The 1,002,996-nt window shown below is 35.7% G+C and overlaps 2 protein-coding genes and 3 non-coding genes across 19 annotated transcripts; 2 read left to right on the top strand and 3 right to left on the bottom strand.

Moving 5' to 3' along the window:
- The first annotated feature begins 75,954 nt into the window (after nt 1-75,954).
- Nucleotides 75,955-436,192, top strand: Bmpr1b (bone morphogenetic protein receptor type 1B). 14 transcript variants are annotated; one of them, XM_078021897.1, is made up of 14 exons: nt 75,956-76,294; nt 184,918-184,986; nt 227,841-227,927; nt 298,937-299,031; nt 391,037-391,196; nt 402,173-402,275; nt 402,774-402,876; nt 409,691-409,787; nt 410,702-410,840; nt 417,972-418,164; nt 418,927-419,224; nt 427,050-427,225; nt 430,780-430,910; nt 432,439-436,192. In XM_078021897.1, exons 5-14 carry the CDS (start codon nt 391,054-391,056, stop codon nt 432,562-432,564), a joined length of 1,509 nt encoding a protein of 502 aa, XP_077878023.1. In that variant the 5' UTR covers nt 75,956-76,294; nt 184,918-184,986; nt 227,841-227,927; nt 298,937-299,031; nt 391,037-391,053; the 3' UTR covers nt 432,565-436,192. The 14 variants fall into 14 exon arrangements, with proteins under 14 accessions (XP_077878026.1, XP_077878029.1, XP_077878023.1 ...); XM_078021898.1 differs by lacking the exon at nt 227,841-227,927 and adding an exon at nt 209,438-209,572; XM_078021895.1 differs by lacking the exon at nt 227,841-227,927.
- Nucleotides 436,193-439,313: 3,121 nt separating this feature from the next.
- On the bottom strand, nt 439,314-789,311 carry Unc5c (unc-5 netrin receptor C). 2 transcript variants are annotated; one of them, XM_005337567.4, is made up of 17 exons: nt 788,454-789,311; nt 595,073-595,294; nt 564,312-564,455; nt 544,430-544,533; nt 516,312-516,492; nt 512,261-512,428; nt 509,457-509,621; nt 493,671-493,727; nt 491,485-491,676; nt 490,238-490,582; nt 487,170-487,257; nt 477,586-477,754; nt 475,249-475,482; nt 460,179-460,328; nt 457,915-458,079; nt 446,743-446,921; nt 439,314-445,970 (listed from the first exon to the last, which is right to left on the bottom strand). In XM_005337567.4, exons 1-17 carry the CDS (start codon nt 788,575-788,577, stop codon nt 445,805-445,807), a joined length of 2,853 nt encoding a protein of 950 aa, XP_005337624.1. In that variant the 5' UTR covers nt 788,578-789,311; the 3' UTR covers nt 439,314-445,804. The 2 variants fall into 2 exon arrangements, with proteins under 2 accessions (XP_005337624.1, XP_005337625.1); XM_005337568.4 differs by lacking the exon at nt 493,671-493,727 and having other exon boundaries at nt 788,454-789,308.
- LOC120892645 (U6 spliceosomal RNA) lies at nt 452,341-452,447 on the bottom strand. Its single transcript, XR_005737431.1, has one exon. It is a non-coding gene; the product is annotated as a U6 spliceosomal RNA (small nuclear RNA).
- On the top strand, nt 703,004-703,128 carry LOC120892663 (small nucleolar RNA SNORA40). Its single transcript, XR_005737445.1, has one exon. It is a non-coding gene; the product is annotated as a small nucleolar RNA SNORA40 (small nucleolar RNA).
- A 31,361-nt stretch (nt 789,312-820,672) lies between the features above and the next one.
- LOC120892642 (U6 spliceosomal RNA) lies at nt 820,673-820,775 on the bottom strand. Its single transcript, XR_005737428.1, has one exon. It is a non-coding gene; the product is annotated as a U6 spliceosomal RNA (small nuclear RNA).
- Nucleotides 820,776-1,002,996: the final 182,221 nt, after the last annotated feature.

The following is a 1,002,996-nucleotide window of genomic DNA, read 5'->3' as shown; positions in this document are numbered from 1 at the left end:
CATATTGAAACCAAATTCACGCATGCCATGGACTATGCCCAGAAATTATAGACTTGTCTGGGTGGTGTTAAGGATTTGACCTGCTGAGAGTGCTCACACCTGCTTCTTACATTCAAGCTGTTAATCCTTCGTTCAGAAAATGAGACATATGAAATATGTGAATGGACTGCTTAAGAGTGTGGACCCTTAAACTGGTTTGAACAAAAGTGGCAGAATAAAGTATATTGTGGATTTCCATTACATTTATGATACCATCAGACTTCCGAAGCCTGTGTGACTTGACTCTCATCTGAGATCTATGGCTTAAGCTACAGTGATTGCTTGAATTCCAAGCTGTAATGAAGTGTTCTGAAAAGGGTTGTTTATTCCAAATTTTTAAATAGAAAGAAAATCACTAAAGAATCTCTTGAAAGGATTGTAACAAAGAATATTGTCATACTAATAAATTTCACTCTTACTCCAATAAGATGGGGAGCCATTGGAATAAGATCAAGAACTACAGTTTGGGCTGCGGTTGTAGCTCAGTGGTAGAGCACTTGCCTCGCATGTGTGAGGCACTGGGTTCAATTCTCAGCACCAAATGTAAATAAATGATTAAAATAAAGGTCCATCCACAACTCAAAAAATATTTTTAAAAAAGAACTACAGTTTGTCTCAAAATCAACTTAAACTAGTGTCAAGGTGGAACCATTAGCTAATAATAACTGAATGTAGCAATTATATGTAAATATGAGTCAAGTGCTTGAAGGGCAAAGACCTTGTTTATGAAAAATCAAGCTCTGGCATTTAAGAGGCATTCTGAGCATGAATCTTGATTACACCCAGCTTGAATTTATGATGACTAATAATGTGAATCCCCAGTAGTGTTGCTTTTTAAAATTACATATATATTGTTTTAGTTGTAGATGAACACAATATCTTGATTTTATTTATTTATGTGGTGCTGAGGATAGAACCCAGTGCCTCACACATGCTAGGCAAGCCCTCTATCACTGGGCCACAGCCCCAACCCGGTAATGTTGCTTTTTAAAGAGTATTATTCAACATTTATGTAATAGGGGAAACTGAGCACCTTTTGGGGAGGAAGGAAGAAGTGGAGAATAAATGAATTCAGAGGAGGACCTCTTAAAATGCCCTGATCCACTCAGCAATACCCCAAACTCAGCAGAACAGCCCTTAGCCAAGAGTTGTCTGCTGTTTTCTGAAATTTCCCTTGAGAGTTTCAGTTCCTGCCTCTAAACTGCTTATCAAAGTGTCCCATCAGACTCAATGGTGTTCTTTCTGCAAGAATCTTGTGTTAGCCAGCTTTTCCGACAATGACTTAGAGGATGAAGGTTTATTTTGACTCATGCATGGTTCCAGAGGTTCAGTCTCTAGTTAGCAGTTTCAAGACAGAAACATCATGGTGGAAGGGTGTGGTGGAGGAAAGCTTCCCAGCTCATGGCAGCCCAAATGTAGAAAGACAGAGGAAGAGGCCAGGGATAGACCCTAGACCCCAAGGCCATGCCCCACCCACCTTACAGTATTTAACCTCTTCCCCATTAGTCAATTCAAATTATTAATTCACCAAATTGATTAATAAGGTAAGAGCCCCTTGATCCAATCATTTCACCTCTGATCATTGCTGCATTATCTAATACATGAGCCTTTGGGAGACATTCCAGATCCAAACGATAACCACTCCAGTAAATTACAATTCTTTCTATTTCCCAACATTTACAGTGATGTTTTAGAGTTTCCCACACACTGGTGTCCTGGGCAATTGCATGCTAGGTCAACTTCTTTAACTGGCCATTCCCTCATTTAGGAAATTTCTGGCCTTGTAAAAGCTATAGAACTTGACTGAGCCTGTATTTCCTCACTAATGTGTCCCTTGATCCTCTTAGAGGATAGATCTCCTGTGTCTTGGAAAATTGTTATGACACTTAAATGAGATACCATCCCTACCAGATCTCCAAACAACTCACCCAGCCCTCTTTTCTAGGAGACATCACAAGTACTCCTCATGAAACAAATTCAAATTGCTACTCTTTTGTTCAGGAAATGAGATGTATCGTGGAATATATGAATGGACTGCTGTCCTTTAAATTTTAAATGATCCCACACAAATTTGAAGATTACCATCAGCTATCTCAGGGGTTCATCATGAATGCTTAAGCTGAGTGAATAGTCTTCCCATGAAAAATAAAAGTGGTAAAATAACTGTTGTAACTATGTGTTTTGAAATATAGTTGGCCAGGAACCCCTTTATTCAGAGAATACCTATTCTACATAACACAATTTAGGGTGAACATCCTGAGTGTTTCCCATCTTCACATTTTAGACCAATGTTTCTCAAACTTTAGAGTACCTCAGAATCTTCTGGAGGGTATCTTAACACTAGATTGGCCTATTGTCAGAGTTTTGATGTAGTAGGTCTGGAGCAAGATGAAAATCTGCATCTCTGACAGGTTCCCAGGTGAAGCTGATCCCACCAGTCTGGGGCCCACTCCCTGGGAAACGCCTTTCTGTAGACCACTGCTTCTCACCTTGAGGTGTAACAAGCATCTGTAACAAGCTTCTGGGTGACGCTGAAGCATCTGATCCACAGAACACACCTTCCAGAGGGATCCTCTGGTTTAGACATCATGAAACAAAACATTGAGAGGATTTCCTACCTTACAGGTAGATACTAACATATTCTCTCCCCATCTTGTGTCTAAAAATCAGAGAATCATGCTTAGGTTTCTGAAAACTAGAATCATAGAAAAAAAAAATCTGATCAACTCGGGGAACTATGCAAGTTTTTTTTTCACCATTTTTCCCAGGATTTCTACAGTGCTGCTGAAGAGCAGAGCAGATTCGTCAGATCTGGCTCCAGGTGTTGACTGAGCCCTAAATACCAGCAATGGACGTGAGCCCTACCAGTGAGTTTGGAATTAGGTTAAATCTCAGATGGTAGGGTTTGGTTTGGTTTTTCTTTTTCATCATTCCAGATTAGTAGTGTTAATTTTCCTAACCTTGAACAATAAACTTCATGGCCCTGTATATTTGCCTTTCTGACAAATATTCTGGCCAGACCTTCCTTCTCTATAAAAATCAACTAAATCAGTGGTCTTCCCCCTTTGCTTTAGTGACTTTCTCTTGAAAACATCCTCTTCAGAACCCGACTCGGGAAGCAGGCAGGAGGTAAACAGTGGGCACTTCAACATCTTAATTTTTTAGCCAAAGTTATTTCTCACTTGCAAAACTGCCAAAGGAACTGGATCCTCTAAGCTCTCAGGGACAAGGAACTCCTAAATTTCTTCCAATCTAACATGAAACCACCTGTGGGGGATCTAGACCTGTGCTCTTAGAAACCCATCTATTCAAATTCCACACAATGACTCTGGCTTGTCCTAAAGAAGAGTTGTTTTTGCTTTTTGTTTAAAATCATAGTCCATTCCTTCAGTGCTTGTCTCCCCTTAAAAAACGAACAAGCTGATTTTCCCCCTTTGAAACTACTGAAAACTGGGAGGGGGAGGTAAGAGGTAAGGCTGTCTGCAGGCCCTGCGGGGAGGTCTGGGAGTTGCTTTGTTTTCTTAGCTGTGCTGTGGAAATGAACTGAAGGTTTAACACTTAGGTGCTGTTTGAAGATATAATACAACAGAGCCCAGAGTAGGGAGTCTAGGAACCCCATGGCCCGCCTTGCCGGAGGCCCCTGCTGTCCAGCTGTTCTGAGCACTGCAAAGCTGAGATGTGTTGCCATGGCTTAGACCTAAACAAACCTGGGCCTGTTCTGGTATGTAGATTATGTTCCCCCAGGACAGCCCTGCTCACTCATTCCATGTCCATCTGTGGGACCTATGGGTTTCAATCATTCCTCCACCATCTCCCATGCGAAAGCCACAGTTGGTTATATGATATAGTGCCTTGTCACTTAGCAGCAGACTTCCACGGTGCTGGAATCGGCCTGTGCCTCCTGCTTTCCCCAGCTATACTGGAACCTCTGTCCTGAGGGACCTCGCTGTGGGACCACCTTGCAGGCGTTAATACTTTTCCCACTAAACCTCCTTGGACAGAGGCCAGCAGGAACGCGGCACTCAGCAGAGTAATGGGGATTCCAGGATGCCTTTTGTGAATGCAGTATTCCTCCTCTTCCATCCATGGTCATCCTTCTCTTTTAATTTCCCACTTCACCCTAGAGAGGTGGCCAGGCTCTGGGAGATGACTCTTTGTTTGTTGGTTGGTTGTTTGTTTTTTTTTTTTTCCTAATACAATAACATTATTTGGTTCTATTTTTGAGTTTCTGCTATCTCTGAGGTCTCAGAAGCAATTTTAGGGTCCAGGTCTCCTAGGGAACAGTAAAATGGCATTACTTCTAATTCCATGCAACATATTAAAGAGGTAGAGAATGCACATACACTGCCATTATCAACGTAAAGTATAACTAACAAGTGAAAAATCACAGGTAATTTAAATCAGAACTGCCTCCTGCGTGTGCACACACACAGTCTTTCCATGACTTAGTCCTACAGCAGTATTATTTTCCTGGCAGCAAAAGAGAAAAGTGTTATATGTTCTGCACAGTCAATTTTAAAAGATGTAAATAAGTGTTGCTCTAGAGAAATCTCCAAGCCCTACATTCTTGAAGGAAATTATTTTGTTGATCCTGCCATGAGAGATGTAAGGTAACCAAGTGGCCCATGTTCTCTGACTTGGAATGGGTAAGACCATCCTTCCCATACAGCCATCCTCTCTTCCCAAGAGCAAGACTTTAACTCTCACCCCAGAATGCATTTCCCCAAGGGGAAGTGAACGGATATGATCCACACATGTGGATGCCTTCGTCACTTTTCACATTTTCATTTATTAAACAAAGATGTATACTCTGCCATGCACCATTTTAACCACTGGGGATCAAGCAGCAAAACAAAGCAGAAGTCTCCAACCTGCTCAACTTCACATTGCTGTTAGGAGAGAGATGATAAACTAGCAGTTGAATAAAAAGAACATCAGGTGGTGAATGGAGTACCATAAATAAGGGTGAGGGAGAGGTAGCCATGTGGGAGACCAAAGGAAGTGAAGGCAGCCACGTGGATGTGTGGGAGAAGGTTGTTCCAGGCAGGGGAAAAAGCTTGGCATGTTCAAAGAACAGCCAAGAGCCAGGGTGGCTGGAGGCAGCCAGAGGAGACTGGGGAGGGGACTAGTGAGGTCTCGCAGGGCCTGGTAGGCCGTTTAAGGACTTTGGCTTTTAATCTAATGATCCAGAGTTAAGGAGTTCTGTAGGTTGATGGATGCTATTCATTCTCAGTGTCTCTCCCCTCTTACCTCTGAGGCAGGTCTTTGGCAGCCATGCATCACATTCCGGTGTCTGAATGAGTGACAGCCTGAGTGTGTCTGTAACATTACTAACCATCTTTGACTTTTACTGTGATTTGCTCACAGGGCAGGGCTTCCTGAACACTCTATTTTTGGCTCATAAGAAAAATTATGTAGTTCTCATCTTGATGAAATTTCACAAGTCTGGACTCCCTATAATTTCCGTAATACAAAATTTAGTAGTATTCAATTTCCCTTTTCTTATTTCTTGCTCTTTCTGTACCTGAATGGAGCTCATTCTCAGAGGGCTGGCCGCATTATGAGATGGGACTTTGGCGATCCCTTGTTCAAACTGGCTCTCAGGCATGGGAAGGGGCTTTTCACAGAAGAATCCTGGTGGTAGGTTGGGTGGGGAGAGGATGTGAAATGACCAGATATTAAGTATGTTGCTGACGGGCCCAGGAGATTAAGTAGACGTATCTGCAGCCACAAGTGAAGGGAATAATCTTGACCTTTCTTTCCAAGAAAGATGTGGTGGGACTTGAAGTTAAAAAAACTTGGGACTCTGGCTGGGGAGGCTGAGGCTAGAGGATCACAAGTTCAAAAGTTCAAAGCCAGCCTCAGCAGCTTAGCAAGACCCTGTCTCTAAATAAAAATAAAACAAACAAAAGACAAAAAAAAACCCCGTGAAACTCTAGTATTTTGTTTATGCATTTGCTTCACTGTTTTGAAGTGATTCTCACCTGTGGCAAAGATCTGCAATGCTGTCGGGAAGTCACATTGTCATCCCCACTCCATCTATTTTTACCCTGGAAAAAAATATCTATCAAATAGGGCACAGTTTAAAGGCAAAAGGACATTTCCTAATATATCATGGATGTGTTTCTTTTAAGAGAGCGTGAAAATGATAAAGACTTTGCCCTGGCATCGGGGACTTGCTTGGTAGAGATGAGGAGTGTGGTCTGATGACATGACTGTAACCCTCAGACCTCTTTGAAAGCCACCAGTGACAGGGCTTCCTCAGCTCCCCTCCTCATCTGCTCTTTGCCTGGCTTGGTGAGTGACTGTCCAGCCAGACAACGTTCACCTGGTTCTTCAAACAGTTTTCTGGCCACATAACAAAAGATTTCAAAGCTTCACAGACCGTTCCCTCTAAGCACACAGAGGATGTTTTTTACTGGGGATACTATGTGTTCCTTCTGTTCTTCTGGTACATCACACACATCGGCCCCTTTGTATGGCTGGATTTTATGAGCTTCAAAAGGGTTGGAACAGTTGGGGGTTGATCCTGTATCCCAAGTAAGAAAAGGCTGTCTTTGACCAATCATTTATCAGGATAATTCCCCCAAACACTTCTCTCTCATTCTGTTTCCAGATCACCACCTCTAGGTGACATCATGGGAACTTAGTGCAAATAAATCTCCAGAGAAACCTATGCCCGACAGATATTAAAATGGATTGCTGCAGAAAGGCATTACTTATCTGCTCAGAGAGCATGGTTTATCACGAAGGCAAGGCTTTGACAAGAAACACTCCTGAGGCTTGTGTACCTTAGTGAATCCAAAGCATCTCACCACTGAGTTTGGACACAGCCCAGAGACGGATTAGAGCAGGATCTTATTAGCAGCTTAGAGCTGGGACCACACTTTGGGTACAAGAGGAAGCAGCTGTGATCTTACATGCTAGCTGCTCTTAATTATTGATAGAGTTGTTGTTATTTAACCCAAAGAGTTAAAGGGATTCCTGGTGGTAGCTATTGAAATGGGTCTTGAAAAAGTTGGTATTTAGAAAGTAACCATCAAGTTACTTTTCCAAGTTTCTGAATTATCCTACGTGGAAGCTTTATATTGCTACAGGGGAATCATATGATCTTATGTGGGGACTGATGCTTAGGATCCATCAAAATTTGAAATGTAGAAAATTTCTGAGTATAATTTCACTCTAACTCAGGTTAGACTTGACAATGGGAATTGGTGGTTTTCAACACATTCTTTGAAATCCTGAAGGACACAAAGGAATGAACAGACAGAAAGATTTTGGGTAGTAGCAAAAAAATAAATGCTTATGGAGAATAAAGCAGAGAAGTCACTCCTGGTGGAGGTGGTCTGGAAGGGCCACATGCAGGAAGGGAATTTGAGTGGGGCCTTAAATCTGCGATGAATTCTCTGGGCGTGGAGCAGGGGACAGTGGAGGCAGAGGACAAAGATGGGTCCAAGATGCTTCCAGCCTGGAAAGAGCAGAGAAAAGAGGGAAATTAACTTTATTTTAAGTCTGGGGAACTGGAGGTTCCAAATAGTTAACTATCACCAGGTGAGGTGGCGCACACCTGTAATCCCAGTTGCTCAGGAGGCTGAGGCAAGAGGATCACAAGTTCAAAGCCAGCCTCAGTAACTTAAGGCCTCAAGCAACTTTGTGAGACCTTTTCTCTAAATAAAATATAAAAAGGACTGCAGATGTGGCTTAGTGGTTGAATGTCCCTAGGTTTAATCCCCAGTTCAAAAAAAAAGTTAAGTATCTCTCAAAGGTAGCAAATGGCCAAATTGGGACTTATATTGAGAGCCATCTGAGCTGGGCATGGTAGCATAGGCTTGTTATTCTGGTGAGTAGGGAGGCTGAGGCAGGAGGATCATAAGTTTGAGGCCAGCCTGGGCACCTAAGCAAGATCCTATCTTAAAACATAGAAGTTTTTAAAAGGGCTGGTGATAAAGTGCCCCTGAATTTGATCCTAAGTACCAGAGGAGGAAGAGGAAGACAAGAGAGACAAAGAAGAGGAAGAAGAAGAGAAAGAAAAGAAAAATCTATCTTCAAAGCCCATGTTCCATGCCCGTCTTCAGAGTGATGGACTACGTTGCTGATTCCAAGAAGATAATGGGAAAAAATACTTTAGGGCTACTTGGCAAGAGTCTTGCTTGTCATCGCAGAAATTGCAAACAAGCACCCTATCCACCTGCCCACTGTCATCTTTATGTAGCCACCAGGTTGAAAAAATTTACACATAGGCATCTGCTAAAATCCTAAAGATTATACAACTAAAAGGTCAAATTTTTGTTTCTCCTAAAAGGAGACAGAGGTGTGGCAACAGTAGGGCTTCCTGCTCACCCCATGGGCTTAGGGTTCAATACCCAGGACCTTTTCCTGCCCAACAGCAGGTCAGTTTGCTGGGAGGCCCTGCAACTGCTTCACTCAAGGTCATCACCTGCCTGACCTAGCAGACACTTGAGCTGGAGGCCCCTGATTTAATCATTGGAAAGGAATGAGGGGCTTTCTTCAATGTGGTGCCTACAGCACCTTGTGCAATGCTAGCAAGCCACTCTACTCACTCACTTCCACTCAGATCTTCCCACTTAACAAGCTGTTCTAGGGAGCAAAGTATTTCTTGTCAGCTAAAGTAGCCAGTAAGTGTGTAATGTTAGTGTTGGGAGGTATGTTAGCGACCGAGTCCAACACGCGTTTCCTAGATGAGGACAGAAAACCCATCTAGGAAAAGCAAATTTACCCAAGGTTGGTTGCATGGCCGAGAGGCATTCACCATTGAATATGTGTTAGAATGTATTCATCTATAATGATATCAAATAGCACGAAGTATCAGAAAGTTTTGAATAAAGTTCCTGATGGAATTATGCATTCCACAAAATAGTCCTGATTTTTAATTTCCCCCCAACCTCACCCCCGTTTCTTTTTCATGATGTTATTTATTTATTTATTTATTTATTTTGGTACCAGGGATTGAACCCAGGGATACTTAACCACTGAGCCACATCCCCAGCCTTTTTTTATATATACTTTTTTGAAACAAGGTCTCACCAACTTGCTTAGGGAATCACTAACTTGCTGAGGCTGGCTTTGAACTTTCAATCCTCCTGCCTCAGCCTCCCAAATCTGTGGGATTATAGGCATGTGCCAATGCACCTGGCTTTTTCATGATTCTTGAACAGAAAATGATTTTATAACTCCCCTCCTGGGTTTCTAGGTGGTGAGTGTAGCTGTCCAGCAAACCTGTTTGTTTGCACTGAGATTATGTCTGAGAACATATCTGAGGTTTTGCCTCCTAACCTGTCCCATACACTGTCCTTTGTGAGGCCAATGGATAGGAGGGTAGATCAGTGGCCTGAACATACAATTTTTGGTTCTGAGGCTTTTGAATTTAATGTAGCATTAACATTTCAAAAACAATTTAGAGGCTGACAATTTTTAGACTTTCTACAAATTGACAACTATCATGTACTATAGAAATCATCACATTTAAAAAGGATGTTTCAACATCAATGCCAATGAAAGAACATAATCTCAGAATGATCGACAAGTTTTCCTTAGTAAATCTCATTGGCAGTCTAACCCTGATGTATATACATTTGTCTGTACAAGTATGAATGTTAACAATATGTCTAATTTGGTTCTGAATGAGGGAACACTTTAACATAGTCTAGCATTTATGAACATTTGTTCCAAACAGCCCTTAACTACAAACTGGGATATTTTTATTGTCACTGTGACTAAATTTTGATTATTACTTTGTTTACATGTCAAACCATCTGCCAAGTTTTTTTTTTTTTGAAATCTGAAAAAGCCTACAAAAGGCACATTTATATGCTACCAGAAAGTAACTTTAGATATTTATAGTCTAATCTCTGCTACTTCTAAGTCCATTCCCAAAATCTTGCAGAAAAGGAGACATCTGCCCCACACTCTTTCATTCCTAGTGCCGTCTGTGGTTGTAGTTGGTTTCTTTTAACATAAGCTGTGCACCGTAGGTGACTTTTGCTTGCTGGTAGCCTTGGGTAAGGCAATTATGAAGTCTGACATTATTCTTGGAATGATTTTAAGCAAAATATCATAGTTCATCAAAACCTGTCTGCAAAACGCCAACAAGTTAATAGTCATTTATGTACAGAAGGAAAAAATTATGCCTGCCAGACCACCTTCATGTGGGAGTTTTGGCCATAAATTTTAAATATCCATTGTGAGAATTATATTATGTGTAAGGAAATCAGCATCCTGCAGTTTTACAAGTGGGCCTTAGAAGGGTATAATGCACAAAGGCCCAGTATGAACACAGAGACTTAGAAATGGAAGCAGAACAGGCACATGAGCAAGCATCTCTGAAAACTTCTGGCGTCTCCTACAAGGCTTCTGGGAACAGACAGAGTTTCTAAGGCATAGTTTTCTGAAAGACAAAATGGTGGTGTGAGGTCCTGAGTTTTTAGACACAACAAATTGCTACCAGTTCTCAGAATTTTCAGTGTGTGGTCTTATGTGGGTAATCTAATGTAAGCTTCAGAAGAATCCCAGGGATGGAGATACTGATGAGGAAGCCAAAGTCAAGTGAGAGGTTGGTGACTTGCCCTGGGTCACAGTATGGCAGGGTGAAGGTTTCAATATAGGAATTTGGGCAGACCCAAGCATTTAATTCATGCACTCCCTTGCAGCCCTGATACATTATACCAGCTGCCCTGTCACATGAGCAGTAAGAGCTGCATGACCCTAGAGTCAGATGTTTAGGTGCTACCCTCTTGATCCACCTAGTTTTACTCCTCTTTAGTAGCTCAGTGCAGCCCAGCAGGCTGGTATCTGTAGGATCCATGCAGAGGATCATAGCTATATTTGTTCCTTGCTTTTCCCTCCAAAATTTGTGCCATTTCCCCAGCCCATGTAGGCATTTAAACTCCCAGGGAACAAGACAACATGGAGCTAGCCTTCATAGACTTCATGTTCTGGGAATATCACAATTCAAAAAAGAAATTCGATAAGCAGTTAGTGCACACAGTGGTAAATGCTTGTAGGAAGGACACAAAAGGGAGCTATATGCATATAGAAAGGAGTCTTTCACCCAGACATGGCATCAGAAATGACTTCTGGAGGCAGTGGAGGCTAAATCAGTTCCTACTTGAAGGACAGACATGAGCTAATCAAGAGAAGGGTGGGAGCAGGAGGGAGCCACAGAGAGAAGATGAAGGTGGGTTAGGGAGGAAAGCAGAGGCCAAATCGCAAAGGACCTCATGGGCCGCTTCAAGGGAATAGGACATTATCCTATGGCACAAGGACACCATTGAGTGGCTTGAAGCAGAAAATGACTCTTGGTTTATGTTTCAGAAATGTTCTGCTCTTTAAAATAATCATCCTAGGGCCGAGCATTATTCCGGGAAGGCTGAGGCAGGAGGACAGCAAGTTCAAGGTCAGCCTCAGCAACTTCGTGAGATCCTCAGTGTTTTCAGTCAGCTTTTTCGCTGCTTTGACCAAAGACCTGAAAATATTATATAAGAGGAAAAGATTATTTGGAACTCACAGTTGCATAGGTCTCAGTCTACAGATGGACAGCTATATTCCTCAGGTCCTAAGAACATCATGGCGGAAGTGTGTAGTGGAGGAAAGCAACTGGAGACATGGCACCAGGAAGCAGAGCCCTCTGCTCAACAAGGACAGAATATATATCCCAAAGGCTTGCCCCCTACAGACCCTCCTCTTCCAGCCACACCCTACCTGCCTACAGTTACCATCCACTTTATCCCTTCCAGGGGATTAAGATTCTCATAACCCAATCATCTCACCTCTAAACTTTCTCGAATTTTCTCACACATGAGCTTCTGGGGAATACCTCATTTCTAAACCATAAACCCCAGCAACTTAGTGAGACCTTGTCTCAAAATAAAACAAAATAAAAAGGCCCGGGGAAGTAGCTCAATGGTAAAGCATCCCTGGGTTCCATCCCTAGTACCAATAAAATAAAATCATCCTATATGCCCATGCCATCATATTTTCACCTGACTTTACACTTTGTCTTTTCTTTAAAGTTACATTGTATAAAAAGATCTTACCTGTGGTTTTTTTTTTTATCATTTCTAAGCCATTTTCAAAACCATTTTTTTTAACCTTCCCTGAAAGGCTTAGTGTTTAACCCTTCCTGCATCTCCAGACTAGATTTGGACTAACACTGTCCTCCTCTGTCACAGCATTAACACGACAGTGACAGGTTTGCTTACTGGCTGCCTATTCTACAAGCTTCTATGAGGACAGGAACCTTGTTTGTCTTGTTCACTCACATAATAATTGCTCAGTAAATATTTGTGGAAGAAGTGGATGAGTGTTCATGGCAAGTGGCCCTGCTACTCCTTGAGGTCTGGCTACTCCCCAGCAGATAGCCTATGGGAACAGGAACCTGAGGCATGACCTGGGAACTCCCTGCCACTAACCAAGAGTTTAGAGCAGGCTTTCAGGATGTGCACAGTGAAAATTATGTTGAATGCAGCCTTTCCAAGATTGGCATTACATTGTCACCAGAGTTCCTCTTAGGAAGCCTCTTCCCATTGATGAATGGCCTCATTGTAAATAAAGCAGAAATTGTTGGGGATAGTTGAAAACTAGGGCTTTGACTGGTTGGCAGAGAGCTTTCCAACATCATTCTCAGTTTAGGAGGACACTTGTATTAAGTCTTCACAAACCCATAATATATTTATGTCTCTTTTGTCTCATGGTTGTGTGTGTGTGTGTGTGTGTGTGTGTGTGTGTGTGTGTGTGTGTTAGGGGTATTTGGTTCATTTGGGGTAATACTAGGATTGAAACCTGGGATATTCTCTACCCACCCCCACCTTTTTTTTTATTAACTTTCATTTTGAGATAGGGTCTCACTATGTTGCTCAGGCTGCCCTTGAACTTGCACTACTCCTGCCTCAACCTCCTGGGATACAGGTGTGTGCCACCATACCCAGCTTTATGTTTGGGGTTTACACTGGACCCTGTCATTCAATCCAACAAGAATTTGCTAAGTACTTGTAGTTCTAAACATTAAATCTGATTATGAATCACTCAGGAGTATATCGTCACTCTATGGCTGTAATATGTGTTTCTATTTCTGCTGTCACAAATTACCACAAAGTTAGTGACTTAAATCATCATAATGAATACTAATATATATATATATATATTTTTTTAGTTCTGTAGATCAGAAATCCAGAATGGATCTTAGGTGGCCAAAGGAAGGTGTTGGTAGGCCCATGTCATCCTTCTGGAGCCTCCCTGGAAGAATCCGTTTCTTGCCTTTTCTGCTTTCTGGAGTTCACCCAGGTTCCATCATGGTTCATGGCCTCCTTCCTCCAGCACATCACTGTGACCTCGTCATCCAATCAGCCTCTTTTCCTCTGACTCTCATGTTTGTGCTTCCTTGTTTGTGTTAAAGGACCCTGTAATTACACTCGGCCCAGATAATCCAGGTTAATCCTTTTATCTCAGAATTCTTAATTTAATCACATACCTAAAGTGCCTTTTGCACACGGGTATTAGTTTCACATGTTCTGAAGATTAGAAAGTAGATATCTAGGGCTGGTCATGTAGCTTAGTGGTAGAGCACTTGCCTAGCCTGCCCAAGGACCTGGGTTCAATCCCCAGCACTGAAAAGAAGAAAGGAAGTGGACGCATATTGGAAGGGGGGTCATTATCGGGTTACCTCAGCTACTCTTTGGTGCTTATATCCAAATTGCTTTTAAAAATGGTGTGGGCTTTGAAATCAAGTCACACCTAATTGCAGATCCATCCCCATCACTCACTAGAAGTGCCACCTTAGGCAAGTTCCTTAATATATCTAAGCCTCGGTTTTTTTATCTGTTGAATGGGAAAGATAACTCTTACTTTATCTCATGGGGTTTCAGAGTTTACAAATAATAGTACATGCCACTGCTTGTACCTAGTAAAATATTTTAAGATATTAGATATTATCATTATTAATTTATATTTCTTGAGCAGGAAGCCTTGATATCCATGATTCCCTTTGAGGGAATTTTACATGGTACATTTTTATTTTCTTAACATAGTTTTGTTGTTGTTAACTTGAAAATTTATAGTTTTCATAAAAGAAAATTACAAATACTCAATGTTCAGAGAGACAGAGAGTGATACAAATTTCCAAAATTAGATTTTAATTCAAATAAGAATTTTATTTACTTTAGGGACTGAGTGTGTTCTCAGAAAGACTTTTAAAGTACACTGTTCCAGTCTCAGTGGGTTCAAGGAGCCTGTCAGTCTTGAGTGCTGGCTCATGGCCTTTGTGGAAATCTACTTTCCTTTCTCTTTTGAATCTTGGCAAAAAAAAAAAAAGAAAATGTGTTTGGATTCTTACCTTGAAATCATAATGGTGTATTCTGGGCTAGCTTTGTGAATTAGACAGGGCACCCCCATCCTCCTTTCTAAAGCGAAATTCCCATAGAACAAGGCACATTTCCTGCTGCTTCTTTCCCAGCTGACTTTTGTACAATCAACTTCCTATAAATTCAAAATGAGAGGCCAGTTTGCCATAAATATGTTTTAAAGGTCCTCAACAGCAGCCTGAACTTGCCTCAAGGCGAGGTTCTATTACATCTTTTCATTTCCTTTCTCCTTCTTATCAGGGAGCAGGCCTTCCTGCTGCAATAAGAGCCCTGCTCTCTGCTGAGGACAGACACTAGGTCTCTCAATACAGATGCAAAGATCTACGTGCATATTTTGAAAAACTTGAACAGGAAAACAATAGAGAGTGAAAAATGCAGTTACTCCTTCTCCCTCCATCCTCAGTGTGCACACACACATACACAGACTCAGGCAAAGTATACATACACCTATGCACATTCAAGAATGTAAGGGAAAGAATCTCTTTCTGGAGCAAAAGGGAATTGCCAGGACAAAAAGAATAAAACCATTACTGAGGCCATTCCTAAAAGCTCTGAGCTTTGGACAAGGAAAATTCTTGGCTTATGTGCCTTTGTCCTGAGAGTTAATAATCTTAAGTATGATTGGTTTTTTTTAAGTTGTTTTATTCTTTCTTTTTCTTCTTTTTCTAACAAATATCTATCTGTGTCAGAGTAGACAGATTTCAGGGAGTTCAGTTGTCCCATTCAATTCTTCCTAGATTTAAAAGGAATTTGTAAAAACACATAACATTCTCACATATGTATAATCAGGCATGAGTTTTGTACATACACATTTGTTAGCTTTCTGCTACTGTGACCAAAATGCCTAACACAAACAACTTGGAGGAGGAAAGTATTATTTTGACCCACAGTTTCAAAGATTTCAGTCCATGGTTGGCTAACGCCATTTCTTTGAGCCTGAGGTGAGGCAGAAGATCTGGAGGAAGGCTATGATAAGCTGCTCAGTTCATGTCATCCAGGAACTAGAGAGAGATGGAGAGAGGAAGGGGCCAGGACAAGATATAGCCCAGTTTCCAAAAGCACACCTACTTCTTCCACCTGTGCCCTACCTGTCTACATTATGTACAGTTCTTGAGTAATGAAGTTGATTCTAACAAATATGCCAGAATGTTTGCACACAATGATCATGGTTCATTGTTCATTCCTTGCACTTAAATGTATCAACTGATGTTATAAAATGATCAGAACTTTCAACCATGAGAAATAGATGTCACACCCTATGATCATAAAGTAAATGTTGTTTTACGCATTTATTAAACAGTTTCTGAAATATTATTCAAGTTAGACTTTTTAAAGCTTATTTTGTTATTAATGCTCTAAAACATTTAGGCCTCCTTGCAATAAATCTTTTGCATAATCAATGTCTTAAAGCAGAAATCAAAATAACACTGACACAGGAATAGACAAACTGATTCATGGAAATTTTTTAAAAAAGGTTCCATTTAAAATCCTGAGCACAGAACAATTTGATTAAGAATCGGGATAGCATTGCAGATTAACTGGAGAAAATCAACTTTTCGAAGAATGATGCTGTTATTGTTGGATGTCCAGATAGGAAGATTGGATTTATAATTCACCTCACACATAAAAATTTATTTCAAGTGCATAAAGATGTAAATGTGGAAAGTAAGCCTTCAGAAATGTTAGAATATAGTAAAATTTGTTACTTTGAGGTAACATGAGAGTTTTAAAATACCATATATGTGTGTGCATGTGCACACATGAAGATATTTGTAAACTCTTCCCCATTAAAGGTGAAACTAATATTCAAAGTTCATTTTTAAAAAGTGAAAAGATCAGGCACAGTCTGGGAGAAGATACTTGCCAACTATAAATCTAGAAATCAACATTTTATGCATTATAAGTATGTAATAGAAAAGAAATATGCATGTGATACTATAGAAATACAATTTTAAGGGCTAAGTATTCTAAAAGGAAGTTGTAAGTGTTAATTTTTTCTATAAATTGATGTATTATATATGCATTGAGTAAAAATTAAACCCTATCTCTTTTGTGTGTGTGGAGGTGATACTGGAAATTGAACCTGAGGGTACTTTACCACAGAGCTACATTCTTAGCTCTTTTAAATTTGGGGGGGTACCAGGTACCAGGGATTGAACTAAGGGACACTGGACCATAAGCCACATCCCAGTCCTATTTTATATCACTCGACCACTGAGACATGTCCCCAGCCCTATTTTGTATTTTATTTAGAGACAAGGTATCACTGAGTTGCTTAATGCCTCTCTTTTTCTGTAGCTGGCTTAGAACTAGCAATCCTCCTGCCTCAGCCTCCCAGTATCTGGGATTACAGGTGTGTGCCATGGCACCTGATTCTACTTCATTTTTGTCGATATATTCTGTTGTACATGAACCATGAATATTTTTGAATTGTGGTTATAAGAAACATTTTATACCAACCAAGATGTAATTCTAGTTGTTTCATCTATCTATATTCACAAATTTTGGGAGTCATTGTTTTAATGTTCATTTCTTTCAAAATACTTTCAAATTTGATTTCTCCTTTGACCCTGAAGTAATTTAGAAGTTAAATTCCTAGCACTGTGGAATTGTGGCTACCTTTTTGTTATCTATATCTAGCTTAATTGTTAGAGAGTTTGATTTGAGAATCTATATAATATCAATTCATTGAAATAACGCTTGCTTTATGGTAAATTATACTTTGTATTTTCAAGTGTGTCATATATTCTTTTTGGGGGGTGGGTGGTAGAGTACCAGGGATTGAACTCAGGAGCACTTGGCCACTGAGACCTTGTCACTGAGTTGTTTAGCTCCTCACTTCTGTCGAGGCTGGCTTTGAACTTGCTTTCCTCCTGCCTCAGCTTCCCAAGCTGCAAGGATTAGAGGTGTGTACCACTGCACCTGCCTCTGTCATATATTCTTAAAAACAATATATCTTCTGCAGTTGTTTTGTTCTTATGTATATATCCTTTATATATAAAAAGAGTTATAGATAGATGTAGCTCTTTAGGTCAAGTTTGTTCATCAGGTTGAATACATTTCAGCCTTTCTATTCATTTGTTCCATTAAATTACTCATAAAACTCTCATTTTGACATTATTTAGTTCTCCTTTTAATTGTATCATTTTGCTTTATGCCTTCAAGGCTATATTATTAGGTACATACAAATTTAAAGTTGTTACATATTCCCAATGTATTAAATATTAAATATTTTATTATCAAGTTACTCTTTATTTCTTTTATAAAAATAGTTTTAGTTATAGATGAACACAATACCCTTATTTTATTTTATTTTGGGGGTTATGTGAAGATAAGGATTGAACCCAGCCCCTAGGCAAGCACTCTACCACTGAGCTACAATCACAGCCCATCTCTTTATTTCTAACAATTCCTTTTTGCCTTAATGTGTAATAGTTACACAGGCTTGGGACATTGCTAATATAATTTCCCCCAGATGACCCAGGTAATATGAGCTTGGATTGAAATCCAGGCAAGGACTGTTTGCTTACAGTTTATCTTTGTCCTGGGGACAGCTTATTGGCACCTCAGTCTATTGCAGGGAAAATTTTCTATATATTTTTATTCCCAGTTCTGTGTAACCCCAGGTTTCTGATTTCTCTTCCCTTTGCCCAGAAAAGCCATAAGGTAAGCATTGAAAGATATGAAGCTCTTCAAGGAAGAAGCTTCAGCCATATTATTAGAACTGTATAGATTTTGAAGTACTTTTTATTCTTCTATGATATTTAAATAGTGAATTTTTTCTGAAGCAGTTACAAGAATAGTAGGCAAAAGTAACAAATGTGTTATGTTTTTCAGTCACAGCTGAAAATAGTGTTTTTTAATAAAAATAACATTTTTACACAACTAATAACGTATGGTAAACTCGGGATTCAAAACCAGACAGACTGGCTCCAAAGTCTACTTAAGTGGACACAAAGAAAAGTTCATTGAAGACTTCGATCTCCTGGGGGTGGAATCCAATTCTATTTCTATATACTATGTGCCTTTCTGAGAACACCTGTTAGAAAATTGAAATTCCACATCTCTCCTAACAAAATGGACTTTTGATTTCTCTTTGAAATTCAACAACTCTGCCTAAAACAATTCACAAAAACTATTGAACCTTTCATAGTCTCAATAAGTATTTGAACAAAATGATAATGTTCACTTAACATTACACAAATGATAACATGAATTCAATTTCTTTCTTGATTCACAAAGTACATTTATAATCTACACAACAGTCCACATTTGTAAATAAATTAATCTTCTTGTCCAAATTGCTGTCCTTCATGAAGAAACCACAGTGTATTTGTTCCTTATTTTAGAACACAATTTGTGCACTGTTTCTACCTGTTTACAACAATAAACCATACAATATATTCTGAAGTTTCCATATCCTTAGGTGTCTATTAAGGAATTTGAAGATTTCCCTAGTTCTTAATTTAATCCTGATTTAAAATGTCTTATTGTCAACCCTCATCTTCTTGAGATAATTATTTGTTTATGGTGCACAACCCTACCAGTTGGTCTATTGTTTAGAGTATTAAATACATTCATTTTCTCATTCATGACTAAGCCACTTTAAAAATCATTTTTCATTAATTCTGTCTTTAGAGTTTTCTTCTCCCTCCTCCCTCTTTTTTTAATGTGGATTTTGGTAGTATTGGCTCTGGATCTAATGCTTACAAGAGAATATTTAATGGGTTGGTGGCAGTTTTATTGTCCCTTAAACATTTAATAGGTTTTCTGCATAATTTCTTAATGTGCTCTTATTTGTTTACTTTTTATATTTTTAGTATAAAACTGAAAACTTGTGGTATTGAATTTTATGATGTTGGCACAATTTCTCCTCTAGAATTTCTAAAGTATACTTCTACTATGTTCTTATTTCCAGGGCGCAAAATATAAATCTATGCATGCAACATGGTTTGATACCTAAAGTTTATGTTTGGATCAGTATTACAAATTGTAAATGTTTTCTTTATTAAATAAATAAGATTGTACATACTGTTGATTCTTATATTGTTTATCATAAATATTCTGGGTAAATCTGTAACTACATTTTATTGTAATTTGCAAAGTTTCAGCATCAGTTTGATCAGCTGCTTTACTGGTCTGATCATGTTCTGATGGGGCAAGAGTCAGGAAACTGAGATGCTAGATTTCACACTCCATGTAGATGCTCTATGATCCTGGGCATCAGTTTGGACTGGGTCAGAGGTTTCCAGAATTTTTTTTAGGGCTAACCCTGTATGTTTAAACAAACTCTTACCATGTGACAATCAAAACACATTATCTGGAAAATAGTGTGATACATTATTTTTATTGTTACTTTATAATCCTTGAACAATACAGTTGACTTGTTGAAGCAAATAAAGCTTTATGGGGGACTAGAGAGATATATTTCAATTGTTTGAAGTAACTATTTTGCTCTCTATGGCTACTCAATTAATAAGCACAGAAATGATAAAATAAAGAAATGACCTATAAACAATTTCTGCAGATAGGTTTATTAAAACTTTCAATCAGTATGTGTACCATTGTACTCTTTAATGATGTGTATATTAATGGTTCCGTAAAAATAAAATCAATTTTAGGCTGGGATTGTGGCTCAGTGGTAGAGCACTCACCTAGCACGGGTTCGATCCTCAGCACCACATAAAAATAAAGGCATTGTGTTGTGTCCAGCTACACCTAAAAAATAAATATTTTTTTTAAAAATAAAATAAAATAAAATAAATTCTAAAGATACAGTTTTTCAAATTCTGTACTTCAAACAGGAATTCTCTTCAATGAAAATATTTCTAGGGGCTGGGGTTGCGGCTCAGTGGTAGAGTACTTGCCTGGCATGTGTGGGGCACTGGGTTTGATCTTCAGCACCACATAAAAGTAAATAAATAAAATAAAGGTCTATCAACAACAACAAAAAATAATAATAAAAAAGAAAATATTTCTAAGAGGGCTTTTAATTTCGCATTTAAATTTTGCACAAAGTGAGTAAACATAAATATTTTTGTTTTCTTCTAAAATTCTACACATGAGAAAGTTCACTCCCATTTCTTCTTTTGTCCCTTTGGGAAACGCTCTGAAAGAACCTGGTTGTGCATCACCACTGATTTTAGACAAGCCATTTCATGCATAATTCAGAACCCACTGTCAAGAGACAGAGTGGCATTCTTCTATGTTATGGACAAACCGAGTGTGACTACCTGTCTTATCACTTTATGCACACTCTGGCGTCCAGCTGTGACCAGACCCACTCCTGCCTTTGGGTACCTCCCCTTGCTGACCTGCCCCCACCCTGGACCCTCCTTCCTTCAAGGACCTGTGGCCATCCCATAACGGGTCCCAGCCTGGCCCCCAGGGCTGCCCTTCCTCCTGCAACAGCTCTCTCTGCCTGCTCTGACACGGCCTGGAAACCTCTTCCTCTTCTCTCATGTCATCAGTTTCAAAGGAAAACTTTAAGTTTGGTGCTGCTCCTTGCTCTCTACCTTGTTTTGCATGTTACCCCACAAAGCGTCCTCGCCCAGGCCTTCCCACGATTTTTGCTCTTGAGCTGACCTGACAGAGCAGCCCCAACCCACCGGGCCCCTCCCTTCCTGGGACAGGCATCCCCACCAACATCCAGGGTCCCACTCTGTCACCACGGCTTGGAACTGGGGCTTTACTCTTTTGAGTGATTTGTAAATGAAAGGTTGAATTTGTATTTTCAAGTCAATTGTGTTAGGTTTGAATTCTTTCAGTCCGAAGAAGGACAAAGCACTACCCTTCCCCCAATTATTTTCTTCTTTTTCTGCCTGCTGGTCTCCAAATCAGCTAAAATCTTTAAAAAGTCTCCCCCCCCACCCCATGACCTTTTGGTTTAAATCCTCTTTGGAAGAACCTGACCAATGCTCACTTCGCAGTTTTAGACTGTTTTGTGCTACACTGAGTTCATTTGTAGTTAATTTAATAATTTTATTCTTGCTGTTTTAATGAATAACTCATACACAGTGGTAGGAATTTGATTAACATAGGTGGGCAAACATCTGAAAATACTGAAGTAACTACTCAATTTATTTTTACATTGTTGGGTGAAATAATATTTATTATTTACTCTGTACAGGATTCCGTAAGAGGAACATTTATGATCTAATGAGCAGGTCTAAAAGCTCCTACAGATATGTATTTTTCTCTCCTCACATAATTATCATATATGCTTGTGTTTGTCTTCTTGCAGAACGGACAGAATCCCTTTGAAATACACTGTTTTCACTAAGTTATGAAACGTGTTTTATGGTATAATTCCACATAAAAGCTTCAGTTCTTACACTGTAAACTGCAGTATTATACCTTAAATCCTAAACATTCTTGCTTGTGAGCTGAAAATTAAGAATCGGGATCCAGTCAAGCCCTTCCAATTGCTTTTGGAACAGGTGCTGGGGCAAAGCTGTGAAAACAGAAAGCTGAGCGCCCAGAATTCCCATGGCCCTCAAGAGCGGAGCAGACAAAACCTAAGGGTGGTCCAGCAGCCACTGCCAAGTGACATAGCTCGCTCTAATCACTGTATATTTTGAGAGCAAATGCACTGGAATAACGAAACCAGTTTCCTTTATTTTTACATTTTGAAAAATAGGATCTCTGACAGTTGTGAAAATTTTCTGTTTTGGAAAGAAGAATATAGGGAGGACTCGGAAGCTCCAGTTTTTGATTAGGAAAGCAAAAGTTGGTCAGAGCTGTGCTGCCTTTTAGTGCTGGGTCTCCCTGGACTCAGCTGTCCCATGTTACTCCTGGGGCCCAGAGAGCATGGGGAAGGGTGTCCTAGGGTGCTTCTACACAGTCTGCTCCCCATGCCCGGGACACTCAATTTTCTTGTCTGAACACAGGATCAGTAAAATAGGCCCATGTACTTCACCGAGTCAAACAAAAGAATGTATACAATATACTTCTAAATGAAAGCAACAGGATGAAGATAGGTATTTTGATTGACACTGGAAATTGCCAGCTGATACAATTGATGTGATTAAGAAGTTTGAGGGAGGTTTGGGTTGGGGAAAGAGGTACAAATTGAGTATCTCTTACCCCAAATTCTTGGGATTATAAATTTTTCAGATTTCAGATTGGGGGAGGGGTGGTTAGAATATATGGCTATAACATAATGAGATGTCTTGGGGATGGGACCCAAACATAAAATTCATTTATGTTTCATATATTCTTGAAGATAGTGTTATACAAAGTTTTTGTGTGTGTGCCTGCATTTTCTTACATGAGGCCAGCGTGGTGCTCAAAAAATTATGGGATTTAGCATTTCAGATTTTGAATTATCAGATTATGATGTACAACCTATTATCATGATAGAAACAATGTATTATGTAAGAAAGACAGCTGTAAAAAGAGATAAAACCAAAATAAGAGGAAATTTAGGAGAAAAATGGATGAGAATTGAGAAATGTGAGGCTTGAACTGTCTACATACAGGTTGTCTGGTTCCAAACAAAAGCAAACTCTGATAGCTATGCAGGGTGTGTGAGGACAGGAACAAGAGTAGGATTTACCAGTGATGTGTTGAGGACAGAAGTGTATCATGAACTCCTAACATAGGAAATAATTTACCTATTTATTTTTGCCTTGTACAGAAATGAAAGTGTGAAACATGAATCCAGTTTTTTATCTTGCCAGGAATAAATTGAAGAGGAGAAATAGCTCAGAGATCTTCTTTTATTGCAATCTCTTGATTTCTTTTAATTCATTTAATCATTTTGAAATAATTTAAATTTACAGAAAAGATGCTCAAATGGTAGAGTTCCTGAATATCTCTCACTCACCTTCACCTCAAATTAACATCTGAGAGAACCACAACAACACAATCAAAGGCAGGACTAATATTCATAGAATATTGTTAACTGCAGATCTTATTCAAGTTCACTCATTTCTCACTATGTTCTCCTATAACATCAAATCCGGGATTCCACATTGTACTACTTGTCATAATTCTTAGTTTCCTCCAGTCTGTGATGATTCCCCAGGCCTTCCTTGCCTTTCATGACCTGGATTTTTGAAGAGTATTATCAGTCATTTTATAGAATGTGCTCCAATTTTCATTCATCTGGAGTTTTGCAAGATTAGTTTGAGATTATGCATTTGGGGCCATGTGTATCATATCAAAGTTTAAATAAAATCAACAGATTTTCTAATGCAAAATTTGTTCATTTGACTAATGTGCTGTCTGCTAGGTTTCTTCACCGTGAAGTTACTCTTTTCCCTTTTGTTATTAGAAATCATTAGGGAAGGAGATACTTTCAGATAATACAAATAAAGTTTTTTTCCCATTGTATGTTCTTGCCTTAAGCAAAGTTTGGCAAATGGTGATTTTCTTTTTGTCTCGGTCTTTTTCATTTATTAAGAACTCTATCATTTCTTAATCAATACTTAATCAAGATAGTGATAATGATACCCATGTTACAGAAAACAATATTTTTACTAAAAACAATGAAAGTTGGATTATGGAAATCCAGATTGAATTACTAAGGCTTTCTGTAGTTATTTGCTTCCAACTTGTATCTAATTTCTTAGTGGCAACTTCTTTAGCTTCATTAAGTTCCATTAAAAAAGTTATATAGAAACTTGGAAAATTAAAACTATTTTGTGACAGTTAAAGACCTACATATCTCTCTCTGTACATGGCCTGTGATTGTGAAAATGATTCACTGCTCTCTAGACCCAGAAACCCCCACAAAATTATGTAAATCAAGATGTTCAAATCTCTGTGTTCACTCTTTTTGCATACGGGGTAGAGGATGTACTGGGAATTGAACCCAGGGCCTTGCATATGCTAGGCAAGCACTCTACAACAGACCTACATCCATGACCCTTTTAAAATATTTTGAGATAGAGTCTCACTAAGTTGCCCAGGCTAACCTCAACTTTGCAATTCTGCTGCCTCAGCCTCCCCAGTAAATAAGATTACAGGTATAAACCACCATTCCCAGTTTGTGTTCTCTTAAAAAATACCACAAAGCTGGGCATAGTGACCCAAGCACTGGTAATTCCAGCAAGGCTATGTCAGGAGAATTGCAAATTTGAGGCCAACCTGACCCTGTCTCAAAAATCACAATAAAAAAAGTGCTCAGGGTGCAGCTCAGTGATGGAGCACCCCTGGATTCAATCCTTAGTATTGAATCCATTGCTCCTCAATGGTGGAGCAAATGGCTAGAAAGGGTGGTGGGAAGAAGGGCCCTGGGTTCAACCCCCAGCACTCTAAAAGAAAGAACACTCATGAACTTTCCTAAGTCATCAAGGTTATGCATTTCCAAAAAGCCACCAAGTATCAGAAACACATTACTTTGAAGAAGCAACCAGTGCCAGCCCTTCAGGCATTACAATGCTGGAGTTGGTAGGTGTGCCCAGGACATAAAGCATGATTGGACACAGAGTTGGTGTCCCAAAAAGAATGCTGAATTTCTTTTTTTTTCTTTTTTAGTTATTGATGGACCTATATTTTATTTATTTATATGTGGTGCTGAAAATGGAACCAAGTGCCTCATGCATGCTACGCAAGCGCTCTACCACTGAGTCACAACCCCAGCCCAAAAATTCGTGCCGAATTTTTAATGAAACATAATTAAAAATGCAGAGTAATGCTGTGCTTAAGGAGTTAGTTGTAGACTCTCTGGTCATTGAACACATCCTGGTGAACAAAGTGCCCAAGATCACTGCTGCACATACAGAGCTCAGGTGGGATTAACCTTGAACTCCTCCTGCCACATTGGGATGAACCTCACTGAAAGGAACCAGAAAAGGAGTTTTCACAGAAGGAAAAGATATCTCAGAAAAACAAACAAACAAACAAACCCAAAAACATAGCATGAGAGTAAATTCGACATAAAATAAATCAGAATCGATTAAGTCAGATGATGCTTGTTAAAATAAGTTAATTATCCAGACTTGATTGACATAATGTGGGAGAAAGTATACTTAAAATATAGATAAAATAGCAAGAAAAAGGATATTGTCCCTTTAAGAAACCAGAGTCCCCATGGTAAGGATTGTTTTCCTGGAGGAAGTAGCTCTGGATGAGAGTGGGGAGAGCTCCACTCAGTGATTTGCCACCATTTTGAGAAGAGCAGAAAGTGCACAGAGGCTCTGAGCTGTAGCCTCTAAGTCAGGAACAGCCCTGGGGGGAGAGAAATTAAGAGCCTAGAGTAACCAGAAGGTGTTAAGGAGGCAATAAAACCTTTTCCTCTACATGGCAGCCAGGAACTGGCTGAAGGAGAAGGTGCCAGGGGCCATGAAAAGGTCCAATAACTTGAACCTGTGGCATTATTTCAGATCGCAGAGTTCAGTTGGTATAACCGATAAAACGCTGTGTGAAGTGAATAAAATGTTCCTAATTTATAAGGTCATGGGAGAAATGAAATAAATATGTAACATTTAGCAGTGACTGGCATTCAGTAAGCAGTGAATAAATTAGTATTCATTTTCCAAACAAACATCCATTGAGTCCTCATGGAGGGTTAGCTTTACACTTAGCCATTTGGGGCCTTCATTTTTTATACTCATAAAAGCAATTGTACTAATGGCTTCTAAAGAGCCTTTTAACTCTGAAATACTATAACCATATGGCCATAGGTGGGGAATGTAAAACAAAAAGTACCTACTGGACTTTTATTAAGGTGGACTCAACTGCCTGCACTCATTTCTGTATTAAGCCCTGTAATTTTTTTTTCAATAGGCAGTCTACTGAAGTCTAGAAATGTTAAAACTGAATAAACAATGCTTATTTCCTGAGTGCATTGGGCTCACATTCTATTTTGACCAAAGATCATGCAAACAAACTATGAATATGTAATAATGGTAGAGGGGCAGAAGAAAAGTTTCTCCTTGATGAATAAGGGCTCGTCTCAGAGAAGATTCTAGACCTGATTCATAGAGAACAAGAAGAAATTTTCCAAGCAGAGAACAGTACTTACCTGGTAAGAGTTTGTTTGAACAAAGGCACAGAAGTAGGAAAATGGATGGTAGTGTAGGGATGAGTTACTTTGGTGCATGGAAAAGAAAGGTTGAATGTGAATCAGGTTCAATTTGACCTCTTTGGGTAGCAGGGAGCCAGAGTGGTTTTTAAGTTAGAGAGTTACATGGTGGGTCAGTATTTTACAAAGTGTTTGTCAATAGTGTAGAAATGGGGATGACTGGAGACTGAGAAAACAGTTTGAAAGAAATTCTTTTAATTTGTTTTAATTAATTATACATGATAGTAGAATGCACTTTGATACATCGTATATAATAGAGTATAATTTCTCATTCTTATGGTTGTACATATGTAGAATCCCACCCATCTTATAGTTATATATGTACATAGGATAATAATGTCTGATTCATTCTGCTATCCTTCCTACTCCTATGCCCCCTCCCCTCCCTTCACTCTCCTCCACCTAATCTAAACGAACTCTATTCTTCCTTAGTCTTACACCCATTGTCAATTAACATCCGATATCAGAGAAAACATTCAGTTTTTGTTTTGGGGGGGATTGGCTTATTTCACTTAGCATGAAATTCTCCAGCTCCATCCATTTACCTGCAAAGGCCATAATTTCATTCTTCTTTAAGGCTGAGTAATACTTCATCGTGTGTGTGTGTGTGTGTGTGTGTGTGTGTGTGTGTGTGTGTATTTATATTTACCACATTTTTTTATCCATTCATCTGTTGAAGGGCACCTAGATTGGTTCCATAGTTTAGCTATTGTGAATTGAGCTGCTATAAATATTGATGTGGCTACATTACTATAATATGCTGATTTTAAATCCCTTGGGTATAAGTCAAAAAGTGGAATAGCAGGGTCAAATGGTGGCTCCATTCCAGGTTTTCTGAGGAATCTCCATATCACTTTCCACAATGGTTGCACCAATTTGCATTCCCACCAGCAATGTATGAGTGTATCTTTTCCCCCACATCCTCGCCAACATTTATTGTTGTTTGTATTCTTAATAATTGCCATTCTGGGACGAGATGGTATCTTAGAGTAGTTTTGTTTTGCATTTCTCTAATTGCTAATGATGTTGGATATTTTTTCATATATTTGTTGATTGATTGTATTTCTTCTTCTGAGAAGTGTCTGTTCAGTTCCTTAGCTTATTTATTGATTGGGTTATTTGTTTTTTTGGTGATAAGTTTTCTGAGTTCTTTTTATATTCTGGAGATGAATGCTCTGTCTGAGGTGCAGGTGGTAAAGATTTTCTCCCATTCTATAGGCTCTCTCTTCATGTTATTGTGAATTGAGCTGCTATAAATAAATTTTTTTAAAAAAATTCCTTTGCTGAGAAGAAGCTTTTTAGTTTGAATCCATCCCATTTGTTGATTCTTGATTTTACTTCTTGCACTTTAGGAGTCTTGTTAAGGAGGTCAGATCCTAAGCTGACATGGTAAAGACTTGGGCCTACTTTTTCTTCTAATAGGCACAGGGTTTTTGTTCTAGTGCCTAAGTCTTTGATCCACTTTGAATTGAGTTTCATGCAGGGTGAGAGATAGGGGTTTCATTTCATTTTGTTGCATGTTGATTTCCAGTTTTCCCATTATTGAATAGGTTATCTTTTCTGCAGTGAATGTTTTTGGAGCCCTTGTCTAGTATGAGAGAACTACATTTATGTGGGTTTGTCTCTGTGGCTTCTATTCTGCACCATTGGTCTACATGTCAGTTTTGTTGCCAATAAATACCAAGCCATCTTTGTTACTATGGCTCTGTAGTATAGTTTAAGATCTGGTATTGTGATTTCTCCTGCTTTTCACTCTTCTTGCTAAGGATTGCTTTGGCTATTCTGGGTTTTTTTATTTTTCCAAATGAATTTCATGATTGCTTCTTCTAGTTCTATGAAGAATGTCATTGGGATTTTAATTGGAATTACATTAAATCTGTATAACCCTTTTGGTAGGATGGCCACTTTGATAATATTAATTCTGCCTATCCAGAAGCATGGGAGATCTTCTATGGTCTTCTTTAATTTCTTTCTATAATGTTCTGTAATTTTCACTGTAGACGTCATTTACCTCTTTTGTTAAATTGAGTTCTGGGTTTGTTTTTTTTTAAGCTATTATGAATGGGGTAGTTTTCCTAATTTCTCTTTCAGTAGATTCATCACTGATGAATAGCAACATGTTTGATATATGGATGCTGATTTTTAATTTGCTACTCTGCTGAATTCATATATGAGTTTTCAAGTGAAAGTTTTTGGCTCTTCTAAATACAGAATCATGTCATCAGCAACTAGTGATAGTTTGAGTTTTTCTTTTCCTGTTCATGATCCCTTTAATTCTGATATAATATTTTTAACAATTCAGATAGTAAGCAATGACTTTATCTAGGGCAGGAGTCATGGAATAGAAAGCAGGGAAGGGGTTGCATAAGTATTTTGAAAATATGGCAGCTTTTGTGAGTTCCGCAAGCTTACATACTAGAAGGCAGAAGGAAGTGCAGGAGTCTGGAGTCTATTGAATGAGAGAGAAAGTGGGAGAAATTGAAGTCAAAGAAGTGAGTGGAGCCAGAACACAGAACTTCATTCTGTAAGGATTTGAGTATTATAAAAGTGTGAGAGGTGGTATAGTATTGATTAAAGTAAAAGAAAAGATAAATATTTGAATATGTGATTTGTAGTGGGTTTCAGGAGACAATCCTCTATAGGTCCTTCATATTTCTTCATGTCTTTCAAAAAAAAAAAAAAAGCAGAGGTACTGATGGCTTTTGTGATAGACTATCTTTTCTGGATGATATCCCTCTACAGAGGAAACAGTCTTGGAAGACAGAGACTTTAGCCAAAGGCTGACATGCTTAGCAGTCATTATAAATTATTTTTTAATTAACTAATTAGTGTGTTTTAATTAGGTATATGTGACAACAGAATGCATTTGGATTCATTGTACACATTTGCAGCACAACTTTTCATTTCTCAGGTTGTACGTGATATAGAGTCACACTATATGTGCAGTCATACATATACCTAGGATAATGATGTCTATCTCATTCCACCATCTTTTCTATGCCCATACTCCCTCCATACCCTCCCTCCCCTTTGCCCAATCAAAGTTCCTCCTCTATAGGAGGAAATTTTTTCCCCTGCCCCCCCCCCAATTATGGATCAATCTTCACTTACCAGAGAGAACATTCAGCCTTTGGTTTTTTGGGATTGGCTTACTTTTTTTAGCATGATATTCTACAACTCCATCCATTTACCTGCAAAAAACTCAACTCAAAGTGGATCAAGGACCTAGGAATTAGACCAGAAACCCTGCATCTCATAGAAGAAAAAGTAGGCCTAAATCTTCATCATGTCAGATTAGGCACCTACTTCTTTAACAAGACTCCTAAAGCACAAGAAATAAAGTCAAGAATTAACAAATGGGATGGGTGCAAACTAAAAAGCTTCTTCTCAGCAAAAGAAAAAAAATCAATGAGGTGAAGAAAGAGCCTACATTTTGGGAGCAAATTTTTGCCGTATGCACATCAGATAGAACACTAATCTCCAGGATATAAAAATAACTCAAAAAACTAAACACCAAAAAACAAATAACCCAATCAGTAAATGGGTTAAGGAGCTGAACAGACACTTCTCAGAAGAAGATGTATATTCAATCAACAAATATATGAAAAAATGCTCTACATCTCTAGCAATTAGAGAAATGCAAAACAAAACTATTCTAAGATTTCATCTCACTGCAGTCAGAATGGCATCTATTATGCATACAAACAACAATAAGTTTTGGCAAGGAGAAAAGGCACACTCATTCATTGCTAACTGCAAATGGTGCAACCAATCTGGAAAGCAGTATGGAGGTTCCTTAGAAAACTTGGAATGGAACCACCATTTGACCCAGCTATTCCACTCCTCAGTCTATACCCAAAGGACTTAAAATTAGCATACTATATTAACGCAAACGATAGCTGAACTATGGAACCAACCTAAATGTCCTTCAATGGATAAAGAAACTGTGATATATACACAATGGAATATTACTCAGCATTAAAAGAGAGTAAAATTATGGCATTATAAATGATTTGGCAAGGGCTGGAGCTAGAGCTCAGTGGGTAGAGTGATTGCTTTGCCTGCACAAGGCCCTGGGTTCAATCACCAGCACCACAAAAACCAAACATATTAATGATTTGGCCATTATATGAATCAGTTTAGATGATTTCCCCTAGTCAAGGTTTGTCTTTGGCTAAGCAACCAACTCTGACAGCCTATCTTCCCTGCCTCTCCTTGCATTGCTCTTTGGGAACTGGGACTTGAGGAAATAATGAAAGAAAATGCCAATACCCTGGCCATAGCTATTGACCAAACTCTTTTATTTCTAACTAAAAAAATCTTATTCTTTCACTAGCATGTGTGAAACTGAGAAAGTCTAATATATTAGCTTGCAGATAGGGTCAAATCTCTGATCTTTGCAATTTGTGGCAAGAACGTAGACTGATAAACTAGATAGTGAATATTAGAAAAGCAATAAGAAATGAGATGTTGCAGAAGGTGAATTCCTAGTAACAGAACCCAAGATGAGCATGTTGGAAATATATATATATATATATATATATATATATATATATATATATATATATATATTATTTGATAAAGAGTAAAAAAAAAAATTGGAGAGTCATAGAAGTATACTTGTCACACCTAGGAAGATGTGGGCACGAGCTCCAGCTTCAGCTAAATAAGGGAAGTTCTTCAGTACTTGAATTCATCCAAGAGGGAGGAAGATTTTAGCTCAGATTTCTCAAGTTCCTATAGTCTACTTCAAATCTGAATGTTCTTAGAACTAAGGATAAGAAATGGGCAGATCATGTGGAGCCAAGAAAGTCAGAGATATCGGAAGTAAAAGCAAGAGTCAAGACAGAACTGCTTCGGTGATTCTATTCTCTTGCATAAATGTTTTCATGTTTCTTAGTGTTGCATATCACAAATTTTCCCAATTTGTTTCTCATTTCTACCTTTTTTTTGTGTCAAACATTTGATTTATATGAGTACTGTGTCCTAAGACCTTTTTGCCTATTTTTAAGACATATTTCCCTTTTAAAACCTATTTTTTAAATATATTATCAAGCAGTTATTTGTTTGAAACACTTTCGAGAGGAAGTAACAAATACCCACTAGCTGAGTCTTAAACAATTAAGACATTTGATTATCTCAATAAGAAAAGAGAAGGTAGGCAGTTGCAGGTTTCATAAAGAAAGAGCAATGTCACCAAGGATCTGGTCCTTTCCCCCTCTGTATCCTGCATCTCTTAATGTTATTAAGGCTTGTTTGTAGTCTCATGGTGGCAATTTTGCTGTCACCGCTTTTCCCTGAACTGATTCCAAGTAGGAAGAGAGGGTGGTGGTAAGAGGCCTTTGCCTCATAAGGCTCAGTCTCTTGTTTTTCAAAACCAATAAGCTATCTCTAACATCCCTTTGGCTAGAACTGGCTCTAGACCTGTTAGCTGCACCTGGTCATGTGCCTGTCCCAGACCTATGACTAACAAAAGAAAAGGCATTGCCATGATTGACATAGGCCAGCATGTCTCAGACAACACTGCACATTGAAGTTATCTGTGAGTTTTAAAAGCTACAGATGCCCAGGACTTACCTTCAGATATTCTGGATGAAATTGTTCTGGGGTACAATGTGGGCATCAGATTTGTTTTTTGTATATGTCTCCTAGGTGATTCTAATGTGCAATGTTGACAACTACTACCTAAAAGATCAATTGTGATCCCTTGAAGCTGGCGAAGACCCTGATTTTGCAAACTCAGGAGATCTCAGTTGCCAACTGATTGAAAGTAAAGTAGAAAAATGGCTATTGGTGGCTTCAGACTTACATCTTTTCAACTTAGTGAATCCAGTGGGAAAAGTCTTCTCTTTCCCAATATTTCCAGTATAAGTCCACAGTTGGTCTCATGGGTCTGTATTTGAGCCTGTGCCATCCTTGAACCAATCATTATGTCCAAAAAGATTAAAAAAATGGATCAGTCCTAGGTCATGTGTCAGGAAAGAACATTAGTCTAATAGAGCCAAGTATACTTTGAGTGGGAAAGGAGAGAGGGAATTGTTCCCTAGGGGAAAATATAGGTGCTGTTACTAGAAAAAGAGGAGAGAACAAACCCAGAGGCTTATTAGTGCCCAACATATATTTGTTGAGTGAATGAGCCAAGGAATGAGTGATTTCTCATCTTTCCCACTTCTAAGTGAGCTAAGGGAATAACTACCACATTTTACTCTCATTTAATCTGACATCCATTCTTCAGAGGGTCTCCACTGATTCCCAAGACATAGGTCTTTGAAATACAATTTATTTTATCTTTATATGTTTGGGATGACTATTTCTATTCTTTTTTTTTCATATCTTTATTTTATTTATTTATTTATTTTATATGGTGCTGAGAATCTAACCCAGTGCCTCACACATGCTCAGCAGGCGCTCTACCACTGAACCACAACCCCAGCCCCGACTATTTCTATTCTTGGGCAGTGACCAACTGCTACTAAACATGTAAAAGGACAGTTGTGTGAAAAAGGCACCTACATGTAGTAGGAAATAAAATGGAGTATTTTTGCCCCAGTTTCACTTCTCTGATCATAACAGTGCTGAGTATGCACCTGTAATTATCAACTATTCAATACCAGAGAAGACCATGCCATCAAATGATCAATTTTTAGTAAGCAAAAGTACTTTTGCCTGAAGGTAAATTGTTATCTTCACAACCAAATTGAAGTATGAATTTATTGTTGATAGGTTTTTGGTTTTTTTTTTTTTTTTTTTGAAGAACGAATAAGCCACCTTATGGCTCTTCCCCTATCTTTGCCAAACCTGTGAGTACTAGCACAGCACCAAGATGACAACCTTAGCAGGTGTGCAGGAATGTGAACAACCCAAAGAATATTCAAGAAGAGATAGAAGTCAGGAAGCCAGAAGCAGTTCACTCAGTCTGTGTTCTGACTTTGTGACTCTCCACTTAGAGATGAAACATTAGCTTCAGGATTACTCCTCTACCTGGTGATTATTTTCAAGCATATATAAAAATGATCATTTTCAGGGCTGGGGATGTGGCTCAAGTGGTAGTGCGCTGGCCTGGCATGCACGAGGCAAGGGTTTGATCCTCAGCAACACATAAAAATAAACAAATAAATAAAGATATTGTGTCCACCTAAAACAAAAAATAAGTTTTTTTTTAATGATCATTTTCATAGCAGCATCTTTTGTGATGATATTCCAGGAAGAGAGAATGGAGGAAGAAAACCTGAACCTGATCTTCTCAATACCTTTTGTTGATTCTCAATCCCAAACCCGACGGCGGAAGCAGAAATTCTCATGAGACTTCAATTCTTGTTTGGTAAGTTGGTTTATTTATGTCCTAGTTTTTAAGGTAATAAGAGAAACATGTTCTCGCTAGTTTGCATTGGTCTATTGACTCAGGGCAAACTACCAAGGAATCTGAGGTTTCATTGTCTTATTGGGTATCCAGGAAGGCAAGAATTCTCTTGGATCAGATTTCAGTAGTTTCTAGAGGTATTTGTGGATGCCATGGTGGTGATTAGAGCAGAGGCAACTTGTCACATAGTAACAACTGTCCCATAGTAACAATATAGAGGACATAGAACATGACAACTAAATTAAAAGGTCTTCAATCCCTGACATTCTAAAATATAATTAGTTAATGGCAACTAGCAAATTTTTGCACATTATCCTCTGATTTTGAGTGTGAGTGAAAGAACTTCAGTTTCAACCTAAAATGTAAAAACTTTTCATTTATTAGAAATGTAAAAGGGACAAAAGTACACAAAGAAGTGATAAGAAAATTTCTAAGATGTCCTCAATTTAACTACAAGGGTCAGAGGATGGAGGAGGGAAGAGATAAGGGAGAGAGTCAACAGTTAAAGACAAATCAACAAAAGAAGGACTCCACATGCCTGAATGTTAAGTTAAAACCTTGACTCAGATCCCAGGTGGCCAATCCCTGGTGCCACTGCATCCTGCTTAGAATTCCAACCAATCCAGAAACAACAGTTAATTCTCCATGTGAACTGCCCCCCCCTCCCCAATCTTTCTCTTCTTGGATAGCCAATGTAGGTTCACTTCAAACAGCAATGCCTTTCTTCCCCAAATTTTCATTTAAAAAGTACTCTTAGCTTTAGATCTAGTGTACATATTTCCAGCCGTAGTCTGGCCCTGCCAGCACGTAGCCATGGGAATGTGTTCCAGGACTTGGCCCTTTCCTGGCTAGCATTCCATTACAGCTAAATAAACCTTGGACATCAAGAGTCTTGATTTAACAGAATGTATTATTTCACACATCTACCATCCAGTACTAACCAGTTTTAATGTTTCCTTCCTTTATTCATTCCTTCCTTTCTTCAGCTTAATCATTCTTCGTTCTTTAAAAATAATGCATATTGGGGCTAGGGTTGTAGCTCAGCGGTACAGTGCTCACTTGGCATGGGTGAGGCACTGGTTTTTATCCTCAACACCACAAAAAATAAAATAAATAAAAATAAAGGTATCATGCCCATCTACAACTAAAAAACAATTTTTTAAATGATGCATATTGATTATAGCAAATTCCAACAATAGCTAGGCAGCATGATATCACATGGTTGTAATTCCAGCAACATGGGAGGCTAAGGCAGGAGGATGGCAAGTTTTAGGCCAGCCTGGGCAAGGTAGTGAGCCCCTGTCATAAAATGAAACCTAAAGAAGTCTAGCTCAGTGGTAGAGCATTGCTGTGTTCAATCCCTAGTATCGCAAAAATAAAATAAATAATTTGAATGATGGATAACAATATAATCATGAGAAGGAAAAAAAAAGAGTCTCAAATTGCACACCCCAAAATACCATCATTAACATTAGATGAGCATGAATTGAAATATTTGTCTGTGTATGTAGAATATGTAGAAATAACGAGATAAATGAAACTACTTACATAAAATAGGGATCATTCCTTAAGTCCTGCTTTTAATGTAAAAGCATAGAAAATTTTTATTTGAACGTGAGTAAAAAATAGCTGAAGTAGAAAAGAACAAATAATTGAATATGTATACACACACACACGGAGTACATACATACATACACACATACAAATTGTACATACATACATGCACACACATATTGAATATGTTCACACACACATATGGAGTTACACATACATACATACACACATACAAATTACACATACATACATATATACACATAATTGGATATATACACACACACACATATGGAGTTATGTATACAAGTTACAAATACATACATACACACAAATACAAATCAGGATATATTATTTCCTTCAACAAATATTTAGGCTAAAATATAATTTTAAAATATATATTTTTAATTTTTTTTTGCATTGCTGGGGATCAGACCTCAGGCCTTGAACTTGCTAGGCAAACACTACCACTGAGGTAGTACCTACCCTCAGTTCTTAAAATAGCTATTTAAAATTGGCTTGCCATAAGACATTTTATAAAATTTCTTTTAAACAATAGAATTTGATCCTTTTTACAATAATGGGACATGAGTACCCTTACAATACCTCTTTTTGCCTCTCTCACATCTGGGTTTTTATTATTTATATTATTGTTTTTATATTGCTCAGGCTTATAACATTTATATTCTGTTCTATAGAACACATTCCTGTTCTTATTAAGTCTATATTTGAACTCACTCAGTGCTACCATTAGGTTTTATCACAGATCCCCTATTTCTGTATTCTGTATTTTCATTGGACTCTTAAGGGCTGGACTTAAATTCTTTTTTTCTTTTTGTTTTTCTCTGGAAGGCCTCATAGGGCCGTATTCATCAGTTCCTTATTTATTTTTATTTTTTATTTTTTTTTGAGAGAGAGAGAGAGAGAAGAGAGAGAGAGAAATTTTTAATATTTTTTTTTTAGTTTTCAGCGGACACAACATTTTTGTTTGTATGTGGTGCTGAGGACCAAACCCGGGCCGCATGCATGCCAGGCAAGCGCGATACTGCTTGAGCCACATCCCTAGCCCTCAGTTCCTTATTTTTGAGAATACTACCTGTTGTATTTATATTTGAACATCTTGGATGGCTATAATAATTGTGGGTCATGCTTGCCTTTCCCTCAGAACCTGGTGAACCTGGCTTCACTGATGACCATTACACTTTTCTGTAAATTAGATTAAGAGTCTAAACTGATTTTCCAAGTAGAAAATTTGCATTTTCTTTATTCATTTATTGTCTGTAACCTGAAGTTCAATGTCTTAATTGGGGTGTGTATCAAGATAAAGATTTTTTGTATCAAATTCTACTAAAATACAGTTGTTATCCTGCAATTGCAGTTTTCCTCTTCATTTTAAGGGAATTTTCTTGCATACATTACAATTGAAAATGTCTTCAATTCTTTTTGTACCATCTTGGTTTCAGAGGCCTTGATTATCCTTATTTTGGTTTGATTTTATTTGTATTCTTGACCTCTTAACTTTGTTTCATTTTAACTGTCACATTCCTTTTCTTTTTCTTTTTTTACATTTATTTTTTAGTTTTAGGTGGACACAATATCTTCATTTTATATTTATGTGGTGCTGAGGATGGAACCCAGTGCTTCATGCCTACCAGGTGAGCATTCTACCACTGAGCCACAACTCCAACCCCTCCTTTTATGCGTGTGCTATTGGAGATTGAATCCAGAGGTGCTGTGTATCTCTAGCCCATTTTGTAATGTTTTTGTAACTTTTTTAACTTGTTGTTTTAACAGTAGGGTGTATTTTGTATATTTCAGATGTACATGACAGTAGGGTAAATTTACATACCTGGAGTGCAATCCATTATAATTTTGATCCCATTCTTGTGTTTGAACATGATATGGACAACATGGGTCTGTATTTGGGCATGTGCCATCCTTGAACCAATCATTATGTCCAAAAAGATAAAAAATTAAAAAATAATGGATCAATCCTAGGTCATGTGCAGGAAAAAACATTAGTCTAATAGAGCCAAGTATACTGTGAGTGGGGAAGGAGAGAGGGGATTTTTCCCCAGGGGACAATATAGATGCTGTTACTAGAAAAAGAGGAGAGAACAAACCCAGAGGCTCATTAATGCCCAACATACACTTGTTGAATGAATGAGCCAAGGAATGAGTTCTGTAGTTTTCATTGTAGAAGTTTTTCACCTCTTCTGTTAGATTGATGTGCAGGTATTTTATTTTATTTTTTTTGAGGCTCTCATGAATGAAATAGTTTTCCTCATTTCTCTTTCAGCTGATTTGTCGTTGATGTATAGGAGTGTAATTAATTTATGGGTGTTAATTTTATATCCTGATACTTTGCCAAATTCGTTTATGAGTTCAAGAAGCTTTTTGGTGGAGTTTTTGGGTCTTCTAAATATAGAATTATGTCATTGGCAAATTGGGGTAATTTGAGCTCTTCTTTTCCTGTTTGTATCCTTTTAATTTCTTTTATCTAATTTCTCTGGCTAGGGTCTCAAGGATTGTGTTGAATAGAAGTGGTGAAAGAGGTCATCCCTGTCTTGTTCCAGATTTTAGAGGGAATGCTTTCATTTTTTTCCATTTAGAATGATGTTGGTCTGGGTTTAACATATACAGCTTTTACAACGTTGAGGTATGTTGCTACTATCCGTAGTTTTTCTGGTGTTTTGAACATGAAGAGATGCTGAATTTTGTCAAATGCTTTTTCTGCATCTATTGAGATAATCATATGGTTCTTGTCTTTAAGTCTTTAAGTCTAATATGAATTACATTTATTGATTTCTGTATGTTGAACCAACCTTGCATCCCTGGCATGAAGCCCACTTGATCATGATTCACTATCTTTTGAATATGTTTTTGTATGTAGTTTTCCAGGATTTTATTAAGAATTTTTGCATCTATGTTCATCAGAGATATTGGTCTGAAGTTTTCTTTCCTTGATGTGTCTCTGTCTGGTTTTGGTATCAGGGTGATACTAGCCTCTTAGAATGAATTTGGAAGGGTTCCCTCCTTTCCTATTCTATGGAATGATTTGAAGAAGATTGGTGTTAATTCTTCTTTGAAGGTCTTGTTGAACTTGGCTGAGTTAAAACAGGGTCTCAACTAAGTTTCCCAGGCTGGCCTCAGACTTGTCATCCTCCCGAATCAGCCTCCTGGCTCACTGGATGTGTTCTACCATGCCTGGCTATCACATTTCTTTTATTGTTTGTTGTATAATCACATCTTTAAACTCCGTTTTATCTTTAGGTTTGATGCCTTCAGGAGGAATCTCCTGTGTCTTGATTGTACTTTTTTAAAATTTTTGTTGTTTTTGGTGTCTGGTACAGGGGATTGAACTTTTAAGGGGTGCTTTAGCACTGAAGCACATCCTCAGTTCTTGTAATTTTTTGATACAGGGTCTCACTAAGTTGCTAAGGCTGGCTTTTAACAAGTGGTCCTACTGCCTCAGCCTCCTGAGCTGCTGGGATCACAGAGAGCACAGACACAGATGGGGGAGTGATTGCTCAACTCTCTTCCCTTCGCATCTGAAATCTAGTTGTTGCTGTCATTGTTTTCACATCCCCTCCATAGCTATATGTTTTATATGTTCTTAAGCTTTTTATTTGTACCTTAAGGGAATGACGAGGAAAAGGAGTCGTGTGCAGGCTGTGTTAGATGACCTGGGGTTCTGCACTTTTTCCTTGAGATTTCATTACCTATCCTGTGCAAGATTTTATGCCAACTAATTAGATCTCTGTACCATCCACGCCGGGGAGCGCTCTTGGGCCTTGGATTGCTTTCTGTTTCACCCATCTCTCCCCTTGAGCCCTTTATTATTCCTTAGTCAGAAGGGGACTAAGGCAACAAAAACAAATTCATTTCATTTCCCCCCCAAATTTGGAAGTTTCTGTGAGAATTCGCAAATTTTTTGTGAACCTGTCACCATGGTTTCTGGAAATCCAAGGACTGGATTTTGAGCCAAGTCATGTCTTTCAGTATTGCTTCATTCCAGAATCAGCTATTTCTTATTGCCGGAGAGTATGTCTCTTTCCTTATTTGGTGCTCGATGAACTTTTCTCTTTGTTGGCTTTCATGTTTCTAAGAACTACGATACGTGGCTGGAGCAGAGTGGATAAAGGTACAAACTCTGAAGCCAAGCTCACTGACTTCAGGTCTCTGTCGCTTGCTCCATAGGCGACTGGGGAGGGTTATTTAGCTTCTATAATGTTAGTTTCCTGAACTGTGAAGTACTTTTCTTAAGGGGTAACTAATAAGATAAAGTCAGTTAATATAGGTAAATCTTTTTGAACAGCCCCTGCATACAGAATGCAATTGAATCTTTGTTTCAACCTTATCCAGTCTTTAGATCAATGTCTCCTAGTCTTTTTGAGTCTATTATACATATGTAGGTAAATAGCATAATGAGGCTACTAAGAGATAATATCAATTTGTCCAAACTTATGTTTACAAACTTCCCCCATCTCATATAAACATGTCCATCATTCTCCTTCTTTGTCATCTTATTCATTTCTCAAAAATAACAGCAACAATAACAACAAAAACTCTGTCAAATGCCAAGAGTGAAGCTGGGGATGTAGCTTGGTGACAGAGTGCTGTGCTTGTACATAAGGCCTTGCATTGCATCCCAGAACCACAAAAAAAAAAAAAAAAAATATGTATATATATATATATATATATATATATATATATATATACACACCTTGGATTGCATCCCAGCACCACAAAAATCATATATATACACACACACACACACACACACACACACACACACGTACTTTTTGTAGTGTTGGGGATTGAACCCAGGGCCTGTGCATGTGAGGCAAGCACTCTACCAACTGAGCTATATCCCCAGCCCTGTATATGTATAATAATAATAATAATAATAATAATAATAATAATAATTGAAGAGTGGAAACATCCATGACTTTGAGAAGTTTACTAAGCACTTAACAATATCTGCTGTATAACAGGCACCAGTCAATGTTTGCTGAATGAAGATAACTAACTGCTTCACACTTGTTGGAGTAGTTATGCCCCACTGAGGGTCATTTAAGAGTGTATCTATTCTTTTATGCATTGTGTGTCCTGAATTTAACTAGTCAACTAGACACCCTTTATCACTGCACAAGTTAACATGATATCATTTCAGACATATATTTAAAATATATGTATTTGGGCTCTATGTTTTTAAGAGTCTCCTTTATTCCAATGCTTCCCAAATATGGAGCCCTACAAGCATGCCACAAATAGCTTACACGTGGAAAATGATATTGGTCCCTTCCAGCAGTTTGTTCGATGCTGGAAAGCTGGAATTCCCTGTCCTTTGTCCTTTCTTAGCCTCATAACAGTGATGGTCTTCGGTGTGTTATGATATGGAATAGATTGGAAAAACTGAATTGATTTGTACAAAAAAACAGTAAGTTATGCCAATAATTAGGAGCTCTCAAGTGGAGAGCCATGAACCATCAGTCTGTAGGACAATTGGTGGGTTTAAGAAGGTCTACAAAACCCTTAATATTGTATGTGAAGTTTATGAGTATGAGTGTTTTTCGGAGGCAAGGATGTGTAGCTTTTACAAAATCTGGAAAACGGTATTGTTCAGTTGTAATTTGAGAGCTAAGGATGGACAAGTAGAAAGCTTGTCTAGCATGACTCAGGCCTTGGGTTTAATCCCAAGTACTGCCAAAAAAAAAAAAAAGGTGTAATTTGAGGTCTAGGATAATTTGAAAAGAATGTTGTTAAAATGCAAATTCCTAGAAGCCATCTTACTAAATATTAAAGTATTTGTGTCCAATGGTTTTTTTTTTAAATGTGCAGTAGAAATAGCAATCATCTTTATTATTAAGTGGAAGTTGGGGGTCATTTTTTTGTGTCAAAATCAGGCAAAGAATCAAATACATTTGATGGTAAATTTTGAATTTGCTGATAATTTATAAAGAAGCCACCAAAATTTAGTAAGATCTTGTGCTTTGTGGATAGGAGCTTTATATGTACAGTGAGAGAGATGAAATTTTCTTCAATTCTTCAAAAACTGTTTTAGACATAGAGTTTGTTCCCACTTGGGCTTTGAAGGGAAATGTGAAAAAAAATACTGTCAGCTCATCTAAAAGAACAACTTTCTCTCAGTTAAGGCTGACTAAAGAATGATTGGGTTGTTTTCAGGAACAATAAGTTTACATCTTATTAGAATTATTAAATATGAGGGGCAAGTGCACTACTAGAAAACTGCAGAAGGAACCCAAATATCAGGGCTATTGGCATGCTGTTACTCTATTTAACTTGACTTTCCACCCCAATTATTTATTTATTTATTTATTTATTGGTACTAGAAATTGAGCTAGGGCCCTGCACATGCTATACTAATGTTCTATCACTGAATTACATCCTCAACCTTTTTTATTTTATTTTGAGGCAGGGCTTACTAAGTTGCCTATGCTGGCTTTGAACTTGTGATCCTCCTGACTTGGCCTCCCTTCCCCCCCCTCCCCAGTATTAAGGATTGTACCCAGGGATACTTTGCACTGAGCTATATCCCTAGGCCTTTTTATTTTTTAATTTGAGGCAGGGTCACGCTAAGTTGCTTAGGACCTTGTTAAATTGTTGAGGCTGTCCTCGAATTTGTGATCCTCCTACCTCAACCTCCAGAGTTGCTGGGATTATAGGTATGTTCCACCATGCCTAGCTTTTTATTATTATTATTTCTAATCTGGATAGTGAAGTAAGTAGAAAGTTTGGAAAATATAGAACAGCAGGAGGAGAAAAAATAACACTATCCCACCCATAGAAAATTGCTGCTAACATATTATTTTAGTCTCCTAATCTTTTTTAAAAATAAAATAAATTTTAGGTGTATTTTATATGATAGCATTACATTATACCTAATTGTTCATGAATTACTTTTTCACCTAATATTAGTTTCTATGTTAACAAATCTTATTAGATTATCATTTTAATGTCTCTACCTCTTATTTCATCTTAAATATAGTCATCAATTTCCAATATGAAATGTTTACATTTTTCTTACTCTTTACTATTGTAGACAATAGTTCAATAAATATCCATGAAGTCAAAGTTTTCTACATATCTGTATTCATTGTCTATTTGTTTAAAAAAAATAGGAAATTAAAAAAAAATCTTAAATAGATACAATACCTTTATTTTATTTATTTATTTTTTATGTGGTGCTGAGGATTGAACCCAATACCTCACACATGTTTGGCAAGTACTTTAACACTGAGCTACAATCCAGACCCCTTATCTATTTCTGCATTAGCAAATTGCCCCATGATTAATGGCTTAACACAACAGTAAGCATCTATTATTCTTGTATTTCCCATGGGTAAGGAATTAATAGAGATGATGCATAGTTCACACTTGGGCTCTCTTGTGATGGTGTAGTGAAGATGTCAGCTGGTCCTCTGGTTATCTGAAGTCTTGTTAGAGGCTAGAGGCCTGATCTCATGGCTAGCAAGTGAGTGCTGTTGGTTCCTGGCAGGAGGCCTCCATCCCTCCCATATGGGCCTCACCAAGACTTGTAGAGTTTTCATATAACATGGCAGCTGGCTTCCCTCCAGAGTGAGTGATCTCAGAGAGAAAGCCAAACAGAAGCTGTTCCTTTAATGGTTTAGCTTTGGAATTCATTTAGCAGCACTTCCCCCAGACTGCATCCACCAGGAGTGAGTCCTCATTAAGTCTGGTCCACATTCAAGAATTGGGCTCTATCTTTTGAAGGAAGGTGTTAAAATAAGGCACATGTTAAAAACTACCACAATTACTAATTTTAAAATAAATTCCTAAAGATGGGACTCAGAGGACCAAAAGATATGGGACACGTGAAGGCTTCTTATGCCTATTTCTGAATTTGTATTAATTCATAATCCTATTGTAGTGTATACTAGTTTTTATTTCCCAGAGCCTTAGGGAACACTGAACATTCTTTTTAAAGCAGGGACTCTGCTAGTCCAAAGGATGACTTTGTGAAAATTAGAAAAAGGAGCCCACTGAGGAATATGGCTTGGTAAGAGCAGTGCCAGCTGGATTTTAGACCCTCATCCCACCGCAGACTCCTAAGCTAGACACCCTGATGTAGGCCATAACCTGAGAGCAACCATACTGGGTGGCCCTATTCAAAGGCCACCGCATGAACAACACTGAAGTACCAATTTGTCTTCTTCAATTCATTAAAGCAAGTTTGATTTTTCTTTCTATTCATATCACTAAAGAATAACCCTGTCTATCTGGTAATTTTGAATTTATTACATATACCTGGGAATAATAAAAATTTGCTTCCTTAAAAAATATTCTATACGCATTTTTAAAGATTAAGCTGGGGGTTTTGTACCTGTTTGCCTTGTCTCTGGCCACCTCTTCAGTAAGGATAGGGCTATATCACTGAATTAACACAAAATTATCTATAGAAGTGGTTTATTTTTAATAATATAGGCAAGTGTGTAAGATGTTAGCCAGGAAAGTTGAGTATGTACTTATAAGCATCCGTTGCCCTTGACCGTATTTACAACTTCTTACCTCCACCACCACTTTCATTTCCTGTAAAGCGAGATGTGATAAACCATGAACTTAGCCATTTATCCTTCACCTGCTAAAACTTGCCACTTGGATCCTGGCATTCATGTTCCATTAAATATACAAGTGTATTTATGCCAGTGTACATAACAATACAACAGCCTATTCACGAGTTTTCTATTAGAATAGAACTATATAAATTATTATTTTTATACTGTCTAAGCCAGGCTATTATCACTCGTTTTATGTTCTTTTAAGATTGAAAAATGTTGTCATTTATTGGTTAAAGAAAGAGTCTGTAATTAAAGTTTGAGGACCCTTGACTTATGTAAATATGAATAATCCTGTAAAGCAACTTGACTGTTTTAACTGCTATGCCACAGTGTTTGTTTTTTGTATTAAACTTACCATTCAGTTGAATCATAAATGGTATGGCTGTTCATGTGGTTAGCACAGTTGAAGCCAGATACATAGTCACTGTTTTCCACCTCTATTATTTGGGTTTGATATTGTCATATTTAGTTTTTCATTGAATCACTGCCTGGTGATAAGTTAAGAAGCAGCAAGAGCTTGGGTTTAGCCAGTCATGGGTTTGCATGCCTGTAACGCCAGCAGCTCTGGATGCTTAAGGCCAGCCTCAGCAATCTATCCTGGCTCTGTCTCAAAAACAAACAAAAGAACTTGGTTTTATATTCCCAAATTTTGTGGGAGATATAACTGAAACATTTAAAATATAATTGCTTTTCTATCAGAAAATTTGAAACAGAGAGATTATTTTTCCAGATGTCAGATAAGTTTAAACAAAAAGAGTGGCAGAATCACAAACACGTATCACAATGTGTTCTTTATATTTTGGTTCATGGTTTTAGAGGTTGAGTGCGTGGTTGAACAAGTCCATAGCTCTGGGCCTCAGGCGAGGTAGAACATCACTGTAGAAGGGCGTGGTAGAGTAAGGCAGCTCAGAACACAACAACCTGGAAACACAGAGCATTGCTCACCAGGGACAAACTATAAACCTTGAAGGCATGCCGCCATTGATCTACTCCTTCAGCCACAACCTACCTGCCTACAGTTACCACCCAGTTAATCCCTATCAATGGCTTAACCCACTGATTAGGTGACCTTTCTTATATCACTTCACCTCTGAAAATTCTTGGATTGTCTCACACATGAGTTTTTGGGGGATACTACATATTCAAACCATACCATTATCTAGTAATTAAAAATGAATTCTACTATCTTAAAATCATACCAATTCATTCACCTTAAAAAGATGCATAGTTATCTAAATAAGTACATGAATTAAATAATTTTTATAAAGGTAAACGGATTCTAATATGACAAAAATGGAAAGCTTACTAATGGCTTAGAACCCATTCTGAAAGAGTCCCATGTGATCAGCAGATCACATAGGTTAACCATGGGACGTCTTGAAGCATGTTTTTCTGGACTATTGTGTCATTGTACGAACATCAGAGAGTGTACTTACACAAACCTAGATGGTGTAGCCTACTAAATACTGAGACCATATATGCAGCCCATTGTTCACACAAATACTTTAATTTTAATGCAAATCTCAATTCTCAATATCATCTTTTTTAAATGATAAGAGTAAGAAATATTTTTGCTTCTAAAATGCCACTGTACTTTCTTAGTTGTCAACCTGGACTTTACATCAGTACGGAGAACGATGTGTGAAAAAGCTTTAAAAGTTTTGCTTAAATCAATTTCTGTTAAAGTGCTTTCTCATTTATCACCTCTGCAAGGACATTTAACAAAGGCCTTCTGGTGTAACTTTTGTCTGAGGACCAGGTGAACGCCATGTGAACATTAGCTCAGTCTGGGGAGGGAGGGGCAGGCATCCAACTTTAATCTCTATGAGGAAATGAATTTATTTTGTTAAGTTGTGAACTTCTTTTCCTAAAACAAAAACCTGTCACTTGGAGCTTAAAGAGTTTCATGTACAGGGTGAGAATGAGCATGTGAAGCATGATCCAGGGTATTAAGATATCTAAAGGCTAAAGCCAAAAAACAACAACAACAACAAAAAAATGATGAGTGGATCACTGGAAATATCCTTTCCAATGCAATAGTATAAAAGATTTTATGTGTACTATGAACCTGGAATATTTGGATCTTAAGGGGGGAAAGTTGACTTTCTGGCACATTCTTAATTTTTTCCCCTTGTTTTTATATTGTGTTCGTTTGTAGGACTTAACTGGACTTCAAGATGGAGATTTTTACGTATGTGGAAGGTGGTTCATTTCTGTGAGATATTTTCAGAGATTTAGTTGTAGTAGGAGATCAAGTCCAAAGGCAAAATAAGAAGATTAAAAAAAAAATTTTTTTAGTTATAGGTGGACACAATACCTTCATTTTATTTATTTACACGTGGTGCTGAGGTTCGAACCCAGGACCTCACACCAGCTAGGTGAGCACTCCACCGCTGAGCCACAACCCCAGCCCAAACAAGAAGATTTGAGAGGAGATGCCACCTGAAAGGAGATGACCTTAATACTTGAAAGTCGTTTCTAGAATAAAGTATATCTATCTGCATAAGTCCTGGATTCTCAGCATCTCCTTTTTGTCAGCGACAGTGAGTAGGTAGAGCAAATAAGAGGGAGGCAATATATGGGAACATAAAAGATCATGCCTCTACCCAAACTGGCCACACCGCCAATTTTATTGAAACCTTTTCTTTTTTAATACCACTTGGAATTTGGAAGGAAAGTGAGAAAACCTTTTCTGTTTTATCACTTATGCTGGATGTAGAGTCAGGAAAAAAGAGCACCCATGGGGATTTTAGTATTTATTTATTATTTATTTATTTATTTATTTAATTTAAAGAGAAATTTAATTGCCTTGGGTTATCCATCTGATTATCTGTGGTAATTCCCATTTTATGTAGGGGATAAGTTCCAACATTCCCCAACAGACAACCGAAACCACAGATAGCACCAGACCTTGGACCTTTTGGTGTAACAAGGTACCTCAAATAGGACACATATTCTTTTCATGTCTTCCACCCGCTAATGGTACTTTTCCATCTTAATTTAGCTCTTTTTTATTTTTGATTTTAGTATTTATTTAGTATTTCTGTTTAAATGAGAATATGACTAGAGCAAGAAAAATCTTGTGCATGCATATCTCCATACATGGCTGTTATTCAAAATAGGGGAAGCAGAGGACGGGATGCTGTAGAGAGGGGAATCGTTGACTACAAGCAAAGCTTCTAGGGAAAAGTGGATTAATTTTTTAGTTATTTCTTGAAAACACTTTTCAAAAATATAGAACAGTACTCTGAGACATTAGATGTTCAATAATTGCTTTTGAATAAATTATAACCTAAGTTCCTCTAAGACCCCTGAACAGTTACACCAACAGCAATAACTCTCATTCCTTTTTCTACCAGCAGGACTTTGAGATCACCTTGATATCCCACCCAGGTATTTCTGGTCCTTTGAAAGGAATGTCTTCTCTGTGCTGGAAAGCAGGTCGGCCACAGTCCCCACCAGAGTCCCTACTCCAGCTCTTCTTTTTAATGTGACTTGCTTTCTCCAAGATGTAGCAAGTAGATGTGCTATGCATCTGGCTGATTTGAAACTGCATAGGGGCTCAATCTGGCAATGATAATTTCTTTAATATCTCTGCCAAGTGTGCAGCCTTCTGCTTTTCTAGGCTTGTTTTGTTTTGTTTGGGTCCTGGGGATTGAACCCAGGGCCTTGAACATGCCCAGTAAGTGCTCCATCACTGAGCTACATCCTAGCCCTTTTAATTCTTTTTGAGACAGAATTTCACTAAGTTATCCAGTTTTCAACTGGATTTCAACTGGTGACCTTCTTGCCTCAGCCTCCTGTGTCACTGGTGACACAGGCATGTGGGACTGCATGCTATAACTTTTGCTTTTCTATACATGGCTGCCGGTGAGGCTATATAAGACGCCTGATGATGTGTGGCTAGTGTAGAAAGGCGGGGAGAGTGCCCTTGTCCTCTCCACCATGGTTTCCTTTATGTCCTGTCCCTCTTGAAAACATCAGCATCAACTTCTGCATATTGCCTCTGAATGCACATGGCCTTGTCACAACTGCAGTGAGACCAAGATTCAAGAAGATAGACTGCTTTCTGCCTTCTCCTATGCCCAAATCCGCATGCCCAAGAGAAGCTTTTGATCAACTCCTAGAGATCCAACTTGCCTATTATGTATGATTTCAAATTGGGAATCTAGCAAAGAAACTTGCTAGAATTTGAATAAGTGAGTAAATGGATTTTGGCATCCATGCTTGTTTCTTTATTTATTGAACTTGGTTTACCACAGAGGAAAAAAAATGCCCACATGTGGTATTAGTGTCAGAGTGGAGTTAACCTGAACTCACTGATCAATGTCTTTTGGAAAGTTCATTATTTCTATGTTTTTAAAAATTTATGTAGACCCTTTCTCTGTCTGATGAGTGCATGCAAAAAGCTTTGAGTTTGATATACAATCCCTACAAAAATTCCTAATAAACCGGCATTGAATGGACAATATGAGATGACCCAATGCATCCTCTAGAGGAATTTGAATAATTTTTAGAGTTCTGCTTGGTTTGCTGTAAATGATGAAATACCTAATAGTCCCCAGGGCATCTTTAATATAAGTAATATACTTTTAATTTTAAAGCAAAATCCTGGTTACCCTTAAGCCACAGGGAGCACTGTGGTTTTCTAGTTTGGTATGGAATAATGTGCAAAGCAGCCTGTTGTTTCCAAAGACGGAAACATCCCAGAGCCTATAGCCAGTGGCTGATCTGCATCCCCATACCCAGTTGCCCAACATCCTGCACCCTGGAAGTCTGCAGATGTGGTTTATGAGGATAAAAAGGTCTTTTACTCTCCTACATGGTTTCTTTTTAAGTCATAGTGATTCTAACTGGTCTCTACTAATTTAATACCTTGCAATTTACAATGGGATACAGAGACTGGATTGATTGAAAGCTTTGTTAAAGTACTTTCTGTTATTGATACTCAAAAGTCTAAACTCCTCAACTTGTAACACGGCCCTTACCAGTGTGACCCCAACCTACCTTTCCAACTATTTTCTTTTTTTTTCTTCTCAAATCTTTTTTTTAAATTTTCTTTATTTTTTTTATTGGTTGTTCACAACATTACAAAGCTCTTGATATATCATATTTCATACATCTATTTTCTAATATCTCAGGCTCTGTGCCCCAGCCAACACTAAACTAACTGCCATTGCCTATAGGTATCAAACATCACACTTCTGTGCCATCATGCCTGCTGTTCCTTCTGCATAGAAGACTCTCCCTTTTCTTCTTTATGTAGCATAGTCTCATTTGTCCTTAATAAAAAGCAATCTTTGGGGCTGTTTACAAATGATCCATTTCTCCGTTTTTTTTGGGGGGGGATTGGGCTGAAGTTCCCCCTGCACTACCCCATTTTAAATGAGATGTGGTCATGTGACTTGCTTTCTCCAAGATGTAGCAAGTAGATATGCTATGCATCTGGCAGAAATGTCCTGGCAGAAGTTTCTAGAGGAATAAGAGTTGCTGAGTTTTCTTTCGCAGGAGGATTCTACCTAGATAAAGTCTGTCACCTGGGCCTTCTGGGGACTACATTGATTTGTAGTCTTTTGCTATCCAGAATCGCATATGTAATGTGAGTGAAGTATGAACTCTGTGCTTGTGCTAAGTTGCTAAGTCAACAGGGACTGTGGTGGGGCTTGTTACCATGGTGTAGTCTTGCTGACACTGACTGGTAGAATAACTCAACCTAATTCAAGAGTAACTTTGTCTAAAAAACCTGCTCCACAACTCTCCCCAAAAGGTACATATCTGCAGCTCTCTCTGCATTTCCCTGGTGCTCTGTACATAGCTTCATTGTTTCTTATGCCACTGTGTGGTGGTTTCTGTTTACCTGCTTCCTCCTTTCAGACTTTGGCCTTCCCAGGGAAAGACCATACCTTAGACGTCATACTCACCCTCCTCTATTTTCTGGAACATTGATTGGCATGGTTGGTATTTAATGATAATTTTAAAATCAATCAGGAAAAGGACATCAGAGAACCCACTTCCCTCTTCTGGTTAAAAGATGTTTTATTGTTGTTGTTTAATCAATTCTGTGTTCAAAGAGGGGAAATGAATTCATTGAGCAATCTGACTAGGATTTTTTATTGTGTTCATTTAAAATCAGCAATGTATTAAGTTTATTTAAATATCTATTTTGTCCTGAAATAATTGTAAAAAGTGACAGTAAGCCATTTCCTTGAGCACATATGAAATTGACACCCAAATCTGCATTTGTCATATGGTACCCCCAACTCATCTGCAGTTGTGCATCCATAGTTCTATGTATTCATAGTCAACCGTGGTCAGAAAAGTTTAAGTGGAAAATTCCTGAAACAATGAATTCAGAAGTTTAAATAATTTTATTATCATATTATAATTATTCTATTTGTTATTAGTCATTATTGTTAATATTTTACAATGTCTAATTTATAAATTAAACCTTACCCTAGCTAGGTATGTATAGGAAAAATATAGTATATATATATACATATATAATATATGTATATATATACTTATACACACACACATACACAAACACACACACACACACACACACACACATATAAATAAGGTTTGGTATTGTGAACAAAACATCTTAGAACATATGCTCCATGGATAAGGGGCAACTACTGTAATCAAACAATTCCTTACTTCCATCACATTAAGTTATTCAACTATATTGTAGTTCCTTATGAATATTTCATTCACTCAGTAAACTTCTTTTACTGTCTATGCCATGTCCAGGGCTCTGCTAAGTGCTGGGGATACGGAGATAAGTCATACACAATCTCTGACACCAGAGAGCTTATAGCTTAAGGGGCATAAGTAATAATTTATCATGATAATACATTGTAATATAAGCAATGATGGGGACACTCACAAAGTATTGTTTAGTAACACAGATGGAGCAGGATTCCAGCTGAAGAGTTTACACTGGGAGGATAACATGATCGCATCTATAATCCATGCACTTCACTCTCGCTGTGAGGTGGCTCTTTTCTGTCTGAGGACCTGAACTTGTGTAATGGTTACAGAATAAAACAAACAAACAAACAAATAAACAGTAAATCGGGTAATGATGTCCATCTTATTCCACCATCTTTCCTACCAACATGCCCCCTCCCCACACCTCCCTCCCCTTTTGCCCCATCAAAGTTCCTGCATTTTTCCCATGTCCCCCCCATTATGGATCAGCATCCACTTATCAGAGAGAACATTCAGCCTTTGGTTTTTTGGAATTGTCTTACTTCACTTAGCATGATATTCTTCAACTCTATCCATTTACCCTACAAATGCCATAATTTTATTCTCTTTTAATGCTGAGTAATATTCCATTGTGTATATATACCACAGTTTCTGTATCCATTCATCTATTGATGGGCATCTAGGTTCCTTCCACAGTTGTGAATTGACCTGCTATGAACATTGATGCAGCTGCATTGCTATAGTAGGCTGATTTTAAGTCCTTTGGGTATAGACTGAGGAATGGGATAGCTGGGTCAAATGGTGGTTCTATTCCAAGTTTCTAAGGAATCTCCATACTGCTTTCCAGATTGGTTGCACCAATTTGCAGTCGCACCAGCAATGAATGAGTGTGCCTCTTCCCCCACATTCTCGCCAAAACTTACTATTGTCTATATTCTTGAAAACTGCCATTGTGACTGGCATGAGAGGAAATATTAAAGTAGTTTTGATTTGCATTTATCTAATTACTAGAGATCTTGAACATTTTAAAATATATTTGTTGATTGAATGTATGACTGCACACATAGTGCGAGGCTACATTGTGTACAGACATAGAAATGTAAGGTTGTGTTGCAATTGTGTACAAAGAATCAAAATGCACTCTGTTGTCTATATGCCTAATTAAAATAAAGAAAAAAAAGGTAAAATCGGAAGGTTTTAGTGACTGGTGTGAGGGGACCAGGGAGAAGACAAAAATGTTCCTAGGATGCTAGCTTGCATGAGTGAGTAAATGATAGTATTGCAGTTTAAGACAATGGAAACAGAAGAAGATTTAGTTAAAAGTGAGCAGAGTAATTTAGACATGTTGAATTTGTGGTATGAGAGGTATATTCAGGCTTGATATCCTTCAGAAAAATTGAAATTGAAAGTGAAAGTCTAAGGATTAAGAAGGTATCTGCCTTAGAGATATGGATTTGTGTTTACTAGCAGACAGCAGGAATCTCGAGGAACTAGGGTGAAAAATCATGCAAAGGAAACAAAAGAAATTCAAACATAGTAGAGCTATGATTCTCACTAAGGCAGGTATTGCTTCAAAGGAGGGCATTTTTTATCACAATGATTAAAATGATGTTGGCATTTCATATCCTATAATGAAGCGACATTTATGTACAATAAGGAATTATCTTTGCATGTGACTTTTGACTATCATGCTGTATACTCATGTAGATAAAACTTATTTAAATTTGACTTAATTTTATATATAAACAGAGGATTTTTCAGTTTAAATATACCTTATTTTTTTTCTAACAATGTAATAACCCAATTAATAATTGCCCTGTTAATGTCTGGAACTTTACCAAGTGCTGATCATCATTTTGGAAAATTATGCAATTGAGAACAGCATCCATAATACTTGAATAATACAATTATATATATATATATATATATACACACACATATATATATATATATATCCAACTACATTGTGATTTTCACAATTGGTAGAGATATAGGTTTGAGAACTCATTATGTACTTCTTTTTTATTAAATATTTTTTAAAAATATTTTTTAGTTGTCAAGGGATCTGTATTTTATGTATTTATATGTGGTGCTGAGAATCAAACCCAATGCCTCACACATGCTAGGCAAATGCTCTACCACTGAGTCACAACCACAGTGTCACTTATGTACTTTTTCTTATTTTAAATGTTTTTATTAGTGCATTATAGTTATACATAACAGCTAGGTTCATTTGATACAATTATAAAGCATGGAATATGATTTGCTCCATTTTGGTCTTCCTCTTCCCACCCCTTCTCCCTTACCCTGTTCCTCTTCCTCTACTTACTAGTCATTCATTTATTCATTCATTCATTCATTGGTGCTATCTATTTGTACACGAAAATGAAATTCACTGTGGTATATTTATAAATGCACATAGCATAATTTGGTCTTCCCTTTTCCTGTCCCTCTCCCTCTATTCCCTTCCTCTACTACATTAATCTTCCTTCTATCACTATGGGATACACCCCATTTCCCCCCTTATTTTGATCTAGCTTCCTCATATGAGAGAAAACATTCAATCTTTGACTTTGAGTCTGGCTTATTTCACTTAGCCTGATCTTCTCCAGTCCCATCCATTTATCTGCAAATGCTATAATTTCATTCTTCTTTATGGCTGAGCAAGACTCCATTGTGTATATGCATCACATTTTCTTTATCTGTTCAGCTGTTGATAGGCAGCTGGGCTGCTTCCATAACTTTGTTCTTGTGAATTGTGCTTCTATAAACATTTTTGTAGTTGTGACATTATAATATGCTGATTTTAACTCTTTGGGATAAATACTAAGGGGTGGACCCCTGGGTCATATGGTAGTTCCATTCCTAGTCTTTTGAGGAATAACTACACTGCTGTTCAAAGTGGTTGTACTAACTTTCAATTCCATCAACAATGTATGAGTGTAACCTTCTCCCCACATCCTTACCAGCATTTACTATTGTTTGTATTCTTGATTATTGCTATTCTAACTAGAGTGAGATGAAATTTCCATGTAGTTTTGATTTGCATTTCCCTGATTGTTAGGGATGTTGAATATTTTTTCATATATTTATTAGCCATTTGTGTTTCTTCTTTTGAGAAATGTCTATTTAGTTCTTTTGCCCATTTATGATCAGGTTATTTAAAAAAAATTTAACATTTTTTTATTACATGGCACTGAGGATCTAACCCACATTAGATCTAACTCAGGTGATACTGAGAATCAAACACATGTGAGGCAAGTACTCTTCCACTGAGCTATAAGCCCAGACCAGGTTATTTTTTGTTGTTAAGTTTTTCATATATTCTTTATATATTCTGAATATTAATCCCCTATCAGAGGAGTAGCTGGCAAAATTTTTCTCCCACTCTGTAGGCTCTCTCTTAATACTTTTTGTTGTTTCCTTTGCTGTATACAAGTTTTTAAGTTGATGCTATCTCCATTATTGATTCTTGGTTTTATTTCTTGAGCTTTAGAGATCTTGTTAAGCAAGTTGGTACCTGCAGCAATATGATGGAGTGTTCACCCTATGTTTTCTTCTAGCAGTTGCAAAGTTTCTGGTCTAATTCCTAAATCTTTGATTTGACTTGCGCAGTGAGAGAGATAGGGATCTAGTTTCATTCTTCTACATATAGAAATCCAGTTTTCCCAGCACTATTTGTTAAAAAGGCCATCTTTTCTCCAAAATGGGTTTTTGACACCTTTGTCAAGTAACAGATGACTATAAGTATGTGGGTTTGCCTCTGTGTCTTCTATTTTAGTCCATTGGTCTTCATGTCTATTTTGATACCAATGCCATGCTGATTGTTACTATATATAGCTTTGTAGTATGATTGTGATTGATAAGGTATTTTGATGCCTCCTGCATTGCTCTTTTTACTCAGGATTACTTTGGCTATTCTAGGTCTCTTATTGTTCCAAATGAATTTTAGGAGTGTTTCCTTGAGTTCTGTGAAGAATGACAGTGATATTTTGATGGGGATTACATTGAATCTGTATAGTGTTTTGGGTAGTTATAGCTATTTTGACGCTATTAATTCTAACCAAGAACATGGGATGTTTTTCTATCTTCTAAGGTCTTCTTCAATGAATTTCTTCAGTATTTTAGAGTTTTCACTGTACAGATCTTTTACCTCCTTGTTAGACTTATTCCCAAGTACTTTTTAAGGTCATTGTGAATCAAATACTTTCCCTGATTTCTGTTTCAGCAGACTTATTATTGAAGTGTAGAAAAGTGATTAATGTTGATTTTGTGTCCTACTACTTTTGATCATTTTGTTGATCAGTTAGTTCTAAAAGTCTTCTGGTGGCTGGTGGCTGTAGGATGCTCCTCTGTAAGCCCTTTTGTGAGGTATACTGTCATTGTGTATGCACTAAGGTTCTTTGCTGTCTGCTTGGGATTATCTTCAGAAATCGTCCTCTGTGGGTCTATGTGTGGAAATGAGAGTTGAGTTAACCAGAAACTCTGCAACTTGCTGCTGGAGGCCTGCCTAGAGGTCCTGGGGCACAGGAGCTACCTCCTTGGTTGCTATGGATTTCTCACCAGTGGGTTCTTATTTATCCCCAGGAGTCCAAGCCTATGTGCTTGAAGGGTGCTGTGTCTGCTGCACATTTTGTGGGCGGAGTATAGGGGGTCAGCATGCAGGGCTCAGGACTATTGTGAACTACTATGGGATCTAAGCACCTCCTTCCTTTGGCAGGGGCTTTTATACAGCAGCATAGAGCTTAGTGACTGTCTTCAAGTGGGGGCTTCTGAATATAGGCTACAGGTGGGTGACCTGTGGCACAAAAGCCTGCATATGGCTGGTGTAGATCACTGGGCTTTTACCCATCCCCATGACTTGGGTAGAGTTTGGTTGACTCCTGCAGGGGCTATGGAGAGCCCTGGGTTGGGCTTAGCACTCCTCTAGAGTGATTAACTCTAGGGTCAGCTCCACCCCACTCCCCTTGTCTGCTGTGGGCGGGGGGGGGGTGGTATGGGGGGAATCAGAGGATGGTCCAATAGTCCTCAGCTAATAGCCATCCCTCTCCAAGTTCCTTCTAGACAGATTTCTGAAACAACCCATTTCAGAGGCATTCCCTATGGTTTTGCTTGCTACTGTCTATAGGTGGGGAGCAGCTGTATTGATTAAATTTCTCCTAGGGAGTCTGGCTAGTTTTAGACTTTACAAAATGGTCCCTGCCCAGCACAGTTTCCAGCCTACAATTTGGGCTAAACTCTGTTCTCCTTCACTGTCTTTGCTGCTACCGTCCCATTTTATCTTGGTCTGCTGTTAAGCAAGTAAGCCCAGGGCTTTTCCTCTCCCTCTTTTCTCTCTTTGTTATTCCCCTGCCTCTCTGCCCTGACCCTGGTGAGAGTTCTGGGGTCAAGGAATTCTGTTCTTATTTTCTGCTCCAGTAACCAAAATTCATGTCTCTCCAAATCTCAGACTGTCTGGTGATGTTGAGTTTGCCACCCATCTCTCCGGTCAGCTCTTCTTTCACTGCTTCATTTCTGGGCTGTGGAGGAGTTGAAGGTTGCTGCCTAGATCTGTCTGCCATCTTCCAATTCAGTCTTTAAATATAGTTGAACCAAAGAATTTACACACACACACACACACACACACACAAATTTATTATAAATTAGTTTCCTTTTCACATCAATTAGAACTCCTTGAGAATTTTTAAACGAGTTATCAATTTAATTTAATTTTAGGGTCAATTTGATTAACTTTAGGATCCAAACTGGAGTATCATATGGCATCTATTATAAGAAAGGAAGATAGTGACTGGTAAGTTGTCCCCAAATCTGAAAAGGCTGATAAAGTGTTGTTCTTCTTTCTTCGTGGTGTCACATATGACATGCGTCAAGTTGTCTTTTATTTTAGAGGTGGGTATCCTTAATGCTACAGGCTTCTGAACTTTTATAGGGATTATTTCCATCCTTTGGAATGTATGTTTCCTGCAAGGCAGAAAGATTTCTGCTTCATCTTTAGGGAAAGTTAGGAGGGTAAGCCTTCAACAGAGAGGAGTGGGTCCCTTCTATAGGCTCTAAGTCTTCAACAGAATATGAAATTTCAAAATTCTTGAAGGCATTGACCCTAATGTCCTCATCCCAAATCTCAATCATTCCCACCCAGGGCTCTGGTGCTATGGTGTTTAGACGTGGGCTTTTTCCCCAAAACTCATTTGTGGGACCATGCAGGAATTTCAGATGTGAAATTCTTAGATTATGAGAAATGTAACCTTAACAGTAGATTAATCCATTGATATGGATTAACTATAGGCAGTTAGGGTGTCCCTGGATGAGGCAGGTCATTGGGGCATACCTTTGGGGTTTACATTTAGTCTCTGGTGAGTGGAATTTCCGTGCTTCCTGGTGCCATGTCCTGAGCTGCTTTCCTTTGCCATATCCTTCCACCATGATGTTCTGCCTCACCACAGGCCCAGAGCTATGGAGTCATCCAAGCATGGACTGAACCTCTGAAACTGGGAGCCAAAATAAACATTTTCTACTCTAAGATGTTCTTGTCAGGTCTTTTGGTCACCACAGTGAAAAAGCTGACTAAAAACACTTGAAATCAAGTAGATGTGCTAGACGTGAGAGTGCAAAGTCCAGACTTCACTTCTTTTATGATTAAGTCTGATGTCTGCTTCTTCTGATCCTGCATTTTTCCTGCCCTCTAGCTGCACATGCACCTCCTTTACATTTTTCCAAGGACAGTCTTTAACTTGTATCTTCAACTTGTATCTTTTATAACCACTGTCTTTTCAAATGTATCAATAAACCCAGCAACACACATCCAATTCCATGGTCTTCAGAGCCAGTATCTCCTCTAGGTTTCTCAAATGCCTGTGACAAGAGCAGCCTTTACACAGTCGCTCCCACCAGTCTCTTATGCTCCATTTTTGCTGGTGAACAGTTATGCTGCTACAGCCAGCCAGGCACTTCTGGCACACCCCCCCCCAGTTAACCCCCCTTCCAAAGCTCCACTATAGAGTGGCTTTCCAGGACCTCTTAGAGGACCAAGTCCTGGGTTGGGTTTCCTGGGAAGACCCTGTGATAGAAGCATGTGTGTAGCAGATTTCTTGGGACTGTCTTCTAGAGCTACACCTGTAAGGAAGAGAGAAAAGCATGACTGGGGAGAGGAGAGAAATCAGTTGCAACTGATACCTCAGCTAATCCCACAGTAAGGTCTGCTGGTCCTTCAGAATTGTCTCAGATTGAAGCAAGGGGGCCTAGAGCCTTTTAAAACCCCACTGTAACTGGTGATCAGATGTAAGCAGCTCCTAAAGCTCCTATCACCTTGGGTGTGGCCGTTACCTTTGACCCACAGTCATTCAGAGAAGGTTGAAGTTGTGAGCCATAAGCAGCCGAATTATCAAATTGGAACTCCAGAATTCGAGAGGGGAGAGAAGAGAGGTGCCTTGGTCCTCAGGTGTGATGTGGATGGTGCTTCGTAACATCATGACAGTTAGGGATTTTAGAGGTGCTAGGAAGGGAAAGGGAGAAGATTTCAAGGAAGAATGGAAGATGAACTGATTCATGACTGTCTGTTATGGTTTGGATGTGAGGTGTCCCCGAAAAGCTCACTTGTGAGACAATGCAAGGAGGTTCAGAGAAGAAATGATTGGGTTATGAGAGCCTTAACTCAATCAGTGAATTAATAACCTAATGTGATTAATTGAGTGGTAACTGAAGGCTGGGGTATGGCTGGAGGAGGTGGGCATTGGGGCCATGGCTTTGGGGTATATATTTGTATCTGGTGAGTAGAGTCTCTCTCTCTTTCTCTGGTTTCTGATCACCATGTGAGCTGCTTCCCTCTGCCACCCCTTCCTCCATGATGTTCAGCCTTACCTTGAGCCCTGAGGAATGGAGTCTTCTATCTATGGATCAAGACTTCTGAAATCAACTTTTCTTCCTCTACATTTGTTCTGATTGGGTCTTTCAGTCACAGCAGCCAAAAAAGCTGACTAAAACACTCTCCCTGCCCCCTTTTCACTGATACTTAATCAACCAATATGTGGGGTTTGACAGAACTATTTTCAAATTAAAATTTGCAACATGCTGACTGCACGACCCTACAAGGTATTTAAATATGTACTTCAGTTTTGCCATCTGTGAATTGAGGCTAAATACACTTTCACATGGGGCTGTCATAAGGATTAATGAAAATCAGTAGTTGACAGTTATTGAGTTCTTCCTACATCTAGACACTCTTCTCAGAGCTTCACCCCTATAAACTCATTTATTTATACCAGACCTGTGAGGGAAGAACTCTTATGAGTTTCAAACTAAGCATAGAGATTGTGGACACTTGTTCGAGATTTCAAAATCAGTGAGTGGCAGAGTTAAGTAATAATTATTTACCCTATTATTCTATACTGCCACACATTATTTAATAAAATATGTAATTTAGAGAATGCATATACATAGAGTGTCACAAGGTAGGCATTAAAATGTTAAAACAGTTAATATCCTTCCAGTTTCCTCTCCTGTGGATTTCTGGAACTGTGTAATCTAAGTTAGTCTTCTAGCCCCAGGTCTTGCTGGGCTCATTATCCTTCCTGTCTTGGTTCAGACTAAGTTCTTTAACACACAAGAACTAGAGACCAGAGCCTGTTTCATTCATGTATTATATTCATATATTGAATATGGTGTTACAAAATATTCTCAAAATATTTAACTGAAAAATAATGGATATTTTAAAAAATGATTTCTAGAAATGCTCTATAATATGATTGTGATAATACTTAACCTACTTTATACATTTGTCAAAATTAATTGCATTAGGCACTTAAATGAAAAAAATTATATGAAAATTATTCTTCAGTAACGTTGATTTAAAAATAGCTTGAGCTCTTGGAGAAATAAAAAAGAAGCTTTCTATAATATATTTAATCACTATGGGACCAAGAGAAATGTTTTCTATCACTAACAAAGGATTCTAGTAGTAAATTAGGCCATCCATTGCAGAAAGATTAAGTTTCCAGCCCAACCAAGATAATGTAACAACTTGGGCTCAGTGTTTCTTTAATTGATTTACTGTTTCCTCTCTGGTGCTTCTGTTATTCTGAGAATACTTAGAGTAAGTTTTAATTTTAATTTTAAACATGACTTACTACATTTTCTAGGAAATTGAGCCTCAATAGCAAAGTCATATTGGCTATATCCATAAAGCGCAATGGACAGGAAACAGCATATTGTTTTACAGTTCAAAATAGGCACAATCAACCACATTAACAGAGGCCGAAATCCACATTATTATAAAAGTCTGGCACAAGAAGAATCCTTCTGCTGCTTTTATCTTTTGTTTTCCAAGGGTTGGAGGTAAAGTGATTTCAATAAGTAAATATGCATGTTTATTTTCTTAAAACTGTCAACCTCTAAAAATTAACTTTACCATGTATTATGACTATAAAAAATATGATTTGAAATCATCCCATCCAATTTGGAAGTACAAAATGGTTTCTAATTAAAAGAATCAACTATGAAGACAGACATGTTGGCACACACCTGTAGCCTTAGCTATTTGGGAGCCCAAAGCAGTAGCAGGAGAATCACTTAAGCCCAGTTATCAGAGGCAGCCCTGTCAACAAAGTAGGACCCCTTCTCTTTAAAAAACAAAAGATAAAAATCAAGAATGAGAAAAAAAATCTTAAAAGTATTATGCAAGAGCAACCTAACTTGGTTTTCTAGAATATTAATTCCTTTTTGTATTTTGTCTCATGCTAATAAATAGATAATATCCTATATTGGATCTTTCAGATTTATAATAATAGAATTATAGATATAATTTTGTTAAACTTATATTGGGAAAAGTGATGTTTTTGTGCTGGATTTCTGGTTTGTTGGCATCTCTCATATTTTTGATTTGTTTTTAAGCAACAGAATTATATTGTTGTCTTTTCTTTTCTCAGCCTAACATTCAGTTTATTCAGCTTGCCCACTCAATTTGAGCAAAGCAAGCTATCAGGTGCTAGAGGTTGTTTCTGGAAAAGGCTTTAGAAATCTCAGTTCAACTTTACAGTTAACAGAAAACAAAACTGAGGTCTAGAGAGGTTGGGTTGATTTCTTTAACCTAGAATTTAGAACTGTATATTCTGGTTCCTTTGTCTTTCAACTACCTGATACTGGCCCCATGGATATTTAATCATCAGATAAGCATTTACTCATTCAGTAGTAAACAAATACTCATTATATTCCTAAGGTCAGATACTATCTGAAATATTGGAGATAAAATAACAAAGAGTCCATCTACCTTACATGCATGAAGCTTATTCTTAAGTAGATGAAGCAAATATGAATTTATAAGTGGAGAAATTACTGTTTCACTCTATTATAAAAACAAATATAGCAAAAACTAAAAATTAATTATTCAGTTAATCATTTACATTGAAGGCACTATGCTAATATCCATACAATCACCAAAAATTTCTAAGTAGTTACTATTATCCCCATTTTCAGGATGAGACAGAGCAGTTTCCCAAGGTAGGGTAAATTGCCAAAGCATTCAGCTCTTCAGTGTCTTTCCCAGAGAATACAGGCCACAGGGCCAGCACTAGGAACCTGGGTGGGAGAAGGCGGTGGGATGTCTCTGCACTCAGAATGTGAACATTTATTTGGGACCCTGATGCTAACTGTCCTTTGCCCTAGTTTATAGATTATTTGTTGTTTTTGCCCTTTTCTCAGGATTAATTTCTGGTTTTATTTTACTTTATTTTTTCTTTTTCACAATAGTAAGGAAGAAAGAGTTAAATAGATAAGTGGTGTTGGGGATGGAAACTGTGTGTCTGATTGCTTCCTTAAACATACTTCCAACCAGTCTTTAATACCTATTGCCAGAGGCAATATTATACACATGGTAAATTGTGATCATTGCCATGTAAATATTTGGCTATTTCTTATTACTTTTAAGATTAATTACTAAAAATTAATAAAATATTAATACACTATATATCATTAATATAAACAGAATTGCTACACTAAAAAGGCATGAAAAATTTCAAGCTTATTATTCTGGATCACCAAAATATTCTCCAGAAAGGTTGGACAAATTTATATATTGATCTGTGCTCATAAACACTCATATTCTCATGCTCTTAACAATATTATTATCACTTGGTATTTATGATACACACATTTATAAATATAATGTTGTTAATTGTTTATAATTATGTATTCTGTAAATCTATTTTTTTAATTGCAAAGATTGAATAGCAAAGTATGGGAGGGTGTGGGTTTTGGAGGGAGCCTGACTCAGTTTGAAATGTGTATCTATCACTTACTAGCTGTCTCCACACCCCAGGCTCCACATCTGTACAATCAATAGAAACTGCTGCTTAGGATTGTTGAGAGGGTTATATAAATAGTTGACACATTTAAAATTTTAAGAAAAGTCTGGCACATAGCAGGCACTGAATATATTTTAGCAATTAATAGTATTACATTTATTTGACAGTTTGTTACATAAAATGTCTCATCTTAATTTGATTACTAGAAAGAATGTACTCTTTTGTATACTTAGTGGCCAGCTGTGTATCTTTGTTTCTGAATTGCTTTTTCATGGTGTGTGCTTCTGTCACTGTAACTCCCAGTCACCCACTGCCCTGTATTCATTCCCTAAAGATGAGAATTTATGCTCCAATGTCAACCATCAGCCCTTATGACTTCATGAATAACCGTGGTTTTCAAAGTGTGGTACAGCAGTCCTGGGTTCTCTGAGAACTTTTCTGGGGATCTGCAAAGTCAAAATTGTTTTCATAGTAAGTCTGAGGTGTTATTTGTCATTTTTGCAATCACATACTTATGAGCATACTGTAGAGTTTTCCAGAGGCTTTGTGATGTATGGTATCACAATAGATTGAATGGAGTAACAGGTATGGGACTCCAACTGTCTTCCAGTAAGCCAGATATTAAAAATTTATAAAAAAGAAAAACAATATTGTTTTGATCTTTTTTTTGTTTGTTTTGGAAAAGTTATTTTTCATAAAAATGTGTAATTTATGTCAATATGTGAACGTTTATTGCTACTTTGGAGTGAATTAATACAAATGTTTTAAAATTCAAAATTTCTCAATTAAACTTCTCATATAGTAAATATATACAAATATATACATATATAAATATGTAAATAGATAAAGTATGAACTCTTGAAATAGATGTCATTTAGTTAGCTTGTATTATTTCCTCAAGACAATCCCATTAATCGGATACTTGTATAACCATTGTTGTCCTCTTCTATCATAAAGAAACTGAGGCACAGAGAGGCTAAGCAGTATGTCTGATTTGTCAGGGAAACAGATCCACTGTGAGCTAGGAGATAAAGAATTTATTACAGCATGCATATATTTATAGCATTAGGAGTTATGAGGGAAGGAGGGCCTAAAGAGAAAATTGGAGAGGTCACAGCCAGTCAATACAAAAAGTCAAGCAGATCTAGCCACCAAGTGGAACTGTGAGGTTGCTGGCAGGTAAGTCTAAGGAAGTCTTTGCCTCTGTGGATCTGTAGTCAAGCATCTGTTGGTGATTCCAGGGCTGCTCCTGGTCAGAGGAGGCAGAATTGAGAAGAGTTGGAAGTGGAACAGAGTTAGAGTGAGAAGCCAGGATCCTCCAGGTACCCCTGTGTCTGTTCTTTACTCAAATGTGATGATTTCCGATAGTGGTGCCCACTGCTTCACATCAACCTTCTAAATCTTGTACAATTTTCTTATTTGGCCATTGCTAACAGAGACCTATTCATGGAAAGAGAATGTGAAATACAATTCCCAGGTGAGCCTGGTTGATAATAGAATGATTCAGCACCCCTACAGTTATCGAGACACAGCTTGTGAGAGTCTGACCAGGACTTGAACCCAGACAACCTGGCTCAGATTCCAGTAGAGTCCACCTCTTTGTGCCCTTTGTGGTCTGGTTCTTAATAACTCTGCATTTCTCTGTTTTCACAGGTTTCTCTTGTACTTCCCCTACTTCAGCCACCCAGGGCTATCTCAAGCGACCCAACTATAGGATGCTCTTCTGACTTCTGGGCATGTATTCTCAGCTCAGCTGTCACTGTCTCCAGAACAACTTTTCTGTCCTTTAAAGTCTGATTTAAGTACCCACAGTGTGATAGAATCTAACACTTGCTGCTCTCTTAGGACTTGGCACACCATTACCAGGGCAAAGGCCTGTAACTGGGAAAATCTTTAACATCCAGATAATCAATTAAATGTGTTCTCTATCGAGTTAATGGGCAAAGACTTCACATGAAAATTTACTTGGAATTCAATATTCTTCAGCTTAGATCATTAGACTCATTAATCACACTCTTTTATTCATCTTTCAGGCAGACTTACCAAGGTAAAATGATACTAGAAATTCTGAGGGTTTTTTTTTTCTGTTTTGTGACATTACAGTATAACTGACTTCTTAAAAGGATTCAAAGTTACCAAGTAATAAGTATGCGAATAAATTGTTGTTATTAGAGAATGAGAAAAATTGACTTTGCAAATTCTTGCTGGTTATCCTGTTGGACTTGATTATTGTGAGAGATGCATTTAACAGTTCTGCTTGCTCACGATTTCTGATAAAGTCCAGGGAATGAAGCAATTATGGTACTCATTCACAAGGAGGCTGTAATCCAGATGTGGTATAAAGAAAGGGAGAGTTAGTATTGTGTTTTCTATGAAAATACACTGGTTTCCCCAGGAAAACCAAAGTGAATGAATATGCCATGCTTTCAAGTAAATCCTAATCTTATCCATCAATGTGTGAGGGAGAAAAAAAAAAAAAAACAGAGGAGAAAATTACATGATCTAGAACACAATCTAGTGTAGTGGTTATATTACTGTGCCCCAGGTGGGGGTACAAAAACATTTTAAAGGTAAAATCAACAGTTTCAACCACCTAAACCAAACATTAGGAAAAGATAAGCCTTTGAGAAATAAAGGAGAAAGTTTTAAATAAATGATCAGCCTGTCATTAAGTTTTACTTAAGATTAAACAAAAATGTTAGTAAATGAGGCCAGAGGTGTTAGTTGGAAAGTTTATGAATCGCAGTTCCATTTGTATTTGCATTGGAAGGGTAATTATTTGTTAATGCAAGAGTTTAGTCCTTGACTAAGAGGATCAACAAATGCAAGTGTTGACTGAGCCTGAGTGAAATCGAGATGCTTATAATCCACACACAAATGTGGAGAGTGAGATGCAGAATTTTTTGTTTAAACAAATGATTAAGGTTAAAATAGGAGTATAAACAGAGTCATAATTCATGACACATCCAACTCTTTTTCTTGCTGCAGTCATTAGTTTTCTACCTTCACAGGAACACCCAGACGACTTGCAACAGAACAGATCCTGACTCAAGGATTTGGTAAGATCTCGCTTTACAAGAAAACGAAAGCAAACAAGACATTAAGAAAAAGTCCTGTGCATTGCTGTTTGGTGAAGAACTACATAGATAGGCTATGGAGAATTCAATGGTATGACTCTTCTTTCATTTCCAAGTCTGTGATATACATACAGGTCTATATTATATAAATTAGAATCAGGACTGTAATAATCCCCTGGCCGTTAGTTTTAGAGAAATGGAAATCTTGATATTAGGGCTTTTCAACTGCTACTGTTCCAGGACCTACAGGATATACACGGTATATGGTGGAAAATAGTTCAGTCTGGTCATATATAAGCAGTTGCTCCTTTAAAAAAGCATAATAAAACTTGGGAATTTGTAAATCAGAAATCTACTTTCCCATATGCATGCTGAAGTAATGCTTTCAGTTATTTCTTAATTGCAAAGTAAAGTGATAAAATAGAATGGCAAGGAATTCTGAGGTGCGTGCCTTTTTGCTACAATAGATAGTAAAGCTTGTAGGTAATTGGATTCCTAACCTTGACTTCTCCCTCTACCATACTCCCAAGGGGAAGTCATCCTGGAGAGGAAAGATCATTAAAACAAAAACACCAGCCATAAAACAATAGTTAGATTATTGTCTTGGTTACCTCTATGTTATCTGCCTTCATGAATAGCAACACAAAGTTGCTAAGGTCCTAAATGTAGAAATTATGAATATTGGTAATTTTGAGATTATAATGAGTTATAATAATAATTCACGTGAGACATTCTGTTCAATGATTTGAAAGCCATTAAAAGCCCAGAAATAAGTGCATGCATTTATAGTCAATTGATTTTGGTAAAGATGTCAAGATGTGATGGGAGAAGAGAGTCTCTTCAATAAATGGAGTTGGCAATACTGGATGTCTGGGCAGAAAAATGAAATTGTACCTAACAGCACATAATGAATAAACTCAAAATGGATTAAAGACTTAGACATAACCTGAAACTGGGGCTGGGGTTATGGCTCAGTGGTAGAGCACTCACCTAGCATGTGCGAGGCCCTGGGTTCGAACCTCAGCACCACATAAAAATAAAGGCATTGTGTCCAACTACAACTAAAAATAAAATATATTTTTAAAAAAGACCTGAAACTTAAATTTGCTGGGAGAAAACAGGTGAGCTGGGTGTAATGGTGTAATGGCATACCCCTGTAATCACCGAGGCAGGCGAATAGAAACATAGAGATCAGTATCAGCAACTCAGCAAGACTCTGTCTCAAAATTTAAAAAAAAAAAAAATTGTAGCTCAGCGGTGAACCACTCCTGGGTCAAGCCCCAGCTACAGAAGAAAAAAGAGAAGAAGAAGAGAAGATAGGAGGGAAGCTCTGTGATATTGATCTGGGCAATATTTTAAAAAATGTTTTTTGTACTTGTAGATGGTCAGAGTATCTTTGTTTATTTTTATGTGCTAAGGATCAAACCCAGTGCCTCACGCATAGTAGGCAAGTGCTCTACCACTGAGCTACAACCCTAGCCCCTGGGCAAAAGTTTTTTAGATATGACCCCCAAAGTATAGGCAGCTTAAAAATAAACAAATGACACTACATTAAACTAAAAACTTGGGATAAGGTTGTGGCTCAGTGGTACAGCATTTGCCTAGCATACATGAGACACAGGGTTCAATCCTCAGTACCACATAAAAATAAATAACTAAAATAAAGATATTGTATCCACTCACAACTAAAAATATCAAGAAAACCAAAAACTTGTCCACAGCAAAGGAAACAAAAGAGTTAAAAGATAATCTACAAAATTAGAGAAAATATTTACAAACCATACATCTGATAAAAGGAATAATATCTAAAACATGTAATAGTAAGAAAACAAATAACTCAATTAAAAGTTGAGTAGAGGTCCTAAGTAGACTTTTTTTTAAAAGAAGACATAAAATATCTAACAGGTATGTAAAAAAATGCTGAGCATCACTAATCAAGAAATTGCAGATGAAAACCACAAAGAGCTATCACCTCATAGCTGTTGGAATAGCTATGATAAAAAAGATAAAGACGAGAAGTTTGGGGGAAGATGTGGTAACCCTTGTATGTGTGTGGGAATGTAAATTAAGTATAGCCCTTATGGAAATTAGTCTGGAAGTTCCTCAAAACATTAAAAAAATAGAATACCATAGGGTCCAGCAACCCCACTTCTGGGCATAAAATATAAAGAATATAAAATGAGTATGTAAAATAGATACCTGCATTTCCATGTTCATGAAATAATGCAGGGTGAATGCTTGGTGTGTGAAGAATCATCTCTCCTTATTTTCAGATTCATATTAAAGTATTCACATGATTTACTTTTATTTATTCCTTGATTTTGACCTACATGTTATCAATATAGGTAATATGATTCATATATTCATTAAATATGTTTAATGTTGATTAACATTGGTCATTAGCATACAGTGTGCTAAGTGATGGAGACATAAACATGCATAGATATAACCCCAATTTCAAAGAGTTCAGAAACTGGTAAAAGAGAAAAATAGAGCCTAAAATTCAATACAATTTCAACGCTTAAAACCTTCAACAGAAGGAAAGGAAGATGTTAAGTTAAAATATTTCCTCATGGTTGCTGTGCGTTTCTTCTTGAGGCATACACTGTAAATATACTGGAATTTCTCTCTTTATGTTGGATTTTCAGTCAAGCATAAAAACTATCTTTAATAAGAAAAGAAATGATAAGAAATGTCTGTAATATAACTGCACAATAGCTTTATTATTAACAGTAACAGTTCACTGTCTGTATTGTGTTAATCATTGTTAAAAACAGTGAAGATCCAGGCACTGTAGCACATGCCTATAATCTCAGGGGCTTGGGAGGTTGAGGCAGGAGGATTTGAGTTCAAAGCCAGCCTCAGCAATTTAGCAAGCCCCTAAGCAAATCAAAGAGACTGTGTTTCTAAATAGGATATAAAAAAAAAAGGGTTTGGGGATGTGACTCAGTGGTTAAGTACCCCTGGGTCCAATCCCCAGTACCAAAAACAATAACAGCAACAACAACAACAAAAACAAAACAAAAAAACAAACCAGTGACGTACCTTTAAGGGAGTGAAACAGATTATAAGCCATCTTCAATCATTAACTGTTTATCTCTTCTGTGGCACAATAAAACAATGTTCTAAGGTATGTCTGCGGTAGAAACATCTATCACTAACAGCAAAAGGAGAAAAACGATAGATCTGGTTAGAAGTACATTAGTCATTCCATGGGTTAGTCTGTGTGGCTGGACTCAGGTCTAGGGGGCTGCTATGGCTAGCAATGTGAGCTCTATACCCTAAAAACCCCCGTATTTAAATTCCCACTCAGTTGTGTGATACCTCTTGGTAAACTACTTAATTTATTGAAATGTCATTTCCTTTTTCTGTAAGATGATTGTATTAATAGACTCTATGGTTAAATGAGGTAACAAAGTAAATACTTCGTACCTGGCACACAGTAAGCAATGAACAAACCACAGACATGATTTCCATCATATTATTATTGTTTAGTTATTACTCCAGTTCATGCCAAATTTGTTTTTTATCCATAATAGGAATGTGTTTGAGAAGGGTCAGTCAATCCTTATTCTGCCTTAAGAGCACACCATCGGAGATACAGCAGTGGTAGAAATTGATATTGTCACATTGCACTATTTGTCCCCATATGTCTATCAAATCCATCATTACAGGCCAAGGTGCCAGACCACTAATTTTGCATTTATGTCTTTCAGGAGCTTTCATTTGCATCAGAAAATATCTTGGAATACTTTGTGCTCAGATAAAAGTTCTGAAAATCTGGGCTGGGGTTGAGGCTCAGTGGTAGAGTGCTTGCCTAGTATGCATGAGGTTTGATCCTCAGCACCCCATAAAAATAAAAATAAAGATATTGTGTCTACCTAAAACTAAAAAATAAATATATATCTTTTTTTAAAAAAAGATTCTGAAAATCTGATAACATAACTCAGCAAGCAGTATGATTATTTGATGACCATTTTCTACCACTTGGAGATGATAGTCTGAATTCCTGAGTGAAGAATAAAGAAATTTTACCAGCCCTCTTCCTATCCCCAAAACAATAACTGCCACGCCTGTCTAAACTGCCATCATCAGGGTAGAGAGAGAAGATGGGAGCGGAGGGGAGGGGGGATAGTAGAGGATAGGAAAGGTAGCAGAATACAACAGTTACTAGTATGGCATTATGTAAAAATGTGGATGTGTAACTGATGTGATTCTGAAATCTGTATTTGGGGTAAAAATGGGAGTTCATAACCCACTTGAATCTAATGTATGAAATATGATATGTCAAGAGCTTTGCAATGTTTTGAACAACCAATAAAAAAAATCTCAAAAATAAATAAATAAATAAATAAACTGCCATCATCTGCCGCTGTCTAACCCTAACCCAACTCAAATTACTGCTCAGGTTGGTATGGTGCCATTTTGTATTTGTCCATTGAATTCCCTGACCATTATTCTTCTCTGTGTATATATTTTTTTTAATTTAAAAATTTTTAATTTTTATAAATATATGAAACATATTCCACATTTCTTGCTGCCTACACAATCAATTTGTAGGAGATCAGTTGTTTCAAAAAACTTCTTGTGAGTGGACAATACAGTTGAGAATCTATGGATGTTTGTGAAATTCTGTTTCATGATTCCAATGTAACTGTGACAGTCTGTCTTAATTCAGTAGCAAAATGTGCTTAGCAATTATTATGTATGAGGCAGATGCCCTAGACATCATCTCTTCAGTGATTTTGTGACATGGAAATTGGTATGAATGTCTTCACAATGTATCTTTTCAAAGCATAGGCTGTTTTTATGATTAGGAATGCCCACAAGGAACTCCTAAATGTCTTCCTTTAATGTATTTATTTCAGTATTATTTTGACACCACCAATAGTGTGTTAAAGCTGTTTGAATTTACATAATACACAATCTCTGGAGCAGAGGCTACATTTCTACTTTCAAACAATTACTTTAAGAGAGTATGATGGAGAGAATAGGTTTTTACTTTAAAAAAAAAAAGATTTAAAACTTATCCTTTCCACATAGCTTAATCACAGACCTACTCTTCTTGCGTTTTTGTTCTCTAACTTCCGTGCTTTCTTTTGGGTACAGAAGGAAATAGTTGCTGTATATTTCTTCCTGAGGCACACACTGTAAATATACTGGGAGTCAGGGAAAACACTGAGAAGTTCCAAGGTTGGCAAATCATTTTAGAAGGAAAAAGTCATCAGGAACATGAGACTCTAAAGAAACAGATGTAAGAATTACTTTTATAAGTTTTGTTACCAAATTTTTCCCAATTTGCCAGTTTTAGGAATTATGTAGGTGTATGGTTTGGGATGTTTCAGAAAAAAAAAAGATGCTTAGTGTTCAGAGATTTAAAACAATTGAAAAAAGGTAGTATTGAAATCACATTGTATTCAAATGTGATTTCACAGAGATTAATTTGTGTCAGGTCTTACATAATTTGGCAGCATATAAATAGGTGGATTTTATATCTGCTTTTACTAAGAAAAATTAGAACAATGTTGATGCCAAAAGAAAGTAAAATAATTTTAGCATTTCTACTTCATATTTTTTTCATGGCTCATGATTTTGTTTCTGTTTAAACTGAAGAATTCTATTTTTCTTTCTCTCTCTCTGTCTCTCTTTTTGTATCAGGGATTGGATCCAGGGGTTCTTAACCACTGAGACACATCCCCAGCTCTTTTTAAATTTTTTTTCTAATTTTGAGTCAGTGTCTCGCTAAGTTGATTAGAGCCTCCCTAAGTTGCTGAAGCTGGCCTCAAACTTGAGATCTTCCTGTCTTAGCCTTCTGAGTTGCTGGCATTACAGGTGTGCACCACTGTACCTGGCTCTGTTTTCCTTTAACTAACATATTGGACAAAAATAATTCATTGTAGAACTAGAAAATCTGTTATTTTCCCATATGCAGTTACAATTGTTTTATATAAAATCAAATAAGGTCAGCAGAAAATAGAGAAGTTTTAGAATGTTTGGCAGTAGTTTGATGTGCTTAACTAATTAATTATTTTTTGAGATAGGATCTTGCTAATTTGCCCAGTCTGGCCTTGAACTTGTGATCTTCCAGTCTCAGCATTACTAGGAGCTAGAATTACAAGTGTGTACTGCCACACCCTCCTTGGTGTGTATTTTAATTTTGAGATTGTCTTTGACATATTATACCAGAGTGAATCATCAGAAATATACTTATTCATATTAGTATTTATTAAAGGTAATAATCATACTAATATAATTAACATTAGTATTATATAAATGAAATAAATATATTTATATTTTCATTCAATTTATTACTTAAAATATATCAAGGATGTGAAATACAGAATTATAAAGTGGAGAAGGGTCTTAGAGATTTTTTAATCCTTTCCCTCAATCCTATGTAGGAACTCTTTCCATATTCTATCTTAACCTAGGCTACGTACTCCGGGGATGAGAATCTCACTACCTTCTGATGCAGTTTGTTATAAAACATGAAAAATATTTTGAACTAAAAGCACACATTTCTAGCTAGCAAAAGTGATTAAGTAAATAAACCACCAGAGGAGAGTAGTAAAAGACAGAGAAAGATCCTCAAGAAGCTTACAACTAGGGCTGGGGTTGTGGCTCAGTGGTAGAGCACTTGCCTAGCATGTGTGAGGCACTGGGTTCGATTCTCAGCACCATATACAAATAAATAACATAAAGGTCCATCAACAACTAAAAAATATTAAAACAAAACAAAACAGAAGCTTACAACTTGGCTGAGGTCCTAGTCAAGAATATTAAACACTGGCCCAGAGAGGGATATCCTAAAAACCACTGTCCCCATTGCTTCCCAAGTCTCTGGCATCATCAGCTTCTGCCCTAGGACTTCAGGAAAAGTGTAAACAAGATATAGTGGACTCAGGTACCATGCTTTTTCATCTTTTTCAGAATCAAACTCACATATTATCTTAGAATCAGGGACTTTAGGTATTTTTGTTTAGTGTTCATTGGATACTTAAAATATTCTATCGGGATGTTTTATCACATTGATCAAGACTGAGGTGCTGTGGCCAGGCTGTCTGGGCTCAAATCCTGCCCCTTCTAATTTCTGGCATAGCATTGGGAATGTTATCTAACTTTTTTGTGCCTTGGTTTATTTGTAAAATGGAAATAAAATAATATATTCTATGAGATCTCAGCCTGAGAATGAATGTGATACACTTAGTAGTATGCCTGGAACATGATTTATCACTCAATAAATGTGGCTTTTGTTATAGAAGCTACACATTTCACCAGTAGTTATACATTCTCATATTAATAAGTGAGGATTTAGATATTCCAGTTCCTGAGAAGTTGAACCTCTTATCTGGTCTGTATAAAGTCAAGGCATTTTGACAGGCAGTGTGACAAACACAGCAGAATAAACAAAGAGACAAGAAAATGAACTCTTTCTTCTGCTGAAATATTTTTCACCTGATTCCTAAAACTCACAAGAGTCAGCCTTTTATTCTATAAAGACAAATAATTTGAAAGCACACACTCTAGGATGTTACTTATGATAGTATGTCTTGATTTATGATGAAATATTAATGGCTGTCAACCTTTTTTTGTTTTAAAAAAATGGGGGGTGGAAAAGGGAAGGTGGTAGAATAGAAGGTATTAGAGGAGAGGAAGTAGGAGCAGGGGAGGTTGAAAGCCCAGAAGGAAGTTCACCATAGTCTTTTCTTCCCAGGTTTGTCCAACATCTGCATATGTGAATTCCCCAAATGGTTCAGTTCTAGCATGCCTGGGAAAATGTTCATGTTAATGGGAAATATACCTGCAACTAATTTCACAGTCTTTGCCTATAGAATCCTGGTGTCTTCATTTACAATTGGAAGGAGAAAAAAGATTGTGCCTTTGTTAAAATTTGGGGTGACACCAAATGAAGTCCCTCCCCTCTTCTCAATATTCCTTCCCCAGTGATCTCTGTTGCCCTCAAAAGCACAGCCATCCCAGGCTGCAAAGCTGGAAGTCAGTATCTACCAGTCCCTTGAGCATCTTTCAAGGCTGCTGGTGATCTTGTAGGCCTGCCATTGTCTTGTTTGATCTTCATTCTTTACACAATGCTCTTAACTCATTGTGTGCTTCAATTTCTCCCTCTCTGGGTACCTCTAAAGGATCTGAAAATCCTAATCCACCCCTTTTAACTCTCTGGCTTAAAAATCTCCAGTACTTCACCTTCACCTGAAAAGGGAAAGACTCTCTCCTTAACATATCCAAGGAGGTACTTTCTGAACACCTGTTTTGCTAAGAGCCCATCTGCTGTACATTCTCATCCCTGGGGCAGCAGCCTGGCACTACCAGCCATTCCCTGAACACTGTATTCTTCATGCACCATGGTGCTTTTTTCTCCTTGTCTGCCCGAATTCTGTGTATGTGAATTTGCCAAATGGTTTTAGTGTGCCTGGGAAAATGTTCTCCTTAACGTTTATCCTTTAAAAAAAAAAAAATTAAGCCTCCTTTGGGGTCTAAAGATTTTTCAGGATCCCTGTAAAACACGCTCTATGAAGTTTTTCCTGACATTTCAGGCAGAAGAGTTCCTTTTTCTGTGTGCCAAGTCGTGTGCTCATTCATTAATGTACTTCTCATAAAATGTTCTAATTATTAAAATATCTTATCTCATATGGGTTTCAAGAAGGAATGGACAGGATTTAAATTTCAAAATCAGTGCCTGGTAAGCCACAGCTTTCAGTAAGCGCTGATTGTGACTTGGCTTGGTCTCTAGACTCCCCACTCCTACTCCAGGGAATGCTATTTCTGAGGCACCCCTCAAACATAGGTGACTTTATGGAGCCTCCCCTATGCCCTTCTCTTCCACCCACTGTGCTTTTTCTCCCTTCTATTTCTGAAGACCTATAAATTGTTTTCCTCTGATTTGAATGTTTAAAGTATCCTATAATGTCCAATGTATTTCACTGCAGTTTGAGAGGACTGAAATTCCAAGGGCGAATGTGCATCTGAAAAATGAACTTTATTAATTCACATAGCATATGGGAGAGAGCCAATTATATTTCTTTGCTTTTTAAACGCAGTTAATGTAGGATGATGGAAATGATGATGAATTTGATGCAGGACCAGGTGGAAGTTAATTTAGGTGGTTGGACACTTTAAAGTTTGGAAAGAAGAGGTGGAGAGGGGGAAGGAGTGGGAGTTGGGCTATCAGGGAGGACATGAGGTTAAAGTAAAATTAATGAATTCTACCTTGGAATTCTTGGGGCATTAAGATGAGTACTAGCCCTTGGAACTTAGAACAACAGGAGGTGCGATGACACCAAGAACTCTTAAGTATTTCAGAAAATTTCTATTGAACCTGTTCTAATCTTGCATCAGGAACCATAATGCAGATACATTATGGGGGCAAACAGATTTTCCTGGGGACTCTAATTGAAGCCAGATTTAAAATTAGGTAGTCAGTGTAGTTAGGTAAATTGGGTCTAATATCCAGTGAAATCTAAAATGGAGGCCATGTTGAGAATGAATTCCCAACTCTCAGAATGTTAATGAAGTCCAGGAAACAGCCCCCAACATATTTGACGATGGCTCATACCAAAGAAATGTTAATGAACAGCAAACTTGAAGAAGTGCCCAGATTACTTCTTTGGCCCACCCCTGGGGCCTTCCCCCCTACATTCCATAACAGAAAACAATAAAATGGAGAGACAACCACACTTCCATGGATTCCATCTCTTGGGTCCCCCTCTTCCTCTGGGAGAAGGCTTTTCTGCTGTCCTTTAATAAATTTCTAATTTTCCACTCTGACCTGGCCTTAGCCTGCTTCTCTGGTGTTATTCTTCAACATTGGGGAAGCAAGGACTCGTCACTGGGTCAACAGCCCTAACACTAATGTTGCCTCTGTGAGAAAAATATGTTCACATTTTACGCATCAACAAGGCTCAGTTTTCTTATTGACAAGCGAAAAGATTATATTTAATGTCTAATTTTAGAAGATTCAATAGGAGTACTTGGAGAAAATAAAGAGTTAAAATAAAGCAGGGTGATAATTGACTAGATAATCGAAATATGAAGAAAAGAGGAGGAAAGCTACTTCAGAGTGAAATTGTGTTAAATTACTTCAACCCCAAACCTGATGGTGACCAGAGAGAGCTTATCAATCTATTCGGAAGCAGAAAATTTTACCAAAGGAGGAAATAAATTATGCGAAGGATGGGCAGCTGAAAGGCATTAGGAGGAAAAGCTAGTTGGAAGTCATGCGATATCTCCCTGGGAAATGGAGTTGGCAAAATGGCTGATGCTAAAGAGGTTAACTATTTGCTCCAAACCTTCTGAAAGACTCTGAACTCCCTTACTTCTATTTACCCCTTGAAGTGTTTCAACACCTAAAAGACTTAGCAAGGAGACCGCAAAGTAGAGATGTTATATGCTTTTCCAAAGTCAACACCACTAATTGTACAATTTCATCAGAAGCAAATGGAAAAGAATCTTTTTTTTTCTTTAGTTTTCGTTTGTTTCCAGTTTTAAAATACCTGTAGAAAGAAACTATTTCATTTCCCTAAGAGGTCCTACAAGAGGCTTCAAGGTTTCTGAAATCCCCACCGGCAACTGCTGGCAGAGTGTGATGTGTGCGTCTATGTTTTTTTTTACGAGGTGTGTAACCAACATTTTAGTAACTTCTCCAAAGTGTCCCTGGCCCTGGAAAGTTGAAATCCACTGCACTCTGCCTGGTCTGGGGGCCCCTTCCAGTTCTCAGCCAACGGTGCACTTTTAATCTTTGTTCCTCTAGCCTAAAAAGATTCCTGGACACCTCTCATGAACTTGACCAGGGGAGGATCCAGGACTGAAGTCCAGGTGATGCTCTGAGAAGCGGACGAGGCTCTGGGCGCACGCCCCAGCCCCACACGGCTGACCCGCAGCGGGCAGCGCGGCCGCGCCAGTCCGCCCGCCGCTGCTCACACAGGCGGCGGCGCTGGGGCAGCTCCAAGTGCGTCGAGAAGTGTAATCCCTCCGCTAAGTACTTGGCTCTCAGTCTCCAATCACTAGTGGGAGCTGGAGAGGGCAAGTGAAAAAAAAATTCCAGAGGCAGCCGAGGAGCGAGAAGGAAAAAAAAAAAAAAAAAAAAGTCCCGCGGCGGCGGCGGCGGCGGCGGCGGAGCGGCCGTGGCGGCCAGAAGTTGACGGCGCGGCCCGCGGAGTCGGCGGGGCGTGCAGGGCGCGCCGGACGGTGCGGGACGGCGGCGTGGAGGACCAGAGTGCGGGAGCGCAGCGGCGGGTAAGGCGCGCGAGGTAGGGAGGGCGTGGCGGGGCCGCATCCCCGCGCTGGGGGTCGGGCAGCCGAGCTCCAGGGGGCTGCTGGACCGGCGTTAGCGGGGCGGGCTGGAGCCCTGTGCGGCGCTCGGCGGCCGTTGACCCGGGCGAGACCGAGCGCGGGAAGCAGGGGACTGGAGCGGGCGGCGCGGCCATGGGGCGGCGGCGGGGAGGGGGTCAGGCGGTGGCCGCCGGGGCTTTGTGAACAGGCGCTCTGCCGGGACCCCGAGGCCTCGTGCCTGCGCCGGCGAGCAGCTGGGAGCGGGCAGCGGCGGGCGGGACACGTGCTGGTGGAACTGGGGAAGGAGGGACGCGCCGAGGCGGGGAGTCTGGAACTGCACGCGGAGGGATGGGGCGAGAGTAAAGTGCAGTCGCGGAATCCGGGAAATGGGAGGGAGCCCTGCTGGCCCGGGACGGGACGCAGGGCGGGAGGAGGCAGCACCCGCGGGCACCTAACTGGGTGCGGAGCCACCTGCCTCATCCCGAGACGCAGAGGGAGAAGGTCCTCTGCGGTGGGTCCTGAAGCTCGGTCACTGCTTCTGTTGTCTCTTTCCCTGTCTCTGGCTTCTCGCTCCGTCTCCACTTCCTCCCTCTTTTTTCTTTATTTCTGTGTTTTCCCTCTCTCCCTGTCCATCGATCTCCCCTTCTTGCAGCCCAGCTCTGCTTCTCAGTCTCAACCAGTGTGTCCCTCTTTTCTTCTTCACTGTCTCCCCTAGCCTCTTGGTCTCTCTCTTTGGAGGCTGTCTTTCTGTTCCTTGTCTCACTGCTCTCCTTCCCTCCTTCTGTTCCTGGCTGCGCCCGTCTCTGTCCATCTCTGTGTGTGTCCACGCTGTTTCCATCTGTCCCTTGCAGTGATAGGATGTCAGAAACTAGCTAAGACCTCCGAAGGTTGCGCAGTGTGGTGGGGGTCCTATTCCTTTAGAGCCCCGCCTTTGCGGCTGAGGTCCTTGGTGTTTGTCCTGAAGGGGAACGCTGAGTTTGCTTGAGTTATTAGGAACTGCTCTTAGTCACCTTCCACCAAGGTGAGGTCAGTGACTGTGAGCAACCACAAACGTGCCAGTGAAAGAAAACAGAAGAAGCCAGGAGTTTAATTGCCTCCAACATATAAAGAGAATGTTCCAGACATATCTGTGTTGAAGCAGAACCACCTGAGAAAAGGTTTTTGAATTCTGGAAGGAATCACAAAAGGTTCCACCAGGAATGAGAGGGTTCATCTGAAGAGTGTTTGAAAATAATTTGAAAAAAGCACTTAATGGAAATCTTTTGCTGTACTCAACTAATGCCAGCTAATCTGTTTTCTTACATATATTTTTAGGACCCCAGTGACAACTTTCCTAATAATTGTTTGGGAAAAGTTATGGGAAATACCTTGTGTCAACTGGGACATTTGTATTTAAGAAAATATTCTGTCTTTGTACTTTTATACCTTTTTACACTCTAGTGATCAAGAAGAATTATTTCTAACTGCAAAGAAAATAGGAAAGGATTTGTCAGTGATTTTTAAAGCATGAGACATTCCCGGGATCAATAATTTCTTTGGAAAACTCTCATTATAAGGATGTTTTGAAGGATATTACATCTTAGTGAAATATGCAAGTTATTACACACTTAGATCATTGTGCATGCAAAAAAGTTTGTGTGGTAAGCAAATCAGTAGTGATGGTTTTTATGGGAAACATAGCTGGGAAATTAATTGCTGTGATTTTCACTGTTTTCTTTAGACATGCATAATGTACCTTTGTTTTTAGCAAAATATGGCCTAAGGCTACAAAACTTGATACAGTGTGTTATTTGTCCAATCTGAATTACCATTTAGAAAACCACCTTTTCCTTTCGGTCACATGATATAAGTTGATATGATCTCATTACTCATGTGCTAGGGGATGCTGATGAATTTTAAGGGCACTGATTTGTGATTTTAAATCAAAATGTTAGTTTTTGGTGAGTTAAAAATCTTGATTTATGTCATGTTATTGAATCATCACTATTTATAGGGATTTTGCCACCTTGTCTGCCAGGTGCTGCCCAGCATTTAGTCCAGGCAGGGTTGTCCAAAACTCCCTGTTAGATTGACACTGAGTGACGTGCCACTACTCATGGTGTGTTCATATATGTGTCTCAAAATGTTCCAGTCATTAAATAATATTTATTAAAAGGAAATCGACTTAATTTTTCCCTCATAAACTTTAAAAACTGTGTGAGACAGCCTGATAAAGTATTTTATTACAGTAAATGCTGATTTTATTATTATTTGTTTAAAAATATGAGGCAGTTTAAAATGTGGTTAGCTTTTGGTAGGTATAGCAACTCTCCCCACTCTTCCTCAGCACCACTTCTTTTTTGTCAGCTATCTCCAACCTAGTAAAACCTTTTCTAGTTTTTATAAGTCCCCAATCATCTTTCATGCTTCTGGATGCTCACTTCTGTAGTATAACTACTTGCCTAGTTCTTCTCTTTGGGACTGTTATCTAATTAAAGTGAGCTAGTGTTGTTCTTCTTCTTTTTTTTTTTTTTCTATTTTTTTTTCTCTGAACTTAAGATGCTCAGCACAGTGCTTGACATATGATAGACAAAAAGTCCTTGAAGGGCACTTGGTTCTGTTTAAGGTTCTCTTTCAATTTGTCTTGTAATTCTGATTCCTGGTACGTGAAATAGGTCAAGGGAAATATATTAGCATGCAATACCAGCAGGTCATCAACTTAGACATAAGAGAGTTTTCGAGAGCTTCTTGCCACACATTAATATTGAAAATGAAGAGGATGAGGGATGAAGAGTTTGAAAACCATGCTCAGAAATACATGGAAGCCACAGTAGCTGTGGAATCAAATCCTTGTGCTTCCTTCACCATACCAGTACTTCTCATTGCTGTCTTTCACTTCACTCTAAATGGGTGAATCGGTCTGTAATTAGAAGCTAACAATTAAAATATAAACTCTAAAGATTTCATTCTAATCAATAAAAGCCATGAGTGAAATTTATCAATTGTGGTAATTGATAATCACTTGTGATACATGTGCATGAAGGTAATATTTATCTTTCAGAACATTGACTTGAAGTTGCATCATTTATGTGCTAGATATTGTTCTGGGTGCTGTGTCATCTTGGGCAGAAGAATTATTTCTACTTGAAAAGTTCTTTGAACTTAACTGTTTTCCTCTATGGCTTTCTATATGTGGGTTGAAGGCAAGTAGAGAGAAGAGAAAAAAGTTCATATCAGATTAGTGGCTGGTTTTAAAGTTTTTTTCCCCCTAGAGACCATTAATTTTACTTAGGAACAACTTCAAATTTTTGAACCTTACATATCAGTCTTCCTTGTAAACTTATTTGAAGAAAACCTAAAAACTTTAAGAAAGCTTGATAACTATCTCGCTTGATGTTCTCCAATCTATTTTCCAGTTTTTGAATTTCATAATCAAATATATTTAGCTTTTAAATATGGATTTTGGGGGCTGGGGCTGTAGCTCAGCAGTACAGCACTTGCCTCGCACAAGTGAGGCACTGGGCTCAATCCTCAGCACCACATAAAAATAAATAAATAAAGATATTGTGTTCATCTCAACTAAAAAAATATTTAAAAAATAAATGAATATGGGTTTTGGTGGCTGGTTGGTAAACATTAAGAGTAGAAGGAGAGGGCTGGGGATGTGGCTCAGTGGTAGAGCGCTTGCCTAGCATGTATGAGGCACTGAGTTCAATTCTCAGCAATGCATATAAATAAATTAATAAAGCCACATCAACATCTAAAAAAAATTTTTTTTAAAGCTTTTAAAAAAAAGTAGGAGAGATTGATTTTGACTAAGAGAGGATTAGTTCAGGTTTCCACATGCTAAATTAGATGTGATTGTGGAAATTGAAATAAAAGTGTTGTGATATGTTGAGGTAAGCCAGGATTCAGGGAAGAGAGTGGCCAAGATTAGAAATGTAGATTTTAAATTCATTTCTATTGAATTAATAGTTAAAATTGTGGGAAAATAAAACTTTTTAGGGATAGAGATTGGAGAAAGAAATATATGAAGATTTAGGAGTGGATAAGAAAAACATTCTCTTTTTAAGTTCATATGTGTAAGGCAAAAAAAGATAATGTATAACTTCCAGAAGACAATAATTTGTTTTCATGATTCTTAGGCTATTTGCTTATATCCTGGTTACATTCATTTTTACTAAAATATTTGAGTACTCTTCAGTAGTTACCATTATATGCAGTAGAAAGATTACATCTTTAAGTGACACAGGGTCCTGGCTGTCATTGAACTTAAATTCTCGAGAGTGGAAACAGGGAACTACAACCAACCATATGAGTAAGATAATTTCCAAAAGTGAAAATTGCCATTAAGAAAATCAGGATATATGACTGCAAATGACAGGTCTGCTTTAAAGTACATAAGGTGGTAAGGAAAACATCTCTAAGGATGTTCCTAAATAGCAAAAGCACCAGCCCATGAAGATCTAGGGGAACTTCCTAGCAAAAGCAGCTACACACAAGCTGGCTGGGGTGGTTGGACTCGGGCAGTTAAGGCACATGGCTGGAATGATGTCAGAGACAGCCAGGCCCTAGGATGGGAAGTATGCATTTAACTCACAGTACATTTTATTGAATACCCTGGAGGATTGAAACAGAGAAGTGAAGAAAGATGACTTGGCATGTCTGTCTGTCTGTCTGGTGTGAGCAAGAGTGTCTGAAGTGAAATGATGTGGGAGGCTATGGAAATGATGCAGCTGGGAGTTTGGCCAAGGGTGGAACCTGGAGAGATTGATCAGACATTGTTCTTATCACTGAATAGGAGGTTCATTGAGTTGAATCACCCTCCCCACCCCCAACCTGATCTACATTGCAGCAACTCAATGGCTCATTCGTTGTTTTTTACTTTTAAATGTTAGACCTCAGCATCTTCTTAAAGTTCCCAGACTTAACTTTCTTATCTTCCTTCAGATACCTCCTGGACTGTAAACTTCTTTCTGGGAGAGCCTGCAGAATGTCCTGAGAAGTGCTGTGGTTAAGTTCTTAGGGCTAGGGATGATCCCTGCACTATACTGCAGTGCTGGGCTCTTTGAGAAAAGTGGCCTAGAGGGCTAACTTAAGTAGTGTCTTTCCACTGGATTTTCGGTAAGGTTTGTGTCTGAGCACAAAGGAAAGTAGCAAGGGAGAATTCCTTGATTGTCTTTATTGTGTAAACCCTCAGCTTTGAAAAGCTTGGATGCTTCTTGAAGACTTCCCTGTCAAGTTCACATGTTTAGGTCTGGATATTACCACTGTTGAATGTCAGCCCACGGAGAGTGCCAGTTTAGAGTAGGCATGCAGTAAATATTGTGGGATACTGTTGGATGTTTAATTCAGTTGATTTTATTTTTCATGTCTTTCAACAAATATATAGCTGCAGCTTTAAAAGATTTTAAGTAGTAAATTTGGAAATGATTTTTCTGGAGATTGTATTTACTAATTGGTTGAAGGAAAAAAGATAATTTAATGTGTTTCTGTTAAATGCTTCTTGTGCCTGGCTTTCTTAAGGTAATGTTTTAGTCATTTTTATAGTAGTTAGATAGATAGGGACTTAAGCAAGTACAGAAACATTTGTCACTGGTTAATTTGATGATTAATGAATCTGAAATGATTCCAAGGAAGTCTGTAATGATGGTGCCTTTGTCTAAATTAATCTTTTGATAGAAATCTTGAGTTTTATCTAAGTAATACACTTTATAACCGTCTATAAATGATAAATTATCTTCAATTCTTTTTCTGGAAACAAGCTACTATTTGATTGTCCAGTATACATGTAGCCATAATCACCTACATGGTGGGGGATTTTCCTACAATCCTTCCTCTAATTGCAGAATGTAGTGCAGCATTCTAAGGGGGTTGCAAACATTGGGCCATCATCTTTTTTTTTTTTTGTATATAGTAATTTCCTTCCACTGCCCCCGATCCCCTGTTAAACTGGAGATTTAATTCAGGAGCACGCTACCACTGAACCACATACTCAGCCCTTTTTATTTATTTATTTTTTAAATTTTGAGACAGCCTTGTTGAATTGCCCAAGCTGCCTTCCAACTTGCAGTCTTCCTGCCTCAGCCTTCAGAGTAGCTGAGATGACAGGAGTACAACATCACACCTGGCTCTACTGTATCCTTTGATGCTTCAGCTAGTTAAGAATACTTTCTGTGTCTTTATCATCTCCCTTTCCCCCTTACTCCATTTTGCCAAAACTCGGCGCATTATTCCCATTGGCTTCCATGTCAGGTATCTTTGGTTGCCTCTCTAGGTCTTCTCTGAATCAAACTTTCTTACGCTTTCTTCCCAGGAAGATAACCTGATGAACCACCTGGATTACCAGATAGCACAGGTCATGGGGAAGCCTGGCAGAGTAGAGGGAGGGTGGAGGAGAGAAGATGTTCATTCTTTTGACTCCTTTTTTGTTAGATCAACTTGTGCTGCCTGTGTCCCTGCACTGAATGTCACTGTCCCTCTCAAGATAGCCTCTCTGTAAATTTCTTCTTCAGATTCCAGTCATCCCTGGAATAGCTCCTTTGCTTTTACGAGCCGATCCTTATAGTTCTTTTGCAGTCCTGCTCACAACTTATTAAATTGTTGTTCATAAATAAACTCTCCTCAGTTTATCAGGAGCTAAAACAGTTAAGGCTCCATTTTTTGTTGATTGAGCTTCATAAAAAGCCTCTTTCTTTTTGGAGTCTTCTTGGATTGGAGCAGTTGGCTTCTCTTAGCTCTGTTGGAAATCTGCTTTCCTTTCCAAATTGTGTGTTTTTATTGATGAGACAGTGGTCTGAACTCAACGTTGTTATTATGTAGGTACTTTTTCAGTCAGTTTGTTGGTTTAATCTTTTTACTGGCTAGGCTGTATATCTTCTACATGGATACTGTTTCATTCACTCTTTCATTTATCCATTTATACAGTGCATATTAAAGAGGCACTGTTTAAGACTAGGCAGTGTGGATACAAAAAGGCAGATCTTTGTCCTTATTTGAAATGCCCTTTTTGGGCATAGTGAACAGGAAATACACAAACATAATGTTTACAGTCAGATTTTTGTTTAGAGCTAAAAAGAAAATAGGGTGCAGTAGAAGAGAGAAATAGGTAGGATTATCATTTGGTTCAGATTACAAGCAACTCAGGAATGGGCATTATCTATTAACCTATATCTTTAATGCAGGCTTTTAATATATAGACTTTAAAAGCTTTTTTCTATGACACATAGAATAAATCTTACGGGAAAATTAGAAATTGCAAATAAACCTTAAGAAAATAAGTTGCTTTATACCATTGTAATGGTACAAACTAAAATTAATAGTGTATATCTACATATATATCCCTTAAGAATTTTCTTTTGCATTCTGTACTTTTACACAAAAGAGATCATATATATTTTGTGACTTGAGTTTTTCATGTCATCATGTATTGGTAATATCACATCAACAGATGCATTTTGAAACATTTAAGTATGATCTAATACAAATCACAAGGATCCTCCTTTCCCTGCCAGATTTTAAAAAAATTAATTATTTTTAGGTTTTCAAAAAAAGAAGAAAGTTAAAATGACCTAAAATGCTACCACACAAATAATCTCTGGATATTAGTAGACTTTTTGAATGCAGGTAATAGAAATTGTGTCATACAGATTTTTATTTCATCAAAATTCCTTTGAATTATGATGTCTAATAAAATTAAATGACAGTTTAATCAAATCTCTTATTTAATCATTACACTCTGGAATTATTTGAGGCCTAACACCATTGCTAGTTATCACATATTAAGTGAAAAATTGGGGTTTGGTGGTAATGAGCCATTTGACTAATCCAGATAAGCCATTTCCACATAAGTGTTTTACTTGGTTGCCTCTGCTTTCCCAGTGAGCTCCAAGGAAAGGGCCTTCTGTGGAAGTGTGCAGCCCAGGAGGGACCCCACAGCCAAATGCAAACCGAGGGGCGTTGTAGATGACTGGGTTGGAGTGTAAGCTGTCTCTCCCTGGCTCTGAGGTCTTGGGAAAGTTCATGAACCTTCTGTTCCCTGCTTCATTCTCTATAAAATGGGAATGAAAATAATAGTGTTTCCCTCAGAGGGCTGTTTGAAGATGACAGTCCTCAGTGTTTGTAAACAGTGGAGATCAATGGCAGGCTCGTGGTAAACCTAAGGAAGTGTCTGATAAGTGAGTTAATACATGGCCAATCATGCCTAAGAATCGTTGATACGCTTACACTGCAAACTCTTCTGAGCTTTTATTATGCTGTCAGGGATTATGACAGTTCTCAAAAAGAGTATTTGACTGTGGGACTTGTGTTTTCCCCCGCGTGATCGCTGGACTGATGCTTCTCTAAATACACGTTGGGGGAAAAGATGGTTCAAATAATTGACTCAACTTTTCCACTGGTTTGTTATCTCCTGAAGTGGAGAGACCATTTCTATCACCATGACTTATTCTTACACCAGTTATATTTTGAGAAGGAACCTACCCAGATCTTGTTTTGTCTGTTTGTTTTTAACTTTTTCCTTTCAAAGATAAAAGTGCATGCTTTTCTTCTTCATCTGGAGAAAGAATCCAGCCACTGTACATGGATCTCTGCTGCTCATGAGCTCAGGATTTGCAGGGTATGATATTTTCTATAAAGGTACTCATTGTTATTTTCTAATTGTAAAGAATATATATTCATTGGAGTAAATTTGGGAAACGTAGGGAACTCTCACAAAATCACTTACTCTTACCATTCAGGAATAGCCACTGTTAACATTTTGGGTCTTCTTTCCTTTACAAAATCGGGAGTATAATATTTTGTGTCCCTTTTCACTTTTGACTTTGTTGATAAAAATATTCTCAATCCAAAAACATGCAGTGATTTATGGCTTTCGTATGATTGGTAATCTACATTTCAAAAGAGCTTCCTTCCTTCCTTACCAAATTCTGAAGCCAGAGACAATATGAAAATAAAATGGTGTACGTAGAATAAGTTTCTCCCTCATTTAAAGTGTTCTCGGAAATTGGAACCACCTGGTAAGCAGTTGGCAATTCTGTTGAAAAGACCTGGAGTAGGTGACCTCAGGTTGCTTCATTTTTATGAGTCATTCCAGTGTTCAAGCCAACAGCCAGATGGACTCAGCACAGTCCAGACCAGGTTGTTTTGGAGGCATTACTTACTCATCTGGAGTGGCTTGATTGAACTTATATAATGTTGAGATTAACTAGGAAAAGGTATTCATGGGAACCTGAATTATTCCTCCATAAATTTAATCTACTATTTAATTTTTAAGTGGTAAATCTGTTCCCTCCATTGCATGGTGGAGGTAGAATTCTCATATATTCATATAGGTAATAAAATGGTCTCTAAATGTCTGATGTAATTTTCAGAAGGAAATAATATTGAATCGATGTGACAGTGCATAGTGTAAAGACTTTAAATATGCTAATTGTTACAAGTTTTTACTTAGTGTTCTTCATAAATGATAGATGCTGAAGTGGTTAAAATATACCTGCTGAATAAGCCATTTTTATTAGAAAGTCCTTATTCAACAACTTTGAATCTTCCTTTCAGTCACTCCTCTAAATACTTTTTTTTTTTAAACATCTGTAGCAAATGAAAATATTTTAACCCTCTCTGAAGAGGAAAACCATACTACACTGTTTAATTGAATTAAATTAGCTTTTCAGGGAAATTTACCTACGAGCTGTTTCTGGAACCAATTAGGAAAATGATCTTTGTATTCTGTGGCATTTATGTTTGATTATGTTTTTCTTAGTAATTCTCAATGGACCTGATTCACTCCTTGCTTCGGTCATCCAACCCTTGTGATTTTTGTAGGAAAATTAGGCATTTCCTACCCCATAATTATGCATATTTATGAAATAATGTATGCTTCCTCTTTGAATATAAATGTTATAATAAATTTTTAATTCTTTAACAATAAAATTGAGTTTTAACATTTTAACATTCTGTGTAATATGTTAAAGATGAGATAAACAGTCATACAAAAATTAATTTCATCCAAAAAAGGTTTTATATATTTAGCTTTTAGCACCTTAACTGATAGATGCAAGAGATATTGTTTGGAAAAATGGTAGATAATCCAAAATTTTTCATGGACGTATTGCCTTGGAATATTCTTTATTTTAAACCTGTTGAAGATTTGATGCACTATATTTTCTGCATTCTTTTTAAATTGCAGTCTGTTGTTTTACAAAGCCATAAGGAAATGAAATTGTGCTTGAAAAACTCAATATTTTCAAGTTTTTTAGCTGTAAGACTTTCTTTTGTGATGAGTAGTATGGGATACATTTTATATGCTTGGCACAAAGACTAACTAAAGGACTTGAATACTTCTGATTTAACAGTTTAAACAAAAAACTAACCTTCTTAAACAAACAAACAAACCAAAAAACACTTTGCTTTCTGTGCCTCAATCTGAATCTCAGATTTGCTTCTGTTTTCCATGTAAATCCTAGAATATATAAATACTCACTTGCATTCTTTTTTACTATCGACCTTCCAACTACCCCCATCCACCTTCTCATAATCTTCTCTTTGTCTCTATCACTTTTGCACTTGATCTGAAAATGCTGTTTTCTGTGACTCCTTTTCTCTGGGACAGCGAGAATTGAAGTGTACTAATTTCTGTTGTGAACACCCAGAGTGTTCCCTTACTAGCTGTACTACTCTGTGACTGACCGGAGCTCTGACTAAAGTAGCATAATTTGGAATGATGATTTGGCATTTTATAGGCATAATATTAAAATATTTTAATGTTATAAACGAATAACATCAAGATGTTAATTTTGTGATGAAATCACTTATAATTTCACTCCAAATGTTTTTATGAATTGCCCATGTTTTAAACATTTAAAGAAAAGCATTCCATGGCCAAAAAAACTAACAATGGAATGAACATACATTATATTAAATATTTTCTAAATATTATTTGTATCTGTAATTTTCATTCTTTTACATAATCTCTTTGATATGTAAAAATTTATAATTATGTAGTACAGGTTTTCATGAAAACCTTTTTAGCTCTCATTTTATTTGAAATTTCATGCATTTATGCTTTTGGTTTAAAAGCTGTTATTTTGCATTCTTAAACATTTTTCTTCAAACTTACTAGCATGAACCTTGATTTAGCTATAAATTTCTTTTTTGGCTCATGTTTCTTAAACTTGGAAGGTATAATGCAGTTCAACAATAATATTTTACATCTTTAGCTTATGAACAATGTCTTTCTTACAAATGGAATTATTAAATATTTATGTGATGTGAATGAATTTGATTCCATACTGTAAATCAAAGCGTGTCAAAGAGATAATCAAGTCCTGTTCTAAAGGGAAAGATGTTTAAATTTACAGGTGAATAAAAGCATAAATAGACTGAATATGGAAAAGAAAATGAGAGAACATTTGCGAGAACATGTTGAGAACATTTATGAAGTGTCAAGTTGATTCAGTCTATTATTCTGTCTTTAGGTGATGTATTAGGGGATATGTTAGGGAAGAGTAGATTGGTATTCCATTGTTTTACTTTTAAAAAATTAGTATTCTCTCTTCTTAAAATCTATTTTCCTTAATCTAAACCACAGAAGTCTGCCATTAATGAAACTCTGTGCTCCATTCTTGGAAGTGATTAGTACTTTTAAGCGTGTTTGATTTCTTGGCTTTATATTTTGTTGGTCAACTGAAGTGAATATTCAGTTGAAGTACTGCAGCAGTGCCTCAGCTGTGTCTTTGCCTCTGGGCACTGTCCATCTTGTACAGCACGTGCACTCCTTACATCTGTTGGGTTTCATTGTAAACTTTACATTTCTACATGGAAAGCAAGCTGACCTTTGTTTTTCTTCATATGGTTGTCCTGAGGTCCATGGATCATTTTATTTGCTTGGATTTTCCTGAGTTTCTGTTTTATTTTTTCTCCCTTCTCCTTTTTGGTGAAAGCAGAGTTGTAATTTTTTTTTTTTTTCCCATTAAGAAGCAGATATTTTTGGAGTAGCTAGCCTGGGTTAGGTCAGAGCTGCATGCTTGTAGCATCTCAAATAATCATGAACTCCATTGTTGTTGCTTTTGCTTTTTTGTTGTTGTTGCTTTTTCTGGGATTGAATGCAGAGTCTTGCTTATGCGAGTCAAGCTTTGTACCATTGAGCTACATCCCCAGGCTGAACTCTGGTTTTAAATAAGATGAGAACCACATTTTCTGTTCTTAAGTGATGTTCGTGCCATTGTTAGCTCTTTTGGCTGCAGGAACATATTAATGCAGCATCCCAGAGGTGACTTTTAAGCCCCTTTTTATGATAACTAAGGCTCATTATCCTGAGAAGTACAGTAACCCTATAGCTTTCCAATTTGAGTCTTATTTGAGTTTTCCCCCTAGTAACTCATAAAGTTTTGGAAATCTTGTAGGTTATCCCACTGACTTGGCATTTCACATAGTGGAAAAACTTAGTATCTTTTGCAGACCTGGAAAATTTAATCTACATTTCCTTTTCTGCATCATTTTAAAAGATGTTAAATAAGACCACTTCCAGCACCTTCCCTATTTGTGGTTTTCCTGCCAAAGTCATGCCTTTTTTTTTCACTGTCTTTGTTTCTCCAATAAAGGTTCATCTAATCCTATGATGATTCAGTTCTTAAACTTTTGTGGTAGTTCCTTGTCAAGGGCTGTTAAAAAAACCAAGTGGATTATATTGACTGATTTCTCCCTTGAGACTCAACAATTTTTAATTTGCCAAGAGGTGATTACCTCTGAAAAGAATCAAAGCTAACCCCCCTCCATGATTATGTTTGCTAAATTCTTCAGTGATCTTATGCTTTAGCACATAAAGATCTCACAAATTTTCCAGATTTTTAAAAAGCAATTATAGCACTGAATTAGGGAAACTTCAAAGACTGGATAAAAGAGGTGAAACTCAGCATTAATATGAATGGTCAAAATGCAATTATATATAAGCAGGAAAAAAATGAGGCTATAGTGTTTGTCTTTCCTACATTTCAGGCACTATGCTAAGCCCATCCCATTGAAGACACCAGGTATAATCTTCTCATTTTACAGTTGAAGGAATTTAAGGCACATTGAGGTTCAGTAGGTGGTGGCCCTGGACAGTCATGTAGGAACCTCTGTTGCTAAATCTGTGCAGATATTGGAGACGCTTGCTAGATCCCATGTTGGTTGGTTACTGATGATGCAGAGTTCTTTGGCACTCAACCATGTGGTCCTGAGTTTGGAAACATGCAGAGGCAAGGAAGAGACATATGCATCAAGAACTGCATGCGATAGTAATTATGTGTGGAAGGTGTTATTAGAGAACAGAGTAAGGAGTGATCAGGAAAGAGACCTGGGTTGGGTATGGTGGTACACACCTCGGCCACTCAGGAGGCCGAGGCAGGAGGATCTCAAGTTCAAGGTAAGCCTTGAAATTTAGGAGACCCTGTCTTAAAATATAAAAAATAAAAACAAAAATGGGAATACAACTAGCTGTGTGATAGAGCTACTGCCCACCTCCTCCTCCAAAAAAAAAAAAAAAAAGACTTGTTGATTATATTCTGAGATAAATGATGGGTGAAGAAAGAAAATGTTTAAAATCTTGGAAAAATTTATTTTGAACCTAAAATGATGTGGTCCCCCCACCCACCCTGTTCATGTAACATTCTATAAAGTTCCTATAGAGGGAATACTAGCAGTAATTTTTTTTCAAATAGAGGAAAATTATCACATCTTTATTAAAACTTACTTTTACATTTGACCCACGTGTTGTATGTTGTGGGATGCCACCCGTGAATTATTTGAGCTTATTTGAGCTATTTTGTGGCTCCTTCCAGTCAAAGGATTGCACAATGCACATGACCTTGGCTCTGCTAGGGAGACTGCTCTCTTAGCTTTGGAGTGGGGCGTAACCCGTTGGAAACTGGCAGCCCACCTGGTACCTTATTTGGCAAGAGAACATTCTATGGAAAACATTTGATGCTTCCCACATATAAGTAAACCAAACACAGGCTCTCACTCTCTTTCCAGTGTGGAAGCTCTACCCCTAAGGTCGAAGAGCAGTCCCATCCCCACTTTCTAAAATTACTTCCTGTGTCTTATGGTGTCTTCGCCCTTTTCTCTTTCACAGCTTTGTTTTGCAGCCAGCCCCTTACACACAGAGTCACCTCAAATTTCATTTCCTGGGTGGGACAAGGGTGAGAGTGTGTGTGGTGTATGAGGGACATTTAACATGGGTTAGCTATGACATTTATAAATTTGGGAAATTAGATAGCTCAAGTAATTCTATAAGAATACAGGAGTGCCAGACAAAGAAAAAGTCATTTAATCTGAAATTACATTTTTAAACTTATTTTGAAGGAAGCATCATGACTTATCACCTACATGTGTGGCTTCACAAAGGTTGATGTTGCGTTGGGGAATGGGACCAGAAGATAATGTACTAAAAAAACAATAAAACCTTTAGGGAGAGTTTTTCATCTTGCAACTTTTACAGATTTTATGTGGTATTTGAATGATGGTAGATCATCTTTTGTAGTAGGACTGTCAGAGTGTACCAGAGAGAATGGAAATGAAATCACTGTAGCATCTTCCAGGCTGGCTTGCAACCTGTCAAAACTGTCATTGTCAGTCACTTTGCTTCCTATCTCCCCATGTCTTTTCCAGAAAGAAACCTCCCTTTGTTTTAAGTACAGTACTGTTAACATTTTGCAGAGAAAAATGCAGTGGGGCATTTTTACTGTGGCAGCAGAGTTTAGCTGAGGCAGAGTTACTGAATTAAAAAATAAATTTTTGTTTTCCAAAATGACTGGATTAAGCATGCATGTGGTGCTATGGGGAAAGCAAGTCTTTTAAAATAAATCTATTTATTTGTTTATTTATAGATGGACACAATACCTTTATTTTATTTATTTATTTTTATGTGGTACTAAGGATCCAACCCAGTGCTGGGTGAGCACTCTACCAATGAGCCACACAACTCCAGCCTGAAAGCAAGGTTTAATGGATTTCCGCATTAAAAGTAAAATGGCTGTTTTGCTTTGTAATATTTTTATTTTAATATTTAAAATATGTAATATTGAGTGAGGGATGTAGCTTAGTGTTAGAATACTTTCTTATCATGTGTGAAGACTTGGGTTCTATCCCCAGCACTAGAAAAAATAATTAAAGATACCATGTATATGTCAAATCAAAACCTTTTTTTGGTAATTGAATAACCAACAGTTGATTTTCCAAAGGAGTATAAATATTATAGAAACACACCAAGTTATAATTTGTAACAAATAGAAAGCTTCCTACTGACTCCTTATATTCCAAAATATAATTTTTCCATTATGGAAAATTATATTCATGTCGAACATAAATAATCAGATATTTGCTTCACTAATGATCTAGCTTATTTTGAAATCATGTTACTGGATTTAACGATGTGACCTCTGTTCTGCGACCTTGTGTATTCTGGAGGCTTGTTATGCTTGTCAAGGGTATTTCCTTTTATTTGTTTTAATTTTACCTGCCATTTAAATCATCGAATGACCCTTTATAATTTTATTATGAAACCATATAATAAGGAAGGACTAGTTGATTATTTTTTACTTTAACTTTCATAATCTCATATAATTCAGATCTTCTTTGTGTTCTCATTTCTCAGTTCAAATAATTCCAATTTCTTTTGTAATTTCTCATCACAATAATGGATGTTATAGAGTAACATGTTTTAATGCATTCATTCTTACTTTAGCTTACTTTACCTCTGCTCTTCCACGGGAGGAAGTCAGGTAGCATGTTAAAGAACACAGGACTGGGAGGCAGGAAAGGTCATAATTGGTTCTGAACCTCAGGTTGACCACTGAAAATGAGCTCAGCCAGACCCTCTTAGCCATGCTGGCTCTGAAATACTATGATTCTGTAACCTGAATGGGCAAATCATAGCTTGCTAAAAATTGCAGAATGGCTTTTGTTTTTTTGAGAGCAAGCCATCTTGAGCTGTTTGATCATTGTATCTTTTTTATTCCGGTAGTTTGGGGAATTTCAGATACCAAAGTGAGTGTTGATTACTTAGGTCCCTATCAAACCTAATCAACTCTAAGATTTTATGCTTCTTTATAAGAGTCTGATACTTACAAATAATTACACTCTTTACCCCTTACATGTTCTTATAGATAAACTCTCTCCTTGAGGTTAGCAAAGAATTTTGGTTAATGGGAAATAATTTTGTCAATCAGTATTATACTCCTCTCTTGGAATTATTTTCTAAGAACTTTAAAGCAATTGTTAAAAATATTTTGTTCAGGGGTCTGGGGTGGAGGCTCAGTGGTCGAGTGCTCACCTAGCATGCATGAGGCACCGGGTTCGATCCTCAGCACTACATAAAAACAAACTAATGTATCCACCTAAAACTAAAGATACATAAATAAATAAATATTTAAAAAATTTGTTCAGAATTTGATTCAGTTTCATGTTGATTGAATTGGATGACAATGGCTAATTTTTGAGAGACAAAATATGTGCAACTTGACTTGCCCCAGTATAATAAATTAGTTTCTATGATTGTAACTTTTCACTAATTTGTAAGGGATGACTTACCTTTAGGTGCCTTGTCTGTTCCTTTTATCCCTTTGTGTCCGCATGCTAAGTATTCTTTTTAAAACAAAGACAAAGATTGACCTAGGTTTAAATGTTGTGCACTTAAACTGGCTTCCTTTTTTCAGAAGTTAATACCCCATTTGGTTCTTTTCCTAATATTCTTTTTTCGTATTATTGTAGGACTGGTTAAATGTTCTGATAACTTTACACACACACACACACACACACACACATTTTTAAAAAAAAAATTTTTTAAGTTGTTGATGGACCTTTATTTTATTTATTTGTATGTGGTATTCAGAATCGAACCCAGTGCCTCATGCATGCTAGGCAAGTGCTCTACCACTGAGCCACAACCCCAGCCCCCACACACATATTTTTTAGTTGTAGGTAGATACAGTACCTTTATTTTTTATTTCCATGTGGTGCTGAGAATTGAACCCAGTGCCTCGCGCTTGTCCTGATACCCTTTAAGTGTCTGGGAAACTTGATATCTTAATATTTTCAAATCTATGGATAATTTCCTCTGAAGAGACTATATTTTCATACAGTAGTCAACTTTATTATTTTTATGTATGTGGGGATCTCAGTGGTGTTTTCTAGATTATCCATACCAAGTTTTTAGTCCCAGCATGCTAATGTTCAACCTTTCCTTACAGTATGTCAGTATGTGCCAATGGGAAAATTACCCTTATCAATTTAACTGAAATGTAATGAGAAGATAGATCATCAGAGTCCCTAAAATTTCATCCTAGAGCATTTGCTTTAATGGAAGGTGGGAAGCCTCTCATAAAGTGAGGTGCAAATTTGTATGAATGTTTTTTGCTTTTATATAAGGGGAGAAAAATTGGAATTCTAAGGAAACACTAAAAATGTTTTTATTCATAGCAAATGGGTTAGAGTTCATAATACTAAAACTTTTGAATTAGAATGAGAAAATGGGAACCAGAAGAAGATGGCTCTCTTTTTGTGGACTGTTTTCTTGGCAGGTGGATTGAAAAGGAACAAAATAATCCGATAACTTATGCCCAAATGTCCAATATTATTCATGTGTTTTTTATAGTGCTTCTATTCTTCTTACTTGCCCAATTCATAATTCACTTTTAGAAAATAGTGTGTTAATCACATTGTATTGGACTCAGTCCCTCCCATTGTCTCCACCCCTCCTGTTCTTATGTACTCTGCACTCTATCAATTTGTAATTACTAGCGTCTTCAATGTTAAAGTACATCCATCCTTTCAGTTTGAGCTGTATTGAATACCAAAACCTGTTTCTGTTTTTCACAGTATGGAAAATGAAGTCCAAAAGATGCTTGGTCAGTGTTGACTGATTTTAATGTGATTATAACCTTGATTTCTTGTAATTTTAGAAATTTTAATTTTGAAAATATGTGAAAAACCTTAGGATTAAAAAATGTATCATTGGTAATATTTGTTTTAAAAATGCATTCTCAGAGGGACTGGGGTTGTAGCTTGCTAAGCATGTGAAAGGCTCTGGATTCCATCCTCAGCCCCACATAAAAATAAATAAATAAAATAAAGGTATTGTGTTCAACTGCAACTAATTTTTTTTTTAAAAAATGCATTGTTTCAGATATGGAATAGGAAAGATTATTTTTTTTTTGTTTTGGCTGAAGTTATATCAGACTTTGAAAGTTGATACTAGGATTTGTATTCTGGCTCTTCCACCTCTAAAGTAAAAATAATAATACCTATTCAGTAAGGATGCTGTAGGAATTAAGTACTTGGAGTACTACCTAGCACATAGTAAAAGTTCAATAAATGTTTCCTCTTTTGTTTTAAATATCTTTATGTGGCTTTGACACTCTTTCTACTGGGTTACTACATAAGATTTTCTTACTAAAATAGAAGAAGAAAATTTATGAAGTCAATTGATTAAGTAATTATTTTTTTACAAAATGTTTCCAACTGCAAACATTTTTAGCTCACAGATGTTCAAGAACTTTTTACATAGAAAGTTACTTCCTTCCCTGCTTATTCAATTTTGGATTCTTCCATGTCTATTTCAAATGCTTGCTTCTCAAGAAAAGTTTATGTATTGAAATAAGAAGCTGAATTGTATATTTTTATTAATTTGAATGACATTTTCTCTTGGATGAATTATGAAAAGTCTGGTTAACTTTAGCATTACTGGGCCTTGAAGAGATGCTAATATTAAGCCAGTATTTAGTTGCATGACATGATCAGTTTACACTGTTGTGGAGACTTAATTAAAGTTTTATTAAACTGTGTAAGCCATGATCCAGTTTGGATTTGAAAGTAGATAGACATCTGTTTCAAATATTATTACTACAACTGGAAATTAAGCATTTTTCTTTGAAAGTCTGAAAGTTTCCCTTTTGAAACTTTTGTTTTTATCTCTTCACCTATTCCCTGTGTATTAAAATAATTTTCAGGCATAGGTTTGTGTTTTTGTTTTCAGTACTAGGGATTGAACCCAGGAGTGCTCTATTGCTGAGCTATATCCTTAGTCCTTTTTATTTTTTGAGACAGGGCCTTGTTAAGTTGCTGAGCCAGGCCTGGAATCTGTATCCTCCTGCCTCAGCTTCCTGAGTACCTGGAATTATAGGTGTGTACCACTGCGTCTGGCTAGGTGAAGATTACTTTAAAAATCATTTTAATAATTTATATATTATCTATATGGAAGAAAGACAGAAAAGTCTTTGGAAGTATTAAATAGCTCTCTTGCTGAGGACAATTGTGCCTCCTTTCCTCTCTCCCTGTTTTGATTTCTCTTTTAGGAAGTGAAAACTAACTCTAGGAAAATTCTGGTATTATTTTGCTCACTGAACTGATAAACTTGAAGTACTTTAATATTCTCTCTCTCTCTCTCTCTCTCTCTCTCTCTCTCTCTCTCTCTCTCTCTCTTTAATTTCTTTGCCTTAATGATCTCAGAAGGTTCTTTAGAAAATGTAGCTCTTTAATTGACTTTTATTTTTTTGTTTTGGAAAGGAATTTTGGTACCTCATTCATTTAAAATTATTTAGTGAAATCTGGAGAAAAAAATTTAAATTTAAATTTTGTATTACATTGCAGAACTGATGGAAAATAAAACTTGTAATACCTTAAAGTCCAGGATGCATTAATTTATCACTATGTCTTGCTTCTGCAAGATTATTAAATGAGTACAATGAAACTTCTTAAAGGGGAAGAGGTCAAGAAAGAGAAAACAAACAAACCACTTGACAGTGTACCACTTGGAGCCTGTTGCTTTTTACCAATTTGGTGGTCCTTTAATGTTTTCTCATGCATTCTTTCAAATGTTAGCAAAAGTGGGAAATTACCACCTTGATTTTGTGTTTTGTTTTTTTTGCTAGAAATTTTTCCTCATGATATTAAATATGCTTAAAATATTATTTTAATTAATGTCTGGAAGACATTGTGTACATTTTTATCATAAATAATGCCATAGTGAACATATTTATGAAGAGATTTTTATCTGTTTTGTTTTAGGAATACTTATATGAAAACTTTCATATGTGGCAACACATTGCTTTCCAGTCAAGTCAGTCTAATTTATAATTCTATTGAAAGGGTATATATTTAATTTTATTTGTTTGTAGATAAATTTGTTAATAAATAATATAGTTACAGCTGTGAAATCTCTATAATATAGACTCAAGAGAATAAGCACTCCACAAAAACCAAAAAACTAAAAAAAAATCTAAAAAACAGAACAGTGTGAAAGGCCCAAAAGTTTAAGTAGTTTTGAGGAAGTGGATTTTTAAAATTTTTTTATTTACAACAGGAAAAAGAAAGAAAAATAATTCTCTCTTCTGCTTTCATAAGATACCTTTCTCCCTGCTTTTTCTAACTTCCACCTATGAGACAAAACATATTCCCCTCAAATTTCTCAGTCTGGCTTATTTTGCTTAATATAATGCTGTTCAGTTCTAACCATTTTCCTGAAAATGACATAATTTCACTCTTCTTTATGACTGGATAAAACTCCATTGATATAAAAAAAAGGGAAAAAATAGTTTTTGCTTTTTACAAATACTGATCATTACCACTGATAAATAATTTCATTAAATTTACAGGAATAAACTCAAGATGTAGGAAAATCTGTAGTTTCTTATGATACTGACTTTCATCTTCCTGATGTCTAATGTTGTCAAGAATCTTTTCATGTGTTTATTGGCCATTAATATGACTTCTCTGGAGAAATGTCTATTCAGATCCTTTGCTTATTTTAAAAACTGGGTTATTCATCTCTAGCAATTACAGAAATGTAAATCAAAACTACACTGAAGGGCAACCTAAGAAAATGTGGTATATATACACAATTACTTAGCCCTAAAGAAGAATGAAATTATGGCACTTGATGGTAAAGGATGGAACTGGAGAATATTATGCTAAGCGAAATAAGCCAACCCCAAAGAACCAAAGGCCAAATATTTTCTCTGATATTTAGATACTAATTCACAATAAGCAGGAGTGCTAGGGAAGAAAAGAGGTACTTCAGATTGTGTGGAGGGGAGTGTACAGAGAGGAGGCGGTAAGGGGACAGGAATGATAGTAGAATTGTGCATATATGATTACATGACCAATGTAATAATACATCATGCACGACCAGAATAATGTGAAGTTATGCTCCTTTTATGTATGATATATCAAAATGCATTCTACTGTCATATGTAACTATCTAGAACAATAAAAAACGTTTTTCATTATAGAATTATAAGTGTTCTTTATATATTCTAAATATGTTACATTTCAGATACATGATTTGCAAATAAGTTCTCCCATTCTCTGGATTGTTTTATTTTCTTAATGATGTCCTTGGAAGCAGACTCATTTTGAATTTCAACAATGGTCACCTCATCTATTTTTTTCTGTTATTTATACTTTGATATCATGTTTGTATCATGTATTAGGGTTCTCTTGAAGAACAGGACCAATAAAATATTTATAATTATAAGAGGGAATTTATTAGCTTGGCTTACATGATCAGAGGCTGAATATTCCCACATGGCAGTCTGCAACTAGGAGAGTCGGGGAAACTAGTAGCTGCCCAATCCAACAAGCTGGAAGCCATTTATCAGTGATGTAGCCTCCATTCATGGCTGAAAGTCTGGAAGCCCCCAGGTGAGTTGCTGGCACAAGTCCATATTTAAAGGCTGTTGTTCACTAGCAATGGCAGCAGTAATAAAGCATTGCTTCTCAAGAAGGATTAAATATGTACATACATGACCTTCTCCCTTCTGCTTTTTGTTCTTTCTGGCCCTCCAGAGCATTGGATGATGCTGACTACATTTCAGGCAGGTCTTCTTACTCAGTTCACTGACCCATAGCCTAGTGTCTTTGGAAACACCCTCTTAAGACACTCCTAGAAATATGCTTTACCAATTTCCAATTTTCTTTCCTTTTTTTGGTACTGGGAATTGAATCCAAGGGTGCTTTATCACTGAGCCACATTTCCAGCCTTTTTACTTTTTAAAAAAATTTTGAGGTAGGATCTTGCTAAGTTGTTGAGGCTGGTCTTGAACTTTTTATCCTCCTGTCTCAGCTCTGTGAGTCACAGGCGTTATAAGTGTGCTCCACTGGGCCTGGCAACTTTACCAATTTTCTAGGTGTCTCTTAATCTAGTCAAGTTGGCAACCTAGATTAACCATCATATATCATATTGACAAAAAGGTTGCTTAATCCATGGTAATAAGGTTTATACCTGGCTTTTTATCTTTTTTTTTTTTTGTACAGATAATTGATCTTGTGGGTATTTAACAACTGAGCCACATCTCCAGTCCTTTTTATTTTTTATTTTGAGACAGGGTCTTACTAAGTTGCTTAGGGCCTTGATAACTTGCTGAGGCTGGCCACGAACTGGTGATCCTTCTGCCTCAGCCTCTAGAGTTGTTGGGATTACAGGTGTGTCCCAACCCACCTGGAACTTCAATCTTATTTTTGAAAGATAACTTTGATGGTTATGAGATTCATGGTCGACAGTTCTTTTTCTTTTAGATTTTTTTTAGTATTGTAAATTCAGTGCCTTCTGGCTTCTGTCATTTCTGATGAGAAATAATTCAACTGTTAATGCATATTTTTGTCTTTTAGTAATTTTAGTATGATGTATCTGGGTGTGGATTTCTGTGTATATTTTGCTGGAACTGTGAGCTTCCTGGATTATTGTTTTTAATTAGTATTTCATGAACTTGGGAAGTTTGCAGCATTTATTTCTTCTAAATTTCTTTTTTTTTTAATTTTAAAATTTGTTTTAATTAGTTATACATGACAGTAGAATGCATTCCAAATTTATTTTTGTTTCTTTTTCCCTCTCCTGTCTTTTTGGTTGTCCCATTTGGAATGTGTGGTATATGGTGTTCCACCTTGCTCTTACACTCTGCTTATTTTTCTTCATTATTAAAACCTGCTCTTTAGGCTGTATAATCTGTTGACCTTCTTCTAGTTTATTTTCTTTTGCAGTTCAAAAAAGTAAAAGAAAACCCATTTCTTATATCCTTTACTATGTTTTTATTTCCAGAATTTCCATTTTAAAATAGTTCCCTTTCTCCTCTGATAGTCCCTAGGTGATGAGACCTTGTCATCACAACGTCTTTCATTTAAGCGTGGCTTCCTTTCGTTGTTTGAACATGTTTATAGTGGCTACTTGGTAAACTCCAGGCTATCCCACAGATAGTTTTTGGTGCTGTTTTTTTTTTCCCCCTTTTGGTGCTGCTTTTTTTTTTTTCCACTTTATTCTTTCTACGTTTAAAACATTTTTGTTGGGACTTGGACCTTTTAGGAAACATATTGCAAAATTTGGATCCAATTCCTCCTGTCCCTGGTACTTATTTTTGTTATTTGCTTATTTGTTCAGTGACTTGACTGTTTCAGTTATTTTCTTTCAGCAAGGTGAAGTCTTTGATGTCATGTCTCAGAGGATGCAGCCTTGGGCATGTGCACAAGTTACCTTGGGGTGATAGTGGTTTTAGCAGAGCTCTCTCTGTTATCTCTTGGCTGTGCTCACCAGGAATTTAGCCATTGCAACTTAGAATTAAAAATAAGAGAAATATGGGTGCCTCTCCTACCTAGCAAGAGAGTTTAAGCTGGGTAGGAGAGCTAAAGAAAGAAGGATCCACATTGTCTTTGCCACATTGACAGGGAGTGAAGTTTCCCTCAGGTTAAGCTGTGGGATAGGGTAAGTGTGGTGGATTGTGTCTAGAGGACCACAGATTCACTGGTTAGTTTTTTTTCTGTATGAGTGCTTCTTGCTTTGCTTAATGATCTTATGATAATTTCCAGAGGTTTTTTAAGTGTTTATTTTTTAAAATTTTACTCATTGTTGTTTTGGCTAAGGAGTGGGTCAGTGGAAGTCCTTATACTGCTGTTGCAGAAGTGGATTTTGTGTAATTAGCTTTTAATTTTATTGTTTCCTAATTTCCATGAGAGACTTAGGAATCAGGTGTGTTAACCTAATGGAATGAGGTGGGGGAATGTAGTTTACTTTTCCATTTTTTTAGATGAATTTATGTAAGATTAGAACATCATGTTCTTTGAAAGTTTGATAGAATTTTGTAAATTTGTCTGAACATGTGGGATTAGTTTTAAGTTACTGATTAGGTTTATTTGTTAGAGTGGTTTTCAGGACTTCTTTTTCTCTTTAACCTGAGTTTTCAAAGTGTTTGCCCCCAGGATTTTTTTTTCTTTTGCCTAAATATTAGTGTATACTGGCATAGAATTTATATTTGGTTCAGTTTTTCTCTATCCTCAGATTCATTTCTTTGTCCTTAGAACTCAGTTTCTTATTATACTTCCTTTGTAGAGTAGCCCCAGCAGAAGCTCAGGACACCATGATTTTAAAGCCCTGGACGTTTTCATTGTAACTTTATCTTTGAAGCCAGAGGTCATCCTAGCTTCCTCCTATAAGCTTTGATGCATCTTTCTTTCTTTTTTTCAAAAATATGTTTTTTAGTTGTAGGTGGACACAATAACCTTTATTTTATTTTTATGTGTTTCTGAGGATCAATAAGTGCCTCACATGAGCTATGCAAGCGCTCTACTGCTAAGCCACAACCCCAGCCCTGGTGCATCTTTCGTATGATCTCTGGGGTAGGAGCCACTGCAAATCCAAGTTGAGGTCTGATCCATCTGGACCTCCACAACCTCAAACTTACCCTGCCTCTGCTTAGAGGAATCAGATGGAGTAACATTGTAATTCCAGGAAGTTGTCATGCTGTGGCACAAAAACTGACCAGTGGGTGGTGGGGGATAGGAAGGAGCTGGGAGATAACCATCTCCACTTAGACTTTATGGAGATATTCTTTGTGGCTTGCAATCAGCCATGTTTTCTTGTAAGGTTAAAGCTAATCATTAATTGTCCTGCCTTACAGTTGTTTTCCCTTCTGTTCTGCCCCATCTCCTCGTTATTTTCACTTTGTCTTGCTGGTAGTCACCAAAAAAAAAAAAAAAAAAAAAAAAAAAAAGGCATATAACTTGTCTCAAATCTGTTTTCTAGGGAATTTAGGCAAAAATAATTCTAACTAATTATGTTCCTAAAAAATAGACATGTGGGATGAGGTTATATAAATGGATTGCTTTCTTCTCTGAAGGCCATGATTACTTCTGGTTGTAAGGGAGCTAATGATGACCCCTGGCATATGATGACATCACAGTGACTATAGTTTTCAACTATGATTATTTGGTGTGATGTATGGGTGAAAGGCAAGACATGTGGCTGCTGCACCTGATTAAAAGAGGGGGCATGAATAGCTAGGAGGATTTTGGTGCTTGGCAGCATTAGAGGCTTTAAGAAAAGAAAAGATGGACTCCGGGCAATTGGTAATGAACTTAAGTCATACTGTGAAAGCCAGAAGGCTGCTGTAATTGCTTTCAGAGAGACTTCATTGCTGCACGAACAGAGAAGACTGTGCTGAAAATCAGTCTCAGTATAATAATTATAAGGAGGATGTAAACACTGCAAAGTTAGGCTAAACATACAATTTTGACAGATCATTTATGTTAAAGGCAGGGCTTTAGTAGTGAAAACATAAATGAGACCTGGAAATTTGGATGGATGTGCTTGATAATACTGAACTCTCAAATTTCCCTGAATCTTTTCACTAGGGGAATATAGCACTTTATTTTTTTGGATTCTATGCAGTGACCTTACCTGGAGGTGCTTTGTAAGATGATGCTTATTCTTCTCAATATTAATCCACACTATTTCTCACAACTTTCAGACTGACTAGCCTATTATAGGGCCTCAGCATTAGCTAACTGGGGATTTACGTTTCTCACTCTGGGAGAACTAGACTTATATGTCATAAAACAATTGAGGGCTAGTACATGTTTTTAGGGGTTGTAGGAACATTTGTGGGAGTAGATCTTGAGGATAATAAAGGGTGGAATATAGGCCTGTGATGGGGAAAATTCCTTATTATTTGGGTACCTAACCATGCCTTTGGATTAAATATTCTGGCAAGAGCACATAAACTGTCAGAATTTTCTAGGTATATTATTGAGGAATGGGTCAAAATTATTAGTGGGAAGGAATATTAAGGGTACAGTTTCTAAAACTTGAGGACCAACCACTTATCTCTTCCAGTACATCCCTTCACTGAGGCAGCAAGGAGTACACTGCTAAGCTTATGGCTGAATGCTGGGTTTACTTTCTGTGCTCTGCCTCAGTTATCTACATGCAGGCTCTGTGTTTCTTGTTTCTGCAGCTGGGGGTGACATTGAGCCCTGGATATGATGCCACTTTATAGAATCTGGCCAGCCACTTGATGGCAGATGAGTTATCTTGGATGTCTTTGAAAGAGGCAATTTAGTTTCTTTGCCAGAACTGATACACACACACACATACACACACACACACACAAAAAAAAAATAATAATAGAAGTTTTAATTTCCTTGCCTAAAGAGATTCAAAACCCTCTGAGAGTGTAATCCACTGATTGCCTAATGTATCAACTAATATATCAGGACACATTACCCAAAATATGATACCTTGAATATTTTAAACTGAAGGAATTTGTGAAGTGGCCGGGTGACTTTCTGATCTTTCTCAACCTTTTTCTTCAAGTAGGTTATAAGACCCTTATGTTAGACGACCCCACCTCCCCAACAGAGGAGAACATCCCTGCCTCTGAGGATGGAGGGATGTAAAGATGTTGAGAGGAAACCAAATGAACAGGCTTTACTAAGATTCTCCCAGTTTGTTACACATAGCTCACCTTGTCCTATCACATTTTTGTGCAAATTTTGACTGTTCACCAAGCCTAACATCAAAATGCTCAGGTTTAGCAATGATTAGCCTCTTTAGTTCCTTATGCAGTGGCTCCTGTGCCATGTAAAATCAATCTGTGTTCTTTTCTCCTGTTAGTCTTTTGGTACAGGATCCCAGCTTCTTGAGAACTCAGAGGAGTAGAAGGAAAAGCAGTTTTTCCTCCCCTATAATATAAGTGTGGTAGTCCATATGGTGTTCCCTTGAATCTGTTTTACACTTGAGCTCCTGGTCACAGGTTTCATGGGTCTCATCATGTTTCCCAATACCTAGAAGCATCTGGATAGAAGAGTGGAGTGTCCTCTGGAAAGGAAGCAATGTTCAGTAAGGACAGCAGCTTGTGGTCAATTCTGCGGAGTTGAATGTACCACATGTGAATTGCTAACAGAATAAAAGAATCAAGACATCAAGGGGTGGAAGCTGGGTTTACTTTCTGTGCTCTGCCTTAGTTATCCACATGCAGGCTCTGTGTTTCTTGTTTCTGAAATCTTAGGCTCTCCCACAGGTCCTGATTCCTGGAGGGTCAGGTGAGGAACACTTTAGCCAGAGGATGCAGTAAGAATTCTTGTGACTGGGAGTTGTGACTACCATGTGTGTGCTTTTGATGGTGCCCCAACAGGCATGATAGAAGTGTTGGCTAGACCAATGAATCTTGAACACCAGAAGGAGTTGAGCTTACTATTGCACAGTGGGGATAGGGAGAAATCTCTGGCCAGCCGGGATCACCGAGCCATCTCAGGTGTTTCTCTGCTTAGTGGTAACCAAATGGATAATGTGAAGAAGTCTAGTTTGACAAAGGCAGGGCAATTACAGGCCCAGGCTCCTAGGGAGAAAAGGTCTGGGTGCTGGTCATACAAGATGGGAGATGGAGGAGGGAGATGATAAATACAAAGTTATAGGACCAGATGCAAAAGGCATAATTGTGTCTTGTTTTCCTGAATGTCTTTTTAGGCAAGTGCAAGTTATCACCATGGAAAATTACACTTGCACCTCCTGTCTTGGAGAAGAAGGTGGACATCCTTGTTTCTCACAGGTCACAATAAGGTCACAATTCATCAAGTTAAGTGGATTCCAATTTGTGTGCCCCCTAGATCTGAGATACACCTGCTGGTGCCTTCCTCGTCAGCACAGATCCCGGATTTCTCCTGTCTCACCGGTGGGAGCCTGCCTCTGCCATTTCTTCATCTTCTCTCACTTCTCTTGTGGGGAGAAGAGGGCCCTGCTGTTGGCAGCTCTGGTCACCTGCACTGGAGCAGGAGTTGCAGTAGTTTGGGTGTTCAGGCAACACCTGAAAGGAATGGCAATGTTTTCCTTAGAAATGGAGGAGCAGAGCACAGCAGGAGGCACAACCTGGAAGCATGAGGAAGTTAACACCCTGGAGTGACTAACAGACAGAAGATGCTCATCCTTTTTCCCCCTCAGAGCAGGATTCTGAGCTTCAGTGTTGCCATTCAGCATTTCTGTATTGTGCAGGAGGAGCTTGAACTCGCTGCCTGGGCTGAGAGGGGTGTATGTTATTCCAGATGGAGCATAGCAGCCTCCTTTGTGCTATTAAAATTGGAAAAGCTATCCTTTAGTGAGGAACTGGAGCAGCTTGGTAAACTGAGATTTTAGGAGAAATGGAAAAAAAATGAGATTTGAGTGGCAAAGTCATGATCTTTTTTTTTTTAAGAGAGAGAGAATTTTTTTAATATTTATTTTTTAGTTTTCAGTGGATACAACATCTTTATTTTATTTTTTTACATGGTGCTGAGGATCGTACCCTGGCCACACACATGCCAGGCTAGTGCGCTACCGCTTGAACCACATCCCCAGCCCCTTAATTTTTGATTGAAGGAAAAGTGGGATAAAATACTTGATGTGTGCCAGGGTGAGCTGGTGTGAGTTGTTACAGTTGTGACATGGTGGATTAGCCAGTTTTTGGAAGATGACTATTGTGTGTTGGGGATGGATTGCTGGGTGGGGTATTTGAGTTCTGGAGGTGGGAAGACTAGACAGCAGGCCTATGATTTCCATATCTGATGATCCATTTTTGATGCTTTCTCCCTCTTTCTCTGTGCCCAGCCCTGGCCTGGATCTACCTGACTTTCTGCAGAGGAGCTGGTAAAGGGAGTGCGGGGCATTCTGTGGTTTTCTCTTGTCTACATTCAGTCTCTTCACTTTCAGTTTGTTTAATCCAAAGTTATATCTTCCTGGAATTTATTGAGAAAGAGTAAATTTTTTTTAATCTTGGCATCTTTTTAAAAAAGTGAGGAGATATTTTTAGAGCAGTTTTAGTTCTAATGTTGGTCACTTTTAAGCAAAAATACAAGGCACTTTTTAGTTTAGTGGTGGTGGTGGTGGTGGGCTTCTTCTTCTTCTTCTTCTCCTTTTCCTCCTCTTCTCCTTCTCCTTCTCCTTCTCCTTCCTTTTTGGTCTCATTGATGAGACAGATGCTTGATGATGAATGCTGATTAGTAGTTCAGTTGTCCTCTGTTTTGTGAAATTTTCTATAATATTCCGTGACTGACATTCTTGCACTGCCTGTAGGAACTTTTTAAATAGTTTTACTGTGAAATTGTCAATTTTGACATCTACCTTCCCAAGTAAATCTTTTTATTATTCAGTATTACCATGAAGACTTTTTTTTTTTTTTTGGACGGGGGGAGTAGATCTGGGATTTTCATTTCTATGGAGTCTGGGAATGGTCACGGCTCCATATTTTTAGAGTGATGTTTTACCTTTTCTACAAATATCCCTAAAAGAGTTATAAACTTATTTACTTAGGGCGAAGTTCTGTTTCAGTTGTGCTCTTGTGAAATTCTAAATCATGAACATGCACGTGTTGAGTCTTCCAATGGCTTGCAAAGATACTTGCTATCTGAATTAATTTATTTGAGAAAGTATGAACATAGGCGAATAAATAGAAATAAAATAGACGTCATTCTCCACTTTTTTTTTCCTATTGGCCACCACTTCAGTTTTGTATTGTGAAATGCCTTTTATTCCAAAGTCAATATGGTAGGAAGAGCTAACCAAAATTAGCTTGGATGAGGTCTCACCTGTTTTAATAATTTGATTCTCTAATATTTAACTTTCCTACTCTTTCTCTCTCCTTTTTCTCTCTTCTCCCACTCCCTCCTCAATCTAATTCCCCCACTCTTCCCCACCCCCCATTTATCTTCTGAAATGAATAAAACTTTATTTTGTAATCCCGTATTTGCTCATTATTGTTAAACTATCCTTTCCTCCTTTGATCAGTGGCCTAAGTCTTTCATTACTTGGCACTTAGGTGATTTACAATCTGTTGTAAAAGATGTGTAAATTCTTCAAGAACCCCCAACCAAGTTGTTCCTCATTTATCTGTCATATTTAAATAATGGAATATTCAAATCAAGATAATTTTTCAGGTATTCAGCTTTACCTTTCTGACCATTAAATATTTAAACTTTTCTTATAAGATTGCTTTAAATGTATATTTTCTTGCCTCATACAACAGGTTGTATTGGACATAATTCAGTCTCTTGATTACTCACTCAGTCATTGTTATGGATATACCTTTAAAAACTCTCATAAGGATCTCTGATGTACATGTGCCAGTTTATCCCTACTCGGAGTGTTCTTGGGGCTCCATTCTTTTGTCTGTTCTGTGGCTTTGATTTTTGTCAGCTAGTATATGGCTGCAGGATTTCTTTTTGTTTTTGGTCCATACTGAGTCCCCTTCTTTATTTCATTTTTATCACCTTTTTTTTTTCTGAAATACAACGTACATATCTCATTACCTCCCTTTCTCTCCCTCCCCTGCCCCATGTGTACACGCGTACACACACACACTCTCACACTCACACTCTTACTTTTTGCTGCTTCTACTGCTTTGAGTCCTTGGGGGAAAAAAATCAGATTTATGCGCAAAATAAGTGCTTTAATCTGATGCCAAGAGACTCAAGTGTCTCAGCCTCAGTGTATGTGTTATCTGACATCTTTTATTGCTTTGGTAGCTTTGTTTAATTTGCTTTTCAGTCCTTGGCTGTGTTAGAGTTGAATTTTCCAATTAAACATTCTTTAGGTTAATTGACTCCTTCCCCTACTACCCTGTGGTAGTGGGGATTGAACCCAGGGGTGTTCTACAACTAAGCTACACCCTCAGCCCTTTAAATTTTTAATTTTGAGACAGGATCTTGCTAAGTTACCTCAGCTGGCCTAAAACTGTAATTCTCCTGCCTCAGATTCCCAAGGATCAGTTTCCCAAGTCACTGGAATTAAAAGATTGTACCACTGCATCTGACTTCTTTAGGTTAATTGAGAAGATACTGTAAAAATGTAATTTTTAGCTAGTTACATAAGAATTTTGAAGCAGAATCGATTATGAATATAACAACTTTCTTCTTTAAACAATGTTCATAAACAACCATAGATACACAAAACTTACCTGAGAATTACCCAAAACAACAATCAATGGATTCTGCATAAAATGATTACTATCATGAAGCAACAGCATTAGTTAAATAGCTCCAGAAAAAGGGAACATGTGTTATAACCTTTTGTATGGAAGGATGTATAGCAAATCTCTTACTGAAACTCATTTCCAAAAATAGTTTAGCTCTAGGTTAATATTTAAAGGAAGCAAAATATTATACCATACTTGGTACATTAATATGACTGCAGAGATGTAGAATAGCCTCAGACTTTGCTGTTTGAATTTTGTTTTGTAGATTCCTATCACATTTTTTTAAAAAATATATAGATTTTTAGTTGTAGGTGGACACAGTATCTTTATTTTATTTTTATGTGGTCCTGAGGATAGAACCCAGTGCCTCATAGCATGCCAGGTGAGCGCTCTACCACTGAGCCCCGGCCCCAACCCCAGCCCATCCTATCACATTTATTTTTATTTATTTATTTATTTTAGAAAAAAGAAATTTTGTAAAGGTATTCATACATTTTTTCTTCTTTCATTTTTTTCTAATTTCCAAAGACATCTAATAGGATACATGAATAATGATGGCAACATGTGAATGTCTTTACTTTTAAAACTCATGGCATCCTTCTAAATATTAATAAATGCAGTAGAAAACTGCTAGGCACAGTTTCTACTGAATTGAAATGTAAGTAACAAGGTGTTGATGCTCAATTATTCAATTAAGTTAAATCCTGATTGCATGCTTGACATTGAATCACTGTTTTACAATTATCTTGTGATGATAAATGTAACCTTAACCCATGTTTTAATGACACTTGGAGAAAGTATATGTAATCATAAACAGATAAAATTACAGTGATTTTTTTTAACTAGAAACATTATGCCTAACATAAATTGAAGGTGCGAAAGTGTCTTCTCACTATTAGGTATGAAAGCTAAAATGGTGGTGTCATCTCAATGTTTCACAAAATCCTGAGGTAAAAAAGCCTAATCATTTATAATTGAAATTGTAAATAACTGTCGGAAATCTAAGGCATGAATTACTCTGAGACTCGCCAAGAGAGGTCTAAAAAGATATTACTTTAATCAAGTGTGAGAAAAACAATACCTACAATCTTCACCTTCTACCAACATTCATAGAAAATGAATGTTGAAAATGTCAAGTTGTAAGAACTGGTCTGTCTCTGCATTCTTTTAAAATTTCCTTTTTCATGTAGTTTTTGCCTTATAATGAACAAATTGCAAGAAAAATACCACAATGCAAACGCTCATTTCTATAAGTATTATTTCATATAAATACATTTGTGAACCAGAAAGTACTTAAACATGTGCACATCTATTACTGGTTTTATTCCATCCTGAAACTATTTTTTTTATTCTACTAGTGCACTATAAGAACTCCATAGGAGAGAGGATATCTTAATTATATCCCTAGGACCTTATACAATATGGTGCTCAATAACACTTGAACTAAACGGAGACTCAAAATGTAGGCTTATTGCTACATTTCCCACTTCAAATTACATTATAATAACACAATAACACTAGATCCCCAATGACATTATTTAAAATGAAAAGCAGTGGGAAAAGGCCTGTGAAGAGACTTTCTTTTTCCTCAACAGATCAATTTTCTCCTTCTTATTTATTTATTTAAATTAGGTATATGTGACAGCAGAATGCATTTTGATGCATTGTATACAACTGCAGCACAACTTTCCATTTTTCTGTATATGATGTAGCGTCACACCATATGTGCAGTCATACTCCTATGGCATTTTAAAAAGTGGTATTAATATTACTTGGCATATTTGAAGGTGGTCAGTAAATTAGGCAAGTTTACACGAGACTTCAGAAATGCCATTTTGCTAGGTGTAGTGGCTTGTGCCTATATAATCTCAGTAATTCAGGAGGCTGAGACAGGTGATGGTTAAGTTAGAGGATAGCTTCTGCAATTTAGGCCCTAAGAAATTTATTGAGACCCTGACTCAAAATAAAAACTAGAAAGGGGTGGGAACATGGCTAATGCCCCTGGGTTGAATCCCCAGTATGGCCCCGCCCCACAAAAAACAAAAAATAAAAACAAAAACACACTTCATCTGCAGATGTGCTTAGTAATACTTGTAACAGTATATTTGTAACAGTAGTTTGTAACAGTAATATTTGTAACAGCAGTTTGGCTCCATTCTGTTCGACAGTAGGTTTGGTAAAATTGCAGAGTTATGGCAAGTGTTTATGGCTTCATCCTGCTTTTGAGTAGCCTGGATAACCAAAAAGTTAAGTTTTAGGTCAAGACAGGACTGAATAAATGGAATAAGTGACATTTAAACACATCTCTTCATTGTTTTTAAATCTCCTTAAAGACGGACTTTAAGGTAAGAGAAGTTTTGGCAGAAGAAGGTGTTCTTTATGTGCTCTCGGTTCCTGTGTTTTGCTCCTCTGCCTTTGTTGGGCTTCACCAAATTTCCATTGATTACATTTCCAGTATCAATCACAGTTGTGTGGATTATAGAGAAGCAACATCAAAAATCACCTCCAAAGTAATTAATAGGATTAATAGGGTCTGCTAGTTTATTAAATATTAATGGTGTTGTGTTGAAGGTTTTAAATAATTTGCCTTCTTTAGGAGTACTCAGAACTCAAGGGAGATGTATGTAAGAAATATGATTTAGTGAAGCCTTTATTTTTCAGAATAGAGATTTACTTAAAATGGTAAGGGGACTTATTAGAGTGTGTGTGTGTGTGTACACATACATACCACATACTCGTTCCTTAAGTGTCTCTTGGGGTAAGCTGAAGTGGTATGGTGGTAGATGTGTTATTACAAAAGGAATGATTTAACTACATTTTATATATGAATACTGAAGGGTTTGGGAGCTATCGAGGCAAAAATTGTGCCCAGCTTGTGCTTGGCAATTAAGAATGCAGTGGGATCATGTCCTAGGGGCCTGGACTATGTAGTGTTCCCGAGATCTGCCTAATGACAAGGCTTTCCTGGATGTAGTGTGTGTGGTGGGGTAATAGAAGCACATTTCTAAGTCCTTTCTGAAGACATTTTGATTGAGTTGGGATGGATCCCATGGATTTTTATTTTTTAACACGTGTTCCAGATGATTCTTCTTCTTAAGCATGTTTGGAAAACACTGTCATGGAATAAACTAGCAAATAGCTTTAAACCCCAGAACCATTGATGCAGCTGCCAAAGAGCCATACTTGAGCCATTTGACTGTCTTCCTCAGTGGTTAGAGGATGAGTTTGTTGAACTGATGCTAGGAAATAGCTCTACTTATATAATTGCATTGCTCCTTTATCATAATAGGTAGCATTTTATTTGATACTTAAGATGCACCAGTTATTTTGTTTATCACATATTGCGATTGTGATTATTACTTTTTTATCTAATTTTAATCTTTTAAGTAGGATCAAATTTAATGAGTGGTGGAAGTATTTAAATCCAGGCAGACTACTGCCAGCATAAGCACTCTTAAGCAGAGTATGTTATGTACTTTGATTTCCCCTTCCTTTGATAAGAGTTTATAATCCTAAAATTGTTTATGTTACACAGTAGTATCTCTGCTGTGGAATTATTTCTCATAAGAACGCAATTCTGGCAAAAATTGGTGTTGGCTGTTGAGAATTTTAGAAGGGGTTGCTACCATTCTCAATTAAATGTGTCCCACAGCTCTGGAATGCCTTAGTATAAAGAGACATAAAGTCGCCTACCATGGTCCTACAGGGTGCCCCACTCTCAGATATGGAACCGCCACATTGTGCGTGGGAGGTCCTAGAGAATGAAATTGATTAGTGAATATTGTGTGCATGAAGAATATGCTACCATGAAACCCACTCTTTTGTGTAAGTATTATGCACCAGTAAAAAACAAACAACCCTCCCCACGCACACACCAAAATGAAATCATAACAAGCCTTCCCTAAAGTATTTTCTTGTTCCCACAGACATTATCTCCGAAGCCAAGCAGGAGCACCCTTCACTTATGTTTTTACTTATCGACAGACCTTTGGCAGGTTCAGCTGCCTCTGACCTCAGTGGTAATTTGTGACATCTGCCAGTCAGGCCAGAGCTTCAGAGCTGAGTTTGTAATCAGGGTGCTAATGACCTGAGGTGTTGACGGTGTGAGAGGTTGAGAGGTGCAGAGTGGGATTTACCCTGAGTCCTCAGAATTATAGGTTCTGAAGGTTTCTCTTCTGCAGTTCCCACCCACTGCTGTGTTTTAAATAGATTAATTAATTTGTCCTGAGGATCTGTTCATCCATACTGTTCTTCCAGAAGGCAGCATGCAGAGACCAAAGTAGAAGAGGAGCAGTAGCCTCAGCAAGATGTTTGCTTTATCTGTGTCTTGGTGGTGTTGTACCATCTCGTTGAGCATCCCAGTGTTTAGGTGTGTGTTTCTCTGAGACCCCTGAAGCTTTCCCTTCTAGTCAGTTTGAAGCAAAAGAAGAACAATGCTGGTGCTCTTAGTGTACTAGCAGAGTGTAATTTTTGAGTATAGCCCTCCCGCCTGCCCTTTTATACTGGATGAGGATTTTTTCTCTTGGTGGCTGAAAAGATTCTATCTTTGCATGCTGAATAGAATTCACATCCACTGCACTGGGTAGTAATGCCGACCCATTCTTCAGACTCCAGAGAAAGAGTTCATTGAGAACTTCCTCAGACTCTCTGGAAAAGGAGGAAGGGAGAGTCAGGTTGTGGTTTTTTTTTTTTTTTTTTTTTTTTTTTTAAAGAGAAGAATTGCATTTTCATGTAATTTAAAATGACTGGGTTTTTAATTTGTGATTTTCCTCCTTGTTTGAGTGCATTTGAGTTTCAGTATCACTTTTCTAAATGGAATTCAATCAGAATAGTGTAATATTTGTGGCTAAAATCTGTTCTCGGTTAAATGGGGCTGCAGGATGACCCCATATTTCTCTCATTTGCCTCTTTGCCCTCGTTAGCAAAAGATGTTCTTTCATTGCTGTGTCTACAGAAAGAAATTCCAGACTATTATCAGGGCCTCACAGGCTAGACTAAGTCAGGAATTGCTCTTTTGGCAAGGTTTACAAACTTATAATCAGAGATGCTTTGTGCAAGAAGAGCTTTTAGATTCATATGTGAGATTTTGCATTAGTTCAGAGTTTATGTTTGAAGAGTGTGTAGAAGATGATTTATTTTTTCTGCTGTTTCAGGTATTGTTAAATAACCCAATTATAGACATTTTCTTTATGGATTATTTAGATATTTACTTGTGGTGGGAAGCACAACTGTTTTGCGGTCTTTTAGTTGTTTTACTATTTTCTTTGGTTAGTGAATGACCTTTTGGTGCATAAGTCAGGGACTACTAAGTACCTAATATGAGCCAAGCATTCTTCTCAAGTAAAGGGGCAGCTGTGAAGGAGAGAGTTGCTTTTGCCCTGCCTGCTATTGTGTTTGCCTCTGCCACTCATTAGTAGTGTGACTTCGGGCCGGTCCTTTCCATCTTTGGAGTTTGGTGTCCTCAGCTGTAAAATGGAAAGGATCCAATTTGGACATTTTGCCTTCTGAACTGGGTTGAGAATTCTCTCCCCCCCCCAAAAAAAAATGCCTTTTTAAATCTCTAAAACAATTATTTAAAAATTAATTGGCTGTATTTTTTAACTCTTATTTTTTTCATATAATTGCTGCTCTTGAAGAATTACAACTTGTGTGAACAGGATTTGTATGAAAACAAGTATACTGAGAGCAATGTAAAACACGGTACAGCCAAATGCAGTTCTTTTTCATCGCTTTGGAAGCTTTACAGGAAATCAAGCAAAGAGAAGGTGGATGTAGGTAGATGAGTTAGAGCAGGCTTGCAGGAGTAGGAGGAATCTTACAGTGTGTACCGGGCAGAGGGTGTGAAAAGACTTGGACCTAGAGCAGAGAGGTACGTGATAGTAAGAAGGAAGGACAGCTGAGTGCCATGGAATTGAAAATTGTCTTCGTATGCCCTGTGGGACCGAGACTCAGCCTTCCTAGCTTTTTCCCTGTGCGTGGAACAACTCCAGTTCCTGGAATTCTTTACCTCTTCCTTTCTCCTCTGAACCTGGAGTCATTATCTCATGACTGATCATCACCCATCATTACATTTGCCCCCTGTGTTCCTATGGTACCTTCTGGAAGATCCCTTTACTTACCACATTTGCATCATGTTAGATATGGTACTGTGTGGTATAAATATATCAGTTCCTTTTGTCATCGTAGCTCCAAGAATTAGTAGTACTATTATCTTCTTTTCCTTTTTTAAAAAAATTTTTTTTTTAGTTGTCAATGGACCTTTATTTATTTATATGTGATGCTGAGGATCGAACCCAGTGCTTCACACATCCTAGGCAAGTGGTCTACCACTGAGCCACGACCCTAGCTCCTTATCCTTGTTTTCTAAGTATTAACAAAAAACCCTGAGACTTTAGAAATTTACATCATCCAGCCAATAATAAGTATTGGACTTGAACTAAGTCTGTGTAATTGTTTTTCTTAATGATGGAGAACTGGAAGATCATTTAAAATTATTTATTAAAAAATTTGGGAATTGAAAGATACTTTTACATTATCGATCAAAATTTTTTTTTGCATACAAATAAGAGAGAAGAAAATGAGACAAAAATACTTTCCCCATTATTCTTTTACCCTATTTTGCTGAGCAGCAGATAAAATGAATTTATGGATTAAATAAAGATGATATTTGACAGAGCTAAGAGTTAATGACAACTGACTTGGGTTTTAAATAATATATTTTCTCCATTGTGAAAAAATAATATTTATTTTTATTTGTCGTTGGACACAATGCCTTTATTTAATCTATTTTTTAAATGTGGCACTGAGGATTGAACCTAGGACCTTGCACGTGCTAGGCAGGCATTCTACCCCTGAGCCACAACCCCAGCCCCTCTGTCGTGAAACTTTCTACTATGTAAGTCAAACTTTTAAAATTCTGATTATAGGATTCTGTTATTTCATAATTACTAATGAGTGAATATATATCAAAGCATGTTGGCTAAGCATTGGAAAATTATTTTTCTGGTTTTTAGCAGGGAGGACTACTCCCCCTGGGGGTGGGAGGTGTTTGTGTTTGGTTATGTGTGGTAGTTATCTTCCATAATTGGAGTGAGATGGGTTCTGCACACATGGAGTGTACTGGATGTGTTTGGCCTCCTGCTTTCTTTGGTCATTGCTTCTGGCTGAACCACGCAGTGTGTTGAGGGTAGCCTGGCCTCGGAGTGTGACAGCAGGACCAATGGTGAGGGGCCGCAGGGCTGCTGAGGGCCCCCCTAGGCTGGCCCAGGAGCTTCCACGTTTCCCCAGGAATGAAGTAAGGGTTCTGACTCAGAGAAACTCCCAAAGTCCAATCTAACCTTAAGTTACTTTTGTCCAAGGAGGTCACTGAAGAGAAAGATGACAGAGGTAAAAAATAGAGAAAGGTGAAAGTGGAATTTGAGCTGAATGTGAGGGGTGGTACATGTGCTGAACAGAGAACATGAGCAAAGACCTTCTACAAGATGGGGTAGTGGCTGTGCTGGGTGGGGTTTGCAGATTTCTCTGGGGCATTACCTGTCCCTAATTGCATAGTGCTCTATCAGTCTCCAGTGCTGACACTCGGAAACGATGACCTTGTGGTTTGTTCTTTTTCATTTCCCCCTGATGATTCCAGGCTCCTCCTTGGCTCCTACTGGACCATAGGCCCCTCCAGCATCTGGCTGCAACTCCTGAACACAGCTGCCCTGCAGGCTTTGTTCTAGAGCTGTTTCAGTTTATGGCAGTGGTCTCCCCCTGATGAACATCCTGGCCGGTTTTGTAGGTGTGGCTGTGTTCAGTTTGCCCTCACAGTAATCTGTCATTATGCAGGAAGTGGAACCTCAGTGTCTCCTCCACCTGGCTGCACTGCTTTACTTTGACTTGACCTCTGTCAAGTTGTTACGAGTACTCAAGACTCTCAAATGTCACTTGGCTAGTGAGCCGAGTGGACTCTTGAGAAGTGGAGGATGGACCTGTGGCTGCTTGTGTGTTTTCTTCCCCTCTTCCCTTCTTTCCCACAATTCTTCCAGAGGAATTGCCTACTTCCTCTTCCTTTCACGTCTTCCTTATGTAGGACTTTAAATTTTAACTCAACAGGGATGGGAAAGAAAGAACAGAGGGCTTTATGCAACCTTTTTTGAAGATTATAACAATATGAAAGCTCTGGTTTTGAAGCAGATTCTTATTTTCTGAGTATCAGAAGATGAATATTTCTTTTGTCTTGGATTTTGTATGTGTGAATACATTTCTTCTGTGGTGAATCTCATTTCCCCAAGATGCACTCTCAGGGAAGAGGTCATGGCTTAAAAACTCAAAAGGTAAAACCTGGGTCAATATTCCATAATACATGACAAGTAGTGAAGAAGTGTTTGTACAGGGGCTGGGGATGTGGCTCAAGTGGTAGGGTGCTCGCCTGGCATGCGTGCAGCCTGGGTTCGATCCTCAGCACCACATACAAACAAAGATGTTGTGTCCGATGAAAACTAAAAAAATAAATATTAAAAAATTCTCTCTCTCTCTCTCTCCCTCTCCCTCTCCCTCTCCCTTTCCCTCTCTCTCTCTTAAAAAAAAAGTGTTTGTACAGTTGCCTAATTTCTTTGAACTAGATTTTCCAAACTGTTTTCTATAGGAAGAGTTAATGGAAGTTTAAAATGATTCTTTCCAAAAAGGAATCTATGACCAAACAGATTATCTCTCTGGCTTTTAGAGAGTCACAATGAATACTTATTGAAGCTTCTGAAAAGTCCTACAATTAACTCTTGATCAGTAAGTTAAAAAAAAAACGTAAAAATGGACTGATTTCTAGTGGAAAACAGTTTTTAACTATGACTGTGCTTTCAGCGCAGGGTCATGGGCATGTCAGTCAAAGCCTAAAATCAAGGAGGAGTCAGAAATTTGAATGGCTGTTCCTATAACTTGCGTGGTGATGCTTTCTTGCCAAAGACTATTAGCAGGCTATAACGAAGGAATTTTTCAAAGTAAATGTATAGATCAAACCTGTTCACCCAGTGTTTACCTTGAGCTGAACTCTGGATAGAAATCATTTTCTTTGGGACCTATTTTTTGGTAAAGTAACTTTATGTGATATGGAAACTATTTTGTAACACACATGCCCAAGCAGCAAGCCTTTTGTTAGATCCAATTAGAGTTTTCTCTTCTGATTAAATGTGAGATTGTAGTGTTTCTCTTGGCTGCAGGCACACTAACTCACTTGGGAACTCTTCTGCATCAGCTTTCTGCAGATGGAGAGTAAAATATTAATAATATTTATTTTTCCATAATTCTGGAATTCATTATAAACAGAAATGGCTAGGATATATACTTGTCTGAACTAATGTACTAACTATTCATACTGATTTAAGAGTCCTTCTGTAATCTACAAAATGAATATGTTGTACCTGTAAGAGGGATGTAGTAAGATTTAGAAGTATCTAACTGAAAAAGCATATTAGAACTAGGAGAAATGAAGCCAATGCCTTTCTGTACCATATGTAGAAGCACAGAAATGAAGCCAAACAAGTTTAATAATTTTAGGATCCTGTAGTGAGCTCTAAAATATAGTTTTACCTTTATTGGTAAACTGATCAATAGCACTTAAGTAGCATTTTTTGATAATATATTACACTGAAATAAAAGGAATCTGATTTTTGTTTAAATACTCATTATTGTTGTTAAATAACCCCCATTGTCTCTATGAAATTGTTTAATTCATTGAAAGGAAGTCTATTTGCAAAATTGACAAACATGAAGAAATAGCCTTGATTTCTGATTTGTAATGAAAGGAAGAGAGTTTTGTGGTTGAAGAGCTGTGGCTTTGTTGCAGAAGACTTTTGTCTCTTAATTGTAATGGATTGAGTTCTGGAGCCACGGGGAACTGAATTTATAATGCAAATATAAATCCATTTATTTATTTACTGACTTATTTTTGGTACCAGGGATTGAACCCAGGAACACTTAACTACAGGGCCCACATCCCCAGCCCTTTTTCTAAATATTTTATTTAGAGACAGTTCTCATGAGGTGCTTAGGACTTCACTAAGTTGCTGAGACTGCCTTTGGACTCGTGATCCTCCTGCATCAGCCTTCTGAGCCACTGGGATTATAAGCATGCACCACAGTGCCCGGTGCAAATATAAATCTTATTTACACTCTTGCTCCTTAAACTGGCAGTGAGTTTTATTTACTTATTTTGGTACTGGGGATTGAACCTAGAGTACTTTACCACTGAGCTATATCCCCAGTCCTTTTTATTTTTTATTTTGAAACATTTAGGTCCACTAAGTTGCTAAGGCGACTTGGAAATTGTAATCCTCCTGCCTCAGATTCCCAAGTTTCTGGGATCACAGGCATGTGCCCCCATGCCAAACTTGAAATGGATTTTTAAATATCAAAGTCCTAGAACAGTTATGTAGTTCTGATGGGGTTGGGAGAATGACCAGGGGGAGTAGTGTGAAAAGTGGGAAGGCAGTGTGGATGGAGATTGTGGCCAAAATTTAGCTTTTTAAAAAATTTATTTTTAGATATACATGACAGTATAGTGTATTTTGACATATTATACATACATGGAATATAATTTTCCTTTCTTTTAAAAAAAAATCCTTTTAAGAAATATTTTGTTTTAATTCTAGATGTATACAGTGCCTTTATTTTATTAATTTTTTCATGTGGTGCTGAAGATCCAACCCAGTGCCTCACACATGCTAGGCAAGCGTTCTGTCACTGAGCTACAACTCCAGCCCCAACTTCCCATTTTTGTGGTTGTGCACTATGTGGAGTTAAATTGGTTGTGTAATCATATATGCATATAGGATAGTAATGTCCCATTCATTCTATTGTCTTTCCTATTCCTGTTTCCATCCCCCTTTTATTCCCATTTTTCTAATCCAGTGAACTTCTGTTCTTCCCTCTGCCCCCAGCCCCTTAAAGTGAATCAGCATCTGCTTATCATAGAGCACATTTGGCCTTTGTCTTTTTGGGATTGGCTTATTTCATTTAGCATGAGAGTCTCCAGTTCTATCCATTTACTGGTAAATGCCATAATTTCATTCTCTAAGGCTGAGTAATATTCCACTGTGTTTATGTACCACATTTTCTTTATCCATTCATCTATTGAAGGGCATCTAGGTTGGTTACATAGTTTAGCTATTGTGAATTGAGCTGCTTATACATATTGACGTGACTTCATCAGTGTAATATGCTGATTTTGAGTCCTTTGGGTATATGCCAAGGAGTGGGATAACTGGGTCAAATGATAGTTCCATTCCAAGTTTTCCTTGAAATCTCCATACTGCTTTCCAGAGTGGTGAACCATTTTGCAGTCCGAGCAACAATGTGTGAGCATACCTTTTCCTCCACATCCTCACCAACATTTACTGTTGCTTCTAGTCTTGATAATTGCCGTTGTGACTGAATTGGAGATGAAATCTCAGTGTAGTTTTAATTTTCACTTCTCTAATTGCTAGAGAGGGTGGAACGTTTTTTCATATAGTTATTCTTCTGTGAAGTGCCTGCAAAACTTAGCTTTTAACCTGGGAATGGCTAAATCTGTTCTGTTTTGTCCTAGGTTTTTTATTTTTTTATATTAAAATTTCCACATCCTGAAACATAGTAGCAGCTAAAAAGTTATATATAGGATGAAGAATATGAATGAATAAATATAGATTTAGAAAATTGTAGCCAATAGTAACACTGTAACAGAGGAATGTTTTCCATACAATTTAAAAGTTCCCAGTTCCTGTACAGTACATTTGTTTGATGTTTTCATTGCCTGGAGATTAGCAGTAAACCATATATTTTGGGTTCCAGTGCAAGTCAACAAATTCTTTTTGAAGCAATACATTTTGTGACATGACTTGTAAGTGTAGTTCAGTTTACTTGATTGATGAAAAATTGGCCTCTTTTTATTTTAAAGGGACTTTTTTCTTAATGTACAAGGTTGGTCATGAAGGAATGTGTGTAGAACTTAGGCTGAGTCAAGGCACCCTAAGATATTCAGGGGATTCAGTCAGTGCTGACAGTTAATTTCTCCACGTCAGGCCCCAAATCAATGTGCCTTCCATCAGGACTGGGGTCTGAACAGTATCACTTGGTTGTCGAGGTGATGGACTTTGTAGTTCCCATTGTTTGGCAGACTCTTGGCTGCTGAACTTGAAACTAGTTATTCAGGCTCTCAAAGACGGTTCCTCAGTGGTATAAAGCCATGGTAAAATGAGAGCATGGCCTCACTTACCGGGTTCGGTGAGGATGCAGTGGGTCTTTTGATATGTCAACTGCTTAGTACAGCTCCCAAGGAGGTTGTTGTACTAGTCTCTGGTAATTCCTTCCTCACTTTCCCTCTGTATTATGTTACTGTGTTGTAGGTCAAAATGTAAATAAATGAGTTAATTATGTTTCTAGTGTGGTAGTTAATTCCTTCATTACATTCAGAGCTTCTAGGTAAAATAACAGACACCTAGTTAAATAATATGAATATGTCCCAAATATTGTGTGGGATATACTTATAGGAAGAAATTATTCACTGTTCATCTGAAATTCAGATTTAACTGATTGTCTCATATTCTTATTTGATGAATCTGGCAACTGTAATTCATTTTGAATTTTCATTATTAGTAACTCATATTCCTTTTTCATATAAAAGACATTATTACTAAATAAGCTCATAATGAATAATAAATATTGGGGGATTGCTAGTTATTTATTAAAATAATTAGAATGGAAGTAATCTATATTAAAATTTTCACATTTGATGTAAAAATTCTGTTATTTATATATAAATTTGCCTGTGTCTTAATTCTTGAATGAAAAAACTAGAAGTGGGGCAGGACAGGTATGTGAGATAAAGATTGTGAATGTTAACTAATGAAATGGATCATTCTTCAGTAATTAATAATGATTTAATTTAACTTGAAGTAGTGAAATGTGATAGTAAATCCCATGGATGTGTCAGCCACACCTGAGACACTGAAGAGAACAATAGTGATGTTTTGTAAAATGTAAAGGTAGAATGTACAGAAGCCCCCCCCCCAACCCCTTATCCATGGGGCAGGAGTTCTAGCAGCCTGAGAGGGTAACTGAAACTGCAGATAGAGAGTGTTTAAATTCTATGTCTTTCTATCTTAGCTATGTACTGTGGCCAAAATGACTATTTTTCTTAGTAAGTTGAGAATTTTCATATTAAAGAAATACTTTTCAGCTTCTCTTCTGGTTACCAGCGTCAGTATTCTTACACTTTGGAACCATTATTAAGCAGAACAAGGATCATTCCAACATAAACAATGTGATACCAATACCATGACAACTAATCTGAAGACCATCACTAGGTGACTAAAGGGAGGGTAGAGTATAAACTGTGAATACACTGAACAAAAGGATGATTCATGTCCTGGGTGAGACAGAGTGGGATGGCATGAGATTTCATCACACTTCTCAAAGCAGCACACAATTTAAAATTTATGAATTATTCTCACAATTTCCCACTTAGTATTTTTTAGACCATGGTTATCTTGAAAATGAAACAGTGATAAGGAGGGACTATTGTAAATTTAATCTGGATCCAACATTATTTTTAACTGAATTTTTATATTTCTTTGGCACTTTAAATAGTGAAGAGTAATGAGAAGTTAAGAAAAATTTTTTTGAGTGCAATGTTGTACTTGTAATATTCGTCAGTTGCAGGTTGCTATTTTGCAATTATTTGCAATTGTTGAGAGAATGCCACATTTGTTCTTAATGTTCTTTTAATTTTTTTTTCATATTTTGGTATACTTAATACATTTTTTTTCTAATTGAAAGACATAATATTCCTAATACTGAAAATTTGAATTTAGAGAAATTTAGACAAGAAAAATTATCCATGACCCCATTACCCAAAGAAAACCACCACTTAGATATTTTAGTTTTCATCCTTTTCTCTATGCATATTTTAATCATAATCATTGTATTACTATAATATATTCAAAATTATATAATTATAATTTTAGTGATTATGTGATATCATGTCTTGCTTTATTTGTACAATAATTTACTTAGGCATTCCCACACTGCTAGATGTTTAGTTTGATTGTAGGATTTTGGTTGTTTTTTTTTTTTTTTTAAATTAGTCATGCTGAGGTGGGCAATTTGAGGCATAACAGCTTTTTATATGGTCATGATTTTGCTTTAAGATAGTTACCAAAAGAAGAATTTTAATGGTTCAAAGAAATATATACATTATAAGGCTCTTGCTATGCAGTTTCAGAAGTACTATCTGAAGGGATTGTGCTTATTGTTGTCAAGACTGGCAGTATGTTAAGAATTCCTGTTTTATTTCATCATTGACTTTTCAGTTTCAGAAGTACTATCTGAAGGGATTGTGCTTATGTTTGTCACCATTGGCCGTATATGAGTTTCTGTTTTATTTCATCATTGACTTTTCTTTTACTTCCAAAAAATTGTTCATTTTAAAAAACTGAGGTTTTTTTTTTTTTTTTGCATTTCTTTGATTATTCTTCCAGTTGAACCTTTATAAATATGACATGCTTTTGGTCATTGTACTTTTTGTTTTTAATGTGGTGTGAGCTCAAATGTTACTCATTCTTTGTTGTTCTTATTGTTTTTAGATATACATGACAGTAGAGTGTATTTTGACATACTTTTCTGATACTTTTATTTTAAGGTAGCGTATAAGGTACATGAAGGGAGCTTAATAGATGCTTCTTATTTGAATACTTGTATATAGGTAGAACATTATATAAAACTGTGCCCATTGAACAGTTTCTTGTTTTGCCTCTGTTAGACTATAATTTTAGAATATTGTAAATGATCCACTGCTGAACTTAGCATACTCTGATTTCTTCCATTTTAACAAAATTATATAATCTCAATAAAATAAACACAAGCTTACTTATAAATGAAGTTACTATTTCTGTGTGAAATGTATACAGATTCAGATGATGCCACTTTGCCTTCTCTGAGGATCATGCTGACTGTACATTGGAGAGTGCAAACAACAAACATGCACAGCTCTTTTATTCTCTAGTAGTAAATATTCTCCTAAGTGATGACTTTTGCATTCATGTATTTTCCTCTTCCTTTTGTATATACTGTATATGTAGCTTCTCCCCACCAACTTTTTGTATTTTTTTTAATATTGTTTTTTTTTTTCAGTTGTAAATGGATCTTTTGTTTTATATAATTTATATGCGGTGCTGAGGATCAAACCCAGGGCCTCACACATGCCAGACAAGCGCTCTACCACTGAGCCACGACTCCAGCCCCTGTGTTTTTTATCATCTTCTTTCTAGAACTCATTTGTTTTACTCTTCAGAAATAGTGGCCACAAATCTGAAGGACTCAGGAATACCAATTAGCTTTCTGTAGCTTTGTACTGTAGGGAGTTTTGCATGAAGCAACGCATCTGTCTAGTCTCTGCCAGTGTTCAATATTTGAAAAAGAAGCAGCAGCATTTTCCTGAGGAGTGGGTGGGACTTGGGCAGCAGCTGTGATTTCACTCTATAGAGTCTGAATTCCTAAAAGAAAGTATGTATGCAGGTCAGTGCCACCTCACAGTTATTCAGCATCTGTCTAAAACCACAATGCAAGAGGTATAATTTATAGCTTTTTTGACTATAAACAGATTGGCCACAGACTAAGATCCAACAGGCAGTCCTTTTTCTTTATTTTATGCTTTAAAATGAAATTCTCAAAGGGAAGAGTGTTACACAGGATTACAGCTTTTGGAGGGGTATTTTCTTTGCATTTAAGGGTTGGCATTGTTTGTTTTCTAGCCCATCAAAGTCTTTTTATTGTTTTGTGTTGTTAGAGACTTGGTGTAATATGTTTAGCACCTGTTGGCCATATACTGTCTTTGATGAATGCCATGTTGATTTGATAAACTTAGGAGACTAAGCAACGTGGAAATGTGAAAAACATCCAATTTACACAATAGAAATAGGTGTGCAGGTTGAATATCTCTTATCTGAAGGACTATAAGTATTTCAGATTAGGGAAGTTTTTTTAAATTTTGGAATATTTGCATAGATTTTGAAAATCTCAGATTAGGATGTACAACTTGTGTAACCAAATATTACCAATAGTTGATCATTTTTGTTCTTGTCTCTTAGAGGAATGTCTAATCATTTTCTGGAATTAAAAAATTAGTGTTGGACTGGGGCTGAGGCTCAGCCATAGAGCACTTGCCTGGCATGTGTGAGGCCCTGGGTTCCATTCTCAGCACCACATATAAATAAATAAAATAAAGGTCTGTTGACAACTAAAATAAATAAATAAAAATTAGTGCAAAGCCAAGTGCGGTAATGCACGCCTGTAATCCCAACAGCTCAGGAGGCTGAAGCAGGAGGATCACTAGTTCAAAGCCAGCCTCAGGAAAAGCGAGGTTCTGAGCAACTCAGTGAGACCCTGTCTCTAAATAAAATACAAAATAAGGCTGTGGATGTGGCTCAGTGGTTGAGTGCCTCTGAGTCTAATCCCCAGTACCTGACCCCCCGGGGGAAAAATCACTGCAAGGGAAGAAGGAATAAATTTGCTTTGTTGTAAATGGGATCTTACAGTGAATTGGAGATATTTTCTGAAGAGCAGAATACAGGAAGATTGGGAATTAAACCCTCATGAAATGTTTTATTACACAGAAGGCAAATGCCATTTGATCTGTATTTTATATGACCAAGTAGAGCCAAAATAAATTTATATTCTCCAAATATCTAAAATGTATTTTATACTTCATTCTTTGTTTGTATAAGGCATAACCTAACCTGTGTTTCTTGAGGCTGTTGAATTCATGTAAAGCCAGAGGAACAAATATGCCTCGTTGAAACCTTACTGGGATGCATATGTATTTAATCCTTGTGAGTTGGGTAGATACCTTAGTGTCTTACCTTAGATTACATAGTAGGTAATTCATTGATGCTGGTTAATTTGTATGATTCTTTAAAGAAGTGTCAAGAATCTTTATTAGTAGTTATAAATATGAAATATATATACACACACACACATATATCATATTGCAATGTTATGAATGTTGAACTGAAGATGTTCTAGGTATAAGGAAAATCTTGATGTTTACATGATTCTCTGTGAAATTGGAACTAAGAAAAAGGTGGTATGATAAAGACAAAAGGAAGCATAATACATAAATGAATAAATACTAATGAATTAAAGTTCTCAAATAGTTCAGTTAGTACATCTAATCATAATACTGTCTGTTGCATAGCACAGTATCACAAAATGTGTGTTGCTTAACCATTAGAAGTGATAGAAGTTAATTTCTTATTCACATAAATTCCAAAACAATAGATGGTTGTCTGATTAGTGTGTGTTTCAAGGACCCAGACCAATTTCATATTATTATTCCACCATCTTCTTTGGTGCTGATGTGCATTAAACCTACTGAAAAGAAAGAAAGAGCAGGGAAATGGGACCATGGAGGTTCTCATGGTCTGGGCCTGGAGGTGCTGCATGTACTTTTGTGCACATCCTGTGGGCCAGAACTCAGGCATAGGTCCTCACCTGACTGCAAGGGAGTTACGATGGCAATTTTCCTGTGTGTCACAGTATAGGTAATCAGCTGCAACCAATCTTAAGTCACTCTTGGCTTGTGAATAAGATGACTCCAATATGATTATCATAGTCCTGCTTAGGATGTTTACTAAGAGAACTGATAGCTCCTTTAAAACATGAGCCATGTATTGAGAGCTTGGGTACAAAATTCTAGTTTAAGAACTGCTAAGCTTTGATATCTTGGTCATGACAACTTCAAATACCAAGGAGAGAACCTTCGAATCCAAATATTTTCTTTGTATAAAAGGCCCACCCACAATAACATTCATTTGCAGAAGGAAATGATTTATTGCTCTCTGTGGATGAGTGCCAAAAAAAAAAAAAAGTTTTCTCCTAAAATACAGTGCCAGCGTTTCCATATAAACACAGTTTTACCATATTCAGAGATGCGGAAATTTATTTTTTCATAGAATTTATAGGTTTGGAGATGTAAATTTCCTCATGGGGTCCTTGTGTTGTTAAAAGCTTGAAAGTATTTAACTTTTACAGTTTGAAAACTTGTGCTGTCGAAATGATAGAAACACTATCTAGGGGACATTTGCAGCTTTCCTTTTTTCCAGCTTAGGTGGTCTGCTTGCCAAGGGGACACTGCTTCATGTTATCTTTCATTAAAGAAGCACTTACTGAGCGTCACCTTGCTGTGTGATGAATTCACACCTCATCCCTAGTTCTCCAGAACATGAAGCCACTTCGGGGGGGTGGGGAGAAGCTCCTAATAGATGGAGTCTAACACGGAGTCCATACCATGACAGAGGGAGGAGTGAAGGAGGCTAGTGTTTGTGAGGAAACTCTGTTAAGTTTTCACAATTTGGTCCTGAAATATCAGCAGAGTTTTGCCGGGAATGGAAAAGAGGGTAATCAAGGCAAAGAACAATATGAACAAAAGTGCATGCATAATTGGAATCCTGTAAAGTAGAAGATTTGGGGGTGGAGATGGTGGGATGTGTACCTATCTCAGTAGGCTGGGCTCATTTTACAGCCAGTACTAAGCACTTTTGGATTTTTTTTTCCCCCTATAGGTACCTGGGAAGCTATGGAAGATCTTAATTTGGGCATGAGATAATAAGATCTGTATTTCAGAAAGATTGCCCTATTAGCTGTGCAAATGATGTGTTCATGTTGAAAAGAACAGAAGCAGGGAAGGGGGATTGAGGGCAGTCCCTGGAGATGTCAGCAGAAAATGCGTGAGGGAGAGAGAGCGCGCGCTAACAAGTAGAATTGCTAAATCGTGGTGATGACTTCATTTTTGAACTTTTTTTTTTTTTGTCATGAGAAATTGAAAAAATAACATGTACTATTATTGGGTAATGTATTTGACCCAAACTACAAGAAGTTTATTTTAAATATAATTTATGGACTGTGTCATGTGCCAAGCCCAGGAAAACATAAAAGTTAAAATGCACAAGAAAGTTGTCACCACCTTTGATGTTTCTTATTGTGACAACATTTGCCGTTTTACTCTGGCTTGATCTCACATAGTGATTTTAACCATTATTCTAACTCGCTTATTCATTAGTTAATTAAATATTTATAGAACACCCAAATGTGCTCAGAAATGATCTAGGTCATAAAGACAAATTAGAAAACTGTTGCCTGCATGGAGTTTATATTCTGTTAAGGGAGACAATAGTATATCAGATAAACAAGAAATAAAGCAGGGGAAGGGACAAGTGCCAACTTATGGCCCCGGTGTCACCTAGAGGGGATTAAAGAGAAAGTGACATGAGAGGAGAACCTGAAGGTAGTGGGGAAACAAGCTGTGTGGATGCCTAGGCCCTGGAGAGGAACAGCAGTGGCCACCACTGAGATGTGAGGAACAGCAGGGATGGCGCTGTGATTGAGAGGGTGTAGGTAAGGTTGGCCAGGAGGCAGAGGGCACATCACTGGAATCCTGTCCGGCTGTTGTCAAGATCCTGGCACTTTCTCTGAATTAAATGGGATGTTAAGTTTTTTTTTTTTTTTTTTTTTTTAGTAGAGATGTGACATCATGTTGGTTTTGAAATCATAGCTTTAGCTCCTGTGTTGAGAGTAGCCTACCGTGGCCCATGCAAGGAGGCAACGAAGAGGCTCCCTCAGCAATTCAGTGAGGACCCAGACCAGGCCGGGGGTGTTGGTGATGAGAAGTGATGAAATCCAGATTCTGGGTGCTGACAGATTGGATATGTGGTGTGAGATACAGGAGTCAAGGATGACACCTAGGTGTTTGGTCTACACAACTGGAGGGATGGAGACAATTAACAGTGTCAAGATGGGGAAAGCAAAAACGTGGGTGGAAATAACAGGAGTTCAGTTTTGTCCTCTTTGGTTGCTTCGTCTAGGAGATCTGCCAGGTGGAGTCTCCAGGTAGGCAGTTGTATGTAGGAGTCTGAAGGTCAGGGTGAGAGTGCGTATGTTGTGATTATATTTGAAGAGAAATATAGAATTAATTTAAAACCGGTAGCAAATAACTCAAGTATCTATGCGTAAGTACTTAAAAAAGGTAACATTTCAACATAAATAAGGCTATGACAAGAACACACTTTCTATAAAAGCGTTCTTCTCTATCACTCTTCTATTTTATTCATGTTATCTTAAAATTATTTTTAACAGATTCTTTTCATCAGTATTAAAGGAGTACTTAAAAGGTGGCTCAATTTGAGGTTCAGAAAGCTTTCCTAAATGCATGATGTGTTATTTTCATAATACACATTACACTTAATATGTTTACCTGTTTTTTTGCGTTTCAGCAACAAATTTTTGGAAGGGCCACATATTGAGTGCCAAGGAGCAGAATTACTTTGTGTTAAAGAGCATGGGTTCTGAACACATCCTGGGTCTGCAATTTATTAGCTAGTGAACTTAAGCCATTTTCCTTAATAATAAACTAGAGATAATACAAATATAGATGATTGCAAGAATTAAATAAGTTAATGGAGATAATGTGCTTATAGAAGTTCTGGGTACAGACAGTAAGCATAAATGTTAGTTGTTTCTATTGGCTATTAATTGTTTACTATATGTCAAAACTTATTCTGGGCACTTTGCATATATTATTATTCAATTTGAATCTATTATCATATAATTTCTTATAAATATGTATAATATATATATAATACATATATATTATATATATATATATATATTTAGTTGTAGATGAACACAATACCTTTATTTTATCTATTTGTATGTGGTGCTGAGGATCGAAACTAGTGCCTCACACATGCTAGGCAAGTGCTCTACCACTGAGCCCCAGCCCCATAGTATATAATTTTAAGGTACATTTGTCTGACTGGAATATACTTACCACACTCATTAACAGCATTAATGGGAAACTAAATTTTAAAAAATTACTTTGAATTCTACCCCCTGAAATTAATGACAAGTTCTCTTTCTCTGTCTTTTTAAAAATTAATCTCTCAGTCCTATTTGCTATTTAGTCTATTGTTTTGTCATTTTCAATGTTACAGGATGGTCATGATCCTTATCTATCTATTTATTTATTTGTCTATTTAATTTATTTTTATATGGTGCTGAGGATCGAATCCAGTGCCTCACATGTGCGAGGCGAGGGCTCTACCATTGAGCTAAAACCCCAGCTCCTCCTTATCTATTTTAATGTAACAAAAATTATTTGGTACATATCTCTGATGGATATTTGAACTTCCTAAATGATAAACAATGCTGTCATATACTATTATGAAGTATGCATATTTCCTGGCATATGACTCCCATTATTTTACTAATTTTCTGATGTTAAATTTTTAAAGGTAGAATTACTAGGAAAAGGAGTATATGTTTTTTGCTGTGGAAACATTTTGCCAAATTTCTTCCAAAATTGCAGCACACCCTCTTATTAATTATGTATAGTCACTACTGGTAATATATATTTTTATTTTGCTAACTTGGGATATGTCGGTAATATGCTGATAAGTTGGTATATCAGTAATATTTATTATTTTGCTGAGTCGAGGGGACATTGGGATGAAAAATGTGAGTGCTGAAATTGGGCTGACTTGGTTCAAAATCCATATCACACCTGGCTGAATGTGTGATCTTGGAATGTTACTTACCTACGCTCAGCATTGGTTTCCTGGTCTACTCTGTAAAGTATGAACAATTCTATAGCTGGGCTCGTGTGTTTATTGTTAAGGAATGAAAGAGGCATGTATGAAAATAGCATAGTTTCTGACATTTTACAAAATAGTTTTTACGTCCAGTTTTTCCTATCTGTGCTTTTGCTAATAGCATAATGAGTTATATTGAACAATTTGGATGCTTGCTCATATTTTCATTTTTTATGAGTTAACATTTCAGAGTTCATATTTTTTTCTAAGTAATTAATATATATTTTCATAGAATGCAGTCCACATTATGGCTCTTTTTTTATTTTGGCTTGTGTAGTTCCCTGGTTTGTTGCTTTTCTGTTCTTTTAGTTATTATGTTTAAGAAATATAGGATTCATTACAATATCTTTTTATATATTTGATAAATAGTTCTGTTTTATGGCAGTATTTATATGATTTGAACTATTTGAATGGAACTTTATCTGTTTAGTATAAAATACGAAGTGTGGATCTAAATTACTGCAGATGTGCCTAGAATTATGAAAGGGTTATGGCCTGATAAACTTACTGTGTCAAGAATATTTTAAGTGCAAATGCATTTAATACACCTAAGCTACTGAAATTCTTATCTTCCAACACAGTAGGCTGTAGAGTGTGGGTGGTTTACCCTTGTGATGGTGTGGCTGACTGGGAGCTGTGCTTTGCTGCTCTCACATTGTGAGAGATTATTGTACTGTCTCTTGCTGGCCTGGGAAAAGATCAAAGTTCAAAGTTCAAGTATCCTTTCTAATTAATGCATACAGTGTTCACAACATCATAAAGTTGAACAATGGTTAGTGGAACCATCTTACATCAGGGACTGCATTTCTAAATTGTTGACCTTTATTCTTTGCTGTGCTATTGTTTTATAGTAGCTAAGGCTATTTTTCTTTAGAAATAAATACAAAAAAAGAAGCTATAAAATGCCTCTTAATAAGAAGTCTAGCTATTGCATTGTTTGATACTCTGTCTTCTAAAAAGCTAGTTTTACAGGAGTTATTGTACTGTAACCTAAAAAAATCTCTATTATCAAGAAAAATGAAGTAATCCAGTTCTTATTAAAGTCTTTATTTGTAAAAGTATGATGAAAACAATATTTTTTGTGTGTCTGTCTATGTAAAGATTGTGGGGTGGTCTGAATGTGTGCCCTAAAATTCATGAGTTGAAACTCAATGGCCAGTGTGATAGCATTAAGAAAATTGGGGCTTTCAAGCAGGTATTTGCACCATGAGGGCAAAGGGCCATAAAAGGGCTTGAGAGAGTGGGTTCATTCTTTGCTGTCTTGATTCATATGAAGACTCTCCTGCTATACAGTGTTTGTCTCATCTACACGACCCAGGAATAAGGTGCCACCTTGAACCCTCACCTGACATTGACCCTGTTGCCAGTGCCTTGTTCTAGGACTTCTCAGCCTCCAGACTGTAAGCAATAAATTTCTGTTGTTTATAAAATACCCAGACTCGGGTATTTTGTTAGAGCAGCAAAAATGGACTATGTCAGATGGTAATTTCCTCTTTTTGAGAATTCTTGGCTGTTATAAGAAGTTTAGTTCTGAGAAGGATGTGCCATAGAATTTCTAGAGAATTTGTTTTCAGACACTGAACAATTTTTTCCCCCTAGTACTTGGAATTGAACCCAGGGACACTCTGCCACTCAGTTAAGTCCCCAGTCCTTTGTATTTTTTATTTTGAATCAGGCTTTTGCTAAATTGTGCCCACGCTGTCCTCAAATTTAATGGTACTCTCACCTCAGCCTCCTGAATTGCTGGGATTGCAATCGTGTGCCACTAAGCCCTGTAGACGCCGAAGCTTTAAAAAATACCTTGGGTTATTTTTTCCTTCATAGTTTAAGAAATTTCCATTTTATGTTCTTTGGTCCAAATTGTGGATCTGTTGTTTTCTAGGGGTGTGGCCTCTGGCCTGTTAGCCTCAGGCCTCAGCTTTCTCTTCCTCGTCTGCAAAATAAGAATTGGGAACCCCTCCCTTGAAGGCAGGGCTGATAATTAGCCATATGCTTCCGTTGCTTCTAGCTGGTGTCATTCTGATTGATCAGTGCCTGTGTCCTATTGGCTGCTAAATACATTTAAAGTTTCCTCTGCTTTCAGGGTTGCTGTGAGGATGGGAGATGGTGTCTGTAGTTTGCTTCAGGGTTAGGGCGGTGGTGATGAGAGATAGATGCTCCTCAGAAAAGCCATCAAGACATGCAGAGAAAGAGAACCTTTCCGATGGCCCTATGTTCCTCTTTCAGCCCCTTTCAGCAGAGTGTCTTGTACTGATGGAGTGTGTATGTGCCTTAACTGTGCTGGGGTGGAAAAGATTAGAAACCATCACTCTAGATAAGTGGTTCTTAACCATTACTTCACAATAGGACCACTTGAGGAACTTTAATAAAAGTTAAAATCTGAAGTGGGGTGGGATACTCGGTTCCCCTTCTCCCCCAAATGATGATTGTCTTGCTCATCTAGGTTTGAGAACATGTGCTCTGGGGTTTTTCTGAGATGAAGCAGTGCTGCCCTTTGTGTTCTGCCTTGTATATTACTTTGTAGGGCTCTTTATACGTGTGCTTTTCAGGGCTCCTTGACTTACATTGAGGTTACGTTCTGATCAATCCATTGTGATCTGGAGACACCATAAGTTGAAAATGGGTTTAATACCTTGATAAGCCTGTAAAACGTTGCAAAGTGGAAAATTCCTGAGTCCAACCCTCATTAGGTTGGGGAATGTCTGCACTCTATTTTAGCTCAGCCTTCTGGGACTCCTCATTTATTCAACAAATAATAATGTAAAATACTAATAGACTGATAACTTTGTGCCAGGGTTTCTTCTAAGTACCTTCTAAGTACTAACTTAATTTCCATGACAAATATATGGGATAAGTACATGAGGAAACAGGTACAAAGAAGCTGAATGTCTTGCTTCGGATCACACTGTTAGTATGAGGTAGAGTTGTGCCTTGTGGGTATAGTCTCAGCATTTATCTTCCTGCCTGTGTAACTGAGTCCTTACAGTGTGCCAGGGACACAGTGAACACGGAAGAGAACAGCACAGGTAGAAATGCTCTTATGGGTCATACATCCTAGTAGAAGTTCTAAGAATTTTGTCTTAAAATGCTCCTGAATTTTAATCAAGATATTGTGTGTCAGCAAATGTTCTACCACTGAGCTGTTGCCACTTCCCATATATTTGTTTACAATTGTACATAACTTAAAAATATGTAGTATTCTTACTTGAAGAAATTTTTTTATCGATCTAGACTGATTTTGGGGGAGCAGATGAATAAGTGAATGTTTATAGAAAAGAGTTCTCCTTGTAGTCTCTAGACTTTCTCAAGGCTGTTTGGTTTTCTTTTCCAGGTTTAGATTTGGGTCAGAACGTTTACTTGTTAGTGCTTTTGCAGGCTTCTCATAGAGGGCTCTCATACTTCCTTTTTTTTTTTTTTCTTTGAAGTGGAAAAACTTGAGTGCTCAGGCTTTTATTAACCCTCCTTCACCTTTACAACCTCTCTTGTGGCATCCCTTTCTCCCAGAGCCCTGTTAAGCCATACACATTGCCAACAAACTAAAGCAATTCAAGCTAAAATATTATGGTTGGTGATTGCTTAGGAGCTACCTATTCTAATACCAGCTGCGTTTTAGGAGAGCATCAGCGTGAGCTCCAAAGAAGGAGCTGTGTGGGAATTTCAGGCACTGGGGCACAGCCAGTGGAAGTATTTTTAGTCCGGGGCCCTTTCATCACCCCTCTAGTCACATCACTTAAACAGCTGCTTACTCTGTGTGTGTGTGTGTAAACAAGTTCTTCTCTCTCCTCCCCGAGGACTTAGATTTGAGACCCTTCTTCAGTCCCTCACAAATATAGCATTGGTTGTGACCTTTCACTCTAATCTGGACACTCTTGAGATTTTCAAGTACATGCTGACAGGGGTTTTGTGAGAATACGTGAGTATCTGCTTCAGGGTAAGAAACAAACCTTTGAGCAAGGAGCTCACCCAGGGCTGTGCACTTGGACACAGTTGGTCTAGTACCTTAAGAGTGTAGCTCAGTGTGCCCAGCAGACATGTTTTTGGAAATGTTGGCTTGAACACATTTTACTCATTTGTTGTTAGAAGAGAGCTTTCCTGCCAAAACGAGCAGTTCCTAAAACAGTCTGTCATCCTGAGTGTGTGTTCTCCCCCCTGCTCCTTCCCTCCAGCCCTCTCCAGCTTCTCATGATTGGGGAGTAGCGCCTGGATGGAATTTGCCTGCATTTATTATCAGCTCTATCCACAAAACTGTAAGATCCTTGGAGCTGGTTGTGCATCTTGTTCAGTGTATTCTTCCCATACCTCATTCCACAGGCCCATTGAAACCTTCAGTATGTGCCTGTGGAAGAGAATGAGAAGGAATTTTCCTAGGGTGCTAGACCTTGACTGTGGAGAATTTTCATTTGGGGTGATCTGATGCCAAAGTTCATGGTTTATTTTTCACACACAAAAAAGTTGTTGTTAAATGAATTAAATATGGCTACCAGAATAGAAGCCATCCACAAAAATCTTTACTTCCCGGGAGAGCCTTACATAGCTGCAGATTCCCAAGCAGTCTGTCAGTGGAAGCAGGCATTGCTCCTCTGTCTTCCCAGTAGGGCTGTGTGCTGGGAAATGGGGTGGGGGGGGTGGGGCTGGGGGGGTGGGGGGGTGTGCTTGGCTTCTTGGTTATTCCCAGGACTATGCAGAATGTTCTCTGAATAAGTGTTTTTGAACTGCCTAATACCCCATTTTTAAGACAGGGTTTTCCTCATAAAAAATGTGGTAATGATTTGCAACAACAGAAGCCTTTTCTCTGAGAAGTTAAAAGAGATCAGGACTTTTAAGAAAGACACTAACTTATTCTCAGAGAGCAATTGCACCTCAGGTTGTAAAATAAAAATAATGAAGTCTGAAATATCGATATGTTTCCAATTCTTACAGATGTTAACAAAAACACATACATATTTAATGGATACTCAGAAACTTCATAAATTAAAAAGATGTACATTTAAACTGGTTGAGGGAAAAAAAAACTGGATTCATGTTATTTTTAGTGCTAACTTTAACCATATAACATGTTGCTAAAATTAGAGTTTTCAAAAATATAGTATTCACAATAATTAGAATAATGGACTCTAGGAGAGATCATTAGAGCTCGAAGTGTGCTTTAACTCTTACCAGCTGGGACAGGGCACACCCTTACTATTCCTCAGATTTTGCCTAGAAACTTTAAAAGCATCTGTTTATAAACTGGAACCAATACTTAAGTGTCACTGGATTAACACTTCAGAATTTCATGTTTACACATATATTTCACAACTCTCTTTAATATGCTCTAAAGCTGGCTGAGACTTATTTATGTGTTACACAGCTATACTCAGTTCCATAATCTATAGCTACTTTCTTTTGAAATTAAATTTATTGCCCTTGAAAATTGTGGTGAAAATAAAGCCAAAAGGTGTTGCAACCTACTAATTGAAAGCATGTATTCTATAGCTAGTGTGCATGAGTATGCACTTGAGAGGTCAGTTTTATTTAGATTTTTTTAAAGTTTAACACTAGCAAAAAATTTAATATTGTTAGAGTTCGTCAGAAAATACTTTTAGATAGGATTTAGCTACAGTACATATGTTGTATACATATAGATGTATATACACATATACACATATGTGTCATTTAAATTTATGTTTATTTTTCTTTATTTAACCCTAACCTCTAATTCCAAACAGAATTCATGCAAGATTATGAATCAAAATTAATAAGAGTTCAGTAAAACAACAGAGCATATAATCTATTAAATTCAGTTTTATAAAACATTTCTTGAACTCCTATTTGTTGAATTTGTGCCAGCAATATATATATATATATATATATATATATATATATATATATATATAAGAATAAATGTGTTCTAGAAGTTTTCTGGTGGAGTTTTTTAGGTTTTCTAAATATAGGATCATGTCGATGGCAAATACAAATAATTTGAGTTCTTCTTTTCCATTTCAGATCCTTTTAGTTTCTTTCTTCTTTCTAATAGTTTTAGCTAGAATTTCCAGGAGTATATTGAATAGAGATGGTGAAAGAGGGCATCCTTGTCTTGTTCACATTTTTAGAGGGAAGGCCTTCAGTTTTTCTCCATTTAGAATCATGTTGGCTTTGAGTTTAACATATAGCTTTTATAGTGTTGAGGTGTGTTCCTACTATTCCTAGGTTTTCTAGTGTTTTGAACGTGAATGCTGTATTTTGTCAAATGCTTTTTCTGCAGCTATTGAGATAATCATGTGATTCTGGTTTTGGTATCAGGGTGTGTTAATAGATTCATAGAATGAGTTTGGAAGTGTTCCTTCCTTTTCTATTTTATGGAATAATTAGTCTTCATTGACGGTCTGGTAGGTCTTGGCTGAGAATCTGTCTGGTCCTGGGCTTTTCTTTGTTGGTAGACTTTTTTTTTTTTCTTGTTATGTTTGTATTCTAGGAAATATGAGTAAGGAGACAGCTAACACCACCAACAAAACAGAACACAAAAGTACATATTTACATGTTGTGATTGATAACCAGGCTTTTGATGGCATCTTAATTGCTTGAAATTGATCTGTTTAAATTTTTTATGTCCTTCTCATTCAATTTTGTGTAAGTCATATGTCTTTATAAATTTGTTGATGTCTTCAAGATTTTCTATTTATTGGTGTATCCATTTTCAAAATAGTTTCTGATTGTTGTCTATTTCAGTAATGTCTGTGATGATATTTCCTTTTTTTAAAAAAAAATTTATTAGTTGTTGGTGGGCCTCTATTTACTTATTTTTATGTGGTGCTGAGAATCAAACCCTGTGCCTCACACATGCTAGGCAAGCTTTCTACCACTGAGCCACAAACCCAGCTCCATCAGTTTTATTTAATTTTTCAAAGAACCAACTTTTTGTTTTATTGATTCTTTTTCTTTGAATTTTTTTTGACTTTCTGTTCTTTTAAGTAATGATCTCAATGCAATGAACTTTCCTCTTAGAACAGCCTTCCCAGTGTCCCAGAGGTTTTAATATGTTGTATCGCTATTCTCATTTACCTCTAAATATTTTTTTAATTCATCCTTTATTTCTTCTGCTATTTTGGTCATTCAATAGCATATTATTTAGTTTTCAGGTGTTAGAATAGATTCTATTTTTTATTTTATTGCTGATTTCTAATTTTCTTCTATTATAATGTGATAGAATGCAAGACATTTTCTCTCTCTCTCTCTCTCTCTCTCTCTCTCTCTCTCTCTCTCTCTCTCTCTCTCTTTTATATTTATTAAGAGTTGCTTTGTGGCCCAAGATATGGTCTGTTTTAGAAAGTGATCATTGTACTGCTGAGAAGAATGTGTATTCAGTCATTGATGGATGAAATATTCTATATATGTCCAGTCTAAATTATGAATTGTATTTTTTTAGTCCTATAGAATGTGATACAAATGCTAAAAGTTGTATGGAGTTAATTTTATGTTTAATAAAGACAAGGTCTACAGATGTTTCTTGGTTTGTAGCCTGGGTTTACCTTTTGTCAGTAGCTAGTTTTTAAAGAAAAAATTGGTTGCTTTTGATAAATTCATATCTTCTGCTTCCTAATGAATCTTCCAGTTTTTCCTTTCCCCCTCCTATAGCTAATGGGATATTTCTAATGCTAGTACATAGCTGTGTGTCACACTTACTTTACTGTGTGGTGATTTCTTATTGTCTTAGTACTATTTGTGTTGCTATAACAGAGCACCTGCGGCTGGATAATTTATAAAGGACAGAAATTTATTGGCTCACAGTTCTGGAGGCTGCAAAGTCCAGGATCAAGGTGCCAGTGTCTGTCTGGGGCCTTCTTGCCATTACATTGCAGATGTGTAAGAGTAAACAGACAAAAGGTGGCCAAACTCACTCTTTTGTAATAGCATTACTCATCTCCCACAGGCTCCACTTCCTAACACACCACCACCTTGGCAACTAAAATTCAACGAGAATTTTGTAGGGAACAAATATTCTAACTAGAGCACTCATTATATCTGTGGTTTTTGTTTTGTTTTTTAAACTTGGAGCATGACTTTCTAGAAAGTAGAGACCCTTTCTAATATTTGCTGTCCAGAGCTTCCTAACACATTGGATATATTTTACTGTGGTTGGATGTGCATGGATTAATACATTGAAATGAAAGGAGGAAAGTGGAAAACAGCAAAGAAAGAATGAGAACAAAAATGGACAGGGTTGAAGACAAAGAGAGGAGGAAATATAGGGAAGAATAGGAGATAGATAGCCATCTCTCTTTCCTGTTCTCTTCAGGTGAGACTAGATGTTACCCTAAGTCCCTGGGTGCTAGAGATAGTCATCTCTTAAACTCACCTAAATGCCCCCTGTCAGTGATAGCATTGCCTGAATGGCTTTGGCCTGAGAGGAGTCTCTAGGGCTTATTTAAATGTCACCATTGTAGCTTTAGTCCTTAGGTGAGTCATTTGGGTGCATTCCTAGGATGCACTCCAACCTAGGCATATGGGGACCTGCCAGCCCCTTATTAGTCCCCTGAGGAGCAGTGTTACCTCTTATCTACTTACTGAACCAGGGCAAAGCTCACTGAGGTATATTTAGTGTAATACTCTGTTCTTCCCACATGAAGTTATGGTGATTTTTTTTTTTTTTTTGGTCAGCCAGTCATTGAGTGATGATTACACTTGAATGGGAAATGGCTATTCCTAAAATGTGTGCTTTAGATATATTTTTGACTCCTGGTTAAAAAGTATCAATGATGGGGAAAAAATGTTTTCAAGTTAATATTTGGTATCAATGTTTGGCAGCATTCCCACAGGCAGCCACTGTTTACATGCTGTAGTATTAACTTTCCTATTAACCAGAAACACTTTTAAATGCTTAGTTGGAATCTTTTGAAACCATTTGTTATTGAGGTTGTGGTGCCCTTGCTCAGCTCATATCCTAAATTAGCCTTACCAAGGAGCAAGAGAAGTGCTTACAGAATTCTGAGACAAAGCCAGTTCTCAAAATTCTGCTTAAAGCTAGAGTGGAGTGAGCCAAGGAAAGGGGTTCTTTGCTGTTGAGGGGCTGCTGAGAGAACTGACTTAATGGAAAATGGTTTTCCTTCTTGTACTCACTTCTCTCCTGGTGGGCTGCCAGGTTCCATGCATGGTCATGTGTGAGCTGTGGGTGAAAACTGATTTTTGGATCTGTGCTTTGGGGAGCTCTGCCCCCATCTTGGAGAACCAGTGGTTCTGGGAAACACCTAGCAGAGAAGGAAACAGTGTTCACAGTTTGAATTAAAAAGTGGGGCGGGGAGAGTACGCATGTGCGCCAGGATTACACACTGTAATCCTGTGCTGCACACGCAGCTCAGCCTATCTCTATGACCAAATAGTGATTTTTACATTTACTTCCCAGGGCTATCATCTGCCAGAGATATGGCCCAGAACAGGTTGGTTGTGCCTATCAGAGCAGCCCATAGATTGAAAACTAATTGATGATAGCAACCTTTTAGTTTTTGGAATTTAAAGCAAATTTTCTTTAGCATTGTAGTGAAATAAAATTAAATGTTTAATTGAGCAGCCGGGTCAGTGTTTAAAAGTTTAAACCATTTTCATTCGAATTTTGATGTATTGATTTACCAAATAATTCTAATTAGTCTGTTCATTGCCAACCCTTTTCCATACATCTACTGAGGTGAGAGCTAAGGCAATCTTCCTCACCAGAAAGGATTTCTTAACTTTTACTTCCCCACAAATTCCTAGTTGACCAAGTACTCCCTTTGTACTGGTACATCTCTCTGTGGTGCTACTAATTATATTGTATGGTGATTGTCTTTTCAGTATGATTTCTTTACTAGACTGTGGGCATATGAACAGAATAAGTATCTTTTTAAAAAAATCATTTATTTTTTATTTATATATGACAGCGGAATGCATTGCAATTCTTATTACACATATAGAGCATTAATATCCAGAATAAGTATCTTAATCACCTGTGAAATCACTTTATGGTTTCGCCCCAAATGTAGAACCAACATAGTGTATCCACATAATGTTTGAACTGATTGGTTTTTAAATACCCTAGATATTTTGTAAAGATCTCATTAGAATAAACAAATTATAAAATCAGTACTTTTTTTTTTTTTAACTGTCTATATGGCGTTTAGAGACTGAAAGTATGAAAGCAATGACTTAGGAAAAAAGAAACAAACCCTATTTGAAATGTTTGAGTCACACACACAAAAAAACTTCCTTGTTAAATGAAGAAATCAGTGGAAGAACTTTGCTGGTACATTTTTGAATAGAAACATTTTTATATTAGGTAAAATTTTAATTTTGGTCTGTGAATGTAGTAAATTTCTATATGATATTAAAATTACTGTCCAGTTTTTTTTTTCTGCAAAATTTTTGTTATAAATTGTCTAAAAATTATCCACGTGACTGGAAACCTTGTCAGTTTATTAACCAATTTAAATGGACATTTTGTTCATTGCTGTGTTAGAATGATTTGGGGTATAAACAGAAAATTCCAATCACAATGACCTGAACAAATAAAGGAGTATATAATCCTCTCCAATAGATGTCCCAATAGTTTGGGTGCCAGGGGTGATTGATGAGCCTCAATAATGTCATTGCAGACTCAAGATTTTTTGGGGGGGGCTATCGGGGGGAAGGTATATTTCTAGTCCCTGACCTTGCATGTTGTCCCCATTCTCTGGTTGTTAACATCAGACATTGCCTTCATATCCAAGGACATTTTCAGAGGGAGAACAGTGACATCTTGTATTATGCTTCTTTCTTCAAATGGAGGAAACTTTTCCCAGAAGTCTCACAGCAGACTTCTCACAGCAGACTTGTTTTCTTGGCAAGAACTGGGGCACTTTGGTTTCCCTAAACTTACCTCACTCAGAAGAGAAATGGATGACAATGACTGGCTTAGACTTGTCAGATGTATTGAAACTGATAAATCCCCCAGCATCTGAGTGGCTACTGAAATAGGCAAATTCTGCCTATGTATAAGTATCAAGATGTTTTATTTACACAATGTGGAAGCAAAATGGAATTCATTGCATGTGAATGAAGATAGGTTTATGAGAAAATTAAAGCACATAAAAAATACATATTATATTTGTACAGAATTGAAAAAAACATGACAAAGGATTTATTTTTTCAGGTTTTCAGAGTGTTGCAGCCAGGCATACAATAACTTTTTATTTTAGTTTAGTTTTTGCATTAAGGATATTGCTTTTTTTTTCCCTCCATGCCATTGATTACCAGAACAAAATGTGAATGGTTTTTATTTGGGGAGGGGGAGGAATTTTATACTAATTTCATGAGAAGAATATGAATTTGTGTTTTATTTCTTTTTATTTGATATGGCCAGTCAAAAATAAACAAATTGACAGAATAGTACCAAATATAGAACTTAGATTTTTGGAGATACAGAGTGAAGTGTAAATGAAACGTTACTTCTTTAAACATGAACTAGAGATCTTAGACCAAGAGGGTTTTGGCTGTGCTCTGTTGGTAGTGGGCTGATAGCTTGTGCAGAAGGTTAAGGGTTCAGCAAGGGTTGGGGAATGTCGCAGATGTTCTTCCTCTGTCAGGAGCAGACATTTGCACACCTGCAGCACTGGGGTCTTCTTTCAACTTGCTTAAAAGCTCACTGGGGGCCAGACTGCTTCCAGATTGACTTCCTGCCCACTCTGTTCTCTCTTCCACTGTGCTTTTCTTACTTTCATTTGTTTAAACATTTTTGGAAGGAGTTTGTATGTGCTTGCAGATTTTAGATTTCCTTATAATATTAAAAAATGGAATCATGGATATACATATTGTTTTTTTCTTTCTATTCAATTACTGTCACCATTCTTAAAGTGATTATAAACAGAATCTAGTAAATGTACTCTTTGGGGAATACCAACCAAGCAGGAACATCTGGAAAGTTCTGTACAATAATAAAAAAATGGAAACAGATGCATAATTGCTACTCTCCCTCCTGTCAGAAATCTCTGTTATTAGTAATTTAGGAAAAATTTCATTCTGCCTAGCCACAAGAAAAGGTAAATATATACTTAAGATATTAAATTGTTGAAACTGAAATCAGTAGATTTCTGTTAGTCATATTAATTTCAGTAAAAAATCCTACATTTCCAAGAGTAACAATTTTTTTTTGCCAATAAAATGTAGACATTAAAATATAGTAACTGCCAAACAGATGTAAATTCTTTAATTAAAATTTATGATTAAAAATGCAACTTAATACTTTACAAATATAATTATAAAAATAAGTTCCAAATACTGAATTCTAAAAAAAATCTGTAGGATGTTAAGGAAGTAATTTTTCTAATATGAAATATAATTTAATTTGGCTCATTAAAGGAATATTGTTCCCAAAATGGCATTCTGTGTAGTAGTAGTTCTCTTTTCCTCATTCCTAATCCCTGTTTCTCTGATACAGTTGGTTGAGACTAGAGTAGCAAAGCTCCTCCCTTTGCAGAGTAAGAATATTAAGTGATGATTCCTTTGTCTTTGACATTAGATAGTATGATTATGATATAAGGTCCATATCACCCTTTGAAAATTAAGTGTATATGAAGGATTAAGCTCTGTTTCTCAAGCATATTATTTATGCTTCTATCCTGTTTTCAAATTGCTGTCTCAGTCATTCTGTCATAGATTCAGTAAATACGTGGAATAGCTATATTATACCAGATGCTGGGTTAGACCCTTGAACAGGCAGATTACCTCTTCTCTCAACTTACTTAAAAAAAAAAAATCTTTATTTTTTTTTTAAAATAAGTTCGAACCCAGTGCCTCACACATGCCAGGCGTACACACTACCGCTTGAGCCACATCCTCAGCCCCTCAACTTACTTTTAAAATTCTATTAAATATTCACTGATGCGTTTGTTCAGAATTAACTAGTCTTTTTATTCTTCTTGTAATTAATTCTTGCTCTTAGGACAGCCAGCAGGGCTTATCTTCTAATATAGGAGTATTTGGAAGCATCTTTCTGTACTATGATATGAAAGATTTACAATGTGCATTTATTTTCTCATGCAACTTTTGTGGTTAAAGGGGAGGAGAACAAGAAATGTCGCTCCATAAAATGAACAGGAGGAGTATAGAGTTGTCATGGAGGTAGTTCCGTGGGATGGAGAGGTGACTGGAGTGTGAGTCAGAAGACATGTCATCACCTAGCTCCAGTGAATAGGTGACTCACTCTGCTGTTCCTTTTTTCAGTTAAACAACTCATGGTAGGAGAGAGCAGTGTTGCCCTGTCAGCTTCACACCCGGTGTTTGTAAACATCAGATAAGATCACCCCTGAGAAAATGTTTTGGCCTGAACAAACTTAAGGTATCTCATTCTGTTTACTCTAGCATTTCATGAGTAAATGTGAGCAAATAAATATCAATTTGTGGCTTCCAGACATTCAAATTAAAATTGTGTTAGATTATGAATAATTTCTAATTAATTGGATTGAAGCACTGTGTAACTTTTGATAGTTACTTCACACCCAAGCTAAAAAATTTAGTATTGTAGGGAATGATACATGTGATGGGTAAACTGCCTGATCTGAAATTAAGGTGCTGTCATATAGTAAGAAGTTAGATTATTTCTATGGACAAAATTATTTTTTATTGAAATGCATTTTAAGGAAAAAAGAGGAATAAAGCTTAAAGAGTTAAAAGTAAACTTTTTTTTTCAAATGTGTTCTATAGGGCATGGTAAGATATTACTGCTCTTTGATTAAAAGATTTCAGGTCACATAATTTTGTCTGATAAGCAATTTAAGGCATGTTAATTTGTTGCAAAGCTTTTTAGAGTATTTCATATGCTAATGTGTATAATGAAATTTTTATGCAGCAATTTCCAATCCACACTCCAGAATGGATTTCCCCCCTCTACAAGTTCTGTTAACAGCATAGTAGGGCACTTGTCTTCAGAGTGTGGCCTAGGAACCAGCAGCATCAGCACCACGTGGGTTCCAGTGCAAACCTACTGAATTGGAATCTCTGAAGGTGTGGTCCAGCAGAGTGTTTAACAAGCATTACAGGTGATTTTGATATGTGTAAGAATGGCTTACCAGGGTTTCCTGGAACATAGTTTGGAAATTACAGATCTAATGAATTTAAAATATTATATGCTTTTAAAAGAAAGGCATTCTATTCTGAGTAGTGATATTTAGATCTCAAGTTTTTGTGCTGAGGTGTGTGTGTGTGTGTATGTGTGTGTGTGTGTGTATGTGAGAGAGAGAGAGAGAGAGAGAGAGAGAGAGAGAGAGAGAGAGAAAGAGAGATCATCAAAAAAAAAAAAAGTAAAAGCACCTTGCCAAATAGAAAATGTGTGGTAGAATGAAAAAGGTTTATGATTTATGATTTAGTAAAAGTGGAATTCCATTACCTTTAGATTACATATCTCATCTCACATACTACACCCTGACTATATTCCTAATTTATACTTCCTTAAGTCAAAGAAATGCATACTTTACAATTAATGAATCAGTAAAGTTTTTCAGGATTTTAATTTGCACAAAATAGTATGATTTTACCTTTTTCTTTAAGCTTCCTAACTCTACCAATTTATTCCAGTAGGTCATAGTTCCTTATGCTACTGCTCTTAGGAAATTATTTCAGCAGTTTATTGGGGCTTGGTAGGCACTATGCTAAGTGCAGGATATACATTAGTAAACATAAACGGCACAGTAGCACACACCTACAGCACATAGCAAAGTAGAGCATGGAGCAACTGTTTGCTCAAGAGAAAGTATTCTGGTAAGGAAGCTCAAGGTGCCAACAGAAAAGGAGGACATGTAATCTAGACCTTGGGGATTAGGAGAGGTTTTTCAGATATAATGTAGAATAAAATATTTTTGATGTGACAGAGTCAGTTTATTTTTTTACACAGTGATTGTCTTGTAAAATATTGTGGGGGATATTACATTTCTAAAATTGAGAAGGAAAAATAGTACTTAGTTGGAAGGCATCATGTAGGATAAAATTCATGGCATCTTTGTAGAAAAGAGTTTGAGAAAAAACAAAGACCATAATTATGCTGAATTTAATAAATTGGAAAGGAAATTTAATAAAATAAGTATATGGTGTGTGGTTATTTTAAACATGTTTTGATAAGTAATATTTGGGTGCCATCATAAGAAAAAAATGTTATATTAACACTTGCATATATTTTTTAGAATGAATTTCTCTCAAAGTAAAAAATAAATTATTCATTCGGTTAGTTTTAAAAGGAAAAATTCCAAATTTAGGAAACATAATATTAGAGATGTTATTAGAACTTTTTTAATTTAAAAAGGGAAGTTAATGTGTTAACACAATGTGAAATTATAGAATTCTTTCCATATATGTGTTTATATTTAAGTGCTTCAATGTTTTGCATTTGTAAATATAATTTTATTTGACAAATAAGCCATTTATGGCAATAAAAGCAAATCTTTATTTTAAAATTTCAGTATTTAATATATTTTTGAGTGACTTTCATTAAATACCTACTAATTATCAGCACTATAGGTAAGATTTGACATTACATAGTACATAGTTTAAAATTCTTTCTCCTTCCCTTTAAAACTCTTTCAGTAGTTGTTACTCTTGGGAAAATATACCTCTATAGACTGCCACAAAGTCTGAAATAGAGATGGGTGTTAATAAATATGTATTGTTTTTTAAAATATTTATTGCTAAATGTATATCGTCTACTTCAGACACTATTATTACTGAAGTTTAACTGGCGTCTCCAAGGATCCACAGAGGAAGGTTTATTTGATCAAAGGGGTGGCTGCCCTACTTATTCCATCAGGCTGGTCATGTAAAAAGAGGGAATATAGATACTGTGGCCATACTCCTGGGTCAGATCCCCACTGCTTGGAAATTGAGCAAGTCATTGAACTTTTTATGCATTTCAGTTTCGTTGTTTTTAAAATGCAGTTATAAATAGTACCTACTTCATTGAGTTGTTATGATTAAAAAGGTTAATTGTTGCCAAGTTCCTAGAATAGGAACTGGCACATAGATGATCGGTAAATGTTAGTAATTGCCATGTTTCTTTTTGACCTTCAATAGCCTTTCATTACACTTAAAATGAAGTACAATATTCTTAACAAGGTCATAAAATAGCCTCCCTGTATCTGGCCACTGCTCATGCTTCTCTTTTTTTTCCTCTGAACCTTTCAAGATTCTTTCCATTTCGGGGGGCTTTTGTACTTCCTTTGTTAATGCTTCATCCTCCTTCCTTGACTGTTTTCTGAAGCAGATTTGAGCTCAAGTTTACATCCTTAGCACACTCTTCCCTGGTGTTCCTACCAGCTGTCAACATTGCCCTCCCTGCCCAGACCAGATACTGTCCCCATGTTACCAGCTAACGTGCAGGTAGCATTTCAACAGTGTCATTATACCATTAGGTCATCTGTTATCTTTCTACAACACAGTGTTTTATGGACCCAGAGTTGCTGTTAGCACACAGTAGGCACAGAATAAATATTTGAGTGAGGGATAAAGAGTGAATTGTGAGTAAATGAATTGCCTTTTGTAAACTTGGATCATATGCATATTTAGGGATTATTGTACAGGTACCAGATAATCCTTACACATGAGGTTGGATTATTTTGTTATTCTTGAAAGTAGAAAGTAGATACTTCACTGGATGCAGTTATACTTGAGAATGACCCATACAGAGTGTAGTGTATTGCTTGGTTGATTCAGTGAATTTTTAATATTTGTGTATTGTGCTAAACAGATTAGAAGTATTACAGAACTTGAAATATGCTAATCACTGTATGAACATTGCCAGTCCTCTCCCATTATCCCTGGGTATTTACATCTCTCTACTTTGAACATCTTTCCTGGCTGCAGAGGCACAGTTGTGTGGAGGAGCACATCTGCAGGTGATCATCCTGAGGCTGTTGCCTGCAGGAAGCCACTGAGAACTGGGACAAGTTGGATGCCAAGGCTCTTGAACTAGCATTACAAGTACAGATTTGTTTGGGGGACAGATCAGTTCTGTTAGGTTGTACTTTCATCATGTGCTTATCTTCCTTGTTTTTTTCCTCCCCCCTTTCTTTTTATATTTGTCCTACTTTCTTTCCAACCCTTCTTGTTTCTCCTTTCTTCTTCCCTCCATGCTCTTGCATACTTGCAAACATTTCTATTGTTCCTCTTTACCTCCTCTTTGATTTCAAAAGCCAGGGGAGTCTTTTCCCCTTCTAAACTTTTAAGATTCTTCTGTGACACCGCCTACATGTTTGACATAGGCGGTGAAAAACTGATCAAAATGAAGCCTATTCAAAGACATTTAAACTCCTGTTCCACTGGAAGATGAAGGTTTGGCATAGAAAACGAAACTCTATAGTTAGAGCCTTATGAACCAGAACCAATAAAATGGTTCACCAGAATGCGAATGTTTTATACTTTCTGGATCACTGGTTATCCAGAACAGCAAGTTCAGCGTCACCAGCACAAGCAGTAGCAGCTTTCCGCATCTTACTCTGAGATGGAAAGAGCAGTGCCAAATAATAAAGGGTACAGACTTTTTCCTCACTGAAGGAATCCAGTTCTTAAGAATGAGTCCATTGAGCTGAAGTTGTAGTTCAGTTGTAGAGCGCTTGCCTAGCATGTTTAGGGAACTGGGGTCCATTCTCAGCACTGCAGATAAATAAATAAAATAAGGATCCATTGACAACTAAAAGAAGTCAAAAAATAATGAGTCTATCACTAAAATCTCAAAGGAATCTGAATATTGTGTAGTTAGTTTGTGCTGTTTTTTTTTTTTTTTTTTGAGGGGTACTGGGAATTGAACTCTGGGGCACTCAACCACTGAGCCACATCCCCAGCCCTATTTTGTATTTTATTTAGAGACAGGGTCTCACTGAGTTGCTTAGTGCATCACTATTGCTGAGGCTGGCTTTGAACTTGCAATCCTCCTGCCTCAGCCCCCCCCCCCAGCCATTGGGATTACAGGTGTGTGTCAACACACCTGGCTAGTTTGTGCTTTTTTTTTTTTTTTTTGTGTGTGTGTGTGTGTGTGTGTGTGTGTGTGTGTGTGTAGGAAGTAGTCTATTTAAATTTTGGAATATTTGACACTTATTAACATCTGCACTTTCTGGGCCCTTTAAAAGATATACAACTGGGTATAGTGAAGCGTGTCTGTAATCCCAGCTATTTAGGAGGCTGAGGCAGGAGGATAGTCAGTTCAAGGTCAGCTTGTGCCCCTTGGTGAGACCCTGCCCCCAAATAGGAAAACAACAACAGCTGGGATTACAGATATGCATCACGATACCCAGTGGTATATCATTTAAAGTGCCCAGAAACTGCAAATATTAATGTGTGTCAAATATCCCAAAAAGGCTGGGGATGTAGCTCAGTAGTAGATTACCCCAGGGTTCAATCCCACTCTGGCAAAATAGAAACAGAAATACAGACTTTTGATTGTGAGTCATTGTTGGTTGTATCAACAGTCAGAGAGAGTTCTAATTTTCCATTGAACAGTGTGGGTTATCCTTACAGTAATTAAAAAACTATAAGACATGATTTATTGACCTTTTTGATAACACTATGGGTACAAATCTTCAACTACAAAGTCATTCCTTATACACGTTAACATTTTGTTTGAAATTATTTTCTTAAAGGAATTCCTTTTATAAATTGAATGACCTTATGGTAAAGTTAACAAGTGGTCAGGATTATAATAAATTGTATCAGTTGGCAAAGCATTTTAAAACTGTCATAGCAACAATCTTTTTGGTAATAAATGTGGCTTGAAATATGCAATAATATATTTTAGGTTCAAATTTATGTTGAAAATATTACCTATTAATTTTGTAAAACTCATTTATTTAAAGATTCTATCTCGAAACCATGCTAAATTTTTTCAAAAGTGAAATCACCAGCTACTTAGGATTAATCCCATTTCCACTGATGATAGTTAATCTGGTAATGATAGTGATGGAATATCTGTAAATTATATAATTTTCAGTAATGTTTTTTGGTATTCTAATCTTTGTGGGAAGTCTTCTTTATAAGCTACCTAAAGAAAATTATTGCTGGATGAGCTGAAGGACATTATTTAAAAATAACTCTTTGCATGTGGTGTTTCAGCATGCAAACATACTCTCATACAAGCTCTGTGCAACCAGAATAAAAGGTGTTTTCTCAGTTTTACTGGGTAAGTAGATTTTTAGGCACATGCTTTGAAACTTAAAAGCTGCAATAGTGAGCTCTCTTTCTCCTCTTGTCTTGCATCTGCTCACATGTCTTTCCTAGAGATAATTGCTGGCACCAGGTTTTTGTTATCTGTCCAGATATAGTATGTATGTGTAGAATTCTTGTGTTTAAACACATGCTTGAGAATCTATATGCAGTTGTGTATCTAGCTTTTACTTATTGTACTTGGTAGTCTTTCCATCTTATTACATATAAAGCTGCATCTTTGTTGCATATAGTAGCAGGGTGAATATAGTGGAATTTACTGGTTTTTTTCCAACTGCTTGCTATTTGTAGACTTGAGTGGGTAGGTCTGTGGGAACATTTCCACAGGACAGAGGGTGAAGCTATACATCACAGAGTATGTATCATTTCTATGCCCATGAATGATGGGTAGGAGTTCCTGATTCCCTGTACCCTATATGCTTACCTTGAACATTATGAAACTTAAATTTTGCAAAGCTGGTAAAGAATAAAATAATATCTATTTGATATTTTATTTTTCATTTCTCTTATGGGAGCAGTTCAGCATTTTTCTAATTTACTTCAAACCCACTTTTTAGGATTTTTTTGAAATATTTATATTGATTGCTTCTTGTAAATTGTTGGTTACTTATTTTTTAAGGCGTTTATATATAGAAAACAGGCATTTGTGATCATTTGGAAATATTTTAATCAATTTATATCTTGACTGGATTTATTGCTATTTTTGGATAGTACTTTGCCCTTTGTGCTAAGTACTTTTTAAAACCTTTTATCACCTTAATTTATTTGAGCTTCAAAAATTAATAATAGTCACTAAGAGGGGATAAATATCTTGCCCAGAGATGCAGAGCTAAACCTATCTTGGGTACTCTGACCTAGCACCTCATCTGCTTAGCTGCTAATCCTCTTTTCTTAAATGATGATTTTTTAAAAAAAATTTCTAATTTATGCCATTTCTTTTTCTCTTTGATATGAACAACATGATAATTAACAGGTACACATTTTTTTCCAAATATAGAAAGTGATTTAGTATTCATTTTGCAGTGAAATTGTTCTTATGGCTAGAAAAGCGTTTTTATACTCAGTTTTAAAATCAGAAGCAAGGCACATTGGGTGTGGAAGAAAGGTGATATTTATACAGAATAATGCATTTTGGATTATCTTTTTCTGTCTGAAAAACCAAGTGCCTTTATTGATTGGATTTTAAGTGGAGTGTAAATGTCAGATTATTTAGGAATATTCTTGGCATTGCAGAATCCTAAGGCAGGGTGCATTGCAAAGACGTGGCATCATGCTTTTTGTGATTCCCCTTTTTGGAAAGGTGGACAAAAGACCAGCACTTGTCCAGGTCCTCAGCTATTTATTACTTGGATAAGCCTATTATTGAGCAAGACCTTTTGTGAGTAGTTGTTTTCTGTTTTATGTGTAAAAAAATTATTGTAAAAATACTGCTTATTGACATGTCTACAAATTTCTTAAAAATTGTTTTCTTAAGTCTACTTTAAAGGCTTATCTACAGTCAGGTTTTGTGGGTGCTGCGGTAGAAGTTAGTAAATTGTATGATGTCTCAAATAGTGGAGAGCAGACAGTCTTATGAGAGTGGGGGGAAGATAGCAGGTGGAGCCAGGCATTGTGGATGAGGGGCATCTGAACCCAACCTTGGAAGAGGAAGAAGGAGCAGTGGTTTTGACAGCAAGGGCACTGAGGAGATCTGTGTCTGTGGATCTGCCAGGGATCCAGGAAAGAGAAGTCACACCAGAGCTGTGCAGCAGACATATAATACAAGCCACATTTATGATTTAAAATTTTAGTAGGTACATTATATAAATTTAAAAATCAGGTTACATTGATTTTAATAATCTACTTTATCCAAACAGAAAAACTGGATGGGAGCTGGGATAGATTATGTCATATGGGCTTTAAAAAAAATTGTTAAAGGAGAGACTTAATGCTTTAAGTTGTAAAAGGGGATTCAGAAGAATGAAAAAATTCAGAATATAGGAGACTAACTGGGGCAGTATGGATGGAGAGCTTGGTCTTGATTGGAGAAAGGAGAACTTTTTCTGAAACTAAGAGGGGGAGTGGAGGACTGATAAAAAGGAAGATTTGTGTCTCAATGTAGGCTTTATAAGTCTAGAAAAACTTTAAACTGTGTTTACAATTACAAATACAGCTTTTTATGAGGAAAGATTAAAATATCTTAAAAAATCCAAATTGTTCATAAAACAATAGAATTCTTATTATTTGTGTTCAATTTTCATTTTTGATAATAACATTAATTCACACTAAGAGATGACTAGTGACAGAGGACTATAGAATATAGTTGACAAGAAATGTCACCAAAGGAGAGCTGCCGCTTCCTTTGGATTTTGGTAGGGGGATACGAGGCTGACTTGCTACAGAAAGAGATGGATGTCGATTGATGGGAATTCTTGATGTCAAGCACGAAGGAGTAGAGGGGGAGAGGAGGAAGGATGGTATGTGGAAAGAGAGCTGCATTCACTTGAGTTATAGAAGAGATCTGTGGATAAGAATATCTTTGCTCCTTGCCTCAAGCTATGTTTTTCTTTCAACATTTTTCTCAAAAATATCTGTGACATTACATAAAATGCATTTCAAACTCTCTTAAAGAAATGTCCTGGCTTACAGAATTGGAAAGTGCAACAGTAGCAGGTCAGACAAAGTTTGGTCCAGAGGCTCAGGATGCCCTTGAGATCCAGCTGGTTTTCTGAGGTTGTCCCTACTCTGTCCTGCTTCGTGTTTGTTCCTCTCCACATAAGAAGTCCTCTTTGCCTTATATCTTCTTGGTAGGTTATGCAGAGGAAGAGCCAAGTGCATTGGGCCAGGAAGTCTAGGGAGTCGAGGGTCCTGAGACATGGTCTGATCAGACTTCAGCTAGACTCCAGGAATGGAGTTCGGTTCCCTGGATGACTCTGCCCTTGGGGGAAATAGGGCTTATTAGGAAGGTGGGGATGGTATAGTCCAAGTTCCCCATAGTACCAGGGGAGGGGGGATGAACACCACCACGGATTTGGATAAGTATCCTGAAGTAAAATCTTTTGCTTTTTTTTTTTTTTTACATCTCTTGTTTTATTTTTAAAATATTAATTATAATTTTAAATATATTCTGAAATACATTTTAGTCTAAATCAAGAATTCCTTTTAAGTATTTCAGTAAAATGAATGGTACAAATCTGTTGTTTAACCGTGATTTCAGTTATTACTTGGTACCAGGAGGTCAGTGTAAATAAGTCTTACACAATCTTCACCTACTCAATTGTTTAAATACACATTTGATGTTTAAAATACATTGAACACTGAAAGATATTTTATAAATATTATATAGTTTCTAGAAAACCATGATTTTCATAAATGTTGCCCATTTCAAGAGTGGGTTATCTACAATTCACTCTTATTGATAACTCTGTGAAGTCGTAGCAATTAACTAGTTCTTAGATATTAATAGCCACAGTAAAAACATCTGAGGATACTTTATTTTTTAATGTGCTTTGTACCCAAGGTCATTAAATTTAGTCTGAGAATGTGTTTAGGAGCTGTAATTGTGCTGTGGGACAATTTAAAACTAGAATTGAACTCTTAACCCCAGGTTTCCTCTGAGGTAATTTTAGATGAAAAATAGTTAAGAGCAAATAAATCTATTTATCTTCATTAATAAAAATGCCTCACTGTACTGTTCAATACCTTTTAAAAATCTAATGATATTTTCATCTTACACACACACACACACACACACACACACACACTGATCTTAGAAAACAATTATTCATTTACTTTAATACCCAGATTTCCCATGAGATGTGGGTCCTAAAGAAAAACTTTTTTAGTTATTTTTAAGCAGGAACAGAAATTAACTCTCTTTCAGCACTGTTTCAGTGTTCATAATCATTAAAAATTAACATTAAAAATCAAGATCCAAATAAGTGACTTTGGGCAAGCTGTTTTATCTATTAAATAGCCACTGGAGAACCTAGGCCACCTGAGTCTTAGATCCATGACCTTAACTACACATAGTGCATTCCTGTTTTTTCTGTTCACGAGAAGTAAACCTTTGCCAGATAATTGTGTGGGAGTGTATTGTCAGCATGGCTTGCGGTAATACGTGTCTTGGGCTTTCCCTGTTGGAAGGTGGACAGCCAGCCTGCGTTTGAGCTTTGGCATCAGAGGAGGCTGTTTCCCAGAAGCACATCTGTGCAGTGCCTTTTGAAGTCATGCTTCGCTGGGTCTTTGATGTGTTTCTTCTGCCCAGGTTCCTTTCAGGTGTCTAACTTCAAATGAATGGTAATGGTTCCATTCTTCAGCGATAACATAACAACATAATGGAGCTGGCATTCTTTTATCCCTGTCCTTATGTTGGCCCTAAAACGCAGCATTTTTAGAGAAGTTTTATTTTTAGCCAATCAGCAAGTGAGTTTTGATATTTATCCTTTGGTGGTTGTTTTATATGTTTAGTCCCGTCAAATGCTAAATTAAATTAGAAACTTTTAGAAATGATTTTTGGAAACACTATTCCATTCAGAAGAAGCGTGGGAATGGATTTTTGTTTGTTTGTTTTTGTTCTGGTAAGTGTCAACCCATGGAAGCTTTAGAAAATTTCCTCTCCCCTCATTGAGATGCAGCTTACCTGCATCGATTTTACTTTGAGTTGTTAGTTACACCATGCTCCAGTTCAATAAGGCATTCCTTGTTTGTAGGAATAATAAGGAGGAGTTGGAGCTGCAGCACTAAACCAGAAACATAGGAGAAATGGTAAATGTACTTTTAAGATTGAATTTAGAGAAACAAAGAGCAGGATGGTGTTTATCAGGGGCTGGGGGAAAACGGGCAGATGTTGGTCAGAGGGTACAAATTTTCAGTTTTAAGTTCTCCAGATCAAATGTCTAGCATGGTGACTAAAGTTAATAATGTATACCTGGAATTTGCTAAGTGTAGATCATGTTCTTGTCATCCACAAAAACACTAAAAACAAAACAAAACAGTGTAACCTTGATGTTTTGAATCATGTTTTTAGTATGGACTGTCTACTTTTATTTTTCTTCCTTTGTGGCTTGCTCTTTTTTGGCCCTCCCCTAACCCCAACTCCCTCTATGATAGACATAAGAAACAAAATTAATCTTAAGGAAAATAGATTGATTGGGAAGGTTCAGAGTGCTTTAAGGGGAAGGTTGAACACTGGGGTTTTAGGACTGGGGCCAGTGAGTTAGTTGCCTGTTTACCTGAGTGTCTAGTAGTTATAAGTAGATGACTTACTTTAGGTTTCCTTCTCTACTTAAGATTGCATAATCTGAGAGCAGGCAGGAGGACGAAATTCTGTTCCCCACATGAGCTCATCTCTGTGCCAGAGGGACATGTCCTGGATGATGGAGCTTGATGCAGAAGACCATGTCTCTCCTGTTCTCTTTGTCTCTTCCTCTGCATTTCACACAGTCTGGGACATAGGCAGTCAAATTTGATACAAGATTTTTCTCTGGGGAAGAAAGACTTGCTGAAAAAGGAAACAACTAGTGGCTCTGGTTTCCAAATCAGTTTCATATTGATCGCTGGGTAATTCTCAGTGAGTCATGTTTTTCACTAATCAGTATGGCAAATTGGTAAGATTGATGAATGTGACTGAGAGCATAATAGTGAGCCAGAACACAGCAGCTATGTCTTCACCTGTGTCCTTCTCCAAGGAAAATCCAGAGGAAAGAGGAGGAGCAATTAGATTAATACTGGTGCTGCTTGTTCTGGTTCTGCTTTTTGTAAGATTTCTCTTTCCAACTAGAAAGTGAGCCAAATAGAATATGAATACTAAGAATGATAAAAAAAATTACATGTGGAAGCTAAACCACAATAAATAGGGGGTGCAGGGGAAGAAGAGAAGTTCAGTAGATTAGACAAAGGGTAATGAAAGAAAGGAAGAGGGTATAGGAATAGGAAAGACAGCAGAATAAATCTAACATGATTTTCCTGTGTACACATATGAAGAAAATACCTGAGTGAACCTCACCATTGTGCCCACCCACAAGAATGGGGTCCTAATTAGAATAAGATATATCCTATGCTTATGTAATTTTATCAAAATGGATTCTACTGTCATGTTTAACTAAGAAGAACCAATAAAATTAAATTAAAAAAAAGGGGAAAAAAGAGACCTGAAAGGATCTAAATGGGTCTAAATAAATTAATTGCATCATGGAATAAAGCACAAGACTACTTTTAGGAATTCAACAAATATCCTGCATTTCAGTTAGTGTCTGGTTAAGACAACAAAATTCCTAGGCATGTAAAGAATTAAGGAAGCACAACCCACAGTGAGTAGAAACAATTCCAAACTGGCCTACAAAGTGCATAGATTGTATAATTCGGAGACTATTGGGTCGTTGACCACTTATAAATGAGAGGGATCATGAGGAATTGTGAGGAAATACTTGATAGTGACAGATATGTTCATTACATTTATTGTACTGATGGTCAAAGGTGTTTACAGATGTTGGAAATTCTCAATTTACATGCTTTGTATCTGTACAGTTATTGTATATAAATTATGCCTTCATAAATCTGTACAAAATGAAAAAGTAATTAAAAACAATGTTGATAATTAGAATTTTGTAAAATAATATATCACAGATGACCTATTTCATAGAGGATTTAATTACATAATGTGAAGAGCAGTTGGGAAAGAAAGTTATATGAAGTTTTTTTCCTAGGTTAAATTTACATTTAAAAAAATAAGTTGAGTTCAGTTAAATTGCTGAAGTTTTAGACAGTTTGAAACAAATTGTATGTTAGAAACCAAGGAAATTTTTATTTTAAGAAAAATCACTTTGAGATCTTAAAGCAACTCCTATTGGATTTATTCATAATTTGAAGTTTCTACCTTTTATAGCTTATGTTTAAACTATGTAGAACTTGTGTTTAATTAAAATTCTGTCTATGTATAAGCATGAATATTAGTGTCTAGTCTTATTCTCTTGTAAACCTTTAAGAAGAAATATTAAGTCAATAAGTGTTATTATTTTGGCTTAACAGAAGATCAAGATGTATAGGGGAGGAATTTGGAATAAATCCCCCCCCCAGGATTCAGAGTTAATCTTTATTAAGTTATCAAGAATATTAAAAGTGTATGTGAATTGCTATGGAAGCAACCATGAAAAATACCTGGTTTAATATAGTTGAAGTGTGGGTAAATAAATGCAATTCTAGTCTGTGATAATCTTAGGATTCTCTTAGGAATTAGAAAAAGGGAAACTATATTTTAACTAAGCTCTTTCATCTACTCTTTGAAAGCCATTTTTAGGAGGGGAATTAAAATTCATTGAATTTTACATTACATTAATAATTTTTCATAATTAATCCCCCAAAGTGTCCAACTGGGATACTTTTCATTCAGAGAAGTATAAAAAGGGAAAAAAGTTCTTGTGAAAAATTAATCACTGCAGTGATTTTCATGCGTTAGGTTTGGAGTACAGTTTATTTTGTGTTGTGAGGAGACCTTCCTAGCAGAATGAACAAATGCAGATGACCATGGCAGCATGTGGTCAATGTGCTTGAAGACTGGCCACGGTATGCCTGGTGTGGTATGATCCAAGAGGAAAATAATGAATTCAGAGAGGTGACAGGCAGTTAGATCATGATTGGTCTTATAGGCAATTGGAAGAACTTTAGTTTTATCTTTAGTGATTTAAGAAACTCATTGGAACGTTTGAACCAAATGAATAACAAGAGTTGTCATTGACTTTATAGAGCCTGTTCTGGATTCTTCATGGGGAGGAATGTTAGGAATAAGGGTAGAAGAAGTTAGACCCGCTAGAGACTACTGAAGCATCCCAGGTGGGACCCTGGTGCAGAGGTGGAGCTGATGAGGAAAGGTAAAATTCAGGCTATATTTCAGAGAGAAACAGAAAGGAATTGAATTGGCAGTGGGTGATGAGTGAGAGAGAGAGAGGGGCATTAAGAATATTTCTAAGGATTTTTCCACAACAAAAGATGCAGTTCCCACTTACGGGATGGGATTTGAGGAGGTTGAGAGGTGAAGAAGTGGGTTCATTTTTAGACACATGGAGATGCCAATTAAAATGGATCTATGAGGCTGGAGTTCAGGGAGGAGCCTGACTGGAGATTAGAATTTGGGTTTTGTTAGTATGTAAGTTACCTGAAGCCACCAGACTGAATGAAGTCTGTGTAGGAAGTGAACACAGATAGAAGAGCAATATGAAGACTGAGCTCGGTTTGGAATTGAGTGGAGGAGGAAGGATCACCTGTGTCCTACTATTTTCCTCTGGGAGTATTCACTCCAGGCATGCTGACCTCCTTGTCATGTCGTGAGAGTATTTCAAGGAGGAGGAATTGATAACTCCAGTTAGGTCCTGTTTAAAGTTCAGCAACATGATTTTCTTTTTAAAAATTAAAGTCAAAACAGCATGGTAATGATCTGGTAGAGAGCATGAGAGAGGGGGACCTACTGCAGTGCTGGGCTCACATTGGAGGGAGGAGATGGGATCTAGTACAAAAAGGAGTGGTCTACTGTGCACAGATTGTCCAGTAAGGAGGAAGGAGATTGTTCGTGGACACAGATATAGGTTGGTAAGTAGGTGTGATAGGCATAATTGGAGTTGTTGTTTTTTTCGTGGTGTGTGTGTACTTTTTTTGTGTCAATTTTTGTGAGCTATCCTAAACAGAGGACTGAAAGGTGTGGAAATGAGAGGTAACTGAGCACTGGGAGAGAAGGCACTTTTACAAATAAAATGAAAAATCTAGTGATCATTAGCTTTTTAGAGTAGCTGATGTCTGTCCTAAGATGTATTATATTCTGACTCAGATTGTTCCAGTCCTTCAGACAAAACCGACAGCACATAGAAGGTAGCCCTCTGATGTCTGCCTTCCCTCTGTTTGCTTCTTTTTTAAAATATTTTTTATTTTTTTTAGTTTTATTGATTTTATTTTTTTTAAATGCACGACAGCAGAATGCATTACAATTCTTATTACACATTTAGAGTCCAATTTTTCTTATCTTTGTAATATAGAGTATGTTCATGCCAATTCATGCCTTTATACATATACTTTGGGTTTTTTTTGCATTACAATTCTTATTACACATATATGCCACAATTTTTCAAATCTCTGTTCATATATAAAGTATGTTGCCACCCAATTTGAGTCTTCATATATGTATTTTGGATAATAATGTCCATCACATTCCACCATCCTTGCTAATCCCCTGTCTACCCCCTTTCCCTCCTACTCCTTTTCCCTATCTAGAATTCATCTAATCCTCCTATGCTCCCCCTCCCTACCCTACTATGAGTCAGGTCAGCCTCCTTATATTCAGAGAAAATATTCAGCATTTGTTTTTTTGGGATTGGCTAACTTCACTTAGCATTATCTTCTCCAACGCCATCCATTTACCTGCAAATACCATGATTTTATTCTCTTTTATTGCTGAGTAAAATTCCATTGTGTATACATGCCACATTTTTTATTTAACCATTCATCCACTGAAGGGCATCTAGATTGGTTCCACAGTTTAGCTATTGTGAATTGTGCTGCTATAAACATTGATGTGGCTGTGTCCCTGTAGTATGCTGTTTTTAAGTCCTTTGGGTATAGTCCGAGGAGAGGGATAGCTGGATCAAATGGTGGTTCCATTCCCAGATTTCCAAGGAATCTCCATACTGCTTTCCATACTGGCTATACCAATTTGCAGTCCCACCAGCAATGTATGAGTGTACCTTTCCCCCCACATCTTTGCCAAAACTTATTGTTGTTTGTCTTCATAATAGCTGCCATGCTGACTGGAGTGAAATGAAAACTTAGAGTAGTTTTGATTTGCATTTCTCTAATTGCTAGTGAAGATGAACATTTTTTCATATATTTGTTTATTGACTATATGTCCTCTTCTGAGAAGTGTCTGTTCAGATCCTTAGCCCATTTGTTGATTGAATAACTTGTTTTTTTTTTCAGTGCTTAGCTTTTTGAGTTCTTTATATAACCTAGAGATTAGTGCTCTATCTGATGCATGAGAAGTAAAAATTTGCTCCCAGGATGTGGGCTCTCTGTTCACCTCACAGATTGTTTCTTTTGCTGAGAAGAAACTTTTTAGTTTGATTCCATCCCGTGCTATAGAAGTCTTATTAAGGAAGTTGAGGCCTAATTCTACATGATAAAGATTAGGGCCTTCTTTTTCTTCTATTAGACACAGAGTCTCTGGTTTAATTCCTAGGTCCTTGGTACATTTTGAGTTAAGTTTTCTGCATGGTGAGAGATAAGGGTTTAATCACTTAAACCCTGTTTATAGCAGTATAATTCATTTTGTTGCATATGGATTTCCAGTTTTCCCAGCACCATTTGTTGAAGATGTTATCTTTTTCCAGTGCATGTTTTTGGTACCTTTGTCTAGTATAAGATAATTGTAATTTTGTGGGTTAGTCTCTGTGTCCTATAGTATTATAAAAGAAACCAATCAATGAAATACAGCTTTCAAAATATAAAAGGTGCAATTGTGATGTAATGTATGAGTCTTTATTATGTGTTAAAACAATAAACCACCGACAGATCTCATGACTGCCTTAATTTCAAAGTAGTAATGTAAATAATTAAGATAACAACTGAGATATGATATGAAAATGTGATTTCCACTGGTGACAAGGTCACCAGCATTGGGTAAACAGTTCTGTGACTTGTTGCTTATATTTATAATTAAAAGAAGTGCTAAATTTCAGTTAGCAGTTCATAAAAATAAGACAGTCTTTTTCTGATCCAAAAGCTGTCCTTCATTCTATGCATGAATCTATTGGGCAACTTAAGTTTGACCTCCGCCTCAGGTATCTCTGAGTGCACCTCTCCTCTCCAAGGCCAATCCCTACTACCTGGAGTTTAGTTCCATACCTGACATTCCTGCCCATTTATTCGAAACAGACATCGAAGATTGTTCTTATATTTTAACTCTGTCTTTTTCTCCATGGGTGACTTTCCTTCCTTCCTTTGAACGTACTTGCATTTATCCATCTGTTTTCCTGAGGGGCAGTAAATAGCCTTTGCTTTCCTAGGTGTGCCTAGGTGTGACTGGAATGTACTCTTTAAATGTGAACTGTTTGTAGAAGCTGCTCACAAATATTTATTAGATAAAAAAAAGAGGTGTTCCTGTTTTCACTGGAAATTCATAGACTTTTGTCTAAATCAGAGAATGTGTTGTCCTCCTGCTGATGAAGGGAAGATCTTTATAGGGTTGATGAGTATCATATAAGCTCTGGTAAGAGTGTAAAGTTCAGGCTGTGAAGGTTAATGTTCTCACAGACAGTTGTGCCAGATTTCCAAATTTAAGTAATTTTTTAAAAAAATATTTTTAGTTTTAAGTGGACACAATATCTTTATTTTATTTTTATGTGATGTTGAGGATCGAACCCAGAGCCCCGTGCATGCCAGGTGAGCGTGTTACCTCTTGAGCCACATCCCCAGCACAAAGTAATTTTTTTAAATATATATTTTTAGCTGTTGATGGATCTTTATTTATTTACATGTGGTGCTGAGAATCGAACCCAGTGCCTCACACATGGAAGGCAAGTGCTCTACCACTGAGCTACAACCCCAGCCCCCAAATTGAATTTTGATGAGAAAAATAGGTTGACTATAAAAACCATTTTATTAGTTTTTATAAATGTCTGATGGAGAAGATAATTTTGAATGATTTATAGCTTGCTAGACTTTAGAGTTAAAAAATATGTTTAACTTAAAATTTCTTTAAATCACATGTTTAAAAATTTTGAATTCTCATTCAAAATTTGCAGAACATCAATATGAATACCATGTATCTTAATAGTGTTCATTCTCATTCAAAATTTGCAGAACATCAATATGAATACCATGTATCTTAATAGTGTTCAGGGGCAGGGGTTGTGGCTTTGTGGTGGAGTGCTTGCTTGCCAGGTGCTTGCTTGCCAGGTGTGAGGCACTGGGTCCAATCCTCGGTGCCACATAAAAATAAAGATATTATATCCACTTACAACTAAAATAAATATATGTATATATAAATATATATACTTATATATAAATATTTATATATGTGTATGTATTCATATATATATATATATATATATATAAATAGAGTTCAATGGCAATAGATTTTAGTTTGGGGAAGTATTCACTATTAGTATTGGAACATGTCTTTTGTTCTTTTTTTTTTTTTTTTTTTGGTGGTACTGAGGATTGAACCCAGCGCCTTGTGCATGTGAGGCAAGCATTCTACCAACTGAGCTATATCCCCAGCCCTCTTTTATTCTTGATATAAAATTAGTATAATTAGCTAAATTAATTTGTTTTCCCCATTCCAGTAACTGATATTCTTTGAATACATCTTCTAATTTATATGGTTACTAATTTTTACTTGTAATATTTATTCTGTTCCTCTCTGTGTTGGTTAGCTTTTTGTAGTAGTGACCAAGATACCTGACAAGAATATTGGAGAAGGAGAAGTTTATTTTGGAGTTAAAGATTCAGAAGTCTCAGTTCATGGTGGGCCAAGATGAGGCAGACCATCACGGCTACAGGGCGTGGGGGAAAAAGGCTTTCAGTTCATGGCAGCCAGGAAACGGGGATAAAAATAAAGGCATGTCCCTAGTGACCTACTTCCTCCAGTTATATCTGCCTACATTCACTACCCATTAGAATGATCTTTTCAAATTATTCACCCATCAAATGAGTTTAGATCACAGCTCTAATAATCTAATCATTCCACCTCTGAACATTGTCTCATGAACTTTTTGGGTACATCTCATATTCAAACTGTAACAGTTGTCATTTTCTATTTAATTATTGAATGAGGATTTGAATTCTCTATTTATGGAAACGTGTCTATATTCAGTTGATTGTAAAGCTGTTATATTGGCACTTGGCACTTAATAAGCACTACACAAATAAAATACGAACTTACACGTATATGCAAAAATACTTTATTTACTCAAACTATGTCATAAATCTCGCTGTAAACCTCTGTGTGAGGACCTTGTTCTGTACATCTTCTCATCCCCCATTCTTGGCACAGTGTCTGGCTCATAATATATTATCAGTGTTTGTTGCGTGGAGGTGAGCCCCCAAGGAGTGCAAGTCATGTGTAGTGGAAAAGATATAGTAAGATATATATATATCATTCAGGTTTCTCATGCTGAAAGTGAAACTATTTCCCCCTCTTTATCTATTTCTATCCATTTCTTACAAATACAAAATGAGTGTGTTTACTACAGGTGGATGAGGTACAGGGAGGGACAGTATTTAGCCGGGATACTGGCATGGCTGTCCTGGTTCCTTATGGCCAATCTTCCCATACACATCAGGTGAATAGCATTTTGAATATGATCTGTGGGTTTAAATGGATATTTGGAAGAAAAGTTATTCAATTAATAACTTTTATATATAGGAAAAAAATGTACTATTCACACACATATGGAGCTTACTTTATGTTTAGTTTTAAGCAATGATAGAAATTTTATCATATATTCAATATCAACCATTTATATATCAAAGAACCTATATAAATGGTTAATCTTAATAAAACTAAGATATTATTACATTTTAAGTGTTGCTTTTCCTAGTTAAAATTGGCAGTAATGGCAATGAAATGATTGGTTTCTTTCCATTTACATGCTTGCCAGTTCAGTAGGGGATTCAAGTATTTTACAGGATCATGAAAATTAATCAGTAGCATTTTCTTGCTCCAATGGCAGACACTCATATTAAAATTATCACTTTCCATGTACTTTACTTTTTGATTATCATTGTCTTATTTCTCCTCTTTAACAAAAGTAGAGCAACTACTAGATTATATATAAATTTATTTTATACTTGCCAATTGATCTTCCCTTGGGGGCTACTGTAGATTTTATAAATAGCTTGCTGACTTCGAAGAAACATAGTTCTGTTCTTAGGAACTCATCTGGAAAGGGCATTTCTTTAGGGGATATGGAGTCCATGTGTGTGTGGAATTTCAGCTACAGGAAAAATTCCAGGTTTTAGACAAAGAAATATTAGGAGGTTTAAAATCCAAAGTCAGTTTGTGAAAAATGGGTTTGCTCTTAATAGCCACATTTTGTTTTTAGAACCTAATATATTGTGGATTCATAGTCCCTAGTCTAGAGTTCTCAGATTCCCAGGGAATTGTAAATCCAGATTGATACCACTGATTATACTATCCTGGTCAAAAATATTGATTTTTTTTGGAAATAGTATGTTTCTGACTTATTAATAGTGAGAAAATATTTATTATTCAAAAATTATACTCTCCTAAATTTTTATAACAATGCATTCATGGCATAAAAATAAGAAGTTCCCTTGGGAAAGACTCATGCCAGTTCAAAGCTTGACCTATAGATCCGTCAGATATGTGAGACTGCTACCTATAGAAATTTTAACTTATTGAGTAACTGTATACATTTGGAAAGCTAAAGACACAAAATACTTAACTGAACTTTATTTACAATATGTATCAATGTTTGAGCTACTTTTTCTCCAACATTAAAATTTTTGATGAAAGACTCTAGCAGTTTTATAATAGTTCCATGATATATGCACAGAGACGGTATAGGTTACTTTGTTGCTTATATTACCCTTAATGTGATGAATGGGTAATGCTAAATTCATATATTTAAAATACAGTCACTTTTATTGTGTTTAGACTAAGAGCTATTCAAACTAAGCTTTGCTGTTTTCAAGGACAGTATTTCTCTCCCTCTTTTCCCTCTTTTCTCTCTCTCTCTCTCTCTCTCTCTCTCTCTCTTTCCCTTTCTCTCTCTCTCTCTCTCTCTCTCTCTCTCTCTCTCTCTCTCTCTCTCTCTCTCTCTCTCTCTTCCTGTTTTTTTTTGGGGGGAGAAGGAGAAAGTCAGGGTTAGACTAGCAGCACATGCCAACCTCAAACTTCAGCATTCGAAACATATTTCACACTCGATCATGTTCCTCCAAATCATTGTAAATGCACTAAAACTCTTACCGAAGAATGTAAGAATGTGAATGAACATAGCATTTTGAAATTTTAAACATTTAATGAATAGTTACAGAGTTTTCCCAATTTACAGTTCAGTTTAATTTTTAAGAAATTTGCTTATCTTATTCTTAAATGGCATAGAAATGTGAATTAGAAATTGCTCATTCTTGTGATTTATAGTATTTTTCTTTGGGATGCTATTCTAAATGCCTAATCTAAATTCTTTTTACTGCAAGTTATACTCACAATTTTTTCTTCCATCTATAATTGAAGGAAAGTAATTAAGTTATTTGCATTTCCTCTGGGCTGCCTTCATTTATTTGAGGAATACTATGAAGCTCTCTATTCTTGTTAGCACTCTATTCCTTTAAACCTCTAAATGCATTCATAACAACACAAGTATACTGAAATGATAAACAGTTGACATAATACTCTACTGTATTCCTAGTATAATATAAAGCAAAATTTGCATGAGAGCTATTTTTTTATAAAAAAAATTTAACATATTTTCAAGAATCATATAAATTTTTATATGGAAATATGTGGGCATGACTGCACCAGTAGTGGTGTAGCTAGACACGTGTGCATGTGTAGCATCATTATGAACACCATAGCTAAATGGAGGCTAAAAAAGGTTTGTTCTATCAGTGACTCAGAAATGAGTACTATTTACATAATTATTGCTTTCTTGGAAAATTCAGTGTATATTAATAATCTTAACAATGGAATAAAAGTTTAGACTTAGATAAGCATAAACTTTTTTTTCTCTTAAAAAAAGTTGTGATCCACTCAAGAAAATTATTTGGGACTCTCCCATATAATAGGAGAAATTCAGAAGCCTATTCTCAGCCATGTAGTCACTGTGCAAGCCCAAAATGTGGTATTCAGGAGGTCAGTTCAGAAGATTCCATTGAGAACCTTTGTTCCATGTTAAACTTTTAAGCTAAGGTTCTTTGTAAATCATCAGTAGTTCTCCCCAGCTCTTCTGTAGTTTAATCAAATTTTCATAATCTTAAATATGAGAAGAACAAAAGATTTGCTTTTCTTAATCTCAGAATATGCCTATGACATATTGTATATGTGAACATAATAATCTAGGTGTAAAATGAATTTTTAAGCAAATTATTAGTCATTAACAAATGATTATGGGTGATTACCAAAAAGCTACTTTCATGTTCTTTGAACTGAATTCCAGTTCCCATTGAGAATGTTTTATTTTAAAATGCATGTGGGATGATAATAGTTAAAGGCACTCATCAGACAGTTATTTTTACCTGACTTCTCTGATTTTTTAATGCCCAATAGCCATCTGATGAAGTAGGGATTTCTGATATCTTTATTTCACACCAGGGAAATCGGAGCCATAGAGAGATTGATTATCTTGCTTATTTTCACACAACTACTAAGTAGCAGAGCCAGGATTTACATCCAGGTTTTTCTGTCTCTGAGCAGTTGCTCTGATTGTAGAGCTTTTCCTGTGACTCTTCAGAGGTGGATTGTCACTGTAAATTGCTAGATAGCATAGACATTAAAGAAAGGCCTCCCATCTCTTGTGATAGTATAACTTATCTATAATTCCTCTTACTTTCCCACTTTTCTTTCTTTCAAGCCAGCCTGTCAGCCAGCCAGCCAGCTAGCCAGCTAATATGGGATATAAAATGAATTATGCACAGAAATTCTGCTTGGTGTTATTTAAGAGACATTGATAGGGGGGCCAAGTACTTGGAACTTGCCAACATCATGATGCTCATCAGTGATAAGCAAGTGAACTTAGCCTTCCTGTGTGGTCTAGAACGATAGCAAATGCGAAAACACTGTCGTGTGTGTACTTAACAAAAACTGTATGAATAATAAAACTCAGAAGGCAGAGCTTAGTGCTTATTTTTTGTTAATTACCTGTCCACTTCAGCTAATGGGAAAGCCTGTTTCTCAGTTCTTTTGGTACCAGCTATCACTGTGTTGCCCTTGGTGATTGATACTCGTGACTTCTAGATAAACATTGCCTTCTAGTCTCCTGCATGTGCATTAATACATTTATTTGAAAGAAAGTTATGTGAGTGGGTCAGAAGAGTTCTTGTGCTTGGCAGTGAAGTAATCCAATTTCAACTTAGATGTATCATTTAGAAGGATCTGATTTGGTCTTTCCACAATGTATAGATGTATCAAAATATCATATGTACCCCATAAATACATAGTTATTATTTCCCATTTAAATAAAACTCAGAGAAAATAGCATTTGACATGATCTCTTCCAGATTTTCTGCCAAAAGACCACTGATGACCCAGGAGGAAAAAACTCAAATGAAATAAAACAAAAACAATCAAACTCACAATAATGGTGGAAAAGATTGGCAATTGATAGAAATTTGATGTGTTTCTTCTGCCTCTAAGAACTGCATTAGGAAAAACAGGTTGTCTCATGAAACCAATAACCCAGTTAGTCCAGTGTAGGAAATGTGGTTTTTTTCCTTTGTAACATAGGCTCTTCCTGGAGACCCATGATTTTGAACAGTTAAAAATCTGGGCAGTCTGCCAGCTGCTGTGTGGATGTCCTTTTTTCTATGGAAGCTAGAATACTATTAATCATTGTGGCTTCTTCTGGCCTCCTGTTTCCTGTGTCCATGTTCTCTTCTTACCTCTGTCTACATCCATCCAGCACCAGAAACTCAGAGAAAGCAAGTACCTGAAGTTCTGAGTGAGGTAGAGCAGCTGACTGTGGCATCCTGATAGAGAGAGGTCTCTTCAGGTAAAGGGCTGAAGGTGGTTACAGAGAACTGAAAAGTTGGCATGTTCATCTTCGGGTGATCTTTTTCAATCTAGCAATATGCAAATGGAGAAGGTTCCTTTGTAGTCCAGGAGACAGGTTCAAATTAATGCCACCCAGTCAGTGAGAATTGGGCTAAGAACTCTTCGACAATATTTGCATTCTTGCTACAGCATTGAAAAAGTGTTTCGATAATCTTCCAAGGCACAATGGACCAGGCCAAACTCTCTGATGGAAGAGCCAGTAGAAAGATCCTGGCAACTTGGGACCTATTCAAAAGTTCTGTGCTTCAGAGTTAATCATCCTGAAGGTGCCCAAGTATATGTTTTGAAAGTCTTTATTGTAACTAGAAGAACATTTAAAGAACAGTTAACATAGCAAAGGTCAAAGATGTGAGACCTATGAAACTGCAGCAGAGAGCTCCAGGAAGAAAATAAACTCGTATTTTAATAAAAATTAGGAAAGATTCAAGTAACACGAAGACTAAGAGGGGAAGTCAAAGAGGAGTCTGTCTAGAGAAGGCAAGAAAAAATTCCTCTTTTGAAAAACTAAATGATGTGAAGAACTAACTTGAGAAGCTTCTTGGATTTGAGAGAAACATCAGGAGATAAAAGATAATAAATGTGAAGGAAAGAGAACTGAAGTGATATGAAAAAAATGTAGCCTTATTCTTTTTTTAAAAATTATTTTATCTGTTTTAATTAGTTATACGGTAGAATGCACTTTGATACATCATATGTAATGGAGTATAATTTCTTCTTCTTCCTGAATGTACGTGGTGTAGAATCACACCAGTCATATAGTTATATATGTACATTCTTATACAAAGAAATGAAATGAAAATAAAGGTGATTGATTGTCTCATTGTCTCTTTTGCCCCAAGTTAACAAATATTAGGCAACAATAACACATTTTTTTTGGCATAAGGTCAGTGAAAAAGTACTGATGGAAACGAATAGTTATTTAAGCTGTTGGATAACATTTTATTTAATTAATTAATTTATTTATATAAAAAAGCACTTTATCTTAAATGAATCATATCGGTGTAATAATTTGGAAAACATACAGCAAACCCTGAGACATTTAAATGTAGTAATACTTTGTAGCCTTCAAATAGTCATGGTTTTGAAAAAATTTAAAGATAAGGAAATATTCTAATATATGTGGTGTCTATATTTCCCAAGATGGCTGTTAAGAGAGTAGCAAGGAAAATATACTTAGTGGGAAATAAATTTGGGAAGCTGCTTGCTACCCAAGTTTATTATGACTTTCCATGTCATTTCTTATTATTTGAAAAAAATCATAAAAGATGTCTGTTCACTTTTTTAAAAACCTTTTTATACCATTTGTTACCACAGAAAACATTTTAGTGGAAGAGATATTAATATATCACCTCCCAGATTATATGAGTTTGAGAAACAGTGTTATATTTTAAAAAAGTAGATAAAATGGAAGTAAATACACAAAATAATTTAAAATCATCTCTAAATAGTGAAATTATTTTTGTTTGTATGTAACTCCTAAATTTTCTTCATTAGTCATTTCTTTAAAAAATGCAGTACTTTTATTATTATTAAAAACACAGCAAATATATATTTGGAAATTTGGGAAACTGGTTTTAAAACTTAATAGTCATTAGTGTATTTAAATGGAACCATCCTCCTGATGGAATTCATATGATAATTTCTTCCTATTACAGAATTTTGAATTAGGCATTTATTTTAAAATATGGTGAGAGAGATTTGACTAAATCTTTAATGATGCATATAGAACTAGCTCCTCATGAACTGTGAATAATGAATTCAAATAGAGCAAAAAATTGAAGTGTTATCATAACCTTAGTGGAACTAGCTGTTGCTTTTCATTTATTTTGCTTTAATCAAAGAACTGAATACAACCTTTCTTATTTGTGTAAGAAAAATAGAATTGGAAGGTTAGTTACTGTTGATGTTGGAGTGTGGATGTGTCCACATATGTGTGTTTAAGCTTTGTGACTTCTTCATTTTCTTAATTTTTAATACATCAAAGTGAAAGACACTGTAATCCTATCTCCTCAGCTTTTGTCCATTTCTTCCAAATCAATGTAAATTCTTCTAATTATTCACAGATGAGATTAAGTCCAAAGGAATTTTTGTTCATTTTGTCGTTCTGTTTTCTTTTTAATTTTTTTTTTTAGTGAAGACTACGTTCTTTTTGCAACTATGTTACTAGATAATCATGTCAACATAGCTTACTGTTCCCATAATCATGTTATTTCATTAATGTAAGAATTTTAGACTAACAGGTAAATCTGGAAGTAATTTAGATCCTTGTTTTTTTTTTTTTTTTTTTTTTTGAAGAATTTGAACTGTGGTCCTATCAGTCTGTCTAGAGCAAATTGGTTTGGGAGGTGAGAGAATTAAGCTGCAAGAGGCTAGTCCTTATGTTAGATTGGGGAGTAGTCATGGTAACTTGTAAAGTGAAATAAAAAGAAATGCATGTTCTAATCAATAATTCTTTCTAAAAACATAACTTTATATCTTTTCAGTTATCCAAATTAATTTTTTTGTGATTTAAACTGAAAACCACAGCACACAAGATTAATGCCCTTCCTACAGAGAATATTTGGATGCTGCAGAAGCAAACCAGCCTTAAAATGTACTGGAGTGTGTAAAGTATCATAGTGTTTCCCCCATGTTAATTTATTAGGTAAGACATCAATTCAGATCTTCTTGCACATATTTATTTTTAGAACAAAGATAGAAAGTACTGAAATCCTCATATGGTCAGCTCCTGTATTCTTGATTTCTTTGAACTCTTTGATCAGTGTAGTGTGGCAGTTTTGCAGCCAGATCTCAAACCAGGTGGCATAGAGATGACGGGACGGACCTTACAAGCAACATTCAGTGATGAAGCTTTTTTTTTTTTAAGTGTTAATATGCAGTAATAACTAAGTACTTAATATTTGAGAAATCCATGAAGACAACAAAATATTTTTGAGTTATTTTGACCCAGATTGTGCGCAAATCGCTTAATTGGATATTGATGACTAAAGGATGATGTAGTCAAGATTTCAAAAGGAAAACATTTTCATTTCATTTCATTAAAAAATCTTCCTCTTTTGGGGTCTCCAGGAGCTCAGTTACTCATTTGCATCATGATCAGCAAAATTTTGGTGGTTTTTATCTATTTCTATTTGTTGTTGATTTGAAATTCTGCCTCCGGGGAGAATCTTCCTCATTGGAATAAGGGAGGCCATTTTTCTGTCTAATTCTTCCTTCACAGATGATTTCTTAACATTTTCCTCAGTTGGGTGGATGTACTGCAGATGAGGGGAGAGGTTGAAGGTTGAAAGGATATAACAAATTAACAATACTGTTTCTGCATTTTGTGTCCTGATTTTCTCTTTCTTTTTGTTGTTGTTAATGGGTCATTCTCTGATCCTCTGATAGGAAATTAAGGATGAAAATTAAATGATATACACTACAAACTTGAAGAGCAAAAATTGTGACTATAGGAGCATTTAGAGATACATGAGTACCATTATGATGTTGAGTTAATGCTGTTTCCAAAACAATCCTTAGATGCTATAGAATCAGATAATAAACTCACAGAAGGAAGCTCTTGACAACAATTGCTACTTCTCACTTAATTTTCAATACCTACACTTAAAAAAGCAGTTTTTACCTGAGGAGTGTGGTTAAATATCCATCCATAAAATTAAAAAATCAAGGCAGAAGGATTCACTTCATATTCTTTAATTGAATTTGTTTGTGTCAGTCTCTGTAACCAGACATTTTCTTTTTCTTTTATTTTTGAAAGAAGATGTAGGTGTGACATATAATTTTTTTAAGTTTCTGTACGAATTTGCTCTTTCCTTATATTAAAGCAGTAAGAATGTAGGATAGTAAATACTGTTTTATAATGATAAAACCAGCTTTGGAACTTGGCCAATCTGATCTTCTTGATTCTAGGTGTTTCTGCTGCCCATCCATCTTACATGAAGTTCTTGGAATAAAGTCCACCTAAAAGTTGGCATTTATGTCTTTCCCACTCCATTCCATTCTTTAGGCCTTTATATGTGTGTGTATATGTATGTTTTTGCCTATATCATGAGAGTTGTAGAGAGTGATTAAGATAAAGATTGCTGCAGCTTAACTGAATTTTAGTCCTAGTTCTGCTGCTTACTAGGGTAAATTTTTTAACCCGTTTGTGTATCAGTTTCCTGAGGTGGAAAATTGCAATAATATCACCTTGCCTTCCAGAACTGTTGTGAGGCTTAAATGTGGTAATACACACAAAGTATTAATAGCATTGTGTGGTGTGCATATAAACTCTGAGTGTCTTTGAAGGCTAATTAGAACTCGACATTACCTGTTTCACCCAAAAGTTGTTCCTGACCCAGTATGATGTTTTTATTTCTATTGACCAAACATAAACTCTTCCCTTGCTATATGCCATCCATACTCTGTGAGTGGCTAGAACATCCAGTACCCTGCTTCAGCTGTCTAAATTCTATTCTTGAAAGTCCAGATGGACCCTCCTATTCCACCATTTTCTTATATCAATCAAAGTAAAGGCATATTCTTTAGTAAGTATACAAAACACATATCACCAAACTAGATTGTAAGCTTTTTGAGTGTAGACACAGAAATTATCTTTTATGTATCCCTAAATGGTCCTTATCATAGGAAAAAGATTTTTCTTATAAACACATTATGCTTGTTGCTAATCCATTTTTCAAAAGAGATTTAGGTCAGAATAGAATTATGCTATGTATATATATTATACATGTAATTGAACAACAATTTCAGTTGTGAATTTTATTAATAGATTGTTATAACAATCAGGTTGTTTCACATTGTGTATTACCTGAACATTGTTTGAATAAACTATGATTGTCCTATGAATTTTATCCAGGTGGTGAGGAATTTGTATTTACTGCTTATCACTCTTTAATTATGAGGAAACTGCACATTTTAATGGACATAATAATAGTAACAACAGTAGTTAACATTATGTAATGCTTGCTATTTGCCATATAGTATCTGTCTACCAACACCTAAAAAACTTTGAAAAAATAAAAATAAAAAGTTATGATGACTTGTGAGAGAGTCTAAATTCAAATATATATTTTGGAAACAAGTTTCTTCTTGTTTTTTTTTAAAAACAAGTTTCTTAATGAAAGATTTTAGTTTAAGAGAGTGTGTTTAATGGAAGAAGTGCCTCTAGAAAGTTCTCCAGGTTCTCTAGGCTACCTATGGCTCCTGAGGATACCAGTCAGTGGTGGTTGGCAGAAGGACTAATGTGAGGCAGTGGACACTGTAGCAACACAGAATGGGGAATAGCAGTACTAGGAATGTGTTTTCCACTAAAAATCTGAGATCTTCAGTCTGTATAAAGTAGAAGTTGAAGAAAATAGTAGCACTCTGTATTTAGTTTGCAATTGCCATTTGGTTTCTAATTTAGGTTGTATATTTTCCTTTAATGTTTCATTTTGACATAGTATGTTTTAGAATGGACTTTTCTTGTGGATAAAATTTTATGATATGCCTTTTCTTAAGTTCTAGGCGACAATGTGGCTGTGTTTTATTTACTTGGAATCATTTGTGATAGGAACCAGACTCAAACTTATTTCTGAAATAGTGTTAATTATACAAATAGAGGCAGATATCTTTTTGAATCTTCTGCACAGTTCAGAGTTGCTCATGTGGTGCATTCCTGAAACTGTATTTAAATAATCACACATCATCTTTGAATGCAAGAGATATTTTATTCTTGCTCGTTGGAAGTTATATTTAATTAAATAATTACCCAATAATGTGTGGCCATGAGACAGAATAGCGTTCAGTACACTGGTAGCTACTGTCTGGCAGTGAGATTAAAGGTAATGGAAGATAGATTCTACTATATGTGATGAATTGCATATTTGTTTCTTTAATTATCATAGGTTTTAATTGGTCTCATTTTGATATTCATAAAACAAAAGAGAAAAAAAATGTTTGTCAGGTTATGTACTGAGGTATAAGAATTCTGAGTGGGTACAATACAAGGAATATATAGTGCAAAGAAACAGTGGTTTGTGGCCCGAGCATGCCCATTGTAATTCCTGGAGTCTAGTCTTCAGAAGGCCATTCTCTGTGCTGGAACCCAGAATAGATTCTAACCTTTACCTTTTTTTGTGTGTCTTTTTCATGGCAAGTGGAGATTGTTGGTGGCAGGCAAAGGGAGGTCAGGATAAAGATCAGAATTTTAAAAAAAACACCCTCCAATTATTAAAAGAATCAAAATCAAGTTAATATTCTGAAGAGTTTTTGTTATATATGACAACAGAATTCATTACAATTCATAATACAAATAGAGAGCACAATTTTTCATACCTCTGGTTGTACACCATATGGTTTTGTTTTATATTTCTTTTACAAAAGGATCTTTTGATAAGATTCAAAAATTAATATTAAAATACTTAAATTGTATTTAAAGTGATCATTTCTTTGAATTTTGTGACCATAAAGAAAACTTGGTTGTATTACATCATTGCATTTGTTAAAGGGGTTCAAACTCAAGGTGCTTTATTTATGATTTGGAAATAAATTAGTACTAAAAGTCAACAAAAGATCAAACTTCCTTGATTGCCTTTTAATCAAGTTTATTTTAATCATATTTCATATAGCAGTGAAGACCAAGATAGAAGACATCTTTAACTTCTTTTCTTCTCAAATAGTTTTTGAATTACCTGAAAAAATATTTTTAATAGTTTAGTGGTAAATAGAAGCTTGTTTTATAGTTTACAAATGGTATACTTCAATAAAATATATTTATGAGATTTTAATATTCAATTTTTATTTATTCTAGATTCAGGAAAATATAAAATGTTAGTTTTATTAAAATGAATCTGAGAATATAGTGCCTAGTTCAAAATGTAAATCTCTGCATACCAGTTTTTACTTAAAACCATTCAACAGTTCCAGTTGCCTTCAAGGTGAGGTCCAACATCTGTAGCCCAGAAATCTCATCTTTTTCATGTATTCACTTGCTAAGAGGGAGGAAGAGCAACATGCATTGAATGACAAGACTGATAAAAAAAATTTTTTTGGAGATGACAGTAGAGCAGTGTAATGGTCTTATTAAGCATGTAAAATGTTTTTCTTTTTCTGATTTGTGTTAGGAGTTTTCAAATATATAGCATGAATATAAAAGACCACTTATTGTGTAACCTGCTGAAAAAAATGAGTACCCATCATGAAGTGTATGCTTAGGTGTAAATCTTTGGCAGTGAGGTGAATGCACAGGTCATCAATAGGTGATGCTATAAATTCTTGGTCTCTAGTGTTTTAGGCACTAATTGCAGCTGAGCAAATCTTCTCTTTGTCCCCAGTCTGATTCTTCTCCCATTTCTCATAGGGGTCATATTACTGTCATCTTCTTAAGCTCTCTACATTTAATATATCTCTGTCTTTTTTCAGAGGATGACCATTTCCCTTCCCTCTATGAGAAAATACATGTCATCAAAAATGGCCATCTTTCTTCTGCCCATAGTGGTATCCCCCGCCCCCCCATTCTCATAAATTCATGCTACCTTCTCTCCTTGCAAGGTGTAAAGATTACATGCCCCCAACAATACTCTTACTCAATCATTTTCTCTCTTTTCCTTCCTCGCTCTTCTCTTCCTTCCTTTTTCTTTCCCCCACCCCCTCGTTTCTGTTGGCTCCTTTCTTAAAATCTTTTTGCCCTTACCCAAACCCTTCCTTGGTCCAATGTCAGCCTCTAACTGCAGCTCCCACTCTCGGTCTGGAAGAACACTGTGTTCCTTACCACCCATTCATTGTTTATTTCACTGTAATCTCTGGCTGGAAATGCTTTCACCAAGTCACTAATGTCCACTGACTTGCCAGGTCCTGTGGACTCTTATTTCAGGCATGTACCTCCTCTGTACCAAATGGAGCCCCATATTGAACACACAATAAATATTAGTTAAATGAATGATGTCTTCCATTTACATTATCTTACTTCCCCTCTTTTTACTTACATGACTCTTCTTTCTCTTGTGTCTTTGCTGGCTCTTCTTTCTTCTTCCTAAATATTTATGTTCTCTGAGGTTCCGAGAAACTGCTTTGTCTTTCACTCTAGCAGGATTTATCCTTCTCTGGATTTCACAAGCTTGCCTCTAAAAGATGCATATATAGCATATCTCCTCCTTGACCCTTATTAAAAGGTTGAAATATTTTTGGGGGTTCATGGACTTCTCGATTTAAGTGTATTCAATTTTAAATTCATCATCAGTCTCAGTGTTCCTTTACATTATCACCTATGAATAACATCCCTGTGAGTGACATCACCAGATACACAATTAAACCAGAAATCCAGGCATAGATCTTGCCGCATGCAGTATCTTAATTCTAGATTCTTTTTCTTCCTTTTTATGCCTATCATGGAATACCAGTTCAATATCATCTCAGTTTTTACCTGGAGTACCTCAGTTTAGTTTTTTTGCCCGACTCTCTAGTTTGAGTTATCATTATTTTGTTATTTTTGTTCTCTTTTTTTGTTTTATTTAATGCCAAAACAAAAAATTGTGGAGTGCCCCTGGGTTGCGTGAATTTTGTTTTTCTGGAACGGAAATATTCATTTGTGAACCCTTGGGAGAACATGATTTTTCAGAAATTTCAAAATGTGATTGACATTCAATAAGTATTTATGATTTAAATAATTATTGTTGAAATTTAGTTTTAGCTATAGATTAAAAATCACAGTTCACTTCCTTAAGTCAGCAAAAAAGGGGGAATTCCCCCACTGGTACAGGAGTTAGTTTTGGGGAGATTAAATGGGATCATATTTCCCTGGATGGGGCCAAGAAGTATCCTTTATTTCCAGTGTTGGGGGATAAGCAGGACTTGGTTAGATCTGAGGGAAAGGCCATGCTAGGCCGGGGGTAGGCAAATGCCAAACCTTGGTATCAAGAAAAGAGGGAAAAGAACCTTGGAACATGAACACTTTTGAATTTAGGATAATGTATTTGCCTTATTAATCAAAGGCATGCGATAGGAGGATGAGGATTTATAATCAGCCAATTCACATTGTAACATATATTTTATCTGAGATTCCCAAATTAGTAGACTGAGGCAGGAAAGACTGAATGTCCCACTGTAATTTCTCCTGTAACCTCTAATTTCTTGTGCAGCACTCGCTGCTTGTTTGCTCCGTGGTAAGTATATGCAGAGTCATCATTCAGAAGATGTTAGAGTACTTGGAACAGGGTTAAAAAAATACACAGCCACATCAATGTTTATTGCAGCACTATAGCTAAACTGTGGAGCCAACCTAGATGCCCTTCAGTATGGATATGGATGCCCTTCAGCATGAATGGATAAAGAAAATATGGTATATATACATAATGGAATATTATTCAGCATTAAAGGAGAATAAAATCATGGCATTTGCAGGTAAATGGATGGAGTTGGAGAATACTAAGTGAAGTAAGCCAATCCCAAAAAACCAAATGCTGAATGTTTTCTCTGATTTAAGGATGCTGATTCATAATGTGGTTGGGGGTGGGGCATGGGAGGAGTAGATGAACTCTAGATAGGGCATAGGGGATGGAGGGGTAGAGGGGGCATAGGTGAGATGGACATCATTACCCTAATTACATGTATGAAGACAGAAATGATCTGACTCTACTTTGTGTACAATGAGAGATATGAAAAATTATGCTCTATATGTGTAATATGAATTGTAATGCGTCCTGCTATCATATATAACAAATTGAAATTTAAAAATAAAAAAAATCGAAGACTATATCTTAAATTTTTCTAAAATACATTTACAAAAAATGAAAACCCTGCACTTAAGTTCTTACCACCTTACACACACACACACACACACACACACACACATACAGACACATATATACACACTTTTAAAAGGAGGAATGATAATTTGTGTTCTACTTGCTAGATAATTGAGGAATTTTACTTTTTATATTGTAAAAGATGAAAACTCCCTGATCTTTAAAAATTAGAATTATTACTCATATATTGTATGAAAATAATTTTATACTTTTTTTGTTCAGTGTTTTTTCCTCTGTATTACTTAGCATTAGAAGAAAGTCAGACTTTTTTTTTTTCGTGTGATACTAAAATTTCTTCCAGATCATCTGCTGTAGTTTCTTTCGTTTTTTTTTTCTTCGAGGCTCTTCTTAAATGATCAAATACAGATTTTAAGTGTATATGGCCAGCCTGTTAGTCTGACCTACTTTGTCTAAGTTTATGTTACTCAGATAGCATGTATTTTTAATATTCTTTTGCATATGGGCTATACTTTTTTTTAACAGATAGTATGTATTTTTCTTCTTTAAGTTTTGACTGAATTAGAAGCATGTTCATCTGCGTTATATAGGGTCCAAAGACCTGCTCGACTTTGAAATACTCGACTTTTGAAATACTCCTATTCATTCTAAAATAAAATGTGTATTTCTAAGTATGTATACTTTTCATAGTTTTCATTCTAATTTGTTATTTTTCCTTGAGATCATGTAAAGAGTTCTTTTAAAAATTTAGTTTTTATAAAATGGTTCATGTTCCATCTATACCTGGCCTTCATTTTTTTCTAAAGATGTGCAATTGAGTGGTTGTAAGGAGCAGGAATACCAACCACTTTCCCCTTTGAGGTCTGGTTAGTACTTATATGCAGCATAACAAGTATCTTTCAGATTGAATAAATCAAGCTTGATGAGGCTGAAGTTCATAGGTTTAAAATTTAGAGAAGAAATTTCTAAAGAAATTTAGATTTCAAGAAAAATTGGTTTTGGTTTCCTAAGTAGCCTTTTAAAATTCTATTTTCACAAACTCTGATCTATCTAAAAATCCATATTATTTACAATGTGAACTTAGTGCCATATTTGGCTATGTTTTGTGATTTTCCTTCTACTAAAGCTTGGAATGCCATTTTGAAGAGTAAGTTTTGGCTTTTGAGGGCCTTTGCAGTCACGTGCTGGTTCATCACTGTGTCTGTGGAGTATCGTACTATTGTAGCTCTCAGTGAAATATTTCCCCTTCTGTTTCCAGCTAAGATTTCTTTGGAATGTTTCAGTTAAAAAGAATCTACAGTTTTAACACTTGTGGTAGAGAACATCTTTACTTGGTTATTCTCTTTGCTGTGTGAGGGTTATGGAATTACAGCTATAATAGAAACTGTCAAATTTAAGTTATCAGCGCAGGCTTTGGAATAACAGAATCCTTAGCTTTTATTTTCCGCAGTCATTTTGCTCATTTCATTATACCTTTGTGAATGGAGAATGGGGAATAATAAGAAATGATTTAGTGTTCCATCATTTAATTTGACTTTTTTTTTTGGTATGTGCTAGAGTCAGCCTGAAATTTTTGGTTACAATGGGACTTTTGCATTATCTGTGGATTTAATAGTCTTCTGGCACAAATTATACTCTATTAGTACCATGAAATGATAATTGCTCCAGCATTTTTCAGAGTCTGGTGTTGAACTCTGTCCTGAGTTTGGAAGCAAAGATGATACAATGGTTAATGTGAGTTTGGGTTTGGGATTTCACATATTAGCATGGGAAGGTGCCTTGTGGTAGGCTCTTGAAAGGCAGAGGTGAGCTGTGTAAATAGCCTTAGACAAGGAGTTGAGTACCTCCAGAGCTTAGGTGTGTGCTCTGTTGCTTAGTTTTAGACTCTTATATGTAAATAAGATTCTGATTCCCGACAACCCTAGAAATATCTAATGCTCCATACATGTTATCTTAGGCATTGTCTGCATTTTACAGATGAGGAATCCAAGAATTAGGGAAGTTAAGCAGGTAGTCCAAAATCAAACAGAGAATTCGTACCCAGGAACTCTCTGGCTCAAAGACCTGGCTTTTCACAGCTCTGCTTCTTTCTTTCTTCCTTCTTTTCTTTTTTTTTTTTTTAACATGTGCATCTTATGAAAATTACCTAGCTAATGTGTACATCCCTTGTGAGGCAAGCTATTAGTCTTGATATGGTAAAAATATGAACACGTTTGGAACTTGGAGCTGTTGATAATCCCTCCTGCTATTTTAAGGCTTTACATTTACTTCCTAACTTTACCTGTAAGTATTTTATACGTTCAAGGTTGCTAATATTTTGTCTGTATCATGTTTCTTGATTTACAAAATGCTCACATGTTTTTCTCCCCCCCACCCCTCTAAATCTTTACTAAAAGAGAAAGGAATCTTCTGTATTCCATGGGTTTATTTAATTTTATTTTAAAAATTGGTAAGTTTACCTCAGACTCTTTTTCATTCCTTTCTGATTTCCAGATTTTAATAATTATCTCTGTTACTTATAATCTTATGCAAGAGAGTAGGATCTTTAACATTTCATTATTTTAAAAAAATAGTCTGAAGTAAGCACTTATAAAAAAAAGTATTGATTTGCTTCAGTAAAGATACTGAATAGCCAAGAATTTTGAACTTTATTTACTATCTATATACACAAGCTATTTTGAGAGTTCCTGCATTACTGAAATACTTTTGGGCCTTCCTTAGTTTGTATACATTGCTGAAATACTCCAAGATCTGATTCTAGAATGTACAAAAAATTTTAAATTGCAAGAGGAAAACAAATGAATGCTTACTCATGTTGTAACACTTTTCTGTAATTTACCTCAATTTCTGAGCTTGTCTTACGGTACCTTTTATTGAGGTTAGGAATAGATTTTAAGTACTCTTGATTCTGAGTAATTTGTTTAATTGTCCTAATGCTATCTTCATAATGATTTTAAGCTGTGGCGCTCTGTGAGCGAGTGCCCAGGGGCTGGGTAATTGACATCCTGGCAGAGAGGTCTGCTTTCTCTTACTGGCCCTGTGGCAGCCTCCGTGACCTCGCAAGGGCGCTTTTTAAACGTTGTAGTTTCCAGCAGCTCTGAAGGCAAAAGTTCTAGAATAGGGTTTGGGATTTAATAAATATGATAATTTAAGTAGATTTCAATATTTGTAGACAGAGCTCTCAAGTCTAAATTGTAATTTTAAGTAACCTGTAAAAGTAGGAAGACATGGTTCAAGGTTATTTTTTGAACTCATAAGCAATACAGTTTATACTTTCCTTATGATTATTACCTATTTACTGACCGTTTCAACTATTCATCTGAAATATAAAAGTGCTAATTCTGTCCTTCAGTTAAAGTAGTGTTATATGAGTTTTTTTAACCATCTGAGATGGGACATTAGAAAATTTTCCTTTATCTTTCATAAATAGTAAGAATTGAATCTACTGGATTTTTGTGATATTTTAGATTTACCTTTTTTTAAAAAAAACAATTTCAAGTATTTAGCACATTTCCCCATAAACATTCATCAATAAAAAATGGCCATCAATTCCCCAATGACTTATATGATGCTTTCTAGGAGCATGAAACCCAATCTTTAAATGTGTAGGGTGTCAGAGATAATCTGCTTCTAAGAAGTTTCGAGAGAAGATATTTCAGTTTTCTATGTTTCAAAGGTAGTAAAAGTCCACACTGGACTTGAAAGGTTTTCCGGGACGCGTCTTCATTTATGAGAAATCCAGCTGATCTGGTTGCCTGGGGAGGGGGGATCCCAGGCCACCCTCATGTGCTCCTGGACTGTATGGAGAAATACTCCTCCTGAATTTTTCCTGCCTTAATGCTGACTTCTTGGGTCACTGTTGAGAAGTCTGAAGCAGATGTTTCTGACTTCTTTCTCTCACCTTCTGGTCTGCCTGGTCAGAGCTTTGCTTGTTTTGTCACTTCAGAGACTCTCCCTTGAGTACTGACCACCTTACGCAGTGAACCTCAACCTGCTCTTCCAGTTTTATCTGGGCTACACTTCTGTTATTTGCCTGTTAGCTTAAACTTTGCTGTTTTCCTCCAAATGACTTTTTGTAGATTCAGTCTTCCACCTGAACTTTCTACCCCGCTTTTCTAAATTTTATCTCTACTTAGAGGCTATGAATTCTCACTTTATAACTTCCAGTATGTTACCTATGCCTTATCACCTTTAAAAAAAAATTGTGGTAGAAAACACATAACAAAATTTATCATTTTAATCATTTTAAAGTGTATAGTTCAGAAGTAATAAGAATAGTCACATTGCTTTGCAGTGAATCTCTAGAACTTTTTGATCTTGCAAACCTGAAACTCTGTACACATTAAACCACAGCTGCGCATTTCCCATCCCCACCCACAGGCCCTGGCAACCGCCTTTCTTCTTCCCTTTTCTTAGAATTTGACTACTTTAGCTGTATACAGTATTTATCTTTTTATGACTGGTTTATTTCAGTAGCATTATGTGACTATATCTCCTTTTTTTCAAGACTGAGTAATATTCCATTGTTTATTACCATGTTTCACTTATCTGTTCATCCCTCAGTGGGCATTTGGATTACTTCCACCTCTTGGTTATTTTGAATAATACTGCTATGAACATGACTGTACAAATAAATCTTCAAGGTCTTGCTTCCAATTCTTGGACATTGATCCTTGAAATCTGGGATATATATCTAGAAGGGAGATTGCTGGATCATATGCTAATTCTGTTTTCATCTTTTTGAGGAACTACCATACATTTTTTAATAGTATCTGTACTATTTTAAATTTCTACCAACAGTGTATAAGGTCTCTGATTTCTCCATATCCCCTTGGTCTTTTCTTTGGTATTTTATTTTTATTTTTTTAAAATTTTGTCCTGCTAAGGGTCAGACCCAGGTCTTTTGATGTGCTAACTCTGTGCTCTCCTACTAAGTTACAATCCCAGTCCTCTTTTTTTTTTTTTGATGTAGGCATCATAATTGGATGTAAGGTGATATCTCACTGTGGCTTTTATTTGCATTTCTGTAGTGATTAATGTTTAGTTTTCCATCACTACAACAAGATATCCAGACAATAGGCTTATACAGAGGAAAGGCTTATTTTGGGTCACAGTATTGGAGGTCCAGCTCATGGTCCTATTGCTTTGGGTGTGTGGTAAGGTAGTGGCTTATGAACCTTCTACATGGGCCCTTCCTCTCAAAGGGTCCAAGCGCTCCAGTAGCACCACCCTGGAGATATAGTCTTTAACTCCCAGGCTTTCAGGGGACATTCAAGGTCTGACCTATAGCAATGAGAGATGGGGAGCATCTTTTTGTGTCTACAGGCCATTTGTGTATCATTTGTAGAGGAATGTTTACAGGTGTTCTTTGCCCATTTTTTAATCAGGTTATTTCTTGTAAATTGTGATTCTTTATGAACCAATTTGATATGTAATTTGGAGGTATTTTCTCCTATTCCTTAGCTTGGCTTTCATGCTGTGGGTGAAGTTTGGTGTTGGTCCCATCTTATTTGTCTGATTTTGCTCTTGTTGCCTATGCTTTGGGTGTCATTTTCAAGAAACAGTTGTCAAATTTTATGTCAGAAATCTTTTCCTCTAGGTTTTCTTCTGGGAATCTTATAGTGTCAGGTCTTTAGGTCATCAATCCATTTGAATTAATTTTCGTTTGTGGTGTTAGGTAAGAGTCAAAGTTCCTTCTTTGCAGGTGGTTATCTACTTTTCCATAACCATTTGTTGAAGAGATGGTCCTTCCCACACTGAATAATCTTATTCTCTTTGTGGAAGATTCTTTGATCATAGAAAAAAGTGTTTATTTTTGTGGTCCCTATTCTGTTCCATTGGTCTCTACGTCTGTCTTTATGCCAGTACCACACCGTTTTGATTACTATAGCTTTAATGTGTTTTGAAATCATTAGAGTGGGTGAATTCTTTAATCTTGTTATTCTTTTTTTTTCAGAATTGTTTTGGCTATTTGGAGCATTGCCTTTTAAACACAAATACCATATATAGCTTATTCATGGTTGTCTTCTGGGCTTATTGCAATGTCTGGCTCACAATAGTTATTTAGAAAATAGCAGATAAATTACTGTTCCAGGCCACTTTTGCACTGAATTTATGAATTCGATTCTTGGGTGAAGGGCCAAGTAAGTGCTCAGCTGGCTGATCTTCCAGGGAAGTTGAATAATATAAAATCCATACTTCATATGTAATGGAATTAACGAAATACAGCTGAGTAGTAAAAATTAATTTTCATTAAAAATGAGCAAATTAAGCAAACTACAATGTCAGCAATCTTTACATGATAAAGAGTTGAACCCTTAGAGATTTAGAGTTTTCAAAACTACTTGAAGTAAGATGATAAAAACCGGGATAGGAGTTAAATTTGCTTGACTGCTTAAGCCATTTCAGATAAACTTTTCTCTCTCTCTCTCTCTTTCTCTCTCTCTCTTTCTTTAAATTAATGATCTAGTTTCTACATATAAAGAACATAGTACATTTAAAAGTCTTACTTCATAAAGAATGTGTTGTTGAACATCTACCAAAGACATGATGAATGAGAGGAAACATGAGTACAGTATATCATTGCTTTTTGCTGATTCCTCTAATTGAAGAAAATATTGCAGATTTTAAAATATGCAAACATATGGAGGTTTGTGAATGGACAGTCAGATTATGTATTCTTATGCTCAGATTGTGTACTGATGGTGTTCCTCCTCATTAGCTGATATCAATCCCAGATTCTTAGTGATTTGAAATCCCCTGAATTATATATTTTTTAAATTCCTGATTTTACACCAGCATGGTTCCTGTTAGACATGTTCTTTTATGATATAATCCTATAAATTGCCATAGAAATTGTATTGTCTTTTTTTCTTTTTTAACAGGGCCACTCAACCACTGAGTCACATGCTCCAACACCACACCCTGCCTTTTTTTTTTTTAATATTTTTTAGTTGTAGGTTGTAGATGGACACAATATCTTTATGTGGTGCTAAGGATCAAACCCAGTGCCTCACACGTGCTAGACATGTACTCTACCACTGAGCCACAACCCTGTCCTCATCCCCAGCCCTTTTTTATATTTTATTTAGAGACAAGGTCTTGTTAAGTTGCTTATAGCCTTGCTAAGTTGCTGAGGCCAGCTTTGAACTCATGATCCTCTTGCCTTAGCCTCCCAATCCTCTGGGATTACAGGCATGCACCACCATGCCTGCCAATTGTATTGCTTTTGACCTCATGTCAGTCCTAGGACTATGATCATTCTCTCCCTTAGGGGTTGAGGTATATTATCATTTGGGAGTAAGTGGTCGTCTCTGCAAACTGAGAGCTTTTTAGTAAGAACTATGACTTCAGCAGATTGTCTACCCTGAAAAGATTCCTGGGTTCAAACAGTCTTTGACCTAACAGTTTAACAGTCCTGCTGTCCTTCAGATTTGATTGACATCAAGTTTTGGCTGGTAATCCAAACTTGCATGCTCTCATGAGTCTAAGTTGATAGGAAAATGTCTGAAAGAGATTTGGGGCCTGGGTCTAAGTCACATACTCTGTCTTTTCTTCATTTTGGAGAAGATTGCTAGCTTCTCATGTTCAAAATGCAGTTTGTTTCTGAATTCTGAGTCATAAGTAGTCCCTCTTTGAAAAAGAAATTGTTGTGAAAGAATATAAAATAAAGAAAATAATATTCTTTTTGAAAGTTTTATCTTGGGATAATCTCAAAATCAAAATTTCTTGCAATACTTTATAAGAATAAATAGATTTTGATTTAAATTAAATGTTAAAAATTATCTAATACACCACATTAATCATCCTGGAGGTAACATTTATAATGTCCTCATTGAATATCACAACTTTTCTCAAAATATTATGACTTTACAAATGAGGAAATTGAAACATAGCAGGTTCGGAACTCATCTAAGGCCCAGATGAGATACAATTTTTAATTCCTTGATCCTAATTACATATCTCCTATGTGTCAAGTCCACATTTCTAGGTGAATCTGTCTCCTGTAGACCTTTCAGGCAAGATGCCCCTGTAGGAAGCATTTCAGTATGATGCTCTTGTGGCGAGCTGTGACCTATGTTGGCTACACCATTGTGATGCCAATGCTCTTAAACTTTAGTGTTCTTTACAACACAGGGTAAATAAATGAACCTATTAATTTCATACTTAGCATTATGTATGTACTTTTGTTTTTCAAGTTATTAAAATGTTCTCTTCATGAATCCAAAGTCTCTTCTGATTTTGGGTTAAATGCAGTTGTTTTCTGGCAAAAATCTCATTATTATTTTGAACTGTATATGCAATAAATTTTGTATTGTTTTAATGTTATATCAATTTTATTTAACTTTAGCAGTTTAATGCAGATATTAATTTGTTTGACAACTTAACCTAAAAGCAAGAGAATGGAGAGTGTTTACAGTTATAATCTTATTTTTGACATTGGCTTTACTGCATAGCCATACTGCTTTTTGAACTTTATTCCAGTTTCTCATTTACCTTTTGAAAAATACAGAAAAACTATTTCATACCTAATTAAGATTGAATTATGGTTTAAATAATTTATTGAAATAAGGTATTGGTGATGAGAGTATTAACATAAGGTTATAGAAATCTGATGTGTTTATTTTTTGTTTTCTATATTTTAGTAAGTAAACTGAGTGAGAAAAATATTTTGGATTAACATATAGTTTATATATTTACTCTCCAAATCTATGGCTATTCTTTTATTTGAATAAAATTCTTTTATTAAATAAAATCCCCACAGTGCCAAGTCTGCTTAAACTTAGTATTTGCTTCTTTTTGGAAACTGCAAGAAAAACTTAATATGATGTCTGTTTTGTTATATTGGATAGTATCTGTTCTCTTATTTATAAGTTTGGAGCTCAAAAGTGAGAACTTTAAGGTGCTATGATATGTGTATATTTTTTTCAGTTCAATTTTGTATACCATCAGTTCTGCATTTGAACTGGTAAGTGATAATCCAGATTTTCCTCAAGCCAATAGATAAAAACAAATATATTTTTTTCTTTTTGTTGACAAGGTGGAGTTCAGCTTACTCTTTCTTAGATGTGAGAGGAAGAGAAGGTCATTTCGTACCTTGCTGATAAAGGTAAGGTCATAGAAATTATTAAAGAAATTGGCATGTTTGGTAGACATCATTATTATGCTTTGACATTTTGACTTTGTGGCATGCTGAAATCAAAAGAAAGATAATGTATTTATATAGTAATAGAATGCACAATTGTTCCTTTAATTATCACTAAGAACACAGAAGATAAGAAATAGGTGTAAATCAACATGGCAAAGTGGATGTGGATTTGCTGTGTAATGAGCAAGTAGCTTGTGGCTTTCATCTGAAATGTTGGCTTACACACTTAGACTATTCCTCAAACATTTATACACTTAGTAATAACCTTTCTCAAATATTGATGATATCATTTTCAGGTTAATGCAAACTGGATTACAAAACTGTGCTGTTTTCAAGCAAATCCAATCTATTGCCCTTTTCATGTTGACAGTTCTAGTTGGCTTTGTTGAGTTGGGAGGAAAAATGTGAAATGGGTTGTATGGACTCCAGGCCCACCTTTGTGAAGGCTGCCCTGTGCGTTGGTGACTGTTCACTAGGAGACACTCTTCTAGCCATTCTGTCCCGTGGTGTGGCTGTTTTGTATAGAGTGCTACAGTTCTTGAAGCACTGTAAAGAAGGCTTCACCCATATATCTTTTTCACAGCACGTCGGTAAGGACAGTTTTGTTTCCATTCCTGTTTTAAAGAAGTTAAAATTGACACATTGGGAAGGTTAAGAAACTTGCCTCAGGTTACATGGGCAGTAAGGGGTAGGGCCAGAATTAAGTTGATACCTCCTGCTCTTTACCGCTGTGCTGTACTGAAAATCTGTACCAGGGTTTGAGCAGTGACCCTGTGGCAGAAGACCCTGCATTATCACACATCAACTCATGGGTTGAGGTACAAATGTAGACTTTTTGCCAAATTTTACTTTTAGGTAGATTTCTATATTTCACGAATAGTTCTTAAATGGCCACTTGGTTTGTTTTCATTAAAAAGCAAATGTATAAAAATAGCGGGGCATAGTGCCACACACCTGTAATCCCAATGGCTTGGTGGGCTGAGACCAGAGGATTGCAAGTTCAAAGCTAGCGTCAGCAACTTAGCAAGGCCCTAAGCAACTTGGTGAGAGACCTGTCTCAAAATAAAAAATAAAAAGGGGCTGGGGATGTGGCCCAGTGGTTAAGTGCCCCTGGGTTCAATCCCTGGTATCCCCTCCCCTCCCCTCTAAAAAAAAATAATTTCTGTGAGAGTTAAAATGTATTGACTATTTGATCTCCACAGTTCTGTCCATGTTTTTTTTTTTAAAGATTAAAATTGTTATATGGAAAGGTGAAGGTAATATTAAATAAACCAATATCTATTTTTCACCTTTTGATTAGTAATTGAACATATTTTCTACTTAAAAAAGGGCTCTGGGAATTATCCATCATTTTATATTTTTTCGAATATTTGAAAAATCACAAGATTAATTGCACTTTCTATGAAAAGAAGTCACTACATTTTTCTTGGAAAATGACATATATAGGGATGTGAATCAAATACTCGTTGGAGTGAAGTTGTTCACATATTCTACGTGACTAGCTATAGAGGCAGGACATTGCTCAGAAGTTCTTTTCATTAGAAAGTTTAGGAGACCAAAGAGGGCTGAAAATCTTCCCAGGAGGGCTGTGTCATTTTCAAACTTGTTCCATATTGCTCTAGGTAAAGGCTTACGAAAGGGATGTCAGTAATTGTTTACTTATTAGATTTTAATTGTTTTTTTTTTTGTAATGCAATCTCTGATGAAAGCATGCTCCCTTGTTTTTTTGTTCTTTTTGCATCCATGGTGTCACCACACTGAACCCTGTCTCTAACAGAGGGAGGAACTAAGAAGGCTTTTAAATGGTTTCAGACCTAAATCTCAGTTTTCAATCCACTACCTCTTTCATGAACAAACACCACTTCAATGTGGGACACTAAAAGAACAAGGAATATATCTGAACAGCTCTTGAGAGTCTGAATGTCAGAGAATTCACGAGTCAGATTAGAGTGCTTGCTTGATCTGCTTTTAGGAATTAGACAATAAAGGAAATCCTCATGCAACCCAAAAAATGAATAAGAATTTTTTTCCCCCCAGGTATTTCAGTGAGATTGTGTCAGTTCATTTTCAGTAAGAAGGAAATAAGCAAGAAAAGGTCAGGAAAGGGTTGTTTGACACTTGTTCCATGTGGACATTGCAGGGTGAACTGGTTCACAATAATCATAGGAAGATGTACTTAATTTTTCTCATATCTTTTCTCATAACAAATGAGCAAATGTAGGAAGAATAAAAATTATACTTGTTAATGTATTTGACTTTAATTTACTACAGTGAAATTTTAAACATTTTTATACTCTATATCATTTTTAAAATATTTTCTTTAGTTGTAGATGGACACAATACCTTTATTTTATTTATTTTTATTTTTATGTGGTGCTGAGGATCAAACCCAGTGCCTCACATGCATGCCAGGAATGTGCTCTACTACTGAGCCCAACCTCAGCCTAAATCATTTTCAAAATACTCAATAAAGTTCTCAGAGGGTTACTTTTCCATATTTATGAAAGATTTTATTGCTTACTTAAAAATGCCCATTAAAAGATGGTGGCATAATTTTAAGATTGCAGAAATAATGCAGTTGAGAGTATTGGTGTTCCTCCTTTAGGGGCTTAAATAGAATTCATTTTCCCCCTGGGTTGTGGTTTGGAGGGTAAATTTATGTTTTAGTTTTTAAAATATTTTTAAAAGTTAAAAAAAATTTAATGGACATATAATGGTCTGTAACTTATGGGTTAAAATGTGATTTGTCAGTACATATATACAAGGTATAATGATTAGATTAGGGTCATTTGCATATATATTACCTCAAACATTTATTATTTCTTTGTGCTAGGAACATTCAAAACTGAAGCTAAAATTTTAAAACTTAAGTTTTCACTTTGGCTGCTGCATTGTGCTACTGTGCTTCAAAACCGTGCTGACTTGGTGTTGTGGTTTGGATGAGAACCCCAAAGGTCCATGTGTTGAAGGTTTGGTTTCCAAGGTGGTAATGGTGGGATGTGCTGTGGGCTTTTAGGATGTGGAGACTTAAGGGAACTCCTTAGATGGTTGGGGATTGTGGGATCCTGCTTTTCCTCCATAATTTTGCTTCCTGGCTCAGGGTGTAAGTGGTTTGTTCCATCACATGTTCCCACTCTGAGATATTGCTTTCTTCAGGGTCCCAGAGTTGTGGGGCTGCCCATCTAGGGACTGAAAGCTCTAAAACTGGGAGCTAAAATAAACTTTTTCTCTTTATAAAATAATTATCTCAGATGTTTTGTTATAGTGATATGAAACTAATACCCTTGGAATCAAAGTCATCAAATTTTGTTTGTTAGAGGAAGATGGTTGGGGACCCACCAGAAACAATGATTCTTGATATGGCTACTGTCTCTTTCCAAAAGGTGGGATTTGGGGTTTGGGGCAGGTCATCAGGAACCTTCTGCAGTGCCAGGGTAAGGGATTTGGAAAAGGTTTTTTTTTTTTTTTTTAAATCTATTTTTGAATATTGTTACTAGTGAGATCAGAGTTTAACCCCAAAGGAAAAGGGCCTTTTACCAGGACCTGGAATGAGGTTAGAGAACCAGTTAGATGAATTGGTGCAGCAGTTTTCATTGCTGTCCCATCTTAATTTGCAGTGTTTCAGGTTACATCTCTAGGATGTATTCCTGACAGTGGAAAAGAATATTTTTAGACTCTAAACGTATTGCAGAATACTTTTGGTAATGCTGTCTGACACGTATTTCTTTCAGGAGTGTAGAGGGGTCAGCTTTCACTGAAAGAATTGTCATAGAAATCTTTGTTAATTAGATAGGGGGGATTTATTTGTATTTTATTGTTTTAATATGCTATTATTTGATTCCTTCTGAGGCTTCTTCTAAAAAAATTCATTGGACTTAGTTTAAAGATTAATTGACTTTTCTTAGTGATTTGTGAATAAGGCAGTATCCCTAAAAAATTTGAAAAGGTGCTCTGATGAGCTAAGTAGAAGAGGTTGGCTTTGTAGGCAGAAAAGGGACGAAAAACCAAACAGAACAAAGAGCAGATCAGTCATTTCAAAGTTGCTTTTCTTATAGAGTTAAAAGGGAAGGGATTTGTCATTATGCTGGCACAGGTAAATTGGGTCCCTTCTGATTCGTTGCTTTGAATTTCCCAGTTTTGGAAAACTGGTTTGTTTAAAAGTTCAGTTTGATTGGTATCAACTAGGACTGGTGACTCTCTTCTCTTGGGCTTAGTTCAGGAGCTCATTCCAAAATAATGGCCTCCCTCAAATTTCATTTAAGAGGTTGTACTTTCTTAAGCTTATGATACACTTATTAGACATCTGTATTTCATCGGCAAGTTTTCTGTGCATGTGATAGTCAACTTATCTTTCATAGTTTTAGTTTCTTACCAACTTGTGTGAAGTCCTTAGTAATTCAGATTATCAATTTTTGACTGTCATTTATAGAAAATATTTTACAGTTCATAGCTTACCTTCTATTTTAATGAGTATATTGGAGTATAGAGGTTTCACAGTTTATATTCAGGTCCACTGAGTTTTTCCTTATAATTTCTCTTAGATTCCAGATTTTAAAAAGTCAAAAGTGACCAGTTAAACCATGATTATAGTTACAGGGTGGAGCATGGATGTTGTTTCTGGACCTACTGTGTCACTCTTCCCAACAATCTTTGGAGTAGTTGCTTCTAAGTAGCTGACTTTGCAGATGAAGAAACTAAGGAATAGTTGCATAAAGGAGCCTGTGTGAGGTAACTCAGTAGGCAACAGCTAGCATTTGAACTGGTCATGTGATCCCTGATCCTGTGTTCTTTACTACTCTGTCATATTTCCTGGTAGCATAGAACCAACAGGGTACTTTCAAAATGATTAAGGTATTATTAATGGAAGGTGTCATGGAAAACATTTGGATTCAGTTAATATTTTATTTTTCTAGTCTCCAGTAAATGTGTTTTTCCTGTTGATGATCCAGAAGGTCTTTTTCATCAATTTCTTTCATTATTATAGCATTATCTCCACATTTTAGGAAATTATTTGGCATAACCCTATCTCAGTATATATTTCAGTGTCATTAAACCAGGGTGCAAATGGACAAGATGGTACTAGACTGTGAAAAATTAGTCAATACAAATTTTTATATTTCTTAAAAAACTTTGTACCTTGAAAAAGCTGCACTTATACCAATTATATGGTCTAACATTCTTCGTAGATAAAATTTGAATTTAATTAGATTTATTTTTTTGTGTTTTTTATCTAGTGTTTTAAGAGAAGTGAACACAACAAAAAATAGTATTTTGTAGAATGTTCTATTATGTAACTTGGAAAAACAATAATCATAATCTATATAATTATTTTTAGTATTTTTTTAGAAGAAGCCTCAGAAGGAATCAAATAATAGCATATTAAAACAATAAAATACAAATAAATCCCCCCTATCTAATTAACAAAGATTTCTATGACATTTTTAAAAGCATAAAGTGTTACTGAAGTATGTTTATTTATCATTTACTAAAACAGAATTTTCCTATCAGGCAAGGCCCTTTATCAAAGTATATGAATGTTGTTTATCTTTGATTGGTTCTCAAGAATAGCAGAATTTCAGAATTCTTCTAACTCATGATTGTTTCTATAAATTCAAGGCATAACAACTAATTAAAATAATCTACACTTAAAGACAGAAAAAATCTCCTTTTTGTCTTTCAAAGGTTTATGTGTGTGTAAGGTATAATAGGGATTTGGCAGTGATGGGAGGTGGGTTTGAGGTATAGGCCTAGGGAAGTATTTTGCCTTGTGTAGGTCACCTTTAGGTCAGCAGTACAATAAGCTCTTGATTTCACCTTAGATGAAGGCCAGGGTGTCTTCCAGGTCTGAAAGTTATCTTGGTGAAGCAGGTGGAGATATCCTGGAGTAGGCCTTAAGCAAAAGGCAGGTAGGCAACTTCCTGTAAAGGTAAGACAGTGTCCCACCTGTGGCTGTGCACCTTATTAAACTTGGAGGCTTTGAAAAATGCTGCTTCCCTTCTCTAAAAAATGACTCAATTCTAGACTCAGGATTGTCTATTATTGTAAAGCTGTCTAGTGAATCTGATGGATAGTCAGGCTTGGAACTATTTGTATAAAAAGGCTCTTGAGTTCCTCTTCCTCACTCGTTTTTCTTAAATGAAGGATGGAGAAGGGTGACATCTTTCTGTGGGTTGTTCAGTTTTTTAAAAAACTTGTCTCTTTCCCATGGAGGAGGATGTTTTTAATAGCATGCAAAGGGAAACATGATAGTCATTTGTGTCTTCTCTGTTTCTGGATATAAGGACAATTCTTGAACCACATACATTTTGATTTCCTATTGAAACAGGCATAGGAAAACAGATCTGTATCTCATGGAAACAAGTACTTTCCTTGTTGGAGCTTAGCTTAGGGGTGGGCATTATGAGTAGAGATACAAATATTTTGATGAAGAATTGCCATTTTGCCTTTCTATCCCACGATAATGTGTAGTTACATTTGCACTGTACTTGTCAGGTACTGTGCTAAAATCACTTGGTGCATATTTCATCTGGTTGATGACTCTGTAATGGAGAGAAAAGTTTGTAGTCTTCTTTTTATAAATGAGGAATATCAGAAGCACAGTCTTTATTTTTCTGGTCCAGAATAACCCAGCTAGAATTGGTACAGTTGAGATTTGAGTTTAGGTGAGTCTGACTTGTAGTATTTATGAAAGATAATGGTGTATGTGGTTTTCATATAGGGTCTTCACATCTCCTCCAAGGTCATGAGGTAGAGGTGAATTAATTAATTTTTTTTATTATTTGTAGTTACACATGACAGTAGAATGTATTTTGACATCATACATACATGGAATATAGTTTCCCATTTTTTTTGTTTTATGTGATGTGGAATTATACTGGTCATGTATTCATATATGAACATGGGAGAGTTACGTCTGATTCATTCTACTGTTTTTTCCTGTTCCAATCCACCTTCCCTTCCCTTAATTCCCCTTTGTCTAATCCAATGAACTTCTATTCCCTTCTCCACTTATTGTGTTTAGCATCCACATATCAGAGACAACATTCAGCCTTTGATTTTTTGGGATTGGCTTATTTCACTTAGCATAATAGTCTCCAGTACCATCTCCATCTATCAGCAAATGCCATAATTTTATTCTTCTTTAGGACTGAGTAATAGTCCATCATTGTATATATATATATATATATATATCACATTTTCTTTATTCATTTCATTGACCGAAGGGCATTTAGGCTGGTTCTATAGTTTAGCTATTGTGAATTGAGCTGCTATAAACATTGATGTGGACCCATTATTCTAGTATGCTAATTTTAAGTCCTTTGGGTATATACGTACACCCAGGAGTGGAATAACTGGGTCAAATGTTGGTTCTATTCCATGTTTTCTGAGGAATTTCCATACTGTTTTCCAGAGTGGTTGCATGAATTTGCATTCCCACCAGCAATGTATGAGTGAACCTTTCCCCAACATCTTCACCAAAATTTATTGTTGCTTGTATTCTTGATAACTGCCATTCTGACTGGAGTGTGATGAAATCTCAGTGTAGTTTTAGTTTTCAATTGTCTAATTGCTAGTGATGCTGAATATTTTTTCATATATGTGTTGACTGTTTGTATTTCTTCTTTTGTGAAGTGTCTGTCGAGTTCCTTTGCCCAATTATTGATTAGGTTATTTGCTTTTTGGTGTTAAGGTTTTTGAGCTTTATGTATCCTAGAGATTAATGCTCTATCTGAGGTGCAGGTGGCAAAGATTTTCTCCCATTTTTCAGGCTTTCTGTTCATGTTCTTGATTGTTTCCTTTGCTGTGAAGACATTTTTTAGTTTGCTACCATTTCATTTATTGATTCTTGATTTTACTGCTTGGGCTTTCAGAGTCTTGTTGAGGAATTTTGTTCCTAAATCGACATCATGGAGATTTGGAGCTACTTTTTCTTCTAGTAGGCTCAGGGTTTCTGGTTAATGCCTATGTCCTTGATCCACTTCAAGTTGATTTTTTGTGTAGGCTGAGAGATAGGTGTCTAATTTCATTTTGTTATATGTGGATTCCAGTTTTCCCAGCACCATTTGTTGAAGAGGCTTTCTTTTCTCCCATGTGTGTTTATGGCACCTTTGTCTTGTATGAGATAATTTATGTGAGTTTTTCTCTATGTCTTCTATTCTGTACCATTGGTCTTCATGTTTCTTTGGTGCCAATACCACGCTGTTTTGTTACTATAGCTCTGTAGTATAATTTAAGGCCTGGTACTGTGATGCCTTCTGCTTTACTTTTCTCACTGACGATTTGGCTCTTTTTTTTTTTTTATTCTGGGCCTCTTAATTTTCCAAATGGATTTCATGACTGCTTTTTCAAATTTTTATGAAGAATGTCATTGGAACCTTGATAAGAATTGCATTAAATCTGTATAGTGCTTTTGATAGTATGGCCATTTTGACAATATTAATTCTGTGTATCCAAGAATGTGGGAGATCTTTTCATCTTCTAAGGTCTTCTGCACTTTCTTTCAATAGTGTTCTGTAGTTTTCATTGTAGAGGTCTTTCACCTCTCTTGTTAGATTGATTCCCAAGTAATTTTTTTTTTGAGGCATTGTGAATGGGGTAGTTTTCCTAATTTGGGTTTTCAAAGACCATTTATCTGATGTCATGTTTATAAAATATTATCATTGCTGTAATTTTGTTGCCAGTACAAATTAAATGGATAACTTACCCTTAAAGTTGCTTATAGGTAGTGTAAGAACTGGCCCCAGAAGAAATATGAGAAACATTGAGATCTTTTTGCTCTGTCTTGTCTTTTCTTTCTTCCCTTCTGTGAGTTCCCATTTCATTCAATATACTTATTCAAAAATTAGCTTCTAGCTAGAGGATTCTTTACTGAGGTCTGGTCAATACATAGAGGAAATAATTAAAATACAGAATATAGGAGGCATAGTTGGCTTGAATTTTTTCCTTTGTAAGTAATCTTCTCCTGATTGTCATGATTGTGTAAAGCTTAAGTTTGTGACTGTTTCTCTAAGTGAGAGACTGGAAATTTCTGTGAGTTTTCAGGCTGTACCCAATTCTCAGTTCAGAGTTCTTTCTCCTTCTCTGCCCTTCCTGTTTGGCATCCCAGAGAAGCACTGAAATGTAACTGAGTTTACCTCCTTTATTACACTGCCGAGGGAGTGTTATCAGCTGGATTCCAGCCCAGAGACTTTTCTTTCACTAGGTGATTATGCATTCAAGGAAGCTTTTTGGAAGAGGATGTCTGTGAACAATGAACCACATACCAAATTTGTATATGTGTACATTTTCTGGTCTACAACTTTTGTTTGTTACTAATAAGATACTACTGTGATTGCTCATTCCCCAAGGGTTTCTTATTATTGACATACCTGCTCATTTATTTGGGGTTTACATCTTTCTTCTATTTTTACAAACTATTTAAGATTTTATATAAAACAAGCAGCTTATTAATAAAATAACTTTTTATCCAAATGTAATATATCTCATAATCTTATATATATATATTAATGAATATATTATATAAACATATCAGTCTCATAGTAGTGGGCATTATAATATGATATATTCCTTAATTCATGTGATGTCACATTATAAATATCATATAATTACTTATGGTAAAATTACATAATCCTTAGTAAATTTCACAAGCATTTCATTTAATATACTTAATCAAAAAGTAGATTCTAGCCAGAGGATTCTTTATAGAGGTCTGGTCAATACATAGAGGAAATAATTAAAGTACAGAATATAGGAGGCATAGTTGGCTTGAATTTTTTCATTTGCAAGTAAGTAATCTTTTCCTGATTGTCATGATTGTGCAAAGCTTAAATTTGTGACTATTTCTTTAAGTGAGAGACTGGAAATTTCAATTTATCTAATCCAGAGGGCTGATGGAGTAGGGTGGGTGGGAGCAAAATGATAGGGAATAGTTTGGACTGTGACAAAATAAGAGAGTAACTGCACTGCTTAGAGCATTTATATTCACAATGTAGAAAAACTCTGATAGCTTAGTAAACATGGGCAAGGCCAGATGTATATGACTCCATTCCACATTCTGTGTAGACGTAATGTCAACAAATGGGATATATTTGTGATTTACGATAGGATAAAGCAAATGACTTTCAATCATCCTTTAAGGAACATGTGACTTTTAAAAATTCATATCTCTTTTATTTTAAGCTAAAACTTCCATGAGTAGAATTCCCTACAACGGATAAGAATATTTGCTACATAAGAGGTGTGTTATACATTTAACAGTGTAGGCAGTTCCAACCCTAAACATCCCCTAAATTGGTCTATTCTCATGCATTCCCACTGTTATTACCCTATTCTAGGACAGTATCATCTTTGGGCAAAAATATTGCTAAAACCTACAACCTACAAAATATTTTTTTTTTCTGATTCCAGCCTACTATCTGTCTCAAAGTCAGAATGTTCCTCTAAGGATTCAAAATTAATGATACAACTTTTTCAATTAAAAGCCTTTAATAGATTTCCATTGCCCTTGGGATAAAGTCTTTATGAGCTTCCTACTAGTCTGTCTGCTTTTGATTAAAAAAAAAAAAATTGGCCTCAAGTTAGTTAACTGGAAGATCCCATCGAATGGGGTAAGAGTTATGACTACCCCAGGGAAGTTAAGAAATTTTACATGGACTTATTTAGATGTGATGGCATTTTCAGACACAAATGAAAAGATATATCATAAAATATCTACTGTAGACATAAGCTTCATTCCTATAGATTGTGGCTGATCAATTCCAAAAATGTCTCAAACTTCCCCTCTCCTTCTGTGTATACTCCTTGCAATATGACTTTATTTAGAAAAATCGTCTTTTGCTGACTGCCATCGCACATACCTGTAATCCCAGTGACTCGGGAGGCTGAGGTAGGAAGATAGCGAGATCGAGGCCAACTTCAGCAACTTAGTGAGACCCTGTCTCAAAATAAAAAGGATTGGGGACTCAGCTTTGCCCCTAGGTTCAGTCACCATTACACTTGAGACATTTTGCCAGCATTAAAACATTTAAAATTCTGTGGAGGTTATGATTTGGATTTGGAGTCCCTCAAAGGCTCCTGTGTGGAATGCTAGGTCCTCAGAGCATCAGTAGGTGGGCCTTTGGGAAGTGGTTGGATCATGGGCTCTAACCTCTTTGCTGGACTACCCCACTGACAGATTTATAATTTGATGGCATTATTGGGAGGTGTCAAAATTGTAGGAAGTGGGACCTACTTGGAGGAAATAGGTCACTGAGGATGTGCACTAGAAGGATATGTCTTGTCCTGTCTTCTCCTTCCCTGTCCCTCCTTCCTTATCTCTCTGTCTGTTCCTCCTGGCTGCCATGAGGTAAGCCATGACATCAGTAGCTTTTCTCTGACCTGTCCCCTGCCATGGTGTGACTGCCTTGCCACAGGCCTAAAAGCAATGGAGCTTGCTGACCGTGGACTGAAACGTCTGAAAGTGTGAGCCAAAATAACTCCTTTCTCCTTTAAGTTGTTTTTCTCAGGTGTTTTGTCAGAGGGTCTAGACGCTGATTAACGTAGTGGAACATAATTCTAAATTTAGATGGCATTTTTTTTTTTTTGGTAAATAAGATATAGTTTCAGGAGTCCTATTTTTTCTTGTTTTAATAGTATACTAGAGCCCCAACCAAAAATAAATCTATAATGTTCTTTTGGTATATCAGTACCACAAGCCTCTTGTATGGCATCCAAATTTCACCTGTTCCTAATGAATTTTTACTGTAAGTAGTAGAGTGATGATGTCCCTGATGTATTATCTCAAAGGGAACATAATTGACTTTTAATGATGATATTTTATTTCTTTTCTTCCTATATTTTTGTTTAAATTTACTTGTGATTAAATTGTGGAACTTTTTGCAAAATTGTGTAAAAATTTAAAATTATAGTATATAATACACCATAACCTAAAATATCTATAATGAATTGACATTGTATGTGGTAGGCATTCTGAGCCAAATATTTCTAAGCTTTGCGACAACTTTATGCTATCTGCATTTCCCAGATGAAGAAATAGAGGCGCTAATTAGCAAAGTGAATATATTAAGATTAAAATCTTAATCTGTCTGCTCTTTTTGTTTCTCCTGCGGTTTTGCAGAGAATCCTTCCAGAGAGAATCACCATAATATACCATGGCTTTCATGGTCCCAAATAGGAGACCTGAGAAGGAGCCCCCGTCTTCCTCAGAGCAACAGATGGTTACTGTTTAAATGAGGGGGAACTCTGCCCCTCATCTATGAAGTGACTTTAGTTTTCTGTGGGATGGGTGGGTTTGGAGGTTAGGTCATGGGAATAAGCTAGGAACAAGATTTAGGAGGAAGAAGAAGTAAACAAACCAAATATCTGTAGCTTTTTTCACCCTTATATACTCTTTAATCACCATCATGTGGCAGGTTGTATTTTTCTGCCCTCTGCTCCACCCCAAATAGAGGGGGAGGGATGAAGGGAGAGCAGTGCAGGCTGTTGGAATTTGTGGTGTGTTGGCATCTAGCAGTGCATTTTGCTGTGGGATAAGTCCTGTGGCTTGTTTTCTGCCTTCGTGAATAGAGCCTTTCCAACTTTGCCAAGCCTCCAGTTAATGCGGTCAAGGGATTTATTATGAAATGTACTAAATCTTGGCATGGAGCTAATTGCATATAACAAGATGCGTGCTAGAGACTTGGACCTGAGAAGTGACACATGCAAAAAGCATTCTCTTTCTGATGCTGCTGAAAGAGGTTTTGTGTAAGGGAATGTCTACATGTCTGCACTTATTGCTAATGAGGTAACTCCCCCACCCCCAAAGTATATTTCTAAGTTACTTGTTAAAATAAATGAAGAGTTTTTCCCCCTCTTTTTTGCATTTGTATGAACAACTGGCAGTTGAAGTATGAATATTTATTTACTATATCCACTTCTAAACTTCTTAACATATCATAAAAATATATTCACGACAGTTTAAACTACATGAACATAATTATGCCTTAGAGTAATTCTTCTATAAAGATATAAAAAAGAAGTTGTCTTAATTTTCTTGGGTTGATATAACAATATACCACAGAGTGGGAAGTTTAAACAGCAGAAATGAATTTTCTCACAGTCCTGGAAGAACAAGGTACTGGTTGGCTTTTGGTGAGGACTTTCTTCCTAGCTTGCAGATTGCCACCTGCTTTTTGTGTGCCCACAGGGTTGAGAGGCAGAGCATATTTTGTGGTGTTGCTTCTTCTAGAGGGCAGTAATCCCAGTCTCATGACTCCACCCCCATGACATCATCGGAACCTGATTACCTCTCAGTGTTCCATCTCTAGGTACCCTCACATTGGTGGTTAGGGCTTTAACATATGCATTTGAGGGGGACACAGTTCTGTCCAGGGCATAAAATTTTAAAGGAAAGGGCAAATATTGCATCTTTTAGAGTTCGTTATGTATCCCCAAAACCTTATCTAAAAATGAAGCTTAAAAATAATAAAGAACTGTTTTTTTCCTTTTCTGTTTTTGGTACAATTTGTTGTCTGAATTTTCTCAAAGCTTTATTAGGATATTCATCTGTATATTCCTTCTAGGACCATAAGGTACAAAATGTGTGTAGTAGATGCTTAATATTTGATTCATTTAGCACTTGATGACTTAACACGCTTGGTAACTTAATATCTTCTGCACTTTCCCTGTCTACATGCCACTTGAATCTTATTATTAGATGTGTAGCGATAAGGCAGTAAGACTTGGTTCAATGGAACAGTCACCACACTTCAGATATTATGATAAACATTCCTCTGCAAATCAGACGAGTGGATTCTGGTAACAATAGCCTGGTATATTTAGGGAATAAATGCAAAGTTTAATGGATTTCTTCCCAATTTAGTAATATTCCTGTGCTCGAAAAGCTAAGGGCCTGATACTTAATAACTTATTATAGTGGCTTCCACCATATGGTTAATAATGGTATTTCTGATACTAGTGGTTTTTGAAATAGCAGTCATCCTGAGCTTAAGACACAGTGGTAGTGGCCATGAATTTCATCCTTGGCACAGCAAAAGGGAAATGTTGGAATGAAAGAGTATGTAGTATTTGATGGGGCCGGGGAAAGAGATAATTTCAAAACTACTTTTAATAATAGAGTATCAAAAATACTTTTAATAATAGAGTATCAAAGAGGTTGTGCCCTCCATCTAGCATTGCAGGTTCATTTGTATCTAGGGCTTATGAAATCTGTTAGAATAGTGATCAAATACCAGAAATAGGCATTGATTGGGGTGATTAAAACCTTATGATTTCCAGACAAAGAATGGCTGGCTTGTTTGTTCATTCAGCATTTATTTATACAGGCTCTCCTGTATTGAGGCACCATGCCAAGGACCTAACAAAGAGAAATATCAATGATAGATTTTACTGTCAAGTCCTTCATTTTTATTTACTTGCCTAATATTAAGTTGAGTTCCCCCTACATATAAAGCACTGTCTTGCCTCTTGGGATTGAATATACAAACCTCATTAAAAATGGTACTTTTCAAAAAAGCTTATTGTCTCATTTAGGGAAATTCACATAAACATGTAATTGCTCTTAGTTATTCAGTTTAATAACTTGAGGTTTGGTGCCAGGTCTAAATGGAAGTTAACATCTAAGAGGAATGTAACAACTTTCTAAACAATTAAATAAGTCTGGTCCCCATATCCCAGTAGATTTAAGTCCCTTCTACCCAGAAGGTGGTCTGGTAACCAATTTCAGTGTCATCACCTGAGAGCTTATAAAATACAAAATCTCAGGTCTCACCTCAGACTTCCTGAATATAGTCTACCTTTTAATAAAATTTTCATGATTTATATGTGTATCAAAGTGTGAGAAGCTTTAATATAAGGTTTGTCTTGAATTTATAATTAAAGGACTTGAGATTTTTTAATCTCATTGTTGAGATGTTTTATTTGCATATGCATTATTTTTTAACAAGCTTTTGTTGAACATGAGGGTTTATTGAATGTACACTAGCTACTGACTGGGAATTGAGGTCAAAGAGAAAAGATAACCTTTAATCATAACTCACAGTGAAATTCTGTAACTCAATAAAGAAGTAATTATGTCGGTATGGAGAGGAGACATGATTCCTAAACTCGACCTTGAAAGATGCACGTGGATTTGTTCAGGGGGAAGGAGAGAGCATGGAGATTGTTGAAAGTCTTAAAAATTATTATGTGAACTTAGTCAAGTTTTTATATTTTGGTGCATTTTTTCAATAGTGTACATTGTACTTTTGTTCAGAAAGAGTGGGATAATGAACTTTAGAGTTCCTTATGAGTGGTTTTATGTCCTGAATAGTTTCTTCATCTGTAAAGTGGGAATATTAGTCCTGTAAGATTTCAGTGAGGATGTTAGAAATATTTCAGCACTATGGAATCCAATTAAGTTTTAAGTGTTATTAATGATTATAAGAATAATTTTAATTTTTTCTGTGTGTAATGTTTCTAATTTACCAAAAAAATATAACAATGTGATGTGCTTAAAAGAAAAGTCTTCCTCTGTAATATAAATTGAAAACATGTAAGAATGAAAAATTATGAGTCAGAATATCCACAGATGACAGAAAAAATATTTTTACCTTCTCAAAGAGGAAAATTTGCAAGCCCAATATTCTCTTTTGGCTTTAGACTTTGCACTTAGTGTTTATAGTCAATCCCAGGACAGGCCCTCTCTGTCTATAGTAATGGGCCATTTCAGACCTTCTTAATGAGGCTTACCCCCATGCCTTTTAAATATTTGAATAGGAAATTTGTGTGAAGTGGACTCTTCACCATGTTGTGTGTGGGCTTCCGAAGAAGAAATAAATGCATATGTTCTTAGATAAAAATCAGATTTCTCATTCTTATTTTTTTTTATTTCATAAATTCAGGAAATACATTTTGGTATCATGCTGATAAAGAACAACTGATTCTTTCTTGTATAAACAGAAATTGAAATTAGATTTCTCTAATCAGTGAGAAAGAAATGTTCTTTATTTGGTGCTCAGGAACTGGGTACGCTTGTTTTACGGCTGGAGTCTGACATGACTTCAGGCAAAATTTCTTGGTGCCTTTCCATTCTTGTAAAATGGCATTCTGAGAGCTACCAGTAGAAGGCAGAATGTAAATGGGAGGTATTAATCTCAAAACAAGGCAAGAATGGTGGAGAGAGTCCATTGCTGTGTGGCAGAATCTGAAATGGATACCATCATAAAGCGGGCTGAGGTACAAAATCTGAGTCTCACAGTGAAACAGTTCACTTTTGTTGTCCTTGGCAGTTCTTGAGAACCTTGTCATGTTAACGTAGTTATTGAAATTGAATTTGGAAATTGTAATGTTGCTCTCGTATTTCACTTAAAAACAGTGCTGCTGACTCCCACCTTGAAAGGAATCACATGTATCTCATGAGCAGGGTACTGCTAATATTTTTGTAAATCCATAAAAAGGATAGTGAAATGAAGTACTGTTAAAAAAAAAAAACAACAACAACACAACTAACTTGCATTTTCTTTTTCCAACTTGTTTGCAGGGAAATGCATAATATAAAAGTAGATTACTGCCCAGGTTCTCTTAACAAATACACAAATGTTAGTCACTGTGTGTCAGAGATTGCCTGGGGTCTCTGTGACCTTGGCAACATTCCAGGGGTTACGTTTTCACATAGATAAACTGTTCTTGAACAGTTTCTCCAATGTATTGGCACAGGCCAGCTTTTCTTAAACACTAAGCATTTATACTTTCTTTCCCCACCTATTTTCCCTAACAAACTTAGCCATTATGGGGGCAAGTGTGGGGAGAGAAGAGAGAAGGCCCTAATTACCACTTATGTAGACATTTCCATATAGTCCAATGTTGTGATTCCTGATCTTGGTCTACATTTGCCCTATATTTTATTTTAAAGGATTAACTTTTTAAGGATTGCCTTTTTGACAATATTCTATTTTGTGTATTGGCCCCAAAAGAACAGTTAAAAGGGTATTTATAAAACTTGATATGTAGTTTCCTTGACATATCTTTTGATATTTCTAAGAGTTGTTTATTTGACTTTTGGTTATTTTGGAATTATTTGAGGAAAGTAAAATTATTATAGTTCTTCAAACATGGTAATCTTGGTCACTGGATACTGAGAGAGTGTGCTCTTTATACCAATTATTTTTCTTTTTTGTTCTTCTTTCACATTTTAGCCTACTCCTTAAAATGGTTGTATGATTAAAGTAAGTTCCTTTCATCATTATTGGAGTCTCAAAATTATTTTAAAATTCATGATGAAGCTTGTAATTTCCCCTTTTGAGTTCTCTGAGTATTAGTCAAAACTTACTCTGCAAGTACCATGATAGAGAAGACTAATAAAAGAAAATAGTGAATATAGATGTCCCAAGATCCTCAATGCACCTTTGTATGGGAGAGACTTGGTAGGATCATGTTCAACTTTTAATGTAAACAAGTATCACAAAATTCTTTTTTCCTGCTGGGTTTTACAGTTGTATAGCTAGTCCAAAGTCTAAAATGTGTTTGTTCTTGAAAGGAAAATGTCTCGCATTGCTTAGATTAATGGTGCTTTAAAACATGTTTATTCAAAAATGGCAGCAAAGAGGTGAATAGGCTAAATGCTCTGCATTAGAGATCACTGTGTCATATACAACAGATGCTGTCAGTGAACTGTTTATGTAGCTGCCATCAATTTTCTTTGATTTATTGTCTATGAGAAAATTGAAATGTTTCGTTTCTATTTTTTAAACAAATATGGAGATTTTAGAAAAACATATTCATTAATTTTAAAAATCAATTCCTGAAGAAACTTTAGCCTGCTGTATGTCAGCTCTATTGTTAAATTATATATTAAGGTTCTTTCAAGAGTTACTCCATGGAGAAATTGAATCAAAGAAAACTATTTTGATTTTGGGTTCTTAGAGGCATCCATTGGTTAAATTTGAAATATGGTACTTCAAAACAATCATTAATAAATACTCTTATGTTTGAGATACTTGACATCTGTCATCTTTGAAGGGTTATAAAAAATGTGCCCTATGTATATACACACAGTTAATATGAGAAATTTTTCCTAAGCCTTTGTTTTGTTTGTGTTCGGTTATTAGGAATCATTTTTAGAACATTCTAAAATATTCAAAAGTTTTGTACTATATGCTTTATTTAGTGCTAAAATGTTATACAAACACAAATCATAAGAGGAATGGATATTTGCAGCTATATGTAGTTTGTTCTAGAGAGCTTTTGGTTGGTAGTGGACTTCCATTCTATTGGGGACACAAATATATCTTTCAGTATGTTCTTTGTGACAACTCTCACCAGTATCACCTTTTAGATGTAACTAGCAGGATAGCAGTAAAAACTTTCTACTTCCAGAGATTTATTTTTCATTCAATGACGTAGTCCTGGTTAAAAGCTCTTTGGGGATTTGTAAAAAATATATTTTTCTAATACCAACTCAAAGGATAAAAATGAATAATATCTTTCATTAAGGGTTTGAAAAAATTATTTATTCTCTTGTTGCTGTGTTGAAGTTGATGTGACTTCTCAAATTCGTGATATATTTGTCTGTGCATGTGTGCATTGCCCATGAGTATACATGATTTTAGACAGTTAAATCTAGGCTTGATTTTCAAAACATCTGTTCCAGTATAGAAAGAGGAAAGTTTGGGAATGAAGTTTTTAATTAACACTTGAGAGGTGATTTTTTTTTTTGATGCCTTGAGATTGTTGAATCCAAATCTGAAAGTTGAAAATTAACTACAATTTGACCATGATCCATTTCTTCACCAGTTGATTATATAATTTCTTTGATTATGCTCTAATTTTAGGAACTTCTAAAGCTCAAAATTAATAAAAAATTATTTTAAAAACTAGAATTAATTAGAAAAATAGAGTTTTTTTAGAATGTATTTACAAATATCAAATGCCAAATTGTTTTTAACATCCTAAATGAAAATATAAATTTTTTGAGGGAAAAAAACACTGTATAATTTTTTAAATAAATTTTTGTTTAAAGGTGAAGCTTATGGAATTTTGTGAGAGTTATTTTTTTCTTTTGTTCCTACAAATAAAATTACAGCTATATCCATGTGTTTCAGAATATATTTGGGTCTTAGAATACTAAAATATTTTATAAAATGGTTAAATGCCAAAACTAAAACTCTATCATAAGGAGGGGCTTGGGCCAATAAATTAATATAAACAATACACTGAATCACAAGAAAGTAAATAGAGGATGTTGATTTGAAAGGTTGAATATCTCCTGCAGTATTTCTGATTATATGTAGTAAGGAATATTCATAAAAAGGACTAATTGGTTTATACCTTGGCTTATACATGAATCTGAAAGTATCATAGGGAAGGAAGTCTGAGACAGGTTTGCATGATAGGTTTTGCTTGCTAGTCAGGCAATTGGAGTAGGTTTGGAGCCTTGACCTTGCCTTTCAGAAGCTTGCTGATAAGAAGAGCTGCCCACTCCCCAGCTAAGCCTGGCTCCTTGCTGCACCATTACCACAGGGAGGTGGATTAAAGCCCCAGGTTGGAATCACATGGCTTGGCTTTTGTCCCAGTTCTTCCTGCTTATGTAGGATGACCTTGAGTGGACTCCAAAACTTCTTGTGCCTTGGGTACTCCCAGTGTAAATAGGTGATAATAGTATCTATTCCTGCATGACTCACAGATATTCAGTCATTGTAGATAATGCAGTATATTTGAAGGCATTTGGGAGTTTTGGCTGGTAAGATGTTATTCTTCTGTCTTGCAATTACCCAGAAAACTAGAGCATTTGTAGCTGCCAGCTGCCCCTATTATACTGCCCCACAGCCTCTGGTTAGAATATCTGGGGCATTTTAGTAAAACTGTTAAAAGTATTGAAAGAAAGAAAAAATCAGCTATAATGTGCCTATGTCTTTCAGGTATTTTTTTCTAGGCAGTTAAAATAAGAAAGACAATAATGGATTTATTCTTTATATGTTGTTTTTTCCATGTAATATTATAGCACAAAGGTGTGTTTTTTTTTTCTTTTAGCTCCAAAATCTTTGTAAACATTGTTTTTGATAGATGTATAAGACATTCAGCCAGGGAGACACACTGTGATATGCTTGCTTCTTCTATACTTGGATGTCTAGATTGTGTCTAGTTTTTGATCCTATATGTAATATCATGCCATTGGGCACATCTTTATAACAATTGATCTTATTTTGGCATGTCTTCTTAGTATTGATTCCTAGCAGTGGAATTACTGAACAGAGTAGTAAAAGTGCTTAAATGTTCTTCATAATTATTCAAATTATTTTTTGAAAGATTTTAAGGGTATCTTACATTTGCCCTTTGGACTGGGCATTTTCTTGGCTTACACACTTTAAACACACTTCTTTTTTCTACTCCTTTCAAATATGCTCCTCAGACACCTCAGCACACTTAAGTAGAATCATCATTTTTCTCAGGTGTTTGTCCCCCACGTTGATTAATACAACTTGAAAATCCAGGGTTTTTCTGAAGTGGGACTGATTAAATGTTAGTTTTCGGAGGCTGCTGCAACCAGTTACTACACACTTATTGGCTTAAAACAACAGATTTTTTTTTTCTCTCACACAGTGGGAGGACAGAAGTTTGAAAACAGTGTTCCTGAGCTGAAATCAAGGTCTCAGCAAGGCTGTGCTCCCTCCCAGTATTCTAAGAGAGAATTCATCTCTTTTCTCGTCCAGCTTGAGTTGTGTCCTCCATCACTCCAGTCTCAGCCTCCCATCACATTGTCTTCCTCCTGGTGTGTGTGTGTGTGCCGTCTCCCTCTGTCTCTCCCTCATAAGGATACTTGTGATGGCACATTAGGGTCCACTGGGTGTTCCAGGAATCTCCCTATCACAAAATCCTCAATCTAATCACATCTGTTAAGAGCCTTTCCCCAATAAGGTTACATTCAAGTCCGTGATATTAGTTTTGTTCCTAAAATGAGTACTTTGAATGATGATTTGGATTTTCCTTTAAATCTTGTATATTCATGGGAGCAAAATAACTGAGATGACTGGGAAATGATGTAGTTGGGAAGATGAACATAAAGATGTAAAGACTATTATAGTTGGAGTATTTCTACAAGTATTAAAATGACTTCCTGTTAAATGTGGCATACTTATATTTATTGAGATATTACAAAAGAAGAATTCATAGTTATAGTCAATTTTTAGGAAACTTCATCAGAATATGAAATTTTCTAACTTCAGACTCATGGAAAATCAAGAGACTTTATCATAGTCACAAAGTTAAGCAAGATATTTAAACCTTTCCCTTTGAAATGGGAGTGTCTGTACTGAAATTAAATTGAGCATTTTTTCTCTCTATAAACACTCTTGATGTCAAGCAGTGTCTCTGTTCACCCACACATGGTGGGTTTCAGGTATATTTTTTGGACAGTCTACACCAGGCTCAGTGCTTGCTGTTCAAATTGCTACTGTACAGTTTCAGAAAATAGCAGGTTGTCACTTGTAGACTCCCAGGTGCGAGAGGAACTCAGGGAAGGTGGGAGAGAAGGCAAGGGTTAGAAATAACCTGCCAGTTCTAATCTTCAGAACCTTTGCATAAACAAGATTGGAATGAAAACAGTGTTGTTTTTTTTTTTTAAATTTAGAAACCTGTAACTTATCCAATCATAACATTCCTTGCAGAGTGCATGCACACTTTTAGAAAGACACCACAGTGTAATGCTTGAGGTCCTCAAATCTCCTTCAGTGCTGGCTTTGTGTATAACTTGAACTTAAGACGTCAATTGGCCGCATGGTGTATTTTTATATTGCGTTCAGTAAAATGGAAAGAAAGGATAAAATAACTAGTAAAAAATAGTTAGCAGAGTGGTAATAAGTTTTAACAGCATGTTACATGTTAATCAGAATGTCTATTCCTATATGTCACATATTTTTAGTACCTAGCCTCAACTAGATACATTGGAAATGTGTTAGAAACAAGAGCTGAGGTCTCAGAAAAGTATAAAAGCAATCTAAAATAAGCCCAGTGTCCTGCACCTGATTATTTTGTTTGAGTACAAATGTCTGTATTATTTGAGGCAATAGTTGGAACAGCAAAGAAGCTGTCTGTATTATTTCAGTAAGAATATCAATCAATAAGTTATTTGATTACTTCTTAGGGAATGAAATAATTTTGTAATTTTGTTATGGCAAATCTTGGGAACTCAAATGAGTTACAGAATAAAGTATGCTTCTAGGTATGTTCAAAATATACTTCTGGCCCACACATCTCTAAAGTCTGAAATACAATTTATCAAACAACAGAGCTTCAAGATGAATACTGCCTCCCTCAAATAGCTGAAAAAGCCCTTAAAATTTTACCCCCAGAGTGCCAGACATCCACAATTCTATATCTCATCTATAGGAAAGGTAGATAAAACTTCAACACTGAGTACTGAAAGCCTGGAGACTCTTGGACAAAGGGCAATTTAGATATGCCTGCTCTTAATACTTTGCAGAGTAGGGAGGGACCCTCAGCCAGAAGTGGAAAAATAAAAGAGAATTTTCTTCTCCTTAAGCAATTGAGCATAGAAGAGAGCCAATATTTTCTAAACTGGGTGATATGATCCATTAATGGGATCATGACATCAACTAGCAGTTACACAGATGAAAATAACATAGAAAATATCATGTAGGGATAAGTATTGTGAAGACTTTTGTTTCTGTTCTGTAACAAGATGTAAGATCTAATACACTGTTCTGGGATCTGGCTCATTATTGGGGAAAGAGTGCCTAGTACACCACTGGTTCTTTGTGTTCAGGTCTTGGGAGGGTCTCAGATACCAGATGGCAGTTATTACTGCTTTAGATGATTGTAGGGGAGCAAACAGAGAATGACCTGAGGCTTTAGACTTTGTTTAACATGACTGAGAGATTTTCCTCTACGTTCTTGACCAGCTGTTCACTTTCCTGAATTGTGGACTCAATCATCTCCAAATATCTATAATCTAGGAGACAGCAGTGAAGCTGGGCACAGCAATGCACACCTGGAATCTCAGTGAATTGGGAGGCAGGAGGATCACAAGTTCAAGGCCAGCCTCAGCAACCTGGAGACACCCTGTCTCATATAAAAAATAAAAAGGGCTGGGGTTGTACTTCAGTGGTAGAGAACCTCTAAGTTCCTTCCCCAGTACTGTCCCAAAAAAGCAAGAACACAGAAACAAACAAAAACCAGCAGTGAAATACCACTTTATAGTTACCACATTGGCAAAAAAATGCTATCCAATATCCCGACATTAATCTGAATGTGGCAAAAGAGAAATTATTTTTCTGCACTTTAGAACACAATTTGACAATTCCTGGTAAAGCAGAGAAAATGGGTGTAGCCTCTGACCCAACACCTTTGTGACTACAAGTTTGCCTGGAGGAGCTCATCTGCATGTGTACAGCATTATACTAGGTGTGTTTATTCATACATGAAGCAGAGTATGGTGGAGATCAGACATGTGTGTATTAATTCTGCTATAGCCTGCTTCATTTCAACAATAGAATGGGAGCTATGCAAACTCTGTTTGTGTGTGTGTGTGTGTGTGTGTGTGTGTGTATTTAATAGTCAGCAACTCAAGTTGAGGAATAATAACAAACTGATTTATTTATGGTATAAATATAGAAGTTGGACCAATGGAATACTTTTATAACACACACACACACACACACAAATAGAAAAAAATGCTGCAGAAGGATTTGTATCATATAGTGTGCTACTTATGCAAAACTTTGACCTATAAAACACAGTGGTATCTATTATGTCTAGGCATTTGTACATATTAAAATGCGAAAATCCTGAATGGAAATAATAGTCTGATAATTATCTCTGCAGAGGGAGACAGTAGAAAGGATGATGGGAAAGACTGGGTAATGATATTTTAGATAACATCTGTAACATTTTGTTTTTGACAGAAATAAAGATTTTGAAGCAAAAAACAAAATGTTAATTCTTAAAAATTCTTGATCTTTTCTGTTTAAAACAACTTAAAATGTCTATCTTTAGAGGTAGAATAATTATTGAGTTATAGGTTGATAACTTTGTTGGAACTTCTATATCTCTTTGAATGTATTAAATTTAATATTTTAAAGGAAGAATGCATTGATATATTCCAACTGTTTCATTTGCCGATTTTTGCTGTACTCAGCTTCATTTCATTGATGAAATGATTGAGTAATTTGAAATACTCAGTTCTTTGCTTTTGCTGTTCTCAGTGAAGTCACTGTTGATTGCTGAATTCAGTTCTGATTTCTGTGTATGGTACGAGAACAGAAGCATTGGGAGACTGGGATTTTGATCTTGATTTTACCAGAGGGTGGAATAGGAAATGCTTGACCCATACCAATGTGTTTGAGTCAGATTTTTTGCTGGTGTCACTGAAGACCTGACAAGAACAATTTTAGAGGAGTGAAACTTTATTTGGGGTTCATAGTTTCAGAGGTCCATAGATGGCTGGCTCCACTGCTTTGGGCCCAAGGTGAAGCAGAACATCACAGAAGGAAGAGTATGGAGGAGGAAAGCAACTTGTGATATGGCAACAGGAAGCAGAGAGAGCTCTGCTCACCAGGTACAAAATATAAACCCCAAAGACATGCCCCTCAATGACCCATCTCTTGTAGTCACTGTCTACCTGCCTGCAGTTACCGCCCAGTTAATCCCTATTAAGGAACTAATGCACTCATTGGGTTAAAGCTCTCATAAAGTTCACCTCTGAGCTTTTCTGCATTGTTTCCCACATGAACTTTAAGGACATAACCTCATCAAATATTTGGAAATATTTGTTGAATGAATGAACAAGTGTATAAAGAATGAATCTGGAGCTACGAATGCTTTGCCCCAGCCTGTTAGCATATGCATGTAGCATGACTGGTTCTTACTTTTCTCCTAGAATGTAGATTGGGGCATGGATTCTCTGGATTGACTAATCAGCTATCTAACTTTGAAAGATAGGAACTCAGTTTACTCCCTTCCCTTCCTCCCTTTTGTACCCTCTGTTTTGAGTTAATTCCGAGTTAAATTAGTGCCCAGGTGGACACAGTGAAATTATTTTGCGTATACCTCTATCTATCATGTCTGATGGGTTCTGACTTGTCGTTTTTGTTATTTTATTAATCATATTTCATAACCATATAAACTTCCTCAAAAGTCTTGAAACAATTAGGAAAAATCATTTCCCTAGAAATTGCATTTGCTTTGTATGATTCATAACTGGATTCTGTTAAAAATGTGGACTCCAGGCACATTTTAAATGGTTCCGTGTTGGTTTTTAGTGAGCCATGTGCAACAGGAATATCATTTTATGTGAAAGTAATTTGCCATGCTAAGCCTTTCAAAAGCCTCAATTTTAATAGATAGTAATATGCTATCTATTATCTTCTGGAAATATGGAATCATGTACAAATGTAGAAGGTAAGTCTTAGAATCTTTAAATAATTCATGTTTTTGGAAGGTGCCATTAGAATTATTTTGAAAAAAGCATTTTAAAATGCATTTCATTTAAGTCATATTCTGTCTGTCAACTACTTTATACACATTGTTCAGAGATGGTGAAATTTTGTCTTTGGTTTCAGATAATTATATTTGTTAGAGTGTTTTTAATTTCTTACCTGACCAAGTAGCACGAGTTAACTTGAACAACTTTTTTCAACAACTCTTTGTATTAAGGAAACTTAAAATTTTCAGATTTGTATTCCATATAGTAGTATTCATGTAATTATCATACCACTTGTCATTAGATAGCAATATGACATCAATGGTTTGCTTTAACAGTGCCTTCCAGTACATGAGAATCTTATAGCGTATATGTAGCCACATTTCTTATGGATTGTATAGTTCTGTAGTAATAATTTATACCTATAATAGTGACTTGCAAGAACTCGTATATTTCAGGTACTTTGATACTTTAGTTAGATTTAGTGTTAATTTTAGAATATTTTATGAAGTGGTCAGAAATATTTATTATATGGTATCAAACAGTGATTCAGAATATAAGATTAGCTCCTTGCTTAAGTTATTGGTAAGTATGATTCACCATATTACCTTTGTAGTAACTAGCTGTGTGTGTTTTGGATTCAGCCAGCCTAAGTAATAAGTGAATTACTAGTAAGAAATCATACTAAAAACCTTTGATCAGCCTTTGTGCAGCATTCTTGTGCTTATTCTGAAATGAGAGATGTGATAACAATGTAGAACCTCATTTTCTCTGGGAACAAGTGTAGAGGTAATTCCTCTGAAGTTTTAAGGTGTATTAGATTGTGAAAAACCCATGCATGGAAAAGGTCAATTGTGAACTTACTTTTTAACATTGGCTTGCTTTATTCTATAGCATAGTAAAATAGTAAGTTGTATTATTGCATTCTTCTGTTTCCTTTTCTTCATCTCCTAAATTTCTATGTGTAAATGCTACAAAAAATAAAAGCAGCATCTTATTTTATTTATTTATTTTTGGTATTGAGGATTGAACCCAGAGATGCTTTACATCTGAGCTATATCTTCACCCCTTTTTATTTTTTTATTTTGAGGCAGTCTTGCTTAGTTGCTGAGTATCTCACTATGTTGCTGTGGCTGACATCAAACTTGCTTCGGTCTCCCAAGTCACTGGGATTATAGGCATGCACACCAGCAAGAATGTAAAAGCAGTGTTTTCTTTGAAGTAGTCTACCCTACATTCTAAATACTTATTTTTAAAATAACTCTTGAGATTTAAAAGTCTTGAATTTTTAAATAATTCATTCTTTTGGAAGGCGCAATGAGAATTATTTTGGATAAATTGTTTTTTTGTGTGTGAATTCCTTTACATACATTGTTCAAAAGTGGTGAAATTTTCCCTTCAGTTTATGATTGTGATTGTTAGAGTCTTGAATTTCTCACCTGATCAAATAGAGTGAGTTAGTGTAAATGACTTTTTTCCTTTCTTTGTTCATTAAAGATCAAATTATGTTTCATAATTCATTGGACTGCTTTGGTCAGACGTGGCAAATTTCCTCATTTTAATTTGGTTTAGAATGTGTGGACTTTATTGCCATTCAGTATTGCTTCTCTAGAGGACAGCCGATGACTAAAGCAGAGTAATTGGTTAACAGTTTTAAAATCATAGTTTTAATAATAAGTTTGTGGGTTAGCAACTTATTGATAACTATAAATATTGTTTTACAGCTTAATGAAAATTAATCTCTATTTTCTGTTGCTTTGGGTTTTCTGATAATTAGACCTCTTTTGCCAATCAGATCTTATTCTTACATATTCCTTCTTCAGATATCCCCCTTTTGCTTAACTCCATGCATACTGTATCCAAAAGGTGCTTCTTGTGACTGTGTTGCATGTTCTGCATTCCTTTGCTTGGCCAGTCAGCCTCAATGTTCAGAGCTCCTTACAAAAGGGGTGATTGCCTACCTCTGGCACTGTGGCTTCCCTCAAGACAGGTTATGGTGGTAGTGCTTAAAGGGCAGGACAGTCTCCTCTCTCCCTTCACCTTCTCTGAATTTACTTTATTTTTTTTTTCTGATGGGAAATTTGGAATTTTTACATTTATTATGATAACAGTGTTATATTTTACAATTTAAATAGTAGGAGTCCTTTTTTCCTTGTCCCCCCAACCGCTTTTAAAAAATAATAACAGAAACTTATTTCCCTTTGGGAAAGCAACAAGCTGCAAAGGAATGCACAGTAAGATGAACAGAGTAATTTTAGTGATTTTAAAGAAGTATTTCACAGCTAAGGTTTATTCTTGTCAAGGAAATAGTTTCTGTTCAGCCAAGATTTTTCTCGACTGAATAGTGTTTGGACGTAATTCATATTATCCACAGTGACTCTCCTTTTTCCTGGCTGCCTAGGCTAAATAACACCTTTGATTGATATTTTTCTTTGTGTAGATATTTTGATAATCCAATCAGTTTAGAGTCAAGTCTAGTTGATTTGAGTTAAATCTAGTTGAATTGAGAATCAAATTGTTTTAGAAACCAAATGGTCTCTAAAAACTGCAAAAATGCCTTTGGAAACCAAATTAAAATTAAAATTTCTGTCAAAAATCACAGTTCAAATGTTGGTACATTTCAGATTAAACATTTATTTATGTAACATTATTTATTATTTATGTATTATATGGGCAAAAACACATAAAAAATCAACACTTGAGAGGTAAAGTAAAATATTTAATGATCTACTTACAGTCTTCATGACTGTTTAGCCAAGAAAGAGTCATCCTTTTGTGTTACATCTTTTTGGCCAGATCTCTTAGTGTTGAAGTAAACCTTTGAGGGTAAGTGTATATCCTTTGTTTTCAATTTTAAGGGGATAGCTCACATTTTTGTCTCCATAATATAAATGTGTTGTTCCAGTTGTAATTTCATCAGTCCACGGGTTTTGCGGAGCCATTCTTGGGTTATAGTCTCTGTCAGGATCTTTCCACCTATCTTTATTTTAAATTAATTTTTAAAATTTATATATGACAGCGGAATGCAGTACAGTTCATATTACTCATATAGAGCACAAATTTTTCATATCTCTGATTGTATACAAAATATATTGGATGGGCATCATTATCCAAAGTACATGTATGAAAACACAAATTGGTGTGAATACCACCTATCTTTAGGCAGATATCGCAGAATGCTTCACTGTTCTGCTTTTTGAGTACCTCTTGGCCTAATGTTACACCATAGTCCCAAGCTTCAGATCAGCATCTTTGGGATGTGTGACATCCAGGCAGGCAGGTTTTTCAGAATGCATCTCTGTGCTTTAGCCTAGATGTTCTACTACTTTGGAATTTTGAAGGTGGTAGGGGGACTTGTACATTTTTGAACATCTTCTCAGTATATTTTGATATGTTCCCTTAATGAAGAAACACTGATTATACCACATGAGTATACCGTCATCCCTGGAGATATGTCATTGGCAATATTCCCATTTTGCATGAGAGGAAGTCATCTTTGGTGGTTTCTGACCCAGAATGGAAGGAAATGCCTGTAACTAGTGAAAGAGAATCATGCTTTATTCAGAGAAAAAAAAATTAATTCATCTGTCATTCTTTCAGTCACTTAGGGTACCAGTTAAGAGTCAGTATTCAAGACTCAGCACCCAGGTGATCACCTATGCACGTGCTTGGTCCTTTCTCTCCAGAGTTCTTCTCTTCTTCATTTTTTTGTTTCCCTAACTAACTTGTGTGTTATGATGTAAATCAGACAGTGCCATCTGTCTCAGTGACACCCTTACCAGTACCTTTAGGTAGATTTGGAGGCCAGCTCTGTAGTACTCTAGAATTCATGGATATTGCTCTTGTCCATGTGTCATTGTCTTAGTGTTCTCATTGCTTGTGGTGGCTTACTTGTGTATCCTTCAACAGACTGAATTCATTCAGGAAAGAGGTGGTGACTTGTGCCCTAGCTTGGGAGATCTGTGTCCCCCATGCCTTATACAGCACTACTTTTTAATCTAGTGGTAAAGTTAATGGGAATGCATGTGTCTGAGGCCTTTATAAGTGCAAAGGTAAGAGATCTTGCAGAAGAATGGACTATTCCAATAAATACAGGAAGTCTTGTCTGTTCCTTTTGGCAGGAAATAAGATAGTTCCCCTAAGAGTCACACTTTTTATATTGAATTAGAAGGTTTGACGGTATTATCAGAGTTTCAGAATTTTGTAAAGGTAAATTTAACATTATGTGTCATACTTTACACACTACATTTAAAATTAACTTTTTGCTTCCTTATTAAGTCATTCATCGAGCATTATTAGAATTCCTCCTTCTGAGCCCCTCCTTCTCTCCTGGTTGTCATGAGCTCTTCTCTCCTGGTAATCTTTCAGCCCCTCATTCTCTTTTGCTTCTTAACACTTTAATTTTTCATGCAGGCTGTGATGTTCTTCTGTCCTAATTATCTTTCAATCTTAGTACCTCATTCTCCTTTGCTTGCTTTTCAAATTCTACATGGTAGAGTTTCTTAAGGTTTTATTCGGATCAACTTCTCTTTGTTTCCTTTTCCATTATCTGTAATGATATCAGTCTTTCTTAGGGCCTCTTGTACCATCTGTATGTTGATAACCTCAACATTTTTATTTTAGCTTCAATACATTTATTATAGGTAGAAGTTCATTTCAAAAGTTCAGTCATGAGTAAAGGGTGGACTGATGGGTATCTGCAGCTGAAGACAGCAATTTTCATCAAATTCAATAGTGTTTCATTAATGAATTCTTGTCGGATATCTTTTCTCTTTAAAAAATTATGAAAAACTCATATTCTTTTCTTTATTAATTCTTCCATGTTTATAGTTCTCACCTGACCCTCTTGATCTTATTCTGTATCACAGTCCTAGGGCTGCATTAAGAAACTATCATCAACGTGGTAGCTTGAAACAATAGAAATTAATTTCCTCTTGGTTTTGGAGGCTAGAAGTCTGATATCAAGGAGGGCTATGCTCCCTCTGAAGACCCTGAGAAAGAATCCCTTCTTGCTTTTTCCTAGCTTCTGATGGCTCCTGCCCATACTTGATTTTCTTTGCTTTGTAGCTGAACATTTCAGACTCTGCCTCTGTCTTTACTAAACCTTCTGTTTTATTTCCACCCCCCCCCCCCCCGCCAGAACTGGGGATTGAACACAGGGCTCATACCTCTTGAGCTACATTCCCTTCTTAAGCCTTCTCTCATGTGTAACTCAGTATTCTTTTCTTATGAGAACCAGTCTTTAGATTTAAGACACAAGTGGTATGACTTCTTTTTAACTAATTATATCTGAGTAATTCTTCATTTCCAGTGTTCTGGGTGGCATGAACTTTTGGGCAGTATACTCCTTAGGTTTATCCATGCAAAATGCCCTGTTGTAGTGCACAGCTAATGTAAAATTTGGAAAAAACGGCCACCAAACTCTGCTGCCTGTGGTTGTGTGGCCTTGGGCAAGTTACTTAATGCTCTGTACTTCAGCTTCCTTCCTTGTGTGTAAAATGGAAACAGTGATGCCTAACCTCATGGAATTGGTGTGAAAATCAAAACATTTGCATGTTAGTTAATAATTGCTATTATAAATAATGTGTTTTTTTGTTGTATTAATGAAGGTGATTTCCTGAAAGTTTTCTCCATATTAATCTTCTCCTCTCTATCTTCTGATTTTATGTATTATTTGTTCTCTTTATTCTTGTAATCATCCATGAATTGCATCCATGCAAGGGTTCTGCTGTAGTAAAAGAGATGGCCTTATTTACCTTCAGAACAAGGTCAGTTCTGGACTGACCCACTTAGAAACCTGTGCATGGTTGAGTGGTTAGAGATTATGGGCCTATTGTGGCCCCAGGTGCCTGTGGTTACCTGGGATTCTTGGAATGTTAATTAATTTTCATATTTCCTTTAAGTTACCTCTGTGGCTTGAACAAAGCATTTCTGAGCAATGTCCCCAAATGTCATTCTCTTTACTGAACACCCTTAAAAGAGGCTATGCTTGAAACTTTCTTTTAATTTTTAGGAGCCTTTCAAATGCATTGTAGATCTGTAAAGCTTCTTTCAAATCTGCTCCCAGGTTCAGAAACTTTTGGTGATATCTTCACACCAAAGACTATGGTATAACTTTTAGATTATGTGCCTTGTAATAAACACTCTAGATTTATTGTAACTGAGAGACCCTGAGATAAGGGAACATAATCTCACCTCTCCTCTGAGAACTTTCTGGGCTTCATTAGAAATTATATTGCTTGAAAGTATGCCTCATTTTATATTCTTCTCTGCTGCATTCTTTCTCTGAAAGGAAAAAAAAATAAAACCAAATTTCTAAGGTGATAGTAGTACTCAGTGCCTTATTTGGGACTTGATACATCCATGGAAGTAAATTGAAGACTCTGGCATTCTTTTCTGCTCTTAGAGATGAGTAGCAAAAAGCAAGATTCATTTAAGCTAAGTAGTACTTAAGGTTGTTTACTTTAAGTAAAAAAGTATATAAAAACACATTTATTTTTAGATTTAGTTGCTTATTACTACTGTATTAGCAAATGATTTCTTTAAAAATTTTTATCAGCTGGGCGTGGTTGTGCATGCCTGTAATCCCAGTGTCTCTGGGGACTGAGTTCAAAGCCACCCTCAGCAATTTAGCGAGGCACTAAGAAACTCAGTGAGACCTTTCTCTAAATAAAATACAAAATAGGGCTGGAGGTGTGGCTCAGTGGTTAAGTGCCCCTGAGTTCAATTCCTGGTACCAAAAATAAATAAATAAAAGATAAATAATAATAATAATAATAAAATTCTTACCATTGTTATATTGTGTGCATGTATGAATATGTAACAACAAATACCACCACTGTGTACAACTATAATACACTAGTAAAAATATGGAAAAAATTTCTTACTAATAAAAATAGAATTTATTAAATAGATTCATTCCCTGTAATTATGTTAACCACATATACTGTACTTTTCACCACATGTATATATTTTTTATATTTGATACATATGAATACTCAAAACTAGTTTATTGTCTTTGTACAGTGGAATGAGCTGAGAAAATTGCCCACTATTTACTTATAAATGTTATTGTAAATATTATTGGCACAGTGTTAGACTCTGAGGGTGGAGAGATGAATGAGACCCAAACCTTTGCTCAGTGAATCTGGAAGAGGAAATTGGTGTGCAAATCATTGAAGTCTAGTATGAAAAGGGCAAGAGAAAGAAATTATCTTGATCTAGATATGAAGGTGGGGAGGAGTTTACTTACAGGAGGAAAGCTGAGCTGTACTTTGCAACATAAAGCTTGTTGGCTGATGTGAACAAGGGAGAAGATGACCAGCAAGAGCTTCTCAGGTATTATGGTGTTATAAAACATAGCATATTTAAGAATTATCAGCAGGGCTTGGGCTGTGGCTCAGTGTTAGAATGCTCATCTCACTTTTGTGAGGTAATGGGTTCGATCCTCAGCACTACATAAAAATAAATAAAATAAAGCTATTGTGTCCAACTACAATTTTAAAAAATATTTTAAAAAAAGATTTATCAGCAGCTGGGTTTTGCTAGAGTTTACAGTACACAGTTGTTCCATTTGTAGGACTCCTCTAGTACTTGACTATTCCCCCCCCCCCCCCCCCGGGTGATGCTGGAGTTTGAACCCAGAGCTTCTCGCATGCTAGACAAGTGCTCTATCACTGAGTGACATCTACAACCATGTATTGTGTCTTTGGGTAGTTGTGGATATTTGGGAAATTTTACTTGACCTCATGCTTGTCAAATCATTTGAAGATGATGTAATATCAATAAGCATTTGCTCATGAGAGTGTAGACTAAACCTGGGAACTGATATCAAACTTAGAGATTTGAAATAATACAGTTAGAGAATTTTTAGTCTTCCTTCTGCTGTAGTGTATCTCAGGGTTCTAATAGTAATGGTGGCTCACCATGACAATTACTCTTTATCTGGGGCAGTTGGTTTGGGGTTTTGCTCATTTGGGTGAATCAGTTGCTAAGGCCAATCTAGAACTTATTATAGATATATCTTAAGATATGGATGGGTTAATACATTAAATATTTATTAAGTAAAATACAAAGTAAAAGTTTTTGACTGGTAGCAGGTATGAGATGAGTAGATATTAAATGGGAAGAGAGTGAGCCCCTGGTGGTTACTTGGGGTTCACAGTGATAGATGCTCCTCAATTTTCAGCATATAGCTTATGAAATTGCCTTGGGTGACCCCAGCCAGGTGGCATATGATGGGAGAGAATGGAAAAATCTAGCTAAGCTCTGAAGTGACATACTTATCTTCTGCTCATATTCCCCTGGTGAGAATAAGCATCAAAGCCCCTCTAAATGAAAGGAGGATGGGAAATGGAGTTGCCTGCTGCTGGACCACTGCTACCCAGCAAGCTGCATGGAAGGTGACTGTAGATGTCTCATGGACAGCCAGTTGTCTCTGTAGCCAGGATGTGTGAGAATCTGTAGCGGGGAATGCAGGTTATGAGTGTAACAGGGAGACTAAGAAAGCTTCTTATGCCATTTTGTTTTCTTCATTGAAGCGTTATGAACACGAGGCAATTCTCTTTCTAGGCAGTTATGGATCTGAAAATTCAGGAAGGGTAAGTTTTACATAGTTTAATGTTAGATATTGGTTCAGTATTTCACATACATCATTCTTGTTTTATTTTATTTTCTTAACAATCATAGCTGTTTTTGGTTTTCATATAATTTTCAAAATCTATTTTTAAAAAAAAATTGTTTAGAATTCTTAAAATCCCTGGAGTAAAATCATTTTAGAAAATACATTTTAAAAGTTAAATTTCTGCCAGGCATGGTGGTAAATGCCTGTAATCCTAATGGCTCTGGAGGCTGTGGCAGGATCCCAAATTCAAAGCCAGCCTCAGCAACTTAGTGAGGCCCTAAGCAATTCAGCAGGACCCTGTTTCTAAATAAAACGTACAAAAGGGCTGGGGATGCGGCTCAGTGGTCAAGTACCCCTGGGTTTAATCCTTGGTACCAATAAACAAACAAACAAACAAATAAATAAATAATACAATTTTAAAAAAGGTATTTCTTTTGGGCAAAATGACAGAATCCTTGAGTTGATGAAGATTTGATGTAATATTTTTATTTTAATGTAATTGTCAAAATTACACTATTTGAGTATAATTTTGGTTAATGAAGAGTCCATGAGGAAATAATTTTAAGTAGGCAACACATATATATTTTGTAACTTAGAACTAGAAGTTGTACTTTCTGATTTCCATCTCCATTTCAACAACAGGTGCTGTGAGATTTACATTATTAACTTATAAACTTATCTAAGGTGATAATGACTCTTAGAGTTAATAATAATTATAAAAACCCTTATAATGATATTTAGAATTTCTGCCACTTCTGATAATTTCTTGGTTTTGAAACAGTCACATCCTTTTGTTAACCCATATAAGGATCAGATCTGCCATAATAAATAAGATGTTTAGTGTGACAACCTGACCTACAATTTTGTAGTCGTCTTAGCATCATTTATTTTAAATCTGTAAACTTTAAATGTAACTTGGCTTCAGTTTCTTAAGAGCCTTTTTTTTTAAAGAATAGTAAAGAGATGAGCCAAACAATCTGTGGGATTTCAGAAGAGGATTTATAGTCTTTGTTCCATTGTCTTTATATTCATTTCACCAGTTCTCCCTGTGTATGTATAGCTCTCCTGCAGTGTTTAAAGCTCTCTGATAATTGCCAGATGGAGAATAATGTGTAAAAAAGACACAATCCTTGCCTCTTAGAGTTTATGCTTTAGTGTGGTATTGTTCCATAGAACTTCCTGCAATGACAGAAATGTGGCTCATTTGTATTATTCAAAGTGATAGTCACTGGACATGTGGCTGTTGACTAAAGCAAATGAATTCTTAATTTTAGATAATTTAAACTTGAATAGCTACATGTGGCTGATGACATCTTATTGGACAGTGCAATTCTAGCAGAAAGATTGTTATTTTCAAATAATCACACTACAAAAATATAAAATTTCAAGTGTGACATTTTGTACGAAGGAGATATATATATGAACATTTGAGCTCCTGTGTAGGTTTATTTGATTTACACAAGCAGGTCATTAAAGGCTAAATTTTGAATGATAGGGATGAAGAGAAGTAGATAAATTTAAATAATAAATAGTTCATAAAGTAGAGAAGATGTAGTAATTGTTTGAAAAATGAGTCTGAAGTGCATGGTCTCAAAATTGACTTCTAGATTTATTGTTTGTAAAACTGAAGAGATAAGGCCATTAAGAGAGAGAAAACTGTGAAAAAGGACCCAATTGAAGGTAAAGCAAATGACTTCAGTTTTGTCATATTGGTTTGGAAATTAGAGGCCAAAACTCAGATGAAAGGTTTGGGCCACACATAAGTACTTGATGGTTGAAGTGGTGAGCAGGATATGCTCTCTTTTCATGAACTGCATTGATTAGAGGCCAGTCATGAGCTGCAGAACTTAATGCTGAGTAAGAATTATGGATTCTGAGAGAGTTGAGGAGTCAGTGAACTTGAGGTTCTAATGAAGGCAGAGAATGAGCTTAGTGGATATAGTTGAATAAGTAGGCTGGAGGACAGAGGCTGATGGTCTAAGATATTTGAAGAAGTGAATTTTGTTTCATCCAAAAGATGGAATTTTGGGGGTGATTATAATATTCAGGATCTGATTGTGAGAATGGGTGACTAATATATAAAATAGAGTCTGTGGTCATAGAGAGTAAAGTCATGGAGTGTAAAAATTAAAGTGAAAATATATTCCATCTTGACAAAAAAGGCAGTCAGAACCACTGTCTCTCATTAGAATTGTAAGATATTTAAATGTATTTCATAATGTTCATGTACTTAAGGAGTACATTTTATGAAACTCATTTGTTATGGTGCATAATAAAACTAATGATCACATAATATTCCTTAGGAAGGTTTCAGTCATTTAAAATGTGAAGTTTTGCTATAGAAGGTCATTTGAAAATGACTAAAGAGGATTTGCACCATTATTTTTAAAAAGTATATGACCTCCTTGACCTTGGCATGTACCAATAATAAAGTTCCTTGAATTTTGCATTTGTAGCTTTGAAGGGATTACTGTGATTGAATCATCCGTGCTCTGTAATCTTTAAAACTGAGTATTTGATCACTCATCTTTCATTACCATTGGCTGTTTCTAGCTGCCCTTACATTTTTTTTTCTTCTTCTTCTTTTTTTTTATAATTAGCTGAAACCACAACCTGGAAAGAACATGAGTTATTTGAATCATGTTCTAAGAAAGCCAGTGAAGTTTTAATACCTACAGGGAAATAGTTATCAAAATCATTATGACTTACTCTCTGTTAACTGACTCTCACCCATCCTTCCATGCAAAACACACATAAGTTGACCTTTCTAGCTTGGGTCATGTTTTAAAATACTAAAATTATGTTTGAAAGCACAACATTTAGTTAACATAAAGAAGATATTAAAGTAATGATATAAATGAAAATTCCAGTTTTTAGGTGTGATTTATTTCTAGTATATGCACAATTATATTTGATCATCTTACCAACAACTCCATAAATAGCAATAACAAAAATATTTCTGTATGGAAAGTTCTTGTTTTCTCATTTTGTCCAGACTTAAGTCTTGAAGCAATTCTATTCAAGTTGCACAAATATGCATACATCATAGTGCAATAGAAAGAAGTTAAGTTCTTTATTCTCATGAATAGCCTCATTTTAAATCACAAAATAGTAAAAGGGCAATTTTATTCATTATTTCTCATAAAGTAATGCAATTTTTGCCTTTAATGAATTTAAACTTCCTCCTGAGCTCACTCTGTTTAATTCCTGGTTTTTAAAATTATAACTTTCCAATTAACAGCATTTTAGCCTCTTCAGGATTAAGCCATTTTGACAAACTAACTCTTTTGCTGTAAATAGTTAATCTTCTAATTTCTCTAAATCCTTCCTGTATTACTCTGTAACATGACACCCTTACTTGTCCTGTGGAATTGGGTCCTTTCAATGTTCTATCACTATAGGTTCTTTGCTGTTGGGAGTCTGGTTTGATGTGAGCCTATTAATGTCAGCTGAGGGGTGACTGGTTCTTTATGATCTTTTGGGTCATTGTGAAGGTATGGTACACTGAAGCCCACAATCCCAAATGTTCATCTTCAGTTTTGAAGACCTCAGATAATGTACCTCTTTCTGCTCCTAGGCCTTGTTACCCACCACCTTGTCTGCATGGCTATAGCTCTCAGTAGGTTTTAAGAGATGTTCTGAATCCTTCAAAGCCATTCCCAAGTCCTGGACACCCAGAAGGACCCTGTGTTAGGTACTCTGTCACTGCCTTCTTCTAAGCAGCATTCATATTCTCTTCTTCTGTAGGGTATGGAGTTGAAATGTTCTTCTTCTAGAACAATTGTTTTAAAAACTGGCTATAAAGTGTGATAATGAACACATCTTAATTGCCATTCATTGAGGATGTTCTTGTACACAGACCTAATAGAAACACTTAATCCTTGCTTCTTGAGATTACAGGTTGATATTTTCTCTACTATTCTAACAAATGAAAAATACCTGCAAATTTTGACCAATATCTCTTTGTTCCCCAAGAAAGACTCGGGACAGATAGTAGGGTTTTGTGAGGTCATTTGGATTTTATCTCCTACTGTTCATCTTTCTCCTACTCTCTCATGGCCACAGAGCAGACCTCTTCCTTCCCACATACCAGGCCTTCCCTTTTCTTCACAGGCCAGTGCTTTCTTTTTACGGGTAAACTCACTGGTGCAGGCATCTAGCCCTTGACATGGGAATGGTACACTACCAAAAAACACTAGTTACAAAAATTTTCTAAAAATGTTATCCCAATATATTGATTGGGATCATACTGTTATATTAGGAGATTATCTGAGTCATTTTTTCTATTTTAGACAAAGCTGGTGATACATGTGGAAATAGTGTCGTCATTTTTCTGTTACAATTTTCGAAGATAACCATTTTTCAGTTGTTTTTGCATATTAATAATTCTTATTTATAACTCTGGAATACTGTGTTGGACTATGGTGCTGCTAGTGGAAAAAGTATGTTCTTGCAAGTTTTCATTGTGTTTGTAATTTCCAGAAGATCCTTCAAGTACTATTTCATGTGAGGTTTAAAAACAGATACACCTCATGGGTATTGAAAAAAGAGGGTTATTGTTTTCCATATTACTTGAATGGCATTCTGACAGATAATTCTAAACAAACAATGGACTACTTTTGTCAGTATACAAGGAAGTCCTCTTGATAAAGAGCAATTATTTTAGCTTTTTTTTTACAAGCATAAAATATTGTCCAGTTTTTAAGTTTTGTGTTGCTTTATGATCATTTTTATTGAAATGCTTATTGTCTCTTGTTAACTGGCTGTATTAATTATACGACCAGTGCCCAGTTTCTCAACCTTTTCCAGAAGAAGCCCCCAGTTTCCATTAAAGAGTTTTATGGGGGCTCCCCACATGTCAAATTTCACCCAGCCAGCTACACTGGCTTTTTATAAAGGTCTTTGAATGCAATGCCAAGGCCTCCCACTAATTGTTTTATGAGCGCAGTGTGGGATCTGCATCCCTGACTGGGGAAGCCCCAGGTTAGAGGGCTGTGGGAGTGAGGAGTTGTCAAACACACCAAGAGAAAAAGCACCAAAAAAGAAAAAAAAAAAAAATCCTGGTTAACTGCAGTGTTGTTGCCAAGGAGCATAAGCAGAGTCACAAAACATGCCAAATGCTGACTGATTTTAAACAGTGACCCCTATTTCAGAGAATACTCACTTCATTACATTTTTGGGAGAAATTCAAATCACAAATAGCTGTATAATTAATTTGAGTGCTCACTTAAGGGCTGGCACTGGTAAATTATTGTTTCCTAAGTGGTTAAAAAAAAAAATAACAACAACCAACCAAATGTTTTTTTGTGTTCTTTCAAGGAGAAAGAACTCTCATCCTGGTTATCTGTGAACATTTAGTACTGGAATAATGCGTTCAAAGTTGTGTGCCTTGTTATCTTTTTTCCTCTGAGGAGGTTAAGGGAGTGTGTTTGTGCCCCTGTTAACCATTAAATAACCATTTTTTAGTGTCTGCACTAAAAAAAAAAAGTAGATTTTCTGGACTTTGAGAAAGAGTTGTAGTGATAAAAATGAAAATTTTGCTTGTTCTCAGCCTCTAGTAGTATTTCTTTTAACATTTATTTTTTAGTTGTAGTTGGACACAATACCTTTATTTTACTTATTTACTTTTTTGTGGTGCTGAGGATCAAACCCAGGGTCTCACGTGTGTGTGCGACATTGAGCCACAATCCAGCCCTCGAGTAGTCTTTTTGGCATTTTGAAGCTGTCTTTTCTTTAGAAACCAAATCAGGGTATTTTCGAGGTAGAATATGACTTAAGAGAGTGCTGTTGGCTTGGTTAATGTTGAAATGTGACCAGAATTATTGGAGTCACACTTGAGTTGGTCTGGAATGGCAGTGTTATATTCTATAGGAAGATAAGTACAACCTGTCTCCTCACAGCATGATAGCATTCAAACTAAATGATATATCTCAAAATTCACAAAAACATTAATCTATCTTTTAGAAGTTGAAGAAGAAAAATAAATATTTTTAGTAATCTAAATATGCTCTCTTAGAAAATATTCTAATATTTCAAGTAAACCTTGGATTAACAATTTTTTTTAATATTTTTTATTTATTTCTATGTGGTTCTGAGAACTGACCCCAGTGCCTCGCACATGCTAGGCAAGTGTTCCACCAATGAGCCACCACCCTAGCCCCGGATTAACAATTCTTTATGAAAAGTTATAACTCTCCTTTTGTTAATTATATTCTTTTATGTGTGTAAAGCATGTAGATATTTCTTATGGGGTGTGTGCAAGTGTGAGTATGTGTGTGATAAGTCTATATGCTGTTCTGTTATACTGTTAATACAAGAGCAGTGTGTAAAGTGTAAAGCAAATCAGAGATAAAGCATGATGTATGTTAAGTGTAAATATTAGTTGAGTTTTGTAGACTATGAAAATAATGTTAAATCTGATAATATTTTATACACAGAACTATTATTTTGTTCTTTCAAAGTTGGTTATAAGATTGCAATGCTTAAGTCAGAGTGGAGATCTTAATGGTAATTTCTGTATCACTGTGATGTCAAGAATTTTTCCTTTCAATTATAATAATTTTGAACAGTATACCATTACTGTATAGAAAAGCCAGATTTTATCTCTGGATAGCTTTTTTATTTTTTAATCACAGTGTGGCCTTCCTCCTCCTCCTCCTTCTTTTTTAAAAATACCTTTATTTGTTTACTTTTATGTGGTGCTGAGGATAAAATCCAGGGCCTCACACATGCTAGGCAAGCAGTCTACCACAGAGCTATAAACCCAGCCCTGGATGGCTTCTTGATAAGTCTTTATTTTGAATAAGAATCAACAGTTTAACCCCTAAAACCAACTTTAATATTCTCTATTAAGGATAAATTTTAAATTATCTTTACAACTTTTATGGACTTAAATTGATAATTTCCTATTTGAACTCCAGAGTATGCAATCTTTTAACCATTGTCAGTATTTCCTTGAAAGGCTGTTGTAAAATTTGCCCCCTTTTCCTTCTTACCTCTTTCTAGCTCTGGCCTTGTGCATATGACATATCTCTTTACCTACCACACATTCCCCACAACCCTAAAAGAAATATGTTTGATAAGTGACTAACTTTGAGAGAGTAAATCATAGAGGTGCAAATCCTCTTATTTCTAGAACTATGGGACATGAACTTTTATCTTAAGAAATCAAAATTTTTTATGCTACCTAATATACCCTGTCCCACTGGTAAGATCAACTAAATAAAATATTGGACCCGTACCCTTCCTGCACTAATTAGTCCACTAACCTCCTCTCCTGCAGGGCCATTTGGATGGAGCGCTTACCACTGCTCTGTGCTGCCAGTAGGTTCACGTGTCCCAATGGAACTCACATCAAAGGTCCTGTTTCACTGACCCATTTTCCACTGTGGGTCCCTAAAATGTTATAATAAGACATTTATCCTTATGTGTAATTATTTAATCTTTATACAACTTATTTTTCTTCATCAGACATTTTGCTTTAGAATTATTCTATTGATTATCTTTCTGAACATTTTTTATATACATGATAGTGACTTTTAATTGTTTTTTGTTTTGGGTACCAGAGATTGAACTCAGGGGCACTCAACCACTGAGCTACATCCCCAGCCCTATTTTGTATTTTATTTAGAGACAGGGTCTCACTGAGTTGCTGAGTGCCATTGCTGAGGCTGGCTTTGAACTCGTGATCCTCCTGTCTCAGCCTGCCAAGCTGCTGGTGCTACAGGCATGCACCACTACGCTCAGCTGATAGTGACTTTTTAAAGTGAGGACAAAATTCTGCAGCCTCAGTAATACAATATAAAATAATGTTCTGAGTTATTTTCAATTAATAGTATCAATTGGAAAATGTTTTCTCAGTAATGTATACATATGTTACATGCATATTCATACAGTAAACTTATATATATAATCAGCAACTTTAACTGCTAATCTTTTAGCATAATGTTCTTCCTCTTTACAGACAATTGAGTTTTAGGAGAGTTTGGTACCTGTCCTTCAGTCACATATCAGGTAAACAGAATTAGGATATGAATATAGCAGGCTTATATGCTCTGACATTTTATTTTTATGTCAGTATTGCAATTGAAGGTTCTACTTACATATTCTGATTCACTTGTTTCAATTGGTGTCTGAGTTAGACCACTCTAGGTAACCACTAATAATAGATGCACATTTTTTGTTCTTGTTGTTGAATGACTTGAAGTGGCCTGGGTTCACGTTCTGGCATTTTTTTTTTTTTTTTAGATAAACAATTGAACCTTCTTTGACTTAAGTATCTCAGATGGAATAATAATGAGTTTAGATTCATTATTCTTTTAACCATAAAGCTCTTTGTTCAAATAAAGTTATTTCCAGAAGCTGTTTTTGTAGAACAGATAAAATCAGATTTGTTCTTGTTGGAACTAGAGTGGTAGGAGAGGGCGTGATTATAACATGTTCTCTACCCCTAAGCACAGTTTGAAATGTACTAGATTAGATGATCTTTCAGCTCAAGGGTGTTTTGGGTTCTAGATCTCTTTGTGATCTTCTGAAAGGTCTGGCTTGTGTGAACACAGCCTTTGGAAAGTCTGAAGTATGGAGCTAACTAATAGGATGAGTAAACTGCTCTTGAAGGGCTGCCTTTGGCACTAGGTTGCTTCCAGTTATTATGGGATCCTGTTTAAGATGTTATGTCTTGACTAGCATATGTTGTTTTGGGGACTGTGGTATTCACTTTCATTTTTGGAAGAAATCCCTGGCCTTTCTGAGAATGATTTTTCTTTTCCTCTCTGCCCTTAGGCATTAAAAACTTTGACTTGACACGTCTGTATTACTTCTATTTGGCAACTATAGTTGCTTTTCTTCACTTTTTCTGGGACAAGCAAGGTAAAGTTGGAACTTTAAAATTACTGAAATCACCCTATCAGCTAAACTATTTCCTTGTGTAGTAACTAAAACTTACTGTATTCTTAAAGAAACATAAAGAACATTTTTGGCATGATATTTTATTTTCTTAACCTAACCTAGAAGAGGTGGTGAAGCTTGAGAACCCAGTAGAAGACATTGTCACTACCACCTTAATTAGGAATAGGGGCACTTGGGGAATATTTTGCTGCTTTTGATAGTAAATACATTCTTGTATAGCTGACCACCACTTCTCAAAATAGGAACTATGAAAAAGGGCAGTGACATATGCCCTGTATACGGGATCCGAATGTGCCCCAGACTTGCTTGGTGGGGTGCACTATTTGTCTGCCTTCCCATCTCCTATCAAGCTGTCCATGGTTCCCTTATGAGTGTCTATGAATTTTCAGAGGCTCTGACTTCACCGCCTGCATGTAACTTAGATCAAGACAGTCAGTGTATTTCGTGGTTCTGTTGTGACGATGTATGCAGGATGGGTATGTGACCTACCAGTTCACAGAGTGAATAACAGAAATATGAGTATTTTGGAACAACAATGCTCTTTCTTGCATGTCAACAAGGGAAGTATTTAGCTTAAGGAACTGCTGGCTGCTGTGCTGGAATAATGAGCTAAAAGAGTAGAGTGAAAAAGTGAAAAGGGACCAAGTGTTTGGTTATTTCACAGAATCCTTGAATCAATTTTACCTGAATCTTATACTGTTTCTTAACTTTTCAGTTGTGTGAGTCAAAATATCTCCTGTTTGAATAGTTCATTGCCACTGAATGAACTTTGTATGCTACATCAAAAGCTTTGGTGTTTTTGCCTGCATCTTACTAATTTAGTTGACTTTCCTAGAACCAAAATCTCCTGTCCACTTAGAACTCAGTTTCCTCACCAATTCAGTGCACTCTGTAATGGGCTATACAGACTATCTGTTGGATCACTCTTTTCCTCTCTGCTTCTAAGACCTGGAACTCATGTCTTTTACATCAGAATTTTGTCAGCTTCTTTCCTCTCATTTAGCAAGACTGCCACCCAGACTCCAGTAATATTAGGAATGTGGATTCTTTCCATACCAACAGCATGAATGCCATATACTTTAAGTCAATTTCACAATCTGTGACTACTCCTCTCCTTTTTTTAAACTCCAAAAACATAATTTTAAGATGTCGGTTTTAAGAGATGGGCATAGGAATGCTGAAATGTTGTCATTTCCCCATTAATCTGTAATTCTGAAACAATTCACAACTATAGAGAAGCTAAGAATTAATGATGTCAAAGACAAGTGGTCTGCCTTGATGTGTCAGTGACTTTTACTGTTGTTTTCCTTAATAGCTCCCTAACCTTAGCCAGGCGTATCCTAGGTGCTATCTGTACTTAAAGGTAATTGTTTGAGAAAAGTTTCACAGGTCAGCCCAATCTTTCACCCAGTGTTAGTAAAGTAGCTAAGAGCAGATGCCTTAAAAATTCTAAGTCCATGTCAAATTCACATGTTAAAAAAAAACATTCACAGACATGCTTTGAATCTTGAACACGGTACTGGAAGGGTTAAATGGGAGTTTGAGTATTTATAAGGACCTTAACCATCTATTAAAAAAAATAAGGAAAAAAACTGAGTCGGTTTTTAAAGTTAAATGGATGGTGATGATGATAGGGTATTGGTGGAAAATAACTTTTATTGGTTTGTGTCAGGTGGTGATTCACAATAATTGGACTTTATAAGAATTCAGTGAATATAATTAGTAGTGATCCAATTTCATGAAGCAAACAAAGATTACCTGAAAGGTACAAATTTCTTTTCTCTCTTTCTGAATAGGACAGCTTTGATATGTGTGATTCAGTGATGAATGAGTAGGAAATATTATTTATGAAAAATAGGTGTGCTTCTCCAAGCTACGCTGCAGAATACTTAGTGATTTTTTCTTCTAAATAGATATTTTGTAGGATCTAAAAATTTTATATCATACTCATTCCTGTGCATAAAGTAATAGTGCGTTGTCATATGTAAGCATTAGATTCCTCTAATTTTTGTTGCTTGATAGCCAGAATTATGCAGAATTTCTCTGTGTTTTGAAGTTATTACTTAAATTAAAGATGTTTAAATTTTACAATTTTTATTTAAAGCCAATCACAATATTAGCTTAGAAAAGTTTGCCCTGGAGTTCAGATGCATCTGCCATTTTGAATGGATGCTCTGGGGACCTGTCTTATTTTGTTTCTCTCAAGAACACCTTGTTAACTTCAGTGATCATGTCCAAAGTCAGCAATGCATGCTGAGTTTTGTGAGTTATTTGGCTATATATTAGGTTGCAATTTTCAAAGCTGTCACTATTTTCATTGAATCTTAGTGTTATATTGATTTATATAGTGTCTCTCTGTGTGTGTATGTGTGTGTGAATTGTAAATGGCTACCTTTGCTTTTCACAGTTACAAAAATAGTACCTTTGAATGGTATTCATAGGTGAAAATCTAGTAGATAATATTAAAGAAACAGATGATCTCAAATTAACTTATGTATTGACCTTTATAAAAAAACATAATTTTGACTATTTCCATTTTAGTTTAAAAGAGTTATTTATTTATTTATTTTTACCTTTGGGAGCATAATAGGAGTTACTAAAAATATATTTTCTTTCTCAAAATTGACTTGATATTTACTTTGTTTGAAATTATTTGCATATAATCCATTCTTCCAAAATTCTTAAAGTTTCACTGCCTACAATTGGCAAACTCAGATTATGTGTATACACATTCAGGACACAGGCTTGTGATACAAGGAAGGGAGAGTAAAACCTCTAGTGGATAGACCAGTTTTTCCATTCCTTGTGGGTCATTGATGAGTTGATTCTGCCCAAAACTTTCATTGTGTTGTTAATTGAACATACAATTAAATTCAATCAATGCTGATAGTGTTACTATGGTCAAATCATTAGTCTCCTCCAGGTGAGAAATAGCTGTGTTACATTTTCTCTCATGGAACCAATGGATTACTCAAGCGCATGGCAGAAAAAATGATAAATAATGTTCAAGACATAATATGCTTTGAACTATTCAAAGCACAGGCATTCTTTTGGGCTCAGAAGGGCAGGGTCAGAGATAGATGGGGAAAGATAAAATCATCATGAAGGATCAATGAGATTATGAAGGTACTCAGGTTTGTAATTATTATTGAAGAATCAAGCATCCTTTAGGCGAGAGAAGATGCAGGGAAAGGTCATTCCACTGGCAGAAATGGCATGAATAAAGTTAGGGAGGTCAGAAATTTGGGAAAGGTAGAGAAATGAAGTTCCAGAATAGGGAGTTGTGCATGAGGAAAACGGCCATATAGTGGGTCTTAAATGCCAGGCCAAAGAGCGTTCCCTTAGTTTGTCAGGATTTGACTTGGATTGTGCATCATGGAGAGCAGTCAGGACTCTGCTTGGCATGACCTGGAACACACTCGGAAGTTGCACAGATAGATAGCAAAGGGTCTAAGCACATTGTGGCAAAGGTGATGGAAAGAAAGACAAATCTCTGGCACATTGAGTTCATGGAATCCATTGAATTTGGCAGGAAATTAGATACAGAGGGTGAGGGAGGCTGGAGTTCAGGATAACTCCACAAAGTTTTGAGGCTGTCTCAGGAATTTTAACAGAAATTGGAAAATAAGAAGAAGGAGCAGTTGTAGAGAGGAAATGTAGGAATTTGATAAAAATAGACTTTTAAACCCATAGCTCCAGTAGGCAAAAATCTCATTTGATCATTAAATATGTGTGTGTTTAATATTAGTATCTTTAAGGCTTTCTCATGAATATGTAAAGTTCTTTTTATGTTTCTTAAGTTGTATTCAGAAGCCTGGGTTATTATGTATGAGGGCAGATATTTTAATCTTGTGGACAAGTTGGGATCTTGTTCTAATTTCTGATAGATTCTTTTGAAACAGTTCTGGATTGATCCAACATATTGTCTTGTCAAGCAAATGAAGTGAAAGGTGTAAATTTTTTTTTCTGAGAGTTCTATTTTAAGACAAAAAATATTTTGGGGTGCAAAGGTAAATAAAAAGGTGGCTGGGACTGTCTTTTTGCTTGAGATATTAAAACATGTTTAGGAAGACATGTAAAGTCTTGCTCTTTAATTTTTGGTTTATATCAGATGTTTTACCTTTATAACTTTTATATACATTTATATACCAGTGTTGTCCACAAATAACATAGTTTTTTGATTCTTCTGTAATCCTAGCTATATCTTATTGCATGTTTAATGGGCTATCTAAGGAGACAGATAAACTCATAAGAAAATAAATCCTTCATTGCAATTAATATTTTATAAAGAACAATAAATTGTAACTTTATTAAGTCATTTATGTCATGCAGAATCTATAACAATCTATTCGCATGTCATATTTTTATAAGTTTTATACTTGACATACTTTCCAAATGCTTTAGATAGAGAAAAATTGATTTTGTTATTCTGACAAGACTCATTTAAAAAATAAAAGTATTTGTGATACATCTCAACGAATAGTTTTTATGACACATATACTTAAGAGGCACTGGCTTTAGGTGTTCTTAACAATTCCATTTTGCCAGACTGTGGAACATGAAACTTGATAAAGGTATTGGCTTGAGAGATCCCTAAATGTTTTGACCCAATAGTTGTCCCAGAGCACTTTCTTTACCTCCCACTGAGGCTTTAGTCAAAGCTACTCAAGATTGGTGTTAATTTTGGAGGATTGTGGCATATCATAAAAACTTGACTAGGATGACATGCAGTGGAGAAGGTAACCTTCAATCTATTGGAACATTTAGTAAGTGCCAGGAACTCTGCTGAGGCCACTTTCTCTTTGTTCTTGCAACATGCTGATTCCCATTGACTTTTGTCTCTTCTGTTATCATCTTTACTGAAACTCTGTAAAGGTCATGGATGATTTCTTTGGTTCTAAAATCTGTTGGCCTCTTTTTAGTCCTTTTGCCCTGTCTTAGGAGGGCAAAATTCGGAATTCTCTTCTTCAAAGTATTCTCTGTGCTCTTCTGACCACCATGCCACATCTCCTTCCCTTTGCAGGTTTCTCTACCTTACTCTGCTTCCCATCTTGGGGTTCCCAGGAATTCAGTCGGAGGCGTTCTTGTCTAGGCCCTCTCCTGGCACACTCCATCCACTTTCATGACTTCATTAAACAGTACAAGATGCTGGTGGCTCTCATATCTAGTATCTCAGAACAAGTTTGTCTTTCTTATATTGGATCTGATAACTTCTGCATGTACAGACATTATGATTTTTAATTATAATTATGGGAATTACAGAAATATAATCCTGCATTTATAAAAGTATGATTTATAATTATAATTTCAGAAATTACATTCCAATTAGAAGGTAAAGAGGAGCTTCAAGCTTGGCATGTCTCATGTCCCAAATAAAATTCATCTTCCCTTCCCACATCAGTTTTGCTGCTCCTCCTTTGTTCCCTAATTACTAAATCTGTATCATTATTCTCCCTGTTGCCCAAACAGAAACCTAGTATTGCTCATGAGTCCTTGCCTGCTGTATCCTCAACTCAGTTTTTAAGACCCGCTTGCCCTCTCTCTTTAATATTTCTCAAGTATGTACACTATTCTCTATAGCTAAGCTGTTTAGGACTCTATCGTTTGTCTTCCAAATTACCACACCTACTTCCTAACTGGCTTTCCTGCAACCAGTTTTGCCCCTCTAGTCTCTATTATATAATCAAAGTGACTTTGCTAAAACTCATCCTTGATGGTTTCTCAGGGAAAAAAAAAAAAGCAAAATCCTCAGTGTACCATTATCAGACTCTTGAATATGTATGGTACTACTTCAATCTCTTGATATGTTTCATCATTGTATTTCATCACCTGATCCATGGTTAACTCCAGTGTAGTGTGGCTATGTGCTCTCCCTAATGAGCTCTATGACTTCTCTGTGCTCCTGTGGCACAGTGTGTTGAACTCTAAGACACTTGCACTAACTTGTTTTATTTAATTTTTTTTTGTGACCCTCTTAACATTTATGCGATAAGACTGTGACATTCCCCCCTCTCCTTTATATTGTACTACTTACAAATATTCAGCATGGGGCTAATAGGTGTATTTGTGAGAATGTTCAATGAATTAATGAGTAACCAAACTGAAATCAGCAAAGCCAGCATCCCACTCAAGCAACTCATTGCCTAGTGAAAAGAGTTGTAAGTACAAAACATTTTTAAAAGCCATGAAAAGACAGTTACAATATAATGTGGTAGGGGCTAGTAAAACTCATGATTAAATGCTAATATCTCAAGGAACTGTTTATATTTTCTTAAGAGAGTGTCTCTTGAAGAGATATAATAGTATATAGAAATGTTCATGGTGTCCAGCCATGTTTCTTTGAAATGAGGCCATTTTGTGGCATTGGAGATATTTACAGTACTGTAAAAAACAATTTTACTGATTCTCTAAAACTCTATCTCATCTTTTGTCAGTTTTATGAGGATTCACAAAAGTGAGACAGTATGTATTAAATTTTTGGGTGACTATTTGGCTGGCCATGAAGACCATTGTTTCTTTTCCTTTTCCTTCTGAAACTACTGTAACAATTTCTGTTCTCTAGCAGAGTTTGAAATGATTCTGGGCTCTGAGTTTAATTTTTATAGATAATTCACTAATAACTACTTACAAAAATATGTTTTTCCCCCATCTTCTTTCGAAAACAATTTGGTAGGACAATATGCATTTTTAAGAACTTGGGTCTGTTACTTTGGGAGCCCCCACATTTTAAACGCTGCTGATGAAGCTCTGCAGCCATGTTATCTCCCCTTGTTTAGTCAGATCAGCTGCTTTTGTTATCTGTTGGAATTTTTTTTTTTAAATCATTTTAGAGGACAATATCTTGAAAACCATTGGTTTCATGCAGGTATTCAAGGAGATTGCTTTGATGACAATTGTGAGAACCCATGAAATTAGAAAATGTACACAGTATTTTCTTTCACTGACCACCCTTTTCACATGTCACTTAGAGGCACCCTCAGAGACAGGGGCTGGGAAGTGCTTGTGTGTTTCTAAGTGTTAAGCAGACAGAGTGTCCTGTCTCATCTGTTTTCCATCAAATACTTTTGAGTCCTGCATGATATTTCCATTATCTGGTAGGAGAACCTATGAACTGGGGCCTGACAAGGGTGGAGTATGAGGAAGAAATTTTGGGGGATGATGAGAAGCAGAAGTTGAGTGCTTCTAAAGAGCCAGGGGAAAGGTGGACAGTGTTGCCAGCGTCATGGTGTTCACATCACAGTGCGGAGAGCTTTCGTGCCAGGAAGCCCGGGTCAGGTCAGGGTTTTATAGATTCTGGCCAAAGTCTGTTTCAGATGGAAAGTAAGTGTTTAAAAGGAGCTGACCATTGCCCTAACTTTCTCTCCCATTCTTTTAGTTCCTTACTTCTCTCCCCTGCCCCAAACAAGCTTATCCCAGATACGAAATCCAGGTCGCTACCATGGTAACCATGCAAATAGAGCATAAAGGAGTGCTTATGTGCTTTAAATATCATGAAGATGGAAGGAAAGCTACACATGGAGATAACAGAGGATGGTTCAGGGAAGTGTCTCTGAGAGAGAGGCTTAGAATGGACTTTACCCAAGAAATAATTTGGATCTTAAAAAAGCAGATATAATGATTCTTTTTGACCTAGGGAGTAACTGTATCTCTTGAAACACTTTAAAAAGTTGGCAGTGTTGATTCAAAACACTGTTTTTCAAAAACTGACTTTCAAGATGATATTTTTTGGAGAAACTATAACTGTCATTTTGAAGGATGGGATTCTCTTCAGCAGAGCTTGTAAAAATATCTGTGGCCATATGTGAAACAGGTTTAGGGCAGTTTGTCATAAATAAATGAGTTTGTCAAATACGTACACACAAAACTTTTTTTTTTTTTGCCTCAGAGGAAAAATTCCAGAGTCATAGGTAAAGAAATATTGGCATTTTTACAGCACATCTCACACATAAGTAACATCAGTAGACATTACATTGATATACATGTTACTAGGAAACAGTAGCTTAAGGAGAGGGATTAATTATATCTGGGAGAAAGATAATATTGGCTAGTCCAGATTTGGACGTGGTCAGGTCTGGGGTCTTAGTAAGAGCCTGAGAAGAACATAACCTTTTTTCTGCCAATGATTGCACAAGAAGCATGGTCTTTAATCGTGGTAGCCTTACTTGGTTTAAATTCTTCTCATGACTACAATTCCTTCACTTCTAATTATGAAGACAACATTCATTCATAATAGGAATTGAGTTTAGTTCTACTACCTTTGTGGATACTTGTGATCTTTTTTTGTTTTCTCTTTTTGCCTGGTATGCATATTTTAAAAATGCATGTATAATACATTTTGACATACACATATTAAAATTGGAATCAAGCTATACATTTAATTTGTAAGCTGCATTTTTATTTCATTCATTTAACACTTCTTCATTGTATACCTGCCATAATGTAGGAATTTTATATCTGTTACATATTCCCTAAAAGCATGGCTCTTAATATTCTGTGTTATAATTTATTGATATAATTTTTTATTTTTGGACACTTACATTGTTTTAGATTTTTTAAAAAATTTTAATATTTCTTTTTATTAGCTGTTGATGGACCTTTATTCTATTTACTTATTTCTTTGTGGTGCTGAGAATCAAACCCAGTGCCTCATGCATGCTAGGCAAGTGCTCTATCACTGAGCCACAAGCCCCGCCCTGTTTTAGGTTTTTGCTATAATAGTTAATGTTAGATCATTGTCTTTTTGCCACTTCAATTCTTTTGTTGCATTACTTTATTTTCTGAAAAATATTTTCAAGAAATATAATTATATTTTAAAAATCCACAATTCAATGGTACTGAGTTTGGGGAAAGTTAGATGAACTTAAGTTTTTATAGAGCTCAAACCATAGAATATCCATGAGAAAACATAAGGCACAATTACTACAGCTTCCTTTTCAGTAACCCAGAATGCTTGGTGGATTTTAAATGATTTAGAGTTTAGCATCACTTTATTGTTGGTGCATCAAAGTTCTATTACTGCGGGATTGACTGATACGTCACAGGTATTTGTGATGAAATATAATGTCATTGTGAACTGTTTTTTATTTCTCATTACTTTTCTCAGACACCTATCTGAGACCCTCTTAACCCCTGATTTGTAGGTATATAGCAGTGCTTAGGGCCTAATCCTGTGTACATTTCTGAGTCAGTGATACTAGAAAGACATTTTACCTTACTATGACTTTAGGGAACAAAAGAAAAGGAAGAATTTAAGAGAAAGATCTTACCTAGTGCATAGATGTATTTGGTTGTATTTTATTGAGTTTTAAACTATATATGGTAAGTGGTTGTTTTAGATACACTCTGCAGCAGCTCATGTCTGTAAGGTGAAAGATAACTGATAGTTTGCTTCCTCCTCCTCCTCCTCCTCCTCCTCCTTCTTCTTCTTCTTTTCTTTTCCCTCTCTCTCTCTCTCTCTCTCTCTCTCTCTCTCCCCCTGACTGTATGCACATACATTTCTTTTTTCAAACAGGTGATTTGGTTCATGTCAGTAATTTGTAGCATCTACAGATATTTAGTCAAGTGTTTAATCTTCCCATGAAATGCCTCAGAGTTCGTCATATGAAGTCATTGGTTTCTCTTCAGTGCTAAGTCATAGCAAATTATCATCTTTCTTAGGTTGATTTTGTAGAGTGTTAAGTACTATTTAAATTTCCTTAGATATGAAGCCCTTTATTTTTCTCCTAATCACTTAAAATAGCACAAACCAATCAACTGGAGTTTTTCTCTTTTTTTTTTATGAATCTACTGATCTACCTCTGACTCACGTGCATGTTTCTGCCTTTAGGTCAGTGGGAACTTTTCCCAGCCATGTTTTCTTTCTTTTTTTTTTTTTTCTCTTTTTCCCCCTTCTCCCCCCTTCATTCCTAATTTCTTTCAGGAACAAATGGCAGCATAGTTAAGCATTAGAAACTTGTTGCTTAAGGTGCTAACCTAAACATCAGTGCCAGGATACGACTGAGACTTAATAGACTAATTAATTTGTCTACTGCACCCTGACCTGGGAATTACATACAATGGGTTATACTTAGGAAACTGAGAGCCTGGAATCCAGAGTAGAGAAAATGCAACTTTTGTATGCTTTATATATCAACAGGCAATTAATACTGGCTTCTTTAAGAAAGTGGGTTTTGAAAGTGGAACCCTATTCCATCAGGTGTTTTTGAAAGTTGGATACTGTATGATTATGTGTACCTTTTTGTTTCAGTTTTTTTTCTTGTACATTTTACAGTATTGCCAAATAAAACCCTCAGATTATTCGATCCAAATATAGATGTACTGCTGACCTCCAAAAAGGCAAAATTATATATCATACCACGGTTTCTCTATTATCTCTTCTGAAATAGTGTGTTCTCCTAACAAGCACAGTAACTCCTAGAAAAAAATATGAACTTGAAGCGTTAATAGCATTCTGAAACTTGTTTGTGGTATGAATTCCTCGCTATGGTATTCATACTTCTTTCAGCAAGAAGATTAGTTTTGTTTCCTTTTACTTCCTTTTCTCACTTTTCCATCTTAGAGGTAGTTTAAACACATTTCAGTGACAGCATTTGACCACTGAATTCATGGTGCTGAGAAGCTGAACTGAATAAACCTATTACTATTACTGTCCATCTAGGATGTCTTGTGTACTCACAGAGGCACCAAATAATCTTTTTCTTGTTAGAAGTTTATTTAGAACAAGTTTTAATATTTTAATAGTTTTGTGGATTTGGAAGCATTCATTAGAGCACCAAATGTATGCAGAGCTCATGGGAAACACTCTTCTAGGCACTGCTGATAAAGTGGTAAACATGTCTGTCATTTCCCAGCTCTGCTGGAGCTTGCACAGAGGAAGTCGTATGTCAAGTAAACACACAGAGTAATAATAGAGCTTAAGGCTGTGGTGCAAAAAGATGAAACAAAGGATAGAGACTGATTGTGTGTGTGTGTATGTGTGTGTTTATAGTACCCAAAGTATTTAGGGAATGGCTTTCAGGGAGGTGAACACAGAAGAACTAAACAGTGAACTGGTAGCCTTTGGGTACATGCTGATCTCATTTAGTTATTAGTAGCCACTTTACTTGAAGAAATAGGCAAGATTTTATGTTTCTCAATATAGGTGTAATGTATGAGACATAGTAGATGCTCAGAGAATGTTAGCTGGATGAACAAAATAGATAAATATGGGTAATATTACTCAAGGAGGTTTGGTTTATCTTTTTAAGTTATAAAGTTGCCTCCAGTGCTGGAGTTAAAGGTTTTGGTTTTGTATGCAATTTCTTGTTGCTAAAATGTGATGCTACCTCACCTTAGCAGTGATTCATCATTTCTTTTATCTTATAGGTTTCAGAGTGGTCAAAAGTGTAGATGTACTTGGATGACTCTTGTATAAATCCAGTAAGAGAAGGCTGCTTTTATAACAGTGTCTTATGCTACAAAATGTCATTGGCATATTTACATGATTGGTCTTTTATATGAAACCAGATGGTCTTGATTGTGTACCTCATAGAAATTATATCATTGATATTGACACACAAAATCATTTTATAATTTTCCTCTTAAGTTCCCTAAGGCCATTTGCTACGTGTCTAACCAGGTCACATAGATATTACAGCAGTAATTTGAATTCTGAGGATCTCGTGGTCCAAATGAAGGTAAGAAGTCAAGTGGCACAAAAGCCAAATACAATGAGTGACAGTCTACTTGACTTTCTGCCTTCAGATGAATTTTTTGTACCCATTTTAAAAAACCAGATGAGCAGGCATGTTTGCAGCCTCTTCACTGTGACAGGCTTTTTGGAAGAGATGGGCAGGAGATGGAATTCTGTTATCTCTGAACACTTGGTGTTTGAAAGACATTCCAAGATCAGTAGGCAGATAAATGGTTTCCAGTTTAGTCTTTAAAATATTAAATCTTGGCCTGTTTCTTCTTGTTTATACACCAAGAACTACAGTTTTAAAGCTAGAAAGTACTTTTAATTTATTTTCAAGGTAAGAATGGATTCAATTTTCAGAAAAGATTCATGTTAAATGTTGCTCACAATTCTTTTTCTGACTCTCTCATTCCTTTGTTTTCATCCACACCTATGCTTTTTTGTTAAAAATTATTTTGGTTGTTGATGGACTTTTATTTTATTCATTTATTTATAGGTGGTGTTGAGAATCAAAACTAGTGCCTCACACATGCTGGGCAGGTGTTCTACCACTGAGCCACAACCTCACTCCGCACACCTATGCTTTTAATTATCACGGTTCCTTTCCCTGCATCCCTCAACTCAGCTTCTCATCATTTCTCTGTTAGACTCTAAAATAGTTTCTTATCTGTCCATTCTTCCTTCTTTTCAGACCACCTACCATTTAATCTGCAGAATGGACATCTAATCTTGTCACTCTCCATAAAGTGACCTCCTGATGCCTTCAGGGTTGGAGGAATATGTCCTGAGGAATTAGGGCCCTTCAGCTTCATTGAGTTCTTTCCTGCCATTCTCACCTTGTCACCTGTCACTAGCTTTTTCACACCCACACTGAGAACCTGTGTGTTTTTAAATAGTTCCTTACACATCTGCTTGCTCATCCACACACAGGCATGTCTCTTTGCATTTGCTGTTTCCTGCTTTCTTATCCTGCATAATTACCTTTTGTCTGGTTTACTTGGCAAATTTTATTTACCCTTCATGATTCTGTTTAAAGGAAATCTATCTTTCTCTGTGATACCTTTCCTGGCAGAGTTGATTAAGCATATGTTGACTATTTTAGTTTGCATAGGGATAAATCAGATAGGGGAAAGTAAAACAATGAATGATGGTTGAGGTGGATATCAGTGATATGTTAGAGAGAGGTGAGTCACATACAGTGATAGTCAAGTGCTGACTGCAAACACCAAATGGAAAATAAGATGATTGACATTAGAATTTTCTTTTTTAAATAGTAGATTTAATGAAGAGCAAATAGTACAGAAATACTATAGGGCAAACCAAATGGTCTAAAGGTAATAAGCTGGGGAAATTTAACAAGTCCTGTTTTGTTCAGATACTTTTCTACATCCCTGTGTCTTCAGAGATGAGCATGCTCATTTCTTCCTGGATTAAGAAGAACATTTCTCACACGCACATCTTATGACCTACTCCAGGAGAGGTTTAGACAATCCTTTGTAGGTTTTATGACCTGCTTTAGGGATGAGGGGTAGGAGCTAGGTCCAAGGGACCTTTTGCTTCTGGCATTTTCTCAGACTCCGTCAGTTTACCATAATATGCCAAGTTCCATATTTAGGGAAGTGAGTTCTGAACCTTGTCAATTCCATGAAGGTAAAAACAGTGTTGATTTTGCTTTTTCATGTGTCTAGAAGAAGAACCTTATGTGACAAAAGACCTATCCTTGGGTACTAAACAGTAGTTATGAACAGTATTTATGTTATGGCTAGAACATTGTTTATCCTTGTGGAGAAAACAAAGAAAAAAAAACAGAAATAAAAGCATGTAAGCAAAATGCCAGATTCATTAGGTTTCAAGAGTACAGTGAGAACAGTTTAATGTGATCTGAACATGGCTGGGGGATGGAAACAGAACCATCTCCCTGGGGGATCAAAAAAAGAGGAACCAGTGGTAATGTGCAGATGGCTTACAGACCAACCAAGTAATTAAGTAAGTGTGCAAGGTTGAAGTCTATAGCCACAAGAAGCAGCTATAAAATTCTCACTTGCATAATAGTTCCCTGAGAGCATTGGGCTAATTCAGTGACACAGACATGAGACAGGAAGAAAATTTAGGGAACCCTTAGCCATGTTGTTCCCATTGGGTCCTGAGATCTCCAGTTAACCAGTGCCTCCTCACTTTTCAGTTTCCTTTGTGTTTATATATGATGACCAGGTACTGGCAGGAATAGAAAGATGTGCTCGTATGCATTAGCACTAGAATCACTTACATTTAAAAAAGTTCCTGCTTGATCTTTGGAATTTGTTATTGGTAAAGTCCCTATTTGGTCCTTGGAATTTTTTATTAGTGAATGTTGAATTGATAGCACTTTGTAGATAGGAAAATAGCGTTCTCAATATGCTTTGGATTCTGAGGCACCATAGAAGATAACTGTAATAATAATTTACACTTAATATATTCCAAATTATCTCTAAAAGCACATTATAATTTGAACAGTATACTATTTCTGTGACAACCCTATGTGGAATGGAAATTAGGTCAAAGAGAGGTCTGTAAACTTTGCCTAAAATTCTAGACAGTTGAATTCCATAATCTGAACTCTGAATCACTGTGTCCCTTCTTGCCACAAGGCAAATAAAAAATTGTTTTAGGGCTCTGATATCCTAAATGAGAATCACCAACTTTTAGCAAAGTATTATGGAGACTGGTGATGGACCCAGATGCTTAAATTGATATATTCTTAAGGAAATCTGTATATGATTAAAAAAGAGCTACAACTACAAATTTAATTTTTAATCTTCATTTCTTCTTTGTTCTGTAATTCATTTTATAGTGTCTAAACTAGTATTATGAGATAAAACCAAAATAATAACTAAACTCTTCAACACAAATTTAATACTTCTCAACAACATGGTGGTACGTGAGTTCATTAGGTCATTCTGATCTCTTAAAGACTTAAGTTTTAAAGTATGTTTAAGTGTCCATTGTGAGTGTGTACTTGGAAATTTTCCTAGACTAATCTAATGTGCTAGTTTGTGCTTGATTTCATCAGGCCTGTGAAGTTCATAAACTTTGTTAAACCTGTTATGTCCCTATGTTCTGTATTATAGAACATTTATAAAAATTTTAATTGAGCAATTTTATAAGTATCCTGTGCAATTTTATGTTTATATAGGTATCCTATATATAAGATGATGGCACATAATAGATTTTAAAGACAGGTCCAAAGCAAACTGATGGCTGCCTAACATTTGATGTCTCACTGCAGCTTTCTGATTTTCTGTTAAATTCTTCACAGAAACAATCAGAGGTAGCGTATTTCTGCTACAGCTTGATAATATGTAGCAGAAAAAATTCTCATGTTATTTTATAAATTTTTACATTTTCTGATTTTCATGATTTGATCATAACTTTCTCCAGATATTTCCTAGGAAACTGTCACTTTTGGGGTGTGACATATTTTAAAGCTAGAAGCATATTGAGACTTCTTTACCACAAGTGAAGCAAACCAATACTCATGACATGACCTGGTGGACTTCTCCAGTATCCTATTCAGTCACTGTGGACAGTACTTTAAACTGAATTGTTGCCTGTTAACCAAATACTTTTACAAGTTAATACTCCTCCTTCCCCCATTTTTCTTTTTTGTCTAGGAACTAGGCCAGCAGCACTAATGCCTTTGGGGGTTATTATTATGTTGTGATAAACATTTGTGAATATTTCACAAAACAAGGACTGACTGGCAGAATACAGTTAAACACTGAGTGTGGTTAGTCAGTCTGACTTCTTATAAATTGAGGCTTTTCCAAATTTGTTTATGGGCATTTCAATATGCCATAGTCCTTGGGGATAAAAGTGTCATAGTTTTGTCAGAGCTTTATGTTCTTGAAAAAATTTTTGTGTCTTTTTCATAATTGTTTAACATGTGAAGAAGTAGCATTTACTGAGTTGTAGGGTAGATACAGGCTGCATTCAATTGAGGCCACTGGATTGCTAATTAGAATATAGCTTATTACTGAATTAAGTGTCTCTTTATCTTATCCCCAGCTATGCACTAGAGCCATCATAACTGCACTGAATTTGCTTTTCATCAGTAACACAGCCATCCTCTTCAAGGCTTTCATCCTTGAGCTACTGAGTTTTGCACAGACTTTTAACTGTATTTTTTTTTTTTGCTTTTGATGTTTCTAACCCCTGAAGAATATTTTCTCTGATTTTTGAAGTGCATGACAGTACATAAATTATACGTATGCCATATGCTCATTGATTGGTTAGAAATTAGTTCTCAGAGGTAGTTGTAAAGCCTGTATCCTGGCCTTCCTATAGGTGTTTTATGAAAAAAGAAGTGCTGTTTTTGAATGAATAAACATTTTTAGTAGTTAAATATAAAGTTAAAATTTATATTTTCTTTATAAAGATTTTCCATTTTTATTTATAAAATAAATTTAGACATTTAGAAAGAAGAAGATAATGATAAAAGATTAGCAGTGGAATGGGAAAAGTAAACAAATGAAAGTGAATTAGCATATTTATAGAACATTTTCACAAAATATTGGGGTTGTTGAATTGGTAATTATCCATTTTCTGGGCTTATTTTCAATGGTTTGGATTTATGTTTTCAAGATGAAAAATAGGGTTGGGGATGTGGCTCAGTGGTAGAGCATTTGCCTAGTATGTGCAAGGCCTGGGGTTCAGTCATCAGCACTGTATACACACACACACACACACACAGAGAGAGAGAGAGAGAGAGAGAGAGAGAGAGAGAGAGAGAGAGAGAGAGAGAGAGAGAGAGACAGAGAGAGAGAGGGAAAGTAAATCTGATTTAGCCTTTTGCTTTTTCATCAAAGTTTTTTAGTAAAATTGTTGATGCTGAAACGTGTGCAGAGAAATTGTGTAAACATTCTCTTCTATTGTCTGGCTTCTCAAACATCACTCATCCATTTCCAACAGGTGTCCTGCCAGCTGTGTCCAAATGGTTCCAATGATTTAGAATCTGTTTCCACACTTACCTTGTATTGTGGCTATTTACTGTAAAAGGAGTTCTCTGATTACAGAGTTCTTTGGCACAGGCAAAAAACCAGGAGATAGAAGAGCGAGTCTAATTTGAGGTTTACCTGCTTGTTGTTACTACTTGGAAGAGGGAAGAAGTGGGGGTGCTAAGATCACTTTGTGTGTAGTGCTGGCGCTGATAAATGGACTTTTCTTTAATCTTGTGTACTTTGGCATGTATATTTATGTTGTGGCAAGGAAGAATTTAAATGGAGTCAGAATAACTTTATTTTCACAGCTGCATGAAGATACAATGAAAGACAGTTCCAGTTCTCAGAAATTCTAAAGCTATGTGGTCTATTAAAATGGAAAAGATCTCTTTCCCTTTACTTCTTTGATGAAGAAGTGAGCAGCATGTAATGTCTTTTCTATCTATAAAGCTATATGGTTAGTGATCATAAATAACTGGGAATAGATAGGAAATTTTATGAATATATCACCTTTTTGTCAAGATAATAAAAGCAAACTTAAGTACTTCTGGATACTTACATGTTTCACGCTGCTGAGATTAAACTGTTCTTTGTTTGCTTGTTATTAATCAACCAAATAAATAAGACTCAATAGGCAGTACATTAAACAAAGCAGTTTCTCATGCTGATAAGAAGGTTTTGTTGTCAGCTATAAATAATCATGATTGAAACATCTCATTCAAACTATAGTTATAGAGTTAAACATGGTAACAGACACGACGTTTCAATGTCATGTTATAGTTTATATCAGTTTTAACTGTTGCTGTCACTTTATGGCATGCTACTATTGGGTTGAATTTAGCCTTACAATTGAATTCTAAATAAAAGCAAGTGTTAAGAAATGTTGCCTTGGAGTTTTAGGAATAGGATAGAGTATATCCAGGAAGATAAATATGGTCTTATTGGTGACATTGCAAATGTATTTGCTCTTTGTGGATGGAGTAAAATTTGTTAGAGCCTAGGGAATGATCCAAAACTTTGTTTGTATTTGTATATGTATATCCTGTGTTATATACGTGTATCTATACTGTATTGTAGAACTGCTCTTCATGGCAGTGATCTCAAGGCTCTGAAGTGACCTTTATCATCAATCTGCCACTATGAAGTTTTGAACTTTCCCTTTAAGTAGAAAATTAAAGCAACCAGACTGTTTTATTCTAAGAATAATCAAGTATAGGTTGGTCACCCCTAATCCCAAAGTTCAACATCTAAAACTTTTGTTTGTGGTTCTGGGGTGGAACCTAGGACCTTGCAAATACTAGGCAAGCAGTCTACTATTGAGCTATATCCACAGCCCCCAAATCTGAAACTTCTTGAGCATCATCAATAGGTAAAGAGTATGTAAGTATTTCAGAATCTGAAAATCTCAATAATCAGAAATCTTCTGGCCCCAGGCATTTTTTAAAAAGGATTCTTAATCTGTGTATGCACTGTAGTGTGGTGTTGGACAAGCTGGATGTGGACTCGGGCGGCCTGAATGTGAAGCCTTGCTCTTCTTCTCTCCACTCTGTGTGACATTGCATGAGCTATTAACATCCATTCTTCTGTGTGTTCATCTCCAAGTGAGGATAATAATAATGGCTGGGCAGGCTGTGGCTGCAGCAGCAGTAGGCAAAGCAGCCCTAGCATGATGGAGAGGCCAAAGGTTGCCCCTCAGCTGTATTTGGGGCTGGTCCTGGAAGAAGTACGCAGGGCTTTGGCATAGGTTTGTTTGAAGGTTAAATTAATTAATATGTGTGCCATGCTTAGGACAGTGTCCTGCATCAAGAAAAGCATTCCTGTGCTTGGTCCTTCCATCCTTGACAACTACAGCTTGAGAATTACTTTGACAGAAAAGCAGGACTTTAATTAGCCTCGTTTTTCATGCTCTTCACTTTGAAATTAAGGAAGTGGAATACCATAAGTAATTTCTTCAAGATTAGACAAGTAGTTAGTGTCGCATTTGGCCTGAAACTTAGACACCCCCCCATCTCTTTTCCCCAAGGCCACTCAACCACTGAGCCACATCCTCAGACCCTTTTTAAAAGTTTTTCCCCACCCCCCCAGATATGGTTTCACCCAGTTGCTTAGGGCCTGGCTAAATTGCTTAATCTGGCTTTGAATTTGTGTTCTTCCTGCCTCAGCCTACTGAGCTGTTGGGATTACAGGATGTCACCATACCCAGCTAGACCGTTTTCTTTTTCTTTGTTTTTTATTAACATTGAGGGGAAATTCACGTATCATAACTTAACCAATTTAAAGCATATAGACAATTTAGTTACATTTAGTACATTCACAGTGTTGTGCAACCATCATCTCTATCTGGTTCTAAAAGACTTCATTACTTCAAAGGAAATTTGTGAAACAGTCATACCTCACTGCCCTTTCAGCCCCTATCCATTGACAAACTACTTGTGATCTCTAAGGATTCCCCGACTCTGTATATTTCACATAAATGGAGTCATACAATATGTGACCTTATGACAGACCTTTGTCCAATGTTCTGACTTTGTTCCGTTTTTTTTCTCCTCTCAAAAATATTTTAGAATTTTTATAGTTATCATTTAGACATTTGATTTTCAAAATTTCCCTTTTATTCTTATTTGGACTTTAAGATCATTAAAATAAAAATAACAGTATCATAAAATACTGAAAATGTGTATAGTAGAAAAAAATTAATTCATATATTTTTAAAGTTATTTAAAAAATCCTCACTTGGACTATGGTTTGCATGCTTTCTTATGAAAGAACCTAAAATGAGGAAACCAGACTCTTCTACATTGGCATCTGACCCAGGATGAAACTATTAAGTATTCTCTGCCATATAAAATGGTAGCAAGTTTTTAAATACACAGATGAATTAATAAAGCATGATTGCCTTGCATTTCTCTGGAGACTATAATTTTTAATCCATTGTACATTCTGTAGATATATTACTAAAAATGGCTTTATTTGTTTAGAAGTTCTGATAATTATGCAATGTTTGCAAGCTCTGTGATCTCAAGCATTAAGGTATCAGTGAGATGATAATGTTTGTACTTTTTGGGTACTTCTAGGGGTCAGGGAAGCTTACTAAAAGCAGAACTATAGAGAGGACTTGATTACTTGCCTTCAGTGTTTTTTTTTTTTTTTGGATGAACTTATTGCCTTATTGTAATGCTACTATTAACATTTATGGTGCAACCTGTATACCTCCATTGACTGGAGAGATTGAATGGCTTGACTGTCTGGGATATATAATAGATTCCAGCCTTTTTCCGTGACATCATTATTATAACAGACTTCTTTGAGAATATGAACAGCAGCTGTGCACTTTTGTGAGTTTTACATTATGAACCATAACAACTTTTCAGCTCTATACAAGTGATAGGGCAGCTTGATACTTAACAAATGAAGCCAAATTCTGAGCTGTGAAACTGTTAACAGATCTAGTAATGACATGGGCCCCACGTATGGAACATTTCATAACACAACAGGGGAAATGGGTGACGATCATTTAGCACATTGGCTAAAGGTTTTTCTTTACCTCTTGTTCAGTGTAACTTCACAGAGTTAGTACAGAATTACAATTTGTGTGTCAATACCTTATCACAAATGTCCTCACATGAAGTAGCTTAAGTTTAATTTTATTTTGAAAGTTTAATCAGATTTTTTCCAGCATATCAGTGCTCCATTTTCCATCCCTTAAGTTAAAAAAAAAAAAAAAGAATAAAAGAAATTTTTTGAAGATAAAAACACTCCTACCCTAAAAGTAATAATATGAAAGGAAACAAATCTTTTGGTTTAACATCCATGGATAACTTAGGTACAGGAAGAGATATATCTACTTCTAATCTGCTGAATAGTAAAGCAAAAATAAAACATCTTAATAGTAAAATTTATTTAGCTATTGGAGAACTCATTGTAAAATTCTTTACTTACCATGTTTGCCTCATCAGTTTTCTTTTCTTGAATAATAATTAACACTGTGATTGGCAGTATAAACTATAGGACTTCCATGTTTCTGTTTTCTGTAGTGAAAATATAGCTTAGTAATAACTTTGGAATATTTTGTTTTCCTGGGATAGTTAAATCATGCAGAGTATTTTAAACAGATCAAAATTCCTGAGATGGGAACATTTTTAGAAGAACATTTTTTACAATTCCTTATTATAAATCTAGACTCTTGGAATAACAATGATCTCACAAATCTTTATGTATAAATCTTGTTAGAAGTAGTGTATATTGTTATGGAATGTTGATGAGCATATTTGTTATCTCTTTTGACTCGGTAAAATTTTTAAATTTAAAAATTTTTAAATTTTTAGATTGATGTCACTTCTTTTTTTTTTTTTTTGAATGGGCATGACTTCTTCGTTGGCAACATTCAAGAATATAAAATATTCATTTTTTTCTTTTTTTGGATTCCCATTGAAAATTGTGGGAAAATTATAACTTCTAAAGACATCAAATCTCACATTGTTAATGAATAGTTGTTCTTAACTCCTTATCAATTTTATCTTTGTTTTCATACATCACTTAGTTTGAAGTGAGGATGTTATGGTTGAGACAATTAATACCTAGAGGAAAAAAATTGAACTGGAGAAAGGTCTTAAAATAAGACTTCTTATAGAAGGCACTGGAATAAATTTTAAATAAACTACATATAATAGAATTTTCAGTAATAAAAGTTGAAAGTATAGTACATATTGCTCAAACTAGCCCAAAATTATGAATCTACTCTTACGAATTTTAGCCTCAATTACTAACTTAGTTTACTCAGTCAAACAAAAAATCCAACATTAGGTAACTATAGTGTTCCTTTTTAAGTGCTCTACTTTGAAATTAGAACTCACAGTTTAAGCCATGATATTCAAAAGGGAAAAATTCAAGGAAAGGTCTTAACTTTAGAGGACGATGTGAGGTCATAATCCGTGCGTTTCTAAGGATTAAATTTAGGTTGAGTTATTATCACTCCAGGAATAAGGATTTAATGAGGTATATATGCTGAACGAATCTGGAAAGAAATTCTAAATGCAATCATCCAGTGAGTTCCTTTAACAAGTGGTATTTTTTTTAGTCAAGAGAATTCCAGATATACCTATTAGGTTGGCTTAATATCCTTTCCATGATTATCTCTTAGTGAATGTACTTTAAGGAACTAGATAAAGTGAAAGATTTGATAGTGCAAGATTGCTTAGGAATATTTGTGTGCAATAGGCCCTTCTTAAAAAACTGTCACTGTTCTTCCCAGATGCCAATCCTTTGAGCTCTTCAGTGGTCCTCATTAATGTGTATTAATTTTATGTATTCTAAGGTTTTTGAGGGTTGGAGCATCTATGCATGCATGCCTGGAGATGAGAAGCACAGTAAGTGCTTAATTTAAATGTTAGTTGAAGTCATGTGCTTGCCAAGGAATCAAGATTTCAGCTCCAGGTCACAACCTTTGTGTGGTGGGACCCACTGGATAAGTAGCCCAAAAAGCAAAGATCAAGTTGTTCAGCTGCTTGGCTTGTCCTAGTCCTTAGGGTTTCATACCAATGCTGACATGGGGCCTTTTCCAGCCTGTGCCACCTCTGGCTGTCCCTAGCCTTAGTCCTGAACCACACTTATCTTAACAGGTTTCACTTTATTTTTTTACTACTCACAGGTTCAGGTCATATGATTGTTGCTACTACTAACTTCCCCTCCATCACCACTAGCCACCACCTATTGATGGCCATTACGTGTTTAGTACTTGACTAAAGTGCTAATTTATTTAATTCTTACAATACTGGGAGATAAATAACATATTCAATGACACACACTGTACAGATGGAGACAGGACACTCACCTAGAGCTGTCTGACTCTGGACCAGCTGTCTGACTCTGGTTCTGGGTAGACCCTGAACCTCTTCCTGGTCATAACTGTTGTCTACATGTCAGATAGTTGCATTAAGCTAGCTTCAGCTGTGTACTTACAATTCAGACTTTTGTCCATACCAGGTGGTTGATTCTACTGTAAAACCACCAGAATCACCCTGAGAAGTCGTAAAAGAACAAACATGTTGAGAAGCATGAAGGAGACCTGAAGTGAGGAAGACAGAGAGGGGCTAGGGTAGTGCTAGAGAGAGAGTAAGCTGACCTTCATAGTTCTGTGTATCTGTGATCAGAATTCTCAGGCTCCCAAGCTAGATATATTGTAAGAATAAAGTCAACATTTCTTCCTGAAACCAAATGAAAGAGTAGAGCTTTGGAGGTGTCTGATCCTCATTTAAGTGGGAGCTAACAACAAACCTAAAGGAATTCCTACCTTTGAGAAGCTTGGGTGCTTTCTTTTAAAGGGTTTGAGGGTCTGTGTAACCTGAGCTCCTCATCTAACCATGCAGTGTTGGGCAACTTATGTAACTCTCTGAGTTCAAGTTTCATCATTTGTAAGATGGAGATTGTCATGGCAGATTCGGGCTGTAAAACCAAACCTCTTGGTTTCTTTCCCTCCTTTTCTTTCTTTTTAAGCTATAGGTGTCTAGGAACAGTCCAAGTTTGCTAAATTACAGCCTGTGCCTGGGCTCATGCGGAGGTCCGGAGATGAGACTGTGTGGGAGGCTGCAAAGTATGTTCTTCTTGGGAGTGTGGGCATGGCTTTCTGGCTAATAGGGTGGCAGTCAAAGAGTTAGTTTTTAAGCAGTTTGTTAAGTGTTCTCCGACAGCAGTAACTGAAGGTAGGCAAAAGGGTATGCCATCACAGAGGTAATTAAACCTGTCTTTATTTTTTGGAAATGTGTTAGTTGAACTAAACATGTTTGTCAATAAATTGTATTCTGAAAGGAAATAAAAGTGAAGCTAGTCAAGAGTCTAGCCTTCTTTGCAAGGATGGATTTATATTTCTACTTCATCTGCAAGTAAAAGTTCATTCATGCTTTTAATTCATTCAGTAATGTTAATTGGTGTCTCTACCAGGTGCCAGACTCAAATATGTTACTTCCTCAAAGAAAATAATGCAATCTTATCGAGTTGCTGCCTCATGTGAAATAATTGAAATAGGTTATTGTGAGTCAAGGGAAGGAGGATAGCTCCTGGGGACTTTTAATTGGCCTGAAAAATGTGTTAATTATCTCTACTTCTCATTCATAGGTACCTCTTAATTACTAACATTTAAAGGCAATAGATTTTTCAAAATCGCTCATACTAAGCTTTTAAAAGAAAAAACATTTGGTTTCACTAGCAAGTGCAGAAGAATGTGCCACAGACTGTTTATATCTATCACCTCTGCTGTGTTTCTGCCTGGTCTCCAGTACTTTCTCTGTGTGTTTGGAATAGGTTGCATTTCTCTTCCACAAGTTTTATTATGGGGAACAAACAAGTCTCATTTAGACTTTGGTTTCAGTATTTGTCACTACATTCCATTCATTACATTGCCATTAAAATATCAGCTGGGATTTCCTTTATGATGCATATTTTTTTACAGTAAAGTGGAGGCATCTGAAGCTAGTTCAGCTTTTACTAGCCATTGATAGGAACAGAGTATCTGCTGAAAGCTTTCCTGTTAATTTCCTTTAGTGAGAGTCAGGTAGAGCTCACAAGGGTGAACTTACCCACTTATGTTTGTGGCATTGTTACTGGATAGTTGCTCTTTAGAGGTCAAGAGATAGGGTGAGGAGGAAAAGCAGGTTGGGATTTGTGATCCTGACAGCAGGCCTACAAATTAGTGTACCACCATCAAGTTCCTTATAGAAGGATGAGGGCTCAACTTTCTCATTTATACAATGGATCTTTTAATTCCTATCTGATAAAGTCACTGGAGATAAAATGTCCTTAGAAATAAGTATCTGACTTAATGTTAAGCCTTAAATGCTACTTTCTTCAAAGAAATGTTTCCATCCTCTCAACAGGAGCACGAAAGAGCATGTCACATATGCTTATCATGAAACTCCCCCACCCAAAGGAAAAAGATCCTTGATAAGGTTATATATTTGTATTTAATTCTTTTCTCCAAGTGAGCTAGAAAATTGTATTCTCACTTTTTCTTTTCTGATATTATAGATTTCACATTTTGTATTTGTGTTTTTTTTTGTCCAGAATATTGTTATATCCATTAATGAATTCAGTCCTAGAAATACCCTGTTTCAAGCATTTTGCATGTGGATATGACCCCATCCTTTTCTGTCACCTCTCTGACTTTGAACCTTCAGGGTTGTCTCTTTGTTGCTCTTCAGTTTTTTTATCCTACAGAAGGGAGAGCTTTTCACGATTCATCCTTATGATACATTGCTGCCAGTTTCAGGGCTTTGAAGTAGTGGTTATCTGTACTCTCCAAGACCTTGCTTTTGCTCTCACCCAGGGCATAGAGGTCATATGGGAGGTGCACTAAGGACCTTCAGTGTTTCTCACTATTCTCTATGATGAGCCAGTGGAGATGGGTTTGAACAGATCAAGGGCTGCTTTACTCCCTAGAGCCTAGAGCAAATCTGGCTCATTACCATACTTTGACTTTGCCGATTGCTTTTTCTCTGGCTAAAATTTTCTCAGCCTTTATTTTCTGCTCATGTATTTAATGGCTGAGTGAAAAAGAGGAAGATTCTATTAAGATCTCGACTTACAAAATGTAGACTTGGCTAGATGATTAAACTTTATACCTACGCAGTTGCGGATTGATGTGGTTGCCATACTTGGCTGCTCAGATTGTACACTACACAGTCTTGGGGACTCTGTTCACCTAGATTGCAGTATGTGGAATGCACAGTTGCCCTTACTGGGTTGTTATGAGAGGTACGTGGACCCATAGAGTAGTTAAACACACGATAAACAGTCTGAGCTCAAGTGCTTGGGACCATAACTCAGGTCTTCAGTCTAATAGCTATCTGATCTAGGACAAATTATTTATCCTTCCTGTGTCTCACATTCCTTATTTTTAAAATAGAGAAAACTGCGCCTATCTCAATGTCAATTGCATTAGTATTTATAAAGTATGTAGAATAGTTTTGGTACATAGTTGCTGAGAGCCACAGCCCAGTGGGAATGACACATGGCATTTGTGCCAGAAGGGAGTGGTTGAGAGGTGAGGTCAGGGAGCCATTGAGATGATGATGGTTATGGTAAGCTGTGTATTCAATTGTATATTAGACCCCTGCTGTCCGCCTCAGCCTGCTACTTTGGAGTTCTCACAGGGATTCCTGGAGAGTTCCCATTGGTTGGGAAAGTGCTGGAGGAGGGATTTCCGGTGTGTGGTGTTCCTGGAAGGGCCACGTGGGTGGCATTGGAGGAAAGCAAGCCTGCAGTGCTGGTGAGAGTTGAAATAAAATAGTTGCTGTTTGAACCTACAAGGCTTTGTGGCCGCTCGGTTATTTGTGCCCAGCCAGACTGCGGCAATAATGGTTAGCAGTTTTTCCTACTTTATGAAAATCATTTTACTTATGACATGTTCCTTGGAATTCCTGTTGACATATACGACTTATCATTCACATTCATGGTTCTTCTCCTTTAGGGCTTTTCCTAACCTCCCGACATTTCAGCTATTTTTTCAGCTATATTTTGAAATTTCATACAACAGCAATTATAGTCAGTATGGAATTTAGCTTAGAATTTATGCTGCGTACAGCATGCATGTTTCTGTCTCTGAAGTGGGAGGAACATGAAGGCCAGCACCATAATCTATGCCTTTGTGGTCTTCTTAGCTTTACTCCCTTTTCTCCTCCTTGCCTGCCACCAGTTAGTTGAACACATCCAGTTTTGACTTCTGCTTAAGGATTGAGGTTTGGGAATTGTAACAGACCACAGAAACTTTGTACTCAGTCTCTCTTTTAAAGATTTTGTGATCTACTTGATTGTTGAAAATTTACATACACCACAGTGAACAGTTGAAAGTGTAATTTAATTCCACGATATAAGACTGATAGCAATGAATTGAGAAGAGTGCCATGTCCGTAAGAGCCAAGTCAGTAGGATGAGGCTCTTGGAGTTCTGCTTACTGGAATTGTATGTGGATAGATGGAGGTGGGCTGGCCTTCAGCAACCTTGAGAATATGTAAATACTAGCACTAGTGCCCACATTAACTAAGGGCACACACCAACAAGGTGCATCCTATGCCAAGCATTTCTGTTGGTAATTTAGATATATTAGCACATTTAATTCTTACAATAATTCTCCATGGCAATAACTGCTATTGGCTGTTTTATAAATGCGGAATATGGTGTTGCCAGTTGATTTTACTTAATTGTGTTTACGACTACAAGTTTTACCTTCTTTCATAAGTTCATAATTAAATGAAAGCCTTTATGATTACTTGAGATAGCCAACATTTTGAAATTATGTTTCATTACATTTTTTAACCAATCATGTCCTGGAACTTTTTAAATAAAGGTTTAAGGTTTTAGGCAGTTTAAGGTCCATATGTTCTTTTTTAAGTGAAGGTTTTAACGATAATGTTCCATAAAGATATAATATGATTATCAACAATAACACAAAAATTATAAAAGGCTTTTCATGTTTTGGAATGTGGAGTAGCTCATTTTAACCTTTTAAAAAATAATTTAGGTCAGCACCATTAGATTTTAATTTGTGTGATTAAAAACAACTGGTAAAACTTGTCTCCAGTGAGAAAAAGGACAGAGTATTGAGTTTGCAAAAATATGTATTTGGCAAAGTTTTGTATTTAATTTATATCTACTTGAGTGATAGTAGCAGACCAGAAACTGCTTTCTAACAATTTTGATAATGTGATCTTGTCAAACATTATAATATAAATTGTAGATCAAGGGCAAATTCCATCAGTATTTTTAGGTGGCCCTTTGGTAGAAATACACTTTTTTATTGTGTGATTTAAAGGAAAACATAATTTAATATTTTTATACTCTTCAAAGAATCTGCCTCAGTTTCATTTTGATTCATTTCTAACTACATCTTTTTCTGATGAGACATAGACTGAGTCCTGTGACATCAAGGAAAATTCCTTATTTTCTAATAGAAATCAAAGTTTTATTTAAGGGTCAGGTAAAGATGAACACTGACTGTATTGTCATAAAAATTGACAGTCTTTTAAGTGGTGGATGACTGCAATTGTTCTTGGCTTATTCATTTGCCAGCATAACAGATAATCAATAGGGCAAGTGTGTGAGGTCTTTAATTGGGGCCATTTTTCTCGCCTGTGTTTGCCTGTCTTTTCCCTTCTCATTCACAGATCTTGCTGTGGATTAGTGTTAACAATCCTGTGTTTGAGCATGGCTGTGAAACCTGATGCCTCACCTGGAAGGCCTGCCCTCCATGGCGGTATACGAGGTGTGACTATGAAGTGTGAGACTGGTTTCCACTTTATGGACACACTGTGTACACAGAGTCGGCCTCCTGTTTGGTGGTGCTTTCCTCTTGCAGTGTGGGTGTGGAGGACTGTGTATAAGTATTCTCTGTGGCTCTTCCTTTTTAGCAATTTTCTATCGAGACTGTGGGATGTTCGAAAGGAGTTCCAGTACTTAATCCACTATGTTTGCTCTTTCCTTTGCCTATTTTCCACTCTCTTTTTCTCTCAGGGTCTTCTGCTCTGCACTTTTGGGTGAGAAGCAGTTTCCTTCGGCCCACCTATCCTACTATGTTCCTTTCACTAATCACAGTGATGTTTCATAGATGACATTGTGGTCATGAAGTTCTTAAGGGAAACATAAAACTTCAGTTAGTGAATTCAAGTTTCATCAACTCTAAGATATGGGATACATTCTGATTGCCTAGGATCATGACAAATGTTCTCATTATAAGATGTGTCTTTTAAAAAGATGTTAAAATGTAAAAAAAAAATAGAATTACAGGGCTTTGTATCAGTAAGTTATGTTAGCATTTTCATTAGAGGAAGTCATTCATGTTTGATATGAAAAGTAAAAAACATTAGGATAGACAGACTCAAGATAGGTATCTGTGCCAAACTTCATTATTTTTTTTAATTGTAGTTGGACACAATACATTTATTTATTTATCTATTTACTTACTTACTTATTTACTTACTTACTTTTATGTGGTGCTGAGGATCGAACCCAGCACCTCGAACGTGCTAGGCGAGCACTCTACCACTGAGTCACAACCCCAGTCCCCACAAACTCCATTCTTTGAGTATTTCTGAAAACAACTCTTTTAAATAGGCCATTATCAATTTTAGACCTGACTATTACATATGTTCTTAAAAATCACAGAATAAAAGGAAAAAGAAAAAAGAAATTTTGTGATTTTCAATTCATTGGCTTGGCATGATAGTTAATATCATGAGCTTTAGAGGAAAATAGATGCAGGCTCTAGTATCTGTGAGGTCCTGAGCAAATTACTTCATTTCAGGTTTTTTTTTTCTTTTTTCAGATTATAAGCATACTTTCTACAGAGCAGTGTTAAGAAATAACACTTCTTAGAGCTGGCGTGTGGGTCAGTAGTATAGCCCTGGCCTAGTAGGCAGGTGCCTTGGATTTGATCCCCAGCATTGCATGGGGGTGGGGGAGACACTACTTAGTGTCAGGACATGTGGCTAGTGTGTGTAAATTTGCCAGGGCTGCCGTAACAAAACACCACAAGTTTGGGGTTTAAACAACAAAATTGATATTTACAGCTCTGGAGGCTGGGTCTTAACTGGATGATGAGGATGCTAGTGTGCGTTTAAGAAAAAAGATCACAGATCAGGAATTATAAATAATGTTTAAAATCTCAAATTTGGAATGGGTGTGGTGCTGTTGGAAAAATGTGAGAAAGCTGATTTGGATGGAAAAGAGCTTGAAGTTTGGAAATCTTGAGGAGAGGGTAAGTTCTTGTGAGGGATGTCAGTTTTAGAATTGCTTGAAATACAGGCCTAGAATTTTTACCTCTAGGTCCTTAGTGATGGAGAACATCTATTGAAGTTATTAAACCGGATAGTGACATAAGAACTTAGGAGAGCCATGTATGCGTTCTAGGTTCTAGTTCTACAAGTTTCTGTGTATTTTTTTTGGGGGGGGGGGAGTGGGTGGGTACAAGGGGTTGAACTCAGGGGCATTCAACCACTGAGCCATATCTCCAGCCCTATTTTGTATTTTATTTAGAGACAGGGTCTCATTGAGTTGCTTGGGGCCTCGCTTTTACGGAGGCCAGCTTTGAACTTATGATCTTCCTGTCTCAGCCTCCTGAGCCACTGGGATTACAGGCATACGCCACTGCACCCAGCAAATTTCCGTGTATGTTTAATGTGAGAAACAAGAATACCATCACACATTATGCATGTAGTGTATAGAAATACCTCTTAAAGTATTTGAAGTGATTCTGTTAGTAGTTAACGATAATGATTAGGTAGTTGAGGTATTAGCAGTCTCATAAGACACGTGGAGTACCCTGAAATAAAGTGTTCAGGTGATTGCTTCAGGTGCCCCCTGCTCTCTGCTCTGTGACAACAGCATGAGGTCTGAGGACCCTTCCAGACTCAGTCTGATTGGACTCCCTGCAAAAGGCAGCATTTTATGGAGACTCCTGAAGTTGAGTACCGCTTTGGGTTGTTAAAATATTTCTTAGTTCTCGCATTTCTTTTAAATATTTTTACCATTATTATTGTCTGAGCCACATTGGCTATCTTTATAAGGACAGCATTCTTTCTTGAAATGTAATATAAAATTTCATTACAAAATATGTAGTTGGGTTCCATTTCATAAAGTTAATTTACTTCACAGAGGTTTGGAACTGCTTTGGCCATTGAGGTTTTTGATCTTTGATTAAAATGTCAGGTAATAAAAATATTATGTGAGTTGAGATATATCTGAAATAAAATCTAGGGTAGAGAGTATGACTGTAGAAGCCACTTGGAAAGTTTTGTGCATTATTTATTATTTTTGAAACCCCTTTAAAAATAAGAAAAAATAAAATGTCTGAGTGAGATATAATTTGAAAATTAATTTTTAAAGCTTTAAATGTTCATTGAATTATCTGCATGTTTCCAATTTTAAAGTATAGTCTTTGAATTATTGCTTATATTGAGTGTTAGTATCCACACATAATTATTGCATGATCATAAGAATCAGTGACTTTTTTTCCCCTCGTTAGAACTGTCTGGGATGCTAGATTTTTATTTCCTTTTATAAATATGAAGGGCCAGAAACTTGGGGAATCTTCATGTTTTAAGATGGAAGTTTAGTCAGTTATAAGCATAATTTCATGTATAAGTGTCCTATATACCAAACTCTTTAAGAGATCTTTATCACTGGACATTGTTATTTTTCCTACTCAGTGTGCCAAGGAACCATTTTCAGGGACAACCCAGAAATGGTGTGGTCACTTTCTTCTATAGCCACATGTTTTTGGAATAGGTGATAGTAATGTTAGAACATAACAGAGAGGAAAAATAGTTGGCATTCTGAGGCAAATTAGATTTTAGGGTCTGCTTTAATTTTAAAAACAAAAGCTCTACTGTTTCTAGCCAGAAAACCAAATATCTTGGAGTTAAACATGGAAAATGTTTATAGTGTTGTATAGTTTTATTACTACAGACAGAAGGAAAACAGTTTATGGAGTACTTTTCAGCCAGTAAGAAATTTTATACAGGCCAACAATCAAGAGGTGTACGAATTCTTTTTTTTTTTTTTTTTTGGTTTAGTGAGAAAGAATGATACAACTTAAGATACTGAGGCATTCATTTTGAATCCAGCACAATCCTTCTTGACTTTTATGTGGCAGTAGAAAGCTAGCTGAGTAGAAAGGTTTTGTGATTTGCAGAATTGTTCTTCAAGTGAGGGACATGTCCTTTTTATTTTTATTTCTTTAGCCCATCTTTTTTTTCCTGCTGGCTGGAATACTAATTTGATTGCTAGAACTCAGGTATATACTTTGTATCATATTATTTTTGTGTATTATTTTGTACCATATATCATATTGTTTGTATCATTATTTGTATCATATATTATTGTATCAGTATTATTTGTATCATATATTATTGTATCAGTATTACTTGTATCATATATTATTTGTATCATATATTAGTATAGTACCATATACTAAAAGTTATATATAAAGGATGGTGGTGACATGGGAGTATAGAAGGAGCCTGGGCCTTTTGGAATTATGGAGTTGCCATACCAGACCTTTCGGTTACCTTTCGATTCTCTTTAAAAAAGAGAGGGAAATGAACTTCTGTCTGTAGTGTTATTTCATGTTTTCAGTCACAATAGTGACTGAGTTACCCCATTTTCCCAGCCATATCTAGTCCAGGAGTCACTAAACTATAGTCTATGGACTAAATCTAGCAAACTGCCTCTGTGAATGTGTGTGCACGTGAGTGTGTCTGTGTGTGTGTGTGCACGTGTGTGTGTGTGTGTGTGTGTGTGTGCGCGCGCATATTTATGTTTGTCGTAGTTTAGATATGGAATGCCCACCAGAAGTGTACAGAAGTGAGGCATTTAGAGACTAATTGGATCATGAGGACTCTGACCTCATCAAATGGATTAATCTATTGATAGCTTAAAGTACTCCTGAGAGGTAGGACCTATTCGGAGGAGAGCAGGCCACAGGGAGTAGGACCTGGTAGAGTTTATTTTCTCCCCAGCTCCTCTTCCTCTTTCTCTTCCATGGGGCTCCCTCCTCCCCTCCCTCCCACACCTCTGCTTCCTGGTTGCCATGAAGTGAGCAGCCTTCCGCTACACCCTTCCACCATGTTCTGCCTCACCCCAGGCCTAGGTCAATGAGGTAGCCGACCATGCACTGAGACCTCTGAAACTGTGAGCCAGAGTAAATTTTTTGTTTTCTAAGTTGTTCTTGCCAGGTATTTAGGTCATGGTGATGAAACCCTGACTAATACAATTTATTTATTTAAATTTTAACATTTATTTTTGTTCATTTGTGTACAGGCTGTTTGTGGTTGGCTGTGGCTATATTCTTGCTACAGTAGCAAATTTGAGTATCTTTGTCAGAGACCATGTAGCCTGCAAAGCCGGAAAGATTTGTGATCTGTTCTTTATAAACACTTTTTTTTCTTCCTGTTCTTTTTTCTGGAGAGGGGGTATCACTGTCTTGTCCAGGTTGGCCTTGTACTCCCTGTCCTCAGTCCTTAGCCTCCAGAGCAGCTGTGGCTACAGGCATTTGCCACCACTCCTCACTTAGAGAAAAATTTTCTGATCCTAGAGCTAGTTTATTGACTGACTTTATCTTTTTTGAAAATGTCTCATCTTTTTTTCCTGTATTATTGTCAGACTCTTATCAGGGTAATTCTTTTCACCTCATGTCTAAACTATCTTTTTACCTCGCTCTTTAATTGTGTAATTTTATCTTGCTCTTTAATTGTGTGATTTTATCACTTATCCATCCAGTAGATAAACTGTTACATGGTCGGCTTTCTTCAATGGGTCATATTATGTCCGTCCCATGATCAGAAATTTACAGTGACTTCCTATTTCTTACAGCATTAGATTGTAGTATTTTTGCTTGTTTTTCGTGATTCTTATGTTCTTGCCCCTACTCTACCATGTCAACATTATTTCTTTTTAGCAATTTATTTTTAAGATGCCAACATGTGCTAGGAAGTCAAAGACATATCTACAGTTCAGATCATCCTTTGTGAGATAGCAGCTCCTGATGGGTTGCTTGCCTCCCGTATCTTGGTCTTTCTTCTTTGATGCTTTCTTTGATGCTTTCTGGTCTCAGGTGCACTTTGATACAACCTTTAGTGACTCCAGATCATTTCCATGGAAGGCTCTTCAGCCTACATAGCTTGTTGGCATACCTTATAAGGTCTTGTGTGACACGGACCCTGTATCCTTCTGCCTCTCTCTCTCTCTCTCTCTCTCTCTCTCTATATATATATATATATATATATATATATTTTTTTTTTTTTTTAATTAATTAATTTTTTTTTTTTTTTTAGTTTGAGTAAACCACCTTTTACTCTGTCCTTGAAGGACTTGCCACTTCTGGAATTTCAACCCAGTTTCTGTTCCTTTTGCAGATATAATGTTTCTATCTGAAATATCCATTTTTTTGGTCCTCTTTTCCTGTCAATCCTTTTCTCCCATAATGTGTCTTTATCAACCCTTCCTAGATTAGACACAAATGACACTTTCATTGTGAGGTGTTTCTGCTGCTTCCTCCCAGGTTCTTTGCTGTCTCCTGTGCCACCACATAGCCTTTGCATACCTGTGACTTAATTGGTGTTGGGTCATACAGTCACTTTTCCTCTCCTAGAGAGTGACTCCTGAGACTGAAATCTCCTGGTCATGTGCTGTCTTCTTATCTTATAACTTTCCCTCATGCCATTTATCATGCATTTTAAAATTTGTGTTATCTGATTAATAGTTGATTAATATTAATAGTTGATTAATAACTTTCTAGTTTACTGTTACCTAATCCCAGACCAGACCTGTCTTTTTGCTCAATCAATGAATAGCTCAGTAACTAGAACAAAATATACCAGTATTTAATTGCTGAGTGGGTCAATTAATTTGTTGAGAACAAAGATTTTTCTCTTTTATGTTGTACCTCTGTCATACAGCACTGAACTCAACAGTGTTGATTATAATCACTAATGATTATGGTTGCTTTCTTCTATAGCCATTTTTTTAAAAAAGCATTCTTTTTTTTTTTAATCTTTATTTATTTATTTTTATGTGGTGTGGAGGATCAAGCCCAAGTGCCTCACAACATACTAGGCAAGCACTCTGCCACTGAATCACAGCCCCAGCTCCCCACGTTTTTTGAATAGGTGATGTTCATGTTAGAACATAACAGAAGACAAACATATTTGTCATTCCCAGGCTTTTAAAATGATAATGTACATTTGAAAATACAGAAGGATTTTTTAAAATTTATTTGTTTATTTTGGTACTGGGGATTGAACCCAGGGTGCCTAACCACTGAACCATACCCTAAACCCTTTTTATTCTTTTTTTTTTTTCCCCAAACCTTTTTATTCTTTATTTAGAGACAGGGTCTCACTAAGTTGTTTAGAGCCTCACTAAGTTCCTGAGGTTGGCCTTGAACTTGGGATTCTACTGCCTCAGCTGCCTGAGCTGCTGGGCTTATAGGTGTGTACCACTGTGCTCTTTAAGGATTCTTTCTGAATGTGGAAGGACTCTTTCCTCAAAAAAATTTTATCAGAAGCCCTATAAGTAAAAGGGATCAAATGCAGTATTTGAACATACCTCTCCCTTATAACCCACTAGGCTCCTGAGGTAACTTCATAGAATCCCTGGGACCTCATGGGTTCAATGCATGGGAACTCACTGTCGAGTGGAAATGCATTGGCTGTTTTGGGAAGTAAGCAGTGTTTTTCACCAAGCCCTGTCTGTGGCTTGGTGACTTTGAGCAAACCATCTAACCAGTCCAAAACCTGGTTTTCTTTTCTTTGAAATGAGAAGTTTGTCCTAAATGTTCTTAGCATTTTTTTTAGCTACATATCTAAAAATTCCAGGCTCATTCCAGCCCTTAGTCCTCACTGAAGCTATGTACTTAAAAAAATATATTCTATTTAGATGTACAAGATATTAGAGTACATTTTGACATATTATACATGCACAGAGTATAACTTATTCTAATTAGGATCCCATTTTTGTGGTTATACATGATGTAGAGTTTCACTAGTTGAATCTACATATATAAACACAGGAAAGTTTATGTCTGATTTATTCTACTGTCTTTCCTATTCCCATTCCCTGTCTCCCTTGCCTTCATTCCCCTTTGTTTAATCCAGTGGGCTTCTATTCTCTCCCCCCACCCTTATTATGTGTCAGCATCCACATATCACAGAGAACATTCAGCCTTTACTTCTGGGGGATTGGTCTATTTCACTTAGAATGATAGTCTCCAGTTCCATCCACTGGCAAATGCCATAATTTCATTCTTCTTTATGGGTTGGTAATATTACATTGTGTATATGTGCCACATTTTCTTTATACATTCATCTGTTGAAGGGCACCTAGATTGTTTCCATAGTTTGGCTATTGTGAATTGAGCTGCTATAAACCTTGATATGGCTGCATCACTGAAGCTAGGTACTCTTAATGGAATTCACATGCCTCTACTTATCCTAATGCTAAATTTTCTCCAAGACCACGTCAACTTCTAATTCCTTAAGAAGTCTTTTGCTTATACCAGTGCTTATTGCTCCTATTGCATTCATTTTCTACATCATAGAAAGTAGAACCTGATATATAGAGCTTCCCAGAATAATCTACTATCATATATTAGTTGTCCAGGCATTATCCACTGCCAGTTTTGCTTATCCTACACATCCTAATATTATTTCAAAATGTTAAGGTTCTTTTTATCTCTCTCTCTATATATATATGATTTACCATCTGAAAAATATTTAAGCTTTATTAGAACACTGTATTAGTGTCTTTTATTAATAATTTTGATTAGCCTATCTTCTTAACTACAGAGAGATTTCTGTGTACCTCCTGCCAATTACTCTTTACTTGTTAATTGATCAGTTGAAAGTTAAATGCCCATGTAGTTGCCTAAGTTAGAAGAGGAAGATATATTTTGAATATGGTTTTGTGTTAGTCAGCTTTTCATTACTGTGACCAAAATCCCTAACAAACACAACTTAGAGGAGGAAAACTTTTATTTTGGCTTACAATATGGAGATTCAGTCCATATTGGGCCCAAGTTGAAGCAGAACTTCATGGTTGAAGGGCCTGATGGAGGAGTATTACTCCCTTCATGGCAGCCAAGAAGCAGAGAGAGAAAGGGAAAGGACCACAGGGAACGTGAACCCTTCCAGGAAACAAACTCAGTGACCTACCTCTCCCAGCCACACCCTGCCTGCCTACTTTACCACTAGTCAGTCCATTCAAATTAGGATGGACTTATCAGGTTACAACTCTCATAATTCAATCATTTCACCTCTGCATATTCCTGCATTAACACAGGAAATTTGTGGGTTACCTCATATCCAAAACAACAGTTTGGTAAGACTGTAATTTCAAGCAGGTTGTTGAAAATGTATTCTACTTTTCTTTGTCCACTGTTTATTAGCTAAAAGAACAAAGCAGAAGAGAATCCTATTTTGGGAGTCAAACATCTGAATATGAGTCAGAGCTCTGTGTCATCTTTAATCAAATTAAAACCTCTATGACTTTGATTCCTTATTTTAAAATGGCAGTAATGCCTCCTTTCTCAGGTTGTAGTGAGGATTCGTTGAGCTAGCTAACATTCACACATCATATGTAAGTATATATGCATCTCTTTATAAATATATGTATACATGTACACATATATGTATTGTGTGTATATGTATATCAAAAGCCTGGCTCATTGTGGACCCTTCACCAAGGTTAATTATGTTTAATTTATGTTATTAGCCTGGAGTAATTGGAATAACCTGGTATCTAACTGGAATAACCTGAAGTGAGTGCTGCCTGGGTGGTGGTGGTGGGTTGTGGAAATTCAGGTATTCAGAGAGTCCGTGCAAATCCATTTTCTGGTCTGGGTTACGTAAGATATTACTTGTTGGGTATTTTCTCCCCCTCCCATCCCCTACAAATTTTCTTCCAGTATAAACCATTGAAAGAAACTGGAGCAAATATGGAGATTTAGTAACTTTGGTTAAAGTTGGTCAAATTTTTTGTAGCTGACTTTTTTCCATCTGAATTTATCTGGTGCTACCCTGAAGAAATATTCTTCCTGGTGAATGTGTTTTAAAGAAAACATATTTTGATTTAGGTTTAAAGAGCAAATGTGTGTGTGTGTGTGTGTGTGTGTGTGTGTGTGTATGTTCGTGTTCTCATGTTCATACATATTCACAGGAGTATCAATGTGATAAACACATCTCAAGGCACTCAGCAGCTCTGACTAGTATATAAAGCAGCAGCACTAAGCTCCAACAATGGAGCATTTGTGGAATCAGAAACACAAAGAAACATTGGAAAGCCAGTGCATTGGCACACAGGAAAAGCGTTAGCCAGCAAAGCACTTAGAATGGACGTACGACCACACAGTTGTAGAAAAAAGGTTTTGAATCTCTCAACACAAAGTCTTGGCTTTGGACTCCTTTAGTTTAAATATTGACTTTTGAAATGGGATGAAAGTTGATATATGCCATGTTGCAGTATCTTTCTCACCACATGTTAAGTGGCAGTAACACAACCTTGTTGGATAACTAGTACTGTGTTGTTTCTGATTTACAGCCCTGGTAATTTTTCTTGTTCTGGGAATACATTGCATGCGAACACATGTTGAAGCTAAAATTAGCTTCCAACCTACTGAAGTAAAAAGGAGAATTCTCATATAACTGTAACTGATAAATGTTTAGATTTTAAAATGTTCCTTAAATGTATAGATTTAATTACCTTTCTCAGAAAAAAGAATCAGAAGAATAAAAATATATAATAATAGAAACAAAATAGCATCAGGACTAATTGCAGTGAATGATAGATAGTTTGGTTTTCAAAGAAAATAGTGTTGACTCTGTGTGTTCTTAAGAGAGCTCAGTGAGTAGAACAGGCACATCAAGGGGACCTGACAGGGGGGAGAAAGAGAAGTTAAAGGGGGATGAGACTAATCAAATTAGGTTGTGTGCATGTACAAATATGGCATCATGAATCCAACTGTTACGTATAATTATGATACACCAGTTAAAGAAAATGGGACATTCAAGTATCCATGAGAACAACTGTAGTGTAAAATTTTTGCTACAAGAAAAACAGGCATATGTCTGCTTTTACAGAATATAAAGAATATACTATAAAGAAAATAATGCAACTTTTAAAATTGGTCACATTGTTTTTTTTTCTTTTCAATGAGTAATGCATTATACAATTAATGTTCTCTAAGTAATGAACTATTTATACTGAACTAAATGAAAAATCTCCCAGTAACTGGATAAGTCTGGAACCTTCATTGGCCATGTATATAGAACATAAATGTTCTCAGTAGAATTTATGACTTAACTTTAATGCCTGAAAAAAATTGCATTTCATTAGTTTAATTACACATAAAAGTTGAAAACCTAAAGTTTGGTGACTACGTTTACACTTTTTACAGTTGTTGGTAGGGTTCTAAATGGTAGATTTATACTGAAAGGTTTTCATGAATGAATCAGCTGATCCCTTAGAGATAGGATGGAGTCATTAAGGGGCAGATTCTGGGAGTTCCGTGAAGCCAGTCAGGGCTCTGGAGAAATACTATTCAGCCTGTAGTGGTACAAATATTTTATCTTGGGAAGTGACAGAAGGAACCAGGAAACCCAATTGTCTGAAATATATTTATATATTTATGTAGGAGGGATATGGGAATCTGTGGTGGAGTATCTCAAAATTTGTGTTGTATTCAAGCTCTGAGAGTTTACAGAGAAATGAAACTGTAGACATAAGAGATATATTTTTCACCAGGACCAACCAAGCCCTTTTAGAACTTTTGCTACTCAACTCTGCTAAGCAGAAATACAAACACCTTTAAAATCTTTCTTGTGGAAACAATTAATGGTATCTGAATTGAAAAATTACATTAAACTTGAGCCATTCAGAAAATTGAGTCTGTTCCAAATACAGCCCTGCTGTGATAGTGTCTATCAGCCATGTTGATTGTAAAGTCACTCTCTGTAATCACATTTCATTTTTATTAACTTCCATTATAGCAATTTTCACTTGCAAGTGTTTTTTTGCCATATGAGACAGAATTTTTTCTATTAACTATTTAATAAAACAGTAAGTACACTCTATTCTGATCATAGTGCTCTAAGAGCTTAAAATCAGTCAGACTCAAATTTATTATAAACATGAGATAAAAACACATTCTGAAGAATGGCCATTTTCTTTATCTCACTTGGAAGTTATCTCTAAAAACATGATGACAATAATGTCTTAGTAGATTACTTTTCCCATTAGTAGTTTTGCAAGTGTTAACTGTATTTGTAACTTTATTTTCAGGGAGATTTTCCTTCTTGTCTTCTTTGAACTTTCCTGGAATCTCTCAGACATCATTACTTAATCATATTTGTGTGGTTTATTAGGCTTTATTTGCTCAGAAAGGACCAAAGCTAAAAGATCATAGAGGTTAGAACTTGCTAATTATGGTGGCTCCATCCTGCCTGGTTGCCCTTCTTGTCAGGAGAAAATCTCACTGGGCCTCCACCTGGAGGAACATTATTAGACTTGGGTTTTTTTTTTTTTTATTAAAAAATAAAATGGCAAGTTTAAGAAAGCTACTTTATAGACTGCACTTTAACATTTTAAAGATGAAAATGATACATTGAATTCTGGGTAAAATGTGTTTATTTAAAAATTAGACACAATACTTTATCAGACTTAATGTCATTAAAAAAAATTTTGCATTGCTTTAGCCAATAAAATGTTAGCCTGGGGGGAATATTGGAGAAGCAGCAAGCCCAAAGTGACTTTGTATTTCTTAATTCAGTTTTAGTTTTGATTCTCATGCTAAAACTTAAAGGCAGCCCCTAGAGTTGGGCAGGTGTTTAACCTACAGACTGTGGGCCTCTGATGTTTGAGATAGCCTCCCGCTAACCCACTGATTTAAGATCCTCCTGAGTTTTACCCCTTGCCTTTATGTTTGTCTATGTCCCAACTAATTTTGCCAATGTTCTCAGAAAACTTGTAGCCCACTGGGGAGGCATGCCTGGCAAAGTCAGGGATTTAAAATATCCTGTTTGCATTTTAGGATTAAAAATCTATGTTCTTGCTGAAATAGACATATAACCCAAATCTTCCTTGTCTGTTTAATATTCTTTTTAGTGATTATCACTAACTACTATGCCACATATTTCACATTTGAATCATGTTTATTGTTTGTCTTCCCCACTAAAGTAAAGGTGTATTAGAGCAGGAAACATTGTCTGCTTTATTTCCCTCTGCATCTTTAGTTTTTGTTATGGTCCCTGACACGTAGTATGTGATCAATAGTATTTGTAGCTTGAAATATCCTTTGATAAATAATTATGTCTTCAGTTTTAGAAATCTTCCCAAGAGAATGGTGTTGATGTTTTGACTGCTTTGTGCTTTCTTACATGTAAAAAAGAGTGTGATATTTTTATAAGTTTTTAGATGTTTATTATACATTTAAATGTTTCAATATTTTTTACATCTCAGAGTTATGATTTCTTTTTTTGTTTGTTTTAATTAGTTACACATGACAGTACAACTATCTTGACATATCATACATTTGAATCAAATGGGGTATAATTTCTTATTTTTCTGAGTGTACAGGTTGCAGAATCCCATTGGTCATACAGTCATGTATATACACATGTATATACACACAGCAATACTAGTGTCTAATTTATTCTGCTGTTCTGATTAGCTTCCTTGGTACTTATAAGCCAGGATTATTTTGTTGTTGTATATCCCACTTTGTATAGCCCCTTACATTTTCTTATGAACTCAGTAAATTCATTGAAATCAACTATACCATACTTAGTTAATTTTAAGACACAGTCTTATCTCTTTTTTTCAGTTGCTAAATTTATCATGTTTTAATGTCATCATTACATGACAGTTGCAGCATTTTTCTCAATACTACATAAAATTGGTACGGCATATATGTAATGATATTTTATATTTTGTGAATTACTTTAGTTATGTTTCAAATTTTAGATAGTTTTTAGAATCATTAAAATTTGATTTTTAAGGTAATGTGTTCCCATTTGAACAAAAGAGTCACTAAAAACACTAAAAAAAGATAGCCACCTTTTATATATTTTATATTCTGCAATTATTCTAACAGTAGTATTTTGGAGAGGGTTTGCTATTACTGTTAAATGAGAGGGAGGATTTATTACCCAGCAGTGATTGCAAGGTACCACTTCTGAGCCAGCATGTAATGGAAACCTATCCTTTTGCAATTTGACAAATGAAACCAACTCCTTTGTAGGGCTTGAGAACTTTAGAACTCAACAAGGCTGGTTGCTGAATGTTTTGTCCTTGTGGGCTTCTGTATTAAGGAGCCCTGATGCTGAGAGTGTGGACAGATTTGAACATCAATCCAGATGTTCCTTACATGTGACCTGCTATGTAAGGTATACTTTTCATCTGTAATAAACCACAGGTACCCTCTGGAGGCTTATTCAATTTTTGAAAGAATATTAGAATCATATGTTAAACAAAATGTTTGTGAGAATCTAGAATATTTCTCCCATGAAGGAAAATCACCCCGCCTCTTTGAGCTTCAGTTTTACTTGTGAAATGGGAGAAATGGACCATGGAATCTGATAAGTAAAAGGAAATAAAAATTACTGCTTTTCTTCCAAGATTAGATGTGTTATAGAAGGGTTGGTTGACTTAAAAATGTGTCTGCTTCTTGGAAAAATGTGTTTAAAGTCAACGCATACATTGGTTGAATTAATTGTTACTAAAATCTTAATAAGGCAGCTTATTATTAAGTTAGTTATTTTAAGGAAAAATAATTACATTATAGCTTCTATCACACATGCTGGTTAGCTGCAGTGCTTAAGTTTTATAAAACAATTAAAACATTTGTAAACAAAAATTATTCTCATTGTATCTAGAGATACTGCAGTTTCTGTCAATAGCTCCCTATTTTTCTTCCCAGTCATATTGAGCTTAGCAACATATAATTCAGATCCATTTTCTATTTTATCTTTGCTTATTTATTAGTACAGTTGTTGCTTTCAATATTTAACAATAACATTTCAGATGGCTTAATAACAATTCAAGTTTTTAAAGCATCTAATATCTTCATAATTAAATTTTAATGACTAATATAAATTTTATTAGCAATAAAATATAATTTCATTAAATGTAATTTTTTTTTACCATGAAATGGGAAGTTTAGGAATAGTTTGTTTCTCATATAACATTACAATTTTAAACTAATATTGGCAGTTTTCTCCTTAAAATATTTCCTCTCCTAGACAAAGTGCTATAAATCAGAGTAAAATGATGATCTTTTTTAAAAATAATGATGATGCTCCTAAATGATGTTAAGATCATTTAATTTTATTTGAAATTAATGGTATTTGTATGAATGATTTGTGAGATCATTTAGTATAAATTAGTCCTTAACATCAGTGAAGAAATTAGAGGAACTTACTATTCAGACTTAACAGTATCACTACAAATTATAAGTATGTACAAAAGTTAGATTTATTTTTTGATATTTGTGTTATTTTTTCTACAATAAATGATAAAAACCATCAGTCAAGTCATGGTAACATGATGTCGTCTTCTTTTTTTTAGAGAGAGAGAGAGAGAGAGAGAGAGAGAGAGAGAGAGAGAGAGAGAGAGAGAGAGAATTTTTTAAATATTTAGTTTTCGGCAGATACAACATCTTTGTTTGTATGTGGTGCTTGGTGCTGAGGATTGAACCAGGGCCGCTCGCATGCTAGGCGAGCGCGCTACCCCTTGAGCCACATCCCCAGCCCCAATGTCTTCTTTAATTTATAAAGTGTTTTGGGAAGAACCAAGGTCACTATAAATATATAATTTGTATTCAATTTTTCTTGGTAGCTGTAACTTTGCTTATTTATTGTGTCTTTAAAATGATAACTTTTTTATGACCTTTAAAGGAATTTATGTTCGTTGTAAAACATTTGAAAAACATGGATGATACAAAGAACAATGTAAATATTTATTAGTTTTATCCCCTGAGAACCACAGATAATGTTCTTGTCCATTTGTTTCCTTTGCCTTTCCTGGGTATACATGAATAAGTATTCAAATAAATACCTTGCACATATTTTTCATAGTTTGATTGTAATATTTTAATATATCTTGAGCATATCTTAATTTACTACATTTTACTTAAAATATATTTTAATAGCATCATGCAATGTTCCATAGTTAGTTGCTTTGTGTTTTTCTATTTCTTGGTCTCATAAATGCATCTAATAAGCAGTGAGTACAAAAACATAAAAGAGCACAAACTTTAGAGTCAGACACACGCAGGTTTCAATTGTAGGTTTAGCTTTTTTTTTCTGAATTTTTACTCTGTGCTACTTATTTTCTCTATTTATTATATGAAGATTTTGCTGATATGGAAGTATTAAATATTAAAAGTACTCTGGGGGCTAGGGATGTAGCTCAGTTGGTAGAGTGCTTGCCTTGCATGAACAAGATCTGGGTTCAATCCCCGGCACACCACACACACACAAAGTACTTTGGTAACAGCATTTTCATAAAGCCTAGTTAATCATAGATGCTGAATGAATCAGTGTCATAATAATTGGTAATCTTTACTTTTTGACTATGTAGCTATGCTGTGTTTATTGAATACAAAATTGAAATTTATGCCTCTGACTTTTGATAGATTTCTATGAACTGAATTGTTAAGAATAAAGTATTTATAGTATTGATATTTAAAGACTCCAGTCATAGACTTATTGGTATTTTAAAGACTCTGGTCATAGATCCAAATTGCTTTCCAGAATGCTTGTATCATTTCATCATTGAAAAGTAGTATATATGTGCTTTTCTTTCCACATCCTTGTCACCCTTGCATACTATTATTAAAACTCATACAGATTCTCTTAACTGAAACTGTCATTGTTTTTTAAAATTTTCATTTATTTTATCACCAAGGAAGTTAAGATAATTTCCATGGTTAGGGTTCTGTTCTGTTCATTATATATTTTTAATCCATTAGTATTTTTCTTACCAACTTATATGTGTTCTTTATATATTGAAACTTTTAACTCTGTTGTATTTATAAAAACATATTATTTATAGTTTAGTATTTATCCTTAATTTTATAAATGAAAGATTTTAACATTCAGTATTTATAGAAGAGTCATTTTAATATCACTTTTCCATGTTGAACTTAGGTCGGCTCTGACTCCCGTTAGCCTTTGAAGACGAGCATTCAGGGCTCCCTATTCCTGGTGTCCCTCATGCATACCTCATTTCTTTCCCAACTTTTTCCTCAAATCACTGATGCAGCCAGATAGACTTTGCTCCTGTCTGCCTCTTGTAGATCATGTTTATGGATATCATGATACCATTTCTATATTCTATAGTTTTTCCTTCAAAAACCTGTGATATCTGAGCATGGGTCTAGTGTCTGATTATACCACAGTTTAGTATTGGATTATTTTATAATTTGTTTTATGTTTCAAAATTAGATTAGTTTCCCAGCTGCATTAAAACATGCTTCATAATAGAGCTCATACTTTATGCCTTTGTGTAGCCCCAAATCTCCTCGTACAAGTGATAAGCACCCATTGAATAGTAGTTTTGTTTTTTCTTTAATACCACAAAATTGTAATACCTGACCAAAAAGTTTTGTTTTATTCAATTATTTCACCTAAAGATTTGTAGACAATGTCATTGGAAAAAAAAAAAGAAAGAAAAACTTTTGACTTTGTGAAGTTTTATCAGAACATCTAATTCTATTTTTAGTAATTTCTGTAACATTTCCCACATATAATCAAAATGAGATGTAGATTGATCCTTTTGTGTGCCTATTATTCTAACCCTAATAGATTGTTCCAGTGTATAGTGGCTTAAAGCTACAACATCTGTTTTATATCACAGTGATTCTGTGGATCAGGAATTTGTGTAGACTTCGTTTGCTTCTAGCTCAGAGTCTCTCAGGTGTTTGTAGTCAGCCAATGAACAGAGTTTGAACAGAGAGTGATGAAGTAGGGGGCTAGTTTGGCATCACTCTTTTCTTATAGCTTCTATTGGACTCTGTAGTCTTTGTAAATGAGCAAATTTGTGTTTCCTGGAAGCATGGCAGCCGTAGGTAATTGACTGCTAATATGGCAGCTTAATGTTTTAAGAAAGAGTTACAGTATTGTAATGAGCAAGGTGAAGACTGCATAGCCTTTTATCACCTAGCTTCTGAAATCAGAGAGCTTTCCTTCACCAGGGGTCATATATTCAAGATGAGGAAAAATAGATGGCAGGAGTGTCAGAGTTACATCATAAGACAAGTAAGTGGGACGGGAGAGATTATTGTGGTCATCTTTGGAGAATGGTCTTCCACAGACCATCCTCTAACCGCAATCATTTACAGCTCTCTCATGCACAGTTACTCATTCCTGCCCTCAGAAATCCCAAGTCTCGTTCCATTACTACATGAAATTGACATCCAGGTCTTGTCTTCAAGTCTAGGTGCAGAAATTGGGTAAGGCTTCTTGAGTACTGAAAACCTTTGAACTCAGGGTTCTTTTGAATAACTTTGAACTAAAGAGACAAGTTATCTGCCTTTTACACATTCAACATCCAATGGTGGAACAAGCATTATGGGAAAATTCTATAGTTTTTTTTTTTTTTTTCAAAGGGGGAAAATGGGAGGTGTTGTTACATTTTCCAGCAGTTCTGAAGTGAATTGAGCATGTAGTCATTTGCTTAAGGAGAGCTCAGATCATTCCCTGGGAATTGTTCTTTGTGATTCATGGCTCTTCCCACTGTGCTTTAGTTTCCATGTTCTGAATCATCATTCTTTTCCCAAAAACACGTCCTGGATTTAGAGCTGACAATTTTCCAGGCCTTATTTCTGAACATGGCAAATTTGGGTTCCAAAGACCACTTTTATTTTGTATCCTTTTAGTTCCAATTCTTTTGTAGAATTCTTTCAAAATCTTGGAGGGTTTCTTACGTATTAATTCATAATCTATTCCAATAGCAAAAGTCACACCTCCAAATTTTTGAGATGATCTTATTGTTATTAAATTTTTAACCAAGGATGCCCTGTGAGGCTGCTGAGGGATAATTCTTAAGATTATTAGTAATCCTTTTGTTTAGCAGAAAAAGTCAGTTATTAATGCCCTCCAGATTCTTGGAAAGCCTGTATCTGTCTTAAAATTAGACCTGTGAGACATCATATCCCCAAGGTGTTAACAAACGGGATTTGTTGTTACCTCCTTACCTTTAGTTTAGACCAGGTCTTCCTGATTTTACTAAGTATTTTGTCTTCTCCAAGGCTCTCCCTTAAGGTCAGATTGCTTTACAATTTGGAGTGACAGGGAATGCAAATAGTTTTATTTGTAAACACAGCAACTTTTGTCTTTTTAAAAAATAGTTCCTTTAAATTTTGCTGAAACCTGAAATTTTCTTTTTTTTAACTTATCTACCTCTATCCATTTTTTTTTCAAAATTTTATATTAATGCATTATAGTTACATATAATATTGGGGTTCATTTTGACATAATTATACAGCATGGAATATAATTTGCTCCAATTCAATTGCCAATATTTTTCCTTTTCCTGTCTTTCTCTCTCCTCTGTTCCCTTTCATCTATTCTGTGAGTCTTTCTTCTATTTATTTATAGTTTTTTTTAATTAGTGCATTATATAGATACATAAAGGTGAAATACACTGTGGTATTTTCATACATGTATGTAGGATATTTTGATAAGTTTCATTCCACAGTTTATCCTATTTCCTATCCACTCTTGCCCTTGATCCCCTTCCTCTACTCTAATTTTCTCTTTTCTATTTTAATAGGATTCACTGTCTCAAACCCTTTTTTGCTTTATTTTGGTCTAGATTCCATATGAGAGAAAATATTCAACCCTTGCTTGACTTTCTGGGTCTGGTATATTTCACTTAATATGATGTTGTTCACTTTCATTCATTTACTGGCAAAGGCCATAATTTCATTCTTCTTTATGACTGAGTAAAACTCCATTGAATATATATACCACATTTTTCTTTATTCATGTGTCTGTTGATGGGCAACTGGGCTGGTTTTATAACTTGCTGCTGTAAACATTGGTGGACCTGTATCACTATAGTGTGTTGATTTTAGTTCTTAGGGATAAATAACTGGGTCTTATGGTGATTCCATTCCTACTCTTTTTAGTAATCAACGAACTACTTTCCAAAAGTGGTTGTACTAATTTGCGGTCCTACCAACAATATATGAATGTACCCTTTTCCCCACATCCTTTTCAGCATTTATTATTATTTGTATTCTTGATGATTGACATTCTGACTAGAGTGAGATGAAATCCCAGTGTAGTTTTGATTTGCTATGATTGCTATAGGTATTGAACATTTTTTTCATATATTTATAGGCTATTTGTATTTTTCTTTTAAGAAGTGACTGGTTTTTTGCCCTTTTATTAATTGGGTTTTTTTTAAATTCCGTTCTTTATAAATTTGGATATTAATTCTCTGTCTGAGGAGCAGGTGGCAAAGATCTCCTATTTTGTAGGTTTTTTTCTTTACATTCTTGTTTCCTTTGCTGTACAGAAACTTTTTAAATTTGATGCCACCCCCTTATTGATTCTTGGTTTTATTTCTGGTGATATAGAAGTCTTGCTGAGGAAGTAAATGCCTTTGACAATGTATTAGAGTGTTGGGCCTACATTTTCTTCTTGCAGTTGCAGAGTTTCTGGTCTAATTTTCAGATCTTTGATCCTCTTTGAGTTGACAGAGAGGGATCAGTTTTCATTCTTCAGTTTTCCCAGGCCTGGTTGTTTAAAAGGCTATCTTTTCTTTAACATATTTTTATTACCTTTGTCAAGTATCAGGTGGCTGGCTATACCTATGGGGATTTGTCTCTGTGTCTTCTATTCTATTACACTGGTCTGGTACTAACACTATTGCTCTTTTTGTTACTCTACCTCTTTAGTATTATTTGAATTCTCTAATTGTGATGCCTCTAGTAATTTCCTTTCTTGTTCAGGATTGCCTTGGATATTCTGGGTCTCTTATTCTTCCAAATGGATTTTTTTATATAGTTCATTGAAGAATGCCATTGGTATTTTTTGATGGGGATTGCTTTAACTTTGTGTAATGCTTTTGGTATATGGACATTTTGATAATATTAATTCTGCCTGTCCAAGAACATGGGAAGTCTTTCTTTTTTTTCCTTCTAAGGTCTTTAATTTCTTTCTTCAGTGTTCTATAGACTCCATGGTAGAGGTCTTTTACCTCCTTGGTTAGATTTACTCCTAAGTATTTTATTTTTGAAATTGTTGTGAATGGGGTACTTTTCCTAATTTCTTTTTCAGCAAATCGTTTATTAAAATATAGGAAAGTCTATATTGATTTCTATATATTGACCTTGTATTCTGCTACTTTGCTAAATTTGTGTATCAGCTCTATAATATTCTTCTGGTGGAGTTTTTTTTTTTTTTTTTTGGTGGGGAGGGGGTCTCCTATATAGAAGATCATGTTGTCAGCAAAGAGAGATAATCTGGCTTCTTCTTCTTTTCCTATTTGTATCCCATTAATTTTCTTCTCTTGCCTGATTGCTCTGGCTAGAATTTCAAGAATTAGGTTGAATGGAAGTTGAAACAGTGGACATCTCTGTCTTGTTCCTGATTTTAGAGGACATGCTTAGTTTTTCTTTGTTCAGTATGATGTTGGCCTTGGGTTTGTCATATATAGTCTTTTTATTTTGAGAGAGAGAGCTTTTTAATATTTATTTTTTAGTTTTCAGTAGACACAACATGTTTATTTTTTAAAATTTTTTTTTATTGGTTGTTCAAAACATTACAAAGCTATTGACATATCATATTTCATACATTTGATTCAAGTGGGTTATGAACTCCCATTTTTACCCCGTATATAGATTGCAAAATCACATCAGTTACACATCCACGTTTTCACATATTGCCATACTAGTGTCTGTTGTATTCTGCTGCCTTTCCTATCCTCTACTATTCCCCCTCCCCTCCCCTCCCCTCCCGTCCCCTCTCATCTTTTCTCTCTACCCCATCTACTGTAATTCATTTCTCTCCCTTGTTTTTTTCCCTTTCCCCTCACATCCTCTTATATGTAATTTTATATAACAATGAGGGTCTCCTTCCATTTCCATGCAATTTCCCTTCTCTCTGCCTTTCCCTCCCACCTCTCGTCCCTGTTTAATGTTAATCTTTTTCTCATGCTCTTCCTCCCTGCTCTGTTCTTAGTTGCTCTCCTTATATCAAAGAAGACATTTGGCATTTGTTTTTTAGGGATTGGCTAGCTTCACTTACATAATCTGCTCTAATGCCATCCTTTTCCCTGCAAATGCCATGATTTTGTCATTTTTAGTGCTGAGTAATACTCCATTGTATATAAACGCCACTTTTTTTTTTATCCATTCATCTATTGAAGGGCATCTAGGTTGGTTCCAGAGTCTAGCTATTGTGAATACAACATCTTTATTTTATTTTATTTTTTTATGTGGTGCTGAGGATCGAACCCAGCACCCCACGCATGCCAGGCGAGGGTGTTACCGCTTAAGCCATATCCCCAGCCCCTGTCATATATAGTCTTAACAATGTTGAGGTCAAGTTCTTTCTATTCCTACTTTCTCTGGTGTTTTAAACATGGATGGGTGCTGCCCTTTGTCAAATGTTTTTTTTTCCTGCATCCATTGATAATCATGTGATTCTTTTTTTAAATTCTGTTTATGTGGAGAATCATGTTTGTTGATTTATGTATGTTGAATCAATCTTGCATCCCTGGGATAAAACTAACTTGACAATGGTGCACTCTTTTCTTAATGCATTTTTAAAATGTGCTTTGCCAATATTTTATTAAGAATTTTTGCACTTATGTTCACCAAGGATATTGACCTGAAATTTTCTTTCCTTGATGTGTCTTAGTCAGATTTTGGTACCAGGGTGATAATGGCTTCATATAATGATTATAGCTTTGTGCCCTCAGTTTCTACTTTGTGAAATAATTTGAGGAGGATTGGCATTAGTTCCTGTGTAAATGTCTGTTAGAACTCAGCTGAGGATCCTTTTGATACTGGGCTTTGTTTTTGTTTTTGTTTTTTTTTGTTATAAGGCTTTTAATTGCTGTTTTAATTTCACTACTTGATATTGATCTGTTTTAAGTTTTTTAACATCCTCATGGTTTAATATGAGTAAATCCTGCATCTCTAGAAATTGGTCAGTATCTTCAAGGATTTCAAGTTTATTATAGTATAAAATTTCAAAATATTTTCTGATGATCTTCTGGATTTCGGAAATACCTGCAAAGATATCTTCTTTTTCATCTCTAATTTTCTCTCTCTTTTGGTAATTTGGCTAAGGGTTTATCAATCTTGTTTGTCATTTCAAAGAAACAACTCTTTGTTTTATTGATATTTTTAAATTTTTTATTCTGAATCATTAATTTTGGCTGTGATCTTAATTATCTCCTGTCTTCTACTGATTTTAGTGTTAAGTTTTTTCTTTCGCTAGAGCCTTGAAGTGTAATGTTAGATTATTTATATGGTATCTTCCTGTTTTTTTAATGTACAAACTCAGTGCTTTAAACTTTCCTCTTATAACTGCCTTCCTACTGGCCCAGAGATTTTGATATGTCGTACCTCTCTTCTTATTTGTTTCTAAGAATTTTTTTATTCTCTCCTGATTTCTTCTGTGATCTGTTCCTTATTCAAAAGTATATCATTTAATTTCCAGGTGTTAAAATGGTTTCTATTTTTACCTTCTCATTGTTTTCTAATTTCCTTTTATTATGATCCCAAAGAATGCAAACAATTATCTATTTTTTCATTTGTAAAATTGTGCCCTAAAATATACTATTTTAGAGCAAATTTAATGAGACCCTGAGAAGAATGTGAATTCAGTTGTTAGTGGATAAAGCATTTTATAGCTGTTCATTAGGTCCATTTGATTAATAGTACATTTTAGTTCTGAAGAGTCTTAGTTTCTGTTTGGATGATCTGTCTAATGGTGAGAGGTGTGCTGAGCTCATCCAGTATTATTGTATCATGGTCTATTTGATTCTTTTTATTGAGAAGGTTTTGTTTTATGTACACAGAAGCAACATTGTTTTTTGGAGCATAAATGCTTGCAATCATTATATCTTTTTGGTGAATGATTCCATAACCAGTATGAAGTGACCTTTATCTCTTATTAATTTTGCCTTAAAGTGTACTTTGTCTGATATGGGAGGAACTACTCCTATTTTCTTTTGGTTTCTATTTTCATGGTATATCTTTTCCCATCCCTTCACCTTCAGTCTGTGGGCGTATTTGCCTGTAAAGTGAGTCTAATATCAACAGTATATGGTTAGGTCTTTTTTTTTAATCCATTCTGAAATCTTTGTCTTTTGATTGGAGAGTTTAGACCATTTTCATTCTGTGTTATTATTTTAGAGCAATGATTTTTATTTGCTGTCCTTTTGATTGATTTCTAATACTGAATTCCAACTTGATTTTTACTTTTACTTTTCTAGTACAGGTCATCACTATGCTGGGTTTCATATTTTTTTATTTCTTCAGCTTGTATATCATTAAGTACATTTTGTAGGGCAGGCTTAGTGGTTATGAATCCTCTTAGTTTCTGCTGACTATGGAAGGTTTTTATTTCATTATCAATTCTTAAACATAGTTTTGCTGGATATAATAATCTTAGTTGGCACCAACTTTTCTTTCAGGGATTGGTATTTATAATTCTAAGCTCTCCAGCTTTTAGGAACTGGACTGAGAAGTCAGTTAAAATCCAAAGTAGTAGGCTGAGGTTGTGGCTTAGTGGTAGAATGCTTGCTTAGCACACATGAGGCACTGGATTCTATCTCTGGCACCACATAAAAAATACTAAATAAAGGTATTGTGCCCATCTACAACTAAAAAAATTTTAAAAAACAAAACAAATTGGCTTACCTGTTAATGTTACCTGCCTTTTTTCTCTTAGGACTTTAAAAATTCTATCCTTATTCTATGTTTTAGGTATTTTAATTATAATCTGTCTTGGTAAGGATCTTTTTTGATGTTGCCTATTTGGTGTTCTATATGCCTCTTGTATTTGGATTTCTATCTTGTTCCTATGATTTGGAAATCCTTTTTGATTATTTCTTTGAAAATATTGTGCATTTATTTAGTTTGTACTTTGGAGCCTTTTATCCTAGTGATTCTTAAATTTGGCCTCTCATTGTTATCTAAGATTTCTTGAATATTCTGGTTATGGTCTACTAAAAGTTTTTATTATCAAGCTTATTTCAAGATTATATACTTGATATTCAAGATCTAGGAATCTCTCTTTAAAGTAGTATCATCATTGTTGTTACTTTCTATTGATATTTTAATTTGATTTGTTGAGTCTTTCATTCCCAGGATTTTTGTTTATTCCTTTTTCAGAATCTCTGTCTCTTTATTGAAATGATCTTGCATTTCCTATATTTCCTCCCTAAGCATATTTGTATTCCTTATATATTCTTTTTGAACATTTAAACTATGAACTTTCTAAATTTTTTCTCTGGAATCTCCTCCACTGTGGTGTCAATGGGATCAATTTTTGAAGCAAAATCTATAGATAGTGTTCTGCATAGTGCTTACAGTCCAGGTGTAAACTTTTAGTAATGTTAGTTTTTGGCATCATGATGGCACCAGCCACAACATGGAACACTTTCCTCTGTTTCTTTTCTAGCAAAAGTAATCCAGTTGTTCCTTTCTTTGTTCGTGGAAATCTCGATAGCTGGATTCTTGGAGTTAATTGGTCCATTTTCTGTTTTCAGCATCAGTGGGCTAAATTTATTGCTGAATTTTCTGCCACTGCATAACAAGAATTTTTACCCTTTAGTAACATAGTCCTTATTTTTGTAAAGCCTTCACTGTTCCATTGACTGTCTGCTCCAGGCCCTTTTACCTTCTGAATGCTCTCTGGTACCAAGGTCAATACCACATGCTTTGAAATTATTTAATAGCATATCACCTCTTTTATCAAAATATCTTCTCTTTGCCTATTGATTTTTAATAAAATAATTGTGTCACTTCTCGTGGTTTCTATGGGTCAGGATTTTGGACTAAGCTCAACTGGGTGGTCTCTTAGGGTCTTTCATGGTGTTGGCAGTCTGGTGGTTTCTGGAGGTGGGGCAAAGAGAGTTTGAAGCAGCTGGGAGTTGTCCAGGTGTGTCTTTATTCATGTAGTCTCAAGTTGTCCCTGGTTTCCCCACACTGGGTAGTTTGGTCATTCTAGTATAGTGTAGTAGCCTATGGATGGTGAGACTTCTAAGATGGTAGCTGAAGGTTTTGAGAATATATGTTCTGATTAGTAAGGTGAGAGATGAAAAAATTATATAATTTTGTTTGGAAATTATATAATGTCACAGTCTCCGTGGTTTTAAGTTCACCCAGATTCGAAGAGAAAGCATTTGGAGTCCAGCTGTCAATGAGAGGTGTGTTTAAAACACATCATAAGAACATTTGTGATGGGAGAGATTGTTGTAGTGATCTTTGTGAAGTAAAATCGGCCATACATTTTTGTATCCAATCTTTATAGGTTAATGCTAAAACTAATAGAAATTTGATATATAGTGTTTCATGTTAAAAAAAATCCCTTAACCTTAACATACTTGCTTTCACACTCTAGTTTTGCTATTTATACATCTAGTGAATTTCTATTTATAGAATTTAATGGTATTTAAATTTGATGTTTTTCTCTTGGCAAAACCAAAATTATGATTGTGGGTGGTGCATGTTTTAAGTGATATCAATTTCTCAAACATGCAGAATTTATGAATGGTAATAGTTTTAACTGGCCAGCTACTGAAACCTTGTGTTTCTTTAAGAAAAGAGGAAAAATGTTCTTTAAAAATGAAGAATTACATTTCTTTCTAAATCCATGCATAAGTACTGACAGATTGTCCCAGCAGTTCTTAAAATTAATCTTTTAAAGTATCATGACCCATATGGTTGAACTTCATGAATATGAACAATGAAAACTTTATTGAAGGCGATGAATGTGCAGCTGCTGGCATCTCTTTACTCTCGGCCATACCCATTTAGTTGATCTTCTGTCGCTACATATGTGGGCCATGTGTGCTTTGAAATATTTTTGACTGTTTCGGATGTTTAGTCTGCCTAAGCTGGACCCTGTCCACTGCATCGTATTACTTTGGATTCCTCTTTGCTTTCAGCAACAATACTGTCCAACTAGTTTTTGTGAGAGAGCCAGGCATGCAGCTTGTGAGAATCAAGGACTGGAAAACTGCTACCTCTGTGAACATACCTCTGTATGTTCCATGGGCTGTCAAAGGACCAGGCTCCATGTAGCCCTCTTAAAAGGATCAAATATAGAAAGAGGAATGAGAAATACCATAAGTCATCACAGTTCACTGTAATTGTTGTGCCTAGGAAAGCATGTCACATTTTGGCAATCAGCTTGGTCACTGATGATGAAATTTAAACCTTTGCAAAATTGAAGGCAGTGTTGCTTATTGTGAGTAAGCTTACTAACCATAGTTTGAATGATGTTCTAAAATACAGGAAAAGTATAATATAGTAAGTTCCAGTATAGCATTGATTAATTTGTGTCATAGCCATAATTTTACCTCATAAATTTACTCTCAGGTAAATTCCTCTATCATGCAAAATGAATCCTAGCAAGAAGTCCAGTGAATTTTTAAATTATGTGCTGATTTTTAAGACTATTGGAAGGTCTTTCAAACCAAGCTATTGAACAGTCTTTCAAATATTGCATAAAGAGTAAACCTATAAAAACAACATAAGGCAAAGATAATATGAAAAACATCAGAAACTGGTTCATAACAAATTGGATTATAACTGGATTATAACAAACTAGATTATAACAAACTGGATCATAACTGGATTATAACAAAATTAACATGAGGTGGGTAAATAATTGGAATATCAGTTTTTGATAATAAATATTTCCAGACAATTTTAATTTCCTTCTTCCAGCATTTCAGTTGTAATGAGATTGTATATACATGATTATATATGTAACAATTTATCATTGTTATTTGTGAAAATTGAACTTGTTATTCATTCTAATCTTTAATTTCTGATTGGTCACTCACTGATTATCAAGGTGTTACTTATATAAATTATATGTATTGTGTTCGTCATAAAAGCCAAATTTTATTAATAATTTGAACATAAGCCTTTTAGGTCTTTGAATTCCTTTTCTTTTTTTTTCCCCTACCACAAATTGAACCTAGAGGCATTTAACCTCTGAGCCATGTCCTCAGTCCTTTTTATTTTTTGAGAGTGTCTTACTAAGTTGCTTAGGGCCTCGCTAAGCTGCTGAGGCTGGCCTGGAACTTGTGATCTTCCTGCCTCAGCCTCCCAGGCCACTGAGATTGCAGTCATGCACCACTACTCTTGGCTAGGCCTTTGTATTTTTTTTGCTTGCCTCCTAAGAGGTTCACACCTGCAGCCTCTTCTGCATCCTCCACTTGGCTCCTCAAATCTTAGCACATCCCTCAGTTTCTTAAAACTGCTCAGTGGTCTGCCCTTTGCTGGATGACACCTTTTCATGGCAGAGCAGACCTTCCATGATTAAGTAGGCCCTTCCTTTCTTAATGTATCTCCTGACATCCCTGTCCTGGAGCTTCTCCTCCAAGCTGCAGAGACTTGCTTGTCATTCTTTCCCAAAACTACACAGTTTCTCACCATTGTGCCTCTTTGTGCTCTGCCTCTTCTAATGGACTAATTTTTATTGGTGCATATTAACCATGTGGAGGACTGGGTTTCATTGTGGTGTATTTATACATGCATAAAACATAATTTGATTAGTTTTACTCCCTGTTATATCCCCTTACATTCCTCTCCTCTTTCCTGCTTATCCCTTTTTCTACCCCAGTTGTCTCACTTGTACTTTTATTATTTTCCCCTTCTACCTTTTACATGAGAGAGAAAATATGCATGATTTTTTTCCTGAGTCTGGCTTGTTTTGCTTAACACAATGCTATTCCCTCCATGTCCTCCAAATGATTTTCCTACAAACAGTGTGATTTTGTTCTTATTTATGATTGAATAAAACTCCTTTGCGTATATATAATTACATTTTCTTTACTCATTTATCTGTTGACACCTAAGCTGGTTCCATTACGTGGCTATTATGAATTGTGCTGATACACACATGGGTATGCATGTATTTTGACTTAAAGTCTTTTGGATAAATACTGAGGAGTGGTACAGCTAGATCTTATGATAGTTCCATTTTTAGTTTTTTTTTTTTAAAGAAACATCCATACTGATTTCCATAGTGTCTGCACTAATTTGTATTTTACCAACATTATATTAAAGTTTCTTTTCCCCCGTATCCTTGCCAACATTATTAGTATTTATAGTCTTGATGATTTTTGCCAGTGGAAAATGAAATCTCACTGTCATTTTGACTTATATTTACCTGCTGGTCAAAGATGTTGAACATTTTTTTTTTATATTGTTAGCCATTTGTATGTCTTATTTGAAATCTCTATTTCATTTGCCCATTTATTGAATGACTTATTTGCTTGGGGGTTGATTCTTTTGTGTTCTTTATATATTCTAGATATTAATCCTCTGTTAGGAGTGGCTAGCAAAGATTTTTCTCTTATTCCATAGGTTATCTCTTCATTCTGTTAATTGTTTGCTGTGTAGAAGTGTGTTAACTTGATGACATCACATTTATTGGTTCTTGGTTTTATTTCCAGAGGTATAGGAGTCCTATTTAAGAAGTCATTGCCTTTGTACATATGTTGGAGTTATTTCTCCTCTATTAGAGTAATTCTACTTATCCTATGAAGACCTGGTTCTAGGATACCTTTTCTCCCCAATTAGGTACATTCAGATTTATCGCCTCTGCATAGCTCTTTCATTGCTTTTATTACTATGTGTCACAGAGTTTGACAGTGGGTTGCAGGGAGGCAGGCGTTGTGTCTTATTTTTTTCTGTTTATACTGGGTACCTGCTATATATTAGACACATTCAACATTATTCACTGATGGAATGAGTGAGTAAGTAAATTTTTGACCCTATTTTATTTTCATTTGAGTCTGCAGTTTCTACTCAGCAAACTCTCATCTATTGGCTCTTCTTGTTTGGAACATAGTGGTACCACTCATTTAGATTTCCAAGTATTTTTCCTGTGTCTTTATTTTATCAAGTTGGGAGAGAATGGGAGCCAGAGCTTGGAAGTGGAAAAGTATATTTGCACAAGCTTATACTAGCACTCTGCTGCTTTGATATGTCTTCCTTTGTCCATGGAAGGTTGTTAAGTCTTCATTATTCATTCATTAATTAGCTGATTGTTTAACACAACAGAAGGAAGGAACTGTGATGTGCAGAAAGATATAAAACATAGCTCCTGGTATCAGTATCATCTACTAGGAAAGGGAAGATGGGTACCTAATACAAGTTGAGAATATTGTGGCTTTTAATAAAGGTCCCCAAATAATTGCAAAGGCTGAGATATAGAGATTGCCTTATCTGGGTTCATCAGATAGAATGTTGAGTAGAAGTTTTCATTTGTTTTATCTCATAGGCTGTGAATTCTATAACCAGTGGACTATGGAGAAAACTTGTATACTGTCTTGAAATTTCTTTGAAGAAAAATTGGTGGTAGTAATTCATACATATGCAGTTTTTATATCTCCTGTTGAGTGGTTGAGCTTTTAATTAATTTCCCTCAAGTAGTTAGCATACTTTAGTATGTTAATAGAAGCTTGAAGAGGTGGTCCACAGTGGAACCCTTAGTGCTATAGCACCACATCATAATGAAATCAGATTTTGTCTGAATGTTTTTTCCCCTTGGAATGTGACCAGTACTTGATTGCTACTGCTGTTTTTACAATTAACTAAGGTTTCTTGATTATGAACAATTATTAACTCTCAAAAAAAAAAATAAGAACTTAAATGATAGAGTTGGAAAATATGAGGTTTTAATATGATTAGGAGACTTTTTTCTCTACTAAATACACTCTGAAAAAAAGATAATCCTGTGTGTTTATTTTAAAAATAGAAATGCCAACTGCACCTGATAAATGTATCTAAGTGTACATAAACTATCAGGTTCAAACAGTCTTAGTAAGTAACCACATTTTTTCTCAAATATTATTTCCCTGTTCAGTCATGCAGCTTTAGCAGTGAACTCTTGTCAAAACTACATGCTGCAAAATGATGTGTTGGGCCTTTTAAATGGGATCAAGTACACATAAGATTCACACATAGTCGGTTATGAGTAATGGAAAAGAATAATGAATGCCCTATGAAGGTGGTGCCTACAGCCACAGCTACTGGGAAGGCTGAGGCAGGAGGATCACTTGCACTCAATAATTTGGGGCCAGTCTGGGCAACAGTGAGACCTCTATTTCTTTAAAAGTAATAATAACGTAAACAAAATTTATCTCAGTTTTTGTATATATTTTCCTCAGAAGATATAAGGTTATTTAAAATTACAAGCAAATGCATTTTAAAATATACAGAGAATACATAAAAGCAATGAATTAGATGGATATGACTGCCTCAGACACTTCCAAAAAATTGTTTTCAACTAAATTGTTTTAATTTTTAGAGGAAAGCATTTTAATAATTATTTTTGTTTTCTATAGAGGGAATTTTCTTTAGAAAGGAAAGTATTTCTGAGGGACATTGCTCCTTTTTACCAAATATCCAGATAGAAATGAAATAATAGGTGCCTGACAGAAATTTCAAATGAAACTCTTACATTTCAGTGACTGTTTTTTTTTCTTTTTATTTTTTTTAAAGAGAGAGTGATAGAGAGAGAGAGAGAGAGAGAGAGAGAGAGAGAGAGAGAGAGAGAGAGAATTTTTAATATTTATTTTTTAGTCCTCGGCAGACACAACATCTTTGTTGGTATGTGGTGCTGAGGATCGAACCCGGGCCGCACGCATGCAAGACGAGCGCGCTACCGCTTGAGCCACATCCCCAGCCCCTCAGTGACTGTTTTTATAATTAGACTAACATTTAATTATAATGGCCTTAAGTAATGCTTCTCAACTTTGGGTGCACCTGAGAATCACATGGAGGACTTTAAAGAATATTGATGTCTGGTTCTTACTGTAATGATTCTAATTTCATTGAGTTTTGGATATGGCCTGGGCATCTGCATTTCTAAAAACATCCTAGATGATTTTAACATATGGCACATGTAAGAGCCTCTTACCGGAAGCTCCCACATCTTTCAGCCACCATTGACTTATTCCACATGATCATGTGCTCCCCCCTCTTTTGTGTCACTTGAATACCAGAGATTGCTCTTACCCCAGGGACTTTTCCTTTACTGGTTCCTTCTGTTTGGAACGCCCCTCCTACTCATTAGTACATAGCCATCCTTTTTTATCATTTAGGCCTCAGCTCCAAGGGCTCTGCTTCAAGCAAAGCTTTCCTTAAGCCAGTCCCATCTGAAGCTTTCTTTTCCCCAGCATCGCCACATTATTCTGTATTAGTTTTATTATTGCATTTGTTTTACCATGAGATAGTATCATATTCGTCTGTTAGTTTTTCCTTTCCTACGAGGGCAAAGAACAGGAACATCTGGTTCCCCACAATATTCCCAAGGCTTAAAACTGAGCCTCACACTGCAGTCGCTCAATAAATGTTTTCTGAATAACAAAGCAGGTAGAAAAAATTATTGTGGTAATATACATAATTATATCTCTTTTATCCCTCCAAAAATACTACATGGGACCTCATTTTAAATATTAAAGACAGTGAAATGAGTGGAAATGTCAATAAAGAGTTAGAAGCAAACCTAGAAATGTGGCTAAGTACTGAAAACTTAAGGGCAGCAATACTAAACCTGGAATAGTTAATAGTTACTTCCACTAATAGTTACCTCCACTCAAATTTCTCTCTCCAAGACCATGTTTTGATTCTTACCATCAGCCCTATAGTGCCCTATATTTGAAATCATTAAATACTTTTCGGTGAACTTACCTCTTTTAAGAACTCAGGCATCGCCTCCCCCTCCTAAAATCCTTTTCTGAGCTGTGTATCTAGGAAGTTTATCTTTTCTGTTCTGCATGTTTGTATCATGGCTGTTGTCTTTTGTACTATTGGAATCTGGTTACTGATATGTCTCCCTCACCAGCTTTGGAGAAAAGAGATGGTGTCTGTAATGCCAGGCACATAACAGGTTCCTAGCAACTGTTTATTGAAAGAAAGCATAAAAATAAATACAAAATATTCCAAAAGAAGCATTAGAAATGCTAATTAGAATTATAAAATGGATTTGTCAGGAATATAATGAAGTCAAAGTAGACTCAAATAGAAGAAAGCAAGCAAGGGTAGCATAAGCCACCTGGGGGTGTGTGATGTTATGCACACTTAGGAAATTAAGAAAACATTGTTGGTGCCAATAAGTCTGAGCGCTGCTTTCTAACTGATATGTGGCTTGTCATTTGAACAAGGTTTTCATCACTCACTCGGGACTTTTTATACATTATTTACTCTTTTGATAAACTTTTCAATAGCTGCTATTCAGATGGATGCATTTTCCAGTAACACCTGATATGCATTTTAAAATGTAGCTTTTAATTGCTATTGATTGCCAGTAAATCTAATGATAACTTTCACCAGTATACTCTGAACTTGGTTCTAACCAAAAGAAAATGCAGCAATCTTTAGGCACATAAATATTTAAAATTCGCTACGTAGATGCCCTGTTAGTCTCATGGGTTCTGTTGTCATAATGCGAGCACTTAAATATTACTTAGGATTCCTATAACAGATTGTATTTCTGCTTCAAAATCTCTGTGGCACCACCATACATAATTTTACCCGAGAGCTAGATGACTAGGGTTTTTGAAAGGAACATCATCATACAGTCGACACTCATATTTTCACTGCCTAATTTTTTTTTTTATCACAGAGATTATTTAAAAATAAAGACGAGTGGGTGCTCAGGACAGAAACGCTGGTCAGATCTCATAAAATCATACTGAAATACACCATGTAGTCTCAATGGTGCTGCTGGAGGCATGGGATTTGTATGTGCTTTTCCCTTCAGTTTTCAGGAGGAAACCAGTGCACAGCAGACAATTTGTTACATTTCTAAAGAGAAAGCCATTCTTAATGTCAGAATTACAGCAACCAAATAATTTTTCTTCTTTTAATTTGAATCTGCATGTCCATAATTTGAATCCAGTTCTTCACGAGCTTAAAATTTACTCTGTGGAAATAAAGGTGAACAGAATGCCATTCTGTGAAGAGGCACAGAGGTGTGGAAGTGCGGCACATGGCATTTCCAGAGAACGTATGGTTTGGTGGGTTAGGAGAGTATATTGTGGGATTTACGTTATGGACAAAAGGGAAATGGAGCTGAAAGGGTCAAGATGGTGGAAAGGCCCATATTCCATGCCAAGAAGTCAGAACCCTGCTGTCAGCAAGAAAAGGTGTTGAAAAAAAAAATTTTTTTTTTTTAAAGTATAGTAACAATATAGAAGATTGATGCGGGAAAGAATAGAGTGTTGATGGAGAGACTTGATTATGATCACTTTGATATATAAGGTTATATAAAAGCTAAATATGAATTTTTGATAGAAGTAGAGGGAGAGGAAAAGAGAAGACCAGACTCCAGAGATTTTTTGAAAGAGAGAATCTTGAGTATTTAGTTTCCAGTTGGAAATAAGGAAGAGCAGAAGTGGGACACAAGGTTTTTAATGTGGCTGATTAAGTAATGGTCCTATCATTAACCAACAGTGGAGAAACTGAGATAAGAGCTCTCTCTCTGTGTGTGGCCATTATCAACAAAACCTGCCCCAAATTGGAACATTTCATTCTGTTCCCTAAGAATTATTATTTTTTTTTCTCAAAGGAAAATAATTTCTACTGAAATATTTTCCTGGGGTGTTACTGAAAGATTGACTGATCAGGGAACAAGATTTCATGTGAGAGGACCTGAGAATTCCGTCTATCCTTTCAAACTTTGACATCATGTGTTGTTCTCTTACTTGATTTGAACTTCAGTTTCCTCGTATATAAAGTAGGGATGCTCTCATTGCTTGCCCTGCAAGTCAGATGATACGATATTGGAAAGAACACTTCTTAACAATATAAAATGCTATGTAAATGTGAGTATTGGACTTGTACATATCATTTGGAATTGGGCAATAAGGCCCTGAGAACATGTTTTGAGGTACCTTTTCTGTACTTCCAAAATATTCTATCATATTCTCTGCTGACATTTTTAAAGTATGGTTTTCTATTTGTATATGCTTTTCCAAACACAAATATTTATGCAAAATAATTATTTTTATTCAATGGTTTAATAAAAATTAAAGCAAAACAGAAACATAAACAGGTTGATATGCTATATGTTGATATTATTTGATCTCTTTAATTGGGTCATGAAAAAGAAGTGTATGGATGTCCTTTATTTTTACTTTTTCTGCTTTTACCACCCATCTGTCTTCAGCCAAGTTCCAACTCTGCCTTTGCTCAATTTAAGGCTCATATCAGAATGAAGCAATTAGAAGAGGGGAAATAATCTGCATTTCCCTACAGCTTTCACCTACTCTAAAGTAGTCTCCTGAAACTAAAGCTTTAGAAACTGGAAAAGATTACATCAATCCGTATCAAAATCTAACTTAATTAACTCTTGCAAATGTGTTATACATGACAGTTTTCAGATCTACTAAATTACAAAGTTAAAACAAATATGAGATTTTTTTTATTGTTAGCTTTTTTTTTGGCATTAAACTTAAGTTATTTTTGACACCACATTTCAAGAAAATTTTAGGCTCTGTCCATCAGGACAGCTAGTAGAAACAACCACATTTTACATGTGAAACAAGCATGATAATAGATGTTTTGCTCATTTCTTGTTAAGATTACTTCGCTTTGTTATTTTCTTCCTGTTTTCTCTTTTTTTAAGAAAACATTTTAATGGAAAAGATCTGGTATTAAAATGAATAATGATATTTTTCAGGTTTACAATTTAAATCATCCATAGGAAAGCATATTTATCATGAAACGGTAAAAGAAACCAGTTTTTGTTTTCGTTTTATTTTCTTTGATGAATTATCAGACTTAGTTTACATTCCTGTTTTCACTACTTAAAGTTAGTCATTGAGTGGTATTTTCACAAACTACTGGCATATGATTGCTAGATTAAAAACAAAAACACATCTTAAATTTGGTAGACAAGCGCTTCTCTCCCCCACTGAGGTCATTGAGTTGGTTTTTGTTGAATCTTTCCTGGCTGGGATTTCCCAGTCTCCATCCTAAAGCATGTATGACTTTGGCTTATTATAGGAAATCCTGCAATGTTTGCTTCTTTCCTTTCATCTAATATAAATACCTATAGAATGGATGGTTCCAGGATCACCTTTTTGACCCCTCTCCTGTGTTGTAAAAGACACTAACTAGTCTCATGATTCCAGTTGCATTTACTTAAAAAACAAAACAAAACAAAACAAAAACACTGCAGTTTTTTCTACAAACATTCTATTAAATTAATGATATATTGCTAATTATGGGCATTTGTATAAATGAAAATAATTCAAGTGAGTAATTAAAAAAAAAAGAAAGAAAGTAACAGGTATTAAGAGCTCAACTACATCTTTTTGATGAAAGAGAACTCTTGCCTAAAATGTCAGGTAATGATTAGAACCACCCAGTGATGAATGGAATTAAAACTCTTATGCAGATTTTCACTGCCATTTAGACTTAATTTAATTTCAATTTTGGAGTGGTAGTAGAAAAATTTGAATTAGTGGGGATTAATTCAACAACTTTAAGAAATGTCAGCCGATTGCAGTGGAATACAACTATCATCCCAGCTACTTGGGAGGCTGAGGCACAAGGATTGTAAATCTGAGGCCAGCCTGGGCAGGTTAGTGAGATCCTGTCTTAAAATGAAAAGGTGTGGGGATTGTATAGAATACTTACCTATCATGAGCAAGGTCCTGGGTTCAATTCCCAGCACTGAAAAAAATAAAAGATAATTATTTAAAGGTAAATGATAATTTTAAGAATTGTTCTAAAAATAGGAAACTGTATTGCAAATATTATGTTAAAGAAAACTTTTGACATTGACTTCATAGTAATAGATATGTACAGTAGTAATAGAAGAAAAAAATGGAAATACTGATACATAGCTGGAAACTTAGGTATTTTTAATAAGCATGAAGAAAAATGAGATTTTGTCCATTAGCAACAACTAAAACATAAAAATCATGATATTTCTGATGTTATTCACCATTATTAACTTATTTCATTAAGCATAATTGAATGTTATTGGTTCTGGTTATGTGCATTCTATGAAGTATGAATTTCAGAACAATTTATGTTTATATTTGATAAGGTTTTAGTTTGGCATTAGTTTGGTGTGATATCAAATAAAAGTTTAAGAGGATACACATTCTTTGCTATAGTTTGCTTATTTAATATATTCCTTCTCAGTTTACATACAACATTATTCCAGTTGAGAAGAACAGATGGCCTATTTATTAATTGTGCAGTCAATACTTCTCAAACTAATAATGGATAAGTACTTACAATAAAGTGGCAGCAGTAAGAGTTAGTAGACTTATATATATTTTTCCTGTGGGGTCCTGGGAACCCAAAGTATTTATTACCTGAGAACAAAGAACCTTAGAGTTAAAGGTAAGCAACTCTATCTGATATAACTAATACTAGGCCTCTAAAGGAAGAAAAAGCAGAAAATGGTCTATGGTTTGCTTTTAACTAGGAGTCAGTTTTCTTTTTCCTCAGTCATTTATGATGAAAGTCACATATTACCTCAGGTGAAAAATGATGACAAACTTATATTACTAATATTTTGCTTGTAGCTATTTGCCTCTGAGCAGTGTGTCATTCTTTATAGGGTTAGATAATTTTCTATTATTCCTATATGATTAAGTTGTTAACAGCATTTCTTAAAAAAAAATTCACTGCTTAGCTTTTTATTTTATTAACCTCTTACTTCAAGGAAGCATTAAAGCATTCATATAACTGATTACAGTTTCAGTTTCCTAACATCATCTGATGCTTACCTTATTAAAGTACAATACCAATATAGGTAGCAGTTATCACCATGCTGAACATAGAATTATTCTGTTTTCTCTATGATTACTTTTTTCCTTTCAAGGCTTTTTCTCATTAGTAAATATTCTATTGAGTCTGTATAGGAATTCAAGTTTAGTTTAAAAACTGAAAGAATATGCTGGTAAATATTTCTAATTCTTTAGTCTTTCATTTGTTTATTAATTTATTCACTTATGAGTGAGTGGATATGTCTATGCCAGGTACACCTCTTTTAAGCACTTTAAAATATACTTTGAGCTTTATTTGGTCTTAAGATTTTTCTCAAATAACATTTACCAAAAGTCCAAAGTAAATACCTCAATGGCAAATAAGTACATGAAAATATGCTTAACATTATTAATCATTGGAGAAATGACAATAAGATTCTATTTCAAATATTCTATTATCACTCTGAAGAGATGCTTATAGATATTTATTAATTACAGGTGTTTGTGGAGAACCTTCATGTGTTTGCTGGCAGGGATTTAAAATGGTACAGCCACTTTGGAAAGCAGTTTGACAGTTTTTTTAAAAATGTTAAATTACCAGATTGCTTAGCAGTTTTATTCCTTGGTATTTACCCAAGAGTAATGAAAACATAAATTCAATCAAAAACTTGTACATGAATGTTCATAATAGCATGATTCATAATGGCCCAAAGTAGAAACCAACCCAAATGTCCATCACCTGATGAATAAAACCTGGTGTATTCATACTGTGAAACATTTTTACAATAAAATGAAGTATATACTGATTCTCAATGACACAAATACTAATATTGAACCCATTTTTATTAAGAAGAAATTAAGACACATATATAACTTATATTGTTAGTTTTTCTGAAAAGAACAACTTAGAAGAGGAAAAGTTTATTTTGGATCATGGTTTCAGAGGATCCAGCCCATGTTTGGCTGGCTGTATTCTTTTGGGTCTGGGTTGGGGCAGAATATCATGGCGGTAGAGAAAAGTTCCTTAGCTCATGGAAGCTGGGAAAGGAGAGAGGAAGAGAAGAAGGAACCAACAAGAGTCCCCAGCCACCTCTTCCCCCAGCTTTGTCCCACTTTCTCATAGGATTCACCATCCCAGTAAGTGTACTCATTACTAACCCATCAAATGGATTAAACCCAATGAGCTCAGAGCCCTTAGGAACCAATCATTGCCTGAAAGGCCCAGCTCCAGACCTTGCTGCATTAAGGAGCATGCTTTAACACATGAGCCTTTGAGGGGGACATTCCAGACCCAAACCATAGCACAGTCCAAGGAGAGAGAAAAGAAAACTCACATCACTAAGACCTCAGAGAACTTACTTGACCTCTACGTTGTAATGAGTTTTTGTTCCTGCTGTTTGAAATCATTGTCCCTGTCCTTCTTTCTCTTTTCTTCCTGACCCAACCTTTTGAGAGGGATTTTACTCTTATCCCACTTCACATGCTGATGTCCCCCCTCCAGTGGAAACTGCTCAGGTACCCATGCTTGCTTTCTTCATAATTTCTTTGCAAGACGTCATTCATAGGCCATACATTTAACAGTTTTAATTTATATATTTCAGTGGTTGTAGCGTCACAGTACATTCTGAATGTTGTATGTAATTGGCTCTTTTCTGTCCTTTTCATATTTGACCTCTTTTTGACATCTGGCATTGTTGACTTCTCACTCCTATACATACACCAGTCTCATTCATCCCTTTTCTTTCTTCCCCTGTTTACCTCATAGTTGTTTTCCGTCTTTGTGGGTCCTCCCTTCCCCAATCTGCCTTTAAAATTTTGATCTGGGGTTATTTTCTAATTATACATGCTGCCCCTGAGAGAGTTCATGACTTCAAGAACCACTAATGTGTGTGGCTCACCAATGTCTATTTCAGTCATTTACCCAATAAATATTTATTATGCATTTATCATGTTCAAGGCTCAGTTTAGGTATTTGGAATCTGTGCTGTTATTGAACCTACTTTCTACTGGGAAGAGAAAAGCAATAACAATGAAGTAGTAAAGAAGGAAGTTTGCAGTTTTAAATTGGCAATGATTGGGTTTGCTGAGCAGGTGACTTTTGAACAGAGAATTGAAGGAGGCGAGAAGACAGTCCTGCCCCTGTTTTCAGGAAGATCATGTGAACATGGCAACAGCAAATAGAAGGATACTAATGACAAACTTGTTAGGCACATTTTAAAAAAAAGGTAGGGAGATAAATGAGCTGGAGTTGAGGAGCGGGGTGGATGGATGTTGGTGCTGAGATACTGAGTGAGCAGGTCAAGTAGAGATTTATGGATCATTATAAGGTCTTTGGCCTGTATGTAAAATGAGGTTGAAGTTCAGGATTTTGTTGAGCAAAGGAATATGATGGGCACGTCTTCTGTGTTCACCGTAGACTCCACGGTGGCAAAGTTTGGAGCAGGAAAACAAGAATAGAAGACTAATGAATTGGTGCAGTCTTCATTCTCCTGTATCATAGACCAGCACACCTAAATGTCCATCAAAAATACTTACTAGGGTGCCACACTTCTCAAGTTCATCATCTCTAAAGCTGAATCTATATCTTTTCCCAGCTGCCTGTTCTAATGTTTCTCCCTCCTTCTGTAACTTTTGTCTTGAGAAAGGCCCAAAGAGCCACCCTTGACTTTTCATGGGTTCCTTACTATTCAACCAAGTTGAAGATTAAAAATGTTTAAGTTCTTCATATGGCATACACTACTTTACTTTCATCCAGTGATTAGTTAATCCTGTATTTCTGCTGCCTTTCAGTAATTGATATTAAAATGACTTTGGTTTCTTAGATAAATGCAGGATAAGGCTCTTTCAGTCCTTTCTGACTTGTGAAGAAACTGCTCTGTTCACTTCCCCGCCTGGCCTGGGCAGCCTCTACTTCTTATTTAAGTGACTGATATGAAGGTGGTATGTGCTGTAGTTGGGTTGTATTCCTGCTCTACAATTTATGAGTAACATGACTTTAATTACCACTTAATAATAATTCTAAGCCTCATTTTCTTTCTCTTAAACAAGGCACAAGCATAACCATCTGTCTGGGTTGTTTTTTTTGTGTGTGTTTTAAGGTATAATACTTCTAAAGCCTAGATAATAATGACTCAAGAATAATACTCTCTCTAGCGCATATGCTTCGAGAAGACAGTAGAAGGGACTTAACTGAAAGTCATAATTGACATTAGGGCTTACTCTTTGTGTTGTATGATGCTGTGGATCTTGTCAAGTGCATCTGCCACCACATAGACATAGTATCATAGACTAGTTGCAGCGCCCTACAATTCCTATTTCTTTCTGTCCCCAAAGCACCCTTGGAAACCATGGAACTTTTTGCCATCCTTTCTGTTGCCTTTCCCAGGATGTGAAACAATGGGAATCATATGGTTTATAGCCTTTGCAGACTGTTTTCTTTCACTTAGCAATTGAATGGATAGTTTTAATGGAATCCGTGTCTAGGTTCTCTACTTCTACATATACTTTTTATTAATATTGATCTGGCTAAGAGCAATGCTTTAATAACAACAGTCTTTTTTCTTACTCTACAAAAGTAAGGCACCCTCATCCATGTCAAATCTTACTATGGTGCATTGCCTTGGAGTCAGAAATTTTAATATTTTAACAATTTTAACTAATGCATTAAAGTTTTACTTTAGAGAAACCTGACAGGGAGACCAGTGAAAAACTTCTAATTATAAAATATATTACCCAAAAATTCTACGAAGAAGCAAGATGGAAGTAAAGGTCAAGAAAATAAAGTGTAAAATATAAGTTTCAGCTATTAAAAGTATCTCTTTGTATATTTAAGGGGATAATGATTATACTAAATTGTTATGGGTTTAGATTCTATTGAGTATATTTAAAATATATGATGTCTTATTTTGAAATGGCAGAATTTTCCAACGGAGTAGAAATTAAATTCTTTGAAGGCATACATTTACTTTAGGTAAAAATTGTAGATGTTAAGTTAGTAATAGGTGAGGGTTATATAATGTTTCAAAATTTCAAAAGTCAATGAAAAATGTTGAAGGTCTACCTACTCTATAAAACTTAAGTTTGTTAACCTGGCTTGTAAAATCCCTCTACACCTCTCCTTCTCTAGTCTTTTTTTTTTTTAATGTTTTAAAGTACCTTTTCTTTCTGTCTTTATTTTCCAGCAAGAATGAACTATTTGAATTTCCATGTGCATACCCCACTCTTTCCCACCTGTCTTAATTGTGTTATTCTTCCCTTCTTTGCCTCACTAAACTGCTCATTCTTCAGGTCCGGAAGTCTCAAGTGAAGAACCCCTTTCTGTATCTCCCTCCTATTGGCTCAAAGCTCCTTTTCCTTGGTCCCTCAGTCTTCTTCCTGGGACTTCACACATTGTCTTGCAGCCAACCCCCCAACCCCCCCACTTAGACTATTAGTTCTTCCAGAGTAGGAACTGTGTTTTATCTTTGCCTCCTCAGCATCTAGCTACTACATCTTCTGGCAAGGAGTTTATTTATTGGACGAAGATTAATTATTGAAGTAAGAAAGATAGATTTCATTTGTCTGAATGTTAATTAGACAGCACTTTTGTTCTTTCAGTTACTGTTTTGTTTTATGCTTATTTTCTGGCTGTTGTATCTGCATTTACTGGTAAGGTTTTCAGTAAACTTTCACGTGAAGGTGGACCTGAAATTGAGTCTGAGAGTCACTGCCCAAGAAAGAGAAGGAACACAGTCTTTCAGCAACTAGGCAAGGACTCTAGTTTTGGCTCTGCTGTAGAGTTGCCACTTGACCCTGGGCACAGTAATAGCCTAGGTGGGGGTTGAATTTTTTCATTAGTAAAGTAAGTGACTAGATCATTTCAAATGCCTTCACCTTGAGAAAAATTAATAAGGTGAACAAATGATTACCCTTGACACAGAGAATAAAAATTATGGGCTTCAGTTATTTTCTTATCATTTATACTGTGAGCATTATAGGTTTTATAGGTAGATGATAGGGATCTTATTCATATCACCTGCAAACTATAAATTAAAGTAATTTGGGGTTAATACAGTATGTTGATTCACATAATTTCAGATTACATTTAGCTTTTTTCACCAAATACACCATTTACCTGATAAATATACTTTCTAGTGCATTTCTAACATCCTAGAAATGAACTTAATTATGTCAAAACATTTCTTTGTGTCCAATTACTGAGTCACTGTAGCCTTAGTTTAATGAGAAGTAATATTAAAACAATTGCAAGAATGCTTTCCTGTGTTTTTGGCCATTTATAATATGTAGTAATTAAGTTTTATAAAGCCTGATTGAATGACATTTAGGTCTTTTATAAAGGGTTTGAGATTGTGTTTGGCCAGAACAAAGGCAGTATTTCCTTTCTTGTCTTGCACTCCTCCCTGCCCCCCTCTTCTCCACCTGCTTGAGGAAAGCTGTATTTCTTCAGACAAACCTCATAATTGCCCTTCTGTGCCTGATTTGGGCCTCAGGAAAGGCCCATAGCATCTGTAAAGCTGGCAGCAAAATGGTATTTCCAGGCAGGCACAGGGTTGCTGGGTAGTGAGCCAATCCACAGCTTTGTCTGAGCAGCTGAGAACTTTGCCGGAGTATTACCACGGTGTTCAGTAACACAGACCTGTGCCATGAGCAAGTAAAGCACTGAGCAAGTGTGAGGGTCAATATTTATAGACCACTACGTAGCTGCCTTGCAGAGAGAGACGAGAGAGAAACACGCAGGCAGAGGGCAAGGAAAGAAAGACCAGAAAGACCGCAGTGGAGGAAACTTGAATTTTCAATGTTGTTTTTTTTTTTTTTTTCTGAAAAAAATTCTTTTTAACTGTCAGGTTCAAACTTCTGCTGAATCATAACCATTTGGCGCTGAGCTATGACAAGAGAGGAAACAAAAAGTTAGACGAGCAAGCCTGCCTTAAGTGAGAAGGTAAGTAATTAGCCAGTTCAGTCTCGCTTTTACTTGTAAACTCCATCTCCCTTTTGGCCGTTCTGATCAGTAAGCAGAGGACTGTGTGGCATGCTAAAGCTGCTAAGGAGGGCTGTCTGCTGCTGAAGAGTGTTCTTGGTGGCAGTGTAGTTTTGTGTACTGCTTCCGAGAATGCTGTGTACATACATAATGCACTTGATGTGGGTGATGGGAACAGCTGTCAAACACTAATTCCATGTGTGTCCTATCAATAAAGTTTCTGTCTCTCCTTTCTGTCATTCTCAAAGTCTTCCAGTTGGTGAGTTCCTCTTTATTTTTTATATCAGTAATTAAAACATTAGTATCAGTTAAGTTTATAGTAGTGACAAGGCTAGGGGTGTATGGGAATTTTCAGATGAACATGTGAAGATGTAGTAGATAGTGTCAAAATGCAGAAGCTGGGAACATAGGCATCATGTTGGTTTTCTTTTTTTTTTCCTAAACCAATGTCCATTTGATAGTGCACTGAAGTGAAATAGTGCCTTTAGGAACAGAGATAATCAGGAGTGACGAGAAGTAAGAGTAGCCTTCTTAATCCAAGGTGCAAAAGACTTAGGCACTTAGGACACAGTCCTTGCTTGTCCAGGTGACTTGCTACTGGTTTCTTATAAAACATGACTTGCTATTAAACATTAAACTAAAACTAGTGCCTCTTGGTACACATTGTTTATTTTTCCTGTCACCACGCATAGCACTTGTTTCTGTGTGTGTTCATAGTGCTGCAGTATGTTCGCTTATCAGTTTGTTTCTGAATATCCCAGATTATCATTCAAAGTAGTAGTGTTGAAGGAGACTGGAATAAATTCTTTTCTATGCATTTTTGGATTTAGAACACTCACAAAGTTTATATGTCTATTACCCATGGCTTAGAAAATAAATATATTGCCTCTCTAAACTGTGGCAATAACTACATGATATTTATGTACTGACATAGTGAGTTTCCTTGTTTGTTTGGTGTTTTGGACTGTGGAACCATAAACAGTATGATATTTTGAATTTTTACATTATACATGAGTTTATATTTCCAAAGCGTTTTCTTACTACATATGTAAGTTAAAAACACAGATAATAGTAATGCTGTGGTACATATTAAATGATAGGCCAATAGAAATAAAGAACAACTAATACTCTGGCACATATTTTGTTAGGGCTACTGTGCAGAAACCAGCTTATTCTAAAATAGGATTATACCAGGTCAAAGCAGCAGGTGGAATAGGTCTCAGTTAACATAAATATCTTAAAATAAGGCCAGTAGCTGTGCAATATCACTTTTTTAAATGCATGTATAATTTTTTTAAATTACATAAACTGTGCACAACATCAGATTTATTAACTCATAAATGCTTTAAGACTGATCTAATTGATATCTAAATTTGAAGTATTTTTAACACTTATTTAATGCATGTTTCATCCTCTGAATCACTTTTTCAAGTTCTTCCTGTCAGTTTATTAATGAGTTTGATTTAGATTTTTGACACTGTTTATTTTGAAAATGCCATCATGGTTAATCCAGGATAGGTATTTCTCAGTTAAAGAACCTCAGTTCAGCAATAATGTTATTTTTTTCCTGGCAGCCTTTGAGATACTGTGTCATGGGCAAGAATATAATTTCAGTTTTTTATTAAGTATCTCTCTAGTTTTTTTTTTATCTTGCATATGCATCATAATGCTTCTTTACCCTTTTTATTTATTTATTTTTATTCCTTCTGGCATCTTGTTTCTGAAGTATGACTTTGAAACTTTGGGTAGAAAACGGCAAATAAATCACTACAACAAAGAAAAACCAAAGAAACTTTTTTTTTCCTGTGAATAGAAGGAAAATAATAGAAAATTAAGAGATTGGTGCATAATATTTAAAGTGGGCTATATATTGCTTGAAGGTTTTTAAAACCTGAAAAACTTGTTCAACATTGTTTTTTTTGGATTATTGTTAATACTGTATTAGTTATTTATCATTTTAAAATAATGTTTTTATGCAGGCTATTATAAAAAATGAATGTGGGACCTTTTGTATTATGTGTTAAGTATCTATGGAAGCAAGGTGAGTTTTGAAATGTTAATTTCAGCTTCCTAATGAACCTCACTGTCTGTACTCATGTGTTATGATACCAGTCCATCTGCTACATCACCCTTAGAGTAATCAAATCTCCCACCTGGTGAACACATTGCTTGCTACAAAATCCCTCCCATCTCTAGCTGCTAGAGATGGAAGGGATTTAAAGGTCAAGGTTCTAGGTACTGTGAGACTCTTTTTGACCTGGCTGCTACTTTTCTGTATTGCTCTTCTGCTATTCCTTCTAGGATATTAGCTACATCTGTCCTACCCACCCATGAGATTGTTATCCATTTCCTCTTTTTCATGCTCCAGCAATATTCAATATCTTATATTTCTTGAAACCATCTATATACAGTGTTGCTTCTCTCTGGGATTGACACTGCCCTCTCTGTCTTGAAAGCCTTCTTCCACATCTTTGCCTGTCAGTCTCAATGGAGGCGTCCCTCTTCAGGAGCCCTTCTTGGTCCACTCTCAGCTTCTTTATAGGCCTTAGTTACAGCATTTGGCAAAGCTTTCTATAATTTTCTTGGGTTTATTTTTCCATGTGAGACTGTAAGCTACTTGTGGCCAGGTTTTAAAATGCTTTCTTTTATGTTTCCCTAAGACCTACCATATAACAAATGTTCCAGAATTTGAAAAAAAAAACAAAAAACAAAAAACAAAAAATTCAATTATTTATTTTAAACACCCAATTTTTAAATAGCTCTTTTAATATATTTTAAAACTGGTTAGATTGAAAGAAAGAAACTCAGGTAAATAATATATGGATTGAGGTCAGTAGTAATGATTTGTAAGATAATTATTTTGTCTTTCCAGCACCAATCACAGGAGTGTGCATCCTCATCCTCATCCATGCATGCAGATAGTTGTTGAAAATACAAAAAAAAAATGTACAAAATGCATTGTTTTGAAAATGTGTATTCAGGATATATTTCCCAAGTGTTGTTTACTCAGTTAATTTGATGAAATCTGTCAATATAATAAGCTAGTTGTGGCTGCCACATGGACTGCTGAGATAAATTGATACCCAAGCAAACTAGCCAGTGGCCCACCTTCCAAAAGGCCAAGAGAGAAATTCAGGAGGATCCATCCTCATGGATCCTAGAGAATTATAGCATGGAATTATTCCCAAAGTTACTAACAAAGGTGTTTCTTCAAATTTTACTTTTGTTGCAGAGATATTTAGGGATTTAGGGAAATGATAGAAAATCATGGCTTAAAAATCCTCAAACCCAAAAGGTGATACTCCATTTTAGTCAGAAGAAGAATTTTCTTCTCAAAATAGAAATGTTGAAAGAAAAGGAAGTCGATGTTTAATAAAGTAGTTGAGAAATAGCAGCTGTTTCTTTTTGTTCTGATACTCAATAAAAATAAAATTTATTTTGTCTTTAATGGTTTTATTTACCCATCATACATAAAAGTACTTACTTTATATATGAAATATTTTGTATACCAGAGACAACTATAAAGCTTCATGCATAATTTCGAGTAATTTACAGTTTTTCTCATTTTGATTATTTTGACTCCTTAGTGTACTCTACCAGCACTTTCCATTATTATTTAAGACTTATAAACCTTTTCCAGACGTTGAATATGACTCTTTTGTTTGTTTAACCTTGAATTGTATCTTTCTCAGGAATGAAAACAAGATTGGTATTTTCATAGGAAAATTTGTTAACCTTTTAATTGCTTGGAATGGACCATACTCAATTTGGAATTTCTTTTCAGATATATTTTGTCCCTGTAACTCGCCTATGGTAAAACTGATGTGAACTGGCATGTCAAATTACATATGTAATTTATAGAGGCTGGGAGGGTAGGGGTTTCACTGGTCATGGATGTAGAAATGTACCTAGTTCCCATTGGCCAGTAAGGACAGAAATCCAAGTTTCCCCCAGTACTGAAAGATTATATAGCAAAACCAAAAAGGCACCGTCACCACCACCAAGTAAAGGTCAAAGAACTTTGTGGTTGGAATGAGGTATAAAGGATTTCACCAAAAAAATAAAGTCTTATTTTATTATTGTTAGCAGCTTACCTTGCCAATGAAAACTTTTCTATAACTAAGCATGGCATAGAATTCATAGAACCCGAAAAAAATAATAAACCCGAAGTACCATCTTGAAGCTTTTCTTCTTCAACTCTTTCATGTTGTAGACAGGCATTTGTACTATAAATGGGTAACGAAACTTTCCAAACACTAGCTTTTAAGACATCCTAGTTAAGACTTGGATTTAAAAGAAGAAATACATAATTACTGGGCCAGTATTTTATTAATATTCTTACCTGATTTTAATGACTTTTAATTGATTTCAATTGTCTTTATTATGCATACTCATTTAAAACAAATTTGTTGTATTTTTGTATCCTATTAGTCTTATTTCTTAATTTGTGAAAGTTAAAGCTAACAGTTATTGTCTGAAGTGAGATGATACTGTGCTTTTCCATTCATAACCAGATTTAAAGTATTTTTTCCCCCCTTCTGATAGCTCTCCTTCCTGGACCCCCTGGTTTTCCCTGTTCAGTTTGGTAGTGTGATCACATCTATGCCTCACAACCTTTTTCCTTTCAGCAGAACGTGGTAGCTCATCCTGAAGCAAAGACAGGAATCTACAGAGACAAGTTTTATGCTTTGATTGTATCTAAGGGATTCGAATAGGGAATACACAGTTATATTTTGTTTTCTAACTTTGTTTTTAAGATGATTATTTGTTCTGGTTTACAGCAGGAAAGAGCCCTGAATAAAACAAAAATCAAAGGATCAAGTGTGCTTTTCCAGACTATATTGATTTTCATCTAGAATTCTTTAAACACATGTAAATAATTAAAGAGGGAGAAAGGGGCAAAACAGGGTTGTTTTGAATATGAATTCTTCTAGTAGGTCTTGATATTCCTCCAGTCCTGTTTCTACCACTCACTCCCAATGAAGTTGGGGACTTGTTGCCTCTTTAAGATTAAGGTTCCTGGTCAGAATGGTTTGCATACTTAAAGGTTAAGGAGTTTTTGAGCAAATAGTTAAAGGTTAATATCAGCTTCTTCCTGTGATTTCTGTACTTTCCTATGTCTTCCCTCACATCAAACTCAAAGTAATGTTCTTTCCACACTTCCCCAGTCAGTGGAAAAAGTCTGATTACCCTTTAGTGGACATTCTCTATTAGATTGGTAATGTTTCACATTGGATCTGTATCACCCGTTTTTTAAAAATTCTTTCCTGAAAAGAGAGTTATAATTTTGTGATCTTTTGAGGAAAGTGATATTTAACATACTTTCAATTACTAGTGAACTTAAATCTGAGGGAATCACTAATAATTAGAATTTTATTCTTTATCATTTCTATTCATATGTTCATTATATTTTCAGGGTTATATTTGCTTTTCTTGGTTTAAAAAAGTTCTTTTTTTTTTTTTTTAAATTAAGTTGATTTTTTTTTTTGAGTGTTCTACTTGTGAGCCACACCCATTTGAGTGTTCTGCTCCTGAGTGACACCAACTAAGGTCTTGATTCTTTTGTTTTTTTGTTTTTTTTTTTTTGTTTGTTCTTTTGGTACCAGAGATTGAACTCAGGGGCACTCCACCACTGAGCCACTTCCCCAGCCCTATTTTGTATTTTGTTTAGAGTTACTCAGCACCTCACTTTTGCCTAGGCTGTCTTTAAACTCACGATCCTCCTGCCTTAGCCTCTGAAGCCATTGGGATTACGGGCATGCACCTCCATGCCCTCTTAAGGTCTTGATTCTTTAAAGACTTACTGCACCTGTTTTCCCAAATTTGTATTAACTTTTTACTGTTGTATGTTTTGAAATATCTTTATTTTTACAGGTAATCAATATTTCCTTCATCTCTGTTGAAATTTAGAAAGCTCTTATATCCAGAAATAGTAAAAATATTTTTCTACATTTTTTGTTTAATTTACTTAAGTGTTAATACTGGGATCCCCATAGATCTTTTTCAGCACTTTTATTGAATCATTCTCCTTTTCCACTTTTTTTTTGTGAAATAATCTTTCTTTCATCTTCCTGTTGGTACCAATTTAAATCTTTGTGCTACCTCTCAACTCATATTGCATTTAAAATTTTATCTGTTTGGGGAAATAAAGTTTGTTTCTTATTAAATGAGATTTAAGCATTGGCATATGTTAGGGTGGTGGTAGTGGTGTTGGATTTAAATTGACATACTTCTTGAAATTGTTGGGGATAAGAGGCCAGGTATATTTATTATGTTAAAATAAAACCTAATGAGAATATGATCTGTGTGAGAAATTATGCATTAATAATAAGCAATGTTAATGAAGGATGTGTGCATGTGTGTGTTCCTCTAATTCTTGTACAGGCCTTTGGTTGACTTATCCCTTTTTAGGATTAAGAAACTGATACCCCCAAATGTAAAGTAACTTGGTCAACCTGACATAGCTAACTGATAGGGTCATGATTTAGTGTCAGATCTGGCCTGAATCCATCTTTCAAGGAAGTATTGCCAAATAGAACAAATATGCTTGTTACCCTAAGTAGCGTAAATAGATGTGGGTCTATAGGGATCAGATGTCAGAAATACCAGCTTGAGTCCATCTGGGAAAAAGTGAGTTCAGGAGCAATGGCTTCCTAAAGTGTCGCCACCGATCAATGAATCTGGTGAAACTTGGAGCTTTTCGTTATTTGTCATTAGCACTGAAGACGCCAGAATCTCAAAATAGAAGTAACCTTGTCCCTTAAGTCATTTTGGAAGCAGTCAAAAAATTCCTTTAACTTTCCTGTTTTAGGTCTGCTGTTGATTTAATCATTTTGTTCCATGTTTAATCCAACTTAGATTTCAGTTCTGCCTTGAGAGCTTGACAGAGCACCATTGCTTCCCACCCCCCCATGTCTCCTGATGACCTTAGCAGGAAAATTGGCAAGGAACTGCCAGGACACAGACAGTGGCTGTTGCAGGTGGCTTACTGTTTCTTTACTGTAAGTTACACGAAAGGGAGAAATGAGTCTCACCATCTAGCTGCCTTTGCTGTCATTTCTATTTTAAGATACTCATTTAAGAGACTCAAACTTGTACCCTATGTATCAAGCTTTGGTAGTCCAAGAAGGAAAAGAAATTCTGTATATTTTGATATCATTGAAATTTATATATTTATTGGTTACCTGGAATGATGTAAAAGAGAATAGTGTAATCTGCTTATAAATGGACACACTTCATAAATATCGTTTATATGTATATATGTGGGGGTCCATATGATAAAGTTTATAAAAATCACTTGTAATCTTAATTTTTTAATGTTTTTGATCACCACTAAATAATTTGTTCAATTTTCCTCTTTAACTCAAGGCAAATATTTTTGCAAAGAGTAATAAAGGACTTTTACTACTTGGATCATTCTTGTTGATACATTGGTATATCTTTGGAAGTAATCATTCTATATTTCATTGGGGTTTTTGTTTTATAACCTTGCCCTGGAACATTTAAAAGTAAATTATAGGGCTGGGGCTGGGGCTCAGCAGTAGCGCATTTGCCCAGCATGTGTGAGGCACTGGGTTCGATACTCACCACCACGTTAAAAAAAAAAAAAAGATCTATTAATAATTTTTAAAAATAAATGAAATCTTGTAGTTTATAAACAAGTGGTTCTTATTATCTGGAAAATTATGCATCAGTATTTGTGCTAATTAGAAGTCTTAAGATTTATAAATAACTTAGGTATAAAGAGATTACTCTCGTATTATTCCTCCTTTTTTCAATCATGTTTAGTTTCTTCTTAAAAATGTACAGAGGATTGTTACTGATTAAAACATATTATTCTGTATATTAATTCACTAGGTAAATATTTGCTTTTTCTTTATGTAAAATCACCCCCACTTAAAAGTTTGTTTTCTACTTTTTCCATTCCAATTTTTACATCATCAATAAATTAGCATATTATTATTCCCTGTGCTAGTTTATGTTACTAACCTTGAAATTTATTTCCATGTTTATTGTCAGAGTCTTATTGGCAAATTGAACTTGACAATAATAGGGAAAGAAAGCATGGTGACCTAGGACACACCATTCTACTGAAGGAATTCACAGTTCTTTGAATGTGTAATTTTTTTTTTTTGGTCATTTGTTTTAAATGAACCAATATACAATTCATATAGTCTCTTGAGTTATTCATTAATACTCCACATGCAGTTCTTTTAAATTATTATTGGTAGACATAGACAATGATTGAGTGATTTTTTTTTCCTTGTGCTGTTACCGTCTGAAGTAGATTGGTACAATTTCCAAAGTATAATATGAGTTTAAGATATAAACTGATGAAACCATCTATTCTTAACTTGGGGGACTGGTTTTGTGTGGGTTATAAGCTGTTTAAATACTACATCCTTCTCCTATTAGAAAGGAAATCGGATATCCATGCTAACATGATTTCAGTTTCTTAGTATACCAAACATGTACATAAGATTTGCAGAGATGAAAAATCAATTTTAAAATTTTGGTTGGATTTTAATGAAACATTTCTGTGACACATTTATGTTTCTGTTTATTAACTGTATGTTTCTAGTGGTATTATAATTGATGCTGTTACAGACAAAAAGCATACGTGAGACCACATAGTGGTTTACAAATGTTCATAAGATGTGGAATACACAGAAACTTATGCACCTGATATACTGTGTGCCTGCTCATTTCTTCATGTTGGGCAGCTCACAGTCTTCCTAGGGAGGAGCAGGTGGCCAGCTAAGAAGCATCCACCTAGCTAGGAGCTATGCATGCTAGCTGTTTCTCTCTTCCTCCTGCCCTTGGTTACTCTTATTTTTTCCCCCTACTTCCTCCTCCAATTCCTTTCTACCTTTCTGTCCTGATTATTTGCCCTTGTTCATGAATGGCTATTGTACTGGTTATATGTCATACCAAGTTGATACAATTTTTTTTTAGCTTTAACTTTTCCTTTATCTTTTGACTTCCATATATCACCCACTTCTATTAGAAAACTATTCTTTTGTATTTTACAGTTTGAAGAAAATTTTCAAGCTTCAGCAAACATTAAATACCTGGAAGTCAAGAATTTTTTATCATAGAGTGTTAAAGTACAATTAGTATCTTTCACAATTTCCCTAAAGTCATCTACTTTCTTATTTTATAATCAATGGCAACTTAGCCAAGATTATGCCATGGGTATTTGTATGTAAGATAAGAGTCTCAATTAACTCATAATATTGCCACAGAATGGTTATTATCCCCCTTTTAAAGGAGAAGTATAAATTCAGAAAGGTTAAATAACAATGCTTAAGATCAAACAGCTTGGAAATTACAGGAAGTAGAAATGTAGTCTAATTCTTTTTGACTTTAAAAGCTTCACAGTGTAATAATATGACTTTCTTTTTAAATAGGTAATTTCACTTTCCTTACTCCTGTGCATGTCTAAAAGCTTGAGAAGCAGCAGAGTGCAGTATCTTCAGAGCAGAAAGCTTCTAAATGTAGCAGATGTCTACACCAAACATCTCCCCTCCCTGCAAGAAAGGCAAAGTTCTGTTGACACCAAGTAGAGAAATATATAGTGTATTCTCATTTCAGTCCATATTTTTTTTCAGTTTTCTAATTCTACCTGGGTTTCTTTATAAAAACAAACAAAAAACATACTTTAGAAAGCATTTTCTTTCAGATAAATTCAGGCTACCTCTTGAATTTTTTTAATTAGTTGTAGATGGACACAATACTGTTATTTTATTTTTATGTGGCGCTGAGGATCGAACCCAGTGCCTTCTACATGCAAGGCAAGTGCTATACCACTGAGCTACAGCCCTAGCCCTCTGGATTTTTTGAGGCAGGTCAGATTTTCATTTGTGATCCACACATTTCTTAATTTTAGTTAGATTCTAATAGTTTTTTGCATTAGTTTTATCACACTAGAGTGGCATAAATCATTAGATCACATCCTTATAAAAACTGATTTTTGTTGTTGTTGTTATTTGGAGATAAGTTTTTCTGTTATATTTTAACATTTAACCTTCGCCTTGTTCTGCTTTTCAGGACCTTTACTAGAACTATGTGGTGTAGAAAATGACATCCAAAACAAAATTTATTTTCAGTCCATTTAAAAAATCTGTTTTTTTTTTAAAGACTTTCTATGGAAGAAACAAAGAATATAGATAAAAATGAAATTATTGGTTTTCCTATGCTTGTTCTAGCACCATATTTATAGGATGTAATTTAAGGTTATTATAAATTGAAGTGCCTATGAAATATTTTTATTGTAACATCATTTTCAAACAGTGTTTGTTTTCACACTCTTTCCCCAAATACTTTAAAGTAAGTACGTGACACGCATTTTAAGGATGGAAACGTTAATGTGAATTGAGGGTGGGTGCAGATCCTAGAGTGAAAAACCAAGTGTTTCAACCTTCCCAGATTAGTTCTAAAACTTGATTAGCTTAATTGTAATATATGAAACTGTAAAGAAATAAATTTGTAATTATGTGTTAACTCATACCAGACTCTAGTAGAAATAATGAGTAGCAGGTGCAAGTAATTTAAGAAAAAAAATTATGAGTATTATCTAATATTGAGAAAATTGTATAAATTTAATTTAGTTGTTTCTGAAAACTTAGAAAAAAGTTTAATATGATCATAATGGCAGAACACCTGTATTGAGCTTGTGGAATTATGTGAGAATCTAGTTTGAGAGCCACTGAATTATTGTGAAAAATTTCTTAATCAGTATATAAGGTAGCAGTAATATTTTTCTAAGCAGTACTGGTATGTCAGTAAGAGTTTATAAGGAAAATAGTCCAGTTTAAATAAACTACTGAATGTCTCATATATCATGGGGTAAATTGATGACAGTGTGACTATGTACAATTATTTAAACTATATATAAACTCTTTTTTAAAAAATTTATCAGGGTGGTGTTTTCCCCCTTAGCTTCCCCTACTTCTCTTTCATGTAATGATATGTGTGGACTTTAATGCCTCCATCTATGGCATTCAACCCAGCCATTGTTCTGGTTAAATCCTAAATGAGCCTTGAATCCAAGCTGCCACTATAATAATTGACTGGTTTTTCATATGGAAAATGAAAATTAATCCTTACCTCATTCCATAAATAGAAGCAAATTGTGTACGAAAGAAGCACTTAACTATAAAAGGCCATATTTTAAGATATTTGGAAATGAATATGTTTATTATCTTCAGAATAAGGTAACAGTTTCTTTAATAAGAAATAGAATGAACCAACCATAAAGAAAAAAGTTAAACGTTAAAATTTAAAAAGAAAAATGTGTTCATCAGAGGACACTAAAACATAGAGTAAAAAAGGCCCAAACTGGTTTGGTATACAGAATATATTAAGGTTCCTGTGAATCAATAAAAAAGTAGAGAATAAAAATAAGGATTTCAAAAATAATAAATCCATACTGTCAATAAAGATATGAAAACTTGATGGGCTTCATTAATAATTAAAGAAATGAAAAGTGAAATTAGAGTGATACACTATTTTGTGTATACCATGTTGGTAAAACATAAAAGTCTGAAAATAACAAATGTTGATGCAGATGAAAAGAATAAGAACTCTCATACTCTGCTTATGAGGGTGTAGATTGGGACAATTGAATTATGAATAGAAATTGAACATAAAAGTAATTTTTTTTTAGCAGTTCAGCCCAAGTTGTCTATCCTATAGAAATTTTTACTCATATATCTCAGGAAATAGGTATGAGGTTTTACACACACACACACACACACACACACACGCATAATAGCTTTGTACATAATAGCAAAACATAATTCTGGAAACAGTCCAACAGAGAACAGAATGGATAAGTTGGCAAATATTTGTATATAGTAGTAGAATTAGCATAATTATGAAAATGAATGAACCCAGCTGTGTGTGTGAACCTCTATGAATTCTCAGAACTTAATGTTCAGTGAAAAAACCAAGTTCTTCCAAATACTTCACAATTTCAATTACACAAACTTTGCTCAGAGGCAAATCCAAGTAATATATTTTAATGGAACCACATGTATGAGATCAAACTATAAAGAAAATCAAAGAAAGAGGATATTGAGTCCCTCTAGGGAGGGAAGGGTTGGATTCATAAAGGGCCAGAGAGCTTAGGAGCTACATAAATGAATGATTGTCAAATATAAATATTCAAATTGTTATAACAACTATGTTATAGATATTAAAATGGGTTTATATTATATGTAAAATTGTAAATTATAAGTAATTATTTAAAGTATACATACATAAGTAATTAGTAATGCAAAAAAAATATATAGGAAAGCATTTTCTCCCCTCATCATTCTGCAAAACACCTTTAAAATTTGAAGCTAATTTTCTTTAGAACAAGCTTCTTGATTTTATGTGGGTGCTTATAAGATTGAATATTTGCGCACTTTATGCCTACTATCCCTATTTTGCTAGCTATTCCTCAGATCCAGAGATTTTCCTTTAGTTGTTGTATTCATTTCTTAGCCTGCCATGATTTTCGGTTTGTAGTAGTGTGGTCGAATGGTGCACGTGCCTCACTAGCTTTTTTGGTCTTTACTATACTCAGATTTCTTTATTTAGCTCCTATGAGCTTGGCTGTAGTGCTCTGAAATTGCCTTTTCTGGATTTTCTTTTTTTCCCTGCAGTATTTCCGGGAATCCTCAAGGGATTTCCACCTGGTGTCACATGCAGCCAGGTTGCCTCTGTGAGCCAACACTCGGGCCTTCTCCAGGCTGCCAGCATCCTAAGTAGTCACCATCTCCAGTGTCCTTCTTGCTCCCAGCAGAGGCATGCTCATTCAGCTGGCCAGTGTTGCTGCTTTATATTGTTGTATGAGTTTATGTCAGAGGGATTAGCTATGTTGTGGGGTTTTTTTTGCTGCTGCTTTTGATAATGATAATCTATTCCTGACTGCTGATGCATCTGCTTCTTCCAGACTCTGAAGCCTATATTCTTGTGCAGTGCCAATTAATCATCTTTTATGTTTAGGCTCTGATGGTGTACCTTCTCTTGCAAAGTGAGAAAGGTAATAGCTGCCTTCCTGCTGGTACTTTTATTTTGAGAACCTCCAGCATGTTTGCTTAGGCCCTAAAGTGTTGCAGGTTTTATGGAATATTGTTTTCTAGGCACACATGCCACCAAGGTAGATGGATCAGAAAGGGTTACATGTATTTTTAAAGTTATAACTAGAAGCATTGGTTTCCTCTGAATCTCTGGTCCTGTTGCCAAGTCTGACTTGCCAGGTCTGGCTCTTTCCTAAAGAATAAATTCTCTCTTAGAGATCCTGGTTCCCCTTGAAAATTTACTTTTAGTATTTTTACAATTCATTTATAGCTTCATCTGTGGAGACAGAAATCAGTCAATCAATGAGGCTCAGTCTGTCCTCCACTCCCTTTTTCACTTACACACACACATACCACCCAACCCTAGATTCTTAGATATCCAGTCATGCCTGCACAGGTGAGAACTCTTATTTTAGATTAGGTTTGAATTATTTCTTAGAGGGTTCCTGAGTCCTCAAATAAATCTTTGGTGCACTAGATAGCTGGAGGGAATTGGTACTTTTAAAAGATATACAGCCACATGTATCAGCAACTAAACTCCAAACCCAGCCAGTATTCCATTAATAATGATGACCAAAAAAAAAAAAAAGCAAAAGAAGCAGCAGCAACTACATTTCATGTTTTATATTATTTAATCTTATTAAAATAAAACATATGAGGCAGGTTTTATCATCCCCATTTCACAAGTGATAAAACTGAGACTCAGCTTATAGAACTAATTCAAAACTAGATAGATAGTAAAAGTGGAACTAGGCTACATTATACATGATTATAAACTCTGTGTTTTTAACCTCAAAAGAGATATAATCTTAAAAAGAGCATTAAAATAATTTTATTAACATAACACTTTTATTTTTAAATTAATTTTAGCTGATACACAAAAACATGAGATTACACACACTTATGGGGTACCACTTGATATTTTGATAGTTGTTTATATTATATAATGTTTAAATCAGGGTAAACCTGTTTCCTCATTTATCAGTTCTTCATGGTGAAAACATATAAAATCCATCCTTCTTGCTTTTTGAAATATACTGTACCATATCATTATCTATAGTCACCCTACTGTACAGTGGTACATCAGAACTTACTTGTAACTGTAACTTAGTGCCCCTTGATCAGCCTTTTCCTAGCCACTTTTTCTCCCCATTTCTTAACAAAAATTAATTTCAATACATTCTTTAAAATCTGATTTTAGATTCTCTTACTAGTTTCTTACACTGAATATATCATCAAAATTATGAAGTATTCTTTAACAATATTATAATCATTTGTTTTAAAATGACAAATTAATGGCACAACTTACTTTGTGTAAAATATTCAAGATTGGTGTGTTTAATTTAATTTTATGACTCTTTGTATATGAGAATGCAATCTGTAAAAATTGAGTATCTCATCTACTAAACCAGGAGCTGCAGAGGCCACCATATTTCATTGACCAGTAAAATCTCTTTAGTCAGCTTTTATTGCATTGTTATTAAGATTTGTTAAGCTTTCGTTAATTATTACAATTAAATGTAGTATTTTAATAACATTTTCCTTGAATATATAGTTTTGAGTAATAAGTAGCTTCAGTTTTTGAATTTGGGTTGTCGTATAGAATGATTAAGGATGGAATGAGAGTGATCAAAATTCTCTGAGAAAAAACATGTATATGAGTCTTCATTGTCACACTGTAAATGAAAAAAAAGTCACTTAAATGTGGGTTCTTAGTAGAATACATAGATAATTACATAAGTAACTTATTATACAATTAAATCATATTTAATAGTTAATATACTGTAGCAATGTTTACCAACAGGGTTAAATCATTAAAACATAGTATTGAGCAAAATAATTTACTGCAGTGTTATGTTTGGGTAGGTGGTGACCCCCAAGAGCTACTGTGTTAATGTAGGAATGTTACAGGGGTGAGAATGATTAGACTATGAGAGCTGAAACCTGATAGTCTATTGCAATTTGAATGGAGTAATTGGTGGTAACTGTAGATAGATGAGGCATGGCTCGGGGAGGTGGGTCAGTGGGTAAGGGCCCTGGAAGAATTCATTTTCCCTGCAGCAGATTGCACACACTTTTTCTCTGCATCCTAACCCCACCACAAGATAAGAAGCTTCCTTCCATTGTACCCTTCAGCTATGGTGCTTTTCCTCACCTGGAACCCAGAATAATGGAGTTGGCCCACCATGGACTAAACCTCTGAAACTGTGAGCCAAAATAAACTTTACCTCTTCTAGATTGTTCTTGTCAGATACTTTTGTTACAGTGTTGAAAAATGATTAACACATGAAATGCAAATGGATTTACAGTATCATTTATAAAAAAATGTTTAAACATTCCACAAAATAATATATATATAGTTTATGGACATGTGCATACATATACATATGTGTGTCTGCCAATCAAATAATATTAAAATGTGCTTGATAAGAGTAAACAGAAATACCAAGAGAATAGGTTGCAGATACTAGGTCCTATTAGAAAGTTTTAGCTCCTCATGCATGGTCCATAGTATATGTGTTTAATTGTTCATGTTCTGGATATATGCATTTTGTCCTTGTGGAATTGCATTTAGATGCAAGTAATGGAAATTGGAAATATTAGCACAACAAAACAGATTGTTTCTTAAAGTCCAGAGGTAAGCCACCAGGGATAGTGTGGGTTTTTCAGGATCCTCAGGGACCTAATATCTTTCTATTTTTTTCTACCCTCACCAGCCTAGTATGTGGCTTCTATCTTTATTGATATATTATGGTCCATAGTATCTGTTATTGTTTTGGCTGCCACATCTAATTTCTAAGTAGTAGGATAAAACATAAATGTGGCGAATAGAACTTATGTTCAAGGATCCTAGTCAAGTCCTTTCTTGTAAACAGCAATTCAAGATATCCCATCTTGGTTACATTTCATTGGCCCATTTTTAATTAAAGAGCCATATCATAATTTTTTAGCTGAGTGTATTGCTACCCTGAAAAACAAAGATTCTATTGTCAAGGAAGAAGAGAAGAATGGATAATGAGTAACGGATAATGAGAACTTGTTTGTTCTGCCTCAGTTGTTCTACTTAAGATATTGATGGGAGTATTTCATAGACAAGAACAATGGACTTTTATCTTAATTCATAAAACTTAAATGTGCAGATTCCCATTCTGAAATGTCCCTGATGGAACATTAAAGTTCATTTAGCCATTTAAAATAATGTTTTAAAAGTATGTGCTGTTTTCCTCTTTTGAATACATTAGGTTAAAATGCAAACTTCCCTGAAGAGATTTGAATATCTTAGATAATTGAGGAACTATGGGATCTACTACAGACATCTCAGTCTGAATGCATAGATATGTGTAAAATCTTAGGTATGTTAGAGGGAAGGTGTATAATTCAGACAAAATGAAAAGGTAAGGTAGTGATTTGTCTTAAGTTCACAGGTGAATAAACTGTATATTGTTATTTTAGTAAGTTACAGTGTTACTAATTCAAGAGAAATTGATTTTTCATGTATTTGAATGATTCATTTCTAGTCTTAAGCATAAGTAGTACTAAACTTCAACTTTATATACTTTGATATGATTGTACTTATGCATTATGCAGCTTCTAATTAATATTGATTTGGAATTAATACTGGAATAGGGACAGTTATTTTGGGTGCTTTTCCAGCTGTATAAATACCCCTATTGCATAAACAGACTAAATTTAATCACAGAATTTACTGTGCTAGCAGTATTTACAACTTCATTGTGAACCCAATGTTTTAAACATCTGTCTTTCATTTACTATATCTTAAATATAGACTTTTATAACACAGGCAGAGTTATAAGTATTTATACAAAGATGCTATAATGAAATCGTTCTTGGAGGAAGGAATAAAATTTCTAAATTTTTTTTTTTAAACAAATAACACTTACCCGGCAATCCTGTCTCCCCTACAAAGAAATAAGTGTCTATCAAAAATAAGGATAAAGGTATTTTTTGAGAGAGCTCCTGAGAATCAAAATTTTTAAATAACATTGAAGATGTTGAATGAAATGTTTTTAAAGGAGAGATTTATATTGTTTTCAAAATGTCTTTGTCATGTGTTAAACAAATTATGCAACTTTTTCATTAAATAGCTATTCTTTCAATGAAAAAAGTGTGGTCTTCAAAGAGAGTTTAGAAGGATGTACAAAGCAGAGAAACAGATCTTGTATATATCATTTTCAAATTAACTTTTTTCCCACCAAACAATGGCTTTATATCTGTCCAATTTGATTTTATAAAAGTAGAGTCTTATTTTTATAGTTAATTTTTTAGTTAGAGCCCTGCAGGGCTGGTTCCTTGTGTGTTTCCTCCAGCTGATTTTATTTTGGATAAAATTATTTTTATCTAATTTTCCTTTGAGAAAACATGGACACTTGCTTCTTTGGCTGACTTACAGGTATGAGTGAGTACTGAAAGACCCACATGAGTACACTTCACACAAGAGACACCCCATGCAGAGGTGCTTTCCAGGCTAGTTTTTGTGTTCTGGAAAAGTCTAAATTACCTGAGAAGACAGGTACTGAGACTGCTCTGTGTCTTGGACTTAAGTAGTCTTTTTTTTTTTTCTATGTACATGGTACCAGATAGCGTTCTTAAAGATGATAAGATTAGAAAATGTTAACTTCTAGAATAGTACTACTGATACATGAATTTGAAAAAACCTACAAGGTTAAAGAGGTGATGAATTAGAAAAAAATATGGAAGTCATCAGCTTATACTGAAGTACAAATGTCTGTTGCACTTATTATTTTACATTATAAAGCTAGCATTCTTTTATACTATTTATTTACATAATTGCTTTATAAATATATATATGTATTTTCACTAGATTCCAGTTTCTTGAGAAAACTTTATTTTTTTTTTTATTTTATATTTTGGTCTCGGGGCTTGAACTCGGGCATTCAACCGCGGAGACACATTCCCAACCCTATTTTGTATTTTTCTGGGAGACACGGTCTCACTGACTTGCTTAGCACTTTGCCATTGCTGAGACTGGCTTTGAATTTATGATCATCCTGCCTCAGCTTCCTGAGCTGCTGGGATTACAGGCGTGCACCACCGCTCCCAGCGAGAAAACTTCTTCAGAATTCCCCGTAGAATCTAGCATTATGTCAAATATTTCATATGCCTAAAATAAAGATGTTTAACTGGATCCAGATGACAATTGTGGTTGGTAGTTGTTTCTTGGTTCAGGGTTTGAGGGTTCGAGGCTAGGTTTGTGTTGTTAGAAAAAACATGGTGATAAGTTAGGCGAAGGACTCTATTTTGTTTATTGAAGTATATCTGGTGCTCAGAATAGTGTCTGACAAGTTGTAGAATTAAATAATTATTCGTTGAAAGAATGAATAAATGATTCTGTAACAACTGAGGAAGCAAGTAAGTTACAAAACATTTTAGCCATCCTGTAACTAAACCAATTCTAAAGTTTTTTTCTTCTAATCCTAATCTGTAATTAGTATAAATATTTGTTGATTCAGCAAATGTTCAATCATTATTCAAAATTAGAAGTTAAATATCTTACTGATAGAATCCACTCAAGAAATGGAGACTCAGAATTACAAAACATAATTAAATTAGACAATATTTTGTAGGATTCACCATCATGATTTAAGAAACAAGAAAAAATCTCCTCACCTGTTTAACTTGATGAATTGTGCAGTTGTACTATGTTATGTCAAACTCCAGCTAATGTTATGTTAACTGAGTAGAATTACTCTTCAAATTGTATTGGATTTGATATAGTGTGAAAACCCATTAACCTGGTTGTTAAATAAGGTTTGGAAATGATGAAAATTTCTCTCTTAAGTAGGGAAAGATTATACTTGGACCTTTTATCTGATTTTATCATTATAACATCAAAATTCAAAAAGAGGTTTAATCTCTCTTTGATCTCCATCTTTTATATGTAAGATGAATCCTTAGAAATTAAGTGATTACATTTGTAGATTTTGACTACGGGGAATAAATTGCCACTGGAGTACTGAGTCAACTCTGGCCATTTTGAAATTTCATCAGTCCAAAGTGATTTTTTTCCCTGCTAAATACTAAGGAAGACATTCTGTTAAAACCAAAATGATTCTGCTCTGCGCAGAGAGTCATCCATTAGTCACTTTGGACTCCTCAGTGTATGATGAGAAGAGTCAGCCATAACATTGACCCTTTGTCAAAGTGTGGTCCTGGGGCCCCAGAGGTCTTCAGGAACTTTCAGGGTATCTGTGAATTAAGAACTATTTTCATAATAATACTGAGATGTTATTTGCCTTTTTCACTGTGCTGATGTTTTCTCTGAAGGTTCAAAGCAACAGTAGTTAGGTATTGGCACCTCAGCACCAACGTTGTGTTAACAAACTATATTACTTGACATTGTGGTGGTCTCTGGCACACAATTGAAGGGAAATAAAGGAGGGGGAAAGGTGAGCTTTAAGTTTTAAAACGTCCTTAATAAAATGGTAAAAATTGTCAATTTTATTGCCATATTCCTTTTAGATATTCTGTGGGATAAAATGGAAATTGGCTTCCTGCTGCACTCTGAAGGACAATGGTTTTACTCAATGAATTCCTGCTAACCTAGTTCCTTTTAAATAGAATATCATTTTTAATTGAAAACATGACTAACAGACAATCATTGGAAATTCAGACTTGGATATGGGGTAGACATTTTCTTGAAAATGAGTGAAAAAAGCCTGTAACTTTAGGAAAATAATTGATGGTATTTGTGAGGGCGATAAAATTCAAGGTTTTAAGTAAAAACTCCAGTTTTGGAAAATGTGTAACTGCCATATGACCTTGAAAACATGCAATATTAAATTATTAAAATCTTTTTGGTTATATGCTTGGTGATGTTACTAGATGTGATATTTTGTTCCTGAATAAGGGAATGTGCTACTTTTGGGAAGTTCCATATGACTCAAAGAACCAATATTTTCCAAATGATCAGTGCGTGACATAAAATTATGCATGGATCAAAGATTGGTTTAAAATGCAAGATAGAAGATTGGATTGTAATGTTAACAGGGTACAAATATTTCCTTGATAATGGCTCAGATTCTGCATCATAAATAAACTTAAAGAAACTAGTAATTGTTGAACTTTGGAGTAGTATTAAGGAAGAATCCTCTGTAAATATTGAGGAAAATATCATCACTTAACTAAAATCAGTTTAAGTAAATTTTATTATATAAAATTAAACTTTTTATTGATGAGATAATTATTAAAGAATGCATGTCAGTCATGTATATATAAGGCTATAAAACTTGAATTTTGATTTTAATAATAATTTGCTTTTGTAGTGCTTTTCTTCCCCCCAAATTTTATTTGTTTAGTACCTTGGAGTTATACAAAATAGTGGAATTTGTTGTTACATATTTGTTCATGCATGTACTATAACGATACAATTTGTTAATTTCATTTTTTAAGATTTAATATTATGTTTCAAGAATGATATTACTGTCTACAGTTATGAATTGAATTGGAGGTTGTATGGAAATTACCTACATTGTTTTTGGAAAGTAGTTTTTAAAAAGAGTGAATAGTCAAATTTTAAAAGTGACTAATAATAGTTCCGTAAACCAAATAATGAAGCCATTTACTCTGCACTTTTTAGAAAGTGTGCTCTTAGGCCCATAAAGTGCTATTTAGTAGCTGGGGGGGGGGGTGCTAGTTACCAATATCCACACAGTACTCTAGTTGTTTCCCAGAGTTAATATTAACTACCACAGATTTCTAATTTATAATGTGAAAATATTTTAGTCACTGGATTACCTGGATTATTTAGTATTTTGTATTCCTGTGAATAGCCACTTGTTCGTGGAATGATATGACCTTTTCATGCTGCTATTTATGGGATTATTTCACCTAACTGAATATCTTCTTAGTGATATGTGTCTACTGTTTATCAAAACTTCTAAAGAAATAAGCTGAGGATTCAATTTTGGGTTGCACAGAGAGACGCAGTATGGTTAAGAAATGGAACCTGAATGGGAAGAGTTAATCTTCAAGTACAGCTAGAGCTCTGTTTACTGATCCTTTTCTGCTGCTGCTTGTTAATTGGCACCTCAGACTCCACACTAATTAATGGAATAGCAAGGGGCAGGGGTGCCATTCTATTTTGATAATCCTTGTCAGCAATGTCTGTGTAATCTTCTTGTTTAATTGTAATGAATGTGCAATTGGGGTACATGAACTTTCAACAGTTTTTTTTTTTTCATTGGAAGTTCACTGGTCAAGGACAGTTTTTCAACTGTCACACATGGCTGCATATTCAAGTTTCAACACCACAGTTACTAATTCATACAAATGAAAATCACTACTGGAGGTATAGTGTTTCTTTAAAACTAGACAAGTATAACTCAATTCAGAGGAATAAAAAAAATTGCTTTAGTTGTGCCTTTTTTTTGAGAGAGAGTGAGAAATTTTGTTTAAATAGAGGCATTTAATTTTAAGAGGACTTAATGGATGAAAATATTAGAGTAATGTTTTCTCTGGAAAGAAGAGCCTAGGCGGGAAGTCAAAATAAATGGAACTGCTTTACTTAAGAATTTGCAAGGTTTAGCTGTGAAATGACTAGATAAATGATTCCTTGGAAAGTTAGGTACCTACTATATGATGTATATTTCACTCATTTCCATTTTAAAGAGACTGTTATGCTTCCAAGTATAAAGGTGGGTTTAGGTAAAATAAATTCACCATATTAGTCGTTTTTAAGTTGGGGGACTGGTCTTAAAATTGTAATCTATGCAGTGCATTATTTATTTGGGGGAAGTGGGAGAAAATGAGGGAGGAAAAAGTCAAAAAACACCTCCTTGGCTGTTAATACCTTGAAACTTAGTGGAAAGGAAATAACACCCAATTTATAAGAACTCCAGTGTAAACAAACAGGAGCTATGATAGGAAATAGCACTAGGGCCAATTTATAAGACTTGGTACATGTTCATTTTTTCAGATAAAACTTCCTGTACTTACCCCTAACCTTTTGGATCAGACCAAAACCAAAATAAATCTTCCTCAAATAGTGAAAAGAAACATTTAAATTTAATGATATTTTTGGAAAATCAGAAATAGTTACTTCTATGATTGGTACATTGATAAAATTTTAAAATATTATTGAAGATCAAGTTTATATGAAGTTAGATGTTATGCACTTTACAGTTTATTACATAATAATGAAACTTTATCATAGCATGTTTGTGTCTAACCAGAAATGCTTTCTCCAACTTAGTTTAAATTTATAATCTAAATCCAGTGCTTTAAGTCTGAGGTTCTCAATCCTGAGGGAGTTTTGCCCCCCAGAGCACATTTGGCAGCATTTAGAGACATTTTAAATTTTTACCATCAGGAGAGGAGCTGCTGGCATGAATGAGAAGAAGTAAGGGAATGCTATCTAGTATCCCACAAGTGGAACAGGCCCCCCCAAAATAACTTTTCAACTCAAAATGTTAATGTTACTGGGATTGAGAAACTTGGCCTACCTCAGTGACGTCATCTTCTGATAAAATACTGTCTTATTTATGATAAGTGGATTATAATTACAGTGGAAGCTTCTTGAAGAAATGCTGTTATATACACTGGAAGAAATATTCACGTGTGGGTATGCATGTGTTGTATTGTGTGTGGTTAACTAGAAATAGCAAGTTCCTAATTTTTATTATTTCATTTCCCTTTATGTATTATAAGTTGTCCTGCAGTAATACAGTGATTCTTTGTGGGTAGGTGTCCAAAATATCATGGAAAATTTCGGTTACAAATTCTTTGTGTTTTCATCTATCACTCCACACTACATTTGTATGCAAAATGGGGGAAAGTGCAGTACTTAGTTCACCTAGAAAGTATACAATGATTTGTCCTATTGCATGCTTTTTAAGTTTGTAAAATCTTGTGTCATTTGCTTGGTGTGAAGTAGCTGTATGTTAAAGATTTTTCAGTGTTTTAATCTGTAAGTAGTAGACAAAATTTAAACCACATACTTACTATGAAACCGGTAGATTGATTTGAACTTAAACACTTTAAATTTTAACTGCTCATTATTTTTCTTTCATGATTAATGCAACTGAATAAATGCTGATTAGGGTGTATCAGATGCCCTTTTGGCATTTTGGTATATATCATCTATGTAAAGTCACTAAGTTGGTTCTTACTGGTTTCCATATATGATAATACTATGCAAAAATTGTAAAAATTGTATATGTTACAAAATATATAAGGCCTATATAAGTTAGGAAGCATAAAAGTACTTCTCCCATTGCATCTGAGAAATTTAAGTTAACATTCTTCATACTGTTTGCATCTTGGCTGACATAGGTGGAGATATTTGCTCTTGGGCTTTGTCCATTCTCAGGGGTCCTTGGCAAAGCATGTTGTATCTGAAGAGCTGTGTTACCAGCGTGAGGGGCTTCTCCTGTGTGTGTTCCTAGAAGATAGCTTGCTAAGTAAATGAAAATAACTTGTTTGAGAAACAATTTAGTATATTTTTGCATTTTATTTTCTGGGGGAGAAGAAATAGGACATGCATCCTGGCTAGTAGAGCTGTATGTAGGGAACTCCTTAGATGGGGAGAGGCTTTGTGCACAGAAACACGGAGGCTCATTCAGCTCTGTGACTGTGGTATATTTTATAAGGAAACTTGTGTCTAAAAATAGATGCTGAATGAAACTTCTCTTAGAGAGCAGGGCCATATGGTTTTTAAAGGGATACTTTGTTTTACTGGACAGAAAATATGAAAACTCCTCATTTGGAAGCAAGTCTTAGTAATGGCGGTTAGAAAACATCTTTTGGGGCACTGTTACTAGGTAAGTGTTCCAAAACATGTTTTCTCACCATATTGTTTAAGTAACAAACTTGAACTGTTAATCTTTTTTGTAATTCCGTTACAGTTGGCTTCTTTTTGAATGATAGTAGAAATCATTTGGCATGGTCAGGTTTTTTTTTAATCTGTAAATATTGGGAATGTTCAATATATGGCATAAAATGTGAAATTGAAGCAAATTGTATTGAAGTTCTAGGTGACCTTTGATATTTATATTTACTTATTCATTTTCTTAAAAATTTACATGATATTCCTAGAAAATAGTTTTAATGTTGTGTCTTATGGCTGGAAAATATGTTTTCAAGTGCATGTTATAAATAGAATTCATTTCTGTGGCATCAGTGAAATTTCTGAAATTTGGGTTTAGGAAAAACTAGGTGAATTGAGTTTTTAAATGAAACTCTATTAGAGTTATATTAAAATAGTATGTGTCGTGAAACTACTACTGCTAGTTTAAATCAATGAGAAAGATTTAATGTAAAATCTGCTTTCCTTCTGACAGAAGAAAAGAGGATGTGCTTTCCTGTTGCAGGAAGGACTGTGTGGTATCTTGGTGCTTAGGCTAGGTGTGGGAAAGGGGACTACCCTGTCAGTAGGCCTTACTCTCAAGTTCCAGTTGAGAACAACCTCGGATGTTTTCTTTACCTACATAAGCACAGAGCACTTTGAATATTGTTTCCTCAAAATATGTGATACCAGAAGTATTTTAGATTTCAGATTTTTAAAAATTTTGGAATATTTGCATATACATAAGGACGTATCTCAAGAATAGGAACTGGGTATAAACATGAAATTCATTTATGCTTCATATATGTCTTACACACATAGCCCGAAGGCAGTTTTATCCAGTATTTTTAGTACACCTGGTTTTGACTGCAGCTGATCACATGAGGTCAGGTGTGGAATTTTCTGCTTGTGGTGTAATGTCAGAGCTCAGAAAGTTTTCAGTTTTAGAATGTTTGGATTTTGGAATTTCAACCAAAAATCTTAATGTTCAACCTTAGAGATACTCAACCTGTATATATCATCTTTATAGAAAAATTACCAAGAATTTTATTCTCCTGAATGTGACAGTATTTCCCATTTGTAATGGGGAATTCATAGGACTCAAAATATGAAGCCTATTATGTTTCCAGTTTAAATACACATCCACTCAAAGCTTTTCTCCATACCTTTCTTCCCTCCCATTAGAGACCTCTGCCCTCTTCTGTACAGAACATGCTGCCAACAAAACTTCTAATATGGTAAAATGTTTTTAATTTATATGTTCTTTCCAACTATTATGTCAGAGGCTCTTGTACTTACTTCAGATCTAGAAGCAATGATGGCAAGCCTTCAAGGCTCACTTCTTTTAAAAATGTGTTTACGTGCATTTATGTAATGTTTTTGGGTTCTTGCCTTTGAAGCATATGACCACAAGTGAAACAGACCTCTCATATCAAATGTAGTTTAATATATGCAAGTTTATGCACATGCATGAGAGTGTATAATACAACATGTTTTAACGTGAAGACTTTAATTTTGGGCAATCTCTTATAAATTATAAGCTTTCACATATGATACATCATTTATTCAATGTGAAGGTATTGTGAACCATAAAGGAATTTTGATTTAATAGCAAGAACTGATGCTTAGAGGAATTAAGTGACCTACTCAGTATTGCAGTAGAACTGTGACCCTTAGTCCAAGGTGCTTTTCAGCAGACCACACCAAAAATACATTTCAAAACCCAACAGTGTGACACTGCTTTTTCATAGTACTATTGAATTCAGAATTATTGGGTCTGTAAATTAGCCACGAGACCAAAATTCTGAGCCACTTTAGTGGTGATTCTTTTAGCTAATATATTGAAGTCTCTCTCTGCACAATGCATATTCATTATGTAACTTTAGCTTATCTTATTTTAGAAAACTGCCTTTCTGTCTCTCATGATTAAAAGAGATTAATGGTGATTTGGCCTAGGTATTTCACATTAGAGGTTCAATTTGAGATTTACTCTGGATATAGTGCTGCTAGGTATTGATAGAGTAGATTGGATATTAGATCTGAAAGAAAGGGAGGAGTCAAGAAAGAGATAATGGATATGTAAATAGAAAATATATCTTATTAGAGGTAAAAATGATACTGGATTATCAGTATATGTTTAGAAGTATGAAGTATCAATCACCTTAGTATTTTGTATTTGAATTGCTTTGTGATCATCTTTATCTGATCAAGTTCTCAGAAGTTGCTGTTTTAGTATGTTCTAGTACACAGTCACAGAAGGTGAATGGGGACAAATTTTACACTTTAAATATGAAAGTGATTTTCAGAAATATCTTCATTAGGAATAGGCATCTTTTTTGAATATCTGTTGTAGAACTTTGATCATAATGTCAGCTTTCTAGAATTTTTTTTCTGCTTATGAGAGGGTAGTATAGATTTTTATCAAGATAAATAATATTATTTCAATTTGTGCTATAAATTTGAAAGATTTAATGCAGTTTTAATAACTTTAAGAGAGCAAATATAATTGTTAAACATTTGTTTATTATTCTAGCTATCATAGGTTTATGATTGCATACAGTACATCTTAGCCCACTTTATAGAAGTTGGAACCCAACTTTATTGTGTTATGTGGAGGCTTATGTTTCACTGTTTTTTTAATTTATAACATGTAGGTCACATATGTAATTTATATGATTCTGAAATCCTGTTTATAAATTCAACCCCAAATTACAATATTAGAACCACTCCTAAAATTATAGAAAGGCATAGCCTCCAGAATACCATTGTGAAGCTCTACCTCCTATAAGATGATTTTCTTTCCTTATTGACTATCTATATTAAGCATGAATTGGTTCTCACCGTTGCTTTCTCCAAGTATTTAGGTTCTCAATTTCATTATTAGTGTTTTTCATTTTCCTGAAGAAAAATATTTCTTCAATATTTATACAATTTTTAGAGATCATTAAAATTTTTCTCATAATGTTTATGTTATTTTAGATCAAAATGGTAATAATTATGAGAATTATCCCAAAACTTGATTTTCTAAAATGTTAAGTGTGCTAGCTAAATTTTTTTGAAGTCTGTACTTTTTATAACATTAAAAGCAGATTTTTTCCTAACTACATATTTAAGGTTAAGTATAGTCCAGGTTATTATTATTATTATTTTTTAAGCCTCTTTAAAAGAGAAACAGCGCTCCTTTAGGGTCAGCAAAGCAGCTAGCTTTGTAGAACATGATGAAAAGAAATATTTGTTAACAAACCTCGAAGAACCTGTTTCTCAACTAATTTTTTTTCTTTTGTGTTTTATTAAAAAATAAAACACTGGAGTTAGAAGTACTGATTGTTTCATAGATTATTTCCTTAGCTTCTGAAATGCTAAACCAGTTATCTGAATTTATCTGACTAGAACATGAAGGAGAACCCCCAAATTTCTTCATTTCTTATCACCAAATCCTGCACGATTTTGCCCCGGTATGTGATTTTGAGAGGGAACTAGGCTTGCTTTATTGTTCTTCTTTCCTTTTGAACTGGATGATAAATGCAGAGCCATCATGTCAAAACCTATTCTGAAAATTTCCATAGTAACAATGAAGCCTTTGTGATGAAAATAGCCCAAGATGGCTATTTACTAACGCTGAATTTATTTGTTATCCATATTCAGTGCACTTTTGCACATAGACTTTCTTCAATTTATCGATAGGGAAGACATGAGTTAAATTATTCTAAACAGAATATAAATTGTTTAGCTTTCAGTCTTGTCCTTTAATCCCCAGACCACTCAGACGATTAAGCTGATAGATGAGATGCCTGTTTTTGTGCATATTATTATTTGTCCAATAAGTTCTATAGTACTTCTTGGTGCTAATAGTGATCTTATATATCTGTGTCATTTTTTACTTGATCATTCCAACTATGTCAAAGATCATCTTGTAGAGATAAACTTTCCACAAGGGAAGAGCTCCTCAAGTAAAGGAAAACACACTATTATTCAAATGATTTAACTTAATGAAGATCATCTTTTCTGTGTAGAAGCAACAGAGAGGCAGGGCCAAAAGCATTTGCCCCAGGAGGTTATATATAGTATGATTGGAGACATTCCTAAAGACAATGAGGCACTAGCATTTGTGCAAGAGGGAGGCTGTTTCACTCTGAGCACTCATGCTGGAATTAACTGGTGTCATTTTGAAGGAGTGTTTTGCTAATTGGCATCTCCCAATTGTATATAATGCCAACACCTTTTTCTATTAATTATTTCCCACAAGCATAGCTCAGCCAGGTAAAATTGCTTGCAAACTTATAAAGATTTAAGTGGAACTGTTGCAATTTAATTAGTTTCCAAAAGCCCTCTGTGAACTTAACAGTTGGTTGGTATTATTTGTGTAATGTTTTGTTGTTTGACGTTGGAAGCATTATGTTCCTGTATTGTGGTGATGGCCTGCTGAGTAATTGCAAGGTTCATTATACTACCAGGACTGTCAGGGGGTGTTTATGGATATTCATGTGCAGTGAACCCTTGAACTTGAACTGGTCAGTCTTGTCTCCCGTGGCTGGAATTGTGTTTACTCTAAATGGCAGCAGAAACTTTAATTATGGAACCAGAAAAGAAGCAAAATTATCTGTTTAAAATTGTAAAGGACTATTAAGATATGTACCTGCATCCCTCCCAATACATACATGTCTTTACTCTCAAGAAAATTTGTCATCATTATAAGCTTTAGAAATTTTAAAAGATTTCTTGTTTTGTAGTAAGTGTATACTTAAAATATTATGTATTTTTTTGCTTATAAAATGATATTAGAAATTTACTATTTTGACTGAAGGAATTCTGTACATTGACCAAACATTAGTCAAAAATAAAAAGGTTAATATGAAGTTTAAAATGTGATCTGAGCATCAGTTAGAAAAATTTTGGAAGTATGGAAGAAAGTAAAATTTGAGAAATATATACACACATATGTATATAAACATATGTATATATATATATATTAACTACATATTCATCATCCTCATCATCATCAGATGTTTTGTTTTTTTCTCCCATTCTGAGGGTTGCCTATTCATTTTATTGTCTGTATCCTTTGATGCACAGAAGTTTGAAATGTTGATGTAGTCTAATTTATCTGTTTGTTGTTGTTGGTAGTGATTTGGTCTCATAACCAAAAAATCATTGCCAAATGCAATGGCATGAAGCTTTCTTTTGATATATACATATCATGAACGTGTAGTTTTGTGTTTAAGCTAAAGTATATCTTATATTACTTAGAAAGATCCCTTTATGAGTATGTCTCCCCAGTTGATTTTTAAGTTCTTGAGAACAGAAACGTTTTCTCAATCTGTATGTCTTGTACTCTTTCAGTGCTCAATGCATAGTGCATATTCAGTAAAATCCTGTGGAATTGAATTGAAGAAAACCAAGAGAGAAGATGGCATATCAGAGAGGACTGCTATGGAAAATAGAATGTTGTAACTGGAGCATGGGGTACATGAGAGATGGAATTTGGGAATTAGGCAGTGCAGATACTTCTGTTCACAGCAGCTATGACTCCATTCAGAGGATGATATGGTGCCATTGCAGGATTTTATGTAGCTTATCACTCTGAGAGCAATGTAGAGGATGAAGATAAGAATGGAAATATGAAACCATTTCTGTTTTACCAGGCTGGCATATGGCATGCTGGAATTCTGGGTTGAGCTAATGCCCCCTCCACCTCCTTTTAAAAATATTAAAAATATTGCAAATGTGGTAAAATACAAAAAATAAAATTTATTGTAATGATTTTTGTTGAAGTTCAGCAATGTTAAGTATGTTCACATTAATGTATGGCCAATCTCTAGAACTCTTCATTTTGGAAAGCTGAGCTCTGCTGGTCTGCTGGTCTGTTTAAGTTGCTATAACAAACACCATGTGGCTTAAACAGCAGACATTCTCACAGTTCTGGTGGATGGGAAGTATAAGGACCAGGTGCTGACATATTTGGTTCCTAGTGAAAGCTGTCTTCTTCACATACTGCTGTTGCCTTGCTGTCTCTTCACGTGGTAGAGAGAATGGGGAGGGGAAGCCAGTACCTAAGCCTGTCTCTGGTTTTTCTTCCTCCTCTTATGAAGATATTAATCCCATCATGAGAAACCCACCTTCATAATGTTATCTGAACCTAATCCCCTCCCAAAGGGCCCACCTTCAAATACTATAACACTGGGGTTAGACCTTCAGTATAGGAATTTTGTGGGGACACAAATATTCTTTCCATAATAATCTCTATATCCATAAACAACTCTCCCTTACCTTTCAGCTTCTGGCAACCACCATTCTACTCTCTCTCTCTATGAATTGGATTACCGTAGATATTTCATGTAAGATAAATATTTATTTCTATAGACTGGATTATTTATTGCATTCGGTGTAGGGCTCATCCATGTTATAGCACGTTTTAAAGAAGGGAAATTGGTCAACAAGCACATGCAAAGGTACTCAATCACTAGGGAAACAAGCAGAATTTCCTTTCTTTAAAAGATTGAATAGTATTTCATTGTGTCTATGTACATGTATCACACTTTGTTTATCTACTCATTCATGATTTGGTCTGTTTTGAATAATTTTGCTCTGAAAATGGGTGTACACATGTGTCCCTGAGACCTGCCTTCAGTTAATTCTTTGAGGAACTACCATATTGTTTTCCACAGCTGCTATGCCATTTTTTTTATTGGTTGTTCAAAACATTACAAAGATCTTGACATATCATATTTCATACATTAGATTCAAGTGGGTTATGAACTCCCATTTTTACCCCATATACAGATTGCAGAATCACATGGGTTACACATCCACATTTTTACATAATGCCATATTAGTAACTGTTGTATTCTGCTATGCCATTTTTAATCCTACACAAGGAAAGCAGGACACAAGGGCTCCAGTTCTGCAGATCCTCATCAGTACTTGTTATTTTGTGATTTTGATAGTACTCATTCTATTGGGTATAAAGTGGTATCTCACTGTGGTCTTGACTTCTGTTTCCCTAGTGATTGAGTACCTTTGCAATGTGCTTGTTGGCCAATTGTGTATCCTCATACAAATGTCAGCTCAAATAATTTGCCCATTTAAAACCAGAGTTGTTTGTTATTGAATCATAGGAGTTCTTTGTTTTATAGACATGGATCCCTCACCAGATATTTGTTTTGTGTATCCCATTCTGAGCATTGCCTATTCATTTTATTGGCTGTATCCCTTGATGCACAGAAGTTTGAAATGTTGATGTAGTTTAATTTATCTATTTGTTGTTGTTGGCAGTGATTTGGTGTCAAACCCAAGAAATCATTGCCAAATAGAATGGCATGAAGCTTTCTTTTGAAAATTTTATAATTTAAGCTCTTAAATTTAAGTTTTTATCTATTTTGAGATAATTTTTGTATGGGGTATAAGTAAGAGTTCAACTGCATCATTTTGCATGTGGATACCTGGTTTTCCCTGTATTATTTGTTGAAAAGGTCATTCTTTCTCTTTTGAATGGTCTTGGCATATTTGATGCTCTGTATATTCGACTGGAGCAAAAGGCTTTTATTACATGGAAAGGGGGATGATGTTAGAGGCAGAATCTTGGGGAGACACTAAAGACTTTCTAAATAGGTAAGTGGCTAATAAGTTAGTCACTGACAAGTTTGTCTAAATAAATTTGTCTAAAAGTGGGAACATTATCCAGAGATTATTGGGAAATAATCATGATCATTTATATTTTTGTGAATGGAAAGAGGAAAAACTTGGATGGATAGGTTTTCATTTTGAAAACCAAAGGAAGAGCTTCTAGTGATTGCTTAGTAAGTTGTAAATAACTTAGTTTAATTTCCAAGAGTAAACAATTGTTAATTTTTTTTTTTTTTATCTTGGGGTTGGGGTTGTGGCTCAGTTTTGTAGCACTTGCCTAGCATGTGTGAGGCACTGGGTTCGAGACTCAAGACCACATATAAATAAATGAATAAAATAAAGGCCCATCCACATCTAAAAAGAAATTTTTTAGAAAAAAAATTTATCTTAGAATTTATCCTTTAAGAAGGTATCTTGGGAGGCTGAGGATGTGGCTCAAGTGGTAGCGCGCTTGATTCTCAGCACCACATAAAAATAAGATAAAGATGTTGTGTCCACCTAAAACTAAAAAAATAAATATTAAAAAAAAGAAGGTATCTTGGCCAAGATACCCCAGCTTGCACTGCTTAGGTTGACAATGCAAGATTTGGATGCTGCCACTGTAACTGCTGCTTTCTTTGGAAAATTAGTATGGAAAAAGTAATTCCATGAAGGGACTGGTAAAACCCTGTCAAATCAAAAGTGCAAAAGGCAGAACTTAGTAGCTCCCTGAGCCAGAAAGAAGACACCTGCAGTTTTTTAAATTTTTTTTTAAACTTGTACAATGAACAAGGTGGGGGGAGGGTATTAAAACCATGGACAAAGATAAGTGACAGGCACCCCCACCTAAGGAAATAAAAAATGTAGTAGAGGAGTTGGCATGCATAATTATAATACAGGGTAGAGTAATCAGATACATATCATAGAAGTAATACTGATTAAATGCCATGGATGTTTAGAAGAGGAAACAATTATTAATTATTTTTGTTGAGAGGACCAATTTGATTTTCCTGAAGATATTATATATATATATAATGTACTTTTCCAGTTGAAATAACAGAAACTGATCATGATTAATTTATACAGAAAAGTATTAAAAGTATATGCTTGATCATAGAATTTGTAGGAATAGAAGAGAATTCATTTTAAAAGAGACACAGTCAAGAACATCACTTAAAATCCCACCCCAGAATTTATTCTGTAAGGACACCATTGTCACTAGTGCTTAGCATGGCCACTCCAACTTACACTGTTCTTATTGTCCATGCTAAATTTGGATGGTGTCCCTGGCAGTGTTGTTGTTGGGAAATAATTATGGCCTGTGGTTTTCTCTGTAGGCTTCGTGTAAAAGCCTAGTGCAGATACACACACACATATATGTATGTATGTGTATATATATATATTTTTTTTTTTTCAGGAGAAGCCAGGAAGGTGAGTGTCTTATGCTTCAGCCTCTATGCTGGAGGAGCTCTGCCTTCAACAAGTAAAAATGCCCAACATAAATAGGAAGGGGCAGGATCTAAAGCTAGGTGGCTACACAGAGTGGTGATATCCACACACTGGCAAAGATTGGATTTTTCTGGCTGCAGGAGAAATTGTAATGTTCAGACATTCAGAGGCAGTTGGAAATATGAAATAGTCATTCAGGAAAAGATTTAACCCAGTTGTCGAAGTGATGCTAACTGATGCCCTGATAATACAAGTGAACATCTTTGAGAGAAGAGATGATTGAGAAGGAATCATGATCACCTGTAATTTTGTAACTGGAAGAGGAAGGACCTTGGATAGATGGGCCTTCATCATGAAAATCAAAGGTACATGGTTATTGTTCAGTTTACTTTTAAATCAGTGAAGCTCTTGAAGCAGTCACAGTACCCAGTGTTACCTAGGGCTGAAAAAGCATGAAGACTAAGAAAAATCCATTTGTTGACCTTTAGGGAAGATATTCATTAAAATGATACAGATATAATACCAGAGGGCAAGTAGGGTTTATAAGGAAAATGTAATTAGGATGAGACTGATTACTGGCATCAAGGGTCAAGTACTTCAGGAAAGAGAGAGAATTTGCAAAAGAAATGCTTTTCAAGAAGGGACTAACTGAATACCTACTGTTACATAATCATTGCTTCAAGTGCTTAAAGTAGTTCAGTAACAAAATGAGCAAAGATTAGTGTCCTTGCATTCTAAAGATTTGAACTGAGATTGACAATGAACCCTTGACATAGTAAATAAGTATATTATATATGTTAGACAGGGACAAGAGCTATGGGGGAAAATAAACCTAAAGCTTTATAAGAGGCATTTAAGACTTAGGGTGAGGGTGGTTGTGGCAGTAGGGGAGGTTTCTTTGAGAAGGTGAGATTCAAACCAAGATCTTCTGGAGATGATGGAGAAAGCTGGCCATTATCTAAGGGAAGTGTGTTTTCAGAAGAACCAGAAAGTGTATCTCTCTGAGCTAGAGCATGCATGATATTCTGAGCACGTGGAGAAGAAAGAGGGTGAAAATTGGGAGAATAACCCAATGAGGTAGTTAGAAGCCACATCTCATAGGAACTTGGAAAGCTTGCAAATAAGGACTTTGCAGGGACATACCACTTAGGTTAGGAATGTTAGCTGTCTGATATTTTCTGTAGCCAGACATGAGGATAATGTAAAATTTCTTGTACTGGTCAGAAAGATTTCAAACTTAGTTTCCATAGGCGATTGATGTTTGTAATAACGTCTGGAAAGTGATAATGTAGAAAAACAAAGCAAAGCAAAATAAAACAACAACAACAACAACAAAACCCACAAAGAGATAAAGTTATATAACCAAGGCAGAGGTGAGGCCAAATCCTCCATTTAAGAGATAGAAGATGAACTATGATGAATAACTAACTCATGGTTGTTTTGCCTAAATTTTATATAGTGAAGTAAACATTTTTTGTTCTGTGGTCAATTTCTAATTCTCCACATATTTTAATGGACAATTGAAAATACTTCTTAAGGAAGTGATTCTAGAAAGCAGCTATTCCTTGAGAACTTCCTTGCTTTTCTTTTTTCTTGGCACATCCTTTGGTGGAGGTGCTAATGAAATGTATTGAGGTCTTTGAAGTGTTTCCACAATAAACATTTGTGAGACCTCAAAGTAGAAATTATGGTGACAGTTTAAATCACAGTGCCTGTCCTAATAGGCCTTAAATCATCTGGATAAATACAAGTTTTACCCATTTTGGTTAAGATTGAATTTGAATGTTGCATTTGGCATAATTCTTAGGATAACTTACTGACTTTCTCTCTTTTTAGTGAGGAGTTTGGTGGTAGCAGACAGAGGCATACAGAGTGCAGACTGATTGTGAGGAGGGGTGTGGAGCAGGCTGATCAGATAAAGGAATGCTGTATAACCAGGCCCTTGCTTGACAAGAGCGCATTACCATTTCATATCTTCCTATTGGACTAACAGAAAAAAAAATTGTTTTTCTGTAAAAATATATCACTGGTTTTATCTGACAGCCCTATTACTTAAGTTTATCCTCTTTACCTCCATAATTTAAGCATCTCACTTCTGCCATTTCCTACACATTAAATATCTTCTGATTTTGAGAAGACACAGAAAGAAGTACCATACCTGCATCTCTGTTCCAGTTTTACTAAGGCTAAAGTCTGGTTTCCTTATACTGTGATGTTCTCAGATAGAAAAGTTCTATAAATGTGATTTTGTTTTACTTTTTTTCCCCCCACAAACTAATTTTGTAAACAACCAAATCAACCTTCAATTTTCTGAAAATTCTCCATGTATGAAATCAGTTAGAAAGGCTTTAATGAGATTACCAAGAACTGTTACTTCTTGTGATGAAAAAAAATCAGGCCACTAAGCAGCTGTGCTTTTGTATCTGAGGACAGACAAAGGAAGATAAGTGTGTGTGTATATATGTGTGTGTGTGTGTATACACACAAGCACATACCTATTAAAGAGATATGTTTTCAGAGATCCTTTTCATATCAATTAGTGATTAGGAACATATTTCATTATATACAGTTTACTGGGAGAATATGAAAAGGTTCAGTATATCATAGAATCTGAAGAAAGAATGATGGAGTTATTGCTTCTTTTATTTGGAAATACTTTTTTGTGTACATAGCTATCAGTGTCACTTAAAAACACTGGCTTCCTCAAACCTTTGTATTTCTTCTGGCATTAATTTTTGAAGACCACTAAGAGCTAAGTCTACTAATGAATGTGTAAATCACACACTGACATTTAGTAGTGCTTTAGTTGAGGCTTTCTATGGAAAAGCTAGTGTATGCTAAGTAAGAACAAAATGTCTTGCTATTAGTAATGTCTTCTGTTCTATTTTAAATAACATTTTTTCCATATAGCTCTCATATTTAGGTATTTTTGAAAAAGAGTGGAAAACAGATCTTGGAGGAGCTGTCTTCATCTGGCATGTGGAGAAGCAGGTTCAACATGCCCTCCTCAGGGGTTTAAACAAGAGCTATGCTGTGTGCACCTTCTTTATTACTAAAGCATATTCAAGGAAACTACAGGGAAATGTACAAGATAAAATATAGCTTCTATGGATATTATCATTTCTATTAAATTTTTCATTTTCAATTTCCTTATATCAGTTCAAGTCAGATTTACATGAATGCCATACGCCATTGACTTTAGGATGAAATAAGCATAATAGTAACCCTCAGTAAGAAATTGGTTTTGATATGAAAGTTTGTTCAGCTTTTTATAAATGGCTATCATGGGAGGCATACAGATACTAGAGATTTTGATTTGCTGCTCAAGGATGCTATATCACTAATTTAATAAAGAAGATAATGATCTTAGAACCTCTTTAAAATAGAGCATCTGAACCCGGTGCAGTGGTACATGTCTGTAATCTCAGCAGCTACAGAGGCTGAGGCAGGAGGATCGCAAATTCAAGGCCAGCCTCAGCAACTTAGTGAGCCTCTAAGTAACTTAGTCAGACCCTGTCCCAAAAAAAAAAAAAAAAAAAAAAAAAATTAAAAGGGCTGGGATATAGCTCTATAGTAAAGTTCCCCCTGGGTTAAATCCCTAGTATCAAGGTGTCGCGGGAAACACAGAGAAAAAAAAAATAGAGCATGTGGTAAGTCAGGTTAGTAAACTCAGGGTTTGCACAGTGTGGAATTTTAACTCTCTGGAATTCAGGTGCTAAAGTGTTAACATATGCACAACCAGCATGTCTGATGTTTTTCAAACACATGACAAATGGCCTTTTCTCATTTAGTTCCCCCTAAGTGGGGCAAAGTAGACCTTCTAGAAAGTTTTTCTCTTGGTGTGAAGAAGGAAGGCTCTTTTGTTGCAACAAACTCAGACTCATCTAGGGAGGGAAGGACTACTCACATGGTTCTGAAGACTTCATTCATCCACTTTTCTTCCTCCGTAGTCTGCAGTGCTGTCTCCCTAAAGCACAGGCCCGTTCCAAAGAAACAAATCTCTTTCCTCCATTCCAAGGCATCCCCTCATCTTAGTTGCTTCCCTTGTAAAATGGAGCCAGGGCACTGAGTGCTTGTAGGAAGGTTTAAAAAAATGTGTGCAAAATACTGCTTTAAGTTAATAATGACCTCTGTATTTGATTATTATGTCAATTTTTTTTTAATGACAAATAATTAAAGGGGAGTTCTGCCTCTCAAAGCATTTGAAACCCCTGACTGGATGTACTGCTGTGGCTTCCACAGTGTTTGGAGTCATCTTCCTCTGATCCCTTCTGCTCCAGCCCTCAGAATCTCTGGCAGCTATGTTTCCTGAATGTTTTCTTCAGAGTCTCTGAGTCCCCTGTCTACTGAATGGATTATTTTTGCCTTAGATGTTTCTTACTGAACAAAAGCAAATGGGTCCCTACCCAGTGAAGTAATGATGTCTGATCCTGTAACCAAGTCGTGGAACTCTTGAGGCACACTCAGTATTCTCATCTGTAAATGAGAATGGCCTTCCTTACCACACAGGAAGGCAGTGCAGACTAAATGTAACATTTTAGGGACATGGCGTGACATCTAACAAAGAGTAACAGCTTGCCACATGGTATATCTCAGTCATCTATCATTGTCATTGCCATTCTATGTTTATTTGGAAATAACTGTGCTTGTCTTCCCTGGGTTCCTTGCTTCCTTACTTCTGCCTAGACATCTTCCTTCTATTCGGTTTCAGTTTTGACCTGAGATACTTCTGTTCACCAGGTGATGTGATTTGCCCTAGAGTGATTGACGTACAGAAGAACCTCAAGTTTTTTTATCTGTCATCTAGGTCCCTATTACTGGGGTACAACTTTGACTTTATATTCCTTTAGTGGAGTAACAATCAACTAAACATTATGTGCATATATGAGACTTCTGGAGGTTGTTTTTAACTGCAGAGTTTATCTTACAAAGTGTATTGAGTTAATTTTCTTTGATAGTTTTAATCCTGTAAGTTGTCTTTAAATCTCTTCCTATTCTATTAATGTTCTTTGCTTTGTTTTCTCATAAATTATTGTTAAATGGTTGTGTATCTGATCTTTCTTTGCACAGGTTATACATATAATTTTTATATTAATAGAATGAAAATAGTTTTTTCAAAAAGAACTCTGTGTATTCTAAGTAAATGATGTTGTCATTGATTTAAGATGGCATTCTATCAAATTATGCACTGTAAATACATACACAACATTGCAATGTCGTAGAACACAGTATGGGACTTTTTGTTCTTTCTCAAAGTAGCCTCAAATTCCAGTGACAAGTTGTGAGGAGGAGCAGTAATAAGAGTCCAAGCCTGTAAAGAACATATCATTATGTCTACTCCAGAATATTGGGCTCTTGCCTGCTAACAATGATAATATTTATATTTGATGAAAAACAACTTAGGCTATTGACTGGTATTTAATTTATGTCAAGATATTCTCAGATTATTTCCTATCAAATATATTTCCTCCATCACTTATATAAATGCATCAGAAAAGATGCCCATTAAGTATAATTGTTATAAAAATTTTGTTTAATGTTTGAAATATATCCTTAATAAAATGTCTTCAGAAAAAAACAGCAAACTGAGATTTAGTTTATAGTTATAGTTTTGAAATTTTAAAGCTGGAATGAAATCTGATTCTCTATTTGTGTGTGAATTTTTTTGTTGCTAGTGGTAACTCTACAGAATTTTTTTAAAGGCACCCTTTTAATAACAATGGTCTCCCCAAATATACTGTGGCATTGCTTTAAACTTTATTAAGTCTGCCTTGGACTCCCCCTTCTTATCCCTGAGTAAAGGGAAGAAAAGTTTGGCAGGCTCCATGCTGTGCACTTGATTGATGTCCAGAACATCTGAAGGACTTTTGTGTCCTGCTTGCTCTCCATGAGTGCATAATGTGTGAATACTTAAGGAAGGTCAGCCCTTATCACATGTAATCTAGGCCTGAAAGCAGATCAGCAGTGACAGTCATATCCCGTAAGTAAGGACACAAATCATCCTCTACATGCTTTAGACAAGTTGTGGGATATTTTGTCTCTCTTTTTACCCCTTCCCACTCATGGGGGACCTTGGCAGAGCAATGAAAGCGGAGAGGAGACGTGCTCAGAATAATGTGTCACCCTTTCACGGGAGGAAGGGATTGTTTATTTGTAATGATGTGATGGTCTTTCACTGTGCAGCTGAGGGGAGCTCTGGGTTGTTAATGACTAGTGATGTGGAATGCTGCAAATTAGACCAGGGTTGGGAGGCAGGAGGCAGACTGAAAGCAGACAGAAGTTGTGGTCTTTAGAAACTCCAAAGTCAGGGGGAAAGTTTTTATATCTTGAATTCTATTGTTTTTTTTTTTTTCCTTTTTGCCCTCATAATAGGGTAAGGGTTTTTATTTTGTTTTTTAAATGTCAGTGGTTAGTTGAAAATCAGAATAACAATATAAATTACCAGTAGAATTCTGATTGCTGTGTTCTGTTTTCAGTACAACACATGAAAGTTTGAAAAGTATTTTAGTGCAAGACCGTGGAATGGTGAAGACTGAAAATGCTATAACTTTCAATAGGAAGAAGGCAGTAACTATTGTGTTTAATGCCTTTTTATTTGAACAGAAGTTTAATTAAAAGTTGATTTTATTCCAAACAATATTAGCAGGGATGTGAGGGATGTGCAAGTAACAAAGAGAATAACTTATTATTTCCTATTAAGGAAAATTAAGAATTTTGTTGGTTTTCCTGTGTAAAAAGGAAAATATTTTCATATTATTCCTAAAACTTTACTGTTTAAATTCAGCTGCAAGAAGTAGTCCTTGCAGCAGTCAGTTTATACAATAGAACATAACCTATATAGATGCCTCCAGAAACAAGGAATTGCTTTCCCATGTCTGTAGGATAAAACCAGAACTTGTACTTAATGGGGTGCGAGTCCTCTCCAACTGCTCCCAGTCTGCTCCTCCAGCCTAGTTCCTGCTCTGTAGACGGATCCAGTTTCTCATGTCCCCTACTCATAAATGTCTGTGCTGGCTTTTCTTATGTGTAGTATTTCTTGGCCCTCCCTTCACCTACTTATCTTTGAAGAGCTGGCTCAACTGCCTCTCCCAGCGAGTTCAGCCCCCACCCTTGGACAGAATTAATCCCTGCCATACTTTCCTGTTCCTTCAGCACAGGGGGCAGACACTTGACTGCATTGTCACTGTTTGTTTGCCTATGTGTGTCTTTACCCATGACAAGGTAAGCTTTTTTTTCTAAAACCACGTGCTGGCTGTGGTTTTAGAAAATGTCCTCACATCTCATTCATTAGACACAGTCCCCCCAAATGTAGCAAAATGTGAATGTTTGTGAGAGAGTAAAAAACTACATATACATAAAACCAGGAGGTTTGAGTGATTTCTATGTGAAAAAGTCGCAAATTGAAATTGGTAACAAGATAGTCTTGTTTTAAAATGATGAGTATACTTCTCCAAATGCATGAAAATTCAATGAATTAAGTAAGAATAAATTGGCTAAAAAGTACTTTTAAATTTGAATATAATTTGAATTCTCTTAAAACTTAAAGACATATTTTGATAAAAATAATAAGCAGCGGATGACGTGTCCTACCCATATTCTGTGATCTTCATACTGCACCTTTTTCCTCTTCTTGCTTTTCTCTCAGGTTTGCATTTTCAAAGTAAGACCTTTTTTTAAAATTTTCTCTTAGAACTTTCATTGAGGCCTCACTTAGTGTGTAAATTAACTTGTAGAATTAAGTTAGCGGTGTTAAAAGCTGAAGAACACCTCAGGCTTAGGCATGCTGTTCCCCTTTCCTGTATTTCTGCTTATAGATAAAACACGATTCATTGGAATAGAAAATGTTGGGCAGTTCAGGGAGGCAAGGGTGACAGTTCACCAGCAGGTACACAACCCCTGCAGTGTTGGCTCTAGGTATAGAAGTCAGCTCTACTCTTAGGAAACCAGGGTGCAGATTTAACTGCAATTATTGATCTGGTACACTTAGATGACTAATTAGATTGGATTTTAGAAATGGAAACATTAACTGTGGCTAAAATGGTATACAGTAGGGTGAGTGGATTAAATCCTATGCAAATCTGGAATACATGTCTGGCCAGCTTTCTGATGAACACAACAAGAGATTTGTTAGGGTTTTTGAGACTTGATTATTGTATGCATTTTAAAAGAATATCTACTTTATGATCAGCACCCACCAAACAATAGAGGGAAAAAAACAATAGGGGTACATCTTGAATTTCTTCCAAGAAAGAAATCTATATTAGTGAAAAAAAAAATTGATGGAGTAGAAACCTCTCCTTAAAGTTTTTATCTAATCTTCATTTCTCCCCATTCAGTTAGAAATTGTGTTCAGAGATTTATGCTACATTCTGAAGTTTTGAACCTTTTTTTTTTAATTTTAATTCATCAAGCCAGTCAGTTTCTCAAAAGCCTTTAGTTACTTGTTTATTATATAGTCTCAACTCTGTAACCTGTATTCAGAGTCCTACACAATCTGGTTCCACTCTGTCTAGCTTTCTTTCCAACTTACAAATAGGAGCTGTCTGTTCCAGTAAGGTTTTTCTTCTCGTGCTGTTGCACTAATGAAATATTTATTCTTACATCTAAATCTTGCTCATTTCTCCTTCTCCACCTTCTGTGCTGCTGTATACGTTGTTCAATACATCTTTCAGCAGCCAGCTTTCCCTTCAGTGTTTGGCCTAGGCTCATCTGTCCCCTACTCTGAATGTCCATGTATGTTCCTTTTGGAGGTACTTCATCTTAAAAGATGTAGCTTTTTTTCTTAATTACTATATGATTTTTTTTCCTGTGATGTTTTATGTTTCTTGAGTGCATCTGCTTAAGCTAGCAAACAGTTAAAAATCAGAACAAGTTGTTGACATAAGTTGGTTTGAACTGAATTGGGAATCTGGGGGGAGAGTAAGATTCTCTATGCTTTGAACCATTTATAGATATCCATATCGAGGACGTGGGAGCAGTGGGAGCTGTCCCACATTCAGCCATTCACTCCTTGCGCTAACACTCAATGCTTGTTTCCAAACTGTCTGTGGAACCATGTTGTGAATGTGGCTCTGAGCCAGACAGAGATTTGAACAAATTCAGTTGTTTGATTTTTGTCTCTTTTTCCCCATTTATCACCTACCTCTCCTGATTGTCACTATTTATTTTACTATTCCAAAATCTCCTATCAAATAGGGATACTCATAAATGACACTGAAAGACAACCCCTTTTCGGTACTCCCAACTGCCATTTTCCCAACAAATAGGTTGCATGGCTTCTGCAAAATGCATGCTTGATTCAAAGATTTGATAGGAGACTAAAAATACCATATTTCTGTTAAATTTTGTCTTATGAAAGTGTAAATTGAAATAGTGTTGGATTGATTGCAGTATTTATAATATCAGAAAAAATAATTTGGGGGCTCCCTAAGGTGAAGGGTGATTTGAATGTCCCTTGTAGTGTAGTGCCTAGGGGTACAAGGTTAGGTGGAGATGTGTGTGTGTGTGGGGGGTCTCTTTTAAAAGTGAGAAGAGAGTGGAGATATTTTTCCCCAAGAAAATAATTCCAAAAGTATCAAACATAGCATCATGATATCTTAGATATAATCATTGAAATATTTCTGCTTCTATATCCATAAATCCTGTATCAGGCAAGCTGATGAGGTTTAATAATTATTTCTTTTGTATCTGTGTTGTAGTTTTCACACGTACGACAATTTAATTACAGTTCTTGTTCTCCTTATATTGGAAGTCCTCAGAGTAAAAGAAAAGAATATTTTTTTAAAGACCCTTAATGTTGAAAAGAATTATTTAACATTAAGGAAAATAAAACCTTCCAAAAACGTTGACAGTTTTCATTGAAACATAGTTACAGTCGAAATCTAAAAAGTTGAATAACTTATATTGGTTTTATTATATAAGATTGATTAGATCCTCAACAGTTTGTTTTCTATTCAGGTAACTTAAAACTGTTATTACTTAGAATTAATTGATAAGTGAGAAGCATAATTCTGAAATATGTTAACTTGCAGTGCTCATCAGTGATGTCTTACAGCTGACCTTTTATTATTATCTGTGCACTCAATTCAACAGTATTTGCTTCATTATTTAAATGTTGATGAGGATAAAAGCTGCTGAAACATGACACTTTGATGTGTTGCACTATTTGTCATTTCATCAAAAGGAAAAAAAAAATTCTCCTTTCTGCATTTCTGTTACAATTCTCTGCTGAGGAAAAAAAAATAGGAAGAAACAAGCTCTTTTCTGACAGTAAAGTGTAAGTGTGGTCTGCTGTGGATTCCCTCCTCGCTGCTCAAGAGATTTGGTGGACCAGGGTGTTGCCAGTGCAGGGTGAGGCCCCCTCGTGCGTTGGCCCTTGTGTGGGCAGCTGGGTCAGGCTCTTTTCTTAGGAAAACAATCCAGCTCGGGGGTCCTCACCGCCTTTTGTTGTCCTCCCCACGAGGTGATCAGTTGAAGTCTCGGTGGTGACAGAACCAGTTTGTAACAGGCTTGTCTTTCAGGGTCCTGTCTCAGGCTTGCTGGCAGGCTTGCTGGCAGACTTGCCGGAAGATCTGACAAGAGTGGCAGCAGAGGAGTCTCAGTGAGAGAAGGCCAAGCAAGGAACAGGAGGCGTAAGCAGGCAGGTCACAGTGACTGCTCTCCTGCTGCAGTGGGTTGGCCTGAAGAACCAAACTGGCAGCTTCACATTTCCTTGCTCATTCTTCTCTCTGTGCATGCGAGTGGTAAGAAGATGAGTGCCACACCACAGTGCTGACAGGGAGCTGAGTTAGTGTCTGATTTTGTGGCTTTTGTCACAGAAGGGAAAGTTCAGGGCAGAGGCTCCATGGCTAAAAATGTCCATCCCCTATCCCCCAACTGCTCTGTAATTTTTACTACTTTCTCTACTAGGGCAAAGCTTTCTAGGTAATCTATTAGAATAATTGTAAAGGGATTTAAAGTTTCTGTTTTCTCTAATAGAAGTCAAATAGGATCCAGTTTGAAGCTTTGAGAAGGAAGTTAATTTTTAACAAATTGTGACAGTTTGTGTTTAAAGTCTTAAGATAGTAACAATTCTAGCAATGTTTGTTGTGACTATGGTAATTGGAATACTGTTAGATTTTTATAAGTTAGCTAATTAACTTTTAACTTCATTGCAATTTTTATATCAATGCACTGAGTCAATCTGTAAGTTACAATGACAGTAATTATGGCTTGTGAATATATGAAATGTTTGTCAACATTTAAGAACAGGGGCTTGATTGGCAGCAATTTTGTCCAGAAAGATCATTTCTCATATCAAGTTAATAAAAGCAGTTTTTAAAAATTATTTTAAGTTTTTGAATTCAAAGAGAGTTCAAGAGTAGTTGAACTGTTTTCAAATTAGAAAATAGGTAACTTAATGAATGTGAAATGAATATGGTGTTAGTAATTGCAGTGAAAAAGTCATGATGTTAGATAGAAATTAGAAATGATGATTTTATAAAATTAAGCCAGATAAATAAAGGAATATATATGAGAATGAAATGCATTTGTAGTTGAACTTTTTATGTACTTCTGAATGTGTTTCATAGAACTAATTTGGCTATATTATTTATGCAGAAAGCATGTATTATTAGTTGGCATGTACTTTTAACTGGATTAATATTTCCATAGTTGGCATGTACTTTTAACTGGATTAATATTTCCATAGTCTGCAAGTATTTTCTGTGACACTATGAAAGTGTATTTTATGACTTGGCTCTAGGGAAAAATGCTTTAAATTTCTAGTGTAGATAATTGTAACTCAAAGGAATTTTGTGCATTGATATGCAGGAATGATAGATAGATCATTTACCTCATTTGCTAGTTTAATTCTTATCATCCCCTGCCTTCTAGAAGAACACTGAAGGATCTCAGAATTAAAATTAAATTCTTTTTAAGAAAGTTCCAGGGAGCTCAAAGCATGATACACATAAGGTAAAATTCTTATTCCTTTCTTCTAGTTACTGTTACTACTACTCTATTGCTTGAAGGTAATTTTGAATTTTCTTTTGGAATTTTCCTCAAAAACCCGTGAATTCCTTAATTCGCTACTGAATTAAGCCAATAAAAAGCAGAGGCCAGATGCTGCATACAGAATCTTTGATCATGTTTCTAGTCTCTAAATTCTCTAATATTCCCTAAAATAATGTTGTAATATATATATATATATATATATATATATATATATATATATATATATATATATTTATTTATTTATTTTTTAAGTAATGAGGTTGAAGCCCAGAGAGACATTCCCTGCTTTCCTCTAGTTATGTAGTTGTAAACAAAAACAAAACCAGAAAACTCCCTATCCAGGACTCTTTCGTGTGTGTGTGTGTGTGTGTGTGTGTGTGTGTGTGCCCCAGTATATACTGCTATTTATCTTGTAGCCTGGTGGTGAAGACTGTGAATTCTGGACCCAGGATGCCTGGGTTTAATTCTGCTCTGTTGGTTACTAGATAAGTGAACTAATATTGATGTCTTAAATTTCTCTACTATAAAATGGCAATGATAATTATATTTACCACAGAATTCATTTATTTTTAAATGAATAAACATACCTAAGTACTTAGAATAGTGTCTGGTGCATGTGTAATATTACAGGAGAGTTTGTAATCATAAATATAATCATTAATAATTATCTTATGCTCAAATTGAGAGGCAACAAAGTTGGAAATGTACATTGAAACAAGATTGTGAACAATCTGATAGTTCACTTTAATGTGATTAGTAGCCTGAATCCCAATTGACATTTCAAACTTTGTCACCAATTAACTTTACCTTTTTTTTTTTTTTGAGGAATTTCCCTATCAATAAGGTTTTAGAAATGAACTTTGGTACTTGTGACTTTTTCCTGATGACAATACAGAATGTGCTACAGAGATTTTGAATTGAACCTGTTAAGCATCTTTGACTACTGAAGTGCAGTATTCACTGACAACTTGTTACATGCTTTACAGTCATTAATTCTGCAGCCACTTCAGTGAGAATGATGATCGCAAAATCAAAATAAAACAAGAAAAAGGTGAATATGAAGCACAGGTAAATAAAGTGGCCATGACACTTAAGCGGGTGACAAAGCTGAGATTAATATTCTTAGACCTTAAATCCTTGTTTAGAGTAAATGTGCTTCAAAATGACAAGTAGAGATATTTGGAGAGAGTGAGCTTTGGGCTGATAGAAGTATTTCGTTAATCAAATGCATGGAGACCTAAACATTTTATGTGGAAGAAATCTGCATGGTACTGCAGTTCCACTTCAAATGTCGCAAAAGCTGCATTCAGTCCCAAGTGGAGAGAACACTTTGTACTTGGGGTAGCAGCAATAGTAGACTGTGTATAGGGACACACATAGCCTAAATCTCATCACTGCCTAAATCTTATCTTGAATGTTAAGTAATGAGCAGTCACAGTCTTAGAAAAAAAGAAGCAAGAGTACATCTTGGTAGGGGTTTTGAATTTTATGTTTTTTGTTGGCATGCTGTGATTGCTTCAAGTATGCATTTTTAAAGCTAGAGATCCTTAAGTGTGACATTATCTTTCTGAATGTGAAAATATGATCTGCAATGGTGAAAATCTGTAGTGCTCATTTTTACTTAAAATCAGGTATTTAAAAAAATTGAGCTACTTATACTACTCTGCCCCTTTATTTTCAAGGCATAGTAGAGAGTCTCTGAGTCCTAATGAATGTGATGCAATGTGTAAACAGCATTGAAGTATTCTTTTGGTCACTACCATTCTTCTTAAGTTCTGCTAAGGGAATTTAGTAGAGTTAGAAAAATGCTAAACTGATAGACCTAAAAAAGTGAATACGCTGTGTTTGTTGTTCTACACATTGGCAGATACAGTGTGCCCTGCCTGGCAAGAATGGGCCTCACGTTCTGGCATTTAGAAAGGTGAAATTTTTATTTGGCTGTATTATATTGCTAAATGTACATGTGAAATTTCCTACAACCCCCTCCACAAATAAAAGTATGTTAATAGGTTATTATAGTGATACAATTAATAGAAAAGTTAGCAGCCATCTTTTAATCTCTAGTTTAAGAATGGTTCTACATCATTGGAGATAGTTAACACCAAAAAATGGTGAGACAGGAAGTAGAAGTCAGCTCTCTTTGAATACAAAACAAACAGATTCCAATCTCCATGGCCTCTATAGTTTTATAGATTTTATATCCTGTCTGTCCATTGTCAGGTCATATCCCCATAGTTTTCCTTAATGTGTAATATTCATATCTGCCCTAGCTGACGCTAATTCAAAATTCAAAATTGCTGTTATAAAATACTTCAATAAAAATTAGTTCAAATAGGTAATCCAATAACAGGAAGATAACAAACAGGGCTATGAATGCAGAGTTTCAAAATTACAATGGTGATATTGCTATAGGGTGTCAATATTTGGTAATATTTTTTCAGTGAAAAATGATCCTTGTTACCATATGGCAAAATACAGTGAAAATCTGAACTGTTAGACCAACACAGCTGTTAAATGCATCAATGCAGTGCTGTGTTTAAAATGTTTTCTACTGCCTCTATTATTCGACATTTCTAACAATTAATCTCAGGCTATTAATGGGCAGTAACTGCAAGTTGTGGTGAGCATCACAGATGTAAGAAATCTGATCTCTGTGGTAAGTTACCTAGGAGGAAAATGACTGAACTATAGCTTTCAACCTAAGTTCTATAGATTGGATAATAAACATTTATAGAACTATGTACTACAGACTCAAATCATATTTGATTTAACTTTTTTTATGAGAAGTCATTCTTTAAAAAAGTGATAGAAATTACACATGGAAGTCTTATATACATATAAATATCTGTGTATATATAATTTAATCTTATATATTCATGAAGGCTATGGAAGAATAACTGTATTAGAAACATCATAGTAATATCAATTTTTTCCTCTCTAAGCCAATTGAATTTGGAATGACATTCTAGAAATCTTCTATTGATTTATAACTGATAGGAACAAATCTGTGGATTTTTTTTCTAACTTTTCAAGTGCATATCTATTTTTATAATTCATACAAGAAATTGAGCAAAGACTCGAGAAAGTATCAACTATTATAGGAAAATGATCATAATCAGCTAAATTTTCTGTCACTATGTTACTTATGCTACAGGTTAGATCCAGATGGACTCTGTTGGTCTCTACTACTACTAAACTTTCTATACTTTTTTTTTTCATCTTAAAAACAAGTGATTTTGTGAGGTGGTTTTTTAGATTTTGGAGTGTGCACATAGAATAACCTCACTCTTATGCTAGACCCCTCCACTTTTAACTTTGAAGAAGCTGTGGCATTTCAATGAACTGATTTCTCTATTTAATAGCATCTCCATCACATTTCTTTTATTATTAACTATTCATATGAAATCACATTATTAGTATGGATATTTTAGTTGTAGAGAGCAGAAACTTTAGTAGAAAACAAAGTTGAATGGAGACATGAAGAAAAACTAAAGGAAACTTGGGCCTCCCGAGAAGGCCGAGAACTGAGCTTCTACTCTGTGAATCTTTTTGAGGGCCTTCCTGGGCAGTCTCTCTCTCATCCTAACCACCCCCCCCCCCTTTTAATTGCTTCTTTTTAGTTATACATGATAATAGAATCCATTTTGATGTAATTACAAAAGCATGGAATATATCCTGTTCTAATTCAATCTTCTCTTCTTGCTTATGTTCTGATTCCTACTTTTCTTTCGGTCTAATAAAATTCCTCAGACACTCCTTGGATTTAGGATATAATGCAGTTCTTTAATTTGGTGGGGGAGGTGGGCATCAGAGATTAAACTCAAGGGCACTCAACCACTGAGCAACATCTTCAGCCCTTTTTTGTATTTTATTTAGACAGAGTCTCATTGAGTTGCTCAGGGCCTCGCTAAATTTCTGAGGCTGGCTTTGAATTTACAATCCTCCTGCCTCAGCCTCCAGAGCCGGTGGGATTATAGGCATGCACCACTGCGATTACAGGCATGCACCACTGTGCCTGGCTAAAATGCAAATCTTTGTATGGCCCACAGGGTTTGGTATCAGCTGCCTCTGACTTGCTTTGTATATCATCTCACTTCTCATTAAGCAACAATTAGATATACCTTTTACTGTTTTTTTTTTTAAATCTAAAACGTTTTCTCACATATTTCACATGTACTATTTCTACCGTCTGGAAAGTTCTTTGCCTTTCTTCTTTGCTTATCCATAGGCTAAATGTCATTGAATTTAGTTTTCCTTAACAGTGCAATTTGAGATTCCCTTGATAGAATCACTCCCTGTAAATTTTATTTTTCTTTTGTAGTTTGCATCATGATTTATTATTATACAGGTCTCTCTCCTGACAGGAGCTTGCTTCTCAAAAGGAAAAGCTCTGTCCATTTTGTTTATAGTTGTCTCTGGAGTGTACAGCACAGGTGTTTCGTGTAGAGGAGTCTGTCTCCTGGATATCCTCAGTATTTCTTACATGACCACCAATAGTGAAAAGTCCCTGGTGTTCTGAGACCTTTTCACTTAGATCTCCAGAGTCTAGTTATAAATGTTTCATTGTTGTTTGTTTGTTTTGGAAGGGCTAGGGATCAAATCCAGAACTTCACACAGGCAAGCATTCTACTACTGAACTATACCCCAACTTTTTATATTTCATTTTATTTAATTTTAAAAAATTTTTAGTTAGGGTCTCACTAAATTTCTGAGGCTGTCTTGAACTTGTGATCTTCCTGGTTTAGTCCCCCACAAATAGTGGGCATTATACGTGGCTGTTTCACTGTCAAAATATTTTCAAATTTTGAGAAAAGGATTTGATTGGCTGCTGATCCTTAGAATAATCATATGTAACCCAGCTGTACTATGTAATTGCCCAAAACCAGATGCCTCTAGATAATAATAACCACTGTGGACATGTGCAGTTTTTCTGGAAGAAGTTTTGGATTAGGTTGATGATCAGAAACATTTAATATGGCTACTACTGTCAGTTATAACAATATAAATACTCCTGGTATTCTCTTGTTTATGATTAAAGAAGCTACTATTGGTTACTAATTATTTATTTTGGCTGTCTAAAACATTTAAAAACACTTAAATATTTCTCACTCAAACTTAAGTATTTAGGAACTATTATAACCAATTATGAAGATAATATATTTCTCCAGTTACTATAGAATTATTTTATCAGTAAATGAAGGGCTAAGTGATTAGTTTGCTCTCTTAAAAAAAAAAAAAAGAAAGAAAAGAAAAAGGTGAAGTTTAAGCCAGACATGTTGGCACACTCCTATAATCCCAGCTATCAGGAGGCTGAGACAGGAGGATCACAGTTTCCAAGCCAGCCTATGCAATTTAGTGAGACCCTGTCTCAAAATAAAAAGAGCTAGGTATGTACATCAGTGGTAGAGTGGAATGTCCCTGGATTCAATCCCCATTAAAAAATCATGTTATCAAGATGGTGGCAAAAATAATATTTGAAACAAGCAGAGTCGTGACTTGACAGATTTTAGTTCTGTAAGATTGTTAAGTATAATTTTCACTGCTTTATCAAAATAGTAGTTGCAAACCTTATGTCTCAAAGAACATCATGCATTTGGCATTTATAGTCCCTGAACAGGCCGTGAATTTTAGGCTAGCCCTGTACATCATTTATTTGATCAGCTTCTAGAATGTAGTATGTGAAACTACGCTTCTGATCTCAAGAAAGTTAATGTGCATTTCTATCTCACTTTTTAAAAACTTTATGAGTACATGTTGCAAAATGACTTTGGTTCATAGTTTTCTTTGCTCTACAGTACTCTGTGGTATATAATGTCTCCATGTTCATCTTGGTATCTTCATGATTTTCACGGGAGTTTTACATGTATGGAAATAGAAAATTAGAATACTTCTTCATCAGTTGTGTAACTTCAGTGATGTGGGAACTAAATGGTTGAGAGGCATCAGTCAAATCTGAGAAAGTTAAAAAAAATTCCCATTTCTGTTTACCTTAAAATATGAAAAAAATCAACATTTCAAGTCAGTAGTCTTTAAATCTGAAAAAATAAAACTTGCTGATTGGAGTTGAGTTTTAATGACTATGTACTTTTTTTATGGGGCTAAATCTCAACTGAATGTTCATCTTGGTTAGCATTATTAGGCTCAAATGAGTATTGTTTTTAAATTTCATTACAGAGCAACGGTCTTTTTGTGTTTCTATTTTGGAGGAAAAAAGTTAATGTTGTAAGAATAACATGCTGTATTTACCCATGAAATGTTAGATCATTTGAGTAAGGGTCTTTGCATCAGCAGCTCCTCTCTGGAAGAATATTTGAGTAGCTCTCTGAATTTAACTTAGCCTCTGGAATCAGCTGAGGCTATTGAGAACTGTGCAGTGACCCAGAAAACAACAACAAAAAATGAGTTCCATCATGACATGGTCACAAAGAAGGGTAGATGCTACTTAATTGAAATTGCTAAACAAAATTGGCTTTTAACTTTGTACATTTTCTTATATATTATCCAGATCCATACAGATGTTTCTTATATATCTGTGTATATTTTATAGGATTATTACACTTTATTGAAATCAGACCATATCACTAAATATTTCCTACTTAATTTCCTATGTCCAAGTGAAATGTTCAAACTGGGGCATGGTTGTATAGGAAAAGGAGCCTCATGCTAAATCATGTGATTTGACAGACACATGACATTCTTTCAATGGGGGCATGGCTGGAGATTGTTTTTGGCTTTTATTTTATGCATCTATACCAAACAGTCAGTTTTTGACTTAAGTATTTAAGAGCTATTATGAATATTACTAATCCATACTATTAGCCTTTTCGAGTGAAAAATACAATTTTCTGTCTTTTTTTAAAAAATAAGACTTAACGACAAATATCTTGCAAATTAGATTTTCGTATATTTCATCTCTTTCTTATGCTCAATTTAATCTATCAAAGCCACACATTGTAGAAGACATCTGGTATTGAGCTTAAGCAGCTGGGTTTCATTTGTAAAGGTTTTGAGCAAATTTTGGTGCATGCCAACAATAATAGAGCAGTTGGCCAGTGTGTTTTCTTTGCGGCAGCTTTGTGCAGTGTGGTAGAAGAGCCTGAGTTCAGGATCAGATGATTTTCTGCCTCTTTCTGGCCTGCCTGGTAGAATTGAGGGGTTTATCAGATATTCCCGGAACACTGACTGCGGGCTTATTGCAATGGCTATTGAGTAGAAACTAACTGGTGTGTGATATGCACTCAGTGTTCATTAATTTAAGAAAGGTAGTCTCCAGTTCTCACATAATGGTTCAATATTTCTGATATTAGAAACACTATAGGTCATTTTTAAGATATGGGTCCCAGTACCCCTAATCTGCTAAACCAAATATTTGAGACTTGAGTCCTGAAAGCTTAAACACAATACGGTTTTGTAAGGCATTTCCTATACATTGGATCTGAGTTAATAAATTCTAGTACATTCTTACAGACAGAACCTCTAAACCCTCTCCCACCTTTCTGACCAACAGAAGATGCTATTTTATTAATTAATAGGTAATAATTAATTATAGACTATATATAATTAATATAATTACATATTGTATGTAATTGTATTTAATATGTCATTACATATAATTTATTAAGAAAATTGTTAGAATTTTTTCCAAAAGTAATTTACTCACATATCTTGTTTAGACATGCTTTTATAAAATAATGTACCTGCACGACCTGTTGCTTAATAAAGTAATTGTTCTTGTACTATTAACACATTGTCTTCCATGAAGAATAAGAGATAAAACAAGTCTGAATTTATTTACAACAATTTAAGTATGATCTGAAAGTTTTCTGGTAGAATAAAATGAAACGGGAATCACATATTTCCTGTATTTCTCTCTGATATACTTAAGCAAATAATTTCTGTTTTTAAATAGTCATTAAATACTTCTTTGGCTCCTGGAACTCCTCTCAGAATTTAGCTCTGTGAACTAACCTCAGAAAGCACCATATTGTTGCTTGGTTGCTACTGAACCTGTGCCTACCCCCAATTATATTAAATATATTATTCCCAATGAAAAAATTATATTTTTTGTGGCTGTCTAGTAGGTCTGGGGACTGTTCTGGAAGGAAACCAAGCTTCTTTTTTTTTTCTGCTTCTGCTGGAAAAGTTCTATGCCAGAATTCTTACTACCTTAGTTTAGTGTTGTTTTGCTGGTTCTGAGTCCAGAATTAAGTTTTCCAGACAAACACTTTTAAGTTCCAGTGCAACATGAAAGCATACCCAAGAAATCTGTATTGATGTGAGGTTTGTCTCTTTGAAAGTTAAGAGGTAGTGACTTGTTAAAATGTCATCAACTAAAAATTTCCTCCCCCCCCTTCTTTAAACTTATCTTACTTTGAAAATTAGCACTCAAGACAGTAATTTTGTGAGAGCTTCTGTGTTCCTGCGGGAACTTGATTTAAAATAAACATGCACTACACACTCTTGCATGTACACTAACACACCACAGATATTCACAGACAATATCCCAGTAAAGAAGGGTAAGAGAAGGGCAATCTAAGTGCTTGGGATTGTCTCTTTCCGTGATCCATGTCATGCATGGGCTACATCTGCAGCTTTTTAAAGTTGCTGGAGGAAGCTCAGTAATGCAGCTGTCTCTAATGTACTGTGAACCTTGAAAAGGAATTTCCTTTCAAGTAAGAAAGGAAGTAGTTTGTGTGTGGGATGATGGAGCTGAAGGTTTCTTTTAACAGAAAATAAAGTGCTGTTGTGTACATAATCATCTACACCATCTAAAAACAAACCTAGTAGAACTACATATTGAAGGAATCTACATTTACATTTGGAAAAGACTTAATTGATTTTAATTGATCTACTTTTGTTTTCTCATTTTTTCAAAGGAGGAAAATGAGGTGAGAAGTTGTTAGGTGGCTTGTCTGGAGTCTCATTGTTAAGTAGAACAGAATTTGGGATCCAGAGTTTTAGTTCTAGTTCTTCAGGAATTACATTTGATTATAGAATTGCTACATAGGCTGAATGTGCAGAGAGCTGAAGCAAGGTCTTTGCCACATAAACATTTTCTGTAAGAGACAGATTACAAAAAAGACACACCACCAGCAAGAATAAATTTCAGCTTATGAATATAACACAGCTGATAGCTTCTGTTTGGATTGTCCACTTTATTATAGTACATTCTGGTTTACTAAAAAGGACTCTATGCAGCCACATTTAGGCTATCATGATTAAGTACTTTGAGGAATGCAACTTACATACAGTTTGTTCTGAGCTGAAATACCTCAGTATCAGAAATGAAGAATATGTTTGGATTCTAGGAAATAAATTTGCATCCCATACTGAAGAATGGAACATTTTTTCCTTTTACCTCTTCCTAAAATATTAATATAAAGATCTTACTTGCAAAATATCCTGAGTTGTTCTGACATGCAAAGAAGAAATGTGATCTGTAGCTTTACACCTTGGGAGTGAATGCTAACACCTCTACAGATTTATTTCCTAATGCCAAAATTACATGGCTATTGTTCCTTTTCATTGTAGGATATCATTTGTACTGGGATCCTCTAGATTTACACATTGGATTTTATGGCTTTGGGCAGTTGCTGTCGAATGTGTTAGAATAATTGGTGAACTGTTTTCAGTAAGTAAAAATGCTGTAGTGTTTATCCTAATTTTTCTATCTCCCCATCGATTATTTCTTTATTTACTGTGAAACTAGGCTTTGGTTTTGCAAACTGAATGAAAATGCATGGTCTTTTGTTCTGTGACTTTGTTTTAATTCTTGTATCTGATACTTAAGAGGGTTTAAAGACATGCTGAGGATATTGTATTATCTATTTGTATTTTACAAGATACATGGGCAAAATTATCCCCAGAAGTTCTATAATATTTTACTTCTTAGTCTAGATTATTTTATTATTCCTGTACTTTTTAATGAATTATTAACTTATTATCTACAAATTGATCTAAAGGATCTAGGGAGAAAATGGAAAGTAGCATTCTTATAGTTACATTAAATATTAACAGCTAAATAGATGATAACTCATTTCATTTGGATTTTATAATTTACAAATTCAATGATACAAATGTCAACATTCTTTTTATCTTTTAATATAAAATGATTTGTATTTGTAGATGATAATCACAGAGCAAGGTAAGGATATTTGCCCTTCAACTTATTATGGTTTTGTAGTTTTATAGCTGTACTAATTAATGTGATTATGGCCTAAGGTAGACTGTGATGTAGGTGTTTTATTATCTTCATTATACTGAATGGGAAACAGGTTCAGAGTTGAATAACATGTTCAAGGTCACAAAGTTAACATGTAAGTAATGTCTAGATTAAAATAAAGATGGTCTGGCTGTGTATATTCTATCTATACTAAAAAATAACAGGAGAATTTTCATAAGACTGAAAATCCAAAAAAGATGAAGAAAAACACAAAATATAAAACATTTTAGAATTCGATGTTAGTAATGTTGGGTGTCATGGCACACGGGTATAATCCCATAGGCTCGGAGGCTGAGGCAAGAGGATCACAAATTCAAAGCCAGCCTCAGCAAAAGCAAGGTGCTAAGCAACTCAGTGAGACTTTGTGATGTGGCTCAGTGGTCAAGTGCCTCTGAGTTCAATCTTCGGTAACAAAATGAAACAAAAAATTGATATCATTAAACTTAATTGTTCAACAAAACAAATAACAAATAAGTGAAAGGACAAGTCACACAGTTGGAAAGCATGCCTCTGCACATATAATTGAGAAATTTAATTGTCAATTGTATAGTAAAGATTGTCTTCAAAAATGGTTTTAAATTTTAAAAAATGGCAGAAGACAGGAACAGACAATTGACAGAGCAGGAAGGTATAGACATAGGAAAAGAAGTGAAATAAATAGAGAATTTTAAGTTAAAATAAAACGAGTTTAAGAATACTAATGTTTGGCAAGGATATGGAGAAGTGAGAACCACTAACTACTATTATTTAGAAGATAAATTATTTTAACTGTTTGGAAGAGTGATTTCTCATTTTATAGGTGAATATAGGGTTGATATTTATAGACTTAGCAATGTTTTTTTATATAACCCCAAAAGCATAATCAGTAATGAAAAATAATGGAGTCAGTCAATTACAAAGTAATTTGTGTACTTCATAGTAACTTGTGTACATTACCAAGAATATCAGAATATTTGCAAATAACATGTGATAATGGGATTTAAGTCACATTATATAAAGAACTCTTACAAATCAGTAATGAAAAATAGTACAATTTAAAAATGGGTAAGAATCTGAACAGACATTTCTCCAAAGAATATATACAGATTCCTAGTAAATAAATAAATGCTTAATATTTTATTTATCAGGGACATTCCAATCAAAACCACAATGAGATACTACTTCACTCCTATTAGAATGGTTGTAATCAAAAAGACAGATAATAAGAAGCACTAGTGTGGATGTGCAGAAATTCAAACTCTCTTACACTTTTTTGGGATTGTAAAATGGTGGAACCACTTTACCAAACAGTCTGAAACTTCCTTCAAATACTAAATAAAGTTATCCTTTGACCCAGAAGTTGACTCCAGTGCATCTAGTCAAGAAAAATGACACAAAAGTTCATAGTAGCATTATTCATAGTAACCCAAAAGTGAAAACCTAAATATCCATCAGCTCATAAAATGATAAACTAAAATTGTGTGTGTGTATATAGTAAAATATTTGGCAATAAAAATGAATGAAGGGGGCTGGGGCTGTAGCTCAGCTGTAGAGCTCTTTCCTAGCATGTGTGAGGCACTGGGTTTAATCCTCAGTACCACATAAAAATAAACAAAGATATTCTGCCCATCTACAACTACAAAAAAAAAATTGGGAAAAAAAAAAGGAATGATGTACTGACATTTGTTACCACACGGATAGCTTGAAAACATGCTAAAAAGCAAGATATAAACACTGATGTTGTTTTATTTTATTAATTTGGAAATTCAGAATAAGCAGATCTGGACAGTCTAGTCTGGGGCTGAGGACTGGTATCAGAAGTGACTGCTATCAGGTCTAAAGTTTGTTTTAGGGGGCTTGAAAATGTTATAAAATTAGATTTTTGATGGTTATCCATCTCTGTGTATACATTAAAAAGGATTGGATTATACATGCTCAATGAGTGAATTTTATGGTATGTGAGATTTATATCCAATAACAATCTTAAAAAATATTAATATGATAAATAGCAAGTTTATGATAGTGAGGAATATGGGAGAAGCAGAAACTGATCTTCATTTGGCTTCATTTTATCACATTTTATCCTGAGAAATAAAAATGTCCAAGATTTTATAAAAGTGAGTTGTGAGAATTCAAGATTCTCTATTTTTTTATTTGTATGATTTTATGTAATAGAAAATAATTAGAAATCAAATCAAGTGTATACCCATCCCCTTTCAGCTAGAAAACATTGTTTCTCCTTTACCCTGTTAACTGAAGACCTTGTTCTGGAAAATATTCTCTACAATAAAATATTATGTTATAGCTCCTAATGTTTGTTAGTGAGTGATGTTTGCTGTTTATAATATCAATTATAGTATTTTATCTCTAAAGTCAGAGTTTTATTATTTGGTTTATAAGAACAATTCTTTGTGATTAAGAGTTACCATTAGCTCTGGTTCAAATCAGGTCATTTTTTTCATTGCTAAAACCTTAGCAGAGTAGACAACCTGCAATCCTGCTTGCTCAGTAAGGGGAAATTTTATCTTCTTAGGAGCTGCTATTCATAATTCTGAGTCTGGCCTTGTGGGAAGCTATTAATTTGCCTCTGAACTTTTGTCACAGACTTTCCCTTCACAGATGAAAAGATCCTCTTGAGGACAGAGTCTAGGAAGGCTCATTCCCGAATCAGAGGTGCTCATTAATTTCCTTCTTGCTAATATAGCCCAAATACCTTTCCTGTCATAGGGGAGAATGAGGGGTTGGTAACTTGCCCACACTGACAGGCCCTTCTCTATAGACAGGGCTCATAGTCATAACAAAAACATATTTTCCTAGAATGTTGTTTTGTACTTTACCCACTTAGTGCTGTGGCCACCAGTAGCGAGGGAAATAGACCCTGAAGCCTTGAGGTTTGCATGGCAGAGTATTAATACCAAGCAAGGAAGCTGACTCTGAGTGGGTAAGGATATAGTAGTGGCAGCATTCAAATACAGTTACCTTGTAGAGTACAGGTTAAATTTTCCTTATTCTAACATAGAGCCTATAAAAATAAGAGCACAATTAAAATAATAAACTAAATCAAAGAACTGAGAATGGTGTGGAGCTGGAAATTTGTGTAGGAGTGTGCAAGTGGGTCATAAAGGCTAGATAGTGACCAGATCTTACTTTCCCAGTCATGGTTCCTGTGTGTCAGCATTACATGGAAACCTGTTAGAAAAGCAAATTCTTGGGTCTCAATCCAGATCTATTGAATCAAAAACCTCAGGGGAAGAGCCCAGAAATCTATTTGAACAAGGCGATTCCTGTTTGCTTGAAAGATTGAGAAGCACTGAACAAGTTTATGTAGGTGAATAAGTTTGAACTTTATCTCACAGGCAACCAGGAAACATTTATGAGCAGAATATGGAATGATTGGAATGATTGATAAATGATTACTAAAATGTTTTAGTTATTAGTCTTCTGCCTTATTTTTCTAGTGAAGGAATTTTAGGTAAGTTTTAAAAAATGCCACAATATCTAGTGATCTGATTTAACTTACACATTTATTTTTGTTTGTAATTTCTCTTAATTAAAAAAATTATTTAATGATTTAATTAAAACTTTGAAAGTTTCAAACTTAGGTGATTGTTATTTACTGTAAATTATTATTTCCCTTGTATGTAATTTTGTTCCTTAAAAAACTTTACAGATTTAATAGGACCTAGGTGTACTTTTAAACCCTGAAGATATTATGCAAATGATTTTAGAAAATGGCTAAGGGCATTCCTCAGGTCATTTCCTGTGTAATCTTTCCCAACTATGTTTTGCATTTTAAATGTTTTTGTTTTTTTCTGTAATCTTGTTATGTATCAGTAACACATGATGTGTTGGCATCTTCTGGAATAACACGTTTGTTCCAAGTGAAAATGACTAGATTCCAAAAACCTAGCTGCCCAAGATGTTTACCCAACAAAACCTATATTGGATCTAAAATTAATGTGTTCACATTTCCCATCAGAATATGAAAATAGGAAAAGCCAAGAAAATACTCTCAAAAGTTTTCTAGTCTTTGCCTTGAATGAACAGCATTAACTAAATATATATAATTTAGTTCCATGGATAATACAAAACATGTTGGAAAAAACCCTTTTTATCTTTTCCTTTTTTTTTTTTTTTTTAATTTGAGATGGAGCCTACCCTGTGTTGGTTAGGTTCAAGTGATCTTCCCACTTCAGTCTCCTGAGTAGCTGGGATTATAGGCACATGCCACCATACCCTATGGAAGAAGATTTTTTAGCAGTAAATCTGAGATGGGGGTGACAATGTCTGATTTTATTATTCCTCTCCTTAAGAGTCATTTTGGGCCAGGTGTGTTGGCACATGCCTGTAAGCCCAGTGGATCTGAAGACTGAGACAGAAGGATCATGAGTTCAAAGCCAACCTCAGCAAAAGCAAGGTGCTAAGCAACTCAGTGAGACCCTGTGTCTAAATAAAATATAGAATAGGGCTGGGGATGTATGAAAGTAACAATTTTATTTTACTTCTGGATGGCCTTATTTTTCTGTTTCAATAGAAAATGAGTATTAAAATGCAGTAGGTATGTTTGATCTTCTTTCTACCTTATTCTATAAAATATCCTAAAACATATTTAGATCTTGTCCAAGAGTTAACTGAGAAAAGGCAATAAGTAGCCTTTTTGGATGGACATGGGAAGACTTACACTTTTTCTCTGCTATTAGATACTTAACATGACTTTGGATATCACCATTAAAATATCTTTTCTATATGATGGATATACGCTTCATAATACTTCTAGTATGGATGAACTAGATAGCAACTTCAGATTACAATTTTTCGTCTTCTCTATTTCATATCCCTAGTCTTATACTCCAACATCCTGAGGTGACACTCTCAAATCCACTGTCTCTATGTATGCAAGTGTCTTGGCTCTGCTTTCCTAGGAAGTCATGGTTAGTTTAGTAACTTCAGAATATATCTCTAGTGTGACCGCTCCTTAACACTCCTCCTACCACCACCACCCTTGTCCACGCCACCATCCGTGCTTGCCTGTATTGTTGCTGCAGCCTCCTAACTGGCTCTTTGCTCCTGTTTTTGCTCTCTCTTATCTATTCTTAGTATAGCAATCAGAGGAAACGTTTCCATTGGGGGTCTGATTCCCATTTCTTCTCTGATTCACCTCCTACTGTGGTCCCTCTTGTTGAAAAAAAACCTCCCCTGCTGCTCTGTGAGAATACCAGGTATGCCTCTGTCCCCAGGCTCTTGGTTGAAATCACTCTGTCTAGAGTGTTCTTATGCTTTTTTTTTTCTTTTCTTCAGTGTCATCTTCACCTCTCCCTTCTCAAGGATGACTTTACAATAAGTAAATTCTAACCATCTTATATAAAATCACCACCATTCCTAGTAGGACCTACTCTATATCCCTACTTTATTTCTCACCATAGCACTTGGGGTAATTTATATATTTTCATGTTATTTGGTTGACTGACTCCTTTTCTCCAATGATTCTGTGAGGGCATGGAATTGTATCCACTTCTTTCCACTGGAACAAACCCTGGGGCCTAAAAGGTGCCCCAAAAATTCTTGCTTAGTAAATGAATGAAGGCATAATTTAGGCAATATAATTCTGGGATGTAGTGTGAAGATGATTAAAGGAAGGCAGGGATACAGAACAGAGATTGAAAGGTTTTTGCTATGAATCAGGTAAGAACTGCTGATGGCCTCATTTAGCATGTTTTGACAGGAACAATGAAGATGATGGATTATAAGAAAACACAGAAGACTAAAATGATTGTGCTGTAGATGGTATAGATATAATGAATATGAGACAGAGCAATATCTAGGAAGACCCGAGGGTCTTGGCATTGACAGCTGGGTGGATGGTGGTTGTGATTATGAGAGATAATACTCAAGAAAGCAGATATAGAATGGAAAGAAATAGAGTGAAGAGGCTTCAGGAAGGAGAAAAGATGGCTACAGATTTATTACATATGTTTAGTTTGAAAAATTCATCAGCAAGACTTCTGAGCATCAAATGGTAGCAGAGTAGTTGTCAGATGAAGTATAGCTCTAGAGGTCAGGAAAGGGACTATAAGGCCGACTGTCCCAGTAGGAAATGGTGCCTGGTAGTAGCAGGTAGCCCCTCAAAAACCAATTGGGAATCCCTATGCGGCTCTTTGAGTTCCTAGACTACTAGCACAGGAGTTCTTAACTATTGTCACTATTTATTTTGACTATTTAAAAAGGAGAGAAAGAGAGAGAATTTTGAAAAAGAGAAAAAAATTCTCCTTGATTCATTTTGTTGGCATATTTGAAAGTATGAAAAGGGCATTTATCTGAAGATGAAGTGTCTAAGTACCTCTAGAGTGCAAGGAATTTACCTTTGGCTTGTCCTGGCTTTCAAAGTCATCTTCTTTGATTGAAAACATGTTGAAGCACTTTTTTTCCTTTAGTCACCGGAAATGAGTGAGTTCTTTAGTAAAATATTAAAAATACATGAAATAAAAAAATGTCTAAATGTTTCAAGTAAGATTTTGGGCATATCCATATGTGTAATATGAAATTCATATTATATTTAGTAATATAAAATTCTTAATGGTTCTGTTCATGAACACATTTTTCATTTATTTTGATGCTGAGTGTTTTGCCAATAGCTTTCATACCTCTGGTGATTTTTATTCCCTTATTTAGTATAGGAGAGTCAAGCGTCTTGAACTGGTCTTCAACCAGAAATTTATTAAACAATTTGATTTCTCAAGGGAGCAATGCTGTTGGAAAGATTACTTTATACAAATCTCTGGGCCAATAGGGGATATAGATAGAAAAAAATACTGCTGATGGAAATTTATAGGAATGAAAACAAATTCACTCTCTCTGATTAGTGATTTTCTCTTAGTTGGCAAGTACACCTAGACTATGAGTGAAATGTTACTTGAGTCTAATCCTTGCTGTTTAACCTTGTGGTAACTCTTTGCAGCATGCTACAGTGTTAATCATCTCCCAGTTTGAGCTTACATTGGATACTCCATACAGTGATGAGGCATTAGGGGCTGCGTTTCCTGAATCTCTACTAACAGAGCATAGAGTATGATATATTACTTTTTTTTTTTTTACTATTTGTATACTTGTTTATTCATATATGACAGCAGAATGCATTACAATTCATAATACACATGGAGTACAAATTTTTCATATCTCTGGTTGTATACAAAGTATATTCACACCAATTCGTGTCTTCATACAGGTATTTTGGATAATGATGTCCATCACATTCCATCATCATTTCTAACCCCATGCCCTCTCCCTTCCCCTCCTACCTCTCTGCCCTGTCTAGGGTTCATCTATTCCTCCCATGTTCCCCCTTGCTACTATAACTCTTAAACTATATTGTTGGCAGTGAAATTACAACTCTTGCTTTCTTGGATGGAAGAAATTGTGAGAATCACAATTTAAGGGCCTAAGACAGTTAATATTTAATTAAAATAACCTATTGTATTTGTTTAAAAGAAACTTGGTTATTTAATAAGCCTTGTAAACTTATAATATGGGTATTAGGATTCTCCAGAGAAACAGCCAGAAGCATGGGTATACATGGTTAGAAAGAGATGTATTTATAAGGAGTTGCCTTATATGTTATGGAGGCTGACATGTCCCAAGATCTACAGGTGGTAACCTAAGGACCCAGAAAATACTGATGGTATAATTGCTGTCAGAAGGTCTGGAAGTGTGAGATCAAGAAGTGCTGAGGCGGGGCTGGGGATGTGGCTCAAGCTGTAGCGTGCTTGCCTAGCATGCGTGCGGCCCAGGTTCGATCCTCAGCAGCACCACATACCAACAAAGATGTTGTGTCCGCTGAGAACTAAGAAAAAAATAAATAAATGTTAAAATATTCTCATTTAAAAAAAAAAAAAGAAGAAGTGCTGAGGCTTCCACTTGATTTCAAAGGCAGAAGGGAAAAAACAAAACAACCAACTGTGTCCGGGTGGAAGGCAGTCATCAGGAAGAGTCCCTCTTGTTTGAGGGAGCGTCAGCCTATTTTGTTCTGTTCAGACCTTAAATGACTGCTTGAGACTCACTTACATGAAGGCAATCTTGTCACTCTTGCTCTGTAGTATAATTTAAGGTCTAGTTTTGTGATTCCTCCTGCTTCATTTTGCTCACTAAAGATTGCTTTGTCTATTCTGGGCCCCTTATTTTTCCAGGTGAATTTCAGGACTGCTTTTTCTATTTGTATGAAGCACATAATTATAATTTTAATAGGAATTGCATTAAATATATATATTGTTTTTGTTAGTACAGTCATTCTGACAATATTAATTCTGCCTATCCAAGAACATGGGAGATCTTTCTGTCTTCTAAGGTCTTCAATTTTTTCCTGTAGTGATCTGTAGTTTTCATTGTAGTGGTCTTTCACCTATTTTTTTAGATGGATTCCCAAGGTGTTTTTTTTTTTTTTTTTTGAGGCTACTGTGGGGATAGTTAGGGATAGTTTTCCTAACTTTTCTTTCAGTTGATTCATCATTGGTGTATAGGAACAAAACTGATTTATGGGTGTTAATTTTATATCCTGTTGCTTTGCTGAATTTGTTTATGAATTCTTAGAAGTTTTCTGGTGGAGTTTTTGGGGTCTTCTAAATGTAAATTATGTAATATTGGCAAATGGGGTCTTCTAAATGTAAATTATGTAATATTGGCAAATGAGGTAGTTTGAGCTCTTCTTTTCCAATTTTTTATCTCTTTGATTTCTATTGCCTAAATGCTCTGGCTAGAGTTTCAAGGACTGTGTTGAATAGAAGTGGTGAAAGAGGTGAAAGTGGCATCCTTGTCTTGTTCCAATTTTTAGATAGAATGCTTTCAGGTTTTTTTTTAACATTTAGAATGATGTTCTTGAGTTTTGAACATGAATGGATGTTGTTTTTGTCAAATGCTTTTGATGCATCGATTGAGATAATTATGTGATTCTTGTCTTTAAGTCTGTTGATGTGATGAATTACGTTTATTGATTTCTGCATGTCAAACCAAATCTCACACCCTTGTAGAAACATCCAGGATGTTTTTTTTTCTCCTTTTATTAATCACTCTCAAACTTCTCTGTCAGATATTTTAAAATCAAGTTGTTTCCATTAAAAATTAGCGATTTTAAAAACAACTTAAAACTGCCACGTACACACAAAAACAAACGGTTCACAAAACATTCTCCTTTCCTTCTGAAGGTTTTACAATGTGTTGGTATCTTTAACCAGACTTCTACTCTTAAATGGTAAGTTGAGACAAATAGTTCTGATACCTTTCTTTCACTGTTGATTAAGACTTGGGTGACAGATATTAGGGATAATATTCCTTTAGCCTTTTGAGCTTTCTGGGCAAACTTGGCGACTTTAGCTCTAGCAGCTTTCTTGTCCACTGCTTCACTTGACACCCATAGCAACGCTCTGTCTTGTGTAATGAATAGCCAAAAGAGCCAGAGGTGGATAATCTCTCAAGACACGAGTTACCAGGAACCATACCAATGAGGGCAGCATGACTAGATTTCAGGAATTTAGGACCATCTTCCAGCTTCTTACCAGAAATGGCAATCACCCCTCCCCACCCCCAACCCCAGTTTAGCAGACTTTCAAGCAATGTGAGCTGAGTGACAGTCAAGTTCAGGGGCATAGTCAGCAATGATTGGGCCTGGATGGTTCAGGCAAATCACCTGAGCAGTAGTGCCAGCTGCTTTGTTGGTGAGTCACTTTTCCTGTCATCAGCAAGGCTGCCACATGAATATTCTTGAAGCCCATTGGAACATCAGTTATTGACCCCAGGGCGCTTTACTCCAGACTTCATGGTGCATTTCAACAGACTTTTTACTCCATTTCTGATGATGACCACCATGCTGAGTTTGGGAACTCCAGTCTCCACATAGTCCTAGGACAGTTGCAAGCCCATCAATTTTGTAGGCTTTTCCTGGATGGGAAGACACAAAGACTTGACAGTTGAATGAGTTAGTGGTAGGATTCAACCCAGATCTTTAAATGTTGATGTTCTACGGTTACATATTTATGTGTGATTTTCTATCCTTGTGGGTAATGGCCCCACTATGTTCATGAGGATGGAGCCCTCATCACCTCCTCACTGCTTGGGGGTCTGCTTTGAAGGTCCATTTCTCAGTACCCCCATAAAGCCAATTGAATCTCAACATGAATTTTGGAGGGAATGTTCAAACCGTAGTAGGCTGTGTTTTAAAACGTTACTATGCGAGTGGATACTGAAAATTCCTTAGCATTTTGTGACCTGAGTTGCCTCATTATATTCTCGTATCACATTTTGTGGCTCGCCATTTTGTGTTTCTGAATCCAGGCACTATAAAATGTTTCTGTGTTTACTGGTTGTAGTAGTTTTTATTTTTTTTTTATTTGAAAGGTAATGTGAGTCCCTATAAATATGAAATAATTATTTAGTCACAAAGCAGAAATGATTAAATAACCATTACAAATTTACCTCTTATCTTTACTCCATCCTTACCCAGACCCACCGAAGCTTAAGAAACTGAGAGGTACAAGGCAAGAATATGGAAGTTGTATTTTTGGATTATTCGGATCAGTTTAGAATAAAAAAGAAAACAAAATATTCGATTTATCATTTTTTTAAAATTCAGAAACATTAACATGATATAAGTACTTTGAATTTGGTCATCTGAGAAATTATAAAAGTAGGACTACATTAAATAAGCATTTTCATCTTGTCAATTTAATGGTCATCTCTTATTTTTTTCCAATTGGACTGATATTTATCTTGTTTCTAATTCTATGAGAATGACAAGGTAGGGTCTTTGGCAGTTCAGCTTTTATGAAGTTACTCCATAGAAACCTGTCTTTGTTTCTTGGTTGAGGAAGCAAAAGTTCTAATAGATAAAGGGAAAAAAATGTACATACAGAAAGAGCAAATGCATTTTTCTCTTTTTTACAGATAAGTTTTCAACAGTGGATCAGGAGTGTGGGTTTGGGATAGATTTGCTCTTAGTTAATATTTGCCTTGCCAGGATGTTGCACTTCTGAGACTGGCCTCAGGAACCCTGGAGCTGCCACACTCTCTTGTGGGCATCTCCTCCCTTTTGGAGAAGCACTTAGGACTTTTAGCAGGAGACCTTTATCTGAGTGGTGTTATTATCAGACTGTTGTTTAGGATTGATGTGAAACGCCACACTTTGGAATGCTTCCTGTGAAGATTTAAATGCAGCATGGTGCATTTACTTTTTTAACAATAGGACTTGCCTCATTGATTTAGACCAAAATATTTCCTCCCAAGATCATAGTCATTTTACTGTTTGGAGGTACAGAAGGTATTATAAAGAGTTGGTGACATATTCTGGATGATTTAAAATCGGATGAGATATGAAAAGAAAATATGGCCAACTGAGATGAAAATATTCTGTATTTTTAAAAAGTACCCAGTACGAAAATATCTTATTTTTGTCTTTCTGAATGTTCTGGCGATACCAATCATTGAGATAAACATCTAATACAAAAGCAAATGTTTACAGTTGCACTTCTTTGTGTGGGCTCCACTTTGGAGTCTTATTGTTTTTCTCTCTCTGCTTTCAGGGAAGGGAAAGAAGTTCTCTTAATGTCTAATGCATATTTATGAAGTCCTTTGACAATTAGGAACTCATTAAAATTCACTTCAAAAGAAAAGAGATAAAAAACACTTCTAAGACTAAAACAGAATGTGGTGGTCAGTGGAAATTCCAGTTTCTTTTTGCTGGCTGCTTGTGACTTGTCAAGACAGAAACAGTGCAAATAAAATGGCTTTTAAAAATGATTCTAGGTAGTAGTTTGACTATAACAGACACATTTGACTATTACATGATGACTTTAGTTTTGCATTGACTTTTGGCTTGGCAAGTGTTTGTCTCTGGAGATATTTGAAAATCCTGACTTAATCATATCGTAATGGTTAGGAGATCAGGCTTTGGAGTCAAGACTTGTGTGTCTTTAAACCATAGTATCAGCTTTTTCCAGTTCTGTGATCTTGAGCAAGTTTTCTGTCCTTCAGTTTCTGTATTGAAGTGTAGAAAAGATACACACTGCACATGCCTCAGGTCCGATTCCAAAAGGAAAGAGGCTTGCTTATTTAGATTTGCAGAAGTAAGCACAGACTTGGAAACAAACAAACAAAAAAAATGTTGTTCTATTGGTTAACATGTTCCTCTAGAGAGTTTGCCACCATTTTTAAGTTATTTGCCAACTTACTTTATACATGATATGTCATAACATTGAGTTTATCCTTGTAAAGTGATGAGTAGCTCTTATTTAACTCAAACTTTATCTTTAAGATATGTCTCATAAATTTATGCTGATAAGTCATAGTTACCATTGGAATTTTTATTGTTTTCACCATCTGCTCTCTGCAGAGTCTGTATACAAGTTGTTGGATTTATTTCACAGGAACTAAGGAAACTTTTTCCTTCTAATTATTTTCTATTGGAAAATGATGTTGTAATTATGATTTTCAAGCAGATAGTGAATCTGTGATTCAGTCTTCAGTTTTTTTAAATGTATCATAAGGAGACTTCATCACCACATCTATATGTGCATGACTTTAATAATATGATTCTGATGAAAGACTAGAAAATAATCCTTTTATCATGTCATGGCTACTGTATATTCATTTCCAGTTTTGATTGTTGTTAACTTTGCCTTTATAATTCTAACCCACTAGTCACTATTTTGGAGTGGACAACCTTTAGAGAATGTGGCCAGTTCTCTCCATGTTTTCCAAGTAGACCATTAGCTACACTGATGATGATCAGTGTGTTTTTGTTGTATGTTGTGTTAAGGCTTCTGTCTTCCAGCTCAGAGTGGTCTGTAGGTGGCCTCATCCAACCAGCCACTATCACAACTCTATGTCCCTTCTTGTTTTAGTTGAGCTAGGGGCTAAAGGATCAGAGTTTTGGGACCTTTTAAAGAGGGAAGGAAGAGAAAGGCCTTTGAAGCTAAACTATAAAATAAGGCTTAATTGTTTTGTGTTAATGGTAAAATGTTCAGAAAGCATTCAAAGAAAGTTCATAAATTGTGGCCAGAAATGAAAATATCCAGTTAATAAGTTTGTCTCCTCCCAAGAGTCCCACCTTGATTTACAACCTTCACTTCACTGTACAGTAAAGTTTTAGGATGAACCGATGCTGTGCTTGAAGGAATGAGCTTATTTCGTGCTTGGAAGGAATCTATTTTAGTTAGCTTCATTAGTATTACACGCCAGAATGGTCTTATACCGTAGTTAGCTTTGTCCTTTAGACCTATTATGATAATGGATATATTTGCTGATATAAAACTACTTTGAAAAGTTATCAAGTAATCTAATTTGCTTTAAAGATTTTTTGTGCTTTAAAAACTTTAATGTCTGCTCAAAATTTTATGAAGGTTAAAATCAGAGTTGGATTCTTATGTGAGCCACTTAACATCAAACAATGTAATTCTTTGGTCACAGATTGCAGCTAATAATAGTATATAAATTGTGCCGACTCATATGGGGCAAGCTGTTCTAAGATGTTATTCGAAGCATTTTATGTGTATGAATAAATACTACTATTATCCTCATTTTTCATGAGGACATGAAAGTTCATGGAGGTTAAATAACTTTTCTGAGGTCATGGTTAATTCAAATTAATAATCAAGTGGGTGACTTGTATATAAATAAACGTAGTGCCTGCAATAAGTCATTCAATAGGTTGGGATATATATGTGCAGATACTATTTAAGATAGAGTAAAATATAGCACAGTAAAATTCCATGGAAAACATCAAAAACAAGCATGTACTTCCTAATGGAAAATGTAATATAGATGGCAAAGGAAGGATGTTGTAGGCTGCACAAATATTATGAAAAAAGACATGAAAATATAAAAATTATGGTGCACATAAGAATAAGGTATAGCCAGGGAGCACACTATGATAGGAGATGAAGCTAAAATAGTTTAGTCACTTTACGGGGAACATTGAATGCCTTCCTAAGAACCTGAGAACCATTAGATATTTTTGTTTATTTTGCTTGCTGTTTGGTTTTGCAAGGACATGCATGTGTGTTGTTATTTTTAAGTCAGCAGTGCAAATAATGGATTATGGAAGTGGGAAGGAGATCAGAGAGTACTATAGTAGCACTGATTAGTGACAGGGATAAAGGGGATAGAAAACAAAGGCTCCAGCCAATAGCTTGTGTTTTGTCATAAGGGAACATGGAAAACTTAGAAAAACCTTTCCTTGCTATTGCAAAAAATAGAAATCAAATCTACACAAACCTGCTGACGTTAACATATATTATTATTATTGTGTTTAGGTATTTTATTAAATATCAACCTTTGAGTAAATACCTTTTTTATACTGTCTGATGAATTATGAAATATATATAAGGAAGGTCTTCAAAATACCAAAGAATAATGGTTGTCTTGAGACTAATTCATGAAAGAAATTGTTATTAGAAGGAATGACTGACAAACTATGGCATTCAAACTTGAGTATTTGCACACATATTCCCAAAAATGAGCAAAGTAAGCCTGCCACTCCTGGGATAGTAATTGACAATGGTTTTTGCTAATGATAAAACTTAAACTTTCAAGCAAAAATTAGGATTTTGGAATGCTTATATTCACACAATTTGTCTGCTTAACTCAGTGAACCAATTTTTTTTCCAGGTGACAAGGCATGGTGTTTTATATTTATGCATAGGTGAAAGATCCATTCAAAATACATGATTGGCAGCTGGTTTTGTAATTTATCAGAATATGAAAATTTCATTCATAGAGGTTTTAATCCTACATTGTAACTAACTTTTAAGAGAATGTCATTTGTACACTTTTAAAGTCTTAAAGAATTTCATCGTATTTAATGTTTTAATATATTAAAGAATAACCACTATTATGTGGAAAGGCTATTAAAATATCCTCCTTTTCCATCACTTTGCCACTGGGCTACATCTCTCTAATTGAAAAAATTAGTTAATTTTGGAACAGGGTCTTACTAAGAAGTTGCCCAGATTGGCCTCGAACTTGTGATGTCCTTGCTTTATTTAGCCTCCTGAGTTGCTGGGATTACAGGTATGTACTACCATGCTGGGTCTCAGGCCTTATATTCTATATATGTCAACCAAAGCAGCTTATTTTGACAGATTAAGTGCAGAAGCAGATATTCAGCTTCTTCTGTTGAGTTAGACATTAAAGAGATTTGCAAAAATGTAGATGTGCCACTATTTTTTGAAAATATGTTCAAGTATAATGAATTTACTATTTAAAATACATTAAACATGTGTTAAAACTGTTCAGTTTTAGTTTCTAAAATGCTAAATTAAAGATAGGTAAATGGTTAATTCTTATTTAATCTTCTCCAAAAATTCTATGAAGTATAAGTACTGTTGCCATGAAATATTTCAGACCAAAGGAAATGAAGAACTATTTTAATATCATATAATTTAATAACTAATGCCAAAACTAAGATTCTTAATTTTTTTATTTATTTGTTTAGTTTTGGGGATTAAACCCAGGGCCTCACACAATTTTTATTAACATAATATTCAGTGTCCATTTTTCATAGTACAGATTGAGGGAAAAATGCCTATAAGAAAAGCAGAAATTTACATTGGAAATGCTGGTGAGACAAGAGAATTTATCTCCTTACACTGTCATTTTAATGATAAGGTATTTCAGGGTACACATATACAACAGTGTGACCCCTAACTTACTTTAAACCTGGGGATATTTTTAACATAATGCTCTCTCTCCTCCCTTTTTTTAGCCTTCTGTTTTTTTTTTTTTTTTTCTTTTTCCTTAATGAAACTGAAAGCAGTCATGCATCTTTGGGAAGAACTACACTTCCTCTCCCACACAGATGCCATTGAAAACAGAAACACAAAACCCAGTTAGGAGGAGGACAGAAAGGTTATGGTAAACAATCACAGCTTTCTGTGACTACTGGTTTACTTGTACTCAAAATTTTTTTCAAACCCTAGAAACTTGTGAAGTGTTAGAAGTTTAGCTGAAGTGACTTTAAAAGGGTATAGGAGGAGTTGTAATATTTCAATTAAAAAGCAAAAGGAACTGAAAATGTTTTGAACAGGAAAATACACATGATAGAGCCAGTCAGCCCATCTCCTCAGAGCAGACTGCTAACAGGGTCACAGACCATCTTCCAGTGGTTTCTAAAGATGAGGGCATACTACTTGACTGCACTGTGCACCCGGAGGCTGGCTTTCTTTACCCACAACCTAGAAAGCCTAATGGAGGATGGAGTTAAGGTTTGGGTCATCACTCTATGATATTTATTTATTCCTTTGTGTTTCTTCATAAATATTTTTCCAATTAACTAAGTAAAATTAAAAAACATAACCAAGTAAATATGTTGTATCAGTAAAATAGAATCATTGTTTAAATATATTTTGTGTACCTAATAAGCTCAAAGGAAATGCAAGTTATTTTCCGACTAATATGTTAAGTTTGAAATTTACATGTCAGTTTTCTTTCTGTAATGTAGTCTCCTTTCCACTTACTTTATCAGTAACTCGTTAATGCAAACACATAAGCATAAACAAGTTGATGTATATGAAATATTCCTTAAATAATGCAAATCAGCCTTAAAATCTACTTGAAATTAGATGGATGAAATCAGGGCATTCATGTGTACATCAATATTTAATATATAAGTCTATGTATATCTTTTTATGTTTATATCTGTATCTATGTATCTTTATATATATATACTCAATATCATTCATATATAGAGATATAGATATAGATATATACACGTATATATATGCATATATATACATATATATATATGATCTGTATGTATTATATGAATGATTTCCTGTGCTCATGGCCACGCAGATTTAGTTTATTTTTATTTCTTCTATCCTTGACTAGTTATAGTTTTAGACAAGGGCAGTTAGATGTACTTTCTCCAAATCCTTTATGAGATAAGGGTAGAGTTGGAAGTAGAGGTGGTAGACTTTTGATGTACTTTGAAGTTACCAGAACAGCTACCACTTCTTTCTGCATGTGATTCCTTTCTTTAGAAACATCCATGTTCACCCTCTATTATCCATGCAGGGAACGTGGTCCTGTCTGTGTGGCAGTACCACGTATGGTGTTGACTCGGGATCATTTCCTCACACTCGTTTCTAATCTTGACAGGTATGGTTAACTCTTTTCTAGTGATCTCATGAGTTTGCTCAGTATTCCCTCAACAAATATATCCTGATGACCTTTGTTTGGTAAGTCGTCACAGGGCTGGTTTTCCAAACAAGACATTGAGAAGATTTCCAAGTCAGTCACGTAACTGGGACTAGGAATCACGGTTCTGACACCTGTTTGGAGTCTAGTTATCCTGTTACACGTGTGACTTGGCCTTTTGTAAGAGTTGGTGCCTGGTTACATGTTTTGTGTATAAGTTATTACATTTTGATATAACAGGCAAAGCATAAGCCTGTCAGGTTTCCTTTCAGGGATCTCTCACCCTTTCTTCCCAATACCCTCATTTTCTCTTTGTCCTAAATTGCCTCTTCAGTTGTTCTGATTGAGGCTGGGAAAACTGCCCTTTGATCGTAAACCAGGAGAGGACATATGAGGCAGAAACCATCCTCTGTGAGAGGGACGGTGGCCCAAGCTGTGCATCTGGGTGTGTGAGAAGAGATGGCATCCGGCAACAAATGGCAGGGCAGCTCCCCCGAGGCAGCAAGCAGGGATGAAAGATGGTTCCCAGGAAGGAATTAGTGTTGAGTGGAGGGGGCCACAGGGCCATTTCACACCTGGTGTTTCCTAGCTGCTCAGTGCAAGTGGCAGGGAAGAAAGGAGACACATGCATCTTGAAGAATATTTCAAAATTTTGAGAAAGTGTTAGGGGTTGGGAGACAAGAAATGACGGAGGAGGCAGAAAAGGATCTCAGATCCAAAAGGCATATCCTGCACATTACTCAATAGTTTCCTTCCATCCGCCTCCCACACATTGTGAAGGGTGAGTGAAGGCTTCTGAGGAGGAAAATCAAACTGAGAACGCTGGTGTGTGTAGGTATGAAGTGTTTAAGCAAAGTTATCAGCCACCATTGATACTGCTGCAGAAGCGTAGAGTGTCACTGCACACCCTGTCCTCACATTTAGTTTTCGTTCAGGGGCCTGAGTATTCAGGCACTGGTGATTTACTTAGAAAAGGGTAAAGGGAAACATTTTCTAGATTTTTGATCATTAGCTGCAGGGTTTTTCCAATAAAAAGACATTTTTTTGAGGCTTGTAAAATGGTAGGAATATTTGTCAAGTAGAGATAAGTTTATGGGAGTAACAATTTGTTACTTGTGGATCCTCATGGGACATATTTGTGGAGTATGAGTATAAAAAGGAAGGGTATATAAATACAAAACATTTTGAATGGGTATTAATGTCATTAACGATGAAATTTTTTAAAAAAATTTTGTTTTAGTTGTAGTTGGACACAATACCTTTATTTTATTTTTATGTGGTGCTGAGAATTGAACCCAGCACCCCACAGTGCTAGGCTCTACCACTGAGCCACGACCCCATCCCTAATGATGAATTTTCAAAGATTAAACTGATATGATTTTGGGGGGGTCATGAGTAAATAACAATAAGAAATCTAGGATTATTAGGTCATTCTACTGATGGGCAGAAATTTTCTGGACTTGAGTGAGAACCTTGTCATCAAATAAGAATTACTTTCTTCCTGTCCTTTTTTAAAACAAAATTGAGAACATGTCACATTTATATTACTCTTTTTATTTAGCAGAGATTTCAAAGGACTAACAACACAGGATTTTTTTTTTGTTGTTGTTGTTGTTTTTAGCATAAATATGGGTATTTTCACCTCTCAAAACAGTACTCCTATTTTTCTGGGTCATGACTGTTAAACTAGCAATCAAAATATGCAATGCTTTTCTCAAGACCAGTGGCCATTAATGAGATTTGTTTTTTTTAATGTTTGTTATTTATAACCTAACATTTATTTATTTTTCTTGTGGGTTGCCATAGTTTTTCACCATATGACAAAAACGCATATGTGTTGGTGTTGTGTGTTTTATTGTTCAGCTTGTTGGATTGTTAGGAAAATGGAACAGAAGGGGTGATATTGGAGAAAACATTAAAGGTTTGCTAAGAGGTGGTAGTGAGTTTGATGTTATTAGCAGAGATGCTTTTGAACAATGCTGCTAAGGAATAGGACTAATGAGATTTGGGATGTTTTTAAAAATTAGTCAGCATTAGTGTAATATTCCTTTAGGGAGCATTTGTAATGCCCACAAGAATGTGTTGGTAGAGGGATCAAATTCCAGGCTAACTTGCAGGTACTTTCAGTAGTTGACATAAAGCACACCTGTGTGTTCTCTTCTCTGACCTCAAAATTGTTTTGAAAAGCTTCTGACATCTGGAAGTGTGAAAAAGAGCAGATTTTCATTTGTTTTCTGACAAGTAGGAAAAATACGTTCTAAATATAGTGTTGTGCCTCTATATGGTGCTTGCAGTAAAGGCCTGGGTTACATGCTTCTTTTTTAATTCTCAAAATGATTTGTCTAAAATTCTACACGCTTTGGTAAATGAAATCACATTTTTAGCAAATTTGCAAATAATTTTCCATTTGGCTCTCTAAAAATGAAATCTTGATTATTTAAGAACATACAAATAGAATTGCATAAATAGTGTCTGTAAGTCAACTTCTCTGTGAGAAATAAAGCTATTTCTCAGAAAACTACTTTTTCATTGGTAAGTTTGCTTATTTCTTTTTTAAAAATTGGTTCTTTTTAGTTATATGTAACAATAGGATTCGTTTTGACATGATTTTAAAGCATGGAATATAATTTGTTCTAATTCAGTCCCCTCCTCCCTCCCCAAGTTCCCTTCCAACTACTCTGCTTCTTATCACTTGTGGAATAAAGATTCTCCAATTTTCCATGTTATATTTAAATTTTATAGTATATTTTCTTGAAGCATTTTAAAGTACTATAGATAAATGGATATGTATATACATATCCATTTATATATATCCATATATCCTTATTTATATGAATGTATGTGCATTTACTATAAGGTATAGAATAGCACTCATAGGGTTTTGTTTTTGTTTTTGATCTAGTCATGTAGAAATTCTCTCATAGTAAATTATTTGTGGATAGGAATAAAGGTCCGAAAGAAAGCTGACCCAGTTCAACTTTACCTTTTACATAGTGATAGCTAAAGCTTTCCTTGATAACATGCATTTGCTCAATATCACTACTACCTTAAATGTCAAATTTCAGTAAATTTACTTCAAACTTCAAATTACTCTGCAGTAACTTCAATAAGTGAATCTGTCTTAAAATATGTCATATCTTATAAGATGTTGAGTATTTTTACATTTTAGCATCATTGGCATCCCACATTGATTTTTATTATAGTTACAGATTTTTCTTTTCAAAATTAAGCTTCAGTTGGTTTGGCATCAACAGTGTGTTTCTTGTGATCTATTTAATTGAATAGTTCCTGGTGTTTATTCTAAAATGCAGATAAATGGCTTTCAGCACACTGTTTATAGTGGAATAGCTCCTGAAGTGGGTCGACATTATCAGCTCGAGTCTCCCTGTCATAACTAATGATCTCTCTGCTTATATTTTCCTGCTGGTGAGGAGACGCTGAACTCCAGAGGCAAGAGCCTGGCACAGCTGGGGTCAGTGGATTGTTTGCAATGGTTCCTATTGGACCAGAATTTTTTTCCTTACTGATTGGTGTGAAATGGGAATGGGAATATGTCCTGGCCTATGATTTTAGCATGAACAAAAGCTGTGTCCTAAGAGCTGGAGTGAGGAATATGTAGGCAAGACCTGTTAGAGAGATTTGCTTTACTTCAGATAATCTATTTAGTAATTAGCTCAGTTTCAAAACTTTTCATGCTTTTTGACTTAATGATAGAGAATAGAAGCCACTAGGAAATTTTCATGTTACTTCTAAGTACGTACCACGGTTTAAATGATGAACATAAATATTGTATTTCTCCAGATGGACAAAATAAAATAAATAATTGTTAACTATGCATTTATCATAAATGGAGCCTTTACATTCTGAAAGATTATCATAGTCTTACTTAGAGGAAAAAAATCTCTTTCAGCAGGGGAGGGATCAACAGGCTTGATGACAATAAACTAAAACAGAAGTTTACCAACTTCTGCTGTTTGACTGTAGAAGAATAGTGCATTCTGTAGGTTATTATAGGAAAGAGTTTCTTTTTTAGCTGAAATGCCAGCTAATTTTGGCAAAATATCTTGTTTGATCTTGTACGTTCATTGTGAATATGGAAAACTTTCTAAGTGAAGTGGCCATTGAAGATGTCACTTGTGCCCCTTGCTAGTATAGTGATCGTTTGGGAGCATTTTGGATATTTAAAATAGAATGTATATGTATTTCCTCTCTTCTTACTCTGATATTGAAATTTAGGATTATGTACTCAATTTATCACATTATTTCAGGATGAAAAGTGTGACATACACACATCTGCCTTATGACTCAAAATACAGAAATTTGTGATGGAAGTAATTGTGAGGGGTAATTATTTTTCATATTGCATTTTAGAGTCAGTCTTTTAGTGGGTTTTGGTTTTTATTTTTATTTGGTGGTTGGTTATTTATTTTGAGAGTCCATGCTGATAATTATTTTTAAAAGTAATAAGGAAACATTATGATCTTACTATAGAAGGTGTGAATGAAAACATTATTGGCATGAATAAAGGAATATAAAGAAAGAAAATGAAAGGTAAAATCCGTGAGACTTTTAGAGACTGGACTACAGAGGCTAGTAGGAGTTATACAGTTAAAAACCAAAGTGCTTTTGGAAAATGTTTTGAAAACTAAGCCATTTCTTTATCAAAAGAAGGACAGCTTGGGCAGCATCAGGCCAGAATGTTCCTGTGTGTGCCATACCCAGATTGAAGATAACACAATTGTTATAAAAACATATTTTCAATTCAGATTGCTCCTTGTTTCTCTTCTGCTCAGAACCCAACATGATTGTCCTTTGGCAGTCTTCCTGCAAATGAGAGCAAAGTTGATGGTGATTCAGTGTTGGGCACCATTTTAATGGTAACTTAGTATAATTAAGGGAAAATGGTCAAAACTATGTATCGTAGTCTTACACATATCCATGACCTAATTCATTCACTTTATTTTACCTTGGATGCACAAACTGGATTAATGGGAAGAGTTAGGTGGAAACCAATATTACATTTGTGGCATGCCTCCTAAATATTGGCCTTCCTTCAGTTGGTCTCAGAGTGTTACTTGGAACTCTAAATATAGTATTAGTTCTAACACTGGCATCTGAATGTAAGCTAAAACTATTAAAAACTTGTCAAATTCTGAAATTTCTTTTCACCCTGTTTCTCCTAATATAAATCCTATGTATAGATTCAGTTTTTTCCCCCTCTAATAAAAAGCCTTTAGACACAGCTTGGTTTAGCAAGTACTATAATTAGTATCTGAGCAACAAAGCAAAAATAACAAATGTTAAACATATCCTTTAAGTATATTTAAATTATATTTAGCTTTCAAAATTGACAAAATCTCTTCATTTCAAGCTCTTTTGTGTATAAAACAAACATTTGTTTTTTAACCATCTGCTATTAGGAAAGGACATTTTTTTCTTTTATAAGTTTTAGGTAGTTTAAAGTGGCAGACTCTAGTGTTGGGACAAATGATTTTGCTTCTATATAGACCATAAGAGGAAACAGAGTTCAAGTTTGGTGTGAGTAGTCAGCATCCTTCTTATGACAAAGGAACAACAAAATTAGTTACTTCAGTGCTACTCTCCAAGTAAATTTTAAGCTGTGTGTGCATAGTGGCTATTTCTCCTCTCTTTGAGCCTGTGGTGCTTTTCAGGCAGCCTGTGCATGATAAGTATTTCTTAAATTGATTTAGACTTATTAACAATTTTATGATGGTTATAATAAACATTTCATTTTGGTTTATCCACACATGATCAAAAGGACAGTTGTCTCAAATATGAACAGGATATAAAATTTTTAGTGAGTCAGTCCAAATTATACATCAAATTTGATGAAAAGATTGAACTAATGGCAATGATTTGGTATTCAAATTTCCCACCATTTTGAAAGGTTGCGAATTATAAAAGGAATTTGACATACATAGTAAAGGTAAACCTCTTTGAAGAAAGATGTTTAACTGCTTGTGTTGCTTATCAATTGTGAAATTGTGCTTAAAATAAGTTTAAGATACTGCATTTTGAAATACCATTCTGAAGGTCGAAAAGACATATAAAAATAAGTTCTAGATGTTTAAGTGATAAATTCTGAACTTTTTCCTGCCTTGCATATCATCAGAGGCAGCTTTTAACCATCTGGGAATGTTACATAATATACTGTGGTCAATGGCCTCTCTTCTTTGCTTTCTTCTCCTATTCCAAGTTTCTTTTCTCTTTTACCTTTCCACTGTCATATGCCATGGATCCTGAACACAGTTCAATGCTTGACCGGAATAATCTCTCTTGCCAGCTTATAATCAAAGGAGTACTGAGAAAAACAGCTGAGCTGTATTAGGCAACCGCAGTCTGGACTGCATTTCCTAACTGCTGAATAACACATCACAGGTGCAGGATTAGTGCTGCCTACGGTGCTGGGCTTTTTAGTGGGAAGTCCTAGCAATTCTGTGCCTCCTCTTCATGTCTGTCTTCCCAGGGAACCTGGCAACGATATATCAAGCGTGCAGAAATCAAAAGTGAGTAGTGGGAGACGCTTACCATCTTAGAAACATAAGCAAGATCTGTAAAGCCAATTCTGGCACAAGAAAAAGCTTTTTGAACTTAGACTTTCTTGGCATAGAGTGTGGAATATAACAATTCAGGGGCTTTACAAATTTTATGCACAAAAATCAGATGACAAGAAAATGCAGCTTAACTGAACTGTCATTCCAATGCATATAACGTAGACTATGCTTAAACAAGTGAAGTTTTATTTTACATGTATTATTTTAACTTCTGTGGCATGGGTGTTGCATGACTGTGTTTGCCCCTGTGAATTTTCCAGCACTGTCATGGTTAAAATTGTTGTGGCTCCATTCTAATTATTCTAGTGTTTTGACATTATAAAGTTCTTTGACTCTCTATGGCATTCAACTTTTAATTCATAGATTGTTTAAGTCAAAGTTTCATGCTTTCAAATATGAGTTTTAAAAACTGTGAAATTATTTTTTAAAGTATAAGATAAGTATTGGATCATATGAAGATTTTGAAAATATAGTGACTGAATCATTTACTTTTGATAAAGAAGGTTATAAAATTACATTAGCAAGATAAAGCATATACTTGGAGAAATGATAGCAAGTGCATTTTAGTAATTATTATCATTTTGAGTATAGATCTTAAGGAAACATTTCTGTGGAACATAACAAATACATAAACAATAGCCAATGGATAGTGATACAGGTTTTCAACAATTTTCTTTAGTTTCAAGCTTTCTCTTAAAATTCTGTAATGGCTTTCTGGTATTCAAATTTTTAAAATTCATTGTTTCTGGAATCATTATTCCCTGATGTTTGAGCAGAGATAGTCCTTTAAACTCATTGATGGTGATAGTAGTTGACATTAGTATATGCAAAGTTTAGTTCAAAATGTATGTACACACAATTACACACTATATTTTAATAATGCAAATATTTAAGCACTTTAAATAACAATAAATGTTTTAGGTCAATGTGCAGCATATCTAAGGTGTCCTTTAGCAATTATCCTATTGAGGATACACTCAGGATTAGAAACAGAGATCCTAAATACTTTCCAGGTTTTTTCTTTGGGGAAAAAGAATAGCTTGAACATGCTGCTTTAGCTTCTGATCTGTCTAGCTTTTTTGTTATTTATCTTCTTCTTTTTTTTTGAAGTGTACAAGTCAATGGCTTTTACTACATACACAGAGCTGGGTGGTACCACAATTTAGAACATTTTGATTACTCATATATGGATCTGTTCAAAGTAGTTTTACACATCATGGTGTCCTGAGAATGCTTTGCAAAGCTGCAGAGCAAATTTTGTTGTGGTGGCAAGTTGAACATCACTTCGATTAGCTTCAGAACTCTGTGAAGCAGACCACTGATAGAAATGCCACCGAATAAAACCATAGCTCCTGGCTTGGAAGTCTGCCAAGTTCTAGTTGATTCTTTGACATCATTGTCAAAGAGACCATGGTTCAGTTTCTTTCCAACAATGTGTACCTGAACTGACACATTAAATATTTTAAAATATAGAGACGTTTTAAAATTTTAATCATCCTATCAGTTGCGATTATGTTGCCTTGTAGGTATGGATTCAGTTTGATTTTTAAGTATATTTTCAAACATCCTGATTACTTATAAGGTTTTTTTTTCTATTTTAAAGTAGTTTTAGAAGTATTTTAGAGTAGTTTTAGAAGTATTTTAATTAAATAAACATTTTGGTCAATCTTGTCTAAATTCAAAGGCATGATAAAAATTAAGGGAAAGGCTAGCTATTGTTTTAATTTTTTGAGAATATGACTGTGATGTCCAGAACTTTAATTACTGCCATAATTAACTATGCTTAGCCAAGTTTAATATCTGTATGGGTTACCTGGAAAACAAATAAATATTAATGCATATATTATTTGTTGTCATTTATCTAATATTTAATCTTTTCATGATTTGATAATCTGGCATCACAAATAAAATATTTGAGCAATTGAAGCTTTCATTTTTTTTAATCTAGATGTTTTGGGGTCTCTTGGCAGGATTTTATAGGAAAACATGGTTATTCAGCATAATCTGAGGGATTTGGTAGTGTGGATGTGCATGGGGAAAAGAAACAATTGCCTCTGACTAGAAACATGTATAAATATTTTATGATAAAAGCTCTACTTTTATCACAAAACCATCACATCTCTTCCATTTAAAAACAAATATGTTTTCCTTAGTCTATTCAGTGTTAACAGTCTAGTTGAAATGAAAAACTGGCAGTTTCCTTGGCTTTGGTGGTTATGTTTTCCATAAAATATATGAATTGATTTCTGCCTACCAAAGTAATTTTCCCTCTTAGGCCATCCTATCTATGACTTTAAACATTTGATGATTAGATGTGATGTTGTGACGTCTGTTTTATTGTTTTCACATACTCATTTTTGGTTTCTCTGCATAGTTAGTCTCACCATGTTCCACATGTAGCTGATTTGTCTTATCAGGGAGATTATTTCATTGAGGTCACTCTCAGGTATTCTGGACCATCATGTAATATAGATATATTTAGTTATTATTTTCTTAAAAAGTCAGCATACCACAGGAAGGAAAAAATTCAATGACAGTGTAATAGTCATCCTTGAATAAACTTGAAATATTTCTTAAGTCATAAAGCTTTATATTTATAGACACTTTGCTCACAGTGATGAATCTAGAGAGGAAGGGAGAGTAAAAGGAAGTGAAGTGAAATAAAAGAAAAGGGAATGGAAGAGGAAGATGAGGGTCAGGAATAGGATAAGAAGAAGAGAAGCAGAAAGGAGATAAAGGAGTAGCAAAAAGGAGGGGGACATTAGGAAAAGAAGAAAAAGCTTGAAGAAAAGACAGGTAAATTTCAGCAGCAGAGAAAACAGTAATCATTGATTTTCACTCCCTCAAAGAACTCTAGTAGATGCTTTGCATGGATTATCTTACCCAATTCTCACTCAGCCAATGAATGCTGTCATTCTCCTCCTCTTTCTCAAGGAAGGGTAAGTTACCTGCTGAGACCCACAGCAAGGAACTAGTTGAGCTGGAGTGTGGACCAATTTGCTTCAATTACTCTGCATCCTGGCCAGGTCTGGCTCCACTACTTGAGGACCATACCTGACACTCCCTGTCATTTGACAGTTCACTGCCCCATTGCATGCCCAGGACTGACACCAGCTTCTTCCTTTGGCTGACTCTCATCTGACTCTTGAAGTAAGAAAGTTCCTATGTGGGTAACACCACAGTTTCTATTCTGTCCCTGCATGTGGTACTCTGGTATTGGAATCAAAATTATGTTAGTACTTCATACTTACCTGAATATCTAAACATACATTTCCCAATTTTTATTAATGATGATTCCATGTTGTTTATTTGTATATATGTGTATATATGTGCCTCTATTTGTATACACACTAAATATGTGTACATACATATACACACACGTACATGTATATACATATATATTTTTTTCACCTAGGTTTTTGCTGCCAACAACATAGAAAATAATTTATTTGAAAATGTCTTAGTATAAGGAAAGAATTTTGAAATGAAAATGAAGGTCAGACCTTTTGAAATTTATTATTTAAATCTGAGCAAAATGAGTCAAGTTTGTATATAAAAATCAATTACCTATATAAATTCACTATTGTATATCACTAAGCATTATTTTAAAAATTAGTATTTTTTAAAGCTCTGATTCTGGTTTTATCCCTGTATGAAATACTCTTAAGTAAAATCAGTGTAGGTATTTAAATTACATTTGATTGAGAAGGGAAATGAGCATTGATAACATTATTTGTTGTTGTAAGCATATGTATAGGGCTAGGATGGATTATTCCCAAAGTTCAACAATTTAGCACTTAATTTTTTTTTTTTTTCTTGCTGACCTCTTTACTCAAGAGAAAGTACAAACTTCTGTGATTGGAATTTCAATTTCTTTTCTTGCTCCTGCCTGCCCTCTAGTGTGGATGTCACTGAACAGTGGAAACAAACAAAATTTTGGAGTTTTAAGGCAGAGAATTAAAAAAAAAAAGTCAAAAGAAAAATAGATTATTAGGAAACCCTATGACAAAAATGATCATATGTCACTTTTCAATAAATTTTAAGAACGATATCCATTTTTAAGTATAAGAATATATTGAGATTTAATTTTACTTGGATTGTCTATATTATTCATAGAGCTTATTCTTTCTATATTTTCATGTGAGAGTGAGTTCTGATATTTTCTTCACTATGTATGACCTAAAGACAATCCATTATATCACACATTTAAAATGTTTAAGAACTTTATATATTTCTGCCTTATTTTTAGAAGAGATTCCATAGAAAATGTGTACATAACTGAAACTATGTATAAAACTAACATTTTAAAGAAATTATATGCAAAAAAATAGCTTAACTGTTGTACTTAAATGGAAGTCACAGTTAAATCTATGCTGATTATTAATGTTATTTCATGAACTTTGATGAATTTGACTAAAAATCTATTCTCTCATACTGGAGAATCATAAGGAATGTAACTTAATCATGATATACTAACACCAAACTATATGTCATAAATTTGATTCTTCAGTTCAGTTGTACTCCTAAAATCTAGTGGTCCTCTCAAAATTGAGTACTAATTTTAGATTTATTTTCAAAAGCCTTTTATTATCATAGCAATTTGGATAGTTAGCTACCTGATTTAACCACACTGTAACCCACTAAGCTAACCACATACTCAGAATGTCTAAATTCAAACTATTAAGCTAAATAGAGGTTACTATAAAGGGCTGGGGGATGGGCAGACAAGTGGGGGAAGAAAGGAAACAGAAGTAAAATGAGGTATAAAAGAATGATCTGTTTAGTATAATATTTATTCCTATAAAATTTCTAGGCAAGCTGTGTATGAAAAAATAACTGGAATGTTATTGGGAAGAAATTTTATTGGAATTTGCATAGCAATTAGGTAGAAACTGTTCACTATCTAGCTTTCCTTGGTGAAAAAAAATTTAAGATTTTTTGCTTGATTTAGTAAATACAACATATTAAATTATACTCAATGTTTCTTTAAGGTTTATGTACCTTCTACCTTTTCATCAATGGTTATTTTCTTTTACATACAACTTTAAAACAATCAAATAAAATGAGAATTAATAAAGGTCTTACCTTATGTGAGCTATCTAAATCAAACTTTTAATTATTCTGCATTTCTTCTGTTTCTAAAAGAGGGAAACTAGTGATAAAAAGTGACATATATTCTGATATGTGGTTTTCATAATCTCATGTTCAGATAGATGTTCATTTAATATAAGTACATATATTTTTTAAAAATTTATTATAATTTGATATATATGACAGCAGAATGCATTTCAATTCATAGTACACATATAAAGCACAATTTTTTTATGACTCTGGCCGTGCTCAAAGTAGAATCATACCACTGGTGTCTTCATACATGTACATGGGGTAATGATGTCTATCTCATTTCACCATCATTCCTATCCCCATTTCCTCTCCCTTTCCTCCCTCCCCTTTTCCCTATCTAAAGTTTCTCCATTCCCCCATGCTCCCCTCCTCATCCCCATTATAGATCAGCATCCTCATATTGGAGAAAACATTCGGCATTTGGGGATTGGCTTACCTCACTTAGCATGATATTCTCCAACTTCATCCACTTACCTGCAAATGCCATGATTTTATTCTCTTTTAATGCTGAGTAATAGTCCATTGTGTATATATACCCACAGTTTCTTTATCTGTTCATCTACTGAAGGCCATCTAGTTTGGTTCCACAATTTAGCTATTGTGAATTGTGCTGCTATAAACATTGATATGGCTGCATCACTATAGTATGCTGTTTTTAAGTCCTTTGGGTGTAGACCTAAGAGTGGGATAGCTGGGTCAAATGGTGGTTCCATTCCAAGTTTTCCAAGGAATATCCATACTGCTTTCCATATTGGCTGCACCAATTTGCAGTCCCACCAGCAATGTATGAGTGTGCCTTTCTCCCCACATCTTTGCCAACACTGATTGTTGTTTGTATTCTTAATAGCTGCCATTCTGTCTGGAGTGAGACGAAATCTTAGAGTAGTTTTGATTTGTATTTGTCTCATTGCTTATCTTCTATTTATTTCAGCATCATGGACTAAATTTTTAATAAAATGATCATTCTTTATATATGTATACAGTTGCCTTTTTAATGTTTTGTTACTAGTCTAAAATACCCAGTTTGTGTCCATGAGGCTGGACTTTGTACAAGTTCAGTAGAACTTGACATCTGTGTGGTATAAAGGTGTGTTAAGAATTGTAATGCAAAAAGAAAAAAGTATATGAGAGCTCATGTATAATGGCATAATTTGGCATGAACATACTTTATATACAGAGTTACAAAAATTGTGCTATGAATGTAATGCACTCCACTATTTTCATGTTTGTAAGAAATAAATTTTTGAAAAAAAGAACTTGACATCAGCTAGTGATCCTTCTGCAAGTCCCTTTCCATAGTTATGACATTGGCCCCTTTTTTCCAACATGAATGGACACTGGAACTTTTTTCTTTTTTAGTCTTTCTTTTTTTAGTGTTCTTAATGTTTAAAATGAATCTAACTATGTCTGTTCACTTTGCTTTTTCTTCTCTTCCTTTTACCGCTGCCTTCTCTCTGTTAACCTCCAGATTATCAGTTACTCTTTTTTTTTTAAGAGAGAGTGAGAGAGGAGAGAGAGAGAGAGAGAGAGAGAGAGAGAGAGAGAGAGAGAGAGAGAGAGAGAGAGAGAGAGAGAATTTTCTAATATTTATTTTTCAGTTCTCGGCGGACACAACATCTTTGTTGGTATGTGGTGCTGAGGATCGAACCCGGGTCGCACGCATGCCAGGCGAGCGCGCTACCGCTTGAGCCACATCCCCAGCCCTATCAGTTACTCTTATCTGGCAATTGGAAGTACTGTGATTTGTTTGATAGTGATATTTATTCATAGGGAATTGACTACATGTATATTAATAAACAACAATTGCTTGCTTATATGTGAATTATTTCCTTTATTTGATTTTTTTTTGACAAGAGCAGGTGAGGAGCTCTCTACCTTACCCATATTTGCATTTTATATAATGTTTAATGAAAAGCAGTCATCATCTCTCAACTTTTCCTTATTCACTTCATTAGGTTGTTGTCTGTTAACCTCAGTTTATGGAAGTGGTGTCTCTTGTATGATCCTGCAATAGCTTTACCCTTTTGTTCCTGTGAATGTGTTTCTGGCAAAATAGTTTATAGTCTGCTTGCATATTAAAATGTTATATATTTTTAGAAAGGCTAGAAGTAATAAACATCTTCATCTTTATATGAAAGGTGGTTCTTACCTGATTTTCCAGCATTTGGAATGCAATATTTTGCTTTAAAGGTTGCCTAAAGTTACCAGACTCACATGTTTTTCCTTAATAACTGAACGAGCTAACCTAGGATATTCTATAAAATATTACAGGTTGAATATACCTTATTTGATATATTTGGGGATATAGAAATGTTATGGATTTCACATTTTTTTCAGATTTTGAAATAATTGCATATGCATAATGAGATATCTTGGGGCTGGGACCCAAGTCTAAACACAAAATTCTTTTATGTTTCACTTATACCTTATACCCATAACCTGAAGGTAATGAAGTTTGTATACATTGAACCACCAGACTTGCGGCATCATATTGGCACTCAAAAAGTTTCAGGTGTTGGAGTGCTTTTGACTTTCAGATTAGGGATGCTCAACCTGTGTAAAATAGATTGTTGGTAATTAATAGAATGAGCTGCATCTATTTACCAGCAATGAAGCTCGGGTACATCCTGCATACAACAGGGTTGTAAACCATCAGTGGATTTAGTATTACTATCAAGCCACACTCATTGGAAGGTGGTGACAAAGAAAAGCTGGACAAGTTCCTTCTTTTTGGCTTGGTGATCTTTTTTGGTATCTTGCTTTTTCCGTTGTCATTGATGTTCTTCATTCCATATCAGAATATGAGACAAATTTTTTCCCTGTTTTGAACTGATAGAGCAATTTGAATGCATTTTCAAATTGCCTAAGTGTTATTTGTTCAAATTTGCAAGTCCATAGATTTAGGCAGATATAGAAACAGGAGTTAAAGCCCCTTTGAATGTAAACTGAAATTTCATGATGTAAAATGATCACAGAGCTGATTTTTCTGTAAGAAGTAGGACCTTTGTGTACTTTGTGATTATCTGTATAATGACATGAATCCTCCCCCCTCTAATACAGGCTTCAGTGAGCCTATATTAGATATGTTATTTCAAAATCTGTTTTGCTTGTTTTAACATAATTTAAACAGACTTATTATTTTTAAAAAATCATCCCAATCTCTCCCTCTCTAGTAGCAACTTCATCTATGACTTTTCTCATTTTGTCTTTTTTGTATTTTTCCCTATTATCTCTGAATTAAGATGTGTACTGCTGCCTTTTAGCTATTTAATTTTAGGCTTAACCTTTGACTTTCACAATAAAGATGAGGGTTTAGTTCTTTTTAAAAATCATACTCACTGTATGTATATATATATTTCTATTCTCTGCCACGTAGGGTAAAATATGTATTTCTTTGGTGTCCTATGTTTCCATCAAAAATTAATTTCTGAACACTCAATTTGGATTTAAAATGCAAAGTTGATTCTATTAATTTCAACAATGTGCAGATTGCCCTTCCAGAGTCTTTTGACCAGTTCTCAATGAGGCTTTGGGTCTTGTCTTATTATGCATGTGTACCATTATTTTGGGGGGTATGCTTCATCTTCCTCTTGGGTTGGATCTGTCATTAGCAGGAACCTATTAATTCATTAATTCTTCTTTTTAAAAATTTATGTTCTTATTTTGATGGAGCATCTCCTTCATCAGACTTAAATGATGTCTCATGTATGTGTCATTTTATTCTAGTTTTTGGTTTTACTGTGGGAAGTTCAGTGCCATGCTTAATTATTTTTTTATGGTAATGAAGATGGAACCCAAGGGTGCTCTACCTCTGAGCTATTTTCTCATCCATTTTTAGTTTTTAATTTTCAGACAGGGTCTCACTGAGTTGCTGAGACTGATTTCAAACTTGCAGATCCTCTTGTCTTAGTGTCCCAAGTAGCTAGGATTATAGGTGTGTCCCACCACATCCAGCTTGCCATACTTATCCTTTGTCTTTCTCTCTTTTTTTCCCTTGCTTCTGTCTCTGTAAGAACTTAGGGTTTTCTTTTGTCTCCAATGTTAGGGAAGTTTACAATGGCACATTTGATGTGTCTATTCTTGAGCTTCATGGGTCTTTTCAAATTAGAAATTCATAGTTTTCATTTATGGGACTTTGCATGACTTATGATACATATACAAGTCTTCTCTGTTTGCTCAAGTCTCAAGAGAGTTAATATTATTTATAGGCTGAATTTCCTGAATTGATGCTCTAAGTTACTTAAACCTTTTCCTATATGTTTTGCTCTATTAGATATTTCTTACCATTTATTTTTTCACTCATCTGAGCTCTTGATTTATACAATATTTTTGGGGGGGTGGGGAGTTGCTGAGGATTGAACTCAGGGGCACTCAACCACTGAGCCACATCTCTATCCCTATTTTGTATTTTATTTAGAGACAGGGTTTTGCTGAGTTGCTTAGCACCTCACTGTTGCTGAGGCCAGCTTTGAACTTGAGATCCTTCTGCCTCAGTCTCCCAAGATGCTGAGATTATAGGCCACTATGCCTGGCAGATACAAAACTTTGTTTTTCTAAAGTTTTTATTTTCTTTCTTTCACTGATCTATTTTTTTCCAAGTGGAAGTGGGTTTCTCTATGCTTTTGTTTTATTTTCAGTCTTTGATGTTTGAGGCATTCTTGAGATACTTAAGTGACTATGAATTAGTGGCTCATGCATAGGAGAGCAGAGCACTGGAAGATGTGTACATATATGTTACTAGAAGAGTTTCCTGGAAGCTCTTGTGCTTGTCACTAGAATGCCTCCCTGTAGGATTACACAGATTCACTGAGAAACCCTCAGTTTCTCTATCTTCAGCTTTTTGTTTGTCCCTGGCCCAGTTCCCTAGGGAAGAAGGCATAAGCCACATGCACTGAGTTCTGGAAGCCATGGTGGGGAGGAGGATGGGAGGCAGTAGTGTCCGGTGCATGCATGTAACCCACGAGCCTGCAGTAAGGTGGTGCGCCTGCCCTTCTCTGTGCTTGGCTTCCCATAGTCCCTGACCTGCATGGTGGAAAAGGAAAATAAGGAAGCTGTCTCAATGATGTGACATACATGTTACCCTTCCAGTCCTCTGCAGGGGTGAGGAAGACAAATTACTAGCCTGTAGGGAGTAGGGAGGGGTATCCAAGCTCTATGTAGAAAAATAGATTTTTAGCCTCCTGTTTTCATTATCTCCTTCACCTTCCTTTCTCACAGTGCCACTTCTAGATTCTTTGGGGAGTTGTCTGGTAAACTTATGCTGCTTCTCAGCTTCTCCCCACCTTTGTTGAAGGAATCTGTTTTCTTGGCTTTGTTGAATCAGCCATTGTTTGTCCTTCTGCTCCCCCAGCTTTTATTTCTGGTGTCTCCTCCTTCTTGATCTCTGATTTTTGTAGGTTTCTGTCTAGCCCATTTTCCTCTTATTGTAGGAGGATTCTATAACTAGACTACTCCATAATTCACTCTTTTCACTAAACATTATATTCTACCATTTTTTTCTTGTCAATGAGTATACTTAATTCTGTTTCAACATTTTAATGGCTATAAAGCCATCTCATTTCAGAGATGTAACTAATCCCTTACTGTGGTAAGCATGGATTGTGATAAGCAATACTGCAAGGAATCTTCTAGCTAAATTTTATACCACTCTTTAAATAGATTGATGATGTTAGAAAATTGTCAATCTTCTCTTAAACTCTTTCTCCCAAAATGATGTCTTATTTCCAATCAGATGAAGAGGTTTCCTTTTCTACTTTAGACCATTCAGTGTCACACATTTCATTTAACGACTTTTCCCAGAAGATGGGAAATTCGGTGGGTGCTGTATTCATCACAGTAACTCAGGTTGTGTCTGGGGAAGTGGTAGGCACCCAATACATGTTCCTTAAGTAGATATTTGCATAATAAATAAATTTTTACTATTTTATTTTTAAACTTCAAAGCCAGCCTGGTATGGAGGGAAATAGAATGCAGTTAAATACCCTGTTTTCATCACTTTATCCCTTCAGGCAATTCAGGTCTTCAAGTTAGTAAGGTTGAGAACCAGATTTAAAAGAAAGGAGCCTTGGGACAGGGTAATATAGTGACATACCCACACACCACCTGGATCACAAGCTTGCTAACATTCCTCCTGAACAAACTTGTAACAAATGGCGTACAAAATGAAGTACTAACAGGAACTGTGTTTAACTTTTCTTTTTCTGTTGTACAGAAATAATATACACCTATTGAGATTAATGTGTGATTGGATTTAACAAATAGTCTTTGCTTAAGCTAGCCTAGGGTTTCCCAAAATGGAGTCTGCACATCAGCTATCTCAAACTCAGATGGGTCTTATTGAATATGCTCTTTCCTTGACTCACCTGAGATTTCCAGAATCATAAGCACTGTGGACAGGGAAGGATTCTTTTTTTATTATTATTATTAGTTGCTCATGACAACTAATTATTAGTTGATCTTGACACATCATACATTTGAATCAAATGGGGGATAATTTCTCATTTTTCCAAATGTACAGGTTGCAGAATCACATTGGTTATATAGCCACGTTCATACATACAGCAATACTAGTGTCTATAAACGTTTAAAATACCTCACATGTACACTGGTCAACATCCTTTACTAGACTAAGTTGGCAAAGAAATGTTTGTTAGGTACACATAATGGAAGTTTGAAAAACGTAATGAAATATCAGAGTTAATAATGCTAGAAGGAGATTCTAATAAATGTCATTTTATTAATTTTTACTTCAACTGCTAGTCTCTAAGAATTTGACTAATTAGCTTAGAAATTGAGGAAATCATCCTAGATTATTTTCCCCTAAATTTCTTATTCTGTGATGTAACTGGTGAAATTAATTCGTGATTCAAAAAAAATCACTCTGTAGCTATTGCATATTATGGCACTCCTTACACATAACTTCAGTTAAAAAACAGAGCCCCACAGTATTTGGTTTAGATAATATTTTGTTGAAATTTGATTTATAGTCTAGTTAGATGTGTTATGAGAAACATTATAAATTGAACATTGGTTAAGGTGATAGTTATGGAGGGATATGGTGTATATGAGAGCTCTTAACACAATTCCTGAAACACACATCAATTAATGCATTCTCCCTTTTATGTAAAATATGTTTGCTAACCTTGACATCAAATGTAGGTGTTTATAATTATCTTCATTTTAAAGGATAAGCAAATGAAGTTCAGGAAGATTATTTATAAAGTTTTCCAAGGACAACTAGCTAGTGTTGTCAACAACTCTAGTTGATTGTAAAACCAGAAAATTTTGTCTACAAAATCATATCTACTATATTGTCATCCACCAAAGATAAAAGGAACATCACTAAATAGTATGTTAGCACCTTCACGTATAAAAGCTGATGGGGAAGATATATCTTTAAAAGTACATCTTGATATTTACTAAGTTTTTATTTTCCTACCTGATTTTATTCAAGGAAATATTTCTGATAATTTCTTTTTTAAAAATACGTAATGTGTGTCAAATACAGAAACCTTGTGATGTGGTAGAAAGACAGTTTTAGGTTTCAAGCAATCTGTATTTTAAATTCTAGATCCTTTATTTAAACTTTGTGAGTCTTGATTTTTTCTCATCTGAAAAATGGATTTGATAATATTTACCCCTTGCATCAACATAAAGAGTAATCCTTAAACATGGATTCATTGAGCAACTTGTACTCAGTTAAATACAAGTATTATAATTTGATACATAAAGCAGTATCCTGGGAGGATTCTGAGTATTTATTTGGGACATATATAGAATATGAGACATACATAGAAGGTATATTTTTAACATAAAGTGGAAAACCCTCTCTTTTCTGTTTAAACCTTAGTCATGAGTATTTCCTTTCTTATTTACTCTCACATTATTCTTTGGAGAGAAGATTGTGGCAGGCTACCCTGCATTTGCTTTAACTCTCACTCTTTCTTCCTTTCAGCAAACTTCCATGATAACATGCTTTTGCGAAGTTCAGGAAAATTAAATGTGGGCACCAAGAAAGAGGATGGGGAGAGCACAGCCCCCACCCCTCGTCCAAAGGTCTTGCGTTGTAAATGCCACCACCATTGTCCAGAAGACTCGGTCAACAATATCTGCAGGTTGGTGATATAAATCATTTAAGCCTAGCTTTAACAAGTGGTCACACTTTTTTTTTTTTTAATTGTAAGCCAGTATTTCCAAAGAATACATTTTGAAGGATAGTACCTAACTACAATGATGCTTAGAGCTGTGCTGTACTTAGGGAAATACAGAATTGTGTTTTACCCTGACACAGCATTCTGAGACATCTTCCTTCCTTCATATAGCACTCATACACATAAACAGCACAGATCCTAGCCTTTCTGTCAAGGAGCAAAACTACTTATTTTTTTTTTTTCAAAATACCAGCTCCCTGCAGTCAATTCAACAGCAGCAAGAGCCACATATGTGTGATGTTTTTTGTTTTAAGAATTTGTGGGAAAGAACACCTAAGCTATTGGAAATATTGACAAACTGGCTCTGGGAAGCAATATCATGTGGAGCATGTGTGAGTCCATCAGATGTCTTAGGAAAGACATTGTCAAAGAACTAGAAAAGTCAACATTGAACTTGATAATCATGGTTTTATAAATGCTTTGTAACATTTGAAACTGAACGGTAGGCATTTTTCTTTCTTACATGTCCTTATGCACTCCCATCTATCTTGCTGATCACCATGCCTGTGTTTACTCTCTAGTGAGAACAGCAGTCTAATGAGGCCAGAATGTGCCAAGGGAGAAGTGGATAAGTTAACCAGAGAAGTGTGGATCTCAGGAGTTAAAATGTCAGAGAAGCAGAACAGACTGTGTTATAGTTTGGATCTAGAAATATCCCCTGAAAAGCTCATGCTTTTAAAACAAAATCCCCAACACAGGAAGGTTCAGAGGTGGGGCTTTTAGGCAATGATGAGAGCTGTAACCTCATAAGTGTCTTAGTTCATTTGATGAATTAATAATTTGAATGGACAGTTACAGGTGGTAACTGTAGGCAGGTGGGGCAGGGCTGGAGGAAGTAGTTTATTGGAGGAGTGCCCTTGGGGATTTGATCTTGTCCCTGGCTTCTTGCCTATCCTCTCTCTTTGCTCCCCAGCTGCCATGAATTGAGCAGCTTTCCTCTGTCATACCTTCTGCCATGATGTTCTGCCTCACCCTAGGCCCAGAGCAACAGAGTCAGCCAGCCTTCAACTGAACCTCTGAAACTGAGCAAAATAAACCTCTGAAACAAAATGAACTTTTGCTCCTCTAATTCGTTCTTGTCAGGTATTTTGGTTAGTGACAAAACAAAAAACACCTGACTAACACACATCTGGGACTTTATCAGCCAAGAATGTATGGGAAACTGATTTGAGTCTTTTTTTAAATTTTCCTTTCAGAGAGTTTTTGTAAAGTTTCCTATGATGCAGAAAATCTAATATAGGTTGAGAATCTCTAAAAATTCAGAAATCCAAAATGCTCTAAAATCTGAAATTTTAGATTACAGAAATGATGTGCCATCAATTGAAACTTACAAACCTAACCTCGTGTGGCAGGTCATAGAATACAAGCTCATTACACACATTGTATGTTATCTTCAGGCTATGAGTATAAGATGTTTGTGAAACCTAAATGAATTTTATTTTTAGATTAGTTCCTGGCCCTTAGATATCTCAGGAATATGCAGTTATTCTAAAATCTGAAAAATTCTCATGTCTGAAATACCTCCAGTATGGGTAAGGACTGCTCACCTTGATAAGCTTACTAGAATATCCTGAAGATCTATATAATTAACACAAGAAATAACATATTAACTGACTAACACAGGGAGAGAAGTTGTTGGGTGTATTCAAAAGCACATGTCTCATTTAATCAGCAGTAAAGGGAGGGGAATTGCATATTCTCATTTTAGACATGGAATTTGGGATCCAGGGTGGTCTGGTAACTTGGCTCTTTACTGCAGAACAATTCAGAGATCACTGAGTTTTGTGCTATGGTAAAATAATTTATAGTTGTTTTTCCTGGGAAACACTGTCTCTTTACAATAAACAGAAGATTGTCAGGAAAATTAATTTGTTTTTCTGAATAAAGATAAATTAGCAGGAGGAAGCAAATTAAGGGGAGGTAGTTTACTGTTTTATCTAAGCCTGTGGTGTTCGTAATACATCTCTGTATCATTTGAGCTATTGTCTTAGTAATCCTTTGTTTAGGATTTTCCATATCTATCTCAGTTTAAAATATTTGCCTTTTTTTTTTTTTTTTTTTTTTTTTTTTTTTTTTTTAGCCACAGGAGTGTACTAAGTTGGCTTGGGAGAAAATGGCCAGGCAGGGAAATTCTCTATTGTAAGAAGGGGAGCTTATTGTGTTCAAAGAAGACTGGTTTTCTTAGAACAGAGGGTGTAGGAGATGTGGTAGGAGCTGAGCATGGAGACAGGGGAAAGATAACTATGCCTGGTAGGCTATCGTAAGCAAACCTAAGAGCCTTGGAAGCCATTGATAGAGGTGTTTCAGTGGTAGGGCCAGTGGAGAGTTACATGATCCTTTTTGTCTTTTTAAATTTGCTTTGCTGCAGTATATTAAATGGGTCAGGAGGAAACAAAAGTGAATTCAAGAAATACAGTTAGAGAACTTGGAAGGGGATTCAGTAAGAACAGTCCACATGAGAAAAGGATCTGGAGCTAGTGTGGTGTTAGTGAGAGAATTGGATGCATTTGAGAAACATTCAGAAGGTAAAGTTGAATGTTAATGGATTGGATATTGGAGGGAGGAGGACAAAAGAATTTTACAAGACTAAGGTTTAGATTTAGGTGCATAGTATAGCTTTTTATTGAAAGAAGACAGAGGCAAAGAACCATGTTCCTGGCTCCAAATTGAGTTTTTTTTTTTTTTGACATTTTCCAATAAATAAGTGAAACAGTCTGTACAGTGGGATATGGATCTGTGCTCAGAATAAAGATTGCTTTGATAGTGTAGCGTACGTGGAGCATTGGTTAGTGTTTGCTGTAAAATACACAATCTCAAAGTCACAGAGGCTTACATGTAAAGACGTTTATTTTTTTTCACATAGAGTTTGATAGATGGGTTGCAATTGTGCTGGGCTCTGCTGGGATTGGGTGGGCTTGACTTCAGACTGCCAATGGGGTACAGGCTTGCTCTATATTTCTTCATTTTTCTTGGACCAGTGGTTGCCTGGGACATTTCTTTCTCATTTCATCACTCCCGTGGAGGAGTGATGTTTTAAAGCCCCTTTCTGCATCATGTCCTCTGATATTCCATTAATCAAATCAAGTGATGCAGTCAAGCTCAAAGTCAAGGGGAAGCCATCATGATGGAGAAGGATGAGGAATTGGGATCAATAGTAGAACAGTCTACCACCTACCAGAGCAGGACTGAGCCTTGAGACATTTAGTGCTTGGGTCAAGGACATGTCCCAGGAGATTAAGAATTAGTGTCCCCAATGCTAATTTTACCAAGGGAAATATTAAGGCTGACTGTCTTCAATGCAATTTGAGGTCAAGTAGAAAAAGAACTCGAAAATGGCAGTCAGGTCCAATGACATCAATAGGATCAGGTTGGAAATATTTAAGGTAGTAGAGATGGAAGCCAGGTTGAGATGGGCTTTGAATTATATGTTTGCCAATCTTTGATTTTTGATAATGAAAGAAAGAAAATCACAGGAAGAAAAGCAGCAATGACCAAAGAATCCCTCAAAAGAACATAGTTATGACCAGCATAGGTGGGTTAACTTGGGGAGGTCAACAGAAAACTAATATTTGGTGAAACTTTTATAAGTTTATAAGTTTAAAATCACTTTTATAAGTTTCAGTAGCATATTTATTTTACCTATCTTTAACTAATAAACATTTCTATATAGAATGTAGCATTATCTATATTTTCCAGGTAAGAAATCTGAGGCTATGGAAAGTTAAGTAATCAGTGGGTATGATGACATGATGAGAAATTGTGGCCACAATTCCAAAATCACGAATTCTTTTTTTTTTTTTTTATTTTTTTTTTTATTTTTTTATTTTTTTATTGATTGTTCAAAACATTACAGAGCTCAAGACATATCATCTTTCATACATTTGACTCAATTGGGTTTTGTACTCCCCAAATACATAATACAGACTCACTTCTGTTACATACTCACATTTTTACATAATGGCTTATTAGTGACTGTTGTATTCTGCTACCTTTCCTATCCCCTACTATCCCCCCTCCCCTCCCCTCCCCTCCCATCTTCCCTCTCTACCTCCTCTTAGCCAAAAGCCTACCCTGACACTGCTTCTTAGAGGATTGAACATCCACTCTTTTTTTTCTTCTTTTTTTTTTTTAGAGAGAAAGAGAGAGAGAATTTTTTAATATTTATTTTCTAGTTTTTGGCGGACACAACATCTTTGTATGTGGTGCTGAGGATCGAACCCGGGCCGCACGCATACCAGGCGAGCGCACTACCGCTTGAGCCACGTCCTCAGTCCCAACATCCACTCTTGAGTAAAATGTACATGTATTTTTCTAATGAGATTTCAAATCCAATTGAGACTTCCATGAGCTGAGATCAATAATGTGCAAATCACAGGGACTACTTTTGTTCCCTTGTCCTAAGACATAGAGTAAATCCTTGACTTTCCACCTTCATTTCTGTTAGCTCACACTGGATTCTTTGCCCTCCAAAGAGTAATTCTCTAGATTTCTTTGGTGAAAGATAGCCACCCCCTCTAAAAGTAAAATAAAAATGAATTATTAAAAAAGAATATAAACTTTGCAAATTACATGCCCCCTTTTTTTCTATTTCTGTCATTTAGACATGGATTTATACACTGAAATTGCTGTATGAGTTTCAATTTCTATATTTAACTCCTTCACAGACCAGCAATAAGCAATTTTCTGTCCTGCTGGGATATAACTTAAGCAACGCTGCATTAAGTCTTACACTCTGAAGTAAAGCAGTTTTCAAGGCAAAGGGGTGCTTTCTTATGCCTTACATAAGGGCTGGTCTAAGTTGTTTGGCCTGAGGCCTTGTACCAGGCAAATGTCAGTCAAACAGTGTGTCCCGGTAAGGCTTCATGTTCATTACATCCCAAAAGGGACTAGAAACGAGTACTATCTATTATAAAGAGATTCTGAAATACGTCACTGTGAGATTGTGAGATATGTTAATTCAGAGGATGTGTCGTCATTTCAGGGGTTCGTAAATTCTTCACTAGTACCATCAATTGATTGCTCTATCAACCAAGCTCCAAGGCCAAAGTCATGCCTGGATTGATCTCTATTAGCTGCACGTGTGTCTGCTACCCAATTTGCATGCCATTCCCATTGCTCATGGTTTGCATATTGGAGAATATAGTGCAAATATATCATGACTGAGTATCTATATATCTATAATCCAAAGTAAGGGTAAAGCCATTTTACTTTTCCCCTCACGACGATGTCTGTCTTCTAAATGTTCTTCCAAGAGTAACTTTGCATTGTGATCCTTCCAATTCCTGATTCTATTCCTAGGACCATAGACCATCAATGCAAAGTCTTAAATAACTCTTCTTATGTGATTTTTTCACTATGCAAATGTTCTGTGTCATTTTCCTGTTCTAGCAAGTGTTATCTTAGACTTGTTTATTTTTCTGTATATAACTGAGTCTGGCTTTATATAGCCTTCCTGTTTTACTACTGTGATCTGTGATAGTCATATTTGTTCTCTCTCAACATCTCTTTCAGGTTTCTTCCCGCCTTCATGAATGTCTATCCATTTCTAAAAATTATGTTACATTCTTTTTTCAGAGGTAATTTTTAGTATTGGACACTGGACAAAAATTCTGCCCCAAAGTTTTCAGGTTTTAGAGAGATGATAAATTGAAATGTATGTTTGCACAAAAGTTATGCAAATGACACCAAGCTGCTTAAATTGGGAACTAGACAGGTCTCCCACTATGTATCTTGAAGGTCATAGGGCCAAAAGGAAAATCTTAGGGGCTGCAAGTCTTTTTACAGGGTATATTAACTTGGGACTTTTAAACCTCTTCCTGAGTCTTCAGACAGGTGCTCCTGACCTAGTCTCAGAGGATTTAAAATGAACGTGCTTACCTTGTATGCTGAGTATCACTGTAAGCCATCCAGTTTTTGCCACTGTTGCCCAGGCCACCTAAACATTGAACTTTATGATTCTTTTCCAGGAGAGCATTCTGATTTCGAACTATTGCACTTAGAAGAATGGTGCGTCCCTCATTAGAAATTTATTTAGTTGGAAGAGTATGTGATTTCAAATTTGCTGACAGAGCCTTTTATGAAAGATAACTCTCCTTTTATGCCTCTCGTTAATCAGAAATGAGAATGTCAAATGAGGCCAGTTTGTTATTGGGCTTAATGAGAAGTCAATAGTGTAGGGCTCTTTAAAATGGTACATAGAGAACCATTGAAGGTTATTGATCAAAGCAAGAAAATGTAGAATCTATCAGGCAATACTGTGTGCAGTGGGTAAAGGGTTAAGAGAGGAGAGAAGTCCTTCAAAGAGACAGTGGGGATCTGTACAGGGTGGTGGAGGTAAAAATATATGAGTACTTGATGAGTGTATAAACTGAGACAGAGTGGAGAAGTCTTATACGTCAGAAAAAATAAACACAATACTAAGTGGTTTAGTGTGTTGACCAGGGAGGAGGGGTGTATGCTAGTTACATGTTCTTGAGGACAGAATAGAAAAAGGCAATCCCCACTGGGGCTTTGTCATTAATGCAACTGCACCTCCCAACTGCACAGCCCTCTCAGAGAAAAAGCCAGAGGAGGGCACAGTAGAGCCATATATATTTCATTCCATTCCTTTCCATTTGTATGGGAATCTATCTAAGAAGTTAAGGAAGGGAAACAAATCTCTAGAATTCTGTTGCTTTGCTATTCATCTTTTTTTTTTTTAAAAAAAAAAAAAAACTTTCTAATTGGTAGAAAACACTTAGGTAGCTTGTGATTTCTATTCCTACTGCTCCATTGAATGCTGTTCTTTTTCTTTTAGGATTTGGTGGCCTGTATTAGTGACTCTAATGTCACTTAGCTCAAAAGCAAAGGCCCCGTCGTTCTTGCCCTGACATTCTTGCCATAACTCAGCCAGAGTCATAGTATTCTCAACAAATATCAAATGAACCACCATTAACGAAAAGCTCTATGCATTTCCAGCTGTTTTAGTCAATGGACTGAAATGTGCGTGATTTAAATAGCAACTTGACAAGTTGTGCACCTCTTTTGAGTTTACCTGTGACAGGAAATTTTGAAAACTTACTTTATTCCCTTGCATATGAAATTGATATTTTTGAAGATAGGATGCTCTCAAGCATTTGCTTACAAATGACCCAATATTAACCAGCCTTCTGAGATCCATTCTAACAATCACATTCAGACTAACTTTATGAATTCTAGCGTTATAACTAAAAGAGGGAAGGATAAATATTGATCAGTCAAGAGAACTGTTATTTCTTTGGGTAGGTGATATTGAACATATTGCACTCATTTATATAATTATTTTTTGTAGAGACTAAATTTGAAATAATACTTTTAAATTTTCATTCACTTGATTGAGCGAAGCAGATACACTTTTAGAAATTATTTCACAGTGACATTAATCTTTATATAAAGATTTAAACTAGTTAGAGCAAAAGTTTTACAATAGTGCCTTCTCAGCTTGGTGGCTGTGAGTAGCCCTTGGGTTTTCAAAAGAGAGACCTGAGGTCTTAGTGGAAGAATAGAGGTGAAGGGACCAAGGCTTGGATGAGCCTTGTACACACATTAAATCAAAATGCTGTCAGTGCAGTTTTTAATGACGTATGAAGTTTTTCACCATCTGCAAAGCTCATGAATGAGGATTATAAACTGATGTGACCAGAAATGAGAGGAATTAAAAACCCTCAGTCTCTACTTGCATATCTACCTAAAAAGCATATCATTTAGTCCCTCGAAGCTTTAAAGCAGGTGCACTCCTTTCTTGTTGGTTTATGTTCACTTGGACACACTGAAAAATCTCTTGAAATGGTTACTCCCTTGATGATCTTTCTAGATGTTCCAGACACCCCTTTGCTCTTAGAATATTGGTCAAATTTAAGAAGCCTTAATCCTGCAGAACCATCTGGAGAGTTGAGCTATATTTTCCCTGCTGTGACCTCATGTAACCTTTGAATTCTCATTCTTTGCTTTTTTATGAATTTGGTGTTCCGTGAGGCATCCATCAGCAACACTCTGTATGCTCTCAAGTGCTATCCTGTTTCGTTGTGTACTTTTCTTTGCCTGTGACCCAGAGGGGGCAGAATTTTAAAAATGATACATCTGTTGTTCTTCTATTTTTAAAAATTCATGATCACCACTCTCACCGTGATTCATCTTATATTAATGTATACATCTCACTACTTTTGATTTGGTTTTAAAATTATTTCTATTTTGATTTCCATTATGATTCTACATTTCCTCTTCCTGTCACTATCAACACTGTAGGAATGAGGCTGATAATCTGCACACATATAACTAAGTTTAAATAGGTCACCCAGGCAGCCATCAATAAGCCAATGGGAGGAGTCAGTTGCCCTCTGTATGTGACATCCGGCGACCAGCTCCTGAGGGTGGGCAGAGTTGATCAGCTTTGACTCTGGAGCATAGGTTGGTTTAGATTTATGCTTGTTTGAGAATTAAAAGCTCTCCTGTGATTCTCAAGCTAGTTTCCAGTTAATGTTCCTTGCTAGACAGCAGTTTCAGTGAGGAATTTATAAATTACTTTAGCTTGCTGCAGATAATATGCCCCAAAATGGCTCTGTCACCTTCTTTCTTGTTCTTCAACTAATATTCCTTTCTGAATTTATATTGATGGCAAATGAATTCTTTTCTCTAGAGTCTTTCTCTCTTTCACCATCCTTTTATATATTTTTTGATTCCTCTCTTTGCAAACAAGGAGGTGTACATTTAAAGCTTGAGTTATTCTCCTTCAGTTTTGTATTTTCTAGGGCATTATAACCGTACTTGCCAACATCTTTATCTGATTTTTTCTATTGCCATTTTAATTCTTTTTTTTTTTTTTGCAATACTGGTGTCAAGAAAATAAGCATAGAGGTTTGCACCACCACTGAGTTGCATCCCCAGCCTTTTTTATTTTTTATTTTGAGATGGGAGCCTCCATAAATTGCTTATGCTGGCCTCAAACTTGTGATCTTCCTGCCTCAGCCTCCTGAGTGACTGGGATTACAGGCATATGCCACCACCGTGCACAGCACCCCTCCCCACTATTTTTACTCTTATAAATTTACAAGTCCTTATTTTCAGTCTTTGATTAAAGGGAACTCATGATTAAAGAGAAACTATTCTGTAGATTTAATATATTACATTGACTGCTCTAGCCCCTATGAATTCCTAATGTCAGAAAATTAGGATGGCTTATTTCTGATAGTTCCTGAGTCTTGCTTTAGATAAGAAATGTAGGTTATATATTGTCTAAGTATGTAGGAAAAGAATTTTAAAAACCATATGAGTACTTTTCACTCAAATTGTTTAAATTTCTAAGGAACACTTATTTATTACCTTCAGCATCTATATGGTTTACATTTTCCTGGCAATTTTAGTGAATTGGCTAAAAAGCCCCAGAGAATTTAGAACATAGGCTATTGAGAGAATCTTTTTCTTCTCAGTAATATTCATGCATTTGACCTTCGTCTGACAAAGGTATTTATCATTGACCCTTCCAAGCCATTCATTAGTGTATGTGAACTTTGCTCAGCTACTTCTTATAAACTGAGGCATGCTGGATTGCTTGAGGGTGATAAGCTGAGTAAACACTTCTAAAAATGTTGATGATAACTGAAGGGCTTATGTATGGCAGAATGCTGCTACCGCTAAGACAGAACAGACAAACTACAAATCACAGTTAATATATGCTCCAAGCTTCCTTCCCTGACCTTCCAGGACTATTGTCATCTCCATCTTGGACACTGAGCATGCATATGCATAAGAAAAGAATGGAGATATGTTTTAGTACTTTGATTCAGAAGACCTGCAATAGTGGCTTATGGCTTACACTGGGAGTCTACTGGCATTTATTACCCAAACTTGTGAAGACAGTAATGTCTGTTCTCAAATAGTTTTATTTTTACCAGTTCTTGTTTTTCATTTTAGGCCCAGGATAGCAAAAAATTATGCAGGAATTAAGTAAGAGAGCCTTTATCCAAACCCTGGTTTTGCAAATATTTATCTTTCAACCTTATATAAGTATAGTATTCTCTCTTATCTCCAATTTCTTCATCTGTAAAATAGAAGAAATATTACTATTTTCTCTCTTGTTAAAAAAATATATAACATTAGTGAATGTTAACCTAGGAAAACATAGAAATTAAAAATTTGCTTTTTTTGATTGTTTTGTCAAAACCCCTTCTTTCTGTTGTCTGCCCTTATCCACTCCCAGCATAAGCCCAGACTGCTTAAGCCAAACTTCTGGCCAACCCAGAGGCAGGGGAACCCAATGGTGGAGTCTTTGCTACCTAAGATATGCCCTGCTGGACTGGCTCCTACTGGTCTGTAGTTGTCATACCTCAGTGATAATAAGTTTACTGCACTACCTCAGGCCAAGGGGAGCCGGCCTAAATGTTCACCTTCATGGGTTCCAACCCCTGCCTGCCTTCTCTCACTGACTGTATGACTCATGTTCTCTGAGCCTCAGTTTTCTCACATAAAAGGTGAGGATGGTACTACTTCCTCAGAGTTTTATGTCTTGATTTGTCCAGGCAAGTGGTATCTGTGAAGGGCCAAAGTTCATCAGTGGTATATATGGTTATCCATGTTAATAAATGATATGTGTTATTTGGACATTTTACATCCCGTTGCACAAATTTCTAGGTAGAGAAGATATTACTAAATGTTCCTATGATAATTAAATTTACTTTCATAAAAGGGAAGTTTTGAGATTCTCCAAAGTGTGTAACCTATAAAGATCATTGACTTTCTCCTTATTTATAATGAAGCAAATGATACATGTCATGTATTTTCCTTTCCCTGAACTCACAGACTTTCTCCCTCTGCCTCCCCACCTGTCTCTCTCTTTCTCTGTGTCTTTCTGCTGGTTTTGCTTTTAGCACAGACGGATACTGTTTCACAATGATAGAGGAAGACGACTCTGGGATGCCTGTGGTCACTTCTGGGTGTCTAGGACTAGAAGGTTCAGATTTTCAGTGTCGGGTAAGGAAGATAACCCGATTTCATTTGTAATTTTGCATTGGCTGTATTTCTACCAAGATTCAAGTAAGACAAAATAGTTATTTTTCCTGGCTAGCCCATTTTTAGGAATCTGGAAAGCAATTAAAAATTCTCATTGGACCAATTCTCCCTTTTTTTGTGAAATGTCCTTTTTATTTTTGTTAACTTCTTGTTAGTGTGTCATTAGTTCATATTCTTCAAAACCCATTTTATCTAATTGCATTAAACCAAGACTTCTTCCTCAGTTTATGGACACTGATTATTACAAATATAGTGGTAATTTGATTGAAATGCAGAAGTTGCAATAATATACAATAGTTTGAAATGGATTATCTGATACAAACTAACATTTTCAAGATGTTTGTATAAAATTATTGGATGTTTAAATGAGTTCTCTTAGTAATCGTTTCTTATATTTTAGATGAACTGAGTTTGAAATTTAGAGGAGACTCACTAAAAGCTGTTTGGGTTCAATTTTAGGACACTCCTATTCCTCATCAAAGAAGATCAATTGAATGCTGCACAGAAAGGAATGAATGTAATAAAGACCTCCACCCTACTTTGCCTCCACTGAAAAACAGAGGTAAGGCCAGGATGACTTTCAGGCTGGCAAAGCTTGGGCACAGTAAAAATGAACATGGGAAGCATTTTTTCTTTTTCCAGCTCTTCTACTTGCAACATTTTTCAGAGCTGAAACGGAGGGCTGAGGCAAGATAACATAATGAACCTGTCACTCAGAGAGGCATGCAGACAGTTCTGGGGACAGTAGTTGTCTGTGATTATACTTTTAGGATGTGTGTTGCTTTGACTTCTCCCCACTTCCCTCCCAGAGTTGTAGTTCCTAGAGCTTGCAGGGTGTCTCAGGAGAGCAGAGGGAGATTACCCACAAAAGGTATTCAGAAGTTGTATTTAACTTGGAAACTACCATTTGGCTTCCTTGATTTTAAAATAAAAACCTTATAAAAGACTAAATAAAAGATCATTTGCTATATGACATTTCATTTTATCAATGCTAGAGTAATTTTTACTCATCATATATCAATAGACTGATAAAATAGGGATGATGTTTATAAGTTTTAACTTTAAAACTTATACATTTAAGTTTTGCTCATTGAAAAAAAGATATTAAGTCCCAAAAGACTTTATATTAAAAATAACTCCCATGTTTCCTTTCTCCTCTTTGTTCTCACACAAATAAATGATTTGTATTGTCATGGTCTTGATTGCTAAGTATTATATAAGTGGGTTCAAGGGATCCTTCATGGTGGATTTTCTTTCTTTCTTTCTCTCTCCTTTTTTTTTTTTTTTGTACTGGGGATTGAACTCAGGGAGCACTTAACCACTGAGCCATACCCCCAGCCCTTTTTATTTTTTATTTTGAGACGGGGTCTCACTGAGTTGCTTAGGACCTTGTTAAGTTGCTGAGACTGGCTTTGAACTTGTGATCCTCCTGCCTCAGACTCCCAAGTCACTGGGATTACAGGTGTGCTACATCACACCTGGCTTATTTTATTTCTTAAAAAGAAAAAGAATTCACATCAAAAATTCACAATTTTTAAAAAATTCAAGCAATAAGATATATAGAAATGGATAAAGACAATTTTTGCTTTCCAAACTATACTTTAGAATTCGAGAAAGAAAATGTAAATAATTGACTTAGGTTTGGTGAAAATACTTCAATAATAGAGTTAGATAATAAAGTGTGTTAGTAACATAAAAAAGTGAGTGGCTACCTCTGGGGTGGGAGGATATCAAAATAGCCTTGTAGAAGTGACACTTGAATAAGACTTTACAGATGAACAAGAATTACCTAAGTGTGAGGAAGGATAGGCTACATGGATGAAATTTAAAAACTAAAATGACTAATTTAAACAAAGCATTGTGCTGAGTATTATGTGAACTAACCCAATTTATACCTTACAGCAACTCTACAAGGTACTTAGGACTAATGGTCCCATTTTAAAGATGAGGAAATTGCAATATACAAAAAGGTTAACTTCATTAAATTTACACAGCCTGTGCGTGGCACGATTTGCTTTGCTTATTTTTCACTGCAGCACCAGCAAAGCAAAATACCTTAGGATAATATTCTTTCTCCAGAATGAGGAAATATGAAAAATAATTAGATCAACTCCAACACCTTCATCAAAAACAAAATATGACTCAGAAGCTTAGGAACACTACAGCTGTTGGTAAGAATAGAAATGAGAAGAAATGTCTGTTCTGAAGTGAAGGAGGATGTGAAGAAGTCCCTCATTCCAAAATTACTTCTTAAGTCACATTGATTTATTTATTTGTTACCCAGGATTGAACTCAGGGCACTTGACAACTGAGCCACATCCCCAGCCCTATTCTGTATTTTATTTTAGAGAGAGGGTCTCACTGAGTTGTTTAGTGTCTTACTTTTGCTGAGGCTGGCTTTGAACTTGTGATCCTCCTGCCTTAGCCTCCCAAGCCGCCAGTATTACAGGCGTCTGCCACCACACCCGGTTTATAGCAGCATTTGTTTATTTTTAATGACTACTTAAAGAAATGATAACAGTGTCAAAATGAAATAAATAGAAGCTCTTGCTTTATTAAGTAAGATGCTGATTTGGCTTTTGAAAAAACAAAATTTCTATAATTGAAGAAAGTTGGTGTGGGTTTTAATGTTTAAATATTGAAATTACTTATATACTACATATAGACTTTATAGAAAAATTTTCAGAAATAACCTTCTGTTTTGGAATGTGATAATTTTAATGTAGTTTCAGTCAAATTATAATACAGAATTTCCAAAGTTGAAAAAATTTTTTTCCGTGTAATAAATGTAATGTGCGCAGCTTACAGATTTATTTTAAAATGCTATCCCTGACATGCCAGAAATGGTGGTCTACACCTATCTATAATCTCAGTGATTTGGGAGGATGAGGTGGGAGGATAACAAATTTAAGGCCAACCTGGGCAACTTAGGCCCTGTCTCAAAAAATAAAATAAAATAAACCTGGGGATGTAGCTCAGTGGAAGAGCACCCTGAGTTAGATCCCTAGTACAAATAAATAAGCCAACAAGTAAGTAAATAAAATGCTGTCCTTTCGATACTGCCAATTATAAACTAAAGTCTCTAGGTAAAGGCATCTAACTAGTGAAACATCCATATTCTCCTCAACAGATGGAATGTATGCTAGTGTACAGCATGTGAAGGGGAGCCCAGAATGGACCTTCTGTTGTGCAGGTTGTGCCTTCAGTATTGTAGACCAGTATACGAGACGGAGCTCAGTTCCTTGCCAGGGAGTAGTGCTAACATTTCTTGCAATGCTTCGCTCCTTTGGTGCCCACTGTGTGTTCTTGCTGTGAATAAGCATAGGCTGTTGTGACTGGCACTGAAGAAGAGATGGTGCAGGAAAGCCGAGCAAATGTCCAAAGCCACTCAAACATGCAGGGGACCACGTTCATGATCTGTAACTAGAGAGTGGACTGGTCTGTGGACTGGCCCAGGACACCAAAGGCTACTAAACAGCCGGCCCCGTTAGTCCTGGTTTCTCACTCTGCATGGATCTCCTCCTGAGGTAGCTGCTGAGTGGCTCAACTCTTGTGGGAACTTGTATTTAGGAAGCTGTGGGCTGTGCAGAATTGGCATCAGGAGAGCAGGCTGGTGAGAGGCCCAGTCCTTGAGCTGTGGCCAAGGCAAGGAGAACTCCTCTACCCTGAGGCCATTCAGACTTGGAGGAGCTGCAAAAAGGGGCGATTGTTAAAGTGGGTAGAACTGCCTTCCAACTGGGCAGCTCTTGAGAATGACACATGACTGGGTTTTGTGCCCACTGCCAGCTATGTCTCTGTCTTTTCTTACCAGTGTACATAAAATATACTGGTATTTGTCCCCCCATATCCCCCCAAAAAATAAAATAAAATAAACACTCAATTCCTATCTGGGAAATTCGGATTAAATTTGTGTGTAAGACAGATGAAAGGAATTCAGAGGTAATTAACTTATCCCCCCCATTCTCATACAGAAATTTGGATATAAAAGTTGTTTCTTAAATCACCTTTATTATAAGGAGATACGACCCTAAACAGTTTTATACGTGAGAATAACTAGAATATTGTTTTTATTCTTAAGAAGAATTTAAATCTAGATTTAACTGTAAAAAGAAATCCCAACATATGATAAAAGTAAATATATAATGTTCTTACTAACATTGTGTGTCAAAGCTATTCTTTTTAAATTCTTTATACTGTATTGATTGGATGATATCTCCCGATTATCCATAATCATTAATACTTAGAGTGCTTGAAAAGATATCTTTGGGCAAGTGATTATTTTCCAAGATCCTTTCTAGCTGTATGATTTTTTTTTTCCTTTTTATTTCATGTTGCAAATATGAACCACCTTCTAGTCCTGTAAACACAGTCCTGTCAGCCTGAGGAGTTCCTAACTACTCCTCTGCTGGGTCATTAGTAGTGACAGGTGCAGTTTTGTTTCAAAGTTGCTGACGATCCGTACTTGCCTCTTGGAATCAGTTAGACATCCCTGGGGACCTCTTGGTTCCATTTCCTGAGTAGTTGGAGTGACAGTACAGGTAGAAATAAGCTGCCCAGAGAGAACTGTGGGCTCTGCTCTTTTCTTGATAGGTATCTGGCCTTGTTGGCTTTGGAGACTCTGGCAGAGACTTGAATGTTTGCATTTGTTAATGCTCTGAGCCCAGGTAATGGTAGATTAAAACATGACTGGTGTGACAAAAGGTGTATTGCTAAGGATCTCCTGTTCATGAGGAGAGATGGGGGGATGAACAGGGAGGCTGCAGGCGCTAGGGTATTGGGGCCAAAAAAAAAAAATGTGAAAAGGGAGGTAAAATTAGCCTTAGAGAAAGAGCTTATTGGTAAGGAGAGAACCTCTTAGAGCCTTTGTGGTCTCATTGTTTTCACAAACCAGAAAGATCATGAAATGAGAAGTAAATACAGTGTTCTTGCAGTTTAGAGTGTATTCTGTACTCATCATTTACATGAAAAATAAAAGACAAGGGAAGGTGAGAATTTTAGTAAAACTGCATCACTGGAATTAAAAAGAGTTTTGTGTCCTTATACTGAAAATGTGTTGTGATTATGTGAACCTCTGTAGTTTTAGTTGAGTAGCATTCTTTTTGAATTTCTGCAAAATCAAACTTTTCTTACTTTTAAAACTGGGAATACATTTTAAGCTAAGTTTCTAGTTACAATTTTTTTTTTATTTATACACAGGAAATGGAGGAAGATTTTACTGAAATAATTTTTTTTCAAAATTTCAGTCTGCTAATTTTAAGAATCTACAAATTATTTTCAAGATTTGCTAAGTAGTGCATTTTAGACAATGCACTTGCTATTGTACATGTTCCACTGCTTTAAAGCTGTCATGGATTTTGCAGAGTACTTTAGTAGTCAAGTTCTGAACCCCTTTATCCTGGACTATTGGCAACATTTCTGAATTTATGAATATAAAACTACTTGTTTTTAATGTTTATCATCTAGTCTTTTGAGAAATAGAAAACTTTCATAAATAGTCATATGGATCATAAATAATTATTAAACATATATTTTAGACTCTTAAGTAAATTATAACATTCATTTTAGAAGTATTTACAAGTGGATAGGAGTGTTATTCTGCAACTTTACATAGTTAAAAAATAATACAGACATACAAAAGTAAATAAATACAAATGCAAATATATGTATACATATGTGTGTGTATACTGATACACACACATGTATGGGACACTAATAGAGCAGGAGAATTATAAAACAAATATAAAATTTTAACAATGAGAATAAATGGCATATTGGAGTTGTTTATTCTCATAGATTCTCTGTAAGGCTGAAATATTTTCAAAATAATTAAAACATTCTTACATAGATAATGTGGTCTTTTTAAAGGATGTTTGACAATATGACTTGAAATATATGTCCTTTGACCTAATAATTATTTTGGGAATTCCAAAGAAATAAGCATTGACATGTGCCAAGACATATGTGTTTACTTACTTTAGAATTCTATTTATTATAATAAAGAAATATTATAGCAAAATCTTTGAAATCTCCTAAACAAACAAGAGAATACTGTCTAATTAGGATATCCCTACATATAATAATATGTAGTCTTTAAATCATGTTTCAGAAAAAAAAAACACTTGTTGTTTTGGAAAATGTTCACAATATTATAAATGAAAATAATCTATAATGCAATATATTATACCATTTTTGAATGATTTTGCTTATGAATTTTTTTATTCATCACAATGATACCAAGATGGCATATACTTAACTGTTGGCTATAAATTCTCCTGTGTGGTAATGAGGTAGTGATTTTGTTTTTAACGTTAGTTAGTTGATGCTTTTTAGTTTTTCTTCATATAACATCTACTTTTTTAATGGAAAAAAAGTAACATTGGGTGGGATAAGAACTTCATCCAAAGAAATTATTTGGGTGGCCATATTTGTAAAGATACACAGTTGGAAAATCTCCACTTGTAATAAAAGACAATAATAACTCTTCTCAAGGGTAAGTGTTGCCCTTAACAAAAACAGTACTTATTCTGTTACTGTGTGAGTACAGTGCACATGGCTTTAAGTCGTTTTTCTCAAAATATGGCCCAGCAACCACTGTATAAAAATTACCTGGGTGTGGTGGCTCACACCAGTAATCCCAATGACTTGGGAGGCTAAGGCAGGAGGATTGCAGGTTTGAGGCCAGCCTCAGCAACTTAGCAAGACTGTATCTCAAAATAAAAAAGGCTAGGATGTAGCTCAGTGGTAAAGTGCTCTTGCCTTCAATCCCCAGTACCAACCAGCCAACCAACAAACAAAAACCCATACACACACAGTCAGTAAATGTAAATATGTATTTGTATTGAATGTCTTTCTCTCATTCTTACTCATACAAAGTTTGAGAAAACAAGCATTAAGTAAATCCAGTTTGTCAAGAATGAGAGTTAAGACAAAATGAATATGTTTAATGTATTTTTATATTATAAATTTTGTATCATATATACTTAATAATATATAATATCATTGAAAAGTTTCACATATTCTTTTGGCAAGAACACATTCATTCTTTTATAGTGTGTTTCCATTTGTAAAAAAAAAAAAAAATTGTATTCATGAAGGACATCCATTTGCTCTTGTCCTGTTCTCTCCATGCATTTATCCTGTGCCAAGTCCGTTCCTTCCAGAGAGGAAATATGTGCTGTTGAAATGTGTCTACATGAAGGATGATTGACATTAGTCAAAAATGTAGTTTTGAGTGTCTGTGTATTTTTAATCAATTGTCATGCTAAAAGTGTTTTCATATCTTGGATATATTGCTTAGCAAGTACTTTTGAGAAAAATTTATTTCCTCATTTTAAGTAAAAATATTCTCCATATCATGACTCTCTTTTTAATTTCAGATTTTGTTGATGGACCTATACACCACAAGGCCTTACTTATATCTGTGACTGTCTGTAGTTTGCTATTGGTCCTTATCATTTTATTTTGTTACTTCAGGTAAGGTTCTAACATATAGATATGGAATTTGGCTTTCATAGTACCTTTCATAAACTAATATTCTACCATTTTTTTCTGTTGATCTTCTTCATTGAAGCTTTCCTTGGTTTAATTGGATTTTAGGCTTAAAATATTTGAAACTATTGACAAATATTTATCCCAAGGAAGTTATAAATAGGTACCCAACTCATTTCCACTTCAGACATCAAAATTATTCTTATAAATATTTCACCTCTAAGGAAATCAGGGGAGTTCCAGGACTGATTACTTCTCAGGTTGATTCTAAGTAAAGCAAGGACTACGCTGAACTTTGAGTAGTTCAATTTATTCCATATTTCTTGAGCTAAAAATTTCTCATATAAAAGATTTTTAAATATAATTTATAGAATAAATGTTAAAATAAAAAGTTGTTATAATAAAGTATGACAGCTACAAACTATTTTCAGTCATCTAAGAACTTATTTTCTAGTTTATAAAATATGAAAGATCTTTATACCCATGTCATTTGTCTTTTGGGCAATTTAATATTCATTTATGATACTCTGCAAATGTGTCAATGAATGGATTCAAATAAATTCATGTTCTCATTGAAAACATTATAATTAAAAGGAAAATAACTTAGGGAATAAATATTGAAACTATGTGGAAATATTAACAGAATATAGAAGTGCAGTTGAAAGAAGCAGAAAAATTGTAAATGGTTGACACTGTGTAAAAAAAACATGAAGTTTATTTTTAAAAAATCAGCCAAATTTAAGATTTGTATTTTAGAAACCGTAACTAGGGGCAGCATTTGATCTTGTCTTGCATTTTTATGATAAAATCAAACCTGCTGTGATTAGTGTTTATCTGCAATGCTTTATCTGTGTCAGTACATTTCAGTTTCTAAAATTATCCCAATCATCTATCCTTAGGTATAAAAGACAAGAAACCAGACCTCGGTACAGCATTGGGCTGGAACAGGATGGAACTTACATTCCTCCTGGAGAATCCCTGAGAGACTTAATTGAGCAGTCTCAAAGCTCAGGAAGTGGATCAGGCCTCCCTCTGCTGGTATGAGAAGAACATATCTTGAAAGGAAATGTCTTGTGAAAGGAAATGTCAATAAATATAGGGTTTCATTTTACTGAAATAGATAGGACAGTGGAGAAGGAGAACGCTTTAGGCAGTCGATTGGACATCAGATTTCAGATGCAGGGCTTCCTGATAACATTTTGACATATTGAGGGTAAGGTGATTGTTTTTTAATGAAAGTGTATGGTTACAGCCTAGACCCTCAGACATCTTTCTGATACAGAGCAGATTAGAAAACATTAAACGTGGGACTGTCTTCCCTCTGTTTTCATTGAGGATAGCATTACAGCACTTTGGCCTGGCTATTGAAGGCAAAAGTATTACAACCAATTGGGATCTGAGCACTTCTACAAAGGAAGAAGGCTGCATTTCAGCCACAGAGTTCATGTTTCAGGTTGAGATCTTAGCTTTTCCATTCAGGAGAGGTTTAATTTTCCAATGGTGAGTACTGCCAGCCTGGACAAGCATATATATACCAAATTCCAGGTGCTTGCTTTAATGAGAAAAATATTTTATTCTTTTATGAACCATGAAGAAAGATAGTTGGGATTCATGATATAAATAATTCTCATGAGGAATGATCTGGTTCTGACTTTGGGTATCTTACTTACTTTATTCATCTGATGGCCTTTGATTTACTACTATGAGTAATAATTTTGAGACCAGGCAGAAAATAACTGATGGAGCTCTTTCAGCCTTCCCAAATCTTTAATCCTGCCAGGTTCTTTCCCTAGATATGACATTACAATACCCAGTGCTGCTCCTGGGTCTTCTTTCTTGGCTTGATACCCATTGCACCTAAGCTCAGCCTGCCTGCTCACCCTCTCCTGCCTCCCTTCCCTACCTGCATCCTGAACTTAACTTCACCTTTGAGTAATTTCTTTCTTTCTTTTTTTTTTTAAGAAAATTCTCTTTAATGGTCCAAGTTCAAAGTGGAAATTCTGGTATACATTATTATTACCACAAACAGAAACAGCCTATACACAGATATGCACAGATTCATGGCAAGTTTTAGTTACAAAAGAGGTGGAAGAATTTTCTTGACACTTCTTTATGTAATTCAAAGTAAATAAAATTAAAATCTTGCAAGCCAGTGCAAATATTATTGCAATTGGTATTTTAATTACCATGCATTTACTACACTAGAAAGGAAAAAACCCACTTTTACCCACTATCCAAAAAAAGAATTAAATAATTTTTAAATGACTATTTTACTCAAAAGAGAATAGGAATAAAATGGTAAAGTTAAAAAAAACAACAAAAAAACTCCATTTCAGGATGGGGTGATAGCTCAGTAGTAGAGTGCTTGCCTAGCATGTGTGAGGCACTGGATTTGATCCTCAGCTCCACATTAAAAAAATAAATAAAATAAAGGTATTGTGTTCATCTACCAAAAAAAATAAATAAAAAGCTATTACATTTGTGACAGTATCATCTAAATTAAGAGTGCAGTATCTTTCAGACATATCACTAATAAAAACAAACTACAGATATTTGAAAAGTTGTACTATCATGAACAAAATACTTCATAGACATTTTTAACCTTTGAGCAATGAAAATATTTCCTTTGTCCTCTCACATAAAAGGGGGAAATTTGTTAATAAAATAACTAATATTTCTATGTATATAGTGCTTTCAAAACTACCACATCATTTTAATATATATACACACATATATACGTATATATCATAGTGATATATATGTGAATATATGTCATTATTTTAATATATACATACATATATATACATATACATATATATCATAATGATATATGTGTGTATATGTCATTATTAACTGAAATTTACAGATAAGAAAGCTGAGACCAGTGATCAGACATTCAGAATTTGGTGGAGCTGAAACCTAAATTAAGAACTTCCAGCTCTACATTTCATATAATTTCTACTACACCCAAAGAGAAAGAACATTTTTATTTGTTGGTATTTTATATATGAAAAATCTCTGCATTTAAGGAAGATAAACATCACCTTGCCACCAATGTAAATTCTCCATATATATAAAGCAATATATTTTTATTTTTCTCTGACCTGTACTTGAAATTTGTTTTTGTCAATAACTATCATTCTTTTTTTCACACAATGACCTTTCTTTAATTACTTCTTGAAAACCAGGTATGTCCACATCTTCACAAATGTAAGCTCTTTATGGAACATTCCTCCAACTTATGGCCAAGGCCTACTTCACATTTTATCTCTCACAACTTATCAGTTACCCAAGAATGAGCCAATTTATTTTGTCTTTTATCATAATATTTTCCTTTTAATACTAATATGGCTGCTTAGAATAAGGTTACAATTAATGTTAATGTATCTGTGTGTTTTGGTGACCTGGGTCCTGTTTGAAGGTGGAGATTATATTTTATTCACTTTGAATCCCCAGTAGAATGTCTGATTCATTAAGGGGCTGCTCAGTCATTTGTTTTAGAAAGCTTTCGGTTCCTACTTTTGCAGTCTATAAGGATACTGTTTCCATAATCAAGATACCAGAATAATGACATTTTCCTTATATCATATAATTATTAGGCATACAAATCCTCAAGCCACATTGCCTGGGTTGTCTAGTCTAGACAGTGGCCTTTATGTATATATATTCCAATTTAATCTTCATTCTAATCCTGTGATGTAATAGAGCTAAGTGTCACTTAATGACAGGGACAGATTGTGAGGAATGCATCACTAGATGATATCATTGTATGAACATTACAGTGTGTTCTTATACAAACTAAGGAAGCTCTTCCATCAGTAGGCAAATTCATTGTCTTACGGAATCATCATTACATATGCAGTCTGTCTTTGACCAGAACCTTGATAAACAGCACATGACTGTACTAGAAATACATCCTTGCATTTCACATCAGGGGATACAACAGAAATAGGCCAACTAATTGGTGTTGGAAGATAGGAAGCAAATGTTCACTAAGTCAAAGAAATGCATCTGATAGGAGAAATAAGGAAGGAGGGTTCTATAAAATCCTGTCAGTAAAAAATAAAATAAAATAAACAAAGTCTCAGCATTACAACTTTAATATCTGGTTTTAGGATTTGGTTTTTCAGATTAAAATATGCTGAAGTATATGGTCTTTTCTCCATATATTGTTGTATAAATGAATATCTCACCTTAGTACAGATTTGCTGTTTATCTCATTAATGGAAGAAAAATTCATGCCTTAACACATATGTGGACCTAATGTTTACCAGATGATTTTATATCCTTTAATTTGGGGTCCTCTCTCTTTTTTAACATAAAATATCTATTTCTTTCTTCCTTAAAGAGAAGGAATATCAGAGTTGTTGAAAGAATTAAGATAGTGTATGTTTCTGTTCTCTGTGTGTGATGCACATGTATTCACACACACACATCACAATTCCTGGCATATTATTTAACATACCTATAGTATGTATTTAATAAGTAATAACTTATTGTTACTTATATTCTATTTTTTTTTGATTTTGTAAAGGAGCACAAGGTAATTTTTCTAACTGAACATTAAAGCTCTTTAGTGAGGAGTCTTGTGAAAATCTTTTCCATACATATTATTAACACAGCCTTATTAAGTGAAGTGTGTGTGTGTGTGTGTGTGTGTGTGTGTGTGTGTGTTGCTCATTTAGAGACACAGGAGAGAGTAGGCAACATTATTAACAGATACATATTTTTGGCCTTCCATATGGTACATGGATTTAAACATTAGACACTATCAGATCATTAAGTAAGATGCTAATCCTGGAATAGTTTTATAGCTCTTTATAAATCCTTATACATTCACTTGTATCCAGTGCACATGAAATAATTCTTCTTTGGAATCACAGTTACTCTGATTTATATGTAAGACTAAATCAACTAATAAACAAAAAAGGTCTCTCTTGGTTCACATTTTAGAGATTTCAGTCAGTTAGCCCTGTTACTTCAGGCTTGTGGTAGCACATCATGACAAGAGTGCCTGAACTGCCCATCTCATGGTCAGGAAGTAAAAGAGAGAGAAAAGAAGAGTCCATGCTCCACAGTCCCCTCTGAAGGCATACTTCCAGTGACCTCAGTTCGTCTCAGTAGGCCTCATGGGTTAAAAGTTTCCACCTCCTCCCAATAGCACCAGATTGACCTTTGAGGGGCACTTAAGATCTAAACTATAGCAAGATATTTTATGTATACACCCAACTTTCAAATATTGATGTCTACCAATATAATATAGAATGAAAATGTAAGTACAAAGAGACCAGAAATATTTGCTAAATCAAATAAAAACTCAAATTTTAGTTTTTAAAATTGTCAAGTTATATTTTCATGCCCTTAGATGTTATAATCCCAAAATATAAGTGCATTTTAAATTCCTGAATGTTAATTTATTATCTTGAAGATAAGTTGGTCCTAGTTTATCAGACTTTGCCAATGCTGTCAGTACTTTCATTAAAGAAGATGTATTATCACTAGAAAAGAAGCAGATGCAAAACTGTTTATGTTAGGGAATATTCACAGATTTACATAAGCAATGTTTTGTAACATCTATAAATCGAGTACAATATCTCTTTAATAGATGTGGCAAGTTTCCTGTCAAGTGAGTAATTAAACTGCTTATGTATTTGGCTCCCAGCAGCTCAGTGCTCTTGAAGCTCCTGTCAAACGGTTTGGGGATGGAGGTATACCAAAGGTTTCCTTGCATAACACATTTGGCTGCTAAATGGAGGGCGACTGCTTGTGTGTACATAGTTGCTTGCTTATTTCCATTTGGCTTCATGGCTTTATAGTATGTCAGTAATTCTCTTTATTTTAAATTCTTTTAAAGAAACAGACTTTTCCCAAAAAGCTTTCAGTTTGTTATCAGTGCCAATAATGGTTTGGGGAATGAATAACATTACCTTTTGAATTGATAAAATACCTTATTTAAAAAAAAAAAAAAAAGAGAGAACTGATCCCTGTTGGTAAGACCTCTGTGGTAGGTGGAATAATGCCTCCCCCCATTTCCATATCCTAATCCTTAGGATCTGTTATGATAAAAGACAAAGGGGAATTAAGGCTGCTGATCTGCTGAATGTGAGGTGAGGTTATTTGGATTATTTGGGCTGTTCATTGTTATTGTACATAGTTAAAACTGCAAAAACAAAATGGAAAACTTAGGTTTTTACTCAATATAAAACATATCTGTACATAAGTACATTTAGTTTTCTGATAAGATTTTACTAGAGTTCTTTGGATTCTTTATGAATGTTTTATAGATTATGTAAATTATCAGAGATGTTTAGGCCTTCCAGTTATGGAACCATTAATATCGGTTTTCTTAAAATATCCTTTTGTAAGTATCGATTGGAGAAAGATTATGTGTACAGGGACATTTAACTTTGATTTCACTTTTATTTGCTTTTTCTTTGCTCTACTGCATTCTTTAAAATTCTTTGGAGCTGTCTTATAGCTTGTTAAATAACTTTCTCTTCAGCTCGTTAGTTTTCTCTCATTAACGTTTCTCTTTAATCTGCTGCTTTGCCTGTCCGTTTTGCATTTTTAATTGTGACAATTAACTATTCTATTTCAAAAGTGTAATTTTCAATAATCTCTTCTTGTTTGCTTATTTTTCATTTGTTGTTCTGTTTCTTAAACACTTCATTTAGTTAGTTGGAATTCTGTATCCGAAAATTATAATAGGTTAGCTGACTGAGTTAAATTCATTTGCTGTGTTAGTATGGACTCACAGTGGCTGTTTCCTTTTGTCTTTTGTTTTAAGGAATTCATTCTGTTGGATCTTCTCTCCCTTTTCCTTTTCTCCTCTTTTTTTTTTTCCTATTGTTCTCTTTCTCCCCACCACCTTGGAAATTTTCTCTATTGTGAGTCCAACAGTGTATTACAGTCAAGTTATGTGATGACAAGAGTTTCTTCAAAATACTATGATCCCACCATGACTGTGGAGTGAAAAGTATTCTGCATTTGATTTCCTCTAGAGAGGATTTATGTTCATTTTCGCCAAGAGCCATGACATGTGCCCAGCCTAGATCAAATTTAGTACTGTTCGATGGTTTTAGCTTAATGCTGAAGTCCTAGAATTGTCCTGGCACATGACTAAATGGGTCAGGGTCACTCCAGGAGAACTGGGCTGGCACGAAATAATGACACACAGGCAGAGAAATACCTTTTTCTTTGGGTTCTGTGACGGCCCCTCTGACCCAGCTCCCACCAAGGAGGCAAGGCAGGCAAGAAACAGAGGGAGCACCCCTCAAACCCAGATTTTATTAATGGAGGGAGCAAATCCATGGAATAGTCTATCCAAAAAAGGGCAGAAGGGTAGGATTACAACAAGCAGGTGGGTGTAATTCAACCCCATCAGGTAATGCCCATTCCTAGAGCTTCACCTTTATTATCAGAGAAGAGGTAAAGTCCAGTTGCATTGCAGGGTGCAATACCACTCCAGTACTTCTCTACTGAGGACTTAAATAAAGGTGTGTGCATAGCTCCTGAACAAGGTGGCCCCGGACACTAGAGTAAGTCCCCTTAGTTTAAAAAAAAAAATCACTGTTTAGATTCTGGATCCCAGCACTGGTATTATTCTCTGCCAGACAGCAGTCTGGCTTTTCTGTATGTTTAATGTGTATCGTTCCTTGCTTTGGTCTCAGCTCCCTCCCTTCTTTCTACTCCCTTTTCTTTCTTCCCTTTTTCCTTCCTTTTTTTTTCCCTCATGTGCCCAACAGTATATTATAATTTTGTTTCATCTTAATGTATCTGTGATTGTTATATGCTGGCAAGAGTTCCTTCAGAGAACACAGTAACACAGTATAGTAGGGAAGTCAAAATATTCTGTTTTGCCATTTACTGCGAATCCATTCACTTTTTTTTCCTCTGTAAACATTACAATTAGAGGAATGAAATATTTAATGATTTGGAGGCAATATGTTGAGCATTCAGAATCCATAACCATCTCAAATAGGTTTAAAAGGGAATAGTATAAATTAATAAATAAATACAAATAACTCATCTATATCTCATCTATATAAAGAAAAATCCTGACTACATATATTTTACACGCACTAATCGTTTCTTCTCTGGAAGAAAAAAAAATTAAACAAATCTGTAGTGCCATGAATACACTAACAAGAGTGTTTTGGGATTTCACAGGTCCAGAGGACTATAGCTAAGCAGATTCAGATGGTGAAACAGATTGGAAAAGGTCGCTATGGGGAAGTTTGGATGGGAAAGTGGCGTGGCGAAAAGGTAGCTGTGAAAGTGTTCTTCACCACAGAGGAAGCCAGCTGGTTCAGAGAGACAGAAATCTATCAGACAGTGTTGATGAGGCATGAAAACATTTTGGGTAAGTCTATACAGCGGTGCTCAGGGTTTTCTGCTTCCCTTGGTCTTTCCGGCAACATCTGCCTATGAAAGTCTGTGTACATTTGCTATGAAATGTATAGATGAGTAGAGCTTTTCTTCTTGGCATTGGCCCAAGACCATAGCTTCTAGTGGGAGGCCTCACAGGCAGAATGACCAAGACACTCCCGTGAATGGATGGCAGGCTGAACTTGGAATGCTCTCAAATGTTTTTCCTTCAGAAACTGCAGATACAAATGCAACACCAGAATTTCTTAGGATTTGAAGGAGCATGTATATTTTTTTAAATGTCAAAAATTATGGGCATTTTATCCGCAGGGTTTATTTATGTCAAGAATTTATGATAAGAATTGATTGACTTTCTATTAGGCCAGACGTGGTCTGTCTGCATCACGGAAGGGTGAATGCAAACTGATCAGTGCGGTGTGTATCTTAACTCAAGACTGGGTTTTGCAAACAATGTTGTTCATGACACTTTAACATCATAAAGGGATTTAAATGTCATCTACTCATCAGAAAGGAGTCATGTTTTCTGACGTAAACTTTTAATCATTCTTCATCTCTACAATTTCAAGTGTGTCTGATTGTTATTTGTAATTTAATACCACCACAGACATGATCGGAAAACTTAGTGAAACGCTAAACAATCGACATCTCTGGACAAAGAATCCTATTTGAGACTGTGAATCATTCTAGATTTTATTGAGAAAACACCTCCAATCTTTTTTGTCTCTTTTCCTTTTAGGGTTCATTGCTGCAGATATCAAAGGAACTGGGTCCTGGACCCAGCTCTACCTCATCACAGACTATCATGAAAACGGTTCCCTTTATGATTACCTAAAGTCCACCACCCTAGACACTAAATCCATGTTGAAGTTAGCCTACTCTTCTGTCAGTGGCTTATGTCATTTACATACAGAAATCTTCAGTACTCAAGGCAAACCAGCGATTGCACACCGAGATCTGAAAAGTAAGAACATCCTGGTGAAGAAAAATGGAACTTGCTGCATAGCTGACCTGGGCCTGGCTGTTAAGTTTATTAGGTTAGTATCAATGTGAACAAATATGCTTTTTATGATTGTTTTCTATCATTTTAAAAGATTATACACTCTGTAGCTCAGTGTTTGTAGGATATTTAGTAGGTGAGGCATTTCATTAATACCAGCTTTTCTTTGGGGGCAAAAATATCACTCCTCATTTCTGTGCTTATCAGGGATCTGGCTTAGAAACTGTTGATGTTAGATTTGCAACTGTTATGAACCTCTCTTCTGTGGAAAAGAGGTAGCTAATGTCTGGGAATCTGTTGTCAGAATTCTGTGTAACATTTGTAAATAGGAAAAAATTTAAGGAAAGAGCTATCAGTTATATAATGAGAAAGGCCCTGTTTTGTTTTGATTTTTAATTTTTTTTAATTGAGAATAGGAAGATAACTTGCATGAGTGTTTAATAAGAAATATTAGAAACTTATCTAATACACCCAGTGTTCAGCACTATTCTACTGTAGTTTAAGCAATGAATATAACACTTGGGCACATAAAGCGGAGTGTATTAACAGTGGTTTTCAGACCCCCTTTGGGCTGGTTGGTCTACACAATGTAGAGCAGATGGGCCCAGTTGGGACTTTATTTTAAGTGGAAAGGCTCCTTTTTTTTTTTTTTTTTTTTGAGGATGATTTAATTAGAGGAATGGTTCTTCTGTTCTGAAAACAAAACAGCCAAGATGAGTTTGGGTACCACTGGCATAGAAGAACCATCATATACCTACCTGCCTTTTTGAAAGCTCACTTTAGATTCGAGGGAAAGTCATGGAATGATGAAAATTTTGGAAAATAAAATTCACAAGAAAGGACAGATGAGTTGGTATTTCCACCTGGAAGTAAAGGCTGCAGTGTGATTTAATAATGAACCCCAAACATAGAAGGTCTTTACCATTTAAACATGACAAATTAAAGTTCCTGATCTTTAAAAACAAAGGAAATGTTTTGGGCTATAGATTTAAGTTAGAAATATGAATCTCCTGCCAATAAAGATTATTACATCCCCTCTTCCTTCTGAGTTCTTTTTAATGACCTGTAGCCCTTTTCAAGTCACACACACACGCACACACCATGGCATTCTTCACATTACTAACCTTTCCCTCCTTCCTCTGTTAAATTTCTCCATAGAGGTACAAAGGGTAATCTGCTTTCCCAGCCTAGTAATTTTTAATGTCATATAATGTGGCTTCTGTTTCATCCCCTCCTGACACTTCTTTAGTGAGACAACCATTTGTCTTTGTCACCAGGTGGCCGCATCCCCTTCCCATCCCAGGGTCCATAGCACCCAAGCCTTTCCCCTCCTCCTCTTTTCATGAGACTTTTTTCTGCATGTTCCTTCTTCTCTCTCCCACTAGGTCTTCTTGCCTGCTTTTTAAATACTTTCTACCTGTGTGTTTTCTTGTTCTTTCTTCTAGTTCTTAGTTTTGCTGAACCATCCTAAACCTAGGATGTCTAACATCTTCTTTTGTTCCCAGACCTTTTGTTTTTCTAACAAATGAATTCTGTCTTCATGAAATTCCCACTTGTCCCTGGCCAGCTTGGGCCCTCAACACCAATTTTCTAGACTCAGGAGTAAAGCATTTTGCAGTTATTTTCTCTTTGTCTTTGCACTATTCAATCTTTTCTGCATGCTGTGCCCTCTGTTTTATTGGAGTATATTTTGGACATTATCATAATTTCACATTTCCCGTGGCTTTGGGTTAATACATAAAGTCCTTTGGTTACAGTGGCCTCTCTTTCTTTACTGATCCTGGACTATTGGTGAGTCCTATTCATAGCATACTATTTACTTTTGCTGTCTTTGTTCTGACCCCTTTATATGTTCATATCCCAAGTTTATTTTTTTAAATGCTTTTATTATCTGAATACTCATATCCCCTCCTCCATCAGAACTACTGCTGGTCTTCAGTTTCTTCCTTAGAGATATCTTCTGTTGCTATTCTCATACAAGTCTTATTTTTAGTTCATCTTCTTGTATACCTCCAGGGTGACCCTGCACCTGTTATGATACTTCTCACTCTGTTTTATAGTGATCATTGACTATTTATCTGTCCCTCCCAATAGAGAGTAATCCTTTGAAGAAAGATAACATATATTTTTTCAAATTTCTATCCAAGTACCTTCCATTATAAGGTGTTGCTTATAATTTTTATTTAATAGATAAATGAGTTATTCCATATGGACCACAGAATGAAGAAGAAACACCTTTCTCTAGCTCCAGAGATCCTATACATTCTGCACTAAATCCACCTTCCTAGTTTTATATTCTACAGACTCCAATTTGTGTACTTTTACAGAACTGAGTTGCTTGCAGTTTTTCCTTATAATTCCCCATGCTTACTACTGCCTGGTTTTTGGTTACACAATCCCTGGCTTGAAATGACTCTGATTCTCCATGTACCTTAATCTCAGAGGTGCCTCTAAGCTACTTTATTCACCCCCACTTAGAAATAATGATGTTATCTTCTGTCCTCCTGTAGTAATTTCCTGGCCCTTGTCTGCCTGGTATTATAATTATTTTGTTACATGCCTCATCTCTCCCACTAGTCATTGGGCATCTTGAGAGCAGGATCTATACCAAAATTTATTAATGTTTTTCCCATTTAATATGGTATAACACTTTACCCGTTATTATAAGTATTGTTATTTTGTTTTAAATCAATAAATGTAGGCAATAGCAAATTAACTGATACCTAATCTTCTTTGTAGACCTTCAAACAAACAGAGTATCTATTATGTTTCTGAAACTTAGTTTTGCTTAACATAAGGGGAATGAACTGAATGGTCTCTCAAATTTTATGCAGACCTTGATTGTAGGAAGTGTAGGGGAACTAATTTAAGGGACAATTCAGAGATTTATTTGGCATTTAGTGGCTCGTTCATCAAGGGAGGAGAGAGATGTGGCCCTGACTCAGATGTTGCACAGATTCATATAGCTAAAGCTGAGCGGGGCTCATTCACATGTCTAAACCTCAGTTTCTTCTTCCATTAATTGGAGCTTACATTTGATCATTTCAAAGGTCCTGTTCATATTATTTCCTGCATCTCAAAGTTTGCACCTCCAGTTTGTGGCCTAAATTTTAAGCCTTTCTTTATATGTCCCTTTGGTTTCTATTGTTTTTTTTTTTTTTTTTTTTTTTACTTTTGTATTTTGTGTATGTGTACATGTACAGATATTCAGAACATTTTATTGCAAATAGAGTCATAGCAAATCCAGTGCTGAATTTTCAGACTTCATATGCGAACTTCCTGTGAAAACAATCTATATTCCAGTGTCTCCGTTATGGCAAGTGGTCTCTTAGTTTCTTCAGTCATTTCTGGAGGTTCCCAGGGAAGTGGAGAGTCCAGAGAGAGCCGACGGTGTCTTATGACATTTCCTGCTCCTAGAACTGTTTTGCCCTCTGTTCAGTTCTTCCTGCACTCTTCTGACAATGACCTGAGTGCTGATGCATTTCCTGCTCAACTGAGATTTAATTCAGGTGATGCCCTGGCAGATATCACCATTACCCTGGATCTCTCCTGGGAAGAGAAAACAATGAGACGTGAAGGAATTTACACAGTTTTTAATGTTTTACTCTGGAGAATCAAGCAACCCCTCTGGTGCTTCCATGTCAGAATAAAATATTTTCTTAGCAGGAAAATAAATCCTGACTCAGGCCCTCTCAGGTATTAAATTTTAAATAGAAAATCTACAGTGAAGACTAGGCTGTCACCCAGATATCTCCCAGCTGATGATTGTCAAGTTGTCCAAGTGTAAAGAGATGGGTGGCCCAGCCCAGCAGGGACTGAATTTCTCGAGTCCTTCTGATGTCATTATTTTCTGCACTGCTTTGGTTTCTATACTTACTAGGTTGTTTTTTTAAAAAGTGACATGGCTAAATGACTCACAGATGTCACAGAACTAAACTCATTAGTGGCAGCCTCAGCACTCCTCCCCAGGTTTCTGCAGCCAGAGAATTTTTAGTTCCAAAGTTCTGTTTCCAGGAAACCCGGAGATTTCTCAGAATTTAATCACAGCAGCATTGAACCCAATGAAAAGTGCTAAGGAAAAGTCTCATTGGTGAGCATCAAAATGGGCAGGGATTAAGTGAGCAAATCAGTTCCACGGCCATTGACAGGGTGCTTCGGGAAACACAAAGGAAAGAGCTCAGCTCTGCTGTAAGCTTCTAAGACTCACACTTTGGGGGAGGATATTTCTAGTAAGTCACACACTAGGTCTTCTCACCTAGTCTTGTTTCACATGTTCTTCTAAAGTTTTAGATTATTAAAGGTATACAGTGTTTACTTTTCCTGTCTTTCTCTATGACCTTCTTATCCCCCCAGTTCCCCTTTCCCCTCCCTGTTTCAGGTAAGGTATCATGAGGAGGATCCTGGTCCTCCCAGCTAAGCACTGTGCTCCTCCCAGCTAAGCACTGTGCTCCTCCCAGCTAAGCACTCTGCTCCTGTGATGGCCTCTGTTGTCATATGTGCTCTGCTGAAGATCTTCATGAAGCTCTTTCCTCAGGGAATGGTGCTATAGGGATGTGCCGTGTGCTGAACTGAGCAGAGACGTCTCCCTGTATATAACACTTCTCATCTGGAAGTTTAATGAGAATCATTCAGTATAAAATACAACTCATACTGATGCTTTGTACTTTTAAATTTCCCTTTATTCCCTGTCTCCAAACTCAAATCTTTGGCTTCCCTTTACCCAGGGCCTGGTGACTAAGCACCTAAGGCATGTCCTGTGGGTGCTCATGGTTTGTTCTCCCACCTGCTTAGGGTCCTGAGGGGATGCTGCACTTCTAGGCTTTCTGCAGTCCCAGATGTCCCTCTGGCCATAACACCAACACCTGTGGTGACCATGCACCATAGCCCCCCAGTGCTGTGCTGGAGGTATGCTGGGCCAGTCACCAGGTGTAGGCATGAGGGAGTGCACTGCTGGGGTCATTCCCTTCTGTCCCTCCCAGAAGGAACCAATTCCTGTTTATCTTTCAGCTGTACAGATTTCTAATCTGACTACAGATGTGTGTGGCTACTAGGGTGCACAGAACTACTTTGTGGGTGTGTGGTTATTTTCTCTGCCTTTGTACCTCTTCTTTGATAAATGTCCTGCCAACCTGGTTTCTGACTGCTCCACACTCCTCCGAGGGAAAGGAGCTGGAGTGGGCTGAAGGCACCCTGGCCTTTTCTTTCCCCTGGGCCTTTTCTTCTGTCACACTATACTCTGTTAAATGTCTTACTCAAGCTGACTCTACCTTCTTTTTGTGTTCTTTTAATTCTTGATGCCCCCATATTAAATCATTTTAATTTCTAATTTTGGCCTTGAAAATTAATACAAGGTCAAATTTTCTCTGCAATTATTTGAGAATAGGAAAAGTGATGTTACTGAAAAACCTAAGAAATGCAGTTTAATTACTTTCAAGCATAGAAACATGCCTGAGGGAAGAAGGGCAGAGCTTTATGTCTTAGAGAGTCTGCTACTTCGTAATATCAGACATGAATTATTTAAAATTAACATGTTTGTTTAAATGTAGTGCTAAAGGCGTTTACCATGAGGTCAGTAGTAATTCTTTACAAAATTAATTTGCTCAGTGAAATTCTATTTATTTTCCTGGATATTGATAACCTCTCATTTCATGATCTTTGTATGGCCTTTCTTTTAAAATGATCCATAGCAAAGATGGCCATAAACAGGCCTTTTCCTTCTTTCATTTCAAGTATACTGTTTTCCTACATGTGCAAGAGACACCATGAGTGGAGATGGACTGGGGCTACCTCCCCTCTTTAGGGAAATACCATATGATGATGACAGATATTGGGGACTTGAAGGAATTTATAATCTTATATTGGAAATGATTATTTATTCAAATACTACCAGGGAAGATATTTATTTAGGGAAGATATTATGCAAATTCTATTTGGAAAAACACCAGGTATGGGGGAGGAAGAAGAGGAGGAATGGCTGTGCTGAGATTTTATGACTGGTGGAAGGAACTGGCTTTTTTTGCATTTGATCAGAATTCTTAATTATATGTTTTTGCAGTGTTTGAGGGGGAAAAAATAGAGATAACTACATATAGTCTCACCATCACCCATCCTGATTCTTTCCCTAGGTAGTAGTTACTTTTCTGTTCTCCAGTAGGTGTCTCCATGTCACACTTTCCAATGCCACTTCCTGACTTCTCCAGTTCAAATAAACATGAAGGAGCTAAGAGTCGGAAGGGAGTGTAATTGCCAAGATCTTTATCCACTGTGGTCAGAATATAACTTTGACTTTTGTAAATGCCTGCTTTGAGACTATTCTTAGATGGCTTTCTCAGGACATGTTCTGGTTTATATTAAAGCCCTTAACCATTTTCTTTTCATTTGCAAACCCCTGTTTATTTTCTCTGCTTGAACCCAGGTTTCCTTACCTTGGGCCACCACCGTTTTCTTCTAGTGATTAAAAGTGATAAATTATAATACATTCAGAAAACATATTAATGAAATACCTGCTGTGTGCTCACATGAGAGGTGTGGGCAGGTAGAGCAGGAGAGAAGTTCTTCTCCTGGTAACTGGTGGTGGAGCTGGTGCAGTGTCTTTTCAGCTGACATTTTCCCAGTTTGTCATTAAGTCTGCTCTTGGCACACTTTCCTCCCTTACACAGACAAATTTTTCTTTAGTATTATGTTGTAACTACTGAATATTAATATTTTTATTGGTTCTTTTTAGTTATCCATGACAGTAGAATCCATTTGGACATAATTATAAGAGCATGGAATATATCTTGTTCTAATTCAGCCCCCAGCACCTCTCCTTCCCCTCCTCCTGCTCCCTTCCTTCTACTGTACTCATCTGAAAATCAATGTTTTAGCATCTCTTCCTAGTCTTAGGAAAGAACCCAGTACATTAAGACCTGTTTGTCTTAAATGTAAGACAATGTAAGATGATAAGGGATACCTGCTGTTTAATAAATTTATATTTTAACTTTCATTTTATGAAGATAGGTTCTTTGTTACTCCTAGACAACCATAAGAAATCTGGTGAGTATATTGGTGACATGTCTTTGGGAATAGTTTTTATCTTTTGGAATAGATTTTATCTAGAAATGAATTTCAGAAGATTTTTTAAAAGAAAGCTTTATAGTTATGTTTTAGTGAATGCGAACTATTTGAGAGCTACAGAGCGACATCTGCCATACTTTACATTTTCCCAAATGATGCCACATGCTTTATGTTTTAGTAGATAATGAAGCAATAAGATCAAACCCAGGTGTTGTTGTTTTCCTCAAACCTGCTAGTGTTTCCATAAGTTTAGTATTGATCATCTGTGACATCAAAAATCCTCACCTGGCTTAAAAAAATAATAATTATCTCAGACTGGAGGTGTAGCTCAGTGGGAGGGGGCTTACCCTAGCACACAGAGCCCTGAGATCAAACCCTAGTACTACACTACACACACACACACACACACACACACACCTGTCTTAAACAAACCAAGTTGTTATGTGCACATACCAATTGTAATAGCAAAAGTATTAAAATATAAAGTATTTTTAAAATGTTTATTAGATATTTAGCAGTGGGTTAGAGTCTAAATTTGATCTAGTGGTAATACAGTTTTTTCTGTTATAGTTTCATGCTGATTTAGTCTCATCTGCATTGGGTTTTTACCTGTGAGCATTTGCCATAACTTCTGGCAAGAATTATTTTTCAAAGAAATGTTTTTTTATTCCCTGAAAGGTTTTCTTTTCCCACCAAGGTTTTCTTTTCTCACCGTCTACTACAGCCCTATTTAAAACCATCACTTCAAACTGTCATTTGAGGGTCCTCTTTGCTATTGATAACGCTCTGTTTTATTCTTTCCTTAGTGATACAAATGAAGTTGACATACCACCCAACACTCGTGTTGGCACCAAGCGCTACATGCCTCCAGAGGTGTTGGACGAGAGCTTGAATAGAAACCACTTTCAGTCTTACATCATGGCTGATATGTACAGTTTTGGACTCATCCTTTGGGAGGTTGCTCGGAGATGTGTTTCAGGAGGTAAAAAACCACGATGTCTCTGAAAAGCTACTATGGGAGTTACTGCAAATTCTTTCTTGCTGATCAGAAATCAAAGTCATATTGTCTACAGAATCAGGTTTTCTTTTATTTCCCTTTTTAAGCAGAAGTTTCTGTGTCACAGTCTTTCCAGGGAATGATATTTGACAGAGTAATCTTTGCCTCCTTCCCTCCATCTGCTGTCGAAGAATCTCTTCCAAACACTCTGTTAACTTCTCCTATCTCCTCAAAGAATATCTTCTGCTGCTCTGTGTATTGTTTCATTTCTCTTTTGGGCTTTTCCTCCAGAAGTTCTCCTTCATGTCAATCCTCTTTCCTACCAGCCTTTTCTCACCTACCTGTGAGCTCCTTCCCCAACCCCACTCTCCCATCCCCTGTGTTTCCTCTGCAGAGATTACTGTGGAGACATAACCTCCGGATGGGACACCCATTCATTAACTTCTCTATTTCTTTATTTTCTATAAAACTTCTTGTAAACCAATTTTTAAACATTGATTTTTAGCAAAAGGAAATTAAAGCATCAGAATATTGTTATTGTTTATGATAATTTTTCTACAGGCATAGGGATTCCCTAAAAGACCAACTATAGTTGATATCAAAAAGATATCCTTATATATTCAGAAGTATTACTGGTTGTGCTGTTTTCGTTTACTGCTACCTTATCATCTTCTAGAAGATTCTGATTCCTTTTAGGTAAAGAGTGTTATCCTCTTCTGAGTCAAGTACAAAATATACACTGTAAATTATTCTGCACATGGTTGTGCTCCTGAAAAAGGGTTGATGCTGCTGTGGTTCCTCTACATGGCCAATTTAAATGTTTCATGTAATCATGAACTTGCTCCAAGTTGTGAAAGTACATATAACTATTACTGGGAATTGTTCCTTTACCTGCTCTTTATTATCTGGGACATCTTGGGAAAGTTGCTAAACTTTTCTTTGATTCAGTGTTTTATTAAAAATGAGGCATATTATTGTATGTAACTCAGACTGTTGTGATGTTTCAATGAATGTAAAGAGAATTAAAACCGCCTGGCACATAAATGGCACTCTATTAGCAGTACATACTATTAATTTTCTTTTTGGTTGGTGGAGCCATAATACATGCAGATTTGTATTTAAATTAAATAAAAGCAAGAAACAGTTAATGGATAAACATTTGTACATATAGATGTAGAAAGATCACCTTCAATAATGCAGTGCCTTCTAATCACCTTGGGAATTCTGAACCTTTTATAAGCAATTTGAAATAGAACTCATTCCCTTTGAAATGAGAAACTGTACAAAGGAAAGTGAATACAAGAAATTTACTGTAACCAGCTATTGACTAAATCTCCTGTTGTAAGTATGAAGAAGAAGAGAAGTAGCCAAAACATAAATAGATTAATTGCTTTTGCCTTGATTTCATGCTGTGTAAGTAGGAGGGGAATTTATTTTTGAATAATCTGCTTGCACTGAACTAGAATAGTTTTATAGATGTTAAAGGTATAGTAGAGTACAAGATGACTTTCTACTTTTGTTTGTTTTCCTGAACATCTAAAGCAAATAGGTCTACAAACTAGAAGTCTAGGTTTGAAAAGCCTTATGTCAAATAGAGAAGAAATGATCCCCAGCTTTAGAAACAAACTAGTTTTATGTGCACAGCAGGGTCTTAATTGCTTTGCCTGGGTTGTCTTTGCAGGTAGAGGTTTGAGAAATATCCCTGCAGGAGATTGACTTGTTTCTCAGAGGAAAAAGTCCCTGCTCTGCCTCAGGCCAACTGCATGGCCTTGAGCAAGTTTTTTAAGCCCTAGGAACCAAGTTTCCTCTTTGTGTGTAGTAATCCTTTCTCATGAATGTGTTTGTGAGAATTTAATCAGATGAATTATATAGCATACCTACCTGCATGCTTGGTCTAAGTGGGCTCTCAAAACAATGTGTTTCTTTTCTCTTTTCCAGAGAGGCAAAGCACAGTAATTTTTGTTCTGTAACATTTTGAAGTTTTATGAAGATATTGGAAGACTGGGGAGTTTGTCTTTCTAGTTCAGGAAATCTGGGGTGAAGGAGACATAACCAGATGTAGGCCTTTCAAACTTGAGAAGAAAGTGGTGGGGAAAGAGAAAATAAACCACAAAATTAAATGGCAGTTCACATGGAAATTTTGATAACTTGGTTACATGATAAAGAGAAAGAAGTAAGGTCTATGGTTCAAAGCCAGAATTTGATTGACTCATAATTTTGTATGATTGGTTCTGCGGGTGTCTATTGTAGTTTATATTCCTGCCTCACCATCCATCCATCCATCAATTCATCCAAGCAATGGCACCACCATTAGACACTGAGGGAAATGTGAGATGAATCAAGTCCATCTGGTGGTTGCCCTCAAGATGTTTGCAGGACCATTGGCTTCATAGTCATAAAGGGAGGAAAAATTGAAAAGAAGCTGATCTCCTATGTGTCTGACCCTGTGCCTTTATTATCTTTTATGCTGAGATGATAAAGAAGCACAAGGAAGGAAATAGAAACAGGGAAGGAAATAGAAACATAGTTAATGCAGGTAAAAGGCTTAGTTGTCACAGTAGGGGGGCACAAATGATGAACAGATGGTGGGTTGGAATGGACTTTTAGGATTTTGAATGGGTTTGAGGTTACAAAAAAAGAGCATAACACACACCCAGGTTTTGCCACAGTGAACCTCCAGTGGATTTTCTGATGTGGCGTAAAATCTGCCAACTTGATGGTTTCATCTTTGTCAGGTGAAAAGCAGTAGCATTTCTATAAAAGGTGATTTAGGATAGGGAGCAACGGTGCTCTGGAAAGATTTTTCAGAAGAGAATCCATTCATCCTCTGAGAACAGGAGCTGCTTAGCATTATTGTGAGGAGTTCATCAGATAACGTTAAAAGAAAGACACTAGTAGCCTTTTTTAAAGGACAGATTGAAAAAAGTAAAAATTACTTATTAGGAAAGATAAAATAGAGGAGTATATACAGAAAAAAATAAAGAGAAAATAAAAATTAGACAATCTTTAGATTTTCAGTATATATACAACTTTCCAAATATTTAATGTGCAGAAAACTCCATTCTTATGATTAAGCAGAAAAAAATATGTCTGACATTTTGCAACCAAACTTATGATATTCCTAATTTCAAATTACAGTAATAGAAACAGTCACATATTATGTAGTATGAATTCAAGATGTGAATTTTCAAATTTTCAAATTTGCATTGATTTAATATAAATGTCTTAAAGATTTGGTCTTTATAAAATTGGAAATTTTGATATGTTCATTTCACTTAGCATTTGGAAGTTAGAAAAAAAATAGCAAAATAACTTGAAGATCTATGAAAGTATTTTCTTCTGGGTGTTTTATTTTTTTGTAAGTTAGGCTGAGAATCATTTGGATAAGGTTTCCTCCCACCCCCAAGATCTATTGTTGTTTGTTGGCCTAAACTTGTATTTAAAATTGATAGTCATTTTCTTTGAGAACAGTTTGTCTGTTAAGAGTTTTTTTCCCCCCCACTTTACAGAAAATAATAGTACTGAAAATATATTTTCAGGTATAGTGGAAGAATACCAGCTTCCCTATCATGACCTGGTGCCCACTGACCCCTCTTACGAGGACATGAGAGAGATTGTGTGCATCAAGAAGTCACGGCCCTCATTCCCCAATCGCTGGAGCAGTGATGAGGTAAGGCCTGAGGTCACTATGTGTTCCATGGTCGTCTCAACAGACTTTTCCTCTAATTCCAAGTATTCCCTTAATGTCATTCTTCTTTGTTTTGATGATGATGATAATGTTGCCTTACTTCAATAATTTATATGGAGCTATGTGTAGTGTGCTGAATCTTCCGTTCATTTCTTCCAATTTTATTTTGCCACTTCCAGAACATATTGGGTGGGTCAACATTGAGCCTACAAAATAGATAACATTATATCATTTATTTATGAAGTCTTGATATTTGCCTAAAGGCTATTATCTGTTTTTATGAATATACTTTAAGCATCATGATTTTTTTTTTCTTCATAACAAACCCAGAAATAGCTTTCTGCCATTTGGATGAGAGAAAAGGCAGGTATCTGAAGAGCTGAGTTTTCTGTATAGTGAAGTGGTACAAGTTGTTCTAGTTGAGCTGCCTGACCGAGTGTCTTTGTTAATAAGGATGATGAGATATGATTTGAACAAATCCATATTCAGTTTGGCTCTGAGGGCTTACTGGTAAAACCCAGATGTTTCTGGAAAGGAGCTAACAGAAAGGACATTGGGCAGGATATGCCTTTCTGACTCTGTTTCCTCTGCCCCTTGTGCTTCCTTCACTCACTGTCCTTCGACTCATCCAAACCCTGGAGTTCTCCAGCATGCTGGAACATTGGAGATGAATTTGAAGTACACCCAGAGAAATAAAAGAGACTCTTATCAAAATTGAACCAAACCCCATGCAATCAAGCAGGCAGAGTACTATCTATGAACTAATTGTTCAGTGTAAAATTCTTAGAAAAATAATCTTTGTTTTATTGGCTTTGCATGTAGTCACTGAAATGATAAATAATATAAATGTTTTCCAATGAACTGTGCAGAAAGCATTTTGAAATGTTGGAGTTACATTATTTCAAAGGTAGTTATGGGTGTCAATGTTATTTGGAATCCCTTCACTAAGTATTTCTGATGAAGTGAAATTGTGCTTTTCAATAAGAAGACCAATGATTGATGTAGCATAGGAGAACACAGGAGAAAGTTTTAGTGATGCTGTGCACAGGTCATTAATCTTGTTAAATGGTACAGTGTGATGCTAATGTCATAGCAGGCAACTGTGGTTTAGGAATAACCATGTTTGTTTGAATATTATAAAATTAGATGAAATATTTAAACTTATCAAGTTTATAAACAATCTGGGAGTGTGGTATAGAACACAGACTTCCTTGGTGTCTGTATATTTGCTTAATATTCAAAACTTCTTCAAATAGATCCTGTACTGTACCATCAGCAAAACATTTGCTTGCTCCTATTTCAAGAAAGACCTGAAAATCTTTTTGAGTGATTATCATTTTACATAAGAAGGAATTTTAATGGAATTTTGTTACTATGTAGTTTTAAGGGTACGTCTAAAAATTATTTTCAGATTTTATGAACCCAAAACTGAAAGACAAATATCAAGTGCCAGCTTTGCAGATAATATATTTCTTAAACATTATTCCAACATTCCTCCTCTTTTTCACAGTGTCTAAGGCAGATGGGGAAACTCATGACAGAGTGCTGGGCTCACAATCCTGCATCAAGGCTGACAGCCCTGCGTGTTAAGAAGACACTTGCCAAAATGTCAGAGTCTCAGGACATTAAACTCTGATATGAGGGTAAAGGAAGCATCTCCGCTGAAGGCCAATAGATACTCGTCTGCTCTGGGCAGAGCAAAAGGTGTTAAAGAAGCATCTGCAGTCCAAGCCTTGAATGTTGTCCTGCTTCTTGGTGGGTTCAGACCTTACCTCTCAGGGAGCAGCCTGGACATAGAGTAGAGAAGTTCCCAGAACCACAGATTCCTCTGTGTCTGTTTGTAGGAGGGAGAAACCCCTTGGGTAACTTATTCAAGATACGATGCATGTTGCTTTCTAAGAAAGCCCTGTATGTTGGGATTGCCATTTTTTTAAAAAGATGCTTTAATTTTGCCAAAATAAAACAAATATTGTATATGTTTTAAGGTTTATACTATTATAGTTTAATGATAACAAAAGTTCTTCCCAGAAACTGTGTTGGAAGGTAAATTAAAATATATGTTTTTCCATTGGTAGAATATGTTGCACTCTAACAAAAGACAGTCTGTGAAATCGGAGAACATAGAATGGAACTCATCTTAAGATAACCCCCAACCTGGCCTCCTCCTACCACTTTGGCCAGCCCTGCATTTGGGGCTGCCACAACAATGTGAATGCATGTGGGCACAAGTTCTACCTTTCTGGGAACACATTTTGGAATTCCTGCAGGTGGCCTTTTGCAGCTTCAGACAACATGGAACAAATGAAGGTTTTATGTGTCTGTAATAGAAGTGTTGATGGGTGTTCTTCAGAACCACTTCTGTCTCTGATTGTGTTCGGCTCTTCTTTCATGGTGAAATCCCTTCCTTTTCATTAAACACAAGCAAAGCTTTTTCTCATGTGCAGAGAATTGACCTGTGCATGCTTTTGATCTCTCAAATAGAAAGATCAATATTAAATAAAATGGCCATGAGTTGTGTTAAAGACAAGGTACTCTAAAATAATTTGCTATTGTGTTGTAAGAACATGTCAGTAAGGTAGGGAGGACGCTGAAGGTGCAGATGACTTGTTTCTCATATGTGCAAAGGAGCCTATCTCAGAAGCACAAGGAAAGAAGTATGCACATCTTATTTTGTATGGTTAAGGATGGTTTATTTTTGTTCTTTTTTCTTATCTGAATTAAGAGATAGAGGGGAAGCATCTGTCTGGTTAATTTCATTAAACTTTAATTTAAAAATAGATAAATATAACCTTCAGATAGAATAGCAGAAGAGAGTTAGTGGAGACCACAAGATATTATGGCTGCTGTGATTTATTATGCTAGAATAGAAATGGTTCTAACATGGGCATCTTCAATGATCATTTCACATCCTAAGATCACTGGCTCACTTTATTCTTGTGATGTTCAATTCACTATTTAATTTATTATTGTTTTTCTGCTCTGTAATACTTGCGTAAAATATTTCTCCATTTTAACTTTTGAGCAATAGGAATAAAATCATCGACAGTGCCAATATTCCCTAGCAACAAGAATCTTATAGTTTTAAACTGTGCACCCTGTTCTCATTTTTTTTTTTTCATTTCATTTCCTTACAGTGGTTTTCCTTTGCTTCTTTAGTAGTTAGTTAAAAAAAAAAAAGTCAGCACTTCCCCCTTGGTGTTTAAAAAAGACATTCCTTCCAGAATACTCCAGGGGGCAGTGTTTTCTAATGCATTTTCAGCGGGTGACTGAAGGATGGAAAATTTTTGAAAAATTGACAGCTGCATGAAAAATGAGAAAATATTTTTCTCACTTCTGAAGTAGACCTGCAGCTGGTGTCTTGTTCATCCAGAGAACACTCTGAAGCAATGAGTGCATGGGAGACTGCTTTCGGTTTAGGAAAATCATGAGAAATGCAGCACTCTCCATTCTGCATTCTTTTCCCTGGGTTTCTTCATAGCAACGTTTTGTTTTTCACTCGGAACAATTTCTGAATCCTTGAGTTTGAAAAAAAAACTTAGGAGTAAAAACAATTGGTACCAAATATAATTGTAGTCAGAAGGCTGCTTACTGATATTAAAGTAACCTCAGTAGCAATGTAAAGGTTCATGTCTGTTGTGTCAAATTATATTTTTTGTGATAGTTTAGAAGGAATATAAAGTTAGAACTAAGTGTGATGATCACCTGAGCCTTGGAGAGAAACTTTGGTGCCTCTAATCAGATCATCTACAAACAAGTAAGTAAGCATTTATGCCAGTTAAGCAGGGCATAGTGTTTTTTCTTGTGTTTTGCTAAATGTAAGTGAGGTTGGGTTCACCTCTTAGATAAAACTGTATTGTCTTTTTCTTGAACATGAATAACTTCAAATCAGAAAATTTTGTGGAGAGGTTATGATTTAAAAGTAAACTAGATTTCTAGGGTTCCAGTGGATAGAAGGAAATTCAAATAGTGTCCAAATATCTTCTTTGTTGTTCATTTGGTTGCTTTGGGGAAAACTGATAGCTTACTTTATAATCCCCAACCTGATTTATTTACTATGAAAATTTGAAAATGATTCCTGAAATATTTAAAAATACCCACATAGCTATGATAGCATTTCAGTGAAACAAGAATTTATTTATGAATAGATTTTTTTTCCTCTGTATCTTACCAAAATATACTTTTCTTAGGTAATACTAAATTGTTCTTGAAGACTACCTACTCAGCTCCCAATAATCCTTTATAGTTTTTAAATTTCTAGCAGCTAAGTGAATTTTATTTTTATTATTATTATTTTGTTTTGTCCTTCAATTGAACAAGTGAGAACCTGACAGTTGTGTAGTTGATTGCTTATTTTCTTCTAACCCCTCTGTCCCAAAGGAATCCTAAATTATTAGTTGTTAGATAAGCTTTGTATGCTAAGACGTTCAGGTTTATAGCTTATGTATGTGTGTACATATTATTATAAATATAGATGTATATATAAATATTATGTTCAGTCTGGAGTCTGGCACAACTCCATTATGTGGATTAGAGAGTAAAATATTATGGATGATAAAGTACTAAATGAAACATAATATTTATTTATGAAAGCATATAAGATTGTTAACTCACCAGTGAAGTGCTCTGAGCATCATGTATGAGGAGACGGGCCTTTGACCTGGAAGCGCTGCTCAAAAGTCACTCACGACAATTCTTTTTATTCCCCAAAAGAAATCTTCTTAGAAAACATGCTGGGGTTTTATTTAAAGGGAATTTTTGGATTCTGCATTTCAATTGGTGTGTAGTCAAGTATAGCATGTACTTAATTAATGGCCGAATTGCGTGCTCCTAGGGTCATGCGTTTTCTTTTGGAGTTTCATGTGGGGCCCTTCCTGGCTCCTTGGAAGGCAGAGAGAGGAGAGTCTTCCACACTTGAGTTTGTTCAGTCCTAATATCTCCTCAGGAAACTGTCCCATAGCAGTGGGGATGAAAGGAGTAGCATCAAAAGCGATTTAGTTTAGCAAGTATTCCTCTCACAAAACAAACACAACAATGCCATGTTTGGGGGAGAAAAGTTGGGAATATATAGGGGTTTTGTTGTCTGTCTGTTTCAGAAGAAGACTCATTTGTGTTCTTCGGGGGAACCAGTGCCTTACGAATTTGTATATACTGTAATTATTCAGGACTAGGGAACAAACAATTGTATTTGTTACAAATTGTATATGGCTTTGTTTTAACATTCCCTTAAATAAAATGGTTTCATTCTCCCCTTAGAGAAAACATGACTGTTATCTCGTGGTTGTGTCTTTTTTTTGTTTTTGAAAATATCACATTGTAACAGGAGGGAAGCAAGGAAGACGGCAGATGCAGGTAAGTGTGAACATTTTGTGGAAAGAGAACAAGCAACATGGCCCAATGGCTTCCATTTTCCCTGTAATTAGGAAACACAGTCATCTGCTGAGAATAAGGGGAAAGTCAGGGCCGTCGGTGGTTTGAGGAGAGTGAAGAAGGTTTAAAATTGCACTGTAGAGAATGATAGCTTCCCAGAGAAACAGCCAGCTAGGTATGGGCAAGACCAAGGGCCAGTGGAGGTAGGTCATGCTGGGTGACACCATAGCCCAGTCTCTGGGCCACCAGCCAGCCTGTATGTGAATCCAGGCTAAGTCATTCTCCCAACTCTGTGACACTAGGCATGTTCTGAACTTCTCAAAGACTCACCTTCTTCCCTGTGCAGGTGAGAATAATATTAATAGCTACCATGTGGAGTTGTTCTGAACATGAAATAATCCTTGTACCAAGCATAGCTAAGCACCCAGCTATTGCTGTTAGCTCTATTACAGATTCATAGTGCCCATTTTCTATGTGGCTTGTGATTTTTATTTTTTTCAGCAACCCCAAATACAGGCACAGAGACAACAATGATTGGCTTAATTTAGCACTGGGGTTTTTCAGTCACAGGCAGCAGCACATCATGGAAAATAAGAATTACTATCATCAAAGGGCCATGTGACGTGGACTGCACAAGGCAGGAATTAAAGAGAGGAGGCTCCTAATAGACTGGAAAGAACCAGTCAGAGGAGGGAATCCTGGCGGAGTTGGAGCTGTATTGGTGGCTTCTGAAAGAGCTGAGGTGGTCAGAATCAAGATTTCAAAGGGGGACCAGCAAGACTAAGGACAGGCTGAGGGTGTGATCTCAGGAATGGATCTCAGGAATTTAGTGAGTGGACAGGATTATTGGTGATGAAAGAGGAACCCCAAGGCCTGGCTTTTAGATTTGCTGTCTCTGTGGATTTCAAAGCTCCCCTGATGGCAGTCATTAGAAGAGCATATGAGGCAGAACTGTCCAAAGGCCTTGGAAAAAAGGGTGGGTAGTTTGTGGGGCCAGAAACTGGAGGTGCGGTGGTAGGGCCCACTGGCCTGAAATGCATGGAGTGGTTTTTATGCAAAGGTAATGATCTAGCAGATGGAGAATGGTATGAGAAAGACCCTGCCTTCTTGACAGCTGTGAGGTCCTTGGAATGTGGAAGAAAGAGGCTACTGCTATGGCCTCAAAAACTTACCCAAGGGAGGAGAAGATCCTCTGCCAAAGGGCAGCAAAAGTGTCAGGGCTGATTTTCCAAAGGTCATGAACCTTGGAGAGCAGGTTGGGAAGTTTGGTTTTGAGGGGGAACCATTGGAAATGGGATCAGGAGAGAGGAAGCACAGAATTGTTTGGGGTGGAGCATGCAGGAGGTTTTGCATCATGAACTGTAATCGGGGACTGAAAAGTTGGCCTTTGGCTGTCCATGTTGGCAGCTTCATTCCTGCCAACTGAAATGTGACTCACAGTTGGGGTTCAGGCTGACCTGGTTCAAATCCCATCATGTTCACTTTCTGAGTCCTGCAGAAGTATACAACTTTGCATCCGCAACCTTCTCACCTATAAAATGGGATAAAAATCCCTACGTCTACCTTATAAGGCTCTTATGAGGAACATGAGATGATACATGAAGTATGTGACAGCCCCATGCCAGGTGCATAATGGTTGCTCAAAACACTGCCTGACATTAGTTTCACCTGGAGATTTCCATTGGAACATCCCTCCTACCCTTTCTGCTCCCCACTTCATGCTGAGACAGCCATGCTTCTCTAGACTCACAGGCAGACAGTAAACCCCAGCCAAGGAAAAGTTTCTCCTCTTGGGTCACTTTAGGGGCAGGCATGGTTGTCCCATGTGTCACAGTGGCAAAGTATAGATGCCCCCACTCTCAGGAGAACAGAAATGGTTGCTCACTGATTCCTAACCACATTGGGATATAATCCAGCTGTCCTGTCTCTGGGCCTGGGCAAAGTTCTTTGCCTAGCACCCACAGGCAGGCACAGAGGGTGGATGGAGAGCGTGGTCAGTTCTCAGAACTTTCCAGTGACCTCAACTTGGAGACAGGCTGGAGTTGGGTCCCCTGACTTGACCTTGTAAGCCTTTGTGTGCTTTCCTGGGAGCAGCAGCTTTCTCAGCGGGATTCCCAGCTGCTGAAGCTCCAGAGGAGAGGTCAAAAATGGGCTGAGACGGTGCTACCAAGTGTTTTCTTTGTACAATTTTTGTTTGCTTTTTAATTGAATTTTTATGCTTCCAGCCACAGGCCTCCCATTGATTCTACACAGGTTCCAGTTTACATAGTTTCATTATTTCCTTGGCCCTGAACAAACATTTGTGATGCCACCACTGAATCCATGGTAAGTCGCTGTCCTGAGGCCCATGGATGAGAGTTGCCCAGCCCTGCTGCAGCTGCCTACACTGGCTAACCAGGCTGAGGACCCTTCTTGAAGTAGTTCTCCCAGGGAGGAAAGCGGGACCATTGCTCCCACTCCTCAGACTCCTAGCTGCTTTTCACCTCTTTTCTGGAGCTTTCTGCTTGCTCCCTAAGGGAACAACTAGGAGATCTGTTCCCAGTTGAACACCTTGGCTGGTATTTTGCTCCAGCTCTTAGCCATGTCGTGGAGTTTCTGTTAACCTTTCATTTCCTGTTAGTGTCATTGTGTATAAACTCCATTTATAATCAGATCTCTGAGAGTAGGACCTGACACCACTGGCAAGTTCTTCAGGAAAATTTTGACACAGATGGTCTAAGACACTCATTCTCATTCTCAAGTGCTCACTGGCATCACCTGGGAACTTTCCAAACTCAGTGCCCAGGCTGCAGCCAGACTGATTACACCAGAATCTCTTGAGGTAGGGCCTGGGCATTAGTTTCTGAGTCTGGGGTGATGCCTGTGTATCGCAATGTTGAAGAAGCACTGTCTTAGAATGTCATCCTGTGACTGAGGGAGGTTGTGACTAAGAGGTCTTTGGTCCAACCAAAGAAACATAATGATGCTTGATAGGAAGGAGTCATTTGTCATGAAGAAACCAGGGAGGCAGGCACTCTGTTGCTTATAAATATAATTTATTACCTGTTTAAAAATTCTTTCTTACACTTTGTACATGTTGGCTGATGGAATAAATGCAGGCAATTTACAAACCAAGGGGACTGCAGGAAAAGTCAGGAGCGGCAGTAAGAGAGAGGAAAGAGGCACACCCAGAGCTGGTGTCCCTCACCTCTGCCACACAGCAGGGTGACAGACAAGAGTGCCCAGAGAGCTCTCCTCTGTCACCAGGGAATTTTTTTTTTTTTTTAGAAAAGGAATTGCATAGAAGATACAGCAAGAGGGAACTTCACAACAACAAAAGAGGTGTTCCATATCTGAGAAGCCAAGGTTGTGTTGTTTTGCTTTAAAAAGAAAAAATGACAAAGCACAAAACCTCAATCTGACATTTCTGCGGTTGAACTGTTCCAAAGAAGACAACAGGAGGACGAGCCAGCCGCTCCAACTCAGACCGCTGCCAGTTGTTCTCTGACAAACCCTGGTTGTCATCTTTAGAAAGAGCAAAGAGGAACTCACCATGCTACAGCTCAACATTCAACACAGACGACACTGTGACATCCAACACACACACAGTGATGATATTCCCTGCATCTGGGCCCAATGCCTTCTGTCTGGGTGAGGGCTTCACTGTCGACAGCAGGTCGAGGTAAGACTGACGAAGGCAAGTCACCTGATGAACTCATCCTGATTCTTGCTATTTTTTTTTTCTTTCCCAAGGCCTGGAGAACTATACAACTGAGGTCACATCCCTACATTTACAGATGTCGTTGAGGACTTTAGGAATATAAAAGGGCAAAGGCATTTCCCACTGGCTGTAGAGTTTTTATGCTATTTTAAAACAAGGCTTGCTTTAACATCTAGAACACACTCAAGCCATGATTTTTGATGTTGCCTTACCATAGTGCTGAGGATCCAAGGCCAAGAGCTGATCAACCTCTAGTGTACAGATCAGTAAAAGCTGCACACAGTTCAGGTTCCAAAATCCACAACGGGGAGTGCTCCACCCCTGTTAGTGGCATCCGGCTCCACAGCAGGCCTGATAGTGCCTCCTCCAGTAGGCCTCAAGGATGACCCGTGATTTAGACTTATTTGTAAGGGAGCCTGAAGTGTTATGACCTGCACTTGATAACCTTGCTCAAGCACAAATTTGAAGTGGTATGATAAAATGCTGCTGTTGTAGGGTAACACAATGGCTGTTGGGCAGCTGATTTTACCTCGGGGCAGCTTCCTTGTTTTCTATTCAACTGGTGGGGCCTTAACTGCTGTGATGTTCTACAGGGATTTCCAGTTTAGCATTCTGAGAATTTCTGGAAAGATCGGTTTGAGTATGCAAGTGTGTGAATACGCAGAGGACTGGGGAACAGCCCCTGAGAATTGCTTGGTTTTGTGCGCTCATACATTTGTGGAGCCCTGTGGGTTTGTCCTGGTAATGCCTCCCCAACCACACTAAAACATGCCTGAGGCATACAATACACTTGGTTGAACGAGCCCATTAATGTCCCACCACAGATCAATACAGGCAGTGGCCAAGCCCACTGGAAAACCTAGGAGCCATGAACTCTTCTGACAACAGTGAAACGTGAACAGCCACATGGCCAGTGAGATGAAAGAACCAGGAGGGAAGTTCATTGTTAGACCTAGTCTGTAGAGAAAATCCACCCATGACATACAAGAGTATCTCCCCACTTTTCAAAAATAGGTTTTCAGGCCAGAATTTTGGAAATAATTATGACTTCATTTGGCTTACTTATCCTACATGGACACAAGCTTAAATCAACATTGGTTACAATATACTTATTCCCCATATTCCTTATTTCATTAAAAAATCATTAGGGATGCAAAGGAAATCTTTCAAAGTGATCATTAAAGCCAGAGATTATACAAATAGATCTCTTAGGGTAGAGAAACAGTATTTCATTGCACAGAGGAAAAGTTCTAAGGATTTCAGTCACATCAGCTTAGTACATTTAAAAAATATAAAAATAATACAAAAACAAAGTATAATAGTTGGTCCTATGAGGCACTCGAAAGGCTAAAAAAATTATTAGCTTGAGATAATAATAAAAATATTCCTTATTGGATCTATAAAATCTAATGGTCATTGGCCACGGTCATCTTTACAAATAATTGGTTTTGAGCAATCAGAAATGTAAATTTCTGATTTACAAAGGCTTCTCTGTTCTCAAAGAAGATGGCTGGAGCCTGATTTCAGTTCAGCTGTTTCTGCAGCACTCCCTTCATTCATTCATTCATTGGCCTTGGACTTGCACTGAGGTCTCCATATGAAACTTGTGCCCTGTCCAGAACAACTGCTTATGAAAAGCTGAAACTCACATTCAGCTTGAAGACTGAGACTCAACAAGTAAACCTTTCCACCTTCATTATCCACTCTTGGAGGTTCTTACACAGGTTTATGTTTGGTCCTGGGGCCAGGCCTTCTAGAAACAAAGGCCTGTGGATTCTGGGGAGATGTGAGCATCTCCCCAGCTCCCCACTTCTTGTGTGGATTACAGAGCATGAATGACCCAGGAGCACAGCTGCTGTGTCCCTGACAGAGACACAAGAGAAGAAACTCAGGGCAAGAGCCTGGTTTTCTCTTCTCCTGAAGAAAAGTCTAGAGTCTACCTACCCTTTGAATGATGGGTTATAAATATACCTCACTTACAGGAAAAGGCCCTTAAAGACCCTTTACTTCATGCCTGGTTTCCAGAGTGTCCTAAACTCAGGCCCCATGACTTTTCCCTAAAGAATGGCTCTGTTCTTTGATGGTCGAATATGAAAATGGGCTAATGATGATGCATTTTAGTGTTGGGCACTTCACCCCACAGTGCTCTGCCCTCCAAGAGCTTGGACCACTCATGTAAGAAAGGGGTTCTGGCATCACAGGTGAGAGTCCATTTTGGAAGATGTCCATGAAAGGCTGTTAGCTGTGTGTTCTTTGGTGTCACACATACTCGCATCATGGTCTGCCCAGTTGCCAATATTGAATCCAACTTTATTCCTTCCAGATCACTTTAAGAAAATCTGAATTAGGGTTGTGAAAAGAAAATAAAACCAGGATGAAACCTCTGCCATTAAAATCCCAAATTCAGAAGAAAGGCTTCTTCTCCATCAACAGTCACAATTTCTCTTCCTTTAGACATAGTGTTCCTATTTGCATATATAAGACTTATTTCTTTCTAAGCAGATACTCTTACATTTCCAAAGATAAATATTAGGAGAGGAGATTTAAAATATACAAAGCCCAGTTAAAACCATAAATGTTAAAAATGACAACTTCCAAAGACTTTTATACAGATTTTATGTATTTCTGTTACAAGAAAGCAAATAATGATGCGTATGAATGACTTGATGATGTACTAGGCTCATAACGACATGTAATTTTGAGATGGGTGATTGAAGTGAAACTGTGAGAATAAGAAAATTACACATTCGAAGTGATAATATCCCCACATCTATTTGTTAAAAAGGTCCTGTTGAGTTGTACAGGTACACATTCCCTTTGTCAAACAACTTATATTAAACTCAGGGCAGATTGCATTCCACACCACTAGATGGCACCATGCACAAATGATAGTTCTCTCCCTCCATCCAAATGAAGGAAGACGGCCTTCCCCAAACTGTGTAAGCAGGATGTGGCACATTGGATGGCTGATGAAGTGGCTCCCTATGAAATGAACTGTTCTGTCCAGACCTTCTAAGTTGGAAAGCAATCTAACAGCTATTACTTCACTCCCAAAGAGAAGGAAAGCAGAATTCTTAGTGAAAATTGATATGGTGTGTTGTTTGGAAGGAAGTCGTTCTTCATCTGATAGGAAACATGAGCTCTGTGATAGATGAGTAACTCACAAGGAGTCAATCATTCTTCCCTCTTCTAGTGGTGAGGGGTAGGACCAAAAAACAAGCCTCTGAAGTGAACCCTAAGGACCTTCAATGGCTTTAACAACACCATTCCTGCTTGCTCACTGTTTGTTGATTTTTTTTTTTTAATCAAAAATTTTCAGCAAAAGTTTTGGGGTTGATTTCATATGTATAGCTACATATTTTCTCCCCTCTATTTTTATGAGGCACAAAAGTTCCTTTGAATATCCAGGTCAGATTTCTTGGTTTCTGTAGATGATTCTGCAACACTAGTACTAAAGAACAATCTTGACAAGTTTATTTTAAGATGCAGCCATGGACAATAACTCCTGCTCTTTTTAAAAATATCTAAATTTTTTAATTTAGTAAAATCTCATTGGTACAGTCATTTATCCACTGAACTTGTGTACTAGTGCAATCTCCCTCTTCCTGATCAGTGGAACAAATATTTTTATATATGGAAATTTGAATGCACAGGTTGGCTAGAGAGAGATTACACAATATGTATCTAAAACAAAAGATAAATAGCACGAAAGAGACTTCATAACTGGTACCAACTGTTCCTCAATCATGGGGCTGGAGAAATCTGAGAATATCAAGAGGTATCCAAAATGGGAGAGGAAATACATGTTGTAATATGGGATAAAATGTATAAAATGATTTCTAATTCAAATCCAGCCAGCATCCTGGATACCTCCAGCCTTAAAGTAAACCACAGTCATGTTTAGAATGTTCTTATTTAAGCACACTCAGTCTTGGTTTGGCTTCTGGCTTTGACTTTGTCCCCCACCAGCTGAATGAATAGATTCGCTGTGTTAAACGAAGAGCCTGTGATGGTCCCAAGGAAACTTCCTTATTGACACAAAGTAGTTTGTTGACTAACATTTTACGTGTAAAAAAAAAGTGGGGGGCTAATTAAGTAGCCTTTGTAAAAGACTATGGGGAATAAAACACATCAAGTTCCTACTGCAGGAAGAACTTGTAGGAATGATTTTGATATTAAGAGAACAAAACAATAACAAAGCAGAATTTACCACTAGTCAGGAAGGCAAGAAACCTAGGGGTCCCATGAGAGGAGAAGAACATGATACTAAAGGGATGCCGTCTCTCAGCGAGCAGCATAATGCAAGGATATAAAGAAAGGACTTTAAAGCTGAACAAATATATTGCAGGTTAGAATAATTCTCTGCCAAGTCAAAATGATTTGAAAGGCATAATGTAGTGGAGGGGGGGGGAGGCTAGCTGACTGAATGATCCAGGTCAGAGTCCGTTATCAACTTCAGACTGATGAATGAGACTGGAGGCCTAACAATGGAAGTCCAGCATTGTTGAACCTTGAAGGTGATCTAGTCCCACCCCTTATGTTATAGGTAAGGAAGCTGAAATCCAATGAGTTTTAATGCCTTCCCCAAGGCAGTTCAGCTAGACAGAACTGGTTTTCTGATTTTCTAGCTATTTTCCCAACCACACTGCCCCTAAGGCAGACAGAGTACTATGGAGAGTCAACGTGGCACCACACAACTACACTACTAAGTGAAATTCAGGGGGAACACTTCTCATAGTAAGACGCAAAGGAGAAAGAGCCTGTCTGAGCAAGCTGAAAGAATTGACTGATAAGCCAGTGAGTGCTTTCTACCTTTTCAGGATAGAATGGTAGAAGAGGGTCAAAGGTCAAGGAAGCAATGCCTGTTGGACTAAGCTGGTCACCACACCCACCTCTTATGTGAGGAAGTGAGGCAGTTCTAGTCAATACCAAATACTAACAGTACCGCTAACAAAAACAGAAGTTAAAAGAAGACCTTTTTACTAAAATACTTGCAGATACTCATCAATAATAATAATGATACCTTTTTTTAAAAAAAAATTCTTTAAATTTCATATTACAAACACGCCAAGAAGAAATGTTTTGAGCGTTTGAACATGAATCACTATCTTCCCTGCAATGCTACAGCTTTACTCCTAAAGCGCACCAGGCAGGTGCACCCAAGGCATAAGGAATCTTAAGTCATTTCTCCTTTCCATTGAGATTCTCCCCTTCCCTGATACAAACAGTAACACTGGTTCTACAAGTTCTAGAAACAGAACATTGATTGGGAGGATTATCTGAGACACTGGATGTACGAGATTTGTAGCAAAAGTCTGACTTCTTTGTAAATTACTAATCTGAAATAGACACAACAAACCGTCCACAGCTTCAACTTCAAATGATCTGAACAAAAATAGAATGCGCCATGGACAGTGTCTGCATCCCTGTCCAATTTGATGTAAACAACATTTGTAGAAATTGGGTTTGTTAAGAAAGTTTATCCATATATCTGGATAGCAATAAAAAGCGTTTCCTAGGAAACTGTAAGATCCTGTACCATACAGCATACAGCCCAACTAAGAGGAAAATTAGGTTGACTTCTAAATTCAAGGTACACATTTACACAATTTTTCTTAACTCCTGTGATACTGTCCAAGTCAAGTGGGCATGTACATTGGTAGTCGTATCTGTTCTCCTTCTCTCTCCCGCTGCCATCTTGCCTGTGAAGCTCATTGGTCTAGTTTGGATTTCCTCCTCAGCTGTGTTTTCCCTGGACGGCCACAGACTCCCTGTGCATTTTCCTCCTTCATCTTCATTTCCAGTGTGGTCAATACTGCCCTTCTGCTGCTAAAGACACTACTGTTTCATGTCTTCCCATTTCTTCCAAGACAGCTGCCAGCATGCTCAGGTTTCCATCTGGGAAGTTCTGTGCCTCCCAGAGATCCAGTATTACACCAGTGGGGCTTGATTTGGTGGCAAAGTAATTCAAGTACCTGTAATTGGGAATGGGAAAATGTGCTGAAAGGCAAGATTTATGGATCTATTTTCTCTTCTGTTGTTACAGGGCTGAACTTTTCTGTCTCTCCATCTGTCTTGAAGTATCTCGGCCCCACTGTGGTTTACAGTGAGCCATCCTAAATGACTAGCCCATACTTAATTAGATCAGCTCCAGACAGGAGACGTGATGTTTAACTTTGTTAACCTCAACTCTGAGTAAGATAATTTAAGAGACAAGATGTCTATGGGTCATATCCTAAACAGGAAATCAAGAGACTTATGTTTTCTTTCCAGCCCAGGATCTTTGACAGGTCATGCCACATCCTTTGCCCGGTGGTGATGGCAACATTCTACAAAGTGGAGGCTCCTGAGGTCTCATTATAACTTAATATCAATGCTATGTTGGCATGATAATTATTCACCAAGCATTAGGTCCTGCTCCACTGGAGATGAGGAACAATAATTTAGTGAACGAATATAATATTTAGGAGCATTTAGCCTATCAACTTGGCAAAGTAGGTCACAAAACCCGACGCTTACAAATGTCAAACAAACCAAGAATATCTCTGTGAATTAGGATTGTAAGTCTGTGTTGTGAGGTGTAAAGAAGCAGCTTAATACAGGTTTGCAGAATGAAAAAATAAATAGATGTATGGATGGGAAAAAAAAATGAATGCTGCGCTATGTCTAACAGTTATCAGTCCTGGAGACTTGTGTCTAACAGAAAGTAACAGAAAGAAACCAGTCTTGGAGCCTGGCCACACCTACCTGTCCAGATTTAGCTTATGAGCCAGCATCCTCCAGTCATGGCCTCTTGTCTGTGGGGCATCCAGGCTACTGCAGAGCTTCTGCCTGATGGGAAGAGGGATGCTGAAAGCGCTCGGCCCTGTGACGGTGGTGATGGTGCTGGCAGGATCCAGCAAGGGCAAATCTATGCCAGTAGGTTCCTGTAGGAACAGCACAGCATTATTTGCGGACAAAAGCAATCCCTATTGAACTCATGTGCATAATATGCCTTGCTTTGAGTGATAAGAAGAGAATGGGTGCTGTTATTCTCCTCACTAAGAATGGCTTCTTACAGACCTGAAAGTTATGCCTCGCTGTAGGTAACTTGGCCTGGAGGTGGACAGAAGTACATTTTGAGCTAGTTTGCATAGCCTTGCCTCCTAGATCTATGGTAAGGATTAGGTAGATGAAAAGCTCTGTTGTGATTCAATCATGGTTTTTGTAATGGGATTCTCTAGGAGGAGAGAAGAGAGGGAATATCAATAATCCTAAAGGTTGAAATTTCAAGAAGGGAAAATGTTCAAAAGGGCAGTTCTTTTGAGAATGAACAGATTTGAGATTAGAGAGCTCCTGGAAACCATCTGACCCTGAAGGGAATGCCCTGGACCAGTGCCTGAATAAACTCTTTTTCTGACCCTGCAGAAGGTGGTTTGCTTCTTTCTTTTCTTGTTGGGTAAAATGGAACAAGTCTAAACGATATTAAATTAAGACAAACTTTTTTATAGAAAATGATAAACACAGTATATTGCCTTAGGGCGAGCTGCTAACGGCAGGCATCCTCCAATTGCTGCACATCCTTTTTTTAAAAAAAAAAAAAAATCTAATTTTAGCAGAGAAAACTATAAATTGGCTCTTAAAATAGTTTCAGCTCATAAAACAGCACAAATGTAAAAATCAGAATTTCATCTGCAAGAGAAATTCTAATCATTTTCTGATCACTTCTGTTGGTTGGAAAAGCAAAAGCAAATGTTGCCTGGGAACTATTAAAGCAATAAAAGAAAATCTACTTAATCTATGTTAAATGTCATATCTCGTTTCTCTCTCTATCTCTCTCTCTCTCTCTCTCTCTCTCTCTCTCTCTCTCTCTCTCTCTCTCTCTCAGCAGGTTACTCCTTGGTATGCATAATTAGTTGCTGGAGGATAAACTAGCCACACAGAGTCTCAGCCATCATGAAGTTTCTGATGTCCTGCAGAGTGTTCAGCCCAGGAGGTCAATGCCACAGTTTTCCTGAGTCCCCTGTACCTGCTCTACACTGCTTTAGTGGCCTCTACAGATATGTGAGTGATGGCACAGTGGCAGGTAGGTGGGGGTCTCAGCTATATGCATCCCAGTGTAATAGGCAGTGCACTGTGTATTCTGGGATCTGACTTCTAGTCAAATTGGCTGCTGACTTCTCGTTTTGTGAATTCCCACTGCACAGGGACCATCCAGGGACTTGTAGGGTATTGTTGAAGCAAAACTAATTAAATTTTTTTTTTTTTTTTTGCTATAATGTGCACAGTGGTTTTGGCTGCAATCACAGTGTTTTGCCTCAAAATCCAAAGCTTGGCAAACAGATCCCCTTGGCTCCTTTGTGTTAGCTCCAACACATACCAGGATTTAAAGGACTGTGGTATGAAGCATAGAAGCATCCAATGGGAGTTGGAATACCTAAATGAATATCACAACCTGTTTCTCTTCTCCCCTCAGGCACAGAAGTCTTTCTGAAGAATAGGAGAGAGAGTTCCTGACCTCTAGGGGAATAGAGTTTAAAGAAAGGTAACCAGAAGAGTGATCTGAGGATGCATGGCAGTGCTTATTAAAGGATTTATGTTTGTGATAGCTGAATACAAGTCCCCGTGCTCATATTGGACATAGAAGGAAGTATGGATGGGTTGGTGAGGGGGTGCAAGCAAAGAGTAATCCCATGCTATTCCTACAATATTGTGCCATCACCTGTGTAGAGTCCTGTTTTCTTCCTTTCTGGACAATAACGACAGGGCCAAGGGAAATCTACCATACTCCCTAATATACCACCACCTGATTGTCCCTGGGTGGCAGTGGAGATTAAAGTCTGCAAAGAGAGAAGTCAGACTTTTGAAGCTCTGACTTGTGTCCCCAGAGACTCTCCTTATTACTTTCGGCCACAGAAACTCCCTGTTGCTTACTGTGATCCATCCTGCACATCTGCCTGCAGGGCTCCAACAATGGGCACCACTATTTCTCTGTCTTTTCTCCTCTTCTCTCATTAAGAAGTGTTACATACTCCTCCTCCTGCATCAGTTCCAACTCATAAAATTTTTTATTAATAAATACTAATTGTACACATTAATAGGGTTCGGTGTGATCTTTCTATACATGGACATGAGAGGTCTTTCCATCTTCTAGTATCTTCTTTGATTTCTTTCTTTAGCGTTTTTTAATTTCCACCTAGTTAGGTTTTATCCCTGGGTATTTTATTTTGAGGTCTTTATGAATAGAATTATTTTCCTAATTTCTTTTTCATTGAGTTCATTATTGGTGTATAAAAAAGTCACTGGATTTTGTATGTTGATTTTGTATCATACTACATTGCTCAATTTATCAGTTCTCAGAGTCATTTGGTAGAGTCTTCGATTCATATCACCTGCAGACAGGGATAATTTGACTTCTTCCCTTCCTATTTATATCACTTTTTTTCCTTTCTCTTGCCCAATTGCTCTGATTAACATTTGTATACAATGTTAAAATGAATAAAAGTGATGAAAGCAGATACTCTTGTCTCATTCCTGATTTTAGAGAAAATGCTTTCACTGTTTCCCAATTTAGTGTAATGTTGGCCATAGGGTAGTCATATATAACTTTTATCATGTTGAGGTATAATCCTTCAATACCTAGTGTCTTCAGAAATTTTATCACAAAGGGATACTGAATTTTATCAAAGGCTTTTTTTTTTTTTACATTTATTGAGATGATCATGTGATTTTTGTTTTTGGTTCTATTTAGGTGCTGTTTTGTATGTATTGTTTTCTGTATGTTGACCCATCCTTGCATACCTGGAATGAAACCAACTTGATTGTGGTGTATGATATTTTTAATGCATCACTGAATTTGATTTACAAGTATATTATTGAGGATTTTTGCATCTGTGTCCATCAAGGATGTTGGTCTGAAGTTTTCTTCTGTTGTTATTGTTGTATCCTTATCAGGTTTTGGTGACAGGGTAATACTGGCTTCATAGGACAAGTGCAAAAAAGTTTTGTCTCTCTATATTATAAGACAGCTTGAGAAACATTGGTGTTATTTCTTCTTTAAGACTCTTGTAAAAGTCGACAATGTACCTGTCGAATCCTGGGCTTTGCTTTGTTGCAAAATTTTTTTATAAATGATTTAATCTCATTGCTTATTGTTGATCCGCTTAGGCTTTAATATCCTCTTGGTTCAATTTTGTTAGGTTACACATGTCTAGAAATTTGTCTATATCTTCCAGAGATTTTCCATTTTATTGTAGTATAATTTTTAAAATAGTCTCTAATTATCATCTGGATTTCAGTGATAGCTGCTGTAATATCTTTTTGTTTCTAATTTTATTTTTTTCAGTATTCTCTCTTTTCATTAGTTTAGCTAAGGATCTGTCAGTCTTTTCAAAGAACAAAGTCTTTGTTTCATTGATTTTTTTTTTTTGTAGAGTTCTTTTAGTCTGTCTCTATTTCATTCAGTTCAGCTCTGATCTTTATTATTCTTTCTTCTACTGATTTTGGTTGCTTTATTCTTTTTTCTTAGGACCTTGAGATAAATCATTATCTGAGGTCTGTTTTGTTTTGTTTTTAATAGAAACGCTTATATCTATAAACTTCCCTCTTAGTGCTGTTCTTGCTGTACCCCCATATTCTGAGATGTTTTGTTTCCATTTTATTTCTTCTAGGAATTTATAAATTTCCCTCCTGATTTCTTCATTGACATGTTTGTTCAAAAGTATATTGAACATTCTCTATGTGTTTGTATAGTTTCTCTTGCTGTTGATTTCTAGTTTTATTCCATCACAGTCTGATAAAATGCAAGAAATTATCTTAACTTTCATGTGTTGAGATTTGCTTTATGGCCTAAAGTATGGTATATTTTGGGAAAAGTTCCAACAGCTGATGAAAAGAATGTATATTCTATAGCTTTTGGATAGACTATTATGTAGATGTCTATTAAGTATAGTTGATCTATAGTATAATTAAATTTGTGTTTCTTTATTGTTTTGGGGTCTCTCTGTAACTTTTATGTCCAGCTATGTTTGTGACATTTGGGCCATACATACTTATAATCATTAAATTTTCTTGATGAACTGTTCCCTTTTTTTAATATGTACTGATATTCTTTGTCTCTTTTGACTGCCTTTGGCTAGAAATATGTTTTGTTGGCTGTGAGTATAGCTACCCCTGATTGCTTCCAGATTCCATTTGCTTGAAAAATCATTTTCTATATTCAATTTCAGTTCATTTATGTCTTTGTCAGTGAGGTGGATATCTTGCAAGTAGCAGATTTTTGGGTCTTGCTTTTTAATCCAATCAGCTGGAATATATCTTTTAATTAGAGAAGTGAGACCATCTATATGTACCAATTATTTCATTTTCTCTTGTTTTTCTTTTGGCTGTTTAGAATAATCTATGTTCATGTCTTTCTTAAAGGTTTGTTGGCTTATGGAATTAATAATGCTTGAATCATTACCAATTATCATTTGTTTACTCTTCTAGTGAGAATTATTCTTTCCTATATTCTATGCTTGTGTTCATCTTGCTTTCTCTTCTGTGTGTAGGATTTTTAAAGAATCTTTGTAAGACTTATTTAATTGTCATGAGTTCCTTCTGTTTATGCTTATCTTGGAAGGCCTTTATTTCTTCTTATTATATGAAGGATAATCTAGTTTGGCAGTTAGTTTCTCTCAGAACTTGAAATTTATCATTTCATGTTCTGAGATTTAGAGTTTCTGATAAGAAATCTTATGTTGTTCTTATGGGTTACGTTTATAAGTGACTTGTAACTTCTCTCTTGTAGATTTCAGAATCCTTTCTTTGTTTTGTACTTTTGATAATTTAGCTATATTATGACATGGAGAGTTTTTTTTCTGATCATTTATGGGGTCCTAAATGCATCCTGTATACCTTGATATGCATATAAGATGTGATAATCTTCTGCTATTATTTCACAAATAGGTTTTCTATGCCTTTAGCCTGTATCTCTCTCCTTTGTCTACCCCTATGGTTTACACCATTTGTCTTACAATCATGTCCTATAGATCCTGTGTGTTTTGTTCATTCTTATATTTTTCTTCATTACCATTTGAATGTGATAATTTGTCAACCTTACCTTCAATATTATCTTCTTTCTTAGGCTTGAGCTACTCATGATAAGGCTTTAAACATGATTTGTATTTGAGTTTTTGAGCTTTTTATTTCTAAGATTTGCTTGGTCATTTTTTTAGAATCCATATTTCTTTATGAAATTGTTCTTTTATATACTTTATTCTCTTCCTTAATTCATCCAGCTCTTTATTCTTATGGCCCTTGAATTCATTGATCATTTTTACATCAGACTTTTGAATTATTTGGTATTTCATTCACTTCAGTATCTTTGAAAATATGTAATGCTTCATGAATGTGTGTGCCATAACTGCACAGAGGCCACAATAATCTTCTCTGTATTGTTCCAGTTTTAGTGCATATGCTACCAAAGGAAGAATCAGCTTTTCTGTTTTTATTCAAGATTTCTTTGGCTATTTGTGTTTCCATTTGAATTTTAAAATTGTTTTTCCTTCTTCACAGAAGAAGGTAATTGGTATTTTGATGGGGATTGCATTGAATCTGTAGATCACTTTGGGTAGTGTGGCCATTTTAATTAATATTAATTTTTTCATTTTTGTGTCTTCTTCAATTTCTTTCATTAGTGTTCTATTATTTTCATTGTAGAGTTCTTTCACTTCCTAGATTGGTTTTCCTATTTATTCTATTTTTGAGGCTTTGTGAATGGAATTTCTTTTTTTCTGATTTTTTCTTAGTTCATTGTTGATATATCAAAAAGCTCCTGATTTTTTATTTTGTACCCTGCTACATTACTGAGTTTATCAGTTCTAAGAGTCTTTTAGTGAATCTTTAGGATTTTATATCTATAGGATTTTACCATGTGCAAGGAGAGATAACTTTATTTCCTCCCTCCCTTTTCATTCTTTCTCTTGTGAAATTGCTCTGCCTAAAACTTCTAGGAGTATAGTGAATAGGAGTGGTGAGAGTGGATACCCTTATCTTCTTCTTATCTCAGAGGAAATGCTTTCCATTTTTCCATATTCTTGTGATGCTTGTTGTGGGTTTGTCAGTATAGCTTTTATTATGTTGTGATATGATCCTTCTACACTTAATTTGTACCACGAAGAGAAGTTAAATTTTATTAAATGTTTTTTTCTACATCTATTGAGATGATTGAGTGATTTATATCCTTCATTCTACTGATGTGATATATTATATTTAGTGATTTGCATATATTGAACCATCATTATATCCAGGGAATGAAACCTACTTGATTATGGTGAATGACTCTTTTGATATGTTGTTGAATTCTATTGGTTCATTTTTTTTCTTCTTTGCATCTATGTTCATCAGGGTATTGGTCTGTTTTCTCTTTTTTGCTATGTCTTTGATTTTGGTATTAGGATAATATTGGTCTCATAAAATGTGTTTGGAAGGGTTCCCTCCTGTTAATTATGTGGAATGATTTGAGAAGAAGTGATATTTGTCCTTCCTTAAAAGTTTAGTCCCAACTCTTCATTAAGCAGCGACAGATATTTTCATGACCTGTATCAGTGGCTCTTATTAGACCTCAGAGTTGGTGCGTGTAAAGTGAAGAGCCTAGGTCCAACACAGAGTAAGATCTTTCACAATTTCACAGTCTGACCCCAATCTTTCTCAGGTTGCCCCATCCTTAGTCTGACTTTATATGACTCATACTCTCAGAATAGACCACTCACTCTTCCTAGCACTATTTCCACGGGTGCCCTCTCACCTCTGTCTGGCATATACCTCAAAGCATGGCTCAAATGGCATCCTCCTCCTTGGAGGCCTCCTAGGACCCTTTCACAGTTCTTCTGCTTTCCTCCCATTCTGCCCTGTGCATTTTCTTGAACTTGTGTATGACTTCTTTGATTTCTCAAATTTTGTGAAGGTGAAAGAATTTTTGTCATTCTTAGGACTGCTGTGATCCCTAGCATTGTGTTCTGAACATGGAATCCACTCAATATTTGTTGAAATGAGAGAAAATATATATTTTTTTCCTGGTATAGGACATAGAATTCCACTCATGGAGTAGTGTGTTCATCTTTCTTCCAAATAAATGTGACTAGTGGGTTGATTCTTTTTTCATTTTTAGATCCTGAAGTTAAAGGGCAATTAAAAATAGGCCTGGATCTCAGGATAGTCTGCTTCCATATTCATGTTGCTCCCCTTTTCTTGGTGAGTAAAGAACCATCACCATTTATGTAGGTGTTAACATCCTGAGCTCTCTAATCCTGGCTACTGTCTATATTTCTTTCTATGTAGACAAAACAAGCTCTATAGGGCATAATTTCTTGTCTCTCTTCCATATGGCTGACAATAGCCTTGGAGATAAAAAAAAATATATGTACATTTACATTCAAATTTCATCTAGTAATTTCTTTTACTGTTAGTTTTTCTATTACTTCCAGGTAAAAGTAGAGATCACTCTCATGGAATGCTTATTACAATAATTGTTTATGGTATTGGTACCATCTGTCTCTGATGTTATGTTTCTCTTAAACATATGATTTTTCAACATTAACCAAACAGCTGCTATGGGTGATGGCACATATTTCAGGGCCCCACACGTTCTAAGCATATGCTGTACCACTGAGCCCAACCCCCAGCCAGACCTTGAATTCCCTAGGCCCAGGTAACCCTCCTGCTTCAGCCTCCCAGGTAGTTAGGATGATACTTGTATGCCAGTACACCTGGCTTCTCTTTCTAAAATCACTCAGAAAAACTAAATTTTCCCAATTTTGAGGAGGTTATAGAAAAGCAGGTTCTAGAAAAGAGATCTAAATAAAATGGCTATAGCAGAGTAATATTACATTGTACATTTTCAATATTCTTGTATATATGAAAGTGCTCTGGATCAGCTGTTCATAAAGGTTTTAAGATTTAACAAATTTATCTGGAAAGCTGTTATCAGATAACTAACATCTTAAAACATTACTTTTCCATTGTCCAGAGACATGAGCTGAGCAACCTGTGATAAATAAACTTGGGACATATGCCATCTTCTTTGGGAGCTAATTTGCTTCTATTTACTTGGTACTATGTAGAAACTGAAAGGGAATCTGAAGCTAAGGTGATGAAGGATTCTGCAGATTTGGGTGGCAGAGCTAGTCTTAGAACTGGTTCCCCTAACAACAGTGAGAATGGTGGCCATACCTTAAGCACGGGCTCTGGGTCAACTTTTGTCCACAGCATTTATTAACACCCACTCACCTAGTTTTCACAACATGCCCAACATATATATTACTATACGATTTAAGCATTAGGAAACTGAGGCCAGAAGGGGTAAATGCCCATATTCTTCTAGAGCTATCTACCTGAGAATTTACTACAATGGGTCTTTGTCTATAGCTAAAACTGAGAAAAGGCCTGAAAAAAACTATAAGTTTCTTTCTGTATACCATTTATTGCCTTTGTGGTGTTCTGGCTATTATTCATCCCACATCTGTCTAAAATAATTTTTTATTTTTTTTTACATTTCGGTATTTATTCATGCCCAATCTTTCAGACTTCCAGACATTTTCATTCTTCAACTTCATCTCTATATAATGAAAGTCAGGAATCTTTGGTACAGGAACCAGAGAGGTTCATGCTGTATGTCACCCACAGGCTGGTCTCCCTAGGGTGCAACAGGTCATCCATCTGCCAGTGAGGCCAAGGCCTATGTGCTTTATAGTAGTGCCCTTGGTGGTGGAGGAGGGGCAACATATTCCAGACAAGGCAACTCATTCTTGGGAGGTAGGACATTGGAATTGGAGCACCAGTCCACCTGCCACCTTGCCCTGTGACCCTAGGAAGGAACAGAATTCAGAAGAAAACAACTGCAACCGGAGCCTTTTCTCCATTTGTTTATGGTTTATCAGTCACACTGGATCCCCTCTCACAGTTTTTGGGTCTCAGGACTCCCCATAGTCCTTTGTTCATCAGCTCAAGGCCTCAGGCTCCAACCTCAGTACAAGATCTCACACCCTCCTCTGTGTTCCCTGACCCTCATTCAAATGCTAAGCACATGGTGGGACTGGTGACCCAGAAGGAGAGTCAGCAGAGTGCCTCTTAATCCCCAAAGTCATCCTCACTCTGGTCACTTCTTCCTTCCTCAGTTACATGTTCTTGTCTGTCTCACATGGGTAATTGCCTCCAAGGAGACTGCAGGGCTGGCCTCTGAGCTGACTGACACTCCGTTGCAAAAGAAATCATCTTTCCTCTATGTTGGCACAAGAAAGAAAGTCCTTAAATTGTGATCACACTATGCAAAAGTGTTCTTTCTCTGAGAGGAGATGGTGGGCCCGAGCAGGGGAGAGTGCTGAGCAGCTCTCTTTCATTTATGGCTGCATCTGATCCACCTTTTCAGCCCACAGCAAATGTTCCTGCTGAACAGAACGCAAGCATCAAAGGACCAGACCTCCTCACCCCCCTCCCAAATTCCTCAGCCTTTGTTGTCACTGGAGCTGGGTGGCTATTGAACTTTGCAGACCTGCTGGGCCTGGAAAGTGAAAACACCCTCCGGAGCCAGCAGGGGTGGTGCAGTGTGCCTGGGAGATAGGGCTGTGCATCCAAAGGCCCTGGCGGTTGCCATGGCACCCTGACACCGAGATCATTCCTTATGAATGTCACTGGGGTCTGTGACTAAAGTTGTTTATGAGTCAAAAGTCTCACGGAACTACAGGAGGAAAGGATGACCGCACCATGGCAGGCTGTGGGAAAGAAGGATGGAGTGTGCCGGCTGAGCATGATGGCCTTTAAATAGGACATGTGGAGCAAGGCGCGCCCAACAGGCTGACATCTCATTCGTCACTATGCATGAGACAAGTGAGGGAGAAGTAGTATTTTAAATCATATCCTGGCCTGCCGAAGATGTGAAATACGACAGTCCCGTGCTTTGTGGCTCAGCAAGCAGCGTGGACTCATCTCTGAGAGGCCCCTGAGAGGCTGCCTCCTGACCGCTTCCCTTATTCTTTTTTCCTTTGTTCCTCCAGCATGAAGGGTTACCAGTTTTCAAACTATCGCCTTTGGATCCAAGGGAACACATAAGGTCACAGGCACCTCCTCTTTCCTTACAGAGAAGTTTTAAATAGCAGTGATCATTGTTATGGCCATCATATGGTTGCATAAAGATGCCCAACTGAAGTGTGTGAAAATCATAGCAAAGAAAGGCAAAAAAAAAAATGACGGCTACAGGGGGAAGATATGTAGATTGCACTATTATTTCTGAGACACTTCCCTACCCTGGGAAAAGAACGTCTCTCTTGATACTTGGGGAATGATGTTATGAGAGATTTCTCCTTACAATATGAGGAAAGAGCAGGAAAAGAAATGGGGGTGCAGAGGCCTCACTCTCTTCCTCCCACTTAATGGGACATAAGGGCAAAGGTGTGTGTATATGTGGGGGGGTCCCTGAAAAAGAACCAGAAAGGGAAGAGGGACAGATGGAGGACGTGGGACACTTGGGGGAAAGTTAACGTGTGCACACTACTTAAACCTTGCACTTGAAATTCAGATCTGTTTTAAAGAAGTTAGAACATGATGCTTAAATCCATGTCACAAGAAATGAAACTTGAAAACGAATTCCCTGTTATATACTTTTATGGATCTTGCTCCCCGTATGCATTGAAAATATTATCCTTTGAGCAAGGGAGACTTGTAGAAAGCTTTTGAGGGCCATGGGAAGAAAGGATGACGACTCCCCAGCAGGCTGGGGAGAGGAGGATGGAGTTTTCTGGGGCCCACGTATTCCCCCTCCCCTGGTTTGCTAAGGAAGATGGTCTTCCCTTTGGACATGTGCAGCAAGACAAGCTGAACGCGCTGACAGTGAGACACGTCTTGGTCCCACTCCGCCTCAAGGGTCCCTTCCACCCCCAGTATGTGTGATTGACAGGAGCTTCTTACCTCTGACACGGTGCAGTTCAGCTGGAAGATCTGCCCTTCTCCTTCCACCTGTCGTACACAGAGTTTGCAAACCAGCTCCACTGTGTTCAGGCTAAATCTTTCCAAAGTGAAGGTACAGTGGAGGTTTCTTTGAGACCCACTCCAGATATGGTAAAAAGGAATTTCCTAAAGAATATGAAAGTGTTAATCACAAATGAGGGACTAATTGTACCTATTAGACACTCAGCAGGCAGGTACTCGTCTCAGTATTCCACACAGAGTACCTCACTTAACCCTCATAATAGCCCTATGTGCAAGTAGGTCCCCCTTTCACATGAAGAAACTGAGGCCCAGAGAGGTCAAATAATTCATTCACAGTCACACAGCTAGTAAGTGGCAGAGTTGAGATTTGATCCCAGGAAGTCATCCTTCAGAATCCACATACCTGACCAGTCTGCCACAAGTCTCTCATTTACAAAAATAAAAAGCCATTGTAAATGATATTTTTTTTTATGTTTAAAAATTCCCAAAATAAAATCTACACACGCCATCATTGCTCATTAAAAGGAATCCCTGCCGTGACATTCCGGAGAATAGCAAAGAAAGCCCAAAGGAGAACGTGCTGACACTGTTCTCTTTCATGCCTCTGTCCTTCCTCTGCGCAGGACAGGGGGCAGCCAAAATTCCCTACAGTTGAAAATTGTAGACTCATTTAGCTGTCCCCGAAAAAGTCCCTGGCCTAAAAAACACCAAATGTCTAACAGGTATTAATTCTCTAAAAGTTTGAGCACCTTAAAGAACCCATCTTAGAATCTTGTTTCAACAAAGTTGATTGATACATTAAAAATTGGAGAACATGGTGATTAAGGGCAGAGGTTCTGATGCCAAATCCAGTATAATTGACAACATCCTGCCCTTGTTGATTTGCTAATTCAGGGCCAGTTACTTAACCTTTTCACGCCCCAGTTTCCTTATCTGTAAAAGAGTGGGCAGTGGATTACTTAAGTCATGAACCTGCTAGGTTCACCGAAATAAGCCAAGTGCATAAGAGAGTGTTTGCAGGATAGTAAGTGTTTTCAGTTATGATTATACCAGGGAAATTGTTTATGAAAGGGAAGAATTGTGGAGTTTTAAGAATGAAGAAAGTGAGCAAAGGAAGAGATGTTATGGGAAGTCAAAGCCTCATCTAACAGGGCTGAGCTATGGGTAAGGGTGAAGTCTGCAACCCTCACCCAAGCTCCTGTTTGTTAACAAAGGAGTAGAATTGCTTCTCTTAATCTATGTGTAAGTACTTGACATACGAAAGTGAGAAGGGAGAGAAAAGGAAATTCCAGTCCTTCTAGTTATGTTCATTGACTTATTTCGGGAACTAGCCACCAGATCAGCAGCAACACTGGGGTTGGTTGGATTTGCATGTGTGCAGATGTGGATTCACAGCTTTTCTGACTGCGTCCACATCTCATGGGCAGGGTTGAGATCTGTGGTCCATCAGGATATCAAGTCTCAGAGTGCACAGGCTGACTGACAGAGGAGGAGGTGAAAACCCTGGAGTCCTGCCATTTTTCCACAGGTACCTCCAATGAGATGAACCAATATCTTTATACCTGTGACTTAATAAAATCCTTACTTTACATGCCATTTCAATTCCCAAATTGGGGTTCCTTCTAAGTTTTCAATGTAAGGGTACTGTCCTAGCAAGGCTGAAGACAAATTTGTGTCTCAAGGGGTATGATGTCCTCTATTATTCCTATGAGTGCCTTTGAAGTTGTTTTAATTCAATGAATTCCCTATGAAAATTAATTGAAATAAAATTGAAGTGCTCTTATTAATTAAAAATATAACAAAGGTAATATAATTATAAGGATAATTGTTTTGAAAAGCATTCCTTCAAATATGCCTATCAGCTATTTTATGAAAATCCTGAATGATCCCAAACTCTTTTTTTTTTTTTTTTTGGTACTGGGGATTGAATCCAGGAGTGCTTAACCACTGAACCATATCCCCAGCACTTTTTAATATTTTATTAGAGATAGGGTCTCGCTGAGTTGCTAAGTGCCTTGCTAAGTTGCTGAGGCTGGCTCTGAACTTACAATGCTCCTGCCTCAGCCTCCCAAGCCGATGGGATTACAGGTGTGTGTTACAGCACCCAGCAGATCCCAAACTCTGGATGAAACAAGTACTAACATAAAAGCATTTTCAAGAAAGGGGGTTGGTTATGCCTACATAACTTTGGTTATTTTTCTTCTAGCTGTCTCCAAGCCTTTAGTTCAGCATGGTGAACTTACCTGATATTTAGCCAGCAATTTGCTCTTCCAGAGGGAATGGGCAACGTCATGAATGGATAGGCGCAAATTGTGGGTACTTCCTTTAAAATGAAGTGCCTTGGGTTCCTCCAGAAGCTGTCCTCCCATCTGTCTCTCAAGTTGTAAAACTTCCTACAATGACATACCCCAAACCAAGTCACATTGTATAATTGTCTCACTTTTATCTGTCCTTTTATTAAAAGTGTGTTTCATCTTTGTGCCTCCTGAGCAGCAGCCCTGGTTTCAGCAACAGCACGAGCAGCTACTTCTATAGCCCTGACCCCCACACTGAGGCCCATGCCATTTTGTATGGGACTGGGCCCTTCTAACAAACTGTTTCTGCGATTTATGTCAAATTGCTGGGAAGCAAGTGCAGTTCAGTCTGCCTTTACCAACTGGCAAGTGGATTATTTAACTAAATAAATAAAAGGAAAAATACATAGAAAATATAGATAAGTAGATACAAAAAGTAGACTTCAATTAACTTTCAGGGAAATGGGAAAATAATTAAAACATGTGTTGGACTGATAAAAACCAATGAGCCAACAAAAATTTGGAATGCATTTTAGACATTTAGTTTGAGCTCTTGTTTTCTTTATTGGTGCATATTAATTATGTAGAATAGTAAGTCTCAATGTGGCATAGTCACACATGCACAGAACAGTTGGATCAATTTCATTCACCAGTACCTTCCTCTCCCCTCCTCTCTTCTTTCCCATCTCTTCCTTCTACCCTGTCTACCTTCTTCTCTCATGACATCTTTTTCCTCCCTCATTCTTCTTTATGTACAGAAATAAAAAAATTTTCGATTAAAATGATTCTCTGCATAATTACCAATTATCAAAAGTAAATAGAAGATATTTACTTTATGTTCTATTTGGAGAAATTTTGATACAGATTAGCAAGTTTTTTTAACTAATTACTCAGATTAAAGTTTACCCATTACTCAGATTAAAGTTTTAAAAGAACAACTCATTTTTAAGAATTGTGCTGATGAATTAGCCTCCTTACATCAAAGAAAACATTCGACATTTGGTTTTTTGGGATTGACTAACTTCACTTAGCATTATCTTCTCTAACTCTATCCATTTACCTGCAAGTAGACGAACTGTAGATAGGGCAGAGGGGTTGGAGGGAAAAGGTGGGGACATGGGGTTAGAAATGATGGTGGAATGATCATTATTATCCAAAGTACCTTTGTGAACACACGAATTGGTGTGAATATACATTGTGTACAACCAGAGATATGAAAAATTGTGCTCTATATGTGCAATAAGAATGGCAATGCATTCTGCTGTCCTATATAAATAATAAATTAATTAATTAATTTAAAAAAAGAATTGTACTGATGAAAAAATTTGCTCCATAGTTTACTTACAGTATAAAGATATAACTAGAAGACAAATTCTATATCTACTTCCATTTCTCAAGCTTGTTAATGGGAGTTAATGAAGCATTTCCAACAACAGCTGCAATTATCCACACAGCAGCATGCCATAAGTTACCAGTGAACAAAACATCCGAGTTCTCCCTTCCTGACCAAACTGTCCCCCTGAACTTTACTGCTCTTACATCTTAAAGGTTTTAGTGACAAAAGATGCATAATTTGTGTCCTTTTATAAAAAAAATCAGGATCAAAGAAAAAAATGGATTTTATGAAAAGTCAAAATATGATATTTTTTCAGTGATATTTTAATAGAAAGGGAGTCAAGAACACATGTGTTCAGTAGAATACCTCCTGCATGTACTGGGAATCTATCAGGGTAAAAAGTACATCAGATGGGTCACAGTAGAAGTTCCAGTAAGGAAACTAAACTGACAGCAGAAGCATATGTACTTTGCATTTGTCGAATGAATGGTAACCCACACACAGGCCCAGTAAGTGCAATGCTTATCAACATCATCAATGAGATGCAAACAGCTCATTCAAGCTGCTGCTTTGTGGGGTAACCTTCCATCATCTTGGGACTAGGCCACTATCCTGGACAATGCAAGCTGCTAACGGTCCTATGGCGTAGGGAACACTAGGGTAATGTGGAATGCGGGCTCCGTCAGGGAGTCCTCTAATTAGTGTCTAACTGAAGTGATGAGGCAACAGCACCCTCATGTTGAGAAGCGCGTGGTTCAGCTGCCTGACAATATTGACCTGCTCTTTCCTGTGGCTGGTGATGAGATGAGTAGCTATTACTTGTGACAGGAGACTGAGCAGTCATGCGGCCACCCTGACACATATGTTGTGTCACTGTGCCCTGACTCTGCTGTGTCTGCACTAGCAGGTCTCAAGGGTCCCCAGTAGGCCACACAGATCCACCCAGCTCAGAGTTACCCATGGCCCACCAGAATGCCCTTCACAACACTGCACATCCCATTCCTTGACAAGAATCTGGCCATGTGGAAATCGAGAAGAAGAAGAAGAAAAGTGAGGGTTAATTGCAGTTTCTTCTGCTTCAGCAGGAAGGCATAATGAGCTTATGTTGATCATGTTTGGTGTCTAGTTAGCATAATAGAGAAAGCTGATGTTCCCAGTGAACCTGGCACCTGACAAATTCTAAAGCCAAAATGATGTTTGTTTATAAGCCATTAGAAGAAAAGAAACATAATTAGAAATCTTTGAGATTACAGTCATGCCAATCAATCAGTTCTAGCTTCTTTCCAGTATGCCCTAATTACCTCATCAAGACGTCTAAAGAGCAATCGATAGTAATTATCTGATTACTATAGATCTTCATTACATCCAAATTATCTCCCTGGGATGTCTAAAAGAAGATGCATTGTATTCTGGGAGGTAATTGTACCCAACAATGTATAATCCACACCCTATCCCTACAATCAACAAAGACTGCCAAAGGATACTAGGGCATCATCGGTTTTCTTGTCAGGGGGACAACTGGAAAAAAACCCTTAACTGCCTATTGGCTATGACCTTGAAGTCAAGCAATCTAATACCAACACATTTGAAGTGCAAAGTATGAGTTGAAGTCAGCCAAGAATAAGGCGCATTCCCTGCTTTCTTGAGCCATAACTCAGAAGTCACGGTAAAGGCTTTTCCCTAGTGAAGACAGTCTGGCCTGGCTTAGAGAGCCCTTTTTGGAGACAACAAACTCAATAAAGTGACAAAGAACCAAATTTAGTGACAGTGGAGCCAGAGAACACACTCTCCATATTCTTAAGCTCTCTCTCTCCCCCTCAACCAGGAGGGACATCAAGTTGCTGCACAGAGCTGGGAGAAGCCTGACTTTTCTCTCCCCTTCAATTGGACATGAACTCTGTGACAGAAAACTGCCCATCTAGCTGCCTCTATGCTAAGAGCAGAAGGCTGTAAGCATACTTGCTTGCATACCTCTACCAGTCATAAAATTGACTATGCATTTTATGTTATTTTCCTTATAAATTATAGACCTATATTAATTCATCAGTTCATCAATATGTTACATTATAAATATACAGTTAAAACTATGAGGTAAGGTAAATCAACAGAGAAGAAGTAATATTGCCCCTTTTTGCTCCAATGGTTCATGGGCCAGGGTTTGTGAATTGCGTTCTGGAGACTGCTCAGGTAGGCAGCTGTCCTCTCACTAGTACCTTGGGAGAAATCAGCCCAAGAGTGAATGATTCAGTGAAACGAATCTTTTCCAAACTTAAATTTAACACATTTTCCTAAAAAGTATCAACGGGTATCATTACATGCAGAATGTTCAACTTGAAGAAAACATCAAATACAGCAGAAGACGAGAACCAAAGCATTACAGAAATTCAAAGAGAAATGAAAGATACCTCAATCAATAAATAAAACTCCTTGGAAACTAAACTAACACCATACACGAGTCAGAGTTGACTTACCACGTACAGCAAATCCCATGTGTGAGTTTTGTGTTAGGGGATAGAAGCCAGCCACAGGACAGGCTAATCAGGTTTGGGTTCCATATTGCTACAGTATTAAGTATAAAAATTTCAGATATGCTATAGCAGATTCCACTTAAAAAGACACTGTACCTCGTACTTCAAAAAACCCCTGATTTTCTGGATTCTTTCTGCATGAAATCATCTTGGCTAATACTTATGAGGTACAGATATGCAAGAGGACATAAAAGTGGCAGACACAAAAATCAATAAACTGTGGCTTTACAGTTAAATGTGTTCCTTTCTTTTATCTTCCTGGGAATGTTTATTTAACATCAATGAGAGGTGCAAGGCCTGGTAGAAGTCATGTTAGGGTCTACAGCATGCAGGCAAGGGAGTCTCAGTCTAGCCTCCAACAGCTCCTGGTCCATGGGGGAGACCGACATGTGAATACCTAAACACACTGTCATGGGCTCAGCTGTAAAGCAGCTCCTAGACACACTGATTCTGGATCACAAAGGTTAGTCTATTCCCCACATCTTTGGAGAGAACAAGTACCAAATATACTTAAGGTCAAAAGATTTAGGAAGACTTAAGAAAAATATTATGACCTTGAAAAGAAATGCCATCTAGGCTCTGCTTTTAGAAATATAAATATCACCTTCTTCTGTAGGAGTTGTCTTTCCAACTGGTAGCATCCCTCACCCCAGGTGCTGGGTCAGACTCTGGGCGATCCACTGTTGCTCTGCTGAGCTTGCTGTGCTACACGAGAAGGAAATCCTTGCATGGTTCTATCTCCATCCCTCTCCCTTTACCTTGAAAAGGTACTCACAGAGTCAGTTATTCACAGAGGTGCCCCTAGCCCACCCTCCATGACAACATGCATGTCTACACCTGGGAGCCTCAGCGGGAGTGCCACCGGGAGTCTGGTGTTTCTAGGGATCCAAGCAATCCTGTGGGATGGCACAGTGTAGTGGCAGCTTCCAGCAGGAGCCTGAGTGAGGGCTGAATAGATTCCAGAAGCTGTGAGGGATTGCTCCAAAGGCGGCAACAGGGGATTCCACAGTAGAAACAAGCAGCTTGCACAATAACCAATTAAACCAAGACAGTATCCAGGCCGAGCCATTAGCCTGGGCCACTTAAGAGCCCTAATAAATTCAAGCTGTTTTAAAGGCCTGTCCATGAAAAGGGAGTAGCTCTGGCCTGTACCCAGAATGCTCCCGGCTCCTACATGATAGGATCTGCTGCACTGGGCCTGACAAAGAGCAGCAGGAAGGGAATACCCCTGGAAGCCCTATGACTCCTCTGCTCCATGTTTTCTAATCCCATAACTTCTCACTTCATGACTTTAAGGTGAGATTGCATCTGATTTCTCTGCTTCTCTTGTCCTTCTTTTTCTTCCTGGTTCCTCCAAGCCTGGTCAAATTCCCTTCAGTGAAAGTCTCGGAGCTATTGCTTCTGGGGCCACATAGATGCTTGAGGACCATGTTTAAGAATATAAGTTTCTGAGCCTGGTACACCTATAATCTCAGTGACTCAGGAGGCTGAGGCTGGAGGATCCCAAATTTGAGGTCAGCCTCAGCAACTTAGTGAGACCCTGTCTCAAAAAATAAAAAAAAGTCAGGGAGTGTAGCTCAGTGTAGAGTGCCTCTAGGTTCAATCCCCAGTGACAAATCAGAAAACAACACCAAAAGTCTGTCTACAGGGTCACAGGTACCAGGTTGAAGCTGGTTATGCAAAGGGAAATATTGGTGACTTTGGACAAGAAATTTGAGGGGCAGGGACTCCAGAGCAATTTTGGGAGACCTTTGCTTCTGGTGAGGGCTGTTCTTCTCAGGCTCTTTCCTTGCCCTCCTCCTCCCCACCCCCCTCTGCTCACCATTGCCCTGAACAATAACTTGCTCCTTCTCTGACTTCACTCCTCCCAACTGCATCACCTTCATCCTCAGAGGCATCTCTTTTAGCTTCCAGGTTCTCAAGGGCTGTTTTTCCTTTTGGTGGATTATATAGACTTCAGTGTAGGTATGTCTCCCTCTCTTTCCTCTCGTTTCCTCCCCAATTGCTTTCCTATCATTTTTTTCCCCTTTCTTATTAAAAACCTCATCCACCAGAGAAAGGGTAAAACAGATGATAAAACGTAAGTCTTATATAACCCATTGAAGAGAAGGTTGAAAGGAGGTTAAATCATGGTTTCACTTTGTCTTGCTTTGCTCTTGGTACCATTTCTAGATGTTATATTTCCAGCATCCTTATTCTCAAAAGAAACAGAATCATGGATTGGCTGTGCCTATTGTTGCACAGGAGCTGGAGAATGGCATCAGGCCCATGAACAGATAGAGGGAGCTATTGTGGAGAAGACTCTGAGATCCTGCACTGAGACTACAATAAAGCAGCACCCAGCCTTGAACTACAGCTGTTCCCTTTGTGTTAGATGGAACCCCTCCCCTATGCTCTGTCCATGGTGCTGGCCAAGCCCTGGGGGACCAGTAGTACCGCTGCAAGCCCCACCTTCACCCAGCTTCTGCAACAGGAAAGACACAGGGAACAGCTCAGCATGCCACATGGGTTAAACCTCAAAAGACCAACCTTCAATGATTGTGCTGACTGGTATTGAAAAGAATCACATCTGCCAACAGATTTAGATGAACCTGCTTCTATTGCTTCTATTCATTCTTTAATCCTGTGTTGAAACCTGCCCTGGTCATTGGGGATGAGATATTTCTCTCTTTGCTACTGTGGCTGTCGCCACTGTCTCTGTCACAGCTGTGTGCCTGCACTCCACCAAAGCAGAGGCCAAAAACAGTGACCATCCTTCTCTCCTGTTCCCTGCCAGTTTTTCAGCAAGGCTGCTCTCTGCCCTGCATGTGCTGTCTCCTCCTCTGGCCTTCGGGCCTCAGGCTGCTGAGCCAGGCAGTGGGGAACATCTGACTGTCAGCTTGGCCTCTTCCACCTGCTCAGGTCATCCTCACTGGCACCCAGCCTCGAGTTGCTACTTTCCCTTCCTGTGTTCACGCTGGGGTGCACTGCTCTCCCCCGGTGTTAGTCTGCCTTGCTTCATCCCTAATAATAACAAGGCTGGACTCTAGTGACCATGTGCAAACATTTCCACATCAAGTCACTTCATTTTCAGGGCTCTGCCTGCTGTTCCCACAGCTGTTGCTGCCATGGATGCTTGATCTGAGATGCCACTTCCAGCCTGCCAAGACAGGGAAGTTTGTGACACTTTTAAAGCAAAGTGCCAAGGGGTAACATTCAAGGAAGTGGCCATGCCACTTCGATCCCCCTGGGCATACTCCTGTGGTTTTTTTTTCTCACATCTATGTATTGGGAATAGGTTGCTTTAGGTCATTTTGGACTAACATTGCATTTCTTAACTGTCTTACAGTCAGAGAGGTCAGTAGTCCAGCATAGGCCTAACTGTCTATAATCAAGTTCTAATTGCCTTCCTTTCTGAAGCTTAAGAGAAAATTTTGATTTTTTTTTTTGTCTTTTCCACTTTCTGGAGGTTTCTCACATCCCTTGGCTCCTGGTTTCCTTGCTGCATCTTCAAGTCTAGCAATAACACATATTTCTAGTTCTTTTTCTATTATCATGCCTCCCTATACCTACAGCTGGGAAAGGGCCTCCACTTTGAAGAACCTACATAATGAGATTAGATCCAATCAGGCTGTCCAGATTACAGCAAAGTAGATCTCAGATAGTTCATGACAGTAAAATCATTTTTTTTTGGTTGTGTAATACATATTCACAGATTCTGAATATAAATGTATAGGTATCCTAGGGAGGCATTATTCAATCTACTACTACTTCTATTCTCCCTCTGTCTCTTAAATAAATTCAACATGGCAGGTCATTTCCAAGCTACAGGATTGGCCAGGGCCAAGGCTAAGTCTCCTGAGAAGACAATAAATAAAGGGTGAATTTTAAGGTACCAGAAAAGATCCTTGTGATTAAATGGCTGAATGATCAAACTACCAACAAACCTGAAATGCGTCCCACAATTACATCAAAATTCAATGTAATATTTTCATTGAGCTATTATCTTTAACATGCCATGATAGTCTAAATTCCCTCTGTGGGATGATTAAGAGATTCATATCTAGGTCCTATTTTGTTCCAGGAGATTTAATAATCTTGATCTCCTTGAATCTTCAAGGTATTCCTGAGGCAGACAAAATCATTAGGAAACTTTAACACATTTTTTTCTTCTCGTTATGCAACACATGTGTCATATGCATGAATATATTAATTTAATTCCCCAAAGCAAGATTATGAAAGTATATAAAACACAAGTTAGGGTCATTTTAAGGTTTGTATGAGGGCATGGAAAGGAAAGTTGTGGCTAATGGGGCCCATTCTATGGAAAGCCAGCCTTTAAAGGCCTAGATGAAGTAGACTGAGGAGTTCTGGGTTCAGTAAGGGCACAGGTGGGCATGAAAGAAGCAACAGAAAGATGCCAGTGGAGGTGGTGACAGGTGGTAGGATGAAAATAAAACCACCTCCCCACTTAACCAGCTGCCTGTGACTGTCTCCAACATGGCCAAGGAAGGTAGCAAACAATTCTCAACTAGGCTTCATCCAAGAGATTCATTTTTCTCCACTTTTAAGTGTTTCTTTTTTTAAAACATGATATTATCTTTCACAGAGTTCTTCGAGTATATTAGAACCTAGATTAGGGTATGTGAAAATTGAATGAATCCAACAAAGACTCTTCAATATTCCAGGTGACTCCATAAAGCTATAGTATGTCAATACACATGATTTGGTTCATATCATAAATACATTTGTCAGAAATTCAACAAAAATCTCACACTATCCACACTATATGAAAATAACTCCACTTTTCTGTTCTGAATCTCAGGATTTATATAAGCCCCTTTGTTAGGAGCAGATTCTCAGATATTTTACTCTTCATGTAGTGGGGCAGAAACTTCTTATTTTTATGTAGATGTACATTTCTCCTTGGGTGTTTAAAAACTTATTCCAAATATAACCTTGCTCTCTGTTAATTTCTGGTCTATTTATACTAGGATTTAAGTCTTTACAAATAATGAAAGGAAAACACCATTTTTATTACTTTAATCACCTGATGAGGAAGGAAAAAGAAAAGCTCTGATACTCCAAATACCATCTTTTCAATAAACTTGACCTCTCTATTTGAGTTGATTTCCAAACTACTCTCAAAATTCTTAGCATCTTTATGTCTTTATGTGAACTCAACCTGAGCATTGTTCCCACTGGTCCTTCAAACTCATGCATAGGAAAAACCCCTCCTGAAAGGTGTATAAAAGAATTCCACTGTTTCCCACCAGCCTTGACTTCTACCCCGTCAGTCACTCCTGGCATTCTGATTCCATACGAATGCTTCACAATTGCTAAATGCAGCTTTTAAGTTTTAGGTGACCATTTTTGCCCCAAGGCTTAACAAAATACAGGAAAATTTGTTATAAGAGCTGCCAAACTCAAAGAAGTATATGTGAGATGAAAAAAAGGTACCAAGGTTACTTGAGAATGACTGATATGGAAACTTTCTTTTTTTTTCCCCATCCATAAATATGATAATATAACCAGAGATGATAAAATGTGATAGCATTCTTGACACACTCCTCTCTAGACATTGGGCCACCATTTTTTTTTCTAAAATCTTTCAAGGACTGTGCAGCTATGTCCCCTGAGAGTGACTACTCCACAGGGGCTCCATATCTACCCTCTTCTGATGTTTCTGTGAGTTTTTCTGTCATTCATAATGAATCCCCAACTTACAATAGCAACTTTAAGAAATTATCAAGTCCTGGGAGGACCACCTTTGGGCATTACTTGCTATGCTAAAGATGGAGGTGGCGAGGAGTTGGGTTAGATCACAAACAGAGAAGCAGAGCTTGTTTTCATCGGAGTCCAAATTATGAAAGAAGAGATTGAAGTTAAGGATTTGGAATCAGAAAGGATGCATCCGCTGGAAGGTGAGGTCATTCCTAAACATGGAGAGGCAGGACAACTGGGAATTTCAGGGGAGTGGAAGATACTTGGAAGAATGCTGCGTGAAATCCAAGAGTCTAGAAGAGAGAAATAAAAGTGTGTGGAGGAACAGGTGAGGTATTGCTTAAACTCAATTGGAAATGTATGATTTTTTTTCATAGCAGTACAACAGAGTAGAACTGAAAGTTGTAGTAGAGCATACGTGTTCATTTGAGGTCATCATTGCTATGGAAATTCATAAAGCCTGCTCCAGCTCAAGATGACAGGTGATTTCAGGTGGGAAGTGAGTTCCCTGTAGATATGGGTAAGAACAGAGGAATTTTTACAGACTTTTTATAGATCAGGAGACCAGGAAAGGTTGAGGAGGTTTCTCCTTAAGAACCAAGGGCAGCTTCGGTGTGCAGCAAGGAAAGATAGTTGTAGTCATTAATTAAGCCAGTCACCATTGGAGGTCTTGGCAACGAGGATGAAAGCTATAGAACATTTATACTGGTAGGTAGATAATGTGGGATGATCGAATGATGGAATAGAGGACCTCTGGGCCAAGGGATTATGATTTAAGTGGGGACACTAAATTTCAGAGAATTGTTGGAATAAAATGGGTAGAAAGAATGATGGAGGCAAGTCTTGCTAGGATGAGGATGTTGTTTGTGCTAAGGGAATTGAGACAGGTAATGAGCCACACAAGGAAGATCCAGCTCATGAAATGGAGAGATGCCAGAGAAATAGTCATGGAGTATGGGAACTATTAGAATTTTCAACCTAGCTGGGTGTCCACCTGTAATCCCAGCAACTTGGAAGGCTGAGGCAAGAGCATTGCAAACTCAAGGCCAGCCTCAATAACTTTATTGAGACTCTGTCTAAAAATAAAAAGTAAAATAAAAAGGGGTGAGGAATGCAGTTCAGTGGTAAAGCACCGTATGTTCAATGCCCAGTACCACTCCCAGCCCCCCAAAGAATTTTCCTTTTGGCCTGTGGTGAATTCAAGGGTGTGGACTTCGTGACAGGCATTGTTAACCTGGAAGATCTACTGGTAGTTAATGTGGTCAGGTAAAGAAATGGGGAAAGAACCATTTGGGGGTGTAGGGAAGTTTGTCCTTAATACAATCAAAGTTCCAAAAAAGAGATGAAAATATTTAGGATGAGTTCACAAGAGAGTAACACAGGTAGCCGTAAGAAAAAACTTCAGTACCCAGACAAGTTAGATCAGAGCCTTTGGGGAAGAGCCCTGGAGTGAGTCTTTCAAAAGCTCATCACTGATTCCTATGTGTGTTGAGATAAAGAACTAGTGGGTTGGGAAGAACATGAAACAGGAGTGGGGTAGGCCTGAAGGAGGAAGAAGGACTTGGGAGGGGTGATGTACTAAGGGTTTAGAGCCACAAGAGAAGCAGGGACATCAGAGAGACTGGCAGGGAACATTAGCAAGCAGGGTGCCAAGAAGGCAAAGTTTCAGCCTTGAAGGGCCTTTTCCAGCTAATCCACTCCTAATCCACTCACAATTCAAAGGTGAATGTGAGATCGTATAAATGTGACTAAACTATCTCTTTGGTATGTTGGACAGACCATTTACCTACAACTAGAATTTTGATATTTTTGCATTATTAAAAGTCCATGAGGTTTAAGAATGCCTCATCCATTATTCATGTTTTGGTTCAGGCTAAGTGCTGGATCCCCAGATGCTGAAAATTTATAAATGTCTATTTGGAAAGCATTGACCACAATACAAACTACTTTGGGGTTATTTTCACTGCAAAAAAAGCTGTTCATTGGTCTTTCTCAGTGTTGACCATTGGCATGGCTTTCTAATCAACATAATCAAATGTATTTTATAAAATATACATTTGCATTTTTTAATAGATCTCCGTGTGTCTGCTGGGAAGACAGGACAAGAGTTTTCTGAGTATAACTATGTGTGTGATTAAAACTACGTGTACCAAACACTTTAGATATGATTTGGGTCTTCTATGGTATGATTTTTGCAATAATTTTCCTGGAATTCTTTGAAAAGATTTGTGTTAATCAGATCCCAGGATCCCCAAACAAATACAACTTTCCCTAAGAAGAATTTAAGCCTTGCATGATTTCTATCTTAGAAATCATGATGCTTCTTAGTGTCTTAGAGGTATTGCATTTTCAAGGAGTCTAGAAGAAATGTCCTGAAGCTTTACACTAGAGCTGTGTGTTCCTATCATTTATTCCACATCAAAAAAAAAATCCTATAGGCTTGATCATCAAAAATACATCCAGCAACCCACCTGGTCTTATCCCCTCCCCTGGGAACCAAGCTGGTCAGATCCACCATGAGGAAGGATGATTGCAATTGGCTCCTCACTTGTCTCTCTGCCTCCATTTGTGTCCCTTGAGTCAATTTTGTTTTCATAACCCCAGAACTACCCTGTAGATGGAAACTCCATAGGAAATACCCTGACAGAAAAAATTTCTTCCCTTGGCTTCCTGGACTTGTTTTTCCCCCTTCTCTTCTTCCTCTGGGTGCTCATCTTTCTTTAGCAACTTGGGCACCCCGCTGGCTGCCCTTCTTCCTCCTTGATCCCTGTCATCTAGGGTGTGACTCTTCAAGCAGCTCAACCTGACATCCAGATGCAGCTACAAAGCCTGACTTCTCCTCTTAGTAGCTGGTGCAATCTAGAAAAACTGACTTGAACTTTCTGTGCCATGTTTAGCATATCAGTCAAGTGGGGATAATGAGATTGATATAGAATTTCTGTGAGGATTAAATGAGTTAATACAAAATATTTGGAATTTTGCCTGGTACATAGGAAGCTCTCAGAAATACATTACTGTTTTGTTGTTATTATTATTATTTTCTCTCTCTATTGTCTTTTAGTATTTTCCCTGGTCACCTTGGATGACAAATATCAATATTGCTGGTTCCTGAATATATATCTTGGGATCATCTCTCTGTCCGGACAGCCACATCTATATTTCTTTTAAAAAGATCAGGTATGGCTTTTTAAACATTGCCTTAATTGACACATAATAGTTTTGCACATATATGGGGTACACTTTGATACCAGGCACAGAAAGACCAACACTGCATGAGCTCACTTATGTATGGAAACGAAAGAAGTTGATGTCATAGAAGTAGACAGCAGACAAGTAACTACCAGAGGTGGGCAGGACAGGGGTTGCAAGAGATTGGTACAAAGCCACACCTGTATTTCTAACTGTGCCCGGGTATCTCTGTCTGAATGCCCAATTTATGCTTCTAATCCAGTATTCTAAAAGAATAAGCACTGTTATAGATGGAATATTTGTATCCTTCAAAATTCATATTTAGTGATCCTAACCCCCAATGTGATGGTATTAAGAGGTAGGGCCTTCAGGGTTGGGGTGAGGTGATTAGCGTGGAGCTCTCATGAATGGGACAAGTGTCCTTATAAAAGAGACCCTAGGGAAAACTCCAGTTATCTCTCTACCATGTGAGGACACAGTGAGAAGTTAGCAACCAGGAAGAGGCTCTTACCAGAGCCCAGCCAAGCTGGCACCCTGATGTCAAGTCTCCAGCCTCCACAACTGTGAGAAAGAACTGTTGTTTAAGCCACCCCATCCTGGGTATTTTGTTATAGCAGCCTGAACTAAGGTTGCAACCCCAAAGTTGCCTGTCCCCTGAGTTTACTACCATTGACTTAGAGATACAAGTCTGATCTCTTACTCCACCCACTGAGGTTAGTGACCAGGCCTGATAAAGGCTACTGAACAGGACCTTTTCTCCTGTTCCCTTTATCATCCTCTTCTGTTATCATCTCAGCTCTATCCTGCTCTTCTTATTAACTGTCTATCTCTTCCCACTGAAGTCAAACTAACATTTATTTATTTATTTATTTTTTTATTGGTTGTTCAAAACATTACAAAGCTCTTGACATATCATGTTTCATACATTAGATTCAAGTGGGTTATGAACTCCCATTTTTACCCCAAATACAGATTGCAGAATCACATCTGTTACACATCCACATTTTTACATAATGCCCTATTAGTAACTGTTGTATTCTGCTACCTTTCCTATCCCCTACTATCCCCCCTCCCCTTCCCTCCCATCTTCTCTCTCTACCCCATCTACTGTATTTCATTTCTCTCCTTGTTTATTAACATTTATTTTTTAAAAAATATATTTTTTCCCCTTAGGTGCAGATGGACACAACACAATGCCTTTATTTTTATGTGGTGCTGAGGATCGAACCCGGGTCCTGCCCGTGCTAGGCGAGCGCTCTACCGCTGAGCCACAATCCCAGCCCCTCGGACTAATATTTCTAATGTATATTTCTGATCATGTTTTTCTTCTGTTTAAACCTCTCTATCTCTATTAACTCAACAGATTGAACCTCAACTCCTCTCACTGAAAGTCAAGGTCTCTCTTCATGGGAGGAACCTGTCACTCTAGGCTTCCTGGAATAATATGCCTGCCTAGAGGCATCATTTGCTCTGTGTTTCTGCATGCTGTTTCCTCCACCTGGAAATATTGAATTTTTAGTCGAAACCCTACCTTCCACTTTGGTCAATTTCAAATGTTAGCTTCTTTTCATCTTTCCTCAAAATAACATGACGCCTCTGTCTCTTGAACTTGCATGAACTTTGCATCTCGGCTGCGGCATTCATCACATTCTGACTTATCTCCTCATCCTTGCCATACTTCTTTTATTCTTCCTTCTAGATCATAACTTTTTCAAAGGCACTTATTATATCCCTTAAAGCTTCAAATGGGATAAAATGAATGGCAATAATCACACCAGGAATTAAGCTCATTTATTCTGCAAAGCAGCAGCCTGTTGTCAAATGCTAACCCTCTCCCTCACAGCCCTCGTAAAAAGAATGGGAAAGCATATAAATGAAGTAGCACACAAGAGGAACATACAGTGTGAGCAATTATGCCAATTTCTTTTATAGGAAGAACACAGCTGAGATAAACATGGAAGCAGATTATTTACCATCCACGGGTCTCCTTGCCAAACTCTTCTACATTTTTCATTAAAAGAAATCAAGGAAGGTAAACAAAAGTAGCCCATTGGGAGGAATCAGCATTAAGGAAACGGCTCATACATCAGCATGGCCCCAGAGATTTGTCTGTTTCTTTAACTGTGTCCTTTGGGGGCGGAATGCACGTGTTCACACACCTGGGTGCATGTGCACAGACAAATCTCCAGGTGTGTTCAGCGACACGAAACCTTGGCTTACAAGTGGAGTGAAGAAGAAGGAGTGCCAGGCAGGAGTCACTTACCTTGAGGGCATCCTGAGTGTCATCCAAACAGTAGACCCGGATGCTGTACTCCAGGGAGGAACAGCAGAGAGGCCCAAAGATGGCTAATTTCAGGCGTTTTGCTGCGGCTTTGGTGGTGGATTGCCCAACCAGGGCGTAGGTGCTGAGGTTCTCTGTGAGGATGTGGCAGGCCTCTGCATCCAGCTGAATGTAGCAGGGGGTAGTGAAGTTTTCCTCTCCAACCACTACTACATCCTGGAAGAGACAAGGGACAGGGCTTATAATATATATTTCTAAGCCATGGAGGATGCATTCTGGTCGCTGTGGGTGGTGGTAGGCAGAGTAGTCTCCTCTCCTGAGTGCTCGTTATTCTTTATCCTTTCCTATTCCTTTCTTTCTCAGGCCTTTTGATTCTGCTACTTCCATTCTTCTTTTTTTCTTTTTTCTTTTTTCTTTTTTTTAGTTGTAAATGGACATAATGCCTTTATTTTGTTTATTTATTTTTATGTGGTGCTGAGGATTGAACCCAGTGCCTCACACTTGGTAGGCAAGCATTCCACCACTGAGCCACAGCCCCAGATTTCTACTTCCATTCTTAATAATTATCTTCTTTTCTACTCTTCCCTTTGCCACCTATATGCTGATAATGTTCTTTATGTTGAAGTCTTTTATACAGAGCATTTTTTTTTTGGTACTGGGGTTTGAACCCAGAGGAATTTAACCACTGAATCACACCCCCAACCCTTTTTTATATTTTATAGAGAGACAGGGTCTCACTGCGTTGCTGAGTCTGGCTTTGAATTTGCAATCCTCCTGCCTCAGCCTCCTGAGCCATTGGGATTATAGGCATGTGCTACCTTGCTTGGCTGTTTTTTTGATCTTCCTAGAATCTACATTACTGGAATCTACATGAAAATCCAAAATACCTTCATAAGTTACCCTGACTTCAGTATACCTTAGTTTATTTTCTGTTTCTGAGAACTAAATGATTTAATATATATTTCTTATTTAATCTAAAGGTATAATGTTTTGCTGTGCCATTATAGTATAGCAGTTTTTCCCTAAAAAACCCCATATACTTGAAAAGAATTAGGAAAACTAAGACCTTATGCAATACCATCCAATTGCATTCTTTCAAAATTCACCTGCTAATTACTTCCCAAAGCAGGACACTGATTTTTTCAAACTATCTTTGTTGCCACATTTCATGGAAGGCAAGATTTGGCAGGCTTGATGTCTTTAATACACTTTTCTTTGCTGAGTGCAGTGGTGCACAGGCCTATAATCCCACCAACTTGGGAGGCTGAGGCAGGAGGATTGCAAGTTCAAGGCCAGTCTCAGGAATTTAGCAAGACCTCAATAAAACAAACAAACAAACAAACAAAAACCCCACAACAGACTGGGGATGTAGCTCAATGACAAACCATTCTGGGTACAGTCACCATTATCTCCCTTTCACACACACACACACACACACACACACACACACACACACACACACAGCATGATCTCCTCATATGGCCAAAAGTAGCAGATATCCATAGAAAGAAAAATCTAATTAATTCCAGGATGTCCTCCTACTCTGCTAACTCTACATTCCTAAAATATTAGAGGTTTAAATCTTCAAATATATTTTTAAAAATTTGTTTCCTAAATGAAAAATACCATATGTAATCATGAAGTACATAATATATACTTTGCATATTATACATGTATATGACATACTTGTGTGTGTCTCTGTGTGTGTGTGTATATATATATATATATATATATATATATATATATATATATATGATAACATACTTTGTATGTTACAACTTCATATTTCATAATTGGCATTATTTGATAAAGCATATTACTCAGATATAGGTGCTAAGTGACAGGTTCTGATGTGAGAAGTGGGGCCCACTGAAGGCCCTGAAGTTATGATGGCAATAGATGTAGCAGGACAAGGTGCCCCAGATTCTCTTCATTCAAAGTAGAGCTTTGGAGACACTTCCTTTCTGTTTTCTCAGGTTAAATTCACAAGACTATATCTTAAATACTTCCTGCAATTACGTGCCTAACGTGCTCTAACCAAGGTACAATGTGCAGTGACTCTCTACCTCCAAATTTAAATAAATTTAAAAAATAAGAGTGTATGTATGTATGTATGTGTATGTATACGTGCATACACACACACACACACACACACACACACACACACACACACACACACTACTCAGAAACTAGTCTCTCTCATTTTGAGTACAACTTAAACTTCTCCCCTGATGTTTTGCTTTAGAAATGAAGGCCTCCCATAGTTACTCCTACTGATGTACACAAATCCCATCTTTACTCTGAAAGCAGCCCCCTCACCTCCCACTGTCCCTGTGCTGTCTGGTTTTTGAGCTGGATCTTCCAGTCCTCTGTATTGGGATCTGCACAGTGATGCAGAGTGAGGATGACGGGGCGGGTCAACAGGGCACCCGGAGGCCCACAGCTCACCACTGGAGTCAAGAGCGTCTGAGAGTCTTCCATGGGTGGCCTGGTAGGAGAGCAGAGAACTATGTCAGTGACATTTCATAGTAATTATGCACTGCGTACTTGTTGAGATCTGAGATCTAAAGTTGTACAAACAGTTCAAATAGTTTTCTCTTGGGTTTTTTTTGGGGGAGTGGGGGAGTGAGGCAGAAATAAATGTGAAGACATGCTCTTTATACCAAGGCTTTCATCTTTCAAGACTGGAGGTCTCTATGAAAACAGGGAATTTGCCATCATCTCTTTGATCCCCTCCAGTAGACACAGGTTGCCTTTGGTAGCTTCCTCTGAATATATGTGCTGATACTTTTCAGGATGGAATGAGAAAGAACAGAGTCCTTATGAAGTTATGTAACTAGCTTTTCTGATAATACTTGCCATTGGTCTCACAGGGTTTTAAATACTTTTGTGTTTTTAGGACCTAACTTGAAAAATACTTCAAAAAAAAAAAAAGAATCACTTCAGAATGAGGACACCCTGGAGCTAAACTTAGTCCAAATGACTTTCAGGAATAATTCAGGCTAGTATGGCAGATTCATTCTTTCAAATATGACCAGAAACACTATAGAACTGTATTTCTATAGAAATTAAAATAAGTTCTCTTTATTTATATATCTCATATTCAGATCTGGGCAGAAAGAACCTCAAAGATCTAAATTCCTTTATTTCATTATTTTTTAAAGACTAACATATTGTTTCCCCCAAAAGATTTTAACCAACAATCAAATTAACCTATCTTGATAGGTGAATAGTCATCCCATAAGTGTTAAGTGGATGGTACAAAGTCTCACACCTCGTAAGTGCTGGTTAGCGCAGGGACTAAAACTCATGCCTTCCCGATAACAATGCTCAAGCCACTGTTAGAGTAGCCTGGCCTTAGAGAATGTGGATCCAAAGAATTTCACGATCCCTCAGGAGGCCACTGAACATCACCTTCTATCTAAAGCAGGAACCTCTGACAACATGGCTGTGCTTTAGACACATCCACATTGACAGTCCATTGCTGCCAAAGGGTCATCCTGTTTATTAAACACTCAAATTTCAAAAAGATCCTTAGTTGGGATGAACCCAATCTAGTTTCCTGAAGTTTCTCTTCACCAATCTTTGACCTGTTTTCTAGCCCACTTTGTTTCATATATTTGGAGATTGTTACAACTCCAAAATCTTCATTTCACACCAAACATTCTTATCTTTTTTTCAGCATCAACTGGCAAAATATGGTCTCCAGATCTCTTCATCTTCACATGGAATTTTTACAGTGTCCACAATAGTTTGGGGAATCTTAAAGTGAACTCAATATTCAAATACTATGAGGTACTACTATTTCTTTGATTTGAAATGTGTAATTATATTCATTCATCATAAAATTGTTCTCTGAGATTACTGGTAATCAAGTAATTACTTATAAATATTATTGAGAAGGCTCCAGTTAGAAAGAAAGATGGAGATAGTATAGCTAAGTATCTCCTTTATAAAATGAGGCAATGAAAGGCCCAAGGAAGTTAAGTAATTTTTTAAAACTAACCACTCTATGTGTTCCTTACATGAATGACTCTTAGGCATACTTTATATTGTTATGTGTTAGCAGTAATGGCTTTTGAATCTAGGTATGGCCATTTATATTAAGCTTTTTGATTTTACCTTAATAGTCTCACAGTAAATTTCTTAATGTTACGTCTTTCTTCCAAATATTGGCTATATCTGCCAGTCTTTCATCCTTAGGCATAAATCTCATATGCCTGCCATCTGTGCTTTCATCACAATCACTGATAACATTGTAACACAAGAATAAGGCAAGGACAGAAATCTTTTCAAGGACACCACTTGAAAACTCTCCCATCTAGCATCAATACCTTTGAGTTATTTAGTTCAACCAAATAGAAACCCATTAAAATGTACATTGTCCAGTTGACATCCCCTTTATCTTATTCACATAGATATTAAAAAGGACATATCAAATTCCTTTGTAATTGCAATGGCCACTTGAAATTGATTTTTCTCTATTCTTTATCTGTAGTTTATATATTATTTATTACAGCATCTAGAAGTTAGTTTATCTGGCTTACCTTCATTTAACACTCAATGAATGATAGTAGCTATTATTATTTTTAATATTGTTGGAAGATAATTCTCCATGGATTTCTCATATTACTGTGCACTCTTTAATGTCTTTTCAAGGATGCTTGTAGAAGAGTTGCCTTGGAATATAAAAATAGTGTCTGCTCTGGAGCAAATGGCAGGCAGTTCTCCTTCTCATTACAAAGACCCAGGTTCCCTAAGCTCAGAGGTCCTTTACTGGAATCCAACACGTAAGTGTGTAGATGTCATCTGATGCTCTTTGTATCACCCTTTGAGAACCTGGGCTCAGGAAACTAGCACAAAGAGATAATATTCTAGATGACCTGATTGCTAACAAACTGTCCTTTGTCTCTGACCCAGGAGTTTTGTATCTTCCATCAGTACCACAAAATCAAAGTAGCTGACCTCACACCTCACATCTCACAAGTAAGGTCACATCTTGGAGCAATCACAGATGACAATTATTATCAGTTCTAAACTCTGAATTAAAATTTGGCATTTATTATCCTTAAAAAGTCTTAGCTATCGCTGCTTCCTCTCTAACTTTAAAATTGCACTCAGATCCACCAACCTATGTCTTTCTCTCTTCCTATTTAGAAACCCCAAACAAACATTACCTACTTTTAGTCTTTTAATATTGTCTCCATTCTCTATGAATAACAACAAAGTTTTCTCTATTCAATCTAAAGTTTTCTAGGTACTTGAAAATGTACTTACACTTCAAATCATAAGGTTATCAGCAGCAGCTTGAGACCTCATTACTATCCCCCTTTCCACTCTGATTTTCATTTTCTTTTAACCCAGTTTGTCCTCCTTCTTTCCAGTCTGAAATTCATTCTCTTACATGACTGAAGTTTTGCTTTCATTTTGTCATATTTAATATTACACTCTCTGCCTTAGGCAGTGACTTTATTATTGCTTAATTCTACTTTTCCTTCCAAGAAGAAAAAAAAAATCTGCAATGATTGCATTTTCCAGAGCACTGCTCTTACCTTTTAGTTACAAGTGTACCTCAAGAAGTGAGTATTAAACTTTTGAGGAAGGAGCCTAAAGTGGAATCCATTTCAAGTGGCCCTTGCAATATAACTGGAGATTGGAAACATCTGTCTCTCAGTCTGGTGTCAGCAGCCAGTGCTTGAAGGCAGGAAGGATAGGAAGCAGGGGTTCTTCTTGTCATTGAATTGGAACAGAAGGGAGCAGAAGATTCCCTGCTGGGTTGGGGAGCTGTCAGACTGGTATTCTCCAAGCACACCACTGGCATGCAATATTGATGGGCACTGTTCTTGCAGGAGGGATAGCAAGGGAAGCGGGGAGGAAGGAGGGACAATGAGTGTCAAAAGAATTTATTAACCCAGTGAGGTGGGAGAATGTAATGAATAGGGAAGTGGTGAAGTGGAATTCATAACAGGGGATGAAAAACAAAGAAGAAATAATAAGACACTCAAATGCTTTCAAGATGAAAGAAATCGGCTTGAAATTGGAAACATTTCCGAGCATATACAGAAAGAGTGACTTAGATAAGATTTAACTTCGTGAAACCAAAGGTCAGAGTGTCTAAATTCATCTTTCCTTTATTTATATAAAGGTAGGATATTAAGCATACGTAAAACAGTGGAAATTAAATATAACTCTGATTCATGTTTTGTAGAGAAGGGCCTCGCTCCATCATGTCTCTTGTGTTATCCAAGCTATTCAAGCAGTCTGTAAATATTAATTGCAGATGAAATGGAGATGAACAGAGAGCAAAAATTAGCTGCAGAAGCAGCAATTAAGTAGAAATTCAGCAATGAACAATGATTAAATTTTAGAGACTTCTTAAAGACCAACAAAGACAATATCATGGTAAATGCTGGATGGGTCCTGAGGCCTCTAGGATAAAGTCCCTAAGAGTTTGTTTCTTGTCAGAGATATTTTTCATTTCTTGCTTGCTATTATCAGTGAGGAGAACTTCTACACAGAAGTGCATAATTTACACAATTTCCACATGAACAATTGCATTTGCTGCTCATGGCACACCTGTAAGGTAAAGTGTTTATATTACATTTTCTTTTCCAGTATGGTAAACTGATATCCAGAGCTGTTAGTTAACATGCTTGCCTCAGGACACAGAGCTAGGCATCAGCAAAGTGAGATTTCAAACACAAGTCATTTTGTTTCTTTCACACAGTGGTGTATTTTGTGTTGCTTGTAATGGGTGTAAGGACTTTCTTGTCAATTTTGTTAGAGCAAAACTCCTTAGAAAGAATGGGTCTCCATCCACCTCTGGGTGGACATGAGATGCTCATCTCTTTTGTTAGGCCTCTCGGGATGACAGTCCCACCCTAGGCTCAGCTGCCTTTTCAAGCACACGCCTTCCCACATAACTGGCAACTTGAAATATTTGCACTCTAGGTACCTGACAGGGAATATCTAACTCACTTGCTATCAAAAGCTCAATTGAGCAAAAAACATATTTATGCAAGCCACTCTGAAGGGCATGCCACCATTTCCCCAGACAGGCAGAGTCTATCCCTGGATGAAGCCAGAACAACTGAGCATTGTGCTCTGGATGGAATGGCTGGGTCTTTGTGGAATTATTTCACTGAATGTGTGCTTAGGCCTTAGATAATCTGTTTCCACTGAAGGACACTAATAGAAGCAGACCTTGAAACTCATTGCTATTTTTATTATCAGAATGCTGTTGGTTGTATTATCAAAATGTCTTGTTTTTGAGGAATCAGAGAATGATAATTGAGCTTCTGGGCCTATTTCACATTTTCCTTTTGAAAGCTTAGACACAGTCAATTCATGATCTATTACCAGGGAATGTGCAGGGAATTATATCAAATCTATTATATTCCAGCTGCTCACCTGACTTTATCTTATCTTTAATAACCTTACTTTCCCCATTTTCTTATCTTTTTTTTTCATCCACTTCTTTAAGTTCATCCCTTCCATTGAGACCCAAAAGAAAAGAATGTATTTTTTTTTATAAACCACCTTGCAACATTTCTTTATAAGTAGGATTTCACTATATAAACATGATTCAGAATCAGGAGAGAATGACATTTACATATACCTGGTCTCCGTTGCCTCCACCCTTTAGTCTTTTTATAGCTATTGCTTCAATCATAGGAACTTGGGACTCATGAACGAGAAAGGAGTCTCTCTACCAAAAAGGAGAAATAACTCTAAGTGTCACTGAGAAATGTCAACTGCTATTTTATAAAATTCCGAACGGTAACATGTCAAAATAAACAAAAAGGATTTAGGCATGATTACTCACCTAAGGGAATTTTGGCCTTCCACTTTATCCTAACAAACACTTTTCACTGTTTGTATTTAGTATATATATATATATATATATATATATATATATATATATGTATGATAGCTTTGGTGGCCTTCCTTAACTCACCTTAAACCATTCTGAAGTGATTTCTACAGGAATGTTGGGGAAAAAAAATTCTAAACACTACCAATTCCTACAGGCGACAAACTGTACTTATTATTTTTTTTGTCTAATTATTTATACACACACACTTGCATTGCACACACAAAATGTGTATTTTTCCTTGTTCTTCCTCTGTCTTTGCATTTTGTTTTAGCATCTGAACTGTTAACCATCTCCGCCATCTTGGAGCTCTCTTTCCCTTTGTTTCTTGGGATCCCCTTCTACTGCAGGTGATTGATATATCCTTATACAAATATTCTTTCATTCAAAAATATTCACTGAGGAGCCCCTTCATGTCAAGTGCAGTGCTGCATGCAAACTCTTTACCTAGTTCCTTATCCTTACAAGGTAATTTAGTTTCTCTCTTTACACCCAAACCTGAATGGGAATATTTCCCAAAGTTGTTTCCCCAGCTTTCTTCTTTCTGTCCCTACATTTTCTCTGTCACAGACTTATCCACTGCCACGACTGCCCTTGAGTGTCTCTAGTGGACTCCTTATCCCCTCTTGCATCCCGAACACCTCTTGTTTGCAGTCCATGATTCCCCGCCTCCAGCCAGTTGCTGCTTCTGACCTCTTTCTTCTGTTGCTCTGCACATTCTTACAGTGCCCAGGATTTGCATCCTAAATGGATTCTGTGCACTCCTTCTCAACACTGTGGGTCAGGGATGAAATTCCTTCCCTTCCTCAATACATTTTACTTTCTGTCCTCTCAAGACTCAGGCCTGACTCACTCTCCCCGCTCTCCTCCCACCTAAATTGATGCCACAGCAGAACCCAGCACCTAGCCTTCAGGAAGAGTCTATTTCCTCTATCAATTCCATCACACTGTCGCCAAATCAATCTTTAAAAAGCACCGCTATTCCTGTGTCACTTGGCTGCTCAGAAGCCTTCTGTGGCTCCCTACAGTTTACAAAAAAGAGTTCTATTTACTTTTATATTTGGAAATTCTAAATTGATTTTCTTTTCTTTTCGCTTGCCTTTTGATAAAGCCACTTGGAGAACACTCAGGAAAGGGGAAATTAACTTTTCTATATATTTTTTCATTGCTGGGGATTGAACCCAGGGCCTCGGGCATGCTAGGCAAGCACTCTACTCTCAAATTGCTTTGCCGTAAGAGCTGACAAAGGACAATGTTTCAATCTTAGACTAATTTTAAAAACTTGTTACTAGAAATGAGGCAAAAAGGGCCACTTGGTCACGGAACTTGTATCCACAGGGGGAACAGGCTTTGCAACCTCTCTAGATCTATAAAGCAGGAGAGGCAGAAATGCTGGGTGCAGCCTTGAGGCTCCACACCCTCTTTGGTCAGAGGTGGCTTGTCGCATCTCTGGCTCTTTCAGCCTATCCAGCCTGCGCTTTCTAAAGAGCATATTCAGTAATGATAAGGTCCCTCTTGTCACATTCACTATGCCACATGCAATTAAGTTCACGCCTCCTGTCAGGCAATTCATATCAGCAGATGACCAGCTGGATACCATCCAGCTAGAAACACACCCAATTTTTGATATTATGAAAGAATCAGAAAGAGGGAGAATGGAGGCAAATATTCAGAATTTTCCTACACAGGTCTTGAAATGATACCCATGCCTTCTGATCCTTACCACGTCTTCCTCCAGAGAAGTTCCATCTCATATCATGTGAGGATGGAAAGGGTCTTTAGTGAGCAGTAGACACTCTGTCCACAATGCAGGATCATAAGAAACAGAGGTTTGCTGAGTGCCAGTGCTATGCAGGAGGAATGAACCTAAGAACACCCAAGAGTCCTTGGGGTCAGACGAACCTGGGTTTGAATTCTGCCACCCTTAGTTACTAACTGGGAAATCTTGACTATGTGACTTAATTTCCCTGAGACGTAGTTTCTTCATCTTCAAAGAGAAGCTCTTTATCACTTGCAGAACTGCACTGAGGAATAAATGAAGAGTGTGCTGAAGACATTGCAACAAAGCTTTGCATTATTACTATATTAAAGCACAATCTTGCCATTGTGCTTTTTACAAGAAAAAATGCATCTGGGTCACAATGGAACATGAGTGGAGAGAGGACTTCTCATTTATCTGAGACGGCCATCTTCTTGTGTTTGTTCCTTGTTTCATGGTCTCTGGTGCATATTTTCTTTTGAGATCTTGAGCTTTGTCTAGCATCATCTTTATAAACAGGACTTCTTTGTTGCACTCCAAATTCAGTGAAGTGATTCCCTGTGCACCTAACCTTAGGTGGTAGGCACAGCAAGGAGTGATTTATTGTTTTCTTTTCTTTACAGTTAAAAGAAATGGAACCTAAAAGCTGTGTGTCTAGCTTTATCAATTTTCTGCTTTCTCTTTCCTTCATTTCAAATGCACAGTTATCCTGGTTAGAATGCCAACTAAAGTTTGGGAAGAAAAACCAGATGAGTTACACATTTTCAGCTTTAGCTGGCGCCTGCAATAGCCCCTTAAGGTCTGATCTTCAGCTGCAGATAATGGTAATCAGATAAACACAGAGGCCATCAGCCCCTCATGGTTTCTCCAAAAGCACAAGCCAATACTCATTTCTACTTAAGCAAATGGCCACGTGGGCAAAAGCCTTGATGGATGGACATATTTAATGCTAACCTTAACCCTGAACAAGAGAAAAAAAATGAATAAAATAAAAGGATCTTGGAGTTTGCTAATTTTTTTTTTCTCCTGCTGCAAAAGAAGGAGTTCTGAGGTCTGTGAATGTAGCTTTGCATTGGGAATGAAAAGAATAAATATTTGATGTAGGTAAATACAGGCCTTTAAGTGACTTTCGGTTGCTCAAATTTAAGGCACGAATAATGCTCAAGGAATTTTATTCTCCTCTTATTCTGGCTATTGTTTGCATAGGTGAAAGTACACCACCTGAGGAAAAAAATGTTCTGGGTCATACCGATTATAAATACCTATCTGTCCACCTGAGTGCATAATAAAGGAGCTCTTTCAGCTACCGAAGACTAAAAATGGATGTTTTTCTGAGGATGAGAGCGGGTTAAAGAAAAGGCATAATGCGTGATAATGATAACCTACTTCTACATTTGTCACTCACTCTTTGTACTCTGAGCTCAGGGCTGAGGAGCCCACACTATTCCCCTCATGATGAACAATGGTCATTACATGATGAGGGTCTTCCTTTTTAACAGCGTCTGTTATATGAAGGCTTCTGTGTTCCTTAGAGGCCTCTGAAGGACCATTTAACACACACTTTATGTGGGAACAGATGGAGAAAGACTCTCAATGATTTGTTAAACTTCATACTGAAAACTGATTTTAGAACTTCTAAACCCCTTGTGTTAATTTTACTTAAAATAATTTCATCTTTGTGATTAAGACCCATTCGAAACACAACCTTTTGATTCCATCTAGTTTTAACCAACCCTTGACCCACTTTGAAAGGCCTGAGTTTGAAACTTGTAAGTACTAAACGTAAGAAGGGGGCTGATGACACATTGGAAGAGAATCACAAAAAATTCTGTGGGTAAATGTCGGTGCTAAACTGAGGTAGGAGGGGCGGGTCAGGGGTTATGGGTGTCCAATCCTTTGAGACCTTTAACCCTGTAATGGGAACAGGCTAGATTTCTGAATAGGGCCACACAAAGTCAATGTCTCTGTGTCAACTCACACATCTCTCTGGACATTCCAGGGATCACATTTTGACCACTTTTTCCATGTTAATATGGCCACATGTCTACTTGGAGCAAAGATCTTAGGCATTCCACCCATCCTCAAGATCTGCAAAAGTGTCAGAAGCTTCAAAGGTAAAAAGAAGTATAACTTGACCTTTTACGGGTCTAGAGAAAACTGTATGTCATTTAAGACAAAAATATGTTGGGTTTATTGTTTCTCTTGTACCATTCTCCTCCAAGTTAGACTGGTAAAGTCAAGTGCATCAGGGGGAAAAAAAAGCATATTTACCTCATATTTTCTTTCCTGTGTACAGTCACATACATTTCGTAGACTCTCCCTTGGGGAATGGCCCCAGCGGGAATCAGCAAGCTTACTCCTGAGCAGCAAAAGAAAAAAGCAGTTGTATGAGACCTGTGAATCAAAAGGAAACTTCTAGAAAGAAATGCCTTTGCAGCAAGCAAAAAGTAATGAGGAAATTCTGTGATCACGCAGCACTAAGACTGCTGCTTTTTCTCCAAAGACATGTAAATACTCATAGCTTCCCTGTTTTCCTTCCTTATTGGCCTCTGTAGTTACCACAGTTCCCTCTGAACTGTTATGGAATTACTTAGAGGAATGATTTTTTAAATTCTGGTTTTATTTAAGGAAGAGACAGATGGTTCCACTGTTGTTTTCCTTGTAAAACAAGAGAAAAACCAAAAACTGCTATAAACTTTCAAACAGCAGTAATGATCCATTGTTTCTAATTAAAAAAAAAAATCTCCACAAGATTCAAAGACAACCTCAACCATATCAAAAAAGATGTATTTCTGAAATATCTGGTTATCATCATGTATTCTACAACAGAATCAGAATTGTTGAGGTACTTTTGTTACACATAACTCAAAAAGGTGAACTGTGAGTTTAGTTAGAGCCAGTCAAAGCACTTCTACTTAGCTGCTAATTGGTGCCCTGTGGGAGCACTTTTGGACTGAACTGTGCTCTAAGCTAACTGTGCATGCAGCAATCCTTTGCCATTGAATTTGCATCAGGATCACCTGAAGGGTTTGTTAGACCACAGATTAGGGGACCTTACTACAGAGTTTCTGATTGAAAATGTTGAGGCAGGATGGGAGATTCTATAGTTCTGATGAGTTGCCAGGTGATGCCCATGATGAAGGTATGGGGCCCAGCCTGTAGGAACTGCTGAAGGACACTACTGATCATCATCTCAAAGTGACTTGGGACCGGGGTTGGGGGTCAGCATTGTGAGGATGTTTAGCTCCATCATTTCATTCCCATGAAATGCACTTTAATTCAGCTCAATAACGATGTATGGAGTATCTTTGTGAGAACAGTGTTTGGCACCATTGTGAATGCCAAGTAGGAAAAGGTAGTGTTCTTGTCCTTGAGTAACATATAGTTAACAAGGAAATGGTATATGTCAAATGAACATGATGCAACAAGAAAACTTGCCCCACTGTGTTACAATAGCTCAAGAGTAAAGAAGAGAGAGTCAAGGGGAAGTAGGGATACAAAGGCCTTGGAATAGCTCATGGAAGATGCTGAGTCAGGGCCCTCTTGAAAAGGAGAGTGATGAGGGAGCCCTGGTGGGGCAGGAAGGTCAATGTCAGGCTGATATATAGAGAATGGTTGTGGGGGGCAGTGGAGGGAGAGCAGGAGAACACACAAATCCAGTAAGACTCAGCATTTTTTTCCCCAATGAAAATCATAAAAATGTACCTTTGTCTTTGTTATGGGGATGAAAAAAAATTATAGATGTAAATTAGAAACAATGAGGCCTGACAAATATGAATGACTATGTTACTCTATTAAATGGAATGATGTTTCTGATCATTGTCTCATACATATTAAGTACTTAAAACATACTGGCTCCCTCCTTCCACTTAAGAAGCCTCTATATAATTCATATATGAATAAGTGGCAAGTGTAGCAATGGGAAGGAAAAGCAGAATCCCCGGGGGGGGGGGGGGAAGAATAGTCTTAGAAATAATCATAATATTAAAACAATGGGAGAAAATAGAAAATGTTTTCCTGGAGTCATCTGATGTCCTAATATAAATACACTAAAATATCATAATCTTAAAGAGTATACAAATATAATGAAATTGAGAAAAAGGCAAAAAAGCATTTAAAATAAAACATCTCAACTATGTAAAATGTATAAAGGCAAAATGACATTCTATTAAATATTTCAACTGTATTAAAATACTTCTTTAGAAGTATGCTATGAAAGGCATTGCAATGGGAGAATAAGAATCAAAGACAAGCCAGGTATGGTGGCGCATGCCTGTAATCCCAGCTGCTCAGGAGGCTGAGGCAGGAGGATCACTAGTTCAAAGCCAGCCTCATCAAAAGCAAGGTGCTAAGCAACTCAGTGAATCCTTGTCTCCAAATAAAATACAAAATAGGGCTGGGGATGAGGTTCAGTGTTTCAGTGCTCCTGAGATCAATCCTCAGTACCAAAAACAAAAACAAAACAAAACAAAAAAACACAAAAAAAACCCCAAAAAACAAAAAAACCAATTTTATATGCAGGTCCTAGAGATCCTCCATAGGTCTGAATATTAATTGCATTTTTCATGTGACATTAACACATTAGGTCAATGAAGTTGCTTTCTATTACTGTATTTAAAAATATTCACATTTTTTTTTCCAAAGAGCGAAGATAGATTGAAAGAGCAAGTCATTAGCCCTCTTTTGGCCTATGGTTCCAAACCCATTACTATTTCTGATTTATGAGTACCAATCTCTAATCCAACATTATTGGTCACTAACTTAAGGTCACCTTGGAAGTCCTTCTGAGGCTTTTTCTCTAGGTTGATATTATAGATGGATATATCCAAGGTCAGACTTAGGACCTTATAAATACTTTGTGGTTGAAGATTGTGGGATGAAGAGTTCAGTTAATAAAGGAAGAATCTGATGTCTATTATGATGTCTCTGATCATCAAAAAATTAGTGTTCTGAATCGTCTCTTCTTTTAGTTAGCTGGAACTGAATCAACTGACATTTTTTTTCTAATTAATTTGTCTTTTTATAATACAGTGACAATTGTGAGGGCTCTTGGTTTACTGCTGCCTCCCGAAGCTCTATTAAAAAGAAGGTCAGTGACAGTTCTAAATTGTATCTCAGCAGAAAGTTGGGAGTCAAATATTTCTAGAGGAAGTGTTTCAGACTTGTTTGAGGGAAGATAAATGGTTTTGCTGATTGGGTCTGAGGTAATATTTGATTTATGCTGAAAGGAGATTTGGGTTAGATACACAGTTAACTTTTCAGTTTAATAAGAAAACAGGGATGTGGGGACAAAGATGTTTTCAAGTTGCATCTTTGCCATTTAAACCTTTAGGAATTACCTGAATTGGGAACAATAAGGTGGCCCCCAAGGGAGTTGAAGGTGCCAAACGCTGTACAGGATGGGTCCGTCTGCCTGGCGAGACTCTGATTCTTCAGGTTGAGGGCCTCATTCTCCAGCAAGGACTGGGTCATCTGCGGGGACAGCTTGGCTGTAAACTCGGAGAGGTCATCTTGGGGGGTGACAGCCCCCGAGGTGTTGTACACTTTGATTTTCAGGTTGGGCAGTGGATCCAGAATTGGAGAATTGGTCATTGGGATTTTGTCTGAGACGTCGTGTAGGGCGTAGACAGGTCCCCTGTACATGGCTGCCGCTGAAGTGAGGTCTGGGGGCACCGCCAGAAGATCTGAGTCAGAGAAAAGAGAATTCCATTGGCATTCTCCATTCGGGCCAGCCTACATAAGCCAGACACCCCCGACACTTTCTGAGCCCAAAGCCAAGCAGCTCAGCGAATGTTAGAGATGGACAGACTCTCAGGCTCTGCTGAAAACAGGGCAAGTGGATAACTAGCATCCATTTTGTTACTGGCTCATTCTATATTTTCCTTTGAGGTCTATTCACTTTACCCAAAGGATCTGGCTGTTGCAATAGACTGGGTTGAAGAGTATGCCCCATGAGGTTCCCATTAGGTAACAGTGTCCCTTTTCTATATTAGATTTGGGTTCATTTGAAAACCACTGTATTTGTAGTAACACAAGGTATCTTGTCAAAGAAGGTAAAGAAAGAGACTAGGAAGTCAGTCCACAAATCAATGTTCTTTTTGCCAAACAGAGGTTAAAAAGTGTGACAGAGAAATGTGCCAGGGGGGCAGAAAATGATTTGTGAACACTGTCAACTCTTTTTTTTTTTTTTATTTTGGTACTTTGGATTGAACTAAGGGACACTCAACTACTGATTCATATCCTCAGCCCTATTTTGTATTTTATTTAGAGACAGGGTCTCACTGAGTTGCTTAGTGCCTTGCTTTTGCTGAGGCTGGCTTTGAACTTGAGATGCTCCTGCCTCTGCCTCCCGAGCAGTTGAGATTATAGGCATGTGCCACCGCACCTGGCATGAATCTTGACAACTCTTAATTTGTTTTGTGGAATGACATCAATCCAATAATGAATAAAATCAATAATGTCATTGTCCTCAATGAGCTTACGTTCCAGCTGAACTAGAAGACTGAAACATCATTGATCTTGAAACCACCTAAAGAAACTTCATACATGCATGAGTTACAGGGTGTGAAGTGCAATGTCCACCAACCTTGTCTGGCGGCCTTGATGTTCACAGGCTGAAAGCCCCCGTTTAGGGCTGAAGAGTCAATAATATCAGACTCAAAGTCACGATGGTTCTTCCGATACACAAATAGGGCCACGACAACAGAGATGGCCAGGCAAACAATCACTGCGATCACAATCCCAACATAGAGAGCAACATCATCCGAATCAGGAGCAGCTAGAGGGAAAGATGCAATGCTGGACTAACTGCTTAGAGAACTTTCTCACAGTACACATATGTATTGCTATAAATTTTTCAGACATTTATTGCCTTTTTTATAGGTTAATTTCAAAAGCTATATAAAATGACTGTGGCCTTTCAGTGGAAAATTATCTCTGATTTCTTTTTCTTTCTCTCTCTGCATCAATCCACCCACTAATCTATCTTATAATTGGGCAGGATAACAGACCATTTATTACCAGGCATATAAACTAGAGCTAAAACCAGCCCAACCCATGGGGGGAAGAGTTTATTATTCTTTCAGATGAAAAAAAAAATGAAAGGAGTTTTGAATTCATTGATAGTTCTTTAAGAAACATAAACACCTGGTGTGTTTGGAATCTGTATGTTTATTGAACCAGAATATTTTTCTAAGAATCATTCCAAGTCATAAAATTACTTTCCATAGTACTCTTCTTACTTTCCCTAAATCAATGAAGCGGTGAATGGGAATAGTGTAACTAAGAAACGCAAGTATTAGGAAAAAAATATATTGAATAAGAAAGGGGTGCTTTTAGAAGGCCCAGACTTGGGGGCCAGAGGTCAATTCTGGTGACTTTTGCAAAGTCCAGGCTTTTGATACAGATACAGCATTATCTCTGAGAACCTTCAGCTTCTCGTGGGTCCTGTCAGAGATTTACATTTGAGCTTGACATTACAGAAATAAAATATAGCTCTATAATGTACTAAGTCAGATATAGCTCTGGCTCAGTGATCATAAAGGCCATACTACCCCAGGGTAAACATCTGACCAATACAAGGTGCCATCCCAGGGGACCCATGTTTGGAAGAAGCAAGAACAGAACTCCTTTAAGTGTTGTATGTTCCTTGGTAGCATGAGACATGTTTGATCTAACTGGAAAAGATGATAAAAACTGATAATTTAAGCCAAAATTAAACCTTTGTTGAACTACTTTGAACATTGTTAAGTCTCTGGTTTCAGTTTTCTGTGACTCATGAGAAATGCTCAGCAAAGCTAATTAAAGTTGCTGCTCTGCTCACTACAAAAGAGGTGTTTCAATTGATACTTCAGGTGGTCAAGGCAAACTCAAATTTTATGGTCAGTTTTATACACACGTATTTGTCGGACAAAGAATTTTCCAATTCATAGGTTCTGTGACCTCCTAAAATTTGAGGAGCCACTGCTCTTTCCTAAGGCTCACAGCCACATGGTTTATATGGGGGACATAACTCATCCCTTCATTTGCCAGTGGATCATGTGATAACCCACACTCTCCAGTCATGGTATTTTTTTTGTATGTTGGGAATATAAGTGAATTTGCTATTGGAAATTGCTTCATCTCTTTTAGCATTTCATATTTAAATGTACTATGGAAGATGATGCTTTCTTCTTAAAAATACTGTTCATTCTAAAATTTGCAGAATATTTATTGTCCTGTCAATCAATCAGCATTGACATATCTTTTTTTCCAGACAACCAGTGACATCCTAAATACTCCTGACTATGTGAGCACTACTCTTAAAGTGCTGACACCTCTTTGCTGCTGGTTTTTATCTAAGGCTTTGCAGGAAGATTCTGAAGTCCAGTTAGAATATTATATTGAAATCCTTAATGTTTTACTTTACCAGGCCATAATTACTTATTCAACATTCATGATTTCTAGCACAATAGGACTGCATTTTCTCAACCTTTTCCCTTTTAATATTTGAACCCTGCCCTTTATTTATATCAGCATGGTACATGATATGTTTTCTCAGTTACCAGACTCAAGCTTTGAATGGTAGACTGACAGATTTTTAAATCAGGCAGAGACTTGAAATGACCCTTTCTTCTCTTCTGCATCAAAAATCTAATTTGTTTTTCATGTTAGAATATATTAGGTTCCTATTTCCTGTGTGCACATCTGTGATCCAAAGAAAGGCAAATTTGAACTGGGGGCAATAATGTTAAATGATTATTCAGCAACATAAAATCCAAACATCAAACTTACAAGAAAATCCATATTCATTCTGGGTTCTCTGTTCAGTTGAAATAGGATAAATGAAACCTTGAAAAGAAAAAAAATGAAACAAAAATGGGAACAAAATCAAATTAATGAAGGAAACAAAATGGGAAGCATGAAAAATGGTTTAATTAAAAGAAAAGGAAAAGAAACCTGTGGTCCTTTAAAATTCTGGTTCAGTACAGAATTATGATTTTTGCATCCCCTGTCTGCTCTGGAGCCTCACTAAGAATTAATAAGGAGGCAGATTGAATTTCAGAGCAAAAACTGGTCTCGAGTCACTAACTTTGGAGTGCTTAAAATCTTTCTTTTATTGAGCATAAACTCTAATGGATCTAATTTATTTCAGACATCAAGGGTCATTAGCATAAGGAAAATCTTTTTTCCTTATCCCTGCCATATGTTTTAATTCCCAGGACATACTCAGTAAGGCTCTAAACAGTTTTTTTTTCCTGTTTTATTTAATCATAACAGCTCACTCTTGGTCTAATAGAATTAAAGGAGACCTGTCGTCATTGGTCAAAGGTTAAGTATCCATTTACTGAGCTGAGTTGTGACCACCTCTCCCCACTACCTCAAATCCACTTTTTGTATTTTCTGTTGTTTCCTGTCTCTTTCATTTAATGGGAATCCAATAGGGATTGCCCAGGGATTGAGCAGTTTGTCAGTGCAATGGAAACTGAATGTTTTTTATTTGAAATCACTTGAAAATCAATAGGGCTTAAAGGTTATAAGGTTATTTATTTTAGGGCTTCAAAAGAATGTTGTAAATTGGGGAAAAATAACCTCATATCAGTTGAAAATACAGAAATAGTACTGTAAGGTTTTCTTTGTAATGGATTATGAAGTACGAAACCAATAATTATAACAACATAATACTTAAAATGGTAATAATGTGAAGTGGAAGAAAAGAGGAAAAAATGTGCAACATGAAGTTCTTGAAATGAAAAATCTGTGGAAAACTTTTAAGTATAATTTACAACTGGCACCCACGGTTCCCCAAGATTCAATATTCTGCAGCATATGAATTAATCAAATAACATAGCACCATTTGGATTAATCAAATGAAGATGAACAGGAAGTATGCAAATTAAATATTCCTAGTAATACTCAAGGGCAAAAAATATAGGGAAACTGCAAGAATCACAATTAATTGGTTCAAAATAAAAGGTCTGTAAAGCTTTAATACTAAAAGCAACTCTAAATCATGCTTCAGGTAGCCCCTCTGCAGTTTGCAGAGCACTCAGTTCCTATGAGCTATTTACCTATTTGGGAACTCATTCTGGAGACACATGCAGCGCTACTTTAATGAAAGGAAGGCTTGCTGTAGCACAGATAGGTTTGCTATGAATTAATTTTTAATGCTTTATTTTAGAGCAATGATTGCAACCTCCTACTCAGTTTTATAAATATTATATTCCTTATTCTAGTTGTCTGAGTCCATGTATTAGGTTTGATTTTCATTTTTAAACATCTTTGCCTGGTAATAACCTTTTTCCATTTGTATTCTATGAACTCAATAAAAGGACATCTTGGACAGATAGAGGCTTTATTTTAGGAACCCAAAGACTTATGCCAAAACAAGTTCACTACAAATGGGGGAGACCAGATAACAATGTCAGGGGTTTGGAAATGATGCTGCTATGTAGAAGGTAGTCAAAAGACTCACTTTTTACAGGTGAGAGGGCAAGGGTAGGAGCTTGAACTAGGATATTTAGAAATGTTCTGATGCTCACCTGGAAAATTTTGGTAAAGACCCACAGGGGCATATTTGAGTAAGCAGAAGAGTAACTCTTACAAGAGAAGAAGTCTATGTCCATAGATAAATAACATGGCCTGTTTACCCCACCAAGCAGTTCTGAGTTTTCCATTGCTTATATCCTTATTTCCCCAACAGAATTATTGTTCTTAACAGGCAGATCAAAGAATAATAGAAAAGAACTTTATAATTTCTATTTTAACTTCTACTTTCTCATATTTATTTAGATTGGGATCACTCAATAAATGTACTTGTGCCTTATGGTATTTTTATGAGACATATTTAATTCCAGGCACAACAGACTTAGAAGTAACTCATTCATTCAACAAATGGTCTTGAACCCTTCTGTATTCTGGGTTCTATTCTAGGCACCAGAGATACTTTCTTGCATTCATGGAGCTTATGTTCTAGTTTAATAGCAAATACAGAAGTAAAATGATTTTGAGTATTGAAAAAGTCCTTTTAAAAATAAAGTACAAGAATGTTCTATGATTGGAAATAAAGGGATGGCCAACTTAGAGAAGAGGTAAAATTTTTTTTCTTATTCAGATGAAATTTGAGCTGTAAGTGAAATTTAAGTGATGATGAGGAACCAGCAGGATAAACATCAGGAGGCAATAAGGTTGCAGGAGAGTGACAGCAAGTGTAAAAGTCCTCACAAAGAAACAGAGTGGTTAGAGGGTAGGGAGTAAGGTAGGAAAGGGAGGGGTAGGGTCCAAGAGGTGGGTAGCAGCCAGATCATGTAGGCCTGGTGGCTCAGGAGGAAGAGTTTTAGTTGCATTCCAATGAAATGCAAATCCTGGTATTGAATTTAATTTTGAAAATAATCACTTTGGTGTCTCTACCGAAAAATAAATTACAAAAGGAGGAAAGTGATAGACTTTTATAAACAATTCTATAATGTGTGGCTTGAGAGATGTACATCAATAGGTATATCAATATATTTGATGAAGTATTTATGTTTCAAGCTGTTCTAAAATAATATATATATATATATGTATATATATACACACACACACATATATATACATATACATATATACACACACACACACACACACATATATATATATATATATATATATACACATATACATATATATATATATATTTCAAATATCTCATCCACAACCAGTTATTCCTCGTAAACAATTAGGACCAATATAGCCAAACCATTATTTTCCAACATGGGAAAATTAAAAACAGAACAGTATTAAGTGTGTTCAACAAAAGCTCAACACCTGAATTTACTCTGTTATGGAAACACTGATAAAGGGTTTTGGAAGACAACCCTATAAAAAATTTCCCATCCCTTTCAAAAAACTTCTGCAACTACAGAAGTAAAACATCACTTAGGAGACAAGAAATCAGAGAAGAAAGGGATTACTGTTCTATCCCCTAAACCAAGGGAACACAGAATCACTTTCCAGAGTTTGTTTTTATGCTTGTCCATCTGATCCGCATGTCTCTGAACAACAGGGGACATTTTCTTCAGCTAATGAGGTAACCCTGCTGAGAGTAGTCCTAGCAATAATGAAAAATAACATCTCTGGGAGAACACAGCACAAAATAATTGTTAGTGTCTCTCTGACAGGCAGGTTCCTAAGTTAGGGATTTCAGTTAACTTTTCTGCTACTTGAAAGTAAGGCAGACTGAAAAGACACCAAGGCTGAAGGCCAAAGCAGTGGAACACATGTGAACTTTGAGTTTTTTCAGTCTCATGAACTTCAGTTTGAATCCTAGCTCTGCAAGTTCTTTAACTGTGAGAACTTGCTCAAACTAATTCCCTTCTCCAAGCATCGGTTGTCTAATCTGTGTAAGGGGCTATGAATACTTGCTTCCATTGTTGTGGAAAGGATAAATGAGATTTGGAAGGTGTTGGTATATTGCAGGTAATCAACAAATGACCAGCAATTATATCTATATCATTATGATGCATACTGCTAAGCTACACTAAGAATTCTTAAAAGAGATTTTATTTGTAGAGTTGATAGAGCCTATTATTTAATGAGGAAACTTAGGAGGTTTTTGAATTTCAGTTTCCCTGGTTGTTACAGAGACAAGGAGCAATATAATTTTAAGTCCTATGTACTCTTTAACCCTCTCTGCTCAAAGAGGTTTATACCTGGTCTTTGTCACTTCTGACAAAGGTATAGTGACATGGTTCAAGAGCAAATTTCCAGAGTCAGAGTGAAAGTTGATTCTAACAGAGTATCTCAATTAGGAGATACCACTTTTCTAGGAGATGTCTGGGAAGGGGCAGGGGCACTGTTTTTTTTTCTTTATTGTATTAATTACAAGGTCTAGGGGGTTATTTTTGGTATTTAGTGAGGAAGGCCAAAGATATGTCCTGTAATGGGAGTCTTGCTATGGAAAAACTTTTGGTGACAAAATGCACCTCCATGGATGAGAACATTGTCACCTGTCTTGGACTGATAGAAAAAACACAGGCCCACAGCTAGGGAAAGGACACTGCAGGCCAACCCAGGGCTGTGCTCCCCTGGAAAATTTGCTTTGTAAAGAGAAGATTTTCCTTACCTGGAGGACTAGGGGCTGGAAGTTTGTTTGTGGAGAGAAATGTTAAAAAGTGAGCGAGGACACAAACAGTTGGAAAACGAGAGCAGGCATCCTGGACAGTTAGTGCAACAATCCTTTTTCTTTAAAGCCAGCTTAAAATTGCTCACAACATCATTTCAAGAGATTATCTTGTCCAATCTTTTTCAGATGAGGAGACTGAATCCCAAAGGTGAGAAGTGATATTTTCAAAGTTGTACAAAGTGTTAAAATCCAACCAACTGAAATTGGTTTCCGCTATCTCATCAGTAGCACTGACCACCTGCAAGTTTTGCAAGTTCCTACACTGGGATGGCACCCTTCATCCACATATGGGCATTTTTGGCTGATGGTGTTAAGGTGACTTGAGGAAGGACTTTTTCTAATTTGTCCTAGGACATTCATCTATTAAACTAGGGGCAGCATTGTCCATACTTTTCAGCTAGTGTCTTAACTATTTTAAAAGATCAAAGCCCACGTCCAATTATTTTTTAAAGGAAAGAAAACTTGCCCTGGATTTATATTGCAGTAAGTAACAACACATTTCTTTATGTACATGGACAATATTTAGTAATTGTTTAGTAATATGCCAGGAGTAGCCTATTTAGTGGACTTATATTCGGGAATCCTCAGGAAAAATGCCAGAAACTAAGTGTAAATCTCTCTTTTCCCATTAAATGGCAAGTATTTTTATTTTTCTAGTCTTTAAAAGTTTTTTTCAAGGTGGTATATATAGTAGTTGATAACCAAAAATGATCATGGTTTTACGATTAAATTTTTTTAAAAAAGGTAATACAGACTGTTTCTATGCCACGAGTAAAATGTTTATAGAAAAATTATCCAGCAAATATGCCAATGTAAAAAATGTCACAACTTCTAAGCATCACCAGCCAAGTTTAAATTCAAGGTCAAGTCTATGCCTCTATCATCTTGGAATCATCACAGATCATAGACTAGAACTTCCTGTTTTAACACTTTTAAGCACAGAATGGTAAAGGGACTTGTCTAATATTCAAAGCTGGTGAAGCAGCAGAGCAAGGGTCAAGTCTCAGCCCTCAGGCTTTAGCCCTGGACTATGTAAGTACTGGATTATGTAAACGTTAATTAGTAGATTTAAATCAGGAAGGATAAGGAAATTATAGAAAATGGCTTGATATGTTCCTGGCTTCATTTGGAATTCCATGTTTAAATGAGCTAATGTTAATGATTTAGACTGAAAAATACCTCTCCATTTGAAACATCTCTATTCTTGAAATTTAGAAAGGTGAAATAGAGAGGTTTTCTTCCTCAAATGAGACAACATCCTAGTAGTGTCTTTTGTCTCAAGAGTGGGGCAAGCAAACAGGTGCATCACACCTTGGCCCAAGGTAACTGGAGAAGCTTACTGGAACTATGTTGCTGTGGATATATGATAATCTTGTTAAATTTGTCAAAAAATCCTACAATAAAAAGGAAATATTTAAAGGAGAAACATAATTTCTTTCAAGAATGATACCATCAGGAGAAAAGGAATAAATATTAATAACTGGAAAGACTATACATCAGAGGAATTCTCATTTTAAAGCAATAAAATCTGGCAGCCATTTGTGTCCAGCATCCCAGAGCCTGCTTGAGAACAGCTTTAAATACGATACAGATTTGGGGTTACATGTTGGCTGTGGCACTTGCTTGTGGGCATTGGGTAGCTTGCTTCAATTCTATGCCTGAGTTTCTTCTTTGCAAAAGAGAACTATTAATAGGGGTTTAACAAAAGCCCTGTCTATAAAGTTATTTTTTTCTTTCTTTCGGAGTTAATTAAGTTGAACTTGAAGTTGATTTTGTCTCAGGATGGCCATGCCTAACATGGAGAGGCCACTTGGCAGGGCCTGACATCAGTACATTAAGGTGCAAAGTGAATAGAATTAAAATTGAATCTGAAATTCCTGTAAGTACAAAATATAAGATACAGTAATTTTTATGCCATCCAAAATATGAGAACCACTTATGGAATACCTAAAAGGAGAGTCTATATGAAGATACCTGTCTTTATATTAGGTCTTCAAAATGGAGAGAGGTGAAGTTTTACAAAGTGTTCCATCTTGTCTTCAAGGTTTATTTGTTATAGTTCAACATAAAGCTGCATCTACATCCTTAATGCATATAATTTTAAGATGCAGGGAGGATTAAAAAATTTAAAATATGCTCTGATTCATATTTTATACAGGGATGAATATGCAGGCTATGCATCTGATATAACTGTAGTTTATAAGTACATTAACTATTTTCTATAAAAAATTATATTTTAAAATGACCAAATATTGAGTTAGTTTTAGCCCTATTTACCTACTTCACTAGACAACCTCATAAGACTTTATGATCCTATCATTAGAAGGCTTTTCATTCCCAATGGATTCCACCTTCTCCTTGACCTGCCTGCTTGGTCTTACATTTTACTGGTAATTTTATACTAAGCCACAATGTGGAATTTTTCTCACCCCAATTACATTTCTTACGATGCAAATGTTCTTACTAAAATCTCAAGGGCCATTCAAAATAAACATTTCCAGATTCTCTTTTTTCCTTTCAGGTCAGTTCTTATCTTGCAAACCCATCAGGGTTGCACTAATGATGTCAAAGGTCAGGTTTGTCAAAGACACCCAGGGTCCTTTATTATAATTTACCACTCTTCTGAGGGCTTATGTATTGATGGGACTTAAGGAACTACAAATAAATGAATACATAAATTCTAGGACAAGACAATTGAAAAGAACATTTGCTTATCACTGTTGTCAGTAGCCTAAGTTTGCCATTGTTAATCTGCTTCCCTGGCCTTCAGAGGTCAGTTGGCCATAGCCCTGATCCTGATGGTAACTAACCATACCCTTCTGAAAAGGAATAATATAGAATTAACATCCCAGGATGTAAAAGTCTTATCTCATGACTCATAGCATGTACAGCATAAATGTCTGAAACCCATCAGTTCAGTAAAATCATCCTCATACATCAGCTCTTCAAGTGTTTTCATGTAGTAGACTCCATCCCCATCAACGTATTTATTTTATTTTTTAATATTTTAATATTTCTATTTGTTATTGATGGACCTATATTTATTTATTTCTTTTCATATGGTGCTGAGAATTGAACCCAGTGCCTTACATGTGCTAGGCAAGCACTCTACCACAGTCCCCCATCAACATTTTTTAAAAAGAACAATGCATTATTAAATCTAAAAGTAATGCAATCCCTCCATAGCAGGAAAAGTATCTGATAGAAGAAGTAAAATAATGGAGAAGCCTAAAGTAAAGTGGCTGAATCCCAGAATATATCATCCTATCTGCTAGACGTATAGGCCAAAAGGAAAATGTAGCTAACACCCTTGTCCTGCCCCCATGTGCCCTCCTGCTTTGCTCTGTTGCTTGCATAGTGACCTTTCTGGGTCCCCTCAGAGCTCTGAAGACCTTGCTTTTGTCTCCTCACGCTAACCTGTTTGGGGTCCTATAGGTGTTCATCAGGTTTCTATGGGCTAAAGTTTCTAACCACATCCCTGCTTTCAAAAGCAGGAAAATGTTTTAGCAGAAAGGAAAAAAGCAAACCACACTGATTATACCGGAGACTGTCAAGCACTGTGTGGGGCAGGCAGTCCATGTACAGAATATTTATTTGCCATCTGGGACACTATGAGTATCAAGAACTATACAAACACGGCTATGACATCAGCTTCTTCCAAACTACAGATAAAAGCACTCACTGTCTAACCCTCACAATTATGCTTTCCTATCAAACTGCTGTGCTGACAAAGAATTTCACTGGAAACTGACTAGCACCTTCTCAAATCTTACCCTGGGTGGTTATAAACACATCATTCTGAAGTCGGGACATGACGGTTTGTTAGGTTAATTATTTCCCCACGTTAAATGCACCTGAGATTCTGGGGGCCCTCGTATGCAGCGTGTCCACACTGAAATTTACACATGGAGAGTTCTGCTACTTCCTCTGGTGAGAATTAATGGAAGAGCTGTGTGACATGTAAATGTTTTAATGAGTAGAAAGTGCTAAATTTGCAGAATGCATAACATTTTAATTTCCCAAAGTCAGGAAGTTCACTGATGCAGACACCATTCTAGGCAGTTCTTGTTTGTAAATTGCAATTTTTAATTTGTCTTCTGTGGCATAAGCTCTCTTCAGCAAGAAGGGAGTAATTCTAAAATCAGATTTGAACTCTTACATATGCCCATGTGAAACCTCAAACATAAAATAGGATTAAAAGCTAAAATCCTTATGAATAGTTGCAAGAATGTAATAATCTAATCGAATGCATTCATAAATATAGATAAATCCACATTTCTGGACCAACCCACATATACGGTCTTTAGATTGCTATTTTCAAAAGGAAAAGGTAAGTATGGGTTAAACTATGATATCCAACCATGAGAAAGTAAGTCTCATAATAAACTCATTATAAAGATTATCAAAGTTAAAAGTTATCAGATCTCCGTAATACAATTTTATTTGAACATAAAAGGTAAATGTATTTGTTGGCTTAGTATTTTTGAAGGTTTATTAAGGGTTTTCTTACTTTCCTTATCTCTATATATTAATTAATTAATTAATTAATTAATTAATTAATTAATTTCCTCTCCCTCCCTCTCCATCTTTACCTCCCTTTTTCTCTCTCATTAGAACTATTCCATGTAATCCTATTTTTTAAACTGCAAATTGGGGGGGGCAGTGCTATTTTCATATCATTTTAGGGATGATAATAAAGAAATCCAAATATTTTAATGGATAGATAGTCCAGTGGGTTCTCCAATACAGTCTTCTGAATAAGATGCACTATTTTGTAGTGCTATGAAATATAAACAGTGAAATTTGCTGTTAATATTAAGTTTCCTTTTTCATACCAGAGCGATTAGACATATGTTGTTATTTTCAATAATGTCAAACACCTCAGTCATTGTTCTTTCTTGTTCAATGCAATCCTTGACATTTGATGTTCCAAAAGACTTTGGTTTTTAAAATTTTTTTGTTTATTTTAAAAAAAATAACAATGTGCCTATAAACCAAAAATGTTCAACTTCTTTCTGGGGCATTAATGATTCTGAAGGTTTCTAATTATCTTTTAATAATAGCCTTTAGTTAAATTCTACCAATTTATGGAAGTTTATAATTTAAAGGTTCTAATGTGGAAACTACCTTTTTAGGCCAAAAGATTATATAGCCTCTGTGTGTGTGTGTGTGTGTGTGTGTGTGTGTGTGTGTGTGTGTGTATAAAAACTATATAAAATAAAGAGTGATGTATATGAAAGGTTGAAAAATTTAGTGGAACTTTTGAAATTGCTTAAAGATTGTGATCTTGTTTCATAAGTGAATTTACACAGAATCGTGCACGGAATTTGATTTATCCAACAATCTAAGAATAAGAGAGTTGCAAGGACAGAGTAATGTGTATATGACAGGCAACTGGGAAATAATGCAAAACTGTAATTCAATTCCAAACCCCCATGTCTTTAAAATACTTATTTACTGGCTATAAGTAGCTCTTGCCACCTAGGGTTTTATACAGTGAGGGCTTTCTGCAGGTATTTTGTAAAACACTATTCTTGGTAATCTAATTTAAGCCAATGTGACCAAATTCTCAGAATAAGTCAGTGATATTGTTCTGCCTCGAATCCAGAGAACCCTACTTCTAAGAGCTTACTGTTCTCTAGCCCATTGTCCACATTTCTTTTCAAAAATGTTATTTACAATTATAAACATAATCAAATAATTGATATAAAGAATTTTTAGAATATAGCATTTTTATGTAGAAAACATTACATGCACTCTCATAAGCCCAGAAAATGCATAAATTTTATTGATCTTTTTCCAAAAAGCATACTTCTATGAAGTTATGACAGAAATACGTATATATCCATATTCTGCTTTTCTATGTGAAATATCAATATTTTAGTGGCAGTGTAAATGTTCTATTTTATAGGAGTACACTCAACCATTACCTTAACATTGGACTTTGGGTTTAAATTTTTATAATAATAGAAAACAAATACTATAGAAATATTTGAAATGTATGTTTTTAGGTATTTAGCAATTATATTAATGGCTTTAAAGTGTAGTCATTGAAGTAGGATTACTGGGTCAAAGGGTACCATTTACCAATTTTAAAGCTCTTGATTTACATTGTGAATAATTGCTTCCACAAATAATTATAAAAGTTGTATTCCTATTAGTGAAGTATAGGAGTTTCCATCTAACTACACATGTCAACATTTCCATTGTTATGTACTTAAAATACTAAATAATACTCTAAGTTATTTTCAAGAATGTTGATGAAAAATTTCAATTATTGTTATTTGAGGAAATACATGGGCTTCAAGATGTCTTACATGACATCAATAGGCTAGCAAACAATTTTGATAATTTTTGTTATTCAGTTGAAAATTAAACATTCTAAAAACTATAACTTCTAAGAGAAAATAATCCTATGAGTTAGAACAATGAGCAAGAACAATATCTTATGTGTGTTATTTAGTCACAACATAAAATAGAATTGAACAAAGAAAGTCCAAATAGATGGTTAAGGCCATTAACTGAAAATTTAAAGATAAATACTGTTAGGTTCTATTTCCTAACTTTAACCTTTCTTTGTAATTATGATTTAAGTATACCATACATAATCAGTATAAAATTTGATTTTTCTCTATAATTTTTAATTTCCTTTATAGGTGAGTTTAATTCATCTATACTCTGGTCCCCAATATATGTAGATTTATTTTTAGCATCTTATTTATTGTTGGCATTCACTATGTGTTTTCTTCTTTCTTTCTTTATTTTTGCTCCTTTTCAGCCCTTAAAATTTTTATTTTTAATTTATCCATTCAACTTTTACATTTGTCTTAACATTTTAACTGGAACATTTGAATCAATAAAATTTAGTGCAAATAACATTACTATTGTTTTCCTGAATAGTATGTGAAAACTGGAAAATTCTCAGTTGAGACCTTTCCATGCATGTGTGCATAGTTGCAAGCATTTTAAAGAGTTCTTATTTTTGGCAGTTTACTCAATGAGGGTAGTGGGTACTCTCTTACACAATTGTTTGAAAATCTTTTAAGTGTTGTTCTCTTGTGTAATAAATGTGCAACTTTTTAAAAATATATTTTTTTAGTTGTAGATGGACACAACATCTTTATTTATTTATTTTTATGTGGTGCTGAGGATCAAAGCCAGTAACTCAAATGTGTGAGGCAGGAGCTCTACTACTGAGCTACAGCCCCGTCAACTTCTTATTCTGTCCTACAATGGGTCTTAACAGTTCTTTCACATAATCATATTTTTTTTTGTCTTTCTTCCCTGTATTGTAGGAAATTTCCTGAGATCTACATTCCAGTTAACTAATTTTCCCTTCAGCTTTATCTATAGCTATGTCTGATTTTTAGCCTGCCATTACATTTTAGATTTGTCATCATGCTTAATTTCTAGACTTTCATTTGATTTTCCCTCAAATGTGTCTGTTCTTTTAACAATATTTTCTTCTATCACTGTATTTATATTACATTTAAAACATAGTCTGTCTTTTCATTTTTACTTTGTATAGGGTCTTGATCAGATTGCTGTATGAGTATGTTCTTAAAATGCTAACTGTATATTTCAGACTCTCCTTTACAGTGAACTGTTTTCTTGGATGATTTGAAACTTAGTATTATAAGTTTATTTTCAGGGGCGAGCTATTTTTGTCATAGACCAATGCACTTCGATTGTACAAGGGACCCAGATGAGTGGCTTGCTGTTTGTTCTGCTAGTGCCCCAGAAGTTTTACTCAACACGTTAATTATACATCTTTTGTTTTTGCTGCCTGTACTATATCCACACCAGGGCATGCCAGAGCTGGGTGTACTAATGTGGTTTTACTATAGGTTTTATTTAAGTGAAGACTTTGTTATCCTCTGACCTACCATGAATTTTCCTGTGGTTTCCTTGGGCTGGTGGGTGAAAATATCTCAGTCATTTCTCATGGTGAGGCAGCTATTTATGAATTCAGTTTTATTCAAGGTTCTTGTTTTCAAGTCTCAGATCTTTGCTTTCACAAGGCCAGGGCTTCTGCCTCTCTGCCCAAACTAAACCCCTAACTCCTGGCCTTGAGACCTACCTGCTCCCATGTCTACTGCTCCTGTTGGCTATCCTGCTGGCCCACACTTGCCTCTCCCTTTGAATTGCAACTGCATTTCTAGAACTTGAGGATTTCCCTCCCTCCCTTTCTATGTATGTGTTTTATCCAATATTTCCTCTATTTTGAACCAAAGTTATTTGTATTAAGGTAAGTGGTTAAGGAAGAAGTGTGTCTGAATTTGCTGCTTTTAACAAAATAATAAACATTGACAACCACATTTCCTCTATATTTCACATTGTATTACCAATTTAGCTTTTTAAAAAAATTGCTACACACTACCACCCATATCAAGGTAACTTAGTCCCACTCACATCCACTATAAACTATGATTACTCTTATCCAACGGTATACCTACATTTATATCAGAATTTTACATATATATATATATATATATATATATATATATATATATATTGAGTAGATTCAGAGATTGTATTTTATACCTGGCTCAATGGTAACTAGGATAGCTTTATTTTGAGCTCTATTGCAGTATATATATATATATATATTGAGTAGCTTCAGAGATTGTATTTTATACCTGGCTCAATGGTAACTAGGATAGCTTTATTTTGAGCTCTATTGCAGTATATATATATATATATATTGAGAAGATTCAGAGATTGTATTTTATACCTGGCTCAATGGTAACTAGGATAGCTTTATTTTGAGCTCTATTGCAGTATTGCTGTAATACATTAAGACCCTAATTCTCCAAAAGTAAAATTTTAAATGATAATTCCTAATTGGTAATGAAAATTTTCTGCCTGTTTTTTCTACTTTCATTCTGTTTCCTACTATAAACCCCAACCCCTCTTGTAAACCATGTAGTTTCATTGTTAAAAAAGTCTTTTGTTTTCCAAAGTAAGTTTCTAAGTAATATTATTTCTTTGAAAGACTTTGGCCAGAGACACCAAGCTTATTGGTAAACAGAAACTATAGCTTTCACTGTAAAATACTGTAATTACACAGCACAGCAATATCTCTGTGGTTTTTATCACTGAGGAAATCAATAGTAGAATAGACTACAATTCTCTGTTGGACAACAGTAGATATAAGAGGGTAGATGAAAGGGTTTATTGACTTAGTAGGAGTGCTATGATAGCAAATCAGAGCTGCCCAAGGAAATAGCTTTTTAACTGAACGATTTTAATCCAAACATCAAAATGTTTCAGTCTAACAAAAGACTTGATAAAAATTAAACAAAACAAATAAACAAACCCCAAACCCCTCTTGTAGTCTCATTTCTTTTCCCTATTTACACACAAACTCCAGACAATAATTATTGGCAAATATCCAGTCACAAGAAAAAATTCTGTGAATGTGAATAAGGAATGATTTAGATGTTAAAGAGTTCCATGTCATGAGAGCCTTAGTTTGATGATTTCATATTTGTGTTTGACCAACTTAGTCCCTCTCATATCCACCATGAACTATGAATTACTCTTATCCAACAGTATACCTACATTTACGTCAGAATTATATGCATATATACTTGAGTAGATTCAGAGATTATATTTTATACCTGGTTCAATTGTAACTAGGTTAGCTTTATTTTGAGATTTACTGCAGTATTGCTGGTGAACTATTTATTACTACATTAAGACACTAATTCTCCAAAAGTAAAACATTAAATGATAATTTCTAATTGGTAATTGAAATTTTCTGCCTGTTTTTTTTTGTACTTTTGTTCTTTTTCATAATTTAGAAAGACTCATTTTGTATAACTGAGAAATGATCCAGTATTCCAACTTGTGGCATTGCAATCCTTGTTAAATAGGTTGTTGTGAGGATTATTAAATATGGATAGTAGAAATAATAGATATTAAAGCATTCAAGGTTGAAATATTAAATTGATAAAGGAAAAAAATGTGTAAGAGGGAAACAGAAAAACTCTAAATATTGCTACTTTTCAACTACATAAAACAGTTTGTTCTATAGTAAAGGAGGAATCCCACATCATAAAATTGTTAAAGAAAATAACTGGTGCATATTATGTTGTTATTTTATTTCTCAATTTAAACTCCAGCATAGGGGAGGAACCCTGTATCTCTGGATAAATGGTTGGTAAAACAGCTGTATTCTTCTCATTCTAGCATTTCTGATACAAACTTAGCAAGAAACACAGTCGCAGGCCCCAATCATAATCAGAGGCTATATGCTGCACTCAGCAGCCTGTTCTCAAAGAATGCAATGTGTGGGGAACATAAAAATAGAGGCCGATTGAATTTTTACTGTGTGAGCAGCATAATTATTTATTTGCATTTTAAGTGAGATTTCCTTTTAAAGTTCCTTGAGTGTATAGATTCTGAAAGGTAAACAGAATTTCATATGTGTGGCGAAAACAAAATACTTTTCCTAAATAATAAATACAAATTGCTCTACACAAATACATTTGATTGCTTGAATTCTGCAAGCAATCTGTAATGCATTATAAGAAATGTCAACATTTGGCCACCATTAGTTCAGATCCAAATGCAACACTTTGATCCAATCATCTGAACAGGTGCAATTTCAGTACAATTCTTAGCACCTTCATTCATGGTCACAAAAAAGATGGTAAACTGTGAACAGCTAAGGGCTCTCAGTAAAGGGATAAGAGTTTATAAGAATGGAAATCAAATTACCATGTCATTAAGAAAATCTAAAGACAAAAAACATCTAAGAAACAAAGACATGAAAATGGAGGTTATGAAGTTTATATTACCCACTGTGCCACTCTTATGCATTCATTTTTAAAATTCGTTTTATTAACATATGTCTTTTAAATATATTAAATCATACCCACATTATAATTTCTCACACAACCTCAATACTTTAAGAAATTGTGAGATGTCCTTACTAAACAGTTATTATGAATTGGTAAATCTACCTGCAGAAACGTTCACAATCCTTATATATTTTACACTTCATAGACATTGGTTTGGTGCATGGGTTATGAATAAATTGCTCACTTTTTGGAAGTCATGTCTTGATTCTATGAGGAGTTTAGGGTGCCCTTTTGTGCATGCTAATAAAACTGAGTCATGGTTCCTTGGTGTGGAAAGAATGACAGCCCCTGCACGGAAATGACTAACTCACTCCTTGCTCATGGAAAGCAATGCTGCGTGTCATTTGTTCACTAGACATAGTTATTATTCATTCTGGTTCCTAGGAGATTAGCTTTTTCCAATTTTAAGAGAGAACTAGGATATTGCTACCTTATTGCATTTTTTATTGTTGTTCCAAGAGTTCTTAATTTCTAATATTTCCTTCAAAGATGTCTAAATGGTTTAATCCCAGGCCCTTTAGCGTCTGTACTTTGCTCAAATCCACTTACTCTGCATGCAAAGCCCATCGGTGCAGTTCTTCGATTGCAAGACCAGGCCGTCGCAGTCCTTGCCCCCATTCTTAGGGGCTGGTGCTGTGCACTCCCTCCTGCGCCAGTGGGTACATTCAGTCCCACAAGTAGACCACTTGCTCCATGAGGTCCATCTGCCATCCACTGCCATAAGAAAACCAGCATCAGGTCAGAGGGAGAAGCAGGTACTCAAAGGGCCGAGGGGGCAGAGTTTGAGTATAACATAACAAAACACAAAATGGAGGAAAACGCCCCACTGAGAAGTATTACATTAATTTCAAGCACCAGAAAGTTTATCTGATGTACTGTACACAGTCTGAGTTCTGTGAATAGTTTTGAATGTCATATGACTGTTTTCTCACTGAGGAGCCAAGAAAGGACCACTGGGGCACATAGAAACCAAAGTTGCCACCAGGAACAGTGTAAATGCATGCTGTAGTGCCACCTTTTTTTTTTTTTTTCTACTGGGGGAAGCTTCTGTATTTTGTATGGAGAATTAGGGTTCTCTTTTTGGATCCAAATTTCTCTCATTCACAGTAACATGTGAACAATGAAAGCAAACTTACGTGCAAGTTGGAAAAAAAGATTGTTACAGTAGGGAAGAAATCCATTCATTCATTTATTCATCTCTCATTCTTGCTCTGTCACTCCATCTGTCCATTTATCCATCCATCCATCCATCCATCCATCCATCCATCCATCCATCCATCCATCCAAATAATCAGTTCACCTCCATCTATATCTTATATACTTTTAATTTTTCCCTTTTTTAAAAAATTCAGACTGCATGATTTAGCTGAAATCTTCTGCCAATGCCTTCTTTAAAAGGCTATTATTTGATGATTCCATTATTTGATGATGTATCCTTTTTTTGGTCTGGTAGAGTATTGCATTTCAGACACATGTTCTCACTGAGTTGCTTAGCAAGTCGCTTTTGCTGAGGCTGGCTTTGAACTAGTGATCCTCCTGCCTCAGCCTGCTAAGCCACTGGGATCCATTTATATTTATTTTAAAAATAATATTTAGCTAAGTTTCTAATTTTTGCCATGATTGCATTATTTAGAATTGGCTCACTTCCTTCCTAATTTTGGTGGCTGACTTGTGATAAATTTCAATGATAATGAACTAAGATATCTCTTTTAAAAACATTCTACTTAAGTCCCAATTCAAAAAAAATACATAATAAATTTAACTGGCTTACTTTAAAATGAATCTTTTAGTTTTTTTCACAGAAATATGTTAAAAATATTGTACTACAAGTTTTAAAATGTTTGACTTTTTAGTGAAACACATGTTAATTATAATTAGCTAGGTTTCCATGTATAATACTATCAAACATTATTTACTGAACACATAGACCTCTAAAATCTGGATATTGATAAAAAGTTATGAAAATGTTAATAGTTTACATAGTTTGGGACATCTATATGATTCCATGGTCTAATAACTATGTAAATATACATACTGTGCATAAAGATATAAACACACTTGCAGGAAAAAAATGAGGATAGCATTATTATTTCTACCATACAGAGTTGGCTACAAAAGTAACTCCCAACCATCTGAAGCAAAAACACTTGCTTTGACCTAGAACATCCTGGTGTACCGAAACACACACACACACACACACACACACACACACACACACACACCACGCCACACACACTTCTATTTTAACTCAAATTGATCTGTGCATTTTTAATTGCGAGAGTCAGCACCTAGATAAAATATAGGAGAGTGCAAGATAAAATTTGAAATTCTAAGTCTAGCTGAGTGTCAAAATTTGTTCCATAAATAAAAGCTCTCAAAGGTTTCAGTGTGGAAAACTATTTTGATAGTTGGAAATCGATGCATGAGAATGTAACATGTAGATTTTATTTTTCACTCCTGTTTATTTCTCCATCCCATTTTTGACAAATGTTCTATTAAGTATGGACAAAACAAAATTAGGTAAAGTAAAGAGAAGTAAGGAGGTTATGTATCTAAATAATAAAATTGTTAACAAAATAACTACCCCAATGAAAATATTAAATTTATCGATTATTTCAAAATAATTGTAGCTTAACTTTGGGATACATTGTATAATGAGGCATTTTAATATATTTTGGTTTTGGCAAATAGTAACTTCAGTTTACCTATGTGTATTAGCAATATGAAATAGTATTAAAATGCTAACAGGCAGAGGGATGCAATTTTGCTTCAGGTACCACTGAAAATAACTCACAAGACAGATGACCAATATGTACAGATAATAAAGAGCTGACTGCATTGTATTTTCAAAATCCATTAACTTATAAGTCACAAAGCCTTGATTCCTTTTAATTCATTCCAAATATTTTATTTGCCTTTGCCCTAAAACTGACACCTTGCGCAGAAAAGAAAAACATTTCAATAAAATATATTTTCTAAACTTCAATTTCAATTCATTTCCATGGTTTTCTGAAGATCAAGGGTTGTTGTTCTTAAAATGTGTGGTTTTTCAATGCTCTTTAAATTCCTTGAATTTCAGAGCCTACAATCTTGGCTTTAGCAGTTTCATTGATATAAAGAGATTACGTTCACATGTTTCATTTCCTGTTTTCTACTATTTTATATGTTGAGATAGCAAAGTTATTCTTTTTGAGGAAAGTACTTGATTTCTCAGCAATATAAATAATGAATACTGAATAGATTTAAACAATGTTTATCACAGATTTAGTTCAAAAGTAAGGCCTTTGTATTCATTTCTAAAACTCTTTCTAGAATGGTGGAGACAATTGGAATAAAAGGGCTTGTTTGTTTACCTGGGCACAGTGTGGTACAGGCTATTTTCTGCACGCTCTGCCCCTCACAGAAGGCCCCACCATTGAGTGGTGCTGGGTTGGTGCAGGTCCTTGTGCGTTTCTGATACCCTCGTCCACAGCGGCTATTACACACAGACCACTCTGTCCAGGTGGACCAGCCACCGTTAACTGAAAAGAGGCAACAGTAAAAAATGGATTAAATGTGTTATGTACACACAGACACACAAACCACATACAACACACAAATAGAAAGTCATCTTCCAAGTGACCATTGAAAAAATTCTAAAATTTCAAAGTTTTATTGCATAATTGAAGAATCTAAACAAAGGGATACACAAAATTATTTACCGTAATTTACTTATACAGAAAAATAAATTATAATGTGCTCAGTTTTCCTTGGCTAATATTCTCTAAAAGTAAAATCTGTCCCCTTACCTAGTTGAGCTCCCAAAATTACTTTTGATAGTTTATCTCAAATAATAAATGTTTACATGTTTATGCGATGCCACAAGTGGATTTGTAGCATGGGGACTAAAACAGAAATCACTTAGCCTTTTGAAAGAAAAGGAACAAACAGATGATTGGTTATTTTTCTTTAGCATTTGCAAACTTTATAAGCTCTTAAGAAATTTTATTTTCACAAATTAAAAAAGTAAACTTTGTTAAAAAATAAAATCTCATAGTGTTGGAGTTTTAAATTGACCAGCAATTTGAGTGAATTGGCAATTAGTTGACATAATTGAAATGGACACCTCTTTTGTGTAGGAAACCTAATTATGGTGTTTGATGGAGCTGTCAGTACATGTATGATTATAAAACCTACACCCTAACACTCCAGAGACTATTCACCTTCAGAGAAAAACCTACACCCTAACAATCCAGAGACTATTCACCTTCAGAGAAAAACCTACACCCTAACACTCCAGAGACTATTCACCTTCAGAGATCTCCTCCTAGAGAATATTTATAGTTTATGAGTATTTTGATAATGTGAGTTCACATAATTACTATGCCAAAGCAATTTCTAAGAAAAATTATTTGCTGTAGTTCAAATATGGTACAACTAGTATATACATTTGTCTTCTGATAATAAAGAAGTGTGTTAGCCATTGAAGTAATACAAACCATATATGTGTATCATTTGTTCAACTTCTTATTTGCTAGAAACCTATCCAATTGGGAATAAGCATGAATTTGTTTACAAACAAAAGTTTTTTTTTCTTTCACAGCAGAGCTTTTTTAATATATAAAATTAAAAATTAAAACACTTGTAATGTTCAAAAACAGAAAGTGGTAACATAAACTATACTATATTAGCTTGTGTGATGAGACTCCTGGGCAGCCATTAAAAATGATGCTGAAGAAGGCTATTCATATATTAAAGTATATAAATATTGTGATGTTATGTTTTAAGTAAAGATAATACAGTATATCCCTTATTTTAAAATCCAATACATGCATAGGAAATATCAGTGGTAAAAAATATATATATATAATTTTTTTTAACAAAAGAGTCTCTGTGTATAATAAGATGACAGTATTATAAGTATTTTTACTCTTTGACATTTTCTATGTTTTTTGAATTTCTTCTACTAGCTATATATTCGTAATCTAAAAATTGCACTAATAAAAAATAGAGAGAGCAGACTCAAAATAAGAAATACTGGTTGGATGTATGTTTTTCTATGGCCTTCTAGAGATCCCAGCCTATGAGCCTTGAACAATCTATTTCATGAAGCCATGAAAAGGATAAGTGTTCTAATGAGCAATTGAACCTGCTTAACTTAGCAACATTTCCCATGCCATGGAATTGTCTGTATAAAAGGCTTACTAGCCTATTGTCAAGCTATTGTTTAGGGCTGTAGGATACATGTACTACTCTACTCAAATTTTAATGAGAAATAAATAATCAGAAACTTTTAGAGACAGAAACATCTTTGCAAATCCAAGGCTCTATCCTTCATATTACAGAAAAGGAGACAAGGGCTTAGAGAATCTTGGTTTAAAAAGGACAGTTAGTAGAGGATCTAGTCCTAGAATACATGATTCCTGACCTTAGTTCTGACCTCATCTCAAAATGCTTAAGTTACTAATGTTTGTTCCTTCCTAAGACAATGTAATCATTACATTTATAGATATTGAAAGGATGTATGCATAGGAAGAGATTTGCATGTGTGTTAAATATCTATATAATACATCTATATATAGTCTGCCTTCATTAGTTATTTATGATTGGTACATGCAGTGATTGGACCCCATTTCTACTTTGCATTTCAAATGTTGTTAATCAAGTCTTTCAGGCAGCTTAGACAAAGATAAAAACTAGGAAACATTTTATTGTGATTTAAGAAACACAACTGCTTACGATTCAACATAGTCCTTATCTGGACAAGGAAATTAAACCTCAGAGTAATCAGAGGATTAAAAAAATTGTATGCATCTGTCCTGTAATTAAAGTGACAGTTTTAAAGCATCACTACATTCAGCCTTTGGAACATCATAATGTTTCTGTTCTCATAACTCCTTACATCATAACTACACATCCACTGGGATGGCAGGAGAGGCAAAATTTTAATCTCAATATTTCTAGGTTTGTTTTTTCATCTGGACCTGATTAAACTAAATAAGAGATAAAACAGGAGGAAAGCATATAAATTTATTTAATACAATATATAGGAAATTTCATAAAGAAATGAATACCCTAAAATGGCATTAGAATTAAATATTGTAGGCTGAATTGGACAAAGAGTGTTAAGTTTTGAAAAGGTAACAAAATTATGTGGTGAGGTTAAAGGATTTAGTGTTATTTTAATAAATCAGTATAGACTTATCTCAGTCTCCAATTCCTATCCTTAATGGTAAGAATGTTATTTCCCTTGTAGGATATGGAAAACACCTTTCATATGAGAATTTAATTTCCTGATTTTAAGAAAAAGAAGGAAGATTGGAGTGATCTTTCTGTGCCTGCTGTTTTTCAAATGTCTTTAATTCAAAAAAGGGTTAATAATCCAGAATGGCATATCTTGAGGTGCTATATTCTTAACTACTTGAGCACTACCTGCAGTAAGTACCATGAACCATATATGTGCCAGTGACTGTCCCTCTTTCAGTCCCTCAGACACCAAGTCCCCTGAATATCATTTCCCATGGAGGCAGGGATGCAATCTTTGTTATGCTCTGAGTAGTGCTGAGACCTGGGCATGTCATGCAAGAGGGAGTACCACCTCAAAATATTTCCCTGGGATGTGTAATTTTCTCTGGGACAATAAATCCACAATGCTATGAAGACTTATTGTCAGTCTAACGTGGTGAGAAATATGTAAATACACATCCCAGTCTCACGGTCTACAAAAAAAAAAGCTAAAAGCTTAGCTGGGGAGTTAAAACCACTTGAGAAATGACTAGAAGACAACTGAGAGCTAAACTGCACATGGAGATAAAAGCAGATATGCCACATTAAAATGTAGTGTGAAATTGGTTGGTACTTGAGGAGAAATGATAGGTTTAGAGATGAGCTGGATTAGAGTGGGGGAAAAGCTTCCTGAAAACGTCCTCATGTGAGACTTTGCCAAGTCGTGAGAATGAGTGTCACTCGATCGTGGCTGCCTTTAGCTCTGTGCCTCTTTGGAGGGAGCAAAGCAAGTTCTATGGATATCAAGTTGTTCTGTGGTGTTTGGGAGAGAGGTTAGCTCCAGTTTCCTTGAGGTTTCACAATCACCGGGGCTGAGCCTAGGACCACAGATGCATCACAGTGGGCTGGTTAAACACCTCCACCTCTAGACTCAATCCAGACCTTGGTCATGGACAGGTGAAAGCTCAGGGAAGCAGTGTGACCTCATAGACATCCTTTACTTGTCTATGAACTGACTGACAAAGGACTAGCAAAGGCTAAGCCTAGTTTTTCTTAAGAGGATCAGAGAAGCAGCTATGGGAGACAGGACTGAATGGCAATAGGGACTGAGAAGTGTCCTTGACTCGAGACTCTAAAATAACAATGAGAAACTGCAGTTTGACATGAGCTAGGTTGAGAACACCCAAATATGACACTCACCATAGACTATGACAGTAGCAGTTGTGCTTTTCCTCTTGGCAACAATGTTTTTGGCGACACAGGTATAGTTTGCAGTATCTGAGAGGCGGGCCTGCTTTATGATTAGGTTGTGATCGATTGTGATATAAAAGTTTCGATCTTCAACAGGATCAATTATGTCTTCATTTTTCAACCATTCCACCTAAAGATGCAAACAGACAAACAAACACAAAAACAACAACAAAAAAAATCCAAACAGATAAATCCCCAGTGTGGATCCCTTGATGGCTGCCTATCTCCATTTGTATTTATATGTACAACATTGTTCCATGCTATGAACTTCTGCAAACCAGGGGGAAGTAACTTTCTGAGGTCATGTTAAGTATCACTCACCTGCCAAACATGCTGATTCTGTCTGTACTACATTATTCTCAAATGTCAATGAACCAATTGGGAAATACAGTGTTCAAATTGTTTTCACTTTGCCCTGCAGGCAGGAACCTGGAATGTGCACTGCCAAGTTCAGAACCCAATCAAAAATAATAGGCTAAGCATTTCCAACTGAACTCAAACCTTTTGCTATTTGATTTGTTTACTCTTGGCAAACTTACCTGCTGCTTTTCAGAAAAGAATATAAGGACTATAAAAAAGGCATTTTTGACATTATGTAGCTCTAACAAAATAACATTTGGATGATTTACGTGTAGTCTCACTGCAACATATGGATTAAATTTCCCTGAAAATGCTCAGACTTTAAAATGTAGCAAAAACACATATTTAGTGATGTATCTAAGCCAAAATATTTGGGAAAAAAAAGATTTTTCTACCAATCCTCAATATAATCAAAATAGCTCATAAGTCATACTCTGATTTCTCTTTTTCTACCTGTACTATTCAAATCTTTCACTCATGGTTTGATTTTGGGGAACCTGACCTAAGACATAACTGTACAGAACTATTGAACTATTGTTTTTCTATGCAAATGATATCAATTTAGCAGCAGTGATGTTATCCTTGCTGAATAAAAGGAGGGAAATAAACCTGTACAGGCTGTCCTTCCTGAGGGTAAACTATATCATATTCTGGCTTTTTAAGCGATGCACAGGTTTTTCCATAAAGCAAAAAAAATCTTGATATTTACCACACTTAAAGTTTCCTTTTGCATTAGAGTGGATGTGGATACAAGCAACCTTTAGTGGTAGGGAGTCAATATTGTTGCCATTTTCAAAATCTTAAAGAGCTTCTCTGGCACTGGAAGAGGTCTAAAAATTAATCTCTAAATCTGTCAGTGGGCTTGACACAGCACAGTTTGAAGTTATGTCTAATGCAGGGAGTCTCAAATAATGCTCCTCTAATCCTTACAAGAGGGGCCAACATTTTAAAGGGGAAAACAAAAGCCAATCACAATCCTGAAATATAGAGAGGGATGGGGATGCAGATTAGAGCAACTATTTGTAATAATGTAAATTTTGGAATAGTTAAACACTCTTGACATTTGTTCTAATGGTAGTGAGAAAGAGAATGAAATTCATAAAAAATAGGAGATTTTAAAGTGTGTGTTTTGTTTTCAAATATAGAATATACTCAGCTAGGAGCATGCTTGGATATATCCGATATGCATACTCATACTCCCTGGACCTGGGTGGATTTTCTCAGAGTTTGGTCCAAGTACAATATTATGATCTTGATGAAAATACACAGGAAAAAGTAGCAAAATGGATCCTGTCTGAAATCTCTTTGAAGATAGTTGAAAGTAGACATTCATATATTTTGAATCTAGTCTTTAACTGGGTTATCTCTGCTACTATCCTAAAGAAAGCTTTCTATTTATAGAAGCATTCTTGGGTTCCATTTCCATTGGTCTTGGATCCCTACTTTTTGTGTTAATATGCTTATTTCTCCAAGATCCATATCTCCTGTTCTATGAGGGATATCCCTCAGACACATGAACTCTCAGGCACAACTTCTCCCCACAGGTTTTCTGCTAACCATTGACCAATGGGGGCAGAAATATGCCTACTGTCCAACTGGGTCAGAACTGAGTTGAAACTCTTCAGAGTTTGGTCAGTCTAAATGTTGTGACCGTGAGACCTTGACTGAATTTACCCTAGACATCTTCGCCTTTTATCTCCCACTTGCTCTGCTCATTTCATGAGCTCTACTGGGAGTACTTCCTTAAAAATCTACTTGCAGTTAAATGTTTGGCTCTTGGTTTTCTTCTGGAGAACTTAGCTAAGTCATGGTTGTCCAAAACTCTGGCTTCTCTATGTAAATTGACATCAGTTTAACAACAGTTAAGTTATCCTAATCACAACTGACAAAAAAGAAATCTCAAGGGATATTGCATACTTGTTTATTGGATGGGTTTATTACATGGAAGAAAGAGTTCAATTTGCATGGTTGACAAAAGATTTAAAGAAACATACGTACTTGCTGGGTATATGATCTTTATGTTATCATACATAATGCATATCATACATTTTACTTGGTTGTTTCTCACCAATTTTGGATCAGTGATTTTGTCCTGAGCCTCTGGAACCCCTAAAAGTCCCCTATCCCCTGCAATGCTGTGGAGGCTTCAGGGTCCTGTGCAGGGCACTGTTCTCCTCTATAATGACCTCTTTAATTCAGAAGCTCTGCTTTTATCTTTTCCATATTTGGTTGGCTTACATACCTTCATTGGAAGAAACAGAGGGTTCTAAAGCTAGGAAATAGCTATAAGAATAAAGGGAGAGCTAAGGGTTCTTCCCCAGCTTCTGGCAAGTTCCCTCAGTTCCCTGCAGTGCTGTACCACCAACTGTGCCATAGTCCTCTGCTTTGAGAACATCACCTCCAGGGGAGGCTCAGTTCAGGGCTGCAGGTCATCTCTCACCTCCTGCACCATGATCCCTGGTTGTGCTACACATCTCCATTGCTCCAAATCTTGAAACCTTTCCATGCTGGCTTGATATCCGGCAGCAAAACCTCCCAAGTTTCAACCTCATTTTAGATTATTTACTTCACATTTTTCCTACTTAAGCCCAGCTCATTTTGGATATTTCTTTTGGAGTCCTCTCAAGTGGTAGATGTTTGATTTCCAAAGTCCAACTAACCTGAGCCTGGCAATCAGGTAAGTGTCCTTGTTCTACACTGTCTATTTCAGTCCATTCTTTTTTGCTCTGAATCTCATGATGAAAAGCAGAACTTTTTAGGATTAAGGGATTAAAGTCTCTCAAGGCAGGATGAGACAGGCAGCCTTGCTCTCAGTCTTATGTTATTAGTAGCCATCTAGGAAAATTAGGAGTTAAAAAGTGAGCTTGTCTTCAGGGCTATGAACAAGCCAGGAGACAGGAGGCTGAGAAGTCAGCTCAGCCCTCTGAGATTATGTAGTCAGCAGAAATGCCAAGAAGCTGGAGCCAGACAAAGCAAAATCACCATGTCAAGGCCCCTGAGACAGAACAACAGTCTGCCTGGTTCTAAAATAACGTTAGGAATTTTCTCAGATGATAAGGAGCAGCTCCAGGTGGTGAGAGACAAATTCATGTGAAGAATAGTCACTAAAGAAACTCAAGGTCACCTTTACCTTATTAGCATAGTAAACTATACAGCTCTAGGTGGAGATTTAAGAGGGTAATGATACAGGGGACTCATGAATTAGCCTAAGAAGAAGATACATGCACAACCAAACCCCCACCTCTACATGTGATGACATCACAAAACTGGGTTCCTACCTGCCCCATAAATGCCCATAAAAGCTACATATTTTTGTCCTTTGCTTGTACCTGCCCGGGACTCTGCCGTCAGTGTCTTCTCCCTTCTCATTCATGCAGAACCCCTCCCCCAACAGTCTTGTTACACTGTAACCTCTGCCTGATTCTTCCAGTAGGGAGCACAGAACCCAAGAGCCAGCGACAATACCTTCAGATATCACCTAATTTCTATGTTTTTTCCTATAGTCATCTACAGACTTCTGGGCTTATAGTCACTCCATCCAACAAAATTTCTGATTACTTTAACAGCCTCAAAGATAACACTTTTCATGTCGTGGCCCTTCAGTTTCATGTCCCTTTCTCCCAGAACAATCTTGGCTATGAAGATCACACATTCTAGGTCAGAGGTTTTCAACCCTGGCTTTATGACAGAAACACTTAGAGAGTATTTGTAATGTGTGAGTTCTAAACTCAATCCAGAGAAACTTCTGACCCATAGAAATTCTGATTCTCTGATTGGAAGAGGTCTAGAGTCAGTATTTTTAAATTTCCCCAGGGGGTGGTAATTTACTGCTAGATTATTGCCTTTCAAACTGAGATCCCTGGACTAACAGTATCAGAGTCACCCGGGGAGCTTGACAGAAATGCAGAACTCAGACTCTGCCCACCTAGACTTACTGATACAAAAAAATGTGCTCCCTAAGAAGAATTTTGGTTGATTTATATACCCATTAAAGGTTGAGACATATTGGTTTGGCTCTTGTCCTTACCGTTAATTACGAGCTCTCTGAAAATTCAATTTCAAACATGCCTTTTAATATTTTCTGTCTTTCCTGCTCACTTTCCTTAGGATCTCTTGCTCAACAATCCTTCACCAAAACTTAAAAACTACTTTACTTGCCAATTTCATTTCTTACTCTCCTTTAGCTATCTATTCCTTCTTCCCTAAGCATAAATTCAATGTCTAATTTTATAAATAATCTTTACATTATACCCTCAGCTCACTCATGCTTCTTCTCTTACTTCTGGGAACTCACTGGTCACTATTCCCCTCTACCACCTCTGAATCCTTGAAGTGGAACATGGCTAGAAACAGCCATATTGGATGCACTCATCCAAAATTCATGAAAACAGAACACAAGTGGGCTTTGGATTCTGCCAAAAAGTCATACTATATTTTCATCATCTGCTCACTTTCCCATTCTCCTAGACAAATGTTTCACACTTTGTCCTCTCTCCTTAAACACTACCTCCCCCTCGATCCTCACTTTCAGCTGATGACCAACACGAATATGTAACCGAGAAAACTGACAATCAGTTGAGATCTTCCAAAGCCCCCATCTTCTGCCTACCCATCCCTATTCTGCACCCTCTCCCTCAGCACTAGGAGAGCTCTCTGGGATCCTGTATGTCACCTCTGTGTTCCATTCTCAGGCTCCTATTCAAGGACAAGTCCCAGCAATTTCCTTTCTTCTAAATCGTTCAATTTTGCCTCAATTCAGAATAATTTTCATAAGCATCCTGACTTGCTGTTTTTTTTTTTTTTTTTTTGTCAAGACAAAATCCTTCCTGCCCATTTTTTGCTTCTATTTACCCACACATTTCTCTGCTTGTGTTACAAGACTCTCTAGAAGAGTCGTTTTCATTTTGTGCTCAATTCTCACCCTCTTCATCACTGCACCCATTCGGATCTGTGTTTACTCCCACCACGTGTCCATGACTCCGTCTCCAAAACTCCCCAAAGGTGCTAAGTACCCTGCTGAGAACTTGGTGCTCCTTGCGCTTTACTCAACAGCAGCACTTGATTCCTGCACTTGACCCCTGATTCCTCCCTCCCTCCTCTTCACCTGACTTCTTTGCACTTTCCTGGCTTCTGTTCTACCTTATTTCATTCCCAACCCCCAGCTCCCCTGGGCTAGTGTGTGTGCCCCTGTGGCTAAGTCCTTGGACTTCTATTTTCGCTTTTTTCTCCCTATGCACTTTCTTAGTGAGCTCATTCAGACTCATGCACATGACTCCTAAATTTATCTCCAGTCCAGATTCCACCCCTGAACTCTAGACTCATATATCCACTGCCTTCTTGTGACTCTACTTGGTTGTCTAATAGTGACCTCCCAAGTAGCCTTTCCAAACCTGCTCCGCCCCCACCGGGCAGCCATCTCATTTGAGGCCACCTCCAGTCTCCAGTTACTCAGACATAAAATCCTCAGACTTAGCATTCACTCCTTTCTTCCTCCCTCTTTGCCCATTCAGGAATCTGATCATTTCTTATACCCTCATCACCATCTCCTTCTCAGTTTGACTCACAACCATTACTCCACTGGATCGTTGCAAGAACTTTCTGCCTTATCCTCAGCACAATGAGGCTAACCCATAAACCCCAAGTCACAGCATGCTACATACACCACATCTCAAATCCTCCAACGACTTCTTGGCACATTTAGTGTCAAAGTCAAAGTCATTACAACTCCTGAGCCCCAAAACTCTGCACCTCTAGGACCCCTGGCTTCCCTGAGTTCACCTCCTTCACACTCTATTATCTTTTAGTGTGCTGGCCCGTTTGCTCATCCTTATCAATATCAGGGGTGCTTTCCTTCTTTTTTTTTATTATTATTATTTTTTTATTGTTGGTCGTTCAAAACATTACATAGTTCTTAATACATCATATTTCACAGTTTGATTCAAGTGGGTTATGAACTCCCAACTTTACCCCGTATACAGATTGCTGTATCACATCAGTTACCCTTCCATTGATTGACATATTGCCTTTCTAGTGTCTGATGTATTCTGCTGTCAGTCCTATTCTCTACTATCCTCCCTCCCCTCCCCTCCCCTCCCCTTTTCTCTCTCTACCCCTTCTACTGTAAATCATTTCTTCCATTTATATTATCTTGTCTTACCCCTCCTTTCCTCTTATATATCATTTTGTATAACCCTGAGGATCGCCTTCCATTTCCATGCGATTTCCCTCTCACTCCCTTTCCCTCCCACCTCTCATCCCTGTTTAATGTAAATCTTCTTCTCAAGCTCTTTGTCCCTACCCTGTCCTTGTTTACTCCCCTTATATCAAAGGGATCATTTGGTATTTGTTTTTTAAAGATTGACTAGCTTCACTTCCTTCTTTGAGGATTTTGAATCTGCTCATGTCCCTGGAGGAAACAATCCTTCCCCAGAGGCCTGTTTGCTATCTTCCTTCCTTCAGTTACTGTTCAAGTGTCACATTCTCTGTCATTTTCTGGTCCTCTTTCTCTGCCTACATTCCAACCTGTCACCTTCCTTTCCTTTATTTTCTCTGTGTAGTTTTTATTATCTCATTTAATCTACACTCCTTTTTTCAGTATTGGGGATTGAAACCAGGGCCTCATTGACGCTAAGTAATTCCTCTATCACTGAATTCTCTCCCCATCCCTTTTTATTTTATTTCAGTGTCTTGCTAAACTATTTAGGCTGACCTTGAACTTTCAGCTCTCCTGCCTCAGCCTCCTGAACAGCTGGGATTACTGGTGTGTACCGCTGCACCTGACATTAATTACACTAGTTATTAATTTTCTCCACAATATAAACTCCATGACTCGTCTTTTTCTTTCTTTTTTTTTTAATTTTTATATTCTCAGGGCTTGTAACTGGTCCACAGTAGATGCTTAGTATTTGCTCAAATGTTTAAGACATGTAGCACAGTCAAATCTATGGTATACACAATTAGTCCTATATGAGGTTTATGCTTTGACTGTTAACATTAATATTCAATGTATTTAGTGAGGGTCATTTTCAACATCTCATATAACTAATTCATTTGTTGATGGCTGTTCTGTTGGGGATTAAGAATAAAAATTCCCTTGCCTTTGAGGATAAGATGCTTTGGTGAAATCATGAGACAGAAGAGGCCTCCAGAATTATACTGGTAGAATTCCATTGTTTCACTGCTAGTTAGGTGAATATAGTCAGTATGTCCAGCTGTGAAAGTGGCATGTCCCTCTAGTCCATATTATACCTAGATATCTGCTAGAGAATTTAAAAAATGTGTTTGAGTAATTATTGTAAACTTTCAAGTAGGAGACACAGAATAGTAAGCCTTCTCCTGAAGTAGTTTAAGAACTTTAATTTTTAATTATCAAAGAGGTAGACATCCTGTGATTGCAATTCAATTCTACAAACCCTGAGTACCTATTATGTGCCAGGCACTGAGTACAGGGTGTGCTTGTTGAGCTCTATAGTTAGGAAGACAAACCTGTACTAGTATAATCACAGTACAGACTGTGCTAAGATGTGGGTAAGCTGAGGCTGGATTACATCAGAGGAGGATGTGTGAGGAGAAAATATCTGAACTCCTTTCTGAGGATGGAGTTCAACTTAGAGGGTAGACAAAGGAAGGACATGGGGTGATGAGGATGCTTCAGAAAGGATAGCAGGTACCTGGGTTCCCTCTGCTAAGCTACTTGAGTCCAAGCACTTGACAGCTAGGTATTAAGGGTGTAGCCTGGTGGAGCACAGAAAGGAGGGAGAAATTTGCATTTGGGAACACTTGGACTCTAATGCACTGATGACATGTTTGGCCCAACCCATGGTTCCGGCAATCCAGTGAAGGGTTAAGATGTGAAGGGGCATGATGATACTTTGATTTAAGAAAGATATTTTAGGGTGAATTAGAAGGGGGCAATTTGGAAGCTGGAGAGCTGTTAACAGACTCTTACTACAGTCCAGGTGATAGACCATGAAGAGTGACTTGAAATGGGGAAAAGAAGATGCAGTAGATTCAGAAAGTAATTTAAAGGAACAAAGGACAGGGCTTATGAGTTGATTGTATGTGGAAAGGGGGACAGAAGGGGGACTTTCTTGCAGTTTCTGGCTCGGGACCGTGTGGAGCAGGGATGGATAGAGGAGGCAGAGGGCTGATTTCCAGTTCAGATTTCCTGATCTTACAAGGAATCCAGGTAGCACGGCATGATTTTGTCAATGGCTAAAATGCTCAAAATTTTCAATATTCCCATTATGAGAGGGATGCTTTTCTCTTAAGTTCTGAAAACAAACTGACCCCAATGATTTTTGCTTCTCTAGAGTCAGCTTTGTCCTATCATTAAGAACTGAAATTGAATATTGTTAAAAGGATATCTGCAGGCAAAGTGGGCTGAAATAATATTTAATTACTATTTTGGCCTTGACAAAAATTATGAAGCATTAATGAACACTTAAAAGTGCCTGGAAAAGAAAGAAATGTGTGAGAATAGTTCTGTTTACCATGCTAAAGACTGAATCATCGAGAGAAATCAATTATAGAAGAGCCATAACATATAATTTTTTTAAAAAAATCATTTTTCATGCAATATTTCCAGAGCTAACACAATCAAATAAAGTGACACTCTTTTGTCTGAAGCAATTCCTCAGTGAGTCTCCTTGCATATACTGCATATAAAATTACAAGAAATGGTAGGAATCTTTTGTTGTGCTAGAATTGTATTGTATTGAATAGTAAGTAGTTAGTTCACTTGTTGCAATGCTATCTATTTAGAATTCAATTTCCTTTAGTCAGGAGTCAGTACCTGTTCTGGCCTCTAAACTGTTCGTATTTTGGTCATTTCCACGGTTTCCGTTGATTTCACCTTCAAATCTTCCCATCCCTCCCACTTAGCAAACTGATTTATATGAGAGAGAAGTCTTTGTGAGTTGGAAGTTATTTTTAGCTCTGTATAAAACATTCAAGATGAAAGAAAAATCAGTTGAAGTTCAGAAAACGATAACAGGTTTCAACCATAAACCGTGAGTGGTCACCATGGCTGAAAGGAACAACACAAACTGGTGTTCAGCGTCTGTCCTTGTGGCTCAGTAACCACAGCCTCTTCAGCAATTTGGGGTATGTTTGAAGTAATTTACTCAAGTGTTTAAAAAGATCCATGATTTTATTAAGGGGTAATAAAAATAGTTACAAGGCAATATCAGGATGACCTACTTCATATTCTGTTGTTATGTTTGATATTGATCAGTCCCATTGTGTAACTGAGTGTCTTTACTTGAAAAAGCCTCAGCTAAGAAGGCTGCTCTTGACTGCAGGGGTGCAAAAGCTAAAATTCCATTTTGGGGGTTATTTGTGTCTCTCTTGGGTGGGTTTTTTATTTTCCGTACGCTTTGGAGTCCCTATTTATAAAAACAAGAATGACTCTAGAACTCATTTCACAAGGTTTGTAGGGACCAAATGAGTTAAATACATAACACTGCCTGGCATACAATAAATATTCTAGAATTATTAACATTTAATTAAGGATATATTAAAGGAGGTGAAAAAAACCAAACAACTCTAAAAAACAAAAAAAAAATAGTGAGAATCTAAAACTAAAAATATTTTAATAACTGAATTTCTTTAGCTTTCATTGACATTTCTACCAAATTCTACTCCATTCATATTACAACTGGAACATTGCACTAGAAGTAGACAGTATTCAATTGACTGATCTATTTGAATGCTAATCTGTATGTGTATTTCTACTTATACTCTGTGAATCTAAATTCTGGAGATAAAATTAGCATGCATTTTCTAAGTAGATATTAAAACAACAATTTAATGAATCCATATGAATATTATTTTCTAATTAAGTTATAAGAAATCATTACTACATAAACTTTTTAAAAAGTCTAAGTAGAATAAATTTTTAATCAAAGATATTTTATTACCCGGGTGTGGTGGCGCACGCCTGTAATCCCAGCGGCTTGAGGCTGAGGCAGGAGGATTGCGAGTACAAAGCCAACCTCAGCAAAAGTTATGTGTTAATCAACTCAGTGAGACTCTGTTTCTAAATAAAATACAAAAAATAAAATAGGGCTGGGGATGTTGTTCAGTGGTTGAGTGCCACTGATTCCCGCCACCCACCTCTATTATTATGTCTATTAGACTTCATCTGAGAAATACTCACAATTGTCTTTGGTAATAAAGCATGCAATAAGCAATTTATATTTTTACTGTTATCTAATCTAAACCATCTGTATTTTTCTAGTATTTATATTCCTCTAAGATTTGTGAGTTTTTCTGTTTTTTCCTTGGGATACTTTAATCCTCATCATTTCTTCTTTTAATGGGAAGTGTCTCTACCCGACCCCACACCCATCCCATGGCACAAGTCTCATTAGCTTTAATACTTTTATCTAGATTTCAGGAGATGGAAATTTCCCTCCAGTCACCTCTGTTCTCCCCAAAGCCCCTGAATTCAGGTGTGATTGTTCCCAATTCTCTCCTTGCTTCTTTCTCCTGGTAGCAAGGATTCTAGAGGCAGTTGGGTTGATCTAATGGGAATGAAGAGGTAGGATTTCTGGGACACACCCTGTGGATATTGAATAATTACCCTTTTGGGGTCAGGGGAAGTAGGGAGTGTGATTGGGAGAAGGCAAGGGCCCCCTATTCCCCAGTGTGAATCATGAGAATAGTGACTTGAATTAAGGGAGCAGAGAGTATTTAAAAGCTGAAAATTTTCTCTATGCTGAGAAAGTGGAAGGAGGGGAGAGGAATGAAGAGTTTGGCCAAAGGGAGAGGAAGAGGAAAGCAGGAGATCATCTTGACAGTTCCAGACACTCAGTGAGGTCCTTTGTATATTTAATCTCGAGTCCTTACCGCAGAACTCTGGAGGAGGTATTTATACACCTGTCTTTTTCAGATGGAGAGATGAGGTTCAGAGAGAACTTGCTCAAGTTTACAAAGTCTGTGCAGGAGCACAGATATGAATTCAGAACTGCTGGACGTCCAGGCTCTTTTCTGTCTACTACGCACAGAATTCAGAGGGAGCAACTATAGTGACCCAAGCTTGAGCCTTGGCAGAGTGGACTCCAGGTAGAGGCTAAAGAAGTAGGACAGTAAGACACATTGTACCACTCCTGGACTTGAGCGAGCCTCTAGTTGGTGCTCCCAGGAAAGCAGAGAGGTCTTGAGGAGAGGCATTGGCTGTGCCCTCTCTTATCACCATGACCTTGACCACTCACATGGCCAGTGAGGTTTACTTTCAGGGCTGGCACCAGGCCTGGGTATGCTTTGACTTGAGTGATGCCAGGAAAGCCTCCTAACTTTCCAAAATTACCTCCCAAATTTTTGGCAGTGACTTGAAATGTCTTTAAGAGGGACAAGTGCAAGTTTTTAATTCCATCATCATTTCCCCTCACGTGCAAATGACATGAAGAAATAACATAAATGAAGCCATACAAAATACTAGAAACATGGAATATAAATGCTAATGGAACTCCTCGTGGTTTAGATAAAGAGGAGTTTAAAGATAATATGATTTCATAATAGGATTTCAAATTGCAGAATCACATCGGTTACACATCCACGTTTTTACATACTGCCATACTAGTGTCTGTTGTATTCTGCTGCCCTTCCTATCCTCTAGTATCTGTATACGGGGTAAAAATGGGAGTTCATAATCCACTTGAATCAAATGTATAAAATATGATATGTCAAGAGCTTTGTAATGTTTTGAACAACTAATAGTAAAAAAATAGGATTTCAAAAAAACTCGGATTGAAGCATCTGGCACTGTACAAAAATGTCTAAGGGATACACAACAAAAATAATTTGAAGGGAATCAGTATATCTTTAACTTCTACACGTAGTCCTTCAAAACTAATCCTTAAGAATATTCTTGTAATTTTCAACGATGGCATCTCTTACACTGAAATTGTACCATAACACATTGTCTGAGAGCACAGAAACCTCCAGGGTGCCAGACATGGAGAAATCGGGAATATGAGTGTCGGTACTTGAGGAAACAGTGGGACTATAATAACTGGGTAACAAATCCTTCTACAAGCCAGGTGTTTTACTATCCTTAACTTTCATCAAAACTGGAGGAGGGACTAATATACCAGCTGGTGGAATGCTGGACATAAATTTTGATGATAGGTCACTATGTGATATTTGGCATATAAGTCAGAAGTTGTACAAGGAGTTGAGTGACATGTGAACAGCCTAACGATGTATTCTTACTTATGTATGAGAAGAAGAGTCTCAGAATTTGAATTTATTATAAATGACAGAAAGAAATAAAAATGATTTTATCCTGTCTCATTTTAGCCATAAGTAACATAAAAATGTGGCTGGATGAGCTAACTGGGAGAAGATGACAACTCTATTTCTATTATTAAAAGATATATTTTCTACAATAAAATTCTAGGATTTATGGCAAATAATTACTTACTGCAATCTGTAGTAAGCTGGGTTTCTTTAGATCAATCATGTACTAATTATAATGAATGTAATGACAATATAAAAGAAACTTTAAAACTAAAATTCTTATGGTCATAGAAAATAAAATGTAAATGTCTATTTTTATTACAGAGAAGTATGTCATGGTGATCAATGATAAAATTTTATACCTAAAATGTATTCCATTAGGTTAGAAATCATGGAAGAAGTAGTATAGAAACACAAGTTAAAATAGAAAAGGGAACATGATTAATCTCCCTATGACTATTAAAGAACAGTTTATACTCAAATTTTATTAATGGATGACATTGAGTAAGAAGTCATTATGATGTTGGCTTTCCATTGGATAACTTTAAATCTTCTAACAGTTTTTTAAAAGATAACAAATATTTATAACCCAACTAGACCTAGCATCTTTTCCCAGCATTTAATTCTAATTTTAGATACCTACTTAAAAATGTGTCAGGGGATATATACTTTTTGTTTGTTTGTTTGGTTGGTTCTGGGAATTGAACCCAGGGTACATAACTAGTGAGCCACATCCCCAGCCCTTTTTTATTTTTATTTCTTAAATTTTGAGACAAGGTCACTAAGTTGCTTAGGACCTTGCTAAACTGCTGATGCTGGCTTTGAACTTGTAATGCTCCTTCCTCAACCTCCCCAGGTGCTAGAATTATAGATGTGGAGGGACATATACTTTTTAAAATATTTAGGGATAGTCAAGAAAAAAGTTTGAAGATAACTGCTCTAGGGCATGGGAGGATAGTTGGTGGCTTTGATAAGAAAGAAAGAAAGAAAGAAAGAAAGAAAGAAAGAGAGAGAGAGAGAGAGAGAGAGAGAAAGAAAGAAAGAAAGAAAGAAAGAAAGAAAGAAAGAAAGAAAGAAAGAAAGAAAGAAAGAAGAAAGGAAGGAAGGAAGGAAGGAAGGAAAGAAGGAAGAAAGAAAGAAAGAAAGAAAGAAAGAAAGAAAGAAAGAAAGAAAGAAAGAAAGAAAGAAAGAAAGAAAGAAAGAAAGAAAGAAAGAAAGAAAGAAAGAGAAAGAAAGAAAGGGGGAATTTTACCAAGGGAGAATGAAGCAGGCTAAGATCTGGAAAGACCAAAGAACAGGGTGGTAAGAGTAGGAATTGAAGACTAGTGAAAATAACCCTCTATGTATTTCTCCTGGATATTTCTACAGTTATTTAAGTCAATTCACTTTTATGAAAGGCCAGTGAGCCCTTGCCAAAAGACTCAGACCCACCTGTGCCATTCCTTGATTCTATGATCTTAAGCAAGTTATATAACACCATTAAAGCTTATTTTTATTTCTCTAAAACAAGCATATTCTACCTTACTCATAAGATTCTTATGAGGTACAAAAACTATATACATATGAAAGCACTTTTGATGACTACTATGCAATTTTAGGCTGAAGTTTTATTATGGATTATGTCTCCACAGAGTAAATAATCCATTCTAGAGTCTTGAGACAGTATATTTAGTACTGTAAATGATTTTCATAAATCAAGATTTATAAATAAGGAAGAAAGATAGAGATACCTAGCAAAAAAAATGAAAGATCTTTAAAATATTTTTAATGGGTGCATATTTTACCTATGGTATCCCATTAAAATCTGTCCTAAAGACATTTGCTGTTTCCTTTTTTTGGTGTGGGGGTGTATACCAGAGGGTGTTTATTTACATCTCCAACCCTTTAAAAAATTTAAATTTAGAGACAGAGTTTCACTGTTGCTTAGGGACTTGCTACATTACTGAGGCTGGCTTTGATCTTGCAATCCTCCTGCCTCAGCTTCCTGAGCCCCTGGGATTACAGATGTGCGCCACTGTGTCCTGCGGACTTTAGTTATATATACATATTCAGATACTTACAAGCCATCATTTTAATCTCACTGGCCATTCTGTGACTTGCTATGACAAGGATGCTGAGCAACAACAAGACATAGTTCTATTAGGAGTAATCTTCACATTGTGGTCCTTGTTCAACATTTAATTAAGGAAAATTAAACAAAAATGAAGTCATCCTACTCTAGCTGAAAGTGTCAGCACATTAGAAAGAGAGAAAGTGGTTCAGTAGTTATGTGCCCCTGGGTAAGGTGGTGCCACATGTAATCCCAGCAGCTCCAGAGATTAAGGCAGGAGGATTTTGAGTTCAAAGCCAGCTCAGCAAAAGCGAGGTGCTAAGCAACTCAGTGAAATCCTGTCTCTAAATAAAATACAAAATAGGGCTGGGGATGTGGCTCAGTGGTCAAGTGCTCCTGAGTTTAATCCCCGATACCAAAAAGAAATAAAAAAGAATGTTAACCCAGAAGACACAAAACTGAAGGTTTACAAACTCCTCTCAACATTCCCAATTGCCTTGCTGACTCTTGTACTCAGAAATAGTGTCTGCTAGTGACTTCCTATTCTTCTACCTCTTGGGCTTTGTGATGCCCTGGGACTCCAAAAATTTAATAATTTTGTAATCTCCTTTAATCCCAGTGGATGAAGCATGCCTCTTTTTTTTTTTCTTCCAACAGATTAAATAAGTCAAAAGATAGAAAACTCCTCCCAAAGTTCTTTGCTTTCTTTTGCATCTCCGGAAATTGTCACACATATGTGTCTCTTCCATCTCGATAGCAAGTCCACAATGAAATTATCACTCACTTCCCTAGTTGTGCTTTAGCCTTCTTTTCCCTTAGCAGAATATTTTCCACCTCCATATATTCACCTGCTCATTCACTCTTCAACTGACCATTGTCTGAATTTACAGTCACTACACTACTCAAACTTCACTTTGAAAGGTGACCAATGGCCTCCTAATTGCCAAGTCTAAAGCCATCTCCTCTTCATTGACCTCCCTAAAAATGTCCCTCTGAAAACCTTCCCTCTGGTTTGGGGTTGTGACTCAGTGGTAGAGTGCTTGAGTGCTTGCCTAGCACATGGGACACCCTGGGTTCGATCCTCAATACCACATAAAAATAAATAAATGAAATAAAGTCATTGTGTCCATCTACAACTAAAGAAAAAAAATTAAACAAACAAAATCTTCCCTCCCACTGCTGCTTTTTTTTTTGGGGGGGTCCCCTGATTATCTGTGCTTTTGCAAAGCTTTCATTAGTCCATTTATTTTTATCTACCATTTTCTTATGGTCCTTCTTGGGGATCTTTCATTATTTCTCTTTTCCATTTTATATCAGTGGTTCTTAACTTTGTACATTGGAATCATCTGGGAGCTTTCAAGACCTCCTCCTTTCTGGACCCTATTTGCAGAGCTTTTGATTTAACTGGTCACATCAGAGGCCCAGGCAAGATGTTTAAAACCTCCCTAGGTGACGTTCATCTGCAGCCAGGTTTGAGAACAACAGGCTTATGAGCATTGCTTGGGTGATCTTATTCACTCTCATGGCTGATAACTCAAAAATCATTAACTTCAGTTCCAATTTTTGTTAAGCTCCATCCATATTTCCAATTACTTTCTAGATAATTTCATCTAGATGCTCAACAAATATGAAAAGCATAACAAGTGCTGAATCGATCACAATATATCTTCACATTGATTTCTCCATAAACTTGGCTCTCCTAGTCTTCTTGTTAATGGAGTCAGGAATAGACCTTAAAGTTGAGTTTAATTTCTCTTTTATGTTCTAAAATTCTAGAATTTTTATTATTTCATGGAGTATGTGCCTATAATAACAACAACACGACACAAAATCATGGGCTTAGTCTCAGAAAATTGATGAGCTGATGTATCATATTTTAAATAAGTTAAATGAATCTTCCCCAAAGATATTTTTGTCTGGATATTATCTGATTAGCTTACAAAAATCCATTGAATAAGGCCACACACACAATCTGTGCCATTTTAATGGAACAAATTTCAAAGATGTACAGTCGATAAAACTTTTTGGTTGTAAAGGAAAAAATGGCTTTGGAGCTAGGCCTGATTGGCTCTGTATTCAGCCTCATCACTAATTGGGTTCACAGCCTTAAGTGGGCTGCAATCTCCCAGAATCATAATCTTTACCTGTACAATAGGAAGGACCATTGTTCATCTGCAGCCAGGTTTGAGAACAACAGGCTTATGAGCATTGCTTGGGTGATCTTATTCACTCTCAGGGCTGATAACTCAAAAATCATTAACTTCAATTCCAATTTTTGTTAAGCTCCATCCATATTCCTCCAGGGGCTATTGGAGGTTTTAATGAGATATGGAAGAGAGAGAACCTGGAATTAGGAGGTAGTCAGTAAATTTAATTGCCTCTCCCTTAGTACTTAACTGTAACTCAGAGCTTTATCAACATAAATGTGTCTTAAATGCATTCAGTACCCCTCAGTGTCTCTATTAAGAAGGACATTATCTTTAAATTCATAATACCAATTAGGAAAAAAAAAAAACAAAGAAACAAACACCTGGGAGAAATCTGACTTTCAATTCACTGCTGCAAGTGAACCACTATAGGTGGTTGGCTTAGGAATCCTCATCCAGAAAACTCATGGTGAGGAAAGTTTTCCATGGTTACAGTGACCAGTCCCTCCAGTGTAGGCAGCAGAAGAGATGGCACATTTCTAGCCTCCCCTCTGTGAGGACTGATTTCCAGCTCTGGTAGTTGAAGGATAAGATGTCTAGAAGTCCCTCCAACAGTTAGGTCTCTCCGTTCTATGGAGGCCTTCACTCTGGCATAGTGTTCTCAAAATACTAACATGATTTGATTAATGAAGATCAGGGATTCCCAGCTCCATTGTGAGTTTCAGGACTGAAGTATATCGAACCCATATTGTGTGTTCCCAGAAAAGGTGTGTAAAACTGCCATCTCTGCTTGTGTGTGGTGTGATTTAAGGAACAACTTTTTTTATGGTGCCGAGATGCATGGTTTTATAGTTTCACTGTTACTGGCATTTTATAAAAGTCAGAACTGTTGGCTGTGTAAGTTCTGTCAGGGAAAGAGAAGTTTTGTAGCAAGGCATGGGGATCATTTTTCAATGGCTCAAGCTTCTATAATTTCTTATGAGTGGCTATTCCAGCATTCAACAACCTTCATATTTCAAAAAAAAAAAAAACCCTCTATTCCTCTTTTCTAAATGCTTTTTCCTTTAGTTTAAACTTCCTCTTTGATTTATATTATCAGCAAAGAGAAAAATGTATTAACATTCCCAATGGGTTGTCCATTTAAAGCTCATGATTAAATATGGGAGAAATTATAATCCTCAATTTAATCTTGATTTTCCATAGTCATTCTCTCACCTTTATTCACTCCCATCCATCTTTCTAATTAAACATTGTACAAGCTAGGCTACCTAAGACAGATTTCCAAATTTCAAGTTGTGTTCTCATATTTAAGAGTTTATAAAGTAGGGGCCCCATTTAGGTAGTTTTTAAACTGTCATTTATTTCCAGTAATTTTTAAAAATATAATTCACTAAAAGTTTGATACATAACTATGTTTATGCTTTACTACTAAACACCAAAAGAGAAATATTTGGGGCAAGGTGATACAATTTTTAAAAAGTCAGAGCCATGGCCTTCTTGATTCTTCTTCCTTCCCAATTCCCTAGGCAAAAGGAATATATTCCAGGATGATTTTTTTTTCTAGGAATACCAGATACCAGGGTTAGTAACCATAACTATTTTTAAATTCAGTAAACATATTCTCTGAGTTATTTTAAAAGAAAAGCAAATTAATGTCATAGTAAGAATTTCTAATTTGACATTTTGGTCTTAAATTCTGACCAACAGATCTTAAAAAAAACAAAAAGGATGATATATTTGAAACCATAATAATGACATAAATGTTTCAAATAATAATGGAGACATCATAATAACAAATGATGATGTTGAAACTTTACACAGTTGAATATTAAATATTAGAAATGCCAGCCACATTTGGTGGCAAGCATATTCTTTAAAACAAGCATATTCTAAACAAAACAAAAAGCTTTTTTTTTTCCTAATGACATGCTTTGATCACCTACAGACGACTAACTGATTGATTTCATAAGTCTTTCCACTTTTAGAATCGACACAAGGGAGGAGGCATCGCTTGTATCATGAGATAATCTGGCTCCATCTCTTAACACCTTGCCAAATACGTACTGCAAATTCCAGTAAAATAACAATAGAAATAAAATCATTTTTTCCCCTAATCAGAGGCTCTAAAGTTCAGATACATGGAAACAGAAACAGAAATAATAACATATTGATTCATATGTGTATAATGTTCACTCTGATCTACAGGCTGGATTTTGTGATTTCTTTCATTGTAATCTTTTATAGTCATAAAACTAAAATCTTTCTGAGAGATTTAAATATTTCTACATAAGAATTTGTTGATATCTGTAGTGCAAGGTAAGTCATATACCTGCTTTTTACCAGTAGGGCCATATAATTTTGTTATTGTGAAAAAAGAAGGAAAGATCACTTAAATTCTTTTTTTTTTTTTTAATCACTTAAATTCTTTGCAGAACTAGGTTAACCAGTTTGTTTTTGGTCAAGATCATGCTGACAATGAGAGGTGCACAGGCTCCCCCCCCCCCAAGTAGCTATTGGCACTCTTTGCCCTTTTGATTCATGAACTTGTTAATCTGGGATTGGTTAAGGAATTGTCTAATCATACATGTCAATAATAAAGAGCAAAGCACCTTACAGTTTTCTTTCCTATTCTACTCCCCTGTGAAAGACAGATGTGTTGTGTCTAATTATTCACTGATTGGTATCGGGAGAAACATTAACATAATTGGCACATTTGTCCTAATTAACCAAGGGAAACTGCCACATGCCACCCAAGATGAAGAGTGAGTCCTGCAACCATCAGCAAGAAAAATCCACGTCTATCAGAAAGGTTACTTTGTTAATCTTAAACGGGACCCATCAAGTCAGAACACTGGGGTTGAAAATGACATAGAGACTTGTGAAGTGTGTGCACACCTGTGAGAATGGAGGTTCAGCCTGGAATCGTTGTATACAGGTACATTAATCAAACAAATGGGAAAAGCAATTATGGGGCAATTATCGAAAGCACATTCAGCCAAGCTAAGCTTCTCCAAGGAGCATTAGCTAGACTCTGGGAGTCTGCCAAGTTTACCAACTGGTTTAGAAATGACAAGTTTGAAGTTTTCGTATGTTTGTTAGTCATAACCTTGCCTTTTAGACCAGTACTTCTTAACACTTTGCTGCATTTTAGAACCATCTGGGAAGCTTTTTAAAAACTTAGTGATCAGGTTACACTGAATTCCTACTAAATCAGTATCCCTAGGGTTAAACAAAAGAGGTAGTAGTTTCTAGCCATTCCCAGGTGATTCCAATAAACCCTCAAGTGTGAGAACTAGTAGAGCAGGCTGGTTCTGATGATCTTGCTAAAATGCAGATTCTGATTAGGTGGTTGATGGTGACGCCTGAGATTCTGCCTAAGAAACTTCCAGATCATGCAAATGTGGATAATCTATGTGACACAACCTGAATAACAAGGCCTTGAAAATTCTAAAACTATGTATAGCTAATACATCTTCTTTATACAGTCATAGATAAGGTTTGGCTCCAGCTGCTCCTGAAGTTGAAATACCAGAATTTTCTTGTTTCTCACACTTGCAAAAAAGTGCCTCAATGTCCCTTGATGGGGCTTCAAATCACCAAAAAGGTATTCTGCTATGGGGAACTGTGCTAGTGCTCTCTCTTGCCAAGAATGGAAAGCCATTTGGGTATACAGCTACTTGCTTCTCAGATCTGGAATAAAATAAATATCTATTCTCTTCTGTATTGACCATTATGCAATATACATTGCAACTTTCAGAAGATTTGTAAAAGTATGCATATTTTTATGCTTTAAAATAATGTTGGTCTTCAAGTGAGTTGAAATTATGTATTTCGACAATTGTTAAAAATAGACAAAGGATTAAAAACATACACACAAAATGGAAGCTGTCGTGATATTTTGCTAGGTTGTTGTAACTTCTGCAAAGGGAAGGAATTTGCCAAGAAGGAGAATGTGTTTTGCTGCTGGGAAAACACTCCTTAATCGCACATATGCCTGGGTCATTGCTTTTGAGAGCTGAACATACCTAGACCATATCATGGAGAAAAACTTGTCTTGAAACCTGAAAACTTCTAAAACCTAAGTTAGAACATAAGGAGATTAAAAGCATGTGGACAAGTGAACTACTAGCAACAAAACATGGTACATAAATCACTAACTAAACCAAACTTAAAACCCTTAAAACCAGAGGAGAATGACTTATATAAGAGCATCTTCCTATGGAACGAGATAGCACTGGCATGTCCTTAAAAGGCTAAATTCTTCAGGGTAAAAGGACTAAAAATTAGCAATTCCACAGCTTGATCTTCAGCAGTGTTTACTACTAACTTGCCTTTCAGGATAAGCATCTTGACTTTCTTCTTATTTACTGTTTGGGACTACTGCTAAATCTTTAGATAAAGCAGGCTCTGGGCCTTCTATGACTGCCATCTTCCATCCATAATGAACTTAAGTATATAGAGAATCATCAAAAGAAGTTCCAAATTAAGAAAACTCATCAAAGAAATAAGATAACATTCTTCTTTTTTTTTTTTTTTAACAAATAAGGACCTCAAAATAAAAGACCCTCCCTGTGTGTATGGGCATTGGCCAGGTCCTTGCTGAAGCACCCTATGATAGAGACTGTATTTGAAAATAGCTGAGGTTTATTGACCACTGATTTTAGGTCATCTAAGAAAAGATCAGGGTATAGATCTGAGAAATGTTAGCATGGAAGATCTCACTTTCTCCTGAAAGAACAAATATTTTCAATATTTAGTAAAATCAAATTTAAATGCCACACTTAGAGTCTTTAATTTCCATGGAAATTAAAACATGTTTTGTATTTCTTTGCTTTTCTCCCTCTCTTCTATTCTCACCCAGGTACAAACACCATCTTCTTTTTCCTGGGTGGAGGAAAGATTCCCTAAATGGTGTCCCTGCTTCCATTCTTGCATTTCTTAAAATTATTTTCCATGCAGCAGTGGGAATTATCTTTTAAAGACATATACCAGGTCTTGACAACTCCATACTTAAAATCTCCAGTGGCTTTTCATTCATTTAGAGATGATTCCAAACCATTCGCCATATCTGTACATCTCTGATATCCACTTTCCCCTCCACTAAATATCTTGCTCTGCTCTTTACTGCTAACTGGGTCTCAGACAAAGGACCTCCTTTATATGCCTGCAATCATGTCAGCTCCTTCTGAGGATATTCTTTCTCCTACTCCCAGTCTTGGGAGTTTTCGGGCTCAGATCTTTTTAAGACTGGCTCCTTCCTCTCATTCAGATCTCATCTCAACTATTACCTGTTCAGATAGACTTTCTATGAACTCTAAAGTGACTCCCATCCTGTTCAACCACCACTCCCTCTCATAAGACCATGTCTTCCATCTTTTAACTTATAGCATCTGAAAAAAATTATATATATATATATATATATATATATATATATATATATATATATAATTCTTGCTTATTGTTTTTCTTCTGTAGGAAATTTGACTTGTTTTTCCAGCAATCACAGAGTATGTGGCACAGATTCAGTCTATGATACATCATTTCTTAAATAAATGAATTAATAATAAAAAATAAAACCTGAATTTTGTACTATAGGCTTGAAGCAACCACTATGTATATGTTAAAAAAAAAGTTCCAAATCTTAGTCAGACAAGATTTATTATTTTATCTTTTGTTTTAAAATTTATTTTTATATTGCCAATTTTATTATGACTGTTTTTTTTGGGGGGGCGGTACCAGAGATTGAATCCAGGAGCACTTAATTACTGAGTTGCAGCCTCATCCCTTTTAAAAATATTTTATTTAGATACAGGGCCTCACTGAATTAATTAAGGCTCACTAAGTTGCTAAGGCTGGCTTTGAACTTGCGAACCTCCTGCCGAAATCTCCCCAGCCACTGGGATTTCGGGTGTGTACCACCATGCCCATTTCCTTACTGTAACTTTTAATTTGCATGATTATATGGGTTTGGGTGAGCTCTGTATGTAAGTATTAGAGGTAGATCAGAAGAAAAATGAGTGGGGTGATCATAATAAAGAGGTGATAGTAGATGTTGATTAGACTATTGCAAAACTTGAAAACTGCTGGCCAAGAAACCTAATACTTGTGAAAAACTGTTTTCAAGGCTGATAATCATCTCATAATCCAAATCCCTTCTTGTTCTTACACACATGCTAGGAGAAAATTCCAACAGATATTACTGGGCACTGAAAGCAATGTCTCCCTTCAAATTAGTATTCTAACTCTTCTTTTCTCTCGGAATCTCTTTTGCCTGCAAAGAATATAAAATGCAGCTTGGTCAACAATGCACCTGCATGGAAATTCATTGACATGAAGTTCCAGTTATGAGAGAATGACAGTGAAACACGAATCACTCTCATGAAACACAGTGTTGTGCAGCCATATTAATAATCAATTAGGTGGATAACCACCTGATGCTGCACATGTGGTGGCACCTCCAGCTGCCAGTGGCTTTATGCCTTGACAGTATCAGCTGAAAAAAAAAAATCTGTTCCCTGTTTATCACGACTAAACTCAGCAAAATAATCAATTTTTCTGCACTTCACCCCATATTTTCCCACTTGATGATTAGAGATGCAAATGTTGATAAATAAGTTGACTGTTTTTAAGTACAACTGGGTCAATAAGTTGAACATTGTGCTCTGTTCCTCCAATTACACTCCTATGAGAAATAGCTCAATTATAATTAGGGAAGCAATTATCCCCTTGTTAAAGGTGAAACAAATCACAAGTTTTAGTGAAAAATTCAGTTTTGCTCCTTTTACCGTGCCAACTAATCTTGTATCCATTGATGTTTTGATCCCAGTGCTCTCCAAAAGGGATAATCTGATGAAATAAAGCATCTTTGAGTGTATTTCTGGCTCACCATGTGATAGTAACATTTTCTAGGCATAAACTAAAATGAGCAAGAAGGGATTAATTTCATAGAATGCTGCCATTATGCCACTGGAGCAACCCAGCACCCATCCGTGGGTTTATTAATTTTCTTGTTTCTTCAGGGAGATGGGAGGGAGGTTTGCCTACTGAAAGGGAGACAAATGCTGCATCAGAAATGTAAGGAAGGAATTTTATTTTCGGTTTGGTCCTTTCAAAAGTGTTGTAAAAATACTGAGCAATATGATTTGAGAGTATTCTGGCAATAGGTTTTTCTTTATTTTACCCAGTCTGCCTTAAAATTTGAATGTGATTATTATTAATCTCCCCTATAATCCTTGAGTTAAAGTATATCTCAGTGGCCTTTTATTCCTGGTCCTAGTGGATTGGAACCTTGCTCTCAGGTTCAGGTTGATGGATCCTTCTTCCTCCTCTGCACTGAGTTCTCTCAATAGGGTTGTGTCTTCTTGGTGAAAAATACCTTTTTTTTTTTTTTTTCCATTTGGTCAAATGTGGGAACCTACTTAGAGATCCATAATCAGTTCGTGTTAGAGATAAACATGAACAAAAGAATCTTTTGCTCCTAATCTTGTCATGATGTAGTCAGAGGCAGAAGAGTAATCAGATAACATTTCCATGCAAGTTGTGGTCTGACTGTATAAAATTGTGACTATAGAGGCTGCCATTTAGCCAGTCACACTGATTCATCCATACCAAGTGTTAAACACTGAAATAGCTCTGAATGTGTTGGTAAATAACTGAGTGCCTGCACCACATATCTTGCCTTGGAATTTCTGGACTAACCTATGGTTTGGCTGCAAAAGGGATTATATCAGATACAACAAAAGGCTTTCAGAGCTCTGTTCCTATGCTAATGGCAGTGTGCAATTATTAAATATTTTTCATAACATCCCTAGATAAAAAGAAAGGATGTAGGGAGACTAGAGAAGAAAGTAGCCAAGTCTAGAGCTGTGAAACCCTTGTTCTTCATCTCTAGGGTCCCCTCAACCTAGTTTTTCTTAATCAGTAATACTGGGAGGAGTCAAAACTGTCACCACGTGGAGAGATGGCATATAAGGAATCCTGAGTTGGCCTCTTCTTCCTGTGAGACTGTTATTTCCTTGGGCTCTGAAAAGGAGATCTAACAACAATCATCTCTGCCCCAATTTCCTCTTCGGGAGAAATCATGAGGGCTGATCCACTATCTTAGGACCAGAAGGACCAAATGAATGAAAGTAACTTTAATGTTTACAGTAAGCAGAGAAGTATATCATGATTTGCTGTAGGTGTTTACAGGGACAAGTCATTTGATGGCATTGCTGAAAGTGCATTTCTTTGTTTTAAAGTTCACAATGTTATCTTTCTTTGTAGTACTTATGAACTCCAGTCAAAGCAAATAGCTAAAAGAATACCGGACAGCATCTTGATTCTTCTTCATAGAATAGAAGTTTCTCTTCATACCCACAGTGCTGAGCAGTGGGCAATGTGCTCAACAGCTATTTTGAATTCAAGAGCCAAGTACCTTTTTTCTGTGAATAAGTGATAATATCTAATAGTACTAATAATATGTTATGTTCCTCAATTGTCTTTAGATATTTTCTAAGTGATATCCATGTATCATCTCATTTAAACTTCACTACCCCAGTGTGTCTTATTATCTCCCTTTTACAATGCAAGAAACTTAAGTGCAAAGAATTTAAGTATCTTGTCCTAAGGTAAAGAGCTGGAAATAAAATGCTTGGATTAAGTTAACCATGAGTTCTAAAAGGAAATTAGGTTTAACATTCTACAAAGATGATTAAAGAAGGCCAAAGTAGAGAAATTAAATGTTATTATCTCAGTAATGCCTTTGCCATTATTTCCATCAAGTGCAGTGCTATCATAATTGAGATTAGAACTCTTGAAAAAATTGCTAATTTGGATAAGAAGAGAAAAAATTACTGCTTCCTAATATTCTGCAAAGAAAGCATCTCACTTCTTCCTCAATGAAGCTAGACATATGCTGATAAAAAACAAGAATCATTTGAATTGATCAGCTACATGTTCTTTGAATATTTACTATCTGACTCTCTTTGAGAATCGTTTGCCTGGGTAACAAAGCACATATCCAGCCTGGTCTGATCTCCTAAGAACTGATCTAATTATTCCAAAACACATGTGTTTTACCTGCTGGTTTCCATTTAAGATCAAAATTTCCTTTTATAGTATTTTTATACTTTAAATCTCCTTAAACAAATAAATGCAATTTAAATAATGAATGCATTTATATTTAAACTAAAATGCTCATATAATCCTTTAACTCCCCAAGTTACCTTTCATTCCTTCCTTTTTTATTTATCTGTCCCTCATGAGCAAATGGCAGTTGTAAGGTGTCATGTTAAGGTGTTCATTAGCTTTCTGATCTTGGTGATTTTAACAGTGTTGAAAAGAGTCTATACAGGAGTTTATTAACCTGCTCTTGAGCTTGTATGTTTGATCTTTCTTCTGACTTCAAAAAAATGAAAAAAGTAATATGCATTAAATATAGTTCTTTGAATGTCAAATGGGTAGATGATTTTTGAGCTTGCCAAGTGTTAATTGGTCTCTTCCCCAGTGATGATACAAATAAAATTCACAGCCAATTAGTTTGCAGTCATGAATCTTTACTCCTTGACAAAGTGAACTATTTTGTTGAGGAGACTGAAAAAAAAGAAGAGCACCAGAATCTCCTCACTGAAAGTCTTTGCAGAGATCAGTTACCTTTAAAGAATTTTGAGTGAAAACAAGGCAGGGAGAGCCATCTTAAACATGATATGTTTTGGATTTCAAGGGGGTTTGATGAAAGAGGGTTGCATTAGAATTTAAGAACTAGAATTAAGCAGACAGATATACTATTGTAATCACTAAATGAAATATTGCATAGAGAAGAGTTTTTTTTTCTTTTTAGTCAAAGTAAATCACACTATGTCTTGGTGCTGGAAGATAAGGACATGATTTTGGATGAAATAGCTACAATCAAGGAGTCTTTGATTCAGTGCTAGAAAAATGTCAACGACAAGGTAAAAAATTGCTCTCTTCTTCCAAAGTAAAAGAGGAAACTTCATTAAAATTTTCTATGAGATTGTTACATTGCTTCTTAGATATGTGAAAAATGGAGTCATTTAGGCCCTAAATTTTTAGTTAATTTAGTATTAATATTAGTTTGGAAAAAGGAATCAGGTTTGCTTTTTTGTCACGGGGCCCAGAGGAATAAGCTGATTCCCACCTTTGCTTAAATCTCTAAAAGACTGAAACACTGTGAGAGAGCAAATAGTAAAGGCCTTATTAATTATTTATGAGTTACTCACCACTTTTTGAACAATGTTTTAAATTTCACTGATAGATAAAATTTCAAATTTTTATATTATGAAACATCAGCTAACTCCTATGCATTGAATGCCAATATATCCAAATTGCAACACCTAACATATACCTCTTAACACATACAAAATTTTTGAATGAATCAAATGTAGTATGGAGGCTAAGGAGAACCAGAAATTAGCACCTATGTCACTTGTCAAATTAAAATGTGCCTGGGTTTATAGAACTGGGCCAGCTAAGATAATCATTTTGGGTGCATATCAGAAGAATGTTTCCTAATCATCCTGTGAAAAGTAAAGTTTTAGAATTTGTGATTATCTGTTAGTGAATTAAAGTCACTGTATTAGAGTTCCTCAACTGGATGCTCTAAGCTGGTGGTCAGTGTCCCCAGGAGAGCATGTAATCTTCCGTGAGTCATGCAGGCCTATTCCTTGGAGACAGGCATTTTCAAAGGGCATTGTATAGTTGGGTGCCGATGAAAAGTTATGGTATAAATCTGATTCCTAATACTTCATGAGCAATCAATAGGCTTTGTTTTAGCAGACACACAAAAAAGCTTATAGGATGAAACTAAATGACACATTACTCAAGCATGTTCCAGGCAGGTGGATATGGCTTTTAGGGATGTCCATGATTACATCATATAATAGGAAATACACATGTATAGTGTACAGACTCACAGACAGACATGATTCACACACATCCTTCTCACACACTTTTTGCACATTATCAAGTGTCACGCTAAGTCATACCATCTCTCTCTATAAGTGCCAGATAAAACAGTATTTCTGATTCCTTGAAAGAGACAAAATTAAACCAAGCTGCCTGTGGCTTTGTCCAGTGGGGCATTATAATTGACTCCCAAGTCATTAATCAGTTCCCAATCAATCTATTTTGCCAGCAGCAGGCAGTTAGGACTCCATTACCAGCCATTCATCATGCCATGCCCTAATTCACCGCACCATTAGCTATGGATTAGGCCTCTGTTAGAATAACTTAAGTGCCAATTGCTAAATGCAAAGAATTTTTGTTACCTCAGCCACTGGGATCCCTTCAGGTGGTCGACACTGGAGTAAGACTTCCTGTTCCAGGGACACTTCCTTTCCCAGGGGTTCCTGCTCAAATGTCTTCCGTAGATCTATAAAGTACAGGTGATAAAATACACATCAAAACTAAGTGACATTTATGCATTTACAGAAAGTGCCAAAAAAGTTTAGCATTTTATGTCTTTGTATTCTTCAGCCACATGTTAATACTGTGCCATACTTAGATTTTCTCTGGTGGAAATTATGAAATTCAAAGGCTATGAATTATCCCTATTTTAAATTTCAACAGAAATCTCTGGGGATCCTCACTTTTAACCATTAGTAAAATTCATTAATTGTACTTCTTTAGTATTTCTTTATAATCAACTATGGGGATCACCTTCTTAATCAAAAGAAACTCTGTTCTTGTTATTCATACTAATATAGAGTCCCTTATGTACATATATAATTTCCTCTCACAATAGATACTATTAAAACTGTAGTAACTCTAGAATCTTTTGATCAATAAATCAAAAACAAGCTTCTGTTGCATGCTGGACACCAGAATGCTGGAGTCTTCAAAGAAAGAATACAATTTCTTGAAATGTCTCAAATATGAGGCAGGGAGAGAGTAACTATTGAGAAGAATCCAGAAATAACTCTAATTATAAGGTATTCTTCAATTAGAAGATTAAATAGTCATTTCTGCTTAAATATACCAAGTACATAATTATGTGCTTATTTGGTTATAGTTGTTACAGCAATATGCAGCCAAGTTTTAGAAACTATTATTATAAGATAAAAAATATTAGAAACCAGCTTGTTATTGAAATGCATCAGAGGTACATACTTTAGGAAACAGGTTTAACTAAACTATCATGAAATATCATGTGATTGCTTTATTTTAATATGTTGGCTTAAGCTCTAAATAAGTTTTTATCTCATTTCTAAAGTTAAGAAGGTAGTCAGTCATGGAGTTTTAAAGCAGCTTTTAAAAGAAATCCCACAAATTTTTATTTTATTTATTTGGGTCTCATAGATTGAGTCCAGGGTGCTTAACCACTGAGCAACTTCCACAGCCCTTTTTAAAATTTTTTACTTTGAGATAGAGTCTCACTAAGTGGCTTAGGGCCTCACTCAGTTGCTGAAATTGGCTTTGAACTTTTGATCTTCCTGCCTCAGCCTCCTGAGTTGCTGGAATTACAGGCATGTACCATCGTGTGCAGCCCAAAATTTTATTTTATACTTCTACACTTCAGTTATTTCCAAAAAAATTTATTGGAATTTTATCCAGTAGATTTCAAAAAAAATTATTGCATCTGTCCTTCCATCCCAATTCCCCATGAAGACAGAAGAATCAGAAGCACCATTACATCCTGTTGAAATAATAGGTGGAAACCTAAAGACTCTAGAGACATACCCCTAATGTCTCTTCCATAAAGCACCACTTAGAAAAAATGCATTGAGGAAAAAAATATCCATTGTTACACATTTGCCTTTTTGTTGAATTTCTTGGCAGAAGAATATCTGCAAGATTATAGTGGTTCTAAAAATTTCTGTCATCAGGGAACCTCTAATTTGGTTTTCAAGAAATTGAGTATAATGTGGAAATGAATATTTAGAATCCACAGTTACTATAACTTGAAAGGTCTCTAAACCATGCCTTTGTTTTGCATATGAAGAAAATGTGTACTGAGTTACCCAAAGCCTCACAGCAAAATACCTGATGCTGTAGTTGAACCCGCTGACCTGAGTTTACATAATTTGCCATTCCCTCTAACATCTCTTTTGGTTAATCTATACCCTCCCAACAGAAACATTGAAAATGTTTTCTTCTAATATGGTAGTTTCTGGGGATTTTTTTTTATTTGCATTGAGATAAAACTTTTGGCAATTCACCAGATAACAATAAAAAGACTAGCAATGAATAACTTCCAGGGGATTTAAGAGCAATAGATAAGGTATATCTTGTTTGCAGAAAATGACATCAAAGAGCTCCCATCCTGTGCGAAGTCAGGTGAAGACATAATGACTGGAATTAGTTCTCAAATTAAATAGCATACTGATTCACTCTCCAATTAATCAGGAGCCTACAAAATTAGGTGAAGAACAAGAAGAAGTGAGGCATACATGTATCCAAAGAATCAAAGAAGCAGTGTCATCAATATTTATTTTCTTCTTATGGTAGACATTTTATTGGGTATGTAAGAAGAAGATGTGTAAGATGCAGAACCAAAACTGGAGAGGTAAGCTGAGGTTTATTTACAAAAATCCTTTCTACCATGGTAACAAATGCCAAACCCTCAAAGACTCCTAAGCAAACAGGGAGATCAGATGTCATATTGTCCCTAGAGTGGCAGATGGATTGAAGTGATGGTGAGTAGACAGAAGGTAGTTAGGGGCCCATTTGGATCGACCAGGAAGGATGATGGGGTCCTGAACTCAGCTAGTGATAGTGGACAGAAAGAGGAGGAAGCATATTCTAAAGCAAAGTAGATGAGCCTAGGTATTTGGAAAGTGCCAGGAGGTAAGGGTATTGCTATATTTTTCACTACTGCATTAACTTGGTACTAAGACTAAATAAAATGGCACCACCTGGACAGAGAAGTGGAGAGAAAGATAACTTTGTGTTGGTAGGTGTTCAGTTTAGTGTATCTGTGGTATAATCAAATGGAAAACCCCAGTAGGTCCAACTCATGGTTTCTGAACTTCTACATTATTAATTTTGTGAACTAGATAATTTTATTTGTTGTGAGGCTTGTCCTATCTATTGCAGGATGCTTAGTAACATCTCTGGTTTCTACTCACTGGATGCCAGAAGAACCCTCATAGCCATGACAAAATTATTGTTAGCTGACATTAAATGTCCCCTAGTAGAAAAAATCCTTTCTCCCTCCATTGAGAAACACAGTCTAGAGTTTGAGAAAGAAGTCCTGGTAGGACATCTTGTCTTCCTTGTCTAGGCAATGGCTGAAGCACTAGGAATAGATGACATCACCAGGGGAGAGACTGCAGGACAAGAGGGCTCCAGCATTTAAGAAGTATGATCGCCAGCAAAAATGAGTGAACCAAGAGGTAGGAGAAAATCCAAAGAGAATTGTGTCAGAGAAGCTAAGAGAAAAAAAAATTAAGAAATATGGAGATCAACAGGACAAATGCAGAATAGGCAAAGGGGAAAAGTCATTGGTTTGAGAATTTCAGAGTGAGGGGAAGTAGAAGCCAAGTTATGTTGGGGAATTCATGGGGATTGGAGGAATGACTGTTAGAAATACCTACGACCCTATTCCAAAATTTTATGGTGACAGAAGTCAGCAACACCACTAAAGGGCAATGGATTTGAGTGTAGCATGCTGTCATTGTTGATAGGATGTGGTGTAATTTTTGGCCCACTTTTCAAATTCCTGCACCATGAAGGCATATCTCATGCACTCTTCATTTCCTAATTGAGATGGTGACAACCAGAGGCACCTACTTAGAGAGAAGGTTTAACTCAACCATCATTGAATACCATATCATTGTTTTGTTTAAATGGTTTGGTTTTCATGTCTATAGAAATTTTTTCTAATTTCTAAATATCTCAAATTTAACCCCACACAAGACAATACTTCCTCCTGAAAAACGCTTGTAATTCCTGCCATAAAACCTCTCCTCCAGCTTTCGGGGTGTGTAATGAGCATAGAATATATTGTGGCTAAGCAGCGCAGCAGCTGCTCACTGCAGCCTCCACACTACTCTGCAAGGGGAGGGTGGGAACATTTTCAGCATATCCTTTATCATTTGTAGAGATGTGATAGAAGGCAGGCCGGATGCCTTGCAGGCTGAGTGAGCACAAGGGTGACGAATGAATAAGCATGAAAAACGGACACTTGTCAGCTAGGAATTAGATGTAAAACAGAATGGTTCAGAATAATGTGAGCCTTCCTGTCAGAAAAAAAAAAAAAGAGATGAATTTTTGCCCTTGAAAGACCTTTAGGATTCTAGTTTTCTTTCCATTAATTCTAAGGTTGCCTTGAATAAGAAGCATTACAACTTAGATTACTTTTGCAAAGTCAACTTGGCCTGACTCCTGATTTAGCTATTGATTCTACCAATTAAAAGAAAAATCAGCTCTGTCATAAGCATGCATTCAGAGATGTTTACTCAAGAACATGAATATTGGCTTACTAAATCCATACACTGAAATCCAATTAACAGATGTCAAATCAGACTTGAAATGATATGAATTTCTATTGACCATTTATACTTAATCAAAGAATGCCTTTTTGAACATATACATGTGTGCACACAGTCTCATTTTTCATTGTAGAATTAAGATGCTTTTAATTACTATTTTCGATGCTAATAATGCTGTGGTTGAAAATTATCCATGATGTGGAATACACTAATTCATGGCATTCTGCAAGCATTAGCTCTGCTTTTTGACAATATAGTTAACAGAAAAGAAGGTTAACTGGGGCATGGAAGACTTTCTGTTCTTTTGTTTTCCTCATTTATAAAATGAACATAAAGAACTGGAGATTGTTGAAAGACTCTTTTGCTATAAGGGCCTATGACTGAATAAGATTTTAAATATTCATTTTAGGAAAAAAATATCCTATCCTTCGTGAAATAAAATAATTCTTGGTTGAAAGCAGTGTTTAAGAGAAATAATAGAAGAAATTATTTGTAAAGTGTCGGAGTTGACGCATCTTAGAAAAGAACACCCCAAATATTCCCCTTGAGACAACTTTCATGAACCTTTTTAATACTTTGATCTACAGGTATGGGTAAGGTAATTGAAAACTGGGGAGAAGGTTGGTTTCCAGAAGACCCAGTGTTAGAAATATTAGAAAATTCTGTACAAATTTCAGAGTTCTGTAATATATTTTACAAAGTTCTGATTAAAAATTAAAAGTTCTCATTATTATAAATATACTGAAAATTTTTCTGATAAAACTAATTTTTCAGTCTCCATCAGAGAGAGAGGAGGGAAAAAGGAAATGCTTACTCAAATAACAAGCAAGAAAGCCCCTCATGCTAATGTGCATATTTACAAAAGAGGCAGAACATGGTGCCTCTTCCTCAAGTGACAATCTTGAACAGCTTTGCCTGATAATCTGGAAAGGGTAAATGTGGCCTCTAATAGGAAAGTTGAGGCAGAACGGGTCTCAGCTTTGAGAAAAACAGGCCACACCACCATCCATGCACCTGTGAGCCTTGCTGATCTGGGATGGAGACAGGAGAAAATGTTAGCAAAAAGATCCATCACCCAATATTTAAGCAGACAGGTTGCTAATACTATCATCTTTACAAAAGATAAACATGTTCTTGCTCCAAGTTTAAAAAAAAAATGATTTACACTTTTAAAAAATGTTCATTCCTTCAGCAATGCTACATCATTATTCAGAATGATTTACTATAATAAAATATGTTTTAGAGAACAAAATCCTGGCAATATAATAGACTAGTGTTATAAAGTCAACAATTCTCCAATAGTTTATACTTCAATGGACTACTCTAGTGAAATTCAAATCTTTAAATTCTATAGAATGATAAGATATAAATGAAATTTTACATTATTAACATTGGCTTTGCTTTTAGATCTCAAAGGGTATTATGAATACTAGGACACATCAAATTCAAAAAGGGTAGAAGATAGTAAAGCACAAAGCCCAAGTAATAAACTGTTAGAGCTACATTTATTATTACTCAGACAGTTTTGGAGTAAAAGACATGTATACTCATGTGTAAATTTTCAACATGTCCCTCTCTTATGGATTTTGACTATATGATCTATGAACTATAGTATCTAATAATCCTTATTGTTTTGTGGAATTTCAGATTTATTGCTCTTTTTCAAACTCTGTCATGACCCTTTGGAGGGCTGTGAAATCTATTAAGTAGATTAAAAGCCAGTATTAAGAAATTTGAAATTGAATAAACAGAAATTATTGAGATATACATATTATGTACAGGTTTAAGTGTGTGCATGTGTATTTGCATGTATTTGTGTGTGAGAAGGTGGGTATCCTGTCCATTGGATCAAGATATAAACAATATATTTTTTGGTTGTTGTAAGTCACTGTAGGAAAAGACCCTGGGAGGAAGGATAACATTGTGACTAAGAGCAGGGTTTAGCGCAGACAAACCTGGGTTCAGGTCGCGACTTTACCAATTGACATCTGTGTATCCTTGCTTTAGTTTCTTCAGCTAAAAAAATGGATATACTATAACAGTAAATTCAAATTGTCAATTTGATTGAATTAAGAGAGACTGATAATGAATAGGCTTATGGGTGTGTCAATGAGGGTGTGTCTATGAATGACTGGCATGTGGGAAAGCCAACTGAAATGAAGACCCTCCCTAAGCATGGGCAGTAGTGACCAATAGGATGATGGCTTGGATGGAATAAAAGTTGGAAGAATAAGGAAGCAGCAACAGATGTAAGTTCAATTCTTCTTGAACAGGTTCTTTATTGCTGCTGTGATTGTCTGAGGATATCGGACTCTTGCCTTTTCACTCTTCCAAAGAGGACCCTGCCATTGATTCTTTAGAAGCCTTTGATCTCAGACTAGGGTAGCACAAGTTGATTCCTCTTAAGAGGCTTCAGCCTCTTGGACTGCAGCTACTGTTTCTTCCAGCTCTCCAACCTGCAGGCAGCCATTGTGGACTATCCAGCTTCTGGTCACATAAGCCCCCTTTTTATAATTATACTTCCTGTTGATTCTGTTCCTCTAGAGAACACTAATACATACAGTAATAAGCATCTATTCCACAGGGATACAAAGGAAGGAGCTCCTGTAAAATGCTTATGCCTGGAACACAGTGAGCACCCAAAGATAGTAATCCCCACCTCCTTTTTTCCCATAGTAATGGTGAATTTCAATATGGCATACAAACATTTAGCATTATTTTTATTATTCATTGGTCAAACAAAAATGAATGAGAGCAACTCCAATATGGGAGGACTGATGATTGCAGGTAAGGTTTCATAAAGAGAAATCCAGGAGAACCATGCTGCGCTGGATAGGAATGCACAGTTCATATTCAGATTGGGCCCTGAGAATCTAGATTTAACAAGCCCTGTAAGTTTCATGCACAGCACGAAAATCTGAGAACCACTGAGGGATGGATCGATTACTTGATGGACTGTGGACCACCACGATATGCATGGCACTGCTCAACACTGCAGGCAACCCAGGAAGCTGTGGGGAGCCAAGGAGACCTGCTCACACTGTAGCTCTCACCAATTGGTTTACCTTCAGTCCCTGCTAGTAATTACACAGCTTTGGCAGAGCTCACTTTTGTGACCAGGGAGAGTTGACATTATCTATCAAAGGACTTGAACTTCACATGTACCTTCACATGAAGGTAACATAAATGGTACAAAGCTAGGAATAAGAATGTTTTTGTTTCCAGAATGCTCACCTGGGTTATCTGTTGGGTTCTAAATTTAAATAGGATGTGGGTAAGAAATAACAATAAACCAATCCATTTCCTCTTTACTCTTGCTACTCAGGTCTGGCTGCATGCTTTCCAGAAGAATGCAGCCTCTGTGACCACAGATACACTTCTTTTGTAGCGAGCAGAAATTGGTAATATGAATTTCTGTGTTATTATTTTCTAATCATGTATATTTCCAACTACTCAAGAATTTATTGGAATCTTTGTTTGAGCAATATTTTGAGTGCTAAACAAAAATTTGTGGAGCTTACTGGGCCTGTGGACCGCCATTTTGAGACTGTTGGTCTAGCAAGTTCAATGCTCAAAGTAATGGAAGTTAATATTTCTTATGGTCTTTTTCTGTCTCTGAACAATTCCCTAAGCCTTCTCCCCAAGGCTTCACTGGTTTAAATTTCAGACACATATCCCAAAAATATGACCAAGAGATTTTGGTGGGTAAGGTTGGTTGTTAATAGGATTGCGTGCATAACATTTCCTGAATTAGTATTTTGTAATTATTAATTTATATTCCCTTACCAACTTTCAGAAAGAATGTCAGGCAAACCAATTATGAACTTGAGAAGATTAGTGACATTTTAAATAAATGTAAGTCAGGAAAACAAAAAGTTCTTTGATGGCTGAAAAGACAAGTTATCATTTCTCTAATTCTTTTTTTTTTAACCATACGATTTATTTTTATCATTTCTCTAATTCTTGATGACTGTATAGGACAAAAATGCCCCTACATTCTTTCCTGAACCAACATCATTGCTATGGTTGCTACATATAAAAACCTACAGCTCTTGCAGGTATAGCAGGAAACTGTCAAGTGATTTTGATCAGTGTTTAACTCTTGTTCTTCTGAGTAGGAAGGGCAAATATGTGGCACCACTGTATTCACTTCCAGCTCATATGTCCATAACTAAATAAACAAACATTCTTTACCACAGAGTCTGAACATAGCCTCAGGATCCTCCTCAACACTGGACTCCAGGAGGTTAAAACTAGGCAGGAGTTTGGAGTTAGTATGTGATGCATTTGTATCCCCAACATAGAGTCCACTGCACAAAATTTCCTGGTATGGAGCATGTGGGTACAGTTACTGCCATCTTTTTATCAGATATATCACCAACCAATTGCATGCTAAATTTTGTTTTGTCTTCTTTTGTTTTTTGGTTCCGGGAATTGAAACCAGAAATGCTTTACCACTGAACTACATCCCCATACCTTTTTTATTTGAAACATGGTCTTGCTAAAATACCGAGGCTGGTCTTGAACTTGTGGTCTTCCTGTCCCAGTCTCCCAAGTTGCTCTGATTATAGGCATGCACCAGACCTGGCTTGAATACTAAAGTTTTAAATCTGGGGAAAAATTTAAAATTAGACAAATTTGAGGACAAATATATCTCCATGAATTCAGCATAGAAGTTCCTTAATAAATGCTGAATTTAATTCATTTTCCAAAATAATCTGATAAGTCTCCTTTATAATTTCTCTTATGGAGCAGAACTATAAAAGATCTTCCAACTTGAATAATCCAGTCCCCTCACTTTACAGATTACACAATCAGGATTCGGAGAGGTTAACTCCCTTGTTCAAGTGGCCCAGCCATTTAGAGTACGTGACTCCTTCATGTAAATGTGTTAGGGGATGAGTGTTGCTTTGCGGTTGTATTCATGTCCTGTGGAAATGACCACAAATTTCCTGGCTTAAAACAACAGAACTGTATTCTCTCACTGTCCTAGAGGCCAAAAGTTTGAAATGTTTCACTCATCACAACCATGGGCAGCAGGACTGTGCCTGCTCTGGAGATTTTTCAGAGATACTATTTGTTAGCTCCAGACTCTTGGTGGCTGCATCCCTCATATTCGCCTCCATAGTTACACTGCCTTCACTTCTGTGTCAAATTCACCTCTGCCTTTACCTTGTAAAACACTCTTGAGGGCATTTAGAGTCCCTCTGGATAATTCAGGATGATCTCTTTATCTTAATCACATCTACAAACATGCTTTTTCCAAATAAAGTAACATTTACTATTCCAGAGATCACGGCCCTGTGCACTGTGGCCACAATTCAACATTTTACAGTGGATAAAAGCATGAACCCAAGCTGCATCCTGCCTGGGTTTAGCCCTGGTTCACTGCTTAGTGAGGTTTCTGTGCTTTCCCTTCTGTATACACAAAATGATTATTGTATTGCTTATGTTATTGTGAAGACTAAATAACAAACTTGGCATGCGCAATGGTGCCCACCTGTAATGCCAGTAGCTCAAGAGGCTGAGGCGGGAGGATAGCAAGTTCAAAGCCAGCCTCAGCAATGGCAAGGCACTAAGCAACTCAGTGAGACCCTGTCTCTAATAAAATACAAAAAAGAGCTGGGGATGTGGCTCAGTGTTTCAGTGCCCCTGAGTTCAATCTCTGGTAACCCCACCCCCCAAAAAAGAAAACCAAAAACAACAAAAGCCTCACTTGGGACAGTGCAGTTACATTTAAAAAAAAAAATCCTCTCTAAATACCCAATATACCCTGTCACCAAATTCAGTATAGCTGTCAAGTGTTTCCAGTTCATGTTGTACTGATATTTATTTATTTATTTATTTATTTATTTATTTATTTACTTACTTACTTACTTACTTATTAAATTTTGACTGAAGAGGGCAAACACAAGTATCAGAATTAAGTTTCTTGCCTCCAAAATTTGAACCTGTCTTACTAAAATAGCTCTAGATTTAGGAGAATTGTGTGCTTAGATGAGATCCTTGTCACAGCATTCTGCTGCTGTCCATCTTACATACTTTCTGACACAGGCCTGACCTTGCATTAAGCAAATATAGCTGCTTTACTATGATTCATAGTTTCATACTTTCAAATTACTTTTCAATTAAATTTTTACGTGTTTAATAAACAGAGGTACAGAATACATTTTTAATTTTTTAAAAAAAAATTTTAATGTATTTTCAAAGTGTTCCTCTAGTGAATAAAATAATTCCACGGTCAGATAAAACATGAGTACCTGTGTTCTTACAGTGAAAAAAAAAATGTACCTTTTCACTAATAATGATGGAAGGGACTAATTATGTTGTCATAGTAGAGTAGAATTTATGTTTAAATCACCCAATTTAGCTATTAATGGGAAATAACTGCTGTGAACCAACCAGTACTGCACATTTTAAGAGAACTAGATTAGTCTTTAGAGCTTTGAGTACTTATTAAAAGTGAAAAATACCTGGCTTAATGCCATAGAACCTTAAAATGTTTGTCATGTTTTCTGTTCCAGGAAAGGCATATCTGATTTTTTTCTGGATTTTTTTTAGATCACAAAATATTATTATATTAGTCAATTTTTATTGTATTTTTAAATGCAAGGGATACAAGGTACATAAAAATTAGATGAAATTTTCTTTTTTCTACTTGCCTTTTGATCTCAAATATTATGAGTGATAAAATAAACAACAACCAACCAACCCAACCAACCAAGATGAACTACATGCAGTCACCTCTTTGGTTAGATGGAAAAGTTTAAGAGTCATTTCTGCTATTCTGTGCAATGAACTAGATTGCAGAGAGAAGAATTTGCTTAAAATTCAGAGTTATCATTTATCAATGATGACTTAGGCAAGTTACCTAATATTTTCATGCTTCTGCTTTGTTCTTTATCCAATAAGGGTAATAAGTGCCCACCTCACAGGCCTTTTGAGAGAATCACAACAGCTAATGTACAACAGGATCGCCAGTCAGGTGCATGGTGCACAAGCCAAGATGCTGGCTACACGGACACATAGAGCTTCTTAAGAAGAAAGGATGAAGATGATGGATTTTTGTTTTTCCTGTTACTTCATGATCTCATTTCCCTTCTGTAAAAGCTAAAGTTTTTTCCACTCTTAGAAATGTACCACAAAACCTTTCATAATGTCATAAGTCACATCCAGGGACAGAGGCCAGCATGTTGGCAGGAGGGTCATGTTGGCAACATCCTCAGCTGAGCCCAGGTCTATCCCTCACTGCACTGTGATCTTTTAAACTAAAAAATCTCAAAAATAAAATAAAACAAAAAAATAAAAATAAACTCTGAAATCTCAAGTGAACACAGTCCCTGAAGGAGGGAAAAAGAGTTTCAGCCCTTCTTCTTTATTTCTTGACTTTGGGGTATTTATAAGACAAATACATTTGTATTCAGATAGTCTTGCTAAAGGGTTTTTTAAAAAATAAATATTTTAGAGCTAGAATTCTAAATGACATCCATTACAGAGGAAAGGGAGAAAAAAAAAACACCCCCTGTAAGTCACTCTTTTATATTCATACTGCATCTTTAGTTTCAGAAAAAAATGATTATATGTCATCACAATATTTTTAAGGTATGTCTTAGGGATAAATAATAAGGAACATGCCGACTTTATGGATGAGGAACCTGACATACCAAAAAGTTAAGGCTCTTTTCGCTGAGTACAAAGAAAGAATGCAATGACAGCAGACAAGATTTTTGCAAATAAGCATTTTAGCCATAAACTTCCCTTTTCGTGTGGCATAAAACATACTTTAATGACACATTTTAGTCCAGTGGGTTATCAACCCTGCCTATAACATATTGATAGATGATTTCCTCCAAAATATAACTTTATGAGACAGAATTCTATGAGATGGTCCCCTGCATCTCAAAATAAAAATGGGTTATAAATACCCATGGATTTGTGGGGTCTTCAGGAAACTCAGGAGCTTCTGCTCATATATAAAAGTAAATAAGTTTGGAAAAATATAGACTGACACAATCAGGTATTTGCTACAGTTCTAAATCTTGAAATAGAAATATCATTACACACTTCTTAATGCCATACAACTATTAAGATCTATACAAAACAAGCAGAAACTTAATGTTAAAATTTTCTCCCTTATTTAAAAAGTGCAATTAATTCTGATTCAAAATTCAGCCTCTATTATTTACAATGGGCATTAATGGGGGCTTAACAGTTGTGTAAGGGATTAGACTCAACTCAGACGTGTACCTTAGCAAACAGGCCATTGATCCTAGTGTCAGGAAATCTGCTGAGTTCTAAGACACCACTATTCCCAGCTACTAGACACTGTTCATGGCATGACCTTTAGCATAAATAAATATATTATTTGGTTAAATCATATAATTAATTTTATTTTATGCCAAATATTTTAGACAGGTATAAAATCGAAAAGTAACGTAAGGGTCATAACTTAGGACTTATGTATATATAAACCATCACAATAATTCACCACACACACACACACACACACACACACACACACACACACTTAATTCTGATACCTGAATATAGAACCTGAATGTAGAAGTGCTATTCCACCTACTCCTTTGGGATGTGCATTGAGCACATGAACTGTGTCAATCATCATTCTAAACATTTTGAATTCATCATGAAAAAAATCAGACACACATCTTTGCCCACATGGAACTTAGTTTTTAAGGGGATGAGGACAGAGAGAATACAAACCATGAACATAGTAGATATGTAATTGTACAGTAGCTTACACATTGATAAAGGCTAAGGTGTGTATGAATAAGTACAAGAGGCGAAAGGGGGCTTGAGGAAGGGAGCACAGAGGCAATCTCTTGAGCTGATGTTCTTGCATTCCTTGAAAAAGTAACCATTTTTATCGAATGAACAAAGGATTATCATTAGAGCATCATCCCTTTGCCTCATTAGTTGCTTTCAGTTTTACTCCACTTGTTGCCACTTATTCATTGTCTTCATTAATTTAGCAACAGCCACTTGCAAGGCATTATTTTTAGGCAATGGGGATATGATGATGAAGAAATTAACATGCGTGTCCTCAGGAAGCTTGTATTCTTGTAGGGAAGATGGTCAATGAGAACGTAAACAAATAATGTCAAGAAAAATAAAGCCGTTTGGAGATTAGGACAATAGTACCGTGGTCAACCCCTCTGAAGAAGTGATAGTTCAGCTGATAGCTGAATGAAAGGGGGAAGAGAACCCCAGGTTTAGTGTTGGAGAAGATCCTCTATTTCTGAATAGTTGGTTGCTTATTAGAAATAAGGAAATGGTGTGTTTAGAGCAGACCAAGCAAAAGGAGAGAAGCAGGAAGCCAAGATCCTCTTTACTTCTATACTGTAAATAGAAGTACTCCCTGTTACTTCATGACCTCATTTTCCTTCTTGTCCACTCTTAGAAATGTACCACAAAACGTTTTATAATGTCATAAGTCACCTTTAGGGATAGCCAGCATCCTTCTTACCTCCTCCTGTCTTTGCACCCAGCATGTTGGTTAAAAGCAGGGCTGGGCTCCTGGACTGACTCACTTCTCCTTATTCCAGCCCTGTAACCTCAAACAGGATTTATCATCTCTACTTGCTTTCAATTTCCTCCATCTACAAAACGGACATCGCACAGTGTTGTTTCAAGGACTGGATGGGCTCACACGTAAGAAGTGACCAGAACAGTACTTCCATTGCCATTCTGATATCCTCGAGCCCATCTGTTCAACACCAGCCACATGTGGCTTTCAGCACCCAACCTGAGGCTCCTTTGATCTGAGAAGTCCTATGAGTGTACATATACTAGATCTCAAAGACTGGTATGAAAAAACAATATCAGCTATAATGCTTCTTTATACTGGTTATTTTGTTATAATGCTAGTTTAGATATTAAAATAAATGAAGTACATTATTAAAATTCATTTCACTTGTTTCTTTTTACTTTGTGAAGCATGGTTATTACAAGATTTTAGGCCACATGTGGCTGGCATTATATTTCTACTAGACACTGTTATTCTGAACAGCATACTGTGGATTCACAAATATGATCAAGGCTGATCCCAACTCAGGTGTCTAACAAGGTGGTTCTGATCACAGAGAAAAGGTAGCATGCACTGTGAGAGGAGGGTAGCAAGGGCCACCTTGATCACCTTAATTCTTTCCAGGAGCTTTCTGACTGCCCTCAGTAGCCAGTGGCCTTTGTGATGCTTGCTGTGATTTATCAGTTTGCACACATGATAAATAGGAATCCTGAGGACCTCTCCCACCATTTCCAGGGAGATGAATTCTTGGTGCATATAAATCCCACTTTCACTCATGAATTGTAGGAGGGTGACCATATAACCCGCTTTTCCATCCTCAGGCATGGGCAATCATTATATTCTAATGTTGTGTGAATCAGAAAAGAATTTTCATCTCTAGGATTCACAGCCCAGGTCTAGGACGTGAAGGGGGTAAAGGAAGAAGAGAGTTTTAGTTTTTCAAGCTGGTTTAGCATGGAAAAGTTTCAAAATGAATATATCAGGTCATTTAAATTGTTATGTTTGTTATCATGAACATGTGTTATCATTCACTGAGTGCTGGCTTTTGTGTCCTGGCATTGTGCCATATGCTATACAAGTTTATCTCATTAAATCTTAAAATAGCTTTATCATTTTCATTTCATGGTTGATGAAACTAAGGCTCAGAGAGGTTAAGTTACTTGATGGGCATCTCACCAGTCAGTGATGGAAGCTGGATCTGAACATAAGTCAACCTGGCCTGAGGCCAATGTGCCTCAGCTAAGTGCCATTCCACTTAGCTGATTTTATCACCTCCCCTCCCTCTCCCCAGAAGACCACACCACTGCTGCATCAACACCAGCGACATCCACAGCAGCAGCAATATTGAAACCACAACGGTTCTTAAAGAAAGTGTTTGTTCTCACTTTGCCTATTCCATTCTCCTGCGTGCCTCACACCTTGAGATCCTCTCGTTGGCCCTTAGCAAGAAACACTTGAAGAAACAGACCTTCCTCACTCACAGCAGTGCTGCCAGAAGAGCTCTACTTAGTCACTGCAGCATCCACTTGAGCTTTCTCAGCAGAAACCTCTCTTTGCCAGGGAAGCTAGAGCAGCCACCTGGGAAATCTGGAAGAACATGTAGAGCAGTCCCACTATGTTCTCAGTGAATTCAAACTTTCCAATTTCCGTATTTTTCCTCTTCCCTGATTGTTTCACAAACTTATTTTTTTATAACTTTATTTTATTTACTTATTCAATTTTTATGTGGTGCTGAGGATCGAACCCAGGGTCTTGCACATGCAAGGCGAGCCCTCTACCGCTGAGCCATAACCCCAGCCCCACAAACTTATTTTTTTTTTCTCTCATATAGTTTGATGGCATGGAATATTCTTGGCAAACAAATACTTGTCAATGTTCTCTTCTGCTTAATCAACTTCTGACAAAAGAACTTTTTCAAGAAAGAACGATGGAGCCATTACAGTATACCTAATAAACATAAATCTAATTAGGTGAGAAGTCATTGTACTTATTTAACCTTAGCATTGTGGCTATCTTCTCCTGTGAATTAAATTTAAACTTTAATTGCACTTTCTGTGATGGCCATCTGTCAAGTGTTACTAGGCAAAGCACACACGGCTCATTTGAGGCAATGAAGACTAGAAAATTGACATGCATGGATTAGCAAGGCCTGCTTGGTAGGAAGCAGCCTTGACAGAGAGAACCTGTAACCTCACCTGTTTTGTTTCTTCACATGATATATATCTATTCGAACAAATCATCACATGTTGGGTGGTGTTCCCTGGCCACACATAGGAGTTCTGTTAATTATGAAGTTTTAGGTAAACCACTGTTAAGTATTCTTATAGGAGGGAAAAGGTGCTATGGATCAATTAATCTCTTCCTAGAGTTTAGTTTCTTATAATTGGAAAATGTCAAATAACAATTAAAAGCCATGAATTAAGTAGCTAGGTTTGCAGAATATGTTGTAGAGAAAGATGGGGGGGTTGTATTTATATACCTAATTTTTACATGGAAAAATAGGATGTGTATACCAATATTATTTACACATATATGTAAAATTGGCACCACAATCTTCTCTAAAAATCAAATCAAATTGAAAGCTTATTAAATAGAAATCCAGCATTTGAAATTATGCAGCCCTTAAATTTCAGCTTTAGGCAAGTCAATAATTTAATATAGAGAATAGACTCCAATTTTAAATATTTATTGTGCTTGATATACATAGAAATGAAAGATAAAGGTAAACTTGTTTTTTTTTTATCATTGTGCCTCTTTTGATTATAATTCGAGCTGATTTTGAATTCATTTAAATCTTCAACCAAAACAATTAGTTTTTTGTTTCTTTATAAAAATGATTAAAGACATATGTCTTTCTTATAATAATAACATCAATTCTTCAGGGATTTGTGGAAAAAGAATATAGGGGATGTGGTGATATTCCCCCTAGATCCCCTTTCAGGTGTCCCCTCCCTATTGGCAATGTTGGTGTTGCTAGCTCTCCATCTTTCTCTGGGAAGAAGGCTGCTTGGTCCTAGGTCACACTCGCTGTTGGGGTAGGCAGTACATGAGGAGCCCACATCCACTGACTAATCCATCTAAGGCCTTAGCCTCCAGGTGGGCCAATTCCATATGGCTACTGGTGCTCCACACCTTCCTATAGGTTAGCCATTGTTGGATTTGCACTGAAGTTCAATTTCTCCTTCTGCCCAATCCTATTGACTCCATTCCTCCACTTAACATCCTGATATCCTTAGACTATTGTTCCTAAGAGTGCTCTTCAATACATTTTCTGCAAGTATGTCTCGTCTCACAGTCTATTTCATGGAGAATCCACTTGAGACAAAGAGCAAATCTCTTTAGACATATTCGAAGAGGAAAGATTAATGTACAGCATTTCAATAAACTTCATAGGGAATTCCTTGTGGTTTATAGTGGTTTTATTTCAAAAACATTTATTAAGCATCTAGGGTTTTCTAGGCATTATACTAAGACTTGAAGACATAAAGTAAAACGAACACTTGATCTCAAGGAAGTCATTGGAATGAAATACAAACATTACAACAAATGAATATAATTAAAATGTGGCAATCCCTAGATTAAAAGTATAACAAACCTCTGTGAAAATATATAGAGAGGAATGTCTATCCTCCATGCATGGAACAGGAATGGTTTCACCAGGAACACGTGATAGAAGTTCTTCAAAAGGCTCAGGTCTCTTGAACTATTCTTTCTTCTCTTCCTCTCACATCCCAACTCACCACAAAAGCTCTTCTAAACTCATTAAATGTGTCTAGAATCTTGCTCTCAGCACTCCATCCCTGCTTCTGTTTTGGGCTTGCCCAACACAGCTCCTAGCTGCAGCCCTCTTCCTGTTTCTACACTTGTAGCCCCTCCAGATCTCTTCTCATCAGCCCTTAGGTGATTCTCCCAATGAAGTCAGAAACAGTTCCTCTGCAGAAAAGATTCTAAACATTTATTCTAAAAACCAAGATGTCACAGCACCTACCGAGTCCCGCATCTCCACACACCCCTCTCTATCTTTACCCTCCAGTCTTACCTTTCTCAGGCCCTCAGGTCTCTCCCCTCACACAGGCTGTTTTGGCCTCTATGGCTAACCACCTTGCCTGGATGATGCTGTGCTGCATGTGCCTGCCTCAGAGGTCTGTAATCAAATCCCTTGCTGCTCGGTTGATCAGCTTAGTCCTCACCTGGCCCTTTTCCTGCAGGCAGATTGACTCAACCATCAGCTTATTCAGGAAACTTTCCCTGACTACCTTTACCCTGACTACCCATTCCGTTTTTCTGCTTTATTTTTCTTTACAGCACATACTAGCTGCTCCTTAACTGGTTATTATTTATTTTATACAGAGGTTGCATTTCCTCACCAGAAGACAAGTACCACAAGGGCAACCATGATTATATGTTTGGCTTCCCCCACCATCCCTAATACCTATAATTGTCCCAGAACTGAGTAAATCCTCACTGAATGTTTGTCAAATACATTAATTTTAAAAAGTATAACAGGGACTAAGACGAAGGTGAAATCTTTAGGCATAAGCAACAATCCAAAAGCATGGAGATTAAAACATTTCTAATCTGGTGTGACTAACGTTTAGAAATCCTTTGTGGTCAGAGCTTGAAACATAGCATGGATATGGAAATCATGAAATGTGGTGGTTATGAGCTGAACTGTATCTCCCTGCTCCCAATGCTTACGTTGAATCTCTAACCATTAGTATCTCAGAATCTTATACTAAACCTCTTATACTAAAACCATTTTAACTTTGTCAAAGAATATATTTCTCACATTTATTTGATTATAGAACCCTTTGATATTTGGAAATAAGGGCTTTAAAGAGGTGAGTTATTTAAAATAAAACACTTATACTGGGCTTGAATCCAATCTTATGGCTATCTTTATAAGGAAAGGAAATTTGGACTCTCAGAGAGACACAAGGGATGTGTACACAGAGAAAGAGAATGACCATGTGAGGACTCAGTGAAAAGGTGGCCATCTGCAAACCACAGAGAGGCCTCAGGGGAAAGCAAACCTGTTAACACCTTGATCTCCAGAATTGTGAGAAAGTTAATTTCTGTTTTTTTAAGGCACTGGTCTCTAATATTCTGATAAGAAATTTTGACTTTAAATGTCCCTGAAACATTTTAAGCAAGGGTAGAAGTGAGATTGAGACCTAAGTTTCAGGAAGACTGTGTTCGTGGTAACATGGAAGAAGGACTAGAACAGGGAAAAGACTTAGCCATGGAGACTAAGGGGAAGTGTCTGTAATGGTCCAATTCCAGATCAAGTTGAATGAAGGGAAGCAAGAGATGGGCATGCACCTGAGAGCACATGAGTCAGCACTGATGTGACTTATAGACGCAGCGGATGTCTTATTGACACCTGCCACAACAGAGAATTCAGTAAGCTTCAGCCATTTTAAGAGGTTCAAAAAATAAAACATGTGAATTTCAATGGAGTATCCCATATATGGGACGTTAAGAGGGTCTAGCAATACTCATGCTGCTCCAGAAGTAGAGTACTCAGGGAGAGAGGGTTCTGCAGGGGCTTGGTCTCTCTTGGGGAGAATGTGCCTATTAGCATATCCACAAATCTGAGAAATTTTACAATGAATAAACATTTAATTTTTGTCAAAGAATATATTTCTCACATTTATTTGATTATAGAACCCTTTTTTTCCCTGAGGCATTTTTCCTGAACATGACTATTCTAGAAATTAACACAATTTGGAAAACAGGGCTGTGTTCTAAGGCACGACAACAGTTCCTAGATAAACAGAGAAGCTTGATCTGGGCAGTCTTAATTTCCAATAAAGACACTGCTCAATACAGTTTTAAATCAACCCATAAAAGAAATATATTTGGTTCTCCTATAGCCTAATTACTACAAGATTAAAATAAAATAAGAATCTTTTGAAAGTAGAAAGAATTCTTTCACATCTCTAAAGGAAAACTACCCAGTGCCTTGAAAAAAAAAAGAAAGCTATCTCAGGAACTTCAGAGGGATGTATAGCTCAAATGAAGAAATCTGGAGCGATTTTTCACCAGGAATTTTGATCAGGGACACTAGATCAGTTATGGTCTAAACTTTCTGATATTTCCATAGTTTCTCAAACCCAGTGTGTGTGTGTGTGTGTGTGTGTGTGTGTGTGTGTGTGTGCAGCGACTCACATGCAATGCGCACATAAGCCTTCCGACTCTTCGTGGTGCCTGCTGAGCTCCAGGCCACACACTGGCACCAGTAGTCTTCAGGCCCAAAGAGTTCTTCCACTTGCTGTCGTGAAATCTCAATGCTCACTTCCCGGACAATGAGACCTGAGAAGAGAAAGGGAGGTTCAAGTCAAGAGAAGATCTGTACCAAATGAAATATGAAACACATATTTTCTCCCCAGTGATCCTTCTTGTTGCCATGGGTCAACATCCAGATGTTGTCTCTCAGCTCTGGTTTTTCAGCTGGCTCCTGTCGCTTTATTGAACCACTTTTTCATTCTCTTGTTTGCTATTTCAAATCTTCTGGATTCATCTGAAGATGAAAGCAGAGTGAATCTATCACCCTACAAAATAATGGATTTCCCCAGAGAGCTTGCTAAATAAAATTCACCCCCCACCAAGTTATAGCCCTCTGTTTACTGAGGAGTGAACTCAGATTTCACATCTAAGGACTGTACCTCAGTTATAATGTGGCTAGGATGCCCAGGTGCTATATACAGTCTTCCAACTCCTCACAAGAAATGAGAGAGAACAACCTAAATCTATAATCTTTGTGGTGCTAATTTAACAAATTCAATTACTTTAATAGTTGTGTTTCAATTATAATAGCCCATTATTTTTTTGTGAAAGAAATACTTCAGTTAACATACTTCTAATATCCTAATCAAAGAATATATGCCTTTAGGGTTTTCATGCAAGATATCTTGAAAATCCACCTGATGCATTGTAATTGCAATGTAACTAAAATCCTGTTAAAGTCCTTCAGCCAAAATGCTGAAATAATTGCAATTTATTTCACAGCCTTATGTAATCTTGGATAACAAAAATTAAACTAAGAATCTGGGATTATCATTTCAAGTATATATATCTTTAGCTATCAAGATTGTTACAGAGAATCATTCTGCAATGCTCATTTTTGCAGTGAGTAAATGGATTAACTGAACATTGTATGTGGGGAACTTTCAGTTCTCCTGGAAATGGAATACACATATTTTCAGAATGGAGTGTCCATTGAGATAACTAGCAGAATATCCAGGGAGTAGGAGAACTTGTTTTGAGCCAAGTAAGGGCACACAATAAGAATGATTAAATAAATCTCTTTGCACTATTTACTTTATATTTACTTATTCATTGAATTAGTGTTATTGTCAGTTGCATAAAAGATATTGTACTGAGCACAGAGAAATTCTAATTACTCATATTAACAATGGGGTATACTATTTACTATTTAAGAATAATTGTTTTTAGTGCTGCAAAGGCGAGCTATAGGGATGAGAGAAAGTAACAAAGAAGTTCAATCTAGCATGAAAGACTGAACCAATGTGAGCTATCTTGGTAGCATTATATAGTGAGAGCCCAGGGTGGGAGTACATGCCTGTAATCCTAGCAACTCAGGAGGCAGAGGCAGGAGGATCACAAGTTTGAGGCCAGCCTTAGCAACTTAATGAGAGCCTTTCTCAAAATTTAAAAATAAAGTAACAAAAGAACATAAGGAGCTAAGAAAGATATTTAGGAGACTGAGAGCCCAAAATGTCTCTGAGCACTGTAAGCACTGGATATGGAGAATAATAGGAGATGAAACTAGACAAAAGAAAGAGTCTAATTCATGTATTCTTGTGGTCCAATGATTCTCAAAAAGTGACTCCTATGACAGTGTCATCAGTTTCACCTGGGGTCCTGTTAGAAATGCAAATTTTCAGACCTTACTCCGGCCTCAGTGAATAGGAAACTTTGAGAGTAAGGCCCAGCAATCAGTAGGCTTTTAACAACTTACACCAAGTGTAATTCTGATACATACTAAGTTTGGGAATCATTCTGTGTGTACACAGTGCTTAAAATTTTGGATTTCTTCCTAAAAGCCATGGAAATCATTGAAGTGTTTTAAGCAAGTAGATGTCACGATCAGAGAGGAATATATATGTGTGTGTGTGTGTGTGTGTGTATATATATATATATATATACATCTATACATCTTATATGTATCATATGATATCATATCATGTGTCTGTATATACATGTGTGTGAGTGCATGTGTATATTGTGATATTGTGCATGTGTGTATATGTATGTCAGTGTGTGTATATTTATTTATTCAATTCCTTGGAGTTTAACAAGTTCCAAAAAGTAATAAATTTTTTTGTAATGTTGATCATAGGTGACAGGAGAGAGTATGCCTTTGGGAAACCCCTAAAAAGGAATTCCAGAAATTTCTCTGTAACACCTAAGAAATACTCAAATGAGTGAGAGTACTCAGGAAATTAACAACCACCCAGTGGGAGCAGGTACTGTCCCCCAGAGGAGTGAACAATATTTTCTATTAAGAGCTGAGAGGGCTTGAGTCATGGGAACTAGTAGGCTCTTAGGTCCACTAAAGATCCTCTCGATTGGATTGAGGACCAGGAAAGTGGGTTTTAGAATCATAAGAAAGGATGAGATCCATTGTCAAAAGTTTACTGAATATATTTAAAAAATATCTTATAGTTTTGAAAATTAGTAATCCTATCGTGTTTCTACAATGTCCAGTTTAAAAAGAAACTTCAAGTAACTGCTATAATGCAACCCTTCAGCCCTATCTGAAAAGCCAGTGCATTATTTTAGCCAGTGTCCAACTGATATAACAATCTTCACAGCAAAAATCCCAAACTATCAGTGAATAGCATTACTTTCGACCCTCTTTCCTGGCTCTGCTCAGGCCTCCTGTTTTTCTGATCTTACTATAATTTTTCTCATTTTTCTAATATCTAGAAATTTGTGTCTTTGGATAGATGGAATGCAATCTCTCTCCCAACCCCATCTCTTCCTGTTTTCTTCTTCTTCACTCTGGTGTTTAATGCTTTTCTATATTCAAATGAATATAGAAATTCTTTATACATTCCCTCCTCATGCAGAAATTCAGTTACTGGAAACACAACTCTTCCAATTTACAGTTACCAAAGGGCTGATAAACCTGCTGTGTATATTTCCTTCAAACTATAATGGCTCTTTCTAAAATTCAGAGCATCAACAAATGGGCTCAGGATATTAAAACCACATACAAATATTTTGTGTCCCAAGAGGATACCTCAGATTTCATTCCCCACTTTTACTTAAAGCAATTACAGGAAACCTAATTAAATGCTAGTGGAACTTCACTAGGTCCACTGTATCCTTTAGCCCAAATAGGCTCATGGATGTTTCTACTGACCACAAATCTGAAGCCTTTTAAGAAGCCACAGACCGACCCTCCTGCTACAGGAGCTATTCATAGTATGAATGTTCTCAATTGTGTGGTCTGGGCTCCCTGTGGGCGCTGGAATCAAGCACACACCATTTTTTGTCTTCAGCTCCACAGACACCCCATTCAGGAGGAGGTGGACTAATTACAGTTGTGTACAGTTATTCTGTTACATGTTCCAAAGTTTACATTCCAACTTTTGGTCAACAACACAAGAACAAGAAAGAATGGCACCATGAAGTATCAGTTCAGAATTCCCTGGAATCGGCTGCAGTATTCAGACTCTGAGCTACAAGGTTACATACCATAGTTTTATTACCATAGATAAGTTCATTACCTATGACATTTTGCTCATCATCAAACCAGGGCCAGTGGTTTGGGTAAAAGCAGGTAATATCTTTTCTCTTTGAAAGTAAAATTTCAAATCTGCTTGAAGTCCTGAGATGGAAAAAGCAAGCTTTCTTGAAATATGAAATGCCATCAGCATTACTTCCAAGGCAGGCTGCTTTGAAGAGCATTTGGGAACTTGAAATTGGTTTCAGGTTATTTAAGGGTAGGGGAAATGCTTCAGTCTACAGGATTTACACAAATACAAATGTGTAGTTTCCATCACATCTGATAACATCAAAGATTCCCCATCATTATGTTTCCCTTAATAGTGGCATCTCAAAGACGCATGCTGTTTGAAGTTTTCAGTGATTTGCTTTCATAATATGATTCATTGTGGTTTGGGAGCTAGAGTGCAGGAAAGTAATTAGCATGTTATAGCAAGAAGTCTTATAATGAGTCTGAGCATACACTTGTTAACAGGGAGTTTCAAATGAATATAGAAATCCAGATGTAAATGCCACCTTCTGAGTGGATCATTGTGAGGCCATACATGGATATGGCAATAAAACCTACTAAATGACATTGATTACTTACCTTTAGTATACCTTTAATTTTATAATAGTGATCAGGCACCCACAAATAGTATTTTCCTAGGATATTATTCTAAACTAATCAGCAATACATGATGAATTTCCTTGAATAATCATTCACGACAATATGTGTATTCCCATAGAAATTGAATTTGTAGTGCCATCAAACACGTACTTATTAAAAATCATTAATGTCAGAGACTATGTTAAGTTGCAGAAATATAAAAATGGATCAAATATTGTTTGACTTTAGCTATTTATTTACTGAATAAAAGTACCTTGTTTATTAGTTGACACTTAAAAATTATTCACCATCTTAATACATTTTAAAAAGTGTGGTTACCAAACTGTACCTTCTGATAATTCATGAGTGTTTAACTGAAACCCACCTAAACCAGCATTAGACTTGGGTGTTATGTGTGTCTGAGCTGTATTCCTCCTGCCTCCCAAGGACTTCATCTTCCCTTTGGCAAAGGGAGACAACACATTGCACAGGCCCAGCAATTTGCCTCCCAGCCCCACCCCCATCTCTCTAATGGAGAAGAGCTACAGAGCTCTCCTAAATCTCATTACAGGACATTCACAGTTAGGACAGGAGTTAGTGGGAAATGCACAAAGTTGCAGGTAGGGATGTTCTGGAATATATTATGACATTTTATTGAATTAGTGTGGTCTCTTTCTTATGCTTTCATTGGGAGCCTAATCCTATTAGTCTTCACTAATATGATCTAAAATATGAAACATATCAGTTCTAGATGTCTTAATCTAAATTAAATCACAAAATACCCTGCCACTATTTAAAAGGATGTCATACCATAAAACTGATAATCATTTTAGCAACCTATAACTGTGACTATAATAATCAAAATATGATAACTTGAAAGGCAGAACTTCACTATCAGGATGCTAGATTATATTCCACGAGGTCATCTGACAATCTTTATAGCAGGTTATATTTCACGAGGTCATTTGACAATCTTTACAGACATTGTAAACACATAATTTACCAACTCTGCTCTGAAATGTTTTTTCTTGAATTTTTAATGTAATTTTTAATATATGAATAGGCAATGAAAACTAAAATTATGTTGTGCAATTTGAAACTGAGACTTAGTTGTGTATTAGCATTATTGTTAATATAATTTTATTAGTTACATTACTGTATTTGTGATTGAGATGAATTTGAGAAACACAGTGCCTACAAAGACTGAATCATAACAAAATAGAAAATCTGAATAAATGATGAATAAGGAAATTTACTCAATAATGAAAAGTCTCCTATAAAAGAAAAGCAGAGGACTAGATGGCTTCACTGTTAAAATCTACCAAACACTTAAGGAAAAATCAAGAACAGTCCTTCTTAAACTCTTCCAAAAAAATCAAACTAGCATTATCCTCACATCAAAACCATACAAAGACATTATTAGAAAAGTAGGGGCCAATAATCCTGATGAATACAGTTGTAAAAGTCCTCAACAAAATATTAGCAACCTGAATTTGAAAGCATATCAAAGTTCCACCATGCTCAAGTGGGACTTATTCCTGAGACAGAAGAACAGTTCAATATATGGAACAACATGATACTTCACATTAACAGAATAAAGGACAAAAGTCATATGATCATCTCAGTATACACAGAAAAGGCATTTGACAATATTCAAAATCCTTTCATGATAAATATTCTCAAGTTAGGTGTAGAATGACTGTATCTCAATATAATGGAGACTATATATGACAAGCTCACAGCTAACCTAATGCTCAATGGTTAAAAGTTGAAAGCTTTTCCTAAAAGGTTTAGAATAACACAGGGATGCCCACTTTCAAAACAGAATGGAGGAAAACACTTGTAAACCATACATCTAATAAGGAGCTCAAACAACTCAATAGCAAGAAAACAACCTAATTAAAAACGAGCAAAGGACCTGAATAGATATTTCTAAAAAAAAAAAAGATATACAAATGGCCAAGTATATTACCAAGTATATTAAAATATGCTTAACATCACTAATTATGTGAAATGATATACATATTTAAATCATAAAGAACTATCACGTCATACCTATTAGAATGACTATGATAAAAAAGATAAAGGATGAAAAGTATTGGCAAGGGTATAGAGAAAAGGGAACCCTTGCACACTATTGGTGAAAATATAAATTATTACAGTCATTATGGGAAAATGTGGAGGCACCTCAAAAATTTAAAAATAGATCTACCATAAGATCTAGTTATCCCATTAGTAGGTGTATTCAAAGGAAATAAAATCAATATGTCAAACAGACACCTGCACTCCCATGTTCATCGCAACACTTAATAATAGCCAAAATATGAACCCAATAGGTGAATGGATAAAGAAAATACAACACACACACACACAAACACACACACACACACACACACACACATGATGGGATACTATTCAGTATTAAAAACAAAAGAAAGGAATTTTGTCATTTGTGACAATGTAGGTAAGCCAGAAGGTTATTAATTCAAGTAAAATGAGCCAGGCACAGAAACACAAAAACTGCAGTGTTTCACTTATAAATGGAATGAATCCACTTTTTTTTGAATCCAAAAAAGTCAAACTCATAGAAGCAGAGAGTACAGTGGTGGCTACTGAGAGCTGATTGGGGAGTTATTGGTCAAAGGATAGAAAATTTTAGGAAGACAAAAAGAATAACTGTTAAGAGAACTATCATACAAGTGGTGAATATAGCTTAATCATAATGTATTATATTCTTGACAAAAACTAAGAAAGAAGATTTTGAGTATTGTTGCCACACACAGAGAAAAGTACCTGAGGTGATGCGTATGCTAAATAGCTTGGTTTAACCACTCTACAATGCAGGCATATTTGAAAATATCATGTTGCCTACCATAAACTTACCCAATTTTTATTTGACAATTAAGAATTTTAAAGGGATGAATTCACACAAAGTTTTAATAATAACATGGCTGGGACTGAATGGTGCAAGTGATTTGCTTAGAAGCTTTTCATAACTGTCATTGAGTTTATTTCCTTTTCTGGTTATGGTTTATAGTTTTATAGTTGCTTAATTCTATTAAGTGGTCCAAATGTGTCAAATGAGGACCTGTGTTTTGTTGTCTTTGTTTTGTCTAAAAGTCAAAAGAATATTCAATGGATTGTGACTCTGGGTTGAAGGATTCCTAGTGCCTCTGGAAAGCTCCATGATGAGTAGAGTTCAATGCACTATTTCCCGTCTTGAAACTTAAAATTTTAGTTACGATATTAAATAGAGTGACAAATGATTCTTACTCCAGCAATAACAACATTGTTTTTCTCTTTCTTTTGTGGGAGCATTAGGTTTTGAATTTCACAGGAGAAGCAGTCTTTCTGTATTTTATTTGAGTTTTCAAATACATGGCACCTAGAGAGTCAGGTCTGAAGGATAATGGGAGTGATGGGTCTGAAAATATCTCTGTCTTGTATTCAAGGTTGTAATGAGTCAATAGAAATCAATACTACCAGCACTGACCATCATTTAGTTCTTATTCTTAACTTTGGTGGTGAAAAGAAATCTATTGAATCGGTGCCAAGAAACTTTTCTGAGGCCAAATTGGAACTAAAATGCTTTCTTTAACCTCTGCCTTGTGTAAATTCTTTGGAATTCAGTGAAGCAATTTTATAAAACCATGATGGCACTTTGTTTAATTCAGAAGGGTACATTCCCTTAAGTTGGCAAATGGAACATTCTCCTATATATCTTTCCTAAAACATCAAACCTATCACTATATTTGAATATACACTCTCCATCATTTCTCTTTGACAGTTTAATTCTTATTATGACCTAAATCTGAATACATGCATTTCTTGGCTTCCTTGTTTTATACATTTCATTAATTTAAATAAAATTTTTAAAAAGATTCCAGTCAATAGGGTGAATAATGATTTCCTGGAAATCTAGTTAACACTACTGTTATGAATTATAGGTCTTCCTATTCTTTATGCTTGGTCATTCAGTATATACGTATTGAGGCTCTACTATGTGCCAAGCACTCTTTTTTTAAAAAATTTTAATGTTTAGTTGTAGTTGGACACAATACCTTTATTTATTTATTTATTTATCTATTTATTTATTCATTTATTTTCAGGTGGTGTTGATGATCAAACCCAGGGCCTCACATGTGCTAGGCGAGCCCTGTACCGCTGAGCCACAACCCCAGCCCCTACCAAGCACTCTTCTATATGCTCAGGACACATTGATAAAGATTGCAGAGAGAGTCTCATCCTGTTATGTTCTGCCATGGAGATAATCCTTGACCATCTGTTTTGTGCCTGGTGGTTGTTTCCTAGGAAGTCATAAAGATGAATCACTTATAATTACTTCATTCAAAAGAAAAGAAAATAGGCATGCATTGAGTATAGGGACTCTGTCATAAAGATTTGGTTTTAATCCATGGAGTAATTTTCAAAAATATTTGTCCAGTTAATGTATGTTAAATTAATTGTTTGTATCTAAACAGCTATAATGCAAAGGAAAAGGTTTAATCACAGATATGAATTTAATTGTAGCTCAGGAGAGTAAAGATAACTAGTATCCTGTGAAAGGAAACATACCAAATTATACTGTGTTTATGTATTATCATACCACTATGAATGCTGCCTTTATGTATGATTATAACACACTAATGAAAATATTAATAACAACAATACAGGGGAGATCAGTACAGTAGAGCAAGCAGATCAGAGGGAGGTAGGACAGGAGGAAAAAGCAATATACTGAGGAGTATGATTGGTCAATTTATGTCATAGCATGTACAAATATGGCACAATGAATCCTACTACTATGAATAATTATCATGCACCAATAAAATTTTTTAAAAAGATAACCAGTGTCTACCATGTGTCTTAGTTAATCTGCATATCAATGATTATGAATTAGTATTATTATACCTGTCGTACTGGGAAATAGCAGAGATCAGAATTTAAATAATGATTCATACAGCCAATGTGTACTGAAAAAAGGAATCAGCTATATATTTGTCTGAATTCAATATTCTTATTCTTTCTACTACATTAATATTTCTCAAACCATTTCTCAAAAAAAGGGTTCCATAGTTAAACATCTTCAAGATTTCTGTTTAATATACTTTCCTTTAAGAAACTCAGAATGCCCATCAGTAAATTGCAGACATTGGTCTGAAGTTCTGCCATCAAAGTTGGTGTTATGTGAATCAGCACCATTTCCCCTAATATATCAAACCACAGAACTTCAGGCAACACGGACACAGCCCCGTCTCACCTTGGCTTTCAATATAGTTTTGTTTGGCACTCTCTATGTTGGTCCCTTCAAAGTAATTCACAGTTTGGGAAATCCTGGAAACCCCACGAAGAAAGCTGTAGTGATGGAGTTTAAGACAGAGCGATCAGGAAACATGGGCAAGTAAAATATTTGAGATTGACACAGATGCACGGTTTGGGTTTAAAGAGTGACAGGAAAATCAGACACTTCATGAAGAAAGGGTAACAGTCAAGTCAAAGAGATTCAACCACAACCACAACCACCACCACAGAACATTGCAAGGAAGAATAGTTCACATAAATAGTTCACATAAAAATGTTGAATGTGAAGAGAGATTCACCGAGAACCTTGAATGGCAATTACAGACGTTTGTTCTTTGGAGCAGGGAAACTGAATATTGTAAATTGGTGAAATGACATTTTAAAAAATGATGTATCCTTTAGGAAGATTAATCTGTCTCTGCTAGTAAACAAGGCTAATTTGACTTAGAATTCTAATAATTTTAATTGTTATTACAAAATTGTTTCAGAGCTATGTTCTTATATAAGTCATTAATCACAAGTGTTAAGAGCACTATTTTTGGTAATCTTCTGAAAACACTCTGACAATGGCAGCAAGATCTATGTGTCTACAATAATAAATACTACCAGGCGTGGTGGTACACACCTATAATCCCAGGGGCTCAGGAGGCTGAGGCAGGAGGATCTCAGGTTCAAAGCCAGCCTCAGCAAAAGTGAGGCTCTAAGCAACTCAGTGAGACCCTCTCTCTAATAAAATACAAAATAGGGTTGGGGATGTGGCTCAGACCCGGAGTTCAATCCCCAGTACCCCTCCACCCACAGTTGGGCCTCTTTTTGCACTGACTCCAAATAATTCAAAAACAAGCATTAAGAGCAATCACTTCTGAGAGAAGGCCACTTAAGTAGCTTATACATAGTATAGTCTACTGGGGACAGCCCTTTGATTATCTTAAAAATAGTAAGTTCCAGGGTTTGGGCTGTAGCTCAGTGGTAGAACGCTTGCCTAGCATAGGTGAGGCACTAGGTTCGAACCTCAGTACCACATAAAAAATAAATAAATAAACAAAAATAAATATATATATTTAAAAAATAGGAAGTTCCAAATTCCCAGTGAGATTTTTCAAATAAAAATGTAAAGATTTATATTTTAACAAATTGTACTCATCCAGGAAAGTTGTTATAACAACTGGTGGATAGAAAAAGTATTCATCTAACATACAACAACCAAGTGATTTATTCAGATAGGAAAATAAATTAAATTCCTGCTCTGTATTATTATTTGACTTTTGGCAAGTCTTAAATTCATCAAGCTTTTATTTCCCAATTTTAAAATGAAGCATTTTTTTGGTGTGTGTGTGTGTGTGTGTGTGTGTGTGTGTGTGTGTGTGTGGCGGGGGTGGGGGTGGTTGCTGGGTTGTGAGAAAAGAAATGAAGGAATAGTTATAAAAGTACTTTAAATCTGTAAAATTCCCTTTATATTTACTTTTAATATTTTGACAGTAAAGTATATAATCATTTCAGGTACTGAATAGACTTAGGATATGAGAGGAGCCTTACTGGTTGGTTATTATCTTAGGTGGACACTAAGATGAGAAAGATGTGGTAGTTGATTTTGGAAATTTTTAGTGGAGTTAGGTGAGCTGGGTTAGGTGGGGAGTTTCATTGTTCAGGGCCATGAATATGAAGCCAGGATAGTACGAAATGGAGTTTGAACACCTGAATGAGTTAAAGAGATTTGCTTTGGTTATTTTGCCTGTTAGCCAAGTCACCTGGGATTTTACTAATCCCCCAGATCTCTACTGCATGTTGTTTTGTGGACAGATTGGAGCTACCCTGACAGAGTGGGTGGCAGTGTGTAACCCTAATTATATTGGCAATAGAATGCTTGTGCACCTCCTTTATTTGGCCTTCCTGATGCTCCTGTTTAGTAGTAACAGGTAAGACCAGAACATTCAGCAACTGTATGGAAATCACCAAGTAGGCTAATTTTGAACAGGATAAGAAGATGTCAATATTTAAGTGAAGGTATAACATGGACATATAAGATCTCATGCCCTCTTGGGTCTTTACATTTTCCAACTAGAATATGAGCTCCATCAGGGTGGAGATTGTTGGCTGTGATGTACAGTTGCCAAGGACTTGAATCATGGCCAACACATATTACAGGCATACAATAAGTGTTTGTGGAATGAATCAAAGAATATTGTCCTAGAACACTATTGTACACTTATTTTAAAGATATGTGATTATGTGCACTCTATATAATGTAGAAGAAAGGGATTTTTCAATCAAGAGAGGAGTTGTATCTTCTACCTTAGACAGAAAGGCATCATAAAAACCACTTTGATTCAAAATTGAGCAAGCTGGGCATTCACACTAAAAATAGGGGAAAAATTGAAGTTTTCATGCCTTTTAGATCTTCCAAAATTATCTATAATAGCTGAGTAAATACAGATCAAGTACCAATGAAAAGATTTCTTTTTATTTTCCTTTTTAAAGACCATTATGATATACAAAAATGACTCACTAATGTACATACAACAAGGAAAATTTTTGTGGAATTTCAAGTGGAGATGAAAATGTTAGCATTACATAAGGTCAAGGTAAGAGCATGTATTTTGAACTTGTGCTAAAATATCAGTTTTCAAATTTAATGTTGTATAGGGATTGATAAATAATTATGTATTCTCATATTTCCAAAATATTTCTATACATTCCTGAAATCCTAATATCAAATGATTCTTTTATCATTCTAGAGGGAGAAATAATTTAATGAAATGCCCAAATATAATGAATTTTCTAAATTTTTGTTACCTTTTTTTAACAAAGAAAATCTCTTTGCCCTTCTGCTGACTCTGTTACATATACTTACTTTTCCCCCTTTGCACTTAGTTTTTGATAGCATAAGGCTTTACATAGAATTGCAGACTGCCAAAGTTATGCTAATAAAACCTTATTTTAAATTACTCCTTGGCAGTTGATTTAACTAAGAGTATGATCTTTGAAAAAAGAATCTGGTTGAAATTCTGGTTCTTCTTTAACTAAATGTAGGATCTTGAAAAAACTTCTTCATTTAATCTAACTTTCCTCAACAGAGCAATGGAATTAAGGTTCCTAACTCAATGGGTTGTTGTAAGGATTCAATGAGGCAATGCACATAAAATTCTTGGCAGGATAAGCCCATAATATGAGTTAGCTAACATGATTTTAGAAGCTGGAGTAGTTTCTGCTATCCTGTGTCCTAATTTTTGTTCTGTGTCCTCCCCTAATTTTTCAACATCACAAAGACATCTTCCAGAACCAGCCATGTCTTTTTCATCAGGGTGTATGCCTAATACATTATATGCCTGTTCATGTCTTCAGGCAAAGTTTTGTTCTACTTCCTTTTTTAAAACATATTCTCTTCAAAGGATACATAACTCCTCTAAATTTTCAGCATCACAAAAAGTCTCCAGGGAAGCTGTTCTTCATGAGGTTACTAGGAGATCTACCCTTTTAACCATGGTTTTAGAGTCTCCAAGAGAGAACAGAGGACTCACACTTGCTCTCAAGTGTCTTAGCTGGGAAATGGCAGCATAATTGTCAGTTGCAGTCATTGGCAACAAATGATCACTCCACCCAGGTGAACTTCTAGGAAGGGAGGCTGGAACTTAAGAGTATTCCTATGTACCTAGGCAGCAGAGGTCCTATCACAATGTAATTGGGGAAAAAAAGCTGCTTAGGAAAAGAGAAGAGATTTAATTTCTAAAAAATCACAATGCCATTGAAATACTAACAGTCATCAAATAAAAATGAAATTTGGATTATTGTTTTCTGCAGAATGAAATCTTCAGTGACAGAGAAAACTAAATATGGAAAAATAGAACATTAAAATGAAAGGAAAAAAACCTGATTTTTGATCCTGGATTGGCTACTATCGTAAGTAAATTTAAGCATGGCACTAAATTTCTCATTTTCTTAAACTTTAAATTGATAAAAATAGTTTTTTTTCCTCCGTGCACTTCACAGAACTGCAATGAGATCACAAGAAATCTTGAAAAACGACTACTTTTATAGACAGATTGCATGGCAGAGACTGCCAGCTCCTTACATCTTCCCATGGACACAATTTGACCATATTTTCTAGCTTGCTTAGTTTCAGATGTGCCTACAAAGCAAAACTGGTCAACAGAATGTGAGCAGAAGCCATATGTACCTTTTATAGGTCAGGCTTTTGGAGAAGCTGCTGGGTCTCACTGTATTTCCCCTGCTACTGCTGGCTGGATGCAAAACAAAGTAAGACCTCAGAGGATGGTGGAGAGACAGTTTGGAGGAGCCTAAGTCCATGCCCCAGTAAGGGAAGCAGTGCTGCAGCAGACAAGGTCACCTCCCTAGGACTGTTACATAAACAGGTGTGTCTTTGCATCATGCTTGAGCTATCAGTCTTGGGCAGGGAGGTCTAAATGTTACTGCAGCTTCATACAGTACTGACTAAAATGCTATAGACTATAACATGAATGACACACAGTAGTTTTCAATTAATGCCTATTGGATAAATGGATGAAGAAAATACTTATAAATTCCATGCACTTTGGCAATGTTTTTTTTTATTGGTTGTTCAAAACATTACAAAGCTCTTGACATATCATATTTCATACATTTGATTCAAGTGGGTTATGAACTCCCATTATTACCCCAAATACAGATTGCAGAATCACATCGGTTACACATCCACAATTTTACATAATGCCCCATTAGTAACTGTTGTATTCTGCTACCTTTCCTATCCTCTACTATCCCCCCTCCCCTCCCCTCCCATCTTCTCTCTCTACCCCATCTACTGTAATTCATTACTCTCCTTGTTTATTTTCCCATTCCCCTCACAACCTCTTATATATCATTTTGTATAGAAATGAGGATCTCCCTCCATTTCCATGCAATTTCCCTTTTCTCTCCCTTTCCCTCCCACCTCATGTCTCTGTTTAATGTTAATCTTTCTTCCTGCTCTTCCTCCCTACACTGTTCTTAGTTGCTCTCATTATATCAAACAAGACATTTGGTATTTGTTTTTTAGGGATTGGCTAGCTTCACTAAGCATAATCTGCTCTAGTGCCATCCATTTCCCTGCAAATTCCATGATTTTGTCATTTTTTTAATGCTGCGTAATACTCCATGGTGTATAAATGCCACATTTTTTATCCATTCATCTATTGAAGGGCATCTGGGTTGGTTCCACAGTCTAGCTATTGTGAATTGTGCTGCTATGAACATCAATGTGGCAGTATTCCTGTAGTACGCTCTTTTAAGGTCTTCAGGGAATAGTCTGAGAAGGGCAATAGCTGGGTCAAATGGTGGTTCCATTCCCATCTTTCCATGATTCAATGCTGAGCTCAAATTAAAATATATTTTTTTTTAAAAAAACTGACACCATCTGATTTAACACATAGACAAAAATTAGTATTAATTCTAAGTGTTTTCAAATATGTGAATGTTTGATTTTAATATTTATGCTTAAAATATTATAAAATTTAGAGGAATTTATTTATCATATAAAATTACTTCCAAAATGTTATGTGTGCAATGCTTTCAAAATATCATTTCAATATTGCACAAATTAAAGTGAAATACTAGGTCATAGTGTTTAATTGTCATTATCACCTTTATGCGGTCAAACAAATTTTGATGTTTTTGCAAGAGATAAATAAGCTTAAATCAGAAATGACTGAAGAATGATACCTGATTCTGAATATTGTTTGTAACTGATGATGCCTTTTTGTCCATTCTCCTCTAGCATCATAAAGAAAAATGACTGTTTCTCACCAGGACTCCAATTCCCCAAGATATTTATATACCTGTATAATATTGCCAACTGAACAAACGGCTTCCTTCATATGTCTGTTCATATCTCCTGGCAAAGTTTTGTCATTTTTCCTTTTTTTATATGAAATATATTCCCTTCCAAAGATACATACTCTAGTGGATAAACAACTTTCATGGGGAGAACATGAAAGACAACTATTTAACAAGTAGAGTTGGAGTCAATGAGGTATGGAATCATAGTAAAAAATATTTTGCAATGATACCAACATTAATAAAGATCATGCCATTTTCATGATTAGCTATGTTTTTAGTAAAGGGAAATTAATGGATGATACTATTCAGTCTAAATGATATATACAACATGCTGACAGACAAAATTGGGTTTCTGCTAAAGTGGATATATTACACAGACTCATGCGCCTAACATCTCTGTGTACATTTTTATGCATGTTATTCATCTAGTATTTTCTTTGTACCTACAAGTTGGAATGCACTCACTTCATATCCTATTATAACCCTTTTTAGTTGCATTTCTGTCAGGTTCCACTTACTTATGCACTGTTGAATAAATCAGTGGTTAATAAATGTTCTTGGAAATGTGTCTTGAGATAAATAATGAACAGCACTATCTAACCATAAATGTACATCAAATACACATTTTTACTCTCAGAATCCTAAAAAGAAAGACAGTCTCACCTATTATGTACATACATGGGGGGAAAAAGATAAATAATTACAGAGAAATCATGTAAAAGGAGACTGACTAGTTTATTATTCTTGAATGGATAGAGGGAACCTTTCCATCATAAGTACATTTTGTTACAACTCCAAGGCCTTGGGGTGTGAGCCCAGGCCCACAGCATGTAAAGCTGCAGGACTCAGGACTTCAGCCCTTCTGGGCCACTCTCTTGCAGGTAGTACTGGAGCTGACCACACATTTTTAATTTGCAGTAAGATGGTCTGACAAGCAGATTGTGAAGATGGTAGAGGTGAAGGTACAGATCAAATGCTGATTAAAAATATGTTCACGTTGAAAAATACAAAGAAGACATATTTAACAATATACAGGGATTATCTATTGAATGATGAGAAGCCTATTATTGCTTCCTTCTTGGTAATTTTCACAGTCCCCTTTAGATTCTATTCCAAATTTTCCATAATCCAGTATTTATATAAATCTTACATCTAAAATACTTTATACGGCACATGTCTTATCAGTGTCAGCCTCTCACCTCTCAAACCTTCTTGCTATGCATCAGGTTTTCAGGTTTGTTTTAAAAATCTGTCCTGCAGGTGATCCTTTAGCAATACTTTGAAGTATCATCCCTATTAAAAGTGAAGAGGGTTCTGGGGTCTTGAGAAACAATGAGACAGAACGGCTATGATTTCGCATGTTTCTGATAGAAAGATAACTGTTTAAAAATTAAAAATATTAGAACACATGTGCCAAAGTGGAACCAAAAAAAAAAAAAAGAAGCACAAATAAAATTTGGGAAGTAAAAGGGGCCATGTAAAGTCTTGCTAAAGGTCCGTGTTTTACATAAAGCTGCAGTTGAGACTTCACAAAGGAAATCTCTGCACTTTTTATTTCTGGTTCAGAGGATTGACATGCTCTTTCTAATGATCTGGGCCTTCAGTACTGGGTAATGTCTCCCAGTCCCCAGCTTAGCACTCATGCAAAATTGAAGCACTTTGGAGGCAGTTTAGTAGCTGCAGATGAATCTCAATGTGCAGGAAAAGGCATAATGGCTGTTTAGCACTTGCTAGGAGAAGCTGAGGAAATCAGGGGGAAAAATCTATTGAACTTAAGCCATCTGGGAAGCCAACTGAGAGCGGCTGCATTAACAACGTGTTTACATTCCCATTGTGTTGCTAGGCCAAGCAAAAATAAGTGTGTGAATGTGTGTGTGTGTGTGTGTGTGTGTGTGTGTGTGTGTGTGCTCACGCACTCACATAGGCACTCACGGGCGCACAGGCGTGGGCAGAGGAAATCATGAAGTGCAGCCCTTTGATTGTGTTAGCTCTTCTGGTTTGGCTCTGGCAACTATGTGGGGAAAGAATTTGTATGTGAAACGTGGCCCTGAGAGTTTTCCCGTCTCCACGAGACAGGATGATGGTTACAGTGCAGGGGTTGGCAAGGACACGTTGGGCATGAGGAAAATGAGCTGTACACAGAGCCTGGCTGAACAGTTCTTTCCCTGTCTCTGGCTTGGAGTGCGACACAGCATATTGGGGGAAGCTTCAGAAAGCTGGTAAAGAACACCAGGGAATGCTTTCATTGCCTGCTACATTGATATTTAACTTAGAAATACCCAACAAACGAGGAAAAGCAGCCAGGTAAACAAATGCGTGTCATTTTAACCCTCACCAATCCTACTCACTGTCTTCACCAGCATGTCCCTTTCGTCTTGTCACATTAAGGGATGTTTTCTTTTCTTTTTTTTTTTTTGGTACTGGGGATAGAATCCAGGGGTGCTTTGCCACTGAACTAAGTCCCCAGCCCCCTTTTATATTTTATTTTGAGACAAGGTCATGCTAAGTGGCTGAGGGCCTCCCTAAATTGCTGAGGCTGGCTTTGAACTTGTGATCCTCCTGCCTCAGCCTCCTGAGTTATTGGAATTCCAGAGGGGTGCCACCATGCCTGGATAAGTAACATTTTTCTTGTAGATGCTTGGGGACACAAGTGAGCTAAATGGTGGGTCCCTTAAAAGACACGTCCACATATGAATCCTTAGGATCTACGAATGTTACCTTGTTTGGTACAAAGGCCTTTGCAGTGGTCATCAAGTTAAGGATCTTAATTTGGGATAAGGAGACCATCCTGGAAGATCCAGGTGAGCCCTAAGCCTAACAGTAAATGTTGTTGTAAAAGACCCACAAAGAAGACAAACATGGAGTATGGGACAATGTGAAGATGGAGGCAGCCACCAAAATCAGAAAAAAAAAAAAAAAACAAGGAATGGGTTTTATCCTAGAGTCACTGAGGGAGGGAGTATGTGTGACTCTGCGGAACTTCAGACTTCTGGTCCCCAGAACTGTGAGAAAATTCCCATTGTTTTAAGCCACCACATCTGTGCTGATTTCTTGTGGCAGGTCTAGGAAACAAAGACAGTGACTAAGGGCATTTACCGTCTGTCTCCACATTCAAAGAGTGGCCTCAAGAATCTGACAGAGGAGAAAGGTGAGGAAAAGCTGTCTGCCATGCAGTGTTTTTCTGGTTTCACAAATGCTCCCAGAATGGGCGTGGGGAGGCAGCCTTTTTAGTCAGTAACCTCACCTCATACAGAGGCCTTCATTGTCAGGACCATCCGGGCTGGAGTTATACAGAGGCTTGACATTCAGACCCTGCCATCCCTGGACTAGCCTTCGACAGAAGATTCTTTGGGTGTTTTCAGCTTTATTTTCACTCACTGAAGCTCTGGGGTACCCCCACTTCCCTCACAAGGCTGCAATCCCTCAGTCTGAGCAGTTTAATAGGCAGAGACAAGGGGAAGGATACTGAAGAAAGCAAGGGCTGTAATTTCCAGGGGTGGAGATGTTCATGAACTTGTTTATTATTCTCAGAATAAGAGGAAAATCAAGCAAACGGTAAAGCAGACCTTTTTCTTCTAACTTCTCCTTGGCCTCTTTTGCTCGCTCTAGATGGGGCTCTCCTGTAGTGCAGTCATCTCCTTGGTGATGTCTACGCTGACAGCACCAAGCCAAGTGGCTGGGTCATGGTTTTTGAACACAATGTCTAGGTCCTCCCTGTACCCTACTTTCACAACCCAGTGTCTTTCTCATGCCCTGTTTGTCAAGCCTGGTGGTACCTTAGCGTTACTAGAGAGTTTAAAGCAAACCAACCAACCAACCAACCGACCAAGGAAATGCTATGCTCTGTTCCCAATTAAATCATTACCTTTAGGGTTGGAGCCAGGACATAGGTGTTTGCAAACCTCTCTCCTGGTGATTGTCAAGTGCAGCCAGGGTTGACAGTTCCCTGCCCTAATAGTTTCTTGTTGCTCTTGCCTTCATATTCTGGGAAATGTCTTCCAGAGCAGAATTTTTATAATCAGGTTTAACCTCAATAAAATTAGGAACGAGTCCAAAATTTCTCTATTCTGAAATTGTTCTTCATTGCTAGATGATATACTTCCCATGTCTCTGCTTACATTTTTTTGCCAGATACCCTGATATTTGGCAAATTGTAGTGTTCATGTAATACATGCTGATTTTGTGTCTCCAAATGTGCTTTTTCAGAGGATCTGGCAAGAATGGATATTTCAACAGGCATCCCAAGAGGGCTCTGAGAATCACTAGCTAACGGATGACTCAGAATTGATGGTATGTTGCAGAGAAGATGAAAGGATCCAGGACGAGTTAAGTTCTCTCCCCTTAAAGTTTAACATTATATTATTCATGGATTGTAGAGTTTTAAAACTCAAACAATACTCTATTGTGTCTTTAAAGATGTGAAAATATCTTGGAGTGAGGAGAAAGAAAATAGGATTTTGAGCAAATTATTGATAGAATAATGGGTATTAAGATTCAGTGATGGGGGCTGGGGTTGTGGTTCAGTGGTGGAGCTTCGCCTAGCACATGTGAGGTGCTGGGTTTGATCCTTAGCACCACATAAAAATAAATAAAATAAAATGTATCATGTCCAACTACAACTAAAAAAATATTAAAAAAGAAAAAAGATTCAGTAATATACAACCAGAGAAGTGAAAAATTCTGCTCCATTTGTGTACAATGAATTGAAGAGATTTCTACTGTCATGTATAACTGATTAGACCTAATTAAAAAAAAAAGATTTGATGATCCAGAAAATCATATCAAATGGATAAGAGTTTGTGACATCACAGAATAGAAAAGGATAACAGTCTACATTGTACTTTGCATATGAGGTGTTCCCCAAAGCCTCCTGTCAGTGCAGGAATATTCAGAGGCAAAATGATGAGATTATGAGAGCTGTCACCTAATCTGTCCATCCTTGTCTGAAATGGACTGACTGGGTGGTAATGTAGGCAGGTGGGACAAGACTGAGGGAAGTGAGTTTCTCAGGATGTGCCTGGATGGGTTGTTCTTCCCTCATCCCCTTCCTTTCTCTTTGTTCCTGACCCCACCATGAACTGAGCATCTTTGTTCCTCTGGGCCCTTCTGCTATAATATGCTGCCTCACCTTGGGCCTAGAGCAATGAAGTTCACCATCTGTGGACTGAGACCTCTGAAAACAGGAAGCCCAAATAAACTTTGTTGTTCTTTTTAGGCATTTTGGTCAGAGCTACGATGAAGCTAACTAAAACAGCCATTCTCTCATCATGATCTACTAAGTTTATTTACACATTAACACTATTGTTTCCGACACCTAAAAAAGAATAAAGTTGAGGACAAAAACTAAGCTCTTTAGGAAGGTAAACTGCCATTTAAGCTGAAATTGTTTCATAAAACAACCTCTATAAACATGATGCTCAATCTGTTTCACATATAATTCAAAATTCTCTTAAAGGGCTGGGATTGTTGCTCAGTGGCAGAGTGCCTGCCTAGTATGTGTGAGGCACTGGGTTTGATTCTCAGCGCTGCATAAATTAATAAAATAAATTGACAACTAAGAAAAAAATTTAAAAAACTCTGTTAAATACGTCTTTTCTCCCCCATGAAAATAAAGTAGGAGAGATCCTTCTTAAATCCTTCTCATATTTTTTCCAAAGGTTAGATTTAAAAAAAAAATACACCATGGCTTTTTAACAATTGTGCTATTCTCACTTTGAAGTGGCACTTTAAAACTCTAAGCCACAGCGTATGCACGGTTGCTGGGCACACGGCATAATTGCCATAGCAACACAATTACTAGTGTTGCTCTGAAATGCCCTGTTTGGGCAGCAAGTAATCTAGATGAAGAATGTCCTTGGACACCTGCTTCTTAATGTAGCCTCTGTATTGGCTTGAGGGTGGTCGGACTTGATTCTCTCTTTTTCTGAATTTGGGGACATACACACACATATACATACACACACACGTACTTACATATTTACTCACATGCATATACTTGACTAAATTGTATTAATCCATGCTTTCATCTTAGTTGTGGCAAAAGGAGGAGAAACACATTACAAATAACCTTGCCCTGTGTGTTAATTGAAAGGGGAGGGTTCTTTTGTGTTCATTATGTTCAAACTCTAGCTATTTGTAATTTTAGACAATTTAGGCTTTCCTCTAATAAAACCTAGCTTGCTAAAATAGCACTGAACAGTGTAACATTTTCTTATCTTTACTTTTCATTCATGTTCTAGGCCATATCTGTTCAATAAGTAATACTATTAAAATTTTCTATCCAGTGTTCAATGTAGATATTTAAAATATTCCTCATGAGGTTGGGCATGGTGGTGCACACCTATAACCCCAGTGGCTCGGGAGGCTGAATCATGAGTTCAAAGCCAGCGGCATCAACTTAGTGAGACCTTGTCTCAAATTAAAAAATGAAAAAAGGGCTGAGGATGTTGCTTAGTGGTTAAGTACTCTTGGATTCAATCCCTGATAACAACAACAACAACAACAACAAATCCCCAAGAGGTATAAAGATATAATTAAATTAAAATTAAATTGTTCTGTAAATACAATGTAATTAGGGTGTTTAGGCATATGTGCAAGCTCTATAATATTGCTATTTGCAAATATTGGGACTGCCAGAAATGAATAAATGACAAAAACAAATATTCACAGCATAGTAGATTGGCAACTAAAGAAACTCAAGTGTGTAGCCTAAAACATTCCAAATACTCACTTCTGTTCGTAAGTTAGGAAATGAATGGAGATCTTTAAAGTCAGGTTTATACACAACAAGAGAAACCAAATCACTCAACCTAGCAGAGACCCATCTTCCTGATAGGACAGAAGTAAAAGCACTGTTAAGTTTAAGTTCTGAAACTCTGACGCCACTGTGATTCATAATTCCAGCTGAAGTTATGGCAGCCACATCAGCCCATGCATTTCAAGACAGCATCACTGTGAAATGAGGACGAGCCCATTGCGAACACTACACAATGAAGAATAAGAAACAGCATATGCTTCAGGATAACTGACACTCGGTTATGACTATCTGGAAACTACTCTCTTGTGAAGTTATCAGATTGACTCAGTAGAAAAGCCTTTGTGTACTGCATGGATCCTTATCAATTTTCTATTTTTATTTACTCAGCCCTGAGACCAATCTTATATTGAAAAGAAAAATTGTTCGTTTCTGGTATTGAAATGAGTACCTCTGAGAAGGAAATCAAATAAATAATTGATTTATATTCCAGAACCATTTATCTTCATTGGCAGACAACTATATTACAGATATAAACCTCCATTTTTACAAAGTCAATATGCCTACTGACTTAAATAAAAAAATATGGAATGAAGTTCAAACACACTTCCTACATTTTATGCATCATTTACTCAAATTTAAACAAAACCCATGTAACTTCCTTTGGAACATATTCACTCTGTTAAAGAGAGCTGAGTTTAAGATGATTATATTACAAGGAGAATAATGAATGGTATGATGTGTATACTGAATGTAGAAAATAACTCTTCTTACAGAAGATTAAGCTATCTTTATGTATTCCTCAAATCACCTGTTCATGAAATATTCCAAGTAAACACATCATTGGTACATCTCACTAAATTTCAGTTACTTAAATTTAGTAGGATGAGTAGCTGTAATCTCACAAAACAAACGTTCATTGATCATTTCCTGTGCTTAGTGCCTTGTATTGTAAATTGCAAATAAGACAATGCTTTACACAATTTGAGCCATACCATGTCATTCTAATCTTGCTGAAGATACAAAGATCATAGATAAAATGTACATGTTTATGAATAGATCTGTGTATAGATGACTATAACTTTCATAAATAATATGATAAATATAAATTTATAAGAAATTATGAGTTATGCACCTAAATTGTCAAATTGTTGAGATTTTCAGGTGGATTAACATAAAATATACATTCAAATAATACATCTGAATGAAATGAAATGGGAGTACAAGTAGGAAAAATAAGGATATGTTTGCTTATGACTTGGGGTTTTATAGAAATATTCTTCTACAGCATTGCATTTAAGATATTTCTTTAAGAACGAGTAGGACTTTAACAGAGGTAGGATGGAGGGAACTATAGAATGAAGAATAATTCACTCAATATTTATTTGTTGAACACCTACTATGTGCAACACCAAGTTAAGCATGGTACTGGAACAGAGAAAAAGACAGGCATAACTGCTGATCTCCTGGTGCTCACCCTTCAATGTACAGTGTTTAAACTGAAGAGGAGAGATAAATTGTGAAAGGAGATATGATAACTGTCTCTTTTATGTATTAAAGATTAATAAGATGATAGCATGTGACCAGACCTATTTTGTAAGCAACTTTATGACATAAGTAGATTCATAAAGTCAAGATGACAAAAAAGTGGTTACATTCAATTTAATGAAAAGCATGCCAACAATTCATCAAGTTTAACTTAAATGATTGTCTCAAAATTTCTATGTTTCTTAGACACAAAAGTGTAAAAGACAAGAGCATATTCACCAATTAATAAAATTTATACAAATCCTCCCTTATTTCCCTTGAAAATGTACAAGCAGCATTTCTAAATCATCTCCTGTGTGACAGTAAGTGTCATGATATTTTAGTAGAGGTTCTGTAAAAAATAGTTTCATTACCTAATAGTAAAAAAGGCTGTTCGTCAGCAGAACTTTCCTAAGACTTCTGCATGCTAGTACACATCTGATATGGCCTGTATATTTATGTCATCCAAAATTCATATGTTGAAATCCTTACTTTCAAAATTAGAACAACTGAAATTTAGTGAGATATAGCAACAATGTGCTTACTTGGAATATTTCACGAATAGGTGATTTGAGGAATATGTAAAGATAGCTTAATCTTCTTTAAGAAGAATTGTTTTTCACATTTAGTATAGATATCATACCATTCATTATTCTCCTTATAATATAATCATGTTAAACTCACTTGAAATTCTTACTTTCTAGGCAATGGTGTTAGGGGGTGGGGGCCTTTAAGTGATTGGATCATGGAGGTGGTCCTCATGAATGGTATTAGTGCCCTTATAAATGAGGTAAGAGACAATCTCTTTCTTTTCTACTGTACAAGGACACAGTAAGAGGAACAGACCCTCACCAGACACCTAATATTGTGGCATCTTGATCTATGACTTCCTGATCTTTAGATCTATGAGAAATAAATTTCTTCTATTATAAGCTACCCAGTCTAATATATTTTCCTAAAGCCAGCCCAAATGGATTAAGTCAAATTCATATTTTTTCCAAAAGGGGAATATAGTTATTTGCAGTGTTTTATAAATTATTTGACCACAAAGCTTTTGTTTGCTTGTTTTCCAAAGTAACATCTATTAAGAACTTAAAAGACACCATAATTCATTGAACACAGATAAGAAGAAAAATCCAATTGGTCTATCATATACAGCATATGGCAGAGAAACTATTAGAATGATCTAGAATGTTTGATAAGGAACTAACTATACTGAAGAGTTTAAAGTCTTCCAAAGAGGATGCCCTTTATTCCAGGGACAAAGGGAAGCCATCCTAGAATTTTAAGAAGTAAAATGACATCTCTTGGAGCTATGCTTAAGACTCATAAATACCTGGACAGTGGAAAAACCGAGAGAAAGGCCAAGACCAACAATATCCATGGGGCACCTTAGTCTAATAAAGACCTAAACTTGGGAACAGAAATAAGAATAAAAACAAAATGATGATTTGAGAAGGTATTGACAGCAAGTGATAATCACTGTTTGGCGGAGTGAAGGGTTAAAATGAAATGTCTATTTCTTGGTACTGGGATGGAGAAATAGGAATACAAAATGAGAATAAATTTCATTGTTCCACTCCTGCAAAAATTGAGGATTTGACTGACAGTGTATCTGTGAAGGCTCCTGGTGAGGTATGGAGTAGAAGCCATTCACTTAAATTCATGCCCAATTATAGTTCCTCTTCTCATCAACTTTTTTTTTTTCCTATTAAGGCCCACCTTTTGCTCAGTGACCAAATATTAAAGAGGTTCAAGAACAAAGAAATCAAATCCTAAGCACTGGCTTAAGACATTACATTCAGGAATCACAAAGGCCTATGTATAGAAAACTAACACAAGATAAAGAAGGCATAAAAAAGCAGTAAAGATACAGAGTTAGCTGGCATTTTGAACCAGGCTTTCTATTCCTGAGAAAAGGATGATTGTCCTTTTTTAGATTAACTCTTCTGTGTTTAGCAATTGTGGCAGAATTTAGGGAGACACTGGGCACAGGGCCAACAGCAAAGGTTTTGGAAACAGAGAGTCCTCAGTTCATATCCTGGTTCTAATCACCTCCTCTGTATGTGATTTGGGGAGAATTAGTTTATTTATCTTGTTGAGCTTCAACAAGATAAATCCCAAAAATCCAAAAAATCATTTCATAGGATTTTTGTGATGTCTAAAGGACATCATACATGTAAGGTATTCTGTATGTGTCTTGGAACTCTTTTTATCATTATTGTGTTGGTCTTATTGACATTTTCTGCTAATTTGAGAATAATTAAAGATGAAAGGAGAAAATCTCAGGGATTATTAAAATTTCAAAACAACTGTGGCTTTCCAAACTCCCTTGCTTCTTTACAGAGAAAAAATATTTGCTTTTAGATGGGGGATCTTAGGTACCATGGAAACAAGAGTTGAAAAGACTTCAAGTAAATAGAAAGCAAGCTGCTGAGCCTGAGTTTTTCTTAAAAATATAACCATAAAATTTTGAGCAGATCAAGATTTGTATGGAATTTTGAAGGCCACATAGGTATGTATTACTCTATTACCAAATCAAGAGCTTGTATTGAACATTTCTAAACCACCTAATAAATGCTGCTTTCCCTTTACTGTTTCTTATATTATGCATATGCAAGAAATGCAAGTACAGTTTAAATGATGGAAAGGCAAACAGTAACCATAATGAATGCTCTTTAATCAGTGCATTTCGTTATGATCAATGGTAGAACTTTTCTTAGTACAAATAACCATTTGTTTCATTCTTTAGAGTCAGAGAGATTTTTTAACAGCTTGACAATTTAAAAGGAAGAATTTTTTAAAAATGACATTTTTAATTTCGCTTTTTTAGTTTTGCTTTCCCAGTTTTGTGATTTTTTTTTCAGTGTAAAGGTATGTTTGATAGAGATTTTAGTGAATGTAACTGATTTTTCTTCATCACAAGGCAATGTCTCCGATGGACACCAAATATGCTTCCAAGTGGTATTTCTAAGGGCAGAGGTCTCTGTAAAAATGAACTTGTTTGCAATATTTTTTTATCTGTCCTATCATCTGAGAACAAACCTGATTTTTTAAATGCCCAGAAAATTTCTCTGATTTGTAATATATTTCAACACTGAATGTATTCTAATATTTCTTAGTATTAAAATCACCAAGGCCCCAATAATACTATAGTCAGATTGTGTTAAGTGGAGAGCTGAGGATCAAAATTGCAGGTGAATTCAGTTTTATGCAAAACTATTTAGATGCTATTCACAATATTTCTGATATCACAGAAAGGTAAAAAACTCTAATACCAGAGACCTACAAATTTCCCCACAATATTTGTCCAGATTAGAGATTGATGAGAGCAGGAAAAGAGATGCAATAATGTGGTATGGGCTGTTTTTCAGGTTTCATTATTTATTCTGAAAATAATATATTCTCAGTACTTAAAAAAATCAAACAATAAGTCTCTCTTTATCACCAGGATTCTAAGCTGTCAAGTGTTTGTTGCACATTTCTCTAGAAAATTTCAATGCATATATAAATACATTGTATAGCTTCTTTCTTTGCAAAATGGGAGCATATCACACGAAATGTTCTGTGCGTTGGTTTTCTTGCAAAATTTTATCTGAGAATTTTCCTGGGTGGAGCAACTTCAATGTTTCAACCAGCATCACAGTATTCCATCCTACAGAAAATCAGTACCTGATATACTACTGCAATGGACAACTTGCAAGGACAAGCCTTTGTACAAATTTGGAATTTTATTTTTAGATGGTTCCTAGACTGGAAATTACTCAGTGAAATGTATGTATGTATTTCAATATTGGATGTATCTTTAAATTGGCTTTCAAAAAGATTGTATCAATTTACAACCCCATCAACAAAATATGCCTGTAATCAACTCTGTATACTAACAAAATCATGATAACATCTCTTTAGATGCTTAGTTGCTATTGGCATCTCTGTTCCTGTATCTCCATGTTCAAACTCTCCTGAATCTTCCCTTGGGTTGCTGGTATTGTGTTATAGTTTAAAAAATGGCTATATGTTAACTAAATTAGTCCTTTGACTAATATACATCCAGAGATATTAATAACTGTTTTTTTAACCTGTATCTTGGTTTTGCTTGAAGTATTCTTGCTTTGGATATTCATGTTAAGTAACGCATTCCTGTAAGAATTCTAGATTTTTTTTGTCTTAATAAAAAAGGCTTGGAACACCACTGTTATGATTTAGATATGAGGTATCTCTCAAAAGTTCATGTGTGAAATAATGCTAGAATTTTCAGAGGTGAAATGATCAGATTTTGAGAGGTGTGATTTAATCAGTGGATTAATCCATTTATATGATTAACTGGGTGGTAATTGTAGGCAGGTAGGGAGAGTGGCTGGAGCAGGTGGGTCACTGGAAGTATGCCTTTGGGGTTTACATTTTGTCTCTGGTGAGAGGAAACTCTTTCTACTTCCTGGCTGTCATGTCCTGAGCTGCGTTCCTCTGCCTTGCTCTTCCCCTACAATGTTCTGCCTCATCTCGGGGCCCAGAACTATAGATTTTGGTGAACCATGGACTGTGCCTCTGAAACCATGAACCAAAATAAACTTTTTCTTCTTTAAGTTGTTCTTGTCACATATTTTGGTCACAGTGTTGAAAAAGTTGATTAAAACAATCACTGAAACCAACTGCTCAACCAACAAATAGTCAAAAATTTCTCCTAGTTATGATGGTGATGGTGATGATGATGATGATGATGATGGTGATGGTGATGATGATGATCTTGGTGATGACAATGATGACTTTAAGTCCTAATATCTAGAATTTATTTTTAAAAATAAGATAGAATACAAACTTGCTTCCTTGCTTGATATACTTATTTTTCTGTTTTCTGTTTCCTAACCTTGTCTCATCATTGTGCATTGAGTAAACTCTTTTCCTAGGTGGCTACAAATATATCTTTATCACATTCTGAAAGGCTTTAGGCATTTGAGAATTTTATCTAATTGATTTTAATCCATTAATATGTGTGCTTTGTCTTCTGCTAAGATCAAACTCACTTAACATCTTCAGATTTATAATACAACGATAAAAACCTGGGGTACCCTGATGACTCTACTATTTCAGAATTTTCCCAATTGTTTTTGTGTGAATTATTTTCCATACAATGTTAATGACCTTAAAGATTCATTTATAAATAGCAGAAATTTTAAAAATATTAATGATTTCTACTCAAGTACAATGTATATCTATTTTTGAGTCATAATATTTTTTATTGTTTAAATTTTGGCTTCTGTGCAGAAAGAACTTAAAACTTTTCTTTTTAGGCCCAGGATGTAACTCAGTATTAGAGTGCTTGATTAGCACGTGTGAGTTCCTAGGTTTGGTCCCAAGCACTAAGAGAAAAAACAAAACAAAAGAAAACAAAACGAAAAACTGTTTTCCTTTCCAAAATTTGACAAATGTCTTAATTTTATTCCAAGTAATATGTTTTATTACATTTTAGTTCAAACTGGCTCTCTGTACAAAGAAAAATTAATAGGTTATGCACATTTTTTATCAGCTACTTTTCTGTATTCTTGATGTTTTTCCTTTGAAATTAGACAACTTTTCCAGACATGAAACCATACCACTTGTCATACATGATAATTTCTCACTTTTAAAATAATTTAGTCTCCTTAATTACTTCTGTTGTCTAATAACACTGGTTAGAAAGTTAGAACAATACCAAATAAGATAGGCATCTGCAGACATCTTTGTCTTTTCCCAATTTTAGACCTAGAATGTGTCTAGAATATTAATTTTAGGATGGATGCTGGCTTTCTCATAGAGTTTCAAATGGAAACGAAACCCAACAGAAAACCATATTGCATTTGACTCCACCCCTGCCATCTTCAGAAAACTGTGTTAAAGCTCCCAAATTTCTTCTTCCTTCTCATCTATCCATCCTGAATTTGATTAGAAACATGTCATCTATTTTAGTTTATAGTAACTTTAAAAGGTAGTTTCAATCATTGGATACATGTAGTTACAATTACTTTTGTGTAGAAACATAGAAAACAAATGTTTTATGGAAAGAAACCCAGTGTGTGTTTGTATATGTTTTACCTACATAGCATGACGTTGGCAGAAGTGCTGAATACCAAAGAAGTTTTATTATTATTTGTAATCTTTCTAAATAGGCATTTTCATTAATTTGGCAAAGACAAGTATATAAAATATGTTGTGAGCCTCATGTTAGCTTTTGTAATATCTTATCTTTCTCCTATCATTAAAAGCTTAGGTATCCAAAATCTTTACAAATAAATGAGCTGAAACAAATAAAACTCAATCCACTTGAGAATTTGAAGACATCTGGTGGAGTTATTTTCTGAGTAATTAGACCAAGAGGTGGGGCAATTCCCTGAAGTAAGCTACCCTACAATTGGATACCCAGCTATTCCTGCAGTCAGCAGCTTACATACAGTGAACATATTGATTCACAAATAGACAAGCAATTATGAAGAGTTGCCACCTGATTTCCAAAGACCCATTATGTTATATGAGTTATTGTTCCATATAAGTTGCCTTTTCTTAATTATCTCATAGTAAATTTTATTTCTTTATGTCCTATTAATTCAACATACTACTTTTGCTGTTAGTGATATTGAATGTAGATCCCCTTCAGGCACCGCTCTGTACTTATCTTTGGATAATCCAACTCTCAGGCACAAACATGACTTATTTACCATTTGGTTTTTGAAAACGTCAATCTATTTTGGTACATAGAGATATCTATGAAGGATAAGATGATATTTAAATGCTTCCATTTTTTTTTTACCATAAAGGTAACTATTTATCTTAGAAATGTTGGTGAATGAAGTCAGTAAAGTTGAACATGATTCCTAGAACTCAGGATCTTTAGATCTAATTACCACATAAGTAAAATTGAAAGACATCCTTTAATAGGGCATCCGCATTCATCCAGTCTATTTATTCACATTATTTATCTCCTCAAGCATGAATCATGCTATAATTACATGCAGTCCAACAGGAATCGAGTCAAGATATATTCATCACAGTTTATTTTGTAATGCTTGGAATGAGATCACCAAATCTTAACCAAACCGACTCAAAACTTCTTCCAAGGGATAAAAACTCCCATTTTTCATTTCACTCACTGAAATAACAGTATGACAACAGACCAGCATAGGATCTCGCACTGCCATCCAAATGCCAGTGAAAACTCACCAGAGGTTTCGTCCACTCGTTCGTCTACTATGTGGTCCTTCTGATGAACCCACTCGCTATTGCACTTGAAGTAGATCTGGGTGGCAGGGCTGGCTTTACAGTACAGGTTCACAGGCTTATTCTTCACAATATAGGCTTCTTCTGGCTCAATGAGAAAATGTGGCAGAGGCTCAGGTGGATCTGATGGAAACGTTTCTGGGAGTTCATGAAAAAAGTCGTCGTCTGTTAAGAAGAAAGTGGAAAATGGTCAAACATTTAGATAAATTGTCTTTTATTTTGCTATTCACTTTAAAATACTGACTTATAAATAATTACATGATTTGAAAGTCTACTACATGCGAGATATATCAATAGACTAGATGCTCAATTAAGGAGCTGCATTATTATACTCACAGCAAAACACATCATCAGGGAGAATAAACACCTTTCCCTCAAACCACAGACAGTAATTAGTAGAACTGGAATTGGGATTCAAGGCTGTCTAACACCAACACTGTGTCTTCCCAATATATTACTACACTTCCCACTACACAATGTTACTCTCAATGAGAGCTGATAAAAGCTAAATGAACTTCATGATAAAAATTTGTTTGAAAAGCACAAGGCTCAAATGAAAATCTTAAATCCTTTGCAAGGCATTGAATAGACATACTAGAGACACAAACTAAGGATCTTTAGATTCAATTTAAATCTATCACTATTTTCAAAAAATTCCACAGTGTGAAACATTATTCAGCCAACATATATTAATTAAACTCATAATTTAAAAAGCATTGGAAATAGTAATGATATCATCAATTCAGAGGCACAGTACAGCCTAGAGTCTAGAAATGCCTTTTGGTCTTATTTTAAAATTACACTTCAGACCTTGTATGGTGTTATGTGACTGGGAAAACCTGTTCTCATTGGATTACGGAGGATTTTTTGTTTCAAAGAACAACACACTCATTTTTATGGCACTGAAAATTATCAAACATATTGCTCCTGCCCTGATGTTCCAACACCATTGAATAAACACAACTTAAAAACCCTTGAGATATTTGTTCACTTTGAGTTTTTTTTTAAACTTGGATTCTGCATGATTGTAAATAAAAAAAATCATAAAAGTGATTTTTTAAATAAAATCTATCACATTTCACAAAAGTTAAGGTAAAAGGAATAAGGAGTCTTTTTAATACATTATAAATAAATTAAGCTTGATAATTATCTTTTTTTTTTTTTTTTTTGGTACCAGGGATTGAACTCTGGGGTACTCAATCACTGAGCCACATCCCCAGCCCGTTTTTGTATTTTATTTAGAGACAGGATCTCAATGAATTGTTTAGTGCCTTGCTCTTGCTGAGGCTGGCTCTGAACTCGATCATCCTGCCTCAGCCTCCAGAGCCGCTGGGATTATAGGCCTGCACCACCATGCCTGGCTGATAATTATCTTTTTTATAAGAAACAGAGAAGAACAAAACTATTTTTATTTTCCTAAACATGCTAATCTGTAGAGGGACAAAACTCTCAGATCAAAATTTAAAAATAAATTTAAAAATTTTAATAAATCCTTAGCACTATATATATTCAGTAGCAAAGACAAAATATGGTTCTGGTACTTAAAGACTGGTTGCTTAGATGTTACCTTGAAACTCTTTTTTTGGTCATTCAGTTGTTGCCCCATTTTGGGAGATGGCCATTGGTGAAGTGAACATCTGTCTCCTAAGAAACCTGGCCGGGGACATTTTTCATCTAGATTATGGGATAGCTGTCAAATAGTAATGACATCCAGTTTCTGCTAATCTCTTGCAGTAAAAATTGGCTTCACTTGCATCATGGGCAGAACAAGTTTTCAAAGTAGCTCCCCTGACTCTGACATGTAAGTGATGTTTCCTATAGTTTTCTTTCTTTCTTACTTTACCTCCTTAATTTGGTTTTTTCTTTTTTCTTTTTTTTTTTTTTTTTTTTTTTTACTGTTGAACAACAAGGAGCCAAACTGTCAGCTTAGTAAAGAATAACCCTGTTTCTATCAATTCAGCTCCTTTAGTCGACATGCAGGAACACTTAAGACTGCTTAAATAAACATAGCTCAGAAAGGCAAAAGGATGAGGAACTGAGCTATTGACGGATCCATCACCATAAAACTATTGTCCTAAAGGCCCTATCCAGTCTTTTTCTTCAGCTGAAGTATTTCCTGTTGCATATGATGACTGACAGGGCTAATAATCAATAAAGCACTGCAAAATATAAGACTCAAATTCTACACAAGGTTGGCTTTTATTTTTAATTATTATTCACGGAGACAGATGGTAAACTAGACTTCATTCATTTTTTTTTACTGTTAGTATGTATTTGTATACACAAAACATGTGAAAGCATTTAATAATTATGTATTTAAGTATGCAAATTATAAAAAGGCTTTCAGCTGTGGTTTTAAATGACTCTTATTCCTTTAAAAGGAATTATAAGATATCAGAGGATCATGTATTACATTACTTTATTTAATAATGTAACAAAGTATTTATAGGTTCACATTCTATGGAAAGACTTTATAGAGACACTAAAAATTGGTTTCTATGCCCTGCTAAAACTTGTATCTTTTTTATTCTGATTATCTTATTGTAAACTACTGAGAAGAATAATGAAGTTAAGAAAATCACACATATATTTTCAAGTAACAAGAGGCTCTGTTAAATGTGATGGGGGGAAATAAAGATTCAATAATATCATTATAAAACATATGATCAAACTATCTTTGCATTTCCTTAATATTTAGTTTTAAGATGATTGTGATAAGAAGAAATAAATCTATGTCTTGGTTTGAGGCTTCCCACAGTATTGATTTTCCAAAGCACTTTTCAACACTTAAAATGAAGGTTACTAAAAAATGATTTTTATCATTAGAAATGTTTTCTTCATGTGACAAATTTAATGTTTTCTTTTTTTTACATATTATTCTAGTTTCTGCAGAACCCACCTCTTAATATTGCTCTAGAGAGCTGCTCTCACCAATAATAGCATAATAGTCTATTAATATTTTCTACAAAATGTATTCAATAAGTTACAGTCTTGGATTAAGTAACATTAAGTGATATGGCATGTCACTTCTAGTACTCAATTTAGGTTATAGAAATAACATTAGTAAATAATATTCAAGACAGTAGCTACAGATAGTGGGATAAATATGACAAAATACAAATGGGATGATTACTAATGAGCTCACGAGCTATTGTGAATATTCATTTTGGAGCTTATTTGGTATTTCCAAGTTTTTTATAGTGATTGGCTATTTTGTAGAAAACATGGTCTTGCAGATGCCCATCCATGGAAATGATCCAAAACAAGTAAATCCCTGTCTGCTGAGGCTAACTCTTCCAAGGCCACTAGAGGACTGTTAAATACATGGCAATCAGAAAGTTTGAGATTCTACCTTGAGCTGATAGACTATTTACTGAAATCAGGTCCTAGCACGCAATTCATTTTACTATACCAGCAAACCAGCTTTCTGAAACTATTAAGGTCATGCTGCAAAAGTTGAAGCTATAAAAGAACAATTTTTATATTTCTCCACAGGGAGATCAGTGAGTGAATCTTCTTACCACTTTATTTCTTAATATAAATATCTGAAGAAGGGATCAGTGTGACAATAGGAACCCAATTTTCAAACAGCAACTTCAGACTGTGAACTTATTTCTGGTGACATATTACAGTTACCCTAAATTATTTTATTTTATAAAAATGTATACTCTGCTGCCAATATTGATTGCATTACTCTATTTAGGCAAAATGATTTTTTAATAATAAGATTGCTAAAACGTTTTCTACATTTAATTCATTCAAACTAACAAAGGAAAAATCTCTGAAGTTGCTTTGGTTCTGTACACTGGATTCAGTATCAACTCAAAGCTATAATTTCCTTTTTTTGATGGAGATATAACATTATTATGAATTTGCTATCCCCTACCATTTGACTTATTTTTCACTTTCTACTATTAGTTAATAATGACATTGCAACAGTAGTGCCATTCTTATCTTGATATCAGTAAATCCCAGTATTTCCTTTTCCGTTATCTCATACGGGCATTTGATTTTTCATTTATATACAAGAAGAGAAAGCTTTGCACCATGTATTATTTTTATAGACTTTCATTCCACCTAATTCTTGACAGGAAAATATTATGCTATGAACATCAATCTAGGAAGCTTTAGGTTGCTGGTTTTATTGCTATATATCAAGCTTTAATTTTCATCAACTTAATACATAAGTTTCTATATTTCTGAATCATAAGACTTAAACTATTATTGCTTATATCATAAAATATAGGACCATTATCTCTTTGTCTGAGACTTGAAGCGTATTCTTCTGAAATGGAATTTACTTCCAAATGATTCAAGAGCAATTTAAAATGAATGACTGCAAAGCTAATTTTATCTGCATTTGGCTACCCATCCATCAGAGAGATAATTCATGATATATTACCACAAAAGGCAGCTGGAATTAACTATCTGAATGAGACTCAGCTTATTTTTAATATTTTGATTAAAATATCCTTTGGAAGACAAAGACTATGGTCTATATTTCAAGAAACATATTACTGAATTCATCATTTAAATTCAAGTACTTGAATATATAATGCCTTAAATGTATTGCACAATTTGGAAGTACTGAATGATTTTTAACTTCAAAGGAAAAATCTTTATTTTTTGCTTTTAAAGAAATATTTGGCAAATGATGTGATTATATTACCAATTATCCCTATTAGTAATCTAGTGATATAAAGTTAACATGCCATTCGACGTATAGTTGCTCTGGAATAGATACCTCCTTCTGGCCCAATATAAGCTTTCATGATATTTGACCTTTTATTTATTTATTTTTTCAATACTGAGGATCAAACCCAGGGCCTCATGCATGCTCTGCAGGCACTCTACCACTGAGCTATATCCCCAGCCCCACATGATCTCTGACTTTTACTAACATAGAATCCTCCTGTTCTCTCAACTATCATCTTTATTTCTGCCATTTGGTAATACTGTGTTTAGAGGAAATTTTCAAAAACACTATTGTTTTTTTTTCAAATAACAGTAAATGTAATGTAAAGCAAGAAGATAAGTTTATTTTCCTTAACATATTAACTTAAAATATTGAATGATAAGGAAATGTGCTTTTGCATATTCTGGCTAGTATATAAATGGGTATTACATTAGAGAGAAACTGACAATATAAGTAATAATTAAATCTCTGCATACTTCCAAATTTGCTATCTCACTTCTTAGAATCCACATTATAGACAAAATGAAATTACATCAAATGTAAAACATATATGTACAAAGATGTTGCTACAACATTACTTATTGAAAAACACATAATACATTATAACACAAGGCAGGAAAAATTATTTGAATGAGACTGAGAGCAATTGATCTTCAACAGGATTGGTTAAATAATTTCTTTCTTTAGGCTCCAGGGATTGAACCCAGGGGCGCTTAAACACTGAGCCACATCCCCAGTCTTTAATATATTGTATTTAGAGACAGAGTCTTGCTGAATTGCTCAGGGCCTCACTAAATTGCTGAGGCTGGTTTTGAACTTACCATCATCCTGCCTCAGCCTCCCAAGCTGCTGGGATCACAGGAGTGCACCACCTAAGGATGTTAAATAATTTCTGATAGAGGCTGATTTGCATGTCTTAATTTCAAAGAACCTCCATTATTTACTACATAAATAAAGCAGATTTGGGGCCACTTTTTATGTAATTATGTCCTTTTTATTGAGATTGACAGAATGCTTGTGCACAGGTGACTGTACCAACAGATCACAGGGTATGCCAGGTGAAATACTGAAGGTGATACACATAAATATTAGTTGTCATTGCTTCTAGGTAGAGGAATTGGGGGTTATTTTTACCTTTTATTTGGAGATTTTTTTCAAATCTTACATTGTAGATGATTTATATTTTTAATGTGTTTTTGAGATTTGATTTAAATTAAGAGAGAAAATAATTCCCATGTGCAACCTATTGTTTCTGCCTACAACAATAACTACAAGTTTCTTCACTAAATTCAACCTTCCTAAATCAATAACACTGACTGCATTAAACATTATTCAATGTCTCCATGAAAGCTGTGTTTAACAGTCCAAGTTACTTGCAAATATATAGCTTTTATTTAATTCTGCCTGAATTCATCACTTTTTTCTCTCATTTCCCATTGTCTTAATTTCCTCATTTCTGTGACCTCTGACCTTGAACTAACATAGTTGACTATCTTTTTCAAATTTTGTTCAAATATCGATATCTGTTGTTCACCTTCTGTACGCTAGGACTCTCCCAGATGTTGTGGCTGAAGCTATACTTCATATTTTAATGAAGTAAGTCTTTTACTTATAAAAAGAAATCATGAAATGGAAGATAATAAATTTATGAAAATTTTAATTTATAATAGAAATTAGTCTGCTTATATAAATATCAAGCTTATAATTAATTTATAATCTATTAGTACTTGACTTTTATTTTTAAGCACTTAATTTTAAGAAATCAGAAATGTTTGCTAATATGTTTAAAGCCTTACATAGTGAATTATGGAAAATTTCTGCCATTTTCTTAATCCCTATTGGGTTACAGTTACAAATACTGAACTATTATTATGAACCTCAAAAATTCAAAGAGTAAAAAAAGTCACAAGGAGGCTGGGGATGTGGCTCAAGCGGTAGCGCGCTCGCCTGGCATGCGCAGGGCGCTGGGTTTGATCCTTAGCACTACATACAAATAAATTAAAGATGTTGTGTCCACCGAAATATATACATATATATTCTCTTTCAAGGAATAAAATTATAAAAATTAAACAATTATTGGCAGATAAATAAGGCAATATCAACTTATTGCTGACCCTTATGTCAATAAGTAAGAATGATAGCTAGAAGAGCCTATCAAAGATTTGAACATTCAGTATTATAATATATTCACGTGACGGACAATATTATGTGTTAACTTGGCCAGGCTATATAGTTCTCGGGTATTAAATAAAACATTAATCTAGGTGGTTCCCTGAAGGTATTTTTGGATGTGATTAAATTCATAATTAGTGACAATAAGTAAAAGAGATTATCATAGATAACATGTGTTCTTCCTTCAATTAGTTGAAAGCCCTCAAAAGAAGAAATGAAGTTTTCCTTAAAATAGTAAATTATGGTTCAGCTGAGCTACCAGAAACTGTAGCTTGACCAGCCAACACCATCAGTTCACCCTGATCCTCTTTATCAACCTACTCATTCTTCAGACAGTTTCAAACAGCCATCCTGTGAACCCCTCTGAACATAAGCCCTAGTATTCTCTCCCATCTTTGCTGCTCTTTCCTAGTTCACATTTATTCTCTATTAGATGGCAAGTTCAAGAGTGAAGGGTAATGCTTATCTTACTCAGTTCAGCACAATCATTATCTAGTCCGTTCTCTGTTAATGACTTTAAAGTCTTTTATTTTTCTCCCAACTTGTATTGTTGTTTCTAAAGTGGTTCCATAGAATGAAAGAGAAGTGTACAGGAATTACTCAATTAACTGATCTTTGTACAAAATAAAACAGAAATTTACATATTCTGTTGTATATCTTTAGTGTTTTTAAGTATGGACCCATTTCCAACATTAAAAAAATATATATACCTTCCTACTATTTGAGTTCTAATGCCACCTATAATGATATGTACATAGCCTTGGGCTAAATGTATTCTCTCACTAAATAATCAAAGTTGAATCTAAAATGACCTGAGTGGAGAATAATACAATACCCATGATCACAGTGTCTCTTCAACCTCTTGGCCTCATCTGACACCTGACTTCATTGCACCACTGTTTCCTTTTGGAAACTTCCCCCTCTCTTGGGGACTATGCATTAGTGCTATATTGCTTTCTATCCTACCTCTTCGACCTTTCTCTTTTTTCTTTGCTGCCTGGATACAGTTTGGTATGTTCCAAGGTTTGTCCTTCAGTCTGTCCCTTGGGCATGTTATTACAACAGTAGCTTCAATTATCAGATCATGTCACATACACACAGCCTTCCACTCCATTCCTCTGCTTCTGAAAACTCTTAGATGCCTTTGCATTGACTGAGAGTGAAATCAGACCTTTTTCCAAAGCCAACTGACCTGCCAGGTCTGATATTGCTGCCAGCCCCTAGGTCTCTTTTCTGATCCTCTTGTCCTGGTGTCTTTTGGCTGGAGACAGTCAGCTTGCTATTTGTATCCTTATACCTTCCAAACTCAGTCTTAGCTTGGGGGGCATTTTCACTTGCCCTTCATTCTCTAGGAAAGTTACTGTTTCCTTCTTGCCATCTGGGTTTCAACTCAAGGTGTCTCCTGGAAAAATGAGATCCTTCACCCCCCCCCCAATTTCAGGTTGATGCCTCCTTCAAAGAACACGTTATCCTGTTTGATTTCTTCTTATTATTTATCATCAGGTCAAATGAACTTGCTTACTAAATTACTTTGTGTATTTTTACCCCTTCCATAAAATTTCCAGTGTGGTGGGATCAGACTTTGTCCATTTTGTTCAGTGCTTTAACCTCAACATCAATCAAACAAACTCATCTTCCCTCTAAAATTCAAGTTTTAACTGGCTCCCATTTCTAACTATAAGATGGTTCTTACAGTCTAAATGAGGCCCTTATCATTTTTCTTTGAATAAGAGCCTTGAGATTGATTTGAGATGCCCGAGACTTTCCTTTCTCAATTCCACCTATACCACATCACTAGTATCAGTATTCTCAAGTACACATGGAAATACAATGTTCTATAAGATTAAAGTTCATAAACACAGAAAAGTTCAAAATTGCAAAATCTTAGACTCTCATAGGATTGTCCCCAAATTAGAAATCTAAGAATTATCTTTGGCTCTTTCCTCTCTCACACTTCCAACACTTAAAACAAAAACACAACAAGTACTATTCATTATAGAAAGGACATAGCCCTTAAATTTCTCTGCCTCTGTTTCTGATTCTATTGCCACCATTTTTTTTTGCCAGAACATCTTGAAAAATGTCATAACTGATGTTCTTTGCTTCCTCTCTAAAGGCAAGATCTTAGATCACTCTGTTTAAAATCCTATAGCTCTTCCTTCCTAGAAGAAAAATCAGGCTTGTCAGAATGATATACAAACTCATCCCTAATCTGAAGTTTGCATATCATTCTACCCCCCCAATTCCTGCTTCCAGTTCACCTGATAGTTTATTTGCTACCTTACTTAATTTTGAGCTAATCTATGAACTATTGCTTTCTTTAATGCTGTTACTTTTTCTTTGTTTAAATTGTAATGCTAAGATATGTTAATGGCTAAATATCTAAAATAAGAAGTTTAAGCATGTGTATAAATATGTGTTGAATACACACATAGCATTACAAAAATATAAAAGGGATCATACTGAACATGTTGTTTATACTCTGGCTACTGTTTTATAGCACATACTTGGCCTCCCTGGGCCCATGACTTAACAAGTAAGTTGCTATTCTCATCAATATACTATATACCAAGTAGTGTCCTACAAAGTTTGGTATAAATTTACATCATCTAATTTAAAAAAAAAAAAAGCAACAGTACACATTCATGGTTTGGGTAATGTTTACATGGCAGAGAACTTTCTGCAGATGTTTTATAATAAAAATAAACAAGCATCACAACCTATATTAATGTTAGGAGTTGAATTGTGGACCTATGTGTGTTTCCCTTTTTAAAATGGTGGTTTTCATGAGGCATGTGATTTAAATTCATATTTCATGTCTCTGTAAGGGGGATTAATTCTGGGGGGCTGAACAAGGATGTTGCAAGGAACCAATACCTTCACATCTTATCCTTTTTGATGGAACAAATGACATTCTTCCAGAATGTATTGTTGTGAACGTTAGCATACCCAGTACACTGAAGAAGATGCTAAGGGTATGAATCACCTCCAGCAAAGGGCAGGGCTAGTTAATGTTTCACATTTTCACCTCCCCTGCCACAAGGCTTGACACCAGGTCACAAAATTATTAAAGCTTCAAGCAGCAACACTTCCTTCTCCACGTGAGGCCTCACTTCTCCTTGACACTTTATTCCTGAAACCCCTTCAGGCTCCTGGCCTTTTCTCCTTCTCCTTAACCCCCATAACTAATTAAATCCGGACAAGTCTTTGCTGAAAATAGTTTCCTTCAAAGTTATTCATTCAAAGTTCCCCTCTAGGCAGTCTTTGTCACTTCATCCCAGCTTGCCATCTTTACATGAAGTTGAAAAGAGGTGAGCTATTTTTATGACATAAAAAATCTTTCAAGACTTAAATCTACCTTTGATGCTTCAGATAAGTAATAGATTGTGAAATATGACAAATGCTTTGGCAGCCATGAAATTGTTATTTCTAGTAGTTTATAGGTAAACAAAAGGTTCCAAGGACTCTGGTGTTACTCAAAGGCAGTTAAAACCTTTAAGATTTTTATTTGAAGGTACTTTTATTTGGGTTCTAATTAAATTCTACATCAAAAAAAAAAAAAGAACTAACCAGTACAGAATTTTCCCCCAATAAGTGTGTGTGAGGAATCATAATGGACCTCAACATTAAGCAACATTTTTTTAAGAGAGAGAGAGAGAGAAAGAGAGAGAGAGAGAGAGAGAGAGAGAGAGAGAGAGAGAGAGAGAGAGAGAGAGAGAGATGCCAGGCGATTCCACTACGGCTTGAGCCACATCTCCTGCCCTAAGCAACATTTTTAATGTTGTTATCTTTTTATGAGAAGGCAGAAGTGTAGATTGAAGGAAATATGGAATTAATTCTGAGAAGATGGTACTACTGCCAAAGTATTTGTCAGTTGAGATAAAATGAATAAGTTGACAATTGCTTTATATGTACTTTTACATTTTACAAATAAAAGGAAAATAATGTTTGAAACTTCTTTGGTTGGTCTAGGAAGTTCAGCTCTGAGGCAAAACACGGGATAAGATTTAGTGATGGGTTCCTGTACGCCTTGCTAAAGCCAGAAAAATGCTCTCTCAGTTTGGTCAGTGCTACATACACTGTTTCAAGATGTGAGAGTAATTTTCTTTCCTTTTCTTTTTTGGTACCAGGGATTGAATCAGGGGCACTCAACCCTTTTGCCACATCTGCAGCCCATTTTTGTATTTTATTTGGAGACAGAGTCTCATTGAGTTGCTTAGTTTCTTGCTAAGTTGCTGAGGCAGGCTTTGAACTTGCCATCCTCCTGCCTCAGCCTCCCAAGCTGCTGGGAGTAGTTTTCTTTATGGAGATTTTTTTTTTCTGTATTTATTTAACAATACAATCGCCTTATTTTTCAGCTGTGCTGTAGAATGTGACTTTCTAAAGCTCTTTGTTTTTCATTGATGAAAACTCAGGTTTTGAAAGTGTGCATGTGTTTCCCAAGACTATCCATATGTTTAATGGAAGAGCTAGAAAAGGAATCTAGATTCTCCTGACTTTGTGAACCTGACTCCTTTATAGGACACTGTCTACTATAGCCTGAACTTCTATCTAAGAAGACAATTCTTTATAGTGCTGTTAGGCAACAATATCAAAACAAAAAGAATAAAACAAAATGCCGGGTACCCCACAAAGGACTTTAGATATATTCCCCCATTTAATTCTCATAACAGCCTGACAGGTATATCATTACCTCCAGTCTAAAGATGAAAAAACTGGCACTGAAAATAAAAGTCAATTAACTTGCTGAAGTTTACATAGCTAATAAAACTACTGTTTTATTTGACTACTGTTTAAAACAGACTTAGAGAAACACATGAGGAATAATCACTGTGCGGAGATTTTTATGGAGATATCTACATCTAATTTGCTAGCTTGTCAAAATGAGAAATATACAAATACTAGCTTTTCAACATATAAGTTTATACATAGTGTGTGTATTTATTTTTTGTTGAGGAAATCACACTTCAGGCCCTCTGCCAATTACGCATGTCCTTGACTGCTGAGCCACACCTTGAGCCTCTACATACTAAATTTACTGGTCTCTTCACAGATCCCCACAATACATTCTTATGGCTCTTTTGTTTGCATTACTTTCTAATTCAACCAACATATTTATAAAAATTGCTTTCGATTGCTTATTAAAGCAATTTTGAAAGTTAAAAGAAAAAGACTTAGCAAATCATTGTCCACATTAAGGAGTGGAACAATAAAACACAAGTGGCACAGAAAAACCAATCTGGAAATTGTTTACAGCTCCACTGAGTAGGGTATGAGCATTGTTAAAATTATTGTCAAATAAACAATAGCACCCCGAGACAGTTTGCAAAAAGAGTAGAAGGGGAAAAAAATCCAAAGTAAGCAGTACAATCCATCCGTAATATTTAATCATCTTTCACTGTTACTCATAGGCTAGAAGTTTTAACTTGCAGTTTATTCAACTATTATGTGTTTTTTCCCCAGAAGATCTTTAATATAAAGCAATGGTTATAAACCAATATAAACTGAGGCAGAGAAGGGTGATTTGTGTGGCAAGATGGGGTCAGAGGTCACAACTGTGGCTTCTTGTGTTAGAGGAGTTAGGTTTCTCAAACCACCATCCTTTGTCTTTTATCCGTTTTATCCAACCTCCAAGAAAGAAATAGGAGTTGATCATTTCTGCAAATACAAAGAGGCAAACGATTTGTGGAAAGGAAGAATAACACAGTGTCCTCATATTAAGAAGCCATTCTATCAGAAATGCACTCGTGTTTAGAAAATACAGGTCTTTGAGCATATGTGGCTATTTTCAGGGAGGCATATCCTTTCTGTCTTCCACTTCAATAAACTCGAGGAGTGAAAACACATTCTGAGTGCAGCTAGTTCATTGACATTAGCAGCATATCATTTTCCCAAAGTTTGAGAGCAATGGATTGATTTCAAGGTTCACAGTGGGGCAGGATGAGACAGCATGGCTCACATGTCTTTCGGAAACAATATAAATTCATAGAGCTATTTCAAGGTTTCATGAAGATGTGATAAACTACTGGATTTGGTTACACGTTTCCTCCTGCAGGGACTATTTTATCCACTCCTCTTAGATAAGTCAGGCTGATTTGTTGTTTTCATGCTCTGTTTTCCTTCAAATCTACTTCAATAAACAGGTTGATTCCAGGGCAGGTCTCCTAACTCCCTCTTCCTCTGCTTGGGTTCAACTCAAGTTCTCATGAAATCATTATCCTTTTGAACCTTCAGGATGGACTGCCACACACACAAAAAAAATGAATTACAGAGAAAACAAAACTAAGTAAAACATGGTCATTAAGGACATGTTTTTTTTTTCCTCTCTGTACAGATGTGGACATGGAATTATACAGCATTTATCAAAATGTCTCCTGTGCAGCGTGGGCTGCTGGCAGATTGAATGCCTGTGACTCTCTAAAACAGATCCCGTCCAAGAAGCCAAAGTGCCACTTCACTCTCACCAAAACCAGAACCACGAAGCAAAGCAAATAAAATCCTCTCAATTGTTAGAAGAGGGGCTGGGGTTGCAGCTCAGTGGTTGATCGCTTGCCTCACATGTGTGAGGCCCAGTGGGTTCAATCCTCAGCACCACATTAAAAAAATAAATAAATAAAACAAAGATAAAATATATATATATCATTCCCCCCCACACACACACATATAAAATAGTTAGGAGAGCAGAGAAACAAAGCAGTCTTTGGATTTGGTTGTTGCTGTTGAAATTGCTGCCAAACCTTCAGGAATAGCTTCTACGTGTCGGAACTGTCAGGAAAATCAATTCCCATTTTTTATAAATTGGGTAATCAAGCTGAATCCTGATGAAACTAAAGACTTAAAAAAACAAAAATCCTCTCATGATTTTCATTTCAGTTTATCTGATGGTGCTCTGGTCCTTCAGAGTTCTCAGAGGACTATGTTAGTTGGCCTGAAACAAACCAACGAACACAACCCTATATTGCTAATTACCTACAAACTGATACCACCCAGGAATGAATGAGAGGGAGTAGAAAGAAAAACACACTGAGTTCAATGTGGGAGACCCACCTCATCATGACATGCATCCTCTCTGAGAAGCCTATCAGTGTTAACACCTGTTAAATGGGGCATAATGGAATGGACACGGGTTGTTTTTCTTTTCCCATCATCTGTTTCTGATTTTGTAACAGAAACATGCCCCACACTCTCAGGCCAGGAGGTTCAGGTTCTCACTCACTTCCCCTCCACCCATGGCAGCGTTCCCATCCCAAGACCACAATTATTGGTTCAGGATGAGCACATGGTAGTGTAATTAGAAGGAACTCTGGCTTGTTGTTGTCATGGAAAGGAGATTGACTGCTGGAGGCACTCGTGCTAGCGGGTATGCTGGAGGCCATCTTGACATGGGATGGGAAGAGCAGTTGCAAGAAGCAACACAAGGTGGCAGTACAGAGTAATGAGTTTGTTGTTCAGGTCATCATTAAGGGCAATGGATCCAACTGTGACTGAAGCCACATGGATCTAACTCTAGAACTTTCTGTTATCTGAACCAATCATGCATTCTTTTCTTTTGACTTAAATCTATTTGATTTAGGCTTCTTGTAGCCAGAAGATTCCTAACTACTACAACTAAGTTGGCCTACCAATATGAATAATATTTTTTGGAAGGTTTTTACTTCTTGAAACATAAAACCTAAAATCTTTGACTTTCAAAATCCATTTGCATTTTTATTTAAGTCAATGAGGACATTTAAAAAATGCTTTTCCTCTGTCATAGGTCCTCAAGGACCTGAGAACATCAAAATCAACAAAATAAGTCAAGTTACAACAGAAGTTATAGGCAAGTAGGGCCACAGACATGTATTAAACAGTAACAGGATATGCTGCAAAGGGTCAAAACTGTGGACTCTACAAAATGCAGAGATATCGGGTAACACAACTCTAGAGGGCATTATTAATACTGTAGTTTATGTAAATGTCACACAGGAAAACCCTAGTCTAGCTACAACTCTGCCAGCTGGTGGAAGGGCCAGAGAAACCAACACTTGCCCTAGTAAGTGTTTTCAATCATGATAATAGTTCTTGGCTGTTTTATTTTTTAATGAACTGATTACGGCCCATTGTATTTGAGTTTTTAGGCAGAGTTTCTGGCAGAGAGCTGGTACCACAGGTTTATCCTGACAGAAAACAGACACAAACAACACTGGGTGTTGCTTGGTTATGGTATCATTTGTTAGTGATCAACCATCTTAGGCACCATTATATCAAGTATCTGCAAGCACAAAATATTGCATCTGAGGATTATAGATATCTTTGGGCAGTGGGATGTTCACTGAAAATCAGATTAATGATTTGGCAAAACAAGTGGAGTTTTTAGGACTCAGAGGTCATTTATAACAACATATTTTAACATTGTTGCCTCAGTGATCATACTTCATTTTAAGTGGCAAACTCAAATTATAAGTAAATTAATGTCCAAATTAAACCAGTAGCTGTGTGTTTTGATTGCAATTAATATGTACTATATAAAAGAGGATTTGCTTCTCTTTTGTTCCATCACGAAATAGAGAGGGAACAAAAATTCTTGGATGTAATGTTTCTTCTGAAATAGTGCCAAGGTATCATTGTTAGTTACAAAAAGTGCTAGACTACTGATCCTCTTCTCTGGTGGAGTAAAAGCTACAGCTCCCTGTGACAGCTAGAGAAACTTGCCTCAGGCCTCCCTGTGGAGGCTAATTCAGACCAGGTCACCTCTTTCTCCTTCAAAAGACAAAGCAGCTTCAGCCCTGGGCTTGGGTGGATTGACTTAATATAGTTCCATGTTGAATTTCACTCTTCTGGGGAAGCAATTGTAATATAGTATTTGCATCACACTGGGCAAGTTATTTAATATGGTGCTGTGACGGCCAAACTGACACACTTTCACGTTCATATTTCCCCCGAATAGTAAGATTTGCCCTTTGGCTACATGTTCAAGATCACCCATGACAATAATTCCTAGTTTCACCAGCATAGAGTACACTATGCATACACTAGTCATCATATCATCAATTCATTCTCTTCAGGGCCTCAGTGAGTATCCTGCCCTGCTAGGTTCCTCAATGATTTTTCTTATTCTCTGTGTGGTGTGTGTGTGTGTGTGTGTGTGTGTGTATGTGTGTGTGTGTGTGTGTGTGTGTGTGTATGTGTGATTTTCTAAGGATTCTCAAATTCTTTATCAAGCATAGTATGGCATAGACAAAACAAAAGTGAAATAAAACATTTTAAGTGATATATTATTCCAACTTTTCCAAAGAGTTATAGACTCCTTTTTGCTCTTATAAACACATCTTTGGTGAAGATTTTATTTCATAATGCTACTTCTATTAGCTTATACCTTTTCAAATGTGTTGTTTTCTTTTTTTTTTTTAAGAAAGAGTGAGAGAGGAGAGAGAGAGAGAGAGAGAGAGAGAGAGAGAGAGAGAGAGAGAGAGAGAGAGAGAGGGAATTTTTTTAAAATATTTTTATTTTTTAGTTCTCGGCGGACACATCTTTGTTGGTATGTGGTGCTGAGGATCGAACCTGGGCCGCACGCATGCCAGGCGAGCGCACTACCGCTTGAGCCACATTCCCAGCCCCTCAAATGTGTTGTTTTCAACACCTACATTGTGTGCTGTCAATTGATTTTTATTCCTCTTTTCCAACACAGATAAATGTCTAATATACATAGAGTTAAAACTAGACATGCCCTGAATATCAATACGTTTGAAAAATTTTTGAGCATAAATAGCATAAAAGGTAAGCACAGTAATAAGACCTGGGCTATCTGAATGACTAATCATTTTCAGAGATCTAAACACAGGCATTCATCTATGAGGCAATATTTTTCTTATTATCTAGCTGCCCTGTACCAAGTGACTTTTCCCCAAGGATTTTTCTGTTCTAAAGAATTTCCTGAGAATCAAGTTTTTATTTTTTTAAATCCAAATTATAAGATAAGATGCACTGTTTTTTCTTCGATTTGAAGTGGAATTAAATTTGTTTTGGGGGATATCCTGGAGCTAAGGTACTGCCAATTCACTATTGGATCTTGTCACAAACGTCCTAGAATTACCTTACAAGAGAGAAAGGTACAAGTTTATGACATTTTAGGAAATAAAGTCAGGGTAAGCATTATTTTCTATTAATAAAATATCTCTGATGTTGAAATCACTAACTTACAAATTATGTCTCATCCAAAATTTATTCTGAGATGAGTCACAATAACCTTTACCCTAAACTTCTCTAGGAACTCTACCTCATATATCCAGAAAAAACAACAAAATTAAAGTCCCATTGCTTTCTTGAACTCCTCTTAAGACTTGAGATATTGTTTCATATGCCAAAACCTCTTATTAGAATAAAATATTAAATCTAGTCATAAAGTTCATGTTGTAACACGGTGTTACCCAGTGATAGAGTTGGTGCTTAGCATGTGCATACAAATCCAGCCCTTATTCATCTCAATACAATCCATTTGCTGGCATTTATTGACACAGAAGTTTACAATCCTAAATGTATATTTCTTGCAGCTCAGAAGTATCTCTCCAGACCTGAGAGTCGTCAAAAGAAGACAACTTCAAGTCTCTAAGACCTGCCTACACTGTTGCCTACATTACATTACAGAGACTTCAAGGCTATTTTTTTTAATTAAAAAAAATTTAGTTTTGTGGTACTAGGTATTAAACCCAGGGGTGTTACATCACTGGCTTACATCCCCAGCCCTTTTTCTATTTAGTTTGGAGACCGGGTATTGCTAAGTTGCTGAGGCTGGCTTCAAACCTCTGATAATCCTGCCTCAGCCTCTGAAGTTGCTAGGATTACAGGCATGTGCTACTGTGCCTGGCTCAAGGCTCTGTGTGTGTGTGTGTGTGTGTGTGTGTGTGTGTTTTCCCACAATATCTTTATTTTATTTCATTTAAAAAAATTTTATGTGATGCCAGCGATCGAACTCATTATGTCATGTATGCTAGGCGAGTGCTCTACCACTGAGCCACAACCCTGGCCCCTCAAGGTTGTTTTTGATGAGACCACCAACTCAAGATTTGGGCCTGTACAGGGATCCTATAAATGACCTTTTGATATCAGGAGGTTGAAATCTCTATCCTTAGACCACATTATTATCTCCACGTGTCCCATGAACTGCCATTAGGTTCGACGATGCCTGCAGAGACAACTAATAAATTCACCTCCAATCACCTTTTCCCTAACTTAAGTCATCCAGCTTCTCTATCCTTAAATACCTCCAGATCCTGTCCACAGGGAGGCAGTCTTGGGACTTGGCACACCTCCCTGGATCCTTAGTTGCCTTGCAAATGAACTCTTTTGCAAAACTTGTCTCAGTGATTGGCATACTGTGGGGCAAGGCAAAACAGGCCTGGTTGGGTAATATGGAAGAGACTCTGGGTTGGATGCCCAACACCTAAAAAATTAAATTTATATAGAACATTTAATATAAAATCTAAGTAGTCCAAATGCAAAATAATTTTCAAAAGCAGTGTTTCAAGATTATAGCCATATATAATCACTGCTTTTGAAAATTATTTTGCATTTATATTTTATCTTTGTATTTTGTATTTTATCTCTTTTTAAATTCTTATTCTGCTTTTTGTCTCATTAAAACAATAGGGCTAAATATTGAGGCTGTTATTTTAAAATAACATTACTTTTTCTTTTTCGTAGTGAGTTCATAACACCAAAATCTTTCTATTTCTGCCCAAATGTAATTTGCAAAATCAAGTCTAGAGGCAGCTAATGAAAGCAGAGGGACATTATAAGCCTTAAAAGGAATTAGAGGGTTAGATTCATAATAACTGAAGTTGACTAGTCATTTGAAGTTCAGAAAAACCCTTCACAACCCTATCTCATTTCATCTTCACTCATAGCTCAGGCAGAGCAGGATTGATTAATCCCCAGTTTATATATAATGAGATCAAGACCCAGAAAACTTAATAACATATCTCCAAATCCTACCACTGTCAATGATGGGTCAGATCTAGAATCTTTTTTTTTTTTATGCTAGGCTTTCTTGCCATTTTATGTGGATATTCTAAATATTCTACATATTCAATATTCTGCACTTACCCTCTAACGTGTAATCATTTCTTCTTTCGAACCTTATTGGTCTTACAGAATACGCTAAGAATAGTGGATGCAGACTTTTGGATGTTATTATTTATGGTACAGCTTTTACCCTTACCTTTCTTGGTTCTGATATGTAAACTTTTAATATAGATTAATTTGCAAGATTCCTATAAATTTCCATTGTTTCAAGGAAGTGGATTACATTGTGTACCCCTTAGCCCATAGTAGGTGCTTAGAAAGCTCTTTGTGAATTGATCAGCTTCTAAGGAGAATTTTATCGATTGTGTTAGCAATGGAATAATCATAGTATCTCTGGGAAATTATTTTACATTATCTCTCCTAGCAGTGGCTGACAAATTCCTTCTGATGAAAGACAGATAAGGTGCAGTGAATAGATGCTTTCACAGGGGCATTGCGGGCTGTGAGTGTAACCCAGACAGTCTAAATTAGCCTCTAGTGTGCTGACAGCCTGTTAGCATAGCATATGAATGCCCCTTTCAGGATTTAAAAACATTTGGACGTCTAAAATAACATTAAGTCTAGTTATCTGTGATGTATGAAATTATAATATATCATGAATGAGCAGTTCAATTGAACACTGAGGTACTTAGAAGAGCAAATTCAATAAGCTAATAAGTCTAAGTTGTTTCTCTCTACCCATAGAATCTAAGTAAAATAACTGATGTTTTAAAAGTAACTTTTAAAAACTATTAGTTTAAAAATGCTACAAATTATAAGCTTTCTGCTACATTTCAGATCCCATTGTGGCATTGGGAAAAATTATGAATTCACTTTAAAATGTAAAAAAAAAGAAGAAGAAACAAAAAGCCAAAAACAAACAAACAAAAAAGGGAAAATGCATTTCACAGAACAATACATTGTAAGGTGGGGTAGCTCTGGGGACACTTGTTTATTTATGATGTCCTTCATTAAAACTCTGTGACTATGTTAAGGGGCCACCTGTAAACCAGTTATGATTTATAGGTTTTAGGAATGCGTTCTGCTCTTTGCCATTACTCTCTAAACCAAGTGTTTGAGACATTCCCAAAACCCAGGTGACAATAAGGAGCTAAGCCAGAAAACTGTCTTAACATAAATATAATGCAAACGACATACATGCTTTAAAATTTTCCAATCACCACATTTAAAAAAGTAAAAGAAACAAGTGAAATTGTTTTAATGACATTTTAACTAAATAATCCAAAATATTGCTATCACAACATGCATTCAGCATAAACATTTATTTATATTTTATATTATTCTTCTTGCATTAAGTGTGTGAAATCCAGTATACAATGTATATATCTCTATATATCTATATGTATACACATGTGCGTGCGCACATGCACACACATATGCACACACATATATTTAGCAATTTCAATTTGAGTGCTAAATGTTTGCTGAATGGGCCTGATTAGAAATTGGTTTTCATGAATTTTGTAATTTGAAAAGTAGATCCTCCTACCTTAATGTTCCAAATGTATTTAGAAATGTCTCAATAACTGAATCCAGTATCAAGTTTAAATTTAATAAAAATTAGATAAAATTAATAAGTCGCAAGTCATACTTGTTGTGTTTGAATTCCTCAATGACCCAGTGTAGGTAGTTAGCTAGGGCTACAAAATTAGGGCACACAGATCTAAACAAAATTAACTGTAAAAAAAAATTTCAACTACAGCATTAGTTAAAATATCAGGGAATGAGAAGAAAGACATTCTACAGGAAGAAAAGTAGTTGAAATGGCCACTTTGGAGAAGACTGCCTTTGTTAAGTATGATTATATTAAAAGTCATTCCAAGATTATTCTTTCATTTTGCAACTTTTAGAACAACTTTGCCATCTATTAATTCATTGTCTACAAGAGAACATAGGACACAGCTTTAGGACTAGAAAGGAACTTCTTCTCAACAAGTAGTTTGCTCTAGAGCTGGGACTCCAGCACATTAACTACTGGCCACATGTATCTATTGGACAAGGGAAATATGACCAGTCCAAATTCAGAAGTGGTGTCAGTGCAAAATGCATATGAAATTTCAAAGACTTAGCACACAGTAAAAATAATTCATTAATAATATTTTAATAATGGATGCATTTTAAAATGATAATATTTTCAATATGTTGGTCTATAGAGTTATGTAACTAAAATTAATTTTACTTCTTTTTTTAAAAAATGCAGCTACTAGAAAATTTAAAATTACCCATGTGGTCATTTTATATTTCTTTCAGTGCTGTAAAGGTAGCTTACATGTGCTTCTGTCACAGAGTTGACACCTGAGGCTGCAATGTCTGTATGTGTGAATTTATTTATGTTTTTATTTTTATTATTATTATTTTTTTGCCACCAGAGATTGACCCAGGGGTGCTTAACTACAGAGCCACATTTCCAGCCTTTTTCTTTTCTTTCTTTTTTTTTTTTTTTGAGATAGGGTCTCCCTGAGTGGCATAGGGGCTCACTAAATTGCTGAGGCTGGCTTTGAATTTGCTATCCTCTTGCCTCAGTTGCCTGAGCTGCTTGGATTACAGGCATGTGCCACCACAACCGGTGGACATGTGAATTTTGATATTTACAGAACTCTTCTTCACCAATGTGCTTCCAAACAAAGGCTGCACGTTCCTGGCCACAGTGGGGACTTATGACCTGGTTTCCTATTGCTGGCTTTTGCAAGCCAACTTAGGGTATACTCCAGGGCCTCCATGAAAAAGAAGGTTTATTTGTACTCATTTGCAGCTAATTGCTGTTTTGTTCTGTTAACCTTCTCTTGCTCACTTATATTTGGCAGCTTGATTTGTGCTTTTCATTCTTCAGGAGTTGCCAAAGTAGCAAACTGCAACCACCCATTGTGGGTGACTCCAGGCAATTATGGCATGCAGTTTTACATTTTATCACAGTAAGACAAAGGCACTGAAAAAAAAAAGCACTATATGAATGATTGTATGAATAAAATAATCACTGGGTTGTACAAAAGAGTATGTAATTCAAAGGAATATGCAGTTCTAAGTGGTTCTTCATTTTCTTAATAGGGCAAGCAGTCCGTAGAAGGAAAGCAGTGGTTTTATTTAAGCCTCTGTCTTTACATTGTCTGTCTGGTTATCATAGACATAGTGTGGTCCTAAGGTGGTTAGGCAAGCTGAAAGGATGTTGAATTACTCATGCTTCTGGCTGTGCTCCACCCTTGTTGGGCAAAGAGGAGGGTAAAAATAGCATCACAGTGATGTACCAAGAAATGCTAAATGATTGTGAAACTGAATTGCATATATTGTCAGCATGTATATTGATGGGGCATCTAGAAATTTCGGTGTGGAGAACTTACATAGTGGTATTATTGCATCAAGTCTTTTGGGATTTTCTCTGCATAAATGAGGCAATCATATTTGGTCAAAGCACTCAGTCTTAGCCCATGATGCTGTCACCAATTCCTCAAAGTGACACAGAAGGTATATCGCTCATTCTGCTGAGGTGCTGACACTGTGTTGAAAGCTAATGGACCTTCCTCAAGTTTCCCCGTATTATTAGGGACACAGCAAAGTTGCTTCTGTACCACAAACTCTGTGCTTGGCTCTTGAAGGAATTTTGCCTGTAGCTCCGGGACGCTAATGCGACACACTCTTGCATGGCCCAGATAATGAGGAGCAGATTTCTACTCTGCCTTGTAACACTATGGTAATATGCCTCTAAGGATCCCACGAAGGCAGCCCTTAGAATATGAAATAGTCAAACCTCATTAAAAATACACCATCTAATAACACAATTTACAAGCACTGCTTTTCAACAGGAAACATAAAAGGACAAAGCTATACAGAATGATTGCCTGCTGGAGGTCTATCAACTCCAGTACTTTCTTTGAAAGGGTTGATAAGGTTGCCTGAATGTCTGAAACAGAAAATAGCTGCTAGAACTCACCTTTTCAAAGGTTAAACTTGCTGAAGACAAGATGTTGATGAGCAGTTTAGGTAAACTCTGACTTTAGCACCCCATGTGGGTATTTGTGTGTGTTTCAAATGCCTAGAACAATACATTCTCTAGTTTTAAGAAATAGTTGTTTTAATTAATAGTTGTTTTTATAATTACTAATTTACTGATCCAGGTAAATTTTAGAAAGAGCCAAGCTGAGATATTAATTACAGAAGATCTGCTTTTTTTCTCTCAGAATTATTGACCTAAAATTTCAATTATAAATAAAAGAGGCATATCCTTAGAAACAGAATATTCAAAGGCAATGGGGTTTTGATATATTTTTCTTAATAAAAATGTCACAAGTGTTAGTAGAGATTGACAGGAAAAGAAGGGGGTTGTCCCTAATATTTGTCAATTAATTTATGCCTTGACTAATATAGAATTGACATCATTAAATAGTTTGCTATTCCTTCTTTGTCATTTTTGCTAATATCTATCATCTGTCTTTCATTTGACTGGCACTCCTTTTTGAAAAAGAACTTTTACATTTGTTGATGGCCTACTGTGTGCAGGCCTGAAACATGGCATTTATACACATACCTGCTTAATCCTTATGACAATCAGTTCAAAAGAGAACCTCATACATGGGGAAGCCAAAGGGTGAGTAAAGGCAGTTTCAGCAAGGCCACATGACTTCATGTGACTTGCACAGAATAAGGCAGTCTGATCCGACCCTAGAGCTTGGGGTGGTCTACAAAGCTAACTTCTACTGTGAAAGCAGTCCTACAGCAACATTTTAGGACTATTTTACTCCTTGTTGCTGGTGGGTGAAATTTAGGAATTCTGCCTACTGAATCTCCAGGCAATTGTTTTCTGGTAATGGAATATAATATCAAACCTCTTCTGATGATATTCAAAGTACCTTTGTCTCAATCATCCTTTCCAGAATCCACAAGATCAAGAATCACAGACATGATTCTAAGACTGATTTAAGTTTTTACTGACCTTACTTCTATAACTAAGCTTAACTATCAGTTTCTTTCATATATGTAAGAAACTGATATATATATATATATATATATATATATATATATATATCAGTTTCATATATATATATAATTTTTACCTGAATTACTACCTGTTCTTGTCTGGAATGGAAAAATCACAATCTTTTTCATTGTTTTTCTAAAATGCAATCTAATCACATTATCAACTTTCTTCAAAATTCTTTAATGTTTCCCAGTTATCTCTGGTTTTAAAATCACTCGATTTTTATTTGTATTCAAAATCCTTTTTATAATATGGCCCAGGTCCACTTTTTGAATTAATTTTAACATCTTTCCAACCAACTCTTGATTTGGGGCTTTAATCTAATTGTTGAGCCTCATTGTTATCTCTTGGCTTTTTATTTGCATCTTTAATCTTCATTCAACTTAAGAAAATTGTAACCCTCTCTCCCCAACCCACCTCTCCCATTTCTTCTTGCTCTGTTGTCCCCCCAACAGCATCTGTGAGCATCTAACCTATGGACAATTTATTTATTTTGCTGTTATTTATTGTCAGTTCTAACTTACTAGAATTCAGGCTCCACCAAAATAGAACTTCAATCTGTTTTGCTTCTCAGTGGGGTTATTATGGCAAATGACCATAGTACTTTCTAAAACATAGTATCTGTTCGATAAATATTTGTGGAGAAATGAGTAAAACCCTTGATGACATTGTTCTCTATGTCTTGTTTCCAAGGTAATCTCATCTTTTGCCTGCTTACCCATTTTTAAGTAGAAACAAATCTCACCTATCCTTAAACTTGTACATATAAAATTGCTTCTTTCTGAGGGAGGCTTCATTTCTCAGGTGACATTAATCAATTCTCCTTCTATGCTTCCACTGCACTTAATCCAGCCTCACTCAGAATATGGTTTGCAGTCTCTATTATCAAACTGAGATCAATATAACTGTTCATCTGTCCAAATTTGCACAAAGTAGGACTTTAGAAACATGTTCAGTAAATAGATTGTTTAGAGCTTTAAGATGGGAGAGAAATTGAGGAAATAAGAAATGAGTTTATTAAATGGAATCACGATAAGGCTACTATTATAGATAAAACCAAGCACAATGGGAGACAATGTATAATTCCCTAAATGTCTATCAACTTTTTATGCAAAAAGGAGTAGGAAAGAGTGAACTGGCTATGTTAAGCCAACAACAGCAACTTTTAAAAAATGGTTTGTTGTTGGAATATTTTTTACTTCATTTATTTTAATGTGGTGCTGCTAAGGATTGAACCCAGTGCCTCACACATGCCAGGCAAGGCTCTGCCACCGAACTCCAACCCCAGTCCCCAAAACAGGGACTTTGGACACTCATTTGTTATCATTTGGCTGACATTATTACCTTTGTAGATTCATAAATGGACAAATACCATCTATGAAAATAAAAATGAGAGAACATTAAAATAGTCCTTGATGTTTTTTGCAAGTCACTTTGTCAAACACAGCTCAGTTTAAGAGATCTAACAAAAATCACAGCAGTGGAATTGCTTTGGGCCACCGGTGAATTCTGTGTGCTGGGAGACACTACACAGTATGTCAAATGTTAATTAGACAATGAAATAAACCAGAGTTGGCATTAGAAAATAGGCAAGCATTGATTTTCTTTTCACTTTTTATTTATTAAAATGCTATAGAGGAAACAGATAAACTTTCTTGGCTCAATATTTATGACCAATTTCCTTCTTTTAAATGGGAAGTGCCTTTAAACATGGATCAAAAGCCTGTCTGTTTTCAGTAACGCTTCAGTTAGGTAGCTTTTCTCCAGCTAAAATAAGCTCCTCACCACAATGCTGTTTGGTACCATTTTCCCATAGGTTAAATCTTGACAGAAACAGTGTCATTAAAAAAAAAAAAAAACAAAGAAAGAAATGTAAAAGTTGAGGGAAATCCATACTGCTTATGAAAATATGGTGAACTTGCTTTACATAAAGACAGACCTGTCATAGCACTTCAACATCTGTGGAACCTACAGTTATAATAAGAAAGACATAAAAACACTTAAGATATTGTTTTTGTCTTTTGGCAAAATCAAATGGGATTGTGATTAGAACTGGAAAAGACCAAGGCCTTTGGATACTCTCAAGATAAGGCAGATGCAACGTCATGTTCATTCAGAGCCAAGTCTCTGCATCTGCAAACAACACATGAATTCACCATTCAATATCTGTGTGAGTAAGTTACTTAACCTCTCTGTGCCTCCTTCATTCATTTAAGAAATAGTGATGTGGGGCTGGAGTTGTGGCTCAGAGGAAGAGTGCTCATCTAACATGTGTGAGGCACTGGGTTCGATCCTCAGCACCACATAAAAACTATGAAATAAAGGTATTATGTCCACCTACAACTAAAAAAATGTTAAAAAAGAAAGAATAACTTAAAATAATAGTGATGATTTATTATGTACTTTAAAGTATTGTTATGTAGATTACATAAGTTAGTATGTGGTATGAAGCACCAAGAAATGTATGTGTGTGTTCAATGAATAGCCCTTCACAAAAGGAATCGGGCTCAAAACCTCACAGCATATAGTAGAGAGAATGGTGAGAAGCCATAAATCAGATGAGTATTTAATTCAAATTTTCAACCAGTAAAACATCTGTTCTCTCCCAAATCATAACATTAAAATGCAATAATCCTTACTAGCCTTTGGCAATTTATTTATAAAGACCATGTTCTGCATTTTGGTAAAGGTTTTCAAGTCATAAGTCTTTCTAGTTTCTAGATTATAATTGCACCTCGTACAAGATCCAGGACAATTACACTGTTTTCTATCAATTGCCTCTTCAATGCAATGCCTCCTGAAACCATTTGCTAAAACTTGTAACAATCCTATCACATAATTGTGTAAAACCCAAGACACCCATGTCTGTTGTTTAATGCTAATTTCTTTGAGCTTCCTAAGAGGAATTGCTATTGACTACTTTCATTAGGAAACTATTGACCCTTCTCCAGTGGAGCATCCTGAGAAGAAATTCTCTAAATATGCCCATATTTCATCTTTTGAATATCAAGGTGCAATAGGCATGCTGAAGGATATGGCTTATTTAATCCAAAATTAAAATTTTATAGGCTACATTACCTAAAGTAAATTGCTTAATACATTTAGAAGAACAGCTGCTTTCTAAGTGTTTGGCATCTATGTATTTGAAGCCTAAATTAGGTGAACCCACGAGCACTAGCGCAGACATAATGGTTTCCATGATATTTCAGCTGTTGTATCTGGTGTCCACCCCTCCATCCTGCACACAGGAAAGCAATTTTCAAACAGGAAAGAGTTGTTTTGCTGGATAAAACTAATTCCAAAGAGATTTCTTAATTCTTCCTCTTGCTTTTCTTATTCCATGCAATTGAGAAAGTCAAAAATATTTTATAAGAATGAACGTCTGCATTTTTAGTTTCTTTAGCCTGGTTTGGCTAATATTACAATTTTATTAAAGATCTGTATTCTACATTGAAAATTAGATCAGAGGCATCTTACAATAGAAATGGATATAAACTATAGTACATAAAATAAAGCCCCAGCTAATGGGTGCTTGGTGGTTTGTGAACACAGGAGGGATTTTCTGGTTCTGCTTCTAAACAAAGTATACAGAAATCATCCTAGAGTGCTCAGGTGATGTGGCTATAACACAAGAATACAATCTAAATTTCTGAAGTTGGGTGTAAGCAGTGAAACCAAACTCCTGACTCTGCTCAGAAAGAATCCTCAGGAAGCTAACCCTATCACATGGGAGAAAACTGAGGAGTAAATTCTGCCAGCGTGCCTTGAAGTTAGGTGTAAGAACTGACCAGTTCTGCAAGACCAAATATACCCCCCAATCAATTATGTTCTAGGGAGTCCTCTGCTACCTGCAGAGTCAAAATCACCATGAGCTCTTGTCTTGGACTACCATAAATGCCTCCTCCTAAGCCTCCCTGCTTCAACATAAAACCCCTAAACATAACTATCTCCCAATAACCAGAGCCATGCTTTATACACATAAATATACACATGCCAAGCTTTCCCCCTCCTGCTTCATCTTACCATGGCCCAGACTGCCTAGATCTACATGAGCTGTCACTACCTTCAAATCCCATTTCTTCCTGACCTACTCTGTTCAGGCCATTTGCATGTTCTTGGTATTCTTATACCTGCCAAAGGACCTTCTTGTGAGTCTCCATACCCTCCTTCTGGCTATTTACTGTCTCCACTCATCCAGGAACCCTCTCTACCTTCATTTGTCCAAAGACTCCTCTCTGACCACCCCCTGCTTCCTCCTTCCTAACTGCTTTATGCTTCTTTATGGTCTTTATCTTTGCCAGACATTATGGCCTATATTGATTTATTAATATGATTTTTTTTCTGATTACTCTCAAATATTCTAAAAGTGTGTTCTGCGGCTATACCTCAGCACCAGCACAATGACTGGTATAAAGTAGGCACACAATAAATAGTGACTGATAAGTGAATTAACCTCTAGTTTATAGAACATGAGTAGTTGGCTGCTTGAATATTGAATAGAGAACGAAAGACAGTGATTCTTTTTATAAATCTAGGAAAAGGTGGCATGCTTACATAAACTCCCCTTTGTTAAACTGTTTGGCTTCAAGATAAGGAGGTAAGAGTAAACACATTGCTTCATCTTAGTTGGTAAGCAATTCTTAACAGAAAGAAGTGTTTGGATGACAATCTCTAATTGAATCACTAGAGATGAGACCTGATCTCCAGTTGGTTTCCAACTGGCACTCTTTCTTTGAATCTGAAGGATGGATCTGAAAGAGCCCTTCGAGTATTTTATAAGCAGATCTATAACCCAAGACTAAACTAAGGAATTGTGCACTCTGACATTAAGAAAACAAGAAGGCCATGTCAAAACTGCAGCCCTCAAGGACCAATTTGAAATGGATTAGGAAAATAATTCAAGAAAGCAAAGGAAATTAATATTTCAACCCAGACATCTCCCCAATAATTTCCAGGGCTCAGGACAAGATTGTACATGGAAACCTGTATACCATCTGCCTAAATATTTCAAAGATATAAATCAAGCTAACAAACTACTAAATAAAATATACTTGTTATCCTCCAATTTTGACAAATATACCTTCCAGGGATTTACTGTAAGGCTGTGTTCTAAATTATCATCCCTTAAGTGCTTTGGGTTCCATCAGGTCATAGGAAGAACTAATATATTCTGCTTCTATCCCCAGATCCCTTCAATGCCATGAGCAGTCCTGCACATACCTATCAGTCATAGATGACCATCCCAGTTCAACACACAAGCTCTGACCCACACTCCTTGCAAACAATTTTCTTGGCCACTCTTCAGACCTAGGGATTTATTGATACACTGGACAGCAATATTTATCTTTGGGAGGACAGACTTCAGGAAATGGCTCATGGAGGATCTGAAAGCAAGTTAGAATCAATTGAGCATAGAATTCTAGGTTCTTGGTTACACACAACATAATCCAAAACAGGAAGCAGGTGAGGAGAGACATAGTTGGGAGAAGACCAGGATGAGGACAGTCTAGGTCCAGCACAACAGACCCTCTAACCCTAGTCTGGTGCAGTTAGTCTCCTTCACAAGAGGAGACAAAGGAAGTAGAAAAATATTGGAAATTTCCTAGAGTACATACGTAAAGAAAGCATAGACCTTAAGAAAAACCTTATTACCAATTTTCCGTAAGTTTAAAATATCATGGTTGCTCAATGAGAATAACATAAATAGGCTGAACTGAATACTGAATATTTATTTAGGTAACCATGTTAAGCATTCAATAGTTGAATCAATGCAGAAAACCACAGGGAAGCACAGGCTGATGGAAAGTGGGTATTTTGTCATATTCATCTTTCTTTCATCCCCCTTGACCAGACGCCTGCATGTACCAGATGCTCAATAAACATTTGAGGAAGAGGAATAATAATTTTAAAAATAACTAAATTAAAAAATAATTGGGGAAAAAAGAGAATAAGTAATAGTCCTGAGTCACCATAAAAATGCATTAAATTGCTTATGAAAAGCATAATTGCAGAAAGTATTTTAAAACTTAGGTAAAATTAACAAAGAAACATATCAAAGTACATTCTCTAAAGATTCTTTAATTTCATAGAAAAGTATACTTTCTATATTTTCAAACATGGTGAAAATATAACAATGGATCATTTTAAAAGAAATCATTTTCAAGAAATATGCCAATGTTTCTTCCACAACAAAGAAGACACAAAGTAGGAATGCAAAGATGATTGTGATAAAGAAAAAGCTAATAAAAATGCTAATCTGAAAAACCAAACATCATATAATTAATTTAAGGCAATAATGTTTTTTATCACATTTAACACTCTTGCTTAATAAAACCACTGAAAACAAGATTATAAGGAGAATTTTCTAAGAACAAAGTATCTATCTTAAAATGAAAAACAATATTCTCCATGACAAGGTTTTTGAGAAAATTTCTTTAAAATTCAGGAATAAAAGAAGCATACTCGTGTTTAATATTATTGTGAAAATTATTTCTCATTTCTTCCCTAAAATTTCTCAAATGATTTCTTGATTTTTAATTTAAAATTTTTTTTTATTGTTTTGTGAGGCTGGAAATCAAACTCAAGTCCTTGTGCATTCTAGAGTGTCATATCTCCAGTCTCCCAAAATGTTTTTTGTTATTATTATTTTTTGGCAGTATGGAAATCAAACCCAGGGCTTCATGTGTGCTAGACAAGCACTGTACTACTGCGCTGTATCCTCTGTGTCCCCAAAATATTTCTAAAGACAGGAAATAAACTGTAGGTGAACATCTATAGAATAGATGTTTGATTCATTAAAACATTTTAAAAATTTCATTGTTGAGATACTGTAACTACAGAGAGATATATACATATATCTGACATCTGAATATGTTTGTAGATAAATTTGAGTGCATACATATATACCTATATCTGGATACATGTGTATGCATACATACATACGAATCTCTATTCGTTTTTAGTGAAATATGTTTATTATACATTGTATACTTCTACATTATAATGTGATCTCTAGTTTCTACTCTGAAAAGCAAGTTATGCAACATTAGAAACTGAAAAAAAGAATCCTTTTAAATATTAAAAGTGCTTTCAAATTCTATGTGAAGTAGTAGAAATATAAGTGCTGTGCTGGTATATCAATATTTATGTTGGTTTATAACATGATCAGCTTGAGAACCAGCAATAAACTCAGATCTTAAGGAGTTTCTTTTCTTTTCTATGAAAAAAAAAGATTTTTTTTCTTCCAATTTATAACAGAACTTTTTGAAATGCTCAAATGCTTCTGCAAAATATTTTGTTATGATAAAGACTTATGAGTATATCATTTTGATTAAAAATATAGACTTTGACATGAGGTTGAGCTTACCTTGAAATAAAAATAGACTGCATTATAGATCTCTTTCTTAATTAAATGTTTTCAAATTACTTTTAAAATAAAGTATCAATATTATCTGTTAGTGTAGTCTACACCCATCCTGTACTTTGTTCCTAAAAGTTCAAATGTGACCATTTAAAAACGTTAAGTAATTTTCTTCATGCAAATTCTTATAAATTGCATGAGGACAGTATAATCCATGAGTTTTCTCCTGTGCCCCACCACAGTGGTCTACCTTTTCTGTTTTTTTTTGTTTGTTTGTTTTTTGTTTGTTTGTTTTTAGGTCAGTGAAATGCTAATAATCTCCATCTATAGGCCTCAATTCTGCAGATTTACTGAACATTTGAACAACTAGGATAAGCAAATCACTATTCAATAACATTCACGAAATGTCATCAGTGGTGTGTGATTATGTTTTGGGATGTAAGAGCACTGAAGGAAAAGAAATTCAAATAATGACAAAAAGAGCAGGTAAGTTGACTTATTTGGTAGGGGAGGTTGTGTTTGATATTATTTTAAATTCATACTTTTCAATTTTCCATTTTATAATGAACTACAGCCAATTACTTCCATTCAACACTGATAAAAAGAGCTGTCCAACTGTTCAACATTTGCTTTAGTAATTGAATGATCAATTATTCAAATAAATGATTCTCCTTATCAAGCTCCAGGAAAACCTAGGTGGTTGTTTCAGCTCCAGTCTAACACAGAGCAACAAAGGGACCAAATCCAGATAGAATTCTGAAATGTGAACAGAAATCCCTCTAATTGGGCGAAGATTTATGGCAACTGAAAAGGCTTTGGCATCTCCATGCATTCTGATCTTTTTCTGAGGCTGCTAATCTCACCTTCTCATAGTCTATTTTGCTGATTAATTCATTGGCTAGTATCACTGTATTCCTTAAGAACATGCACTTTGTTAGGTAATGGGTTTTAATGATTAGTCTAAATGCACTCGCTCCTTGCTAGCAAAGAAAGACCTCTCCCTAAGTTATCTTAGCCCCAAGAGGACTTTGCAGGGAGTGGGGTCGGGTGGTGGCAGGGGAATTCTCAGCTGACAGATGGCAGATGTGTTTCTGTATTCACGCCCTACATTTAGATGGATTAATAGTAGCTGAAGGTCATTCTGTGGATTTGCTCTTTTAAAGACAAAATAACTTTTAAAAGAGTCAGACTGCATGTATAAGCAGATACTATCCAGAGTGTTCGTATTATTCAGGGATTCCTTCTCAGTAAGTGCCTTGCTCTGAATAGACCCACAGGCCTCCAAGCAAGAGGAGCTCCCACCAACAGGAACAGGTTCCCTCCCTGCCTCTTCTTCTAGTGATTATTTTCACACCCAGAATCTGAGTAGAAGTACTTTGAATGACTTCCTTTCATGCCTTACCTTAGACAGAAGCCTGTATTCTTTTTCTTTTCTCACTACTTTTGCCAATGTCTAAAAGCCCCCTGTTAAATAGAAACCTAGAGTTCAGCAGTTTATGTAAAGATTGGTCCAATTTTCATTGGTAGGTTATGCTCTTTCCCCCAAAATAGGCTGATGGAAATGGGAATTATAGGTTTAACAAACCAGCTGAGTTTGCACTTGAAATCGCCAACGTCAAAAGTTTACATTAAATGCACAATGCAACCGACTTTCAAAATAAGGACTACAAATCAGATTCTCAGATAAGTTTTAATCTGTTAATGGGAAGTACATTTACTAAACTGGACAGAATATTATCTCAAATCAGACTGGATTAAAGTACTTATGAAAGTCTGTGTAATTGTAGCTATTTTTATGATATACTAAGGCTATTATGACTGATGGATTTCAGAAGCACTAATAAAACAAGTAAAGCCAAACTTTTGGAATTTTCAAACAAGCATGGCATATGGAAATTCTAATTACTAAGACCTTCCATAAAGCTTACAATGGACCACTGGAATAGAAGCATTATAAGAAGTGGGAACTTTGTCCCAGTTCCTGGTGCACCATATATCCCTAATAGATATTTATTTAATGAATGAATGAATAACTCCAGGTAGTTATAACTATTTCAAACTTCATTTAAGTGTTCTTTCCTTATAAATATGAGAAAGAAGCAAGCATGTGATTTTAAAACCTTGATAAAAATAGATTAAAATTTAAAATTTAAAATTTGGCAATAGTTGCTTCCTAGTGATATAATAAACAAAATGATTTGGGGTTATTTTAAGGTTGCTTAGAAGTAGTTGGATTACTGATTTTGAGATATGTGATGGGAGAAATCACTAAGTTTTCTTCAGAAAGCTTAGAAACTTCAGCTAATGTGTAACTAGTATTTTGTTTTAGGACCTCATGGGATTGGCCACATGGTTATTCTGGTTTGAGAATGATGCAATTATTGCTTGTTTTGAAAGTAGGAACTAAATGCTCAAATGGAGACCGTTTATTAGTTCTGATACATATAATTTAAAGACTATTGGTGAAGGAGAGGAAGGATAACTGGGGCAAGTACAGAGACAATAAAGAAATAGTATGATCAATAATAAATAGGATACTAAGAAACACCCCAGAGACTCCATGCCTCCAAGTTCACTTAGGTCTTAACGTACTTTACATTTCAAATCATATCTCACAAAACAAGTGATAGGATTACACTGCTAAATCCATAAGCATTGATTTTTGTCTCAGTCACAGATGCGTGTTGTGCACTATTGGAAAATTTGCTAAAATAGGTTTATACCGCACAGTGACTACCATGCAGCCAACACTATTTCTATACACTGGCTGAAGTCTTTAACAAGCAATTATCCAAGCTTTAGAAAACAGCAACAACATTAAATTATGCAAAAACCTCTCTGAACACGCTCATGAATCTTCCCCACTTCCACCATTCTTCATTGCTGCAGAGCTTGTCCAATTCCCCAAGCGGAGTATCCCGCTCTCTAAAAATCACAGCACACATGTGTGAGCTTTCAGAGTGTTTTTAGGAAATCTCCCCAGGGGACTCTGGAGAGCTTGCCTTCCGGTCAGAGAAAGAAGAAGCGCTCAAATGGGCTATTATTTTCACTGATAGGTTGACCCCATTCCTTGTGGAATTTTGGGTTTAGTTTCACATGATTTAGTTTCATAGGCTGTGACGGGTGCTCAGCAGCCATCAGAGTAACAACAAGGCCTTGGCACTTCTGAGGCACCCTGAGGAATCGCAGAGAGCACTGGCCCCAAGATAGTGCGGATAGCAAGATGGCAGGGCCCACTTGCCTCTTGGTTCTGTGACTCCTAGAACGGGTTGTGAGATTGGGCTTGTAGGGGGGATCAGAACAACAAAAGGTCACTGAAAGACATGTGGCTGGAGCACATAAGATGACACCATTATTATAGCATTTGTTTCATTTATCACTTTGCTCCCTCTCCACTAGAAGCTTTCTGAAGCATCTTCTTTAAAGTTTCTGCTTTGAAAATTCCCTTTATACTCCCTTTATTTTCATGTCCTCTATGTTGACTTGACTTCTTTGCTCACTTTGATGGGAATCAATCATAGTTTGTCCCATTTTTCTCATGCTCTAATTTTTGTTTTAGCTAGGTTCTCAACATGTACTTCAAATGAATGTACAATTTTTGTTAGTTTAATGCTTAAAATAATATAGAAAATTTAAATGTACTCAAAAAACAAAAGTCATCAATTGGTATCTTATGTTTCCTTAATGTGGTAAAATTTAGAGTATAGGTAATATAAAGAAACCTCAGGATCATTAAGACAATTTTTTCTTATGTCTAATAAACTTCATATTTTTAAGTGACTATTAAAAAAATCTTCTTAAAAACACTGCCCCTCTCCCAAATCCCTACAAACTAAATCTTGGATTTTCTGTAATGCTATTTTCTTATCTTTCTCTGTGTGACAACTGCATTTTGTGAATGTTCTAGAGTAAAATCACACTGTGTAGTCAGAATTCATTAAATGATCTCTAATTTCCATGACTAAACATTTAGCTTCATATTTTACATGTAGATAGTAACACTGAGCCCCTTTCAATTAGCTTCATTAAAGAAAGCCTCTCTTTTAAGGACCGCAGGAGAAGTGCAAATGGGAAGTTTGTATTTTGTTTGATTTTAAAATTCAGTTTAAAAGTTCAATTGTGATAAATGTTTGTTAAGTGTATAATTTAAAGAATTTTACTCAGCCCCTAGGTAAAGGAAACAATATATAGGAGTTAATTTCTTTTAAAATTCAAATACCTAACTTAATCATTGTTTATAAAATATTCTTCATGAGCTTTCATATTGGAGTCATGTGTAAAATATTTTACTACACTATTACCAAACAATAAGAAACAACTTGAATTTCTTACAGGTGCAGAATGCGATGGATGCTTTGCTTCTAAGTGTGAACACTCATCATTACTGAACATCCATAGTGCATCTAAGAGAGCCATTTTGGAAAACTACATCATGGAGCTGGATGTGTTGATTGTAGATTTCTGTGAAATTATTCATGAAGGTGCTAAATGGCTTGAAGTTCATGGCAGATCTACTGTGAAAGAAAAATGTGTGTATGTGGGGTGGGGCATGTCATGCTGCTAGGAAAAAAAACAAGTGGGAGGAGCAACTATTACTATTCTTATGTCTTATTTTACTTTAAAAATAAATATGACATTTCTAACTTCTCCTCCAAGAAAAAACACCAAACCAACACCTCTACCAATACTTTAGCTTGAGAGACAGTAATCTTGAGTAGTATTAACTTTAATAAAAAAATAATTAAATTTTAAAGAATATGTCTAGGCTCAGATGCTAGAATACCACATTAAATTATATAGCTTAATTATGTGATAGATTTACTTTTTGAGTGTTTATTGCCAATGAGGGAAATCTGGAGATACTGCAGAAAGTATTTCCATCCATTCACCAACTATCCAAATGGTAACATAAGTGTGTGTGTGTACATGCCCAAACCAAAAAAGCAAACCTGCTAAAACATTAAATCAGAACCACAGATCCTCCTGGTTATTGAGATATTAAGGTAATGGGGCTCTCATGCTGGTATGTTATCAGTTTAAGAGTGATTGGCTATTGACTGCAATCCTGGAATGTGGGAAAATGTGTGTGTGTGTGTGTGTTGTGGGGGAAGCTGGCTGGTTATAGGTCTTAGTGGAAGAAAAGAGGAAAACCCTAAAATCTAGGATTACTAAAGCATCCACCTTCAACCTCAGGAGCCCTGGACAAAGCTGAGGTGCATCTGTTCTGCAGCCCAGCAAGGCTGCAATTGTGCTGCTGAGTGTGTTCACATCAGTGTGGCCTGTTCCCAGTCCAGTGTGAGCACTCCACAAACAAAATCCTTTCTACCAGGATCATGACTTTGCAAACATATCCAAGTTTCATGGGATCTGAAGCTCAACAAATTTGAGAATCTTCATTAAGAAGATCTAAAAAATCATGTTAAAATAAGCAGATCTATAAATTGAGACACCTTGAATGTTTTATTTAGGATGAAAAAAGAAGTAATAAGTGAAAAAAAATTGACAAGTACCACAAAATTCAGAAAAGTAACAATTTTTCTTTAACTGCTTGGCACACTTCTACAATTTTTTTTTCTCATTACATTTGTTTTGTGCCCGCACTTTGATGCCTTTCACTGTGACAAAGATTTCAAATTCAGTACATATTAATCTGTCTGGTCTCATTTTCCTGATAAGAACATTCTCTAATTTTAAGCTTGCAGCTCATTGTCATGGTGGCCTTTGAAACATTTTCTAATGCTGTTTCCTATTGTTTCTGACTCCTAAGTGCAGACATTTGCTCCACTTTTGATGGCATGCCAACACTGGTCTGTTCAGTGCACTGATTACAGCAAATTCATTTTCTCTGTCATACTGACTAGCAGATATGCCAATGGGTTTGGTTTCATTATGCCACTGGGTTCTCCCTATCACAGCTTCTCTGACCTTTCCTCACAGAAAGTTGGGGAGTGGAGTGGAGTGGAGTGGGAATCTTGAACCTGAAATATTTGTTTGTTTGTTTAGGTACAAAATAGCAGGCAAAGAACCACAAGGGAGGCTACTCATCCAGGATTAGCAATCTTTTTTAAATGGTCCTTCCATAGTGTCCATTGGCATAGCTGTGGGGCAAGTGAAATAACTCTGTGTACTTTTGTTAATAAAGAACACTAAAAATTCATATTGCTCTTCCAGTTTGAGACTTGGAAGTGTCTTCCTTGCTTTTTAATCCTTTAACACTTTCTAGCCATTCGTATGACTTTTCTGTATGAAAACAACCTATACATATTCTCCAAAGCTCTGGTTTTCTTTGAAGTCTTGAATATCATCTTGCATATTTTTATTACCCCTATGCCCTGCACAAGAGACAACTAGAACTACCTTGTGTCACTTTGCATAAATCAATCTGTTGGGACCAGATTACAGCTTAGCTTTTAATCATGATTATTAATAGATGAGCAAACTGGCACTCAAGAGGAACACAGAGTTATAAGTGACCTAACCCCTTCCTTTGGGTAAATTCATAGTCTACAGTCCTCAGGTAGAGAAAGCTATAATTTGGCCCGTATCCTGTTTTGGCAATGGGATAAATAGCCTTGCCATTTTTTGATTCTAAATTGATTTCCTATTTAGCCATTGCTTTATCAATGCTTGGCTGAATATAAAGCCAGAAGTGAGCAACTTCCTCAGGGTGTGCTGCTTTTGATGGGTTAGCTGTCAAACGCTCCATTGTCCAAATTACACTGCTACTGTAGATTTTCCTGCTAAGAAACAATTTACGGCAGTATTGGGCTATCAGTCTTGTGGGCTGTGTTAGTTTTGGGGTATCTGAATCTGATTAACTTACTGCAGCTACACAGCAGCTTCCACTGTTGCTTTCGCTAAATTTCCATTTATGACATTGTTAGCAAGATATGATAACAGAGGTTCTGTATAGGAAGCGCCCCTAGAATAAAGAGTATGCAGTGAAGCCAGAGCCTGATAAAATATCAAAGCCAATGATAAGCATGGACAGAATGAATGAAAAGAGGGAAAACGAAACTGAATTGTCAACACTTACATTTCTTCTTCTAACAAAGGGTATGCAAACATGCACACACCATACACACCACACACAAACACAGACACACACACATGTTTATATATGAATATATACACATATAAACAAATGAACACAGAAAAACACACACATTTTATCTTTAGGCAGCTATTGTTTCCAAACTGATGTGAACAGTTAGTTATAAAGGAGTAAACACTCCAAACAATATGTTTGTGGGTTTTGTTTATTATTGTTGTTAAATGCATAGAAATAGATAGAGGTTGAAAATAAATCTCTTCTATTGATTAAATGTTTTCTTCTTTTTGCAAACTCTTCCCAAAATAGCCATTCTTAGGATTTCTATTTTGGTATGTTAAGACTCAATTATATACAATTCAATATAACAACGTAATGATGAATTTGTTTACCTTTTTCTACCTAGTTATTGACATAAATACCTTACATCAGCATTCCAAGGAGCTTTCTGTGACAAGGAAAATAGCAGGCTGTTTACTCTTCATTCAGTATGAGGGAGTAGAATACTAGACTTAATTGAATCATCACATTTAAGATAGCACCAAGCATCAGTTCTAATACTGCATTAATGATAATACTGTTATCATGTTTGCTAACTTAATTGAAGCATGACAACTTAATTTTAACATAAACTTCCCTATTTCTAACAAGTGGAGACAGGGCTTTTCTCATGATACTACACTGCACCCGTTACAGTAAGTGCACATGTGACCTCTACCTTCATTCCCAGTAAGACCTGCTGGTTTCTGCTTCACATCAGGTTGCTCAAGTTTGACTCTTTCATTTAAAAAAGAAGACTAGATTCTCTCAAAATGGTTCTTGACTTCAGTATACTAAACACTTGCAAATAGAATTAACTAATTTATTTCATAAAGAGCTATGCATTAAATTCACAGAAGAGTGTTCAAAACTGATTTAATCTAACAGAAAATGATAACTGGAACAGTATGTTCCAAATCCACATATGTTATTTCTTTCTTTTTTTTTTTTTTGGTACTGGGGATTGAATTTAGGGGTGTCCTTCCACTGAGCTGTATTACCTGAACTTTTAATTTTGAGGCAGAGTGTCCCTAAGTTACTTAGGTTGACTTAAATCTTGTAATCTTCCTCCCTCAGTCTTACAAGTAGTTGGGATTGCAGTTATGTACCATTGTTTCTTACTCCCATATATTTTCTTATATAAATATATACTTGTAAATATATATGTGTGTATATATATATATCTCCCAAATATGTATATAATGTATATTTCAACAGGATACATATAAAAGCTTGCCAGTGGGCATCATTAAGGTGAGAACCAAACATTATGTCAGCATTAAGTCCATCTCTGCCTATATTCTTAACTGAACTTCAGGTGAGAACTATTTCTTGAGTAACTATGACATACTAGTTTCTGTGTTTGGTCTTATGAATACCAAGTGCTTATGAATACTCTTTCCTTAACACATTAAGTCCCAAGTTTTCAATTCTGTGAATATTTCAACAAAATTGACATAGGTGCATTAAAATGGGTTGAAAATTATAATCCAGTGCTTATGTATCCTTCATATAAATATAAAATTTTTCATATATGTATGGCAATATAAATATTTTTTAAATGTTCTAATCATTCACCTATTACTTTTCTTTAAAGACTAAAACTCTAAAAACAATATTTATTTCATTGTGACCAGAAGTGGTTTATTTGTTGCTCAACTCAAGGTTTTCATAGATGGCCCACATCTGGAATGATGGGACAAAATGGGTTCAAGTGCTCATAATGGAGAGAGAGGGAGAGTGAGGGAGAGGGGTTGAAAAATGATCACAAATTCAGGAACAGGAGATATAAGTACGTGGAAAAATGAGAGTTCATACCCTATTTGAATCAAATGTATGATATGTCAAGATCATTGTATTGTCATGAGCAACTAATTGAAAAAAAGTATGAAGCAAGGGACAGATTGGGCCTGCAGGGGATGAGATTGGAGGAGATAACGTCCTAGCAGAATCTTGAAAGATGACCCAGTTACCTGGGTTGCCATGTTACAGGGTGGGGCTAAGCAGAGCAGGAGTGAAGGACCACAGGGAGTTTGGTGGAGCTGGAAAGCAGGCTGCATATGCATGCATGTGGATAAAGGCTGGAAAACAGGTATAAGGGCCTGGTATGGTGAAATGAGAAGTGTGAATGGTGTCCTGGAGGCCATTAAGGACTTTTTCAAGTGAGAGACACACATCCAGATTTTCATTTTAAAATGATGACCTGGTGGCTGTGCAGAAGAGAAATTTGATGTGTGGATGTGGAAATGGGGATGAGCAAGCAGAACATTTCACAGCCAGTGAGGGAATATGTGAGGCCTCTGCCAAAACAGTAGCTCTAAGGGATGTGATTCAGTGGTAGAGCACTTGCCTTGAAAATGGGAGTTCCTGGGTTTGATCCTGCAAAAGAAATAATATATAAAATACTAACTTTGGAGAAGAAAATTTTAAAAGATATTTAAAAGTTGAATTTAACAGATTAGATCTCTAGTTGCATATGGGTACTGAAGGGAAAAAATAATGTAAGAATGAAGTATCTAGCTTGGCAATCTGGTGCTACCAATAATTTAGAAGGAGAATGTTAAGAAGAGGGTAGACTTTAAAAGGATGAGAGGGACCTGAGTTCTGTCACATTGCATTTGTGCCCAGAGGGAGGACTGGAGCTAATTTGGAAGTGGAAGTGGGAAATATTCCAGAGTGAGGTGAGGTGTTCTCAATCACTGGAATAATTATAGGCTCCCTGTTTCTATTGTCCATTCCCAGTGCTTTATAGACTTGCAATTAAAGAGGGAAAAAAACTATCAAATGGTTTGTTCATAAACTTCCTTTAATTTTAAACATGTTCAGAGAGTACAACTGCTCTATGTATAATTTTCCTTTATTACATAGATATATTGGATTGATCATTATCTTATAAAAATGGCAGATTAGTATTTGCAGAACGATGGAAGAATGTAGAATGTGATACTGTTCAATTACATGTGGTTCTTGAAAGAAAAATTATAGTTTTATTCAAGTTCATCTTTTTCATCACTAAACAAGGAAGAACTAAATCCAAATGGTTTCTGATGATGCTTTCTAGAGCTGCAGAGTGTAGAAAGAGGACTTTATTGTCATACTGCATAATTTTAAGTTTCCACAGTTTAAAATATCAAAAGTTTCCATTGCTATCATGTAGATAACACTCACCTTAGGAAGAGAAAACAAAATGTGATTGTAAACTACCATGAAAGGACCCTTGTAAATCTTTCTGTTCTTAAATGAAAACTACTATTTTTGCTGATGGTTATCCAAACTTATCTCCAGTACTTGCCATGGCTGAAACTCCAGCCCCATGAAGATGTCTCTAGTAAACAGCCTACCTGACTATCCTCGTAGAACATCAAATTACACATGATTAAGCATACACCTCCCCCGTCTTGTTTTTTTGTTTAATATCTTTTTTAGTTCTAATAATTCCAGAATTCTTCTTTCTGGTCGTACTTTCACAATAACCTGAGAAAAAATTAGGTTCTGGTATAGCATGCCAATTGTTGCATATGCCAAGTCTCAGTCTTCTCCAAACCACTTTCTCTTAATGTTCTCTCTATCCAAAGTGTCTGTTAAGGTACTGCAATTCTTACTGGTACCCTGAAACTTGTGTTGACCCATTTCTGATCAGCCATTATCACCTGCAGTGTCTCTCCCTGTATTTTTTAAAAATATTTCTCCCATTGCCTTCTCCAGTCTCTTTAACTCACCCTTATGTTACTGCCACCAATTTCTAACATCCTTTTGATACTAGTTTTGTGCTCAGATATACTTTTTGCATTTGCTGTTGGTTCTACATTTTTTTCAATCTTTATCTCTCTCTCTCTCTCTCTCTCTCTCTTTTTTTTTTTTTTTTTTTTTTTTTTACTGTAGCACTGATCTTTTGATCTATACAAATATTTCTTCCTTCTGAGCACTCTTAGCCTAGTTGCAAAGTTTGGACATGAATAGCTTTGATCACACTGCTGTCTTTATCAGAAGCCCTCTGTTCTTCTGTCTAATGCTTGTGTATTCCTTTGAGATGCAGATGGTCTCTCACAGTCTGTGATGTTCTCCCTAGCCAGCACAGACAAACTTGTGAAGAGGCAGTGACTTGCTAGTCTCTCTGGGGCAAGAAGGTTGACAGCAGGAGACAACGTGGCCATGTTCAGAAGGGAAGATGCTGGAGCTGTTCTCACTTCTCACCCAAGAGGCCCTTGTCTTAGGTTTCTCTCATGCTTAATTTAATGTGGCGAACCTTTTTTTTTAAAATTTTTTAATCCATGAGGATCTTCTTGTGGATCTTAATGAACATTTGTATGAATTATCAGATTGGAAACATAAATATGATGCCAAGAAAACACAGGGTGTATAAGGGCTTAGACCTTTACTGCAATGTTTAAAATAACGTAGACACTGGCCTTCAAGAGACACTCCTCTTTCACTCTTCATATAAACAAAAAGTGAGACTTAAAGAATATTGATTTAAATTCTAGAAGGAAAAGAAAACACATTCTAAATCATGAGGAGGTAACATTATAAAAACACATTCATGTTTCAATAGCTGGTGCCCTATCCATTTGAATTCAATATATTTTAGAATAAGCAGCCATACGTCGAAAATAAATATCCTGACATTTCTAATTTCGCGTCACTTTCTGCCCTAGTTCCACTTTTAAAATGTAAAATCAAGTGCTCTGAAACTCCACCATGTGCAAAGCTAACAGTTTGATATGAAAGGATTTAAAAATAATGCCCAGTACTCTAAAACCCTGTGTATTTGCCATTGCGGTCTTGTCTATGAACTGTTGTAACTAACCCTGTCAAAGAGGAAAGCATATTTATTCATTTATTTTTTTCCTGTGATAATGCATCCAAAACATCAGTCCAATGTAGTTTTTCATGTTAGCTGGCAGAGATCAACTTCCTAAAATATTTTTACTTGTAATAACCTGATTATTTCAAGGAGTTTGCTGTTCAGTGGAAACTGTCTAAATGATTGAGTGCTCCCCAAAAGCATGGGAATGATTTCCAAGCTATGTTTTCAAGGCAGTTAGGCAGATAAGTAAAACCCATAAGAATTCTGTTCAAGAGATGGATAGTTCTACATTTGTTCCAGAGGGATATTTTTCATATTCAATGAGTAAGCACATTTGCGTTAACACTGAAAACTACCTACCAGGAATGATCTATTTTTATGCAAACACTATAAACATTAAACATGGCACATTAATAATAATAATACAGAAAAGGATCCTGAGAAATAGGAGTCTAAGAACAGGAAGGATGATGTAAATTAAAAAAACAGCCACCAACAACAATAATAGGACAGCTTAAAAGTACAGTAATTTACCAATCTGGCACTAAATAAAGTAGCAAATGTACTACATGATGTTTATCTTTGCTATAATTTTCAGAACATAAAACTGTACCTTGATTAAAAGTCTGATCTATTATTCATAGACTGATTTTCAGAGAATTTGTTCATAAATTCTTGTTTCCAAACAGATGCAAACTGGTCATCTTGGAACAGATAAGAAAAACGTCTCAGAGTGAAACAGCTGATCAATTCCTTTTGGGGGCTCTTGACAGAGAGACCCTTGCACAATAATTAAAAACAACAAATATCAAAGAAATTGGAGATGAGGTGATTTTAACACATACACTTTTCAGGGTTTATGCACTTTGAATTTACTTTACCATGGTTTTGGACAAAACTTGCCTTATCCCCTTTGGAGATGGGATCAAAGTGTGACCATGAGTGTTGCTCTGGTAATTGTGTAGAGTATTAATTTATATTCTGAGCACTTTTTCTGTGTCAGGTATAGGGACAAGGACCTATTCTCAATTAATACTCTAATAACCCTAATAAGTAGGTCCTATTTCTATGTCCATTCTAGAATGAGGAACTGAGGCTAGGAAAGGGGAACTAACTTTGAACAAATTCGTACCATTTATAAATGGTGGCATCATGATAAAAACACAGTTGCTCAACTCCAGATCTGTGCTTTCAGTTTCTTTACTATACTGTCTCTTTATATGGGCCCAGAAGCCTAATTTTTTAAAAGGTAATTGTTATAGTTTGGATCTGGAATGCCCCCCCCCCGCAAGGCTCATGTGTTGAAGACTCCCTCTCCATTGCAGCCATGATTATAGGTGGGGCTTTGGGGAAGTGATAATCATGAGGACTCTTGACTTCATCGATGAATTAATAATTTGATGCTAGTATGGGGAGGTGATGGAAACTGTGGGAGTGGGACCTAGTTGAAGGAGTTGGTCCTTGTGGACATACCCTTGGGGACGATACCTTGTTCCTAGAACTGACTGTCCTTCCCTTCCTGGCTGACTAAAGTCGAGCAGCTCTCCTCTGTTGCAGCCTTCCTACATGATGTTCTGCATCTTTTTAGACCCAAAGCAATGGAGCCAGCTGACCACAGGCTAACACCTTTGACGCCATGAGGCAAAATAAATCTTTTCTCCTTTAAGTTGTTTTCCTTAGGAAATTGTTGCAGTAACACAAAACTGACTAACACAGTCACAAAAATTAATAAGCCCATATATTCTATACTAAAGTTAAGAATCCATGATGCTATTGAACTTTGTTTTCCTGGAAAATTCTTTTCCAGATACAGTAAGCATTGCGTAAAGCTGCTGTATGCATAGTCCCTGTAACTCTCCCTGGCAATTGGACAAGCCTGTTGTTATTCAAAAACACTTGTCCTTACCATACTAGAGCAATCAAGTGAAACAAAGCAGGTTACACTGAAAGCATTTATAAAGCAGGGCACATGCTTATACAAACCCACAAGTCTTTGTTAAGGAAATATGATTGATTCCAGCACTACCCACCACAGTTAAGGCCATTTCCCAACTTTAGCTTCCCATCAGTCATTAAACTACTTAGTACGAAAAAGAAAAATCTAAGAACTACAGAAAGTATGTGGGAAATGTTTGCATTATGAAAGAAAGCATTAGTAAATGAAATAAGGTAGAATATATGGAAAGATAGATTTTGTCCCTTTTGCTTCTCACATACTTGGGAATATGGTAAAATAGGAACACTGCATATCTTCTAGAACTGTATTATTTTTTTTTCATGGCCAATGGTTACATGTAGTTATTGAGTAATAAAAATGTGGCTAAATGTAACTGGTAAGCTGAATTTTTAACTTTAATTAAATTTTAAATTAATGACTGATACTTAATTCAATCATGGGAATGATTTTTAAGTCTGTTTGGAACAACTTGCATATGCAAATTTACTTTTTCAAATGCAAATTTTATAAAATCAAATACAGATCATGTATTTCTGATGTAAATTTGGCATCTGAATTGGTGAGAATAAAAACAAACTTGATTTCAAAGACATTAAGGAGAATATAAAATATTTTATTAATACTTCTAAAATATTGATTATATATTAAAATATTTTAGATATATTGAATTAAAATAATGTTATTCAGATTAATTTCAACTGCTTTTTACTTTTTAGTGTAACTACTTGAAAATTGAAAATTACATATGTAGTTCCATTGGACAACACAGTTCTAGAAAAGTAAGACTCATCCTGAAAATTGTTTAATAGTGTGCCCCCAAACTTGCTTCAATGATGTTATTTCTCAATCATAGTCTCATTCTAGTTGTTATAGTAAAAAAGTTTCCTTCCGATTCATTAGTATGGAGACTCAGTAAGAAATAAATCAACTCCAATTTATTAAGGGAAGCTGCAAGGGTTCATGTAATATCTCACTTATTCCATTACTGCTGATATCACTGGTGTTATAGCCAGGATCTGGCAAAATACTTGCTTAGCTTGAAAGTAGACAGATGACCTGCACAAGCTACATTTCCAACATGATCAAAATCAAGCATACTCGCTAGTACTTCTAAATAGGCAAGCATGCAACTTAAGAAATTTCTATAGTATTCTCATTCTTGACTTCTACATTTTCCAAAAGGGTTTTCTATAGTATTCTCTTTCTTGACTTCTACATTTTCCAAAGGGTTTACACGTTACTGTGCTTCTTAATAATCCCAACCGTGTTCTAACCTTTAGGCTGTATGCTAAAGATAAAGATAACCAAAGCAACAACAATGAAACAAACCAGAAATGATAAACAGGTGAGCCAAGGTCATGGTCATGGCTCAGTATGCTCAGAGGTCTGATCTGAGGTTCAAGTCCTGCAACCATTATGGTCTTCCTGGGCCTTTCCCCTTATTTTCAGAATATAACCAGGGAGGCTCACTACTTCTACAGGCATCTTCTGCTGGATTGGTGCCTCTCAGTGAATTCTAAGTTCATACTAAAACACTGCTTTACATTTTCCATCATGCTTTCACAATCTTAATTTCCAATAACAGGCTTTTTATTTGTCCAGAAGAGAAATCTGAGACTCCAAGAGTTAAATGTCCTCCCATTGACATCTTTTTAGAACCAGAGGAGCCTGGGATTGCAGTGAATCTAAATCATTTTCTAGTATATTATATTGATTGTCATGTTCTGACAATCACAAAAATTATGCTGAGCAATTTTCACACACTAAATCATTGACAGGAGATGGGCTAGACAATCAGTTATCCGTAGTTTCTTTCTATTATATTATGCACTCTTTCTCTTCTCTCTTGCTCTCAATTGCACCTTTTTACACATAAACTCTTAGAACTCAGTGTTAATTTTTATCTATTAAGTTTAGATATTAGCAACTGAGAAGACAGTATTATGTCTATTTTAATGTTGATAAATTCTTAAATTGTTTCAACTACCATGTTATACAAACTATGAAGCAAGCCATGTTCTTCACAGGGAAAAGAAAGTACATTTAGAAAGGTACTCATGGTGCATGTCTGTAATCCCAGCAGCTCAGGAGGCTGAGGCAGGAGGATTGAGAGTTCAAAGACAGCCTCAGCAATTTAGGCAGGCACTAAGCAATTTGGTGAGATCTTGTCTTTAAATAAAAAAAAATATATATATAAAGGCTTGTGATGTGGCTCAGTGGTTAAGTGCCGCTGGGTTCAATCTCCAGTACCAAAATAACAATGAATAAATAAAATATTTTGTTAATATAAGTTGAAAAATAAATGAACATTTCTTACAGACATAAAAAATTACCCAGGATCTTTTCTTGATCCTGGTTCATTATTTTCTAATTATATAGTTACTTCTAACATCTTCTGTGAGTCGATAGAAAATACTTATGTAACTGAGACCATTTTTAGGCTAAGAGAAAACATTAGCATTAAAACAATTAGTCATTAATTAGTTTAGAAATGGCACACATTTTTATAATTTAAACACTTGGCAGAGCAATTTTTCAGAGTCTGAATTATCCAAACATTTTTGCAATAGTTTATTCTAATACAGAAATGTTATAACTGTAAGGTGCTTAAAAACATCTGAAGACCAAAAAGAGAATTTTAATTTATCAGGTATTTTATAAGCCAATTCAGTAAACTAAACATATATTATTGGTTTGGAAGGACTGAGGTCGTATTGATTTAACTGTAAGTGTCTAAAAGTAAAAATCTCCCATGAGACTATAAATAAGATATATACATCTCACATTCCCCCAGGGAAATTCCTTCAGATCAGCATGCACAGTATTGAATGTCCACAAATGTACCCTTTAACCTGGAAACAAAAGAGAAAAGAAACAGAAGGGATTTCTACCCTGGGGGAAATGGAGTAAGTCAGTGGCCTAGATTTATTAGGCTGCAGTTCTATTATGTGTCACTTCATGATAAAATGCAAGGTGGGAGTTAGGACAGATGGAAGAGTTAGATGGCTCAGAAAGAGTCTAAATGTCACGCCTGTTGACTGAAGTTTTACTCCCCTCTCCAATATATTAGAAATTATTGTTTTACAGACATCAAATAGTGAAATATAAAATGTCGATTGAATGTAAGTAATTTGAATTTTCTAAGATGGAACTTCTGGGACATGAACATTCTAGCTGACAGTAGGGCACTATGAGAGGAAAGGAGGGGAATCGTCATAGAAAAGGGACAGGACATTTCCTTCAAGATGCCTAAAACACACATAATACGTGAGATGGAGTTATGACCCCCTGGGACACTTGCTATATTTTTAAGGTTCTTCTGGAGTATTTTTAAAGCTAGAGTAATTCCAATTAGCACTCTGGACTTGATTAGGAAGTTCCACTGAGAACCATTAACATTTTCAAATACTTAATTTTTTGTGGCTTCTAAATATTGAATGAGGGTATTATTTCTGAAGGCTAATTATCCACCTCATCTGTGAATTATGAACATGAGTGTAGTTTTACTAGATTTATGTGGAGAATATTTAGCATGCTGATATTTTCTTCCTGTGAACATTTATTCATTTGAAATTAAAAATCTACATTGATAATTTTCCAGATGTTTTCTTATAGCCAGCTGTTCCAAAAATTAGGGGTGATTTTTTTACAAAAACGATGAACTCAAATATCAATTTCTATACAATATGCTTTACAAAAAGAAAAAAAATGAAAGAAAAGAAAAAGAGAAGTATAAGTCTCACCTTGAGGCACCAACCCCAGATAACAATTTTGAATTTAAGCAAAATTCAAGTTATGATACTGACACTCATTGTGAAAAATTACGAATATTTTCATTAAGAAATAGAAGAAATGAAGATGTGTTGCTGGGTGGCTAAGGACTCTATCGAGTCAACCTGTACTAAGTATTGTAATGCACTGCTGTTAGAGGTTCTTTTAAAGTTCACACTGATACTGTGAAATCTTCTCTTTTCTGTGGTATTGTTGCTCCATTCCCCATTCAAGTTAGATCCTTGAATTCTATAAACAACTGTTTTCTAGATGTTTAAGACTTTTGTACACAAAAAAGCTTTATGAATCAACTTGCAAAAGCAACAGTGCCACTAAAGCCATTTTTGAAAAGAGGAGATGGAATCTTATACACTAGGGGCAGCTCGTCACATAGTTAGACAACTTTCACAGTATGAAAAATTTTATAATTGGAAAACTTGTTTTGGGAAAACAAGGATGGACTTTCTCCCTATCTTTAGTAACAAAGAAAGAAGACTGGGAGAAGTAAACAGAATTCACTTTAACAGCAACAATATAAACATTTCACACTGATTTCTAGGTATAGGGCAGATGTTGGGCTACAAAATCTAATGTTGGGACAAATATCTCCTAACATCAATTGCTGTATAAATCTGAATAATAAAAAAAATATAATCACTATTCTGTCATCTGCTTTGAAAAGGCATTTGCTATATGTTTTTTTTTTTTCTCATTTGTTATTATCCGGGATTATTTTTATCCTTTGTTAGTGTTATCCCGCTGTTTACCAGAAAGTACTCTCTGCTGCAAGACGCTGTTAAAAGTAATTCAGCAGCACAAGCTGCGCTAGAAGGATTGATGAAAAAGAAATCAGAATAAGAACCAAAAAAAATAAATAAATAACCTCACTCTCCTCTGCTCCCGACACTGAAAACAACAGGCCTCGAAAATGGTTTCATTAAAAAATAACAAGCCCCTGCTCACCAGGGGATAGATTGGGGCAAACTGAATCAAAAAGTCTTCAATCATTGCTCAAATAGGTCAACTAGAATTAATTCAAAGGGCAAAGATGCAGAGTGAGCTCCCCATTCTCACCGGTCTGCTTCAGAGCCCCCCAGTTTGTCCAGGAGGTCAGTGTTTGGAGGTACCCTTGGCAGTGGGCAGGTCACTTGGCCATGCTTCTCTTTACATCAGTAAAAACGTGCGCCCCTTTCCTGTGTAGTATGGTTTAGCTCTGCTAGTTGTCTAGTTTAAAGTGCTAGGACTGTTAATTGAATCCAAAGTTGTTTTTGAGTAATGTATTTCTGTCACTTTATGTTGCCATCTTGCTTTCCCAACCAAGCCATTAATCTAGCTGTATGGTCAGAGTGTTGCTCAACATTACAGAGGAGATATTTTTCTTTTGCACATGGTCTAATAAAGCATGATTAAATTTATTCCTGTATGTAGAATTATATTCCTTTAAAAAAAATAGGACAAAGCCCTTATAAACATCCTGAGAGGCATTAGTCCAGGATAAACCTATAGAGTTCCCAATCTCAGTGTCATCCTCTAAGAGCTTGGGAAAAGCTGTCTCATGGCAGGTCTTTTTCCTTATACTGTCATATCATGGCTAACAAGCCTCCTTAAATAAAATGCAACATGCTGTTCTAATGAAATTATTTCTTTCATTTATACTATTAATTGGGGCTTTACAGTGCTAAGCTTTGCTATTAAAACATAGTGGTTTCTACCGTGCAAAAATCAGATCTGAAGTTCCCTGAGTGTCCAGGGATTTATCACAAAGATCCAATAATGCTATACAGAATTGGTCAAATAATTTGTGGGACCCAAAGAAAAAGGATAATGTTGGATTCCTTACTCAAAAACAATTAGAATTTCAAGTCAGAGTAGCAGGGTACTGAACCACGCAAGGTGCCTTGGGACCTTCGGGTCCCAAGACATAAGCCCCACCTGTTTTCATCATAAAGCAACTTCTGTTTTCTCTGACTCAGCTCATATGGTGAGAGCCCTCTGATACACCTTGCAGGCTATTAGAAAGAGATAACTGATAATTAGAGCCAGAGGTTTAGCTTAGAACAAACCTACAGCATACTACATGGGGAACTTGTGTCTAACCATTTGGGTAGCTACAGGGGAAGAGAGAAATTCTGCTGTGTAAAAACCATGTGCCGACCCCACAGGTATCAGAAAAATTGGATACAGGATCTGTTACTCTTTAACCAGCTGTGATCTGAAGTAAGATATCCCAACTCCCTGGAATTCCTTTTTCTGACTTATAAAGTAAAAGGTGTTGGATATATGATTCAAGGATCTGTGAAATCTTGATTAAGGGTCATGAGACTAGAAGAAATAGAAAATGACTGCCTTTTCTTTTCTGAAAGAGAGAAACATCTTTATGTTTAATGGGCATTTAATTTTGTAAAAGGATAATAATAATGAAAATAAAGATGATGCTATGTGCCAGGCACTGCTTAAATGATTTGCCTTATAACTGAACTAATTTAGTTCAGATTTAGTTCATTTAATATTTCATAAATACTTTATGAGATAGGTATTATCCTTATACCTACCTTACAAGTAAGGGAATCCAAGCCTAAAAAGCTTAGGGATACTGACATTTTTTAAGCTGGAAGAACATTCTCAGTTCTATGGCAGAGCCTCCAGGTTCAAAATATTCAAAGTTCTGGAAGTCAAGAAGTCAGGAACAGAGACTAGTCAAGAAGATGAAGGTTGCATATTCCTGAGTAAGTTATCTAGTTTCCTGAGGATCATAAAATAGTTTCAACTCGTGGTTCTGAGAAATACAGTAAACACAAAGCAAGAAAGTCTAACAAATTTCAAGGTTAACAAACTGATGCATTTGCATCTGTATCAATGTGTTATATTTTCAACTAAACAACTATGGATAAGAGAACTCACATTCTACCAATGAGTTTTAAATACTAACATTAGAGAAAAGTTAGAAAATGTGGGGTACCTAAAGGATATACTTAGGTAAATAACTTCTTTTCTTTATGTTATAATCCCCTAATTTCCCATTAGATACACTAACAATTTCCAAATATATACTGAGTATATTTTTCCAAAAGTTTATTAAATGGAATAAACTGCAAATAGAAACTTATATAACTTGTGTCATGGATTTTTTATATTTGTGTCATTTGGGGCACAGAACAAGAATGTACATGATGTGGGCAGTAGAATCCTTAAAGTTCTGTCCTTTGGACAAATTTCCATATACTCAAAAAATAATATCTGAGTTTTAGTGCTGTTCAACTTTTTAACACTCACTTCCTGGAATAAAGCACATCTAAATGAACTGTAAAACAGTGTAGATCATCTTAGCGTACAACATTGAGACAACTATCAAAAACATTTCTTTAAGAGTCTCATCTATATTTTAGAGCAGTAGCATTATTAATCGTTTGCATTCTGCTCCATCTTCATAATTCAATGTGTCCAGTTATACATCTGTTCCATAAAACTGGCATATTTATTGCACCCTTGGGATACAATTTCCCAAGAACCAGCTAAATGCAGTTTTTTCTTGTGTGTGTGCTACCTATGTATAATGCTATATTCAGTAACATATATCCTTGCTCCTGAAAGGGAAGGGAAAAAAATTCTACCACCAACTATAAGCGATTCAAAATGAAGGATCCAATAAAAACCATTTACTAAGTCATTGAAGCAACATAAGTCATCAAATGAATGTTATGGAAGGGTATCTTCTACTGTTTAGTAATTGAATCTATTTTTTCACGTTACCAAAGTTACAGCCAAGAAATCATCATCCCTGATTGTGACCCTGGTCCTGCCTAATAATTCAGGTGGCCATATTCTACAAATTACCTGCAAAACTAGTGAGACACCAGCTGCAATCTACCAGTCTTACCTCATCTAGTCACCAGTTATTCATTCATTAACAACTGAGAATCTACTAAGCCTAAGGCAGTACTTAAAGTACTACCATAGTAGACAATTCTCCATGTTTTATAAATTTTTATTTGTTCTTTTTATTTATACATGACACAGCAGAGTTTATTTTGACATATTTATACAAATCTGGAGTATATCTTATTTTAATTAGGACCCCAGTCTTGGGGATGTACACCATGTTGAAATTCACTGTACCGTATTCTTACATGTACACAGGAAAGTTATGTCAGATTCATTCCACTGTGTTTCCTATATTATCTCCCTCTCCCTTCCTTTTATTCTCCTTTGTGTAATTCAGTGCACAATGAATAATTTGAATCATTCTAAGCCATTGTGACTTGCTAATACTAACCATTTGAAAATAAAAACTTGCATTTTAATTACTTGCTTTGACAAAGTGATAAAGATATACCTCCTGTTTCTTGTTTTGGTTGTAAATTATGTATTTCTAGAAGACAACAGGTCACTGATTTTCAACCACAAGTAAACAAGGCATCTGGACTTTGTCTTAATGAGATAAAGTTTAGTCTGTGCTTTCTCAGTGGGATGATTTTTGCTATTTAATTGGTAGCAAAAAAACTTCAGCAGCATGTCCTTTTTCTGCCAACAGTGAATTCTATGTGGGAACGAAGTTCCTGCAGAGGACCTTCAGATAGCATTTCTATGCTGTCTTAGAACTAATTAGATAAAAATCATAGGAAAAAAATATTATTTATTACTTGAGAGGCAACATGGAAACATTATTTTACTTCATGAATTCCTTGAATAATAGAGGAAAAAAGCAGAATTTAGGTCCCATGTTTCTCAACTGAAATCTTTCAGAATAAGGTCAATTTATGTTAAGCGTGCTATTTATATCACTGAGGTCTTTGTAAGATCTTAGACAAAATTGGGATAACAAATATGAACAGAACTGTGTTGCCTGCAAAGTCCGTGTTCCTAAAATAAAATTGTGATCACAATAGAACAAGAAAGAAAGAAAGGAGAAAATAAAGGAATTATCATGCCAAAAGCAGCTTTCTAAAAATGTTAACTCAGACATGATTAAGTACCAATTACTTTAATTTAAGCAGGGACTTCTCCAGAGACTACCTAGGAAATCTTGTCAACAATGTCACAAAAAAAGCATCACACCATATACAACAGGCAGGATTCCTTTCAAGTTAATGAGGATTTTAAAAAATGCAAAATATTTTTCTCCTGTAGTATTTTTCAAACTGGGTCATGTCCCTTCCTTGCTGAATCCCTTCAATGGATTCCCACTGCACTTAAGAAATGTAAAATCCTTATCATGGCCTGCAGCCCCTTCCTACCTACCTCCGCACCTTAATCTCTCCACAATGCATCTCCTCCAGTGACGCTGGTCTTCTTCCAGCTTCTCAGACAGATGTAGCTTTTCCTGCCTGTGGGCCTTTGTGTTCTTGCCACTGAAAAGTTTTCTTTTCTTCCTTGTGAAAAACTTTGGGAATTCTTTAGGTGAGTCAGAAACTTCTTTAGGGAAACATGCCCTGATTGCTATATCCACTTTTTCTTATTACTCATTCTCTCTCACAGCACCCAAGTTAATCCTCATTAATCTTTTTGTTAGAACCCTGTTCTAAGCACTTATTGTAAACTATTTATACATGGGAGTAGGATCTTTGTTTGTCTGTAATGTGAGTCTTGCCCATTAGATTATGCATTCCACAGCTAAAGGGATTGTGTCTCCATTGTTTACCCTTAAATGAGCACAGTGCCTGAGTATGTTTACATATACGTTTCTTGAAATACAGGTCAACTTAGTCATTGGACTTGGTTTCTACCACTTCTGTAGACTGTACCAGACAAAACTGTTGTGGTGGACCCATGCTGAATTGATCCCAATGTGTTACATGATCTCCTCTGTGAGCACAAGAGGGACTGTGACTTGCCTCTAACTAACAGAAGATGGCAAATGTGATGGAGTATCTTTCCCAGGACTGGGTTCCATTATATTAGACTCTGTTTTTGCAGAGAGAGACTTGTCTTGTTGAGAAGTCAGACACCAGGAGTAAGCTGATGTGTTCTAAGAGGGGGCAAAGGCAAGGAACTATGGGCACCCTGTGGAGTTGAGAACAGACCTTCCAATTGCTAGCAAGAAAACATGGTCCTTGGTCCAAGGAGATGGATTCTGCCAACACAGAGGTGGCCTAGAAGTAGAACAATGCCTTTCCTCCCAGGTCAAGCCTCTAATGAGAATGTGGCCCTGGCTGACACCTGCATTGCAGCTTGGTGAGACCCTTAGCAGAGAACCCATGTAAAGCCTGCCTGGACTGCCACCCCACAGGGACTGTGAGATAAATAAAAGAGTACTGTTTTAAGCTGCGAGTTCTGTGGTAATTGTTATGAAGCAGTAGGAAACTAATTTGACTGCCAAACTGAATCACATCCAAAGCAAAATTGCCATTAAATGCCTTCTTTCTTATTTCATACTCTAACTTTATTTTCTGTTATTTTAACAACTGAGTTTTTGGATAGTAGGGTGTTTTACTTTCCTTCTTTTTTAGATGATTTTCTCACTAAAAAAAATATTTTCTTCTTTGAGATATAATACTAGATGCATTTTTATTTTCAGTATATTTTCTAATTTGAGGGCTTTAAATTTATTCAGAATGAAGTACTTACTATGTGCACTGTTGAATGCATAAGTTAGGGTGCACTTTTAGGTGTTATTGGAGCTGTTGAGCAAAATATAGTCCAGTGATATAACAGAGGACTGCTTAATTATACTAAGAACTCAATATAGATGTTCAGTGCCTCTTAATGACATTTTGATTCTAGTCTTCAATGCAGCAAGGTTGAGATAAAGGCCCTGTTGGGGCTGGGAACAGAACAAGTGGCAGAGGGCCTGAAGAAGCAAGGCTGGGTGGATCCATGCATAGAGTTGTCTGATACTCTCCCCTTCCTAGGAGGCCAGGAGCAATATTTTACTCCCCTGCGTATTCCATAGTTGCACAGTTGATATTAAAAACATTGATTTTTTTTTTTAAATTGAAAGCTCAAGAGACATCAGAGAGAAATGGTTTGTGTCAAGGACACCTTCTTGAAAATGGTGTCTTACCTGAAGAACTGGATATGGTCATTGGTGGAGAGACTGGAGAAATGTCATTTCTCTTGTCTTCATACAATTTCACATACAATTTATCTAGTTTTTCCCTGCAACCTGTTTCTAAAGAGGCATCATCTGTAGTTCTATTCATTTTGTGAAATGTAATGCTCCTCATACATTATCTTCATTTAAGCCTACTGCTAAATGATTGAAGTTTTTAAAAGAGTACCCTTTAATCAATGCTATTTCACAAGGTACAGATGTCACCTATGTTCCACTCTTCTGGCTCTAATCTTTAAATGGCACTGCCTGCCAGTGTGTAACATCCCTCAGACAAACATTTCCAGGTTCCTCTCTCCAGCCTGGGCCCATGGTCCTGGCCTGCTGGAAGCATTGATGTGGAAGAGCTCTGGAGGTAGACAAAAGAGGCCCTCTGTGTAAATCTGGGCTCTGTAATCAAGCATTCTTCTCTCAAGGACTTATTTTGTATAATAGGTATAATCATTCTCCATTTACTTATTTCTTAAGAAAATGCTTGGTTTTGAGAGAAATAAATGTGCATAATAATGGTTCCCCCTGTTTTTGATCACACAAATAGTGAAGAATAAACAGATAATCCCAGAAGGCTTTACATGATTATAGTACCCAAGTGTTACAGGGTGGTGTTTGAGGACAAATAGAGTGCATACAAAAATAATTTACAAGCTATACAAACTCTCCAGCACTATATAATTATGCTATGACAAATATTTGCCATTTCTCCCTTGACTGGATGCAATACTTTTCAGGGTAGTTTGTGCTATTTCTTAAATTATCTTCACTTAACTAAATCTTTTTGAAACCTGTTTGAAATCCTGGTTCCTTTGGAAGCAATGTCTTTAGATTCCCTTAGTCAAAAGAGATTTTTCTTTTATCTAAGTTGAGAAACTAAAGTATCATTTCTTTGAAATATTTGCTCTGTGGTCCTAATGGTGATTTGAAGTTTCGATGATTTGCTTTTTCATGTATTAGATACCAATTCTTTAAGGGAAAAAATTGTAAGTTATTTAAGCTATTTTTAAAATTTGATAAGTGTAAATTAATTTTATGTTCCAGAATGTGTCAATTTTATGTTGTCAGAATGTGTAGCCTTGAGGGGACAAAAGAGAGAGAATAACATGTGTACCAATAATTACTAAGCGAAACATAGGAGTAAGCACAGCAGGTACTGAAAATTTTAAAAAGGAGCCAGGCTCAATGGTGTACAACTGTCATCCCAGCAATTTGGGAGGCTAACACAGGAGGATTGCTAGTTTGAGGCTAGCCTCAGCAACTTAGTAAGGCCCTGTCTCAAAATAAAAAATAAAAAGTATTGGGGATATAGCTCAGTGCCCCTAACCCCAATTGCCAGTACAAATACTAATACTAATACTAATACTAATAATAATATAAAAAAGAAATTGGGGAATCTGAGGGAAGGAGAATATTTGAGGAAATAGCCCGAGGAAACATTTTGGAAGAACAACCCTGAACATGGTCTTGTAGAAGTCAGATTAGCTGGAATCTGGATGTGGTTCAGGGCTACAACTCACAAGTGGGAATCAGCTCAGAGTGGAGGTGAACAAAACATACTTAATTTGACAGACAGCAAGAAGCCATTGAAAATTTCTGGGCAGGGAAGTCAACAGTATTCAATAAATATTTGGTGATATTTTAATTTTATTTCTACCACTGAGGGGGAGAATAAGATTTCTCCTTTGGGAGCCAGTGAGAATATTTTAAGCATAATGCCTTTATTATGGAAATAAAATAGATACTTTTCATATTCAGAGTCAGCTGCAGACTGATCTCAATTTCACAGTACACCTGTTCTGGTCTAAGCTCACTCTCTTCCCAGTTTTCCCCATTGCTAGGCCACCCATCCCTCTTTTCTGATGTGCTCTGTGAATCTTTTTTCAGGTCCCCATTTCAGGGACATGCCTCAGGTTATAATGAAAGAAGAAACACTGGTATGTTATGTTTCTTGAATCATCTTTTAAAGTTCTTTCTAGTAATCAATAGGAGGATATTTCCAAAGAGGCCAGCGTGGCTCACAGATGGATCATTCTCCAGCAATAGAAAACTACCTTGGGGGAAGGAAACTACTTAGCCTCCTGTGTGGCAAGTACATTAGACATCTATAACACAATAATTAAATTGATGAAAAGTCGATGGACTCCAAAGGTCTGGAAGGAAAGAAGCAAAAAGTGCATAAACATTCTCTTCCATCATTTTTCTTTAAGAACTACTTTATTTCACCAATAAGAAAAATAGAAATTAACAATGCACCTGTGTACAGTTCTGAAGTATTTTACAATGTATGCAAATCTTCATAATATTCTCTGGGAGGGAATCTGGTTATACCCTATATTTTGGTTAGTTCTAATCACCAAATGGAAACAGAAAATACTTGAACAAAACTATTCAATGTGTGCCCACAAAAAATCGTGGTCTCAGGTTATATCTATTAGTTCTGGTATTGATGAAAGTAGCTATGTGACTGTTTGATTTCCCACCCGACTGAACCATACTTCATTTCTGAATGTGTTGGATGCAAGATGTTTCCACATGCCACATGCCTGTGTGACCTTCACTACTTCCTATAAGCATAATAAAGTCAGGTCTTTATTATGATAGAATTTTAATCATAAGACTATAGTGATGTAATATGAAGAGGAATGAAGTGGATCCAGGGTTCTAGGCTGAGGACCAAGTATCTAAGTATCTAAGTAGTTCTTTGTCTCTATTTGTCATATAAGTTTTTTTTTTTTCTGGGACACTTTACTCATTTATTAAACAGGTGTTGGCAGGGAGAGTTAGTCTTCATGACCTGTAAGGTTGGTGTCAATTCTAAAACTCCATTAAATGGTGAGTCTGCTCTTCCATCACCCCCATATCCCTCTGTGGGATGTTATAGATGGTTGCCATCAGCCACTTCATGGTCTCTGCAGCATTCCTAATTACATCAAACCAAAAAAAAAAAAAAACATATCCATATACCAAGTGCATAGTCTATTAAAGATCCTTGAAATCACAAATTTTCAGATAAGCAGATTATTGAGGAATTTGGTCCAACTATATAAGGTAAGGAGAAGTTAAATGACAGGTCCATGTCATACATTTGCCACAGAAAGAACCAAAGTCTTAGTAGGCCTCTTATCTTCTTGCCTCAAGCTTGAGTTTCCCCAAAGCTGTGTGTGAACCATATTCATATTTTGATATATTTGTTTAATGCCTTTACTATTACTTATGAATATTTTAACTTGATTTTATTGAAATTTACTTATAAGGCAAAGCTATGAATCATCAGAAATGATCATCAACTCTCATTAACAGGTTATCAAAATATATAAAATTAGCAAAAAAAATGAACACCATTTACTTAGATTCTTTTAATTGTGAGAGACCTGAGGACTAAGGCTGGCTCTCTTTAAAAATAAAGATTAGAAAATGTTAGGAAATGCCAGTCATGCTAGCAAAAAATAAAGTGGAGATCACTGTTTTTGAAATAAATATGAAGGCAGAGTTTTTTCTTTATATGTGTGTGTGATTCCAATATATCTTGACTTCCAATATCTTCATCTTTAACTCTACCCTTGCTTGAAAAAATAGTTTACTAGTTTTGTTCCTCCCTCCTCTGCCTACCCTGCTCTGCTTCCCATTTGTAGGAAGGTCATCTGTACTCTTGTTAAGATGGGTGAGAAGCTCCCCCTGCCTCAAGTTCATGTGGTGCATTATATAACATGGGCTTCTTGGAGACAGCTTATGATCCACAGATTCTGCAGTAGGATTTTCAAAGACCTTGAGATCATTGGAAAAGTCATTGTTTGATTCCATTAGGGCCAGCCCTGATCTCATTTCTCCAAAATGAAACCTGACAACTCTAGTTTAGGCATGGCTTATATGTGATGCAACTAGGGCAGACTTGATTCATAGTCCAAATTTATCAGAACGTGGCAAAAAAAAATAGGTTACATAACAAAAATAGGTCATAACCCCTGATTTTTTTACTGTCAGTTTCTTAAAGCCACCCCACCTCATTAACAACTGTTATTCATTCCCTGTTTCTATGCTTAAATTTCTGAATATAATTTATATGGCAACTGAGAAATAAAGTGTGTCATGTGTTTTGGGGAGGAATCAAGTAAAATTAAAAACTTCAGGCTTTGAAATATTAAGTAAAAGCAATTTATATTTTTTCCTCAAAGCTGGCTTGCTTCAAACTATATTTTCAACAATTTCATTATTGCTTTGGAAATCATAGTTCAGTGGTTATAGGTGGTAAGTTTAACAGAGACATATAGTAAATGGATATATTTTAGAGGTTTTATGAAGGAGGTATCAGTTACTGATTATGCACAAATGACAGAGTACCTTGTTTCTGAAACCCTTAATTCCAGCGAAGAAATAGAAAAGCCGTAACCATGCTAGAACAAAGAGAATGGGAGAGTAGACAATAGCAGATAAAGGTTGTCAAAAAACTAGATGATGAATAATTAAAAGTTAAGGTTTAGATAATAAAGTTCTTTCTAGAATTTTATATGCAGCACAGTATCAATGACTATATGAAGAGACTAAAGGTATTTTTTGATAAACAAGGGCACTGAAATGTTACTTTCCACAATTATTCATTCTGAGGAAGAGAGAATGTTCTACCAACACTAGGAAGCCAAACATCCAACGGGGTGTGAGGTATTTCAAGAGGCAGGGGTCTAGAAAAAGTGAAGGGCAGCAGGTATTTATTTTCAGGACAGTGGGCACAGAATGCTTAGGGAAACACCTCACCTGTGTGGGAAGCCTAGAGGAGAACAGGTAAAGCTGGAGCTTCGAACGAAGGGCAGAGGCTCCAAAGAAATTGGACCCAAAAAATAAGAGATAGGTTATATGAAGTGCTTGGCTTTTCTGGGAATAGTTTTAGAATTCTGTGGAAGCATTTGGAGAGGGTGAGGGGAGACAGAGAGGTACAGAGTTACAGAGAGGCAAATTATTACATTAAAACAAAGAGTCGTACACAAAAGAAAATTCATATGATGATTCACCTTTGAATAATATTTACACCATCACAAGGCTGTAAATACTAAATAAATACTAAACACTAATCGAATCAAAATGTGTTGTATTACTGTGTTGGAGAAATGGGAAATGAACTTGGGGAGTGGAAATGGAAATCATAACAGAGCTAAATTGCAATTTGCAATAGTTAAAAGTCAATCGTGGATGACTAAAAATGTTAAGAATAACAGGAAAAAAGAGCTCACTTAGTAGTTAATAGGTAAAAACTAGAAGAAATAATTGGAATCGAAAGTGGTTGGCTCAGAGGTTAGAGAGCAGTGAGTAAGGAATTATTTGACTTTTAAAAATGTCATGTTTTACTATTGTGGTAAAAATGTATTACACATTTAATTAATCTGCAAATTAAAATTAATGCTTCTACCTTGTTGATGTATTGTTAAATACATTTGTTTTAAAATAAATTGTTAAACATTTTCCATAAATACTTCAAAGTAGATTTTTATAGCATTGAATATGAAATGTAGCAAGAATATTTCATTGCATGGAATATGCATATTCCTTTTATCTGTTAGGTGTTTTAAATGTTCAAACTATTTTGGAGTCTTCCATAGAATAAAAATGCTTCTGGTTGGTTCGCTGAAATTCTAAAATCTCTTATAAGACCGCAAGGATTTCCACCTGCAACCTTTCTTTTCTGTCCTTTATCACATAAATGTATTCAACCAGTTTTAAATTAGTGCTTTTGCCTTTGGAGTGACTCACTCTTAACCAAAAGTATTAAAAGATATTATGATCTATAGAACCTGTTTTGAATTGCTGATCTTCTGTAAATTAGGGTTTTAAATGGAAATCTTGCCTCTCTCAATAGCAAAGCATTTGTTAGCAAATATAAAAAGCTGTGGAGATAATATTTTTTTGAAATATACTAGCTGAAAACCAGACTGCTTAACAAGAAGGGGAATCAGATTTGGCTATTTAGCACAGTAAAATATTAATGCTTAGGGCACTGAGATATTTCTAATACTAAAAAATCTTGCACAGATGTCTGAGATTGTATTATACACAAGGGAGCAGAGAATAGATACAAGGACTATAGAAAGGACTTAAAGGAGAAAGAAAAGAGAGAGAAACATTCCCAGTCCTTCAAATATGGAGACTTCACTCATCTTCATGGGGTACCTCCTTGAAGATTAGAGAGCTAAGGATAAGCACCCCTTTTTCATGTAGATCAACTCACACATCATTTAGGCAATGGAAAGGGCTTAGGTGGCTGATGTCTGTAGATTCTCATGATCTTAATCCAGGAAGAGGTAGGTGAAGTAAACAGCATGACAAATTAGGTTTTTTAAACAACTGAGTTGTATTCTATATTATTGGAAATCTTTATTTCAAGCTACTATTAAACACTTTATGTCGTTCTAAAAGCTTTGAAAAAACTTTCCTTCTGCCAGATTAGTTCAACCTCAGAAAATCATTTAGGAAGCTAACTAAATAACAGACATTACTATCTTCATTCCAATAATGAGAAAACAGACTCATAAAAGTTAAGTGCCATCTTCATTTTCTGTTTCCTTTTGAAAAAGGAGAAAATAGGGCTAAGCTCCTTTTTCCTTGTCTAATTTTCTTTCCACTCTATCAGTGAGTCCCAACTTGTTAGACTCAAACAGCTATTCTCTATCCCAGGCCCCTTTTGTATTCATAGCACTTCCCACATTCCCAAGCACTTTATCTATCTATCTATCTATCTATCTATCTATCTATCTATCTATCTATCTATCTATCTATCTATCATCTATCTATTTAACTTCTTTGGGGTCTGCTCTGCCCAATCCCTCAACTGCCACTAGAGGGCGCTGTTCTGTCCAATGTTTACACCAAAGATTAGCCTTGTAAAAAAGTCAGTTATGTTGACTTACTATTGAACATATTTGCACAACCAATCTCCTATCTGGTCATGTCTCTACCCTATTAGGCAAGATGATCACCGTGTAAGCAGAAAAACAACTGTGTCAAAGGTTGACAATGGTTCCTACTAATGGTTTGGGGTGCTTAGCATGAACCATCTATGTACCTCATCTATGTACTATATTTGCACTCTGGCCTATAAGGTGAAGATTGCTGCCTATATTGGCAGATGGCACAGTCGATTCTCAGAGAACTGAGCCTGAGCTGATGTACCTCTGACTACATCTGTATGCTCCTAAGCACTGTCTTAATGCACTAAGACATATTGTCCCTGTACCATTCCAAATGCATGGCACCTTCTACTGAGCCAAAGTATTGTTAAGAATAAGGAGAAGACCAACAGATTCTATCCAAAATGCTACCTGTCTTCTCTCACTGCTGTGCATTCATTAGACTCTATCCCTTCTTTAGCATTCAACAGATGTTTCAGCGTTAACCAACCACCCCCACTTATTTTTCAACTCCAGGAGGAGGGGAGGAAAGAGGGAGAAGTACTGACATGTTCACAAAGGGAAGTCTGTGATGCTGAATCAGCCTCAGAGCTGAAGCACAGGCTGAAGGATGCTGCTACCACCCAGAGCAGAATGAAAGAGCCACTTTGTTAGTAATGGGAGAGGGTGTTAGGGGAGGCAAGGTTTTGCAAGAAGAAAGTCAAGCCTCAGGCAGAAATCAGGGCAATTATTGAACGGATCTGGGGGCATCACATTCACTCTGAACACTAGAGATGATGGCCTTCTGCTCAGAGGCAAATGACAGCATTCAAATGTATATCCCACCCCAGTCCAGCCCCCCACCCCCACTTCAGCCAGTGCACTGAATCAAAGGGTGTTCTAAGCTCAGCCGGCCTCGGGGTTGACAAATGTGAGATCAGCCCCTCCTCATCACCACCTGGCTCCCTCTGGACCTTCTAATGGTTCGGAGGGCAGAGGAATAATGCAATTTGTCAGGAAAGGGACAAATGCTGCAATAACAATGTCCACCTAAACTGAGCAAAAGCTTGGTTTAATTGTCTCTACCAGTCAACCTAGCAGGAGTTCAGTGGGGAAAGCTGATGATCCAAAAGAAATTATTTTCTTATCTTTTATTGAAAATTTCAAGGAAAACACATGCCCACAGCCCTTAGGGACGAACCAGAGAATCACTGGGACAGGGAAGATGGATGTCTTCTAATGTCTTGGCACATCTAACTTTAAGATATTGAGGATACTATCATAACTTTCTGCCTTAAATGCTTTTATTAGAGAAACAAGATTTATATTTTTGGTCTAGGGGGCAAAAGACACTTGGATGTCCATAAAGGGTTCTCTGGCAGTCACTCAGCCTGACTGATTAGGGGCACATGTGGCGGAATTTTAGAGAAAGTTATCTTCTTTTGGGTGGCCAGGTTTCCCTTCTTTGCAATTTACTTTTATTCATTCCCTTGTGCTTTCTGGCACATGATATTACTTTTTGGTTTCTGTTATAAGTTCCTGCAGGAAATAGTAACTCTCTAGTTTCCTGATTTTCAAGAATGAATGTGCACATATGTTTAGCATCAGGCTCTCTTGTATCCAACCATAAATCTGTACACTACAGGAAAAGTGCATATATTTTAAATAATTCACATATTGCAGTATGAACTCGTGTTGCACTGGAGGAAATTAGGTACACTAAAAATTCACAATTAAATTGGATTTCAATTTCTTCTATGTATTTGTAAGCTTCATATCCTCACAGTTGGCTCAGCCATGTCTGGGAGAATTCAGCTGGTTAGCTGGTTATTAACTTGGAGCTTCTGATGGTTTACAGAGGGGCAATTGAGGATTGAAGACTAGTCATTACTTTCCCTCCAACTGGTCTCCTCCTGCCTGTACCTACTGCTATTGCCTTCATTAAGGGTCTCTCCATTTCTTGCCTAACAACTCCAAGAGTCTCCTAACTGGCTTCCCCTGGTCTCTTATCTTCATTCCCTCCCAACAGTTCTCCATAGTGGTGTGGAAATTTTTTTTTTCTTAACACAATTATTATCATACCATTGCCTCACCTTACTTATTTATTGGTACCAGGGACTGAACTCAGGGGGCACTTAACCACTGAGCTACATTCCCAGCCCTTTTTGTATTTTATTTAGAGACAGGGTGTCACAGAGCTGCTTAGGGCCTGGCTAAATTGCTGAGGCTGACTTTGAACTCTCAATCCTCCTGCTTCAGCCTCCTGAGCCGCTGGGATTACAGGCATGCACCACTGCATACAGCTAGAACCTTCTTTATATTCATATACACTTCTCCCTCCTCATTCGACATTCTCCTCAGTCCTCTTGGCCACATTTTGTTTTCCATAAAGGCTTTCCTGAGCACGTTCTCTGCACCATAGCTGTCCTATCACAGGTTCACACTGGACTTGCTTTTCTTTTCTAGCACTTTGCTGTAATCTGACATTATTAACTCCTCTTTTCCCTTTCCTGACTGTTAGTTCCTTGAAGGAATGAACCTTTTCCTTGTAGTTGTTTTCTCAAGTATTAAGAGTTTTGCCAGGCACAAATATGTGGCCCCTTGAGAAATGTTTTGTGGGACGAATGAATATATTAAGAGTGCATTGATTTACAAGTCACCCTATTTGGTATCTGATGAGAAACTGTGAAATGTTAAATGTCTCCCTCCCCCTAGAATTTGCTGATGTCTCAAAATCTGCCATTCATGATTTATTCCATAAATGATTTAATTGCCTTAGTCCTAGGAGACTATTAAAATATAAATACACTTTTGAGAATTAGCAAAATGAGTCACCACCACCTGCCTTCACTGTCACCAGAGAGAGCAGAGCACATAGAACTGACTACAAGATAGAGGAGGTAAAAGAAAGGGCAGGTAGCAAGAGGGTGGGGCTGAAGTGCACAGGCAACAGAGGAGAATAAAAATGTGTTTATCAGCTTTGGAATTGTTCCTAGTAATAGCTCTTGCTCTCCATCTACATACCCAGGATTTCCCCAATTTTGTTCACTTATGGGAATCTAACAAAAGAAAGCAGGGCAGTGTTTCTTTCATAGATGGAACCCATCTTAAGTCAACAAAGAATGAGAGAATGTCATGTGACCACTGATAAGACCACCTTCTCTCTTTTCTACACCCAATTCCCAAAACCCAACTACAATGCCCTTGTCATTTTCCTGGTCTTATAGCTTCCTTGCTTTCTGGAGTTATTACTTGCTTTAATAGTCCTGCTCAATTTTTTGCAGTGGTCTCTTCTCCTCTGCTTCCAATATCTCTCATAACACCACTATTGCAACCCCAGCCATCTTCCTCTTGCTCTCTGAAGAGACCTGCAAAATTGTTCACTGGAATTTGCCTGCTGCCTGCTCAGTCCTGCTTCTCAAGGGCCACCCATGTTGGGGCCTGGCTTCTGACATTTTCCCACAGAGGGCCCCTTTCCAGAATTGCCATTTATCAACCTCATCATTCAGATCTGACCTAACATCTAATTATTCTGATTACACCACATTTGTGTGGAGGGTCTTATTACCTTTGCACTTTATTGAGGATAATGTGATTCAGAACAATCGACTGAATTCATTCTCCCAATGGTGGGAATGAAGGTTGAATAGCCATGTAGATTGGGGAATGTGTTTTCTAGCACTGTTACACACCTCATTTTTGTTCCTTTTATAACAATAATAATAATGCTATTCATTAAAAACATGTTTCTTCCAAAGAGTTGAGAACTTTTCCACATAGCCTATTTATGAGCCTATGCAACAGCCAAGGAAGCTGAAGATCATAAATTTCCTTTAATAGCTACCTGAGTCATCAGGCTACACAGCTCCCCACTGCAAACCCTGCAAATGTACAGGTGTTAAATTAGCTGCAGAATGGATCCCTGGTTGTCCTTTTAAAACAAGAGACACACTCTGCAAAGGAGAAGAATGAGCCCTCATCTGCAAAGAAAAGATGTTTCCTAATTTGCACTCAGACCCAAAGGCCAGCTCAAATTTCTCAGGATCTTTTTAAATAGTGGAGGCTCATCAGACCAATACAAATTTCTTTTGGTCAGATTTGTGTATCATCCCAAATGGCACACCAACTGCATTCACTTAACAGCTCAAATAGTTGGTAAAAAATTCTGGAATTAAGGAGAGATTCCTTAATCAGTTCTTTAGAACCTCCTCAAATTCCCGATAGCTTCACTTTCCATACTCTTTCTTCCCTTCAGAATATGGGTCTAGTAGAGAGAGAACATTAGCAAAAAAAAAAAGGGTCAGATAAGCTAAAAGAAGATGGAGACAAAGAAATCATGCAAGTGCACCGAAGTCCACCTTACCTATAAAGATGACGCTGTCCCTCTTTCCTGGTTTCTGAACAGTTCCCTGAGACACAATTGAGCATGTAACTCAACTGACTTTGCAATGAAGATTGTTAGTGCAGATTTGCATTCTGTTAAGCAATAAGCAGTCTTACCTGAAACTATTGGCAGACGATAGCTGATACAGAACTTAAAGAAAATACCTAGCAACTAAGGTACCTCATGTTAAATAGGAAAATGTTTGAGGAGAGCTTATCACTGTGTGACCACATGCTTATGAACATTTGTGTGATTTCAGCTTTCTCTATCCATTACATTCTCTTCTAATAAACTATACATGTACATGCAAAAGATAAAGTAAATTTTTCTCTCAATGAAGATCTTAATGCATATGACTTTATCCACATAATGTAAATGGGCAGGCAGAAACCCATAACCTAATATTTCAAGGTAATTTATTCAGGTTCAATAAGCTGCCTTTGAACTTAAACACAATTTCTTCAAGTAGGTTATACAGTGCTGTGAAGGAGAAAAATTGATCTGGATAATTATGCTGAAAAGATATAGAAAAGAATTTTGGAGATTATTGTGACCTTTCTTTTACAAGTGGGAAATAAGATAAAGTCCAAATCTTCAGTACAATAATATTTACTCATCATATTAAATTCATATAACCTTAAGCCTCTCCTTTGATTATAAATCTGTCTGAGCCCAAGCCATCACAGCCAAGAATTTCTTTCTTCTCTTATCTTGTTGATACTTTAGCTAGCCTGAGTTGTCACAGATTCTTTTAACTCTTAAAAGAAGTGCCAGAGCCATGAATGTAAAGAAAATTAAAAAAAAAATAAATCATGTTCTAATGTACTAAGAATCCAAAAATTTCATTAACCATGATTTTTTTCCCCAGATTAGTCTACATTTAATGGTACACTACATTCTTCTTCTGTTGACAAAAAAACTTTTGCTTTTCCAAACTTTAGTCATGCTCCTGAATCTTCTGCTAGACCCTTCTGTTTATTTCCTTGTAAAATCCAATTTTAGTAGAGGACCCTGCTAAGTTGGTTCAGCTAGAATCTGTGGACCTCAATATCTGATCACCCTTATCTGCTACTATCCCCAGGGGATAGCTATCACCCTGGCCTGTCTTCAATGAGAATTCTGCTGGGTTGGTTTGACTAGAATCCCCCTTACTCCTGAGGTTTCTTCTTAATAATTTTCAATGAATTTATTCCCACCTGATCCTTGACTATAAATTCCCACTTGAATTGTAAGTTGAACCCAATCTCTCTCCCACTGCAAGACCTTATTGCAGTGGTCCCTAAACTCATCACAAAGGTGATGAAGAAAATCTTCTATCTAGTGCTTTAACAAGTGTCATTGAATACTTTTCCCTTGGACAGTAGTCACATTTCTTTACTTCAAAGTGTCCAAATACATTAGGACAGTAATCCTCAAATTACTAGGTGAAAGGAATCATCAACATGTATAGCTTCCTGGCCTAACTTGATTTTGTGAAATTAGATCTCAGAGGAAGGGGCTGGGCAAACAGATGCTTCATAGCAATCACTGAGCACCGCCCCCCAACACAAATTTCTTAAAAAATCAACAAAGACAACAAAACAACCAAGTAGATGAAAAATAAAATTCCTCTGCTCAGGTAATCATTTGTCGGTTGAGTTGGTGTTTATTGAGTGTTCTTTATGCTCTGGTTACTTTCCTAGTCTCTAAGCATGATGTGCACACTATTCATGAGGTCAACTGTCTGGTTTTAATAAGCTTGATGTCTCATTTTCATTAAGGCAACTTTAAAATAAAGTTATCATATGCATCATTTTTCAAGCAATTCTGATAGGAGTCTATGAAAAGGAATTATAAAGTGGGAGTTGGAGTAGATTTATTGCTTGAGTTCAGGAAGTACGAGTATTAAAAGGCAACTCCAAGAATAGCCCACTCACTTTGAAAATATGTCTCTTTTTTTACTTGAGCAATAAGAGATAATAGTGTTTCCTCATCCCTAACTTTGGACGTAATAAATATGAAATAAAAATACATATGGAAATGACATATTAAGAATAAAATCAGAGAAAATAAGTGAGGGAGAGAGGTCTTGAGAACAAACATATTTGTGACTGTTTATAGGCAGACATAGAACTAATAAATGGAAGATAGAAAAATTTAGGTCAATATAAGAAACTTCAGGCACTTATTTCATGAGACAGACTGACTTCTCAACAGAGTGGAGGGAATGTTCTATTAGGGTGTAGAAAGATTACTGGCTAAATATTAGTTCTTACAATGAGAAAACTTGAAATTGAGACATGCACTGAAACTTTCCTGAAGAATGACAAAGTTCTGTTCAAGGAAGGTTCATTCCTCAGTTCACCCTTGAGCTGTTTCGCCTCTAAAAACCAAGTTGAAAACCAGTAATGAAAGTATATTTTGGAGACAGTGATCAACATGATTAGGTCCCCCTCCCCCACCAAAAAAAAGGGGGAGAAGGGTGTGGGCATGATGCCAATTCTGTGACATCACACATAAGTCCTATCCAAATTATCTGGCTAAGGCATGGAAGGAATATGAATGTGTGAAAGTTAAAAATAGATATAATTTTTTTAAAGAGAGAGAGAATTTTTTTAATATTTATTTTTTAGTTTTCAGCGGACACAACATCTTTGTTGGTATGTGGTGCTGAGGATCAAACCCGGGCTGCACGCATGCCAGGTGAGTGCGCTACCGCTTGAGCCACATCCCCAGCCCAATAGACATGATTTGATTCAACCCAAATTGGCATTTTCTGGCAATCAGAATAGTTAGGTCCAGTTCACTTGAATATGCCTTTATCAGCATTATAAAAATGTGCTTTTGTTTTTCAAAATGTCTGGGTTATCAACAAGAAAATGTTTGTCTGCAACATTCAAATCACAAGTCAACAGGATAAAATACCTGACATAATTAAATAGCTTATGCTTCTTGGAAGTATAAGCATTTAATAGTGCGTTCAATGTAAAACTATCTGGGAGGACCCATCATCTAGCAGGATGTCCATCTTGCTACAAAGGAAAAGCTCAATACAAATTTATGGAATGCAGAGATCAGAACTAGATGAACACTTTTGATAGCTCCCACTTCTCTTCCAGGAACTTTAAGAACAATAAATCTATTGTCTCCTTTAATTCCTTGGAATAGCCTTATGAGGTAGATTCTATGACAACACTTTTACTGATAAGAAACCGAGGCCACAGAACTTGCCCAAAGGAAGTGCCAGAAACAAGATTTAGACGAGTGTTCTGTTTTAATATCAAAACCCACACACTTCCCCACTGTTCTGCCTGGCCGGAGCGACCTTCATACACTTCTCCCCTGACATGTTTTTCTTTATACATATCAGAATGAGCACCATTAGGACCAGGGCAGGATAAAGATATCCTATGACACACAGAAAAATGAATTGCATATGGAGATGATTTTGCCTGGTGGAGACTTCATAAATCTTTTTACATAAATTAGCACCAGCAAGTCCTGAATGTGCATTAAGTTTAATCATTTGTTTTAAATGTGTCTCCCCACACACGAAGCTCTTTGACCTATGTTCTGTTATTTTCATTATTAATAAACTTCCAGTGTTTGACATCATGCACTTGTTGCATAGTGATTTTCACATTTGGTGAGCAGGAAAAATATCTTCTTGATGACCATTTTGTAATTCTCCCTCAAAATGTTTCCTTGGGATGTTGTTCAGATTGATTAAAACTAATTAAGAGTAAAAAAGGAGGCAAGTATCTTCAGTTCCTAAGCTAATTAGGCTCATATAAAGTCTCTATAATTGACATAACATTTCGTAGTTGTATTTCATCATTCATATGATGATTATTCATGAAGTGCAGCCAAAGATGGAAGGAAATGTGGGCAAGCACAAAGGGAATGAGTAGGTGAACGTGCACATACAGGACTGAGTATATGCATCTGGCAGCAGGCCAAGTCCAAATAAAAATGTGGTCGCTATTTGATGTTTTGTCACAATCACACTGATTCTTTCCTCTCCCCTGATCTGTTATCTGGCACAATTTAAACAACTATATATGAACACAGGAAATGCAAAGCAAATGAGAAAGAAGGGGAGAGAAAGAAATATTGTGTATGAAAAATTTGTACACAATTGGCACTTTGAGAAAAGCAGTACTTTTCTCTCTCCCTTAATACCAACTGCAAAACATTGCAGATATACATCTAAATATTCTCTAAATAATGATGGTTTATTCATGGATTTAGCTACACACTTTATGGGTCTGTTTACATTTTTAGCTTTGTCTCAAGACAGTCATAATCTTTCCTTGAATTTAGTATTTCATGTCATTTGACCAAAGAGCCTTTCCTCCCTACTTCCCAGAATATTTCCAAATTTTGAGATCTGGCAAAATGAACTTATTTGCTTGCTCTGGGGTCAGTTCCTGGAGAAAGTTTAAGCAATTAGAATTTGTGTTTCTGCATCTTTATTTTTCTCCTTATGAGCAACAGGTAATAATCTCTTGTAGCTTTTTCTCCCAAAGAAAATGACTTGCTGATAAATTATTGATCTTGTAAAGTGACTGGAAACTTCATGATTACCCCCTTCTTTAGCAGGGAGAAGAAGTAGCCTAGGAAGGAGCAAAAGCTCAGTGGGGAACTGTTTCTAGAATGGGTTGCTTCTTCAAGGACATTTCCTCCACCTCAGTGGGGAGCCATTGAAGACCCAGCCTGCTGCCCCATGATATTAGTTGGTAATAGCTCTGTAGCCTTATTTTCTCTAGGGAATAATTTGTTCTGCAAAAACAATTGCATGGGGCTGGGGATGTGGCTCAAGCTGTAGGGCGCTCGCCCGGCATGCGTGCGGCCCGGGTTCCATCCTCAGCACCACATACCAACAAAGATGTTGTGTCCGCCGAGAACTAAAAAATAAATATTAAAAATTCTCTCTCTCTCTCCTCTCTCACTCTCTCTTTAAAAAAAAAACAAACAATTGCATCCTTCTTTGAAATATCCGTCTGTATTTATTGTTCAGTTTCAATATTCAATTCTAAAACTAGTCAAGTCTGATTTAAAATGCCATGGCCAGGGATTTTCACTCAGATTGATGATAGTTTTGGGAAACCAATAAGAGTTTTATGTTACCTTTTAGGCAAAATTCGAATAAACGTGGTGAGGAATTTTAAGAAACACAAAACTTAAGGAAGAAATGATGAGAGAAAAATGTGTTACCAGCAATCAAGCTGCGATCCAAAATACACATTTAAATAGGGGTACCTTGCTGGTGGATGAGAAGTATTCATAGTAACATGAGACCTGTCTTTTGCTATAAAAACATGAATATCATTTACTGAACAAGCACCAGCTGCCATGGCTCTCTGACTCCTGACCATTTATAAAAAGAAAAGGTATTTTCAAATACTTCTAGCCATTATAGAGGGGAGCAATGCTTTCAGAGGCAACAAAGAGAAAAATCTAACCTTCTTTAGAAGGATGAAAATAAACAGTTACAGAACAGTCCCCATTCTTCATAACGATCAGAAGCCAACACGAATGTTTCACAGCAGGTGTGCAGAGGAATGCGTGAGACCAACTGTGTTCTGCCTCCTCCCATGGCCCATAGTCCCACTCTGCCCCCATGGCTTCAGAGTGGCTTTTTGCTGCTCACTTTCTGTATCACTGCCTTTAGTTTGTTCCTGGAAGATCAATCTCATTAAGTGAGACACAATAATCTTCATATTTTGTACATCTCTTGTTTTCCCTGTAGACTGATATTTGGAATTGAAATGATATAAACAAAAAGACAGACTTCCTTATGTTTGCTAAAGTCAATATTCCAACAGCTGGAACATTAAGATATCAAATTTGTGAAAATGATTGATGGAGATGGAGAAAGATTATATCCAAAGTGATTCTTTGGTTGTTCTCTAAATATACCCTCAGGCTCACTCAGTTTTATATCAGGAAAATGAAGATGCCTAGGTAACCCTTGCCATCACGTATACAAGGAGAAAGTCATTATTAATTTCTTTAAGAAGGTGAGAATCATTGGGAACTCTGTAACAGTTGTAAGAAAATTAGTATTTTACTCCGTTTGCTTTTTTTTTGTCCATAGGTTCTTTAAGACATAAAATTTGTTTTCTATTACACCATTTTACAAGAGATAAGAGATTACAATTGATCTTATGGCTTGACTCTCTTCTTTAAACAAACGTGGATACTAAAAAGAGGCTACCTTCCTTCCAGCTCCAGGGAGAATAAGCCATGGTTCTCAGCAGCCTAATGTAACTGGCTGCCAGCAAAGGATTTCTGGTAAATGCTATTTATGCCCACTCAATTAAAGTAAACAGATATTTATTGAGCGCCTCGGTACACAGGACAGAAGTGTAGCAATAACGTAGTCACTGCCTCACTAACCTGTAGACCCTCAAACTTCTTTAGAGCTCTGCACCAGGGAATTCATTCCCAGAGTGGTGCTTTTCTGGTTCATTTTGAACATTTATAAAACACCAATTATTCTTGATGCCATGTTGAATAAATTGGATTCTATAAAATACCCCCAAACAAAGAATCCTTGCCTTTTACAATTTAACTTCTACAATACAAGTTCAGGATAGCTCAAATGTTCTTACAGAAATGGGTAACGTGGATCTTGCTCACATGAGCTAATATGTAAAGAGGATTTTGATATACAGTAATATTTTCATTCTTTTGATGGTCTGTCTTTTTTGGTAGAGATGATGTTTTCTATATTTCTCCTTAAGGGAAGTCCTAAGTACAAATATCAGTAATCACATGAGAGGTCCTAAAATCTGAGTATAGATATCAATAATCAGATGTGAAAACAAAGCATTAGTAAGCATTTAGTGTTTGTTAATTTATTCTACATGTACTGTGTGTCTGAAAAATAAAAACATCAGGTTCAATAATGAATATCAGAAGATATTATGAATTTGCACCCTCCAAAATATGATTAAAATTCATTAAAAAGTATCAAACTGTATCCTTAGGTTTCAATTTCTGCTATTCTTCATTGTTATATTACTGTGCTGTCTGATATACAACCCAGGGAGGTTTAGGCTACTTTGTAAGCAGTTTCATTGAGAATGTCAGATATATTTGTGTCAACGGGGACATATAACAAAAAAAATCAATATTTTCATAAGTCTAAAAATTCAGCAAATCTAATTTGTTCTTCCTATTAGCACTTGAACTTCTTATTTTTTATAAAGGAATTGATAACTATATTCCAATAAAACTGTATATGACTGTTTTATTAATGTGTATGCTAAAGTACATAAAATAATTTTTAGAATTCTAAACTGATCTAAACTCATTTATTTGTTCATCTTGTTGTCCTTTCTCTCCCATGGGATTCCCTTTTACATTTTACTACAATGAGCTGTAATCATCAAAAATTTCAATAGAACATTGGCTTCAAAACAAGGTAGAAAGCATTCTCTTATCTTCATAGGAGGCGTCTGTAGCTGAATACACTGTCACTGTGGGTGACATGGAAAAGATACAAGAGACTCAAAGAGGACCAGAAAAGGGAAATGTAAATAATCCAGGTTACACTTTAAACAGAGCTTCATTTTATGTGAAAAAAAAAAAAATTCTACAGTAAAGACGACAAAAGCTACTTTGATCAAATTCTAAAAAAAAATCATGTGATTAGCATTTGAGATTAGGAAACCTAACACCAAGGCCATGCTGTAGTTTAATTCCAGATCTGCCACCTATTATTATATGTTAAGATTTGAGACCAGCTCTCTGAGAGATCTGTTTTCAATCCTTATAATAGTCCAGCTTAGTCTTTCTTTCCATCTACACAAAAATAAGCAACACTTTTAATTATCAGACATATGTCCCCCACCTAAAAACCTCTCTCTACTCATTTCTGTTTAAATAGATTACTCTGCCTCCTCAGAACATTACATCAAAATCACTTGCATGAGATCTTTTCCAGACTTTCCTAACTCCAATAACCTAACTCCAATAACCTAACTCTTTACTCTTGAGTAGCATTTTATAACTGTAGTTCATTCCTTATAAAGGTCAAGAAAGACCTGCTAAAGATAATAGAATGAATCAAACATTACTATCCCATGTGCATATATGATTACACAACCAATTTAATTCTATATTATGTAAAGCCAGAAGAATGAGACATTATATTCCATATATGTATAATATATCAAAATACATTCTATTATCATGTATAACTAATTAGAACAAATAACAATAAGGAAAGACCTGCTAAATAATATAGGATGATATCAGAAACAATTGGCCCTGTGGACAGACAACATGAGAGAGAATTAGTGGGGGGGTCCCCATGATCCCACCTTTCCTTGCCCCTTATCTTCACCCCATCTCCATTTCTGGAATACATCTATTTCTTAACAAGATTAGAAAAAAATAAAAATAAATTTGACACTTTATGGAACGTCTCTTTGAATGTTTGGTGCTATTCCAAGTACTGTGGGATATTTAAAAACAAAAGGATTTCTTGGTGTTTCTGTTCTGTTCTATTGTTTGATATTTGATCCAGAACAAGAGTCAGAGTTAAAAACCAAAATTTCTTCATGCTTACTTTCATTACTACTCTTCTGTACACGCATGCACACTCACACATACAATGTTAATTGTTAACACAATAGTTTTTATCAGACTATGAAATACAATCATGTTTGGCAAACAAATGTTTATGAATAATTTAATGGAACTATTTCAGGCCCCCAAAGTAACACTCTTCGTACTGTGTTTTCCAAAGCTCTCAGTCAGCTAATTGTGCTGCATGGCAGAGCCCCCATCACATCTTCTATTATGGATTTTATGGTTCATTTTGCTGAAATACTTTTCTCCTTCTTTATTATCTAGGACTTGGCTGCTTTTTTCCTCTAATACTTTACTACCAAGACAGGAAATCAGGTTGATAATGTCCTATGGGTCATAACAAGTTCATCTATTTGCACTAGCGAAAGATCTGTGGCAATAGCAAGGGCCAACTGAGCACAACATGTCAGATGTGCTGACTGGTCCCACGACAGCAGGCAACAAGAAACAAAAAAGCCAAGTTCAAGACCTCTCTGACGACAACAAGCTGCAGCAACAGATTCCCAGCTGAGTGACACCAAGCCCATAATGGAAACATTACTCGTTTAGGTAGGCACACATGAAATATTAATTTCCTGGATTGCCTGCATTTGCATAGTAATAATAAGTTCATCTTCTTGGCTTGTTCTGGCCTCAATTAGCAATTCTATTGTCATACCTGAGATTTGGGAAAGGAAGGAAAAAGAGGAGGCTGTAGAAAATTTCCCTCTGGAAACAGCAACACTAATGGAGCTTATCACTACCATCATTAATTTAATCAAAAACCTGGAGGCAGAGGGCTAGAGCAATCTGTTAAGAAAACATTTTCTAAAATGAGAATGCTTCCCATTTCAATTAGGGTCTTGCTCTTTTTTTCTCTTAGAGACATTTTATTTCTCTCTGTCCTCTCGCCCACCTCCCCCTACACACCACTGATTATATCTGCAACTGGGGGCTGTATTTTTACTAAAGAAAGTCTTCTTGCAAATTGACCATTTTGCAACAACATCCTTCTCCCCTACCCTTCTTCCCTGACTTCTTTTTTTATGACATCTCAATTAGTTCAGACCCACTGTGCCAAAGATAAAGTCCTTGTATTTCAATGAGAGAATACTCTAGAGAGAATGGAGTGTGCTTTACAGTGTGTATGTTAATACGCTCTTCTCTTTAATTAGTTTTCCAGATATGGCCGCCAGTGGATAATTCTGCTGTATTTGTATGTGTATGTGTACACATGTGGGCTTATGTGTCTTTCCTCTCCCAGATGCAGAAAAAGCAAAATAAACAAAAATGATAAGGACTACGAGGAAGGACACTGAGAATAAAATTCATGAAAGTAGATAACCAAAAAGAACTATAAGCATAATACATATAATATATATGTACCAACCACAATTTCAGAATTTTAACTGTGTTGATTTTTGAAAGTTCAGAAATGACATCATTATTAAATATACATAAAGCAGTGGTGACTTCTGTTCAACAATGACACTTCTTCCTACCACTACAGGGAGTACCTTTATTAATGCAGACAAATCCCTCGACAAGCCCCAAAGATGACACTTTGTATTTGAAAGAATCAACTTCTCCAGAGAGAATTCTCTGAGAAAAAAATCATGTGTATCCTAAAAGGAAATCTTTCTGAGAAATGGAAGAAACCAACTGCATTTTGGCTCTTTTTGACATTAAAGACAACAGTGGTGTAGCCATGCTCCCTGGAATACATAGGTCCTCCTCCACTTGTGCTTTTGCTATTGGGCCCTAGTGTATGGCAGGAGAAAGCAAGTTGCCTGCTCCATGCTCACCTTTCCCAATGCAGGTATATTTTAGAAATTTAAATAATTGTAACTAACATCGTGGAATTATGAGACCATGGAATTGCATGTAAGGGGTTCTATGCAAGAAACACTAAAAGATGTTCAAAAGTTGTCATAATGAATACATTCACAGGTCAAAAGTTCTTGCACCTGTAAGCATTTGTATTGGTGTAACAAAGAGCCAGGCCCCTGGGACTGTTCTTTAAAACCTCTGTGATCTTGTAAAGTCAAGGACACAAACAACAGTGAACCAAGCATTTTAGTACAGTTATTATTTCTAGAACTAATAGAAATCTGCTTAGAGTCTAAACTAGAAGGTCTTAACATGGATAACTATGTAACAAAATAATCAGTGCTCACAAATGTCAAATACTAAATATAAAGGCCAATATTAACTCACAAATAAGAGGTGACACCCTTTAAATGAGGGGAAAATTGTGAAGGGCTCACTACTTTTTTCTTTCTCTCATTAATGAAATTTTTAGTAAATTGTATTTGAAAGATGAGAAAATGGATGAGTGACTTCTGCAGGTATAAAGGTATCATTAAAAGTAAATAAACTGGATTCACTCTTGATATTCTCCTCCCTGCACATACCCCTATCCACAGAAGAGAAGGCAGGACTGATGTCACAAATATGCTGATTGATACCTTAAAGCGCTCAGTGCTCTCAGCAACCTTACAGGTGAGACAACCCGTTTACTAATGATGTTTTTCAACATAATAGGCCTTGAGAAATTTTCTTTTATGGGTAAGAAATTGAGGTACACAGATGTCCAGAAAGGATAAATAACTGAACTGGAATCCAGACGTAGGTACTTAGAAGCATGGAACTATTCTTTCTCTACAGAAGGGGAAAGAACTGGCCTCCTACAGGAAGTGTGAGTCAGCAGCTCTCTTGCCTACCATTAGGACTCCAGATCTCCATTTTTTCTTTTCATATATGTCTAACGGGAGGTTGTGGAACTCTATATCCCTTTTAGCTCCAATCTCCATTGTGTTTCCAGTTGTAAATTGCTTTCTTGTCGTGCCCCACTGGCACCAGTGTTGAAAGGGATTTGTGATTCCCCAATCCAGGCTCCCTCTCTCTCGTAAGGAAACTTATTCTATAATAAATCTGCTTTATGGTGATTTTTCTGCCATAATTCTTCCAATGAAGGAGATAGCCCCAAGGTTATAAGACATTGCTAAAAATACAATTGCTAGAAATATTTTCTTTTTTCTTAACTTTATCACTAGATATGGTCTAAATAATTGATTCATTTGGTTTTTGTATCTATTGTTTATATAAATTTCTACAAAGAAAATAAGATCAATTTGTAAAGTTTTGAAAAATACAGGGATAATACAAATAAATAAAAAATCATTAATTCAACCCTCAAAGAGATTAATTAAAAGTGATTTCTTCATACTTATTTTAGTACATATATTTAATTTTCAAGGTTAAGCTTTGGGGCTGGTGGGTTGCTTGACTGTGGAGCACTGCCTCTGTTTTCTTTCACAATTTTTATGATTTCTTCCTATTTTCCCATATGTATCTCTTTAATCCCTCTGTGATTTATTCTGATGTGTGTTTGGAGGAAGTATAACTTGCGTGAAATCTCACAAAGGGTATTTTTCTATATAATTGTCCTTCAGATATCTGAAATGTCATGTCTTTCGTTTATCTTCTATCCAAATTATCATCAGTCTTATCTTCTCTATGTTTAACATGACTATTGCCTTTTTGGGCTTTTTTTTTTTCCTTGAGGGGCTTAAAAAATTGTTTCTTTCATATGTTCTTGAATTTGCCAATTTTATCCAGAGGTGTGATATTCACAACTGGATGCAATTTTAAAAATGTGTAATTGGCATCCATGCATCCTAGGGCAGAAAATCATAATTCTATAAATGCAACCAAGATTAAATTGGTTTGTTGGCCACCACATCATAACCTTGGCACTCATTCAACTTGTACTTAACTAGAATCTCCCAGATCTTTTTCACGTGAACCATTGCTGTCAAGCCCCATTTTCTGAAAATGCTGGCAATTAATCTGCAAGCCTTTCATCTACATAGCAGCATATAGGCTTTTGATACACATTTTGCCTTCGAATGGTGATTGTGTTTCTTATTTAAATAAGATTATGCAATTACCCAGAAACGTAGAAGGGGGCTCAATGAATGCCTTTGATAGGAGTGATAATGTGGAGTGTACAGATGCTAGAGGCCCTATTCAGTAATCCTTTCTCATAAACAGTTTCACTGCTGCCCAGGACACATGATGGCCATAGAGTGAGCAACACCTTCCTTTAAAACGCATGCCTACAGAATGATAATAGGTATTTCACCAGAATCCCCTGAAGAATACCAAGAAACAAACTTAGAATGGCCCCAGAATAAAAAAAAAAAAAAGGAGTTTCAGGCAACCAACAGAACTGAGCAGACCACTTTTTTGCAAAGCCCTTTGTGATCTTCTTAAGCCCATCTATTCAGAGTAAAGGTCAAGTGGGCAAACCCGGCAATTCTGTTTTCCCACAAAGCTGCTACAGTTTTCAGTCTCCTGACAGCCATCACTAGGAGTCTATTATCTACCGTTCTGTTTCCAGCACCACCCAGATCCTTAACTGGAAACCCACTAAACAGCTCCTTTCTTTCATGGGCTGACTTTCAGCTTCTTGTAATGGCTTCATGTTATACATCTAAAAGCTTTCTCCCCTTGCTCTGTTTGTTTAAGGAGGGCAATTTGAGAAAGCAGAACCCACCCCAAACAAGCTTTGCACTACTCTGGAGACCCAATGCAAGCAAATTTGCTGATCAAGACCTCTTCTAGTTCATTAGGTAGCACTTTAAAAGTAGCTATCAGTTGTCACGCCTAAAACTGTTTTTAAAGACTATCTTCAGGATTTGATTTCTACTTGCTGGAGTATTTTACATCTTTCCTTTAAATAACAGTTAGTGATTCTTCAGGTCAACAACTACTCAGGGTTTTTGAACTAATGCTCCAGACCACAGATTGTGTCTGTGCTACCAAGACCTCCAGGAGTAAAAGGTTTTTTCTTGCCCCAATTCCTGTTTAGAATGGTTTCCACTTTCTTGTTCAGGGTCTTAATCCAGATCAAGAAATCAAAAGCAAGGAAAGAAAATCTAGTTGTTCTGAGTTGACAGATACTTGGCAGGTCAAAAAATCAAATCCTCCTACTTTCAAAGTAATGGAGAAAAAGAAGAACATAAAAGAAGTCTCCTCCTGGCAGGCTTTAAGCTTTCCTCTTAAAGATGTTTGTGCACCAATGTGAGTCAGAGTGGGCCAAAGAGGCGAGCCAGCAGCAGTGCAGTCAACATATCAAAGTTAAACTCATGTTAGCTGTTTTTTGCATTTCTCACATTTCGGTATACATTTTCTTGCCATTTCTTAACTGGCAATTTTTTGGGGAGGTAGAGGCGGGTACTGGGAACTGGGATTTGAACCCAAGGTGCTTTGCCACTAAACTAACATCCCCAGCCCTATTCTATTTTTTATTTTCAGACAGGGTCTTGGTAAATTGCACAGGCTGATCTCAAACTTGTAACCTTCCTCTGCCTCAGCCTCCTGAGTCACTAGGAGCACTAGGTGCCTCTGCCACCTAGCACTTGAACATACACACATTCTTCACCAAGAAGAGAAAACTAGTAAAAGGAGATTACTGAAACATTAGTGGCAAAAGAGCTATGAGACTTTGAAAAGACATGGAAGGAACTTAGATGTATATTACTAAGTGAAAGAAGTTTAAAGTGACTTACTAAGTGACACAGTTTAAAGCTGAGTGGTGTTAGGGTTTGGAGGAACTGGTGAAGCAGCAGACCACAGAGGAATTTGAGGGTAATGCCAATACTTATATGATTTTATAATATTGGCTACATGCCATTGTACATTTTTCAAAACCTATAGAGCATATAATAAACACCAAGAGCAGACCCTATGGAAAACTTTCGATTTGAGGTGACAAATGTCCTCCTCTGGTGTGGGATGTGGATAATGGGGGAGACTGTGCATGTGTGGGGCAGGTGCGTATGGGAAGTCTCGGCCTTCCTCTGAATGTTGGTGTGAAACAAAAACTGCTGTACAAGAAATGAAGTCTTTGAAAAAAGTTTTAATTCTTCATATAAGTTTCATCTCCTTAATATTAGGATAAGTTTTAATGTATATCTTAATATTAATTTGTGGGATGGGGTAGAGATATTTACTTACTTAAATTTTAAATAAAATGTATTAAAAATAAATGATTTAAAAATGACTGGTTTACCTTCTGTTACCTGGAAGGAAAGAAAGACACTTAAAAATACAGGCCACGTGACCTCCACGGTAGCATACTAGTCCAGTTCTTGCCTTCCATCTTTGTCAGATTGTTTTGGCACAGTGCTGTTGTTCTCTCCCCAATATTTATGACTCAATGAAGGGAGCAGTTTGAGTTATTAGATTGCAGCTATCTTCAAATAAAATATTTTTTATTCACTTGTCTCTCTTTATCCAGACACATCTATTTGTGGACTCTACTACCTTGTCAGTTTAGGTTCTCCTACTGTGTAGGTTCAGAGCATCCTGTACTCACCCCTATTAATACAGTAATAGTATAAAAAGCAGACTTTTCAAAAACTCTGGTGCCAAGGACCACACATTGAAATCACCCCAAAGGCTTGTGAAAACAGATTTCCAGGTCCCACAATGGTCTTAATTGAATCTAACTATCCAGGGACAAAGCATCCAAAGTAATATGTGTGTGTCCATGACAGATGAAAATTTATTCTTTGGAGGGGCAGAAGTACAGATTGCATCTACTTTTGCTTCTCTAAAACACCAAGAGAAGTTAGGCACAGTGGTGCATATCTGTAATCCAGTGATTTGGGAAGCTGAGGCAGGAGGATTGTACATTAAAGGCTAGCCTCAGAAACTGAGAACCTATCTTAAAAAAAACATAGAAAGGCCTGAGGATATAGTGCTCATAGCAAAGCACACCTATGTTCAAAGCCCAGTACCAAACAAATAAAAAATCAAAAACAAACAACACCAAAAATCCACCAACTCAAGCAAGTAAGGGGTGAAGACCTCAAAATATGAGAATTTAAAAGTGAAATATAGTTTTGACAAGGGGGTAGAACCATATGATTATCTGAAAGCCACAATTCTCTAGAATTCCTTTCCTATCTAAAAAAAATAATAATAAAGCAAACCCTCCACATATTCATTCCATTCCTCCCTGTAAGAAAAAGAAAGATTCCTCTAAAAAAGAGAAGAAAATGTGTGTGTGTGTGTGTGTGTGTGTGCGTGTGTGCGCGCACGCATGCTCAAGAGAAGTACTTTTAAAGGAGACATTTTAATTAACCCCAATTTAGTAGACAATGGTGAAACACAGGGGACTTAAGACATTCCTGACCTATAGCTTTTTAGTGATAATGATGATGATAAATGAGGCTACATTCTCCAGTCTAGCAATACTTGCCACAGGCAGGATTTCTGAACAACTGGCTTCCCTCATTTCTCAATGCCCCATATCAAGTAATAATGATGTCAAACACAAGAATAGAAACCAGGGGAACCAAATGAAAGAGATGTTAAAGGAAATGAATATAAGTGAGGGTGATACAGCTCCAAAGACATTTAAAGAAAATAAAATTCCAAAGAAGATTGTCAAAACGACCCTCCAGGTTGGTTCGGCAATCAGCAGTCTGGTTTCCTGAACAATTCTGGTCTTGATTCTCAGGTTTTAATTAGCAGTGATGCCACCCTAACTGGATTCCCAGCAATTTCTCATAGACTCCGGGCCATTTGCTCACATTATGAAAGTCTGCTTTCATCGTTCCCGCGCCGTATCATTGATCTTAGCACAGTTGCTAATGCCAACAATCATCTAATTATTTTCTGTGTAACCTGGAGAATAAAAATAAATTCCTCTGTAAAAACCTAAGACATATTTTGTTTTTTAAATGTCTGATGCCTTTTCAGAAAAAAAAAATGGGATAGCCAGATAGTTTTATAAATGCTGAACTATTTCTCTATGTGAGTCAAAAACATTGATTTTGGCATTTTGCCTACACCAAGAAAATCAGGGCTTTGAAGGCAATAAGAGACTGTCTACTTCCACACAGCCTGTTATAATCTCTCACCCCCTACCTTCTTAGAAAAGCAGAATTCACAGTGGTTGGTCAAAACCCTGTTTGGGGTTGGAAGAGGCAGAGACCACTGAGAAGTTTCTAGAGCCAATTAAATACCCCTGATTTACAGATTTAATAAAGAAACCCTGTCTTCTGACCTCAGAGGGTCAACAAGAGCAAACATCAATAAAAGGGAAATGTTTTCACTGAAAACATGGGGAGATCAAGCGTGAGGTTTCTGACGTGGTGATTCTGTGATGCTCTCATTTATCGGTGAAATGCTCAGGGTGGGTAACAGCTCATCAAGGGAAAGCACGGTGGGTTCTGTAGGCTTTACATGAGGATGCTTACATTTTTACAGAGACAGGTTAGAAGCTAAACTACTGAGTACACGGAGACTCTTGGGCGCACGTAGCTAACTTTCAAAGAAACAATGGTTCTCTCTTTTATGTCATTATGTCTACCACAAACCTGAAAAACAAAAAATTAAAGTAGAACCTTCTGACTGCTGATCACACTAGACTTCAGTGTGTTCCCATCACTTCCTTTCTGCTACTCTGACAGGCACTGGATGGATAGTTTGGCATTGATGAGGTCTAGTCTAACAGATTTGTCTTTATACCTAGTCCAAGAAGTATCTCATCAAAAGATTTGATAGTTTAAATGATGTGAAATGATGCAAATAATTTGACTTAATTTTTGAAGCTATACGATATTTGTATAAAAACAGGTGTCATAAGAATAAAAAAAATCATAGAAAACCAATCTAATGGTATGCTAGAATCATTTTTCTTTTGGTTGTGGGACTTTTTCATTATCTGAGCATCTTCTTTTTCCCAATATTTTGTTATGCATGTCTTCAAACACACAACAAATGCAAAGGAGTTTTACCATGAACATCTGTGTATCGAATGCCTAGATTTTATTGGTAACTTTACTATATTTGTTTTTTATCACACTTCTATACATATAATCCATTATTCTATCAATCTTATCTTTTGATACAATTGAAAGCAAATTACCAACCCCAGAACCCTTTGCCCTAAACATTTAGCTTGCATTCCATTAACCCATGTCTCACCTTTTCATTTATGAACCACTCAAAAAATGTAATTCAAGCAACAAATACACCACTTAGGTTAATTCTGAAATAGATATATTTTAAAGTTCTATCAAGAAAAATAATTAGTGAGTGATTAGTGATAATATTCATATTATTAGTGATACTAAATTATATAATAAGATCTAGATTTTGATTTTCAACCTATTTTATTGCAGCTGTGTCAGTTTCACTGAAAAATTCACAGAATTGAAAACTTGGGACTTTTGGGTTTAACCAGAGTTAAATATTTGTTTAGTGTTTTAATATAATATTTACACAGAATAGAATTCACAAATGTTAGGTTTAAACTCACTAGGTTTTGATGATGACAATCTTGATTAAAATCCACCTCTATGAAGCTTGATCAGGCTCCAGTTGTTTCTCTATCCACAACTCCAGTCTCTCAAGCCTGGCTGGCTCATCTCCAGTTCAATCAGTTCTTTCCTTTTCTCCCACAATCTAAGCTCCTGATCCCTTCATAGCCTGTGCATGGATCATTCCTTCTTTCTGCTTGTCTTCATTTTTGATCATTCACTTTTAAGTATCATCTCCTTAAAAATACCTTCACTGCCTGCCCATGTGGATTATAACTACTCAGTTGTGCCTTAGAATCATTCTTATTAAAGCTTGAGTTATATGTTGGTTTGTTTCCTTTTTAAAAATATATATATTTTTTAACTTGTAGATGGACAAAATACCTTTATTTTCTTTGTTTCTATTTTTATGTGGTGCCAGGGATCAAACCCAGTGCCTCATGCATGCTAGGAAAGTGCTCTACTACTGGGCCACCCGCCCTGGTTTATGTTTTCTTTACTCAACATCTGGTACTTCAATAGACTAGAAGATCCATGATTGTAGGGACTATATATTTTCTAAATTGCTACTTCATCTTCTGCAGTGGCATACTGTAGAAGACTCTCCATGGAATGCAGTATAGTAGTCCTCTTTGAGCTCTTCTTTCCTGGACATTATTTGTTCATTCTACAATAATTCATTGTATTATTCCTTAACAAATGTGGATATTTTATTTCTGTGGCTGGTAAGTTTTTGAGTTCCGAAGCTTATTTACTCTCTCATGCATCTTTTTCAGTACCTACTCTGCACCAGACAATTAACTGAATACAGGGGATTTGGGATGGAAATATTTCTGTCCTCAATCACACAACAGACAAATATGAGATCGCCTGAAATGTGCTTTGGAAATGCAAAAAAGTTACTTAGCTTTGATCAGAGGTGTAGGAAAGACTTGCCATTGAAAGTGGTCTCCAAAGCTGAGGCTTGGAGCAGATCTTAGCCTTACTCTACTTCCTTTACACACTAAATTCAGACCACCTTCCTTCTTATGTGTGAACTCCCTTCCACTTTTATCAATATGGACTGTGGAGCACTTTTCCCTATACAGAGAAAGAACTGGTAATAATAAGGTGTCAGAATGACTCTCTCCTGGTCTCTAGCAAGTAAAATCCAGGAAAAGTTCAAAGCTATGACTATATTATCTTTCTCCCCATTGGTCTCCTTCTTGAATATCCCACAGTGACTATGAAGTTTCAGCTCAAAGAACTTATTATTTTTCTACTCTGTGCAGAGGAGACTTGCTCCAGAATATGAAAGTATAACAGTGAAGGACCACAGAAGCACTGAAGTCTGTCAAAGTCCATTTCCTACCAATATTTGTTAACTTCTTTCAGAGTACAAAAACACATCACAGGAGATTTTTGCTCTTGCAGAAAAAAATGTACAAAGAGAAATAGGATAGGATGAATAAATTCTGCATGTCCCACCCTTTCACCTTCTCTTTTAAATTCATTCATTCTTGGAAGGTAGGTGCAGAGAGACCCATGGTCACTTATACTTGCTGCATGATAAGCACATATTCCAGAGATAGAATACAGGAAAGCAGGCAAATGAGAGATTTTTAAATGTCACATGATTACTCATTTCACATTCTCACATCCCTTGTTACCTCTCAATGATAAACCAAGTTTGAATGAGTGATTCAAGATTTGCATAACAGTACATGAAAAAATCAAAATATGGCCATTAAAATGAAATGATGTTGGGGGCAATATTAAATAGCCAGGTGGTACTCATCATGATTAATTAGAAAGTTAGAGTGCCCATCATTTTTCTATAATGCTTGTTTTGAAAATACAAATTGCTAATAGGGAATAATTTGAGCAGAACACATATTTCTCATTTAATTATGTGTCGTTTTGCTTAAGAGAAAGAAATTTATTGTGTCACCCAGTGAACCAAACTCTGTAGGAATACACAAAATGTGCTGATACATCCTTAAACTTGTATCCATGATCTTTTGCCACATGTGTTAGGAGCCACATTCACTTGGCATTACAATTTTCTGTTAGTTTCCAATAGCCCTCCATCCACATCTTCACAATTACTCTTGAGCTACAGCTCTTTTGATATCCTCTTCCACAAGCAAGACATCAGGTGTCTTTCAAGGTAAGTCCATGTTGCCTGCAGTATTTCTTTTTCTTTTCATATACTTTTTGTTTGTTTGTTTTTTGGTAGTGCTGAGGATCAAACTTTAGAGCCTCACTCATACTATGCAAGCGCTCTACTGCTGAGCTATATCTCCAACCCCCAGTATTTATTTCTTAATCGTTTACATGTGTAAAACTAGTTTACTTTTTTTATAAAGTTTCTCTTTATGTGTCTAATTCAAATTTTTTGTGTTATTCTCCAGCCTCACTTTCCCCATAAGCTCTGGCAATTTTTATTTCACGATTTTGTACAGTAAGACGGACTTTTAAAACATAAGTGTCATGTTATAGCAGAACTTACTGTACCATTTTTCTTTGCCATTTGCATGATTTTTATGAAACTGTCCTCCACAATTTATAAGTGTCCTATATTGGTGATGCAAACTTAAAACAAATTTGTTCTAATAATTTCTTAAGTCTATCCATTTTTTGTGTTATTAATAACTGGGGAGATAAGAAATTATAATTTTTCTGATGAAAGAAGAAATCCCAAAAGATCAATTACTGGAGCAATCACTAACCTGTAGACTAAAACAATAATCCACAATGCATAGTCTGTAGTCTCCCCTCTTCTGAGGGGAGAACATGCCCCTCAAATTATATGATAGTATTTTCCATGACTTATTTTCTTAAAAGTGGATTCTCCATCTTGGTTGGAGATAGAAAGGGCTCCTCAATATGAGAAAGAATGAGAGAAACTACAATTATTAAATTAAAGGCAAATTGTTACCATGGCAATTGTCCAAATATTACATTGTGAATAGAGCAAAGATATATTGTACAATTAACTAAAGAAAAGATCTATGGATGAATAGTCTAATTCTTGCTTTATCATTTTATGAGACAGTTGTCTTGCTAAAAATGTGAAGCCTAGTCACTCATGACAAAGGACCCAAGGTTGTTTCCATTAATTAACTCTAAGAATAATTCAGAGTTAAATTAGTACTATCAAGCCTCTATTAGCATTGTGCTACTAACCTTCAATGGTGCTATATATATTAGCACAGTGCTAATTGACCAATAGTTAATAGAAATGCAGAATAAGTTAGCAAACCAGTTGAGGAAGGGTGTGTGTGAGGTTTTCTCATGACATTATGTTTTATTTTTCTAGAACATATGTACTGTTTTTATCTTAGAAATAATCTTTAACCAAATTTTATGGATTTTATTTACTTGAGTTTATTTTCTGTGACAGATGTGTCATGAGATCTTTACAATGTATTAATGAAGTCAGGAAACATTTTTTGAAGTGCTCCTAAACTCTGAAAAAACTGCTTTTTGCTGAACTTAGATTTTTGCTTGCCTTTTTCTTTCTTGTAAAAGAAAAGAGAGAACTAATATAAAACAGCAGGTCTGCAACTTTCTCACTAAGGAAATAAAGGGGGGGAAAAACCTGACAGAGCAAATCCAAACCAATTAGGCGAACAGAAACCATTTTAAAGTGAATAAAAGCATAGCTGAACATCAAATATAGGTCTAATATTGATGTGAATAAATTATGCAGCTCTAATTGTGAGATTTACATAAGTGTATCATGTCAATTCTAATATATTCATTATATTTTATTAAAAATATTATTAAAAATTTATATTTAGACAGTCCTGAATACTTGAATTAATGTTGTTATACTACCATGGTTCTGTTTTTCATGTACTACCTAAAATTCTCAAAAATTAAAAAATACATATGATTTTAAATTGAGATCAACATTTTCATTGATTGAAGATTCATAAATCATAGTATCATTTGGATAAGAAAATAAAAGCCATTCTTTATTTCTGTGGCATATTGTATAAAAAACTAAGGAACCAGGAATAAATATATAGAATCATAATATAATATAATATATGGTAAAAATTTTCAATTAAGAAAAAAGGAAATAGACTTTAAGCTACCAAAATCTTTTGGTTACCATAGTTCTCCCATATTTTGCATTAGGTTGAGTAGATAATAAGGTAAGTGCTATGTAGAACTACAATTAACTTTCCTTCATCTCTACAATTGTGCACAGAAGTTGAGTAAGCTGGAGCTGGGCATGGTGGTGCATACCTGTAATCCCAGCAGCTCAGGAGACTGAGGCAGGAGGATTGCAAATTGGAGGCCAGCCTAAGCAACTTAGTGAGACTCTAAACAACTTAGCAAGACCTGCCTCAAAAAAAAAAAAAAAATATATATATATATATATATATATATATATGATTGGGGATGTGGTCAAGCACCTCTTGGTTTAATGCCTGATACCAAAAAAATAATAATAATAATAAAATAAAGAGGGGCTGGGGATGTGGCTCAAGTGGTAACACATTTGCCTGGCATGCGCAAGGCACTGGGTTTGATCCACAACACCACATAAAAATAAAATAAAGATGTTGTGTCCACTGAAAACTGAAAAATAAATATTAAAAAATTCTCTCTCTCTCTAAAAAAAAAAAAAAGAAGTTGAATAAGCTGGAACTTATCACTGGAATAAAGTTCCATTGTAATGATAAGGCACTCACCTTATGATTCTGTAAAAAAAAAAAAAAAAACAGCAAAGCCCAACTAAGAATACTTTTATTATTTGCAGCACCAAGAGAAATAAAATAGAGTGGAGGATGCTTATCAGAATACAGAACTTCAGTATGATTAATTCTACATTAGTTGTTGCTTATGTGGGTGGTAGAGATAATGGCAGGGCCTCAGGGAAACTTTGCACATCAGTACTTCAAAATTCATTAGTGGCCTGTATGAATTTTCTTCTCCATCACTGTAACAAAACCAATGGTAAAAGAAACTTTGCTTGATAGGAACCCCATCTACATATGTTTGTACCATACTGCTAAATTAGTGTTTTACAGAAGACTACGGACATAACCAAGAAATGATTTCTTTCTTTTGCCAGGAATCACTCTAGCTTTATTTTTATTTTTGGTAGTGACAGAGATTGAAGCAAGGGCCTTGCACAGAGTAGGCAAGTGATCTCCCACACAGCTACATCTCCAGCCCTCACACTAGTTTGGATAAGACATTTTTCAAAAAGATAGTGAGTGTCCTGAACCTGAATTTGCAGATTTCATGAGTACATCAAAGCAAAAGTGAAATAATACCAGAGAAAATTAAAAAATATTATTTCTTCTTCTATTCCACTAAAACAAAGCTCTCAACCATATATCAATATTTAGAAGAATGAATTATGGTGGCTTGGGACCCAAAATGAACCCTCTGGGAATAGGTACTCTCTTACTTGATAATTCAACCAAATGGAAGTGTCCTTTTAAAAATATTCCATAAATGAAATGATTCCAAAATACACTAAGAAGTATAGCATGAGGCAAACATAAATCTGGAAAAAATATATATACATATAATTGTGAAAATGATTTTTTAACTTTTCATTGATAAATAATGATAACAAGAATATAGTTATCACTCAATCATCTATAAGAGTTATGGTATATTCTTATTATCCACATTCTACTGTGAAGAATCTAAGCACACATTATCTGAGATAAAATATAAAATGCTTATCCTATGTGTAGCTTCTGAAATAGCTGCTTTTATTGATTAACTTATTTGTGAAATTTGTGAAAAGCACTGCTGATCTCTGAAGATCTTTAGTTTTCCAGAAATGAGTCATGAGGTACTTGCTCCTCTTCCTGTTGTTTCTAACCAGTGAGGAAACTCAGCAATAAACTGAGGACCACTAGACAGTACCAGACCATTCCTAAATGCTAAGCATCTTTCCTCCTCCCCAAGTGAAGATATACAAGATCACTTTGTTTTTAATCTCGAAATCTCCAAACACTCTTATCAGTGATATTCAGTCTCTGTCTGTCCTGTCATGGAGCAAAAAGATTTATACCCCGGATGCCTATTCGGGTTCATAGGCCAAGTTCAACTGATTTTTCTTTTATAGGCCCTTGCAATAAGCAGTTCATTACAAACAGTCCTCTTCAGCAAGTCCAACAAATACAGATAAATAATAAAACTTCACAAGCTTCTAAAATGTAAAAGATTTATAAATAGGGCTGGCATGGTCCCTGTGAAGAAGGGCTCAGAGGCCATTTGAGCATATACTTGGGAGGAAAAATTGGAATCATTTAGCAAAAAGAAGATTGTTACATGCGTTTTTGTTGTCTTCTGTTTTTGTGTTTTAAAGGCAAGTTTATTTGACACAACACATAAGCATCCCCTTATTTATTGGATATGGTTAGGGTCATAGATATACTTTAGATCCACAAAAGAGAAATGCTCTCATAAACAAAGCAATTTTTAATTGAACTCTTTTTGAAAGGAACCAAAAACATATCATAGGCTTCCTTGTTAACATGATATGTTGAACTTGTAATCGAAACTTTGTTGATTATTTAAAACATCATTCCCTAAAGTGCATTCTATGGAACACTAGTTTCAGAAGCAAGATGTTAATGGTGTTTTGGGGGGAAAAAATATTCTGAGGTCAAATGAATTTGGGAGATACTCATGTCAACTTGATTGTTTAAAACAATGTACACTCCCATTTTAGCTGGCTAATTGGATGGGAAACATAAACCCACAAGTCAGCGGGTGTAGTGACCCCACACAAGCAGTAAGAAATGGAATGTTAAAGTAAAGGAAATGACTAAAAGTGTAAAGAGGGAGCCTACAGAATGGGAAAAAATCTTGGCTAGCTACACCTCCAATAGGGAATTAACAGAATATACAAAAACATAAAAAAATTGAAATCCCAAACTAACAAGCGAGTAAAAGAACTAAACAGAAACTCTCAAAAGAAGAAACATAAATGGCCGAAAAATATATGAAAAAATGTCCAACATCTCCAGCAATCAGGGAAATGGAAATCAAAACTACACTGAGATTTCATCTCACTCTAGTCAGAATGGCAATCAAGAACACAAACAATAATAACTGCTGGCAAGGTTGTGAGGGAAAAAGTACATGTCTACATTTGGTGGCACTGCAGACTAGAAGAAGCACACTGGAAACAAGGGAGGATATTCCTAAAACGTCTATGTGTGAAATCACTATAATGACCCAGCAATCCTACTCCTTGGTGTTTTCCTAAAAGATCTAAAATCAGAATACTGCAGTGATACAGCCACCCCAATGTTCATAGCAGCACAATTCACAATAGTTAATTTATGGAATCAACCGTGATGCCTGTCAATAGATTAATGGATTAAGAAATTGTAATATATATGCAGATCACACACACACACACACACACACACACACACAAAATGGAGTTCTACTCAGACTTAAAAATGAATGAAATTATGGCATTTACCAGTAAATGGATTGAAATGGAGAATATCATGGTAAGTGAAATTAGCCAAACTCAGAGGTCAAATGTTTTCTTTCATATGTGGAAGCTAGAGTAAAACAAAGGAAAGGGGAAGGGGAGCATAGGATAATATAAAGGGAAGATCAGCAGTATAGAAAAAGCAGATCAAGAGGCAGAGTAGAGGGAGGGGTAAGAGGAGGTAATGCAGAATGAACTCTTTAAAAATCATGTTTTTTTTTGTGTGTGTGTGTGTGTATGTACACACTACAGGGAACTTCACCTGTATGCATAGACAGTAAGAACCAATCAAATATAAATTAATAGATGAACAAAAGAATGTCCATTAGAATAGAAGAAGGAGAATGGGAGAGGGGAGGGAGAACAAGAGGGAAAAGTGGGAGGGAAATTGAATTCCATCCATGTATGAGTTTGTCAGGATGAATCCAACTACTATGTATAACTATAAAGCTTTAGTAAAGAAGAACAAGGAGGAGGAGGAGGAGGAGGAGGAGGAGGAGGAGGAGGAGGAGGAGGAAGAGGAGGAGGAGGAGGAGGAGGAGGAGGAGGAGGGAGAAATGGAACATCAGCATTACTCTTGTGATTTCACGGTACTACTAAAAAGAGACAGAGAAGGGGCTGGAAGAGAGTAAAGCTAAGAGCTTCTGCACCTGATAAAGCCATTGGGTTCTTTTCCTTTATTTACTAGGAAACATTTCCCTCTTATCTTCTGTGTAAACTCAGCCAACTATTGTTCTTTCTGCTTTGCTTCAGCAGTGCTGCCATTTCTGTCTCCTGTTTGGCAATGCAGCTACCCTGGAGACTTTCGCTGGTGTTCTTCCATGGAGATGGTAACATCATGGATAGGCTTATTGTAATTCTGCATGGATGGAGATGCCAGAAGTATATGTAATGGATGAAGGGAGACAGCAGGTTACTTTCAGGGTGAAGTGACTTACCTGTGTTTGCTGGCTGTTTTGTTTATTTCCCTATGCACTAGTATTAAAGAGGGAGTGAAATGAAAAGAGACTGCCTAGATGAATTTAGTCACATCTTAAAAAATATTTTTTTTGCTCTCTACATAGGAGAAATTCAACTAAAATTGACCATTTTTTCATAACCTTCATTAATAGTAATTTAGTAGTAATAATTCATATCATTTACCATTAAGAGAGGATGTTAGCTTCTCTCCAATTCAATACTCTCATAATTATTTCAAATATTGGAATGATTTTTAATTAATAAAGTATGAGGAGAAGACTGCTGATTTCTTTATGGTAAAAAAAATACCAATACTGCATATATAGCTAATCTTACTTGCATAAAATTTTAAGGGGCTATAAGTTTTTAGATGATAATAATGTTGATGATTAAGAAGAAAAAAAACAAAGGATTCCTAGGATCTGGCACTTAGGAAAACAAAACCTCCTAAAAGGAGAGAAGATTCCAGTAGTGCTTGAATAATACTTGGCTATGCCCCAATGAACTTCTGGAAGGAGCTCAGTGAAATGAAATTTAAGAAGCATTCATCAGCAAATGGGCTCCAACATCATATTCTTCAATAAATAAAACTTAACACTTAGTGCTTACATCACATCGTTCATCTTCAAGGTACTTTCTAAATGTGAAGTAACTTTTATAATTTATAGTTGCTCACTTGAAGAATCCAACAGGACTTCACAAATATTAAATTTAATCCATACGCAATTGATTTTCAAAAGGCAACAAAATCTGGTCAGGTGGATGGAAAACAGATTTGATATACTATTAGAATTAAGAATTTCTGATTTCTAAATTTGGTTCTGACTATTTGAAAGTGTCCCTACCTGGCGGTTACTCAAATTCAAAAAAGTTTAAGAAACTGGTTTAAAAAAATTAATATAAGGACTAATTGCGGTTTAGAGACACCAGACTCCCATTTTGCATCTTGGTTCTATTCACTTCCTGATTAGTCAAGCATGGCTGTCTCCTCAGGTTCCTGCTTGATGAAAAGGAGCACTGGCACTGCTAACGCAAGATTTGGTACAAACATCACCCAGAATGGACTTCAGATGAATTTGTTACTCTCTTTGTGGTAAATTTAAATGTCAAAATTGTATGTTTCTAAAGATAATATTGACCTTATCTTACATTTAATTAATAGTGAAGAAGTACACTATGATTAGTGATGAAAATCTGCCTAGAGTATTTAAATGAAAATTTGATTAAAAAAGAAACTGGTAAGTTTATTTGGCCAGGTGTCATTTGTTTAATATAGATTAGTTCTCAATTGCTGTTCATTCTTATAAACGTTTTAGATTTATTGTTAAAATTAGGTATTATAGTTGATCTTTTCTTTATATACAATACATACATATGCTGACATATATATATATATATATATATATATATATATATACGTATATGTATAGTTACACATAATACGACTAATTATAAATTCTTTAAACCTCATAGCAAAAGATGGGTATTGCTGTCACTATTTTATGAGGTATAGTGATATCAGTCACCTAGCTAAGGTGATATAGCTAGTCAATGGTGTGGTCAGGAGACTCTTTCAAGAGCCTAGGGTATTAAGTGATGCTTCAGAATAAGTGCTTATATGAAAACAAACAGCAGAGTAAAACTACCAACACTAATAGAAAAGGAAGCATGGTTTCCATTGACGAGCCTAATTGTATATTCTACTACTGGGCCTGGATAGTCTGTCTATTCAACATGTGACCCTGTGTACTACTTCAATTTTGGGGGGGTCTCTTTTATTTTAACAGTATAACAGGAGTGGAGAGAGTTAAATATCACAGTCCTTAAGGCCCTTACTGTTTTTAATAATAGAAACTTTCTGTTTCTATTATTCACAGCTGGAAAAAATCTGGAGAGGTAGAAAAATAGTTGTCTTACAGACTCAATTAGTAATGTATGTTAATGTAACCATTAGTATGCTGAATAATTAGTAGTATAGAGATGTATCATTTTTTTCTTAGAAGTTCTGTGTGTATGCACAAACATATGCAAACACACATGCATAAATTCCTACAAATATATACTACAGCATGCTTCCAGTGTCATTTATTATGTTAATAATCCAGACAGGTGTTTCTTAGGTTTGAGGACATCATCAGGAATCCTTCTTTGCTCTCAAAGAATTTACATTCTAGTTGAGGGAATATGGAAGTAAAGTGTGTGTAGAATGCTAGGGATATTTTAGCCAGCTTGATTGGGGCAGGACTAGATGAAAGGTGTTTTATCAGCTTTTCTCGCTGCTGTGGCTAAATGACCCAACCAGAACCATTGTACAGGGGGAAAAGTTTATTTAAGGGCTCAAGGTTTCAGAGGTCTCAATCCATAGATAGCAGGCTCCATTCCTCAGGGCTCAAGGTGAGGCAAGACATCATGGAGGGAGAGTGTGACAGAGGGAAACAGCTCATATGATGATTGGAGAGCAGAGAGAGAGGTCTCCACTCTCCAGATACAAATATATACCCCATAGCCACGGCCCCATTGAACAACTTCCTCCAGTCATACCTGCTGCCTTCAGTTACCAACCAGTTGATCCCATCAGGGATTAATCCACTGATTAGGTTAAGGCTAGGACCCAATCATTTCTCCTCCAAACCTTGCATTGTCTTACATGTGAGCTTCTGGGGGACACCAGGCATCCAAACCATAACAATGGGACTACAGATACATTACAAAATCTGCTTGGAAAACATCTTGAAGAGAGGGAACCACTACTTCAGGTGGTTTGAACTGGCAAGCTGCTTGAATAGTCCAAGAAAGGTAACAAGGAGATTGATGTGACATAGAGAAGAAAATGTGACCAGATGTACATGACCACATCAGAGGGGACATGGCCTGGCACAAGCCACCTGGAAAGATCAGGGAGGATCTTGAGATCTTTGTTTTTGTTGCTAGTATTCCAGTGTAATTGAAAGTCACTGGAAAACATTAAGCTACCTATTTTTACTACTCACAGTATTAATTAGTATTTTAAATATCATTTCTTTAATACTTCAGAATTTTCAAAAGGTTCCTTTGGATGACCCAATGGTATCTGCTACCCTAAACATATTTTGGTTTATATGAACAATCAAAGCAATTTGCCAGTTGTCTGTGCCTCTACTAGAACTCAGAGCAATCTGGAGTTAATAATTCCTTCATTTGGAACTCACACACACAGAAAACTGATTTTAAATAAGACTTCCCTTTTATTGTCTTACTTTCAGTTTGTACTTTAGAGATACCACATGAAAACAGATGTTTCTAGATAGAATTTTACCTACAGCAAGGAATATAAGCCAAGTTTATTTGACCTATGTAATTGTTTCTTTTTAAATTTTTGTTCTTTACTAAGTTTCTGTGAGGTTACTAAATTTCATGTCTAAGTACTGGTAGTATTTGTAAAAATCAAGCTAAGTTTACAAAAATTTTAAATTAGGTGATGAATATTTTATTTTATACATAATCACACTTTGATACATGAAGAGTCCCTCATCCTTTTTGCAAACTGATAGAAAGGATTCATTAGTTTATCACACAAGTAGCTATTAAAATAACATTCCCATATACACTTATAGACTACTGTTTATCCTTTGAGAGTATAAAACTTTCTCCATATAATATATTGGAAGTGGACAGAAGGGAAGAAGACAGGGTTCCCCTTGTTAACATGGGATTCTGTAATAAGAACAGCAGTGTAGATGGAGACCTGCTTTTCATTAGCCTTCTCTTCCTTTTTGTACTGTAGAATCTTGGAAGTTCACCATGGGCCTTAGTAATCCTGCTGATCAAATGGGGATGCTTATCGAACAAGTAGGCAGCAGAACATTGCTTTTTGAAGTGCTTTAGGAACCTGTATGATTAGACAGGGCCATTAAATGTACCCTAGGTATAAGAAGAACAGTCTTCAAAGCTGGAGCCATGGATCAATAATTTTTTCCTCTACTGACTATTGGCATCAAAGTCTCTAGTATGGCTGACATTCATGTGTATGGGGGTATCCCCACCACTATGCACATCTAAGACTCTGCTTCCACTAAAAATTAACTGGGATATTATATTGAAATGGTTTTCAATTTTATTTAGAAATGTAGAGAGGGGCATATAAATAGCCATTCCTGGTAGATTTGTTCTACTGGAGCCTTCATTGCAGGGTTTAATAATGTTGGAGTTGACTAAATTGACAGCTGTGGAGGCTCAGCCCGAGTGCGTCATTCTGGAAGGGAAGGAGAGGGTGAATCCAATTAAAAAAATGACAAAGCTGTCACCTCACTCAACTTATTTTCATTATTAGTCGCATTTTGCTCTTCTATTTTCTGCAAAGGAGAGGGTGTAAGACAAGTTCCATATCAAATATGCTTGGTAAATTAAAACACCACAGTTTACTTTTTTCTCTCTTGCAAATATATATCATTTTCATTCTTAGATTTTTCTCCTTAATTTCATCTCTCCTCTTTTTTAGATACATTAATTCAAGGAATGCATTTTTTTTTCCTTTTAGGAATAACTGCAAAAAATGAGGCAAGTGGAGCAGAATGTAATTAGGTCTCTGTTCCATCCAACCTGGATTTTATTTGGTGTTTTCCTCTATTGCCCTTTGATAGTATCAGAAAAATATAGGGGTGTTCTGCGTGCCTCCCTCCCTCTTTCTTTCATTCATCATTCTTTCCTTCTTTCCTTCTTTCTTTTCTTTTTCACCTTGTGATAGAATCAGCAACATGGAACATACCGAATTTGTAAGTTAATGCCTCTGTTAGTAATGTTGCCTATGCAATCTAATCAAGCAGTCAATCCATAAATATGTATAGATTTAGCCATAATATAAGATGAAAGGAAGCATTTTGAGGAAGAAGGAGTAAGTTCTCCACTATTTTGTTGCCAAGATAAAACCTAACATTACTGTAAAATGGTGAGTATGTGTTAAAGCAATGAATGAGTTTTCTGAGCAATGTGAGTCCCAGAAATCTTGGTCAATTGAAATCATTGAGATACGTTCTTGAAGAAGACAGTCATAAGCTAAACAGGAGAGGACAGGTGTTCACCACTGGAGTGGAGGAAAGGGGAAGCCTGGGATGTGACTCCTTGTTATTATCAAGATAGAAGAGTAATCAGAACTCACTTATCAAGTAACTTCTTCGTGTTACTTAGCAAGATTCTGGAAGATAACAAGAACCTGCAAAGAAGTGACAGGGAATCCTCTTGGAATGCAAAGCTCTGAATTGTTTTATCTCCAGAACTTCCTCAAGCTGACAATGGAAACTAAATCTACCCTCTGTAAGGGGACTCCAAGCAAGCTGAACTGTGACCTGTTCTCTAGCTAGCATGGCCTAGCTAAATCTACATATGTGTATCTCCGGGAGTTGTTTCTATAAATTGTAATCTCTTTTGTAGGAGTGATGAAGAAACAAACAACCCAATCCACCTGCTTCTCCCCATTTTGATCAAACAGTGTTAAATTCATTTTTACTTTATGCCTCATTTGCTGATTTCTTATGTGGGTGGGCTGCTAAATCTGATCAAAGGGAATCTTGGCTGGGTCGCTAACTTAGCTGCCCAATAACAGAAGGAAGTGCTTTTCCCTAAAAGTAGATTTTATAAAATACCTAAAGTGAAAGGAGGGCACTTTTCTTTTCAAGAGAGTGCCCAAAAGGAACAGACCATCATTCAGAACCTTGCTGCTCTTAAGTAACCAACACATCTACAAGTTATTTAATCTGCTACAAATAAAGAATAAAGATGAGAGCACAGCAAGTAACCAGAGGACAAACTGAAAGCACATTGTAAAGACAGAAGGAAAAGACCAAATCAATAAAATAGAAGAATTCAAAAACAGTTGTGTGAATCCATTTAGGAAAAATTAGCACTCTGTATGATGATACATTCTGAAGGACCGTTTAGAATAAGAATACAGATTCTTAGAGTAATTACTCAATTCTCAATAAGCCGTGCTTATAATGATGACTACTTAGGAAAATCTTACATGATACTTAATATTATTAAGTCAGGGTAAATCTAGAACTATTCAATTAAAAAATCAGTGTGAGAAAACCTGTTTGTCTTTAATAAAATCCCTCCAAGAAATAGTACAAAACACCATATGACCCGAAATTCCATTCCTATTTATCCCAAAGAAATGAAAACTTATGTTCACACAAAGCCTGCGCACAAATGCTTATTTTGGATTTATTTATAACTATTGAAAGCTATAATCAACTCAAAGGCCCTTCAACTTGTAGATGGATAAACAAACCATAGAACAGCCATGCAAAGGAATGAGAAGGAATTATCTATGGACACATGTGAAACACAGCTGAATCTCAATGGCTGTAAATGAAAGAAACCAGAGAAAAAGGATCCATGCTATGTGGTTACAGTTATATGACATTTTGGGAAAGAAAATCTGTAGGAAAAGGAAAAAGTAAATGGGAGCAGGGGTAGGGACTGACAGTGAACATGAAAACACACTCTAATAAGGCCAATGGGCAAATGGCATGCAGATACTGAAAGAGGCAGATTGACCACCCATGGGAGGGCACACCTGTAATCTCAGTGGCTTTTGAGAGTGAGGCAGAAGGATCACAAGTTCAAAGCCAGCCTCAGCATCTTAGAGAGGCCTTAAACAATTTAGAAAGCCCTGTCCCAAAATTAAAAAAATAAAATAAAATAAAATGGGCTGGGAATGTGGCTCAGTGGCTAAGCACCCCTGGGTTTAATCTTTCATATCAAACACACACACACACACACACACACACACACACAAACCAAAAAAGTGGCAGATTGTGTTGGTTACACAATTGGATAGTAATACAACTGGATGTGTTTCAAAACTCAGAACTGTACACCAAAAAAGTATATTTTACTCAATGTAAATTATAGCTCCAATTTAAAACACCAGCTCATTTTCTGTGATTATCTGGTGGTGGAGCATTGAATATGTCTCTTAACTGAGAATGTCTAGTGTCTGTCATATCTTGGCTATCCATAGATGGTCTTCACTGTTTCTCTCTATTATTCCCTCTTCACAGCCCAGTATCATTGCTATTATCTGTGCTTACATTCTTTCCTCTGTTTGTCCTAAATAAGGTTGACGATATATAAAAATTATTTCTTACATATTCATAATATCTCAGGCCATGCAATCAAGATAGAGTTCTTTTCTAGCATATTTATAATGTTGTCTTTTCTCTAAATATATTTGCTCAGATCTGAATTTTGTGAAATAATAGTCAAACACTTGGAGATTAGATATAGATTCAGATATTACTACAAAACCAAATTCAATATCCAATTACTATGCTAGATTCATAGGAAAATGAATATTTGGATTAAACCAGTGAAACACACAAAGCCAAAATAATAACTCCAATTTTTTGAGCACTTAATCTGTACCACACATACATGTTTTAGACTTCTAAACTTTGCCACCAGGAGGTAAGTGCTCTTACTTCCAGACAAGAAAAGTTATATTAGAAAAAATATTACAACTTGTCCAATGGCATAGCTAGTTAAAGTGGCAGTTTGAGAATTAAAATTCAAGCTTGTCTAATTCTAGATTCATTGAGACACAATGAGAGAAACATTTTATTAAGTATCCACAAGCAGGCTGTGAAGAATATGATAACAGAGGAAAAGGAACTGTAAGAAAAGGGATTTTCTTCCAGGAAGAAGGGATTGGGGCTGGCAGAGTAGGGTGGAGAAAACTGTCACAGAATCAGTGAGAAGGGCTTTGCCTGCAGTGGGAACAACCATTTCCCTGCCAATGCTTTTCTAGCTAATGTCCAATTGAGAGTGTGAATTCTGCTACCTTCTGTTCACTCATAAAAGAGACAGAGAAAGAGAGAGATGGACCCAAACCTGATTAGTAGAAACTGGGTTTTCACTTCTGTGGGTAGAACAAATGATGGTCTATCCCCATCAGCAACATGCGAAGATCTCACCAAGGGGTACAAAACCATACATCCTAGCTGGGTCTCAGCTTCCTCATCTAAGCAAGTTAAATAATAATATGATCCATATTGTCTACCACTTAGGATGATTGCAAAGATCACATTATATGTATATGATATACATCTCAAATTCCAGTGATGGCATGGAATATGAACAATTAAATGAAACAATTTAAAGAAAGACAAAAAGGTCAAAGACAAACAAACAAACAAAAAACCCCAGAAAACAAACAAACAAAAAAAAACCAAAACTCTATATCTCCTTTCCTGGCCTGGATTTCCTGACATACGTACACAGAGCTGCTCTAACTCAGGATGGGACTGAGGGAAAATGTTGGCAATGAATGAAGACAAGTTACAAGTTTTCCTAATGTTCTGGTCTGTGCAAACATATGAAGTGATGGCATTTTCTACATATTTTCCTTTGATAAATCGAATTACAACTACCAATAATGTCTGCAGATTTTTAACATGAAAGTATATGCTAATGTTAAAGCACCTGGAAAATATATTTTTGTACAGAAAAGCAACCAGTAACAGACATACTATATTTTGAGATGAACATTAATATCATTTTATGATTCATTATATTTGGATACTTCAATTGTTTTCATGTGATTTCTGCCTAACTTAACTAGTTTCCTACTGTTTGTTCTAAGTTAGCCCCCTGCAGGAGTCAGGCTGGGTAGAATCCTCAATTTAGGTAGATTCTTCTAATGTTATGGGGACATTTGATTCATGGACAGGCCAGATGAGGTCCAATATCCATTGTTTCCTTTCCTCCTACCCGCTTCCAGTTCTCACTGCTATTTGTACAATCTTACTCCTACTAAACAAATTCAAATTATATAAAAAAAATACACTTTATTGATACTTTGTTCAAGACTGGCAAGACTCAGAGGGCCTATCTACATCTAGAAAAATTCACAGTGGCCCACTTCTAAGCAGCAAACTAAGCCCTCAACTCAATACAGTGTTTCTCTCTGGAATTCTATTTATGTTTTAGATACCCTAAAGCAAAGAGAGGACTGTCACCTTGTTATAATGAACAGATCTCCAAGTCTTTCAGAAAACCAGACCATTTAAAGATAATTGCTGACACTTTTGGATCAAACACTTCACTTTTAATTATATGAGATATATAAGTGAGAAATTTCTACATTTTTAACTGTGAATATTTACATTCTGTACAAGGTGTATGGTGGCATATATCATCCACATCTGAACCCAGTTGGTTTCCTCCTGTTCATGAAATAATAGAAATTGTTTTCTTTTCTCATTTGAAACTGTTTCCCAGAAGAATGCCAACTCCTTAGGCCATCAATAGAAATGTGGAAATTGTGAAGACATCTAAGGAAGGGGCTCCTGTTCTTAGAAAGAAGTGTATATGAAGAGTGAAATGCAATGTTCTGCAGTGTTTCAAATCTGTAATTGAACAGATCCATACATGAACACTGGACAGAAACTGTTTTAGTGAAGATGTCAACTAAAATGTATACTAATGCCTTTATTAATAATTTTAACCTGATATTTATGGAAACAGTAAGTCATTGAAATTTCAGTTATATTTTATCATCCTGGTGAAAATTCTAGGCTCTAATTGTGTTTAAAGTCAGAAGTGTTTGTCAAACACTGGAGACACGCCTTTCATAACATCAAGGCCTTCAGATGGCAATGGAGAACTTGGCCTATACCCAAGTCTCTTAATTTCATCTGACACAAACAACCCTGAACTATTCACGTTTTATTTACTCCTTTTGATTTGTTTCCAGCAGAACGGAGAGTTTGATTTTATAAGAATCTGTTTCTTTCCTCCGTACATTTAAATTGGACAGAACAGATAATAAATCTGCCCTTTCTACTGTGTGAGCGGTTGCCCCTGATCATTGTGGGTGATTTGGCATTATTTAAGCTGGAAGGCGGTTTTGTATTAATGATCTGATGTTGTTGAATCCCACTGTGAAAACTACTTTGTGGTAACATTCCTTTAGGTTTCTTTCTCAATTGTTGTTTCCCTTGGTAAGAAAAATATACTTCTTACTTACCTATTTTTTACAGTGTTATTTAAATAACCATGAGTTTGTATTGTCATGTGCTTCTACATGCTATATAGTGCATGCCCTACAGTAATCTAAATAGTCAACTACTCAACTACATAGTATATATTTTATTTTCTAAAATGCTTATTTGAAAGAGATGAACTAAAATGTGTATATAGCTATTCTAGTTATCATGTCTTGACATAAATAAAGTAATGCCTCAAATATTTATCAAGGTTCTATCAATTTCCAGGAATTAGTGAGGCTTGGGGCTAACAACGAACGAGGTAATTATCTATTTTGTCATAAGCTTCAAAGCCCTAAAAGACTAATGGAGTACAGAGAATGTATGTAAAAGTGCCCTAAAATTTTGCTTGACACATGAGAGTCAATAAATGTCTGTGATGAAAGCTAATGATATTAATATTGATTCCATATAATATAAGGATGATATTTTTGTCATAAAAATGTGAGAAGTACATAATTTAAGGAGCAATTAGTTGAGTATCACTGGTAGGGTGTTTTTTGTATTCAGAATTCTCTTGAAGTCACAACTTAGAAGTCTTGTTACTCCAACCTTGTCAGTGGCAGATGTATCAAATGACACATCTAAATAAACCGATATACAGAGAATTTATTCCAAATGGCAGGCATTGCTGATTTAAATGAGGTTTGAAGTCCACTATAGCAGCTGGAAACTTTTCCTACTCACAGCTTAGTAAAGTTGTATTCATTTGCAGAAAAGAAACACTGACGGAAACATACAAGAGAAAGGAAATTGTCATTTCCGAGAAGCTATTAAGAAGCTACTGGTTTTATTCCTTCATCTCCAAATGGCTCCAAATGTAAAAACTAGACATGTTAATCATCAGACAAAAATGATATAGTAATGTCACTAAAGTTTACTCTTTGGTAAAGTAGATAAATTAGAAATTCCTGTCATAAATATACATTATGGAAATGCAGGCAGACCTTAACATTTGCTACACTTTGAATCATACTTAGTCTTGTATTACTAAGAAAGAATATTACCTTGCTATTTTGTCTAAGATAAGATTGATGAAAAATAATAAAATACTATTAGGAAAAGGGCACTGTATTATTTCACATCTTCGTCAAAAAGAGAAAGCAACTATATTTTTCAAGACAGAGTTCTTTTGACAAGCATCTCTTTAGTTCAATGATAGCCATTGTAATATATTGAGATAAATGCTAAATTATTAATATAACTATTTTGAAAGCTACATTTGTTTTCTCCCTTACCCTATATATTTAAAAACTTAAAAACCTCCAAGAGTGAATTTTTGTTTTCAAAATCAATGTGGCAATTATAGCTCTGGAAACATTATTCTAAGTTGCATGTCAGAAAAGAATATGTTGGTGGTAAAATTAAAACTCATACACACAACCAAAAAAACTGGAAGATAATCTTTTTAAAGCAAGTATGTGTGACTCCATAGACATAGAACGTCAATTAAAAGAAAGCGATAATCCATATGGTACATTATTTTTAAACTGTCTGTTCTAAAACTTTGCTTCAGTGCTGGATTTACCTTGTTTTCACATATCAATTTTTCACACAGGAGTTTTTTTTTTCCTTTAAACCTCTAGTGAGAAGTATTGGTTAACACAAAATGAATATGCTGTAATACTTTCTCTGAAGCCCTGCAGTCAACCCTTTGCATATAACTTTCCAATAGAAAAAAAAAAATCCCACATACTTCATTTTTCCCTAAAGAGCAGCATGAGATTTCCAATTCTTTGCTCGAACACATAAAATATTAAGAGCCAATTTTCAGCTGCACCTCTGTCACTTCCATTATCATTCTACACGTCCAGAGGTGATAATGGACTCTGTAAATTGCAGTCTTTCTCCATCCCAGACCACTGAGGCTTTCACCGGGGGATGGTTCCACACAAAGGGTGGCCCAGATGTATGTTAATGGCACTGAGCAGCAAGCAGCAGACACCACCACACAGGATAATGTGATGTGCTACCCAGAGGACAGACAAAATGAGCAGAAAACAATTTTCTTAGGAATTCAGTAAAAACAAAGACCTGTTTGTCCCTACAAATCCAATATGTAGCACCATCTTTATAGAACCTTGGGAAAAGATTAAAACATACTCCTAATGCCCCACCTGTGACAGAATTGTCTCCCTAAGCTAACACAGAATGAGACTTCATGGACCCTGAAGTTTAAAGAATTATGGACAAGGCTGTTATTTCCTATTGCTTTTCACACGTACTGCATAGATCTGCCAGCATTAGTGGAATGATCTTCCAACATAAAGTGAAAAGAAAACAGAGAGACCAAAAGAGAAAAGGGGGGGGGGCAGAGAAAGAGAGAATAAGGTAAAGAATAATTCTTTCCTTATCCATTGCTGAAGTGAATGCTCACTACCCATTGTGGTAGGCACTTCCTATACCAGAAGAAAACTGTTTAGTAGGATATTGGATGAGGTTGATACTAGGTTTTCAATTTTTTTTTTACTGTGCTATGCAAAATAATTGAACATTAGGGAAATATTCAGGAAGAAGGAAGAGATTAGAAACTAGACTGACTTTTCCATAGGCACTCATGGTAGTTGTCCCATTCTAACACTGAGTAAGTGTTCAATGACCAAACCACCAGACTGAGTACTGATGCTCTGGGGCTGGGACTGAGAGTGGGTCAGAAAACAGGGTTGTGTAAGAGGAAGGAATACCTAGGGACTGAAAAGAGGCAGAACAAAATCAGATTGTATTACCCTTGTAATTAAATGTAGTTCTTTTACGTGTTAGACAATAATACCAATGATATGTCCTCCTTGCTTAATGTGCTAATAAAGTTCAATAAAACAAAGTAAGATCAATTTTAATTCCATAAATATATCTTGGGAACAATTTTCCATTTCTCAAAGTAATTTCAGGAAAAGCTAGAAAGGATAAAGAAAGAAAATTGAATGAAGAAAGAAAAAAGTAAAATCATTTCTCTATTAATTTAGGATCAAATATTATCAGTGAGCTCTTTTTCTCTTTTTCTCCCCTTTCCATTCCCTTCATCAAACACAAAGCACCCAGATATATAAAGGCACTGTGCTAAGCACAAGGGTGAAAGGGGAAACACGTCCACCAGTGATTAGGGTCTTAAAGGAAGACAGACAAGGAGCACATCATTATCATACAACATGATCCTTGCTCTGGGAGGTATCAGAAGGCTGCTTTGGATGATACTTCACCATCCTGTCAGAGTTTCCAGAACTTAGGATTTCACATCCTTTTCTTCCACGTCTCTTAATCAAGAAAAATGGGGAATTAAATCAATATGCATTGATTATGCATTTAATATGCATACACAGAATTTGTAATTTATACATATGTTTCAAATGAAAACATTTGAAATCCAGACAAAAGGCAAGTCCACAGAGACCCTCAGAGGAATGGAGGAGTCAGAAATGGGGAGTGATTATTTAAAGGCTGGGGAGATGTTTTCCTGGGTGATGATAAATACTTGAAAGTAAATAGAAGTGGTAGTTGCAGAGCACTGTCAATATACAGAATAGCCCTGAACTGCATACTTTAAAACTGCTGTTTATATATTACATGAAGCTTAACTGAAAATATAATTGAAGTACTTTAGATATTTTGTGGCCATTTGAAATAGGAATTCTGAAGAATCAAAGAAATTAGGAAAATCAACTAGTCTCTTCTGTTTCTTGCTTACTCTACATGCAGAAAATTGTGATGTTATTTTAAAAAAATCAGAAACGGCTGATGTAATTGGATAACCAAAGCAAGGTTACCACCTCTGGTTTTCCAGAGCAAGGTTAACATCTTTGAGAGAATCTTTAAAGTTCAAAAGATTGTACAGTAGCATGATAGGAGGTTCCATATGACAGAATATGCCAGGATTCTCAAAAACTTGATTTTCTATGAATTTTTAATGATGCAAGTAATTTTTCAAGGTCATTGAGCAAGCAATCAGTTATTCAGACATTAAATTTGTTCACAGTTTCTTGGCAGCTTTGCAAGAAAACAAGCAAGTGGGATTTGTGGGGGAGGGGAAATGATACACTGAAGAAGAGGTGAATTAGAAGTACTGTATAATTAGCTGTAGGTAGAGTTGATTCACTCTTCAAGTTGGCAAGCTGAATGTTCTTCACTAGGTGTTCTAGAAGGTAGAATGAAGCATTATAATTAGTCATTTTCTGGCTGCAAGTCTGGTTAATAGCATACATATGCATATGTATTTTTAAAATGTCTATATCTATAAAACTAATTTTCTAGTGATTGGACTAATTCAGTACCAAATATCTGAATGTTTCTAATTTTCCAATTAAGTACATAGGAAGGACATTAAGAAATATACACTTAGATTACCTGTGTATATTTTTTTGTTTAACTTGTGGATAAATACTTAGAGAAATGTGCAAAAACTAAACCCTCTTCCACAACCCACATCTCATTGTTTAGAATGAGTTTTGATAAGAAGAAATGTTTTGGGACAGGGATGTAGCTCAGTTGTGGAGTGCTTGCCTAATGTGTGTGAGGCCCTGGGTTCAATCCCCTGTATCATACAAATAAAACAAAACAAACCCAAAAAAAGGAATATCGTAATGCAAAGACAGTGTAAAGTAATGAGGTACTTATAACCATAAAGTTGGTTCCAGGATTGAAGATTTTAAAATTAAAAAGCAGAAGATATAATGGAGATCTTAGACATATTGATTTAGTACTACAGTTTTCATATTGACATGACACATCCAAGATGGCCTTAAAATACTCATTTTGGCAACATGATGTCTAGAGTTGACAATATTGGCATAGTCTACAAATCTCTGTATTTTTGAGTGGGATATACTAGGAATAAATATGATCCAAACACATTTATGATCAGAGAGGACATCAGCAATTGAGAGCCCAGCAGATCTATCTACCCTATAACTAATCTTAAAGTAAACTTCTTGAAGACTTAATGTCCCAAATATTCTAGGTGGGAAATTTGAATTGTCATCAGTATGTCCATAATTGAAGTGGAGATAAAAGAAACTCAAAGAAAAAAATGTGCAAAGCTCTCCTGAGGATAAATCATTACTCAGGCTTTAGAGAAACAGATATAAACTTGATGGCAGTGGAAGGAATCACATATGGAATTCCTTCAATGAAAATTTATTGACTTTAAATAAATAAAATATATACTTATTAATACTTGCATCCCTGAATGAGATATCCTTCAGAAAATTTTAAAAAATCAAGAAATTATATTGTTCTCTAAATGTTAAATTATAAAAAACATAATAGAGCAAGAGAGGGGTATGAAGATGTAGATATATGCTAAAATAGTGTCCCAATCCCCAGAGAATACTACTGATCATGTGGAATCATATTAAAAGGGAATCACAGAAATCAATATTCAAAGTACCTTTTAAATATTTTTCAGGACAGTGTGAACTTTGGGCAATAAACTGCAATAATTCTCTCCCTTGGAAAAGTCATGTTTAAGCCAGAAATAAGTGTAAGAGATTGTATTGTTCCCTCCCCGTTAGCCAAACCTTCTCTTCTGCATTTGGTGCTCAATTGTAACGGCCCAAAGTCACAAAACATGATTTAGCTAAATCTTCTTAGCAAGCAACATTTACTACCTATGTGCCCATGCACATCCACCCACCAAGAGAACCAAGAGAAAATATTCACTCATACAGACCTTAATATTCTTGTCCTAGAGATACTAGATCTTACTGTAAACTTGACATTCTATATGATTCAATTTTTAGGTTATGTCCACCATGTCCATTGGGGTATTACATTCCATATAACAACTATGATTTTTATTTTAAATTGAGGTTTTTGGGGGGCATATCAGTGTACCCATGAAATAGGATTGCATCCACCAGTGACTAAAACCATAAGTCAAAGAGCCATCCAGGTGGGAGCTGATTAGCCAAGGTAATGACTACTACCTAGTGAGGCCTATGGGTAAGAGCTGGGGCTTGCTTGGGTGAAAAACACACAACCCAGTGGCTACTTAGTGGCTGCATGTAGAAGTCCTCTATTTCCTTTACTTTAACTGCTGTGCAAACAATGGCAATGAGCATAATAAGGGGATGAATACCTTTATAAAGGAACAGACCACCAACTATCTAATAGAGATTAAAAACTGAGAAAAGTAAAATGTTCAAGTAAAATCAAACAAAAGGGTAAGTTAATTTCATATGTAAATCTTCCACATATGAGGAGGACATACAAGTTGTAGGATATGGGATCATGGAGATGGAGAGCTCATGGAGTTGAAGGAATATATAATTAAAATTGTGTCACATGAAATAAATAGAATAAATTCATGAAATTTAAATACAACTAAAAGATTGTTTCCTATGCAAATATAAATAAAGAATTATTTGTTTAGAAAATTAAAAGCAAATGAGAGTATTTTCTAAGACTATAACTTCTTCAGATAGAAGAAATGACTTAATATCTTGAATAACATGAACAACAAATATTTTGTTCATCTCTATGTTCAATGTTCCCAGAAAATTCTATGCATTTTCAATTCTTAAATGAATTAGAAATCAATTGACATAATTTTAAATGAGCAAATTAAAAGAAAATTAGAAATTTCCACCAGCCTTTATCTAATACTTATAAACATATTTAAGAAATATTTCATATCACACTTTTCAATACTGCTTTTTATAATTGATTTTAACTTGAGTTAAAAGCATCAGTTATACATCTATTTTATGATTTCCCTTTTTTGAAACCTTTTATGTATACTGATGGTAAATAAATATTCTTTAAAATGTGGAAAAGGGAATCATTTTTTCATATAGAATACAGATTTGTCCAGGGTTTTAATAAAAAATGTTTCTTAAAAAGCAAATATGAACAAGAACACTTTCCCTGTCTTCTCTATCCATCTGCCAAATTTCGCTTTCAAAGAATTATGGTGACAGTATCAAATATTCTTGCCATCCTTGTCACTTTTCATTTATTTGACAAAGGCACAAGAATTCTCCTCTAAGGAACCAGAGGGGGGGGGGAGAGAGAGAGAGAGAGAGAGAGAGAGAGAGAGAGAGAGAGAGAGAGAGAGAGAGAGAGAGAGAGAGAGAAACAGCTGAAAGTCTTCTGGTCTACCCCTACATTTCCTATTTGCCTGCATTTCATGCTGTTAATATTTTAGCAGCTGTAGTACCAGGGTCCAACTTAAGTTTTTAACTATTTAATTCTGAAACCTCAGTCATAGACTGGAGAAAAATAGCTACAACTGGAACCAGAGGTAACAGAGGTAGATGTAGAGGGACAGATTGATTCACTTTTTAAGAACCGACAGACAACAAGGAAACAGAGACCTCAGTCTTACAGACAAAACGGGCTTTATTTTGTCAGCAACGGAGGGCTTGGAGGAGGACCTGCACTCAGAAGAGATGGCAGCCCTAGCCCACACCTTGATTTCAGAGAGTAGGTTGAGCAGAATGCTCCACTAACCTATGGAACTAACCTTCTCCTATGGAACTCTGTGAAATGTGAACAGTTTTCTTTCTAGTGCTAAAGACTAGGAGAATCAATTTATTCTTAAAAGCAAGTCCAAAATTTCTAATCTAAGATAGATTTGGTTGCTTCATAAGGAATGGGAAAAAAAACTAAATAGCATATAATATTTGATATAGCGTCTGATGCCTAGGAATACATATTACAGAGATAGCTGTGTTTTTATCAACATTTCCTTTGTTCCCATTTCTGTTTGGACATAAATGGTTTATGTGTGTATGTACATTTTACCCCTCACTTATAGTTTTCTTATTACATTGTTTCAATGTAGCTTTCAAGGAAATAAGCCTTTGAGGAACCCACTAATAACCAAGGGCCAGAATTTTCTTAGGGCTTTAGAAGCTTCCAGTGAACCAGAGTGGTACCTCCTGTTGGAAAGAGCAGGACTGTATCTTCCAGTATTACATTTATATTCCTGTTTTGGCTGGAAAATAGGGGCCACTGAGATAAAAATGTGGTTCAGGGATGTCTACATCACATCTTTCTACCAACAGGATTTTGTGCTGAATAAAGTTTTTCCATCATGTTAAAATGATTGGAAAAAAAATTTCTATTCTTCCCTATAGATACATTTCTCTTTTCATAGAAGCTGACAAATTTGTAGTTTGTCTTTTATACTTCTTCATTTTTCCCCTAAAACTACAAATTCTTTTTCTTACTTCTTTCCTTTGAACCACAAAATTTGTAGCCCCTAACTAGAACTAACTGAAGAAAGGAAGAACTTCAGTTTGATCTCTTCTCAGGTCTTTCAGGATTAAAATTCATTTTCCCAGAGTGGGTTGATTATTAAAATATATATTATCTCTGTCAGATAATAGGTACTAATGAAAATCAGGTTTAAAGGGATAAATGAACAATAAAGGGATAAATGAACTCAATACAAAAATTGTACTGAGTACATTTTGTAGCTTTGTATGCTAACTCCTTTAATCCCCATAATAATTTAATGAATAAGTAATGTTATTACCAACATTTAATAAAATACTGAAGTCCTCAGTGATCCCCAAATTCAGATGTTATGGCAGGAATTTCTATCCATAAGTTTAATTTTTATCACAATATTTTATAATTTATGTAAATGATAAATGAGTTATAATTTCTTTTGGTTGCTCTGAAAAGATCTAGTTTCTCTTGCAATTTCAGACATGTTAAGTGGACATTGCTACCACCTTTTCATTTGCAGCTATGCACTACTTTTCTATGCATTTTCTGGGTTATTTGCTCACTAAAACTATTTTTAAAAAGAACAAAATTTAAAAAAATCTTGAATACTATTTTAAATTTTCTTTAGCAAATGTACTCCAAAGTTTCAAAGTTGAATAAACTTCTACATTTTTCTTTAGATCTTTATGCCTTTCCTACATTGATAATAGTAAAATAATCCTGAAATTCAAGTCCCTTCACATTTCATTGTTTCTTTCAGCTCAAAAATCTGACTGGTTTGTACCTAGAGAGTAAATATAAATAAAAATATATAATTATGTGTATAAATATATGTATAAATATATAATATACAGGTATGTATTTAATATAAAAGCTATTAAATATCTATACATAATATATAAGTATATTATATTTATATAATAATATAAATATGTATAGATATATACATATACACATATCTATACATAAATAAATAAGCTGAGCATATTGGTGCAAAACTATATTCCCAGCTACTTGGGAAATTGGGACAGGAGGATCGCCAAGTTTGAGACTAGCCTGGAAAACACAGTGAGAACCTATCTCAAAATTAAAAAAAATAAAAAGTTCTGGGAATGTAGCTCAGTGGTACAGTGTCCCTGGATTCAATCCATAGTACCAGAATATAAGAATACACACACAGACATAGACACACCCACCCACCCACACACTCTCACACTATATATACATGTATATATAGCATTGTACAAAATCCTTCAGAATATTGACGTCATATTATTCTGGTAATCAGTGTACTGAAAGGCTCCAAATGCCCATTAAGGCATCAGACTGTACAGGCTCCAGACCTGACATTGTCTATTTTGGTTCAATAATGATTATGCACATGTAATTGACTGAGAATGTATCAGACCCATAAGTCACATTGTAAATGGAAAAAAAGGCAATAAATGTATACAAATAGATTGTAATTACAAGCCAGTTCAATAAAATGGATTTGATAAACTTCCTTATAAGTTATAAATATTCTAACAACCTTGTGTAACAACCTTGTGAATGACTGCCCACAGTTTTATCAAGGGTTATATAGTTGTAAGCAGAGCAGGTAGTGTGTGTTCTAGCCTCTTTAGAAGTGAGACTTGAATGTGGCTTAAAGTCCTTTCACATTGCAATAGTGACTGAATGTGTGATTCCTGAAGGGCCTAAAAAACTTCCCTTAAAAGACTCTAATTATCAGGGCTGAGATTGTGGCTCATATATGATTATATTATATTTATATAATGATATAAATATGTATAGATATATACATATACACATATCTATACATAAATAAATAAGCTGAGCACGATGGTGCATAACTATATTCCTAGAGCGTTTGCCTAGCACGTGTGAGGCGCTGGGTTCAATACTTAGCAGTGCATAAAATATATATAAACAAATATAATAAAGGCATGCTGTCCATCTACAACTACAAAAAAGACCCTAATTATCAAATAGCAGTCATTGTGTTCCCATCATTACAGTGTTTGAGACAAGTATTTTTTTGAATTTTCTAACTATGCAACATATTTATCACTTACTCATACTTTAGGAATTGCTTGAATTATAATATTCACAATATTTAACACCTTATTCATTATTTTATATGATAACAGAGGTTTTTCTCATGAGTCAATAAATCAAATAATATTCAGACAGGCCCTTAATTCAGATTCCATTTATTTCTTCCAAAAATTAATTTTTCTCTGGGTCAACTATATGAAAAGTACATTTAGAAAATGAATAAGAGTAAGAAGTTCTCAGAGGGTCTTTCATTAAAACCAATCTCTGGGTAGTTTGCTTTACAAGCCTATCTATACATAAACTGCCCACATGGATGGATCAAAATTCAAAACTTTTTGGTATTTTTCATGTTTCCTCATAAAACTTGCTTTTTCAAGAAGTCCATCCATTTATAAATATTTGTAAAACATTATATTTAATAAATTATCATAATAATTTTATCTTGCGGAATAATTTAAACAGCAAAGTGTTATCCCCCTTTTGTTTAGCATGATGTCAACTGCTTACAGACCTTGATTACATCTACAAAGTCTCCTTTGCCAAACAATACAACAAATACTTGGGAGATGTCCCGTCACATTCATAGGTCCACCACTTCATGGGAGAGATTTCGTCAAGTGTGCACAACAGGGAGTAGTCATTGAGCCATACTAAGATGCTACTTGCCACACATAAGACAAAAGATGACTATTATCTGCAAAATTACAAATAGTGTAATAATTTCTACATATGCACAGTGGATGGCTTAAGATATGTCAGATATTTTCTGATATTTTGGCACATTACATATTCTACAAATCCACCTTTTATTGTTATAGAAAAAAATTCATAAATCCTAATTTTATGTTACAGCATTCACAATGACAACAGTTCTGTTTATCTAAGTACTGTGATGATATAAACAGATCTTCTGTTTATTCTTTCAGAAGGATTTCAAGGGAAAACTTTTTAATGCAAAATTTATTTTTTCCTTCAAGGGATTTATAATTCACTTACTGATAGATTGATTCTTCTTTATAAGATCAAGATGTGATACAGCCTTTTCCAGAATGAAGCAGAGAACAGAAATGAATTGAATAGATTTCAGAAGACAGAAACTAGAGAAAGAAATTGTCACTCTCTGTAACTGAAATATTATATTATAAACATATTCTAATAAAATATAAGTAGACAAATATTGCCCTGGGTAAAATTATAAATTAATATTGGCCCATCCAAAATATTCATAATCTAAATAAGAGAATCAAGCACTCAGGTCAATCTAAGTACCATTTTAATTTTACTCCAAAATCATTATATCAAGCTGATAAATAGTATAAACTATGATGATTAAAAACTATACATTTTCTCTGTTTTATGGCTGGTTAAATTGTTTTCTCTTATATTCCCTTTAGTCTTTTTCTAAGAAACAACACCAAGGGCAACAACTCTTAATCTTTAATTTGGCAAGTCCACTGTCATCATGCTGGTACACAGCTCAAATCCTGTGCTTTCCAATCCCTTGCCTAACCCTGTACCTGTCGTGAAGGAGGATGTCAATCAGAATTGATGCCTGGTGAAGATATTTCAGAACCTTGCAATACTCTTTATTGGTAAAGTCAGATTGCTTTCTCAGCTACCCCCAAGATATCTTTTTAAATGCGGAAATTTTGGCAAATAAGAGGAAACATTTGTTTGCATCTTTTGATTTTCTTATTTTTATCTTGTGGTTATGTGATTGGCTGTTGAAACTATTTATTGACCTTTTATCTGTTTACTCATTCCCACAGTTCTTTCCTCAATCAACTTGATAGAGCCTTGGGGTTTTTAGGTGAGTAAGTAGGAAGAAAATTATATGCTGAAATACCATAAAATATAACCACATTTGAAAGTAGCCACTGTTGCCTTTTAACTGTTATTGCATGGGCAAAATATTTCCTCGAAGCTCACTTTCTGTCCCCAGCTCCATATAACCTTCGGTTTGACATATGCAGATCATACCTAAGTGGATACGTAGCAAATGCATAGTTGTAAATGTAGGTGACAAAAATCAGAACATTGAAGCCGGTCACAGGGTAATGGAGCGATGAACAATATGGATTTATTTATAAATTAAAAAAATATTTATTGAGTGATAAACATGTTCCAGGTGCTATATTAGGCTTTAGGGATAAAATCATAAAGAAGACCTATTCCATGTCCATAAAGGCCCTTATCAGCCTAAAAGCATTCTAGTAGAGAATATAGTCAAGTTAACCCTACTATAAAAATGAAATCCTCAGGAGTAATTCCTAATTCAAGGGTAAGTTCTTGTAATAAGGCAACACACAGGAGGTAATTCAGTCTAAAAGAGAGTCAGAAAAAGCTTTCTGAGTAGAATAAGTGAGAGTTAACCCCTGTAATGCCTTAGACCTTTCCTTAAAACAAACAAACAAACAAAAAAAAACACAACCATCATTAACATGTATCCTGAGTTTATGTGGCAAATTTTAAAACAACTGACGCAGAGGAATTTCTCCCAAGATATTCAAATAATTAATGAGTGGCCCTCTTCTTGTTGATATTCAAGAAGGCATATTGAAGTGCTATTTGATTTTCCAGGTTCTTTGATTAAGGCAGACAGTCAAATCACCTAGTGCAAAGTCACCACAAACACCGTGAGCAGTTAGGGGTCATGAAGGGGTGACGGCCTTGTGGCTGCTCTGCTAGTCTTCAAATCTTTGAGGGTGACAGTGTCTTTGATCTGTGTGCCTTTTAAACAAGGAAACCTGGAAATATCTCAGATGATCATTTGATCTGTTTCTGGTGGGGAAGTTGGTGCTCCAGCTGCCACCAGCAAACATGCTGTGCTCTCCCCCACTGGCTAAACCCCAGGCTTTTATGTTGGAGAAAAACCAGGCTTCCAGCCACATAGAGAGCTAAAGAAAGGGCTGATGAATAAGGCCAGTGATTGGAGTGGCAGGCAGGCTGCAGTACCCAGCCGCAACATACACAGGGAGACAAGTGGCCCCAGGACCTGCAGAGCAGCGAAATGTGTAGAAGCATTCATAACAAGGGAGAACAAGGCGGCTACTGCCATGGGAGGGCGGGTGCTCAGGAAGAGTCTGGCCAGGAAAGGTCTCCGTTTAGAAAAACACCAGGCTCTCTAATTTAAATGGCAAGAAGCCGAGTCATGCCACAGTGGTAAATGTAGAATGAGGCACAAGCAGAGGATCTGGAGACAATCCTTTAGGCAGAAGGATTCACAAACCCATGGGAGATGGGAAGTGGAGCCTGGAGCAGAGGCCAGATCTGGGAGAAATGGAAAAGTCCTCCTGGTGAAATCTATGGATAACCCACACGATCTACATGACTTGTGACACAACAGGGAGGGAGGGAGGAAAATGGTTTATGAAGACAGTGGGATAGCGTGATTCTCAGATTACTGTAAATCACAAGAGTTTGTAAATCTCAGCATATGCCTTATGGGAACATTCACATCCATTTAAACATTTACTTAGCAGATCCACAGTGGACTCCTTATTTACAAACCACTGTAGTGGATCCTCCATCTACAAAGATGAATAAGAAGCAGATCCTGCTATGTGGGAATGGTCTGGAGAGGAGAAGAGATATGTTAACATAACGCATTATTAAACTCCACTATCAATTATTAAATTATTAGTATTCAGCTGAAACAAAGCATCATCATAAAATGATTGCTAATCCTTTCTGTAAACCAGCTCTCTCAGGAAATTCAAGATGAGATACAATAGCATAAATGCTTTTCTTTAAGCTCGAAGTATGTGCTTATGTTGAGAACAGCACATTTTATTATTCACAGGGTACCACAGTTATCACATCTCAGAACAGTGTTGGACATGTGTATAGAGGGAAACGTCTCTTTTTATTGACCTAATAAAAATCTATTTGGATACTATTGATATTGAGCCATACCATAAGGTTTATATAAAAAGCTCTGCATTGGTTTACTCCTAAAGGAAAAATATTTGGAGAAGACTAAGTTGGCTTGCAGGGAAGAGATGGAACAACGGGCATCATTGGCAGACTGCATAACAATGAATTGGTTCCTGCAAAAATAAAATTGTTACTGTTCGTTTTTGTCATTTACAATTGATTCATGTGCTGCATCTGGCATTTTAATCTTAGCATTTGAGAGCTATTCCATCTTTCTTTAAGACATGAGAATTAGTCAAAGACAGTTAAAGAGGACAAGTATCGAACACAGCATCATTAAGAAGAATCTGATTAGAGAAGTTTGAAGCTTTAGGAATTGTTATTTGACAGTATCCTGTGTGCTGTATGAAAGACTTTCTGAAGCCAGAAAAGAAAGAGAATCTAAAATAGTGCTGCTTTAAATTCTTTAACTTATGAACATAATCACATATGCTTATGCATTATGGACAAGAATGTGTAATTAGAGGGTTACATTTTACTAATGATATTTCCAAATGTCATACATGCATTTCTTAATTATAGGTAAAGTCATATCATTTTGTAATTGGAATGATTTTATAAAGTTATTTGTATAAATTTATTTTAGGAATCACTATCTTTCTTACCATGAAAATGAAAAAAAAAAAAAATCCTAGTAGGCTTTTGTTTCAACCCAAATCTTTTGAGGGTATCTTCCCAGCTATCCCTCTGGCAAGTTCTGAAAATGGTAAAAAATACTTTTAAAATTTCATAAACAAAACTTCAAACATGGACTAGTTTTCAGAATGGGGTTAAGTGCTGTGCTTCAATTTTTAACCAATTAAGCAAACGTGAAGAACTCAAATGCTAAACACACACACACACACACACACACACACACACAATTGGGTATTAAATAATAAAAAAGAAATTCTTTCTGAGCTTTACAAAGAGGGATGATCTGGGCTGAATGTTTGTCCCCAGTGATAGTAAAAACTGTGTGACTGCTACCTGACATCTTCAGGGTGTTATAAAAACCTTACTAAGGCATATAGTTCCAAATGAAAATGGTACGGGTCACTTGCAGGCTATGTTAAGTAAACAATAAAAAATTTAAAACAAACAGCCCCAAAGACTTAGGAACACTCAGGAAGGGAAGTGGATGAGTTATTTTTGAAGAGACTTACATTATCCATCCTTGTCAGGGGATAGACTCTCAAGCCATATTAAAGCTAGTAGCTTGCATTTCTGAAGTAGAAACAAAGAGGTTCAATTGTAAAAACTGTCATATTAACACACTGAGGTGGGAAATTATCTAAATTATCTAATATTAGAAAAAGGAGATTAAAAGACCTAGTCTCAGAGTCTTACTTTCAATTCTACAATCATTTGAATTATTGTGTTATACTATACACTATTGCATGGGGTTCCCAAAAAAGTTTTAGCTCCTTCATATCTATTTTCTTTTCTCCCTTGTAGGAAGAAAGCCAAATAATCTTTCTCTCAAAGCCTTGCTTTCTGAACAGACTTGGTGGATCTTTAAGGTGGATCTGTACCATCATTTTGGGTAACATGTGGGATGAATAAAGAATATTCAGTAGTTTATTTTAGAATCTATAGCAAAATACATTCCAGAAATTAGAAAACCTAATGGTGGATATATAAATGGATATGAAGGATTCAGGTTTTAGAAGAAGAGTTTGGATTTGCACATGTTATTTCATTTCTAATTTCAGGACCAAATTTACACATAAGCAATTTCTCCCATGATTTTCTTCTTCTTTGCAACCTAGATCAGGTCCTGGCACATGCTTTCTATGTTCAATATTCAGGACTTTTCTTTGCTATACTTTGACTGTATAACTTCACTGCCCCATTTCTCACACTACAAGTTCCAAGGTGCCAACACACTAAACACTAGGTCATTCTGATGGGGCTATTTCTTGGCAATATCAGGAAGTGTATGTTTCAGTAAAGGTGTTTTTTTTTTTTTTTAAGAATTTAGCTTTAATGAATGTCATATCATTTTTTTAACCTTTATTTTGTTTATTTGGTTCTTTTTCTTTTTTCTTTTTAAGCCTCATGCATGCTAGGCAAGCATTCTACCACTGAGCCCCAGCCCCAGCCCTCAATAAAGGGTTTTAACAAATAAACTCTTTGTTTTTTTTTGTACTGGGTATTGAATCCAAGGGTACTTAACCACTGATCCACATCCCTAGTCCTTTTTTAAAAATATATTATTTAGAGACAGGATCTCACTGAGTTTTTTAGGGCCTCACTAAATTGCTGAGGCTGGCTTTGAATTCACCACCCTCCTGCTTCAGACTCCCAAGCCACTGGGATTACAGGCTTGTGCCACTGTGCCCAGCCAGATAAACTCTTTAATACTGAAAACTTTAGCCCAAAGAGGATAGGTATTTTGATGATCACGGAATAGTTTTAACTATACATAACTGTCTAAGTGAAATTCCTATGAATGACAATTTAAGGTTCTGACTTGTTTAGCTTAGTGAAAAATTATTCTTTTAATTAACATCTACAGAGTACTTATGCTATGTCAGACAATGTTATAATCCAGGGATATAATCCAGGGATGCTGCTTTGCAAAAGATAGACAAAATTTATGACCTTTATGAAGCTTAAATCTAGTGATGACAATAACAGAAAATAAACAAGATGTAGCAGATAATTAGCATATAATAAAAGATAATACATTGGAGAGTAATAAGGAGATAAATTGGGATTCTTACAACTTTTAAAACTAATCCTTAAAATTCAAAGGAATAAACACACTTAATCCCATTTCCTCCCCATTTCCCAATTATTGGAAAGAAGAATAAAATGCTGGCAATAAAACTTTAAGTGGGGGAGGGAGAGGGAAGAGAAAGGAGAAGTACTGGAGGCTGAATTAGAACAAGATATATTCCAGGCTTTTATAATTATTTCAAAATGGATTCTATTGTTATGCGTAACTAAAAAGAACCAGTACAATTTTTTTCAAATGTTTAGAAAACATATCCCAGCATTTGGAGTCAATAATAAATTAATTTTATAGCTATTCTGTACCAACTACTCTTGAGTTATAGATACAAGGGTACATTAAAAAATAGCCTTCAAAACAAACTCATACTATTATATTTTCAGGGTGGTTCATAAATCTCATTATAGAGTTATTGTGTTGACTAGACATTTTTTTCTTAATAAGGATATCATTTTAAAAATATGCCCACAAATTCTTTGATATTATTTACTTCAAGAGGTGGAGCCTCAGTCCATTCCCACTGTGGGGGGTCTGGTTCAGTGACTCACTTCAAATGAACAGAATAAAGAGGAAGTGATGGCGTGCAAGTTTAGGGAGTAGATCATAAAAGGTACTGTGGCTCCTTACTTACCCCCTTGTTCTCCATTACATCAGATGCTCTGTTAAGCTCAGCTGTCATTTAGGCAGAAAACTCAGGCCTCCTGAGAAACTGAGGCCTCCTGCCAACAGCCATATGAGTGAGTCAAGCTGGCAGCTGGTGTAGTTCTACTCAAGCTTGCAGATGACTCTGGTCATTGCTGATAGCTTGACTGCTACCTCATTGAGATCTTGAGTCAGAAGAACCCAACTCCCTGATACCTGACACTCAGGTTCCACATGAAGGTAATCAGTGTTTTTGTTTTAATTTGCTCCATTTGGGGGTAATTAACATTATGCAGCAACAGGTAATGAATGCAATCACTTTTTTTTTTTTTTGAGAGTAGGTAAGTAACAGGATAATCAGTATGTGTGTAGACAAAGAAAAAGAAATATGTATAATATTTATAAACGGAGATGGAAAAAAGTGGGGGCAAGCAGAACTTTTGCAGTACTCACATGCTTTTTTTTTTTTTTTTAAGATTGTCACTAGAATTTAGAACATTTCCCATAGATAACCAAAATTGCTACAGGATTTTAAAGATGAGTTTGAAAGAGCCATGAAATTATGTGAAAGTTAAAAGAGTCCCATGGGTTGGTATATTTACTACATGAAAGTACTGTTTCAAGGAAGGTCTCTTAGGAAGGATCAATATTTTAGAGGATGAATGGGCAAAGTAACATGGACCCATTCATCAGTTTAACTTGGATTACCTGGTCAAGAGGACAGACTACACCATGAGTATGTTGCAGCATCTGGGAAAGAATTGAGTGTTGTGTTTTTGAATGAGATGCCACCTTGGAAGGGATGGCCCACTGTGGTGACTTCAGTGTAGAAGATGAGGGGCAGGTGGTGGATAACAGAGGGCAGAGAAGGGCCAGGATAAAAAAAAAAAAGCAATACATGATGGTAATAAATTATAAGACTATACAAAGTGAGTACTCAAAGTAAGGACATTTCATGATAGTTTTTGAGATGGGTCAGATATTTATCAAATTTTATGCTCAACAAACATAACTAGAGCAGGAAAATAAACAGCATTTTGATTTGACAAATATATTAAGAAGGTGATAAAGAACACCCATTTCTGGCAAATCCAAATTACCCTTATGGTCTATTTGCTTAGCTAAGCAGAAACTGCTAATTATTCTTTTTAAATTGCAAGGGCCTGCCTTGTTTAAAAGAAAAGTATAAAATATTTGATCTTTCGACAAGACAGATTAATGATACTAAAGAAGTTCTAGGTATGGTGAATGTCAGGAAATATTTTTTAATTTTTTTATCCTATCAAAAAAAGATCCAGTGATAGAAACCTTTGGATATCCAAGCAAAATGTATCTAAATTTGGAAATTTGGAAATATCCTTTATGCAACTTTTTAAACTCAAATATAGGAAGATTTGCTGTAACTTAAAACCCCTTATTTCTATGTGGGAGGGTCGGGGTGATAAGCTGGTAGTGAGGAGGCTGAAATTAAAAATAGAAAAAAGGATTTTCCTTGGAATGTTGATTTTACTTTAAAATTGAATGAATAAAAATAATATGAATAAATTATTTTATAAATGTAATAATGATCTATGTGGATAAGATTTCATGGGTGATGTACTTCATGTAAACATACCAATGAGTAATTTATAATACCTTACAATCTACAAGGTATAGAAAGATGAAACACTCAAAAATCTTAGAAATCATGAAATGATTTAATGTAGAAACTACTTTGATAAGAAAGAGTGTCGCAGCAGAGGAAATTAGCCACTGGACACAGCATTTTAAAGACAAGAAATTATTCCTGGTAGCTTGCAGCCTACATGAACTGCTGACAGGCAGACCCTCACTCAAGACACACTGCCTATAAATATGACCTTCAGATTCGTCTATTACTATGCATCTTATTGGAGGAAATTTTTTCCCCTAATACCATTTTATTTTCTAGATTTTTATGTCAAATCTCCTTTCATGTACAGGTATTTATGCCTGCCTCATCTTAATGCTTGTTTATTTTCGTTACAGATATTAGGAGCACTCTATGTAAAAATGAATACTATGCACTGTCAAAAAGTTTTACTTTGTGTGGAGTTCAGATAAAAAACAAAAAGCAAAAACTCTAGTTGGGTTTGATGACACATGCCTGTAATCCCAGGGACTTGAGGGTGCTGAGACAAGAGGATTGCCAGTTCAAACCCAGCCTCAGCTATTTAGCAAAACCCTCAGCAACTTAGTGAGACCCTGTCTTAAAATAAAAAAAAATAATAATAATAGCTTGGAGATATGGCTCAAGGGTAAAGTGCCCCTGAGTTTAATCCCCAGTACCAAAAGAAAAATAAATAAATAAGAAAAAAAAGTCTGATTCTTTTCCTTTTAAATTGCAACTAGCCTTAAAAATCTAGACTAAAACCAGGTAAGTTAAAGATAGTTAAGGCCCAAAGTGTCTCTGTTAAGTCTGAAAATAGATCTAGCTCTGCAGAAAGAAGGAATTGCATTCAGAGCACATGTCCCCTTTTTTTAAATAGTGTACAACCAGTTATTTACAAAATTTTTCAAAATTTACAAAGTCCTTGATCTTTAAAAGCACAGATATGCATTAAAAATTGACCAAATTAAGGGCATTACTAATACGTAACAGCAAATCCTACTATTACGTATAATTATAATGTACCAACAAAAATCTGATGAAGGAGTATCAAATTAAATTTATTAAAAAGAACAAAGTGAAAAATTTTTTGTAACTTCCACTTGATGGCTTTGCTATAAGAATCTATCTTCAATGTATTATTAAAGACAAAAAAGTAAGCTTTCCATTGTAAAGTATTATAATTAATCTGCACAAGTACAAATTAAATTCTTCTCATGAAAAATTGAGAAGCCTTCCATTTCACATTTCCAACAAGAGTTTTACATTTCTAATTAAAGTTTCCAAAATATTCTTATATGAAATAGGTTTCAAAGTATGTAATCTATGTTTGTTTATTTATTTTTTGGGGTCAAGTTTCCCTAGGTATGGACATCATCTGCCAGGAGGGTAGATGATGGCTCACTTTTTAACTCTCTAACTTTTAAGCCATTAATGAAATTCGGAGTTGTGTTTTTTTTTTTTTTTTGGCAGTAGTGATATATCATTACTTTCCATATATTTAAATATCATACATCTTTAAAGTGAGCACATAAAGACCAAAGTATGGAAATCCAAAATGAATGGTTCATTTTATCCTTTGAAGCATCATTTCACTGCAGCCTGTTCCCTGTGCTGAGCCCCATGGTACAAATATAAATTCACCTTTCAATCATTTGTGTGGGTTAATGACACTGAGTAATAGCACATTAGCAAAGTGCCATTCCAGACACCAGCCAGGCATGCCAAACAGATAATCTGACAATCGTTTCAGATTCATTTTCCACGAACAGAAACACTGTTCAGGCTTATTAACTAGCAAATCTGCATAAGGCATAACGTACAGCACAGAACCTCCATTAAAAGTAGCAATCTATCTCATTAATGTAATTTACAAGGATATTTGGCCCATTCTATTGTTGTAAAATCTAAAAAAAAAAATATGTTCCTGTTCAACAAAGCTGTCGTTTATTTGTAGCAATTTTTTTATCGTGTCTTTTACACTCCTTTGAAATGAAAGGATCATAAATTGGTTAATAATGAAACTGTTACTCAAATATCTTATATTTTGCTGCCAAAAGTACAGAGCATTTAGAATTTAACTCCTTAATGTGTTCCTCAAAATCTAATCTGATGATTGACTAACCAAGTGGTCATTCATGCCAATTCCTCTTCTTTCATGTTTTGATTTTCTACTCACAAATTGTGTCAAAACTTCCTGTTGAAACATGTGACCAGGGATGGTTGTACTGAATATCTGCAACCTGATTCTAAAAAAAGATACACTGGCTTAAGATTTCTACCATCTCTCAATTCATGCCAACCCCGGGTCTAGTCTTATTTTTATATCTACAATTGGAAAGCTGAAGCTCTCATTTTATAGTTTGACAATATATTTAATTTCTGTCTCTTGAAAGCTTGTTACTTCTTTGTGTTCTATCCTTCTTCAGATTTTGTAATACGAGCAAATTACATTTAGAATTCATCTTTTACAATGGTTTAATTTTCCTTCACATTCTCCTGATAACAGGTATAACTCATGTAAAATTAAGGTGACCTGCTCCTGAGTGCTCATTTTTCAAGAAAGCTATCAAATGATAAAGTCTTATTAGATAGAAATGGTCACATACAGACAGCTTGTCAAAGATAGTGACCTCTGCTGAATTACTCATAAACATTAAAATGTCTCCACTCCTGTGTGCCATTCTCCAAGTCTAACGTCACTTGCATTGAAAACTTCTACATGAGGGAAGACAGTAGCTGTCAATGACTTAATTAGATGAGGTCACCAAAGTCTCAGAATTTTGGAAGGGCAGTGTTTGTTAGGATAATAGTTCCCCCATGAAGATCTGTTTCTTTTCAAGGTCCCACTTTCTGAAACAGAGCACAGGGTTTTTCAACCCCAGTAAGCTGCAATCACAAAATGCATCTTTCTTCACCCTTCAATTTTCCCTGCATTGAAGACAGGGATATTCATATAATAAAATTTCTTGCTTATGCCATCTAAACTTTCAATGATAAACTCTTCCTTCAATGTTTTGTACTTGATATTTTTCTTGCACTCAGAAATCATTAGTGTTGTCATTTATCCCCAATTTTTTATATTGCAAAAAAACTTGACTCCATTTCTCAGAGTTGATTTGCCTTCCATGTCTGTCCCATTGCCATGGAGTTGAGGTAGGGTCAAACTGGGCTGGATAAATGCAATTGGCCCTCTCTACTGAGGATTCTGCTTTTATGGATTCAACCAATTGTGGATTAAAAATGCTATTCAGTCAGGTCAATTTATCCAACTCTAATCTAAGTTCATTTCTTGGCCCTTCCTTTAAGATCAGTCCTTTCTGGAAAGCAGTACTGTTATGGTTTGGATAGGAAGTGTCCTCCAAAAGATTTTTGTTAATGCAGTAATGTTCAGAGGTGAAATGACTGGATTGTGAGAGTTGTAGACTAATCAGTTCTCCTAGTTTGAATGGAATAACTGGGTGGTTTCTGTAGGCAGGTGGGGCATGGCTGGAGGCGGTAGATCACTGGGGACATGTCCTAGAAGGGTGCATCTTCCCTGTGACTACTTCTCTCTGCTTTCTGGCTGCTGTGAATAGAACAGCACTCCTCTACCATGTCCTCGCACCATGGTGTCTTGGACCTAGAGCAATGGAGACAGCCCACCACAGATTGAACCTCTGAAACCACATGCCCAAATGAACTTTTCAAAGTTGATCTTGTTGGGTATTTAGATCATAGCAATGAAAAGCTGACTCACACAGGGATCTTCCCTCTGGGCTCACTGCAGATTGCCCCAGCAATGAGCACTAGTTTCACCTGATGGTCACAAGCTCCTCAGTCACTAACCAGTGGATAAACTTTTTAGTAAGCATTTCTGTCTGGAAGATGCTGGCTAACAGGTTTTTAAAGACTAAAAGGTTTGGCCTCACAAGGTACTTTGTCCTCCTAAGAGGAACATCATCATTTGGGGACAACAATGAGCTATGGGAAAAATTACACATATTATATAAAATTTCATGTAACAAATACAATATATTTTAGAACAAGGGTATTCCTTAGTTTTTCCAGAGAATGTTTTCATTACCTCTAATTACGTTTCCAAATTCAAAAAACACAAATTTACATTTTGCTATAGTTTTCAAAATATAATAATTTCTTCATATTGTTTGAAGAACTATACGTCTCACATTAACTATAAATCCTCTCAAAATCCTGTATAAAATGAAAATTGCTCAGGCTGAGTGCTGTCTAGGTTGGGACTTAAAAGCAGGGCCAGAGTTCCGAGTCCTCAGACTTTGCTGGCTTTGGGAACTTGGGCAAGTTTCTCATGTTCTCTGAGATATCGTTTCCTCATTCACAGAACAAAACAGTAAGAACTGAACTGTAATTTGTCATGAAGATTTAGTTAGGACTTAATTAATCTGTGCTTTACATGTATTAACTTGTGTAACACGACACAGATTAAACACATGTTGAAAGTAAACTACCATTTGCAACCAAATCAGGACCTTGAAACTCTTAGAACTGTGTATGGCTATGAAAACAACCCCTACGTACATAATGGTATGAGTTGATGTCTTGTTCAGATCACATCAGGGCACAGATGTGTGCTTTGTTAGAATTATCCTGATATAGGGCCCAAGTCATCTTTGAAAAATAATTTTAAAAAAACACACCACAATGCTGCTTTGAAGGAAACCACAAAACTAAAGCACACTTGCAGTAAGAATTTTTTTATATTTTCTCATTGAATTATAACCCTCTGAGGTATACACTATTCTTATTCTTAGCTGACACACAAGAAAACAGAGGCTAGAAGAGAATAAGTAACTCTTTGGGATCACCCATGACTTTCAGCCCAGTCTAACTGCCTTCTTTCCCTTACATGGGGAAAAGCAATTTCACTCTCAATTCATTTATTTGGACATATCTGGAATATAAATTATGACAGTTTGTGACCCATGAACATACAACAGGCACATATGTGAGTGAAACAGCAAGAAAAATAGAATGCCGATTTAACTAGAATAAAAATGTTTAAAGCCAACTTTTAAGACTGATCATATATTTTGGGAAGGAGAAGATAATGTGTAAGGATGCATGGAGCTGAATTCTAAGACACTGGAGAGCAATTTCATCTACAGGCTGTGACATACATTAGGTTCCTTCTTGCTTCCCTTTCACTAAGTGATTTTCTTGTTCTTTCTGTGTCATAAACATAGACCACAATTTGGAAATAAGTTTGCATTACTGAGGGCTAAACTATGAAATCACTTTCTGTAAGATCACTTAATAACCTTTCCTTTTTAAATACTTGCACTACCTGACATCTGCTTTCCTTAATCAACTACTGAGATCCTAGATACTGTCACACCTCTTTAAAGGGTTCAGGATTGCTTCCAATTCACTGAATTTCCCTCCTGTCAGCTTTAGGGACAATAGTACTAATACTGGATGATCCTTCTAATATCTGAGTGGTCATTTCTATAGATGAGAAGAAAGACAAATCATGACATCAGTACCAAAATATTCCTGATTCTCAAGCCAAAGACTTAAACCTTTCATATTGATGGTATTAACATATCAAAGAAAAAGAAAGAAAGGGAAAGTTCTGAGACACTGAAGCTGGTGGAGCCATTCTAAGCACTGCTCACAGTAGAGGCTGTGGGGGTCTCTCAAACAATATTATTTCCTGGAGACAGAGAAGGCAGCCTGCTGGAGCTGGATGCCTCTGGAACCCACATTCCCTAGAAGGCTTCCGGAATGTGGGGGGGATCACTTGGGAGACAGTATACACTATTTTTTTTTCCACCAAATACCTGTTATTTCTTAACTTTCCTAAATTTAGAATAATAAAATCTTTGTAAAAAGAATGATTTTTATCAATACCCATTTAGACACAGACACCATTAGTAGTCATATCAGGAGTCCAAACCTACACCTAAGAGCACAGGTTTTGGAGCTGGATCACCTAGGTTGTAATTCCAATTCTAGTGTTTATTAATCATGGGGCTCTTACCATATTATGTAGACTCTCTCTGGGACCAACAGTAATCCCTATTTTATAGGTAGATATACAAATTAAGTTCATATTTGTAAAGTGTTTTAGAAGAGTGTATGATATAGAGTAAGTTCTTATTACTTTTAACTATAATTATTATGGTTACTATAAGTTATTTCTAGATTTTTAGCTCAGTCCTACCACCTCTAAGCTCAATTACAACTCTGTATTCAGTCCTCACACCACGCGCTCTCTATATTGACAACTTCCCTTACAGTTTGCATTCCTCAAGCTCCTCCTACCATTCCATTCATTCTAGCACCATTTTTCTTTTTCTCTAGCAACACTTGAAAATGAAAGCTGGACTTTCTTCCCTGTGCCTTTCAATAACCTTCCTGACTCACAGGACAAAGATAAGAGACTGTCATTTTTCTTGTTTCCCACTACCACTTTCTGCGAGACAACTCAACAACCCTTCTTCTTCTGATGTTTGCACTACCTGACATCTGCTTTCTTTAATCAGTTAATGAGATCCTATGCACTCATACCTATTTCAGTGATTCAGGGCCACTTCAATTTCACCATACATCCTTCTTGTCAGCTTTAGGGACAATTGTATTGATACTGATGATGATCCTTCTAATGTCGGAGTGGTCATTTCTATTCTTTGCCCTTGTTGCAAATTAAACTGATGTGTATGTTCTTCCAAAAGCAGTTCCCTTAGTCTAGATTTGCATTAATGATTCTTTATTCAATCTGTATTTTGTCATCTAATTCTGTCCATAGTAGGCACATGGATTCTTACAGCCAAAATCCAAGGTAACACAGTTGGTTTGAACTTCTACCTTTAGGAATTGTGGTATTAGTCCTGTTCTTTTAGGTTGATTTATATGCAAACCTATATGAATTTTTACTTTTTGGGTAATTCTTTTTATTATTAGTTACATATTACAGTATAATGATCTTGACATATTATATATCTGAATCAAATGGAGTATAATTTCTCAATTTTCTGAGTGTACAGTTTGCAGAATCACATTTGTTATACACTCACGTATACACAAACAGCAATACTAGTGTCTATTTTATAATAGTCTCTCCCATTACCTTCTCTTTTTTTGGCGGGGGGGGGGCTGGTATTGAACTCAGGGGCACATAGCCACTGAGCCACATCCGCAGCCCTTTTTTGTGTTTTATTTAGAGTCAGAGTCTCACTGACATATGTAGGGCCTTGCTAAATTGTTGAGGCTAGCTCTGAATTCATGATCCTCCTGCCTCAGCCTCCCAAGCCACTGGGATTATAGGCGTGTGCCACAATGTATAGCCTCACTCATTACCTTTATATGTACATTTCCCTGTCATGTGTCCATTTTTAGTTTAAAAAATATTGTAATCACTGTTCCCATGTGGGCTTAGATGATGTGGAATTTAGACCAATGAATAGGGCTCTGGGTGCAAGATTGAAGATTGTGGCCAGAAGCAAGAAATGTGCTCCACTGGATGAGGCTAACATACAGCCACAACTGAGATCTTTGTTTCTCCTTATGTTTTTTAAATTATTTTTTTGTTTTAATTAATTATACATGATAGTAGAATGCATTTATGTACTTTGATATATCATACATAGATGTGATATAATTTCTCATTTTTCTGAGTGTACATGTTGCAGAGCCATACTGGTCATGCAGTCACATATATACATAAAGTAATAATGTCTGTTTGATTCTATTATCTTTCCTATCCCCACATCCCCTCCACTCCCCTCCATCACTTCCCTCTACCTAATCTAAGGTAACACTATTCATCTCTAGTTCCCCCAACCTTGTTGTGAATTAGCATCTCCTTATTGGAGAAAACATTCAGACTTTGGTTTTTGGGATTGGCTTATTTCGCTTAGCATGATATTCTCCAACTCCATCCAGGTACTGGCAAATGCCATAATTTCACTCTTCTTTAAAGCTGAGTAGTATTCCGTTGAGTATATATACCACATTTTCTTTGTCCATTCATCTATTGAGAGATACCTAGGTTGGTTCCATAGTTTAGCTGTTGTGAATTGAATTGCTATAAACATTGACGTGGCTACATTACTGTAGTATGCTGATTTTAAGACCTTTGTGTATAAACTGGAGAGTGCATAACTGAGACCCTATAGAATATATTACAATGGAGGAGAGAAACTGAATATTCTCATTTAAGTAGACAATATTGCCACTTGGCTACCTAAATGAACATGTACAACAATAGGGTGGTTCTGAACCTAATCAATGTCCAATGGAAGACCCAAAATGACAAATGAACTGTCTTTTGCAGAAACAAAAGTTCTCAAAGAAGAGCTTAGCTTCCTAAAGGACTCATAAAAGTCACTATATTTTTCACCCAGAAATCTTCTTCTTCCTGAAAAAGTAACTAAGTTTTCATGGGTATGATGGTTAATCTTAATAAATACATCTTAATCTATAATAAATCTCTTTACAAAGTGTATACATACATGCAAATATAAATATGCACGTGTGTGTATCCTGTTAGTTATGTTTCTTGGGAAATATGAGATTGATACAATAGGTTTTAGTTTGTTACTTCTGGAATACTTATTACTTTAGGAGTTAGTTGTCTAAAACACTAGTTGTTATTTTTCCAGAAACGAGTAATAGATGCTATCATTTGCATGTATATATGATGGAATCTGGTTGAGAATTTTCCCAAAGACCACCAACTGTCATTTTTCTGCCATTGTACACAGCCTACTTGTTATGCTTAGGATGGGAAAAGAAGGGGGCATGTTTAAATGACAACAATGGAATTCACTGGAACAGCAGCAGGGGTTCTAGCAGTTCCCACAAGACAGGCTTTTATAAGCACCAGCCCATTGCTACCTTGTTTTCAAGACCTCCTGCTAATAGTAAATGCCTGGGTTTTGGTTCTGGTATATTAGACTGTCCTCTGGCCAGGAACTCAAGTTCCATTCAGGCATAATAAATCATCGGTCTCACACTAGCAAATAACTCACTCAGACTCCCTTCTGTCTTCCCTTTGACAGTTCATCTCCTGTCAAGTGAACTAAAAAGGATATTAATGTTCTTTATTTTGCAACTGTTAAAGTCAGCACTTTTCATATTATCTTTAACTCTTTCTATTTTACAAATATGCACTCTTTAACTCTTTCCATTTTACAAGTACATATTCTTTAATTCCACCAATACACATATACATATGTATACAAACATATATGTGAATTTTTATCTACTTGTCATACTAATAAGACAACTACCCACCAAAAGCTTATATGCATTATAATTTTAAGTTGGTAGACTATGACCTGAGTACATAAAATGGCAGCCTAATAAGTTTTACTCATTTCAGACATCAAACATAAATAATTAAGCTTAAAAAAGACCCATTTATGATTCTGTTTTCATGAATTTAATTTACAGAAGCCATCCTAAACAATCACCTCAATCAGGCCTATTCTGACTGGGGTTCCCACTTTTCTATACAATTTGTCAGTAGAGTAGCTATGCCCCAAGGTTGGCTATGACCTCTAATTTTGGGGGGGTTTTCAATCCAGATCCCATTAAGCATGGGACAAGTCTTGCATAACTCATTTTAGAGCACCCTCAAGAAACAAGGAATAAAAGAGAAGAAGGAGTTAAAAAGAAAGTACATTTCTTGTGAAATAGTACATGACAAACAAGCTAGCTATACAGAGGAAATGAGAACTCATAACAGTTATTAGAACATTCTATTTATTTTTTAATTAATTAATTCACATTCTAACATGTTGGGTACCATTCTAGGCACTGGAGTTTATGTGGTGAACTAAATGGTGTCCTTGCTTTATTGTGGCTTACCTTTGAGTAAGAAGAAATCATCAATAAATAGTCAAAACCAAAAATATGTGCCAGAGTAGCAAGTGCTATGGAGAAAAACAAAACAGGGTAATGAAGAAGGGCCTATCTACTGAGACCAAAGGAAGGCCGGGAGTGAGCCACATGGGCAGACATGTGTTTGCCTTTGTGCTTCATAGTAATGACTATTTTTTCATCAGAATGAAATATGAAGCCATTCAATGTTTTCAAGCAGGAGAATGATAGGATCTGACACACTGAAATGGTGATTTTTGGCTGCTTTGTTGAGATTGTCTTGTAGCAAGGAAAGGAGTGGATCTTTCCAATCTAGTATGAGAGACACTGTTAGTCCTCAGCAACATATAGTCTCTTTTGTCTGTCCTGGATAAGAGGGTGCATTTCCCAGCACCTTTTCAGTTAGGTGAGAGTCATTTGTCTGGTGTTGGGCAATGAATTGTGGGCAATAGTGGCATGTGTCACTTTTATGTGGATGATTCAGGATTGTCTACTCTCTTTCTTCACCTCCTGCTTCAACTGGCAATCTTATGAATGGTATTAGCTTGGATCCCTGAGATGTCATAAGAAGCCCCTTCACCCTTTGCAAGATATTGAAAATCTTCATTAACATGATATCTATATCTATATTTATACACTATATATCTAAAATCTCAACACAGTTCTTACAACATTCTATTCATTCATTCACTCATTCATTCACATCCTAATACATCAGGCAACATTCTAGGAACTGGGGTATTATATATATATATACCCCAGTTCCTAGAATGGGGTATATATATAATAAAATTATATATATATATATAATTTTATTTTATATATAAATAAACCACTGAGGTTTAGGTTGTTGATAATAATTGCTGCTAAAGTCTAGTCTGTTGACAAAATCAACCAGTTATGAGATGATTACAGAAGCTCAATTCAGAGATGACAGTAGTTCAGATCAAGGTTAAAGCAACAGAGGTGATGAGATTCTGTATAAATTTTGAAGGTAAATTCAAACCACTTAACAAATTCCTATTATTTCTAAAAGAAGCTATTTTTAAACCCCAGAACACCTTCTGTACATTTTCCTAGGTTAAAAAAAATTTTAACAATGAAAAATACAATCCATTCTAGTTTATATAATGTCATGAGGCTCATTTAACATAATTACTATAAGGAATCTCAGAAACATACATTGGTGAATATTTGACATTTATATTCTGCCTTTCTTTAGTGTGAAAATTTATTTGAAAAATGTAAATTTCCACTTAGTAGAAACTAGTATCATATTAATTACATGTTCTGACATCAATTTCCAAGAAGAAGACACATAATTTTTAAAAACTCATTGCACTAAACTGCACTGGATATTACTGGATATCTTATACTAAGGCAGAATGTGACAGCTTCCAGTATTTTAGTTATACCAAATGAATTGAAGTTACACCTAAATTTAAATATTATAAGCTATTTATTTAGCAAACACATAAGAAGGAAAGAATTGTGTGTGAGACATGATTACATAAATAAATTATTGATCTTCTAGGGTCAGTGCCCTAAGTGAAGCACTTAATAGTGTTTTTAAGAACAAAGTACATATGGACATTCTGGTGAGTCCAAAGGGATTTACCAGTTACAATATATAAGATAGTCACCTCCTCACAAATTAGTGGAATACTTCAGTTTTGTTCTGTGTCTCTTATAAAATAAGCATGTGAAAATTGAATAGTTATCATATTGATGAAATAATGTTGCCCTAAATGAATGCTGGACAGATGTGTGATATATCTTGATATTTAGTTATCATTTTTAAAGGGGAAAGGAAATGAAATATCATTTCGAACAACTCTTGTCATTTTCTCCTATAATTTCTTTTGCCATTAAACCCTGGTTATGATTTTAAAAGGGTCAAGACTATCAGGTAGGGTTCTGTAAACTACATTTATGCTGTACCAGGTGACCACTTTATGAGTATTACTAGTAACATATCATCAACAAGTCTAACCATGCTTTTAATTATACAACCTTAATCTTTCCATTAAGAATTGAGAACATTGGGATATGCAAGAAAATGTTACATAGTATGGAGTAAATTTATAAATTCATGTTGGGAAAAAACTATGAGAACTATTTTTTTTTTGAAAAATATTGGATTACCTAAGGGGCAACCTTTTGCTGAAATACTTTTATCTGATTCAATCAGCTTTGATTTTTTAAAAACTATTAGCAGACTTATCTTTTTAGTTTCTGATTTGTTCAAGTTCAAAATGTCAAATATACATAACATAAAATAAAATGTATATTTTCAGAATTTATAACCATTATAGAACTTTTTATTATATTAACCTTAAGGTATAAAATGTTTCTGAAATTGCTCTGGACTCACCATTGACAATATGAAAGTCTGTATTCCCTTTGTCTAAATTTTAGATATATGTAAGCATCACTGTCTGGATTTTTGTTTCCCAACTTATAAAACAGGCATTCACTATCAACAGTCCTTTCCCTTTCAAATATTCTTCAACTCCAAACTGTTGCTATGTTAATACTCTGTTATCCCTCCTTGACATTCTTCTTATAACTGACTTAATTTAGGCTCTTATCCCAAATTTGAATGATGCAGTGGTCTTCCAAGTATAAGGTATTCTTATTTCCAGTCTGGACTCCTTCCCACCAGCATCCAAACTGCTACCAGAATTATCATTTCCAAATGCAAATCCAATCACTTAAGTTACCCCTTGGCTTAAAGCATCTTTAATGTATTTCTTCTTCCAGAAATACATCCTGGATCCATCATTTGATTTAGATGTCCCTCCAAGTCCCTGGCACCCAGAACATTTCTTTTATAGAACTTACCACAATGTACTGTGTTGATCTATATATTGTCATCTTCCCTTTAGGTTCTTTGAGAGTAAGCAAAACATTTGATTTGGGATCCCTGATATTTCACACATTGCTTTGTACCTAGTAGTAAATACTACATGCTTGTTGAATAAGATGAGGACTGATGAATAGCCATCTCTTATACCTGAATGCAAGGTTTTGTTAAAAGACTGACATAGCACATTCTCTATAATCCTATACCTATTGATTACCATTTGCATATATGCCAATAAATCCCTAGCACATATTTTGCCATAAGAGATATAAAAGAACATAACTACATAAACACTAAACTCTGCATTTTACTTTTTAATACTCATATATAAAATTTTTATACAAAATAAAACATTGTGGGTTTTTTCCCAATTTATTTAGGCTAAGAAACCAGTTTGGTTAGATTTAGGAGCTAGTTAGATGTGCCATGTATTGATTTTTGTTTTAAGAAACTACAAATGTTATTAGAGAATTCCCTCCTACCCCATTCTAGTTATTGTAAATGGAATCTAAATTTGGTTCTAACTCAAGAGAATATATGTAAGTTTCACACAGCATAATTTAGAACAGGAAGTTACCCTGGTAACCATATATAAGTTGGCGAGCAGTAAGAGAAACCATAGCCTTAGGTTCTCATAAAGAAACTGAAAGTATATTTTATGACCTTGAATTTGTTATTGGCTAACTTCTTTTTCCTTGGCTATGTAATTATAATTTTAGGTTTGTCTTTTTCATTTAAGTTAACGTTTACAAGTAGGTTGAATAGAATGTTAGTAAATCCCATCCCGTTTTTCCAAAACTTTGCTGATGTTTTATATTAGGACTAACAAGGGCAATACCATTTCTGCTTTCCTTGGTCAATACACTGATCTAATCCATAAAGAAATCTACCCTCCTTAAAACTATAGTAAGGTCAAATGAACTTTTAAACATCTTATCCTGGAAAAGTTCTGGAAACAACCATTAAGTTAATAGCAGGAATTTTGATGTTAAAATTATTTATTTAATTTCTGTGATCATAAATAACTTTGAAAAATAAAGTGCCATCTATGCAATATATTACCACTTTTTACTCTTGACAATTAAACAGAAACACAATGCTCTAAAGAGATTTTTGTGTTAATTTACTTGATACAAATGCAAGAAAAGAAAAAAGACAAATGAGTCACACATTATATACTCCTTGGCAACAATAATTCAATTCTCCCAATTTTGTTTTAGCAGATTAAAAAAAAATTCCTGACAATCAAACAGTATAATTCTTTTATAGCTTCTGAAAATTATTTCTTTGTTAAGAGGAACACCTAACATGTTTTAAAGAACTTTCATGTCAGTTCTTTGGTATCTGTAATTCTTAGAAACCAGTACTCTAATTATTGTATATGATTTAAGGAGAAAAAGCACACTCAGGCAAATTCTACCATTAACAACAGGAACTCATAACACAAATTAATGGTAGCACATGCCCCTTAGTGGTTAATATAACATTTACAAAAGCTTTTTGTTAACTGTAGCAATATGCTGAAACTTCAGGGCCATCTGGAAATAATTCTATTCACAGTCTCAGGAGGAGGCAAGAGTTGTTAGCACAGAGTATTTCAAATATTTAGATAACTTTAGATAAAGATAATGTCAGATAAAGCAACAGCTCACTCTCCTATAAGCATGCATGCTCCCCAGATTCAGAGGTATCCCCAGAAAACATCAGTTCAAAAAATTATAATGTGACTAAGCCATGCAATCTGGCAGATATTTATTCTTTGCTACATTAAACTGTATTAATCAGCATGGGGATGAAGTTATAAATGATGTAACAAAATCAAAGAATTTAGAAAGAAAGGGGGAAGGGAAGGAAAAACAAGAAATGTGATTCTCAAGATGGAAGAGGTTTAAGGTAGGGACGGTGCAATGTAAATGTCAGTAAGAAAGCATAGGTGGTTCACCTTCTGGGATGCAGATCTGTGAGCAGAGGAACCCAAGGTCCCCAAGTGGAAAGAGACAGCATGAAGGGCAGTGGAACCTTGGGTGAGTGTAGCAGAGGATGTGATCTGAGATGTATAGAGAAGCCAGATGTCACAGGGCCTTGTAGACCACAATAAGTAGTGATTATTCTATTCTGTGTGTAGGGAGGAAGCATTAGAAAATCACATGAAATGAAGTCACTGACCTGGTATGGATTTTAAGAGTCAATCTTGAATCTTTGTGCAGAATGTGTTCTGGGGAGACAGGAATTGAAGCAGGAGAAGTAGAAAACTACCATTCTTTAGGTTAGAGTCTTACACAGGAAGGAAGCAGATAAGACAGAGAGAAGTATGGATAGTAAACTGCTAGTAGCTGGATTCAAAGTATGTTAAGGAATCAGTCTCAAGCCATGCTGATGACTGTAGTACACAGTGAGAAAATGAGGAATGGGGATGGGATGTGAAAGACAAGTTTTGGGGTGAGAGAACTAGGGGGATAAATCAAGAATTCTGTTTCCAAAAGGATTGCATGTGAGAAGCCTATTCCAGGAGGAGAGATTGAATATACATTTAATTTAATGAGCCAGGATGTCAGTGGGAGAGTCAAGGCTGGCATTGGGAATTTAGAATTCAACAGCGTACAGATAAAACTTCAGTCCAGAGAACTAAATGAGATTGCCTACAAAGATACTCGGAGTCATGGAACACAGCTCAAACACATATATGCATGCATAGAGAAGAAAATGAGACCCAGAACAGAGTTCTGAGACTGTGGCACATAAGAGTTGTCTAAAAGAGAAAATGCCAGAAAAGGAGACTGAGAAGCATAGACCTAACAAGCAGAAGGAACCAGGATAGGATTTCATGGAAGTAAAGAGAAGTACTTCAAGATGGAAGTGGGGCAGTGCACTGGTCAAATTCAAATTGGACAAGTTATCACAAGTCCTTAAAGAAATAGCTAAAAATCAAATAGGGCATTAAAACAACATAACCTCTCTAAAATGTTTGAATTTCTCAAAATATATTTACGGATAAAACTGAAGTTCTTTGCTTATCTGGAGTACAGATACCACTGTGAACTTTTAATTAATGTGTGAATCCCTTTATTAATTTGTTCTTATTGTTATAAAATAATTAACACCTTGCCTATGACTCAGATTCTACATGCCTATATCTATGAAATAAAGCATAATTAACACACATTAGATTCATCTTCACTTAGTGAATGACCTTATTGCTTCAACAAAACCTTATTAGAACATCAGCACAAATATAAATGCAAAAGAAAAATCACATTGAGTAGTTATCATAGCAAGATCTTTCCTGCAAAGGGGAAAATTTTGTTTCTGAATACATTTAGTTATTTAGTCATATTGACTTAGAGAACATCTTAAAGAGGTCTGTTAAGTCTCTGAAGTTTTTGATTTGTGTTAAAGGATAAATAGCAAGATGCTTAAACTGTAAAATATTCTACAAATATAATGTTTTAAATTGAACAACTCTTGAATTATATATCCAAGCATATCTCATTTCACTGCACTAGATTAAGCACAGAATATAATTTATTCATTTGATTTTTATATCATACCTGTTTTTCTGTTAGATGAAAGAATCCATATGGCAGGGACAGAGTTTACCTAATTACCTAATGCTGCATGGAATAGACCAGGAACTGAATGTAAATTTTCAGAAAGAACAAATGAATGGAAAGGTGATAGTACCTGATAGAGGAAACACACAAAATTGGCCCTTTCCAAAATTTAAATAAGTTCAATTAAAACATTTTTTTTGGTGATTGGTCATAAAAGCAAATGTACGTTAAGAAATTACATGTAATTAGGAAGCAAATGAACATAAATTATTTAACTGGTGATTGGCAAAAAGAATCACAAGCACAAATAGCAAATCTCCCCATTCTAATACTGTCTTGCTGTTTTAAAGATGAAAAAGGTACAGTACTTTGTAGTGGTTATTATATTCACACATTGTTGGAAAAAGAAAAAAATGCAGAATTTAGGATAAGAAACACTTGGTTTTAGGCAAAGAGGCAAAATACATTCTTTTAATAAACATTTTCAAGACGTGTATATGAAAAACAAAACAAAACAGAAACTTCCTCTCTGTCAGACAAGTCTATAGAACAGTCATTACATTTTCTGGGATACTTCATTAGTTTATTGTACAGAGATAATACAGAGGATCCTAGCTACTCAAGAGGCTGAAGCAGGAGGTATAACAACTTTGAGGCCAGCCTGAGCAACTTAGTGAGACTGTCTCAAACATGATATACAAAAGGTACTGTGGGTATAAGTCAGAGGTAGTGTTTGACTAGAAAGTTCAAGGCCGTGAGCTTGATCCCCAGTGCTGCAAACCAAACAAATAAACCAAGTGAACTAAAATCCTGATTCATTCACTCATGAGCAAACATGTTTAGGCTTAGATGTGATAATTACCATATAAGATCCACAGATCAAATGAGATAATTTGAAACTACTATAAAAATTATAAATCAATATTGAAATTTGTTCTGTTCCAAATAATAAATAATAATTTTATTTCTGCATTTTGTCTTATTAATATTTTGTTTTTACTAAGGCATTACCAAAAAATTTACTGATTTGTTCTCTTTTTAAACAGAAATTGCCATTTGAATATCTATATGTGTCCGAACACTGTAAGGCCACTGTAACTGGCATTGTTTAGCTAACATCAAGGTTAGCCAGAAAATTTTGATTTAGATTAAAATGTATGTGTAAAATAAAGGAAATAATCTGAAGAACTTGAGAAGTATATTAGTTACATACGCATTTGTAATATGTATTAGATATATAGTATGTAATATAGTATATTAGTTATCTATATCATATATCTATTATTAATTTTGAAAAATTATCTAATATTTAACTATTTAATTACTATTGGTGATACAAAATTTTATAGGAAAGTTTTTTGTGTATGTGTATGAGGGAAAAAATGTACTCATGAGAGAAAAAATGAAAGGAGGGGGATAGAAATAAAATTCTATTGTAAAATGAGATGTATGTCTTATGCTATTTAAATAGGAATGTGGTATGGAGGAGGAATTGTACTTTTATGCTACTTCATAGTTTTCTTTGTACTATCTAAATAGCCTAGATTATGGGGGTTCATAATTATTTGTGTTTTTGTGTATATTATGTCTTTTCTACCATGTAATTGTTGACTTAAAAAATCAGAATAACCATTTTGCAAAATGTTGTTGTATAGTTTTTTTTAAAATGTTTCTGCCTTCTGTTAAAATTAATATGGAATTGACTTAACAAAAAGCATTCACAGTTACTGGGCTACTCTCTTCCATTATTAGAAACCTGAATTGTCATCTGCCCTTTGTTTTTATGATAACCTCTTTCAAAATATACACTAAAATGCTTAAATGTTTTGTCTTTGTTACCTAATGCATAAACATGAACTTTTTCACTCAAGGCAAAACATAAAAATATAAGTGTTAATCCATGTTATTTAAGAAAGAGAATCTCAACTTTACCTTTAATGGAAATTAAGTTATTAGTGGAGACTCTTGTGGTGACATTACTATTTCTCTAAGACAAATTTATTACCTAATGAGGTCATCAGAGTAAATTCTTACAAATACAATGTTTAACTCAACAAAACAAACTTTTCAGATCTGATTTTTAGGCTTATCTTACCTCACTCTCATCTATGTTTTAATTATGGCAGTTGTTCAAGGACTTCTTATTGTTAATATTTGATTGCTAAGCATGTTTATTAGTAAATAACTCTTGTCAGGTTAAATTATATAATTCTAATTTGGCTTACTCCAACTACTCTCTTCAATTACAGAATAGCTCACACTATTTATCAAACACCCATTGTATGATAGGATATCTGGTATAGAAAACTTAAAGAGCATAATAAATTTAAGACAGATAAAGGTAATCAACATTATTATAAGTAGTTTTTATCCCAAATGAGAATAAAGCTAATAAGTAAAATAACACGTTCAAGGATGAGGTTATTATACCATATTGGATTGTATGTAAAGTGTCTGGAATTCCAGCAGAGAGAAGGATATAACTTTGAAGCAGGAATTACAAGACTTCTTTGGAAAACTGGGAGCACACTAAACTATTTATAATGCAGAATTCATGGTTGGAAAGACAGTCGAAAATATAGATTTGGAACAGACTATTAAACACTGAATTTCAAACTAAGGTTTTATTGTGTGCATTCTGTGTTTAAAAAGAGTTTTCTAATACCTTTATCTAACAATGCACTTTTTACTCGTTGGATGAGAACAATAGAGGGTGAGCTTCATTAAACATGAACGTTTTTTTTAACCTGGGAGAAAAAATCAATAATATTACAAAAGGTGAAAAATAAGCACACTATATATTTCTCAATAAATCTTCCTTTTTAATTTTCAAATTGTGCCTATGTATTCAGTTCCAACTATATATTATTGGGCAAAAGTGGTCTAGGTTTTTAAGGCAACTAGAAACCAGGTCAGGAACTTAAAAACTATTGCCAAAAGCTTGCTACACATTCCTGCTTGTTTCATAAAGCTTTGCAGACAATCATTAATTTGCTAACTCAAAGTTATAGATGCCTAGTTGATCAAAAATATTCTGACCTAACAGCCAAGCCTGTTATTAATAAACAATATGAAGGCAAATGATAGATTGGAAATCTCTACTACTATTTCCAGTTAATATTCTATTTCAATTATAATGCCATCTTTTTAGTTTTAAAAAATTGAATCTGCCAAAGATGCCAAATATATGGTACATGTCATGATTAAATCAAAACTATGATATCAAAATTCAATAAAGAAATATTAAAACTGCAAGAGCCAGTTATTTTAACTCATGCTAAGGTTCTTAAAAAATGTTCCCCAGATTGAAAAGGGCAAGAAAGAAAAATCATTTATATGATTGGTAAGTAAAAAGAAAATATGACTAGCTGAATATAATTTAATCTACCGGACAGTCTTGAGGAGAGGTGCTATTTGGTAAATGTAAAGTGTGAATCAAATGCAATTTAAATGTATTTATATTTGAGAGAAGAACAAGCCTTTTATAATTTAGTAACAATGTCCAGGTGGGTCCCTATGCTCTGTCATTCAACTGGAATGATAATAATAGCAACTCATGATTCATTCAAAGATGTCAAGACCTTTAAAAAAATACTACTGATAAAATCTGCAAAGGTTTTTGCTGCAAGAAAATTAAACCAAGGTGTTCCCAGAATTTGTTTAGGGCATTAGAGATCATTTTATTTTTTCAGATTTGTTGTCTTCCCAATGTCCTTAGCAAAGCTAACAGAATTTAACATTGTTATTAAAAGAAAGTGCATGAAATGCAACTCATGGACATGTGTCTGTTTAGCTGGGCTTCCCACATTCAACATAGTTCCAAAATTGGAGAAGTAAAGCTTAGGTAAGAAAAAGCAAATTTAATGAAGAAAGGAGAGATGTCTTCTGTTTCTAAGAGGCAATGCTAAAATCAAACTTATTTTAAAATAAAATTTAAAATGCAGAAGTTCACATAATGTCTTAATGTGCTCTCAAAATTTAGAATTGATGCAAAATTTTTAAAGTCATTGTTTATTGTGAAAGTCTTCATTGATCTGACTACCCAGAAGTAACCTTATTATTGCGTTTCTTTCAATTTGACTGAAAAATTTAACTGAAGAAAAACTGATGTCATATTTCATGTTAAGATTTATGGCCACCATATACAGAAAATATTTGGAATTGGGATATATGTGGTGTTTCTGCAAATGAAGCCAAAGTGACACAATTATGTGCAGTTGTGAATGCTAATAATACCGGCATTTCTAATTATTTTTATGTAAGTTGGAAAGAGTCCATTTATTTTCCTCCAGTTCCCCTTATCTATTTTCATTTTGCTGATTTTGAGGGGGAAATTATAGTTCTCTATTTTTTTTTCTTATTTATTTATTTTGCAATACTGGTGATTGAACTAGGGCCTTGCACATACTAGGCAGTCTACCACTGAGCTACATCTCCAGACCTTCAGTATTTTCTTTTCCTACATAATTTCTTATTTTTTAAAAAAATTTAAGTGTAAAGGAGACTATAACATATTTCCCTCTCATCTCTTTTGGGAAAGTTCTTAACAATAGGATATTCCTCTTATCATCTATAACTTTGCCAATTGTCAGTTAAAATTATACCCAGTATAGAGGTCAGGTTTTGTGGATCTATAATATAATGGCTGCCCTGAAGTTGGGAAAACCAGTGCCTCCAAAGCCAGAGGGAAAGAATATATGAATTCAAAGACCAAATTAAGCATTTATCCCTTTTCTGTAGTCATGAAATTCCTGAAGAAACTAGTGACATTTGGAATTAGGATGCATATGTGATAATAAAAATATAATAACTGATGTGTACTTAACATCAAAAGATCAAATTAGTTCCACATAGACTATCTCTCTGGACCATCACAAGGATCTCAGTGAGTAAATTAGGAGAGGGGTTAAAAATCTATACTTTATGGACAGAGAGTTAAGGCTCTAGCAAGTTAAACGGTTACCAAAATTTGATGAACAGCTATTAGAAAGCAGATCCAGAGTTTAAAATCCCTTTTCTGCTTCTGGAGCTCATGTTCTTTTAGTGGTCAAGTTTGATAATCTTATTTTTAATTCATGAATTTAATGGAAATCTCTGTTTCAACCAGAGAGCAACAACAATATAAAGGATGAAAAAGGATGAGCAACTTCAAAGGTTTACTAAATTTTAATGAATGACAGAGGATCTAGGCTTCAAACATTATTTTCACATGGAGAAATTAGAAATTATTCGGGAACATAAATTGATATTAATAGCAATACTTTTCATTTATATCCAACTTTGCAATTTTCAAGACATTTTACATAAATTATCCCATTTACATTGCACATAGGAGTAATTCAATAAATGCTAGTTAAATAAATTATTTTTAATGGCAGAACTACTGCAATTGGAAAACCGAACATCTAAGGACTGGAGGACTATTTTATTCGGAAGCAAAACAGTATTAGCCATTCTATGTAAATTAGTTTGCATATACTCTTACAAACTTAGCAACAGTCAGAAGGGCATCCTCTTTTGACAGAGTATATGCTATTTATTTTACTTCTCTCCTGATTTTCAGAGCATTTTTTTTCTCAGCCTCAGAAATTAGGACTTAACCAAAAGTGTCACATAACTATTTCTCATTTTTAAACTACTGAATCACCCAGATTGGTCAAGAAAAAGGTATATTAGTGTCTGATTAAAAAACAAAAGCAAAACTATGTATTTAACACTGCAACCATACCTAAAACTGTAGTGTTATTTATGTCAAGAATATAGAAGGGGACATAACTATAGGTTGTTATTTTTTTAATTAGGAAATTGTGAACTGGCCATCCTTAATCATTAGTAAATTTTAACCTTAAAATATTTTAAAGTATGCTAGTAAACTAGGTGTGGTGGTGCAAGCCTATAATCCCAGCAGTCCAGGAGGCTGAGGCAGGAGGTTGCAAGTTCAAAGCTAGCCTTAGCAACTTAGTGAGGCCCTAAGAAACGTAGTGAGCCCCTATCTCAAAATAAAATAATAGTAATAGTAATAATAATAATAATAATAATAATAATAATGGCTGTGGATGTGGTTCAGTGATTTAGTACTCCTGAGTTCAATCCTTTGTACAAAAAAATAGAAAAAAAAGTATGCCACTAACAGAAGAATCACTAGAATCACTTTAGGGATGAGGAGTGTAATTCAGTGGGACAGTGCATGCTTAGAATGCTTGAAGCCCTTTATTCAATTCCTAGCACCCAAAAGAAAGAAAGAATCCTTTTAGCTACCTTAGGACTAAAACATGTACAGACATTATTTGTATTGAAGAGAACCCTAAGTTGACCAAGTGACATAAATACTGCACACTAAATGACAATAGCAATGAAGACACATGTAACAAGAAATTGATATGGGTACTTATTTTTAAAATACAAGTTCATATTGATAGATATAATGTAAGCCATTTAAGAGGAATTAATTTATCTCTGCTTACTTGGTAAATTACTTATTATTATTAAGCTATGGAATTGCCTGTGTTCATTCAATGTTTCTTAACCTGCGATTTATTCAGTGAGTAGATGGGCCAATGTTGGTACTGAATTATATAGAAAAAGAGGACATGGGCCATACTCATGTGGAGATCACTAGAGGTTTCCTGGGAGTATATAGAAATGGTAAGACAATGTACTAAGTATAATACTCCTGGTTGAAAAGCCACACAGGTCAAACAAATAATTGATATTTTCCACCTAATCCTTTAATACTCAACCACTTGATTCATTTATCTTTTAAAACAGGTATTTATTAGCAGTATAATCATATTATTAATTAAAGTTAAAATGCAGTCAAGAGAACAAAGCTATACTAAAACCATTTTTTCTTTCCTGTTTTTTCCAAGTTTTTAATTATACATTTTATTGTGACTTCAATTTGTATTTACTTCTACTCCTATAGAATTATTTGATAAATTACAAACATTCCATATAGTGATCAGATAAAATGGCATAATGAAAAGGTCACAGGGTTCTAAATCTGAGACCTGGGTTTAGATTTAGAAACTTAGTTTACTCTTTCACTGCTCTATTTTCTCATCTGTAAATTGAGGATGATAATAATAAATACTGTTACGCTGTTCAAGTGATTGTTAATTTATGAAGCACATATCACAGACTCTGAAACTTAGAATTAAGAAACAACAGCTGTAGGTTATAATTCTCATAGTATTGTGGAATTTGATTACAGTGCTTGGAATAATTATTCATTTGGTTTATTTAATTCAACTTGACCCAAAACTTTGCTGATAATTCATGATGATCCTTTATTTTACAACTCAAATCAGAAATGTATTGATTATGTTGGCAAAAAGAAAAGCCATTCAGGAAGCCATAGGCAGAGGAAGGCAAGAGGCTATACTTAAAAACATTTCCCCTGAGAGTTGACAATGATACAAAATGAAACTATTCCCTGTTCTCTGCAAACATCAGATACTACTTGTAAAAGTATTTAAAAAATGAAAAGTGAATACAAATATTAACTGATACTAACACATAACTGGGAGATTCTTTTCTTCACTGATTGTACCCTAAACTTTCAGCTAATATTTACATATTTGTGAAATTAACTAAGGGGAAAACTATTATGTTATTTCTTTGAAACTATTTTCAGAATAGAAAAAAAATATTTTTCCAAGGGTCCTTTGATATTATAACTGAATTCAGATTTTTCCCTTAAACATTTTATTTTGGAGTTGATTTACATCAAGTCACACGTCAAACTCCATGAGGACTCTAAGGCTGGGCAAACCACACAGAATCACCACCTCAACTGCTGACTTGGCTCTCTTATGCTGAAGAAAATCTGTTTTCTCAATCAAAAAAAAAAAAAAGTACTGCTTAGAGAACAACAAGAAAAAATAAGAAATTAACATTCTCTATTGCTAGTGTCTTTTGATAATGAAAACTTTTTGGGCCTGTGGAAATGGAGGAAAATGATAGTTTATCAAGAAACTGGTAAAATGCAGATTCAAAGAAGTATTTTGAGGCATAGTTTTAAAATATACTTCTTATTCTAAGACAGATCTCATTCATTGTGGTATTTCCAATTTGGGGGGAAAAATCCAAATCCCTGGTTTTCTCAGAGTCTAAGATAGGGTAATAAGATGAAAACTTGACTTGATATCATTACAAGTTTTGAAGAGCAATAGACTAGTCAACTGCTGTTTTCTCCTTATAACTACTTCTCACAGGCTACAGAGGAAGCTTCCACATGGCTTCCTGCCTTATTATGGTTATTTGAAAGTGTTCTAAGGTCCTACTCTAGTACAAGTAGCCTCTACGACTGTGGGAAACCCCTGTGATTGACTAGGAGCAGAGGCCGGGACAGGTGGCAGGACTATTCTTTACTCTGGAAACCTCATTCTTGTGTACTTTTCATGCAATCAGTCATGAAGGAAAGGTCAATGGACAGCCTTAGATAACTGATTCACTAACTACTGACATTGATCTGGTCAGAGAAGTGAAGTTGTGTGGGGATGAAGGAAGGGGCAGAAAAGCCAATCAGAAAACCTAAAACCAGTTACCTCTTCTAAGGAAACTAAACAACACTGCAATAAGCTCTCTTGCCTCAGTCACAGACATTAACCAAAGCTATTAAGGTAAGTGTATAGTGATGTCCAATTAGAAGTGGGTGGGATGTGTGTGCACACATAGAAGGTGAGGGCACTAGGGAATTCACAACAGGAGTGAATGGACAATCTTTGCTGTGGAGATTAACATCATGAGACAGAACCCTGTTTCAGAAAAGTTAACTGGCTCTGTCCTAGATCATTAAGTGTAGCTCTGAGTTTCTGAAAACAGAAAGCGTATGAGGATGCATCCTTCCATCCCTTGAATACTTCACGTCTTTAGTTTCTGACATAATAGTAAATGGACTAAAGGTAGTCTATAAACCTAGTTAAGATGAAAACTCAATAGAAATGACATACACTTTGGTGATTTGTTTTGTTCTGAGAGTACCCAGTCCTTTAACACCTAGTTCACAGAAGTGTTGTAGGATTTACTTTTTAATAAAAAATAAATTTAAAGTTCATCTTGGTTTCATTCTTGGCACCTTGACAGGCTAAACAGATTATCAGTGAGAAGCCCCCCCAGTTTCAAATGAGTTGAGTCCTATAAGACTTACTGTATACAATCAGTGTTGTTCAGACAACACACTTCCTGAGAATAGGGACCTGAGAGTTCTGCTCACCAGGATGGTCCTTCTGCTTACAGCACAAGGACTGTAGCAAATTAAGTCCTAAATAAAAGGCTGGGTAATGAATGGAATGGGTTCCCAAGGAACTCAGCCTAACAGAGCCATACTAACAAGGTATTTTCCTAAACTTTCTATGGGTATTTCATTAGTCATGTTTATGTGGGTTTTTCCCCCCCTTGATTTGGCATAGAAATAATAAAATGAGAACCCTTGATCCAAAGTTTCTCAGCTGGATAAACAACAACTTGCTCTTATTTTGATTAAGCAGAGCCATTATATGTTCTTCCTAAAGCTATTAGTCTGCTAGGAACATGCTGTAATTTATAAGCCCTATCAAAACTTTCCCTGTAATGAAGTGAATAGGAAATTAATGCAGTCAGGCAGAAAGCTCTTTTAGCTAATAGTTTTTAGTATGTTCTTTTCTGAAATACTAGAGAGCAATTTTCATTTACTGGTTATATAAGGAGGAAAAATTCAGTCTCACTGATATCACCTTGATTGAGTTTATGTACAATTATGGTATATTCTTTCCCTTGGGTAAATCATATGCTATAACATAGAAAAATAAATGTTTCAGCTTCCTAACTTCAATTGGTACTTTAAATAGTACTATATAACCATTAGTGGAAAAACTCTGAGAATAAAACTATTTCCTATGTCTTAATAAAAATTTGTAGAATTTAGGTATTTAGGGAGTTCAGATACTGTACTCATGAGCACTGGAAGAGTTGCAGCTCCAATTTTGCATTGAAAAGGAGTATAAATTAACATCCTCAATTTTATTTTTGGAAAATGCTTTATGGTTATAAGATTGAAATAGATGACAGTGAAATCAGATTTTACTTTTTAGCCATATCTATACAGCTAGCCCTCTGGTCTATGTAGGCTTATGCTCTTTAAAAGAGCTACAGGCTCAGGAATCTGAAAATTACACTACAATTTTGTTGCTTTGGGTACAATAAAAATGTCTATTTTCACTATTGATAATGATAAAATGGCAACCACGTGCTTTTTTAGGGGTGGTGTCAATGGCTCAGAACTCTGAAAAACATACTATGATTTAGGGCTTTCATTGTCAGCAAAAAGGATAATTTTATAAATACTAAACTGACATATAGTTTCACTATTTAATTAAGAAAGTTGAAAGAAGTCTGTGTTCTAAGAATGGTAACCATTCCCATTTGCATTTTTTATAACTAATTAGTTTAACAAACTCTTTCACAGAACAAAGGTCATTTTCCACCTAACAAATACTAGTATTATCACATGCTAATGAGCCCAGAAATTTCAATCACTGTTGTTAAATTAATAAGTTATTTCACGCTTTTTAATACATATGTATGGATCAGATGCTAAAGTGTGTTAATTTTGAAGTAAAATAACTTTAAAAATAACAAACTATAACTTATACAAATATTATAAAGGCGAATTAAAAACTACGTACATGAATAGGAACAAGGATTGTCTATTATAGTTTCTTTTTAAGGATTCATCTTCAAGGCAATTTTGAATTCACATCTGATAAAAATATTCTCTCTTTGATAAATGACCTTTTCCATGTAAAATAGCATGTGTATGTAAATATGTATATTTATAAATTTATAAATAAACATATATATATTTACTAACATATATATACATACATATATTATATATATATGTGTGTGAAGTATATGTGTGTGTGTGTGTGTTTGTGTTTGTGTTTATTTACTAAAGCTTCTTTTTCCTTTTCTCTTTGGGAGGAAATGTTTATTCTTTGATTGGAAGGCTATAGTGATGCCACCACAGAAAAAGATTTATTTTCCCTTAATATTATGTTAATAAATCAGAACACTAAGAAATGGCTACTGTTTCATTTCTTCAAGGTGCATGGGCTGTTAATTGAGTAATATTTATGTTTTCACTTTCTTATCATGATAGTGTGTTAATACTTCTTCCTTTCTAGCTTTGAGAGAAGCAGCAATAAGCATTTATATTTGAACCTTTAATAAAGAACATTATTTCCCCTGGTTTGATTGGTTGTTTTACTAAAATTGATTGGACTCAGCCCAATTGCCTTGTAAGTACTGAATTTGAAACTTTTATTAGTAATGTAAAAATAATAATTTTCATATAAACATCTTTAGACATGCATAATTACAAACGTTTTGTGCTAGACTTGTGTTGAAACAGAACAGTTAAGTGGCAATGTGTGATGCACAGGACTGACACTGTACCTAAAAAGTGTTCGGTATATGTTGATTACCATGTATATCTTTATTAACAGTAGTAGCAGACATTTACATTACACAAAAAAACTTAATAAAATCACCCCCCCCCAAATTGCCTATTAGAGAAAAGCAGAGATTTTACTTCAGGTTATTCTGAGTATTTATAATGACATTAATTATTATCAGAATCTTTAAAATTTCTGTCCTGCAAAGACACTCACACTTGTCATATCAGAATTTTTAAATGATGTTATTCTGGATTCTGACAAGCCTTATATTAATTCTTTCTTCATTAAAACCATTGCTCTTTTGATTTTTATTTATATTCAGTAAATGTATTCCACATCTTCCTATTCAGAAAAAAATTTTGGCTCATATTTTCCCTATTCAAATTTGTGATTTTTAGACAATATAGATAATTCTTTTCCTTTTGTAACATTAATAGGTTGACCTTTATTTTATTTTTAGTGTAACTTATTGTCCTTTAGAGTTAATTGACACATTCTTCTAATGCAACAAATTTAGTCCATTCTTCTAAATATTGTTTGGCTGCCATAAGGACATAGAACTTCTGAAGATTATTGAAGAATAGAAGCCAAATAAAATTTTAAAATTGAACAACTTTTTAAAAGAGGTGCCAAAACAGAGCAACCATGGGATTTATGTCGTTTTACTTGAAGAATATGCAAAACCATCTAATGGACTCTAGAATTGCGTCAGATGTCATGACCTCTTTCCATTCCACCAAATTTTTTATTGTGGTCATTTATTTAACATTGTTCCCACCCTCTGCCGCCCCACTTAGCTTAATACTCTGTGGACAGTTTTCACTAGTGTCCTTAATGCAACAAAGTAAATTTGGTTTCTGAAACCAATGTCATTTTCTTCCCTGTCATCAGAACCCCTAATTATCAATTCACATCAACCTAAGAGGAACTTCAAATTTATGTCATTAATCAATCACCACTATCTAATATCACTAACAATTCTGTAAAGCTATTTCCTACTGTTATCTTTACCTTACACAACAAAATATGACTTCTGTTCTGGAAGCCTCCCTGATGCTTTCCAGGAAAAACAGTGAACATCCAATGATGGTAATATAAGATGGCACTCCCTGGTCCTCTGGTCCTTGGGAAAGGCTTCCCATTTCTCTCTCTTTGAACACATTGGCCTCTTCCCCTTCTTTACTGCAAATAGACTTCCTCTTTGGACAAGTTTACCTATCACTAGTTCTAACACAGCTGGAAAATAATCTGGACACTAAGCATTTCTTTAACCTCTGTCTTCAAATCCCCAGTTGCCCGGGGCATCTCTCATTTCTTCTTGACCTAAGTCTATGGCAAACATATAAAGAACCTATACACTCGCCATATGAATCATATCTTTATAAAGCACTCCCAAAGCACTCTAGGAAATAAAAACCCTAGTTCGAATTATAATCATGATCATGGTATTAAATAATTTAGGGAATACTCCACTGCTGATTTTGTCCATTTTTTTAAGGCAAGCAGGAAATTTTTTAAAATTTGGGGAAAAGCACACATTGCTTCAATTCTATAACAAAATTAAACTGTGGTTTCAAAAAAGTGTTGCCACATTAGAAGGGGTAGTGAAAAATTAACCCGTTAGCCAAAAACCTATTAAAAGTCCTTTTAGAAAGTCTTTTTAAAGAAAGATTATATATGCACGTATATGTACATATCCTCACTTACATGTATGATCCATTAATGTCTTTTCCTTATGATGTCACATAATCCAGTTTAAATTTATGGGTGGTCTGTTTTATAATTTTTATGATCGTTTCTTATGATATTACCTAATTTTCATTTTTCATATAATTACTGTAATAAAGGATTTCTATATTTTTTTTTAATTTTTCAAATTCAACCAATGTAAATGTCAGAGGCTTAGCTTAATTGACCAAATATTCCTCCCCAAAATAAAAATGACAATGAGAGGTATGACAGGGAATCAAAAAGAAAAATCGACAAGTGTTCACTTCTTAATTTCAGAATTTTGATTCCTAAATTTAACTGGTTTATTATTAGAATTTGATTTTAATTATTCATTAACAGAGAACAATTTCTTGATTAAGAACAGTAGCGAATGAGCAATTTACGGTCCTCAAAGTGTAACTACCCTGGTACAAGTCAATAGAAGTAGGCAAACAAGAGGCCAATTCAAAAGTTCCTGCCCAATTTCCTTCCACAGCCACGTCTTTATGAGCAAGCAGTCATGGAAAAGATCCTAGAAAAATAAACTGTGGAAACATTTCAGCAACTTAATTGAGATTTTGCAAGGCTCTCAAAGCCTGCATTGTTGTAGCCCACTCTCATCAAAGACCATGATTCAGCTGTAGGAATGGTGCTATTCAAACCCATTAACCATATATCTTAGGAATTTACTTCCTAATTATGCAGTATGGCTTATAAACACTTTTTTTTGTTCTGTCACTGGGTGACATAATGTTTTAAGTAAGTAAAGCAAATTGGCCTGATCATTATTTTGAAAATTTCTTTCTCAACACTTGTCAGATTTAGATTTGGGGAACACATTGCACTTTTGTTCTAGAAACTCTAATGATCTCCTAATGAATTTATCACTTGCTACAGACTGAGAAAAAATGGGTATATTTATAGTCTTATATCTGACAGTGAAAGTACTAACCCTCCATTTTAAATATAGGAGGTGTCGAAATGGCAAATACTACAGTATTGGCCAGAAGTGGGCAACCCTATATGCTAGAAAGAATGCCAATAAGGACACGATTTTGATTTTGTTACTTCTGGGGAAGTCCAAGAACAGATCCAAAGAACACAAGACCCACCTTATTAGAGTGAAGAATAACTCTAAAACATATTTTTCTTGGGAGTTAACAAAGTAGACAAGATTCTATGCTATATGACAATGATAGAAAGTAATTTGGAAGTAAAATCACTGGGTAGTGGCAACATATTCAACTCTCACACAGTTAAGTTTAGAGCAATAGTGCTACGACAGTATTTTTATTTAGGATGTTGTTTTTATCTGGCTCAGGTGAATAGTCGTCATAGATTACCACATTTGAATGATGCTCAATAGTGCAACACATTCCAGTCAAAATATGTCACCAAGCTATCAACATTCATGATGGTTTTTGGCCCTGCGTGATAGTGATGTTAAGCATAATACTCAGTAGTAATTTACCCTGTCACTCACAGATTTTAAAGTTGCTATTTTGAATGGTATTTACTGTAATAACATATTACATGTCACTTTACTTAAAAAAAATCCAGGATATTGAGTAAGACTCATTACTACAGAGGGAAAAAGACCTAGCAAAATGACTATGTAGTTGGCTGGGAGAAATGGTATATCTGGAAAAAATCAATCAGTAACTTCCTCAGCAAACTGGAGCTATTAATATCTAGCTATATTATATTAAGAAGGATAACATGCTTTCTTAGGTATAAAACAATGATAATGTCCAGGATATATCTGATTTTCTTCCCAGTTACTGTGTTCTAAATACCTTCACAACTTGATTTTGAAAGTATATTCATAAATACAATACAAGCAAGGTATGAATGATATGAAATAAATGATGTATCTGTATAAACAGACACACAAAAGCACACATATATTACATGATTAGAAATTGTTCTTAAGCCATCTGAAAATCTTTGCAATTTTATTTTTGAGTCAGAATAGGAACTCAATAAAACTTGGAGACAATAAATGTGATGCATTTTTCAGTTTTCAAAGTTTTTACTCTCATGAATTTGAGACTATTATACATACTTCTTTACAAGATTAGAGAATAATCATTTTCATTTCTTCTCTAATATAATATCATACTGAGTAAAGTAATTGACAGATACAAAGGAAAGTGATTATCTGTTTAAACTTACCAGAAAAAATGAGCTCATGATGCACCATTAGATAATTGAGATAGATAAATGACAGCTGGTAACTCTGGAATGACTTACCCAGTTCTTTCTAATGACAGCTGAACAGTCCAAAACCCCATAAATTAGTGTAACTACTATATCCTCTTCCCTGTATTCTTTATTTTTGTCCTCTTTACCAAAATGTTGGGTGTCATCACTCTAAATGTTTCTCTACACATTTTGGCAACACTGTAATTTCTTCTTTCTAAAAATTCTTGGTTCACTTCTCTGATTTTCCTTCCTCCACATACTTGAACACTGAGCATATCCCACAACCCATTCTCTAGCCTCAGCTCTTCCTATGTCATTGTCAGCTTTAAAAATTCATATTGTCTCCTGATCTCAAGTCTCATATTGGTGATGACACTAACTCCCTGTCGACCACTATTCCTTCCTCCCAATACACAGTTACATAATTCCAGAATGCTGAGATCATTTCCAAATGATGGTCTTTAAAATTCAGACTCATCATCTCCTCCTGTGATTGTATCTTCTATATGAGTTCCTCAGCTTTGTCAATACTATCATAATTTCTCCATCATCTTGTTCAAAATGCCACCATCAGCTATAACTGATAAGGGCACTCCGCTTCCCTAGATCAATGTGAAGTCATCAGTTAAGTCAAAGGGGTAGCCATAATGTTTCCATAGAATCTCTAAGCTTCACCCTTTCCTTCCTATTCCTCTGCCATTGCATGATCTAGTTTAAGGATCTCATACTTGATTTATTGCCAAGAGCCTTCTGACTAACCAATTTTTATTCCAGTCTATTTCCTCTCAGATCCATTTTTTCACATGGTTTCAGATTAATGTCCCTAGCCAAGATTTTCTTTATACCACAGTGCAGAGTTTCAGGGCAAAGGTTCTGGAATTATACTGCTTGTGAATACATGCATGCCAACTCCAACATTCATTGGTCTTGGAAAAGTTATTTCTCATTTTGTTGCCTTAATCCCTGCCTACAACACAGGGTTGTTGGGAAAAAAATAGATGTGTTGATACATGTAAAATACTCAGAGAAGTTCCTCAGGCAAGTGTTCAATAAATGCTGGTCACTGTTATTATTATCATCTTCATTAACTACTTCTAACAGCTTTGTGTACACCGTAGGATAAAGCTCAATCTCTTAACCTGGCAATTAGGCTCAGTACAGTCTGGTCCCATGTAAATGACCCAGATTCAATGAATGGTATTCGCTAATATATGAGTTCTATGCTCCAGGCAGAGTGAACTAAATCAAATACACTTGGAAATGATGTTTTCATTCTTGCTGTGACTCATCATGTTCCTCTCTTCCTCAGTGTGTTTTTTTTCTCTCTACATTTATCTTACTACTTATTTTTGACTTATTTTAATGAGTTGCTCAAGTCTTGTTTATTCCTAAAGAGGAAATACCAGATCAACATTTCATGTGGCTCAAAGTTTTTAGAAGAAGTGTTCCTCAAACTGGGAAAGAGCTGCATGTTATAACCAATCCTGGAGATTAGTATTGTACATTAATATTTAATGAATTTTGAGATGTCCTACAGTAAAGAATTTAACACACTATCCCAAACTTCTTTGAAGATGAAACACTTTATTTTCCTTTAGAAACTACTAGAAATGTGGACACAAATATTCCAGAGGAGAGAGTCGAACTGAAAACTCTTTCAGTTTTGAAACTGTACTATAGTCACAACTTCCCATTGTGATTTTAAATTTTGAAAGTGTGTTCAAAATTAGAAAAAATGTGTGAAAAAGTTAAATTTATATCAAGTAATAAGTTCAACTTATACTAAAAGTAGAATAACAAAAATGTAATTAAGTTTATTCTTGATTAATGTCACTATATCCATTAAAAATTCTGAAAGACCAGAGACTTTTTGATAGTTTTTATTTATTAACTATAAAAATTTGCAGTCTTTTACAATATTTTTCAGTGTATTGATGTTGTATCTAATGGCAATAAGTCAAAGAAGTATAACCCAATGCTGATTAAAGGTTTATTTAAAATTTCTGTATCTGTGGGTTGATTCTTTTACTGTCTCAGTCTATAATTCTATGCTTTTGTCCCCCACACATTTCAGCCTTCCATTCCTAATATCTAGGCCTTGACTTATAGCTAGAAAAATCCCATCTTTAGTTCTATTAAACTATAAACTAAAAAAAAAAAATAAGAGGACATGCTGAAATATCAGAACAAATAAGAGGAAGAAATTTAATTAAAAACCTGAAGGTTGACATCCAGTTTTTTAAATAACTGATTGAACCACTGCTGCTTAAAATGGCATTTAAGATGTCTGTGCCATTATTAATTTGATTAAAAAATAATTATAACTTATACAGATTGAAGATAATTATATAGTGAGTTGTGGAGGGAAAACACATACTCCTTGAAATGTAAGTTTTATGTAAGTTTATTTAAATTTATTCTTAAGTATAATAATCTATATTATACTAGATGATAAATTTGGAGGTAATTTTAATCCAAATAATTGTTTGCATAATAACCAAACATGAGCAATAGGAATAATATAAAATAAAAACTAAATATTAATCAACCACACTATCTAAATTGTCAGTAGTTTTCTAAGTAGTTATAATCAGAATATTCCAACAGTACAGTATGCTTTTCTTCGATGTCTACAGTCACAATGCTGTTAGACAGATTTTTTACTTTTTATCTGTGAAATACTTGAAACTTAGAAGACAGGAAAAACAGTTTAAACTTATTTTTTATTCAAATCACAAAAAATGGAGGTATAATTAAAATATAATACTATTAGACTTAAAATACCAATGTCACACATAAAATATTTTCATTTGGCTAAAGGGAAAAGTCTTTTAGGTATTTATTTAGTTTTGTATCCCTAGTTCTCCTTGATATCTTTCACTACAGAAGTTTTAACATGGGCAAAGGAAAGCTTTATTAGACGTATATTTATTAAAAATGAAAATTCCCTTACTATCTGTTTATAAATACCTTACTATTATCAAGTAAGTACTCATCTTTCAAAAGCCAGGATTAAAGTTCATTAAAACAGACCACTAGAGGGCAAGCGACACTCTGAGCTCAGTTATAAATAAGTGAAAGGATACAGCTATTTAAGCCAGTAGTTCTATTTCATACCTCATTGTTTCCTTCCTTCCTTTTTTATTCCTTCACTCAAAACTATTTTTTCAGTGCCCACTGTGTGCCAGCCACACTGAATAGAGAATTAAAGTCAGTCTTTAGCCTTGAATCTCTTCACATATTCATGTGCATGTATATTTGAAAAATGGTTTTAATACTTTCCTTAAATAGTTTTTAATCCTTCAAAGCTCATCTTTAAAATTTCATCATAAGTAGAGTGTGATGTGGTAAAATCAGACACCCAGACTTAACCAGACAAGTTGTCGTCAAATAACTTGGACATCTCTAACACTGAAAATCAAGGGGTCGCTTTGGTGCATAAAATATATTAATAAATAAAATCCTATAGAGTGGGATTTTAATAAAAGTCTGTGGAATGTTCTACAACATTGTCCAAAATTTGCCTCAGCATTTTTCTTACTCGGTTTGTCTTTTTTTTTTTTAAACCAGGCGGATAAGCACTGACATACAAAGATAAAAAGTGGTTGAGTTGTTGTCAGAGACAATCAAAGTCTTCTTCAGGTCCCCATTAGCCAGTGCCCCAGAAAGGGGTGGAATGATTTCATAATTTCTGTTGAATAGAAAAGGACACTGATACCCTGGGGATATTGATTTGGAGAGACAGAAAGAATAGCTGGGAAGCTCTTTCAGTGATGGAGAAGATAATGATTTTGTGATTCATCCAAGAGAAACGCCCTACAACCTTTGATAATTGCAAGGCAGATAGTGAGGCTGCTGACCCTGTCAAATTAGCAGAAGCTAATAACACTGTGGTAGAAGTCAAACCCAAGCACCTCGAAGGAGAGTTTAACAACACCCACATATTTTTAACCATATTTCCATTTGTGTGTGTATATAGAGGGGCAGGGGACTTGTGTCTCTAAAAGAGAGATTGCTTTTAATCCTTGTTAATCTCACATCCAAACCATTTTTCTAACCTCGGTACTTTAAGGCATGCTAGATACACCAGAAATGCTCAAGCAAAATATTAAGGAAAACAGAAGCCGACTCTCCTCCATGTGCCCAAAATAAGACACACAGCACTAGTGATGTGTTAAATGTTCAACATAATTAAATTACATAGAGGAAGAAAAACCTAGCAAGATATAGGAATGGATACAGTATTGTTTAACCACCAGGCAATGACCTACATCTTTTTAGTTAATGGCTTCTTCCCTTAGTTAAATTGATGAATTTATCTAGACTATGTTTGCAGAGCTCTTATTTAGGCTCCAAGGACACAGCAGAACCAGATCTGTTCTCTGGTAACTTACTTTCCAGTGAGGTTCCCTGGCTAGACCCATAAAGAGCTGATCAACACTCCCTTCTTGAAATCTTCCCTTAAATGTGGGGAAAAGAAATAGGAATTCAGAACCATGCAATAGGAAAGTCAATAAAAATAGAAATATGTACCAAAGGCTGTGACAGCAAAAAGGTGGAAACTTTCTGAGAAACTGAGAGAAGGGGCTACATCCTGAGCATTTTTTGAAAGAAGATGCAAAGAGAAGAAGGTCAGTTTGCCAATATCATCTCGTTTTGAAAGAAAGTTGAAGGAAAATTGAAGAATCCTTGTTAGATGAGGAGGAAGTAGCATGTCAAGCACATGGCACGGAGTGGTTTGTAAAATGGAATACAGAAATAAAAACGGGGCTGGAGAGGTGAAGGGCTGATACATTGCATGTCTACAGGAAACTGTGACTTCCTCTAGTTGATGATATGTGAGCATTCAAATGTTCAAGCTTGCTTTTGATGGGGAAGCATTTGAAAAACATGAAAAAAAATTACTTTTGCATTGCACATGCATGCACATGCATGAAGGTATAAAGAATGGATTGAAGTCAGGCAATTATTCTTACACTTACAGATCAGGATATTGACAGAGAAACTGGATGAACTATTTTCGATAAAATAATAGGGAAAGTTTCTCATGTATGACTAACAATTATTTAATCCTTTTCTCCCAGAATAATGTACTATGGGAAACTGGGCATGGTTCTGAAAAGACTGTTGCTGTATAATAAAGCAATGAGAGGACTTCACCTGTCATTCTTGTAACCCTAGGGCACTCAAGTCATCCCAGGGAAGAAAAGTACCATATAAATACCATATAAGTACCTTATAAACTGAATGATTTAAGTATGGATTGCTCTCTCTTTATGCAGAATCAAATCTCTTAAAAATGACCATCTTTCACATTTCAATGGGGTTCAAAGATTCTGTAAAATTATATTTGTTTTGTTAATTACTCTGATAAATTAAATTTTCAAGTGCTCTTGCCAGGTTCATGGAAATAAGCTTACATATTTGCTACCACTCAGTATAAGTAAATTTTTTGTTGTTTAATGTGAGATTAATTGGTAAAATGTTAAAACAAAACATCCATTTCCAAGTACAAAAATCATTTCTCAGAAATGTTGACTCAGTAATATAGTTGATATTTTTGAGGACATAAAATCTTTTACAAATTAATAAATGTGTCCTACACATGCTGTGTGTGTGTGTTTTTTTTTTTTTTTTACATGTTTTACCCCTTGGCAAAGGTATCTCTCTGCAGAGGAAAAAAAAAACGGAAAGAAAAAACACAACAATTACTATTTTTGACAGAGGTTAGCATGGCAACCTCCACAAGTGGTTTGACAAACCTAGTTCTTGTCATGGTGCTAAATATGTAAATTACACTGAATGACCGAGGCTAAAAGCAAAGTGACAGTTGACTGTGACTGCCATTAACCGTGGATCACATCCTGGCATGTAATGCAATTATATGGCAGGAAACAACTAATGTGGGCTGCTCTGGTGGGAGAGGGGAGAAAATATTGAATTTTTCTTTGTAATCTATTTACATCTTGCAATGGGGGCATTAGCTAGATTAAGGTTCAGCTTGCCAGGCACACTCCCGCCCAGTGTGCTAAGTGGTGCCTCCATTCATAACGCGATAAGAAGGTAATGGTTAGAGAAACAAATACATTAAAATCCCACTGAGTAGGGGGGCAATTTTCTCTCGTAAACTTCCCTTACTCTTATGCCATCTCATGATGGAGACTGAAATCTTTTAGAAATTTAAAGATCTGCCAGCATTAGTCATCTGATCGTGACTTCTCCTTTACTCTCATAAGTAGACAAAGCCCATTGAAAATTTGATAACAATTCATATGAATTTCCTCACAAAGACCAAGCTTAATATACACGATGAAGACACAGGAACAGAGCATATTAAACTGTACATCTCATTCTTCCCTCAGCCTCCCAAGTCCCTGGGATGACAGGCAGGTATGAGCCACTGTGCCTGGTCATTTTGTTTTTCTTTTTATATACAGTGTTAAAAGAAGTGAGGAGGGAGACGCCACTTGCACCCCTGGTATCTGATCAGGTTCCTCAGCATCGACCATGCCCCAGGTGATGCTTCTGGTGGGTATCCCCTTCTTTTGGCAGAGAAACCTGATTCTATTCAGTCATTTGAACCAGAATCCACCCTTACCCCCACTCCGACCCCAACCCATGTCCCCAATTATTTTATTTCTATTGCTGAATATAGGTAGGGAAATAGAAAAACATATCAAATTTGAGAAAGAAACAGTTCAATGGGGGTAGGCATTTAGGACAAATACCTTTTGAATATTCTAGAAGTTTGAAAATTTGAACTTAAGTCTATTTTTCTCAAATGCTCATATACCGTCAACCATCATGATAAATACATTAAGTGTGTGCCTATCTTCTTTGGACTATTCATTTGTTTTCCAAATGCATGGATTTTAATATTAGAACTCAAAAAATTCTATATCTGAGCTTTAAACTTTAAACTATATAACTTGAATAATTTGGGGTTCTGTAAAATACATGTTCTGGGCAGATACTATACTTCAGAATATCAAAACTGCTAATGTAACTGCAAATAAACCCCCTTTCCCAAAGCAGCTTTCTGAGAATACAAGTTTTGTTCTTCCTAGTAATACTTTCCTACTTTTCCAAGTTGTTTTCCCAAATGTGTTTATACTAGATAAAAATTCAAAAATTATCAATTGTATATAATAACCCAGGACCAAATCTGTTATAGAAAAGCTTAAAGATTATCTCAGCTAACAAAATTGTCATTTATATCTAAATATCTATATTTAATTTGTGTATCTAAATTAAGATAGGGCCAGAAAAATTCCCTACTCCTTATTAAGTACAAACATAAAATAAACTCAGATATTTTTAGAATGTATGTGATCTTAATGTCTAATGAAACTTTTTGGTCCTATTATCTCTCAGTAGTGGATTGGAATTCTCTTTATGCCAAGTTAATTCTTATGAATACTCTAGAGGTCAAATAATCTCCGTTGAGAAGTTTTCCTTGGCAATATCTACAGGTTGTCATATATTTCTAAAATTTATTGTTTCTTTCCTTCATGGCACTTATCATAATTTCAACTAAATAGTTCTTTACATCACTTTTTACTGTTTATCTCTTAAACTAGCCTGTGTCTTCTACATGGACAGAAACCACACATTTGATTTATTTACACTGAAGCTTTAGATACAAGAAAGGTGCCTGGCAAACAGTTGGTAGATATAAATATAATGTATGGAATTCATTCTTTGATATTTCTCCATTTCTCTAACATACTATCTTTACTAGGCCTAATCTGCATAGTAAAACTAGAAATTTATAATACCTAAGTAATAAGATAGAAGACAACTGCTTGTAACAGAAAATGATGATACAGAAATTGCATCAAGAATATCTTCTTAAACAATTCACGCATATACTACTATGTATAATTAATTTATACCCAATTCCTAATTCTAGGGCATTTATAGAAAATATTATTTTCATATATATCCTCTCCATAAATCTTTACAAGAGTCTTTCAGAGAACATTGCTGCCTCAATTCTACAGATGGACAAACTGAGGCTCAAACTATTAAGGTTTTGCCTAAATTTGGACCCTCAGTAGGCAATACTGACAGAATTGAATCTGCAAAGTCATATAGTCTAAATAAAATTCGAATGACAGAAGTCTTAAAAAATATTCAATAGCTTGCCCTCTAAAATAAGGTATTTATGCTTAACATATTAGGTTTTCCTCAGTGAGTCTGTTTTTGCTAAATGAGTAAAATGGATAATTGAAAGCATTGAAATTTCACTTTATGGTAGAGAAAGAAGTGAATGTTAAGCATGAATAATGCAGTTAAATAGCTGTAATCATCTACGATGCATAGCCAATAGTCAACAGATGTTCAACACAGATCTAAGGGAACAAACACCTAACACATCTAACATGATTTTATTTGAAATAATGCATCTTAAAACAAAGGACAACTTTGAAACACACACAAAAATCATTTTTCATCATTTCTTACTTGTAGAGATCACATTTTCCTATTCTAGGGCTGTATGGTAGTTTCAGCCAAAGTGAAACTCAGCAATCTTGAAGAACAGATTTATACGTTGTAAAATTTTTGTAAGCATTAGCCAAACAATCCTTAAGGTATATGGTATTATGTATGTATACATATATTAATTCTATATGTTTATATATGTAAACATATATTAAATCTCACATTTAAACTTATAAATCATACCTACATAATTTGAGTCAAGTTAATTAACTATATGTTTTTGGACAGGATCACCCATGCAGGAAAATCTTCACTATTTTGCCCCCTCAATACTGTGGTAGCAATATTTACTTACATTTTCAAAGTGAATACTTAAAATATAATTCCATGATAACAAATTGTCTTATTTGAATAAAATATACAGATTAGCACATATTTGATATATAAATAAAATATGATATCTTGAATTGACCCAATATATGGATGCTTGCAGAAAATTCTTGAATATACAGTAAAACTAAATGCTTAAATGTTAAACAAATGAAAATAGTATTTACCGTGATGGAATATTCTGTGGTTTTAATATCCTTCATTCACTGAACCAAAACATATTAAGCACTGGGTATCAGATGAAGAATAAACATACACATGATCCTCACTTATAGAAAAACTACTGGAAGCTAGACTGAATTTTTAGATTGTTCTTGTTCTCCCAGACATTTCATTTGGCTGGCACATGGTGAAAGCGTGTGTGTGTGTGTGTGTGTGTGTGTGTGTGTGTGTGTGTGTGTGTGTGTTTGTGTGTGTGTGTGTGAACACCCAGTGGTGGTCAGCTGCCCTCTTAGGAGTGGGCATACTAGCCTTTGGAGGGGAGAGAGTAATGGATTTGCAAATCTCCTGCTGCTTCCAAAGCTTTCCCAAGCCCTGCCCCTAAGTCCACTGCTCTTCTAATCAAAGTAACATGCTCATCAGCCTGGATAATCGTTGTCACATCAATGTCTGCATCTGGTGTTTATCATCTTGGAGAGCCAAGCAACAGAAGGCTCCATTTCAACCACGCATTTTAAAATCTCTTCTTGGAATGGCACTTCCTGTGTGCCCTAAAGGACCTATAGTGAGTGCCAAGTGACTGTTTCCTGCAGCACACACACAGGAGAACACTATGAAAAGAGAACTGAAGTCTCCTGGATAGAGCTTATAGACAGCACCATGTCATGAAAGAGCTAAGGAGGGGAAGGATGTGTTCATAGCTCAGCCACTTACAGATCTGTTTTCTCCTCTGGCAACTGAAGGATACTTTCAATATCTATTTCTCCTTCTTCAAAGACTAGTTACAAAGGTTAAATGTCAGAACATATGCATCTTGCTTTATAAATCATAAAGCTATATGCAAACAGCCATTAAATAATGATGATAATGATAAAACACTAATGTTAAACAAATTCAAGAGACTGTTTCCTTAAATACAATTCAGAAAACTCATGCTTTCTGCAAAATATAGCTCTTACTTCTTTGAAACTTGCATCTTGTTGTTCTTTTCTGTTTTAAGCTATGAATTAGAGAATTTCCAAGCCCTGGTGACCTTATGTTGGAATCATGCTTACTCTGCAAAAATGTCTCACACTCAGAAATAGGATGCCTCAAATACAATCAAAAGGAAAAAGAGAACATTCCAACTATCTTATAAACACACAACTAATATTGAAAAAAATACAGAAACTTGAAAGAAAAAAAAAGGACATACAGTTTAAAGTATTCCTAAAAATATCACAATAAAGTACTCCTAAAAATATCATGATAAAGTAACAATCTTGAGGATTAAACTAGTAACCCAAACCTACAAAGATAAACCCTTAACAGGTCAAGATTATACTATTTCCAACCCTTCATTGGAAGAGGAAAATATTTTGTGGTCATGAAAAGTTGAAACTGAGGCACCAGATCTAAAAAATATCATACCATTAAAAAGAGACATCTGGTCATTTTGGCATGATCACATTTCTGTTACAGAGCGCAAATACATACTTTATGAGACTATGCCATTGATTACATACTCTGCATTTTAGCACTGTTTCTAAACATACTGTAAATTATGTTAAGTAACTCATTGAGTCTCTGATTTAGTTTTTTTTCTTCCTCAAGCAGAAAGATAATGTTTTTTCCACAAAAGAATAAACCAGTAGACAAATCACATTTATAAACTCTGCAAGTGACGTGAGTGACGTTAAAACATCTGGGAGATGTTAGAGACTGCATTAACTCTAATCGTGTATCACATAATGGCAGAACTTTTTTTCCTTAATGAGGAGGAAAGACTGAGATAGTGAATGTGTTATTCAACATAACCCTGCAGTTCTTGTCCAAAAACTGATAAAGCACCAGAGAGAAGGCCTTGCCCTGCCAGACTTCCAGAACTAGAGCTACACAATCTCCTTTATGTTTGACCAATGTGTCACTGGTGACAGTGCCTGAGAAAACAAGGCCCACTTTCTCACTCCAAATAAATCACAGGCTACCCAGCACCCAATATTTACATTTAACAAGGAGCCTGTCTTGTTCCCTTTCTTCTAGCAACACTCCATTCATCTGTGAGTTTAGAAACTTAAATAGGTCTTGAAAGACAAGACTCCAGATATAATGGTAAGATTCAAACGCCATAAAACTAACATATTTGGTAAAACCTGATTTGGTAATTATGCTGTAAAATTAGGTGAAAATATTTTAATATTTGATTTTATATATGCCTATCTTTAGAGAAAACTATTCGGAAACCTAATATAAGGCATATAAATATGAAAGGCTTAGGAAATCAACTGAGATTGCAGTAGCTCACCTTGGAAATATTAATTTATCATTTTCAATATGCAAGAGAAGTGCTTTCCAGCGATTTAATATTTAGTCATTATATTTTTATTTCATTTACAGAAAAGCAATCAAACAATTTACTTTGGAGTTTGAGCTCAAAGTATAATTAAATAAAATATTAACAGCCCTTTGATTAAGAGGTTGTTTTTATTTTTAAATTTAAGTCTTAAATAAGCTTGCACAATATTTTTCTTTTTTTAAAAAAAAATGAGGTTCTAATTAAAAATCCATTGATTTGGGTGTATTGGTATGCAAGAGTTGGAGGGATTGGTTTCAAATAATATTTCCCAAAGTATCTATTTTTCTGAAACTGAGTAAAAGACAGAGGTAGAGAAATTTATATTGATAATTTTGTATTATCTTTTAGAACTAGTCTTGGGACACTTCTCTTCAAGGTTAAATCGTCTTTTGAGAAATGCTACTTCAGGACACAGAGAAAAAGGAGTTAGAGAATTTAGAATGATTCTTGGGTAGGCTGCTAAACTTCAAGCAGCTGGTTAAGAAATAACACATTCTAGAAGAGTAATTGACACTGAAGCCCCTCAGCAGTAGGCCTGGGTTCCTGTTGGTTAGACGAGGCCAACATGGGTTGAACCCCCCAAAGGAGAATGCAACCATTTGGAGGCAGAAACCAGAGATCTCTCATTAGGATAGCACACCACCCTGATCTTTCCAGTGTGATTACATGACTTTCTTCCTTTGTAGACCATAGATTATTTCATCATTACTATCATCACCATTATTAAGCTCAATGTCCAAATATTGTTTCACTTACAAACTAAAAAAAAAATCAGAAATCAAATACAAACACATAGATACCCACTCATATATCTATGCACACACTTTTTTCTTAAAAAAAATTCATCCTTCAAATGATTACTGGGGAGATATTTTGACTAGAACTCCTTGCACTAAACTAAAATCAACTCCTTGTCTAACTGCTTCCCAGTGAACACTTTTCTGTCAATAAAAGCAATAGAATTAATTGTGGTAGTATTTATTAACTGTTTTAATTGTCCAGAGTGTATAAGGGAACAGAGAAAGGAGACTTTTTATAGATTTCCCATTTCTTCCACTGTCTGCCCTACTTACCTTCAAACCTAAATTGCAAACATAGCTGAAGGTATTTTTGTCTTGCATAACTGCAAATGCTTGCATGTTTAACATAGATGATTTATAAAGAGGTTTTGGAACATGCTGACTTCATAATGAAGAAGTTTTATTCCCAGAAGAGTCATTAACCCAGACATCACCAGTGCCTGAACCACTGGGAATTACACAAAACCATTCTGTGAACAACTCTAAGATGGATTCTTATTTTTCAGATAGACTGACTTACATAGGAATGTCTGTTAACCCTCCAAAAACTTTGAATGAATAAAGAAATTGGAGACTTTAAAGAGATAAAATGACTTTCACAAGAGCCTATTGAGGCTCTTGATACCCAAATTTGTGAGAGATTTCTACACTTTTTACAGATCACACTACCCCCATATACAGAAACATATCTGTAGGTGTGTGGGTATTTTTCCAAGAAATTCCAATCAATTTAAAAAGATGAGCATTATCTCTAGAAAGATTTAAACATTAAGAGTAAAAATCAAGACTCACTGTTTTATTTTTTATGATTGAATTATTGTGTGTTCTGTTTATTTTACTTACTGAAAAAATGCCAAAATTCATAGTGGTACTAATATGATAAAAGTTTACATCTGGACTCTGATGTATATACTGTCATTTAAAGAGACAGTCATTGTTATTTTGAATAAATGACCAAAAATGGACCATGAAACTGAGATTTCATGAACCATCAGGAAGCTGCATTTAAAATTTATTTAGAAAATTTTCAAGTATATGATCTTTATTCATAACTTTGGGACCTTCTGCTCCTATGTAGTCCCGTAAAGAGATAATTCCACTCTCTGTCTTAGAACCTGTCATAGAAACTGTTTCATCAGTTTTGGCTGCTAAAACAAATTACCCTAAACAAGGTGACTTAAATGACAACTATTTCTTTCTCCAGGAGGCTAAGTCTATGATCAAGAGATCAGTATGACTGGACCCTTGGTGAAGGCCCTCTGCCTGGTTATATCCTCAAATGGCCTTTATGGAGTGCTCAAACTAAAGAAGAGAGCTAGAGCCCCTGCCTCTCTCTGTAGGGTATTCATCTCATCCCCAGGATTCCACCCTTTAAATGGATGGCATCCTAGCTAGCTCTCCAATACCCCGTCTGCACATGCCATCACACTGAATATTAGAATCTCAACATATGAATTTGAAGTGAGGGGACTTCAGCTCATAAAAAATATCATGAGAAAAATGTGAGAAAGGTACACAAATCTACATAAGTTTTCCAAACCACTTGCTTAAAAATGCAGACTCTAGACAGAAATAATCATATATTTTTAAAAGTTTGTACTTATTTTTATATATCACAGAATGCAGGGGAAAATAAAATGGGCCAAACTATAAAAAATAAACATAATTTTCTATTTAATTTTATCATTTGGTTTTGTCTTGGTGAATGAGAAAACTGGCAGTTACAAATCATGTAATTCAACTTAATGAATATCAAACTGATAATAAATCTCAGAAATGTGCATTTTTTTCTCCTGAGGGGGAAAAATGACCAAATTTCCTCCAGTAATTCATTTCTGGGTTAATTTAATTGTATGTACTATATCATATTCAATTTTCTAAGATCCTCTACAAATTAGTCTCTGATGGAACAGCTGCATGTGAAAAAAAATGACATTATTTAAACTTGTATATAGTTTATATATTTGATTTTCAATACATTTAAAACAATGTTTTGAATTAATAAATATATACAAAACAATGTTTTGAAAATATCCATTCTTTAAGATAATTAAAAACAAAAAGCTCTCAATAGGTCATATATGAACACCTTAAAAATGGCCAGGAGCTATAATCATTTTAAAGTGCAATGCTAATGTGTCTTTCAAAAAACAGACTAAATCACCAAAGATGTAATTTAAATTCCAGAAATTATTATAGTCCTTGCTTAAAATAATTATTAGTTTATATGCCTGACTTGTTCACCAAGCCAAATATGCTTTATACATGTCACCCTTCATCTTCACAGTACAAAAGCCATTCTGAAGAAGGTATGAGAGAAAAGGTATCTCATGTGAGAGAGATTGGAGAGAGGGAGGAGGGGAGAGAGAGGAGACAGAATGAGAGGCTTTGTTAAAGTTTTAACAATTTAATCTTTATGAAGAAGTTAACTTGAAAAACAATCCACCGAAAACTATTGTGATTTGTTTTTAATCTTTGGAGAAAAGAAAGTGTTCTGTATTTTCAATTAGTCTTTAAAGGTTTCAGAGTTGAAAGTTAACCTCCAAAATCACAGTGGATTCTGCTATCACCATTAACCTTCAACACAAAGGGCTATTGTAATCCCCAGCAGAATTATTGAAATCATTATAGTATTTCAATCTCAACCTCTTTCTTTTTCTCCTATTAGTGAATTTTTATCTATATTAGCAACAGGGAGTAGGGGGCGGGGGGGGGGTGAGAATAGCATGTATTCCAAACCATATGTTCTCATAATTGTTCTATTCAAAGACCCTATAGTCTTTCATGGTTTTTGGTTTTGCACAATACCAGGGAACAGAGTGAAGAACAAGAAATGAAAGGGCTCCTCACATGTAGGCACATTCTCCAACAAATTACAGTGTGTTTCAGCAACACCAGTGGATACCCTGGTGTGTACCATTGCCTGAGTTCCCTAAAAGAAGAGCTCACGAGAGGAATTTTGTGCAGGCGACTCACTGAGGCACAGACTCCAGCAAAAGGGAGTGAGGGAATCAGGGTAGGGCAGGGGAAGAGTCAAGTGTGAAAGTAGTGGCAGCTAGAGTTAAGTGGTGGCCTCATCAATAAGAAGAACTGAAACATGAATTGCCCCACAGAATTGTTCTCACCTTGAGGAAACTGATCAGCATGGCTGCTCCAGGTTCAGCCACAGACAATTCTTTGGAGAAGGAAGAAGAGGGCAGCTGTGAGCCTTCAGTCCGCCAACATCATAGCAGCTGGGGGATGCGTGCACTGGGCCAGCAAAGGAGATCAGGACAGGGAAGCAATAGCCTCCACTGTGCTATGCATTCCTTAGAGATTTCCCATCACCTTTCTTTTAATGTAACTGATCATCTCTGCATGTAGCAGAAACAGACGTTAGGACAGATGAAACGTCATGAATGCAGATGGAATGAAGTGAGGCTATGTGTTTAGGGGTATAAGTTATCAAAGAATACATTTCTGCTCTGTAGAACCAGAGAGATAAAATAATAAAGTATTAGAAATTAATTTTCAAAAAATTAGTCTACTAGTCTCACTAAAGCCACAATGCTATATTCAATTTTTATAATTACAGTTAAAACAACTTACTATGTAAAAACCTGGAAACTTAGATTTCCAATTTTCAAATACATAATAAATCAAATTGAACCAATCTTACCCTTAGGAATAAATGTCAAAAGTATCAGTCCCCTAATACAGCTTTCAAAAGCTTTAATTTCATCTCTATTAAATGTATACAAATAATTTATTGATTTTTTTTCAGAATAAATGTAAGAGGAAATGTATCAACCCAACTAGAAGCCAACTAAATAAACAGTTAGGACTTTATTACACCAGAGAGGTGATTTAAATTCTAGAAATTATTACAGGCCATGCTTAAAATAATTGTTAGTTTATATGCCTGGCTTGTTCACCGAATCAAATATCGTGCTTTATACAATGCCACCCTTCATCTTCAGAGTATAACAATATTTTTACATGGTAGAAATCCAATACATGTTTGAAAACATTTGAAAGGTGAACTGTTATGGACTTTGGAAGATGCCACAGATTCCCCAGTAGCTCTAATGCAACCAGCAATGGCTGAACCATCACAGAAGCTAAAGAGTATTAGAGTAGGATTAAAAGCTCCTGGTTCAGGCATGATCCTTCAGTCCTAGACCTGTGTTTGGTTGTTGGACTTTAGCAAATCACTTTAAAATGTACAGTCTCCGTGTCCTCATCTTTAACACTTCCTGGGTTCTAAGGATGAAAAGAGATGATGCATAAGTTTTGCATGCATGTTTTAATCAACAGGGCCTATTATTATATACATGCAATTAAGTGGCAGTGCTGGCAAATGTCCACCTGTATGTATGCTTTCTTTGGCCTGTCCTGCATAAGAAATTTCAAACAAAAAACAAGATCTGGCTTTTCCTGAAAAACTAGATGCTACCACCATATTGGGCCTCTATTCCTGCAAAGAGGGCCTGAAGCCTTTTGTGTTAAAAACAGAATGTATGCTCTTCAGTTTGCCATGGTCCCCAGCAATATCTGTCATCCTACACTCAGCCCACTTACTCATGGAACCCCACTAGTTCCAGTGGGCACTGGATCTTGTGACACAGGGTTTGCCAAGGAAGAACAAATTCTGAGGCATGGGATATAATTCTGCTTGGGGGCATTGAGGATGCAGTGCTGCATGGTGGTAATCAGCTGGAACTGGGAGCCATAGGACATGAATAGTCCTAGGTATATATTAGCACCTGTGTGAACTCTGAGCACTAGAAGGGTCTGTTTCCTCATCTGTAAAATATATATTGGATAGGTCAAGTTTCTGAACACAAGACAAGTCAGTTCCCCATCTGGGTTTCAGTTTTCCACGTGTTCATTTTTTAAAAATGATGCCAAATTAGAGGGTCACTAAAGCCTGGCTGAATTTGAGAAAGCCTTCCCTCCACAGGCCCCTGTCAAAAAAAGACACATTGCACACAAAGTTGATGGAATACATTTGGAAGCTCAAATGCCAGAAGGAGGTTTAACATGCACTTGAGTAGCAATCTTGAAAATGCCCTTTCCTGAGTTCCTGGCCTTATGCATTAGTTCTAACTGAGTAAAGAGAATTAATTGTCCCCCCCAGTTTATTCTTCCCAAAATACATGTGAAGGCTCAAATACTAGCATAAATTAGATCTGCTTTATAATTCTTGAGCAAAATTCCAATCTTCTTATAATTTTGCATAACTACTTTTTGTAACTTACAACTGAGTGTTTAATCATTGTTCTTTTTACTCAATCATTATTTTTTTCTTGTGAGTTTCATTCTAGAAATTTTTAATCAAATAACTTTTGTAAATTCCACAAGATAAAAGAAGTGAAACATGTATAACTCAAAATGTATCATGAAACTTTTCAACCAAAATTATATAAAAAAATTCACTGTATGCAATTCTCATCAATGTGCTAAAGCTATTTCTAAAAACAGAGACATGTACACTCATATGCCCTTTAACAAAGGGATAAGTACTCAAAAATGAATCATTAGGCTATCTTGTCACTGTGCAAACATCAGAGCATATTTGATGAATTAAGACTTCCAAAGTCACTAGACAATATAGTCTTGTAGGGACCATCATTATATATGCAGTCTGTCATTAATTCAAATGCCATTATGCAATGCACGATTGCATAGATAATATTGCTTGTGTCAATGATACCTGTTTGGAAGTATTACTCCTTTTGATCCAAAAATTCATTTTGGCTCCTTCAGTTGAATTTCAATATGTTCTGAAGTAGAAATCAACTAAGACAAGTAAATCAATTTACAGAAGGTCACTGTCAAGGTTTTGTATTCTTTTGTTGTTGAATAGAGTAGCTAACTACTTGTAGATGATGGTCATTTGACAATAATTCCCAATTAGATAACAACATAAAAGGGGGCAAAACATATTCCAAGTCTATTTTGTGTGTGTGTATTGTTAAAAAAATCTTGATCTCATAAAAAATGAGATTCTCAATTTCTATGGGGCAATATTAGTTTTTTGAAATAGTGTAGTAGGTTTCAGCCTCTATCTTTCTTCAAAGACTTCAAATTGGTATCTATAGAGATGCCAATGCATTTTTTGTATATATGTGTTTAACATAGAATCTCTGAAATACTTTCACAATTGCTATTTTCATATACTTGGGGAAAAATGAATTGCTGATTTTTAGAATTATACTGTTCCAAATAAGAATAGAATTTAAGAATTATGCAAACTTCATTTGAGAGAAATGCAGGGTGATTTTGTTTTTAATCTAAATATGAAGCACTTTTATAGGCATTTTTAATCCAATGAATTGAGAAGCTTTTATTTGAGCCTACCACGTGAACGGCTGTGCCACTATACTGCAAAATCACTTTACACTCTTCTCCCACATTCTTCCCACATTTTTGTTTTTAACATTCACTTTTCTAAAACTGGAAAATACCAGCTCTAGAAAAATACCAGTCTCAGAGACAGTCATTGGCATTGTATATTCTGTTTACTCCAGCAATACTTAAAAAAAAAAAAAGTCAAAAAGCCTTTATTAGCGAGATGACTACACAGTAAGGAAATTACAACTCTAAAAATTATTAATTACTATATTATCAAATTTAAAATTAATATCTATTTTTTTAAAGAGAAAGTGAAAGAGGAGAGAGAGAGAGAGAGAGAGAGAGAGAGAGAGAGAGAGAATTTTTTTAATATTCATTTTTTTTTAGTTCTCGGCGGACACAACATCTTTGTTGGAATGTGGTGCTGAGGATCGAACCCGGGCCGCACGCATGCCAGGCGAGCGCGCTACCGCTTGAGCCACATCCCCAGCCCCAAATTAATATCTATTAACTGCATTTTGAAACTTATTTGTGAAAGATGTTAGGCAAAAAAAAGTCTTATGTTTTAAATTTAAAATCTATATTTTAGAGTCATTCATATAAATCCCCCTGGCCCTTTCAATTTAAAGTTCCCTGAAGAATTTTACTAATTATAAAAGTTTCTACAACTGACTTTGAAGAAGTTCTACAGGTGGCTTATGCCTAACTATCAATTTTCCCACCCATGGAGATTCATGTTCTGGGTCCCCTTCCCTTCAATGAGAAGGAGAAATATCTCAAAAGCCAACCATCCTCTACCTTCAAGCTCTGACATCATTTTATAAATATCAGAGCGCCAAAGAGACCATTACTCAAAATCCAAACAAGTATTAAAAGATGTAAAACTGTATTTAAAAGGAGACGACAAACCTGCACCACTTGACAAACTCAAAACTCTGTTGCTGAGGGATGCGGTCATGTCTGGCCTAAGTGGCTTAGCTACAACATGTGTAATAAAACAGCTAAATTTGGATTGGAGACTCATTTTACTCTGCAGAAATGGAATGCAACCCCGGGAGAGAGTAAAGGCAGAGAGTAGCTCTAGAAATCAGAGACCAGGCCTCTGTTCCACTCCTCTGTTCAACAAAAAAGACAAGAGCTGTTAATAGAAGCCAGAAGGAGGAAGAATTGCTCTCAAAATTGAAAGGGGAAGAAAATGGAAAGAGGTCAAGAGAGGATATTGTCCTTCATAGTTGTACAAAACATTTTCAGTCGCCTCTCTACGGTAAGTGAGAGTGGTACTCATTATTAAAGGCAATGAACAGTTTTGCTTCAGTCCTTTCTCTAAATCAGCTGAGTTTATCCCAGCAGAATGTTCTAGCACCAAAGCACATTTATCTGTTCTTTCATCTCCTCTAAAATATTTTGATTATTTTGTCATGCCAGTCTACCATATTGTGGTTTTTCACATTTTACCTGTAATACTTGATCTTCCTAACAAGTTTCTTAAAAGATATGTTTTATTATTCCATCTCATTTATGTCTATGGGATATAGTAATTAATATTTCCTGAGTTAAATTAATCTCAGATGTACTGGATTTTTTTCCCTCCATAAACAAAAAGCTTAACTGCACCTGGTCTGAGAGAAGATACAACATATTAAAATACATGGATATAGTCTAACTTCCATATCTTTACTTCTAATCACATCTTTATCCTCACGTACATTTAAAATGAAGCTACTGGGAATTCAGACAATTACTTGGCTGTGTTGTTACACCTATATAAACTATTGCCCTGCTGTCTGGATTAGTTTATTTACTTGACAATCTGAAGAATAAGAATCCCAAATAAGTATGCAGATAAATTATAAATCATAAAAATATTATTTCCTTCTAGTTTTTCTCCATCTGGCTTTTTAGGTGATTCTCGACTCTTCCTTCCTTATTTGGTATTCACATTGAATAAGACCGAGACCCTCTGAAACTTACACATTTTTAGATGGAGTTATCTTAAGTGTAATGCGTCAAGTGTGACTTAAGTTTATTTTAATTTAGCTACAGAGATCTTTTACTTCACATTTTTTGAGGGCTGGTCTGCTCTGGTAAATTTCCAGAATAAATTTCATGTCTTCCTTTTAAGTAGGGCAGGATTTTGACATACAACTACTGTGGGAGCTGAAGGCATTTCTGGCAAGTACAGTGAATGATTGACGTCTCCACTGTTTTCATAATAATAAATACACAGTTAGCATTAGGCAGGAAAACAAATATTCTCCAAAATATGTGCTAAGCACATCTGAGAATGAATGGGGTCATACAGACGTATCATCACTCTTTTCTCCATTAGAAGGAGTTCAATTCCATGAGCTTTATTTACCCCCACAACATAAAAACAACTAAAGTTTGTTTTACTTGGGAAAGAGGGGAGAAAGCAAGAGAGAGAGAGAGAGAGAGAGAGAGAGAGAGAGAGAGAGAGAGAGAGAATGAATTAGTTCTCCATTTAAAAATGCAGAAAACAGAAAACTACCAAGGCAATTAAGTTTTGTTGGTTTTCTTTTATCTATTCTTCATATAACAGAATTTCCTGTAAGTAATATAAGCCACAGTAGTATACAGTTTAAAATAACAAGATAAAAGGAAATACTGGAATATACTGAATTATTGAAGTAACTTGGTTAAGTACATTTCTAAAAGTGGTATTGGTTATCACTTGAATATTTCTTTTATACCTTAACTACAAAGTGTTATCAAATATATCTTACTATAAGATTCATTATTCTTCAGGACTTCTTAGAGAGGTTAATGTTTTATTTCTTTTAGAGGAAAAAAAAAGCTGAAATTAAAAACTATTACCATTGAAAAGTGTCATTTTGTGCAGCAATTGACAAAAAATTTTGGTCCTTCAGGATGATGACATCAAGATTTGGTGTCCTTTGAAGCCATGAAAAGTAGGTTCAAAAAGAAATGAATGTGCTGTTTGCCCAATGTATTCATATGGTACTTATTAAAATAAACAGCAATGCTTTTGTTTACATCATAAATAAACCTTTTAATAACCAAAAAATGTCAAATGATAAATCATCCCTTTTCTGAAAGTGGCATCCATTTTTGTTTTAGACTCCATATCTTGATCATATGTAAGTATGTAGATGGAAGAGGTTAATTTACATTAAAGGAATTTATTATATTTTCCTTTGTTTCCAAAGAAGTATTCTTCTAATATAGCTCTCAAGCCAGTTTTTACTTTAAATGCCTTTTGGTCTAAATTGACAGTCTTGAAGTTTTTCCTAAAGTAATATTTGCCTCTTTAAAGATCTCTCTGGCATTCCATTATGGGCACCTGCTGCTGATAATTACAGGTCTGTCTCCTAACCACTTCCTCTGCTTTATGTCAAGGCAAGATTCAGGCTGCTTGATTACAAACAACTACCAGTTAAAGACCACTGCATAGCTCTCTGTGGTAATTATTCAGGGCGAGTTAGGGCTGTGTTTACTGAAGTCTTAAGAAAAAAGTAGCAGTTACTTGTTATAATTTCCTCTGTGCTAGCAGCGTAGCATAATCCATAACATATTTTGGTCACCTTAAAAGTGCCTATGAGAACAGTTGATTCAATAATGGTTTATAATGATACATTTCAGTATACTATTTCCTAATCCAAAAATCAAAATATCCTGCCCAAAGATAATAGGCTGTGGTCCTATAAAAATACAAAAACAAAAACCAAAATAACCCTTTCTAACAGTAATCAACTACAGGGAAACAATTGGGTGAATATCTAGTCCAAAACAGATTTATTGTTCTTGACCCTGGGCCATTCTGCCTCTACCCCTACAGCTACGTTTATATAACCCACCTCACATCAAACTATCATAATCTGAAAAGACTTATTTACCTTATTGTGGAAATACGAAAAAAATAGTCCATAGTATTTGGGACAACAATAATCCAAATATAAGAGAAAAATTTATCACCCATCTGGAGAGTCAATTTATATTACTAATATTCCATATGATAGAATTCTACAACTGAACAGGTAGAAAAATTTTGTGGGAATATTGTGGTATTGCTTGACTTGAAAACCTCCATAACTCCTACTTCTGTTTTAGTCAAAATGAGGAAACCAGATAGAGCCCAATTGTTCTCACATTGATTAACCATCAATTATTTAGGGTTTCTTCATTCCTTAATAGCTCCAAATTACAGGATAGAAAATCAGAAGTTAGGAATGAATTTCTAAAGCTAAAGAGATTGCCCTATTTAGTTAGTGCTTGAGCTTTTCATGACTGTGACAAAATACTTGAGATAATCAACTCAAAAGGAGAAAAGATTCATTTTGGCTTATAGTTTCAGAAGTTTCAGTCCATGGTCAGCTGGCCATGTGGCTTTTAGGCCTACAGTGAAAGAAGGACATCACGGTGGAGGGTGCCATACTGGAGCAACACTGCTCATCTCATGGTGGCCAGGAAGCTAAAGAGAGAGAAGAAGGAGCCAGAGTTCCTATATCTCCTTTAAGGGCATGCCCCCAATGATATAATTTCCTTCTACTCAGTCTCACCTCCTAAATGTTCCAACACCTCCTTAAAGCACCATGGGCTGGACACCAAGCTATGATCTTTTGAGGGACATTTCAAGTTTAAACTATAGTACATAGTATCAAAGAGATGGTAAACATTCACTCCTAAGACAGTTTTGATTTCCACCTACAACTTCACATTTACCACCCTAGGTCCAGGAGCTCTCAAATTAGTGATGAGAAGAACCTGGAGAGCTTCCGCTAATTCCACCACCATGGGTCATCACAAAAATCCCCTCTAAGATGTGTTATTCATGCATGAACATAATCTGCACTCATCCAATACTGTTCAAAGGATATCTATTAGATGCTGACTGTGTGCCAAACACTGTGCCACATGCTGGTGATATCAGGGTGAATAGGGTTCCTGTATTCATCACATTGACATGTGGGCTGGGGACACAGATCAAGAAGAGTGATCCAGTTGGATAAGAAAGGTAGTTTTGTGAAGGAATGGACATCTAAAAGGACATAAAGATGCCAGGATTAAGCCAGGAGGAAGGTGTAGAATATGAGAACATACATTTTTTTTTTTTTCTGGAAAGGAAGAAGCACAAGTGAAATCTGGTGATGAATGAGCATGGCAGCTTTCTAGAAAACCTTGAAGTATTCCCCCTATTAGAGCTGCACTGGAAGAATCTGAGCCAGATCTGGGGAAGGCGCAAAGTCTTAGGAAACAATAACTAGAGAGGAATATCCAGGAGTATAGTTAGAAGGATAAACACACAAAGCCTTGTGGATCTCATTCAGAAGTTTAGATCTTGTATTTAAGGCAATAGTTTTGAGAAAGAGAGCGCTATTGATGAATTTTGTTAGATTTTCCTGGCTTTAGTGTGGAGGATAGAGGAAGGTGGGGAAGGACAGGGAGCAGGAAAAAACTTCTTCAGTGTATCAGTTCAAAGATATCAACATATTTATGAAACATGCAGATAACATACATCATCTTTTCTAATATACACCATTGATGCTTGAATATCTTTAAATTTTTCCAAACCTATATAAGACCACAAGAAATATTTTTTTTCCAATTTCTTTAACTGGACTTTCTGGATTTCTTCTATCCTGTCAAACAATAGCAAATAATCATGCATTCCAGAAAAAAAATAAAAAAGATATTGTTCAATCAATTTAAAAGAAAGGCCAAGCTCAATGGCACATGTCTGTAATCACACTGAGGCTGGAGGATCACCAAGTTCAGGGACAGCCTCAAAAACTTAGCAAAGCCCCGTTTCCAAAACAACAAGAAGGACAACAAAAGGCTGGCTGTGGCTGAGATTCAATGGTAGAGTGCCCTAGGGTTCAATCCTCATCCCCAGTGCTGCAACAAAAAAGAACAACAAAACATTGAAACAAACGAAAATAAACTTTCCAAAGTCACCTAATAGTATTTCCTAAGACAGTTTAATTTTTAGAACATCAACATTTTGAGAAGTTTGATTTGAAAACAAAACAGGTATATTCAAGAAGTTATTAAAGCTATCATCTTATCTTCTTAGTCATTGTCGTTTCTTTGCCCCTGGAAATTATCCAAAAAAAAAAAAAAAAAAAAAACTACTGAAAACTAAATGTTATATACAGCATAAACCTCAATTAAGCAGTTTACTCAGTCATTAAAATAATTCTAAGTTGTTTTTGTTGGCTCTGTGAAAGGAGTAAGATCCTATAAAGATAAGATTTTCCTAATTATGTAGGTACTAAACCACACTGTTGATTACTTAGATCCTACTAATATTGCCTTTAAAAGGTGGAATGTACCTTATAGCATAGCACTTGGAGAATTGGGGGAGGAGTATATTAGAGTTTAAGAAATAAAAGAATACTGAACTTTAACTTTTAGACAAAAAAAAATTGCAAATGAAATAGTGTTCCAAGAACATATTTAAAGTGATTCCTAAGTATTATTTTGATGTGGTGGATGAACTGTCCTTATTCATTTAGTTAATGCATCTATTATGTTATTGAATTAAAGTTTGGGTTAAAAACATTTTTGATTAGGTATGTTCTTCAAATCAAATTGATGAATTTAAAAAAATTGAATGTTTTGTCTTATTTAAATTTTATAAGAATATAAAACAATAGAAAAGAGATTATAAATGTCATAGTGATTCAAATATGAAATGTGTATGTATATGTACATATACACATGTATATTATAAATGTGAATATTCTTTGTAACTAAGGGTTTTTATTTGCTCAGATTTTAAAAATAAAGTTGTTATATAATTTCTCATACACCTTCTGCTTATAAGTATACACTATAGACTTTTTTTTCCCAGATACAACTATGTTTTTGGAAAGTCTCTCCACTCCTGTATATTACAAATATAATACAAGTATGCCTGTGAACTATAGAGTTCAGCTAGTCTGTGCATTAAATAATCCTGTCCAAAATATATTTTATTAAGTGAAGTGCTTACACTGGGTATCTAATTAATATCTCCTTGGCTTTTATTGTTATATGGCCCCTGACACATTTAGAACTTTGGCCTTGCTTAGAAATTTCAGTTTAATTAATTTTTGCTTTTATCACTTCAATAAATGCTTTGTTGTGTTAAAATTTCTGACATAAGTGAAGAAGGTTAATTGTTTCAATTTCTCTAGGAAAAGTTTAACTACCAGTAGAATGTAAAGAATTTGAAAATTGTTTTTTCTTACTCTTTAATTTATATTGTACAAATATAGCAATGTATAGTAGAAACACATAAACCAGATTTCTTCCTGAAGCTTATCAGGTAGTAGTTTTACTGGGATGTATTCTAGATTCAGAACCTGGTATAGGGAACAACAACAACAAAAAAAAATCACTTAAGCTTTCTTGTCCCTAAAATGAAACAAACATGTAACTTTCCAATGGATTTTAACGTAAAATTTAAAATCTCATGACTTAAGTGGATATAGTAAAAGTGACTTTAAAGTCTACCAATTTTTTTTAAAAAAATTGACCTCTGATAATATGCCTTTTCTGGTCCAAGTGACATTCTTCCACCTGATGATACCCCAACTGAACATATTCTCTCATTATTTTGACACCCTAATTATTTATATATTAATGCCAAATGCAAATGAAAATTGCAATATAGTATAGACTTCTGTGACAAGAATAAAGTAGTAAGAGCAGCAACAAATATCAGTGTGCATTCAGGGCTTATCTGGTGCCAGGAACTGCTCCAGGTCTTCTCTTTCGATCACCCTATTAATCCTCACAGTTCTATGGCATAAATACTATGATTACTCTCATCTTCTACTCTCCAGAGTGAAGTGAAACTAAGAGATTTTTAACTTGTATGGAATTGTAAGCAAAGAGTTAGCAGTCTGTTCACCTTTACCAAGGGACTTATTGACAGGCTTGCATGATTATTTGCCCATGACTAGTTGTCACAGGATTACTCCTGGTCATACGCATTAATATTTTCTCAATAAATTTCAATACATTTCCTGTATTAGGAAATTATCAGACCCCAATACACACACACAAACACACACACACACACATACACACACACAAACACACACACAGAGACACACACAGAGACATATATCCAATATATTTTTATTTCCCCAATAGTCAAAGCTTAGAAATTTTAAAGGTTGAAAAGAAGAATGAAATAAAGACAAATCTAAAACTACTAGCTCATTTTACTACAGTTGATACATTATTAAAAAATATGAAACATTACTAAAGACATTCTTAAAGACTATTTAAAAAAACATTTTTATAATGTATAAATGAACAAATTCAAGTGACAGAAAAATACTCTTGTATTTACTTAAAAATTTTAAAAAGGTAATTCATACAAAAAAGGACACATTGTTGAGAAGCTATTTAAAAAGTAACGGTATATTAACATTGCAGAGTATTTTTTCTAAAATTATTAAAAACTTTAATGTAATAATTGTCCTATTTAAGTCAATCTTGCATCATCTCGTTACTTTCAACATAATTCAATGTCATAATACTGGTTCATAGATGTGCACAAATTCATTACGTGACCAAACACAATGGCATTCTTTTTTCATATTGCAATATAATTAATATTTATGCAATACAAAAGGAAAAACATATGGAAAATGGTGACTTTAAAAAGATTCTTTGTTCTGAAAAAAAAAATGAAGTAGGTTTAGAATTAAAAATCAAAGCCCAATGGTTGAACTGAGGCATATTTCCATCTGTTATTAATCTTTGCGTTACATACTAAAGACTAGATTGTTCATCAAGTCTCTCATGTAATATGTTAGTAAATGGGATTTTGGTTAGTAATTTAATTGCAAAAACTCTATTCATGTAAGCTCCCAATTCATTTAAAATGAGCATTTACAGTGGTCTGAGATGAATTAAAACAGTTAACAACACCGAGGAGTATTTCTTTATTTTATTAGGAAGTGCTTGTATGAAAATTTATTAACATAAAATGGAAATCTCTTCTACCCTATTGTGGGCAAAGGTAAGCCTTTTTGTTTTGTTTTGTTTTTCTTTGTCACTTTCTTTTTTACAATATTCTTTTCAAGAAATGCAGAGTTATTTTTATTGTGCTACTAAGAAATAATTTTAAATTATTTTATATTTAATATATAAATAAAAGATGTGATGTCTGTAGTTAGGGAATGGAATAAAGAATTCTGAGTATTATAAAGTGTGATGAAAATTCCAGTGACCATTGTGAAAATGCTCACAAAGCTTATGCAGAAGCTACTGGGGTCATATGCTCTCACAGGGCTCCACCATGGTTACTTGTACCGGGTTTCACTAATGGCCTGATAATAGGGGAGGGGGAGGTGGGCCTGGAGGTTCTCCTAATACTTCATAGTGGTGTGCGTGCGACAGCCACTGATTAATTACTGCCTTGTTCTCAACTCACACACTAGACTACTGAGCAGCCCTGTTTGTCTCCACAATTGTTTTATAGTCACAGAACACTGGCTTAGAGAATACTTTAAAGATGTTCTAAAAGGTTTTTAGATTCTAGTATAATTTTCAGTAATACTTATCTTTTAGACAATTGAAATGTTGATTGTAAAATATTACAAAGATGGAAAAACACAGATTTAGGGAACTCTTCCGAGGATAATATGAACATTTCACCTTCAATTTCATTTCAGACAGCAAAAATACACCATATTGCTTTCAAAAATATAATCATAGTAATCACCTTAAAATATTAGTACATATTAAGTTATACCTATGTTTTCATTTGCTCCCTTTACTATCTCCTCACCCTCTTTCCCATTTACACACATAAGTATCTAAGGAGGAGGCCTCCTGTAATTTCAAATACATGGAAAAACTACTGCAACTATTAGGAAAAAAAAATCATTTCACTTTATATGAATATCTCAAAGTACTTCATGTGCTTCTATGGAAACAACTCTTTCTGAATGTCAGCTTAAGCTTCTCCAGATGATTTTTCTCAAAGTCTCCCTTTTAAAATCATCATGCCATTTATTATCTTCTTGTTATATAGACTGTTACTTTTGTTTCATCACAAACCTCTGCCTGTTTATTAGCAGCCCTGCTACTACTATCAGATGACATTTGTTTTACTTAATGTACATAGTTTTAGAAAAAAAATTGTAGAACTGCTATTACTGCATTATATGAAAAAATTCCAATGTACATTTAGCTGACACTGCATCAGCTGCTATTTAAACTGGGCTTAGCTAATGGACTTTTAATGTCAGCGGGGTTATGTGCAGTTACTGGCTATTAGCAGAAATGGCTCCTTTCTATAAAAATCACTTTTCCTCAAGTGTGTTGTTTGAACATTCCTTTCCCTAATTTAGTGACTGTCACTGAATGCAAAACAAACTCAAGTACTCTGGAGTTCACTGTTATCTTTAAGACCCTCTTTTAACCTTGCAATTCAGCATTAAACGGCAACGTCTCTCATTAACAGATTTGCAATCACAAAACTTTGAGAGGAATTATTATTTACTTTGCTATTCTTAAAAGTAGACTATATGTTTTGCTATGAAATCCCTATGTTATATGTGTATGATAAAGAATATTCAAAATACTTTTCTGAATCCTAGGATTTATTTGCATGGCTTAAAACGCCTAGTTCAAAAATGCCAAGTGATATGAAAACATGACAATAGATACTATATGTCTATATAAATTGGTATATCATGTAAAATTTGTACATTAATATTATAATATTGAATATAAACAAGGAGGCATATCATCACCATATCCTCAAAGAAATTCTGCATATTCTTTCCTTAGTAACAACCTCACCCCCCCTCCCCTTTCAATTAACTTTCTTCATCCATTTAAATAGAGCCTTTAAATGGACATAATGGATAATCCTGGAAATAAAACCACCAATATGGCATCTGAGGGAGTCCAAAAAAATCAAGCATAACTCCATTTGATTAAGAGGTTAAAACCAACCATCACTGGATTCTGGTCAGGGAAGAATAACACAGCTGACCTCTTCTTCGATCAGCCCACACAGAAGGTCATTTCACATAGGGTGCTTACCAAGAGAATGCTGTCCATCCGAGGGAGCATCCAGAAAGAGAGTCATGAAGTGCATAAAGGATTTTACCCCTGCATGCATGAAAGTGGATATTCTCCCTTGGTCAATGAGTTATAGTCCACCATAGAACTATCAGAACACAACAGAAGTTCTCTACACATTTGAAACAAGCCAGTGGGAGTGGAGATCACTTGGATGACAGGAGAAAAACTTGTTTCTATCATATAAGCCACTTCACTTATGAGGTAGAGGCATCCCTATTGTACACCAGGGAAATGACTTAGCAATGCATCAAGAGAAAGGTGACTTTTTGCAGAAATGTAAGATAATGTTTTTCATAAGAAACATAAGATAATTGAAAATGGGTGATTAAATCTGATTTTCTATTCATGAATTTGTTTTATCAGTTTAAAAAGTATGTTTTCATTTGTTTGATAGGTTCATTTTGTATTTTGAGGATATTGCCAAATCTGCTTGAAAATGAACTTTCACTCCTAAAACAATCCAAAAGGTACATACACATGTGCATGTGCACACATACACACACACACACACACACACACACACACACACACCACACACAAATTGGCACAATCACATCTGCTCACAGAGAAATACTCTTTGCAATTCTTTGCTTCACTAAGACATGGCCTAAAAATACCACCCTAGAAAAAAATTTCATAGTTACTTAATTCATTTCAAAATGACATGTAAATCTTATCTAGTAAATCCAGTAAAATGACCCCTTCTCCTTTCTACTGGGAAAACATATCCACTGTTAAAATTTTCCCAACCACTTCTCTACTCTTTTTCATAGAAGTAAAATATAAAATTTTTCACTGTGGTCCTTTTAAATCTATGTAGAAATATTGCATGTTTAACTGTAAACAAAAAATAAATATATATGTTTTAATCAATACATAAAAAGTAATACCATTTTTATATATATTATAATTCTCTTAAAAGATAAACTACACTTATGCAAATCCTTTTTAGGGGAATGAATGTCCCTAAGAACATTCTAAGGAAACATTACTCAATTTCTTATGAGCAGGTGAGATTTAAAAAATAATTGGAATTGTTATTAATGACAATATTTAAGAGAGTAGCTCAGCAAGTGGCAGTGTCCTTCACAAAGACCACTGAAGGATACCAGTATACCATGGATTTAATTCTAGATATTTCCAACACATACACCAGTCAAACTTGTTCAAGAATATCCAAGTTCACTTCATGTAAATAATTAACTTCTTACACATATATGCCTTTAAAATACTTTCCAAGTTATTTTGCTATGTTAATTGAAATAAGTGCAAATCAAGACTTATTTAGATAAGTCTCGAGTCAGAGGATGTGTCAAATAATATTAAGATGAAGAATTGATCTTAGATCTCTGTCCTGGATAGCACAAATAATGAATCATTCGAACATGCCTGTTTCCCCTCAGATTCTGAGTTGTTTTCCACCACTCTGCATGTTCTGTGAGTGATGGCTCTGAGAGGCAGGGAGAAAAAAGTCTTAACTTCCTTCAATTCTTAAATTTGATCCCTACCTAATAAATTTTTAAGTTTTAAGTCTTTAAGTCTTTCATCATCTCATGGAGATCCAGAGTGAAAAAGGAAAGTTGCTAACAAAACAAAACAAAACATAATTACTGTTTTATTTAGAATGATTTCAAGATTGCTACTTGCTAAACTTGAATACTTTCACTGGTGGCTACAATGTATATATTTGGGCAAGCTTTTTATTCAATGAAGATATATCATGTTGCTTTTACCCAAAGCTAAATCTCAAGGCTAACATATATCACCAGAAGTGAAATTGCCCTTATTTATTTCATTTTTGCACTCCAAGCTTTGATTGTGATACTGGTAGTAATTTTTTGTTTGTTTGCTTTGATTAGAGATAACACAGGTCTCTGGAAATCATTTATAATAAAACAACAACAACACAAAAAGCTGTGCTGTTGTCACAGACTATCATTTTTAGTATGTGTAAAAAGTTAGAGAATACCTTCTGTTAAGGAGTATTCTTTGATCTTGTTCTTAAAAGAACTTTTTAGACTTTTAAAATTCCAAAAAATGATGCTATAACTTAAAATATCAAATTTAAATACAAGTAAAAAATTAAAATTCATATGTAATAGAATTTTAGAATTTGCTCCCTTTAAGTTTAATCCCATACATGAATTTTCTTTGCTATAATTATAAGTGGATATTATTACACCATGCACCCTAATATATTGTAGTAAACTTGTACTGAGAATGTTTATTATAATTAATTTAAAAGGATTAGCTTTCTACACAATTATAGAAGGATACCAACTAGTTCGGATATACTTCTATGCTAAACTATTATGTTATTACACATATTAATTTTCTTAAGTTTTGGAGGAAAAACTACATTTTTATTCATGGGAATATTTTACCTTATAATTGGACTGTGGATACATTTTAATATGAAAGCACTGGTCTGTTTTTATTGGAAAGGAATGTTTCTATATAAGGTTTTTCTTCTCAATAGTGAAAAAAAGACAATGAATTATACTCAAGTTGAGGCAGTCCATGATTAAATAATCAATTAAGACATTGACTGAAAATGAGAAATGTTAGCATTCATCAATAAGCTTGTTAAACTGTTGCAGAGCTTCCGTTGTTTAACATCCTTAGTTAGAAGAGGACATAATATGTGTTCATTTACATGAGGCATTTTTATAGCTTTCATAATTGCTGAGAAATGAAACTAGCCACAGAATTCACATGACAAAATGATTAATTAAAGTAAAGCCCCCTATCCACACAATATTTTTTTAAATAAATAGGATTGGTAACTCTGGAGTTAAATTTGATTAATCAATATCATCTGTTAACATGATTATTTTGAACACTGATATTTAAAATGAGAAGTCTAACAGGCTTGTCAATATAATTCAGTTTCCTGGGGTTCTCCCCGTTCTCCCATCACTGTGCAGTGGTGGCCATGGGAAGCAGTTGGTTATTTAATTTACAGAGGGCACTCCCCACACGTAGGCGATTTCAGATGTTACGCTTCACTTTTACAACACAACACACTTTTGAGTCACTGCTCAATGCTAATAGAAGGCACACTGGTGTAAGCACAAGTAGCTGCATATTTGGCACTTTTGAAGCTTTAGCTCACTTTCTAAATTACAACTTCAGTTTAAGAAAGGTCATGGTAACTTTAGTACTATGGACTCTGTGCAGAAGGCTAGATGTGTTTTAAGTACCTATAAAAATCTGTTACATTTATCTGTGTATCTGAAAATATCATTATGTAGTCCTGAAGGAGCAACTTTATGAAGAATGTCAATGTTCAAAATGAGAATCCATATTACAAATTCAATCCAAAACGTTTTTATTTATTTCTCAAATTATAGCTCAATATTTTGTAATATTTTGTTTATAAATGTCCCAAAACTTGCAGTATGATATATTTTAAGTTTTCATGAAAAGGCAGAAATTATTCTGATAGCTCCAAACAGATAAAGAAGATTTTTAAAAATTTTCTATTTCTGATCTAATTATAAAAGTATTAGTATAAAATGTTATCAATTAAAATCTCTGTAAATTTTGAGGTAAATACTTACAACAATTAAAAACAGTAAATTACTTAGTTACTAGATTTCTATTTGAGAACTGGAAAAAAGGAAACATTAGTGTTTTGATATTGTTCAAGGCAAATTTATTCTGTTTCAAAGAAGTACCATAAAAAATTGCATTGAGTTTCTGTGAATAAAACATTCTTGAACTTAATAATACTAAAACAATATCCAAATCTCAGATTCATGCAGCCCTCCTACACAAATACATAAGCAATAACAAATACAAATAAGTAATGAAATCAAAGAGTCCATACATAGATTTAAGGAATCAGAGGGAGGAAGAGAGGGAAAGGGAGAGGGGGAAAAGGAGGGAAAGAAAGAAAGAGGGGAGGTGAGTGAAGGGGACAGGAGAAGTGAGGAGAGATTTAGGGCAGAACCAGGCTATCAATAATTTAAAGCAGAATGTTAATTCTGTATAAGAAAAATCTGCCTTAATAATGCTAAGTAACATACAAAGCCCTGCAAATTCCTAGTTTTACCTTAAAAACCCAGAAAGTAGTGTGCAAAGAAATAGCAATAGTTGTTTATTGTTTATATTTAATACAATTATAAGTAATTAAATATGTTTTAAAACATATATTGCATATATTAATGTTATCTCTGCTGTCATAAATTCTACCAAATTTTCTATTGCAAATATAGTATGAATAAATGAAAATTCTGGTGAATTTAAATGATAAACATTTGTATCATTAAACAATTTGATTATGTTCTTAGACTGGGTACTTTCATCCATTTCATTTTAAAGAAAAACTGTTGACATACATTTTCACAAAGGGCTCATTTTCTAGGAACTCTTATCAGAAAGCCTGTATATGACATTTTGTTTTGTTTTCTGTAGAAGTCTTTTTTATAGATTTATTGAAGACCCATCTTAAATATTTCTTGTAAAGATACAAAGTCAAGGGTAGAGACTGTTGCCAGGACTTAACTGGCAGTGACATGACATGTGCTTGTTTAGAACTGCTAGTGGGTTCATTTTCCCAGAGAATACAGAAAGGAAGAAAAGAGGCTAAGAAATAGAGTGAGACACCCACAGGTTGTCCAAAGAAGTTGATCCTGTTTAGAAGTCTGCAGTGATCTATTTTGGAGTGTCTCCTTAGACAACTCCATTTCTTACTTTTGGAAAAGCAGCTCCTACAGTTATTCTCATTTTGAGTTTCAAAATTATTGGTCTTTAATTCCTTTAACATCTTGGGCTTTGCTGGTGTTTTAGAGTTGCAAGCCAAGGAATCATATTTACTTTCTGTGAGTTAAACACTGCTCTAGCTGCTTCATGTGTATCAATTCATTCAATCCTAGTCTGACGGATAGCATATATGGTTCTCATTCTACATGTGAGGAAACTAAAGCACAGAGAGGCTAAATATCTGATCCATGGTCACACAGCTAGGAAGCTTAGAAGCAGGATTATAAAGCACTGGTAACCACTGTGCTAACTGATAAAACGGGTATACACTACACATAGCCCTTAGCTGGTCCCTCCCCAAAGCAGGACAAAATACATATGAAATCTAAGGAACATACTTGTTAAGATGTAAACAACTTTAAGAAAATTGCTTCCATCTAAATCACCCCCTTGAGTTTCTCTAAGTAGAACCTTTGGAATTCCCACCACCAATCAAATCAGAATCCTGGCCTAACCTATGTTTACTATCTCAGATGTCTAAATCCAGAAAATACTATACTTGTGACTACTGTTATATTTCAGAAAGTGAATTATTCTTGCAAGTGAATTGTACTATATATTTGTAAGCCCATCTTCTTGAGGTCTCATTCAACTCTATGTTCCTAAGGAACAGCACATTGTCTGGGAGAAAAGTGTTATGAGATGTACCTCTTATACTATATTCAAGTCAAAGGAGCTAATAAGTTTTTAATGTGTGGGAACATGTGAATGGGTTTGTTTTTAACTGCTACAAGTACAAAAGTCAAACTAAAAAAAGATGTAGGCCAAAGCTGCAAGGCAGGAGCAGGGGCTCAGTCTCTACTCCCACCATTTTCCCTACTCTTCTCCGGAAGTGGTTGCAGCCTGTAATGTTAATGTTTCTTCTGAGAGTGACTCCCTCTGCTGCTCCAGCAAAGCCATGACCCGAATCAGAAAAGTGCTAAATGCAGTTAAGGCCTAATAGAGCATACTCTTGCTGTTTGCACTAATTGGAGACACTAGCATACATTAGAGAACAGTTATATTAAAGTCTCAACAATAGTTCTAAATAAGCTAACAGGGTTTGCCTAATAGAGCTGATGCCTCCTTCCTATCATTAAGGGTTTGCTAAAACTAGATCAGTATAAATTCTGATTAAAAGCAGTTCCCCAAGTCCAATGGTAGATACTCCAAAGAACCTGTCTTGTTTAAATTCAAATCCTCTATATCCAGAAAACAGAAGACCAGGGCATATGCATGTCTATTATGATCTAATGATTTCTCATTTATTGCAAATGCTTAAAAAGTTTGTTCCCTGAAAACTGTTAAGCACTTTCTAAGCTATAGCACATAAAATTTTTTCTAAACAAAGATAAACTAACATACTTTCTCTTATTGGAAATTTCCAAAGTGAATTCATGAATCTTCCCCTAGAATGAAAAAATATTTGGTAGAATTGTAGTGAAACTCAGTTGTTTTCAATGCCAGTTGTCAATTTGTTCTACACCAATATACATAAAAGCATAAGAGTACTCTTTCATTGGAAGAAGTGTAATATTTGTGGGTTTTTAAAAACACCATAAATTAAGATAACAGAGAGTTATTCCAATCTGCTTTGAATCTTTAGTAATTTTCAATTCTGAGTTCGGAGGTGTTAACACTCTGAACATAACACTAGTTGGTGCTAGATAAGCAGCACATCAATACTGTGTAGTCTAGATAAAATGCATTTATACAACAGGAGGGCACTAATTCAGAATTACACAAATCAGAAACACTCACTCACACACACACACACACACACACACACACACACACACATCCATACTTTCACTCACTGGGCTGCCTTTACTAGTAAAATCTTTCATTCTTGGAATCAGAAGCACGGCAAATTCCCTGGAGCTAGGAGTTCCCAGCAATCCTGAATGAAACAATTAGAGCATAGCAGGAAAGAAGAAAGTTGTTGCCTAAAGCCTAGAGAATTTCCCAAGGACCTGTTTAAAATGACTGCTGTCGGTCTTTAAACCACAGTTACAAACTCAGAATATTCACAAATAACATCCACTCTGTTTTGCTCTGAAAGACCTGTTTTTTCCTTGGCTATCTCCAAAGAGACATATATTTTCCAAAAGCTTCTAATTTTTTCCAGCACTTCTTCAACAATGGATCAAAAATTTAATGTTGTAAAGTACTTAAATGAGCTGTACTATTTTAATTGCACATTCATAAAAATACTCCACTCCAGTCTTTAACTCATAGAACAAGGAAATCATAGCTTGAGGGCATGGGCTGTTCTAATGCAAAATGAGTAGACCTGAGAAATATTGAAGGAAATGGATGTCTGACTGCCAGCCCATTGTAAATATGTGATTCTGAAAGGAAAGTGTTAATGGTGGTTCAACGTTAAATTGGCTGGGATAATAGGTAGCAGTGATGGGGACAGTAGCTTATGGTAGAGTTTGGTGCTCTCTGTTTCCTTTGATACCTAACAGAACACAGGAAGAGCTGATGTCCTGGAACATGGAGAATAACAATCATAAAAGTGGTTGTGGCAGCATTTCACAGGACACATAATTTAAGAAAAAAAAATCACTGGAAACTGAAAGAATTAAATGAAGTAAATGGAGAACTGTGCACAGAAATGTATACACACCACAGAATACACTTTCTTTTTCGAGTTAAGATCAAAATAACTCTTGAATTGCCTGGTCTATAAGAAGAAAAAGTGCAAGAGGAAAACACTCAAGTCTATCTTGAGTGTCTTTTTTTAAAAATCTCTTCTCCCTTCTTCTTTCAATATCAATCCATTTACTATGTCCTGTTTGATTATCTTTATTGATCCCTTTTCTTCCCAGTCTTTTTAATTGGACTGTTGTAAGCTCTCAGCAGGCATCCTATCTCCTTTTGGCATCTTTGGAGATTTTAACTTGTCCTTTCCCCAAATAGTTCTCTCACCATGTCCCGTGCCTGGCCACCCCCATGGCTCAGTCCTTTGTGTGCCCAATAACAGCAGGAGAATTCCATAGGGAGTCACGCGGTTGATTCCACATCTATTCATCAGGTTGCTCACTTAAGCTTCCAAATACCTTCCTCTAAGTATCCTGGGCTACCGCCCTGAGAACTTCTTACCAATTTCAAGAAATCTATAACAAGAACCATATGATTCCCAATGGAGATTCCATGGTAAAATAGATAGATGAGCTCTGGAGGTATGCATAAGAAAACCCAAGCAGAACCTCGGGGATGGGAGGCATCTGGCGAGAAAAGGAAGGAAGGATTTATGAGCGTGGCCACTTAGCAGGGCAGCAGGAAAATTTACACCCGAAGTAGCTATCTCTAATTCACAAAGCCTTGCTAATCACTTACCTCCCCACCCGGACCACACTCGCCTTGCCTAGGCACTCCACTCCACCACTACCTTCCCCCTCCCTTGCCCCCAGCTCCTCTTGCTTCTCACAGATCAGATGGAGTGCAGACGGGAAAATCCAGTGTCTGAGCATCGCCCGGGGAATTGGGGCTACCTCCTTGCTTCCCCCAGCTCTCCAAATTTGGAAAGAAGTATAACCAAGATGTGTATGAGTGGTGTGTGTGTATGTGTGTGTGTGTGTGTGTGTGTGTGTGTGTGTGTGTGTGTAAGGGAGATCCCTGAATTGCCTCTGAATGCTTAATAGGCTTCCTTCCACATCACCACCACCCGCTTTCAGAAAAAGCTGCTCTGCTTCTCCAAAGCCAGCTATCACCACCCAACTGGCGAAAAGATCTAAGTGGACTATGTTGGAGAGAAGGTTAGGGGCCCAGATGACCTGAGAGACTTTGGTAAAGGCAACTTTGGCTCTTTCTTCCCCTTAAGGCTGGGAGCTGTCGCCACCACTTCAAACTCTGGGAACAAGAAGCGAGTGAAGGGACCAGTCCCGGGGTCTCCACTCCGCCCTTATCCACCCACAACTTCCAACCGCTGTCCTTCCAGCCTGGCTTTGCCCAAGGCTCCGGACACTTATTTTAAATCTCACACGCATTAAATTAAAATGTCGCGAGTTATGAACTGGTTGGCTACCCCGGGGAGTTGCAGATTTGGATTGAACAACCAGCCTATTCCCCCAGAGCTCAGAGGTTTTAAGTTTCTCTGGCGCCTGGTGGGAAGGAGATACGAAAGGGTAAGAGTGCAGAGGCAGGCACACCAGTGGCCTGCCTCTGGCTGGGAACGCAAGTCCGACCGGGCTGTGTTTCTCCACAGCGCCCCAAGCAGCAGCCAAGGGGCACCAGCGCTTTTGGGTCCTCAGCGGTAATGGACACATTTCCTTAGCTGAGATGCAGTGAAGGCTGTGCAACCCCAGCTACCGCACAGCGCGGGGAGCCTCTGCCCACCATTCGCATCAGGGTGCATCTATGGCAAACCACACAGCCACCCGTACCGAGAGTCTCTTCAAACCTCTGTGTGTACACTATGCAACAACGTGCGCGTGCGGAGCTGGAAGTGCAAAACACCCCCGGCTCTCACATGCACAGAGACGGATGCGTTGTCCAAACCCCGTGCGTCCCTGGTCCATCCTTGCCCCTTTCGGAAGATAGATTAAAAATCGCAATAATCAAAGCTTCTTGACTAGTTGGGAAAGTGGAATATAAAGTGGTCTCCAGTTGAGAGCAACGAGGTAGACTGAGGAAGCCAGAAGAACTAGGGAAGAGGAGATGTAGAAGGAGAGAAGGAAGAAGCGAAGGGAGGTGGCCGCTTAGCCTAGCGGACCCCCTTACCTTGAGCGGCTGAGCCGGTGCCGCTGGCGCTGAGCAGGGCCAGGGCAGGTAGCACGAGCATTTGCAGCACGTATCCTAGTCCCAGTCCGCAGCGGGCCGCTGTCGCCCGCAGACCTTTCCTCATCGTCGATAGAGGTGTGCCGGAGGGAACAACACCGAGAGACGCGCAAACAGCGGAGAGCCCCACTGGGCAGCCGCTGAATCCGTGCACCACGAAGCAGTCCCAAGAAATAACGACAGCCAAACGCCACACTCCACTTTCTTCAAGGGCAGGGGCCAAAGGGGGTGGAGAGGAGACGCCGAGGAGGAGTTTGAAGGTTCCTGTTTCCCTGTGCCTTTCCAACTGACGTCTCCCGCGAGCGACTGCTCTGCCCCCACTTGGGAAGTCCAGGGAGGCGCAAGACCGCCACCTTCTCGGCTCCCCTCAGCAGCAGAAGCGGCCGCAGCTCCGCCGTGCGCCGAGCATGGACTGCTCTCCGGGTCCCTTAGCCTGTGAGGAACACACACAGGCACCAGAGGGTGGGGGAAGGTGGGGAAAGTGGGAGGAGAAGGGAGCGGACCGAAGAAGCTTGGGCACGGTGAGGCGCTCCCGTCTCCAATCTCAGTGGTCTCGTGCAAGAGAAGAGACGCCCCGATTGCCGGTGCTGGGTGGCCAAAGAGTCATCTCCTAGAGTGGGACGCACGGGTACTCAGAGGCGCTTGCCGCGCCAAGAAGGCGTGGAGGGCACAGCCCAACTCTGCTGGGGGTAAGCGGCAGCGGGAGCGCGCCCGTCCGCCTTATGTAAGCAAGGATGGAAGGAGAGATGCACGCCTAGTTGAGAAGGCGGAGACCGCTGTTGGTTTACTCACTGGAGCCAGGGCAAGAGACACCTGGGGGCAGAAGCGGCCGCGGCTAGGGGGAGCGCTCCTGCCTCCTGCGGTGCGCCAGACTTGGACTCTGAGAGCGCAGCGGGCGCGCCCCGGGCCACTAGGCTGTGTCCAGTGGAGCTCAGCCTGCCGCCTTCCAGCTTCTCCAACCACGCCGGCAAACCCCGAGCCAGACTTCCCGGGACTGGAGGCGCCCTGGGACTTCGCGTCTTAAGGTTGATTAGGCCGGCTGCTGGCTCGAACTTGTCCTCAGCGATGGAGAAGAAGGCAAGAAGCTTTCTGCAGTGTTCTAGCCCACCCTTTGGGTTGTCAGCTGCACTCAGACTGTTTTATGCTCTGAAAGCTTATGACCTCTTTGCAGTGGAACAGAAACTAAAAAGCTCAACGAAAACCCCTTCAATAGTGCTTTCTTTGCGTGCATCTTGGTGGCTGACAAGGCGGAGTATGTAAAAGGTGGTGAGGCAATATCAGGAGGAGCTCTCCCAGAAAAAAAGGCAGAAGCAAATTTGTGAATACTCACTTAAAGCGATTTGGAACCTATGACATATTTTCCAAATTCCTAACAGCATGTGTAAGGACTAAAACTGCTATGATTCAGAAAGAATTAGTAGTTAGGTTGTGAATTCCTGTTGTAAGGGTGAAGGAGGAATGAAAGAATGGGTGGGTAAAATAAGGAAAGGTTAGACAAAAGGAAAGTGAATGGATTAATAAATCAATTACACTGGTGTAGCCAACACTCTGGGAAGAAGAAAATATCTTCTCAAGATTAGTTCATTTTTAAACTAATAAATACTATCCAGGGAAATGTTAAGTTCTGGATGCCAATGGGGGCCATGTGTAAACACACACTCTTGCACACACACACACACACACACACATATGCTTGCACACGCACATGCACGCGTGCACACACACACACACAGGAAACTTGAGCTCTAATTTTCACTATGATCCTAACTGTTATCATGGGCAGGTCAGGTAATCTTTGCATGCCTTGGTTTCTTCATCCATATAATATGTCAGCTCTTTTCAGTTCTAACACTCTGGAATTCTTCAAGTCTGACTCCATTTAAACCTCTGGTATATAAGACCTATTTTGGATAAATTTCATAGACATAAAAAGGTCATACTTGCCAAAGACATTGACAAAATTATCCACTTCTTATTTCTATAGAGACTCTGCCTGTCAGAGTAAAATCTCTTCTTCATTCTCTTCAGTGTCCCACACCAAGACGTTATGATACTTTGTTAAGAAGGTAGACACTACTGTCAGACTGTGGGTTCATTTCTTAGTTTTTGCTACTTGAATGATATTGAGCAATAAGACTAGGCATCTCTTTTTCCTAGTCTGTAAAATGGGTCTAGTAGCAATATTTACATTTTTGTGGGGATTAAATGAGTCAAATACACACACACAAACACACACACATATATTATATGTATAAAGATTATATATACACACACCTACATATATGTATATAATGTCTCACACATAAAATTATTGTCAACTACTATTATCATGAATGGAAGATTTCCATCATCTTCATGCTATCTAGACCAGTATTGTTCAACAGGACTTTCTGTAGGAAGAAACATGCGTGTATCTATGTTCTTCAAAATGACAGTCATTAAACATATATGGTTATTGAGCCCTTATACTGCTGCTAGTGTGGAATGGGAATTTTAACTTTTGTCCAATTCATTCATTTAAATTTAAATAGCCACATGTAGACAGTGCCTACCATGCAGCTAGGCCATTAATAATCTTTTGAGAATGACACCATAATTATATTTCATTTATTCCTGTACCACTTTTTTCCAAGGACGTTATATTTTAAATAGTATGGAGGAAATCCCTGTGCATACTCACTACCATATTAACAACATCCAAAAGTTGTAAAATTTTTCATTTTCAAATTTACAACTTACTTGTAAAAGAGTTTATTTAACTCTTCTAAAGTAGGCACTTTATCTTGTTCATCATTTTATCTTCAGCTCCTAAAGTAGAATCTGATGTATAATTGGTATTCAATGAATAGTAGTTAATTGGTTGTCAAAAAGACTCAATGGGGAAGAATCCTCAAGTCTAGTTAAAGAAGGTTGAATTATCACATAGTTTGGTCTGGGGCATAACAGGGCTCAATAGCAAATGCTGCATGAAATTAATTCCTTGAAAGAATGAGTAAGAGAAAAGAAAGGAAAACATAGTTCAGTACTGGAATTCAGCCTAAAGAGGGCAGGAGAATGGCTTGAGAGATGATATGTAGAGAAGAGGTAGAAAAGGGAGGGGAGACTGGAAAGCTCAAGAACAAGGAGAAGGCAGGCTCTAACCAGCAGATCAGCTGCACAGACAGGCAAGTTTTCTGCTCTTGTTGGTTTCAGATGGGACTTGCCTGTGTATCAATATTCTGCCTAGTTTTCTTGTCTGTCACACTTTTTTTTTCATGAAAAGGATAAAGTATCATTTATAGGTTCCTTGTTAACATCACTTGGATCTGGACTCAAATATCACTGCCTAGGGATTACTTCTCTGACTCATTTACTTAAAATAGAAACACATTGTTTCAATTGTATTCACCTACTTTGATTTTCCATATAGCACTTAGATTATATCTCTCTATATGTATCTACCTGTATACATGTATGCATACCTACAGGTATATGTACAAATATTCTCCAGTAGAATACATGCTTCTCAAGGGGAGGGTTTTTTTTTTTTTGTAGTGAGTTCAGCATGCTGTACCCATAATTCTAGAACATAGCCTAGCACATGATAGATGGTCAATAAACATTTATTGAATATTGAATTACATGAGTAAGAGTCAGTGGATTTTAAAACTGAGCTAAGTCCTTGATTACCATCAACCTCCAATATGTTTTCAAATTATGAGTAGTCTTTTTTTTTGATTGTTGAATAAAATCAAGTTTGGATGAATTTCCACCAAAATTTTATTTGAATATGAATGTTTAGGGTTGGAATAATGCAGATGTTTAAGAAACTGACGTAAAATTCATCTCATTTTGAAAACTAAAAAGCTTTATTTAAATCCATACAAGGGCTTCCTTTTTCTTGGCTGCAGTGAGTGGAGAATTAACTCTGGGATAATAAATCCCAGTGACAGGTGCTAATGGGAATTAAGCATGCAAATCCCTTGCATATCCCTCCAGAAATCTACACCAAGGAAAGTATGCTATTTAGCATGGGCTGCTTAGTAATAATAGTATTTACTCTAAACTGGTATGGAAAAACTTTCCAGCTTAAGGCTTAAATAAAAAAGGAACTGAACATTAATTTTAATTACAGAAATATTTTCCTTTATTTTTATCTCTGTCCTTATGTTTGACTCCTTCCTTACAGTTTATATTTTTATGTATTTTTTAAAAATAAGCTTTATAGCAGTAAGCAGAAATATTATTAACTGGCAACATAGAAGAAGGAGAATTTTAGTAAATAAATAGAAGTAGTAGTGAGGAAAACTCTTCCTAACTAGGAGTTGGGGGATCAGAGACCTCAGATAACATTGCTGATAGACATCAACTAAGGAGAACCAGATGGTCCTGTTCGGCTGATTCAATTCCTCTTCTCTGCCCCAGCCTAGGAAAAGAGATTTGATCTGTTATAAACCTATATATACTGGAGCTCTATGCTTTCTATTAGTTGTATTAAACAAGACTCATTTGGTTGCAAGTGAAAGAAATTCAACTTAAACCAATTTGAGCAAAAAGAGTCTTTAGACTGTATATAAGTCAAAAGCCCTGGGTAAAAATTGTCTGCATTAATTATGACTAACATTTATTGATCAGTCACTAGTGAAAGGTACTGTTCTAAGCTCTTTTATATGGCTGTCTCATTTAGTCTTCACATTAAGGATCAAATTAAAGTAACATTATTGCTTTAGTCCATTCATACTATTATAATAGAATATTACAGAATGGGTAATTTATAAAAATAAAACTTATTTTCTTATAGTTCAAAAGACAGGGAAGTTTAAGATTGAGGGGTTGTCAACCTATGAGCATCTTCTTGCTGTGTCTTTCTTTGGTGAAAGAGAAGGTGAGAGAAAGCAAGGGGGACTGAGCTGTTGACCTTTTAATAGGAACCTACTTTTGCAATAATGAATCCACTCCTATGATAATGGCATTAATCCACTTACAAGAAAGAGCCGTGACCAAAGGAACCATGCCTCCCATTAGGCTACCATTTCCCAACACTACAGCATTAGAAACCAAATTTCTAACACCTGAACTTTGAGGAACACATTCAAACCCAGTGATTATTATCCCCTCTCTACATAGGAAGCTGGGTAGTTAAGTAACTTTGCCAGAGTTCACACACAGCATTTATTATACCAGTCTAATTTTAGGGATCATCTTCTAAGCCCAGGAATTTAAATGCAACTTATTGGACTTAGTCTCTCCCATCCTCATCCTGATTATGCTCTCCTCTGTTGAGACTTCATCCACAGACTTGTGCTCTCAATGCTGGGATTCCTAGAGGCTCTGGGTTTACATTGTCTTTACCATTATGGATATCAACACCAACAGCATATCTATTCTCAACTGGTCAACAAAATCCCAGATGTCCCTGGTCTATCATGGGTCACATATCCATGACTGAGCCACCATCATAAGCAGATGGTTGGAATATACTGAATGGCAAGGTCTGGGTCATGTGCTAATTTTGGCAACTGTAAACTTGAATTGAGAGTGGGGATAAGAGGTTCTCTCCAAAGAGAATCAATACACTGAGAAGGAAGAATAACTGCCAAGAGAATAGAAGTAGGGCCAACAAAACAGCAGATCCCTATTCTGTGGTGCGTGGGGCAGAGTTCTCTACGGTTGAGTTTAGTGCCCTAGCATATCACTGTAGCAAATCAAGAGCACTGCTTAAAAAGGGCTGATGAACAGCCTGTTCCTTGTATATTGCTTTTTCCATTAATTGACTGGCAGAATTGAGTCCAATTCAATTGAATATAGAACACTTTCACTCTCCCCCCACTCTAGTGAGGCTCCATTCTAAGATGCCTGAAAAAGAATACTCATGAATAGTAGTCCTTGTGCACCAAGGGATTAAAATCTAACAGATAATATAACAGAATAAACAAAAGGGTTCTAAATAAAGACAAAAATGTTGTGGAAATATAAGAGTTTAAGAAAATTTCTACCAAAGAAGTCTGGGAAGAAATATAACTAGAAGTCAGACTTAAACAAATATATTGGTAATGTTATTCTCTGACAATGAGTATATTTGTCTCTAATAATAAGAAATTTGAAAGAAGGCAGTCCAAGGCCACTATGAGAATTCAGTTGTGTCTTTTTTTATGGGTTGGCTCACTGTTCCACCCACAATGTGTGACTTTTGTTCTTGCAGTTGTTGATGGCTTTTCCACCTCTAGGCAGAGTCCACTTTCCATGAAGGAAGAAGAAAGAGAAGGTCTATAGGGATGCGAATCTTAGGCGCCTTCCAAACTGCTTTTCTAGAAACATGCAGCTAAAGCAGTTTCCATTTTTTGATACTCTTTCAAAGCAGCACTTCCGACCAATCACAAGTGGTGAATTGAAGGGTATTGTGAATGCTGGCTGAATTATATATGTTGGACACAACTTTACTATAAAGGAGGAACAAGGAGAAGGCACAGTTAATAAAGATCTTAGTGTATATTTTGAGAATTGTATGTAGATGGGAAGTTGCTCTATAATCTGTTGATCCAAAAGGGTGGGTGTGCTTTTATATGATATTAGGAGATAAAAAGATGAAAAGGATGACATTACTATGTCCACTAGAATGTAGGTATTTGAACTTTGGGGAAGTGTATTGCATTGGGGTACGATTTCATGGAGTTTGGAGTTGGATTGTGTGGAGATAACATTTATAAGAAAGACACAAAGAAAAAAAAAGCAGGAAAGATGACAGGAAAGCTTGGGAAGGGAGAAAGGAAAGAAGGAGAGAAGAAGTAAGGCTATAAGTAAGGAAGGAAGAAAAAAAAAGGAAAAGAAGATAGAATAAAGCTAGGTGTGGTGGCTCATGCTTGTGATCCCAGATGCTCAAGAGGCTGAAGTAGGGGGATTGAAAGTTCAATGCCAGTTTCAGCAACTTAATGAGGCCCTAAGTAACTTAGCCAAAGCTTTTCTCAAAATAAAATATAAAAAGGACGGGGGATGTGGCTCAAAGGTTTTCAACCTTGGGTTGAATCCCTGGTATATATAAAAAAAAAAGAATATAAATATAAATAAATGAAGAGATAAGTAAAAGCCAGTGAGCCAGCATGATTTCTGCATTTGCATAACATGCTTTAATTAGTATAAGAAAGAAAATCCACTAAGAAGTTCAACAAAAATGAAAATAAAAATAGAACATAGTTTATAAGAAAATTTCTGGGGATAGATCATTGCCTGCTAGACTTTTTCAAATGCTTCATTTTACTTTAAATTTTTAATCTGGCAAATTGGACCATAGTTGCTTTTCTTGTTTTACCAATTGAAGAAATAAGATACTTAATGGAATAGTGGGAAGACCCTGGATCAGGAATCATGGATCTAAGTTTCCATTTATCTAACTTATTTGCTCAGAAATCCCTTTAACTTCTTTGCATTTTAGCATCTTTATTATGAGAAATAGTCACAGTATCAACATATTAAGTTGCTGTGAAAATGGAATGCATATGAAAGTGCTTTGTGATGTGTCCCTACTTAAGACATTATTATAAGATGTTCTATGTTGCCTGCTGTCCTTATTTTACGTAATTATCTGAAGAAGAGTATTATTGACTTAGATTTCTAAACATGAATGAGACCATGCTAATGCAAACTTTGCAACTATTCTTGGTATCTGGCTCTTTATCTACTTTGTATCACCTATTTGATTACTAAATTTATCCAGTTTTCCTACTTAGAGCTGTAGAACCTCTCTCATAATCTCCAGTTCCACAGCCACATTGTATTTACACGTTCCATGTGGTCTTGTTATTGCTTCCTGGTACCTGGTCTGCCCTCATGTTTTAATTCATATCTCCATAATTTCCAGAATGACCTTCTAAAATGTGAAGTACGTCATTTTACTGTTTTCAAATCCCATTTGAAGATTCCTCATTGTCATAGATCTGCTTTCCCAAAGTTCATTACAGGGACCTCCTGTCCTTACAAAAAGGGTTCTAAAGTGAACTAATGTGGTAGATAGCACTCTTTCTGCTTCTTTATTCCTTCTTTATTAATAGAATTACTCAGCCACCCTTTACCTTTTGTCTCTGCAATTTCTTCCATTGAACTGTGGGTGGGATGGACTTCCCTGCCTCATGGATACTGCCTTAGCCAGGAGACTTGTTTTTTGGAAAGTTGCTGTAGTATGCCAGTTGCTCCCATTGAATACCTCTGCTTATTTTCTCATGCTCCTGCCATTAGTCCTGAAACATTAGAGTAGCCACCAGTTCAAGTTGCATGAAAGAAACATGGAAAGACACGAGGCTCGGAGCGTGAAGCCTGGTGCTTGTCATCTGGGGCTCCAGAGCCTGAGACTGGGACAGCTTAATCCAGTTGCCTCAGACCCAGTGACACACACACACAAGCAAACAAAACAAAACAAATGCTTATTGTGTTCAGCTACTGAATTCTGGGGTGATTTTTTTTTATGCAGCATTGTTATAGCAAGTGCCTTATATGCTTTGTGTGAGAAACCATGTCCTCAGATTGAGGACAAGGAAAATCAGATTATAATCTCTGGCAGTGCTAAGAAGACAGTATAAAATAAGACTACACAACTAACTTGCATGACTCTGAGAAGCTTAGTGAGAGAGGTATACATACACATTCAGGGAGGTGAGAGGAAAGTGCACTTGCTTCAAATTAAGGATCAATAAAGTCTTAAATGAGAGCACAATGTGTCTGGCTCTTGAAGGACAAATAGAATTTGTATCTGCTGAGTTGGGGAGGAAAGCATTCCAAGCTGAAGAAACAATGACATTGAAGGTGGGAAAGAAGAGGAAGTCATACATGGCAAATTCTGATGGCATTTGGAGCCCAGAAACCATTACACTTAATGCTATAATAATTTTAATATTAATATTGAGTTTTTAAAGAGAGAGAATTTTTTAATATTTATTTTTCAGTTTTCGGTGGACACAACATCTTTATTTTATTTTATGTGGTGTTGAGGATCAAACCCAGCACCCCGCACATGCCAGGCGAGCGTGTTACTGCTTGAGCCACATCCCCAGCCCCAAATATTGATATTTTAATATTGTAATTTTAAGAATCATAAGTTAAAATTTTTGAATATTCAAACACATTCTTAAATGTATGCGTGTATTTTCTTTCTCTATATGTATTCATTTAATATATACAATAATACTACATAAGAGGTGGATTCATTATCATCCTCATTTTAACCCTGAGGAAACTGAGGGGTAGAGGAGTTAAGTAAATTGCCAACATTAAATTAGTATTGGATTGGGATCTGGACTTGAATGCACCTGGATGCACACATGTACCATGAGGTATTTCATGAGGTTTCTAGGCTTGCTCTGGCAGTTGGTCTTGCATGATGTAATATTGGAAAGCTACCAAAGCTCTGAGGATGAGGAAGTGATATCATAACCATGTTGCAGCTCAGTGTAGGATGGATTAATGTGGGAAGAAAAATCACAGTTTCCATTTAGAAGTATATGCTAATAATCAAGATGAAAAACAGTGAGGATCTGAAGGTGTATAAGCAGTAGTAAGCAGAAAGATGAATAAAGGGAGGGCTGGGGGTGTAGCTGGGTGGTAGAGCACTTGCCCAGCATGCTGAAGGGCCTGGGTTCAGTCTCCAGCAGAGGATATATGAAAGATGTCCATCAGAGATGGTGGTTTCTATTTCCAGAACTCAGGATAAAAAAAATTGTATTATTAAATATTCATGATATAATTATAAACTAGGTAACACTGAGAAGCTACTTGCAACAGTAAAGTTTCCTCATCTTAATTAAAGGCATTAACGAATTAAAAATAAGATTCAAAGGGTGAGAGGAACACAACAATTTCTTAGGACTACTAGTGTTCACTGGGACTTGAAATAGTTTATTCATACAATGTTGTAATGATTCACCAACATCTATTAACATGCTATTTGTTTTTTATAGTCTTTAATGTTCTGCCTGGCACAGAAAAATAATATATATTTGCAAAATAAACAATTTAATTTATGAGATACTTCTATAATATATAGGCTAAATCAGCTATATGTGTTAGAAATCTTTTACTTTTAAAATTTCCCCTAAGTTTATTTATGAGTTCACTGTTAGAAATGTGTTCTGTTTTATCTCACAGAAACATGTCATAAATTATGGTCTGGAATTCAGCCCACACAATCCTGTTAATCATGTGTCATTATATGGAAAACAATGCTATTACAGCATATATAATCCAATCAAAACACAACTTATAATTAAATAAAATGAAAGGCAACATGCGATCATTGTGCTCATGGTACAAATAAAGAAGAATGAGGAAGAAAATGTAAGATTTTATAGATTTTCAAGTTTATTTCATGACATTTCTAACAACTCTCAAATATGGAACAATTCTTTGAGTTCTTTTCCAATCTCAACTGGAAATAGACTTTATTATCTTTAACAAAAGTGTAGCACTAGTGCTAAATCGCCTTATGTTGATATTGGTTGTTTTTGTTTGTGGTAGGTTAAAAAATTGTATCAAGAGGAAAGAAGAAAGTAAAAAAAAAAAAAAGAAAATAACTTTTTTCTTATAAGATTGAGGAAAACAAATGAAAATATAAGGAAAGAAAGAAAAAGTAAAGTAATTCAAGTGAAAAATTTCCAAAGCTAATTTATACATACTTATGTGAGACAAAAGACAAAAAGAGATGAAGTTAAATATTGAGGAAACTGTAGTTCAGATAATCACTCACCTGATCCACCAGATGGCCCCACTGGCCAAGAACAGCCTGGTGAGCAGGATTCAGTGTGCAACCAAACATCAAAGAGAATCTTAACAAGTTGGGTATTTTAAAGATAAAGGCATTGCTATTATTTGCTTGCTCAGAGTTTTGCTACACTATACTAATATTTGAATCATATCATTGCCCCTACTCCAGGGACTTAATGCTTAGAAAATCCCAAGAGTGGTTGCATAATAAATAAATGAGTAAATTATATAATCAATTTATGTGCATTTTAATTTAATCAATGCTATTTTTTGTTGCCCTTTGCAATTTTGTTTCTTGTTAGGACCAGAAAAACTTTTGATCATTATTATTCTCAAAGGCAAATTTCACCTTGCATTTCTGTCACTGGTGAGGTCAAAGAGAACTTCCCCATTTATTACTTTTCATTGTCTGCTATTGTGTTACTCTGAAAAAACCATGGGGACCATTTACAGGTAGCAGATTGCCTTTCACCTAGTTGACCATCCAACCAAGGACTACAAGTGACACGGTTATAGATTGGGGGAGCTCTGTTGAACACATTCATGATTGTAGGGGACAAGGTCAAATAATGTGAAGGGCCAGGTGTGGAGACGCATGCCTGTAATCCCAACGACTAGAGAGGTTGAGGCAGTAATATTGCAAACTCAAAGCCAGCCTCAGCAAAAAGTGAGGTGCTAAGGAACTCAGTGAGACTCTGTCTCTAAATAAAATACAAAATAGGACTGGGGATATGGCTCAGTGGTTGAGTGCCCCTGAGTTCAATCTCCCATTACTAACCCCACCCCCCGAAAAAAGTGAAGGAATTTATTTGAATAATGGAGGAAGATAAATGCTTCCAACAATAAGTAAAATGAGTTATTTTAGGAGGAGTGTTGGAGTACTGAGATACATTGAACTGACCTCTGCCTCCATGTTCTCATCATAGCCAACTTCCCTTCTCCTAGGGCTTAAGCTGTTGTTGGTCACTGTTTCCTGGGACATTGAAAATTTCAAGTTTCTTTGCCTTTGTTCATTTACTCTACCAGAAATTTCTTTCCACATATGTAGTCCAACCATCCTTCAAAATCTAGTTTCAATGTTAGCCCATGGATAAAGATTTCCTCCAGTCCCATATCTGCTGGTGCTCAGGTCTCCTCTGTGGTTCACATGCTTTCATAGCACCTTCTATTGATCTCTCTGTAAATTCAATAATTTCCTTCTGTTTCTTTATATAACATGTATGATTTGAGTCTGGGCCTCAGATACCTTGAACTCTTTGTTCAACAATAGTTAATACAAGGATCTACACATAGTAAATGGATAAAAATATGCTAATAAGCTCTGTTCTTTTGTCTTTGCCTGAACAGAATAGTCCTCTCATTTATTTTAAAACACTCATCTACCTGTGGAAGAGGGGAATGTCCCAGAAATGGAATATATCTTTGATTAGAAGAGAAATGCATAATGGAAATACTTCATATTTAGTTTCTGAATTCCAAACAGATTTTTATGCAGTCTAACAATGGATTGAAATATTAGTTTCCATAGTGTAGAGAAAATGCTTCTTACATTTAAGACTCAGGCCATTAAACTTGCTGATTTAAAGAATGTAATATGGAAAAGTGAAATTCTCCTATATCCAAATCTCACTCTATCTGCAGCTATTAGGGTGAAAAGCACATAACAAAGCAAGAGTGAGGAAACAGCTTGTTTCTCCTCATTCTGCACGTAGTACACTTAAAAAAGAGAAGAGTATGGAAACTTCTAGCTAAGTTAAGGGAAATTTTATAGGTTAAGAAGAGGAGATAGTAAGATTACCTTACATTGACATGATAATGGGCTTCCATGGAAAAAATTATAAAGAGGGGCTATTTAGCATTCTGAATCTTTGATGGCAATTTTGCATCAGAGACATACACAGAAGGTGATTAATGCAAAAGGATACAAGGGTAGCACCGATTTAGTACCATGGTAACTTCCATGATACCACTGGGCAGAAGTCAAGGGCATGGGTGAGAATCATATTCTTTTGAGCTGACAGGACCACACATGAGAATGCACCATAGAACACTAATGCAGCCCAACTCTCACCAAGTGTTTCTGAGTTTGAATTCTGAAACAAAAGTTCCTGGATTCTAATTCTTGCTGTTTAGAAACTTTCACAAGCTGTTCATACTCTTCCTGTCTGTAAATTGGGATAGTAATGTTGTTTGTTATATGAGCAGACAAATTCATTTACACAATGTGTGGATAATCATGCGTGGGATAAAGTGAACATTAAAAAATATTAGCTACTTAAAAATGTTAATATTATTATAGCTCAGAGGTTAAGTATCTATGAAAACTACTCAGAAATCTTTCATAGATGTAAATGCTTGTTGTATCAAATATTGGTATCATTTTCATATTTTAATCCCATCAATTTAAAGTGTCACATCCACTCACATAAATATTTTTATTTTTCAAGATTGAGAGTAATTTATGAGAATTGAATTTAAAATACTAAATTTATTCAATATTCCAAATAAATTGGCAATGGCATGCTTGAATAAAATGATTCAATTATGTGATTATAACATAAAATGTGAGCAGCATGTGTATTTATGTTTGTACCTTATGTTCACAAATTCAAGATAACACTTGCAGAAAAGGAAGCCTAGGAGGTCAGTTCTGTGGAAAATAGAACAATATTTTTGACAGGGAAAAAAACTCTAAAGGCAGTGTGACACAATGGTCTTAGGATTGTAAGTGCTGACTCTCAGAGTGCCTTATGGTGCAATTGATGCTACCCACTATGCTTTTCTAATAGCAGTAGTTGACTGCAGCTAGGTCTCTTTTTCTTAATTGTACAAAAGCTCATATTTATGAAAATATACCACAATAAAGCCTGAATATGCAGGAAATCCTCAGAATAAGGCTTTCTGACCTATATGACTATTTAAAATAGCAATTTGTACCTCGTTAGTACAAGGGGCTAACCAACTGAATATATCACACAGAAAATATTATAGACATATCCATTTTTTAACATGTCAGCATTCAGTTGAAAGATGATGTCATTGATGTATGTTTCAGGGTTTCCCCTCCCCCTACCATACATGTGAGAGGCTCATGTGCAGAAACCTGCCCTTTTGGAGATAAAAATGCCTATTTGTAAGTGAACAGATGGTGTTCCTCAAGTTCAGAGACACATCTTAGACAGGATCTCAGGGGGAGGAGGGACCGCTGGTAGAGGAGGGTTGGTGTAGTTTGAAAAGGCTTCCTGGGTGATTCTGATATCCTCTCGCCTCGCCCCCACTGTGCAGCACTGATTTAGAGCTTAAAGATATATAAATGTCATGTAGACGCTGATTCGAGCTGCAGAGTAAAAAACGAGCTCTTTGCCTGGTAGAAACTTGTCTGATTACATTTCTTCACATTTTATAGCATAATTTTCAAAGCCTGAACATCCCAACAATATCTTAAAGTTGGCTCATTTAAAACCTTCTGATTAGTTCAAATACTATTTTATTTCCATTTGTGTAGTGGCACTGACTTGCAGGTCCAATGTGGTCATTCAAAGATAATTTTTATTTCCTCATTTGTGTATAAATAAATTTGTATATATTATTTGTGAGTGTGGTTGCTAAAATCATAATGGTGTGTGTGTGTGTGTGAATACTTAAAATAATTACAACTGAAATTATCTTTGAAAATACTTTAAATCAACCATGAAGAACAGTCTGTGTTTTGTGCATATAAACATGTCCAGTGATTCTGATGCATGATAAAATTTAAAATACTCTTGTTAACCTAAAGAAAGAGGAAAAAAATTCTTTTCAGATGTCTGAACATTCAAGAAGTGAGGGATTTCAGGCAGAAGTGCCAGGAAGTCACCCTGGTTTCCCTTGGGCAGTAAATAGACTTTACCACACTAAAAAGAAAGTTAGTTGTGTTTCCCTGGAAGCACTGAAGATTTCCATCCTTGGGAGGGTAGACAAACTATTCCATTTCCTCTGTTTAGATAGTGCTGTAATCAGATGATTTTAGGGTATCTAAAGAGACAATGTTCTCAGAATTGAATACATTTTCTGTACACTAAGGAAAAGATTGTATTTTATGTTGTGCTTTGATATGACAGTGGATGTCAGAGTCCTTCTGGCCCAGTTCTGAACTCAAGAGTTTCCTAAAGGGAAATGTGAAGAGAGAAGAGCAGCAAGCAAATGAGAAGAATCCTGCTAGAATCCGTGACAATTCTGGGGATGGTAAACCTAGTTTATTGCCATGGGTTCACCCAAACACCAGACCAAATGTCACTTAGCTAATAATAGTGTCTGCATTTTGTGTTTTCCTTATAAGACAACCTGCTCTGATTTCTAAAATTAATAGATGGCGTGTGGTGGTATGTGGTGTGTATGTGTTTAGGGAGGAAGAGGAGAGAATGTGATAGAGATAGAAAAATGGGAGAGAGAGAATGAGAATGAGAATATATGCTAACTAGCTCTTTCTTTTTGGAATTCAAACAAATACTTCTCTGTCATTAGTTTTCCAGTATTTCCAGGTAATTCTGGAGTAGATGGAACATGCACGTATGCACACACACACACACACACACACACACACACACACACACACACACAAACTGTACATAACACAAGTCAGACACCTCTGAGTCTGTATCCATGAGTTCAATTAACCACAGATCTAAAATATTTGAACAAAAAAGCATCTGTATTGAACATGTCATGTGAAGATTTTTCCTTTCACTATTCCCTAAATCATAGAGTCTAAGAACTATTTCCATAGCATTTATGTTATATCAGATATTATAAATAATTTAGAGATAACAAAGTATATGGGAAGATATGCATAGGCTATATGGGAATACTAAGCAATTTTGGAGAAATTCCTTGAGCATCAATGGATTTTGGTATCTGTGGAGGGTCCTGGAATCAATTTCTCACATTTGTTTACTTATCTTTAGGTAGGAAATAATAAATGTGAATAAATAGAGTTGTTAATGAAACATCACTGTGATGGACACAAATGACCTAACACAGTGTATAGAATATAGTAAGCATAAATTAAATGGAATCTTCATACTAATAGTTTTTATTTTATGTTGTCAATTGCCTTGCAATCTCCCTTTTAATTTATGCATTTCTCTTGTGCCAAGTTAAGTGTCTTCATTCAGGCTTCAGTGGTTGAAGAACTCTTTTCAAAATCTGTTAATGATATCTTGAGTCATAGGGCAGTTTCCTTTCTAAAGTTCTAAAGTTCTGGTTGAAGGGTTCTATTTTGGCAGGCCTTATATCGGCATGCTAAAGTAACCCAGGGTTGCAGAGGCTCCCATTCCTGCAAGAGATTGGGAAGCGAACTCCCCACAGGACTTGACTTTTGCCTATACCATCATTACAGCAACCCCATGGTCTCTGGCATAAAACATCAGCTTAGAAGGTAGACCACAGATATTTGTGAAATGCATAAAAGAATTACTGATTAAGTAAATACAAAGATCCTTGCTTCCCTGATTGAAGAGGACCAAGAGCAAGAGCTTCTGTGCTAGAAACTACACTGTGGTTTACCTGGTTATGCACTCGCTGGCCTGCCATGTAGGACCATGAAACAGCAGGCTCTTTTTGTGCCATCTTAAATCCACCTCTCTTTTGATTCTGTTTACCTTATAGAAGAAAGGCCAAGATAATGAGGTTTAATCAATTCTCTATAACTGTGCTCTCACTTAAGAGCAGAGGGCAGGGTGATTTTTTGGGGGGGACATTTCTTAATACCTAGACCTGAGCTTTCCACTCCCTACTCCCAGCCACCACATACAGCTGGTCTACTTCCTTTCCAGGTGTTTCTTCATCTTGCTATTCATACACTTTCCAAGGTTGGACATCCTGATCTAGGTGTGGACTGCAGCCCATTTCCCTCAAAGCAGCTGAGATGATATGACATTTTCAAAAGTTGCTTTTTAGCATCATAAGGAAGGACAAAATATAATAAAAACAGCAGCTAAATAGTCATGCTTTGAAGTTACAAGAGTTACTTCTTCTGAGTGGTGCTACTTTGGCTTTGAAGACAACTCACTTGCCTGCATGCCCTTCTGGGTCTCTGATGGATTCATTTGATGTCATCTTTGCCTCTGACATACATAGGGACACCTGGGGCATTTCCTTTACTTGAAGTTTAAGTGAAGAGAACTTTATGACAAATTTTTGTCTTCTTTACAAATCTCCAGTTGCAAAACTATGTCTTCCACAATCAATGGTCAGACTGTGAGGGCTGAAGCAGTAGTTGACCTCATTCTATATTCTTTAGGTTATCTGTTCCACTTAGTTCTAGACAGTTTGCTGATTTATTGCTTAAGACACCTTTTTAGCTCACAGGAGCTTCAGAAAACTTGTGAATGTCCACTTGTTAAGAGTCCTCCTTTTACAAAATCCTGTCACATTGGCTTAGTTTTTGTCTATAAAATTATCACTGACACCTCCAAGAAAGAAAGAGAATCACTCCCTGACCTGGGCACATGAATTTGCCTGCATGTACCCGTATCTTTAGCAAAAAGACTCAGAGAATACCAGTCTGTTTTAGTGCCAATACCATGCTGTTTTTGTTACTATTGCTCTGTAGTGTAGTTTAAGGTCTGGTATAGTGATGCCACCTGCTTCACTCTTCGTGCTAAGAATTGCTTTAGCTATTCTGGGTCTGTGATTTTTCTAGATAAATTTCATGATTTCTTTTTCTATATCTATGAGGAATGCCATTGGGATTTTGATTGGAATTGCATTAAATCTGTATAGTGCTTTTGGTAGTATGGTCATTCTGATAATATTAATTCTGCCTATCCAAGAGTAAGGTAGATCTTTTCATCTTCTAAGGTCTTCTTTGATTTCTTTCTTTAGGGTTATGTAATTTTTATTACATAGGTCTTTTACCTCTTTAGTTAAGTTGATTCCCAAATATCTTATTTTTTTTTTGAGGTTATTGTGAATGGGGTAGTTTTCCTCATTTCCTTCTCAGAGGATTTGTCACTGATATACAGAAATGCCTTTGATTTATGGGTGTTGATTTTATATTCTGCTACTTTGCTGAATTCATTTACTAGTTCTAGTAGTTTTCTGGTGGAGTTTTTTAGGTCTTCTAGGTATAGAATCATATTGTCAGCAAATAGTGCTAATTTAAGTTCTTCTTTTCCTATACATATCCCTTTAATTTCTTTCATCTGTCTAATTGCTCTGGCCAGTGTTTCAAGAACTATGTTGAATAGAAGTGATGAAAGATGAGATCCCTGTCTTGTTCCAGTTTTTAGAGGAAATGCCTTCAATTTTTTCCATTTAGAATGATGTTGGCCTGGGGCTTAGCATAAATAGCCTTTATGATGTAGAGGTACGTTCCTTTTATCCCTAATTTTTCTAGTATTTTGAACATGAATGCATGCCGTATTTTGTCAAATGCTTTTTCTGCATCTATTGAGATGATCATAGACCAATGGTACAGAATAGAGGACACAGAGACTAGCCCACAAAACTACAATTATCTTATATTAGACAAAGATGCCAAAAACATGCATTGGAAAAAAGATAGCCTCTTCAACAAATGGTGCTGGGAAAATTGGAAATCCATATGCAACAAAATGAAATTAAACCCCTATCTCTCACCATGTACAAAACTCAACTCGAAAAGGATCAAGGACCTAGGAATATAACCAGAGACTCTGCATAATAGAAGAAAAAGTAGGCCCTAATCTCCATCATGTGGGATTAGGACCCAACTTCCTTAATAAGACTCCTGTGGTGCAAGAATTAAAATCAAGAATCAATAAATAAGATGGACTCAAACTAAAAAGTTTCTTCTCAACAAAAGAAACAATCCGTGAGGTGAATAGAGAGCCTACATCTTGGGAGCAAATCTTTACACCCCACACATCAAATAGAGCACTAATCTCTAGGGTATATAAAAAAATCAAAAAGCTAAGCACCAAAAAAAAAAAATAGCCCAATCAATAAATGGGCCAAGGACCTGAACAGACTACTTCTCAGATGATATACAATCAAATATATGAAAAAATGATTATCATCGCTAGCAATTATAGAAATGCAAATCAAAACTACTTTAAGATTTCATCTCACTCCAGTCAGAATGGCAGCTATTATGAATACAAACAACAGTAAGTGTTAGTGAGGATGTGGGGAAAAAGGTACACTCATATACTGATGGTAGGGTTTCAAATTGATGCAGTCAATATGGAAAGCAGTATGGAGATTTCTTGGAAAATTGGAAATGGAACCACCATTTGACCCAGCTATCCCTCTCCTTGGTCTATACCCAAAGGACTTAAAAACAGCATACTACAGAAACACAGAAGCACATCCACATCAATGTTTTTAGCAGCACAATTCACAATAACTAAACTGTGGATCCAACATAAATGCCCTTCAATAGATGAATGGATAAAAAATGTGGCATATATATATGTGTGTATATATATATATATATATTAGAATATTACTCAGCAATAAAAGAGAATAAAATCATGGCATTTGCAGGTAAATGGATGGATTTAGAGAAGATAATGCTAAGTGAAGTTAGCCAATCCCCCAAACCAAATGCCAAATGTTTTCTTTGATATAAGGAGGCTGATTCATAGTGGGGTAGGGAGAGAGGAATAGAGGAACTCTAGATAGAGGAGTGGGAGGGGAAGGGAGGGTGTATGGGGTTAGAAATGATAATGGACTGGGATGGACATTATTATCCAAAGTACATGTATGAACACACAAATTGGTGTGAATATACTTTGTATACAACCCGAGATTAAAAAAAATGTGCTCTATATGTGTAATAAGAAGTGTAATGCATTCTGCTGTCATATATAAATAAAAAATACAAACTAAAAAATTGAAAAAAGAATTGCAATGAATTCTGCTATCATATATAAATTAAAAAATTAATAAAAAACAAAAAATGAAGCAAATTTTAAATGTCAGAAACAGATTTAAAAAATACTTAGAGAATAGCTTCCCTGGCTTTGAACTTTGTATACTCAGGTTCTAGCACAGTTTTTCTCAGAGTAGGGTTCTTCCCAAAGCTATAGCACTTATTTCCAGTGATAATTTGGAAATACAGGTGCTTCTAGACTTATGATAGGGTTATGTACCAGGAAATCCATTGTAAGTTGAAATTGTTGTAAGTAAAAAAAATGCATTTTATTCACTTAATCTCCTGAGCAAGTAGATTAATCCATTTAATCTACTAAGTATATTTAAGGAAGCCTTGTCTAGAATATACTTAAATATACTCAGAACACTCACATTGACCAAAATCATCTAGTGTAAAGACTATATTATAATAAAGTGCTGAATGTCTCATGTAATTTAATAATAACTGCACTGATAGTGAAAAATAGAATGATTGTATGGTTATTCTATGGCTTATATTGAATCTGTATTCCTTTTATATTTTCATAAATTTATAAGGCAACTATCATTGTGCACATAGCTCTAGGATAAAAATGAAGATCTGGTTGAAGAAAGAAAGAAAAAAATGAAGATCTGGCAGTTAAGAAGAAAATGGAGAAGAAATGGTTTATATCCTCCTCAAAAAGTGCCACAGCAGGATAATTTGTAAAAATTAAACTAAACCATTTGAAAGGATGACAATTCTGTAAATCAAAGATGTTTCAGCTTGGCAGTGCTTCCATTGACTATGACTTCCTGTTCCCAGAGTTCCAAACAGGTCTTCCATGATTATCTACCTAAAGAAGCTCCCACCCTCATCTCTACCCTTCATCCTATTTTCCTGTTGTTGTTGTTGTTTTTTCCTTTCATCATACCACTACTAGACAGCTCTGTCTTCACCAACTAAATATAAATAAATGCCATCAAGGTGGGGTCTTTCTACCTTATTCAACCTAACTCCCTAGTACCTCTTATTGTGCTTGGCATATAGTAGGCACCTACTAAATACTTGAATGGCTAAATGAAAAGTACATAATTTTAAAAACATCTGAGTAAATTCTTAATTCATTCTTAGGTAGTCTTTCATGAATTATTAAACATTTGGAATTGTTAAATAGAATGTCAGAAATAATTTGTTATCTCCATGTAATACAGAAATTATTGGAGTTAAGTAATATTCACTTTATGAATACTATTATAAAAAATCTCATTCAGAGAATAACATTTTAGGATGTTGTTTAATATTGATAATAGATATAAATATTGAGCCTCAGAAAAATATCCTAATATTGTTATGATAAAGACCATATTAGAGTGTAAAAAGTACCCTAAGGGAAATTATATACTTAGACAATAGCAACCTCAGTGGAATACACTGAGGAGAATACATACTAGTGATTTAAATGCTCATATGAATGGAGTGTTACAGTCCACACATTAATCATCCATGCTTGAGAGTCTGCTTAAGTGGATGATGTTCAATATTTAAAATGCCACTTTCATACACTCATACATATATTTTTGAAAACAAAAATGTTCTAATATTGTAATTAGTATAGAAATACAACACATTCTGATTCGTTTAAGAAAATGAATATTTTGTTTCCTCACTTTTCTGTCAAAAATGTTTTCAAAATACTTATTTTATGAGATTAAAAACAAGTCAGATGAAAAGAACATCTCAATGTTGTACATTAGCAATGTCTTACAAAGACAAATTAAACCCCAGGAAAGAAGAATACACACACACACACACACACACACACACACACACACACACACACACACACATATATATGGGTGGGGAGAGTTAAAGTCTTGTGCTATTTGGTTAAAAATATACATGGTAGGTAGATATAATATAATCTGGAAAACTGATGATAGAGTACTTTCCAGAGAGAAAAATGGGTAAATCTTACACATTTCATTTTGGTAATCTTATACCAATTCTAGGTTAAATGATTTGTGAGATTTCATCTAAGTTAACATTCCCTAGGAAACAAGCATGAATTTTTAAGAAAGATTTGATCAAAGTAACATTATTTTCTTTTTGGATAATTGTTATGTAGATTATCTCAAGAGAATGCCATTGATATAAGTTCAGTTTTTCTCTGAGGTAAGTGTAGACAAAATGTTAAAATGCAACCTATATAACTAAATAAGTTTCTAGTAAAATAAAATAAACCCAACCAATGAATTTAAATCTCCCATGACTACAGAAACTGATACTCCTGACACTGACTAATAATAAATATTTTGTGTTTGGGGACGGTAGTAGAGGAGGGGTAGGTGGAATATTTACATCCTGCCTTAGAATGATGGTCTGGCTAACTCATTTGAGGCAGAAAGTCTTCTAGATGGTGCCACACATATTCATATCATGCTCAGTCCTACCACTTTCCAGAACAATGAGAAATTAGAAATTCAGGATAGCTCTGTGGAAGGTCTGGGTACTAGGGAGTGATAAAAGGATCCCCTTCTCCACAGCCTTGCTTCTTCTTCAACCTGAGAGCATCTCAAATGACATTGTAAGTTGGATTTGACTAATGTGGACATGGAGGAGTAGCAATTGCTGTTAGTATATCTCTCAAGGTTGTTATAGCAATGGACTATTTTGATAATGGAACCCTGGACTACAGCAGAGGTCTTCTAATTTCCCTAAGTACTAAAGAAGAATGCTCATAAGCCTGAGGAAGCATAGTTGAGAAATTAAGCCTCGTTTCCTTTTCCACTTATCTTTTATGATGGCCCTTCTCTTACTTCACTGAAAAAAGGTACACTTCCCTTCTACCATGCTGCAGCCATTGTTGAATTATGGTGTAGAAGCGCTATTCTCAAGCACAAAATAAAATAACAAGTACAAATGTAAGGGTCTGTTGTGAGGAAGAAAATGAATCTAATAACAATACCAAATCAATTTGCAAGTCAGATGGTTTCTAATTCTTTGCTTTCAACAAAATTGAAGGAGTATCTAATTGATTTGCTATTTGATGATAGATCAAATGGAATAAAATTGATGGTGAACCCTATCTTATTCTGGCAATAAATAATATTCATCCCTGGATACACAAACTAATTGGGGGAATAAAATTGCATCTATCTCATTAAGAGATGCATTTCTAATAAAAATTTGTTCTTTACAGTAATTATTACAAACATGTAATATATTCCTGTTGTTTTACTCAAGATTTTACAACTAATCATTGTAATTATATCTCATTTGAGAGAAATTTTTAGCACTTAAGAGCCTTGTAATCAGAGGAACATTTTTTTAAAAATTAAATTTCAATCTACATGCATATTATATTGCAGAAAACTATGATGGGGAATCAATAAAAGATGAAGACCTAATAATTTATTATACCTGAATAAAACTGTCTACGTAAGTGCAACGGATGTATAAATTTGAGTAGAAAAGTCATAAATGTTAGAAACTTAAGTTTCTAACTGTTGAAGAGATTTTCCTGTGTGTTTTTACATGGATAATAACAAGTATAAAACTGCTATCATCCAAAGATTCCACTGGCTACATTTTAAAATCATGTAAGATTTTTATTTTAAAACATCAATAATCATAAGGTATTAGAAATTATATAATTTACAATACAGATTTAAGAAAATTTAGATGACAACTAAAAATTCTGTGAAGGGTTTATAGGCCTTCAAAATTTGGGGTATCAAAGCACAATTTTGAAGAACATAGTTCTGGTAAATTCACAGAATTCCTCTTATCCAAATTAAGAGGAAATTTATTGAACTTATAAAAATTAAAACAGAAATTAAGTTTAATGTAAATAGATGGAAACACAAGTGATCATTTGGTGCCATTTTTCGGTGACTGTCCAGATGGTATTTCTCTTCTTGAATTTTATGAGCTGAGACTTATTTCTTATATAAACTAATAATTATTGTTCTAGCACATGGAATTGTTATGGGGAAAAATAACCTGCAGTGAATGTGAATCTGAACTTAATTACATTCAGTGTTTATCTATTGAAAAAACTAATAAATGCTTAGCCTATAGAGAATTTTATAAATGTGTTCCAGTTCAAAAAACACTTACACACATGAACACATATAAAGAATATACATATATACTATTTTAAAATATAGTATATGTATATTATTAAAACTTTTTATTATTAAGTTGTATGTTACAAGGAAATTGTTTCCAACTTAAATTTCTTTTTAGGATAATGTGTTACTTACATATATCAGGTACTCAATAAAAAATGTTGATTATAAAATAAATGTTAGTTTTATGATATATTTTGGCATATATTTTCTCATACAAACTCATTTTCTGTGTTTATCCATATCAGTTATTTTTAATAATTCATGTAGTAATATTTTATTTATTATTAGAAGATCCAATAACATGAGATGCAAAGTAAAACATTTCAAAATTTAAGATTTGTTAACATTTTCTCAGATTATTATGTCGATATAATGTCTATAGCAGTAATTATCATTTAATAATAGACCTTATAGTTTATAATGGAGTTGGATTCATTTAGGTTCCACAATTAACAACCTACTCAATTATCCTTTAGTAATTAGACTTCAGTACATCAGATATAATAGCTAAAACAAATTGTTTATATCTGGGTTGAAAATTGCAAGCAGATGAAAATAGCAGCTGCCCTTAATAATTGGATATGATTTTGTTTTATGTGTTTTAAATACATTTTTAGATCTTTACTGAAGAGTTTATTAGATGAGAGAAAATAACCATACCAGTGTGGTTTGTGTTATTATCCTAATTAAAATTGACAAGGTTCTTAATTTGAAATTGTTTTTTAGAAAACAGATGTGCATTTCCTGGATGAGTCATATTTTATATAAAGAGAACTTGAGTTGCAATGGTAACATTATCTATGCTTCTTTGTTGAAATCAGGCTCATTTAAAAAAGTATTTGCACTTAAATGCTTTGCAATTTTATCTAGAAATTAAGCATATATAGACCCATAATTTATTTTTAGCAATGGAAATATATTATGGCAAGGATCATTTATTTTTCTGATCATCAGGTTTTTACTGTGAAATCTTGCATTTCACATAATTGTGCAAGTAGAAAGCATGGATGTGAATCAGGAGGTCCCAAACTTAAGTTTGTGACTTACCCTGGGTCAGTTTTAGATTTATGTTGTTTAAAAATGATGCTCGGATCTTGGGAAGCAATATACTTATCACACATAATGCAGATCAAATCACAACTGTTACATGTAAAAAGCTTTGTCTCATAAATTTAATGTATGTATTCTTGTATGCTCTCTCTCTCTCTCTCTCTCTCTCTCTCACACACACACACACACACACACACACACACACACACTATTGTGTGGTGCTTCTAAATGCAGGTACATATTTTAGGAACATTAGCAAACTAGAAAGCATCTAGAGAAGACATCTTAAGGAAAGAGTGTCATTTAGAAGCAACTAAAATAAATTTAGCCTCAAAAGAGTAGATCTAGGAGAACCATCTTTAAATATTCAAACAGCTTTAAAATAATAAAGGCATTATATTTCTTCTATATTGTTTCAGAATTTAGATTAATAGGGAAAGTGAAAATAATATAGACTTTGTCTTATTGTCAGAATTACTTTTAAAACCCAGTTCTTTGGCAATGGGATAAATTACATTATACAATAGTGAACTACTTATAGTAGAGCTACTTAAATCAACTATCTTTTAGGAATACTGTAAAGCATATTAAATTCTAAGATTCCTATAATTTGACTTTATTGGTTTTTATAGAACTTATGAATTTCTTTTAAAATTCAATATTTGGACACAGATTATTTAGCAAATCTGTCTTTACTTTTATTTATAATGACAAGACACCTAGTTTTGAAGGCTCTTGCATTGATACAGTCAAGTGTTTTTGAAGTGTTTATTATGTTTCAGGTACCGCATTAAGCCCTGATACAGAATGGACAGCCAAGATACCCATGGTGTCAGTTTTATCATGGTCATCGATTAGTAGGGACAGATATCATTCAATAGTCATTTAAACAAATGAGCAATTGCAAACTTACCAAATGGCATGTAAAAGATACAGTACATTTTGTGACTGTATATCAATGCTTATAAACTTTTTTTGGTTTTGTAGTGAACATCATTACCACCTAGTCCAGCCCACACAATCTCTCACTTGGAGAACCACACAATGGGGCTCTTTGTTTCTACTCATGTTGTACTCTAAAACTTTCTCAGTTGAACAAATATAAATTTCTCCAAATCAGATCATTCTTGATCCTGCCTAAAATTCTGTAATTCTTCTCATTTTTTTTAAAAATAAAGATCAGAATCTTAATGGCCTTAAAGAATTTTTTTTTAATAATATGTCCATTTATATCTCCAAAGCTCTCTCTTTCACCCATTTTCTGTGTTTAGCCAGTCAGAATTTTCAGGACTAGGACATTACTCATCTGCAACAGGGCCTGCACACATCCTGTTCATTCTTTCTGCCAAACTCTTTATCCCCTCTCTCTTCACCTAGATTATTCCATCAAACATAAACTATACATTTCCTTCTTTTACATGATTGTAAGTTATTTACTCATTTACTCAACAAATATTTATTGAGGTGTTATGAATACTAAGCACAATTCCAAGTGTTTGGATTATACAGCAAACAAAACAGAAAGACTTGCCCTGGCCAAGTGAAAATAAAGACTCCTGCTAGTTTACCTGGAGAGTTATGCCATTGTCTCTAATGATTAGATTAAAAAGTCAATTTCATTGTGTTTTAGTCAGCTTTTTCATTGCTGTGACCAAAAGACCTGATGAGAACAATTAGAGAAGATAGAGTTTATTTAGGGGTTCACAGTTTCAGAAGTTTCAATCTATTGACAGCTGACTCTGTTTCTTGGGGTGCTGAAGTGAGGCAGAACAACATGGTGGAAGTGAGTGGCTCAGAAAGTAACTGGGGGCATGGAACCAGGAAGCAGAGAGAGAGCTCTGTTCAACAAAGACAAATAAAGAGCCTGAACCACCACCCATTAGGGACCCACCTCTTCCTGCCACACCCTACCTATCTACAGTTACCAGATAATCCCTATCAAAGGATTAATCCACTGATTAGGTTAAAGGTCTTATAACCCAATCATTTCACATCTAAAATTTCTTGCATTGCATCATATATGAGCTTTTAGAGGGACTCCTCACATCCGAATCGTAACACATTGGTTATACAACAATATTTTATAGATTTTTAATGCTAAGGTTTTTAATACTGCTTAGGAATATAAAATTAGATAGAATACTATATAAAATGTTCTTTTTATAAAGCACACATACTACTTATGTTAGTCAGCTTTTCATCACTATAACCAAACTACCTTACATAAATAACTTGAAGGAGGAAGGCTACATTTTGGCTCACAGTTTCAGAGGTTTTGGTCCAGGGTCAGCCAGTGCCATTGCTTTCGGCCTGTGGTGAAGCAAAACATCATGGCCCAAGGGTGTGGAGGAAAGCTGCTCAGCTCATGGCATCCAGGAAGCAGAGAGAGTGAGTGAGGAAGGAACCAAGGACAAGATATAGTCTTCAAATCCATGTCCCTAGTGACCTATTTCCTCCAATCATGCCCTACCTGCCTGCAGTTTCCACCATCTCCCAGTAATCCATTCAACTATCAATGGATTAATCAAGTGATGAGATCAGAATCCTCAGGACTAGTCACTTTCCCAAATCCCCTGCTCTGAACATTTCTGCTTTGGGGACCAGACCTTTAATACAAGAGACTGAGGGATAGTCCAGATCCACGCTATAGCATACTCTATATTAACGATCACAGAAGATTTGGCTCATTTTAAGCCACATGATTTCATAATAACTTGGTTGATAGTATTCTAGTATAATTTCATATATATTTTATGTATATTATATATATGTAGTTATTCATATGTTATATATGACTGTAAATATATATGTTATTTACTGCAGAATTCAAACTAATATTTTACATTGGAATCAGTGGATTTATTTAAAATTAGTCTTGGTAATTTGGAAATAAATTTATGAATTTATAGGATAGAATTTGTATCTTTCCAAGAGAGTGATCATTAATTAATTAATAAGTTACTTATTTCAGGAAGGTTTTATTTTTCACCTTTTATTCAGTGTTGGGCATGAGGGAGGCTTTTGTAAATTAGGAAACATCCTCTCTGGTCTAAGGAATTTATAATGCATCTAGAGAGACAACATAAATGAAACAATATGAGGCTGTATATCTACAAAGTATAGCAAAGTATAGTAAAAAGTGAACATAAAACAGGAAAACAAGAAAACTTTTCCTCATCCCAATTATTTTCAACGTAGTTCCTTATTCAGCAAAGATAAAAACATCATAGTCATGAATTTATGTTACATCTGATAAAATTTACTAGCTAGACTAGGATTCTAGTATGAAACAACTGCTAACTAGTGTTTTGCACTCCTCCAAAAAAAACCAGAGAGCAGCCATGCAGAAACTCCAGGAAGCTTCTATGGGCAACAGATTGTGATTGAGCTCTCTTATGATCAGGACACCTGGGTTTGAAGGCTTCACCAGTTAGGGATCCTAGGAGAAAAACAGCAGTTTAAGGAGAGTTTCTTGTTTGCTCTGTGCAGCTGCCAGAGATGAGGAAGAGGTCAAAGCCAATCGGAGCCATGATAGCAGCTTGGAAAGCGGCTGTGACAGAAAGGATCACAGATGACAATTGTAACTCTCCTTTCTTCCCTCAGCCTGCTTGTGCTGAGCCGAGAATTTAGAGCAATGGATTGAGAAAATACCATGAAATAAAAAGGGCCATTGTTCTGTGTTAAACTACAGTCAGTAAAAATGGAAAATAAACTTCCATGTGTTTGGTCTTTAACAGCCTCAGAGACTTCAAATAACAATTTACTAAATTGCTTTTGAGTCTCTCATAGGTGTAATGCTTTTTCTTTGGGTCACTTGATACTTTTAAAATCTGTTAGCAGTTGCAAAGTGGTGTGAAAGGGACATAGAATATATTTTCCTTCTAAAATGCCACTTAATCCAATAAAATTTAGGCCAAGGGCATATATGAATTTTAAAAGTTACTATTGATTTCCGCTGCGGATGATATGGATAAAGTTTGTGCTCTAAAAAGTTCTTTATTTGATTCAGGATTGTCCAAAACAAACTTGTTTTGGTTGGCCAATAGATTGTTTTCACAGAGTTCAATCCTATTAGTTGAAGAATTTAACATTACTCCAGGTTTCAAATATTATTTATGCTAGATGGTTTTGTATGTAGGGCACACAGTTTAAAAGGGTGCACTCTGTATTATTAAATGATATGAAAAATGAATGCTGAGAACCGAATTTAAATTTGAAAAAACGAACATGCTGACAATTGACAAATAACCCAATTAACATTACAGATCTTTCACCAAGCTGAAAAATTAGAATCAAACAAACAAAAATGTATTTGTATTAAAAACAAAGTTTAGAAGTTTATAAAAATCATTTCCCTTATTTCAGGAAAATGAACCAGGATTATTTTTCTCAATTGTTTATTTATGGTACTTTAAAGAAAGAGCAGTAATGTGTAATTAACTGCTTCATGATTTAGGTGTGTTATTGAGAAGGCTTTGTATAAAGTGAATATTTATATTTTGGATAAAAACTGTGCTATTGAATGATGTCTTCAGAACCCAAGAGCAGGGTTTCCTTGCTCATTGCTATGGTTCTAGGACTTGGACAAGTGGGGGACACACCAGAGACCTGGAGACCCGTAAGGGGTTCTCAATGAGTATTTGGATGAAGGCCCTAACAAGAAAATGAATGTAGACAGCAAGATATGACTCCCTATTATGGAAGTTTTCTGGATGGGATGTCGGTGGAATTGAGCTCAGGAAGATTAAACTAATCTTTTGCCATATTGACATGAATACATTTGCAGTGCATATAAATGGAAGATGTTCTATTTATCCCCAATAATTTTCTACCATTAGCTCTGTAAGAGGAAAAAGTGTGGGAAAAGAAAACATGCTCTAAAGAGGAACTTAAAATCACCTATGTATCCTGAATCATAGGAGTAAATAGAAATATAAAGGTGCACACCATAGCTGTTTGTTAGTTTTTATTTCAGAGAATTGCTCCTTGATAGGAAAAGGGACCCAGAAAGGACAGAAATAAAAAGAAAGTGAATTCAGAGCAAAACTCCATCTAATAGAATCGGTTTTAGTTCTGACTTCAAAATTTCTTGAAGACGGGTTCATTTGTTCTTTCACTCATTCGTTTTTTCCTTCCTTCCTTTCTCTCTTTACCCATTCTTCTTTCTGTCCTTTCTGTTCAGCCTTAGATACCTGGAAGCTATCCAAAAAGATTCAGGAATCTGCTTTGAGATTTGGACTGATCTGAGGGATTTTGAAGGAGCTTCTTCTTTAACAGATTTTAAGGTTGTGGACAAGGAAAGTAGAGGGATGTGGAAATAGAGGTGATCCTGAAAGATACCACTCCCTTATCTTCTGTCAGCGAGTATGATCTTCATAGCCCATCTGTGCTATTATCAAGTTTTTATACTAATCCTGCTGCATCTCCCAGGCACAGTAAATACATCCTTGGCTCTCCACATTTTCTTGGTCCTACATTTATTTTCATTGAACAGAGAATCTCTTCATTATTTTATTAGGTTATCCAACTCTCTAAGGAATATCACAACAACATCATATTAATATATCTAATGAGAAGGTGTGAAATCTGCTTGCTATTTATCACATGTCTTGGATACGTGGCCCAGTAATTTCTTAATTCATGAGGAGCACTTCCAAATGCTTTTCTGAAAGTATTACTGGGTATTTAAGAACTGTCTCCACTTGTTGGCACTGCCTAGCCATCCAGGAAGTGCAGATCTTAAGAGCTTGATACCTTAAAATGACCTTATAGCATGAGAGGATGAGGATCAATTCTCCTCTGCTACTATAGGTCTACTGGGGATTGCACCTGAGTTGGAAAGTGCCACATTCTCCTAAAAACCTCAGAGGTTACCATAGTTAAATGATATTGGGCTTCTGGGTGCCAGGAGTTTCAAAGCAGATTCATCTAAAAAATCAATACAGACACAAGACATTTATTACATTATTCCATTATACATCCATACCTCAAACATTTAACATGTTGTCAAGAATAATACTTTGAGCTCTTAAACCTTAACCAAATGTAAATGCAGGGATCCACAGAAAATTAAATCTCCAGTGAACCAATATATCAAATTTACGTTTTTTGTTCCTAGTTATTTCAATGACTCTATGAGAAGAAAGAGGGCCTATTCAAATACATCAAATACATGCTCAATAATAGAACCATTTTTAGAAGTCATTGACAATACATCAATTAAATGAAGTGTCCTGATTGATTTAGCAACAACATCAACATAGGGAATAAAAGAATTATTGAAAGTAACTTTGAGGAATATATTGATTTGAAGTAGTTCATTCTGCTTTTTTTTGTGACAAGTTTGCAAGACAGTGGTATGGCTTAGAATAAGGTGATGAAGTAGCAGCATTGAAAGAGATTTGATGGGTAAAAGGGTAGCATGAGTTGTAAATCTGACTACTAATGATGTCCTAGAAGGGATGAAAGTAGGAAAGTGTCTAAGAGCGTTAATCTGTAAGAAGAAACCTTATGTTAGATAAATGCACATTTTATTTGCATTAACCACTAAATTATGTTTAAATAACACCAAAACACTTAAGTAAAGAATATAAAATTCTTGCATGTAGATGTTAGGCTTTTTAAAGTCATGCTATTCACAACAGACCGTTTCCTGGATTATTAATGTTTTTCTGTATAGGAATTGGCTAGGTCAGAATAACAATTTAAAAGAAGGAATAATATTAAGGTTAAAAAGCGTGCATTGTATCATGCTTTATATAAAACATTCACCAGGTTATGTTTACTTGTTTAGGCTTCACTCTATAGAAATGTCTAAATATTTGAATTACATGAAAATTTGTTCCTCAATATTTTCTACTTCAAATCATACTAAAAAAAATTCATGTTCACTAAGGTAAAATTTTTAGGATATTTTAATTACCCAAATTATAATTAAATGCTTTTAAAAGCATTATTGGATATTCCTCCCCACATTCTAATGATTCAATTTTAATTTCTTCAATTATTTAATATTATTGAAACTCACCTATATGTTAAGTAGTGTATTAGGATTAAATATATGATACTTGTCATAAACATACATATGTACATATGTGCATATCTATACACAAATACATTCAATAACAAGTATACTCAGTTGATCTCATTTTTGATCTCTATTGAAATTTTAAAAAGAAGATCACAGGAATATAAGTAGCTATCAAAACACTGTTTTCAGCACCTTTGTCTCAATTTTGACAAAAATTGTACATATGTGGAATTTGATTTACTCCATTCTGTTCCATTTTTCTTCCTTTCCCTTTCATCTTCCCTCCCCCTATTGTCCTTCCTCTTCTCTACTGATCTTTCTTTCACTTGTTTATTCATTTGTGATTCATACTTTCTACATATACAAAAATATGGAAAGCTTCACAAATTTGGATGTCATGCCTATGCAGGGATCCTGTTAGACTTCTTTATATCATTCCAATTTTAGTATATGTGCTGCAGAAGCAAGAACTGAAGATAACATTTCTAATATAAGATCTGAGCTCAATACATCTTCAACAACTTTTACTTGTGCATACTTTCTTTAATTAAATTTGACACTTGCATTAAACTTTTAGAAAAAGAAAGCTATCCAAATACTTTTTTTCTAAATATTACAACAAAGAGAGAGACTTTATATTCCTATAAGTCTTATCCACACGAAAAGATATAATGCAGTATGATGAAAGTAGATAAGAATATTATATTACAAATTTGAGCACAGTCCTCAGAATAGCAAGGTTGCTACAGTGCATTGGAAAAAAAAAGAAAAAGAAATTTCCCTTTATGGGTAGTAAGTCCATGTTTGTTCGGTGAAGCAGTATTAACATTTTGATAAGAGCAAGATTTAATATGAAATTTTAGATGACCAACAACTTGTATCAAATATTATGCCTTTTTGAGTGGCATATTGCTCTTGCAGAAGGTAATTTCTTTTCCAATTTAGAGATGCTTTAGGACACTTGCAAAAGTGAAGATACATAGAACTGTTCAGCCAAGTGTGTGAGGCCCAAGCTCTACATGGTGAAAGATATCTAAGTAATAACATTTCAAGTAATTGAAATAAAACATGTTAAAAGTTATCTATACCTGTCAGTTCACTGTGATTGTTGCTCAGATATAAAGTCCTTCTCATGGCATGCATGCAAAAGTCCACTTACCTCTTTGCATAGAAAACCACAGAAAACTCATTATCAGTCATGCTCTCCTTTCTCCAGTATGTTGTTCACAGAAACAATTAAGAAATAAAATGTGCGTCTGGCAGGGAAAGATTATGAGATTATATGACTTTGAAATTTGTTTTCTAGTATTTTACCAAGTTAGTGACTCATAATGTTAGAATGAATTCAGTGCAGAAAAATATCATTACAGGATACACAGAAGTAAGTTTATATTTGCTCAGGAGCTTAGGACTTGTTCCTGTGACTTTTCATTTGTTGTTTTGGTTTCCTTTCTTCAGAGTGACTAGTCATACTAAAAACAAGCCTCCATATTCTGTATTTACAGGAAGTGGGTGAGACCCATTTGTCTGAACTGTGAAACTGATTGCCTCTTGGAGATAAACTATCTCAAGATACTGAGAGGCAGAATACATAAATAAACGAGATAAACAAAACAGGGTTTTGCTAGGACAACTCTCCAGAACCAAAATATATATAATGAATCATTAGTTTTCACTAAACTTTATGTACTTAAAACATTGAAATACATGCTAAATTTTGTTTAAATTTTTTTTAATACAAAAGCAAAACTGGGATTTTTGTGGTAGAGACTCAATTACGTCACATTCTCCCACACTGCATGCCCTACACGCCTCCCACTCCTGTCCCTCTAGGCCTTCTTATTTTTGTTTTATTATTCAATTCAAACAGAAGTCCACCTGTCAATCTCCATAAAATTATTTTCCATATATTCCTTGAGCTCTTTTACAGAGTTGAGCACCAGGCTATGTGCTTTATATATGTTCATCCACTTAATCCCTAAAAATTATTCTGAGATTGATAGGATCCTGTTTTATAATGGAGGAAACTGAGCTTTAAAGAGATTAGATTACTTGCCGAAGCTCATGCATCAGTAATTGTTGGAGCCACAAACTGACCTCAAGTCAGTTAGATTTTAAAACTTATACTCCTACAAGCACAAAAACTTTTAAAATTTAATTCTCTGGACTCATCCAAGAGAAAATCATGTTACTTTATGACAGCATTCAGATTAATCACTCCTTTATTCTAGAAGTGCTTCCTAAGTACTGTGGTCAATTCTCTGCAGGAGAGGCAATAAGGAAAGGCCTAGGAATCTCAGGTTTAAATCCAGTTTGTGCAAATTATTTGAAGTCTCTGTGTTTCCATTTGCTCATCTATAGAGAGGTAATGATATTCATCTCATGTGTCATTGAGATTTACATATAGTAAGGACAGATTTTTTAAAATGGATTATTATATTATTGTTAGAAATAGAGTCCTGCACTAATGAGGAAAGACAAGAGGATAGAGTTTAAAATCTAGTTGAGGAGATAAATAACCAAAGTAAGGGTAATTTCAGGACAATTTTAATACATGCTAGAGGTGGCGAGCATGTGGTGGAACAGAGCTATATATATGTATATATTATATGTGTTTACATTTATATTTACAAATATATTACACACACACACACACACACACACACCATTTCTAAATAAGGACTAAGAATAATGAAGTATTGAGAGAGAGAGACTGGGAATATACAGAGGATTTCTGAGAGCAGGAGCATTGCAATATGCTGAAGTGATGGATAGTGTTTGAGTTTAATGGTGTCCATTTAAAGGAGAAGCAGGAAGCTAGACAATGTCTCATTGCCCTAAAGAGGAACTGAAGGGTTAAACTGAAATAGAACCTTGAGGTATTTCTAATTCATTTATCCTTCAAATAAAATAAAAGCTAATGTTCGTTTGGTGTATTCTAGATGGTAGGCACAGTTAGCTCCCTCACCATTATATTTGGGTGGTGAGCTTCTTTTTCCTTTTTATATATAAGGAAACTGAGGCAAAGAGATGCAGATAACCTTGCCTAGGGTCGCATAACTAGTGAGCAGCCAATCCAGGATTCCAAATCCACGATTTCAAGCCCTGACAGTTTGGTTCCAGATCATAAGAAGCTTCCAGAGAAGCACTTAGTTCATATCAGGGTGGGGGTGGGTTACCATGGGGAGGGTGGACTGTGGATATGACTTAATATTATGTTAGTCTTATTTTCATTGCTGTGACAAAATTCCCAAGAAAAAAAAAAACTTAAAGAAGGCAAAATTAATTTTGGCACATGGTTTCAATCCAAGGTTGCTTGGCCCCATTGCTGTGGGTTTGCAGTGAGGCAGAGCACCATGGTGGGAAGCATGTGGTGGAACAGAGCTACTTACCTCACAGCAGCCATGGAACAAAGACAAAGAGAAAATGGCCAGGGACAAGATATAGTTCCAAGGGCATGCATGCAGGAACACACTCCCTTCCACAAGGTTCCACCTTTTACAGTTTCTATCACTTCCCAATAGTTCATTCAGTTATAAATCCATAAATGGATTAATCTGTTGATGAGGTCAGAGCTCTCATTATCCAATCACTTCTGTAAAGCCCTGCCTCTGAACCTTACTGCACCGAGGACCAAGCCTTCAACACATTAACCTTTGGGGAAATTCCATATCTAAAGTATAACACATGAAGAAGCAGACACAGGTGCCACTTGTCATGTCAATTGAAGGTGAAGCCCCAAGTCTTTCCATTTAATTCCTAAGAATCAGAGGACCTGAAACTTATCTTTGCGATAAAAATTGTAGAGGAATTAACCAGGAATTTTGCTGGTACAAAAGGATAAGCAGGTTGGATTAAAGGACGACATCTTCCCTCAGTAACAAGAAATCAGAGTGCGGAGACAAGAGGGTGAGAAATGATTGTAAATCACACTGTAGAATTCTAAGTAGCTGGGGGCAGGATGAAGTTTGGGAAGGAATGTTGTGTGGAGCTACTTAGAATTCTAAGTAGCTGGGGGCAGGATGAAGTTTGGGAAGGAATGTTGTGTGTAGAAGATTTTATATAATATGCATTAATGGGATACAGATGGAAGTTTGGGGAAAATGGAAAGGGAAGGAAGAGAAGAGAAGAGAGAGAAGCTAGGCCCTACCCTGAAATCCCAAAGTCTCAGTCTGAGTGACAGATAGAATGAAAGTGTTATCAATATTATGCAGAATTAACAAGGTGTAAAAATTAAGGTAAAATGGAGAAAATTCAGTTTTTATAATGTTGAGCTAACAGCAAATTTTAACTCAACTATGAAAATATTTCTAAACAGTGTTTAGCATCAGAGTTAAGTATTTCCAAATAGAAATTTTAATGAGTTACTTGTTGAAAATATTTGAGTAATTAAAATACTTGAAAAAGCATGAGAAAAGGATATTGGATATATTTCATGTAAGGGGAAAATAGCTCAGCAATGATATTATTTTCATCTATAAGTTTTCTATATGCGTGAGTGTGTGTATGTGAATATGTAGTGAAAAAATTTATGTTTTCTAAAGAAAGCGAAACAGAAAAAAATGGAAGGTAAGACTAATATTGAAGATTAAATCAGGATATTCTGAAACATACCCTTTCTGTATGTATATCACTGAAAATAGAATTTGTGGCTGACTGTGATATTTAAATAAAATTCAGTCAGTGTGACCTGTCATATTATTTGTGGCTCTAATTTCACTAACTTTGCTGATGTCATCAGCTCATATCCACAGCATAAAACACCTGTCCCATGAAGCTTGACTTTGGAAAGCCTGGGGGCTTCCTGAATTCATGAAAGTGTGTTATTGAAGGCTTTGACCTTTGCAAAGTCCTGGCTTTCTTGTCTTCACTGCACCTTGGAGTGTCTGTTCATTGCAGGAGCAAAGGCGTAGTAACAAGACTCTCAAAACTCACAAAGTCAATAGTGAAAGCCATTTGAAATGGCATCTTTAGATTCACCTATGATGATTACCTGATTCCTCCTTGAGAATCAGGGGGTTATCATAAAGACCACGTTTTACTGCTTTTCTTCTTCTTCTTCTTCTTCTTCTTCTTCTTCTTCTTCTTCTTTCTTCTTTCTTCTTTCTTCTTTCTTCTTTCTCCTTTCTTCTTTCTTCTTTCTTCTTCATGAGGAAACCCCCAAATGATAATTGTAAAGTCCCATCTTTGCTTTTAGTGGTAACCAAGGCAGGGGTTGACATATACAGATTCAGTGGCAAATGAGAACTTCAGGTCCCCTTTCTATGGCTAACACCCAGAATGGATTTTTGTTGAATTTTGTTTAGTTCTCTAAAGTGAGAGCTAGCTTGTAACTTGGTTGAAAAATTGAATTTCTCCTTTGGTGGTTTTCTTTTCATATATATAAATTTATAATCAGAGGCCTGTTTATAAAGAGTAACACCTAGGTTAGTAGAAAGCTACCTTAGAGTTACAGTTTCTATCACTTCCCAATAGTTCATTCAGTTATAGATCCATAGAGGTCAACTTGTACACAGAGCACAAATCAACTCTTAAAAGCACTCAGCTTTCTGAAGAGCCTTGCTAGGGGCTAACCTCCCCAAAACTTTTCACTTAACAGACTTGGGTATTGCCAATGATCTGCAATGGATTAGTGCTCTGAAACAGGCTGAATTTCATCACAGACCCAGTTAAGTGCCTACAATGATCCTTGTATGTCCTAATATTTGTGCATTGGTAGTCCCCAATCTAAAATGAAGAGATGATACCACAAGAGTTTTAAACACACTGTTTAATTGTGTTTTCTCTTCTAGTACTTCTATTTACCATTCATAATTTAGAGGATAAACATTGACTAAAACTACAGAATAAAACCTACAATAGAATGTTAATTTGACAGGGTCAGGGATTTTATGTCTTCCTATATACTGCTGTATTGCCAATAGAACAGTACTTGGCATTTGGCAGGAAACAACAACATTTATTGAACAGTTATATTTTATTCTAATATAAACTTTTGAATAAAACATTAGAAATATATATATATATATATACATATATATTACGATTATATCATGTATATAATATTTTTGTGCCAGAAAACATATGTGTATATGTGTGTATATATATGTAGGTATGTATACATATGTATGTATATGTGTGTGTTTTCAGGCACACATACACACACACAAGCACACACATATGGCTTTGGATAGAATCAACATATTCCAAATAACTACCATAATTATCATTTAACAATTTCTGCATGTTATAGAACTTGCATTACTGTATTATTATTTTTTAATACACAATATATCTCTGCTTTGCCAGATGAATTACTCTAAAACATGGATTCTTAGTTTTATATATGTTTTAGTCAGCTTTTTTGCTGCTGTGACTGATAGAATTGACCACCACAACTGTAGAGGAGGAAATTTTATTTGGAGGCTCACAGTTTCAAAGGTCTCAATCCATAGACAGCAGGCTCCATTCCTGGAGGCTCCAGGTGAGGGAGGACATCATGGCAGAAGAATGCTGCAGAAGAATTACCACACTTGGTGATCAGGAAGCACACAGAGAGAGCTACTCCACTCTCCAGTTACTATATATATATATATATATATATATATATATATATATATACCATAGCCACGCCCCCAATGAGCCACTTCCTCCAGCCACACCCCACCTGCCTCCAGTTACCACTCAGTTAATTCCATAAGGGCTTAATACACTGATTAGGTTAAGGCTATCAACTAATAATTTCTCCTTCAAACCTTCTTGTATTGTCTCACATGTGAGCTTTTGGGGAACACCTCATTTCTCAACCATAACAATATAGTTTTATTTTTCCTATTTCTTCGATAGGAAAAATGCACTGCCCTTTTCTTGCTCTTTTATGATACTACAAATCTCATTTCAAACACTTACATAGAAAAGCCAATATGATTTAAGAGAGGATAGTCCAGGAATATAACGTCCAGGTATAGATGAAACAAAATCTGGACATTGCTGGCCTCTACAGATGTGAATTTTGCTGGTGACTGGATGTGGCCACACAGACCTGCCTGTGCTCCTGTTAGGCTATGTTGGTAGACAGGTTAAAAAAAATAAATAAAAAGGAAAATTCCATAAGTGACTAACTTGTTCTGATATTTACAAATCAGCTATAGAAGACACTCTCTTTTTTAAACTATTGCTTAATTATGATTAGTTGATTAAGTTATCAAACATATGTAAATTATCCTGCTGTAGCTAGCATTTTAGTGCTGGAGGAGAATCCCCAGTGTGTTTAAATTATAGGGCTGCCCAGAATTTGAGGCATCCTTTACGTAAGCCATAACGGAGCTTTTCTTGCGCATTATTCAGCCTCTTGTTGGCTTTGTGAGGATTCATGTGATTTAGAAATAGAATATTTGAGTAGGGCCTTCATGGGAATAGTGTGGTAAAAATGCTTTTTGCCTTTTTCTTGTTCCTTCTTCCCTTCTGCTTGACCTTGGGTTATACATCTGGAAAGTGGCCCAGAATAGTGCAGGTTCTCATGGTCTTCCCTGTCAGACCCACTGAAGTCAAGTTCCAGATATCTGAAAAGAAAAAGAAGTTCCTGACCGACCTTGTTCCCAATCAGAAGGTCACCAGGCTCAGACTGCCAAATGAGCCTGAGTCTTTTCATGTGAGCTATCCTTATGTAGAGATGTTTATTTCCCCTCTTGAAAACTGAATATTTTAACATCACACTATTCCTTTCCCTTCTTTCCCCTGGTGTCATTCTTATAATATTTCCTTTGGTTGTACCTGTCTTTTTTCCTTAAATAGTGAAAAGGTCTGTAGTTTGGCTACAGAAGCACAAGAACGAAAGGTTACCTACTCATGTCTAAGCATCAAATGTTATTAGTCAAAGCAGGTCTTAAGAAAACTGTTTTATACAAAATTAAGATAATTTTGCCAGGTGAGTGTAAGGTCTCTGAGCTATTGAAGTTTTTCCAATTAAACCGGGACCTAACCTTAGAGGTACTTAGAGAACAAAACTGAAATCACACTAAGAATTTCTGGGGAAAATAATGTGTCCAGGGTTAGAACATTAAAATTCTTATCCAGAAAATGTTCGTAAAACAATTTCCATATAAGCCTTTAAATGTCACCCAGTTCTACAAAAATCAAATTGCCAAAGTCTTAATTACACTGTACATTTGCATTACAAAATTATAATCCAATTAAAAAGAGCTCTGACTAAAGGTTCTTGCATATAACTTTTTCCTTCTTCTCTCTCTGGTAGATATTCAGAATGAATTGCTTGAGGACAAACATTGATAGTTTTTTCTTTTTTGTGAAGTACAAAAGCCACACTACTTATCTCAGTATTGGTTACATATTATCTTACAGCTGACTCACATCTTTACCTCAGAAAACCTTACCTGGGGTAAAAAATCTCTGGTCTAAGGAGTGATATGGTTCTCAGTTCTTTAAGCCACATATGTTTGCAACCTTTAATAAGACAATGCATTTCAAAAATAACTTTATATTTTGCATTGTATACAAAAAGGAAAATTGGGGTATATCATTTTTCTTTTCTTTCAGAGTAACAGAAAATTTCCTCAGGGAAAACAAATCCAAGAACTCAAATCTTTCACCTAATAACTTATTGCAGTGGCCCTATGGCCTTTTAAATGTATCTGCCATTTTATCTGTGGTGACATCCTACCCCACTGGGTCACAACTGCTTGCATTTTATGCTAATTTTCTTCCACAAAATTGAAATGGAAATTATTTCTAAAAAGCAAAAGCAAAAAAAAAAAAAACCCAAAATCCCACAATCCAAATAATGTTGGGTACATTTTTAATTATATATTACAAGAAATTCCTTTCTCACTCACAAAAGGGAATAAAGGCCTAAATATAAAAAACAAAAACCATCTACCAGATAGGTGTCCCTAAAATGGAAAAAATAAAACAACTTGTGAGCTAACAACAAATAACTTTGGTTTATTGTTCAAAGACCAGGTATTTTTACAGAAAATCTAAATGCCAAGAATCCTTGAGTTGGGTGATTGTTAACTAGCAGATACAATATTTAATTGTTGAAGGCATGTCCTCCCCCCAAGGGAAAGGAGAAAAATGGAGGATGCAGTCCACGTGGGTGAGCACTCCTAGGCCTGCCAGACCACATACTGCTCACAACCACAGGCTCTTAGGAGCGGGGCTTTCATAATTTGAACAATGGAACTCCCTGTTTCCAAATGAAAAGGACATTTTATTTTTTTTAACTTAAGTTTCTGAATATTGAATGGTCTCCTAATGCCTTATAAGAGATTAAATATATACAGTTTTCTAAATATGATTTGGATATAAAATTTTAATTTGGCGCTGATGTAGGTACCCAGATACAGGAATGAAGCCTGGAAACCTAGTAACTGTTTATCCCTCAGTGAATTCTTATTTCATGACACACATTTATATATTGGCATTTATTGGTTGGTATTAAATACTATTGATGTCTTATTCTTATTTACAAATTTTCTTATTTATAATTAAACATGACAGTAGAATATATTTTGACATATTATACATACATGGAGTACAACTTTCTCTTCTTGCAGTTGTACATGTTGTGGAGTTACACTGGTTGTGTATGCATGTATGAACATAGGGAAGTTATGTCTAATTCATTCTACTGTCTTTCCTATCCCTCTCTTCCTCCCTTTCCTTCTTTCCTCTTTGTCTAATCCAAAGTACTTTTCCCTCCCTCCCTATTGTGATATCTTATTCTTGATTCACTCTTTCTCCTCTGATTCTAATTAGTCTCTCTCTTTCTCTCTCTCTCTCTCTCTCTCTCTCTCTCTCTCTCTCTCTCTCTCTCTCTCTCTCTCTCTTATGGTGCAAGTGATATTTCCTGCTTATATTTTAATTTGCAAATTTATATATTTCTAATCATAATGTCTAAAATTGACTTTGAAGGTTGGTTGTGAAAAATGCAATTAGAGAAACAGAACACTTTGCTCTTGAATTTGGAAAATAAAAGCTAATTTCTTCATGGGAAGGGACAAAGGGAAGTTATTATTTGATGACCATGGAGCTTCAGTTTGGGATGGTGAAAATGTTCTAAAGCTAGATACTGATGGTAATTGTATTTACTTAATGTCACTGAGCTATACACTTTAAAGTTGATAAAATTGTATATTTTAAGTTATGTGTATTAACTACAGTTTTTAAAAGTCTGTTTTGATAATTTATTATCTGAAACAATTCTGACCAGAAAAATAGAAAGGAAAATAATAATAATAAATTTGTATAATTAAATTCAAATTATGTTTGTTAGAAATATTCTCATGTTCTCAAAATGATGATTTCCATTTTCCAGAATTATCATTCAATAAACATAGCAAATAATGTTTGTTTTTCTTCTGTAATTTACTAACTTTATGAGTATAATTTTCTTCACATTGTAATAGGCAATGCAGAGTTGTATGCATTGGTCTTGAATTCTGGATTTAATATGTGAAATTCTTTTTTCATTGCTTTGATCAGTAATTATATCATTCAATAATTATATCAATTATAATTGATTTCAACTGACTTTTTCATTTGAGAATTAAATGATACTTTTATAATGTTTATGTGTATTGTTTTAATTGCTAACTAGAGCATCATTAAATATTTATAATGTATTATTTGTGGATTTTATACATTTGGCAGAACTCTATATAATTTTATTGTTAGCATTTTCAAAACCTGAGCACACCAGCTCTTGGAAGATTCCCTTTTTCTTTTTCCTTTTCAGTATCAATCATTTGAGCTCCATATTTGTGTCTTCTCTTTCTATCATGACCTGGACTTGCAATCAATCATAATGACATAAAGAATTTAAAAATCAGGTGTGATTGCATTTAAAGTGTACAAATTAAATGTCTTTTTCAACAAAAATAAATACTAAAGTAAACATAAAGTGTCAAAAAGTATCAGTTATATGTTTTCTCAATAATACTTGATTACACCAAATGGGAGACAGTATCCTGAAACAACACGTTAAATTCCTATAGAGTATATACAGTTTATACTTAAATCAGTGACCAATTTATTCTGCTACTTGCTTGGGGAGCAGGATAATGGCTCTTCTCACTATTACACCTCATAACCTGAGCATGGAATTGTTTTTCTCCCAGTCTCTGCAAGTTGCTTAAGAGCTCTTAGTTTCCAAAGGGTGCACAATAAGGACATGACAGGGGTTCAATGCACTGGACTGCTACATGCATTTTGGACTTTTGTGCTTTTGAACCAAGAGGCAAATAAAGTCACCTCTATGACTGTGGTAATTATCGAAAGAAAATTCTGTCTTCCCTTATAATAGGATATGGCCAACTGTCCCTGAATCCAGTGGGTTCTTTTAGTATTTCAATTTCATATAATGAAAGCTAATGAGAAACCATACCCAGGCAAACAAAGAAAAAACAAAAACAGTTAATGACACCAAGGATTTCAATTTTTTAGAAATGAAATTTTTGATCACTTCACTGGGTAAAAAAAAAAACCCAACCAGTCAAGATCAGGGATAACATAAACAGGTAGAGAAAAAAGGATAACCATGGCTTCATGGCCTGATTATAGGAATGAGGGATTTAAACTCTTGTGGGCCTTTGCCCTTGCTTGTTACATGTGCATGCCACTTTATTGTTTTAGAGAAAAAAAAATGTAGTTTCACTTTGAAGCTTATTTTATTTTTGTTACTGACTCTCCAGGTGCAAATCTGTGTAATTTTTAAGAAGGAATATTAATAATTTCCAGATTGTCACCTACATAGAGCATTATGGTTTTCCCATGGTGTACACAATGACTGTTCACCAAAAAGTCTCACTTTTTTTTTTTTTGTGGGAGAAGTGAGAGATGAGAGTTTTGTTTAAGTAAGAAATATAATTTGGAAGGCAAAAATAAAACCCCCAAAACAGTAGAAGCATAGAAGTTTAAATCCATTCAGAAGGCGAGACACGGAGTAGTCAAGAGGTGGGCGGTGTGATGGACTGTGTATTCTGGAAATTTCAAAGCCACCCTCCTCCACACTACATTGTGGTGCTTAGCCTCAGTCTCAAAAGCCCCATTTCTTCTTTGCCAGTTGGATTGGGGTCAGGTGTTTCCAATGGGGCTCTGAAGACAAAGACTGGAAAGCAAGAGTGAGAAGGTCTCGGCTTCTTTATGTAGTTTGCTGTTGGTTCCTGTGAGAGTCTCTCTAGCAATGGTTCTTCATCCTGGTAATGGTTGCTGTCTTTAGTCCCAGGTTTTTGTTCTTTTGTTTTATTTTTCAGAAACAGACCCATTATGTCGCCTCAAAGATACCAGGACCAAAAAAACTGTTTACCTTCCTCAGATCTGTTAGGACAACAACTCTGTTGGGATAGTCTTTCTAGTTCTTGAAGTACCAGCTCCACCTGGATAATACCCCTCTGTAAAAGCCTGGATCACATGTAAACTTCTAGGTTATAAAATATATAGGTTATAAAAATCCAGTCTGTTTTTGTTTATTTGGCAGTAGGAGTGGAAATTCTTTCAACAATTAATATTTCTGTTACTCAGTTTTTACTTTTTCCCTTTAAGCCTTCTGAAATCTATTTAACAATTTCTCACATTATCTTTGTTCTTTGGAAATATGTGACTAATTAGTTAAGATTTTCTTTTTCCTGACTAGATTCTGAATACTAGGGAATTAAATAAAAAGAAAAACATATTCTTTCAAAATATTCAAAGTATATATTAAAATGAAAATAAAATTAAAAATTACAATGGATAAATGTAGTATTTAAAAATCACAACTGTTAGTAAGTCTTCCATTTCATATTAAAAATAAAATTGTATTAAATTAAAAAAATTTAGTTGTTCATAGACCTTTATTTTATTTATTTATACGTAGTGCTGAGAATCAAGCCCAGTGCCCCACACATGCTAGGAAAGTATGCAACCGCGGAGCCCCAGCCCCAGACCCTATATCAAAATTTTTAATAAAAATGATCAGTTTTAGTATTCAATATCCATCTAGTTATGCATAGACCTAGACATGTGCATATTTAAGAGTAATATAAGTTGTCAAATGTCTAAAAATGTTCCTAAGTCATTATGCTTAACTACTGTAAATGCCACCCAAATTCAAAAGTACCTCCAGAGCCATTGTTTGGTACACAAGAAAAAACAATAAGCATTTCTACTGACACTACTGAGACTCATACTTTGCTACACTGGAATTTATTTCTTCATGTTGAGAGGAATGATTAGAAAAAAGATTAATTAGTCATTTTCTTATTTGATCAACTTCACTTTTCAAGTTCTTCCCATTAGGAACTTTGTTCTTTTATCTCTCTAGCAGCACAACTTACAAGCCTTCAAGTATTCCTACATAGTGACCTATTTTGAGATCATAGGATAAGAAATGTGGAGAAGCATTTTCTTCGGTATCTTGACAGCAATACTCAGCCAGTGCTGAATGCAAGATCTAAGTCTAGAGTTGTGTACATGTGCTTTAATACAGCTGTGTGTGTGTGTGTGTGTGTGTGTGTGTGTGAGAGAGAGAGAGAGAGAGAGAGAGAGAGAGAGAGAGAGGTGGACTTGGGGATCTATTAACTTGGAATCAGAACAGGAACTCTGTTAGAGTCTGTAAACAAGTCAGGATGGCGCCTGGCATTTTGCCAGAGAAAGTGGTTTGTGAGGTGGCGCCAGTGAGCCATTAAGTGTGGAGATTCCTTATTGGTTGACTGCTGTATCTAGTTTATGTTAATTAAGATAAGCTGTGTGGAATGTATATATACCCCTCCTGTCCTAAAATAAACGGCTCCCACTCCCACTCCTGCTGTATCAATCTACACAAGTTGTTCGTCCCCCCCCCCCCCCCCCCCCCCCCCGCCCCTGTTATTTTGCTGCAGCCGGACTGCAGCAGAACTCTTCTTGCCCTGGGGCCTGTGGACTTTATGGGTCATATTAATGCAATGAAGTACTTCAGTGTTTAGTAGATTTAATTTTAAGACCCTAAAATCTTTTAAAAACCTTTTCCCTGGCTTTAATTTGAGTTCTTTCTTTTTTTCCCCAAGCATCATCTCTCCCCACTGAACTCTTACTTTTTTTTGAGTTTTATTCTCTCTCAGAGGATTAAATTTCTTCACGCTTCCATGATGTAACCAAGGCTAGATGTCTTTCAAGATGTTCTTTGTTCTGATCTTCCAGCTGCCTTTCATTGATTCCCTTTTCCAAAGCAGCATATGATACACTTGAAGTTTTCACAGTTCTAAAGTTTACTTTGCAATCCACTGAGTACATATGTACCCAAATTTCTATCTTGCTTAAGAAACTCCATTGCAATTGATCAGTTTGCTCTAGGAATCACAACCTGTGAAAACCTCCTGTAGAGTTATATTCCCTCCAGCCCTGGCCTTAGTAGAACTGAACAATTTAAAGATTGCTAGGAACTCCCAAGATCCTTCTCACTTTGCAAAAGAGTGAAAAGTCTACTCCTAAAGTTATAAAAATTTGAGATCATATTTGCATATCTTGAGAGCCAACAAATCTTCTCTTCTTTAGCTTGTACATCTTGCAGCCTTTCAGGTCAAATTGAACCAATACTGAAGTCTTCTTTTATCTTTATTACACATCATGGAGGCAATGGAAGCAAACAGGATTCTCTGTTTCTCAAGAATTCAATTCAAGGAAGTGGGTGAAATAAAGCTTGTCATGTTATGGTGTCTTTTTTTTTTTTCTGTCTTGGCCAATCCTACAGGTTTATCCTTAAGTCTTGCCTATCTCCACATCCTGGTCCTTTTCTCTTCTAGTTCTACAATTAATTTTCATTAATGTCTTTATTTTATACAAATATAAATGCATGTATTTGAAAGTATTTAATATAATTTGCTTTCAAATTTTACATTTTATCCTTCATTATATATGAACTCTGAGATTAATACCTATTAATTATTAACTCTTTTATATGACTACATTTCATTACTATTCAAATGTAATTATAATGCATTAATTATAAAATGATTAAATACGTGAGGAAACAACAATATGAAACTGAAGATATACACTTACAACAGATCAAACAACACACATGCTTTCTAAGCATTTTACCAAAGTAGTTTTTTTCCTGTATAAGGTAGATATTAATGAAATAAAACCTAAAAAAATGAACTTCTTTGTGAATATAATAAACCAGAATATACCAATATTCCATTTGGAGTATTTAAAAAATTTCTGAATAAACTGTTCGAATTTCTTGTATAGTCACATATTTTCTTTACTATTTGACTATGTCAGAATGATAAATAAACTCCATGATCCTGAAGTCAAAATCTTCTCAGGATAATTGCAAAATCCAAGTCTCAAAGTTTTGTTGACTACAAACCATATATGTAATCGCCCATAATATGTCACTTTGTTCTCAAGATAGAAAGGAATAGTTGAGTTCTTGGTAGAGGCATAAGAAAACTTAATAGGGTGGGAGAATATGTTCTTTGATAATATAATTTATCCCACCCCATGTTCATTCACACCTGCACATAGAGCTAAAAAGCACAGATACTGTACTTCACCAATTTGAAAAAAAACAACAACAAAGTATCAGAAAGCTATTAAAAACGTAAACATTCAAATTTAATTTGCTCAGGCTTGAACTCTATATTCAGCAATGTGATAAATACTAGTAGCCTCTTAGAAAAGTTAGGTAACAAATTCTCTCATTATAGTAGTAAACCCTAAGAAGAAGCCAACTATTCTACGTCATCTCTATGTCAAAAAGTAAGCCTTCTTGGCTCAAAATAAAACAAATTTTTAAAAAGTTGTTTTCTAAATTCTGTGGCTTAAGTAGAATCTTGATTCACTTTGGTGGTCTGAGTTGAGTAGTTTCATCTTACTGTGGAAGTCTATCCCCTGTAAATTTCCAGCCCCCATCTAATATTCTAATTAGGGACATTTCTTTGAGGACCTTAATTTACCTACAACTTAAAATGAATTAATTTAAGGTCCAGGTGGAGACACTTATTTGTTCCAGGCATTAGAGATTAAAAGTGAAGTTTAAAAATTTCATCTGTTAAAAAAAGTCCTGCGAAATTAAAAAGTTAGGAACTACATTCTTCTTTATCAGGAAATATCAGATATGGGCAGTATTCTCTTTAGTTCCTAAATTATTTGCTTAAAGGCAGGTAAATAGGAGACAGGATTCTAAAGAAACAGTGTAAGTATAATTGTTAAGTATGGTCAATTATATGCATATCATTTATTTATTGAAATTATGTAACTTCTTGTACCATCCTAATTGCAATATTTTTGCATATATTATATCAAAGGAAAATATTAATTTTGATGCCATACAAACCCTGTATTTTAGAATCAACTCTCCATTAGTTAGTAGGTTTATAACCTCAAATAGGTAAAAATTTCCTTTTTTAATTCATTTCCTCCCCTGTAAAATCAGGATATCAAAGAGTTATTTAAGGATTAAGTGAGATAATAAGAGTAGATTCTAAGAATGGATTCAGTTGGTGGTTGTTTTTTGTCAACTATTTTTATTATCTCCACAGAGTTTGGCTGGAAGGGAAAATAAAAGAAACAAATAAGACAAAGCCTAAGTTGTTGTTTGTATTGGAAAATGCACTTGAATGGACATTAGTTCTGCCTGCAACAGAAATTCACAGGTTCGTTCAATGACTGTACAAATAAAATAGACATTTCTTATACTTCTTCCTATGTAAAAAGACAATATTTGAACCACAACACCATTGTAAGGCTAAAGTGAAATACCATGTAAAGTTATGTAGAAAAATATAAACATCAACTATATTTAGACCAAAGTTCAATAGGCAAATGATTAGAATTGATCTGAAACTAGTTTATGTTACCAGTTTTAAAATTATGAAATAGCATATACACATGAGAGAAATGTAACAAATACAAAGTTTTAAAGTGTAATAATAAAGTTATGGAAGCCCCCAACCAGTAAAATAGAGCAATTACTGTGACATCTCCCTACATGCCCTGTTTCCATAAAAGTCTCTTGGTTTACACCCAGAGATGACAGCAGCATGATTTGGACTTTACTCTTATTGTTATCTTGTGCATGCTTTTACTGCCATCAACAATATATTTTTTAAATTCATAGAAATGATATCACAATCTGGATAGTCATTTGTAATATATTTTTTCAAAACTGCTTTATTGAGACATAATTCAAATATGAAATTCATCCGTTTAATGTCTGCAATTCTGTGGTTTTTGGGATATTCACAGGTTATGTGATCATCAACATATCTAGTTTTAGAATGCTTTAACTGCCATCCCCCATACCAACCCATCTCATTAGTAGTCCTTCCTTCTTCCTCCTCAGTGCTATTAATCAGGAGTCTACATTCTGTATAATGTGCTTTTTACTTCTCACTATGCATCCAAAATCCATTCAAGTTGATGCAAATAACTAATTCCACTGTATTTTGTTGTTGTTGTTTGCTGAATCTATCAGCCACTGGGGAAATGTACTAAAAATATTTACTTTTAATGGTTGAGTTTTTAATTTTGAAGCTGTTTCTAAGTACATGCATATTTAGAATGGCTAGATTCCTAGTAATTTGAGACCATTATTTTCATGTAGTGATCAATATCTCTTGAAGTTCTTTTTGCCTTAAAGCCTCTTTTATTTGATAAATAAAAATGCTAATAGATCTTTTTTCTCTATACTTTCCCTTATGATTTAGTGTGTCTCTTGTAAGAGAACGTATTGGCTAGTATTTATCAGATTTTGAAGAACATATTATTCTTAGAGAATTTAAGAATAGGAACTTAACTTATAACTGTATACTTATGGATGTGTGGATTTACATATATTCATTTTCAAGATTTGTGATGGTTAATCTTGTTGGTCAACTTGACTGGATTTAGAGAATCCTAGAAAATTGGTAAAGCACACTTCTAGGTGTGTCTATGAGGATGTTTTCAGAGATGATTGGCATGTGAATCAGGGAACTGAGGTGGGATGACCTGTCCTGAATGTGGGCAGCAGTGCCCAATAGGCTGGTGCCTGGATTGAAGGAAAATTGAAGAAGGGCAAAGCTTGTACCGATTGGAAACTCTATTCTTCAGGAGCCTGTGTGTTTGCTGCTGCCATTGTCCATGGACATCAGATTTCAAGTTCTTAGTCACTGACTGTGGACTCACACTAGTAACTGCCTGAAGCTTCCAGTCCTTCAGCCTCAGACTGGCGCTACATTATTGATCCCTCTTGTCCCGAGGTGACCAGCTTCTTGGAATGAGCAGCTACTGATTTCCCCAGCTCTTCTACCTATAGATGGCCATTGTGGGACTCTCCAGCCTCTGATCTTGTAAGCCAACCTAATAAATCTGCTTTTATATGTATGTTCTATTGGTTCTATTTCTCCAGGGAACTCTGACTAATATAGTATTCTTTTTCCCTATGTTAGCTTTTGGGAGTAATAGTCAACATAATAAATAAGGTTATTCTTTTGGGTGGTTGATGTATGTACGTTCTTTGTTGAGAAAAAAATTGCAATTAATTTTTTTTATTTACAATTTTATTTACAATTTTTATTACACATACAGGGCATAATTTTTCATATCTCTGGTTGTGTACATAGTATATTCACACCAATTTCTATCTTAATACATGTACTTTGGATAATAATGTCCATCCCATTCCACCATCATTTCTAACCCCTGCCCCTTCCCTTTCCCTCCTACCCCTCTGCCCTATCTAGAGTTTGTCTATTCTTTCCATGCCCTCCCTCCCTACCCCGCTATGAATCAGCCTCCTTATATCAGAGAAAACATTTGGAATTTAGTTTTTTGAGATTGGCTAACTTCACTTAGCATTATACATCTCAGCAAAGCAAGGTGTCTAATCAAGAGAGAGCCAAAGGTATTAGGTTAGTTAATTCATATCCCAATGTAATCTCATAATGGAATACCTGAATATAAATGTTTCACAAACTGAAAACAACACAATTTCTATCACTTTCTTGTAAACCCTGGAATATACAATGAAACAAATTTAAGACGAATAGGTAAAATGTCAGAATATAGACAACCTTTTAGAGACTAAGTGTGTGTTAATACTAATAAATTAATTCATTAAAAATATGCATGTATGTTTGATAGATGATATTTTAAGCTACAATTTCAGATTTTGAGCAAAAGCCACTTTGAGTAAGAAAAAAATTCAAAAAGCAAGCTGGTATACACATGCTCAAATAGACCCTAAATAAGAATCATTTTCCAGGGAATTTGAGTCCAAATTGTTTTACTAAAGATCAGTAATTATCAGGTCTTATGCATTCTAGAGTCAGACAGAGCCTGGAGCCAACTTTTATAACTTTTTGACCAAAGTACTTAACATTCCAGGCTTTTTCAGATCTGTAAGATGGGGAATATGATGAGACCTCATCAGTTTCATATTTTTATTTTTTTTTTGGAAAAAAATTATTCATTTCAGATTATTACCAAAATTTATTAAATAGTAACTTGATCCCAAACATATTATTTTGCATTATTGGATTTAATCTCACACAAATTTATGGAATTTGTACCAGTGTTATTCCCTTTGTTTAGATGAGGAAGCAGAGCCAGGACTAGAAGCAAAGTCTGTTTGATTTCTTAAATGCTAGGCAGTACTTTGTCACAGTCCTGATATCATTTCTCTTCTTGTGAGCTTTTTAGTTATATCTTTCCAAACAGCTTTACTTCTACCTGCTAAATATAGGTGTTTCCTGAAGTCCATGCCATCAGACATCTTTCTCATTAACTTATGATCTCATCTAAAGTCATACCTTCACCTTTCTTCATTCTTTGTATTTGTAAACTTTCAGGGATCTCCTGTATTTCAGGTACTTTTTTTTCTTATTCTAGCTACTGTATTTGACCACCACGATATTGCCATACTTTGAAGTCTGTATGTGAGGACCTAAACTCATCATAATTTTCAAAAGTGTTCCTTTTTTTAGATATTGGTATTCTCCTAGTTTCTTTAGTGTGATATCTAAGAAAAATCTTTTACTTGTTCTTTCTTGAGATTACCGTTCTGCCTGTTGTGAGCCTTCCCTTATACCACTGATGTGTCTCTTCCATTTCGTCTCCATTTTCTCATTCTCCTGTGATCATTCTGGCTCATGTCTCACCTGGACAGTCCTCAGCATTCTCCTGATCTCCTCTCAATAGGTGCCCTTCTCCTAATCCTAATCTCCAGAGGAAGCTTTCCTAAAGCCCATCTCTAATCTTTGAGATTAAAAAAAATGAACAAATGAACAAACAAAACAACGAATAGGTAAATGTTCACAGGCAAAATGTCTGAGTATAGACAACCTTAAAACCATTGCCTATCAACTTCAGGCCAGTTTCTTTTTTTAAAAATTAGCAGTAATTGTGTATTAGTTAATCCTCATTGGCTTTAATATTGTCATTGAGCAAAGCTGGTTCAATATTTTTTAGAGGCTCTTACAAACTATAAGACTGTCTGTAACTTTGTATAAACCCTACTGTCCAGACTTTTGTCTTATAATCTCTGAAAGTGGCCTGATCTTCTGAAAAACTCTTATTTTAATTTCTTAAGCATATCTTTCTCTCTTTCAAATGTGTGACATAGTTGTCTAATTCTGCTTTCCTACCTTTTATTGCCTTTACCTACCACCACCTAAATATGACATTGGACAAATTACCTTGTTTTCCATAGAGATTTACCAACCTTTTATCAAATGCGATAGAGTCTACCTAATTTACTTTGTGCATCTCTTCTCTTTTATTAAATTGTGGTGGAGAAGAGAACCAACATTTAATGAGGGCTCTTTTGGAGAAGGTGCAGTATCTTCTCAGGAGTTGTACGGGATAACATTATCTTCATTTTACAAGTGAGGAGACCCAGAGAAGTCTTAAAATCATGCATATTTTGAACTGCTTTGTTTTAAGACAGAGTCTCAAAACTTCTTTGTTTTGAGACAGAGTCTGTATGTTGCCTAGGTTGGTCACAAGTGACCCTCCCACCTTACCCTCCAGAGTAACTGAGATTGTACCTATTTTTGCATTGTACTTTCACGAAATTCTGGTAAACTTTGATCTCAAGGCCAAGTTTCCATGTATTAAAAGAAGAAAGATTTCTTAAGTCTTGCCGTGGCACACCTGTTTCTTATTTGATCTTTCATAGCAGAGACATCTGCAGTGGTTGACAATAAACTGTGACTGAAAATTTACCCATCTGACTTTGTTCTAACTTTCTTTAGTACTTCTACAGAGTGACTTCTTGCCCTTACATATGATAGCTCTAAATTCAATGAGGAAGATATTTACAGTTCTGCAAATATCACTTTGGCATTTTACATTTTGTAGGAAAAAGCTTTTACATTGCAGTTCATAGCATAGTTTGAGGTTCTTAAATGCCAACTAGAGATGTAGAAAAGAGACCTTTTCTGAAAAAAAAGACCAACTTTCAAATTTGACATTGAGAGATGTGTAGAAGTTTTAGAGTTGCTAGGAAGAATGAAGATTTTTATTTGATGAAAAACATAGGACTCTGACTCCTTTGTTAATTGACTCACAGAAAAAAGCATGGGATATTACAAGAAGAGAGAAGGGGTTGGTCTATACTCCCTGTATCTCTACATATATGACCATCCAGAACATCATGCAATCAGCAGGGATCAAATAGATACCTGAGGAAATAGCAATGTTTGTATTGATAAATTGTGAAGAACGGGGTTGTTCTGTGGTAGATGTAAACATTTTAAAGATAGATTACATATCCATTGAAAAATAGAACTGGGATGTTGCTTTCTAGAGTACATTTTCAGAGGGAGAAAGAGAATGTGATTTTAGCTCATGCTGCTACTAAAATGGATTGGAAATTGGCAATAAAGTTCTGAAAGATAAGTTGGAGTTCACTGAATCGGAAGAACTTCTCTTCCTCCTAAATTTTTGTTTCTTGAACTTATAGAGCAAGAAGGAAAGCATATGAGAAAAAAACCCATTTATATTTCTATTTATATATTTGCATTCAATATGAGTATAATAAATATATTTGTTCATTTAATTAAAGTATACGATTGCCTCTTTCAGTGATTTTATATAAAATAGGTAAGTTTAGGCAATATCTCTGTGTGAATATGTATTGCCCATATTCAGGGCCCCAGTAAAAAAGCAGATAATACACTCAAATGAAATAATGAGAATTTAATGAAATGACTTTATAACCTAGGCTGAAAAGGGGAAGAGGAGTAATAGGAAGAAGTGATACCTGAAAAGAGTTTAGGAAGCTCTAGGAAAGGTGCCTTTGAGAGAGGAAATCAGCCAGTACCAACCTGTATGCTGATGAGGAAGTAGCGAGAGGAATAGATACCTTGACCTCTGCCTCTTCTAGTTCTCCAGTCTCTCATCAATGCCTGCCATTGGCCAAACCCAAAAAGCAGCCCGAAGAAAAGGCAGTCTCATTTATGCAGCCCATGAACCTTTGCTTCCTGGTGCACAGAGCAGAAGAGAGGTAGAGAGTTGACCTGAAGAGGTAAACGGAGGAAAGCATCACACCAGTGCAGACATTGGTTAGGAAGCCAAAGAAGAGCCAAAAAAAAAAAAAAAATTGTGGAAATTAGAGGATGTTTGGGATTATTTGAATCTAATCATAATTTTATGGATTGTCTCTCATTTTTACTTCCTGGTGACTCAAGAACATCCCTAAGAGTAAAAGGAGTAATAACATCTGGGCTTCCATAGTTTAGACTTATCAACAAACTCTAGGTTTTTAAAAAATATAATACATAATTTATATCTCGATTTCAGTCATAGGAATATTATACCCTATTTTTGACCCTGTGGGTCACTGCTTTTAAGCTTATTGCTTGCTATTTATGACTATCCAATTTAGTTGACTTTTGTAATTCCAATCATTTCTCAATTTTTCCAACATAAAGTCTGTTTTCTAATCTGGAAAGAACAAGTAGTCCAGAACATTTTAGTTTTGCAAAAAAAAAAAAAAAAAAAAAAGCTTTTAGAAGATCGGTATTACCTACGATTTTTCTCAAATTATTGTCGCAATATAATCAGTCATATTGACATATAATGTAAACAAATTATATGAAGAGCATTTATCCTTCCATAGAGATGGTTTCTATCCCGTTTTCGGAATTTAAATGTCAATAGGTATAGACAGATATGGGCTGCCATTGCCAGCCTGGAAATGTTGATCTCTAAAATCCCATCATAGTGTGAGGTTTAGTGTTCCTAGGATGACTTAAGAAAAAAGTCATTGAATGATTTAATGTTAGCTGAAATTTGTTTCTCAAATTATTCTTTATTGTTTTCCAAAAACAGCATGATACACCATCTAAAAACACAAAATAAAACAAAACAAGCAAAACTCTTTGTTTAACTGCCTGTTGCTGACATTTGGTCTTTTCTAAGAAAGCAGCCTCAGTTAAAAACAACTCAGAGGCATTTGGGGAACATTGTGACCTTGAATAAAGCTATCTCAATAAGTTAGCTATTTTCCATTTTAGAGTTGGTCGACAAAGAAACAGCTAGTATATTGTGTTCATTATGTGCATATGAATAAGTACAGTCTCAACCTAAGAGAGATTCACTAATTATGTGGAATTGACATGGCTTTGAAAGATTATCACTGTGTATTCATATACAGGGCAAATTGATTTCAAAACAAGAACATCTCAGAAAGATAAGGGGATTTTTTTTTTTTTTTGAGGCTGTTAGCAGGTAAGTTGATATACTTAACACAAAAGTTCTCTTGTTTGGTCCTTTCTAATTCTTTGCTTTTTCCTGAGTTATCTCATTTTTAGCCACAACTTAAACTATCACTTACTCATTGATAGGCTTAAAACTCTAAATAAGACTCTAAATAGGGCTCTACCCTAAGCTTCAAACTGCAAATCCAATTTCTTAATTATATTACTTGTCTATTGCTGTATAACAAATTATCCTCAAACTTAATGGCTTAAAATAACAAATAAGGCTATGGTGCACACCTGTAATCCCAGCTATTTTGGAGGCCAACACTGGAGGATGATGGGTTCCAGAGCAGCCAGGGAAACCTAGTGAGGTATTATTTCAAAACAAAAAATAAAAGAGGGGATGTAGTTTAGTGGTAAAGCACACCTGGTACTTCTAAATAAATAAATATACCAAAATACCCCAAATACTCATTATCTTATAGTTTCTTTGGGCTAGGAATAAGGTCTTGTAACCCAGGGTCTCTCACAAGGTTGCAATCCAAGTGCAGCTCTTGACTGTGGTCTAAGGCTCAACCATTGGAGGATTTGCTTCTTAGAGTGTTTCCATGATTGTTGGTAGGGATCAGCAACTTGTTGGGCTTGGACTGAGTCCTCTTTCAGTTTTTTTGTCCCATAGGTCTCTCTACTGGGTAGCTCACAATAAAGTAGCTGGCTTCCATCTGAAAGAATAAGAGAAGAGCAAATGAAAAAATGGTTATAATCTTGCTCTAATTTAATCTTAGAGGTGCCAACCCATTGCTTTAGCTGTATCCTATTCATTAGAAGTGAGTCATTGGCCCAGTGCCCTCCAGACGAGGTGATTATATGGGCATGAACCAGGAGGTAGAACAGAGCTGACAACACAGAGGCAGCCCACCACACGCATACTTCCTTCCAGGGTGTCACAGGCACTTAAAACTCCACATGCCACAAATCAATTCTGTGGATGTTGTTCCCAAACCTGCTTTTCCTTCCAGATCACTCTTGAATATAAGTCACAGGTTGTCATCTACACAGTTTATGCTTTGTTTGTGTTTTACTTTTATTTTTGGCATATGAGTTTATTAAATTTACTCTTTTTGTTTTCTTATGTTTTAAAATTCTGGAGGGTGGGGAGAATCTGGGGAGCTGATTGATGTAAGCTTGTGTTACGAGTTGAGAGATCATGGACCACAGTACAGTGGGAGGAGAGCACAGTCTGTATGTGTCATTTCAAGAGACTTCATGGAGAGTGAATTTCTGTCTGAAAGATCAAAGAACTCTACTTTTCTTTTTTTGCCTGGCCTGGTCTCCCTCTACCCCGTTTCCTTTCTCTTTTACAACTGTGTGGCATGGTGATATCTGGCATCCTTCCTGAGGTTGCCTTCACTTACATGTCATGTGGAAGCACTGCTTCTTCTAGAGTTAATGGCCTTCCCTTGCTGAGACTGTGAATGACTTGTCTGCACAGAACACTGCTGCCGAATGTCAATGGGAACTGGGAACCCAGAGGAGTGGATCCGAAGTATACTGTGCCCTTCTCTCAAGGCCAGCTCTTACATTTTCAAGTCAGAAAGCTCAAGATCTCTACCACTTGCTTCCTTGAATTCTCAAGCAAAGGAATCCCAAGATGGTTTAGATTCCTTATATTATATATGTTGGCTGTTTCCCTTTATTTTTTTTAAAATGTAAATAGTACCTCATGATGTTGTCATATGAGCATTTCTGTTTTTAAAACGTATTGATAATTTTTTTCTGAGATCTGGGATGAGTTGGAGGTAAGTTGAAGCAAATTAGAAATGTGGATTCAACTGCCTTCTTTATACAGAATTTTCTTCCCAAAAAGAAAGAAAAAAAGAAAAACTTCATTGCTTATCTCGCTAACAAAATTTGATGCTATTATAGAGACTTAATAACGTCTTGAAAATTTCTCCTGTCAAAAATAATTAGCCACCAGTTCCTCCTTGTCCAACCATTTATTTGTCCTTCCCAAAGAACTCTAGTAGATTAGTAAGAGCTAATGTTGCCGTGTTCTCAATAGACTGCATTTCTGAAAATAGCATTATGCCTGCAACTTTCCTGCATGGAAGTAAAGCTAATTTAATTTCATGTGCTCTATTGCTTTTTTCTGGAAACTTTCTGAGGGTTGGGGCACACATCATGGCAAGCCCTCTCTGGTCTCTGAAATTAGCTGTTTGTATGACCATGGACATGTACATTAATTATGGTTTATACAATTTATCCTTACGGTTTACCCAAAAGTGTGGCTGGAAATTCAGTTTTTGTGTTTTACTTCATCAAATAAAGTAAAACAACCAGTCTCTATTCTCTTTTACATTTTACTTGTCTACTAAGATTACTTGGGATTGACATTCTTTATAAAATCTTGTAAATAAGCTCCAAAATAAAGTGTACAGAAGTTTTGCTATTTTCTTGTCATTCCCGGGCATGAATATACTACCAGAAAGATAAAGTGGCTCCAGAGATTTAAATTTATTTAAAGAAATCTTTTAGCATAAACTGTATCCACATGGCCAGTAGTCCCTGGGAGTGCCCAAATGTTTACTCTTATCTTTGTGCTTTGTTTTTCTAAAATTCTCTTTACATGGTTAGAGCCATACTTTTCATTTCCGCTCAACAAATACTTAACTGTTTTGGTATCCTCTGTTCGGAAATTGAGTAAACATCTTGTGGATATCAATGGCATCAGGGCCTCCACTTGCTGCCAACCATTTCAAACATCAATTTTCTTTTTATGCCTCTAGTATGTGTCTGGAGGCATTTGTCTATATTTCCTGGCTTAGCTTTTCTGCCACTTCCTACAGTTGTCAGTTATCTGAGCATTTAGAGGATTACCTCACTGTTCCCCTTCTCAACTTTCGACAGAGAATCTCTGTAAGGCTAGAGTCCATTTTTTGCTGGTCTCTACCCATCCTTTATTTCAACATTATTTTCTAAAAAAAATCACTTTTATGAACATTTGACATTTTAGTGCTAACTGCCTGGATGCATTTTTATTCATATATTCTTTCTTTTCCATCAATAAATCCTTCTCTTTACGATGGAAACATTTCTTGTGAGTTTGGTCAAACTTCAGGTGGAAACACTGCTTGTTCTAGACTTAATTTATTCTCAGTGTCAAAGTGGAATCAGCTAATGGCTTTGATTTTTTATTTCACTGATAATGTTCAAGCAATGACAGGAAAACTGATTTACTTTCTTGTCACCAGATTTGTCAAATCCACATACATGTAACAATATATTTTATCTTTCCTCCTGTTACCAGGCACCTAATACTCCTATTCTAAACAAGGCATCATATTATGCAGTTGGTTTCACTCATTTTCTTCTATTCAAGGGCTTTTGCTCCTACAAATAAATCATCTCTTTTCTGCATCATCAAATTTTTCTTATTAATGAATGATTCCCATTAGCATGTAAACATAATACAATATTTGCCATCGAAAACAAGCAGCCTAAACCCAGTGAATAATGATTGATGTAATTTTTCAGTTATTCAAATTTTACTTCAGTCAGATTAAAATTACATATATAGTCAAAATGAATATGCATTAACAACATCAATACTTCCTTGTTTATTGTGGAAAACAAATAAATAAGGCCAACAAATTTTCATGTATTTGTTAGCCAACTGTACAAGTTCAGTGGAGTCTCTTGGCATCAACTTTTTCCTATGAACTATATATAAAAATTCTTTAACTTTATTGACTTCTTTATTTTAAAGAATAATTAACACATATGATCTGTTTAAATTGATGATATTCACTGTAATATTTCCCTACATGTGTATATCATGCATTAATTGTATCAATTAACCCTTCTACATTCAACCTCTCCCAAACTCTTTCCAATACCTAAAAGTTCCTTCTAATCTCTTTCCGAGCTCCTTGCCTCTTGCCATTCCTCTTATCTAGTGACCACTATTCTGTTGCATGTTTGTGCAAGTTTGACTTATTTGATTCCTTCAATGAGTGAAAATGTGTGGTATTTGTCTTTCAGCATCTGACTTGTCTCACTCAACATAATGTTTTCTGTTTGTATCCATATTGCAGCAAATGGCCATATTTCATTCTTTTTATGGCTGACTAGTATTCCACTGTGTAAATATGCCATGTTTTCTTTATATGTTCATCTGCTGAAGGGCATCTGGTTTGGTTCCATATTTTGACTATTATGAATCGTACTGCAATAAACAAGGAAGTACAAGTATATTTTTGGTATAAAGATTTTTAACTTCTTTTCGTATACACATGGTAATGGAACTGCTGGATCATATGGTAGTTTTATTTTTAGTTTTTTGAGAAATCTCCATACTGTTTTCCATAATGACCATAATAACTTACATTCCCATCAGCAGTGTCTAAGTCCCTTTTCTCTGAATTCTCACCAGCATTGTTATTTCTTGTTTTTTGATGGTGGCCATTCTAATTGGGTTGAGATAATAATCACATTGTGATTTTTCGAATTGCATTTCTCTGATGATAAATGACAGTAAGCCATTTTTATGTATTTGTTGGCCATTTGTATGTGTTCCTTTGAGAATTTTTTGTTTAGTTCTTAAGCTCATTATTTTAATTTGGTAATTTTTTGGTGTTCATTTAATTGAGTTCCCTACATGTACAAATTCTAAAGGCAAGTCTTATTCCAGTATAAGATTGACCAGAGCATACATGTTTTAATTCTTTGACTATCATCAAAACAAAAGCATTTTTAAAATTCAAAAAACAATTCCTAGATTCCTGATGAGGAAAAATAGAGTTTGAGAAACATTTTCATTCAAATAGAGGATAGGGAATTAATTCCAAAACTCAGATGTGCAATTCAATGGCAAACATTTACTTATTTACCCTGAGTATCTCCATATCTCTATGGATATAGAGAAAAGAGAGGGCTCAAAGACTTGAATATTCCAATCTAGTCATTTCTTGCATTTTCCCAATATCAATATTCAACATCAAAATGATTCTTTTATACATATTTAGATAGTGTTTATTACTAATAAATGCAATCACTCAAATATATTCAGACTTCATAATCATCAGCTAAGTGAAGCATTGGTATGGTATAGTAGAAAGCAAGAAAACCAACTACTAGAGCCAGGAAACTGAGTGAGGCCTGGCTGTATGTCCTGTGGGAAATTGTTTTTCTCTTTACAGATTGACAGTGTTGGATTAGATTATCCATATGGTCTCATTTGCTCTGAAACTCAAAGAATATTTTTTTTGGCTAATAATAATTAAACTGCTTTGATCTCTTCCAAGTTACATTTCAAAATGCTGTTATAAGTGCTTAATGTGGATTACATAATTTAATCCCACAATAATCCTTTGAATTTTGGTACAATTAATATTACATATAAAGACACTGGAGCTTATAAAGGCTAATTAATATGCCCAGAACTTCACAGCTGGTAACTGGGAGAGCTGAGACTTAAATGCAGGCTGTGTAACACAAGAGCTATAGACCTCTAACCGTATCAAAAGTCTACCTCTCTCAAAGTGTAGACAGATTCAGAAAGGGTGAACGATAACATAAATTGAATGATTGTTTATTTTTTAAAAGATTTGTGGTGGGATTAAAATTCGTGATATTATAAACCTTGTCATTTCCTCATTCAATCTACTTGTTCCCAGGAGACTCCCCTCCTCCCCGAGAATCAAATATTGCTTCAGGGGAATGATTTCACAGAATACAGGGAATAATAATTCAAATTTTATCCCTTTGAAAATCTAAGTTGATTTTTAAACTCATAGGGAAGGCAATTAGTCTATTGAAGTAAAATTTGTGATGTTTTTGATATTTAAATGTCTGGGCACCCAGACATATTGAAACAAAGTGTATGTTCTAACCAATGTATATTAAAGGGCAAAAATTAAGAGCATGTCTATCCTTCACTCAGAAATTAGAGTATCCTAGGCAGTAAAGAAGACACAAGAAGCAAGTAAGGTTGAGTTCCAGAATAAGGGTCTATGATGATTCTTCTGAGTCTAAAAACCTAGGAGGAGGAGGCAAGCAATAAAAGTTCCAATAACCCTGCTAGGGATTTGGAGAGTAACGAAGATGTCTGAAGGTTTTTGTTTTTGTTTTTTTAATTTTTATTGTAACCCTGGAGTTTGGCGGCCTCTCTGAAGATCCTAATAGAAAGAAGACACCTAGGAAATGAATGTCAAGAGTGTCTGTGCCTCTAGTGAAGAATCAGAGGTTTGAGACAATCTTCAACAATTTTTCTGAGTTTGTGTTAACATGTGAAAACATCTTGTTTTCCTGGTGGATTGTGTGAAAGTTACACAAAAGAGACTTTAATTCTGTAGTGGACTTGAATTAGGGATAATGAATACAGAGTGAAAGGATTCAGCTAGAAAGATCAGGAAAAACGAGTAGTGATGACTAGATGTCAGAAGAAATAGAGAAGAATCAGAAGGTATTGAAGATGTTATAGGAAATACCGTAGCTCAAGGTAGTCCTAATTGCAGCATCTCTTGACTCTCCTTATCCTACCATTTAAACTCCAATCATACTGACTCTCTTCCAGTTCCTGAAGTGAATTCAACTGTTGTCTGGCTGATGTTATTTTCACGTGTTCTCGTGCAACTCTTTTCCTGGTAACTTTGTGTATCCTTTGGTTTCAATGACTATCATTTCTAGAATATTCTGCTTTGAACCTCTATCCAAATCAAGACTTTATTATAACTTTTATCATATCGTTTTTTAACACTAACGTTTCTAATTACACATTTATTTGCTGAATCCTTGTGTCCTCTACTAGACTATACTCCTCATAATCATATCTGTTTTGTTTCTTGATCAGTCTCTAGAAGGTGGCCCAGTAACTGGCACATACATAAGTTTTCTTTTGAATAAGCAAATAGAAGAATGTCAGTCAGTGATATGAAAGCCAGGTTTCAAGTTTGAGGGAAGAAAAGATTTTTTTTTTTTAAAAAAATACATGCTAGCAAAAATAAGAGTTGGGATTTTTGCAGTTGTAAATTATAGAAAAGCAAAAGATAAAAATTTAGCTCTTTCGTATCTTGGGATACATGGTTTAGCCTAGTGAAGAAGCTCCATATTCATCAGAGCCTTAGATTCCATATATTTTACTGTCCTGATTTCCCTAGAATTTTCCTGTCTGAACCATTGAGATGGCCATACAAATTCTCCCCACAAAAGACTTCTCTTTATGTCTTATCAGCCAAACATTCAGTGGCCATAGCTAGTTTCAAAAGGGCTTTCCCAGCTTCAACCAGAGTTCTGTTATCAAAAAGGAGAGAATGAGTGTGTGTTTGCACAACTCAATGTCTAATAAGGTAGCTATGATGAAAATTGGAGGGACTGGAACAAGTAGGGGCCGCCCTTCAGAAGTCCTGAGAGGGCCATTCTAATTAGAGGAGCTCTACTACATTGTGTTTCGTGGCTGAGAAAAATGGGGTCAGCTAGAATGAGCGTCTGCACCCACACATTTCTTTCCATCATTCTGATAACATAAGGCTCAATCCGGTCAACAAATGGTTTCACTTCTGCTGACATTTTCAACAAATTTCATTTGAACTAAAACTTTATGAGAAATTCACAAAACATCCTCAAAATGCTTAAGCAGTTTGCACAATGTAAATATTTAAAACAAATATATCCAAATACATAAACACCGACTGTCTCATCTTTCTTGTAGATAAATCCAAACATGTCAATGGGGCGGTAAAAAAGTCAGCTATCTTTGTTCGGATGTTGTTTAGCATATTCCCAGATACAGTGGAAAGCATTTTGGGGGTGTTCTTTCTGTTAATCTTTTTATCATTGTATAGCATTTTAAAATACAGAGACATAATACTGCTATTGTTGATTATGCCCAATTAAAATCTCATCCTTATATGTGTGTCCCACTCACAGAATGAAATTTTCTTTCTGGTCAAATTTGCAAGTTTCTGTTAATAATAACTTCTCATCTCAAGTATTAGCTTTTGTCAAAGTTCTATCACATTGAAGTATAGTAAATTGATTACCCATTCATGGTAATAGAACCATGGCAAAATAACAAGAAACAAAATAATGGTCAATGAGAAAGTATTTATAGAAGTATGAAGAGTGTCCTTGATACTTAACATACATTATCTAGTTTAAAATGAACCATGATTATTTTTAGATTTCATTCTTGAAGAAAATAAGTTCAAACACATTAAACATCATGTTTAAGGGTATACAGCTCACAAAATAAAGCCATATCTGTGTGACTCAGGGCTTGTACCATCCCACTTTTGAGTATATGTACTCTCTGTCCCTTTTCCATTAATCTTCTGACAGATACTTCATTCATTTAAGAACTCAGAAAATGTAGCTAAGGAAGACTGACTTATTTGCTTTCTTGGAAGATGTGGGTCAACAATTACATTAGCTCTTATCAAAAGTTCATAACCTAGACATCCACAGACCCCTGTTGAATTTAAAAATATGTGTCAGAGTGCCTATGAACATCCTGAAATTTTATGTGTTTATTTAGGGAGACTGTTCATGGGCTCCTTCAGATTCTTACAAGAGCCATGATTTCTAAAAACCTAAGACTATAGAAAAATCAATAAATATTCATGAATGATGAACATGACAAAGTAGTAAGAAATTCGTTGATACATTCCTTTGAAATATAGCAATGCCTTTGTTTTTTTTTAGGAAGCTTGAGTAGATGGTAGGTGACACTTGTTGAAATATATCCACTACTTTAAATTACTTACTATAGGAGAAAGTGTAATCAATATTTTTCCAGGAGGCTGTTGACTTGTTGAAGGTACTGAAATGTGTGGTAAGAACACAGAAGAAAAGGTTTGAAGACTGAACTCCATTGGGGATTCAGATCTTTTCTTCTCTTTGAGGTAAGTTTCTTAACTTTTCTCCTTAGATAAAAAAAAAAAAAATTAAGATGATGATATAAGTCCTGTCTAGCTAATAAGGGCAAATGAGATCATGGGTATAATACAAACAAACACAAACAAATGAACACCATTATTAGTAACAGCTAATTGAATCTCTAGAGTTTTCTACTGCATCCCAGGTTTTATAATGACACAAGTAGGCAAGTCACTTCACTGAGCTGGGACTTTAAATTCCTCTTTGGAAAATGAGAATGCTCTCTTTACTTTCTGTCTCCCAGAAGCAGTGTTTGGAAGAACAATAATAACTAAGGGATAGTCAAATGTTATTTCTTCAGTGAGCTTGGCTATCTGAAATGGCATCTAGTTCATTAATGCAACAATGAACGAGGTTCTTTAACTAGAACTGGAACAATGAAGTAGGTGCATTAACTTAATCATTTACTCTTCCCTGATTATGATCCTTTTTTCACTACATGAGGTTAAATTACTTATTTGTTCCTTTGCTTATTGTTCCTTTGCCCCACTACAGTGGAAAAATATGTGAAGCCCAGGGCTTTATTTTGCCATAGACAGTAGTTAGAATAGTACCTGAAATATAGTCAGTATTGGTAATGAGTGTCAGGTAATTTACACACGTAAATGCATTGATAAGATTAAGAGAAAAATACTACCATATAAGATTTAAATTTATTACAACTCACCACTGACTCCTCCCTTATTTTTCTGTTATTTTCTCCTTAGATCCCTTCCTTTCTTCCCAGTTATGGATGAGGTCCTCCCCAGTTTCTTACCACCGCTATCACAAACTTCCCGCTTTATCTACATTGGGCGTTTTCCAGTCATCACTGCAAACACATCACAAGTGTCAATGGCTTAAGCTCCAGAGTTAGTCATGAGGGGGCATCCTGGTTCTGTCTTACGAAAACTTGTTAACCTTTTTAAGACTTTATTTTTCTTTTCTCCTATAAAATGAATTTTTAAATTGAGAATAGAGCCAAAGAAAAAGAAACTAAGAATCTTTTCAAACTTTACCTTGACTAATGGGCAAAGACTAGGAAAAAAATCTTTAAAATGAGCATTCATAGGATAAACATGATGGCAATTAGCAAAGTAAATGATTTGTAAAGTAGTGATGTAGACTTTGATCAGGTTTCAAGTTTATCAACAGCTTTTGTAATGTTCTATCCTTCGGTAATTATGCCAACAGGCCCTCCTGTGGTTGTTCTTACTATTTGGACTTTAACAAATCCCCTAAAATGTGTGTTTTCCAGAGAACTTTCAACTGTAGTCAAAAGCACACCAGGAGTTCCTATGTGGGCAGAGGCACAGATTGTTGGGGCCATATGGGCCTGTGGACTTCAAGTGTAATCATGTACTAAGAAACCTTCTCAGATTATTTCTTCCATCCAAAACCTCCTACTTGGTTCATGTTCCTCCTTCAAACCATGGCACATAAGTCATTTCATACTGAGAGTTCTAAACTTTCTCGGTAGGAAGGTGAAGTATGAAGACATATGAGATAATTCTGGGGAAAAAATCAAGTTATTACAGATGCTATTATTTTAATGATTTTGATGAAAACAGAAAGTTTTAGAGTCAGTTATATGCTAAGGTGGAGTTAGGTGTAGTTGATCTCTCACTTTTGAATATTAACAAAATCCATTCTACCTAAGTCTGTTGGGAGGATGGGTCCTAAGAATTGGCTGAGATTATTTGATGTGGTGGGATTAAAAAAAGCTATAAAAATCCAGGTACAGTGGCGCATGCCTGTAAATCCTCCAGCTGAGGCTGGAGGATTGTGAGTTCAAAGCCAGCCTCAGCAACTGTGAGTGCTAAGCAACTCAGTAAAACCCCGACTCTAAATAAAATACAAAAAAGGATAGGGATGTGGCTCAGTGATTGAGTGCCCCTGAGTTCAATTCCCAGTACCCTCACCCAAAAAGGGCTATAAAAGGATTACTAGTATCAGATAAGTCTATGAATGAGATCTTCCTACAGAAGTTGCTATGAGATGACCTGTTTTCCCATTGGCTCCATAGATTTTTTTTTAATATTTATTTTTTAGTTGTAGTTGAACATGATACCTTTGTTTTATTTATTTATTTTTATGTGGTGCTGTGGATTAAACCCAGGGCCTCACACATGCTAGGTGAGTGCTCTACCACTGAGCTACCTACCTAGCCCTGGCTCCATAGATTTTAACCAGATGATTATGATAATGAATGCTTTTTAAAATTTTTTGACCTGTTTTATATTTATACATTGACTAGATTCAACTGGTTTTAATGAGAAGCAAATTAAGAAGCTATGAATTTAAGTTTTACTTATCAATCCACAAAGGATGCTGTATGTACCTGCATGCAGGTTTGTACCTGCAGGCAATTTGTCCCCAAATAACAGTAATTGGCTTGGTCTGCTACAATTTAAGTCTATGTCATTTTTGTCAGAGTAGTAGGGAAGCTTACAAGTTCTGTTGATATATGGGAAGGTTCTGTTACTGTGGATGCTTTACCAGTATCTCCTTAGCACTCCCCATTCTGTACACACCAATGGACTATAACTTGTGTCCCAAAGGTATGTTTCTCAGCTCTTTTTTATGTGGCAACTTGGAAATATCTGGGTAATAATTCTAAGAGCAGACTAACCAATGACTGACAGCAGATAAATATCTAGCTTCCTTGACCTTTGATTTGAATGAACAAGTGTGTGGCTTGACTCATGGAGAGTCCCATCAGCTCCCAGAAGGACTGAGCCCTAACTGTGCATTGCACCATGACAATCTACTTAGTGATATATTTTGCATAAGCTTCCTTTCCTGTCTCACTTCTTCATTTCAGTCCTTAGGCTTCCTGGGATTATTTCTCAAATAATCTATTACACTCAAATCATTATCTTCACCTTTTTTCCTAGAGGGAACTTAACCTAAGATGGGGTCAATAGGATTTAGAAGCGCTGTGGCAGTAAGACAGATGCTATTCATTCATTCATTCATTCATTCATCATCTACTGATTGATGGCCTGCAATGTGCCCATAACTGAGGTAGACATTTTAATGATGAATAATACTTGGTTACCATGTTTTGGGAGCTCATAGTGAAATAGCAGGCCTTTTAAAAGCTAAGACTATTTCAAAAATATTTTCTTGCTATTTTAGGAACCAGATTCCAAATTGACAGGATGAAATAATAAGAAGAATTTGATAGTTCTTCATTTGTAAATGATGGGGCTTTAGAATTAAGACAAAGCAATGTTAAGGCTCTTGTCTACATGAGCTGCCATTTTGTTTCATACACAAAGGGAAATCTGTACCATACTAACTGAACTCTCTATATCCAACTCATAAGGATGCCACTAGTGAATTCTTTCATAGTGGCTTCTCTGGGCTTATGATGGCTCCTAAGTACAAGATGTTATGTTCTCAACTCTTGCAATATTTTTTCTTTAAAAAAAAAAAAACCACACAGTTTTTGTTTAAAGTAGTGTGTAGGAAGGTTTTAGAAAACACGTTTTATGCCCACTCTCTTGTTCTGTTCCCTCGGTGCCATCTGGTACAAGGGAGAGCCTCCCTAATTGACACTAATGACTGGGAGATCCATTACAAATTACTGAATTTTGCAGATTAGCAAACGTGATTAGAAAAATCAAGGGGTCTGCATTGAACTAATGTATTTGTTGAGAACTAAGAAAAAAAAGTTTAAACACATTATTAGAGCTTAATATTTTAATATAAATAGATATTTTATAGGGGTGACTCTGCTATTAGAAACACTGGAACAGAATGTTCTGTGGAAGAAATTAGTTGCAATTTAAAAGGAAAATGTGCTCATGCTTTATGCATTTTCTGAACCCTACCAATATCCACAATGTGTAAGAACTAAAACTTAAATAAAAATTTTCGGTTAAAAATCCTAGAGGTCATCTAGTGTCATTTATTCTGATACAGGAAATGCAGAGAGTTTATTTGTGTATGTGTGTCTCTTTATGCTGTGTCTTATTGCTTTATAATAACACTGCTTATGTTAATGGAAATTTTGTGGTTTGTAAACATTTTAAATGTCAGCTGTTGAGGCCCTTAACGTTTATTATTCTCAATTCCCATTCCTCTGTTATCCTTGCTCTTTATCAGGCAACAAAATCGCCCTCTTCCTCCCACACACCAGAGTAAATAGTTTAACACACAAACCATATATGCATACAACTTTCTTAGGCCCAGCTGTGTGTGCCTTCTGGATCCTTCAGGAATTCAGTCATCAAGTTGGGGGTGAGAGAGGGAGGGAAAGAGAAAATGAATGTAGAGATTTGTAGCAAGGACAATTTAGAGATTTTTTTTTTTCCTACCTTAAAGTGTTGTGATATACAGTATGTTATATGCTATTGTAATGTGAATTATTTGTCAACTTTTCAAATTAAAAAAAAAAAACTCCTTTAAGATTAAGTGAAGTGTGGGATTTTGAGCTTCAGCTATTGTTGCTCTGAATTACCTACTTTTCTCATCACAAGAAACTGGGATGAAAAAAGGTCACTTTGTTGAGATATAGTAAAAAGCCAGCGGGAGGAGTGTCCAGGCAGAGGTGGCTGAGAAGTAACCCTACCTGCTTTCTCCAGTTGCAGGCTGAAGGACACAACATCCTAGCTTGCATGGGACATAGTTAATGCTTCTGTGACTAGAAGCGGGAGAAGTGAAGGAGGCCCCCTGACTTTGAATTAAGAGAAATAATGGCATCCATTGCTTCAAAACAAATAGGAAGCTATTGAAGCCATTGCTTATTTTTTAAAACCCAGGTTTCCTCTAACCCGAGCTCTTCATCTACATTTCGTTCTTGAAAATGAATTATCTCCCCAAATTAAACAAATACAAAAGCAGTGATAAAACCTAATTCATTCTGTTATGTTCATGTTTCATTTAACACAATATATTAAACTTTCTCTAAGAGGAAATGAAGAGGGGATACAAATACATAATACAGTTTTGGTTTTTTCCTACTGCTTCTTTTGTAATCAAGCTTTGTGGAACTTTCCCACTCCTCACTGACCAAGTTGAAAAAGATTAGACAAGATCATCCTACTTTAGAGAGTATGTGGACTTAGCCTTCTCCCACTTCATCATAACGTCTTGAGAGTATTTTCTCTAATGTTTTCTCTTTTCTGCTGTTTTAAACACTGTCAATATTTTTGTTTGAAGACTCCTCTATAACTTGAGGCTCCTAAAGGATTTTAGATTATGAAATGTACGTGATTTAGTCACTGAATGGATTATGCTTATAATAACTAAAACCCCACGGATCCTTCTAGCAAATGTATTAAAAAGAATGATTTTTTTCCCCTTTGGTTTTTCTAGCACGAAAATATGTTCACTTCATAACTTCTGCCTCAGTTTTTTAATTTATTTTTAGCCTCAGTTTATATTGTTTCACCCTGCTGACAGAATTGGGAAGAACATAATACAAAAGAAGGGTTAATTGCCTACACTTGCTAAGAGAAATGCTTGACAGTGGTGGCAACATTGAATTGAGTTCAGGACAAACTGAGTTGGATGGTGCAGCCATAAAAATTGCACTGGATAAGGAAGTGTAAGGAAGGTTTCAGGAAAGAAAAAGCAATCACCGATGCACCAGCAAATAAAAGAAATATCCACAGTGAATGGAGAGAAGCTCTAATCTCCTTCGATAAGGAAAATATTCTCTTGGCATTCATAGATAAATTGGTAAAGGATGGGAAGGATGCTGAGTTTTGTTTTGGTATTCCTGTTTGTTATTGATGCAGTTGAAAAGCAGTCATTTCTCAGAACTTTCGAGGTATTTCTCAGCAGTCACCATGATGTTTATCCTGAGGGATTTGGGCCCAATAACTTCAGCAACCAAATTGGCTTAAACACATCAAAGGTCTCTGTAGTGTTCAAAAAGAACCAATTGTCCTTAATCCACTGGTTAAATTGAAAGTGAAAGACAGTAGACATTAACCTGAGGTCTCCACTCCACAAAGCAGAATTGCATTAAAAGGCCCTACTTGGAATGACAGTCTGGTAATTTCACTATGGTTCTGGTGCTTTAAAATATTAATCACTCTTTTTGTAGATCTGGAAGATAGAATGTAAGTGAGAAAACATTGTAACAAATGCAGGTCATAATAGGGACATTTCATTTGAGCCTTGGGAAATGTTTTGTACAATGAGCAAAGTATTCAGACAAGGGAAAAAGACTATAGTTATTGTACATTAGACTCCTCTGTAGTTATATAAGACACAAGTCCTTCTTCCACCCAGACTTTCTAACATGGATAAATATTAACCCCATTTCAAAGACAGGAATACTAAGACACATATTTCTTTTTGCTTTAACTTGACTCATTCATAGTCATAATCAATTAGTACCAAAATTGAAGAGAAGATGAAATAAATCTTTCAACACAGCTCTTCCTTAGAGCTGTTAAGTCCCAGGTTTCTGCTCATTCTGTCAAGTTCTATTGCTTCTTCTCTTTAATCAGCCATCAATTTTTCAAGAGGACTGTGTTCTAATTCAAGACATAACTACAGTGCTATTTCTGAAACCCTGTAGATAGACATAAAGTTGAATTGAGGCAAACCATAAGGCATATGATCCTCATAATGTGGGTCAGGGGTCAGGAGCTGAGGCAGTTTTGGGGATGTTGTGAGGTTCATTGGAATAATGGTCTGCTTGCTGACCTTCTCAGCAGCTGTCAGCATTCTCTGGTCTTGAGCCCTGGTTGTGTAATCGTCCCCAGGTCTCCAAGTCTCCAATCACTTGTGGCATAGTGAGAACCTAGGCTACACTTGGTCCCCAATATATCCAGGGGTGGGGCTTTTGGGAAGTAATTGGATTTTGAGGTCATTCGCAGTAGCTTAATTCTTTTGATGGATTAATCATTTGAATAGATGACTGGGAGGAGGTAGAAATTATAGGCAGGTGGTGGGGCATGGTTGGAGAAAGCAGGGATGTGCCCTTGGTGACTATTTCTTGTCCTTCATTCCTTCCTACCTTGCATTCTCTGCTTCCTGGACACCACAAGCTGATCAGCTTTCCTCCACCACGCCCCTGTACTGTGATGTTTTTCCTCAACTGAGGCCCAAAGCAAGGGCCTCAATTGACCATGGACTGAAACCTCTAAATTGTGAACCCAAACAAAATTTTCCTCCTTTAAATTATTTATGTTAAATACTTTGGCCACAGTGATTAAAAAACTAACACACCATGAGATTTTGTCTCATACACAAAATTATTAAAGAATTATATAAAATCACCTCCAGATGGTGTGTATATGAAACAGGAATTAATTTCATATTTAGACTTGGGTCCCATCCCCAAGATATCTCCTTATATATCTACAACTCTTCCAACATCTGAAAAAAAAATCCCCAATCCAAAAGACTTCCAGGCCCAAGCATTTTGGTTAAGATACTCAACCTGTACTTACTAATTTTCTTATACTCTCTGAAACTTATTTGCCCTATAGGTAAAAAGCATGTATTATAAATCCTAATCCACAAGGTTGCTTTGAGGACTCAATATTATAATGCTCCTGCCACAGTCTCTGATATAGTGGAGCTCAATAAATGTTTGTTCTTTATTGCCTTCTGTTTATAATTGCAATGACTCTACCTGAGTCTGAATGGGTGTGCGGTGCTGGCAGAGACTCTGTTTTATTTCAGGCAATATCTCTCACTACAGCAAAGTGCCTGGAACACAGCAGGGGCTTAGGAGATGAGATGTCTCAGCTCATAACAGCCTGTCCTTGTTTATGATGCTCCAGACACACAGGCCTTCCCTCTGTTCCTCTCCCAAGCTCCTTGCTGCTTCCTTTCACAGTTGCCCTTCTTTTGGCTGGAATGCTAGTCCCACAACTGGGTGGCGACCTTCCTCTTGTCATTCAGGTACCAGCTCAGCAGGCTACAGTGAAAGTGTCCCAGTTATTCATACATTTAGTCATCCCAAGTGAGGGTCCTGTTCCAGGCCCGGATCCTGTGAGTGATCTTTCAGGCACAACTGCAAGGCTATTCCTGACAGGCCTCTTGTGTGTAAGATGTTGGGGTCAAAAGGAGGGGGGAGTGCCATAGCCAGTATACTGCAGATTTTCTGGAGGGACCTTAGTGAAGGATCCATCTCCTTGCTATCTCCCTGAGCTGACCAAGCCCCTGAAAACATATGCATATCTGTCTAAGCTCCTTCAATTGGAGACCTGCTTATCTAGCCAGGACCGTGGCTGACCTTATATACTTTGACTTCATAACTTTCTATCCTAGTCCTTCCTCCGCTCCCTTGCTCCAGCCCATGTATCCATTAAGAGACAGAAGCCTTGTGTTTGGGGCTCAGGAGATGCAGGAGATGATTCTCTCATCTGCATTTCTTCTATCTTGTCCCCTGTGCCAATCAAGGGTGAAATGGAGCGCAGCTGACCATCCTTCTTTTTGCCTCTTGCACCATTGGAAGCTCGTGAGTAAAGATTTGATTGTTATTTTCAATTTAGTTCACTTATTAACAACATCTATATGTGATTGCTGTTTGAAATTATTGTGTTTACTTTTTTGGTCTTGTTTACTGTCTTTATTTCCTGATTTGAAGTAAACTTCCATGATTCTAGGGGCCTCTTGACTCTGTCTATTGCTACACCTATACTACATAGAAGAGTAGCTGCCCTATACTACCTCTTTGATGAAAAATATAAATACCAAGTAAACAATAGCTATAAACCTGGTAAACTGCTTGAACTGGGTGCTTCTCAGCAAGCAAATCTGTGTATGCCAAGGACAGCAATAAGATTCCGTTCTGTAAAGCTAGTTCTCATGTCACCTTTATTTTCCTGGATGTAAACACTACTTGTATCATGTCCATATTCCACTCACCAGAAATTCATACGTTACCTCTTATAAGAACACTTGAAATAAAATTCTACATAACTTACTGTGTTCTACACTTAAAATTTCTATTTGTTCTGTCTGATACTCTTGCTAGTTGGCTAAGATATCCTTCACTAGCTTGTTAATTTTTGCTTATCTTATTAAATACCCCATCTTTATACGACTTTCTTCTTTTGGGTTCTAGAAATCTTACTTGACCAATTTCACTTGTTGTAAAATAAAGGTTGGCAAGTTGTGATCAATAGGACAAATCTAGCATGTGGCCTGTTTTTGTACAGTCCTGAAACTTTTTACATTTTTAAAAGGTTATTTTAAAAAAGAATATATGACAGAGATAGTATTCCTGAAATATTTACTATCTGGCTTTTTGTAGAAAAAGGTTTCTGAACCCTGCTCCTGAACACATCTAGCTAATCTCCATGGTACCAACACCCACTGATTCATTTGTTAGCAGCCAGAAAGATGCACTAAAATGGCAAACTAAATTCCAAAAAAACTACTCACCTAACTGTGGGTGAAATAAACTCTACTGTGTTTGACTTCTGTACCAGGAATTTAAGCTTTTCAAGGTGACTTCTTGCATAAATCAAGGTATGAAGTTTCACTTGTGACTTTTAAATAGCAGACATGACTGTGTATTTTATCTTCTCTTCTAATCAGAGCACAGTTGAAGGCCTCCTTTGGACTTAAGGGTAAAATGCTTGTTATGATGTTTTTGGCATCTAAGATCCTGGTGGCAATTATTTGCAACAATTTACTCTGAACCTTACAAAAGATCGCTATTGTAATGGACAGTTTCTAAATTCATCCTGGCAAACATGAGACAAGTCGGCTAAGGTATGATGGGAAGGGGATAATAAAAGCAAAGCAGTTAATTAGCAAAAACACATCCATCAGAAACAAAGAACTATGTGGTCTTCCACTGAATTTTCTGTTGTTTTGATTAACATGTCCCCTCGCCCCCCCAAAAAAAGAAAAAAGTTAACTGCATTTAACAAATATAGAAATGTCTTTTGGGCTGTAAAGAGCAATAACCATTCATCAAACCCACAGCAGGGCCTAGGTCAAAGTATTAGATTCTCATGACCTGGTAAACAGTAAATGTTCAATGAATATTTGCTAAATGGTTACTACTCTTCACAGCCAAAAGGATTTTTTTTTTCTAGAACTAATGGAACAATGAAATTGACATTTGCTGAAATGGAAAAAATTATAGGAGGTAAGGTTTGGTAAGAGTAAACTGGAGGTTAGCTTCTAGACTTGTTTTGAGATAACTGTTAGACATCCAATTGGAGACATAGAAGAGACAGATGAACCTATAGGTCAGAATGATGTTTGGGGCTGCAAGTGTGTGTTTGGGGGTTGTTGTTTTATAGATTGTATTTAAAGGCATGAAATGAAATGAGGCCTCCCAGGAAGTTAGTACACTTGAAGAAAATGCCTGACATTTGAGGTGTGGGCTCCAGGCATAGAAAACGTGGTAAAATAATCCAGGGACATTGAGAATTAATATCCAGTAAAATACTGGGAGAATAAAGGGTAACATGGTGTTAGAAACCAAGTGACAAGAATGTCTCAGGGAAGATGTGACCAGTTCTGAAAAATGCTGCTGATGTGTAACAAAATGCATATTGTATTTAGCAATGTAGCATCCACCAGTAACCTTTGGTGGAGAAGCTGGAGGTGGATTGGGTTCAACTGAGAATAGTATGGTAGTAAATACTTTCTTGGGTAAATCACTAAAATGCAATATTATGGTATAGAAGACATAAAAGAAATTGGATAATAACTTGAAAATGCATAGCTTCAAGGGAATTATTTTTAAAGGGAGAAATTTTAGCATATTTGTATGCTGATGGGAATGAATAGTGAAGGAATTATTTTAAAAAGCAGAAGAGAAAGAAGAAAATGACCAGAATGGTGTATTTGATGGTCTGGTATCCAGAGGATTAGAGGGAATGGGTTTTGGTAGACACATGGATAGCCCATCCTTTATCAAAGTAGATGTAGACTGAGAATTGTCATGGTAAAAGTAGGTAGAAATCCTATATCGCTTCTATTTTCTCAGTGAAATAAGAGCTAAGACTTGAAGAGTGATCGTGGAATAAATGTGAAGTAGGCAACAATTATTGGCAGCTGGTAGCCAGATCAGGGGTGAGGATAAGTGTAGTTGTTATGGGGCTGTGGGTGCAGTATAGGCAGAGCAGAAGCTCAAAGGTGCTAAATCTAGAATGTAGGGTCAGACCACCACAAAGCTTCAGGTTCAGGTGAAAGAAATCACTAAATAAACTAGACTTGGGCTAGAAAACACTGACACTTATATATATCAACTTGCACTTTCATTTAACAGCAAAAAATAGCAGCTGTGCCAATTTGGAAAGACCTCAGAATGGACACCCTGGGCCTTAGGATGGTTGTTCATTCTCTAATGGTACCAAGACCTGGAAGGTAGTCAATAGGGCTGTGGAAAGTGTAGGAAAAATATTTAAGTTATGAGTAATTGATTAAATGCCAAGCCTCACTTTTCCTGTGCTATTTTAATAAAGCAACGAAGTCTGAGATCCAGAAGAATTTGAGTGAAAAAATAATATCTTAGCATTTAACTTTCTTTTTTTAGTTGGTTTTACAGTTAATCTATTCAAACTCAATTTAGAGATCTCCCTGTTATTCATGTTAATAATTTCCCTAAGGTTTTGCAAATTTATGAAAATCACATCAAATGCCATCTAGTTAATATCACCATTTTATTGTTGATAATCAATTTATTTGGTTATTTTCTTAAGACATGGATGTAGAAATGAAATGTATGCTTAACTTTATCTACAAATATTTTCTGGCAACATATTTGTTATTTTCATGGCTTTTATGAATAAGGGGGAAATCTTAAAAGCTAGTGTTCTACTATGTTATGTTTCAAATTTGTAGTCTTATTATGACCTTTTTATTTCACTTACAATCATGCTAAAATGAGCTTTTCCCCCTCGTAACATTCTTAAGTACTAGAAAAACCTTTATACTAAGCTAACTCTAAAGATCAATCTTTAACATTTAATAGATGTATTGTAAGTACAAAAGGCATAAGCTCATCAAACCCTTGATATGGAATTTCACTGTATTTTATAGCTTATAATTTTATTTTCTCATTACCTAGCAACAATGTTGTTCAAGGTTAAACTTTGCTATTCTATAGTTCTACATGCAACATATTGATATTAGATTAGAGAGGAGTTGTTGAATGGCTTGTATTCTATAAAACCTAATCAAGAGGAGCTATTAGTTTGCAATTGATTTGGTATATACCAAAATTAACCAAAGTTTTCCATTAAATTTTACCTTTAAAAAGTTGCAATGGAAAAAAATGGCAATGGATACATTATAAATTTAGTTGCTTCTGTCTACTAATCCAAAGCACAGTTTCCTCCTTGGGATAAAATGAGATGACCTGGGAATCTATTTTTTTTCTAATTCTAAGGTAATAGGAACACTTTTGAAGTGATATGAGTCTTTGCACATGTAAAAGAGATCATCTATTGCTTATCTATTTGGTAAGCAAGACCTACCTTGCTTATCCTTTATATGTTTCTTAGATTCATTATCTTCTCTCTTTGTTATACTACCACCATCTTAGTCATAACACTGCAAGTCTGTATTTGTACAATAGCTTCCAAGTTGGTTTTTATGTGATATATATTTTGCATCCCAATAGTAGGTTGTTCACTAACTCATTCATTCAATAAATATTTACTAAATATATACTATGTTCCAGGCATTATTTTGTTCAGCTGTGATAAAGCAGACAAAATACTTTATTTCATAGGGTTGTAGCATAGGAAGAAAGACAATAGTAAACCAGTAAAATATACATGAGTTGAATCTTTATGAGTAGCATGAGGAAAGTAAGGAAGGTTGAAAATTAGGAAAAACTGAAGTGGGGCAGGGTGGAGTTAAAATTTTAAATAGAATTGTCTGGAAAGATCTACTGACCTTTTAGCTAAAACTGCTCACACATTTATTGGGAGTACCACACCCAGTGATTTCAAGATAATGTGACTTTGTAAGTTGTGCAAGGGGGAGAAAAATATATAAACACAATCCCATAACTCAAGGAGACAAGAGTCCAGTAGAGGAGCTAATAAAGTCTTCCAAATAAACCACCAAGTAAAAAAAGAGGTATCCAGGATATAATGTAAAAAACCATGAGTCCAGATTTATCCTCTGCCACTTTTCAGTTGTATAGCCTAGGAAAATTTCTTAACAATGCTAAATATCAGTATGTTCATCTGTAAAACTGAGATAATAATAGTACCTATATCTGTGTCTAAAAATAATTACAAAGTATAATAGTTGTTTTAGTTGTTTTTTTTTTCACTGCTGTGATTAAAGACCTGACAAGCATAATATTTAGCACAAGGGTGTGGCGGAGGAAAGCAGCTCAGGGCATGACAATCAGGAAACAGAGAGAGCTCTGATCACTAGGGATAAAATTTAGATCCTAAAGGCCCACATCCAGTGATCCACCTTCTTTAGCTACTTCCCACCTGCCTACAGTTATTACCCAGTTAATTAACACTTGTGGATAAATGCAATGATTAGGTTAAAGTGGTCATAACTCAATCATTTAACATCTAAAGTTTCTTGACTGTCTCACACATGAGCTTCTGGGGTGAAACCTCATATTCACACCATAACACTATTGCAGACATACACAGTTTTTATTGTGCTTTTCAGATATTAAACTTTTTTACAAATTGGATTTTTGTACAACCCCTCATCCAGTGAGTCTATTGATACCACTTTACCAACAGTGTGGACTCATTTCTTGTCTCTGTGTCACATTCTCCCAATATTTCAAAGCTTTTTATTATTATATGTTTTGGTGAACTCTAATCAGCGATATGTAATATTAATCTAGAAATTGTTTTTGAGGTGTCAAAAAACATGGAAGCCAGAGAACTTAATTGACTAATGTTGTGTATGTTCTGACAGACTCATGGATTGATTGATCCTCCATTTCTGTCTTTCTCTTCAGTGCTCCCTCTTCCCTGAGACACAATGATGTTAAAATTATGCCAGTTAATAACCTTACATTGTCCTGTATGTGTTCAAGTGAAAGGAAGTTAAATGTCTCTCATTTTAAGTTAATAGCTAGAGATGATCAAGTTTAATGAAGAAGGCATGTTGAAAGCAGATATAGACCCCAAACTAGACCTCTTGTGCCAAGCATTGACCAAATTTGGAATGCAAAGGAAAAATTCTTGCAAGAAATTAAAAGTTCAATCACTATAGTGAACAAAAGAATGATAAGAAAGCAAAATAATCTTCTTGCTGAGATGGAGAAAGTTTTAATGGTCTGGTTAGAACATCAATCCAGCTACATCATTCCCTTAAACTAAAGCTAATTCAGAGCAAGGCTCTAACTTTGAGTCTATGAAAACCAAGAGAGATGACAGAGCTTCAGAAGAAAAGTTTGAATCTCACAGAGGTTGGCTTATGAAATTTAAGGAAAGAAGCTGTCCCCATAACGTCAAAGTGTAAGATGAAGCAGCAAGTACTAATGCAGAGACTGTAACAAGTTATCCAGAAGATTGATTGAGTTAAGGTAACTGATGAAGGTGGCCGCACTCCTTAACAGATTTTCACTGTGGATGAAAAGGGCCTTACATTAGAAGACTTGTGTAGCTAGAGAGAAGTCAGTGCCTGGTTTCAAAGGCTGAAAACTTCTCTTGCTAGAGGCTAATGCAACTGGCATTTTGTAAGGCTTTTGTTGCCATACTGATTTCTCTGATGGGGCTGGGCAAAGGAAATGGAACACCTTCAGGAAAGGACTCACCATTCTAGATGTTATTAGAAACATCTGTGATTCATGGCAGGAGGTAAAAATGTCAACATTAACAGGAGTTTAGAAAAAGCTGATTCCAAACCTCATGGATGAATTTGAGAAATCAGTGGAGGAAGTTACTACAGATGTGGTGGAAATAGCAAGAGAAATGCAATTGAGCTGGAGCCCGGGAAACTGGCTGAATTGCTATGGAATTTTAATGGATGAAGAGTTCTTTCTAATGGATGAGCAAAGAAAGTGCCTTCTAGAGATGGAATCTCCTCCTGGTGAAGATGCTGTGAGCAATGTTTAAATGATAACAGCAAATTTGGACTATTACCTAAACTTAGTTGATAAAACAGTGGTGGGGTTTGAAGCAATTAACTCCAATTATGAAATAATTTTTACTGTGCTAAAATGCTATCAAGCAGCACCGCATACTACAGGGGAATCTTTCATGAAAGGAAGAGTTAATTGCAAACTTCATTGTTGCCTTATTTTAACAAATTGCCACAGCCACCCCAACCTTCTGCGTCTTCTATCGGGGTAAGTCAGCAAGCATCAACATTGAGGTCAGAGGCTTGACCAGCAAAAAGTTATGAATCGCTACAATCTCATATGATAGCATATTTTAGCAGTAAAGTATTTTTAAACTTAATTTGCTACAATATAGTAAAAGCAATTTTTATGAATTTCTGGCATTTTGTAAGACTATTGTTGTTATACTGTGATATTTGCTTTAGGGCAGTGATCTGGAGCCAAACCTACAGTATGTCCAAGATATGCCTTTCCTTTTTTTGTTTTGTTTCTTTGACTTGGTACTATAGCTAGCATACAGTGAGTTGGCACTTAGTGTATGTTTAATGATTGGTTAAAAGAACAATAAAATATTTATTTTAGGAAGTGCTTTTTGTTTTAGTTTCACCTATTGTGCATAAACTTTGTGTGTCTTTATTTGTTTTATGGTAAATCTCAGCTAAGCTTTTTATATTTATGCTTGTCTTTTGAATTATCTGAGCTATAAAAAATATCTGAGTACAATAACATCCGTGAATTGAAAAAGAAAACAATCTAAAAACACCACTGATTAAAATGTTAAATCTTTGCTGCATAAATATAATTTTCAATGAACAAAAACAAATGTTAACATTAAATTCACAGTTATTATTGCTAACCTCCAGGCTTCCTAGGCAGAGTAAAAGAGTGTTTACAAAATGAATGAGTCTATTTCCTTGTGCTACATGAAGGTTTTAATTTTGATGACAATGAAAAGCATCTCTAGTTCCTAAGTAACAGCTATTTACATATTCGATTGGAGTTGGTCTTTGCAATTTTTTTTTCAGGTAGAGTAAAATAAGCTGTGTCTCATTTTATGCCGAAATGAGGCTAATCAAAGGCATCAATCAAGTTCCTACTATAAAGGAGACAATATGAAAAGAATAAAAGTTATATATATATTTGTTTTGCCACTCAGTCATTTGGCACAATCATAGAGACCTATTACATGACTTTTTTCTAACATTTTCACATCTTTCAGTATATTTAAATTAAGAGCCATGTTTAGGATTGCATGAAAAGCCACAATCCTTCCATTAAAATCATATACCTAGTACATTTCCAAAACGGTGAACCTGATACAAATAAAACTAGAGAAATTGTTTTTGATGCATCTTGGCTTTTGCATCAAAAAAATATTGAAATAAGCACTCAAGGCAAATAGTTGTCTTTCAAAGCTATAGAAGTTTTTCCCCCTCATAGAGTCCATCTGCTTTTGAAGAAGAAGGAGTCTTTCACTTGGAAACAGAGGTCATATTAGGAAAAAAAAAAAAGAAAAACAGTACATGCATGACTAACAAAATCCTCTCATTCATGAGCAAAATTTTATTTAAATTTCAAATCAGTAGCAAACCCTATCCAAACACTTTCTAAACAAGAAGAAATGAACTGTATTTCTATGGAGATAGTTTGTGAAGCATAACGTATGATAGAATCTTTCTTATCTTTCATGTGCCCTTGTTTACCATGAAAATTTCAAAAGGTCATGAAGAGGTACAGTTTAACTTATAAACAATGTTTAATTCAGATTATTACTTGTCATTCTGTATGAAAGCAAATAATTAATCTTTTAACCCAATTATAATAATTTCATTACACCAAAACAAAACTGTTACAATACATTCAAGGAAATGTTTTTCTGTGCTTTGCTATGCTGGGGATTGAACCCAGGACCTCATACATACTAGGCAAGCACTCTATCACTGAGCTACATCCCCAGCCCCAAAACACTTTTTCTATCATTAAAAATAAATTTAAATATAAGTTGTTACTAAATAATATTAAATTCTAGAAATTGTTAGTTATGTTCAAGCATGGGGCAGGAGTGATAACATTTGTATTCTCATATCTAGCATCTTTATTGGCAAGATCAGCTAGCCATCTTTGGATTTTTTACATATTATACAACTGGTTTGGGAAAATACTTGTATAAAATACATTATACAAAACTAATGTTAGTAGATCATTTGGGAAATAAAAAGAAGCACGTTATTGGAAGTGGAGATCATTAAAAATTTTAGTTTGAAAGTGACTTTGAATTAAGCTCTGAAGACAAAGCTTGTCATTAAAAGAGAAATATGATAAAGGTAGTTCTTTTTATAATTCAAAGTTCTGGATATTAATAATTTTATATATCAGACAATTAATCTTATTTTTCACTTTTAGTCAAGTGTTTAGCATTGTGTCTACATTGCCATCCTGGAAAAACATTTGATGAAGCCACAGAGTGAGTAGTGTGGGTAATATATTTTCTTTGAATTACATCAAATCCATATGACTATTAACACTATTTAGTACAATATGTCACGGGGAAAATAATAAAACAGCTTATTAGAGGTGTTTTGGAGGAAGAAACCAAATTTTTTCCATTGTTCATAGACAACTTCTGAACCAGAATCAAGCAGATAGAAACCAAACTTCTCTTACTGACTCAGTGACTATTGGAGGCTTATATTCAAAGGCAAGTAGATTTCTTAATATTCTACTGCAAATTAGGTGGAATTCTTCCCGCAGTGACAAGAACTTCCTAGAGACTTGTAGTATAGCACACATTCTCTTGGTTTAAGTCCTTTTATCCTATGGAAAAGAGAAACAGAGGAATAGAATTGCACATGTTCAGTGTCTCTTTTCATGCTCACTAGTTAAAAAAAATCATTCTGAGATAAAGTCAGAATGTGAGTAGAGAATCCAAGGATAACTAGCCATTTTCTAGATGGCCCCTTCCACCATCTAGAAAACATCAAGAATGGAGATATAGGTTACCATTGAAAGCAATACAACCCTTCATATGAATTCTGACACAGATAATGAATAGTGTTAGATAGACAAAGACTCTGTAACCATAATTTCTATGTTACTATTTATCAAGTAGTTTCCATGTGCAAATGAAAGTGCTTTATACAGATGTTTGCAACAAGGTGGAGTTTAGTAAGTATTTGAATTAATGAAAAGATGATATAAAAGCTCCAACTGAACATAAAAATCAGAACCACATGTTCATTCAGTTAATTGGCAGTATCATTCCAATTGGCTTTGTTTATCTGTTGAAAAAGAGAGAAAAGCAATATTCAGAGCTTCTATTGCCCTGCCATATATTTAAAGTAATTTCTTTCATGGTGAATGGCAAAAATTGGCCTCCATTTTTTTTCTACACTCTGTTTGATGTAATGTGATCGAGCAATGTTCTGGGATTGGCAGTGTGCCTTGCCTGGGTCAGTAGGATGCAGCAAACATGACCAACCAGAACCAGGAACGTGCTTCAAGGAACCATTTGGCTTACGCTCTCTCTTCTACTGCTGCCGTTACCATGAGATATACTTGGTGTAGTATGGTTGCCTGTGAGGGACAAACAGCAGAGCCTGTTTACTCCAGTTGTCTCACTTGAGACCTTGGTAGATAAACTCAATGCCAAACCAAAAAAAAAAAAAAAATGCAGCAAAGTTTAGCAGATCCACCTGGAAAGCATCATAGATGCTTGAACATCAAAGCCTGTATGACACTGAAGTTTTGTGATTCTTCCTACACAACATTATTGTATAGCTTCATTCCATTTCTATCTTACCTTTCACTATTCTCTCTCTCCCTCAGTGACTTTCTCTCTTCCTTGTTTTATTTTAAAAAGATAAATCAAAATGTATTCATTACTTGCTGTGTGCCAGGCCCTATGCAGAGAACTGAGGATGCAAGGATAATAAGCCACTAACCTAATCACTTTATCCCAATGTATGCCAAATCTCCTCACAACAATCCATGCTCTCTTATGACTATCAAAGTCAATAGGCTATAAAATGAAGTGACTATCTGCAGCCAAGTGTAATTTGGTTAATTGTAGAATTCAAAACCTTTGAGCATCTAACTAAAAGTAAATAATAGACAGTGCTTAGTCATTATTTTTATTGTTAGCTCTACCAGCATGTCTTAGAGTCTGGGCATAAAGCCATGTGCTAATCTATAAGATTACTGGTGTCCAAAGTGCCAGGAACAAAACGCATCAAGTAGAAGGTATTCTTTTTTTTTTATTGGTTGTTCAAAACATTACAAAGCTCTTGACATATCATATTTCATACATTAGATTCAAGTGGGTTATGAACTCCCATTTTTACCCCAAATACAGATTGCAGAATCACATCAGTTACACATCCACGTTTTTACATAATGCCATATTAGTAACTGTTGTGTTCTGCTACCTTTCCTATCCTCTACTATCCCTCCTCCCCTCCCCTCCCATCTTCTCTCTCTACCCCATCTACTGTAATTCATTTCCCTCCTTGTTTTTTTCCCATTCCCCTCACAACCTCTTATATGTAATTTTAGAGCCCTAATATCCAGAGTATACAAAGAACTCAAAAAATTAAACAATAAGATAACAAATAACCCAATCAACAAATGGGCCAAGGACCTGAACAGACACTTCTCAGAGGACAACATACAATCAATTAACAAGTACATGAAAAAATGCTCACCATCTCTAGCAGTCAGAGAAATGCAAATCAAAACCACCCTAAGATACCATCTCACTCCAGTAAGATTGGCAGCCTTTATGAAGTCAAACAACAACAAGTGCTGGCGAGAATGTGGGGAATAGGGTACTCTTGTACATTGCTGGTGGGACTGCAAATTGGTGCGGCCAATTTGTAAAGCCGTATGGAGATTCCTGGAAAAGCTGGGAATGGAACCACCATTTGACCCAGCTATTGCCCTTCTCAGACTATTCCCTGAAGACCTTAAAAGAGAGTACTACAGGGATACTGCCACATTGATGCTCACAGCAGCACAATTCACAATAGCTAGATTGTGGAACCAACCCAGATGCCCTTCAATAGATGAATGGATAAAAAAAATGTGGCATTTGTACACAATGGAGTACCATGCAGCATTAAAAAATGACAAAATCATGGAATTTGCAGGGAAATGGATGGCACTAGAGCAGATTATGCTAAGTGAAGCTAGCCAGTCCCTAAAAAACAAATGCCAAATGTCTTCTTTGATATAATGAGAGCAACTAAGAACAGAGCAGGGAGGAAGAGCAGGAGGAAAAGATTAACATTAAACAGAGACACGAGGTGGGAGGAAAAGGGAGAGAAAAGGGAAATTGCATGGAAATGGAAGGAGACCCTCATTGTCATACAAAAGTAGAAGGTATTCTAATCATAGGAACTGCATAGGCTAAAATATATACTAATATGAAGCTATCTAAATTCTGATAATATAACCATCAGTGTTAACAGCCACACTTTTAATGGCCTTATAGCAAAAATCTAAAACTTGTATGCTTCATATTTTAATTAAAATTTTTATTATTAAAAACTCCAGATACACATTAAAGTAAAGAAAATAATATAACTCAATGTCATATGTACCTGTTAACCCAAACTTAGTGATTATCAAAACTTAGGGTCAATTTTACTTCATTTATGTCCATGCTCACCTTCCTCAACTTTATTTTGAATCAAATCCTAGTCATCAAATTATTTTGATTGTTGCCGCAGTCTTGGCTGGGCACAAGATCACGAGCCACTCACACCTTGTAGATTCAAACAGCAATTCTTTATTCCCCAACTCATATCGGCCTCTACATACGTTCTGGGGAAATCCAAGTTCTGCCGCGCATTCATGTCCCAAAAACTTTCTCAATTCCACGAGAACTCAACGGGAACTCAGGCAGCAGGAACGCCCTATTCCCAGCAGCAATAACCTTCAACCTGGAACTGCCCTAAAACCCAGATAGTCTTAAACTGGGAATGCCTTAACCCCAAATTATCCTAAACCGAGATACTTCCTAAAACCTGCAGGATATACCCTAAACCTGGATCCACCCTGGTCCTTGAGCAGGGTCACCTTTCTCAAAGACACATGCAATATCACAGCAAATTTCCAAGGCAAGTCCATTTAACATGGGGTACGCTGGCAAGGAAATTTCGATGCGTCATTCCTGCTTGGCAATGGCCCTCAGCATCTTGTGATTGTTCAATAAATATATCTAAAAGGTGAAATCCTTTTTTAAAACATCAGACTTTATTCTGTGATTAGTATTCTATATTATAATAAAATGTAACTTCTTATCATTAATAAATCCCATGGTCTACTTTCAAATATTGCCTGTTGTTTCATTGTCTCATAAAAGTGTTCGAATCAAGAGCAAAACAATTGTATGCATTGTAATTGGCTAATATTAAATCAATTAATTTTAAGAAGTTAATCCTTTTTCTTTTTCCCTGTAATTTATTTTTTTAAGAAAATGAGTCTTTCATGTTTAGATTTTGTGATAGTTTTAATTTTGTAATGGAATTTTAGACCACATCCTTTTGATCCTTGTATTTCCTGAAACATGGAAGTTCTGTCTATAGACTTTATCATATTTCAGTTAGATACTTTGTTTAAAAAACACTTTAAGTGCAATTTTGTATGTAACTGTCAGGAACTATGGGTGGCTGTTTTTCTAAATGTGTTATCTAAATCTATTAATTCAAAAAGGACTGTGCAATAGTGGTGCTATAATTATATTTCTTACATTTGATAGCTAGAACATGATTAACAACAGATATTTTCAAGAAATATTTGGTTCCTCTGAGATATGGTTGGTGCAAGAAAAGGTGGACACATGCATAATTCTTTTCTCTATTAACCAATTTGCAAAATAATGAATAATAAATTACATCTTCCTAAGGAAGGTGATGATTTTTTAAAGATTCTTCTTTCTTTTGCTCTTCCTCTGTTGCATTCTGTTTTTAAAAATAATCTAGGAGTCCACAGATTTAATATTTTACTCATTTTATTTCATTGGCTACTGAGTCTTTCTGAATAAACCCCAGTAGTTTTCGCTAGATTCTTTTACTTTCAGGTTGACAGAATGTTCCAGATTTAATCTCAATTTCTTTCCCAGAACTATATTTAGTCACTCTTTGAGGGGTGCCTTGCTTCTTTGTGTGGAAAATGACATTTGAAGACTTTAATATGGACACACTAGTACAGTTATGCAACTAGGCTCATTTGTAATTTCTGGGTCTTTTCAATGGAAGAGCTAATTCATGCATCTACAATATTTAATGAACTCACGTGGCTTCCTTGAATTCAAATGCAGAGATAAATGAATTAGAATTGTATATATAACTTCATTGATCTTACATCTGTATCTCTTGTCAACCAATGCTGAAAATCCCGTTGACACAGTATGATTACTCAATTGCTTTTTTCCTAAGTACAATACACATATATAATCATTTTAGAAAAATGTCACCAGCACTAGCATTACCACCACATTCAAAATATTTTGAAATTATTTTTCAGTTGTTTTGTGTTTAGGGTATATAAAACAAAGTATATACAAATTTTGGATTTAATTCAAATGATTTCTCTCTTACCTTAGTGATTCAATAACAAATTTGAATATGTAAATAGTAAAACTTTAATTTCATATTCTAAGACATTTTGATGACAGAAATTTTAAATGTTTTTCATAATTATTTAGAGCACTTTCTTTTTTTGAAAGTCAAATTCATAGAGAAGAACTAGTAATTCATTTCCAAAGTCTTTAAAAATTTTTTATGCCCACAAAGATCTTTGCTTCTTGATGTTCATACCCTGGTACTGTTCCTCCTTGCACTAAATCAGGTTAATCAGTATGACCAATAACATACTGTGAAAGTGATGATGTTTGACTTCTGAAGATATGTCATAAAAGACATGTGGCTTAGCCTTGGTTCTCTGTATTCTTACTCTGGATAAACCTCCACCGCTGCTAATGTATTTCTGAATACTTCATTGAAAAAGTTCTCCTCTGGGTCTTTTCAAAGAATTGAGTATTAAATATGTAAATGGCACATAATAAATCTACTTCTACAGCTGTGCCTTCCTAAACCTTCAGCTCTCTCTCTTGACATTTCACTAAAGAAAATCTAGCATGTCAATGTTTTAAATATAGGGTACTTTTGCGGGGAAGTGGGGTACTGGGCATTGAACCCAGTGTTCAAGTGGTGCTTGAACACTGAGCTTCATCTTCACCCCTTTTTATTTTTTTTTATTTTGAGACAGGGGCTCGTTAAGTTGCTTAGGGCCTTCCTAAATTACTGAGGATGGCTTAGAACTTGTGTCCTCCTACCTCAGCCTCCAGAGCCACTGAGATTACAAGCATGTGCTATCACATCCAACAAATATTGACTACATTTAAGTCCATGTTTTGGTTTAAAGACAACTGTTAGGGTTATTTGTAGCTGTAGGAGCCACAACATTAAGTCCAGAGTCTCAAAAAAAAAAATGCATTCATGGGGCTGGGGTTATAGCTCAGTGGTAGAGTGCTTGCCTCATGCTTGTGAGGTTCTGGGTTTGATCCTCAGCACCACATAAAAAATCAATAAAACAAAGATATTGTGTTCATCTTTAAAAAAATGCATCTATGACAATCATTTGGCATAATCAAAAGTTACAGTCTGTCTTCTATGGTTTGATGTTCTTAGAATTCATTTTCACATAAATTTCCCAAAGTTTCTGGCAATATAAATTAACAAAACATGGGAATTATTTTGGACTATAAGTCAACTTCCCTCAAGCCTGCTGAGATCTGACTTTAATTTACGTCTAGAGACATAGTGGGTGGCTTAGGTTGGGTTTGAGGTACATAACATATTTTTTAACATATTGTGATCTCGGGTAAGTTTATTACATAGTCTTCGAACAAAGGAAGGCTAATTTGTTCAGACATGGAAAGAGAAGCCTTTTCTAGTGAAGAAGATGCTCAGAAAACCAGAGGGTTTGGGTCCTTAGCAGTATTTTAAAATGGGTTTCCAATCCAAATCTCTGGATCCCAATCTTTCCTATTCAATGATCACACATGCAGTCTGTGAATCTGTAAGTTAAACTTACATCACATTTCTTCAAGCTGCACAATTAAATGTTGGGTATTAACTTTAGAAGGGTTGATTTTGCAGCTGTAAATAATAAGTCATTCCTTTAGGTCTGCCATAGAATAGAAGCGCTCTAGTTCTTTGTGACTTAAAATCCTATTTTAATACTATAATATATGTTATATATTAAATAAATAAATATATATATATAAATTAAAATATATATATATATATATATATATATATTTGGTATTGGGAATTGAACTCAGGGGCACTCAATCACTGAGCCATATCCCCAGTCCTATTTTGTATTTTACTTAAAGAGAGGGTCTCACTGAGTTGCTAAGCACCTCATTGTTGCTGAGGCTGGCTTTCAACACGTGATCCTCCTTCCTCAGCCTCTTCAGTCACTGGGATTACAGGCATGTGCCACCATGCGTGGCTACCTTCTTACTTTTGACAGAGCCTAAAAAGTTGCCAATTGACAAATAATTTTCAGAGTTCCAGCCCCAACTCAAAGATCAGGATATAAAAGAACAGATGTGAAACGGAGGGATACTAGGTAAATAATTGCACGCTCGTGGGTTTTTCTATTCTCATAGTAGAGTACACATATGACTTAAGGCATGTTTTCTACCTTCACATATCCAGGGCTTCTTCCTCTCTTATTAACATTAGATATCCAATAATATGGGCTTGTGTGCTCTTGAGATCTATACCATCTGATCCTCTCTCTACTTTCCCTTGGAATTTCCTTTTACTTTGCTCCATTCTTTCCTTCCTTCCCTATTTAGTTTCTCGTTCCAGTAGTTTATTTTCAGAATGACTGAGTCCTGGAAGCCATTTGGTTTCTATTTAGAGTTTACAAGGCTCAGGTTGCCATGGACTGACCACATTCAAAAAACTCCTTTGCCTTTTTTTTTTTTTTTTAAATTTGGAGAGCGTATGACCTCTTTCAGTCTTAGTTGCACAGATCTTGACATGCAGATGGGTGGCGTCTTTATCTGGGTATGAAAAACTTGATGAAAATTTATTTCATGGAGTCTCTGACACCAGGGTTTTGGAAAGTTCTTTGCCTTATTTTTGTGTCTTCCTGCGTGGTTGTTGGTACTGCATGTATCTTTGGACAGTTGCAATTAGGCCCAGCCCACCCCACCTTTTTTTTTTCCCATTCTGTGGATGTTCTGTCATCTGTCATTGATTTTGTGTAAAAGCTGCCTGTGATTTTTTTCTTTGTAATAGCTCTATTTCCCACACCATACATCCAATTCATTCAAAGTATATAATTTAATGAATTCTGAAGTTGTATAACAAACATCACTATCAATTCTGGAATATTTTAATCACCCTAGAAAGAAACCAATTAGTAATCATAATTCAATAATTTCATTCCTACTACCAGCCTCTCTTCCAGAGAGCAATGGCTAATCTCCTTTCTATAGATTTGTCTATTCTAGAAACATCATATAAATTGAATAATACAAAATCAGTTATTTTCTAATTGGCTTCTTTCATTTAGTATAAAGTTTTCATTTATATATATATATATACATATATATATATATCTGTCTTAATTAGTGTAGTTTGGTAGTAAGACTTGAAATGTGTGAGTTCTCCACATTGGTTATACTAATTTAAGGTTATTTTGGCTATTATATATTTTAGTATTAACCTGTCAACTTTTCCAAGAAGTCCACTAACAATTAAATACATATTATGTTATATTTCTAGATCAATTTGGGAAGTATTACCATCTTAACAACATCAAATATTCTGATTCATCAATATGAAATTTATTTTATATTTAGGTATTCTTTCTTTTTCTAATTTTAACCATGTTTGTAGATTTAAATATACAAGTCTTACACTTTAAAACTGTTTTTTTTATTTTTTATTTTTTGTTTTTAGATAAAAATGATGGTAGAGTGATATTCTGAATATTATACATACATGGAGAATGGCCCATTCCAATTAGGATTGCATTCTTGTGGTTGCACATACTGTGGAGGAAAAAAAGCTTATTCTTAAGTGTTTTATTCTATTTGACATTTTTATAAATGGAATTGTTTTTTAATTTTTTTCTTATTACTTTTTATATGTTAATTTTGTTTCCTCCTGCAGCTTTGTTAAACTCATTTATTCTAATGATATTTTAACTAGATTCTTTAATTCTTTTGATTTTCTATATACAAGATCATTCCATCTATAGAGATAGTCTTACTTCTTTCTTTCCAATCTGTATGTTTTTTATAAATCAATTCCTGGCTGGAAGTTTTAGGACAATATAGAATGGAAGTGATGGGATCAGATTTGTTTTTCCTGATCTTACTAGAAAAGTATTTAATCTTTTCCTATTATGTGAAAACAGCTTTGGAATTTTCATAGTATTACATTTATATGGTTCCTTCTGTTTCTAGTTTGTTGAATGCTGTTATCCTGAAAAGGTATGAGTTTCTTTAGTATATATATCCTGTGTCTATTGAAATTATCCTATGTTTTTGCTCTTTTCTTCTATTAATATAACATATTGTGTTGATTCTTTGTTAAACTAACCTTGTATTTCTGAGATAAATTCTACTTGATCCATTTTTGTGATTTTGGATTTGTTTTCCAATATATTGTTAAATATTATTCTATCTGTTTTCATAGGGGATATTGCTTTCTAGTAAATTTTTTTGCTATCATAGAAACACCTCATTGAATGAGCAGGAAAGTGTTTTACCTCATTTTTCTGCACTGATTATGTCTATGCAGATAAATATAGGCATCTGTGTCAGAACAAAGGGAGGAATGAGTGAAAAAGAGAAGACTAACCTTGCATCAGGATGGATCTCTGCTGGATGCAGTGGCGCACACCTATAATCCTAGCAGCTTGGGAGACTAAAACAGGAAGATCACATGTTAGAGAGCAGCCTCAACAACTTAGGTAGGACCTAACAATGTGAAACCCTATCTCAAAATGAAATAAAATAAATAAAAAATATTGGGCATGTAGCTAAGTATTAACTTATCCTGGATGAAATTCACAATACCTGCCTTCCACCCCAAAAGATGGATCTCTGTAGGCTTAATTACTAAAATGTGGTTCTTTGGGCAAAGACTGCCAGATTTTACCATCTCAAAATGGCTATTTGGCCTTGTAAAGAGCAAATTATTAATGCTGACCTGCAAAACTTTAGGATTGGCATGAAGCTTCCATGAACAATCATGAGTAGAAACATAAAGTGCTTAGTGACAAGTGACCCTCCATTATTGATATGATTGATGGCAGAGAGTCATAAGTGGTAGAGAGTGATCACCAGAAGGAATAGCCTCAAGGGAAGAAATCCTTTGTCCATGAAGATGAGTTGGAGAAGAGGTTACAGGACTGAAAACATGAATTATGGTTTGGATTAGGATGTGATAAATGAGATCCTTCTGTTGATGTTCAGTGGAACCCAGAGGCTATTTGAAACAGTTAGGAAACTAAACTGCATCAGGAGACAGACAGCTGCATGGTAAAAGGGTCTTTAAAATACTTAATTGACATGACCTTTATCTCCTTAAAAGGAGTACATTCACTGCCATTCCTCAAAGTCCTGGGGTCATCTGTGTATCTCAATTTAGTTTTTTCAAAATCAACTCCCCAGGATTGCATATTGACCATCTCTGAAAAAGAAAAAAAAATTACTCTTTCAAAAACTAGCTTTGTGAAATTTTTAAAAGATTAATTTACACATTTCTTTTTTAGTAGTGTCAATCTTGCAGAAATTTATCCAGCTGAAAATAGAGAGAAAGAATGAAGAATAAAACATCTATGAACTCCACTTACTGCAAACTTGTCCACTAATGGGGTGACAACAAGCTTTTGATGTCTGCTTGAGAAATTTCTAGAATGTGTGAATGACTATTCTGCTCCTCCTTTTTCCATGCTCCCTGCCACCAAGGAACTGTGCAGGACCACCAAACCTTGGGGTCTAAGGTTTTGTTTCTGGTTTGTTATTTTTGCCTCCTTCTGATGCAGAGGATTTGCCTGGCTGTCACATTTATATATACTGAAGAACTTCAGCCCAATTCTTGACAATAGGTAGCTCTCTTTGCTCCCTGCTGAGGTCAGACTGAAATTGCTGAAATCATCAGTTTCTACCATCAGTTTCCACCATCACCCCCTTCACTTCTCCTTCCCCTTCACTTTTCTTTCTGCAATCCAATTCCTTTAATCACACATATTAGCCTCCTGATATTTCATCCTTAATTTTCCACATTAGCCATTAACTAAAACATCAGGGTCAGAAAAATATAAATAAACACACATTTTCCTATCTTATTTTTATCCTGATATAATGCTGGGTAGGGTGTCTTTAGCTTTTTTATCTCTAATAGTCCAAGATAAAACAACATGAACAGCTACTGGCTTAGAATCTCTTACAGATTTAAAGAAGGAAGAACTAATTGCATGACAGTTCCTGAGCCATGTACTTTTTACGTGCTTATATAAGGCTTTTAATTTTGTGTTAGCTGTCTCATTATTAATATAAGCACGAAGACAGAAAACCATACCTGTCTGACCTTATTGAACTCTATATTGAGTTGTCTTCTTCATGGATGGATGCAAAGAGAAATTATAAGGCAAGATGATGAGTAAACCCAGTAGCAACTTATGACATCAAGAGCTTCAAATTACTGGGAGATAATCATATTCTAAAATCTCATAGTATTAAGTTTCTGCAGAGAAACAGTACTATCTTTCATCTATCTTTGTTTCTATCTAGCATCTATTTATCTATCAAGCATCTATCTCTATCTACCTATATCATCTATCATTATCATCTATTCAGAGACCAAATAAGAGAAGAATCAATATTGAAATTGGCTCTTGTGATTAGGGAGGCTAAATCCTATGAAATATCATCAGAAATCTGGAGAACCAAGAAAACTAGTGGTGTTATTTAGTTTGAGTCTAAAGGCCTGTGCACCAGGGAATTAAGGGTAGGAGAAGATGGCTGTCCCAGCTCAGGAGAAGTGAAAGTTTATCTTTGTGTTCTATTGAGGTCCTCAACAGATATGATGTCTTTCTAAGCTGGGGAAGGTGGTCATCCTTAATCTAAGCATTAACATTCTAATCTTTTCCATTAATGCCCTCACAGACAATCCCAGTGTAATGCTTCTCCAGATATTTAAGTTAAGCCTCCCTTAGCCTGGTGAAATTGACTATCACACTAATAATAGTCTGCAAATTAACAATCGAGCAGAATGAAATTTAGGTTTTTTTCAAAGCAAATAGTTTTCATTCCAATCATCATATCATGTACACTTATACTAACTAAGGATCATGCTGATGAATGGCTTCTTTTTTTTTTCTTTTCCTCATGAGCTCATATTTAAAAGTAGAAAAGATTTCTGACTGTGTGTGTGTGTGTGTGTGTGTGTGAGATAGAGACTTAGAATTAATGTTTAATTTTCCTATTCTGTAGTTACACCAATGTTAAAATGAGGAAGATAATATCACACCAATGTAAGTGAGAAGATGAATTAGATAATGCCTGTCAAGCTCCTGTAGCTCCTTAGAGAAAGGTATCATCATCTGATTCAAGCTCACATATAAATGAATAAATGTGTAAAGATCAAGAATTTACTTCATTTTCCTGAAATTATATTATAAAACATTGAATGTATTGGTATCTTGTGTTGCTACTATACATTGGACTTCGAACTCTACTTAGGTTCAAATTTAAGACAATGCATTAATTTATACAACCTAGGCAAGAGCTTTATGATGAATAAAAATGTGAATATAAAATAAAATTATTCACATTTTTAATATTCTTCATGATTAAAGAATAAAGCCACTTGATAAAAAAATAAAGATGACACACCAGTATTAATCTTTTCACTATAACTTACCATTATGTTTCTACAGGCCCTTCTAAATGTTTCCCATTCAGAAATTTAAAACCTAATTTAGTTGGAGGAAAATTTCAACTATGATTTTCTCAAAAGGGCTGTTCTTTAAATTGTATCTCTCCCCTCCCCCCCCCTTTTTTTTGATTAATGACCTTGTTTAGCATTACTGGAATTGGCGAATCCTCTACCTGTAAAAATGTACAATGTTAGTCAAAGATATTTATTAAAGACAACAGAAATCAACTCCAGGGGCTCAAGAAAAATTGTGACATCATAAAGTATTTTAAGCAGCTCACAGAATCTTTGGATAGATCAGAGAAATAGGCTTGGAGGGTAAGTACTTTAGAACAATGTCTAGAACACATGAAAGAATGATATAATTGTTGCTCATCCAGGGCTTGTATCACCAACATTGAACGCTTCTGTAGTAACCTTGACCTCTGCTGCTTATGGAAACTAAATAGGGTCTATGGTTAATATAACCTTCATAAAATATTCCATTTGGTATTTATCTTTTGTATTAGTCATATTTTCATCACTATGACAAAATATCTGACAAAAATAACTTAAAAGAGAAAAGACTTCAGTCCATTGCTGATGTACTCCATTGCTGTGGACCAATGGTGAGGCAGAGCATCATGGCTGAAAGAGTATGGTGGAACAGAGCTTCTCATCTCATAGTGACTGGAAAATAGAGAGGCAAAGAGGGGTGGGCAGGGACAAAATGTCATCCTCATCCTCAAGGGCACATGCCACTCCCTTCAATTAAATCCTACCTCCTACAGTTTCCATCACCTCTCAATAGTGGATCCATCTATGAACTCACCAGTGGATTGATCTATGATGAAGTTAGTGCCCTCATGAAATAATCACATCCCCATCCCTGAACATTGCTGGAAGATTCCAAGCTTTTAACGCACAATCACTGTGGGAACATTCCAGATATAAATCACAATATTCCACCCCTGGCTCCCAAAGACTCATATCCATTTCACAATGCAAAATGGATTTGGTCCATCATCAAGAATCCCCAAATTCTCTACAGTTCCAATATTTCCCCAAAGTACAAGTCCAAAATCTCCTCTCAGAACCAAGAAAATGCTTAGCTGTCAGCCCCTGTAAAAATAACAATAAAAATGCATGTTTCCAACATACAAAGACACAGTATATATAGTAGTATAGAGAGAAGGGATAAGACCAATGGAAGAGGGAAATCCAGCAGGGCAAACATTTATTTTCTCTAGCTCCACATCCAGCATCAAGGGCATGTGGTGGAGAGATGTTAACTCCAAAGGGCGTAGGAAGCCCCACTTGTATGGTCTTGCTGGTTGGAGCTGGTTTGACCTCTCTCTTGAGCTCACTGTGCTCACTGCCTGCAAATTTTTTTTGGCAGATGTTCCATATTCCTAGCCTTTCTAATTTCCTAGGATCTCCATTTCAGCTTTGGATTCACTCTCACAGTTTCATGCATTGTCTGTTCAGACCACAGGGATTTCAACCTGCCACACATTGCCTGGCCTCCCAGCCATCTTTGTGGAAGCCTCAGTGACCCCAAAACTCCTGCATTGTATGTACTTGAAAAACCAGCATCATGTAGATGACACCAATGTCTTCCACCAGGTCAAACAGTAGCCAGGGGTCCCCTTAATGCATACCTTCAGAGGCCATTGAGTTCCTAGATAGGTGAACATAAGAAAATGATTCCTGGGGAAACAAATTCATATGTGGCCCTGTGCCAGCAGGGCACCTTGGTGCTCTCTTCTCAGTCTTTCAAGCAAAGTTATACCTTTCCACCACTGAACTCTGATGGGTTATGTCTAGCTAATTCCTGAGATGCCATTAAGGCATCTTGTCCAGGTATAAAGGACTTGGTTTCTTTTTAGTGGCATTAAAACATTTAGCAGCCGTATCTTCCTTGGTCTTATTGTTACATGGATTTTTCTGCAGGTGTTTCACAACTTTTCAGTTTGCTTTTTGCTTCTTGTTTTCACTGTAAGTCTGGGTAAAAGCTGCCAGTAATATACATGCTACCACCTAAATGCTGTGTCCTAAAATTCTTTCTCCAGGTAAATAAGTCTATCCCTTTAAAATCAGCCTCACAGAAAGTCTCAGGACATGGGTGAAATGTAAATGCAATCTTTTCCAGAATGTTACCTGTGTGGCCTCCAGTTCAATTCCCAATAAAGTCCTCATTCCCACCTGAAACTTAATCAGCACAGGCTTTACTCTTCACATTCCTATCAGCATTCTGGTCTTCTGTGCTCACATACTTGTCCGTTAAGCTTACAATATTCTAGTGCTTCTCTAGCCTGCATCGCCAAACCTTTCCAAGTCTTTTCCACAACATGTTCCAAAGGTATCTGAACCACCGTCAGGTATAGTCATAGAAATGAACCCATATTTGGTACCAATTTTCTGTTAGGGTTTTTGTCACTGTGACAGAATATCTGAGGAAAACACTTGAGTACAGGAAATACTTATTTTCGTTCATGGTCTCAGAGATTTTATTCTGTGGTCACTTGGGGAATTGATTCTGGGCCTGTGGTAAGACTAAACATCATGCCAGGAAGGGTGAGGTGAAGAAAAGCTTCCCACCTCATGGCAGACAAGAAGCAAATAAAAATAGGGGTCTGGGATAAGATGTAGTTCCGAAGGGCACAACCCCAAGGACCCACTCCTTTCAACAGGTTCCCACCTCCTATAGTTTATATCACTTCACAATAGTCTATTTAGCAATGAACTCATCAGTGCACTAATCCACTGACAAGATTAGTGCCCTCATAATCAAATCACTTCCCAATTGCCCCACTTCTGAACGTTACTGGAGAGTGATCAAGCCATCAATATATGAATATTTGGGGGGGAAATTCTAAATGTAAATTATAGCCTCTTCTCTCTTGTATGTGTGTGTTTGTGTGTGTGTGTGTGTGTGTGTGTGTGTGTGTGTAGGGGTGCTAGGAATTAAACCCAGAACTGCTTTAACACTGGGTTGAATCCCCAATTCTCTCAGTTTTTTAAAATTTGAGACAGGTTCTCACTAAGTTATGAGGGTCTCACTAAATTGCTGAACCTGGCCTTGAACTTGGAATTCTCTTGTCTCATCCTCTCAGGTTGCTGAGATTACAGATGCTTGCCACCATGCCTGGCAACATCCTCTGAATCAAAGAGTGCTCTGATTGCATATGACTTCAATATAAATTCATTTAGCAAACAGGTGGCTTCCAATTGCCCTTTCTTAACGTGACCCTGTATTGTTAGTCACTGACCATGGAATTATTTTGAGAACATGTAGATTTTCTCACACTTTGTACTATTTAATCTCAGAATTATCCATGGCTCTGAACCAAGCTACATATGGCTACTTACCTCTTTAAATTCAAAGAGTACACAGAGAAAGTGAATTTTCATTTGAAGTGAATTTAAATTTAAACATGACTTGACTCAAACAGTATTGAACAGCCCAGTTCTGTAACAGTCAATGATATCTAAGAATTACACAAGAAATATTTGTTATTTTGGTGAATAAATGATGTTTTTCCCCTACCCAGTGCTTCTCTCTCCATACTCATTTTGCTGCAGACATATGTAAGCTTAAGACTGAGTTCTCTCTATATTGCACACTCACGGCAGATCTCTGTAACCGCAAAATGATGATAGAACTAGGAAGTAACCTAATTAATTTTGCCCCTTTCTTCTACTTTTGTCTATATTCTCATGTATGAAACTGTATTTTGATCCTTTTTGCTGTAAGTTACTCTTCCCTTCTTTAAATGTTAGGATGTATAACATTAGTTCCTTATTTTTCCCTACTGATGAGGATATTAGCAGGAAGACATCAGGTCAATAACATGTGAAGTACTCTCCTTATATATATATATATATATATATATATATATATATATATATACATACATACATACATACATACATACATACACAAATGAACTTCTCCTTATATCAGTGAAAAACTCCTGGATTATAAAAACCCAAGTACATCTAATCTGAAAATTAAACAAATACAATATTTCATATTCATTTTTATTGTTACTGGCAAAACATGGATTTGAAACCAGTGAAATAAATAAAACCATTTCATTAATAAAGATAAAGGTAGGGAGTTTTTCCTTTATATACTTATTTAAACTCTTAGAATACATTTATGTGTTTTACCAATTTTCTCAATTTAATAGTTAAGTTCTTCATCTGCTTATCAATAAATTATAGACTTATAATAAGCAACACACACACACATACACACACACTTTGAGTAAGAGCTTCTGTCTTAATTTGGTATATTTAGCATTGATTCTATACCATTAAATGTGTTGGTCTAGAGTCTTTTAAATGTATCTCTTTAGACTGATCAAATATTATTTTATGGAGCTGGGGATGTGGCTCAAGCGACAGCACACTTGCCTGGCATGTGTGAGGCCCGGGTTCGATTCTCAGCACCACATTCAAACAAAGATGTTATGTCCGCCGAAAAACTAAAAAATGAATATTAAAATTCTCTCTCTCTCTTTCTTTAAAAAATATTATTTTATGATGGGTAAAGGGGGGTGTGTCTCTGTATGTCTATGGTCTTCACCCTAACTACAGTTTTACCAAGTCAATCACTGTGTACACATTTTCTGAATGTATTATCATAAAACTCGGTGAAGATACCAAATATGCAAGTTTTCTGCAATCTGGAACAAGGTATGCCATCCTGGAGCCCTTCTGTGAAGATTTCTGTTCCAAATTTTGGACAACAAAGCCTCTTGTTTTTAGGATGCACACTTAGTGCTACTATATGTAAATTCTGAAACTCAGTTGTTGGGGTCTCATGGGGTTTGCATGATAGGCTGAGACCATCAGCCTAGATAACAGGAAAGGGGTGAAGAATCATGCTCCTTTTTCATCCATTGATTTATCTTTTAATGACCTACTACACCTATATGGCACTAGGGAAATCCCAGGGAATAAGAAGCAAGTAGTTTTTTTTTGGGGGGGGGAGGGTACCGGGATTAAATTTAGGGGGACTTGACCACTGAACCACATACCCAGCACTATTTTGTATTTTATTTAGAGACAGGATCTCACTGAGTTCCTTCGTGCCTCAGCATTACTGAGGCTGGCTTTGAACTCAAGATCCTCCTGTTTTAGCCTCATGAGCTGCTGGGATTACAGGCCTGCACCACTGTGCCCTGCCAAATAATCTCTGGAAAATTCCAAGAAATGGAAAAGTCCCATGGAGTGGTGATACGAAAATATTATCCAAAATGGAATTAAACAGTGACTTCAATTAAAAAATATTTCAAATAGGCATATATAATCTGAGTAGCAAAATAATAAGAAGAAATAGCTTAATCTCATCTGCAGAAGGAAAATAGTATGCATGAAGTGGAGGACCTCAGTTAATGTACTTGGGCTGTCATAACAAATATTACAGACTGAGCAAATTAAACAATGTAAATTTATGCCTCATGGTCTGAAGCTAGAAGTCTCAGATCAAGTTCCGGCAAGTTTCAGTTTCTGGTGAGGGCTCTCTGTTTTGCTTTCAGATGACTGCTCCCTTGCTATGTCTTCAACATTGCTATTCTTCTGACAGCACATGGACAATGAATGAGTGAATTCTCTGGCATCTCTTCTTATAAGGACATTAATCTTATCAGAACACCCAATTTTACCGTAAATACCTCCTTACCTCCTTTATAAGCCCTATCTCCAAACATAGTAACATTGGTGGTTAAATCTCCAACATACAAATTTTGGAGGGAGGGACATAATTCAGTCCGTAGCAAATATTAAGCATATTTTATGCTATATATATATATATATATATAAAATTTAATATAATATATATAAATAAATATAAATAAATAAATATATAAATAAAAGAAATTTTATTTATATATAAATTTCTTTTGGAAACTCCATATTATTTTCCACAGTGGCTGGACATCTACTTTTTTTTTAAAAATATGGTTCCCTATTCTGTATTCTTACCTACATTCTTCTTTGGAGAATTGCTCATTCTGCTTTTTTTTTTTTTTAATTGAGCTATTTGTTTTGTTTTTGCTGTTTTTTTGCTTGCTTTTTTTTCTGTTGAGCTTTGAGTTCCTTATATATTTTGGATATTAACATCTTATCATATTTATGGTTCACAAAAATTTTTCCCACTCCAAAGGCTGACTTTCCATTTTGCTGTTTATTTCCTTTGCTGTGCAAAAGTTTTTTTTAAACTTGATATTTTTTTACTTGCTTATTTTTGCTTTTGTCTACTGTATTTTTGGTATCCTATCCAACAAATCATTGCCAATATCAAAGTTAAGAGGCTTTTCCCCTATATTTTCTCCCAAGAGTTTTATAATTTTCAGTCCTTTGTTGACTCCATTTTGAGTTAGTTTTTTTTCTATGGTCATTAAAAAGGTCCAATTTCATTCTTTGCCATGAGGTAATTCATAATTATCATCACCATTTGGTTGAAGGAACTTTCCCTCCCTGTAATACGTTATTATTGGCATCCTTATCAAATTTATTTTTCTGTATGTACTTGAGTTTATTTTAGGGATCTCTATTCTTTTCCATTGGTCTATGTCCTTTTTTAGGTTATTAATATACTCTTTTGATAACTATAACTTTGAGGTAGATTTTGAGATCAAAGAATGTGATGCCTCAAGCTTTGTTCTTTTTTGCTCAGCTTTGTTTTGGTTATTTGAGGTTTTTGAGTTATAATTTGAGTTATAATTTTCATATGAGTTATAATTTTCCTATTTTTGTGAAAAATGTCCTTGGACTTTTGATAGGGATTGCATTGGATATATAGATTGTAAACATGTTAGCAATGTTAATTCTTTCAATGCATGAACATGAACTTTTTCCCACGTATTTGTACCTTCAATTTTTTTCATCAATGTTTTGTAACTTGTCTGTTTGCATATCCTTTACTTCTGTGGCTAAATTGATTCCTATGTACTACTTTTTTGAACATACTACTATAAATTGGATTCTTTTCTTGATTTCTTTTTCAGATAGTTCATTATCAGCACATGTAGTTAATACTAATTTTTGTATGTTGATTGTAGCAGGAGAATTTTGAAAGAATTTTTGTCCTTTACTGCACTGATAACTCCATCCACACTGACGGGGGAGTAACGGTAGCAATCTTGCTTACTGGCTTTGCCATCCTTAATATACTATTCCAAAACCTGGTAACTGTTGAACAAAACAGAGGCTATGGCAGTAATTTCTCTAAGAACTATAACCCCATGCCACATTATTCAGTCTAGCCATACTATAGATTTAAGGGCCTTTGATGTAGTCTGTTAGGTATTTTTGAATTCTAAATATGCATTAATAGAACAAAAAGACATACCACATACAATTAACAGAAAAGACAAGAAACATGCAAACTAACTAAAAAGTCACATTTTTCAGAGATTGTAAACTAGAGCATTTATTATAATGATCACGTCAGTCTTAGAGTATATATTTATCTTCCCCTGAGATAGTATGTATATATTTTAAATTATAATGAATCTCATATAAGTTTTTCTCCCCCTCTCACCAAGTTTGAAGTATACAGTCTTATGTCAATTTTATTTATCTGAAATATTTTAGATATTATGTATTACATATCCACCAAAGTTTGATGCATCCTAATTGTTTGCCTGTGATTGAGAACACAAGAATTAAGTGAGCTGATTATATGTATTTTTTTCCTTGAGATAATAATCACTTTTCCTTGCTTAAATTTAAAAGTTACCAATTTATTTTCACAAAGGAATTTCTCTGCTTAATTCATGGACATGTTTATTATGGAACATTCTCTGAAGTAAAGAATAATATATTGTGAGCATAAACTGGTACACAGAGACAGACAAACAATTTTTCCAAGAGACAATGAATATGTATTCACTAATATTAAATAAAGCAGAATTTCCTCTAAATTCTACAAACAATGGATTTATACTACAGTAAATTATGAATATCATTAGTGTTAATTTTATACAGGATTTATCTGCATTTATTTTTAATTGGAGCAGGTGCTTGAAAAATAAAGAAAGATAGTACACTTTATTCCTTCTCTTTACTCATTAATATTTTATCTCAAAGGATCCACATTAATATTGTATTTGGCTTTTCATTCAGTCAGCTAAGTGATAATCTTGTTATATCATTATAACACTGATCAATTTTCATTGAAAAGAAAGGAAGCCTTTAATAAAATATGAACCTGCCAATATACTTGATTATCTTTAGTAATAAGGAGAGGCTTTTTGTTCTATTGGTAAAGTATAAAATAGTTAAAGGAATAATATTAAATACTCTTTGAATTTTGAATATATTTGAATACTGTTTAAAAATATAGCAATGTTTTTGGTTATAATATTAGATTAACTTATTTTGAAAAAATATGCAACATGGGAGAATTGACATAGAAAAGCATGAAAAAAGTATAGTTTTATAATGTTTCAATGTCTTAGTAAACTTTCGAAATATTCATCCTGGCAGTTTAATTAAGACTTTAGAATAGGTTGGGTGCAGTGGTGCGTGTTAGTGATCCCAGCAACTCATGAGGCTGGGGAAGGATTTGAGTTCAGCCTCAGCAACTTAGTGAGGCCCTACACAAATAAGCAAGATACTATTTCAAAATAAAAAAAATAAAAGAACTAGGGATGTTTGTGACTCAATGTAAAAATGCCCCTAGGTTCAATCCCCAGTACCAAAAACAAACAAAGATTTTAGAATAAATCTCTAAAATGGAAATATCTGTGTTGTCATTTTTTAAATTATCCTTATATCCATTTTTGTTTGAACTGTTTGATAGTCAAAATAATGGCTCCCCAAGCAGCCTACCACACCCTAATCTCTGGAATTTGTGAATATGCTATATTACATGGCAAAGAGAAATTAAATTAGCAGGTGCAACTCAAGTTGCTAATCATCTGACCTCAAAATAGTGAAGTTTCCCTGGATTATCTGTTGGCTCCAGTGAAGTAACAAGGGCTTTTAAATATAGAGGGGGTTGTCAGATGAGGTGAGTGATTTGACGTGAGAAGAACTTGATCCACACTTGCTAGCTTTGAAGAGAGAGAAAAGAACCGTTAGCCAAAGAATGGGAGTGGCTCTAGAAACTGGGAAAATCAATGACAACAACAAGAAAGAAACACACTTCCTGAGAGAGCCCGCAGAAGTGAAGACAGCTCTGAGATCACTCTCCAATCCTAGAGGCCGCCCTCTTGTCCTAGCTGCTTGGCCTTCTCCTGACATGAAGACTCACTTCTCTAAAGTCCATGAGAGAATGGAGAACCTGTCTTTTCAGCCTGACATGCAATGTCTTAGGTAATGTAATGTAACCAAATTAAGAAAGGGACATTCCCTCATACTCATAGGTCTTGTCCACAGTCAAGAGGAATATGTATTCAACTTGAATACAAGGGACAGAGTTTTGGAACCATTCTTTGCACCACATTCTAGGTCCTCCCTGTCCCCTGTATGTACACACACACACACACACACACACACACACACACACACACACATCTGCTTAAGCTTGTAACATATTTTATAATATGTCTTATAGATCTGATTTGACACATATCAGTTTATAATATATGTCTTAATTTTTTGCTACTTCATTTCAATATTTCTGTTTTTAAAAATATTTATTTTTTAGTTATACTTGAACACAATACCTTTATTTATTTATTTATTTATTTTCTTTATGTGATGCTCAGGATCAAACCCAGGGCCTTGTGCATACTAGGTGAACACTCTACTGCTGAGCCACAACCTCAGCCCCAATATTTCTGTTTTAACTACCAGTTTCCATCTGATTCATGACAACGGTATAAAAAAGATAATTTCTCTGTACCTTTTCTCTCATAACATTTGATTGCATATCTGTCATCATCAAAATTTCAGACGATCTCTCTTAATATTTATTTACATTTAAAAAGATTTTTCTTTATCTATGAAGGCAGAGTAAAAGTTAATTCCCTGCTCTGCATTTCTGGTGACAGGAGAAACAGTAACAGAAAAATCTTCACACTAATCTAGCTTTAAATCCTCATAGGGTCAAGTAATTAATTAAATCTCAGCACTTCTTTGAAGGAGATTGGACATTTTTTCAAATGAGAAAAATTATAGCTCACATCTTGAATTAAGTCATTTTTATTATCAACCTCATGCACTCAAACTTATACATAAGAACAACAAAAAGTTTTAAAGATTTCTTATAGGAAAATGTATTGAAAATTTTTCTCTGAAAAGCAGCTGATGATATTATAAATGATAAATATTTCTATAGTAAATTTATAAAAGTATGTGATAATTTTATGAGCCAAAAAGAGTTAGGGAATATGTAAAATATTGTATGTAGATAAAATCTTTTAGAAAACATAAATGGGAACATATGAAGCACTAACTCCATACATGTGCTGATAACCTCTCTTCTCTAGTGCCCAATTCTAAAGTTCACAAATCAATTATATACCCTATTAACATACTGAAATTTTCCATTTGTGGTTAAATGCAACTTGAAATTTTTCAAAAATATGAGTGTTGAAAATGATTTTTAATGTCTTATATTGCGGGGTTAAAAAACAAATTATTATTTGTCTATGCATCTTATTTTTTTAGGAATGAAATAGTTTTTAAATAAGAACCATTCTATCTCTCCAAGAGAGCTTTGTATATTTATCTAAAATGAGGCCATTCATATGATGGAAGGCCCCAAGAAAGATTTGCAATCTGCAAATCCCATTTGGTTAAAAGACTAAATAAATGAAATCTCGCTGCTTTTTAAAAAATCATAAAGAGAGAAAAGAAAAATAAAATTCACTAGTAATCCTATTACTACCTCCTCGAATGTCTCTGCTACATAAGGATGGATTTCCTTCAATTCTCTCCTCTTTGTTCCCAATGGGGTTGTCATGTGATGGAGCATGTCTTGTGGGATATAATCACAAAGTCTATTTATTCTTGTTTCCTCCTGTCTCTTTCCATTTATTCTGTTGACTAATTCTTTCTCTAGTCCTAGTTCTTTTCCTGGAAGAAATTTAGGGCAAGTCCCCAGGCTTCTCTAGTCACTTTCACATAAAATCTTCTCCAAAACAGTCATTAATATTTTCATTCCTCTGTAATATTCAACATTTTAACCTCATTCAAAGTACAAGGTACACCCCATTTCCTAACTGTGTCTGTTGTAGGATAGCTAGCTGCACTAGGAAAGAAGGGTGCTGTCTGTTTTTTCTCTGATTTATATCTTTGCTGTCCTTCACCTTGTCAATCACAGGTCTACCTCTAAGGGGAGAAGAAGAGGGAAAAAGGAAAGGAGGTAAATATTTGACTGAGACTGTTTAGAGCTGGAATAAGTGGTTTGGGAAGCTGGGTATTTAAAGCTAACTTTTCTACATTGCTGGTGGGACTGCAAATTTGTGCAGCCAATATGGAAAGCGCTATAGGGATTCCTTGGAAAACTGGGAATGGAACCACCATTTGACCCAGCTATCCACTCCTCAGTCTATACCCAAAGGTCTCAAAAACAGCATACTACAGGGACACAGCCACATCAATGTTTATAGCAGCACAATTCACAATAGCTAAACTGTGGAACCAACCTAGATGCTCTTCAGTAAATGAATGGATTTAAAAAATTTGGCATATATACACAATGGAATATTATTCATCAATAAAAGAGAATACAATCATGGAATTTGCAGGTAAATGGATGTATTTGGAGAAAATAATGCTAAATGAAGTTAGCCAATCCCCAAAAAACAAATGCCAGATGTTTTCTTTGATATAAGGTGACTGATTCATAGTGGGGTAGGAAGAGAGAGCATGGGAGGAATAGATGAACTTTAGATAGGGCAGGGGGGTGGGAGGGGAGGAGGGGAGCAGGGGGTTAGCAATGATGGTGGAATGTGATGGACATCATTATCCAAAGTACATGTATAAAGACATGAATTGGGGTGAACATACTGTATATCAGAGATATGAAAAATTGTGTCCTATATGTGGAATAAGAATTGTGATATATACCGCTGCCATGTATTTAAAAAATAAAAGCAATTAAAAATATGATAAAAAATAAAGCTAACTTATCATGGTATAGTCTCATAGGTTCTTTGGAGTCTCATCTGCCTGATCTCTTTCCAATAGGAAAGGAGTCTTCACCTCCTATTCCCTTGTCCAGGTAATGGCCTCACCTTTTTGAAATCTTTCTTTCCCTAATTCTCAGTCTTTGCTCCTCTAAGTGGAAATCCTGGGCAAGATTCAATGCAAACTCACCAGTCTGTCTTTCACATGAGATTCATGTCTTCTCACCTAAAAAAAACTCCCTTATCTTTTGTCTGGATGGTCTTGAGACGGAGTGATCCCAGCAGCAGACTGACTTGTGGAGTTATTCATGCTCAGAATCCTCAAGCTCATTCTGACACTGGCCCTCTTTGTGCAACAACAACAGGTGATACAATGGAGCTCTCTGAATAGCTTCCTTTTTTGTTCTCTATTTAGTTGAGAAGAGAGATTTTATTCTTTCTTCCTTGGGGAGAATGGTGGAACTTTTGCTCACAAGCACACCAAAGACTCGGTCAAAAATCTCTTCGGATCCTCTATTTCTCCTCTTGATGCTGTTAAGAGGGGTAAAAACAGGGTTTTTCATAACTTCCTTTTGTGAATTTTACATGAAGGTCTTATCTTTTGTTTTGGCATGTAGCATCTAGTTTTTGATCCTCAGAAGAAATTACAATAAAATATTTCTGTTGTAGCATTTGATTACACTAGTTTTAAAAACAAACAATACTTATCTGTATTGATATAATATATAGTTTTCTTTACAATTTTATAATTCAATTTTGTATCATATCTTATTCAATTTTTAAATTCTATTTTTCCTTCTTTTTTCTGTTTTTTTTTGTTATAATATATTCATATGTTTACACAATAAAACAGTATAATTTGATCAATTTTATTCTTACTACATATTTCCTGAAAACATGATTTTAATGTCTGTATAACACTTAATAATATAGATGTGCTATCAATTATTTAATCACGTTCTATTGTTGGGCATTCATATATATGATGGTTTTTAGGTATTATGTACCATATTATTATGAACATATTTTTATCACATTTCCTTTTGAAAGGGGTGCAACAATTTATAATCTCATGAGTTACTGAATAAAATTTATAGGAGTCTGTTGACTTGGATTAGGGTGCCATACTGGGCCCAGAAGGCCAAAACAATATGGGGTTATTCATCCTAAATACAAACTAACTTACGAATATATTCATGTAATAAATAGCTGAGTTTCAGGCAGTTGTAGCAACTGAGCTTTAGTGAATAGTGGGTGTTTAGCTGACTCAAATAGGAAGGCAAAGTGCTAATCAAATAAACTATCTTTTATTTTTTTCCCCTGTCCAAAAATACTGCTTGACCATAGCAGGCAAGGAGTTTTTTGATTGTGTTCTGAATCTGTGGACTGCCTGATTCATGAAAAAAATCTTACTTATTTTTACTCAATAAACTCAACTAAATTTATAGTTGTCCAAGTTTTTCCATTTAATAGTACTGTTTAACTAAGTACATTTTTGACAGCCTTGAACATGCATTTTTCAATTTAATAGATCAAAATTTGGTGTGAAACTTGATCCAAAGAGTTTTTAAAAATTTGTTTTAGTTGCCAATAGACCTTTATTTTATTGATTTATTCATATTTATGTGGTGCTGAGGATCGAATCCAGTGTTTCACACGTGCTAGGCAAGCGCTCTACCACTAAGCCACAACCCCAGCCATTGATCCAAAGAGTTTTACATTTTTTTCTTAATGCAGGTCATCTTCTAATACATTTGCATGAAACAATGTAAATGTTAAATCCTGTATGTTAGCCCTGCCCAATAGACATATAATGCAAGCCACAAACAGAAAGCACATGTAAAGATTTTTAATATTCACACTAAAAAATGGAAAAAGAAATAGATGAAGTAAATTTTCACTTCTAATGCATACTTTAATTAATATGATATGTGCAACATAGTATCAACATATAACCAACAAAGCTGTAATAAAGTGTTTTACATCTTTTTACCAAATCTTTGACAAGGAATGTATATTTTAAACTTAAAGTACAACACCATTCCAAGTAGGCACATTTTAAATTAAGTAGTCTAATGGAAAGTCCAGTTATTTTTCTTAATTTTTAAAAACTAAAGATGAAACTATTTAATTAATTTATTTATTTATGATTTATTTATTTGGGGATACTTGGGATTGAACCCAGGAGTGCTTTAACACATCTCCCAGCCCTTTTTGTATTTTTATTTTGAGACAGGGTCTCTTGAAGTTGCTAAAGGCCTCACTAAATTGTTGCTGAGGCTGGTTTTGATGTTGTGATTCTCCTGTCTCACCCTGCAGATTCACTGGGATTATAAATTTGCAGCATCACACCTAACTGAAACTAGTCTCTTATACTTATCCCTATTTTTACTCAAATGTTGTTCTTGCTTCTTGTTTCTCTTCTTGCTGGTTTCATTTTCTTTATTATTAGAGAACTTTCATTAGTCATTCATGAATAGTTGGTCTTCTGGATATAAATTATTTAGTTTTTCTTTTTCTGAGAATGTCTTATCTACACTTCATTCCTAAGGTATACAAAGATTCATTTGTTCTGTGTTGAAGTTCTTTCCTTTCAAATCACTTAAAAAGTGATTTGCCAATTTCTTCTAACGTTCATGGTTTTAGGTAAAATTTCCACTCTTATTTGAACCACTGCTCATTTCTAAGTAATGCGTCATATTGCTCTAGTAGTTTTCAAGATTGTTCCTCCTTTGTCTTTAGCTCTCAAAGTTTAATTACGATTTTTCCTGGTAAGTGTTATGGACTTGAGATGATGAATCCCCCGCAAATCTCCAGTGTTAGTACAGGATTAGATTATGAGAGTCATAACCTAATCAGTGTATTAATACATTTGAGAGATGATGAATAATTTCAAAGAACTACCATACTGAGTGTTATAGTGTTGATATGAGATATAGTCCCAATGATCCTTGTTAATGCAGATAAGTTCTGATGTAAAATGATTAGATTATAAGAGCTATAACCTAATTAACCCACATAACCTAATATAATCCATATAACCTAATCTAACCCATACTAGTTTGTGTTAACTAACTGGGTGGTAACTATAGGCAAGTGGACCATGGCTGGAGGTGTGTCTAGTAAGGTATCATCTTCCCTGAAGCATCCTTCCCCTCTCTGTTTCCTGGCACCATGATCTGATCATGCCCTTCTGCCATGCTCTTAGGTCCAGGTCTATGGAATTAGAAAATCATGGAATTTATCTCTGAAAGCATAAGCCAAAATAAACTTTTCCTTTTCTTCTTATAAGTTGTTCTTATCAGGTATTTTGGCCTCACAACAACAAACACTGTAATGCAGAAATTAGAACTGGGAGTGGGGCTATTGCAGTGACTAATCTGATCATGTGATTCTAAAGCCTTTGGAAATGATTTATAGGAGGACTTTGGAAAAGTTTGAAGATGCAGGCTTGAGAAGACTTATAATGTTAGAAGTAGAGCATAATAGGTGATTTTGGTAGGAGTTCATAAGACCAGAATGCTGATAGAATTATGGAGAGTAAAGACTGTGCTTAGGATGTTTCATGGGGAACAGGGACTCTATTGGAAGCTGAACTAGAGAACATTCATGTTACATTCTGGGAGTAAACTTATCTACATTTTCTTCATATACTGAAAGTTTTTATGAAGCTGAATTTAAAGGTAATGACTACTAAATCTCATGCAGAAAATTTCAAGGCAGCACAGCATTCAGGCAGTGGCATGGGTATTTTTGGAAGTTTTAGCCAGGTTTACTATAAGGATGAGGAGGAAAATGCAGAGAGAAAGAATTTGCAAAGCTTGCAGTTTGGATAGAAAAGAAGCACATATCAAATTGTGGCCAAGGAAGATGTAATTATTGAAGAAATTACCATCACTAAAAAGAAACTAAGTACTTTGAAGAGAGATAGAGGAATGATCCTGCAGGACACATCAGGAATTGGTAGAACTACATCCATTGAAGACTCAAGGGTGTAACAGAAAAAAATTCTTTATGAAGATATGATAGGAGCACCCTGTTTACACAGGAGTACCTAGGAATTGTTTCCCTACAATTTGTTTCATCATGTTCAACCACCCTGACACTCAGAAGCTTCTGCAACTTGGTCCAAAAAGGCCCAGCTACTGTTGAGCTGGCAGAAGATCCCCAGTATTCATGTGCTGCTGGTGCAATAGTAATGCAGGACTCTAGAATTAGAGCATCATGGATTTCAGAGCATGTCCTAAGAGGTTCAGCAAAGTGTAGCAAGATAAGAATATCTTTGGAAGTACCTGAGAGGGTAATGCATGAAGATGTGAGAAGGAAACAAAACCTGCAGAGAAGACCCCCTTAGCTTAAGTGATGTTGGTAACTTGGAATTGTGGATAGCCTAAGAGAGGAGCCATGTGGGCTGCAAATGGCAAAGATTTGGGGTGGGATTTCACAAGACCTTTGAAGATCACTTATCACCACCATGTACCCAGATGCTAGACATGTACCTGTAGGACTTGTTTGCACAGCTAGGCTTTGCCTTGTTTGGTCCCATCTCTTTTTCATATCCCCCTATTTCTCACTTGGTAATGCTTACTCTGTGCCATTATATATTGGAAACATGTAGCCCACTTTTTGACTTTTTTACAGAAGGACACAGCCATGAATTTTCCTTGAGTCTCAGATGAGATTTTGAACTTAGACTTTTGAGCAATGCTGGAATTGTTGAGATCATGGGAACTCTTGGAGATGGGCTAAATCCATTTTGTATTGTGAGATGAACATAATGGTGGTGGGGGGGGAGCAGGAACAGAATGTTATATTTTGGAAATAAGGTGTCCCACAAAAGTTTCTGTGTTGACAGATGAGGTGAAATCATCTCATGGTAGCCTAATCCTTGGGTGAATCCATTTGATGGGTTAATAGTTTGAAAGCACTACTGTTCTGTTTGGTAACTGTAGGCAGGTGTGGCATGGCTGGAAGAAGTAGGTCACTGTAAATGTTCCCTTAAAGATTATATCTTGTCCCCCTGGATCCTCATTGTCACTCTTGCTTTTCATTGCTATTTGGATTTTTTTTGTGTGGTACCCAGAGTCTCATCTGAAAACCTGGAAGTTTTCCACACACTAATTCAGCTCCCAAAAATCTGCCCCTTAAATTTGGTCAATTTCTCATGTAGGTTGTTCAATAATCTGTCTAGGAGAAGGGAGGTGGTGGTGAGGTGGTAGGAACATTTTTTACACCCCTATAGTGTTAACTGAGGCAAGATTCTATTCTTCTAGGCCATGCTTTTCCTAATTCTTGGCTTAAGAGAGCTGTCTTGTCTTGGGTTTTTTTTTTTTTTTTTTACCCATGCTAATTGGCATATCTGAGTTCTTGGCTCCTCAACCCTTATTTTGGAATATATGAGAAGCAAAAAGACAATCCAGGAACTCACTGCTGTGAAATTCCTCAAATCACAGGATCTGCCTTCTTTCCACATTTTTACTCTTCTTGTGTTGATTGTTGTATTTTATCCCAGGGCTTTGACTTGCACTTAGGGGAAGAACTAAGGTAAAAGGAGTCTATGCCATTACATTTGGATATGGAGTTCTTCTTGCTAAAATGAAATTTACCTTTATTGATGTTATTAATGGTATTGATAAATCAGTTTAAAATAATTCACAAATATATTGATATTCACAAATATAGTCATTTCCTTTTAGTATGGATATTTATTGAAAATTGTGCTGTACTCTAGCAGCTAATCAAGTTACAGAATCTTAGTTGACATGCAAATAATTATCTTTCATAGTAAAACTCTATCTTATCTAGTTGATAACTATCCTTCTGAGATAAAGAATGATTTTCCTTTAGTTTTCCTTTCTAATAATATTTAAAGTCTTAATACCAAAGATAAGATTCAGAACTTGAGAGTAATCCATTTTAATATGTAATCTTTCAAATGCTTTAATAATTTGAAAGAAATGGCAAAGAAGGATTATTCAGGGATTATGCTGTTAAGAGGATCTAATTATATTTAACCATGTTCTATTAGAGTTAATATTAGATACTGAATGAACTGATTTGTTTATGAGAAGAGTTTATGCCTGATCCTACAAATACTTTCACAATGATTTTTGCAAAAATAGCTAAGACTTTTCAAGATACATCAGTGAGATAATTCTGTATTTTGATGATCTTTTTGTATATCCTGTAAAATTGCATATAAATTTATAAGATGAGAAATATATTATCATATTTAAGACCAAATATATTATTTGCAGTCATTTAAAATGTGCTTTATAAATGGGTAGTCATCTCTTAATAATATACATAATTATGGTTTTAAAATGTATGCTATATATTATATTACTGAAAGTTGTTTGATAAATATAGAATAAACACAAAAATGCATTTAAATAATTAAGCACTTTATAATCCTCTTAAATATCAGAAGGAATGTTTTGGTTAAATTTTTCTTTGCATATACAGTTCACTTGAGAAAACTACATTATGTATATTGTAAATCATCTCAGAATTAAAATTTATGAATTTAGTAAATCATCTTTTTATTTCATAATAATATTTATTGGTTATTGATTTTTGTTTTTATTACTAGTGTGTGATACAATACTTCCAATATATATTTCAAATTTATATATTAGTTAAAATTGTAAAATAAGCAGATGTTATGTTTTTAAGTATATTAAATCTCTGAAGTTTATGAATTAGTATAGAATTGGGAACAGCAGGTTTGTTCTCTATTCAGTTCTATAAATGAATTATGGACAACTCATCAGACTACTCCTCAGAGTTATATGAGGGCACTAGTTTGTGACTTCTTTCACAAGTATAGTATGAAATATTATCTCAAAAGCATTATGAATGTCTTAAAAATGGACATTTTTAAATATAATGAATTATGTTGATAACTTGATGTCCTTGAGGAAAAATAAACATATATTTTTACATCTAAAATATTCTCAACAGTCAAATCATCATGTTTAGAGGTAGAAGTGTTACAATTCTATGTCAGTAGCAATAATTGGGGAGATGTAACAAACATATGCCAGAATTAATACAGAAGTAACAATATGGGAAATATTCTACCTCAACTTCTACAAAAACAATACATCAATGTGATTTATAAAATCATGTCTACATGATTTTCTTCATTTTCTATACCCAAATTAGGATTTAGAGTTCATCAGTGGACATTAAGTCATTTGTTTGGGGGTAAATAATGAATGTCATCCATTAGGACTGTTGAAGAATGCCATTAAATCATATATTTTACTCATGTTTAGTCACATTACAAGTGACATTGGGTGGGGTATTTTATTGTCTAGAAGATATGGGATATCCTATTTTGTCAGAAAAAGTTATATTTTCCCCTCATAAATCATGTGTTTGGAGATATCTTCTCTACCAAATTAACCAGATTAATTTGCAGTCATTTATTTATTGAACAATTACTATTAATCATTTTCTATAAATTAAAGACTACTTTTTACTGTGGGGATACTTTCTCCATTTAAAGCTAAAAATATTTCCCATTTCATAGTAATTGAAGACATAAGCAAATTCCTGAGAACCAAAAGTATTAAAAGGGCTTGATATAACTTCAGGCAAAAGCAAAATATCTAGGTGATTTGCTTTATCTGTTCAGATTAAGTGCCTTATATTTCTAAATTTAGAAAATAGCCCAAGGGTCCTTCATTACTAACTCTAGACACCTAAGGATACAGTGAATCCCTCTAGGGGAATTGCCCTGTAGCTTAAAACTCTACTGAATTTAAATACTTGGACAATTTCCCCAAAGTTTATCTTGATCTATTAACTGCTATATTTGATTAATTCTATAGTTGCTGTATTTGACTTAGTGCTCTTAGAGAAATGAAATGAAGCAAAAGTATTACAACCCCAAAATTGCTCATGTTAATACTTCTTATATATTTTCTCTTTATACTTTTCATTGATTCTGGATTTTAAGATATGATTTCTATTTCTCAAAATTTGGATGAAATCAGTCCAAATAAGAGTTTTATATACACTATTATTTAAGTATTAGATTCTAAAGGAGAAAACTGTGTGTGTTATGGGAATTTGTCAAGCTACACTTCTAACCTGGACACCTCTCAAATTAATATTTTTTGCTTAATCTCACCTGACTGAGACTTATGTTACTGTCCTGTAAAATTAGTCATATAATGAAAAAGTGTTAATAAAATTTAAAAACTCGTAGCTTTCAAGATAATATAATCTAACTTCTTTCAAAAATTTTCAAAACCTTCCTTTTTTCTATCCTTATGTAATATTTTTACTATTATTACAGAAATATAATTCTGAGGAACAACTTTCCCATATATTTTCCAAATGGTGTATGGGAGGCCCAACCTTTCATATGCCCCTGTGCTGCATGCAATCTCATGTCAGTTCTGGACATAGCCATGGGACTAGATTTTGGCCAATGCAACATCAACAGCAGACATTAATCGGTTCTCTTTGGATATCCTTCTTGAATCCCAGGTACCAAGAAATGATGGAAGGCCAGGCAGCCATGTGGAATGGTTCAAAGGATTAGAAATGAATTTCTGACCGACAGCCCCATGTAACAAGTAAATGAAACCACTTGGACCATTTATTCTACTTAAGAAGCCTATCTGATGTCACATGAAGAAATGAGATTTATCATCCATCCACAAACCCACAGAATCATGATTATAAATTTCTGTTATTTTAGCCCAGTTTTTTTGGAGTAGTTTCGTTCACACTAATAGAGAACCAAAACATAATCTTCCTTATTTTCTTTCCACAGCAATGTTAGTTCCTCAGAGTATCTCCCTCATGACTATTCAGCCCAGAGCCATATTTAGAAGCATATTCCATGCATTTGAAAAAATTGAAATTAAAAAGAAATTACTTATCTCTCCAAAGAGCTTATAATCTAGGAGAAAACAATTACATATTTAACTAAATTTGAGTTTGAAAGTACAAAGTTTCTTGAGAGCGTCAAGGTAATATACTACAATGATTGAATAGCAAGAAGAGTGAAAGTGTCATGGAGCTTGCTGAGTATGGTGGCCACGAAAATACACCACTTGGATTTGTGGCTGAGAGGAGGACAGTTGACCAAGAGTCCCAGCAATGGATCCTCTGGGTCCACAACTGTATTGCAGTTAAGACCATCTTTCCATCAACTCGAATCTGCCAATGACAGCATGTATCTCAGTCCATATACAGTGCCTTAACAAAATACTGCACACTGGTGATTTTTAAGTGAAAAGCATTTATTTCTCACAGTTCTGGAGGACAGAAAGTCCAGGATCAAGGTGCCAGCAGGTTTGGTGTCTGGTGAGGGCCCACCTTCTAGATCAAAGACCACATCTTCTACTTGAGTCTTTACATGGTGGAATGGGGAAGGTCTCTCTCCAGTTTCTGTTTTGAAAGTACTGATCCCATTTATGAGGGTGGAGCTACCTAATCACCACTCAAAGTTTCCACCATCTAATACCATCTCCTTGCAAGTTAGGATTTCAAAATATAAAGGGGAGGGCATGTATTGAGATTTTAACAGGAAGCGTTCAATTAATTCAGGCAAAATTTTTTGAGATATGAAATTTAGGAGACTTGAAGTTGATGATTTCACATTGGCCTTGTTGAAACTTTCACAAAATTCTGCTGCAGGATGACACACTTCCAACCTGATCCTCCTTTAGAATTCTGTCCTTGTCTTCTTCTTCTTCATCATCTTTAGTTTTTACTTGTTTCACTTGTTTTGTGTTTCCTGCCAAAAAATCTCTTATGTAGTTTATTTCATCTTGGCATTTGTTTCTCAGGGGAGCAGAACTAACACATCAAGCATATTGGGCTTTGAAAAATGGGACTTGAACACTTTGAGGAGAGATAGCATATGAAGTGAGAGAAAGAATTTGCAAAGGGATTTGAAAAAGAAAGTTTTATGTCTCATATATAAAACAAAAGTTAACAAGAGAATAATGAACAAGAAGAAAGATCAAAGGAATGATATCAGAAAATTGAAGTGTGGTTTTAAATTCAAGACAAGGTAGTTTGGACACTGGAATAGATAAAGGGGTGGCATAAAAGGATTCTGCATGAAGGAGTAACATAATTTGAGTTGTTCTTCAGGAAAAGTGACATGCAGCAGTCTAGATTAAAGAACACCAATAGAGTAGAAGGAGGAAGGAAAGGCTTAGGGAAGTACTGGAGAATGATATCTACCAAATTATGGTAATTCCAAGTAAAAATATACCACAATAAATCCTGTATATGTATAAAACACTAATTAAAATAATAATAATAAAGATAATAAAAGGAAGGTCAGTAGATTAGAGCAAACAGATCATGAGGAGGGAGAAAAGAAGTGAAAACAAGATACTAGGGAATGAGATTGATCAAATTATGTTATATGCATATGTGAATATTGCATAATAAATCCCACTATTGTGCATAATTGTAATGCACCAATAAAAATTAATTAATTGAAAAATAAATTTAAAGAGTCAATTATTTTTTATCTCCACTTTACAGATGGAGAAACAAAAGGTCAGAGAGTCAGATAACATAATTTAACTTCAGTACAGAATTTGTAGGTAGCCAAAGTAGAATTTGATACTAAATTTTCTGATTCTAAGAGCTCTTTATGGTTATATCCATTTTTAAATTTATGTTAGTTAGTATTCAGCTAACTAAGAAGGAAATCAGTGAAGAGCATCTTCACTAGAGAAGTTTGATGAATGTTCTTGCTCAGTGTTCTAGGAACAAAAATTAGATCTTCAATAATACGAAAAACAACAACAACAAATGTTAATTTGACAATATATTTATTGAATACATAACCATTTGAATAGCCTTGGGATAAAGAGTTTTAAAAAACACAAAAATATTATATTCTAGAGATGTTAGTCAAACAGAATTAAATATTTTTATCATTTATGAATGAAAAGACTGGTTTGGTATCAACTGCTTCTGACTACCAATTTATATATTGTCATAGGAAAAGAGTGAGATTCCCTTACATCACCATATAATAAAGTTTTTTCTCTTTTGCTGTTATGCCAAATTTAATTTACAGACATAAAAACCACTATTATGGGTTTTTAAAATATTTTTTAAAATTTTTATTGGTGCATTAGAGTTATGCATAATATCGGGTTCATTTTTACATAATTATACAAGTGTGGAATATAATTTGCTTCAATTCAGTTCCCAGTAGTTAACCTTTCTCCTCCTCCCTCTGTTCCCTTTCTTCTCCTCTCTTGAGCTTTCTTTTATTTATTTATATATTTTTAAAGTTAGTGCACTGTGGATATACACAAAGGTGAAATTCACTGTGGTATATTCATATATGTATATGAGAAAATTTGGTCAGATTCGTCCTAGTGTTCCTCCCTTTTCCTGTCCCTTCTTTCTCCCCCTCAATCCTCTTCCTCTATTCCACTGAGCTCTCTTCTGTTTTCATAGGATTTCCTCACGTCTTTCCCTCCTCCCTTATTTTGGTGTAGCTTCTGCATATGAGAGAAAACACTGGTGCCCTTGACTTTCTGGGTCTAGCTTATTTCACTTACCACAATGTTCTCTAGTTCCATCCATTTTCCAGCAAATGCCATAATTTCATTCTTCATTATGGCTGAGTAAAACTTCATTGTGCATATATCCACACTTTCTTTATCCATGCATCTTTTGACATTCATCCAGTCTGGTTCCATAAAATGTGAAAGCAATTTACCTTTGGTGAGTTAATGCACCACACTCTGTATCCATATTCTTTTAAATGTTCATAGCTTTTCGGTGTTTGTGAAAAACATTTCTCTCTCAGGATGTGTAAATTTAGTCTAGGTGAATTTTTGATAACTTGGAGATGTAGCTTTCCCAGAGCAGATTCTTTTTTTTTTTTTTAATCCAGAGGAAAATGGATATGATCACTGTATTGGAGTGCTGTTTTTTTAGGGCCTGTGTTGCTATGGTCTCACTGCTTCCCATTGCACCCAGACATATTATCAGACACAGCCAATTATTGGCAAAGTCTTTCAAATCATCTTTATAATCGCCTGCAGTTATTTATAAGAAATGATAGATTTAGAAAGGAATGCAAATATTCTATCTTCCCATTTCTTTAAATTAAAAAAAATAATTTCTTTACATTCTATAAGTTCCCATGAATAAAATTTCAGAAAATATATTTTTATATTATTAATTTTTAAAGTGTTTATATTTGTGCTTTCATATACAAAAAGGCATATGTTTTCATAATATACATATCATATACACATACGTAAGCACTTGCAACACGCATGCAGACAGGATCTTATTCCACAGTAAAGCTGAATTTGCACTCAGCATTTTCTCCAAGTCAGAATAAATCTCTTCTTCCCTCATGCACAAACACATACCATCTATGTACCAATATAAAATTATGACTTCAAAAAGTAAAATGCCATAAAAACCTTAATTGCAAGGGCATTAATGGGAACTCCTGTAATATTGGGAGACTGCCCACTGAATAATACCTCCCCAGAGAGACTTGCTGACTACACACCTGCTTCCATAAATGAGAGCTGAACCTGTTCATTTCATCCCTCTACCTTTAAAACTGCTGGAAGCCCTCACTCTTCTCCTTTTGATATATCTCTCATATGAGTGACGAGTTTATCCGTGGGATAATAAAATGTGTTAGGATAGTCATCTTGGCAGTGTTTTTGCTGATGTATTAATTCATTTCCTTTCATGTGCTATATCACCAAGATGTCTAACCAGATTTTATGAGAGGGCTCACTGAAGTGAAAATCAAGCCAATGAATCGTTTAATATGAACTAATGAAAACCAGATATAAAAGGCTTTAGTAACTGTTTTGAAGCTCTAATTGTCAAGTGGATGTAAATTCTGAGTACTACTAAGTAAAGGAAAGGACTGTAATGAAGAAATTGGGATCACTTTGTGATAATTAGTTTAATTAAATAGTCATGTAAACAATGATGTTCTGGATGAAGCCATTGAAATAGAAAGAGGAAAATGGCTTTTCTAGGTGGGAGATGAACTTAGGAAGGCAAAAAGGTGTACTGGTTTTTTTTTGCTACAGTTTGAATAAATTCATTATTAGCATGTCATAAGAATTTATACATAGCACACTTTGTACTAAAGAAATTCATTAGGGAATTTTTAATAGTTTCAAATAAAGAATTAACAAAATATTTTAAAGCTTCTGTTTTTGTTTATGATATTGACAGGGTACATTTATGGGTTTACCATTTGATAATTTATTATGATACAGGAAGAGGATATAAAAAGAAAACAGCTATAGACATAGCACATAGGTTGTTCTTGATATTAAAAAGTATTTTATTGTACTAAAATGGGTAATTCCTGAAGTAATTGATTCAGGAAAAGATTACCAATGAATATTGAAAATAAGAAGTGAAATACTTTTAAAGAACAAGATATTGGTGAGATATCAAAGTATAATCCAACAGATAACTTACTAAATACAACACACACACACACACACACACACACACACACACATACACACCTACACACACACACACACCATGTTTAAGATCAGAACTTTAAATAAGTAATCAAATTTAGTATGCCCACTGAAAATGTTTCTTGATGTTATGCAGCAAAGATCATGGAACATCCTTTATGTAATATTTGTGCCCAAAATACGTAAGCTGAATTTAATTGTGAAGAAACAAGTAATAAATCCAGGATGCAGGGCATTCTAGAAATTACATCCTAACAAACCTATCATGAATTGAAAATATCATATGCAATACATGCATTTAATACATGTAACCACCTGTACATTATAGCTTAACCTAATCTACCCTATTCATGCTCAAAACAAGTACAGTAGCCTACAGTTGGGAAAAATCATCTAACAAATGCTTAGTTTTTAATAAAATACTGAATATCACATGTACCTACACTGATGAACATTTGTAGACATGATGGGATGAGGAAAATATAAAATCCACTGTCCAAAAAACTTTGGCAACAGAGTAAACTGTAGAATATTCAGTCTTTCCCCTCATGATCCCCTGGCTGACTGGGGGCTGTAGTTTTCCACTATTGCCCAGCGCTGGGAAAGAGTATTGTATCACACATCACTTGCTTGGAAAAAGATCAAAATTCAAAATACAATTTCTACTGTGAAAGCATATCACTTTTGCAGCATCATTAAGTTGGAAAGTGGTGGACTGGAAGCACCATAAGTCAGAGACTGTCTGTATTTGGATGGAACTGCATTAATATTGATTTTCTTAATAGAATAACATAGGTGACTGTCATATTCATAGAAGATTATGCTGAAGTAGGACGTAAGTGTCACAGTGTTTGCAACTTTCTTTCAAACAGTTTATCATAAAAATTAGAGCAAAAGATAGAGAAGATGTGACAAAGTGTTTACAGTTTAGTTGGCAGTATATGTGTTCATGGTACTGATCTTTAAACTTTTCTGTAGGTTTAATTTTCGAACAAAGATTGAAGGAATTGTATAGTGCCTTTTAAAGTCAAAGATAAATATGTTTGGGGCTTGCCAAGTAGCTATATTCTTTGCTGAAAAATTTAGATCTCTTTATAACTAGTTACTAAACTCTGGTTTTTGAGGGGTTCTATACAGATAAATTAGATAATTCAAAGTGATAATTATTCTCTGACAAGTAACAATCCAGATTTCTCATGAAATAAAACACTCAAGAATGTACATTGTTTTTGGCTCAATATATCTACAGGGAATTATATTTAGCTTTCCCAATATAGATGAAAAATTCTAAAGAGAATAGTCAATGCAGCTTTGTAATTTAGACCAAGAACATTTAATTTTAACACATTTTAGAAATAAAAATCTCATTCTTACAAAGACATTCACTTGCATTTTGCTATATAAGCATTTAAATATCTTTGAAAAGTGAAGAATTCTGTCATTCAGTTATTTGGTTCACACCATTTATATGACTCATTCTATTTAATCATTTGATTTCCTTTAGTGTTGCAAATAGATACATTCAGATGCTTGCCAAAAGTCATGCAGAAAAATGATGTTAAGAGCATATAATCTTCTCTTTTTTATGACAAATCTCTCCAATGTTATAGCACATTTAAAAATTTTTTGATCTTTGCATTCCCAACATGTTAAACAGATAGTGCTCATAAACAAAGAACTAAAATTATTCTTCAAGCTATTTCTCAAAACAGTGAAATTCCTAAGTATGGAAGTGGAAGTTAATAGGAGTTTAATTACATGAATTTCATGCTTTTTGTTAACCTGGTACATTATTTTCTATGGTACAGTAGAACCTTAGGAATGCAAGGATAGTGTAAGGTCATGCTGTGCTGTGGTCTGAATGTTTATATTCCCCCAACTCATATTTTGAAATCTGAAGCCCTAAGGTGATGGGATTAGGAGATAGGCTTTTTAGTAAGCAATTAAATCATGATGGTGGAGTCCTTAACATTAGTATTAGTACTACTACAAAAAAGACTGAAGAAATCTAGCTCATTTGTTTGTGCCATATGAGGATGGTGAGAGAAGACGCCTTCTTTGAACTAGGAAGCAAGCCTTCATCAATATTGAATGAGCCAGTGCCTTGAAAGTGGACATATCAACCTCCAGAACCGTGAGAAATACAATTCTATTGTTCATAAAATATGAGTTCATCGTATTCTATTATAGCCCAAAGAGACTAAGACATTTCAAATTCCATCAATAAATCAAATACAAAACTCACCTTTGCAAGAGAAACTGAAAAGGCATTGATAACATTCAAATAGTTTCTTTTTAAAGCTCATCCATTCTGTTAAAAAATAAAATAAGGAATATTATTCCACAATAACATTATAGAAAACATTTGCTCTAAATAAAAAAAACCTAGCATTATATTTAACAATACAATTTTAAAGACATTCCTCATAAAATCAGAAGAGATATTTTAATAAAATAACACTATTTTCTAACCACTATTTTCTTTGGATAGTGTTTTAGTTAGCTTTTTGAGTGCTATGACCAAAAAAAAAAAAAAAAACCAAACATGATGAAAACAAATTTAAAAGAGGAAAGTTTATTTGGTGCTCATGGTTTCAGTGGTCTTAGTCCACAGGTGGCCAACTCCATTGCTCTGAGGTTGGGGTGAAATAAAATATCAAGGTTATGGATGTGGCAGAGGAAAGCAACTCAGGCCATGGCATAGGAAGCAGAGAGAGCTCTGCTCACCAGGGATAAAATATATACTCCAAGGTACACCCATAGGTACCTACCTCCTTCAGTCATACCCTACCTGCCTACAGTTACCACCCAGTTAATTCATTCAGGTGGGTTAATGCACTGATTAGGGTAAGCTTCTAAAAACCCAATCACTTAACCTCTAAGTTTTTCTGATTGAGTTCTTTTTCTGATTGAGTTCTCATATCTAAACTATAATAGATAGGCAATTAGATATAAAGTAGAAGTGAAAGCCATAAATTTGGAAATGAGGAGAAAAAAAGATTACATAGAGACTATATTGGTATATTGTTTAAAATAAAAGTGACAATTGGGAAAAACAGACATAAAAGGGAAATTCAATAAAGTATTTGAATCACATAGAATAAATAATAATTTTATTGTTAAAAAGTCAATTACTTAGAAAATACAATGGAAAACAATTTCATTCATCATAGTAACAAAATATAAACACTGAGAACTAAATTTAACAGAAAGCATGTAGCATATATGTGAAGAGTTATTCTTTTTTTGATTAATGAATAAAGACTTAAAATTATAATATTTTCAATAATAGGAAAATAGTTCACAAACTTTATATACCTACTCAATGGAACATAATGAGGATGTTGAGAAGGCTCCACAATAGCTCGATTTCCTTATGATCTTCCCTTATGAACCCATCAGGTAATAAGCTAAAAATATCAGTATATGTAAAAATAGAATATGACCTTCACATTTGATATATTTAATTTGGCTTTGAGTGATAGCCAAAAGGGCTATATTTGGGACTTTGTTGCCCCCTGTGGATGACTGAGTCTTAAAGTCAGATCTTCTAATTCAGATTTATTTCCCAGCAATGGGGATCAAGATGTATTGCAGACCAAAGATTTGTGTCCCCTAAAACTCATTATTAAGCCCTGGCTGCCACTGTATCTGTCTTGGACATGGAACTTGTAAGGGTAAAATTAAGGTTTAATTAGGTCCAGAGGGTTGGGCCAGTCTTGATTTGATAAGACACAGCAGAATGCTAGTGCTCTCTCTCTCTCTTTATCCTTACAGATAAGAGATCACGTGAGTTCACAGCAAGGTGGTGGCTGCCTAGAAGCCAAGAAAAAAGGCCACCCTATTTTTCTTGGACTTTCCAGTCTAAAACCTGAGAAATTAAGTTTCTTTTGTTTAATTACCCAGTCCATGGTATTTTCTTACAGCAACCCAGGAAAACCAGTAAAGGAGGGAAGAAGAAATGGAGCAAATTTTTGGCAGAGTACAATTATTTGTTTGAAAATTGTAGGCCGGAGGCAGCTGCCCACCACACATCCTCTGAACAAAGTTTCATCCATCCATTTGTGTGCTAAATACCATCCTCTCACATCCTCTAGAACGTGTCTTTTCATTATCATTTATTCCCTCCTTTCTGTGGATTTTTGTTAACAGAAAACATTCAAGATCTGACCATTCTTCACCCCCATTTATTGCTAGTATCTAGGTTCATGAGCAATCATTTAACCTAGCAAATTTTTCTTTCATTCTTATGAAAACTGTCAATTAAAAGAGTCATTTGTGTCATTCCTATCAAAAAGTAATAATAACTTAGTAAAACTGGGTAATTATAAAGAACCCCTGAATTTATGTTTGATAATAAGAACTGTTTCAAAAGACTCCCAGCCATAACCTTGCACAAAGTCTATCTAGCACCTGACTGACCTTGGACTAGTGCCAATCTTGTTATTGATCTTTGAACATTCTTGATTTTGTTTCTTGGGACAAGGATTGTTATTTTTAAATTACTTATGTGATCCCTTCATTTTGCCTTTGAAAGATTCCCTTTACCCCATTCCTGTGGCTGAGCCCATTGTTAGATTTTATACTGTTCTTTAAAAAATCTCTCTCCCCACACCTCCCCCCCCAGTATTTAGTTTGATTGTGTTCTTTCACCCTTCCTTGTGTCTCCTAATCCATTCTCAACAGTGATTCTTTTTTTAAAAAAATAATTTAATCATGTTACCAACCTGCAAATGTCTCCTACTGACTTTTTTGGGAGTGAGGGGTATTGAGGATTGAACTCTGGGGTACTCAACCACTGAGCCACATCCCTGGCCCTATTTTATATTGTTTTACTTAGAGACAGGGTCTCACTGAGTTGCTTAGCACCTCACTTTTGCTGAGGCTGGCTTTGAACTTAGGATCCTTTGACTCAGCCTTCCCACCTGCTGGGATTACAGGCGTGCACTACCATGCCTAACTCCTAATGACCTTTTTTAAAATATATTTTTAAAAATTTATTCTAATTTGTTATATATGATAGTAGAATGCATTTGAATTCATATTACACATATATAGCACAATTTTTCATATCTCTGGTTGTGCACAACTTATTCACACTATTTATGTCTTCTTAAATGTACTTAGAGTAATGATGTCCATCTCATTCCACTGCCTTTTCTACCCCCTTATCCCCTCCCTTTCCCTCCCTGCCCTTTGCCCTATCTAGAGTTGGTCTAGTCCTCCTATGCTCCCCACCATCCCCATTATGAATGAACATCCTTATATTAGAGAAAATGTTTGGCATTTGGTTTTGGGGGATTGGCTTACTTCACTTAGCATTATATTCTCCAGCTCCCTTCATTTACCTGCATTACCTCCATTTAAAAAAAATCTATTTCATGGTAAAAAATAAATTTCTTACTATGGCTTTTAAAGAACACTTGACCTCCTGTTAACACCCTGGCCTGATATCCTCATTCTTTCCCTCTTTCTCACTCTGTTTCCGTCACTCTGGCCCACTTTGTTGCTGTTGGAACATACCAGCCATGGTTTTACTTCAGGAGTCTTGCTCTTTCTATTTATCTGCTGAGAGCATTCTTCCCCAAAATAATAACTCCATGGCTCATCTTCTTACTTTCTTATCTGGACATTATTTAAATGGTTATTTAAATGGTTTTCTCCATGAACTCTCTCATGGCTGCTGTTATGGGTTCAATTGTGTCCCCTCAAAAATGACACATTGAACTCCAAATCCTCAATGCCTCAGAATGTGACTTTATATGAAAATAGGATAGCTGCAGATGTGAATAGTGATGATGAGGTCTCACGGGAGGGGACGAGGTCCAAAGCCAGAATGACTGGTGCTCTTATAAGGCGACCAAGTGAAGATACAGAGAGAGCAGCAAGTGCTGATGAAGGCCAAACTGGAATGAAAGGCAATGCTTGCTTGAGGGAAAAGATCACAAGGGGGGTCCTGCCCAGGATTTAGAGCAAGCAAAACCCTGCCAATGCTGATTTCAGACTCTGGCCTTCAGAACTGAGAGACAACAAATTTCTGTTGTTTGAAGACACCCAATTTGTGGTATTTTTTTTTTATGGTGAATTTAGGAAGCTAAGACAGCCACCCTAATTAAAACTCTAAATCTTTAGATAACCCATTCCCCTAATCAGCTTTATTTTTATTCCTACTACTTTTCTTCACCTGTCCTACCATACTGTATTTTATTTTATATATTTTGCTTTGTACCTCCAACACACTCCAAATGCCAGCAATGTGAGTCTGAGATAGTTTTCTGTTCTCTTCATTACTCTCAGCCTGGAAATACAGTCCTTGAGCTACTACAGGTCCTCAAAAGGAATTTGTTGACTGAAGGAATGAAGACACGAACGAGGGAATGAGCCCAGTAATTGGTTCCGTCTCCAGGGGGAAGAAGAAGGTGTTTCAAAATGACTCCAGTGTTTTGGAAAATTGCTTCACTTACTGTATAAAACATGGTGAGTGGAAAGAAGTGTTCCCTCTTATAAAATACTACAGCAATTAAATATAATTTTTTGAAGAGTTTCAATGATATGAAGAATTCTTACCATTTTCTAAAAAGGTAGTTTATAAGATAGTTTCTACAATGTAAATCATAACTATGTAAAATAGACATTCTTGGATAAAGACTGCACTAGAAGGAAATATTTTAATTTTATGATGATGTTTTGATGAAACTGTGTGATGATTTTGTCAAAATTATATTATTTTTTGAGGCAGAAAGAGGCTATTCTGGAATAAGAAAAAGAGTTTTATGTACATATAGTAAACTTATATAAACTGTTAAACAGATTTTTTCCCATTTGTAAATGTTGATTTGAGCACAACTGTGATTTTATATAATAAAAGTACCATAATATATTCAAATGTTCAGATATGTTTTTCCTATAATCTTTCTTACTATATTTGTGCATTTGTATTTATTTATATATTTATTTTATGGTATACAATGGGATATTTTGTTATATAGACAATTTATGAAATCATTGGTACAGTGAAGCTAATAAGCATATTCTTCATTTTATGTAGTTACCTCTTTCTTGTGGTGAGAATACATAAATAATTCTCTTTTAGCAAATTTCAAGTGTATGATATATTATTATGAATGATAGTCACTGTACTGTGCATGACTGCCCTTTGACTAACATCATACCATTTCACCAGTTCCCCCAACTCCTGGTAACCACTCTTCTAGCCTCTGTTTCTCTGAGTTTGTCTTTTATAGATTCCACATATAAATGAGATCGTACTATATTTTAATTTTTGTATCTGGCTTATTTTTCTTAGCACAATGTTCTCCAAGTTCACCCATGTTCTCACAAATGTGGAATTTCTTTGTTTATTAAGGCAGAATAATATTCAATTGAATGCACACATATTCTCTTTATCCAGTCATCTGTACATGAAACACAGGTTGTTTCCACATCTTGGCCAATCTGAATAATGCTACAAGGAACATGGATGTGCAGACATCTCTACATGATAGTGTTTTCATTTCCTTTGGATTTATCTCCAATAGGAGGATTGATGGATCATATTATAATTTTATTTTGAAAATTTTGAGGACCCACTATACTGTACTAATTTATATTCCCACAAAAATGTGTAAAGTTTCACTTTTCCCCACATTCTCACCAATACCTATTATCATTTGACTAACATAACTGAGATGATAGCTCAATGTTGGATTGATTTGCATTTCATTCATATGCCTGTTAGCCATTTGTATGCCACTTTTGAAAAATAGTTAACTCAGACATTTTGCTTAGTTCTCAGTTGGATTCTTTTGGGGTTTTTTTATTTATGTTGTATGATTTTTCAAATAATTTTTTCAAGTTTAGTTGGATATTAATCTCTTATCAGAGATGTTTTCTTCCATACCATAGGTTTCGTTTCATTGATGCTTCCTTTTATTATGCAAAACTTTTCACTTATTTTTCTTTTTTAGTAGGGAATGAACCCAGGAACATTCTACCACTGAGCTACATCCCAGTCCTTATTTTATTTTTGAGACAAGTTCTCACTAAGTTGCCTAGGATGACCTTGAACTTGCCATCCTCCTGCCACAGTCTCCCAGTTGCTGGAATTACAAGAATGTGCCCCTGCACCCAGCAAAACTTTTTATTTTGATGATGCTTTACTTGTTTATTTTTGCTATTCATTTTAGTATTCTTCAATTTCTGTACAGGATGAAATTTACATAAAGATAATTGTGTTCTAAAATTCTTTTTAAAATCTCCCTTGATCTCTTGTGACTTTGCATCCTATCAGGAAAGAACCCAGTAGGGCAGCTGTGGTAATCCTATGACTAATTTTCAAAACCACATCATCGAATGAATCCACCAGAGTGTCTAGCTCTATTGTGTTCAGTAAGATTAGAAGCAGAATTATCCACTGGAACTGTCAGCTCCAGAGAATTCTACCTTTATTCCTTCATTCCATTAGTAGGAAGATGATGGAAATAGATGCTAACCATGAGTGAGTCAAGAACCACAAGCATCTAAGTACAATGCATGCTCACAAAATGGAAATGCTATATTCGACCTCTATCTCATTGGTAATTTGAATTTGCCAACATGATTCTAATTGGTAGAACCTAAATTACATGCAAATTCCTAATGGCAAGGGAGACCGGAAATGTAGTTTCCGATTATACTCTTTCTGTATATCAGAAGGTAGTTGGAATGCAAGGTAATTACCCAATAGATGAAAAATAATTTTATTTATTGTACTTTCATTCCTAACATATATTCAGGTAGAATAGGGTAACCAACATGTGAGGAATTGTTGAATAGAAAATAAAACATTTTTAGTTTGTCCCTTCAAGAATGAAGAAAGAATCAAAATCAAACTTCTTCAACTTTTTTTTATTGATGAAAGTCAAGAATATTCTCTCCATCAATGTGTCGATGTGAAGGAGACTCAAATAATTACTGGAGAATAAATATACAGGAGTGAAATGTAATGAAATTGAGAACAAGTTCTTGTTACCTACTTTCATTGGTTGTGGATAATTTTTCAGATTTTCATGTTTGTGGTATGCAAAATATCCCTTTTCTCCTCATGAAGATGGGATTCATTAAGCCACTCACTTAAAAATGGATACATTTGATTGCATAGGGACTTATTTTACTTATTATATAACTTTTTGAAAAACAGCTTTTAGACTATAATACAAAGGGAGTGAAGACATTAGGTTAACAAGAATCAGGCCTGTGGTAAAATGACTTGGGGCTGCATTACCTAGGGAGAGAAACCCAGTAATGATACCTGCAGACAGGATAGATTAGTTTTAAAATATTCTACCCATGTAAACATGAAATAATTTTTGTGTTTTATGAATCAGTGCAGAAAGTAAAGTAAAATAACTATATTCTACTTCCTCTGCTACATGACTTTCTTTGTGCTCAACATTCTCTTGTATTGATATTGTAACTAGTTGGCAGACTGGCCAAGGGTGAGCTACCTTTGGCACACCCAAAGAAAGTAGTACTGAAATTTTAACGAGTCAGTTTCTGATTCTGTAATTTTGGTTAGTTAGTTGAATGTTGGCTAAGGTCCCCAAGCATCTTATCAACATGAAAGATAGGGAAATACAGCAACTTAGGGAAAATATACTTTACTCTAAATATATACGTCAGTGAGTGGTGGGCTTATGATATTCAGGACCACCTCTATTTTAGAAAGATGCCTTGTGAAATAAACAGAGATAACAGAAGTTAATAAAAAGTTTGAAGTTGAAGATGATGGTAGCAATAGAGACATATTTTCAGACTAGGAGAGGAGTGACTGCAGCCTGTTACACCATTGTGTAGTATTTCTGGGAGCCACATTTTGACAGCATTCCCAAGGCTTAACAAAGAATATAGCAGATGTTGTCAATCACAACCAACTTAATACTCTAAATCACTTGTACTCTCTTTATTCTTTTCTCTAGATTCATAGTCCTCCCCTTTATCTTTCCTCGTCTATTCATCTGTTCACCTGCCGTATCATAAGTTTATTGAAATATCAAACTTTTGGGATTTTGATCTAGGTCTTCCTACAGATTCAATTGTTCACTTTCTTTCTTGAGTGGAGAAATCTTGAGTTACCATCTATTTAGGAATAAATTTTCACAAGTATCTTGTATTTCTACCTGTGCTGTGAATGAGGCACTGATTGCCCTTTGTTTTGGAACATCTTTTCAAGTATGTTTGAACAGCATGCAGCCTTAGAAACCACAGATTGTGTCTTTCTTAAGAGCAAAGGCCAAATTTGCTTTCAGCCTTGGAAGACAGAGATAATATTTCCTTTTGGATCAGAAAAGACAGCAGGCAGTTTTGGTGCTTGTTATAAAAGTTTCCATGATGGCTAATGATGTTGAACATCTTTTCATCAATCCTAAGTTTAGGATTGCATTTGGGTATTGCAATCCATATCTATAGGTGTCCATCCAGGACTGTCTTTATCACCACAAGAGGAAATGTAAAAAAAATAAATAAAAAACAAAAAACAAACAAACTCATGTTATTTGCTGCACTTGAGTAATAAAGTCTTTTGAACTTAACCTAGGAGTCCTGTATCTTTTTTACTAGCCTTGAGTCTGTGGTAGGCTAATTGTTATTTGTGAGTAGTATGAAATCCCAGATTACTCATTTTTTTTCTATCTTGGACTTTATGATTCACCATGATAGAGTGTAAAATTCAAAGGTTTATAGTGTTCTAATTTTGGAACATTTTATTACCTCCAAAAACAATTTTGTATCATTTAGCTATCACCACACTAGCTTTCTTACCCCATCTTAATCTTATTTTATCTATATATTTTGCCTATCGTAGAAAATATATAGATAAAATAAAATATATAGATAAAACATTCCAGGTTGATAAAAATATTTTCAAAATCAATAAATGCTGCAGCATTTATCAAAACATTGGTCTTTTAGAGAAAATGAGGATTCAAATTTCTCCAGATTCTTACGAACACTTGATATTGTCTGTTTTTTTTTTTTAGTTTATCAAAGATATCCATATGGGTGTGAAGTGGTTTCTAATAGCTTTGATTTTTGTTTCCATAACAGCTATGATGTTAAATGTCTTTTCATGTTCTTACTAGTCATTTGTATATCTTCTTTGAAAAAATGTTTATTCAAATCCTTTGCCCATTTATATTTTTATTTGTCTTTTTATCATTAAATTATTATAGATTTTTATATTTCTATATCAGCTATATAATTTGCAAATATTTTCTCCTATTCTTTACTTTTCATTTTCTTGACGATGCCCTTAGAAACCCTGAAGTTTTCATTTTAATGAAGTCCAGGTTATTTATTTTTTGTTTTGTTTAATATTGCCTTGCTATAATATCTGAAAAAGATTTGTATAACACGAGGTAACAAAAATTTATTCCTAATTTTCCTATCAAGAGTTTTATCATTTTGACCTTGATATTTAGGCCCATGATCCCTTGAGTTTTTTGCTCTGTGTGCTGGAGAGTGGGGTCCACCATCATGCTTTTGCATGTGGATTTTTAGTAGTTCAACAACCATTTATTCAACATGAAGAATGATACAGTCCACCTTTACACTGTCACTCCTGTCAAATAGTCATTGATTATAAATATGAGGCGTCCTTTCTGGAATTGCAATTCTGTTTTTGTAATTTATATGTTTATCTGTTGTGTGTTCCATGTTGCCTTGATTACAATAGTTTTGCAATACGTTTTGATATCAGAAAGTGTGAATCCTTCAGCTTTTTCTTCTTTTCCAAGAATGTTTTGGCTAGTATAAGTTCCTTGAATTTCCATATGAATTCTAGGATTATTTTTTAAGTTTCTGCAAAGAAACCAGATGAGATTTTGATAGCATTGCATTTGATTTATAGATCAATTTTGCAAGATTTTTTCCTCTTAGCAGCGCGTCAAGCCTTCTGATCTTTGAACAAGGCATGTCCTTCCATTTATATAGGTCTCTGATTTCTTTCAGTAGCATTTTACAGTTTTCAATGTCCAAGCTGTATGCTTTTCTTGTTAGATTTATTCCTATAAATAAATGTTTATAGTAAATAAATGTTTTCTTAAAAAAATTTACTATTGGATTATTTACTTGTAGTTCTTAGAAATACAAATACTTTTTTGTATATTGATCATAAAATTTTGCTGTACTTATTAGTTTTAATACTTTTAAAAAATGGATTCTCTAAGATTGTTTGTATATAGGTCATGTTAAATGCAAATATAGTTTTACTTCTTCGTTCTAGATGCCTCTTATTTTTTCTTCATGTCTAACTATTCTATGTACAAACTTAAAGTTTGAATAGAAATGGTGAGAGTAGACATTTTTGTCTTATTATTGGCCTTATAAGTAGAGTATTAAATATTTCACTGAATATTATATGTTGTTAGCTGTGGAATTTACATCAAGGAAAATGAAGGGGTTCCGAACCTCTTATTCTTCATTCATTATTTTTATTGTGAAAGATTATTTTATTTTTGTCAAATATCTTTTTGCCTCTATTGAAATAGTTCAAGGGCTTTTGTCTTTGTGGTACATTCATTAATTTTAATTTGCATGTTATCATGTAATTTCTTTGACCTTTGTAACTTCTCTGACCTCTGCATTCTTTTTTAAAAATTTTAATTAATTTATTTTTATTCTAATTTGTTTTTATATGACAGAATAGTGCATTACATTTCATATTACACATACAGAACCCAATTTTTCATATCTCTGGTTGTACGACCCCTTCAATATTTAGAACTGGTTTTTTATTCATATACTTGAATTCTCCTAATTTATTTGTCTTACCAATTCCTTATTTCATTCAATTGTGGTTGGAGATTATGCTTCTTATGAATTTAATACTTGTAGATTTATTGGGGCTTGTTTTATCTCCTAGAATGTAGTCTATGTTGGAGAATGTTATTCATGCATTTAAGAAAAATGTGTATTCTGCTATTATGGACAGAGAGGTCTATAGAAGTCTGTTAACTTTTCTATTTTTGTTTCATTCTTTGCTTCTTCCATTTTTATTACTGTTACTTTTTTGCTTATACATTAGTCAGGGTTCTTTAGAGGAATAGAATCAACAGGAAAGATAATTATAGAAAGAGGACTTATTAACTTGGCTTATTCGTCCAGAAACTGGATAATCCACAGTGGCCATCTGCAGGCTGGAGAGTTGGAAGAACCAGTAGCTGTGCAGTACAAGAAGCTGAAGCCCTAGAACAAGAGAGATCAATGGTGCTACCCTCATCTGAGACCAAAGGTTTCTGGGGAATCAGTGGCAGAGTCCACTTTGGAAGAATGAAGAAGCAGGAGTCCGATATCCTCAGAGGATGGAAGCAGCAATCAAGAACCCTTTCAAGAAGAATTGAGCTTGCATCTGCTGCTGCTTCCTTGTTCTTTCAACTTTTATTCCATCAAAGCCATCATCCTTTTGGTTGGGGCTACCCATTTCAGTTGGCTATCCATGTGCCAATCATTCCTAGACACATCCTCTCTGACACACCCATAATCCTCTTAGTCCTTGGCATCTCTTAATCCGGTCAGGTTGACAATTCATATTAACCATTACAGTTTAGTTGCTATATCTGTTACTGAATATGGAAGAATGAAATCTCCAATGAATACTGTTGAATTTTTCTGTTTCTATTTTGTCAGTTTTTCTTTCATGTGTTTTGGACATTAGTTGTTAGATGCAAATGTATTTATAATTATTATATCTCCTGGGTGGATTGACCCTTTTATCATCATATGGTGTCGCTTTTTATTTCCATTATTTTTTTAAAAAATCTTTATTTTCTGCTCAAGTAGCCACTCTAGCTTTCATATAATTGCTGTTTCATGATATAATTTTTCCATCCTTTCACTAGTGAATATCTTCAATAAATTTTCATTTTATTTATTTATCTTAAACTCCAAAATTTCTAACTGGTTCTTTTTCATAATTTTAATCTCCTCTTGATGTTCTCTATTTGATGAGACATTGACATCAGACCTTCCATACTTATTTAGTGCTTTGAACATGTTTATGATAGCCATTTTGAAGCCTTTGCCTGTTAAATCCACTATCTGGGTTCCTTCAGAGGTAGTTTCTATTGTTTACCTTCCTCTACTTGTGTATGGGGCATTTTTCCAGTTCTTTGCATGTCTTACAAATTTTTGTGTTAAAACCTGGGCATTTTACATACTATATTGTAGTAACTCTGGCTGATCATGATACCATTCCCATTTGGAGTTTGCTTTTATTTTTTTGTTTGTTCAATGACTTTGCTGGATTATGAAACAGATTGAATAATTGTGTCCCTCAAAATTTCTGTTTTTTATCAGTCACCTAGACTATGGCATTCGGTTGTGGCAGACCAAATAGACTAAAATGAACTATGTTAGTGAAGTCTATATCCCTAACATGTGCAGTTTCTAATTTGTCTGGTCTTGGGTGCTGTCACTGGGGGAATAGTGCTTTTAGTGAGACTCTTGAGTGTCTTTTTCCCTGATTTGTTAAGCAGCCTCTTTCCCTGGGTACCACACCTCTGCTCATTACTGATTGGCTATTTTAGTCCTTTTAAAAAATGTCCTGGGCATAATTTGATCTCAACCTGATCCAATAAAATATGGTTCTTTTTACAAGCATAGTCTCTAAGGCCAGGCTCCGAGAGTTTTTATGACTCTAGGAAGGATATTTTCATCTGTCCCTTTTCTCTGTTCTCTCTGTTAAACTTCTAATTGGGCTATTATTTAGCTTTTTGCTTTCATAGAGGCACCATCCTCCTCTTAATAGCTTAACACCAAAATTTCTATTATTTTTAAGAGCATCATTTGGCTTTTGTTCCCCATGTTCTGTTTGACCTAGTCAATTTCCTTAGTTACAGCTTTGGATCTCTAAGTTTTTATAGTCTGCCTCTCCTCCTGGTCAAAACCCATGTGCCACTGCTCCTGAGCTCAGGAGAGTGACAACAGGGTGTTTCTATTGGATGTTAGACTCAATTTACAAGAAAAGCTCTTCATAAGGAATGTATCCTTTGGCATATAATCCATGCCTCTTCTACCCTTTAGAGATTCTACCCTTGTAAAAATCAGGAGCAAATACAACCAGGCCTTTTGTATTCTTGGTCTGGTGTGTCTTGGAGAGAGCTTTCACTTAATAAGAGTAGGCTGAGTGAAGAACCATGCCTCTCAATTGCTCTTGTCTGGAAAGTCTCTTCAACCACAAAAAGCTGAAAGTGTGATACAAAATGTTGGTGGCTCATCTCTCTCTGGGTGTAACTGTGGATCTATGGCGGAGGCTGGGAAGACAGAGAGTCCTGCATTTCCTGCTGTGCTTGCCCAGAGTAGGAACTTCCATCATATGGAGCTGGTGATGAGGCAGGTAGAAAAGAGAATTCTGCCTCAAATTCCACAGGGTCTTCTTTTTATTACCATGACTTATTAGATTTTTCTGAACATGAACTTTCCTTGTTCTTGACATCATCTTCCTCTTTTGCTTTCCACACCACCCTACTGAAGAGTTCACTACCCAGAATATCCTGAATGCTTGAATCTTAATTTTAGTAAGAGGATTCAAATTAATTCACTGGAACTAGGAAAATCAGAGACAAAATAGAGCATTTGTTAAGGTAGGACTTACAGGATTGGATCACAGAAAATGAGTCTGAGGCAGAAAACCAAAGATAACTCCTGTGTTTTAACTTCGGTGTGAGACAGTTGAAATACAGGAGAAGAAAATAATCTAAGAAGGCAATGAAAACTTTGTAACAATGTGAGAGTAGACTTTTTTTTTTCAGAGTGTGGGTGGTTTATAAATTTAGAAGTTGATAGCTGGCATACAGTTCTTGGTTATTTTGTGGTTTTAAAAAAATCTCCATTTTGTTATTCCAAATCTTTATCGAGTTTTAAGAATACTAAGATTGTGTGTATGATTACCTCACCAAAGAAAAACTATTTTCATTCTTTATATATACAATCTATAGGAGTAAGCAGAGGAAAAATAGCAAGAAATTTTGATTGGGGAGGGAGTTCTGAAGAAGAATTTAGTGCCCAGGAAATATATGTATGTTTGTCCTTTAGAAAAATCTTTGTACTTATTGAGTAGGGAGCTGAGCTCTCTACTGGGGCATGCCATGTCAACTCAAATAATTTTATTTGGATATTACATACCTAAATATGAAAGGCAGAAGCCTAGAAGACCAGGGCACAATAATGATTCTAGTACATTTCACTTATTCTTACTCTGCCCAGTTAAAATGTTTTAATCTAGAACTAAGAAAACTGATCTTTACTGAGAGACAGATTTGAGAGTCACCAGTTCCCTAGGAAGAGGCTGACACTGAAGAGAATTTCTAGAGAAAGGGAATGTGGCACAAGAAAGGAAGAGTGAAGCATACCAGAGACTAGGGGAATACTAGCTTGAAATGTTGGATAAAGAGAGATAAATTAGTAGATTATTTAGGAGAAGTGAGAATAAGAACAAAACAGCTGTACAATAGTGTTTATGAAGGCAAGGTTTTCTGTGCACGTGTATTCATTTTAGAAGTAGAAAGGTCTGTTAAGCACCAAGACAATCCTCTTACTTGAATTCCTCTATCGTAGCAGGTGGATAATGAGTGTGGTGGATGGTGAATTAGTTTTCACTGGATGATATCTTGGTCTCGTAGTTCTTTTCAAAAGACTGAGTGCTTTCAGAAAGTAGCAAGCAGAAATCCCATAGATATTAACAAGTATTTATTATGAACTTCCTGTGAGTCTAAGTGCTTTATGGATAGCAATGGGTTCTTAACTGGGGAGACCAATCTTCCAAGGGACATTTGGCAATTTATGAAGCTACTTGGGATTGTCACATTTGTGTGGGAATTCTGCTGGTATCTAGTGGGTAGGATTTTGGGAATACTGATAAAATAACTTAGGATGCACATGACAGACCCCTGCAGCAAAGAATTTTCTGACCCCAAATGGTGATAGTTCTAAAGTTGAGAAATCCTGATGAGAAATCAAAGTGTTAATCTTCACAGAAGCACTTAGAAATGGATGCTGTCATTACTTTCTTCTCTCAGCTGAGGAAACTAGGGCACCAGGACTTTGATAATTTTTGATAAGGGTTAGAGCCTAGATCTGGGTGAGAGTAATATGGCCCTTGGGCATCCATTAAGTACTATGCTGTATTATGTTTGTAAATTACCTCTATAAATGTGTGACCAAGCTCTGCTACATTAACACATCTTATTTGAATGAACTCAATTAGAACAAACGTATCTATTTAAATGCATCTTTCCTCACCTGAACAATATGTCTAAAAGGACTGGAATATTTGTTCTTCCTATGCATGGAGCAGGACACAGTAACTCACACTTGTTTCTGGTTTTAGAAGCAGTAGAGAAATTTTTTATTTATGAACCCTTATTTCATGTCCTATTTATTTATTTTTAAAGCTTATTGGCTTAGCTTTTGCAAGTTTAGGCTTCAATTGACAGTAGAATTTTCACATAAGCTGAGATAATTTTTCTCTTCAAAAATTACAACTATACATGCAGAGACTCTCTGAGCTTTACCAAGGCTTTTAAGAAGTACGTTTTAGTCATAGAGGGGCGATTGATAATAGCAACAGAGATGTTGTTTCAGCTCTGAGCTACCACAAGCACCACTTGCACTGCCGTAGAAGCACTCTCTGGAGGAAAATTTGCTATTTTACCTGTACTAAGTACTTAGTGTTTTTTAAAGATTCACCATGTACCCATCCAGATTTATGTAAAGTAATGATTGTAGTGCACTCAATCATTCTCTCCGTATGGCACAGTTTGAAGATTATATTTTTTCCCTCAACCCCAAGAATGTGTTATTGCTTGGTGTAATTACGAGTGTTTTACTGAACTTTTGTGTTATAGGTAGAAAATAATGCACTGGATGTTTTAAGACCTTTTGCTTTGATATTATAGAATACACCATTACTCTCTAGCATATTGATTGTGTTTTAAAGTACTGCTCATACAGTAAATATTGTTATTTTACCACATACCCTCTAGTTTTTTGTTTTCCATTCATTCTCTCCTCCTTCCTTCTTTCCCCTTTTTTTTCCATGAGGCCTAGCTCTTTGTTGAAAATTAAATAAACTAGTATGAATGCATTAGAAGTTCTGAATTTTTTAAAAATAAGCTATTTGTGTTGAACCATTTTGTTTATCAGAAAAAAAAAGGTTATCTGTTAAGAAAAAAAAATGTAGTTGTGAGGAGTTATCAAACAATTTCAGTTCCATAGTCTTTTAGCTATATGAGGTAAGTACTCTGAAATGCATTGGGATGAAGTTTGGAGAAAGGTTGCTTACAGAACTGTCTAGGTCAAATTAGCAAAGACTCTGAGGTCTTTTAGTAATATTGCTATTCTTTACACAAAAAGATTTTTCCTCTTTAGGTACAAACATACTCCAAATTAAATATCAGGACCTTCTCAGTCCTAGTGACCAAGGGGGGAAAAACAGTCAGTACAACAAATACAGTAAAAACAGAAGACAGTTTTTATTTTCAGAAAATGTAATGTTCTAGGCGAATGAAAACCAACATAATAAATTATTTCTTCATAAGATATATTTTTCTATTCTGTTACATTAGATGTGTCCACAGTTACACTTCTGTGCAAGTTAGAATGCTAAAAATAACTGTCTTCTCCCTAAACCTCACATGTATCCATTCAGTCATCTAAGTCAGCCAATCCTGTATTTTTTAATATTCTGAAATCTACATCTTCTTCCTCCAATGTCACTATCTTGATTTAAGCCATTATTCTGTCTTGCCTAACTTATTATGACAATTGTCCCTTCCTGAGCAATATGTTTCCATTTTTTTTGTTTTCTCCATATTGAGTCATTCATCAGAGGGATGTTTAAAAAGCATCCGTACTGCTTTGTGAATTGAAAGTAGTCTGTGGCTCTCTGCTATCTCTATGATGAGCACACAGTTCCTTAGCACAGTCAGCAGGGTCCTTTATAATCCAATCTTCACCTTCCCTCAGGTTCATCTTGGGGCCTTCCCCACTCCACACGCACTGCTTCAGGAACTCCAAATTATTTCAGAGCCTGATTGAAGCCTATCGTATTCCTTCCTTCCTCCATCCCCATCACCTCCCCTCTCTCTCACTCCCTCGCTCCTTTCATTCTTCCTCTCTTTCTTTCTCCTTTTCTTCCCTCTTTAGGGAAATTGTTTTTATCGTGACCAATAATGGCCCTTGCTCTCCATCTTTACTTGACTCAGCTGACCCTTGTCATGAAGGTGTCTCCCTCCTGTTCACTAAGGTAGTTAGTTTACTTCCCACCTAAAAAGTGATATTTCTAAAATATCAATGTTACTTGACAAAGTTAAGTGATATTTCTAAAATATCAATGTCACTTGACAAAGTTATGTGACTCTGTTCTAAATTACCCTGTGTGAATTCATCATTTTTGAAGGTTTTATCACTCTGTGTTTTTATTGTTGGTTTCTCATCTGTCTCAAGCACATGACTTTGAACTTCAGAGCAGGGATTATGTTTTGCAAATTTTATGATCACTTGTCTAATTCAGTATCTAGAACACATTCGGAGAATAATAAATGTTTAATAAGCCTAGTAGCTTTTATTTTACTGCTAGGGGAGAAAAGATTTGAAATTTTTTTTTTTTTGTGTGTGTGTGGTACTTGGAATTAAACCTAGGGTTACGCCACTGCTGAGCTCCACAACCAGCCCTTCTTTTATTTTTTATATTAAGACAGGTTCTCCCTAAGTTGCTGAAGCTGATCCCAAATCTGGGATCCTTCTGTCTCTGCCTCTTAAGTTGCTGGATTCACAGGCATGTGACACCATACCTGGATAGATTTGAGTTTTTTAGATGTAATCATAAGTTTCAATAGTTTTGGAAGAAATCACAAAAATAAACAATATTTCTTGTTAAAATATTAATAATACTTGAGCTATAACACTTTTTGAGAAAACATGCATACACAGACACACACGGAGATGGAAAATATTGAAATAAATTTTATAAATATATCAATCCTCCTTGTGTTTATAGCTGCTGAGCTCTAATGGACCAGCTTCAACTACTTTAAAGATGATCAAAGTTCTCTACTATTTCCGGTGTAATATTAAACTCTGGTTTGTGTATATTAGGCCTGTGTGAGTTTCTATATTTATTTTCACTTGTTTTAGTGGAAAGTTTGGAGAGATGGGAGAGAGACTGTTAAACATGTAATTTGAACCTAGCAGGAGCTGATGCTATAATCTTCATTCTTTTGTTTAATTGTCCCCCTAGATCACTGTGTAGCCCCATAACATCACATTTGCCAGTTATAACATAGTCAGTGTTTTGCTTCCCCACTGGAAACATGAGTTCATTGATAGAACATGTTTTCTTAGCTTCTATCTTTAGTATTTAGATCAAAACCTAAGGTTTACAAGATATTCCAAGTATTTTTTTAAAAAAATAAATGAATGGAATCTTAGTTGTCCTGAAATAATATGTTAATTTATTGTATACATACAAATTTCCATTTTATTATGAAAAAAACCCCTAGTGGTATAGATTTAACCATTTGTTTTGTTTTGCCTGTTTTGTCTGGAAACAGTAAGCCCCAAGGGAGCAAGACAGAATAGCCTCAGAATCTTACACATACTCTAACACCTGTAACTTCTTTAAATAGAATTGTCTTGTTAAAGGACACTGTTATGGTTTGGATGTGAGGTGTCCCCAAATCTCACGTGTGAGAACATGCAGGAAGGTTCAGAGGACAAATGATTGGGTTGTAAGAGTCTTAACCCAATCAGTGAATTAATTACTGATGGGATTAATCCAAGTGGTACGGTGTGGCAGGAGGAGATGGGAATTGTAGTGTGGATATGGGGTATATATTTTGTATCTGGAGAGTGGAATCTCTCTCTGCTTCTTGATCACCATGATATGAGCTGCTTCCCTCTGTCATAATCTTCTGCCATGTTCAGTCATGGAGCCAGCTTTCTATGGACTAAGATCTCTGAAACTGTGAGCCCTCAAATAAACTCTTCCTCCTCTATAATTGTGTTGGTCGAGTCTTTTAGTCAGAGTAGTGAAAAAGCTGACTAAAACAGACACATATTCATTTTTTAAAGGAAATAATAAATTCCTTTTATCATATCAAATTTCCAGTAAAAGTCTACATTACCACATTGTGGTAAATAAAATCATGGCAAATGCTTTGAATTAAGGTGAAAATTGTAAATTCCTAGTATTAGGATTCTCCAGGGACATAGAACTAATAGACCTGGAATCCAGAGTGGCTAGATGGTAGTAGTAATTCCCAGTTATATGGAGTCATTGTTCTGTCTCCCAATAGGAAGTATTCCTCCCTTTGGAGCTAAGAATTCTAGGCCAGCAGAACACACATGTGTGGGAGTAGGAAGCAAAAATTTCCTTTCCTACTGTGTCATTAAAGGTAATTGTGAGTGGTAATTGGTCCCGTTGTTACTCCTTAACTCCTGGACACAAGTCTTAGCTTTGGGAGAAAAGGATGCTGATTCAAAGTGTTTGTGATGCTACTTTTGGTTTATTATTTCCCTGGTAGAGGCAGTTCCACTAGGCTTTTCTCACTATGATAGCACTTACTCCACAGACTGGGAACAAATGCAGGGTTTCTGTAGGCTGCTAGATATTTCTATTTGAATCATGCATTATGGAACTAGAAGGACCCACAGTAAGATAAGTTGGAGTTAAGACATCATTGATTACTTGACTGTCATGAGATCTCACACTGATTGGTGGTTCTTGTGATGTTTTGGGTTTTCTAGATTTAGGGCCAAATTAGAGCCAGTGTGCAGTTGTCCTCTCAAGTTCTGCTCCTACCCTCTTAGTGCACATTTTTACTTGCAAAATACCATGAGTCCTTTTGAAAAAGACTGGCATAAGTTTGACAGAATAATTTTGAGGTGGTATGCCAGGGTCCTTCCTTCAACAGCACCCAAACTGCCTTTCAGAAAGAGTTCTGGGTCTGCAAATTAGCTAAGGTTTGGGAACTGGCTATGATTCTCTGCTTTTATGATCCAGGTTGAACCTTTGTCCATTTGACTTAGAACTCTTCTGCTGATAAAGATGGAGTAAGAATTTAGTAAGCTCCTATGTGGTTCTTCTGAGAAGACCATGATTAATCACCCTGTGCAAGTTAGGATATTTTGATTGTTGCTTTGACTCTGCTGTTCACTACTATAACCCTATGCCTTTAGCAGTTCAGTGGCACCAGTTAGAGTCTTTCCTATTACTTCTTGGATCCAATCACCTGTACTCTTATTGCATTTACTTTCCCTAATTAAGTGACTGAAATTCCCACTATAAGTTTTAGCCTACAAAAGAAAACTCTTTAAAGATGTCAGGGCTATCCTCCACAAATTATTTATTATGAAGGGCATATTTTCTGGAGATGCACACACACACACACACACACACACACAATGACACATATGTATGTGTGTGTATATATATATATATATATATATGGTCTATTACATTTATTACATCTATTATATTTGATAAAGGGTGTTTGGCTCACATGACTATGAAGGCTGAGTAGTCTCATGATATGCTGTCTATGACTCAGGACTCAGAAAAGCAGTTGTATAGCTTGAAAGTCTTTATACCAGGGGCAAAAAGGTAGATTCCATTCAGAGGCTGAAGCCCTGAGACAATCACCAAAGGTAGGAGATTGATGTTCTAGCATAGCAGTAGGCAGAGAAAGAGTAAATTTACCTCTTCCCCCTTTTATTCTATTCAGGCAATAAATGGATTAGATGATGATATAGGTTGGATTCGAGGTGTCCCCCAAAAGCTCATATATGAAACAATGAAAGACGTTTTAGAGGAGAAATCATTGGGTTATGAAAGCCTTAATTCAATCAGTGAATTGATCCCCTGATGGAATTAACTAAGTGGGAACTGAAGGAGGGTAGAATAAGGCTGGAGGAGGTGGGTCATTGGGGGCATGTCTTTGAGGTATATATTTTGTTTCTCGTAATGGAGTCTCTCTGTCTGTGCTTCCTGATCATCATATGAGCCACTTCCCTCTGACACAGTCTTCCATCTCACCTTGAGCCTCCAGGAATGCAGCAGCCACCTATCTATGGATTGAGGTCTCTAAAACCCTGAGCCCCCAAGTAAACTTTTCCTCCTCTACAATTGTTCTGGTCAGGTCTTTTAGTCACAGTAGCAAAAAAAGCTGACTAATACATATAATACCCACACACATTGGGAAAGGCCCTCTGTTTTATTCAGCACTCCAATTCAAATGCTAATCTCCTCCATTTAACACCCTCACAGAAGCCCCAAAATAATCTTCAATCAGATATGTAGGCATCCCATGGTCACAGCAATGAAGAGCTGACTAACACACCATTGCAGCCCTGCTTCAGCAATTCAGTCTCTTTGTCTGACTCTTGGCTGATACTTGGATTGTATACTGGTGAAAATTCTGTCATGGGGAAGAATTTTGTTGGGTTGATTAACTATTTAATCATGTTCCCATAGGATTTAAAGTGCTTTTAAAGAAAAATACATCTTATATTGACTCATTTTTATCTTTCATTTTTATTCTTTTTATTATAGCATTTTAAATATACACAAGAGTGGGTTTCAGTGCAGTGTATTCCTACATGAAAATAACTTACTTTGATCATATCCACTCTTCCTTTCTTTGCCTCCATTTTTCCCTCTCCTGATCCCTTTCTTCTTCTGTGATGATATCCTTGCTACCTTCATGGTTTTCTCTTTGCCTTAGGTTCCATATATAAAGAAAATAATGTGATTCTTGTCTTTCTTTGTTTGACTTATTTTACTTAGTATTATGATCTCCAGTTTCATCCATTTTACTATAAATATTACACTTTTGTTCTTCTTTGTGGCAGAATTATGTTTTATTGTGCATTTTTATCCATTCATCTATTGATGGTAGCTTAGGCTGATTCCTTGACTTGGCTATTATGAATTGTATATAATAAACATGGCTCTGCAGTATCTCCATAGTCTGCTGGGTTTAATTCCTTGGCTATCTCCTGAGGAATAGTACAGCTGGATCATAAGGTAGTTCTATTTTTAGTTTTTTGAGGAACATCCATTCTGATTTCCATAGTGACTGAACTAACTTCATTCCCACCAGCAGTGTATAACCTGCTTTTTTTTCCATGTCCTTGCCAGCACTTATTGTGTATGTGTGTGTGTTTTTTTTTGTATTCTTGATGACTACCATTCTGACTGAGGTGAGATGAATTGCAATGTAGTTTTGATTCTCATTTCTATGATGGCTAAAAAATGTTAAATATTTTGTCATGTATTTATTGGCCATGTATACTTCTTTTTTAAAATTTATATATGACAGTGGAATGCATTATAATTCTTATTACACATATAGAGCACAATTTTTCATATCTCTGGTTGTATACAAAGTATATTCACACCAATTTGTGTCTTTATTCATGTACTTTGGATAATATTTTTTTGAAAAGTATATGTTCACTTCATTTGCCCATTGTTGATTAGGTAGTTTGTTTCTTTGGTGTTTTCTTGAGTTATTTAGAAATTCTGGATATTAATCCTTTGTCAAAAGAACAGCTAGAAAAGATTTTCTCCCATTCTGTAGTCTATCTCTTCACTGTGCTGTATCCATTGCTATGCAGAAACTTTTGAATTTGATGCAGTCCCATTTGTGAATTCTTGCTCTTATTTCCTGAGCTATTTAATATTGTCTGTGGAGTATATAATGTTAATACATATGCTACAAGAAAGGTACTTCTCTGAGTGTGCCAGCTGCTGTTTTGTAAGCACGTGGGAACAATCTTGTGGTTACTGAGTTATGAGTTGAATTCTGTACCTCCCCCATTACCTCAGAATGTCACTATTTGGAAAGAGGGTTAACACAGAGGTAACCGAGTCAAAGTAAGATGATTAGGGTGGGCCCTAATCCAATGTGACCGGGTATCCATATAAAAAGAGAGATTTGGACACAAACATGCACACAGGGAGAACATAATATGAAGATGAAAGCAGAGACCAGGATGGGACATCCATAAGCTAAGATACATCATGATTTTTCAGCAGAAGCTAGAGGGAAGGCTCAGAATACACTCTCACAACCCTCAGAGGTACCCAGAGAAAGCTAGAGGTACACCTTCTAGCTTTCAGAACTGTGAGAGAATAACTTTATAGTGGTTAAGCAACACAGTTTGTGGTACTTTGTTACATCAGCCATAGGAAACTAATGAAAATTAATAGATGCCAAGTAATGAATGGCTGATATTATTCTCATATATGGGGTCTGCAGTTATTCAGGGCATCTGACAAACAGATACCAAGAAAAATGATGTGCAAGTTTTTTTTTTTTTTTTTGGTTTTGTTTTGTTTTGTTTTTCTCTTAATTCTATATAAAGAAGTAAGAGAAATAGAAGTAAGCCAGATGAGGCTAGGTGGATGGAGATACCCTAGATTGCCTTATAGTCTAAGGAGGTTTGGTTTTCAAAGCCACTGTGGTATTTTTGAGCAAAAGCCAGCTTTCAAGAATATCTTGGGTCTTCCGGGTACAGTTTTTCTTGCCATAGTCACTCACTGTCTGTGAGAGCTGTGGGAGGTATGTTCTCAGCTTGAATGAGGTTGTGGATTTCCAAATGCAATCTGAGGGGCCCTTCGTTAGTCCCACTCTCTGAACGGGGAGTTCTTTCTGCAAGGCCTCAATATATTCTAGTTGTCCCCATAGATGCTCCTCAATTAAAAAACTGATGCAGAATATAGTATTTAAAAGAAAATGATTGAAGCATAAATTCTTATAAGAAAGAATAAGAAAAATTTAGTCAGCTAGCATGTATTCCAAAGTAGATTAAATTGTGAAAATAAATCAATCCTAATATGTAAGGGCTCAATGCAATAGAAGCTTTTGTTGCTCATGAGGCAGTTGAGTGACAGGAAACTTGGGGTGGGGGTAAATGAGTTGCTGTTCCACACAAATATGAGAGATGCAGGTACTGATAACTCCCATCTTTAATAAGTGGCTTTTATGTTTGCCCTTGGTTGGGGGTTGTGGTTACTACCCAGTTAGCTAGAATGGGGAAAATAACGGAGAGCTGTGTGTGGAGATTATTATGGTCAAGGCTTTGAACTGGCACAAGTTTGTTTCACTCATGTCCCATATGCTAATATTCAGTTGTTAGACTTCATCCACATGTAAAGTAGGCTGGCAAATATACTCAAGGTGTGTGTATAGGAAAGAGAAGAATGGAAGTCAGTCACAGTGGTACATGCCTGTATTTCCAGAGACTTGGGAGGCTGGGGCAGGAGGATGGCAAATTCAAGGCTGGCTTCAGCAACTTAGTGAGACCCTGTCTTCAAAAAAATAAATAAATAAATAAAATGAGCTGGGGATATACAAATGATATATTAATGAGTGGTAAAGTGGTAAAGTATTCCTGGGTTCAATCTCAAATACCAAAAAAAGATTTAAAAAAAGGAGGATGAATCTGGGTGTACAGGTGGTCCCAACACCTGGAGATGATCACATATCAGTATTGAGTATTGGTGTCATCAAGGGAAAAAATAGTATAAAAGAGTGAGATTCTCTTTGTATACAGCTGTTTGATATTATGCAAATAGAGAAAATGGTCATTAACTAATGCTTTTGGGATTAAAGGTAACTAAAATATATGGATACATATTACTATCAAGTAAATAAAGTAAAGTAAACATATACTAGGGAGATTATTACAGTTCTATGTTTCATAACAGAATAATTTTCCCCCAGGTTTTGTGAATAAAAAGACACAATTAAGTACTCTAGAAATAGAATTACAGATGGTGCAAATGAAAATGTATGGAGGTGGATAAATCCGACATGTTGAATCAGTCCTATAAATAAATTCCTCTTTCATTTTGTTTTACTGGTTTTTCAGAGTGTATTTTCAGGTTCCTCTTTTTTTGGATTCTCTGTATTCTCAATGTGTATGTACTCAGAGGCTTGTACCAAGAAAGTTATAGAAAAACAAAGAGATACAAAGTATACTTTTAAGCGCAAAATGGCAAATAATAATAATAATTAGGAATAAATTAAGACTAAGTATAGATAATACTAAGTATCAATAGTACTTTCTAATCAAACCCAAACCAGGATCAAATCCACCATATGTTGTTTAGTCCTTCCTACGCCACCCATGCCTAACAGTGTGCCATGAGCATTCTGCCACCTGTCAACAGCCCCATCTTTCCTCAGAGAGCACTGAAGCCCAATGTGTAATAAAATCTAACAATTATTAGTGATACCCTCAGGTGGACCTAGATGAGAATGTTAGTGTTGCTACTAATGATCTGCATGACCTTGGGAAACCTGCAGATGTTTCATACTCTCTAAATCTCAATTTATTTATCTATAAAATAGGAATGACAATACAGTCTTGTAAAGTTGTTTATAAGGAACAATGAGATAATCTGTGGTTACCACAAACCAGACATTCAATCACAAGTTATTACTATTTATATTACTATCATTAATTTTTCTAAAGAAAATCTACCCTACTAGTTAGTAGTATCCAAAAACAATTCTCAGTTTAGACAGAAATGGCTGAAAGTTTACTTGTGTAATTCCTTGATGTAAGAGAGTGGACCCCCTGGGGAGGGGAATCTTAGATTTCACAGGGACTTCCTAAGTTTTTATCCTGTGCCACATGACAATTGGTGTCTGCTCTTTGGCTTCACTTTTGTGAAACTGGTGATTGCATCCATAATCTTCTCTTCCTATTTACCATCGTTTCCAATGTTTAATCCTACTCCCTCAGTTAACCGAATTTGTATCTTAGCAGGGCCTGTCAAGCCCCAAAGTCTAGGTTTTAAAATTGCTCTTTGATTTATAATCCTTCCTTGGATTGCTTGCTTTGCCCCCAGAGGGGACTGTCCTATTATCCCAATGCCTTCTTCACATTTTTAACAGACACCAGTATAAAAGTAAGTTATTCATGTTGAATATGAGTGAAATTTTAGTATCACAATCTTTAGATTTATAGGATCACTTCTTTCTATATTTTGTTTTTCTAACATATCAGATTAAGCAATGCCTTATGTGTCAGATTAAATCAATTCATAGGATAAATGATAAATGACTCTGGGACTTTGTTTATCCCATGTTTTAATGGTTAAGTAGTGAGATTATATTGTAACTTTGGTACAATTCTGATGAAAAGTTTGAGATGAAAAAACTAAAAATATGCAAATTTCCTTTTGGATTTTCTCCTTCCTTCCCCTAAATGTAATTTGCAGATTTTACAAGAAGATCATATCTCTTTTTTATATGTAGTATATTCATTTTAATATCACTTCACCTTGAAACTGCTCAAATTTAATTTGAAGGAAAAAATGCGTCCTTGTGCAGATATTTCTTTCTAGATCATATGAGTATTAATTCTTTCATCTGATCATTTTTGTTTTCATTTCACTACCATATCCCAAGATATTATATTAAGTGTTGGTTATTAAGTAAACAAGACAGATACTATGCATGCATTTAGAGAGTGTTCACTCCAGTAGTTCATGAAGCTAAAATAACTATCTTTACATGGAACATTTTTCATTTATGAGATCATTCCTTCTTGCAAAGAAATTATTGAGTCTCTATCTATACTATCTGATTTCCTAGGTTGATGTATACAAGGATCAATAAGGAAATCCATTATCATGTTCTGAACCAATCCGGATGAAGCCAAATGGTTTACCTACATGCAAAGAAATTCAGAATATACAGAACTCCAGCTGTATGAAAATAGAGGTTTGGAGAAATGGGAGCAGAGTCATCACTTCCACGGATTCTTCTGCTGAACCATACTGTTCTCTACTCATCTCTATTCTCATTCTCCTATTTGTTTTGGGAGTTAGGCTAAAAATACCAACATAATGCTCCATCCCTAAGTCAGTGCTTCTTCAGCCACTTTGGTTTAGCGAAGCATTGAGCTCTATGAAGCAAATGACTGTCTCTTTTTCTCCTAGATATGCTACTTAAATAACACACCAAAGCCTTGAATGAAAAGAAGGTGCTTCTTGTTTAGAAAGCAACCACATCTCCTGCATTATCAGGAAGATATGAGGTGGCAAAAACTATTTTATAGACATCTTTTTAAGTGTGAAGAAAAGTAAAGACTATTATGTAATACTAGATGTCCAATTATACTTACGCAAATGATAACATTAATCTAAAAAAAAATAATTGAGAGAGTCAATGAATTAGAAACTGGATGCTCTTAAAATAGACCTCTTCATTGTTTTAAAGTAATCAATGCATAATCATAAAAATGGAGATTACTGTATAAAGGGCTAAGGAAAATATTAAAGCTCTTCCCTGTCCATGTGCCTGCCATGACTTTTGCATACCCTTGACAGAACATCTAAAGAATGCTGACATCTTTAGCAGCCTCAGAAGGACTCAGATCCACTCACTTTCCTCAATGCTATCACTCCCTCTGTTCCAGGATCTGGCCAGTCTTTGAGGGGGATGAAGTGTCTTTGAGTGGATCAGTAAGTCACTAAGGTTGTCAAAATGGAGCTTTCTTTGTACTAATTTGTATTTAAGAAGCACCACTGGGAATAAGACTTTGGTGTCTCACCTGTGAAAAGGACACTGAAAAGTTGCCCAAGGGACTCCCCAGCTACATGACTTCAGGTATTCCTGTTTCCCCCAATCTGGGGATGTATTTACTTCTCTTTATCTCTCACCTATCCCTTTTGGTTTTACTCTTGCTTTCATAATATTACCAAAATAAACTATCTTGTAAAAAGAAAGTGTCTTTATTGTCTATTGGACACTTTATTGCTACTATTTTTAAATGATGTATAGAACTAAGAGACAAAACTACCTAAAATCTTCCCATTACAACTGTAAAGTCATTTTCTATGTAATTCTCAAGTATAAGATTTTGGAAAAATTAATAACTTAGATTTTACCATACTACAGTTTTGCTACAAAAATTCTCTACAAAATTCACAACTGAGAAAATCAGCAAAATGAAATTACTGTTATCCAATCACTGTTGAGGTGGGTCAATTTTTACTATTTTAAAATAAGGTGAAATTTTCAATAAATTTGAGCATCAGTGACAGAGCAATTCTGATTTAGGAATACTACATTATTTCTTCAACTTTAATCTCATATGCATGCTAAAGATGCATATTTTTGCAACAATGGTTAAGACTATTGTGTATGCATATGTGTAGTCTGTTATGCATTTTGACAGCAAATTAGTGCAGTGAATTCATGACATAGAATAACACAGGATTTTCTTCACAGTCTTTGTCTTTTTCTTGTAGAATTTTCAAATAACTGCTCTCATGTACTATAATTGTACTATGATTATTGACTTTTGTTAAAGAAGTAGAAGATTAAATAAAGACAAAATTTAGTTCATCCTTTTTAATTCATAAGAGTTAAGTCTCATTATTGGGTCCAAGTTGAAATGGCACCATAGTAGGCACTCGTCACTTGTCACTGACTGACACAGGTCTGAGGAATGAGAGATACTGTGCTTCTGGTTATTATTTCACCCATTGCAGTGCATTCCCACCAAATGGAAAATAGCATTCAGCTTGAAGTATGTGAGAAGGGAGGAAGGGAACAATTTAACCTAAGGTCTAAAGAAACACTCTGTAGATTGTTCTTAGCAACAAATAGAGAAATGACTCCATTTGTTTCCTCATGGGCTGCTCACTGGACTAGCCCTAAAGTAGAATTTCATTTGAATCCTTACTGGTGGGCATTTTTTTCTTCACCTCAGAATGAATTGTTATTCCTGTCTTTAAGACCTTTTAAAGAGAAATTGCAAAGGGTAGGATTTGGTTCTTTTTGTAATCCTTTAAAGAGAAATAAATAGAAAAAAACAATAAAAGTTTTTGAAGGCATCAGATAAATTAGCTGTGCAGAACAGATTTTGGTGACCATTCAGAAAAATAGTCAAGGAAAAGAATTAAATTTCTCTTTTCTTTAACTTCATCAGGATAAAAACCTACATTCATAAAAAGTTACTTTGGACACACTAATTTCAAGAAAAAGAAATTCTTCCTTGTACCATTAATTATTAAATTATAAAATGGGTTAAGAACGATAATATATGCATACATAAGCCCAAGAACTTTTAAAAATAAATTACATGTGCATGAACATGCATTATACATGTACACTCTCTCCTCTGTCTCTGGTTTCATCCCCATTTTCTTCATATTCCATTATGGTGCTACATATAGACTGTAGCAGCAACAGCTATTCACAGATATTCACTAATGCATCCAATGCATTCTCTTGCTGAAGGGAAGTTGCTCTCTATAGCACCTTTCCCAATCATGCCCTCAATTAATGTTTAAATCACTCAGCCACAGGAACATTGAGGATCTTCCTTGGCTGCTACACAGTAGGGTAGAGAGATGTCTGGAGACATTTAACCTAATTTCTTTTATTTTGATTTAGAATAAGTTTTGCATTATTTCTACTACCTAAAACTCACTTTTACCATGGTCATGGCTTTCGTATCTATCAAGTGATACTGTAATGATAAGAACAATCTACTTGACCATCATTTTGCTTGTTTATGTGTACCAAGTTGTTTCATTTCAAAACGCCCTCCTAACCTTTTCTTAGACATGCTTTGTGATCTGACCAAACGATCCACTTTAGTACAAACAATTATTAGCTAGATTTTTTTGCACTTTAAAAGTGGGATTTGCTTCAGAAAATTTTCAGGTTGAAGGGAAAGTGAGGAACAAGAGATGAGTAAGTGAGAAATGAAAGATGGAGACCAGGCAGAGATACACATGAGAGTTTATTAAAGGCCATCTCTCTATAGTAGAGAGAGGCAAAACAGGGTTTGGTTCTGGGACTTTTATGGGGCAAGCTCAGGAATTAGAACTAGGAGAATCCTAATGCTGGCGGTTAGGGGTTGGGTTGATATGTGGGAGTGGTGAACCCTTCTCAGAAAGCCCTTGGGTGGAAAATTAAAAGTTTTCTTAAAATGGCGGCTGTCACTTAAGATGGCTGTCCAGATGCTAAGCAAAGACGTTATACAGGTCATGACCTTTAGAAATCCATGTACATTTCAGAGGTTGTGTGTTTCCAGAACATAGTAGTCAAGTTTTATTGACACCTTCATTCCTTAAAATAGGATCATAAAGAAACTTATTGAATTAAATCAAAATCATGCTTTGAAAACTGAGGTTTTGCATATATATCATAATGACTCAGGAGGCTGAGGCAGGAGGATTGTATGTTCAAAGACAGCCTCAGCAAAAGTGAGGCACTAATCAACTCAGTGAGACCCCCCCCCCTCAAAATAAAATACAAAATAGGGCTGGGATGTGGCTGGTGGTTGAGTGCCCCTGAGTTCAATCCCCTGTACTCCACCCCTCCAAAAAAAAAAAAAAACAAAACAAAACAAAAGTGAAGTTGTACTAAAAATATAGCATTTACAGTCAAGATTTGAAAGATCAAATTTGTTCATCCTAAAAAAAAAAAATGTTCCTTCTGTTAAATCCCATTTAGATTATCTCTCATATCAGGTACTATTTCACTGCTTGTTGCATTGTATATACCTTAATTACTTCCATTTATGTTCACAGTTTCAGTCAGATTTTTCACTGCTGTGACCCAAAGAACTGGCAAGAACAATTTTACAGGAAGAAAAGTTATCTGAGCCTCATGGTTTCAGAGGTCTCAGTCTCTAGACCATTCCTCAGGGTCTGAGGTGAAGCAGGATATCATGGAGGAAGAGTACTGGAGGAAAATAACTCAGGACATTGGCCAGGAAGCAGATAGAGAGACTATCAGCTCAGCAAGAATACAATATATGCCTCAAACACATACCCACAGTGACCCACCTCCTCTAGCCACATCCTACCTGCTTATAGTTACCATCTAATTAATCCCTATCAGCAGATTAATGCACTGATTAGGTTAAGGCTCCCGTAACTTCTAAACCCTCTTATATTATCTCACACATGAACTTTTGGGTGACATATCTAAACTATAAGAATCACAATCTATACATATATATGTGTATGAATACATACATATATATATACACACACATATATATGTTTCTTATTTTGTTACATTTGTGTTCATTAGAATGTTTTTACATAGTCTTGAGCAGTTCAGTTATGTAGAACCAGATACAGTGGTATACACTTATAATCCCAGCAACCTGAGTGGCTAAGGTAGGAATATTACAAATTTAAGGCCAGCCTGAGTAACTCAGTGAAGGCCTGACTCAAAATAAAAATAAAAGGGATAGAGATATAGTTTAGTGGAAGAGCACCCCTGGATTCAATCCCCAGTATAGCTACCACCACCACCACCACCACTAACAAAAGGGTGGGAGAAACCAAGAATAAAATTGTGGGGCATACCAAAATAGATGCTTCTGAGATGTAGAAGTAGGAAGAATTAGTCCAGAGTCATATAGGTTAGCTCTCTAACTTTTCTTATTTCAATTCTCAGGACAGAACTATATTGAGACTATATATTGAGTTGAATCAAACATGATGCTTAAATTCCATGTTAAATGAAATGGAGCTACACAATTTTTTTGAAAATCTCTTTATTTAAAATTGAACATATTCCTCACTGGGTTAGCTAAGGTTAAGAACTTTTTTTCTATTAGAACTTGCATCTTCTGTTTGGAGGAGCTTTTTAGTTTTGGCTTATTCAAAAATTATGGGGTAGTTAACAATTTTTTTTTGGTGAACATTATTAGGGCTACCACAGTACTAAATTTTCTATTATGACTTTATTGTCTAATATGGTTGGGATAAAACATAAATCACTCTAGTAATTAACCAATTAACCCAGTCATCTTTCCATTGGCATGCACTTTGAATATTAAGTATTGCTATTGCAGTGATTGCTGAAATCACTAACCTCCTCCATATTGAGGCCTAAAGCTCTCATTTCTCCGGCTCTGGAAGTAATGGAGCCTGGAAGTTTCAACTGTGTCCTTTTTGGAAATTGGCTGAAAAGTGACTGTACTGCCAAAGGTCAATCCCCTTTCTGGGGACAGCCTACATTTTAATGATTGACCTATGTTCAGTTTTAATGTTCCAGTTCCCTTGTTTTTAGTTTTGGACAGCTCTGAAGGCCAGTAGGAGCTCCAGGGTCATCTGAGATTTTGGCTGTGGCTACATGGCAGTCTAACTCTTCTCCTTATCCAATCATTTTAGTTGAGTTCCCTGCATGTGATAATCTTGAGGGCATTTCTGGATAAACTCCCTCCATTCAAATCTGTGAACCTCAATCTATTTCCCTGGAGGAAACAACTGCAACAGCTATACTTTTGACTTTAGCTTTGTGTGTAAGGATGAAATCGCTAACATAGAAATGCTGAAATATTAACATAGAATCTATAGAGATTTCATATATTTGCAGGCCTCTTAAAAGGGATATCACAATGCATCTCTAAGAATGTCAAGCCAAATGTCAGGAATTTACACTGAAGCCCCCTGCAGAGTTTAAGTAGTTTTAGATAGTGCCCTTGATTTCTACCAATGGTTAATGTAATACACAGACGTTTTCATTTACTACCGTACTGATTTTTTTTTTTGGTAGATCTAGTTCATTATATTCTGTCTTTTCCTTATAAGTAAAATTTTGGATGCAATGTCCTCACCCATGATTAGAGTCAAATATTTATTTCCTCTTATACACTGATTTGCTTCACCTTTCTAATCTAGACCTTGGGCAAAGTTTTAGTTCCCTGTGGAAAATTACCAGTAAAAATAAAAATAGCCAGGTACAGTGACTCATGCCTGCAATCCCAGTAGCTCAGGAGGCTGAGATAGGAGGACTGCAAGTTCAAAGCCAGCCTCCAGCAAAAAGCAAGGTGCTATCAACTCAGTGGGATCCTGTCTCTAAATAAAATACAAAATAGGGCTGGGCATGTGGCTCAGTGGCTGAGTGCTCATGGTTTCAATCCCTGTTACACTCCCCCCCACCCAAATAAATAAATAACAAAAATATGAAAATAAAAATAAAAACAAACTACAAAATACCAGAAGCCTGAATACTAAATGTAGAGATTGTTTGGAAGCAAAGTCAAGGTTATCACATTGCATGTGGTGATATGCCACAACTTTTCTACTTTATTGGATTTACAATTCTGTTATGATTTCCTCAAAGACTTCTTACTCACATTTCAACTACTTTGCTCTGAGCTCTGGCAAAGAGGGATGACCTCCGAAGGGGATGTTTTCTACCTCCTGTGTCAGTTGACTTCCAGGGAGAAGCTGGAGCGAAGGCAGAAGAATGAAGGCATATCTTCAATTCTCTGTCTGCATCGGGTAGAGTCTTGGCAACAGCTACTTCTCTGTGACTCCAGCTCTTATCTTTTCTTTCCTGCTTTCTGACTCAGGCAGCTCTGCCATCTTCTGTGTTCTGTCAGCCTAACAGTTGTAGCTGCTTTCTATTGTTAATTTCTGGTTTGCTTTACAGTCTTCTTTGGCGACTCAGCTTTTTCTGTTACCTGTGCAATAAAGTCCCCACTTTAATTCTACCTGATTTAAAGGCATAGAATGGTTTATCATCATCCTGCATGGCTACAAGTACATTTACGGCAACAACAAAAAATTCTTATCAAACACCAATGGTCATTATATTGCAAAGAAATAAAACAGTCCTCAAAAACTATCCACATTTTATAGGACAGAAAGGTGGGCTTAGCAAGGATGTGTAATTTGTGTATGATCACATATTGTGATTCATTGAATGTGTCCCCCCAAAGTCCACATGTTGAAAGCAAAACCCCAAATTTATATGTGGATGCTTTCTGCCTTTGGGAGTAATTAGGTTTAGATGAGGTCATGAGGGCGGGGACCCCAAGATAGCAGCACTGGCTTTTCAGAAAGAGGAAGAAGCTACCATGACTGCACTGTCTTGCAGTGTGATACCCTCCACCATGGTATGATGCAGTCAAATGGTCCTTATCAGATGTGGAACAGATGCCAGTGCCTGGAACTTAGACTTGCAAGCCTCCAGACCCATGAGCCAAATTAACTTCTTCTTCATTATAAATCACCTGGTATCAGTTATTTTGTTACAGCAACAGAAAACAGACTAAGACATTTATCTAATTCATAGTTCACATGAAGACAGCCATTTCCAAAGTCAGAGAGCCTGATCAGAATCCTGACTCCAGCTTTTATTACCTGGGAAAATTATTGAACCAGCCTGTATTCAATTTTCTCTTCTATAAGGTAGGGGTTTTAGAAATTATCTACTTCAAAAAAGTGTTGTGACAATTAAATAAATTAATAAATGTTCAGTGTTATGTTTGGATGTGAGGTGTCCCCCAAAAGCTTACATGTGAGACAATGCATGAAGGTTTGGAGAAGAAACGATTGGGTTGAAGTGTTAACCTAATCAGTGAATTAATCCCTTATGGGATTAATTGAGTGATAACTGGAGGCAGGTGTGATGTGGCTGGAGGAAGTGGTTCATTAGGGGTGTGGCTATGGGGCATATATTTTGTATCTGGAGCACAGAGCCTCTCTCTCTCTGCTTCCTGATCATCATGTGTGATGATTTCCTCTGCCACACTCTTCTGCCATGATGTTCTGCCTCACCTCAAGCCCTGAGGGATGGAGCCAGCCTTCTATGGACTAAGACCTCTGAAACCGTGAGCTCTCAAATAAACTTTTTCTTTAAAATTGTTGTGGTTAGGTCTTTTAGTCACAGCAGTGAAAAATCTGACTAAAACATTCAGTTTCCAGTACATATTATATATTCAATAAAAGCTAGCTATCATTATTATTAGCCACATGACTTCTGTATTGTTCTTAATTATTTTAACAACAGAAAACAAGCAAAAATGATGGTTTCCTTCTTGGGTTTATGGCCCAGTGTGTGTTTTAAAATGCAACATTTACAAATGTGATATGACATAATATCAGACAATAATTTCTAATTTTATTAATTATCTGGTTCTCTACCCCTAATTAGCAGAATAGCTTAGAAAAGAAAGATTGATTTCTTTTGTGGGATAGTCACGAATACCACAATGGCCTAAGGCACCAAATTATCACAAACCATCATCCTGCAATTAAAATGGCCAGAGCTGACCTGCTCTTTATTACACATTAATCTTCTGTTTCCTCTGAATGCACCAGTGAGTTCAAGGTCTGGATGTGTATGACTCACGCAAACTCTGTGCCATTAAGCTGTTGCAGAGAGGAAAACTATTCTTCATTGCATTGAGGCTGACATGAGATTCTTTTTAAAATGTGAAAATTGGCAGCTTGGAGTATATTTAAATGAAAGATGCTAGCTTTTGTAACTGTCATCTAGATGGTAAAAACATTGTTTTTCATCACTGAAGCAACTGTATATAAAACAATGTGCTCTGAAAATGCTGAGCCTATATATTAACATTTTTATACAATAGTGTTATCTCATTTTAGTTTTACGTCTGTGAAGACATGATAAAGCCAATATAGTTTTTTTCTCAACTTCTGTGACTCACATCTTGGGGACTAATGGCTGCCTGGTGGACATTCTTGAGGGCCACGGCAGCAGCTATGAGCTATGGTTGTGGTTCTTTTGACTACAGCAGTCCAAAAATGTCACACACAATTTCAGCAAAAGTCTACCAATAATTATTACTCTAATAGTTACCACCTGTGAAATTTTATAATGGACTGTACTAAGTGATATATATTACCTTATGTAACCTCAATACAGTTACTCAAAATAGGCCATATTATTATTATGACCACTTTACAAAGAAAAGGGAGACCTTCACTAACTTGACTAAAGGCTTAGAGTTAGTATGGCAAAAGTAGAATAAGGCCTATCTAGCACCAAACCCTACACTTTTAAAAATTTTTTAATTTTGTTTTAATTAGTTATACATGACACTAGAATGCATTTATGCACTTTGATATATCACACATAGATGGGATATAATTTTTCATTTTTCTGAGTGTACATGTTGCAGAATCATACTGGTCAGGTAGTCACATATATACATAAAGTAATAATGTCTGTTTCATTCCACTATCTTTTCTATTTCCACATCCCCTCCCCTCCCATCACTTCCCTCTACCTAATCAAAGGTAACTTTATTCTTCCCTAGTGCCCCCCACCTTATTGTGAATTAGCATCCCCATATTAGAGAAAATATTCGGCCTTTGCCAAACCCTACACTCTTGCTGACTGTACTGTATGACGTCTATTCCCTCTATCCAAATGATCTTAACTACATTTATTCATTATTTATTAAATATTCATCTAAATAAGGTGGTAGAAACTTAGAAATTATACATTTCATTCTGAGATATCCCAAGAAAAAATAGTTTCTTGTCTATTCTGAAGCCTAACTACTGAAAAGTTCAATTATTTAGAATGCAATAATCTTATTTGTTATTTTCTGTGTCTGAGGCTTCTGACTAAAAGCATTTTCAAACTTGGAAAAATGGTTTACATTTTCTAAGATGCTGGGATATGATAGAATATATTTTTTTTGAGTAAGACTACACTATAATTTTTCCCACATGCATGAAATAAAAGGCATTAAAGACGCAGACAGAGTTGAAATCAAAGGATCATCTGAGTAGAAAAGCTAGTGGCAAGCAAAAATTCAGCTCCAGTAAATGAGTGGCTGATCCATCAGTCTTTTCCTTTGAAGTTTTGATCTAAAGGAATAACACCAAAAAGAGGCCAAGAAGAAAAAATAAAAAATCTTGCTTCATTGAGGGCAAAACGAAATGTAAGCTAGGTAATATCCTCTTTTTTAAGTACTCTGAAGAACAAACTTTAGGGTGGAGGCACACCTAAGGAGCAGGACTACTTCTAGGTGTTTAAATGAGAAAAGACAAAGGTTAATTTTAAAAATAGGCTAATATCAAAAGAAGGGTCCCTTGATTCACTCATGACATCAATCTGATCAGATACTGTGATCATTATGCACCCCAGGGCAAACTCATTTGACATTTCCTTCAGAAATACAGAGATGTTTGGAATGATTTAGAAATACCCTCATTTAAAAATCATGGCTCTGTCCTGGCTATGGGAAGAATGTTAATCACATTCATTTGGGGAAATTTTGCCAACATGATGTATGTAAATGGAATTCAGTGTACTGAATTGGGTGAACACTGGGGACATACAAAAGCTTACAAACCACCTGAGGCTTGGTTAGCTTGAACTAAGCAGCAAAGGAGAGCTATTTGTAGATATGCCTTAATTTTTCAGGTATTTACCACGCATTATGATTAAAAATAAGACAGTAGCTTCAAAGAGAGTGACTGTCTAGAGTTTTGAAGAATAAATAGGAGTTTTCCAGAAATATGAAAACAAATTAGGGTTCTAGGCAGAGAAGAGTAGGAAAAGAGGACCAATCATTTCCTGAAGTTTTTAAGTCATTCACACTAAAATTACCTGGAGTGTTTGTTAAATGTGTCCCATCCCAAGTATCACAGCCAGTGATAGTAGGAGACAAGGTTTTGCATTTCTACTAGACATACTTACACAGTTTTTACAAACATTAAGGTTTGAGAATGGTTGCTATCAGTGATGGAAAATGTGGAGAGTCAAGCAACAAAATTTCACAATCTGTTTTACATTTGCAAAGGATATGCTAGAGGGCTATGGATAGTGAAAAAGGATTGAAGATGATGGAGAGACCTGTTTTAATGATGGATGCACTGATCTCTACCTTCCTTTCCTCATCTAATTTATTTCAATCTGGATTTTTCCCCCCCTAAACACACTCTTGTCACAGCCACCAAGAATCTTTAGTTCACCAAAGTGTTAATTGTCAACCTGAATCTCAACAGCATTTGAAAAAAAGTGACCATGCACTCTAAAACATTGATATCACATGACATTCATTTTCCTATCTCTCTCTCTCTCTCTCTCTCTCTCTCTCTGTCTCTCTTTTTCTGCTACTTTTCCAGATTCTGTAGAACCTGGACTTCTTCTTTGCTTCTTCTTTACTTATTCCTTGAAATAGTAGCTGTAAATTCCAATCCATATGATTAGACCTCCACAGATGTATCGCCCAGGCCCTCTATTTCCCTTTGGTCACACACTGATATATTCAAATATTTACTCTCAATTTCCACTCTGATGGTAGAAATCTCAAATGATTTATGTTTAAAAGGGGCTCCACTAACCCATATGCAGTCTTCCTCTAGTCTTGTTCATCTTGAGTAATGGCATCCTCACTTCATCAGGCCAAATATCTGGTACTCATCCTTATTTCCTATAATAATCCTCCTTTTTTCCCCCTCAAATTTCATGGTTGAAGGCTGAGGATATAGCTCAGTCGGCAGAGTGCTTGCCTTGTGTGCACAAGACCCTGGGTTCAATCCCCAGCACCACAAAACAAAACAAAACACAAAGATTTTATGGTCGATCCATGGAAGCCCAATGAAACTTTCTGTAAATTGTATGGTGATTGGAACAACTGACAAACTCCTTGACTACTACGCTCTTCAGGTTGCCAGAATCACCTTTTGCTTAGCCGATAGTAATAATTTCCTAATTCAGCTCTCTGCCTCTACCTTTGCCTCATATGGTAAAGTTTCCATAGTTATTCTGAGTGATCTTTAAGAACATAAATCAGTAAATGTCACTTTCTTTTTCAAATCATCCAAAGTCTATCATACTTAAAATAAAACTCAAAGTCCTTTCTAAGGCCCACAGCATCCTACAACTTTCTTAGCAGTATCCCCCATACTTAGATTTTGCTTATGCTGCACTAGCTATAGTGGTCTTCTTTCTGTTAAATACATAGTTTGCTTTACTCTGAGGATTGTCATTAGTGGTTCCCTCTTGCTGGTATCCTTTCTTTCCAGCTACCAGCATGTTCTTTTTTCTCATTTTATTCTGATTTCTGCTCAAATAAAATTTATGTTGAATGCCCTTTCATAGCTTCCTTATTTAACAATTCTATCCTCTGCGTTATTCTGTATTATCCTACCGTGCTTTGTTTTTTTCATAGCATTATCCTTACTTAACATTGTAACATATAGGTGTTTGCTTGCTTATATATTATCTCTCTTCCACATAGGAAGGTAAACTCTATAAGAGTAAGTACTTTATCTTGTTCACATTTTGATCCCCTGTGCCTGGAACAGCCTAGAATATAGAAGGGAGACAAAGAGTATTTGTTAACTGAATGAATCTTTTGTATGTAAAATGTTGAAGCTTTAACAATGGCATTGTGAATAAGGGTGACCAGAAAAGGATGATTCTTTTTTTGTGAAATAAAAGTCATTTTTACTAATATTATATCATATTATGTTTTAAAATGATAAGATGAAGAACTAGAAAACATGAAAAATGTCAATGCATCTATTGTAAAAATGATAATACAAAGGATAAAATGATTAATCTATTAAAAATGGGACATTATCAGCAGATATAGGTTTAAAGGATTCTTGAAAGTGGATTTTATAGAGAAGAATAAGGAGTGAGAGAAGAAAATGAACAGTGATAAGTTCAATAGATATTCTGAGGCTAGGGATTGCTATTAAAAATCATGGGAGATTTGGGACAACTGAAAATATTTTACTATTATGAGGTTAGGGAAAATTATAAGGTAAGAAATAAGAATAGAAAAATGATCATATAAGATCATTTGAAGACCATACATAAATTACTGGTTATAAACCTTAAATAGGATTGTGGGAAATTGAAGAGTTGTAAACAGAGAGGGGTATCTATAGTGCACTTATTTTTGTCACTGCAGAGTGGAATAATTCTGAGGAATTCCATATAATTTGAGGAGTATCCCATCTCCAATCACAGTAGCTAAAATGGGCCAGATAATACTTCTCTCCCCTCCTAGGTAAACAAGGCAAGGATGTGTAGGTTAGATTTGGCCAATTGGATATTTCTCTCAGGGACATTGATACCCAGGAAACAAAGACTACTCTTGGTGGTAGTGGAAGAAACAAGAGTCCAAGGCTACTGTGGACTCTGTGCATTGCAGCTACACTGTGCAGTAGAAATCACAGCACAATGTTGGAGGATGTGTATGTATATATACATCCCTCACCATTGGAGTGTGTGTGTGTGTGTGTGTGTATGTGTATGTACACACACACACACACACACACACACAAATACAGGGAGAAAATTAGGAAAGGAAATTTACAGTGTATAAAAATCGAAATATAATTTTGTAAAACCTTAAGATTTTATGAAACTTGCTGATAAGAAAAGATGATATTAAATGGTATCCTAGTGATTTCAACAATTGGACTTCCTGAATTTCAGAACCAAGTTTTATTATATCTATAATGGTAGACCCATATTTGACAAACGCATGACAGATTAGATGAGTACAGAATATTAGATGGCTCTGTCTAACATAAAATTTTAATTTTCTAACTTGATCAATTTTCTGTTACATTGTCATATTTATATTTTCTGTTATATAGAAATGAAACTTGATTTATTCCCTCAAGAATGTAGAAAGCTCATTTCTGCTGGATGAATTAATTTAGTGAGTTATCATGTAGTCCAATAGTTCACAAATATTTCTTAGAAAAAATAAAATGTTCTTAAATATAATATCTGGTAGGAGCAGACCTATTAAGGGTAATTTAAGCATAAAGTAATTGTCAAGGGATCTCTACATATAAGTAGATTCAACTGACATTGTCATAGGATTGAATAATTGGAGGTTGAACTTCTTTAAGTTATATTGTGCTCTCTTTAATTATTATACTGCTAAAGCTCAAAACTTTTATTAAAGTTTGGTGTATTCATTTTAATTATTTCTTTTTTGTGCTAATGTCAGCCCAAATAATAACTGATTTTAATTATCTGGGTTTATTTGAAATTTTCCATGAGTATTTTAAATATTATAAATAGCTCATTAGCCTAAAATCATTCCATCTACTATATGTTACCTCTCTCACCAATATTTTGGACATATTCAATATGTATTGCATTACAAAACATTAATTTAATAAATATCAGTGAAAATTATTATTTGGCAAGAATACAATTATATGATGCTATTAATGTCATAGGAATTCGGTAACAACATGACAACTTGTATTATTTGAACATTACATGTATTAATTATAGCTAAATCATTTTGGGAAGTACATAGCAAGCTTAAAAAAACTTATCATTTAAAGAGATTAAAAACATTTAGAAGTAAAATCCTAGAGGTTAAAAAACTGAAACTGCAGTTCAATTGTTGAAAGCGATGGTAGACACAGTATTTTCATACAAAAGTTAGTTGGAAGGAAACAGTTTTCTTTTGAATAAACTGACTATATTTATGATTTAGCAGAATCAGTTACTTTGCAATTGATTCTGATTATAGCTATTATTTGAACTTTAAGCACTGTGATTTCAGGATTTCACCTAATGGCACATATGAATCACTCGGAGCTTCTGCAAAACATGCAAAATATGCTCAATAATGATTCCCTTTGCATTAAAGAAGCATTCTTCAAGGCAGACTTTATGAAAGGGTCCAACCATGACCTTAAGAAATGACAGGAGTTTTTCATAAAATACAGAAACTGGGAAAAATTCAACACTTGCAAGGAAGATCGTTAACCAAATGGCTGATATAGAACACAGCAATGGGGTTTGCTAGGCACTGGTGAACCAAGCTGAAAGTTTGATAGTGAAACATGTTACACATAATTAAATATGGATCCTTCCTAATCAATAGTGAGGACATAATTACTTTTCTCAAGGTTAGTTAGCCAGGGTCATTTGAGGGGACAGAAGCCAGAGTGAAGGAAATCAAGAAGACAAACTAGAGAATCATGCATTTTGGAGCTGAGAAGGCTATTAGGAGCTTTGGCACACTTGAAAAACCAGACCACAATTTTATCAGTATTCTCAATGGAGAACTATGAGACAAGGTCAAAAAGGCCTGTGAGAATAGATGGGTACATTTAAGCAATGCCTTCCTGCTTCACCAAGTTGCTTAATAATGGCTGCCAGATTTCCATGTCTTTGAACAAAATATTTTACATGAGCATCTCCTTAAACTATTATCTGATTCTGTCTTTTAAAAATGTTGTCATTTCTTTATGGACACTATCTGTGATGAATTAACAAATGTTTTCAACACTGATTTACCCAAACGGTTCCAGCCACTGACTGGAAATCACAAAAGAAAGAAATATGTATGTAGGTACGTGTAGATGTTTATAAATATGTACTCCCCCAAACAGATCCACATGAGGGAGGGAAAAACAAAATAAAGAATATAACATTTTAGTGTGATCAAACAGGTGGCTGGTAAGCTCTCTTATAGATGTTGTGAATAATTATATCTTGCCTACTTCTCTCTTCTCCATTCCTAAATGTTTATTGAATGACTTCTATGACACAAACATTGACTATAGTGGATAAATACTTAATTTTAAAGATGTAAATGATAATAATTACAGAAAAAGTCAATTACAAGAGTGTGACAAGGGTCATCAGATGACCAAGAAGTTTCCATATTAAAAACTGGAGAAAGGATGACGTGAGCTTTTAATCATTTAATACAATCCATCTATCTGACTTTTGATGGAAAAAGGTGTGAAGGGATTTTGAATTTATTCCAGGAACAAATATTGTGAATTTGTGTGTACCAAAGGATAATCTTTTCCTGAATTTTTTTTTCCAAACATACTTGATGTAATTTCTTATCTCAGATCTTTTTTTTCCAGAAAATTTATAGCATTCTAAAAATAGTTTAACAACCTAATAAGTAAATTCTTGAAAGCACTTTTTTTATTACTTTTATTTCCAAAACTTTATTTTGTTCCCTGAAAATACATAGAGAAATAATTAATGTTTTTTATAAAAATGAATATATCATATTTATTAAGCATTATGAGGTGGTCAAATTTTGATCTGAGATAATACATAAAAATCCTTTGAAATTAAAGTCTGAGAATGGAAAGCCTCTTGGTTATTATTTATGCTAATTAAACTTGGGAATCAAATGTTAGTAAGTATCCTAGATGCCTTCAAAATACCATGCATACCAGGGTTAAGAAAGAAAGTTCAAGAAAATTTTGGGGTTGTAGCAGTCAGGGTTCTCTACAGAAAGAGAATCAGCAGGATACACATTTAAAGAGAAAGATTTATTTCTAAGAACCTTCAGTTTTTGTTGACTCCTTTAACTCTTTATTTCTTCATTGAAGCATTTTCAATTTGGGATTATTTTTTCTCTGCAAGACCCTGATTAAGACACTGTCAGGTCCATAGAGAACATATTCATGGGTCTTTGTCATATCCTTCTAATATTGAGGTGTAGATATTTGTAAGGTAGTTGTGATATTGTGATAGTTAATTGTGATATAATAGCAAATATGTATTTGGTCTTTGCCTTCAGTTCCTGATGCAGAGCTCCTAAAACCCTTTTATTTTCCTGAGCGATATGGGGTGCATGGTATAGCTTCTGTTTTAATATTTGGCCTTTTACCTGCTCCTGAAAAGGAGCCATTAATTCCTGGAAATTTCTTAGGTGACAGGAGCATCTTTAGTTCTAATGAGGCAAAACTTTGTGGTTCCCTGGAGGTGGGCAAAATGTCCAGCTACATAGAATCTCAGGGCTTCCCTATCTTCTGGAAGAGAAAAGGTGCTTGAAATTGAATTCATTATCTATGTGATAAGGCCTCCATAAAATTCCTGAATGAGGGTTCTGTAAGCTTCTGAGCTGCTGAACACATGAGATGTACCAAAGGTGGTATACCTGGAAGTTCTGTGTCCTTTCCCTACACCTTGCTCTATAGATCTCTTTTATGTAGTTGTTCATCTATATCCTTTGTAATATCCTTAATATAATAGTAAAGTTAATGTTTCCCTAATTTGGGGGAGTTGCATTACCAAGTTAATGGAAACTGAGAAAGGGGTTGTGCAAATCCTGAGTTAGAGCTAGTTGGTCAGAAATACAGTTCACAGCCTCGGGCTTGTGAGTGACATCTGAAATGGGGGACAGACTTGTGGGACTCGGCCCTTTAATTATGAGATCTCCTAGTAGATAGTGTCAGAATTAAATTAAATTATGGGACATCAAGCTTACATTCTCTGGAGAACTGGTTTTGGGTGGGGAGAAATCCCCATATATTTTGATGACCAGGAGTGTCCTATGTTGTGCAAGTGTGAGAGTAGAAAAAAAGCTTGTTTTTTCTTATCTTTCACCATAGTGGCTGTTGACTGATAATTTTCCTAAACACTACTCTTTGAGCTTGATACTATGTGCCAGAAACAGTGCTAGGCATTTTGGATTTTGCATTTTGCATCAGACTTCTTTATAATTCTACTGGGTTTTATAGATAAGAAAACAGAAACTGAAAGAGGTTGGTTGCATGTGGTCAAAAAACTAATGGGTAGTGGCATAGGAATTTGCAGCCAGATCTCAGATCTCTCTGTAACAATATTTTACCATGCACAATAAATAGTAGCTCCTTTGTTTCCATGATATTAATTTTGATGTGGTAACACGGAGATAAATAATTCTGTTGTCTTCAGCATGATATATTTAACAAGCGTGCAAGAAACTATAATTCTATTTTTTGCTGGAACTCACAATCCTCCTTTTGCTCCCAGTTTGCCACATAAAGTTCTATATGGAGTATCCTAGGATTTGACATATTGTTCCCAAATTGGGAACACTAATTCACTGAATCGAACAGGCAGTATTTGTAACCACTTTACTAGTGTTCTTGCCTCAGCACAGGCATCTGTCCATTATTTGGAAAAGTGTTTTGTACCTATTTCTCTAGAGGTCTCTTAAAGCTTTTAAATATCATCACTAAAAACAGCAAAAGAAGCAATATGACTTTTAAATTTAGGAATGTTGCTGATAAGCCACTATCTGCCTCTAAAAATGTGAACAAGAATGAAATCTCTTTTTCTGGTTTATTGTGAGAAATCTAGTATGAGGCTCCAAAATGTTTCCAGAACCCTCTTATTGACTGTTATGTTTACTCACCTTATAATAGTAATTATTGAGTGAATAGAGTCTTAGAAGGTGCCCTAGAGCTGCTGCTTTGCCACACGTACAGTAGATGGCCATGAATAGAAATGGAATAAAAACATGCTGTTTACCAAACCATGATTTCGTTTCCTAAGGAGTAACAGGACAATGGTGTAGATCAGGCCCATATTGTGTAGCTTCTTCTGAGACCTAATCATCAAGGGTCAAAAGAGGGGCATCACAAAATAGTGTTTATTCTTTTCAGAAGAGCTTGACCCACATATCCACCAGAGGTGGTAGATTAAGTTATGTCCTGAGGGACAAGAATGAAACCTATGCAGGAAGCCAAAAAGTAATCAGCTTCGAGCCAAGTAGCCCAACATCAGTAAGCCTGTGTGTTCAGAGGATCTGCTCTGTGAATGGTTAGCCGTGCTTTGCCTCACTCAGATTTAACCTAACTTCTACCTTCCCCTCCTTCCATTTTATTTAAACTTGCCACTTTATATTTTAGCAAAGAAACTCTATTTACATTGCAGCTTCTTTGTTCCATTAGCAAAAGTTTGAAATGAATGTATCATCATCTTTTTAATAGCTTTTTATTGTTGCATTGTAATTATATATAATAGTGGGATTTAATATAATATAATATTTTCAATCTCATTCCCCAGTACTTCTCCTTTCCTTCTCTTCTGCCTCCCTCAACTCTTCCTCTATCTGGCTTGCTTTCTATTATTACTATTTTTAATTAGTATGTTTCTTATATATTATATATATGGTACATTTTTTATATTTCATATATATATATATGCATGTTCATACATGGGCATAGCATAATTTAGTAGTTTTTGTTCCCCAGTACTTTTGCCTTTGCTGTCTACTTTCCTCTTAATCCCATTCCTTTACTGTATCTGTCTCCCTTTTATTTTCAAGAGATACTTTCTTCTCTTTAGCTTCCACATTTGATCTTTGGCTGTGTGTGTGTGTGTGTGTGTGTTTTTTGTACTAAGTGATTGAACCCAGGGGCACTTAACCACTGAGCCACATCTCCAGCCCACCCTTTTCATTTTTTATTTTGAGAAAGGATCTCCTTAAGTTGCTTTAGGGCCTTGCTAAATTGCTGAGGATGACTTTGAACATGACAATACTCCTGCCTCAATTTATTGAACCACTGGGTGATCTTTGAATTTCTGAGTCTGATGTTCACCATGGTGTTCTCCAGTTCTATCCATTTAATAGCAAATGCCATAATTTCATTCTTCTTCATGGCTAAAGAATAAAACTCTAATGTGTAGGTATACTACATTTTTAAAAAAGATTTAGTACATTGTGATTTAATGTGACAACTAAGATAATTTAACAGATTCATTGCAACACAGAAGTAAAGTGATCTGTTCAAAGTTAGGTAGCAACTCAGAAACAAAATTAAAAGGATTCCAGAAACCAAGGAAGAAATCAATAAATAAAATGATGATGGCATGTGGAAGAGATACAGGATACAATATGAAAGAACTCCTAGTGATCAAAGCTGCAAAAACAACAACAAAGACCAGACTATTTAATATAACTCAAAGTATAAAATAAATATTCATAAAACAAATATCCAGGGTATTATAAATAAATGATTGAACCAATAAATAAATGGGGGAAAAGATAAATTTCTTGTATAGAATTCCAAATAATTTATGAAGCTTGATTACTTACTTCTTTCTAAGAAAGGAAATTGCTCCCCATTACCTCTCTCTTTGCTATGTTCTGGGCTATGTTTAGAGACTTGTTTCCAAAGACTACAATATGAAAGTGGTTGGGAAAGAAGGAATGACTTTAGTGGAGTAGTCTGGCAAATACTGCCTTGACCAGATGATGGAGGTTAGCACTATGAATGATAATTTACGTATTCTTAATGTGATATGATTAGAATGATATTTTGCCTCTTCAGTCTTCTCAAAAATTTATACTCCCAGCCTATAAATGAGAAAAGAATCAGATAAATTCAAACTGGGAACATTCTACAAGATATCTGACTCATTCTATTCAAAATTGTTTAGGGCACAAAAGCAAGGAGCATATGGCAGTCTTTCACATATCAGAGAGGACATGGTAACTAAACATAATGTATCATGAATGGAGTCCTGGAAGAAGAAAAGAACACGAGGGGAAAACTTGTGAATTCCAAATATAATGTAGAGTTTATATAATAATTATACAGAAATGTTGACTCTTTAGTTGAGACACATTTGCCATTGTAATATAAGAAGCTAATAGTAGGGGTAAGTTGAGAAGAGCTATGTGAGAGCTCTCCATATTACCATTATAATTTATTTATAATGATAAAACTACTGTAAAATTAAAATTTATAATGAAAATCAGAAAGAAAAAAAATCATTCTGAATACTAGAGTTGTTTAGGTTCCCAAAAACATTTTGAAATGAGATAGGTGTTTTTGTGTTTGTTGTTGTTTTTTGATGTAGTACTGAGTAAACTCTGTAAATTTCAATTGTTCAGCACATTCTAGTATGAGAGAGAAGTGTTTATAGTATGATATAAGTGAAACAGCATTCAGCCCATTGCTTTGTATAAAGTAACTCTCAATAAATAATTATCAATTGATTGAATGGTATTACAAATTATTTTTTCCATAGCTTATTGATCTGTTCTAGTTTTCAATGTATCAAGCACATGGGCATAAGAGCAGCTTTCAAGATATGAAAAATATGAATCCCTAAGAACCATACTAGTAAGGATCAATAAATTATATAGCAGATTAGTCATCTGATAAGTAACTCATCCTGTGAAATGGTCCCTTGGTTTGTCCTGGAGGAGATTTGAGAAAGGTCCATCTAATCAAGGTGATTAGGAATCATGTTCAGAAGAACGTAACTGGAATGGGATCAGTACGAAAGAAAAACAGGTAGATCAATGACATTAACATTCCTGAAGATAACAACTATAGTATGAAGAAAGGGGACTCTGAGGAGAATAATTTGTCAGCATTTTCCCAGCAGTCTTCATGGATGCCTTAGGCTATCATAGCTTGATGTCATTAACTATTAAGTTCATTCAACTAACTAACTCTCCTTGCTCTGATTAACTTTATTTCCCATGTAGATTTTTTAGTGAAAAGAGGGTACTCTAGGGTCACTTTGCTAGTTATAGTTCTCCTGACACATTTGTAAATTTGCATTCTAGTTTACTCATTATTCTTGAGCATTTGGCTAACCTAGTTTTCATATTTGCAAAATACATTTAATATTACTACCTACTTCATATAGTATCTTGAAATTAAAGATAGTGATAATTTCAAATACATGTTGTGCTTGGTAGAATGCCTTAGGTAGTCCTCATTAATTCTTGTGTTATGTTTATATTATTATTATTATTTATTATTTATTTATTATTATTATTATTTAGTACTGTGGACTGAACCCAGGTGCGTTTAACCACTAAACCACATCCCAAACCCTTTTTAAGTTTTATCTTGTGACAGGGTCTTACATTGCTTATGGTCTCATTAAGTTGTTGAGGCTGTCTTTTAAGTTGTGATCCTCTTGCCTCAGCCTCCTGAACTGCTGGTATTATGCATGTGCCACCACACTCAGCTCTTTATATTATTTTAAAATTATATTTGCTTGGCTATTGATATTGTACTGTTGATGTTTCGGAGTAACTTTTATCTTCATCCTGAATTTGAGCCAATTTGACAAAATCCAATCCCTTAACCTGAAAATCAGAACATTCAACAAACACTCTGATGGAGTATAGCTTTGCTTGACCTGCTTAGTAGCCTGTTAATTTCCCCCTCATACCTTTGTGCGGGGTTTCTCTTTTTATGCCCAGTACCTGAGGATCACACACTCCACACACTTGTGACAGCTAATAACAGGTAGCTAGGCTACTTCCTAGAGATTTCTTAATCCATCACTGAAATGTGGCACCTCTACAGTGGAACATAAAAGTTTTTTAACCAGCAGGTTTAGCAGCTGTGATAAATGGTGTGTATGATTTAAATTTGAGTAAAAATGTGTTTAACTGAAAATTTGGCCACTTCATGAAACTTTCACTGCAAAGATTAGGATGACATTGAAGGACTGCCAAAGGTACCAAGATGTGATAGAAAGAACCACTTAGGTTAATATTTCATGAGGCAGTCAGTGTGTCACAAAGGAGAGTTCTAGTAAATATGTTCCAGGATGACTTTTTCTAGAATCACCTGGGGTATTTGTTAAAATGTAAATCCTTTGGCCTCAAAGAAGTTCCACTGGATCAGAATCTCCTTAAAAAAAAATTAGGGATTCATAGCTTTAGAAAGGATCATAGTTAATTCTTATACATCCTCCAGTTTAAGAACCTGGTTTGCCTTCATAAATCGAGAGAGAGAGAGAGAGAGAGAGAGAGAGAGAGAGAGAGAGAGAGAGAGAGAGAGAGAGAGAGAGAGAGAGAGGGAGGGAGGGAGGGAGGGAGGGAGGGGGAAGGAAGAGGAGGAGGGGGAGAGGGAGAAGGAGAGGGAGAGAGAATATAAATGTGCTAACAGATTTTATTCAGTTTGATCATGCACTTCCAGGAAAACTCAAATTTATAATTTACTAGGGAACAATAAAAAGGACAATAAGATATGATGTTCAAATATTACACCTTGTTAGCAACGTTTAAAGAAAATGTTTCAGACTACGTTTTGTAAAATAAAATATTGTTGTACTCTGCATTTTACATAAGTGGTGTTTTAATTACAAAGGCCCTTTGGTACAGAAAGTTTATTCAATTTGCATAAAAATAGCTAAGCAAAGTCTCTGTTACTAGATTCACAGTAATTCAACCAAGTCCTGTTTCTCTGTTTTACATTTGTACAAATCCTTCTGTTTCAGGTTGTTTTTCTTTCAATCAGGTTGTTTTTCTTTTTATCAGAAACAAGCTCTATCAAGCTTAATCTCATTGATAGCTAGCTTAATTTGGTTAATTTTCCCAGGTATGCACTTGAAAACAGATTTACTCTGTTCATTATTTAATATTTGTAGTGCTGAAAATATCTATGAATTCCGATTTGTGGTTATATTTTCAGCTTCCATAAAACCTGTTCTAAGGAAAATGCACTGGATTGGTTCATTTGAAATGAAATATTCATTCTAACCGCCATTAAATGGAAGCCATCACAATAATAGACTGCTGAAAACAATCAAGAAAATGATTTCCTTGTGGTCAAACTGAAGAAGTACAGCTTTGAGTCAGAGAAACCTATATTAATACCACTTGTCACCCATATAGCATAGAATAATCTATGGGCTTTCTGAGCCTCAAAGTGCATGCCTATAAAATGGGTTGATCAAAAAAGATAATATTTTTTGATAAAAGGCTTGGCATGTACCTAAACAAAGTATAGTAGCTAAATGGATTAACAAAGAATCACTGAAAATAGTGGAACATCCCTCAGAGGACTGGCTGTGACTTCTGAACCATTTCTTCTACACAAAAGAAGTCTTTATTTTCAAGCACAAGGAATCCAGACTCTTAGGAGTACCAAAACCACATCACAAAAAAATAAGAAAAGGGTGAAAGTTATTTAGTAGTACAGCTGGAATGTTCAGTAATTTTAAGATTTTGAATTGTAAAGTGAATGAATGTTATTTACTTCAAGAAACAACTCCATCCTAGCACAGCACGGTTGAATGAATTTAGAATACTTAAGAAAGTCATTGTGCTGTGAGAAAATAGCTTTGGATGCAGCTGACCTTATATTTTCTGTGTTACTTTCTTATTCTTTGACTACATTTCCTGTTTCCCCCTTCATACATAATGAATAAAAATTGTTTCTATATTTTATATTATGGCACACATTATTTCTTATTAACATTTTTATTTTCACCAAAAGAGAGCAAAAAGCCATTTCTAAGATGAAGAAGAACTAGGATTTTTAAGTCCTGAAATTTTTTATGGTTATTAGAATCACTCCTGTGCTTTCTCAAAATACAAGTCATTTTAAAGGAAAGGACCTAAAAACTTTCCCTGGTTTCCTACTGATATAATTTCCCTATTATGTGTGTTAATTAGACTGAATTGATGGCTTTATTTTTGCAAAATAAGGTTATCTGAACACTAATATTTTCATGATATGGAACTGCTGTTTTAAGTAACAGGATTTTGCTTTTAAGGACTTTCTGTGTATTCTCTTTAATTCAGATTCAAATAACAAGAAATTGGAAAACCCACTTGAAATCAGTTTGCAATGTTTGAAAAAGTTTTTATGCATCAGAAATAAGAAGACATGAATTTCATATTTAGCATAAATGTAAATTAGAGTGCCATGAGTCATTTTCAATATAGGAAAACTTAGTGACCTGTAATTAATTCTGGGCCCTCATATTGGACAAACTGAGAACAGAGCAAGGAATTGAACCCATGAAATTCTGAGAAAGAAAAATATTCTGGACAAACTTCATGAAAAGTTAGAGCCTTAAAAATTTGGAAAAGAAAATTTTGCTTGTTTTTCCATTTTGTTTTCATTATAGGTTTTTATGCAAATTTTGCTCCAATTTTATTTTATTAGCAAAAATATGCAGAAATAGAATTATAGCAAGGAGGAAAAATTAAAAGCTGTTGCTATATATTGCTAAAAAATATTCTATATGTTGCATAAAAAATTGCTAAATTTTACCTACATATTTTTTGAAACTGCTGGTCTTACTAAATAATCATTTAGCATAGTACTTAAAAGTTACTGAAAATTTTTTAGTGAAAATTTTCTCTTCTTTTTTTTTGTGCTATATTTGTGCTATTACTAATGAGATACCAATATTAGTAGTAATTCTCAGTTTTGTGAACTGTTCATGAGCAATGACCATTTTTCTATTCAAGAATTTATATTATGCATCTCTATGAATTTTTCTATTTTTAAAAGTACTTATTTTTATGTGTCAAATTTGTTGCAAATATTTTTCCAAGTTTGTCATTTGCTCCTTAAAGTATTTTTAAAATGATTTTTAGATATAGAAATATATGTTTTATATATTTAAATATTGTCTTAGGTAAATAAATAAGCTATCACCATGCACGTTCTGTTAGGTCATGAATTTGCCTGTCTTCTACTGTGCTGTATTTCTAATACCTAGAAAATACTCAGGGAATGTTTTTAAGGAAATGAGTATTTGCAGGTTTAGCACCTTTGGTTATTAATAATGCTGGCTAAAATTAAATTCTATGGAAAGTTATCTATTGTTTACTTTATTTTTAATCCCTTTAATTTCATGTTTAGAAGTCATTTATTACTGTGTTTTACTCAAGTTTCTATGCTTAAGAACTTATTATATTATCTTTTCATACATATTTATGGAACTGAATTCAGTGCAAATAAAAATATCTAGCCAAATAGAAACATAACATTTTCTTCTCCAAATCCTTATTTATGTTTATCAAAATTTATATTTTCAAAAATTATTTATTGCCTATCTATACTGTGACAAGTACAGAAGTTTCTTTGATTAATCAGTCAGAATTTTTGGAGGCAGGCAACACTAACAAACTTTGACTCCCTCAAACAGCAAGGAAATTTGCTGTTTGAAGGAAAAGACACGCAAAATAACCAGAGACCAAGTTATGGGACCAGGGCTGAACAATAATCAGTAATGGAGGCTGCTCAAGAGGTAACGTGAAACCAATAAGATTGTTCAGGATGAGGTAATAGTATCTGAGGAGCATCACTGTCGGTGCTGTAAAGTCAAGTCTAACTCTTCTTTGTTTCTGTGTAACTAAAACGAAATTCAAAGATGAGAATACATACTTCTGATTGGACAAATCTAAATCACATATTTCATCCTGAGTGTTAGAAAACAGGAAGAAAAATTTTCTTCAGCTCCTTCTATCTTCTACAGGACATGGCATAGTCCTGCACAGTGGTCACTCAATAAACTAGGCAGGGACTGTTAAAAGTTGGGGAGAAAAAAATGACAAGTATTCTACAGGAATAGAAATGTTAAACTACAACAAAAATACTTTTTTTTCCCTTCTTGCACCTTATCATGTGTAAGAGTAAAAATTATAATAGATATAAATATAGTATTTAAACTTTGATTAGTGAGTTAAAGATAGAGACATGACATTATGAGAAAAATACACATATATGTATGTGTATATGTGTATAATATACATAATATCTAATGTACATATTATATAGAATATATATCAAATTTTTATATACTATATAAGTAGTTGTTTTTAAATTTGTGATAGATATGCAGCTCATCCAGCTCATCCTGCTCATACCAGCTAATAATATAAGGAATTTATCAGCTAACTTACCTAAAATAAAAAAAAATATTCAGGATTAGGTCTGGCTTTCTATGTAACTAGATCCAGTCTCAGACAGTGTAGTGTGCTAGTTCTTGGTTTTTCTGTATACCTGTATGTACTAATTCCTTTAGTGTAGGGTATATATTCAGGCAGCCTTGTTTTTGCATGTTGAGAAAACTTATTTTACATAATCCCAATGAAAGAAAGTTTTGACACTTAAAAATCTCAAAGGATCCAGTGGGGGAGATATGAGGTGGAAGATAAAAAAGAATAAACAACCCAATTGTTTATTGAAGTGGTAAATCTAAAGGTCAAAGGAGAAAATGGGGTGGCAAATTCTCTTCACTGGACAAATATTGTGTGGGAAAAAACCCTAGTCTCAGAGTTTTTAACTCTGAATATTTAAGTTAGGACTTCCAGAATATATCTGAGTGAAGAACTTTGTAAACCTTTCTTAAAAAACAACAACAAAATCCTCAAAAAAACTTTTCAGCAAAAGCATAAAAAGTGGAGAAGCTTTTATTTAAGATAAATGGCTGAGACATTATAAGCATTTTAATAATCTGTGGCATTGTGGCCTGGGGCTGCTTTCATCTCCCTCTAGATCCATGGTGGTTTCAGTTATTCCAGGACAGGGCAGACTCTGAAGTCAACTATTCTTAAGAATGACTAGAGATGATTTGGTTTAGACCACCACATGGAAAACTGACTATTGGAAGTGTTGTAAAACAAAACAAAACAAAACACTTTTATCCTTTCTGACAAAATCAGGAACAGCTAACATTGCAGCTATTCTTGATTATATTCTGCTGATGGGGCATGCAATAGATAGGCACATCATCTAGAAATTTAATGGAGATAACAGGGCTTAAGTCAGCTGTGGAGAGGCTCAATGAATTGAATATCCCTCTCATCACCATAAAAGGCTGCAAACATGCCCAGAAGAGACCAGAGAAAATAACTATCTAGTCATCTCTGAATGACTAGGAGTCTTATACTCACATAAACTCAAAACTTAGGTTTACTTTTATGCTCTCTAAACTTTGCACACACTCTCAACCATATACACGTTTACTAGCAAAGGGCCATAGTTGTGACGACTTAAGGTACTGAAGTGCAACCTCTACCAATGACTGACTGAACAATTAGCTATGGTGACCCATAGGTGAGCATAGGCCTGAGTCCAGGAATGAGTCCAGAAATGAAACAATAACAACCTCAACCAAAAATTTAATAAAGATAGCTGTATATTCCAGAAGAGAGAGATTCTACAGAATTAGTTCAGGAAAGTCACTAAACACATACACAAAAACAAGAGTAATAAAAATCCCTGAAGGAGGATCAAAATACAGAGGTGCTTTTATATATTACTTAAAATAACCCTTTAAAAAATTAAACAGCTGAGGATAGTGTGATCCATAAGACGTATGACCCATACCCAGTGTTGGGTAGGGAACTGTCAATAAAAATGGTCTCAAGTCCTTGCCATTAGTGTAAGCATAAAAAAATTCAAAATAGGTATTATAAATATGTTCAGTGTGCTAAAGGAAACCATGTTTTAAGAATTAAATAAACAAGGAGAGAAATGAATTACAGTAGATGAGGTAGAGAGAGAAGATGGGAAGGGAGGGGAGGGAGGATAGTAGAGGATAGGAAAGGTAGCAGAATTCAACAGTTACTAATAGGGCATTATGTAAAAATGTGGATGTGTAACCGAAGTGATTCTGCAATCAGTATTTGGAGTAAAAATGGGAGTTCATAACCCACTTGAATCTAATGTATGAAATATGATATGTCAAGAGCTTTGTAATGTTTTGAACATCCAATAAAAAAAAGAATTAAATAAAATTGTTATTACAGTTACTATTAAAATTAAGAAAGAAAATTCTGGAGTTAAATATGTAATAACTTAAATGAAAAATTTGATAGTAGGATACGCCAACAGATGGGGGTTCAGCCAAAGAAAGAATTAGCAACTTGAAGATAAATGAATGGAGGTTACTAAACATGAATAATAGAAATAAAAAAGAAATGAAAACAAATTAACAGAGCTTCAGAGACCTTTGGAAACCATACGTGTATTATAATACATGTAATTCTAGAAGAGGATAAAAAGTACAAATAAAAATGAACAAATATTGATTGGAATATTGCAATTTTGGTGAAAAAGATTGATGATTTCTATATAAGACAAATAAAAAAGATCCAAACTTAGACATATTATAGTCATTCTATAGAAAAACAAAAACAAAATCTTGAAACTGTCAAGAGAAAAATGACTTATTACATACAAGGGAGATACCATGAGATAATTGATGACTTCTCATCAGAAATACTGAAATGATAATTTAAAGGACTAAAAGATTAAAATAGCTTTCAATGAATAATTCTATGTCCTACAAAACAATCCTTCAAAAACTGAAAGAACAATAGACATTTCCAGAGAAATAAAACTTGGAGAATTGTTTATATGAGGAAGGCTTTGCAAGAAATTCCAAAGGAAGTCCTTCATATGAATAGGAAATGATTCCACATGGTAACTAAGATCCATGCAGTACTCTTACTGCCACAACCCTAGTCCCTACTAATGGTTTTTATGTAAGTAAATGCAAAAAAAAGTATAGTTATTATTTTTTCTTAAGTGATTTAAAAGAAAGTTGCATAAAACAATGATTATAAAACTATTGTTGGATTTATAAAATTGAGGTAAAATATATATGATAATGGTAACCCAAAGAAGAGGGGAAGTAATGAAACTATATTGGGGCCAAATTTCTATATATTTCTAGCATATATTTTATTGAAACATGTTTTACATAATTTTAGAAGTAGTTAAAAAAAGCCACAGTGAAACACATAACCTAAGATATATAGTAATCAAATAGGAAGATGAAAGACATATTCAACCATTTTATTAATTTACAATAAATGTAAATAGATTAAGCACTCCAAATAAAGGCAGAGGTTGTATATATGTGTTTTAGTCAGCTTTTTGTTTTGTTTGGTTTTTGTTGCTGTGACCAAATAACTAACAAAGAACGATTTTTTTATATATATTTTTTTATTGGTTGTTCACAACATTACAAAGCTCTTGACATATCATATTTCATACATTAGATTGAAGTGGGTTATGAACTCCCAATTTTTACCCCAAATGCATATTGCAGAATCACGTCGGTTACACATCCACAATTTTACATAATGCCCTATTAGTAACTGTTGTATTCTGCTACCTTTCCTATCCCCTACTATCCCCCCTCCACTTCCCTCATATCTTCTTTCTCTACCCCATCTACTGTAATTTATTTCTCTCCTTGTTTATTTTCCCATTCCCCTCACAACCTCTTATATGTAATTTTGTATAGCAATGAGGGTCTCCCTTCATTTCCATGCAATTTCCCTTTTCTCTCCCTTTCCCTCCCATCTCATGACTCTGTTTAATGTTAATCTTTTCTTCCTGCTCTTCCTACAAAGAACAATTTTAAGGAGGAAATGTTTATTTTGTCTCTTATGGTTTCTGAGGTCTTGGTCCATAGAAGCCCTCCTTGTGAGGTGAGGCAGAACATAGCATGGAAATGTACGGCAGAAGAAAGAAGCTGGTAACATTGCAACAGGAAGCAGAAAGAGAGTTCCCTTCACCATAGACAAAATATATACCTCCAAAGCATACCCCAAATAACCTACCTACTCCAACCACACCCTCCCTTCCTGCAGGTACTACATAGTTAATCTAGATCAAGAGGTTAATGCACCGATTTGTTAAAATTCTTATAAACTATTCATTTCACCTCTAAACTCTCTTGCATTGTTTCATATATGAGTTTTTTGGGAATACCTAATATCTAAATCATAACAGTGTAGATAGAAAAGGAGGATCAAAATATATGTGGTCTATAGGAGACATATATTCAAGAAACAAATAGGATAAAAGTAAAAGGATGCAGAATAATAATCCCTTGAAATAGTAATCATGAGACATAGAATGGTTATACAAATATCACTTTAAGGAAAAAATATTACTAGAGATTAAAAGGTCATAAGAAACATATAACAACTATGAACACAGGCACATATAAAAACAGCCTCCATATATATTAAACAAAAATAGTTAAACATAAATTCATCAAATAACCCAACTATTCCACTTTGTAACTGTTCAAGTTAGAGGAATTTTATATCCACTTAAAGACTTGCATTTCTATTTTCATAACAGCATTTAGAATTAGCCAAAAGGTAGAAATAATCCAATGTTTATCAAATGTTGAATGGACTAAAAAGATTTGTTATATCCACAAAGTAGAATATTATTTAGCAATAAAAAAGGAATTGACTACCAATACATATGCCTATGAATGAATTTTAAATAAATTATGCTAATTTAAAGAAAGAAGAATCCAAGCTCACATGTTATACAAATATATTTGTATGAACTATCCCAAAAGGCAAATCTACAGATATAGAAAAAAACTTAGTGGTTGCCTATAATTAGGATTTGAAATGATATTAATTATAAATGGGAAATAAGTGATCTTGTTGGATGACTGGAAATGTATTAAATTTTGATTGTGGTGATGTTTGCATGGACCTCTAAAATTACAAAAAATCACTACCTTCTATACTTAAGTGGGTAATTTTTCTTCTGTGCCAATTCTCAATAAACCTATTAAGAACAAAGTCCAAATAGTATAGATAGTCAATACAATGTCTTATAGTTTTATGTAACTCAAATATTCAGTGATGTTTTTAAATGCTACATGTGAGGGCAAATATATATAGACTCTTCTCTAATTCTGTTTTCTCCTTCTGCACACAAAGATCAATTTTATATTTCAGCTTTCTAGTTTTTGTATGACCAGTACTGGCCACTGAAATCTAGACAAAATTTATATCCAGCATTTCCTGGCTTGACTTTCTGTGTTATCCTCTCTCAACCTCAGTAAGAGACTGAAAGCAAATGACTTAGAGATAATAAAGACATACAGTGGGAAAAGCACAAATCCAAGAGTGTCTACCTGTATCAAGATGCTCACATAAAAAAATGAATTTTTATGCTGTTATATAATTGATATTCAGGAATTATTATTACTATGACTTAGACTATTGTGATCAAATGTTCCATTTTAAATTTCTATAGAAAAACTCTTTTATCCAAAAACCAATTATGATCACTATTCATTATCTTCCTTTCCCAATATAATTTTCCATAATTTACTTTTATTTGTTTATCACTAATTCATAGTATAGAAATATAGACTGTGCTGTCTATGTGTGATTTAGAACTGAAAGTGAAATTGTTACCTTCAAAACATTAGGAAAAAGATATGATGAAGATCACAGCCTGAAGCATAAAACCATTGGTATAAAGACAACTTATTATGTATTTGTAATGGAAGTCACATAGAAGGAAGCCAACTGGCCTGAGAAACTAGATAGTAAGGTTTAGAGAGTTTTCAAATATGGTGAGGTCACATGATGAATGAAGATGTGTGAGTAAGAAAAAGTAATGGAAAATAAAATTTAGAAGGGAAGTGACCACAATTGGCAAGTCTGACATACAGGAGCAGAGTGTATTGGAAGAAAGAAACAATGAAGCCATGAGTCAATTTAGTGTACCAAGTAACACCATCTTTGTACCATGTTAATCTCCCCCAAATAAATACACAATTATACATGCATGTGTATTTGATATGTATTTTATAGTAAATATTTTTTTATGAATTAGTGAAGATAAATGCCTTTTGAATGATCCCTTCTGGTCATAATAGAAATAATGGAAGCTTGTTTCTTCTCCTGGGACATTGCTTCTCTCACTTTCCATCTACTGTGAAGGCAGGGAGAAATTTAGCAATTAACTTGCTGTCCATTGATTGTGGTTGAATATCCATCCATCTACTTTCTCATCCTATGTCTCATTTAGTGTTCTAAGATTATATTTTCTGTTTTTCAAAAGTGCTATTGTCTTTCCAATTCCCTGGTCCTTTTGCTATAAATATAGAAGATTTCCCCCTTATCTTTCCTCCATCATTATTAACACCCTAATTTTGAGTAGTGTTGATATTCATATTGATTCATTTAATACAATAGCTAATAGTTTCCTAATTTTGACTTTAAAAACCACTGCTTCTGGTAGTATTTAAAGAAAAGGTTGGACAATAAAGACCAACAAATCTAAGTTTTATGTCAATTAAAGGGATCTAGTCATAAAAAGCACAAACCCTACCATTCCATTAAAATAGAGTACTAATAGACAAAAAAATAAACCTTGGGGTAAGAAGTCAAGAGCATGAATGGGCCACCAGTAGGAATTTGCTATGTTGACAATATTCTGCTTTATAACCTGGGTGTGTGTTAAAGAGATGTGTCTACTTTTTTTCAAAAAGTAACCAAGTAATCAATCTACTGTTTATGTACCTTAATGTATTCTGTGTTATCCTCTGTCAACCTCAGTGATGAGACTGAAAGCAAATGACTTCAGTAATAAGATTAAACAATAGAAAAGACTTAGATTTTAATTCTGGGTCTACTTGGCACTGCTTTTGTGACTGTGAGCCAATTAACTAAGCGATCTCATCCTCAATTCCTCAAGACATAAAATAGATTTCAATTCATACAAGTAGGCCTTAAGTTTCATGGAAAAATAAAATAATATAGAGGAAATTATTGTATTAGTACTCTAATATAAGAGAAAATCATTCATTCACATTTATTATATTTTTTAGTTAATGATTTTTAGTATATAATGATGATGTATAATTATTTTCTATAGTAGTTGTTTTTAATCTAAATTAAATTTATTTTAGCTAATATATGAGAAAATAAAATGATATGATTATACACACACACACACACACACACACACACATATTATGTATGATGAGGTTAAACATATCAATCTCCTCAAAGATTTAGTATACCTTAGTAGCAAAACATTAAAAAAAAACTTTATTATAGATTTTTTAAAAATATAGTAAAAAATATAGTACATAATTATACTCTAAAAATATAGTACATAATTGTTATAGTAATTATGGATTTTAAAAATACTTCATTAAAAGAATCTCTGACCACAATGTGAACTTTGTCATATTAAAAAATCTTTTAGTTTTGAAATTTTAAGAATTTTAATATATCAAAATAATAATAAATTTTTCTACTTGTCATTCTTGTATTTTGATGTTCCCAGTCCTCTATGAGAAGAGACTCTACAGCAAGCCTTCCTAATCTCAACCCAGACTTCATGACTCCCCCATTTTCCTTTTTTGTTATATGACCTGGTTTCTAGGATTCATTTCTCATTCTTTTTTAAAAATAATTTTTAGTTGTCAATGGATTATTTATTTATTTATTTATTTATATGTGGTACTTAGGATTGAACCTAGCACCTCACACATGACAGGCAAGTGCTCTATCACTGAGCCACAACCCCGTCCCTCATTTCTCTTTCTTAATTTCTTCTTAATGTCCTCTAGCTGTGCCTATCCCAAAGCAAAGTACTATTATTTTGACTATACTAACTTTGGAATCCAGGGCTTGTGTGGAAAATTAATTCTTAGAAGGTATTAGAAGAATTTTTTTTCATTTTTTATAATTTGTTCTAATTAGTTGTACATGACAGTAGAATGCATTTTGACACATCATACATAAATAAAGTTTAACTTCTCATTCTTCTGGTTGCACATGATGTAGGATCATACCAGTTGTGTAGTCATATATGCATATAGGGTAATAAATGTCTGATTCATTCTACTATCATTCCTCCCCCCATATCCTCTTCCTTCCCTTCACTCCTGTCTGTCTAATCCAAAGTACCTTTCTTCTTCCCTAGCCCCCACAACCCCTTATTGTGAATTAGCATCCATATATCAGAGAACACATTCCACCTTTAGTTCTTTGGTCTTTGGTACAAGAATTTTTTCTTATCAGAATCTAAGAAGGGAAAGATTCTAGTTAAGAGTCTATAATTATTCCATATGTCTAGAATCTTAGGGATTAAAGACCTGGGAAAGAGTGGACTAGAAAGTAAAATTACACAATATTTCACAAATTATGAGTAGCAACTTTATCTCTAGCAAAGGAGGAAACCACTGCTATATTTGGCATCAAAAAAGTAGGAAAGGTTTAGAAGTCAGGAGCACAGTTGCTACACATAAAGGCCTAGAGGCTAGAAACTGTCATATTTATGATGTAATGTATATTGTATATTTTTGTAATTTGGTGAAACAAAAGAGAATCCTTTGATTGATGAGTTGCAGGAAGTACAGCTTAGATGTCTAAGCCAGGCAATATAATGGCAACATAAAACTGGAGCTTGCTTTAATTTATCTCTCCTTGGACAGGTCTGTCCCTGGTCTTCTGTAAACTGATCATCTCAGAAAAAAAGTAAGGAAACAACTAACATTCCTGAGATATTACAAATTTCTTGTGGAAACAGTACTGTTTTATCCTATTTCCTGTATGATCTGACAAATGCAGATGTTGGTGGTAACTTATGTGTCCACATCATTTAGAGGGAGGGCACAAAGCAGGGCAAAAGGGGCAGGGATTAGAATAAGCTCATGTCTCAGTCTCTCTCCATCAGAGAAAATCTTTTGGTAAGAAAACAAAAATTTAGAAGCATTCATTGAGAAACAAAGGAGACTTAAATCTGCATACAGCTTTCCAAAAGACCCTAACTGTGAACATAATGATTTTATATATGCATTTCACTGTAGCATGTGGCTTGTTTCTTCTTAAAAGCCATGATAAAATATTTATGATTTTAATATTTATCTATTACTTCACAAGTTGAAAAATGAGACCAGAGGCCATCTGAACGAACCGATAACTTGCCATTATCAGAATCCTTAGTTTTAATCAATATAGACACTTGTATCTTATCTGAGTATCTATATGCCTATTTTTGTATTTTTAAATATTATCAATGTTTCAGCCTAGTCCACTCTTAATTTTTCTGCCATTTGTTATCTAAAATGAAGAGAAAACTACTAATGTATTTAATTTTCTTTTAAAAAATATGAAATGTAGCCAGGTGTGGTGGCACATACCGATAATTCCAGTGACTTAGGAGGTTGAGGCAGCAGGATCACAAATTGAAAGCCAACCTCAGCAGCTTAGCTAGGACTCAAGAACTTAGTGAGATCCTGTTTTGAAATAAAAAATAAAGAAAGGGTTTAGGAATGTGGCTCAATGGTTAAGTGCCCCTGGGATCAATTCTTTGTACAAAAAAAAAAAAAAATCTGTTACGAGATTAAGTACCAATTAATAAAGTATATGGTGCTACAAGAGATTATTTTATGAATGAAATGGAGCAAATACTTAAATTTTTGAAATAAGATCCTTTGTGTGTGTGTGTGTGTGTGTGTGTGTGTGTGTGTGTGTGTTTTCTCCATGTAAGTTTAATAAAATTGAGGAAAACAGAATTTACATGTCTTATTTTAAATCTTGAGAATGTTATTTGTGTGTGTTATATCCTAGGATACACAAAAGTTATAGACAGTTATAAATGGATGCACAGATATAAATTGACCAAAGAAAACATTGTTTTAGGCAAAATTTCAATTACTAAAATTAAAAAGGATTCCACTAAATTCTTTCCTTTCTCACTCCTCTGTGCTCCTTCTCTACAATCTCTAGTGAGCTCACAAGTTACTGTTTGTGGAATATAGTAATCAGTTGCCTTACTGTGTTGATAATAAACTTTAGAACGATTTATAAGCATTTCTTTCTCTGTTCTAAATTACCCAGTAGGAATGGTAAGGAAACTACCCAATTTCTCAACAACCACATTCAAATCTAAGGACTCATTTAGACAACATCAACATCTGTTTTGTAGAGCTATTACAAAATCTGTTTTTGTACTTTTCTAAGTTTTGTAGAGCTACTACACAAAAACAAATCTTTGGTGATATTTATTTGATAACTGACTAGTCATACAATGGATTAAAAAATATTAAGAATTAGCCATTTGCAACAGATCCAAATCAATAGACGTGGGGTAGTTAATGGTTATTGTGGAGCAATAAGTAAGTGACTTTCTGGGTGAAGACAATTTCAGAAGGTTTTCAAGCTACATTGTAGGCCATTTTTTTAAGCTAAAAATCTCTGCTATCTTGCTCCTGCAAGCAATCACTCAGCTAATGTGTACTACAAAGACCTTTTGTTCATTTGGCCCACATTGAAGAGGTGAATTTAACATGGTATAAAGGACAAGGGGTTTTAACAGTCATTGTAGGCAAAGAGAATCCTTCCACTAACAATCCTTACCACTTAATAAATGAAATCTTCAAATGATTTATTTTTTTTCTCAATATAAAGATTGCTATTTAGTTTTTCCTTTAAAGACTGTATATCTTCACTTATAGTATCTTTGAACATTGATTTAAAATTAAATATTTGAGGAGTTGTTACCAAACTTGGTGATAATAGGAAATATTTCAAAGGGAGTAAGTTTTCCTCTATGAGGGAAAAAACATCTTATGTTATGCATTTTATTTCACCTAATGCACTCCACAATAGGATATCAAGAAAAAAAAATATTTGGTATGGGTATTTGTTGCAAACACACTGATCCTCACTTTTATTTTCCATAGGAAGTTACTGATTCATCCATTCATGCATAATACATGTCTGTTAAATGCAAAGATTGAGACAAGACTGTGGTATTATTTAAGATACATGTAGAAATTGTATAACCCAAACTTAGGACTAATAGCAGAGGTAAAACCCTGATCACAATGGAATAACTTATCTTCAAAGGTAATATGTACCTACATGTTGGGGGCAAATTTTGGCCTGTGAAGATATAAAATATGAAGATGAGATATTTCATTGATGAAATTTCTCTGGCTCTTGGGAAAGCAATATTGCTCTTATGAGATATAAATGTTTGCACACAAAGCCAATACAACCTCTTTCAGCATTTCACACAAGACATTCTAAGCTATGATAAAGTAATTTTTTTAAAATATAGCATTAATTATAATTAAACCAGGAGGTAGAAATTAAAATGTTAGGAATAAGCTGCTACCATTTGAAAAAAGTTGGGCGTGGGGTGTAACTCTTAGGATTAATAGACTGAAGCTTATTATGACCCTGGGCTCACTGCTCAGCTATGCTGGGGATGGGGAGCTCATAATCAATACCAAATTATTTATTGATAATAAAGATCACCTGGGTTGGGGATATAGCTAAGTTTATAGAGTGCTTGCCTTTCATACAGTAAGGCCCGAGATTCAATCCCCAGCACCACACACACACACACACACACACACACACACACACACACACACATTTTTTAAAAAAATCACCTAGGCAGTGACTATACAATTCTTTTGAATTTACAAAAGTTGAAACTAATACTTTAATTATATTCAACAATATATAATTGTGTTTACATAATAACATTTGTTATCATTGTGTTAATGTCCCATGAGTTTCAATAACCATAAAATGGTTTATAAATGGGTGGATATTACTCTTGGATTAAAGAAGTTTCTTGGGTAATTCAATCTAAAGGATCTGTCAAAATTAGGCTGGACTAAGGCAAGAAAAAGTGAAATAATGATATATGAGACACATTGTCAAAATAATATAAAGCTTTTCTGGGTAAATTGTAATAGTGTTATCTGGGAGATAACATTTATATTAGTATTACAAGTTAACTCTCTGATTGCCTTCTGTGCTGAGAATTTTTAACCAGTGTTATAACTACCTTGATAAGGTATTTGAAATTAAACCACATTTGGAAATTTTTTGGCTTTTACTGTAATGCCATGGTTTTCCTGCCACACAGTTTCTTTGGCCCCTCTTCCTATTCTTAAAGAACATGACTATAGCTTCTTTTATATTGCTCAATGTTTTATGCACTTTAATCTTTGCTAATATATCATGGCATAGGTATGGTTACCATCATTTCACAGATGAGAAAACTTAAATTCTGAAATTTAAATTATTTGCTCATAATCATAAAACAAATTATTTGATAGAGATAAGGCTTGAGTCCAAATGTCTATTTGATATCAATGTCACAGAGATTCCCATTACAAATACAGAGAGGAAATAGCATGCAAACACATTGGAACACATTGTAATATTTCTGTATATCCTATAAACAAAAAGTGATTGAGATCTTAGATCTTAGCATTGTGTGTGTGTGTGTGTGTGTGTGTGTGTGTGTGTGTGTGTGTGTGATCTTGTTAATTTTGCTGTATCAATAGAAGTTTTTGATCAGAACTAAAGGAGATAAATAACATTTGCTGTAAAGGGAAGATCAACTTCTTAATACACATAGTCTTATTCTCCATGCTGATATCAAAAGTTCCTCTTGTATAAAAGAAGAATGAAGATAACAGAGAGGATCAAAAAATCTCATGAGTGGAGAGCCCATTGACAGCTTCAGAAATGTTAAGTAGTGATGTTAATTCAAAAATGATTATTCCTATTCTTCAATTGGTTTTTTGACTCCATCTATCCATGTCTAGTTGCATAAGCACCAATTTTTCACAAATAATAATCTGTGTGGACATTAAAAATGTACATAGGGTAGAAATATTATCACATATTCATTCTAGCAACCAGAATGCATGTGTGCTTTTGCAAAGTAAAACTTAGTTTACTATACTATTAGTGTTAAGAGCTGGTACAACTGCAATAAGAGTAGATTCCAGTTTGTATTTAATAACGATGTCTCAACTTTCCTTCTTGATTTTTAATTTTTAATGTATGTTATCTCCCTTGGGTTTTTATACTTTTTTTATAGGTGACAATATTTCCCTTTTATAAATAAAAATAGTGAAGTTCAGAATTGTACGAAGTTTTATCAGGAATTTTTTCTGTTTACAGAAACCATGAGTTTTAGAAGTAGGTATTCAAGTGAGATTTCTTAAAAAAAAAAAATCAAGCCCAGAATTCTTTCCACTTTCTACATCTTTATAGTAATAATATGAACCTCAATGAAATTCCTCTGATGGTGAATTGTTTAGTCAGTGAGAGTTAATATTTGTTCATCCCAGTTTTTATTGTTCAGCAAGATGTATGGAGATTCGTATATTTCAGACTTTGTGCTAATAGAGTAGGTGTAACAAAGCAGTAAGTGAACAATTTGGGAAGAAATGAGTAATCAATGGAGGATGAAAAAAATTATTTTCCATAGAGAAAACTATCCTTTGTAGCTAATTCAGAGAGTTGACAAGAAAATACATTTGAAATACTTGGTACGAATCTAGTTAGCACTTAAAACCTGAATCTTGTGACAGAAAATAAATCTTGTGACAGAAGATAAAAACTTTATCTTAAGAAACAGAGGAGGACTCCAATGTGATAAAGCAGAATTGTTCTGCTTGAAAGGCATAGAATGAGCCTTGGCAACTTGGCCTTCCCCTAGAATTTTTCTGGGCCATCTAAGTTAATATATTTAGGGAAGATCCTTATCTTCTACCAACCTTGGGTATGTGACATTGTCTCTATATCTGCTTTGCTGTCTTTATTGTGGAGAGTTTAGGTCAGTCAGATCTCAGTAGAACTATGAGAGGAAAGAGCCAGTCCACCTTTTGACTCTTCTCTGAACTTGCTATACTTTGCTGGCAATTGCCCTTATTCAATCAGTACAAGAAAATCATGATTAATACATAGTGTTATGTTTAATATACATAGGTGGGAAAAATGTTGACCTCTGATAATAGGTTATAAATGACTATAAGAAAACAAAAATCAGGGACTGTGGCTGTAGCTCAATGACAGAGTGCTTGCCTAGTATGTGTGAGTCCCTGGGTTCGATCCTCAGCACCACATAGAAAATAAATAAATAAAATAAAGGCATTGCATCCATCTACAACTAAAAACAAACAAATAAATAACTTTTTAAAAAGTAGACAAAAATCAATAAGGAAGATAGGGTTATATTTCACCTTGAATTAGCTTCTAGCATTTCACTTATCTACTTTATTCTCAGTTCTTAGATTTTAGAATATTCACCTATATCCTAAATGATCTCCTTTTCCTCCTCCTACTTCTTCTTTATTCTTGTTTTTTTTTCTTCTTCTTTTTTGTTTGGTTTCCACATATGTGAGAAAACATGTGACGCTTACTCTGTCTGACTTATTTCATTTAACATGATGCCCTCTACCCAGGATTTCATTCTACTTTATGGCTGAATAATATTTTATTGTGTATATATAGCACATGTTTTATATCCACTCATCTGTTAATGGCAGATTTCATATTTTAGCTATTGTGAATATTGATGCAATAAACATGGGCAAGTAGCTATCTCTTTTTGTGCTGACTTTATTTCTTTCAGATATAAACAAAGCAAAGGAATAGTTTGATCACATGGTATTTTTTTTTTTTTTTTTTAGGAATCTCCACACTGTTTTACATGGTGGCTGTGTTAGTTTATATTTCCACCAACAATGTATAAGAGTTCCTTTTTCTCTAGATCCTTGCCAGCATTTGTTACTTTTTGTTTGTTTTGGTAATAGCCATCCCAACTATTCATTTAGTTTTGACTTGCGTTTTCCTGAAGGTTACTGACATTGAGCATTTTGTCAGGTGTTTATTGACCATTTGTATTTCTTTTGAGAAGTGTCTGTGCAGATCATTTATCCATTTTTAAGTTGGATTACTAGGTTTTAGTTTAGACTTTTAGTTCTTTTATTTTTCTGGATATTAATTCTCTGTCAGATGAAGACTGGCAAAAATTTCTCCTGTTCTATAGATTGTATCCTCACTCTGTTATTTGTGCTGTTCAGAAGCTTTTGAATTTGTTGTAATTCCACTGGTCAATTCTTGCTTTTGTTTCATGTGATTTGAAGTCCTGTCCAAGACATGGTTGCTTGTGCAAATATCTTGAAATATTTCCCTGTATCTTCCTCTAGTAGTTTCAGGGTTTCAAGTCTTATATTGAGGACTTTGACAATTTTGAGTCTTTTTTTTTTTTTTTATACAGGGTGAGGAAAGATAGGGGTCAAGTTTCAATTTTCTACAAATATGCAGTTTCCCCAGCACCTGGGAAAACAGTTAAGGAAGCTGTCCTTTCACCAAAGTAGTTTTTGGGCACACTTGTGAAGAATCAGTTGCCTGGAGATATGTGGATTTTTTTTTTTTAAATTCGGGGTCTTTTGTGCTTCAACATGAAATGTAAGATGATTTCTCTAGTTCTTTGATGAATATCATTGGTATTTTCATGGGGATTACATTGAATCTTTAGATCACTTTGAATAGTATGGAAGTTTAACCAACACCAATTCTTTTGATCCATTTAACACAGGAGGTTTTTCCACTTTTCACTGTCTTCAGTTTTTTTTTTTTTTTAGTGTTTTGTAATATTCATTATAGAGAAATTTTACATCTTCAGATTGATTCCAGTATTGTTTATTTATTTATTTGATAGCTATTATGATAGAATTGTGCTAGGAGCCACAGCAAAAGTATTATGATACATGGCACCTTTGTTTTAGGTGACTCCCAGCTAGCCATTGAGATGATATGATTATGTTAAGATTTACATTCATATGGAAATTGGACTCCTGCTGTTCACCTCAGCCTGTTACGGGACTCATGTTACGGGACTCCTGGAGAGATCCCATTGGTTGGGGAAGGATAGTAGGAGGAAGTTTCCGAGGGAGGTCCGGGTGCGGGCCCCCGGTTCCGGTGGACGGACACACGTGTGTGGACTGGCGGGGGCGCACACGTGTGTCCGTCCATCGGAACCGCCCCCCCCCCCCGCACCTCCCCCGGAAATTCCCTCCTACTATCCTTCCCCAACCAATGGGAACTCTCCGGGAGTCCCGTAACATGAGTCCCGTAACATGAGTCCCGTAACATGAGTCCCGTAACAGGCCGAGGTGAACAGCAGGAGTCCAATTTCCATATGAATATAAATCTTAACATAATCATATCATCTCAATGGCTAGCTGGCAGTCACCTAAAACAAAGGTGCCATGTATCATAATACTTTTGCTGTGGCTCCTAGCATCTGCTGATAGAATTGCTTTCCTGATTATTCCTGAGTACATTCTTAATTGATGTGTAGAAAAGCTACTAAGTTTTGTATGTTGATATTGTATCCTGTGACTTTACTGAATTCATTTATTAATTCCACTAGATTTTGGTAGAGTCTTCAGGTTCTCTATGTCTAGAATCATATCGTCTGTAGACAGGAACAATATGAGTCCTTGATTTCCTGTTTGTATGCCTTTAATTTCTTTCTTTTGTCTAATTTATCTGACTAAAATTTCTAGTACTCTATTCAATAAGAGTATGTGAGCAATGAGAGTGGACACCCTTGTCTTCTTCCCAAGGAAATGCTATCAGTTTTTCCCCATTCAATATGATGTTGGCTGTGGGTTTGTCATACATAGCCTTTATTACGTGAGGTATGATCCTTCTGTCCTTAAATTGTTCAGAATAAATCTTATTATAAAGTCATGTTGAATTTAATCAAATGCTTTTTCTGCATCTACTAATTTATCCTTGACTTGTTTTATGTGCTGTATAATTATTTTAGTTAGCTTTTTCATCATTGTGACCAAAACATCCAACAAGAACAACTTAGAGCACAGAAATGTATTTGGGGTTCATGGTTTGGAGGTCTCAGTTCATATATGTCCACCTTATTGCTGTGGGCCCAACATGAGGCATCATATGGGGGTGGTAAAGGACAGGAGGTCAGTGTAGATAGTAAATGTAGGAATGATGTAGGTAGGACAGATGAGGGTTAATTAGCTAATCCTCAAAGAAAAGGAAAGGGGTTGTTAACACCTCCAGGGAATCACTCCTCCCAACACAAGGAGTTGCTAAGGATTAGTCCCTGGGATGCTCTTTTCCATGGCATTAGGTGGGAGGGAGAGGCAACCTGGGACCTATAAAAAGGCAAAAAACATCCACTTCTGGTAATACTCAGTTCTGGATTTTCTTCTCTGTAGAGAAGTCTTATCTCTGTCTCTCTCTCTTCCTCCTGAACTTCCTTGTCTCTTGTAGTTTTTGTTTAAAGTCAATGAGCATTTCTACTCCTGCTTGCTTTTAGATTCCATTTTCTTTTAATATGAATGTCCATCCTTTCGCTTTCAAATCATGTGTCTTTACAGGTGAGTTTTGTAGTAGCATATTGTTGGGTTTTATTTTTTTAATCCATGCATCCAGTTAGTGTCTCTTAATTGGAGAATTCAGACTATTTACATTAGAATTAGTATTTGAAAGTTATGGAGTAGTTCCTGTCATTTTAAAAATTTTCTTCTAGTTGTTCTGAATATCCTTTGGTCACTTCTTTCTTCCTTATTCTCCCTTATTCATCTTTGTGGTTAGATGGCTTATTGTAATGTGAATGCTTAATTATTTTCTGTTTCTCATTTGCACATCTATTTTTCTTGAAGGATTTTTTCTTTCATATGTTCTCATGATAGTGTTTATCTCTCTTAATTTTCTATGTGTAGGATTCATTAAGCATCTTTTATTATGTTAGTCTAATGCTCATGAATTCCCTTAGTTTATGCCTAACTTGAAATGTCTTTGTTTCTTTTTTAATTTTAAAAGAAAGCCTTGCTGAATATAGTAATCTTGGTTGGCAGTTATTTTCTTTTAGAACATGAAAAACATCATTCCATGACCTCTTGATCTCTATGGTTTCTTCTGAGAAATCTGCAGCTATTCCAATGGGTTGCATTTAAATGGATTTGGTGTCTCTCTTTTTTCTTTTTTTTTTTTTGCAGATTTTAACACTCTTTCTTTCTCCTGAATTTTGACAGAGTATAAAATGTTGGAGAGGTTCTATCCTAGTTATATCTATTTGGGGTTCTTATATCCATTTTTCTCTCCCAAGGCTTGGAAAATTTCTGCTGTTATTTCATTAGTGATATTTTCTATGCCCTCAATCTTTTGTTTTTTTCCTTTAGTTATGTTGATTATACGGATATTTGATCTTTCATGGTTTCCCAGAGATGTCAGATGATCTCTGTTCTTTCTCATTATTTTCTTTATTTCTATTTGAATGTAACATTTTGAAAGACTTGTGTTTATCTTTTGATGTACTATTTTGCTTTACCTAGTCTGTTGTTGATGTTATGAATTGAATTTTTATTTAAATTATTAAGCTTTTTATTTCCAAGATTTTTGTTTTGTTCACTTTTAATGTCTCTTTTTGAAGAATTTCTAATTTGTATTCTCTGCATTGTCTTCCTTATTTCATTCTACTGTTTATCTATATTCTCTTGAATTTTATTGAGCTTTTATAACCATTCTTTGCCAGGCATTTCATCAAAGTTGATATCTTTGGAATATGTAACTAGAGAGCTACAGACAAAGTTTAGGAGTTTGGTTAGTTGTTGTTGTTGTCGTTGTTTTTCTATGTTGAGATTTTTGCATCTAGGGGATGGATATCTTTTCTGTGATATCTTTCATGTGATGGCCTTCTGAGTAAGCAACCTTCTCCAGATGAAATGTCTTAGGGTTTCAATTTGTTGTGTAGGGTTGAATTTATTTCCAACTGCCACCATGGCATAATCTCCATGTGACTTCTTTGGCTATGATTAATGGGTTTGGGCACATGTGTACTGTATTGGAGTTTAAAAGTTTCACTGTCTCTGTAGGTCTTGCAAGAGTGGGGAAACTGATAAATCAGGCAAGTGTGGTGTAGACAGTAGAGTATTTAGAGGTATGTTTTCTGTGACTACTTCTATATTGAGAGTTGAAGCTTGTCTTTCAGGTGATATTGTTTCTGTTACTTGAAAGTGATTCTGATACTGAGTGCTCTAGTTCTGGTGAAGGGTCTGAAGTTCTTGTCCTCCAATCAGACACTGGTGCAGATTGAGGTCTTTCACGGGGAAAACTAGGGGCTGGAATCACCAATTCCCTCTGCAGCATTCACATCCAGAATTGTTGGCAGCATATGATCTGACAATGTGTTGGTGCAACTGATGCTTTGGACCTCTGTAGATATGGTGCCTAAAAAAAGTTGTGTAATTCCTCTGTTGTTACTGCGGGGGTAATTTCCTAGAAGTGGGACTTCAGAACCTTGTCCCCTGACTGCCTGCTTGGCGACAGGGTAATGACTCTGAGTATTTGTCTCATTAGTCTTTAATGAGGGTTCTTTAATGTCAGGGTTCCAACAGGATTAGATTGAGGCTGTGGCTGGATTTAATTTCTCTCAGCTTGGCTAGGAGTGCAGTTTAGTAGTAGAGTACCTGCCAAACATGCATGAGGCCCTGGGCTCTGTCTTCTCAACATGAAGTTATATACCTCTTGTTTTGGTTCTATCAGAAACTCACTCTAGCATTTAATATTTTCTTGTCTTCAAAATATAACTCTCTTCCATTTAAATTAATTATATTTTGTAAATATGTATAATTATTTTGAAACATTAAATAAGAAAAAAGTTAAACAACCATTGTTAGTACTACCATAGGATCAAAAAAATAATTATAAGTTACTGTGTTTTTTGAACCTATTGTGGATGTGAACTGACACCATTGAATTCATTAAAGAATTTAAAACAAAATAGGAGTCTAAGCCATAGAATTCCTTAAAACTTAATTCTTGTGGTGGAAAGTCCTGTTGAGGTGGGGTGGAGAGAGATTAACTTGTCATATTGGATTATGATCATACTGGGGAAGTGTGAGTAGATCCTCAGATGAAGACTTTTTTCTGGTTATTGGGAATTCAGACAATGAAATGTTAGAGTTTTCTATTATGATTGATTACACTGTTTTAAAAAATCATATATGAAACTGTAATTCAATTATATGAACTTATAATAATTGAAAATTTGGTAGTACGTTTAAGTTATTTAAAAATTACCACTTTATTCTTCTTTGCTTCCTTGTTTTCTTTTGCCTTTAAATGTTTGAAATAAATCAGTTCCAATGAAAAATCTTCAAAAGCTTTCTAACTCATTGAAAACAATAAGAAGTCTTTATAAAATACAAGTGGTAAGCACTGTCTGGATATGGGGGGAAGATCTTTCTTTTATAGGGTCAATGAACCATATGTTGTGGGGTAACTAACTGCATTTTCCTAAAATGCAAGCCTCTTTATATATACCATTCTACATCCTCTTCTTTCATTGTGATCAAAATGTTCCTTTATTGACAAGTGGAATTTATGTTCTCCTTTTTACCTTGGAAAAATTTTTAAAATTTCTTCAACTAATGGGATGCAGCAATAATGTTACTCTATGACTTCCAGGGCCAGATCTTGATAGATAACACAGCTCTCACCTAGCATTCTTTTTGTCTCTCTGGACACATACCATCATATTGCAGAGAATTCCTAGTCACATAAGAGGCAATATGTGGGTGTTCTGGCTAACATTGCTAGGTAAGTTTGGCACTGAGCCAAAATCAGGTATCTGGCATGTAAGTGAATTAAAAAGAAAGAAAGACAATTCCAGTGTCTAGGCTTTCAGCTGATGGGGAGATTTCATGTCCTTCCCATCACTTACTAGAAGAAAAGAAATCTTCAATGATAATCATTATTATTTTAATCCATCTAAATTTTTGGCCAATTTGATAATTTCTAATAGCTAATTAATATTCTTGGGGGCTGGGGATGTGGCTCAAGCGGTAACACGCTCACCTGGCATGTGAGGGGCACTAGGTTCGATCCTAAGCACCACATAAAAATAAAAAAGATGTGTTCACCGAGAAAACTAAAAAATAAATATTAAAAAATTCTCTCTCTCTCTTTTTAAAAAAAAATATTCTTGGTAACTGTGCACCAATGACTACTAATCAAGGCTTTCAATAGATTATGAAGCCATTTTGATTTATCTGCTAGATTTAGAATAACATTGGCAATGCTATTCTAAGAGTACCCAAATAACGGATTTTTAAAAAAGCTTTAGCTTTTTGACTATAACAAAGAGTCTAATAAGAAGCTAAACTAATAACTTTCCTCAAATTATTTCTAATATACTCAAAAATTACTAAGTATAAAATGAGTTTGAGGTTGTTATTATTATCATCAAGAAGAATAGTGAAGCTGAGTGCAGTGGCACATGCCTATAATCCCAGCAGCTAGAGATGCTGAGGCAGGAGGGTCACAAGTTCAAAGCCAGCCTCAGCAACTTAGTAAGGTCTTAAGCAACTTATCCAGACCCTGTTTCTAAATTAAATATAAAAAAGGGGACTGGGGATGTGGCTCAGTGTTTAAGTTTCCCTGGATTCAATCCCATGTATCTCCCTGACAACACACACACACACACAAAGAAGAAGAAGAATGAATGTTTTGGGCCAAAATGTCAGATATCATATTTTTAACACAAGAATATCCTTTCAGTTAGATAATTTTAATAACAACATTGTATCCTCTTTTTGATATACACATTGGCCTAAAAATGTCTCCCTCAGAAGTATGTAAACATAGTGAAGAAATTTGATTTTTGCCAATTATTTTAAAAAATTGTTTCGATAATATGAATGTGTATGTTTAATTTTGAATTGAATTAAGTCCTCTTGTGGGTGCCAGATGGACAGAAGTGTTAGGTGCGGTTCTGTTTTTAGGCTGAGAGCAGATGCGGCATTGGGGGGGTGTGAATCATTCTCCCCCACACCGCCTTGTCTCTGAACATCCTGTACGACTGTTCTGCCTTGGGGGATTTCCCCACTGTTGGTTTACCATTGGGGTTTCTAAGAATAGACATTTATTTTAGCATTTAAAGGCTTCTGATCCCCCAGGAAATGAAGTTAAGCCCCCAATTCATTTTTACATATATCTGTATACTTAATGGCTACATTCTGTATTTGCATTTTCTTTACCCAGTTGTAATGGGAAAATTTGAATTGAAGAATTTCTTGTCTTCCTAATCTATTGAAGACCTCATTTCCTTTACTGTAGGGAATGAAACATAATGTGTCATGTTTAATAATGAGGCATATATTTTCATTTCACTGAATATTAAAGACATTTAAAAAAAAGAATGTGTTCTCAGTGGCTTAGACTCATAACATACCCCTAACAAGTGTGTGGCTAATTAACCTTTGGTTTTGTAGATTCAAATTCCAACATTTAATATATTTTTGTCTCTGGCATAAAAACAGATACATAAATCATTGGAACAGAATAAAGAACCCCCAAATAAATTTATGTATTTATAGCTAATTGATTTTCAACAAAGGCAGGAAGAACATACATGGAGGAAAGAAAGTCTCTTCAATAAATTATACTGGGAAAACTAGATATCCATACACAAAAGAAAGGCTTTGTATTCATTTCTTACCACATATAAAAATCAACCCAAATTGACTCAAATTCTTAAATAAAAAGATCAAGCTATAAAACCACTAGAAGAAAACATAATGGAAATGCATCAATACTTTGGGCTAGGCAAAGATATTTTGGATATGACCATAAAAGCACATCCAACAAAAGCAAAAAAAAAATTAACTAATAGGATTACATTAAACTAAAAAGCTTCTGATCAACAAAGGAAATAATCAACAGAATAAAGATACAACTTACAGAATGAGAGAAAGCATTTGCAAACCATTCATCTGACAAAGGACTAATTTCCAGAATACCTAAGGAACTCAAAACAATTCAGTGGCCAAAAATAAATAAAATGACAAAAAATAATAAAATAAACTTCCAATTTAAAAATGGGCAAATAACTTAAATAGTCATTTCTACGAAGATGATATACAAATGGCCATCAGGCATGTGCAAAAAATATTCAATTTCACTGTTTTCAGGGATACACAAATGAAAACCACAATGAGATATTATCTCCATTCAGTTAGGACAGCTAGTATCAAAGAGACAAATGTTAACAAATGTTGGAGAAGATGTGAAGTAAAAGGAACTCTCACATACTATTAATGAGAGTGTAAATTATTGGAACCATTATAGTTAATAGTATGGAGAGTTCTCAAAAACTAGAAATAGAACTACTGTGTAATCTAGAAATCCCACTACTGGACATACGGCCGAAGAATTGAAATCAGTATGTCATAGAGATATCTAAACTCCTACCTCACTGAAGTACTATTCACAACAGACTAGATATGAAAACAACCAAGGTGTCCATCTACACATGAGTAGATAAAGGAAACAATGGAATGTTATCCAACCATAAAATGAATGAAATTATGTCATTTGCAGCAACATGAATGAAAGAAGAGGACATTGTGTTTAGTGAAATAAGGCAGGCATAGAAAGGCAAATGCCATATGTTCTTAATTACAAATGGAAGTTAAAATGTTAACCCTAAAGAATCAGAAAACAGAATCATCCTGGGAAGGGAATGGGGAGGGAGGGATGAAGAGAGGATGGTGGGTGGGTACAGGGAGATATTTAGGAGGAATAAACTTCTAATGTTCTGTATAACAGTAGGATAACAGTGGTTGACAAGAATTAATTTCGTGTTTCAAAGTAGGTAGTAGAGAAGATTTTTAATATTCCCAACAAAAATTTATAAGTATCTGAGATGATAGATATGCTGATTACCCTGATCATGTCATTTTACATTGCATGCATATATTGAAATATTATACTATTCCCCACAAATATGTATAAGTAAAAATAAAAACATTTTTAAATAATGCAAAATCTCATCTAATTACTATAAAAAGTATATTTGTGTCTTTATTCTGTGTGAATTAGCCCTATAAAATATCTGTAAACAATGCATTTAATGTTCCACCAGTATCCATTAGGCAACATTTCTTTTATCTTTGGACTTTCTCTTGCATCTGTAGCCCACAGTGTCTCCTGTTTGGCATGTTGAAAGTGTGGAAGAATTCATATCCCTGGGAGCAGCTCTCAACTCTGATACAAGTTGATATATAAATACCCTTCTCTGCTTGAGTCTTAGAGAGCTCAACTCTGAGGTTGTGTGTTTATTAGGAGTCCCTTTGAGGAGTAAATTTCAGTAACTTGCAATGGTGGTTGGATGGATGAGATAGTTCCTTATTGTTTGTTTTCTATTCCTTGTTTCATACACCATTCTCTCATAGGTGTTCCCTTCACCCTTCAAGTAAACCATTTTCCCTGAATTCTTGTCTCAGGATTCAAAGACATCAATCATTTTTCTATTATTCAATGTCTATTTAATTTCACTGATTTTTAAAAAAATACATGCCTTATCCTGATAGCATCTTGATTTTTCTGATCAACAAGCCCATTTACATTTATTCTGTTCTCTTTTAACTTGACACATGACATCAAGGATTTTTCTCATTTTAAAATGTAGGTTCAAAAAAAAATAGAGATTTCTTGATTGTTCTTCTCTGCTTTAGTCAGGTTTTCATTACTGTGACCAAAAGAACTGACAAGAACAATTGAGAGGAGGAAAAATTAATTTTGGCTCATGATTTCAGAGGTCCAGTCCATGGCTAGTGGACTACATGGCTGTGGGCCATGGTGATGCAAAACATAAAATCAGAAAGCATGGAGGAGGAAAATAACTCAAGACATGGCCACTAGGAAGTATAGGGAGCTCCACTCACCCGGGATGAAAATATGAACTTCCGAGTCTTACCCCTAGTGATATACCTTCTTAAGCCATAGCCTACCCACCTACAGTTATCACCCAGCCAATCCATATCTGTAGATTAACCCACTGAGTAGGTGACATCTCTCATCGTCTTATCATTTCACCTCTGAAAATTCTTTCACTGACTCATACATTAGCTTTGGGGGAAATACCTCATATCTAAACCTTAACATTCCCTCTTTGTGGATTTTGTTGGGCTGTGTTTTGATTGTCCTTAGACAATGTCATTTTACTCATCATTCAGTTTTAATTTCTTCTACTATAAGAACCCTTCTTTGAGTATATATTGTTTCATTAGACTATCAGAAGATTTTCTACTTTATTTTTATTCAGGCTCACACAGCTTTGAAAGATCCTGCCACTCTGAAGGTGATACAAAAGAACAAGTTGATAAATGAATATTTTTCTAACCCACCACTTTCCACTGTGCAGCCTGATGCTATGTGGGACAGAACTGCTTCAATCTTTTCTTTCCAACATGCCCAGCAGATCCATGTTATTACTGAATGTTGTAGGGTAGAGTGGTATCCTTATTTATTTAATTTTTTAAAGAGAGAAGGTGGGGGATGAGGGAGAATTTTTTAAAATTTATTTTTTAGTTTTCAGTGGACACAACATCTTTGTATGTGGTGCTGAGGATCGAACCCGGGCCGCCCGCATGCCAGGCGAGCGCGCTACCGCTTGAGCCACATCCCCAGCAGGGTATGGTGGTATCCTTATATAAATTAAGTTCTGTGTCATTTTTTCTCATCTCAAAACCTGTCCCCTTTTGGAGACTTTTTATATGTTTTTGGTAGGGGCCTATAGAAATTATTAGAAGGTAGCCAAATGGTTGTATCCAGGTAAAAATGTATAGAATTACCAGGAAGAACCATAAATTTTACTCATAAAATACTTGATGCACTAGGAAGCCTATGTGCAAAATTTTTTTAGAAGAAAGGTACTAGTTCAGATTTTGCTCTACATTATTTTTATTATTTTTTGAATACCATGGCTATCATCATCATTAGTATTTGAAGACCATTCACTACATTTTTTGAAGGTTCATGGCTGAGATACCTAGAATAAAAGACAAATTAGCAAGAGACAAACATACAAATGTATTTAATATTAATTTTATGCAATGTAAGAGCCTTCAAGAATGAACCGCCCCCCCAACAGAAAAAAATGCATTTTCCCCTTAACTTCGATAAAGAGTAGAAAATTAAACATAAATATGATAGGATAAAAATCAGGCCAGCATGAAGGCACATGCCTGTAATCCCAGTGGCTCAGGAGACTGAGATAAAGAGGGTCACAAACTCAAAGTCAGCCTCAGCAATTTATAAGTCCCTAAGCAACTTAGTGAGAACCTATCTCAAAATAAAATGTTTAAAAAGAGTTGGGGATGTTATTCAGTGATTAGTACCCCTGGTTCAATCTCTGTTACTACAACAAAAAGTAGGTACTATCTAATGGTAATAACTGAGGAACTTAACAAGATCTGCTTCTTTTGTATCCCTGTGTCTTCATCTCTTTGCTCTTGGTATATGGAAAAGCCCTCTAGAATGAAAGTCTTATGCCCTATTTTGCAGGAGCTCAGATAATTTTGTTATGACCTTCAGTGGAGAAACAGTGGGTTAGAACTTTCTGCTTCTTCCATTTTCTCAAATGCTGATGTGTCATATTTTGAGGTAGTGGGTCCTGAACCCTATCAGTGGGTAGTTCTGTAGTTTGGAACTCAGAGCTGTAATAAAGAAGTAGGTGAAGGTTGATTGCCAAGGGAGCCATACTAAATATTGCCAAAACATCCTTTGGTTGCAAAAATGTGAGGGCAATGATGGGAGTTAAAGTAAACCAGATAAGTAGCAGTGCAAATGTTTGTAAGGAATAGACTTTTAGGTTTGAGGGATTTAAGATCCCCAAGGAGAATTCTCAAGTTAACAGTAGGTGGTCTACCATGTTTTAAGACACATGGATCCAGTTACACACTTGTCTTTCTCTTTGTTAAACAGGTGATTTGTGAATTTGGGCCTGAATTGAATGGGTGAGCACAATAGAGAAAGATAGAAAGATAAGGACCACAAAATGTACCTTTTCCCCACAAACTATCCAGCCTTTCTTTTTAATAAATATTTAAAGAAACCACTGTCAGGGCATGCCAAATTATTAGACGTTCCCAAGTGCCCACATGTCAATCTGATTCTGTTGTCTCCTGATTTTTGTATATACTAGCAATGATGCTACTTGTTGAAGTCATATTAAATTATTAATAGAATTAGGTGCACATAAATTATAAATTTATATTATTACCATGTTACATCTTATCTTTTTTTCACTTACAGGAGAAAGAATATCATTAAGGTAAATCCATCAACCTTTCTTTCATCCAAACCCCTATAAGCCATTCATGCTGTGACTAAATTTAATACTCTAATTACTAACAGAGAACTATTAATAAGTTATAAATCTCCAGAAAGTTCTTATTATCTCTGCCTTTACTGATGTACTTGTAAGTTTCCTTAAATACAAACTATTCAGAACCTTGAAGAGATTTTAAAAATATTAGTGCTTGTTATGAACTGAGGCTCTAAATATTCTTGGAACCTAGGGCTGAACATGTTGGGAAAAAATATTTACTTCCTTTGAAAGCTAAAGAGTATAATGGTTTGAAATAGAAGCAGTTGTGGACATTAGCTACCAATGTCATTGTTAACTAATCTCCTTTCTCATATGGGTGCCGTGAACTACTAATCAGTGAGCTTGTGCTCACCTGCTTAGGGGTATTCAGATCAAGGCCAATGAGGATGGTTGTTATCATTAAGTAAGAGTCTAAAATAAGAATCTATAAATGGAAGCTGTCAAAAAACACTGTGCTAAACGTGTACTATTACATGTATTCTGCCAGTGTTTCTCATGAAATGTCTAAATGCATGAGAGTTGTCACAGGTTTCTTTCATCATCTAACTAGTACTAGAATAATCCACTTGCTATTTTCATGTGAAGTGTTTGGTGAAGCATTTTTGATATTTTCTCTTTTTTTTCCCTGAGTTTTCTTTTTAGCCTTTGATCCTCATTCTCTTCCATGTAATTTTATTTCTTTTTCATTTAAATTGGCTTTCAAAGGGAAGACCATTAAGAAACACTGTGTAGCTGTCAATCAGTAGGCCCAGAAAGTTCTTAAATGATAATAGTTGATTCAGCACACTCCCTCGTTGGAGTTATCTGCATGGCAGAGATGTCAGTGTATTGTTTCCAAAACCGACTCCTACATGCCAGGAGTAACAGAGCATGTCCCTGCTTCTTTTATCTTCCTCAGGAGAGCAACCAAGTGGCATAATCAATTCTTCCAGTCTTTGTATTTCACCTGATGTTTACTGTAGGCATTGCTCTGCGATCTGCCTTTATTTTACCTCTTTAAAAATCTACTTTACTCTTTCTTTTTTATCTTAGAAAAAGGATGATATTATTTTGATGCAAGGTCATGCAGCATTTCATTAAACACTCATAGTATTTTTCTTTACTCAGCATACACAAACCAGTGAAAAGTTTCCCTGATTATGGAAAGATTTATAAGACTCTGGGTATACCAAGAATAACCTTTTTACCAGGTGCTGAGGGAATTGGAACTGTGCAGATGGTTGTGACACATTAATTTTACTGGTCACTGACATATATTATTGGACCTAAGAGAGATCAAGCAGAAGCTTTGATATCTTTTGTTCTATGAATATCAAAATCAAGGAAGTGTGAATTTGGTTTTTCATAGATGAAAATAACTCTTTACTGCTTTATAAAATTCAAAGACAAAAAGGAAATCCCAGATTTTTACAGATGACCAACTTGGTTTTGTTGTTGTTATTGTTGAGTTTGCTCTGTATATTTCCTAAATTGCTTAATTAACAAGATCAGAATATCAATTCTGTTGTTAAAGGTCAAAAATAGGAAACCCTAGGTATTTTCTTTATATTGCTATTTTTTTTTAAGCAGTCAATATAGCCACGTGGAGGAATGGTCACTAGTAGACCATAGATTCTTTTGCAGTGACATTTGCTCAATAAATTTTTTCATGGCAAGAGTTGAAAAAAGTCAAATGGTGTGAAGAAGTAAATGTCATATTCTCACAATGCAATATAAATGGAATTCATAAGGGTTTGGTGACTCACAAGACAGGTTAATTAAAGCCTCCACGTGGCATATAGAAGTCAGCACAAAATCTGCTGGACCATGTTATTTTCACAACAGCGTTGAAAGAATGCTCTATTAGAATAACTAGCAGAGGCTGTGATCTAGTATTAATCTGTTATTGCTTTCTTTGGGATTATTTAATCTACTTTCCATTCCCAGGAAGGAATGTTTTATAGGTTAGTTTTAACATGTACAGTTAAGTGTTGCAAAAAGTCAATGTGATCTCTGTCTCACAGAAGCTGCTCTGACTATATCAGGAACACCATGTGAGTTCCACAGCCTAAATGAGGAGAAAAGCAGCATTCAAGGTATGGAGACTGTCAATTGCTGCAATCACCACATGGAATCATGATTAGGAATCATGGTTCCTTGTTGCAAAATTAGGTTAAATGACTCTTCTGCCCACTAAAGGTAATCTCCTTTTATTTTTTCCTTTTCTCTAAACTCCTCCAAATTTTGTCTAATTTCAGTTCCAGTATGTTTGAACTCATTTTATCTTATGTGAGATGACTTCTGCCTTGATCATTCTATTACATACTATTTTGTCTTAAAAATCATTAATCATTCCCTACTGACCAATTCCATCTCTTCTTTTCATTTTTGTCTTCTTTGACTATCTTGCTAAATGCAGGATTGATAAAATCTATTATTTTGTTAATGTATTTTCTGGGACCAGGTATCCATTCATTCATTCATTCATTAGGACATTTGTTTACTTCCTCTGCATGTTAATCTCCAGGATTTACTATGATTTAGACACAGTGTTTAGAGTGAGCAATGGCATTGGAGAATAATGCAAAGACTAATTTTCATAGTTACTATGGATATAAATCTGCTTCTATGGCAATCATATTTCCAATATACTTACTTGGTAAATATTTGTGGAACACCCAGTATATGCCAAAGTAATGAACAATTCAAAATTTGAGACTCCTGAGTACTCAAGCTATCATTCATTCATTTATTCATTCAAATGTATAATTTATAGAAAACCTTATCTATTGGGTTCTAGTATATACTAAAAATACGATAGAAAGAAAAAAAATTCCTGTTCTCAGAGAATTTATATACTGCTGGGAAAATAGATAATAAAATGATTGAGCATTAGAATATGACAAATGCCATTAAGGATATATTAAATAAGATGCGCAGCTGTAATCCCAGTGACTCAGGAGGCTGAGACAGGAATATCGTGAGTTCAAAGCCAGCCTTAGCAAAGCCCTAAGCAACTTGGCAAGACCCTCTCTCTAATAAAATACAAAGTTGGGCTGGGGATGTGGTTTGGTGGTTAGGTACCCCTAGGTTTAATCCTTGGTATTAAAAAAATAAAAAACAATATAAACAATATTATGTTAAGGTTGGAAGGGTTAAGGTTGCTATTTTCTGTTTGAGAGTTTAGGGATACCTGTTTTAAAGTGGTGGTTTTTGAGGTTTGAATGGGAGAGGGGAGTGAAACTGGTAGATTTATGTAGATAGGTGATTTCCAACAGAAGGAAAATAAAGTGAAAAGTCTTAAGGTGGGATTCTATATTGTGTGCTTCACATCCAGGAAGACCATTGAGTCTGGAGGCAAAGGAGGAAGTAAATGGTATCTGAAGTAAGCACTTTAGTTTATTCAGGGCCTGTTAGGCCATGGTTTGAATTTTATTTGAAAAGTAGCACGAATCCATTGAAGTATTTTAAAGATTCCTATAGCTGCCAAAGAAAATAAACTATGAAAGGGTGTAACAAAGTGTGCAAAGGGCCCAGTTGGAACCAATACACTAACTAATCAAAGGGAGATGTTATGAAGGTGCTTGGCTAGGGCTGTGACTATGAAAGTTTTAAGAAATCTTACTCAGGATTTATTTAAAAGTTTGGTACTACATAAATGGCTGATGACTTGGGGTAGGATTGTATAAAAACTATAGAACACAATTATGACTTCAGAGTTTTTCCCCTAAGCAAGTGGGAAAGACTAGAGAGCATCAGATTTATTTATTCTACTTCCTAAAAAACAAAACAAACAAAAAAACACTGAGAGCAATCAGGCTTAGGGTGGGAAATCAAGAGTTTGAATTTGTTCATAGTAAATTTTTGAGACCTCATAGATATCCAAGTACAGCTATCAAGTGGATTGTTGGATACATTATCATGCAGAAAGTGAATATTGATAAAGAAGAAAAATCTAAAAGTAATCTAGGTAGCAGTAGGAGGAAGAGTAAGCAAAAGATAATGAAGTAAAAACAAATTTGTGAATATTTTGTATGCAATATCCCTCAGTAGAGAAGGACTCAATTATCAACTGTATCTAATGTTGTGAAAAAAATGAATAAAATATATAGTGAGAATGTCCATTAGATTTGGCAAAATGGAGGTCACTGACAATATTACTGTAAATTTTTTCAGAGAAGTGAGAATAACAGAATGAGTGGGGTTGGAGTTAAAAGAGAATTAGAACTGAGGAAACAAAAAGAGCCAATATAGATAAGTCTGATGAAGAGTTTTTTTTATAATAGAAATGAGTTGCTCATTGGAGAAGAACACTGGTAAAAAGAAAAATAGTTTGTCATTTTTTTCAGGAGAAAAAGTGATATGATAATTCTATGCTACAAGAAATATTCTGAAAAGAATGAAAATATTACAATTAAATTGAACAGATATAAGTAGTGAAAATGGCAGCATTGGCATAGAATAAAAAATAGTAACCTAGTATCAAATTCCAGTATGTTGGAGTTCAAAGATGGTCAACACTCCTGGTCATCTTCCGCAATGACCTCTCTGTCCTAGAGTTAGTGTGTATTAGTAACCTAGTGCTGCATAGAAAAGCATTGCCCAAATTAACAACTTAATGAAAAACAATAACAATTTAGTATCTTATAATACCAGGATATGTAGACTGGCAATTTGGGAGTAGCTGAGTTCAGCATCTCTGGATCAGAGGTTTTAGTGTTATTTGGGCCTACAGCCATTTGGACTTGACTGTGACTGTAAGATCCAATACCAAGAGTGTTCACTCATTTGGCTGGTATATTGATGCTAATAGGTGAATACTCTTTAGTGTGACCTCACATTATGGTGGCTGGATTCACCAGGAATGAGTGATAACTAAGAGACAAAGCCAAAAGCTCCAATACATTTATGACACAGTCCTGAATATTATAAACTGACACATCTGTCATATTCTGTTTTCCATATAAATCAACCACCCCAAGACCATAAATGTCACAAGAGAATTATTGGTAGTCATCTTGCAGATGGATTACGATAATCACCAAACTTCTTTGAACTTTTAACCTTTCAGTATCCTCAACTTTCAAATAAGAAAGTTTTGCCATATAAGCTGAAGTTTTTTTTTTCTAACTCTAAAATTTCTTGGTTTTATTTTTCTGCTGGACATATGGCTTTTAAAGGGAGCATATGAAGAAGAGGGGTTAGAGTCAGCTGGAATTTTCTGTTCCCCAGCCTCTTACTAATTTCTGTTTTGTTCAATGATTCTTTTTTGGAAAGTAGGGTATATGATGGCTCTGCATATTCCAAAGTGCAATAAGTAGCATTTTGAATAGCAAAATTATCACCAGCTGGTTCATAATGTAGACTAGTGTTTAAAACAAAACAACCACTCCCTCCAAAACAAAAATTCTCCTGCTGCATTTGTTGACTTACTGAATTCTGATTAGGAAACGTAGTCTAAAAAGTCTTTTAGGAACAATATTAGAATACTTAAGAAAAGAGGGTATGTGCAGAAAAATGATTAATGTTCTAATGGACAAATCCAAGAAAGGTTTTGGATGAAGAACTGAGTTTGAGATCTAGCTGTGTTGTATCCAAATAGCTAATCTTCAGCAATAACCTTGTCTATGTAAATCTGTTTCCTCACATGAAAATGAGATGGTAGTTACCATTCCACAAGATTCTTTTGAAAAAGTTAACTATAATTCACCATATGAAGTGACTATTGTCATGCCTACCACATAATAGATGCTTAATTATTGCTATTTTATCTCTGGCCTATGCTATTCCCTCTTCTTATTAAGAACCCACAAACATTGAAACGGTTATATTTACAATATATGAAATCTGATGAGAGGTTATATCCAAAATAATTAAGGAATTAAAAAAAACTGTATAATGACGAATCAAGGAACTTGATTTAAAAATGAATCTGAATAGACTTTTTTCAAGAGAAGACATCCGAATGACTAACAGGTATATGAAAATGTGCTTAATATTACTAATCATTAGAGATACGTACCTTGAAGCCACAATATTAGTTATCACCTGTTAAATTTGCTGTCATCAAAAAGTCAAAAAAGCAAATGTTGGTATGCCGCAGTCTGGCTGGGCACAAATAACCAAGCCGCCACAAAGCACTTGTATGTTCAAACAGGAAACTTTATTGCCCAAACTCCACCAGCACTTCATGCACACTCCCCGGGAACTCTCTCCCACTCCACCAGCTATGCGTGCACTTACTCTCAGCGGGGACTCCAAAGTAGAGGACGCCCAGCAAGAGCCACCCTATTAACAGATAGTAAAGGTCTAATATACAATTGAATAAACAGCCTAACCTAACCATCATCATCTCAATGGCTCCATGGTGTAACCTCTCAACCACTCCTTTCTGGCATAATGCCATGTGTCATCCCCACTGTCTGTGGCCCTCAACATCAGTAATGTTTTGAACAACCAATTAAAAAAAAAAGGATGCAGAGGGAATGTTGAATGCTATTGGTGTGAATGTAAGTTGATATAGTCTTTGCTATGATTTGGATATGGTTTGTCATTCAAAAGTTCATAAGTTGGAAGCTTGGTTCCTTTTAACAGCACTAAGGTGGTGGAGCCTTTAATAGGTGCAGCCTAGTTGGAGATGATTAGATCATGGGACACCATTTTGGAAAGCATTAATGTAGTTCTCACAGGTTCAAGATAGTTCTCAGGAAAGTAGATTGTTACAAATTGAGGCTACCTCATGATCATGGCCCCTTCTTCATGTGACCATTTCTGCTGAGAGCCATAGCGAAGTAAGAATGACACATGGCAATTTCCTTGTCAGCCTACCCCATGTTGCTTAGAGGGAGGACTCTCCATTATGGAATGGGCTTTCCTTGGACCCAGGTCATTTGCAGTGACATTGCATGAAAGGTGACCTTGCTCAAGGACCAGGGCGGATCTGGATTTAGGGTGATGGGTTCCAGGTTTAAGGTGTATCCTGCTGGGAATAGGGCGTATCCTGCTGCCTCAAGAGCCCTTTGAGTTCTCTCGGGATTGAGAGAGTATTTGGGGATGCAGAGCCCGGTGGAGGTGTGATTTTCCCCAGAACATGCGTGTAGAGAGCCGGTGAGAGTTCGGGAATAAAGAATTGCTGTTTTAATCTACAAGGCTGTGAGTGGCTGGTGATTTTATGCCCAGCCAGACTGCAGCACATTTCCTTTTCTATTTCTTTACCATGATATGACACAATCTAGGGGACCCTTTCCAGATGTCAGCATCATGGCTCTTTGGACTTCCAAATACCAGAATCAAGATCCAAATGAACCTCCTTTTAAAAACATTAATTATAGGTATTTTGTTATAGTGACACAGAACAGGCAAGAGAGCTCTAATGGAATACGTTGTAAAAGGTCTTCAAAAAGTTAAAGAGAACTACCATGTGATCCAGTAATTTCACTACTGGGTATATATCCAAAGGGATTAAAATAAGTATGTCAATGTCCATCTCATATTTGTTGCTGCATTATTTACAATAGCCCCAATATGGTATCAACCTAAGTGTCTATCAACAGGTGAACAGATAAATAAAATGTGGCATATACACATAATACATACCACATTTATGCTTAAAAAACATACTATTTATGCTTAAAAAAGGAGGAAACCCTATCATTAGTGACAACGTTGCATGAACCTGGAGGGTATTAAATTATGCAAAATATGCCAAGTATAGACAAGAAAAAGCCATATGATCTTATTTATATGTGGCTTCTAAAACATCTGAACTCATAGAAATGGAGTATAGAGTGGAGTTATTAGGGACTGGGTGAGAGACAGTTGAGGAAATATAGGTCATAAGATACAAAATTTCAGTTAAGCACAAATAAATTCAAGAGAACTATTATATAACTGGTGACTATAATTTAAACAGTGTATTATAAAATTGCTGAGAGTAGATTTTAAGTGTTCTGACTTTAAGAAAATGATAAATATGTTAGCTTGATTTAGCCATTCCATAATGTGTACATATTTCAAAACATCATGGTGTATTTTATACACACACACACACACACACACACAAAATATGTGTAGTGTTTTAGTCAGCTTTTTCACTGATGTGACCAAAAGACCTGACAGGAACAATTTTAGAGGAGGAAAGGTTTATGTGGTACTCAGGGTTTCAGGAGTCTTAGTCCATAGACCACTGACTCCATACCTCTGGGCCTAAGGTGAATCAGAACATCATGGCAGAAGGGCATGGAGTAAGAAAGCAGCTCAGGACATGGCAATCAGGAAGGAAGAAGAGAGAGCCACATTTACTGGGGACAAATACAACCCCCAAATGTATATCTACCTTCTCTAAGCTACACCCTACCTGCCTACATTACCATCCAGTTAATCCACATTAGTGGATTAATGTACTGATTAGGTTACAGCTATTATTATCATTTCACATCTGAATATTCTTGAATTGTCGTACACATAGCTTTGGGGAAAATGATATTTAAGCCATAACAATGTGTGTGTGTGTGTGTGTGTGTGTGTGTGTGTGTGTGTGTAATTTTTAATTTGTCAATTTAAAAATTAATCAATTAGAAAAAACAATTAAACCAGAAGCTACACGTATTGGAAGTAAGCAACATTGTCACATTCTGTGACCCAAAATTTTGTTCTCTCATGGGATATACAAAGGGTGGGTAATTCATGACCCAGTGATATTTATGCAGCTGTCTGGGCTAGGCTGCAGGCATGACATGTCACTTCCAGATGTTCAAACAATATCAGTGGCAGCATCATTTGAGAGAATGTTAGAGAAGACCTGGGCTAGTGTTTTCTTGATTCTGCTGTTTCTGCATTTTCTTTTGTGGAGAAGGAAGAATGCTAACCCCATAAAGGGAGAGTGTTGTGATATAAATGTGCAACCTTTGAACTTCAAAAGTTCAGTCATGCTCTCAATTGTGTCTTTGTTATGGATCCTTATGTCTCAGAGCTCCTTAGGCACCAAGAAGAAAAAAGGCAGAGACTCTACTTCAAAACTCATAAACAAATAGCAAACAACTCCCCAAAACAACAAAAACAAACACAAAACAAGTTCCTTTTAATAAAATAACTTAACACTGTCACTGTGTCAGATATGTAAGCCCCCTATCCAAGTCTTCTCTGGTTCATGTATGACCATTTGTCATTCTGTCATATAACCAGTGACCAGACCCCTGGAAGTTTTCTCTGCAGTTTCCCTCTCAGGCTGGGATGGCTAACACAGTGTGATAGAGTGTATAAGTAACTGTTTGAAGACATTAATTTCTTTCCTTCAGGAGAGCTACTTATTGTTGAACTCAGGTGAATCCTTGTAACTTTCCTTGGCCAGATAAGTAAGCTCTGCTTGTGCTCTCCCCTGTTCCTGCTACCTCTGGCACTGGAGAAATCCATCAGTGTTCCAGACAGTGGCTGAACGGTCAGCTTGTGTCACTGGAGTGCAGATGATGACAGTGCACAGAAAGATCACCAAATAATGGTCACAAAACAATAGCAAGGTATTGTTTCCTTAAGCCTGTGAGATTTAGGGGTTATTTTAATCTCTCCTTGTTAGGGAACTTGGTAGGGAACTGTGAGAACTTGAAGTTAAAGAAATAATTCTAAAAACTGAGACCTCTGTGCTGACCACCCCGCCTGCCCCCACTTTCTTTTTTAGAAAGCAATTTACCTATAGCCCTGCCTGGCTTAAGTTGACAGGATATGTTACATTCCTCAGCAAACAACTTCTTATCTGCAGGAGAAATGCAGGCCTGAAATGCAGATAGATAAGAAGAACACAAGTTACCCTGATGGGGAGAGACTTTCATGACTCTTACATAGACCAGATCCCAGAACTCAGGGAGATAAGGATAATTCCCTCTAACCCTAAAATCTCTAAGGACAGGCTCCAGTTAGAATTGGTCAGCATGGGCTAAAGTGACCTAGAGTTGTCATGCAAATGGCGACAGTAAAGTCTGATGTCAATCTACTGTCGGTTAAAAGTAAAGAGGTGGGCCTGGACAGGACTCTCTGGAAACTTCCTTGGGATCCCCAATTAAACTGGAGGGCCATGGGTAATCCTTCTCCGCTCTGTGAGGACCCACTCTCTTCCCTGAGTGTCCCCTTTATTATCCTTCTAATAAACTCATGCCTGTTACTCTGAGTGACCTCTCTGAAATCTTTGCAGCATGATTGCAAGAATTGGGGTTTAATCAGTGTGGGAGCCTCCACACTGCCTTGGTTTCTCAGCAGGCATCTGCTCTTTAACATTCTCACTGATAGGATAGTGAGTGTTTTAAACAGTCTTTAAGAATTTTTTATGCATCATTTTATTACTGTAGAATCTATATTCTAGACCAATCGAAAGACACAAAGTGACTAAAGCAGCATTTCAAAGGAATTAGCCAGAACCTACTTCTAAATCCCAGGTCCACTTGGAAAGTCTGAGGTCATTTTTTTTGTGGAAGTAAATTTGTGAGGTGATTAATGAAGTCATGGATCCCACTCACTGTTGGGGGAAGGGGTGGAGGTCTGGCTTTCTCATGGTAAACCTACATAGAGAGCTATAAGGAGGATTCCTTGGAGAACTTCAAAATGTGTTCCTGAATCTGGGGGACACACAAGGATTAGGACCTGAATTCTCTTTGTGAATGTTGGAACGGATTATGAATTAAGATCTAATTTTTGCCTGGGAAATTTAGAGACAATAAAAAATAGTAATTGTTAGGCGGCTGAGTGTGCGAATACTGCTTCATTGAAATCTGCTGGTCCCAAGTCCTACAGTTTGAATGGGCCACTAGGAAGAAAGAAGTGTCAAGGGATCCCACTTAATAGAATCTCATGGAACAGCCAGAAGACATTAGAAGAAGATATTAAAGGCCTTGGGGACCCTGGTATTTAACTGAACTCACAGAATGGATGTGCATCTATCAAGACTAAAGGAACTTCAGAGAAAAGGGGCTCAGCAGAGGATCTATTAAGAAAGAACATTATATGATAAAAAGTCAGCTTCTCACCATCAGTGTGGTCATAGTACAGAGATACCCAGGGAGATAAGTACTGTTTTACCCCTTACTTTTTCTTTGCTTCACTCTTATCAGATTAAACAATGACTGGTTTTGTTGGGGCTGAAGGTGATCAGTAGGAGAATGGACAGCAAAAAGACCACATGCTTTCCTTACCTTCCCCGAGTAGAGATGAGATATATAATCATGTGGATGTATAAGGTATGTCCTCAACATTAATTACCCTGGCTCTGAATCCACTGAGCTGGTGAGACAGAGCTGGAATTCAGCAGTGTTCCATTGGTCAAGCCCTCTCTGTGGGTGGGGGAACACAGTCTGTTTAGAAAGAGTGGTACTTTTTCCTCATTTTCACAGATACCATATGCACTAACAATGACCCTGGAGAGAAGAAGGTTGATGTAAACTAAAGTCAATTTTTTTTTTCATCTGATGAAATGGTGGTTATAATTTCCCATTTGAAACTCTGTTCCTGACTTACTGTTCCCGTAGATTGGTGTGGGCAAAAGTGTCATTTGACATGCTAGGTCATTCCTCAGGAGGAAGAGGAGGATTACTACCAATGGATACATTTATGAAGTGCAGTGGAAGGCAAAAATAAAATGAAATAGTGTTATAATCTTGTACTGCGTGCCTGCTCTATGTGTTGTTTACATGTAAGCACACAGAGAAAGAATTAAGAGGGAGGAGACAGAGGGAGAGAGAGCATAACTGAGCAAGTCAGAATCCTTTGTCCTATTATTCTCATTCTCTTCTCCACGTTCTCTTGACTCCCTCCACCAAGGGGGCTTTTAGAATAATAAGTCATCGAGTTAATAAAATGCTAGAGGAGGCAGGTGATCAACACCAACAAAGAAGCTTTTGTGTTGCTTTTAGAGGTTGCTTTATTTTCTTAGTTTTTAAATATTCTAGTTTTATTGTATTTTTTTAATATGAAGAAGAAGGGAATCTGGTATTAGTATATCAAGATGTGAACACAAATTTATCATCCCATCCCTGATTTCAAGGCAATGCAGGGGCATGGAATTATGTCAAAGAGGTCAGAACAGAGACGTAGCCAAAGACAGGGAATAGAGACCACAGGAGAAATTGTTTCTAGGCTCCCATTCAAGTTGGATTCTGCCCAAACTCAAGTCAATCCTTTGGGATCACTAACTAATTACTTGACACCATCATCTGGATTTTGAGTTTGGCTGTGATCATTAACTGCTAAGACTACTATTTTTGATTATGAAGAATAATAGTTTATTGTTCTAGAAGCTTTGCTAGTTAAAATATGTATATATCTATAAGTAAATATGGCTGTATAGATATAGATATTTATAAGACACTTATTAATATTTGTTTTATCATATTTTGTCATACTCTGTACCATATAAAACAGTGTTATCTTCTCTTCTATTCATCACTATGTTCATAAACATGCTACTATATGAAAAGCAAGTGTACCCGAACAGAACTTAGTAGTATGGGTTGCAGTCAGCTAAGTTTACAAATTAT

The sequence above is a fragment of the Ictidomys tridecemlineatus genome, chromosome 9 (assembly GCF_052094955.1).
Source record: "Ictidomys tridecemlineatus isolate mIctTri1 chromosome 9, mIctTri1.hap1, whole genome shotgun sequence".
Taxonomy (NCBI): domain Eukaryota; kingdom Metazoa; phylum Chordata; class Mammalia; order Rodentia; family Sciuridae; genus Ictidomys; species Ictidomys tridecemlineatus.
The sequence above is the reverse complement of the archived record's forward strand: the minus strand, read 5'-3'. Positions and strand labels throughout refer to the sequence as shown.

Excerpts from the sequence above, each read along its gene's own strand:
- Bmpr1b (XM_078021903.1), top strand. The coding sequence starts at position 391,054 with ATGCTTTTGCGAAGTTCAGGAAAATTAAATGTGGGCACCAAGAAAGAG. Across the intron at positions 402,276-402,773 it reads GTTCAGATTTTCAGTGTCGG|GACACTCCTATTCCTCATCA; the intron begins GTAAGGAAGATA and ends GTTCAATTTTAG. Across the intron at positions 418,165-418,926 it reads GAGGCATGAAAACATTTTGG|GGTTCATTGCTGCAGATATC; the intron begins GTAAGTCTATAC and ends TTTTCCTTTTAG.
- Unc5c (XM_005337567.4), bottom strand. The coding sequence starts at position 788,577 with ATGAGGAAAGGTCTGCGGGCGACAGCGGCCCGCTGCGGACTGGGACTA. Across the intron at positions 564,456-595,072 it reads ACGAGTGGACGAAACCTCTG|GTCTCATTGTCCGGGAAGTG; the intron begins GTGAGTTTTCAC and ends TTCTCTTCTCAG. Across the intron at positions 493,728-509,456 it reads CGATGGGCTTTGCATGCAGA|GTTTCATTTATCCTATTTCA; the intron begins GTAAGTGGATTT and ends TTTCTTTTCAAG.